The following is a 1,020,000-nucleotide window of genomic DNA, read 5'->3' on the forward strand; positions in this document are numbered from 1 at the left end:
GAGTTCAGTTGGGTTCCGCTGATAGGGGAGGGGGCAGTTTGGAGCAGCTGTGGGGACCTTTACAAGCTTTGACCATGAGCTGCTTACGCTTTGAAGAAAGGAAAGTGACAAGGGAGAACAGAGACGGTGATACAAAAGAATGTGCGGATGTTGAAGTGACTCAGGAGGTGTCGTTAGTGTAAAGGCCGAGGGAGAAGGAATCCATAAGGAGTTTACGGCGAAACTCTGGAGCACAGGAAACAACAAATACCAAATATTTACAACGTATTCCCGAAGTAACTGATTCTCCGCATAAAACACATTTCCTGATATTTCACCTAACCTGACACTTGTGTAATAACAGATACCCCCCACTGCCATGTCTGCCGCACAATTTGTTTTAATCCTTATATGGTGGACAAAGAATTGTGAATAGACTTCTTGTTAGCACAATAATATCCCCACCCAATAATAGTCACCCACCCAATCAACAATAAGTTATCTTATAGAGTACAAAAGTTCAAGTCCAATACTAGACCTGATTTAACTTTTGTGTGACTGGTGAGTACCCGGGCAGATATTGGCCTTTCTCTGTGTGCTGGTCTCTGTAATCCTCTGTGTGGTCTGGTCCTTGGTTTGGTCTGACACTCTGGCTCTGGCCTTCTTCCTCCTTGGGTGGGATAGCTCTCCTTGTGCTGGTTGCTGCTGCTGCTCACTATTGCTGTCATTCGTTGGGGAAGGGAGAGAGAGAGAGGGAGATTCTTCTGTTTATACCCCGTTGGTTTTTGCATCCCAATTTGGCCATCGCCAATCATTTGATCAGGACTTGATCACCCTGATCGATAAGGTCCAATCAGGTGTGACCACACCGATCTCTGGGTGTCTGTAGGTGCTGGAGACACGTCGGACACACAACTCCCTCCCAAATAAGGGGTTGAGGCGCGCCTATGTCTGATAAACAACTCAGTTTGATCAGAAAGTGCCCTCTGTCCTGGAGACGGCCGATATCCTGTATATTCCAGCTCCTGCAGCTCCCGCCTGTTTCTCTCCGTCCAGTTTCCATTGTGGCTACAGCCTGTCTGTTTCAGCGCCTGTCCAACTATCCCAGCATGCCCTTGGAATCATCATCCTAGGGGCCCGTTTGGCCGCACCCCTGAAAAACATGCTGTCAATCTTGTCCATCCGGTTCGACAAAAGCCTAAAGCGAATAAAAAGTTTCTAAGACCATTCTGAACTAAGGGTCCTTAAAGTAAGTTTCATAATAAGAACATAAGAAATAGGAGCAGGAGTAGGCCATCTAGCCCTTCGAGTCTGCCCCGCCATTCAATAAGATCATGGCTGATCTGTCGCTGCTCAGTTCCACTTTCCCGCCCTCTCCCCATAACCCTTAATCCCCTCACTTATCAAAAACCCAATGATCCCCAGAACCGGAATATTCTCCATCATTGGTGTGGGGGTGGGTGGGGGGGGGGGGGAGGGAGAGTAAAACTGAACACTATTCCAGATATGGACCAACCAGGGCCCAGTATAACATCAGAATTAGGCTGCAATCACCCCAGGGTACAGATTATGGATGTGCAGTGCCTGCCGAGGTGGAGATACCGTCGTGCCACAAACCTCCTACATTGAGGAAATAAGCCGAGCTGAGAATTTGGCTGAGACGTTAAACCGACTCTCCCAGGATCCCACAGCACGATTCAAAAAACATCTCCCAATATCCTGGCCAATAATTAACCAGCACCATGGAAACAGATGACCTGGATATTTATCTCAGTGCTGTTTGTGGGAGTTTACACAAATTGTCTCCCATTTTCACAACATTGACTGCAGTTCATTTGCAACTCAATGGATCTGAATCCCTTTGGGGTGTCCTGAGGTTGTGAAAGGCACCTTATCAATCCAGTGAATATTATCCAGTGACTTGTATTGGGAATGGTGTGTGTGAGAGTGTGAGAGTGTGTGTGAGTGTGTGTGTGAGTGAGTGTGAGAGTGTGTGTGAGTGAGTGTGAGAGTGTGTGTGTGTGAGAGTGTGTGTGAGTGAGTGTGAGAGTGTGTGTGAGTGTGTGTGTGTGAGTGTATGTGTGAGAGTGTGAGAGAGTGTGTGAGTGTATGTGTGAGAGTGTGTGTGTGTGTGAGAATGTGAGTGTGTGTGTGAGAGAGTGTGTGAGAGTGTGTGTGTGTGAGAGTGTGTGTGTGAGAGTGTGAGAGAGTGTGTGAGTGTATGTGTGAGAGTGTGTGTGTGTGTGAGAATGTGAGTGTGTGTGTGAGAGAGTGTGTGAGAGTGTGTGTGTGTGAGAGTGTATGTGTGAGAGTGTGAGAGAGTGTGTGAGTGTATGTGTGAGAGTGTGTGTGTGTGTGAGAATGTGAGTGTGTGTGTGAGAGAGTGTGTGAGAGTGTGTGTGTGTGAGAGTGTGTGTGTGAGAGTGTGTGTGAGAGTGTGTGAGTGAGTGTGAGAGTGTGTGTGAGTGTGTGTGTGTGTGTATGTGTGAGAGTGTGAGAGAGTGTGTGAGTGTATGTGTGAGAGTGTGTGTGTGTGTGAGAGTGTGAGTGTGTGTGTGTGAGAGTGTGTGAGAGTGTGTGTGTGAGAGTGTGTGTGTGAGAGTGTGAGTGAGAGTGTGTGTGTGTGTGTGAGAGTGTGAGAGTGTGTGTGTGTGAGTGTGAGACTGTGAGTGTGAGAGAGTGTGAGTGTGTGTGTGTGAGTGTGTGTGAGAGTGAGAGTGTGAGTGTGAGAGAGTGTGAGTGTGAGACTGTGAGTGTGAGAGAGTGTGAGTGTGTGTGTGTGAGTGTGTGTGAGGGTGTGTGTGTGAGAGTGTGTGAGTGTGAGAGTGTGAGTGAGAGTGTGTGTGTGTGTGTGAGAGTGTGAGAGTGAGAGTGTGAGTGTGTGTGTGTGAGTGTGTGTGTGAGAGTGTGTGAGTGTGTGAGAGTGTGTGTGTGTGAGAGTGTGAGTGAGAGTGTGTGTGTGTGTGTGAGAGTGTGAGAGTGAGAGTGTGAGTGTGTGTGTGTGAGTGTGTGTGTGTGAGTGTGTGTGAGGGTGTGTGTGTGAGAGTGTGTGAGTGTATGTGTGAGAGTGTGTGTGTGTGAGAGTGTGAGTGAGAGTGTGTGTGTGTGTGTGAGAGTGTGTGAGAGTGAGAGTGTGAGTGTGAGAGAGTGTGAGTGTGTGTGTGTGAGTGTGTGTGAGGGTGTGTGTGTGAGAGTGTGTGAGTGTATGTGTGAGAGTGTGTGTGTGTGTGAGAGTGTGAGTGTGTGTGTGTGAGAGTGTGTGAGTGTGTGAGAGTGTGTGAGAGTGTGTGTGTGAGAGTGTGTGTGTGTGAGAGTGTGAGTGAGAGTGTGTGTGTGTGTGTGAGAGTGTGTGAGAGTGAGAGTGTGAGTGTGAGAGAGTGTGAGTGTGAGAGAGTGAGTGTGTGAGTGTGTGCGTGTGAGTGTGTGTGTGAGAGAGTGTGAGTGTGTGTGAGAGTGAGAGTGTGAGTGTGAGAGAGTGTGAGAGTGTGAGTGTGTGTGTGTGAGAGTGTGAGTGTGTGAGTGTGAGTGTGTGTGTGAGTGTGAGTGTGAGTGTGAGAGAGTGTGAGTGTGAGAGTGTGAGTGTGAGAGAGTGTGAGTGAGAGAGTGTGAGTGTGAGAGTGTGAGTGTGAGTGTGAGAGAGTGTGAGTGTGAGTGTGTGTGTGTGTGTGAGAGTGTGAGTGTGAGTGTGAGAGAGTGTGAGAGTGTGAGTGTGAGTGTGAGAGAGTGTGAGTGTGAGTGTGTGTGTGTGTGTGTGAGAGTGTGAGTGTGAGAGTGTGAGTGTGAGTGTGTGTGTGTGCGTGTGAGTGTGTGCGTGTGAGTGTGTGCGTGTGAGTGTGTGTGTGAGTGAGAGTGTGAGTGTGAGAGTGTGAGTGTGTGAGTGTGTGCGTGTGAGTGTGTGTGTGAGTGAGAGTGAGAGTGTGAGAGAGTGTGAGTGTGTGCGTGTGAGTGTGAGTGTGAGAGTGTGAGTGTGTGCGTGTGAGTGTGTGTGTGAGTGAGAGTGTGAGTGTGTGAGAGTGTGAGTGTGAGAGTGTGAGTGTGAGTGTGAGAGTGTGAGTGTGTGCGTGTGAGTGTGTGTGTGAGTGAGAGTGTGAGTGTGTGAGAGTGTGTGTGAGAGTGTGAGTGTGAGAGAGTGTGTGAGTGTGTGAGTGTGAGAGAGTGTGTGAGTGTGTGAGTGTGAGAGAGTGTGTGAGTGTGTGAGTGTGAGAGAGTGTGTGAGTGTGTGAGTGTGAGTGTGAGAGAGTGTGTGAGTGTGTGAGTGTGAGAGAGTGTGTGAGTGTGTGAGTGTGAGTGTGAGAGAGTGTGTGAGTGTGTGAGTGTGAGAGAGTGTGTGAGTGTGTGAGTGTGAGTGTGAGAGAGTGTGTGAGTGTGTGAGTGTGAGAGAGTGTGTGAGTGTGTGAGTGTGAGTGTGAGAGAGTGTGTGAGTGTGTGAGTGTGAGTGTGAGAGAGTGTGTGAGTGTGTGAGTGTGAGTGTGAGAGAGTGTGTGAGTGTGTGAGTGTGAGTGTGAGAGAGTGTGTGAGTGTGTGAGTGTGAGAGAGTGTGTGAGTGTGAGAGTGTGAGTGTGTGTGTGTGAGAGAGTGTGTGAGTGTGTGAGTGTGAGAGAGTGTGTGAGTGTGTGAGTGTGAGAGAGTGTGTGAGTGTGTGAGTGTGAGAGAGTGTGTGAGTGTGTGAGTGTGAGAGAGTGTGTGAGTGTGAGTGTGTGAGTGTGTCTATGAGTGAGTGTGAGTGTGTGTGTGAGTGTGAGTGTGTCTATGAGTGAGTGTGAGTGTGTGTGTGTGTGTGTGTCTATGAGTGTGAGTGAGTGTGAGTGAGTTTTTCGGTAAGCTATTTGCATCCTCTATGTGAATACTGACGCAAAAAACCTGTTTAAGGCCTCGGTCATTTCCTCGTTTCCCATTATTAAATCCTCCCTCTCGTCTTCTAAGGGTCCAACATTTACTTTAGCCGCTCTTTTCCTTTTTATATATTTGTAAAACCTTTTACTATCAGTTTTTATATTTTGAGCTTGTTTAGTTTCAGAATCTATCTTTCTTTATTGCTTTCTTAGTTGTCCTTTGTTGTTTTTTTAAAGCTTTCCCGATCTTCTAATTTCCCTCTAGTTTTGGCCACCCCGTATGCATCGATTTTTAATTTGATACTCTCTTTTATTTCCTTAGTTATCCATGGCTGGTTATCCCTTTTCTTACATTCCTTCTTTTTCACCGGAATATATTTTCGCTGAGTACTGAGAAAAATCTCCTTAAAAATCCTCCACTGTTCCTCAGCTGTCCCATCAACCAGTCTGTGCTCCCAGTCTACATTAGCCAATTCCACCCTCATCTTATCGTACTTCCCTGTGTTCAAGCAGAGGACACTGGTTTGGGAGCCTACTTTCTCACCCTCCATCTGTATTAGAAATTCAACCATATTGTGATCACTCATTCCAAGAGAATCCCTCACAAGAAGGTCATTAATTTTACCTGTCTCATTACACAGGACCAGATCCAAGATAACTCTCTCCACTAATGCTACCAGACCTGCTGAGTCTTCCAACCGTTTTGTTTTCATTATGATCAGCAGTCGGGAGGAAACACACTCGCGATGACTTCTTGGTGACGAAGCAGATTGCTGGCTGAACCATTCAGGGGGGAGCATGGGAACACAAATGAAGGCCTGGAGGGGAGTTTCAGAGCAGCGCTCGCTATATTCAGGAGAAGTTGTGTTCGATATTGGAGAGTCTGACTTGGTGTTTCAGTGAGAAGCAGCTGTTTCCGTTCTAACCGGTAATTACAGGATAAACCGCCTGTCACAATCTCTACATCAATGGGTGCAGGGGGTCCATAACAGCTCGTTAGTCACTTAATTAAAACATTAATATTCCACACAATTGGCTTCCAAATCACAATATTAAGGTGTGGAAATAAGTGTAGATGATAGTTTCAATTCATCCTTTCCTTTTGTGACTGGAAAGGATTTGTAATTTCAAAGTACCTTTGGCAAGTGTAAGTGCTGTAATGATTTGTACTTTGCTCACACGTGGCACTACAGAAATGCAGTATCTTCTGTGGAATAGTCTGTTCAATCTAAAATCACTCCTCTACCTTGATTTAAAACCCTTTTGGGAGAGGATGTGGACAAACAGCAAAGTAGATATTTATTAGACCATTTGAGAGAGCGTTCGTTCATTTTTGATTTTAGTAAATTGAGAACAGTTTGCCAAAGGGTGGGACTGACTGCAAAATGAATCAGAGACGCTCCTGAATGGGGAAAAAGTCCTTTCTCTTTGTTTCTGAAAACCTCGGGGGAGTCAGACTCAGAAGGAGATCTGTGACTTGCATTTCCACCTTGCCCCGATCTGTCTTCCTGTCACCACTGCAAGTGTACTCACTGAAGGCAGGTCAAGGATTAATGCATTGTCTACAAAGCCCAGAGTCCTGTCCAAATAACTGTCTCCTGGTAAAACTCATGGTCGAGCAAGGAAAACTGTGCTGGGTTAGAGAGTTTAAAAACGTTGTCAGAAGTGGACGAGGCAGAATCCACAGAAACCATAAAAACCTACAGTGCAAAAGGAGGCCAGTTGGCCCATCGAGTAATGCACTGACAATAATCCCACCCACCCGCGGTTCCACATATTTACCCCGCTAATCCCTAGAACCTACAGATCCCAAGAATTAAGGGGCAATTGAGAATGGCCCTTAACCCCTATGTCTTTGGACTCGGGTTAATTACAATGTTGGTACCAGTACGTGCTGTTGTAGCTCACCGGGTATTTTAATGCACATTTGTTGTGGGTAGGATTGTGCAGGAGACGCAGAGAGACTGCACCAAGGTCAGTACATTCTTCCAGAGCAGCAGCAGTTAGAACTGAACACTGCGGGCGGAATTTTACCAGATTTTTTCTCAGAGTGCAGACAGCGTGAAAATGGGAGTGTTTCCTGATCCGTTTTGCGGGTGAGCTTTCACACCGAACCTTAGGCACTCAGTCTTTGAAAAAGTGGGCCAGACTGTTTCTAGCCACTGGAGGCACTGGGTGGGGTTTAACTCGGCAGACAGCCGGCAGCCCAGATCAGAGCCACAAACTGCATGCACAGGAAATAAAAACTCCGAGAGAATGCCCCCACTGCCCCCCATGGACCTCGGAACCCCCCCCCCAATATTACTGACCTCCTTATGCACCCTCCCTCCCCTGGATCCCCTTGCACATGACCCCCTGATGCAGACTCGATGGGCCGAATGGCACTGTAGGATTTTATGAGTCAATGATTGATCTGCACCTCTCCCCCACAAAAACTGAATAACCCCATCCAGCACCTCCCCTCAAATCACCCCCAGATCCCCCCACCCGCAGGACCATGCATGTTTCCAGCCCCTGACCACCCCCCAAGCACCTCCCTTCTCCCGTCCCCAAGAAAATCACAACCCTTACCCTCTGAGGGTCACCCCTTGATAGTCAGCAGATTTCATTCTGCCCCAACAGGAAAGAAATGCCCACAGTCGCCGGGAGAGGGTGAAGACACGAGGTGATGAGCCTGAGATCCGGGCCCTCACCCCCATTGAGGAGCGGGTACAGGAGCTTGTGGGAGAGGAGGGCATATGGAGGACATGTGTTGGGCTGGAACATAGAAGTGAGCACCAGCCAATCCTTCACCTGTCGGGGAAATCGCAAACAAGTTGTACACAGCCCGGATTCCTCTCCCTCCTTTGCACTAAATCTTGTGCCCTGTGTTACAGGAAGGGACCCTGGTGCACCTGGGCCGTCTGGCATTGTGGGCCCCCCATCCTGCCCCCGACAGCTCGGGGGTCTCCTCGGAGGAAGCAGATGAAGGGACCCCTGAGGCCAGTGTCAACTTCTGCCCCACAACTCATCATCCCAGGGACTCTCACATCGGTGGGTCAGGTTAATGAAAGGAATTGGGTAATCGCTCGATTTGATCAGGGATCAAACTTCTAAATGTGGAATAAGGGATGATATTCCATCTCACGAGTTTGCAGTGTAAATGTGCTTGATAATTAACTTGGAGAGCCGGAAGTCCCAGGTTACACCTCAGATCTCTGCTGAATTGTTTGACTGGGGCCCTGTGTCAGGGGAATAACATTGACACCAGGCTTTCCTGCCTTGTTCTCTGCCCAGGAACCCATTCCAGACAGTGGATCTGCCCCCAGTCAATTTGCCACACAAGGGCCAGTTTAGCCTCAGTGAAGCAACTTGTCAAACTCACTGGGGGGAGAGTTTTGCCGATGAACACAAAAACCATCAGGCCTTTCAATCCTGTCCCACCACCCAGTACCATCATGGCTGACCTATGCTGGCCTCAGCACCCTTTTTGTGCCATTTTCCCATCGCCCTCTCTTCCTCCATCTATTAAATATTTATCCACTGGATAAAAGCAAATTACTGCAGAGGCTGCAATCTGAAACCAAAAGAGAAAACGCTGGAAAATCTCAGCAAGTCTGTAAGGAGAGAAAAGAGACGATGTTTCGAGTCCAGGTGACTCTTTGTCAGAGCTCAGCTGATGCTAATACAGATGCTGCCAGACCTGCTGAGATTTTCCAGCATTTTCTCTTTTGGTTTCAAATACTTATCCACCTCCTTTTTAAATATTTCCATTGATCCAGTCTTTGCCACCCTTCGGGGCAGAGAATTCCAGAGATTCACCACCCTCTGACAAGTCTCCAATCCATTGACTCTGTCCGTACTTCCCGCTGCCTCAGGAAAGCAGCCAGCATAACTAAGGACCCTGCACACCCCGGACATTCTCCCTTCCATCAGGAAAAAGATACAAAAGTCTGAGTTCATGTACCAACCGACTCAAGAACAGCTTCTTCCCTGCTGCTGTCAGACTTTTGAATAGACCTACCTCGCAGTAAGTTGATCTTTCTCTACACCCTCGCTATGACTGTAACACTACATTCTGCACTCTCTCCTTTCCTTCTCTATGAACGGTATACTTTGTCTGTATAGCGCACAAGAAACAATACTTTTCACTGTGTTAATACACGTGACAATAATAAATCTAATCAACTCTCTGCAAGGAGAAATTCCTGTGCACCTCAATTCTAAATGACCGGCCCGTTATTTGTAGCTATGTCCCCCTCACTCGAGACTCTCCCACTAGTGAAGATATCTTGCCATGCACTCTCACAGGCCCCCTCAGGATCTTATACGTTTGGACAAGGTCACCTCTCACTCTTCTAAACTCCAAGGAATGTTCCTGAGCAGAGGACAGGGCAATTAATAAAATGGTGAGAATTGAAAGCCAGTTAATCATAGGATCCATAGCATCCTATAGTAAGGAGGCCATTCAGCCCATTGAGCCTGCACTGACCACAACCCAACCCAGGCCCTATCCCATAACCCCATGCATTTACCCTAGCTAGTCCCCATGACACTAAGGGAGAATTTAGCATGGCCAATTCACCTATCCATCTTTAGTGTGTGCGAGGAAACCGGAGCACCCGGAGGAAACCCACACAGACATGGGGAGAACGAGCAGACTCCACACAGTGACCCAAGCTGGGAATTGAAGCTGGATTCCTGGCGCTGTGAGGCAGCAGTGTTAACCTCTGTGTCACTGTCCCGCACAGAGATACAGGGTATCCTGAGGTACAGAGGATACAGAGATACAGATTTACAGAACCTGCCTTGACATTTTCTCCTGAATTAAATGGAAGGGAGTTCAGGTTAGATTTATTCTGAGTGGACAATGTTCTCTGCCTCACTGTGCCGGAGGTACAGACAGAAATCTATCTCACCATCTCAACCGGAAGGGAGGCGGGAACTCTAACGCATCAACATCAGAGAGAATGGGAGAAAGTGAAGAAAAATATATCTTCATATCACTCTTAATTTGTTCCTTATCCTTCCTATGAGCTGACTTCATCTTCAAAAGATTTATATCAGATGGGAAAATGGAAAATTGAAGCAAAACAGATTTGAAAGGTTAAACAACAAAAGGATCCAGGGAAGAAAGCAAAGGTGAAAGATCAAACTACCCGTACGTAGAAACACCAGGCAAGAGGACAGACAATGTCTAGGGAAAGATAAATGAGGCAGACTGAGAGAAACAGACAACACAGCCATCTGAATCGAATTCCAATATTACTCTCTCACCTTGAAGAAAATTGACCTTTCCGTTCTTCTGACCAAACCGAGTGATTTTCCCCAGTTGCTGATCTGCTCACTCAATCACTTAACCCGCCTTTACCCCCTTCAGCACCCTCCTCACAACTTACTTTTCTACCAAACTCTGTATCATCGACAGGCTGAGATATATCACATTCAGTCGTTTCTCTATTTGATTTGATCTATTATTGTCACATGTATTGGGATAATTGGGATACAGTGACAAGCATTGTTTCTTGCTCGCTATACAGACAAAGCATACCGTTCATAGAGGACATAGGGGAGAAGGAAAGGAAAGAGTGCAGGATGTAGTTTTACAATCATAGAGAAAGGTCAACTTAACATGTGGTAGGTTCATTCGAGAGTCTGATGGCAGCAGGGAAGAAGCTGTTCTTGAGTCAGTTGGTATGAGTTCTCAGACTTTTGTACCCTTTTCCTGATGGAGGAAGGTGGAAGAAGGTATGTCTGGGATGCGTGGGGTTCTTAATTATGCTGGCTGCTTTGCCGAGGCAGCGGGAAGTGTAGACGGAGTCAATGGATGGGAAGCTGGTTTGAGTGATGGATTGGGCTACATTCATAATCCTTTGTAGTTTCTTGGGTAAAGTGGGAGCCAGACCAAGCTGTGATACAACTAGAAAGAATGCTTTCTATGGTGCATCTGTAAAAGTTGGTGAGAGTTGTAGTTGACATGTTCCTTTTCCCTTAGCCTTCTGAGAAAGTAGAGGCATTGGTGAGGCTTTCTTACCGATAGTATCAGCATGAGGGGGAACAGGACAGGTTGTTGGTGATCTGGACACCTAGAAACTTGGAACTCTCCACCCCTTCTACTTCATCACTGTTGATGTAGACAGGGGCGTGTTCTCCAATACACTTCCTGAAGTCGATGACAATCTCTTTTGTTTTGTTGACATTGAGGGAGAGATTATTGTTGCCGCACCAGTTCACCAGATTCTCTATCTCTTTCCTGTACTCTGTCTCATCATTGTCTGACATCCAGCCCACTACAGTGGTGTTGTCAGCAAATTCGGAAATCGAATCGGAGGGGAATTTGGCCGCACAGTTATAGGTGTATCAGGAGTATAGTAGGGGGCTGAGAACACAGCCTTGTGGGGCACCAGTGTTGAGAATTATCGTGGAGGAGGTGCTGTTGCCGATCCTTACTGATTGTGTTCTGTGAGTTGGGAAGTTCAGGATCCAGTCACAGAGGGAGGAGCTGAGCCCCAGGCCATGGAGTTTGGAGATGACTTTTGTTGAAGTAATGGTGTTAAAAATAACCAGTATAATAGTACCTACTACCAGGGATGAGTAAGGGGCTGGGTGGGCCTGGGTAATTGCTTGTGAAAGAGAGTCGCTACAGACTCAATGGGCTGAATGGCCTCCTTCTGCACTGTAGGGATTTTATGATTCTACTGGTTCCTCTCATTTAATCAATCCTCACTCCAAGCTACTGTACTACTGTCAATCCCGTGAGGTCGAATCTTGCATACCAACCTCTTACGTAAGTCAGACAGCTTATGGGAACTATTTATAGTTTAACTTTGGAAGACTCTCATATTTTGGAGAAGAGAGATGATCTTATTCAAACATTCTAAGTCCCATCTGCTCACCCTATCCTCAGAAGGCAAGCCCTTCTGTGGCAATATTCTTGAACTGTTTAAGATTGACAGGTAGACGCTAAGGGGATGTTTACCCTCATGGGAGGGTCTCGAACAAGGAGGAAGTTTTAAAATCAGGTGTCTCCCATTTACGAGTGAGCTGAGGAGGAGTTTTTTTTCCCTCCAATGGTTTTGCTGGCTTATTTGACAATGCGAGGAGGTCACACACCTCTCCAAGGCTTTGCTCCATCTGGAAAATCAATGGATTGAATCTCTTGATGCCTGAAAATTAAACAAGATCTCAGGCCTCCAAAATGTCAAAGAATTGAGAAATTAGTTTAAAAAACAACTGGTGCTAACTGGAGCGTAATGCGAATGGCTCAAGTTGATACAGATTCAGTTTACACATCAGCGAGGTGACAGATGGAATGAGACTTTGAAACCAGTCTTTCAGAAAAGAAAGTCAACACAAGCAATATTTAGCGAAATGATGGGGTGTGCGGCCTCATTGAAAAGGACTGCACACGCTTCCTGTTACTGATTCCCACATTGTAATGTTGCCATAGTTCCTGGAACTGGCTCAAATGCTCAGCTGCACAAAGCAAATACGCCACTTGGCACACATTCCCCTCAGAGACCGGCTATAAAAACCGTAATAGCCACTGCTCCAGCCAACGTTACGCTGTCCCAACTGGGCAGATTACAAATCTAATCATTTTCCCCAATTTTTTCCCTGACTCTCAGCCCAAGTATTAAGGTTAAAGTTTATTTATTAGTGTCACAAGTAGGCTTACAGTGAAGTTACTGTGAAAATCCCCTATTCGCCACGTTCCTGCACCTGTTCGGGTACACTAAGGAAGAATTCAGCATGGCCAATTCACCCTAACCAGCACGTCTTTCAGACTGTGGGAGCCATGGTGTGGAGTTGCTGGTGTTGGACTGGGGTAGGCACAGTAAGTAGTTTCACAACACCAGGTTAAAGTCCAACAGGTTTAGTTGATAACAAGAACTTTCGGAGCAGCGCTGGACTTTCACCTGGTGTTGTGAGAGTACACACTGTGGGAGGAAACTGCAGCACCCGGAGGAAACCTATGCAGAATGTGCAGACTCTATACAGACCCAAGCTGGGTATTGAACCCGGGTCCCGCTAACCACTGTATCACCGTGCCACCATTAATTACTAGTAGAACACATCCCATTGGCAGCTCTTTGTCAAATGGCCATTATTTATTCCTTGAGTCTAGAGAGGATCAGTAAGATGTTCCACTGAACATGTCTGGTGAATATTAAAGTCAATTCTCCCTTCAACCTCCTGCTTGTATTTTCCAACGATGAATGACCAGGAACAGACTTCTCCCCACCATTTTCACAGAATCATCAGAAAATCCCCACAGTGCAGAGGAAGGTCATTCAGCCCATCGAACACAATCCCACCCAGGCCCTGTCCCTGTAACACCATAAATTTATCTCCCTGACACTAAGGGGCAATTTAGCACGGTCAATCCACCTAACCTACACATCTTTCGACTGTGGGAGGAAACTGGAGCACCCGGAGGAAACCCATGCAGACATGGGGAGAATGTGCAAGCTCCACACAGACAGTGACCCAAGCTGGGTTTGAATCCAGGTCCCTGTGCTAATCACTTTGCCACCTTGCCACCCACCATCATTAGACGAGGGGTACAGAGGTCACCTATTACAACCAAGAGGTTGGCAAACTCAGTTCCAGGATTTAGAGGCAGGTGTGTGTTACTGCTCAGGGTTTGGGACGATTGAAGAGTGCTTGAATTTTACTGGATTATAGAATCTGTCCAATGCAACATCTCCTTTGCTGCTGCCTCTGAGCTTCTTGTGGCTGGAATTACTAAACACTGACAAGCTTTGTAAAACTTTCTCCATCAACTGCTGGCAATTGCCTCACTTAGACTGGTGGGTGGTGATTGAACTTTGAAAATGACTTCTTTTGAAGACTTGCATTGATATTACAGTTTAGCAAAAAGGTGTTTAACCTTAAAGTCCACTATTACAACAATTCAGGCATTTAAAAAGAATCAAATTCATCATGACTACATTCTACTTCAGTAAGGATTATTTGTCGGGAATAATATACAATGGAATCATAGCATCCTCTACGCAGAAAGGAGGTCATTCAACCCATCAAGTCTGCACCAACCACAATTCCACCCATGTAATTACCCCAGGTAGTCCCCCTGACACTAAGGTGCAATTTAGCCTGGCCAATCCACCTAACCCACGCATCATTGGACTGTGGGAGGAATCCGGAGCACCTGGAGGAAACCCATGCAGACACGGGGAGAATGTGCAGATTCCACACAGACAGTGACCCAAGCCAGGAATTGAACCTGGGTCCTGAGGCAGCAGTGCTAACCACTGTGCCACATGCCGCCTGTAGGTTTACAATACAGTTGGTTTTTTGTGATTTTATAGCATTAGATACAATACAATATCAGGAGATGCATCAAAATATAAGGTGTAATGAAAATAGCATTAAAATATAAAAGGTATGAATACTTCCTGTTTTTTTGGGATATGTGTCAAGCTTTTTTACAGAAAAACCTGTGACCTCTACTGCCCAGAAGATCAAGGGCAACAGATACATGAAAGCACCATCAGCTGCAAGCTCCCCTCTGTGATAACCTCCACAAAGTTCATGGGGAACCACCAGTGGGGCTGGTTGAGTATGAGTTCCCCTGGTAACAGGCTATGGCCCGTCCAGCTGGAACTCATTACCTGAACCTTTTATAAGACAGGCCCAGGACTGGGCCTGCTGAACTGTAGTCCCAGGCAGGGACTAGTGAGTATAAACTATGGTAGCGGTTTTACTTTGCATTATAAACTTTTTTCATATTCATTCGTGAGATATGGGCATTGTTGGTTGGTCAGCATTTATTGCCTATCCCTAATTGCCCTTGAGAAGGCGGTGGTGAGCTGCCTTCTTGAATCGCTGCAGTGCATGTGTTGTGGGTTGACCCACAATGCCGTTAGGGAAAGAATTCCAGGATTTTGACCCAGCGACTGCAAAGGAACGGTGATATATTTCCAAGTCAGGGTGGTGAGTGGATTAGAGGGGAACTTGCAGGTGGTGGTGTTCCCCATGTATCTGCTGCCCCTGTCTTTCTAGATGGAAGTGGTTGTGGGTTTGGAAGGTGCTGTCTAAGGATCTCTGGTGAATTGCTGCAGTGCATCTTGTAGATATTACACACTGCTGCGACTGAGCGTCAGTGGTGGAGGGAGTGGATGTTTGTGGATGTGGTGCCAATCAAATGGGGCTGCTTTGTCCTGGATGGTGTCGAGCTTTGAGTGTTGTTGGAGCTGCTCCCATCCAGGCAAGTGGGGAGTATTCCATCACACTCCTGACTTATGCCTTGTAGATGGTGGACAGATTCTGGGCAGTCAGGAGGTGAGTTACTCACTGCAGTATTCCCAGCCTCTGACCCGCTCTTGTAGCCACTGTGTTTATGTGGTGAGTCCAGTTGAGTTTCTGGTAATCCCACGGATGTTGACAGTGGGGGATTCAGTGATGGTGACACCATTGACTGTCATGGGGTCAGAGTGTCTCTTATTGGTGATGGTCATAGCCTGGAATTTATATGTTCCTTTCTAGTCGGGCATCCTGAGTTATTATACCCTCCAAACCACTCATCGCCCTGACTTGGAAAAAAATCAGTGGTTTCTTCACTGTCGCTGGGTCAAAATCCTGGAATTCCCTCCCTAACAGCACTGTGGGTGTACCTACCTCATGTGGGCTACAGTGCTTCAAGAAGAGGGTGTACCACCACCTTCTCCAGGGCAATTAGGGATGGGCAACAAATGATGACCTAACCAGCAACACACACATCCCTTGACAGAATACAATAGAATTGGACCTGTTATATTCCACTTGAAGGAGCCTCGAGGGACAAAGTACTAAAGAGCATTTGGATATTAAAATAAAACAATAGAACCTTCTGCTGAGTAATGAGACTATCGTGAGCACAACAATGATCTTACTACAGTTCTAACTAACAAAACCAGCTGCAGAATGTATTGACATTGTTCAGGAAAATACACATTGTTCACTGAGAGACTCAGTCATGTAGATTTAGACTATGTTAACACTCCAACTCGAATGGAATACTGTGGTACGTCTAGACTACAACATTTTGAAAGTATTTAATTGCCTGTACTTTGTGATGTCGTGAAAGACTATATAGCACTTACAACGCCCACATTAAAATGGGCAGTTTGCTTATATTGGCAAAAAGGCGCAGAACCATTATCCATTCACATTAACATCAATTTCAAAATTGCCCATTTTAAGTGCTTCATTTATTCCAGGCAGACACAGCTGTGCTGAATCACTGGTACTTTCTTTTTGTCATGACGTCCTCCTCCATATCCAGCTCTTTCTTACAGCTTACCGGCCTCTCCAATGTTGCACCTGTCACACCCTGACCTTCTTCCTCATCAAATCCACACGCTGGCTTTTCACTGGAAAGGCCTCAGCTTCTTCTCGGTAACGCTTCCTGCAATTTCCCTTCCTCGAACGTTCAGCAGCTTTCCTGCAAGGTGCCCGGAAGGGTGTTGCTCAGTTGGAGATGCTCACTGTAATGTAACGGGTGTTATGGGATCTGTAGAAACTTTCATTCTGTGTCTCCTGTATCTCTCCATTTTAATGGGATTGGGCAGCCAATCAACAGCCTACAACAGCCTGAACAAAAATGTGGAAATGTTTTTGTTGGAAAAGTTGACATTTCCACTATTTTATGCAGCACGGTGGCACAGTGGGTTAGCACTGCTGCCTCATAGCGCCAGGGACCCAGGGCAGCACAGTGGCACAGTGGGTTAGCACTGCTGCCTCATAGTGCCAGGGACCCAGGGCGGCATGGTGGCACAGTGGGTTAGCACTGCTGCCTCACAGTGCCAGGGACCCGGGGCAGCACGGTGGCACAGTGGGCCAGCACTGCTGCCTCACAGCGCCAGGGACCCAGGGCAGCTCAGTGGCACAGTGGGTTAGCACTGCTGCCTCACAGCGCCAGGGACCCACGGCAGCACCATGGCACAGTGGGTTAGCACTGCTGCCTCATAGCGCCAGGGACCCAGGGCAGCTCAGTGGCACAGTGGGTTAGCACTGCTGCCTCACAGCGCCAGGGACCCAGGTTCAATTCGCGGCTTGGGTCACTGTCTGTGTGGAGTCTGCACGTTCTCCTCGTGTCTGCGTGGGTTTCCTCCAGGTACTCCGATTTCCTCTCACAGTCCAAAAGATGTGTAGATTAGATGCATTGGCCGTGCTAAATTCTCCCTCAGTGTACCTGAACAGGGGCCAGAGTGCGGCAATGGGAGGATTTTCACAGTAACTTCATTGTAGTGTTAATGTAAGCCTCCTTGTGACGAATAAATAAACTTTAACTTTATTTTATGTTTAGCAGGGATGTACAAAGATGCTGACAATAAATAGTCTAAACTGAATGCAAATACAGGATTTTTATGCTGGGATTTCCTCCCTAACGGCATTGTGGGTCAACCCAACGGCACACGGACTGCAGCGATTCAGGAAGCAGCTCACCCCCACCTTCTCAAGGGGTAACTAGGGATGGGTAATAAACACTGGCCCAGCGAGCGAGGCCCATGGCCCATAGATGAATAGAAAAAAATTTGTTCCACTAATCAATTGTCAATTTGACAGATGACAAATATTGATAGTTTGTACTTTCTGTAAATTTATTGTATTCAGCAATGTTAGAATCATAGAATCCCGACAGTGCAGAAGGAGGCCATTCAGCCCATCGAGTCATCACTGACCACCCAGGCCCTATCTCTATAACACCACACATTTACCCTGCTAATGCCCAGGGCACTGAGGGACAATTTAGCAAGGCCAGTCAACCTAACCCACACATCTTTGGATATGAGCAAGTTCAAATGCCCAGCCTTTATTCTTAAGCCAGTCACTTGAATAGATTACTGGTCAGGGTACTTTCTGCTGCACAGTGCTGTAGGCTGCCATAGTAATCCTTGTCTGAATTCACGAGGTGGACTGCACCTTCACCTCTTTCCGCTGAGTCTTTCACTATTCACTATCCGAGTAGCCCTTGTGTTCTCTTTAAAACCTCTTTACTGGCCGGCTGCTTCGAATGGGCTTTTCACATTGACGGGTTGGCAGTCAGAATCCTGGGCTCTGGCCTCAAATCATTGACTTGCCTCACAATCCTGAAAGCTCGGGGTGAACTTTGCAAATATTGTGAATTGCCGGGTTCAACCCGATCCGGCCCAATCCATCTCCGTGCAGTATTTGGCCAGAGGAAGAATGGGAATGAGTATTAGTCAGTTCAGCAATCAGAGGAGAAAAGATTCGTCATGAGTCAGAGACAAGATGCTCACAGTCACTTTAACTGCTGCTGTGCATATTGATTTGATGTGATTGCAATAAACTCCGATCTATGTCTCACTCTGACGTAAAAGTCAAACTTTGTTTTTTTCTCTGCTCTCAATTTTCCGACCATCCTGATTATTTTTTCATTTAAAGGTAGTGTTCCATGGGTGACAGCTGTCTCTGGATAGCTTTCTCAACCAGCTACTCTTCATGTGTAAGTCTTCATGGTGCCAGACTCCCCTTCCATCTTCGCTCGCTGCTGGGATCTTCCAGTGTCCGGGGTGGCACTGTGGGTTGGCACTGCTGCCTCACAGCACCAGGGATCTGGGTCCAATTCCCGGCTTGGGTCACTGTCTGTGTGGAGTCTGCACATTCTCCCCGTGTCTACGTGGGTTTCCTCTGGTTTCCTCCCACAGTCCAAAGATGTGCAGGTTAGGCTAAATTGCCCTTAGTGTCAGAGGGACTAACTAGTGTAAATGCATGGTGGGGATAGGGCCTGGGTGGGATTGTGGTTGGTGCAGACTCGATGGGCCGAATGGCCGCCTTCTGCACTGTAGGGATTCTACAGTTGCTGAGAATTTTGGCTGGAAAGCCAAATTTTCCATTTTCGCTTGCAACAGATCCCACCACAGATGAGACTGGAGAATCCCACCCCAGCATATCCGAGCTGTGGGGGATTCCATCCTCCTTTGTGGGCCCTCTCATTACTGGAGAGTCTGACACGAGATTGACATGGGCATCCATGTCCATACTGATCTTATTGGTGCTTGAGGCTGCCTTGGGTGTTTCTCTGGGTAATACTCAATACTCGGAAACTGCTCACCACCCGGGCATTAAACTGAACCCGCCCTCACTCTCTGAATATTCACCAATGTACACTTCCCAGTTTGGGGGTTGCTGGGCAGCAGAAACCCAGGTAATACCTGTCCTGCTAACAGTTCAGAGCTGTGGCCAGCCCCTGTTCGAGCTGTGATACGTTACAGGATAGATCAGTATTAAACCTCACTCGCACACTGACTCTGAGGGAACAGCTCTGTGTTATAAACCTAACATTTATCACTGGCCCTTTCTATTGCTGTTTAATTTTAACCCAAGGGTAAAAGTTGGACGGAGCCGCAGTCCGTGCCCGGGGCTGCCCTCAGGCCTGTTCCTCCCAGGAGATTGTGTGTTACAGTTAGCAGTGAGGTTGCTACTGAGTGTCTGCATGCCTGAGCACAAGGAACTGAGAATTGTGAGATGTGAGTATGAGTTAAACCCAGCTTCTCTTAAAGCAGACATTCATTTTAGCTGCAGCATAGAATAATGAAGTGGAGACGCCGGTGTTGGACTGGGGTGGGCGCAGTAAGAAGTCTCAACAACACCAGGTTAAAGTCCAACAGGTTTATTGGGGATCATGATCTCTCGGAGCGCCGCTCCTTCATCAGGTGAGTGCAGAGGTAGAGAGATGTCTCGATCTATATATGCCGTGTTTGTGAAACTACCTCTCCACTCACCTGAAGAAGGAGCGGCGCTCCGAAAGCTCGTGATTCCAAAAAACCTGCTGGACTTTAACCTGGTGTATGGGGCACAGAATCATAGAATTCCTACAATGCAAAAGGAGGCCTTTCTTAGCCCTTTCCCCGTAAGCCCACACATTTACCCTGCTAATCCACCTGACACTTACGGGCAATTTAGAACGGCCAATTAACCTAACCCATAGATCTTTGGACTGTGGGAGGAAACCCATGCAGACCACGGGGAGAATGTGCAGACTCCACACAGACAGTGACACAAGCGAGGAATCAAACCCAGGTCCCTGGCGCTGTGAGGCAGCAGAGTTAACCCCTGTGCCACATGCACTGCCTCTATGTGATAGATATCACTTTTAGAGTGAGATCTATGTGGGGGAACACTCAGTTATGATGTAACCCCCACAACATGTCTGGCCATGAAGGGGCTGTGTTCATCACTTCCTCACTTCCCCTTCCTCCTGCTCAACTGGCTGCCAGTAAGGGATGTGCCCTCCTGCTGAGGTTGCGCAAAATGTGACAGGCACCTCCAGGGGGGCTAGTCAGTGGAACTTAGTTACAGCCCACCAATGGTGTGTGACAGTATGACATTTGTTGCATGCGGGCAGCATGGTGGCACAGTGGTTAGCACTGCTGCCTCACAGTGCCAGGGACAGAGGTTCAATTCCAGCTTCGAATCACTGTCTGTGTGGAGGCTGCACATTCTCCCCGTGTCTGTGTGGGTTTCCTCCAACAGTCCGATGATGTGCAGATTAGATGGATTGGCCATGCTAAATTGCCCCTTAGTGGCCAAAAATATGCAAGTTAGGGGGAATGGTTTTGCTAAATTGCCCCTTAGAGTCCAAAGATTTGCAGGTTAGATAGATTGGCCATGCTAAACTGTCCCTTAATGTCCAAAGATGTGCAGGTTCGGTGGATTGGCCGTGCTAAATATGTGGGTTATGGGAATTGTGGCAATGGGTGGGTTGAGCCTTGGTTAAGATGCTCTGTCAGAGAGTTGGTGCAGACTTGATGGGCTGAATGGCCTCATTCTGCACTGTAGGGATTGTATGATTCAATGCATGCTGCCAACCCCAGTGGGTTGTGTGCGAGAGTGAATGGCCCTTGTTCACCAGTAGGCCCTTGTGTGGCCCAATGGACAGAAGCATTGTGATTGCTGCCAGGGTAACAGGCACTGACGTGCCCGATTCACTGCCAAGCTTCCCTGCCAGCTGGACATTGAGAGAGGGGGAGTCCCTTCCAGCTGACATGCTCAGTAAGGTAACGGATGTGCAGTCAATGACACCCTGCACCAATGAGAACGCTGGAATCCCTGTACAGATGTGAGCTCACTCTGACAAGAGAGAACAAAATGTCTTCAGTTCTATTAGAGGGCAGTGCCTCAGTCACTGACCTGATGAAGGGATTGCCTTCTCCAGCCTTGAATAAACCTGATCCACAAAGTTCATATCATCTCACAGTGATTGGACTGTGACCTTGCTCTTGAGCTGAATGGAGTCTTTAGTGAAGTGCAGGATCTCACGTGCTGTTCCTCACTAAGATGAGGAGAGACAGCGCTGGAGTGAAATCAGTGCCACTGATTAACTCCCCCTGTGGAGCTAAAGCCCTCACCAAGATGAAGGCTGCTGGGATTTACATCAGAAATGTGAATGTTTACCATGGGGAGAACTCCGGGCTGTTAATCCAGCAGAAGGAACTCTTCAGTTGTCACAGAAACCTGCCTTTAACAGATTGAATTGTCCCCAATTCACTCACTTGTCCTGACTCATATAAAAACTTATCTCAGTCCAGTCATCTCAATGAAAGACAGTGGCACAATCCAAAGCATTGAAATATCGGAACTCTTTGTTAAGAAAGGAAAGGTTCCTCTTCTAAAGGTATCTCCGCATAAAAACCAGAAAACACAAGAAAGATCACCTGAACTCTTGTCTCATTATTGCGTTTTAGTCTGAGTCACACTGGGATGCATTCAACAAAATTGAATGAAATGGGAAATGGGAAGGTTATTTTGAAGAGAGAGGACTGGCTTTAAAATGACGGTTGTTCCTTTTCACAAAACCATGAGAGGCACATCATGTTCTGCTGTCACGGCCTTGTCAAAATGGAGGAAGATTGTGATTAGCGTCATCCAATTAACCAGAATCAGTGAAGGTGTTGGACAGGCTACCACCCTCGCTCCACTCTGGCAATTTGATAGGAAGGTTTTAGAATATTTCCAAATCCTGGACAAGTTGCAAAGCAAATTCACAGGCTCACATTCAGGTAAGAAGCAAACGTCATCAAGTCTACGCCTTTCACAATCTAAACACAACCTGTTGGACATTTAGAATATTGCGAGCAATTCTGGGTCTTGGAGGGGGTCCAGAGGAGGTTCACAGGAATAATCCCGGGAATGAGAGGCTTGACACATGAGGAGTGTCTGAGGACTTTGGGTCTGTACTCAACGGAGTTTAGAAGGATGCAGTGGGGGGAATCTTATTAAATCTTACAGAATACTGAAAGGCCTGGATAGAATGGATGTGGAGAAGATGTTTCCATTAGTCGGAGAGTCTAGGATCTGAGGACACAACATCAGACTAAAGGGATGATCCCTTAGAACTGAGATGAAGAAGAATTTCTTCAGCCAGAGGGTGATGAATCTATGGAACTCATTGCCACAGAAGGCTGTGGAGACCAGGTCATTGAACGTATTTATGACAGAGATAGATAGGTTCTTGATTGGAAAGGAGATTAAAATTATGGGGAAAAGTTGGGAGAATGGGGTTGGGAAAGGTGGGAAATGGGGTTGAATGGTGCAGCAGAGTCGATGGGCTGAATGGCCTAATTCTGCACCGTATCTCACGGCTGTACATCACGGGATTTTAACGAGATTATATCTGATTCCGGGTGGAAAAAGTAAGTCTGGAACCTCATTTTAAGTTAAAGAATGGCACATGCGAAAGGCAAGCTCACACTAATTTCAGAAAGTAAATCTTTGCACAGAGAGATAAATAACTGTCCTGAACAGACTTCCCGATCTGATAGTGGAGAGATAAACCCCTGAGTTACTGGAGAGGAAGTTAATTCTGAGATAGGCAACTGCTTATTCCTGTTGAAGGTGGAGCTAATGGACTGAATGAGCCGCCCTCTCACTTGGAATTCTCCACTGAAGACTCAATCTTGTTGACTTAATCTCCTGAAGACAGAACCTGCAAAATTTCCCCTGATTTTCCTGTGGATAAATTAATCCAAGCTCACATTGCATTCTCTAAGCTGGCACTGTCACTGCCCAGGGTAACTGAGACTTCTCTGAGTATTTAATAATACCAGTCAGTGCTTTTCCTTATTTTGTATCTCCCCCTGTGGTAAACTGCATGGCGTAGGGACAGAGATGAATTGAATCTGGGCTGATACCTGAGCCCAAACAACCAGTCATAGAATCCTATCATTGAATCCCTACAGTGCACAAGGAGGCCATTTGGCCCATCAAGTCTACACCAATCACAATCCCACCCAGGACCTATCCCCATCACCCCACATATTTACACCACTAATCTACGCATCCCTGAACACTAAGGGGCAATTTAGCATGGCCAATTAACCTAACCCACACATCTTTGGACTGTGGGAGGAAATTGGAGCACTGGGAGGAAACCCACGCAGACACGTGGAGAATGTGCAGACTCCAAACAGACAGTGACCCAAGCTGGGAATCGAACCCGGGTCCCTGTAGCTGTGAGGCAGCCGTGCCAACCACTGTGCTACTGCACCACCTGGGGTGGTTTCTACTTGTTGCCAATGATAAGAGCTGATGTCCAGTATCACTGTGCTGTTACCAATATGTCCTGGTGTCATGAGATATATTTTGCTATCTCATTGCCAGGTTAATGCCAGATTTACAAAGCGTTGCTTATTTTTAGAATTTTAGAATTAAAGGACCTATTTCTTCCAGCAGAAGTCAGCCTGATGGGACTGCTGTTTCGGGAGGGGGGGCAGTAAGGTCTGTCTGTGTCCCCAGTGTGACGAATGTGGAGTTAAATGAGACCCGGGTGTTCCAATTGACTAAATGCCCACAGCCCCTCACTGGGCCACGTCATCACCTGGGACTTAGATTTGAGCCCTGAAGGCGGGTGGACAATTCAATCCCGGTGACCTTCCTCTGCTCAGCCAGCTTGGGAATGTTGCTGATGCCACCACACAGCGCACAAACCAGCCCATTCCACCCAGAGCTATAGAATCCCCACCGTGCACAAGGAGGCCATTCGGCCCATCGAGTCTGCATTAACCACAATCCCACCCAAGTCCTATCCCCGCAACCCCATGCATTTACCCTGGCTAGTCCCCCAATACTAAAAGACAATTTAGCGCGGCCAATCCACCTAACCTACACATCTTTGGACTGTGGAAAGAAACCGGAGCACCCAGAGGAAACCCAGGCAGACACAAGGAGAATGTGCAGACTCCACACGGACAGTGACCCGAGCTGGGAATTGAACCCAGGTGTCCGGCGCTGTGATGCTGTTCTTTATTCCCCATGCAAGCCTCCTTTTCACCTCACCCCATGACCATATCCTTCTATTCCTTTGTCCTTCACACTTGTACCTCATTTCCCCTTAGAATATATCAATATTATTCACCTCTGTGGAAGGAAGTCCCATTTTCCCACCACACTCAGGGTAGAACAGTTTCCATTAAGTGTTTTACTAGATTAGTAACTGCCTCATATCCACTGCTCCCAGTGGAAACAGCTTCTTATATTTACCTTGTGAAACCTTTTCATGATCTTTAAGCTCAAAATGAGAGAGCAGGCTGGGAATCCTTTCGAATTAAATGACCCATAAAGATTGTGAGAGACTCACTTGATTAATGTTCTTTCTCTCTTTTAGTTCAGGGGGTGGGGATAAACTACCTGTGGACCACACCACACAGTGGAGTTACTGAGTTATTAGCTCAGCTTTTCCAAACAGTTCCCCTCGAAGGAAATGCATCTTTAGCAGGAGTTCGGCTTATTGGAGCATAAAAAACATCTAATGCTGATAATGAGGAGCATTACAGGTACATTATCCAATCCACACAGAGCAGCCACCTCTGAAGAGAAGCATTTAACTTTCCTTCTCACAGAAAGTAGGAATTAGATTCAAGCCATTCTGTTCAATTAAAATCCAGAGCATTCGCAATGTGGAGCTGGAAGATTAGAAATCCCAATTTCACTTTCTCATGAAGAAGCATTTTTAACCTGAGACTGACTGGAGCAATCTCCAACAGGAGTTCCCAAGATGTCCTTAAATATTATCCCCTGATCAGCTACAACCCCATCGCAAGCAACTTACAGCAGAGAATTGATGTTATAATATTCTTCATCCAGTGGATGCCTGTCAGATTTCTCACATCATAAATTGCCAAAAGTAAAGCAAAAGGCAGGTAAACATTCCCGAGGGGGATCCTATCAGCTCATTACTGGCACGCGAACAGTGTGGGGGTGGGTGGGAATGATTGGCCAGGAGGGGGCTGGAGATGGGTAGGTGAACAGGGGACGCCATTGATGGGGGGGGTTCTGTAATGTCAGGCCATTGAGGTTGGCCTATTGGAATATGAACTCCCTGATTAAGGATCCAATCGATGGGACAATCAGGGAGCCTTTTCCTTGCGTTTAACCGTCAGTTCCTCTGGCACTCCCGAGGGTAGACTGCTGATTGACAGCACTGTGTACTGCTGTTGGAGTTATAAATAAAGGGATTTTGGTGAAGGAACTTCTGCTTCCACAGGCTTATTACAAGGTCATGATTGGGGTGGGGTTGGGGGGTGGGGGAGTGGGGGGAGTGAGACATCTCCCAATGCACTAGTTGTGAATAGTTAGATCAGACACATGCGCAATGGGGCTCTCTAACAGTCAGCAGTTGGCTTCCCAGTGTGAATGGACTCCATCCATTCCTTGTACTGATGAGAATCACACTTTGCCTCATTTTTCTTTCTCTATGTGGCATAACATTTGAAAAGAAAATGAGTCTGAAACTCTCCCATCTTTGCACTCATTTGGCACTTTGGATTTTTTTGGTAAGTTTGTCCCCTTGGTGTTTCAATATTTTTTTCTATTCCGGAGGCGACAACCCTAAAGAAAGGGCCTTACAAACATTGCAGAAATTCTCACTTAGAAAAATACTGCACATAACCGGCCAATATGGAGGCAAGTGCTGAAATCTGGTTCAGCGTGCTGCATTGAACTCACGATGGTAAAAAGGCCCAGAGCAAAGCCAAAGATGCTGTGGAGATGTTATACTGCAGTTGTGTACAAAACCCTAATTAGATCCCACTTAGGAAGGATGTTCTGGCCCAGGAGGGAGATCAACGCAGATTTACAAGAACAATACCCAGAATTCAGGAGCTAAGTAATGAGGAGAGATTAAACAAATGAGGCCTTTATTCTCTCGAATTCAGAAGGCCGAGGGGTGATCTGATAGAAGCCTAAAGCATATTTACAGGGATAAGGACAGGGATAAACTGTTTCCACTGGTTGAAGGTTGAAGGCCAGGGACCATAATTTAAAAATTAGGGTCAATCCATTCAGGAGAGATGTTAAAAAACACATCTACATCCAGAGTGGCAAAGGTTTGGAATTCTCTTCCTCAAATAGTTCCATTGTTAGGTTTAAGTCTGAGATAGACACATTTTTCTTCAGTGGTGGAATCAAGGGATAATGGCCTAGGGCAGTTACAGAGTTAGGCCACGGATCAGCCATGATCTTAGTGAATAGTGGAGCGAGCTCAAGGGGCTGAACAGCCTATTCCTGTTCCTATGTTCCCCCAAAGCACCAAAACAAATAGGAATTTCCACTTCTGTAGATGACCATGCTGATCCCACACTCCACTCTTCAGTCATGAGAGGACCCACAGGAGGTGATGAGGTCACTTATACGAATAACGAGAAGTCTACCACAAGAACTAAGAACACACACACAATCTTCAAGCATCAGATGCCAGGATTTACTCTGATCAGGTTACTCCCTTACAGGACCGAGCGTAACAATTGTAAACACACAGGTACATGAAGAGAAGCTGTAGGCCATTCAGCCCCTCAGCTCTGCTCTGTCATCCAACAAGAACAAGGCTGATCTGATTGTGGCCCCCAGTACTACTTTTCTCTCTATCCCCCATGACCTTTGACCCCCTTGTGTTATGATCCAAACTCCAAGATGATTTATGAAGTCAGTCTGGACCATAGGATTTGCATTTTGAATTTGGCCTGGATGAGCATAAGGTGTTTCACTCTGGGTATGATTCAAGTGACCCAGGAGGGAGCTTTCATCAAACAAAGTTTATTTAAGAATACAGTTAACACATAGTAAGAAAATTGCCAATAACTTTTACCAATTACAAGCAAGAAAAAAAGTTATGATATTATATAAACCTTATCAGCTATGAATACTGTTCCAACACTAGCACCCCTACAAACACCAGTGTTCTAGGCTTAACACAGAAAATAAGTATACTCATGTGATACTGGATTTTGCAGCTTCCAACCCCCTCTGTGGTTTACTCCTTCGGATGTTGAGTTGAAAACGCTGAGATCTTCTGTCCCTGGAACTTTCAGTACAACTAGAGAGACAGGGATACTCCTTGCCTCTAGTTGCTAGCTAGCCAGCCACCAAGAGCTAAGTATCCAATACCAGAGAGAGAGAGACAGAAACACTGTTTTCAGTCTGGATCCCAAACAGCTTCTAACCAGCCAAACTGAAAGTGACTCTTAGATTTTCCCTGGGAAGGAACCACCTGACCTTGATCTGTCACTCAGTTACAAACTAGACAATTTAAAAGGGTTCTAAAACTCTAGGACAGTGCATTAGCCCGGATTAAAAATAAACACAAGGCCTATTATATTATTTTAGCAGCAATAAAAGGACATCTACCCAGGCAGCTCGGTGCCACAATGAAAAAAATACATAGGGTGGCTTATAACTGCAGAGACCACATTTGGAGTACTGCGTCCAGTTCTGGTCACCTTACTACCGGAAGGACGTGGAGGCTCTGGAGAGGGTTCAGAGGAGGTTTACCAGGATGTTGCCTGGCATGGAGGGGCTGGGTTACGAGGAAAGGTTGGAGAAACTGGGACTTTTCTCCTTGGAAAGATGGAGGTTGAGGGGGGACATGATAGAGGTATATAAGATACTGAAGGGAATAGATAGAGTCAATAGTGAGAGACTGCTCCCTAGACTGGGTACAAATACGAGAGGTCATGATTTAAGGGTGAGGGGGGAGAGGTATAATTTGGATGTGAGAGGAAGGTTCTTTACGCAGAGAGTTGTGGGGGTATGGAACGCGCTACCGAGTAGGGTGGTGGAGGCAGGAACGTTGGACTCGTTTATGGTTCAGTTAGACAGACATGAGTGAAACGACGATGGAGGATTATAGTAGGGGCTATTAAATAAGGTCAGAACCTCGGGAGACACCGGAAAAGCAGACTTGTAAGATTAACGTTTTTGTCTTTTTATTCCACAGGTGGAGGTCCACCTCATTGTCAAACGAGGGGCATGCACACGGTGGGTCGTGCGTAGGCTGCTCTTGGAGGTTCCGGGAGTGGCCGAGTACTTCGTGTCGGTGTGTGTGCTTGATCCTGGACCGGTAGACGGGCGCTGCAACAGCTCGGTGACTAGCACTGCTGGCTGTGCAGATACATGGATTTGGGCCTGTGTCTGTGGGAGTTTGTGCATTCTCCCTGTGGTTGTGTGGGTTTCCTTCGGGCGCTCCGGTTTCCTCCCACACCCCAAAGATGTGCTCTTAGGCTGATTGGTTTTACTAAATTGACACTATTCTCCCCTGAATCTGGCTAAGTCAGGGGTTCCATTCGTAGACACGCAGGGTAGAATAGGTGTAGGGTGATGCGGCGGCGCGGGCTCGTTGGGCCGAAGGGCCTGTTTCCCGTGCTGGGTTGTTCTTTGTTCTTTGTTCTTAGAACATGCTTAAATCCCTCCCTTAAAAGCACAGAAGCATCACATTTATCATCAAGAATTTATTGAGCTCAGCCTCAATCAGTGCCCCTGCCCCTCCTGCTCTCTGGGGAAGAGAATCCCACAATCCCATTGTCCTCCAGAAACAAGCTGCTCCTCTCCATCTTAAACAGGTGACTGCTTTTTTTCAAATTGTCTCCCCCGAGTTCTAGTCTCTCCTTCAAAGGGAAACATCCTCCCAGAATCCACCTGTAGTGGAGAACATGCCCCTGTCTACACCAATGGGAACAAAGTAGAAATGATCGAGAGCTTCAGGTTTTTCAGTGTCCAGATCACCAACAACCTGGTCTCTCCACACCAACGCTATAGTTAAGAAAACCCACCAACACCTCTACTTTCTCAGGAGACTAAAGAAATTTGGCATGTCAGCTACAACTCTCACCAATCTTTACAGATGCACCATAGAAAGCATTCTTCCTGGTTGTATCACAGTTTGGTCTGGGCTCCTGCTCTGCCCAAGACCACAAGGAACTACAAAAGGTCTCGAGCGAAGCCCAATCCACCACACAAACCAGCCTCCCATTCATTCATACCGTCTATACTTCCCGCTGCCTCGGCAAAGCAGACAGCATAATCAAGGATCCCACACACCCCAGACATTCTCTCTTCCACCTTTTCCTGTCGGGAAAAAGATACCAAAGTCTGAGATCATGTACTAACTGACTCAAGAACAACTTCTTTTGAATGGACCTACCTCACATTATGTTGCTCTTTTTCTACACCCTATCTAAGACTGTAACACTACATTCTGCCCCCTCTCCTTTCCTTCTCTATGAATGGTATACTTTGTCTTTATAATGAGCAAACAGTACTTTTCACTGTATACTAATACATGTGACAACAATAAATCAAATCAAACCCCGTTAATTTCTTTCTGGATTTTATAAGGTCACCTCTCATTCTTCTAAACTCCAATGGATACAGGTTTAACCTTTCCTCATCATCCCAGGAATTAATCGCACAAACCTTTTCTTAGCTGCTTTTGAAGCAATTATATTCTTCCTTAAATAAAGAGACCAAAACCGCATACAGTACTCCAGATGTGGTCTCAGGAAAGCCCTGTACAGCTGCAGTAAAACTTCCCAACTTGTATATTCCATTCCCCTTGTAATAAACACGGGCAATCCATTTACCTTCCTAATCACTCTCTGTACCTGCACGCGAACATTTTGTGATTCATTTAATTGAAAATGAAAGTAAGATAACGCTGTGTTCTCAGCAGAATGACATATTATGTGGACAATTTCCTGAGTGAATGAAAATCGGGTGTTTGTAAGCTGCTCGCCAACTCATGAGTCTCACCAACCACTGTGGACAAACAGAAAGGGCCAACCTGTGACTGACACTTGTCTGTTTTCCCCCGACATGTTACTCAGTAAATGCTGCTATCTTTATAAACAGAATCGTGATCGGATTTACTGAGTGTAATGCCACTGCCAGGAACTTCCAGTCTCAACAGGGACAGACAATCCTGGAAATATTTCAGTCGTTTCGTTTCACTCGGGATGACATCAAAGTCTGATCATCATTCACAGTGATGGCTAATTCTTTGCTCGTAATCAATATTACTCAAATTTTTAAATCCCATTTGGAGGCAGACACCCCTATTGTGGGGGGAAGTGGGGTACAGCCCCACTACAGTCCAGTTTTCACACAGAACTCTATTTAATGAGTGTCAGCAGCTTGTACCATCTGGAGCAGCAGATATCAAATGCAGGCAGCATCAACAAACATACACATCCCACAGGCCGAGGGGTGGTGTTGATGGAATGTTAACAGCAGGAGACCTGTAAGATTTTCCTCTGTAGATCAATAACACTGGAGCCAATTGTACCAGCCTGTTGTCACACCAGGGAGATTGTCTGAATACTGGGCTTCCTCCTGACTCAATTTCACACTTGTCATTGTCAGCTCAACCTGCAGAGAGGAAACAACCAGTTAGTCAGTGAGATGAAGGCAAAACTCTGTGGATGCTGGAGTCTGAAGCAGAAACAGAAAATGCTGGAAAATCTCAGCAGGTCTGACAGCAGCTGTGGAGAGAGAATCGAGCCAACGTTTCGAGTCTGGGTGACCCTTTATCAGTTAGTCCTTTAGAGAACCTCAGTCTGATTCCCAAGGTCACGAGAGTGTGATAGGAATATGAAAATGTGAAAAGAATCAGATGAAAGAAACTTTTTATATCGGACACTTTTGACAGTTTGGGAGCCCAGAGGGAAGCAAAGCAAAGTGTTAGATTTGGTTTATTATTATCACATGTTGGCATATAGTGAAAAGTATTGTTTCTTGCGTACTATACAAAGCATACCGTGCATAGAGTACATAGGGGAGAAGGAGACGAGAGAGTGCAGAATGGAATCTTACAGTCATAGCTCGGGTATAGAAAAAGATCAGCTTAATATAAGGTAGGTCCATTCAAAAGTCTGACACAACAGGGACGAAACTGTCTTAAGTTGGTTGGAATGTGTCCTCAGTCTTTAGTATCTTTTTCCCGACAGAAAAAGCTGGAATAGAGAATGTCCGGGGTGAAGAGGTGCGTGGGATCCTTGATAGTGCTGGCTGCTTTTCCGAGGCAGCGGGAAGTGTGGACAGAGTCAGTGGTTGGGAGCCTGGTTTGTGTGATGGGTTGGGCTACATTCACAACCCTTTGTAGTTTCTTGCAGTCTTGGTTAGAGCAGGAGCCCATCCCAAGCTGTGATACATCCTGTGGTACGGGCTGTGACAAAGAAATTCACTTCATAACCCCTTTTTATTTAGGGGTGGCACAGTGGTTAGCACTGCTGCCTCACAGTTCCAGGGACCTGGGTTCCATTCTGGCCTTGGGTGACTGTGCGGAGTCTGCACCTTCTCCCTGTGTCTGCGTGGGTTTCCTCCGGGTACTGTGCTTTCCTCCCACGGTCTAAAAGATGTACTGGTTAGGGTGCATTGGCCGTGCTAGATTCTTCCTCAGTGTACCTGAACAGGCACTGGATTGTGACAACTAGGGGATTTTCACAGTAACTTCATTGCGATGTTAATGTAAACCTACCGGTGACAATAATAAATAAAACTTTAAGAAATTTTATTGATCTGCAAACAGGTTTTACATTTTAAGTAAAAACATATAAACAGGAGTGAGTTGAAAAGTCTTGCAGCTTTTTGAAAGTCACTTTATCCTTAGGGAAATTTACAATAAGTATGACGGAGGTCACTTTCACCCAGTTTCAATTGGTGGTTAAGCCTGGACTGATTACTGCTGGAACACTGAGAAACAATAATGATTGAAAACGCTCTTAATTCCAATTCATTCCTCCAAAAATGTAGCAATCAATTTGGGAGAAGTGTAAAGAGGAAACCAGGAAACCAGCTCATTATCACAAGTGTCAGTTTGGGACTCTGTTTCTGGGTGTGCGGATTCCTCCTGCATTAAACTCTCTCCTTCGATCTGATACTTCTTGGACCTTTTTGCTAATTGACTGGAAAATGATTTATTGATAATCCTGAGAGTAATGATGGGAGGGTTGTCAATGACACAAGAGTCACCACACATCATTGAGACAGAGTGCTCCAGCCGTTACTGCGAGTGAAATTATTGTAAAACAAAAAGCCCAGGACAACACTGCGGATCTTTTAGCGAATGGTGATCGCTTAAAATCATCACTAAACCTGTTACCCGCTTTATCATAAATGTGTTATTGTATGATCGACAATTTAAAATGTTTTTAGAATCTGTAAAGTGGAAGTTCATGTTCTATAACATATTTTAATTTATTCTCTCATGGGATGTGGTTCTCGCTGGCTAGGCCAGCATTTATTCCCGTCCCTGATTGCCCCTTGAGAAGGTGGTGGTGAGCTGCAGTCCATGTGGTGTAGGTACAGCCACAGTGCTGTCAGGGAGGGAGTCCCAGGATTTTGACCCAGAGACAGTGAAGGAACAGACGATATATTTCCAATTCAGGATGGCGAGTGACTCGGAGGGGAGCTTGCTGGTGGTGGTGCTGCCATGGCTGGGCTTTCACAGCCTTGCTCATCCTGAAAGTGTAAAACCCCACCCAAGGTTAATGGATCTTTACATGGTCCTCCCCTCACCCGCTCCGATTCCCGTGTGGGCGGAACAGTAAAATTCCAGCCCATGTGTCTGTTGCCCTTGTCCTTTTAGGTGGTAGCAGTCGTGGGTGTGTTTCCCAAACCTTGATTTATGAGGTCCAATATTAACAATAATCCCACAAAAAATTCCTTAAAGTGAAACAAAACTAGGATTCATGCATCACAGCACATGTTCACACAGTTCAGGACTCAGTCATATGACAGGTTGAGTGTGGTAGGTTTCACCAACACAGCATATATAGACAAAGACATAATTGCTGGAATGATCATTCTCTTGCAGATGTGTCTGTCTATATATACCATGTTTGTGAAACCTACCTCTCCACCCACCTGATGAAGGAGCAGCATTCCGAATGCTTATGATTCCAAATAAACCTATTGGACCTTAACCTGGTGTTGTGAGACTTCTTACAGTGCCCACCCCAGTCCAACATCAGCATCTCCACATTCTGTCTCAAAGAGACGATACCATATACACAACTTCCTTCCACCTTTAACATCCTTATACAATCTTCAAAATTCTAAATAAACATGATATGCACAAGTCAGACAGTTGTATATTGATATAGCAATTGTTCAATGAATGGATCTTGAGGATTGCATTTAACATAACATTTCTTCTAGAAAGTTTTCGCTATATATAGTTCCGAATATGGTTGTGCATGGAGATTCTTCCACCCAGGCTTGCTGCTTTCCGAGTTCTGTCCTAGCCTCTACACTGACCAAGGAATCCATACTTTACTCTGAAGACAGTGTCACTCTCCAATCCACCATTGATCCTTTACTCTGTCAAGCAACTCACTTGCTGGAAGTGTGATCACAATACAACACAGATTTACATTGTGACAGTTCTCACACGATCTCCGTTTGTCACTTGTAAAGGGAATGGTTGCGATATTCTATTTCTGGTACTTGGGTCATGTGATAAGGTTCCTTCTTCTCCTTGTGTTTCTATTCGACATGTTTTCCATCGATCATTTTCTCACATTGGCTCTTGTTAGTTGTCTCCATTTCAGCTATCTTGTTCCAGCCGTAATCTCAGTTTCCTTCTCTGCCTGAATTGCTGCTTTGTCCAGTTCTCTCCGGCACATCTTCTTCAACTCAGTGGCTCATTTTCTAATCTCTTCCTTCCATCTTCTGCATCAAACAATCTTCTGCAAGGACATGAATAATATTGCTTTTGCAACCCATTCAGTTTATCCCTTTCTGAATTTCTGCCAGAGTGAATCTATCATTCTCTTCCAACAACATTTGATAACAATCCCTGCCTTCTCTTGCTTTGCATGTATTTCAGAGAACTGTCCTGTTCCTTTTGTTGTCATTGCAATGAGCTCTCCTTCTACATTCATCATGTCTCCCTTTGTCTTGTTATATTTATTAGACACATTTCCTGAATTGCTAACTTGTTCCAACAGTTTGATTTAACTTGATTTGATTTGATTTGATTTATTATTGTCACACGTATTAACATACAGTGAAAAGTATTGTTTCTTGTGCATTATACAGACAAAACATACCATTCACAGAGAAGGAAATGAGAGGGTGCAGGATGTAGTGTTACACTCACAGCGAGGGTGTAGAGAAAGATCAACTTAGTGCAAGTAGGTCCATTCAAAAGTCTGACGGCAGCAGGGAAGAAGCTGTTCTTGAGTCAGTTGGTACGTGACCTCAGATTTTTGTATCTTTTTCCTGATGGAAGAAGGTGGAAGGTGTGTTTTTAAAAATTAATTTACAGGATGTGGACCTTGCTGGCTGGGCCATCCCTCATTGTCCCTTGAGAGGCGGTGAGCTGTCTTTTTGAACCATTGGAGTCGATGTGGTTTAGGTACACCACAGTGCTGTTAGTGAGACAGAGTTCCAGGATTTTAATCCGGTGACATGAAGGAATGGCAATATATTTCCAAAATTGGGATGGTGAGTGGCTTGGAAGGTGGTGTTCCCATGTATCTGCTGCCCTTGTCCTTCTAGTTGATAGTGGCCATGGGTTTGGAAGGTGCTGCCTAAGGGGCCTTGGTGAGTTGCTGCAGTGAATCTTGTAGATGGTGCACACGGCTGCCACTGTTTACCCGGTGGTGAAGGGAGTGTTTGTGAATGGGGAGTCAATCAAGTGGGGCTGCTTTGTCCTGGGTGGTGTTGAGCTTCCTGAGTGTTTGTTGGAGCTTCATTCATCCAGGCAAGTGGGGAGTATTCCATCACACTCCTGACTCGTACCTTGTAGATGGTGGACACAATAAGAAGTCTCACAATACAGGTTAAAGTCCAACAAGTTTATTTGGTATCACAGCTTTTACAGATGCCCCATAGAAAGCATTCTTTCTGGTTGTATCACAGTTTGGTATGGGCTTCTGCTCTGACCAAGACCAGAAAAAACTACAAAAGGTCATGAGTGTAGCCCAATCCATCACACAAACCAGCCTCCCATCCATTGACTCTGTCTATACTTCCCGTTGCCTCGGCAGAGCAGCCAGTATAATTAAGGACCCCACGCACCCCAGACATTCTCTCTTCCACCTTCTTCCATCGGGAAAAAGATACAAAAGTCTGAGATCACGTTCCAACTAAGAACAAGCTCCTTCCCCTGCTGTCAGACTTTTGAATGGACTTACCTCGCATTAAGTTGATCTTTCTCTACACCCTAGCTATGACTGTAACACTACACTCTGCACTGTCTCATTTCCTTCTCTATGAACGGTATGTTTGTCTGTATAGTCCGCAAGAAACAATACTTTTCACTGTATGTTAATACATGTGACAATAATAAATCAAATCAAATCAAAATCAAACTTTCAGAGCGCTGCTCCTTCATCCAGTGAGTTTTGGGCTTGCCTGATGAGGGAGCAGCACTCCGAAAGCTCATGATGCCGGATAAACCTGTTGGACTTTGACTGCTGTTGTGAGACTTTATACTGTGCCCAACCCAGTCCGACACCGGCACCTCCACATCTCGTGTAGATGGTGGACAGTCTTTGTGAGTTCCTCACCTGAGGATTACTCATCTCCCACCTGTTCTGGTAGCCACAGTATTGATATGGCTAGTCCAGTTCAGTTTCTGGTCAATGGTTACCCCTCAGGAGTTGATAGTGGCGGGGGGGTGTTCAGCGATGGTAATACTATGAATGTCACGGGGAGATGGTTGGATTCTCTCTTGTTGGAGATGGCCATTTCCTGGCACTTGTGTGGCATGAATATTACCACTTGTCAGCCCAAGCCTGGATATTGTCCAAAGGATTTTTAAACAGACTCAGTAGAGGGACTTTGTGGTCAGAACATTATGCACAAGTGACGCAAAGACATCCTTTGCTTAATCACATCACTGTGTTAGCCATTTATCACGAATGTTAAAGCAACTTTAAAATTTCATGTCCTTAAGTAAAATGCTATTATTTGCAAGGCTGTGATTTAGTGAAATCTATTACACTTAGCTGTGTGTGAACCATTACAGAAACTAAAATGACAAAGTGTTATTGCATTTCTCATTTTCACTGTGCAGTCGCTGGCAGGGGCAACAATTGAGGCACCAGGAAGAGGTTTGCTATGATTTGTTTATGAGTTTGACAGTCCATTCATTTCCCGTGACATTGAATCTTGTCATTACACCACTGCTAATTCTCAAAATAAGTCGTTCTAAATAGCCCTGGTGTATGTGATTTAGTTTAATATGCAGTGGAACAGTCATTACAATCTTAGCCTGAGAGTAACGGGAAGTTTGGGGTTTGCCTGGGGCTTTCTGTGCACAAAGATTGACAAATGATATGACTGCTCCTCCCAGCATCAACATTAGGACCCACCAAATTCACTCTTCATCTTCATCAGTGTAAGTGGAGATTTTTAAAATCTATTTTCATAAAATCCATAGAACCCCTACAGTGTAGAAGAAGCCATTTGGCCCATCAACTCTACACTGACTCTCTGACAGAGTATGTCACCCAAGCCCTCTCCTCTGCCCTATTCCTGTAACCCCACACATTTATCCCGTTAATTCCCCAAACCTGCACATCTCTGGGCACTGAGGGGCAATTTAGCGTGGCCAATCCATCCAGCCTCCACATCGCTGAGCTGTGGGAGGAAACTGGAGCACCCGGAGAAAACCCACACAGGCACGGGGAGAAGGTGCAAACGCCACACAAACAGTGACCCAAGCCAGGAATCGAACCCGAGGGGTGCCTGGCGCTGTGAGGCAGCAGCACTAACCACCGTGCCACTGTGTCGAGTTAAAACTGTATTGTGAGGTTTAGTGCACTGTCTATGCTTGGAACATATCTTGTGCAGACAATATTTTTACAAATCTTTTTCTCACCAGTTGTCACAGACTCCTTGTCCTGAATATTATCCTTCCTACAGAGAAGAATAATAGTCAAGTTAGTCAATAATCGCAGAAACAGAGTTAACGCAGAGTGATAGAGAAAGCAATTTCAGACCCTACCCTGTGTAACCTCTAATTTAACCCTTAGGGTCCCAGTATAAATTTCATAAACCTGCATTCTGTCCAAGGCCAATCCTTCCTTCTTCAGGCACAAAGTGTAACGTAATCAATAAAGTTCAACATATCCTTCCAAATCTGTTCTTCCATTCCCACCATCCCTTCACCCTGTATGTCACCTAGGTCCCATACTCTCTTCCTAAACCATTCTGCCACCTCCTTTCCTGTATCATCAGGGCTGTAGCTGAGGTAATGTTATTATGGGGTAGGATGCTCTTATAGTTCATAGAATAGGTAACAAGAGTTCAAGTGACAACTTTTTTTTTGTCCATGGGATGTGGGTGTCACTGGCTGGGCCAATATTTATACAATAAGAAGTCTCACAAACACCAGGTTAAAGTCCAACAGGTTTATTTGGTAGTAAACGCCACAAACTTTCGGGGCACTGCTCCCCACTCACCTGACGAAGGGGCAGAGCCCTGAAAACTAGTGGCGTTTACTACCAGATAAACCTGCTGGGCTCTAACCTGGTGTTTGTGAGACTTCTTACTGTGTTTACCCCAGTCCAACGCCGGCATCTCCACATCATTGATATTTATAACCCATCACTGAGGACATTGCTGTGGCTCTGGACTCACATGTAGGCCAGACAGGGTTAAGACGGCAGATTTCTTTCACTAGTGATCCAGATGGGTTTTTCTGACAATCGACAATGGTCACCTTTAGACCTTTAATTCCAGATTTTTTTATTGAATTCAAATTTTATCTGCTGGTGTGTTGGGATTCGAACCCAGGTCTCCAAAGCATTACTGTGGGCCTCTGGATTGCTAGTTCAGTGACAATGCCACAAGGTCACTGCCTCCCGGTGTTCCTGTCATATTTTGTTAATACTGTAGAGTGCCTTTGGATGTTATACAAAGTTATAAGTGCTGCGTAAAAATAAGTTGTTGTAGTAGAGGGTGATAGTGAAGGAGAGGCTCGCTGTGAATCATCGGCTTGGAGTCATAGAGTCACAAAAGTTTACAGCATGGAAACAGGCCCTTCGGCCCAACTTGTCCGTGCTGCCCGTTTTTTAACCGCTAAGGTAGTCCCAATTGCCTGTGTTTGACCCATATCCTTTTATACCAATTTTACCCACGTAACTGTCTAATTGCTTTTTAAAAACAAAATTGTAACCACCTCTACTACTACCTCTGGCAGCTCGTTCCAGACACTCAATACAGACTCAGAGTGAAAAAATTGCCCCCTAGACCTTTTTGTATCTCTCCTATAGAATCCATAGAATCCCTACAGTGCAGAAGGAGGCCATTCGGCCCATCGAGACTGCACTGACCACAATCCCACCCAGGCCCTATCCCCATAACCCCACATATTTACCCTGTTGATTCCCCTAACACTGGGTTCAATTTAACATGGCCAATCAACTGAACCCACACATCTCTGGACTGTGGGAAGAAACTGGAGCACTTGGAGGAAACCCACGCAGACTTGGGGAGAATGTGCAGACTCCGCACAGATAATGAGCCAAGGCTGGAATTGAAGCTGGGTCCCTGGCGATGAGACAGCAGTGCTAACCATTGTGCCACTGTGCCTCCGCACTCACCTTAAACCTTTGCTCTCTAGTTTTAGACTCCTCTACCTTTGTGGAAAGATATTGACTATCGAGCTGATCTGTGCCCCTCATTACTTTACAGACCTCTATAAGATCACCCCTCAGCCTCCTACGCTCCAAGGGAAAAAGGCCCAGTCTATCCAGCCCCTCCTTATAACTCAAACCATCAAAGTCCTGGTAACATCCTAGTAAATCATTTCTCAACTCTTTCTAGTTTGGGTCTGAAGGATTTCTATTCTGATGATAGAAATGATGCTGCTCATCCTGATGGTTTGTGTAGTGTTAATCATTCACTGCAATGCTACAGGTCAGAGATGTGATCCTGACATATTGGGAAGTACATTGGGATTAGTCCTGTCCTATACAAAGCCTGCTGAATCAAACAATTCATTCCTGTCAATCCATTTGTGGGACACGGGCGTCGCCGGCTGGGTCAGCATTTATTGCCCATCCCTCTTTGCTCTTGAACTGAATGGTTTGCTAGGCCATTGAGAATCAATCACATTGCTGTGGTTCTGGAGGCCAGGCCAGGTAAGGACGGCAAATTTCCTTCCCTAAAGGTCCCAGATGGGTTTTTCTGACAATGGCCATCAGCATTCCAGATTTATTTTAATTGAATTCAAATTCCACCATCTGCCGTGTGCGGGATTCGAACCCGGGTTCCCAGAACCTGAGGTGAGTTTCTGGATTAATAGTCCAGTGATAATACCAGTCGGCCGTCACCCTCCTGAATCACGGTGCTGATTATTATCAGTATAAGGAGGTAAAACAAAGATTGAGCGCAATGAGGAGTCTGAGAACAGACCGGCAGACACTGACAGAGAAACACTTTCCAACCTGAACCCAACACTGAAATGAAAGGAAGTCAAGTGGGCAGAGAGGCTTTTGGGAAGACTCTCGTCAAACAGAAGGTTACTGTTATCTGACAAATCTTTCATTAAGGCTGAGTCCTCTGCAGGTTATTTGAGAAGCCTTTTTCTGCCTGATTTTATGACTTACTCTTTAATTAAACAGAGACCATCAGATGGCAGATTGTCACCAGTTGCCATGACAACACATTTGCTTCTGAGGCTGCTATTTGCTGTTCCAATACTCTGGGCTGTCAAGTTGTTTGGACAAGAGGCTTTAATCGATTTATATCCAATTAGTCAGTACGGAATGAAACAAGCCAGAACAAAGGGTTATCTTTTCTTCAGCATCTTTGGGATAATAAATGTTAATTAACTGTTGAGTAGTTATGACAGTTGGGACTGAGAGAGGACAGCATTATCTCAGTTATTGCGTAAGGGGAAAGGTTCCAACAGATGGTTCAACACAAGGGAGAGGGAGATGAGCTTGCATGCAGACCTGCACATTAGGTGTCAGCCTTGGCCCAGTGGTGGTTCCCTTCTGAGTCACATCATGGAGGCTGCCATTTCACTGCAATGCTGCAGGAGGCGCCATGTTTTGGATGAGCCGTTAAGCAGAGGCCCCTCTCAAACGGGCACACACGATCTCATGGCACCGGTGGAAGAAAAGCTAAGGTTTTCCTCTGGTATCCTGGACTATATTTTGTTCTGCGCCAGAGTCGCTGAAGTAACTGATCAGGTCATTTATCTCATTACACCTTGTGGAAACTTACTCCACGCAAAATTATCATTTCCTCCTTTACAACAGTGATTACAATTAAAAATTACTTCACTGGGCATAAACCACCGTGGGACATCTTGAATCAGATTCTCAATCCTTCCTGAATTATAGAATCCTTACATTGCAGAAGGAGGCCATTTGGCCCATCAGGTCTGCACTAATCCTCTGACAGATCATCCCACCTGGTTCTATCCCCGGAACCCCACATATTTGCCTCAGAGGCGGCACAGTGGGCGACACGGTGGCACAGTGGTTAATATTGCTGCCTTACCATGCCAGGGACCCGGGTTCGATTCCCAGCTTGGGTCACCAAGTGTGGAGTCTGCATGTTCTCCCCATGTCTGCATGGGTTTCCTCCGGATGTTCTGGTTTCCTCTCACAGTCCAAAGATGTGCAGGTTAGGTGGATTGGCCGTGGTAAATTGTTCCTTAGTGTTGGGAAACTAGCCAGGGTAAATACATGGGGTTGTGGGGATAGGGCCTGAGTGGGATTGTGATCGGTGCAGATTCGATAGGCTGAATGGCCTCCTTGTACATCATAGGATTCTATTATTCTAATACACCTAACCTGCATGTCTTTGGACACTAAGGGGCAGTGCATCATGGCCAGTCCATCTAACTCAATCATCTTGGGACAGGAGTTTCTCTAAATGAGGAGTTCCTCACAGAATGCTGCCCCCAGCTGCCTGGGAGATTTAGTGATTTAAATTTCCCACACTATCCCTGGCTTCATGACACCATTGGTTTCCCAAAGCCAGTAACACACAAGTGTGAAGGAGGCTGAAGAATCACAACTTTCAACACAGCGAGAGTACAGGAGTTGGGAAATCAGGTTGCAGCTATATAAAATCTTGGGTAGGCCGCTTTTGGAGTATTGCGTGCAGTTCTGGTCACCACACTACCAGAAGGACACTGAAGCTTTGGAGAGAGCGCAAAGAAGGTTCACCAGGATGTTGCCTGGTCTCGAGGGTGTTGGTTATGAGGAGAGGTTGAATAAACTAGGATTGTTTTCACTGGAAAGACAGAAGCTGAGGAGAGACCTGATAGACAAAATTATGAGAAGCATAAACAGGGTGGATTGTCAGAGGATTGTTCCCAGGGTAGAAGTTTAATTACAAGGGGGCACAGGTTCAAGGTGAGAGGGGGAGAGTTTAAGGGAGATGTGTGGGGCAAGTTTTTCATGCAGAAAGTGGTGGGTGCCTGGAACGCGCTGCCAGAGGAGGTGGTGGAAACAGGCACATTAACAACATTTAAGAGACATCTGGATGGGTACATAAATAGGGAGGGAATAGAGGGATACGGACCGGGTAAGGGCAGAACATTTAAAAAAAATGTAGTTAGGGCATCATTATCGGCACAGGCTTGGAGGGCCGAAGGGCCTGTTCCTGGGCTACACTTTTCTTTGTTCCTTGACATCCGTAGCATGGAGGTCTTGACCATCTGGGATTCTGAGCATTTGGGGTAGGACTCTAAAATCACGGGCTGACACCTGGGGAGGGTTTTCAGATGTGGAAGGGGAGGGAAGGATCTCTCTTTTCTTCCCTGCCCTCCATCTCCCCTCTTGATGAGGTAAATGGAGATGTCACACAAACTAACATCGTGTGAACACATGTCCCATCATGTGACCAGATGTCACGTGGTCAGAATATCATGCTCAAAACTCCAGGGATTGCCTCCAATCACAGTTGGCAACTGCAAGTGATTTTCTTTCCTTTTATTGCCCTTTGGGTGCCATAAAGAGGATATTAACAGCCGCCTTTGGCTTTTAGTGTGGGAACTTCTAAACTGTTCCGGGATGGCCATCAGGTAAACCACGTGGGGGTAGGAGGTGAGGAGAACCGATAAATCTGAGGAGATTGATGGATCTCATCCAGGAGAGCAAATGGAATGAATCAAGAGGCTGAATTTCTTTGGGAGAAATTGGGAAATATGATTGAATTCCTTCTGATTTCTAGAAGTGAGATTGGACAAATAAAACCTAATTACAGAAATCAGTTATCGTACACCAGAGGCAGTTTACACATTCACTTTTAATTTAAATTTGTTGTTTTTCTCTGATATGATTGCTACCCAGTGGAGTGAGACTATATCGATGGAAGCTTTGTGCACGGATTAAACAGGAGCTCTTCACAAAATGAGAGTTTGCTTACCAACCCTTACCTAATATCTACACTGATCTGTCACTCCGAAATCTTCCAGACCCCCTGCCTTCACTATCCCAGCTCCCGTGTCTGAGACCAATTCTCTAGAATCATTCCATTAACCTCTGGGATTCCAGGAGAAAGACTGACCATTCGCAACCTCAGGACATTCCAAAGTGCTTTACCACCACTGAGGTAGGGTGGGATTTTCCAACCACGCTCACCCCAAAGCCTAGAAATTCCCAAACCAAGGTCACCGGAACCTTGGCATGGATAAAGGTAATTATTGCGGATACTGGAATCTGAAACAAAAACAGAAAATGCTGGAAATTCTCAGCAGGTCTGACAGCATCTGTGGGGAGAGAGTAGAGCCAATGTTTCAAGTCTGGATGACACTTTGTCTGAACTGGTGTATGACTGTCCATACCTAAAGTTAATTTCTTAGTGTCACAAGTAGACTTGCATTAACACTGCAATGAAGTTACTGTGAAAATCCCCTTGTTGCCACACTCCGGTGCCTGTTTGGGTTACACTGAGGGCCAATCCACCCTAACCTGCACGTCTTTCAGACCACGAGAGGAAACCAGAGCGCCTGGAGAAAACCCATGCAGATACGGGGAGAACATACAGACTCCACACAGACAGTGACCCAAGCCGGGAATCGAACCCAGGTCCCTGGCACTGTGAGACAGCCGTGCTAACCCACTGTGGACACGGTGATTTATATTTAGTGGTTCTGAGGAAGGTGGTCAGCCAAAACATGATGATTGTGCTGAAACTCGGATTATTGTGAGACCAATAAACATCCCCTGGAGAGCCAACACCCCGATCTCAAAGATAAACCCACACAGAGCTTTTATAAAAAATATCTCATCCGGCTAAGAGGATGGATAAAGAAGTTTAAAGAGTTTATTGTGGTAACATTTTGGCAAAAATCTTCAAATTCAGGGAGGATTTTAAATCATGGTCTCAGTGTACCTTCGCCGGACTGTACTTCCAGCTTTCACTGGCTGTTTGGCTGACAGGTTCATGAGCTTATTTTTTATGAGGTTAGAATTGCGGTACAATGGTTCACATTGTTGTCTCACAGAGCCAGGGACCCGGGTTCGATTCCCAGCTTGGGTCACTGTCTGTGTGGAGTCAGCACGTTCTCCCCGTGTCTGCGTGGGTTTCCCCCCACAGTCTGAAACACTTGCTGGTTAGGGTACATTGGCCGTGCTAAATTCTCCCTCAGTGTAATCCGAACAGGGGCCAGAGTGTGGCGGCTGGGGGATTTTCACAGTGACTTCATTGCAGTGTTAATGTAAGCCTACTGGTGACACTAAGAAATAAACTTTAACTTTTATGATTCTGGAGAACTTATCTCAGCTTTTAATCAAACATAACAAATATTTTCCTGAGAGACTGGGATCCTGCTGGCAGGAAAGGCCAGAAGATCCCACCCTGAGTTAATTGCAGGGACTTTGCCAAGGTTTGAAACCAGTTTTCAGAGAATTTTGCAGCAAAGCCTGAGTTAGGATTTGACAGACAACTGCTGTTAGATCATCTTAAAATCACATCCTTTGATTAGCCTCAGGAACTCGATCCACAAACAGGAACCCGATTTGTCCTACCCAGTTTGCCTCTGTGAGGATTTCTTCGCTTATTTACACGAACGATATATAGTGAAGCAGCTTGAACGTGGAGACTGATTCATGTCGAAACTCTCCAAGATCAAACTGAGATTCCACAAATTGTGGATGTGTAATCATCCTCGTCCAATGGACAGGGATAAAGGTGAGGCATCAATGTTCTTTTATGGTCAAGTTTATTGTGTTGTATAACGTGGGGACTGGGTCATTTGTACCGCTGTCTGTCCCAATGTATGTTACCCAAGAAAATAAAACCTTCTTGTTTGTGGGAAATTTATTCACCATTCACCAGTAATGCAAAACAGGCCCAGGGTGACTGAGCACACATTTTTACTCTGCCTGATATTTATTTGTTTCCAATTTTGTTTTAATCATTTGTGGGGCATGAGCTTTGCTGGTTGGCATTTATTGCCCATCCCTAGTCGCCCTTGAACTGAGTGTCTCGCTTGGCCAGTTCAGAGGGCAGTTGAGAGTCAGCCACATTGCTGTGACTCTGGAGTCACATGTAGGCCAGACCGGGGTAAGGACGGCAGACTTCCTTCCTTAAAGGGGCATTAGTGAACCAGATAGGATTTTCTGACATTCGACAATGCTTTCATGATCATCAGTAGATTCTTAATTCCAGATATTTTTATTGAATTGCTGTGGTGGGATTCGAACCCAGGTCCCCTGAACATGAGCTGAGTTTCTATATTAATTGTCTAGTGTAAGTATCACTAGGCCATCACCTCCCCTCATTCCCAATTAACAATCTCACCCTAATCTTTAAGCTGTGATTCAAGATAAGAAATGTATATTTAGATACTGGAAGAAGGATAAAGCCAGGTCTGACTGTGATACTGTCTCCTCTCTGTCCCTCCCACCCTCCCTGCCACCCCCACAATTAAATAGCCTGTCAGCGGTGATGTTCACTGCGATGTACTTAACAAATGACTGCTCAGAGGAGATACTGGAGAACTGCCAATATTCACTGAAGTAGACACAAGTACGTGTCAACACCTTCAGGAAAAATCCAGCAAAAGATGTCCAGCACAAAGCTCCTTTAGAATTCGCTCTTACCTCACATATTCCACATTAATCAGGATTAGATTCAACACTTCACCTAGTTTTCAGGTGTAATGGCTGAATTTAAGAAATCTTTCCTGTTTGGTTACAAAGACACGGGCCCTGATTCAGCACTAACGGGGAACCTGTGACTCAGATGCAATAAGAAGTCTCACAAACACCAGGTTAGAGTCCAACCAGTTTATTTGACAGTAATCTCGCAAACTTTCAGAAACGGTGTTCCTTCATCAGGTGTTCATCACACACCTGATGAAGGAACAGTGTTTCCGAAAGCTAGTGGCATTTGCTACCAAATAAACCTGTTGGACTTTAACCTGGTGTTTGTGAGACTTCTTACTGTGTTTACCCCAGTCCAACGCCGGCATCTCCACATCATCACCAATATGCAAGACAAGGTTGCCGACCCTCCAGGACTGGTCTGGAGTTTCCAGGAATTAAAGATTAATCTCTAGAATCCTGCTGTGCGCAATTCCAGAGGAAAACATCATTAAAAAATCAGCATTGAAAAAACTTCTTTGAGCCAGATTGAGAATCTTAAAAATGAGGCTGGGGTGCAGCGGGAGGGGGGTGGGGTGGGGGGGGGGGGGCTGGTTGACGGTCAAGATTAATCCAATTGGCCAATGAGTCTTTTTGCCCTCCAGTCAATGTAGGAAGGCCGTGTGGGACAAGGATGGGTGTGTTGGCCAATTAATGGCTGTGGAGAGTGGGCAGCTCATGTGATGAAGCCTTCAAGAATGCACCAAATCGCATGTGGCAATCCTATACTTACCCCATTACTCACTCCCCTCCCGCTGAGGCCTAACCACAATGATTTTCAAGTAGGCCTCAGTTTGCCTGCAAACCTTTCCAGAAGCAGCTAAGTGTTTAACTTTGCCATTAAGTGGTCCAATGATGGAGTTAGGGTTCCAATGTCATTTTGGTATAGGACAGACACCACTAAGTGTTGGACACACCCAGTAAAGCAGAAAATTGTCACAGTCATTGCCCCTTAAGGGGTTCTGTAGGAGAAAGTCTCACTGGGATTTTCTGGACTGCAGGAAAATAATTGATTTCCCTCCTCCACATTGACAATCCAATTCCTGCAATAATTCTTCATCCATTCCAGAAGCTCCTTCTCTTAGACCCAGGCGCTGTAAAGTATAAAATTTTCTTTCTTTATTAGTCACAAGTAGGCTTACATTAACACTGCAATGAAGTTACTGTGAAAATCCCCTAGTCGACATACTCCAGCACCTGTTCTGGTACATTGAGGGAGAATTAAGAATGGCCAACACACCTAACAGCATGTAAAGTTCCCATCCATCAATGAGGAAGTGGGGCAGCTCGGTGGCACCGTGGGTTAGCATTGCTGCTTCACAGCACCAGGGACCCGAGTTCAATTCCCGGCTTGGGTCACTGTCTGTGTGGCATTTGTACGTTCTCCCCGTGTCTGTGTGGGTTTCCTCCGGGTGCTCCGGTTTCCTCCCACAGTCTGAAAGACGTGCTGGTTCGGATGCATTGACCCAAACAGGTGCCAGAGTGTGGCGACTAGGGGAATTTCACAGTAACTTCATTACAGTGTTAATATAAGCCTTACTTGTGACTAATAAGTAGAACTTTATCTTTGGAGTGTGGGAGGAAACTGAAGCACCTGGAGGAAACCCACGCAGACACTGGGAGAACGTGGAGACTCCACTCAGACAGTGACCCAAGCCGGGAATTGAACCCAGGTCCCTGGCACTGTGAGGCAGCCGTGCTAACCACTGTGTCACCGTGCAGCCACTATACCTGGCCCTCTGGCATTCCCATCCATCAGCACCGCGAGACGGACAGCTAACTGATTCCATTTCAGAGGCCTCTTTGTCAAAGCTAATCCATCATAAAGGAGTTACATTTCAGCTTTTAACTTACAATAGGTTCCAGCAGAGACTGCCATCCTGCATTTAATTCTTCTGACACAATAAATAGCTGCGATTGCATGATTTTCTGCTGATGGTTTAAGTATAAAACCTGCAATTTGGAGAATTACATTCTGAACATTCTTCGATTAGTGGACCAATTCTTAGGATGCTTCAGCAGACTGGACTGTGAAATGATGGTTTAAACGCAGGCCCCATGACATATCACATTATTACAGTCATGTTGTTTCAGTTTTATTCCGGAAGAATGGACCCCTACATCTACCCTTCCAGTGAAGCCTTTATTGTCCCACTTACAGGAGAAGATGATCCAGGCTGGCACCTGTGCATTATTGAGGGGGTATTCCATTCTCAGAGAGGTATTCCTTCAGGTGATACATTTATCATAGAATCCCTACAGTGCAGAAGGAGCACCAACAAAATTCCCACCCAGAGTATATCCCCGTAACACAACGTCTTTATCCTGTGAGCCCCCTGGACACTAAGGGTCAATTTAGCATGGCTAATCCACCTAACCCACACATCTTTGGACTGTGGGAGGAAACCTGAGCACCTGGAGGAAACCCATGCAGACACGGGGAGAATGTGCAGACTCCACACAGACAGTGACCCGAGGCTGGAATTGAACCTGGGTCCCTGGCGCTGTGAGGTAGCAGTGCGAACCACTGTTTTACTGTTTCCACTTTTTATAAAATTAATTTTTATTATTAACCGTGTCCCAGTATTTGCTGCATTTGAAAACAATGTTATGTTTTAGGAGGAAGACAAGAAGATGTTCATCCTGAGGATCACCTGATTTATTGTGTGGATTGAAACCAGTGCCCTGTCTCAAGGGAACAGGAGGGGACATTCCGGACTGAAGTGCCCTTTCCTGAAGCAAACATAAAAGAGGATTTTCAAACTGAGTGGATCAGTCAGATATAAAAAATCTCAAACTCTCAATGGGTGAAAACCACCACCCAGAATGTACTGTTGACCTAACCACCCACCTTATTTGGAAAAGGAGTTTAGATATGAAAAAGGTGTCATGATAAGATATTTATACTTTCTGTAAGCTTTTCAAAACAATAAGAATCTGTCCTGAAAAGTTCTATATGAAAATCAATAAATTAACTGGGAGTCACCTAGGCAGAAAAGTTAAACAACAATACCTTGAAAGTGGGAGAAGGACTCTGCACAATCTCTTCCAATATTGTGTTTCCCTAAGAACCAATCTCCTAGAAATTTGACTACAAGAATGATCACAGCATACTGAAAATTCTCTGCTTTACAAAACCTCCCCTTCAGTTCAAGCATCAATTTCATCTAAGAAACTACAGGCTTTCCTCAAAAGAGACTGAGACAATCATAAATTGTAATTGTATTGTGTTAGCTTCATCTTGTATCTAATCTTAGTGTGTGTGAGATAGGTTGTGTGAGATGAGTGAGTCAAACATGGCATTTAATTTTAAGTTTGTTTAACTAGTGTCACAAGTAGGCTTACACTAACACTGCAGCGAAATTACTGTGAAAATCCCCGAATCACCACACTCCAGTGCCTGTTCAGGTACACTGAGGGAGAATTTAGCATGACCAATGTACCCTAACCTGCACGACTTTTGGACCATGGGAGGAAACCAGAGCACCCAGAGGAAACCCATGCAGATATGGGGAGAAGGTGCAAACTCCACACAATTATCCAAGCTGGGAATCGAACCTGGGTCCCTGGCACTATGAGGTAGCAATGCTAACCACCATGCCACTGTGCTGCCCATCGTGTCACCGTGCTGCCCGTGTTGTAAACCATCCGGACAATTGTGTGACAATGAAATAACCTTCTTTATTTTAAAACACCAAAAGCATACTGCTGAAAATGATTTAATTGAGAGGGCAAAAAACCCACAGTTTTTACGTCTAAACATGTTGATCACGGGCAGTAAAAAGCAAGACATAAATCTTTCCATGAATCATTGAAGTATAGTCTGTCAGCCTGGTCCTGTGGGTTATGGGAATATCAAGAGCAATGAATCTTGATAATTGTTGGCAAACATAACTCTCTCAACCAATTAAACAGAAGGTTAAACTGATACCACCCTAGCTTTCTTTCACAAGGACGCAAAGACCCTAAGATATGGGAACAGAATTAGGCCGCTCGGCCCATCGGGTCTGCTCTGCCTTGTTTCTCAAGTCTATTCGCCTGCCTTTTTCCTATAACCTTTGATCCCCTTACCAATCAGGAACCTATCCATTTCTGGCTTAAATCCACTCAATGACCCGAACTCCACAGCTTTCTGCAGCAATGAATTCGGGGAAAAAGGGGAAGCAAGCTGAATTCCAGTTCAGGAACACCCTACAGTCAGGTAGACCATGGTCGGAGATTCAGAAATACAATTGCCAGTATCCAGATATACGAGAGGTTTGTGCATAATGTGAATTAATAAGCCTGTCTCAGGCAGTTGTGATCTGATTCTATTTTTGTCAATTGCTACTTTTTACTAATCACACCAGAGAACAGTTCCGGGATTACAGACTGGGGTGTTACCCAAGCAGCCATTGAAGAAAAGGCCAACCATGACCCTTGTAAGTGGCAACACACACACACCATCCAACAGATAGTGATCAGGGGCCAAGGATGTGATGGTTCTGCCACTGAAGATGGAGCAGTGGGGGGTGGGGGGTGGGGAGTGGGGGGTGGGGAGTGGGGGGTGGCGGGCGGGGAGGGGGGGAGATGTATTAAAGATGGAGAAGGCAGATGGAGGGGTGGGTTGGAGGAGGTTGCAGATGTGGAAGTTAAACTGTTAAAGCTCCATAAATCCCTGTCAAGCATTGGAAAATGCTTATCAGTGTACTGGCCTTCAGTGAGGTCAGTGCTTGCGTAGTCAGCATGAGCGGCTAACCTTCACCTGAATAAGGCCCGTAAACATTCCGTTTTTCAGCTTTCACCAGAGCATGAGGAAAATCAGAGTTTTCCATAACGGAATACCAAAGGCAAGAGATGGGGACGTGCTACACAAATGAAGGATTAGCAGGAGGCAGGTTTTCATTGAATAAGAAAGCGAAAAGCTATGATTGGTGAATATGTATGCAAATGAAGTATTAGAGAAATTGCTTGTTTCTCATTTGCTGTCATTAATTATAATCACCAAGTTGTTTATTTGTAACTTCAGAAACTCTCACTGCAGAGGGCTGCAAGTCTGCTTCTGCTTGAGCACAAGTAATTAGGGGTGGCACACTGGCACAGTGGTTAGCACCGCTGCCTCATAGCGCCAGGGACCGGGGTTCAATTCCGGCTTGGGTGACTGTGCAGAGCTAGCACATTCCCCCCGTGTTCACGCGGATTTCTTCCGGATGCTCCGGTTTCCTCCCACTTTCCAAAGGTGTACAGGTTAGGTTGACTGGCCATGCTAAATTGTCCCCTAGTGTCAGGGGGACCAGCAAGGTAAATATGTGAGGTTATGGGTGGGATTGTGGTTGGTGCAGACTTGATGGGCCAAATGGTCTCCTTCTGTACTGTCAGGATTCTATGATTCTATAATTAAAGTTTGTAAGATATAGTGCTACTGCTGTTTGTACCCAAGTCAATGATAGTACCTAATGTTGCTGATACCCTGGATCTCCCAACGAAGGCAAGATAGGGTGAGATTTGTATTCAAGGATAAGGAAAGTGTTTGAAATTCAGTGTCAGAGCAAACGATCAGGTTACGAAAGCCACCATGCCAATCGTAGGCCCACCAGGCAGATGAAAGACTTGCAGCCATCAATCAAAGATTAATTCAAATTTCTGAAGCATGCAAAGTCAAAACACAAATTGTAGCCAGGCACAAAACTCCATCACTCACAGGCAAAAAAGAAAAAGCATAAATGACATGAAAATCATCTTTGCTATCTGTATTATGAACACTCATACACACAGTAAATTATGTGTGGGAGGATGATGCTGGAGATATTAATAAAAACCAGAATTCTTCAAAGCCTACACAAATCATCCTGACTTTCAAATACATCAGCCATTCCTTTCACTGTCACTGGGCCAAAATTCTGGAATTCCCTCTCTAACAGCACTGTGGGTGTACCTACACCACATGGACTGCAGCGGTTCGAGAAGGCAGCTCACCACCATCTTCTCAAGGGGCAATTAGGGATGGGCAATAAATGCTGGTCTATCCAGCAATGCCCACATCCCGTGAAATGATAAATTAAAAAAAAAGTCACGACTGGTACAGTACTGAAAGTGTTGCCAGAAATCCACTGCCACAGGATCGGAGCGGGCAAATGGCAGACAACAAAAATGTCCAATGACCTCAGACGGGAATTTCCAGCCTTGCTTGAGTGAGGATATAAAATCCTGTCCTGTATGATCTTTATAGCCATGGACTGTTCAGGACACCAACAAAACTGTACAGAGGAGGAGGGAAGTGCTGTATATTGGGGAATAACACGAGGAAGCAGAATGTGTTTCAAGCAGCAGAGTTTAGTTTACAGGTTCTGTCGTACAGCCACTTCTCTGTTTCCCGCAGTAGGGACTTGCCACATCACATCCAGTGAATGCATGAATACAGCAGAGTTCAGTAAACCAATAAGAATTAATGCAAATACAGGACAGAAAGCGAGACATGTCAGGAGTGAGTTGTATGGTTCAGCCCTTGCATTATCTTGATGCATTTTTCACTCTGTTGTTGCACATACAGAACTTTTTCATTTGAGCAATCTATACTACCTGTAAAGATATGGAAGCAGCCTGTCTCAAATGTAGCCTGTACATGTTTGTAAGGACATTTTTAGAAGTGGATGTTTTAGTACAAGGACATCAGAACACAAGAGAAATGAGGTCAAGCAAAGACCACTCAGCCCATTGAATTTCAACCCTCTACTCTCCCACTAAAGCTACCTCCCAGCCCCCACCCACCCTTCACCTTGCCTAGCAGAATATCTGAACTATTTACCACTCAGTTTTACCGAATAAACCAGTTCTAAATTTATTTCTAATTGAGTTTAATTTGTACCCGCCTGCTGGCTTTAAAGTAATATTTTAATGATGACTGTACGTACATCTCTAAGGGTGAATCAGGGAGAAATTGGCAGCAGCTAATGATCACAGACAGCGGAGCTAACAGGGCAGAAATCCGCAACATCTGACCCATCATCAAAATCACTGAGCCTGAAAAAATCTCTCAGCTCCTGGAGGAGGCTTTGGCAGAGCCTGACTGGGGTTGAGTAATCACACTGATAGTAATGAGGGTCAGTCATCACTTCCATTATTTATTGTGTGGTAAGAGATCTTCAGCCTGACAGGAGAGTAAATATTTGATAGTTTGAGTGACTGTTTCTCCCAAATCAACGACACAAGGAAGTCCCACTGGCCAGGAGCAGATGAACAGGGAGGAGGTGACAATATTTATTGCGAGGGACAATGTGCTGTACTCAATGTAACTTGGCAAATATGTTCTATTTTCCAACGAACAGTCTCTCTGATTCAGAGTACTGGCTCAAACAGTACCCACGACTGATGGAAACAGGTTCCCTCCCTTAAGGAGAATTGTATGAACTGTTGGGGAAAGTTAAGCACCATTGTCAATCTCCACCAGTAAGATAGAAGATGGTGGGGAGTGTGGTGATTTGTTTATGGGACTAGGTGCAGCCGTGTGGCTGTTGTGTACAATTCTCCTTCATAATAAATCCTTTCACATTTCTAATGAAGTTTGGGGAAGTTGCATCATCATGGAAAGGGAAACAAAATAAATCAGTCAGGATCCTGACACTTGTGCCTGTCTGAAATTCCTTCTTCCTCCTTCAGTGACAGTATTAGATATTATTTTAAACAGCTTTGCATCTCTGCCCAAGTTATAGAGAGGCTCTGTGAATGAAGCCCAGTCTATCACCAGTCTCCCATCCATTGACTTCCCGCTTCTACACTTCCTGCTGCCTCGGCAAAGCAGCCAGTATAATTAAGGACCCCACGCACCCCGGATATTCTCTCTTCCACCTTCTTCCGTCAGGAAAAAGTCTGAAGTCACGTACCAAACAATTCAAGAACAGCTTCTTCCCTGCTGCTGTCAGACTTTTGAATGGACCTACCTCGCATTAAGTTGATCTTTCTCTACACCCTCGCTATGACTGTAACACTACATTCTGCACCCTCTCCTTTCCTTCTCTATGAACGGTATGCTTTCTCTGTACAGCGTGCAAGAAACAATACTTTTCACTGTATTTTTGATTTGATTTGATTTATTATTGTCACGTGTATTAGCATACAGTGAAAAGTATTGTTTCTTGCGCAATACAGACAAAGCAAACCATTCATAGAGAAGGGAACAAGAGAGTACAGAGAACGATCAACTTAATGTGAGGTAGGTCCATTCAAAGGTCTGACAGCAGCAGGGAAGAAACTGTTCTTGAGTCGGTTGGTACGTGACCTCAGACTTTTGTATCTTTTTCTGACAGAAGAAGGTGGAAGAGAGAATGTCCGGGGTGAGTGGGGTCCTTAATTATACTGGCTGCTTTTCTGAGGCAGTGGGAAGTGTAGACAGAGTCAATGGATGGGGGTCTGGTTTGTGTGATGGATTGGGCTACACTCACAACCCTCTGTAGTTTCTTGTGGTCTTGGGCAGAGCAGGAGCCCATACCAAACTGTGATACAACCAGAAAGAATGCTTTCTATGATACATCTGTAAAAGTTGGTGGCAGTCGTAGCTGACATGCCAAATTTCCTCAGTCTTCTGAGAAAGTAGAGGCGTTGATGGGCTTTCTTAACTATAGTGTCGGTTTGAGGGGACCAGGACAGGTTGTTGGTGATCTGGACACCTAAAAACTTGATACTCTCGACACTTTCTACTTCCCAATACATGTGACAATAATAAATCAAATCAAATCAGAAGAAAGCTGAATGTGGAAACCACTCGAATCTCCATTCAGTGAGATCACATCCTTAAAGATGTAGGCATCGTAAGCATAAAACATTCACCTGCATTCTTACCCGTCCATTCTCATCACTGGTCAGCAAAGACCCATCGATTTCAGATTTAAAATGAGTTGAGTGGGAATCCATGGCTTTCTCTTGGCGAGTGATGCACAATCACACCAGACTCTTCTCCTGAATGGCCCGATCTGATTTTAAAGTGCTAGACTCCAACACCAGTGGGAAAAAAGGACATGCTAGACATCTGTGCTCCCATTCTTACATTGTAGTTTCAGGCTCAGTGTACTTACTGTAGTTACTGTGCAGTTACCTCACTGAGAATGGACACATAGATCCTGTAGACAAAGGCCAGGTCACTGCGAGTGAACTAACCCGGCACTGCCCTCCACCTTCCAGAGCTGAGTCACTCACTCAGCATGATTCACCCATCAACTAAAAAAACAGATTTACTGATAACCCAAACCATGTCACAGATCACACCATCAACCTCAGCTCCTACTTCACACTGATTCCGGAGACAGCATGCTATCTTTTGGATGAAGGATTAAGCCAAGGCCTTGTTTGTCGATCCGGGTGGGTGCACTATTTTGTGTGCCCTGGTCTATATTGTTCCTTTAACTAATATCACCAAACAAATTATTTGACCATTCATCCATTTGCTCTGTGGGATCTTGCTGTGTAGAAATTTCCAGCTTTATTTGTTTAATTATCCGCAATGCTTATTCTTGGGGGGAGGCGGGAGAGAGTCGGGGGAATGTAACCATTATTTGTAAAACAATGTTGGCAGTCTTGAGAATGCAGAAGGTGTGATTATGAACACAATTTAAATTTACCGGCTCTTTTTGACCAGTCAATATGGAATGTAGTAATTGTTACTTGTATGAAAAGCAGTGACCAGTATTTGTATGGTTGTCATTTTTCACATATGAAACCTTTTCTAAACATATATTGCAGCAAGAATTATACACTCTAAGGTAGCACAGGGGTTAGCACTGCTGCCTCACAGACCCAGGTTTGATTCCTGGCTTGGGTCACTGTCTGTGGAGTTTGCACAGTCTCCCCATGTCTACGTGGGTTTCCTCTGGGTGCTCCAGTTTCCTCCAACATTCCAAAGATGTGTGGGTTAGGTGGATTGGCCATGCTAAATTGCCCCTAGTGTCAGGGGGACTAGCACGGTAAATATGTGGGGTTACGGGAATAGAGTCTGAGTGGGATTGTGGTTGGTGTAGACTTGATGGGCTGAAAGGTCTCCTTCTGCACATAATTGATTCTATCAATTATGTTCCAACTTGTTTCTTTGGATATTACAAGCACCATTCCCAAAAGAAACAAGGCAAAAATTAGAAAAAGCTAAAGCAGCAACTTCTACTAAAACAGAACAATTTTCACTTCCATTCTCTTGTGAGCAGAGACAATGCTGATCTCTCTCCATGGTATATCCAATTCTGGCAATCTTTCCAAAGACCAACAACAACCATAAACACTCAGACTCCCTAGGGTCCGGATTAAGGGGTAGGATTCTGAAATTCCCAAAATCTGAAAGGGAGACCAAAGACTGGAATGTTCCCATCCCGCCTGCCACGGGAATCGTAGCGGGTGGGACACGGACCGTGCCGTCAGGATTTTCCAGCATTGGGGCAAGCGTGGCCGGAAAATCCAAGATCTTGTAGAAGTGGGGATGGACCGTGGTGAATATTAGTGTTCTAGCAATCCAAGAATGCTGGATGAATTTAATCACAGGATCTCATTTGCTTTTATTTTAATCATCTTCCGGGGGTGTAACTGTCGAGAATTAGCCAGACCATGCATGGTGAGTACTCAAAAACCAAGCCTTTATTTCTTGTACACAAGGAGAACAAACTAAGATGTTCTCTTATGATGTCCTGACCAGATTCTGTAAAACAGTTTCAATTATAGCATTTTTCACCTGATACGCACCAGTTAAAACACCAATAGCATTACAGTTTGGTGTGCACTTTCAATCAATACAATTCAGCATCTTTTCAATCCTTAGTTTGCATATTTATCGCTGTACACACAGATGTACAGAGTCCTTGACATTGTACACAATGTTCAGTAAACATCCTTATCCTCCCTTACCACAAACCACACCCAGCGTGGATCACAGTACTTACCTACGCTTAATCAGGCAGACCCACACCTTCCACCAGCTGGATCCAACTCCCACACAACCAGGGAGAGATGAATTATGGAAAGGGAGAGGGGGGTGGGATTCGGATCTTGTAGAATGTGCTTGTTGGTTATGGGGAATGTGTGGAGATCGGGATGATGCAGGGAGAGGGCCTGGAGGTCAGGATGTGCAGCACTTGAGGTTGCAGTGGGCATGTTTGATGGATTGGAAGGGAGCTCCTCCAGGTTCACAAGCCATGCTGGAAAATAACTTATCCCCTGGCTCCAGCAGCTCTCAGCTGTTAGTTTTCCCATTTTTAAGTATTTAATCCTGCTCCCACCCATATCTCGCCTGACCTGCCATCATAAAATTTCCAGCAATACTCTGTCTTTGAAAAGAAAACTCTTGCCTCACAGAATCAGAGTCGCAGAATACGCCAATACAAAAGAGACCCTTCACTCCATTGATTCTGCACCCACGCGTGAAAGGCCCTGACCTGCCTGCCTAACCCTACCCCCTGTCCCAGTGTATCCCATGTTACAGTTGCTAGTTATTGATATTTTCGGTTAATATTTATGTATGGGACTGAGATTTCCATCTAAGAGGAGCTTGCCTGAATGAGACCCAAGCTGAGTCAATAAGAACCTGTGGAGAAAGCTGTGGTTAAAGCTCTGGGAGTATTAATTCAAGCCCCTCACATCAGCAGGCTTTGCAATTTATCCAAATTCATTTTCTCAGCTGGAAGTTTCCCATTAAAAAAATACAATATGTTTGAAAGGATTGTGAGTCATTCTTTTCCCAAAGAAAAGCTCTTGAAGATTAGACTTACCTTTGAATAAGCTTCAAATTATCCCAGTGTAGATTGAGGTTCCCTTTCTGAATCAAATAATCTGGGAATTTTTATTTTCATCCTTCTGTTGGATTCAGCAGATTATTTGCTATTGTTCTGACCTTCAGTCGAGAGATTGAGTTTAGGAGTCGGGAGATAATGCTGCAGCTTTATAAGACCCTGGTCAGACCCCACTTGGAGTACTGTGCGCAGTTCTGGTTGCCTCACTACCGGAGGGATGTGGAAGCCATAGAAAGGGTGCAGAGGAGATTTACAAGGATGTTGTCTGGATTGGGTGGCATGCCTTATGAGGATAGGTTGAGAGAGCTCGGTCTTTTCTGCTTAGAGAGACGAAGGATGAGAGGTGACCTGATGGAGGTGTGTAAGATGTTCAGAGGTATCGATTGAGTGGATTCTCAGAAGCTTTTTCCCAGGGCTGAAATGGCTGCCACAAGAGGACACAGGTTTAGGGTGCTGGGGAGTAGGTACAGAGGAGATATCAGGGTGGAATCAGCTGCCAGCAGTGATGGTGGAGGCGAATTTGATAGGGTCTTTGGATAAGTACATGGGACTTAGTAAGATAGAGGGTTATAGGTAAGTCTAGTAAGTAGGGACATGTTCGGCGCAACTTGTGGGCCAAAGGGCCTGTTTGTGCTGTAGTTTTTCTATGTTCTATCAGTTATTTAAAGATCTGGAAACAAAGCTGATGCCAAACAAACTCTGCAATCACAAAATCCATCATTGAATTCGATCTGAACAGAGCACAGAATCTTTGATTCTGTCGGGGTGAAGTTGGTAGCAGATTACACCACATCCATTATAAACCTCAGCATATCTCATGTCCTCTGCAGCCATCTCTGGGTGCAAATGTGTCTCAAACTGTAAGGACCATCATCTGCTTTGATTAAGTTAACAAGTTAGCTTGGAATTAAACCACAGAGACCATCTCTGTGTCTGTTCAGGTGGTCCTTACATGAGTTAGCACTGAGACACAGGTACACCATGCATAGTAAACGGGTGAGGAGTTCATGGGCTGCATTTGTTCAATGTGTTTGACATATGAATAGGAGTTGACAGTGAGGTACACCAACTATACATAACCAGATGCCACTCTATAGAGCAGCTGCTGCCATTGAGTTGTACAAAAGCAGTTGGATGTGTATTGGCAGTACATACCCACTCTATAATGGGTGTACCAAGTCAAGTATAGCCTGCACTCGAGAATGTGCTGTTCTACCAAGCTATCCCAAAAAACATTCTACCTTTGCCCATGTGATTGTGCTTCCATTTTTTATGTAGAGTAAAATCCCCCTTGATTATCACCAAAACTTTCTGACAAGGTCCAATTATTACTTCCATTGTACCCCATCCTACTGTGTAGTTAACACTGGGGGGGAGGGGGGGATGTATACCACTCCCACAAGTGACTTCTTGTCTTATAATTTCTCATTTCCTTCTCAAACCTTTTCCATATCCTGGTTTTCTGAACTTACTTCACCCCTTTATATTGTGCTGATACTATCATTAATTAATGGAACCATTCCTCTTGTAGATAAACAAGCTACACATTAATGTCTTGCAAAATCACATTTGAATTTAGAACAGAGATGTTAGTGAATGCAGATTTCAGAGAAGGTGCATTATGACTTTGATGAAGATTTGTATCTCATCAATAAATTGATAGCAGTCCCACAGTTCACAGTGTGAGCACAGCACTGGGAAGTCAGAGCTGCACTAACATGACAGCAACTTAATAAAGGAGCTCCAGGTCTGGTTGAATTCAGCAAACAACCCAGGGGGCATAATCAGTACCGACTAAATGTCAACAAACACCAGACAAAATTAATCTTTCTTTGTCAGAAACAAGAAATGTGTGACTGAGCAGCAGAAAAATAATAATCTGTTCCCACTGAGTCATGGTTTAGTATATTGTGAAATTTTTATGTTCCAGGCTTGAGAATGGATGGCTACCTTCAGAGGAGGTTGTGTAGGTCCAGTTTCCTCCCCGCCCTGTCACATTGATGTACGGCCTCTCTGAGACATGTATATGTCCCCACTTTCCAAAGGGAGTGAGGCAGAAGATTGGGTATGGTCATCTCTGTAACATATTCTAGAAGCTAATATAAGAACATAAGAAATAGGAGCAGGAGTAGGCCATCTAGCCCTTCGAGCCTGCCATGTATGAAGTAATAGATTCTGGTAAAATGGACAGAAATATATATGACAAATGGTAATACTCAGACTGGAACGAGGGAATAAAGAGATATTGGGCATAGAGGCGGACTCATTAAAGGAAGATTCTGGGTGGAAAAGTATAATAAAAATAGCAAATGTGGTTTTATATAAAAGAGGCTTTGAAAGAAAGCAAAGATTGATGATACACAAAACAAAACTTTCATTAGGCTACAACCAGAACACTATGGACACAGCATTAAAGAAAGGAGGTTGGAGGGATCAGTGATTTGATGTGTGACGATACTGTGCCTTTAAGAAATGTATTTTAACCATGTTTCCCTGGAGTTTTTTTCAAACAGGCTCTAGCAGTTTATTTTGGGCACTGGATTTTCTGTAACTGTGACCTCTAATTGTGACTGAAGAAATATAATGGACATCTTGTTTGTTTTTAATCTGGATTAATGCAGTGTCCTGGAGTTTTATGACCCTTTTGGAATTGTTGGGTCAGGTGACGCCTCCATGGATAGTTTTTTTTTCACAGTGAGGTCCAGGCTTTTAGTTTCATTTTTGCCTGATGCCGTTTGGACTTGACACAGAAGAAAGTGTTTCTTGTCTCACTCTCTCTAGAGTGAAACTTTCTGCTGTCTGTGAGTTGCTAGTTAGGAGCTAGAGGCAAGCAGCATCTAGCAGCTTTTCTCTCTCTGTTGTGGTGTGCTGAAGATTCCAGGAAGCCTCAGAATTTTACTTCAACATCCAAAGGACTAATTCACAGCAGGTTTTAAAAAGCTGCAAAACCCAACATCATGGGAGTATACTTGCTTTCTGCACCAAGCCTAGAAAGGGGTATATCTTTGTGGGGGTTGTTTGATTTGGAAGAGTGTAGTTAACTGGTAAGATTTATACAATATCGTGATCGCTTTTTTTGTAATTGGTAAAAGTTATGCTTTTTTAAAATTATATGTCAACTGTGTTCTTAAATAAACTTTGTCTGATAAAAGCTCCCTAGTGGGTCACTTGAACTATACCTGGAGTGAAACACCTTCTGCTTACCCATGCCAAGTTCAAAGTGCAAAACCTATACTCTTGGCTGACTTCATAAAACACCCTGGAGCTTCTGGCCTGGATGATAACAGCGGGATGGGAGGTTTGAAACATTAGATACATATTCATTGGAGCAGAGATGGTTAAGAGAGAATCTAATAGAATATTCAATGTTATGAAAGTATGTGTGACGGTTGGGAACAATTATCTTTATTCTGCAATGAATCAGTAAATGGGACAATAAACTCATATATTAAATCAAAAAGGGAAACATAGAGGAGTTATGTTTTTACTCAAAGTTATTAGAATATGGAATATGTTATCACAGGGTCTATTGAAGCCTAGTCGCAGCATTTGAAATGTTTAAAAATGAAGACAGATTTATATAAAACACCTTTTATATTCTCAGGATGTCCCAAAGCACTTTGGAACTAATGACGTGCTTTTGAAGTAATAACAGGGAGATTTTCCACAGCAAAATCTGAAAGTTGTACAGAAAAACATTAAGGAGACAAGTGGAAGAACAGAGATTATAAAAGCTGGGCTGGGCTTCCATCGGGTTGGCTCAGGAGCCCTTTACAAAGGGTGAGAGGGACCCAGTTCCAGTACCCCGACCCCGTTCCCGGGCTGTGATATTTTTGGGAATGACTTAAAAGGCTCCTTCCTATCAGAGGCGTACATCCAGAACTCCTGAGCTGGCTAACTCTATTGAGTTATCCCCTACCCTCTGCAATTTTCAGCATGTCAGGTTCTTAAAGCCCCTTAGAGGAGCTGTGAACCCTACAGTGCACGAGGAGACCTTTAAACAACTCCCCTTCAAACCCCCTATTCTAAGCTGTGCCCCTCCAGCCACCCCCATGTCCCATCTCGGCTCTCTCTGGATATCCCCGGCATCACAGATACCACACTTCAGCCAATTCGATTCACTCCCGCCGTTGTTTAATTATTCCCTTTAATCTCACACAGAATCAGATACGTGGGAGAAGAGTTATGTGGAAAGAGAGAAACATCTCAGACATAAAATGTGAACAATAAAACTCATCTCCACGGTTGCAGATGAATTATTTTGCCACTAGCATTACAAGGATGCATCATCTGACATACCGTGAACTGATACGAAAGATCCAATAGTAACAGTTCAGAAATTGCTTTCACCGGTAATCTACAGTTTCTTCTCCAAATCGGTAATCTTCCCTTTTTGCATTGAAGTCAGTTCCCGTTGGAAAACTGTGACGTCGGGGGAGCCAGTGGATATAAACCAACAATAAATTGGAACAAAAGCAACATTTCGAAAGTGAAAAGAGGGACTGCAAAATCTTGGCATTGCTTTAAAGTAAATATTTCACTCTCTGATATAAATCAGAGCTTCTTGCTCCTTTGTGGCCTTCTTTCACCCAAATTCTAAGATATACAATCCTGTAACTCTGCATCGCAGTTCAAATAAAGAACAGGAAGCTGGAAGCTAACACTGATAGGTTATTGTTAGTGAGGATTTCTAAAATCAAAGTACTTGACTGTAACAAAGAAATTAAAATCTTTTGATGTCAGAGTTGGTGCGATATGAAACATTCCCTTGTCTGGCGTGGAACGATTGGATCATAGAATCCCGTCAGGATCATAGAATTCTACAGTGCAGAAGGAGGCCATTCAGCCCATCGGGTCTGCACCTACCACAATCCCACCCTGGCCCTGTCCCCACAACATCATTCATTTACCCTTGCTAGCTCCCCTGACACTAATAGGAAGGATGTGGAGGTATTGGAAAGGGTGCAGAGGAGATTTACCAGGGTGTTGCCTGATATGGTGGAAAGGTCTTATGAGGAAATGCTGAGGGACTTGAGGTTGTTTTCATTAGACAGAAGAAGGTTAAGAGTTTACTTAATTGAGGCATACAAGATGATCAGAGGATGAGATAGGGTGGACAGTGAGAGCCTTTTTCCTCGGATGGAGATGGCTAACACAAGGGCACATAGCTTTAATTTGAGGACTGATAGATATAGGATAGATGTCAGAGGTAGGCTCTTTACTCAGAGGGTAGTGAGAGCGTGGAATGCCCTGTGTGTAAAATCAGTCTGTTTTAACCCTTATACAGTGGACAAATAACTTTGAGTGGATGTCTTATTAGTACAAACAATATTTCTTTAAACCCACACAATCAATAATCACCCACTCGACCAACAATAAGTTATTTTATAGAAAATACTAGAATTCAAGTACAATACAAGACCTTGACTTAACTTTGCGTGACTGACAAGAACCCAAACAGATATTGGCCTTTATCTCTGCACTGGTCTTGGTAGTTGTCTGTGTAGTCTGGACCTTTGGTCTGGTCTGGCACTCTGGCTCTGATCTTCTTTCTTCCCTTCCTTCTCAGGTGTGGTGTCTCTCTGTCATTGTAGCTTGTTCGTGGTGTCAGACAGAGAGAGAGATTCCTGGTTGTGCAGCATCCTTTATACCCCGTTTGGTTTCACGCCCCTTTTTTGGCCATTGCCAATCAATCGATCAGGACTTGATCACCCTGATCGATAAGAGTCCAATCCGGTGCTACCACACCGATCTCTGGGTGTGTCCCTGGCGGCCATGCCTGTAGGTGTTGTAGGCACAGAGGTCACATACCTTCCTCCTAAATAAGGATTCCCGGTGCCCCTCTGTCTGGCACACAACCCCGTGTGATCAGAAAGTCTCTCTCATCCTGGCGATGGCCCATATCCTGTGTATTCACTCATCAGGGTTGCAGCCTGTGTGTCTGTCTTTAAACTGCAGCCTGTTGGTTTAGTTTCTTGCCCAATTGTCCCAGAGTGCTTTACAAAACATCATTTTAGAGGCCTGTTTGGCTACACCTGCCTGCAGCAGTTGTAGACTCACCAACATTAAGGGCATTTAAATGGTCATTGGATAAACATATGGATGATATTGGAATAGTGTAGGTTAGATGGGTCACAGGTCGGCACAATATCGAGGGCCTAAGGGTCTGTACTGCACTGTGATGTTCTATGTTCTAAGGGGCAATTTAGCACGGCCAATCTGCCTAATCCGCATATCTCTGGAGTGAGGGATGGAACTGGAGCACCCGGAGGAAACCCATGCAGACATGGGGAGAACGTGCAAACTCCACACAGACAAACTCCACAAGCTGGGAATTGAACCTGGGTCCCTGGCACTGTGAGGCAGCAGTGCTAATCACTGTGCCACCGTGCCATCCCGGATCCTGAGAAAGTTCACTTTGTCGTGACCCAGTAATGCATCTCAGCTATATATCCCTGAAGGATATCTTCATCACTCGGCTCCCACACTCTTTAGTCTTTCTGAGCATTATGTTAGATTCATTTTTATTTTATGTCAATTAGAAGCCTGGTTAAGACTGCCAAGTTCATCTCCCATTGGATACTTACAGGCTATAAATGGAGAGCATTTTCACCTCACCAGTCTAGACTGGGTCATCACGGTGAAGACCAGGGTTTAATACAGTTAACCTCATTTAGAGTTCAAAGCCTTTCCTTTGGCACTCTTCCAGGCCATTCTCATCAACCTGAAGGATTGAGCAAGTAGCTGAGCAGTGGTCCAACAGAACATGTCTCATAGAGTCACAGAAGTTTACAGCATGGAAACAAGCCCTTTGACCCAACTTGTCCATGCTGCCCAGTTTTTACCACCAAACTAGTCCTAACCACCTTCGTCTGGCCCATATTCCTCTATACCCATCTTACCCATGTAACTGTCTATAGGGTTACAGCTACACTCTTCAATTCTAAATCCCCAGAGCAACCCATCACCTGAAATAGGAAGCCCATTTCAGATGGTTGTTAAAATACAACTACTGAAATGATTGCTTGTAGTCAAGAATCCAGAGCTGCTTTGTATCACTCTGTCAAACAGTAACTGGGTAAATCAATGATATCAGAGACCTGCTCCTAATTAATAAATCACCAGGGAACCAAGTCAACCTGGGGCTAGGGCTAGCTAGGACACTGCCATTCTTCAGATAAGGTGCTATATTCTCCTCTACATTCCAGCATTTGCAAGGCTCCCATACATCTTTCCCATCTTCCCTATAAATGTCAAAGACGGATCATCAGGTGATTTATTTCATTGCTGTCTATGGGGTCTTACTGTGCACAAACTGACTGCTGCCACATTTGCCTTCATTTCAACAGTAACAGCATTTCAAAATTTAGGTGGAGAATTGAGAAAACGGAGGAAAAAAGGAGGAAATACCATCTCACCCTAATGACACTTTTTATTCGAGTTACAATGGATGAGTGAGAATAACCAGCGAATACTGACCCACGTGGCCCCCTCCTCCACTTAGTTACAGACAAACATTATTTCCTGAGGTTACTCACCACACAATCAGGCTCCAGAAGTCAAGGTGACAGTGGAGAGCACTCAAAGGTCTTTACATATCTTTAGCACTTGCAGTCCATTGTGTTAAAATTACCTGTAGTTTACAAAGTAGAAAAGAAATAAAGAAACAAAATTGCTTTCGTAAGAACCTTAGTAACAAAGAACTAACTGACTCAGATGCAATGGACTTGACCTTCAGTTAACTGCAATCATTTTACACCAAACAAGATCCCAAACAGCTGAAAGAAATCACCATTTATATATGTTTTTGGTGGTGTCGGTTGGCGTAATGCCCAATGCAAACTGAAAGAACAAGTCCTCATTTTCCATTTTGGCCTCAACATTGAGTTCAACAACTTTAGAGAGTAAACTTCCCCTTCCATCTTAATGGCAACCATACCATAAAGTTAAAGTTATACTTTATTTATTAGTCACAGTAGACTTACATTAACAGTGCAAAGAAATCACTGTGAAAATTACCCAGTTGCCACACTCTGCTGCCTGTTCAGGTACACTAAAGGAGAATTTGGCATGATCAATACACCTAACCAGCGTGGGAGGAAACCAGAACACCCGGAGGAAACCCACACAGACACAGGAAGAACATGCAAACTCCACACAGACAGTGACCCAAGCCAGGAATTGAACCCAGGTCACTGGCGCTGTGAGGCAGCAGTGCTGACCACTGGGCCACCGATCATTTAGACTCACCACGTTAAAACGATTGTTTCTCTCGACAGATGCTGCCAGACTTGCTGAATTTTTAGAGCATCTTCCATCTTTATTTCAGATTTCCAGCATCTGTACTATTTACTAAGATAATTTCTCAACTGCCTTTCACATCACCAAAGCAAACCTTCCACTTGTACTAAATGTTAAAGTCATGCTTGTGACTGACGTTCTGTTCAGCACGATGCAGAAATGTACAGCACAGGGGGCTACGTTTGGAAAACTCAGCCTCATCCCTTCACCCTTCATCATATCCTTTGCATTTTTCAACTATTATAACGGATACTTAAAGTGATGTTAGTATAAGGACAGGAACAATTTGGCCATTTTAAAGCTCCCAGTGTGAACCTCCAGGACTTTAAGGTTAGGTTTAACACAAGCAGATGCAAGGTAAAGTAATTCTTCCCCCAACATCTGACAGAGTCCCTACTTATCACTAAACAATACTGACAACTACATCATGGTGATGTTATAATTTTCCACATCCTTGCAAACTCTCCAAGTGAAACTGCTGATGTTGTTTCTGGATATGCTGAACTGTTTTTTTTCTGAGAGAAAACCTCATACCTGCATTTTTCCACTTCAGGCTTCACTTCATCAAGCTTCAGCTAATCCAGAATTCTGCTGTCCTTTCCTCGGTCGCACCCACCTATAACCTACGTATACTGTTGACTCATTGAATTGAAAACCCTCATTTTGAAACCTCTTCCAAACTCACACTCCAGATTCCACTGCATTCTTCTCCAACACTGGTTATTGGTGGCACACTGATTAGCACTGCTACCTCTCAGCGCCAGGGACCCGGATTCGATTCCCAGCTTGGGTCACTGTCTGTGCGGAGTCTGCACATTCTCCCTGTGTCTGCATGGATTTCCACCAGATGCTCCAGTTTCCTCCCACAGTCTGAAAGATGTGCTGGTTAGGGTGCATTGGCCATGCTAAATTCTCCCTCAGTGTACCTGAACAGGTGCTGGCGTGTGGTGACTAAGGGATTTTCTCAGTAACTTCATTGCAGTGTTAATGTAAGCTTACTTGTGACACTAATAAATAAACCTTAAACTGGAAGAGAGGGTGTGTGCAGTGTTCAGTTATGTTGGCTGCTTTCCAAGGCAGCGGGAAGTGTAGATGGAGTCAATGGATGGGAGACTGGTTTACATGATGGACTGGGCTTTATTCACGACCTTGGTAGTTTCTTGCAGTGTTGGACAAAGCAGGAGCCGTATCAAGTGTGATACATCCGGAAAAGATGTTTTCTAGGTGCATCTGTAAAAATTGTTGAGGGTCTTAGGAGACATGCTTCGGAACTAATTAGTTCTTAATAATTAATTAAGAAGTAATTAACCAAGCTGTGTACAGTCAAATAAGGTGTATCATACTAAAATCTTTTGAATAAAGTATAGAGGCTTTGTAATAAAATAAACAACTCTGTAATGGAGCCATCCTTCAAAGGACTATCTTCCTCAACAGTTTTCCATCTGGCCCTAATCTCTAAAATATATTTAATGGTGACCAGTAAGTAAAGGATTATAAAGTCATTACAAGCCATAGGTGTTTAGAGTCTTCAGATCCTGACAGTTCTGTGATTTACTATTGTCACATGCATAGGGATACAGTGAAAAGTATTGTTTCTTGCGCACAGAAAAAGCATACCATTAATAGAGTACATGGGTAAAAAGAAAAGAGAAGGTGCAGAATATAGTGTTACAATTTCAGCTAGAGTGAAGAGAAGGATCAGGATAATATATGATAGGTCCATTCAAAAGTCTGATGGCAGCAGGAAAGAAACTGTTTCCTTTGGTATGGTTGGTTGGTATGCGTTCTCAGACTTTTGTCCCGAAGGAAGGAGGTGGAATGGTGGCACAGTGGTTAGCACTGGTGCCTCACAGCGCCAGGGACCCTAATAAATAATAAATTTCATAAATAAACTTAAAAAACTTAGTTATAGTCGGTGCAGACTTGATAGGCCAAAAGGCCTTTTCTTTGCTATACAACTCTGTAACACCAGTCAGCTCGATGTTCTGTTGGGTGGATTTGAAACAGACAAGCCATATTTAATAAAAATTTAATAGAGTTCTTTGGGGAGCAGGGAAACAGCATTGTTTGTACGTATGGATTTTAAAGAGGCATGAAGGTAAAACATAAATAAAATTAAGACATAATAACTATTCACTTAATGGTTTAAATTAATTTGGCACGGGGATGGGATATGGCATGGAGGTTGAGTGGGGGAGTGACACACAGTCAAATACAGAAGAAAAAAGATAGTTAGTCTGGAAGGCAGAGTGGTCATAGACAAGATAATGCTTGGGAGCTGTTAAATCTGCTTAATTGTGTCCATTAAACGTTCCAAAGTCTCAAGCCACGGAAGGCGGTGGCTTCCACCAGTTTTCTGTTAAATTGAATATCAATATTTCTGTGATTCGACAGGCAAAAGGAGAAATGTTTGGTTTAAAAGCCCAGAATCAGGTTTCTTTCCCATGCCCTCCCCCCTGAACAGGATTGTGACTGTATCCAAACCTGTTTAATTCACAACCACAGTCACCAGAAAATCCATTGAAAATCCTGATCAGAGTTTCCCAGCTGGTAAAGGCAGTGGCTGATATAAAACTGAGTTGTGTAGCTCAGAGCACTCATGGGTTTAATTATCAGTCTTACCGAGTAAGCTGATCTCAAGAGGATGAACCACCTACAATTCATCTCAGCACTTCTGTGTTCAGTAGATTAAAAAATGTAACTACAGTTCCCAGCAGAATAATTCATTGATTTTTCACAGCACAAAATGTGTTTCTAAGTAGGCAACATGGTGGCACAGTGGTTAGTACTGCTGCCTCACTGTGCCAGGGATCTGGGTTCAATTCCAGCCTTGGGTCACTGTCTGTGCGGAATCTGCTCGTTCTCCCCGTATCTGCATGGGTTTCCTCTGGGTGCTCTGGTTTCTGCCCACTGTCCAAAGTTGTGCAAGTTAGGTGGCTGAATTACCCCTTAAGTCCCAAGATATATAGATTAGGGGAATTACCGTAGTAAATACATGGGGTTCTGGGGTGGGCCTGGGTAAGATTCGGCACAGACTTTATGGGCCAAATTGTAGGGATTCTATGATTCTAACTTTCCAATATAGTGAAAGTTGGCAGGGGACATGGGGCCTTTATTGGGCTGTCCTGAACCATGTCAACCTGTAGCCCAACATCACCCTCATCCTGATGGCCACCTCTGTGTATGTGGCTGGATCAAGATTTGCTTAGACCCTCAGTAATCAAATACCAAATGTCATTGCATATTTTACTGTATCTGGTGATGAGAAGAATGAGGCTTGCCACAGAATTCGGTGAGTTGGGCCATACCGTATCACCTACCCTTCATTGAAAAATTCATGTGACAAAATCCCTTTCACTGCCACTCCATCAGGTAGTGGTCTGTACGAAATGCCCTAGAGGCCCAGCGGGAAAAGGAGCTGGTGCCCTGAGCAGAAAAGTGATTGGGCAGAATGCCTCATCACCAGAACTTTCAAACAAGGAGCAAAATGTATCTGTGCTGGAGGCGAGAAAGTCTTTCTCATCAGATCAAAGAACAAAGAAAATTCAGCACAGGAACAGGCCCTTCGACCCTCCGAGCTTGCACCAACCATCCTGCTCAACTGAACGAAAACTCCCTACCCTTTGGGGGACCATATCCCTCTATTCCCATCCTAATCATGTATTCATCAAGACCCTTAACACTCACTATTGTATTTCCCAGTGCCTGCGAGTTCCAGGCACCCACCAACCTCAGTGTAAAAACTTGCCTCGTACATCTCCTTTAAAACCTTGCCCCTCGCATCTTAAACCTATGTCCCCTCGTAATTGACTCTTCCACCCTGGGAAAAAGCTCCTTCCTTTTACCCAGAATTTCACCTGTTTCCCATGCTGTCCTCAAGGGTGGTCGTAGTGGGGGAGCGACCATTACCCATCTCCTTCTTGAATGCATCTTTTCAGAGAGGTTCTGCGGGCTTGAGGTCCACCCCGAGCAGCTCTGCAGCTCTGTGCTGTATGGGCTGTTCCCACATGAAGACAAACATCAATAGCTGCTGGAGGGTCATCAACTCGGTGAAAGTCGCTCTTTGGTCTGCCCATAATTTCTGGTCTTCCAGTACAAAGAGCTGTCCTTGCCCATGGGTTACAGACCGGCAAAGTCTAGAACAATGTGTGTTAAAGCTTGGAGCAGCTGGCGCAGAGGACAAATGTGAAGGCTTTGTCAAGGCTGAGGAGCTAGTAACTTTGTAGAAGCCCTTAACTGTATGCCAGACAAGGAATATATATAGAGTCATAGATTCCTCCAGTGCAGAAAGAGGCCATTCGGCCCACCGAGTCTGCACGGACCCATAACCCCATGCATTTACCCCTGACACTAAGGTGCAATTTACCATGGCCAATCCACTTAATCTACACATCTTTGGACCGTGGGAGGAACCTGGAGCACCCAGTGCTCTGGTTTCCTCCAACATTCTCCCACAGTCTCCCACTGTCTGTGTGGAGTTTGTACATTCTCCCATACAGACACGGGGAGAATGTGCAAACTCCACACAGTGACCCAAGCTGGGAAGCAAACCAGGTCCCTGGCACTGTGAGGCAGCAGTGCTAACCACTATTTCACCGTGCCATCCCAATAGTAAATATCAAGACTATTACAGTTGAATTGAGGCCACTTGGAGTGGATACAAGTTGAATCTTATTGCACTTTCTATAATTTCCAAGTCAGAATGTTTTGTAATGTACTTTTATGAATTTTATGAATAAAGTATATTTAGGGGAAATCAAACATCCCAAACTTAAAGAATAATCACTTGGGCAAGGTTCTAAAGAGTGGCTACTCCCCATGCCTATGTGCTCACCTGAACAAAGTGAATCAAACGTTATTTTGCCAATTTCAGGTTAAAGACCTACTTTAACATACATAGCAGACTGAAAATAAAATGATGTTTCAACTGATATCTGCCCTTTCCTGTCCTGTCAGTGACATTGAATGTGGGACTTCAGTAATTTCGCTTTTTTTAATGTAAACTTCCAGAGAAAAATGTCTGGTAAGCTGCTTCTGTCAAATATAGAGATTTTACAGCATGGAAACAGGCTCTTCACCCCAACTTGTCCATATGAACAAGTGTCAGAACAAAGCGAGTCGTGTTCAAAACCATGACAAATTTTGACGCAATTTATACAATTGCAATTAAACAAATAATTCACAGACGATACTCCTGAACCAAATGAAACATAATTGCATTTAAATAATGCTTAATTGCTTCTCAGAAATTTTTCAATGCACTTTCCACCTGGTGAATTGTTTTGAAACACATTAGTTGTTGGAATGCAAAATATGCAGCAGAAATGTGTGCAAATCCCATGGACAGTAATGAGACGAATGAGCAGTTAATCCATTCTGGCTGCTCTTGCCTGAGGGATTGATGTTGCAAGAGGCCTTGCTGTTTTCTAACTGGGAATGCCTTCCTGAACACAGATTTCGGAACATGTTCCTTTGAAGGATGGTTCCATTACAGAGAAATGTATTTATTACAAACCATAAAAGCCTCTACACTTTATTCAGAAGATTTTAGTATGATACACCTTATTTGACTGTACACAACTTGATAATTAATTCCTAAGAACTAATTAGTTTCTAAGAACGGCATGTCCATTCAGACTCTCACCAATTTTTACAGATGCACCATAGAAAGCAGCTTTTTTGGATGTATTGTAGCTTGGTATGGGCTCCTGCTCTGACCAAGACAGCAAAAAACTACAAAGAGTTGTGAACATAGCCCAGTCCATCACGCAAACCAGCCTCCCATCCATTGATTCAGTCTACACTTCCCACAGCCTCGGAAAAACAGCCAGCATAATTAAGGATCCCACACATTAATGTTCATTTATTATTGTCATGGCAGGCTTACATTAACACTACAATGAAGTTACTGTGAAAATCCCCTAGTTGCCACAGTCTGGCCTATTCAGGTACATTGAAGGAGAATTTAGCATGGTCAATGCACCCTAACCAGCTTGCCATTCAGGTGTGGGAGGAAACTGGAGCACCCAAAGGAAACCTACATAGACATGGGGAGAACAAGCACACTCTGCACAAACAGTGACCCAAGGTGGGAATCGAACCTGGGTCCCTGGCGCTGTGAGACAACAGTGCTAACCACTGTCTGAACCTGAAGACTCGAACAACCTACGACTTGTAGTGACTTTACAATCGTGTTCTTCTTGGGCGTCATTAATTAGAGATTAAGGCCAGACTGGAAACTGTATGACCCAAATGGTTTATCAAGAGAAGAATATTGATTCATCCTGGTGATAGAAACACTTCACTTTCAAAATGCTACAGAAAAAATCTTAACAGCTGAGATTGCTCTCACACAAGAAGCTGCAGTCCTATTGCACCTGTCACAGTCTCAGCAATCCTACAAATTAATGAAACCTTAAAAAACTTCACTTGCTCCAAATTTGTCTTTAATGCAGGGAATGAGTGTACCCACAACATGCAAATGGTGAACACACTTCCAAAATTACTTTCTCTAAAACACGCAGCAATGTTCTGTATTTGTAAAAGGCACTGTATAAATGTAACTCTTCCACTTACAACAAACCTCAGCAGTGGTATAACTTTTGTTTTACATTCCAGCTCTTTCAGTGGTAGACCAATTGCACTCCAGTCAGTGGCTTCAAACTCAAATTGAGCCAGATTCCACCCCCTCCCCTCACGGAACACAGTGTCTACAGTGAGTCTAACTATCCCCCAGACCCAGTGTCTACAGTGAGTCTAACTATCCCCCTGGACCCAGTGTCTACAGTGAGTCTAACTATCCCCCTGGACCCAGTGTCCACAGTGAGTCTAACTATCCCCCGGACCCAGTGTCTACAGTGAGTCTAACTATCCCCCAGACCCAGTGTCTACAGTGAGTCTAACTATCCCCCTGGACCCAGTGTCTACAGTGAGTCTAACTATCCCCCGGACCCAGTGTCTACAGTGAGTCTAACTATCCCCCTGGACCCAGTGTCTACAGTGAGTCTAACTATCCCCCGGACCCAGTGTCTACAGTGAGTCTAACTATCCCCCTGGACCCAGTGTCTACAGTGAGTCTAACTATCCCCCGGACCCAGTGTCTACAGTGAGTCTAACTATCCCCCTGGACCCAGTGTCTACAGTGAGTCTAACTATCCCCCGGACCCAGTGTCTACAGTGAGTCTAACTATCCCCCTGGACCCAGTGTCTACAGTGAGTCTAACTATCCCCCGGACCCAGTGTCTACAGTGAGTCTAACTATCCCCCTGGACCCAGTGTCTACAGTGAATCTAACTATCCCCCTGGACCCAGTGTCTACAGTGAGTCTAACTATCCCCCTGGACCCAGTGTCTACAGTGATGTAAATCTAAGCTGCTCTGTGGCCCACACAGTCCAGGCAGCTGAATGAGCCAAAGTGAGCTGGTGAACTTCCTGAATGTTCCTATTTATGTCGAGACATTGCCTGGTTTTAACTCTGTAATTGTGAATGGCTTTTTGGGGAATTAAAAGCATGTCTTACACTGATTTTTTTTTGTTACAGGTTCAGTAAACAAGTAACTTTCTGTAATCTAATGAAATCTGCTGCTATTGATTTCTTGTCAGGATGTAATTTCTACTTTTAATAGGCCTGCTTTGTAGATCACAGCCTTAGTCTAAGTTAGGCAGAATGATTATTCTTCCATTATCTTAAAATGAAGATTACAAGCGGCCTTGTGTCATTTCCAATTATATTAACTGTACTGTTATTAATTAATTGGACTGTTAACTGCTTTACCTTGGGCAACACTGCATTGTTAACTATTTTACATGTAGCCTTAATCACCAGTTCCCCATAACAAGGAAGCATATTTCAAATTGATCTATTAAATCGATATGAGCCCAAATATCACAAGGCACATATTTATTAATGCAATGTTCTCTCACCACTACTCCAAAATATCAACATAAATCAGATGTTAGCAATAGTGAACCCTGTGAGATTGAAGACAGTGCTATCACGGGTATGGAAATTGGCTATGGAAATTTATAGTCACTGTTAAGTTTTAAGTATATTTATTATTGTCACAAGTAGGCTTACATCAACACTACAATGAAGTTACTGTGAAAATCCCCTAGTCGCCACACTCCAGCGCCTGTTCGGGTACACTGAGGGAGAATTTAGCATGGCCAATGCACCCTAACCAGCACGTCTTTTGGATTGCGGGAGGAAACTGGAGCACCCGGAGAGAATCTGCAGACTCCGCACAGTGACCCAAGGCAGGAATCGAACCCCAGGTCCCTGGCACTTTGAGGTAGCAGTAAGAACAGAAGTAAGCCATTCAACCCATCAGGTCTGCTCCACCATTCAATGAGATCATGACTGATCTGATGTGATAATCCTCAACTTCACTTTCCTGCCTTATCCCCATAACCCTTGATTCCCTTACTAATTAAAAATCTGTCCATTTGGTGAGAATCTGGGCTTGTGTAGAAATGACGTAAATTTTACATTTGATACAAAACAGGTCACATTGTAAACAAGGAGAGGATAATAACAGACTTCAGGAGGATAGGGATTGAGGAAATGGGTAGGCATGGAAGATGAAATTTGATTCGGAAAACTCTAAAGGGCTCCATATTGGAAGGAGGAATGAAGCAAGGCAGTGTATATAAATGGTACCGTTTTAATTAGGGTGTCAGAGACCTGCCAATTCACATGCACTAGGCTCTGAAGGTGCCAGGAAAGGTTACTAATTGTGTAAAAAAACTAGGCTGGATTCTTGGTCTCTTAGAGACATACAAGACAAAAGCAACGAAGTAATGCTAAACCTCTAAAAACCACGAGTTAGTCCTCAGCTGGAAAACAACACTGGACACGAAACAGAAACAGAGTTATTGTTCAAAGAGTTGCCTGCAGGCTTTCCTGTCCAATCAAAGCCAGTGAGTAAGCTCACAAAGCTGGAGGCCAATCAGGCTGCAGTCCAAAGTAACTGAAACGATCCCTCATTGAGGCGGTGGCCTAGTGGTATTATCACTGGACTATTAACCCAGAAACTCAGCTAATGTTCTGGGGACCCGGGTTCAAATTCTGCCACGGCATATGGTGACATTTGAATTCAATAGAAAATATCTGGAATTAAGAATCTACTGATGACTGTGAAACCATTGTCGGAAAAACCCACTTGGTTTGCTAATGTCCTTCAGGGAAGGAAATCTGCTGTCCTTACCTGGCCTGGCTTACATATGACTCCAGAGCCACAGCAATCTGGTTAACTCCCAACAGCCTTTGGGCAGTGATGAGTAATAGGTTCTGGCCAGCCAGTGATGCCCATGTCCCGCAAATGTGTAATAATAATAAAAAGATGTCCTCTAAGCTATTTTTTGAAAACCTTAATTGACAAAAAGCTTAAGAAACAGTCAGACCATCAGCTAAAATGGATGGAGGGTGTTGTGGGATGCTGTGAACTTCCCTCGGGAGCTTGCCTTTGATGGGACCTCCATCCAAACAGTCAGGAAGAGTCAGTAGGTCTGCCAGGATGTTGGCATCCTAACCTGCCATGGATACCCATTCCAGGCAGGGGATCTGCCCAGCTGCTTTGGAAAATTGGAAAATCTCAGTCAGGCTCCCAAAAGTATCTCCAATAAGGCTTTTAATGAGCCTTACTGTCTATTGTTTTCTGGGAGCAGACAGGCTTCCCAGATCCCAAACTCAGCTCTGCCGAGATGTCCAATATTACAAACAGCATCCTACAAGGGCAGCAGATAACTGAGAACACCACCAGCTGCAAGGTTCCCTGCAGGCCAACACTGTCCTGACTTGGAACTATATAACTGCTTCAAGGAGCAGAATACATTGTGTGAGAGGTGGGGAGGGGGATGGTGTAAGGGTAATGGAGGGGCAGGGAGCACAAAGGAAGATGGATGTGGTCTCAGCTACAGGACATCACTGCAGGAGTTTCTCAGGATAGTGCCCGAGGCCCAATCATCTACAGCTGCTTTATCAATGACCTTCTTTCCATTTTAAGGACAAAAGTGGGGATGTTCGCTGATGATTGCACAATGTTCAGCACCGTTCACCACTCTTCAGTAACAAAAGCAGTCTGTGCTTAAATGCAGCAAGACCTTGATAATATCCTGGCTCGGGCTGGCAAGTGGCAAGTAACACCCATGCCACACAACTTTGTGGCAATGACTATCTCCAGCAAGACAGAATCTAGCCATTGTCTCTTAATATTCAATGAGATTACCATTGCTCAATTCCCTACTATCAACATTCCCAGAGTAACCATTGAACTGGGGCTTAATTGGTTGAGCCATTTGAATACGTGGCTACAAGGTCAACACATTCTGTAATGAGTAACTCATCTGAATCCCCATGTCTATCCACCATCTATCTACAAAGCACAAATCAGGAGACTGATAGAATACCCTCCATTTGCCTGGATGGGTGCAGCTCCAACAACACTCAAGAAGCTCAGCACCATCCAGTACAGAGCAACTCAATTGATTGGCACCACATCCTAAACCTAACCTCAGCCTTCTACATTTAATCCATCCACAGTAGCAGCAATATTTATTGCCCATCCCTAATTTTAAAGTTTATTTATTAGTCACAAGTAAACTTACATTAACACTGCAGTGAAGTTACTGTGAAAATCCCCTAATCGCCACACTCTGGTGCCTGTTTGGGTACGCTGAGGGAAAATTTAGCATGGCCAATGTACCTAACCAGCACGTCTTTCGGACTGTGAGAGGAAACTAGAGTATCCAGAGGATACCCACACAGACACGGGGAGAACATGCAGACTCCGCACAGACAGATTCAAAATTCAAAATATGCAACTCATCAAGGTTCCTTTGCTAGCACCTTCCAAACTCATAACCTCTGCCATAAAGCAAGTTAAGGGCAGCAGATATCTGGGAACACCCCCACCTGCAAGTTCCCCTCAGAGCCACTCACCATCCTGATTTGGGAATATTATCAGCCATTCCTTCACTGTTGCTGGGTCAAAATCCTAAAACACTCTCCCTAACAGTGCTGTGGGTGTACCTACACCACATGGGCTTCAAGAAGGCAGCTCACCACCACCTTCTCAAGGGGCAATTAGGGGAGGCACGGTGGCACAGTGCATTAGCACTGCTGCTTCACAGTGCCAGGAATCCAGGTTCAATTCTCTGCTTGGGTCACTGTCTGTGTGGAGTCTGCATGTTCTCCCCATGTCTGTGTGGGTATCCTCTGGATACTCTAGTTTCCTCCCACAGTCCGAAAGACGTGCTGGTTAGGTGCATTGGCCATGCTAAATTTTCCCTCAGTGTACCCAAACAGGCACCAGAGTGTGGCGATTAGGGGATTTTCACAGTAACTTCATTACAGTGTTAATGTAAGTTTACTTGTGACTAATAAATAAACTTTAAAATTAGGGATGGGCAATAAATGTTGGCCCAGCCAGCAAGGCCCATCACTCAATAAAATTAAATAAAAACAACGCACCAGATGGTGCTGGGATTTTCCCATTCCCGCCTCTGCTCCTGCATTTGGGGGGTAGGGGGGTTGTCTGGAAAATTAGTCCATTGTGTCCCATTCTGGGCATTCATCTTTAGGAAAGATGTTAAGACATTAGACAGCAAATGGCACAGTGGTTAGCACTGCTGCCTCAGAGCACCAGGGACCCGGGTTTGACTCCTGGCTCGGGTCACTGACTGTGTGGAGTCTGCCAATTCTCCCCATGTCTGCGTAGGTTTCCTTTGGGTGCTCTGGTTTCCTCCCACAGACCAAAGATGTGCGGGTTAGGTGGATTGGCCATGCAAAATTACCCCCTAGTGTCCGGGGACTAGCTGGGGTAAATGTATGTGAGAATGGGGATGGGCCGTGGGTGGGATTCTGGTTCGATGGGCTGAATGGCCTCCTTTTGCACTGTGGGATTCTATGATTCTAAAAGGATGCAGAGGAGATTCACTAGAATGCTGCCAGCCATTAAGGATTTTAGTTACATGGAAAGATTGGAGAAGCTGGGATTATTCTCTTTGGAGCAGAGAAGGTCAAGAACTCTAATCTGTGTTCAAAATTATGAAATTTTCTGACAATGGAAATAGGGAGAAACCGTTTCCAGAGGCAGAAGTGTTGGAAAACAAATGTTTAAGGCTAGAATGTCCACACCGATGGGATTGTGTGGTCTCACCAACAGCATACCCTTGCCACAGGAAATCCCATTGACTGCGGCAAGACCCAAAGATCAACGAGAAACACATTGCAGGGAGGCAGAGAATCCTCCACTAAATTGATTGGCAAAAGGACCAGAGGGAAGGTTAGTTTTTTTGCACGCCAAGTTATAATGTGCCATATGATCTCTGAAAGGCTGCAAGGTTCAACGGTAGTTTCCAAAGGAAAATTGGTTGAATGTTTGAAAAGAAAATATCTGGAAAGTGTAAGTGGCACGAGACTGATTTCCAGCAGCCAGCATAGGCAAAGTGGGCAGAATGGCCTCCTTCTGTGCTGAATGAGTCTATGAATAACAAAAACAGAAAAATGCTGGAAAATCTCAGCCGGTCTAACAGCATCGGTGGAGAAGCTTCAAGGAGGGGTCATATAGACTGGAAATATTGGCTCGAATCTAGATGACACTTCTTCCTAGCTTCTCCACAGGTGCTGTCAGACCTGCTGAGATTTTCCAGCATTTATCTGTTTTTGTTTCAGATTCCAACATCTGCAGTACTTTGCCTTTACCTGAATCTATGAATAAATTGTGTGGTGGAGTTTTGAACTCGCAACCAGACATTAAAAAAAACTTTAAACAGGGCTCAGGTAAAAAAAACCTTTAACCGCCTGGTTACGAAGGTGTAAAAGGCAAGCCAGTTGGAGGTAAAAAGATAAATGTTATCTTAAAATACAGATGTTGACACTGTGGGGACCACACCAAACCATTAGTCGCGTGCAGCCCACTTTATTAAGTTAAACACTAACAAAACACCCAGGAGATCACAATGTTTCTTGGTTTTTTTACATTCTAAACTCACTTGAGCTAAACAAATATTTCTTTAAACTGCAAAAAAAATCGCGAATTTTTCATTTCCTTCAGTTACAAGAAAAACGCATTTGGATGACAAATCTGAGAACTAACGGTTTAAAAAAAAATGACATTACCGAGCAGAGCTGGGAGATTGCAGTGAATGTGACAGATTCAGCTTAGAGAGTCATCCAGCCCTCACATCGTTCGAGATGGCTAGATGTGCGCTGGGATCGGTCCATTTCTAGTCATCTGCTTGTGGAGTATGTTAGTGTGGTGACTGGTTACTCTGGAGATGGAGGAGTGGAGTGTGCGGGTCCCCGAAATCTCCTGATCCCCCTCCGAGGATGGCTGTGGACTGGCGAGTCCCCCAGACAGACGGTGGAGGGGGCGAAGGGAAGGAGTGGAGAAAGCCGGGCTCCGGAGAGGTCGCAAGCCGATCCTTTCACCTTTTTCCCCCATTTATTTCTTACCAATTTCACAGCGCAGTGACTCTGTCTATCCCCCTCCGCCTGTAGAGGATTGCATGGATTCCAGGTGAGTGACTCCTTTTGCATTTTAACACCTGGCTGTGTAAAAATATACACAAATGGGCTCTTTCATGTTGCGTTTAATGTCATTATCTAAACACTCCCGGGGTTAAGGCAAACTTTAAACCCTTCTAAATTTAAAAGCTGCTGTGCAGAATTTAATTTTGGATCAAAACTCATATTAGGAGCAAACCAGCTTCACAAATACTTGAGCGACACATGGGAGTCCTGAGGCATTTAGCCACAATTTGCAGTGATTCACTCTGCCGTATGATTAGCCTGAGGTACCTTCTTACCGGGTTTTTTTTGGTGGGGGGCAACTTTTATCCAGGGGTGTTTCTATCTGTGAAGAGGTTAGAGACCTGAAGTGTTTTTTTAAGCACTCTGTTTAGTATTTCTCGTGGTTAAAAAAGCAGACTCTGTTGGTGCTATTTAATTTTGAAAAACACGCACAGATAATTAGCTGATCTGTGTTGTTCACACAGGCAGGGATTTTTTTAAAATCGGAAGCAAGGTTGATGCAGCTGTTCAAACAAAGCTGCGATGAACCTGCGTCCATTTAAAGTCACTTGGTGTAGGTGAGGAACTTTCTCTGTAGATAAGTGTCCTATCTAGATGACTATTGGGGGAAGTTTCTATAGATAGACATACTGATCTGTGGGGAGGGGGGCGGGGTAGCTACATTATTCTGTTATTCAGGATTACAAATCGTGAAATAGCTTTGACGGAAGAGTCATCAGGACTGGAAACATCAGCTCTTTCCTCTCCTCACAGATGCTGCCAGACCTGCTGAGATTTTCCAGCGTTTTCCTTTTGGGTTTCAGATTCCAGCATCTACTGTATTTTGCTTTCATTTAGAACAGTTAACATTAGCGGGCGGCTCGGTAGCACAGTGGTTAGCACTGCTGCTTCACAGCTCCAGGGAACTGGATTCGGTTCCCAGCTTGGGCCACTGTCTGTGTGGAGTCTGCACATTCGCCCCGTGTCTGCGTGGGTTTCCTCCGGGTGGTCCGGTTTCCTCCCACAGTCCAAAGATGTGCGTGTAGTTGGATTGGTCATGTTAAATTGCCCCTTAGTGTCCTGGGATGCGTAGGTTAGAGGGATTAGTTGGTAATATATGGGGGTGGGGCCTGGGTGGGATTGTGGTCGGTGCAGACTCGATGGGCTGAAGGGCCCCTTTCTGCGCTGTAGGGTTTCTATGATTATTTTCCTGTCTGACTTCGAGTTTTTGACTGATTTATTATATTTAAGTTGGGCAGATTCCCCGTACCAACCCCCCCGCCCTATTCGTAAGAGTTTATGATAAGTGGAAGCGTTACTTCTGCGTTAAGTAAGGATCAGAATTACAGCATTATTAGTTTAAAATATTTACATTGGGGGAATATGGCGTAGGTTCGCGTCATTTGATTTTTTGAATGTCGTTGACGCCATCCATGTTGCAGTCGCTTTAAGAGTTTATTTTGAATGTATGAGACATGCACATTGAGCACAGGGCAAACTCAATGCAAATTACTCAGTGCAGACACACTGAACCGTGCTTCGGTGCAGATACGTGGGAGGCGTTGCACATTTGGCAAGAGACGCGCTTCACGTTGAATGGAGTTACGGGAGGATGAGATGGATTTCCTTCCCGTATTCCCCCCTGTTTGTGTCCTGTCGCTTGGAACGGCGATGAAGAAGCGGAAAATAAAACCCAGAATGTGGCCACATGAGAAATAGCAGAATGAGCTGCTGGAAGTACTGTTCTCCATGGACAGCAATCCGAAAGCCTTTCACGACCTCTGCAGGCTTCACAAGCGGTCGCTGTTGTAAAACAGAAGCTGCCACGCACCTTGACTATGTTATAGAGCCGGGGGGTGGGCAGCCGCACATCAGTCACTGGAGAGCCGTGAGGCAGGGACAACCTCTGCACAAAACGTTTTTCTTGCTGTTTGTACACATTTTTGTGAGGAAACCTCCAGGGTTTTATCCTCCAACCCCCATCTAACCTTCCAGGCTTCCTTCACCCAGATTTTATTTTCCTGTCCAAGCATCCTCCAGACACTCTGCAGATTGTGGCAAAAACAAATCTGCTTCGCTACCACTCAGAGAGTTAGCAAATGCCCCACTGCTTTACTGATTTGCTCTTCCATTGTGGAAATCCCAGTCAAGGGGTTTAAAGAAGGATTTCTTTTTGGGAGTGGGGTGTTACCCATTGTTGAACATATTTGAATGAATGTGCCTGTGTGCCAGTACAGTGCATTCTTATAGTCTTGTTCTTTATTGAACTGGTTGCTCACTTTCCAGACAGAAGGCGAAAGTTGAAGGGTCAGCAGCGGGAGGGTGGGTTAGGGAGCCAGAGAAAACGGCACTGAGGGTCACACGACCCTCTTGTTAGATTTGCAAAAAACCGACTGAAGAAATCTCACCACAGTGCTGGAATGAATCATTGAGCTTACTCTCCCTATCTCTCTTCCTTTCTCTCTTCCTCTCCCCTTTCTCCGTACCTCCCTCTCTCCCTCCCTACCCCTATCCCTACTTCCCTCTCTCTCTCTTACCCCCACCTCTCTTCCTCCCTCCCCTTCTTTTCCCCTTTCCCCTCCCCCTCCCCCCTCCCTCTCCCCTCTCTCTCTCTCCCCTCCCTCCCTCCTCCTCCCCCGTCCTCCCCTTCCCTTCCTCCTTCTCCCCTCCCTCCCTCTCTCCCCTCCCTCCCTCTCTCTCCCCTCCCTCCCTCCCTCCCTCCCCCTCTCTCTCCCCCTCCCTCCCTCCCCCTCTCTCTCCCCCTCCCTCCCTCTCTTCCCTCCCCCTGTCTTTCTCCCTCCCTCCATCTCTTCCTCCTTCCCTCCCTGTTCTCCAGTTCTCTAACCCCCCTGCATCCAGCTATTTCCCACCCTCCAGTTTCATAACACAAGGTGTGAGCCATATTCTGTGTGTCAAACAGCCGCATGTGGCCAGCGAGCCACAGTTTGGCCACCCTGGCACAGAACTTCGGTCACTGAAGATTCAAGGAAGACATTTAGGTAAAATTTGGCTCCTAGTCGCCCAGTTATTCAATGCTGCAACTGTCATTTGAGCTCCCAAATGTCCTCCACAGCACATTCACATACTCCTGTGATGCTATCTTGAGTAGACCATTAGCCCGTGTACTGGGAGCTTACACTGGAGGAATACACAGTAGGCAGAGTGTGATACCGATCAATACTGATTTGACACTAGTGCTGTCAGTTTGGAGCATAACGTGCCACCTAAGGCCATCTCTTAAACACGCACAGTTAGACATACAGTCAGCAGAGTAGAAAGACCCCACGTCTATACTTTTAAAGGGATTGTCAAATAGTTTTGATGTTTAGTTGCTGATTAATTTATATTGCATCTTGCCAAGGTGGCCTAGTCTGCCTCAGAAGCATAAGATGTGGGTTAATCATGCATTATTGTTATAATTGAGGTTAGAAACTCCAAAGTGTTTTGTAAAGTCTGCCCGGATTGTAAGTTTTGCAATTTGAATTTGGCTTGGGCAAACATGAGATGTTTCACTTCAGGTACGATTCAAATGACCCACCAGGATGTTTTTTTCAAACAAAAATTATTTCAGTATACAGTTAAAATATAGCAATAACTTTTAGCAATCACAAACAAGAAAAAAACATGCTATTGTATAACCCTTGACAAATATATGCAATGTTCCAACCAAACAAACCTCCCTCTAAATATACACCTGCCACAGGTTTAACAAGAAACTCAGAATGCTCATGTGATGCTAGAACTTAGTCCTTTGGATGGAGAATTGAAACTCTGGCTTCCCAGCCTTGTAACTTCCAGCAGACCTCAAGGTGGAGATAGTGCCACTGCTAGCTTCTAGCTTTCAGCTAGCAAACCAGTGCAAGTGACAGAATTCTCACTCCAGGAAGACAAGAACAACCTCCAGCTAGCCGGCAGAATTTACAATACCAGGGTGAGAGAAACACAGAAACACTGCTTTTCAGTTTGATGTCCAAATATCTTGTAAACTAAAACAGCAGCCCAAAACTGAAAATGGAGGGACCAGGACAGGATGATCTGGACATCTAGAAACTTGAAGCTGTCAACCATTTCCAATTTGTTCCCGTTGATGCAGACAGGAACCCCAACAAGCTTCTTGAAGTTGATGACAATCTCCTTCATTTTGTTGACATGGAGGGAAAAATTATTGTTGCCACACCAGTTCACCAGATTCTCCATCTCTTTCCTGTGCTCTTGTTATTATTTGAGAACCGACCCACTATGGTGGTGTCATCAGCAAACTTTAAAATTGAGCTGGAGGGGAATTTGGCCACACAGTCATAGGTCTGTAAGGAATACAGTAAGAGGCTGAGGACACAGCCTGTGGGGCACTGGTGTTGAGGATGATCACGGAGGAGGTGTTGTTACCAAGCCTTACGGATTACACTTCTGAGTTACTAAGTCTAGGATCCAGTCGCAGAGGGAAGAGCTGAGTCCCAGGCTACAAAGTTTGGAGTTGCTTTCCATGTGTTGACATCTGAAAGGCTGCTCTGGCATCTGCGATGGTGACCTTGGATATTGGTTCATCCAAGGCTCCCGGGGTGGAGGGCTCGTCCTGACATCCACTGCACTCTGGGGTAGAGAATTCCACAGACTCATGACTCATTTCCCCTTGCCTCTGTTTAAAATCCTAAAACTATGACCTCTTGTTCTAGATTGCCCCACAAGGGGCAATCCTCTCCCCGTCGACTTTGTCAATCCGTCTTATCATCTTGTACACATTATGGCCCATCACCTCCCTGAGCAATTCACCTCATTCCTGACCTTTCTGAGAGCCTTGTAATTGTTTTCCCTTTGGATAATTATCCAATTCAAGTTTGAAAGCCATGATTGAATCTGTCTTCACCACACTCAGGCTGCATTTTTAACAAATAAAAAATCCTCATGTTGTCTCTTGTTCTTTTGCTTCACTTTAATTTGCTGTCCTCTGCCTCTTAATTCTTCTGCTGATGGGAACAGTTTCTCCCTATCTACTGTGAAGTGTTAAAGGTGAGCGTGTCAATGCTGTCTCAAGAACCTTCATCTAGAACAGAAAAGAGCTTCAATTGAATTATAAATAATCTGCTTCTCAATGGAGAGGAGAACAGACACAATATCCCTACAAATCACCACTGTTGTCAGTGTGTTACTTAACTAAGGCAGTCTTTCCCAACCTTTGGTATGTCACAGCATACCTCTATAATAAAAACTGTGAGGGACATCTCCTATTTTCTCTAAACTTCCCTTGAACAAAATACTTTCAGGCCATGTCTACTGTCACAGACAACAGCAAAGTGGGAGGAAAATCTGGAGGGAATCAAAAAATACAGGTTTCCATGTTATCATGACATTGTGCCTTTAAGAAATGTATTTGTGTCATGTTTCTAGTGAAGAGACTGGTTTGTACTACATCTCTGATTACGGTGTTGTTTGTCTGCAGCTAGTAGCCCACATGCTGATAATGCAGAAGAATAATTGTTCCTAATTATTGGAGTTTTTGTTTTAATCTGAGTTAATCCAGGGGCAGCACAGTCGTAAAGTGGTTAGCACTGCTGCTTCACAGGGCTAGGGACCCGAGTCCAATTCCCGGCTTGGGTCACTGTCTTTGTGGAGTTTGTACATTGTCCCCGTGTCTGCTTGGATTTCCTCCGGGTGCTCCGATTTCCTTCCACAATCTGAAAGACGTGCTGGCTAGGTGCATTGACCCAACAGGTGCCAGACTGTGTTAATTGCAGTGTTAATGTAAGCCTTACTTGTGACTAATAAATAAATAAACTTTAACTTTGTCGCCTGGGGTTTCAGAGTAGGGTGAATTAGGTTGATTGACAAGAAGAAATCATGGGAATGGGTGGAGCTAGGCTTATAGAGAAACAAGCAGGCAGTTGCAGTATGAATTTGTACAGAGCTGTAGCTCTTTCTCCCTGTCGCTCTCTCTCTATCTCTCTGGACATTGAAGTCTGAGACCTGCTAGAAAATAGGTATCTCTCTCCAGAGATCTGCAAAAGACAATAGGTGTTTTCTCCCCCTCTCTGTCTAGAGTTTTGCTGTGGGAAAACACATCTTTCTCTGGAGTTCTGCTGTTTGAAGAAACCACTTTCTCTGGAGGCTGCTGTCTGCGAGTCAGAAGACAGATGTCTCTCTGTATCTCTGTCCAGAGATATTAAAAGGATGGAACTCTAGCCACCCATCTATGTGTTTTTGCTAACTGAATCTGAAGAGCAGGTTACTTCTACAGAGATGTTGCTTAACTTAAGAACATAACATAAGAACATAAGAAATAGGAGCAGGAGTAGGCCATCTAGCCCTTCGAGCATGCCCCGCCATTCAATAAGACCATGGCTGATCTGTCGTGGCTCAGTTCCACATTCCCGCCCTCTCCCCATAACCCTTAATCCCCTTGCCTATCAAAAACCCATCAACCTGCGTCTTAAAAATATTTAGCGAGGCAGCCTCCACCACTTCAACGCGCAGAGAATTCCAGAGATTCACCACCCTTTGAGTGAAGAAGTTCCTCCTCAACTCCATTCTAAACTGCCCCCCCTTTATCTTGAGGCTGTGCCCCCTAGTCCTACTGTCCTTTCTGAGCGGGAAGAGCCTCTCCACCTCTATCCTATCCATCCCATTCATCATCTTATACGTCTCAATGAGATCTCCCCTCATTCTTCTAAACTCTAATGAGTACAAGCCTAGGTTATTCAGCCTCTCCTCATAGCTCAACCCCCTCAACTCCGGTATCAGCCTAGTAAACCTCCTCTGCACTCCCTCCAAGGCCAAAATATCCTTGCGCAGGTGCGGCGCCCAAAACTGCACACAGTACTCCAGCTGCGGCCTCACCAATGCCCTATACAGCTGCAGCAAGACCTCCCTACTTTTATATTCAATCCCCCTCGCTATGAAGGCCAGCATCCCATTCGCCTTCCTGACCACCTGCTGCACCTGCAGGCTGGGTTTTTGTGACTCATGCACAAGGACCCCGAGGTCCCTCTGCACCGTCGCATGCTGCAGTTTTTTGCCACGTAAGTAATAGTCCTTCCTACCATTATTCCTACCAAAGTGGACCACCTCGCACTTGCCAACATTAAATTCCATTTGCCAGTTCCTGGCCCATTCGCCCAGCCTATCTAGATCCTTCTGCAGACTCTCCACATCCTCCGTGCAATTTGCCGTTCCACCAATCTTGGTGTCATCAGCAAATTTCGACACCATACACTCGGTTCCCTCCTCCAGATCATCTATATAAATGGTAAATAGCTGAGGCCCCAGCACCGACCCCTGGGGCACTCCACTAGTCACCAACTGCCAATCCGAATAGCACCCATTAACCCCCACTCTCTGCCTCCTATTTGACAACCAATCCTCTATCCACCCTAACACCCTACCCCCAACTCCATGCCCCCTTACCTTCTGCAATAACCTCTTGTGAGGTACCTTGTCAAACGCCTTCTGAAAATCAAGAAAGACCACATCCACTGGCTCTCCTCTATCCACCGCCCTAGACACATCCTCATAGAACTCCAATAAATTTGTCAGACACGACTTCCCCTTAACAAAACCATGCTGCGTCTGCTCTATCAAGCAATTCCCCAAATTGGAACCAATAGTGATAGATAGCAGTTAAGAATTATACCTTGTTGTGTTTAAGTATTTCAATTGGTAAAAGTTATGCTAATGCTATTTGTTATAGATATATTGTCTTTGAATAACATTTGTTTTAATAAAAACTTATGAATGGGTTAATAGAATCATACCTGGAGCGAAACACCTTATGCTCACATTATTGGCAAGATCAAAAATAATTGAGATCTAGGCTAACTCGTAAGATACCTTGGAGTTTCTGGCCTGGTCCCTAACAATATTTAACTGTACAATGTGTGGATATTTCCACCCTAATAATGCTGAGCACAGATAGCTTCAGTTCTAGCTATCACAAAACTTGGACCATTGATCTGGAAAAATGTAAACAATACAATATAAATATAAACTGTATAAAGGGAACTGTGATTTCCTTAAAAACACAATTCACAACTAATTCATCAGTTCATGCAAGACTTAATATTTTGAAACTGTCATCAACACGAATGTTGACTTTCTCTCCACAGATGCTGCCTGATTATCTGAGTTTTTTCAGCATTTTTTCTTCTTATGTCAGATTTCCAGCATCTGCGGTATTTTGCTTTTGTATTAATGTTTGGAATACTATTACCTCAGGTAGAAAAATGAAGCCTGAGCAAAAAGTGGTAACATAATTTAAAAAAAATAGAGAATGCTGAAGTTCAGGACAGAAGTTTCAGCATAATTGAACCTAACTATAGATTCAAGTTATTGGCATGGTTTTAATATTGTGATTATCAAGACTGCATATACCAATTATTAACCTCTCTGTCTCTCTCGCTTCTCTTTACACTCTTTTTGAGTTTTCACTTTTCGTGTGGGCATGTGGGACCTTTATCTTCAGCTCCAAGTTCCGTTGGTCATGAGACTGGGTCAGACCCAATATGAAAAATCTAAACTATATGTGTGGCTCTTTCCCGATCAGTGCATGCGCAGGAGGCCTGAGGTTGGTTGGGTCTTGGAGATGCCCATCCCAGAGCTGAAGACTCCAGTCCAAAATATAACCCTTCACCTCTGCTGTCTTTCCTGTCACTCAATCAACTCCATTTCCACCCTGCAATTGTCCTTTTGTTCCAGGAGTTATAACGTTTGTGACAAATCTGTTATGTGGCACTTTATCAAACATCTGGAAGATCATGTACACAGCATTGACTGCATTAACTTCAACAACCCTCTCTTATGCTGCACCAAAAAAACTCAATCTAGTTAGTTAAGCCTCATTTTGTCTGGAATATCATTTCTAACAGCTTTTCCACCACCGATGCTGAACTGACTGGCCTGTAGCTCCTGGATTTATCCAGGGGGTTATGGGGATAGGGCCGAGGTGGGATTGTTGTCGGTGCAGGCTCAATGGGCCAAATGGCCTCCTTCTGCATGTAGGGATTCTGTGATCATGGACAGGTTCGTTGACCTTGGACGAGTGTTTATGGTTTTGGGATGAGCAAGGCTGTAAATCCTGCCCCCTGTGGGCAAAATGAAGTAGCTGCTGAAACCCTTATCCAGGTGTCTGTTACCCTGTGACTTGACTATTGTAGTTGTCTCCTGGCTTACCTTCCATCCTCCGGAACTTTCAAATTCTGTTGTCGAGTCGCTTTTGTCCATCGCGCATGGTCTCATTGAACTACAGTAACTGCTTCAACATTAAAATACTCAGCCTTATTTTCAAATCCCCCCATGCTCTTGCCCCAATTGATCTCTATATTCACATTCAGCCCCACAAATCTCCAAGATCTCTGCAGCCTGGACTCAAGGACATTTCTGATCTGAATTTCTCCATCCATTGGCAGCTGTGTTTTCAGTTTCTGCTCTAGCATCTCCTGATTAGCTCTATTGAAATTTTTTGACCCTGCTCTGATACATTCTACTATGTTAAAAGTGGTATATAAATGAAAATTTCTGTTGAATGTTAACAGTCCCCAGGAGGCTGATCTGTGGTGGTGCAGTGGTTAGCACTGCTGCCTCAAAATGCCAGGGACCCGGATTCAATTCAGGCCTTGGGTGACTGTGTGGAGTCTGCACATTCTCCCCGTGTCTGCATGGGTTTGCTCCAGATGCTCTGGTTTCCTCCCACAGTCCAAAGATGTGTGGATTAGGTGGATCAGCCGTGGTAAACTGGAGCACGTGGCGGAAACCCACACACACATGGGGTGAATGTGCAAACTCCACAGTCACCTGAGACCGGAATTGAACCCAAGTCTCTGGAGCTGTGAGGCAGCAGTGCTGACTATCTGTGCTACCGTACTGCCCAAATGATGTTCAGGACAGGGTTGGAGCTGGAATCATAGCAACACAACAGAAACATTAAGTTCAAAGATTACCCCTGCATATTTTAATAATTCAGAAGAGGTATGGCAATTAGCCACAGTGCATGAGGGATGATAGGCACCTATCTCTGTTAAATACAAGTGGTTTGATAGCTGGGTTATGGGGATAGCACAGTAAAAAGTCTGACAACACTAGGTTTTAGTCCAACCGATTTATTTGATAGTAAACTCACAAGCTTTCGAGGGGATCCCCTCTTCGTCAGGTGAATGGAGAGTTCTGGCCTCGGACAGAGCATATAAAGCACAGACAGTTTACAGAATACTGATTAGAATGCGAATCTTTACACCTAACCTGCTGTTCAAGTCCTAAAGTGGCTGACAATGTGTGTGGAAGGAGCACTGATCACAGTTTAAAGAGATGTGTATTGTCTCCAGACAGCACAGTGAGTGAGGTTTGTGCTGTCTGGAGACAATACACATCTCTTTAACCTGTGATCAGTGCTCCTTCCACTCACATTGTCAGCCACTTTAGGACTTGAACAGCAGGTTAGGTGTAAAGATTCGCATTCTAATCAGTATTCTGTAAACTGTCTGTGCTTTATATGCTCTGTCCAAGGCCAGAATTCTCCATTCACCTGACGAAGAGGGAATCCCCTTGAAAGCTTGTGAGTTTACTATCAAATAAATCGGTTGGACTAAAACCTGGTGTTGTCAGACTTTTTACTGTGTTTACCCCAGTCCAATGCCGGCACATTCACATTATGGGGATAGATCAGGGATGGGTGGCCCTGGGTAAGATGCTGTTTCAGAGAGTTGGTGCAGACTCAGTGGACTGAATGGCTTTCTTCTGCATCGTAGACATTTACGAATCTCTATTTCCAGGACACGATAGCTAAGTATAGTGACATTTCTCCACCATCCAGACCCTAAGAGTCTGAATTTTTGCCAACTGAACCAGCAGAGGAGTTATGCAGAATGTTTTCATTTGATTTTCAAGACTGTATAAGGATATTAGTTGTTCACTTAATAATTTATTTTTATCACTGTGACTAATTGCTCCAGGCATATTGCTCATTGTAACTGAGTAAATTATTTTGTGGGATATTTGTTAAAGTCACAAGTTCCTGGAAGGCAAAGGTTAGAAAAGACTAAATTCTCTACAACTAGATCTAAGATTACTGATGGTACTGTAACACTGAGAAAATTATGGTATATAAAGGTCTTTCATTAATCTGTTCCCAAGGATGTCATGTTGTTTTTGATTTACACTGACATCTGATAACACTCTTCTTATATGATTTGGAAACAGAAACCTGATCTCCAGCACGTTCTAATCATCCCATATGATGACGTACAGAATAATACAATCATAGAATCCCTACAGTGCAGAAAGAGGCCATTTGGCTGATCGAGCCTGCACTGACAACAATCCTACCCAATCCTATCCTCATAATCCCACATATTTACCCTGCTAATACCCTGACACTAAGAAGCAATTTAACATGGCCAGTCAAACCATCGGCACATCTTTGGAGTGTGGGAGGAAACTGGAGCATACGGAGGAAACCCACTCACACATGGGGTGAATATGCACCCTCCATACAGTCTCCTGAGGCCGAAATCGAACCCAGGTCTCTGGAGCTGTGAGGCAGCAGTGCTGACTATCTGTGCCACCATGCTGCCCAAATGATGTTCAGGACAGGTTTGGAGCTGGAATCATAGCAACACAACAAAGATTACCCCCACATATTTTAATAATTCAGGAGAAGTATGGCAATTAGCCACAGTGCATGAGGGATGATAGGCACCTCTCTCTGTTAAATACAAGTGGTTTGATAGCTTGAGGAGGTCCTACTTCATATCAAGCATGGAGGAAGTCTACAGTCAGCCGGCATGGGGATTGTTCTGTACCACATTCCATCATCTTCTAGCCAACTGAGTAACCAACTCCCATAGTGTAGAAGTGGAGGTGAAAAATCTGACTGACTGTAAAATCCAAGAAAAAGATGCTATTTATTCTTCAGTAGTTCCATATTTGAGAACATTACTGTCAGAAGAACTCTGGGTCTGCTACTCATGACATTCTATCCAAGCAATTATCTCAAGATGCAAGTTGGCAACCAAGGCATGATGCTTGAGGAAAGACAGATAGTCCACTTCATTCTTCAGTTAATTTACAGTATCAGAACAGCCACTTTCAGGCTGGATTTTGTGCACGTCCCACTTTCCTCAGCACCTCTATTGGTAAAGAGTCAGACAAAGTTTCAGTATCCACATCATTGCCAACTCCCCTGATTCATTCATGCATCTTGTACTTGTGCAAGTTATTTTGCATGCATATAATTCAGTAGAATTTCAAACACATGGAAAGCCCTGTTTCAACTTTCTGAGTGAATCATGACTAACCCAGAGTGGCATTTTGATTTCTTTTGGACTGTTGGTAAAGTTGCACCTGACTTTTTATTTGGTTTTTAACAGAAGATATTGGAGCTAAAAATTATGACAATTAAAATATTGGGAAAATAATATGATCTGTCTTTGAAACTTATCATCAATCAATACCAACATTTCATGGATGGAGAAGGATCTGCACCCTAACAAAATCATTATTCTGCTCATAAATGCATTATCACTTCTCTACACATAAAGTTTACAAGAGATTATCGTTCTGTGGCATAGTACTGGTTACGTGGCCTGTTCTGAATTTGTCGATCTCTATTCGGTGTTAGATAGTTTGTGACAACTTGCTTCACAACGTCACGGTTAGGGAGAGTAAAATCAGATTGTGTTGCTATTCCTGTTGTCACTCAGTTACTTTCGATCGAAGGTGTTGGTGTGTAAATATTGGGCGAAGGTCTGCTTAAGCTTAGTTGTAATAACTCCCATATTGTTTGCATTGCCAGGAATAGAAATATTTCTTCCAACAGTCTGTATGCAAAGTTCCAGAAGAGGATTAATTGATTCATAGTACAGCACTGAAGGCCACCATTTGCGCATCAAGTCAATACTGGTTTTTCCAATTAGTTCCATCTCTAGCTCTTCCTCCACATCCCTGCAATATTTATCCAGTTCCATTTAGAAGGCTACTATTAGATCTGTCTGCTGTTTTGTTGCTTATAGTTCTTTTGCAACTCTCTAAAATCTTTGACCTCTGCCATTGAATACAGTTTCTCTTAATTTATGCTATCCAAACCCTTCATGTATCATATATATCAAATCTCCTTTTAGCTTTTTCTGCTCTAAGGAGAACAATCCCAGCTTCCCCAATCTATCCAAATAAATATAAACCTCCACCCAACACTCAAAAGACTCTCCATAAAGATCATGTTTTTGCTAAAGCCTTGTATCCAGAAATGGACACCATAGTTCACTTTGTGTATTATATTGGTTTAGCATTACCTCTTGGCTTTTGTACCCAGCCTCTACTTTGAAAGGATCCCACTTGCTTTGTTGTTTTTTAAGTATTCATGGGATATGAGTGCATTGGCTGGGCTAGCATTTGTTATCCATCCTTAATTGCCCTTGAACTGAATGGCTTACTAGGTCATTTCAGAGAGCAGTTAGGAGTCAACCACATTTCTGTGGGTCTGGAGTCACGTATAGGCCAGACTGGGTAAGGACAGCAGATTTCCTTCCCTAAAAGTAATCAGTGAATCAGATGGATTTTTACAACAATCGACAATGATCATTAGACTTTTTAATTCCAGATTTGTTTTAAAATCAGATTCAAATTTCACGTACCCAGAGCAATACCCTTGATTACTAGTCTAGTGACAGTACCACTATGCCACTACCTTCCAACAATTTGCAAATGAAGATTTTGTATAAACATTCCTAGGTCTCTCTCTTCTTGCACTTCCCTTTGGATTTATACCATTTGGTATATGTTATTTATCCTCATTCTTCCCATCAAACTTTTTGACATTGAATTTCCTCTGCCACATGTCCAATCATTACACCAGCCTTCTAGATCTCTACCACTATTTCCCTCATTGTTTGCCACACTTTTGTTCTATCCCTGTATCCCCAAGTCATGAAGGTATGTTAAAAACAGCAGATGACCTAGTTGTAAACCTTGGAGAACATTCTACACCTTGCTCTAGTTTAAAAAACAGCTATTCACCATAATGCTTGTTTTTTTTAATCCTGCTATCAAATTTGTATTCATGCTGTTACTGTTCATCATGTACCACAGGCTTCAATTTTGGTACTTTATTAAACATCTTTTGAAAGTTTATATACACATCAATTGTTATCCAATCTGTTGGTTAATTCATAAAAAGGTTTAATCAAGTCAGTCAAACATGATTTGTCTTAACAAATCTGTGCTGGTTTTCCATTATTAGTTTATACTTCATAGAATCATGGAATCCCTATAGTACAGAAGGAGACCATTTGGCCCATCGAGTCTGTACCGACCACAATCCCACCTAGGCCCTACTCCCATAACTCACATTTACCTTGCTAATCCCCCGACACAAGGGTCAATTTAGCATGCCAAACCACCTAACCTGCATGTTTTTGGACTGTGGGAGGAAATCGGAGGAAACCCATGCAGACAGGAGGAGACTGTGCAAACTCCACACCCAGTAAAAAGTCTGACAACACCAGGTTTAAGTCCAACCGAACGCCGGCATATCCATATCAAAACTCCACCCAGACAGTGACCCGAGGCTGGAATTGAACCTGGGTCCCTGGTGCTGTGAGGCAGCAGTGCCAACCACTGTGCCACTGTGTCACCCACTTGTCCAAATGGCTATTAGTTTTCCCTTGGACAAGTGGGTTTCTGGATTACTAGTCCAGTGAAAGTACTACTATGCTACCATCTCCCCCTAAAAATTGTGGCTAACATCTCTGCAATTTCAAACCTAACTTCTCTCAGTAAAGTAGAACACAACACAATTGGATATGGTGATTTAGCTAATTTAAATACTTCTGGTCATTCTAGTACCTGCTCTTTATCTCCCCTTATCTCCATATCTCACCAACTTTCTTGATACTGCGTCTTTGAAAATATCCTCTTCCTGTGCAAACATCCATACAAAATAGCCATTTTGTTCCTTAACTATGCCTACTACCTCTGCTAGTACATCTCTATTTCTGTCCCAAATTGACCTCAATGCTTCTATGCCAACTCTTTCACGGTTAAGAGACCAACAAAATCACTTTCATGACAACCATCTTGTATTGTCTCTTTTTGTCCATTGTTTATTCTTTTTCATTTCCCTGTACTCTTGACATTATCAAGTTGACATCCATCATTTGCCCCTCCAGCATTTTTTTCTCTGCTTTTTAACTCCTTTGTTATTTATGGAGCTCTGGTTTTGGTTGCTCCTCTAATTCCCCTTGTGCGATTGCACCTAGACTGTAACTGAGATATCTCCTGACAGTCCTCCTATTGCTTTCAAATATCCATTTGTTTTATAAGTCACTGAACACAGTTTTGAGAAGTGTTTCTCATGGTTTTTGATGTTATAAAATAAAATTGAATTTGGCTGTTGTTTCTGGGAATTTGTGGTCCATATGCCACACTTCACATACTGTGGAGTGTTTTATCCACTTAGGTGGGACTCTAAAATATAAATTTATGAGCTGTGCTAGTTCTGCAGACATCATGTGATTGAGTTAACATTTCAAGTTCAATATGAATTCCGAAGAAGAGTCATATTAGACTCAAAAGTAACTCTGTTTTTCTCTCCACAGATGCTGCCAGACATATTGTTTTATTTGCATTTTCTGTTTCATTACAGATTCCTGCAGTATTTTGTGTTTATTTTGACAATAGATCACTTGTTTGTTGACAACATAGATAGTAAGAACGCCTATTAATTTAAAAGAAACTTTCTTTCTATGGCTTTCTTTAATTAACAAGGTTAATTTTTCTTTTCATACCTTTAGCTCTTGCAACCATACTGATTTTTTATCCCAGGATTGCTGTTAGCCCTCTATCCAACAACTACTGTTAGCAAAACCCCCCTCCCCCACCAACTGCCCTCTCACTCACCAAGTAAGCTCCCTTCCCCCACTGACTCTCCACCAACTGCTCCCCCTTCCCTACCAACTGTCCCTCTCTTCCCCCATCAAACGCCCCCTCAAGCCGCCAACAACTTCCACACCAACTGCCTCCCCTCCTCCAACTGCCCCCTCCTCCATCAACTGCTCCCCACCAAATGCTACCCCATCTCCCACCAACTGCTCCCATTCATCTTTCCCCCTCGCCCGCCAAATGCCACCCTTCTCGCCAACTGTCCACCTTCCCCACCAACTGTCCCCTCTCCCCCACCAACTGTCCCTCCCCCCACCAACTGTCACCCCCATCTCCACCAACTTTCCCCTCCTCCACCAACTGCCCCCCACCAACTGCCCCCTCGCCCACCAATAGCTCCCCTTCCCCAAACTGCCCCCCAACATCTGCCCACTCTTCTCCTCCCCCCACCATCTGCCCACTCTCCCCCTCCACCCCACCATTTGCCCCCACCACCATCTGCCCCTTCCCCCCCCCCACCATCTACCCTCACTCCCCCACCATCTGCCCCGCTACCCCCACCATCTGCCAACACACCATCTGCCCCCTACCCACTGTCTGGCACACCCCCCCCCCATTTTCCGCCCTTCTCCCCCTACCATCTGCCCCCCCACTATCTGACCCCTTCTCTCCCCACCATCCACCCCCTCCCACCACCATCTGCCCCCTCCCCCCACCAACTGTCCCCCACCATCCGTCCCACTCCCCTCAACCATCTATCCTCCCCTCCCCGCCACATCTATCCCCCGTCCCATCACCATCTGTCCTCCCTCCCCCCACCATCTGTTCCCCTCTCCCTCCCCCATCCATCCCCTCCTCCCCACCATCTGTCCCCCCTCCCCCCACCTGTTTCCCCCCCCACCCCCACCATCTGTCCCCTGTCCGCCCCACCATCTGTCCCCCTTCCCTCCCTCCCCCCACCGTCTGTCCTCCCCTCGCCCCCATCATCTGTCCTCCCCCAACCCCCACCATCTGTACCCCCTCCCTCCCCTCACCATCTATCCACCTCCCTCCCCACCCCATCTCCCCACCATTTGTCCCCCCTTCCTCCCAACCATCTGCCCCCTCCCTCCCACCCCATCTGTCCCCCCTCTCTCCCCCATTTGTCATCCCCTCCCTCTCTTTCCCCCATCTGTCCCCCCTTCCCCAACTATCCTCCCCATCTGTCCCTCCTACTCTGTCCCCCCACCATCTGTCCCCCCTTCCTCCCCATCTGTCCCCCTTTCCTCCCCACCATCTGTCCCCCTCCCTCCTCCCATCTGTCCCCCCTTCCTCCCCACCATCTGTCCCCCCTCCCTCCCCACCATCTGTCCCCCCCTCTCCCCCCATCCGTTCCCCCCTCTCCCCCCATCCGTTCCCCCCTCTCCCCCCATCTGTTCCCCCTCCGTCTCCCCATCTGTTCCCCCTCCCTTCCCCCATATGTTACCCCTCCCTTCCCCCATCTGTTCCCCCTCCCTCCCCATCTGTCCCCCCATCTGCCCCTCTCCCCCATCTGCTCCCCTTCCCCCCATCTGTCCCATCCTTCCCCCCGTCCCCCCTCCCTCCCCCATCTGTCCCCCTCCCTTCCCCCATCTGTTCCCCCTCCCTCCCCATCTGTCCCCCCATCTGCCCCCCTCCCCCATCTGCTCCCCTTCTCCCCATCTGTCCCCCCTCCCTCCCTCCCCCATCTGTCCCCCTCCCTCCCCCCATCTGTCCCCCCTCCCTCCCATCTGTTCCCCCTCCCTCCCCCATCTGTCCCCCCTCCCTCCATCTGTCCTCCCTCCCACCCCCTCCATCTGTCCCCCCTCCCTCCCATCTGTTCCCCCTCCCTCCACCCATCTGTCCCCCCTCCCTCCATCTGTCCTCCCTCCCACCCCCTCCATCTGTCCCCCCTCCCTCTGTCCCCCCCCACCCCCCAACTGTTCCCCCTCCCTCCCTCCTCCCATCTGTCCCCCCTCCCTTCCCCCCACCTGTCCCCCCCTCCCTCCCATCTGTCCCCCCTCCCTCCCTCCCCCATCTGTCCCCCCTCCCTCCCTCCCTCCATCTGTCCCCCCTCCCTCCCTCCCCCATCTGTCCCCCCTCCCTCCCTCCCCCATCTGTCCCCCCTCCCTTCCTCCCCTATCTGTCCCCCTCCCTCCCTCCCCCATCTGTCCCCCCTCCCTCCCCCCATCTGTCCCCCCTCCCTCCCCCCATCTGTCCCCGCTCCCTCCTCCCATCTGTCCCCCCTCCCATCTGTTCCCCCTCCCTCCCTCCCCCCACCTGTCCCCCCTCCCATCTGTTCCCCCTCCCTCCCTCCCCCCATCTGTCCCCCCTCCCTCCCCCTCCCCCCATCTGTCCCCCCTCCCTCCCCCCATCTGTCCCCCCTCCCTCCCCCCATCTGTCCCCCCTCCCTCCCATCTGTTCCCCCTCCCTCCCTCCCCCCACCTGTCCCCCCTCCCATCTGTTCCCCCTCCCTCCCTCCCCCCATCTGTCCCCCCTCCCTCCCCCTCCCCCCATCTGTCCCCCCTCCCTCCCCCCATCTGTCCCCCCTCCCTCCCCCATCTGTCCCCCCTCCCTCCCATCTGTTCCCCCTCCCTCCCTCCCCCATCTGTCCCCCCTCCCTCCCATCTGTTCCCCCTCCCTCCCTCCCCCCATCTGTCCCCCCTCCCTCCATCTGTCCTCCCTCCCTCTCCCCTCCATCTGTCCCCCTCCCTCTCCCCTCCATCTGTCCCCCTCCCTCTCCCCTCCATCTGTCCCCCCTCCCTTCCCCCCACCTGTCCCCCCTCCCATCTGTTCCCCCTCCCTCCCCCCATCTGTTCCCCCCTCCCTCCCCCATCTGTCCCCCCTCCCTCCCTCCCCCATCTGTCCCCCCTCCCTCCCATCTGTTCCCCCCTCCCTCCCCCATCTGTCCCCCTCCCCCCATCTGCCCCCCACCCCCCTCCATCTGTCCCCCCACCCCCCTCCATCTGTCCCCCCACCCCCCTCCATCTGTCCCTCCCACTCCCCCCATCTGTCCCTCCCCCTCCCCTCCCCCCATCTGTCCCTCCCCCTCCCCTCCCCCCATCTGTCCCTCCCCCTCCCCTCCCCCCATCTGTCCCTCCCCCTCCCCTCCCCCCATCTGTCCCTCCCCCTCCCCTCCCCCCATCTGTCCCTCCCCCTGCCCCCATCTGTCCCTCCCCCTCCTGTCCTCCCCCTCCCCCATATGTCCCCCTCCTCCCATTTGTTCCCCTCTCCCCTCCCCCATCTGTCCCCCTCTCCCCCATCTGTCCCCCCACCCTCCCCCCATCTGTCCCCCTCCCTCCCCTCCCCCATCTGTGCCCCCACCCTTACCCCCCATCTGCCCCCGCCCTCCCCCATCCGTCCCCCATCCTCCCCCCACCCTCCCCCCTCCATCTGTCCCCCCACCCCCCTCCATCTGTCCCCCCACCCCCCTCCATCTGTCCCCCCACCCTCCCCCCTCCATCTGTCCCCCCCACCCCCCTCCATCTGTCCCCCCCACCCCCCTCCATCTGTCCCCCCCACCCCCCTCCATCTGTCCCCCCCCACCCCCCTCCATCTGTCCCCCCCACCCCCCTCCATCTGTCCCCCTCCCCCATCTGTTCCCCCTCCCCCATCTGTTCCCCCCAATCTGTCCTCCTCCCTTCCCCCACTAACAGCCTCTCAGGGCTCGCTCTGCCGCCCCGCACTAACGGTCAGCCCGCGCGCTGGCCGTCCCGCCAACCGTCACTTTCTGCCCCATTCCCTGCTCCCCACCCCGCAATGGCCAGCTTAGATCTTTTAAATCTTTCACACAACTGTCCCGCTTGTGCTTTTCGACATTATTTTTTGAACTTGGTCAGTCGCCAAAATTCTCAATTAATTCGGTGATGGTGTTTGTCAATGAAACTTGTTTCCAGTCACTGATTCTTAAAGCGCTTCTCTAAAAGATGTCCTGCAGTAGCGACAATGTGAATGTGTAAAACCCGGGGTGTCCAACCTGCAGTCTCCAAACAAATCCCAGCCCTTGAAGCAGAGGCAACTCTGTCCTATATATATTTTTGGCCATCTTTGACATTTAAAATGGGCTATTGTTAAGTGGTGTAGCTTCGTCGGGGTTAAATGATAAATCAGAAATCAAAGTGCCATTGATATCAGCAATTTAAGACGCTTGCAAAAACGATGGATGTATATAGATTTAGACTTTATCTGTGACTTGCAAGGCTCAAAGCAGCACCTACACAATGACAAAATTGTACGGCTGCATATTAATAGGAGGGTTGTAAGTGCACATTTGTGCCCCAAGACCAACACTGAACATTCCCAGGTAAGATGCAGAGCATAACTTTTTCTATCTGCCCCAACGAAGTGCCACCTTGCTTGTCCCAAAATCCAATTCAGATTCAAATTGAATCCAATTCGTGGACTTCGCAAGAGAGACATTAGATCCAAGCTGACAAGACAACAAGCTTGATCCTACATTTATTCTTAGCCAAAAGGCTGAGAAGCATTGAGTTTAAAATTTATTTATTAGTGTCACAAGTAGGCTTACATTAACACTTCAATGGAATTATTGTGAAAATCTCCTAGTTGTCACACTCTTTTGGCTGATTGGGTGCACTGAGGGAGAATTTAGCATACCTGATGCACCGAAAGTCACGTTAGGTGCCAATTTGGTGCCAGTTTTCTGTTTGGTTTATTTCAACAGAAGTTGGGTTGAGGGTAGTGTTAAACCTATTCCATGTTGAATCCCTACAGGTGACAATGTAGACTTGCAGTTAATCAAACTGGGCTGAAGCCAAATTCTCTGACTGACAGGCTAATGAATAACTTATTACACAATTAAGTTTATTTTATTTGAATGCATGGTGTGAATGATGGATGAATTGCTCAGCTGTGCGTTATATTGTCTGGGTGTCTGACAGAGCATGTACTTTAGTTTCGGAGATTTTTTGATTTGTGTTGTTAAGTATCCTACTTATTCTTGGTGCCTTGTATTGCAGTTGTTCGTATACCTGGCTCTGGGCAGACAAATTGATGAATGCAAACACAAATTCATGGACGGACCCTCGCAAGTATCCTCAAACATCTGTCCTGGACTTCAGCCTATCGTCCCCTCCAAGTTATTATGAAGCGGTCGGTGATGTGAAGGGAGACGTGAGAGCAGATTCCGCCATCCATTGTAGTCCGAGTGCTTTATATGAAGCTCAGTATTACCAGATGACGGAAAGCGGGCTGGCCGCTCCCTACAGACGGCGGGGAGGCCTAGTAGATCACAGGGATGTTATCAAAGCACATGAAGCTCATAAAATGCACAGTACTCCTCAGGCTAAGAGAAAGGAATGGGAGTAAGTAATGACTTCTACTTTATATATTTACATATTTGCAGAAAATCTTGGCCTTAATTGTTATTTTGCCCCCAATTTTCTGCCACAAGTACTGATTGCTCTCCAGTACTGTGACCACTATTTTCTGTAGCCTGGACAATGAATATTTTTGAGGGTATTTAAATACTGAGGGCACAGCAGCAGTGACTTATCCTGTCTTTAAGAACATAAGAACATAAGAAATAGGAGCAGGAGTAGGCCATCTAGCCCTTCGAGCCTGCCCCGCCATTCAATAAGATCATGGCTGATCTGTTGTGGCTCAGTTCCACTTTCCCGCCCTCTCCCCATAACCCTTAATCCCCTCTCTTATCAAGAACCCATCAACCCGCTTCTTAAAAATATTTAGCGAGGCAGCCTCCACCACTTCAACGGGCAGAGAATTCCAGAGATTCACCACCCTTTGAGTGAAGAAGTTCCTCCTCAACTCTGTTCTACCCATTGTTCACACCCATGTGCACTTTCCAGAGAGGTCTTTGGGTTATGATCATGAATAGGAACATGGGTGACATTTCTTCTGCTAGGCCCAGGTATGCTCCATTATCTTACTTAATTCCCTTTCAAAATGTAAGAACATAAGAACATAAGAAATAGAAGCAGGAGTAGGCCATCTAGCCCTCCGAGCCTGCCCCGCCATTCAATAAGATCATGGCTGATCTGTCGTGGCTCAGTTCCACATTCCCGCCCTCTTCCCATAACCTTTAATCCCCTCTCTTATCAAAAACCCATCAACCCGCGTCTTAAAAATGTTTAGCGAGGTAGCCTCCACCACGTCAACGGGCAGAGAATTCCAGAGATTCACCACCCTTTGAGTGAAGAATTTCTTCCTCAACTCCATTCTAAACCGCCCCCCCCTTTATCTTGAGGCTGTGCCCCCTAGTCCTACTGTCCTTTCTGAGCGGGAAGAGCCTCTCCACCTCTATCCTATCCATCCCATTCATCATCTTATACGTCTCAATGAGATCTCGTTGCATGTCATCCTGTAGTTTGGTCACGTTGCAACACCCATGTCAACCAAATGTTTTCAATATGGGCAATAATGATAGGGTCAAATACCTGTGCTTGTCACAAGTCAAAGATTGAGAAAGTTGATTGAGAAAATAGTGAATTAGGATACAGCAATTGGGTAACACTAGTCTGAGATTTTTTTAAAAGACCGAAGATTGATGGAGGAACGCAAGTGTGAGTGAATTCTGGATTTCAGCAGTTTTGTGTTCCTGACAACAATTTGCTGCTGTAGGAGATTATGATCAACCTTGAAAAGCTATTCTTAAATTTGTGGACTGTTAAATGTTTGCATTTTGACAACATACTTTAAATGTTTCCTTTCCTTTTTTTGAAAGATTTTTTATATTTACTTTAGCTGCTGTCTAGGGGCAGCATAGTGACACAGTGGGTTAGCACTGCTGCCTCACAGCGTCAGGGACCCAGGTTTGATTTCCAGCTTGGGTCACTGTCTGTGCGGAGTCTGCACGTTCTCCCCGTGCATGCATGGGTTTCCTCCAGATGCTCCAGTTTCCTCCCACAGTCCAAAAGACTGTGCTGGTTAGGTGCAGTGGCTGTGCTAAATTCTCCCTCAGTATAGCCGAACAGGCACCAGAGTGTGGCGACTAGGAGATTTTCACAGTAACTTCATTGCAGTGTTAATGTAAGCTGACATGTGACACCAGAAATAAACTTTAAACTTAATCCAATCGTTTTTTTGCAATCTAGAAATTTAATTAAAAATTATGAATTTTAAGTGTTTTCAGCTTCCCAGTTTGTTGTGCGAAAATACTTCAATGTGACTGGCTGACAAGCTGCTTGCTTTGTGTACAAATGCATCTTCTTGGCCTAATTGGCACCCAGTCTGAACAGTTGTTGGGAAAGCGGTAAGCAATTGGAATTGGTGGGTATCTTTTTTGAGGTGCGGGTCTCTTAGAGGGTATGTTAATACACACAGTCTTCACACTTTGTTTTCTCATATAATCATAGAGTCAAAGAGGTTTACAGCATGGAAACAGACCCTTCAGCCCAACTTGCCCATGCTGCCCTTTTTTTAAATCCCTAAGCAAATTGCCTGCATTTGGTCCATATCCCTCTTCACCCACCTTACCCATGAAAATGTCTAAATGCTCGAGCCTGTCCCGCCATTCAATAAGATCATGGCTGATCTGAAAGTGGTTCAGTTCCACTTACCTGCGCGCTTCCCATAACTCTTAATTCCCTTATTGATCAGAAATCTATCTACCTGTGACTTAAACATATTCATCGAGGTAGCCTCCACTGCTTCAATGGGCAGAGAATTCCAGAGATTCACTACCCTCTGAGAGAAGAAGTTCCTCCTCAACTCTGTTCTATACAGAGTTTAGTGTATGCTTAAACTGGACCAGCTGATGGGCAACACGACAGCTCAGTGACTATCACTGTTTGCTGTGCAGGTACATGGATTTGGGCCAGTATCTGTGGGAGTTTGCGCACTCTCCCCGTGCTTGTGTGGGTTTTCTCCGGGTGCTCCGGTTTCCTCCCACACCCCAAAGATGTGCTCTTAGGCTGATTGATGTAACAAATTGTCCCTAAATTAGTCTCCCCTCAATCTGGTTTCCAATGTGGAGTGCCATAAGCATAGACAAAGGTCATGGGTGGAAGAGGGAACTCACAATGTTAAAATGGCGGCGCGGGCTCGTTGGGCCGAAGGGCCTGTTTCCTGTGCTGTGTTGTTCTTTGTTCTTTGTTCTAAACTGATTCCCCCTTATTTTGAGGCTGTTTCCTCTAGTTCTTGTTTTGTTTCTAAGTGGAAAGAATCTCTCTGCCTCTACCCTATCTAGCCCCTTCATTATCTAATATGTCCCTATAAGATCACCCCTCAGCCTTCTAAACTCCAACGAGTACAGGCCCAATCTACTCAATCTTTCCTCATAAGCTAACGCCCTCATCTCTGGTATCAACCTGGTGAACCTTCTCTGCACGCCCTCCAAGGCCAATATATCCTTTTGCAAATAAGGGGACCAAAATTGCACACAGTACTCGAGCTGCGGCCTCACCAGTACCTTGTACAACTACAGCAAGACCTCCCTGCTTTAATATTCCATCCTCCTCGCGATCAAGGCCAACATTCCATTTGCCTTCTTATCACCTGCTGCACCTGCAGACTCAGTTTTTGCGATTCATGCACAAGGACCCCCAGGTCCCTCTGCACAGTAGCATGTTGTAATTTTTCACCATTTAAATAATAGCCCATTTTGCTATTATTCCTTCCAAAGTGGATACATTCACAATTGCCAACGTTATACTCTATCTGCCAGATCCTTGCCCACTCACTCAGTCTATCCAAATCTCTCTGCAGACTTTCCGCGTCCTCCACGCAATTTGCTCTCCCACTCATCTTTGTGTCATCAGCAAACTTTGTTACCCTACACTCGGTCCCCTTCTTCAGATCGTCTATGTCTATGGTAAACAGTTGAGGCCCCAGCACCGATCCTTGCGGCATGCCACTAGTCACCAACTGCCAACCGGAAAAACACCCATTTATTCCAACTTTCTGCTTCCTGTTAGATAGCCAATCCTCAATCCACGCTAACACTTTACCCCCAACTCTGTGTACCTTAATCTTATGCAGCAACCTTTTCTGAGGCACCTTATCGAATGCCTTTTGGAAATCTGACAACACCACATCCACTGTTTCCCCTCTGTCAACCGCACTCGTTACATCTTCATAAAAATCCAGTAAATTTGTCAAACATGACTTTCCCTTCATGAATCCATGCTGTGTCTGCTTGGTCGAACCATTCTTTTCCAGGTGTCCTGCTATTTCTTCTTTAATGATGGATTCCAGCATTTTCCCAACTACAGATGTTAAGCTGACTGGCCTGTAGTTACCTGCCTTTTGTCTACTTCCCTTTTTAAACAGCGGCGCAACATTAGCTGTTTTCCAATCAGCCAGCACTTCCCCAGAGTCCAGCAAATTCTGATAAATTACTACTAACGCATCTGCTATTACTTCTGCCATTTCTTTCAGTACCTTGGGATGCATTCCATCCGGGCCCGAAGAAGCTGGTGTGAGGCCACAGTGTGGACACATTCTAAAAGAATCTCTTATAATAACTTACCATCCTTAGGAATGATTTTAACTCCATCACATACTCAGCTGTGGTACTTCTTTGATGGCTTTCACCTTGTCCTCTAGGGGATGCAAACCCTTGGCATCTACCTTGAAGTTGAAGTATGTAACCTCATTCACCTGGAAGGTGCATTTTTCTCGTTTTAAGCTGACGCCCATTTCTTTAAATCTTCTCGGACCTCTGCTATGTTTGTCCTTTGTTCCTCAAGGGATGCACCAGTGATTAGGACATCACCTAAGTACACCACTTTAGATATTCCATGCACAAACTTTCTACAGTTTGCTGGAAGATGGCACAAGCTAATGACCCCAAAAAGTAGGCAAGTGCACTGATATAACCCCTTTGTGGGCATTAATGGTGACTAGCTTTTGGGAGTGTTCATCCAGCTACAGCTGCTGGTATAACTGTGTTGTCGGGCTTCAGTAGGAAACTGATCATACTGTTTTCAGCATCTCTCCTATATACGTAGTTAAATGGCTTTTGAATGATTCAACCTCAAAGGTTGCAAGCCTTTCTGGAGGGATCTGAATGCTTATTCATTTATGACTATGGCCACAGCTCCAGTATCGATTTCCATCTTAAAGATATGCTGTTGACCATCTCGATAGGTGGCACCTTGTGGGACCTGGTTTAAAATATGAGTTTCAGATCCCTTGATGGATTGGTTCCTCAGCTAGTTGGTTTCACATATTGCCTTAACCATCATTTTTTTTTGTGTGTTCTCTTCTGCTTCACTCTGCACCAAGCCTACAAATAACCCTTCTTTTTGCAGTATAATTTTCACACCAGCATATTTCCTGGAAGTGCTCTCCCCTGCATGGAAAACATGTTTCCATCCTTGCTGTTGTAGCATCCTCTTGGGCTCTGCCATTTTACCCCTTGGGCTGTTATTTGCAGCAGCCGTTTACTGCCATAAACAATTTATCTCATTGGGCACACCTTGTAATTCACTTATACTTTGCTAAAGGCATCTTTACAGCTTTTTTGCCCCAAGAGATTTTAATTTCATCCTGCATTTTTTTCTGTATCGTGATGCTGTTAATCCTGCAGACCAAACAGTCTTATAACACCTCTCTCAAAGCTGGGCCGAATTCGCAGTGGTCTGCTAAACATCATAGCTTGGTCACAAATCCAGGGGGCATCTGCCCTGGTACCCTAACAGCTTAACTAAAATTATACCCCAACATGATAATTGAAGGTCAGGGTTAAAATGGTCTTTGGCCAGTGTTACTGTTTGATTGAAAGACCATGTCTGGCGCATCACGTAACATTAGGGTCCTCACTAGGCTTTAAGTTTGTGGCCACAGACTGTGAGTAGTATCACCTTTTGTTTTTCCTCTGCAGTGATCTCTTTTGCTATGAAGAAGTAATGCAACCTTTTGATATACTGCCCCCAGCTCTCATCTTTTGGTTTTTATCTTCCTGATTAAAGACATTTAAGGACGTCTCTGTCTGTTTCTTCTTAGCTGCGACAATCACTTTCCTCCCCCTCTAATCGTACACTACGATCTCCTGGTGTCTGATGTAGTTTTTCTTTGTCGCTGGTGTAATAACTGGAAGCAACTCAGTGAGGCTCCATAAGGAGTTTTACAAGTTAAGGTTCTGACAGAAATTTCTTACACAGGTCGACTCTCTTCCCCTCCTTGGCTCCAACTAAAGGTCCTCCTTCTCCTCCCGTGCCTGGCTTCCTGCGTAGCATCCCCATAGCATCCAGTCCAATCACGTGGCTTGCAAAGGATTGCCCCTTAAAGAGGCCACATTTCTTCTGCTTTCATTGCTTCTCTGCAGCAGAGTTTACGTGATTGATTTCTGACTGTGTTGTGGCTAGTTGGATGAGGCATTGCCACATAACTCCATTTGCAGCAAGTTCCCCTGCATCCTCTCCATACACCAATATCAATTTGTTCTCTTTTCAGTGATGTTTTCAGAGTGGAAGCAAGGGTGTGAGGTGAACCCTGAATAGAATCTTGACTTGACAGCTGAGTAAAAAAGTCATAAATGTCATGGCTTGTAAGAGTTCTGAAGTTAGAATTCAGTTTTGTGTGGGTGTGGAGATATAACTGAGTCTACCTGAATTTCTGGCTGATATGTTTGTTGAATGGGATTTAAGCCAGTAAATCCCTGTTAGGGAATTACATTTCTCCTGAACTGCTACACGACATGAGATGTTCTTTCTGCTGCCAATTGATTCTGTTTTTTTTAATTAAGATTATTAAAGACAATCTGGATGTTTGTCGAGCAGGACATGGAAAGTATGCTAAATTTCTCAGTGATGGGTTCCAACTCACATATTTAAAGTTTAAATTTTATTTTTTAGTGTCACAAGTAAGCTTACCGCAATGAAGTTACTGTGAAAATCCCCTAGGCCACACACTCCGTGCCTGTTTAGGATGGCCAGTTCACTGAACCAGCACATCTTCCAGACTGTGGGAGGAGGAAAGTGGAGCACCTGGAGGAAACCCATGCAGACTGGGGGAGAATGTGCAGATTCCACACAGACAGTGACCCAAGCTGGGAATCAAACCCGGGTCTCTGCCACTATGAGGCAGCAGTGCTAACTACAGTGCCACCATGCCACCCTGTTATCTCTGTAATTTGATCTTTCACACTTTAATTAATGTGTATTGGAGTAAACAATATCTCAATCCCTCTGATTAAGAAATCTGGGAGGAAAAATAAATTAAGCACATTACAGTCATCATTTAACATCTTGGCAATAGAAAAAGTCTTGAAAGCTATAACAGCGTTGGATTTAAGTTGCCTGTCAAAAATGTGACTTTTTAAATTGTAATTAAGATAATGATAAGATGCACCTATTGACAACCTATATGAATGGTTATTTTGGGGAGAGAAAGGAAGTTGGGATGAACAGTTTGTACTGATTGATATGAAGGACAGTTGCACCCTCTTGTGTCAGGATTGTGTACTTAGCAAAATCTGAGCCAAACTGTCTTGTGTTGAGTGGTGTTGTGGGCTTACCAGCGGCAATTTCTAATTTTCAGGCATCTATCCATAATCCATGGTAACACTCTATATTTAAGTAGTAACTGCCAGAAAAAGGCAAAGGATATTCTGGACAGGACCCAATGCCTCTTTTGGTAGTCGACTATCAAGTTGTTCCTTCATCCTTTGCCTTGCTCAGCATAACGTCTGGTGTTGATCTGACAAATTAGTTTTTTTAAATTTATTAGTGTCACAAGTAGGCTTATACTAACACTGCAGTGAAATTACTGCGAAAATCTGCTAGTTGCCATACTCCAGCACCTGTTCGGATACACCGAAGGAGAATTTAGCATGGCTGATGTACCTAACTAGCCTGTCTTTCAGATTGTGAGAGGAAACAGAGTCACGGGGAGAATGTGCAACACCCACACAGACAGTGACCCCAGCTGGGAATTGAACCCAGATTCCTGGCGCTGTAAGGCAGCAATGCTAACCACTGTGCCACCATATTCCCCATTCGACTGCCATCTGTTGCTAATGTCCATGTCGCTTACCTGTAGGGCTGCCCTGATTTAATGAAGTGACCCCACCTGTGCAGCTAAATCTGTGATTTCGGTGTGTTCTTTCAAACTGAGATGTGACATTGGCAACTAGAATAAATACCGTGATATTTAGGATTATGTCATGGCATTTACTGGAATTTATGGCTGGGATTCTCCCGGCCTGCTGCACTACTCGAACAGCGCAGTGGGTCAGAAAGCAACAGTGGGTGGCCTTTCATGAGGTTCACGACCAGCGTCCAGCCGGTCACAAGTCTCCCAGGCACTTTTTTTTAATGCAATCAGCATGCAACTGATTATCATATGGAAATGTCATTGAAATTGACATTTCCATATGATTAGCCAGGCCTGGTACAGTACTCTCCAGGTCCACTAGCATCGGGAGATAGGGGAGCAAGGGGTGGGTGTCATTTGGACGCTACTGGGAATTGCCAAGGGGGTGGGGCCAGAGGGACAAGCACTCTGGGGGGCCTATTGGGGAGGGTGATTGGTGGAAGGGGCAGCCTGCTGCCATTCTGCACTGAAATTGATGGAAAAGGGCAATCAGGTTTGGTCATGGGGGGGAGTGGCGCAGAGTTGCGGGGGCAGTGGTGGCTGGGCCTTGTCTTCAGGGTGGGGCAGTGGGGGGTGTCTGATAGGCCTGTGATGGGGGTGAGGGGGGTTTCCAGTACACTAGTGATTGGAGAGGTCAGGAAGGCCAGCAATTGGGGTTCAGAGGAAGGCCAGCGATCGGAGGCCTGCGATCAGAGGCCAGTGATCGGGAGGCTGGCAATGAGGAGGGGTAGCAGGGGGAGACTTGTCTCAACAATAAAGATGGTCTGGAGGGAAGAAAAAAGAAAGCTCGTCTTACTCCTTGTCACCTAATATGGTAGCTCATATTCTATGAGACTCACAGGGAGATCTAGTGACGATCCTCCATGACCATCATAATAGTTGTCATATAAGATAGTGATGATTTCAGATTAAGAAAAGAAGAGCTATTATGACGAAATTGTGCCTTTAAGAAATGTATTTGAGTCATATCTTTGTTCCAGGAATTGTTGTAACAGCTCTATGCACTCAAATCTGTTCTGTCTATAATCAGTATCCTATATTGTTGCTGCAGCAGCATAATTGCTTAATCTGAACTGATGATGTTCTATTGTTCTTGGTGTTCCCAGGGATTCTGAAGAGTGTGGCTAGATTGGAATGATTGATAGTTATGGTCATATGATTGGGTACAGCTAGGCTTACACAGGGAACTCAAGTCATTCTGCTTTTTGGGAGAAGAAGAACTGCCTTTCTCTTCTGTCTCTGAAGTAGGGAAACTGGAAACTGCCAGAGACCAGATTTATTTCTCTGATGTTTTGCTGTTTTGAGGATATTTCCTTCTCTCGAAACTGCTGCCTGGATCTCTGTTTAGAAGTGTTAAAAAGCTGGAAATTTAGCATCATGCAAGCATCTTTGGTTTCTGTGCTAACTGGGTCTATGTAAGGAATTTATGTCTATGGGGAATACTGTTGAATTGGAACAATAGAGGTAGCTAGTTGTTCAGAATTATACCTTGTCATATTTAAGCATTTTGATCGGTAAAAGTTATGCTAATTCTTTTTGTTTTATTCTAACTGTGTTCTTAAATAAACCTTGTTTTGATAAAAGCTTTCTGGTGAGTCACTTGAATCATACCTGGAGTGAAATGCCTTATGTTCACTCTAATGCCCAAATCAAAGGTAAAAGTTAGGGGGCCCGATTTTACCATCAAGTTGCACCTGAGTAGGGGGTAGGTGGGTCCAATGGCTCCCTGCTCGAGATTGGTGGCAGGCAGGAAGGTGGGGTTCACTACCTCTCTGCCTGAAATCAGTAAGGGGGAAATGGGTGTCCGCTCCCAGTCTGGGAAATGCTACTCTGCCTGAGATCAGTGAGGGGGAAGGAGAGGAGAGGAGCCTGCGATCGGTGTGGGTGGCAGAGGGAGGGATAAGGGGGTCAGTAATGTTGGGGGGATGGGAGGAGGCATTATCCAGCCCGGGAGGGATGTGGGAAGGGAGCCGCATTCTATCATTTTTATTTCTGTGCAGATGCAGTTGAAGGTGCTGATTGGAGCTGCAGGATTTCAGGCGCATTAAACCCACCCACAGGCTTGTGCAGCACGATTCAGTCGCTCATTTTTTTTTCAGGCCGAGTGTGTATGAGGGTGCCTGAGGACGGGCCTAAAAGTCAGATTTAAAACATTCCCAGTTTCAAGTTTGCCCAGTACTTGGAATCAAATGGTAAATTAGGGCCCAGGGCCTAGGCGAACCTCATAAAATACCTTGGAGTTTCTGGTCTGGTCCTTAACACTGTAAATAAAATAAACTTGACATGCTTTCAATTTGGTAAAGGAGTGATAACTGAATATGTTTGCATGTTTGTGCTGTAATGCTATATACTGATGAAGATCAACCACAGTCAGCTAGCATGTGGTCAGAAATTAGACAACATGGCAGATTAAATGATGTGATCCCTGCAGCTAAATTTGTGACTTTATATTTCCAAGGTATTTATGCCTACCGTTGGATCTAAAGCTGGGAAAAGATTTAATTTTCCAGTACCATCATTACTTGCTTTAAGTTACCTCACTGCCTTTTTAAAAAAAGATAATGGCAAGATTTGAGTTTCTAAAATCTTTCCCAAGCCTGCAGAATGTGCTTTTCTGATTTTAAAATGTATTTCTGCCACAAGATGGTGCTCACACATCTCACAGTGCAGATTAATTGGGAATGAACTAGAATTGCATCATCCATTTTGCAAATTGTAAATTATTAGGTACTTTATTTTTGCTGTCTTTTATCATTAATAACCATGTTATTGTTCCCTTTTCCTTGATGTTGGTGGGTTTAATTTTCCCATGATTGCTTCTAATAGAAGAATTTTGATGCATTTTGCTAAATCCATAAGAAAAACAGCAATCTTGACAGGTCTTTACCTCATTGCATCCTGTCCAATATTGAATATTTGGGCTGTTCATTCCTTCCAACTGCAACCCTGGATCATAGAAAATGTTGACCTTTCTGACACGTGTGACTGAACGGCGTAGCGGCACAGTGGTTAGCACTGCTGCCTCACAGTGCCAGGGATCTGTGTTCGATTCCCAGCTGGGGTCACTGTCTATGTGGAGTCTGCACGTTCTTTCCATGACTGCATGAATTCCCTTCAGGTGTTCTAGTTTCCTCTCACAGTCGAAAAGATGTGCTGGTTAGGTTGATTGGCCATGTTAAATTCTCCCTCTGTGTACCTGAACAGACACTGGAGTATGGTGACTAGGAGATTTTTCACAATAACTTCATTGCTATTTAATGTAAGCCTACTTGTGACACTAATAAATAAACTTTAGACTTTGCTGAAGGAGCCACAATGATGATCATGTATGAAGCTGCTTCGCACAGAGGACTTATTAGGGTTTCAAATTGCCTTTGCAATTGTCGGAGACTTGAGGTTCTCTCAGCTCATTTGGGTGAGAGTGAGGGCTGCAGAATGGATGGGCACACTGACCATGGCACCATGATACAGGAAGCCATTCAAGTAAGGGGGAACTAAAAGAAATGAACAGCGGGATTTTACGGCCTGACTCACCCCGAAACCATAAAATCCCACCTGAGGTCAATGGACCTTCCCATAGTCAGTTCCTCGCTGTTCCGATTCCCATGGTGGCGGGATGGTAAAATTCTGGCTGAAATGTTAATGGGGGCAGTATACTGAAGGGAATGATACTGTTTTCTGTAGCAAAGAGCAAGCTTCCAGCCAGCAGTGTTGCCTGCCTGGGTTCGGGACAGTGAGGGAAGACTTCAGCCTGACTGAGTATATTTGGGAATTTGGTTCAAAGTGGGAATTTAATGCATAGGGAATAGAGAATTTTTAGGTAAGGTTTACTGCAGGAAATATGATTTAGATTAGAGTGCTGGGAGTTGCCTGCCAGACCACTCAGAACCTCCTCTCTGTCCATGTTAATTTCTTTAATTATATCATATTCTTGATTTCTATACCCACGTCATCTGTTTCACTAGTGAAATCGGACACAAAGTTTTCAGTTAGAACTCCACCTATGTCCTCCAGCCCCCCACACAAATTACCACTGTGGTCCTTAATGGGCCCTAGTTATCCTTTTACCCTTAATGAACTTAGAAAACATTTAGGATTTTCCTTTATGTAACCCACCAGTATTCTTTCATGTACGTCCCTTTTTGACTTTCAAATTTCCTTTTTCAATTTCCTCTTGCACATTCTACAATATTCTGGGGCTTCTGTTGTTTGGAGGCCCTGATGTCTTCATAAGCCTTTCTTTATCTCTTTATCCAATGCTGTATATCCTTGGATATCCAGGGTTCATTGGATTTGTTAGTCTCATCCTTTTTCTTTATTGGAATAGATTGGCCCTATACCCAGGACACAATTCCCAGCTCAGTTCAAGTGTAGCCAATCCTTATGGAATAGCTTACTCTTCTCTGATTACTGACATCAGTATCCTATAGAAATCCCTTCTTCCCACACCATACTTTAAGCCATATATTAATTCTTTAATCTTCTTGACCCTATCCAAATTTGTGTGTGGCTCAGGTAACAATTCAGAAATTAGTACCTTTGATGTTCTGCATTTAAAATTTTGTCTTTACTCCTCAAATCTCTTAGCAAATCATTGTTCTTCATTCTACTTATATTGTTGGTCCCCATGTAATCCGTGACAACTGGACACACCCCCCTTCGCCCCTCCCACTCCAAGTTCCCCTCCAGCCATGAGGAGATGCCCTCAACTCTAGCAGGTAACACAATCTTTAGAGCTCTTGACTGTGGCTTTAGAGAATAGTATCTATCTTCCTAACAATACTGTCTCCTATCTCAGACATTTCTCTTTGTTTGCCTCACTTGGATGACATCCTTCAACATGGTGCCATAGTCAGCCTGCTCATCCATTGTGCAGTCCTTTTGTTCATCCACACAGGTAGCAAACACTTTGTACCTGTTGGATCAAACCAGGGACTTACTACATACTGGTTTCTCTCCTGCCTGACGCACAGTCACACCCTCCTGTCCCTGACTATTGACCAAAACTAAAGTTCCTAAGAGGTGTGTCCACCTCCTGGAACAACATGCACAAGTAACTGTTCCCCCTTCATGTTGCCCCAAATGTCCATAATTCAGACTCCAGCTCAACAACTCTGATCCATGGTTGCCTAGGCTGCAAACATATACTGCAGATCTCTGTCTCACTCAGGTGTAGTCGCCTTTCCACATCCACTTTCTCCATGTGGGTTTAAAACCTTTCTGTTTATATACATATATAGATGATTCACCAGGTAGCCCAGCTTTCTGCTATGGTAATTATCACCTATTGGGTGATTAATTCATCATTATTGATGTTTGTTCTTACAAGCATTCATGACAAATATGTTGCAATTCAACGTACATGAAGCAATTTGAATTGTCTCCTAGAGATGAGTGAGAATGCAAGTCTTTGTTTACTTTTTCAGTTTTTGTTAGATGGCAAATCAGTCAGGATTCTTACACACACTGGAATCACTGCATATGGCATGACAGGCGAAGACAGGATGGTGTTTGTTTCCATTCCATCAAATAAGCAGCTGAGAATTTTGTCCGGGGCAAACATGACAAATGGTTAGTTGGAAGATGTATCAAAGTGGCACCTTTAGATCTGTACCTGAGTAAAATTTAGGAAAGAAATGTGAAATTATTATAATTGATTAAAGTTTAATTTATAAAATGGCTTTAGACAGTAATTGATAATTGCAGTTGATTACTACTGTTGAACCATTTTCAGTAGGGAACATTCTTCTGAGGTTGGGGTTTAAAGTACATTTCAAATGAGAGGGAACTTTACTCTGTACCCATTCATGGCCTTGAAGGGGCACATGATGGAAGAAGTTTTATTTTACGTCTGATCATGGTGTTGTCTAATCGAGAGTACTTTCTGGGATTGTAAAAAGCAAAATGCATTCAGCATGAAACCATGCTATACTTGGCTGTGGGAATACTCTGATGCTAATACCAGATACCTGAAGAGGGAAGTGATAAGAAGGATGGGATTCTTTGCTTCAGGAGTAATTTCACTGACAAATTAGGGATCTTTTATAGTAAAACAGACGTTATTACAATTTAAATATAACTCTAACAAATTGAGCAGCTTGACTGGTATTATTTCTTGTGCTATAAAGACAAAGCATACCGTACATAGAGAAGAAAAGGAAAGAGTTACAGTCATAACTAGCGTGTAGAGAAAGATCAACTTAATGCAAGGTAGGTCCGCTCAAAAGTCTGACAGCAGCAGGGAAGAAGCTGTTCTTGAGTTGGTTGGTACGTGATCTCAGACTTTTGGATCTTTTTCCGACGGAAGAGAGAATGGCCAGGGTGTGTGGAGTCCTTGAAGCTTAACTATTAATAGTTTAACTATTTAGAGCTTAACTATTGAACAATTAATTAATTAATCTCTCCCTCAATGTCAACAAAATGAAGGAGATAGTTATCAACTTCAGGAAGCGTAGTAGAGGGCATGCCTCTTTCTGCATCAATGGGGATGAAGGAGAAATTGTCGAGAGCTCCATGTTTTTTAGGTGTCCAGATCACCAACAACTTGTTCTGGTCCCCCCATGCTGACACTATAGTTATGAAAGCCCACCAATGCTTCTACTTCCCTAAGAAACTAAGGAAATTTGGCATGTCCACTACAAGTCTCACCAACTTCAACGGAAGCATGCTTTCTGGTTGTATCACAGCTTGGTATGGCTCCTGCTCTGTCCAAGACTGCAAGAAACATTAAAGGATTGTGAATGAAGCCTAGTCTATCAATCAAACCAGCTGCCCATCCATTGACATTGCCTACACTTCCCGCTGCCTCGGCAAAATAGCCAACATAACCAAGGACCCCAAGCACCCTGGACATTCTCTCTTCCACCTTCCGTCGGAAAAAAGATACAAAAGTCTGCAATCACATACCAACTGACTCAAAAACAACTTCTTCCCTGCTGCGATCAGACTTTTGAATGGACGTACCTCGTATTAAGTTGATTTTTCTCTACACTCTAGCTATGACTGTAACACTACATTCTTCACTCTCTCCTTTCCTTCAGTATGTACGGTGTGCTTTGTCTGTATGGTGCGCAGGAAACAATACTTTTCACTGTATGTTAATACATGTGACAATAATAAATCAAATCAAAAATGTAGACAGTCTTGAAGCTTTTGGAGGGAGAAAATGAGTTTTAGAGCAGCTGGTAGAACTCTGTCTTCAAAAACAAACACCAGTGAGAACTGGAAAACTGTTTTTTCTCCTGCAGACCTAGCTTGTCCCATTAACCACTTTATCACATGACCCTGTCAATCAACCTAATCAAACATCCAGTGGAAAACTTCATCAATAAGCAATCATCCATTAGCTCTATCCTAAGTAAACACTACATGATTAAAATGAATAATTATCCTGCTCTCCCAGCATCTGAGCTAAATGTTTTCTAGTCACATCTGTGGCATAAAACTGAATTTTTGAACATTTTCCTGAAATAAATAAAACACACTGATATTATTTGCATACTTCCATCACAATTTTATCGAGATTGACTGAACAACATTTGCTTGGGCAACAGTGATACAATTCAGAATATTAACAAAATTATTAAACTGAAATCCAAGACATTTTAGGAAGACTAAACCAGTCAACTTAACATGCCAATATTTGCCATACATGTCAGACCCCACCACAAAAAGCGCACACTCAATTCTATAGAATGCAAGTTAATTAGTTCAAACAGCACAGGTTTGTTGGCAATTATCTGAATGACATTAAATGCTGTTCTATTTCATTTAATTAGCTTTCCCAATTGCTTCAGTTGCGCTATTCAGCATTATCTCCTCAGGCCCAAAATCTACCACTCAGGAGTTTAATGTATTAACCCAATTGATGCTTAAATGCTCATAAATGTCTGTTTTATAGCATTTGATCCAATACAATCAGAAAAATGTTGGCCAGAATTAATTGCTGATCTAAAATGGTGCCATATGATATTTAACATCCAGGACAAGTAGATGAAACCATGCTTCAGCATTTCATTGAGAAAACAGCATCTGAAGCAATGAAATATTTCTTCAGTGTAACACTAGACTGTCAGCTCAGATTACATGCTTAATTCCTGCAGTGGGGCTTGAATCCATAACTGTCTGAGAATGATAACAAATGATCCCAGCTGACACATTGGTACAGACAAATGGTAAACAAGTCACTAGTTACAGTTTAACAGACTGACAAAATAGAATGTGGCTTATTGATATAATGGGAGGGACAGATGTTACATCAGTGGAGAGGGAGGGTAAGTGTAGACATTGGACATGAATGCCAGCATTCAAAAAAGAGAACACATAGAAGAGGAGCATCTTATGGCATCCAAACTTAGACAAGCAGCAGGTAAGGGGTAGACCATGAGATGGCATCAGAGCTTGTGTTCGAGTGCTATACTTGTATTTTACCAATATTCAGCAATAGAATTCTGTCTTGTAAGATGGTGTGTACTGTGGTGGTCAGCTGTGTTAAATATCACCAGATGTGCATCAGGAGCCCCATTCTGGCATGGCAGTCTTTGCCACATTTGCTGCAGAGGAAGACAGTGGACTCACAAATTGCACAATTCATTGGCCTGTTTTCTCTCGGCCCTGTATTTGGCCAGCTTAGCTTTTAGTTTCTGCTAACTTGCAATGCCATGCCAAACGGTCAGCCTCTTGAAGTCATGGTTGTCAACGACTATCTATTTCATTATCTGCTGTCATCATATCTTGCTTGCAGGTGTCCTTGTAGTCGAAGTATTGATGTTTGGGACATCATGATCTAGTGGCCAATTCACCATACAAAACATTGTTGGGTATACAGCTTTCATCCATCCGATGAATGTATCCAAGCCAGCGCAGACAATATTGGCTTAGCAATAAATGCATGATGATGGACTGCTCACAGCCTTCTGAGTTGGTGACCTTGTCCTGGGAAGAGATGTGGAGAATACATCTGAGACAGTAAAGGTGGAAACCGTTCAGCCTTTTTCTCCTGACTTGCATATATTGTCCAGATCTCACTACTGTAGAGAAGTGCACTGAGGATACAAGCTTGGTAGACTTAGAGTTCTGTGTTCTCCATGAAGTTGCTGTTGTTTCACACATTCTTACTCAACTTGGACATGGGTAGAGCCATGAACGATGATCTAGAAAGATAATTTGAGGAGTTGGATCCAAATTAGGATGTGGAAAATCAATCTCTGCACTGTTACCTGAGCCATGTGCTAATTGTCATAGAGTCAAGCAGATTAGAGAATTGAATATGTGGCTCAAAGGGTATAAAGGAGGGGTTTTGATTCATGGGCAACTCGCATCGATACTCAAGAAAGGCTGAGCTATTCTTTTGGGGCAAACTTGAACCGGTCTGGGACCAGTGTACTGGACAGTCATACAGCTAGGACTGTGTACAGGGCTTTAAACTGATGAGGGAACAGGGAGGATTCAAATGAAGGGGGATTAAGAAATCAAACGAGAGCCACCAAGGCATCAGAACAGTATAGCAATATGGATAAAGTAAAGCACAATGGGACAGGAAAAGACAGAAAATTTAATAAAAATTCTACATCAATGAATAAGGTTATTGTAGGAATAGAAGTAAAAAATTGAAATAAAAAGTTTGCTATTTGAATGCAGATAGATAAACTAGCACAAATAGTGGTAAATGATTTACAACTGATTGCCATTTCAGGGACATGGTTACAAGGTGATCAAGTTTCAGAAACAAATATTCAGGCGTTGAAAATATTTTAGAAAGACAAAAAGTTGGCAAAGGAGGAGGGATAGTAAAGGATGGCATAATAACATTAGTGAGAAAGGATCTAGTCTCAGAAGATCATGAAACAACAAGAGTCAACAAGAGTTAGAAAACAATGGTGTGAGTAGTTTATAGCCCCCCGCCCCCGCAACTTATAGTAGTAATACCACTGGATGAAGAATTAAACAACGAACTATTGGAGCCTGTAACAAACACAGTGCAACAATTGTGGAGGACTTTAATCTTCATACAGACTGGGAAGAGTGGTCTGGAAGATGGGTTTTTGGAATGTTTTCATGATTGTTTCTTAGAGCAATACTGTGATGTCCTAACTATGTTTTGGCATGGCAGTCTTTGCCACATTTGCTGCAGAGGAGGACACTGGACTCATAAATCTAACAAAAGATTTATTGAAAGAGGTGTTCTGCATTGAACAGAAACCAAAACTAAAACAAGAGCCTATGAAATCTCCCAAAGACATCACGATCAAATCATGAAATCAATTCTTAAAGAAATTGTGCAACTATTTAAATATATAATATCCCTCTCCTTTACTTCTGTGGTCATGACAACAAATTACTACGATGTTATATGTAGGATCAGTAATATTCTCGACATAGTACTGTGCATCATTAACCATTATGCACAACCAAGGGGAGGCAATGGCCTAGTGGTAGATTATTAATCAAGAAACTCAACTAGTATTCAGGTGACCAAGATTCGAATCCTGCCAAGGCAGGTGATGGAATTTGAATTCAATAAAAATTATCTGGAATTAAGAATCTACTAATGACCATGAAACCATTGTTGATTGTTGAAAAAATCCATCTGGTTCACTAATGTCCTTTAAAGAAGGTAATCTGCCGTCCTTACCTGGTCTGGCCTACTTGTAACTCCAGAGTCACAGCAATGTGGTTGACTCTCAGCTGGCCTCGGGTAATAGGGGATAAATAATATATGCTGGCCAGCCAGAGATGCCCAAGTCCCATGTATAAAACAAACTAAAAAGTCATTCAGGAGGACATCTATTCCTCTTTGGTTGTATACAATGTTCTGGAATTTGACTATCCTTGACCCTAGAAGTACATCTGGAACTTCAGTAGACTTCTTTTGGAACTAGTTCTAAATCATTCTCATGTGGTATAGTGGCAAAGATACAATCATCAGGCAACTCAGATTCAACTAAGTCCTCCATCCTACTATTCATAACAATAAGGACTAAAGAAGTTAGTACTTCTGGAGATTATTGTAAGAAATCATTTTGAGTTGACAATAATTGGTCAGCATGGTGTTGCCAAAGTAGTTCGTCTTCAGTTTTAGCCATTTAAGAAGTTGCACCTGTTTTTGCTAAAGCTATGGCTGGTACCCGTCTCTCATCTATGGCTTAATTATGCGCTAACACTTGTTGAAATGAGTGCTATTTTGCCCTCACTTCTCATCTAGCAACTTGAGATTGTTGTTGATGCTCTATTATCTCTAACATTTCTGGAGGTAATAACAAATCAAATACAGTTCTCAGCTTTCTCTTTAAGAGTAGTAATCCAGGTGAACTTTGGGTATTTGTAGGAGTAGTATTTCTCTAAGGTGTCAGAAAGCTATTCACATGATGTAATAACAAACTTTGCTCTTTTGAAGCTTTTAAAGAATGTTTAAAAGATTGTATAAATCTTTCAGCTAATCCATTTGTTGATTTAAATAGATTTTGATTTGAGTTATTATTGTTACATGTATAAGGATGCACACTATGCAGACAAAACATACTGTTTATAGAGTACATAGGGGAGAAGGAAAGGAGAGGGTGCAGAATATAGTGTTGCAATTACAGAATGGGTGAAGAGAAAGATCAGCTTAATATATGATATGTCCATTCAAAGTGATGGCAGCAGGGAAGAAGCAGGGAGGCTGGCTTGTGTGATGGACTGGGTTATGTTCACAGTCTTTTGTATTTTCCTGTGGTCTTGGTCAGAGCAGGAGCCATACCAAGCTGTGATACATCCAGAAAATGTACTTTTTTATCATAGAAGTTTACGAAGCTTAGTAAGTGTTTGAGGACAGAACATTGTGGGGCACCAGTGTTGAAGATAATTGTAGAGGATGTGTCATTTCCTATCCTTACTAATTGTAGTCTGTTGGTTAGGAAGTCTAGGATCCAGTTGCAGAGGGAGGAGATGAGCCCTATGCCATGGAGTTTGAAGGAAACATAGTCGGGATAAATGGATCATTTTCAACCAGTGAAACTAACCAGTGAAATGCCACATGATCAGTCCTGAGCCTTCAATTGTTTGCAATTTATTTTAACGACTTGGTTGAAGGGACTGACTACATTTTAGCCAGATTTGCTGATGATATAAAATTAGGTAGTAAAATAATTTGTGAGGAGGATACAAAAGGATAAGATAGATTAAGTGAGTGGGCAATATTTTGGCAGGAGAAAATATGACATTGCCCACTTTGACAAGAAGCATTGAATAGCAGAATATTTAAATTGAGAGACTGCTGAACGTTTTTATTCATTCGTGGAAGGTGGGCGTCGCTGGCTGGCCAGCATTTATTGCCCACCCCTAGTTGCTGTTGAGAAGGTGATGGTGAGCTGCCTTCTTGAATCGCTGCAGTCCACTTGCTGTAGGTTGACCCACAATGCCATTAGGGAAGGAATTCCAGGATTTTGACTCAGCGACTTCAATATATTTCCAAGTCAGGATGGTGAGTGGCTTGAAGGGGAACTTGTAAGTGGTGGTATTTCCATGTATCTGCTGCCCTTGTCTTTCTAGATGGAAGTGGTCATGTGTTTGGAAGGTGCTGTACACAATGCTGTGGTACAGAGGGATCAGGTGTCTTGTGCACATGTTTTTATTTGTTCATGCAATCTGGGCATTGCTGGCAAAGCCAGCTTTTATTCTCTACCCCTAATTGCCCTTGAACTGCTAGACCATTTCAGAGGGTACTTTAAAAGTCAACTGCATTGCTGTGGGTCTGGAATCACATGTAGCCTAGACCAGATAAGGACTGCAGATTTCTTTCCTGAAAAAGCATTAATGAACCCATTGGTTTTGATATTTTATTAAGTTTAAATTCCACCATCTGCTATGGTTGGATTTGGACCTGGGTCCTCAGAGCATTATTGGTCTCTAGATTACTAGTCCAGTGACAATACCATTGCCACTACCTCTCCATGAATCATAAAAGGTTAGCATACAGATAAAATAAATGATTAGGAAGCCAAATGGAATGTTGATGTTTATTGCAAGGGAATAGTGATGCTACAGCTGTAAAGGGTCCAGGTGACCCATGTTTGGAGTACTATGTACAGTTTTAGTCTTGTTACTTAAGAAAAAGCAGAATTACATTAGAAACAGTTCTAATTAAGGTTCACTGAAATAATTCCTGTGATGAAGGATTACCTTCTAAGGAAAGAAATGTAGAAGAATGAGAGGTGATCTTGCAACAAAGAACATAGAACAGTATAGCACAGGAATAGGCCCCATGGCTCACAATATTGTGCCGAACATGATGTCAAATTAAACTAATTCCTTCTGCCTGCCTTTGCTTCATATCCATCTATTCCTTACATATTTATGAGCTTTTCCAAAAGCCCCTTAAACACTGCCTCCTTCTCTCCATTGTATCTGCCTGCACCACAACTTCTGGCAAAGCATTCCAGACATCTGCCACTCTGTGCAAAATGCTCTAACATCTCCTTTGATTTGATTTATTATTGTCATGTGTATTAGTATACAGTGAAAAGTATTGTCTTTTTGCTCGCTATACAGAGAAAGCTTACTGTTAACAGAGAAGGAAAGGAGAGAGTGCAGAATGTAGTGCTACAGTCATAGCTAGGGTATAGATAAAGGTCTTAATACAAGGTAGGTCCATTCACAAGCCTGATGGCAGAAGGGAAGAAGCTGTCTTGAGTTGATTGGTGTGTGATCTCAGACTTTTGTATCTTTTTCCCGATGGAAGAAGATGAAAGAGAGTATGTCTGGAGTGCATGAGGTCCTTGATTACGCTGTCTGCTTTACTGAGGCAGCAGGAAGTGTAGACAGAGTCAATGGATGGGAGGCTGGTTTGTGTGATTGATTAGACTACATTTTCGACCTTTTGTACTTTCTTGCAGTCTTGGGCAGGACAGGGGCCATAGCAAACTGTGACACAACCAGAAAATATGCTTTCTATGGTGCATCTGTAAAAGTTGGTGGGAGTCATAGCTGACAAGCCAAAATTCCTTAGTCTTCAGAGAAATTAGAGGCATTGGTGGGCTTTCTATAATGTTGGCATGGGAGGAACCAGGATAGATTGTTGGTGATCTTGACCCCTAAAAACTTGAAGCTTTCAACCATTTCTACTTTGTCACCATTGATGTAGATAGGGGCATGTTCTCCATTACCCTTTCTGAAGTTGATGACAATCTGCTTCGTTTTGTTGACATTAAGGGAGAGATTATTGTCATTGCACCAGTTCACCAGATTCTCTATCTCATTCTGTCTCATCATTTCCTACTATATCATCAGCAAACTTGAAAATCGAGTTGGAAGAGAATTTGGCCACACAGTCATAGTTGTATAAGGAGTATATAGTACGGGCTGAGAACCACAGCCTTGTGGGACATCGGTGCTGAGGATGAGGAACTTTCCCCTCTCGTCTTAAGTCCTGTAGTATTATACATTTCAACTCTGGAAAAAAGATTCTGACTGTCAACTCTATCTATGACTCTCATAATTTTATAGATTTCTATCAGGTATCCTCTCAGCCTCTGCTGCTCCAGAGAAAACTACTCTAGTTTGTCCAGCCTCTTTTTGTAGCTCATACCCTCTAATCTATGCAACATCCTGGTAAACCTTTTCTAAACCTTCTCCAAAGCCTCCACATCCTTCCTGTAATGTGAACACCAGAACTGAACACAATACTCTCAAGTGCGTCTTAACCAAAGTTTTATAAAGCTGCAACATGACATCCTGTCTCTTGTACTCAGTGCCTCGACCAATAAAGGTAAACATGCCATACATCTTCTTTACCACCCTGTCTACTTGTGTGGCCACTTTCAGGGAACAATGGACTTGAACCTCAAGATCACTCTGGACATTAATGCTGTTCAGGGTCCTGTCATTAACTGTATACTTACCCTTAACATTTTTATCTCCCAAAGCGCAGCTCGGATTAAACACCATCTGCCATTTCTCTGCCCATATCTGCAACTGATCTATATCCCACTGTATCCCTTGACAATCCTCCTACACTTTAGAGTAAGGGAATTGATCACAGGGCTTGGAGTGAGGCAGAGATGAGAGGTCCAAAAGAGCAAGAAGGGTGTCAGTAATTGTGAGGGAGTTGGTGACTGTAGGGATTTGGGAGGGGGTTCTGACTGTGGATGTGGTCCGATTATGGAGAAACAGCTTTATTTTGAGGACATGGAGAAACACACCTGCTCTTCCCCTCTTCGAGGTAATAGTCTTCACCTTCCTTGCTGGATTTACTGAGGTCTGGGAAACTAGCAAACCAGAGTTAGAACCGATGAATGTAATATGAGGCACACAATCTGATTAAAATACTTAAATGAGTGGGTTTACTGCCTACCTTCCCTACCTCCTAGTTCTGCCACCATGCAAAAAGTTCATGATCAGTTGGGTTACATTTGTGATCTTTTACATTTTAACATAGTGGTCAACACAATTTCACCCAAATTGGGGTTAAAATTACTGTCAATGTATTTGTTTTACTCTCCTTTCCTTTTGGTTTCACACTATGGGGGCAATTTTCTGGCCTTGCTGTGCCTGGCACAAATCGTGCCAATCCTGGAAAGTTTTGTGATGGCTTAAAAATGGGTTTCACACTCAGCGCCAAACTGTTTGCAATTGTCCAACTCCTTTGCTACAGGCACAAACTGGATCATGCCCAGAAAGGACACAAGTCAGATTAGCATGAGATTGACTTGATTTCAAACTCATTATCGAGTTCGGCACGCAATCATTCCCCCTACTGGAATGTTCCCACACATCAAAGAACAAAGAACAAAAACAGCCCGGGAAACGGGCCATTGGCCCAACGAGCCCGTGCTGCCATTTTAACATTACCAGTCCCCCCTCCACCCATGACCCTTATCTATGATTATGGCATTCCACATTGAGGGAAACTAATTTAGGGACAATTTATTCTCCAGTCAGCCTAATAGCACATCTTTGGGGTGTGGGAGGAAACCGGAGCACCCGGAGAAAACCCATGCAAGCACGGGGAGAATGCGCAAACTCCCACAGACACTGGCCCAAATCCATGTGTCTGCACAGCAATCAGTGATAGTCACTGAGCTGTCGTGTTGCCCAACACCTGGTCCAGTTTAAGTGTACACTAACGACATGAAGCACTAGGCTACTCTCGAACATCGAGAGCAGCCCTAGTACGACCCATCGCATGTATGCCCCTCGTTGGACAACAAGGCGGACCAACTTAAAACCTGTGGATTAAAAGAGAAAAACATTAGTATCATTCCTCATACTTATACATTATTGGGACGTCCCAATGCTAATAAACCTTATTTAAAACAGTCTCCTACATCCTCCCATCTCCAACCCACTCATGTGCCTGTCTAAGTAACTCTTAAATAAATCCAGCGTGCCTGCCTCCACCACCTTGCTTGGCAGAGCATACCCCCACTACCCTCTGTGAAAAACCTCCCTCTAATATCCGTGTTATGCCTCTCCCCCCTCACCCTAAGCCCGTGGCCCCTCGTACTGTGCGTCCCTAACACAGGAAATAGCTTACCACTGTTTATTCTATCTATACCCTTCATAATCTTATATACCTCTATTAGATCCCCCCTCTGTCAGCGTCTTTCAAGGGAAAACAGCCCCAATTTGCTCAATCTTTCCTCATAACCCAGTCCTTCCATACCAGGCAACATCCTGGTAAACCTCCTCTGCACTCTCTCCAAAGTCTCCACGTCCTCCCGGTAGTAAGGCGACCTGAACTGGACTCAGTACTCCAAATGCGGCCTAACCAACGTTTTATACAACTGCAACATCAGACTCCAGCTCTTATACTCTATAACCCTTCCTATAAAGGCTAACATACCATAAGCTTTCTTCACAGCCTTCTCTACTTGCACTGCCACCTTCAAAGACTTGTGCACTTGCACCTCGAGGTCCTGCTGCGTTTCTATACTCTTTATAGGCTTACCCTTTATCATATAACCCCCCCTACATTATTCCTGCCAAAATGCATCACCTCACATTTATCAGGATTAAACTCCATTTGCCATATATCTGCCCAATATACCAGCCTATCTATATGCCGCTGTATTGCCAGACACTGCTCCTCACTGCCCGCCAATCCAGCCATCTTAGTGTCATCTGCAAATTTGCCGATCACACCACTGACTCCCTCTTCCAAGTCATTTATATATACTACAAAGAGGTCCCAGTACTGAGCCCTGCGGCAAACCACTAGTGACAGACCTCCAGCTAGAAAAGGACCCCTCCACTACTACTCTCTGTCTCCTCTTAGCAAGCCAGTTCTCCACCTATCTAGGCACCTGGCCTTGTATCCCATGAGCCTTAATCTTTTCAACCAACCTACCGTGTGGGACTTTGTCAAACGCCTTACTGAAATCCATATAGACGACATCAACAGCTTGTCCTTTGTCAACCGTTTTTGTCACCTCCTCAAAAAATTCTACCAGATTCGTAAGGCAAGACTTCCCCTTAACAAAGCCATGCTGCATATCCCTAATCAGATCGCAACGCTCTAGGTGCTCATACATCCTATCCCTAAGAATCCTCTCCATCAACTTGCCTACCACTGACGTCAAACTCACCGGCCTATAGTTACTAGGGTTATTCCTCCTACCCTTTCTAAACAACGGTACCACATTAGCTATCCTTCAGTCCTCTGGGACCTCACCTGTGTCCAAAGAAGAGACAAAGATTTGCATCAGAGGCCCAGCAATTTCACCTCTCACCTCCCTAAGCAGCCGAGGATATATGCCATCAGGCCCCGGAGATTTATCAGTTTTAATGCTACCTAAAAACCCAAACACTTCTTCCCTCGTAATGGTTAGTTCTTTCAATTGGTCTATAGCACCCTCCAAGACACTACAAGACACCAGCGCCTCCTTTGTGAATACCGATGCAAAGTATTCATTCAGGATCCCGGCAGGAAGTCATGTGGGTACAAATCATTACTGGTCCCTTGAAGTGTGGTTCAGGCGCCACAATTGTAGGGTGGGCGAGGAGGTGATACCACTTAGCACCACCCTCTAGGATGCAAAAGGGAGATCAGTGAGCCATGTTACAGGGTATGGGGACATTCAAAGGTGCAGGACTTGGGGGGGATGCTCAGGCTATGCCATACATTCCATCCACTAACAGTTACAAGAACCAGGACTAGCAGCTGTTACCCCAATCAAGGGAGCTTGGCAGATACTAACATGGCTCTTCACACTGTGTGAACTCCGCAATGTTCCCTAAAATGGGCACCCATTGCATAAAAGTTAGGAGGGTGCTTTTCTGTCTGAACTCCACGTCATTTCTGGAAGCTAGTTTGTACTATATGTCCAAGTGGTTGTATGCAGGTTTATACTGCAAGAATTCCTCATTGAGCACCTTCTCACAGCCATCCTTACGCTCTGCATGAACGCCAGAGCACCGAGCCCAGCCTGTTATATGCTGCCACCTTTGGCCTGTGGTATGGGGACCAGAATCTGGAGAAGCTGGCCATCCGAAGAGGTAGCTTTGTACCTCACACCAGTGGCCACACAACTGCACTGGGGGTGCAGATGGCATCATGCCACATTATGTGAAGGGATGCTACATGTGGAGGTTTAAGCAATGCCCATGGGTGCTGAGGTGATGATGTGTAATGGTTCGCAGCCAATTGAGGTGGCACACGGCAATGGGAGTGTCGGGTTGTCAGCTTCGAGAATCATGAGGACGTGGGGTGCTGGCCAGAGGAACCATTAATGTTGAGATTGGGCCAGTAGAGCTGGCAGTTGCTGCTGTCAGCAGGTGGCTGACAGACATCGCTGCCTGTGGTAAGGCTAATCCAGGCTGGAGGCCACACCAGAATGATAGGGAACCACTGGCCAGGCTCAGGACCTAGCTGCCCATTGGTCCGAGGAGGTGGCCAGAAGATAAAGGAGTAGTTGACCTCTGAACTACAGGACACGCATTTCCTATAACAAACTGTTGGACACCATGTGCCACCAAAGTCTCCATGAGAGCAAGGAGACAATGCAGATCCTGTGCACATCCATGTGGACCTGGTCCTTCATAGGGGAGGAGGACACCGGCTCCCAGTGGCCGTGAAAGTCACGGCAGCCCTAAAACTTTTTGCCACCAGATCGTTCCAGGGTTCGAGAGGGGCCATGTGTGGTATCTCTCAATCTTCAGCCCATAGGTGCATCTGGGAGGTCACAGTGGCCTGGGCATCTCACAACATCATTTTGACCTGGGCCAGGCCCAACAAGTTGCCTAGGCTGCAGGCTTTGTTGCCATTGCCAGCATTCCTCAGGTGCAGGGGGGTATAGATGGCATGCATGTCACTTTTTGAGCCCCAAGGTATCAGAGAGTGCCCTTCATCAAGTGCGTCCACTCCCCGAATGCCTAAATTGCATGCAATCATGTACTAAACATCACACACGTGTGCATGCTATCTGGGTAGCGTGCCTGACAGCTTCACGCTGGGGCACTCAGATATCCCTGGAGTTTTCGAGGACCACGTCAGGCTGCCAAGATGGCTTGTGGGGAACAAGGGCTTCCTGCTGAGGTTATGCCAATGCAGAGGCCTGAGACCGAGGCAGAGACCGCTATGATGAGGCCTGTGCTGCCACCCAATCTATCACTGAGTGGTGCATTGGCCTACTGAAGATGCAGTTCTGCTGCCTGGACTGTTCTGGAGGTGCTCTGCAATACAGCTCCTGAGAGTTTCTTGCATCATGGTGGTCTGCTGTGCACTCCACAATCTGGCATAGCAGTGGGGTGACATCTGGTTGGCCTTATCAGTGAGTAATTTGTCCAGGTAAGAATGTGATGATGACTCACTGTGAGGCCTGCTGTGATGCTGCCCTGATTCTGCCAAAGTCTGACTCCTGCCTGTCTTCTGTCTATACATAGATGCCTTCCCATGTCTGCATGAGGGTTCACCCCAATGCTCTGGGCCTAGAATAAGTGGGTGATGAGGCTGTCATTCAGGCTGTAGGTCCATGTGGGTCTCCATGGCCCTCACTGTTGGAATTGCTTGGGGGAACCTGTAGGAGATGCTGAGTACAGATGGGGATAAGGAACTCCCTGTGGGAAATGGATCAAAGACAGAGGAGTTGCAGCTTTGAGGTGCAATATTTTTTAATGCTGCTTATTTACAACGGCAATAATCCTGCCTCAAACTATTGAGTCTGCCTTCACCCATACCCCTTAATCATCTTAATCTTAAGTAGCCTGGCACTATGTCTAGGTTAACCTTTAACCCTAGGATGCACATCGGAGGTGGAGGCAGACTGTAGTGTTTCGCACCCCATGGCCTATGATGCTCTTGGTGGCGTAGTTGCAGCGTGTCCATGTGCACCCGTTACTGAACGTAGGCATGCAGGTGCAGCAGTCAGTAAAGAAGGCAAATGGTATGTTGATCTTCATTGAAAGAGGTTTTGAGTACAGGAGCAGGGATGTGTTGTTGCAGTTATACAGGATCTTGGTGAGGCCACATCTAGAGCATTGTGTGCGGTTTTGGTCTCCTTTTCTGAGGAAGGATGGTCTTGCTCTTGAGGAAGTACAGCAAAGGTTTCCCAGGCTGATTCCAGGGATGGCGGGACTCATGCATAAGAAGAGATTGACTAGGTTAGGATTGTTTTTGGTGGAGTTCAGAGGAATGAGGGTGACCTCATAGAGACATAAAATTCTAACAGGACTAGACAGGGTAGATACATAGGGGATGTTCCTGATGGTGGGAGTGTCCAGAACCAAGGGGTCACAGTCTGAGGATTCGGGGTAGACCATTTAGGATGGAAATGAAGAAACATTTCTTCACCCAAAGAGTGCTGAGCCTGTGGAATTCATTACCACAGGGTGTTGTTGATGTCAAAACATTGAATGTATTCAAGAGGCAGCTAGACATAGCACTTGGGGCGAATGGGATCAAAGGTTATGGGGAGAAAGCAGGATTAGGTGAAAAGTGGCATATGTCAGCACCGTACATGAACAAGCAGGGGTCATGATGAGGAGTGCCAGAAGATTTGAGGATGAGCCAGGCGGGTGGTCATGTGCTGACAGTCTGTATGGTGTCAGGGAATGAATTGTTGTGGACATTCCAGATGTGACATATAGACACTCACCCTTGCAGCTTGAATAAAGTCATTCATTTTCTTGCAGCATTGGATGCCAGTCGTCAGTGTCAGGCCACAGGCATTGACTGCCATAGCCACTGCATCCCATTCTGCATTCACTTCCCTGCTCCTAGGTCGTCTACCCTCTCGGGGGTACATGTTGGCCTGTCTCTCCTGTATTCCATCTAAGAGCCTTCCGAGAAATGCCTCTGAGAAATGTAGCTCTCCATGCTGTTGTCCTTCTGGCACGACTGGCTATGAGTGCAGAGGGAGCATTTAAAATGCAGCTCCCCCTTTATTAACAGTATACAGTTGCAACCCAGTTTGGGTGAGTCTTACGCTTGCAGACTCCATACCATCATGTTTCACATGGGAGTTCATTCAGTGTGCTAAATGTGGGACGATTGCAGTCCAGTCTGCGCTGGACAGACCGGCATGGATCACATGGATTTTCTTACCTTTATGACAATTAGGGCGCATTCTTATGAAAAAATTTGAAATGACGTATGAGTGAGAAAACAGGAGAGAATTGTGCTGTTATCTTCGACGAGCTGCAAGTCGCAATCTTATGGCACTTAGTGCAAAAAAAGAACCAGGATGTGATTCTTGCCAGTAAGGGGGAGCAGAGCCTAAGTTCACTGCTGAAGCTAGTTGCTGAGTTCTAGGGGTGCTATTGTTCACGTATTTTGATCTCCCAATGTACTGGGAGATCTTCTGCCCCTCCCGCACTTCCTTCATGGACGTCAGAACCCAAACCTGCCAAACATGCTGATTGCTCCCTGTGCTGGTCTCCGCACCACCCGCTGATCAGTCCCTGTGCTAGTCTCCCACTGTTCGCTCCTGCCGATCACTCCCTGTGCCAGTTCCTACCCCCCACCCCACCAATCACACCCCCCCTGTCTGCAGAGATCCCTCCTCCCAATCACCACCCCTTCAGAGCTCTCCTTCCCTCCCCAATCACCACACATGTAGAGCTCCTCTTCCTGCCCCAATCACCACACCTGCAGAGTTCCCCTTCCTTCCCCTGTCACCACCCCTGTAGAGCTCCCCTTCCCCCGCTCACCATTCTGCAGAGCTCTGCTTCCCTTATCCCTGTGGAGTACCAGTGCCCATGGTCCTGTCCCTGACAACCTTAAATGGCCTCCGATTATCCCACCGACGAAGCCATCAAGTCTGGTCTCCTCTGATGGAAACTAGCGGTGATTCTCGCTGGTCAGAGGCTTGACCTCACATGGGGTAAAGGTTGTGAGCCCAGACAAAAGCGTTTGAGACTCAGTAATGACATGTTAAACATGTCATAAATATTTAAATTAGGTTTTGCGGGCAGAACAGGGCTGGTAAGATGGCAGGGGTGTAGGGTGGGGAGGGGGGGTGGTTGTTGAGAAACTGGGTATGAATCTAATTTTTCACTTCTCACCCAATCTTACCACCTGGCCTCACAGAACAATGAGTGGGAGGAGGTCGTAAGAACATGCTCAAAGTCAGTTTTTGGGAAAATTCTGACCAATGTTTCTCAATTTCTATGTTTGCTCATTTACTCTCCATGATTTGATTTTACTTTCTGTGTCCTATAAATTTGGTTTCTCTCCCCAGTCCTCTCTGCATTCCTTACACTCTATTTATTCCCTGATGTTGCTCTTGGATTTTGTTTTCTCTCTTTTTCTTTGCGTCTCCGTCTCAATCTCTCAATCCTGTTTACTATCTTTTTTTACTGTATTTTTAATATCTGCCTAAATTTATAGCCTTGTAGTCTTGTGGAGCAAAATAATGATTAGATTTTGCTTTCCCCAGTAAGCAGATTAAAACCATGTTTTAGAATCTCACATCCTCTTATACCATGACACACTGAGTTTGCTCCTGTATGCTACCATCCTCTAATTACAGGCAATGACGCACAGACAAGAAGCAGTATCTCAGTACTGAATCTTTCATGCTTCACCTAAATACGGGACTGCATGGATATTCCTTTCCCATGAAGAGCCACAGCTCTGCTTTAAAAGCCTTGTCCTTGCAGCAAATCTCTGAATCTCTGAACTGCATGCTTGAAGTGACGCAGGCATCTAATATCTGCTGTGTAGGATTTTAAAAAATCTCTTACATTCACCCTTAGAGATTCATTTATAAATTACACCTGTAATTTTAGTAACAGATTGGTTATTCAAAAAGACACATTTGTTTCTTGACAGGAAGGCATGACTGAATAGAAAGTATCCTAGTGCACTTGCTGTTCCTTGCTGGCATTCAGTCTACGTGACCAGAATAATTATTAATAGTAACAGTAATACCAAAGCACAATACTGCGGATGCTGGAAAACTGAAATAAGAAAAAAATGCTGGAAATACTCAGCAGGTGAGGTGGGCGTGATTTTCTGGTCCTGGTAGCAGCAGGCATCGTGGCGGGTGGGACTGGAAATTTCAAAGTGCGGCCAAAAGCCAGTTTAGCGCCGGCGTAAAAACAGATTGCGATTTTCTGCTCTTGACTTTGATGGTGGATCGGATTGCCCGCCATGCCATGTCAGAAAATATATTTGCATGTCATGTATGCTCATTAAAAGCCCAGTTCACCGGAATCATGCTCCCACTCCAGTGGGAGCATAATTCAAATAGCCATGCCGATGGCTAATTAGACTGCTATGAATCACAACCAAATAACTGACATGCACCTGGAAAACTGAACATCACTTACAACTTTGAGCTTTGTGCCGGCAGAGTTTACCTGTCTTTCACTGCCCTGCGCTCACAGCTGCTTCAGCTCTGATTCCATGCCAAAGCTGCTCGGGCAAGGTCAGTGGGAAGAGAAGAGCTGGAAGGCACACGCTTGACTGGCTGGGGGATTGTGACTGGCATCTGATGGAGGAGGAAGGGTTGAACAGAGAACATGATTGAGGGGAGCGGAATCCTGGGGCAGTGCACACCATGATACAAGGATGTGCCTGGCACATATGTCCACGTCCCAATCCAGAGACTGCATGCTGTATCAGTCATGCACTGCGTGGTGTGGTTTATCCCTCATATTTGTGTTCTGGGGGTTGGTGGATTGGTACTGGGCCACAGATGCCACAGTCAATGGAGGCATCTGCAACTTGTAAATGAGGAACTAGTAGATAAGGGAATGGTCTCACGGGAGGGGAGCGTCTTAATAGGTTACACTGTATAGGAGCTCAAGGTGGGGCGGGATGAGGTCGACATGAGGCATGGGACATCAACAGATGTGTTTTGGAGTTGGGGGGGAGGTAGGACAAAGATATAATAATGGGCTCCAGGGTTAAAGGGGGAGGTAGGAGAGTGATCGAGGGAGGGAAACTTGCAAATAGTGTCCTTCCAGGATGATAGGAGGGACTTGAATGATGATGGGACATGGTCAGAGTGCTGTCGGAAGCTGGTGTCATAGAAGAAGCAGAGTAGCTGACAGAATAATGGAGTTGGAGAATAACATTGGAAATAAAATCAGCAGAGGAGAGATCTGAGTACTTGTGGGAGGAGTTAACTACTGCATTTTTAGGCTGATTGAAGGAGCACCCTAATGGCTTCCACATCAGGATGTGGCGAACAAGGCTCATTTGACACATTAGGAAGACTCAAATGCCAGTTGAAAGATTTGGGCGATCGCTGCAACAAACCATTACATCTTGGGGATAGATGTTGAATGGGTGTGAATGACCATTTATCCCTTCCATAAGAATGCTGAAAGGTCGGAAGGGTCCAACTGTAAAATCCTCCAAAGATCTCTAGACATTGCAATTGAGATACAAGACTTAATGATTAGTCAATAAATTAATGCAAGGCTGGGCTCTAGTCTACTCCAAAGGAGGTAACCTGACAATGCTATGACTGATGTTTATGATATCTGTCAGTATTCAGCCAGATCCAATCTACTTTGTGAAAGTGCAGTCATGCCTTGGAGGTGGTTTTAGGGTGATAGACACAGTTTTCAGTGATCCTTAATGTTGTGTCACAGCTGCGAAGGAGGGTCTGGTGATGGAATACCTGGAGTGAGGGTACCCCAAGGGTAATGTTAAATCAGGTCTCTGTTCAATTTTTCCGCAATGACGAAGAGGAGTGCACAGTTGAGGCGATAGGTATCACTGCCCTTTTCATGGCTCATGTGCAAATGAAAAGAAGAAGAGACTATTGCCATCAGGCAAGGCAAAGGGAAGAACCTCGCCCTGAGGAGCATGAACCAATGGGGCCTCAGGGAAGACCCAGAAGTTGAGGCAGAGAGACCAATTCCATGGAGACATTTTGCCAAACCCGCTGTGTGCCAAAGATGCCTCTCGTACTTACAAATAAGGCTGTGGCAAAGATGCTTCTCATACTTACAAATGAGACATACTTGCACAGGAGACTGTGTTGGAGATGCCTTCACTTGTCAAGGGATGCGGTGGCTCACACCTGCCATATTCTTGAGAGGATCTGATGCTGAAGTGCCTGAGAGGGCCTTGTCAGTGTCTGTAAAGGTGACTGTTGCACTCAACCTTTTTGCAAGTGGCTCATTCCAGAGCTCCACAGTGGACCTCTGTGGATGATCACATAAATGCATCTGAGAGGTGGATGCCCAATTCAGCAAGGCACACAATTACATCTAGTTCTCCCTGGGTGAAGCCACCCAGGCTGCCAGAATAGTGGGATTTGCTGTGATCTCCAGTTTTCCACAGGTGCAGAGTACCATTGACTGCACATATGTGACATTAAAAGTTCCCAGGCAGCAGCCACAATGATTCATAATTAGAATAGTCTTCCATTCTCCCAAGTTGCAGCTGATCTATGATCACAAAAATGCAGATTATGCAGGTCCATGTGAGATATGCTGGGCGCTTGCATGATTCTTGCATCTTGAGATGCTTGCAGGTGCCATAGATCTTTTAGGGCCAACGACGCATTCAGGGTTGGCTGATTGGTGACAAAAGCTACTCCTAAAAGATGTGACTAATGATGCCCGTTCAGCAATCACAGAGTGCTTCAGAGGAGAGGTGCAATTTTGCACACTCCTTGATTGAGCAGATCATTGGCATGCTGAAGATGCATTTCAGATGTCCGGACCAGTCAGGTGATGCTCTCCAGTATTGTCTCCAGAGGATGTCCTACAACATTGTTGTTTGTTGCGCTATACACAACCTGGCACTCCAAAGGGGGGAATGAGTTGACAGATGGAGGATCTGCACATCTCCTCCAATGAGGAGGATGTCAAGAGAGATGAGCTTGATGAGGGTGGGGATTTTGAGGCCCCAGGGGTCATAGAATGGGTCAGATGTGACAGATTCTTACAACCATAAAGTACCACTAGCTCATACAAGCTTTCACCTGTGTCCTCTATGCAGGCTGACATTAACACCTTATTTGCTATCCTTAGCACCTCAATGAAGTACACTAATCTCAGAGTAGTCATCTCTGGAAGGATAGGCAGCCTCGACACCATGTTGCCATTCTGTTATGGGGTAACTCACTGTGAAGAAGTTAGACATGCCTCAGTTTTTTTAACCATTGCACCAACATTTTGCTGCCTGTGACAGCCTTCATCAAGCAGGAACAGCATTGTAAACCTCAGGCATTAATGGCAGTTTGCCTGGACTTTGCAAGGCACCTCAAGGAAGACAATCATCAATCAGTGGTACTTGCGTGAACATCTGACAACTGATTTGAATCTGGACTGTGGCATCTTGCCATGGGCCATCCCTCATGCAAGAATAATGTTCAGGCTACATCCTCATATTGAGCCCCAGCGTGAGATTGTTTTTTTAGGATGCTGCGAACCTGCGAGTCAGGTCACCTTTGTGTGCACAGAGATAGCTTCAGCAGCACCATTGCCTGATCATTGTCAAGCACTCATGACAGAGTCTTTGTATGGAGCTTTACGGTTCACATTCAGCATTGCCTTGACATCTGGATGGGAGGTGGTCCAGTAAATTTTACCACAGCATTTAGGCATTACTTTGCAACTCTGTTGACAGTAATGCACACATATTAGATATACTGGAGCTTTGCTCTAATCCCATCTGAGGTCTCCACATTTTCATTCCAAAATTTTCAGATGTACACAAGTAAGCCTGGGACACTGATGGCATTGTCACATTCAGATAACCATGTCCACTGCTTGTGGAATAGCTAGCTCAGGGATTCTGTCAAACTATACTAGATAAATTTTCAGGTTACAAACCACCGACTTCCCATTTAATAGTGCAGTATCATGAGCCTAGGCACACACCTCTAATTTTGCATAGCTGTGACCTTCTAGCAGACACTTCACCAAGTGCAGCATGGTGGAACAGTGGTTAGCATTATTGCCTCAGAGACCTGGGTTCAATTCCAGTTTGAGTGACTGTGTAAAGTTTGCACACTCTCCCCGTGTCTGTGTGGACTTATCCCGAGTGCTCCAGTCTCCTCCCACAGTCCAAAGACATGCAGGTTAAGTGCACTGGCCCCTTAGCGTCCAGGATATTTGGGTTGGGTGGATTAGCCATGGCAGATGCACAAGGTTATGGGGGGTAGGGTTTGGTGGGATGCTCTTTTGATGAGTCGGTGCAGACTTAATAGACCAAAATCAGCACCAAGGGATTCTATGCTTCGATGAAATTGCTAAATATTTTACAAAAAGTGGGTTAGGGAAATTAACGGGGTAAATATGTGGTGTTTCAGGGATAGGGCCTGGGTAAAGATGTTCTGCTGAAGAATCGGTGCAGACGCAATAGGCCAAATGGCCTCCTTCTGCACTATCGGGATTCTATGATTCTATACTCACTAAATCCGTAGTTCTGCATCATGCAGGTGGAGAGTGGGAACTACTACAGGGGTGACGTCTAGCTGTACTGGTCAACTTTCATTTGAAACATAATCCATGCCTGACAGACATTACATGGAGGCCATTGAAAGATGCTCCAATGTAGAATGACTCCAATGTGGGTCGCCATTAAAGCCTATGAGATACACATGGAACAGAGTTCAGTGCAGCAGCATCAGGAGCATAAACAAAACTGCAAAATCTATACTCATGAGCCCACAAGGTATGATCCTCTGACTTCTAAGACATGCATTGCCCAACCATCATGTTGATAGAGTACCAGGCTTTGCTCATGCTACTGCCAAAGACAGAAAGTCAACTTGCTGTATTGAGATTGTGCAAAACACCATAGAATGGTGGGACATGATGTGCGTTAAGTGAGGGAGGTGGAGCTTCTGTTACACTTGTATTACCTCTGATCATTGCATCAGATGGAAGAGCCATTGCCGATAATACGAAATTTGCAGATAAGCAAGATATATTTTACAACCATGAAAACTATATACTGTGAGTGAGCACCCATGCCATCACCAATATTTGTTTTTTTTTCACCCTACCACTACAGCTGACTGCTATGCCCTGTTATGACCTTGGTGGGTGTTGTCAGGAGGGCCAATGCCTGGAGACCCTTGGCCTGGTTTGAGTCCACTGTTGTGGAGCAGGTGCGCTCCCCTCAGCCTGATTAGTTGGAGTAGCTTGGGTCACAGGCAGAGGGGACGTGGAGTGACAGGACAGCCCAGCAGAGCCCTGGATGGGTTGACCCAAGGTGTCCAGCTGATGTTCTTTCTCACTGTGGGTGACCAAGGGCCACTCCCTGACTCCTTGGGGTGAAGGGCTCTTGAAGGAGATCGAAATGTTCATCCCCCTCTTGCAGAGCCACTGATAGATCCCACTCTTGGTTATAGTGGTGGTGTGCAGGTCCAAGTGCATAACCAGCACAAATTACTGGACCAAATTGTCCATGGCGGTTACTCAACTTCCAGTGTTGATCTTGATGCCTTGGAATGTTGGTGTCATGACAGTCTTTCAAGTGTTGGTAATGTAATCCATTTATCTATCACTTCTCTGCCTGCTGTTGACCAGTATCTGTGCTGTGTTCACCAGATGGTGACCGTGAACCTGCTCTAAAACTAGTCCCATGAGGTTTCTGTGCTGGTGAAGAGTGACAGCCCTATACTTAGTGAGTCGACAGGACCCTCATCTGATGAGGTCTGGGGGTAGGTGCTTATGGGCTGGCTCGCAATATACCTCTTCCCTTTCTTGCTAGTGGCTGCAATACAGAAAATAGAAAATTAGTGATTCCCTGGATCGAGACCTACATTAAAGAGCACTTAGAGTTGTGGAGGGTGGGCAAAGACTACTCACTGGCTTGTTGGGATGCCAATCTTCCCTTCCGTGCAGGAATGGTCCCTGTCCTCACCGGCCAGCTCTATTGCCTGTTCTTCAAAGGTGATGAGTGGCTTGAGTTCTGGCTACCCCATCCCCTCCTCCTGTCTGGGATCTCTCTGTGTTGCTGCAGGTGATCATAAACTATGTTTTTACCAAAGGGCATGGCAGGGGCTGAATGGCTGCCTCCTGCTTTTAATTTGTACATTTGTATCCTAATAAGCGGCACAGTAGCATAGTAGTTAGCACTACTGCTTCACAGCTCCAGAGACTGGATTCGATTGCCGGCTTGGTTCACTGTCTTGGTGGAGATGCACATTCTCGTCATGTCTGCGTGGGTTTCCTTTGGGTGCTCCAGTTTCCTCCCACAGTCCAAAGATGTGTGGGGTAGGCTGATTGGCCGTGCTAAAATTGCCCCTTAGTGTCCTGAGATGCATCAGTTAGAGGGATTAGCAGGTAAATATGTGGGGATATGGGGGTAGGGCCTGGGTAGGATTTGCTCAGTGCAGACGCAATGGGCTGAATGACCTCTTTCTGCACTGTGGGGTTTCTATGATTCAATGAAGAGGTGAGGCAAAGGAAATAAAAATTAGAGGTGAGGGAATAGACTGAGAATATGAGTGCCAGAGAGTGAATGAACCAAAGGAAGGATTGGAGTGGGTAACAATGGAGGGATGGATTCAAATGGTTGCTACATTTATTTTACAAACAAGCTAATAATTACCTCTCACTAAAGCTGGAATGTATCTCATCCCCTAGTGAACTGATGAGAGGCATTGTTAGTGCTGTTTGTAATCCTCGATTGAGGAGCTCCTCCTCATGATTCATATTTCATGGTTCAGTATGGTGAATACTTTTAAGTCAAACACTTCTCTATCACCTACTATACAGTAACAGCTTCATGTAAAGGAACATTCAGAGTAATAAAGAATGTTCCTTTCACATTGTGTTGCACAGTGAGTGATTAAATGGGCCTGGACGCAAATATATAAATACAAGTCAGCTGTGAAGTACTGATCCTAGCAGAACCTTTGAGAATGTCAAGTTGTGCTTGTCTTATTGAAATGTATAAGGCAAAGCTTTATTTGTCATTTCAAATATTATATATAATTTTTTCCCCCTTAGTTGATGAGCGTGTTTCTTGGCATGGTATTTAAACAAAACAGCCAGCAAAGTTTCAGGTTTCACTTGTACATGTACTGAATCAATTAATTTTGGGTGGGATAATATTAAGAGCAATACAATTTGTCTTGGTATTCTCGGGATTCAAAAGAACAAAAGTCAATTAAATTGCTCCTAATCATTGTCCTTCTGCTCTAAAATTTGGGCATCAAGTGTGGAAAGAATTGAAGTTGCCAAGACGTTCCTCCAAATGCAAGAAGTCTGCTGACACTGTCTAAACTTCCAAATAAAAGTGAACACTCAGGCTTGACATTTGGCACTTGACAAGAACTTCCTTGGATCTTTACTCAGCATGAGTCAATGGGTGTAGTTCACCCCTTTGCACTCAAAGTGTTCTTGCCAGTGGGAAACCTGGAGAGTTTCCTGCTGGTGTTAGCAGCACCTGTCAGGTCAGATTCTTCTACCTGATTGATGCAAATTTATGCAGCGCGGAAACCACGATGGCCAGCGCCAAATTTCTCAGCGATTGGGGCTCCATTTTTAAAGAGCGCCCTGATCTCAGCATTTCGGGTCAGGCCCCTTACCCCTACAGCAAAAAAGGCAAACCCCCCCTCCCCTGATAACCAGGGGCACATTCCCAGCCCGTCAGTACAGAGGGACACCCTTCCCCCACCATTGAGAGAATGGGTCACCTTACCAACACCATGTAGGCATGGAGATGATCCAATCCCTTCTCCCCCATCAGACAAAGAAGTTAATATAGGGTTCCCTCAGACCGTGCCCCCCACCCCCGCAAAGACTCCCCATCCAGACCCATTTCAAGTCTGTGGTTAGAAAAGAGGAACTGAAAACACTTTCATGCTTTGACATTGCCTGCAGTTGTCAACCAGAACAAGAATGTTTATAAACATTGTGCCATTGTATAATGTGGGGAACTTTACATGCATTCAACCATGAAGAGAAAGATAAATAAACAAAGCTTCAGCATATTGTGTAAAAACCATTTTAAAAACCATTTTAAGCACTCAGTCAAGCTGGTTAGGTGCATTGACCTGAACAGGCACAGGATTGTGGTGACGAGGGAAACTTCACAGTGACTTCATTGCAGCATTAATGTAAGCCTTACTTGTGACTAGCAAATAAACTTTTTAAACTTTTTTAAAGGTACTGGATCATGAAATTGAGTGAAAACAAAGGTTTTCAAGGAATTTCAAAGTTTTTCAATGGCCTTGAGCGTTCTAGGGAGGCTCAGAGACTTGAAAAAAATGAGTGTTAAGTGAAAGGAGCTGAGTGAGCAGCTGTGGAGAAGGGAATACCCCTCTCTCCCCCACCTCAGTGAAACTGAACTGTCAGTCAGAGAACTTCAAAGGGATCTTTTCATACCTACAGCTTGTGAGAAAGAGCATGGGGAATTTCCTGTGCAGAATTGAGTGTTGCTGTGGTTAGGAAGCCTTCCAGGTGTCCAAGGCACATGGAAATTAATGACTAGGCCATTCAAAGTTTTCACAATACACAGACAAGAATGAAGATTTTGATCAGAGAGCAGCCTGAAATCACCATGCCAAGAGTGATCTTCAGGCTTGGTGGGGCTGGTGGTCTGCAGGTTGGGGCCCTCCACTGGATTGAGGCTTGTGTGGCGAGTATTCTCACTGGCTGATGAGAGGCCCATGAGGGACTGCCTACATGCCAATTGCAAAGCCTGCTAATGTTGCATTGGTTACCCTGCTTGAAAGGCTCTGTGGTTTATTTTTGACATTCTATCTCAGGCCCCACTAACAGTTACAAGCACTAGGTCTGGCAGTTGTTGCCTCAATCAAGAGAGCTTGTATAACCTCTGAAATACTTCCTACAATGATCACCATAATGTTTAATTGCATGCAAGCTAGGAGGATTCTTCTCCCATCAAAACTGTATGCCATTCCTGGAGGGTAGATTGCACCAAACATCTGGGTGGCTACACCCAGAAATCATACTGCAAATGTTCCTCAATGAGGACCTCTCACAGCATGCTGATTATCTACATGAGTGCCACAAAGCTCAGTCCAAATTGCCACATGCTGCTGTAATGGCCAGGAGTTCCAAGTTTTCCATATCTGAGTGGGAGGGACTCCCATGACTGAAATGTGCTAGCGCAAGCGGTCAGCTTGTCTCAGAGAGAGAGAAATCAGGACAGATATCCTGAGGGCTGGGGCGGGAGCTAACATCTGACTTCCCGTCAGGCTACAAGTCATAGTTCATCTTCTGAATGCCCAGGTGCATTGAGTATGATAGCATGTGTACTCAGATATCCCCGGGGTCTTTGAGGACCATCCCAGGCTGCCCAGTTAGCTCTTGGCAGACAAGAGCTACCAGCTGAGGTCATAGATGATGACGCCAGTGTGTAGGCCTGCTACTGAGGTGGAGACCTGCTACAATAGGGCCCAGGCTGCCACCCAATCTGTCACTGAGAGGTGCATTCGCATGCTCAAGATGTGGTTCTGCTGCTCTGACAGTGCTCTTCAGTATGGCCTCCAGCAGGTCTAACACATCTTGGTGGTCTGTTGTGCCTTGTTAGGAATGGGGTGACATTCTGGAGGAGGACCATGCAAGTTCTCTAAGGAGGAGGCAGACTAGAGGAGGATGGAGGGAGAGCTAAAGGAGGACCCGAGGATGGAGGACAGATGGCAGCAAGGGTACAGCATGCTAGGAGAATGAGGGAGGCACTGATTGCCGCCAGATGCTCCGATTAGGAAGCTTGGTTCCTGGCAGCTCCAGCCACCACCTCTGCCCGATGCCTGAGGAGAGCAAAGAACAAAGAAAATTACAGCACAAGAATTACAGCCCTCCAAGCCTTCACTGACCATACTGCCTAACTTCTTCACTGACCCCCTACCCTTCCAGGGACCATATCCCTCTATACCCATCCTATTCATGTATTTGTCAAGACGCCCCTTAAAAGTCACTACCATATCCACTTCCCTACTGCCCCCGGCAACGAGTTCCAGGCACCCACTACTCTCTGTGTAAAAACTTTGCCTTGTACATCTCGTTTAAACCTTGCCCGTTGTACCTTAAACCTGTACCCCCTAGTAATTTACTCTTCCACTCTTGGAAAAAGCTTCTGACTATCCATTCTGTCCATGCCTCTCATAATCTTGTAGACTTCTATCAGGTCGCCCGTCAACCTCCATTGTTCCAGTGAGAACAAACCAAGTTTCTCCAACCTTTCCTCATAGCTAATGACCTCCATAGTAGGCATCATCCTGGTAAATCTTTTCTGTATCCTCTCCAAAGCCTTCACATCCTTCTGGTAGTGTGGCAACCAGAATTGAACAGCACAATCCAAGTGCAGTCTAAGAATCTATAAAGCTGCAACATAGCTTGCCAATTTTTAGACTCAATGCCCCGGTCGATGAAGGCAAGCATGCCATATGCCTTCTTGACTACCTTCTCCACTTGCATTGTTACTTTCAGCGACCTGTGTACTTGTACATCCAGATCCCTTTGCCTATCAATACCCTTAAGTGTTCCGCCGTTTACTGTGTATTTCTTATCTGTATTAGAGCTTCCAAAATGCATTACGTCACATTTGTCCGGATTAAACTCCATCTGCCATCTCTCCGCCCAAGTCTCCAACTAATCTATATCACTATCTGCAAATCCACCAACCTTTATGTCATCCACAAACTTACTAATCAAACCAGTTACATTTTCTCCCAAATCATTTATATATATTACAAACAGCAAAGGTCCCAGCACTGATCCCTGAGGAATGCCACTTGTCACAGCCCTCTATTCAGGACTGCAATCTTGCACCTTCCTTGTCACATTTCTCTGTGTGTTGCTGGCTGCTGTCTTGATTCATAACTACCGAAGTGGTGAAATCTTCATCTGCCAATGTCTTGCATCCTTGACATGTATCAAATGTGATGACGAGAACCTGTTAACCTAAGTGAAAGCAGGCCTTTAATACTATTGGGGAATTTTTAAATACTGTTGAATTAAATATATTAGAATTCATGTCAATGCAAACTTACAGGTTAATTATTAGTTATTATGTGGATAAGGGACTTTTTATTGATATAATCAGCATATTGACAATTAGTTCAACACATGTAGATAGGACTGCATTTCTTTTGGCTTGGCATTAATTTTTATCTCATTCCACTCCTGTGAGCTGCTTGTGTAAATGTAGCCTGTTGTTGGTTTCATTGCAACACCCGTTACAAGTGAATCAAATCAAAATCCTAGTGCATTATCATGGTATGAAACACCACATATCAGTTAGTGTAAATAACCAAAACAAACAATTTAAAACAAAGCTAGTTGCAGAACTAAAGTTCGAATATTTTCTCTTTGAAAGTAAATATTGGAAAATACTCTTAGGACTTTAGTAAAGGTGTTTTGAAACTCAAGCTACACCCAGTCACTCAGTTAACTGACTACAGCCTTAGAAACTATCCCCATCCATTCTACAAATGCAACAGAATGTCTGGCAGTGGGACAGCAGTTAATATTCGAGGCTGTCAACTTAGCAGCGTGCTGATAGAACATTCCTTTGTACTAGTCATATCCTTCAGTCCTTCCACAGGTGGACACATTAAGAGCAAAAAAGCATTAGGAAACAAATCAAGTCTGCTCAGACTACTTAACTGTGCTGGACTCCCAAGGCTGGAATCTTCTGCCCGTGCAGGAGGTGAGGAAGGAGGTGGGTAGGCCTGAACACTTCGAGGGTTGGTATCAGGACTGATATCCAGTGCCTTCCCATCTCCACCAAAAGTAGTTCTGGGCAGTGGAGCCTATGATCGACCTTCCTACCCAGCTTCCGCTTGACTCTTGACTCCTTTTAAGTGACTCCATTGATTCACTTAAGGGCCTCTTCCTAGCCGTGCTGCAATCTTCCCAGTTTTAGGTGGCCTACACAACTAGTTGTGGGCTGCATGTCAAATGGAGGGGGTTTGCTGGGACAGTATCACCCAATCTGGACAATGATGGGGGCATGAGCAATATGTAGGAGAGTAGCTACTGATAGCCACTCCCCTCATGCCCTTGATGCTGACCCCAATGGCCCCCTCATCAACAGCACTTACCGTTTTCTTGGTTGCTCCATGATCCTGGAATCTGGGAGCAATCTTAAAGAGACTGTGTCGTGCAATAAGCAGGACATGCACAGCAAAGACAATTTTGAGGGAGTATTGCTGAAAATAGAGGAATTTATGGTTATGAAGAAAGTTCAGGTAGATGCAAAAAGGATTGTAGAGCAAGTAAAGATGGCCACCATATATTATCTGCAAATAGCGTGATCGCCACACTATTGGAAGGACACATTTGCACTGAAGAAGGTGCAGAGGAAATTTGCCAGGATAGTGCCTAGGATGGAAAGTTTCAGCTATGAGATGAGATTGTATAGGCTGTGTTTGTTTTCTCTGGAAGAGAGGAGGCTGAGCGGGGCTCTGATAGCGGTATACAAAATAATGAGAGACATAGATAGGGTAAATTGTAAGAAACTTTTCCCCATGGCAGAGGTGTCTAAGGCCAAAGGGCATAGGTTTAAGTTGAGGAGTAAGTGGTTTAGAGGGGATCTGAACAAACAAAAATTCTTACCCAGAAGGTGGTGGAAAAGTGGAAGGCATTTTTATCATCCCTTGCATTTACCATTGGCTAATCTTTGACACTAAGGGCCCGATTTTACCATTTGCATTCAAAGTGCTGAATCTGGGTGCAATTCAGATCTGACTTGGAAATCTGCACTTCGCCTGAAAAAAATCGCAAGTCTGAATTGCGCTGTGGGTGGGGCTTATCGTGCCTGAAACGATCAGAGCTCTGAACTGCGTATACTCAGTGAGAAAAAAATTTGAAAATCGTGCTTCAGTGACATTGTTCCTGGGCCACAAAAAGCAGATAAAGTGGCCCAGGAGTGATGGCCCCCATAGACATCACCCCTACACCTACAACATAACTGCCCCCCTTATCCACTTCATGCACTCCACCCCCCCACGACCCAGACTGATTGTGGCCCTGCCCCACTTCTCTCCACCGATAGCCTGCAGAGTGGCAGCAGACCCCCCTCAACGTCTCCCCTCACCCCACCCCCCCAGCAAATGACAATCTTGCCCCCCTCTGCCCGCTTCCCTTCCCCCCACCACAGAGCCATCTGTCTCTCTCCACCCCCTCCCACCAGACAGTGATCTGTCTCTTCCCCCCCCTCACCACCAGAGATACATCTGACCTGCCTCATCACCCTCCCCACAAGAGAATGATCAGACCTCCCTTCTCCCCGCTCTCCCCTGCTCCATCATAGAATGATCTGGCCTACCTCCCCTTCCCCACCACTGATCTGGGTCAGACAGCTGTTGGAAGCTCTGAACTTACCTCTTCAGCAATTGGAGTGCTCGAAACAGACCTTTCCAAGCAGTTGTGTTTCGTGCCCAATCTGGACGTGCGAACATGATGGTAATGGGGGAGATAGAATCGTAGAGGTTTATAGCATGGAAACAGGCCCTTCGGCCCAACTTGTCCATACTGCCCTTTCTTTTTAAAATCCCTAAACTAATCCCAATTGCCTGCATTTGGCACATATCCCTCTATACCCTTCGTACCCATGTAACTATCTAAATGCTTTTTAAAAGACAAAATTGTACCCGCCTCTACTACTACCTCTGGCAGCTTGTTCCAGACACTCACTCTGTGTGAAAAAAATTGCCCCTCTGGACACTATTGTATCTCTCCCCATTCACCTTAAACCTATGCCCTCTAGTTTTAGACTCCCCTACCTTTGGGAAAAGATATTGACTATCAACCTGGTCTATGCCCCTCATTATTTTGTAGACCTCTATAAGATCATCCCTCAGCCTCCTATGCGCCAGAGAAAAAAGTCCCAGTCTATCCAGCCTCTCGGTATAACTCAATCCATCAAGTCCCAGTAGCATCCTAGTAAATCTTTTCTGCACTCTTTCTAGTTTAATAATATCCTTTCTACAATCGGGTAACAAGAATTGCACATAGTATTCCAAGTGTGGCCTTACCAATGTCTTGTACAACTTCAACAAGACATTCCAACTCCTGTATTCAATGTTCTGACCAATGAAACCAATCACGCCGAATGCCTTCTTCACCACTCTGTCTACTTGTGACTCCACTTTCAAGGAGCTATGAACATGTACTCCTAGGTCTCTTTGTTCTGTAACTCTCCCCAGTGCCCTACCATTAACTGAGTAAGTCCTGCCCTTGTTCAATCTACCAAAATGCATCAGCTTGCATTTGTTGAAATTAAACTCCATCTGCCATTTGTCAGCCCACTGGCCCAATTGATCAAGATCCCATTGCAATTGGAGATAATTTTCTTCACTGTCCACTATGCCACCAATCTTAGTGTCTACTACCCATGCCTCCTATATTCTCGTCCAAATCATTAATATAAATGACAAATAACAGTGGATCCAGCACGGCCCCCTGAGGCACACCGCTGGCCACAGGCCTCCAGTTTGAAACACAACTCTCAACAACCAGCCTGTGAGGTATCCATTTAGATACTCACCCTGGATCCTGTGAGATTTAACTAATGCTGATAAAGTTGGGCGGGCAGTTCATTAGTTCAATTTAAATACATGCAAATGCATTTAAATAGCTGTTGTGGCCATTTTCGGGCCTTGGTAAAGTGGGTAAAGTTGACGCAGGCGTGGATCACGTTAATGGCCTCATGCCGACTACCACGTGTAGGGCGCGAAGCAATGGTAACATCAGGCCCAAAGTGGCATTTTAGCATGGCCAATCCATCTCATCTGCACATCTTTGGATGTGGGAAGAAACTGGGGCACCTGGAGGAAATCCAGACAGTCACCCACGGCCAGAATCGAGACCAGGTTCCTGGCACTGTGAGGCAGCAGTGCTCAACCAATGGTGCTGTCAAAAAGGCTTGGCAAGTTGCTGCTGTGCATCTTATATATGGTACACAATGCTGCATCTGTGCATCGGTGGTGAAGGGATTGAATGTTTAAAATGGTGGGTGGGGTACAGATCAAGTAGGCTGTTTTGTTCTGGAAGGTGTTAAGCTTCTTGCATATTAGAGCTGCAAGCAGAGAGTATTCCATCACAGCCCTGACTTGAGCCTTGTAGATAGCTCTGGGGAGTCAAGAGGTGAGTTACTTGTTACAGAATTCCCAGCTTCAGACCTGTTCTTGTAGCCACAGTATTTATATGACAGACCCAGTTAAATTTCTGATCACTGGTAACCCACAGGCAGTTGATGGAAGGGGATTCGGTGATGGTAATGATGGTCAAGAGAAGATGGTTAGATTCACTCTTGTTAGTGTTGTTCATTTCCTGGCACTTGTGCGGCTATAATGTTACTTGCCACTTATCAGGCCAAGCTTGAATGTTATGGCACAACCACTGTGCTAAATGGGGTATATTTCAAACAGATCTGGGCAGCCATTAGGCACAATGGGCCATCAGCAGCAGCAAATAGTACTCAATCACAATCTGTAACCTTGTGGTCCTGCATATCCCCACCCCAACATTACCACCAAGGCAGGGGATCAACCATGGTTCATTGAAGAGTGCAGGAGGGCACGCCAGGCACAGCACCAGGCACACCTAAAAATGAAGTGTAAACCTGGTAAAAACTACACCATAGGACTACTTGCATGCCAAATAGTATAAGCAGCAAGTGATAGACAGAGCTAAGCAATTCCACAACCAAGGGATCAGACCTAAACTCTGCAGTCCTGCCACATTCGGTCATGCATAGTGATGGACAATTAAAAAACTTATTGGTGGAGGAGATTCCACAAATATCCCCATCTTCAATGATGGAAGTGCCCTGCACATCAGTGCAAAAGTTGAAACATTATGGGTATGGGCCATTGGCCCTGACAATATTGTGACAAGAGTAATGAAGACCTGTGCTGTACTTGCCGTGTCCCTAGTTAAGCTGTTCAGTATAGCTGTAACACTGGCATCTACCCAGCAATATGGAAAATTGCCCAGGTATGTGCTTTACGTAAAAAGCAGGACAAATCCAACCCAGTCAATTAACGCCCCATTAGTTTATTCTCATTCATCAGTAAAATAATAGAAGGGGCCATTGACAGTGCTGTGAAGCGGCACTTGCTTAGCAATAAGCTGCTCATTTATGCTTAATTTGTGTTCTGCCAGTGCCACTCAGTTTCTGACCTCATCACAGCCTTGGTTCAAACATGGACAACAGAGCTTTACTCTAAAAGTGAGGTGAGAGTGACTGCCCTTAACGTCAAGGCTACATTTGACCAAGAATGGCAGCAAGGCACCCTAGCAAACTGGAGTCACCTGGAATCAGGAGGAAATCTTTTTGCTGATTGGAATTACACCTTGCACAAAGGAAGATGGTTGTAGTTGTTGGAGGTCAATCATCTAAGCTCCATGATATCACTGCAGGAATTTTTCCAGGTAGTGTCCTAGGCCCAACTAGCTATAGCTGCTTCGTCAATGACCTGCCCTCCATTTTAAGGTCAGAAATTGAGATGTTCACTGATGTTTGCACAATGTTCAGTACCATTCACGATTCCTCAGATACTGAAGCAGTCCATGTTCAAAAGCAGCAAGACCTGCACAATATCCAGGCCTGGTCTGACAAGTGGCAAGTAACATTCACACCATACATATAGCAGGCAATAACTATTTCCAACAAGAAGGAATCTAACATTGCAGCTTGACAGTCCATGGCATTATCATTGCTGAATCCCTCACCATCAACATCCTGTGGGTTACCTTTGACCAGAAACTGAACTGGACCAGCCGTGTAACTACTCTGATTTCGAGAGCTGTTCAGAGCCTAGGAACCCATCTCTTGATTTCCCAAAGCCTGTCCACCAGGCACAGATCAGGAGTGCAATAGAAACATGGAAACTAAAAGCAGGTGTTGGCCATTTGGCCCTTCAAGCCTGCTCTGCCATTCATTGTGATCATGGCTGATCATCAAATTCAATATCCTGATCCCCCTTTCCCCCATATCCCTTGATCCCTTTAGCCCCAAGAGTTATATCTAATTTCTTCTTGAAATCAGCCACTGTTTTGGACTCAACTACTTTCTGTGGTAGTGAATTCCACACATTCACCACTCTCTGGGTGAAGAAATTTCTAAAGGGTTTGCCGTTCATTCTTAAACAATGACTCCTAGTTCTGGATTCCCCCACTATTGGGAACAGTCTTTCTCACTGTCTAACCCTGTTGGAATTTTATAAGTTTCTTTGAGATTCCCTATCATTCTTTTAAACACCAGTGAATATAACCTAACAGTCTCTCCTCATGTGACAGACCTGCCATCCTAGGAATCAGCCTGGTAAACCTTTGCTGTACTCCTTCTATAGTTGCAACAACACTCAAGAAGCTAAACATCATCCAGGACAAACCAGCCTACTTAATTGGCATCCCATCCACAAACATTCACTCCCTTTATCACCACTGCGTAATAGCAGCACTGCCTACCTTCTACAAGATGCACTGCAGAAACTCATAAAGGCTTCTTAGGTAGCACCTTCCAAGCTCATGCTATCATTTAGAAGGACAAAGACAGCAGATATGTAGGAACACCACCACCTGAAAGTTCTCCTCCAATCCACAAATCATCCTGAGTTAGTTCTATGTTCCTTCACTGCTGCTGGGTCAAAATCCTGGAATGCCCTCCTTAACAGCACTGTAGATGTACCTACAGGAGATGGACTGCAACTCACCACACCTTCTCAAGGCCAATTAGGGAAGGGCAATAAATGCCAGCCTAGCCAGTGATGGTCATATCCCTTGAATGAATAAAAAGAATGTATATATATATATGTGTTTGGCTGTATTTATACATTATTTAATGATTAGTGCATAGATGACTAAACAGGAAACTAAACAGTTACCTGTGCATTGATAAGGTACCAACCAACTTTGTGCTGTCAATATAACCGAGAGAAGTAATGGGAAACTCTGTTCACAGTGATTTTATTGACAGTTAAATTGAAGACATTGTCTGTTTATCATTAAATATTTGAAAGAAATAAACTTAATACTTTTTGTTCTCTGCTGTTCATCCACTGCTTTCATGCCAAAGTTGACTGTTGGATAAGTTTGCCTCGTTATGAATTTTATTTCAGAACCTTTGTTGGTTATGAAGTATTAATGCAAAATCTTTCTCAAGACATTAAATGGGAGGTGTGAATCTTTAATGGGCAGATTTCAACTGCATTATAGAAGGAGGTGACCAAATGGATTGACTAGCCTTTTGCTATTTCATATCTTATTTTCTTAGCTTTAAAATGGATGCTGGAAATTGAGAGTTCTGTGTCAGTGAATTAATGATGTGGAGATGCCGGCATTGGACTGGGATAAACACAACAAGAAGTCTCACAACACCAACTGGTTTATTTGGTAGAGAAAGCCATTAGCTTTCAGAGCACTCCTCCTTCATCAGGTGAGTGGGATTTCAGTTCACAAAAAGGGCATAGAAAGACACAAACTCGATTTACAAAACTGAGACACGGTACAGTCGGGAGACCATGCAGACACTGCAACAACAGATGAATGAACACCGCTCGATAATCACCAGTCAAGGGTGTTCTCTTTCTGTTGGGGAACACTTAGCAGTCATGGGCATTCGGCCTCTGATCTTTGGGTAAGCGTTCCTCAAAGTGTCCTTCACAACACAGGACAGCGCAGAGTCGCTGAGGAGGGACTGATAGCCAAGTTCTGCACACATGAGGACGGCCTCAACTGGGATCTTGGGTGCATGTCACACTATCTGTAACCTCCATGACTTTCCGGGGCTTGCAAATCTCACTAACTGTCCTGGCTGGAGACAACACACATCTCTTTAACCTGTGCTTAACCCTCTCTCCACTCATGTCTGTACTTTTAAGAATTGATTACCTGTAAAGACTCACATTCCAACCATTATTTTGTAAATTGAGTTTGTGTCTTTATATGCCCTGTTTGTGAATTGAAATCCCACTCAGCTGATGAAGGAGCAGTGCTCCAAAAGCTATTGGCTTTTGCTACCAAATAACCTGGTGTTGTGAGACTTCTTACTCAGTGAATTAACACAGGCATTTGAAATTGTGATAATTATGTCATCAGTAGGTTTGTGCATTGTATCTCTGAGAGATTTGGTGTGTTAGGTGAATCATATCTGGAGTACTGTGTACAATTTTTATCTCATTTAAGAAAGGATATACTAACATAAGTAGCTGAGTGGGATGAAGACGTTTTATAAGGAAAAGTTGGACAAGTTGGGTCTGCATCCATTGGAGTTTAGAAAAATGAGGTGTGATCTTACTGAATTAATAGAATCATAGAATCCCTACATTGTAGAAGGGAGGCTATTCAGCCCATCGAGTCTGCACCCGCTCTCTGATAGAGCATCCCACCCAGATCCTATCCCCGTAACCACATATATTTTACCCTGCTAATCCCCCTAGCCTACACATCTTGGGCACTAAGTGGCAATTTAGCATGGCCAATCCACCTTGCCTGTGGGGGAAAACTGGAGCACCCAGAGGAAGCCCATGCAGACACGGGGAGAATGTGCATAGTCAACCAAGGCCAGAATCGAACCCGGGTTCCTGGTGCTGTGAGGTAGCTATGTTAACCACTGCGCCTGAAGGAACTTGACAGGCTGTATGCTAAAAGGATGTTTGCCCTAGAGAGAAACTAACACTAGAGACCACAGAATTAATATAAGGAGTGTCCCATTGGAGACTAAGATGAGGAGAACTTTTTTCCCCTGAGGGCTGTGAATCTGAAATTCTCTTCCCTAGAGAACAGCTGCGTCATTGAATATTTTTAAGGCTAAGTGAGTTTGATTCTTGACTGACAAGAGAGTTGGTGAGGATTGAGGGTAGACAGGAAGTTACAGACTGCGATCAACTCAGCATCGATCTTATCAAATGGCAGAGCAGGCTCAAGGGGCCATTTGGCCTTCTCTGCTCCAAATTCCTGTTTTTATATTGCTTTGGTCTTATCTAGTAATTTATTTTATAAGCCATTTTAAGCCATTATCTAACATTTTGTTAGATAATAGGAAAGCACATTAAAAATCCATGACTGAAAGGGAACTTCAGGAATTGGAGTTCTGCTTCTTATTTGCACAATAAATGATTAAGAAAGGGCCAGCATATCATTGAAATTCTTAAAATTCTGAAAGGAATGGATAATGTGGAAGAAAGCAGGTTACTTAATTTAGAAGACGGATGTAGAAATCAAAGATATAAAATGAACCAATTGATGAAATGATTGAGATTCGAAAGACTTTGTCTCACCAGAGTTATGTGAATGTAGAACAGGTTGTCAGGCAAAGCAATTAATATGTAATTAACACTTTTTAAAAAAGTTGAATGAATACCACATTGCGCTAGTGAACAGGCTGGGGATTAAAGGGCAAAACAAGAAAGAAATGTTGAGACATGGTGGCTTCTGAGTGAACACAGTAAAAAGTCTGACAACACCAGGTTTTAGTCCAACTGATTTATTTGATAGTAAACTCACTTGCTTTCGAGGGGTTTCCCTCTTCTTCAGGTGAATGGAGAGTTCTGGCCTCAGACGGAATGTGGAACTGAGCCACGACAGATCAGCCATGATCTTATTGAATGGCGGGGCAGGTTCGAAGGGCTAGATGGCCTACTCCTGCTCCTATTTCTTATGTTCTTATGTTCTTATGACAAAGCATATAAAGCACAGACTTGTCACCTGAAGAAGAGGGAAACCCCTTGAAACCTAGTGAGTTTACTATCAAATAAATCGGTTGGACTAAAACCTGGTGTTGTCAGACTTTTTACTGTGTTTACCCCAGTCCAACGCCGGCACATCCACATCATGACTTCTGAGTGGCCAGGAAGTAGAAATATTGTGTCAAGCATATATAATGTAAATATAAGATTACACACTATGGTGAAGTACATGCCATGGAATGCGAGTGATTTTACAGAGGAAGAGGTGAATAGCAAAAAAGAGACACCCCACATTAACCAAACGTTAATACAAAGTGCTGGAACTGCTTTTCTTGGCATGACAAAATCTGGGTCAGTGAATATATTTAAGGGACTAATAACCTGACCACTTAGTGATGTTGCCAGTTGATATCTTAACATCCAATTTTGCTTCACTCTCCTCCCAAATCAGGCAATGATGGGGTGGCTCTTTTTTTTAAAAGGGGAATGAAAATTTGTTGGCTTTCCTCTCCCCAAGCTTTTTTGAATAAAATCTGGGTTTTGGTCCCTCATTGGGCAGTAGGAATCATGTGGCTAGCTTTGATGCTGTGGGCTGTTGGTTGGCTGCATTAATCTGATCAGATGCTCCCCATTGCTCACGCTTAGCCAGTTGATCGGGCACTTGCACCCTAGGTTCTGATTAATATAAATACCTGAGAGAGAACGAAAAATGTTTGGCGATGCAGTATCTGAAGGAAGCCGGTGAAAGGCATGAGTAGATGGTGGATGTTTGCTTGGGAGGCTGTGTGGATTTTACTCTGGGATTCTACAGCTTTGAGATGCAGATGATGCAAAGGCGATCGGGAGAATAAAAAAACTGCAGATGCAAAAACGACCGAGAAAATATCGGATCTGATTTTTGACACAAGAGGGGGAAAATTATTTCTTACGTTTGTAAATGATCCAGACTTATGAAGGAATAACGCGCTGGACAATGAAAAACTGAAAAAAAAACAGGAAAAAAGCTAAACTAATTGCATGTGCACCGGTATTGGAACAGATGGGATGTAATGTGGAGTTGCCGTATTTCTCTACTGAATGGTGATCTTTGGCATCTGTTTATAGAATGGCGAGATTTGGAGACGAGGTGCCGGCCAGGTATGGAGCCGGTCAAGGAGGCGCAGGACGCGGCGGCAGCCGCCAGGGCGGACCGCCAGGGGCACCTCAGAGGATGTACAAGCAGTCGATGGCCCAAAGAGCCCGGACCATGGCTCTCTACAATCCCATTCCAGTCCGACAAAACTGCTTCACAGTTAACAGATCTCTCTTTCTCTTCAGTGAAGACAACTTTGTAAGAAAATATGCCAAAAAGATCACTGAATGGCCATATCCTTTTTTATTTTGTCTAATTTATTGACATATTTTAACGTATTGCATGCCAACAATTCTCTCAATCGATTGATAAATCAAAACGATGTTAATTTCATACTGGGAAGTACAGATGTCAGTTTTGCTAGTATAAATGATAGCATAATGTCAGTTTCACTGGTGTAATGGCAGCATTTGCTGTGACTGGCCCTTCATGTAAATTGGATGGCGATTGCACTGCCATTGCAGTCAGAGGACTATTTGCAAAAAAAACCCAAAAATAAAACCAAACACTACTAAAAATATTGCTATGTTTAAAAAATTCCTCCACATCCTGTGATGCAAGCAATTTCACTTTGAGGAAATATCTACAGCAAATATTTATAATTGTCATTATTCCTCTGCCCAATCGTTGCTTTTTCCTTTGAATAAATTATGGAAGCCTTTATTTGTATGTAATTGCAGACTTTGTTTTTGTAGTGATTCTGAGCTGGTTAAATGCCTGATGGGAGAGGGATGCATTAACTGGTGTTGCTGACGTGGGACTGTACCTATTTTAAGGAACCATTCAGAGCGGTTGGGGTGATGAATAGGATTTTTTTCATGCGTGTGTTCACATAGTCACATGCACTCCACTGGACACATGATCATACAGATAAGATGCACAAATTGATCAGTTTATACTGTACAAGATCCTAACTAGCATCTCGATAGTTTTTTAATCCACATGCACCTAGGAGTCGAATGGGGAAATAAAAGTGCATTTCTCTCACTGGGATTTCTAGAAATTGGTTAAGTTTAAATTGCCTGTATTATTTGGAGACCATTTTTTTACCCATATTCTGGAAATTGTGCACAGCCTTTTTTGGTGCAGACTAGAAATCAGTGGATGTAATATTTGTTCAGATTCCACTTACATAGTGGTTTATCAAATTTCTATCCATTCTATTTATTCACCAACTATCTGACCCCTGTAAAACAAAATAGAAAATAACATAGCATAGTAATAAGTATTTACACCACCTGGAAGGTTTCATCTGGATGATGATGATGCCCAACTCTTACTTAACCGCTTCCTTCATTGAGCTGTATTTACTGCCTCTGAGGAATGCCAGAATCAAGCATTTCAGATCAGACATTGCACAGATACTCTGCTCTAATTTCAGAAAAGCAGCCCCAATTGCACATTTGATTTCCTTCCCCTTCCTTCCTCCCATATACTGCCAACTGACCTATGGGCTTTTTTCCCTAAAATTAGTTTTATGAAGAAGTAGATTGAGATTGTCAAATTGATTTCACATGGGACTTCTACATGGGACTAGATAGGATGAAACCAAAGCCTCAGAAGTGAAAGACCAGATATCTAAAGCACTACATCAAACATTTCCCCCAAGTCAATTTTGTTTTATCTCTGCAGTTACCTGCCTCTACTGTTATCCCTTATCACCTTCACAATTAATCCATCGTATTATTATTTTTGTGACTGAATTTCTCATGTTTTCTTGTAATTCCATGTTTTTACCTGCATTAAGATCTACTTCTGTACTTTGCTTGGGTTTTTGTGCTACAGAGAACTAATTTTTAAGATTCCTTGTTCACCATTCTTTCCCCCCATCCCCCAAATTCCTCATAGTCTTGGCCCTTATTTTCTCCTCCACCATACTGCCAGTATATTTAGCGGCCCACTTCTTGTTCTGCTGTTGCCAGTTTCATTTTCGATTGCTCTTTGTCCACCTTCTGGGCCTGTTTGCCTCCAAAGTTTGCACACCCTTTCAGCTTCATCTTTCAAATGCCTCCTGGCTTTTGACCCTGATCATATCTACTCCTTTACTGCTTCTCTTCTCTTCTGCTAGATCTCATTTCCTAGTCACTGACCTGAAATATTACTTTCTAACTAGCAAGTGCTGTATAAATAAAATTGCTAATTTTGAATTGTGCCATGGCACTAGTTTAATCGGGTATACATACCTGTAATTAGCTAGCTAACTAATATGTGTTCCACAGGATTATATACTTAGGATAAATGGCATAGAAACAATGCCTGTGTTTATGAGCCTCCTCACATCTTTCCACATCTAAATCTAGTCTTGTAATCAGCTATTCCCTTCTCCATCTAATACTTATTTAATGTATCAATAGTATTCACTTCAACCATTCTCTTTTAAATATTGCAGATTTGCTCTGAATGTTCTGCAGTGTGATATTGTGTGGTCCATCACGATTGCAAAGGGAGCATATGTTTTAAATTATACAGCACTGAGGCAGAAATATGTCTTTGGGGATTTACAAGTGTCCTTTTTTTATAAATGTTAGGTGTTCAGTTTAATAATGGAGCGCAATGGTGTTACTTAAAGTAAAATGGAGTAACTAGTAGAAGTTATTGCAATGTTTGGTGAAAGGCAGCAACATAAATGGATAGTGTAAAGTTTTGCAGAAATCACATTACCACTACCCACTTGTTTTTGGCCCTGGAGGGAGTGCAGAGGAGGTTTACTAGGCTGATACCGGAGTTGAGGGGATTGAGCTATGAGGAGAGGCTGAATAAACTAGGCTTGTACTCGTTAGAGTTTAGAAGAATGAGGGGAGATCTCATTGAGACGTATAAGATGATGAATGGGATGGATAGGATAGAGGTGGAGAGACTCTTCCCGCTCAAAAAAGACAGTAGGACTAGGGGGCACAGCCTCAAGATAAAGGGGAGGCGGTTTAGAACGGAGTTGAGGAGGAACTTCTTCACTCAAAGGGTGGTGAATCTCTGGAATTCTCTGCCCGTTGAAGTGGTGGAGGCTGCCTCGCTAAATATTTTTAAGAAGCGGGTTGATGGGTTTTTGATAAGAGAGGGGATTAAGGGTTATGGGGAGAGGGCAGGAAAGTGGAACTGAGCCGCGACAGATCAGCCATGATCTTATTGAATGGCGGGGCAGGCTCGAAGGGCTAGATGGCCTACTCCTGCTCCTATTTCTTATGTTCTTATGTTCTTACTGATTTGCTGAAAAATTTGAGCTATCTTAAAATTTGCACAAAGCACAATTTTCTAAGTATTAGTGCATACTATATGTAGGATTATGTGTATGAATATAAATGATTTAAATTTGGTTCTGAAAACTGCTTATAGAAAGATTAAGATCAACAATACTGACATTTCTTTTGATAAATTAGCCTCAATTTATACACTTTCGCATATCTTTCAGACCCATTTGTATAAGACCATTAGATATATGAGCAGAATTAGGCCACTTGGCCCATTGAATCTGCTCTGCCATTCAATCATGGCTGATATTTTTCTCATCCTCATTCTTCTGCCTTTCCCCATAACCCCTGATCCCCTTATTAATCAAGAACCTACCTTAAAGACAGTCATATATAATTGCTTCACTTGTGCTTGTTCACTTGCTGCACCTTCCTTGACTAATTTAATTTGCAGCTCTATTACACTTGATGTGCTCTCCTGTGTCCCAACTCTTGTTTTGCACTCCTAGAATTTAAACTTTTTTTATGAAAAATTATTTTCCATGACCAAATTTCCTAATTTTGAAAATTTAACTTGAATGATAAATTTTCTATTTAAAAGAGAAGTCCAAATTCATAATCACGTGGAGTCTACATCTCAGAAAAAGATTCATTTGGTCATTACAGTGTTTATGCTCCACACAAGCCGCCTCCTCCTCCTCTTAATCTAATCCTAAAAAATTAGCCTTCTATTCCTTTCTCCCTCATGTGTTAATCTATCTTTCCCTAAATTCATCTATGTTGTATGCTCAACCCCTCCATATTGTATCAATTTCTATAACCTTATCATCCTGAGCTAAGAAGCTTCTCTTGAACTCCCTATTAGATTTATTGGTGGTGCTTTTAGTTGTGGCTGCTAGTTTTGGACATGCCTACCAATAGAACCATCTCTTCTATGTCTGTCTTACCTCCTTCGTAACATTAAAGACCTCTGCTGGGTACTTGAAATATATTGCCGTTTCTTCACTGTCACTGTAGGCCAAAATCCTGGAACTCCCTCTCTAACAGCACTGTATGTGTACCTACAGCACATGAACTGCAGAGGTTCAAGGAGGCAGCCCCCCCCCCCAATTCTGTAATTTTAGAATCATGCAGCACAGAAAGATGCCATTCAACCCACTGTTCCTGTGACAGCTCTTTGACAGAGCCATTTAACTACCAATCCCTGGCCTTATCTCCATTGTCTTTTTCAAATATGAATCTAATTCCCTTTTGACAATTATTATTGCACTTGTTTCCATTATATTTCTAGTGGTCCATTCCGGATCCTAACTTGCTGTTTTGTTTTTAAAAAAATCTTTGTGGTACTAGAATCATAGAGGTCTACAGCACAAAAATGGGCCTTCAGTTATTGTGTCTGCGCTGGTCAAAAACAACCACCTAACTGTTCTAATCCCATTTCCCAGCACTTGACCCATTGCCTTGTGTGTTCTGATATCACAAATGCACATTTGGTCATGAGGGTCTCTGCCTTTGCCGCCACTTCAGCCAATGAGTTTTAGACTCGCACCACTCTGGGTGAAAACATTTTTCTTCACAGCTCCTCTAAACCTCCTATCCCTTGCCTTAAATCTGTGTCCCTGTTTTTATTCATTTGTGGGATATGGGCATCACTGGCTGGCCAGCATTTATTGCCCAGTCTTAGTTGGCTTCTTTCAGAGGACAAGTTGAGCATCAACCACATTGCTATAGCTCTGGAGGCATATGTAGGCCAGACTGAATAAGGACAGCAGATTTCCTTTCCTAAAGGGCATTAATGAACTAGATGGAGTTTTACAACAATTGACAATAGTTACATGGTCATTAGTAGATTCTTAGTTCCAATATCTTTTATAGAATTCAAATTCAACCATCTGCCATGGTGGGATTTGATACATCTCAGTCATACCAGGAGACTTTCTGGTACAGTGGTAGCGTCCTTACCCCTTGACCAGAAGTTCTGTGTTTGAGTCCAATGCCAAGACTTGTTGACCACTGAAGGAGCATTCAGCCCAGTTCAATGTGCGGAAAACCCACTCAGAAATCCTTCCTGTATTTTCCAAAAGGATAGCAACAGTCTGGGAGCGAAGATACGCTTAAAAAAATGTAGAGTACCAGTAGTTACTCCGACACAAGTTCAGATCTGAGTGCGAGTCAGATAGACATAACTGATGACGTAACAAAAGAAATGTTCTGTCAGTCTCCTCTGCTCCAAGGAAAACCACCTGAGTTTATTCAATCTCTCTTCATAACTAAAACTTTCCAGCCCAGGCAATGTCCTGGTAAATCTCCTCTGCACCCTTTCCAGTGTTATCTCATCCCTCCTATAATGTAAACTCTAGAACTGCACTCAACACTCTAGGCGTAGTCTAACCCAAGATTTTGTATAGTTTCTAGTTATCAATCCTATGATCAATGGAAACAGTTTCTCCCTGTCTTTTCTTATCAAAACCCTTTATAATTTTGAGCATTTACTAAACCTCCCCATAGCTGCCTTTGTTCTAAAGAGAAACAGCTTCCCCATCTCTTCCTAACTGGTCTCAGTTGTCTGCTGCCATTCTAATAAATTTCATCTGTATTCTTTCAAATCTTTCACATCCTTCTTCTAGTGTGGTTCACAGAATTGGATGTAATGCTCCAGCTGAGGCCTAACCAGTAATTTATAAACTTTTGCTTTTGTACTCTATACCTTTATTTATAAATACCTAGAATCCTGTATGCTTTTTTAACATAATTATCAACTTGTCTTAATCTTTAAATTATAATTACAACAATCAGAGATGGGGAGTTCTCCTGACACCCTGCAGGTGTGCTGAGTATTGTCAGTGCATTCCTGTTCTCTTGCAGCCCGACCCCTTTTTTAGTGTTACAGGATAAATGTGGAGTAATAATAGACAAAATCAGACTATGGACCAATTTTATCTAGAGATATTGAGTTGATGGGACTGTCAAAAAGGGATTTTTTTTTTCTATTTGTGGTGCTCTCCCAACTCATTAAAAGCCCCACAAATTCATCATTCCTGTTGTCCACTGACTCCCAATTCCCTGATGTATCTATTTCAAAATCCTCATCGTCTTCAAATTTCTATAGCACAATGGTTAACTCTACCTTGGCAATTATCTCTGATTCACAGCACTGATCTTCTTTCTTCTAACCCTGATTTACTGTCCATCCCAATCCTCTGCATTCTGCAATTTTCTGTCTATTCCTTTTCTGCAACTTGTCTGTCCTTGGAACCTATCTCTTCGAATATGCTTTTGGTCATCTTCCACTTTTTTTGGTTATTCATTCATGCGATTTGAGCATTGCTGACAAGGCCACTATCTATTGCCCATCCCACATTGCCCTTGAGAAGCTGGTAATGAATGACCCTATTTCCTGACCACTCTGCATGTAAAGCATATCGAGGAACATTGTGTAATATGAAAGGCTTTACATAAGTGGAGTGATGTGATAGGTGTTCCCAGTGTGCTGAACCTCTCCACATGTAGTGTGGCAGTGCTTTGAGTAATTTGGTCTATTTTATGTACACAGTTTAGGGTTCAGAGCCCTATCAGGATTATTGAAACTGCTCATCTGATTATCAATTTTTCATCTTATTCTTATACTGTATTGTTAATTTAACAATCCCAAAGTATCCTCACTTGCACATCTTCCCTTGGTGACATTCTGTCCAGGTAGGTACTGAGCCATTTGAAATGGGATGGCCCCAGGTTTTGATATCTGTTAGTGGGCTACTCTGTGGTGGGTAACCCTGCTCAGCCAGGTAATGTTCAAAATCCACAAATGTTTATGCAACATCCATGGCTTGGATCAGTAAACAGAAATTAGGGCAGCAGCTATGGTTGTCTTACTTGCTGGTTTGCATGAGTTGAAATCAGTTAACATAGAACAGGTCAGAAAATGAACCTGGGACTTTCCAGATTTCAGTGTCTTGGATGCATGAACACAGATATACTATTAAATTGACTACACGTAGACATGTTTGATAAAGCAAGAGGTGAGAATTGTACCTAGAAAAGGAAGTAAACGGGGAAATATACTTGCAATCTAAATAAAATCAGATGTTATGGGTGGGATTTTACAGCCGTGGTCATTCCGAAACCGTAAAATCCCAGCTGAGGTCAACAGATCTTCCTATGCTTTGCCCCAGGCCTGTTCTAAATCCTGTGGTGGACAGGCCAGTAAAATTCCACTACTGTCCCTTCATAGGATCCTCTGCCAGTACTACAAAGCTTAATGATGAATGGTGCATTGAAGGGAATGAAAATTACATAAAAACCTGATTAAATTCGCTGTTATTTTTCTTTAAAATTGAGCAATGCAGAATCTGTGGGCCCAATATCACAGCTGCAGAAAAGTTCTTTTCTCTCTGAATTGAAATCAGTTTGTTAAATTATGTCTCTAGAGATCTCAGCAGAAAAGAGTCCAATGATATTAACATTCCTTTCCCTCATGGCTATGATAATCTTTAAGGAATTATTATTTAAAAAAAATACAACTTTTGGCAACAGCAGACTCTAAATAAAGATAATCTCAGCATTGGCATGCAAAGCAATATTTTGGTTCTTTTAGCACCTAGATGCAAATGCAAGTAATTTTCCTTCTATCTTGAGTCCGTTGATCCTTGTTTATTAAAAGTGGATATAGCACTGACCTTGTGCAGATAGATTTAACCTATTTTGTTTTTTTCCTTGCTCCTGTTAGTTAGCCCCTGTCCTTTTTGTATCAGTTCATTCAGTGCTTCAATTGCGCAACTATTGCAGGGAGTGTACTGGAACAATTGAGGGTGTTGGGAAGAATTCAGTTAAGCTGGCTCCCTGACTTGTGTCAGCACAATGAACTGTTTGTTGTTTCTTTCTTCCTGCCTCTTTTCTGTTAGAGCTCTGACTTCTCGCTGAGAGAGTTTCACATTTGCAACCACCCTTCAGTCCAGAATCTTCCTGAAGTTATCTTTTTTATAGTGTAAGGAGGCTACTTAATTATAAAGGAATGTGCTAGACAAACCCAATCTAATCCTCACCTGATGAATCTTATAGGTGCTGGATAATAGTCAGTAACCACAAATCTGGTAGCAGTTTTTAACCTTCATTCTGTCTCTTTCCCCACACAACCCTCAATCAGCATCAGCAAACCAGTGCTTTGGGACCATTTTAATAGATTACATTTCTATAGCACATTGCATGCAGTAAAACATTTCAAAGTGCTTTGCAAAGGAGAAACATGCTTAACTGAAACAGATGAATAGAGTGGAGACCAAGATGCTTTTGAAGGTGTGGAGAAAAAGGGTGTTGATGTAGGGTTTTATAGTGTAGGCCCATGATGGCAGATCCCAGTAACAGTTTAAGACCTCAGGTTCCCATCCAAATTATGCACTATGCTGACTTGAAAATATATTCCATTTTATTCTTTCACGGGATGTGGATGTTGTTGATGAGGCCAGCATTTATTGTCTGTCCTAATTGTCTTTGAGAAAGTGGTGGTGAGTTGCTGTAATCAATGTGTAGGCACAACCACAGTACTGTTAGGGAGAGTTCCACGAATTTGACCCAGTGTCAGTGAATATATTGCTGTTCCAAGTCAGGATGATGTGTGGCTTAGGGAGGAATTTGCAGGTGGTAGTGTTCCTACGCATCTGCTGCTTTGTGCTTCTAGATGGTAGTAATCACAGGTTTGGAAGATTGTGGCAAAGGTAACTTGGTAAGTTGCTGCTGTGTATCTTGTAGATGGCACACATTGCTGCCACTATGAATCAGTGATGGAGGGAGCGAATTTTTAAAATGGTGGATGGGGTGCCAATCTAGCAGGCTACTTTATCCTGGATAGTGTCAGACTTGTTGAGCTGAACTCATCCAAGTAAGTGGAGGGTATCCCACCACAGTTCTGACTCATGGCGGACAGGCTTTGCGAGTAAGATGAATTCTCCAAGTATTTACAGGCTCTGAATTGCTTTTCTAGCCACAGTACTTTTTATGGCTGGTCCACCTCAGTTTCTGATCAATGGTAACCCCCAAGACATTGATAGTAGGGGATTCAGTGATGGTTCTGCCATTAAATGTCTAGGGAAGATAGTTGGATTCTATCTTGTTGGAGATGGTCATTACTTGACATGAATGTCACTTTCAGGCCAAGTCTTCATTTTGTTCCGGTCTTCTTGCATATGGACATGGCCTGCTACAGCCCATTTCTTCATTGTCACTAGGTCAAAATTCTGGAATTTCCTATCTAACAGCACTACTGGATGTACCTTGCTGTTTGCACCCATATCCTATGAATGAATAAATAAAAGAAAGTATAGAGAAATGAAATGCCCAGGAAGTTAGAATCGGAGGAACAGGATAGGAGCTGGAATAGGTTACAAGCATTGGGTGGAGTGGGACCATGAGGATTATAGCAAAGATGAGGATTATGAATATGCTGTAGCACTTTTGATTTGATATTAAAATATCTTAGCACCAGGAACACTTTGCTTTAAAAACAAAGCAGAAGATTTAACTTTAATGTCCATTTATTTTCCCCTGTTCATGAATATTTCTCTCCAATAAAACACCTGGGTGTTTGACTCCTTCTGAGGATATTAATAGCACCTGGTTTCTCATTAGAATCATAGAACCCTACAGTGCAGAAAGAGGCCCTTCAGCCTATCGAGTCAGCACTGACCACAATCCCACCCAGGCCCTACCCCCATATCCCTACATATTTTACCCGCTAATCCCTCTGACCTAAGCCCTAGTATACTAAGATGCAATTTTAGCATGGCCAATCAACCTAACCTGCACATCTTTGGACTGTGGGAGGAAACTGGAGCACCCAGAGGAAACCCATGCAGACACGAGGAGAATATGCAAACTCCACACAGATAGTGACCTGAGCTGGGAATTGAACCCAGATCCCTGGAACTGTGAAGCAGCAGTGCTAACCACTGTGCTAGCATGCTGCCCCATTAAAACACTCTAAATTTCAGTTCAAGTGATATTGGAAAGTGAGTCAGCCAGGAGTAATGGCTGTGAGACACATGGAGTAGCAAGTAGGCTTGCTTGGCACGTAGTTAAGAAGGAAGTGGGAAGTTAGTGACCTGTGTAATAATGTAATGACAATAATATTATGCGTACTAAAATGCTGTGGCTTTGATATTGGAAAGATAAGGTCAAAGCATTGAAATATCTCTGATATCCATTACCTGCTATGACGTTTCAACTTTTTATCTATCAGCAATTCACAACTATACCCTGCTCTCCCTAATTAGCACTCCTTTATTCATGGCTGCAAATGACAAGAGAAGGTTTTATTTTTTATTATGCAGATTAGGACTGAAAAGTAAGTAGGAGGAGAACATTCCAGTAAAGATTAAGTTGGTCCACTGAGTAGATGCACAGTGGCATGGCAGTGGAAATTCCAGGTTTAATAGCCTGTGTGAATTATCTGATGTTGGCTGATGCAACCATTTCATTCAGTGTCCCTAGGAAAAGGAGGCAACATCAGTCCAGTTTCAGTTCCAGATCGCTATTTAACGATGAGGAGTCCTTGTGCACGAATGTTGGGGTAAGGGAAGGATTGGACTCCATTCCGATGGTGTATAAACTGTTTATACACCATCGGATAAAGATCCTGTCTTTACTAGCATGTGATAAATAGGCACAGATTGGATCCCCAAGGAGCTGCTAGTACCTTGGAACCACACCATAGAAACAGTCAGCAAATTCAGGTCTGGGGGCACGGAGGTGAAGATTGAGTGGGTTAGGTTTAGGTTTAAGTTTGGGTTCAGAAAGCATGATCAGCAATTGAAGAAGTATCTATATCTAAAACCAGAATCTCAATGATTTACCATTTTAGTTGCAAAGAGGGAATTTTTATTTTAAGCACTAATTTCACAATGCATGTTCCTGAAGAAATAACAGGGACAATTTTCTGACCTCACCGCAACTGGCGCAGATTGTGTCAAATCCAGAAAAGAGCTTGTGGGCCTAAAAATTGGTTTTGTGCGCAGCACCAAACAGTTTGCAGTTGTCCCAGTCCCTTTCTACTGGTGCAAACCAGATTGTGCCCAGAAAGGGTGCAAGACCGATTAGCTTGAGATTGACTGACTGGATTTCAATCTCATTAGTGAGTTTGGCACGCAATCATACCCCCTCCTGGAATATTCCTCCTCTCTGGTGGAATATCACATGGGCGTGAATCAGTACTGGCCTCCGTTCATGGAGAGCAAACGTGATGGCTACACCAAGGGATTGAGACGACATTGAAGCCCTCAATTATTGGAGGCATAGCTGGGCAGTGCCTATGAGGCACTACTAGTTGGGTACTGCCAGTGTGCCAGGGATGGGGCCTGAGTTGTGACATTCTGGGTTTTTTTTGAGGTGGAGATTGTGCTATGCAGGGGGAACTGATGCCTGGGAGGGCTTTGCAGGGTCTCATGCAGTGGTGGATTATGGGGTGGCGGGGGGAATGTCAGGGGGAGGGCTCCAATGCCGACGACCCATGTCGGGAGTGGGTGGGGGAATATGCTGCTGATGAGGGAGTTTTGCCCTTAGGCTCATTGCTGGGGGGGAAGGTCTCCCAGTGCACTGAGAAATTGGAATGCCTTGCAAAATGGTGCCCGGGCTCTCTACAGCTGAGCTCACTGGTGTGTTTAGGCTCTGCCCTCCTCAATACCGATGTGCAGCTCACCAAAAGAGTGCCTGAATGTGAGACACTTGGAGGCTGGAGCATGCTTGATGGATTGGTGTAGAGTGCTCTGGTATTCCCACCGCTATGATGTTTTTTTTCTCTGGGGGGGGTAAAATCAGCCTAACTACTTTGAAAATCTATTTCAGTATTGATTTTAGCGGATTTGCTGTGATGTTGCTTATGATACATTGGAAGGAATTCTGTTTTAGCAAGGATAGAAGCATTATAATGTAGTATTGTAAAAATGGAGCTTTTTGTATCTTAGCCAGATCCTTAAAGCTACAAGGTCGAAGTTACTGTAATAAGAGACATTGTAAAATCAAATAGTAGAGCGTTAACTCCTCCTCGTCAGGTCATAAAAGCAGGAAAAGACTATCTTTCTCTTTCCCTTTTAAAGATTGCTTTGCACCTGTAATAAGACAAAATAGACTCAACTTTGATGTACTATAAATCCCTAACAAAAATAGATATAAACTAGTTGGTCATGCAACTTACCAATTCTCTTACAGTTAATTAAAAGAAAATAATTTGAGTGGGTTAGGTTTAGGTTTATTAAATTTAATAATTTCCTTGCCTCTCATGCAGTTTTTCTCAACTGAGAGAATGTACAGACCACCTACCCCTCCATTGCAGAGCCTCATGGCAGTGTGAGAGGCGCTAAAGGGATAAGCTTTCCTTTTGGGCATTCCTTCCTCCACTCAATGGCATAGTTGATATAACCTGACATTCTGTCTCTCCATGAAGCTACTGTGTACTCCACTCTCTTGCCCTCCTCCTTTTATAGTTCAATTATTAAAGAGAATGCTGTGAAGGAGGCATCTACATAAGAATTAAAATAAAAAAACAAAAAATATTGGCAATATTCAGCACATGTGAAAATACCAGTAATTTTGTTTTGGCTAAAAGAATAAAGCTGCCTTGTTCACTGCTTAAAATAAAATAATTTTGACTACACTAAAATAAAGGAACATAAATTCTAATAACCACACACTATCTGAAATATCAGTTATGTTAATGAAATGAAAAGTACAATGAACACAGTTTCTTGTACACTAAACTTCTTAACTCAAACTTACTTTGATAGTCATTTGAATACATCCCCAAAGTGCACAAGTCAGAAACTGGAAGATTAACCACTTGGCCTGAATACTGTTTCAAAAATTCATGAAAGGATTGAAATTTCTTGGGCTTCTCCTTACTTCTGCTCAGATTGTCCCTTTAAACGCCCCACAGTATGACTGTAACACTACATTCTGTACCCTCTCCTTTCCTTCCCTATGTGCAGTATGCTTTGCCTGTATAACCTGCAAGTGGTAATACCCTTCGCTGTATACTAATACATGCGACAAAACTTAAATCACTTCCACCTGCCTCGGAAAAGCAGCCAGCATAATCAAGAAGCCCACACACCTGAGACATTCTCTCTTCCACATTCTTCTGTTGGGTAAAAGATACAAAAATCTGAGGTCACGAACCAACCAACTCAAGAACAGCTTCTTTCCTGCTGCTGTCAGACTTTTGAATGGACCTAGCTTGTATTAAGTTGATCTTTCTCTACACCCTAGCTATGATTTTAACACTACATTCTGCACTCTCTCCTTTCCTTCTCCCTTACGTACTCTATGAACAGAATGCTTTATCTGTATAGCACGCAAGAAACAATACTTTTCACTGTATGCGAATATATGTGAAATAATAAATCAAATCAATAGTTGTAGAGTCTTCGCTCAACTCCAGTATGCTGGCATCATGAGCTTATGCCAGAATGCTCCAATTCTAATGTTATTTACCTCTACGGTGTTGTGTCTGGGAATTTTCTTTCTTCTCAGCTAGAAGTTCACCTTGCTGTTAGCCTGCTCCTGCTCCTAGTTCTTATGTTCTTAGTAAAGTCCTTCAGCTTTCAAGAGTTTTAAACCTTTTTGCCAGTTTTCAGAATTTTGCTTGAAAGAAACGCTCCCTGCAGTCAGCTTATTCTAACCTGCTTGAAAAAATAACCACACCTAGGAATTAATACCCTCCCTTTACCACAATTACTGGGAACGAGATGACATTTATAATAAAGGATCTTCCAGAGGAACCTGGTTCTTAAAAGGGACCATCACCCCAACGTAGACTTTTTTCCCCCAAGAGCACATGGGCCATCACAAGAGAGCTACTTAGTTAATGTTTCAGGCTAATGATGTTTCCTCTGCACTGTAAAGATTCTATCATTCTATGGATGTGGCATCGCTGGCTGGGCCAGCATTTATTTCCCATCCTTAATTGCCCTTGAACTGAGTAGCATGCTTGGCCATTCAGAGGACATTCAAAAGTCAACCACATTGCTGTGAATCTGGAGTCACATAAACCAGACTAAGTAAGGATGGCAGACTTTCTTTCCTTAAAGACATTATTATTCAGATGGGCTTATGATAATCGCCAATGATTTCATGTTCATCAGTAGACTTTTTATTCCTTTTTTTATTGAATTCAAATTTCTTCATCTGCTGTGGTAGAATTCAAACCCAGGTCCCCAGCAGATTATCCTGGATTACTAGTCCAATGCCAATAACACTACACCACTGCCTTATTGTGAAATTCTAAGAAAAACCATGCATTGCCAAGCCTTTCCAAATAAAGTTGGGTGCTGTCAGCATCCCCATTAAAGTCTTGGCTTTGATCTGTCTTTTAAGTTAAGCTGACAAGATAGTTTGAGAGCATTTAAGCAGTTATTGTTTTTAGCCACAAGAAATTTTAAACTGTAGATCTGAGAAATCTGAAACAAAATCTTGAAATGTTAGCAATGTGTTTTTGGTGAGACTATTTCTCAATTGAATGCATTTTTTGATGAAACTAATCAAATCTAAAGAAACAAAATATCTGAAGATAATGAGGTACATTTTTGGAATGAGACAGAGGGCGCTTAATCTGACTGGTATACCTGATCTGTGAGTGCCTAATGATGATACTCGGAGCTAGATCTTTCCCCACAACCTTGCCCAAAATCATGAGGGAGAGAAGTGGAGAATGATTGGAAACTTGGTTTGATTCAGTCCCAGTCTCTCAGTTCCTCCCTGTGCCTTGCTGGGACTACTTCTGGCTGATTCTTTCCTACCTATCTCAAGTAGTGTGGTGGGGTATTGAGTAAGTGCTGCTGGTATATTTACTTCCAGACTGATTTTGTTATTGCTTCTTCCTGGGGCTGCAAAAACAATTTTAGGTCCTCATAAATAATAATAAATCTGTGGTGTTATGGAAGGAAAGAGAGCTCCATAATTCCTTGCTTTCTAGGCTATGGTGCTTGGATCTGATGACAATCCCACAGGAGAAGAATCCTGGTCTGTATATCAATGACTGTCTGTACAAATGAGTGCAAACCTTCTGTGCTTTTTTTCTGTCAAGAATATAATACCAAATACAGGTTTCAGAATGTTCAGTAATTTTTTCAAAAAAGTTCTCAAACTTTTAAGTACAAAGTTTTTTTTGTCACGATCCTATAATGCTTTGTCTTTCTGTTTATTTAATCATTGGAGTTAGTCGGTTAACCTATTTCTTCTGGGAGAAAGGTATATTACAGAATCATGAGATGAAACAAAAGTAATTTAGAGAATGGGATTTTGCTAGGCATAGTTTAAAGGTAGAACATTCATTGCACAATATTTATAATTTGAAAAGGCTGCCTCTCTCCCCTAGCTTAGAATAACATCTGGACAAAGGCAATTTTTGAAAAAGCACTGAAGTTTGATTTTTGGTCTGTGTAAATTTGTTGATTGTCTTGGGGTCTAAAGAGGAAAAGAATCAATCAGAAGTCCCAACCCTGAATTGCTCACAAGCAATGCTCACTAGAAGGTATGATATCTGTATGGCTGGAAGTTTGGGCTTGTGGGGTGGACATCAGATGATGCTCTGCGATGCCTTATTGAATAGCCTGATGACTCTTATTTAAAAACATGTAGAATGCCAAAAGGTGACGGACATTTGTGGAACTGTACCCCATTATATTCAGCATTCTTCATGAGAGTTGGGGAGAAGTTGTTAGAGGGTAAGGTGGTGACAATAGTTTTCCATGTACTATCTGAAGACTTAGCAATACAAAATGAAGATTTAGTGAGAAATTAATGTATAGGTCCACAGTTTCATTAGAAAATTCAAATTTACTGTATGGTTGATTATTTGATTAGTGAGGCAACCACTATGCTCATACATCAATGCATAATGATGCATATAGTAACATACATGCATTAAAAGCTGTAACTTGTTTGTTCCTCAGAGTTTAGAAGTGTGATGCAGATAGTGTTATAACGAGGGCAAAACTCATTCAAACAAAATAAATTGGCTGAAGAAGTGAATCAAAGTTGATGGATTAACTATTATCTGTGTATGTTTGATATACAAATCTAATTTATGTAAGATACATTACTCACTTAACTAAGAAGAGTTTGCAGTATTTAAGAGAATCATACTTCTGCAATAAAACAATCTGTTACAATTAATTTAAAAAGCAATTGTTTCGCCTAGCAGCACAAATCATGCTGTTCAACTTTTTGAAATTATTCAATGCTGTACAACCGTGTAGTCTTAAACTAATGTATTAATTGATCCCAAAGTTGTTGCTAATTGTAAGTTGATAGATATGGTAGAAGTTTGAAAGAGAGCAAATCGAATAGATAGTGGGAAAGTTTTCATTTCACCAGGAGCCGATTTGTAAATATACATTATGATTCAATTGGTCCGCATCATAATGTGCACTAAATCGAAAGCTTAATAAATTAAATAGAAAGATAATCTAAAAGATTATTCCCCTTTTTAAAATGAGTTCACAAAGTGTTTAAGTTGCCTAATGCAGCAAGCACCACTTAATGACTGGTATTTCAATTTAAACTTGTTATTTATCAGTTTTTTAAAAAAGTGATGTCTATTGCTGATCATAAATGTCACTTCCAATACTCCCTCCCTCCAATGTTTCCATTACAGTTAATATAATGGGAAGGTAGTTCTCATGCACAATTTTTGGACTTCCAATCTAGACATTCTCACCTTTTTATATTTAACCTCTACTAACATCACCTGAAGAATTGTGGTGCTGAAGTTGGGACATGACATCAACCCAAAAGAACAAAATAAAACCTGTTTAGATTGGCTCATTTCCAGACATGTGAAACCCTTGGAGTGGAGATGCAATATTTTGAAGTGTTTTGGGGCATTTGCATCAAACACAAAGCAGACGTTTGGTATGAACGTCTCTGATTTGTAGAGATGATAGGCCAACTTAACATGAGTTTGGAGCATTTATAATTCCATTGCCATAAGGGAAACTAAACAAACATCTGCTAATGGGTCATCCTATGTATAAATATCATACTATATATTAGGATTAATACGTAACATATTGTGACCAGTACAGAAGTTAATCTATCAAAATTGATTTTAAAGGAATAGCAAAGGAATCTATTGTGAACCTGACCCATACAAAGTTGACCTGGATGCCCGAATCAGACCTTTGCAGACCATGTCTGTTTCGTGCTGAATCTGGATGGGCGAATGAAATGGTAAAAGAGAAAGTGCTGGCAAAGTTGGGTGTCCAGCCCACTAATTCAATTTAAGTATATTTAAATTGCTGTCGTGCCAGTTCTGGGCGCAGTCCCAATCACGACCATTTTAGAAATTTGGTAAAGGGGGAGTGGTCACTTATCATGCTACTCTTCTCACGTCTGACTTTACCAAGTTTTTGCATCCAAAAATGGACGATAAAATTGGGCCCTCTCTCTCGAATTACACTGTCACAACCTGCTTTCTTCTTGCTTGCTTGCTTTTATGCATTTAGCAAGATCACCTATACTTATGCTCACTGAAATTCTATGGAGTTGAGTTAGGCAATGCTGGCTAGAAGAATCCTTTCTAACTAGCTACCAAATTAACCTACTGTAGCTGTCTCTCCAGTTTGTTTACCTGACAAACTTAAAGAAACTCAACTTTAACAGTAAATTGTAGTTAAATGTGAAATGAAAGCTAGTGCTCAATAAACAGTAGATGGTACAGTATCGAAAATGAGAGTTATCCAGATCTGAAATGTGGTACCTCTGTGGGAGCTGTTGGTGGTGCTGAAATTGGTTTGGCTGAGGGCAGCTGTCTGTTCTCGCTTTGTTCAAATGAGTAACTTTAATGGAGTAACTGAAATGGAGCAACTTTAACAGAATATTCTTTAAAATAAGCACTGAACCAAGTGGAAATAAAGGTTGCTCCATGAGTGGTCAAGAGTGACTTTAATTCCCTCCTGAAGTACAGCTAAGATGCTGTATGGAGAAGGTTCAAAATGGGCATCCTCTAATGTGGTATATGCAAGCTTTACAATGTCATCCATTATTAGATAATTTGAAAACCTGCTGTCACAATGCATTTAGCTAAATTACAAAATTCATTAGTTTTTTTTTGAACTGATGAGATTGACAGAAGAACCTGGTTGAAAAAGGATATCAGAACTTCAAAACGTTTTAGTCACAGCCAGGATTACATCTGTATGTTTGAAGTATGTGAAGATGAACTATTTTGTTATATTTATGGTTTCAGATTTGAATAAATGAGTTTCTGAGTCAATCTGAAGTAGTGTAAATGCTTGATTTATGATCAAACTAGAACAGTAAGCATTTTTGGAAATACAAGATTTCTTTCCTCTCTCAAAATACAATGGGGAAATAATCATAATTCTTTAAAATTATTATTCTTTAATTTTAATTAGATTACTCCAAGACACAAATGCTTTTTAAACTATGAAAAACTGGGCTTTTATTTGCTGGTTATAACTGAATTAGCTGCTGTTATGTATTATGATATTGATGCTAGGAAGCATAGAAGGTTAAAAACTAACAGAGCTTTATTTACAAGGTGTGTTTGCTACAGGCTGCTTCTTTACTGTGACAGGCCGCTAGTGGGGGGGAACTGTGACATCACTTCCGGCAATGACATGCATATATTAGTACACAGTGCTTATTGCAGCAATTGAGACGCAATAAAAATATGTAACATTTCTTCCCCACTTAAATTGAGTGTCCCCAAACATTTCAAACAGTGTAATATGAACAATAATCAGTCAGACAATTTGGAGATCGTCACTCTTGGAATGGTTGCCAGTGAGCCTTGGTGTCTTCCTCTTTGCACAGGTTGTTACTACTGGCATTTGTTCTGTCTTTGTGTGAACATCATCGGTGTTTGTTTTGACTGGTGTTGATGTTATAACTAGAGGTTTACTCTGTGCTTGGTCTGAAGTTGAGTTATCTCCCTCAACAGTGTCTGTTGGTGTTTGGGTTTCGGGTAGATTCAGACCAGGGCTTTGTATAGTTGAATAGGGTTTTTAGCAGATTCCTTTTCTAGCGAACCAGTTCTTCCTGCCAACAGCTGCTACACATGCCTCCTCCAGATGGCTTAATCTCTGGTTTGAATAGTATGAGATAGGCTGGGTCTGGTCAAGTATCATGACAGGAACCCTTTTATATCCTGTGGAGTAATTTCTAGCCAACACTCATTGTCCTTGGTGGAAGACATTGCATTACTTTCCCGTCATTCTATCTGTCCTGACTTATGATGAACGAGTTATTTCGCTTTTGGAGGTTTCAACATGTCAAATGCCAAATGTAGTTGTCTCTTCATCATTAATAATGCAGGAGATATTTTAGTTCTTGAATAAATGGTATTCCTATACATCAGTAGGAATTGATTAAAGCATTTGATCAACGAACCTTGCTCCCTGGTTGCTCTGTGTTTTTCATGGTTTAAATGAAATTTTCTGCTAGTCTGTTCATAGCAGAATGGTACGGTGCAGACCTAACATGTTGAAGACCATTCTCTTTCACTAAACTTTCAAATTCTTGGGAGGCAAATTGATGTTCTTTGTTGCTTACCAATTGCTTGGAGAATCCAAATCTACTAAACACTTCTAACTTATCAATCATTATTTCTGTTGAAGTTGACTTCATTGTGGTGACTTCTGGTGATTTTGAATGAGCATCCACCATGAATAATAACATATGTCCTTCAAAGCCCTGCAAGTCAGCAAGCACCCATTGCCAAGCCTCATTTTGGCCATTCCCAAGGATTCAGCTGCGCTAACAGTGGCAGGTTCCATACCTTCACACATGAAGAACATGTTCCAGCTGTCTCTTTAATTTCCACATCTACTGTAGGCCACCAGAAATTACTGGTTGCTATTTCTTTCATGTGCACAATTCCACAATGACCCTTGTGCAATTTGTCTAACACTTATCTTCTCAATGGTGGTGCAGTGATCAATATGAGCTCTCAAAGAAGACAACCTGACTATACAGCTCCAGTCTTCTAGTGTAGTACAATTTCAAGTCAGGCTTTGTTCTGAAGTCTTGCCTCGCAGTACTATATCCATTACTTTGGGGAGTACCAGATTGTTCCCAATGCACTTCTTCACTTGTCCTGAAGTGACAGGCATACTGTCGATCTGTTCAAAATAGGAAATACTTCTGTTCGAGTAATTTGACTAATTACTTGCTGATTCGTGATTCAGAGCAATGCCAACAGCCTGGATTTAATTTCTGTGCCAGTTGAGGAGAAGTGAAGAGTAAAACTACGGGAAGTATAATAGTTAATGGGAAGTAAAGCATGGGGAGAAGGTTTCAACTACATAGAAAATTAGGAAAAAAGTTAAAAGGAAAAAGAACTCAGGAGATGTTACTAATGGAGGTGGTGAATTCAAAAGGAAGGTATAAAAACTAGCACTAGGGCACTTTACCTAAAATGCTTGTAGCATTCAAAACAAGGTAAATGAGTTGACGGCACAAATCATTGCGAATGAGTATGATTTAATGGGCATTGCAGAGAAATGATTGCAGGGAGGTCACGACTGGGAGTTAAATATCCAGGGGTTTCAGATATTCAGAAGGAGAGACAGGAAGGTAACGGGGTTGATGTAGCCCTGATAGTTATGAATGACATCAGGATGGTAGCGAGAGATGATATACGTTCTATGGAAAAAAAGGTTGAATCCATTTGGGTGGAAATTAGAAATACTAAGGACAAAACATCACTGATAGGTATAGTCTGTAAGCCACCAAATAATCACAGTGGGGTGAGCAATAAAGAAAGAAATAGCTGATGCATGTAAATATGGTACAGCAATTATAATGGAGAAATTTAATCTACATGTCGATTGGTCAAACCAGGTCAGTCAAGGCAACCTTGAGGAGGAATTCATAGAATGTATCCGTGATAAGTTTCCTTGAACAGTATGTAATGGAACCTACAAGAGAGCAAGCTATCCTAGATCTGATCCTGTGTAATGAGACAGGGAATAATTAATCATCTCACAGTTAGGGATCCTCTCGGAAGGAGCAATCGCAGAAATTTTGAAATTAAAATACAGATGGTTGTGTGTGAAGGTAAACTCCAATACCAGTGTCTTGTGCTTAAACAAAGGAGACTATAGTGGGATGAGGGAGGAGTTGCTTAAGGCAAACTTGGAGCAAAAACTTTATGGTGGGTGAATTGAGGAACAGTGGAGGACTTCAAAGCGATTTTTCGCAGTGCTCAGCAAAGGAAGGATTGTAGAAAAAGGATAATCAGCCATGGATATCTAAGGAAATAAAGGAGGATATCAAATTGAAAGCAAACGCATACAAAGTGTGAAACTAGAGGATTGGGAGATCTTTAAAGGTCAACAGAGAGCCATGAAAAAGCTATAAAGAAAAGTAACATAGATTATGAGAGTAAACTAGCTCAAAATACAAAACAGATAGCAAAAGTTTCTACAAATATATAAAATGAAAAAGAGTGGCTAAGATCTGTGATACGTTTCCTCGAACTGTATGCAATGGAACATACAAGGGAGCAAGCTGTTCCAGCTCTGGTCCTGTGTAATGAGACAGGAATAATTATTGATCTCAAAGTTAGGGATCCTCTCGGAAGGAATGATCATGGTTTTGGTCCTTTAGAGGATGAGAAGGGGGATTTAATAATGGGCAATGAGGAAATGGCAGAGGCATTGAACAGGTACTTTCTGTCGAACTTCACAGTAGAAGATACAAATAACATGCCAAAAATTGGTGACAAGAAGGTTATGGCAGGTGAGGACCTAGAAACGATTATTGTCACTAAAAAACTAGTGTTGGGCAAGCTAATGGGGCTAAAAGTAGATCAGTCTCCTGGCCCTGATGGAATGCATCCCGGAGTACTTAAAGAGATGGCGGGGGAAATAGCAAATGCACTAGTGGTAAGTTACCAAAATTCGCTGGACTTTGGGCTGGTTCCAGTAAATTGGAAAACAGCAAATGTGACACCACTGTTTAAAAAGGAGGTGGACAAAAGGCAGGTAATATAGGCCAGTTATCTTCTGCAGTGGAGAAAATGCTCGAAAGAAGAAGTAGTGAGACCTCTGGATAGAAATTGTCCCATTGGAAAGACTCAGCATGGGTTCATGAAAGGCATGTCATGTTTAATTAATTTACTGGAATTCTTGGTCCACTGCGCTAGTAATGCCTTCAACAGGGAACAGGTGGGAGTGCTATATCTGGATTCCCAGAAGGCACTCGACAAGGTGCCGCAGAAAAGACTGCTGCACAAGATAAAGATGCATGGTGTTACCAATAATGTATTAGCATGGATAGAGGATTGGTTAAGTAACAGAAAACAAAGGGTTGAGGTAAATGGGTGTTTTTCTGGTTGGTGATCAGTGACGAGTGGTGTGCATCAGATTTGGAATTGGGGACCAAGTGCCAAAGTTCGCAGATGATAGACGCTAAGATGAGTGGTAGAAAAAAGTGTGCAAAGGACACAAAATCTGCAAAGGGATATAGATAGTTTGAGTGGTCTGGAAGATGGCGTACAATGTTGGTAAATGTGATGTCATCTATTTTGGTGGGAATGACAGCAAAATAGACTATTATTTAAATAGTACATAAGAACATAAGAAATAGGAGCAGGAGTAGGCCATCTAGCCCTTCGAGCCTGCCCCGCCATTCAATAAGATCATGGCTGATCTGTCGTGGCTCAGTTCCACTTTCCTGCCCTCTCCCCATAACCCTTAATCCCCTCTCTCATCAAGAACCCATCAACCCGCTTCTTAAAAATATTTAGCGAGGCAGCCTCCAGCACTTCAACGGGCAGAGAATTCCAGAGATTCACCACCCTTTGAGTGAAGAAGTTCCTCCTCAACTCCGTTCTAAACCGCCTCCCCTTTATCTTGAGGCTGTGCCCCCTAGTCCTACTGTCTTTTTTGAGCGGGAAGAGTCTCTCCACCTCTATCCTATCCATCCCATTCATCATCTTATACGTCTCAATGAGATCTCCCCTCATTCTTCTAAACTCTAACGAGTACAAGCCTAGTTTATTCAGCCTCTCCTCATAGCTCAACCCCCTCAACTCCGGTATCAGCCTAGTAAACCTCCTCTGCACTCCCTCCAAGGCCAAAATATCCTTGCGCAGGTGCGGCGCCCAAAACTGCACACAGTACTTCAGCTGCGGCCTCACCAATGCCCTATACAGCTGCAGCAAGACCTCCCTACTTTTATATTAAAGTTGCAGCATGCTGCGATGCAGAGGGACCTAGGTGTCCTTGTGCACGAATCGCAACAAGTTGGTTAGCAGATGCAGAAGCTAATTAAAAAGACAAATGGAGTTTTTTTTCTTCAATTCTAGAGGGATGGAGTTTAGAAATAGGGAAGTTATGTTACAGCTGTTTAAGGTGCCAGTGAGTCCACATCTGGAGTACTGTGTACAGTTTTGGTCTCACTTGAGAGAGGATATACTGGAACTTGAGGGGATGCAGAGGAGATTCACTAGGTTGATTTGGAGTTGAGGGTTGGATTATGAGGAGAGACTGAGTAGACAAGAACTACGCTCTTTGGAATTTAGAAGAATGAGGAGGTTTCTTATATGAAGAGAGTAGATAAGATAGAAATAGAGAGGTTGTTTCCACTGGCAAGTGAAGCCAGAACTAGGGAGCACAGCCTCAAGGGGAAGCAGATTTAGGACTCAGTTGAGAAGGCACTTCTTCACCCAAAGGGTTGTGAATCTGTGGAATTCCCTGCCCAGTGAAGCAGTTAAAGCTACCTCAAATGTTTTTAAGGGAAAAATAGATTTTTGAACAGTAAAGGAATTAAGGGTTATAGTGAGTGGATGGATAAGTGGAGCTGAGTCCACAGAAAGATCAGCCATGATCTTATTGAATGGTGGAGCAGGCTTGAGGGGCCAGGTAGATGACTACTCCTGCTCCTAGTTCTTATGCTCTTAACTTGATGGGATAAGTATGTGCAGGCAAAAGCAATTCTCATCTTTGCATTCTACTGCTACCAGTGATGGAATTCCTGTGTGTGGTCTAAAAATTGTCATTAATGGACAACAGTATGAATTCTTCCCTACAGGAATATCTGTATTCCAAAGATAATTCCTAATGCTGCTTTTGATTTGTGCATAGATACTTTCAGCTTTGCTCAATGTTTGAGATGTAATGGGTCTTTGTTCACCTGACAGCGTGATGTGGGATACCGCCACTCCAACACCATAAGGAGATGAAGCACACAAATGTAAGGGTTGAATCGGGTTGAAACGTGTAAAGATTTCAGATTTGAACAATACACAAAAGTATTATTGCATTGATCCAGTCACTTCCACTTCTTGTATTGACACAACAGGTTATGCAATGGTTTTAAAATTGTTGCAAAATTTGAAACAATTCTTCCATAGTAGTTCAATGATCCTAGGAAGGATTACAATTGCTTAATATTCTGAGCTACAGGTGCCTGTGTGATGGCCTTGACATTTAAAGTAGATTTGTGAAGGCTTGTGGCATCAATTACAACCAAATATTCAACGGAAGACTGGAATAATTCACACTTGTCCTTGTGGATTCTTAGTCCACAGACTTCCAATTTCTGAAGAGTGACATCCAAATTCAGAAGATGTTCCTTGTCATCTCTTCCAGTAACTAGGCTGTCATCCAGATAGTGGACACTACTCAGTCAGTTCAGGATCTGATCCATTGCTCTTTCAAACAATGCTGGAGCTGATGTGATAAGCAGAAGTCTTTGGTACTGAACAAACCTTGGTGCACGATTGTTGTAAGTTCCTTTTGGTCTGCATTTATCTGGCTCAGGTTAATTTTGCTAGAACTTTGGCCTCCTGCCAAACTTGCAAACCGGTCAATTTGGGGTTGTGGTTATTGTTCGATACACAACACTGGATTAAGGGTGAATTTGAAGTCTCTAAGAATCTATCCTTGATGACTGGCACTATTGGTGTAGTCCATTCATTAATACTGACAGGTTCCAAGTCTCCTGTCTTTGCCAGTTCTTCCAATTCAGCCTGCAGTTTTGGCTTGATAGTGTAGGGTACCAACCTTACCTTCAAGCATTTTGCTTGGCTTCCTTCTTTAATTTCAATTTAACTGATGTCTTTCATACTTCTGTGTGTTCTTTTGTGTGTTTCAGTACATAAATTCAGTTGCTGACCTTTTGCAACCAGCTCAATCAAAATAGCAATTTCCATGGCCTTTTTCAAAGTAAGGTTGCTGTTGGTTAGCAACTGTTTCTGTATTGCCTTAGTCTGCAGACCAGTCTGTCCTAAATTGCATCATTCAGCGCATCGCCGAACTCTCAATACTCCAAGTCTTTTTAATATGATCACGAGTTGTGCAATTAATTCCCCTCTTTTTGATGTATTTTGTGGAATCTGCAATCACCAAAGACTTTGGCGAATAGTGTGCTTGCAGAATCTCCAAAAAATTATTTTTTTAGTGCCTAAAATTATGTTTTAGTGCCTAGCTTCTGCAGCTGCTTCTGAAGAGATTGAACTTTATTTCCTCATCATGTCCAAAATGCTCAGTATTTGATCCCATCACTCCATATTTTCATCAAAGGATCCCATGGTGCAGAGAAAACGTGCCATTTTCTTCCTAATGGAGGTTCCTTCCCTATATGCACACTTTGCCAACATTGTTTCAGTAGCTACTTTCTTTCTCCCATTTAAACAAGGCAGCAACCCGAGCTTCGGCCTCTTTTTATAACCAGCTTTATAATTTCTCTGCAGAAGATCATGATTCACATCCACCTTGCCCTTTAATATCCAGAGCACACGCAAGAACTTTTCTTCTAAACCTTTTCTGACTTTTCGTTAATTTTTTTTTACTCCTGCTAGCAAATGCAGTTCGAAGTCCACATCACCAGTTTGTGTTGTGTAAAGTGGTATTGATGATAGGAAGCAAAGTGGGTTTAAAAACTAACAAAAACTTCATTTACAAAGTGTGTTCACTGCAGGCTGCTTCTTCACTGACAGTTTCCCTGTGCTAGTGACCTGTGACGTCACTTCCGGCAACGACGTGTGTATTAGAACACACTACTTACTGCAACTACTAAGACTCAATATCAATACTTAACAGACAACCACAAGACTTTACTGCCCAACACAAAAAACTTACTTGAAATTTAGTTTTCATCTATTTGATTTTTCTCCCCTGGCTTGGACCAATTTTATCAATGTACAGATCCAGACCTACACGGTAAAACACGTGCATTTCATTGTAACATGTTTCATTATTACACACAAATCAATTATTCCAGCAAATTCAATATTTGTTTTTGATATATTAATATTATAGAATGTGTTCTAAACCTAAAAGGTTACCGTGAATATTGGACTGTGATAGATGTGGGAGTAATAGGATGCAGGTTGCACTTCCTGTGTAGTTAAAAGGAAGAATGAAAAGGACTTGTACGTTCAATAAGGCACAAGTTGTTTCTGTTCCTGCACTTGTAATTGGGTATGGTTTCACAAATGGTGGATGCCTGGGAGCAAGTTGTCTTGTATCAATCAGGAATGATGCCTGATACAGGGAGATGCAATAAATCAGAAGTTGCATTAAAATATATTATTAGGTGCCCTGCTTGTGAAAAATTTTGATCTATTGAATCATTTAGGTAGTCCTGACTGTGATTTTCTATATGTTGAGCCGTCAAGAACAGGCTCTTCCTTGAGAAGATGAAAGCAAGTTACATGTAAGTTGTATATAATTCTGCCCTTTTATTCAGCCTAAAATAACAAGTTCCCTATAAATGTCCAGAAATGTGGCTGGTGTAGAAAATGCTGAATTTTATTTGTCCTGAGGTATTTGATTCTGATACTGGATGCTGATTTTTTTTTTAAATTCCATTCCCTGCACAAATATCATTTGGGGTGAACACACAAATGATTTGTTTATATATAAATTAGTGTAAGGGAGTGAAAATCTGCAATATATCTACTGTTGTTTTTGCCTCACAATACAAGAAACTAAACATAGATAAAGTTTGGGAGATAATGTTATTAATATGAATAAGTACAGCTATAAACATGCACTGAAATTCAAACAATTTATTTTTAAATTAGATTTAAGGACTGTTAGAAGCACATGCTTTTTATCTGGGAAAGCAAGTTGCAAAATAATGGATTGACATCACTCCTCTTAATCGGCACACAATTCAGTCCTCTGAGTGCAAGGTGTTCTAGGAAGTTGCCAGATAAAACATTATGGCCGTTATACCCGTGTTTTTGCTCTTACGTGGCCTCTCTGGGAGGGTTTTGTACTGGCTCAGGGAGCATCTGTCAGGTGGGATTCATCCACTGATGGATGCAAATTTATTTATTATGCAATTCACGGTGGCCAGCCCAGCTGTTCTGAGTTTGGGGTGCCCCAATCTCTGCGTTCACTGACATGTTTACCCCCTCCGACCCCCATTCACAAAATGGTGCCACACCTGCTGACCAAGGGAACACATCTTGCCACTCAGCTAAGAGAAGCATCCTCCACTCCAAATAAGGGGGGGTCACCTATCCCTCCATCCCCACCCCATGCTATGCAGGAAGAAGGGTGACCCAACCCAATGGACCCCTCCCTTCTCAGCACCATCTCAGACTTTGCGCCTTAGCAGTGCCAATGGTGTGTTGCTCCTGATACCCTGGTGTGGAACTTTGGGCCCTGAGAGGGGTCAAGGAGTTGCATCCAGTGACCTCTGCCACTACCAGGCTGCAGAGGAAGGGCCCCTGGTGGGCTTGAGGCTTGAGCTGCAGGCAAGTGGTTTACCTCACCATTCTTTCCTCCTGCTCCTCTTTTTCCCTCCCACCCCTTTCCCATTCCCATGCGCACGCATTCCCCTTGGAATTGAGGATCCCACTCCTGACGTGGAGATTTCAGGCAGCTCTGTGATTAAAGTCTTCATTCCTGCCTGTCAACTGTTAAATCTTTGAGGTGGCCTGGTGCCTTTTTTGTGATGCCACTGGACACTGACAGGCTTTACAGCAGCTCTCCATTTTGCAGCAGGGATTTCCCTTTCTCTGTCAGAAGCTTGCAGACGTGAGCAAACCCCTTTGAAGTCCTCTGTCAAAGACGAGATGTTAATTTCAGTGGGTGGTTCCCTTCTTCATGGCTGTTTGCTGCACCCCAATGTATTCACTTTTTTTTATTTGCAGTGTCTGAGCCTTGTTAGAAAGTTGAAACCTTTGAAATCCCCTCTACTCCATTGAAAACCTTTAATCTTTCAATTTCATAGTGCTTTGAAATAGGCTTTCATAGGTTTTCTACTCTGACCTCCAGTCAGCTATGTTTATTTACCTTTCCTTCATGCTTGAATGCATCTCAAGTATCACTATTGTTCCTAATTGCAATGTTTCCAAAGATTCTAAGTCAGATTGACGATTGTGGTTTCTTAAAGGTGAAGTGGTTTCACTTTTTTGCAGAATGGCATGGTGCTGTAATTTAAAAGCCTGCCATCAGCCCAGGGGCATGGAAATTTACAGTCACTAGACCACTTCAAAGTTTTCATAGCTGACAGGCAGGAATGAAGATGTTGAGCAGAGAATTGCGTGAAAGCTCCATGCCAGGAGTGATCTTCAGGTCTGCTAGGGTAGAAGGGGCAGTTCAGCCGCAAGACCCCCATCCCAGAAGACAGTACCCTTGTCCCCAAACCAAGCCCACCCAAGACCCTTAAGAACCCTCCCCCTGCAGCCTTGTAGCAGAGGGCAAATGGCTACTGGACGTAGCTCCTTCAACCTCTTTGAGGTCCAGCATGGTGTCATTACTAGCATTAAAGCCTGCCTGGTGCAGTTCCTATAGTACAGTTAAATGGTTTGCATAATAATTGGGTTGCTATCCGCTCTGGGCAGGAACCTGGTTGGGCAAGTGGAGGAGGTTGGGTGAATCCCAATTGCGTTCAGCCACTTTGGGAATCTGAACACACAAGCAGCCATATTGAAATTCACAGTTGTGTATGTAAGATTCTTGGACTTGCTAGTGTTAGATCAGTGTGGAATGTCATAGATAGCAAGTATTTTAAGGAGAACTGTTTTATCTTTACCATGCTTCCAGAAAACCTGTAGAATCAGTTGGAAACAAATACACCTCAAATCTTTTTATTACAAGTAGCTATCCTTCATATTTAAGTTGCATTTATTTTTAAGTAACTAAATTAAGATTTATATTGTGCCAGCTGATACTTGTTAAAATATAAAAATCCAATCTGTCCAAGTGGTCCTTCAGTCTGCATGTTTCCTGTTAGTATTCCCATACTAAATGTAGAACTGAATGGGCAGAATTTCAGTCTGACATCAAAAGGGAAAAACAATTTATAACGAAGAATTAAATATTATGAAAAAGAGATTTCTGTACCATTATTCGCACATGTAGTCACTTCTTACCTCGTTCTGTGCTTTGGAAGTGCTGTAGATGTAGTGTGGGAGGAGCAATGTTATTTAAAATTCCGCTGCCTTCCCCCATTTGGATGAAAACCTGCTTCGTATTCATCAATGGGGTGAGGATGAATGCTACCCACATTTCACTCTAATTTTTTAAATCCAAGCTGTCTGTAATCTCTAATTCTAAAGTATAAAGTAGTCTAATAAGAACTGAGAGCCAGTGAGTATGCCACTACATAACTGACTTCATTAGTAAATGTGTAGAAGACTGTGTGCCAAAGAAGCAAATCTGCGAGTTTCCCAACTGGAAACCGTGGATGACCAGGGACATCCACTGCTTGCTGAAGTCCAGGTCTGAGGCGTTCAGGTCAGGTGACCCTGATCTATACAAGAAAGCCAAATATGATCTAAGGAGATCTGTCAAAGATGCCAAAAAGTACTGAAGAAAGCTAGAGTCCCAGGCTAGCCGCACGGACCCTCACCACAATGGCAAGACATAACAGGCTACAAGATAGAGGCATGTAAAATCGCCAGCTCCAATGCACCTCTCCCTGATGAGCTCAAAGTATTCTATGCCCATTTTGAGCAAGAAGTTAGCAAGAGCTCGCTCTCCACCTTGGATGAACCTGTATCTGAGGTCACCATTGCAGATGTCAGAGCAGTCTTCTGGAAGATCAACCCATGGAAAGCGACTGGCCCGGATGGGGTACCAGGATGAGCCCTCAGATCCTGTGCGGATCAACTGATGGAGTATTCACAGACATCTTCAACCACTCTTTAGAACAATCTGAGGTCCCTCTCCGCTTCAAGAAGACAACTATCATCTTGGCACCAAAAAAAAGCCAAGCAGCGTGCCTTAATGATTATCATCCGGTGGCTCCGACATCCATCATTATGAAGTGCTTCGAAAGGTTAGTCATGGCATGAATCAGTTTCAACCTCCTGGATTGCCTGGATCCACTACAGTTTGCCTACTGCGATCACAGGTCCCCAGCAGACCCCATCTCCCTGGTCCTGCACTTCACCTTGGAACATCTAGATAACAAAGACACCTATGTCAGACTCCTGTTTATTGACTATGGCTCTGCCTTTAACACCACTATTCCTACAAAACTCATCTCCAAACTCCATGGCCTGGGGCTTGGCTCCTCTGTCTATGACTGGATCCTGAACTTCCTAACTCAGACCACAATTAGTAAGGATAGGCAACAACACCTCCCTCAAATCACTCTCAACACTGGTACCCAACAAGGCTGTGTCTGCAGCCCCCTACTATACTCCTTATACATCAATGACTGTGTGGCCAAATTCCACTCCAACTCGATTTTCATGTTTGCTGACGACACCATTATAGTAGGTCGGATCTCGAACAATGATTGGACGGAGTACAGGAATGAGATAGAGAGAATCTGGTGAACTGGTGTGGTGATAATAATCTCTCCCTCAATGTCAACAAAATGAAGGAGATAGTCATTGACCTCAGAAACCATAGTGGAAAGCATCCCCCATCTACGTCAATGGGGACAAAGTAGAAACAGTCGAGAGCTTCCATGTTTCGAGTTGTCCTTATCACCAACAACCTGTCCCCCCACCCCCGACACTATAATTAAGAAAGCTCACCAACGCCTCTACTTTCTCAGAAGACTAAGGAAATTTGGCATGTCAGCCAAGACTCTCTCCAACTTTACAGATGCACCATCAAAAGCACCCTTTTCGGTTGTATCACAGCTTGGTATAGCTCCTGCTCTGACCAAGACTGCAAAAAAACTACACAGTGTTGTGAACATAGCCCAGTCAATCATGCAAACCAGCTTCCCATCCATTGACACTGACACTGTCTACATTCCCACTACATAGGAAAAGCAGCCAGCATAATTAAGGACCCCACCCCAGTCGGACATTCGCTTTTCTACCTTCTTCCTTTGGAGACAAGGTACAAATGTGTGAGAACATGTAAGAATCGACTCAAGAACAGTTCTTCCCTGCTGCCATTAGACTCTTGAATGGACCTACCTTGCACTAAGATTTTTTTTACACCCTGGCTATGACTGATACACTAAATTTTGCACACTCTATCTCCTTTCCTTCTCTACAAACAGTATGCTTTGTCTGTATAATATGCCAGAGACATACTTTTCACTGTATACTAACAGATGTGACAATAATAAGTCAGATTAAAATGATGAATGTATAGATACTTTCCTCTTCATAACATTCAGCATTAAAAGACAATTCAATTCAGCAGCACTTTTTATTTATGCATGTGTGACTTTTACGAATAGGATTTCACAACAACAACTAGTATTTACATATTGCCTTTAAAATAGGAAATACATCCTAAGGCAATTCAAAGAAAGTAATCTGACACATATTACTGATGTGGATGTGCCGGCGTTGGACTAGGGTAAACACAGTAAAAAGTCTGACAACACCTGGTTTTAGTCCAACCGATTTATTTGATAGTAAACGCACAAGCTTTCGGGTTAGTCCCTTCGTCAGGTGAATCTGACGAAGGGACTAACCCGAAAGCTTGTGCATTTACTATCAAATAAATTGGTTGGATTAAAACCAGGTATTGTCAGACTTTTTACATATTACTGAATCAAAGGAGGTATTACAACAAGTGATTGAACATATACACTGGACATTGTGTTGCATTCCATCAGTTTTTAAATTCATTCAGGGGATAGGGATGTCATTGTCTAGGCCAGTATTTGTTGCTCATCCCTAATTGCCCTCCGCTTAGCATTTAAGACATTGTACGTAGGGCAGATTAGTTTAAAACTGAAGATTTCCCCCCCCCAAAAGGACATTAGTGATTTAATGGTAATCACTGGACTTTTAGTGAATTCATATTTCATCATCTTCCTTGGTAGTATTTGAACCTGGGTCCAGAACACTGCCTTGGATTGCTTGTACAATGACAATACCACTATGCCATCCCTCCCTCCAGGGTCCAGAATAGTTGTTGCAGCTTTGCTGAGATAAATCTTTGAAGACTGTGCTTAGTGTTGTAGAGCTGGCTGAGTCCAAGGGAATAGTTTGGACTAAGAATTTTTGGGAACTGTGCAAGTTCATTTTGTTCAATCAATTCATCCTTTCTTCTTTTAAGAAACTTACTTAGCTGCCTGTTAAATCCATTTATAAAATTCTCATCAATGGGTTTAAACATTCCATGTCATCAGAATAGCACCTCAAACTACTTCACTGTAACAGCCTTTTTACAACCAGAAAGTTCTGAAAAGAAGTAATGTGATGTACAAACTGTTGTGTTTTTAGTCGTGTTGATTGGAGGAGGAATATTGCCAAGGTACTTTCTGGAAGAAAACCTACTGTCCTTATCAGCTCTGACTTGTGTGACTCCAGATTCACAGTGGCTGACTAGCTCTTCACTGTTCTCTGAAATGGTCTAACAAGCTACTCAATTGTGTTGAAGAAGGCTGCTCATTTCCAACTTCTCAAGGGCAATTAGGGATAGGGAAAATAATGTTGGTCTTACCAGTGATGCCTATTCTTGTGGGTGAATAAAAAGAACAAAAGAATTTTCTAACTTCCCTTCAGGAGACCAGTTTTATTGTGATATCTAAAATATATTTATTTGGGCTTTAAAGATCTCACCTTGCTCCTAATTACCTAATTTTTAAAAAGTTGTTTTCCCTGGTATTTGAACCCTTTACCAGTGAGAAATTCACCACTGGATCCTGTCAGTTCTCTTCATGGTTTTAAATCTCACCAGAAGAAAATAATTTTCTTAAAGTTTTTTGATTAGTTCAGTTTGTGAGCTTAAAATAATGCTGAATTAAGACTCAAAAACCTCTATCAAACCAGGTAAGAAATGGGATAAAGTTCTTCTCCCTCCTTTTAAGTGGACGCCCTTATACCCATGTAACAATTTGAAATCTAGTATGTCGGATAAGCAGCCTAACTGCAGGCCCTTGCTACTCAATTGTAATACGAATCAACTGCTGAGAATTGCATGATTCTTAGGATTCTTCATTACAATGAAGTAGTAGAACATTTGGACCTGATCTACACCATGCATCTTTTTATGTAATAATTAACTCATGTAGGATGTTTAATGCAGATACTGAGGGCGAAGAGTATAAAAACATTACTCATCCAGATGAACAGAATAAAACATGAAATTTAGTTTACGAATACTTCTGATTCAATCATTCAAAAATTATATTTTCAGTTTTAATAAATGTCCAACTACTCCTGTTTGAATAGGAACTGTTTTAATTGCAGTGGCTGTGCTGGAAATTGTATCTGCCTGGCTTTGATCTCTGCAGGGGATGGCTGAGACAACAGGATATGTTTGAAGCTTATCAGTACAGCAGCACTCCTGTGGTGATTCTTTTAATTTGTTATAGTGTCAGCATTGTTGTATCCAGCTCTTCCGATAATGGTTTTCTTCCCTGCACTGCCATCCTATAGCCCAGGTGATTTAACAACCATATTGTTCCCACCTATTATTTTTCCTCCTCTGCTGCTGAACATAGTGACCTTCAGCTGGAATATGTGTTGGACAAGAACAGCAATAAGATCTGCACTGTTGTTGTTCTCCCCCTTTTTCTCTTTGTTTCCTTTATCCTCAGGAACAAAATATGACAGCCCAGTCCATCGTCTAGGCTTACATAGGAAGAATAATGATGGGGGAGGCAATGGTGTAAGTGGTATTGTCACTGGACTTGTAACCCAAATACCCAGGTTAATGCTCTGGGAACCCAGGTTCAAATCCCACTGTGGCAGATGGTGAAATTTGAATTAAAGATGACCATGAAACCATTGTTGATTGTCATAAAAAGCTATCTAAGTTCACTAATGTCCTTTTTAGGGAAGGAAATCTGCTGTCCTGACCTGATCTGGCTGATGTGACCCCAAATGCTTAGCAATGTGGTTGATTCTTGAATATCCTCTGAAATGGCCTAGCAAGCCACTCTGTTCAAGGGCAGTTAGGGATGGGCAACAAATGCTGGCCCAGCCGGTGATGTTCACATGAATAAATTAACAAAACACCTTTTTGTTAAAGTAATGTGCCAGACAGCTAAAATGGAAAAATAACACTGCAAGAGCTTGCTTATGTGGAGCCTTCAACTCAGAAAATTATCAGTGGATTTGAGACTTAGGATATTAGGAGGTGTGTTCTGAGGAGGAGAGAGAACTTTGAGAAGAGGTTTAGGTGGGATAGATGGATAGTCCAATGCACAGGCACCAAAGTTGGAGTAGGAATGTATTATTATATGATAGTGATAGGACTGCAATTAGTGTGTTCTATTTAAAATGAATGGTAAATTTTTAAGCTACGATTTTGTCTAAGGCCACTCCCTTTAACAATGGGCAAGAGCTACATCAGAAAGTTTGGGCTGTTTTGCATGTGAGCATTATGCTGACAATCTGTGCCTATGATTCTCTGAATATTGAGATTGGGCCTGGGCCATTCTAACATTAAATAGCAGTGATTATAGATATGGATGGGATGAAAAATTCCAGTGGAACTACCCTACTCACCGGAGTAACCATTCATAATTGTAGTAATGGAGGCCTGGGAACAGGTGAATAACAATGAGAGGGAAGAAAGTCAGTTTTTAAGTAAAGATATGGAATCGTCTTTTCTGAAAGAGTAAAACTTCCAAAACATTACACATTCTTGATTGTTTGTTTGGGTATTGCTGTATGATTCAACATATAAAGTTGTTGTTGTCTCAGATGACCATCGGCTGCCTCCCTTTTTGAGAAGGATAGCTGACCAGTGGTGATTTTAACCTGAGAATTACCATACTTCAGGCAAGGGGCAAGGCTGAGAATAGTTTCATGAGTAACCTCACCCAGGGTGGAAATTCAACCTGCTCTGTTGGAGTCGCTCTGCCATATGAACCAGTTATCCCTTTTGATTATTATTGTCACATATTAGTATACAGTAAAAAGTATTGTTTCTTGCATGCTATATAGACAGAGCATACCGTTCATAGAGTACATAGAGGAGAAGGAAAGGAGAGTGCAGAATGTAGTGTTACTGTCATAGCTAGGGTATAAAGAAAACTTAACTTAAGATAAGGCCATTCAAAAGTCTGATTGCAGAAGGGAAGGTGCTGTACTCGAGTCTGAGGTTATCACCAACTGACTTTTGTATCCTTTTCTCGATGGAAGAAAGTAGAAGAGAAAATGTCTGTCTGGGGTGCTTGGGATCCTTTATTATGCTGGCCACTTTTCCAAGGCAGTGAAAAGTGTAGACAGAGTCAATGGATGGGAGGCTGGTTTGCATGATCGACTGGGCTATGTTCACAACCCTTTGTAGTTTCTTGCAGTTTTGGTCAGAGCAGGAGCTATACCAAGCTGTGATACATCCAGAAAGGATGGTTCCTACAGTGTACCTGTAAAGGTTGGTGAGAGTCGTAGCAGACATGCCAAATTTCCTTAGCCCCCTAAGAAAGTAGAGGTGTTGGTGGACTTTCTTAACCATAATGTTGGCATGGAGGGACCAGGAAAGGTTGTTGGTGATCTGGGACAAGTAAAAACCTGAAGCTCTCGACCATTTCCACTTCATTCCGTCGATGTAGACAAGGGCATGCCCTCTACTATGCTTGAAGTCGATGACCTATCTTCTTTGTTTTGTTGACATTGAGGGAGAGTCTTGTTGTCGCACCAGTTCACCAGGTTTGCTTGAGATCCGACTGCTACGGTGGCGTCATCAGAAAACTTGAAAATCGAATTGTAGGGGAGTTTGGCTCGAGTCATAGGTATATAAGGAGTATAGTAAGGGGCTAAGGACACAGCCTTATGGGACACAAGTGTTGAGGATAATCACGGAGGAGGTGTCCTTTCCTCTCCTTACTGATCGTCAACTGGACTAAACTGACTCCCGAAGTACATTCCGCTTAAATTTGGTAATGCATCTAACATTCAGTTAAAGGTAATCCACTTGTGTATAAAGTAACACAAAGAAAAGATGAGCCTACATTTATGTAGCATCTTATCAGATGTTTCTAGGAATACATAATTCCTTTGAAGTATTTTTGTTTTATAGGCAAACATTCTGGCAATCATGCCCATAGCTCAATCCCAAAAGTACAGGTATTGTGAAGGATCAGCTAATTTGTTTCATTTTGACTTATGTTGATTTCAAGGAGAAACATTGGCCAGAATATTAATGGGAAGTGAGATCTTTAACATTCATCTGAATCAATAGTAATTTGACAATATAACGCATTGTCAGAACTGTATTTGAATGTCTGCACAGTTTGCATGCTTAAGCCCTCAAGTGTGTCCTGAAACTACAACTGAAGGAAGAATGCTACCATTTGAACTAAATCAAAAAACAAGCCTTTTTACTTACTAAAGTCAGGATTCTGACTATCTTTGATCAATGGATCAAAAGGAAATCTTTCCTTCAGATTTTCTTCTTCTCCTCCTGTAGGTTATACTTGGTCCATGCAATGCATTATCAATAAAGGCATGGTTGAGACGCTGTGATCAAGGACCCTGAATCATGCAACTGGACTTATGTTATATCACTGGTCTCATCATTCATTCCTATTATAAAAGCAGAGGAAGGAAAATCTAGCAGTTGGGATACTTGAATCTTTGAATCTTAACTACCTAACCAAATGTTGGACTGCTAAACTCTCCCTCAGCTGTCCATGAGATGTATTTTGTATAGGACAATGGAGAAAAAAAGGAAGAGATCAAGAGAGAGATCAGTAATCATTATTCCAGTCGGCCGCCTTGGATTATTTAATGTAACCCTGATGCTGCTGCTTACATAGTAAATCCTGCAATGGTATTCCAGTGCTTGATGGTATTTGTCAGGCCAACCTTACTACTGTGCTTCTCTTTGTCCTCCTTTTTAGCTATTGCTCCAATTAACATCTTTGCCTACCTTTTTCCCCAAATATTTTCAACCTTGGTGTTGTCCTGTAGTCCAAGTGTTGGCCCATTAACTGAATTTTATTAATTTTCTTTATCTGCATCACTTAAAATACTGCTTCGAGTGACTCATCCAAGGATCAGAAGTGATTTCATTGAATCTTTTTCTTGTGAACAAACCTAAAGGGTTTTCATCTTGAAAAATAATTTCTAATTACCTTGGATCCAAACCAGTAGCACCAAAGAGATCAATTTTTTTAAGAAATAGATTGTGAGACTGCAAAAATGGAGTGTTTCATCTTTGGATTGCAATTAATTAGTATCTAATAAGGGCCAACCTGTAATTTTATTGTAAGTGATCTCCTGACTATCATCACCCATTTGTCCAATCTTTACTTGTACTCGATTTTGAAAAAATCAATTCCTGATACCCAGTTCATTTTCTGGATGGAGGAGGAATACACATTATCCACAACAGGACTGGTATGTCATAGTTGTAGAGGTTTACAGCATGGAAACGGGCCCTTTGGGACCAACTTGTCTATGCTGCCTTTTTTTTTAACCACTAAGCTAGTCCCAATTGCCCATGTTTGGACCATACCTCTGTATACCCATCTAACTGTCTGAATGCTTTTAAAAGACAAAATTGTACCCACTTCTACTATTATCTCTGGCAGCTTGTTCCAAACACTCACCACCCTCCTAAGTGGAAAAAATTGCCCCTTTTGGAATCTTTTGTATCTCTCCCCCATCACCTTAGACCTATGCTGTCTAGTTTTAGACTCCTTTACCTTTGGGAAAAGGTGTTGACTATCTACCTTATCTATGTCCTTCAATATTTTATAGACCTCTATAGGATCACCCCTAAGCCTCCTACACTCTAGGGGAAAAGAGTCCCAGCCTGTCCAGCCTCTCCTTATAACTAAAACCATCAGGTCCTGATGGCATCCTAATAAATATTTTCTGCACTCCCAGTTTAATAATATCCTTTCTATAAGAGTATGAGAAGAACTGTACACAGTATTACTAATGTTTTGTACAACTTCAAAAAGATGTCCCAACTCTTGTATTTAATGTTCTGACCAATGAAACCAAGCATGCCGAATGCCACCTTCACTACCTTGTCCAGCTGTGATTCCACTTTCAAGGATCTATGAACCTGTACCCCTAGATCTCCTTGTTCTATAAATCTCCTCAACACCCTACCATTAACTGAGTAAGTCCTGACCTGGTTCAATTGACCAAAATGTATCACGTTGCATTTATCTAAATTAAACTCCTTCTGCCACTTATCAATTCATGGCCTAATTGATCAATATCCATTGCAATCCTAGATAATCTCCTGCACTGTCCACTATGCCACCAATCTTGATGATATCTGCAAACTTACTAACCATGCCCCCTAAATTCTCGACCAAATTATTAATATAAATGACAAATAACAGTGGACCCAGCGCCGATCCCTAAGGCTGTTCACAGGCTTCCAGTTTGAAAAACAATGCTCTACAACTACCCTCTTCTGTGTTCTGTCGTCAAGCCAGTTTTGTATGCAATTGGCTACCTCACCCTGGATCCTGTGAGATTTAACTTTGTGTAGTATCCTACCATGTGGTACTTTGTCAAAGACTTTGCGAAAATCCATGTTTGACAATGTCAACTGCACTGCCATCACCTACCTACCTTGGTTACCCGTTTTAAAAAAACCCAAATTCGTGAGACATTATTTTCCACTCTCAAAGCCATGCTATTCCATAATCAGTCCTTGCCTCTCTAAAAGCACATAGATCCTGTCTCTCAGTATACCTTCTAACAACTTACCCACTACAGTTAGGGTCACTGGCCTGTAGTTCCCGGGCTTTTCTCTACAGCCCTTTTTAAACAAAGGCACAACATTTGCTACTCTCCAATCTTCAGCCACCTCATCTGTGACTGTTGGTGATTCAAATATATCTCTGCTAGGAGACCCGCAATTTCCTCCCTAGCCTACCACAATGTCCTGGGATACACTTCATCAGGTCCTGGGGATTTAGATACCTTGATGCGCTTTAAGACTTCTAGCATCTTCTCTGTAATATGTACACTCCTCAAGGCATCACTATTTATCCCCCAAGTTCTCTAATATCCACTCCTTTCTCAACAGTAAATACTGATGAAAAATATTCATTTAGGATCCTATCCATCTCTTATGGATCTGCACAAAGATGACCTTGTTGATCCTTAAGACATAAACGGCAAAAGAAGCCCTACTAGTTACTCTTTTGCCTTTTATATATTTGTTGAAACTCTTTGGATTTCCATTTGCCTTATATGCCAAACCATCTTGTGCCCCCTTGTGGGAGGCTAGGGAGGAAATTGCGGGTCTCCTAGCAGAGATATATTTGAATCACCAACAGTCACAGATGAGCTGGCTGAAGATTGGAGAGTAGCAAATGTTGTGCCTTTGTTTAAAAAGGGCTGTAGAGAAAAGCCCGGGAACTGATTTGTCTCTCAACTCTACTCCTACACCTTCTATACTCTTCAAGGGATCCCAGCTGGTTATGCATGTTATATGCTTCCATCATCTTCTTGACCAGGGCCTCAATACCCTGTGTCATCCAAGATTCTCTACTTATAACAGCTTTGCCTGACTGATGTAAATGTGATAAGATTCAAAATTCTATTACATAACCGCAAAATGAGAAGAATCAAATGGAATTAGTGTTAAAAAAGTTCAGAAGTGGACTAAACACAACCATTGGATTCAAATGTCTCCTCCTGTGGTGAAATTTTGATGAATTGTGAACTAGTTAGAAATTACGCCTACTGATGATCAACATTAGTCTTTATCACTTAGAAATATTATTATCCAACAAAACATTTCTTGGGAAAAATTAACTAAAAAAAAATAAAATTACCATCTCAAACAGAGAGAATCTAATCACCTCCCCTTGAGGTTCAATGGTATTACCATTGAGATTCAATATCCTGTGGGTTATCATTGGCCCAGTTCAGTTTCTGGGTAGATACTTAAATACTGTGGCTGCGAGATCAGGTGTGAGGCTGGGAATTCTAAGGTGAGTAACTTGGCATCTTGAGAGGAATTGCTTGATAGAGCAGACGCAGCACGGTTTCATTAAAGGGAAGTCGTGTCTGACAAATTTACTGGAGTTCTATGAGGATGTGTCTAGGGCGGTGGATAGAGGAGAGCCGGTGGATGTGGTCTTTCTTGATTTTCAGAAGGCGTTTGACAAGGTACCTCACAAGAGGTTATTGCAGAAGGTCAGGGGACATGGAGTTGGGGGTAGGGTGTTAGGGTGGATAGAGGATTGGTTGTCAAATAGGAGGCAGAGAGTGGGGGTCAATGGGTGCTATTCAGATTGGCGGATGGTGACTAGTGGAGTGCCCCAGGGGTCGCTGCTGGGGCCTCAGCTATTTACCATTTATATAGATGATCTGGAGGAGGGAACCGAGTGTAGGGTGTCGAAATTTGCCGATGACACCAAAATTGGTGGAACAGCAAATTGTGCGGAGGGTGTGGAGAGTCTGCAGAAGGATCTAGATAGGCTGGGCGAATGGGCCAGGTAATGGCAAATGGAATTTAATGTTGGCAAGTGTGAGGTGGTCCACTTTGGTAGGAATAATGGTAGGAAGGACTATTACTTACGTGGTGAAAAACTGCAGCAGGCGACGGTGCAGAGGGACCTCGGGGTCCTTGTGCATGAGTCGCAAAAACCCAGCTTGCAGGTGCAGCAGGTGGTCAGGAAGGCGAATGGAATGCTGGCCTTCATAGCGAGGGGGATTGAATATAAAAGTAGGGAGGTCTTGCTGCGGCTGTATAGGGCATTGGTGAGGCCGCAGCTGGAGTACTGTGCGCAGTTTTGGTCGCCGTACTTACGCAAGGATATTTTGGCCTTGGAGGGAGTGCAGAGGAGGTTTACTAGGCTGATGCCAGAGTTGAGGGGGTTGAGCTATGAGGAGAGGCTGAATAAATTGGGCTTGTACTCATTAGAGTTTAGAAGAATGAGGGGAGATCTCATTGAGACGTATAAGATGATGAATGGGATGGATAGGATAGAGGTGGAGAGACTCTTCCCGCTCAGAAAGGATAGTAGGACTAGGGGGCACAGCCTCAAGATAAAGGGGGGGCGGTTTAGAACGGAGTTGAGGAGGAACTTGTTCACTCAAAGGGTGGTGAATCTCTGGAATTCTCTGCCCGTTGAAGTGGTGGAGGCTACCTCGCTAAATATTTTTAAGACGTGGGTTGATGGGTTTTTGATAAGAGAGGGGATTAAGGGTTATGGGGAGAGGGCGGGAATGTGGAACTGAGCCACGACAGATCAGCCATGATCTTATTGAATGGTGGGGCAGGCTCGAAGGGCTGGATGGCCTTCTCCTGCTCCTATTTCTTATGTTCTTATGTAACTTGCCTCCTGGCTCCGCAAAGCCTGTCCATCATCTGTAAGGACTATTTTGTAATACTCTCCACTTGCCTCTAAGTGGAGTTCCAACCATACTCAAGAAGCTCAGCGTTGTAAAGACAAAGCAACCTGCTTGATCAACATCTAGTCCACCACTTTAAACGTTCACTCCCTCCACATTGGTACACAGCAGCAGCAGTGTGTACCACATATAAAATGCATTGCTGAAACTACTCAAGGGTGCTTTGACAGCAACTTCAAAAACTGCAATACCTACCATCTAGAAGGACAAGGGGAGCAGGTGCATGGGAACCCCACCATCTTCAAGTTGCACACCATCCTGTCTTGGAATTACATTGCTGGTGCTTTGCTGTGACTGATTTGAAATCCTGGAACTCCCTTTCTAATAGCAGTATGGGTGTTCCTACACCACATGGACTGCAATGCTTCATGAAGGTGACTCAATAGATTCAGGAGCAATTAGGGATGGGCCACAAGTGTTGACTTTGCCAGTGATGTCTACAACTCATGACAGAATAAATAAGCAAAACTGAAAAGAAAATCTGTTCCATCTCACGCAATGCGCATGCAAATCTTTGTGTGGCTTTTAAGAAAAGCAAGCAAAACAGTCAGATGTCAAATTGATTTGAAGATCAACCAATGTATTGGTGACCTAAGTGGGCACAGCAATTACACCATACGACCTTAAAGAAACAAATAATCAAGTTTCATACAACTGCTGACATTTCTCTCGAGGTTCTACTAATCCATTGCTATAATTTTGTATTAAGCATGGCAAAAATCCCCTTTTAGGACACCACTCTCGAGGATGATTGTGGAATGGGAGGAGTTCCAATGAAATACCCAGCCTATTTGTGTTACATGACATTACACTCCTGTCCTTATCTCCTCTGACATACATTGAGGAAATCTGTGCCTGCTGTGTGAAAGTGTTTTTATCTGTCACAATTCAAAGTGGTGAGATTATTTGAGAAGCACAGACAAATATTTCATTCTGTTTCTTTGAACTGAAGTTGGAGTTGTGCATGCACCTCACTGCAAATGTCTCACAATAGTAATTAACCTGTTTATTTCAGAAAGTTTACAGCAGTAGCATGGCAGATTGATTAGCTCAACAAACGTGCAATAATAGGAAATAAAACTTATATTTTTGCCATACACTAATGTTTTTGAAGGAAGAGGCACTGTTATTCTTTTATATATAAATGGTTGCATTATTGCTTTAAAAACTGATCACATGATTTGATGGTGATGTCGTTGGGGTGTTTCAGAGACTCCCTGCTTTTAGGTACAGTTTATATTCCATACAGGTAAAAGCAGCTACAACAAATCTGTTTTTGTCAATTTAAATCTATGAGTGCAAACCATGTCTTTTTCTCTTTTCGTTTAAAACCTACAATCCATAACCTAGTTGTGACAAAAATAAAATTGGTGACTAGTTCACCAAGAACATTGGGAAAGGGTCTTAAGTAGAAAAAAAAAACGTTGCATGTCCTCTCATTTCGAATACTATAAGGCTGAGGAAAATCAGCAACAGGATTAAAGATTGAAGTGCCAGCGCAGGAAGACTAAGTAAGAAAAAGCTTTGTGTGATTTTAAAAGACAGTTGTTCTTTCTGATTAGAGAAGGATGAATGAGATTCCAAGCCGTATCTGGCATATTTACAAAGAAGGGATGTTTTGCTGTATGGCTGGGTCATTTGAAAAAATACGTCAAGTCCATGGCCATCAGGATAAAAAGGGGAGTACTGGGAAGACCGTTTTAAAAAAAAAACACATACTGAGCCGTCTTGAGTCACTAGTGCCTGCAAAAGAAATTACGGGTCAATTAGGATCCATAGGTCCTTTCAATGAAGAAAATGAATCATGGAGTTTCTATGCAGAACATTTTTAGTATTTTGTACAAGCGAATAAAATTGCAAAGGACGGAATGGTGGCACAGTGGTTAGCACTGCTGCCTCACAGTGCCAAGGACCTGGGTTTGAGTCCATCCTTGGGTGTCTGTGTGTAATTTGCACGTTTTCCCTGTGTCTGCATGGGTTTCCTCCGGCTACTCCGGTTTCCTCTCATAGTCCTAAGATGTGCAGGTTAAGTGGATTGATCGTACTAAATTGCCCTTTAGTTCCTCAAGCTGTGTGGGGGATTAGAGGGGTAAATATGTGGGATTATGGGGATAGGGTTCTGAGTAAAATGCTCTGTGAGAGAGTCTGCGCAGACTCGATCAGCTCATTGGCTTTCTTCTACACTATAGGGATTGTTAAGATACAGATTAGTTGTTCTTACCAGCTTTTCTGAGTACAATAGAAAATAAAATCTTCAATTTACTCCAGTGCTTGGTTCATCCAGCAAAGTCAGGAATGAAAATTATGATAACTTGACAAAATTCCTTGAGCATAACTCTGTAAAGCCACTGATCGTCATGGAATGGTTAGGTTTCACTGAAGGAATAAAGAAGGCAAAAGCATTGCTCAGTTTGTAGCAACCTTAAAAAGGTTGGCACAACGTTGTGACTTTGAGTCATCAGAAGATACTCTCTTCTGGACAAATGTAGTAATGTCTAATACAGATAGGAAATATACAGTGAATGGCAGAACCCTTAAGAGTATTGATAGGCAGGGGGATCTGGTTGTACATGGGTCACAAAGTGGCAACGTGGATGCAGAAGGTAGTCAAGAAGGCGTATGGCATGCTTACCTTCACCATCTGGGACATTGAGTTTAAAAATTGGCCGGTCATGTTGCAACTTTAAAGAACCTTAGTTCGGCCGCACTTGGAATATCATGTTCGGTTCTGGTTGCCACGCTACCAGAAGGATGTGGAGGCTTTGGAGCAGGTACAGAAAAGTTTTACCAGGATGTTGCCTGGTATGGAGGGCATTAGCTTTGAGGAGAGGTTGGAGAAACTTGGTTTGTTCTCACTGGAACGATGGAGTTTGAGGGGTGACCTGATAGAAGTCCACAAGATTATAAGGGGCATGGACAAAGTGGATAGTCAGAAGCTTTATCCCAGGGTGGAAGATTCAATTACTCGGGGGCACAGGTTTAAGGTGTGAGGGGTAAAATTTTGAGGAGATATACGAGACAAATTTTTTACACAGAGGGTGGTGGGTGCCTGGAACTCACTGCCGGGGAAGGTAGTAGAAGCGGATACGATAGTGAGTTTTAAGGGGCATCTGGACAAATACATGAATAGGATGGGGATAGAGGGAAGGAGTTTTAGTTCGGTTGGGCGGCATGGTCGGTGCAGGCTTGGAGGGCTGAAGGGCCTATTCCTGTGCTGTAATTTTCTTTGTTCGTGATTGTCCAGTTTGTGAATTCCACAATGAGGCTATCCAAAAGAGATTGCTTACTGCATATGCTTTGACTTTAAAGGCAGCAGTAGAAATTGCAGTATTGATGAAACTGAAGAGGCTTCACAATTTGATTCAGGAATGAAAACCCGCAAGTAGGAAACTGCCCATAAAAAGGCATAATAGCAACAAGCATGTCACAAATGTGTCAAAATGGGCCATTCAGTGACCGAATGCTGGAGCACGGGTAGTGAGTGCACGAATTGTGGCAAAATGGGTCATATTGCAAAATGGGCTAGACCAGCATTGCCTTAGAAGAACATTCAGAAGAAGAACCTGGGTACCTTCAAGAAGAAGAACAAGTTGCAGTCTACAAAAAGTATTTACAATGTGGAAGAAAATTATGAATGAAGAAGAGAATATCCAAAAATATGATGAGCCCCAACTGAACATCTTGTCTATCTGGGTGAATCACATAGATTCTGGGTGATTCTGAAGTTAAGTGGGCAACCTATTAGGATGAAGCTTCATACTGGTGCTGCTTTGTTTAATTCTTGAATCTTCCTTTAAAACCAGCTGAAGTAATTTTAAGGACCTATATGGAAGACATTCTGCCGTTAAAGGCTTACATTATGGGCAATGTAGTGTTGAGTGGGTGAATAGCAGAGTTGTCTCCCCGTGTGATCCATGATAATTTTCCACCTGTATTTTGGAGATCATAGTTGGAGAAGATAAAGCTTAACTATAGTGCTGTCAGCAAACTGATCAATGTCAAAACAGATCTACAGCACATCCTGGTTGGATGCAACAGCATATTCAGAGACACTGGGCTCAATGAAGGGAGTTCAAGTGAAACTCGAGACAAATCCTAATAGTCAACCAAAATGCCTCAAAGCAAGGTGGGGGGCGGCGAGGGGGAGGTGGTACTTCATCCCAAGGTTGAAGAAGAATTAGTACGACTTGTTAACATTGGTATGTTAGAGTAGGTACATATAGTACCTATTATGAACCAGATGGTTCAATTCTTATTTGTGGTCCAAGTAAAACAGCCATAAATCTAGTACTAGATCAATATCCATTTCTCTTAATTGAAAATTTGTTTGCTGGGTTATCATGGACAGAAATTCAACAAGATTGATTTTTCACAAACATATTTACAGATGAATGTAGCTGCTGAATCTCAACCACTGCTTACTATCATTGTGCATAAAGGTCTTTTTCATGATAAAAGATGGCCTTTTGTAGTAACATCCACACCAGCCCAATTCCAAATAATGATGGATCAGATTTTAAGTCGTCTCTCTGGAGTACAATGTGACCTGGATGATATTCTAATTAGAGGATCCAGTGAACAAGAGCACCTTGAATAATTCAGAAGCAACATTGGAATGTCTTCAAGCACATGGTCTACATATCAAGAAAGAAACTTTTTACTTTTTCCAGATATCAGTCCAATATTTGATTCATGTTATTGATAGTAAAGGTCTACATAAAGCACCTAAAAATATGGATGCTATTTTAGAAGCATCACATGGGATGAATGTGATGCTTTTGAGGTCCTTTCTAAGATTAGTAAATTATGCAATAGCTTCAATAATGTGGCTGTGTGTGAAATGGTCATGGGACTGGACAACAGACGTGATAAAGCATACAGGGATGCCCAGGATGCATTGCAGACATCTGAAATTTTGTTCATTTTAATCTGTAGCTACCATTACTGCTTGTTTGCAACACACTTTTATGGAGTAAGGGCAGTAGTTTCACATATATTGCTTTTGAGAGAGGAACGACAAATAGATTTTGCTTTGCAGACTCTGACTAGTGCTGTATCTAACTATGCTCAGCTGGAAAAAGAAGTATTGAATATAACTTTTAGCGTGCCAAGATTTCATTATTATATGGTCATTTCATATTATTAATCATCGACCCTCAACCATTTTGGGCTGTATAAATGCACACCATGGTTAGCTGCTGAACGATTGATGGTCACTGGTGCTATCTGCACACTCATGTGATACTTTTATATCATCAATCAGCATGTCATGCTAATGCTGATCTGTTATTATGCTTAATGTTGCCTATTGAGCAGATGCCACCAACTAGTTTGCTAATATCCTTTATTTTTCGATAGCGGATCATTTGCTTGTGACAGACAAATTCACAGACATATCAGAAATGGTCCCATGATGGGGAAGGTGATGGATATGGTATTAAAAGGAGGAATAGCTGATTAAAAAACATATATGTCAAGAAAATTGGAGTTGACCATCCAATGGGCGTCTATTTAGGTGAATCCAAGTGATCATTTCTCCTAGTCTGCATGGAAGAGTTCTTGAACAACTGCATGGAGGGCATCCTGGTGTGGTCTGGATGAAGGAATTAGTACATAGTTATTTTTAATGGCTGGGTCTGGCTGCCCAGATTGAAGAAAAGGTGGGATAGTGTCAGTTCTGTGTACAAATAAGAAATACACCACTGTTGTCTCCTTTACACCCTTGGGAATTGTCTAAAATGCCCTGGCAACGATTGCATTGTAGATTTTGCTGGTCTGTTTGAGGCTTACATATTCTTAGTCATAATAGATGCACACTGAAAATGGCCAGAAGTTATCATGAGATCTGTTATAGCTGAACAAACCATTGGAAAACTTGACAAAACATTTGCAAGATTTGGTAAACTGGGACAGATTGTTAATGATTCATTGTTTACTTCCCAAGACTTTGAGGATTCTCTCAAAGTAAATAATAGTCAGCATCTAAAATTCATACCTAATCATCCATCAAGCTGAAAGATTTATTCAATCCTTGAAACATTCTTTAAGAGCAAGGTTCATTATCATGTTGTTTGAGTAGCTTAAAGCCATCTCATTGAAACATTCCTCGCACAAGTACCCAAAGTTCACCTGCATTACTACACTTTAAGAAAAAGTTGAGAATTTTGTTTGATTTATTACCACCAGAAACTTCAGGGATTGTGAGGACAAGACCAAGCTCATTTCAACCAGGAGATCAAGTGATAGTGCATAATTATGCCATGAGTGAGAAATGGGTACCAGCCATAGTTTTAGCAAAAACAGGTCCAATTTCTTACACGGTCCAAACCAAAGATGAACTAGGTTGGCGACACCATGTTGACTAATTGTTGTCATGTCAAAATGATTTCTCAGAATAATCTCCAGAAGTATCAACTTCTTTGGTCTATTATTGTGAATACTACTGTGGAAAACTTGGTTGAATCCTAGTTGCCTGAAGATTGTTTCTATGCTGCTACATCAGTTAAGAATGAAGCAGAATTGATTCCAACTGAAGTAAAGTTCTAGATTTATTGTAGCTGCTTTTACCTGTATGGAGTACAAACTGAAACTATAAAGAGGATCTCTGAAATACCCTAATGGTATCACCATCAAGTCATGAGATGAACTTTTAAAGAAATCATGCAGTTATTTAAATATATAACATCTCTCCCCATTTACTTCTGTGGTAATGACAACAAATTACTGCAGTGTTATATACAGAATCAATAATACTCTAGACACAATACTCTGCATCATGAATCATTAGACACAGCCAATAAGAAAGTCAACCAAGAAGACACCTATTTCTCTTTGGTTGCATACGACATTCTGGAATTTAGTTTACCTTGACCCTGGAAACATGATCGAGACTTTGTCGTCAGTTTGAATATGCGTACAAACCAGATTCAAACATTAAGGTTTTCTTATCATTGTTAGAACATTACAGTTATCACCACAGTCTTTGAAAAGTGAACTTTCTCATGAAAACTATGCCATTTTGATACAGAACAAATTAAACAATTGAAAAAAGCTGTTTGGATTGAGGTGAGACATAAAAGAGATGGGCAGAGAAAGCAAACGAAAATTTTGAATAAATCTTTAATATTTCCTTCTGACTGAGACTTCGAACTTATCAAATTATTTTTTTCAATAGTAATTATAACTATTTCATTAAAAACTCACTGAATCCTGATTTACCAGCTCTTCACTTTCCAGCCACCTTTAGTGCAGAAATAGTGGGCAAGTCCAGCAAGTTTGCACTATTGCAATCATTTCTGTGCCCAATGTATCAGTAAGAACTGAAACCACAAGCTACAATATGTGAAGGACAGCCATATATGGATTTCCACTTTGAACTTCGTATACGCAACACTGGAAATTTCCTCCATTATAGTGATGAATGTTGTAATTTTCAATGCTGGATAGGCCACAGCTGGAATTTCAAGTACAGTCCTGGACAACACTTTATAGGAGGGCATTATTGTTTTGGAGAGAGTACAGAGGAGATTTAAAAGAATGTTGCCAGTGTTTGAAAATTGCAGCTTTGTGGAAAGATTGGGTAAGCTGGTGGTGTTTTCCTGAGAACAGAGGAGGCTGAGTGGTGTATTGATTGAAGTGTACAAAATTATGAGGCACCTACAGAGAGTAGGCAGGAAAACCTTGTTTTCTCCTCGCAGTGAGGTTAAATTACCAGGGGGCACAGATTTAAGGTGACTTGTAGAAGAACTAGGGGGCTATTGGGAAAAACCATTTTAATCCAGAGGTCTGCAATTTATTGTCTGAACTGATGGTTGAGGTAAAAACATTTGCTTAATTTATAAGGTACCTGGATCTGCACCTGAAGTGCTGTAATTTGGAAGATTATGGCCCTGAAAGTTGGGATTAGAATAGGTTTTTTAGCTGGTGCAGTCCTGATAAGCTATGGCACAGGAAGAGGCCATTCAGCTATTCTCCAATTCTGTCTTACTGTCGTGAATTCTGGGTCCTCGTTCACATGATCACATCTTTTAAGTAAGTGTTTTTTGGATAGTGAGTGGGAACACTGGTCTCTGTTCTTTGGGAAAAGTGCCTTCCAGTTTTAGTCACAATTCTAATACTAATTAAGATGAGCTAAATCAATGTGGAGCAGAGGCAAAGTCTGGTGCCATCTGATCATGTTTGGCTCTGTAGCATCTTGAATATGGTGTTTACTTACTAAGACACCAAGGGAAGGTTGGAATTTATATAGTTTTAAAAAAAGTCAAGGTGCATTTTTTTTAGATGCGTTTCTAAATGTTGTGCTAAAGGTTTCTTAAATGTTATGTAACAAAGCAGTTGATGTCAAGCCATGAAGCTAACATCCAGTTACTCAAACCTTCATCTTGCAATTACTTATTTGCAAACAGTGCCTAAATAGACACCTAAGAAATAAATCCACTTGTACAACATGCTGATTCAGTCAGTTTTTGCCTTGCACCAATCAATGAACAGTAAAAGTCCGCAGCAGGGTGCATTCATCAGTAAGTGATGCTTCCAGTACACTATATCAAAGTGAAAGCAGGTCATTGACAAGAGCTACAATCACCAAGACACGCTGTGTACATCTGCATTGCTTGAAATGAGGCAGGCCAGAATCAGCTGGAGACTCTTTTACATTGCAAGATCTGATCTTGCAAGCTCTCATCTGGATGCAACATAATTTCAAACATTTGGAAGGGAGAAAGTTATGTAAATTGACTTTATGTGTTGAGGTTTAACATTTATTTTTTAAAAACTGGGATTATTAGTACAATTCCTTCTGAATTGGTAGGTTTTTGGACTCCTTTGCTGGCGCAGTGAATAAATGTAATACTGCTTACAGATCTGTAAACTACCTGTTCAGAAGATGGTTTGACTGGGTTAGTTACATTGCTGACTTAAATAGTCAAAGGGAATTGTGCCTGAGTCGTCATTTTTTTGGCTGTGACATTTCTTTATTATTGCATAGTATTCCTGGTTGAAGAGTGAAAAAAATCAGAATCTGTTCCTGTAACTGATCACTGTCCAGTGATTACTGCTGGAAAATGTCTGCTTAAAAGTCCAGTTGAATTAAATCAGTGTCATACGTATACTGCTTTTGACATTAAATAACAAAACACTCATTTGTATAGCTCACACAGAGAATTTGTCCTGGTAATACTCAAACTGACCTCGCATGTATTCTGGATGAAGTGAATTTCTCAGCGTAAACAGAGAATCAAACTTGATGTGCTTAATCTGCGTGACTTTATACTACATAGAAGTCAAAAAGGAGTAAGATCATCTAGAATCAAATTGGGCACTGGACGTTACATGCACAACCAGCCCAGTCAGCTCTGCAAAATGCATCTTACTAACATCTGGGGACTTGTGCCAAAATTTGGATAACTGTCTCACAGACTAGTCAAGCAACAACCTAACATTGTCACTAAGGTATAATTTAGTGAGTAGGACAATGTCCCACTTACCACCATCCCTGGGTATGTCCTGCCCCAATGGTGGCATTGTGGTATACAGCTGAGAAGGAGCTGCCCTGCATCAGGTAAAACATAGGCAAGGAAACCTCCTGCTGCTTACCACCTACCAGTTTCCATCAGCTGATGAGTAATACTCCTCTGTGTTGAACACAGATTGGAAAAAGCACTGAGGATGACAAGGGTGTAGAAGGCACTATGGTTGGGGAACTTCAGTGCCCATCACCAAGTCTTGCTCATGAACTGGCAGATTCCTGAAGTATATAACTGCTAGATTGGGTCTGTGGCAGTTGGTGAGAGAACCAAGAGGGAAAATCCTACTTGATCTCGTCTTCCACAATCTGCCAGTTTCAAATATATCTGTTCATGTCAGTACTGGTAGAAATTCCTTGTGGTGACAAAGTACTGTCTTTTTCCAATGATGTTACTCTTCATCGTGTTGTATAGCAGCATAGCTGTTTTAAATACAATAGATTTAGAACAGAGCTAGCAACCCATAAACTGTGCATCCATGAGGTGTTCATTTGCACAAGATTGACATGTGAAGTGTTTGAAGCTTCTGTTATTGAAACTTTAATGACCTGTCAGACATTTGTAGGGTTGTAGGGACACCACTTCTTTTCCAAAACATTGATGTTAGATAAAATTATTAATTTATTGATCATTAATGGCCGAATTTTTTTTTTCTCTGAGCATTTTCACATATGTCATTACTGCGAATCATAGTTCTGTGGGCATGATAGGACTGTGAGTTTCGATGGAGGGTATGAAGGGTTGTTGATGAGGGGCACAAATTAGCATAAGGGCTATAAGGGCCTTGGGGTGTATGGAGGTCATGAACTGGTATCAGATTGGCCTGAGAGATATAAAGTGGCCATGGGATGATTGGGCACAAGTTTGCATTGCGGCGGAAGCGGGGAGGGCATCAGTAAGACCATTTGAACTTGCTTTTCAATTGTTTCCCAAATCCAAATTATGGTTTACGATACTTTTGAGCTATGTGAAACATAGTCATCGAGAAGCTGGCCTGACTCTAAAAAAAATTGCAGGGAGCCAGAAGATGCCTACCTCTGCAATGGAGCCAGCCTGGTTGGGAATGCAGAGTGTAGACTTGCTATTTCTTTTCTAGCTCCAGTTAAAATTGGGTACGTTGTGAATGGGGCAGGAAATGGGTAGCCGTCCACCAGTTTTAATTGGCTTTGGAGTAATTTTGACTGAGAATTTGGGCCTTGATGTCACATTTGATGAAGTGCTGTTGTGATGTCGCAGACAGTCTCATCTCACCTCCAGAATTCAGGTCTTCTGCCTATGTTTTGACCCAAGACTATAATGAAGTCTGGAGCTGAGTTATCCTGGCAGCAGCAAATTGAGCATCAGTGAGCATGTTTTTTTGTTTGGAAAGGAATGGTATTTATTGTCAAACAAAAAAAAAGCTACTACTCTGGAATACATGCATACATCCCAACTTTCTTTTTATTTAAACAATTTATCCAAATACATTTATGCAAATGTGTAATACATTAGAATCCAAACACATTATGATGTTAATCAGCCTGTTCAAAATACGTGCTACTGAAACATGGTTTAGAATTAAGTATTAGCAAGCAAATGCCTGTGTTATGTTTTCAATTTATTCATGGGAAGTGGGTGCTCCTGATAAAGCTAACTTTTTTGTTTCCCTAATTGCCCTTGAGAAGATGGTCGTGAGCTTTCTTCTTGAACTGTTGCAGTCCATGCAGATTTTGACCTCTTTCATTCATTGAGTGGCTGGGTTGGTGGGGCAGTTAGAGTCAGGAGTCACATACAAGCTAAGCTGGATAAGGACACAGATTTCCTTCCCTATGGATCATTAGTGAGTGTGATGATATAAGTTGCTATATTGTTTTGTTTATGTTTAAGGGAAATGTTCAAAATTCACTGTTTTCTTTCTACAGGCAGTCAATATGTTTGAGAGGAATGCAGCTTAGATGCTGCGAGAGTAGGATAATTTCTAATTTTAGCTATGCCGTGTTTACTTAGGAGAAACCTAATGGATATTTGTTTATAGATGAAGGTTTCTCCTGGGATTTTTGATTAGGTTAATTGACAGGGTCATGTGATAGTGTGGGTAATGGAAGGAGTTGGGTATGTAGTAGAGAAAACAGCTTTCAGTTCTGGCTGGGGTTTGTTTATAGACGAGAGGTTTGCAAGCTGCTGTGAAGCGTAAAATATCTCTCTGAAAGCTTCAAGACTGACTGCACCCCCTTAGAGCAAGTATATTTATGATTGCTAACTGTCTGTAAGAGAATCTTGTTTATTTGGAGCTATAATACTGATAAGATAGAAATTAAAGTTGTTTCCTTTTTTACTATTGTTTAGCTGTTAAGAGTTAAGCTGCTTCATTGTATTAGTTATACACAAACTGTATTATGTAATAAGTTTGTTTGTACTATATATCCCTAATTTGGCAGCAGAATTGCTCCTGGAATGAAGCATCCTATTCTCAAATTTGTGCTGAAAATAGAAAAATTGTTGATGATTTGTCTGGCTTCCTAATGTAATTTGAGGTTTTGGCCCATGGACCTAACAATAAGCAAGAGAAGTTTTTACAACAATCCTGTAGTTGCCTGGTCACCATTTTTGATGGTGGCTTTTTATTATAGAATTAAATTAACTGAACTTAAATTCCCCAGTAAGAATGATGGGATTTGAACTAGTGGCCGGGGTTTTTGTTTTCTCCTGCAGAGTTAGTGGAACTTTGTGGTGGATCCTGCGATGCTAGGGTTATTCATTATGCAGCCAGAGGTTTCCCAACGTAATACACAGTAGGGCATGCTGGATAATATATGTGCTGCCATCATATCCGGGCGACTGGACATCAGCTTCTTTGTTGTGAACTCACTACAGAAGAAGGAGATAGCTTGATCATAGAACTTTATCATAGAAACCCTACAGTGCAGAAAGACGCCATTCGACCCATCGAGTCTGCACCGACCACAATCCAGGTTCTGCCCCCAGATCTGTACATTTTTACCCACTAATCCCTCTAACCTACACATCTCAGCACACTAAGGATCAATTTTAGCATGGCCAATCAACCTAACCCGCATATCTTTGGACTGTGGGAGGAAACTGGAGCACCTGGAGGAAACCCACGCAGACACAAGAAGAATGTGCAAACTCCAGACCGACTGACTCAAGCCAGGAATCAAACCCAGGTCCCTGGAACTGTGAAGCAGCAGTGCTAACCACTGTGCTACTGTGCCACCCAGGGATGATCCCAGGGAACCCAGATTCAGTGGATATTACCCTTGATGTGCTGCTGAATGCACTGGAAGCTTAGAAGGGCATCCTGTACCCCAAGACTGGAAAGAGGAAGCTGAGCTATGTGCAATACTGCAGGGAAGGAAGTCACCAGGGTGATCAGTGCTTATGGCCTCCACTGGAAGATTGCCTTGCAATGTCAAAAATGGATGAATAACTGTTTCTGCTCCATCAGAGTAAATGAACTCTCAGTTGCTCACACTTATTTCATTGAATGGTAGTGAGGACATGGGCATCTGTTGGAAGGGCAACTTATGTGCGGCTTGTTAATAAAAGACTTCTCAAGTGATAAGGTGGTACCTCAGAGCCCCATTGCAGCTCATCTTGGTCTTTAAGTGGAAACCGTGGAGGGTCCCTTCTACACGAGAAACTCAGATGCTGGTGAATTGGGGGAGGTGGTGTGGAGGGGCTTGGGTTTTGAGGGCACCAGCAAGCATTGCTGATTGACATGCCTTTGTGAGCCTTGTCTTTCTATCTGCATGGGCCCACTGCTCTGAAGGGTGCTGCCCCAGAACCCTTGTGGAGAATCTGCAGTATATCAATCACATGGCACCCAATCTAGTGGACTATTTACAAGGCTGGAAGCATGAAACAGATAATTGAAACCCAATAGCTCTCCATCCCATCTTCTCCCTTTGCATAGGAAAAGTTATGGCACAACAGAATAGTGAGGGAAGATTGAAGGGGCTCATCTGAACTAAGGCACCGCAACGTTTGAAGGACAGGAGCTGAGCTGGCAGGGGAGGAACCAGACTGAGCCTTTACAGATGGAGAAGTTGGTGGGCAGCCTCCATGCATAATGTAGTCACGTAGGAACCTAAGGATTCCTCCACATTGGTGGCAGCTCAAGCAATCACACACTCTCTCCTCTCTGAATTACACGTGCCAGAGGAGAAGGCTCGAAGAAGAATCCCTGTCAGGCAGTACCTCCACCCCACAGAGGACTGAAACATTGGAGAGGAAGAGGAAAGTGCGCTTCCAAAGCCACCACAGCAGTCACCTTCACCCTTCACCAGCCAAGAGGCACAGGATAGATCAGGCAGAGTCTCATAGACTTGTCATCACTGCATGGATGCATATTTGTAGTGTGAGAGGTGGGGCCAGTCAAACTCACTGGCACTCTGAGGACTGCTGGCAAAGAAGCATCTGTGACAGCTGAATTGGATGACAAGCCTCTGGGATCAGCCCTGGACAGGATGCAATGAGTTTAGTTTATTTGTCAGTGTCACTAGTAGGCTTTTATTAACACTTCAGTGAAGTTACTGTGAAAATTGGGTAACATCAGGCATAGGTAGCAGAAGCCGTGCATGTGAGGTGGAGGAGTCTATCTGCCTGCTGTCTGATGAAGTGGTTCCAACCTGTCTGACCATGGGGGAAGATGGCAAATGCCATTGAGGATTTTGTCTAGCAGAACACCAAGTTTCTGTCAGAAGCACACAGATCTACACCATTACTGTAGCCATGGCGCCTTGACCCTTCACCTCAAGGAGTCAGGCTGGGGCCCTTGGGAAGAAGTGCAGCTGCTGGACACCCTGTGATTGCCACTCAGGTCTCTCAGATGATGTCTGGCTTTTGGAATTCATAGTAAGAAGTCTCACAACTCCAGGTTAAAGTCCAACCAATTTATTTGATAGTAAACTCACAAGCTTTTGGGATTTGCCCCATCGTCAGGTGAATGGAGAGTTCTGGCCTCACACAGAGCATATAACAGCACACACAGTTTACAGATTACTTTACAACTAACCTGCTATTCAAGTCTTAAAGATGCCGACAATGTGAGTGGAAAGAGCATTAGGCATAGGTTAAAGAGATGTGTATTGTCTCCAGACAGTACAGTAAGTTCCGCACACATGAGGACGGTCTCAACCGGGATCTTGGGTTCATGTCGCACTATCTGTAACCCCCATGACTTGCCTGGGTTTGCAAAACCTCACTTACTGTACTGTCTGGAGACAATACACATCTCGTTTAATCTATGCAGAATGCTCTTTCCACTCACATTGCATCTTTAAGACTTGACTAGCAGGTTAGTTGTAAAGACTCGCATTCTAATCAGTAATCTGTAAACTGTGTGTGCTGTTATATGCTCTGCCTGAGGCCAGAACTTTCCATTCATCTGACAAAGGGGCAAACCCTGAAAGCTTGTGAGTTTACTGTCAAATAAATTGGTTGGACTTTAACCTGGTGTTGTGAGACTTCTTACTGTGTTTACCCCAGTCCAACGCCAGCATCTCCATCATGATTTTTGGAATTCCCCATGTCTGTGACACTTTCAGCTTCATCTTTTGTGACCATGGGGAGCAGCTTCCTCACAGCAGGGAAGCCAAAGTAAGCTGGGGACCTTGTGTCTCCAGAGGATGTCCACCAACGTAATCTGACAAAACAGGGCAAACCGGTCAGTATGCTGCCTCCACCCCTGCTGTGGATGTTGGTGGAATGCTATGATAGGGAAGGAAAGTTCAAAAAGTTGTGACTTAAAACATCAGTTATAGTCCCGAAAGCTTGTGAGTTTACTATCAAATATAAATTAGTTGGACTTTAACAGCTGCACTATAACTGGTCATGTTCTTAGGTTTATTTGCGAATAGATTGCACTTGCACTTTATTGAGGTCTGAAGTGGTTTAACTGCAATTTGTAATCACTAAGCTTGTACGCTATCCCCCCACCCCTTGCACGACCCACATTCGGGGGACAACCCAGGCTGGGTTTGTGTCCAGCTCAGTCATGCACATAAAGGGAGGCAAGGATCTTTGCCAGGGCCTTTGCAAGCATGTGCACAAAGCCTCCTATGCATGCTGAGCCTTTGTCCTTCATGCCTTAACATTTCCCCTGATCTACGAGGACCCAGCCTTGTTGGCTCTATCAGGCTCCCCCTGCCCCAGATTTCTTTTGTCACAGAGTCAGAAAATCTGGTCTGAAAACTTGGCTATGCGTCTGGAGAGATGCAACCTGGTTTTTCAGTCAGAGCCTGACATTCTGACAGATCACGGGAAAATCCTGCCCTTGTGTGCAGCTGAATTTGAATGAATCCTGATAGCTGTAACTGGAGAAAAATTAAAACCTCAATTTGTAATTTTGTGCAGCGCATTGACTGCTGGGTAAGTCAGTTTTGAAGTGAATATTTCCACACTGGTTCCTATAGAGGCAAAAAGAGATTTGAAAGTGAATCGGAAATTCTTACAGTTTCAATTGCAAAACTATAAAACCTAACTGAACAAATAAAAGAAAGAACTAATCGTGCTTAGGGAAAGGGTATTTTGTTGCACGCTAGATCTCACTGAGGAGCAGAAAAGCTATTAGTGTGAAATTTTGGGTGCCTTGAAAACTCGCGTTAAACCTTCTAATGATATTTATGAACACTAAGGCTACGACTGGGATTTTCTGGCCCCAACATCAACAGGAATTGAAACAGGAGGAACTGGAAAATTTGGAAAGCTGTTGACTTTGAACGGCTCCAAATATTCCCATCCCACCTGCTAGTGTCAGGACCGGAAAAGCCTGTGAAAGTGTTTAACACCAGAGCTCAGGAAGAGGAGTATTGACCAGTTCATAACTGCATTGAGAAACCTTGTTGAATCTTGTGAATTTGATGATCTGATCAGAATTAGGATTGCCTGAGGAACAAAAAAGCCTTGCCACGAGCGCATGTCTATTGAAAGAAGAGAAACTTATTTTCTTGAAAGCTATTTATATATTGCAGAAGCTGTGAATTGTACTGCATGAAACAGGTGCAGTTCTGGTTGTCACATTATGAAAATGATACAGAGGTACTGATTTATTAGTCTGATTCTAGAACTGTGTACGTATGCATATCAGGAAAGGATTAACAGGCTAGGTCTCTTTTCTGTTGAAATAAGATTGAAGAGTGACCTAATGGAGGTCTCTAAATTAATGAACAGCTTTGATAGAGTGGAAGGCCATAGCCTCAAGTTATCAGTTTGAGATAGTCATAAGAAATCCAAAAGGGAATTCAGAAAATTTTTATCCGAAGCATGGTGACAATGTGGAACTCTATCACAAAGAGTGATTAAGCATTTAAAAGGAAGCTAGACAAAAGTAAAAGCGAGAAAGGAATAGATGGTTAGTTATAGAAACATAGAGGTTTACAGCGTGGAAACAAGCCCTTCGGCCCAACTTGCCCATGCCGCTCTTTTTTTTTTTAACCCTTAAGCTAGTCCATATTGACCACATTTGGCCCATATCCCTCTATATCCATCTTACACATGTAACTGTCTAAATGCTATTTCAAAAACAAAGTTGGACCTGCCTCTACTACTACCTCTGGCAGCTTGTTCCAGACACTCACCACCCTCTGAGAAAAAATTGCCCTTCTGGATCCCTTTGTATCTCTCCCTTCTCATCTTAAACCTATGCCCTCTAGTTTTAGACTCCCCTACCTTTGGGAAAAGAAATTGACTATCTAACTAATCTATGCCCCTCATTATTTTATAGACCTCTATAAGATCACCCCTCAGCCTCCTACTCTCCAGAGAAAAAAGTCCCAGTCTATTCAGCCTCTCCTTATTACTCAAACCATCAAGTCTCGGTAGCATCCTAGTAAATATTTTCTGCACTCTTTCTAGTTTAATAGGATCCCTTTTATAATGGGGTGACCAGAACTGTACACAGTATTCCAAGTGTGGCCTTACTAATGTCTTGTACAACTTCAACAACATGTCCCAACTCCTATAGTCAATGTTCTGACCAATGAAACCAATTTTGCCGAATGCTGCCTTCACTCCCCTGTCTACCTGTGACTCCACTTTCAAGGAGCTATGAACCTGTACCGCTAGATCTCTTTGTTCTATAATGCTCCCCAACACCCTACCATTAACTGAGTAATGCCCTGATTCAGTTGACCAAAATGCATCACCTTGCATTTATCTAAATTAAACTCCATCTGCCATTTGTCAGTCCACTGGTCTAATTGATCAAGATCCCATTGTAATCCTAGATAACCATCCTATTATAGAAAGGATATTATTAAATTAGAAAGATAATAACCACCTTCATTGTCCACTATGCCACCAATCTCACTGTCATCTACAAACTTTTTAACCATGCCCCCTAAATTCTCATCTAAATCATTAATATAAATCAGAAATAACAGTGGACCCAGCACTGATCCCTGAGGCACACCACGGGTCACAGACTTCCAGTTTGAAACACAGCCCTCTGTTTTCTGTCATCAAGCCAATTTTGTATCCAGTTGGCTCCCTCATTCTGGATCCCGTGAGATTTAACCTTAAGCAACAACCTACCATGTGGTACCTTGTCAAAGGTCTTGCTAAAGCCCATGTAGACAATATCAACTGCACTACCCTCATCTACGTTCTTGGTTACCTCTTCAAAAAACTCAGTCAAATTTGTGAGACATGATTTTCCATACTCAAATCCACGCTGATTGTCCCTAATCAGTGCTTGCGACTCTGTAGATCCTGTTTCTCAAAATACCTTCTAACAACTTATCCACTACAGATGTGAAGCTCACTGGTTGTAGTTTCCAGGCTTTTCCCTGCAGCTTTTCTTAAATAAAGGCACAACATTTGCCAACCTCTGAACTTCAGGCACCTCACCTGTGACTATCGATGATTGAAATATATCTGCTAGGGAATCCGCACTTTCCTCCCTAGCCTCCTACAGTGTCCTGGGATACACTTCATTAGGTCCCGGAGATTTATCTACCTAGATGTGCTTTAAGACTTCCAGCACCTCCTTCTCTATTACATGTACACTCCTCAAGATATCACTATTTATTTCCCCAAGTTCCCTAACATCCATGATTTTGTCAACAATGAATACTGATGAGAAATATTCATTTAGGATCTCACCCATCTTTTTTGAATCCGTACATAGATGACTGTATTGATCCTTAAGATGCCCCTTATATATTTGTAGAAGCTCTTTGGATTCTCCTTTACCTTATCTGCCAAAACAATTTCATGTCCCCTTATTGCCCTCCTGATTTCTCTCTCAATGCTAATCCTACACCCTTTAGACTCTTCAGGGGATCCACTTGATTCCAGTTGCCAATGCATGTCATGTGCCTCCTCCTCCTCCTCCTCTTCCTTGATCAAGACCTCAATATCCCAAGGCATCCAGGATTCCCAACTTCTACAAGCCTTGCCCTTCGCTCTAAGAGGAATGTGGTTACCCGGAACCTTGGTTAACATACTTTTGAAAGCCTCCCACTTACCAGGCATCCCTTTGCCTTTCCACAGACTCCCCCAATTAACTTTTGAAAGTTTGTGCTTGATACCATCAAAATTGGCCTTGCCCCAATTTAAAATTTTAACTTTTGGGCCAGACCTCTCATTCTCCATGGCTATCTTAAAACTAATGGAATTATCGTCACTAGTTCCAAAATGATCCCTCTGTAACACTTCTGTTACCTGCCCTTCCTTATTTCCCAAGGGGAGTTCAAATTTTGCCCCCTCTCTAGTCAGGCCATTCACGTACTGAATGAGAAATTCCTCCTGAATACACTCAGTAAATTTCTCTCCATCCAACCATTAATACTATGGCTGTCCCGGTCAATGTTGGGAAAGTTAAAATCCCCTACTATTACCATCCTATTTTTCTTGGAGCTATCTGTAATCTCCTTATGTATTTACTCCTCAACTTCCCACCGACTATATGGGGCCTATAGTACAACCCTATCAAAGTGATTTCCCCCTTCTTATTTCTCAGTTCAACCCGTATAAACTCAGTGGCCAAAACCTTGGATATATCCCCTTTCAGTAATGCTGTGATGCTTTCCGTAATCAAAAGTGCATCTCCCACTCCTCTCTTCCCTTTTGTTCTATCTTTCCTATAGCATGTATATCCTGGAACAGTACTGTCCCTCCCTTAGCCATGTTTCAGTAATTGCTATAATATCCCGTCCCATGCACTCATCCATGCCCTAAGTTAATTTGCCTTGGCATCAGGCCTCTTGCATTGAAATAAATGCAGCTTAATTTGGACTTCCCTTACTCTGTGTCTTGTTTTTGCCTGATCTGTCTGGTACTAGGATTACTGACACTGCCTTTACTGTTTAATGTGCTCTCTTTAACTTCTGTGCTATCCTCAATCTTCTCTTCTGTCTTCCTACTGCTTTGGGTCCCACTCCCCAGTCAAACTAGTTTAAACCTCCAAGTGGCTCTAGCAAATCTCCCTGCCAGAATATTAGTCCCCCTCCAGTTCAAATGCATCCTGTCCCTTTTGAACAGGTCAGCCCTTCCCCAGAAGAGATCCAAAAATCTAAATCCCTGCACCAGCTCTCAAGCCATGCATTCATCTGTCTAATCTTCCTATTCCTACTCTCATTAGCACGTGCCATCAGTAGTAGTCCAGAAATTACTACCACCTAGACCCTTCACTTTAGCTTTCTACCTAATGCTCTATATTCACACTTCAGGACCTCATCCCTTTTCTTACCTATGTACAATGACTTCTAGCTGCTTAGCCTCTCCCTTAACAATGTCCTGCAACTGCTCAGAGAAATCCTTGGCCCTGGTACCAGGGAGGCAACAGTCTCAATTGCAGCCATAGAAATATCTGTCTGCCCCTAACTAGCGAGTCATAGAATCATAGAAACATAGAAACCCTACATTGCAGAAAGAGGCCATTTGGCCCATCGAGCCTGCACCAACCACAATCCCACCCTGGCCCTACCCCATATCCCTACATATTTACCCACTAATTCCCCTAACCTACACATCTCAGGACACAAAGGGGCAATTTTTAGCATGGCCAATCAACCTAACCCGCACGTCTTTGGACTGTGGGAGGAAACCATGCAGACACGAGGAGAATGTGCAAACTCCACACAGATAGTGACCCAAGCCTGGACCCAAACTCAGGTCCCTGGAGCTGTGAAGCAGCAGTGCTAACCACTGTGCTGTTGAGTCCCCTATTACTAATGCTAGTTAACCTGATAGATTTGGATTTGGAAAGGTGCGAGGGGGCTTTAGGGCAGTATGAATGACATTGTGTTCTGGTTGGGCCAAATAGCTTGCTTCTGTGCTGTTATATCCTAAACCCTTCGGAATGTACCAAACCTGACCTGTAGACTTCAGCAACTTTTAAATAGCTGTATAAACCACAAACACTAACTCAGCAGTAGTCAGTGGAAATCAATCAGTATCTGGCCTGACATTTGTCCATTATCCCTTTAATTAATGCTGGTGATTTCCTGCTGCCGAACGCAAGTTCAGCTATGCGAGGTTAGGAGAGGGCTTTGGCTGGAGCATTATGCTACAGCATCAAACTAACATTACACCCTGATTGTCAAAAGTCTACAAACAGCACCAGCAGTGACCCCCTATCCAAAATGGCACCATCCACACTTGAGGTGTCCATGCTTGCTTAATTTCATTGTGCCTGTTCTAGCTCCTCAGGACAACGATTGGTCCCATTTTCCACTCCTATCACTGTAGCCTTGAAAAATTTTCCTTTTCAAGGGTACAGATACAACTTCCTTTTGAAAGTTTCTGAACTGCACCTGACGATATATGAAAGCCAAAGTGCCAGCTGGGAACATTAATTAGAATTAGTTTCAGTGGGTAACACTCTTACCTCAGAGACAGCAAGCTCCAGCTGGTTAAGCACAGAATCCAACCATGACACTTCAACGCTGTTGGACATACCAACTTTCAGATGAGATATCAAACAGTGCACCCCCCCCGCCCCCTGCCTCACCAGCCCCAGATGGACATAAAAGATCATCCAGCACTATTTGCTGAAGACCAGGAGAATTCTGCATCTTGTATTTGTCCCTCAACCAGCATCACTAAATAACAGATTATCTGGTCATTCTCATCATTTCTAGTGCACAAGTTGTCTGCCGCCTTACGTTACAATAGTGACAGCACTTCAGAAGTATTTTGCTATCTGTAAGTTGTATTAGAATGTTCTGCAACCTTGAATTGCGCTGTTTAAAAAAAAGTTTTACCATTTTCTTTTTGGAAAGCTTAATGCACATCTTCAATTTTGTGAAACTTGTAAATGTCCTCCCACAGTTTTGTCCCATGTCAAGTTTCACTGATGTGCTGCTGCACAGTTACAACATATTCAATGGCCAAAGTTGGCTGTCTATCTTCTCCAAACCCCCTTTATTTTAATCCATAATGAAGCAATGGTGACCTCCAACAAGAGAGGATCTAACCATTGCCCCTTGACGTTCATTTTCATCACCATCATTGAATTCTCCCACTATCAACACCCTGGGAGTTACCAATGACCAGAAACTGAAATGGATAGCCATATAAATACTTTGGCTATCCAGAGACAGCAAGGTCAAAGGTTAGGGATGCTGTGGCAAGTAACTCTCCTTATTCTCAAAAGCCTGTCCACCATCTACAAGGCACAAATCGGGTGTGTAATGGAATACTCTTCACTTGCATGGAAGAGTGCAGCTCCAACAATACTTAAGAAACTCAACACCATTCAGGACAAAGCAACCTGCTTGATTTCTACCCCTACAAGATGCACTGCAACACTCGCCAAGGCTCCTTCAACAGCACCTTCTAAACAAACTAGAAGGACAAGAGCAGCAGATACCTCAGATCACCACCACCTGGAAGTTCCCTTCCAAGTTGCTCATGGTCCTGTCTAAGAAATATATCACCGTTTCTTCACTGTCGTGTGTGAATCCTGGAAGTCCTTCCCTAACAGCATTGTGGGTGTGCTTGCATCTCAGGGATTGTAGCAGTTCAAGAAGGCAACTCACTACCACCTTCTCAAAGGCAACTAGGGATTGACAATAAATACTGACCTAGCTAGTGATGTCCACATCACATGAATGAATTTTTTAAGCCGTTTCTTGCAGAAGTTTTAGACGTTGGCACTTGGTTTGACTCAAGTCGAATGTAACTGTTAGCTGCGCCTTTGAGGACCATCCCAGGCCGCTGGGCTGGCTCGTGGGGGAAAAGAGCTACCCAGTGAGGTCATGGCTGATAATGGCCAGTGTGGAGGCCTGGGACTGAGTTGTAGACCATTATAATGAGGTCCATGCTGCCACCCAATCTGTCATCGAGCTGTGTATCGGCCCATTCAAGATACAGTTCCACTGTCTGGATTTTTCTGGCAGTGCTCTGCAGTACAGTCCCCAAAGAGCCTCCCACATCATGGTGGCCTGCCATATGCTCCATAACCTGGTGCAGCAGCAATGCAATATTCTGGAGAAGGAAGAAGACCAGGAGGATGTGGAGGAAGAGGCCAAGGAGGATCTGGAGCATGGGTTGCAAGGGTCCAGTATGCCAGGAGGATCAGAGAGGACCTCATTACCGCATAATTCATCAATTAGGAGACGTGGTGTCCAGTGGCTCCAATCCCCGCTTCCATGATGCCTTCAACCACCCCACCCACTCCAAACCTTGATCCACATTCCTTGACATAGTATATCCCCTCCTCTCCCCCCACCCTCCCTCCCCTCCCTTAAGGGTCTCATTGACATCACACTAGGGTGATGAATGGGTTGGTCAGGTGGGTGGGGGGACAGTGGCTTGTGCTATTTCACCCTAGTATGTGTGAGTTGATGTACTTTGTGGGGAGTAGTGGGACAAGGAAATATGTGATGGACGGCAGGACACAGGGCCGTTCAGTGGCACAAATGGATCTCCGGGCACATATTCACAGAACCCTGAAGGTAACAAGGTGGGTGAATAGAGCGGTCACAAAGGCACATGGGGCACTTACTTCCAGCAGCTGTGGCAGTGAGTTAGAGGGCAGGAAGGTTGCATTGGAGCTCTCCTGAACATTGGTTGGGCCACAGCTAGAGTGTTGTGTGGAGCTCTAGTCGCCTCATTACAGGAGGATGTTGTTTGCACTTGAAAGGGTACTGCAGTGGTCACCAGGCTAGGATGGAGCATTTGTGCCATCAGGGGAGACGGGATGGGCTTGGATTGTTTTCTGCGCGCCAGGGAAGATTGAGGTTGTTGGGGGGGATCATGGTTCAGGTGCTTAGGTTCATGAGGGGTATGGATGAGGTATGTAGAGAGCGGTTTTGTGCACCCTCACTTCTGTGGCGCACACTGACCATGTCACTCATGGCCGTCTTCCCAAAAAGGGGTGGAAGGCTGTTGGGTGCTAGTCCTCAGTATCAGTCCACAGGCACTGACTGCTAAGGCCTCTCCATTCCAGGCCACATTGGAGTCCTGCTCCTGAGTGGCCTGCCCTCTCTGGGGTACAGGATGGCCCACCTCTCTTCCATGGCATCCCGCAGCTGGCCTAGATATCCCTTACTGAAGCATGGGCATGTCTCTGTGCTGCCATTCTCCTGGCATGACTGCAGTGGGAGCGTTTAAATGCAGCTCCCCTTGCTAATGGCGTACAGCTGCAGCTACTTCAGGTGGGTCACACAACTGAAAGCTCCATAATGGTGTGATTCACCTGGAGATTTTTTTCAGTGCACTAAGGAGGATTGCAATGTGGCATGCATTAAAAAGACTGGCACAAACTCCACCTATTTTCTTGCCGTTATGATACTTAGAAATTTTTTGGAAGGATTTCACCCAATATTTGTGTGGTACTGTGTCATGTAGACTAATGATCTCTGGTTCAATATTTGGCCTATGTTACATTGGCCCATCTTATCAGATAAAGATGGAAAAATTGCCTCAGCTGCCTGAATTAATTCTTTATTATGTATGGAAAGTGAGGTCGGTACAGTACATGCTAAACACTGAGGCTGAGAATAGGATATGTATTTTATTTAACGACCTCTAAACTGTGGAATCTAGTTTTAAAGTTTATTTATTAGTATCATAAGTAGGCTTACATAGATACTAAAATGAAGTTACTGTCAAAATCCCCTAGTCGCCACACTCCGGCGCCTTTTTGGGTACACTGAGAATTTAGCATGGCCAATGCACTTAACCAGCACATCTGTTGGACTGTGGGAGGAAACCGGAGCATCTAGAGGAAACCCACGCAGACATGGGAAGAACATGCAGACTCCTCACAGACAGTGACCCGAGCTGGGAATGGAATCTGGGTCCCTGGCACTGTGGGGCAGCAGTGCTAACCACTGTGCCACTGTGGAAATCTGCCTCTCTCCATATTTCCTTCCCTCTACAAAACAGAGAATTTAAAACCCAGATTCACCATTATCTAACCACTTGATTGATTAATCGTGTCTTTCGTTTTTTCAAATTTGATGCTGTCCTGTTCTGTGGACCTTGATCCTTCACCTGGGTTTTTTGATGTAAAACATAAAATCTTCGTAACATGAATTATAATTATCTTGGCACTGTAGTCCTCCCCTGTCATTGTTTGCTTAGTAATGCAGAGTGACCAAGTGTGACATCCAACTATGGCACTGAATGATAGGCACATAATGGGATTATCAGGCTGTGTTTTGAGCTGGCACCAGATCAGTATGTTTAAATGTGCAGTCAGAGATGTTTATCAAAAGGAAATGGCAGAAGGAAGTGACACTGTGGGGACGTTAAAGGAAGCTGATTAAATGAAGGAATCAATTCTCTTTTTCTTTCATTAGGGGAATGTACCCAAAAATAATAGTCACCAGAAGGAAAGTTGCTTAGCTCACCCACTGTGATTGATGATTTGTTTGGGAGGAATTGCCTGGATTATGATTATGTGCCTTTATATGCCCTGATCAGAACTTTCCACTCGCCTGACGAAGGAACAATGTTCCAAAAGCTAGTGGTGTTTACTATCAAATAAACTTGTTGGACTTTAATGTGGTGTAGTGAGACTTCTTACTGGATTATGATTGTCTAGCACTGCAAAACCTTAGACTTTAGTTATCAAATTTCCTTGTGGTAGATGGGCAAGTACATTACCTGCATGGTATTCAGCCACACACAGCAGGAAGATTCCAGTTCTAATCATTGCTCTGTAATGAATTGGCTTACTTCAGTCAGCATATCCAAGTGTTACCATGATTCTCTGTATTTCCATAACAGAGAGGGGCAAAGGTTTCCAGCGTTTCTGCTTCTGATGACAATTCAATCTCAAAATGTGGCCATAGCCTAAAAATTGCTGTTGCCAAAATTACAAATGCATTGATGTGCAATATCATATGCTATTTTGACAAAGTGTTTACTAATCTTCTTAAAATGGGTTCAATGTTTCTTATAAATCTGCAGGCAGAGGAATAATCCATGAATGCATTACGTGTTCATCTGCTATATTGGTGCCAATAATATCTGAGTTTTTGTGAGGCTTCCATTTGACTGGAATGATATTTTGCTATGGGAATGGTTCCAAAACTAGAAATGCATTTGAGAATATTCAGAGACTAAACGGAAAATCCCCTGGAATTACATTTCATGGAACATCCATATCACTTGGAATGCGAGTAGGGTAGATGGGGTGAAGATAGCAGGCTTTTTGCTCCTCCTATTTTTCCTGACCATCCCTCACCATTTGTTTGAAGAATAGCAATATATTGAACTAAGCATGCAAGTACTGTTGTGGCATAGTTTTGGACCAAAATTAATATAAAAACTTGTAGTTAGTTGAAAGAAAACCGGTAGCTGAGCAGCATTTTTGAGTGTCTCCCCCAATTGGTATTGCATGTTGCTAATGCTGTGGCACCATTCACACGACAATGCACATTTCTCACCCACGTTCTCAGCTGGACCATCTGGGTGGAGGCGGAGCATTCCCATGAGGTGTGGATTGGATGGTGAGTCAACCTAGAGTAAAAGAACCTGTAACCATTTATTGTCCAGTTTACCTGATAATCTGATACTGTGGAGAAAAAACACCAAAACTGTGATTTCTGACAGGTTTGAAGTTGTCTTATACCATTGTATGCCCCAGAGAGTGATGTAGATGGCATTGTGCCACCATTGGCTCAATGACAGTTGATTTTTGTATTACTAACAGCAGATTCTTTGATAATATTTTCTACAACAATAAACTACACAATTGTCTAGAAAATATTAGCGATTATTTGGCTGCCATGGTTGTTAGTTAATAAAATGCGGAAAAAAGTGATTTTTGCCATCCATCCTGACCGAACAATTGTCAATTTCAGAGAAGAGTCTGTTTATTCTGAGACCTTAATTGATAGGTTCTTAAAAACCATCCATGCCAATGCCCACCTGTCAGTAATTTGAATTGCCATCTTCCGGCAATACCCTGGTTTAAAGCCCTTTTTTACAAATTGAAGCAAGAAGACAAGGTTCAGGGACAGATGGGATGGAAGTCGCCTTTGTATGCTGTCAAGGATCCTAGGTGAAATGAGATTGGGCAGCTTCAACCAAGCTCCCAGTAGGAGTTCACTTTGGAAAGCTGCCCCCACAATACATAGCAGTGAAAACCTCACTGGCCTGAGAAGGGCAGACTTCTGTGAATTATGTTATCCCTTTTGTTTTAAGACAGCATCTTCAGGATAGCCTAATTATCTACTGATGGCAATGAAAAGTGCAGCCCTTTGAATCATTAAAATAACATTCTCCAGCGGTCAGTGTTAAGATCTTTATTCTTGGTGTACAGGACACAATTTCAAAATTTACCGATGATACTAAACTTTTGGAGTATTGTGAATTGTAGGGCAGATAGTGCAGAATTTTAAAAAGACATGGGTGATGGAATGGATGGACAAATGGCAGATGAAATTTAATGCAGCAAAGTGTGAAATTCTTCGTCTTGGTAGGAAGACCATGGATTGACATTAAAATAAAGGGTTAAATTTGAAAGTGGGGGCAGGAACAAAGGGACCTGTATGTGTATATGCATAAATAATTGAAGGTGGTAGAACAGTTCAGAGAGCAGCTAATAAAGCACGCAGCATCTGAGGCTTTATTAATAAGGAATAGACTATACAAGCAAATGTTAATCTTGTATAACACACTAGTTTGGTCCAGAGTTACTGAAGCATTGAGACTAGTTTGGTGTGCTGCACTTGAGGAAGGATGTGAAAACATTAAAGAGAAAGCAGAAGAGATTCACTAGAATGGTTGCAAGGATGGGGAACTTCAGTTATGTAGATTGGAGAATTGGAACGGTTTTTCTTGGACAAGAGAAGCTTGAAAAAGGTTTTATAGATGGGTGTAAAATCATGAGGTATCTGGACAGAATAGATAGGGAGAAACTGTTACCATCAGTGGATTGAGAGCCAGGGAGCATAGATTTAACGTAATTGGCAAAAAAAGCAATGGCAACATGAGGAAACATTTTTTCATGTAGTGAGGGTCTTAGTGACATTACTGTTACTAGAGAGGCGGTGCTCGACAGACTGGAGGGGCTGATTGTGGACAAGTCCCCAGGACCGGATAGAATGCATCCGAGGGTTCTGAAAGAAATGGCGGAGGTGATAGTGGATGCCTTGGTGGTTATTTTCCAAACGTCGCTGGATTCCGGGGAAGTGCCAGATGATTGGAAAACGGCTAATGTTACGCCGTTGTTTAAGAAGGGTGCCAGGCAAAAGGCGGGGAATTATAGGCCGGTTAGTTTAACGTCTGTGGTAGGTAAAATGTTAGAATCTGTCATTAAGGAGGAAATTGCGAGGCATCTTGAAGGGAATTGCTTGATAGAGCAGACGCAGCACGGTTTCATTAAAGGGAAATCGTGTCTGACAAATTTACTGGAGTTCTATGAGGATGTGTCTAGGGCGGTGGATAGAGGAGAGCCGGTGGATGTGGTCTTTCTAGATTTTCAGAAGGCGTTTGACAAAGTGCCTCACAAGAGGTTATTGCAGAAGGTCGAGGGACATGGAGTTGGGGGTAGGGTGTTAGCGTGGATAGAGGATTGGTTGTCAAATAGGAGGCAGAGAGTGGGGGTCAACGGGTGCTATTCGGATTGGTGGATGGTGACTAGTAGAGTGCCCCAGGGGTCGGTGCTGGGGCCTCAGCTTTTTACCATTTATATAGATGATCTGGAGGAGGGAACCGAGTGTAGAGTGTCGAAATTTGCTGATGACACCAAGATTGGGGGAACGGCAAATTGTGCGGAGGGAGTGGAGAGTCTACAGAAGGATCTAGATAGGCTGGGCGAATGGGCCAGGAAATGGCAAATGGAATTTAATGTTGGCAAGTGTGAGGTGGTCCACTTTGGTAGGAAGAATGGTAGGAAGGACTATTACTTACGGGGCGAAAAACTGCAGCAGACGACGGTGCAGAGGGACCTCGGGGTCCTTGTGCATGAGTCGCAAAAACCCAGCTTGCAGGTGCAGCAGGTGGTCAGGAAGGCGAATGGGATGCTGGCCTTCATAGCGAGGGGGATTGAATATAAAAGTAGGGAGGTCTTGCTGCAGCTGTATAGGGCATTGGTGAGGCCGCAGCTGGAGTACTGTGTGCAGTTTTGGGCACCGCACCTGCGCAAAGATATTTTGGCCTTGGAGGGAGTGCAGAGGAGGTTTACTAGGCTGATGCCGGAGTTGAGGGGGTTGAGCTATGAGGAAACTGGGCTTGTACTCATTAGAGTTTAGAAGAATGAGGGGAGATCTCATTGAGACGTATAAGATGATGAATGGGATGGATAGGATAGAGGTGGAAAGACTCTTCCCACTCAAAAAAGACAGTAGGACTAGGGGGCACAGCCTCAAGATAAAAGGGGGGCGGTTTAGAACGGAGTTGAGGAGGAACTTCTTCACTCAAAGGGTGGTGAATCTCTGGAATTCTCTGCCCGTTGAAGTGGTGGAGGCTACCTCGCTAAATATTTTTAAGACGCGGGTTGATGGGTTTTTGATAAGAGAGGGGATTAAGGGTTATGGGGAGAGGGCGGGAAAGTGGAACTGAGCAGCGACAGATCAGCCATGATCTTATTGAATGGCGGGGCAGGCTCGAAGGGCTGGATGGCCTACTCCTGCTCCTATTTCTTATGTTCTTATGTTCTTTGGGTAGAGAGCAGAGGATGGAATCAGGTGAATTTTTCCTTCAGAGAGCTGACACAGAAATTAAGTGCCTATTTGCTTCTATACTGGAACCATTCTGTGAAATATAGAGGTGATTCTTTTCACATCTATTTTTCAGTGATCTACATGTGGCAGATTTCATCTTCTGTACAGGACAGCATGGAATTAGCTGTGCGGCACCATCAGAGCCTGTGGTGAGGCATCATTTTCAAGTTCAGGTCTTATTTGAACTGTGGATACCAGACTGTCTTCCGTTGCAGCTTCTGGGGTTGTGGGAGAGTGAGAACTCGACCAGGTCCTATTTTGAACCAGTCTTCAGGGCAGGTCTGGGATTGTGATTTCTGGAATGGGGGAGACACGGGGATTCTCCATGCTCCCTCTCAAATATAAAAACAAAATGGTTTTGAGTTCTTGTGTGCAACGGCTACCAGTGGTGCAAATGTAAAGAACATGAAAGACCTTGGGCGTCCAAAAGGTGGCCCACCTTTTCAATTGCAAGCCATTTTGCTTTCAGATGAAAGATGGGCTAATAACATTTGAAAATTGTCTTCATGTAATTTAGGATGAATTAATGTCTTTCCAGCCCAGGAAAGGATAGCAGGCAAATGGACCATGAATGGAATAATTGCTATGATTGCTTGGCACATAGAATGCACCACATAGGAACAGACCATTTGGCCCAGCTGGTCTATGTGGTGTTTATACTCCACATGAGCTTCCTCTCATTTTACTTTATCTCAGCATATCCTTCTATTGCTTTCTCCCTTGTGCTTATCTAACTTCCCCTTAAAAGGATGTATATATTATTCAGCGAGTGGTAGCTAGTACCACATTCCAACCACTCTTTCAGTGCAGAGGTTTCTCCTAAATTTCATCTTGGATTTATTTTTGACTCCCTTTTTAAGCCTTTAAATTTGGAACTCCTCCACAAATTTAAAGTTTTATTTATCAGTGTTACAAGTAGGTTTATATTAATACTGCAATGAAGTTACTGTGAAAATCCTTTAATTGCCACAGTCCAGTGCCTATTTGGGTACACCTGAGGGAGAATTTAGCACAGCCCATGTACCTAACCAGCATGTCTTTCGGACTGTGGGAGGAAACTGGAACATTCGGAGGAAACTCCTGAAGACACTGAGAGAACGTGCGGGCTGCGCACAGGCAGTGACCCAAGCCAGGAATCGAACCCAGGTCCCTGGTGCTGTGAGGCAGCAGTGCTAATCACTGTGCCAATGTCTTCTCTACAAATATCTTTAGACCAGTTCACAGTTTTAAAAGACATCAGTTAGGTTAACACCTAGCCATCTATATTAAAGTGAAAAGCCCCCCAGATTGCTCCACGTTTTCTCAATTCAGGTGTCATGCTATAAAGCTTTTTTTTGTACTTTGTCCAGTGCTGTTTTTAGTTTTGTTAATATGAAGATCAGAACTGCATATGGTACAAGTGTGATCTAACCAAGGTTCAACTTGAGTTTAATGTGTTTTGGAATATTATTCCTCTAAAAAATTGTTTGCATTTTTATGGATTTGCTAACCTAATTTTCTACTTTTAATGCTAAATAAAAATGTACTCCCTTGATCCTTTCACTCTTCTACCCCATGTAGACTCTTATTTACCAACAAGCTTGTGGCTAACTTACTCCCCCTCCCCTCCCCCCCCCAACTGACACTTGCTTATATTAAAATTAATTTACTATTTACACACTCATTCTTAGTGGAAAAGGAGGCTATTTGGCCTATCAGGTCTGCACCAATACACTGACAGAGAATAGAATAAGAATCTTTACAGTGCAGGCAGAGGCCATTCAGCCCATCGAGCCTGTACTGACAACAATCCCACCCAGGCTCTGTCCCTGTAATCCCCACCCCCTTGACACTAAGGGACAATTTAGCATGGCCAATCCATTTAACCTACACATCTTTGGAGTGTGGAGGAAACTGGAGCATCTTACCCAGGGAATCATCTGCCCTATCCCCATAACCCCATGTATTTAACCTCTAATCCTCTAACCTACACATTTTTGGACACCGAGGGACAATTTAGCATGACCAATCCACTTAACCTGGACTGTGGGAGGAACCTGGAGCACCTGGAGGAAACATACACAGACAGGGGGAGAATATGCAGAGTCCACACAGACTCACCTGAGGCCGGAATTGAACCTGGGTCCCTGGTGCTGTGAGGCAGCATTGTGCTGCTCTGCTAAAAAATTTATTAACATCTTGCTGGCGTGTGTAGTGACATAATTGTGTTCAAATGAACATTTTATATTGCTATCATAATGATTGCAGTATTAATTTCTTTAGTGTTGTCTTTGCCTTGCTGCTTTACAGTAAGATGTCTCTGGTCAGCACGATGTTTGGCCCTTTCACAGATGTATGTAATTTCATTATAGTCTGCACAAACAAAAGAAAGTTACAAAATAGTACTGTATATGACACATCCTAACCAGTGCAGTGCAGCATCAGCTGGAATATCGGGAATTTTCCACTGTAAATGATTGTCTGATCATCGTTTTGAGTTATATTTGTCGCAATAATATTGTGGGTGGCACAGTGGTACAGCTGCCTCACAGCGCAGGGACCTGGGTTTGATTCCTGGTTTGGGTCACTGTCAGTGCAGAGTTTGCATGTTCTCCCTGTGTTTGCGTGCATTTCCTCTGGGTGCTCCACTTTCCCCTCTCAGTCCAAAGATGTGCGAGTTAGATGGATTGGCTATGCTAAATTCCGCAGGTGTGTCGGTCCACCTTGTTGTCAAACGAGGGGCATGCACACGGTGGGTCGTGCGTGGGCTGCTCTTGGATGTTTCGAGAGTGGCCTAGTACTTCACGTCGTGGTATGTGCTTAAACCTGGACCAGCAGATGGGCACCACAACAGCTCAGTGACTATCACTGCTAGCTGTGCAGATACATGGATTTGGGCCAGTGTCTGTGGGAGTTTGTGCATTCTCCCTGTGGTTGCATGGGTTTCCTTTGGGTGCTCTGGTTTCCTCCCACACCCCAAAGATGTGCTCTTAGGCTGATTGGTGTACCAAATTGACCCTACGCCATTCTGCCCTGAATCTGGTTACAATAGGGGCACCATTCGCATACACATGGGGCAAGGTAGGTGTAGGAAAATGCTTTGTTAAGATGGCGGTGCGGACTTGTTGGGCCGAAGGGCCTGTTTCCTGTGCTGAGTTGTTCTTTGTTCTTTGTTCTAAATTGCCCCTTAGTGTCAAGGGGGCTAGCTAGTGTAAATGTATGGGGTTATGGGGATAGGCTCTGGGTGGGATTGTGGTTGGTGCAAACTCAATGGGTTGACTGGCCTCCTTCTGCATTGTAAGATTCTATGATTCTACAATATGGAGATTATTATTTTCAACCCTTCTTGTCAATGTCACCATTTCTTATATACTGGCACTCCTGCTCAATCATATTGAAAGTGGTCACGTCTATTTGCCTCCCTCAGCCCCAACACCTGAATATGTTCAAATTAGGAGCAGGGGTAGGCCACTCAGCCTCTCAAACCTGCTCCACCATTCCATAAGATTGTGACTAATTTGACTGTAACCACCTGCCCTTACCCCATAACCATTTATTCCATTGTTTATTAAGAATCTATCTAGCTCTACCTTAAAAATATTCAAAGGTCTCATCTCTGTCTTAAATGGCTGGCCCCTTGTTTTTAAACTGTGACCCTGAGTTCTAGATACTCTTCTAAATTCTGGTGGACACAAGCCCAGCCTACCAGTCTTTCCTCGTAAGACAACCTGCTCATTCCTGGCATTACTGCAGTAAACCTTCTGTGACTTATTTCTGACAGATCCATTTGGGGAGTGTTCTTTTCTCTTTCTGAAACTGCTACTCTGGGGTTTAAAAACCTGCAATATGCTCTGGAATTCCCCTCGCTGATTTTTTTGTGTCCACTGATGTGGAATATTGGGTATGCTTTGAAATGCTGATTGCAAATATAATGTGGACTGTTGCCATGGATGGTTTCAGACAATGTTGAGGTACCAAAGTGAGCTGAGATTTAAACAAGATTTATAAGTATTGTTTTCAGTATTTATAGTGTGACATTTTTTTGACCAGATTTTGCCTTAACTGCATCTCACTCCATTTGAATACATGATTTTAGCAACAATCATCGCCAACTGCATTGTTTTAGCGCTGGAGCAACACTTACCTGATGATGACAAGACTCCCATGTCTGAACGACTGGTGAGTGATTTTTTTTTAACTCACATTTTTATTATATATGTGTGCATGTATCTTACTAAAAGTTAGCAGCTATTGAAGACTGCAGATATGCAACATGGTATGATTGGAAAGTGCATGGGTGTGAATGTTGGTTGAGGATAGGATTAGGTTTGACTATGTTGCTCCCATTGTAAAAAAAAACTTGCTTATGTATAAAGTTTAGGCACAAGATGACTAGCATTGGTAGAGCTGTTATTCCCCCAACATGATTTGACATTCAGGAGAAGGAGAAGTTTCTTAGAATTCCATGTTCTTTGCTTTCTCCCTTGGGGACTGATATGCTGGGATTTGAGAATAAAAAAGGATAAAGGCGCCAATTGTTAACCATAGAATCCTTGCAGTATAGAAAGAGGCCATTTGGCGCATGAAGTCTGCACTGACTCTCGAAGAGCATTGCACCTAGGCTCACCCCATTCACACAACCCTGTGCATTTACCATGGTTAATCCATTTAATCTACACATCTTTGGACACTAAGAGGCAATTTAGCATGGCCAATCCACCCAACCTGCACATTTTCTTGTTCAGTTGATGTTTTTGTAATTTGTTCCCTAGATAAACATTATGCTGCTCAGGCTCCATTTATTGTCCAGTCAGTAGCAAATTCAGATCATGTTGTGAACAATGTAGTGTGGACTAGAATGATGTTTCGGGTGGACTGAGTAGAAACGGCAGGATCACTTTTTTCTGAAAAAAATTGGTGAAATAGTTGGACTTTACAAAAGCCACAGCTTCCTGGTGGTAGCCCACATATTATCAGCAATATTGAATTAAATGTTGTAGTCCATTACCATTACTATCAAATTTATATGTTGGAGCTCCAGCACTCTGTGGTTTTGATTTTGATTTGCCACTTCAACAAATAGGCTGAAGATGAATTCAGATTAGCACTTGATTTATGTAAGCAGTGGCTGTTGGATGAATCATGTTCTAGTGGTGACATGCTCTTGTTCATGGGGTCATTCAAAGAGCCAGCAGCTGCTATGCAACATACAATCAATTCAAACCGAAGCAACATCAAGTGAATATCTCCCTATGAAAATATTTAGAATCAGTAGAAATTCAGATCACTGCAGATTCCACTTTAAAGGGGAAGAATATTCAAGCAAAAGCCTATGACAACCCCGCTGCGATGGTATGGAGATTCTATAACCGTCTTCAGTGCCCCTAGACTAGGAGGGGAGAAAGGTCATTATTGAGTAGTCCCTGCCAGAAACTGTGTGTGGGCTTTAGCTGAGAACAAGGTGTTAGAACCTCCCACAGCCAGATAACCCGCAGACACTCATCCAGACTCTCACATGGAAGATGTCAGAATGGGCAATGTACTGAATGGTGACAGGCACATTTGGAACTTTTCTCCAGTATAAATTAATACTTCCACGGGAAGAGAAGAGAAATTTGAGTATGAAGACATTTTTTTCAATTCTTTCATGAGATTTGAGCATTTCATTGCTGGTAAGGCCAACATTTGTTGCACACTATTACTTACGGGGCGAAAAACTGCAGCAGGCGACGGTGCAGAGGGACCTCGGGGTCCTTGTGCATGAGTCGCAAAAACCCAGCTTGCAGGTGCAGCAGGTGGTCAGGAAGGCAAATGGGATGCTGGCCTTCATAGCGAGGGGGATTGAATATAAAAGTAGGGAGGTCTTGCTGCAGCTGTATAGGGCATTGGTGAGGCCGCAGCGGGAGTACTGTGTGCAGTTTTGGGCGCCGCACCTGCGCAAGGATATTTTGGCCCTGGAGGGAGTGCAGAGGAGGTTTACTAGGCTGATACCGGAGTTGAGGGGATTGAGCTATGAGGAGAGGCTGAATAAACTAGGCTTGTACTCGTTAGAGTTTAGAAGAATGAGGGGAGATCTCATTGAGACGTATAAGATGATGAATGGGATGGATAGGATAGAGGTGGAGAGACTCTTCCCGCTCAAAAAAGACAGTAGGACTAGGGGGCACAGCCTCAAGATAAAGGGGAGGCGGTTTAGAACGGAGTTGAGGAGGAACTTCTTCACTCAAAGGGTGGTGAATCTCTGGAATTCTCTGCCCGTTGAAGTGGTGGAGGCTGCCTCGCTAAATATTTTTAAGAAGCGGGTTGATGGGTTCTTGATAAGAGAGGGGATTAAGGGTTATGGGGAGAGGGCGGGAAAGTGGAACTGAGCCACAACAGATCAGCCATGATCTTATTGAATGGCGGGGCAGGCTCGAAGGGCTAGATGGCCTACTCCTGCTCCTATTTCTTATGTTCTTATGTTCTTATAACTAATTGAGAAGATGAGATGACCTTTCAGCTTGAACTGTCCATCTGGAATAGGTACATGTAAGGTGCCGTTAGGAAGGAGGTTCCAGCATTTTGACTCAGCAATACAGTTCCATGTGAGAATGTTGTGTGGTTTGAAAGTGAAGCTGCAGCTGATAGTGTTCCTATGCACCAGCTGCCATTGTCCTTCTAGGTGATAGATGTCAGGTATTTGAAAAGTGCACTTAAAGGGCTTGGTTATAGAAGACAGTTGTGGTGGAAAGGTGTTTTTCAGAATTGAGATCTGTAGCTAGTCGTATTCCGTAGGGATCAGTACTGGGACCATTGTTGTTCGTAATATATATAAATGATCTAGAGGAAAATGTGGGGGGGTGTCTGATTAATAAGTTAGGATGACACAAAGATTGGTAGAATTGCTGATAGTGCTGGGGATTGTTAGAGGATACAGCAGGATATAGGTAGTTTGGAGACTTGGGCACCAAAATGGCAGATGGAGTTTAATCCAGACAAATGCAAGGTGATGCATTTTGGAGGATCAAATTTAGCTGTGAATTATACTGTAAATGGCAGAACCCTTAGGAACAACAACACACAGAGGGATCTGGGTGTTCACGTCCACAATTCTGTAAAAGTGGCAACACAGATGGCCAAGGTGATTAAGAAAGCATATGCATGCTTGCCTTCATCAGCTGGTGCATTGAGTACAAGGATTGGGAAATCATGTTGCAGCCATATAAAACCTTGGTTAGGTTGCATTTAGAGTTTTGCGTACAGTTCTGGTCACCACATTACCATAAGGACATGGAAGCTTTGGAGAGAGTGCAAAGAAGGTTCACCAGGATGTTGCCTGGTCTCGAGGATGTTGACTATAAGGAGAGGTTAAATAAACTAGCATTGTTTTCGATGGAAAGATGGAGGCTAAGGAGAGACCTGATAAAGGTTTACAAAATTATGAGAGGCATGGACAGGGTGGATAGTCAGAAGTTTCTTCCTAGGGTGGAAGTGTTAGTTATAAGGGAGCACAGGTTCAAGGTGAGAGAGGAAAAGTTTAATGGAGATGTGCGCAGCAAGTTTTCAAGCAGAGAGTGGTGGATGCTTGGAATGCACCTCCAGAGGAGGTGATGAAAGCAGGCACTGTAACAACATTTAAGAGGCATCTAGTTGGGTAAGTGAATAGGGAGGGAATAGAGGGATACAGACTGAGTAAAGGCAGAAGGTTTTTATTTAAGCTTAGTTAGGGCATCATGATCGGCACAGGCATGGAAGACTGAGAGGCCTGTTCCTTTTCTTTGCTCCCTTTGAAAGAGAACTTGAGGTTGTTACAGGACATCCTGCAGGCTGCTGTCACTGTGCTTTGCTGGTGGGTGAGTGAATGTTTAAGGGAGTGGATCAGGTGTGAATCAAGCGAGCTGCTTTATTCTGAATTGTGTTGAGCATTTGTAGGAGCTGTATTTATCCAGGCAAGTGGAAAGTATTTCATCACGTTCCTGACTTGTAATTTGGAGATGGCGGTAGATAGGCTTTGAGGAGTCAAGAGGTGAGTTACTCACCACAGGTTTCCCAGCCCCGACTTGTTCATATGGCTGTTCATTTCAATTTCTGGTCAATGGTAACCCCCCCCCACAAGGTTGATAATAGGGGCTTCAGTGACTGTAGTAGAATGGAATTATGAAAGGGTGATGGTTAGGTCATTGTCTGACACTTATATGGTGCAGTTGTAATTTGCTACTTATCAGCTCAAGCCTGAAAGTTACCCAGATCATGCTGCATAAGGACACAAACTGATTCAGTGTCTAAGGAGCTGCAAATGGCACTGAACACTGTAATCATCAGCAAACATTCCACTTTTGACCTTATGATGTCCTAGGCTGGACCTAGGACATTAGCCTGAGGCTCCCTTGAAGTGATGTGATGGAGCTAAGATGGTTGGTCTCCAAGAACGACTACCATGTTCCTTGGTTCCAGGTGTGACTTCAACCAGTTAAGAGTTTTTCCCTGATTCCCATTAACTTGAAATCTGCTGGGGTTTCCTTATGCCATCTGCTTGCTTAATGTCAAGGGCGGTCACCCTCATCTCACCTCTTTTTTTTAAATTCATTTATGGGATGTGGGAATCATTGGCTGGGCCAGTATTTATTGCCCTTGACCAAATAACTTGCTAGGCCATTTCAGTGGGGTTGTTAAGAGTGAACTGTGCTCTTGTAGATGTGGAGTCAGATGTCGACCAGACAAGTAAGGACAGTACATTTCCTTCCTTAGTGAACCAGGTGGGTTTTCACGACAATCAACAGTGGTTTCACTGTCATCATTAGACTCTTTAATTTCAGTTTTCGTTTTTACTGAATTCAAATTTCACTATCTGTTGTGTTGGGATTTGAACCCGGATCCCCAGAGCGTTGCCCCGGGTCTCTGGATTACTAGTTCAGCGACCAGTATGTGACCATGTTTTGACAAGGCTGTAATGAGGTCAGCGTCTGAGTTGCTGAGTTGTAAGATGAGCATCAATAAGTGTGACTTAATAGAACTGTTGATGACACCTTCCATCACTTTGAAGATTAACAGTAGACGGATGGGTCAGTAATTAACTGGGTTGTCATTTTGTGCAGAGAACATATATGGGCAATTTTCCACATTGTTGGGTGGATACCAGTGATGTTGCTCTACTGCAACAGTTTGGCTAGGGGCACAGCTAGCTCTGGAGCACAAGTCTTTACTTCCTATTGCCATAATGTTGTCAGGGCCCATAGCCTTTGCAGTATTCAGTGCCTTCAAATAATTTCTGGTATCATGTGGAATTAATCAAATTGACTGAAGATTGGCAGTTGTGATGCTGGGGACCTCAAGAAGAGGCTGAGGTGGATTATCAACTTGGGATTTCTCACTAAAGGTGGTTGAAATGTTTCAGTTTTGTCTTTTGCACTGACATGTTGGGCTACCCCATTATTGAGAATAGAGATATTTATGGACATCTTTCTCTTCCAGTTAGATGTGTACGTATTCATTGCATTCTTGAACTCCATAAAATTTACCATGTAAAAGGGCACAAGAAAAGTTGTTAGAAACTGAGATTGTCTCAAGATTTGGATAATGCAGCACCTTTTTTATGATCTTATCTCAACCCTTTTACTTTTGTTTCAGTTAACTGAATAACAGAGGCAAGGAAACCCACCATTGTGTTCAAGGGCTTCCAAGCTAAGCTGTTAAGAAACTCACATATTTTTCACTTGCCCAGTTCCAAAGAGCTTAGGTGCAGGTTGGCAAGATTCAAAGTTTTGCCACCTCAATTGTTTATAGATTGCTGATGGTATTTAAACATGCAGTTCACCAGAAAACAGCTTTAATACATTTTCAGTCACTTGTATGGCTGGGACCACCCTACCCTAGCACATTAGCTTTCAATGTTATCCATGACTGAGTGCGAAAAATCCCAGATTATACCGCTCTGAGCTTTATTACGGAACCAGGATGAATGACTGTTCATTTGTCATCAATGCCCTGCCATGGTTTACTACAAAATTGCTTGATTCAAGTAAGGGATTAGAAAGCCTGCCATGTAATATTGACAGTCCATGAGCTCTGTGTCATATTTATCCTCGTCACTTCCAGCTTAAAGTCACTTTCAGGCCCACGTTATTGCAAGAATGGATTTTCCAAAAATATTTTTGGGGAATATTGTGTTATTCTCGGATAAAAAAGTCTGAGGGTTTGTTTTTGTTAATGATTTAATTAATTTGTGAAAAGATTAATGGAGACTTTTTGTCTGGAAGAGGTAAGGAAATAGGAGTTCTGGAGTGAGCTTGGGTGTTGGCTGCGTGAGGAAGACCTACTGGAAACAGCACTGAGCTAGGCAGTTTGAATCAGGCATCCAGTCAAGCCAGAAGTCTTGAGACTGCAAAAAACAGTCATGGATTTCCCCAGCAGAGTAGAAGTGTTTGAGAGGATGTATGGTATGTCTCATTAAAATGACAGCAACTTTGCCTTGGGGTAACGGATTTGTATAGTTCAACACCTATAAGGGAGTGCTGCTTGGCTAGTGTTTACTTGTGAGTCTGAGCAATTTGGGAGTCTTTTGGGGAAATGTTTTGTAATGCTGATTTTAAATGCAAAATTGTAATCTTATGTGTTTAACTTTTCTTTCCTTCTTGTTAATAAACGCTTCAGTTTTAATTTTAAAATTGCAGAAGTGTTACTGAACATCTTGCTGCTGAGATCAGTATGTTTTGTTCTTATTTTCAGAATACAAAAAAAGGTATCGCCTGTATGCCAAGATTCTCTCTGGGATTTGGTTTGCATAGCAATTAATATCTGCTGTGGTCATAACAATTATTTTCTCCTCCCAAAAGCTAGTCTGCAACTGGAAAGTTACTTGCATTCTCCAACCATCAGAATTTGCCATTGCTCTGCAGATATACTGTCTGTGGTTTAAGGATTTGTGGGTTGCAGTATTTTTTGCATTGTCTGGAACCTCAGTTAATATTCCAGGCCTTGGGTCTCATAGCTGAAAAACAATGTTGGAATACATAGCTTCCTAAAGATTTCCATGATAAAGGCACACCTGAATCAGCATCTGTGATGACCTATATTTTATATTCCTGTAGGTGAAAAAAATTATTGTAATGTACTGCTCTGTCCATGCTTCTATCAGATAGGGGAGTTGCACAGTCCAATCTGAAAGACCTGGTTTCAAAACTGTTCCCAGATTAAACTCTTCAATAAAGTTGAGGTGCTCTTTGAGATAACATACAACCATTTTATTTGGAAAATGATATGTGTAACACCTGAAACTTCCTACTCTTTTCTGAATACTGCTCTTTGGTATCTGCTTGAACTATGTGTTGAAAAGGAGCTTGATTCAAGCCAATCCAAAGGATAGAGCAAACAAATGCTCCTTAAGTACAGGGATATAAATTTAGATTATATGGTAAACTAGAACGGGGCTTGAACCTGCAATTTCTGACTTTGAGACACGTGCTAGAAGCTAAGACAAACTGACATGTTTTATGGGGTGTCAGATATATTAACCAAAAACACATTGAGGCAAGTTTAGTAACTGTTCTTTCTTTCTTCTGCTTTATTTCAGGATGATACTGAACCTTATTTCATTGGAATCTTTTGCTTTGAGGCAGGAATTAAAATAATTGCTCTAGGATTTGCTTTCCACAAAGGTTCTTACTTGCGAAATGGCTGGAACATCATGGATTTTGTTGTGGTCCTGACTGGGTGAGTCACAGGAATGTTGTCTTACAGGATCTGTGCTTATTGGGCTGGATTATTTGCAGCTAGATATGTGTGCACATGTGTGTGTGCGTACGCGTGTGCATGTGTGTTGGGTGAACTGCAAATGAACTCCCAAGATCAAATCGTATTTGAGTGCAGAGTATTTGTCAGATAATTAAATAATCTAAAAGCTGAAAAGAAGATAACTAGAGACTTCTGGATTGTCTCTTTATTTCTATATTTTTTTGTTGGTCAGAAACATGATCAGCAATGTAGAATCTGCCTCGTAGTGCCAATATGAATTTTGATAGTTGACTATACCTAGGAGACATCTAAGAAACAGATGGAAAACATGAAACAGGATCAGACAAAGACATGGATCCTGATTCATTTTTAAATAATTTTTAAGATCAAATGTCATTCAGTACAACAATCTTTTCTTTTAGCTAGGGAAGTTCTGAGAGGAAAAGGAAAGAATATTTAACCGCTTGTATCTTGAATATAAGTTATGTTAATTAACTCCAATCTGTAAATGATTATTTTATCTTTTGTGAAAAGTTGAACTACAGTTTAAGGCCTGTGTTTGTCACCTAGCAGGCATGGTGTTTTGTAATTTCTGAATGATGCTGATACAGGATTTGTTTTCTAACACCAAGGCGTATGTTATTATTTCCAATGGTAGGGAAAATGTCATGGAGAGAGGAAAGCCGGGACACCTAAACATTAAAAACTCCATCAGACTGCCTGCTTGCCAGACTCACTGTTGACATTTAGAAGACATAGCAACTAAAAGATAGGGTGGTCTTGGTAAAGCAGTGCAGTCTTTGAACGAAGGACTCATGGTTGGAAATTAGAATTATAGACTAAATGTAATTTGTGTAAATATTTTGGAGTAAATGCTCTGTCAGCTTCTAGACCAGGAATAACTCTGATTTAAGTGTTGCTAATTTATGTTCAAGATACAAGTGTTTAACTACTTCTTTCCTCCTCTCAATTGCAATTGTTTAACTCTGAGTTTAAAATGCAATGTATAATTAAGTTGCTTTAAAACAAATTTAAAGCCTAGTTAACTCAAGCTTATTTTTAAACTGGGATAATATTTGGAGAAAACTAAAAGATGCCTTGTATGCAATCTGTTATAAAATTATTTAGAAATGGAGTCGCAAGTAAATGGAATGAATAAAAAGATTGAAACTTGACATGTCCATAGAACCTCATAGAATCCCTACAGTGCAGAAGGAGGCCATTCAGCCCATTAAGTCTGAAAGAGCATCTTACTCAGTCCTTGCCCTATCCCTGTAACCACACACATTTACCTAATCTACACACCTTGGGACTCTAAGGAGCAATTTATCATGGCCAATGCGTCTAACCTACACATCTTTGGAGTGAAACCGGAGCACCCAGAAGAAACCCATACAGGCACGGGAGTACATGCAAATGCTGCAGAGCCATCCAAGATTGGAATCGAACTTCGACTCCTTACTCTGAGGCAGCAGTGCTAACTACTGTGCTGCTCTTGCAACCCTCTCGGGTGGCATCTTTATAATTGACAACACCATTGAGGCAAAATGACAAATGGGAGGAAAAAAATCAATCCCACAGAACAGCATATGTAAAAGATTACAAATGGCCACTTGCAATGTTGGTAGAGAACTGAATTTTGTTTTTTTATTTGATACGTCTTCATTCAGTGTGTTGTTTGAGTTTTACTTAGAAGCAGAAGTTCCTTTGTGAAGATTAGTAGAACAATGGTGCGTTCTTAACTAATTTGTGTCTGACATATTTTGTAGGTTTATATTTTTTTGTTGGAGTCTTCCATGCATCTGGTCTATAGCACAGTGCAATGAAAGAGTGAAGTCATTCCCTATGGGTTGTCCACTTTGTAATACTGGCATTTTTATGATTTTTTTTTAGGTTTCTCACAGCCTGTGTCATTTATTCCCTTCCTCCTTGAAGCTTTTCCAAAACATTGACGATCAAAAAAATAATATTTCTTAAAGTGGATTATTCCACTGCCTGTGATAGGAGAGGGATATACTTTGAGGGAAATACCCTTTGTTTTACATTTTTCCAGAACTTTGGCTGAACCATTTACTAACTCTATAGAGGGAAGATTCCATTGAGGCAATGTATAGACATGAAAGAAAATTATCAAGTGTTTGAAATGTTGAAGAATTGTCTTTATTAGTGAACTGTAATAGTGGGGCAAAAAAATCCAGATGAATAACAGGAATTTATCTTTCATTAGAATATGTGTGAAAGTAAATAGCCATTGAGCTCAAATCAGTTGCAACATTTAGAAAATGATATGGAAATGCTGGTGTTGGGCTGGGGAGGGCAGGATGAGAGGTCACACAACACCAGATTATAGTCCAACAGGTTTATTTGAAATCACAACCTTCTGGAGCGCTGCTCTTTCATTAGGTGGAGTGCTTCACCTGATGAAGGAGCAGCACTCCGAAACTTGAAATCACAAGCTTAACTTGTTGGACTATAAACTGGTGTTGTGTGACCCTGCATTTAGAAGATGAACATTAGAAGAAAAAAGATTAGGAAGTCAGTAAATGGAATTGGACTGCATTGCACCTATGATGTATCCATATGGAACAAACACTTGTAATATGAGTTTATTTTGGTTATAGCACAGATGATAATCCATTATTTAAATTTGTGGAAGATTTTTACTGCAGCTTGGCATTTATTGAGTTATTGGGTTGTAATCCATTGAGAGACACTGATGGAGTCATAAACCCACCAGCATGCAGCTTGAGCAGTGAGTCAGAAGAATCCCGCAATTGGATTTATTTATTTAAAACTGTTATCCAGTGCTGTTAGAATGTAGGTATTCTTTTTAGGCTGGCAGCTGGCTGGTTTGACTTTGTAGTGTCTTTGTTTAAAACAGTGCTGTGTTGATTTGGCATCTCACTGGGTATGGCTGTTAAGATGCAAGGTTATTTCTGATAATGAATGAAGTAAAAACTGACTAGTGTATACAGGTTATCAATGTTGTTGCACTGCAGACTTTGTCTCTCCAATGTCAATAATGGTTAATGTATTGTACTGTGATCTTTATAATTCAGCAAATAAACAATATAAAGTTTTGTATAAAATGGTTCACTAGGCAAAATGAACATTTTCTCATTGCATTACATGATATAGGTTAGGAACATCTTTGATTTGAGCCACATCACAAAATCTTACCAAAAAATAGTAGAGTGTTGGTTCCTGTGCAAAAAACAAGTGATTCCCACTGTTGGCAACAGTGTGATTGGATTGAGTCTTATGCCACACTAGTGAAAATCTTTATCCCCTCAAGAATCACACTACACCTGTGGCTTGTTCACTCTGATTTGCCCACCCCACAAGAACTTAATCTCTCCAAGCACTGGAGAGTTCTTTATAAACAGCTATTCAGCACTTGTTCTAGAATGACTGAGGGGATGGCAGCCAAGAAGTCCACACTTCACATTTTGGAGGGAGCCCTCACCAAACATTGGATGGAGTAGAGCAGAGGTGGACGAACTCTACCCCACTCTGGAGATAGCATTCCAGCAGGGTCACTGCCCCCACCTGTGATGCAGTGGCAGCCCTGGTGAGTGCAAGCGCACTGCAGAAGAGGCTAGGACACCAGCATCAAAAGAAGATGGATGACCTTCTTCCATCAGGCAAGGAAAGTGAACCACCCCAGGCTCCCTCTGGACCCCTCACGCCCCTTGCTCCTCCAACTTCATTTCTCACCCAGCCATTTTGACGGGTGCCAGCACCAGGCTCAAAGTCCTCCCACAATCGCTGTGTTCCCCCCAGAATCTGCTACGTTTCTCAACTGCAGCTTCCACTCAAGTCCCAAACCTGCCACACTATATCACCATCTTCTTTGTCCCGACTCCCACCGACATTCTTCCTATCTGTATCATTGCAGAACAAACTCAACTACAACAAGCATGAGTGGGTGCAGCCAGCTGGAGTCATGCCTGAGCTCAGAACCCTCACTTATTTCAAGGAGTGAGTCTTGGAACTGGCCAAGGAGGAGGAAGAGCGTGCCTGTGCTTTCTGGTGAAGTGGGGCTAACAGACAAACGTGAGAACCCTAAGACACGCTGTCATACCCAAGTGTCAAAATGAGAAATCAATATTCCCTCCATCTCCCTGTAATGCACTGATGCCATTCCCTTCTCTTGCAGGCCTGTCAGCCAAACAGATCATACTTGTGCACCGTGAATCCACCGGACATGAATGACTCTTGAGGGTGGCTTCTCCAACTCCATCCTGGAAGAAGTGTCACAGCTGTCACCCACACCCAGCACCACCAGATTTTCACACCTCAGTGGGTTCACCAACTAGTCAGGCATCTGGGTCATTCACTGGTGAGCACCTCACTGCTGAAAATCCAAGGCAGAGATGTCCCAAGGAATTGGCATTTGGACACTGTTGAGCCCCTGGATCCCGTCATCCCACAGCTGTTGGAGCTGCAAAGGCAGAGTCATGAGCACCAGGAAGGAATGACAGCACCCCTCCTCGTCTGCAAGGCTGACTGGAAGAGTCCCATTACCTACTGTCCGAAGAGATGGTGCCATCACTCCAGTGCAATGAGGCCAACACTCTGAGGTGGTGTCAGGATGTGCACTGCATGGCAGAAGATGTCTGCACCATGGTTCACCTCATAACCTTCATTTCTGACGATATGAACTCCATGGTGCGGGCACTGGTAGGAAACTGTTTGCGCCAGAGCATGCCAGGGCTTTTGAATCTCACTCCAGCTGCCCCTGTATCCCATGGGGTCCCGGGAACCTGAAGGGGAAAGGATTGCAGGAGTACAGTTTGGAACCTGCCAGTCAAGGGACCCTAGGCATTGCCAGTCCATCTGACGCTCCCCTCCCTGTGAGTGACATGCTTCCAGTGCCTCTCATCAAGGGAGGGCTGCAGTCAAACAGGGTGACTCTTCCACCTTGGGAAAAAGCCATCCTGCTGATGGCTTCAGCACCTTACCCATGAAACCAGACAACAGCATGTGATGCTGGCACCACATTACTGATGAGATAGTCTCCATGAAGGGAGAGTTGTTTGATCCCTGGTCTGATTTGACCCAGAAGCGAGATGCTATGGGGCTATCCCTAGCTTGACGACCCAGTTGTGCTGCCCAAAAATAGGCTTGGACCCTCCAGGTCCCATCCCCTAGAGGGTCACCGTCCAGGATAAAGACTTGGAAGTCAGCAGACTGCTTCAGTCTCAAGTATGGATCCTCAAGTGTGAGAACGATGATGCTGTGTCCCTCCCACACCAGAGACACACTGAGGAGATGCTGATACTGGCAGCCCTTTCCACCCCCCCACAAAGCCCAGCTTCCATCTATGGAAGGATGAATCCCTGTCCTCTCCTACCACCATCAAATCTCACCCCTCTCATGACTAACATTGTTCTCTAGTGATCATTGAGGTGCTGACAGGCTGTTCACCTCAGCTGTAAGATGGATGTGAATATCAAATCTCTGATGTGTGTCTGATGTAGTAACTGACGCTTCATCCCCAAGTTTCTGAGTCCTATGATAAGCCCATTCGATGGCAGGGATACATTAAGCTCTCTGTCAGGCAGGAGTCAGACATATTGCTGAGGATCAGAAAGACATTGTACTGTCATCAATGTAAGTCCTTATCATTCTCCTAGAACAAAGAACAAGGAGAATTACAGCGCAGGAACAGGCCCTTCAGCCCTCCAAGCCTGCACTGATCATACTGCCTGACTTAACTAAAGCTCCCTACCTTTCCGGGGACCGTATCCCTCTATACCCATCCTATTCATGTATTTGTCAAAATGCCCCTTAAAAGTCACTACTGTATCCGCTTCCACTATCTCCCCCGACAATGAGTTCCAGGCACCTATTACTCTGTGTAAAAAAAAAAAATCTGCCTTGTACATCTCCTTCAAACCTTGTCCCTCGCACTTTAAACCTATGACCTCTAGTAATTGACTCTTCCACCCTGGGAAAAAGCTTCCACCCTGGAAAAAAGGGTGACTTTTCCACTCTGGGGAAAAAGCCATCCTGCTGACGGCTTCAGTACTTTACCCATAAAGTCTGACAACAGCATGTGATGTTGGCACCACATTACTGATGAGATAGTCTCCATGAAGGGAGAGCTGTTTGCTCCTTGGTCCTACTCGACTCAGAAGTGAGACGCTTTGGGGCCATCCCTATTTTGACGACCCAGTTGGGCTTTGTCCATTGCCCAAGCTTCTTCTGCTGCCTCCTGTAGATGGTCACCCTCACCCCAACCGAGGAGATGTGGTGCTCCTCCATCTCGTCCATGTGGTCTCCCCTCTGCAGTGCCAAGTTGTGGAAAGCACAGCAGACTACAACAATGTGGGAGATCCTCTTGGGGGGCTATATTGTAGGGCATTCCAGGCACTGGACCTGCATCTTCATCAGGCCAATTGATTGCTTGACCAGCACACACATTTCAGTGTGAGCCTCATTGTCTTGAGTTGCAACTGGTGTTTGTAGCCTCAGTACTGGTGTCATCAGCCACTTTCTAAGTGCGTACCTGTTTCCCCAAGGAGCCATCAGTCCATCGTCACTCTCTCTCAAAGAGAGCTGGGATCTGGTAGTAGCACTCCAAAGATGTAGATGTCACGGATGCTTCCTGGGAAATGGGTACACATCTGCATGAAGCACAACATATGGTCACAGATGATCTACACATCGACTTCATGTGTAGATGAGGTCTACACATGACTTCTTGAATGGTGCCATGTGGCGCCATAGACAGCACAGGGCCACTGCGGTCAGTCAGACCTCATACTTGAGGCAAGCCTGCTAAGGTGGCAAAGCCTATAGCCCTGGCATCTTGGTTCACCTGGTCCTGGTCCAAGTTGATATACATGAGTCCTTGTATGAAGGGGATTTGCATTTGTGTGCCGCTGACTGGGAGATCCACATAGGTTGCGTATACTGCCCTGGAATGAGCCACTCACCTTGACATTCAGAGCAGCTGCGAGTTAGTGCCACAGGGATTCCATGTGGTACCAGCTCCTGCATGGTCTGGCACAAGTGGTCCATCGTCCCGCAGAACAGACGCAGGCTTCTAAAACACTGAATTGCTGACATTTGCAGCTATGATGACCGATGTCAGAATACTCTCAGCCAGTTCCTACTTTCCAAAACTGTGCTTCTGATGTGTCTTCCTTTTTCCTCAAACAAGGGTTCCCCTTTGACTATGGTTGACAGGACCCTTAACATTGCCTGACCTGTCATTGCACTTCTGCCCTTGCCCCTTCTCCTCCTTTCTAGAACCATAATAGGGTTCCTTAGTTCTCAGTTTCCACTCCATCAGCCTTCGCATTCATGGGAACATTCTCTGTCTTTTCCGTGAACTCCAGCATGATGCTATCGTCAAACATATTTTGTCCTCCCCACTCCTGAAGGCATTCCAAAGAAACCATTAACTTCACAATACACTTGTCCACATCACCCCCAAAACCCCAAGCCCTTCCCACAAAACCTTCCCGTGCAGTCGTCAGAGGTGTAACAGCTGTCACTTTACCTCCTGTCTCCTCGCTGTTCGAGACCCCACACAGAAGGAATTTGGCATACCTTGACATGGCAAAGTTCAGAAAAGACTCATTTTGGTTAGACTAAAAGGACCATTTCCCTGATTCTAAATGTCCTGAATATGATAGAACAAAAATTGTGAAAATCATGAGCCGTACCTGCATATTAGTATCACTAATTCATTTGCTCATATTATTGACACTATCCAACAAAACTACGTCAAGCAGCAATTCACCCTTTATGTTGCAGCACAGCCTACCACAGCAAATGTCCAAGCTTACCCCTTATTTCTTTGTTTTATTCTTTTTATTGGAGGCATGTGAGTCAATACAAACCACACTTTTTTAGTTTTGGGAAAGTGAAGTTGTGAATTATACCATGGTCTCATTGGATGGCAGAGGAGACTTGATGGACCAAATAGTCTAATTCTGCTCCTACACCTTAAGGTCTTGTATAATCTTCCTTAAGCTTCCACAGCAGATCCAGTCCTAACTTCACAAGAAATTTCAGACAGGAACAATTGGTGTCAAATTATATATTGGACACTGTTTACAGTCTAAGTATTCAGTGAATGGAATAGGTACCAAGGATAAAAGCAAAGTACTCTGGATGCAGGAATCTAAAACCAAAACAGAAAATACTGGAAAATCTGAGCAGGTCTGACAGTATCTGTGGAGAGAGAATAGAGCCAATGCTTTGAGTCTGGATGATCCTTCGTTAGAGCAGGTACCAAGGATGTGGCTATAAAAATGAATTTAATAACTTCAATTTATTTTTGTGGAACAGAAATATTCAGCAGCATTTACTGAAGCTATTACCAAAGAGATTCGTCCTCGTTTGGTATTGTTCATTTGTACTTTGACAATTTGTAAGGAGACTTTATTCTTTACAAACAATGATTACATTTGAAGTATAGTCATAGGCATTTTCACACAGAATGATCCCCATAAACAGTGCTGAGATGAAGGATCAGTTAATCTATGTTTGGTATTCGCGGTTGAACGAATATGTTGTCGCAATATCACGAAAACACTTTTCCATCAAAAAATCCCAAAGGGTGGCACCTTCAGATATGTAGCATTGGTTCAATGCCACACTAGAGTACCGTGTGCTTTTGTAAAGATCTAGAATGCGAGGTGATCTCAATGAAGCATATGAGATTCTGAGAGAATTTGACAAAGTAGATGCTGAGAGGATGTTCCCTTGTGGGGGAGTCTAGAACAGTTTAAAAACCGTGGGGCACAGTTTAAAAATAGGGGGTGTCCCATTCTGGACAGAGATGAAGAGGAATTTCTTCTTTGAGAGGCGTAGACTTTTGAAATTCTCTTCCACAGAGAGCAATGGAAGCTGGTTCACTGGATATATTCAAAGCTGAGCTGGGCAGCTTTCTGATTGACAAAGTAATCGAAGGTTATGGGGAGCAGACAGGAAAATGGAGTTCAGGCCATATATAACTCAGGATCTTATTGAATGACAGAACAGGTTTGATGGGTTGAATGGCCTGCTCCTATTTCTTATGACACTAAAACAAGGGTTACATTTCTTCTGGTGGCTCAAGTGTATGTTAAATATCCCATGCCACTATCTGAAGGAAAGCAGAAAGTTCTAGTATCCTGATAATATTCTTCCTGCAACCAGTACACCAAAAATAGATGAACCTACTTGAACCCATTTCTAATTCGGAGGTAAGGGTGATGCCAACTGAAGATTCTAATGGAGAGCTATTGATGGATTATATATAGAATAAAGGATGCCTATGAGTAAATTATAGGATTGAATCTGATTTGAGCAGTTTGGTTAGTTTATAAAAGGAATAATGGGCACCCAGGAGTGAATTACAGAGTGGAATCTAATCGAGGTGTTCAAATTATTTTATAACCCACAATAGCAACTAGAAAGTTTCCAGCTGTTATCTAAATCGTAAGTATTTGTGACCTTGAAATACATCATTTTCTGTTAATTTACCCGGTGAGTTCATGGGGTGATGGAACTGCTATCAGAAAAACATGTTGTTCAATTTTAGTAACAAGTGCAATCAACGGCAACTGATGTGCTCTGTATGGCTGATGCTAGTGTCATTGGAGAACTAAGGATCATCACACAATTGGAATGCATTTGTCATGCAGTAGCCAATAATTAATTTCTAGAAATAGTTATGATTTATTATAATAGTGTGTATCACCAAAAATTTTGATAAATCAATATGCCCATATTTATAATGGAAACTGACTGTGTAAACTTGTTACACTGTAAAATTATCCCCCTGCCGGTGGTGGCACCTCCCTTTATGCCACTGTTAATCCTTCAGCTTGCTGTACATGGAAAATCCTCTAATCCAAACAGTTCTATTTCTCATTATATTTGGACAATTAATTGTAAACATATTCAAAGTATTAGATCAAATAACGGAGAACTTTAAAATGGAAATTGCATGCCAAAGTTCAATTGTGTCCTGAACTTTCACACAGCTTTCCCTAAACACTAAACTTGCTCTTAGCTCCTTAGCTTCAAGGGGAGAGGGTGGCATTGTGGTATTGTCACTGGACTAGTAATTCAGAGATCCATGGCCGTGCTTTGGGGACTAAGGTTCAAATTCTACCACTGCAGATAGTGAAATTTGAATTTAATAAAAATCTGGAATTAAGCTTAATGATGACCAGGGAACCGTTGTTGATTGTTGTAAAACCCCATCTGGTTCACTAGTGTCCTTTTAGGAAAGGAAATCTGCCATCTTTATCTGACCTGGCCTACATGTGACTCCAAATCCACAGCAATGTGGTTGGTCTTAATTGTCCCCTCAAGGGCATGTATTCCAATTGTGTGATGATCCTTAGTTCTCCGATGACACTAGCATCAGCCATACAGAGCACATCAGTTGCCATTGATTGCACTTGTTACTAAAATTGAACAACATGTTTTTCCGATAATAAATGCTGGCCAGCCAGTCTTTTCATTGGGACTACCTGGTCTTTCTTGTTGAGGAGCAGCGCTCGGTAAGCTCGAGATTCCAAATAAACCTGTTGGACTTTAATCTGGTGTTGTCAGACTTCTTACTGTGCCTAGCCCAGTCCAACATCTCCGTCTCATGACATTTCATGAGGTTTTCCTTAAAGCAGTCCTCGAACCTTAGGCCTGTCTCGCAGGTGATGTCCAAGTTTAAGTTGTGAATACCTGCCCACATTAGGAATTTTATCATCAGTGCCACATATCCTGAGTATTCCTATGCTAGCAAGGGCAAAACCCTCATCAAATTTCCAGATGGCTTTCCATTGACATTTGCTGGGTAGGATTGTCAACTCTCCAGGATTGGCCTGGATTTTCCAGGAATTGAAGATCAACCCTGGCAAAGAGTTTTGGCATGAAAAAGAATACTGTTTTAATTTCTTAATTTTTTTTCTACGTATTTCTCTATCAGATCTAAAAGTATTAAAAATGAGGGAAAGGCTGTTTGGCTGATAGTTAAGTATCATCCAATTGGGTGATGAGTCTCTTTCCTTTCTGATTAGTACGGGAATTAAGTGCATCACAAGGACAGATTGGTTGGCTGACTAATGAGTATGGGGAAAGCCATGTGATGAAACCTCCAGGAATACATTTAATTGCAGTTTGAAACCTTATTACCGTGAGGTGCACATATTTGTGTTTCACATAAAGATTTCATAGCTGTTAGAGATCAAAATCCTGGAACATAGAACATAGAACATTACAGCGCAGAACAGGCCCTTCGGCCCACGATGTTGCGCCGACCAGTTAAAAAACAATGACCCACTAATCTAAACCAATCCCTTTTCATCCATAAACCTATCCACGGATCTCTTAAACGCCCCCAAACTAGGCGCATTTACAACTGCAGCAGGCAGGGCATTCCAATCCCTCACCACCCTCTGGGTAAAGAACCTACCCCTGACATCTGTCCTATAACTACCCCCCCTTAATTTAAAGCCATGCCCCCTCGTGCTAGCTTTCTCCATCCGAGGAAAAAGGCTATCACTATCCACCCTATCTAAACCTCTAATCATCTTATATGTTTCAATAAGATCCCCTCTTAGCCACCTTCTTTCTAGCGAAAACAACCTCAAATCCCTCAGTCTCTCCTCATAGGACTTCCCCTCCATACCAGGCAACATCCTGGTAAACCTCCGCTGCACCCTCTCCAAAGCCTCCACATCCTTCCTGTAATGTGGGGACCAGAACTGCACACAGTACTCCAAGTGCGGCCGCACCAGAGTTGCGTACAGTTGCAACATGACGCTGCGACTCCTAAATTCAATCCCCCTACCAATAAACGCCAAGACACCGTATGCCTTCTTAACAACCTTATCTACTTGATTCCCAACTTTCAGGGATCTATGTACATATACACCTAGATCCCTCTGTTCATCCACACTATTCAAAGTCCTCCCGTTAGTCCTATACTCAACACACCTGTTATTCCTACCAAAGTGAATTACCTCACCCTTCTCCGCATTAAACTCCATCCGCCACCTCTCGGCCCAGCTCTGCAACCTGTCTAAGTCTCCCTGCAAACTATGACACCCTTCCTCACAATCTACCACACCTCCGACTTTGGTGTCATCAGCAAATTTACTAATCCACCCAATTATACCCTCATCCAAATCATTAATAAAAATTACAAACAGCAGTGGCCCCAAAACAGATCCCTGAGGCACACCACTCGTAACCGAACTCCATGACGAATATTTACCATCAACCACCACCCTCTGTCTCCTATCTGCTAGCCAATTCCTGATCCAATTTCCTAGACTACCTTCAATCCCATACATCTGCATTTTCTGCAGAAGCCTACCATGGTGAACCTTATCAAACGCCTTACTAAAATCCATATATACCACGTCAACTGCCTTACCCCCATCCACCTCTTTGGTCACTTTCTCAAAAAACTCAATAAGGTTAGTAAGGCACGACCTACCCGCTACAAAACCAAGCTGACTATCTCCAATCAATTCATTACTCTCCAAATAACTATAAATCCTATCCCTAATAATTTTTTCTAAAACCTTGCCCACAACAGAAGTAAGACTCACCGGTCTATAATTCCCGGGGAAGTCTCTGTTCCCCTTCTTAAATAATGGGACAACATTCGCTATCCTCCAATCTTCCGGTACTTTACCAGAGACCAATGACGACCTGAAGATCAGAGCCAGAGGCTCTGCAATCACCTCTCTTGCCTCCCAGAGAATCCTAGGGTAAATCCCATCCGGACCAGGGGACTTATCTATTTTCAAACCCTCTAGAATATCCAGCACATCCCCCTTATCAACTGCAATACTGTCTATTTTACACCCCTGCAACCCAGTGTCCTCCTCAGCTATATTCATGTCCCCCTGCGTGAACACCGAAGAGAAATATTGGTTCAATGCCTCTCCAATCTCTTCCGGTTCCACACACAACTTCCCTCTACTGTCTGTAACTGGCCCTAATCTTGCCCTAACCAACCTTCTGTTCTTGACATACCTATAGAACGCCTTAGGATTCTCCTTAATCCTATCAGCCAAAGTCTTCTCATGTCCTCTTTTAGCCCTTCTTAACTCACTCTTCAACTCCCTCCTAGCCAATCTAAAGCTTTCTAATGCACTACCTGAGCCCTCAAGCCTCATCCGAACATAAGCCTCCTTTTTCTTTTTAACCAACGAATCAACTTTTTTAGTGCACCACGGTTCCCTAGCCCTACCAAATCCTCCTTGCCTGACAGGGACATACCTATCACGGACTCGCAGTAGCTGCTCCTTGAAAAAACTCCACATTTCGGACGTTCCCAGTCCCTGTAATCTTCTAGTCCAACCTATGCTTCCTAATTCTCTCCTAATAGCCTCATAATTACCCTTCCCCCAGCTAAAACTACTGACCCGAGGTTCATGCCTATCCCTTTCCATCACTAAGGTGAACGTAACCGAATTGTGGTCACTATCACCAAAATGCACCCCAACTTCCAAGTCTAGCACCTGGTCTGGCTCATTTCCCAGCACCAAATCCAATATAGCCTCACCTCTAGTTGGCCTATCTACATACTGAGTCAAAAAACCTTCCTGAACTTCATCTCCTACGGCATTCTACCTTCAACGTACAGACTTCAGTGGTCCAAGAAAGATCACCAGCAGCAACTTAATGGCAACTAAGAATGGGTGGTAAATGATGGTCTTGCTAGTGGCTTCTCTATTCAAATAATGAATTAAACAAAAGGCAGAAAAGCACTTAACTGTGATGTCCCTCATAGCCACGATTAGGGATTGCCAAACTTAATAACAAGACCCATTTTTAAAATTGAGTCAAAAATGTGGCATCCGAAGAGCTGCACTGCTGTTACCCAAATGCTAATGATAATTAAAAACAATACATTTCAGCAATATAGAACATAGAACACTACAGCACAAACAGGCCCTTCGGCCCACGAGTTGCGCTGATCACATCAACACCTATCTATAACCCCCAATCCCATAAAACCCCATATACTCATCCAGAAGTCTTTTAAAAGACCCCAGCGAGTTCGCCTCCACCACCACTGACGGCAGCCGATTCCACTCACTCACCACCCTCTGAGTGAAAAACTTACCCCTAACATCACTTCTGTACTTTCCTCCCCGCACCTTAAGTCTGTGTCGTCTTGTAGCGACCATTTCAACCCGGGGAAATAGCCTCTGAGAATCCACCCTATCCATTCCTCTCAACATTTTATAAACTTCTATCAGGTCGCCTCTCAACCTTCGTCTCTCCAGGGAAAAGAGACCCAGCTCCCTCAACCTAACTTCATAAGGCATGCCTCCCAGTCCAGGCAACATCCTTGTAAATCTCCTCTGTACCCTTTCAATAGCTTCTACGTCTTTCCTATAGTGAGGCAACCAGAACTGCGCACAGTACTCCAAATGAGGCCTGACAAGGGTCTTATAAAGTTGCAGCATTACCTCCCGACTCCTAAACTCAATCCCTCGATTTATGAAGGCCAGTACACCATACGCCTTCTTGACCACCTCTTCCACCTGCGAGGCCGATTTAAGAGTTCTGTGGACCCGGACCCCAAGATCCTTCTGCTCTTCAACACTACTAAGACTCCTGCCCTTGATAGTGTACTCGTTCATCCCGTTGGTTCTGCCAAAATGGACGACTACGCATTTATCCGCGTTGAAGTCCATCTGCCACTTCTCTGCCCAGTCCTGCATCCTATTTATGTCCTGCTGCAACTTTTGACATCCTTCCAGACCATCCACAACACCACCGACCTTCGTGTCATCAGCGAACTTACTTACCCATCCCTCCACTTCCTCATCCAGGTCATTTATGAAAATGACAAACAGCAAGGGTCCTAGAACAGACCCCTGGGGCACTCCACTGGTGACTGACCTCCATTCAGAAAAAGACCCATCCACAACCACTCTCTGCCTTCTGCAGGCAAGCCAGTTCTGGATCCACAAGGCCAAAGGCCCTTGGATCCCATGCCCTCTCACAATATATCAAAGATTTTATTAATTGAATGAAACTTTCTCAAGTACAGTGTTAATACAAGTTTTTAAAAAATGAAAAAAGCCATTCATTTACCATTAAAATGGATTCAATTGAACAAGTTCAGGAGCAGCATGTCTTTAATGAGTGTTATGCACCTCCAGAGCTGCAGGCTACAGACCCATGATCTAGACTAGCTGGTGTCAATCCAACCCAGTTTTAAAACGTTCCAATGTGTGGAAATCCACTGCAAGTGGTGAACACTCATTCAAAAAACAATATAGAGGAATGGATCTGGTATGCTATTTATAATCAATAAATATCAAAACAGCAGAAGAATATGATTTTGCACATGTCCTCCTACACCCCTCATGCCCCAACATCCTAAGCTTTTTAAGGACCCCAGTTTGGAAATCAATAAGTCTCATTCCATTACAAGCGGTACCTGCTGGGGTAGAAAGTAATAAATGGTTAAAGTGAGTATACAATAATAGACCTGTGTACTCACAAGTGGGCAATGGTTTACTTCTCTTGGGACTAGTTACTGAAGCAATGAATCCTATTAAATCATCATACAATTCAAAATAAATCTCTGGTTTTGGTTTCAACTCCATGGATTATTTTTCAATAAACGGTTCCTCATCTATTCATGATCTGGAAGGATTGTCAGGAAGAGTATTTGAGAGCTGTTAAAGTGAATCTTAATTCTTTCTTACTGATCTTTCAATTGTTGGAGGTGTAAATTAATTTTTTACTTTGGTGCTTTGTAGCACATGGCATTCTCTGGACAACTAATCTCCAGTTAAATTAATTACAAGCACCTCCCTGTTCATGCATTGTTTCCAGTTGGGGAGCACGAGGATTTGCTTCTTTGGCACACAGTCTTCTACTAATGAAGCCAGTTCTGTAGTGGCATACTCATTCAGGCTGGTCGCAGAGTTTTTAAATACTGACCATTCCAAGGACTCCAAGCAGTCCTATAGGAGATCATCCGATTCCTCAGACCAACATTGCACGACTTTCTTTAACCCATCCTTATTAATCTACATGTTGCATATGCATCTGTCCATGACACTATCAGAAGAAATGAACACCATACAGCAGTTGTGAAGATGATGGCCCGTCTTCACATTGAAGATATGCTCCATTGTGTTATGTGACATTACCACTGTGCTAAATGGGATAGATTTCAAACAGATTTTGAACTCAATTGGGCATCCATGAAGTGCACTGGGCTTCAGGAGAATTGAATTTGATCACAATCTGAAACCTCATGGCCTGACAGACCCGCACACTACCATTATCATTGTTATGACCCCCGCTGATGTTACTACTGGGCAGTCAAGTTCCAGAGCAGAAACCCAGCTTGATAGGTCATAATTTTATTTTATTGTTTGGAGATGTGGATGAGCAAAGTTGCGGGACAGCTGACGAACTTCTAACAAAAGAGTAAAAGATTAACTAAAGAAGCATGACAGTAACCAAGACAGAGCAGTCCATTTGATTGGCATCTGTTCTAAAATAGTTTTGGGAAAGATGTGCTGGCCTTGGAGAGCGAAGCCTGTGTCATTGAATTTATTCAAGGCTAAGTTAAATAGATACATTCTTGAAAGACAAGGTAATCAAGGGTTACGGAGGGCAGAAAGAAAGTGGAGTCGAGTCCACACTCAGATCAGCAATGACCTATTCAAATGGAGCAGGCTCACAGGATGAATGGCCTACTGCTGCTTGTAAGTCCTATGTTCCTAATTCTCTTTTATCTTAGAACTAACTAGATAGTTTAAAGCACAATTATTAACAACCTGACATTCTCAACACTTTTCTGAGAAGTTGGAGGTTCATGTTCTCCATTGTTAATATATAGGTCATTGTCTCCAAGCGTAAGTACCTTGCACTTTCTTCCCAGCAAAACAACCCAAATTTTCCTTTGGTCTCTACCTTAATGTCAGACAAACTTTGGGCCAAGTCACATGACTCTCTTCATTTTACCTTAAATTCAAAGACAAAGTCCCAAAACATAACAAACTTATAAACCTCATAATTATAAAAGGATACAACTTTAAAATGGATGTGGGGACAGAGAGAGATCTAGGGGTACAACACAAATTGTTGAGGGGGTCAGGACACATTGAGAAACTTGAGTAAAATGGGCTTGAAGGATCTTGACTTCTATAAATGGGAGTACAAAAGCAAATGTGTTATTGGTTGGATACATTGGGTTTGCCTCAACTGAGATATTGTGCTCATTCTGACAACTGCAATCTAGGAATGAGGTGAAGCTTTATAGAGGGTGCAAGAAAAAAAGATTTGCAAGAATGGCTCCAGTGATATGGAACTTCAGTTATATTGATAGATTGGAGAAACTGGGCTTTTCTCCTCAGAGAAAAGAAGGTTGAGAAGAGATTTGATAGAGGTGCTCAAAAACATGCTGGGTATGGACAAAGTAGATAGAGAGCAGGGCTGTAAGGAATGAGATTAGCTAAATTGCACTTATTCACTGGGCCAAATGACCTTCTGTTCTGTACCTATTCTATGATTTTATGACCACCCATCCATACCTTGTCCACACTCCTTGTCCAGCAAGTACCCAGATCCATTTTCCTCACCACTCGTACAACCTTTGTCAAGGATTGATATTGCTTCTGTTATCACTCTGGTCTTCTACCCGCATGTAAAGAATTATGGAAAACGTTCTTTCCCGTAACTTATTTTATTGAACATTTTGCAATCCTTGCATTGTCATCAACTACAGCAACCAAAACTGTGTGCATCCATATTGCATCTTTATCATCTCAAGGTTCTTCACATTAGAAAGAGTACCTTGTAAGTGTTTAGGTTTTGTAAACAGGAAGTGTTATAAGATTAAATAAATAATGTACTATTTTGTTTGTACTATATGGATGCCTGGGATATCAGGAGTTAAAAGGCTAGTATGAGCTTTATTTTCTACTGACCTAAGATATTGAAATTGAAGGGAATATGCTCCTTATTCTGTAGTGTAGTCTGAGATTGGTAAATTAGTTAAAAATATGCCCTTCATTTCTTGAAATTGATAAAATTTCACAGGAAATCTGTATAAAATTGAGTCTTTTTATTGTGCTCTGTGACTTTTTAATTATCAGCTGGAAGCATATCTCATGGAGCATTTTTCAGGTGGAGCTATTTGCATTTTTAAAAACATACTGTGGTTAATTTAACATCATATTGTTGCCTTGCATCCTCACTATCATTCTCTGCTTTATTTGCACCTTTACGACTTCAGATTTCTGGACAGAGTCATTGATATCTCAGCAAGGTCATCCATAGGTCAACTGTACTTCACCTCAGCATTGCTGCAATGTGGAGAATAAACATTGCCAGAATACCTCAATGAACATTTGAAACTATGAATAAACAGACACAGGGAGGCTAGATGGTGTGGTGGGTGAGGCAGTGCCCTTTCAACACAGGGAATTTACTCCCAATCCAGCTCAAACTATAGGAAGGAATTCTTCCTGCTCTGATGGCCACCAACATCCTTATATGAAATATGTTTGATCAGCCTCAGCTCAATTTCTAGTCTGTGGGATTCCGGAGCACAAGCTGTCCCTAATTTATAATCAAACTGACTCAGAGGCTGCAGTAGGCTATGGAAAATATGACTGCAAGGAGGGCACTCTTCGAAGTTTCGAACCGAGGGAATTTGATGGAATAAAGAGAGCTAACACCTGACTTGTAACTAAATTCTATTTCCTAAGTACTAACATACTCCGCCCAATGATGGCCTGAAATCAAATTCTTATTGAAAAAAATGTTGAAGTATGATGACATTGTTGGAGTCTCTCATTTATTGTTACAGTAGAGCTTCCACTTTCTGCCATGCTGAAGGAATTCTCCCCTCTCAAACCGGATAGTGGAAATTAGATCATGGTAACAATGCCCTACATTGACCTTGTATATATTGTGCAACAATACCTTAGGGACAAGGATCCAGACAGCTACAATACAAATAAAAGAAACATTATGTAGTTTTTTTTTCCCTGGGATTTGGAGAATAATTAACAAAGCAATTCCATAAACTCTGGCAGATAATTGTAACAGCATTTTAAAAAAAAAGATTAGTTTACCTGACCCAAGTATAATTAGGAACAGTATTTATATGTACTAGGTAAGATTTTAAAAATATGCAAGTATATCTTCTCTTGTCTTTGTTTGTAGTAAGTTGAAGATGGGAGTATTATAAAATACAGAAAAGACCAGAATTTGCACATTGCTAGGTTACTTAGGAAGTTATATCTATGTGCAGCAAGGAAGGGATACAGATCCCTTGGGAGTTGCCCATTGTGCCTCTTTGCTGGGTGATTTGTGCTGCTCCACCATGAGCATGGAGAGAATGACTTTGCTATTATGTTTTGTTTCCTTCAACATCCCTATAAATTTCAAAAATTTCCTGACAGTTTATACTGTTAAATAAATTCAACTCACTATTGAAAGTTAGGACTGATAGGAACCTTTCAGTGATGTGATTTATGTTCCTGCAATGCCACAACCTTGGTTGCCTAGAAAGGGAAGAATTGAAACTATGGAGTCACGTTCATGCAGATAGTGAATTATTCCTAAAGAGTTTTTTCAATTCAGTTTTTATATTTTTAATTTTTTAAAAATTAATTTATCTTTTCCTTTCCCTCACATAGTCCAATCTTTCCTTCCTCTTCCCTTTTGTATCTAATCTGATTCTGTTTCACCTTGTTTCCCTCTTCCTTGTTCTTCTGCTAATTTATCCTTAAATCTCACTGGTTAAGGAGATAAGTTGTTGGTCCTGTTGTTCACCAGTGTCCCAGATGCCCCATTGACCTTGTGCATGGCATTGTCAGCTTGCAGTTACAGCAATTAAGGTGCACATTTTGTTCAAGCTATGCGGTAAGGAAAAAAAAACAATTGGGACAGCAAATTATGGGTCAATATTCTGTGTGTTTGAGCTATTTTCCCTTGAGACTACAAATTTAATTGTTAATGAGATGAATCGGATGAAGAAACTGCAAGAAGGAAAAGTCATAGCTCTAATTTTTCCTCATCCTGTTACTTGGGGTTACTTAGCGAGATTTAGAAGTGTGGTTGATAAAGAAACATTCTAACTTCGAGAGAGAAGTGAAACAAATTTACATTGAGCCAAGTCTTCTAAGGAGTGGTAATCACTCATTTCCTATTTACTTGCATTGCACTGGAGTTCTGTATTTCTCACCTGGAACTCTGAACCAGGCTGCTTCTGAAATATGGAATGTATTTGTTCGTCCTTTATAGGGCGGGATTCTCGGGGGAGGCCAAGCCATCCCCCCTTCTTACTGCACTAGCTGCCGTATTCCACTTAGTCTACAGATCCCAAAAACACTTGAGAAACAGTGGAGAGAAGCAAAATATGTATGGTAAGGGGATGAGGCAGCAGGGTGACAGATAACTGAATGAGGAGGGTAGAGTGTCAGGTAAGTGAGTGAAGAGGTAAATAGATTCATAAGGGTTTACAGCATGGAGACAGGCTCTTCGACCCAACTTATCTATGCCGCCCTTTTGTTTTAAACCCCTAAGCTAATCCCAATTGCCTGCATTTGGCCATATCCCTCAATATCCATCTTATCCATGTAAGTGTCTAAACACGTTTTAAAATAAAGACAAAATTATACCCACCTGTACTACTACTTCTGACAGCTTGTTCCAGACACTCACCACATTCTGTGTGAAAAAAATTGCCCTTCTGGACACTTTTTTATCTCTCCCCTTTCACCTTAAACCTATGCCCTCTAGTTTTAGACTCCCCTACCTTTGGGAAAAGACATTGACTATCTAGCTGATCTGTGCCCCTCATTATTTTATAGACCTCTATAAGGTCACCTCTCTGCCTGCTATGCTCCAGAAAAAAAGTCCCAGTCTATTCAGCCTCTCCTTAAAACTCAATCCATCAAGTCCTGGTTGCATTCTAGTAAATCTTTTCTGCACTCTTTCTAGTTTAATAATATCCTTTCACCCAACCTTAGGGTGACCAGAATTGCACAGAGTATTCCAGCTGTGGCATTACCAATGTCTAGCATAACTTCAATAAGACATCCCAACTCCTGTATGCAGTGTTCTGACCAATGAAACCAAGCATGCCAAATGCCTTTTTCACCACTCTGTCCACCTGTGACTCCACTTTCAAGGAGCTATGAATATGTACGCTTAGATCTCTTTGTTCTGTAACTCTCCACAACACCCTACCATTAACTGAGTAAGTCCTGCCCTGGTTCAATCTACCAAAATGCATCACCTCGCATTTGTCGAAATTAAACTCCATCTGCCATTCGTCTGCCCACTGGCCCAATTGATCAATATCCCTTTGCAGTTGAAGATAATTTTCTTCACTGTCCACTATGCCACCAATCTTAGTGTCACCTGCAAACTTACTAAACGTGTCCCCTATATTCTCATCCAAATCATTAATATAAATGACAAATAACAGTGGGCCCAACACTGATCCCTGAGGCACACCGCTGGTCACAGGCCTCCAGTTTGAAAAACAGCTCTCTGCAACCACCCTTTGTCTTCTGTTAAGAAGCCAATTTTGAATCCATTTAGATATCTCTGGTTAAGTAGTCTCAAGGCAGGTTAATGGATGAGGGGAATCGGGTGGCAAGTGGGTGGCAGAATGAGGAGGTAGGGTGATAAGTAGGTGGGTGTTGGGGAGTACGGTGGTAGGTGGAGGTAGTGCGGGTCAGGGGAATAGAGTGGTCAGGGCTGATGAGTGGGGATAAGGGTGGATAGCCGAGGACTAGGAGGAGTAGGTGGGTCAGTAGAAGAGTGCAGTGGATGTTGTCTACATGGATTTCAGTACAGAATTTGACAAGATCCTGCATGGCAGACTGGTCAGAAAAGTGAAATCCATGGAATATGGGGTAAGCGACAAGTTGGATCTAAAATTGGTATTGCAACAGGAAACTAAATGTAATAGCTGATTGATGTTTTTACAAATGGAAAGCAGTTTCCAGCCATGTTTCACACGGCTCAGTGTTGGGTCCTTGGCTGTTCATTGTATATATCAATCATTTGGACTGAAATGAGTGGCATGATTGGGAATTTTGCAGATTACGCAAAATTGGCAATGTAATTCATAGTGAAGAGGATAGCTATTGTCCCCAGAATCATATTGATAGTTTGTTTGAGTGGGTGGAAAAGTGGCAAATAGAATTCAGTCCATAGAAGTGTGAGGTAATGCATTTGAGTAGAGCAAACAAAGCAAGAGAATATATAGTAAACGGGAAGATATTGAGAGGGGCAGAAAAAGTTTCTGACAGAAAAGGGAAAAAAAAGAAGAACCTTGGGATTGCTAGCTCACAGTCCCTGAAGGTGTCACAGATGGATAATGTGGTAAGTGAGCATATGAAATGCTTTCCTTCACTGGGCGACGTATTGAATATACAAGCCGGGATGCAATGATGAAACTACAAAATATTGGTTAGGCCACAGCTGGAAATTTGTGCACTTTTCTTGTCACCACTTTACAGGGAGGCCATAGTTGTTGTGGAGAGGTTACAGAGGAGATTACATGAATGTTGTCAGGGCTTGAAAATTGCAGCTATGAGGAAAGATTGGCAAAGGTTTTTTTCTTAGAGCAGAGAATGTTGAGGGATGACTTAATTGAGGTGTACAAAATTATACGAGGCCTAGATTGGGTAGACAAAGATCTGTTTCCTCTAGTTGAGGGGTCAATTACCAGGGGCATAGATTTGAAGTGATTGGTAGAAGGATTAGGGGGGACGTGAGGAAAAATGTTTTCACCCAGAGGGTTTGGGTGTCTGGAATTCAGTGCCCCAATTGAGGAAGGAACACTTCAATTGATTAAAAGGGGCCTGGATCTGCACCTGAAGTGCTGTAACCTACAAGGCACAGACCAGGTGCTGGAAAGGTGATAGTGGATGCCTTGGTGGTTATTTTCCAGACATCGCTGGATTCCGGGGAAGTGCCGGAGGATTGGAAAACGGGTAATGTTACGCCGTTGTTTAAGAAGGGTGTCAGGCAAAAGGCGGGGAATTATAGGCTGGTTAGTTTAACGTCTGTGGTAGGTAAAATGTTAGAATCCATCATTAAGGAGGAAATTGCAAGGCATCTTGAAGGGAATTGCTTGATAGAGCAGACGCAGCACGGTTTCATTAAAGGGAAGTCGTGTCTGACAAACTTACTGGAGTTCTATGAGGATGTGTCTAGGGCGGTGGATAGAGGAGAGCCGGTGGATGTGGTCTTTCTAGATTTTCAGAAGGCGTTTGACAAAGTACCTCACAAGAGGTTATTGCAGAAGGTCGAGGGACATGGAGTTGGGGGTAGGGTGTTAGCGTGGATTGGTTGTCAAATAGGAGGCAGAGAGTGGGGGTCAACGGGTGCTATTCGGATTGGCGGATGGTGACTAGTGGAGTGCCCCAGGGGTCGGTGCTGGGGCCTCAGCTTTTTACCATTTATATAGATGATCTGGAGGAGGGAACCGAGTGTATGGTGTCGAAATTTGCTGATGACACCAAGATTGGGGGAACGGCAAATTGTGCGGAGGGTGTGGAGAGTCTGCAGAAGGATCTAGATAGGCTGGGCGAATGGGCCAGAAAATGGCAAATGGAATTTAATGTTGGCAAGTGTGAGGTGGTCCACTTTGGTAGGAATAATGGTAGGAAGGACTATTACTTACGTGGCAAAAAACTTCAGCAGGTGACGGTGCAGAGGGACCTCGGGGTCCTTGTGCATGAGTCGCAAAAACCCAGCTTGCAGGTGCAGCATGTGGTCAGGAAGGCGAATGGGATGCTGGCCTTCATAGCGAGGGGGATTGAATATAAAAGTAGGGAGGTCTTGCTGCAGCTGTATAGGACATTGGTGAGGCCGCAGCTGGAGTACTGTGTGCAGTTTTGGGCGCCGCACCTGCGCAAAGATATTTTGGCCTTGGAGGGAGTGCAGAGGAGGTTTACTAGGCTGATACCGGAGTTGAGGGGGTTGAGCTATGAGGAGAGGCTGAATAAACTAGGCTTGTACTCGTTAGAGTTTAGAAGAATGAGGGGAGATCTCATTGAGACGTATAAGATGATGAATGGGATGGATAGGATAGAGGTGGAGAGACTCTTCCCACTCAAAAAAGACAGTAGGACTAGGGGGCACAGCCTCAAGATAAAGGGGAGGCGGTTTAGAACGGAGTTGAGGAGGAACTTCTTCACTCAAAGGGTGGTGAATCTCTGGAATTCTCTGCCCGTTGAAGTGGTGGAGGCTGCCTCGCTAAATATTTTAAAGACACGGGTTGATGGGTTTTTGATAAGAGAGGGGATTAAGGGTTATGGGGAGAGGGCGGGAAAGTGGAACTGAGCCACGACAGATCAGCCATGATCTTATTGAATGGCGGGGTAGGCTCGAAGGGCTAGATGGCCTACTCCTGCTCCTATTTCTTATGTTCTTATGTAAGTTTCTTTTCTCCTCTCTTGACCAGTACAGGCGTAATGAACTAAATGGTCTGTTTCAGTGCCAAAACTTTTTTTACAGTTCTATAGTGTAGACACCCAGAAGTTAGAAGTAGTTTTGATCCTTTGAACTTTTCCTGGGAAACTATTCTGGTAAGGGAGGTGGTCTCCAACCTGAACTCAGAATTTTGGAGGGTTCCGGTCATAGGTATTGCCCATCATAAGTCCAAATTCCTGGACATTACATGTAACGAGTGAGTAGGGTTTCTGAGGGGTCTCCCAGTGGATTTGGGGGCACTGCTGGAGTACAGTCAGTCAGAGATAAGAAGTTCTGGGCCAATTGATAGTCTGCTAGGCATTTACATGTACAAATGGTAAGTATAATTATTCTATCTTGTACCTTTCTTCTAAATGATAGGCGATGATGGATTTTGGAAGTGGAGGGTTGGGGTGGGGTTCCGATCTGTGGTTGTTTTTATCTGCAGGGGTTTTCCTCCAATACATGTAAGTGTACAAGAGGTGGTGCTTATAGCAGATCCTGGCAACTCTGTATCAACATGTTTGCTGTCAACCATAAGCAAAATCATAACTCACAGCAAAGGTGGACCTGTAGCTTACAGTCTGCTGAAGGCTCCAAGTAATGATAAGAACATAAGAACATAAGAAATAGGAGCAGGAGTAGGCCATCTAGCCCTTCGAGCCTGCCCCGCCGTTCAATAAAATCATGGCTGATCTGTCGTGGCTCAGTTCCACTTTCCCGCCGTCTCCCCATAACCCTTAATCCCCTTGCTTATCAAAAACCCATCAACCCGTGTCTTAAAAATATTTAGCGAGGCAGCCTCCACCACTTCAACGGGCAGAGAATTCCAGAGATTCACCACCCTTTGAGTGAAGAAGTTCCTCCTCAACTCCGTTCTAAACCGCCCCCCCTTTATTTTGAGGCTGTGCCCCCTAGTCCTACTGTCCTTTCTGAGCGGGAAGAGTCTCTCCACCTCTACCCTATTCATCCCATTCATCATCTTATACGTCTCAATGAGATCTCCCCTCATTCTTCTAAACTCTAACGAGTACAAGCCTAGTTTATTCAGCCTCTCCTCATAGCTCAACCCCCTCAACTCTGGCATCAACCTAGTAAACCTCCTCTGCACTCCCTCCAAGGCCAAAATATCCTTGCGTAAGTGCGGCGCCCAAAACTGCACACAGTACTCCAGCTGCGGCCTCACCAATGCCCTATACAGCTGCAGCAAGACCTCCCTACTTTTATATTCAGTCCCCCTCACTATGAAGGCCAGCATCCCATTCGCCTTCCTGACCACCTGCTGCACCTGCAAGCTGGGTTTTTGCGACTCATGCACAAGGACCCCGAGGTCCCTCTGCACCGTCGCCTGCTGCAGTTTTTCGCCACGTAAGTAATAGTCCTTCCTACCATCATTCCTACCAAAGTGGACCACCTCGCTCTTGCCAACATTAAATTCCATTTGCCAGTTCCTGGCCCATTCGCCCAGCCTATCTAGATCCTTCTGCAGACTCTCCACACCCTCCGCGCAATTTGCCGTTCCACCAATCTTGGTGTCATCAGCAAATTTCGACACCATACACTCGGTTCCCTCCTCCAGATCATCTATATAAATGGTAAATAGCTGAGGCCCCAGCACCAACCCCTGGGGCACTCCACTAGTCACCAACCGCCAATCCGAATAGCACCCATTGACCCCCACTCTCTGCCTCCTATTTGACAGCCAATCCTCTATCCACGCTAACACCCTACCCCCAACTCCATGCCCCCTTACCTTCTGCAATAACCTCTTGTGAGGTACCTTGTCAAACGCCTTCTGAAAATCAAGAAGGACCACATCCACTGGCTCTCCTCTATCCACCGCCCTAGACACATCCTCATAGAACTCCAATAAATTTGTCAGACACGTCTTCCCCTTAACGCAATGATGCTGGATACACGTATGAATACCTTCATATTGAGGCTTCTAACATTGACCTCTGATAGAAAACTTTAATAAAGATAGGTTTGCCTTCATATGGCAGCTTTCAAAGCCTCAAGATTCTTCAAGTACTTTACAGCCATCAAAGTATTCCTGAAATGCAATCTCTATTGTAAAATGGGAAATGAGGCAACCTTTCTGCACACAATATGGTTGCACAAAATGCAACATTATAATGATCATGTAATCTGTATTTTTTTGCGATGTAGATTGAAGAGTTCATTTTGGTCAGTATACTGGGAATAACTCCTGGGCTGTTTGAAATCTTTTGCATTCACCTCAGAGAGCAAGCAAGGCTTCAGCTTAATTTCTCATTTGAAATGTCATGTAGATCACATTAATGTTTGCGATTTTCTTTGGGTGTATTTATCATGCTACTAAACTTTCATTTTGTATACCTTCAGCTTAGTGAAGAGATGATCCTGATTTTGAAAAATATTTTGAGCAATTTGATTGGTAGCTGTGGTTGATTGCTCAGTTTTGATTCATAATTCTTTGAATTTCATTGTGCTGCCTGAAATATGACAAATAAGGCATGTTTCAAAAGCAATATTTTAATATACTGATGGCAGATATATAAAATCAGTGCATTATCTAGATATAACACGTTACTGGTGGAAATGCGAATGAAAGCCAAACAATGACTTGGAGTTTAAAATTTACAAGTACCTTCCAATCTGCAATTAAATACTGATTGATTTTATTCTTTATTTAATACCAATTAGAGGTGATGGTCGTATTAGCTGAAGAATAATACATTATAATTCAGAAAATATTCCCTTGAAAGACAGCACTTCATGTGCATTGCCACCGTAGATCTTTTTCTATTATTTAAATAAAGTATTAATATGTGTTAATGGCAGTGACTACAATTATACTGCTGGGTGACAAGTTAAAACCTAGCCATTTGTCTCAGTACATTTTGGCATAGCAACCTGCCCTCTCGCTTTGAACTATATTGCCAATTTTCAAAGTTGGTCTTTCTAAGATTAATGTATTTGCAGTTTACTACTAAGGCACTTAGACCAGCTTTTATCCTACTATCCCAGTATATTTTATCTCAAGCTGGGTATTGATGTATCTGAAATAGAGAGGAAGTAACATTTGGTCAAGGTTTCAGTTCCTAATTCCATCCAGTGACCTGCTTGAAAGTGCTCATTAATGGTGTTGAGTGAGAACAGAATCCAATTTTCTAACAATCTCGATCAATATGCCTGCTCATACATAGGATTGCTAACTCTCCAGGATTGCCTTGGAGTTTCTAGGAATTAAAGACTAATCTTCGGCACGCTGATGTGAACAACCCAGAGAAAAATCATTTGGTCAATAGAAGATCCTATTTTTAAAAATTTTCTTTGAATACTTTTTGAACACTATAAAAACACAGACATGAGAGCAATGCCGGGTTGAGTGACAGTCAAGAATTATTCAATCAGGTAATGAAGAATGTGGTGTTTCTCCTAGCGCCTGTTGAAAGAAAGGACGTTGTAAAGATGGGCATTTTGAATGACCAGTGGCAGTCATGTCTGAGAAGATCCATGCAGGCAAGAGATCATGTGATAGTATCTCTGAGAAAATGTCCAGTCAGAGTTTACACTTTTTGTATGGTACCGTGGCGGTACTGGTAATGAAAGAAATGCATCCGATAAGAACTTCAAAAGTAAGGAAAACTGGAAGAAAATAGGGGAACAAAAACATAGAATCTGAAGTGAGGAAGCTTGTGCATAATCCAAGACACCTTCTATTAAAAGCCATTATTCATCGCAGTGTGTGCTAATCTGCTGGTTGGGAATCAGAACTTTCACACTGTGCAGGTAGAACCTTCCGGCAATGTGGAGCTCTATGTCTTCAGATCTTAACCTGCTAGTTTCTTGTCCTAACAGTGAGAAAAAGCATGCTGCTTTCTGTCCCTTTGGATAGCAGCTACTGTAAGCCTGTGCTAATGACTCTAACAGACTGATGTATAACATACAGTTTATATTTAGATGGGTCGGTGCTGGGGCCTCAGCTATTTACCATTTATATAGATGATCTGGAGGAGGGAACCGAGTGCAGGGTGTCGAAATTTGCTGATGACACCAAGATTGGGGGAAAGGCAAATTGTGCGGAGGGTGTGGAGAGTCTGCAGAAGGATCTAGATAGGCTGGGCGAATGGGCCAGGAAATGGCAAATGGAATTTAATGTTGGCAAGTGTGAGGTGGTCCACTTTGGTAGGAAGAATGGTAGGAAGGACTATTACTTACGTGGCGAAAAACTGCAGCAGGCGACGGTGCAGAGGGACCTCGGGGTCCTTGTGCATGAGTCGCAAAAACCCAGCTTGCAGGTGCAGCAGGTGGTCAGGAAGGCGAATGGGATGCTGGCCTTCATAGCGAAGGGGATTGAATATAAAAGTAGGGAGGTCTTGCTGCAGCTGTATAGGGCATTGGTGAGGCCGCAGCTGGAGTACTGTGTGCAGTTTTGGGCGCCGCACCTGCGCAAGGATATTTTGGCCCTGGAGGGAGTGCAGAGGAGGTTTACTAGGCTGATACCGGAGTTGAGGGGATTGAGCTATGAGGAGAGGCTGAATAAACTAGGCTTGTACTCGTTAGAGTTTAGAAGAATGAGGGGAGATCTCATTGAGACGTATAAGATGATGAATGGGATGGATAGGATAGAGGTGGAGAGACTCTTCCCGCTCAAAAAAGACAGTAGGACTAGGGGGCACAGCCTCAAGATAAAGGGGAGGCGGTTTAGAACGGAGTTGAGGAGGAACTTCTTCACTCAAAGGGTGGTGAATCTCTGGAATTCTCTGCCCGTTGAAGTGGTGGAGGCTGCCTCGCTAAATATTTTTAAGAAGCGGGTTGATGGGTTCTTGATAAGAGAGGGGATTAAGGGTTATGGGGAGAGGGCGGGAAAGTGGAACTGAGCCACAACAGATCAGCCATGATCTTATTGAATGGCGGGGTAGGCTCGAAGGGCTAGATGGCCTACTCCTGCTCCTATTTCTTATGTTCTTATGTTCTTATGTTCTTATATAGTCTTGGTGTGCAATACCTGTTCTTTCCGTTTCAGAGATTTCATTAAAATCATCTTTGTGGCATGAAAGGTAAAGGCTAAGTAGCAAGAGAAAATAATTTGACTTCATCCTGTCCGCTACTTACTTCTATTCTTGCAGCCCAGTAAACATGAAAGCTCAGTGTGAGTGAAATATGAAGATGTCACTCCCCTCCCCCATGAACAGCTTTCTCATTGACCTTGTCAAGCTGAAAGACTCCGGAAACAGTTGGGATTCATCAGTGGCCTAGCAAAGATCTAACTAGAGAGAACAGCTGACAATTTTATATCATTGGTTGCAGCCTCTTAGTATTTTACTTGTTACAGACAGGATGGGGTTTAATTTAAACAGACATGATTTCTCCAATCACCACCTGTCTATTAACAGAAAGCTGTTTGATTTTGATTTCCCCCTTTTCAAGCACTGGCATATTTCCCAACCTCAGCTTTAGCATGATCCAAATTTTATTAATAATCTCACAGCAAACTCAAGTTAAGGTAAACTCGGAGGTAATTTATTTGTACACACTCAGACATGAGAGGTGAGGTGCAAGATAGTTCCATTTTCTCACTCAAACATTAAAAGAGGCGGATGGAGAAAGAAAGAGTAAAGGACACAGAGCAAATTATCATTGTTTCATATTGAGTCCAGAATCAAAGTCCAGTGGTGGATTCTTTCACAGAGGTCAGCAGATTAAAGGTTGATGTTGGATAATTCATTCATTTCCAATAGAGATGACTTCCATAATGGGTTAGACACATAGAGATCAATTAGTCTTACAGGCGCTGATATAGAAGCTCAGAAATTCCAGTAGAAGGAGTGTATTTCGGAACCAAGCATTCACCTCAACCAAGTTCTTGTTCAGAACTGCTGTTTGCTCTATGGAAAATGTTAGACTGATGGTACAGCAAGACAATATTACAGGCTCTTTCAGCTAGGGTTAAAGCCATATTAAATAGTGGAGGGTGGGGACCATACAACCTTTAAGTATTTGGATGAGCACTCAAAATATAACATTCAAGGTTATGGAACATGTGCTGGAACATGGGATTAGCGTGAATTCAGTGGTAGTTATTGTTGGTGCAGACTTGATGGGCCGAAGGACCTTTTCTGTGCTGTATGACTCTCACTCTATATGACACTCACCTGCCCGCTTTGGCATTTTTATTTATGAGAATGTTAATGTTTTAATTATTAAAAATTTGAAAGGAAAGATGCAGAGTCATTTTTCTGAGCAGGTAGTCTCCCTTGGCCAGGCCTGGCTGAGGAAATGTGGATGACCTTTGTATGGCTCCATTTGAATTTGGTTTCTGTTACTCACAGGTGTTAGGATATACTCAGATTATGAGGTGCAACTTGACTCAATATTGCTAGATTCATTGTTATTGTTCAGGTTACAGGCAGACGTAGTTTCAATCTTTTTAAAGTCTTTGTCCAGTTTTTCATATTTTAGGAAGTAACCATATGATATATATATTTCATAAAAATATGGTGCAATGCCATAGATCCATGACGATACAAAATGTGAAGACTATGAGCTTAAATGATTTATGGACAAGAAACAGAACAGAAGAGCAGAACAGAAATCACAGAGAAAGCTGTCCTTGCAGTCACCTTGATTAAACGACCATCTGCCTTGCCTCTGTGTTATTATGAATTGCTGCGATTATAGATTAATTGGCAGTGGAAACAGTTCTACTTCCATTTTTATGAACTTCCTGCTGACTAAGCTACTCACATGCAGTAATTAGTAAGAAATCTTGAGTTTGTATACCAGTCTGTTTAGCAATAGAAAGGTTCCAAGACCTTCTCAGCTATAATTTCGTTCCTGTCACAATAGCTCAGATATCTAAAACAAGAATATGCCTGGATTTTCTGTATTCCTTTCCCCTGACCAATTTTCTCCCATCCGTTCAGGTTGGTACATAGTTTCACAGTTTTTGTTACCATCCAATACCTTGCTTAAATGGTAAAGCTTTGATGCCATGTAATCCTCGGTATGAAAAAATATCGGTTGGTGGAGAAATTGCATCTGAGCCTGTTTCTGTGCTTTCTTGATAGCCATAGATTTCCACTTAGATTTTTGCCTTTAAAGTGCATTACAGGATTGATTTACACTCTGTGTTAAGATAATGAACCTATATATAATGAGCCTTTATTGTACATTATAGGATTGATTTACACTCTTGTGTGAAGATAGTGAACCTAAACCTGCTGTTTACTAGTTTATATCTACATTGCTTATTGTGTTTTAATTGGAAATAAGATTTGATTAAATATTTATATTTCACTTATTAGCCTGCATACAATATGATTTCCTTTCAAAAATTTCCTCTTATCTTTGAGATTTTTCAGTAAATTTGCTTCCTTTGAAAGATCCAGAATGCTATTACAGCCCCCCAGAAGTTGGGTTAATGTCACGTTGGTAGATATACAGTCATCTCTGCCCACTAGGGCACATGCAGTAAAGGCAAGTATTGATTTATTATCAGGAGCACTGTTTGAGAGGAATGGTTTTCCTCAGTAGCGCATGAGATGAAATAATGAGCATTGGTGCTCAATGGTATTTCCAGATTTTCTCTCAAATGGGGGTGGAAGAGAGGGTGAATTAGTAACTGCTTTAGTAATGTCATGGATATTCTGCTTGTGTAGAAAGAGATTAAAAAGTGTTTCTCCTTTTTCTAAACTACTGACCTTCAAACATTATACATGTGCATACACATCTCAACTCCATACAAGATGTCCTGTTTACTTGCTATCTTCATTTGACGTCTCTTGGAGGTTAAAGTTTGGTAAGGACCTGAGAAAGCAAAAAGGATGAGGAATGCTTACTGCTGTCTCTGCAGTAAGGGTAGCCGAGACGGATGGAATGTTGTGAACTCTGTGGAATGACTAGGATAACCATAGTTTGAAAACATGGCTGATAGCATGCAGCGAGGACCGTGCTTTTAAGATAAAAACCTTTGACAAATATAAGGATAAATTAATTGTTATGTTGCTAAGAAATATTGGAACACTTTCCTGTGTCCTCATTCACCTCTTGTTACCTTGGTCAGCATATTTTAATGATTAAAATAAGGGAATCTGAAGGGAAGACATATTAAGACTGTTCTCAGGCATTTTTGTGCTCAATGGGAACTAGTTGAATTGGCACAATGGTCTGTTTGGACCAATATAAGAACCCACTAACAAGATTTCATTTTATTATCTTTAAATAGCTATTAAATGTCTGACGTGCAAGCTAATAGAATTTTTTTTAACGGATTGAATTGTTGCCTTCGGTCAGTTTTACCTGCTGCTTGTCTTTGATGACAGATGGGGCAATTAGCAGGAACTTGCTCACTGACGATTGATGATCAGTTTGGGTTCTGCCAGGCCCCCATCTGCCTACTCTCAATCATCAGCTAAATGATGAAATGTGTCGCTGACAATTAAGTCATGCTTACATGGCAAGTGCTCACCAATGCTCAGCTTGGATTCCACCAGGGCCACCTGCCTACTGACTTAGTCACAACCTTGGTCCAACATGAACAAAAGAAGCTGAATTCGAGAGGTGTGGTGGGAATGAGAGCCCTTGACTTCCGGCTGCATTTGACAAAGCGTGGTACAAAGGAGCACTAGCAAAATTGAAGTTAATAGGAATTGGGTGAAAACTCTCCACTAGTTGGAGTCACATGAAGGAATATAATTGGATTGTTGGTGGTCAATCAACTTAATCACTGCAGGTATTCCTCAGGATAAACTCCTTCGACTGCTTCATAATTTTTCATCATGAGGTCAGAAGTGGGATGTTTACTGATGATTACACAATGTTCGGAACCACTTGAGGCTCCTCAGATACTGAAGCAGCCTAAGTCTGTATGCAACAGGACCTGAACAACATTCAGGGACAGGTTGATAAGTTACATTCATGCCACTGAAGTACCAAGCAATGACTATCTCCACAAAGAGAATCTAACCATCTCAGTGTTACCACCACTGAATCCCCCACTATCAATATTTTGGAGGTTACCATTGACCTGAAACTGAACTGGACCAGCCATATCAATGTTGTAGATACAAGAGCAGGTCCGAGGCTGGGAGTTCTACAGTGAGTAACTCATCTCTTAACTCCTTGTTGAGTCTGCACCGACTCTCTGACAGAGTATCTTACCTGGGCCCTCTTCCCTGACCTATCCCCATACCCCACACATTTACCATGGCTGATTATTCTAACCTACATGTCTTGGGACACTAAGGGGCAATTTAGCATGGCTAATCCACCTAACCTGCACATCTGTGGATTGTGGGTCAGGGCACCTGGAGGAAACCCACATAGAATATACAATTTCTGCACAGACAGTCACCCAAGGCAGGATTTGAACTCAGGTCCCCAGCACTGTGAGGTAACAGTGCTAATCACTATGCTACATCGCATGGACTGCAGTAGTTCAAGAAGGTTATCTCACTGCTACCTTCTCAAGGACAATTAGGGATGGGCAATAAATGCTCGCTTAGCCAGTGACAATACATCCCATGAAAGAATAAAAAGAGTGAAATACTCTGATTTATTGCATTCCCATTGATAACTGAACAAACAAAAAAGAGCTTTAATTTATTAAATGCCAAGGTGGCCTGGAAAATTATTTCATAAAGTGTATTTCAGACAATTGCTTAGAGCAGCACAATTTGGAGCCAACCAGAGAGCAGTTTATTCTAGACCTGGTAATGAGACAGGATTAAACAATAACCCCATGGTAAAGGGACCTCCTAGATGACTATTCATAACCTGATAGAATTTCACCTTCAGTTTGAAGGGGAGAAGAAAAATGTCAATTTCCACACCCACAATAGCCATAGAACCACAGCTGTGACTCTGACCATCTAGTGGAAATGTCTTCTATTAAAAACGTCTTCTGTTAAAAACCACCACCTGAATACAATCAAGGGGAAGTTGTGTTTGACGAATTTATTGGATTTCTATGAGGATGTGACTAGTGCGGTAGACAGAGGGGAACCGGTGGATGTGGTGTTTCTTGATTTTCAAAAGGCGTTTGATAAGGTGCCGCACAAAAGGTTGCTTCAGAAGGTTAGGGGGCATGGAGTTGGGGGTAAGGTGTTAGCGTGGATAGAGGATTGGTTGTCTAATAGGAGGCAGAAAGTTGGTATCAATGGGTGCTATTCTGATTGGCGGTTGGTGACTAGTGGAGTGCCGCAGCGATCGGTGCTGGGGCCTCAGCTATTTACCATTTATATAGATGATCTGGAGGAGGGGGCTGAGTGTAGGGTAACGAAATTTGCTGATGACACAAAGATGAGTGGAAAAGCAAATTGTGCGGAGGGTGCGGAAAGTCTGCAGAGGGATTTGGATAGGCTGAGTGAGTGGGCGAGGACCTGGCAGTTAAGAGTACAATGTTAGCAAGTGTGAGGTTATCCACTTTGGCAGAAATTATGGTAGGAGGGATTACTGTTTAAAGGGCGAAAAGCTGCAGCATGCTACGGTGCAGAGGGACCTGGGGGTCCTTGTGCATGAGTTGCAAAAACCCAGTCTGCAGGTGCAGCAGGTGATCAAGAAGGTGAATGGAATGCTGGCTTTTATAGCGAGGGGGATAGAATATAAAAGCAGGGAGGTCTTGCTGCAACTGTACAGGGCACTGGTGAGGCCGCAGCTGGAGTACTGTGTGCAGTTTTGGTCGCCGCACTTGTGCAAGGATATTTTGGCCTTGGAGGGGGTGTAGAGGAGGTTCACTAGGCTGATACCGGAGATGAGGGGTTTGGACAATGAATAGAGACTAAATAGACTGGGTCTGTACTCGTTGGAGTTTAGAAGGATGAGGGGGGATCTCATAGAGATGTATAAGATAATGAAAGGGATGGATAGGGTAGATGTTGAGAGATTCTAGCAGGACTAGAGGGCACAGCCTCAAGATAAGGGGGGACAGTCTAGAACGGAGTTGAGGAGGAACTTCTTCACTCAAAGGGAGGTGAATCTCTGGAATTCTCTGCCCGTTGAAGTGGCGGAGGCTACCTCGCTGAATTTATTTAAGTCACGGGTAGATAAGTTTTTGACAGACAAGGGAATTAAGGATTATGGGGAGAAAGCGGGAAAGTGGAACTGATCCACTTCAGATCAGCCATGATCTTATTGAATGGTGGGGCAGGCTCGAAGGGTTAGATGGCCTACTCCTGCTCCTGTTTCTTATGTTCTTACGTAACACCAAATTGATATAGAATTTACTAGCCTTGTGCACTAATTGGAGATGTTCCTCAAAGCAATTGCCCAATTTGCATTTTGTTTCTTCAATGTAGAGGAGACCACATTGTGAAGTATACTAAATTGGTGCAGTTACTTATCCTCCCTTCTTTTTCCTCCTCTCTCTTTCCACCACACCACCTCCCCCACCCCACACACACACACACACACACACACACACACAATTCCAACATGAAGTACACCAACAAGAAAAGAAATAGCTTCACTGGTTAAGAAAAAAGACAAATGCAGCTTTGAATTTAATTCATAACCCAGTTGGTGTGGTATTTTCTCATTTTGTTGGGCTGTTTTGTCCCCAGTGATTTTATTTGGGACAAGGTGCCTTTTATGGAATATACATATGACAGGTTTTGCTCCATGTATAAAACGTGAGTACATTGGCAGATGTCTGTTTTATGTAAGGTGAGTTGAACCATCAGATTAAATTGGGTGAAAGTTGAGGACACTTTGAACAAAATCCTGTCCAGTACTAGTTCTGCCCTCGCTAACCTCAATAACTTTGCAGTTCAAATGTCTTGTCATGCTGTGCAATATTAGGTCCACAGGTGCTGAATTGACAGACCTCACTGGTCCATTCCTGTTGGTACTGCTGTATCACAACCTCATTCAATGGTTCAATAGATAAAGGCATTGACATTGTAGAATTGAGCCATCTGGTGCCAGCTTTAACACCCAGGCTATGTTGAGTCAGGTAGTACCCTGTGAGCCAGTTTACGTGGGTGGAGAGGTTTCTAATGAGATTTGGCAAGAACATCTTGAAAGCATTGCAAATCATTATTGGATTGGAGGCGAAATTGGAAAAAGGACTAGGAGCAGCAGTTACTAAAATTTGTGTTTGAGCTTCCAGTTTGAAGTGTGGAATCCTGCTTATCATTATCCATTAAAATGGTGGAAAGTGTGCCTGTGTGTGAGGACAGGCTCAAGTTTAGTTGTGACCTCCCCATGTAAAATAACTTTTTGATACTCATTGTCAGGACTACTGCATGAGCGAAGTCATTTGGATGAGGTACCTGAGGATTGATTGCTGGTGCAGATAAAATTGTACCTAAACCTGAGTCAGCCACTTAAAGAGGAGAGAAAATGATGGCAAAGTCTGCAGTTTTTATACACATTGAATCTGCTGGGTAAGAGGTTTCATGAATCTTTAGTTTCAACAGTATTGTTCTTAAAATCCAAATGTGCTGTTTTCCTTTGTGGATAAATGACCCAATTTGACTAATATACATTCAGCATAGCTTCAGTTTTCCCAACTGATGAATTTTTGTGTTCAACAAGGTCAGTACTGGAAATTGAAAGATTGTCTGTACCCAGTATCCACATTGAACATTCTCAGTGTCAATACAGAGAGCATTGATAACTCTACTTCACTACAAACTATAAGAAAACCCAAACTTCAAGAACACTCTTAGAGCACCAGAATTCATCGGTGTTTCTTGCTAACAGCTATCCTGGTGTCAGTGTGGCAATTCCCACTGTGTAATGCTTCAGTTTCCTCAGTAGTGACTTGTGCATATTATGTAGAATCATAGGAACATAGGAGCAGAATTAGGCCATTTGGCCCCTTGAGCCTGCTCTGTCATTCAACTAGATTCCGAACAATTTTCTATCTGTGTCACTTTCCATACTATCCCTATATCCTTGATACCTTTAATATCCAGAAATCTATTGATCTCTATCTGGAATATACTTGATGACTGAACCTCCACAACCTTTTATGGTGGAGAATTCCAAAGATTCACCACCCTGAGTAAAGAAATTCCTCCTTATCTCAGACCTAAATGACCTTCTTCTTGTTCTGAGACTGTCCCCTGGTTATAGACACCCTTGCCAGGGGAAATATCCTTCCTGCATCTACTCCATCGAGCCCTGTAAGAATTTTGAATTGTTCAATGAAGTAGGAATGATAAACTTAGGAGTAGGAGTAAGCCATTTGGCCCTTTGAGCCTGCTCCGCCATTGATAAAATCTAGAATCCTTACAGTGCAGAAGGAGGCCATTCACTCATTGAGCCTGCATCAACAACAATCCCATCAAGGTCTATCCGTGCTGTATTTACCTTGTGCATATTATGTAGAATCATAGGAACATATCCGTATTTACCTTGCTAATCCCCCTGACACTAAGGGGCAATTTTAGCATTGCCAATCAACGTAAGCTGAATATCTTTGGAGTGTGGAGGGAAATCAGAGCATCCAGAGGAAATCCATGCAAACACAGGGAGAACGTCAGTCACCTGAGGCCAGAACTGAACCATTCAATAAGATTATGGCTGATCTAGTTGTGGTCTCAACTCCACTTTCCTTCCTGCCCCCTATAACCCTTGACTCTCTTGTCTCCTCATCTTAGTCTTAAAAGAACAGCCTCCATTCTTAAAAGGGAGGCCTCTTATTCTTAAACTGTGTCCCCTAGGTCTAGTCTCCCCCACAAGTGGAAACATCCTCACAGTATCTACCCTGTCAAGTTCCCTCAGGTTCTTGTATGTTTCATTCTTTTAAACTCTAGATGGTAAAGCCCAAGCTGTTCAACTTTTCTTCATATGATGAGTCTCTCATCCCAGAAGTGAGTTAAATGAGCCTTCCCTGAACTGCTTCTGAGGCAAATTATATCTTTATCAAATAAGGAGTTAGTTGGATTGACCATGATAAATTGTCCATGAGTATCAGGGGAATTAGCAGAATAAATATATGGGGTTACAGGGATAAGGCCTCAGTGGGATCATTGTCAATGCAAGCTTGATGAGCTGAAGGCCTCCTTCTGCACTGTAGAGATTCTGTGAAGGAGACCAAAGCTATACACCATATTCCAGATACAGCCTCACGAGTACTCTGCATGGCTGAAGTCAAACTTCCTTGCTTTAGTATTTCATTCCCTTGTCAAAAAACACCAACATTCCTAATGACTTGCTGTACTTGCATACTAACTTTTTGTGATTCATATACCAGGACACCCAGATTCTCTGTACAACCGAGTGCTGCAGTCTCACTCCATCTAAATAGTATACTGCTGTTCCATTCTTCCTGCCAAAGTGGAAAAGTCACCTCTCATTCTTCTAAGTTTTAAAGAATATAGGCCCACTCTATTTGTAGGACAATTGTCTTCATTATCTTAGACGTAAACCTAAAAAATGGTCCCTACAGAATTCAAATTTTTAAAAGCTTCTTATTCTACTAATTGCCACATCATGGTGATCAGAAAGAGTGCACAAACTTCTGTCCAGAAGTGCATCTGTCTACCATAGGAACATGGGAATTAGGAGCAAGAGTAGGCCTTTGAGCCCGCTCCACCTTTCTATATGATCATGGCTGAGCTCCACCTCATCCTGACTCCACTTGCCTGCCTTTTCTCCTTGGCCTTTATCCCGCTTTTTGATCAAATATTTATCTATCTATTTCTTGAATCCATTGATTCGCATCCACTGCACTCAGGGACAGTAAGTTCCATAGATTCCCAACCCTCTGTGAGAAGTAGCTTCTTCTTATCTCTGTCTTGAACCTCCCTCCACCCCCCCCCCCCCACCCTTATTCTACAACTATGACCTTTTTCCTGAAATGTTCTAGAAGGGAGAACATTTGGTTAATATTTACTTTATCAATCTTGTTGAGTATTTTATATACCTCAATCAAATCCCCCTCATTCTTCAGTACTTCAGTGAGTGCAAGCCCAAGCTACTCAACCGTTCCTCATAAGACAGCCCCTTTGAATTTGGAATCAACCTGGTGAACATCTTCTGAACCACCTCCACTACCACCTGTCCTTCCTCAATATACCATATTTGTTAAGAATACACAATGCATTATTTACCCATTTATGCTTGAAACAAACACAACTTGCATTTATGTACTGACTTTAATGTTGTGAAACATCCCAAAGTGCTTCATAGGAGTGTTATTAAACAAAATTTGATACTGAGATATGAAAATTGATATTAGGACAGATGACCAAAAATCTTTGTTAAAGATGCCTTTATGTATGCAAATAAGGGATCTATTACCAGTTTGAGGCTTCCTTTCCAAACCTGGTTTGCGCAGAAACAGGCAGTGTCAATTGCAATTGAGAAGCTATTTTGAATGTGAAGGGAAGACTGCATAATTCATTGTTCTCTCAGTTTCCTGACTTTCCCTTTTATGAGAGAAATGAATATTTCTGCATGACAAATCAATTTAGAAGCTGTATTTAAGATGATGCAACTGGGTTAAGCAATGGGTTAATATCCTGACTATGCATTTTTTTGACCTGGGTTTGACTTTGGGTCACATTAATAGGACAAATAACTTTTGCTTTGTAGTTTCATTTTTCTCTTCTATCACCTATGGCCTCGCTATTGCATCCAAATTTCCTGAATCAAGTAACCAGTTGGAGTGTCCCAAGCTCCATCAATGCTAACGCATTGCTCAAGATGTGGATGGAGGATCTCGCTGTTGATTTTAATCGATGAGAGTATTGTGCAGTGCTGATTGGAAGAGGAAGAAAACCTTAATTTTCTGGACATTTAGTGCAAAGCCCATTTGAATTGAAGATGGTGTTGATTGAACAGCTTCCCATCTATTCGGTAAATTATCTGCACGTCTGTTGGTAATTTGCTGGAGATGAGGTAGTATTGCAGTGTGGAAGATGGAGAGGAGAGTTGGTACGATGACAGTTGTTTGACTCCAGTTTTCACTAAGATTGGGTGTCTGGTGGTTCCTTTGGTGAGGTTCATGCACTTAGAACATAGAACATAGAACACTATAGCACAAACAGGCCCTTCGGCCCACGAGTTGCGCCGATCACATCAACACCTACCAATCTATAGACCTATCTATAACCCCCAATCCCATAAAACCCCATATACTCATCCAGAAGTCTTTTAAAAGACCCCAGCGAGTTCGCCTCCACCACCACTGACGGCAGCCGATTCCATTCACTCACCACCCTCTGAGTGAAAAACTTACCCCTAACATCACTTTTGTACTTGCCTCCCCGCACCTTAAATCTGTGTCCTCTCGTAGCGACCATTTCAACCCGGGGAAAAAGCCTCTGAGAATCCACCCTATCTATTCCTCTCAACATTTTATAAACTTCTATCAGGTCGCCTCTCAACCTTCGTCTCTCCAGGGAAAAGAGACCCAGCTCCCTCAACCTAACTTCATAAGGCATGCCTCCCAGTCCAGGCAACATCCTTGTAAATCTCCTCTGTACCCTTTCAATAGCTTCTACGTCTTTCCTATAGTGAGGTGACCAGAACTGCGCACAGTATTCCAAATGAGGCCTGACAAGGGTCTTATAAAGTTGTAGCATTACCTCCCGACTCCTAAACTCAATCCCTCGATTAATGAAGGCCAGTACCCCATACGCCTTCTTGACCACCTCTTCCACCTGCGAGGCCGATTTAAGAGTCCTGTGGACCCGGACCCCAAGATCCTTCTGCTCTTCAACACTACTAAGACTCCTGCCCTTGATAGTGTACTCGTTCATCCCGTTGGTTCTGCCAAAATGGACAACTACGCATTTATCCGCGTTGAAGTCCATCTGCCACTTCTCCGCCCAGTCCTGCATCCTATTTATGTCCTGCTGCAACTTTTGACATCCTTCCAGACCATCCACAACACCACCGACCTTCGTGTCATCAGCGAACTTACTTACCCATCCCTCCACTTCCTCATCCAGGTCATTTATGAAAATGACAAACAGCAAGGGTCCTAGAATAGATCCCTGGGGCACTCCACTGGTGACTGACCTCCATTCAGAAAAAGACCCATCCACAACCACTCTCTGCCTTCTGCAGGCAAGCCAGTTCTGGATCCACAAGGCCAAAGGCCCTTGGATCCCATGCCCTCTCACCTTCTCAAGAAGTCTTGCATGGGGGACCTTATCAAACGCCTTGCTGAAGTCCATGTACACCACGTCCACTGCACTTCCTTCGTCAATGTGTTCAGTCACATTATCGAAGAACTCAACTAGGCTGGTAAGGCACGACCTGCCCTTGACAAATCCATGCTGACTATTCCTGATCACGTCAAACCTCTCCAAATGCTCGTAAATCTTGTCCCTCAGAAGCCTCTCCACCAGCTTACCAACCACTGAGGTCAGACTCACCGGTCGGTAATTTCCCGGGCTATCTCTGTTCCCTTTCTTGAAAATAGGGACTACATCCACAATCCTCCAATCTTCCGGAACCTCTCCCGTCTCCATTGACGACGCAAAGATCATTGCCAGGGCTCTGCAATCACTTCCCTCGCCTCCCACAGTATCCTGGGGTACATCCCATCTGGTCCCGGCGACTTAACTATCTTGATAGAATTCAAAAGTTCTAACACATCCTCCACCTTAATATCCACAAACTCAATCTTTTCCATCTGCTGCAAATCCGTGGCAAAATCTCCCAGATCAGCTTCCACCGTGAATACTGAGGCAAAGTACTCATTAAGCACCTCTGCCATTTCTTCTGGTTCCACACAGACCTTCCCCCCTTCACCTTTTATAGGTCCTATCCCTTCTCTTCTCATCCTTTTACTTTTCACATATTTATAGAAGGCCTTGGGATTCTCCTTAATCTTATCCGCCAAGGTCTTCTCATGACCCCTTCTGGCTCTCCTAATTTCCCTTTTAAGCTCCTTTCTACAGTCCTTATACTCCTCAAGATCCTTAACCTCTCCTAGTTCCCTGAACCTTTTGTACACCTTCCCTTTCCTCCTGACTAGGTTCAACACAGCCTTCGTGCACCACGGTTCCCGCGACCTACCAAAACTCCCTTGCCTCATCGGAACGTTGTCATGCATAGCTCCAGACAAACATTCCTTGAATATCCGCCACCTTCCTTCGGTACTTTTTCCTAAGAACGCCTCCTTCCAGTTTATTTGTCCAAGTAACTTCCTGACTTCTTCGTATCTCCCCTTACTCCAGACAAACACCTTCCTAGCCTGCCTGATCCTATCTTGTTGCAATGCAATTGTGAAGGAGATAGAATTAAGGTCACCATTCCCAAGATGCTCTCCTACCGAGAGATCCATCACCTGCCCTGGTTCATTTGCCAGTACCAGGTCAAGTACAGCCTCTCCCCTCGTAGGCTTATCCACATACTGTGTCAGGAAACCTTCCTGAACACACCTAACAAACTCCTCCCCATCCAAACCCCTTACCCTAGGGATATTCCAGTCGATGTTTGGGAAATTGAAGTCTCCCATCATGACAACTCTGTTATTAATACATCTCTCCAGAATCTGTTTCCCTATCTGCACTTCAACTTCCCTGTCACTATTGGGTGGCCTATAGAATACACCCAGCAAAGTTTTCGACCCTTTGCTGTTCGTAACTTCCACCCACAGAGACTCTGTAGATAGTCCCTCCACGGCATCCTCTTTCTCTGCAGCCATGACACTGTCCCTGATCAACAGTGCCACTCCACCACATCTTCTGCCATCCTCCCTGTCCTTCCTGAAGCACCTGAAACCTGGCACCTGAAGTACCCAGTCCTGTCCCTGAGACATCCAAGTCTCCGTAATGGCCACCACATCACAATCCCAAGCAGCAATCCACGCCCTAAGCTCATCTACCTTATTCACTACACTCCTTGCATTAAAATATATACACTTCAGCCCCTCAGTCTGGGCATTTCCCTTCTCCACCCCCTGTCTAACCTCCCTCCCATACTGCCTGCGGTCCTCCCCTACCTGGGAGCTAACCTCCTCCGTCCCAGTCTCCCCATCACAATTCCCTCCCCCCATCCATGTCATTGCATGTCACCTTGCATGTCATTGCAAGGTAGGTGGAGAATGCAACATTGATCCCCACACTCCGATATGTTTTGGAGACTTGGTCGACCTGTAGCTGGCACCTCAAAGCATCCATGATGCTGGTGGAAGATGCTCCAAGTCCAATGGCAAGAAAAGCAGTCCAACAGCAGCATTCTTTGCCAAGTCAACATGTCCTGCATTGAAGCGCAAATCATTCAAAACGGGTGGGACATGTCATTTGTAGACTTGGAAGCAGCTGTTCTACTCAGATCTTGGTTGCATAGAATACTCCCAGGAAGAAAATCCAGGGGTGCTTTAGGAATATCCTTAAAGCAGCCATGAAGAAGTCAAACCTCCTTGCTCACTAATGGGTGACCCTGGTTTGTGACTGACATGCAACATGGAGAAAATTTATTCAGCAAAACCAGAACACATCAAGATACTTTGTCAGGAACACACAACCTGTGGAGAGAGCACACAAACCTCTAAATAATTAATCTACCCAACCCTTTAAGCCCCACATGTGACAACTGTAGATTGTATGTATGCACACACATGCACATGCCACAAGGTGATAGGGACCCAGAAGATTGTGTGTGAATGCTCCATCATTTTATCTGAGTTAATTCCAAATTTTCACAACTGAGTGGAGAGGTTCCTTCAGCCCTAAATGATTGGCCTGTTACCCTGGGACTGTGCTTCAGTATTCTGGATTTCCCAACCAAGGGCAAACAAATTTTCATATTTATACTGTATCCCCTTCAGAATCCTGTGTGTTAAAGTGAGTTCACCCCTCATTCTTATGAACTCCAGAAAATATATATCCAGTTTATCATGAAGGAAAGTGTTAAATTAAAAGCGGAGGAATTTAGAGTAGCTAAGAGTAGTGGGCGAGAAGAGGATTGGGAAAGGTTTAAATGTCAACAAAGATTGACAAAGAAGTTGATAAAGGAGGGTAGGAGAAGCTATGAGGCTGGGCTAGCACTTAATATAAAAAAGGATAGCAAGAGTTTTTATAAATATATAAAAAGGAAGAGGCTGGCTAGGGTGAACGTTGGTCCTTTAGAGGATGAGAAAGGGGAGCTAGTGGTAGGGGATGGGGATATGGCTAAGGTCTTGAATAACTTTTTTGTTTCTGTCTTCACGGAGGAGGACGTGAATAATTTGTCGGGTGTTAGCGATGGAAAGGTGGTAGGAATGGAGGGTCTTAATGACATTACTGTTACTAGAGAGGTGGTGCTCGACAGACTGGAGGGGCTGATTGTGGACAAGTCCCCAGGACCGGATGGAATGCATCCGAGGGTTCTGAAAGAAATGGCGGAGGTGATAGTGGATGCCTTGGTGGTTATTTTCCAGACGTCGCTGGATTCCGGGGAAGTGCCGGAAGATTGGAAAACGGCTAATGTTACGCCGTTGTTTAAGAAGGGTGCCAGGCAAAAGGCGGGGAATTATAGGCCGGTTAGTTTAACGTCTGTGGTAGGTAAAATGTTAGAATCCGTCATTAAGGAGGAAATTGCGAGGCATCTTGAAGGGAATTGCTTGATAGGGCGGACGCAACACGGTTTCATTAAAGGGAAGTCGTGTCTGACAAATTTACTGGAGTTCTATGAGGATGTGTCTAGGGCAGTGGATAGAGGAGAGCCGGTGGATGTGGTCTTTCTGGATTTTCAGAAGGCGTTTGACAAGGTACCTCACAAGAGGTTATTGCAGAAGGTCAGGGGACATGGAGTTGGGGGTAGGGTGTTAGCGTGGATAGAGGATTGGTTGTCAAATAGGAGGCAGAGAGTGGGGGTCAATGGGTGCTATTCGGATTGGCGGTTGGTGACTAGTGGGGTGCCCCAGGGGTCGGTGCTGGGGCCTCAGCTATTTACCATTTATATAGATGATCTGGAGGAGGGAACCGAGTGCAGGGTGTCGAAATTTGCTGATGACACCAAGATTGGGGGAAAGGCAAATTGTGCGGAGGGTGTGGAGAGTCTGCAGAAGGATCTAGATAGGCTGGGCGAATGGGCCAGGAAATGGCAAATGGAATTTAATGTTGGCAAGTGTGAGGTGGTCCACTTTGGTAGGAAGAATGGAGAAAGGACTATTACTTACGTGGCGAAAAACTGCAGCAGGCGACGGTGCAGAGGGACCTCGGGGTCCTTGTGCATGAGTCGCAAAAACCCAGCTTGCAGGTGCAGCAGGTGGTCAGGAAGGCAAATGGGATGCTGGCCTTCATAGCGAGGGGGATTGAATATAAAAGTAGGGAGGTCTTGCTGCAGCTGTATAGGGCATTGGTGAGGCCGCAGCTGGAGTACTGTGTGCAGTTTTGGGCGCCGCACCTGCGCAAGGATATTTTGGCCCTGGAGGGAGTGCAGAGGAGGTTTACTAGGCTGATACTGGAGTTGAGGGGATTGAGCTATGAGGAGAGGCTGAATAAACTAGGCTTGTACTCGTTAGAGTTTAGAAGAATGAGGGGAGATCTCATTGAGACGTATAAGATGATGAATGGGATGGATAGGATAGAGGTGGAGAGACTCTTCCCACTCAAAAAAGACAGTAGGACTAGGGGGCACATCCTCAAGATAAAGGGGAGGCGGTTTAGAACGGAGTTGAGGAGGAACTTCTTCACTCAAAGGGTGGTGAATCTCTGGAATTCTCTGCCCGTTGAAGTGGTGGAGGCTGCCTCGCTAAATATTTTTAAGAAGCGGGTTGATGGGTTCTTGATAAGAGAGGGGATTAAGGGTTATGGGGAGAGGGCGGGAAAGTGGAACTGAGCTACAACAGATCAGCCATGATCTTATTGAATTCGGGGCAGGCTCGAAGGGCTAGATGGCCTACTCCTGCTCCTATTTCTTATGTTCTTATGTTCTTATGTTCTTATCATCAGAAGATAACCTTCTTATCTCAGGGACCAATCGAGTGAACCTTTCCTGTGCCACCTCCAATGCAAATATAGTCTTCCTTAAATATAGAGACCAAATCTGCGCACAGTACTCCATGTATCATCTTACCAGAGCCCTCTCCAATTGTCGCATCCAGTTGGGAGTTCTCACCCCATTGGCATACCCTTCTATTCCCTTTTCCTTTATATACTTATTCTTGTATTCCATTCGCATTGCAATAAAGGCCAACATGCCATTTGGGGATTTTCATAGTAACTTAATTGCAGTGTTAATGTGAGCCCACTTGTGACTATTACATAAATAAACTTTAATTGCTTGCAAATCAGCAATGCTTATCAAATAACTCTAGCATAAGTAACAGCAAAATTAGTTTAATTAAGATATTATTAAGATTTTTGAATTGAGTATAGGACTTGAGCATTTTCCATCCTTTCATAAGCAATTCAATTTGCATACTTACTCTTTTGTGCTCCTTGTACAAGCATATCCAAATCCCTCTGAACATCAGCGGTTACAAATCTGATATCTTTTAAAACAATATTCTTCTTTTCTAATCTTACGATTTTAAATGAGTAACCTCATATTTCTCCTCATTATACTGCTGTGCCACCTTGTTGCCCACTCACTTCACCTGTCTATATCTCTTTTTAGCCTTTTTGAGTCCTCCTCATTAATATGCATTCCCAACTAGCTTTGTGTCATCAGTAACTACATCATTTTTCATCTCAGTCCTTAATATACTTTGTAAATAGCCAAGGCCCTCACTGATGTTTATGGCACTCTACAATTACAATCCACACAGTACAGTTACAGTTGGATCTGGAGCTTGGATTTTCCCTCCAGCATGCGGGAAACAGGTATTGGGATTGTTTCTTGGCCCTGAACTCATACCTGGGAGGTAGGTATGTGTGTCTTTGGAGGGGGGCGGGGGGTGGTGGTGGTGGTGGGCAGATGGAGTCACTCCTTAGGAATTTCATGGGGAGTCTATTAACTTGTTTGGAGGTAGGTTCTTCACCAATTAAAGATGTTGGGTGAGTTCTTGAAACTGGAAACCCAATCAGAGGTCTTCCACTTTGATATTTGTAGCAGGCTGTGATGGAAGGCAACTGAAGGTCAGTCACCAGTGGAATGCCCCAGGGATCTGTTCTAGGACCCTTGCCATTTGTCATTTTCAAAATGACCTGGATGAGGAAGTGGAGGGATGGGTTGGTAAGTTTGCCGATGACACGAAGGTTGGTGGTGTTGTGGATAGTCTGGAGGGATGTCAGAAGTTGCAGCGAGACATAGATAGGATGCAAGACTGGGCGGAGAAGTGGCACTTAGACTTCAACGTGGATAAATGTGTAGTGGTCCATTTTGGCAGGTCCAATGGGATGAACGAGTACAATATCAAGGGTAGGACTCTTAGCAGTGTAGAGGAGCAGAAGGACCTTGGGGTTCGGGTCCAAAGGACTCTTAAATTGGCCTTGCAGGTGGAGGATGTGGTCAAGAAGGCGTATGGTGTACTAGCCTTCATTAACCAAGGGATTGAGTTTAGGAATCGGGAGATAATGCTGCAACGTTATAAGACCCTTGTCAGACCTCACTTGGAGTACTGTGTGCAGTCTGGTTGCCTCGCTACAAGAAGGATGTGGAAGCTATTGAAAGGGTACAGAGGAGATATACAAGGATGTTGCCTGGATTGGGTGGCATGCCTTATGAGGATAGGTTGAGGGAGCTAGGTCTTTTTTCCTGGAGAGACGAAAGTTGAGAGGCGACCTAATAGAGGTTTATAAGATGTTGAGAGGTATAGGTAGGGTGGATTCTTGGAGGCTATTTCCCAGGGCTGAAAGGGTTGCTATGATAGGACACAGGTTTAAGGTTCTGGGGAGCAGGTACAGAGGAGACATCAGGGGTAAGTTTTTCACTCAGAGGGTGGTGAGTGAGTGGAATCGGCTGCCATCGGTGGTGGTGGAGGCGAACTCGTTGGGGTCTTTTAAGAGACTTCTGGATGATTACATGGGGTTTAATGGGATTGAGGGTTATAGATAGGCCTGTTAGGTAGGCATATGATTGGTGCAACTTGTGGACTGAAGGGCCTGTTTGTGCTGTGGTGTTCTATGCAAAAGAGGACACAAGGGAGATGGTGGTATAATAATATTGTGACTGGACTACTAATTCAGAGACCCAAGGAAATGCTTTGGAGGTTTGAGAGCTGGGTTCGAATCCCACCATGGAAGATGGTGAAATTCTAATTCAGTAAGAATCTGGAATTAAAAGTCTAATGACTGTGAAACCATTGTTGTTTGTTTCAAAAACCCATCTGGTTCACTAATGTCCTTCAGGAAGGAAATCTGCCACACTTATCTGGCCTGGCCTTCATGTGACCCCAGACCTTCAACAATGTGGTTGACTCTTAACTGCCTCTGAAATGGCCAAGTGAGCTCTGGGTAATTAGGGATGGGTAATAAATGCTAACTGAGCCATTGATGCCCATATCCCCTAAATGAATAAAAAAAACCTAAGTGTAGATGCCACCTCTCCACCTTTTCTAGATCTTTAATTGAGAAAAATAATCAGCAGCAGTGGCGGGGTGGGGGGGTGGGTGCAGTGGTGTGGGTGGAGTGGTGTGGGTGGGTTGGAGACCCTACCTCCAGGCACCCAACTGGCTGTTGTTAATGCAGGAACTTAGAGACTGACTGGAAAATTCCAGTTGGCCTTTAACTAGCCTTAATTAAACCATTAATGAGCATGAACATAAATCCACCCGTGCATTGGATGAGGTGCATGACAAGGCCATCATTTATTGCATATCCTCAATGATTCTTGAGAAGGTGATGGCAGCTTACCATCTTCTTGAGCCGATGCAATCCATGTGGGGTTGGCATAGCCACTGTTCTTGCATAAAGATTTTGATGGATTTCAAAGATTCTGATGTATGACATTGTTTAAGGATGAGGGTGGACAGAAGTGATTGATGAAGAAGTGGGGGTGTGAAGAAGCAAACAAAAGAGAAAGATGGGTGTTGCAATCGCATAAAAGATATTTTCTTAGATTGGCCCATGAGTTAAGAATTTTTCTGTATGTATGTGGCCCTTTTTCAATTTTAAGTGGTTTAATTTAAAAAACAAACTAGCAGACAAGCTGTACCCCAAGCAAGATAGCTTAGATACAGAACCACTGCAGAAAGTTAGTTAATTAATAATGGTAGGGTTTGTCCTGTCAAAGGATGAGATCAAATGGGCTGAAGAGCCTTCTTCAATTGAACTGATTTCATGACAAGACTGAAACTTTAAAATTAGAAAAGTTATTAACTAAAAACACAGATACAAAGATTAAAATGCAGAAATTTCCAATTGTCTCTGTGATATCGTTGCAGACTAGTTGTTTGAATTCTTTCTTTCTGAAGTGAAGGGAAGATTGAGATTCAGGTTAGTGGCTGCAGTGGCATCTGCTGTTGACTCGACATTTGTCTTTTCAGGGAACCTCAGCAGGTTGTTGAGTTTTTGGGAGAGGGAGAAATCTTCTGTGAAAGTAAATTCTTTAAAGTTGGTTTTAATTTAATTGACATCATTTTGAGCCTTACCCTCATACTGCATTTTTGCTTTACCTCTCTGAAATCTTAAAGCAGAACTATCAACAGAGAGTCTGCAGAACAATTACTTCTATCTCTGTCCCCTTGTGGGATTTTTCTGTTTAAAACTGACTGTCTGACTCCAGTTGACTGCCTCATAACTGCTATTCACTGTCCCTTGAATTGATCTGGTGACCTATGGAAAACCTAGCACATAGGGAAACAGATAAAATGGATTGCATAATGAGGTTCCCCCTGGAAGATTGTGCATCAGGTGTGTTGCTAACAAGTGCGGTCCCAGGACCCCCATTTGATACTGACATTGAGGTCCCAAAGCCCATGGAAAAATCCAGCCTTTGGGATTGAAAAGGGATATTACAGAGATGTACAATAGGAAAGAGTGAAAAAATAATTTTCGTTATGCCCAGTCAGTGAAACAAAAGGTCACACCTTCAGGGATACAAAGGAGAAATTTAAAACCAATGATGGGTGATATTTTTTCAAACAGAAGTTGCTAAAATCCTCCAAAGAAAAGTTGAAGCTAGAACACTTCATTTATTTGAGATGCAGCAGTGCAATAAATGGTAGGGTTCGTCTTGTGAAAGGATGAGATTAAATGGGCTGAAGAGCCTTCTTCAATTGAACTGATTTTATGACGAGACTGAAACTTTAAAATTAGAAACCCATACTTAGTAATATCTGATTGGATGATGTGAAATAGGTTTTGCCATTTATTTTGTGTTGCATATGATATTGGGTTTGATCAGAGCTATTGATTCCTCCAGAATTATTAAGTTGTAATACAATTTTGAATTATTTCTGACAGTTTCCTTTTTTTTTCTCCTCTTGCTTGTGTTCCTCTCCACATGGCATTATATGCTCACTGAAAATATAAATTGGTAACCTTTATTTTCCTTGAAACCAGCTCCTATCTAGCTGTCCTAATAATTCCTTGATGTAGGGTCATTGCAGATTCTGCTTGTTGACTTTTGCTGATTCAAATTATGATCCATATAGGAAAAATGTAGACCAAAATCACACTGTATTGAATGATCCCCAAATGAATAAAATACAAATGAGTTTCCATTTTATACTTTTTACATTAACCCATATGAGAATCCATGTAAAACAAACGTGAATTATCAGGCAAATTAAGTTCAGTATGAACAATAAATTACATATGGAATAGCAGATACAACAAAGGCTACCTCACAAGATTACAAGCAATCGTATTACCCCCTGCACAAATGTGTTACCAGGAATAATGTTTCCAACTCAGCCTCCAAAATGCAAGATTTCTTCATTCTCATTGGATGGATTTGGTTCTTGAGTCACCTTAAATGGCAGTTCCATTCCTGGAGACAGTCAGCAGTCAAACGACACACTCCTGCAGAAACTTCTTAGCTAGATTCGTGGCACAGTTTCCCTAGAGACTCCTTTTATCTGATTCCTTTAATAAATTTTGTTAAATAGTCAGGTTGGCTCTGGAAAAACAGAATAGTCTTGGAATTATTTAGTTTTCTAAGCCTGTCTTCAGCTTTGTGTCCTTTCCAAACTGTATGACACAACTCCTTGTAAATCTATCTTCTTTATACATCCCTTTCATCTCTGCCTACACAGTGTCAGTATTTTAACTTCATTCCTGTTGGTACTGTTTCCATGTCGAGGGTTGCATGGTCACATGGACTGGTATTTATTAGCCAGAAATGATGATTAATCTCTTTACAAGCGATGCAAAACTTCAAAAGTTATTTTCAAACATTCTTAAAATTAATCACTGATTCCACAGATATTTTAAACAAGTTACAAATTTTCTTTGCTTTACTGCTTCTGAGTCAAAGTCAACACAACATTTTGTACAATGCCACTTAAAAGAACGGTTAATTTACTTGAGAAGATTTTTGTTGGGTTTGTTGAAAGAATGCAGGGTGTTCCTCCAAGATAGGAAAAAATGTTTTCATATAACAGACCAGTTCACTTGGTCTCTTGTACCCTTGCTGGCTCTTCAGTTGAGATATCCACTTAATCCCATTCCCATTCCCAGCTCTTTCGCAATTGTCCCATAAATGTTTGCACTTCAAGTATTTGTACCATTTTCTTTCAAATGCTATATTATTGAATTCACTTCCATCTGTGTTTTAGGCAGTGCATCCCAGACCACAACTCTGCATTTAAAGAAAAACTTTCCTCATGTTGTCTCTGGTTCTTTTGCCAATCACCTTCACCCTTTGGTTTCCAACCCTCTCACCACTGGAAGCAATTTCTCCCTGTTTACTCTCAGAAACATTTATGATTTTGAATGCCTCCATCACATTGCCTCTTCAATGGAGGATTGCACCTTTTCACTGTGATATGTTTGTGCTGTGCAGCCTGGAACTTATTCCTGAAGGATTATCCATTTTTATCTTAGTTATTAATGTTATCAAAGTAAAAATAGCTTTGGAGCACAGTGGAAAAGCTGTTTTAAACGACAATTCTCACCACCACAGAGGAGTGAAGTGTTTATTTGGATCAGCAACCTACCCATACCATCAGTTATCTAGCTTCATCCTTGCTCTGCTATAGTTGAGAAGCACCAAGTTCCATACCATCAGTTATCTAGCTTCATCCTTGCTCTGCTATAGTTGAGAAGCACCAAGTTCTTCTCCATTGGGAAGCACAGTCAACCTAGGTCAATGACATCAAGTTTCCAACAGGTACTTCAAAGTAGATTTTAAAAATCAAGAAATTGTTTAATTGCTTGATCTTTGAGTTGCAAGGGGTGTGCAATTGGAAATGTGGTGAAAGGGAGAAAGCATTGCTACTTTATTTGTAACCTGAACTGTTAACTGTAAAGTATTAGTGAGGTGTGCTAATAACTAAACTGTTAACCAATTTAAGATAATCAGTCAAGCTTGTAATGTAATTCATTTACTTCTGAGAAGTGAGCATACAGCGGCCTCAGGCAAGGTTAGGGGAGGTAGGATCTGCCTCCTAATCAACACCTCATGGTGCCTACACTGGCAACTTTCTGCTCAGTAAAAAGTCTGACAACACCAGGTTTTAGTCCAACCTATTTATTTGATAATATACTCACAAGCTTTCGAGGGGACTGCCTCTTCGTCAGGTGAATGGAGAGTTCTGGCATCAGACAGAGCATATAAAGCACAGCATATAAAGCTCCGTCTGAGGCCAGAACTCTCCATTCACCTGACGAAGAGGCAGTCCCCTCGAAAGCTTGTGAGTATATTAAATAAATATGTTGGACTAAAACCTGGTGTTGTCAGACTTTTTACTGTGTTTACGCCAGTCCAACGCCGGCATACCCACATCATAACTTTCTGCTCTCCAGATCTAGAATACCTGACACTAAAATTCTACCCCTACTACATTCCGCTGCCTGATGGCAGTTTATGTCTCACCCCATGTGGATGTGAAGATCGTGCTGGACGAAATATACACCACTACGAATAGCCTTGAGACGAAACATCCCAAGGCCATGTTCATCGTGGCCAGGGGCTTCAATCAGGCCAAGCTCAAGAGCGTACTACCAAGTTACCACCAATGTGTCTCCTGCTCCACCAGAGGCCCAAATATCCTAGACCACTACTACACAAATATCATGATATAGAGATGCCAGTGTTGGACTGGGATGAGCACAATAAGAAGTCTCTCAACACCAGGTTAAAGTCCAACAGGCTTATTTGGTAGCACAAGCCAAATATCAAAGATGCCTACTGCACTATCTCCCACCCACACTTTGGCAAATCAGACCACAAGGCTGTACTCCTGCTCCCGGCTTACAAGCAAAAATAGAAGCAGGAGAATCCATTAAAGAGAGTCGTGCAATGTTGGTCCAAGAATTCGGATGATCTCGTATGGGGCGGCTTGGAGTCAGTATTTAAAAACTCTGTGACCAGCCTGAACGAGTATGCCATTACAGTAACTGACTTCATTAGTAAGTGTATAGAAGATTGTGCCAAAGAAGCAAATCTGTGTGTTCCCCAACTGGAAACCATGGATGAACAGGGATACCACTGCTTGCTGAAGCAGAGATCTGAGGCGTTCAAATCAGGGCGACACTGACCTATACAAGAAAGCCAGATACGATCTAAGGAGATCGATCAAATATGCCAAGGACCAAACTAGAGTCCCAGCCCAGCCATTCCAACCCCCATCGACAATGGTGAGGTCTGCAAGACATACTAGGCTACAAGAAGAAGGCATGTAAAATCACCGGCTCCAATGCTCTCTTCCCTGATGAGCTCAATGCATTCTACACTTCTTATGAGAAAGAGGTCAGCGAGAGCATGCCCTCCACCCTAGAAGCCCTGGATGAATCTGTATCTGTGGTTGCTATTGCAGATGTCAGAGCAGCTTTCTTGAAGGTCAACCCATGGACCTACAAGAAAGCTGGCCCGGATGGGATACCTGGATGTGCACTCAGATCCTGCATGGATCACCTGGCGGAGGTATTCACAGACATCTTCAGTCTCTTTTTATAGCTCTCTATCCGCTTCAAGAAGACAACCATCATCCCGATACCTAAGAAAAAGCCAAGCAGCGTGCCTTAATGACTATCGGCCGGTGGCTCTGACATCCATCATTATGAAATGCTTCAAAGGGTTAGTTGTGGCACGAATCAATTCCAGCCTCCTGGATTGCCTGGATCCACTACATTTTGCCTACTGCCACAACAGGTCCACAGCAGACGCTATTTCCCTGGCCCTGCACTCAATCCTGGAACACCTAGATATCAAGGACAACAATGTCAGACTGCTATTTATTGACTACAGCTCAGCCTTCGACATTATTATTCCTACAAAACTTATCTCCTAACTCTGTGGCCTGGGCCTCGGCACCTCCCTCTGCGACTGGATCCTGAACTTCCTAATCCACAGACCAAAATCAGTAACGATAGGCAACAACACCATCTCCATGATCATCCTCCAACACCATTATCCCATTTCACCCCCAACTATACTCCTTATACACCTATGACTGTGCGGCCAAATTCCTCTCCAATTCAGTTTTCAAGTTTGCTGACGACACCATTGTACTATGTTGGTTCTTAAACAATGACGAGATAGAATACAGGAATGAGAGATAGAGAGAATCTGGTGAACTGGTGCGACAACAATAATCTCTCCATCAATGTCAACAAAATGAAGGAGGTTGTTAGCAACTTCAGGAAGGGTAAAGGAGAATATGCCCCTGTCTACATCAACAGGGACAAAGCAGAAAAGGTCAAGTGCTTCAAGCTTTTAGGTGTCCAGTTCACCAACAACCTGTGCTGGTCCCTCCATGCCGACACTATAGTTTAAGAAAGCCCACCAATGCCTCTACTTTCTCAGGAGGCTAAGAAAATTTTAGCATGCCCGCTACAATTCTCATGAACCTTCACAGATGCACCGTAGAAAGCATTATTTCTGGTTGTATCACAGCTTGGTATGGCTGTTGCTCTGCCCAAGACCACAAGAAACTACAAAAGGTTGTGAATGTAGCCCAATCCATCACGCAAATGGTCTTCCATCCATTGACTCTGTCTACACTTCCCGCTGCCTTAGCAAAGCAGCTAGCATAATTAAGGACCCCACGTGCTCCGGACATTCTCTCTTCCACTTTCTTCTGTCGGGAAAAAGACACAGAAGTCTGAGGTCACGTATCAACCGACTCAAGAACAGCTTCTTCCCTGCTGCTGTTAGACTTTTGAATGGACTTACTTTGCATAAAAGTACATCCTAACTATGACTGTAGCACTATATTCTGCACCTCTCCTTTCCTTCTCTATGAATGGTATGTTTTGTCTGATTAGCCCACAAGAAACAATACTTTTCACTGTTTGTTAATACATGTAACAATAATAAATCAAATCAAATCAAACGGAGGGACCTGTTCTCTGAAAGCAAAAGGAATATCTTTAAGGCTTGCATCTTTTTGAATTACCCAGGAGCTTGGGGAACTCATAGAATCGATAGAATCCCTACAGTGCAGAAGGAGGCCATTTGGTCCATCAAGTCTGCACTGACTCTTCGATAGAGTATCCCACCCAGGTCCTATCTCTGTAACACCATATATTTACCCCACTAACTCTCCTAACCTACACATCTTGGTACACTAAGGGGCAATTTAGTTTGGCCAATCCACCTAACCTATACATCTTTAGAGTGTGGTAGGAAACCGGAGCACCTGGATGAAACCCATGCAGACGCGGGGAAAATGTGCAAACTTACCACAGACAGTGACCCAAGGCCAGAATTGAACCCAGGTCCATGGCACTATAAGGCAACAGTGCTAGCCACCTTGCCACCCCTATGTTCCCTAATCCCTGTTGTTTTCTCTGTGACAAATTGTGGTCAATCAGAGTTGACTTGCCAAGTAATCAGCACCTTATCTCAATAGTATAAATTGATGTAATTGTTGAAATTTGGAATTCTTGCATTTGCCCTGATAAGTGCAAGATGAGAATCTTCGGCAATATGTGTCTCTTTTCAATTAATTATGTCATCATTGACTCAATAATGGCAATAATCTGTCTACTGAATACAGGGATGAAGAGTTTGAAATTGCACTGTGCAATATTAATACAAGTTCTTTTGTCCACTTGTTAATAGTTGGATTGTGCTTGTTTAACGCAAATCAATTAACAATTTTGTTCAAATTGTATTTGAAGGAGGTCTTGTTAACTAGTAGGCCTGCTACTATTAATATCACAGTTTGGTTTCATGTCAACAACTTTTGGCAAACCAGATTATCACTGTGCAAATGCACTTTCAATAATTTATATTATATTAAAGGAACCCATGTGAGCTACACAGGTAGCTCAGTGTCTGCTCACAGGGAATCAAGATAGCCTGTGTAATGTCATTTGAAGTGGCGCTAATGCAATCAAGTTTTCCTTCCCATGTCTGATTTCTGTGTTTTAACCACCTTCCCTCCCATCTACTCTGTTGGAAAATGGGTGTTTGTTGAATTTGGGTTCCACTTGCTACCAGAGTTAGATAAATAAAAGCAAAATACTGTGGATGCTGGAAATCTGAAATAAAAACAGCAAATTGCTAGAAAGACTCAGCAGGTCTGGCAACATTTATGGAGAGAGTAACAGAATTAATGTCTTGAGTCTGTATGGCTTCTTCAGAGCCTCTTCTTTACTCTCCTCCACCTGGATGAACTTTTTCTTCGTTGAACAGTTTCTCCTTTAACTTGTCTCACTTTCTCCAAATAAAAAGTGTGGCCGTGGGTACCCACAAAGATCCAGTAATGCCTGTCTTTTTTTTGGGGTATGTGGAACATTACTTGTTCCAGTCCTACCTCATGCCCCTCCCACAACTAATTAAATACATTGACTGTATCAGTGCTATTTGGAAAAATTCATTAATCAGAATTAAGTAGCCGATTGGCATTTACTATCTGGTTTCTGACAAAGAATTATGCCAATTTGGGTAAGGTGATGAAAGGATGTGAGCACCCATGGAACTGTATTGCAACATGGGTGAATGCCTTCAAAAGGAGAGAGGGTGGAAGTAAATCTAAAATTGATCTATTAATGTAATTTCTGCTTTAACGACCATCTGTGACCCAAAGCTAAATTGTTGGACACTTCTGTTAATAACTCATGGTCACAAAGGACATCTCCATGGTGTTACGATCACATGAATTTGGAGCAGAAGTAGTCCACTCACCCCTCAAGCCTCCTTCGCCATTCAATAAGATGCTGACTGATCTGATTGTAACCTGAATTCCACATTCCCACTTACCTCCTGTCATCTTTCACTCCCTTGCTTGTCAAGAGTCTATCTGTCTTTTAAAAATATTTTTAAAATATTCAAAGACTTTGCTTCCACCACCTTTGAGGAAGAGAATCCCAAAGACACACAACCCTCTGAGAAAAACTTACTCCTCACCTATCTTAAATAGGCAGTGACCTTAAACAGTGACCCTTGTTCGAGATTCTTTCCAAAGAAGAAACATCCTTTCTACATCTACCTTGTCAAGGTCCTGTAGGAAGTTGTATGTTTCAATCAAGTCACTTCTTACTCTTCAAAATTCAGCATATACAGGCCTAGCCAGTCCACCCTTTCCTCATAAGTCAACCTGCTCATTCCAGGCATGAGTCTAGTAAACCTTCACTCAGCTGCTTCCAATGCATTTACATCCTTCCTTAAATTAGGATATCAATATGTACACAGTACCCTAGATGCGGTCTCACCAATGCCCTTCATAATTAAAGCATAACCTCAGTCTTTCTGTATTCAATTCCTCTCTCAGTAAGTTCAATTAGCTTTCCTAGTTCCTGGCTGTACCTGCATAGAAATATAGAAACTAGAAACAGGAGTGGGTATTTGACCCTTTGAGCCTGCTCCGCCGTTCGTTGTGATCATGGCTGATCATCAAATTCAAATCCTGAGCCCGCCTTCCCCTACATCCCTTGATCCCAAGATCTATTTTTAATTTCTTCTTGAAATCACACAACATTTTACCCTCAACTACTTTGTGTGGTAATGAAATCCTCACATTCACCACCTTCTGGGTGAAGACATTTCTCCTCACCTTACTCTTAAAAGGTTTACTCCTTATCCTCAAACGATGAGCCCTCGTTCTAGACTTCCCCAACATTGGGAACATTCTTTCTGAATCTACCCTGTTAGAACTTTATAAACTTCTGAGATCCTCTCTTAATTTTCTAAACTCCAATGAATATAATCCTAATCGATTTAGTCTCTCTTCTCACATGACAGAGTTGGTATCCCAGGAATCAGCCTGGTAAACCGTGGTTGCTCTCCCTCTATTGCAAAGACATTGTTCCTCAGATAAGGACACGAAAACTGCACACAATACTCCAATTGTGGTCTCAACAAAGCTGTACAATTGCAGTACCTCAAAAATTGCAGTAAACATCTCTATTCTTATACTCCAATCCTCTCTTTATGAGGGCCAACATACATTTTGTTTCTCTACTGTCTGCTATACCTGTGCACTTAGTTTCAGTGACTGACACACGAGGACACCAAGATCTCATTGAGTATTAGCCTCTTTTAATTTATACTCATTCAAATCATAACAAACCTACCTATTATTGCTACCGAAATGGATAACCTTATATTTGCGAACACCCAGATCCTCTGCATCTCAGAGCTCTGCAATCTCCCACAACTTAGATAATACGTTTATGTTGTATTCTTTCTGCCAAAATGCCATTTTCCAGATCTTTGTCCATACACTTCATGTGGCTATGAAAGCATACAGATGGGTTATGTCCTCTTCACAACTTACTTTTCTCCCCATTTTTCTGCCATCAACAAGTCTGGCAAGCATCCCTTCATCCAAGTCATTTATATAAATTGTAAAACGTTGAGGCCAAAGCCTGAGCCTTGTGGCATATCACTCGTTATATTTTGCCAACCAGAATATGTTTACTATATCTTTTCTGTAGCTAGCCAATTTTCTATTCATGCCAATATGTTGCACCCTACACCATGAGCTTTTATTTTTTGCAATAATCCTTGATGTGTCACCTTATCAAATGCCTTCTGGAAATCTAAGGTAGCATTTACCCACCAATTCCCCTTTATCTACAGCACATTACTTCATCAAAGAACTCCAATAAATTGGTTAAACATGATTTCTCTCTCCCGAAACCATATTGACTCTGCCCAATTAGCTTGAATTTATCTAAGCGCCCTACTATAATGTCTTAACTTCTAACATTTTCCCATGACAAATATTAAGCTAACTGGCCTGTAAATTCCCGCTTTCTTTCACCTCTCTTTATGAATAATGGAATTCTATTTGCTACTTCCAGTCTAATGGAACCTTCGCTGAATCCAGGGAATTTTGGAAAATTAAAACCAGTGCATCAACTATTTCACTAGTCACTTCTTTTAAGACCCTAGGATGAACCCCATCAGGACCCGAGACTTATCAGCCCCTAGCTCCAACAATTTGCTCAGTACCGCATCCCTGGCGTTTGTAATTTTCCATTTTCTGATTTACAGTTATTTCTGGGATATTATTTGTGTCCTTATAGGGGTTGATTAACTCAGTTGGCTGGACAGCTGGTTCATGATGCACAGTAATGCCAAAAGCGCAGGTTCAGTTCCTGCACCAGCTGATGTTATTCATGAAGGCCCTGCCTTCTCAAATTGTCCCTTGTCAGAGGTGTGGTGATCCTCAGGTTAAATCACCATCAATCAGGCCCCCTTTGAGGGGGAGAGCAACCTATGGTCATCTGGAACTATATAAGAAATCTCACAACACCAGGTTAAAGTCCAACAGGTTTATTTGTAGCAAACGCCACTAGCTTTCAGAACTGGCCAGTTCCGAAAGCTAGTGACATTTGCTACAAATAAATCTGTTGGACTTTAACCTGGTGTTGTAAGACTTCTTACTGTGTTTACCCCAGTCCAACGTCAGCATTTCCACATCTGGAACTATGGCAACATTAGCTTTCAGTTACTTCACAGGGCTGCATGGTGCACAGTAGTTAGCACTGCTGTCTCACAGTACCAGAGACCCAGGTTCAGTTCCTGGCTTGGGTCACTGTCTGTGCGGAGTTTGTACGTTCCCCCTCGTGTCTGTGCGTGTTTCCTCCAGGTGCTCCAGTTTCTTCCCGTAGTCCAAAAAACATGCTGGTTAGGTGCATTGGCCATTGTCTCTCAGTGTACCTGAACAGGGGCCGGAATGTGGAGATTAGGGGATTTTCACAGTAACTTCATTGCAGTGTTAACATAATCCTAGTTGTGACACTAATAATTAATAAACTTATGTCCTATATAGTGAACACCAATGTAAAATACATATTCAATTCCTCTGCCATCATTTTATTTTCTATTATTATTTCTCCATTCTTGCTGCATAGGACCAACACTTCGTTAACTCTTTTATTTTTAAAATATCTATAGAAAATCTTACTATCCGTCTTTATATTTCTAGCTAGCTTTCTTTTGTATTCTAATGTTTCTCTCCCTTATCAATCTTTTAGTTATTGTTTGCTTTTTTAAATATTCTGCCCAATATTCTGATCTGCCACCCATTTTTGTGTAATTATATGCTTTTTCTTTAATACTATCTTTAACATGTTTTGTTAGCCACAGATGGTGGAGTGTTTTTCGTTACAATGTATTGTTTTTGTGTATTCTGAAATTTCCCCTTAAATGTCTGCAATTGCATCTCTATTGACATATCCCTTAATCTAATTTTCCAGATCACACTGCTTTCGTGCCATCATAATTGCCCCATTTAGGTTTAAAATGCTAGTCTTAGACTCGCTCTTCTCTCTCTCTCAAACTGTATGTAACATTCCATCACATGACCATTGCTGCTTCCTGGAGGTGTCTTCCCAATGAAGCCATTAATGAATTCTCTCTCAGTGCACAATACCAGGTGTAATATAGTCTGCTCGCTGGTGCTAGAATGGGCTTTTCTAAGCAACTGTCCTAAAAACAACCTATGAATTCCTCAACTGGGCTATCTTTTACCCATCTGATTTTTCCAATCTATATGTAAATTGAAATCCCCACAAGTATTACTGTATCTTTCTGACAAGCTGCCATTATTTCTCCCTTTATACTCTGTTAGGGGGCCTGTGCACCACTCCTACAAGTGATTTCTTCCCATTATCATTTCTCATCTCTATCCAAACCATTTTTAAACTTAGGTCATACCTGTCTATTGTGCTAATACCATCATTAATTAACAGAGCCATGCTTCCACCTTATCCTAGCAACCTGTCCTTCCTAAATGTCATGTATCGTTCTGTATTCAAGTTCCAATCTATGTCATCCTGCAGCTGTGTCTCCAATAGCTGTCAGATCGGTCATTCTGAATGCATTTTCCATATGCTTCATTTTACTTGTAGCAGTCTGTCTCTCGTTTTGAAGTGACCTAATTTGTGACTGCTCTGTCCTAGTATAAAGAGTTTCTCAAAAGATATAAATGAGTTTGCATCCTTCATTATTTACACAATATGAACCTCTTTTTGTTGCAGTGACTGCATGTCGCAACTAAATGTGAACTAAAAAGGAACAATCTGCCTACACAGCTTGTCTGTTACAAAAAACCTTGGTGTACTTCATGTTTGGGAAATTTAATATACGTTAAAAACATTGTATAACCAAACTAGGTGAACAGGCCTGCTACTCTGTTGAAATTTTGCATTGGAAAGTCTTTCATTATTGTCTTTGAGGACAGGGGTGCACATTAATGCTAGGAATTTTAACTTTTTACACATGGTGTCAACTTTAAGTACTGATAGGCCTTACTTGGTACCTGGTTAGATGAAGGATATAGCTGCTCTTGTTTAAGGAATGTGCTCTGACTCCCAAATGATGTAGAGCTCTCCTGATCATCCTAGTGTGAAATTATCAAATCAGCTTTTGTCCATGTGTAATTACCAATATTGTGGTGAATTGCAGGTAACTCTGTGTCAAATTTACCTGACCCTGGCAACTGGATTGAAATATGCTGAGGTTTATCATGGACTGAAACATCCTTTCCTGTTTCTCTTCAGATCTTAAAATGTATTGTAAAGGGTAGCCAGGAAGGTGGGGAAGAGGGGAGATATAATGGGGAAAGAGTCAGTCCCGGATTCACCAACTGGTGTTTGGGGGAGATCCTAATTTGCCAGCTTTAAACTCTAAGGGTGCTGACTCTTGTTGCTATACTGCTGATATAAGGCAGGTCTCAGATATAGGATTATCAACTCTGGCTAAACATTTTTGTAGCGTTTTCATCACATGTTTTCTCCCTCCCAACACAGTCTCCTACTGCCCCACTGCAAGGTAACTCCTTGTTTGGCCAATATGTCCACAGAAGTGTCTTCCCATGGGCAAATGGATAGTGAGCAGACTCCTTGTTACTCAGTTGGATGATTCTTCATTCTCCTTGAAACAATTTTTTCCCATCTCCAGTATTATTAGAATAAGTGAGTGCTCAAATAAAATTGAAGATAAACATTTTTCTGCTGAGTTGCTCACAGTAATTTTTTGAAGATTGTTTTTTAATTCCTGGAGGGATCACAGTGCTATTCTGGTATTTTGCTTAAGTGTGATATTAATGCAAAAGACATTTGCAGCCATTTTCTGCCAGAAGGGCCGAATGGATGATCCATCTTGACTTCTTTACGAGATCCTCAGCATCAGAGATAAAGTCTTCAGTCAAATAAATCCACTCCACATCATTTCAAGAAACAGCTGAAGGCACTGGCTACAAAGGCTATGGTCCATGACAACATCCCAGCTGTTGTATTCCAGAACTAGCTGAGCCCGTAGCTAAGCTGTTTGGTTAGCATTCAGTAAAAAGTCTGACAACACCAGGTTTAAGTCCAACCGATTTATTTGATAGTAAACTCACTAGTTTAATAAATCTTCAACCTGGTGTTGTCAGACTTTTTACTGAATGTTGTAGTTTTCACTAGGAAATGTTAAACTTGTGACAAACTTGTTTGACTTGAATGCAGTGATTGTAGTTTTTTTTTTGGATTTGGATACACTGAGGGAGAATTTAGCATGGCCAATCCGCCTAACCAGCACATCATAGAACAGAATCCTTACAGTACAGAAGGGGGCCATTCGGTCCAATGAGCCTGCACCGACAATAAATCTATCCTATCCCCGGTGGAACGGCAAATTGTGCGGAGGGTGTGGAGAGTCTGCAGAAGGATCTAGATAGGCTGGGCGAATGGGCCAGGAAATGGCAAATGGAATTTAATGTTGGCAAGTGCGAGGTGGTCCACTTTGGTAGGAATAATGGTAGGAAGGACTATTACTTATGGGGCGAAAAACTGCAGCAGGCGACGGTGCAGAGGGACCTCGGGGTCCTTGTGCATAAGTCACAAGAGCCCAGCCTGCAGGTGCAGCAGGTGGTCAGGAAGGCGAATGGGATGCTGGCCTTCATAGCGAGGGGGATTGAATATAAAAGTAGGGAGGTCTTGCTGCAGCTGTATAGGGCATTGGTGAGGCTGCAGCTGGAGTACCGTGTGCAGTTTTGGTCGCCACACTTACGCAAGGATATTTTGGCCTTGGAGGGAGTGCAGAGGAGGTTTACTAGGCTGATACTGGAGTTGAGGGGGTTGAGCTATGAGGAGAGGCTGAATAAACTAGGCTTGTACTCGTTAGAGTTTAGAAGAATGAGGGGAGATCTCATTGAGACGTATAAGATGTTGAATGGGATGGATAGGATAGAGGTGGAGAGACTTTTCCTGCTCAAAGGACAGTAGGACTAGGGGGCACAGCCTCAAGATAAAGGGGGTGCGGTTTAGAACGGAGTTGAGGAGGAACTTCTTCACTCAAAGGGTGGTGAATCTCTGGAATTCTCTGCCCGTTGAAGTGGTGGAGGCTGCCTCGCTAAATATTTTTAAGACGCGGGTTGTTGGGTTTTTGATAAGCGAGGGGATTAAGGGTTATGGGGAGAGGGTGGGAATGTGGAACTGAGCCACGACAGATCAGCCATGATCTTATTGAATGGCGGGGCAGGCTCGAAGGGCTAGATGGCCTACTCCTGCTCCTATTTCTTATGTTCTTATGTTCTTAACCAAACAGCTTAGCGACGGGTGAGTTTACTACTAGTGAGTTTACTATCAAATAAATCGGTTGGACTTAAACCTGGTGTTGTCAGACTTTTTACTGTGTTTACCCCAGTCCAACGCCGGCACATCCACATCACGGTTAACATTCAACACAGGCATCCAACCCAATTGAAAGATTGCTCAGGTATCTCCTGTGCGCGAAATGTAGGACAGATCCAACCTACCTATTTATTATCCCATTTGTCTACACTTGATCATCAGCAAAGTGATAGACGTTGTCATTGACAGTAATATCAAGTTGCACTTGCTTGGCAAAACTGAAGGAAATTGGAAGCAGGGAAAACTCTAGTGAAGTAGTTCCTAACCTGTGGTCCATGAGGAAACTGTAGATTGTTGACGGAGATTATGTGTACCTCGTATAGACGAACACTTTATGAAGACATAAAGTTATACAAAAGTGAGGTGAAGAAAAAGTTCCACAAGTATTCAGCATACTTGGTGCTGTGTGACAAGGAGTCACAAAGATTCAGTCCCTGATGAAGTTATGCAGGCCAGATAACAAGGCTTTTTGCAGCAGACTTAAGAAGTACAATGATTGTTATGAAAGAATCAGTTCAGCCTTGACAAGTGCAGCAGTACCATCATGCCCAGGTTTCATGGCATTGTTTATCTGTATGCTTCTCCTAGCTCTTCAGGAGGAGCTACAAAACCCTGCCACTGTGTTCAGAAGACAAAATCAGGAGTGTGGGTGAATGCACACTCTGACAATATTCAAGAAGCTCGACACCATTCAGGGCACAGCAGCTTCCTTGATTTTTTTTTTAATTCATTCATGGGATGTGGGCGTTGCTAATTGGGCCAGCATTTATTGCCCATGCCCAAGGGCCATTAAGAGTCAGCCACATTGCTGTGGCTTTGGAGTCACATGTTGGCCAGACCAGGTAAGGACGGCGGATTTCCTTCCCTAAAGGACATTAATGAACCAGATAGGTTTTTACGAAAATCGATAATGGTTTTGTAGTCATCATTAGACTTTTTTAATAATTGGCACCTATCACTACCTTAAACAAATACTGCTGCCACTACCAACACACAGAAATAGCAGTGTGTACCATGTACAAGATGTAATACAGCAAATCACCAAGGCTCCTTTGACAGAACGTTCAAATCCCTGACCTCGACCACCTAGTAGGACAATGGCAGCAGCTGCATGGGACCACCACCATCTGCAAATTCCTCTCTGAAGTCATACAACATATTCCTTTGGAATGATGTTGCCATTTCTTCATCATTGCTGTGGTAAAATTCCCTTCCTAACATCAGTGTGGTTTTTTATGCACCAGATGGACTGCAGTGGTTCAAAACGGCAACTCGCCACCATCTGTTTAAAGGCAATTAGGGATGAATGTTAAATGCTAGCCTAGTCAGAGACACCCAGATTCCACAAATGAATAAAAACAGTGGCCATTCTTTATGTATGCTGCTGCAGCATTACACTATTAAGATGAATCCTGACCTTCTCTGCTACACCCACATACATAACTGATAGCTGTGACAAATTGAATTTGATAGCTTTACCACCAAGTTCCATTTCAGGACTTGATGGCCACAGAAGGTGCAGTTATAATTTGGCCAAACAGCTTGATTATTAGAATAAGCAAATTACTCTGGGTGCTGGCATCTCGAACAAAAACAGAAAATGCTGGAAAATCTCAACAGATCTGTCAACATCTATGTAGCAAGAATAAAGCCAACGTTTCAAGTCAGGTTGAAACTTTAGTGCTCACCCAGACTCGGAACATTGACTCTGTTCTCTTCCCACAGAAGCTGTCAGACCTGTTGTGATTTTTCAGCATTTTCTGTTTTTGTTTATGGTTGGTTATTAGCCTTGAGATCCTTTCAATATGCCTGATGGCAGGGGGTAAGTGCAGGGGAGTTTCCACCATACTGCAGAAGGGAATGGCAAACTGGGTATAATTATGGACTAATCCCTGAAAGTCCATGGTTAGTAATGCCCTCTTAGAGCATGATACCTGAAGAAGGAGGAGCCTTACCACCCATGAAAGTTCATGATCTGCTGATTTTTTAGAAATAGGTTAGAAAAGTAGAAACAATTATAAGTCATCAGCTTCTCAAGCCTGTTCCATTTGTTGCTGTGTGTTTAAATCACATGACGGTTTCAGGTGGTAAGTCCTTTTCTGTGACAATAGGAGTCCTATGACATATATGGTCCCCACTCATCATTTTGGATAACTGGTTGGAGAATGGGTCGTGCAAGCTTTGCCCATCTATGGTGCAATAAACAGTAAGTTATAACTTGAATTTTGTAGTTAGCAGCAGAATTTAGCATGGCCAATGCACCTAACCAGTATGTCTTTCAGACTGTGGGGAGCAACTGGAGGAAAGCCATGCAGACACGGGGAGAATGTGCAGACTCCCCACGGACAGTGACCCAAGTTGGGAATTGAACCCCCCCGCCCCGGAACAGATTTGCTGATGCCCAGTGCAGCACTAGCTTGTCAGAAATCAACTATCTCAAGTGAGCTGGCGCTCTGGGGATGCTGACTTTGGCTTAGTATCTCAGTTGGTGGTGCATTTTCCCGCTGAACCACAGAGATCTGCTACAAACCCAGCAATGCCAAGATCAGGCAATTGTTTTGATGTTTAAAATCATCAGCAGAGACCTGCTAAACAACATCACTAGCATACAGGCTGTGGGAGTGCTGTGACACTCTTCCGCCCCCAGGAATAGCTACACTTCAAAAATTTGATGTGGGGTCTAATTTAAATCTCTACTCCTGTGACTAGTTTGCATCAAATAAATATAGTTTAACACCAGAAACAATAAAAATGAATTATATTCTGATAATATTTACAATACTGTTGAAACACACAGGCAGAATTTAAAACCACTAAGTAGATTATTAAAATATTTAGTTGTTGGGGAGCAGCCCATAATTTCTTGGTTAATTCTTCTTCAGGAGTCTCAGGGGGCAGAAGAGAAAGCTATTGACAAAAAAAAACAATTGAAATGCTGAGATTAAAATCGAGCAAATATAGCTAAATGCAAAAGAGGATTCTCCTTTGAGCCTTGCCTGATGCTCAGTGGATGAATGCACTGTTGATTGTAATACTGATCCATTCGGACCCAGGGAACAGGTCTATGTGGACTGGGTTGGGGGGGGATGATGTGGAACAAGGGGTGGGGCTGTGTGAATTAGGTATTCTTGGGCTCTTAAGTTATATTCTGTCTGTGTGTTGAGTTGGCTAATTTCAGCTGGGATTAGAACAAATATTGGTATGAACTCTCTGGATTTGATAAATGTTAGCCAGAATTCTAATTGCTATATATCATCCAATCACTTCTGCTGAAGGTGTCAGTTTGTTGGCTTCTGTTGGGAACAGCTGAAGAATAATATCTCAGACTCCCCGCCTGCTGGAAACTGGGTCCCAGTGGTAGCAGTGGTGGATGTGGTTTAGCTGATCGCAAAGCATCATCCCCTCTGATCAAAGTGCCTTCCTATGTCTTAATCTCAGCTTTTGAGGTTATGAGTGGGACATACCTAGGAAAAGGTGGGGATCTTGTATAGATTGGTTCAAATCAGCAGTCAAGGGTTATGAGAACCAGGTGGGAAAGTGGAGTTGAAGCCAAGGTCAGGTTAACCATGACCGTATTGAGTGACAGAGCAGGCTTGAGTGGTTGTAAGAGCTGCTTCTGTTTTTTGTGTGCAGTAATGTAATCAGGACTTGATCTATATTTTAGTTCAAGATTTGAATATGGAAGGAGAAGAAGTAATGGCTTTTTCATCAGGCCATACAAGGCCCAGTAAGTGTTATAATTTTAATTATGGTTTCCTTGTGTGTTAGCAGGAGTAGGAAGTACTTCACCAAACGTCACAAGGAAACTTTGGGCTTACCTTCCCTCCAAATACATCAAGAGAGCCCCTCCACCTTGCCACTTACCTGGGCCCCCAGCTGTGGCATCCTGCATGTTGAATTCCAGATAATCAAAGATCCTAGCCAGGTTTTGGGAATATAGAATCCCTGCAGTGCAGAAGGAGGCCTTTCAGCCCAACGAGCCTGCAGTGACGACAATGCCACCCAAGCCCCGTAACTCCGCTATTTACCCTGCTAATCCACCTGATGCTAAAGGGCAATTTACCATGGCCAATTCACCTAACTGAAAAATTTTGGACTATGGGAGGAAACTGAAGCACCTGGAAGAAACCCCGTATCATAGAGAAAATGTATGGCAATGAGATCCTGGCCATTGAGGATGGACTTCTCCAGTTTGCTATCGGGATTCAAAGAATAATGAGATTTGGATGAGGTACTCCTTCCTGGTGTGTGGTGCAGAGGAGGAGAGATGGGCAAAAAGAAAATTGAGCATTTAAAATTTGTGTTTGATATTATGCTATACCCACCTAGAAACACACATTGTGGACTAAATATAGACAAGACTGACAAAAGCATTTAGCTTAGAAATGAACACTTCACTAGAATAATTTTACCTTGTAGAAACTTTGAATATTTTATAATTCAAATGTAAATTAATTTATTTCTTTTCTTTTTACTTAATTATTTTTCCAGTTGCAGATAGCTATCGATTTACAAAAACACAGTAGTTATCTGCTGTGGGTTACTGGCTTCCTGCAGCCATTCTGGGGAGAGTCTGGTCACATTCACTCTTGATGTTCTTTGCAAGCTTCAGGGGACAAAATGACACCATTGCAGCAGTTCAATTCAGCAATTTACTAACACTTCGTCAAGACCAGTTGAAATTCATTGCTTAGCACCTGTTCTTTCATGCTGTGAAGTGCTTCCAAAATGCATGTGAACACTTCTGGTATGAGTTGCACTGGACTCCATTTTGGTGAGAATGTTTGCTCTCATGCTAGTAGCATACACTGGAAGTACTGTCCATATGAAGTTCAACATTCCAGCTAATGCCTTGTCTTAAGCTAGCTTGGTTTAAATTTGTCCTGTAGCAGGAAAGACCTTGTGCAACCCTACCAGTGTTGTTTGAAGGGATCATCATCAACATGCAGGTTAGTTGCAGTTGGATTTCTACTGGCCCACCGTGACTCTAAGTATTTGTTCGTTTCTTGAGATCTTTGACATTGCTAAAGTCTACAGGGAGGGTGTGGCACAAGCTGAAGGACTTTGTCTTGACTTAAAGGATTTTGCACAAACCACTTGTTGCTGGACATGGATGCAGTAATATACATTCTTCTGAATCATTGCAAGGCAGAGAAAGCGAGCAGAGGTGACAGAATAGGGCCTAGGAGACTGGGTGCCCAAAGTGCAAAATCTGGAAACCCATGCCCTGGGGGTTCAAACTCAAACATTTTTCCACATCTACGCTACTGACAAATCATCCTTTTCATCATAGAATAGAATCCCTACAGCGCAAAAGGAGGTCATTCAGCCCATCAAGTCTGCACCAACCACGATCCCACCCAGGCTGTATTCCCATAGCCACGTATATTTCACCCTGCTAATCCTCTGACACTAGAGTCAATTTAGCAATCAACCTAACCCGCACATCTTGGACTGTGGGAGGAAACCGGAGCACCCGAAGCAGACGTGGGGAGAATGTGCAAACTCCACACAGACAGTGACCCGAGGCTGGAATTGAACCCAGGTCCCTGGCACTGTGAGACAGCAGGGCTAACCACTGTGCCACCGTGGTGCCCCATTTTCAATATAAAAAATGGTAATATTCATCTGTATACTAAACATTTCCTGGGATAATCTGGGGCTGTTGCATAAAATTTCATTGATATGTACATCTGAATTGATTTGTTTTCTGAATTTGACATCTTCCTGTTTTTGATGGGCATGGAGAAGTCTGGAGTGGAATGTGCCAACTCTTGAGGCATTCAAGGCTGTGATTGGTTACTAATGACATAATTGAGAAACTTTCTGAATATTGGAAGCTGATGGATAAACAGCAGAAGTTGCCAGAAAAAATGTTCTATTCAATGAAAGTGATGAGTGAATGATATTTGGTGGACTATATTGAGAAAATCCTTTAGTTTTTTTTCATTATAAGAATTTTACTACATATATATTGGTATGTGAAGAATTTGCTGCCATGGTTGATATAGAAGGATGGAAGGGATTTTCTCTTTTCTTTCCTGAAATATTAATGACAAGTGACAAGCAAATGCAACGATGAATATTAATTGATTACACAATACAATTAAATAATGTTAAAAGATGGTTATCATGATAAGTTATCATTAAAAATCTGAAGTTGAAGTCAATGCTGTTATTGTGAGGTTCTGTCTGAGCACACAATAGATGGCCCTCACTTGTTCAGTTTATTCAGTTACTCTCTGACCCTGGAGAATTAAACCAGGATGGGAGTTTCTAGTTGTACTTGCCCCAAAACCAGAAAATTCCACCTGAGGTCAGCGGATCTTTGCGTGGTCCACCCAGATTGTTGGATGTGGATTGGTCTGAAACCACCTCAGTTTGATCCTCTTAATAAAAAAAAAATTTTCAGCTTTGTAGTTGCAGAGCATTCATCAGGCAGGGGAAAAACCTTGAGGAAGATTTCTGTAACCATCCATTGGTTTAAGGTACTGGACGTCTCCTCTGTTCCACTCTACCAAATTTTCGCACTCAACAATTTCTGTTACACTATTTAGCACTTCCCCCAACTCTTTACTCACACTTGTTACATGTTCTAAGATGGACGGTAATCAGGCCAGATAAATCATTTCAGTTTCTCAGGAAAAGCAGATAAAGTGAAGCAGTAGGTTAGAGAATTTATTTATCTATATATGTTGACTTTCAGGATATGGAATTCAGTTATCAGCCATGATCAAAATAAATGGTGGAGCAGGCTCCAAGCACCAAATAGCCTCCCCCTGCTTCTAGTTTCTATGACTTTCAATGCTTCCCTGCCCCAGCTAAATGAAGGTTGTTGAACCACTTGGGAGTACTTGCAAAAACTGATGAAAATCAATACCATCTCAAAGTGTAGTAGAGTTTACAATCATAAGTTGAATTATGAGTTTCCTGGTGAGAATTTATGAAAGTATATTCGCTAATACAGGCCCCATGGTCACACCTCCAATGCCAAATGGACAAGTTCATTGTAGTCATGCCAAACATTACAACAGGATATAAAATAAGTCTCTGATTACCCATTAAATGAACGCTTGATTTCACCTTGAATTAGAACTGAGGCAGCTGTTTAAATTGAGACCTGAAGATGCACTTTGTTCTTTAGGTTGAGCTGAGAAAGCATTTCTTGCAGCAATTAGACACAGTGGTGTTCAAATACTGCAGTACCACAGGCCAGGTTACTGACAGGTTCACTATGGTAGCTGAATAATACATTGTGCGTTGTGTGTCAAAACAATTTATTGTTAGTAATGCCACAGGAGATCAGAAACAACTTTTTTAAAAAAGATTTTACAATGAATACTGCATGCTGTGTCTGGATAGGATGGGAGCATGTAGAATATTTTCTTATAATCCAAGTTGATATCACAGAATTGTTACAGCACAGAAAGAGGCCGTTTAACGCAAAATGTCCCGTCAATTTTGAGGGTTAAGTTCTCCATCCTCACTTGCAGTGAATGGCCAGAAAATCTCCCCAGTTGTCCTCCCATGTTCTTCTCTGCATTTAATTTCATTTGCCACTTGTTCACCCATTCCGCTAACCTGCCTTTTGAAGTTCGATGCTCCTCCTGATTTGCATTGCTTGAGGTTTTGCATTGTTCTCAAATCTTGAAACTATGCTCTGTTAACCAACATCCAAGTCATGAATATATCTCAGGAAAAGCAAGAGTCTCTAAACAGACTCCAGGGGAATTCCACAACAAACTTTTTTTCCAGTCTGAAAAACATCCATTAACTAATGCTGTCTGTTTGCATCTTCAGGTCTCAATTTAAACAGCTGCCTCAGTTCTAATTCAAGGTGAAATCAAGAGTTCAATTAATGGGTAATCAGACACCTATTTTACATCCTGTTGTAAAGTTTGGCATGACTACAATGAACTAGTCCATTTTTATTTCATGAGCTATAACATTTCCCACAAGTCTGTTGTGCAATACTTCTATCTAATGCCTTCTCGAAGTTCACATCAACAGCATTACCCTTATCAATCCTCTCTGTTACCTCATCAAAACACTTCAGCACGTTAATTCAATGCTATTTACCATTATCTATACTGGCTTTCCTTAATTACTGCATTAGTCCAAGTGATAGTTTTGTGATTATTGGTTCACCAGTGAAGCCTGTAGTTCCTGGGCTTAACTTTGTAGCCTTTTTTGAACAAGGGTGTAATATTTGCAATTTCCCCTAACCTCTACCCCCATCCCTGAATCTAAGAAAGATTGGAAAATTATGGCCAGTGCCTCTGCAATTTCCACACTCAGTTCATTCCAGTATGTTTGGATGCATCCCATCCAGTCTTCGTGCCTTATCCACATCACCCATTTGAATCTCTTAATGGACACTTTTAGCACCTTTCTCAGCCATCTTCATTCTTATTTACATTCCCTTTGTTCTTTTACAGTACCCCCCCCCCACCCTCATAGTATAAAGCTTTTCTGATTTTCTTTGCCCTTAGCTCTGATGAAGGGTCATCCAGACTTGAAACGTTGGCTGTATTCTTCCTTCACAGATACTGTCAGACCTGCTGAGATTTTCCAGCATTTTCTGTTTTTGTTTCAGATTCCAGCATCTACAGTATTTTGCTTCTATCCATTATCTCCCCCTTATCAATTTTAAACTCTTCAGTGCCTGATTTTCCTCTTTCTCAGTGACCTGTGCAACATCTTTTTCCTTTAATATAGATGCAAAATATTAATACCTCAGCCATGCTCCCATCTCCATGCTTAAATCCCTCTTTTGATCCACAATTGACCCCAATCTTCCTTTTACTACCTTTTTACTATTTATATGCCTGCAGAAGATTTTTAGATTTGCTTTTATACCAGCAGCTCGTCTTCTTTCATGTTCTCTCTTTGGTTCTCTTATTTGCTTTTTCACTTTTCCTCTCAACTTCTATATCTACCCTGGTTCTAGGCTATATGTGGGAATGTGGATTGGGAGCGGCATTCAAAGGCAAATCTACGTCTGACACCTGGAAGGCTTTTAAAGGCCAGTTGACCGAAGTGCATGACAGGCATGCCCGCAAAAATGAAGGATAAAAATGGCAGGATTCAGGAGCCATGGTTGCTAAGAGAAATTGTAAGCTGAGTTAAAAGGACACATAGGATAGATCTAGGCATCTAAAAACTAATGAAGCCCTTGAAGTATAGTGAAAATAGGAAGGAACATAAATGCAGAATTAGGAGGGCCATGAAGGGCCATGGAATGTCTTCAACAAACAGGATCAAGGAGAATCCCAAGGCTTTTCATTTATGTATTAGGAGCAAGTGGGTAGCAAGAAAAAGAGTAGGCCCACTCAAGATCAATATAGTGAAGTTATGCAAGGAGCCATAGGAAATGGATGAGATCCTTAATGAATACCTTGTATAGGTATTCACCAAGGAGAAGGATATGATGGATGTTGAGGTCAGGATAAGTGTGTGAACGCTCTTGAGAATGTCAATATACCGAAGGAGGAACTGTTGAGTAACCTAAGTTGCATTAAGGACAAATCCTCGGGGCCGGATGGCTATATCCCAGGTTACTGTGGGAGGCAAGGGAATAAATAGCTGGGGCCTTAACAGATATCTTTGCCTCCTCTGACCAGAATTGAGGTTCCAGAAGACTGGAGAATAACCAATGTTGTTCCATTGTTTAAGAAAGGAAGCCGGGATAATCCAGGAAATTGTAGGCCAGTGAGCCTGATGCCTGTGGTGGGGAAGCTTTTAGAGAAGATACTGAGGGACAGGTTATATGCACATTTGAAAGAAAATGGGCAAGTCAGTGACAGGCATCATGGTTTTGTACAGGGAAAGTCATGTTTCACTAACTTGATTGAGTTTTTTCAAGAGGTGACAAAGATAATTGATGAGGTAATTGCTGTGGATGTAGTTTATATGGACTTCAGTAAGGCATTTGACATGGTCCCACATGGCAGACTGGTACAAAAATTAAAATCACATGGGATTCAGAGTGGGCTGGCTCGATGGATACAGAACTGGCTTTGTCATGGAAGATAGAATAGCAGTGGAAGGGTGTTTTTCAGCTGGTAGTGTTCCACAGTGATCAGTGTTGGGACCTCTGTAGTTAGTATATGTACAGATGATCTGGAGGAAAATATGGGTGGTCTGATTAGTAAGTTTGCGGATGGCATGAAGATTGGTGGAGTTGCTGATAGTGCCAGGGATTGTCAGAGAATACAACAGGATATAGATAGATTGGCGACTTGGGCATGGAAATGGCAGATTGAGTTGAATCCAGACAAATGTGAGGTGATGCATATTGGAGGATCAAATTTAGCTTTGGATTATACTATAAATGGCAGACCCCTTGGAATCCTTAGGAAGATTAACATACAGAAGGATCTAAGCGTGCAGGTCCACTATTCCAAAAAAGTGGCAACGCAGGTAGCCAAAGTGATTAAGAAAGCATTTGGCATGCTTGCCTTCATTTGCCGGGACACTGAGTACAAGAGTTGGGAAATCATGTTGCCGGGGGAGGTAGTGGAAGCAGATACGGTAGGGGATGTCTTGACACGTACATGAATAGGATGGGAATAGAGGGATATGATCCCTGGAATGGTATGGGGTTTTTGGTAAATCGGGCAGCATGGTCGGTGCAGCCTTGGAGAGCCGAAGGTCCTGTCCCTGTGCTGCAATTTTCTTTGTTCTTTGTGTTAAAACTTGTTTAGGCTGCATTTGGAGTATTGCGTTTTGGTCGCCACACTACCAGATGGATGTGGAAGCCTCGGAGAGAGTGCAAAGAAGGTTCACCAGGATGTTGCCTTGTCTCAAAGGTGTTGGCTACAAGGAGTGGTTGAATAAACTAGGATTGTTTTCAGTGGAAAGACAGAGGCTAAGGGGAGACCTGAGAGATGTCTGCAAAATTATGAGAGGCATAGACAGGGTGGATAGTCAGAGGCTTTTTCTCAGGGCGGAAGTATCAATTACAAGGGAGCACAGGTTCAAGGTAAGAAGGAGAAAGTTTAAGGGAAAGGGAGGTTTTTCACGGAGAGTGGTATGTACCTGGAATGCTCTGCCAGAGGAGATGTCGAAGCAGGCACATTGGCAATATTTAAAAGACATCCGGATGGGTGCATGAAAAGGGAGGGAACAGAGGGATACGGACTGAGTAAGTGTAGAAGGTTTTTGTTTGTAGTTAGGGCATCATGATTGGCATGGGTTTGGAGGGCCAAAGGGTCGGTTCTGCTCTGTACTGTTCTTTGCTCTTCTTTGTATTATCCATTTGATCTCTTTTCTTCATTTTAATCTCTGTTCTGACATTCAGGGAGCTTTGGATTTGTTTGTCCTGTTTTTCCACTTCATGGGAAACTACATTGGCTGGGATTTTATATTCAAATTTGATGCAGGCGCAAATAACTTCGCGGATACAAAATCCCACGACACCTCTGAAAGAAGGTTGGGAACATTATTTAAATTAATTATATCATTAGAGGGCTTCTGATAGATTTCAGATTTCTGGTAGATAAGGGAATTAAGGATTATGAGGAGCAGGCGGGAAAGTGGAACTGAACCACTTCAGATAGCCATGATCTTAATGAATGGCAGGGCAGGTTTGAAGGGCTAGATGACCCACTCCTGCTCCTATTTCTTATGTTCTTATGTTCCCTGCTGTATGGTTCCCCCACATTGACATTTTCACATTGGTGAGGTTTACAACAGGTTTGTAAAGACAGGAACCAAGTGAAGGGAACCTATGGGGTGCGCACAACTAAGTACTCTCTTTGGGGAGCTTCACTGGGGGGAGGCAAAGTTCCATCTCTGAGGGGGATTTGTCCTTCTGCATGTTGGAGGGGGAGGCTTCTCTGTGTATGTGGGTGGTTGGTTGGGAGGGAGTTTTTTCCTATCAGAGATCATCTTTAAAAACAGGACCCAGTGACCCCCAGTGTTGCAGGCTCTTTCTGGCCCTGCCTGCCCTGCCAGTGTGAGGGTGTGAACCATAGCTGCATTCTTTTTTTTGCGCCAGGTGCTGGGTTATCTGGGGAGAAAAGTCTGCCAGCAGCACACCGGTTTTCTTGCCTCAGCCAGCACCCTGCAAAAATTCTGCCTCTTATTTGTGCCTGAATTATCTCTTAAGGCAGCTCATTGTTCAGATACCGTTTTGCCTGCCAGCCGTTGATTCCAGTTGGTGTATACTACATTGAAATTGATTTCCTCCCAGCTAATTATTCTTACCCTGGATTGTTCTTTGTCCTTTTCCATAACCAATCTAAACTTTATGATATAATGATCAATGCCCCTTAAATGTTCCATTACTGACACATGATCCACTTGGTTCACCTCCTTTCCAAAAAACAGATCTAATAGTGCCTCCTTTCTTGTTGGACTGAAAGCATATAGCTGTAGAAAATATTTCTGAACACACTTTGAGAACTCTTGCCCCTTTAATTCTGCTCCTATCCCAGTCTATATTTGAATAATTAAAGGCTCTCATCATAACTACTTATAATTGTTGTACCTCTCTGTAATTTCCTTGCAAATTTGTACCTCTACATCTTTCATCTACATCTGATTGGTGGCCCGTAGACTACAATGAGCAATGTAATTGCACCTTTTTTGTTCCTTCGCCCTAACCAAATAGATTGTCTCTGTGATTGTCTGTCTTAAGATTGCAGTTATCCTTAATCAATACTGATGTCCTCCTGCTTTCCTTCCTTTCTCATGTTTCTGAATATCTAGCCACGAGGCCTTGGTGCCTGTCTTTTTTTATGTCATTGTTGCCAGCTTGTACCACAGCTTCTGGCTCATTCCCTGCCCCCTTTAGATTTTTTTGCACTCTCTCTGATATTATCGATTGTGGTACCAAGAAGGCTACACATCTTGTGTGATTCGAAATTATGGTTACACAAAAGTATCTGTCTCTTGACTTGGAATCTCATCTAACAACTACATTCTCAACTTTGTTGTTTCCACCTATACAATCCTTTGGCCATTGCTGTCATGGCTTGGACTGTCGCTCCCATAAGTCTCCAACACTGAGTATCTTTTTGAGTCTGGTGCCCAGGCTGAAGACTCCATTACTTTCTGCCTCTTCCTACTTGTCCTGTTGGCCACCTACCCACTCTCCTGAAGTTGTATTGCCACCCTGGAATATACAGTCCAGAAGATTCTCAATCTTTCTTATAGGGATGGACAATTAAAATGCTAGCTTAGTCAGTAACGCCCATGTCTCATGAAGTAATTTTTTAAAAAATTGCTCCAGAGTAACTCCAACTGTCTCTCAAATTGGGAAATCCTGAACATGCCACCTGTATGTGGTCACCCAAGACACACAAAATATCTTGAAGTTCCCACATGGTACAGGATTTGCAAGCAATAGGTTACAGGTATCCATACATAATGTAAATAAAATCATTTTATTCCCTCTTTAATAATCTAGTTAGTGCCAGTTTGAACTAAATTCAATCTAGACTTGCCTTGAATTTGCAAACCTTATTAACTCACATGCTACTATAGTAACCCAATTTAAATTCCACTCCTTACCCTTGCTTATTCTCCCCTCTCTTGCTGATCTCTCAGTGACTCTCTCTTTCTCTCCACTATTCCTTATCCCCGCTGTGCTCTCCCTTCTCCCTGATCTCATAGTGACTCTTTCTCACTTTCCACCACTTCCTTCATCCCTGCTGTACTCTCTCTCCCCCGCTGACCTCGCATTGACTCTCTCTCTCTCCAACATTCCTTATCCTTGCTGCACTCTCCTCTTTCCCACTGATCACGCAGTGACTCTCTCTCTCTCCCTCTGCAACATTCCTTTTATCTCCATTGTTCTTCCGCCTCTCCTGCTGGCTTTGCAGTATAAGTATAATAATATGAATGTTAATATTAAAATGCTTCATTGATTTGATACCATTAGTCAGAGTTGCCTCTGTCAGACGTGTGCAAATAAAACCCTATTTATTATTTGATGGCAGTGTTGTAGCAGACCGGTAATTTGCAGCAGATGGATTTGGCCTTCCCCATGCTGCAGGGAAAGGGGTGCCCAACAGCTCATTTCTTTCAGCTCAGTAGTAACAAATTCTTTTAATCCTCCCCTTTTCTACTGTGGTAAATGTAGTTGTTTCTTGGTTTAGGTCTTTAAATAGCATAAAATCTTACTCTTTCATTCAATTTTCTAGCCTTCCAGGCTTGCCAGAAGATCTTAGCTGAAACATACTTGACAGACATATTCATCTTTTCCCCTTAATATTTAAGGTCAAATTTCTGTTTCTTCTGTTAGATACAAAAGGAAAGATTAATGGAAACCAGAATTTTGGGTGGGGCTGGGAGCACCAACTTCCAATTTGGGCTTGAGTTGAATGGAGTGGAATCAAAGCAGACTAGAAATTCAGTGTTTTAGTAACTTTGTAGTACAGTAAGATCGACATCACATTCAGACATTATAGTAACTTTGCATTCTGGTAGCAATGTGTTGAAGTTGCAGCTGGCATTTCAGAGTATGATACTACAGCCTGGCTTGCATGGAATTATAGATTTGTTACAGCACAGAAGGTGGCCATTTGTTCCATTTTGCCTATGCTGGCTGTCTGCAAAGCTAGTCCCACTGCCTCACCGTTTCCCCAGAGTCTTGCAATTTGTTTTCTCTCTTCAGATGCTTATCCAATTTCCCTTTGAAAGCCATGATTGAATTTTAACACCTTTGTTTTTATTCAGTCAAGTTCAGATCAACCTGTATGTGGCCTCCTTCTTTCATATTTACAGTGACGGAGGAAAGTTTAAATAGTGACTCCTGTTTAAATAAGACACACTTCTTTAAATAAGTCCTGGAGGCACTCCATCTTAGTCCTGGAGGCAGCAGCTCCATCTTAGTTATCTCATTCCCTGTTATCTAGGTCAATTTTGAGGTTGGCCATCAGGTTGTTTGCAGAAATGCTCCAGCGTACCAGTGAATTCCTCCTTGTATCTCTAGAAAAGGGAAGGAAATAAGGATTGATGGTTGAAAATTTGCTTTCATTCTGACATGATTAATGTGTTTGGGTTCATGAAACCAACTGAAATCTGTTTTTGAAGTTGTTGAGATCCAATCATTAAGTAGAAAGGGTTCACTATGCTGGCATTAATTGAACAAAATTTATTAATAATTCCTGGATCACAAGATTTGTAATTTCTTTGAAGAAATTGAATTGATTTTGAAGTTTATTTCAAGGTGAATGATATTTGATTGGAAGCTGTCAATTTCTGTACAAAGTCGAATTTAAATCCATTGTCAAGATTGAAAAATACTTAATTTTATCCCTTTGGTCGACTCCTTTCTTTCATGTCTGCCTTATCTTAGTTATATAAGAAACTTGAAAGCATTTGGCACACTCCAAGCCATAAACTTTTTATAGAACACCAGCTAATTACAATGGACCACAAATATTTTGTACTTTAGCCTCAGTGTGCTTCTGTTATGCATATAAGAATGCAAGTCTGCAATTATAATTCTAAACCTGCTAAACTCGCAACTCAAAATTGACAAGCAGAGCTCCCGGGAATGATTTTTCCAACCTCGCTGTGTCTGGTGCAAATTGCGCTGATGCCGGAAAATAGCATGCAGGCCTAAAAATCAGTTCTGCACCTGGCTCCAAACAGTTTACAATCGTCTCAGCCCCTTTCTATGGGTGTAACCTGGATCACACCCAGAAAGGGCACAAAGCGGATTAACATGAGATTGACTTGATTTCAGTCTCATTAGTGAGATCGGCACTTGATTATCCAATTCCCGAAATGTTCCCACCCCTCCGGCGGGACATCACACAGGTGTGAATCAGTACTGGTCTGCAGTAGGGGAGACCAGGCATGATGGCCACACCAGGGGGGATTAGAGGCCATTATTTTCCCTGGGTGGTTAGAGGCATGACTGGACAGTGGCCACTAGGCAGTGCCCACTGGACACCCTAGACATTCTGCCTTGCGTTTCCTTACATCACCATAATGAGCACAGAAACAGGACCATTTTGTCACAAAGTATTTGAATGCATCTCAACCATCCTCTTATTTAATAGCTGTACAACAGAGATTAGAACACAAAATTGAGGAGAAAGTGAGGGAAAAGGAGAAAACAGTTTGAAAGATTGCACATTATTATTTTTCAGTTTCTATTATTACTGGCTTTAGAAAAATTCTGGAACTATTAATCAATAAAGGGCTGACACAGCCGACCAATGCTTAAAACTAAAAGTATACAAGAAGGGAGTTATTTTCTGTTTACTTCTGTGTTTAGCAGAGAAGTGCCACAAAGCTGCCAAACTGGATGAATTTTCATTCATCACTTCTGATGTAACTCCTTGCAATTTTCAGTGGTCAATTACCTCTACTTGACCTCAGACTACTTGGTATACTTCCTTACAGAGGATAACGCAGCAGTATCCTTAATGGAATAGATCAGGTTAACAGCCAGATGTTACAATTATGCTCTAGATAGTAGACTACCCGTGAGCAATACCATGGGAAATCAAATAATAGTTCTTAAATTATAATCTGGGTCCAGGCAGTCATGCGAAGAAAGAAACAGAAGGAGCATGGTAGTGATGGTATGAAATATTAGCATTGTTGTCATAGACCCATTTAATTTATGCAGGTGCTTATTGAGGATGGTATTTCTCTCTTGATGAACTGAAACAAAATTCTAGATTTTTTTAATGTCCATAGTAAGAGAAATTGAAAAATATTGACATGTATTCTTCCATATTGTTTTGTTTGCCTGCAAAAGGCATGATGATATGATGTAGAGGCCTGATAATGAAATTCAGATCTATTGCAATGCTGAACATCAGGATTACCGTTAGGTCACTGGTGGAAGGTGGGACAATCAGTGAGATTTCCTGTTGACAGAAAATGTGATTTAGGCCTCTTACAAGATTTTCCACTCCCAACACCAAATCCATCCAAAAAAAATGACAGAAAATCCCAGCCAAGGTATGCAAAGCAGCTGCCATGTTGACACGTAAAGGAGCAATGACTATGCTTCAATAATAATTAATTTGTTGTGAATTGTATTGCATCATCCTGGATGTCAGGATGCTATAATGAATGCAAGTCCTGCTATCCATTTTAACCTTTTGGGCATCAAACATGATCAATGACTTACAGAGATCAACACAGTGAGAGTCAGCAGATACAGAGGGTGATGACATGACTGGAATCAGTGGGTACAGAGACTTTATACAATGAGGAATTTGTGAATACAGATGCTATCACAGTCAGAATCAATAGGATTCAAAGAGTAACAGAATGGGGCTGAGTTGGACAGAGGGACTGAAACAATGGGAATTCTGTTGTCATGAATTACAGAATAAAGTTTAAGCAGTCAATTCTGAACCAAAATTACAATACATAATTGTCAGCTGTAGTTCAGTTGGTAGCACACTTGCTTATCGTTCAAAAGGTTTAAGTTCAAGTCCCACTCTAGGACCTGAGTACAAAAATAAAGGCAAACACTCCAGCACTAAAGGAGCTTTGCACTGTTGGCAGTGTTATCTTTTACAATAGATGCTAAAACAGGCTGCTGTCTGCTGTGGTGGATGTAAAAGATGTGGAGATGCCAGTGTTGAACTGGAGTAGACACAGTAAGAAGCCTCACAACACCAGGTTAAAGCCCAACAGGTTTATTTGGTAGCAAATGCCTCTAGCTTTCGGGGCTCTGCCCTTTTGTCAGGTTACTGGATGTAAAAGATCCCATGGCATGATTTGAAAGAAGAGTGAGTGAGTTATCCCCAGTCTTCTGGCCACTATTTATCCATTGATCAACTTTATAAGACAAACAGATTATTTGATCATTATCAATTGCTGCTTTTGGGAATTTGCTGAGTGAAAATTAGTTCCTGCATTTCCTACGTTACAACAGTGACTACATATCAAGAATTACTTAATTGGCTGTAAAGTGCACTGAGACATCTGGTGGTTGGGAGAAGTGCTATATAAATGCAAGTCTATTTTGATGATTACAATATATAATCTCATTCATATATTGTCTTACAAAACTGTAGCGGATCATCTTATTTGTAGTAAGTCGATTGGTGAACTGTTCCTAATGCCAGAAATGTTACACCAATCTGACATTCAAAATATTCTGCTGCTCATGCATGACTCTGTTTTAATATAACTTGTTATTTTTAAGGATATGAAGTTTAATTGTTTTAGATGGAACATTCTAAGGTTAATTCAGGTTCCAGCAAAGACACGATGGGCTAAATAGCCTCTTTCTGTGTTTGTAACTCTTTTTTATGGTTAAATGCTATCTATGAGCAATATTTGAAGATTAGCAGGTGCTTTTAAGCTTCAGGCTCCAGTTAACAGAAACTGACGTGAAATAACTGTCCTCTTTTGCGTACATCTTTGATTCTTGTGACATCTGAAGACTGATGGGTTTAAGTTTTTTGCACATAATATAAATATCCATTCTGAATTCAAAAAGCCTGTTTTGCTGTTGAACAAATCACTGATATTGTATTATTTACTAGTTGCTCTGCATATTCAAATGAGATCACTTTCTGTAATCTAGTTTTATACAGATAAAACAGCCTGGAAACAGCCTGGAGTGGGCTCAGTGCATGCAGGTAATGTGTAGCTATGGGAAATCAGATTATGTGCGCTTTAATGGGGTAGTAAGGCAGTGGAACAAAGGTTGTTCTCTCTGAGGTTAAAAAAAAACCGTCTAACTTTATCCTTCATTCTTGCAGTGATGATCCTGAGTCCATGTTTCATTCTCATCAAAAGCAGTTTGACCAATCTTTCACTATTCACTCCTTCAATTGCCTTTGCTAATTTTGAAAATGTCAATTAAACATGACTGGCTTACTTTGACCTGTTGAATTAAGCCCCACTTTAAAAAGAAGTCTTCACAATTATCCCCTATTAGCTTTATTTTGATCCTAGTGAAACCTTTCTGCATCATTCCCTTGACTATAGGAACTTGGCTTGGGGGAGGAGGCTCCATAAATTCAGAGGTGAGAGCCCCAGGCAAATCAATCATGACTTACATCGCTAAACTTAAGCAGTTATCAGAGTATTGTGATTTTGGATTGACCCAAATTGACCCAAATTTACTGGAGTTCTATGAGGATGTGTCTAGGGCGGTGGATAGAGGAGAGCCGGTGGATGTGGTCTTTCTGGATTTTCAGAAGGCGTTTGATAAGGTACCTCACAAGAGGTTACTGCAGAAGGTCAGAGGACATGGAGTTGGGGGTAGGGTGTTAGCGTGGATAGAGGATTGGTTGTCAAATAGGAGGCAGAGAGTGGGGGTCAATGGGTGCTATTCGGATTGGCGGTTGGTGACTAGTGGGGTGCCCCAGGGGTCGGTGCTGGGGCCTCAGCTATTTACCATTTATATAGATGATCTGGAGGAGGGAACCAAGTGTAGGGTGTCGAAATTTGCTGATGACACCAAGATTGGGGGAAAGGCAAATTGTGCGGAGGGTGTGGAGAGTCTGCAGAAGGATCTAGATAGGCTGGGCGAATGGGCCAGGAAATGGCAAATGGAATTTAATGTTGGCAAGTGTGAGGTGGTCCACTTTGGTAGGAAGAATGGTAGGAAGGACTATTACTTACGTGGCGAAAAACTGCAGCAGGCGACGGTGCAGAGGGACCTCGGGGTCCTTGTGCATGAGTCGCAAAAACCCAGCCTGCAGGTGCAGCAGGTGGTCAGGAAGGCGAATGGGATGCTGGCCTTCATAGCGAGGGGGATTGAATATAAAAGTAGGGAGGTCTTGCTGCAGCTGTATAGGGCATTGGTGAGGCCGCAGCTGGAGTACTGTGTGCAGTTTTGGGCGCCGCACCTGCGCAAGGATATTTTGGCCTTGGAGGGAGTGCAGAGGAGGTTTACTAGGCTGATACCGGAGTTGAGGGGGTTGAGCTATGAGGAGAGGCTGAATAAACTAGGCTTGTACTCGTTAGAGTTTAGAAGAATGAGGGGAGATCTCATTGAGACGTATAAGATGATGAATGGGATGGATAGGATAGAGGTGGAAAGACTCTTCCCGCTCAAAAAAGACAGTAGGACTAGGGGGCACAGCCTCAAGATAAAGGGGGGGCGGTTCAGAACGGAGTTGAGGAGGAACTTCTTCACTCAAAGGGTGGTGAATCTCTGGAATTCTCTGCCCGTTGAAGTGGTGGAGGCTGCCTCGCTAAATATTTTTAAGAAGCGGGTTGATGGGTTTTTGATAAGAGAGGGGATTAAGGGTTATGGGGAGAGGGCGGGAAAGTGGAACTGAGCCACGACAGATCAGCCATGATCTTATTGAATGGCGGGGCAGGCTCGAAGGGCCAGATGGCCTACTCCTGCTCCTATTTCTTATGTTCTTATGTTCTTATGTTCTTATGACCTGCTGTGGGATCAGTTAGTTTGTGGCATGAGCAACTCCATTCATCACCGATTGCTAGCAGAACATAACTTTCAAATGGGTAATGGAGATAATGTTGGCCATTTGAAGCACTGAAAAAATTTAACAGGAGCTGTAGAGCGCACAACATAACTCTGTTTACTAATTAGGGCGGGAACCTGTAGCTAGATGTATTAGCAATTACAGAAACATGGTTACAGGGTGGCCTGGACTTGGTGCTCAACATTCTAGTGTTTACAGTGTTCCAAAAGAACAGGCCAGAGAGGAAAGGGATGGGGTAGTGTTGTTAATCAAGGAAGATTTCAGAACAGTCCTGAATCATGATATAAAGGCCGGTGGATAGTGATGTAGAATCAGTTTGGGCCGAAAACATGAATGGCAGCAGAACGAAGACAAGGGTGGGGGTGGTCTTTACACCCCAAAATGTGACCTGTCAAGAAGTCAGAGCATAAATGGGGAAATAGCAAGAGCATATTCAAAGGGAACTGCAATTATCATGGGAAATTTTAATCTGCACATTGATTGGACAAACCAATCTGGCAAAGGTAGCGTGGAAGAAGGATTTGTTGAGTGCATCAGAGATTGTTTTTTACAGTGATGTATTGTGGAACTTACCTGGGAATGGGCTATTTTAGATTTGATTTTGTATTATGAAGAAGATTTAATAAGGGATCTTGTAGTTAAGGATCCCCGAGGGGGGTATGACCCCCACAGTATGATAGAATTTCAGTTATTGTTTGAGGGTGAATGCCATAGATCCATAACCAATGTATTCAACTTAAATAAGGGCAATTATAATGGTATGAGGGAGGCATTATCTAAGGTGAGCTGAGATACAGGTCAGTAGATGAGCAGTGGCAGATATTCAAAAGTTGGTCCCAAATGCTCAGCAAGAGTTTATCCCAATCAAAAAGAAGGATTCCACAAGAAAGAGGTAAAATCCATGGTTGACAATGTTAATTGAAAAGCTAGATATACAAAGTGACAAGGGATAGTGAGAGACCAGAGACTGGGAAGTCTTTCGGATCCAGCAGCAAAGGACTTAAACACTCATAAGAGTGGAGGAAATGAATTTTGAGAGAAAACTTGCATGCAGCATGAAAACAAACAGTAAGTTTCTATGGATATATAAATAGGGTGGCTAAGCTAAATATGAGACCTCTACTGAATGAAGCAGGTGATTTGATAACAGCAAACAAAGGAATGATAGATATGCTAAATGAATTTTTTGCATCAGTCTTCACCATGGAAGACATTACAAATATCTGTTAGTTATCAGATAAGTTGATTTCAAATTACATGGTAGAACTTACAAAAATCCCAAGCGACAGAGTTTTGGAGAAGCTCAAGGAGCTAAAGATGAACAAGTCAGCAGGATTTGAACCTTTAAGTATGGTAGTATATACAGGAATATCAGCCAGGAATATGTGATAGGTGAAAATATATTTCAGTACCTGAGAGAGTGTATCCAACTATAGAACTTGGAAAGCACTTCTGCCAAGTTGAAGACATTTGCGGAAAAGCCATCAAAGTAAAAGGCACCACGATAGTAGCTGTGAGCTATGGGCAACTGTCTGACCAGCTCCCAGTAACAGAAACATAGAAACAGGAGTAGGCCATTTGATCCTTGAAGACTGCTCTGCCATTCATTTTGATCATGGCTGATCATCAAATTCAATATCCTGATCCTGCCTTCCCACCAAATCTCTTGATCCCTTTAGCCACAAAAGCTATATTTAATTTTTTCTTGAAATCTCACAATGTTTTGGCCTCAACTACCCTTTCTGTGGTAGTGAATTCCACAGATTCACCACTCTCTTGGGTGAAGAAATTTCTCCTCACCTTAGTCCTAAATCCTTAACCTCAAACTATGACCTAGTTCTGGATTCTTCCTATCATTGGAAACATTCATTCTGAATCTATCCTGTCCAATCCTGTTAGAATTTTATAAGTTTCTATGAGATCCCCTCTCTTTCTTCTAAACTCCAATGAATACAATCCTAACTGACTTAGTCTCTTCTCATATGACAGACCTGTCATCCCAGGAATGAGCCTGGTAAACCTTCCCTGCATTCCCTTGATAGCAAGGATATTCTTCCTCAGATAAGGATGCCAAAATTGCACACAATACTACAGGTGTGGCCTCACTAACACCATATATAATTGCAGTAAAACATCCCTATTCCTTTAGTCACATCCTCTTGCAATACCATTTGCCGCCTTTACAGCCTCCTGTACCTGCGTGCTTACTTACAGCAACTGATGCATGAGGACACCAAGATCTTGCTGAGTACCCATTTCTCAATTTACACCATTGAAATCATCTACCTTTTATATTTTTGCTACCGAAGTGGATAACCTCCCATTTATCTACATTATATTGCATCTGCCATGAATATGCCCAATCATTCAGCCTGTCCAAATCAAACTGTAGCCTCTCTGCATCCATCCAACTTTGTATCATCTGCAAATTTGAAGATAATATGTTTAATTCGCTTTTCAAAATCATGAATATATAATGTGAACAGTTGGGGTTCTAGCACAGATCCCTGTGGAACCCCACTAGTCACTGCCTGCTAATCGGAAAAAGAACCATTTATGCCAACTCTTTGCTTCCTGTTTGCTAACCAACCTCCAATCCCATGCACTTTAACTTTATATAGTAATCTGTTGTGTGAGACCTATAGTGAGGGGTGAAGGACCATGTCACCTGGGCCATAATTGGCTTAAAGAAATCGAGCTAAATTAGTCCTGGATCTTCCAAGTGCGGATAAGGGGACTGCCAGAAATGCTAAGAAAAGAAGACAATGTCTTCTGTGACGAATTATGCAAAATCAAAGACTTGCAATCCAAGATGTATGTTGATCCAGAGGCAACGCGGGAAGCAGTGGTTAGTGGTATTGTTGCTGTCCTAATAATCCACAGACCCCCAGTGTAATGCTCAGGGGACCTGGATTCCTATCACACCATGAAACCATTGTTGATTTGCCCTAAAATTCCATCTGTTTCACGAATGTCTTTTAGGGAAGTAAATCTGTCATCCCTATCTGGTTGGCCTACAGGTGATTCCAGATCCACAGCAAGATGGTTGACTGTTAAATGTCAAGGATGAGCAATAGATGCTGGCCCAGGCAGCAACACCCACATCCCATGATGAATAAAATAAATTCCCCAGTTCTTTAGGACAAGACCAGTATCATATGCCTTGTGAGGAAAAAGTGCTGAGTTAAACAGTTGAAAGAACTAGACACCATTCAACCAGTGGGAAGCACCCATCATCTGTATAGAAACTGGATAAGACAATCCACATTTGTGGTGATTATAAACTAACAGTTAACGAGGTTACCAAGCTGGATAAGTATCCAATCCTGACAATTGAAGACCTGTATGCAAAGCTAGCTGGACGTCAGTCTTACACAAAGCTGGAATTGAGTTACACATAGCTGTAACTTGAAATAGGTGACACTTCCCAGAGGTTTGTCATGATAAATGTACAAAAAAGTCTATTCCAGTCTACACGCCTGCTGGTTGATGTCTTTGTCGCATGTGCAGTATTTCAGACGACAGCAGAGAGTCTGCTACAGGCGCTACCATGGGTTGTATTATAGCTTGACCATGTCCTTGTAACTAGATCAACAGAAACCAAGCATCTATTGTTATTTGATTTATTACTGTCATATGTATTGGGATACAGTGAAAAATATTGTCTCTTCAGTGCAATACGGACAAAGCAAACTGAACATAGATTACATAGGGGAGAAGGAAAGGGGAGGATGCAGAATCTATTGTTTCAGTCACAGCTAGGGTGCTGAGAAAGATTAGCTTAATATATGGTAAGTCCATTCAAAAGTCTGAAACAGGGAAGGAGCTGTTCTTTAGTTGGCTGGTACATGATTTTAGACTTTTGTACCTTTTCCCGATGGGAGAAGATGGAAGAAAATATGTCAGGGATGTGTGGGGTCCTTGATAATGCTGGCTATTTTTCCAATACAGTGGGAAATATAGAGGGAGTCAGTGGATAGGAGGCTGATTTGTGTGATGGACTGGGCTATGTTCGCAATGTAGTTTCTTGCTGTCTTGCTCAGAGCAGGAGCCATACCGAGCTATGATACATCTGGAAAGGATGCTTTCTATGGTGCAACCGTAAAAATTGGTGGTAGTCATAGTGGACATGCAGAATTCCTTAACCTCTTGAGAAAGTAGAGATATGAGTGGGCTTTTTTAACTATTGCGTCGGTATGGAGGGATCAGGGCAGGTTGTTGATGATCTGGACACCTAAAAACCTGAAGCTCTCAACCATTTTCATTTCACTGTTGATGCAGACAGGGGCATGCATTCCTGAAGTCAATGACTATCTCTTTCATTTTACTAACATTGAGGGAGAGATTATTGGCGGCGCACCAGATTCTTGCTGAGTACCCATCTCTCAATTTATCTTTTTCTGTACTCTGTCTCGTCATTGTTTGAGATCCCACCCACTACGGTGGCGTCATTAGCAAACTTGAAAATGGAGCTGGAGTGGAGTTTGGCCACACAGTCAGAATTGTGTGGAGTATAGTAAGGGGCTGAGGACACTATCTTGTGGAGCATTGGTATTGGGGATAATTGTGGAGGTGTCATTACATATTCTTACTGATTTGAGGTCTGTTGGTTAGGAAGTCTAGGATCCAGTTGCAGAGAGAAGAGCTGAGTCTTAGGCCACAGAGTTTGGAGATGAGTTTTGTTGGGATAATGCTGTTGAAGGCTGAGCTGTAGTCAATGAATAGGAGTCTCACATAAGTGTCTTTGTTACCCAGATGTTGTAGGGTTGAGTGTAGGGTTGGGGAGATGGCATCTGCTATGGACCTGTTGCTGTGGACCTGTTATGGCACTGGACAAAATGTAGTGGATCCAGGCAGTCTGGGAGACCGGAGTTGATGTGTGCCATGACTAACTTTTCAAAGCACTTCGCAATAATGGATGTCAGAGCCACTGGGCAGTAGTAATTAAGGCATGCTTTCTGACATTTCTTAGGTACAGGGATGATGGTCATCTTCCTGAAGCAGGTAGGGACCTTAGATCAATGTAAGGATCAGTGTAAAGATGTCTAGAAAATTTAGAAGAGATGGTTAAGAGATTTCAGGAGACTGGAGTTTGTCTAAAGAAAGAGAAATGCACCTTTCAGCCGCTGAATTGACTTACCTGGACCAATATGTAAACACAAAAGGATTACACCCCATGGAAGAAAAGGTGAAGGTGATAGAGGCTGTTTTCCCCACAAACAAAACTAAACCTCAGTAATCTTTGGGGGTGGTAAACTATATGAACTTTTTTAACCCAACTTATCGACGGTATGACCCCTTGCATATTCTACTAAAGAAACCTCATTGTTGATCCTGGTATGCTCTCCAGTAGGAAGCTTTCTACAGAGTAAAACAATTACTGCATTCCTCAAACTTGTTAGTGCAATTCGACCCACCTGAAGAACTGATATTGACCTGTGACATAGGGCGTTGGTGCAATGCTCCCATATGAGGTGGATAATGACTCTGAAAGTCTGATAGAGTACGTGTTAAAACCCTCTTAGAGGCTGAAAAAAAGCTACTCACAGATTTAGAAGGAAAGGCTATCAATAGTTTTTAGCATCAAGAAATTTCACCAGTATTTGCATGGTAGATACTTAACTGTTGTTTCTGACTACTAACCACTTTTGGGCCTTTTCAAAGGGAACACGGCTAACCTGCCAATAACCTTGACAAGAATTCTGTCTGTGAATATACTTTCAAGCACTAACTTTGGACCCACATAACAAATATGGATAGCCTTAGCCACCTACCCTTGCAAGAAAGTACGTATATAATCCTGTACCACAAGAAGTGGTCATGGCATTAAATCTTTTAGACATATCACCAGTCTATGTGAAGCAGATCAGGAACTGGACCAATCAAAATTCACTTCTGACCAAAGTGAGAGGTAAGATATTTATAAACCATTCTTGCAAAAGTGAATTGTGTTGTCAGAATGGCATCATACTCTGGGAACAAGAATAGTTGTTCCCAGACAGTACCAGATAGAGAGTTGCTCTTAACTGAATTACTGAGCGCTCATTCTGGCATCTTTAAGATGAAGACCAAGTTGGATCCCAGGAATTACACTTGCTTTTGTGTTCCCAACGCTTTGACAAATGCTTCCTTTTTCTTTTTGACTAGGCTCACAATATCTCTCATTATCCGAGGTTCCCAAAACTTGCTCTACTTATCCTGCATCCTTATAGGAATGTGCCGGTCCTGAATTCCTATCAACTTACACTTGAAAGCCTCCCAAATGCCAGATGTTGATTTGCTGTCAAACAACTGCCCCTAATCTACATTCTTCAGTTCCTGCATCATATGGTTATGATTAGCCTTTTCCCAGCTTAGCACCTTTACCTGAAGACTGCAATTTAGCTTTATGCAGCAGTACTTCAATTTCAGACAAATTTATGTTAACATTCTTTATTGTTGTCTGTGTTCTGTAAAAGCTTTGAGGTGGCATGGTCACATTCACATCCATGCCTCTAAATACCTGGAAGCCTTCAAGATCACAGAAGCGTTCCATTCTACAGAAAGTTACAATTGGGCATTAAGCACTAAAATACCTGATCATCCTGTTGCAGGCATAATTGATGTCTCTGTGGAAGCAAGTAATGATGCACTGCCTGTGCTAGAAGAGGTACCCATTATTACATTTCCTGTTATTGTCGATCCTATGTCATCAGTCCTGAATGTCATCCCACTGAATTTCATCACTCTACTGGAAGCAGAAAATCCCTTCAAAGATTTGATTTGTAATTGTTGGACTTGTGTGCATAGAGTACAATTAGACTTCAGGATTAAGTAAATTTTTAGATAAGGATTGTACAAAAAGAGTTAAAGGAATAGGGCTTTTGAGAGCCACTGTACCAAATAAATAATTTGGAGTAAAAAACCAGGGGGCTTGGGTTAGGGGTGAAAGGAGAAAAGTTTAAAGGGAATATTAGGGGGGGATCCTTCACGCAAAGAGTGGTGGGAGTGTGGAATGAGCTGCCGGATGAAGTGGTAAATGTGGGGTCACTTTTAACATTTAAGAAAAACTTGGACAGGTACATGGATAAAGAGGGGTGTGGAGGGATATGGTCCAAGTGCAGGTCAGTGAGACTAGGCAAAAATTGGTTTGGCACAGACAAAAAGAGCCAAAAGGTCTGTTTCTGAGCTGTAATTTTCTGTGGTTTCTATGGTCCTATAAGGGTCATGTGGTCTGAACAACCAATCAAGAACCAGCACAGGGAATCTTTCTGAGGTGGCGTTTTTATGGCATAGAGTGGACTGGCTGTAAGCATGCAGCTTTTCCCATCACTGGGAAAGTTTGTCATTGGGAAATTTCCCCACTGGTGGGACTGAGTTGGAGAGCAGTCCTGACCCAGCTCCCTGCTATTTTCCCAGTCTTGCACCTCCAGCCCATTACCCTAGGGCTGGGAAAATCCTGCTCTGAAAATTCCTGCTGAAACAAGGGGGAAAGGTGTGTACAGGTTCTTGAATTGAAGGATATTAGGCAGTAGAATACTTCACCACATTAGAAAATGATTTCAAAGGAAACAAAATAAATATTTGAAGAGGAGGATATTAAAAGATGTGGGGGTGATGAAGTTACAGGAGCACTGATGAAGGAGAGGATGGAGCTGAACCTTCTGTGCTGCAATTTCCCCCATTTTCAATTTCATTTTCATTTTCCCCCTCTTCTTTATGTAGAGAGGTCCAGGAAGTGGTTTGGACATATTGTTGCTGAAATAAGTTTAGGATATTAACAGTTTTAATTCAGCAGTCACAAGTGCTGCGTTCTGTGTTGGAAGCACTCCAAGAACAATTACAACAAAAAAGAACGTGTCACATGATAGTATCAATATATGTAAGTGGAGAGCTGATAATGAAGTGGAAAATAAATCGACTATGCACAACGTGCTGAAAGTATTTTGTGTTGGCACACCAGAGATGGAACTTTTCTGACTGGAAGTGAATTTAAAAAAGAGTTTGGATGCATTTGTATTTTAAGATGCAGATCAAACAGCAAGTGTTTGAATAGTCCCCAATACTTTGGCAACTGCTTTTACCTGAAGAGCCTTTGCAAAAAAAATGCCCAAAAATAGGAATGGCAAGAGAAATTCAGCATTTCTAAACCAACTACTTGGCAAATTGCCAAGTGCCTTGATTTTGAATTATCACTTTTTGTTTTATCTTTCTCACTCTGATTTTGCCAGTAAAATCATCTTTAAAATGAACTTAGTTAAGACAATTATTTTCCATTGATTCCAGTAATCAAAAACATAGATTCTAATGGCACATTCAGAATAACTTATTGTGTCAACTGTATTACAAACACATTGGTCGCAGCCATTAAATCTGATTCTCAATGCAATGGCGTTATCTAAAAATGTGTAGTCATACCATGTAAATTGTTTAATTTGGGCACAATGATGTTTTGCATTAAAACAATTATTTGAAACTATGAATGCAGAATCGTGATTAGCATTTTAACCTCTCAATAAAAAACATGGTCCTTACTTTTTTTTAACTTTTTGTCCCCTTTTTATCAGTAAAACAAATCTGAAATTTCTTCTCTTAATCTTTCACACTAAATATTCCATTTTACAGGTGTTTGAATTGAAACTAATCATACAATCCCCAACTCTAACTGATTTTTTGCTGCATTATTAACATTGTATATTTCCTCCCCCCCCAATTTGTTTTCCATGTAATCTACAAATTTTTATAGCCCAAGGTTTTACCACCTGACAATTTAAACTATTTTGCCCTCTTCTGCTTGTACGACTTTGGTGATGTTTAGCCTGTGGTCCTCAATCCTTCTTAATTTAATTTAAAAGAATCACAGCAAGACACAACTGCGCACTGTTCAAAGTATCCATAACCTGGGAGGAAAAATTGAAGAATTCTGAATTTACATTAAGAAAGGACGTAAAAATGATGTTTGATGATTGACAGAGAATGAAAAGAGGTTGACCGTGTCTAAGCTGTGCTTCACCCTTTTTGATTGAATTTCTATTGGGCATTACATACAAAATCTCAAACTTTATCTAATTATCACTAGAGAAGTCATTAGCTTGCCAAGCTAGGAAATGGAAAAGTATCATATTGTGACAGCGGACGTTGGGGTTGGGGTACTTTGTTGACATAGTGGAGGAAGTCAGCAGGACAGGCAGCATCTGTGGTAAGAGAAATAAAATTATATTTCGGGTTAATGACCTTTCATTCTGCTGAAAGGTGATGGACTTGAGATGTTAACTCTGTTTTTCTCCCTGTAGATGCCACCAGCCCTTGTTGAGTGCCTCCAGCATTTTCTGTTTTTAATTTCAGATTTTCAGCATCGGTGGAATTTTGTTTTAATTGTAGGAGAACTAAGTGCTCACGAGGTGCCCAAGTGAAAGCATTCCACGTTCCAGCAGCAATACACCTTGTTTGCGCTCAAAATTTCCAAGCACATTAAATGAGCAGAATGAATGAGTTTGATTTAATAAGTACTCTTGATGCCTGTTGTCTGATATTCATGAAATACATTGTGTAATTTCCTTCTGTGAACTGAGGAAAACATTAAGAAAAGGTTGAGTAACTTTGTAGTTTCAAGAGTACCTGCATTCAAGGTTTTTGTTCTTGCATTATGATTTCTGCTTCCAGACTTGATTATTTTAATTTATTGATTATCCAAATCTATGAGAATACATTGACACCTTGGGCTGCATTTCATTTGTTCGTCCTGATCATTCTGTTAGGACAACATCTACATGTAGGCATCAGGATCCAGAAGACGACTTTTGAGGAGGCAGTCAATTAAATGGCTGGAGCCTTATCCAGTTAAGGACAGAGGGTGGGCTCCAGAGGCTGGAAGACCAATAGATCATGACCATAAGATATAGAAGCAGAAGTAGGCCATTTGGCTCATCAAGTCTGCTCCACTATTCAATAAGATCATGACTGATCTGATATAATAATCCTCAACTTCACTTTTCCACCTTATCCCCCAACCCTTCCTTTCCTTACTGGCTAGAAGGCCCTCCAGCACTGAGAGATTGTCAGTCCCACCCGTCAGAGGTGCGAGCTGCTTCTCCTGCCATTGTTCATTCACCAAACCTACATCACTTCTTAATGTAAGGCATTTTTATTAAAGGCTGGAGCAGGCATAAGGAGTTTAAGATCTACTGCTGCTCCCAATTTTTTTGTTTGTGCATAGGTAGGAGAGAGAGAAAGACAGACTGCCTCAAGATGGAGGTAGCCCTGAAGTGATTAAAATTTTTTAGCAGTATAAAAATACAGAACGGTGACTCCTTCTCATGATGCCCAGCAACTGGAGCTGTGTCTTGATAATTATGATGTGGGTATGCCGGCGTTGGACTGGTGTAAACACAGTAAAAAGTCTGACAACACCAGATTTTAGTCCAACCGATTTATTTGATAAATAGACTCACAAGCTTTCGGGGTTAGCCCCTTCGTCTGGTGAATGGAGAGTTTTGGCCTCAGACAGAGCATATAAAGCACAGACAGTTTAGAGATTACTGATTAGAATGCGAATCCTTACATCTAACCTGCTGTTCAAGACCTGAAGTGGCTGACAATGTGAGTGGAAGGAGCACTGATCACAGGTTAAAGAGATGTGTATTGTCTCCAGACAGTACAGTAAGTGAGGTTTTGCAAACCCAGGCAAGTCACGGGGGTTACAGATAGTGCGACATGAACCCAAGATCCCTGTTGAGACCGTCCTCATGCGTGCGGAACTTGGCTATCAGTCTCTGTTCAGTGACTCTGCGTTGTCGTGTGTCGTGAAGGCCGCCTTGGAGAATGCTTACCCGAAGGTCAGAGGCTGAATGCCCATGACCACTGAAGTGTTCGCCAACAGGAAGGGAACAGTCTTGCCTGGTGATTGTCGAGTGATGTTCATTCATCCGTTGTCGTAGCGTCTGCATGGTCTCCCCAATGTACCATGCTTCGGGACATCCTTTCTTGCAACGTATCAGGTAGACAATGTTGGCCGAGTTGCAAGAGTATTTACCATGTACCTGGTGGATGGTATTCTCACGTGTGATGATGGTATCCATGTCGATGATCCGGCATGTCTTGCAGAGGTTGCTGTGGCAGGGTTGTGTGGTATTGTGGTCACTGTTCTCCTGAAGGCTGGGTAGTTTGCTGCAAACAATGGTCTGTTTGAGGTTGTGTGGTTGTCTGGAGGCAAGAAGTGGGGGTGTGGGGATAGCCCTGGCGAGATGTTCGTCTTCATCAATGATATGTTGAAGACTCCGGAGAAGATGTCGTAGCTTCTCCGCTCCGGGGAAGTACTGGACGACGAAGGGTACTCTGTCCACTGTGTCCCGTGTTTGCCTTCTGAGGAGATCGGTGCGGTTTTTCACTGTGGCGCATTGGAACTGTCGATCTATGAGTCGAGCACCATATCCTGTTCTAATGAGGGCATCTTTCAGGGTCTGGAGATGTCTGTCACGATCCTCCTCATCTGAGCAAATCCTGTGTATACGGAGGGCTTGTCCGTAGGGAATGGCTTCTTTAACGTGTTTAGGGTGGAAACTGGAGAAGTGGAGCATTGTAAGATTGTCTGTGGGCTTGCGGTACAGTGAGGTGCTGAGGTGACTGTCCTTAATGGAGATGCGTGTGTCCAAGAATGCAACTGATTCTGGGGAATAGTCCATGGTGAGTCTGATGGTGGGGTGGAATTTGTTGATATCATCATATAGTTGTTTCAGTGATTGTTCACCATGAGGCCAAAGGAAGAAAATGTCATCGATGTATCTAGTGTATAGCATTGGTTGAAGATTCTGTGCAGTGAAGAAATCTTGTTCGAACCTGTGCATGAAGATGTTGGCATATTGAGGTGCAAATTTGGTCCCCATGGCTGTTCCATGTGTCTGGATGAAAAACTGATTGTTGAAGGTGAAGACATTGTGGTCCAGGATAAAGCGGATGAGTTGTAAAATTGCATCTGGAAACTGGCAGTTGTCAGCATTGAGTACTGAGGCAGTCGCAGCAATGCCATCGTTGATAATTATGACAGGTGTGACAGGGTGGATCACATACTGTCCCTGGAGAATAGCCTTCACCCCCCTCCCTCTCCATTCTACCTGGATCAGTTTTGGAGCAATGACTATACTGTGGTAGGAGACCAATATGCCAACTGATAGCAGGAAATTGCTGCCTCTGTTCTGGCAACTGTGATGGTTTTAACATTTGATCGTTATAGCATTTTAATCCCTCTTGCAATGTTTTTGAAGAATTTTTAGTTACCTCAGGTGCCAGTTTCTGATAATTGAAAATGCTTGAGCTCTTTCAATGGCAGGAACAAACCATAAACACCAAGTTCAATGTTAGCTAACCTCTAGTGGGAGAGTGGCTGAATTGTTAAAAAAAAATTAACTTGAGTTTCCTGGAGTCAGAGAAAAGAATAATTTGGCAGGATTCTTTTTTTCCCTGATGCCTATACAGTGACTTGTTCCAGGAAGCACATGTGAGCGGACATCAGCTAAGGAAAGAATTTATTTGAATGTACTGTAGTTGATTAATCAACGGGTGTACACACAAGAAAACAGAAATTGGGTGAAATATCAGAAGGCTACTGCCACCTGTTAATATAATTGCGAGAGGACAGAAAATGGAAGAAAATTAAGAGGAGAAAAGAGTAAAAATCATTTTGTATTTAATGCTAAAATCATGGAAGTAACACTCTAGGTGTCACTAGGGATTTTCAGAATGCTGTTGAAATTCGTGGTAACTCCATTTTCTTTTCACCAAAAAGACTTTAATTATTGCAACATTGTTCATCTAAATTGCCAAAGAGTCTCCTTTCCTCCATAAATTTCAACTTGTGCAAATCTCTGCTGCACACCATGCATCATATTCCATACTTGTCCTTGCTGAACTATAATGGGCCTACCTCTCCAGAGCATCCAATTTAAAATTCCCTCCTTTAAAGGTGGCTGTGGCCCCTGGCACTGCCCTGCTGGATCTCTGAAAATTCTAAGGGGAGAACAGACCACCTGCATTAGAGTCATAGAATCATAGAATCCCTACAGTGCAGAAGAGGCCATTTGAGTTTGCACTGACTCTCTGACAGAGTATGTTATCCAGGACCTTTCCCCTGCCCTATCTCTATCTCTGTAATGCCACACATTTACTGTGGCTAAGCCATCTAACCTACACATCTTTGGACATGAAAGGGCACCTTATCATGGCCAGTCCACCTAACCTGCACATCTTTGGACTGTGGGAGGAAACCGGAGCACCCCACGGAATGTTATGAGAACCTCTACCTCCTCCACTCTTTCAGACAGTGAGTTCCAAACTCTTGCTACTCTTTGGGTGAAAAAGTTTTTCCTCATGTCCCCTCTAAACCTCCTGCCCTTCCTTTAACTGTATGGCCTCCAGTCATTGGTCCCTCCACCAAGGGGAAAAGTTTCTTCTGGTCTATGTTCCTCATAATTTTAGAAAGAAGCCTCACAATGCCAGCTTAAAGTCCAACAGGTTTACTTGTATCAAATGCCACAAGCTTTCGGAACACGCTGTTCTTTCGTCAGGTGGATGGGAGTTCTGATCACAAGCAGTGCACAAAGACACAAACTCAATTTACATGAATAATGATTGGAATGTGAGTCTTTATAGCTAATCATGTCTTAAAGGTACAGACAATGTGAGTGGAGAGAACATTAAGCACAGGTTAAAAGGATGTATATTGTTTCCAGACAGGAAAGTTAATGAGATCTGGCAAGTCCAGGCAAGTTGTAGGGGTTACAGATAATGTGATGTGAACCTAAGATCCTGGTTGAGGCTGTCCTCATGTGTGCGGAACTTGGCTATCAGTCGCTGCTCAGTGACTCTGCGCTGTCGTGTGTCATGAAAGCCGCTTTGGAGAATGCTTACCCAAAAATCAGACGTAGAATGCCTGTGACAGCTGAAGTGTTCCCCAACAGGAAGAGAACAGCCTTGCCTGGTGATTGTTGAGCGGTGTTCATTCATCCATTGCCGTAGTGTCTGCATGGTCTCCTCAATGTACCAAGCCTCAGGACATCCTTTCCTGCAGCATATCACGTAGACAACGTTGGCCGAGTTGCAAGAGTATGTACCATGTGACTGGTGAATAGTATGCTCACCTGAGATGATGGCATCCATGGCGACGATTCAGATTGCTGTGGCAGGGTTGTGTGGTGTCATGGTCAGTATTCTCCTGAAGGCTGGGTAGTTCACTGCGAACAATGGTCTGTTTGAGGTTGTGTGGTTGTTTGAAGGCAAGAAGTGGGGGTGTGGGGATGGCCTTGGCGAGATGTTCGTCTTCATCAATGACGTGTTGAAGGCTCCGGAGAAGATATCGTAGCCTCTCTGCTCCGGGGAAGTACTGGACGATGAAGGGTACTCTGTCCACCATGTCCTGTGTTTGTCTTCTAAGGAAGTTGTTGCAGTATTTGGTTGTGGTGCGTTGGAACTGTTGATCGATGAGTTGAGCGCCATATCGTGTTCTTATGAGGGCATCTTTCAGCGTCTGGAGGTGTCTGTTGCGACCCTCCTCATCTGAGCAGAACCTGTGTATACGGAGGGCTTGTCCATAGGGGATGACTTCTTTAACGTGTTTAGGGTGGAACCTGGAGAAGTGGAGCATCGTGAGGTTATCATTGGGCTTGTGGTACAGTGAGGTGCTGAGGTGACCGTCCTTCATGGAGATGCGTGTGTCCAAGAATGTAACCGATTCCAGAGAATAGTCCATGGTGAGTCTGATGGTGGGATGGAACTTGTTGATGTCATCATGTAGTTGTTTCAGTGATTGTTCACCATAAGTCCAAAGAAAGAAAATGTCTTGATATATCTAGTGTATAGCATTGGTTGAAGCTCCTGTGCGGTGAAGAGATCTTGTTTGAACCTGTGCATAAAGATGTTGGCATATTGAGGTGTGAATTTGGTCCCCATGGCTGTTCCGTGTGTCTGGATGAAGAACGAGTTGTTCAAGGTGAAGACATTGTGGTCCAGGATAAAGCGGATGAGTTGTAAAATTGCATCTGGAAACTGGCAGTTGTCGGCGTTGAGTACTGAGGCAGTTGCAGCAATGCCATCATCATGGGGGATGCTGGTGTAGAGCGCTGAGACATCCATTGTGATGAGGAGTGCTCCTGGTTCAGTTGCTCCATGTGTGCTGAGTTTCTGTAGGAAGTCTGCCATGTCGCGACAAAAGCTGGGGGTTCTTTGTACAATGGGTTTCAGGATGCCCTCAGTGTAGCTGGAGAGGTTCTCGATACGATGGGATGGCTGGGTGTGTTTGCCTTGTGTATCTTCAGGAGGCAATAGAGATCCCCAACGTGGGTAGTACGTGGGATGAGAGCACGGAGGGTGCTCTGAAGATCGGATCAAAGGTCTTGATCAGAGTGTTGACGGGTGTGTTCTTTGGTCAGATCTGCGGGTAACTGTCTGTAGTGATCCTTGTTGTTTAGTTGTCGGTACACTTCTTTGCAGTAATCCGTTCTGTTCAGTATGACAATGGCCCTTCCATTGTCTGATGACAATGTTGCGGTCGCTCTTGAGAGAGCGGATGGCGTTGTGTTGTGCTTGGTTGATGTTCAGAGCTGTCTTGTGAGTGCAGTTAATGAATCTGGCGTTGATGCACCTCCTGATGGCTTGGGCATACATGTCAAGTGAAGGGCATCGGCCTTCCGGAGGAGTCCAATTGGACTCCTTCTTCTTCGGTTGCTGCACTGCAGACCTCTCTTGTCGGCATTCCGGTTCATTGGCTGTCACGTTGTGTTTGCTGTTGGCCTCTTGGGGTTTGTGGAAGAACTCCCGCAGCCTCATTTGCCTGATGAATTCCTCTGTGTCTGCTGCGAGACTGATGAGGTCCATTTTGGTGGTGGGGCAGAAGTTGAGCCCTTGGCTGAGAACTTCGATTTCATCTGGTTGAAGTGTGTAGTCCGACAAGTTGACAATGGACTTCCCTCAGTGGTTCTGTTTTCTACTGTGGTACCAGGGGAGGCTTGGTTGCTGCTGGTGGTGATGCCGAATTTCTCAAGTTTCCTGTTTTTGGTGTGAATGTAGATCCTTTGTCGTGTCTGCTTGGCAGAGTTTCGCAGCTGGTCTGCGTCCTGAGTGCAAGTTGAGAATATGGATTCTATCTTGGTTTCCAGGATATGGCGTTTGCTGTAGAGCTGGGTATAAGGTGGTTGAGGAGTGTGAGAGAGGTGCGACGGCAAAGTCTCTCAGCGTAGTCTGTGTTACAGGTTGACCTGAGTGGGTTTGTGACCTGTAGTCCTTTCGGTATCTTGTCCGCTTTCTTGCATCTTTGTAGAAACTTGATGTCTGTGTCGATATGTGCGATCTTCTTGGAGATCCTCTCTATTTGGAACTAGCAGTTTGCGGTGATGATGGTAGTCATGATGTGGAGATGCCATCGTTGGACTGGGGTAGAAACAGAAAGAAGCCTCCCAGCACCGATTTATATGTAGCAAATGCCACAAGCTTTCAGAACACACTGTTCTTTCGTCAGGTGGGTGGGAGTTCTGATCACAAACAGGGTACAAAGACACAAACTCAATTTACGTGAACAATGATTGGAATGTGAGTCTTTACAGCTAATCAAGTCTTAAAGGTACAGACAGTGTGAGTGGAGAGAGTATTAAGTACAGGATAAAAGGATGTGTATTCCCAGACAGGAAAGTTAAAAGCCAGCATGGCTTTGTGAGAGAGAAATCATGTTATTTTCTTGGAATTTTTTGAAAGGGTAACGTGCACTGCCGATAAGGAGGAGCCTGCAGATGTTCTGTACTTGGATTTCCAGAAGACATTTGATAAGGCCAGACTTCAAAGGTTGTTGTGGAAAATAAATGCTCATGGTGTATAGGATAACATAATAGCATGGACAGAGTATGCATGAAGATGACTTTTTCTAATTAGCAGAATATGACAAGTGGAGTCCCGAAGGGGTTTGTGCTGGGACCTCAAATTTTTGACTTGGATGAGGGGAGCAAATGCATGGTAGCTGAATTTGGAGATGACACAGAAGTAGGTAGGAAAATATGTTTATGGGCATAAAGAGGTTGTAGACAGATAAAGTTAGGTTGAGTGAATGGGAAAGTATCTGGCAGATGGAGTATAATGTGGTAAAATGTGAAGTTGTTCACTTTGGCAGGAAGAATAAAAAGGCAGAGTATTATTTAAGTGGAGAACGACTGCAGAATTTTGAGATACAGAGGGATAGAGTTGTTCTAGTGCATGAGTCACAGAAAAATTGTGTAGCTTGAAATTAAGACTAAAGGGATATTATAATTTATTATGAGAGGAATTGAATATAAAAATAAGGATGTTATACTTCAGTTAGTATGGGTGGGACCATGTCCGGAATTCTTCAACTTCGCTCATGGCTAGGATTCTTCAGTGTAAGGAGATTTGGCTGAGCATCAAACTTTCAGTCCCCGCTGGCAGCAGTAGTCAGGCATGCGAGACCGGAGAATTCTGGCCCATATCTTAAATACTGTGTCCAGATTTGGTCTCCTTATTTAAGGAATAATGAAAAAGAATTGGAGGCAGTTCAGAGGATGTTTATTAGATTGATACCAGGAGCGAGCAGCTTTTTTTCTGAGGAAAGGTTCGATAGATTTTATAAAAGTGAGTGGTGACTTAATTGAATGATTATTAGATAGACAAGTAAAATGTGGAAAGAATGTTTCCTCCTGTGGGTAAGTGCAGAATTAGGGATCACTGTTTAAAAAGTAGGAGTCGCCCTTTTAGGAGATGAAGAAAAATCTTTTGCTATCAGAGGGTTGTGTGACTTTGGAACTTTCTGCCTCAGATTTTAGTGGAACTCTTTCAATCTCTACGTCGATTAAAGTCGCCCATTATCACAGATGTTCCTTTAACACATGCATCTCTGATTTCACGTCTAATGCTTTTCCCAACATTACCATTACAGTGTGGCATTGAAAACTCTGTTGTCCATATCCTAACTCCAAGTGCTGATCCATTATAAATTAATTCTTGCTCACCTATATTAGCTCTTGGCCCTGCTTTTAAAATTTTATTCCGGTTTTCAGATCCCACCAAGGTTTCACCTTTCCCTGTCTTTGTAACCTCTTCCAACCCCACAGACCTTTGAGATATCTATCTGCACTCAAGATGGTGAAAGCTGAAGTCATTGAATACTTTTAAAGCAGATAGAGATTTTTATTAGGGAATCAAAGGTTATCAAGGATAGACAGGAATGTGGAATTCGAAACACAAGCAGACCAACCATGATTTTAATTGAATGGCGGAGCAGGCTCAAGGGGCCAAATGGCCTACTTCTGCTCCTTTTTCATACGTATGTAATGACTGCCTGAAGTTAAAGGTATGTAATGGCAGGAACAGGTCACTTACAGATGTATACTATTCAGATAAAATGGGTCGGATATTGTACTCTGCAAAATTAATGCAAAAACTCAGATCTAAGCTTAATTATGTTAAAATACAATACTTGGTAAGTGAGCTGTGTAGTAATGCGATTGATTCTGCAATGTTGTTTGAGCCAAGAAACTCAACACAATTTGTTTGCTGAAATACTTCAGCAAATTACTGTGTAATAACACCAAAACCCCAAGGTATAGTAGCTGCTGGTTATAAATACCAGTTTTCTTAACCTGCTAACACTGTAGGATTGAGAACACAATTTAACTGAGGGACCATTTTTTATATAACGACAATAATACTTTTATATGGCAACTATAAAGCAGTAAAAATCCCAAGGCATTGCACAGAAGCCACGAGAAGATATTAGGATACGTGGTTGAACTTTTCATCAAAAGGTAAGTTTTATAGATTGTCTTAAAGGAGGAAAAGAGAGGCGGAGAGGCTTTGGGATGGAATTCCAGAATTTAAGAATTGAACGAACAGCTGCCAATAGTGGAATGATTAAAATTTTGGGAGCTCAAATACCAGAATTTAGTGCATATAGGTATCTGAGGTCTGTGGGATTGGAAGAGGTTATGGGGAGGTTAAGGCAGAAATGTGGGACCTTGGTGGGATCTGAAAACCAGAATAAAATTTTAAAAGCAGGGCTGAGAGCTAATATAGAATAGCAAGAATGAATTTATAATGGATCAGCGCTTGGAATTCGAATATGGACAACAGAGGTTTCAATACCAAGCTATAGTGGTAATGTTGGGAAAAGCATTGGACATGTGTTAAAGGAACTTCTATGATTATGGGCAACTTTAATCTGCATATAGATTGGAAGAGTTAAATTAGTCACAGTACAATAGAGGAGGAATTTCTGGAGGGTTTTCTGGAGCAATATGTTGAGGAACCAACAAGGGAGCAGGCCATCTTGGACTGGGTGTTGTGCAATGAGAAACGATTAGTTGGCAATCTATCTGTGAACGAACCCTTGGGAACAAGTGACCATAATATGGTAGAATTCTTTGTCAAGGTGGATAGTGGTGTATTTGATTCTGAGACCAAGGTCCAGAATTGTGACAAAAGGTAACTATGATGGTATGAGGCATGAATTAGCCATGGTGGACTGGGAAACATTATTGAAAGGAAAGACTATGGACAGGCAATGGCAGGCATTTAAGGAACCAATAAGTGAACTCCAGAAGTTATTTATTCCTGTTTGGTGCAAGAATGGTAAAGGAATTGTGGCCAAATCATGGCTTACCAGGGAAATTAGAGATGCTATCAGATACAAGGAAGAAGTATACAAATTGGCAACAAAAAACAATAGGCCTGAGGATTGGGAGCAGTTTAAAATTCAACAAAGGAGGAATTGATTAAGAAGGGAAAAATATGAAAATAAGTTAGTGGGGAACATAAAAACCAACTGTAAAAGTTTCTACAGGTATGTAAAGATGCAAAATTCTCCCTCGGTGTACCTGAACAGGGACCAGAGTGAGGCGACAAGGGAATTTTCACAGTAACATCATTGCAGTAACTTGTGACACTAATAAAGGAAGCAAAAGCAAAGGAAAAATGAATCTAGGCACCTTACGGTCAAAAATGGGTGAATTCGTACCACGAGTGAAGAAATGGCCAAGGAATTAAATTTGTACTTTGCTTCTGTCTTCAGAAAGGAAGACATGAATAATGTACTAGAAGTTCTGAGAGAACCAAGTTTTGGTGAGGAGTTGAAGGAAGTCAACATTAATAGAGATATGGCTTTGGGGAAATTGAAGGGATTGAAGATGGATAAATCTCCAGGTACTGATAATCTTCATCCTGGAATACTTAAGGAAGTTGCCCTGGAAATAATAGATCCATTGTGTCCAATTCTTTGGACTCTTCGAGTTCCTAAAGATTGAAGAGTAGCAAATATAAGCCCACTATTCGAAATGGGAGGTAACGAGGAAACAGGAAACCAGTGACAAGTGAGCCTAATGTCGGTACTGGGAACATTGCTCGAATCCATTATCAAGGATTTCGTAACTCAGTATTTGGAAGGCATTGGTATCATCAGACAAAATCAGCATGGATTCACGAATGGGAATCACGCTTGATGAAACTATTGGAATTTTTTGAGGTGTATATAGTAGAATTGACGAGGAGAACCAATGAATGTGGTTTATTTAGACTTTCTGAAGGCTTTTGACAAGGTCTCACATAACAAATGACAACGTAAAGTCAAAGCACATGGAATTGCAGGTAATGTCTTGAGATGGATAGAAAGCTGGCTAGCAAGCAGAAAGGAAAGAGTTAGCATAAATGGGTCTTTTTCAGATTGGCAGTCAGTGACTAGTGGGATTCCGCAGGGATCTGTGTTAGGACCTCAACTGTTCACATTATGTATTAATGATTTGGATGAGGGAACTGAATGTATTATCTTCAGATTTGTCAGATGATACAAAGTTGGGTCGGAGAGTGAGCTCTAAGGAGGATGCAGAGATGCTTCAGCATGATTTGGACTGCTTGAGTGTGTGGGCATATGCATAGCAGATGCAGTATAATGTGAAGTTATCCACTTTAGTAGCAGTAATAGGAAGACGTTTATTATTTGAATAGGTGTAAATTGAGAGAGGTGGATACTCAGACCCTGAGTCCTCGTGCATCAGTCGCTGAAAGTAAGCATGAATGTACAGCAGGCAGTAAAGAAGGCCAGTGATAGTGACTTAAGTCAGTGTAGTCGAGGAGAACACTGCGATACCAAGTAGTAGACTAGACGGGATTGAGGTACATAAGGAGGAGGTGTTGGCAATTCTTAAGAGTGTGAAAATAGATAAGTCCCCTGGGCCGGATGGGATTTACCCTAGGATTCTCTGGGAGGCTAGGGAGGAGATTACAGAGCCTTTGGCTTTGATCTTCATGTCGTCATTGGCTTCAGGTTTAGTGCCGGAAGACTGGAGCAAATGTTGTCCCCTTGTTCAAGAAGGGGAGTAGAGACCATCCTGGGAATTATAGACCAGTGAGCCTTACTTCTGTTGTGGGCAAAGTTTTGGAAAGAATTATAAGGGATAGGATTTATAATCATCTAGAGGGAAATAAATTGATTAGGGATAGTTAACACGGTTTTGTGAAGGGTAGGTCGTGCCTCACAAACCTTATTGAGTTTTTTGAAAAGGTGACCAAAGAGGTGGATATGGGTAAGGCAGTTGACGTGGTGTATATGGATTTTAGCAAAGCGTTTGATAAGGTTCCCCATGGTAGGCTATTGCAGAAAATGCAGATGCATGGGATTGAGGGTGATTTAGCAGTTTGGATCAGGAATTGGCTAGCTGATAGAAGATAGAGGGTGGTGGTTGATGGGAAATATTCAACCTGGAGTTCAGTTACAAGTGGTGTACCTCAAGGATCTGTTTTGGGGCCACTGCTGTTTGTCATTTTTATAAATGACCTAGATGAGGGTGTAGAAGGATGGATTAGTAAATTTGCTGACGACACCAAAGTTGGAGGAGTTGTAGACAGTGAGGATGGATGTTACAGTTTGCAGAGTGACATAGATAAGCTGCAGAGCTGGGCCAAGAGGTGGCAGATGGAGTTTAATACGGAAAAGTGTGAGGTGATTCACTTTGGTAAGAATAACAGGAGTACGGAATATAGGGCTAATGGAAGGACTCTTCGTAGTGTTGACGTAGTTTGGTCCCTTTATTTAAGAAAGGATATATTAGCTTTGGAGGGGGTGCAGAGAAGGCTCACCAGGTTGATTCTGGAGATGAGGGGGTTAGTTTATAAGGAGAGATTGAGTAGACTGGGCCTGTATTCACTGGAGTTTAGAAGGCTGAGGGGTGATCTTACAGAGACACATAAGATAATGAAGGGGATAGACAGGGTAGAAGCAGAGAAATTATTTCCTCTTAGAATGGAAACAAGAACTAGAGGGCACAGCCTCCAAATAAGGAGGAGTCAAGTTAGAACAAAGTTGAGGAGGAACGACTTCTCCCAGAGGGTAGTGAATCTTTAAAGTTCTCTGCCCATTAAAGCAGTAGAGGCTACCTCATTAAATGTGTTTAAGTCACAGATGGATAGATTTTTGACCAGTAATGGAATTAAGGGTTATGAGAAGCAGCTGGGTAAGTGGAACTGAACCACTATAGATCAGCCATGATCTTATTGAATGGCGGGTCAGGCTCGAGGGGCTAAATGGACTACTCCTGCTCCTATTTCTTATGTTCTTATGTTCAAAATAAATGGCGGAGCAGGCTCAAAGGGCTGAATGGCCTACTCCTGCTTCTAATTTCTATGTTTGCCCTCAAATTTATGGATGATAAACATGGGAGACTAGCCAGGAGTATGTTGGAATAGTTTAGAAGCTACAAAGATTACCTTAACTTTGCCCCTAGTTATTTTATCTTAAATCTTTTTTGATCCTTCCCATGCCTGATGTTCCAACCCAGGCCTGGTGAGATCCTGGCAGTGCAGCATATTCCCCAGGGCATAGCTTCGAGTGCAGATGTGTCGCACGCAAGTAGGCCAACTCTACTTTTTTATAGCACTCATTGTCATAAGTCAGATAAGTTAGAAAAACTGCCATGTTCAAAGGTCCATTAAGATTTGTACAATAAGAAGTCTGACAACACCAGGTTTAAGTCCAACTGATTTATTTGATAGTAAACTCACAAGCTTTTGAGGTTCCCCTCTTCGTCAGGTGAATGAAGAGTTCTGGTTTCGAGGTTCCCCTCTTCATCAGGTGAATGAAGAGTTCTTGTGAGTTTACTATCAAATAAATCAGTTGGCCTTAAACCTGGTATTGTCAGACTTCTTACTGTGTTTACCCCACTCCAACACCAGCATCTCCACATCATAACTTTAAGATTTGGCCAGAGGTATGATTTTGGGAGGGATGGAGATCAGTGGAGTTTGGTTTGTGCCTCACAGTGGGCAGTGTTGGGGTGGGACTGGAAGTCAGGGAGGGCCTCCGGTGTTTGGGGCGGGAGAGAGTTGGTCAGGTTGGGACTGTGAGTTGGGGGTTGATGGGGATTCTGGGCAGGCTAACACCTGCCATAAATTTGGCCCCTCCCCATTGTCAGCAACCGTGCAACCCCCCCGGAAACATATGTCGCCCACATTGAGGCGTCAGGAAACCCCGATGAGTTCTCCATCATGACCACTTCTGTGGCCCACCCTGCATGTGGCCCCTCCCCGTTGATAACCCCTTGCAGAGCTCGCCCTTGCTGATCACCCTGCCGCAGAGTTCCCCTGTGCCTCCTACCCTATGCAGCTGTCTCTCCCCACCTCCCCACATCCACCTTACCTCCCCCATATGTTAGAGCCCCACTATCCCAGGATTACCCTGGCACTGTTGTGGTGCCCAGTGGGTAGTGCCAGGTGAGCACTGCCAGGCTTGCAGTGCCCAGTCATGCCCTTGACCACTGGGGGCTTCAATGGCTTCTGATCCCCCTCAGTGGGGCAATCATGCCTGGTTGCTGCTGATGGAGACCAGTTGTGATTCTCACCGGGGGAGAGTAGCAACCAGTGAAGAAATAATTTGAAGTGAGCCCAGACGATAGTATCCAGGACTCACTAATAACATGTAAAGCATATCATTAATATTTAAATCAGAGGACCAGTAAGATTGCGAGCGGTGAAAAACTGGGTGTGAACCTGATTTTTCATCTCTCAGGCAATCTTACTGGCTAACCGCATCAATTGACTGACGAGGGGAGCCAATAAGATTGCACTTTATTTAATAATACTTTATTTAAGTACAACTAGCAAAATGAAGCAGCTTAACTCTTAACAGTTGAACAGCAGCTAAAAAATGAAAAGAATCAACTTTAATTTCTAAATTATCACTGTTTTAGTTCCAAGTAAGCAACATCCTTAAATCCACGTTAAGTACAGTTAGCAACCATAAATACACTTGCTATAAAGAATGTACACAGTCTCAAAATGTTCAGAGAGGTTTTGAGTTTCAGAGCAGCTTGTTTAAGCAAAGCTCAGCCAGAACTGAAAGCTATTTTTGTCAGCTGCATACTGACCTCCTCCCATTAACCATAATATTGACCATATCAATCAACATAATCAGAAAACCCAGGGGAAACCTTTATCTATAAACAATAATCCGCCTAAGTAAACACCACATCGCTAAAATGCATAATTATCCTACTCTCCAGACATACCTATTGGCTATAGAGCAATATTAAACTTTAAAACAGTCTCCTTAAACATAAAAACACAAAATATACATCCGCAGCAACAGCATTCTATCACCAGACTATGCACTCAATTTAAAATTGTAATTGTTTTTAAGATTGAAATGACTAGAGAAAAGCACTTGTGGTGTCCAAATCTCCTGTTGGATATCCATTATTAGGGACCAGATCAGAATCTCCAAAGTCTGTTATGAAGTTAGCCTAGACCCTAACCTTTCCTTTTGATTTTGGTAAGAAACTACAAAAGGTCATGAATGTAACCCAATCCATCATGCAAACCAGCTTCCCATCCATTGACTCTGTCTATACTTCCTGCTGCCTTGGGAAAGCATCCAGCATAATTAAGGACCACATGCACCCTGGACAGTCTCTCTTCTGCCTTCTTCTGTTGGGAAAAAGATACAAAAGTCTGAAGCCACATACCAACTGGCTCGAGAACAGCTTCTTCCCTGCTGCCATCAGACTTTTGAATGGACCAACTTGCATCAAGTTGATCTTTCTTTCTCTACATCCTAGCTATGACTGTAACATTACATTCTGCACCCCCTCCTTTCCTTCTCTATGAACCATAGGCTTTGCATAGTGCGCAAGAGACAATACTTTTCACTAATACATGTGACAATAATAAATCAAATCAAATAGGGTGAGCATGAGGTGTTTCACTGCTGGTATAATCCAGTTGACCTACAAGGAAGCTTTTATCAAAATAAATACAGTTAGAATATAACAAAAAGAATGAACATAACTTTTACCAATTAAGATACTTAAAACATGACGAGGTATAATTCTTAATAGCTATCAGTCTCTATTGTTCCAATTTAACAGTATCTCCCATGAACATAAACCCCCTCTTTAGATCCAGATAGTACCAAAAGCTTATTTGAATACTAGATTTCCAGACTTTTAACACCTCTGGACAGAGAACCAGACAGAGACATGCCTTCTGACTCTCATACAGCAGATTTTCAGAGAAAGGTATATCCTCAAGTGGCAGAATCCCTGAGAAGGAGACTTATTTCCTGGCAGATTCCAGTCTCCCACTTCAGGGAGGAAGAGAGGCACTGCTCTCTAACTGCAAGCAGCATCTAAACAGCAACTTAGCTAATTTTTCAGTATACACCTTGATCCACCCAGTCACAACATATTTTCCCCATCAATCACTGCAATCAAACCCTGCTCGGCAAAACTTCAGGGGAACACTAAGAACAATAGAATAGTATTAGTCCAGATTAAAACAAACATTCTAGCAATTAGGCACAACTATGCTGTTGCAGTAACAATAGAGGATGCTGGTTACAGTCCAATTTAGAACAGACTGTTAAAACAGAAGTATGACTGAAATACATTTGTTAAAGGCACTATATCATCACACTGTTTAAAGAAATATACACTAACATCCGAATGTCAGTGCTGTAAAGAGAAAGCAAACTGGATCCAGTGCCAGAAGAGGTTTCATGACCTGATATGTTCTGGCAATGTGAGTGCAAACCCCCCACCCAAACCGTCAGAGCAGGCATCTGGGTAATAATTGTAGCAGACACATCAGCTGAGGAGCCTTCGGATGCAGGTAGCTCTTGAGCATGGGATCAGTATGTTTGCCCATGGTACTTGACTCCCCTGAGTAGCTCAGAGCCAAAGTACTGCTGAAAACCTGCTGGCACTGAAATGTGCAGGTTTAATTTACCCCATGCAAGGATTTAAGTACTAGAATGAGGAACTAATAATCAATCCAGATAGAGGAAGTTAGCTATTGATGTTTGGCTTGGTCTTTGTGCATGACAACAAGGAGGCCGCTGGATGAATTGTAATTTGGGGAGGTTAGAAGCAAAAGAGCATCTGAAATGATAAAAGTAAAGTGGTCAATTCTTTGCATCTATAAATAGCTGGGGCAGTGACGGGTAATATTACAAAGGTGATGTTACTTATTGATAGCAGCACAGTAACAGGAGTTGGTCATTCAGCCTCTAGATAAACCTTCAGGTTTTGCTCATAAAAGATGCCTGATCTCTAGGGGACAGTTCCTAGCAACCAGGCGTACAGGAGAAGGCCATGATCGTGAGGATGGTGAGGAGAAGTCTGCGCCCAGGAGGTGGGAGAGGTCTGTAAACATTGCTGCTAGGGGAAGGTCAATGACAGGGGCTGGGAGAGACCAAAAGCTTCCTTGAGCCTGGGAAAAGCTCTTGCAGGCTCATAACGGGCACTTTAAAAGAGAAACTTAACCTTATGGAGCCAGCAGCTGCCACCTCCGTTTAGCTGCCAAGTTTCCAAATACCTGTAAGGCCTATGCAGTAGCAGCAAGTTTCACATCAGTTCCCAATTGCACTGTAGAAACCCAATTTGAATATGTTAATTAAGCAGCTCACTTCTTTATGATGGAGCACTCAAATGCCTTGATATTGACTACCATAAAATAGGCATATACACAGGAGAGTTGGGCTCATATTCCTCCTATTTCACTGCTTAATCCCCTCCTACCCATCTTGTGACAGAGAAGTTAATATTGAGGCCAGAAAGTTAAGGATAAAGAAATTACAGCTAGATAGTGGACCAATTTTAACCTCACCCATCCATTGGGAAACAGATCATTAAGTTTTACACCATGTCAGAATTTCTTCTCCATTTAAGTCAATGGCCCAGATTTTCAATATAACGGACGGGCAAAAATCCTGGAAATGGTCAGAAATTCAAAGTCGTCCTCCCCTCCCCGAACAAACCATTTCCTATTTTCACAGGGGCAAGACTAAAGTTGGGCTAGGATTCATGCATGCGTGGTTTACGAACGTAGCTCATCAGTGTAACATATTATCCCTCCACATAAAGACCTGGTGAATGGCCCCTCCCAGGGGTGCACAGCTACGTACAATCCCAGACTGGAAGTGCATTATGCCTGGGGGCTTCAGTTGGAGAGGTGGAATGCCCTGGGGGGTTTCCCAGGGGGAGAAGGGGTTGTGGGGGTGGGAGGTTCCTGAGTCCCTTGTGGGATGGAGGAAGAGGAAGGGGAGAGTGTTCCATGGAGTATTTGTGTTTCTTTTTTATTGTTATTGTTTTCACATTGGGCACTCATTATCAATCTGCCAAGAAGGAGGTTGCTGGTGGAGTGGGCTCTGAATAAGCCTGTCCTGCCAGCGTGACAGCTTGGGACCTGCCTGCAGGAATTATTTTGGCAGTGTATTAAAAATGTGGTGGAGGAAGCCGACAGTGCAGTCAACAGGCTTCAAGCCAGTTTTCCCGCCTGACTTGACACATTGTCAAAAAAAGAAAATTCCACCCATTGGAACTATTGAAGCTGTCAGGGAATTGTTAAAGAGCTGTCAGTGGATTTTCAAGAAGCTGTCAAGGAACTGTCAAAGCTGACAAAGAACCATCAAATGATGTGAAATGATTTGGCATGAAGGGAGTAATGGCAAAGGCTGGTGTATGGGAGCATAGGCTGATGTGTTGGCACCAAGTTGACATAGGGGCTATGAAGGGTCACAGGAGATATGAGGGACAATGGCAGGTGTGCAGAGGGGCATTGATTGGCATAGGAATATGACAGGCCATCGGGGTGGTTGAGGGTCAGGGGTGATTATATGCTGGCAATAATGAGGCATGGGAAATGTGTTTGCGGGGGGTGAGGAATAAGCTGTTTTTTATTTTAATCTTTTAAATAACTTAAACAAGTGCTGGAGCATAGAGATAACCATCATCCTGGCTGCCTCCAGATGGGCATTTGGCCTCTGACATTCGGGTAAGTGTTCTCCAAAGCGGCCTTCACAACACACGACAGCGCGGAGTCGCTGAGCAGAGACTGATAGCCAAGTTCTGCACACATGAGGACGGTCTCAGCTGGGACTGGGATCTTGGGTTCATGTCGCACTATCTGTAACCCGCATGACTTGCCTGGCATTGCAAAACCTCACTTACTGTACTGTCTGGAGACAATACACATCTCTTTAACCTATGCATAACACCCTTTCCACTCACATTGTCGGCATCTTTAAAACCTGAATAGCAGGTTAGTTGTAAAGACTCACTTTCTAATCAGTAATCTGTGAACTGTCTGTGCTGTTATATGCTCTGTCTGAGGCCAGAACTCTCCATTCACCTGACAAAGGGGCAAACCCCAAAAGCTTGTGAGTTTACTATCAAATAAATTGGTTGGACTTAAACCTGGTGTTGTCAGACTTCTTACTGTCCCTCCAGACCCAGCAGACTCTGCACTTATTCACCATAGAATTCTTACAGTGCAGCTGTACCAACTCTCTAACAGAGTATCTTACCCAGGCCCTCTCCCCACCCTGTACCCATAACCATGCACAGTTACCACAGTGAATCCACCAAACATGCACATGTTTAGATTGTGGGAGGAAACCCACGCAGCCAAGGGGAGAACATGCAAACTCCGCACAGATAATAACCCAAGGCTGGAGTTAAACATGGGCCCCTGGAGCTGTGAGGCAGTAGTGCTAACCACAGTGCTGCTCATGCCACCATTCTGCCCAGGAATGATAGGCCCAACTTAGAAATCTAGCTTGCTGCCCAGAATGACAGTCTCTACTTGTGGGCAGACATTTTTAAATGGTGCGTTTGCAAAGCTGGGAATTCTTTTGCCTTTGTGCACTCAAACCAGGAGCGAAAATCTGACAAATATTTGGCCGGCTGTAAAATCATGAGTGGGATTCCTGCTCAGTGAGTTTAGGATACAATTGTCCCCTAGTTATAGGAGGGGAGAGTGTTTTCATGTCTGTACCATCACAGGAGATCATTTTAGTATATGTGTATGTCTAACTGATCAGTAGATGGCCTTGCCATTTGGCACATACCACATTTGCTAAATACCACACCTCAAGTGTGTCATATTTGCACTTGGCTCACATAACTTATTCGTTATTAAACAGAAAAGGGGATAAAAATTTCTGCCTTTTTTGTCTGATCTAGAGATTGTCATTTATGTGTGGCTGACAGTTTGCAACAGAGTGTGTCTGTTTGCAGTGCTTCTGCCTTGTTGCCTTGCTGAAAGTGGCTACTCAAGCATAGCTTTAGTTTAGGTGGAATATGACCTTGTGTGTTAAATGATATAATGAGCCTATCCTTGTAAAACATTATTACTACTGGAGATCAATATGTTGCAGGTTGCTGTTGGCCAGAAATTAAACTGGACCAGCCATTTAAATGCTGTGGCTACATGAGCATGCCAGAGGTTGGGAATTCTGTGGCTTGTGATTGACCTGCTGATTCCACAAAGCCTGTAAACCATTTGCAAGTATCGGGTCAGGAGAGTGATGGAATACTCTCCATTTGCCTGGATCAGTGCAGCTCCAATAACACTCAAATACCCAACACCATCCAAGGCAAAGCAATTCTTTTGACTGGCACCCCATCCAACAACTTTGAATATTCACTTCCTCCATCACCAAGGCACAGTGTGTTCCTCACAAGATGCATTCTGGTAATTCACCAAGGTGGCACCTCCCAAGCCCACAACCAATATCATCTAGAAGTACAAAGGCAGCAGCACATGGCACATCACTTCCTGCAAGTTCCCTTCCAAAACAAACACCATCCTGAATTGGAAATATATTGCCTTTCTTTCACTGTCACTAAGTCAAAATCTTGGAACTCCCTCCCTAACAGCTCTGTGGGTATACGTACACTACATGGACTGCAGCAAAATTGATAAAGGAAGAAAGAACTAACTTGCAATTATGTACTGTAGTTCACGTCCTCATGACATCCCAGAGCATTTCATAGCCAATGTAATACTTATTGAAATATAATTGCACTTATAATGTTGGTAAATGTGGTAACACCCTTCTGCACAGCCCAGTTCCATTAAAAAGGAAGAAGATAAATGATAGGACAACCTTTTTGATGATGTTCGTTGAGAAATAAAAGTTGATAGGACATTAGAAGACCTTTCAACAAATGTAAAATATTGCCAGCTGCTCAGAGCAACAAACCTTAGGATCTTAGTTTAGCACATCATCCAAAGTTGGCAGTCCTGATTGTGCAGTACCCCTTCAGTACCATATTGGAGTGTCAGTCTTGGTTACATGCTTGGTCGCTGGAGTGCATCTAGTATATAATAATAGTAATGTGCCCCAGTGAAATTGGCAGTTTGTTCCGTTTTATTCTGGGTGCCAACATCTGTCAGGATTAGGGATGACAATTGCCCAAACTCGTTAAACAGTGGATCTTGATTGCACTTTTACATCGAAAAATTAGAACTGCAAGCATGTGGTCTTTCATCGTCGGCTGCAAATCAGGAATTGAAACAATGATTTAATCTAATATTAGAAAACTTTCATTTCGTGGGATACAGGAACCGTTAGCAGATTGCCTAGACCTACCTGTACCCAGTAACTGATGCACTGCAGCATTGAGTGGAGGTATAAACAGGGAAGAACATTATCAAATTACAATTTAGTGTTGAAATATAAAATGAATTTAGAGCCTGCAGAGAGAAGAAGCTGGATTTGCGCCCAGGTACGAGAGATACGAGGCTGGTGTTTAACCATTTACTCCTATCGAACCCATTGACTGAAGTGTAGAAGTAATGTCTCACCTCTCCTCACATGGGAGGGTCTGTTGTACTTGTGTTGTATTAAGTTAATTGAAGAAAATATGTTTTTATTCATTCATTGAATGTGGGTGCCACTGGCAAGACTGACATTCAGTAAACTGTGGGTCATTTAAAGCCTGACATCTGTCATTGGGAAAATTCTAGAATCCATTATTAAGGAAGTAATAGCAAGGTGTTTAGAAAGTTATAATGCAATCAGGCAGATTCAACATGGTTTGTGAAATGGAAATTGTGTTTGCAAATTTATTAGAGTTCTTTGATTAACAAGCAGGATGGATAAGGAGGAACCAGTAGATCGAGCATATTTGGATTTCCAAAGGCTCTTAATAAAGTGCCATATAAAAGGTTACTACAGAAGAACAAAAAGAACAGTACACTACAGGAACAGGTTGTTTGGCACACCAAGTCTGCACCGATCACATTGTCCTATTTAGACCAACCGCCTGTATCCCACTATTCCCTGACTGTGTATGTGTCTACTCAGATAAGAGTTAAATATTGCTAATGTGTCTCCCTCAACCATTAAACTGGACCAGCCATTTAAACACTGTGGCTACATGAGCATGCCAGAGGCTGGGAATTCTGTGGCTTGTAATTGACCGGCTGATTCCACAAAGCCTGTCCACCATTTGTAGGTCTTGGGTCAGGAGAGTGATGGAATACTCTCCATTTGCCTGGTTCAGTGCAGCTCCAATAACACTCAAATACTCAACACCATCCAAGGCAAAGCAGTTCTCTTGATTGGCACCCCATCCAACAACTTTGAATATTCACTTCTTCCATCACCAAGGCACAGTGTGTTCCTCACAAGATGCATTCCAGTAACTCATCAAGGTAGCACTTCCCAAACCCACAACCAATATCATCTAGAAGTACAAAGGCAGCAGCACATGGCACATCACTGCCTACAAGTTCCCTTCCAAAACACACACCATCCTGACTTGGAAATATATTGCCTTTCTTTCACTGTCATTGGGTCAAAATCTTGGAACTCCCTCCCTAACAGCTCTGTGGGTATACGTACACTACATGGACTGCAGCAAAATTGATAAAGGAAGAAAGAACTAACTTGCAATTATCTACTATACTTGGCAATGCATTCCAGGCCACTACCACCCTCGGTGTAAAAAGAAGACTTTCCCTGCACATTTCTACTGAATCTTTCCCCCCTGATCTCGAACTTGTGCCCCCTTGTAATTATCATCTCTGCCCTAGGAAAAAACTTCCAACTGTTCACCTTATCTATGCCCCTTCTAATTTTATAATCTACCAGGTTGCTCCTCAGCCTCCGTCTTTCCAGGGAGAACAATCCCAATTTATTCATCTTTCCTCATAGCTATTACCCTCCATACTAGGCAATATCCTGATAAACCTTTTCTGTACTCCCACCAAAGCCTCCCCATCTTTCTGGTAGTGTGGTGACCAGAATTGGACATAATATTCCAAATTTGGCCTAATCAACGTTTTCTATAACTATGACATAATTTGTCAACTTTTATACTCAATGTCCTGGCCAATGAAGGCCATGTGCTTTCTTCACCAGCCTTTTCACTTTTGCTGCCACTTTTAAGGATCTGTGGACCTGTACTTCTAGATCTCTCTGTGTGTCTATGTTCCTGATGGTTCTGCCATTTATTTTATATCTCCTATCTGAATTGGATCTACCAAAATTCATCAACTCGCTCATTGTTTTGGTGGTGATATATTAGTATGGATAACATATTGGCAAACTAACAGGAAACAGAGTAAGGTCATTTTCAATTTGGCAAACAGTAGTAGAGTAACACAGGCTTCAATGTTAGGCCCTCAACTATTAGCAATCAATATTAATGATTTGGGTGAAGGAACTGAATATATTGTAGTCTTGTTTGCTGACAGTACAAATAGGTAGGAGAGCAAATTGTGAGGAGGATATAAAGCGGCTACAAAGGAATATAGATTGGTTAAGAGAGTAAAAACTGTCTGGAGAAAATGTGAGGTTGGTGGAAAAGCATAACGTTATGATGGAGAGGGACAGCAGGGTGACCTTTTATATGAATCACAAAAAATAACAAGGAACAGGCCTTTTGGCCCACCAAGTTTGTGCCGACACAGATGCCTCTTTAATCTATTTTTGTTTGCCTCTATGTGGTCCATATCCTTCTATTCTCTGCCTATTCATGTATCTATCCAGATGCCTCTTGAATGTTGTTATAGAATCTGCTTCCACCTACTCCTCTGGCAGCACGTTCCAGGCATGCACCACCTTCTCTGTGAAAAATTTCACCTTGCATCTCTTTTAAATTTTCACCCTATGCCCCCAAGTAATTGACCCTTTGCCCCTGGAAAAAAGACTCTGACTATCCACTCTATACAAGCCTGTCATAATCTTGTAAACCTCTATCAGGTCTCCCCTCATCCTCTGACGCTCCAATGAAAACAATCCACAGTTCACCAAAGATCCTTAGATAGCTTTCAAACCCATGATCACTTCCATCTAAAAGGACAAGGGTTGATACATGGGAACACCACCACTTGCAAGTCAAAATCCTGGAATTCCCTCCCTAACGACATTGTGGGTCAACACACAGCACATAGACTGCAGTAATTCAAGAAGGCAGCCCACCACCACCTTCTCAAGGACAACTAGGGGGCAATAGTCCCACAAATGAATAAAAATACCAACTTTCTTCACAGTCCATATCCTTCAAACCAGGCAACATCCTGGTAAATCTCTTTTGAACCCTTTCCAATGTATCAGTATCCTTCTGGTAGTATGGCAGCCAGAATGGTACATAATACTCCAAATGCGGCCCAACCAAAGTCTCATACAGCTGCAAATGATTTTCCAATTCCTATTCTCAACACCCTGACTGAGTTGCCACCTTCAGGGAACTGTGGCTTTGCATGCCTAGATCCCTCTGTATGCTAATATTTCTAAGGGCTCTACCATTTACTGTATTTTTTCCTTCTGCAGTAGACCTTCCAAATTGTATTTGTCCAGATTAAATTCCATCAGCCATCTTGCAGCCCAGGTCTCCAGTAGATTTATATCCTGTTATATCCTTTGACAATCCTCCTCACTATCCGCTACTCCCCCAAAGTTAGCATGCAGGTCTATCAAGTGATTAAAAAACCAAATAGAATGTTGGCCTTTATTGCAAAATAGGAAAGTCTTGCTACATCTGCATAGCACAGGGAGACTATACCTGGAGTATTGTGTACAGTTTTGGTCTCCTCATACTTGCCTTGGAAGCAGTTTAGAGAAGGTTGACAAGGCTAATCCCTGGGATGAAAGGGTTTCTTATGAGGGACAGTTGAATGGGTTTGGCCTATACTTATACCTTAATTTCTGATGCAGATGGAGGATGAGAAAGTAGGGTCCCGTACCTGTGTCCTCTGTTTGAACAGAGGGGAATATGATAAGATGAGGGCGGAATTGGCAAATGTAGATTGGGGGCGCAGATAGGTTGGTGGGATGGCTGAGGAACAGTGGAGGATTTTTAAAGAGATCCTTTTCAGTACTCAGCAGAAATATATTCTGATGGTAAAGAAGGACTGAGATAACCAGCCATGGTTGTCAAAGGAAATAAAGGAGAGTATTAAATTAAAAGCTGATGTTTTCAAAGCGGTTAAAAATAGTGGGTGATTAGAAGATTGGGAAAGATTTAAAAAAACAACAAAGAATGACTAAGGAAGCGATAAAGAAAGGAAAGATAGAGTATGAAGCTAAACTAGCTCTAAATATAAAAAATGATAGTAAAAGTTTTTACAAATATATAAAGAAGAAGAGACTGGCTAGAGTGAATGTTGAACCCTTGGAGGACGAGAGGGGGGATTTAGTGGTGGGTAACGAGAAAATGGCTGAGGCTTTAAATAAGTTTTTTGTGTTGGTCTTCATGGAGGAGGACACAAATAGCTTGCCGAATATTAAAGATAGAAGGATAGTAGGAGATGAGGTCCTTAATGTGATTACTGTCACTAGAGAGGTAGTGCTTGATAGACTAATGGGACTGAAGGTAGTCAAGTCCCCGGGACCGGATGGAATGCATCCCAGGGTTCTGAAAGAAATGGAGAGGTGATAGCGGATGCCTTAGTAATTATTTATCAAAATTTGCTGGACTCTGGGGAAGTGCCAGAAGATTGGAAAATGGCTAATGTTACGCCACTGTTTAAAAAAGGTTGCAGACAAAAGGCAGGAAATTATAGGCCGGTTAGTTTAACGTCCATAGTTGGAAAAATGCTAGAACCCGTCAACAAAGAAGACATAGCGAGACACCTAGAAAAGAGCGGTTTGATCAAGCAGATGCAGCACGGATTCGTTAAGGGGAAGCCGTGTTTGACGAATTTATTGGATTTCTATGAGGATGTGACTACTGCGGTAGACAGAGGGGAACTGGTGGATGTGGTGTTTTTAGATTTCCAGAAGGCGTTCGATAAGGTGCCTCACAAAGGTTGCTGCAAAAGGTTAGGTGCACGGAGTTGGGGGTAAGGTGTTAGCGTGGATAGAGGATTGGTTGTCTAATAGGAAGCAGAGAGCTGGAATCAATGGGTACTATTCTGGTTGGCAGTTGGTGACTAGTGGAGTGTTGCAGGGATCGGTCCTGGAGCCTCAACTGTTTACCACTTATATAAACGATCTGGAGGAGGGTGCTGAATGTTGGGTAACAAAATTTGCTGATGACACGAAGATGAGTGGGAAGGGAAATTGCGTGGAAGGCGTGGAAAGTCTGCAGAGAGATCTGGATAGGCTGAGTGAGTGGGCGAGGACCTGGCAGATGGAGTATAATGTTAGCAAATGTGAGGTTATCCACTTTGGTAGAAATAATAGTCGGAGGGATTATTATTTAAAGGGCGAAAAGCTGCAACACGCTACGGTGCAGAGGGACCTGGGGGTCCTTGTGCATGAGTTGCAAAAAAACCAGTCTGCAGGTGCAGCAGGTGATCAAGAAGGCAAATGGAATGATGGCCTTTATAGTGAGGGGGATAGAATATAAAGGCAGGGAGGTCTTGCTGCAACTGTACAGGGTACTGGCGAGGCCACAACTGGAGTATTGTGTGCAGTTCTGGTCACCGCATTTGCGAAAGGATATATTGGCCTTGGAGGGAGTGCAGAGAAGGTTCACTAGGCTGATGCCAGAGATGAGGGGGTTAGCCTATGAGGAGCGATTGAATAGACTGGGTCTGTACTCGTTGGAGTTTAGAAGGCTGAGGGGGGATCTTATAGAGACATATAAGATAACGAAGGGGCTAGATAGGGTAGAGGTAGAGAAATTCTTCTCGCTTAGAAAGGATAGCAGAACTAGAGGGCACAGCCTCAAAATAAGTGGGGGGGGTGCAGTTTAGATTGGAGTTGAGGAGGAACTTCTTCACTCAAAGGGTGGTGAGTCTCTGGAATTCTCTGCCCATTGAAGTGGTGGAGACTACCTCATTGAATATATTTAAGTCACGGGTAGATAGGTTTCTGATAGACAAGGGAATTAAGGGTTATGGGGAGAAAGCGGGAAATTGGAACTGATCCACTTCAGATCAGCCATGATCTTGTTGAATGGCGGGGCAGGCTCGAAGGGCTAGATGGCCTACTCCTGCTCCTATTTCTTATGCCCTTATGTATTTATTGGAGTTTAGAAGAATTAGAGGTAATCTTATTGAGAGGCTTGACAGGATGCTGAATGAATGTATTCTCTTCTGTGGCAACCTAGAACAAAGGGGCATAGTTTAAAAATAAACAGATCTCCCAATTAAGGCAGAGATGAGGAAGAATTTCCTCTCAGTAGTTAAGTTAGTCTTTGGAATTCCCCTTCACAGGGAGCAGTGGAGGCTATGTCAGTGAAGGCTGAGTTGGGCAGATTTTTGATCAGCAATGCAGTTGAAAGTTATGGGGACAGGTAGGAAAGTGACGGCCAAATTAGATCTGCCATCATCTTGTTGAATCGTGGAGCAGGCTTGATGGGCTGAATGATCTCTTCTTGCACCTATGTCTTATGATATTAAATGACATAGACAGTAGAAATTATGAAGTAACTGCTCTGTTCACAGTCACTGCAGACAATGTGAAAATGCTTTTATTTGCATCTGACGTTGTGGAAAACTGGCATCTGATAATCACATGGAGGGCTGAATTGCTGGCCACCTTATGCAACATTCGTTATCCTGAGGAGCCGCTGCACTACCCCCTCCCCCACATTGATCCTAGCCAAATTCAATTACATTAGCAGTTAGGTAATGGAGTGACATTTCTCAGGCCCACATGTACAGCTCAGGCAGCTTCCAGGAAATGCCTAACTGTGTAGGAATGCTAAATTGGCATTGCACAGCCAGTTCTGTTAAATTAATAACCACTTTGCTACGAATCATTCATTTACTGAATAGACAGATGAATCCACTTCTTTGCTGGCTTGCTGTTTCGAAATTTATCTTTGATTATAATTAAAGCTGCATCATCCCATCAACTCCAGAGAAAGAGGCTAGAGATAAGAGAAGGATCATTTGCTAGACAAGAACCTTTAATTCCATTTTTCCACTAGTACAAGGCAAATGCTAGAAACTAGTTACAGGTCTGATTAAAATCAAAGTCACATCACGATACCAGTCAGGGTCAGATTTATGTCCCTTTTATTGTTGTCCTTGATCAAGCACTCAAGCCGACTAAGATATTAATGGGTATTCGGAGATCAAAGTCTCAGTTCTGGTAACTGATATACTTTATATAACATGAAGTTTTGATATCGCACCAGCCACTTATGGCATTGTCTTAAGGTTCTTTTGATTGCTTCTGTAGTGGAATTTTGGGAGGGGAGTATTCGTGCAGCATTTTCTGAGCCATGGAATTGTAGATCCACATTTTCATAATTGCATGTTCTACCGTCGCAATAATAATCCCCATTTTTTAATAGTATAAACTTGGGAAATCATCACATGGATTATATTTCCTCACAACTAAAATTAAAGGAAGTGTCAAGTGTTTAGGTTAGTTAGCTCAGTGGGTGGCACTTTTGTCCCTAAATCAAATGATTCCAGATTCAAGTCTTCGCCAGGTCTTGAGTTCAAAACTGAAGTTTGACAGTACTAGTGAAGCAAAGCATAGTTGGAGGTGCTGGTTTTCAGTTAAGGTTTTAAACCAAGTTTGCCCCCTCAGGTGGATGGGATGATTTTGTACAGGAACAGAGGAATTCTCCCCACTATCCTAGCCAATATTTATCCTTCAATTCACATACAAAAACAATTATTTTATCATTGCTGTTTGTGGGAACTTGCTATTGGTAAATTGGCGACCAGGTTTCCTACTTTACAATAGTAACTTCATTCCAAAAGTACCTCATTGGCTGCTAAGTGCTTTACAATGCCCAGAGGTCCAGTGTTCATTTGCCTCCCTGAAGAAAGAGGATTCCCCAAGAGTTTTGGGGGCTGGGTGGGCTGAATCTCTGCACTGTCCCCTTGAATGGGGGTCCTGTGGCTGGACTTCTAGCAGACCTGGAGATCTCTCCGGGCGGGTCAGGTCACTGTCTGCTCAACATCTCTATTCCTGTCTGTCAGCTGAGGAAACTTTGAAGTGGCCTGGTGACTTTAATCTCTATGCCCCCCGATGAGGTGACAAGCTTTTAAATCACAGCAGCATTCCATTCTGAAGCAGGGATTTCCCTTTCTCACTGTCAAAAGCTGCAGGTGTGAGACCTCTTTGAAGTTCTCTGACAAAGAGGAAATATCAATTTCACCAGTGGGTTCCCTTCTCTACAGATGTTCATTCAGCTGTAGTCTATTTACACAACTTTTATGTAAAGTTTCTGAGCCTTCATAGAAAGTTCAAATGCTTTGAGACCCTCTCTAGTCCATTGAAAAGCTTTGATCTCTTTCATTTTCCAGAGACCATACTAATATGTAATATTACAGCTAAAAGGAATGTAGAGATGTTACTTAATTTTATTTTAGCAGACTACCCACAGAAATCCAATCAGATCAAGCATCAAATTTTATGTCAAAGTCATTCAGGGAATTTATGGATGGTTTAAGATTAAAGCAATTTAAATCAACTGCATATCATGCAGAATTGTGAGGAGCATTAGAACGGTGGCATAAAACTCTAAAGACCATGTTGAGGACCTACAGTTGGAATTAACTAGAGAATTGGGATAAAGGAATTCTGTTTGTACTTTATCAATTAGGGATGCACCTAATGAATGAACTAAATTCAGTGCTTTGAATTGATTTTTGGTCATGAAGTAATAGAATCACTTAAATTGATCAAGGAGAAACGGTGAGTCAGTGTTCTGAGACTACATTGCTGGACTATTTGTCAAACCTTAGGGAGAGATTAATTAGGGCTGGTGAGTTGGTTAGACAGCATTTAAAGGTGGCAGGATATGTGGTGAAAGAAGAAACAGGTAAGAACTCAAAGCTTTTTAGTTTTACTAGTGGTGATAAAAGATTAGTATTTTTACCAGTGATAGTTGAACCATTAAAAGCAAAGTTTAGTGGGCCTTATCAAATTGGAAGAAAATTGAGTAAGATGAATTATGTGATAAGAACACCAGATAGAAGGAAAACTCAATGTGCCATGTGACTATGCTCAAATGATATTTTGATAGGGAAGTAAAACAGAAGTAGGATGTGTAAGTTGTTACAACTCAGTGAAGAAATAAGTCCAGATGATTCTGAATTTCACATTTCTCAAATTAGATTGGATAATGAGGAAGTAATCAAAAATTGGAACAAATTACTGAGTTACTTTTCGGAGGAAAAGTAAAATGATCTGAAAGAGTTATTACAATCACAAAGAGCTATATATGGGACAAATGAGAAATGCTAAAGTGATTGTGCATGATGTAGATATGGAAAATGCTGTTCCAAACGAACAATATTCATATAGACTTAATTCACACAAGTTGGCATAGGTTCAGAAGGAGAAACTGACATTTGTCCAATATGAGATGCAGCAGCTGGAAGTCTCAGTCAAACACTACGAAGGGCTGATGGATAGTTACAAATGAAGACACAAATGGAGGCAGATGAGTACAGTGTAAAACTGGTGAAGGCAGAGAACCTAAATGCAGATCAGTCAGCAGTCATATATGACCTCAAGGTAGAAATGAGGAGCAGAAGCATTGTACTACTGCTGTTAAAAGAAAAGGATAATGATGTGAAATAAGACTGTTTGATGAAATGGTACCATCATTCCAACAACTTGAAGAGAATATCCAGAGAAACAGCAGTGTTCATAGCTAATGTATGAATAGATTACAATTTTTACGCATTGGCATGACTGTCACAGTGATCACAAAGGCCATAATTTCAACAAATCTTAACACTAAAGAAGCCAATCTGCTTTTTTTATTTGTCAAAAAATATGCAGAAAATTATGAAGAAGATTCAGAACAAACGAAAGAAGTAATAAGTTACATTGGAACAAAAAGATATCTAATTGGAGATTTTGTGAAGAACTTTGAATGTACCATTTTGCAACAGAAGTTGGAGTTGGACTACCTGACAGAGGGATTAAGGCTAGTTAATAAGAAAGAGGACACAGATAAAGTGACTCTTCTGGATGACCCTGAACCTATGTGAGGTTAAAATAGTGTGCAAAGGGACAGGCTCTCTTTGACAAAGTCTGTGAGCAGCTCAACCTTCTGAAAAAGATACTTCACTTTGACATTTTGGGATTCTGAAACTCATAAGAAATGTTTGGGCTCAGTGAACAAAATTAAAAAGCAAATCTGAAGTGGTTTGTGCCACTTGCATTCAATGTAAGGTTTTACCCTCCAGAACCTACGCAGCTCTCTGAGGACATTATAAGAGCTAATTTATAATCATGATAATAAAATCAAATTTGGCCTTGGAATCAAGCAGGATCAGGAACTGAAGGAGGCCTCTGAAGAGAAAGAGGAAGCAGCTGAACAAAAGCAACTTGTCGGGAATAGCAGAAAGAGAGAACATGATTGCTGATGTTTTATCACAATAATGCAAAAAGAAGGAATGTTTAATATTGGAAGAGACAGACTGAACTGGAATATACTGCTGTTATATTTGCATGTTCAGATTTAATAATGTGTATATAAATATATATTACAGAGCACTAACAGTATGAAACTAGATGTTTTGCAAAATGGAGACATCTTTTCATATTGTTGAATTTTTTTTCTAATGGCGGAGGTGTGATGATATTATGCCAGAAATGTATTTATATCATGATTCCTGAATCGGATATGTTAAAATTCAGTTCTGTTTTACTCTGTGCCAATTTGTCTGTAAAACCAGGCAGCTCTCATGCTGAGAATGCAGGCTAATGATTTATTTCAGCTAAGGATGTGTTTGTGTTAATCTAAATTAATGCATTTTTATTTATTCTGTTCTTCCCCTGGGACTTAAGAGTAGGGTTCTGATTAGGTTGATTGACAGATTCATGTGCTTAAGGGGAGGAGCTAAGCCTACAGGGAAAAGCAGGCATTACTGCTGGAACCAAAGAGAAAATGATGGAAAATCTTAACAGGTCTGGCAGCATCTGTAAGAAGAGAAAAAAACTAACATTTCAAGTCCAGATGACCCTTTGTCAAGACTAAAAGGCATAGAAAGTGGGAGATATTTATACTGCAGGGTGAGGGAATGAAAGCTGAGTCATGGCCACAGAAACCAGGGGAAAAGACTGCTAATGGCAGTCCACAGAGAGAATAAAGGGTGTGAATGACCAAATGGCAGAGAAGTTAAAATGAAAATTTTGGGGAAGTGGGTGGGGAGGAAATGGATGAGACAGAGGTAAAATTTAGAAAAAGGGGAGAAAAGGTAAGGGAAGGGGGATAAAGTAGGGGGAAAATGGGGGGAAGAAAATGATGAAAGACAAAGAAATAAAAGGTAGAGAACGATAAAAAGTTAAATAAAGTATAATGAAAACAAAGGGGTCAAGGTGGGGTAGAGCAAATCATCTGAAGTTATTGAAGTCTATGTTGAGACATAGAATTCTCTCAGTCTCTTTCTCTCCCTGGAGGCTGCTGCTTGGGACCTTCTAAAAGAAATAGATCTCTCTCCTTGATTTGATTTATTCTTGTTACATGTATTTGTATATAGTGAAAAGTATTGTTTCCTGCATGCCATGCAGACAAAGCATACTGTTCAAAGAAAAGGAAATGAGAGAGTGCAGAATGTAGTGTTACCATCTTTGGTAGGATGTAGAGAAAGGTCAACTTAATGTGAGGTAGGTCCATTTAACAGTCTGATGGCAGCAGGGAGGAAGCTGCTCTTGAATCACTTGGTATGTGATCTCAGGCTTTTGTATCTTTTTCACAACAGGAAGTGGAAGAGAGTGTGGGGTCCTTAATTATGTTGGCTGCTTTGCCGAGGCAGCAGGAAGTGTAGACAGAGTCAATGGATGGGAAGCTGGTTTGTGTGATGGATTGGGCTACATTCATGATCTTTTGTAGTTTCTTGCAGTCTTTGGCAGAACAAGAGCAATGCCAAGCTGTGATACAGCCAGAAAGAATGCTTTCTATGGTGCATCTGTAAACGTTGGTGAGAGACATAGCTGACATGCTAAATTTCCTTAGTTTTCTGAGAAAGTAGAAGTATTGATGGGCTTTCTTAACTACAGTTTCGGCATTGGGGGGAGGGGGTGGAGAGAGACAGAGGAAGGAAGAGAAAGAGAGACCAGGACAGGTTGTAGGTGATCTGGACACCTAAAAAACTTGAAGTTCTTGACCACTTCTACTTTGTTCCCGTTGATGTAGACAGGGGCATGTTCTCCACTACACTTCCTGAAGTTGATGACAGTCTCCTTTATCTTGTTGACAATGAGGGAGAGATTATTGTCGCCAGATCATTCATCAAATTTTTTTATCTCTTTCCTGTACTCTGTCTCATCATTGTTTGAGATCTGACCCCCTACAGGGGTGTCGTCAGCCAACTTGAAAATCGAGTTGGAGAGAAATGTTCACACAGTCATAGGTGTATAAGGAGTATAGTAAAGGGCTGAGAACACAGCCTTGTGGGGCACCGATGTTGAGGATGATCATGGAAGAGGTGTTGTTGCTCATCCTTACTGATTGTGACCTGTAGGTTAGGAAGTTATTATTTCTTATTATTAAGTTATAACTTAATAAGTTATTAATAAGAAGCTATTATTTCTTTGGCAGAAATAATAGGAGGAGGGATTATTATTTAAAAGGTGAAAAGCTGCAGCATGCTACGGTGCAGAGGGACCTGGGGGTCCTTGTGCACGAGTCGCAAAAACCCAGTCTGCAGGTGCAGCAGATGATCAAGAAGTCAAATGGAATGTTGGCCTTGATAGCGAGGGGGATTGAATATAAAAGTAGGGAGGTCTTGCTGCAACTGTACAGAGTACTGGTGAGGCTGCAGCTGGAGTACTGTGTGCAGTTTTGGTCACCGCACTTGCAGAAGGATATATTGGCCTTGGAAGGAGTGCAGAGAAGGTTCACTAGGCTGATACCAGAGATGAGGGGGTTGGACTATGAAGAGAGACTAAATAGATGGGGTCTGTACTTGTTGGAGTTTAGAAGGATGAGGGGGGATCCTATAGCGATGAATAAGATAATGAAGGGGATGGATAGGGTAGAGGTAGAGAGATTCCTCCTGCTTAGAAAGTGTAGCAGGACTAGAGGACACCGCCTCAAGATAAGGGGGGGCAGTTTAGATCAGAGTTGAGGAGGAACTTCTTTACTCAAAGGGAGGTGAATCTCTGGAATTCTCTGCCCGTTGAAGTGGTGGAGGCTACCTCGCTAAATATATTTAAGTCACGGGTAGATAGGTTTTTTGATAGATAAGGGAATTAAGGATTATGGGAGAAAGCGGGAAATTGGAACTGATCCACTTCAGATCAGCCATGATCTTATTGAATGGCGGGGCAGACTCGAAGGGCTAGATGGCCTACTCCTGCTCCTATTTCTTATGTTCTTATAAGTTCAGGATCCAGTCGCAGGAGGAGGAGCCGAGGCCCAGCCCACGGAGATTGGAGATGAGCTTTGCATGAATAATGGTGTTAAAGACTGAGCCGTAATCAATAAAAGGAGTCTGACATACGTGTCTTTGTTATCTAGGTGTTCCAGGGTTGAATGTAGGGCCAGGGAGATGGTGTCTGCTGTGGATCTGTTGCGGTGGTAGGCAAACTGTAGTGGATCCAGGCAGTCCGGGAGGCTGGAATTGATTTGTGCCATGACTAGCCTTTTAAAGCACTTCATAAAGATGGATGTCAGAGTCACTGGAAGATAGTCAGTAAGGTGCGCTGCTTGGCTTTTCTTTGGTACTGGGATGATGGCCATCTTCTTGAAGCAGCTGGGGACCTCAGATTGCTGTAAAGACAGGTTGATGATGAATGTGAATACCGCTGCAGCTGATCTGCACAGGATCAGAGTGCTTGTCTGGGTACCCTATCTGGGCCAGTCACTTTCCGTGGATTAACCTTTGAGGAAGCTTCTCTGACATCTGCAATGGTGGGTCTCTCTTTATTTCTTTTTCCAGAGGTATTATGGAGGCTCAAGGACTGACAGTCCAACTAGAAGCACATAAGCATGGTTAATTTTGAAGAGATGCTCCATAAGAGGAATATTGCTTGAATTGGAACTAATAAAGATAGATTAGCAATTAAGAATTGTAAGTTATCATATTTAAGCACTTCAATCGGTAAAAGTTAAGCCAATTTGTTCATTATAGCTAAAGTATATTGTTAAATAAAGTTTGAAACCAAAAGAGAAAACAATGGAAAATCTCAGTAGGTCTAGCTGCATCTATAAGGAGAGAAAAGAGCTGATGTTTCAAGTCCAGATAACCCTTTGTCAAAGCTGCTGAGATTTTCCAGCGTTTTTTTGTTTCAGATTCCAGCATCCGCAATAATTCGTATTTATTATATATTAAGTAAAGTTGTTTTGATAAAAGCTTTCTAGTATGTCAGTAGAATCACATCTGGAGTAAAGCATCTTATCCTCACACTAATGCCACAATAGGAAATCTGCTGGGGTCTAGTTGGGCTTCATAACATACTTTGGGTTTCTGATCCATACCTTAACGTCTTGCAAAACCTTCAGAGCTGTCAATTGATAGATGGTGCCAGATTAGTTTCGCTCAAAATTTGGACTGTCAATTCCTGACCAAAGAAAGGGACATTGTCCAGTCCAGTTACTGCTGTAAGACAGTTCAAATGTGATCTGTGAAGGGATGTGATCATACATTTACAGATCAGTACGAGAAGCAGCAGCCATTTCTTTATTTAGTTAAGCTTTCATTTTCATGGTGTTCCTTAAGTTCCTACCTGTTGTGTCTCAACTGGTTGTGCCAACGCTGTTGATTTGATAGACCTTTGACATAATTTTTGTTTTGCTTTGGCCCTATGTGCCAGTTAACCACTGGGAGAATGTTGCCTTCTCGATAATATATTACAAGGTCAGTTTTAACCACACACTTCAAATTCTGAAGAATAAATCTTATTCTATGCTATACTTTCAAAACATCAGCTGTTTCTGGTGCCTCAAAATGAGGTTTTCTTTTGTCATAGTTGTGAACGTATATCTCTTGTAGCCAAAGTATTTGACACAGATTAAACGGGAATCCCTATTCTGTATTAAGCAATTAGTTATGAATTTGATCCGAAGAAAGAGATTAAACTTAGAGAAAGCTGTTTTTATAATTGTTCATATTACGATGGTTCAGGTTAGATACTCCAAAGGATTTTATGAAGCCTGCCTGAATCAAAAGTTTTGTATCTTGAATTTGGGGCAGCACAGAGGCACAATGATTAGCGCTGCTGCCTGAAGGCACCAGGGATCTGGGTTCAATTCCGGTGCCAGGTCACTATCTGTGTGGAGTTTGCACATTCTCGCCATATCTGCGTGCTCCTGTTTCCTCCCACAATCCAAAGATGCGTGGGTTAGGTTGATTGGCCATGCTAAATTGACCCTAGTTTCACATGATTAGCAGGGTAAATATGTGGGGTTATGGGAATAGGACTTGGGTGGGATTGTGGTCGGTACAGATTTGATGGGGTTGGATGACCTCCTCCTTCTGTACTGTAGGGATTCTATGAAGCATGATATTTTCCTCTCCAGATGTGATTCAAAAGACCCACTAGGGAGCTTTTAACAAACAAAGAATATTTAAGAATATAGTAGACATATATGGTAAGAAAATTAGCAAGAATTTTTATCATTTACAAACAAGAAACAAAACAACCACTATAATGTATAACCCTTAACAAAGGTATCTAATGTATTCCAATCAAACCAAAACCCTTGCCATTGACAAAACCCTTGCCATTGACAAAACCCTTTAAACAGGTTCAATACAGCAAAGTCTACTGCTGATATGACAATGGAAATTGAGACCTTTGGTGGAAGTCTGCAGTTCTCTGGATTCACTCCAATCAGCTTTCCAAAACACCAGAGAGACTCTGGTCCAGCCCCCAACAACAGCAGATTTTCACCCTTCAGGAAAACAAGATTTTGTTTTCAGCTAAGCAACAGAATTTTCAAAACAACAGAGTGAGAGGGAAAACACTTTTTAGCCTGCTGTCCCTTCTAAAACTAAATCTCAAACCTGCAATTCCAAACAGAAAATGAATCATAGAATCCTATACTGCAGAAGGAGGCCATTCAGTCCATTGAGTCTGCACTGACCACAATCCCCCTAGGCCCTATCCCCATAACCCCATGCATTTAGCTTAGGTAGACCCCCTGACATTAAGGGGCAATTTAGCATGACCCAATCCCCAAACCCGCACATCTTTGGATTGTGGGAGGACACACACGCAGACACAGGGAGAATGTGCAAACTCCACACAGACAGTGACCCAAGCCAGGTTTTGAACCTGGGTCCCTGGCACTATGAGGCAGCAGTGCTAACCACTGTGCCACTGTGCCATTCAAATGAAAACAAACTGTTCAAAAAACACGCGAATATCCTCTTAACAATGCAGGATCATGAAACTAATCCCAAAGTAAACACAAAGAACCCCATTTAAGCCACTTACGTAGCAATAAAAGGACATTTTCAGTCAAGCTGGCAACAAGGACATCACTGAAGTTGTGAGAGCTGCAGAAATCATGTTTTTTCTTTAAAAAAAACTTTTCTTAAAGGTACAATAATGTCACAGTACTTTGAATACTAGCAACTCACCCAACACAAGATGGACAATTTAAGATGCACCATTAGAGAATGCACGATTACTCACCTTTGTTGCTGTGAGGCAGAGAGCTGGGTTCAGTTCCTGGCTTGGGTCACTGTACAGGGTTTATATGTTTTCCCCGTGTCTGCATGGGTTTCCTCCGGGTGCTCCGGTTTCCTCCCGCAGTCGTGCTGGTTAGGTGCATTGGTTATTCCCCTTTGTAATTGGGAAATTAGAAGGCTTGCTTGGGGCAGTGGATTGTCTTACATATGCTTTTGATCAGGGGTTTTACTCGTAGCTCAGTGACAGATATTTTACCCCTAGAGTAGATTTTAAACTGGTAGAAAAGGTTAAGGCGCATGGGATACGAGGCCAGGCAGTTAGGTGGATTGAAAACTGGTTGGGAAATAGAAGACAGAGGGTAGTTGTGGAGGGTACCTTGTCGGGCTGGAGGCCAGTGACCAGTGGTGTGCCGCAGGGCTCGGTACTGGGACCTCTCCTCTTTGTAGTCTACATAAATGACTTAGAAGAGGGAGTAGGTGGTGTGATCAGCAAGTTTGCTGATGACACCAAGATGGCAGGGTTGGCGGGTACAGAACTGGATTGTCAGGTGATACAACAGGATATAGATAGGTTGGTGCAGTGGGCAGATAGGTGGCAGATGGCATTTAATCCTGACAAATGCGAGGTGATGCATTTTGGAAGGAATAATGCAGAGAGGAGTTATGTGATAAAAGGTAGGCCGATTAGGAGTATAGATGTACAGAGAGACCTGGGAGTGCAGGTCCACAAATCCATGAAGGTTGTGTCACAAGTGGAGAACGTTGTTAGGAAGGCTTATGGGATGTTAGCCTTTATAGGAAGGGGCTTAGAGTATAAAAGCTGCCGTCTAATGCTTCAGTTATACAGAACGTTGGTTAGACCGCATTTGGAGTACTGCGTCCAGTTCTGGTCACCTTATTACCGGAAGGACGTGGAGTCTCTGGAAAGGGTGCAGAGGAGGTTTACCAGGATGTTGCCTGGCATGGGGGGACTGGGTTACGAGGAGAGACTGAAGAGACTGGGGCTATTCTCCTTGGAAAGAAGGAGATTGAGAGGGGACATGATAGAGGTATATAAGATACTGAAGGGAATAGATAGAGTTAATAGTGAGAGACTGCTCCCTAGACTGGGTACGAACACAAGAGGTCATCAATTAAGGGTGAGGGGGGGGAGGTATAATTTGGAGGTAAGAGGAAGGTTCTTTACACAGAGAGTTGTGGGGGTCTGGAATGCGCTACCGAGTAGGGTGGTGGAGGCAGGCACGTTGGACTCGTTTAAGATGCAGTTAGATAGGCATATGAGTGAAACGGGAATGGAGGGATATGGTAGGGGCTATTAAATAGGGTAAACCTCGGGAGACACCGGAAGGGCAGGCTGTATAACTAATATGTTTTGTCTTTATTCCACAGGTGGAGGTCCACCTCGTGTCAAGCGAGGGGCATGCACACGGCGGGTTGTGCGTGGGCTGCTCTTGGAAGTCCAGGAGTGGCCTAGTACTTCATGTCGGTGTGTGTGCTTGATCCTGGACCGATAGACGGGCTCCACAACAGCTCAGTGACTAGCACTGCTAGCTGTGCAGATACATGGATTTGGGCCTGTGTCTGTGGGAGTTTGCGCATTCTCCCTGTGGTTGCGTGGGTTTCCTCCGGGCGCTCCGGTTTCCTCCCACACCCCAAAGATGTGCTCTTAGGCTAATTGGTTTCCACCAAATTGACACTATTTCTTCCCTGAATCTGACTGAGTAGGGTCCCATTCGTAGACATGCAGGGTAGGATAGGTGTAGGGCGATGCGGCGGCGCGGGCTCGTTGGGCCGAAGGGCCTGTTTCCCGTGCTGGGTTGTTCTTTGTTCTTTGTTCTTTGTTTGTAAACACAAAATCTATGCTGGCACTCCTGTACAGTACTAAATCAGTTCTACATGTTTGGATTGCTATTCTTCAGATTAAACATTAAACTGAACCCGTTTTCTCTCACAAATGAGGAATAGGGAGAAAAATGGAGTTAACCATAGAATCCCAACAGTACAGAAGGAAGACATTCATGTCTGTGCCAACTGTGCAACAGCACATCTTACCCATGCCTTCTTCCCTCCCCCTATCCTGCTCTATCACCATAACCCCACACATTATTCGTGGCCAATTATTCTAACCTATGCTTTTCAAGACACTAAGCAATTTAGTATGGCCAACTCATGTAACCACCACATCTTTAGACTGTGGGAGGAAACAGGATCATCCAGAGGAAACCCACGCAGACATGGGGGAATATGCAAACTCCACACAAACTCCACACCTAAGGCCAGAATCCAACCCGGGTCCCAGGAGCTGTGAGGCAGCAGTTCTAACCACTGTGCAAACATGCTGCCCATGAGGCAGAAGGTCAATCCTGTTCTTATTGAATGACGGAACAGGCTTGCGGAACCATATAGTCTATTCCTGCTCCAGCATTCTTACCTTCTTTTGTTCCACAGCAATTGATGCTGGATGAATTGTTAATTTTAAATCTAAGACTGATTGACTTTGTTATCCAGAGTTATAATATGGTCAGGTCGCAGATGCCATGATCCCATTGAATTGGTAGACTAAGCTCCAATAGTTAAGTGGCCTTACCCCATTTCTTTGTTTCTAATTAGCCTATAATGGCAAATAGCTTGATAGATTCCATATAAACCTCCCAACATGCATCATCATTTTGCACTTCATTTGCTACTTAATCGTTCTGTCATCGTGTGGTCTATAACTATCTCTCCACTCTTTCATTTTGCCAAGTATTGTATCGTCTGTAAACTTTTATGATGCAGCTTCCTACACCAAATTCTAGGTTGCTTATAAAAGTTGAGGAGCGTAATATATCCACAAATGCTCTTTAGGGTATATTACTGCTTTCCATCGCTGAATCTGAGAAACACCCATCCCCATCACACTTTGTTTCCTGCTGTTTTCTATCTATATTGTCACTTTCTCCTTAATTCCACGGGCGATTTTGGCATGAATCTGACTCCCCTGCTAAACGTGCAGCAAATCAGCAGTGTTCAGCACATGGCTTTGTGTCCCAATCGTATAGAGGAACAGATAGCACAGGATTTCTGCTGCCTGTAGCACATTGATTCTGTGCGGTGTAACCGTGCACTGCAGTCTCATCTGCAAATGGGCAATAATGAACTTTACTTTTAGCCTAAGAATTAATGTGACGCACTGCATTAGTTGGTTTCTGCTCAGCACATTTTTGGACTTGCAGAATTTTATTTTCCTCACTCTCTTTGCTGCTTATTAAACAAAGAATCAAAAGGCTTTTAGTCAACCAACAACTTGGAGCTGAAGGTATGCAATGAACAAAGACGAGCACAATAAATGAAGGCAACTAGGAATATCAGGTATTTTGTCATATTTCAAAATGCATACCAATGATATACTTTGTGTGCATTGGGAAATGATTACGTTGTTGCAGAAGTTTTTTTTTCACTTTTACGGAGTATACAGTCTGTAGCAACTAGCTTGATGGATTCTATGTAAAACCTGCACATTGTGAAAATAACATTTAATAGTTGGATTGAGCATGTGTATTTTTCTGTCATCAGCAAAGTTATTGCTGGACTGCATTATGTGGAAGTTAAGACTCATTAGTTAGCTGGTGATATGTTTGGTGGCGCAGAGCAATTCCTACTGGAATAGATATAGAAAAATACTTAAAAAAATAGGGTTTTGAGGTGAATTGAGAATGGATAAACTGTTTGTAAACAAGACATTCATATATTAGTATAGATCTTTTTAGTGACAGAACAACTCCTGTACAAATAAGCAACTGTCTTTCACAGCAGTCTCAATGAGCTGAATGGCCTCCTGGCATTTCTGTGGTTCTAAAGTCCTTTTTCAGCTGTGTTCTGAGAAGAGACTCTGAAATGTCAGGGACAATGTTTAATGAGACAGCGTTTCATCAGCAGGCCTTCCCCACCCAGAGAGAAAGGCTGAAAACCTCCATTTCCATGTTAGGATGTCAGGAAATAGAGGTAAAACTATGTGTGGAATTTTCCGGAGAAATGACAGTATTGTGTCCATTGAGAAAATCAGCCGGTTTCTGTCCAGAGGAACTGGTCGGTTATCCCTTCAAATCTTGCGGCACTCTACAAGACCACAGAAAAAACAAGAATTATGATTTCACGAAGTCCAGAGTCAAAAATCCAATGGTGTATTCCTTCAGAGGTTAGCAGACTGAAACTATTGTCGGGTAATCTGCTTTTCCAAAAGCAATTATTTCCATGATGGTAGAAAGCATGTGGAGATAAATTAGTCTTGTAGGTGCAGATGGAGAAGTTTAGATGTTCCATTAGAACACTGTGTAGGTGAGAGCAAGGCAATTTAAACTTAGGAAGAGATCTTTGCTGCTATCTGTTAGATGGTAAATGTTAGACAGAGGCAGGTTGCTAATCTGATGTCCTGATTCTCTCCTGCAGTTATACAGTCACTGAAGATAAAAGCTAAAACCTAGAAGATTAAAACCTAAAATATTAAAGCAATTCAAACAGCTCAAGTCTCAATCACATGATGGGGTGGTTTCACGTCGAGCTATTCGGCCAATGAGGTTCCCTTTTGAAAACCCATTGTGTTTTGAGCAGGTAGAACGATTAGCACAATGTTAAGAGATGAGGTGGTACAAATAGTTCTGCCATTCTTCAAACCTGTCTGAAGCAGATGGCCCCTCTATCTTTTGTGTTGGTTTGGCTGACATGTTTATACACGATGTGGATATGCCGGCGTTGCCGGCGTATGTTTATACACTGCAGGGAATGTCACATTCCAGAAGTCTGTGCCTTTGTCCATTTTTTAACCTGATCAGAAATTTCCAGAACTTCCATCAGTTGGTCAGCTGCAGCCATTTTACCACTTCAGCCTTTTAATTTGATGAAGCAGCTGTATATATGTTCTTTCATGTCTTCTGATCATGACAGCATGTATTTAATGCTTAAGGAAAGCTGTCTTTCTTATTTCACTCTTGTTATGAGTATTGATGCCATGACCATTTGTTGCCCATGTCTCGTTCTGAGAAAGGTGGGTGGCCTTCTTGTGTAGTGGTTTTATAGAACTAGAAGACTTGCTTAGGTATTCAGAGGATAGTTAAATGTCCACCAAATTGTTGTGGGACTGGAGCCCCATACCTGCCCAAATAAGGATGGCAGTTTGCTTTCCTAAATGCCATTAGTCAACCAGTTGTTTTCTGACAATCTAACAGTCTTATAGCCATTTCTGCTGATGGCAACGTTATATTTCCACTGAATTGAAATGATCAACTGTTATGGTGTGATTTGAATTCTTATTCTTTGGATTACTAGTCCAGTATTAAAACCATAACACAGGCAACTCTGTATCTCAGTTGTAGTATACCATAGCAGGTCATTGCCAAGCAAAGATTGAATCTGGGATTTTCTGATCTGCATATCTTCATTACTCCTGTAGGAGAAAATGTTGGAAATAGTCAGCAGATCTGGCAGCAACAGTGGAGAGAGAAAAACAAAGTTAATGTTTCTGGTCTGTGATCTTTCATCAATCCTTTTGTGATAATATTTTATAATCTTTTTTCTAATAATTTAAGTTTGAATATTGAGTATGAGGCAAGTACAAGCAGATACATTATGTGGTTGGGTAGGTGAAAATGCAGAATTTTTATTACGTTAGATAATATAAAACTCCATTAATGTTCTAATCAGGGTCTGAGGCTTGCAGTTCCGGAGCCACATGTGGCCCTCTAAGGATTCAGGTGGCTCTTGACCTTATTCCCTCTAATCTATTATTTCTCATTTTCATTGTTACTAGAAAACAGTTACCCCAAATCTAAAGATGTTTCCAATTTAGAAAGGCAAACAGTATAAGCAAGTAGAATACAAACTGAAAAGGGAAAAAAGCAGACATCAACCACAGAATGGTCACAGCACAAAAGAAGGCCAATTGGCATGTAATGCCTGTGCTGGCTCTCTGAAGGAGCAGTTCACCTAGTGGCGCTTCACTGCCTTTTTGCCGTAGCCTGACACATTCCTTCTTTTCAGATAATCACATATCTCTGTCTTTCTTCTTTATTATTAGCATTTGAGTAGCAGCATTGCAGCTTTTCATTTTGACCAAATTTTTAAAAATGCTTTTCTTGTTTTTAAGGCTGCCAACTAATCTTAATAAATCAGCTGCAGTTCATTAAAACAATGTATACAACAGTAGATGAGTGTGGATTTGAATCTTGATGGAGTTGCCATAGTGAGTGAGTGTTATCTTTTCAAACCACTTGCTGCAGAAGGCAGTAGGAAAGGCTAAAAGGTGAGGCTTCCTCTGATTATATTTTTCTCTATTGTAAGGATAGACTTATTTGGAATTATCAGAAAACAACGCAGCCAAGATACAATAGTTCAGAGTTCACACTGTTGTTTGGAGGAGGTCCTGTGATGCAATGGTAGCGCTCCTTCCTCTGGGTCCAAAAGCTCTGGAGTTAAGTCCCTACCAGTTGTTGTGACCATGAAAGAATTCTCCATGATGTGGTTGAACAGGCTGATAATCAGCCTGCGAATCCTTCCACCATCTCCTTACTATTCTCTAAAGGAAAAAGTGCATGTGAAGATCTGCTTAAAAAAACCCTTCTCTTTGGCGATTGTGTGCTTCCTTTTGTAAAAAGAATGCCACTGTGTCAAGATCATGTGCAAGTGTGTGGGAGTGGAGCTTCGGAGGCTGGCCCCACTCTTACTATCTTCAGAAACCAATAAAAAGTTCTTAGTATTTCTCTAAGTTTGAGAAGTTCTTTATTTGATAACTGAGAATTTAAAAAGCAGAAAATGCTGGTGCTCAGATGATTCTCCACATAGTTGTTCAGAAGCTGCTGATATTTTGCTGTCACTTGTATTGAGGTAGAGCATGGCTTTCTTGTTCATTGACTGAGGGTGAATTTCAGGCACATTACACCACAGATGGTGTATGTTTGAAAATGCAAGTTGATTCTTCAAGCTGTAACTGTTTGTATACTGGATTTGCTTTGGATCTTGAATGTTTCTTTGGGATGAAATGTATTCCCTTTGTCCTTTTTCCTTTCTTCGTATTTCTTGCTCTTGCCCTCATATAGCATTCAGTTTATTATGCAATACTACACAGTTCTGTACCCTCCTCCCAGGTATACCCTTGTTTTAAGAATTATGTGTAGAGTTTGAATGTGTGAATTTATGTATTTTAACATTTTTGTTCACTTATCATCCTCCAGTTCTGCTACTACAGTTCACTGTGTTTCTCTTGTCAGCCCACAAAGTCAATTGTAGATTCTTTCTACACAGCCCTGAGCTGTCATGATCTCATCTGGGATCTGTGAGCTACAGTCTCATCTTGAAGGATAGACCTGAAGCAGTGAATGTAATTTAAAAATGTATAAATGATCCAATGATCCAATAAAAGGATTTTCCACGGTTTTTAAATAAGGAATCCCTAGCCTGATACTCAGCATTGAGTGCACAGATCAGAAAAAAATCTAAATTTCCATCAAAATGTTTTACTGAGTTAGCTAGATCTTAGTTAAGGTGATTGGTTTGGTTATCATCTAGTAACCTCTGCTGAAGAAGGCTTGGACACTTGGTGAGGAGGGAAATATTTGGTTGGATGAAGACAGGATTAAATTTGGTCATACTCCCCAGAGCAGTGTCCATTATTGTATAACATTCAGTATTTAGGCCCTTATAAAATAACATTTGGATGCAGTTTTGGCTTCCTACATGGTGGGAGATATTGAGGATTTGGCAAAGATGCAGAGGAAGATGTCAAGATTAATACTAGCTGAGACCAAATTAGTTACCCAAAGAAGCCTAAAGAGCACGATACTTCAGAGAAACTTAGAATAAAGGAAGTGATTTGACTCATGTTTATAATGAAAGGATTAAATTGTGTTTTGGTAGGCCAATTAATGAAGCTGAATCAGTTAGGAAAGACCAATGTTCAGGCTTACAATGTATGTAAGGGCAGAACTAGGCGATTATTAGATGGTGGTTCTTTATCTAGAAAATAGTGAACTTGTGAGTGAGCTGGACCAATTTCTGGCTGGAACAGACACCAACCTGTACAGAAATCCTGAAATATAAATTGAATTCTACATGATCTGTTCTAGAGGGAAAAGTGGAGGGCAGCTAGTGAGATTGCTTAGGCATAGTTAGATGACAGCGGTTGCAGATAAACTATAGTGGGTTTATGACAGTGGAGCAACAAAGTCGAACATTACCTACCAAGACTGCAGGTTTCCTGGTAGGAGTAGCTACATGCAGTAGCAAGTAGTCATGAAGTGGTCAGAGAGGAATTTTCCTGATTTGTTTTTGCTGACATGGTCTGGGTTATTTATCAGTTTTTGTCACATTCTCTCGTTCTCTTTCTCTCACTGTTAAATGATTGCTAGTCTGCAGGTGGGTGGAGAGCATCTGTATTATGATACTAGAACCTCATAACTATATTGGATAGGATAAATGAAACAGTGAATCTTTTCCTGCTCTTCATTTTTGAATTTTTCTCTTTTTGTTATGAGGTGCGTAGGGCACCTGGAAGCATACTTCTATGGTACTCAAGAATCAGTGGCTTCAGGCTCAGTAAAGTTAGAGGTTAATAAAGGAAAAATATTTTCTATTAGACCAACCTGTTTTGTATCACGTGGATAATCCTGTTTGAAAGAATTGAGGTTTTTCTGATGTAAGTGAGCCATGAGTCAAAATATCATGAGTGTATAATCTCATTTCTCATTTGTTACATCATTGTTGGAGTTACTATTCTTTGAATGATGTATTAAATGGAAGCCACTGGTTGCTAGTAATTCATATAGATGTTAGAGATTCTGCAGAATGATTGAAGAAGATCATAGAGGTTCTTCAATGTTCATGCTTCCCTTAATCAACAACATCAAAAACTTTGCTATTTGGCAGACTTCGCAAAGTTGAGAGTCATTAACTTTTTTTTGGTATTCAGATTTTTGAAGTGTTTGGGCAGCACGGTGGCACAGTGGTTAGCACTGCTGCCTCACAGTACCAGGAACACAAGTTTAATTCCTGGCTTTGTCACTGTCTGTGTGGAGTTTGCATGTTTTTCCTGTGTTTGTGTGGGTTTCCTCCAGCTGCTCTGGTTCCTCCCACAGTCCAATAATGTGCGGGTTAGGTGGATTGGCAGTGCTGAATTGCCCCTTACTGTCAGGGGGACTAGCTAGAGTAAATGCATGGGGTTATGTGGTATTGATGCATTTTGGTAGATTGAACCAGGCTGGACATACTCAGTTAATGGTAGGGCGTTGGGGAGAGTTACAGAACAAAGCGATCTAGGGGTACATGTTCAGAGCTCCTTGAAAGTGGAGTCACAGGTGGACAGAGTGATAAAGAAGGCATTCAGCATGCTTGGTTTCATCATTCAGAACATTGAATACAGGAGCTGGGATGTCTTGTTGAAATTGTACAAGACATTGGTAAGGCCACACTTGGAATACTGTGTACAGTTCTGGTAGCCCTATTATAGAAAGGATATTATTAAACTAGAAAGAGTGCAGAAAAGATTTACTCGAATGCTACCTGGACTTGATGGTTTGAGTATAAGGAGAGGCTGGATAGACTGGGATTTTTTTTCTTTGGAACGTAGAAGTCTGAGGGGTGACCTTATAGAGGTCTATAAAATAATGAGGGCCACAGATCAGCTTGATAGTCATATCTTTTCCCAAAGGCAGGAGTGTCTAAAACTAGAGGACATAGGTTTAATGTGAGAGGGGAGAGATATAAAAGTGTCCAGAGGGGCAATTTTTTCACACAGGGTGAGAGTGTCTGGAACATGCTGCCAGAGGTAGTAGTGGAGGGGGTACAATTTTGTCTTTTAAAAAGCAATTCGACAGTTAAATAGGTAAAATGGGATACGGGCCAAATGCAGGCAATTGGGATTAGCTTAGGGGTTTAAAAAAAAGGTGGCATGGACAAGTTGGGCTGAAGGGCCTGTTTCCATGCTGTAAACCTCTATGACTCTATGTGTATAGGGCCTGGGTGGGATTGTGGTTGGTGCAGACTTTATGGGCCAAATGGCCTCCTGCACTGTAGGATTCTATGATTCTATGTTTGGGATGCTTTTGAGATGTAATATAGATGTTATGTTTTTGATTGTGATACCTTTCAAGATCAATCAATACACATGTAGACTCAGGAGGCAATTAACACTGCAGACGTTCCTTAGAACATAAGAACATAAGAAATAGGAGCAGGAGTAAGCCATCTAGTTCTTCGAGCCTGCCCCGCCATTCAATAAGATCATGGCTGATCTGTTGTGGCTCAGTTCCACATTCCCGCCCTCTCCCCATAACCCTTAATCCCCTCTCTTATCAAAAACCCATCAACCTGCGTCTTAAAAATATTTAACGAGGTAGCCTCCACCACTTCAACGGGCAGAGAATTCCAGAGATTCACCAATTTCCTCCTCAACTCCATTCTAAACCGCCCCCCCTTTATCTTGAGGCTGTGCCCCCTAGTCCTACTGTCCTTTCTGAGCAGGAAGAGTCTCTCCACCTCTATCCTATCCATCCCATTCATCATCTTATACGTCTCAATGAGATCTCCCCTCATTCTTCTAAACTCTAACGAGTACAAGCCTAGTTTATTCAGCCTCTCCTCATAGCTCAACCCCCTCAACTCCGGTATCAGCCTAGTAAACCTCCTCTGCACTCCCTCCAAGGCCAAAATATCCTTGCGTAAGTGCGGTGACCAAAACTGCACACAGTACTCCAGCTGCGGCCTCACCAGTGCCCTATACAGCTGCAGCAAGACCTCCCTACTTTTATATTCAGTCCCCCTCGCTATGAAGGCCAGCATCCCATTTGCCTTCCTGACCACCTGCTGCACCTGCAGGCTGGGTTTTTGCGACTCATGCACAAGGACCCCGAGGTCCCACTGCACCGTCGCCTGCTGCAGTTTTTTGCCCCGTAAATAATAATCCTTCCTACCATTATTCCTACCAAAGTGGACCACCTCGCACTTGCCAACATTATATTCCATTTGCCAGTTCCTGGCCCATTCGCCCAGCCTATCTAGATCCTTCTGCAGACTCTCCACACCCTCCGCGCAATTTGCCGTTCCACCAATCTTGGTGTCATCAGCAAATTTTGACACCATACACTCGGTTCCCTCCTCCAGATCATCTATAAAAATGGTAAATAGCTGAGGCCCCAGCACCGACCCCTGGGGCACTCCACTAGTCACCAACCGCCAATCCGAATAGCACCCATTGACCCCCACTCTCTGCCTCCTATTTGACAACCAATCCTCTATCCACGCTAACACCCTACCCCCAACTCCATGCCCCCTTACCTTCTGCAATAACCTCTTGTGAGGTACCTTGTCAAACGCCTTCTGAAAATCAAGAAAGACCATATCCACCGGCTCTCCTTTATCCACCGCCCTAGACACATCCTCATAGAACTCCAATAAATTTGTCAGACACGACTTCCCCTTAACGAAACCGTGCTGCGCCTGCTCTATCAAGCAATTCCCCTCAAGATGCCTCGCTATTTCCTCCTTGATGACGGATTCTAACATTTTACCTACAACAGACGTTAAAATAACCGGCCTATAATTCCCTGCCTTTTGCCTGCCACCCTTCTTAAACAACGGCGTAACATTAGCCGTTTTCCAATCTTCCGGCACTTCCCCGGAATCCAGCAACGTTTGGAAAATAACCACCAAGGCATCCACTATCACCTCCGCCGTTTCTTTCAGAACCCTCGGATGCATTCTATCCGGTCCTGGGGACTTGTCCACGATCAGTCCCTCCAGTCTGTCGAGCACCGCCTCTCTAGTAACAATAATGTCATTGAGACCCTCCAGTCCTACCACCTTTCCATCGCTAACACCCGGCAAATTATTCACGTCCTCCTCCGTGAAGACCGAAACAAAAAAGTTATTCAAGACCTTAGCCATTTCCCCATCCCCTACCACTAAGTCCCCCCTCTCATCCTCTAAGGGTCCAACGTTCACCCTAGCCAGCCTCTTCCTTTTTATATATTTATAAAAACTCTTGCTATCCTTTTTTATATTAAGTGCTAGCCCAGCTTCATAGTTTATCCTACCCTTCTTTATCAACTTCTTTGTCAATCTTTGTTGACAGTTAAACCTCTCCCAATCCTCTTCTTGCCCACTACTCTTAGCTACTCTAAACGCCTCCGCTTTTAATTTAACACTTTCCTTCACCTCCTTCGTTATCCACGGCTTATTACCTCTCCTCCTACGGTCCTTTTTGACCATCGGAATAAATTTCTGCTGAGCACCAAGAAAGAACTCCTTAAAGATCCTCCACTGCTCCTCAGCAGATCTACCTTCCAACGCGCTCCCCCAGTCAACATTCGCCAATTCTTCTCTCATCCTACCGTACTCCCCTCTGTTCAAACAAAGGACGCGTGTCCGGGAACCCACTTTCTCCTCCTCCATCTGCACCAGAAACTCCACCATACAATGATCACTCTCCCCAAGAGGATCCTTCACCACAATGTCCCTAATTCTACCCGCCTCATTACATAACACCAGATCCAAGATAGCTCGCTCCCTCGTCGGCTCCAACACACACTGTTCAAGGAAATTATCCCGGCAGCATTCCAAGAACTCCTCCTCGAGCCCACCGCGTCCAACATGGGTCGACCAATCAATATGTAGATTGAAATCCCCCATAATTATCGCTGTTCCATTCCTGCACGCCGCACTTATTTGCGCGTTAACAGCCTGCCCCACCTCCAGATCATTATTCGGGGGCCTATAGACGATACCCACCAGCGTCTTCCTCCCTTTGCTGTTCCTAATCTCCAGCCACAACGATTCCACTTCCTGCTCTTTGGTTCCTATATCATCCCTTGCTACCACCCTGATGCTATCCTTAATCAGCAGAGCTACGCTCCCCCTCTTTTTCCTCCCACCTATCCTTCCTAAACTTTTGATACCCCTGGACATTCAGCTCCCAGTCCCTGTCACCTTGCAGCCACGTCTGTATAATGGCCACCAGATCATATCCATTTGTGCTGATCTGCGCCACCAGCTCATCCACTTTATTCTGAATGCTTCATGCATTCAGATAAAGTGCCTTCATCCCAGCCTTCACCTGGACCCTATTTGCCAGAATGCCACCAACCATACTCACGCCCCCTACTCCCTTTATTACTGGGACATCCTCGGCCTCTTCCCTTACCTGTACCCTTTCCTTAACTTTAGACCCCGTAATGTCACCTGCCCTCGCACCCCCCCCGCCCCCAATTAGTTTAAAGCCCTGTCTACAGTCCTATTTACACGATTCGCCAGGACTCTGGTCCCAGCACGGTTCAGACCAACCCCATCCCACCTGAACAGGTCCCACCTACCCCAATACTGATGCCAATGCCCCATAAATTCAAACCCATTCCTCCCACACCAATCCCTGAGCCACCCATTCACTTCCTTAATCTTATCAACCTTACGCCCGTCTGCACTCGGTTCAGGCAGTAGCCCAGAGATAACCACCTTGTCGGTTCTACTTTTTAATTCCATTCCCAGCTTTTCATAGTCCCTCCCCAGATCCTCAGTTTGCATTTTGCCTACGTCGTTGGCACCCACATGTACCACAGCGACCGGATTCTCACCCTCCCATTCCAGGTTCCTCTGCAGCCCAGATGCGACAGCCCGGACCCAAGCACCTGGCAGACAACACACCCTTCTGTGCACTTTGTCATTGTGACAAAGGACAGCGTCAATACCCTTAACCCCACTATCCCCAGTTACTACTACATTCCTTTTCACCTTCTCTTTGCCTATGTCCTGCGTCTGCATCACTGTACTGTGTGCAGTTTGCTCACCAACCTCACCTCCCTCGTTCTCGTCCAGACTGGAAGCAAGAACCTCAAACCTGTTATGCAGATTGAGAGGCTGAGGCATCCACTCCCCACCCTCCTTGCTCCGCTCCCCACCCTCCTTGCTCCGCTCCCCGCCCTCCTTCCTCCTCTCAGCAGCCCCCTCTTGTTCCTGACCCTTAGAGTTAGCCAGTCTAGGGGGGGTGGATGTCACTTGCACCCCATTGACAATGGCACCCTCTCTCCCCCTGATGAGCCTCAGTGTCTGTAGCTCAGGCCAGCTCATCCACCTTGAGCTGGAGCTCCTCCAGCAACCTGCACTTACTGCAGACATGGTCACTGGGAAGGACCCTGGGTTTGCTATCACAGTCTAACTAATGAGAAAACATGGATCCTGTGACCCCATAGTGCACTGGCTTGCAAAGTACAGCAAGACAGGCAAAATGTAGTAAACCTAAGATATTCCTGTCCCATTATTGGAGATGTCAGTTTAAGAAAACATTTTATCAATTGGGGAAAGAGGATACATTTTTTCAAAAAAAACATGAGTTTGCCTTAACTGTTATTCAGATACTCAGGAGATTTTCTCTGTCAACGCTACGGTGTACCTCTGGTACATTTACAGAGTCATGTTCATTGGCAAGTGAATTTGAAGTTTAAGCTAATGCCAGTGAAGATGAGATGACTTCAACTTCAGTTGAGCTAGTGAGGAGTGAGACTGGAGTCATCATTCCTTGATTTAGAGAGGTCTCAATGGAAGTAGTGAGATCAGGCTCTTCCATAAGAGGTATATCTTTAGATGGTGCTTGACTTGGCAACAGTTACTCAACATATCTCTGCTAGGTGTGATCATTCACTGTTTGGGCTGTGTACGAAACAAGTCCCGTCTGAGCAATCATAGTAGGAGAAACGCATTTAGCTCCAGTGGCATAATCCTGAGCATCTGGATTGCTGTATTACGCATGCCACAGACCAACTTCATTGAATTCACAATGTTCAGTGAGCTTTTTAAGTACTGCAACATCACCCTCTGATGTGAAACCCACATTTCTCTGCTAAGACTAGTGGCTTAAAGGAAAATTGCGTCTCCAAGCCTTTTACAATGTCCTGATATGATTGTGTGCTACGTTTGTCAGGCAGCACCAAGCTCCTTAATAAACCATTGGTTTTAACTCCTATCTCACTTACGAAAGTTGGCATCTTCCTATAATTTTTAATTCCATTTACATGGACAAAGGAGGCGCTGCACAGTTCAACCGTCTCATCAAAATGCCCCATAGGCCCAGTAATGGTAGCCATTTTCAGCCTTTTATTTTCTCTTCTTTGCTGTAGCTGTACTGCCGTTTTAATTGTGTTAACGCTTTAAATGTATTGCCTCTGAAAGAACGATGATAATCTTAAACCCGGCTATCTCTGTAGCTGAGTTTTGTGCCTTTTTTTTCCACTAGTAATATCTTTTTACAAGCTCTTTTGTGTTTTGTTATTTGAATCTCCCAGTTTTTTTTTAACTTGAAGTAACAGTGCTTTTGATTGCTTTTTCAAAAAATCTTCCAAACAGCTGCAATTCTTTTGTTTATTATACTCTACAGGTTTCTTGTATTTCCAACTTCACAGGTACCTGTATTTTTGCCAGCCCTTTTCTGCAGTGCAGTACAAATCCAACATGCTGTTCAATGAAAATGAAAGTTTCATTACTTTGGTTTCATTTTTGGAGTGGCCATACACAAAGGTCCACCCACTCACCCTCGTCGCCAATTTGCCAGCTTTTGGTTGTGGTGCCTTTCGAGATCAATCAGTACGTACAGGAGGTGATTAACATTGCGAATATTCTTTATTGCTATCGCAGTCAAACTAATGAGAAAACATGGATCTTGCAATACCACAATGCACTGGCTTGCAAAGTACATCAAGCTAGGCAAAAAATATAGTATATATCACTAGATTTTTAATTTAATAGCTTTTTACTTCCATTTTAATATTATACAGCAGTAGAAGGTTGTACAATCCAATACACTTTAAAACAGGGTTTGTAATATGAGTAGAAAAAGCAAATTGCTACGGGTTTTCAGTTTAGCCCTTGGCATTTTGTAGGGTTAGCTATTAAAACCTATAAAAAAAAATCCATTGGAGCCAAACTTTGAATAGGCTGGCCCGTGGGATAATTTTTAAAAAACCTCAGTTTGTGAAAATGCTTTGTGAAATTATCAAAGCCAAAAAAAGATCTGCACTCAGCCATCATTGATTTGTTCGAGCTAAGTGTGCCTGCTTAATGAGAGTACTTGTAAAAAGCTCAGCAAGGTAATGCTGGTGGCAGGACATTGGGAGAGCTTGGCGAATCATGTGAGATCCCTTCTGGCTCTGGCAGCGCTGGGTGTCTTTCTTTATCAGCTGAATTGTCTCATGCTGGCTCAGCACACAGTGCAGACAAAGCTCCTTGATGGCAATTCATTTTGTCAGAGTCACTGCAGAATTGGGAAAAAAAACCCATTATACTCATGTTGCAAAAGAAGTGGAGGCAGCCCATGAAATACTGTGTTCTATATAACTGCAGTGATTTGCTTCTGAGATGATGATGATGTACTGTAGTAACAACTGTCTTAAGTGTTGCTCTGCTGGTTTCAGTAAAATTCCAACTCTGAACTTAAGTCCACAAAATTGTAAGGGTGAGAAATTGTCTCTTTTTTTGGGGGTACTATGAAAACCCTCAGAGTTGTAAGAGCGTGGAATGCCCTGCCTGCAACAGCAGTGGATTTGCCAACATTAAGGGCATTTAAATGGTCATTGGATAAACATATGGATGATATTGGAATAGTGTAGGTTAGATGTGCTTTAGATTGGTTTCGTAGGTCGGCGCGACATCAAGGGCCAAAGGGTCTGTACTGCGCTGTAATGTTGTATGGTTTATGTTCTAGAGCTCCAAAATGACGTCCACAATATGTGCATTTCAAGCTGGGTGTGTAAATCATGTTGGATGCTGTAAATGAAGATGTTTGTGCATAATATATGCCAGAAATATGCAAAACAGGCAAATCAAGACTTCGATTTGACATTGACAGTGCCATTTTGAAGCTTAATACTTCAGCTAACATCATTCTCTTCTTAACCTACCACAACTAAACATATTTGCTGGAAGGGCATCAACACTCCCCCACCCATATAATTTGAAGGAACTACCACTGTTAATATTGGCTGTTTCTACAATTCTGCAAATGGTTGATGCTTTCTCCTATCTGAACTTTAGCAAAGAGTGATGTGTGAGACATCTGCACTTTACAAGGACAACCTCAGAAAAACCTTCAATCAGTACCATCACAACTGCAACCTCACAATAGGGCAAGAATCATGGTGCGGGTACTCACCATCTGCGGGAATGGACATGCGTGCTCAAAATCCAGCAAGCACGATTCACGCTGGATGATACTGTGCCTTTAAGAAATGTTTTTATGTTTTTTGAGCAGTTTGCTTTTTTATTATCGGAGCTGTTTTGTCTGTATATAGCAGCACTGTGTTGTTACTGCAGAGCATAATTGATCTTAATTGCTATGATGTTTGCTTTAGTCTGAACTAATGCAGGACTCCGTTATTTTGTTTTCCCCTGGGATATTGGAGTAGGATTTGATTAGGTTGGTTGACAGGCAAGGTTATATTGCTGAGTACAGCTAGGCTTACACAGATAGCTCAAGCTCAGTTGCTTTTTGGTTGAAGAAGAAGTGCTCCTCCCCTCTCTGAAGTTGGAGACTGGAATCTGCTAAGAGAGATTCTGCTGTTTGGGCGTGGAGCTTTGTCTGGAAATTGCTGCAGGAGAATTAGAAGACGCGTGTCTATCAGGATCATGCGCCACAGGTGTTAAAAGATCAGAGATATAGTAAAGTTTAAAATTTATTTCTTAGTGTCACAAAAAGACTTACATGAATACCGCAATGAAGTTACTGTGAAAATCCCCTAGCTGCCACACTCCAGTGCCTGTTTGGGTACACTGAGGGAGAATTTAGCATGGCCAATGCACCTAACCAACACGTCTTTTGGACTGTGGGAGGAAACCAGAGCACCTGGAGCAATCCAAGAAACGGGGAGAATGTGCAGACTCCACACAGACAGTTGCCCAAATTGGGCATTGAAACCGGGCCCCTGGCGCTGTGAGGCAGCAGTGCTAACCATTGTGCTGCTCAGAAGTAGCCATGTAAACATATCTGGCTTTTTGTACTAACTGGTTCCAGAGAAGGGATTTATGTCAATGTGGGTGTACTGCTAAATTGGAACAATAGAAATATCTAGTTGTTAAGAATCATACTTTGTCATGCTTAAGTATTTTGATTGGCTGATCCTTTTTGTCATATCCTAACTCTTCTTAAATAAAATTTGTTTGATGAAAGCTTCTGTGGGTCACTTGAATCACAACTGGAGTGAAATGCCTTAATCTCACCCTAATGCCAAAATCAAATGTAAAAGTTAGGGTCTAGGCTCACTTCATAATATACCTGGGAGTTTTTGATCTGGTCCCTAACACTGGCGAATTTCTGAGTTCTGACCTTCCTAGCTCTTGATATGGACAGGAACCTTGGCCTGAAACGCACTGCAGGATCACAGAATGCTCATTATAATACATTAGATATCAGTAGTGAGCATGATCTCCAGACTCCACCGGATATTCAGCAGGCACCTGCGCATGAACCTATCACCTTCACCTTTTGAGGTGGATTTTGAAGCTGAGCGCTCAGATAGCCACCTACATGGTGTGCATTGCTCGGGGGCACCGCGAGGACTTGGGGGACATGGATAGACTCAACTTGGGGGTGAGGAACCCATAATCGTCACTTTGGGAGGAGGGGTCACTTGCAGGACTTATCTAACCTTCATGCTAGGGCACCCCTTGTTTTAAAGGGGTTGTAAAGGCTGGAATACAGCCAGCCTTTCCTCTATGATACTTCCTGGGGTCCTGCCCTATCACAGGTGAGGGAGTGCCCTTCCTTAATAAGGGCTGGCAAGAGGGTGGAAAGGACATAGCACTGACATCTCACACTCAACAGGGATGAGGCATCCTCATGATGACTCCCCCAAGGTTGGTGCTATGAACAGACAGGGTGAAGGCTCTGTGGGTGAACAAAGTAAAATTTATTGACAAACATTCAGAATGAATTGGTGACCTATCTGCACCAGTGTTTACATTCACCTGTGCCCATCTAGAGCCTACGGTTTCTTAATTTTTCTCACCCTTGCACTACTTCTCGGTATATCTCCAGGATCCAGAGCTGAGATTGAGGCGGCCTGCTGACTTCCACATCCTTTTGCCTGAGATAACTTTGACAGGCATCCACTGTGGAGCCTGGATCTTGAGAGTCCAGGCCTGCTTTCACGCAGCACAAATGTTGGACTGCTGCTCTCCTCTGTGTCAAGGACTGGAAGCATGCAGCCCAAGGGAGCAGGGTATCAGATGGGCCAAAGATGCCCAGGGTCCCCTGGCCAGAGAGCCCTAGACTGTAATCTTGCGTGGGATGGAGGAGCCATTGGAGTGAGATCACTTCAGTGCTGACACTTATAGATTTCCACCAGAGCCTGCAACATTGTGTGGACATCTTCTGCCATGGAGTGCAAGTCCTTCTCCAAGGTCTCCGATGCAGACACCAATCTCAAAGTGTTGGTCTTGGTGCAGTGGCCGCACCATCTCCTTGGATAGGAGGCAGTGGGACTCTTCTAATCAGCCTTGCAGTGGTTAGGAGGGTTGCTGTCTTCCCTTCATGAGATTTGAGGCTCTGCTTTTGCAGTTCCAGCAGCTGTGGAATGATAGGGCCCAGGCTCACATCATCAGCAAGGAGCTTGGCAGAGTCCTTGGCATCCCTCCTGGTGGCTGTTCACTGGGACACCCCTGCTTCTGCCTGCTGTGGATCTCAACTGTGAAGTTCTCATGAGTGAGTGACCCAGAAGTCTATTTACTTATTGGATCCATTGGAGCTGGAGTGTACGGAGCTGATTCCAGATGTGTGTGACAACTGTGATACATTTTCCACAGTGGGGTTGAAGAAGTCCCCCTAGGACATGCTGGAGCCCGGTGGTTCCAGGGGGCACAAGGATAGTCCAGCCAGTTCCATTGGTCGGTCTGCAAGAGAAGGTACAATGCATTGAGAGAGCATTGATCCTCACTTAAGACCTTGAGGAATGACAGCATTGTGTTGAAAAGTCTCATGCTTCTTTGTTACCCTCTTCACGAGTAGCGCAGGCACTTTCTTCCTCCTCCTGCTTGAAGCATATGAGGGTTTGCAGCTTGAGCATGACTCCAGCTGGTAGTGCCCACTGATGCCTGTTGTGCTGTAGTTTCTCCTGCAATGACAGCGATGGAGATTGTGTAGGTGTGAGTATGGACATTTAAAATGGTGATGAGGTGTGGCAGGCCTGGGACTTGGGTGGGAGCATTGCAGCTATTCGGGGTACATGGTGACTGTGGGAGAGAGGGGAACCTAGTGCCTGATATTGGCAGAGGCCAAGATGGCTGAGTGCGAGAAAGGGTTGGGTGTGAGGGATATGCTAGGTGGATCCAGTGGGAGACTAGGGGGGTGGCTCACTTACCTTGGTTGAGCAAAGAAGATCATTCATCTTTTTTGACACTGTTACCCTGTCCTTCTGTGAAGTGCACTTGCACTGAACAGGGATGCTTCCCAAGTGAGAATGGTCACCCTGCTGGACAGCTTTCTCCTGAAGCATTGGTATAGGGTTTCCTGCCTCAGCACCACTCCATCTAGCAGTCTGGTAAAGGCTCCCCTCTGAAGTGTGGTGCTGGCTTCATGGTTGACATCTCCTGCAGTCATTGTGGAACAAGTCCTGGGGAGCTGTTTATTTGGAGCTCCTCAGTACTTGCAGCAGTTAAGCTGCTAAACGGCAAGCAAATCAGAGGAAATGAGCCGATGGAGCTGTGCAAAACCTGAGGGAATAAAAATTAATACTAATGACCTATAAGATTTGGACTTAAACACGCCAGCATTGGTGGCACGCAATACTCTGTTTTTTGCATTGGAACTAACACTGTGCCATTTTTTGGTAAGATTTCACCCATTGTCAGTAGCTCTAAAGGCTACTGAGACAGTGGCCTTGTGTGTATCTGGCTCCTTCTAGGCTGGAGTTGGAGATGCTTGTAACATCTCAGAATTTGCCATTCACTTGATCAGGAAGGTATTTCATCCCTTTAACGAGAGCTGATTTTATTCTCTTGCTGAAGCCATACAATAGCAAGAGCACCCAGCTTCACTAGAATTCCAGACTTTTCATATCACAGAGTGCCACTGACTGCGTGCATATAATTTTAGTTATCATAAGAACTGTGATAGAACAAACCTCTGGCACGCTCAAATAATGCTTTTGGTGTCTGGAGGACCCTGTAGTACATGACAGAATGGGCCAAAAGATCTGTAGTAGCTTGCTATATGTTGCACAACCTTGTCATCATAAGGGGACAGCCCTTGCCACCAAGTATATGGAGACAGCTGAGAGCTGGAACATGAGTAGTAGGTAAAGTAGCTTTTAGGGGAGGAGAAACAAAAGGAAGCACCCCAGACAGCTTCTTGCTACCTTGGCTGTCTATGATAAATTTGTTGTGGTAGTGTGTAACCACAACCCCAATTCTTCATTCATCAACAATCCCAATCCTTACAAAAACAGGATATTGCAGATCCTGGAAGGTTGAAAACAAAACAAGTTGAATGCTGAAAGTGTTGGTCAGGCAGCATCTGTAGAATGAAACAGACTTAATTCTTAAGATGATGACCTTTCACCAGAACTCTCACCATACTTTGCCACTGTCACTGACCCCATACAAGTGTCTTCTTGGTAACAATGCAAAAATAAAAGCCACCACAAGAGAAACATTCCTAAAATAAACTTACCAGTCAAATCATGAAAAAAAATGTCTGGACAGGTGGATAAGGTGGTAAAGAAAGCATATAGAATGCTTTCCTTGGGTAAGGTATTGAATACAAAAGCAGGAACTCTTAAAAAACTCTAATTAGAATATAGAACACTACAGCACAAACAGGCCCTTTGGCCCACAAGTTGCTCTGATCATATCCCTACCTACCAGGCCTATCGATAACTCTCAATCCCATTAAATCCCATGTAATCATTTCAGAAGTCTGTTAAAAGACCCCAACGAGTTCGCCTCCACCACCACCGACGGCAGCCGATTCCACTCGCTCACATCCTCTGAGTGAAAAACTTACATAAGAACATAAGAACCTAAGAAATAGGAGCAGGAGTAGGCCATCTAGCCCTTCGAGCCTGCCCCGCCATTCAAAAAGATCATGGCTGATCTGTCGTGGCTCAGTTCCACATTCCCGCCCTCTCCCCATAACCTTTAATCCCCTCTCTTATCAAAAACCCATCAACCCGTGTCTTAAAAATATTTAGCAAGGTAGCCTCCACAGGCAGAGAATTCCAGAGATTCACCACCCTTTGAGTGAAGAAATTCTTCCTCAACTCTGTTCTAAACCACCCCCCCTTTATCTTGAGGCTGTGCCCCCTAGTCCTACTGTCCTTTCTGAGCGGGAAGAGTCTCTCCACCTCTATCCTATCCATCCCATTCATCATCTTATACGTCTCAATGAGATCTCCCCTCATTCTTCTAAACTCTAACGAGTACAAGCCTAGTTTATTCAGCCTCTCCTCATAGCTCAACCCCCTCAACTCTGGCATCAGCCTAGTAAACCTCCTCTGCACTCCCTCCAAGGCCAAAATATCCTTGCGTAAGTGCGGCGCCCAAAACTGCACACAGTACTCCAGCTGCGGCCTCACCAATGCCCTATACAGCTGCAGCAAGACCCCCCTACTTTTATATTCAATCCCCCTCGCTATGAAGGCCAGCATCCCATTTGCCTTCCTGACCACCTGCAAGCTGGGTTTTTGCGACTCATGCACAAGGACCCCGAGGTCCCTCTGCACCGTCGCCTGCTGCAGTTTTTTGCCCCGTAAATAATAATCCTTCCTACCATTATTCCTACCAAAGTGGACCACCTCGCACTTGCCAACATTAAATTCCATTTGCCAGTTCCTGGCCCATTCGCCCAGCCTATCTAGATCCTTCTGCAGACTCTCCACACCCTCTGCGCAATTTGCCGTTCCACCAATCTTGGTGTCATCAGCAAATTTCGACACCATACACTCGGATCCCTCCTCCAGATCATCTATATAAATGGTAAATAGCTGAGGCCCCAGCACCGACCCCTGGGGCACTCCACTAGTCACCAACCGCCAATCCGAAAAGCACCCATTGACCCCCACTCTCTGCCTCCTATTTGACAACCAATCCTCTATCCACGCTAACACCCTACCCCCAACTCCATGTCCCCTGACCTTCTGCAATAACCTCTTGTGAGGTACCTTGTCAAACGCCTTCTGAAAATCAAGAAAGACCACATCCACCGGCTCTCCTTTATCCACCGCCCTAGACACATCCTCATAGAACTCCAGTAAATTTGTCAGACACGACTTCCCTTTAACGAAACCGTGCTGCGTCTGCTCTATCAAGCAATTCCCCTCAAGATGCCTCGCTATTTCCTCCTTGATGACGGATTCTAACATTTTACCTACAACAGACGTTAAACTAACCGGCCTGTAATTCCCTGCCACCCTTCTTAAACAACGGCGTAACATTAGCCGTTTTCCAATCTTCCGGCACTTCCCCGGAATCCAGCAACGTTTGGAAAATAACCACCAAGGCATCCACTATCACCTCCGCCATTTCTTTCAGAACCCTCGGATGCATTCCATCCGGTCCTGGGGACTTGTCCACGATCAGTCCCTCCAGTCTGTCGAGCACCGCCTCTCTAGTAACAATAATGTCATTGAGACCCTCCAGTCCTACCACCTTTCCATCTCTAACACCTGGCAAATTATTCACGTCCTCTTCCGTGAAGACCGAAACAAAAAAGTTATTCAAGACCTCAGCCATATCCCCATCCCCTACCACTAAGTCCCCCTTCTCATCCTCTAAGGGTCCAACGTTCACCCTAGCCAGCCTCTTCCTTTTTATATATTTATAAAAACTCTTGCTATCCTTTTTTATATTAAGCGCTAGCCCAGCTTCATAGTTTCTCCTACCCTTCTTTATCAACTTCTTTGTCAATCTTTGTTGACAGTTAAACCTCTCCCAATCCTCTTCTTGCCCACTACTCTTAGCTACTCTAAACGCCTCCGCTTTTAATTTAACACTTTCCTTCACCTCCTTCGTTATCCACGGCTTATTACCTCTCCTCCTACGGTCCTTTTTGACCATCGGAATAAATTTCTGCTGAGCACCAAGAAAGAACTCCTTAAAGATCCTCCACTGCTCCTCAGCAGACCTACCTTCCAACGCGCTCCCCCAGTCCACATTCGCCAATTCTTCTCTCATCCTACCGTACTCCCCTCTGTTCAAACAAAGGACGCGTGTCAGGGAACCCACTTTCCCCTCCTCCATCTGCACCAGAAACTCCACCATACAATGATCACTCTCCCCAAGAGGATCCTTCACTGCAAGGTCCCTAATTCTACCCGCCTCATTACATAACACCAGATCCAAGATAGCTCGCTCCCTCGTCGGCTCCAACACACACTGTTCAAGGAAACTATCCCAGCAGCATTCCAAGAACTCTTCCTCGAGCCCACCACGTCCAACATGGGTCGACCAATCAATATGCAGATTGAAATCCCCCATAATTACAGCCGTCCCATTCCTGCACGCCGCACTTATTTGCGCGTTAACAGCCTGCCCCACCTCCAGATCATTATTCGGGGGCCTATAGACGACACCCACCAGCGTCTTCCTCCCTTTGCTGTTCCTAATCTCTACCCACAACGATTCCACTTTCTGCTCCTTGGCTCCAATATCATCCCTTGCTACCACCCTGATGCTATCCTTAATCAGCAGAGCTACGCCCCCCCCCTTTTTCCTCCCGCCTATCCTTCCTAAACACTTGATACCCCTGGACATTCAGCTCCCAGTCCCTGTCACCTTGCAGCCACGTCTCTGTAATGGCCACCAGATCATATCCATTTGTGCTGCTCTGCGCCACCAGCTCATCCACTTTATTCCGAATGCTTCGTGCATTCAGATAAAGTGCCTTCATCCCAGCCTTCACCTGGACCCTATTTGCCAGAACGCCACCAACCATACTCACGCCCCCTACTCCCTTTATAAGAACATAAGAAATAGGAGCAGGAGTAGGCCAACTAGCCCTTTGAGCCTGCCCCGCCGTTCAATAAGATTATGGCTGATCTGTCGTGGCTCAGTTCCACATTCCTGCCCTCTCCCCATAACCCTTAATCCCCTCTCTCATCAAAAACCCATCAACCCGCGTCTTAAAAATATTTAGCGAGGCAGCCTCCACCACTTCAACGGGCAGAGAATTCCAGAGATTCACCACCCTTTGAGTGAAGAAGTTCCTCCTCAACTCTGTTCTAAACTGCCCCCCCTTTATCTTGAGGCTATGCCCCCTAGTCCTACTATCCTTTCTGAGCGGGAAGAGTCTCTCCACCTCTATCCTATCCATCCCATTCATCATCTTATACGTCTCAATGAGATCTCCCCTCATTCTTCTAAACTCTAACGAGTACAAGCCTAATCTATTCAGCCTCTCCTCATAGCTCAACCCCCTTAACTCCGGCATCAGCCTAGTAAACCTCCTCTGCACTCCCTCCAAGGCTAAAATATCCTTGCGTAAGTACGGCGCCCAAAACTGCACACAGTACTCCAGCTGCGGCCTCACCAACGCCCTATACAGCCGCAGCAAGACCTCCCTACTTTTATATTCAATCCCCCTTGCGATGAAGGCCAGCATCCCATTCGCCTTCCTGACCACCTGCTGCACCTGCAAGCTGGGTTTTTGCGACTCATGCACAAGGACCCTTATTATTGGGACATCCTCGGCCTCTACCCTTACCTGTACCCTCTCCTTAACTTTAGGCCTCGTAATGTCACCTACCCTCGTGCCCTCCCCCCCCAATTAGTTTAAAGCCCTGTCTACAGTCCTCTTTACACGATTTGCCAGGACTCTGGTCCCAGCACGGTTCAGACCAACCCCATCCCGCCCGAACAGGTCCCACCTACCCCAATACTGATGCCAATGCCCCATAAATTCAAACCCATTCCTCCCACACCAATCCCTGAGCCACCCATTCACTTCCTTAATCCTATCAACCCTACGCCCGTCTGCACTCGGTTCGGGCAGTAGCCCAGAGATAACCACCTTGTCAGTTCTACTTTTTAATTCCATTCCCAGCTTCTCATACTCCCTCCCCAGATCCTCAGTTCACATTTTGCCTACGTCGTTGGCACCCACATGTACCACAACGACCGGATTCTCACCCTCCCACTCCAGGTTCCTCTGCAGCCCAGATGCGACATCCCGGACCCGAGCACCTGGCAGACAACACACCCTTCTGTGCACTTTGTCATTGTGACAAAGGACAGCATCAATACCCTTAACCCCACTATCCCCAGTTACTACTATGTTCCTTTTCACCTTCTCTTTGCCTATGTCCTGCTGCATCACTGTACTGTGTGCAGTTTGCTCACTGACCTCACCTCCCTTGTTCTCGTCCAGACTGGAAGCAAGAACCTCAAACCTGTTACGCAGATTGAGAGGCTGAGGCCTCCGCTCCCCACCCCCCTTCCTCCTCTCAGCAGCCCCCTCTTGTTCCTGACCCTGAGAGTTAGCCAGTCCAGGGGGGATGGATGTCACTTGCACCCCATTGACAATGGCACCCTCTCTCCCCCTGATGAGTCTCAGTGTCTGTAGCTCAGAGGCCAGCTCATCTACCTTGAGCTGGAGCTCCTCCAGCAACCTGCACTTACTGCAGACATGGTCACTGGGAAGGACCCTGGGGTCCACCAGTTCCCACATCATACAGAAACAACACATCACATGCCCCTCCATTATTCACTGTAGTAGTATTGAAAATTACCACACGAACTTACCTGGCCCTTTTTCTCCCCAGCCCTTTTGATCTTAAGCCCTAACAGCTCACTCTGCTTCCCACTCACTCCGCTGCCCGCTTCGATGCTGCCCGCTGTCTACACCAGGCCTCCTTTTAAACCTGGCGCTGATTTAAAGCCTGCTCCCCCACAACTCCCTTCTAACCACTCCCTCAGAATTCTTAAAGCGGTAAATACAAAAAGCCCGCAAAAATGCTTTTAAATGATTTAAACAGTTCTACAAGGTAAGTTCTTACTACAAAGTGCTTTAAACTTATTTAAACAGGTTTTTAACAGGTAATTTCTTAACTGTCTCTCTGCTCCTTCACTCGTCTGCTCCAGCAAACAATGGAATACCCCTGACATCTCCTCTGTACCTGCTCCCCAGAACCTTAAACCTGTGTCCTATCATAGCAACCATTTCAGCCTTGGGAAATAGCCTCTGAAAATCCATCTTATCTATACCTCTCAACACTTTATAAACCTCGATCAGGTTGCCTCTCAACTTTCGTCTCTCCAGGGAGAAAAGACCTAGCTCCCTCAACCTATCCTCATAAGGCATGCCATCCAATCCAGGCACCATCCTTGTAAATCTCCACTGCACCCTCTCAATAGTTTCCACATCCTTCTTGTAGTGAGGCGACCAGAACTGCGCACAGTACTCCAAGTGGGGTCTGACAAGGGTCTTATAAAGTTGCAGCATTATCCCCCGACACCTAAACGCAGTCCCTCGGTTAATGAAGGCTAGTACACCATACGGCTTCTTGACCACATCCTCCACCTGCGAGGCCGATTTAAGAGTCCTTTGGACCCGGACCCCAAGGTCCTTCTGATCCTCTACAGTGCTAAGAGTCCTACCCTTGATATTGTACTCCTTCATCCTATTGGACCTGCCAAAATGGACCACTACATATTTATCTGCGTTGAAGTCCATCTGCCACTTCTCCGCCCAGCCTTGCATCCTATCTATGTCTCGCTGCAACTTCTGACATCCCTCCAGACTATCCACAACATCACCAAACTTCATGACGTCGGCAAACTTACCAACCCATCCCTCCACTTCCTCATCCAGGTCATTTATGAAAATGACAAACAGCAAGGGTCCTAGAACAGATCCCTGGGGCACTCCACTGGTGACCGACCTCCATGCAGAAAAAGACCCATCCACAACCACACTCTGCCTTCTGCAGGCAAGCCAGTTCTGGATCCACAAAGCAACAGCCCCTTGGATCCCATGCCCTCTCACTTTTTCAAGAAGTCTTGCATGGGCGACCTTATCAAACGCCTTGCTGAAGTCCATGTAAACCACATCCACCGCTCTTCCTTCGTCAATGTGTTCAGTCACATTTTCAAAGAACTCAACTAGGCTTGTAAGACATGACCTGCCCTTGACAAAGCCGTGCTGACTATTTCTGATCATACTAAACTTCTCTAAATGTTCATTAGATCATAGTTGGGTCACCACTTTACAGGAAGGACATTAGGAGTAGAAAGGAGATTTACAGGAAAGTTACTACAGTTTGAAAGTTATAGCTTTGAGGAAAATTGGATAGGCTGGGGTTGTTTTTCTTAGGACAGAGGGGGCTGGGATGACTTAATTGAGGTGTACAAGAATAGGAAAGGCTCAGCTAGAGTAGATTGGAAAGACCTATTTCCCCTAATTGAGAGGTCGATTCCAAGGTGATCTTATTGAATGGCGGGGCAGGCTCGAAGGGCTAGATGGCCTACTCCTGCTTCTATTTCTTATGTTCTTACTGTCATAGATTTAACGTGATTGGTTTAGAGAGGGCATGAGGAAAAACTTCTTCGATAGAGGGTGGTGGATGTCTGGAATTGGTTGCCTGAATTGGTGATGGAGGCAGAAATGCTCAACTCATTTAAATGGTACCTGATCTGCTGGAAGCGCTGTTACCTGCAAGGCTGCAGATCAGGTGCTGGTGGAACATCGTTAGCACTGCTGCCTCACAGTGCTAGGACCTGCGTTCAATTCTGACCATGGGTCACTGTGTGTGGAGTTTGCACGTTCTCCCAGCGTCTGCATGGGATTCTTCCGAGTGGTCCAGTTTCCTCCCCTACTACAAAGATGTGCAGGTTAGGTTGATTGGCCATGCTAAATTGTCCTTAAGTTTCAGGGAGATTAGTAGGGTAAATACGTAGGCTAATGGGGATAGGGCTTAGGTGGGATTGTTGTCGGTGCAGGCTGAGTGGGCCACATGGCCTCTTTCTGTACTGTAGGGATTCTATGATCAAACATTGTATCATGGATGGATTCACAAGTCTCCACATTGAGTTGGCCAAGAGATTTATGTTAGAAAGGATGGGCCCCAAAAGCTTTGCCCAAAGCCTGTGACAAGTTGATGTCAGACCCCTCTGTTTTCCTTGACAAAGGCTTTCAGGAGTCTTTCCAATGTACCAATCATGCCATTCTGCATACCTATTAGTCTTCTTCTGAATGCTGTCCCATCAATGTTTTCATCCGAGTTTTCTGCAGCAGAACCCATTTAGGACCTCATTGTCTGTAAAGATGGCACTTGCACAACTCTTACCTCCTTCCTTGGTTGCAGGCCACGTGTGCCTGGTGTCTTGCATGCAAGTTCTTTTTTAACTTTATCTTCTGATTTGATGAAAGAGATTAGTTATATTGTTTCCAATTGTTTTAACCTCATTGAGCTCTGATGCTGATTTAAAGTAAATAAAGGCACTATTGGATAAGAGTGCTACCCAGCCTTGTTTGTATAGCCAAAAAATATGATTTGTTTGCCAATAAGATTAAACTTTCCAATTTAGTTAATAATTAAATGGCTTGTTTGAATCAAAGATCTATTGTTAGCAATAATTCCAGAAAACTATGATAGCCAACTTCTGTCAATATATTTTAAATTTGGATACAAATTCAAGCCTGGATTTTAGGCCCAGATTTCAGATTTGTTGCCTCTGGTTGCGTTGCAAATTTGTCAAGTCTCACTCAGTCATTAATAGGTAGTCTTACCTATTTTGGTTTTAAGATGCAGTTCTTGACTTTTAAATGGATAAATATGAATACTAACATTTCCTTGATGTTTGTTCTGAAATTTTTGGGCAGTAATTTGGAATGTGTAAGGTAGGGCAAAAACATTCCCAAATATTACAGTTAATCCATGGGTTTAAGGGAGAGATTTCTAGCAATAAATACCACTGTGATCATTTGTGGCAGTAATCGGTGTGTTGTGCGCTTTCGGTTTCTGTGTACCTGGTGTTTGTGCTACCTCCCAATCCGATTTTGCAGCTGTTGAATCAGAATAAGCTATTTTTATATGCTGAAATCTATTCTATAGTGGTAAACGCAGCAGCCACAAGCCTTTATTAATATGTGCAGTTTCCAAATAAACAACAATATAAAAACCAAACACTCCAGTTCATGCTATCAATTAATATTGTAGTTTTAATCTTAAGTAAAAGTACAATACTTTCTCTCAAAGCAATCTGCACTCTACTCACCATGTTTTCCTGCTGATATGATCAGTTTTTGGGCAATGTAAAGGCAATCAAGAGTAAACTTGCTCTCTGCAGAAACCCTGTCCCAAAAAGTAAATAGCACAATTCCCCTCACATGACCTTGATCTGACTACTTTGAATATAAGGTCATGGAAGTGTGACAGGATATTTCTCTGACTTAGGAGCTCTTACCTATCCCCCACCCTCTGTAAACTTGTGCTCCTCCACAACCCAGTCGTCTAGGGCCTGGGAGAGGCACAAAGTGCAAAACACTGGAGCATGGGCCCAAGCAAATATTTTCCATCTATAAAATACTGGTAAATCCTCCTTTTTGATAAATTAAAGTTTTCCAAATTTGGTATCACCCTGTTTTTGGCTCGATGTGGAGGATGTGAGGGAAGGTTATACCAACTCCTGAGGCATTCAAGGCTGTGATTGGCTACGATTGAGAAACTCCCTTTTGAATATTGGAAGCTGATTGGTGAATAGCAGAAGTTACCACATGAAATATTCTGTACAATGAAACTGATGAGTGAATTTTGTGAATCATATTTTTTGCAATATACTATACATATAGTAAACTGGTAAATTAAGTCTTTCTTGCCTATAGAATTAGAGTTAAAAAGCTTAAGGGTTTTTAATGGGTGGCACGGTAGTGCAATGGTTAGCACTGCTGCTTCACAGCTCCCAGGACCTGGGTTCAATTCCCAGTCTGGGTCACTGTCTGTGTGGAGTTTGCACATTCTCCTAGTGTCTGCACAAGTTTCCTCCGGGTGTTCTGGTTTCCTACCACAGTCCAAAGATGTGCGAGTTAGGTTCATTGGCCATGCTAAAATTGCCCCTTAGTGTCCTGGGATGCACAGGTTAGAGGGATTAGTGGGTAAATGTGTAGGGATTTGGGGGTAGGGCCTGGGTGGGATTGTGGTCAGTGTAGATTCAATGGGCTGAAGGGCCTCTTTCTGCACTGTAGGGTTCTATGATTCTATGTTTTCCTCTTCTTTTTTTCAATTAGTGACAACTGACAAGGAAATGCAACACCTACTTATTGAGTATTAATTGATTGGTTATACATGGATTATACTCATCTTAATGATATTAAGAGGAAGTTATCATTAGAAAAAGCCTTAAATTGAGGTCAATGCGTTAATTGTGATGGATGTGTATGAACACAACACCAGATGGCATACTTACTTGGTCAGTTTACTTAATTACTCTCTGACCCTGGAGAATTAAAGAAGAGCTTTAAGAAAATTGATTAATGAATCTTGAAAATAATCAATAAAATACAGGATTGGAGGTGGGAGGAACGGATATGGAATAAAGGGCCTGGAAACAGGAGAAACACCAGGGCCATAATTTCCCTCCTGAATCCTACTGCTACCCAAATCCTGACCGCGCCAAATCTCAGTCATCTACATTAGCTCCAAGTCAAAGAACATTTTGATTTTAAAATTTGAATCTTTATGTTTAAATCTCTCTATTGTTTTTCATATCCGTATCAAATTAACCTTCTCCCACTCAACAGCCCTTCAAGATCTGTGTTCCTTCATTTATGACTTGCGCATCTTGATTTCCTTCGTCTTCCATTGGCCACCAAGCCTTAGCTGCCTAGGCCCAAAAGTCTGGAACTCCCTTCATAAAACTTTCTGCATGACTTTGACTCTGACATTGGGACTAGTTCTGGTGGAGGTGGGACAACTGGTCAAGTTGCACCTGGGCAGAACTAGGGCTGATGTGCTGGGAGAGTATTTGCTGGAGTGATTGGAGAGGGTTTAACTAAAATGGCCAGGGGGAGAGGGGCTGCTCGTGGTGATCGTGGTAAGAACATTTACAAGGACTCAGCAAAGGAGGAATCAAGGACAAGAACAAAAGTCTGAAAGGGGAGTAAGAAAACTGATGGACAGCAAAACCAAGGACCAGAATCAACCAGAGCCACAGTGAAAAATAATGGAACGGGCAAGTAATGTTAAAAAGACAGTCCTCAAGGATTTGTGCCTTAATGCACAGAGCATTTGCATTAGAGTAGATGAATGAATCATGCATATAAATGGGTATATCTGGAATATGTATGGTAGAGCTGTGAAACACCAAGAGCCAATAAATGTTTGTGGGGGCTTTATATAGATCCCCAAACTGTAGTGGTATTGTTGGGGATGGCAATAAGGACATTAGAAATTCATGCGACAAAGGAACATATGTAATTATGGGTGACTTTAATCTATATATAGATTGAACAAATCAAGCTTGTAACAATACCGTAAAGGAGTGCATATGATATGGTTTTCTGGACCCATACGTTGAGGTACCAACAAGACATCATCCAAGATTGGGCATTGTGTAATGGGAAAGGAATAATTGTCAATCTAGTTGTGCAAGGCCCCTCAGAGACGAGTGATCATAATATGATAAAATTCTTCATCAAGGTGTAGAGTGACATAGTTGATTCTGCGCCTAGGATCCTGAATCTAATTTAAGGAAACTACGATGTTATGAGGCAGAAGTTCACTATGATGGATTAGGAAATGTTACTTAAAGTGGTGGTGGTTGATAGGCAATGGCAAACATTCAAAGAATGCATGGGTGAATGGCAGCAATTGTTATTTCTATCTGGCACAGAAGTATAACTGGAAAGGCATCCAAACCATGGCTTACAAGAGAAATTAGAGATCATATTAAATCCAAGGAATATGTATACAAATTGAGCAGAAAAAACAGCAGACAAAGGGATTCATTAAGAAGAAGAAACTAGAATACGAGAATAAACTTGCCATGGAACATAAAAACTGGCCATAAAAGTTTCTGTAGGTATGTAAAGAGAAACAGATAGGTGAAAACAAATGTCCTTTACAGTCAGACACAGGGAAATTTATAATGGAGAACTAAGAAATGGCTGACCAACTAAATAACATATTTTGATTCTGACTTCACAAAGGAGGACATAAATACGTAGCAGAAATGTTGGGGAACACTGTATTTAGTGAGGAGGAACTGAAGAAAGTCAGTATTAATAGGAAAATGGCGTTGGGGAAATTGATGGGATTGAAGGTCATTAAATCCCCAAGGCCTGATAATCTACATTCCAGAGTACTTCAGGAAGTAGCTTGGGAAATAGTGGGTGCACTGGTGATTATAAGAACATAAGAAATAGGAGCAGCAGTAGGCCATCTGGCCCTTCGAGCCTGCCCCGCCATTCAATAAGATCATGGCTGATCTGTCGTGGCTCAGTTCCACATTCCCGCCCTCTCCCCATAACCCTTAATCCCCTCTCTTATCGAAAACCCATCAACCCGCGTCTTAAAAATATTTAGCGAGGTAGCCTCCACCACTTCAACGGGCAGAGAATTCCAGAGATTCACCACCCTTTGAGTGAAGAAGTTCTTCCTCAACTCCGTTCTAAACCGCCCCCCCTTTATCTTGAGGCTGTGCCCCCTAGTCCTACTGTCCTTTCTGAGCAGGAAGAGTCTCTCCACCTCTCTCCTATCCATCCCATTCATCATCTTATACGTCTCAATGAGATCTTCCCTCATTCTTCTAAACTCTAACGAGTACAAGCCTAGTTTATTCAGCCTCCCCTCATAGCTCAACCCCCTCAACTCCGGCATCAGCCTAGTAAACCTCCTCTGCACTCCCTCCAAGGCCAAAATATCCTTGCGTAAGTACGGCGCCCAAAACTGCACACAGTACTCCAGCTGCGGCCTCACCAATGCCCTATACAGCTGCAGCAAGACCTCCCTACTTTTATATTCAATCCCCCTCGCTATGAAGGCCAGCATCCCATTCACCTTCCTGACCACCTGCTGCACCTGCAAGCTGGGTTTTTGCTACTCATCACAAGGACCCCGAGGTCCCTCTGCACCGTCGCCTGCTGCAGTTTTTCTCCACGTAAGTAATAATCCTTCCTACCATTATTCCTACCAAAGTGGACCACCTCGCACTTGCCAACATTAAATTCCATTTGCCAGTTCCTGGCCCATTTGCCCAGCCTATCTAGATCCTTCTGCAGACTCTCCACACCCTCCACACAATTTGCCGTTCCACCAATCTTGGTGTCATCAGCAAATTTCAACACCATACACTCGGTTCCCTCCTCCAGATCATCTATATAAATGGTAAATAGCTGAGGCCCCAGCACCGACCCCTGAGGCACTCCACTAGTCACCAAGATTCCAAGATCTTTATCTTCCAAGATTTTACATATTCTGGAACAGTTCCTACGGATTGGAGGGTAGCTAATGTAGCCTACTATTTAAAAAGGAGTTGGAGAGAAAACAAAGAATTACAGACGAGTCAGCCTGATGTTGGTAGTGGGGAAATTCTAGAATCCATTATAAAAGATTTAATAGCAGAATACTTGGAAAACAGTGGCAGGGTCAGACAGAGTTGGCATGGATTTATGAAAGGGAAGTCATGCTTGACAAACCTACTTAAATTTTTCGATGATGTAACTAGTAGAGTTAATGAGGGGGAGTCGGTAGATGTGATTTATTTGGATTTTCAGAAGACTTTCAACAAGGTCCCACAAAAGAGATTAGTATGTAAAATTACAACACATGGGATTGAGAGTAGTGTATTGAGTTGGATAGAAATCTAGTTGGCAGACTGGAAACAAAGATTAGGAATAAATGGGTCATTTTCCAAATGGAAGATAGTGACTAGTGGGGTATCATAGGGTCAGGGACCCTAGCTATTCACAATGTATATTAATGATTTACATGAAGGAATTAATGTAATATCTCCAGATTTACAGATGACACAAAGCTGGGTGGGAGTGAGCTGTGAAAATGATGCAGAGATGCTTCAGTGTGATTTGGACAAGTGAGTGAATTGGCAAATCCATGGCAGGTGCAGAATAATGTGGATAAGTGTGGGGATATCCACTTTGGTAGCAAAAACAGAAAGGGAAATTATTATCTGAATGTCTGTAGATAGAGAGAGAAAAACATACAAAGACATCTGGATTGTACATCAGTCACTGAAAGTAAGTATTTAGGTGGTGAAGGAAGCAAGTTGTATGTTGGCCTTTATAGCAAGTGGATTTGTATACAAGAGCAGGGGTGTCTTGCTGCAATTATACAGAGCCTTGGTGAGAAGACACCTGGAATGTTGTGTGCAGTTTTGGTTTCCTTTTCTGAGAATGGATGTTCTTGCTATGGAGGGAGAGTAGAGAACGTTTACAAGGCTGATTCCTGTGATGGCAGGACTGACATATGAGGAGAGATTAAGTCAGTTAGGATTATATTCTTTGGAGAATGAGAAGAAATCTCATAGAAACCTATAAAATTCTAACAGGACCAGGTAGAGTAGATGCAGGAAGGATATTCCAGATTGTGGGGGAATCCAGAACTAGGGGTCATAGCCTAATTTATGAGGAAAACCATTTAGGACTGAGATGAGGAAAAATTACTTAATCTAGAGTGGTGAGCCTGTGGAATTCTCCACCATAGAAAACGGTTGAGGCCAAAACATGGGCAGGACTTTCTCGCTGCATTTGCTCCAAGGCTGGAAATTCCCACCCAAGCTCTGCCTCCGCCTATTATAATTCCCATGACAGGCAGGACAGGAAATTTCCGCTCTGTATGTTTTCAAGGAGGAGTTCGATGTAACTTTTGGGGCCAAAGGGATCAAAAGATATGGGTAAAGCAGGAACAGGTTATTGAGTTGGATGATCAGCCGTGATCATCATGAATGGTGGAGCAGGCTTGAAGGGCCAAATGGCCTACTCCTACTCCTGTTTTCCAAGTTTCTATGCGTCTTACCTTCTATGCGTCTTAGTTTCTTTTCCACTAGATAACAGCCTGTTGGTATCTATAATTGTGGACAGCAGCACTAAATGATTGTACATCCAGATGTTTCTATATAGTGTCTGGTGACAATAATCACATCAGACCAATAAACATTGTATTGATGCATTACAAAAAGATGAATGCCGTGCTCAAGCGCAGACCAGAATTTATTCTAGCAAAGTGGAAAGAGCAGTGACAAATGTTACAATCCCAACAACGTTCAAAGGAGTTGAATTTCCTGCAACCAATGAAAGGAACTGAGAGACAAGATTTTACGTTTTAAGACTTCTATTATAACAAACACAAATCAATAAAGATCAAATGTAACTAAACTGGCAGCTAATACATCAAACTAAAGAAAAGCTACGTTCACAGTAACTAAGTAATGCAACTGAAGGATGTATTACGAGTCTGTTTACCATGTGTGGAGTGCGTCTGGCAGATTAAAAACTATTCCCACAGCACTCACTCCCACCTCACAAGCAGAATTACCTCTTCTCACCATGTCTGGCTAGAACTTCCAGAGTCATTCAACAATCTTTCCACTCCCTGTCCAAATTTTCTAAATCTGATTATCACCAGCATGACACTCATGACTCCTCTTTCCCTAAATCTTCAGGAGTTCCACCTGTTTTTTTTCCATTTTAACAGAAACTAAACTCTCAAGAGCATCCTGCTTGGTTATTAACATAAAACAATTCACCGGCTTCCCATGCAGGAGCTTATTTGTATCTAGATCTTAAATAGCAGTTGTTCTTTTTCCTGTGAGGTACAATGAAACAAATGTTAAAACTGATACCCAACATTTCAATAAGTTTATGTTTGAGTCTCTCCCCCCATGGCAGCCAGATCACATGGGCATGTCTGAACTGGGGTTTTATCATCACTTCACAATCCCCCCCTTTGTAGAACATTCTGTTTCATCTTAAGTTAAAACTAACATTTCATAGAATCATAGAAACCCTATAGCTTCCAAACCATGAGGGCCAAGTGAAGGAAGAAACGGATGCGAAGATTGAAATGCAAAAGGAGGAAGATGAGAGCAAGATCCAAGTAACAGTTTCAGCCAAAGGATGGTGGAACCATGACAACTGGTGGCTGTGTTTAAGTTTTAGCTTCATCAGTAATCAGTGAAAGATGCTCAAGCTTTCACGTTCTGGGGAATCCCATTTGTTTTATCAGTTACTGAACTCTGTTTTGGAAAGCGTTTTATACGGTTTTTGATGTTATAAAATTAACAAATGATTGTGAAAAAAATAAAAAAATAGAAACCATACAGTGCAGAAAGAGGCCATTTGGCCCATTGAGTCTGCACCGACCACAATCCCATGCAGGTCCTACCCGCAACACCCTACATATTTTACCTGCTAATTCCTCTAACCTATGCATCTCAGGACACTAAGGGGAAATTTTAGCATGGCCAGTCTTTCAAACTCACATTTTAAAGCATAATCATTTGTAAGGTCCAGTATACGTGAACAAGCAATTTATTTCATATGGCTGAATTGCCACAAGTGCAGGATATTATTGATATTAGTTATGCAGTTATAAAAGCTCTGTCTGAAAGCACTAACAATTTCATATGCAGGAAAGAATTTCATTCACTAAAAATGCTGATCGAGTGATGGAAGCTATATCATTCTACATGTCAATGCATGCTATCCAAGGAAGCAATCATGATTCTCTTATTCTCAGGCAAGAGATGCTGCTGTGTTGTTTAGCTCGAGCAAGCAAATGAGGGACAGCATATTCACTTTACCCTGGTTAATGTCTCCTTTCCCTCATTTGCCATAGACCAAAAACAGTACAATGAAAAATTGTGTGCTGCAAGAATAACAGTTGTGCAGACATTTGGGATTCTCAAGTGCTCTTTTCCTTTGCCTGGATCAATTAGGGCATATAGTGACTTGCTACATCCTTCTTAATTTGGCCATTTCAAAGAGATTGAGCCTTCCTAACACACAAGTAAAGAGAAAGGAAGTGCTGGAAACCAGTGGCAAATAACTTCTTGAGTCTTGTTGGAGTTGTACTCAGCCAGACGAGTGGAAAGTATTCCAACACACTCCTGACTTGTGCCTTGAGATGGTGGACAGGTTTTGAGAAGTTAGGCGAGTTACTTGCTGCAGAATTCCTAGCCTCTGATTTGCTGTTGTAGCCACAATGGCTAGTCGAGTTCAGTTTCTGGTCAATGGTAACTTCCATGCTGAATTCCCCCTTTATCCCCCTTGATAAAGGGGGATTCAGCAACGCTAATGCCATTGAATGTCAAGGGGCAATGGCTAGAAGCTGTCTTGTTGGAGATTGTCGTTATCTGGCGCTTGTAGGCATGAATGTTACTTGCCACTTGTCAGCCTGATTCTGAATGTTGTCCAAGTCTTCTTGTATAGAGGCACAGTCTGCTTCAGATCTGAGGAGTTGCAAATAGTGCTGAACATTTGTGCAATCATCAGCGTACATCCTCACTTGATCTTATTATTAGTGAAGCCTAAACCAACATTCTAGGTCCAACCTAAAATCAATGAAATAAGTGAGATGCATTGGAGAAGTAAGTGTCGTTCAACTTTGGGTCCAAATTCAGCTTATCTCCAACTTTACACTGCTGGTGGTATTGTAACTATTTTTGAATAATCAAATTTTAGGAGTGCAAACGGCCTTAAATTATAATATTTAAGGCAATAGCTTTTGAGTTTGGTGTACTGACAGCTGAAATTGAAAAAAAAGGAAAAAATAATTTCAAGATGAAAATCCAGAATAAACTTGCAGTGAAAAGAGGACACTCTTACCTTTTGGGATCCACCATCGATTTACCAGTTGCTGCAATATTCATTGGTGTAGAAGCAGTCAAAGCAGATACACATCTGTTTGCTATTACCCAGAGATTATTCCTTGTATCCAGCAGAATAAATCACAACGACTTCTTTTTGTTCTTCCCCACCCAACCCATTATGCATTTACAGTAATCGTGAGTATATTGTTATAGTGACGTTATTATTGAGCTGCAGTTTGTTGCTCTAGAGATTATGTGAATGAGCAAATGTCCATTGCCATGGTAACTGTTATGAATGAGTTATGGCCTGTTGTCATGGTAACAGTTATGAATGAGCAGTGGCCAGTTGCCAAGGGAACAATGTGAATAAGCAGTGGTCTGTTGCTATAGAGATGTTGTGAATGAGAAGATACCCGTTGGCATGATTTTATCGACTAGGTTTAGAAATATATTTTTAGAAATATATATATCATTTTTTAAAATGATTGATAATATACCAAAGTTGTTTTGGAAGTCAGATCTGAGCTACAGGATTTTATACCTTAAAAAATTAAAATTAGTTATTCTCATAGCTAGAAAAAAATCATTTGTATTTCAGGCAGAACTGAGATTTTTTCTCTCTGTCTCCACATGTTCAGTCACCTCATATCACCTCAGGTACTCTTTCAGATTGGAGAGGATGGTGTGGAGACAAGCAAGTTGCAATATGATTTACATCCTTGATAATATATACATGTAACGTAACGTATTAAAGTCAGGTAACTCTAGATCAACAATGCTGCAAAGCATTTGCAAGACCAGTCAGTCGGTGCAATAAATTAACCTTTATTGCCTGAGGATAGCAAGAAGTCAAAAAACCCAGGGATCGTTCTGTCACGATATTGCCCCTGCTGAAACATGGACATGTCAGATGACCACAAGGTTGGTTTCTGGTATGCATAGCCTAACAACCTTCAAGTATGAAGTACTTGAACTAGATAGTGGTGGGAAACTGGTTCCCAAAAAGCTGTTTCAGGATTTAAATTAGGAGAAGAGGGGGAATAGTTAGAACAAGCTGGGAAAAATTGTAAAGGCACGGTATTATCAGCAGAGATGTGTATGTGGCAGTAACAGTGCAAGATGGATCATAACTGTACTTGTGCCGCTGTATTGTGCAAACCAGAATGTCTGTTGTGTGAAGTTCAGCTGCTGCAGACTAAACTCCACTTATTTCCCCAAGGTGTTATCTGGGTGTGTTACAGTGTGTATTCTATGTGACGAATGATAGCTTCTGTTTTGGATCCAATAGAATGTAAATCTGTGAACTGTGTTACTTTTTGTAACTTGCCATAAGCATTTGTTTTGAAATTTGCTAATGTTATACTACAGAAATGCTAAATAAGCATGTATTTAACACCAAATTTGTTATACCACTGCATAATGTGCTTATAGGATGATTCTACACAATGCCTTGTGGATAAAAGTCTGATTGCCTTATCCAGATCCAAAGTTGGAATGGATCTGAAGTTTATATTTAGATTTATATTGCTCATGTTATTTGGAACATGTCCAACTTTCATTTCTGCTGACAACTTTCTTGGACTGTTATTGTTGTCAAGCCTGTAGATAAACATCATTTTTCTTTTCATTTAAAAATAATTATTAAGAACTACCTTTCTTATAAATATATTTCTGAATCTCCAGTGACACGGCTTATAATCTAGGATGCTTGTTTAAAAGGACAGGAGCTTTTTTGTGTGTAATGTATCCTGTATTATTCTTTTGCTCAGGTACAATTATGCTTTAATGTTACTAATCACCTTCCAGAGTGCAAAGAGTAATTACTGAAATAAATGTGTCCTTGGTTATTTGAACATTAATTGCTGATGAAAAGCAGAGTTTCCAGATGGGCAGATGCTTATAAATTTCTGGTCAGGGAAATAAACTGCCCTTTTTATATAAAAAAAAAGATTTTTGATGCTTGAAATGTCATAGATATATTATTATGCTTTTGTTATAGGTTAGATGTTAACCATTTAGAGAGGGTGCAGGATGGAGAGACCACATTTCACATGGCAAACAAGTTGTTAAAAGGCTATTAAACTTTACACCATATCTGAGTCTTTATAAAAAGAGGCATATAGTGCAAAAGCAAGGAGATTATGATAAAGATTCCTAAGTATCTGGCTAGACTGCAGTTGGAATATTGTGTAAAATCCTAGGCACCACATATTAAAAAGAAAGGATGTCAAGGCCTTAGACTGCAGAGGAGATCTCACAATCACAGAATGGTTACAGCACTGAAGGAGCCCATTGTGTCAGCGCTGGCTTTCATAGAATCCCTAGATTGCAGAAAGAGACTAATCGGTCCACAACAATCCCACCCAGCCCCATCCCCGTAACTCCTCATATTTACCCTGCTAATCCTCTTGACATCAAGGGGCAATTTATCATGGCCAGTCCACCTAACCTGCAAATCTTTTGGAGTGCTGGAAACTGGAGAGCCAGAGGAAACCCAAGCAGACCCAGGGAGAATTGAACCCAGGCCCCTGGTGTTGTGAGGCAGCAGTGCTAGCCACTGTGTCACCAGAGCAAAGGAGCAATTCATCTATTGCCATTCTCCACCTTTTTTCTACAGTCCCTGCACCTTTCCCTTTTAAAGATGATCCATTTTACCCTTGAATACCTTGATTGAACTTTTCTCCTCATACTTTCAGACAATGCATTCAAGATCCTAACCACTCGTTGTGTGAAAAAACATTTCCCCCATGTTACTTTTGTTTTTTTTTGTAAATTATTTCAACTATGTCCTGTCTTGTTTTTGATCCTGCCCACCACGGGAACAATTTCTCCTTATATATTCTTGTGCAAATCACTCATCAATTTGAATACCTTCATTAAATCTCCTCACAACCTTCTCTCTCCACATGAAAGCAGCCCTGACTTCTCCAACCTATGATGTGGAGATGCCGCTGTTGGACTGGGGTAAGCATAGTAAGAAATCTCACAATACCAGGTTAAAGTCCAACAGATTTATTTGGCAGCAAGTGGTTAGTGGCATTTTGGTAGCTAGTGCCTTTTGCTACCACATAAACCTGTTGGACTTTAACCTGGTGTGGTGAGACTTCTTACTGTGTTCTCCAATCTAATCATGTAACTGAAATTCCTCATCCTTGGAACCATCCATTGATTTACTAGAATGTTTCCTGGGATAAGGAACTTGAGATATGTGTGGAGATTAGAGAAATTACCATTTGTTCCCTATGTACAAGGTATTTACTGGGGAATTGATAATAAGCAGGTTAGTGTCCTCTTTCTGTTTGCTGTAATCTAACCTGCTTATTATCAATTCTCCAGTAAATACCTTTCAGCTTGAGACTGATAGAATGAAAGTGTCCTCTTTCTGTTTGCTATAATCTCCTGAAGTCCCCAGTATCACGGTTGTCAGTTTTGAGCCAATTTGATTCACTTCATGTGATATCAAGAAATGACTGACGTCACTGGATACAGAAAGGCTAAGGGTCCTGACAATATTCCAGCAAAAGGACTGAAGACTTGTATTCCAGAACTTGTTGCATCACAGAGTCAAGCTGTTCCCAGTACAGTTACAACACTGGCATCTACCCGGCAATGTGGAAAATTGCCCAGCTATGTCCTGTACACAAAAAGAACAAATTCAAACCAGGCTAATTACTGTCCTTTTACCATCCTATGTCTACTCTCGATCATCAACAAAGTGACGGAAGTTGTTGAAAACGTGCCGTCAAGTGACACTTACTTGTCAATAACCTACTCACTGATACTCAGTTTGGGTTTTGCCAGGGCCACTCAGCTCTTAACCTCATTACAATCATGGTAAAAACATGGACAAAATGCTGAACTCAAGAAGTGGAATGAGACTAGCTGCCCTTGACATAAAGGCAACATTTGACTGAGTCAAGGTATCAAGGAACCTAAACAAAAATAAAGGCAGTGGAATAAGGAGGAAGATGGTTGTGATTGTCAGAGAGCAATCATCTCAGTCCCAGGATATCACTGCAGAAGTTCCTCAGCAGAGTGTCTTAGGCCCAACTGTCTTCAATTTCTGCATCAAAGACCTTCAAGCCACAATAAGGTCAGAAGTGGAAGTGTTCACTGATGATTGCACAAGTGTTCAGTACCATTCGTGACTCCTCGGATACTGAAGCAGGCCATGCCCATATTCAGCATGACCTGGACAATATTCAGACTTAGGCTAACAAGTGGCAAGTAACATTTGTGCCACACAAGTGTCAGGCAATAACCATCTTCAACAGGATGGAACCTAACCATGTCCCCTTGACATTCAATAGCATTACTATCACCAAAAACGCTACTGTCAACACCCTAGGGGTTATTTTTGGCCAAAAATTGATCTGGACTGGTCTAGCCATATAAATATGGTAGCTGAAAGCGTAGGTCAGAGATAGAAGGTAACTCACTTCCTGACAACCCAAATCCTGTCCACCATCTACAAGGCACATGTGTAATGGAATACTCTGTACTTACCTGGATGGGTACAGCTCCAACAACAGACTTGTCACCATCCAGAAAGACATGCTGGTTAGGTGCATCGGTCATGCTAAATTCCCTCAGTGTATCCAAACAGGCACCCAAGTGTGGCAACCAGGGAACTTTCTCAATAACTTAATTGCAGCATTAATGTAAGCCTACTTGTGATACTAATAAATGAAAAAAGAACAAAGCAGCCTGTTTGATTGGGATCACATCCACCACTTCTAATATCCACTCTCTCCATCACTGATGGGCAGTGACAGCCGTGTGTACCATGTAGCAACTGACCAAGGCTTCTTTGACAGCGCCTTCAAAACTTTGATCTCTATGGAAGGGCAAGGGCAGCAGATATCTGCAAGTTCCCCTCCAAGTCACTCTCCACCCTGATTTGAAACTTCACTGTCATTCCTTCACCATTGCTGCATTAAAATCCTGGAACTCCCTCCCTAACAGCATTGTGGGTGTACATAAACTACATGGATTGCAGTGATTCAAGAAGATAGCTCACTAGCAGCTTATCAAGGATAATTAGGAATGGGTAGTATAAATGCCCACCTGACCAGTAACACCCAAGTTTTATGAAAGAATAAAAAGATGTTCCATGAGTGTCTCCGTTGGTGCAGATTATCGTAACAATGGTGAAGTTAATTTGGTTATAATGTCATAGAACTATCTTTTGATTTGAGAGACGGTTATAGATTTGGCATGTATCTTCGAATTTAGAATAACTGAGAGGGATTATGTGATCTGTGCTGGAGTCTACCTAATTGTAAAAACTGGTTGATAATAGGTAAGAATGGAAGGGAAGAGATAAATTGTGTCACTGAGAGGGAGGTGACTGATATTTACATTTTAGGACAATCACAATGATGTCCATAGACAAAACTTTAAATCTCCTAAAACTACAAAGGTGTTACTGGAATCAAGAAAGTAAATAGCTGTGCTAAAACCTTTTGTTTCTGAGAGGAAAGGCTGTGTGGTCAGAGATAGCTAATTAACATTTCTACTTAGGAGACAGGGCTAAGATGCTTTCTGTTGCCACAGAGAAGTGATGGGTGAAGCCAATTTGGAATCAAGTAACAGGCTTTCTTTTAAATGCACTAATATCATAAACAATTAGTTGCAACTTTGGTATTGTGTAGTTTGACACAGAATTGAATGAGCAAAAAGAGAAAAGTGTTAGGCAAGCCTGGACCTTAAACAGAGAAAGTACTAACTTTATTGTTCACCACATGCAATGCAGCTGGGAGCTCACACTCAGTTTGGAGAAAGAGCTCATAAAGGGAAAACGGACCAGGAAGTTTGCCTAGCTTGGGGCCAGAGGAAGAAATCTATATTAACCTTCATTTGTGAAAGCCAGTTACCTTAGGAAGGTACTAGAGAAAGTAGTTTGTGTCTACCCATAGCCAGGACAAGGAGTATAGGGGCCATTCGGAGCTGGGAATCTTCCTGATTTTTAAATTTACTGAGCATGAATTCACTGAGGCCTGCACTTGAGCTGAGAAGTTCATAGCATGAAGTTTTGAAGGAATGCTGGAGGGCTGCTTAGCCAACAGCTAATGGAATAATCTCTATGAGATCTCATACCTCTGTAAAAACCTGAAATACCATGGAAAAATCACAATGAATACCAGAAAACTGTGGCATAAATGGTTCAATCCCAGAAGGAGAAATGAAAACCTTCAAGATCTCATAATTTATAAAGGAACACTTGGTGGAATTAGGGAGTAGAAAGGGAACTGAATTTGTATTCTAAGTTTTGACAAACTCTCTAGTGTTAATTTGTGTATGTTTCATATGCGGTTGTGAAGATGTGCTTTCGCAGACTTCATTAATGAGCGCAAAAGATATTTTATTAGTAAGAATTGTACAATAGTCTCATGGCTGTAGCTAGCTCCCAAAATGTCTCCTTGTCTAAGAGGATTGTACTCCTGGGGTGATTCCCTACTTGAGTCCACATTGGTCACCCAGCCCTTGTCACCCTTACTGGGTTGTGTTGTCCTTTAAGGGACAATCACCACAGCAGTAAAGTTTGTTTTATTTAAAAACATGAAATCTTGTGTAGTTATTTTAAATTTCTCTTTAAACATAATGGTTTCTACAGAGATCACAACAATCATACATGGGCAGAATATTTTTGGAATAAATAGAACTCTATTGAATGTGGAGGATGGGAGACTGGCCAGGAGAGCATTGGACTGAAGTTTGAGAACAGCTTAGTTCAGAGGATGTTAGTTTGGATTTAATTAGAGTGATGGGACAGGAACTGGAACCTGATTGGAGAGACATCAACGGGGGTTGCAGGAAAGTTGGACACAGATTTTAGGAGATGTTTAAGAACTTTGAGAGGAGAGATTGGAGAGGAGGCAGTAATTTGCAGAAATAGGGAGGGATCAAGATGGGTTTTTAATGTGATTATGATGCTTTGAAATGGAAGAAGGAGGCATTACATAAATTGATGAGATTATTTACAATTTCAACGGATATGAGACCCAAGGAAAGGGTTAAATCATCTGCAGTTTATTGCTAATTTACAAAGTTCATTCCTTTTCAATATAAATGGAAAACCATGAAGGAACAAAGTACATGCAAAATTCCATAGTACATTGCTGTGGTGATTGTCCCTTTAAGGACAACACAATCACCTTACTATCTATGTCTTGCAAATCCAAATTTATCTTGAGGAATGATGGTCAGAACAAGATACAAAAATGTAACATTCTTATATAACTTGCATGTTCTTTCAGTTTTTTTTTGTCTTGTGTCTTGAAGACCTTTATGTGCACTGAGACACGGTCCATAAGGAGTGATTCCTCACTCAAATAGTCATCGTTCATCTGTGAAACTACTTTGGAGTATCGACAATATAATGCCAAATTGAGTCCTTGCCTGATGTGATACGTATTCTTGACCAGCCCTGTTTAATGATGGGAATCCTGTCTGATACAATCCTCCCTTGTATAAGATGTGTATCTACCCACTGAACCACAGGGAAACTAGTCTTGGAAGGCCTGAAATTATGCTATTGACTTAAAACAATGAGAAATTTAAGGTTCTTTTTTACCTGGTGCTAGTCATCGATTACAAAACACTTGAATATTTTGAGACGAAATTGCTTAATGTTTGATAATTTTCAATTTCTCTTTCCCTCACTTCCTGATTTCTTTTTATGTATTATCTGCCCTGATCCCTAATTTTTCTTCAATTTGGAAGTAAATTAGCTTTCTGGCACAGCTCACAAGATGGATGACCTGTGGAGAATATTATACATGCAATCATAGAATCCCTACAGTGCAGATTGAGGTTATTTGGCTCATTGAGCCTGCACCAACTGGTGGTCAAGAAGGCGAATGGAATGTTGGCCTTCATAGCGAGGGGGATAGAATACAAAAGCAAGGAGGCCTTGCTGCAACTGTACAGGGCACTGGTGAGGCTGCAACTGGAATACTGTGTGCAGTTTTGGTCGCCGCATTTGCGAAAGGATATATTGGCCTTGGAGGGAATGCAGAGAAGGCTCACTAGGCTGATACCGGAGATGAGGCAGCTAGCCTATGAGGAGAGATTGAATAGACTGGGTCTGTACTCGTTGGAGTTTAGAAGGCTGAGGGGGGATCTTATAGAGACATATAAGATAATGAAAGGGCTAGATAGGGTAGAGGTAGAGAGACTCTTCCCGCTTAGAAAGGATAGCAGAACTAGAGGGCACAGCCTCAAGATAAAGGCGGGGGGGGGGGGGTGCAGTTTAGATCGGAGTTGAGGAGGAACTTCTTCACTCAAAGGGTGGTGAGTTTCTGGAATTCTCTGCCCATTGAAGTGGTGGAGACTACCTCGCTAAATATATTTAAGTCACGGGTAGATAGGTTTCTGATCGACAAGGGAATTAAGGGTTATGGGGAGAAAGCAGGAAAGTGGAACTGATCCACTTCAGATCAGCCATGATCTTGTTGAATGGCGGGGCAGGCTCGAAGGGCTAGAAGGCCCACTCCTGCTCCTATTTCTTAAGTTCTTATGTAACAACAATCCCACCCAGGCTCTATCCCCATAACCCCACATATTTACCCTGATAACCAACACATCTTTGGACATTAAGGGGCAATTTATCATGGCCAATCAAACTAAACCGCTCATCTTTGGACTGTGGGAGCAAACCGGAGCACCCGGAGGAAACCCAAGCAAACACGGGGAGAATGTACAAACTCTGCACAGACAGTCACCCGATGCTGGAATTGAACCCGGTCCCTGGCACTGTATGGGAGCAGTCCTAACCACTGTGCCATCATGCTACCATATTCAGAGTTCACCTTTTTAAACTTCGTTTTCATCCATGTTTAACTTAGGTTAATAGGCACTGGACTTCCAGCAGGGGGTTACAGCTGGCCTTAACACCTATAAGAGATCAGGAGTTGTTTTTCAATTCAACAGAAACAGACTCAAATGAACATGGTTCAGTGTGAATATGATTGTAGTAGGGTATTCTTCTCTGCTTTAAGCTGGAAGAACAGGAGTTAAAGATGCTTTACAGTGCATTTAACGTATGATATTCTTGAACTAGGGATGGTTGATAATGATGCGGGTTGATTTAAATCAAAATCATTGCATCTGGCAGGACTAATATTTCTTCCCTATGAGTTCAAAATCATTACCAAAAAGATGCCAAAACCGTCCATAATTTATTTCAATGCTATATCCTGATCGTGTACCTGTTTGTTAAAGCCTTTAACTATTTTATTCTGTCACTCACAAACACAGTGAAATGAGCCCCTTTCAAAAACCAGTCTCCACTATTACAGCCTGGCTTTAGTTTCTGTGGTGGTGAGGTAAATGTTTATTGACTGAGTAAAAGGGATATTTTATTTCACTGAGGTGAAATGATGTGCTCTTATTAAAATTAACGTGATGCAGCAGAAATACAATTGCTATGGTGACTGCCTCTTAACAAAATTAACAGTATGCAGTAACTGGGCAGTGCTGTGAACAAAATGCCATTTTACTTCAGTATGTGCGTGGTTCTTCTTGCTTCCTTCATGTTTCTGTATATGTCAGTTCAGTCTGCCATACACAATTCCACCTGTATATCCGAATGTGATATTTTTTAGTCATTCTTGGGCTGTAGGCTTCTTTGGCTAGGCTAGCAATAATTGCCCTTGAGATCATCCCACCCATTGCTTCTGTTTCAAATGACAGTCTATATGTGCTACAAACTCTATTTTCTAGCCATACTGTTGGTAGTTCCTGAGTGAAAAGATTCTAGGTTCAAAACCCAGAGTTGAGTGCAGAAATCAAGACTGCCACTACAGTGTTTGTTTTTTGGATGAGACATTAAACTGAAGTCCCATCTGCCAGTTTTGGGTGGATGTAAAACATGATGTGGAGATGCCGGCGTTGGACTGGGGTAAACACAGTAAGAAATCTGACAACACCAGGTTTAAGTCCAACCGATTTATTTGATAGTAAACTCACAAGCTTTCAAGGTTAACCTCTTCGTCAGGTGAATGGAGAGTTCTGGCCTCAGACAGAACTCAGAGTTTACTATCGAATAAATCGGTTGGACTTAAACCTGGTGTTGTCAGACTTCTTACTGGATGTAAAACCTGCCATAGCATTATTTTGAAGAACACCAGGGGAGTTATCCCCATGTCCTGGTCAGTACTTGTCCCTCAATCAGCTGCACCGAAAACACATTATTTGGTCTATCATGTTGTCAATTCATTCATAAATGTGGGCTGAATATGGATGTTGGCTGTAATATTGAATAATCAAAACAGAAACACTAACTGATGTCTGATGCTAAACGAGACTATTTGTAGCTTTGCCATTCTACTTGTGCCTGAATTTAACTCCAACCGTATATTGACTGGAATTATGTTCACATTGCACTGCCACTGAAAGCAAGGATGCAGAATTTGGTGCTCGGGAACCTATGTTCACTACAATGGGACTAGAGGATCCCGCTGGCGTGAATGGCTGGAGAATTCCATCGCCAAGGCTGCATTTTTCCACCTCTGTAATAATACCCATCTCCAGATTGGCTTCAGTTCATCTGCTGAGGAAGATTTCATCCATGGTTTTCTTACCTTCAGATAATTATTACAATTTTTTTCTGCCTCCAACCCTACATAATTTTGAGCTTATCCAAAATGCCGCTCCCCTTGTCCTAATTTTCATCAAGTCCAGTTCATCCATCACCTCACATTGGCTTCTGGTCTAGTAATGCAATGATTTTAAAATTCTCATACTTATTTGCAAATCTCCCCTTGGCCCCTTTCCTCCCTAGCTCTGTAACCCCTCCAGACCTACAAAGCCTCCAAGATCTCTGCATTCTCCATTCCTTCCGCTTGTGCATCCTCTATTTTAATTGCTGCAACATTGGTGGCCATGTCTTCCACTGCATAGGCCATAAGTTCTGGAATTCCTTCCTTAAACTTCACTATGCACCCCCCCCGCAACTCCTCCTAAAAGCATTTTCCCAAATTTGTTCCCAGAAGCAAACGTGATGTGAAAAAAAAATTTGCCCTGCACTCTCATTATGAAGCGAGTGTCAATTTTTGTGTGATATCACTCATGTGAAGCATCCTGGGCCATTTTACTGTATTTTAGGCATTAAAAGTTAGAGCTGTTGATACAGTATTATCCTCTTTATAACACATTATACAGCATGGTTGCACAGTGGTTAGCACTGCTGTCTCACAGCGCCAGGGATCTGGATTCGATTCCCTGTTTGGGTCATTGTCTGTGTAGAGTTTGCACGTTCTCCCCAAGTCTGAGTGGATTTCCTCTGGGTGTTCTGGTTTCTTCCCACAGTCCTAAAGACATGCCGGTTAGGTATATTGGCCATGCTAAATTCTCCCCCAGTGTACCCGAACAGGCACCGGAGTGTGATGACAAGGGAATTTTCATAGTAACTTCATTGCAGTATTAATGTAAGCCTACTTGTGACTAATAAATAAAAAAACACATGGTGGATTATATACACAGTCCAAAAGATTCCCTTTGTGCACAATTATTGATCCACATGCAGATTCCCCTTGGTATTGCGGTACTTTTGCAAAATTATTTTTTGTCCAACTTTTTGCCCCAACTCATTTGTATATCACCAAATGAAAAATCCTCTATGAGCCAGTACAATACTCATTGTTTTCAACTGTAATTTTTTTGCATTAAAACATGTTCCTTGTATTTAGAAATTGTAATCTGATCACATTTTATTAATACAGCTAAAAACATTTTTAATCAATATCTAATCCAGAATCCTGAGTAACCAAATTTTTAAATAACTAAAAATGACTTTAAAATACTTTATAGTTACATTGATTTATACTGAACTTAATACAAGACACTTGTTGGACCTTAGCTGGAATATTCTGTACAGCTCTTGATGCCACACTATAGGAAGGATATGAACGCATTGGAGAGAGTGCAGAAGTGACTGGGACTGTTCCCCTTGGAGAGAAGAAGACTAAGACGAGATTTGATAGAGATGCTCAAGATCACGAGGGAGCTGGACAGAATAGATAGGGAGAAACTGTTCACACCCATAAAAGGATCAAGAACGAGAGGGCACAGATTTAAAGTGATTTTCAAAAGAAGCAAACGTGATGTGAAAAAAAATTATTTCACACAATCAATGGTTTGGGTCTGGAATGCACTTCCTCGAAGAAGGGGAGGCGGGTTCAATCAAGACATTCAAGAGGGCATCAGATGATAATTTGAATAGAAACAATGTGCAGAGTACAACAAAAGGGCAGGAAGCCACAATGCTCGTTTCGAGAGCTGGTGTAGTCAAAATGGGCTGAATGGCCTCCTCCTGTGCAATAACTTGATGGATTGATTTTTTTAAATTAGATTTTAAAAAATTAAAAGTTTTGAAACTATTTGATTGTTGTCTTGCACCTAAATAAAGCCTCAACTTTAAGAACCTCATTGAAGGGCCAAAAACAGGCACAACTGAAATTGAAGTAATTGTCTGACAGAGCTGTGGTTTTAAAATATAGTATTGAGAAACCTGAGCTTTCAATAGTCTTTATAAATAGAGGCATAGAGTGCAAAAGCCAAAAAGTTTCACCAGACCATTAGCAAACAGCTCAACTGCACATGGTTGTACTTGCCACTTCTGAGCACCATGGGATGTGAGGGGGAGGGTTAAAGAACAGTGGAGGGAGGATAAGGGGCCGAGAGAAAGAAGAAGCACCAGGTCCATGACTTCTCTACCAGTCCCTCACTGCAAGCTGCACAACCTTGCCATCATGAATGAACAGCCCTTGCCACCACCTATTAGATGAGAAGCTGAGGAGGTGAAAGAGTAATGGCAGCAGAAGAGGAACTGGTAGAGAAGTCAGACGTTTCTGACATTTAGCAGAATAGTTACCCAGAAAATGTTAGAAAGGTTCAAACAAGTTCTAACTCTTGGGTAACTGACTCCCTCAACTCCCCACTGGTCACCCCTGACTTCTCCTTGCTGACCCAACTACTCCTGGATCTCTCCCTGAACCCCTGACCACCACCTCAACCTACCCTGCACCCTCACCCACTTCTCTGCCACCTTACCGCCTCACCCATTTAATTATCATCCTATCCCTTATACACTTTCCTTCTCCCCATAGATTTATCAATGTGGCTTTGGGACATTTAAACTTAATAGAATACAGCAGCTAGTGCCGTTAAAAAAAGGTGATGTGCTTGGCTTCTCTAGACAATCCTGAACTATGAAAGAGGACTCTATGCTTTTTGAAGAGGCCCGGTTCCATAATCTGGGCACGAAATGTGGAGCTCCGTTGGAAGGTAATTAAATAGAAGTGGAATGGCAATCAGTAGCAGTTGCCATTCCTCAGACGATATGGCCCTATGTTGTCCAGTTCTGGCTTCTTGCACATCTCCAATTTTCGTTGCTCCACTATTGGCAGCCATGCCTTTAGCTGCCTCGGCCAGAGAACAACTGAGAACTGGGTGTACAGGACACAGTTTCAAAATCTATAGGTTTTCAACACTTGGAAGTATTTTGAACTATATGAAGGACAGTGATAAACTTCAAGACTGGCTGGCACAGTGAGCAGCTATGTTGCATTTGACATTTAAAGCGGAGGAGTGAGAGGTGGCCCATTTTGGTTGGAAGAACAAAGAGCGGCAAAATAAAATAAACAATATAATTTCAAAATAGCTGGAGCAATGGAAAACCCTGGGATATATGTACACAAATCGCTGAAGGTGGTGAGCCATTGGGAAAATGGTTGAAAAGGCATATGGTACCCTGGACTTTATGAATAGAGACATGGAGTGCAAAAACAAGGAAGCTGTGATGAACATTTGTAAAACACTGGTTGGGCTTCAAATGGAATATTGTGTCTGATTCTGGGCACCACTTCAGGAAGGATTTGGAGAAGGTGCTGAAAAAGTTTACAAGAATGGTTCCAGGGAAGATGGATTCTGTCATTAGATAAACTGGAGAAATAGGTATTGTTCTCCTTAAAGAAAAGGAAATTGAGAGTAAGTTTGATGATGATATTCAAAATCATAGGGAGCCTGGACAATTTAGATAGAAAAAAGTTGTTCCAAGTGGCAGAAGGGCCAAGAATCTGAGGACACCAATTTAAGGCAGTTGGCAAAAGAAGCAACGGGTGCATGACAAAAATAATTCTTATGCAGCGAGTGGTCCAAACCAAGAATGCCCTGTCTGAGAGTGCAGTGGAGGCAGATGTAATCATGGCTTGGAAAAGGGAATTAAATAAATACCCTAAGATAAATAATTTTCAGGGCTATGGGGGAAAAAAGTTGGTAAGAAGTCTCACAACACCAGGTTATTTCCAACAGGTTTATTTGGTAACAAACGCCACTAGCTTTTGGAGCGCTGCTCCTTTGTCAGGTGAGTGGGGAGTTCTGATCACAAACTGTGCATATAAAGGCACACACTCAGTTTACAGAATACTGATTAGAATACGAGTCTTTATAGCTAGTCAAGTCTTAAAGGTGCAGACAATGTGAGTGGAGATAGCATTAAGCATAAGTTAAAGAGATGTGTATTGTCTCCAGACAGGACAGCAAGATGTTGCAAGCCCAGGTAAGTCATGGGGGTTACAAATAGTGTGACATGAATCCAAAATCCCGGTTGAGGCTGTTCTCGTGTGCAGAACTTGGCTATCAGTCTCTGCTCAGCGACTCTGTGCTGTCGTGAGCCGTGAAGGCTGTCTTGGAGAATGTTTACCCGAAGGTCAGAGGCCGAATGCCTGTGACTGCTAAGCGTTCGCCAACAGGAAGAGAACAGTCTTGCCTGGTGATTGTCGAGCGATGTTCATTCATCCGGTGTTGTAGCGTCTGCATGGTCTCTCCAAAGTACCATGCCTCGGGGCATCCTTTCCTGCAGCGTATCAGGTAGACAACGTTGGCCGAGTTGCAAGAGTATGTACCATGTACCTGGTGGATAGTGTTCTCACGTGAGATGATGTCATCCATGTTGATGAACCAGCATGTCTTGCAGAGGTTGCTGTGGCAGGGTCGTGTGGTGTTGTGGTCACTGTTCTCCTGAAGACTGGGTAGTTTGCTGTGGACAGTGGTCTGTTTGAGGTTGTGCGGTTGTTTGAAGGCAAGAAGTGTGGGTGTGGGATGGCCTTGGCGAGATGTTCGTCTTCATCAATGACATGCTGAAGACTCCAGAGAAGATGTTGTAGCTTCTCCACTCTGGGCAAGTACTGGACAATGAACAGTACTCTGTCCACCGCGTCCCGTGTTTGTCTTCTGAGGAGGTCAGTGCAGTTTTCCTGCTGTGGCGTGTCGGAACTGTTGATTGATGAGTCAAGCGCCATATCCTGTTCTTATGAGGGCATATTTCAGCGCCTGGAGGTGTCTGTTGCGATCCTCCTCATCTGAGCAGATCTTGTGTATATGGAGGGCTTGTCCTTGGGGATGGCTTCTTTAATGTGTTTAGGGTGGAAGCTGGAGAAGTGGAGCATCGTGAGGTTATCCGTGGGCTTGTGGTACAATGAGGTGCTGATGTGACTGTCCTTAATGGAGATGCGTGTGTCCAAGGATGCAGCTGATTCCGAGAATAGTCCATGGTGAGTCTGATGGTGGGATGGAACTTGTCATCATATAGTTGTTTCAGTGATTGTTCACCATGAGTCCAAAGGAAGAAAATGTCATCGATGTGTCTAGTGTACAGCATCGGTTGAAGTTCCTGTGCAGTGAAGTCTTGTTCGAGCCTGGGCATAAAGATGTTAACACAGTAAAAAGTCTGACAACACCAGGTTTTAGTCCAACCTATTTATTTGATAATATACTCGCAAGCTTTCGGGTTAGCCCCTTCGTCAGGTGAATGGAGAGTCCTGGCCAGAACTCTCCATTCACCTGACGAAGGGGCTAACCCGAAAGCTTGCGAGTATATTATCAAATAAATAGGTTGAACTAAAACCTGGTGTTGTCAGACTTTTTACTGTGTTTACGCCAGTCCAACGTCGGCATACCCACATCATAAAGATGTTGGCATATTGAGGTATGAATTTGGTCCCCATGGCTGTTCCATGTGTCTGGATGAAGAACTGGTTGTTGAAGGTGAAGAAATTGTGGTCCAGGATGAAGCAGATGAGTTGTAAAATTGCATCTGGAAACTGACAGTTGTCAGCATTGAGCACTGAGACAGTTGCAGCAATGCCATTGTTGTGAGGGATGCTGGTGTAGAGTGCCGAGATATCCATTGTGACGAGGAGTGCTCCTGGTTCAGCTGCTCCGTGTGCTGAGTTTCTATAGGAAGTTCGAAGTGTTGCTACAAAAGCTGGGGGTTCTATGTACAACAGGTTTCAGAATGCCCTCGACGTAGCCGGAGAGTTTCTCACAAGGGTCCCACTGCCCGATACAATGGGACAGCTGGGTGTGTTTGCCTTGTGTATCTTTGGGAGGCAGTAGAGATCTCCAACGCGGGGTGTACAGGGGATGAGAGCATGGAGGGTTCTCTGAAGGTCCAGATCAAAGGTCTTGATCAGAGTCCGGATCAGAGGTCTTGATTGAGTTGATGGGTGCGTTCTTTGGTCAGATCTGCGGGTAATGTCTGTAGTGTTCCTCGTTGTTCAGTTGTCGGTACACTTCTTTGCAGTATTCTGTTCTGTTCAAAGAACAAAGAACAGTACAGCACAGGAAACAGGCCCTCCAAGCCTGTGCCACTCATTGGTCCAACTAGACCATTCGTTTGTATCCCTCCATTCCCAGGCTGCTCATGTGACTATCCAGGTAATTCTTAAACGATGCCAGCATGTCTGCTTCCACTACCCTACTCGGCAGTGCATTCCAGGCCCCCACCACCCTCTGCATAAAAAAAACTCCCTCTGATATCGGAGTTATACCTCGCCCCTCTCACCTTGAGCCCGTGACCCCTCGTGACCGTCACCTCCGACCTGGGAAAAAGTTTCCCACTATTCACCCTATCTATACCCTTCATAATTTTGTACACCTCTGTTAGGTCTCCCCTCATTCTCCGTCTTTCCAGGGAGAACAACCCCAGTCTACCCAATCTCTTCTCATAGCTAAGACCCTCCATACCAGGCAACATCCTGGTAAACCTTCTCTGCACTCTCTGTAAAGCCTCCACGTCCTTCTGGTAGTTCGGCGACCAGAATTGGACGCAGTACTCCAAATGTGGCCTAACCAGCGTTCTATACAGCTGCAACATCAGACTCCAGCTTTCATACTCTATACCCCGTCCTATGAAGGCAAGCATACCATATACCTTCTTCACCACCTTCTCCACTTATGCTGCCACCTTCAGGGATTTGTGGACTTGCACACCTTGGTCCCTCTGTGTTTCCAAAACCTTGATGGCCCTGTCATTTATTGTATATCTCCCCCCTACATTAGTTCTTCCAAAATGCATCACCTCGCATTTATCTGGATTAAATTCCATCTGCCATTTCTCTGCCCAATTTTCCAGCCTATCTATAGCCTGCTGTATTGTTCGACAATGTTCATAGCTATCCGCAAGTCCAGCCATCTTCATGTCATCCGCAAACTTGCTGATAACACCAGTTACACCTTCTTCCAGGACACTTATATATATATCACAAAAAGCAGAGGTCCCAGTACAGAGCCCTGCGGAACACCGCTGGTCACAGACCTCCAGCCGGAAAGAGACCCTTTGACTGCTACCTTCTGTCTCCTGTGGCCAAGCCAGTTTTCTACCCATCTAGCCACCTCTCCTTGTGTCCCATGAGCCTTAACCTTCTTAACTAACCTGCCATGAGGGACTGTGTTCAGCATAACGATGGCCCCTCCTTTGTCTGCTGGTTTGATGACAATGTTGTGGTTGGTCTTGAGAGCGCGGATGGCGTTGCGCTGTGCTTGGGTGATGTTCGGGGCTGCCTTGTTAGCGCGGTTGATGAATCTGGTGTTGACGCACCTCCTGATGGCTTGGGCATACATGTCAAATTGAGGGCAGCAGCCTTCCAGAGGAGTCCAATTGGACTCTTTCCTCTTCGGTTGCTGTACTGTAGATCTCTCTGTCAGCTGTTCTGGTTCATTTGCTGTCACATTGTGTTCGCTGTTGGCCTCTTGGGGTTTGTGGAAGAACTCACGCAGCCTCATTTGCCTGATGAATTCCTCTGTGTCTTCTGTGAAACTGATGGGGTCCAGTTTGGTGGTAGGGCAGAAACTGAGCCCTCGGCTGAGAACATCGACTTTATCTGGTTGAAATGTGTAGTCCGACAAATTGACAATGGACTTCCCTGCAGTGGTACTCTTTTCTACTGTGGTGCTGGGGGAGACTTGATTGCTGCTGGTGGTGATGCCAAGTTTCTCAAGTTTTCTGTCCTTGGTGCGCATGTAGATAGTGTAGTTCCTTGTCTCATCTGCTTGGCAGAGTTTCGCAGCTGATCTGCGTCCTGAGCACAGATTGAGAAAATGAATTATATCTTGGTTTCCAGGATGTAGAAAAAGTTGGGCAGAGTGATTAGTTTAGTTACTCTTGCAGAGAGCCGGCACAGACTCAGTGGGCCACATGGCCTCCGTCTGCCCTGTGACCATTCTATGATTCTATGAACTTGGATATGATGTCTTTCTATGTACCCATCCTGTTCCAGCAAAAAAATACTATCGCAATAAGAGAAGAGTGGCTGCTTTTATGAGGAACATTAACTTAGCATGAGCCTTAACATTTAAGTGAGGCAAGAAGGTAGATGAGGAAACATTTTGCCAAGATGGAGCAAAGCTCCAAATGTTCATTATACAGGAACAAATTCCCTTCTTGTATCCTGTGCCTTGTATAGATTTAAAGTCAGATATACAATGGAGCGTGGGAGTATAACTCATATATTGTGTATGTAATTATTTTCTATGTTTTATTTTCCAGTATTGTAGCTACAACAGGGGCAGAATTCGATCTTCGAACTTTGCGTGCAGTTCGAGTCCTCCGACCGTTGAAGTTGGTTTCTGGAATTCCAAGTATGTATAACAGTTGTTTTAGAATAGTTTTTAAAGATAACAAGCAGTAGGTTTTAAGAATTAATCTCTGGTGTATTTCATCCTTCATTTGTATTCTGACATGATGAACCATGAACTAGTAGAATGTGGTCTTAAGTCTCTTTTTTAGGATCATTTTTATGGGACATGGGCATCGCTGGCTGAGCCAGCATTTATTGCCTATCCCTAACTGCCCTTCATTTCAGAGGGTATTTGAGAGTCAACCACATTGCTATGGCTCTGGAGTCATGTGGGCCAGACTGGGCAAGAACAGATTTCCTTCCCTAAGGGATATTAGTGAATAGATGGGTTTTTCCTGACAATCAACAAAGGTTTCATGGTCATCAGTAGACTTTTAATTCCAGATATTTTTACTGAATTCTAATTTCACCATCTGTGGTGGTGGGATTCAAACCCAGGATCCCAGAGCATTCTCTTGGGCTCTAGATTGCTAATTCAGTGATAATACCACGAGGCCACTACCTCCTAACAGATATGAATGTACCAAATATCCTGGCCCTTACTGCTGACAGAAGGGCCTAAATTTTCTTCTGGGCAGATTTAAGGCAGGCAGAAAACAAACAGGAAACTCAATTTTAACTGCCATCTTCATTTGAATCATGGCTGGCTGATGTTCGATCTATTTTGGATTAGATGTATGGAAAGTGGGATGTGGAGAATAATCCACAGTAAGGGAGCTATTGTGTGGAGCCCAGAGTTGCCTGGGTCACACAAAGATAAAAGTGAACCTTCTTTTTGACCTCTTTGCCAGTCTGGCTTCAGTTAAAATTGAAATTGAGCCCTGACATATGTGTGTAAAGATGGGTCTTGTCAGCTTTGGGCAAGTCGAGCATATTAACTTTCATAATGGTGGGATCCTGGTAGCTTTCCAGTGGTTAAGTGAGTCAGGTGATTCTACCTACCTACCTACCTGTCTGGAAGTGTTCCATTTTCCAGAACTAATGCGCTTCCATTTGGTGAGCAGAAAGATCACATTAAACCAGAAAAATGGAAGATATGAGATGTTTCTTAGGGTTGATTTACAAAAGATATGATTTAATTGAAGTTTCTTTATATTTTAGGTTTACAAGTCGTGCTCAAGTCCATCATGAAGGCAATGATCCCCCTGCTTCAGATTGGGCTACTACTATTTTTTGCCATTCTCATGTTTGCTATCGTTGGATTAGAATTTTACATGGGCAAATTTCATAAAGCGTGCTTCGATAGCAACAGTACGTTTGTGTGTCTGAAAGTTTGGATGAGGCTGTAATTTATTCTAGAGTTAATTCATCATAATAAAAAACAAATTGTCATTGGAGTAGCTTGTGAACTCTGAGATTACATTAACAGCCAAATCCTCATGTTCTGTTCAAGTTTTCTAAATTGTTGTCTTGAGTACTAAAGAGAATTAACTGAACAACTAATATGGTACTGAACCATAAAGACTCGAAAGGCTTTCTGGTGTGCTGATTACAATCAGACAACAATAACAGTGCATAAAAATTTTACAGTTGTTTAAGTATGGTGGAGTATAAAATGAGCTTATTCCTGTCCATGACCAGTATCCAGTGATCGCTGCTGAAAAATGGGCCAGTGTGGAAGGAGGGCAGGAACTAACTTGGCCATAATTACCTCTTGAATATAACTGTCCATTAATCCTGTGTAGTTTCAGGCATGAGGAATAGATTATCAGTGTGGAGTCTCAAGGTTTGCTAACATATATAGTTGGTAGCAACAAGACTCCACATTTTCAGAAGAGGAAAGGGAACAACTTAAATGTTTCACTTTGTATGAGGGATATTGTGATTGGCTTAACCTCTTAAGAAGAGAGGTTTTTCAGGCAAGATTATCTTTCTCCTATAAATTCTTTCTTTCTTAGAAACTGATATTTGCATTTAATATATCTTGGGGATGCAAGTGCCCCCATCTTCTAGTACTTGCAGCCTGGCATGGTGATTTCAGTAAAAAGTCTGACAACACCAGGTTTAAGTCCAACCAATTTATTTGATTGTAGACTCACAAGCTTTCAGGGTTTGTCCCTTCGTCAGGTGAATGGAGAGTTCTGGCCTCAGACAGAGCATATAAAGCACAGACAGTTTACAGATTACTGATTAGAATGCGAATCTGTACACCTAACCTGCTGTTCAAGTCCTAAAGCGGCCGACAATGTGAGTGGAAGGAGCACTGATCACAGGTTAAAGAGATGTGTATTGTCTCCAGATAGTACAGTAGGTGAGGTTTTGCAAACCCAGGCAAGTCACGGGGGTTACAGATAGTGCAACATGAACCCAAGATCCCTGTTGAGACCGTCCTCGTGTGTGCGGAACTTGGCTATCAGTCTCTGCTCAGCGACTCTGCGCTGTCTGTCGTGTGTTGTGAAGGCCGCCTTGGAGAATGCTTGCCCGAACGTCAGAGGCTGAATGCCCGTGACCACTGAAGTGTTCGCCAACAGGAAGGGAACAGTCTTGCCTGGCACACACGAGGATGGACTCAACAGGGATCTTGGGTTCATGTCGCACCATCTGTAATCCCCGTGACTTGCCTGGGTTTGCAAAACCTCACTTACTGTACTGTCTGGAGACAATACACATCTCTTTAACCTGTGATCAGTGCTCCTTCCACTCACATTGTCGGCCACTTTAGGACTTGAACAGCAGGTTAGGTGTAAAGATTTGCATTCTAATCAGTAATCTGTAAACTGTCTGTGCTTTACATGCTCTGTCTGAGGCCAGAACTCTCCATTTACCTGACAAAGGGACAAACCCCGAAAGCTTGTGAGTTTACTATCAAATAAATATGTTGGACTTAAACCTGGTGTTGTCAGACTTTTTACTGCGTTTACCCCAGTCCAGCGCTGGCATATCCACATGGTGATTTCAGGCAGTCCTGTGATCAGCAGCTGCTTTCCTGCCTGTCAGCTGTGAAAATTGTGAAGAGGTCAGGTCACTTTAATCTCCATGCCTTCTGGTCATCTGGCAGCAGAGATTTTCCTTTCTGTCTGTCAGAAGCTGTGGATATGAGCAGACCTGTTTGAGATCCTCTGACAGAGAGAGATATCAATTTCACCTGAAGGGCGGGAGTCTTCCATTTTGCATAGCTGTATACTCTGCCCCAATGTGTACCCTTGCCCCCAGTCCAAGCCCATCAAACCCCAGGACCTTGAGTGATCTGTGCTCTGCAACCTGGCAGCAACAGAGACCTACCTTCTCGAGCCCCTTTGGGGACCAAGATGCCAGGCCTAGATGTCAGTGCCAGGGGACAGTGCATTGTTGGCACTACCAAGGTGCTTGGCCTGAAGTGGGGGCTGTATGGGGGGGTGGTGGGTTGGGGGGGTGGGGGGGGAGGCTGAGTTGGGGGCTCTGTGGGGGAACGGGGCTGTGTGGGGAGGTCTGAGAGTGAAGAGGTGGGTGAGAGAGAATCAGATTGAACATAGGAACATAAGAAATAGGAGCAGGAGTAGGCCATCTGGCCCCTCGAGTCCGCCCCGCCATTCAATAAGATCATGGCTGATCTGTCGTGGCTCAGTTCCACATTCCCGCCCTCTCCCCATAACCCTTAATCCCCTCTCTTATCAGAAACCCATCAACCCGCGTCTTAAAAATATTTAGCGAGGTAGCCTCCACCACCTCAACGGGCAGAGAATTCCAGAGATTCACCACCCTTTGAGTGAAGAAGTTCCTCCTCAACTCCGTTCTAAACCGCCCCCCCTTTATCTTGAGGCTGTGCCCCCTAGTCCTACTGTCCTTTCTGAGCGGGAAGAGTCTTTCCCGCTCAGATTGGATCAACATCATGTCTGTATGGTGTGGAGGGAGAGGGTGCCCCTCTTTTCTAATGGGTTGCTGTTGTTCCCCTGGACCCGCAGGGTCCAGCGCGCCATGTCCCTGCTTGTGCGTGGTACATGTAAACCCGCCTGGTGCCGTTACCACTGGCAGGCTAAGTAAATGTTGGGAGGCTGGTGAATGGCCTGATAAACCTGCTAATGATATTGAAATTAGTGAGTTTGCTTAAGTATTGGGTTGCTGTCCATTCTGGGCAAGAACCCACCACCCCACTGCAATGCCAAGCATATATTATGCAGAATGGCCGAAAAATAAAGCCCAGGCCAGTTACCTGCTTGGGAAAGCTAAAATGTAATTTCACAAACTTCCCTAGTGGTCTTTTCTTAACTATCTGTGCAGCTGCAGCTCAGTCTGAAATATTTTTTGTTCTGTCTGTAACTAGTACCTGAAGATTAATTAACTTAAAAATATATAATTGGACTCTAGTTGTATGTGTTCCTCATTCCTTTCTGTACATGACAGCCTTTCCCTTTGTGCATTGGACTTTTTATTCAATTGACAAATTTTAATTCCTTGATCAGATTCAAATCTGTAACATTTCTAAGTAATCCAGTGTTTCATAAAAGACCAAATAGACTCAGTTAGATTCCAGTTTATAACTTTACTCCTAAATTTTCTTTATTCTGTGTACAAACCATCTGAAACTCAATGCTCAGATTCCAGTATGCATTAACATTTTTGTTCATTTATTCAGTACAGATTTCATATAAAATCTGCTGAAACTCACTACCATTTATTCTTAAAGCCTATGAACTTCTCAATGAGAGTGTAACTCAATGTTGATGTTTACTGGTATATACTGCATATGTTTGGATACCTTTTGGGTTAGGTTTGACACTAATCATAGTCAAATAGCTTACTATTATTCATTGCCTTAATATATGTATGAATTTTGCATCTGAGTGAGGTACCAGAGTGCTGTAGATGCCTAATAGACTGTATTCAGGAAAAAAAGCATATCTAAAAGAGAAGAGGGCAAATGTAGGAGGAAATAGTTAGTGAATTTGTTAGTACTAATTAGATCAATTTTGAACAACTTCAGTTATGGAGCGGTGTACTCAAGCAGAAGTTGGTTTATTGCACTGGAACCGAGTGACCTAGGGTCCATTCCTACCCCTCTCTCAGAACTGAAGAGGCCTCTGAAATGCTTGTTTGTATCAGCAAGTAAAAAGATAGGGTAGATTTTATTGCTGTAGGTTAGAAAATAGTTATTGCAGGAAGACAAATTTTATATTATAATTTGAACAAGTTAGTGATGTACAGGTAATCTGGTGAACTGACGTGATGACAATAACTTCTCCTTCAGTGTCAGCAAAATGAAGGCGATAGTCATTAACTTCAGGAAGGACTTGCCCCTGTCTACATCAACAGGAATGAAGTGGAAATTGAGAGTTTAAATTTCTACGTGTCTGGATCACCAACAACCTGTACTGGTCCCCCCATGCCAACACCATAGTTAAGAAAACCCCCAACTCCTCTACTCTCTCAGGAGGCTAAGGAAATTTGGCATGTCCATTACGACTCTCACGAATTTTTGCAAATACACCATAGAAAGCATTCTTTCTGATTGTATCACAGCTTGATATGGCTCCTGCTCTGTACAAGACTGCAAGAAACTACAAAGGGTCGTGAACAAAGCCTGGTCCATCACTCAAACCAGCCTCCCATTCATTGACTCTGTCTACACTTCCTGCTGCCTTGGAAAAGCAGACAGCATAATCAAGGACCCCACATACCCCGGATATTCTCTCCTCCACCTTCTTCCTTTGGGGAAAAAAGATACGAAGTCTGAGGTCACAAACCAGCCGACTACAGGACAGCTTCTCCCTGCTGCCATTGGACTTTTGAATGGACACATCATAAATTGATCTTTCTCTACACCCTAGCTATGACTGTAATGCTACTATATTCTGCACCCTCTCCTTTCCTTCTCCCTTATGTACTCTGTATATGGTATGCTTTATCTTAGCATGCAAGAAAGAATACTTTTCACTGTATTCTAACAAGTGACACTAAATCAAATCAAAAGATAGGCAACTTTCTTGAAAGTCATTTTGGAGTATGTTATTTTTCGGTAATCAGAGAGAGTAATGAATACCGATGATTCAATGTAAGCATTTAATCTTTCTGAGGGTTTTGCTGGTTTATATACAAAATAATGGAGAGTTAAGGCTCACTGCCAGACTGAAATATAATCACAGAGAAATTGCATTTTGAGGAGCTGGTATAGGTTGGAATCTGACCAAGGATTTCAAGTAATATCGTAAAATGAATGATGCAAAAAAAGTTTGAAACTATCATTTGAAACAGAGCATTTTTTATTTATCTGATTCTTGATGATCCGCACACTTTGGGTCTAAAACAAAATTACTCAGTCTGTTTTAATTGAAGTATGTCATTACACTTGATGTTAAATGTAGATTGTTTTGTTCACTTATCAGATGAAATAGTGGGTGATTCTCCTTGTGGGACTGACTACCCTGCTCGAATCTGTCTGGATGGAACCAACTGTACCGAATACTGGGAAGGACCAAATTATGGAATTACACAGTTTGACAATATCCTGTTTGCTGTGCTGACTGTGTTCCAGTGCATTACCATGGAGGGCTGGACTGATCTATTGTATAATGTAAGTAACTAGGCCTCTTGTCTTTAACATGTGTTTGTACTAATACTGTTTTGGTCTTTCAATTAATTTTAATTTGAGTCACTTGAATTTTGGCCTTGGCTCTGGGACGTCAAATTTTTGTCATTTATTTGTAGTTTTTGAAAAAAATTAGGCCTAATTTTAGTGTAATGGTATTTTTTTCTGTAAGATTTTAATTTTTGCCTTGGAAAATACATTGGCAAATGTTGTTTTTGCTTTCCATGTTTTCTCTAATTTTAGTTTTTCAAGATTTGTATCATTTAAATTTGTTCTTTGACCTGTGACACAAAGACATGCAGAACTTCTTAAAAATATAAAAATATATTTTTGTAAATAACTTGAGTTTGTTTTTTTAAGAGGACAAGAGCACAATGCAGAATAGAATATAGATTTTTTTCCCCTTTCAGACTCAAAGGGGAGAATTATTCTTTGAATGTATGGGCTCATTCCAGCTCGATACAAGGTTTTGCTTGATTGGAAACTCCGTGAACAGAAATAATATGGATAATGTTCTGGAGATCACGAGCAAAAACTTTTAAGATTATTTTGCACTGATAAGAGAGCATAAAGTAGAAAGTGTACCAATAATAATTGTAAGGATGATTGTTTTAAAAGTTTAAACGTTCCAATGCTAATGTCTAACATGGAGTTGTTCAGTTGTTTTTAATTTGTTTTAACTTAATTAGAAAATGTGTTTTACAATCGATAGTGCATGGAATGTCAGTTTCTACAGCAGAAACAATGGCTGGAGCAGAATCCATTGCAGCTCTATAGAGGAGGCAATGGTTCAGTGGTATTATTGCTAGACTATTAATTCAGAAATCCAGCTAATGTCTGGGGACGTGGCTTCAAATACCGCACGACAGAGGGTGGAATTTTAATTCAATAAGAAGTATCTAAAATTAAGAATCAACTGATGATCATGAAACCATTGTCGGAAAACCCCATCTGCTTCACTAATGCCCTTTAGGGAAGGAAATTTGTCGTCCTTACTCGGTCTAGGTCTACATGTGACACCAGCGCCATAAAAATGTGGTTGATTCTCAACTGCTCTCTGGCAACTAGGGATAGACAATAAATGCTGGCCAGCCAGCGACACCTATGTCCCATGAATGAATAAAAAATGTTAAAAAAAAATTTTAAATCGAGATGAGATGACTGGGAGCGAGGAGGTTAGCTTGCATATAGAGAAGGATTGTAGACAGTGTAAGAGGGAGGATAGACCGGTGATGGAGAAGGGGACCGCTCAGACCAAAGATTTGAGATGTGTCTATTTTAATGCCAGGAGTGTACTGAATAAAGTGGATGAGCTTAGAGTTGAATCACTGCTTGGAAATGTGATGTGGTGGCCATTACAGAGACTTGGATGCCTCAGGGACAGGACTGGATACTTCAGGTGCTGGGTTTCAGATGTTTCAGGAAGGACAAGGAGGGAAGCAGAAGAGCGGGGGAAGTTCGGAACAGGAAAGGGTCGATAACTTTGCTGGGTGTTTTCTGTAGGCCGCCCAATAGTAACAGGGATGTTGAGGAGCAGATAGGGAAACAGATCCTGGAGAGATGTAGTAATAACAGAGTTGTCCCGATGGAAGACTTTAATTTCCCAAATGTCGATTGGAATATCCCTAGGGTAAGGAGTTTGGATGGGGAGGAGTTTGTTAGGTGTGTTCAGGAGGGTTTCTTGACACAGTATGTGGATAAGCCTACAAGGGGAGAAGCTGTACTCGATCTGGTACTGGCTAATGAACCTGGACAGGTGTCGGATCTCTCAGTGGGAGAGCATCTTGGGGATAATGATCATAATTCTATCTCCTTTACGCTAGCATTGGAAAGAGATAGGATCAGGCAAGTTCGGAAAGTGTTTATCTGGAGTAAGGGGAAATATGAAGCCATCAGGCAGGAAATTAGATGAGTAAATTGGAAGGAGGTATTCTCGGGAAAAAGTACTGAAATAAGGCGGCAGATTTTCAAGGAATGTTTGTCTAGAGTTCTGCACGACAACATTCCGATGAGATGGGGAGGTTTTGGTAGGTTACGGGAACCGTGGTGCACGAAAGTTGTAATGAACCTAGTCAAAAAGAAAAGTAAAGCGTACAAAAGGTTCAGAGAGCTAGGAGATGTTAGGGATCTAGAGGAGTACACGGCTTGTAGGAAGGAACTTAAGAAGGAAATTAGGAGAGCCAGAAGGGTCATGAGAAGGCCTCGGCAGATAAGATTAAGGGGAACCCTAAGGCGTTCTACAAATATGTGAAGAGTAAACGGATGAGATGTGAAGGAATAGGAACTATAAAATGTGAAGGTGGGAAAGTTTGTACAGAACCTTTACCTCAGTATTCACGGTGGAAAAAGATCTCGATGGTTTACTGCAGGCTTGCAGCGGACTGAAAAGATTGAGTATGTGGACATTAAGAAAGAAGATGCGTTGGAAATTTTGAAAAGATATCAAGATAGATAAGTCGCCAGGACCGGATGGGATGTACCCCAGGTTACTGTGGGAGGCGAGGGAAGAGATTATAGAACCTCTGGCGATGATCTTTGCATCATGGATGGAGACGGGAGAGGTTCTGGAGGATTGCGGATGTAGTTCCTATATTCAAGAAAGGGAGTAGGGATAGCCCAGAAAATTATCGACCGGTGCGTCTAACCTCAGTGGCTGGTAAGTTGATGGAGAAGATTCTGAGGGACAGGATTTATGAACATTTAGAGGAGTTTAGTATGCTCAACAGTAGTCAGCATGGCTTTGTCAAAAGGCAGATCGTGCCCTACAAGCCTGGTTGAGTTCTTTGAAAATGTGATTAAATGCATTGACAAAGGAAGAGTGGTAGATGTGGTTTAAATGGACTTCAGCAAGGCATTCGATAAGGTCCCCCATGCAAGACTTCTCGAGGAAGTAAGAGGGCATGGGATCCATGGGGCTGTTGCCTTGTGGATCCAGAACTGGCTTGCCTGCAGAAGGCAGAGAGTGGTTGTAGATTGGTCTTTTTCTGCATGAAGGTCAATCACCAGTGGAGTGCCCCAGGAATCTGTTCTGGGACCCTTGCTGTTTGTAATGTTCATAAATGACCCGGATGAGGAAGTGGAGGGATGGGTTGGTAAGTTTGCTGATGACACGAAGGTTGGTGGTGTTGTGGATAGTTTGGAGGGATGTCAGAAGTTGCAGCGTGACATAGATAGGATGCAAGGCTGGGCAGAGAAATGGCAGATGGACTTCAACCCAGATAAATGTGTAGTGGTCCATTTTGGCAGGTCAAATGGGATGAAGGAGTATAATATCAAGGGTAAGACTCTTAGCAGTCGAGACGATCAGAAGGACCTTGGGGTCTGGGTCCATGGCGCATAAGAACATAAGAAATAGGAGCAGGAGTAGGCCATCTAGCCCTTTGAGCCTGCCTCGCCATTCAATAAGATCATGGCTGATCTGAAGTGGATCAGTTCCACTTTCCCGCTTTCCCCCCATAACCCTTAATTCCCCTGTCTATCAGAAACCTATCTGCCCATGACTTAAATATATTTAGCGAGGACTCTTAAGTCGACTCTTATCAACCTCAAATAGGTCGACCTTAAATCGGACTCTTAAATCAACCTTGCAGGTAGAGGATGTGGTTAAGAAGGCGTATGTTGTACTGGCCTTCATCATTCGAGGGATTGAGTTTAGGAGTCGGGAGGTAATGCTGCAGCTTTATAAGACCCTAGTCAGACCCCTCTTGGAATACTATGCTCAGTTCTGGTCACCTCATTACAGGAAGGATGTGGAAGCTATTGAAAGGGTGCAGAGGAGATTTACAAGAATGTTGCCTGGATTGGGTGGCATGACTTATGAGGATAGGTTGAGGGAGCTTGGTCTTTTCTCCTTAGAGAGATGAAGGATGAGAGGTGACCTGATAGAAGTGTATAAGATGTTGAGAGGTATAGATCAGGTGGATTCTCAGAGGCCTTTTCCCAGGGCTGAAATGGTTGCTATGAGAGGACACAGGTTTAAGGTGCTGGGGAGTAGGTACAGAGGAGATGTCAAGGGTAAGTTTTTCACTCAGAGGGTAGTGGGTGAGTGGGATCAGCTGCCATTAGTGGTGATGGAGGCAAATTCGATAGGGTCTTTTAAGAGACTTCTGGATGAGTACATGGGACTTAATGAGATTGAGGGTTATAGGTAAGTCTAGTCGGTAGGGATATGATCGGCGTAACTTGTGGGCCGAAGGGTCTGTTTGTGCTGTAGTTTTTCTATGTTCTTTCTATGTTCTAAGTAAGTAGATGAATATTGGACAAAAAAAATTGAAAGAATATAGGCAAAGGATAGGAGCATGGGACTAAGTGCTACTCTTCTAGACTCTTAATCAAAATACTGTGGATGTAAGAAATTTGAAGTTAAAAACAGAAAATGCTGAAAATGTTCATCAGGTCAAGAAACATCTGTGGAGAAAGAAACAGATGATCTTTCAGGTTGAGAAGGGAATGGAAAACAGGAGAGATTAAATGACAAAAAGATTGGTAGTACATGATCAAAGTTAGAGCCAATGGGGCAAGTAAAGCTTTAAAATAATAAAGTTAGTTTTGAATACCTTTTTATTAATGTTTTTTGCTCTAAGGCCTCAGCACATATCAATAATCCAGGGTTGGAGTTGACCATCCCTAAGATAATTGGACCTGATTTTACTTCTGTGTGCTGTGCTGAATTAAAATTGTGCCATTGACTCTGTAGACACGAGGGGGCAGGAGGTGTGCACCCATTAGCCTGAAAAGGGGGCCAGGGCACTAAGGAGACAAGACCCCGGCAGTTCAGGACACACAATAAGCTGATGGATGCTATGTGCTGCTGCAGGCCCTGGCTCAGCAAGGAGACAGTGCTTGCCCTCTGCTTAAGGGTATTACCTCAGTCTTTGTGCTCTCTGTTTTGTAGTGGGAGAGACAGATGGAGTGACTGTGAACACAATGGATGAAAGAGCATTTCAGAATCATGCATGCCTGTTGTGTCTGCTGGGCCTTCTCCAGTAAGGGATTAAGTTCTGTTTGTGCAAGATCTTACATGAGATATTGAGCTTAAAGTGGCTGACAGTCATGCAGTGCTGAAGACCCAAGTGCTGATATTGTGTATCTATAACCCTTAGACCGCCTGATGCCCTTGGAGTGTGAATTTGGAGTGAGCAGAAGTTTCATTCATCTTGGCAGAGCACATCAGATCATTCATGTCCTTTTCTGTGGGCCACGGGTGCTGATCTCCCTGGTGACCGGGTCTGTGTGGTCAGATGGAAGATCCTCTTGCTGCCATTGCAAGGAAAGAGGACCTCCTGCCTTTCCTGGATGGCCTGGAGGTGAATCCCCAGGGATGTCTCATTGAACCTTGGAGTTGTTTGACACATTGGTGAAGCAAAGGTCCATGCTTTGTCTGGCCTGCAGTTAGTGAATGCCTGTGGGGGTGTCAGGACCTTAGATCCCATGAGGTAACAGTAGGGAAAATGAATCCCTGCCCACTATGCCAGGAGATTCAATGAGCTCCTCATTGATACATCATTAATTTGCTGAAAAGTAGAAAGTTCGGCAGATAAATCTGACTTGCCTGCCGAGCAGAAAACTTAGTATAATTCCTGTGTCCAGGAATTATACTGACTTTTCCATCTGTCACTGAATTTAGTATCCAGAATGATAAGTTCTACTCAGCAATGGGAAAAACTGTGCTTCATTTAGGTTATATTAAGAATTTTAAAAGAATGGCTGTTGCTATTAAAAATCTCCACTGTCTGTTAATCTTTAGCAGGTAGCAGAAATTATTTACTTTTCAGCAACCAAACCGAATTAGGAAAAAAATGTTTTCAGTCAGTGGACAGAATTTATTTATTCGCTGTAATTATTCTTATACTCCTTCCCACAGTGCACTCTCTATCTGACTGTTAGCTCATTGGGCAATGCCAAAGGAGATTCTCCAGTTTTAGTGTGCATTCATCACACCCTAAACTGTCATCTCATCACCGATGTAAATTCATCATTTTAAAAATGGAAAAATACAGTGTAATGCATACTTGAGAGCTCCCACCAGATTCTCATTAGTACTTCATTTTAGTTTAGGAGCCTATAAATTCCACCTAGCCATTCCCCCAATCTTAAGGGGCTGTGAGATGGCAGAAGTGAAGAAGGAGTAATGGGGAAGCACTGGAGGGGATGAAGGGAGAAGGGAGGGGAGAGAAAGAGAACTGATGTGTTGGGGAGAGAGAGGGGTAGGGTCTTAGGGGAGTAAGCGGGAGATGGGAGGAGAATGAGAGAGGATGGGGAGAGGGGTTGGCATGAGAGTGGAAAGGGGCAGAGATGAAGAATGAAGGGCAAAGATGTGGAGGGGGATGGGGAGAAAGAGATAAGAAGAAAACTGTTTTAGTTTTGGGGGGGGGGGGTGGTGGGTAAGAATCTTATTACCCTGGTGGAACGGAAGACTTTGGAAATTAAAACTGATCCATGAGGGAGGGAGGGGTTGGTTGGGTGAACACTGTCGCAATCTCTTGGTTGGCGATGGGGTGGGGGGGGGGTTGCATTAAATGGGGGTTTGCAGGATTGTACTGCTCTGTTAATTACAAAGAAAAGCATAGAACTAGCTTATTAAAACTTGTGTTAAAATGAAATCTACTTTTTCTAAAGTGAAGGGAGAAGGGGGTTGGCGGCAAGAGAGAAAAGTGGGTGTTGTGTTGGGAAATGTTAAGATGTTTGAAGCTCTGGAAATTTGGAAAATAAACTGTTCATTTTTACTGTCCAAGTGCTTAAGTGTTGGCAATTGCAAATGTTTGTGCATTGCAGTTTGGGACAATTCATGACATTGATGTCAGTTACATTATTTGCAATGTTAGATTATAGCTAAATGATTGCTTTTGACTGCAATTGATATCAAAGAATGGCTGACTAATTGCTTTTGAGAGCAGTTGAAGTCAAACAAATGCAAATGAATGCTGTTGAATACAAATCATGTCAAAATTGCAGATGGGCCTTGCCTAAATAAATAACGGCACTAAAACAGAAAATACTGGAAAAACTCATCAGGCCTGGCAGCATCTGTGATGAGAGAAACAGTGTTAATATTTTGAGTCTGTATGAATCTTCTTCAGAGCTCGATAAGAGCTCAATAGTTGCACTGCTTGATGTAGTATCAAGCCATGCAAAGTGGCACAACCGCAGGTTCAATCCCTGGGCTTTGCTGATATAGTTAGTTTTAACTGGGTTGCTGGTAGTGGGCACTACATTTTGCATTGCAGCGCCTCCCAGTGAATTAATATTAGTACCAACCAAGGACAAGAAGAGATTGACAGTAATTCTCCATTGTGGTGACCCTCAACTATTTAAGTTCAAATGAAGAATGAGCATCTGGATAAGGTACCAAAGGGTGACAATAAAACTACATCCCAGTGTGATTTGGAAGAGGACAGGTACAAGTAAGCTGTGCAAAGCTAGCGTCTGGCAATTAGTATCTTTCTGTGATACTTCCCCAGACTCCTCCAGAAAGATAATGCACATGGACTTGTTTGACTGTGTCTCTGATGAAATTACTTGATTCTTTATTATTGATTGACTGTATGACTGTGTTATATATAGTACAATAGGCATTGGCCACAGGCCAGAATGGTATTCATCTTTCAGAATAAGAGGGATAATATTCCAGGCACAGGAAGAGGCAGAATTTTAATGTCCTATTTTACCGCAGGTTGAATAAGGGTGTCAAGCCAGTACAGTATTTCTTTACTTTCAGATTATAATAACATTTAAACTGTTCTTTGTTTTATTATTTACTTTGAAACTGTTTGAAGACCAAGTTTATTGCAACATTTTGAGCATTGGAATTCCAACTGGAATGCAAAAGAATTTTTAACCATTGTACTGTTCGTGTAATAAACTGATTTTCCCCAGAAAATCTTTATAGTTATTTTTGAATGTTAGCCTTTTTTCTTCTAGTTCATAATTTGCTCATCTATATCTGGGGGTTTGTGCCAAATTTGGGAGAGCTGTCTCACAGACTAGTCAGGCAACAGCCTGACATAGTCACACTTACGGAATCATGCCTTGTATATAATGTCCCAGACACCACCGTCATCATCCCTGGATACTCCCTGTCCCACCAGCAGGAAAGTTGTAATAGAGGTGGCAGCACAGTGGTATATAGTCAGGAGGATGTTATACTGAGGGTCCTCAACAGTGACTCTGGATTCTATGAAGGCTCATGACATCATGGGAAAGGAAAGCTCTTGTATCTGTACCTCAGCTGATGAAGTAGTACTGTTCGATTGAGCAGCACTTGGAAGAAGTATTGAGTGTGACAACGTCACAGAATATACTCAGGGTGGGGGACTTCAATGTCCATTGCCAAGACTAACTCCGAAGTATCTGTACAGATCAAGCTGGTCAAGTCCTAAAGGACATTGCTGCTAGACCAGAACTGTGATGTGGATGTGCCGGCGTTGGACTGGGGTAAACACAGTAAAAAGTCTGACAACACCCGGTTTTAGTCCAACCGATTTATTTGATAGTAAACTCACAAGCTTTCGAGGGGACTCCCCCTTCGTCAGGTGAATGGAGAGTTCTGGCCTCGGACAGAGCATATAAAGCACAGAACTCTCCATTCACCAGAACTGTGGCAGATTGTGAAGGACCCAATAGGAGGGAAAAACATACTTGACCTCATCCTCACCAAACAGCCTACCGCAGATGTATTTATCCATGACAGTATCAGTAGGAGTGATCACCACGCAGTCCTTGTGGAGACAAAGTCCTATGTTCACATGGAAGATATCCTCCATTGTTTTCTGTGACACTATCACCATGCTAAATGGGATAGATTTCAAATAGATCTAGCAATTCAAGAGGTATTGTGGGCCCTCAGCAGCAGAATTGTACTCAGCCACAATTTTTAACCCCATGGCCCAGCATATCCCTCACTACCATTACTACCAAGCCAGGGGATCAACCCTAGTTCAATGTAGAGTGCAGGAAGGCATGCCAGAAGCAAAATCAGGCATATCTAAAACTGAGGTGTCAACCTTGTGAAACACAACACAGGACTACTTATGTGCCAAACGGCATAAGCAGCAAGTGATAGACAGAACTAAGTGATTCCAGAGCCAATAGATCAGATCTAAGATATGCAATCCTGCCACATCCAGTCATGAATGTTGTGCACAATTTAAACTGGAGAAGGAGGCTGTGCAAATATCCCTATACTTAATCGTGGGGGAAGCCCAGCACATCAATGCTAAAGACGACGGTGAAACATTTGAAACAATCTTCAGCCTGAAGTGTCTTATGGACGATTCATCTTGGCCTCCTCCAGTGGCCCCCAGCATCACAGATGCCAGCCTTCAGCCAATTCAATTAATTCCACATGTTATCAAGAAACAGCAAAGGCACTGGATACTGCAAAGGCCATGTGCCCTGACAATGTTCCAGCTGTAGTACTAAAGACTTCAGAATTTACTGTGCCCCTAGCTAAGCTGCTGGAGTTCAGCTACAGCACTGGCATCTACCAAGCGATTACCATTCCATTAGTTTACACTTGATCATCAGTAAAGAGATAGAAGGGGTCATTAACATTGCTGAGCAAGTGCTTGATAGCAATAACTGCTAACTGACGCTCAGTTTGGGTTCCGCCATGGCCACTCAGCTCCTGACTTAATTAGAGCTGTGCTCTAAACATGGACAAAACAGCTAAACTCCAAAAGGGAGGTGAGAGTGACATAAAGGCCACATTTGATGAAATTAAGAAGCCTGAGCAAAACTTGCGAATCAGGGGAAAACTCTGTATTGGTTGGACTCATACCTAGCACAAAGGGAGATGGTTGTGGTTTTTGGAAGTCGGTCATCTCGGTTCCAGGACATTACTTTAGAAGTTCCTTGGGGCCATGTCCTAGGCCCAATCATATTTAGCTGCTTCATCAATTACCTTCTTTCCATCATGTTGGAAGTGGGGACATTCACTGACAGTTGCACAATGATCAGCCCCATTTGCGACTCCACAGATACTGAAGCAGTCCCGTGTCCAAATGCAGCAAGACCTGGATAATATCCAAGCCTGGGCTGACAAGTGGTAAGCAACATTCATGCTACAGAAGTGCCAGGCAGTGACCATCTCTAACAAGTGTTGCCTTGATATTCAATGGCATTATCATCATTGAAGCCCCCATTATCACCATCCTTAGGGTTACCATTGACCAGAAACTGGACTAGACCAGCTATATAAATACCACAGCTACAGGCGCAGGTCAGAAGCTGGGAATTTTGCAGTGAGTAACTCACGTCCTGACTCCCTAAAGTCTGTCTTTATCTACAAGCCACAAGTCAGGAGTGTGATGGAATACTCTCCACATGCCCAGATGAATGCAACTCCAGTAGCACTCAAGAAGCTTGACTGTATCCAGGAAGCGAATTGCGTGGAGAATGCGGAAAGTCTGCAGAGAGATCTGGATAGGCTGAGTGAGTGGGCGGGGATCTGGTAGCTGGAGTATAACGTTAGCAAATGTGAGGTTATCCACTTTGGAAGAAATAATAGTAGGATGGAATATAAGTTAAATGGTGAAAAGTTGCAGCATGCTACTGTGCAGAGGGACCTCGGGGGTCCTGGTGCACAAATCGCAAAAACTCAGTCTGCACATGCAGCAGGTGATCAAGAAGGCGAATGGAATGTTGGCCTTTATTGCGAGGGGTATAGAATATAAAAGCAGGGAGGTCTTGCTGCAACTGTACTAGGCAGTGGTGAGGCTGCAACTGGAGTACTGTGTGCAGTTTTGGTCCCCTTATTTGCAAAAGGATATATTGGCCTTGGAGGGAGTACAGAGAAGGTTCAGCAGGCTGATACCAGAGATGAGGGGGTTAGCTTATGAGGAGAGATTAAATAGACTGGGTCTGTACTCGTTGGAGTTTAGAAGGCTCAGGGGGGATCTTATAGAGACTTACAAGATAATGAAGGGGCTAGATAGGGTAGAGGTAGAGAGATTCTTTCGGCTTAGAAAGGAAACTTAGAAAGGCACAGCCTCAAAATAAGGAGGGGGACAATGAGGAGGAACCTCTTCACTCAGAGGGTGGTGAATCTCTCCAATTCTCTACCCATTGAAGTGGTGGAGGCTACCTCGTTGAATATGTTTAAGTCACAGGTAGATAGATTTCTGATAGATAAGGGAATTAAGGGTTATGGGGAGCAGGCGGGAAAGTGGAACTGATCCACTTCAGATCAGCCATGATCTTATTGAATGGCAGGGCAGGCTTGAAGGGCTAGATGGCCTTACTCCTGCTCCTATTTCTTATGTTCTTAAAGCAAGCTGGTGGACAGGCACCTCATTCACAAACATTCACATCCTTCACCACTGATGTGCAGTGGCAGCAGTGTGTACCATCTACAAGATATAGAGCAGGAACTACTCCTTAGACAGCACCTTTCAAATCTATAACTGCTACCATCTAGGAGGACCAAGGCAGCAGACACATCGGAACACCATCATCTGGAAGCTACCCTTCAAGCCAGTCCTGACTTAGAAGAGTTCCACTATTCCTTCACTGTTGCTGGAACTCCCTCCTTATCAGCACTGTGGATGTACTGACACCACATGGACTGCATCAGCTTAATGAGGGGAAATCAGTACCATGTGCTCAAGGACAATTAGGGACAGGCAATAAATGCTTGCCTGGCCAGTGATGCCCAAATCCCATAAATGAATAAAAAAACACTGTGGAAATTCAAACTGAACACTCCATGCTGGTATTCAGCGTTCACAAGCAAATTTCTAGTTGACCAGATCACAAACAACCTGTCCTGGTCTCTCCACGCTGATGCACACCAATACCTCTATTTTCTCAGGAGGCTAAGGAAATTTGGCATGTCCGCTACGACCCTCACCAACTTTTACAGATGCACCATGGAAAGCATCCTTTCTAGATGTATCACAGCTTGGTATGGCTTCTGCTCTGATCAAGACCACAAGGAACTACAAAGGGTTATGAACATACCCAGTCCATCACTTGAACCAACCTCCCATCTTCTGTCTACACTTCCCGCTGCCTTGGAAAAGCAGCCGGCATAATCAAGGACCCTATGCACCCCGAACCTTCTGTCTTCCACCTTTTTCCATTGAGAAAAAAGATACAAAAGTCTGAGGTCATACACAAACCGACCCAAGAACAGCATCTTCCCTGCTGCCATCAGACCTTTGATTGGATCTACGTTATATTAAGCTGATCTTTCTCTACACCCTATGACTGTAACGCTACATTCTGCACTCTCTCTTTCTCCCCTATGTACTCTATCAATGGTATGCTTTGTCTGTATAGCATGCAATACTTTCACAGTATCCCAATACATGTGATAATAATGAATCAAATAAAAATTAAATAGCCCTGATCACATTTGTTTCCCAAATCTTTTTATTGTTCTTCTCTTCATCCATAGATCAAAACTAATTTTGAATACTTTGTTTTGTAATGCTCCTTTGAAGTGCCTTGGGAAGTTTAATTTATTTAAAGGCACTATTTAAATATGCGTTACTTTAAATATTGGCATGGAAACAGTCTAATTTTACTGGATCTGCCCATTCAAATTATTCTTTCATCAGTTTAAACATTGCTGCCATCTGGTCTTTAGAATTTCTTTCCCAATAAACTGTAGTTTTGTGTTATGGATTGGTCCCTATGTGAACTGGAATCCAATTTCTGAAACATGCTGGACTCTGACAGCTGACAAGTGGTTGTGGAGACTTTTGTATCCCTGTCTGAATTGAACATAAACACAGGCCATTTGAGACGATAAGACGTATATTAACTCACTGTGTACACAGCCTTTAAATATCTTGGTCCTGACTTTCCAGCTTGATAAAAGTGTGAATGGGGGGAGGGGGGTAGGTCATGATAGGTTGGCCTGATCTTCCACCATTGTATGATGACTTGTTGGAAGACCACCACCCTAATAGACTTCAGTGGGACTCATTTCAAGCTGGAGTTAGGATAAGTCTCTGTGACACCTTTAGAAATGCCCTAAATTTTGGATGGAATTAGTGAATTGGTCCCAAAGGATTATATTTTTTCTTTAGCCCAGATGGGCTTTGAGGACCTCAGGCAAAACAATTGTGACATGATCTGCCAGGTGTGCCCCAACGGAGGTGGATGTCATTCATGCACTCTTTGCAGATGTAGCAGCCCTTGCTCACCATGGAAGTTGTCCTACCTGCTGGAGGCAAGAGAAGACAGTGCTTCCATTGCTGCATTTGCTCTATTAGGACAGATTTCCAGGATTTTGGTGTTCTGACACTGTAGTTACTAGTTACTGGTGATGCTTTTATCGCAACACTGATCTCTTTCCATCTCCATCCTAGACATTTGCAAAGACTGTATTGAAGCAAACTAATGCAAAATCAGTAAATCATTGATAAAATTGTAGTGACCCTGAATTATTTATTTTTAGATGTCAGTAGAACTGCTGTAGCATTTCTCATACTTAAATTGGAGGATGCGTTGCTACGTAAGATTTGCAGCATTATACCTGTAACCTATATACTGTAATGCATACATTCTTTCTAATGAGTCATCATGTTTTTTACTGTGCTACTGGAACAAACAGCTCTGGTCTGTACCCCATTTACTAACAGCAGTTCATTCATTCCTTTTTTTAAAATCTAGAACATAGAACAGTATAGCACAGTATAGGCCATTTGGCCCTCGATGTTGTGCCGAGCTATGTCTGAACCCAAGATCAAGCTATTGCACTCCCTATCATTCTGGTAATAATCTGTTGTGGCATTGTTCTACAATCCTCTTGATAATCTGCTCCTCATAATTTCATGCCTAAAATAAATGTATGTTTCTTGTTTTGTTTTGACAAGATAACTTTAAGGTTTGATCAATAATTCGCTTCATGGAGCATGTTGTTATGCTCTTTGCCTTTTGTTTCGCCACTGGGATTTCATATGAATGCAAGAAAAGAAGATTCAGAGGCAATAGAAACTCTGGAACCAAACTTACAACCTTCAACAAAAAATGGCAGCGGACCTTGAATGTGAACTTGGTAGCAGATTGGATTGGAGTTAAACATACCCAAGAGCTAAACTTGCAGGAGGAAATTAATACTAAGCCTAATGTGGATCTGAAGAGAATAGAAAATAATAACAAGTTTTATAATTTGTTGATTTAAGCATATTTCAGAGAGGTGGAAGGAAAAAAATGTCTAGAAAGCACTTAAAAGAGATGCTAAATACAAGATTTAGGCTGAATTGCAATTTATTTGGGGAAAAAATGAAAGAACCTTGAAACAAAAGCATCGATAAAGATACAGAAAGAGGTGAAAGTAATTTTATATTAAAGTATAGTCATATTACATATAATGTCATTTTTAATGTTGCATCATACCATAACCCTTATTTTATGATATGGATATTTGAATTTCAGAAAAAGAAAATTATAATGGAAAGGATTCTGAGTAGTAAAATTGGTTGAGTTTCCAGTTTTTACCTTCTAGATTTTGATTATCCCTGATGGTGAACATTATTACTCAGTTCTCATTTGCTACTGTTTGAACAATACTAATTTTGAGCAGTATTGAGTTTCAGCAAATGAAATATGACAATAATTTAAACAGTGTGATAGACAAGAAAAGAAGTGTTAACGACAGAATTACTTATTAGACCTCCTGATCCTGAAAGTTCATGCACTGCTAGTCTCCCATTTTAAGTCCAATGGAAGTCTGGCAAAAGCGCCATTGAAATGGCAGAAGTGGCCATTTACAGCCAGTTTATTTTAATGCACTTCAGAAAGATTAAACATGAGTTTTTTTATTCACTCATGGGACATGGGTGTCGCTGACTGGACTGCATTTATTATCCATCCCTCGTTGCCTTGAATCACTGCAGTCCACGTGCTGTGGGTTGACCCACAATGCCATTAGGGAGGGAATTCCAGGATTTTGACTCAGAGACTGTGAAGAAACGGCAATATTTCCAAGTCACGATGGTGAGTGGCTTAGAGGGGAACTTGCAGGTAATGGTGTTCCCATATGTCTGCTGCCTTAGTCCTTTTAGATGGAAGTCGTCGTGGGTTTGGAAGGTGCTGACTAAGAATCTTTGGTGAATTGCTGCAGTACATCTTGTAGATAATACACACTGCTGCTACTGAGCACCGGTGGTGGAAGGAGTGGATGTTTCTGGATGCAGTGCCAGTCAAGTGGGACTACTTTGTCCTGGATGGTGTCAAGCTTCTTGAGTGTTGTTGGAGCTGCATCCATCTAGGCACGTGGAGAGTATTCCATCACACTCCTGACTTGTGCCTTGTAGATGGTGGAAAGGCTTTGGGAAGTCAGGAGATGAGTTACTGACCACAGTATTCCCAGCCTGTTGTGCTCTTGTAGCCACTATGTTTATGTGGCAAGCCCAATTGAGTTTCTGGTCAATGGTAACCCCAAGGATGTTGACAGTGGGGGAATTCAGTGATGGTAACACCATTGAAGGGGCTGGTGGTTAAAGCATCTCTTATTGTTGATGGTCATTGCCTAGCATTTGTGAGACGTGAATGTTACTTGCCACTTGTCGGCCCAAGCCTGGATATTGTCCAGATCTTATTGCATTTGACATGATCTGGACAAGTTTATGATGAATGGTGACTAGAACCTGATATTGTTCATATTTAAATATGCAGGCATTTCCCGTAGACAGCAGCTGAAACTAATTATTGGGAACCCAGGCTCATTTATTCTGTCCCTGGTTCTGGGGTACTAAAAGCAATTGAAACTTCGATAATGCTATTCTGGCTTCACCAAAACAGTGCCAACACTAACTCAATCATCAGTGAAATATGTTGAAGCAAGTAATACCTTGGGCTTAATTGACTTAACTTGCTTCCTAGATTTATTTCCCTTCTCTTTTAAAATACTTAATCTTTCTCTCCTCTATGATCAGTCCCCATAATAAGGATCTGACAAGTCCCAGTGGGTAAATTGAGGCTGAGGAAAATATTGTTTGCACTGTTTATTTCGCTGAGCAAGTGGAGTTCCAGTGTATTTATCTGGGTTGAGGGCTATCTGAATGTACTGGGCCAAGGCTGGCTGAATATTGGGAGCTTTTGTGCCTCAGGCATAAAATTGTGAAGTATTAGGATGGTTCTCTACTTTCCCTGGAAGTAATTTTTGTTCTTTCATGTTTCATATGTATTGAGAAAAAAATTGTGTTATTACACATGAACATATATTTTTAAGAACTTTGACAATAATGCAAGTGCAAGAGAGCCAGAATAATGGATCACAGCACTCTACTGTAATTAAGGACTCAGGGCATTGTGTATTTTTGTACAGAGCAATTTTTAGATTCACTGATTTGAACATTGTCAATTTCAGAAGAAATAAAGGACTTCAATAAATTTTTGCATCCAGTGTTGGCATTAAAACACTTCTATGTCACATATACATTAGGGTAGGTGTATATAAAAGCCTCCCTATGCTCAACCACAATCTTAATTGAGGCCTTAGAAAGAGATACCCCACAGTACCAATAGTAATTTCTCCCATTTTACAGTCAATTATCCTTTTGGCATCTTTTAGTGAGAATACTAATTTGAGCCAATTTGTAATGATCTTTGTGCTATAGGGTTTAAATTCAATGTCTCATTAAAAGGAAAGCGTTCTAACAATTCAGCACTATTCTGTGCTTCAATGGGAGTGTCAGCCTAAGATACGTATTTAAATTGTTGAATGGATTGAACCCACAACCTTTTAACTCAGGGTAAATGGGAAAAGCTGACTCTGGGCCCAATTTCACTAACCCTTCTGATTCCTCCTACTGAAGTGCATGACCTCACACTTCCCCACATTAATTTCCATTTGTCAGGTTTTCTGCCAGTCGCCCAATCTATCCCATTGCAGAATCATGATAGCATCATCACGATATGCCCTTCCACCTATCTTTGAATCATCAGCAAATTTGGAAACCTTTATATTCTGTTCCTTCCTCCAGATCATTAGTGTAAATAGTGAACAATTGCAGGCCAAGAACTGTATTTTTCTTTATTTTCTCAAGGACTTTGACTCATAACAATTTCACCTCATGTACCCTTTAACGTGTGTGTCTGTCTGTCTGTCTGTCTGTGTATGTGTTTGCGTTGCATGTATGTGTCCATGTCCCACAGACAATGTTAACTCCCAAATTGTTCTGTTACTTTTAAAATACCAGTACAGTTCTCTTATACCTCTGCACTGTTATGCTGAGCAAACCAAGTGAGGTAACTTGGGATAGATTTAAGGGCTCTGTCCTTTAAATAGTTAGAGTGTAGCTAGGCAGCTAGATATAAAATCTTGCCTAAAAGCCAGGAGGAAAGAAATTTTAAATTTTGTAACTAGACATTAGGGTTTTGAACCTGAAGAATGTGAAATAAACAAACCAACTTTAGCAAAATTAGAGCTGGAACAGAAACAACCAGAGCTACAAATCCAAGTTAGAGAAAGAGAAAAAGAAAGCAAGGGATGGGGAACATGAAATAGCACTCCAAAGAAAGGCACAGAAAGGGGTGTTGAGGCTACTTAAATTGTGTACAGAAGGGTCCACTGTGCCAACTCTAGTTCAGGACTGAGTGTCAAATTATTCAAGATCACTCATTTAGTTCCTGAGTTTGATGAGGAAGAGAGAGAAGCTGCTTTCATTTCTTTTGAAAGAGTGAATCAGCAACTAAAGTTGCCAGCAGAGAGCTGGAGCTTGCTGATGTAGCAAAAACTAACAGACAAAATTCATGCAGTTCAGTTCTGTTTCCTGATGAGAGTTCAGCAAATCACAAGTTGGGGAAAAAATGTCATTTTAAGCATGTATAACCTGGTGCTGGAGGTGTACCATGGGAAATCGTGTACCCTTGGAAAGTGGCCTGGCCTGACCAGACATGCATTGAATTTGAAAAGGCGTTCAAATTCACTGTATGTCTGGTCAGGTTATTTTTCAAGGATACACAATTTACAGAAAAACAGCTCGCTTTTGACCACAACCATTTGAAAATGATAGTAGGCACTTAAAATTAAGTCTACATATGAAAACCTTGGAGAAATAATGCTCTTCAAAGAAAAACTTCAAATAAAGTGAAAAGCCCCAGGCAGGCAGCCCTCATGATGATGACTAGGAGTTGATCCATTGACACCTGAATCATAGAATCCTAGAATCCTTACAGTGCAGAAGAGGCCATTTGGCTTATCAAGCCTGCACTGACTTTCTGACAGAGTATCATACCAAGGCCCTCTCACCTGCCCCATCCTGGTAATTCCATACATTTTCCATAACTAATTCTCCTAGCCTGCACATTTTGGGACACTAAGGGGCAATTTAGAATGGCCATCTCACCTAACCTGCACATCTTTGCACTGTGGGAGCAAACTGGAGCACCCAGAGGAAACACATGCAAACATGAGGAGAACTTCATACACATAGTTACCCGAAGCCTGATTTGAACTTGGGTCCCTGGAGCTGTGAGGCAGCAATGCTAACCTCTGTACCGCCATGCCGCCCTAATCAAAGTAAACCTGGATCTGGTAACTTTAACAGACAGGGTCACCCAGATTCAAACCATTGGCTCTATTCTTTCTCCACAGATGCTGTCACGTCTGCTGAGATTTTCCAGCACTTTCTGTTTTTGTTTCAGATTCCAGCTTCTCCAATATTTTGCTTTAATCAGATATATAAGGGAATTGAATGAAGCTGAGACAGGCTGGAAAGTAAAGGGGAATATTGAAAGAGGACAGAACAGTCCCCGATTCTAAAGGATAAACCCAGAGAGGGGATTGGTGGGAAATTGGCCCATATGTTTTCAATGTGGGAAACCGGAAAATTGTTGGTATGTGAAGAGACCCACAGGATCAAAGTCCTACTGCTGAACTAGTATTCATAGCCATGAACGTGGTCAGCCTTTGTGCAAACATGGCTGATGGCCAGGGTCAGTACTAGGAGTTTGTATTCAAGAAGGTCACCCCTAACTATTCAGAAGAACCAGTAAAGAAGACCAGCATCCTCTGAGGTGCTGGCTGCTTGCAAACCTTGTTAGTGGGGTTGGTAAACCAAAGGACTGGTTATATTTCAGTGTGCTAGTAAAAATGCTGACAGGAGAGTCAATGGTGGTGCCATTTCTTTAAGTTTACTTGTGGAGAGAACTTGTTATGGGTCTAGTAATAATCATGTAGCCTTAAACTTGGCCGTACAAGGGATTGGTATTCTATGTGGGAATGACCTCGCTGTTTGAAGGGTGTTATCTCCAAAAAGTCAGAGACAGTCCAGAGAAGCTGAAAAGGCTGCAGAAAACCAACAGGGATTTGCAGAGGTGTAGGGAACCAAGTGAGGTTCAGCCCTACATGTGCGTGATGAGGGTTGAAATGGCTAAAGAAAAGACACTTGAATTTAAAAAGGCTGAAGCCAGGCCAGCAGTGTCAAAAAAGATTGGGATCAAACCTGAGCAAGTTAAAATGGTTGAAATTAGACTAATAGAAGTAAAAAGCATCAAGGAAAGACCCATGAAAGTTTAAAAAAATTCAAGGAAGAGAGCAAATGAGCTGGTTCTCAAATAGGCCAAAAGAAAGTGAGAGTGATGTCCCACTTGCTTGAAGAATCACAGAGGAGCATAGCATGAGCTAAATATCCACCTGGGGACAGTTGCTTTCCAGAGGACATGGAACAGGTTAAGGTAAAGCCCAGTCCCTAAGCAAAAGAGAAAGAGAACATGCCCCTTCACAAACACCACTGTGAAGACCACAGGGGACATACCAGTGAAATCCATGCATGGTTGCCCACTGGTAGGGTGGCACAGTGGTTAGCACTGCTGCTTCACAATGACCCAGGTTTGATTCCAGCCTAGGGTGACCATCTGTGATGATCACAGTCTGTGTGGACTTTACACATTCTCCGTGTGTCTGTGTGGGTTTCCTCCGGATGTTCCAGTTTCCTTCTACAGTTCAGAGATGTGCAGATTAGATGGGTTGGTGATGCTAAATTGCCCCTTAGTGTCCCAAGATGTGCAGGTTAGAGGGATTAGCCATGGTAAATGCAAGATATTATGGGGATGAGGAGGGTAAGGGGGAGTGTGGTGGGCCTAGGTAAGATGCTCTATCGGAGATTGGCACAGACCTGATGGGCTCAATGGCCTCCTTCTGTACTGTAGCAACTCTATGGTTCCAAGGTAAGCCAAAATAACGAGACCAAGGTTTAAATCTTAAGTCCAGCAGTGCTGATGAAGTGTTGACCAAAAGTGTGTGCAAGTTCAAAGACCAAACCAAGGCTAAAATCAAGTTACACTGTACTGATTTCCTGGAGATCAGATTTGCAAAAATACCTAGGGTCGAACCACCAACTGCATGGAATAGAGCTAGACATGATGTGTTAAAACTAAGCCAACTGTCAGCCTTACAGTCAGGAACATTTGTATAATAAGAGGTCTATTGAATAGCTTGCGAACAGAGCCAGTGGCAGCTACAGAATTCCCCTATCCACAGGAGTAACCAAGGATAACTCAGCTGTTACTAACAACTTGGGTTCTAGCAGCAATGGGCAAACCCAACTGCTTATAGACAATATATAATCAGGATTTTTGATAAAGAGCGTGATCAGGCATCAAGCTCTGAAACAGAAAATCCTCATTAATACCTGATCCAAAGGGCAATAAAGAGAATTCAGAACTAATGCAGGTGTAACAGTTTCCGATAAAGATGTTTTGTGTAAAACTAGCATTCAAAATGGAAGTAAGCAATATAATAACACGCTATTCAAAATCTAACTCAGCTTGAATTACCAGGTTGTCAATCTGACAATGGTGCAAAGCTGTAACCATAAGGTTAAAGTGTGAATGGGTGTGCATGTGGTTATTTTATTTATTTTTTTACAATTTGGACGTCTTCATATGAAATGCTCATTATAATTCACGTATCATTCTCCACAAGGGGAAGGTGTCACGATGAAATGTTGTGTGCAATGTGGAAATTAATCTAAAGTTTCATTGGCTGGATTGTTTTTAAAAAGGAGGCGAAACAGTCAGAACTGCAAAGACATTGGAGGAGATTTTATGGCCTCCCCATTGCGTGTTTCTTGCAACAGGAAGCGATATGCCGTTTGCCGGCAGCGGAATCTTCTGATCCTGCCGTCATCAATGGGATTTCCCACTTGTTGCACCCCAAGCTGGTAGGAACCCACGGTGGAGGTGTGCCATCAGCGGGACCAGAAGTTCCCACCGGTGTGAATAGCTGGAAAATTCCAGCCACTATTTCAAAATGGCTACATATGTAATCTGACCTACAAATTGGTCAAGTTTTAGAAGCTCCTTAAAATGGATTACCACGGGACTTGTCTGGGCAGATCCCCTGATGGACTTCACAACTTCCATTGTCTGAATTCTGTAAAAAAAAAGGGCCATTAGACATCATGACTTCAGAAACTGCCAGAAGCAAAGAAGGACTAGTGGAACCCATATGCAAGGAGGAGTGCTAAGGACCACAAGTATATTTCGATGGCTTCTATGGTTTTCAGAATGGGAGATCGAAGCTTTACCTATGGTCGAGTACATGCTGAATTGAGAAATTGCTATTTAAAAAAAATTCACACTCTGTTTTGACCAACCTCAGGAGTGGAATGGAGAGGAATTGTTTTAGCCCTCCAGACTTGGTCATAACACTTGTAAATCCTCAATTCCTGCCTTTGCAAAGATGCCAAATTATTAAGATCAGAAAACCCAGGAAGAAATTAATGGGTTTTGTCTTTTGATAAATTTGAGTGTTGAGTGGGCGGCATGGTGGCACTGCTGCTTCACACTGCTAGGGACCTGGGTTCAGTTCTGGCCTCGGGTCACTATCTGTGTGGAATTTGCGTGTTCTCCCTGGGCCTGTGTGGGTTTTCTCTGAGTGCTCTGGTTTCCTCCCACAGTCCAAAAATGTGCGGGTTAGGTTGATTGGCCATGCTAAATGGACCCTAGTGTCAGGGGATTAACAGGGTAAATATGTGGGATTACAGGAATAGGGCCTAACTGGAAGACTCAATGGGCTGAATGGCCTCCTTCTTCACTGTAGGGATTCTGTGAAGGACAATGGGCAGTTCCTGGATTTAAGACTATGTAATTTGACACTAAACCCAAACCTATCATGATATATCTATGTATAACAGAATTGTGTAGACACCAGGAATAGTATGTTTTATACAGAATGGGTGCTTATATACAACAAAATACAATTTTAAAATTTCCATGTAATCGCAAAATGATCTGCATGCAGCAACCTCACTGCTTCATTAATAGCAATTAATCTTAAAGTTGTGATCGATTTAAGAACCCAGATTATGAGGACATATGTTGTAGGTCTCACCTACAGGATTTTATGAATTATACTGTATATTGGCTTAGACAGATTTCTGATAAATTCTAGATACTGCTGCAATACACTGATCTAATGGACACGGCATAGTCTGCCAACTCCATAAATATGCAGCTGTTGTTTAGTGCAGCTAGCTTGCTACTGTGTAAAGACACATGGGCACAGCACGTGTGAATACATGAATAGAAAAAGCAATGGCTGCATCATCTAAAAGGTGTCTTTTATGTCAGCACCTCTCCAGAGTACACTATCACCCAGATCCTATTTATCATTTCTTTGAATGAAACAATGCCTCCATCTTCATTTTCCCTCTTGCTTTTTTTGAAACTGAATGCAGTTGATTGAGATTAAATTAAGTTCATGTTTGAATGTGATATATTTTTCTCTCACCCTTTCCCAAAACACTTGCTTTTGATTTTCAAAGCATTTTAGATTGTATCTCCTCTTGGTACCTGAGGTGCTGATGTGCTGGAATAATCACAGATATTGAACGCTCAAGCAGCTACTTTGCTTGTATGGTCTTAGACTGACCATCAATAGACTATTGGAGAAAACTCACAGTCAGCATTATTCCCTTCTCATTCCCTCTTTCCAGTAGGAAATGATGATCCAAGTGGCCTCAGCATACTTGGTTTACTGAAAGGCTAAAAGACTAGGGAGTTCAACCAGGGCTGATGTATCTGACCATGAGTGCAAGGGGTTTAAAAACATTACCGCCAAATCAAACAAATCGAGCATGGCAAAGTTAATATGCAGTGTTGTGCTCATGTGTTACTCCCAGGCATGAGTAAAGATTTTCATTTACCCGGGGGCGGGGAGGGAATGTTTTAATTTCATGTTTTTATGACTGTTTATGTTTTTAAATAAAATGAATTGGATGGTAAATGGAAGTCTTTTCAATCTAGGCATATGTGTATTTTCAGATCGGATACAGCACAGGTAGATGCAGTCTAAAGCTCTTCCTATTTTCCTTTAGCAATATGCCTCAGCCCCCTATCTTACAGGTGTGAATTTTGTTCATGTTGCAAAGCAGCAAAATCTTTTCAGCGTGATTACTGTGAGCTTGAACAGGAAGGCTATTGAGCTGTGATCTGCCGATCCAGATCTTGGTCTCACTTTGTATCCACCATGTGCGATTTATAGAATAGGTCGCTGGATAATGAGCAGCACAAAACCACTATCGTTTTTCTTTTCCTCCACCTTAGCCCAAGGGCTTGCAGGCCACTTGTAATATATTGCCAGTTCTAATACAGACTGGAACAACCCTGATCTGTATGATTTTAGTACTACACCAAGCAGTACTTTTCCGCATTAGATCACAAGGGAATAGTGATGCGCCATCAATATATGACGTGCATTGTTGTATTCAGCCTCAAGGTAATACTCAATCCTCTGTGCTACTTCATGCAGTGATTAAATATAGTAACAGCCATCGCAGCGTGCAGGATCACAGTCAGCACAACTGCTCAGGATGGAGATTATTTTTCTAAGTAGTGTGTAGGCTGCAGTGATGCAATTCTCTCCGGTTCTGTTGATGTCTGATCTCTTGCGTTAGGTGTGGGAAACTGTGTCTCCCACTCATGTTCTCATGCATAAATTGTGGGTTGCCTTAATAAATGATTTGCGTTGAGAGTTTAGAGTAAAAATAAATTATTTAGCAGTGTAAAAGATGGCTGTAGTGTGCTATTGGCTAAGTAATTTATGTTTTTTCCTTACAATTTTCTCCCATTCTCTTCCTCTTTCCTTAAATTTTTGCTCTGGTAAACTTTAATGGGTATAGCAATCCTGTAATGACTTGCACAAATGGTCATTCTTCATGTGTGAGACTACACAGTTTGAGGGTCTGCAGGTGCTATGACAGACAGTACAGGCATCACAGGCAAATCCACTGTAAGTCCACTTGTGTACACTTTTTAGCAACACTTGTTGGACAGCTCTTATGAGTGGGATCCTCATTTAATTCATTGGAAGCCTCACCCAGGACAGTGAGGGCAATTGAAGCATTTCAGCCGCTGTTTCAAGTATGTAGACCAAGGGTTGAGCCTCTGGTTGAGGCAAAATGACATCAGTCTGTTCCATTTTCAAGATGCATTGCAGCAAGTCCCTAAAGCTCCTTCAACAGTGCCTTCCAAACCTGCAGCCTGAACCACCTAGAAGGCATGGGAACACTGCCACCTGCAATGTCCCCTCCAAAGCCCACACCATGGAAATAGATCACCATTTCTCACCATTTCACTGTCTCTGGATCAAAATCCTGGAACTCCCTCCCTAACAGTACTGTGCATACACCTACACCAGATGAACTGCAGCAATTAAAGAAGGCACTCGCCACCACCTTCTGAAGGGCAATTGAAAATGAACAACAGATGCTACCTTGCCAGCAATGTTCACATCCCGTGGAAGAATAGGTTAAGTGGGCAACAAAGGTTCACTCATGATTCTGGGATACAAAGGTTCTCCAATGAGAAATTGAAGAAAATTGATTATATTCTCTGGAATTTAAGAAGTCATCATATTGAAACATAAAGTTCCTAAAAGGTTTGCCAGGGTAGTTTGCCAGGGTTGCATCCTCTGGTTGGAATGTCTAAAATTAGCTGTCATAGTCTCAGCGTAAGTGATTGGCCACTTGAGACTGAGTTGAGGAACAAATTCTTCACTTAGACCGTTGTCAATCTTTGGAATTTGAGGAAGTTGTTGATTCTCAGGCATTGAGCATATTCAAGGCTGAAGTTGATAGATTTTTAGAATTAAGGAAATCAAGAGATAAGGGGATAGGGAGGAAAATGAGGCACGCTCTTATTGAAAGGCAGAGTGCGCTCAAAAGGGCTGAATGGTCTACTCCTGTTCCTATTTCATATGTTCTTAAGGCAGCATTACTTATCTATACTGTAATAAAGATGTAAATTACCACTGTGATAAGGGTTAATTTAATGTTGAGTAATGTAACTCTAAACACTGAACAAACAGTTGAGAACGCATGTAAGATCATTTTTAAAAGAAAATGATTCTCCAGCTTCTGTTGCATCCCTTCTTCTTTCTGTGTTTTTTCCTTGTCTCCTTTGTGTTTTCTCATGCCACTGAAGATGTGATTGTCAGATGCTCAGTGCATTCATCCTCTTCTGATTTAGATACTCCCGAGAGTATGGAGTGAGCAAGCTGTGCCAGCTCATTCCTGCTTGGTAGGTTTGCATAGGTTGGGTGAATGCCACACTCTGATACTACCTCCAGGCTTTAGTTGCATGCATTTATCTCCTGGGACAATCAGATCTCAGCTTTATATACCCAGTTGGACAGCGATTACATTTCAATGTTAATTGGCCTCATTGATCCAATGGGAGACCTATAGATAGCATCCATCACAGCGAAATGTTTTGTGACAGCCTTATGACTGTACTTAGATTGTTCTTTATGGACTGAAATAAATTAGGTTCTCGTTTCTCCTTCCTTACACAATCTGAGATTCATTTTAGAAGGTCTACCCCATCCCTTCTCCTATCTTAGTTTCTTCATCTCTCCTGAAAGCGCTTATTCTTGTTGCAGTACAGTTTCACAGCTGCAGAGTAAGGCTCCCTCTACAGTGCACTATCACACACTCAAGTTAGATGCAAAGCTATTCCATCAAGCACTCTTAAATTCTATACAATTGATTTAGTTTAGTGAAAAGCGTCCCTGCTACACCAATGTATAATACGTATGTATTCCCCATATCAACCTATGTTAGTGCATTATCTAATTTTCAGCCAGTTTTTTCTAAATAATGGGCAGTTATTGTGTGAATCTATGCTCATTAAAAGGTAAAAGTAAAATACTGCAGATGCTGGAAATGTGGAATAAAAACAGAAATTGCTGGATAAACTCAGAAGGTCTGGCAGCATCTGTGGAGAGGGAAACAGTTAACATTTTGAGTCTGTATTACTCTTCTTCAAAGCTAAAGTGATGGAGAAATATGATGGATTATATACTGTATGGGGGAGGAGCAGAGTAGAAGGTCAGCAATTGATGGAAGTCAGGAGAGATTGCAACAAAGATGTGTAAAGCACAAGATAGAGGAAGTATGAAGAATTATGGCAGATGCTGATGATGATAAAGGTAAGATAGCAGAATGTGTTAATAGCAGAACAAGGGCCAGTGTTCAGTGAAAGCAAAGTTTAAGGACAAATGATAGAGGGCCCAGTGGGACAGTTTGTGTGGGGACCCAAAGAAAATTGGATTAGACAAGTGTCACGATGGGGGAGAAAAATCATAGTCTAGTTGTTGAATTCTGTTGAATCCTGAGGACTGTAACATGCCTAATCAGAAGATGAGGTGCTGCTCTTCCAGTTTGCGTTGTTATTAGAAAGTGGTTCAAAGAGAGTCTGGTGATGGAAGTGCATTTATTTCAATACGAGAAGTGTAACAGGTAAGGCAGATGAACTTAGAGCTTGGATTAGTAATTGGAGCTATGACGTTGTTATAACAAGAGACTTAGTTAAGGGAAGGACAGGATTGGCAGCTTAACATGCCAAGATACAGATGTTTGAGGCGGGATAGAGCGGATTATAAAAGGAGTGGGGGAGTTCCATGACTGATTAGGGAGAATATCACTGCTGTACTGCAGGAGGACACCCCGGAGGGCTCATAGAGCTCAGGAATAGGAAGGGTGTAGTCACAATGTTGGGAGTTTTCTGTAGACCGCCCAACAGCCAACGGGAGATAGAGGAACAGATATGTAGGCAGATTTTGGCAAGGTGTAAAAATAACAGGGTTGTTCTGGTGGGAGATTTTAACTCCCCGTATATTGACTGAGACTCACTTAGTGCTGGGGCATGGATAGGGCAGAGTTTGTAAGGAGCATCCAGGAGGGCTTCTTGAAACAGTATATAGATAGTCCAACTAGGAAAGGGGCTATACTGGACCTGATATCAGGGAATGAGCCTGGCCAGGTGATTGATGTTTCATTAGGGGAGCAATTTGGGAACAGTGACCACAATTCAGTAAGCTTTAAGGTACTGATGGATAATTATGAGTGCAGTCTTCAAATTAAGGTGCTAAATTGGGGGAAGGCTAATTACAACAATGTTAGGCAGGAATAGAAAAATGTAGATTGGGGGCAGTTGTTTGAGGGCATGTGGGAGGCTTTCAATTGTAAGTTGATAGGGATTCAGGACCAGCATGCTCCTGTAAGGATGAAGATTAGTATGGCAAATTTTGGGAACCTTGGATAATGAGAGATATTGTGAGCCTGGTCAAAGAGAAAAAGGAAGCATTTGTCAAGGCTAGGAGGCTGGGAACATACAAAGCAAGAAAATTAACCAAGGAGTAAGGCGGTCTAATAGGTGTTATGAAAGGCATTGGTCAGCAAGGTTAAGGAAAATCCCAAGGCTTTTTATACATGTATAAGGAGCAAGATGGTAGCCAGAGAAAAGATTGGCACACTCAAGGACAGGGGAGGTAATCAATGCATGGAGCCAGAGGAAATGGGCGAGATATTAAATGAGCACTTTGCGTCAGTATTCACCAAAGAGAAGGACTTGGTGGACAATGAGTATGGAAAAAGGTGTAGATAGTTTGAATCGTGTTGAGATCAAAAAGGAGGAAGTATTTTGGGGTTTTTGAGAAATATTAAAGTAGACAAGTCCCCAGGGCCTGATGGGATATACCCTGGAATACTGAGAGAAGCAAGGGAGAAAATTGCAAGGGCCTTGAGAGAAATCTTTGTATCCTCACTGGCTAAAGGTGAGTTCCCAAAGGATTGGAGAATAGCCAATGTTGTTCCTTTGTTTAAGAAGGGTAGCAAGAATAATCCAGGTAATTACAGGCCAGTGAGCCTTTTGTCAGTGGTAGGGAAATTATTGGAAAGAATTCTTCGAGACAGGATTTACTTCCACTTGGAAATATTGGATGTATTAGCGAGAGGCAACATGGTTTTGTGAAAGAGGGGCTGTGTGTCACTACCTTGATCGAGTTTTTCGAGTTAAGTGACGAAGATGATTGATGAGGGTCAGACAGTGGATGTTGTCTATATGGACTTCAGTAAGGCCTTTGACAAGGTCCCTCTGGCAGACTGGTGCAGAAGATGAAGTTGCCTGGTATTAGAGGTGAGCTGGCAAGGTGGATACAGAACTGGCTCAGTCTTAGAAGACAGAGGGTAGCAGTGGAAGGGTGTGTTTCTGAATGGAGGGCTGTGACAAGTGGCATTCCTCAGGGATCAGTGTTAGGCCTTTGCTGTTTATAATATTTTTAAATGATTTAGAAAAAAATGTAACTGGTGTGATGAGTAAGTTTGCGGACAACACAAAGGTTGGTAGATTTGCAGATAGCGATGAGGACCATCAGAGGATACAGCAGGATAGAGATCAGTTGGAACTTGGGCAGAGAGATGGCAGATGGAGATTACTCTGGACAAATGTGAGGTAATGCATTTTGGAAGGTCTAATATACAGGAAATGGCAAGAAATATACAGTAAATGGCAGAACCCTTAAGAGTATTGATAGGCAAAAGGATCTAGGTGTACAGGTACACAGTTCACTGAAAGTGGCAACTGAAGTGGAGAAGGTAGTCAAGAAAGCGTATGGCATGCATGCCTTCATTGGCCGGGGCATTGAGTTTAAAAATTGGCAAGTCATGTTGTAGCTTTATAGAACCTTAGTTTGGCCACACTTGGAACATAGTGTTCAATTCTGGTTGCAACATTACCCGAAGGATGTAGAGGCTTTGGAGAGGGTGCAGAAAACATTTACCAGGATGTTGCCTGGTATGGAGGGCATTAGTTATGAGGAGAGGTTGGAGAAACTTGGTTTGTTCTCACTGGAACAACGGAGGTTAAGGGATGACCTGATAGAAACCCTACAAGATTATGAGGCATGGACAAGTTGATAGTCAGAAGCTTTTTCCCAGGGTGGAAGAATCAATTACTAGGGGGCACAGGTTTAAGGTGCAAGAGGCAAGGTTTAAAGGAGATGTATGGGGCAAGTTTTTTATACAGAAGGTGTTGGGTATCTGGAACTCCCTGCTGGGGGGAGGTCGTGGTAGCAAATATGATAGTGACTTAAGGGCGTCTTGACAAATACATGAATAGGTTGGGAATGGAAGGATATAGTCCCGGAAGGATAAGGGTTTTAGTTCAGTCATGCAGCATGGTCGGTGCAAGCTTGGAGGGCTGAGGGGCCTATTCAGTGCTGTAATTTTCTTTGTTCTTTGGTTGCAGCTACCCCATGTGCATTCTGTGTGGCAGCATCACAGCCAGCAGACAGGAGAGATTTCATTTTGTTCATTTGGGCTGGGTTCCAGGCCACAGAGGTGAACAATCAACTTCAGACTATATTACCTTAGTTCCATTCTATTCTAGTGAAGATACTGATCCTTCATTCTATCGTTGCCAGTTACTGTCTGGTACCTCTAAAGATGCTGCAATTAGAGTGAGAACTTTGATGCTCTTCGACCATAATCACTGTTCTGTTTGACCCGCTCTCATCCACAGATATACATTTCTGATAGGGGCTGCTGCTGCTGATGATGATGACTTGCTAGAATATAATAGGCAAAAGCTGACCAGGGATATAGACTAGAATGTGGTTACACAGCAGTTACCTGGTGACGTGAGGTGGTTTTGGATGCATGGCAATGTGTGTGTTTCCCCTTCTTTGGTTCATGAGATTGACAAGATGGTGAGATCAGCTAACTTGGAATAGAATTTGGGATCTCTGTGTCTGAATTGGCTCAACATCTCATTGGTAGTAAATTGACCCAACCGAAGGGAGACTCAGATTTCCTAATTTTCACAGAATCCTTCTGGCTGAACAGAAGAAAAAATAATAACTCAAAAGTGCTGGTTTTGAAAAGATTATAATGATGGGTGTTTCTCTGAAGGAGACGAGAGTGAAGTTTCAGTGACACTCTTCAACAAGATTGTTTCATGTTACCCTTTGCATTCTCTGTCGAAAGATATTCTGTTTGACCCATCAAAACAAATGGGGAAGAGATGATAGTGTAAAATGGGGCTAAATCAATGAGCACTTCATTATCACTTGCTCTCTTTGATGTGTCTGTTAGATGAAAGCAAGGGATTTTCTGTAAGGATTGAAAGCTGGTATATGAGGGAACCTTATCTGACTGGCCAAAAAATGGTTTGAATGCCATAAGACTTACTGTGTGAAAAGATGGAGCAATATTTCTCTTCCTGTGATGGGAAATGGACATTGGAATCTTAAACTAGGCAAAGTGATTGCAGCTCCCAATTATAAACCACAAATATCCAAGTTAATTAATTTAGGTAATTAGCATATTGTTACAAGGGGAGTTTGGGTGAGGAATTAGTGGCTGAGGGGGCAGGAAGAAAGGCAGCGTAGAAAAACATGATTTAAATTCATCACAACAGACATTACTGTGTATGCCATTTAAGTGCATTAATTGCTGTGTTTATTGATAGAACAGAAAAGGCAGTGGTTGGAATCAGGCCAGGACTGGATTCCTGCAGTTTGTGGATGCTGACCAGGAGGTCCTCTTCCTGGGAGAGGAGGAAGGTCTACATCCCAGAGAGTGGCAGACGAAGACCTGAAGACCACACTTCCAGTTCAAGCAGGCCTGGACTGAACAGATAGAGTATGGTCCACAGGAATTGGGTCTCATTCAGGAGGTGATTCACTCTGGCAAAGTGAATGCAATGCCAAACTCTCAGGACAGGCCACTGGATATTAAATCTCTGGCAGACACCTCAGCAGAGCAGCCAACAGTGCTATATTTTGTTTTCTTCGCCCTTGCAAGACAAATAGGCCCATATTGCCCATGAAAGGATTCAGGCAGAAAGCTAGGTTCCTTTCCTGCACCTCTTCACAATGGAAGAGGGAGCCATGTAGAGTGCCAGGCATCGCAAGTCAGGGAAGGAAAGGTGGACATCCCCTGGTGGAGAGGGTGAATAGAATCTCAAATGCATCATTAAGGAACTCCAGAGATCCAACAGCATCCAAAAACTGATGTACATTGCAAGCTGAAGAAATGTAGAGTTTTGTGCTCTGCAAGGCAAGTTATCATTGAGCAGGATTTTGTCAAATCATTCGCGGTCCTGAAGTTGGCCAGAAACTTGTGTTGGCAATGCAGACGTCTGGTCAGTGGAATTTACCCCATAGTTTTATGAGTGACAGCTAATTAGGTATGCAGGAGTTGGCACAAAATGCTGGGTAAAATGGCCTTTAATAGCATCTCTTTTATATTTAGAATAGCTTCCCACCTGCTTATGACAGGAGATCTATGCAAACCAGTTCCTTAGTGCGTCTTATAGATGGTACACACTGCTGCTATTCAAGAGGGCTGCTTTGTCCTGGCTGCTGTTGAACGTCTTGAGTGTTGTTGGAGCTGCAATCCGGGCAAGTGAAGAATATTCCATGACTTATGCTTTGTAAATGGTGGACAGGCTTTGGAGAGTCAGGAAGTGAGTTACTCACTGTAGAATTCCCAGTCTCTGCTTGCTATTGAAGCCAGAGTATTTATATGCCTGGTTCAGTTTGGTTTCTGGTCAATGGGTAACTCCCAGGATGTTGATTGTGGGGCATTCAGCAATGGGAATGTCATCAGATGTCAAGGTGAAGTCGTTATTGCCTGGTACTTGTATGGTGTAAATATTATTTTCTGTTTATCACCTAAGTCTGAATGTTGTTCAGGTCTTGCTAAATATGGACACAGATTATTTCAGTATTTGAGGGGTAGCAAATGGTACTGACATTGTGTAACCACCAGTGAACAGTTCCACTTTTGACCTTATGATACAGGACAGCTGAAGATGGTTGGGCCTGAGAAACTTCAACAGTGATGTCCTGGAACTGAGATGATTGATCTGCAACAAGTACAACTGTCTTCTTTTGTGATTTGCATTTAATGGAAGAAGTATAAATTCCAAAGCTCAGTGAAGTTCCCACCTAAAGCTTTCTGACTCTTTCACTCTCCCTCCTCATTAACAACGCTTCTTAAAACTTACCCCCTTGGCCAAGCTTTTGGCTGTCTGACATGTCTCAGTGTCAAATCTTGCTTTATAATGCTCCTGTAACTCCTTTGGATGTTTTAGTAAGTTAAAGACATTGTATTGATATTGTTCATCAAACAGATGGTTCATTCATTGTGAAATGCTTTGAGCTCTTTCTGTGAAATCCACCAAGATGCTCTGTAAATACATCTATTGTTAAATTCTTTCTGGAACTCGAGAGGCTGAGAGATGATGCATCATTTGTTTTTAAAAAGTCAAACATGAGAAGATAATTGAGTTTCAAATTGATCCCTCACATCCCAAAAACAGGCTGAATGCTGTCTTTTGACATTGTTGGATGGTGACAGTCGCTTGTTATCTGAAATCCTTTTTGACCTGTTTTCCCTCTTGAAGTGGTTTTTCTGTCCTCTTGCTCCCTCTCATGGGCGTCCGGTGTAATATATATCATCCAATGGAATGTCAGCAGAACAGATGTCAGGATTCTTCCAGGACTTTATTTTAACTAACTGTTTAGAGGTAAAGGGAAGGCAGTGTGGACCAGTACAACAACAGCCAGTAGTCAAACTAAGGAACCTGATATATGGTCCTTAAAGTGAAGCAACTGTTACTGTAACAAATGCACAATGAATGAGATATAATTTTACAAATCATACACTCACATATTTAGAGAACAGAATGTTTTTTCTTTTTAAATCAATATTATTTAAACTCTCCTTTGAACATAAGAACATAAGAAATAGGAGCAGGAGTAGGCCATCTAGCCCTTTGAGCCTGCCCCGCCATTCAATAAGATCATGGCTGATCTGGCGTGGCTCAGTTCCACATTCCCACCCTCTCCCCATAACCCTTAATCCCCTCTCTTATCAAAAACCCATCAACCCGCTTCTTAAAAATATTTAGCGAGGTAGCCTCCACCACTTCAATGGGCAGAGAATTCCAGAGATTCACCACCCTTTGAGTGAAGAAATTCTTCCTCAACTCTGTTCTAAACCGCCCCCCCTTTATCTTGAGGCTGTGCCCCCTAGTCCTACTGTGCTTTCTGAGCAGGAAGAGTCTCTCCACCTCTATCATATCCATCCCATTCATCATCTTACACGTCGCAATGAGATCTCCCCTCATTCTTCTAAACTCTAACGAGTACAAGCCTAATTTATTCAGCCTCTCCTCATAGCTCAACCCCCTCAACTCCGGCATCAGCCTAGTAAACCTCCTCTGCACTCCCTCCAAGGCCAAAATATCCTTGCGTAAGTACGGCGCCCAAAACTGCACACAGTACTCCAGCTGCAGCCTCACCAATGCCCTATACAGCCGCAGCAAGACCTCCCTACTTTTATATTCAATCCCCCTCGCTATGAAGGCCAGCATCCCATTTGCCTTCCTGACCACCTGCTGCACCTGCAAGCTGGGTTTTTGCGACTCATGCACAAGGACCCCGAGGTCCCTCTGCACCGTCGCCTGCTGCAGTTTTTTGCCACGTAAGTAATAATCCTTCCTACCATTATTCCTACCAAAGTGGACCACCTTGCACTTGCCAACATTAAATTCCATTTGCCATTTCCTGGCCCATTCGCCCAGTCTATCTAGATCCTTCTGTAGACTCTCCACACCCTCCGCACAATTTGCCGTTCCACCAATCTTGGTGTCATCAGCAAATTTCGACACCATACACTCGGTTCCCTCCTCCAGATCATCTGTATAAATGGTAAATAGCTGAGGCCCCAGCACCGACCCCTGGGGCACTTCACTAGTCACCAACCGCCAATCCGAATAGCACCCATTGACCCCCACTCTCTGCCTCCTATTTGACAACCAATCCTCTATCCACGCTAACACCCTACCCCAACTCCATGACCCCTGACCTTCTGCAACAACCTCTTGTGAGGTACCTTGTCAAACGCCTTCTGAAAATCAAGAAAGACCACATCCACTGGCTCTCCTCTATCCACCGCCCTAGACACATCCTCATAGAACTCCAATAAATTTGTCAGACACGACTTCCCTTTAACGAAACCATGCTGCGTCTGCTCTATCAAGCAATTCCCCTCAAGATGCCTCGCTATTTCCTCCTTGATGACGGATTCTAACATTTTACCTACAACAGACGTTAAACTAACCGGCCTATAATTCCCCGCCTTTTGCCTGGCACCCTTCTTAAACAACGGTGTAACATCAGCCGTTTTCCAATCTTCTGGCACTTCCCCGGAACCCAGCGACGTCTGGAAAATAACCACCAAGGCATCCACTATCACCTCCGCCGTTTCTTTCAGAACCCTCAGATGCATTCCATTCGGTCCTGGGGACTTGTCCACAATCAGCCCCTCCAGTCTGTCGAGCACCGCCTCTCTAGTAACAGTAATGTCATTGAGACCCCCCAGTCCTACCGCCTTTCCATCGCTAACACCCGGCAAATTATTCACGTCCTCCTCCGTGAAGACCGAAACAAAAAAGTTATTCAAGACCCCATCCCCTACCACTAAGTCCCCCTTCTCATCCTCTAAGGGTCCAACGTTCACCCTAGCCAGCCTCTTCCTTTTTATATATTTATAAAAACTCTTGCTATCCTTTTTTATATTAAGCGCTAGCCCAGCTTCATAGTTTCTCCTACCCTTCTTTATCAACTTCTTTGTCAATTTTTGTTGACATTTAAACCTCTCCCAATCCTCTTCTCGCCCACTACTCTTAGCTACTCTAAACGCCTCCGCTTTTAATTTAACACTTTCCTTCACCTCCTTCGTTATCCACGGCTTTGCAGGGAATCACCCTGCGTTAGTGACACTCTCCTGGAAACCATGAAGTACTAGCAGCTTCTCGGGAACCATGAGGAATATTGTCTCATTTCCACGTATGCAAATATTGGCACCCTCTTGAGTATCCCTATGAATGTTGACACATTCCCATGGACGCTGCCCTGAAAATTTTGATCTACTGCCGAGATTTCTCATCACAAACTTCTGAAATACAGGCCGGACCTCCACATTCCAAGGAGAGTTTAGGGGGGTGTGTGGTGGTGTAAAATCTTGAGAAGCTTTATAAAATTGGCTCCCAGCTTGGTTGCGCGACTGGAGTATTTTACCAGCAGCAGAACTGGATATAAAGTGGCTGCCTGCTCCAAGGTGCTTGGGAGGTGATTGGCTTAATTGATGGACCAGTTAAGGGCCATTTAACAGAGCAATCAGCATTTTGCCAGCAGCAGAGTGACTACCAGCTAAATGGAGATGGTCTCTGTTTCTTGGTAGCATTGATTCCAAATGGTAATTAAGTCAGAATATCAAGTGAACTGTTTATTAAATGCCACCCATGTGAACTGCCAGTTATGTGCTGGGAGTGCTTGATGTAACAATATGGAGGGATTTACCTGCTACAGGATATCTTGATGATGATGTTGTGCTCAATTCTTAAGAATAAGAAAAAGACATGTCTAATTTGGCTGAGTTGGTAGCTCTCTCACCTCTAGGTTAAAGGTTTTGGAATCAGTCCAAGCATATCTGCTAGGTTTATATTCCAATGTTGTATCTCAGTACCAAGGAAGTCCTTCAGATGAAACATCTATTGTTAAAGATAGCATGGAACTATTGGAAGAAAAACACTGAGTTTTCTTCCCGACATTCTTCCCTCAGGAAATAATGCAAAAAAAAGTTAAGTGGATCTTCAACTCCGTTGTTTCTAGTATATTGCTGCTTCTTTTGTTCCCTTCTTTTCGTCTCTGCAGTCTCTGTGAATTACTTTGAGACATGGAAAGGCAGCATGTAAAAAAAGTGTGATTTACTTATTGTTCTCAACTCATATTGTTTTGTGCACCACATCCTGGCCCTTTCTGTAGTTCACCAGGATGTGGAGGTGCCGGCATTGGACTGGGGTTGGCACAATAAGAAGTCTCTCAGAACCAGGTTAAAGCCCTACATGTTTATTTGGTATGACAAGTCTTTGGAGCACTGCGCCTTCATCAGGTGAGTCATGATGAAGAGTGAATGGTGTTGAGAGACATCTCACCATGATTCACCAGAGGTAGTAAAGCATCCAGTCAGTGAGTACTTTGGTATTCCCTTCCTAAACCTCAATGTCTCATGTCTGTCTACCTTTGAATGCCTACTTAAAGCCCTTTTTAACTAAATTTCCAGTACAAAAGTATGACCACAAATGACAAAAACAGTTATGTTTCCAAATCAGGTTCCATGTGGCTCAGTGTCGTACTTGCCAACGTAAAGTGCACTGTGACTTTTTTATACATTGGTGCATAGATAAGAGGTAAATTGTGTGATGTTATTTTATTCTTGGATTGGCTATTCCTCAAGCTACAGTGTATGGTGTAAAAGCTGAGTTTCTGCTTCTCTCCCAGTGCATCCACCAGTCATGTGCAGCTTTTCTGGTACATTTGAGGCTTTTACAACATCCACGAGAAGGAAGGGGGGAGAAATTGGAAGGATAGTCACGCACAGGACAGTTTCTGCCCATATCCACATTCCTAAGGAAACTTAAAGAGAGTGGAAGCTCACAATTTGTCAAAAAATACACTCTTCTGATCCACTTCATAATATATTTCACTATTGCTCTCAACATCAGCTACTGCTCAGTTCTCATCCTAGCAAACTAAGCCTTGTTTTAAAACAAAGCTTATATAGTTTAACAAGTAGAGGATATTGCAGTTTTAATAATGCGTATTGTCTCTAGAAAGCAAAGAAATAGAATAGATCCAGCTGATCTCGTCACTTACACTTACTCCAATAAACAGATTGAGATTTCCATCAACTGACTTTTGTAAGATGTGATAGGTGTCAGAAAAATCACAATTTTAATCGCCACTCGAACTTAACTAAAAGTCACTAGTATTCTGTTGATTTGCTATTTCCAATATTTTAAACAAAGCTTGTTAACACCACAAGGCAGAGTTGATCTTTTAACTAGCTGAAAATGATTAGCCATTCACAATACTTGTTTTCTTTCATTTTAATGTAAATGCTGTGTAATGCCAAGTTGTATAATGGGCAGGCTGTATAATGGATAGCTATATAATGACTGAGCTGTATAATGGACAGGCTGTATAATGGACATCTATGTAATGACTAAACTCTATAATGGGCAGAATGTATAATGGACAGCTATATAATGACTGAGCTGTATAGTGGGCAGGGCTGTATAATGGATAGCTATACAATGACTGAGCTATATAATGAGCAGGCTGTATAATGGGTAGCTATATAACGACTGAGCTGTATAACGGGCAGGCTCTATAATAGACAGCTGAGTAATGACTGAGCTGTGTAGGGGGCAGGCCCTATAATAAGCAGGGTGTAAATTGGGCAAGGCTAAAAATGAGCAGGCTGCACACTGACCAGAGCTGTATGACAGACAGGCTGTATGATGGTCAGGGCTGTATAACGAACACGAACAGGCTATGCAACAGACAGGCTGTTTAACGGGTACGGCTCTATAATGAATGGAGTTTATAATGGTCAGGCTGCACAGTGAGCACGTTGCATAATGGTCAGGCTTGTATAATGGTCAGGCTGTGTGGTGAGCACGCTGTGTAATGGGCAGACTGCGTAGTGAGCAGGGCTGTATAATAGTCAGGCTGCATAATGGTCATGATAATGATTTATAACTAATGGACAATCTGTTAATGTAATTATTTGTCACTAAATGTTAAAATCAACATTTATTTAGTTATTTCTCCATGTTCTTTGATTTTTTAAGTGCTATCTTGGACTTGTTTGGAGGGGAGGATTAATAGCATGAGTGTTGGGGAAGGGAAAATAGGTGTCAGCTTGAATCAATGGGTAAGTGTGGAGAGCCTATGAGGGGGAAAGTATATCCCAGAAAGTTTATGATGCTGTGTTTGTTTTCCAGTTGTAAAATGGTTTCCTAAGTAACCAGTAAGGCAGGAGGAGTATTTAGGCTAATAACAAGTTATGATTACGCTGTCTCCCACATTGGATTAAGCTGATCTATAGTGTCCAGGGGACACCTCCAGAACTGGTAAGATGGCTGGTCAATTTGTTAAGCAAGATCTTCAGGTTGTTGCAGAACATATTCAGATACTGGGTTGTTCTAGCATCTGGCTTACCCATGATACATTTTGTTAAGAAATGTGGCACTGACAGGGAGGAAGGGCCATTACCACGTTATTTAAAAGACCAGTCAGTACATACAACTTAGTTGCTGGTTGTTATTTGAGGCTACTAGTTCATTTCAAGGTGTACAATTGGTTGAGACGGATGGGCATGGTTGGTGAAACTTAATTTTGGACACTGAGAAAATAATTTCTCTGTTTTGTTTTGGCCACCTTCACTATAGTTGTAATACAGCAGGAGTGACTTGGTAAGCGGTCTGGGCCAGATGGAGAGGGAAGAGGTGAGGAAGTAGAAGCAGATGGGACAAAAGGCAGGAAGAGGCGGGATACTATGAAGGAGGCCATCTTCAAAGAGTATACCTCCATGATTTTCCCTGAGGAGCAATGTCTGCAGCAAATTCTCATGTTAAATACATGCATAGCCTCTCACTATCTGTGTAACCACCTCCAAATCTGTAAAAACTCACTGCTAAGAGTGATTCTTCCAAATCTGGCTTGGTGCACTTTCTCTTTCCTTTGCCTCCACCATGGGTGGTCATGCCTACTGTTGTCTTGAACGAACCCATTAGGATTCCTTCATTAAATTCATCTCCCCCTGTAAGAACCCATCTCTTTCACCAAGCTTTTATTCACTCTTCCACCTCATTCTCTTTGGTTTGACCTGCATTTTTCCCTTCCACTCTGGGATGTTTTCTTTAAATGTTAAAAGCCATATTTAAATGCGAGTCATTGTTGTTTAGGACAGGTTGGGAGAGTATGTAATTTTGAGGAAGCTGCGTTTAATGTTCTGTTACAAACCTTGTTTTTTGTTGGAAAAAGCAATTGTTCAATGTTCAAATTAGTTGAATGGATTATTTTTCTTGAGGTCTCTTTCCCTCATTCTCACTCTCTAGATCCCTTCTTCTGATATTACACACCTAGAGTATTATGTGCCTTATCTGAGGAAGGATGCTCTTACTATAGAGGGAATGCAGTGGAAGTTTACCAGGCTGATTCCTGGGTTGGCAGGTCTGTCATATGACGAGACACTGAGTCGGTTAGGATTGTATTTGCTGGAGTCTAGAAGAGTGAGAGGGGACCTCATAGAAACTTATAAAATTCTAACAGGATTTGACAGGGTAGATTCAGAAAGAATGTTTCCAATGGTGGGGGAGTCTAAAACTGGGGGTCATAGTTTGAGGATAAGGGGCAAACCTTTTAGAACTGAAGTAAGGAGAAATTTCTTTACCCAGAGGGTGGTGAATGTGTGGAATTCACTACCAGAGGAAGTAGTTGAGGCCAAAATGTTGTGTGATTTTGAAAAGGAATTATATGTAGCTCTTGGGGTTAAAGAGATCAAAATAAATGGCAGAGCAGGCTTGAAGGGTCGAATAGCTTACTCCTGCTTCTAGTTTCCCTGTTACCTTCATCCTTCGATCAGTTGGTAGTACATTCACTTTTAAGTTAGAAGATTGCATGTTCAAATTATACTTGACTCACAATCCCAGCACTTAAGGAATTGTTCTGCGCTGTAGGAGATGCCATCTTTGTGATCTGGTATTAAACCAAGGTCTCATTTGCCCTCCAAGGTGGACATAGAGGATCCCCGGGACTATTTTGAAGAAGAGCACCAGCAACAAAAATGACTTTGGCTTGAATCTAGCACTGTCTGATGAGAACAGAATTGTTTTTATTTGTTACCTATAAAGATTCAATGTGAAATCAATTGAAGTGTGCTGAGTAGTTAGTTCTAGTGCTCTGACTACTAGTTGCTGATCTCCCACCTCCTGTAATTCAAATCCAATTCAGATCTTAGACACCATAGACCGACAGAACTCAATTGACGGTCTCAATGAAAGAAATTTTCTTAAAGGTTGGGGAATTGCAATGTTTTATTTATAGCTGGTCCCTTGCAAAGCAGTTTATTTTGTCAGACCACCATAATCAGGAGATGCATGCATTTTGTATTTCATTAGTAGAATACTAGTAATAGGATAAGAGAAGAGTTTCTGTCATAATCTGCTCCAAAATATAATTCACAAAGGAATGTATGATCGTTATCTGGGTGAGTTTATTCCATCACATATAGATTGAATCATTCTGCTTGCCTTTCCATTGTTTTCTTACTGCACTACTTGGCTGTTGCCTTTGGTCCTTCAACCATTGTAAACTTAGCAACAGATAGAAATATGGAAACGTGGCATTGGATTGCTCCTGACCATTGTAAGGCACATGAACCAAGGCATACAGATTAATTGAATGTTCGTTGGGGTCTCCTTTCCTCACATTGTTGGGTTCATGAACTTCAAATGATGTCCTCAATGCTTCTACTGATGCTGGCTTTTAAAACAAAAATATTTAAATAAACGAATAGAATAGACAGATAAGAACCCAACTCATCATTAGCCCCACCCGCTTTAATACTGAAGAATAGAGACCTGGACAGCCCTACCTTCCATTTCTGATCTTGCTTCAGGCAACAGCTGGGGCATGAAGACTGCTGGGAGGTGTATATATGATGGTTTCCTCTAAAAACAACATCATGTTTAACTGTGCTGTCCCAATGGCGATGTAGTCTATTGATTTTCACTATTTAGAATTATGTAAGTAATATAGCCAGGTGGAGAGAATGCTGGAAATACAGAGCTTGTAAACCACTCCAGCAAGAAACACCACCTGAAGAATATGGGCACAAAAAGTTGGGGGAAGAGGAATAAAGGTTTTAAAAATTAAAACAATTATTTGTTCCTGTTTAATTTTATAAGTGGCCAGGATAGTGGGACTGGGCTATCAAACAAATATGCTCATTGACAGTTTCCATAGTTGTTAGCTGATCTGCAACAAATATTCTTCTTCTTAATTTTCAATTGGCTCCAGTTCCGTTTATGTCTTATGTAGAATTATCGAGACTTCGTAGCATTCACCCCAACCGATTTGTATCTCAACCCTGTCCATCTAACACAATCAGTATATCTTTCAAATCTTTTACCCCGTCGTGTGTTTATCTACTTTTCCCTTTAATATATCTGTGCTATAATGCTATTCACCTCAACTACTCTTTACAATACAGAGCTACTCACTCTAAACCACATTTTGGGTGAAGAAGTTTCTGCTGAATCCCTTGTTGAATTTATTCATGAATGTCTGTATCTGTTATATTTATGAGTCCTATTTTGGTCTCTCCTACAAGTGGAAATATTTTCCACTATGTCTACATTGTCAAACACCTTCATAATTTTGAACACCTATATGTTTTTTAAGGCAAGGTCAACTCTGGTTCAAAATGTGGAAGATCCATGGTTAACTGGTTAATAGAAACTTGAGGAAGGATGTAGCAGAGACTAAGGTTGGGGTAATCTTCTCTTCCCCATTTTTTCTTCCCACTTTCCCACCTCTTCTTCCCTTCCTCTGGAGAGAAGATATGTGCATATTTATGAAAACACTCACAGAGCTGGGAAAGGAGAACATCTGAATAGTGACACCAGAAGGAGACAGAAGAGTAGTGGGAATGTGGTTCCTGTGCTCCAATAAACTGACAGCTAATTTGGTTTTTCTTTTTTTCTTTACAGAGCAATGATGCCTTAGGGAACACCTGGAATTGGCTGTATTTTTTCCCCCTCATCATTATTGGCTCCTTTTTTATGCTGAATCTTGTCCTTGGTGTGCTGTCAGGGTGAGTAGCTCTTGTTCTTCCTGTGATTTGTTTTGATAGTTAGCTCTCTGACTTTAATATCCAGATCATTGTAAGATGTACCAGTTAATGAAAGCAATCATCTTGTGATGTTCTAGGGCTGAAAATTTTGTACAGTGGAATAGTTAGGTGGATACAATTATTTCATTTTGCGGCACTGTTTTTCCTTGCCGCTTTTGATCTGATATGGGTTTAACTATTTGGTGATCAGATGGTATGAGGGTAGAAGAAAGACACCAGAGCCTTTCCACTGTAACTGCCTGTTAGGAAGTTATGATGTAGAGATGCCGGTGTTGGACTGGGGTAAACACAGTAAGAAGTCTCACAACACCAGGTTAAAGTCCAACCAGTTTGTTTGATAGTAATCTCACAAGCTTTCAGAAATGGTGTTCCTTCGTCAGGTGTCAGCGGTCACGGGCATTCGGCCTCTGATCTTCGGGTAAACGTTCTCCAAGGCGACCTTCACAACACACAACAGTGCAGAGTCGCTGAGCAGAGACTGATAGCCTAGTTCTGCACACACGAGGACGACCTCCACAGGGATCTTGGATCCATGTCGCACTATCTGTAACCACAATGACTTGCCTGAACTTGTAAGATCTCTCCTGTCTAGAGACAATACACATCTCTTTAGCCTGTGCCTGATGCTAACTCCATTCACATTGTCTGCATCTTTAAGACTTGACTAGCAGGTTAGCTGTAAAGACTCGCATTCTAATCAGTATTCTGTAAACTGTGTGTGCCTTTTATATGCTCTGTTTGAGACCAGAACTCTTTACTCACCTGACGCAGGGGCAAACCCTGAAAGCTTGTGGGTTTACTATCAAATAAACTGGTTGGACTTTAACCTGGTGTTGTGAGATTTCTAACTGTGTTTACCCCAGTCCAACGCTGGCATCTCCATGTCACATCCCAACAGATCAGACCTCTGGCATTTGGGGCACTGCTGGAGATCAGGCAGTTAGAGTCCACATCAGATGATGAGCCTCCGGAAATGGCCTTCTCACACTTGCTGGAGATGCAACAACAAATATCAGGTACAGTTGCAAGAGGCAGCCAACAGACTAGGTCAAAGGACACAGGATCTGTCCACATTCTGTCTTGTGTTGTGTGCTCGACATGCAAATACCTTGAGGTCTCCATGAGAAGAGTGGCAGCCACCTTGGAGACCTTGGTCCAGCAGAACCCGCCAGATTCTATCACTATATGCATTGGTGGGATTGATCAGTGGCGAGGCGAGAGGAGGGCAGGGCACCTTGACCTCCCTTCAGGACCCTATTCTCCTCAGGGAATCAGGGAGGGCCCCCAGGCACCCAAAGGGAAAAACAGCAGCTGGGGACCCTGGGGCCACCACCCAGGTGACGAAGTCACTCCTACCTGTGACCCCAAATGCATCTATCCCACAGCAGGAAGCCCAAAGCAGGCCCTACAGGTCTTGGCCCGCTGGAGGATGCCTCATTAAAGATAACAGAGTGTAGCAGTTAGCAGGCTGCCTCCATGTTTTTGTGGATATCAGGGATTTGCCTAGCTGCAGTAGAGGGTTAGAAAAATTAAGAAACTTGACATCACTTTTGAGTCATAGGTTTTCAATCATTGCCATTTATATTATGCACCTTTCTTAATACATCTGCTGTTCATGAGAATGGTCTTGTCAATCAAAACATGGTGCAAATGCATCTGTGTGCTCTCGTATTGCACTGGTGAGTCATGCTCCCACTCAGTGATCACCTCCATTTGCAGGCCTCACATTTGAGATGTGTAGCTGAGTCATGATAGTTGCTCTGTCCTTGCATTTTGTCAGGGAGATGTATCAAACTTTTACTGGAAGTGACTGCAAAATGTTTTAATAGCTTATATTCCTGACAAGACAACATGGAGCCATGGAGGGTTAGCTATAATTGTTTCTCAAAATGAGAAGGCTGCCTTCATTGACAAGACCTGCAGCATGATGGTCTCTCAACCATGCACGCATCTCTACTACAAGGTTTATGTTAAGGTGGTGCATCAAGTCGTTTAATGGCATGTTTGTGCTGTTGTGCCGACTTTCACTTCCCAGAATGCATGGATACAGGGTTTGTCATGGACTTTGTCAAGGATTAGACTGGAGTGAATCACGAGGGTCAAATGTGCAAGTCCGATGCTGGTTTTATCGTCAATGGCACTGGTTGTAAAGGCTTTTTCGTCTACTAGCATGGCACTAAGGGACAGAAGGAATGTGGCTGTATCCCATTGTCTTCCATTTCCAAAGAAAGAGTGGTCCATCCTCAACAGGTTCAAGACCGACCTCGGCCCCTGCTTGGCCAACCTCCACAAATGAAGCATTAATGCCAGCCTCCTTTGTATCTGTGGGAGAGAGCAAACTATGCATCACGTAGAAGTGTGTCTAATCCACAGATTCACTGGAGGCCTATCTGCACTCAACACAGCAGAACCAGAAGCACATGCTTGGCCTAGGAACTTTGCATTCACTAAATAAATAAATAAGTTGCCTGTACTTTACTCCTCTTGGAATCTTGGCACCGACACACTTTGAATGGCATGGAAGCTAACTCTCATCCTCCAATTCAAGGTCCTGGGCTTCCTGCTTTCATAGAATCTTCGCCTCCTTCATGTCCCTCTCTCTGACTAGGGAACCCCTCTGAAGCCCCAGGTTTGAAGTGCAGATTAGGCAGGACGCTCTTTGTGGAGAGTACTGCAGAAATCCACCTGAGCAATCCAAACATCAGATGGTCTGCTCAATGTTGGATTGTTTCCACCTATACACCCTATTGTATCTCCTAGTCAGGCAGACGATAATGCACAGGTATCATGAGTTGTCGTTGAGTGGGTACCCCTTATCCCCAAGCAGCCAGCCTTGTAATTGCTGAGGCCCTTCAAATATGTGAGGCACCTGGGAATGACGCAGGATATATGAGTCGTAGGAACTCCCAGGGTACCTGATACAAACATGCATGACGTGCTTCTCCTGATCAGTCACCAATTGAATGCTCAGGGAATGGAACTCTTTTCTGTTAACGAAAATCTGCAGTCATGGAGTTCACAGAGCCACATGTATGCAGTCGATTGCACCCATTCTCTAGGGAGGCCTTAGGTAGCTCCAAAACCCAGAAATCTAGCAGCCTAGCTAGCTTCATTGAGTGTAAACTTCACAAAATGATGAGCTTTACTGTAGAGGGCATTGGTCACCTTGATACATATATGTGCTGAGGACTGTGAGATAAGAACATAAGAACCAGGAGCTGGAGTAGGCCACCTGGCCCCTCGAGCCTACTCTGCCATTCAGTAAGATCATAACTGATCTTTTTGTGGACTCAGCTCCACTTACCCGCCCGCTCCCTTAGTTCCTTTACTGTTCAAAAATCTATCTTTGCCTCCAGGGTCTTCTGTGAATGATCCGCAAGTAAAAAGATTCAGCATGGTGGTGACCTCTGGGGCACTGGCAGTGAACATCCTCTCAGTCCATGAGGTATTAGATCCTCCTGCAGAATGTGTCAGGTATAATCCACTACATCTCCTGACAAGTGCCGATATGCCCATTATTGTTTTTTAGGAAAGTCTTCTTCAGAGATCCTTGGTCTTGTGAGCCAATACTGTGTGATAGATCCGACCTCCTCATCTTCCTGAGTGTTGCTGGGCTCCCCTTGATCATGAAACTCAGGTCAGACCTCTTCTCAAAACTGTGCTAGGCAGTGCAGAACCCTTCTCCTTCTCAACCAGAATATTACCATCAAGAAGGCAGCATTTAGCACAGGCCATTATTCAATCCTTCTTCTCCCTGTAAACTGATAAATGTAACCGATTAATGAATACTGGACAAATGTAGTAGACTTTGCACTTGCAAACAGAAAGCCAATTCATGCCCTAAGGCTGCATCTGCATTGCTAGCTTTTTGTTGTAGCTGAGGCACACACTCACAGATCTAGATGACCAAGATAGCAATCCTGATGCTTGACATCTCAATCCCAAAGTGGTTGGGAGAGGTTTGGACATTCAAAGGAACTCCTGCAATCTATGGTATGCTAATCAAGCTCAACCTACACCTCAGCAATGATTAGATGTCCTTTGATCCATTAGCCATGCCAATTGGAAAAAACACATTTGAAACTTTCATCAATGATCTAGCAGATATGTAACAGCTGTGCTTCCTGAATGGTTGTGCGCATTTTCCATTCTCACGTACCCCTCAGTTAAAGCTCAAATGGAGTGACTGTGTTGTGATCCCCTAATATTAGAATATATATTCTAATTGTCTCTCGTTGAGGTGCACCAAAAGGAATGGCTCCAATTGCACCTTCTCAAGAATCTGCCTGTTTTCTCTGACTCGATTTCAGTGTTGCGACTCTAAGCATTTTGAGAGTGCCACTTGACCCCATAGAACATAAGAACATAAGAAATAGGAGCAGGAGTAGGCCATCCAGCCCTTCGAGCCTGCCCCGCCATTCAATAAGATCATGGCTGATCTGTCGCTGCTCAGTTCCACTTTCCCGCCCTCTCCCCATAGTCCAGCTTTGGGCTACTCCAACACTGCCTCAGACCCCTCCCAGGCAGACTCTTTTCCAGTTTTGATTTTAAACTGACCAATAACTTGGGTCTTTCAAGATGATGGTGTTGCTTTTTTTATTTTGAGACCAGCTTTGATCATCTACATAGAACCATAGAAAATTACAGCTCAGCCTTTTGGCCCTTCTTGTCTGAGCCGAACCATTTTCTGCCTAGTCCCACTGACCTGGACTTGGACCATATCCCTCCACACCCCTCTCATCCATGAATCCGTCCAAGTTTTTCTTAAATGTTAAAAGTGACCCCGCATTTGCCACTTTATCCGGCAGCTCATTCCACACTCCCACCACTCTCTGCATGAAGAAGCCCCCCCTAATATTCCCTTTAAACTTTTCTCCTTTCACCCTTAACCCATGCCCTCTGGTTTTTTTTCTCCTCTAGCCTCAGTGGAAAAAGCTTGCTTGCATTCACTCTGTCTATACCCATCAAAATCTTATACACCTGTATCTAATCGCCCCTCATTCTTCTACGCTCCAGGGAATAAAGTCCCTAACCTATTCAATCTCTCTCTGTAACTCAGCTTCTCAAGTCCCAGCAACATCCTTGTGAACATTCTCTGCACTCTTTCAATCTTATTTACATCCTTCCTGTAACTAGGTGACCAAAACTCTACACAATACTCCAAATTCGGCCTCACCAATGCCTTATACAACCTTACCATAACACTCCAACTTTTATACGTCAGTGTTTAGGTCCAATCTTCCTGGGAGTGTGACTACGTACAGCCCTGTAGCATGGCCCTCAACATCCCAGGACTGTCTTTAATCTCTGACCCAAAGTATGAGTTCCATAAACCCCGGAATTGCCTTTAATCTCTCACACTGACCTCTTGGACCTAGACCAGGGACCATGACTGTTTCAATGAGCTCTTCCATTCTTTCTTTACTGATAACAACACAGTCTCCCTCTTCGCTCCTCTCCATGAATCTTTGTGCAATCCATCCTTCTTTTGCCCAACTAACACAATTCTCCCCCTTCTATCATGGAGTCTGCTATTGTCTTCTGATCCTTGTCATTTTAAAGGTAATGACAATTTTCTGCTATAACATCCAAGTAGACCAGACAAACATTTTGGTAGACTATTTAAGAGTGAAGATATTGCAATTGAGTATGATCTTGTTCTACTAACATGCATATGTTTGCAATATCCAGAACAGAAATTTCATGTCATTTCTATCTGCCCAGTTGCTCCCGGATTGATATTAACTTCCCAATGCAAACAGAAGAAGTTGGAAATACTCCACACGACTGGTAGCAAAGGTAGAGAAAGAAGCAGAGTTAACAAAGTCAGAACTGTGACTTTTTGTCAGAAAAAACTCAAACCATTGACATCTACAAATTTTGTCTTAGGGGCCCTAATTTTAACTTTCTTTTCTCAATGAGAACTAAGTAGTAGCCCCAAAATATTGTGGTTTGAACGTAAGAACTAGGAGTAGGAGTAGACCATCTGGCCCCTCGAGCCTGCTCCGCCATTCAATAAGATCATGGCTGATCTTTTTGTGGACCCAGCTCCACTTACCCGACTGCTCACCATAACTCATAATTCCTTTACTGTTCAAAAAATTATCTATCTTTGCCTTAAAAACATTCAATGAGGTAGCCTCAACTGCTTCACTGAGTAGGGAATTCCACAGATTCATAACCCTTTGTGTGAAGAAGTTCCTCCTCAACTCAGTCCTAAATCTTTCCCTTATTTTGAGGCTATGCCCCCTAGTTCTAGTTCCCCCCGTTAGTGGAAACAACTTCCCTGCTTCTATCTTATCTATTCCCTTCATAATCTTCTATGTTTCGATAAGATCTGTCTTCATTCTTCTGAATTCCAATGAGTATAGCCCCAGTCTACTCAGTCTCTCCTCATAAGCCAATCATCTCAACTCTGGAATCAACCTAGTGAATCTCCTCTGCACCCCCTCCAGTGCCAGTATAGCTTTTCTCAAGTAAGGAGACCAAAACTGTACACAGTACTCCAGGTGTGGCCTCACCAGCACCTTATACAGCTGCAATATAACCTCACTGTTTTTAAACTCCATCCCTCTAACAATGAAGGACAAAATTCCATTTGCCTTCTTAATTAGCTGCTGCACCTACAAACCAACTCCTTGTGATTCCTGCACAAGGACACCCAGGTGCCTCTGCACAGCAGCATGCTGCAATTTTTTGCCATTTAAAAAATAGTCCATTTTGCTGCTATTCCTATTAAAATGGATGACCTCACATTTACCAACATTGTACTCCCTCTGCCAGACCTTCAACCACCCACTTAGATTATCTATATCCCTTTGCAGACCTTCAGCATCCTGTGCACACTTTGCTCTGCCAGCCATCTTAGTGTCATCTGTGAATTTTGATACACTACACGTGGTCCCGAACTCCAAATCATCAATGTAAATCATAAACAACTGTGGTCTCAACACTGATCCCTGAGGCACACCACTCGTCACTGATCACTTTTATTCCCATTCCCCACTTCTGCATGAATTGCCCGGGTCTCACCTGTTTCTGGCAGTAGCCTATTTGTAATATGCTAATATTATTTATTTTAAGCATGCAGGATTCCCACACAATTCTGGGATGCTAATAGGAAAAGAAAAAAAAATACCTTTGACATTCCACCCATTAATACTAACTGTTCAATGATCTAAACAAATAATAATATTTCAGTGATTGGAAGCACAAAAAGACAGATTATTACCTCAATGCTGTAAATTGGGAAAGGAGAGTGTGCAGAGGGAATTGGGTGTCCTTGTGCTCCAGTCACTGAAGGTAAGCAGGCAGGTGCAGCAGGTGGTAAAGAAGGCAAATGGCATGTTGGCCTTCATTGCAAAAAGTTTCAAGTACTTAAGCAGGGATGTGTTGTTGCAACTATATAGGGCCTTGGTGAGGCCACATCAAGTGCAGGGGAGAGTGTGCAGTTTTGGTCTCCTTTTCTGAGGAAGGATATTCTTGCTCTTGAGGGGTGCAGTGCAAGTTTACTCGGCTGATTTTGGGGATGGCAGGACTGATGTATGAGGAGAGATTGACTAGGTTAGGATTGTTTTTGCTGGAGTTCAGAGGAATGTGGGTGATCTCATGGAGACATATAAAATTCCAACAGGTCTGGACAAGATAGATATAGGAAGGATGTTCCCGATGATAGGGAAGTCCAGAACCAGGGGTCACAGTTTGAGGATTCAGGGTAGATCATTTAGGACGGAGGTGAGGAGAGATTTATTCAACCAAAGAGTGGTGAGCCTGTGGAATTCATTACCACAGAAAGTAGTTGATGCCAAAACATTGAATGCATTCAAGAGATGGCTGGATATAGCACTTGGGGCGAATGGGATCAAAGATTATGGGGAGAAAGCAGGATTAGGCTCTTGAGTTTGGGTGATCAGCCATGATCATAGTGAATGGCGGAGCACGCTTGAAAGGCCAAATAGCCTCCTCCTGCACCTATCTTTTATGTTTCTAAGCAACAATGCTTCAAGATGCTCAAAAATTATTATTTTTCTTTCTCTTTAAGATCTCTGTCGGATCAGAAGAAGCTTAATTCCATAAAATCTTCCAATATGTCCATGTCCTTCCTTAATTCCCTACCCACTCGCCACAACATGAAATTTCTTTTTTGGCTTGGTGTCAGAGCAATCAGAATTTACAGCCATTCAAGAACAGTTCTCGCAGCTCCTTTGCGATGTTGAACTATATCTTTAGCCACTTACAATGACTTTGGGCAGTTAGTGCAAGAGCTTCTCCTATCATCCAGTTATCATCACACAAAATTGACTTGATGACAGAAGCCAGAGGGCTGTGTTTCAAACTGGAGACCTGTGACCAGCAGTGTGCCTTACGGATCTGTGCTCTGTCCGCTGTTACTTGTCATTTATATTAATAATTTGGATGAGAATATAGGAGGCATGGTTAACAAGTTTGTAGATGACACCAAGATCAGTGGCATAATGGACAGTGAAGAAGATTATCTCGGATTGCAATGGGATCTTGGTCAACTGGGCCAGTGGGCTGATGAATGGCAGATGGAGTTTAATTTTGATAAATGTGAGGTGATGCATTTTGGTAGATTGAACCAGGGCAGGACTTACTCAGTTAATGGTAAGGCATTGGGGGGAGTTACAGAACAAAGAGATCTAGGGGGACAGGTTCATAGCTCCTTGAAAGTGGAGTCACAGGTGGACAGAGTGGTGAAGAAGGCATTCAGCATGCTTGGTTTCATTGGTCAGAACATTGAATGCAGGAGTTGGGAAGTCTTGTGGAGTTGTACAAGACATTGGTAAGGCCACACTTGGAATACTGTGTACAGTTCTGGTCACTATTATAGTAAAAATATTATTAAACCAAAAAGAATGCAGAAGAGGTTTACTAGGATGCTACCGGACTTGATGGGTTGAGTTATAAGAAGAGGCTGGATAGACTGGGACTTTTTTTTCTGGAGTGTAGGAGATTGAGGGGTGATCTATAAAATAATGAGAGGCATAGAACAACTAGATAGTTGATATCTTTTACCAAAGGTAGAGAAATCTAAAACTAGAGGGCATAGGTTTAAGATGAGAGCGGAGAGATAGAAAAGTGTCCGGAGCGGCAATTTTTTCACACAGAGGGTGGTAAATGTCTGGAACAAGCTGCCAGAGGTAGTACTAGAGGTGGGTACAATTTTGTATTTTAAAAAGCATTTAGGCAGTTACATGGGTAAGATGGGTATCGAGGGATATGGGCCAAATGCGGGCAATTGGGACTCGGAATTAAAAGAAAGGGCGGCATGGACAAGTTGGGCCAAAGGGCTTCTTTCCATGCTGTAAACTTCTATGACTCTATAATTCCACAGGGTTTTATAATCATTCACAAATAAATGTATTTATTTGCAAGGACCTTTTTTGCACTCATTGAGGACCTTCCCATATTGTAACATTACTGATTGTTCTTTTAAATAACATATACCATATATGAACAAAATTTTACCAGCTGCTTGTTAACAAACATTGGCATGGAACAACAGATTGGCTGAGAATAGAGGAAGAACAATTATTTAATCAATTAAGGTTAACACAAACACATGTTTTATTAACAGGAACAGACTTATTAAGTCCACCTGATCAATAACCAGCTGCTCTGTTCATGGATTACGATCTGACGATGTATTGAACCTGAGCAACTTTGATGATTCTGAAGGCAACACTTTGATAATTTCTTTGCCAATAGCCCCCTGATAACTGTAATCAATAGGGTGAAGATTTTGTTGAAGGCTTTTTTTAACATTCATTGTTACAGGATAATTTATGGGATGTGGGTATCTCTGGCTAGGCCAACATCCATTGCCCATCCCTATTTAAACTTTGAGGAAGTGGTAGTAAGCTGCTGCCTTGAATTGCTGCAGTCCTGTGGTGTAGGTTCCCCCACAATGCTGTTAGTAGTGCTATAACCAACTTTACTTCCTAATCTTTGTTCCATCAGCTAATTTTAATGAGAAGGTGTTACAATTGACTCTGCTATCTCTCAATTAGAGAGGGGAAAAATTAGGATTTTTTTTGTTTTGATATAAATATGAACTGAGAGTTCAGAGCAAGGTCAGGACCCTTCTTGAGGATGGCACAGTGCCACTTGTGTTTGATTCTCTCTGCTGAGTTTGCATATCGGTCCTCTTCCCATGTCTGTGTGGGTTTCCTCCAGATACTCCAACCCACAGTCCAAAGATGTGTAGGTTAGGTGGATTGGCCATGCTAAATGTGCAGGGTTATGGTGATAGGGTGGAGGGGAGAGTCTGGCTGGGCTGCTCCTTCGGAGAGTCGGTGCTGATTTGATGGACCAGATGGCCTCTTTCTGCATTAGAGGGATTCTATGGTTACCTAACAAAATTCCCTAAGTACCATGTGATCTGCTCCACAGCAGGGGTCAGACACTGCAAGAAACAAAATAAAAAGTCTAGGATTTTACTGAAATGTAAAATCTTAACAGACTAATTTCCATTGTTAAATTCATGTAAATTGAGAATTTTTGGCTGGTCCATTATACAGATCCTTCTTGGTCTTGTCATCTGACCCCTCTCTAAACCATTCACTTTTCTACATTTTTACCCACTTTCTGAAGCTTCCTGAAAACCAAGTTTTTCAGTCATGCCTTTGTTCACCCTCCCTAAAAAACATAGAAAGCATTCTTTCTGGCTGTATCACAGCTTGGTGTGGCTCCTGCTCTGTCCAAGATCGCGAGGAATTACAAAAGGTTATGAGTGTAGCCCAATCTATCACACAAACCAGTCTCCCATCCATTGACTCTGTCTATGCTTTCCAGTACTTCGGCGAAGCAGCCAGTATAATTAAGGACACCACACACCCCGGATATTCTCTCTTCCACCACCTTCCTTCGGGAAAAAGATACAAAAGTCTGAGGTCATGTACCAACCAACTCAAGAACAGCCTCTTCGCTGCTGCTGTCAAACTTTTGAGATGACTTATCTTGCATGTTCATCTTTCTCTACACCCTAGCTATGACTGTAACACTACATTCTGCACTCTCTTGCTTCTTCTGTATGAATGATATGTTTTTGTCTATATAGCACACAAGAAATAATACTTTTCAATGTATGTTAATATACATGACAATAAATCAAATCAAATCCCTAATTTTTTCCCAGCCTTGTCTCAATGTCTAATTCCCTTTGTAAAAGCATGTTCAGATGTTTTACCATACTATGGGGAGAATTCTCTTCCACAATTCTGGAAGAAATTAGTTGTAATAGCAGTGGAACTAATAGAGAAGATTTGTGCCATGCCTTTTTATCTATCAGGAATCCTCTGGAAGAAATTAGTTGTAATAGCAGTGGAACCATTAGAGAAAATTTGTGCCATACTTCTTTATCTATCAGGAATTCTATCCTATGTCTATTGTCTACCGCATGCATGGCCTAGATCTCCAGCATATATCATTCTCATTCATCCCACTTCTCAGGCATATCGTGTGGAAAGTAGCAGTGCATCTTGGGAAGAGTTGGTAATAATCTACTGGCCCCTGAAAGGGGGAAAGTGGGGGTAGACACCCATGTAACATTTTCCCTCCCTACATCAAGTCTAGCCCAAACAAGGAGAAGGTTTTGATTTCAGTTTAGGCTTCAGTGGGAGCCTTTGTGCCATCTTTGAGACATATCTGTCCATGTGAGGACCCTTACTGCCTCTTCCAATGCAGCAGGAGCACCAGGATATTTCCCAACAGAATCTCTTTCCCAAAAGAAAATCTGCCTTGAATATTGTATATAAGTAGAGAATATTGTTTTCTTCACTCTTAAGGATGATGATGCATTCAGATCTTCTCCGTGGCAGCTTAACTAGCAGGTTAAGCTGACTAGCAGCATCTGCACGTTCTCCCTGTGTCAGCATGGGTATCCTCCAAGTGCTCCACTTTCCTCCCACAGTCTGGAAGATGTGCTGATTAGGTACATAGGCCATGCTAAATTCTCCTTCAGTGTAGCCAAACAAGTGCTGGACTGTGGCAACTAGGGGATTTTCAGAGTAAGTTCATTGCAGTGTTAATGTAAGCCTACTTGTGACATGAATAAATAAATTTTAAACTTTAGATTTAACTGTGGATATCACACATATATACAGTGGTGTAATTAATGCCTTTTAAGGATCAAATCAGAAACTCCAAGGTGTATTATAAAGTTAGTCTAGATCCTAATTTTTACATTTGATTTTGGTATTAGGGTGAGCATAAGGTGTTTCACTCCAGGTATAATTCAAGTAACCCACTCGGAAGCTTACATCAAAATAAACTTTATTTATGAAATTAGAGTGTAACAAAAAGAATTAGCATAACTTTTACCAGTTAAAATAAGTAATGAGGGTGGCACGGTGGCAAAGTAGTTAGCACTGCTGCCTCACAGCGCTAGGGACCCAGGTTCGATTCCTGGCTTGGGTCACAGTGTGGAGTTTGTATGTTCTCCCTGTGTCTACGTGGGTTTCCTCTGGGTGCTCCAGTTTCCTCCCACACTCCAAAGATGTGCGAATTAGGTGGGTTGGCCATGCTAAATTGTCCATTAGTGTCAGGGGGATTAACAGGGTCAAGGATTATCAGGATAGGGTCAGTGCAGATTCGATGGGCTGAATGGCCTCCTTCTACACTCTAGGGATTCTATGATTCAATGAAAATACCTAAACATGACAAAATATAATTCTTAGCAGCTAGCTATCTCTTTTGTTCCAATTTAGCAGTATTCCCCACAGACATGAATCTCTTCTTTAGAATCAGTAGCACAAAAACCAAAGTAGCTTACATAAGTACTAGATTTCCAGCCTTTTGACACTTCTGGAGAGTGATCTAGACAGACACTTGTCTTCTAATTCTCATGCAACAACTTTCATATTATTTCATAGTTTGAGGATAAGGGGTAAACGTTTTAGAACTGAGGTGAGGAGAAATCTAATCAACCAGAGGGTGGTGAATGTGTGGAAACCACTATCACAGAATGTACTTGAGGCAAAATGTTGTCTGATTTCAAGAAAAAATTAGAAAGAGCTCTTGGAATTAAATGGATCAAGGGATTGGGGGCAGGGGGGAACATGTTATTGAATTCAATGATCAGCCATGATCAAAATGAATGGCGGAGCAGCTTCAAAGGGTTGAATGGCCTACTCCTCCTCCTGGTTTCTAGGTTTCTATGATGTAGTGCTGTGAATTTCTGGGAGTACTCTTGAGTAATTGTGGCCCTTAAGGAAAGTCTGGTATCACCACTCTAACACGTATAAAATCTTTGTTTCAGGGAGTTTGCCAAAGAAAGAGAGAGGGTGGAAAATAGACGTGCATTCCTAAAATTGAGGAGACAGCAGCAGATTGAGAGGGAGCTGAATGGTTACCTGGAATGGATTTGTAAAGCAGGTAAGTGTGGGACTCGAACAAGACAACTATGCTGAACTAGAGTTTATCAAAAGATGAAGTGTCATACAAGTATTATTTAAAGGTAATAGGTCAAGTTAGGAAGGCTGTTTAAGAAGCAAATTGGATCCTTGTCTTGTATCTAGAGGTGGGAGGATACAAAAGTAAGGAAATTTTGCAAATCTTTATAAATTACTTTTTAAGTGAAGGCTAAGGGGAAATTTAATGGAGGTGTTCAATATTTTGAATTGTTCTGATCAAGTGGATAGGGAGAAATTGTTTCCATTGGCCTGAGAGACAATAACCAGAGGAGACAGGTTTAATATTATTGGGAAAAGAACCAGAGGGCTAATAAGTTTTTCCCTTATACATAGCTGGATGCTATGATTTGAAAGGGTGGTGGCTACAGATTCACTGTTAATTTTCAAAAGAAAATTGGATAAATAGTTGAAAAGGATGATTGCAAGACAATTAGGAAAACTCAGTGGAGTGGAACTAATTGGATAGCTTTCAATGAGCCAGCAGAGGATTGATGGGCTGTATGGCCTCTTTTGTGCTGTACGATTCCACTTGTCTAATTATCTGGAAGTTCTTTAAATAGTTGGCATAGTTATTACTGTGTAGATAATATACCAATTTGTTCAGTGTATAAAGTACAAAGAACAAAATGAGCCCAGGAAACAGGCCCTTCGGCCCAACGAGCCCATGCCGCCATCTCAACACCACCAGTCCACCTCTCTACCCATGACCCCTGTCTAATGTTTTATGGCCATCCAGATTGAGGGAAACTGATTTAGGGACAATTTATTCCTGCCAATCAGCCTAACAGCACATCTTTGGGGTGTGGGAGGAAACCGGAGCACCCGGAGAAAACCCACGCAAGCACGGGGAGAATGCGCAAACTCCCACAGACACCGGCCCAAATCCATGTGTCTGCACAGCAAACAGTGATAGTCACTGAGCTGTTGTCTTGCCCAGTATCTTGTCCAGTTTAGGCACACACTAACGACATGAAGCACTAGGCCAATCTCGAACAACCAAGAGCAGCCCCAGTACGACCCATCGCGTGTATGCCCCTCGTTGGACACGAGGTGGACCGACTTAAAACCTGTGAATGAAAAGAGAAAAAACATTATTATCATACTATACCCATTTACATTACCAGGGACACCCCAATGCTAATGACCCTTATTTAAAAGGTTCTCCTATATCCACCCATCTCCAACTCAGTCATGTGCCTGTCTGAGTTACTCTTAAAGGACTCTAGCGTGTTTGCCTCCACCACCTTACTTGGCAGAGCATTCCATACCCCCACTACCCTCTGTGTGAAAAACCTCCCTCTAATATCTGTGTTGTACCTCTCCCCCCTCACCTTAAGTCCATGGCCCCTTGTCCTACGTGTCTATTATAGGAAATAGCTTACCTCTGTTTACTCTATCTATACCCTTCATAATCTTTTATACCTCTATTAGATCCCCCCTCAGTCGACGTCTTTCAAGGGAAAAGAGCCCCAATTTCTTCAATCTTTCCTCATACCCCAGTTCTTCCACACCAGGCAACATCCTGGTAAACCTCCTCTGCACTCTCTCCAGAGTCTCCACGTCCTTCCGGTAGTAAGGCGACCAGAACTGTACGCAGTACTCCAAATGCGGCCTAACCAACATTCTGTACAACTGCAACATTAGACTCCAGCTCTTATATTCTGTACTCCTTCCTATAAAGGCTAACATACCATAGGCTTTCTTCACCACATTCTCCACTTGCACTGCCACCTTCAAAGACTTGTGCACTTGCACCCCCAGGTCTCGCTGCGACTCTATACTCCTTACAGGCTTACCCTTTATCATATAACTTCCCCCTACATTATTCCGGCCAAAATGCATCACCTCACATTTATCCGGATTAAACTCCATTTGCCACGCATCTGCCCAATCAACCAGTCTATCAATATCCCGCTGTATTGCCAGACACTGCTCCTCACTGCCCGCCAATCCAGTGGTCTTGGTGTCATCAGCAAATTTGCTGATCACACCACCTACTCCCTCTTCCAAATCATTTATATACACTACAAAGAGAAGAGGTCCCAGTACCGAGCCCTGTGGCACACCACTAGTGACAGACCTCCAGCTAGAAAAGGACCCCTCCACAACTACTCTCTGACTCCTCTTTGCAAGCCAGTTCTCTACCCATCTAGATACCTGACCACATATCCCATGAGCTTTCTCTTGTGTACCAACCTGCCATGAGGGACTTTGTCAAACGCCTTACTGAAATCCATATAGACGACATCAACGGCTCGTCCTTCGTCAACTGTTTTTGTCACCTCCTCAAAGAATTCTACCAGATTCGTAAGGCAAGACTTCCCCTTGACAAAGCCATGCTGCGTATCCTTAATCAGATCGCAACGCTCCAAGTGCGCATACATCCTATCCCTAAGAATCCTCTCCATCAACTTACCTACCACTGATGTTAAGCTCACTGGCCTATAGTTACCTGGGCTATCCCTCCTACCCTTTTTAAACAACGGTACCATGTTCACTATCCTCCAGTCCTCTGGGACCTCACCTGTGTCCAAAGAAGAGACAAAGATTCGCGTCAGAGGCCCAGCAATCTCATCCCTCGCCTCTCTAAGCAGCCTAGGATAAATGCAATCAGGCCCCAGAGATTTATCGGTTTTAATGCCCTCTAAAAGCCCTAACACTTCTTCCCTCGTAATCAATAGATCTTTCAATTGGTCTATCGCTCCCTCAATGACCATACTAGACATCAAGCTCCTCTCCTTCGTGAATACCGACGCAAAGTATTCATTCAGGATCTCCCCCATTCCCTCTGCCTCTAAGCACAATTCCCCACGTCTGTCCCTGAGAGGACCGATTTTACCCCTAGCCACCCTTTTGTTCTTAAGATAGGAGTAAAATGCCTTTGGATTCTCCTTAACCCTACCTGCCAAAGCCATCTCATGCCCCTTCTTTGCTCTCCTAACTCCCCGTTTGAGATCCCTCCTACTCTCTCTGTATTCCTCCAACGCTCTCTCCGTTCCCAGCTGCTTAGACCTGACATACGCCTCTCATTTCTTCCTAACCAGGTCTTCTATATCTCTAGTAATCCACGGTTCCCTAATCCTACCTTTCCCATCCTTTCTCCTAACCGGCACATGCCTTTCCTGCACCCTTTGCAGTTTCCCTTGAAAGACTCCCACATGCCTAACGTGGTCTTGCCTTCCAACAGCCTATCCCAGTCTGTATCCCTAAGCTCCTGCCTAATCTGGCTGTATCTAGCCTTCCCCCAATTTAGCACCCTCCCCTTAGGACAGCTGTCATCTTTTTCCATTCATATCCTAAAGTAGACGAAGTTGTGGTCACTATTAGCCACATGTTCGCCTACCGCAATCTCAACCACCTGACCCGGCTCATTTCCCAGAACTAAATCAAGTATCGCCCCCCTCTCTAGTCGGGCTACCTACATACTGTTGCAAGGATCCTTCCAGTACACATCTTACGAATTCCTCCCCATCAGACCCCCCAGCTCTAGGCACCTTCCAATCCACCCCAGGGAGATTAAAATCTCCCACTACAACAACCCTATTCTTCCTACACTTATCCAAGATGTCCCTACATATACCCTCTTCCACTGTCTGCGGGCTATTGGGCAGCCTATAGTACACTCCTAGCATAGTAATGGCCCCCTTCCTATTCCTCAACTCCACCCACAAAGACTCAATGTCCAACCCCTCCATGTTATCCTCCCTCTGCACCGCTGTGATCCACTCCCTAACTAAGAGTGCCACTCCCCCTCCTCTTTTCAACCCTCCTCTATCATGCCTAAAACACTTATACCCTGGAACATTTAGCTGCCAGTCCTGCCCCTCCTTTAACCACGTCTCTGTCACTGCCACCACATCTAAATTCCTCGCGAACATCAAGGCCCTAAGTTCATCTGACTTTCCCGTCACACTCCTCGCATTAAAACAGATGCACCTAAGACCCTCAGGCCCTCTCGGATCCTCCTTCTCCTGGGGGATTTCCCTATCAACTAGACTTACCCTGACCTCCAACTCACTCCCAGTGACTGAGCTGTATCTCTCCTCCCCACCGCCCCCTCCATACTAGTTTAAACCCTGCCTAAACACTCCAGCCAACCTCCCAGCTAAAATATGTGTCCCCTTCCCATTTAAGTGTTCCTTATCCCTCTTATACAAGTGCCCTTCCTTTGCAAAGACTTCCCAATGGTCAACAAAACTAAAACCCTCTTGTCCTGCACCAATCCCTTAGCCATGCATTCAGCTGCAGGATCTCATTATTCTTATCCCTGCTATTGCTGGGCACTGGCAGCAGCCCAGAGATTGCCACCCTGGAGGCCCTACACTTCAGCCTGGCTCCCAACTCCCTGAACTGCGTACGTATTTCCCCCCTACTCTTCCTTCCTATGTCCCTCTCAACAAGTTAGTTTACAGTAGTTTCACATTACAAAAAAGAAGCAATGGAGGAATCATTTGACAAATCACATGAAGACTCTGAGACTGTGCATATGCATCTTAAACACAATCTGTTTCAGGGTGAAAGGAAATTGGGATTATTCTCTTCCAAAAACCTGCTGATTTGTAGCTTTCAAAAACCTGAAGATAAAGTTGATTGAAAATCAGCATGATGTTAAAATTAGAAGGGAAGTCTGAATATTTCCAGCAGGGAATAATGTGTTTGTAGCATGTACAGAAAATGCTGGAAATACTTAACAGATCAGGCACCATCTGTGGAAACAGAAACGTGGTTAATGGTGTATTTATAGATGAAGTTACAAGAGAAGACCTTGCAGTAATTCACACAAGTCTAACCACTGGTCTAAATTATTTTTCAACTCACACGGAAGTGGAGGAGAATAAATTGGGACAGTGAGACAGAAATAAAGCATTATCATTAACTTGTGAGCAGTAGGAACTGAATGCTGTTTGGTTGGGCAGTGCCTGTGAAAAGCCCAACTTACGGTGTTGTAAGTACCGTTGAATTAAATATGACAATTAGCTTATTCGATTGGGGTAAAGTATATGGACAGACCAAAGCTATGGTGCAACTTTGATCATACAATAATTTTGCTGGTGGCTCCACCTTCAGCAGTAGTTGGTAGGAATTACTGAGCCTCACAACTGATTAACATTTTGACAGGTACAGTAGTTAACGTGGGGGGGGGGGGGGGGGGGGGAACACTCTTTGAAGATAGTGCATAATTAATTCTCCATATCAAACTTTCCAGAACTTGAATAAATCTTTACAGCAAATCTGTTTTATGTATATGTAAGGCATATATGTTTTAAGAAATATTTTACAGTGCTAATTAATTGCAGAGTCTTTCGTCATATTCCCATTTTTTTTCCTGTTATTTGACTATTCATTTCATGCAGAGGAAGTGATATTGGCAGAGGAGGAGACTGACACTGAGGAGAAGTCACCCTTTGATGGTAAGACTTTTTAAGCCTCTTCAGTTAGCAAAGCTGGAAACTATTTGAATAATAATTAATATTTTGAAGGGTTATACTCAGCTCCCACTGCTTGCCTGAAACATTCCCAGATCAGATGAAGCATACTTAAGTATAGTTTTGTGCCAGAAAAATACAATCCCAAGCCTGGGTTACTTTCTCTTTAGCCATTATGTAGACCTGAAATGCACAAGCTAGTTGAGTCCTTATACACAATGCAAAATTGGCTGGGAAAGTTAGAACTGGGTGTCTTTGGGATTGTGTTAATGATTATGAGATCCCAAAGACACTGTCAGAATACTCAGGGACTCTCTTTCTCAAAAACTAATATACTCTCAATGAAACTTGGAAGGTTCCTGGGAGTGTGTTATTTGCAGAGAGTCCTTGGGAATGTCAGTATTTGCACACAGACTCTGAGAATGTATGAGTAACTTGTAGAGTGTCCCTGGGAGTGTGTCAATATTGGTTTTATGAAGGGAAAGTCATGCTTGACAGACTTGCTTGAGTTCTTTGAGGACGTAACCAGCAAGGCGGATAGTGGGGAGCCTGTAGATGTGGTATATCTAGACTTCCGGAAGGTGTTTGATAAGATGTCACATAAAAAAATTGATCCAGAAGGTGAGATCACAGGGGATTGGGGGTAGAGTACTAGATTGGATTGAGGATTGGCTGATTGCCAGAAAGCAGAGGGTCAGGATAAATGGGTCCTTCTCTGGCTGTTGAAATGTAACTAGCGAGGTGCCGTCGGGTCAGTCCTTGGACCTCAGCTGTTAAATGATCCGCAAGCAGGGACAGAGTGGAACAGCAAAGTTTGCAGATGATACTAAAATACATGGGAAAGCGGGCAGTGAAGAGTATATAAAGATTCTACAGACGGATGCAGTTAGGCTAGGAGATGAGATCAAAATTTGGCACATGGAGTTTAATGTGGATAAGTGTGAGGTTATCCATTGGGCAGAAAAAAATAGAAAGGCAAATTATTACCTAAATGGAAAGCAGATTCAAAATGCATCCAGGCAGAGGGATCTGGCTGTCTATGTTCATGAATTGCAGGAAGTGCAGTATGTAATAAAAAAAGCAAATTACTGCGGATGCTGGAATCTGAAACCAAAAGAGAGAATGCTGGAAAATCTCAGCAGATCGGGCAGCACCTGTCAGGAGAGAAATGAGCTGACGTTTCAAGTCCAGACGACCTTTTGTCAAAGCACCTCAGGATTGTCCGGACTTGAAACATCAGCTCTTTTCTCTCCTTACAGATGCTGCCCGACCTGCTGAGATTTTTCAGCATTTTCTCTTTTGGAAGACAAATAAGATGTTGCCATTTATTGCAAAAGGACTGGAGTATAAAAGTGGAGAAATGTTACTGCAGTTGTATAGGGCTTTGGTGAGACCACATATAGAACATTGTGAAACCAAAGAGAAAACGCTGGAAAATTTGCTTTTATCAAGAGTATTATGCCCAGTTTTGGTCTCCTTATTTGAGGAAGGACATGGTGGCATTAGAGACAGTTCTGAGGAGGGTCACCAGATTGTTTCTGGGGATGAAAGAGTTGACATATAAGGGGAGCTTAAACAGTTTGGGCTTGTACTCGCTGGAGTTTAAACGGAGGAGAAGCAATCTGACTAAGGTATATAAAATTTTAAAAGGGATTGATGAAGTAAGTGTAGACCAAATGTTTCCTCTTATGGGGCAATCACAGGGATAGGTTGAGATTTAAAACTGAAATGAAGAGGAACTGCTTCTTGCAGAGGTGCTGAATTTGTGGAACTCGCTAACCCATAGCACGGTGGATTCTGAATCGTTGAATGGCTTCAAGAGGGAGATAGACATATTTCTAATTTTAAAAAAGGGAAAGAGGGATATGGGGAATAGGTGGGGAGGTGGATTTGAGACCACGGAGAGATCAGTCATGATCTGATTGATTGGGTTGAATTTGCCTACTTCTGCTCCTAATTCCTATGTTCCTCTTTACAGATAGTCCCAGAGAGCGTGTCAGTATTTGCAGAAAGTCCCTGGGAGTGTGTCATTATTTGCAGACAGACTCTGGCAATGTAAGAGTAACTTGTAGAGTGTTCCTTGGAATGCGTCAGATTTGCAGAAAGCCCCTCACAGTATGTCAGTTTTTGCAGGAAATCTCTGATAGGTATTCGTTTTTCAAGGAGTCCCTTAGACTATACGAAATCTCTGAAGGGTCCCAAAAGTGTATTTACAGTGGTGTGGCAATTGTTACTTTAAGACCAGCCTTACTGATTAAGGGTCACATGGTTTGAGTAACCAATCAACACCTAAGGTGGGAAATCTTTCTATGAGGAGGAATTTTCCAGGTTAGAAAGAGTGTACTATAAACTAGCTTGAAGCATGCAGTTAATGAAGCAACCGTATAAATAAAGTCCATTTGTTCAACTTAAGTCGTCTCTGGGAGTACATCTTCACATCTGGTGATGAGATTAAATGATCCTGCCACTGCCTCTAGCACTACATCTGTGAGTATTGTGTTTTAAATGAAGACTAAAGGAAAACAACAAAAAATATACTCACCGGAATTCCTCTCCTCAGGTAAATAGATCCATTGGACTCCCCCATGGAGGATTGGAGTCAAAATATCGAGCGCCTTGGGGTTTTGTTTCCAGGCAAACAAAATAGAGGAGGAGGCAAAGCATAAAGCAATTCTGCTGAGCATCTGTAGAAGTCAGGCCTACAATCTTATTCATGGTCTCACAGCCTAAGTGTGCACAACTCAGTCATTCAATGAGCTTGAAGATTTAGTGAAGGATAATTTTCAGCTCAAACTATCAGTCATAATACAGAGATTCAAATTTAATTCAGAGGTGAGAGCCCGGCTGGTTGATTGTGACTTATATTGTTAAAGCTAATCAATTATCAGAGCATTCTGATTTTGGAGCGACCCTAAATGACATGCTGTGGTTAGTTTGTGGTGTGAGCAACGACGCTATACAGTGCCGATTGCTAGCTGGGCGGGTAATGAAGATAATGCTGGCCTCAGAAAGCGCTGAAAAAGGTTCACAGGAGCTGCAGAGCACACAACATGGTACTGTTTCCCAATTAGGGTGGCAACTTGCAGCCAGGTGTGGCACCAAAACTACTGAAGCAGCTGCCAAGCGGGAAACATTTCCATCCGCCCACAGAACAAAAAGATATAGCATAGGCAATCAGTCAATGATTTTTAAGGTAAAATGCTACTGATGTGGAAATAACCACACTTCTGAATCATTTAGGTTTATGAGACTAAGTGTTGTTATTGTCACAGAAGAGGACATTTGACAAAACAGCACAGGGCAAAGTCTAAACTGCCGAGTAACCCATCAGCCAAGATTTTACAAGCACACAGAATGAAAGAGCCTGTCACTGTTGATTCTGAAATTTGCTCTCTTTTTAACCTTAAAGCAGTCAAGCCAGAACCTGCTACTGTAATGCTTGACGTAAATGGGAAACATTTAACTATGGTAGTGTATACAGGGACATCGGCTACTGTGATGAGTGAGAACATATTTCAGTACCTGAGAGAGGGTGTCCAACTATAGAACTTGGAAAGCACTTGCGCCAAGTTGAAGACATATGCGGCAAAAGTCATCATAGTAAAAGGCACCACAATAGCACTGTTGCTATTGTGAGCTTTTGGCAGCATTGTTTAGCTTTTTTCAACACTGCAACTGAATTACTGTGAAAATCCCCAAGTCACCACACTAGCGCTTGTAGTGGGTACACTGAGGGAGAATTTACATGACCAGTGACATAACCAGCGCGCCTTTTGGACTTAACCCACACAGACACAGGAAGAACGTGCAAATTTTGCACGGTGACCAAGGGTTGCAGCTGTCCCGGGTTCCTGGCGCTGTGAAACAGCAGTGCTTGCCACCATGTTGTCTGATAATAATTGTGACAAGCAAAGGATCGTGTCATTTGGCCATGATTGGCTTAAAGAAATCAAACTAAGTTAGTCCTGGATCTTTCAAGCGTGGGCGAGGAGACTGCCAGAATTGTTAAGAAAATGTGATAATGTCTTCCATGACAAATTAGGCAAAATCAAAGGTTTGCAGGCATAATTCTTTAGGGCAAGACCAGTACCATATGCCTGGCAAGAAGAAATGGTGACCGAATTAAACAGGCTGGAACAGCTAGGTATCTTCCAACTGATTCAGTCCGATGTTTCCATCCCATAATTATAAGCTAACAGTTAATCAGGCAGCCAAGCTGGATAAGTAGCCAATGCTAAGAATTGAAGACCTGCGTGCAAACCTGGCAGGAGGCCAATCTGAATATAAGTCATGCATATCAGCAACTCAAATTAGATAACATTTTCTTGGATATGTCACAATGAACACACACAAAGGCCTATTCCAGTTTACGCATCTGTCTTTTGGCAAAGGATGATGGAGAGTGTGCTACAGGAGCCACCATGGTTGTAATATACCTTGATGATGTCCTTATAATTAAATCAACAGAGGCCAAGCATCTAGCAAACTTAGAGGTGCTAAAGAGGTTTCAGAGAGCTGGAGTTTCCCTCAAGAAAGAGAAGTGGATCTTTCAAGCCACTAAGGTGACCTACCTGGGGCACCATGTAGATGCATAAGGGTCATACCCCAAGGAAGAATAGGTCAAAGTGATAAAGGAGACGCCTTCCCCCACGAACATATCTAAACTCAAATTGTTTTTTGGGATGATAAGCTACTATGGACATTTTTACCCAACTTATCGACTGCCCTGGCCCCCTCGCATGTTCTGCTAAAGAAACATCATCATTGGTCTAGAGGAAGGCTTCCCAGGAGGAGATATTCAACAGAGTGAAACAACTCCTGCATTCCTCAAACCTCTTAGTGCACTTTGATCCATTTAAAGAACTAATATTGACATGTGGCGCCTCTCCATGTGACATTGATATGATGTTGTCTTATGAGATGAATGATGGCTCTGAAAGACCAATAGGGTATGTGAACAGAACCTTCTCAATGACCATAAGAGCGTATTCATTAATTGAGAAGGAAGGACTATCAATAACCTTTGGCATCAAAAAATCCTACCAGAATTTACGTGGTAGACACTTTACCATCATTTCTGATCACAAACCACAGGAAAAGGCTATCCTGCTGAAAGCTTCAGCATGAATTCAGAGATGGATGTTAATTCTGTCCACTTGCAAATATACTTTCAGCCTGGAATACACATAGCGAATGTGATTACTGTTAGCTGCTTACATTTGTATAAAGTGCCACATGCATTCCTGTACCTCAAGAAACCATCTTGGCATTAAATATTTTGGCCGCATTGCCATCTGCACAAAGCAGATTAGAAATCTGATCAGTCGAGAGCTACTTCCGTCCAAGGTGTGAGGCAAGATACTAACAGAATGGATAAATGAGCCAGTTTTTAGAAAATAAAACCATTTTTTACCTGCAAAAATGAATTGAGTTGTAAGGATGGCATCATACTCAGGATGGGAGAAGAGTTCCTGGACCAGCAGAGAGGTGCTCCTAACTGAATTACACAGCGCTAATCTTAGTTTCCCAAAGATGAAGATGTTTGCCAAGGGTCATATGTGATGGCTTGGCATTGATGCAGATATCAAAAAGCTAATCAAACTGTCAATACTGCCAACTGAAACAAAAGTTGTCAACTGAAGCCCCACTACATCCTTGGGAATTGCTTGGCCAGCCATGGGTTATGGATCCACATTGACTGGATTAGTCCAATTTGGGACACAAGTTTTTGCTCATGATCAATGCACATTCTAATGGATGGAGATCTTTGAATTGAAGTCACCTACATTGCATGCTACCTATTAAAAGGTTATGCCAGTGCTTTTCAACTCTCAGATTATCCAAAGTCATTTTATCAGACAGTGGAATCATATTCACAAATGCTGAATTTTAAAGCGTCACCAGTCTCAACGATGTTAAACACGTTAGTATTGCATCTTACCACCCTGCATCAAGTGGACTAGCTGAGAGAGCTGTCCAAACTTTCAAGTCTGACTGTCAAAGAAACTGTCAGGAGGAATCTTGGAAACCAAAGTTTCACGTTCCTTATTAGCTACTTGTTGCCACACCACATGCAACAATGGGAATTCCACCAGCAGATCTGCTAATGAAACATCAGAATGAGACTAAGCCTTGTGTGTCTGAATTTGCCAGTGTGGGGTAGAGACCAGCCAAGGTTTCAATTAGAAAACCAGACATGATTCACATAGCTGAGCATGGAAATGTACAGTAGATGAAATCATATACGTGAAAAACTTTGGCAGTACACAAAGTTGCATCCCAGAAATGATTATCTCTGAGACTGGACCCCTTTCATTCCAATAGACATGGAGGAACAGATCATTTGTAAACATGTGAACCACTTGAAGAATAGAGAGATCCTCAAGCAGCCATTGTTGCCATCACTAAATGTTTCCAACCCCAGAAGCAGTGAAGTACCTGATCGACCTGTTATAGATGTAACACATCCATAGAAACAAATAGTAATGGACTGCCTGTGCTAAAAGTGGTACCCGTTATTACAGTTTCTGTAAATGTTGATCCTGTAGAAGCATCTCAAACTATAGAATTATGCTGTACTGCAAGAAGCAGAAAATCTTCTCAAACACTTGATTTCTAATTATTGAACCTATGTGTATAATGTCTAATTAGAATTCAGGAGCAAATACAAATGTAATTATTTCTCAGATTTTTATCGTGTTTTCTATTCACCTGTAATTTGGGAATGAAGATTTTAAAAAGAAGTTAAGTGGAGGGTTGTGATGATTGTCACTTTAGGGCCAGCCTTATTGGGTAAAGATCACTGCTTAGCAGCTAACGTGGGGAATCTCTCTATTGGGAGGAACTTACCTAGTTAGAAAAAGTATACTGTGGACTATCTCAAGCATGTAGCTAATGAAGTAACCTTATAAATAAAGTTTCTTTGTTCAACTTAAGAAGCCTCTGGGAGTACATCTTCACTGGAGATCACTGTTAGTATGCCAATCTTTGCAGAAAGGCCCGATAAAGAAAATTTGAAACTCATTACTTTGAAAAACTTATTTCCTTCTTTTAAGAGTTGGGTTTCTCTTGGGAAGAATTAAGACTCTCCACACCAACTCATCCATTTTCTCGCTCTTCATCTGACTTTTGTCTTATTTCCAGCAATGAGGAGAGGAACAATAAAAAAGAGTAAAACCGATTTATTGAATCCTGAAGAGGGAGAAGATCATCTTGCAGACATCTCCTCTGTTGGTGAGTGTTTTGCGTAGTGCTGCTGTCAGTGCCAAATTGCAATAGGAGATGTGACAAACAATGTAAAAAATATTTTGAATTTCCCAAATGGCCCTGTGGAATTGAATGGTCAGCAATTAAAGTTATAGATTTGATTCTGAGTGTGTATCAAGTTGAGCTGATCTCAAGAATAGCAGCAGGAGAGGCTGAACCATCTTTCTGGAACAGAGCTGCTTGTTCTTTAGACTCACAGATAGCAAACAGATGAGATACTGGAGGGCGGCTTAAACTACAGACACTTTCTATTCTAATTGGATAGTCCCTTTCTGATCAATTTTAAGTTTTCAAAAAAAAGTGTTGATGTCCAAAAAGTGTCCTAGTTCATGAGTCACTGAAAGCTAGCATGCAGGCACAGCAAGTAGTTCAGAGGTGAATGGTCCATTTGCCTTCATTGCAAGGGAATTTAAGTACAGGAGTAAAGATGCCTTGCTGCGATTATATAGAGCCTTGGTGAGGTCTCATTTGGGATATTGTGTAGAGTTTTGGTCTCCTTAGCTGAGAAGAGATGTACTTGCCGCAGAGGGTGTACAACAGAGGTTCACCAGATTAATCCCTGGGTGACAGGCTTGTCTCCTGAGGAAATATTGATGAGACTAGGCCCGTATTCTCTAGAGTTTCAAAGAATGAGAGTTGATCTCATTGAAACTTATAAAATTCTTACAGGGTGTGACAGGCTGGATATAGATGGGAGGTTTCCTCTGGCTGGTGAATCTAGAACCTAAAAACAGTCTCTCAATCAGGGGCAGGTCACTTAAGACTGAGGTAAGAAAGAGTTTCTGAGGGCTGTGAAATCCAAGTCATTGAGCATATTCAAGACAGAAATAAATAGATATCTAGATGCTAATTAAAAAGATAGGGGATACTATGGGTAAGTGGGATTGAGTTGATGATCAACCATGATCTAAGTGAATGATGAGTAGGCTGCATGGGTTACCCCTGTTCCTATGTTCCTAAATTTTAAGTTTTCATAAAGTGTTGATGTCCAAAAGGTGTCCTTGTTCATGAGCCACTGAAAGCTACCATGCAGGTGCAGCAAACAATTAGGAAAATGAATGGTTCATTGTCATTCATTGCCAGGGGATTTAAGTGCAGGAGTAAAGATGCCTTGCTGTGGCTGTGTAGAGCCTTGGTGGGACCTCACTTGGAGTATTGTGTAGAGTTCTCGCATCTCATCTCACTGTCATGTCAAGTGACATAGCAGCATAGCGACTAACGTTCTTGAACTACACAAATATTAGTTGAAATCAAACATTTTTCTTGTTGCAACCATCATGGTCTTGGCTTCCTGAACGACTTGGTTGTTTAAGTGCATCATTTGGTATAACACTGAGCCTTACGTACTAGAAGATCTAAAGTTCCACAACTGATTATTGCCAAATTCACTGATCTAATTCAGGGTGTTGCAGTTTAGATTCCATGTGACTGCAAAAGGAGGGGCAGGAAATCATCCAGAATTATTGCTCTTAATTGCTACAGAAATCTGCAGAGTTTGGGGACTTAGTGTGAGGATAGAATTGGACTTAATTGTGAGGTCCTCACCACAATATACTTCAACGCAAGGCACCAACTTCAGCAGAGAAAAGAAGAGAAAACCAGAGAGTGGACGCAGTCAGAAATGATAATCAGTACACTAATCAGATCTTTCTATTAATTGATTGTCTGTCATTTTCTCCTGGAGCAGGATCTCCATTTACAAGAGCAAGTATTAAAAGTGCCAAACTTGAGGGTTCTTCATTTTTCCGTAAGAAGGAAAGACGGTTTCGCTTCTTCGTCCGACGGGTAGTGAAAACTCAGGCCTTTTACTGGACTGTCCTTAGTCTGGTAGCACTCAACACCTTGTGTGTTGCAATTGTACACTACAAGCAGCCAGACTGGCTCTCTGACTTCCTCTGTGAGTGTCTCAGCAGGTCATTCATACATGTTGTATATTAAGTGAGGGTGATGCATGGGTCAGACTGTTTGTGACTTAGATGCAGATCAAGAGGGTGCTAGGTTTTTTTTAAAATGTCAGCTATGCCTATTTCAGAGACTTTGATCCTTAAAGCACTGTCTTATTTGAATGGCTATTTATAATGCTCATTATAATTATGTAAATGTATGTGTTAGGCCATTAATTTGATGTTGTGAAATTTTTTTTTAGACCTCTTGTGACATGCCATTTAAAGAGGTTGCGGGGCACTCAGATTGGTGTTATTTTAATGAGGCTGGCTGCTGCCTGATTATAGGCTAATTGTACACAGCGCTTTGCTAAATCCTGCAGGAATAGCACACCCTGCTCGTGTTATCATAGAGAAAGCAAAACCTCTATATATTAAAACAGAATAATACACCCTGTATATTTTATAATGGAACAATGTATCCTGTATGTTATAGTAGAATAAACCTCATATGCTATAAAGTAACAGTACTATTTATATGTATTAAATAATCCTGCAACTTGCATGTACAATATCATTTATCCCTATTTTTATTGGAAAAAGCCAGTGTAAACTTGTTGTATTATGCTTCTTTGTCATTGTTTAGGCTCTGTATCCCATTGTTAACTGACTGTTATTTTTCCCTCCATTTTCAGACTATGCAGAATTCATTTTCTTAGCACTCTTTATGTCAGAAATGTTTATAAAAATGTATGGGCTTGGGACAAGGCCTTACTTTCATTCTTCTTTCAACTGTTTTGATTGTGCGGTAAGTGACGTGTAACAATTTTATTCTGAGTATTTTATTTTTGGGATTTTGATGTATTGTTGGTCAATACGCTGCAGTGTGTTTAGCTGAGGCATCAACCAGGAAAGACCTGGATCCAGTGTCTTCCCTGTGCTAATTTAGCTGACCTCACTATATGGGCTCACAAAGAATGAGGTCTGTTATCCTCTGGTGTCTGGAAACTATATCCTAGAGTATGCCAGCATGCTCAGGACAGGAAGGCGAATGTCATATTGGTTAATTTGATAAAAATGGGGTTTATTCCTGAACTGATCAGTTCTTGTGTTAAAGAATGGAGAAGTCAGTCATGGATATTCTTCCTGTAGTAAGATCTGAATGTGATGAGTCTGAGAAGAATTGTTTTGGTTGCTGAATGAAAACATTCTTAACGTACTCATGAAGATTTCTTCTAGTTGTAGTCAAACACAAATGTTTAAAAGGAAAAACCAGTGAAGTAAACCTTCATAAACTTGTTCACAGTGTTAGCAGACTTCATTTGTGGAGAGGTTACATTAAAAATATGATGTATGGAAAAGACAAAATACTGCAGATGCTGGAAATCTGAAATAAAACAGAAAATTCTGCAAAAACTCAGCAGGTCTGGCAGCATCTGTGGAGAGAAAAACAGAATAATGTTTTGAGTCTGTGTGACTTCTTCAGTGAACTCTGGTCTACAGATACTGCAAAACCTGTTGAGTTTTTCCAGCATTTTCTATTTTAGTTCATATGTGCACCTTTCCAGTTAGATACATTAGGTAGTGATCACTTCATTCTTTTTCCCTCTATTCCACTTCTGTGAGTAAATCTGGAAAGAAAGTTGGGTTACTGGTTTGGGTATGACCATTGATGAGGACCCTGAATCAAAATCATCTCATGAAGGGTGCCACTAGAATTGCTAGCCTTTTCTCATTTAGACACTGACTGAGCTGTTGTTTATTCCCAATGTTCTGTGTTCTATTTGAGATTTCCAGTATACCTAGTTTTTTTTCTCTCTGTCTAATGAATGGTAAGTGAATCTCTCTTCTCGTTTCAGGTTATTATCGGCAGTATTTTTGAAGTTTTCTGGGCTGCTGTTAAGCCAGGTACCTCTTTTGGCATCAGTGTTTTACGGGCACTCAGGTTACTTCGAATATTCAAAGTTACAAAGTAAGTTTGCCCTGTTCTCCATCATTTGGCTGATACTTTGCTGTTCACGTACTCCAGACTGTACTGAGATTATTGATGTACACTGTTCTTGGTTCCCTAATTACTTTGGCTAGATCTTTTACAAATAGGATAGGGTAAATTGATTGACAGTAAGTTCAGATGAACTATTCAGAATTGGTGCTTCTACCTGCGGCCAGGCCAAGAATCATTTCATACTAATGGAAATGCAATCTCTCTCTCTCTTTCATCTGTGCAGATCCTACATGAGCCTAGTTTGTTTGTGTCTCAGTTCAGTTCTGGTGATTGAGGACCCAAGGTATAAAACTGTCCCGAATTGGCAATCTCATTGAGAGCCCACACTATTCTTGAGGTGGAAATGGAAACATTGTATACTTGTGCAATGGGGGAATTTATCTGACAATGTGATTGTGATGTATTCATTGAAGCAGTGTGGATAGAGCTTTATTCTGTATCTAACCATATTCCATCTGACCTCAGACACCTAGATGCCTAAAATGAAAAATGCATCTCAATCTCCAGTACTAACTGAGCTTGATTTGCATCCTATCGTATCCCTCATTGGTGACCAGTTTTAAAATGGTGCTGGCAGAGGACTTGCAGCAGATTGCCACTCCTTTTGATTGTGAATGCCACAAGCTGGATTGAATATATGCTGATTACTTTACCATATATGGATGAACAAGCTGGTCCAAACAAACTGCATCCATATGTGCACACAGAACATTTCATTGTGGTTTCATGCCAACAGTGCACAAATCCTTGAGTAATGACAATATCAGAACATCTTCTGCGATAACGTCCATGAGAACCATGGGAAATCACTGATTGATTTCCCTGTTGGGCTCATTGTCGGCAATGGCTTGCCCACTGGAACTCATTACCTAAGCATTTTATAAGGCAGACCCAGGACTGGGTCTGCAGAATGACTTGTCCCAGTCAGGGACTAGTGTTTGTATACCACAATAGTGGTTTTACTGTAAATAAACAATGTTCCTTTCCAGTTGGGCTTCCTGAGTTATTACATTGGCGATGAAGAGCAAGAAAAGTTTTGGACAGCCTTGCTTTTGAGTGAACCTGGTAAGACAGCAAAAGGGAGATACTGAATATGCTGCTGTTTGGAAAACTGGCACCTTATGATGCGGGTGTGGAGGATTGGCCCCAGCACGCCAAAAGAAGTTATTTCTTCCTGGTAAATGGATAGAAGGGGACAAGCGGAAAAAGTCACCCTCCTAACTGTTTGTGGGGCCCCGACTTTCAGCATTATAAAATGTTTAACCGACCAGCAGCCCCAGATTCAAAATCTTTCAACGAATTGGTATGATATCGGACTAATACAACCCTAAACCATCTGTTATATTTCAACGCTACAGGTTCAATGCGGCGAATAAACTCCCTGAGGAACCATTCTCTGAATTCATTTTGAGACTGTGGAAATTAGCAGAAAATTGTGAGTACGGGCCAGCACTTCCGAAAATGTTAAAGGATCATTTAGTATGTGGAATCACATATGACTGGTCCCCTATGTCCTATGTGCCAAAGTAGAGGCTGAATTGGAATGGCTAGAGGAACTTGGCATTATACGCCCAGCACAATTTCCTAAATTGGCTGCTCCAGTAGCTCCAGTTTTAAAACCTGACAGTTTGGTCTGTCTCTGTAAGGGTTATAAGTTGACAGTCAACAGATCCTCCCACTTAAACAGATATCTACTGCCATGCATAGAAGAATTGTACACAAAGCAAAGAATTGGACGCAAAGGTGGTCACGTATTTTCCAAATTGGACATATGCCAGGCTTACCTCCAAACTGGATCTTGAGGTGCAATCCAGGAAGTATGTTAACATAAATACTCATAAAGGGCTGTATGAGTACATTGGCTTCCCCTCTTCAGCTAGGGGTGCCTAGAGTGGCATTCTACTTGGATGATGTTTTAATCTCAGGAGCTACTGCAAAGGAACATTTGGAGAGTTTGGAAGAGGTCTTGCACTGTTTTTATGATGCTGGCATTCGATTGAAAAGTGAAAACTGTATCTTCTAGGTCAACAAGGTGATATAGCCTGGGTGTAGAGCTGAGAAGGATTGATTACACACTGTCGAAGAGAAGGTGAAAACCATAAAATGGGTTCCAACTTCAAGGAACACAGCCAAGTTGAAGTCTTTTCCAGGTCCCACGAATTACCAAGTGCAATTCATACAAACTTGGCTACCCTGCTGACACTCCTCCATGTACTGTTTTTTAAAAAGTCAGAAATGGTTGTGGCAAATGCAACAAGAGAAAGCCTTTGCAACAGCAAACAACAATTGCTGTCAACAAATGCATCAGCCCATTATGACCTCCTGAGACCATTCATTGTAGCCTGCAACCGATGCCTCCCCTGTAGGATAGGAGCAGTATTATCGTACCATTGGGACAATGGGACAGAATATTCAATCACGTACTCATACAGCCCTTCTTGAGTATTTATGTTAACATACTTCCTGGATTGCAACTCAAGCTCCAGTTGGAAGTAGAAGTGGCTTATGTCAATTTGGAAAATATGTGATCACCACCCAGCTTTGTGTACAATTCTTCTATGCATGGCATTGGGTATCTATTTAAGTGAGAGGCTGTTGACTGTCAACTTATAATCCTTACATAGACACAAACCCTGGTGGATGCAGGGAGGAAGTATGCCTGCATCAAAAAAGAAGGTTTAGCCATGGTGTTTGCGGTGAAAGATTACCATCACTGCATCTACGATCGGCATTTCACCATAGTAACCAATCATAACTTCTGCTGGGCCTCTTCAAGGAAGGCAAGCCCGGATCCAATGCTGGACACTTACATTAAGTGCCTAAGCATAGATTTTAGAACACTGTCTAGGGAAACGTATAGCCAACACCGATGCCTTGAGCCACTTGCTGCTACCCATCAGCCCACCTTCTCCTCGAGATTGATGAAGCCATTGTGACTCTGAATTTCACGGACACTGTGCCAGTATTCACCGAGAAGATTTAGGCATTGACCCAAAAGGATCCTATGTTGGCCGATCTTTGTTGCGTTGTCCTAAGTGGTGAACCACAGAGGCGTCCTATGGAGGATTAGAAACTCTATCTCTCTAAATATCAGGAGTTTGATATAGAAGATGGCATCACCTTGTGGGGAACCCGGATGATTATCGTGTGTCCAGACCAGTGACCAATACTTCAAGAATTGCACAATGGCTACTCAGGAATTTCCAGGATGAAAATACTCACAAAGAGCTATGTCTGGTAGCCTAGCATAGACACCAATGGCACATTGGCACAATAGTTAGCACTGCTGCCCCACTGTGCCTGGGACCTGGGTTCAATTCCCAGCTTGGGTCGCTGTTGGTATGGAGTCTGCATGTTCTCCCTGTATCTGCATGGGTTTTTTCTCTGTGCTCCAGTTTCCTCCCACAGTCCAAAAGACGTGCTGGTTAGGTGCATTGAACATAAGAACATAAGAAATAGGAGCAGGAGTAGGCCATCTAGTCCTTCGAGCCTGCCCCACCATTCAATAAGATCATGGCTGATCTGAAGTGGATCAGTTCCACTTTCCTGCTTTCTTCCCATAACCCTTAATTCCCTTGTCTGTCAAAAACCTATCTACCTGTGACTTAAATATATTTAGCGAGGTAGCCTCCACCACTTCAACGGGCAGAGAATTCCAGAGACTCACCACCCTTTGAGTGAAGAAGTTCCTCCTCAACTCCGTTCTAAACTGCACCCGCCCCCCCTTATCTTGAGGCTGTGCCCTCTAGTCCTGCTGTCCTTTCTAAACAGGAAGAATCTCTCTACCCCTACCCTATCCATCCCTTTCATTATCTTATACGTCTCTATAAGATCCCCCCTCATTCCCCCCTCATCCTTCTAAACTCCAACGAGTACAGACCCAGTCTGTTTAGTCTCTCTTCATAGTCCAACCCCCTCAACTCCGGTATCAGCCTAGTATCATTAGCATTGGGCATGCTAATTTCTCCCTCAGTGTACCCAAACAGCACCAGAGTGTGGCAACTAAGGGATTTTCACAGCAGCTTCATTGCAGTCTTAATTGATGTAAGCCTACTTTTGATACTAAAAAAAATTTCTTTTAAAAACTGATATTGAAAACCTGGTCAAGCAGTGCAAAACTTGCCAGAAAACCAGAAAGCCCCACCAGCAGCCTTGTTGTACCATTGGGAATGTCCGTGGAGACTTTGGGTGTGAGTACATGCTGACTTTGCAAAAAGCCATTTATGGACTCCAGGGTTTTAATCCTCATTGATGCCCATTCAATATGGATTGATGTGTATCAACATCTTATAGTACCATAGAGAAACTTCGTCAATCCTTCAGTATGCATGGCATACTCAAGATTCTCATAACAGACAACAAGACCCCATTTACCAGCAGGGAGTTTCACACCTTCATGAGTACAAATAGAGTGAGGCATATCCGCATGGCACCCTCCCACCTGTCTTCAAATGGCCTGGCTGAGTGGGCTAGTCATTTGAAAGTGGCATGAAGAAACAAACCACAGATTCCCTGGAAACAAAGCTTGCACATTTTCTTTTTAACTCAGGACTATGCTGCATATGACAAACGAAATAGCCCTGTTGGAGCTATTGATGGGTCAATCCACCTTCGGACTAGGCTTAGCCTGACAACTCCAAATTTGGGTGGCAAAATTGTGTTAAACAAGAAGTCCTGAAAAGATGCCACGATGGTCAGAGACCAGATAGAGTCTTCAAGGCGGGAGATACGATCCACGTGAGGGACTTCAATGATTGCTCGCCATGGAACTGATTCACTTCACTTCAGATCAGTCATGATCTTATTAAATGGCAGGGCAGGCTCGAAGGGCTAGATGCCCTACTTCTGCTCCTATTTCTTATGTTCTTATGGATTGTGGAAATAGTCCCAAAACAAATAGGAGTGTTGTCATATAGGCTGCAAATCAGGGAGAAGACCTTCAAAAAAACACATCAATCACTTCTGTAACAGGGACCCTTCCACAGGGGCAGCGGGTTCAACGGACCACCATCAGCATCCTTCACATGGGCCTGCGGATGGGACTTTCCGCCCAAAACCTCAAGAGCAGGCCCTTGGCACGCTGATGACTTGGCTCAGATATGGAGACAAAGGCAGCAGAAACCCAGCTGACTCCCTCCTACCCCCCCCCCAGACCCTACAAGTGCTGGAGATGAGGCCATGGTAAAGAGATTGAGAAGGTGTCATTGTCATGGGGGACTCGGAGGGGGAGGGATGTGATAACCTCCACAAGATCCATGGGGAATCACTGATTTATCTCCCTGTGGGTCTAGTTGAGTACGAATTCCGCTGGTAACAGGCAATGGCTTGCATAGCTGGAACTCATTACCTAAGCATTTTACAATGCAGACCCAGGACTGGACCTGCAGGATATTTGTACACCATGGCAGTGGTTTTACTTTGCATTCAGTAATTAAGCTATGTTTCTTTCCAGTCAGGCTTCCTGAGTCATTACATTCTCCCTCATATAATCTCCCAGGAAATATAAAAAATAAAAAAGGCATAAACTTGAAAAAATGGCCCATGTGGATATTTGGCTGTATACAATATTTAGTGTTTAGTCTGGACTTAATGGGGTATTGAGTTGAGGCTGCTGGTTGGACTGTGATAGTGTACAAATGAAGCAGTGGCCTGAAGAGAAAAATGGTCAAGTATTTAGTATAAAGTAAGGACAGCAGACCAAGCCATTTCAAAATGCTAGACCCCTGTAAAACTGACTGACTCTGAACAAAGAAATGACTACAACCAGTGAAGGCCAAATGCTTCGCCTCAGTCTGCCTTTACACACATGACTGCATATACCGTGAGATAACATACAAGACATTAGATAAGGTCAGAAAGGAGGGAGTCACAGAATTTGTTCATTACAGAAAACAAGGCATAAAGGAGTCGCTGAACCAAGGTTGGGGATGAGGGAGTCACAGAATTTGTTTTGTTCCAATGTACCATTGCTTGTATTACTAACATCATGTAAGCTGATAAGAAAATGTATAATTATTGAATTGATCCTTGTAGTGGGTGCAGTCTTGGGATACAATCAGCAGTTAGTCAGACTGCTCTCTGTTTCCAAGATTCGGACATACACTGCACGCAGTCTTGTGACAATAAAAGCTAGTTGTTTTTTAGAAAAGCAAACTTTGTTAAGTTTAATTATCACAATTCGGGAAACAAGAAATTCTCCAGTACAGCAGGACAAATACTAGACTTTGTAACTGAATTTATCATCAATCCAAATTTAATGACTGTTATTAATTTTATTTAGTGTCAGTTTTTTTAAGGTGGTATTTTCATTTTAGAGGAAGGAGCCTTGTGGTTGTTCTGATGAGATCAGTTGTCTGTATAAAAGTACTTAGTGAACATTTGATGCCGAGTATTCACTGTCAGGGGAGATAGTGGAAGTGGATACGGTAGTGACTTTTAAGGGGCGGCTTGACAAATACATGAATAGGATGGAATTGGGCAGCATAGTCATTGCAGGCTTGGAGAGCCGAAAGGCCTGTTCCTGTGTTGTAATTTTCTTTGTTCTTTGTATCTACAAAATGTTCATATTGTACCATTGACACAGGTACAGGATTTAATGTTGTATGGAATTTTAGCTTCCTCAAGTACAATAAAACTGATCAATTTGTTTTTTTCTTCTTCCCAGGTACTGGGCTTCTCTTCGAAACTTGGTTGTCTCCTTACTGAGTTCCATGAAGTCTATTATTAGCTTATTGTTCCTATTGTTCCTCTTTATTGTTGTATTTGCTCTTTTAGGGATGCAGCTCTTTGGTGGCCAGTAAGTACCAGGTTCCCATATATTTTCCGTACATTTGCATATGTATGTCTTTTTTGATTGTGTTCTTTGATCAAATTTGTATCAGATTTGAATTTTTAATCATATGAAGGAAATGATTTGAATAGAAATGATGGTACATATTATAGTGGAGTCACAGCTATGACCTGACATTGGACCAGCACTGTAATTCATACACCACATGCATAATGGGTAATGGGCAGAGACCATTTGTACTGAGCAATTTTGAGTCTGTTAAGAATTGTGCTAACAACCACTTTAAGAATTTCAGTTGGGCTCTTGATGTAGCTCATTTACAACTGAAGCTATAAATGTACGTATGCAGGCACATGTCTTCTACTGGCAAAAGGAACATGCCCTGGCAGCTTTTATAAATTAAACAGAAGAATGGGAGACAATAAGTCTCTGGTGCATTCTCCATGGCAATGTCTCAACCAATCAGAGCCAAGTTACCATCCATTGATCACCCTTATCTCATGCAGTATTAATTGTTGCTCCTGTTGGAACTTGACATTCTTGTATCTGTCCTGATGAGTGCAAAATGAAAAGCTTTGACAAAATTTTATTTTTAAGCAACACTCAAGTTCTGTTCTACGAAGCAATTATTCCCCTTTTTTATTTCAAAAATATAAATTATTCATAAAAATCTCAATTAAACCATTGCAAACCTACATATCCAAACAGTGCAGAAAAAAGTTTTTTTCACAGTCCTATACAGCATTACAGTCATTACATCTCAAAACTTAAAACTATATACATGCCTCAGATTTTACTGTGTGCCGTTATTTCTCAGATTGGCACACAGTTACGCAGGCCAAGAGAATTCTACAGTTCCCTGGCGCTCGGTTTGCCTCTGTTAAAAGGCCTTACAGTGTGGCCTTTCCCCATTGTGCCTTTGGGGCAGCTGCCCCAAGCTTGAGCACATCTCTCAGCACATAGTCCTGGACCTTGGAGTGTGCCAGTCTGCAACACTCGGTCGAGGACAGTTCTTTCAACTGGAAGATCAGCGAGTTTCGGGCGGACCAAAGTGCATCCTTCACCGAGTTGATGGCCCTCCAGCAGCAGTTGATATTTGTCTTGGTGAGCGTCCCCGGAAACGGTCCGTAGTGCATTGAGTCCTGCGTCACTGAGCTGCTCAGGATGAACCTCGACAAATACCACTGCATCTCACTCCAGACCTTCTTTGCAAAGGCACATCCCACAAGGAGGTGTGCAACCATCTCATCAGCCCCGCAGCCGCTTCAAGGGCAGCATGCGGTGATGTTGAGACCTCAAGCATGCATAAAAGATCTGATGGGGAGTGCCCTTCTCACCACCAGCCAAGCCAGATCTTGTTTGCAATTTCTGGTGATGAGGTGTTCTGCCAGATAACATTAACAGTCTGCTCAGGGAACCATCCGACAGGATCTGCCATTTCCTTTTCTCTCAGCATCCAGGACGTTACGTGCTGACCACTGCTTGATTGCCATGTGGTCAAAGGTGTGTTTGCGGAAAAAATTTCTCCACGAAGGACAGGTGCTGCGGTATGGTCCAACTACTTGGAGCGTTCCACGGCGGTGTGGCCAGACCCATCCTCCGCAACACTTGGGACAGGTAGAACCTCAAAAAGTAGTGGCACTTGCTGTTAGTGTACCGAGGATCTACGCACAGCTTAATGCAGCCGCACACAAAAGTGGCCATCAGGATGAGGGCAGCATTGGGAACGTTTTTCCCTCCGTTCCCTGGAGATTTGTACATTGCTTCCCTCCGGACGCGATCCATCTTTGATCTCCAGATAAACTTGAAGATGGCCTGGGTCACTGCTGCAGCGCAGGATTTGGGGATAGGCCACACCTGCGCCACGTACAACAACACGGACATCACCTCGCATCAGAATAATCGAATAATAAGTGCGATTATTCCCCTTTTTTTTCTTATAGCGAAACAGAACATACGTTTCACAGATAAATTTATGCTGTCCTTTAAGTAGACATTCAATTCCTCTGGAATCATTTCAAGGTGGTTCTTAGCTCCTGAGGGCTCACTTTTGCCTTTTTCCTTTTTTATCCTGTGATCTTTTAATCTTAGAACTTTCATAGTCAGGATTCCTTCTTCCCTGGACATTCCTTATCTAGCTCAAGTTAGGTGAATCTTCCAGCTTTGTTTTAACTCTGCATGAATTCATTCTTCTCAATTTGAGAATGAGCTCCCACATTCCTGCAAGGTGAACAGCGATTTACTACCCATGTCCCAGATTATGGAAGACTAACATTCATTATCTGTGCCTTTTCAGGATTATGTTTGAAATCCCTCCCCTCGCAAAGTCCATATTAAAAAAGGAAAAGTGAGTCATGTAGATCTTGCATTCTGGTAGAAGTGCTGATTATCTATTCCTGAGACCCCAACTCTCTCTTATGTTGGACAATTCAGGACATAGCATTCTCAATGCTTTTCTGGAACTTTGGAAACTTACAGCCTGTTCACTGTTAGCACAGAGGCTTTTGCCAAAGTCTCCCAGTTTAGACACCTTACACACTTTCTTCCCAATAAAACAATGTGGGTTCCTTTTAATCTCCAACAATCAAAGCACCCAGCATTGTTATCAGGCAGACTTCAGAACAGATCAAATGACCCCCTTCATTTTACCTTAAATTGAAAACATAGTCCCAAAACAAAATACTTTAGATGTTAATTATCATGTGCTGCAGTTGATTGTGAAGTGTGACTTTAAGTACTATGTTACAATTGAACATGGTAGGAGAATTTGACCAAACATAGCTGAGAATAAAATTCATAGGCTTCTTTGCAAAGCTGAGCCTAACTTTTGTTGTAGTCACTTTTCTCCTTCTAAACAATGTTACAAATTGTTCACCTTTTCTGAATCCATCATTGTTAAGGTATGATTGCATTGCTGGTTCTTTCTTTACTTTTTGTCCGTTTTTCTTTCATGCATTTTCCCTGTCAGGAGCAGTAAAAATATGCAAATTTAGCAGTAATTTGGATCTTTTTTGATAATAGGAAAAATAATATTTTAGCAAAACCAAAGCAGAAAAAATTGGAATGCTCCAACTGTCATTATTATCTGTATATGAGTGCAAGAAAGTTGGAGTGTATCATGTCTGCTTCATTAACAAGTTACAGGGAAAGGGGGGATTTGAAATAACAAAAGACAAGAAGCCCTAATAATAAGCGATTAAAAGTAGTCACTGCATTAATTAAAACAGAGCACACCAGGGCAGGGGGTTATGGGGGAGTTATGGTGAGTATGGAAAGTGGGAGGACAAGTCTGATGGGCATCTCCCCCCATCCCCCCAACCCTGTTTTACAGATGAGTATCTGGGAGTCCTCATGGAGAAGGTCAGAACCAGGTATGACATACTGATGCCCAGGGACGGCAAGAGAAAGCTGCCCCATTTAATGTAGAAGGCCTGGCAGAGGTTGCTATTCAGGTCAAAGGGCACAACATGGTATGCTGCATGGTGCCACAAAAGATCAAATGATCTTCAGTAGTCGGCAAGGGAAAGATGGCAGAAAACTGTGCACAAGTTGAGCCCAAGTTCCTCGGAGTACTCAACGATTTAAGAGTGTATGTGTCAACTGTCACTGAAGTCTGTGCTGCCAAGGCTGGATGTCACCATGCTTGTCCTCAGTACAATAGAGAGTGAGGTGTGCTACTATACATGCTGCACTAACTGGGTGTGTGAGAGGAGGGCGAAGTGTAAGCCGGAATGGACCTTAGGAACAGGGAGCTTTAGTGATGAAATGCATTCCATTCTTCCCTTTCATAAGAGATGCCATAATGTGGTAGAGTACCAAAGAATGGGTAGTGGTATGCCCAGTCTATATTGGTTAGCCAATACAAGAGTGGTAGACTGGCGTTGGAATGTTGTTGCCCAGATCACTTCAGCAGTTGTGGTGAGGCACGGGTCTTGAATTAAGGTAAGAGTGTGGGCAGGGATTGTAAAAATTATGGAGTCCTCTCATTTAAAATGCAGGAAGAGTATCCATAAAAGCTCCAATGTAGATGGCACCATGCTACAGATCTCCTTTGTCTCATATGCTGACCTAGCATGCACTGTGACTATTGGTTGATTTGAAATTACTGATATTTTGTCTTCCTCTGCAGATGCGCTGTCCATATGAGCTACTGTAATTCTGAGGGCTCCCCTTTAAGCTCAGAGGAAAACACTTTGCACCTTTACAGTGCCACACACACTCTCACCAGCACAGATACTCACTCGAGTTGGCATTAGATGATCAGTTCCATGGGTTTGCAGCATGGTGAGGGCGTGTGACACTTGCATGAGGAGCTGGCAGAAGCAGAGATCCCCGGGTGCCAGCAGAGCGAGTACTGCTGGAGACCAGACATATGCTGAGTCCAAGACAGATGAGAAACCTCTGGAGTTGTGCATCAGATGGCAGATGCTGAATATCCAGCAAGATGCATGGGGAGATCTGATGGAGATCCCTGAGAGACTGCATTATGGAGAAGTCTGTGCAGACTTTGAGCACACATCCTCCTCCATTTAGAGAGTGGGAACCCTCACGGAATGAGAGCTTCAGAAGCAGAATCAGGGGTTCCAAGGTCATGCTCGGACCTACATTCTAACACCTTGAGGTGTCACTGTCAGTGAAAGAGCTGGGTGAGACACCTAGCCTCTTTGCCAGGTGTTTATCCATCCATGGTCAGCAGGGAGGTCTGAGCATACCTCGCGCTGGCAGACAAGCCACCTGTTGCCTTTGTGCGTTTCTCTCAGGGCTGTTCAGATAAGGGCACCAGGTCTTCAGCCCCTTTTCCAGTGGCCACTGCATCTGATGATGCCATGATTGCCCAGCCATGGGGCAAGTCGCACTCTGCTCAGGCTCCACTGGCCAGAGGACGACAGCCAAGGTCATCTTGGCCACCAGGACAGCAGAGTTAGCAGCCTGCCTCCAAATCAAGGGGAAGCACCAAGATGCAGCATCCTCAAATGTAAGTTGGAGGCACCTTGAGCATAACAGGAGCTTGTCACAGATTACATTATTGCATTCATTATTTTGAAATTTGTGTTTGATTTGGCAGCATTGTATGTTCTTTGTTGGTGCATTGACAATAACATAAACATTTATTTTGCTTTCGTGGGCCAAGTTGGCCTGATGGTTGCAATACGTGCCAAATGCAGCACAGGCTTCCAACTGTATTGCATCGTGTGATTCTGGAGTTTGAGGTTGGCCTCGCGTATCATAATGGTTTGTAAAGGGGACAGTGCCATTGACATGAGGAAGCATTGATGTTTTGGATACTGAGCTGGATACTGGCATCCGTGGTGTCCCTACTTCCCTGAAGGTTCCTGTTGTCTGCCCCTTCAAATCCTCACCCTGTACCTAATTGGGCTCTTCATCAGACTCATCATTGGAGCCACCCTCATGGGCCTATGGAACTGCCTCCAGTGGGAGTTTCCTGCCATAGCCAAATTGGGCAGGGTGCAGCACATTACAACTATAAGGGAGAAGTGCTCTTTGCCTAAAGGATACTTCAGTCTCACCCTGATGAGGTTCGGGTCTGAAATGTATCTTCAGCAGCCCGATGGATCTCTTCACCATCGCCCGTGTAGAGGCATGACTCCTGTTGTATCTCTCTTCTGCCTTTAATCCTGGGTATCAGAGTGGGATCAGAAGCCACCTTTTCAAGGGATAGTCCTTTTCACCCAGGAACCATCAAACCTATTGCACAGAAGCCACGATCAGTCTTGGTACCTGTGAGTGCCACAAGATTTCAGCATCATGTCAGCTGCAAGGGGACCGGGCACAGACTTGGAGAATCTATGTCCCATGGTCACAGATGATCTGCACATTTGTTGAGTGGAAGCCCTTCCTGTTCACAAACGCTCTCTTCTCACCTACTGGCACCTTAATAGACACCTGAGTGCAATCTAGTGTACTCTGGATGCAGGGGAAGCTTGCAATCACAGCCAAGCCTCTGGCTGTCTCTGTTTGGCTGGTCTTAACTGTCCAGTAATGGGTAAATGTGTGGACATGTCTGATGATAGCTTTGATGACAAGCTTGACGCAACTGTGTACAGCTGATTGGGACACAACAGACCACACACACGCACAACACACACACACACCCCAACCCCTGGAAAGAACTGTGGAGTAAAAGTTGAGGGTCACTGTGACCTTTGAAGCCACTAGCATGGGGTGTCCAATCACGTGGTTCGGGACAACTCCTGGCTCAATCACTGTCACTATGTCCATAGAGGGATGGAGCCACATCTGGCACTGGACCTCGGACATTTGAACATAGTTGGAGTGTTGCCTGTAGCCTCTAGCCACTGAGTAATGGTGTCTTCTGTTGACCTTAGTGCCTTGACCTCCCTTTTGGCCTGATACCAACTGAGCCCATTCCTTTCCTCCCAAAGGTCTCTCCTTGGAACATTGCCCGCAATCACCTGGCTTCCTCTCTCTCCTGCTGCTCTCTTCCTCTTCAGAGAAATTGTATCACTGAATACACTGTCCCCATTAGATGAGTTGCACAAGGTCTTGTGTCTTGTAACTAAGGGTGCACTACTCTGCAATCCTTAAGCAAACCTTCCAGGCAAGATCAGGCCCTCGAATAGATCTAGGTAAGCTTGAAAAACTATAGAAATCAAAAGAAAATATGGCACAACTCTGAATTGAGATAGCAACAAATTGGCAAAGAAACTTCTGCGTATACTTTGGGGGCCTGTTATCCTGCCGTAGGATGACAAGTTGATGAAAATGTACTGGCTGCCCACTCATTTTACAAGAGCAAAATTGCTCAACCAATGTAAAGTCTCTTCAGTATACTTGTTAATGGTGTTAATTGGTCCTTTAGTTATTGGTGGGTGTGGATCTGACTCACGGGTGTGCACAGTGGCATTGAGACACATATCCGCCTATAATTTGTGCAATTTTACATTCATTCAGGTTGAGTACATGCCTGACCTCAGAACATAAAATTCAGGCCATAATTTGTTTTCAAGTGAACTGGAAAGAAAAACAGTTTAATTCTAAGTGTCTTCTTCTTAAATGTTACAGATTTAATTTCGAGTCTGGCACACCGTCTACCAACTTCGACACTTTCCCTGCAGCAATAATGACTGTATTTCAGGTAAGACATGATGGTAAAACACTGATTGCAGGCAACCCAGTAGAAAGAAGTAAATTGATTAGGACAGTGCAATATTCCACCAATTCTCATTCATCTTGGGTAAACAATAAAGTGTACTTAGTTCCTGAAAAAATAATAAATAATTATGTGCAATCTTTCTATAACATCATTTATGTCAAAATGTCTTAAAGTATTTAACGCAGTGAATTAGTGTTAGTCAAGCAAAGGAACCTGCTGTTCAATCTAAATTGTATAGACTATGCAGCTCAGCTTGTCACCTATTAAGCTGCTTCGATTAAAAAAGGAGTACTGTATTATACAGCTTGACCCTTCAGAATGTTACAGGTAGTTGACTTTTGGCATGCAGCTGGAAGTTGGAAAGGGACCTTTAACATGCTGCCATCCCCAATGTACAAACTGTGTATACTACTAAAACTTTGCTTTCTTTGTAATGCATTAGTGATGGGAACCAAAAGTGAATGTCAAGAAAGTGATTGTCACCTTTATTTTCTTTTAGATTCTGACTGGTGAAGATTGGAATGTTGTGATGTATGATGGGATAGAGTCGCAGGGCGGTGTTAACAGAGGGATGATTTCTTCAGTCTATTTCATTGTTCTGACTCTCTTTGGGAACTGTATCCTTGTCATTTCAAATATGAACTTTGGAATATCTAATTTTCTGGCCCAGCTCCACGAGGAACATGGACGCAATTTGATCGTCAGAGCAAGTCCTAATGACCCCAATGGCTTTTACGTATGCTGCACATTTCATGGTACACTCCATATTCAGTGAGGATTCTGTTATTTTCGTTCCAACTCTCTTCACAGAATTGTCATAATTCACAGAATGAGGCCATTTGGCCAGTTGTGTCTGCATCAGCTCTCCAAATGAATAACATGACTTTGTACCACTGCACATTGTTTCTATTCAAGTCATCATCTCAAGTCCTCCTAACTGCCTTGTTCTGAATTTGTCAAATAGGAGGCAGAGAGTGGGGGTCAATGGGTGCTATTCGGATTGGCGGTTGGTGACTAGTGGAGTGCCCCAGGCATCGGTGCTGGGGCCTCAGCTATTTACCACTTATATAGATGATCTGGAGGAGGAAACCGAGTGTATGGTGTCGAAATTTGCTGATGACACCAAGATTGGTGGAACGGCAAATTGTGCGGAGGGTGTGGAAAGTCTGCAGAAGGATCTAGATAGGCTGGGCGAATGGGCCAGGAACTGGCAAATGGAATTTAATGTTGGCAAGTGTGAAGTTGTCCACTTTGGTAGGAATAATGGTAGGAAGGACTATTACTTACATGGCGAAAAACTGCAGCATGCGACAGTGCAGAGGGACCTCGGGGTCCTTGTGCATGAGTCGCAAAAACCCAGCCTGCAGGTGCAGCAGGTGGTCAGGAAGGCGAATGGGATGCTGGCCTTCATAGCGAGGGGGATTGACTATAAAAGTAGGGAGGTCTTGCTGCAACTGTACAGGGCACTGGTGAGGCCGCAGCTGGAGTACTGTGTGCAGTTTTGGTCGCCGCACTTACGCAAGGATATTTTGGCCTTGGAGGGAGTGCAGAGGAGGTTTACTAGGCTGATACCGGAGTTGAGGGGGTTGAACTATGAGGAGAGGCTGAATAAACTAGGCTTGTACTCATTAGAGTTTAGAAGAATGAGGGGACATCTCGTTGAGACATATAAGATGATGAATGGGATGGATAGGACAGGGGTGGAGAGGCTCTCCCCACTCAGAAAGGACAGTAGGACTAGAAGGCACAGCCTCAAGATAAGGGGCGGGCAGTTTAGAACGGAGTTGAGGAGGAACTTCTTCACTCAAAGGGTGGTGAATCTCTGGAATTCTCTGCCCGTTGAAGTGGTGGAGACTGCCTCGCTAAATATATTTAAGACGCAGGTAGATAGGTTTTTGATAGGCAAGGGGATTAAAGGTTATGGGGAGAAGGCGGGAAAGTGGAACTGAGCCACGACAGATCAGCCATGATCTTATTGAATGGCGGGGCAGGCTCGAAGGGCTAGATGGCCTACTCCTGCTCCTATTTCTTATGTTCTTAAGTTATTTTCTTACCGGTGAAAAGAGGTGTTCCCAATCTATCTTGTCATTATTGTAAATACCAGTCATGTCACTCTATTACCAGATTTGCCCAACCTTTTTGCTTGGGGGCCACATTTCCATTTGTTCTCAAAAAGGAATTGAAAAGCAAAGTTCAAAAAGGTAGCACAACATAAAACTGAATTTCAAAAGAAAAAAAATTAGCATGAAGAAAAGAATCAACTTGCTGAACAAAAGTAAATTAATATCAAAGCAATAAATGTTAAGTTAAAAAAGATTAATGAAAATGACCATTAGCGTGTGAGAGTCCGGCTCACTCCCAGGCTGGATTTCAGTGAAACCCATTAAATGCATTAGTGGGCTGCAAAAAACTTATGCCAGCCACCACTGCAATAGCAAGTATTTGCACTGAACCATCCAAAAAGAACATGCTGTTTTGCGGTTTTGCCCCACTGCTGTGACTTCAGGACTCCCTAACTTTGTGCACCATATTTAAATGGCCCCTGCACAGCATCAAATCACTCCTGCACAGCATTCACTCCCTCTGCAGCCTCTGACAGCTCCAGTGAAGACATAATGCACCCAAAAATCAGCGATGCCCCTTTGGTCTGCCTGTTAGATGCAGTCAAGGCCAACTATGGTGCTTTCTACCCTGGGTCTAGCCACAGGTATTCCACTAAGGTGACTAAACTGGCTGGGTGGCAGTTGCAGCAGTGGTCAGTGTAGACACGCTGCAGTTCTGCAGAAGAGATCAACCACCCAGTGTAGGACGAGGATGAACAATCTCCTCAGTCTGCTCCGAGTAACCAATCATCACATTACTCTCAGCTTATGCTCATTAGCCCATCACACAATCACAAAGATCTCACTCACTGAAACCTCACACATCGCTATCTTGCCTAACTGCTCTGAATCCTGTCCAGCTGGCTCCATTCATCTAAACATGCCAGGCATTCTTATCAACTGCCCTCACCAAAGCCTTGCTCACACTCTCCATCTGTCTTCCTGCAGGGCAAGCTGATTCACAATAAGAAGAAGTCAAGACTGGGGATGGAGTTCCGAGGTCAAGGTCTTCTCAGACTTCAAAAATATAGAACTGGTTGGAGAGGATATAGACTGTGCCTATGTTGACCGTGAAGTTTGTGGTGCGCACTCAAGTGAGGATCCTGCACTACAACATTTACCAGACACAAAACTGAATGGCTCTCCTGTTTCACAAACACTTGCCATGTACTAATTGTCTCACCTTTCTTTCATAGGTACCTCTGGAAAGCTGCTGAGGGTATCCACAGCCAAGCCCTGTACTCCAGCCCTCAGAACATGTCAGATGTGAAACCTGAGGGCAGCACCTTTGAAGCCCTGCACAGAATGCGCACAAAACTTCAACCAGCACAGAGACACATTCCCTAGTGGGACTGAGTTCTCGACTACACTTGAAGTCACAATGTGGTGAGCACAGCCCACTATCTGGTCCACAGCAGGAGAAGGCTTGGACGTTTGAGGTTGCAGGCACTCGGAGGAGCGCTGGAGACCATGATTTTGCTGTATCCAAGGCCGATGGTGAGCCTCCGAACCCGGTCCTACGTCAATTCTGGAACTGCAATGCAAGCACAGGAGCTTTAGCAACCGCGGTCGCCTCATTCCTCAGGTTGATGGAGGAGTCTGTCCACTTTCAGTTTGAGGTTATAACACCAGCATACCAATGAACCAAGGTCCACATGTGGGATGGCATCTGCCACGGAGGCCTAGGTCCAGGATAATGGTCCTCCTCTGCTGCGCTCCGTTGCTGTAACCATTGGTGACATCCATCAATGTCAACACAAGAGAACTGTGGGGCATCTCGATCTTACTCCAGCTGCCCCTCTTCCTCAAGGAGTCAGGTGGGGGCCCTCAGGTACCCATAGAGAGAAGGATTAACAGCTCGATCCCACAGGTGACTCTGGGAGTTTCTGGTTAATCCAAATCCCCTCTTTCTGTGATCCCATCAGTTCCATCTTCACAAACTGAGGAGGGTGAACCTGCCCCCAGCAGGCCAAAGCGGGCCAAGACCCTCCAGGTCTCAGCCCTCCAGAGGATGCCTGTCAATGTCATCACAGACAACAGGGCTTGGCAACTGACAGGCTAACTTCACCTTTGCTGTGGAAATCGGGGGAGGACTAAGACATAGTGGCAGATAAAGGAAAGTTAAATAGATCCGCAATCATTTCATATTTCCTCTAGTCTATGCCTCCTTGTTATATTGAATTGTGGTACTGTAAATCATGTATCATACCTTGGGTTCCTGCACCACTTCTGGCAATTGGCTCAATGCTGGGCCTCTCTCCTGTGCAGTGTAATGCCGTCTCACCATAGTGAGTGTCCCATTTTGATAGAAATCTCCATATTAGTAATTTCTTCACCTTCATGTTAAGTGTAATTGTGGAATGCTCCCATTCTTGGCTCTGCACGATTGACGCAGAGGGATACCCCTATCTCATCTGCATTCTTGAAATATGAAGGTATGGTGTTTTAAGGAGAGATGTGCTTATGCATGCAGAAGGGTCATGTACCAGCCAACACCATCTGCTTGCTATCTCTTGGCAGGGTTTGATTGTTTGAGCCTATACTCAGAGTTTATGTGTGTTGACCTCAAACAAACAGGTTTCTGACATTGCCAGTGACAATCTACTGAACTCAGCAAAAAATGGGTGCACCTTGCCACTTCAAGGTGATAAAACAATGGCACATTTGTGTGCATCCAGCCTTGAGAGTCTTTTACTCTGTTGTATGATTATTGCAGAAGAAGGGTCTCAACACTAAGTTGGTATACAGCAAGAAGTTCCAAACATTCTCAACCCTCTGAGAGAAGAAATTCCTCCTCATCTCAGTCTTAAATTGCTGCCCCTTTATTCAGAGACTACCCCTTCTGATCTGAGATCCTCTCTCACTCCCACAAGCGCGCACACACACGCTCTCTCACACTCACTCACAAAAATGTACGCGTACGCGCACACAAACACATCACCCAGCCTCCTCTCTTCTCTCCCTCTGGCCACATGGCGTCTCACCACCCGGGCCTCACAGACGGCGTCTCACCGCCCAGGCCTCACAGACGGTGTCTCACTGCCCGGGCCTCGCAGACGGCGTCTCACCACCCGGGCCTCTCAGACGATGTCTCACCGCCCGGGCCTCACAGATGGCCCAGTGGTGAAATGCAGGCTGTTAGTGAGATTCTGCATGCCCAGGCAAGTCGTGGGGGTATAGATAGTGTGACATGAACCCAAGATCCTGGATGATCTTCAGTAAGCGTTCTTCAATGCTGCCTTCAAGACACACGACAACGCAGAATTGCCAAGCAGAAACTGATAGCCAAGTTCCACACGCGTGAGGACGGTCTCAACCGGGATCTTGGATTCATGTCACACTATCTGTAACCCCCCACGGCTTGCCTGGGCTTGCAAAATCTCACTAACTGTCCTGGCTTGAGACAATCCATACCTCTTTAACCTGTACTTAACCTTCTCTCCAATCATATTGTCTGCACCTGTAAAGACTTGATTACCTGTAAAGATTCGCATTCCAACCATTATCTTGTAAATTGAGTCTGTGTCTATATATGCCCTGTTTGTGAACCCAATCCTCCACTCACCTGATGAAGGGGCAGTGCTCTGAAAGCTCATACTACCAAATAAACCTGTTGGACTTTGAGACTTTTTACTGTGATTAATTATTGTTTGACTTTGTTCCAAGCCTGCAGCACTTTTACTGAAATAGGTTTCCAAAATTTATGCAGTAATAGCTCTTTTCAGAGATCAAATCAATGCCAGGCCAAACACTAATTCTTAGTGTTTATTCTGTGATGAATAGAGGTTGGACCAATTTTTTTTTCCATTTTACCTTGAAAATAATAAGGCTGAGATGTCCTTTTCATAAAGTCATATTCTTCCATTTCTCCAGTGGGTTCTTCCTGTGTTATTTAGTATCCATGCTAAGGAGAGTAGAATTCAGGTTGTCAGTGACCTGTCGTCAGGTCTCTGAAGAAAGATCATTGACCCAAAACAATAACTCGTTTTCTCTTCTCTTGCTGTCTCACCCTGTTAAATATTTCTAGCATTTTCTGCTTTAAATTCAGATTTCCAGTATCCACAGTACTTTGTATTGGTCAGAGTTGATTCTTGTATTGAAGTTTACACCCAAGGCATGCTGAAATCAGTTGCTAGAAAGTGATCTGAATGGTTCACAATGCACCTATCCTTGCTATGCGAGTGTCTTTGGGCTCTGCTTCGTCCTCTTTGCAGTAAGAACTCTCACAACACCAGGTGAAAGTCCAATAGGTTCATTTGGTTGCACAAGCCACTAGCTTTCGGAGCACTGCCTCTTCGTCAGGTGACTCACTGTGATTGATAAAACACAGAGTGCTATATGCTTTATGAACCACTCTTAACGTGCTCTGCCGCCGTCAGTGATTTGTGCATTTTTGCATCCAGGTCCCTCTGCTCTTGCCCCCGCTTTAGAAATATACCTTTTATTTATATTGTTTCTTTGTTTTGTTCCCACTGAAATGAATCACTCCACTCTTCTGCATTAAATTTCATCCACCATCTGTCCACCCACTCCACCAACATGTCCATGTCCTTCTGAAGTTTAGCCTATCCTCCAAGTGGTTCACAATATCTCCAAGTTTTCTATCATTTATACATTTTGAAATGGTCTCCTGAAACCCACTTGAATGGTGTAAGGAGTTAAATGATTAAATATCACTTAACTGATGGTTACAGTAAAGGGCCTGACAGTCTCCTGCTTCTTTTCGTATATTAATAAAAGTGAATCATTGCGGATACTGGAATCTGAAACCAAAAGAGAAAATGCTGGAAAATCTCAGCAGGTCTGGCAGCATCTATAAGGAGAGAAAAGAGCTGTTGGGAAAAGCTCTTTTCGAGTCCAGATGACCCTTTATCAACACGTTAACAAAGGGTCATCTGGACTCGAAATGTCAGGTCTTTTCTCTCCTTAAAGATGCTGTCAGACCTGCTGAGATTTTCCGGCGTTTTCTCTTTTGATTTCTTTTCGTATATTCCTTACCATGTTCAATAGTAGTCAACAAAGAGGCTCTTTATAGATTTCTTTCTACCATCCTCTGTAAATGAACCCAGTACATGATCATTTTAGAGTTTTTTTGTGCACATTCTATCCCTGTTATTACCTTCATTTTGCTAACCAGACACTCTGCTGAACGTATTCTTGGCCATCGCCGTAGACAACCTTGCCAACGCACAAGAACTTACAAAGGTAAAATATAATAGTTATGTCCTATAATGTTTTATTGAGTAACGTTTTGTGCTTATGAAGGCAAAAGAATAATAGTCTTGAGATGGGACAACTTCCATTTTCGATGGCCAGTGTGAACATCTTGCATTCCCAGGCCAAGTACAGCACAAACCTGATGCAGCAGTAACTTATTTTTACCTTATTCCAGCCAGTGTGCTTCGGCTCTTATCTTGGAATTCAAGTGCTCATATGCAGCATGTGACACTATTTTCACCTTTACACACCAGCCTTTTGGCAGTTTTTGTATGAAGGATCCATTTCTACTGAAACTGCACCAGGCTCTTTTACATTAGTGCTTTGAGCTAAGTGAGAGACTTTCATATAACATTGAACCCAGAGTTTAAAGGTAAAGTACTAATCCACAGTCTGAAGCTTGGCATTGCAGCAGCTATTGATAGAACACAGTGAAAATACAGGTGCACAACTATCACTATGGCTGGTGATAGTTATTACAAAGCAACATTATAACGAGTAGTTAGCACATCCTGCAGGCTGCTTTTTATCAATCTATTTTAAGTTTCTCACAGAAGCTCTCAATGTGCCACAATAGGATGAACAAGAAGAGGAGGAAGCTGCCAATCAGAAACTTGCACTGCAAAAGGCCAAGGAGGTAGCAGAAGTGAGTCCATTGTCAGCTGCCAACTTGTCAATAGCTGCGTAAGTAGAGATTGATTAATAGATAACGTTAGGTGATATTTTGGTGCTAAATGGCTTGGATTAAAGCTGGGTTGAAGGCTAATTTAAATAATAGTTACACTTTGCCAGAGTATCTGTTTCCTCTGTGAGTGTTTTGAAACTTGAAATTGAATATGCCATTTGGCAAGGTATTTTGGGAATAGTGTGAACAAGTTAATGGTTTGTAAGGTGGCACTATGCTCTAATGTGTTCTTATTTGCTATTCCATGATCTATCAAAACATTTGCATTTAAGATTCACTTCATGGTGGGGCTCTGATCCTGTAGATCACATAAGGGGTGACATCAGGGGCCAGCACTTCAAAATGCCCTCTTACTTCTTGATGTAGGTAAATAATTGACATTACATGGGAACAGGTCAACAATCTGGCACCTTAACCAGAAAATAGAGAAAACTGAATTTAAATGAGGGAATTCAATTCCAACAAGAGATGAGAATGATAAATTTCCTGCTTTGTTGGAATCTGGGTTAAAATCCATTTCTTGTCCTGACAGCTTTATTTTAACTGGAGTGAATTCAGTGTTGTTTATAGCCCAGCTTCCAGTGGATGTAAATAACAGGCAGAACTCCAGTGAGAAACTGTCACTAATTTGGCAATTGGTATTGGTTATAGCTAAACTAAAGAGAGAAGTGGAGAGTACCTATTATAAGTATCACTCCCATCTCTATCTGGGAAATGTAGTAATAACAACATATTTGACTAGTATTAAAATAACATTTAATTTCTTTCATCTTTTGGGTTTGCATCCCAAAACAACTTGATTCATTTCAACACAAACAAAGTCCTGCAGATGCTTGAAATCTAAAATAAAAACAGAAAATACTGGATTTACTCAGCAGGCCAGGCAGCAACTGTGGAGTGAGAAACAGAGTTAACATTTCAAGTCAAAACTAAATGAATAATTCCTTTCAGTACGGTTGGGTCTCTGGGATGACACGAGAAATATAGCAGTGGTTAGGTTCCCAGATCAGTTCCCAGGTAAACCAGATGTTCCATTCATTACTGAATTGAATGAGACACTCCAAAGCAAGACAAGGCAATCCTTTCACCTTCACCAGCATATTGGATTGGTTTGGTAGAGTATGTTGGTGGAAATACTGCTTTCAATTAAGCCAATCAATCAGCATTCTTCTATTGTAAGTAAGGAATCTATAATTTTCCGTAAGAGATGGGACTGAGTATATTGGACAGAAAGTAACTGCCTGAGATTTTCTTTCACCTTCACCTCTTCTAATATTGACCAGACAAAATGAAAGCTAAAGAGAAGAAAGGTGTAAGAAGAATATATACGGCAACAATCATAAGAGTAAGCCATCAGACGGAAATGTTACTCTGGTCTTAGTTGCAACCTGGCAAATTCATTCCTCAAAGCAGGATACTGTAAAATAGCTGACACAGGATTTGGACAGATGCAGGATTTGGAATGAGTATATTAAAGATCTGTCTGCTGTAATAGCAGATTCTAACTTCATATACACATTCTGCATGTGTCAACTATGTCAGATACATGTTAGTATGCCCAATGTGTAACTTGTTTTCTATTTGTTGTCCAAATCAGACCAAACTGTTCATTGTGTGCTTCTTTTACTTACTTCAAATCTAATTACCACAAATCTTTATTTAACAAAAAATCTTTTTCTTAATGTAAGATGGTCATTTCACAAACTAGTACACTGTGACCTCTCTAATCTGGAATGTCTGTGACCAAAGCATTTTTGGATTTTGGAATTGTCTGGAGTATAACATTAAAATGCCTAACCATAAGTGTGCAAACCGGCTAAAAGTATGTAACTGAGACAAAGTATACCAAAATTGTATAAAGAAACAAAAGTACATGTTTTAAATTAATTAAAATGAAATTATGGGCTGATGCATGGGGTTCAAAATAAAATTAAGCACTGTCAATAGTTAAGCAGTACCCCATTTTAATAAATGCACACACAGTAATCTGTCTTATTTTTCCTCATTCAGTCACTTACATTCTCTGTCTCTCTCACACACACACACACACACACACACACACACACACACACACACACACACACACACACACACACACACACACACACACGAATCAGTCTATTTCCTCTTTTTCCCTCTCACTCTGACATACAAACACAGACACACAGTAGTCACCCCTCTTCCCCCACTGTTGGCAGTTGCCAGTGCCTGCAATTCAGAATTGCCAGCCTGGGGTAAGGAGCCTGTAAACAGACAGTCTTAAGCAGAAGCACAGCAATGTTTGAAGCCGCCACTCACCTTCACAACTCAATTGCACAACCTCCTGGATTTTCTCACACTCTGGACGCATCAGTCAGCCACTGAATTAGACCTACCTGTTCTTGTCTGCACAAACAACCCAGACCCATTCGGCACTTGTGCAGTAATCACCAAGTCAAGCAATAGTTTCCACAGTGGCTAAATGGGGCTCTCTGAGCCCCCTGCTGAATTCTATTAGGGGACATTTTCAATGATGTGAATCATTGATTGGGGGGGCACCACAGCTGCAGGCCAGCCTCTCTGCAAAGCCCCACTTGTGCTGATTTGCTACAGAAAAGCCTTGGCTAGTGTGGGAATAGTTGAGGAGTGTCCAATATTGGTACGGCAGTTTGAAGCCAGGTGTTCAGGCTGTTGGATCAGTACTGAGGAAGTGTTTTTTATGATAATATGTTGGTTCTACTCTGCTGGCACACAGCCTCTACTGTTAATCCCTGGCACAGTGGTCTGAGCCATGCAGGCTGGCATGATGGGAGATGAGCAGCTAGTGGATTGGTAAGGTTCATATGTAATGACAAACTTGGGCTGATGTAAATCTTCTCCAGGAGCTTTATCTCCTTCTTAAGTGAGGGGTAGGATGTTGCTTAGGACTGGGAGCCAGGGGAGTTGAGTTGACTGGAAGGTACCCGAGATGATGCTCACTGTTGTGTTGAGCTGAGTAACCAGAGTGCCAGAAGTATTACCCAAGGTTGAAGAGCACATTGAGCCCACTGTTTGCCCCATGCTGTTTGGAAGCATCAATTCAGTGGGTCCTGGATTGTTGCAGTGACATGAGTGACAGTTACATGGCTTATTCTAAAAAAAATTCCAGACAACTGGTGTTCCAGGATGTCAGTTTCCAGACTGGAGAGGTTACAATGCAGTTATTTATTGCAAATACATTTCTTGGCAAACTAATTACTCTCTGTAATTGGTCAGAGCTCTCCCGATGTCTTAGTAAGGATGTACACCGCTGGTATGATATCATCATACAGACTGGAAGATCCCAGATTTTATCCCTGATTTCTGGTGGCTTAGATGTTTCTATCAGCTTGTAACAAACATGCTGCAACTGGGGGCTAGGCTAGGGAGAGGGATAATAAGGTCAGAGAAATTCTTCCTGCGTGTTTCTACCCAGAGATTCCTATTGGAAAGTGCTTGGGTATTAATTATGAAAACATGACCAGTCTCCATGTTTAAATGTTTTCAGTGTTTGAGCTCACACAAGAGTGGTTAATTGGGTGAGGTGCTGGGACTGTATACCGACAAGAGTCAGTATATTCATTTGAAGAACATTGAAATAAAATCAAAACTTCCTCAATTTAAAAAAATGTTTTCAAGAGAAGACTATCACAAGGCTACACTCATATACATTCTGACAGCCACTAGGATAAGATGACGGGCACAATAGAGTAACCAGTGGGAGAAAATAAGCTTGGAGGAGCCTAGACAGATCCAGGATTTTTTTAACCTGAGCATAAAAATATGAACTAGAGATTTTGGATTGATGCTGTTCTCTCACCTCCTGAATCAAACACAGTTCAGACAAATGGGATGAAAGTCCCCCTCCCATACTTTATTGCATGAATTGAGTTGGGGCAGTCTTAATCCAATTCATAATAGATGCAAAATAATTTCTAATTTAGCACCAATTGAGCAAGATAACTCAGAAAATGAATTGCATCGGCCATCTAGCAGAGAGACAGGCCACTTGGCCCAACCTGTCCATGTCTATGTTTATGCTCCAGTCGAGCCTCCTCCCATCTTTCCTCATTTAAATCTCAGTGTAAATTTCTATTCATACAAAGGTAATAACCCTTCTCTTTTATATGCTTAGCCCCCATTAAATCCATCTATACATTTGAACCACTCCCTGTAGCGAATTCCACATTCTCATCTCTTTGCAACTTAGAAGTTGCAGTTATCCAGTAAAATAAAGTTCCTTCTGAATTCCCTAAAGAATTTCTGGATGACTCTTATATTGTGGTCTCTAGTTATGATCTTTCCACAAGAGAGAACATTCTCCTTGTATTCAGTCTGCCAGAACATAAAGGTTACTCCTGAGTTTTCTTTTCTCATGAGAGAAGAGATCCAGTCTGTCCCTGCTTCACGATATGACAACCAAAACTAGGAAATGCAAAATTGACACTGTAGTAACAGTTACTATCTGAAGTTAGGACTGAGACAGATTGTTTGAGTATAATTGAGGGAGATTTATTTCATACTTGGTTCACTCTTAAACTGATATTCATTCAGTGCCTTTAAATAGCATGAATTCACTAAATAATTAAAAAGGAAAATAGCTCGCTTATATGTGTATATATAAAAAAAGAATTATACGCTATGTGTATTCATCCCCACTGCAGAAGTCATAATTCAAAATATATTTTTTAAAAAGTCATTTCCTACTGTTTTTTTCACTTTGATAATGTGACCTCTTTCCTGGGACAGGACTTAAATGGACAAGATAAAACAATCAGAAAGAGGGGGAAAATACACTGAGAGAAACTGCCAATCTACATAACTTTCCTTCAGCAATTAGCTTCTTGTAAACTTCTGGATATGCCTACTTAGACTGCTTCACCCCAGGGTGTACCTGACAAGTAGTCTTAAAGGAACAGCCCACATTAAATGCAGTTTCATCTTAGTAGCTAAACATCAGCCCTGCACTCCGGATTACCTGTAAGCAATTCCACAGGAGACTAATTAAACTGAAGTAAATATGAAGTTAATACATATTCTTTTGATAAGATCACAGTAACATTGCAAATAAAAATGTTAATGAGCACATTCACACTGTAATTAAGACAATTTTATTTGTTAAGCCGAAGTCATCAATACTAAACCTACAATTAATTATTTAAGCAAGAAGATATTATGAAATATTATCACAGATTAGGTCTAAATGATTATCTACCATATTGTTTGGTGTGTGTTGACTTATTAAGGTAAGGATAGTGGTCATATAATTTAAAGTCTGGTTCCTCATCTTTATGTTGTGGGCCTATAGGGTGGTTTTCCATAAAATACAACATTAATTCTAAGCATCGCGGTTGAGCCTGATTTTGTCTTACTCTATTGCTCACAAGTCACACTAGAGAATACTGTATGCAAGAAGAGGATCTCGCTGCCCTTTCTAACAGCACTGTGGGTGTACCTACACCACATGGACTGCAGCAGTTCAAGAAGGCAGCTAACCACCATCTTTGCAAGATTAACATTTATGCAATTATTTTCCCCTGGTAACTCAATTATTTCCTTGCCTCTCTGTCTGTTTGGTACAAATTATTCCAATTGGTTGCCTTCAATACATGACCTAAAAAGCCATTCTGTTAAGTATAGCTGCTTAAGTAAGCTACCAGAGGGCTTAGCCCTTTTGAAATCATGTTCCTCCAACTATAGATGCCTTCAGGTCAGTGAAGAAAGTCAGGCTGAAAAATGTTCAAGTGTTTCTTATTTGAAATGCTGTGTCAACCAGAGGAACACAGGCTGTGGCTACAAGAAAATCAGCTGGAGTTTTTTTAATTATTCATGGGACATGGGCATTACTGGTTCGGCCAGCATTTATTGTCATCCTTAATTGCCCTCGAGAAGGTGGTAGTGAGCTGCCTTCTTGAACCACTGCAGTCCGTGTGGTGTAGGTACATCCACAGTGCTGTTAGAAAGGACAGTAAAGGGCAGTGAGATCCTGTTCTTGCATACAGTATTCTATGTTGCATATGTTCTTGTGTGAGCATTAGAGTAAGACAAAATCAGGCTCAACTGATGCTCAGAATTATGTTGTATTTTGTGGCGATCCGCCTGTAGGCCCACAGCATAAAGATGAGGAACCAGAGTTTAAATGATACGACCGTTATTCCTGGGGCAGCAGGGAAGAAATAATTGGAATGCTTGGCAGCTTGTATATCCTGAAGTAACATGATATTTTTTCAACTTTTCTTGCAAGCTTTCAGCAATGAATATCAAATTAATATAAAGCATCAATGACTGAATATGAATTTGTACCTTGATAGTAGTGTACAGATCCCTAATGTGACGTTCCCAAGTGATGTAAAGAACAATGTCATGCAGATGTATAATTCTTGTCTACAATTATCAGTGACATATTACTAATCTAGAAAATTACATTTTAAAATTCTCATCATTTATTGTCAAATGGCATTGGAGAGTTGCAAACTAGGGTTGGCACCTTAAGGGAACAAGGGAAGTAAAGTAAAGTGTGGGGCAGTTAAAATGGTTAACCTAGCACTAGGTATCTTGCCAATGGTGGTGCTGCACTTTGAGCCGGGCCAGCTCTGAACAACTCCATCACATCTTTTAATACATAACATTGTTTAAGAAATCACAGAACTGTCATCCTTCAGATCATACCATTATGTAGCAATATGCTGATTGTTTGTGAGGTTTGAAATTGTATGTTTTTATAAGATATGGTATCTTAAGATCCATCTGACTTTCCTGACCTGGTGACGTGGCAATCCTGGCCCAAGTAGCCTCATGACTGGAGGAGCCTTCAAATTAGCTTCGCGTTTTGGAAATGCTAGGCAACATTATAATTTTGACATAACACTGGTTAGAGTATTGGATTTTTTTGAACATTTTGACTAAAAAATGTTGCTGCTTAAATGAGAGAAAAATTTCAGTAACTTTGCTTTTTAATCTTGTTCTTTTGCGCTGTTCAAATCAAGGAAACATAAAAATATCAGTTGCAATTAGCATAACCTTTTCTGTTTATTGAATTATTATAATTTTAAATATTCATTGATCTGTATATTTTATATTTATCACTTTGTGTCCTACCTTGACCCTCCAAAATTAATAGGCCAGTCTAGTAACTCCATTGTGTCCACTCAAAGGCATGTTAGAATGGCCTGGCTGACTATTCCGTTTTTCCCTCTATCACTTTCTGATATAGAAGCCAGAATGACAATGAAGTTAAATGATTTTATAAGATGCAAGATGTTGGTGGAGGATGTCTTTGCTGCATTGAAAAATACATGATTTCCAACAATTTTATATAAAAATTAGTTTTTAAGAGTTTCAGGTTCTTTCTGCAAGGCATGTTCACACATTTTCTATTCTTGGGTTTCTATGTGACAAGTGTTGTCTCCATAAGTACTTTGTGACAAGTCCCCAGGACTTATGGCCTGCATCCTGGAGTTTTAAATTAAGTGGTTGCAGAGATAATAGATGCATTGGTTGTAATTTTCTAAATTTGCCAAGTTCCGGGTCTGGTCCCGTCAGTTAGGAAAATAGCAAATGTAACATCTCTATTCAAGAAAGCAGGAAACTACAGGCCAGCTAGCCTAATATCTGTCATTGAAAAAATGCTAGAAACTCTTATAAGGCAATTATAGCTGGGCATTTAGAAAACCTTAGGCAGGGTCAATGTAATTAAGGAAATCATTTTTAACTAATTTATTTGGAGTTCTTTGAATAAGCAACGTGGATGATGGGAAACCTGGATATGTAGTGCACTTGGATTTTCAAAAAGCATTTGATAAGGTGCCACTTCAAAGGTTACTACACAAAAAAAAACTCATGTTGTAGGGAGTAATGTATTAGTATGGATAGAGAATTGGTTAGCTAACAGGAAGGAGAGATTAAGGATAAATGGCTCATTTGTGGGTTGGCAAGTAGTGGAATGCCATAGAGATCAGTGCTGGGTCCTCAATGATTTACAATCTGTATCAATGACTTGAGAGATTGATTGAATGTATGGTTGCTAAATTTGCTGATGATGCAATGATAGGTAGAAGAATGAGATGTGAAGAGAGTATAAGGAGTAGGTTAAGATTTGGCAGATGGAGCATGATGTGGGAAAATGTGAACTTGTCCACTTCAACAAGAAGAATAAAAAGCAGCATATTGTTTAAATACAGAAAGATTGCAGAACTCAATGGTGCAGAGGGATTTGGGTGTCCTGGTAGATGAATCACAAAAAGCTAGTATGCGGGTACTGATCAGGAATGGAATTTTGATGTTTATTGCCAGGGAATGTAATATAGGTGGAACAGTTTTGAGGGACCGAGTGGCCTACTCCTGCTCCTAGTTCATAGAAGTAGAAAGGTTTTGCGACAGTTATTGAGAGTACTATCTGGAGCACTATGTACAGTTTTGGTCTCCTTACTTAGGATATAATTGCATTAGAAGGTTAGGAGTGGTTTACTTGACTGCTACCTGGCTTGAAAGGGTGATCTTATGGGGGAAAGTTGGATAGGTTGGGTCTGTGTCTTATCTAAGTTTGGAAGAATGAACGGTGACCTTACTGAAACATGCAAGATACTGAGGGAACTTGACAGGGTGGATGCTGAGAAGAGGATGATTCCCTTTGTGAGAGAGACTCGAACTAGGGGGCACAATTTTAAATTAAGGGGCCCCCCTTTAATGTGGAGATGAGGAGAATTATTTTCTCTGAGGATTGTTAGTGTGTGGAATTCTCTTCCCCAGAAAGCAATGGAGGTAGAGTCATTGAATATTAAGACTGAGTTAGTTAGTTTCTTGGTTGACAAGGGAGTCAAAGGGTAGACTCGAAAATAGAGTTGAGGCCACAATCAGACCAGCCATGATTTTATCAAATGGCAGAGTAGGCTTGAGGAGCTAAATGGCCGACTCCTGTTCCTAACTGCTATATCCATATGCATGTATGTTTATAGCGAGAAATACTGATGGGCGAGCTGCCAATAGGCCTCAATATTTGCCTGTGTTTCCCCAAGACTTGATGCTAGGAGTAAGGAAAAGCTACTAGAGTGAGAGCAATTCTCCCACTGACTTGTCTCTCCCCCTGACAAGGGCCTTGACCTGACTTTCTCTGCACAGAAACATGATGAGTTTGGGCAACTAGTGATTGGTGATTAGTGATGAATCATGTTCATTAACCCATAACATTCAATAACAACACAAGTTAAGGAACTATTGTTTAAAGCAAAAACTACAATTAATGGCAATTAATTAATACTAACATAGTGATGATGTTATCAAATAGATATCACATGATTGGTTCCACCTAAAGTTCATCTTACATTGGTTCTACACTCCAGAATCCAATACTCAAACCTTGAAGGCAATTAGATATTCCTGAATACCAGTGGACAAAATTGCTTAATTTTTTTCCCACGAGGCACTTGATTTTATTTGAGTCAAATTTTCAGAAAGTTTGAAAGCAAGAAATACCAGGACAGTCATGAACAAAAAAAAATCCCAGAATGTGTGCACTTCATCTGGTGTTTGGTAACAAAGAGCATTCTTCTGAACTTTGACGCTTTTTCCACATGTCTGAACAGTACAGAGAGGGTAAGACCCCCTTCCCCTAGGACCTCAGTGTACTACCATGACGCCTGCACTCAAATGTAAGTACTCATGCAGTGCAGGTTAGAAATGAAACAAAAAGATGAGAGCTTCCCCCCAAAAACATCCAAATAATTCATCCTGGGAATTGATCGCTTTGTAGAATAACTTTTGTGTTTAACATATATTTAGGCAATGTTGAAATATGCCCAATGCTGTCAAATCTGATCTGTAAGTCCCACCTTTGTGTTTCTTGAAACTTTGAAAATAGAGATCAATATGACAATTATTTTGCTTGTAAAATAGAGCTATTTATTTTTTACTAGTTGTATTTATGCTGTAAATCTTATGTTGTGTGTTTTTTGTAGTTATTTTGACAGTGTTTTCATATGTAAAATATATATGGATTGCAAAATCACAAATGATATTGAATGCTATGTTTGCAGATTAAATGTACAATAATATGGACTAGGTGTAGCAGCAGATTAGTTAGTTAACTTTTAAGCTGTGAAATCTGTGCTTGAATTCGGTGCAAATTGCTCTAACTTCTGACTGTGGAATGAGTTTTGCTCCATTTCAATTAGGGTCAGTTGGACCATTTCCAAAAACTTTGATCAGATGATAACCAGCGTCAAACACTTCCACCTCACAGTTCCACCATCGGCCCCTTGTTTTCATCAACATTGCCTGCTGATGCCATTTGACCCCTCTGTTACCCAAATGGATGATTTAAACAGCATTTTATTTACCTGCATTATTTTTATAACTAATCCAAAGAAAAGAGAAAAAAAAACACATACTGTTTTTAATACCACCACATTTTTTTCTCTCAGATCTTTCCAGTGCCCTGATGTGCTAATTTTTGCCCCTCTTAACACAGAAGTCTCATTTCTTACACCAGATATTCCCAGTGATTGTTGATTGGAGCTCTGGCACTGAATTCTCAGTTGATATCTAGTGGGGCATGTGTGTCCTTTAGGTGTCTGACTTTCCCATTCTCAACTGAGTTGCAGGAGCTCCTAAAACCCTCCCTTCATATAGAACTAAAGACCCCCCCATTGCCTGATACAAATATGGTTGTGGCCATGAAAGGAGTGCTTACATCATGATTTGTTAGACAATTAATCAGCCCACAAAGCCATCCATTACTTCACACACTTCTACAAAGGAAGAATGTGAAGATATGGAAACAACAATAATTGGAAGTTGCATTGAACTCCAATAGAAATCAAAAAAAGATGAAGTTATTGTCTTTTTTGAACTGCACAGCTTGATTTGTAAGAGGTTCAAAATTCCCTCCTTGAAAGGGAAAAATAAAGCCCTGTCTGTTTAATCATTGTGCTCCCATATGGTTGCTTGAAATCTCTTGCGATTATTGAGTAAACCATATGAGTAAAAATAGATATTGGCATCGGAGGAAGGAAACAACATGATAGCTTTTGAGGGGCTGGACATAGAGAGGGAAGTTGTGATTCTTAAGCAATAGTGGGTGTTATAACCAATACCACTCATTAGACTTGGATATGGAGTATAAAGGCCATTTCACAATAATCTTTGTAGTTCCAATTAATTCAAACCAAATAATTAGATTAAATCACTTTTGTTTTGTAACAATGAACGCAGTTTGTTATTTAGTTTGAAATACCCATTACTTCAAAACCTAGCATTCCCACTGCCTTGAAGTCCTATTCTCATTGTGAATCTATTAGCTACTGCTGACATTCACTTTGTCAAGCAGCAGAACAATTATCATACGCCAAGCTCCTGACATCAGTGCTTGCAGTGGAAATTAGACCAAATGGTATTTTTAGGAATTATGATTTCCTTATTTTAATTTGTTCTTATTGTGTGTTCATTTGATTTAATATGTATTGATGATGTGCTTTATTTTTCAATAGCTGTGGTTCATGGTGTGAAATGGACATAATTTATATGGAACTGACAACTGAGTGACATAGAAAGAACTGCTTCAGTTGTTATCATAACACTTAGGCAGAACTTTGTGTTTAATCAGAGCATGGTTCATTCGATTTTGTCACAGGACAGAAGTTAGGTCTATAAGTTATGAAAAGAAGCTTATAAACTAAAAAAAATGGGGATTGAGAGAGAAATTGACTCAGGTTTTTTTAAAATATGGAAAGAAATGAACTGAGGCCACAACTTAGTTGACAAATTTAACCTCATTAATAAGAATCGAGTGAATTCTCCTCTCCCATCAACTGCGTGCTATACATTACTGATATCTGCAAAGGCTTTACGTCAGTTTAGGCAGAATTTTGATTTGATTTATTGTCACATGTATTGAGATACAGTGAAAAGTATTGTTTCTTGCATGCTATATGGACAACGCATACCATTCATAGAGAAGGAAAAGAGAGAGTACAGAATGTAGTGTTATAGTCATAGCTAGGGTGTAGAGAAAGATCAACTTAATGCAAGGTAGGTCCATTCAAAAGTCTGATGGCAGCATTCTTGGGTTCATTGGTATGGGACATCAGACTTTTGTCCCGATGGAAGAAGGTGGAAGAGAGAATGTCCGGGGTTCGTGGGGTCCTTAATTATGCTGGCTGCTTTTCCGAGGCAGCGGGAAGTGTAGACAGAGTCAGTGGATGGGAGGCTGGTTTGTGTGATGGATTGGGCTACCTTCACGACTTTTTATAGTTTCCTGTGGTCATGGACAGAGCAGAAGCCATACCAAGATGTGATACAACCAGGAAGAATGTTTTCTATAATGCATCTGTAAAAGTTGGTGAGAGTTGTTGCTGACATGCCAATTTTCCTTAGTGTCCTGGGAAAGTAGAGGCCATTTTATTGACTTGGATTCTGGAGAAGTACTGGAGGATTGGAAAACTGCCAGTGTGACAGTCCTATTCAAAAAGAGAGTTAAGAAGCAGATAGCTATAGGTCAATTAGCCTCACATCTGTTGTTGGAAAAATGTTGGAATCAGTTACAAAGGAAGTAATAGCACATTTGGAAAATCATAATCTAATCAAGCAGTCAGCATAGCTTCATGAAAGAGAAATCACTGCGGAATTTTCCAGCTGTTAAAGCCGGTGGGATTTTCTGGACCCACTGCAGTTAACAGAGATTTGGCTGAGCACCAAATTCTCCATCTTTACTTGCAGCGGTGCTGGAAAATTTGGAGCATGAATGGCCAGAAAATGGTCTGACTAATTTATTCGTTTTTCATGGAAGTATTAACCAAAGTGGATGGAGGGGAGCCAGTAGATGTATTGTATTTGGACTTCCAGAAGGTGTTCAACACGGTACCTCACAAAAAGCTAAGTCATAAGATAAGAGCCCATGGTGTCGGAGGTAGTATATTAGCAAGGATAGAGAATTAGTTAATGGGCAGGAAATGACAAGTAGAGATAAGGGGTTCTTTTTCAGGTTGGTGACTTGTAACCAGTGAGGCTTCACAGGGATCAATGCTGGGACCACAAAGGTGACTTGGAGGAAGGAAGCGAATATACTGTAGCCATAATCCCCTTACCACTCTTGTGCCAAACAGGAATAAATGGAGTTCACTTATTCGTTCTTCAAATGCCTACCATTGCCTGTTCATAGCCTTTCCTTTCAGTAATGTTTCCTAGTCCGTCCTGGCCAATTCATGCCTCCTACCATCAGTGTTACCTTCATTGAGATTCAGGGTCTTTTTCTGATTGGTAGTCAGTGATTAGTGGGGTTCCTGGGGTTCCCCGGGAATCTGTGCTAGGATCCCAACTGTTCACATTATATATTAATGATTTGGAAGAGGAAACTGAATGTATTATCTCCAAATTTGGATGGGTGGGTGGGCTGTGAGGAGGATGCAGAGATATTTCAGTGTGATTTGAGCAGTGGGCATCTGCATGACAGATACAGCATAATGTGGATAAAAAATACTTCTGCTTTCAGTTTCTATGCTTCTATATGGATAGGTTAAGTAAGTGGCAAAAAGTTGGCAAATGAAGTATAAGAAAATGTGTAGTTGTTCATTTCAGAAGGGAGAACACAAGAACAGATTCCTTAGGGGACAAAAACTGCAGAAAGCTGCAACACAAAGGGTCTTGGGATTACTTTGCATGAAACGTAACAGCAGGTACAGCAGGTAATCAGGAAGGATAATGGAATGTTGGCCCTTATTTCAAGGCAGTTGGATTATAAGAGTAGGGAAGTCTTGCTGCAACTGTACAAGATACTGGTGAGACCACGTCTGGAGCACTGTGAGCAGTTTGATCCCCTTATTTAAGGAAAGATATTTCATTGCAGATAGTTCAAAGAAGGTTCACTAGGATGATTCCCTGTAAGGAGGGATTGTCCAATGAGGAAAGATTAAGCAGGTTGGGACTCTACTCATTGGAATTTAGAAGAATGAGAGGTGATCTCACTGAAACATACAGAATTCTTAATTAGCTTGACAGAGTAAATGCTGAGAGGATGTTTCCTCTCATGGGAGGGTCTAGGATCAGAGGGCAGAGTCTCAGAACAAAGGGGTGCCAATTTAAGACTGAGGTGAGGAGGAATTTCTTCTCTCAGAGAGTGGAGAGTGTTTGGAACTCCTTGCCACAGAGAGTTGTGGGGGCAGAGTGCCTGTGTATATTTAAAGCTGAGGTCGATTTTTGATCAGTTAGGGAATCAAGGATATATTTACGTGCAAGGTTCCATGTGATTGTGAGTTGTCCAAGTTATGCACTATATTCTCATTGTTGTTATGCATTAACAACTGTTTGGTCTATTAGTCAGTCTCTGCATGTATATTACACACACAAGTCTCTTGATGGAACACATGCATGTTGACATTGGCTGTTCTTCTGGGCGAGATTCTTTGTCTGGAGAGTGTTGTTCCGTGGCCATTGTTGCTTTGGTGACTGTTGTTTCATTTGGTTGTTGGGGTCACTGGGATTAATGGTAGTTCTGTGCACAGTACAGCTGGTGAGATACCTTCTCCCTGCCAGTTCTGGTGAGGGAGCAGCTTCGCTATTTATCATATAGGCCTGCGGTTGCACTTCTACATCTTGTTGAGTTTTTCAACTCCCGCTTTGAGTTGCCAACTGTGGAATTGAGGGCCATTCTTTCCTGTTGGAATCTTTGTGTTGCCTCTGAAATTTGTTTGGTCAAATCTCCCACAGATTGGTTCATTTAAGACGTCAGTTTATCGTGTGTTTTCAACTGTATCAATTTAGCTGGAATCTTACCCTTCAAACCTTCCAGATCAGCTCTGAAGTGCTTTGTCTCATGCATTCCATTGCACTGAAATGGTCAGCGACTGTCTTGTAATTTATTTGAATAATTGATTTCTTTGGGTTCTTCTGCCTACCTTTCTCTAGGGTCTACTGTCTCCTTCTTTCTCTCTCTGCCCTTTCTTTTTTGGCACAGTCGGGGTTAGTAGTCTAAGCTTTAGACTTGCTTCAGCAGAAATGAGTGGTTGTGCTTCATATTTATAACATGGGACTCAAGATTTTCCTCCTTGCCATTGCATTGGGCTGAGAGACTAATTCACTCTCTCAATGTGAGTATCCTGCCATAATATAGCCTCCATCTTACTTTTGAGGCCTTTATTTTTAGATCACTATGTTGAACCGCTTCACATAGATCTGTGAAGATCATTATGTTGCATGACACACCTGTGTCTATTTGACACTTATTTTCGCTTGATACTCCTCCTCTGCAGACATCATGGTAATAGTCACCAACAATTTGTCACCTATAAACTTGACTGGACCAACTTGTTGTGTCATGTTTTCTTCTTCATTGGACTGGTCTGCTGAAACCTCTCCAATGATCATCTGTATCAACTTGTTTTGCTTCTGTCTCGCCAAACATTTGTGTGCAAAACCATTCAGCTTCTTGCAGTTAAAACACTGATTTCCTCATGCTGGACAATGCTTCTTTTTGCATGGATGCTTCACAGTATTTTCTGCCTGCCATATGCAATTCCTCAGCTCTTTTGGCCTGCAGCATCCTCAGCATAATGTATCTCCAGTTCTGCCCTGCCATACTGTTTGAGCTGATATTTCACAACTTCCACACTTGGACACACATCTGTTGCATCAATTCCTCATCTTTCAGTAGATTTGCTCTCATCGAGGGGTCTCTCACGCCCAGGACCCATCTATCTTTAATCATGTAACCTATTAACTATCCAAATTCACATGGTTTTGTCATGTCATACTGCCATGTCGTACCGTTTCCATTCTGAATCTAGTGTTGAATACATATTCATATGTAACATTTATTCAGGGTTCAAAATGTGCATTTAAGGCTTTCAAGATCTCTGTCATTGATTTTCTTTGCTCATCTGTTAAATTTAGGGTGGGTAGGTTTGTAGCAGTCCCTTCCCAACAATGTCATTCTTAGCAGTGCAGGCGTGTTCATGAAGTCTGTTGCAATCTCATAGTTTTGCCATGCATCATCATACAATGTTACTGAAGATAGGGTTGGAAAATGTTCTTCAGTTGTTTATTTTTGTTCACAGAGCACTTGCTTTCAGTCTTTATCCTTTTCAGCAGCTTGCTTGGTAGATTTGTACTTTTCTATGTGCCTTTCTGAGCTGTCTCACTTGCAGCCTTTGTCTGGTATCCTTTTATTAGCAGCTTTTTTGTTGCAGATTTTGAATCTATTTGTGTTCCTGGGGTCAAATTGCCTTCTCTGAATCATTTCCAGGGTTCGAAATTCTATTTGTGCCACTTTCTGACACCATGCTTCAATTATAAGGACAGCAGTTTTCATCAGCCTGTTTCATTGAGAGCTCTTTATTGACCTGATCTTAAAATGTCTACCTTATGGAGGCAGTGTCTTATGGCAGAATCACATGACTTGGCAAGCCAGTTAGTCAATACAAGATTGCATTTTCAGTACCCAAACAGAAGTTTTATTTGGCTCCACGGTCACTTTTTTTCCAACTTTGGCTCCTCCATTGTGAAGGAGAGTGGAACAGAGATAGTGATGTAGCCAGCTGGAGTACCTATGCAACAGCCAGGGCAATCTGGTTGGTGGAGGAAGCTATTGGATGTGGACAAGGAGAGTGCATGGGAAAAAGAGGGCAGCCTCATAGTTGCAGAAGGCACCATCCAACACAAATGTTGTATTATCAGAGGTTCAGCTTAATGGGGATATCTTAGCATTGGCTTGGCCAATCTCAGGCTGGATGCGGTCCCTGAGCCATTTTTATCCAACTCACCACATCGTTGGACTCAACCATTGAAGACATAACGGACAGAACTTTGAAACACGCAACAAGCCTGCTCAGCCAATGACAGGTTGGCTTCTCCAGACATGGGCTGCTATCATACGGCGTGTGTTTGTGGGTGTGTGTGTTTTTTTTTAAATTTTGTTTCTTGTTGTGTCTTATCTGTCTGAAATTTGCTCACCATTTCCCTAGATTTGCTCCCTTGAGTGAGAAAAAAATGGAATGTGGCCCCGCGAACAAAAAGGTTGGATGAGCTTGCCTTGGCGTCAATGTCTATGAAGGCAGATGGTGGCAGAGCTGTGTGACATGCTGGAGCAGGAGTTGATAGCAATGGGAAGCGGTGGACACCCAATAATGATACTGGTACTCAATGCTTTTGCCTGTGGTTTATTTCAGAGATTGTCTGAAGATTTATGTGGCATCTATCAGTTAGCTGTCCATTATTGCATAAAAGAGGTAACTGATGCCCTGTATCACCAGGCTGTTTCACATCCTGTAGGACCAAGTAGGTAGTCAGGTTTGGGGTCATAGTTGATTTTGCCTAGGTGGAGGGATCATTGTCTGTGTTCATATGAACATCAAGGTTCCTTTATAGCCACCAAATGCCTTTGTGAACAGGAATGGGGTTAGATCCCCTCAGTGCTCAAGTAATCGGCAACAACAATAAGCGAATCCTGTAGATGTGTCTGAGCTTTTCACAAGTTGTCATGACTCTGGTACCCTTTCAGGCCACTTGAATGCCTTCATGGCTGGTTCCTTGGGAATAAGTGCTATCCATTGTGTATATCCTCTGCAAGTATGTTGGAGATGTGTTTGGGGTCAAAAGATGGCTTCTGACCTCACATATCCCAACTCACAAACAGAGGACATATGACCACGAAGGCTGCCATTGAACATGGCATTAGTGTTTAGAAGATGAAGGTTAGATGCCTTGATAGATCTTGGATAACCCTTCAACATGCGCTCTTAAATGCTCATCCATGCATTTACATGCTTGCTTATGGTAACCTCTACAGGGTGGTTTCCCTGTGTCTGAGGTTGATGTGGGAGCAGCCTGCTGCCTTTCTTACATAGGTGCATGAGATGGTTGTTATGTGTGATCTCTGGGTGCCTGACCCTTATTTGGCCCAGCACATTTGGAGCCACCTGCATCTGCGCAAGGGCTACCTCAGTCATCAAACCAGCATGCAGCTGGTATCACCATCAAAATGTCTAAGGACGTCAGCAATCAAAGTGGCTTGGGAGCAGTGGCATTGCCTGCATCTTGCCCTTCCTCCGCTCTTTCAGATCCCACATGCATAGCAGTGGTTGCCTGGAGTCATTCACTTCGAGAAGATGCATGGCTGTTCCATCTCATCTACCCATCACTCCAAAAATCCCATGGACATGCCATGCTTCCAAACCTGCAACCTCTACCACCTAGAAGGACGTGCAGTAAACGCATAGAAACACCACAACTTGCAAGTTCCCCTTCAAGCCACACACCATCCTGATGTGGAACTATATCGCCATCGCTTTACTGTCACTTATACAGAAATGTGGAACTCCCTTCCTAACAGCATTATGGGTGCACCTACAAGAAGCCAGCTCACCACCACCTTCTTGAGGATATTTAGGGATGGGCAATAAATGCTGACCTAGCCAGAAGCACCTACATCCCATGAATGATTTTTTAAAAAATTGCTGTTGCAGTATGCGTGTGCACCCCCCTGCATCTGCTGGGTGCTATGTTCCAAGAGGGTTGTCACTCTCTCTTTGGAGGACGCTATGTGTTCACATGGCAGAGAAATGTCACAATCCATGGCATTCATAGGCTCTTCTATTGTTTGCAGACGGGACTGCACTGTATCTGAAATTCTAACAGATGTGTCACATTGCTGCTGACACCCGAGGCTCCCCAACTGTATGAAGCTGAACATTGCTGGGCCTCTCTTACTCCTCAGAGGGGAAGTGGCCACAACTGTCACTGCCTTTGTTAGCTCCTGTGTGCCTGTACAGTGCTTACCAGATTGTGCCACCTGTCTACAGGCCTAACAAAGCCCATCAATGTGAGTGTATCTGCGCTGAGAAAGTGTGTGACGGAATTAAGCATCTTGAGTTGGCATTACATGCTGTGAGCTTTCTGGTGTTGCAGCAACCCTGATCCATTCCTCACTTATTCAACCTGCTGGAGAAACATGATTTAACTGAAACAGCTACATCTTCAACTAACCCCTAGTGCCTCCTGTTGACCAGGACCTTCCAGTGTTGTTAACACTCAGACTGGAGCCAAAGCCACACATAGTGTAAGGAATGAAGAATGCAATCATCACTTTATTTACTCTGTATTGGCTGTACTTCATCCCAACGCAAGGCTGCTCTACTATGACTCATCTAATGTAGATGGTCTCCGCTTCCATTGGTGTCATCATAGAGATGAAAGGCACTTCATTGCCTATGCATTGATGCTCCCTGACATTGAGTACACTTCCCATGCAGTCCCAGACTAAGCTTGGATCCCTGTCTTATGACCATCTGTGCCAGTCACACAATGGTAAATATGCTTCACCACACTGCTGAGATGTTATGGTTATGTTACTTTCCACCCATCTCACTATAACATTCATTCATCACTGACCACGGAGTTTGGGTTTGCAGCCTGCCTGAGTGTTACACACATGCCTTTAAAAAATGGTGCTCACAGCAAAATACTAGCACTATGATATAACCACCACCCTCAGTTGGTTGGCTGTCTCTCCTGACAGCCATTAAATGGCTTTTAAAAGATAAAATTGCTGAAGACATCCTCTGATTGAGATATCCCCTTGACATTAGGTCATCTGCACAATCAATAATCTTCATGTTTTTGTGCCAATTAACACTTAATTAAGCTGAATTATTATACATCTTGTTAGGATCTAGTCAATATTTAACATCAGGATGTTGATGGTAGGAGATTGAGTAATGGTAATACCATTGAAAATCAAGGTTGGGTATTTAGATTCTGTCTTGTTGGAGAGGGTCATTATCTGGCAATTGTATGGCATGATTATCACTTACCAGTTATCAGCCCAAGTCTGAATGTTGTCCAGGTCTTGCTGCATACATGATTTGCTTCAGTATTTGGTACTGAATGCTGCAAAATCATCAAAAAATGCATTACGATTTGGGAAAGATAATTTGATGAAACAGCTAAAAGTGGTTGGACCTAGGACAGTTTCCTCAGAAATTCCTGTAGTGATGTCCTGAGACTGAGGTGATTAGCCTTCAATAACCACAATTATCCTCATATGCCAGTGGCGAGTGTTCCCTCCCAGGTATTCATTGACTTCAATTTTAGTAGAGCTCAGTGATGTCGTACTTCGTCAAATGCTGCTTTTAAACTAAGTCACTCTCACCTCAGTTCTGGAATTTGGGTATTTTGTCCATGTTTAGACCAAGACTCTAATGATATCTGGAGCTGAATGCATCTGGCGGAACCCAAACTGACATTGGTAATCAGGTTATTCATAAGTGAGTACAGCTTGTTAAAACTGTTGCTGACACCTTCATCGCTTTGATGATAATTGAGAGCAGAGTGCTGGGGTGATAACTGATCATATTGAATTTGTCCTTTTTGTTTGGATGTAGGGGTACACAATGTACCTGGGAAATTTTCTATATTGTCAGTTTATTGTCAGATGCTAGACTGGAACAACTTTGCTAGTGGTATGGCTAATTCTGGAACTCAAGTTTTCAATATTACTTCTGAGAGGTTGTCACAACTCAAAAGCTTTTTCTGTATCCAGTGTACTCAGTTGTGGCTTGATGTACAGCAGGCAGTGAAGAAGGCAAATGATAGGATTTATGTATAGGGCTAGGGATGTTTTGCTGCATAAGGCTTTGGTGAGGCCATATCTCGAGTATTGTGTACAGTTTTGGTGTTCTTATATGAGAAGGATGTTATTGCTATAGAGGGAGTACAGCAAAGGTTTACCAGACTGGGATGGAAGGTCTGTCATATGAGGAAAGACTAAGTCAATTGGGATTATAGTCACTGGAGTTTGGAAAACTGAGAGAGGATCTCATAGAAACTTATGAAATTCTAACAGAGTTAGACAGAGTAGATTCAGAGAGTGTTCGCAGTGGACAGAGAGTCCAGAACTAGGGGTTGTTGTTTGAGGATAAGGGTTAAACCCTTCAGAACTGAGGTGAGGAGACATTTCTTCACCCAGAGGATGGTGAATGTGTAAAATTCACTGCCACCAAATGTAGTTGAGGCCAAAGCGTTTCTGATTTCAAAATGAAATTAGATACAGCTCTTTGGACTAAAAGGATCAACAGCTATGGGGGGAAAGCGGGTTTCAGGATACTGATTCGCTAATCAGCCATCATCAAAAAGAAAGGTGGAGCAGGTTCAAAAGGCTGATTAGCCTACACCTGCTTCTAGTTTCTGTGTCACATGGAGTGAAGTGAATTGATGAAAACCAGTTTCTGTGGGAAATTGAAGATGAAGCAATGATGGATCATTCACTTGGCACTTTAGCTATAAATAGTTCAGATTGAATTTTGCGTTGACTTGTTGGGCTCTACCACCATTGAGGATAAAGATGTTCATGGAACCTTCTCCTTCTCTGCTGAGTCATCCACTACCATTTATTACTGGACGTGACAGAACAGCAGAGCTTTGATTTGATCTGGTAGTTATGGGATTACATCGCTCTGCTTATAATATGCTTCTGCTGTTTAGCATGTATGTGGTCTTGTGTTGTAGGTCATTTCTCAATACACCTGGTGCTAATCTTGGTATGCTCTCCTGCACCCTCCATTGAATTAGGGTTGGTCCCTGTCTTGTTAATGATAAAATGAGGTATATCCTGGACCATGGGGTTACAGTTGTGTTAAAATGGAGTTCTGTTGCTTCTGATAATCTAGAGCACCTCATGGGTGGCTAATTTGAGCTACTAAATCTATTCTGAATGTATTCCCTTTACCACTGTGGTGGTGGTGGTATTGCCACACAACACAACAGGGGAATTCCTCATTATGGAGATGGAACTTTATCTCCATGAAGACTGTGTGGTGGTCACTCCTGCAGTATCATTATGGTTAGATGCATCTGCAACAGGTAGGTTAGTCAGGACCTCAGGCTGATTTTCGCACTCCCTACATCCTGTCTGGCGGATATGTCCTTTGGGACTCAATCAGCTTAGCCATTCATGGTGCTACTGAGTTGTTTCTGTTGCTGGGCATTGAAGTCTTGTAGAAGGCTTTATTTTTGTGCTTTGAGCTTCAGTTCATCTAAAAAATTAAAATATTGGTATAAGAAGCTCAGTGAGAGACAAATTTCAAAATAGGACTACATCATTAAAGCTTTCAGATATCTTCACTGGAACTCTACTGCCTCACCCGCCATGGACTCGGAGTGGATGAGGGTCCGACAGTGGAGATCTCCGTTGACCTCGGGCAGGAATTTCAGTCTTGCTTGAGCGAGGCCGTAAAATCCCCCTCCGCCATTGTGCTGCTTTTCTGCTCTTTGCATGTTGTTGCATACCGACTGAACATTAGGAAATTGACAATAGATGGAGTGTAGAGATTTCTTGGTCCTTCTAACGTAAACTGGTAGACCTTTGATTTTACAGATGTTATTTTTAGTTATTATCTTTTGCATATACCTAACAGCACTGTGTAGTACTGCAGCAGTTCAAGGAGGCACAACCATCTTCTCAAGAGGAATTAGAGATGGGCAATAAATGCTGGCCTGGCTAGCGATGTCACATCCCATAAATGAATTTAAAAATATATACATTGATGGATACCTTGATTGCATGCACTGGTGATGGTTGCCCATTGAGGAAATGAAAATGTATCAACTTCTTTTCAAAGTCACAAAACACTTATATAATATATTACCACATATTAGATAAATATATCTGTGTATATGTAGACTGGACTCATCTTGATATTGGTCTGGACAGATAGTAGTAAACTTGTGTACAATTCTTAAATTTATATTAGGTATTATACAGATATTAATTGATTTTTCTTATTCTGATTGACCTAAACTATAACATCACTGGTGTCATGTTTTGTAAGATCTTTGGTCTGTGTGAAATTAGATGGTTTCAACTGAGTAGCTTCAACATCCCTGAGATAGGAAAGGATAAAAGAAAAAGCCATGAACTAAGTTCTATAAAATAATTATTCAATATATTGGTATTCTTTCTGTGAAACAAGAGATAACAGGGAAGCTGTAGCAACAGGCAATCTCATTCTGTGTAGTTCTATGTATTTTATAGGTGAGGCTAGAAGGACTGAAAATTCCTCTCCAAGACCAACAGACATTTAGCTGTTCTCCAAATTTTTCTGTCCTACCATGCCAATTCCCACTGTGGGCAGGACCAGATAAAGGGCAGCATGGTGACGCAATGTTTAGCACAACTGGCTCAGTGCCAGGGACCCATGTTCAATTTGGCTTTGGGTGACTATGAGAAGTTTGCATGTTCTCCTCGTGTCTCCGTGCTTGCCTCCAGGTGCTCCAGTTTCTTGCAACTATCCAAAGACTAGATTAGGTGGCCTCTTGCTGCATTGTAGGAATTCTATGATTCTATGTAAATCACTCCTAAAAACCATCATAGATTTTCAGAGGGACGATCTCCAATATCATAAAATTCTGTCCTTCACACCAAAATGAAGCAAGCTGGTGTATTCATGAAACCACTTTTGTTGATTGTGTAGTATAATTGTGTGAATTACTTCTGTATTTGGACTTTGTTGCAGTCATGATGCATGAAATGATTTCCTTTCAATCTTTCATTTTGTTTGTTTTTCTCATTAATGTTCATCAGTTCTATTTTGTTACTTGCATTTTAATTTCTCACTGGTTGACTTTGCAGGTGGAAATGGAGTAATGTCTCTGGTTAATGAATGGAGTCAGTCAGATTACAAAGCAGTTCTTCAAAATACCCCAGTCCCTCCCCACTGTCCCATCCATTTATACTGCAACACAACCATGTGTACACAAACTCAATTACACAGCCTTATGTTTCTACCTGGCTATTACACCTGTGATCAGCAATGGTCTTTGTGACATCAGTGTGCCCTAAGTTGGAGAATATTTTATCTCCAGTATCATTAAGAGCAGCTTTTCATCTTACAGTATGCTCCAGCCCCTGTTCATAATGTGCACAGAGTAGGTTTGCCTATGTTTCCAATCATCTGCCAATTCTTACATACTGCTCCAAGTTTGTCTCTTCTGTCAGAGGTGGGACATATTGGACATGATTTTACTATCTCCCCCCACCCATCAATCAGCATGGCATGTTGGAAAAATAGCATGCAAATCTAAAAATCCGATTCACACTGGTTGTGAAACTATTTGTTATCTTCCCAGCTCTTTCCACGTCTCTGGGGAGACGTCACGCGGGCGAGAGTCACTACTGATCTGCACTAGCACAGACCTGCCGGGGGGCTCAGGTGATTATCAAAGCCCCTGGTGTTCAGTGGCTTGGCCAGCCAATGTCTGCCGGCACCACCAATCTAGCAGTGCTCACCAGACATGCCTACAGCAGATATAAGATATGGCTGTTATGCCAGTAGCAGTGCCAGGACATGGGACCTGGCTGTGAGCAATTACAGCAGTGGGGGGATATGCAGAGGAATCATGCAGGATTGATAATTGGGGGGGGGGTTGTGGGGGGGTTAGGGGAGGGGTTTGGGGCATGTCTGGGGTCAGCCAGGGGACCCATTGGATGGACCCTGATGCCCCACTATGGATAACCCGTGTCAGGGTGGGGAGAAGGACATGTTGCCGATGAAGTCAGGGGAGGTGGGGGGGCTCGATGTCCATGAGGGTTGCACCATCAGATCGGGGCACCCTTGCAAAATGTGGCTGGCACTCTGAAGCCAGTTTCACCAGTGTGTTTAGGCTCTGCATCCCCTGTATTGATGCCAAGCTCCCAACTCTCCAAAAAAGTGATTGAGTGTCGAAGAATTGTAATGCGGAGCGTGCCTGGGAGACCGGTGCAATTAACCCCATGTTTCTCGCTGTTGTGACACTTAGAAATTTTGGGGGAAAATTCCGCCCACCATTTATGATTGAATATACACATTTTTACTCTGAATTTAACCATGTATTATCTGATCCAAAGGTCCATGTTGCTGACACTGTGAATGTGTCTTCTATTTCAGTCGTATTACTTCATGAGCACAATGGGCTAAGTTCTCCAGGAATGGATAACCCAAGGCATTTGGATGCAATTATATCTTGTTATTGATGCATCGTATAGCCCTCTGCTTGACCCATGTGCTCTGACAGATCAGTCATTCTCCCGCTAGTGAAAAATAGTGCACAATGAAGGAAAATAGAAAAGAGGGAGGGATAATCAAGAAAAATATTGAATATGCTGTTCCAGTTTCCTGCCTTGCAAAGCAGCTCATGTTGAACTCTGCACATTTAACTGATTGCATGCTGCATGGAATGCGCTGGATTTCATTTGCACTCTGGTAAGTAAGCATGGCACTGAGTGCACCAACCTCGGCTACATCTTACTTTTCTCTCTTTTATTCATCACAATTTTATGTTTTCCGCTTCTTTTCATGGTTCAGTTTGAAGATTAAATCAAGTAAAAAATGTATTGATATTGTTTTCCCTGAAGGCAAGAAAGCTTTCTATTCGATACTGCCATTATTATAGGCCATTTCTACAATTCCAGGTCTTCTAACCCCAAACCCATCCCAGATTCTGCGGTCAATTGGAAGAATTTTCTTTCACTTCTAGAAGTCCGGTTCAGTTCCAAGCTAAACCAATGAGAAAAAAACCCCTCTTCTTTCTGGTGGCTGTAAGTTCATAAATGAAATTAATCTCCAACAACTCGAATCTATTCATTATGTAGCAGTATCCAAACTACAGGAATAGGCCATTTGGCCCAACATGGTCAATGCTGGTATTTATGCTCCATATGATTTTCCCCCCATCCATATGCATTAACGCCATCAGCAGATTCCTTTGTCCCTTGTGGTTTATCCAGCTTCTCCTTAAATTCATCTATACTGTTCACCTTGTGGTAGAAGGTTCCCCATTCACACCAATCTCTGAATAAGAAGTTACCTCTGAATTCCTTATTGGGTGTATTAGTAATTATTTTATATTTATGGCTCCTAGTTCCGGTTTTGCCTATAAATGAAAACATTTTCTATGCCGATTCTATCAAAAGCTTTCATGATTATAAATACTTTTATTAGGCCACTCATCAGCATTATCTCTTCTGAAGAAAAGAGACCCAGCCAATTCCTGATAGATGCAACATCTCAGTTCTGATTAACAAGTATTGATCATTAGTGTATTTTCTATTGGGTACAAAAACAGAGACCTTAACTGCCCAATTTTCAGTTTTAATTAGCATTAAACTGAGAAAAGAAAAATCTGCACTTCAGAGATTAATGTTGAAGCAGATGAATGTTGAATTGGAAGGGAAAAGGCAGAGAAAAGGTGAATCCAGATGGGGCAGAAAAGTAGAAGCTGTCATGTTCAATCTACTTATGGCACTTGATTTAAAAAAGAATTGACAGGGATTTAGCATGAAAGGAAAAGAGACACAAACAGAAAAGTATGTAATCTTTTAAAGTGGTTTGTCATAAAAATCTAACTGACTAATGTCTTTCAGAGAAGGAAGTGTATCATCCTTATCCAATTCTTCCTATATGTGGCTTGTGTTCCACGTCAGTTTAGTTCATTGCTAACTGCCCGCTGAAGTCATATAGGCATATCCAGGGCAACTAGGAAATGAGCAATAAATGTTGGCCTAACCTAGGATGCCAAGGTTGTGAGATAGGATAAAAATATACTTTATGTAACCTATGCTTCACATAGGATATTGCTATAAAATTACCAATAAATAGGTTCCTAAGCACCCTAATATGAGATTTTGAGACAGTTCCAAAAAAGGAGGTAAGCCTTATTTTATAAAACTTGATTTAGTTTGATTTACGTTATCTTGTTGTTTAGCTGAAATCAAAACAGTTCAAAAATATTATTTCAAAATGAGTCATCATTACAATTGAGTTTCTGCAATTTTTTGTGCTGACTTTTAAAAAAAACTCTCAAAGCTGATGATGGGCTTTGCATCATATTAATTGACATGGTAAATTTTTGTTAATAGGGATTGTTTGCAGCCTTTTAAGAAGGCTCTTAAAATTAAGTTGTCCTTAGGAGAAAGGGCTTAAATAGGCAACTTTAATTCACTAAGGAACTGACTAGTACATGCCAGTGCAACTAATAAATGATCAAATAATGTTCTGTTATTTAAAATTGCGTTACATTTAGTGAAAATACTTTTTGGTTGGCACCTCCACTATTTCCTCCCTTGCTTCTTTTAACTGCCTGGGATACATTTAATCAAGACCCCCTGACTTTCAAAGATGCTGAACCCTCGTATTATCTCCTCTCTCACTTTGCTTTTCCCATCTAATATTTCATCAGAACAGAAACTGTACCCTCAAAATTTTATGACAGCTATTCGGTGCAACGGATGGTTCCATTTGTGAGAAATAAAAGTTATAAGGAAAGATGAAGGTGTCTGGATTTGTTTTCATTAGTGATGAAATGTTGAGGTGACTCAGTAGAAGTTTTCAAAAATGTGAAGTTGATCAATAAAGGCAAATTGATCACCATAGGAGCCACAAATAAAAAATAAGCAAAATGAGATTGAGGGTTAAAGTGAAATTTTCATCCAGAGGATAATCAGCTTATGAGGAAAATCCATTCAAATAAACATAACAGAAGATCTTAGAGACAATAGACAATCCTCTGGAGGGAGAAAGCTTTGAAATACAATGAGAAATCAAGTAGGTGGAGTGGATTCTTGAAAAGGAATGGCCTTAAACTCCACCTGCAAGCAGATAGGTTTTAGGTATTATTGCGTAATTAGTTTTGGAAGTTGCACTGGCCAGAATATCTGGTAACTTCTATTTTCTTCACAGGAAAGAACAACAGAAGAACCAGAAACATGGAAAGACAGTGTGGGAGCAGCGAATGAATGAGATGAGAAAGCAAAATCTGATGACCAGTCGGGAGGCTATTTACAATGAGTTAGACCCTGATGAGAGATGGAAAATGGCCTACTCAATGAATATCCGACGCGACATGAAAACACACCTGGATCGGCCTTTGGTCGTTGACCCTCAGGAAAACAGGAACAACAACACTAACAAAACGAGGCCTTCGGAACCAACGGCTGATCAACGAAGTAGTCAGCAGAGGGCTGAGGAATTTCTGAGAAAGCAGACTCGTTACCATGATCGAGTCAATGATCCAAACAAAGAGAGGACATCTGAGAGGGAAATGGGAGGATTGGAACAGGGAGACAGGCCCAGGAGGTATCGCAGTAACAGTAAAGAAGGAGAATCCAATCGAGATAGTGTTCCAAGAGATGTGGAATACCGTGCGAGGGACCGGGAAGGAAACCATGAGAAAAGTACAAGGGATGGTGATGGTGAAAGGAATCGAACCAATGAGTCTCACCGGCGGCACCAACATAGACCGGGAGTAAGCAAAGAAGGGAGAAGTGCCTCACCAAGGCCTGAGGGAGATAGAGAGCGCAGGCACAGGCCACACCGGCGTAATGTAGAAAGTCATGATATCAGTGCAGTAGAGGAGGGTGTCAAAAGCGAAAGAAGTGAAAGGCGCTCAAAGCATAGGGAGGGTACCCGGGGCAACAAGGAAGGGAAAGGAGGCGGAGAAAGCGAGAATCCAGATGGGCCAGAGAAACGGCGTAGGAGCCGACATGCTCAATCCACTTATGACAATGATACAAAAAAAGAGAGAGATGACAAGGATCCAACGGCAAAGGAGAGGAGACACAGACGGAAGAAGTATGTAATGTTTTCAAGTGATTTAACAAAACATTTAAGATAATATCGTTACATTGTGTGAAATGCAAAGCTCATTAACTAGAATGCATATATTGTCAAAGTTTTCTCTCCTGAACTCATCAGGACAATCATGAGAATACCAATGTTGGGGAAATAACTTTATCCTGTATGAGAAGGGAGCGCTGATTGGTTGGCAAGTAGACTCTGATTGATAGAGGCATTGCTATGGAAAATGCACTCATTAATAATGGCTGACAACTGCCAAGTATTATTTGAATATTTAAACAGCTTGACTGTAATTGGTCAAGGTATTGACCTGAGGAATGAACCAGTGAATGTTTGTCATTTCTTTTGGTTCAGCTGAAACAGCCACAATGTGTGTGTGTTCATTCTGCAAGGAGCAGGGCCCTATGTATTAAAAGATGAAGCAAATACACCACACTGTGAGCCCAATTGACAATCTTAAATTGGTTGTCAACACATTAACATGTGGAGGATTATGCTAATCACAGAATCAATTCCAATGTTGGACGCTTTGTTTTGTATTTTGCAAGCACAGATTGGTGTACCTTGCCCACTGCAAAGAGTGGAAGGAACATGCTGTTTTATATAATTTGCCAGTTTTTGGGACATGCAGTCTATACACCTAGCAAAACACCGGCACTAAGGCTGTAAGTCATGCTCACTGTGGCGCATTTGTGGGTACAAGCGGGTACATATATTAATACACCAGTATTAAATGTTCTTTGCAGTAGTAAATGTTCTTTGCAGACAGAAAGAACATTTACATATATTGCATCTGTTTCAGCTAAACAAAATAAGTAATGGCCATTTGCTAACTCATTCCTCAGGGCAAGCCTTGACCAATCAGGATCAAATTGCCTGGTTTAAATTTTCAAACAATGCTTAGCAATTAACTGATGCATTTTCCCTGGCAACACCTCTACCAGTCAATGTCCACTTGTAAACTAATCAGTAAACTAGTAAACTAATCATACAGTATAAAGTTGTTGCTTCCACTGACAATGGTATTCTTTGCAATTGTTCAGATGAATGCAAAATGAAATGCTTCAACAAGAATATCTTTCTACAGCAATACTCAAGTTCTGTTCTACCAAGTGAATATCAAATGCCTTAAGATGGCAGTCTGTCTTGTCATGATAGCAATTATTGACGCATTTTAGCATAAAACACTCAGTTGTCACAGATTAGTAGTGTTGTCAGTCAAGTTCATTTATTAACACTGAGTCTGAAGTTGTGAGTTCAAGTCACAGTCCAGATTTTGAATACATAATTTAGGTTGGCATTCCAGTGCATTACCAAATAAGTGCTACATTTTGAATGTGCCAGTCTTTGCATGAGACACTTAAATCTTTTCTGGCTATTCCTTAATATAGGTAAATGCTGTGGATCCCTTGAATTTATTTGAAGAATAGTAGAGATTATCTCTGTGTCCTTGCCAACATTCCTCCTTTAAGTTACATAAGAATAAATTAAAATGGTCATTCCTCCCATTATTTGTGATTACTTTCTGTGTGCAAATTTGCTGCAAGTTTGCCTACAGAATAATGGTCACTACATTTAAAAGTAATTTATTATGTGTGTGAATCTGTGATGTATGATAAGCTACGCTACAATGTACATTATTTTTGTTGCCATAGCCAACTTTGTAAGAGATCCCAAAATGATTAATGCATAAAAGTCTTAGAATGGAGACATATCCAACTAGTTTGATACTGAGCCAAGCAGACTGGTGAATCCCCAAGTTTGATGTCTGTCCTGTGCTGAGTTATTGATTTCAACCAGAGCGACAGCAGGATCAGGAAAATTTTCCTTACAATCATGTGGTTTGGAGAGGAGACTAACCAGCCAGGGTTTCTGCGGCTGCTCAATTTCCAGTGAGAAACATCCATGTATACTCAGGCTGCAGTTTGCTGCACACACCTGTAATGTACCTTCATGAAGGAGCAAGTTATCAAAAAAAATTGCCCAGTTTTAAACTCTCAATCTCAGGACAAAGATAATTTTGATACCCCACATATTCTCATTATGAAGACTCTTTCATGCTCTACGTGATAAATTTTCCATTCCTCTTCTGCCACAGACTGAGTCTTCAACCACTACTAGGGATCTTTATGGTTGCACAGCTGAGACCAAGGCTGAACTGTGACAGTTCAGGAACAGAGATCTTTCATCTCCATGCTTCTCAGTGCAACCTATCACACAGCATAGTCCTCTTGAATAACTAACCGTTTCTTCATCCCTGCCAATCCTATGATGCATAGGATTTATAAAAGGCTCACTGACTCCTATAATCAGTGTGTCAGCTTTGGTTCAATGGTGTCATGCTTGCTTCTGAGTCTGAGACCTAAACCTTCTCAACCCACCCACCGCGGGAATTTGTCACAGACAGGACCGAGAATGTGACAGGCAAGTGATCATAGAAATACAAAAGGAATTCCTGGTCTCTGGACAGGCGGAACTGGTAAATCCCACCCAGAAGGCTGTGGGTGCAAGCCCCACTCCGGAGACTTGAGCAAAACAATCCAGACTGTCACTAACAGAACAGCACTGAGGGAGCACTGCGCTTTAGAATTGCCGTCTTTTTGGATGAGACATTAAATAGAAACCCCATCAGCCCTCAGGGATGAATGTAAAAAATTCTGGTTTTGAAAAAGGGAAGGGCTATTATCTGTGTCCAGGACCAATATGCCTCCCTGAATAATGATTTAACAGACAGATTATCTGGTCCTTACCACACTGCTGTTGCATTAACTTGCTGTGTGCAAATTGACTGCCATGTTTCCTATAATACAACTGTGACTCCACTTCATTGGCTGTAAGTCACTTTGGGACATCCTGAAGTTGTGGAAGCCACTATATAAATGCAAGTTTTGATTTTTGTCTTTCTGTAATACACGTGTATGTATTGTCTTACATGTATGCTCATTTAAATATGCAGTTAAGGAATATTCAAGTAATTGTAAATATACTATTATATTTAAAATTATGTTTAAAATATACTAACAATCACTTAGTATACAATATATACTATCATAAAATGGTCTGACAGTTGGAAGATAGACATACTGGCTTATGCTATATATTTTAAATAATGTGGATTATTATATAATGTACAATGACTGGAGTATTATGTAATAACTCTATTTCTAATGGTGCTACCAACAGTAAGTTATAAGTTAGGAAACATAAATATACAATCACTTAAGTATCACACTTATGGTTAAAATGATCTGATTACTGCTTTATAAACACTCATAACAGAAAGAAAATGGGGATCCTTCATGCTGGTCTGTTCGGCGAAATCAGCTCTCCAATCTTTCAGCACTCTGTCAATGTATTTGATAGCTGGGAGCTTTGCACAGGAATGGGGGTGGGGTGGAGCCTACACACGCCAGTGAAACCAGCTTCAGAATGTTTTGGCACCATTTCACAGGGTACCCCACCCTTCCGGTGAACCAGGGGAACTCGTCCCACACCCCAACTACCCCAGGGACAGCGGACCTCACCTCCTCTTCATTGATGGCACTGCACCTGCCACATCGATATGGATCACCAACATCGGGGCATCAGGCTCCTGGCGGGCGCTGACATGACAGCATGGTAGCACAATGATTAGCACTGCTACCTCGCAGCGTCAGGGACCCAGGTTCGATTCTCGGCCTTGGGTGATTGTCTGTGTGGAGTTTGCACATTCTCCCCGTGTCTGCGTAGGTTTCCTCCAGATGCTCTGGTTTCTTCCCACAGTGCAAAGCTAAATTGCCCCTTAGTGTGAGGGGATTAGCAGGATAAGTATGTGGGGGTACAGAAATAGAGGCTGGGTGGGATGGTTGTTGGTGCAGGCTCAGTGGGCCAAATGGTCTCCTCCTGCACTGCAAGTATTCTGTGATTTTATAATCCTCTCCGCCACCCACCCCTGCATGACTACTACCACATCCCCCACCCCACTGCATAAGCTGTCTCTGTGCATAGCCCTACACCCACTCAGGCCCCACCCCCACTGACGCCCACTCCCTTGCCACTGGTGTGAGAAACGCAGCTCACAGTCAATTAATTTAGTCAAGTCAAGTTCTGAAGGAGCAAGATATTTTATTTAACGTTCTTGCAAGACCGGGTGTCCAATAAAATAGGCACACCTTACATCGCTTTGCAGCACATTTTTATACTTTTTTACAAGCATTGTAATGGCTTTGCAATGTGTTGTTCTCTCCTAATTGGTGGTCCCTGTCCCATCTATGTGTTGTCATTCCCCTATTGGCTCGAGGTGCCCCAAGTTTCCATCCCCTCTACTCCCCATCTAACAATGTCTCCTGTTATCACAAGAGTGCAGTAGTAAACTCATCTGTCTTATCTAACACTGTTACATGCCCAGTTCGGATTGGCAGTAATCAATCCTTTGCCAACTTAATCACTGCTGTCCCGACTATCTCAGTGACCTTTTTCCCCCTTTTATGCTTAGTTGTAGAAACAACACATCTTGTATACCATTTGCTTTTTATAACTTGGACCCACACATCTGGTGTTATTCCTACACCACAGGCAGTCTTTTTATTGTCCCTGACTATTGCTCTGTTTAGCAGCAGCAAATTTTATGTTCTATGTTTGTGACTAAAATCACAGTTGTTTCATAATGTGGGTTATCAATGTGCCTGACTATATCCAGTCTACCTAACTTTAGGCTATTTCTCTATGGTGAACAGATATGTGTTAACAGCATCTTTACTTGTTGCTCACACTGACACACTTGCAATGCCCATTTGGGCACTGCCCAGCTACACCCCCAACCACCCGGAAGCTTTAATAGCCTGTCCCTCAGTGTGGCTATGGCGCCTGATCTCCGCTACTGCAGAACAGTAGTAATTCTCGCCGGCGAACTGGGAAGCATCCGGGAACGGGGAAGCAGCTGTGCTAGACTTGATAATTATACGGAGTTCCAAGCAATCTCAGCACAAAGCCCTTCTTGACGTGAGTCAGTTTTTTGGCCGCTTGTGCTCCTTCCTGACTTGCCATGCTGTTCAATGGGCACGTCAAGCCGGTAAGATTGTGCCCTTTGTCTATGGGACTTAACAAAGTTCAACTAAATTGAACCAAATCCACTTTTGTGGCTTGAATACCAATAGTGCATATTGTTCAAATTTTGCACATTTATACTATGTTAAAATATTTAACAAATCACCCTCACATCTCCCAGACCTAAAAAGCTTTCAGCGAAACCTATAGAATTCTCTGACATTACCTCTTGGGGATTACCATTGACCAGAAACTGAACTGAACTAGCCATATAAATATTGTGGCTACAAGAGTAGATCAAAAGCTGAGAATTCTACAAAGTAAATTCAGCATCTGACTCCCCAAAGCCTGCCCATCATCCACAAGGCACAAGTTAGGAGTGTCATGAAATACTTTCCACTATCCGGCATGAGAGCAGCTTCAACAACACTTGAAGCTCAATATCATGCAGGACAAAGCAGCCCGCTTGACTGGCCCCCACCCACCACCTTCAACATTCACTCCATCCACCACCAATTCACAGTGGCAGCAGTGAGTAACATCTACAGGATGCACTGCAGCAACTGACTGAGGCTCCTTCAACAGCACCTTCCAAACCTTCAACCTCTGACAGAAGGGGATGGAAACCCCACCCCCTGCAAGTTCCCCCTCTGGCCGCACATCATCCTGACTTGGAACAATATTGCTGTTCCTTCACTGTTGCTGGATCGGGATGCTGGAAGTCTCTTTCTGACAGCACTGTGGGTGTTCCTGCAACACATGGACTGCATCACTTCAAGAAGATAGCACACCATCACCTTCTCAAGGGCAATTAGAATAAATGTCCACAGTAAATGCCAGTGAGGCCCACAACCCATGAATGAATGGAAAAAAACAGTCCTGGGCAAATATCTTGGGCACAAGTTTTACCAATGAACAGCTCTGAGATCTTCAAGTGGTTCTGACCCCAGGATAAGACATTGTCACTCCATTTACAGTTGTGACTGATGTACATTAATATTCAGCAGCACTTAAAAAAATGATTTTATTATGTTCAGTGCTCTTTCTGCTTTTTCAGTGACAGCCACCTCCTGCTGGCAGTTCTTGTGTCAGACCTCATTTATCATCGTTCAGTTCCTGTAAATGTGAGATTGGTCTTGGTAATGGAGAAAAGATTTCTTCTTCACATTGTATGCAGCAAAAGCAGAATATGTTCCTTACAAACAGGTCTGTGATTTCACCACATTTGGTCCAAGCAAATGAAAAAAGAAAGACTTGCATTTTTTTCAGCATCTCTTCATGACTTTTGTCATGAAATAATTTTTGAGGTGCAACCATTTTTATAAGAAATGTGGCAGCCAAATTGTGTACAGCAAGCTTCCAAAAACAAATGTAAAATAGATGACAAGACTATCTATTTCTTATATTGAGATAAGAATAAATCATAAAAAATATGTCAAGTAAATATTGGCCAGGGCGCTCTTGTACTTAAGCACGTCTAGGATGTATTTATCACAATAATATTGGCATCCTCTGTATATTGTATGTTCTGACTTTTGGGTTGAGTTGTACTTTTTCATTATTGTAATTTGTGTATTTTGGTTCCACTTCCTCTATCCTGCGATTCTATTTTGTGCTTGAAGAGAAAGCCAAGGAAATGCTCCACCTGCTTCAGGTGGCCCAGCCCTATCTACCACACGACCAGTGCAACAGGACATGAACAGACAGAATGGACAACAGACAGAAGATATAGACAACCTCAGAAACAGCAAACTGGCAACCCAACCTCCCAATCCCAGGAATACCAATAACCCCAGGGATGTCACCAATCCAGCCAATCCATTGGATCCTGTCAATCTTCATAATCCTGGAAAAATTGGAAACCACACAAACCCTCATAACCCTAGCAACCCATCCAATCCCCACAGTACTATGAATCGTAAGGCCCCAACTACTACCCCTGGAAATCCTGCCAATCCTGGAAACTCCAAGAACCCAGAGAACAGCCTTATCCTTACCAATCCAACTAATCCAACAAATCCCAACAATCCAGCAAAAAACACGAAGAAACCTGATCATACAACTATTAATATCCCATTTGCAGATCCCACCCTGCAAGGTAAGACTATTGGTCACAAGGTAATTTATATAATTATTCATCATTTTACTATTAAATTGATGATATAAGTCATGAGAAAGGTGCACCATGTGTAACAATATAGCGATCGGTTCTTTATATTCATATTCTGAAGTAATTAAATTTGGCAGAAAAGGAATTCAAATCCCCCCCGCACACCATTACCATCATAAACGCCCTGTCCCCACTACATCCTTGTGTTATTATTTGAATAACATGACACATTTCAGCTCTTACATATTGTTACTTTGAAACCAAACTCAGTTGTGCAGATCCTTGAGCTGGTTTAGTAATTGGAAATATCCAAACCCATTATTGAAAAGAAACTGTTCTGACTGATACCATTGGATTGTCTGATCTTGGCCTTAAAGTGTATCTTGCAGAACCACACATCGCGCTCATCTTTTCCTAGTGTTATATATCAGCTAACAATGAGGAAGTGTTCTTTCCCATTAGAATTTGAATTCTGGTCGTCTACAAATATTTACTATGTAGCTAAGTATGAACAGTAAAAATTCAATGAAAAAATAAGAGATTGGAGTAATGACATAGCAAACTAGACAATTTTGAGATGGTAAAACCCTTGCTGGGACTGGATAATACAATAGCTAATACTAGTCTCGCACCTCTGGGATTTAGATTTAGATCCAACAGAGATAGGTGGGATAGAAGTTGGTTTTAAGCACCCTGTGCTTCACCCGCCCTTTAGCATCCAGCTTTGCAGACCTTTGTGAACAGGCTTGGTTCACATGATGGTGCGTGAATAGGAGATTTGGTAAAAGAGGTCGAGCTGAAAGCCAATGAGAAAAGTTTTTCAGGTGCTCTGCCTGGCTAATTGTTGGTAGCTGGAACACTGAAGGAATTATTCATGAACTGGAAACATTGTTTTCCTTTCCTCAAAGGTATTTTTAAACCATGTAAATTTATTTTGAATTGAGATTTTAATCTTTAGTTTTATCTGTTCATAAAACTAATGATGGATGAAATAGAAAACTTCTAGGTCCAGTTATTGTGAGAGTGAAGCTTCAGTATTACATATTGCTTTGTGATCTCCTTATTAAACTAAATACAGTAAGAATTACCCATTGTTATGAGTACATTGACAAATCTGCCTTTCCTGGCTCAGTTGATTCATTAGCAATGCAAAGCTATCTGGTGTGAAATTCATCATATTAACCATTCTCCTTGCCTGACTGTCCTTTGAAGGATTGATAGTAAAGGCTGTAGCACTGTCCAAAACTCAATAAGGTATGCTGCTGGAGAGTGTTTCTGGATTGGGTATGACTATCAACTGATTCCTTCTTACTTTGTAAAATAATCTGACAACTCTTAAGTTCATCTATGTACAGGCATAATTATTTGGACTTTAGAAGATTGAGGAGTTTCTAAATGAATGCTTAAAATGATAAACGGATTTGAGAAAGTACAAAGAACAGTACAGCGTAGGAACAGGCCCTTTGGCACTCCAAGACTGTGCCGAGAAAGTAGATTCAGAGAAGCTATTTCCTTTGGTGGAGAATCTAGAACAAGGGGAAACAGTTTTAAAATGAGAGCTAGTCCATTCAGGAAAGATTCCAGAAGCCTTTCTTCATAACAGATAGTGGAAATGTGGAAGCTTTTCCCTAAAATGTGGATAACCAACTAGCCAATCAAAGGATGTTTATACAGAGGAGGGAGAGGGTCATGGAATATGGTGATTAAATGAAAATGAGTTACAGAAGGCGGTGAGTGACCTATTCCTGCTCCTATGCTCCCGACGTGAGCCCTTTGAAATGAGATTGCAGAGAATTGTGGCACTGTAACCATCCTTTCTGAAAGGCAAGGCTTTCTGTATGTTTCTAGCTAACGGTTTTTATTGCTTTATTCAAAAGTAATACGTGTGAAAGAAATAGAGAAGACAAAAGGTAAACTATCCAGATGTTAAAAATGGATTAGTCAGTACCATATTTGCTTGTGTAACCATCTCAAAAAGACACCAGTCTAATGTAATAACAGTGCAAAACATGGACAAGCATGTAAAAGCAAAAATGAGAAACTGATCTCTTTGTTTCAGTAAACAAAAATGCAAACACCGACGCCTTGCCAAAAAAGGAAGAAGAAAAGAAAGAAGAGGAAGAGAAAGACGATGATGATGGAGATGGACCGAAGCCAATGCCACCATATAGCTCCATGTTTATACTGAGCACTACCAATCCGTAGGTCACTTTCAAATATTTGTCAGACTTTGGACTGATTGCGGTCTAAACTATGTTTGTCAAGACTTTTCCAAGCATATTTCCGAGGCCTTGTCTTTACACTTATTTGTAAATATCAGTGAAGCAGAAAGAATTGCAATCTTCTATATACATTGAGAAACTGAGATGGAGAGTCGGGCTTTGAAATTCTCTGCCTCTAATTAGGTGGGCTCAAGGGCTATTTAATATCAGGCCTTGGACCTCCTCATAAAGCCAGCAGCAAGCTGCAGGCAGCAGTAGACATCTCCAGGTAGGTAACTGGAAAAGTGGAGTTGAAGATCAAACAACTGTAATTCCAATAGTGACTCTCAAGTAAATTGGTCAAGAGTACAGAGGTCACAAGATAAATATGAATGAGAAAGAACATTTAAGAATATCCCAGCTCATACATCCATACAAAACCTGTAATCCCCAGGCATAGCATTTATCTCTTTTTCTTAAATCACGTGAAGATATTTTTCTCCCTTATCTGCATTGAAATTAATTTCATAACTTAATGGCCAGGAATTTCCCATCGCAAAAACTGGCGCCAATTGCACTAAGTACTTTACGCTCAACTTTACCACTGTCATGCCCGAAAACAGGCACAACATGATGGTAAAATTGCCCCCTCTGTCTCTCCACCTGCTGATCTTGGGAAGCAGCAGAAATGGAGATGGATGGAAGGGAAATTGTGCAAGACACATACCTGACAGCTTTGTATGTAGTAGAAGAGGAATCACAGCAAGGGCAGTCTGAGAGAAATTCAGGTTAGAGCAGTATAGCAGCATTAGTAAAAACAGAAAATTATGGAAATTACAGCAGGTTACAGCAGCATCTATGCACAGAAACAGTTAATATTTCAGGCATGGGGCTTTTCATTAGAATTGAGAAAAGGTGGAAATCTTATAATCTTTAAGCCAGTGATAGGTGGGAAAAGTGCAAAAGGAAGATCTGTGGTAGGGTGAAAAACAGGACAGATTGAACAACAGAAGAGATAATCCTCAAGGCCAAAGAGAATGGTAATGGGAAGAAAAGAAACAATCAAAAAATGTGCCTAGATCAGTTACACTGATGACAGCAAGCAAAAAAAAAGAGAAAAATCAAAATCTTCATTGAAAGGGGAACAAACTGGGTTCCAAGATTATTGTCTGATATTATTGAACTCAGTGCTGAGTCTTGAAGGCTGTAAAGTACCTAATGCAAAGATAAAGTGTTCTTCTTCCAGTTTACAATGAGATTCAATGAGGCCAGAAATGTGAAAGCAAGGTGAAAAATTAAAATGACAGGCCGCCAGGAGCTTGGGGCGATACTTGCATACTGAATGAAAGTGCTCTGCAAAATGGCCACCCAACCTGTGTTTGGTTTCCCCAATATAGAGGAGCTTATATCGTGAGTAGGGAATAAAGTAGACGAGATGTACTTGTAAGTCATTGCTTATCACCTGGAAGGCATGATTGTAACGTTGGATGATGAGGAGAGAGAGAGAGGAGGTAGAAAGTCAGGTGTTAATCTCCTGTTTTTGCAAGGGGAGGGAACTCAGAGTATCAGTGGCACAGTAGTAATGTCATTGGATTGATAATCCAGAATCTCCGGCTAATCACCTGTGGGGTATAGGTTTAAATCCTACCATTACAGCTAGTGGAATTTGAATTCAATAAATTAAAATCTGGAATTAAAATCTACTCTCAGTAACAGTGGCTATGAAATCATTCTCAATTGGTGTAAAAACTCATCTGGGGTTCACTAATGTTCTTAGGGAAGGAAACCTGCCATCCTTACCTGGTCTGGCCTTTGTGACTCCAGATCCAGTGGTCAACTCTGAAATGACCTAGCAAGATATTCAGTACAAGGACAATTTGGATGGGCAACAAATACTGACCTTACATCCGGTAAAATAATTTTAAAAGCTGTCTCTTCAGATCGCCGTCAGGAGAGGGAAAGATATGTTTGGTAGGAGCCCATTTTGGCTTCATTTTTTAATCACTGTCTTGCTTGACTATGGCAGGAATGTGACAATGACCCCTTAATAAAAAACACAAGAACATTCCTTGCGAATAGAGGACAGTATCACAGGAATATTCACTTCATCAATACTTTTAATTAATAATTTCATGGGAATGGAAATATCACTGAGTGCTGCCTTAACAACTCATCTTAACACAACAGCCACCCATCAGTTATAAAAAACTGAGGTAAGTTGTCAATATAATAGCTGGCAACAAATCTCTGATACCAGAGCTGCCATTTTCTTTGCTTCTCACCCTTCAGCCTCTCTTATTTATTCAATGTTGGAGACTCGGTAAGTGTTAGCTTTTGTCTACTCAATTTCTCAACAATCTGTAATTGTTCTACCACTGGGCCTCAATTCCTTCAGTTGATGATAAAGTGAGTGATGGAGGAAAATATCAAGTGTAAATTCACTAGGGGCTGCATTTTCCATTCAGGCGAAAGAAACAGTGGTGAGGACTGATTGCTGGTGTTGAACCCATCTCCTGGGAGGGGAGGACTCACTCATTGTGATTTTCTTGGGGACACTTCCTTAATTGGCATGGAGCAGGTATGCTGTTCAATTGTACAGTGGATCTATGTTCAATTCCCAGCTTGGGGCACTGTCTGTGTGGAGTCTGCACGTTCCCCCTGTGTCTGTGTGGGTTTTCTCCGGGTACTTTTGTTTCCTCTTACAGTGTGAAAGACGTGCTGGTTATGGTGCATTGGCCATGCTAAATTCTCCCTCCGTGTACCTGGATAGGCAACAGTGTATGGCAACCAGGGGATTTTCACAGTAACTCCATTGCAGTAATAATGTAAGCCTACTTGTGACAGTAATAAAATAAACTGTAAAAAATGATGGGCTGTGTTCTTGAAACTGGAAGGATAGTCAGAGGTCTTCTAGCCTAGAGGTCTTGAAGCAGCGGCAGTCTGTATGGAAGGTAAGTAAAAGAGTGGGTGCTTCAACAGCACTCTCCCCAGTTTAAGATTTTTTAAAAATCTTAAATTAACAAGTAGCTTTTGCAGTCAGGTCAGCACTGTTGGATCGTCCTGAGCGCTGACACCTGTGTGTTCCACTCCAACACCACCTTCAGGTATGTAAACTGGACCATCTGCATGAACTTGGATCCCAATTATAAAATGCCGATCAGCCTCCTTTAATTGCCTCTTATTGAGCTTTATCACCAACCTGCCGTATGGGGACAGTAGCCCAAAAATGGCTTAGCAGTGATATGGAGTTGGGGATTGACATGCTGGCTCACAGTCCTAGTTTAGTTCCACTCACTTCCAATCCTGGGCCAAAAACCCAGCCCTGTTTCTCTGTTCACTGAAAAATTATCACTCTCATCAATACATTGACACTTTTTTTAGTAACAGTTTGTATTGCTCTGCTGACTAATTTGTTCTAATTTTACAAAACTTCAGCAATAATGATTGCAATAAAACTAATTATTTTAAAACTTCCTTGACAGATTGCGCAGAGCCTGCCATTACATTGTAAATCTACGGTACTTTGAAATGTGTATCCTCATGGTCATCGCAATGAGCAGTATTGCCCTGGCTGCAGAAGATCCAGTCGAGCCAAATGCCACCAGAAATAATGTAAGCTGTGGCTAATTAATATTTAGTAAATTATTGATCACTGTATTTCAAAAGGGTCTCTGTTTCATTATGGAGAAGACCAATGAGAATGATCTGGAGTGCAAAGATGGGAAATAAGATTAAGAATAGAAGAATTATGCTAGCAGCTATTGTTAACAAAATGGCAGAACATACTGAGTGGACAAAATGATCTATTTATATTTCTGTGGTCAAGGAGTTCAGTTGTGCAGTGCTCATATTTTTGGCATTATGGATGACTTTTGTGTGTGAATTGTTCCTGCCTCCATTTTGAGCAGGTTATTAGTGCATGTGAAGCACTGGACATGAAATGATTGCAGCGTTAGTAGATCATTATGTCAGTCATCACGTAACGTTGATTTGATGCTAGTAGTTCCATATTCGATTTGAACACTCCAGCTAATGCCTCTCCTAACATCACCCAGCTGAACATATGTTTCTGAGTGAGAGTGTTTGGGAGTTTGTACTGCGGCTTAAAATTGGTGAAATTTTCAGGGGATGTACAACACTTGGTGAAGGCTTTGCCTTTAAGTTCAAATTATCTGTTTAGATCACGTGCTGCCTTATAGATGATGCAGTTTCCAACCCCGCTGGTCTCCAGGGGTGACACAAATGAGGAAAAGCTGCTCTGTAGAGGGAAGGAAGGCGGTCTCGGCAGGGGACCATATCCAGTCAGGATCCTTGGGAAGAAATTATCCTATCTCAGGTTCAGCAAGGAACAGTGTGTCAAATATCTCAATTTCATTAAGAAGGTGCTTACTGAAATCAGATACCTGCAATAGGCCTCAAAGCAGGTCAAAGCAATGCCAGTGGTTGCATCGGTCATCGAGATCTTTTTTGTCACAGCTAGAGAAGACAATATCAACACTTCTTATTTTGCTTCCAACAGTTTTATAAGGACAGTCAGTTGAACTAAAATCCCCTACCCTTCCATATCCTTCTATTCCCATCCTATTCATGTATTTGTCAAGACACCCCTTAAAAGTCGTTATTGTATCTGCTTCCACGATCTCCCCTGGCAGCGAGTTCCAGTCATCCACTACCCTCTGTGTAAAAAAACTTGCCTCATACATGCCCTTGCAGCAGCAGGCGACGGTGCAGAGGGACCTCGGGGTCCTTGTGCATGAGTCGCAAAAACCCAGCTTGCAGGTGCAGCAGGTGGTCAGGAAGGCGAATGGGATGCTGGCCTTCATAGCGAGGGGGATTGAATATAAAAGTAGGGAGGTCTTGCTGCAGCTGTATAGGGCATTGGTGAGGCCGCAGCTGGAGTACTGTGTGCAGTTTTGGGCGCCGCACCTGCGCAAGGATATTTTGGCCCTGGAGGGAGTGCAGAGGAGGTTTACTAGGCTGATACCGGAGTTGAGGGGATTGAGCTATGAGGAGAGGCTGAATAAACTAGGCTTGTACTCGTTAGAGTTTAGAAGAATGAGGGGAGATCTCATTGAGACATATAAGATGATGAATGGGATGGATAGGATAGAGGTGGAGAGACTCTTCCCGCTCAAAAAAGACAGTAGGACTAGGGGGCACAGCCTCAAGATAAAGGGGAGGCGGTTTAGAACGGAGTTGAGGAGGAACTTCTTCACTCAAAGGGTGGTGAATCTCTGGAATTCTCTGCCCGTTGAAGTGGTGGAGGCTGCCTCGCTAAATATTTTTAAGAAGCGGGTTGATGGGTTCTTGATAAGAGAGGGGATTAAGGGTTATGGGGAGAGGGCGGGAAAGTGGAACTGAGCCACAACAGATCAGCCATGATCTTACTGAATGGCGGGGCAGGCTCGAAGGGCTAGATGGCCTACTCCTGCTCCTATTTCTTATGTTCTTATGTTCTTTAAACCTTGTCACTCGCACCTTAAACCTATGCCCAATAGTAATTGACTTTCCTCATCTTTCTGGTAGTGTGGCAACCAGAATTGAACACTATATTCCAAGTGTGGACTAACTAAGGTTCGATAAAGCTGCAACATGATTTGCCATTTTTTAAACTCAATGCCCCAGCCAATGAAGGCAAGCATGCCGTATACCTTCTTGACTACCTTCTCCACCTGTGTTGCCACTTTCAGTGACCCGTGTCCTCGTACACCCAGATCCCCCTGCCTATCAATTCTCTTAAGGGTTCTGCCATTTACTGTATATTTCCTATCTGTATTAGACCTTCCAAAATGCATTACTTCACATTTGTCCGGATTAAACTCCATCTGCCATCTCTCCACCCAAGCCTCCAACCGATCTATATCCTGCTGTATTCTCTGATGGTCCTCATTGCTTTCCGCAAATCCACCAAACTTTGTGTCATCCGCAAACTTACTAATCAAATCAGTTATATTTTCCTCCAAATTATTTACGTATATTACAACCAGCAAAGATCTCAATCTGTCTTTTCTAAGAAAAGCAAGAGGAGTGAACTTTACTTAGATAATCACCTTCTCCATAGCACAGGGTTCCCTTTACGGTGTCACACATAGCTTTGCAGGCTATGTATAAATTCAGGGATGTACTGCTACTGCAGAGGATTCCATTCCTTCATGCCTGGCTTGTGTGTGACCAACCTCATCTCATCACACAGATTAGTGGTTAAATTCTGATAATAGTCATTATGACTTTATTCTGCCTCAGTTTCCTATGCCTTTACTATTTGACCCAAGGGATGCCATTGGCTTATGACCCTGGCGTGCAACCCAGACAATTAGTAGCACCATGCATATAACAAAGGCCGTGTTGTCACATGTATTACCTCAAGCATACCATTGGGTGCTTAAGCAATGCTTCCGGTACCTTGACCACTCTGAAATATTCAAATCCTCCGAAGAGCAATTGATCTGTTGGACCTTGCACAGTCTCACCCTCAGGAGAGCACAGCGCACTTGCTATGGGGGAGCAGCTGAGGAGGAGGAAGGGAGAGGTCAACCAGTATATGTCATTTCTGGGTAATCTGTTTGTGATTACCTCATCTGACTGTGCTACCACAGAATACCTCCCCAATTACCTATTTATTTAACAATCCCACACCTTACTGTTACTGACCATCACATCGTCCCTTGGCCACAGCATTAGTTTATTTATTAGTCACAAGTAAGGCTCACATTAACACTATAATGAAGTTACTGTGAAATTCCCCTCATCACCACACCCCGATGCCTGTTCAGGTCAATACACCTTGAATTGCAAGGCATATAAAACAAACATTCCAAACCATCAGTTAAATCGCCAGTATTCCAAAGGAAGTCAACTTCTTGGACAGTCCCTTGAGACCAAGGCTTACTAGCTTCCACTCCAGCTTAGTGGATTCTGAGATAGTTGATAAGTCCAGTGCGTGATCTGCAAATTCTGCTGCATGTGTAGCAGATGGTGTTGAAGGATGGGGTATATGGATTGTTAAGATGTTTGTTCACTCCCTCCAATGACTCGATCCGGACTCTGCACATTCCTGATAAAGCCTCTCGGTGGATTCAGTGCCATCCCAAATGAGCCTTTTCATTTTGGCCAGTACAAATCTGGGTCTCCTGTGAATCAGTGAATATGTTTGACCTTCTCAGGGATGTTTTGAGGACATCCCAAGGTCAATTAACCCATATTCAGTTATTCCGCGCATGTTTTCTTTGTACAGTTAACTGGCTGATCCTGCCAAGAATGAGAAATTTCTGCCATTTGGTGGAAATCTCACTTTTGGGATCATGGAAATTTGCCCTTTATTTTCTGACCTTTATGTCCATATAGATATATTTTAAATGAATCACATTTTAAACATTTTAATAAGAATGCAGTATGAGTCTGAACTTACAGGTGGAAGAAGGAAGCGACCTAGGTTTGGTCTAAGCCTCTGTTTGTAAATCAAAACCCACATCCATTCAATCAATTGCAGCTGACATCGATGGAAACACTCAATGCGTTATTTGCGTCTAATCAGTGCATCAGTACAATTTGAAGTGGAACGATTGGAATGGAGCAGCTGGCCCAGGTATAGAGGGACTGGGCCTGGGTGACAGGACAGCCTAGTCTTCAGACTGATTCTTAACTGGAACATGAGCTAATGACTGTGAAAAGCCCGTCTAGAAAAGTAATGTAAGGTGCAAGGGTTGGTCTTGTGGGGGGGTTGGATTCAGTAGAAGCAGTTCCGCACAGAGGAGTCGCTGCCATAAATTTAAGGAGACTTTGCAAACTGAGGTAGCCTTAAAGCATTTTTATCCACTACAGATAATAAAAAGTGCTATAATTACATCATTCCTTATCACAAAAATGTTCAGGCTGTTTTGTCTTCAGTCACACTCTTCACTGGATTTTACACAGTGTTACAGTGACTACAACACGACTGGCTGACTCCAGTAGGGGAGACTGCAGATGGCTATGAAGGATGCTCTGGAGCAGTTCCAAGCCCAGAAGATCTGGTTTTGAACTGCACCATGTCACCATGAGTTTTAGAGGTGTAAGCTGGCTGACAGGCAACAGCAACAGAAGGATGCTATTGTATGAGTACAGCAGAATTTCATTTATATCTTGTCTGTGATTTCTTTACTGCTTTAAGATGTCTGTCTTCAGAGACAGCCTCATGGTCTAGGCACTTGATTACGGAAAGCCAGATGTGACAATCAGACTGGCTACATTTCAAAATCCAAACATCCCCCGTTTCCCAGCGAACAAGATAGAATCATGCGTGCACAGTTGTATGTGAGTTACCAAGTTGCTCATATACACCCACTGTTTCCATACGTTAACCACTGTTTGTTCTCCTAGTCAGTAACTGCATGTGCATTGCACACACAGTGCAAAACCTTACCAAAAACTAGCAGAGTATTGGTTCTGATGGAAAAATAGAATGAGTCCCACTGATGATGCTAGCATAATTTCTGACTGAATCTTCAGTCTTATTGACAAAATTTTTATGGCCACGAGAATTATGCTGCACCCAGAGTGGCCTATTCTGATTCAGTCACCACTTCTGAACTTAATCAAGCCAATTACTGGGGAGCTGCATATAAATAGGTCCCCAGCACTCGCTCCACACCGACTGCAGGGGATGCCAGCCAGGAAGCCCACACCATGATTCTTCCAAGGGAACCCTTACCAGACTTCACAAGATAGTGCAGCGGAGACAGGATTCACTCGAGCCACCCTCCAGGGCAAGTTTCCTCACCAAGATCATTATTCCTGCCTGGGATGCAGTGGCAGCCCTGGTGAGTGTAAGTTTGCTGCAGAAGAGGACGGAGCAGCAGTACCGCGAAAAGATGAATGAACTGTGCTCAGCCAGGATAGGTGAGCCTCATGCAGTCTTTTTCTGGACCTTCTTGCTGACCTCTCTCTCCCACCTTCATCTCTCACTCAACCACTTTGACCTTTGCCAATACCTTTAAAGGAGACCCTCTCCTACCACCTTCCGCTACCACCCCCAACTTGCTGCCATGCTCTCACATCCAACTCCCATTCAAGACCCACACCTGCCATATCACTTCACAATCTTAAATGTCAACACTGCTGTCTACATTCACCCTATCTGTGTCACTGCAGGACAAATTCAACCACAACAAGCAGGAGCGAGCATGCCCAGCCGGAGTAATGCCGGAGCTCAGATCCCTAATGCCATTCAAGGAGAGAGCCCTTGAGTGGCCAGGGAGGAGGAAGAGCACATCTGCACTCATGGTGAAGTGGGGGCAGCAAACAAATGTGAGAATCCCCAAGACATGCTGTCAGTCTCCAGGTCTCAGTGAGTAATCAATGTTCCCCCCTTTATCCCCTGCAATGCACTAATGCCATTTCCCTTCTATTGCAGGCAAATTAGCAGAGCAGGCCTGACCATCCTTATGCCTCCTGGACCCACTGGACTCGAGCAGCTCTGAGGAAGACTTTTCAGACCCCACTTGAAGAGGCATCACCCCTGTCACCCACACCCGCATCAGTGCAGATAATCACACCTCGATGGAATCACTAAGTAGGCGGGGTTCTGGCTCATTTTCTGGTGAGCACCCCATGGCTGATGATCCAAGGGGAGGCAGGGACATCCTAGAGAACTGGCACTCGGAGGGATGCCGGTGGCTAGGACTGTGCAGGGCCCCTGGCCGATGATGGCCCACCCATCTTTCCGGACTGGAACAATTCAATTTTGCATCTCTTCACCTGTGCAGGAGAGGCCAAGGAGCTGTTGAGGTACTGATGCCTGCACACCATGGCTATAAGCCAAAAATGAAAATCTGGCCACATACTTAGAGGGGCTGCAGTGCTCGAGACTATTTCAGTTTTGATGGGCACATCATGGGGGTCATTCAGTGGCATGGCACATGCAGCTCTTTGTTAGCCAGGTGTCAGACGTATTGCTGAGGATGAGAGAAGCATGGCTTTGTCCTTGCTGCAAGTCATCATCATTCTGCAGAGTCAGGCCAATGGCTGCAGCCCTCTGCGATTGAAAACATGCAACCAAGTGATTAAGTAATGCTGACACTACATCATTGGTTTGACCTTACGCCTTTGTTGAAGACCTCACCACTTGCTACTCCCACTTGTGTCCGAAATGAGAGATGATCAGGGAATCCCTTACTTGTCACCCAATTCAGATCCTGCCCACTGCCCAGCATTCCTCCTCCTTCTTCCTCTCCCCCCCCCACCCCACACATCATCACATCCACCACTCCCCTCAACGTCCTCCTCATTCAAGGAGATCTAGTGCTCGCCCATCTCCTCCAGGTAAAGGTTGTCCCCTCTCTGAAGCGCTAGGTTGTGGAGAATGCAGCAGACCGCAAGGGGCACCTCCTGACTGGCTCAGGCACCAGAATCACACCCTCAACAGTCTAATCATCTACTCCACCAACATGTATATTGAAGCAGGAGCCTCATTGTATGGAGATTCTGCTGGTGTTTGTGACCTCACCAGCCACCTTCTGAGTGGGTATCCCTTGTCCCTAAGGAGGCATCCCTCCAGTTGCTGCTGTCCCTCAAAGGCAGGTGGGATTTGTGAGCAGCCCAAGATGTAACCGTGGGCACAGCCTGGGAAATGGACACTCACTTGCATAATGCACATTGTAGTCACAGACAAGTTGAACGTTGATTATTAGGATCCCTTGTGGTTCCTGAATGGTGTCTCATGCCACCATTGTTACTGAAGAGCAATGTGGGTGCAGTTTTTCAAACCATGCATCTAGGGCACCCCTACTAAATGGGCAAAGCCCATGACTCGAGTCCTGGCTTGTCTGATCCCAGTCAAAATTGATAAACATCTTAGCCTTGGAATCCAGGGCATCTCTCACCTCCCTAATACATTTGTGAGTGACAGACTGGGAGATACTACAGGTGTCCCCTGAGTGCTCACCTCCGATATCCCCTTCGGAGCTGTTGTAAATGATGCTGACGTGACATCACTCCAGTGCCAACTGAATATTGTGTAGCCTCAGTTTCCTGAGTGAGTGCTCATAATATGATGATGCTTTCAAATGAGGTTCCTGACCTTCCCCAGCGTGTTCCATATCACTGTGCCAGCAAGGGTCATTTAAAATGAATGCAAATCACATTTTTCCGAACTCTCCGCATTTTGAAACTTTGCTACTATTCCCACGAATGGAGAGGCTGGGCTCAAGATCCCATCCATAGCCTTTAAACAGCGCAGGTCTCTTAATGGTACATGTTGACAGTTCATCTGGGTGATGATCTTTGTCTGGAGAATGTCATTCCCATGGCTCTTGTTGCCTTGGTGACTGTTGTTCTATTGGGGTTGTTGGGGACTCATGGATCTCTGGTAATGATGGTAATTCTGTTCAGCAGGTAAGATCCCTTCTGCCTGACTGTCTGATTTGCTAGTTGTTTGGGTATGCCTGAGGTTGCAACTTCTTTGCGTGCCTTCTCTGCCTGCAATTTTGCCTGGCTATTTACCTAGTTGAGTTTCTTTCAACTTGTTTTGCTTCTTTCTAGCTGAACACTTCTGTATGAAATGATTCTGCTTCTTGCAGTTAAAATACTGCTTCCTTCATGCTGGCCAACTCTTTCTGTGCAGGTAGTCCTCTCTGGCATTTGCATCCTGCCCTTTGTCTTTAATTGCTCCACTCTTTCGCCATGGACTGTCTCTCAGATATTGTATCTCCTAGTTAACTCTGCTGTACGTATGCTCCAACTGACATTTCACAATGTCCACATTTCAACAGACATTTTTTGCTTTTTTTAGTGTCAGTTTCTCATCTTTCAGTAGACTTGCTCTTACCTAGGGCATCTCTCATGCCTAACACTAATCTACCTTTAATCAGATCATCTTTTAGTTTAAAGTTTCGTCTAAATTCACAAGATTCTGCCAACTGCGTTGCTGCCTTCACGTACTATTCAAAAGTTTTGTTTTCACTCTAAGTCTAAAGTATTGAATACATAGCCTTAATATGTAATATTCACCCAGGGTTCAAAGTGTGTATTCAAGACTTTCAAAATCTCTGGCATGTTTTTCTTTGCTGTTCTGTTAGATTTGGTGAACTGTAGCAGTCCTTCCTCAACAGTGTTAGAAATATGCCTACTTTTATCGGTTTAAGTTTGTTCATTAAGTCTGTTGCAATCTCATAGTTCTGCCATTGTAAATGGAAAAACTGCCAGCTTTTGGAGGTGCTGGTGCAGTGCTCCATTGGGTTGTGACAACACTACAAGCCACTAGCAGTGGTGAGGCGGGGGGAGAGAATATTGAAGTGGGGGGAATGGTGCATGAAAGAGGGTTGAAAATGGGGATTGAAGAGTGAAGGTGGGGGAAATGGGAGGAATGAAGGAGGGGGAAGGAGAGGAGATGGGGCAGAAGGGTTAAACAGCTGTGATTCTGGTTCCTGCCATCCAGAACTGGGATTTACAGATATGCATATCTGATTCCAACCTTGCCCATATGGCAGCCGCTCCCACTCGCACTTTCTCAGATTCAATCTCCCTAACACTGAGTGCCAAAAGCCATTACATGACAACTCATATCAAGAACCATGGGGCTGAGTCTCCCCTTGATTCCATACTGATGCTCTTCACTGTGCGAATGGTCGGACACGTGTAGGATGGGTAATGTAGTTCAGAGTGGTAAATGTCTCCACAGAACTGGGAACTGCACTGGATCAAACGAGTCTAGTCCTCTTTCCTGTGCTTGGCCAGGAATAGTGATTGAATTTTCAGTTGTGGGTGTATTACAATGTATGTCTGATTGATATCTCCTATAGCCAATCAGAGAGCCTGCATTTTGGGACTCCCCTGCCTTTGGGGCCCACACACCTGACAAAGGGACAGCATTCTGAAAGCTAGTGGCGTTTACTACCAAATAAACCTGTTGGACTTTAACCTAGTGTTGTGAGACTTCTTACTTTGTTTACCCCAGTCTAATGCCGGCATCGCCACATCACTGGGGCCCCATGCCACGGCACAGTGTGTTTCATTGTAAATCTGCCCCAGTAATCAATATTGCATTTGTAGCTTCTTGTTTTTTTTGTCAGTTGCTTTTTTGCAGATTTGAATTTTTGTGTTCCTGTGTTCTTGTATTCTCAGTGTCTTCTCTACATCATTTCCAGAGTTAAAAATTCTACTCTTTTCCTCCACTTCTATACGCCATGTTTCATGTATCAGGACAGCAATAACTTACATTCATCTCCTGTCTTAATGAGTTTTTTTTCAACTGCTTTAAGATGCTTACCTCCAGAGATAGCTGCATGGCATAGTCTCATAACTACAGAAAATCAGATGTGATAATCAGATTGGTTAGATTTCAAAACCCAAATACTGTCAACCTGAGAAATTGAACAGCCGATCGGTGCTGCATGAGTTTACAGCCACTTTCATCGTACAGTGCCTTAGCAATCTCAGCTATGGTGTACCCAGTAAACCAACCCACCATGTTACCAATTACCTTATTTTCTTCGCTATTTTTAGGTTTATACAATTCAAAAGCCTTTATGAGCGATTTGGGCTAATAAAGATTCCACTGGGGAAGCTGCCCTCAAATGAACATCAGATTACAATCTTGCTGCCTTATTTCCCTAAACTGCTCCTGCAAGGACAGTTTCCTGTTGGGAGGAGTTGGACAGAAAGAAATCCCACAACACCAGTTTAAAGTCCAAACAGGTTTATTTGTAGCAAAAGCCGCAAGCTTTCGGGACAGCCTGTCCCTTCATCAGGTGGCCCAACCTTATTTTTGCTACAAATAAACCTGTTTGGACTTTAAACTGGTGTTGTGGGATTTCTTTCTGTTTTACCCCAGTCCAACGCCAGCAGCTCCACATCGGGAGGATTTGGGACATTGCCACAGTGATAAAGTAACCAAAAAGATCAGATAAATCAAGAAGTATTTAGTAGTTAGGTGACACCAAGCTTGGATGTCAAAGGCTTTTAGTTTTCTAAACTAAAGGCTGAAAAAGATGAGCAAGTTCACAGTTTTGCAATTATGGAAAAAAATGAGTCAGAGTAGGAGATGTAATTAATTCATGTGTGGGAGTCTAAAACTAGGAGGCACAATTTAAAAATGAGGAGTCTCCCATTTAAGAAGAAGTTGAGGATTTTTTTTTCTCTCTGCAGATTGTTAGATTTCTTGAGCGAGCAGAGGAGTTGGCTTGTTGAATATGTTGACGGTTGAATTAGACAGTTTTTTGATCTACAAGGGAATCGAGGATTATGGGGATGCAGTCATTAAATTGAGTGATGAATGAAGCAAACTTGAAAGACCTAAATGGCTTCTATCTCTTATGATCTTCATGCTGATTATTGTTTATCATCATCAGTGACTAGACTGTGTAAACTTTGATTTCACTCATTATTTTCAATCCTCTTTCCACAGGTTTTAAGATACTTTGACTATGTATTTACTGGAGTCTTTACCTTTGAAATGGTGATTAAGGTAAGTAGGCTCTTCCCAGTGAGTAACTGAATCATATAGAACAGGTAGGACCCAGATTTTTTGCCACTAACTTACCTCAGCTAGCCTGATGATATAATTACAGTAGTTTCCTCAGTGTCTGAGTTAGAGAATGATAAATCCACCAGAGAGACACTGCCTAATTCCCTACCGCTTGATAAAAGTCTTGAAGGTTATAAAAAGGTCCAGTAGTATTATATAGAGATGATATTTTCACTTGTGGACAATCTATAACTAGAGGCCATCAATGGAGGTGTGAGGAAAAGCTTTTACACACAGTAAGTGGTTAGGATCTGCAATGCGCTACCTAAGTGTGTGGCAGGGTTAGGATCAATGAAGGCATTTAAGAAGGAGTTGGACTATTATCTGAAAAGGAAGAATGTGCAGGGCCTTGGGAAGAAGAACAGGGAGTGATGCAGTGTGAAGTGTTCCTTCAGAAAGCCAGTGCAGATGATGGGCTGAATGGCTTCCTTCTGAGCTGTAACCGTTCTGTGATTCTGATATGATAGTTAATAATAGATCTAATAGGGAATTCAGGAGAAAATTCTTTACCCAAAGAGTGGTCAGAATGTGGAACTTGGATCAGTAAAGACAGATAACATAGATGCATTTCAGTGAAATCTAAGTATATGAGGAGGAAAGAAGCAGGGGACACATTGATAGGATACAGTGACTGAGTGCTATCCTATCAATATGTTCCCTGCTTCTTTCTGTACCTGTAAGTTCTATGTAAATCTTCAGAGATTGATTCAAAATGTGCTCGTGCTAGGGAAGGATATGATTGGCATTAACTGCTCACCTTTGATCAAATAGGCAACACTCAATTTCAGGTATAAATAATAGTCACTTAGCTAGTACTGGAAGTACAACCATCATACAGAAATGTACCTCAGTGAAGAGGTGATTTCTCCAAGAGAGATGGGAAGAAAAAAATTGGGGAAAAATACTGACTCTTTGAACCACTTACTTGTGCTTCAGCAGCACCCTACAGTGTGATAATGAGCTTGATCTAAATTTTGACTATTATCTTTTGCTGATGGTTTTAAGAAATTTAGTTTATTTTCTGTGGAAGATTATAGTCCGGGGGAAAAAGTGTACAGGTAGGTAACTACTGATAATCAAGGAAGGAGAGACTAGTCATGTCGTCTAAGTTGGCACCAGGTTGTGTGCAAATGTCAGCAAAGAGTGAAAGCCTGGAAGGGAAGGTTGGAGGTAGGAGCAGTGAATGGCAGCTGAGGCTGTAAAATTATGGATATAAAGAAGCATGACAATTGCTTGGATTTATATAGTACCTTTCACAACTTTGGAATGTTCCAAGCCCTTTACTGCTAACAAAGTACTTTTGAAATGTTATTAGTGTAATATAGAAAACACAATAGCAAACTCCTACAAACAACAATTAAATAAATGACCAGATAAAATGTGTTTTGGGTTTTGGTTGGTTGAAGGATAAATATTGCTCAGGGCACCAGGAGAACTCCCTTGTTCTTTGAAATAATGCAATTTCCCACATTTTAACAGTGTCAACTCATTGAAAATGATGGGAGTAATACCTTCACTAAAATACTGGGCAGAAGATTGTCACATAAATACGCAAAACATTATTTGGCCAAAAGTCACATCTGTTCTAATATCATTGATCCAATCCTGGTATCTCATTTAGCAAATGCACTGAACAATATAAACCTGGAAATTGTAAGGTTCCATTTCTCAATCCATGAGTTTGTTGATCATATTTGGAACATTCATCTGTGAGGGCAAATGGGACCTTGGTTTAACATCTCAGCCAAAAGACGGAACCTCTAATAGTGCAGAGGTCCTTAAATACTGCAACTATTTGCTTGTATAAATTGTGTTCAAAGCCTGAACTGATGACATTCGAACTCAGAGGCAAGATTAACATCTTAAGTAGGATCTAGAGATAGAAGGTTGGAGTGTGAGCGATAAGTTAGGACTGAAACTGTGTGAATGACGATGTGTGGAGGGTGGAAGCATGCAAGGAAAGGGAAGGGAGAATTTCCCTGAGCACTGTTTGTAACATATATAAAGAACAGATGATTTTGTTGTACACAATTCCCCAAGAAAGCTTCCCCAGGAACAGAAATACCGATATCTAATCAAAGAGCTGAATGTTCCCCACAACTTCTAAACATTCTTTCTATAATCAATCAGAATGGGGACTGAATCCCTCCCTCCCCCCCATCCCTTCCCAAAGCCCTACTATGTGATTGGCTGTTTAGTGAACAAATCTAAAAATTGAGACAAAGGATGGCACGGCGGCACAGTGGTTCACACTGCTGCCTCACAATGCCAGGGACCCGGGTTCCATTCCAGCCTTGAGTGACTGCCTTTGTGGAGTTTGCACGTTCTCCCCATGTCTGCATAGATTTGATAATAGAAACCCTACAGTGCAAAAGCAGGCCATTTGGCCCCTTGAGTCTGCATCGATAACAACCCCACCCAGGCCCTATCTGCATCACCCCAAATATTTATCCAGCTAATCCTCTAAACTACCGATCCTGGGACACTAAAGGGCAATTTAGCATGGCCAATCAACTTAACCCATACATCTTTGGACTGTGGGAGGAAACCAGAGCACCCGGAGGAAACCTACACAGACATGGGGAGAAGGTGCAAACTCCGCACAGACAGTGACTCAAGCTGGGGATCAAACCCAGGTCCCTAGAATTGTGAGACAGCAGTACTAAACGCTATGCCATTGTGCCACCCGTTTCTTCCAGGTGCTCCAGTTACCTCCCACAGCCTGAAGATGTGCAGGTTAGGTGGATTGGCCATGCTAAATAGACCCTTAGTTTCCCAAGATGTGTAGGTTAGGGGGATTAGTGGGGTGAGTGGACTGGGTTTAGCTGTAATGCTCTTCAAAATAGAACAGTCTGCGAGCATTCACTGTCACAGCATAAATTCATACAATCATACATAAGAACATAAGAAATAGGAGCAGGAGTAGGCCATCTAGCCCCTCGAGCCTGCCCCGCCATTCAGTAAGATCATGGCTGATCTGTCGTGGCTCAGTTCCACATTCCCGCCCTCTCCCCATAACCCTTAATCCCCTTGCCTATCAAAAACCTATCAACCCGTGTCTTAAAAATATTGAGCGAGGCAGCCTCCACCACTTCAACGGGCAGAGAATTCCAGAGATTCACCACCCTTTGAGTGAAGAAGTTCCTCCTCAACTCCGTTGTAAACCACTCCCCCTTTATCCTGAGGCTGTGCCCTGTAGTCCTACTGTCCTTTCTGAGCGGGAAGAGCCTCTCCACCTCTATCCTATCCATCCCATTCAACATCTTATACATCTCAATGAGATCTCCCCTCATTCTTCTAAACTCTAACGAGTACAAGCCTAGTTTATTCAGCCTCTCCTCATAGTTCAACCCCCTCAACTCCGGAATCAGCCTAGTAAACCTCCTCTGCACTCCCTCCAAGGCCAAAATATCCTTGCGTAAGTACGGCGACCAAACCTGCACACAGTACTCCAGCTGCGGTCTCACCAGTGCCCTATACAGCTGCAGGAAGACCTCCCTACTTTTATATTCAATCCCCCTCGCCATGAAGGCCAGCATCCCATTCGCCTTCCTGACCACCTGCTGCACCTGCAGGCTGGGTTTTTGCGACTCCTGCACAAGGACCCCGAGGTCCCTCTGCACCGTCGCATGCTGCAGTTTTTCGCCACGTAAGTAATAGTCCTTCCTACCATTATTCCAACCAAAGTGGACAACCTCACATTTGCCAACATTAAATTCCATTTGCCAGTTCCTGGCCCATTCATCCAGCCTATCTAGATCCTTCTGCAGACTCTCCACACCCTCCGCGCAATTTGCCGTTCCACCAATCTTGGTGTCATCAGCAAATTTCGACACCATACACTCGGTTCCCTCCTCCAGATCATCTGTATAAATGGTGAATAGCTGAGGCCCCAGCACCGACCCCTGGGGCACTCCACTAGTCACCATCCGCCAATCCGAATAGCACCCATTGACCCCCACTCTCTGCCTCCTATTTGACAGCCAATCCTCTATCCACGCTAACACCCTACCCCCAACTCCATGTCCCCTGACCTTCTGCAATAACCTCTTGTGAGGCACCTTGTCAAACGCCTTCTGAAAATCAAGACCGACCACATCCACCGGCTCTCCTCTGTCCACCGCCCTAGACACATCCTCATAGAACTCCAATAAATTCATCAGACACGACTTCCCCTTAACAAAACCGTGCTGCGTCTGCTCTACCAAACAATTCTCCTCAAGATGCCTCGCTATTTCCTCCTTGATGACGGATTCTAACATTTTACCTACAACAGACGTTAAACTAACCGGCCTAAAATTCCCCGCCTTTTGCCTGCCACCCTTCATAAACAACAGAAGAAGGCCACTAGGCCCATCAAGTCTGCACAAACCACAATCCCAACCAAGCCCTATCCCCATAACCCCATGCATTTACCATAGCTAGTCCCCCTGACACTACGGGGCAATTTAACATGGCCAATCCATCTAATCCACACACCTTTGGACTGTGGGAGGAAACCGGAGCACCGGGAGGAAACCCACACAGACACAGGGAGAACATGCAGTCTCCACACAGACAGTGACCCAATCAGGGAATCAAACCCAGATCCCTGGCAATGTGAGGCAGCAGTGCTAACCACCGTGCCGTAAACTTGGAGAATGAGTCAGGTAATTGAGGGCAGTCATCATTGCTCAACATGTGTCAGCGTTTTTGCGAGAAATGTAGTGCAGGCAAAAGTGTGAAATTGACATAGTGTTTATTTCTTTCCTTATTCTTTTTAAAGATGATTGACCTTGGCTTAGTTCTGCATCAAGGAGCATACTTCAGAGACCTATGGAATATTCTGGATTTCATCGTAGTCAGCGGTGCACTAGTGGCTTTTGCATTCACGTAAGTTTCTTACTGATCTCATGTGCCTGCTTGGAAGGTCCTGCTGCCTAAGAACTTTGTATGCAGCGCATTCATTTTGTCTCAGTTTTCACTGAGAGACATGGTATGTACACTCTGCTAGTATCTCTATGCTTGCAGAGAAAGGACATGGAATGCATGCTGTTTGTACTTAGCAACTGTTCTCAAATTTTAAGTTTTCATAAGTGTTCAGTACCATATTGGGTTGGTTGGGGGGGTGGAGGTGGCAGACAATGTTCGAACATGTATGAGGCGCAGTGTCCCTCTGACAAAAGCTAGGAAAATTAGCACATTACAAACAAAATGAACACCATACAAATACTGCTGATGACATTATTGGATAAAAGCTCATCAGGTTCCCACATTTTAACAGTGTCAACTCATTGAAAATGATGGGAGTAATACCTTCACTAAAATACTAGGGAGGAGATTGTCACATAAATACGCAAAACATTATTTGGCCAAAAGTCACATTTGTTCTAATATCATTGATCCAATCCTGGTATCTCATCTAGCAAATGTACTGAACAATATAAACCTGGAAATTGTAAGGTTCCATCTCTCGATCCATGAGTTTGTTGATCATATTTGGAACAGGGGCTGTTGATTTTAGTATTTTTTGGTTAGGGAGGATTTAAAAGAACGACTGATGTTTCAGCTCATAAGCATTTTTCAGTGACCTGTGGTGGAAATGTATGTGTTTGGTTGTTAGGCTCAGCTGTGATGACCACTCATGGCTAAGTATCCTACTGACAGCCACTGTCCAGGCTCAGGCAGGAGGACTGACCATTGAGATACCAAAGCAAAACTATTGCCCACAGAACTACCCAGCCTGAGATGACACCTTCAGGAGAGGAACGTATAAAATTGAAAGGGAAATCAAACACAGCAGAGAGCAATTGGACCCAACGTTTGTTAACGTGTTTAGGATTGGAATAGGCCAAAATGTTCAGTTAAGCATTAGCACAATAAATTAAGCCATTCTCCTCTTACCTTGAGTTGCCTAGCATATTTATCTGCCAGGGTATCGTCCCATTCATTTCTTGCTCCTTCCCAGTGCTTCTGGATGTTTGCATGTTGAGGTGGGCAGATTAAAAAAGAAATAAAATTACATACACTTGTGAAAACACTGAAAATTGTGAAACTCGCTAAGTGGTAAATTTAATTTAGAGGTTATTTCTGAACTCATTTCTGTAGTAACACAGGCTGGAGATCAACTGCAACAAGTGCTTCAATATTGGTTGGGACTATATGTGATCAGTCCATTTGAACCAATAATTACTAGAAGCATTCTTTCAAAATATCGGACTCAAATTTCTCTAATATTCCCATTGATGCTGCTTCGGCTTTCCATTGCTTTTTGTTAATTCCACGTCCACCTTTTTTGAGTTAAATATCCTTTTTTTTCCCCGTACTTTTAGTCCTGTCATTTTCACTTATAACCATGCAGCCATTACTCATTTCCATCAACAGAAACAAATGCCCTAAGGTGTCTTTAGCATTCTGTGATGCTCCTATTCTGTCTGAGTAGGGATCCAAGAAACAAATATATTTTCTGTACATAACTGACATAGTTGTAACCCGATATGCAATCCAATATGTTCGTATCTTCACTTGAAGAATTAATGAACGTATATTGTTGAAATAGGGGTACAAATCCATCGCTTAATGATGAAGTTTTATGTTGTGTTGGTCAGAGTTCACGGAGTGCTGTGTATATCTCTAGCCACTGCAATTCAAAAGAGGAAGTGCAGGCTTTGGAGAAGATAAAAGAAGAATAATAATTATTCTAGTTGTGAAGAAGATGAGCTTTGAGAAAAATCTGGAGCAGTTTAAGCTCTACAATGCAGAAAGAACATAGTTAAAGATTATTTCAGTGATGTGTATATGAAATATTAAATGATGTAGGCAAGGTGAACAAGTGACTATTACTTTTATTTCTATAAAGCCATTATTACTAGAGGATTAATATTTAAGTTAATGAAAATAAATTTAAAACAGACCTTAGAAAATATGTCTTTATGAAAGGATATTTGGAACAATCTGAGGTAAGGCATTAGTATCCAAAACATTATTAGGGGAGTTATAGTTACAGTTAAATATTAGGCGGGATGAATTCGAGTGTTAGGTTCACTGGGCTAAGTGGTCCTTTCACATCCAGGACCTTCTGCTCTTCGGAGCTATTTTTTGCTGGCATGATAATTGTGCTTTTGACCATGTTGAGGTGGAATATAGCTACTTAAGGAGGGATGAAAGGGTCCCTAAGGCATGTATATCTTTTGGTACCTTATCCAGCAAGTGGTGCAATGTGCCCTCAAGATTATTTGCAGTATTTTTGCCATGTCATCAACAGTCCAAGCCCAAGTTGGACCAGTTGGATGTCTTGAGTCACTCCCTGGTAGTTTTGTTGTTACTGGAATAGGACTATGATGTTGTATTACACCGAAGATGGGTGAGATTATCTCACTAATATGAGTAGTCAGAGGAAGTTAAAGACTTCAAAAACTTGGTTCTCCCTCTTTCCTAAAATAATGCATTTGTATCCGTTGGGAAAGAAGTTGGAGTTAGTGATGAATGGTGTTTACTAGCTAGCTGACTATCTACTGCTTTGTCACTGCATTCTTCCCAAGAGTAAAAGAGATGTCCAAGATTATTCCTGTACCAGTGCAAGTTCTGTCAAATACATGCTTCATATAACATGTACCATTTTGCATTCTCATGCCAGTCTGTAATGCTGCGCATTATAAAGTATAACCAGAGAATTATACTGAACCGCCAAAACAGTTTCTCATTCATATTATTTTCTTCACCCAACTTTTGAAAGAAAAAAATAAACTTTGCATTGTATTTATAAAAGGCAGAAAGTTATGAACATACACAGTCAGCACCTGAGAAGCAAAGGATAAGTTAAAAGTATGGGTGGGGGCTACTCATCTGATCTGGCATAATTAGAACTCTTTTACCAGACTTACGAAAATGAGAGAGCATGTCCGGAAAAATGAAGAGATTAGGAAGGGGAGAACAACAGAATTCTCCAGCTTGAATGTGTCACTTCTGATACAGAGGCCAACCTGCAATAATAATCTGTCTGTGCTCCTTCTGCTGTGTACCTTTTGTGATTTAATTTCATATTTCCAATATTGATGGTTTCATACTGTTTACTTATCTTTACTGTTTTTATTTGGGGATTGGGATGAATGAAAGTTGAAAATTTTGCTCCTGTGGCTGTGACCCCTCTGAATAGTGTTGTTCCTCCACAGTTTTGGCACCAAGTTATAGGATCATATAAGGCTTTGTCTGAAATATTTAGAGTAAGCAGCATCTCGGCATTTATAATAAGGGAAAAGGTACTTTGTGCAGAGATGTTGTAAATGCATTTGAAAATGAGGAGGTCTTCATGAATAATGGATAATGACTTGGTAATTCTGCATGAATGGATTTACATTCATTGAGTAATTCTGACCCGGCAATCTGCCTTGTTTAGTTTGGTATGCTGTAAGGTGTTGTAGATTTCCCACAAACCAATCAGAAAGTCATTGAGACTTTCCATTTGTGCATGTGACAACCTGTGATTTTCCTTTTATTAAATGGACAGAAAAATCACAAGACTGGCAAGTAGAGAAGCAGAAAACCCTGGCTATTGTTACTTACTAAACATCTTGTGATTTTATCAGAGTCATGGGTTCCTGAGTATTAATGTTACTATCTGCCAATGAAAAGTAGCCCTTGATGACCATTGAAAACCCTCTTAGTAAAGTAAATAATGAATCTGTAATGTATTAATTTCAAAGCAATAATCTATCTGTTGTGTTTGCATAGAATGAGGCAACACGAAAGGAGAACATTCAGCCCATAACTCCTCTACCATTACTTGAAGAACTATCCAATTAGTCACGCTTACAAAGAACAATATAGGCCCTTCAGCCCTACAAGCCTGCGCCGATCATGATGCCTGCCTAAACTAAAACTGTATGCACTTAAGGAATCCGTATCCTTCCATTCCCATCCTATTCATGTATTTGCTTAGATGCCTCTTAAATGTCGCAATCGTACCTGTTTCTACCACCTCCCCAGGCAGTAGGCTCCAGATCTTCAACACACTCTGTGTAAAAAACTTACTTTACATATCTCTAAATTTTTCTCTACACCACTTAAACCTATGCCTCCTAGTACTTGACTTTTCTATCCTAGGAAAGAGCATCTGACTATCCACTCTGTCCATGCCATTCAATATTGTAAACCTCTATTAGGTCACCCCTCAACCTCCGTTGTTCCATGAGAACAAACCAAGTTTATCCAACCTCTCCTCAAAGCTAATATCCTCCAGATCAAGCAACATCCTGGTAAACCTCTTCCATACCCTCTCCGAAGCATCTACATCCTTCTGACAGTGTGGCGACAAGAATTCTACACAATATTCCAAATGAGGACTAACTAAGGTTCTGTACAGTTGCAGCATGACTTGCCAATTTTTATATTCAGTACTCCAACTGATGAAGGCAAGCATGCCATATGCATTCTGGACTATCTTATCCATCTGTGTTGCCACTTTCAGTGATCGGTGGAGATGTACGCCCAGATCTCTCTGTCAATACTCCTAAGGATTCTGCCATTTACTGTATAATTCCTAGATGCATTGGACCTTTCAAAATGCATTACCACACATTTGGCTGGAGTAAACTCCATTTGCCATTTCTCCACCGAAGTCTCCAACTGGCCTATATCTTGCTGTATCCTCTGAACTCCTGTCCACTATCTGCAACTCCACCAATTCTTGTGTCACCTGCGAACCTACTAATCAGACTAGCTACATTTTCCTCCAAATCATATGTATTTTTTTTATATATATGAACAACAAAGGTCCAAGAGCTGATTTCTGTGGAACACCGTTAGTCACAGTCTTCCATTCAGAAAAGCACCCCTCTACTGCTACCCTCTGCCTTCTACGGCAAACCAGCTCTGTATCCATCTTGCCAGCCCTCCTCTGGTCCTGTGTAATGTCACCTTTCATACCAGTCTACCATGAGATACCTTGTCAAAGGCTTTACTGAAGTCCATGTGTAACAATATCTACTGCCTTTCCCTCATCTATCATCTCCATCACTTCCACGAAAAACTCAATCAGGTCAGTGAGGCATGACCTGCCCTTCACAAAACCATGCTGTTTATCACTATTAAGTCCATTTGTTTCCAAATGTGAATAAATCCTGTCCCAAAAATCTTTTCCAATAATTTCTCTACCACTGACATAAGGCTCACCTGCCTATAATTTCCTGGATTATCCCTGCTGCCCTTCTTAAACAATGGAACAACACTGGCTATTCTCTACTCCTCTAGAACTTCACCTGTAGCCAGTGAGGATACAAAGATTTCTGTCAAGGCCCCGGCAATTTCCTCCCATGCCACCCTCAGTATTCTAGGGTAGATCCCATCAGGCCTGGGACTTACCTACTTTAATGCTTTTTAAAATGTCCAATACCACCTCCTTTTTGATATTGACATAACGCAGAATATCTACACACCCTGCCCTATAGTCCTCATCAACCAAGTTCTTCACTTTGGCGAATACTGAGGCAAAGTATTCATTTAGTATCTCTCCCATTTCCTCTGGTTCCTTGCATAGATCCCCTCCACTATCCTTGAGTGGACTAACCCTTACCCTGGCTACCCTCTTGCTCTTTACGTACGTATAAAATGCCTTTGAATTTTCCTTAATGCTGTTTGCCAAGGACTTTCCATGATCCCTTTTAGCCCTCCTAACTCCTTCCTTAAGTTACCTGCTTTTTCTCCATGACCCTGTGAATGTCTACTTTTCAAAGTAACTTGATTCTTGTAAATTATAGAAGTTTGCAATGTGATCCAAACTCTTAAGAACATAAGAAATAGGAGCAGGAGTAGGCCAATTTGGTTTGTCTGTAACTCACTGCCTGCTAGCCTTTATTATATAAAAATTATTCAAACCCTACGATTGCATTTCAGTCTGCTGTGCCTTCCAAGTATCAATCATCCAGTGATCAAATTCCAGACTGTTTCTCATTCTCAGATTTCTATGTATCAGAACTCTTGATTGGATCTGAGACCTTTACCCTCAAATATTTGTTACACATTGACTTTTGCACAATTTGAAGAAGAAGTCCCATACTGTGGGACGTCGTGAAAGTGAAAAGTGAAAGATAAGTTGACAAGCTAAATAAAGGAGTTACATTCCATGAAGTTTGGGTTTTAATAGCCTGTATGTTGTAGGAGGAATGAAAGATTGAAGGAGGAAAGAAAGTTTTGATGACCTGGAAAAGAATAAGTAATGCTAGAATCACAGTGAGGATCATTGGAGAGTATTCCATAGAGCTAGCAATTTGAGTTATGAGGAAAGACAAGGGAAACTTAATTTCTCAGGCTAGGAAGAAGGCATTTGGCAGGTAGTTTTATGGAAGCATATAATTTATTATTATTGTATAGAAAAGATTAATCAGGAATATTGCTTTAAATTAAGTTTCAGAGTAAGACAAATAGACACAGCAAATTCTTTTTCGCACAAGGATGATTAACACATAGAATTGATTGCCAGATAGAAAAGTTCATTTGGAAGGTATACATAATTTAAGGGACAATGGGGGTTATTTGAAATATTACCATCCCTCTAAATGGGTGAATTCTGAAAAATTAACTCTGAACAACCTTCTCCATAGTGATCATGTGGCAGTGTATTTGGACCTTAAGGGGAAAGTTAGGACTTTAGCACTACGACCGCTCTATGATTCTTGGCAATTACTTGAAAACATTTTGAGTGGGGTAGAGTCTTTATCCTTCTGATAAATTTCAGATTTCAATTGATCCATCAAGAAGGGCTGGAGATTAAGCTACTCAATCATAATGGATTTCTTTGGATTGAGAGAGAACAAATCGGAGTAAGTCAGTTCCACTTGTAATTAGAAAAGAGAATAGGAAGCTGAGAAGATGTTATTTAGCCACTCCTTTGTCTGTGACTAGTGCAGGATGTGGTCAGATTAGAAGAAGAAAATGGAAGAAATCAGATGAAAAATAGAGAAAAAGTATTAAGTAATGAAGTGCTGTGCTTAAATGTAAATATGATTCATTCCAAGTTGATGATTATTCATACAAATTTAAACTAGAAATTATATGAATGTTTCAAACTCTCCTGGACGATTAAGATTTCATAAATTTTTGAATGTTAAAAATTTTAAAAGTCCCTGTTATTTTACACCAGAGCTGACTTGTTGCACGCTGATATGATAGGATTTTTTCATCTGTGTTGTTCATGACTGGAACAAGTGATTTGCTATTGCTAGGATCCACTCGGAAATAGCTGCTTTCACTGCTTCCGGGACACTTTATGCAAAATGACAACCCTTGGATGACAAATGATGCTGCGCACGGTACGTGTAGATTTCATGGGATTTGTTGGCACATACCAAATCACTTGTCCCAATCATGTCCTAAAGGCGCTGGGTTGGAATCACCTTCCTTGTCTGTTGCTATGGAAGAAGGTGATCCCATGATGCACGTTCATTGAGTAATGGATCCCATTTGGAAATGGTGCAAATTGATGGGTAAGAAAATAACACATAGCACAGAGCCGGGTCTGCCTGTCAAAGGATATAGATGCATGTTGCATGTTGGTGCACGACACATTGGGTTTTGCTGCTTGAACCTATCTTGGTGAGATTTCAATACAGTGCCACCAAAATGTGACATTTTTGTGTCTGAAGTTATGTCCATGATGAGGGATCCAAAAATGAATTAAATTATCAGAAAACCTGTCTATAGTTTATTTGAGGTCATTAGAATAATGAATTGGAAATACAAAAGTGGTGACGCATCAATGCACTGCTAGGCCAAAAATGTATTAATGGACCTGCACACAGAATAAAACATATGGTTTTTTATCTACTGCTCAAGCCTTTATCACTAATATATGTTTTAAAACATTTTTTTTTACTCTGTTCTTCACATAAAAGTGCTGACTGTTGCTTGGGTATGGATACCAGAAACTGTCTGGTATCTCACCCAGATAGTTGGTATTCATGTGTGAGCTTGGAGTGCAGGTGTCAGCAGTCTATTGATCTGACCTTGCTCAAGAATTCACTCCACATCCACATTCATACATGTCATACAGACATTGACCAGAAACAAGAATTTTTGCTCTTTTTTTTGCTTTCACTATTTTAAGGACACTGAGCACACTCAGTGATGGACTAGCTGACGTCAACTACCTCAATACAGACCAATACTCCAATTTGATGTCTTCTTGCTCTCTGTGGTTCTGTATCATAAACCTGGTGCATTTAGGAAGAACCATTGGAGAAGCTTTATGATTTCTCTTGTTTTTTGGCATTTCTCTTCTTTTGTCTGTTTTGTATACCCATTGTATCCAAAACAATTCAAATTTCCTTTTCACTAACCAGCAAATTTCCACTTGGGGGGAAAAGGAGCCTTCTAAACAGGAGAGATCCTTTAACACTCAGGTGCACTCAGTTGTAGATAACTGAGAAGCAGAAATAATAATATCCATAAGAAGTTGGATTTTCCCACCTTCTCATCTGAACAACAATGTGAAGCTTCTTAACATCCAGGTAAGAATGAGAGCATATGAGTATCAATCCCCAAGTATCAATAAGCCAAATGTGCACATGTTTAAGTGGGACATTGAAATGTGCTATAAAATTTCAGTTCTAAATAAATAAAAATCTATTTAGGTTATTTCCACTGTAAAATCCACTAAACAAAGATTATCTTGAGCTTCAGATGTCAATCTATGTGGGGTGCATCCACACATCATCTAACAACATCTGTTCTGAATTTCCACACTGTACTCAAGCTTAAGAGGAGAAATATAGTTGAGAGTCTACAAACGTCAGCTAAATTGTAATTGAGTACTATCCGGTTATTCTTATTTAGACATGTTGTAATGATGAAAGTAAAACACTTGACCCTGATTAATGTATACATCTCCTGAAATGCTGTTCTCAAATCCTCAGGTAGCTAGGATTTTCTGTCAACTCATAGCTTCTGAAAAGTTTGAAAACTCTACATTACAACAGCCTAAAAGCAATGTTGGGATGAAATGATTACGAGGATTCTTCCTAAACCCGAACTGGAAACCGGCACTGAATACATAGAGGCAAAACTACTAGGCTTTTCCTTGATCAACCTCATATTTATTTCCTGTTCAACAAAATGTTCAACGTCATCTCTACTCTGGATAAAGAGGTTTCTGCCAAATTCCCTATTGGATTTATTGATGACTATCTTATAGTTATGGATACAAGTTTTAATCTTCTCCACAAGTGGAGACATCTACATTAACTTATCAAACCTCTTCATAATTTTAATAACCTCTGTTAGTAACCCCAAGTTTTCATTTTTGTAGGCAAAAGACGGGTAGCACAGTGGTTAGCAAAGCTGCTTCACAGTGGCAGGGACCTGGGTTCTATTCCAGTCTTGGGTGACTGTCTCTGTGGAGTTTGCATGTTCTCCCCATGTCTGTGTGAGTTTCCTCCGGGTTCTCCGGTTTCCTCCCACAGTCCATGTGGATTAGGTTGATTGGCCACGCTAAATTGCCCCTTAGTGTGAGGGGGACTAGCAGAGGTTACGGTATAGGGCATGGGTGGGATTGTTGTCGGTGCAGACTCGATGGGCCAAATGGCCTCCTTCTGCACTATGATTCTATGAAAACCTATGAAAAGAGTCTTAGTCTGTTCAGCCTGTTCTGATTAGTATGTTATTTATGTGGACTTGAACACCACTGTGATTGCCTGCCCAACAATACTTTCCTGACCCCACATAAAACACTCAGAAGTAGCTGCCTATTGCTGTTATTGAAGGTGAAGCTTGGTAAAGGATAAATATTTGATGCAGCCAAATTTTTTTCAGCAGGCAGCAAACAGCAAAGAAGCCAAGTAATCATAGGTAACTTTCCACTTAGCTGGGCATCAGACCTTCATCATCCTTTCAGAAGTGAAGAATGTCTCCGTTGTTCTCTAATAAGATATAACTAGCTGAATTTACCTGGCTGGTAGGAAGTGTGCAATAAGACCTTGTGAAGTAGCAACAGCAAAAATTGGGATACCTTTTGGTTGTCAGAGGGTGGTGCTCTTACCATTATAAGCGTGTGTAAACAATAGATATGGGGTGTGTTTCTTTACAATTATACTTTTCGCAGATCAGAGACCTAGTGAGTAAAAGCGCTGCTTGAATGCTATAGGTCAACAGGCAGCAGGACACATTGGTACATTCATTGCCTGAGTTCAAACACAAATTGGTCTAGGAGTAGAAGACACCTGTGGCCTGTGAGATCATAACCCAAAGAGTGTTGGTATCTGTAGGAGAGGAGGGAAGAAATTGAGGAGAATAAACAAAAATGAGTTGTTAATCGTTCAAACTTTACTAATTTTAGTTTATTAACGTCAGTATTGTTATTAAAAGATTTGTACAATATGAGTTGCGCCTCTTCAGGTGCCTTTGTTGCTATCTTAAAAATCCTTTCCATGAATACAGTATTTAAAATTTGTGGCCGTGTCATCCCCAAGATTTACAATTTTCACCTGTGAGTCACAAGGAATTACCCATATTCACGAACGGTTACTTATGATAAGAAATCTTGCTTCTGCTATTTTCACACAATATGCCATCATTGTATTACCACCATGTATTATTACCATATGATACTTGCATAGAAATTAATGGAGGATTAGTGAGAGGGAACATTCTAAAGTTGCTCTAGAACAGACAGAATTGAGTTTAGGCATGCTGCTGCCCACTCTTCCTGTGAACTGTCCAATCCCACACATAATCATGTGAGCAGAGTATTGGTGAATTAGAACCATTCATAAAATCGTACCCAAGCATGAGTCAACATCATCAGGAAAAATGCAGAAAATTATAAGGACAAATGACAAATCTAAATAAGTGAACGCTGATATAGAAATAGCCAATGTTGTCCATCTGCAGCTCATGCCAGCTCTCACCAGCTTGTTGCCTGGCACCAGTAGGCACTGCATGTTACAAGCTGAAGACATACATCACTGACACCTGGTTACTATTGTGAATTGAACCTGGGTGCCATTGATGGCTCAATGAAGTTTCTTAATTTTTGGCTATCGATTGGGTTCAGTAGTATTAGTATGCCTTGTGTTTTCATAGTGATTTATTTGAAGTATGCATAGTATGGACCCTTTGGTATAGATGTTCCCAGAGGAGCTCTGTCTCTGTTTGGAGCTGTGACTGGCTTTGACCCCCACTCACCAAACCACAGTGATAGTATTAATTTTCCTGTGCAGCAGTTTTTGAAGGAATGTTGAGGGGGTCAGCCAGGTCAGAGCACGGAGCGTGGCAACTTTGCATTTGTGAGCATGGCGCTGACGTTATATAGCTCATGTTTTTTTTTCTTTAAATCGCTTTTACCTTTCTCAACAGGAAGCCGCCGTCGCCGGAGTTGGGGTCAGATCAGGAGTCCTCTGAAATGTAAATCACCCAACGCAGCTGGCGCTGGGATTTATTAAAGACATTTATTGTGAGCCGGATTGTTCATTAGTATTTAACTGATATTCAGAGGACCTTATTTATGTCTTTTAACTTTACAATTGCCCCCCCCCCGCCACACATTTATATTTTTCATTTACTCCTATTCTTTGTGTTTTCATGCACAGTTATTCCTATTCCCTCGTAACTGAGGTGGATTGAGGCCTTGACTCCAATCCCCAGACTTCATAATGCAAGTGCTGGAGCTTTTGGACAACATGGTAGGGTGCTGTTCCCCCTGTGGAAGAACTTCTTTTTCTGCCCAGTGCCTGCACCCAGTTATCCCAACTAAATGCAGGAACTCAGCAGAAAATTGCAAAGCCTATGCCCTAATCTGCCATGTATAGTAAGTACTCCAGCCCAGTACGAAATGTGCTGTGGGTGCCTTTCTCAGGTTTATTAATAAATGCTGACCTATTGGTAGGGTTCTATACCAGACAAATCAAGGAAGTCCCAGGTGTACATGATGGTTGTTTTTTGAGTTAATATTCACTAAGTGTAAAGTCAGATTAGGCTCCCAGTCCTGCTCACTATCTCATGGCCCCTGAGGGACACTCCATGGGTGAGGACATGGCACAAGTCAACACTCCATAATCCTCCTTGTTGCTATTATTCACATGATTCAGCTGTAAAGCTATTCCTTGACCACTTTTTGGAGGTACCAGAGAGTCACCAGCATCTTCAGAATGTCAACCTGCCTAAACAGCCATTCTCTCGACAACCATCTCATTAGAGAGAGACAACCATCTCATCAGAGATGGTTGTAGAGAAAATTGAGGCACAAGAATATAAATAGCACCAGACCAAACCTTCTCTGTCCAGTCACTGTATATAATACTGGCACTGTACATAGTAAGATTCTGTCCACAAAGCATCATCAAACTAATTTTTCTACCTTTATTCATGGTTAATCTATGAATATAAATGTGGATGTTGCAGGATGTGTACACTCCATAATCCTCCTCCTTGCTATTATTGACTGACTCTTATCCCTGGTCTCAGCTATCCACATACTGAATTGCCTAATGACATTTTTACTCCCTTCCCAGATTGCATAGAACTGAGGCTTGAGAGATATAAATAGTATGGTGCCAAATAAGATTTGGCCTGATATCAATAGTGTTTGACTGCAGAATATAGCAGTGGCAGTCAATATAAAGGTCATTCACGTGATCTAGAGATAAAGAAACTGGAGTAATGTTCACCACAGTGGAAACAATTATCTTTAATGTACTATTTTCTTCGTTCCTGGAACAGTATATTCTAATAATAGTTGAATATAATTGATATGCTAACCCTCCTCTCTTTTTCCTAAGAGATTTAAACATGACTTTTGTACTGTTTATGCAGGGGCGATTATTTCATGGTTTTAAATTTAGTTCTATATATACTGTATTGTTGTGTAGCGTTGTATGAAGGATGCACAATGTGGAGTAATTGCTTAAAAGATTGTCAAGTGACATCAGAGAGTCTTTGTTACAATCGTGGTTTCTGATGTCACGTTTGGTTCATTTGCTTAAGGATGTTTTGATATATTGCAACCACCGGCCCAACCTTCAAGACAACCCTTCCTCCTATCCGACCTCAGTACAACCTTTTCAATCCATATTCTCACAATATCTGTGGATTGTTTCTCTTGAGAAACACACTCAGTGCTTTCCAGAGCATGTTTTAATGCAAAGTTCAAATTGCTAAGTAGAATTCACTTCCTGTATGTAGTGATTTTTCCCTCCCTTTCTTTTCAGTGTATACCTATCACTCCCCATCATGTGCCTATCTTATACAATGTGTTCTCATGTACAGGATTCTGAAAAGCACATTTTCCTTTTTAAAAATCTATTTTATACTTACTAATTTTCTCCTTTTTCCTGAAGGCACTGACTTGTGCTGGCACATGGCTCCTCGGGCACTAACCATCTGCTAACATTGGGGTTAAGTGGCCATCCATGTGGGAACAGACAATGGGTGTTAATTGTAGGTGCATCACAGATGATCCTGATTCTCTTTTAATCTGATGTTCACACCTGATGGCACAATTTGCAACAGAAGGATAGCAGTTGGAATTTAGTAACCTTCTGATTTCTCAACACCTTCCTACTAGCCAAAGAATATTGGAGCCAATTTAGTGCCCTATTGTGTTCTTATTTAAATGGGCTAACGATGCAGATCGAACAGTGAGCCTCCTTGTTTTGTGTGCTTCATTGCTCAACTGGGAATTTATTTATCCCATGGAGCATTGGGGATGTATTTGAGACCAAAATAAGAATAAGGTGGCATTGTAAAAAAGGTGAGAATCAATCAGGGCTCCCACTATTGGGCTGGGATTTTCTGTTCGCATTTATGTTTGGTGACAGGAGCAAAAAAAAATCACCAGAAGTCCAAAGTCATGTTTTACATTGGTGTGAAAGCTTGCCATGGTTATTTGCCCCTACACCGGTGACAGGTGGGACACTTTTCCCGCCATTCAATGTCTGGAACATCATTATAATACACTTGTATCTTATTACTGGGTCCATAAACCATAATCAACCCACCCCACCTCAATAAAATCCATTCACAGCAATGTGATGTCAAAATGGCTCCAATCACAAATGGTTCCAAAAGGGCATCCAGTAAGCACACCTCTGTTGTGTGAGGGCGGGGGGTGGGTGGGGTGTAATAATTGGGTTAACACTCCAACAGAAACTGGCGTTACTCTCAAGGAAGACCAGGGTGACTCTCGAAGGTGTTGAGGTTACACTTGAGGAAGACTGGCGTAACATGCGAAGGGTAACAGCGGGTTGATTGCAGGGTACCGGGACCTAGTTGGGGGACACCGGGATTTTGATTCCACGGTACCTGGGGTTGACTCTAAGGTATCAAGGGGTTGACTCCAGGATATTGTGTGCCTTATTGGGGGAGACTGGGGTTTGGTCCATGGAATTGAGAGTTTGACTTCAGTGTGCCAGCGTTGATTCAGAGGGTACCGGGGAGTTGACTCCAGCATACCGGAGACCCAGTCGGTGAAGACCTGGGCTTTAACTTTAGGATGGAGGGGTAAGGGCATTCCAGGTATTGATTCTGGGTTGACTATCAAGTGTTAAAATTCCATTCTTGAGAATGCCTTCTGCTGCTGGGCCACAGATATCTTAGAAGGGCCACACAGAGGAAAGGGAAGCCTGGGGCATGGGCCTTTAGGAAGGATCTTACAGAGGGAAGGGAAGCCTAGGCACAGACTTCTTGAAAGGGCCTCTTATGGGAAAGGTAGCCTGGGGCAGTTTGAAGGGGGGAGGAGCCATCATGGACCAATGGCTTGACTCAGTCTGAGGGGTCGGGGGCTTCTGAAGGCAAGATATTGATGACAGCATGGATAAGCGGAAGATATGACAGCCCTCAGCTGAATGGTTTCAGCTGAAACCATTGAGCTATAACTCAATTGACATGTCTGGAGTCAAATTAGTCATGTAATTATGCCAGTTCAAGCACTATTTGTGTGTGAGTGCTACTGATTGCTGCTCAGACTTAACCCTTTGGAGCACTTCCAAAATTGTTGACTGTCATGGTGTGCCTGTACCATTAGCTGACTGGGTAAGTAATTATATCTCCTTAGAAAGTTGGCAATGGCACACTGCCCAAGGAGAATGCTGATAATCCTTGGCTGTGCGCTGATGTGCATATTGACAGGTGCCCTCCACCCATCGACCAGGTTGAATGTAAGGCCTTGGAGTGAGGTTTTGGACAATGCCCGTGTCTGAGATGAGAGCTCAGGATTCAGTAGTGGCCATTCGTCATGTGGTATAGGATGTTGCCAAAGCAGAATGCGAAGGATTAAGCGTCAATGTGGTGACCAGGACATGAGTCAGTGCACTTTGAGAGGCAGCTTCAGACAATAAATGGGCAAAGAGTAATCCTTAGGAGACAAATGCTAACTGTCAAGTGACTCTCTTTATTTGGTACTGCCGTGAAGAGAACGAATAGATAGAACATTGAGCCCAATGATATTGCTGCCATTCTTCTCGCTTTTAGGCAAGAGCAAAGAAGAAGAAGATGTCATTGGAGCCACCTGAACAATGGAGAGGAAGGGGTGGCAGGGCATGCTCTGCACGAAGAGGATGAACCTTAGAGAACCAGTTCTCAGAGGCGCCTCATTAAACCAGAGTCTACAGATGGCGCCTAACAAATGTATAGGTGTCACTGAAGACTTGGCATGTCCAGGGAGCTAGTTGGTCACATCTGCCACTTTCTGTAGGATTCAGCACTATGCGGTTTTGAAAGATATTCACTGCCAGTGTCACTGATAGTTCCAGCAGCACTCAATTTATGTAAGTGACTCCTTCCAGGGCTCCTGTGGTGATCTCTGTGGAACTGAGCCACGACAGATCAGCCATGATCTTATTGAATGGCGGGGCAGGCTCGAAGGGCTAGATGGCCTACTCCTGCTCCTATTTCTTATGTTCTTATGTTCTTAGATCTTGCAAGTCTCTGCATGCAAGTCCATTCAGGTAATGACAAATGCAATTTTCGTGAAGGCACACAACTTCGACCATTACAATTGAGATCAGGCAAGCAAAGATAGAAGAGTGATGGGCCCAGGTTTTCAGGTCGGGAATACTGGAACTTAGCTCATCAGAGTAAGAAACTATAGAAAGAGAGCAATGATTGGAAGTTTACAGAGGTGAACATTATATACAAGTGCTTAACAGCCGTGCCCAAGCAGTGCAACTGCAGCTTCTTAACCTTTCTAACCCTGCCACTATGTCCTTGTGCATCCTCAACATCTATAACAGCAGAGGTGGAGGCAGCCTGCTGTGATGATCTTGGCTGACGCCCTTTGGAGGGCCAAGATGGGTGCTCCAACCTGCTTTTGTGGTCCTTCTCAGCTTGTGGAGCTAGAGCTGAAGTGGTCACAGGAAGAGGGGAGCTGGATGAGCAGGATAATCCCAGAGTCACCTGGGTGGGTGTCCCTAGGGTATGCACCAGCTGATCCTCCTCCCTACAGGTCTCCGAGGGCACCTACTTCCTCCTTAGGATAGACGATCAGATGGAATAAACTCAAGAAACCCTGCCGTTCTCTGCCGCTGGCACTGATGGATATCACCAAGTGCATGCACCATGGAGTGCATGCAGTGCAGGACCAATGTCTTGCACCAAGATCTCCACTGTGGTTGCCACCCTTGCTGTGTTAACTTCATTTTATTCTGGTGTTAACACTATCGCCTCAGACATAAGGTGGACAGACTCCTCCATGGAGTCTTTCAATCTGGGGAGTGTACCAGAGATGTCTTCCAGATTTCCCTAAATTTGCCTTTGGAGCTCCAGCAACTGAGACATGAGCAAATCCAGAGGCTGGTTATCTGAATGGGATCAGCAGATTCCTGGCCTCCAGCAACCCTCCGAGTATCAGCCCCCTGGGATGTTCCTGCCTCCTCCTGCTGTGGGTCGGAAATCTCAAGAGACTGACCCTGAGGCTAATCTGGAATTAGATCCCACTGAAGTATGTATGCCTGTGCTCATGGAGGGCATGAGGGAGTGCTATGATTGTTCTTTTTCTAAGTCTGCAGTCACTTTTCTGTGCTGGTGTCAGGGCTAGAGTCAAGGACCTGGCTGGTAGACACCCTAGGCTGCTTCCCAGATGTGATTGTGAAAGAAAGGAGAGTTTATTAGTGCATGCACGAGCCTGATGAACAGGAGTCATGACTCACAGCATTGTTGTCTGATGGATGTTGCAATGCGTGAAAGCAAGAGTGCTCACTTTGTTTATTGCCTCCAACCGCACCATCAGCGCGGGAGTAGTCAGTGTTCTCCCCAGCCAGCTGGATGGCTCTGTCCTCAAATTCCATGCAGATTTTGAGTTCTGGCACCCATTTGCCCAGCTGGGATCTCTCCCTGTTGTGTGCCAGCTTGTCCTGCATGAAGACAGATAGAGACTGTGAGCAGGACACATGCCAGGGCAGATGATAAGGATGTCTGGCATGTGTGAATGGTGAATGGAACCAGTGAGTGGATGAGAACATGGCCCGTAAGGAAGATGAAGATGCTTGTGATGGGTGTGTGAGTGCGTGAGTTGAGAGTGATGAGCAAAGTGACTTACCTTGGCAGAACAGAGGAGATCATTCATCTTCTTCCTGAACTGGATAGCTGTCCTCTTCTGCAAGGCATTAGCACTGGTCACTGCTTCCCATGCTGTGTTTATCAGTTTTCTTCCTGTGAATGGGTAGAGGATATCACTTTGGACCTCTGCAGCATTGAGTAGTTTCTCCAGGGAGGTGTCCAGATAACTGGGGGTAGATTTATTCATTGCCATCACTTCCAGGTGACCTGCAAAGCATGGCTGCTTTTTACTGGGCAGCCTTTAAATGTGGCGCCCTAATGATTACAGCACTGAGGTTGATGTTGGGGCGGGGAAATCAGCATTACAGTGTGGAAACCGCAGATAAACATTTTTTAGCACTAAGTGCCACACTATATGGTGGGAAAAGTTACCATTATGTCAGCAGGCCGAATGCTGCTGTTCGTGTCGATCAGCCTTTGCAATTTTCTGAGAAAATCTTGCCCTTTATCATTAAACCTAATGACTCCAAATAGATATTTTATGTGGGGCATTGAGGAAGGACAGAATCGGACTCAACTGTGATGTGAATCCCTTGCTCTCTGTTTAACTATCCAGCCATCACTTATCACGGCTTTACGAAGAATAGTCACTGGGCAAGGCATCAAAGGCCAACTGTTGAACTACACTTCAGCAATCAGTCAGTGCTCTCATGAGAAGAGAGAAATTGAGATGGGATAAGTGAAGGTCATCACTGTGAACTATGATTGCTATTTCCTGGTTTATATGATAACCATGATATATATACCAGCAATTAATAGTTTAAGTTCATTCGTGTCAGAATGCAGCAGTTATTTGTTCTAATGAAGTGATCAGACATGGAACAGTAGCATAAACGGCAGTTCAGCATGTTGACTGCTTTTCTTTAGTCTCTCATGTCTGAGATTAGAGAATTTAATGAACCAAACAATCACCCATCATATAACTGAATGATTTTTTAAGTAGTTCTGTGGTGGTGCAGTGGGTAAGGCACTGATTTTTGCCTTCTCTGGTTATGGGATCTGACAGATGAAAGAGTAAAAAGGCATGTGGCAGCAATCTGTAACTTAATCTCAGACCTGCTGTCATTGGACCTGAATGAATGTAATATTATTCCTGAGACTAAGTTACAGTCACACTGCCTGGTTACATTTTTTTGTAACATATACTGTCTTTGGCACCCCATTGATAACGCCTAATTCTCAGTGTTGTACTAAGTTGTGCGGATCAGGAAGTTCTGAGACTTGATTCTGGCGTGCTCAATTGGGTGGTAGTAAGGCAATGACAATTAGACTATGTACTCTTAAACCAAAAAAAACTACTACTCAGTCCACTAACTTCCACTGCAATCATATGCATTGGATGTAAATGGGGGTCAAAATCAGTGGTGATTTCCTTTCGCAGTCAACACTGACCATCCCACCTGTAGAATGACCATTTGGATGCTGTATCAGAGAACCATCAGTGGTTCTGAACTTTACCCCAATACAGGATGTTCAGAGAGGGAAGCAGAAAATTATTCTCAAAACATAATTTTTTATTGTAAAATGTTTGAAGTAGCATGATGTAATTTTGATGTTTCACGTTGGGGAAACAAGATATTATTTTGCATCATTTCTGTGAGTTTATTAAAATTCTTGCAAAATATTGAAATCATTCTGTACACAGTATATATTATGACCCAATAACCAATAAGTGTGGCATTCTCTTCAGTCCTTCCCACCTGTGGATGTGATGTTCAGTTAGTATGAGAGGTTCCTCTTACTGGCTGATCTGTGGATAAGATATGAATAGACGTGGTCCGTTTTCCTTGTATTGTGGGGAGGAGGGCATAGTTTGGGGGTTAACTTAAAAAATATATAATTTAATGGCAGATTAAATCAAGTTTAGTTGCGCTTCTGAAACAAAGTAATTCCTCCAGCAATTCTAATCTGTTTAATTGTTGTGACTGTGTTTCTGCTGTTTCTTATTCCTCTGCATTCCCTGTAAGCATTATCGTGTTACATTGCTCTTGCTATGAGACAACCTTCATGCCACATTCTAAGAATCTTTGTTTTCAGTACGAAAATAATTTGTCCTGTCAACTTCTGTCTTCTCCCAGTTAAGAATGCAATAGGAATGGGGGAATAAATAAATGAGCACAGTATGTTCAGTCTGGAGGAATGCAAAATGCATTCACCTGACAAAGGCACTAACCCGAAAGCTTGTGTGTTTACTATCAAATAAATTGGTTGGACTAAAACCTGGTGTTGTCAGACTTTTTACTGGGAATGCAAAACAGCAGAGGAAAATTGAAGAATGGGATAAAACAATAAGGCCACTTTTACGTGGCTTACTTTCTCTCCAAGCTGAAAATTCGTGCTTTATCTATAGTCAGGCACTACCTCAGAAGCCAAGTAAACCCGGAATCTACTTAGAAATTTGTAGGGAAGATTGCATGCTCTAAAGAAACTACATGGGGGAATAACAGAAGAGGGAAACAGGAAATAGAGGATACTGAACAGGCTTCTGTGTTTTATATTTAATGATTATGAGGAATTGTTGCTCCTTTAATAAGTTTTAATTAGGCTCCCAAAAGGTAATTTAAATACAACATGGCTATCAGTCATTATTTTGTTTAACATTCATGTTTTGTGTTTTACATGAACAAATGAATTTGTAATTTTTATAATTTAATAATTAGATGAGATCACCAACCTGCTGTGATACCACTTGTGTGGAAATTCTCTTTTGCAGTGTTATACAAATGTTATAAAAATGGCTTTGCTCCCCACTGCAGCAGCAGCAATGTGTGTCCATTGTGTGGTCATGTTGCATCTATGTTAGGCACTGAAAGTTGTATTGAATCAAATTTTTATTTAAGCATTAAATCGGAAAAGATCAGTGAAATTAATTTGATAGGCTGCACATAGCATTGTCACACCATGTAATATTATCTACACTTCCCCAGTGTGGTTCTGATATTGTCTAACACCTAATAGGAACTGTGCTGTTGGAGTGACATAATTTACATTAACAAATAATTTAAATTCTTTTACATCTTGTAGTTGGTTACATGTGTGTAATATGAACACAGAATAATGGAGAGTTTTCCTATCCCGATTTTTTTTTTTAAAACTGCATTCTATGAGGGAGATTGTATCCTGACCAATTTCTTTAATGTAGCATGGCTGACATGACTGCTGGGGCCTGTGCTTTGTGTCTCCTGTGTCCTGTTTCCCTATTTACTGCATTGTCTGTATTGGTCCTTCAGGTTTTTATAACTGTGCCTTCTGTTTTCTAAGTCTGATTCACCTCTGTACTTGCAGTACGTGTAAAAGCTTTTTTGTCCTTTTTTTACACTGACCCTTTTCTCGTCTTTCTTGACTTGCTGGATCAGGAGCCTTATGGGGTAATATTTCTGCTCTTTCTCTTTATAATACTCAGCAAATTTGCAGTGTTCTATACCTCTCTGTGTATCTCTCTCTGTTTCTCTCACTTTCTATTTTATATCTATTTATATATGTATATTTGTGCTTTCTGATGAGTGATTATGTTGCAGTTCTGCTGGGTGTTGGTTCTGAAGTCATTGTATCAGATTATGCTGGGTATCACTGCTGAAACTTTTAAAAACTGTAGTATTTTAAAAACATTAAGATGTCCACACATCCAGCTGTGATCTGACCAGTCTAGCTTTGGGGATGATCAAGCAATAATTTTGAGAAGTAAATATCTTTTCAATTACTATATTTTTTAAAAAAATATGCATCAGTTCTTTGTTTTCTGAATGATGAGTCAACCTATTTTATAGTGGCATAGATAATAGAACATTTTCATACATGTATGAACTTATTTTAAAATATCATCGCACTCTGTTGGAACCTGCCCCTTTTACAGAACCTTGCATCAACCCCATCTTGGATCGGTTAAAAGATCAAGTCTTGTACAGTGTAAATGTAAATTAGGACTGAACACTGTCACTCAACTATAATGCTGAAACTGCATTTGAGAGATTATGTTAATGAAGTATTATACCTTACTGATGAATAGTTCTATCCAACTGTTCATAAACTCCAATGTGCTGCAAGTAGTTCTGCAGTAGAAATCTAATGCGTTATGCATTATTTGTATACACAGGAAATACATGGAAAATACACTAAATAAAAAGAACCTCTTAATTTATGATTTAGCAAACTAGTTATTTAACAAACTAGTTCAATTAAGCAAAAATGAAGACAAGTGGCTTAGATTGGTCATGGCTGTATCTGTAATCCTGTTTACGTGAATCTGAATATCTAACTCCCAGCAAAATTCTGCAAAAGAAATATCAATGAAATGCACTAAATTCACAACTTACCCTTCTTATTATGGAGGATGCGTGGCGAAGGGAGTGATGCTGTCATAGTGATAATGTCACCAGACTAGTAATCTAGAAGCTTAGGCTAATATTCTGGGGATGCTTTAAGTCTCACCACAGCAGCTGGTGGAATTTAAATTCAATTAATGAAATCTGCAATTGAAAGTTAGTCTCAGTAATGGTGACCCTGAAGCTATCATAAAAAAATCCATCTGGTTCACTAATGGTCTTTACCCGGTCCGGCCTACGTGTGACTCCAGAGCTACAGCAATAAGGTTAACTCTTAACTGCCCTCTGAAATGGCTGAGCAAGTCAATCAGTTCAAGAGCAATTAGGAATGGGCCACAAATGCTGGCCTTGCCACCAATGCCCACATCTCATGAAAGAATTTTTAAAATGTTTGCTGCCTCAAAGATCTTGCAATAAAATATCAGAACTCAAAAAATGAGTCATTCCTTGAATCTGAAAAATGTGATTACATAAATTTGATTGATGAGGTCTTATTTGTGAATACAAATTTTGAACTTTTTGTAAGTACTCTGTTGATATTCTGAGACAGGAAAAATTAAGGAGATCCTCGAACCTTTCTCATGAGGATAGTAAGAGTTGTTTGTCTGAGATCGCAACAAGCACACCCTGAGCAGCAAGGCTGTAACTAAAGTGAAATCTATCAGCTGTAAAGAGTTTACCAAGCTAAACACATTATACAATTGCTTCCGGATCTGAGAACAAATCTTCAGTTTTACCAAACCCTTTGTCAGTGACATTATCATTTTCTGCCAAAGGTAAACCTGGCTAATTCTTCAAAAAAATGATGTATATTGTAGGGCCGGAATTTCCTAGCCATTCAGACCCCGTCACCACTGCAAGCGAGAACAGAGAATTTGGTGGTCAGCCAAATCTCCATTCACTGCAGCTGGACCAGAGAATCCCTCTGGCGTGAACAGCCGGAACATTTCAGCCTATATTTTCCCTACAGCATTCAGACAATAGGTTAATCCTGTGATGCTTGAGAACCAGAGAACCACAGAATCCCTACAGTGCAGAAAGAGGCCATCTGGCCCATCGCGTCTGCACTGACTCTTCAAAAGAGCATCCCACCCAAGCCCTCCACTCTGCCCCATCCCCATAACCCTGCACATTTACCATGGCTAATCCACCTAACCTACATATCTTTGGAGTGTGGTGGGAAACCGAATCACCTGGAGGAAATTCACACAGACACAGGGAGATGTGCTTACTCCACACAGACAGTAACCCAAGGCTGGAAACAAATGCAGGCTCCTGATGCTGTGAGGCAGAGTACACTGTAAACTTGTTAAGTGCAAGTTGAACCCAGACTCCTGTAAATTGGTGGTAAGGATCCTGTACAAAATTGATTGGACAGTTTCAATACAAGTCCTAATGAGTGAGGGCCTTCAGCACAGATTAATAATAATTCAACCCCAAGTTGTCAAATTCATTGTAATCGACCATAAGATGTTTGGTTATAAGTACAAAAGTGTGATAATAGTGCAATGTAGGGAGGCTGAGGGTTCTTCTGTGTGTTGAAGTATATTTTTGGGATGGGGTAAGGGGAACTTTACTCTGAATCTGGTTGTGTTATCCTAATCTTAAGAGTGTTTGATATCAGCATCATTGCTTGAAAAGGGTTCCATTCCCCAGCGCTAACATCCCTCACTTAGCAAAAACAAAAACACGTGAAGTATAATGTACAGCCATCTGTGACAGGGGCTGGACCATAAAACGTGGCAAGCTGTTCTAAAGTCCAGTACCATCTGCGGGAAATCCTGCTGGCAGGAGGGGCTGTAAAATTCTGCCCGAAGGATTTATCCTTCAAAATTTTGCTCTTATAATTTGTGTTTAAATATTGTATTCTTTTCTCCCTTTTATCAATACTATGAATAAAATAAGTCCTATGTTCCTTGGAAGATATTAATCATTCCCTTTTGGATTCAAGGCACCCAGTTGTACAACTGGATTCATAACTTGCAGTAATTGATGTGTCCAACTGATTAATTGCCTTCCCAGGAAGTTTACTATTGGCTTATAGTGCTGTAAGGTACAATTAAAACTTCCACGTTTTTAAACATGCAGATATAAACTCTCTAAAAGGCTTTGCTATTTGATACTACTTAGAAAAAAATGATTTACTCAACTGTGAAAAATAATGGCAAAATGTGTTCAGTACCCTTGACTGGGATAAGATATTTAACAGCAACAGCTTATTTATATAGCACTTTAACATAATAAAAATCCAAGGCACTTCAGAGGAGCATTATAAAATGTTTATTGTATGAGATGTTTGCATCTTATGCTAGTTACGTCATTGCTTTTTTTTAACTTAAATTGGAAAATTTATCGTTCAGATCAGTTTTGATTCTGCATTGTTTGAGAAATGTTTTTAGCAGTGCTTTTATTAGAATACAGCATGTTTGCCAGCAGACTATCAATGGGTACTTCTGATGAAACCTGTTCTTTAAACAGTTTAAATATCAAAAGCTGCCTGCTTTCTTTAAATAATGCAATGAACATTCCAATACTACTAATATATTTCTACATTGAAATGCAATTAAAATAAAAGATAAAACACTTAAGAAAAAATTCCAGTTGGCTGTGAAAATAGTGTGAGAAAGGGTGCATAATTGCTATAGAAAGCCACTGTTTATTGGGCCTTTATTCCAGGTGAATACACTTATTCAAAAAGCATGAGGTTTTACTTCAGTGTGATGTTCCTGAAATGAGGTGAGTTTTTCAATGTATAAAAAAGGAGCAATTGCACAGTCACCAAAGGCTCTATAACTGCTGACGTTATTGTGTGAAGTGCTAATTTAGTATTATTTTGTTGTTAGTGGGAGCAAAGGGAAAGATCTGAATACCATCAAATCTCTGAGAGTGCTTCGAGTGCTGAGACCTCTTAAAACCATCAAAAGACTGCCTAAACTCAAGGTAATGTAGATTTTCTTTGATTAGACTGCTTTCACTTCCAGACGTCTTCCTCTTCCATTATGGGGAAACTAAGACTGTGTTCCAGAATTCTGTAGAAACAGGAAAGAATGACTGCAGTGCCTTGTGTATTGCTTTATTAACATATTCAGAAAGCTTTATCTGATTGATAGTTCTGGTGAAATCACAAACATATTAAAAAGATAAAGGCTGCTAGGAAATCTTGATAAGCATATCTAAGATATAGTTGTACACAAAGGGTGAAATCTTGAGCCTGTGATTGCTATCTGCAAGACTGCCAGTAGGGGCTTGAGATCTAGAAGCCACAGTCCTCTCCAGGGAGAACGTGACTTCAGATCTTCCTGCCCCTCACTGGTGACATAATTTGCATGCATTTGAATATTATTAACCCACTCCCCTGCCGTAGCTTCACCCCCTCACCATATCTTCAAACCGCACTGATGTCACATGATGTTGGTGCAGTTTACAACAAGTTAATGCAGGTGTGAACCTGATGTGGAGGTCTTTTTGGGGGCACAAAGGTAAGTAGAGCCCCCAGAGACATGTGCAGGCATTGACCTGGCAATGCCTCCAGGCAGTACCCTTGACACAGGTTGGCACTGCCAGCTGGGCACAATGTTACCCTGGCAGTACCAACCTGTGCCTAGGGTCGTGCCCCAGTGGGAGTCTGATATGGGAAGGGAGTGTGGTTAGTGCAGCTTTGATTGTGGGTCGAGAGCAGTCCAAGGTGGGGTGGTGTGTGTTGAGGAGAAGGGGCTGATGATCGCGGAGGATAAGGGGGTCAAAGTGAATGCTTGCTCCGATTGCAGAAGTGGCGAGGGAAGCCCCTGAGGCCTCAGCTGTGGGTTGGGGAAAAGTTTATTGCAGTTTTGATCAGGGCATCAATTAAAGAGGATGCCCCAATCAATTTTTTTGCATGGTGGAATCTGGTGAGAAAACTAACCAGTTTCTCTGAAGAGAAATATGCCAGTTTTCTCATCAGAAACAACATTCTGCCATTTTTTGTTAAGATTTTGCCCAGTGATTTGTTCTAGTCAGTTTAATAAATTTTGCAATTTCTTTCTGGTTCTTTCATTTTGTTACTCTCTCCATATAGGCTGTCTTCGATTGTGTGGTAAACTCCTTGAAGAATGTTCTCAACATCCTGATCGTTTACATGCTGTTCATGTTTATTTTTGCTGTAGTCGCTGTGCAGCTATTTAAGGGCAGGTTTTTCTACTGCACTGATGAATCCAAAGAGTTTGAGCGGGACTGCAGGTACATGTCTAACATTCAACATTCAAACTCTTTCCTATTAAAAGTTGTGGATGCTATTGTGTGCATCAAAATACAAATGTCATACTGTAGACTGATGAAATGGATTGTCTTATATCCCGAATATAAACAGTGAAGGATCAACATTTGTTCGATGTGTTAAGAATGGAGAGAATGGAGAAAATATACTCTGAGCTGTTGCTTTGCATCCTTAAGGAAGCTATAGATACCTCCAGAACAAGTCACCTGCCATTGTCTCTATTGAATAAGGCCTGGTGTGTATTGGAGGAAGATAAGGGAGATAATAGAGTGCAAATAGAGTACAACAATTAGCAGTCAGATTTTCCAGTGATTTAATTTAGGGAATTTTTAATGGTGGAAAATCTCAGCAGGTCTGACAGCATCTGTGGGGAGAGAATAGAGCTGACGAAGGGTCATCTAGAGTCAGAACATTAGTTCAATTCTCTCCCCACAGCTGCTGTCAGACTGAGATTTTCCAGCATTTTCTGTTTTTATTTCGGGTTCCAGCATTCGCAGTATTATGCTTTTACATTTTTAATGGGTTTCCTGGGGGAAATTTTGGTCCGCTGGACCTGTATAATATTTCAGATTGAATTAAAACTTGCCTGTCTGCAAATTCACACCAAAGATGTGCAGGTTAGGTGGACTGGCCATGCTAAGTTGCCCCTGTCAGGAGGATTAGCAGGGTAATGGGGTTACGGGTTTAAGGCCTGGGTGGAATTGTGATTGGTGCAGGCTTGATGGGCCAAATGGCCTTCTGCACTGTAGGGATTTTATGATTCTAAATTGGCTGCCACATTTTCCTACATTGCAATAGTGATTAATTAGGCTTCAAAAGTGCTTTGTTGGCTATGAAATGTTTTGAAACATCCTGAGGTTATGCAAGGTGCTTTATAAATGCAAGATTATGTCAGGGGGTTGAAACTATGAGGGGGAGGGGAAGAGGTGGGCTGATTGGGATTGCTGGTGCAGAGGCATTGGGAGATTGGGGTTTCAGGGGGTGGGAGCTTTGCCAGGTGAGTGGGGGGTTTTATGCTGGTCCAGATACATCCAGGAGGGGTCAGCCATCAGGCTGTGGGCCTGGTCGCATGGCGGGGTCTTGGTGCTGGCCAGCGATTGGCAGGCCGGCAGTGCGGGCTACTGCAGATGCACCGATCTCAGCGCTGTTAGATCAGCACATGCGCAGTGGCCTGCCCAGTGCTATGCGGCCGGCTCCTCCAGCAGGAATAGGCCCTACCTCCAGCTTTTTGGACTGATTCACGCTTGTGCACTCTGCAGCGCACAGAGTGTGGGAGATTCATTCTGAAACTCCCACTGAAAAAAACTAGTGTGATTTGCTCCAGTTTTTACACAAATTCAACACTTAGAATTTTTTTGGGAGAACTCCCCCCCCACCTCCCGCCACTAATAATGGGGGAATAAGGCCCCACTGATGTTTGTCTCTCTCTGCATTGGTGGAAGGTGTGGGAGCATTCTGATAGGTCTCCTGTGGTGGCTTCCTCATCTGAGGTAAGAGCTCGACTGGATGAAGGCTTTGGATGCTAGGCAGAGGTACCTACGAAAGAAAGTAGAGATAGTTAATCTGTGGCATTGGAATAAAATTCATGACAGTGCACTGACTGTTTACTAAGGGATGAGCTGGTGCAGGATACTCACATGGAGGTGTGCTGTCAGTATCCCCATTGCTATAGGTACTGTCCACACCCTGTCTGACTAGCTCAGTGATTTGACCAAGTTCCAGCATTCCACCCCAGACTGGACCTCTCCCTTTTATTGTTTGCCAGCTTGTCCTGTGTAAAGACAATGGAGAGCGTATGAGCAAGATTCAGAGTGTGTGTGAGTTGAGAGTGATGAGATGGTTGACTTACTCTGGCAGCATGGATGAGATTAGTTATCTTCTTTCTGCACTGGGTGGTTGATCTCTTTTGGGCAGCATTAGTGCTGACAACTGCTGTGATCATCCCCAAGCTGGATTGGCGAGGTTGGTGGACCATCTGCAGCCATCAGAGGTGGAGGACATCATGGTGGATATTCGAGCGAGGCATCACTGAACTTGGATGCTGCTGTCTTCTTCCCTTTTGGGGCCATCAGTGTGATCTGTAGCAGCCCTGAGCTACAGAAATGGAGAAAGCTGTGTTTGGCTGATATTTAAACATGGTGGCTGGAGTGAGGAAGCAGAGAGCTAATGGCAGGACAGGTGAATGAGGTGCTACATGCCAGTGATACAGCATATCTCGCATGTGTACATAATGAATGAGGTGGGAAGTAGATGATACTGCATGGAAACCTGCTATTGTCAACAGGAAACAACCATTTTGCACGCCCACTCCCACAGCTAGTGAAATGTGGGGAAACCCTAGAACCATGATCCAGAGACTTGAGTTCAAATTCTACAATGGCAACTGAGGAACTTAAATCCAATTAATTAAATAAATCTGGAATAAAAAGTTAGAATCAGTAATAGTAACCACAGATCTACCTGATTGTTGTAAAAAAAAATATGTTTCACTAATATTCTTTCAGGAGGGAAACCTCTTGTCCTTACTGATCTGGCATAAATGTGACGCCAGATTTTTCACGCTGTGTTTGACTCTCAATGCCCTCTGAAATGGCACAGTTAGCCATTCAGTAATATTCAGGAAGGTAGCTCACCACCACCACCTTCTCAAGGACACTTAAGGATGCAGAATAGAAACAACTGCATCCCATGAATTAACTTACTGCTCTGGTGTAGATGCACCCACTGTTACCCAAATGCAGTCTTGGCTGATTCTACCACAGTCTTTGTATTCTTTCTGATTTGGACTCCCAACTTGTTCATTCTCACAAATTGGTTCCAAAACTAAGACCTGCCTGATCACTTAATGTTAGCCAAAAGCAATGGCTGGTGCCTGAAATAAATACACAAAATACTGAAAATACTCAGATCAGGCAACATTTACAGAGAGAGGAACAGAGTTAACATTTCACGTCTGTGATGTTTCATCAGCTCTGGCAAAACAGAAGGTGGTCAAGGCCACACTTACCTGTTCTAGGAGTTTAGGCAGACTTCCAATTGTGTTAAAGGATCTTAAAAGAGAAGCGGAAAGTTCTTCCAGTACCTTGATCAATATTCCTTCCTCAATCAACACTACCAGGAACAAATTAACTCTTTGTTTATTCAGTTTGGGTAGTTCCTAACAGACAATGACTGCCCATCTACCTGTAAAACACTAACCACTGTATTCTGAATTGATCTGTTTTTAGGGGCTTTGAATTTATTTTGAGATGTTTTAAAAAACATGTAAATATGAGCCTTCCTTTCATTTTTCCTTACCCTTTTCTGTTTCAGAGGACAATACTTGGTCTACATGAGGGAAAGTGATATTAAGGCACAGAAGCGGGAGTGGAAACGATATGAGTTTCATTATGATAATGTACTATGGGCTCTGCTGACTCTCTTCACTGTGTCAACTGGAGAAGGATGGCCAGAGTATGTTTCATTATTAAACCCGATTACAGTTCAATCTTTGTTTCTTTTTGACTCCTCAGTCTCATGTTTAGTATCTTACAGTTTCTAGTGAGTGTTTGTGTGTGTGTGCTAAAGAAAAAGAGAACAGCATTAGGCTGAATTGCAATGTTCCATATGATCAAATAACCAACCCCCATTGTCCAAACTGATGTTCTGGTGGAATCCCCTGCAAAATTCCCAAAGATTACGTGGGAATTGTCTGGAAAGTTTCTACTTCCTTTGAACCCTCCAAAACTCAGATTTAACTCAGAGATTTTGGGTAGTTCTGATTCTCTTGGAATAGTTACCCCAGGAAAAGTTGGAAAGATCAAAACCACATTTAACTCCTGGGTAACCATACGACTGACCACCTCCTCTATCCAGCCACTCCATCTAACTGAAGCTGCCTGATTAGCTCTACCCCCAATCCCCCCTCACCTCCTCCACCAGTAACCTCGCCTCACTCCTGACTACTGCCCACACTCTCCCCGTCATCATTCGACTACACCCAGTCCCGACTACCTCCCCACTCCCACTGACCACCTGACCCCCATCGATAAACCTTAACTACCCCCCACCCCCGACTAACCATTCAACCACCAAACTTCCGGCTACTTGAGCGCGCACGCATGCGCCCCCCCCCCCCCCCCCGTCCCCCCCCCCGTCCCCCACCTCAGCAGGACCCGGTCAGAAGTCCGGATTAGAAATGTGCAGCTCCAGTTGAGTAAAAAGGAGCGTAAGAACATAAGAAATAGGAGCAGGAGTAGGCCATCCAGCCCTTCGAGCCTGCCCCGCCATTCAATAAGATCATGGCTGATCTGTCGTGGCTCAGTTCCACATTCCTGCCCTCTCCCCATAACCCTTAATCCCCTTGCTTATCAAAAACCCATCAACCCGCGTCTTAAAAATATTTAGCGAGGCAGCCTCCACCACCTCAATGGGCAGAGAATTCCAGAGATTCACCACCCTTTGAGTGAAGAAGTTCCTCCTCAACTCCGTTCTAAACTGCCCCCCCTTTATCCTGAGGCTGTGCCCCCTAGTCCTACTGTCCTTTCTGAGCGGGAAGAGCCTCTCCACCTCTATCCTATCCATCCCATTCAACATCTTATACGTCTCAATGAGATCTCCCCTCATTCTTCTAAACTCTAACGAGTACAAGCCTAGTTTATTCAGCCTCTCCTCATAGCTCAACCCCCTCAACTCCGGTATCAGCCTAGTAAACCTCCTCTGCACTCCCTCCAAGGCCAAAATATCCTTGCGTAAGTACGGCGACCAAAACTGCACACAGTACTCCAGCTGCGGCCTCACCAGTGCCCTATACAGCTGCAGCAAGACCTCCCTACTTTTATATTCAATCCCCCTCGCTATGAAGGCCAGCATCCCATTCGCCTTCCTGACCACCTGCTGCACCTGCAGGCTGGGTTTTTGCGACTCATGCACAAGGACCCCAAGGTTCCTCTGCACTGTCGCCTGCTGCAGTTTTTCGCCCCGTAAGTAATAATCCTTCCTACCATTATTCCTACCAAAGTGGACCACCTCGCACTTGCCAACATTAAATTCCATTTGCCATTTCCTGGCCCATTCGCCCAGCCTATCTAGATCCTTCCGCAGACTCTCCACACCCTCCGCGCAATTTGCCATTCCACCAATCTTGGTGTCATCAGCAAATTTCGACACCATACACTCGGTTCCCTCCTCCAGGTCATCTATATAAATGGTAAATAGCTGAGGCCCCAGCACCGACCCCTGGGGCACTCCACTAGTCACCAACCGCCAATCCGAATAGCACCCATTAACCCCCACTCTCTGTCTCCTATTTGACAACCAATCCTCTATCCACGCTAACACCCTACCCCCAACTCCATGCCCCCTTTCTGCAATAACCTCTTGTGAGGTACCTTGTCAAACACCTTCTGAAAATCCAGAAAGACCACATCCACCGGCTCTCCTCTATCCACCGCCCTAGACACATCCTCATAGAACTCCAATAAATTTGTCAGACACGACTTCCCCTTAATGAAACCGTGCTGCATCTGCTCTATCAAGCAATTCTCCTCAAGATGCCTCGCTATTTCCTCCTTGATGACGGATTCTAACATTTTACCTACAACAGACGTTAAACTAACCGGCCTATAATTCCCTGCCTTTTGCCTGGCACCCTTCTTAAACAACAGCGTAACATTAGCCGCTTTCCAATCTTCCGGCGGGCAATACAATGGCGATTGCCATTCCTTGGAAGATTCAACATCCTCAATTAATCTCAAACAAGAGGATTAAAAATTGGAGAGTGCTAGAACTAAAGAACCTACAGAATAAACATGGTTTATTCCTCATAATGAGTATTCCTTTTCTCCACAGTGTACTGAAACATTCAGTCGATGCTACATATGAGAATCAAGGACCCAGCCCTGGCTATAGGATGGAGATGTCTATTTTTTATGTTGTCTACTTTGTTGTCTTCCCTTTCTTCTTTGTGAACATCTTTGTGGCCTTGATCATCATCACTTTCCAAGAACAGGGGGATAAAATGATGGAGGACTACAGTCTGGAGAAAAATGAGGTTTGTGCTGTGTGGCTAACTTAGCAATGTACTCTTTGGAAGTCAAACTAATGTATGGTCAGGAATTAATTACATGTAGGCTAAAAATAATTAGTGTTGAATTACAAATGTTGTAGTTCATAAGGTGGACGCTATGATAGATACAGCCTGGGAGGAATCTCAAAGGGAAATGTGGAGCAGTGCAGCTTCTGATTATGGTGTTGGGTCACAGTGAAAGGTTTTTCAGTTTGCAAAAATATACTTTGTTCACAAAATAATCTGAAAGAAACATTACAAAACATGTCAAATAGTTATAACAGTGAAGTGCAATGATGTTCATATTTCCTCTAGAGATCAAGATACACCCTGTGGTGCTTCAATTCAGGAATAAGTACATCACAAACATTTCAATATTTTAAATCTCGAGAGTACAATTCTTTACAAACTATATACATTGGTCATGTTGCACTCTGCAGTGCTTCAATACAGTTATGTGCAGTTAGAATTAAACACTCCGTCTAGGCGGTTTTACACAATTACTAGCCACTCAGAGTACATTGGCTGAAACACCTTACGTACTGGCCTTTCCCCATTGCACCTTGATAGTGGCTACCCCAAGCTGGAGAGTGTTCCTCAGCACATAGTCCTGGACCTTGGAATGTGCCAGTCTGAAACACTCGGTGGAGGACAATCCTTTGCACTGGTAGATCAACAGCTATTGGGCAGACCAAAGAGTGTCTTTCACTGAGTTGATGACCCTCCAACAGCAGCTGATGTTTGTCTCGGTGTATGTCCCTGGAAATAATCCGTAAAGCACAGAATCCTGCATCACTCGGGATGAACCTCAACAAATATCACCGCATCTCTCTCCAGACCTTCTTTGTAAAGGCATGGTCTGCGACTGTATCATTTCCCCTCTCCTCACAGCCACTTCGAGGATAGTGTGTGGTGGTGCAGAGACTTGGACGTATAGGAAGGATCAGATGGCAAGTGCCCTTCTCACCACAACCCAAACTACGTCTGGGTGCTTATTTGAAAGTCCTGATGATGAGGCTTTCTGCCAAAATTGTTTTTACAATCTGCTCAAGAACCATCTCCCGTCTCCTTTTCCCTCAGGGCCTTGAGGACATTATGCTCAGGCCACTGCTTGATCGACTTGTGGTCAAAGGTATTTCTCAGCATAAAGCTTTCCATGAGGGACAGGTGATAAGGTATGGTCCAACTACTTGAAGCATTCCATGGCAATGTGGCCAGCGCATCCCCCACAACATCAGGGAAAGGTAGAATCTCTGTATGTGGCGACACTTGGTGTTTGCATACCAAGGATCTACACACAACTTGATGCCACCGCGCACAAACGTGGTCATCAGGATGAGGGTGGCATTGAGTACTTTTTCTCCTCCCTTATCCAGAAATTTGTGCATTGTGCCTTCTGGATCTCCAAGTGAATTTGAGGATGGCTCAGGTGACTGATACCACACAGATTCAGGGTATGGGCCAGACCTGTGCTACATACACCAACGCCGAGAGAACCTCACACCGGATGACCAGGTTTTTTTCCTGCAATGGAAAGGAAATATTGCTCCCACATTCCCAGCTTTACCTTGGCAGTATGATCCTCCCAGTTTTTGGTGCATGCTCCAGCTACTCCGAATCATATTTCCAGCACCTTCAGGAAATCTATTCTGATAATGAAGAAGCAAAAGATCGGTCATCCCAGTTCCTAAAGAACATGGCTTCGCTTCTGCCCCAGTTTACCTTGACTCCCAAGTCCAGTTCAAACTGGCTGCAGCCATTCAGGAGCCCATGCAATGATATCAGATCGGAGCAGAAAACAGTGACATTATCCTTGTACAGGAAGGTTTTGACCTATGTGCATCCGCTGCCTAGGATCGTCACTCCTCCTATGCCCGGATCCTGCCTGATGGATTCGACAAAAGGCTCAATGCAATACACAAACAGGACAGAAGAGAGAGGGTAACCCCACCTGATCCAGATTTGATCTGAAAATCTTCTTATTCCCATTCATTGATTTAACTGTGCTACTAATGTTTGTGTAGAGCAGTTGGATCCAACTGTGGATTTACTCCCCAAACCCCATTTTGGAGACCACATCTAGCATGCAAATGTGCAATATTCTGTCAGATGCCTTCTCCTGGTCCAGGCTGATGAGGAGGGTGTCCGCCTCCTTTCCTGCACTTGGGCAGTTGTATCCCTCAGTATTGCAAGGCTATCCGAGATCTTCCTGCTGGATACAGCACAGGTCAGGATGGATCACCGACTCCAGAGCAGACTTGACCTGGTTGGAAATGATCTTGGACAGAATTTTATAGTCCATGTTCAACTGTGAAATGGGTTGCCAATTTCTAAATTTATCCCTCTCCCCCTTCTGCTTGTAGATGAGGGTAATGATGCCTTTCCTCATGGATTGTGCCATGTTGCCATCTAGAAGCATATTCAGCAAGTCTGACAGCATCTGTGGAGAGAGTAGAGGCACTGTTTCAGTCTGAATGACCCTTTATCAAACCTGCTGAATTTCTCCAGCATTTCCTGCTTTTGCTGGCTGCTGTCTTATGTCAGTGTTGTTCTTTGGCCTGTGGATGTTAAGTTTCTCTGTAATACACACAAGAATTTCTAGGATCAGGAGCTGGTCATTGGGTTCAATCAGCCTGCTCTATTTAATAGATCTCAACCTCACCTCCACAACTTTTTGCTCTTTTCACAGCCACCCAACTGTCTCTTAAACTCCAGTATGCTTCAGTTTCAGTACTACTATCCTCCTCGAAAAGATTGTCTGTTAATTTCCTTTTGTATTGCACAATGCAACTTTTGTCTTGGATTAATCAAATTGTTTCTCAAATTGGGGAATGTAATACAAGTAAATTTTCTAAATTTTAATTTGTATCATCTGGTACTTGAACTCTTCACCGCAGTTAAGTTTGTTCTAAACCAATTTTGTCAAATCTCCTCATAGCCTTAAAAATGTCCTCTGAAGTGAATGATGGCTGACACGGTTGAGAGTAACATTGGGATAAGCATCACATTATTTATGGGAACATATGTTATAAAGGTATTTGTAGCTTGAGTTGATTTTAGAACCTAATAAAACATTATAAATCATCCCAGGTACCTGGAATATTGGATATAGTTCGTTTCCTCTTGCAAGGACCACCTAAAATTACATCTCTCCTGGCTGCTGGGATCTGATTTATACTGCACCCTTGGTTCTGGGACATGTTAGATTCCATCTCCCCTGTCCAGAGACTAGTAACTCTCAATGATTTTGCATTTTATATACGCACTGTTCCATCTAGTTTTATGTTGCTTTTCCCAGTTGTCTGTGGACCGGTACAGCCGTAATCAACCTTTGTAACAAACATAATACAATCTTGTTTTTTTTAAGTTGTCTCAGATCCCCTTTTCATGAGCTGACACTTGCTTCCAACTTTTGACTTACTTCCCTTTATATTTCCCACCAAGATATTTGAACTAATAGCATGACATTAAGACAAAATATATCTCCATATAAAGGCAGTTTTCAAAGCAGTTTTGCAAGATCAATGTGGATATGAAAGACCAGTTGACCTTTGATAACTCATCTTCCCAGAAAGATCATCCAGTGTTCCCATCACAGCATCCAGGTGCTTTAATCATTCACAGAGACAGAGAGGAAGAGAGTGAATATTGATAAGTTAATTATCAACTAATGATCTTATCATAAGGGTCCAATAATGTTATGTAAACCGCAAGAGTTAAAAAAATTATCCAAAGATTGGGTCAGTACTGCACCTTACATTTATATTTTATGTAAGATTAAAAAAAAGTCTTTTTTACATGAGATGCTATGCCACTATAGAATGATGTGACCTGTTGCCTTATTATTGGGAATGGGAGCCTGTCTTGAATCTGGTGCAACTTCTCTGTGGAAACTAGATGACACTCTATCCAAACCTTTTGTGGAGGAATAATCAGAGTTGGATTGCCACTCCATTTTTACCTAATTACCCAGAAATGAAACCGCTCACCCAATCTTCCAACTCAGGCTGGGCAGGTATAATTCAGGAGGTTCCTGAGGGCTTGTGTTGAGGGAACCTGAGTCAGATAAAGAAGAAATGCCCCATTGTTATGGCACAACTGCTATAAAGTAGGTATGTTTAAAGGTCCAGCCGCTTTGAGAAGCCAGAGAGAAGGCACGTTTGTTATATAAATGCATAGGATTGGACTTCAGGTGGTCGGATTGGGGTGGGTTTGGTCAGAGGGGACATGGACCAGGAGGTGGGGGCTGGGTAGTTGTGGGGGGTGGGGGAGTAGGGGGGGTGCGTTGAGCAATGTAGATAGGGTAGTTGGGGGAGGAGAGGGCAGTCTTGGAGCATCGTGGGAGTTCAGGCAGTTCCATGGGGGTTGAGGACTAGTTGGATGGGGCTTCTCAGAGGGGTTTTGGGGGGATGTAGGAAAGGATTGGGGGTCAGTAGGGAGCGGGGGTCATAGTTAGGATGTTTCATTGGCATGGAATCACATGGGATGGGGAGGAGGGTGGGTTCATGAGTGGTACAGGGGTCTTGTGGGGGCTGGTCAGCAGTGTGGGGGGAGATCTGTGCGGGCTAGGGGCAGGAGGGATTAATCAGGTGGTGGTGGAGGGTGAGTTAGGGATGTACCTTGGGGTGTCAGGGAGGTGGGAGGAATCACTTGTGGTAGAGTGGAATGTCAGTACTATTGTTACGCAGAATCTAGAAGTGGTTCTAATTATTTCTGACTTTTTCTGGGGAACAATTACCATAATAAAATGAGAAGCATCTGAAGTTTCTGATTTATATCTTCCTTTAGGGTGGTTCCACTTGCAAAAACATTGCCCAACATGAGGTTGAACTTTCCAAGCAATTGCTGTGCACTGATTATGTGGGCACCCACAAGAAGTGGGCCCCACTGCATCTTTGGGGTACCCTCCTAGTTACGATGCCTCAGAGCTCAGAAATTTATTGAATCCAGTTCAGATGGAGAGATTAAAAAGCAGTTGGTTGTAGGTTCCTGCTGCATTGAATTTAGGGCAGTCTGAATCACGATCATGATCAGTGTAGATGGAATGTGAAAATGGCAGTAAATTGACTTCTTCGTGGGGAGCACAGTGTTAACTGGGATGGGCAAAGCAAGTACTTTGATGTTGCTTAGGAAAGGGCTCAGCACTTCCTTGTATCGGAAGGAATATATATGTTATACAATGTTATGAGGTTGTTTCTGCTGAACTGACCTATTATTTTATCTTTTGTAGAGAGCATGCATCGATTTTGCAATCAGTGCAAAGCCCTTGACACGTCACATGCCACAGAACAAGCAAACCTTTCAGTACAAAATGTGGCAGTTTGTGGTGTCACCCCCATTTGAGTACACCATCATGGCCATGATTGCTCTCAATACTGTGGTGCTAATGATGAAGGTCAGTAAATAAATTTCCATTCTTCGGTTTTCTGCCTTTTGCTTCAAATTTTTGCTGTTTGCGTTCTGGCACCACTGCCTCTCATTATCTTATTGACACACGCTTCCAGGTGACTATCAATACCAAAGGAATAAAAACAGAAAATTCTGGAAAAACCCAGAAGATCTGACAGTGTCTGTGGAAAGATAAACAGAGTTAACATTTTGAGCCCATATGAGAGGGAGAGGTGTGATGGATTTTATAGTGTTTAAGAGGGGTTGGAAAAAAATAGGTCAGGGATAGGTGGGAGGTAGGAGAAGAATGTCACCTCTGTGGGGTTTGTCATTGATTCAATCTGTTGTTCATGTATCCCAGTTTATCCAGCCTTTCCTAATAACTCAAACCATCAAGTCCCAGTAGCATCCAAGTAAATCTTTTTTGCACTTTTTGTAATAATATCCTTTCTATAATTGAGTGGAATACCGTACACAGTATTCCAATTGTGGCCTTACCAATGTCTTGTATAACTTCAACAAGCCGTCCCAACTCCTGTATTCAGTGTTCTCACCGATGAAACCAAGCATGCTGAATGCGTTCTTCACCATCTTGTTTACCTGTGACTCCTCTTTAATATTAATGAAATAAGTCTGGAAAAAAAGCTATTACTAATTGCTGTAAAAACCCATCTGTTCACTAATATCTTTTAGGGAAGGAAATTTGCCATCCTTGCAGGTCTGGTTAATTCGTGGCAAATGTGATTGACTCTTAACTTCCCTAGGGAATGGCCTAATAAGCCACTGAGTTGCATTGGAATGGGTGATAAATGCTAGATTTGTTGACATTGTATGCTTCCTGTGAACAGCTAAAGACTGGCTTAAATTTAACATTTAAATTTAAATTTAACATGACCCTATTCAACTTCATAAATACCCTATTCATGTATTTCTTTATCAGCTATATCAATGTATTTTATCTGAGGAGATGGTGTAATGTCATTGGACTAGTAATCCAGGCTAATTTATTTTATTTATTTAGCAATTGCAAAGTCCATAAGCCAAGCAGTTTTTTTTCTGGTCCTACTGTGTTGAGTGCAGATAGGCCTCTGCTGAGTCTGTGGATTGGACATACTTCTATGATGTCATGTGTAGTTTGCTCTCTCCCACAGACACATAAGGGGTGGCACTAATGCCCCATCTGTGGCGGTTGGACAATCAGGTGTGGCTGGTCCTGAACCTGTTGAGGGTAGAGCACTTTTAGCTTGGAAGGTTGAAACCAGAAACAGCTGTTGGGTTAGGTTTGAGACCAGATACTTGTTCGCTGTGTCATTTGCCTAGGTGGAAATTGCATTGTGTGGGTTGGTTTTTCCAGATCAGCCTTTTTGATGGGAGTCACACCTTGGGTGGGCTGAATAGATCAGCATGAAGTAGCAGGTGGGAGGCATTGCAAACTATATGTGTTTGGTCAAAACGAGGTGCTGAATTTAAATTCAATTAATTCAATTCTGGAATTAAAAACTAGTCTCACTAATAGTGATCCTGAAGCCATTGTCAATTGTCGGAAACACCTGTGTGCTTCATCAATGTCCTTTAGGGAAAGAAATCTGTTGTCCTTACCTGGTCCAACCTACGCGTAACTCCGAATCCACAATAATATGGTTCATTCTTAACTGCTGCCCTGGAATGGCCTAGCAAATCGTTAGAAAGTCTGACTGCAGCGGTTCAAGAAGGCCATTCACCATCACCTCATCAAGGGCAATTAGGAATTGGTAATTAATGTTGGCCCCATTATAGTAGAGCCCCATTGGAAATTTTACTGTGGGTGTTTGTGTTTCCTGAACCTTGGGAAACCTGGCAGGTAATCTCAGGAAGCGCTGCCAAACTTTGAAGGTGACTTCCTCTTTATTTACCTACTGGATCTAGCGTGCCTGCCTGCAATTAGGCACCCTTCCTCCACCCAAACTTGACTCTCCCTATGAGGCCTCAACTCCTCCATCCAAGGCCTCTCACTTCATCCCCAGTCATTCTCCAAGACATCCCCCCCCAAAGCCATTGATCCCCCACCCCAAGGATTCCTTTCCCTATTCTCTCCCCAATTCTTGATTTTGACCATCTCACTTAGCAGAATGCTGGGATTCCCCTGCACCTCCCACTTCCTAACGAAGCCTCTTGACAGTTGCTGCCTGGCGTGCTGAGTTTTCCAGTATTTTCTGTTTTTATTCCACAGCAATAGACAACTGGCTACCAAAGGTAATGTTTACTGAGGCAGCGCAAGTTTTACAAATGATGTGACAGATTACAGTTGATGACATTTAATGGGGCCATTTCAACAGTGATGCCTTTATGTAGCGAATTCTCCCAGTCACCAATCAATTCCTTGTTTCCACTGAAGAAAAGAATGCTAAAAGGAAATTTAATGGGGGTTTTAAAACTGTGAGGAATGTTTAACAGTTCAGTACAGCAAGCTATTTCTGTTGGTGCAGAATCAGAAAGTTTCAAGTTTAATGAGAGTGAGGTCAGGATAATTTATATTTTGTGGAGAATTTCTTTTACATAAAGTGTTTTACTACAAGAAGCAGTTTGAACAGTAAACATCACACTTTGAAGGGAAGCATGGATAGATATTTGAATTAGAAAAATGTACAGGACTTTGGGGAAAGCACAGGGACTCATTTTAGATTGTTTTAGTGAAGAATGAGCACTGACATAATGGGTTAATAGTCTGTATATATATATGCTCTAAACTCTATGGTGACTGCTAAAATCAGCGGTTTTGATTCTCCAGTGACACCATGATAAATAACCTCACTTGTTCCAACGTGTTAATTAACAAGCTTTAATGATCTTTCCCTCCTGCCTCCATCACCCATATAATAGACATGTAGCGTTAGTAACTAAATTCTCTTTTTCTTGGTTTAGTTTTCTGGTCAGCCACAGTCTTACGATGACGTTCTAAAGTATCTCAATATGGTGTTCACCATTTTGTTCTCATGTGAATGTATCCTGAAAATTATTGCCTTTGGAATTCTGGTGAGTACATGGAATGAATTTTCTATTCTCTAAATTTTCTCCCCCTTCCTCTCCTGAAAACATTGATTCTTGCAGGATATAGTTCTACAGATGCTGAAACTGATCCTTTGCTGAACTAAGTGGCTATTCTTGATATGTGAGTAGACATAAGTGTTGGGGACCTTTCAACTAAGGGGGCATTACCTGGACACTGGACACATCCTTACCAACATTTACACGCATGCATTTTTCAGCTGACAATACTGGACAGTGAATGTGAATGGCAAAACCAATTGTTTTTTTTTCCCTTCCAAGCGAAGGAACATTGAAATCAACTGTAGCATTCCTTCCAAGATCCTCTGAATCATTTGATCAGACCTAAGGTAGCACTTGCTTCTGCTGCATTTGGCTGTAGCAACTCTGGCCCAAGAAAAGGGAGGGAAAATATCCAAGACTCTCAGTCCTGATCAGTGTCAAATGGTTCATGCTGAAAAGTGTGCTTATGGATATCAGGTTGAGGACAGAACCAAGCTTTGTTATGGTGCCTTATAGTCCCAATAATTTCCCAGCACACTCTGCCTGAAATGATACATAAATAAGTACAATGGGAGATACAGGTGAACTAGTGAGGTCCATAGTTCAGGGTGAGCCAGCACATTCAGGGGACAAGGGAGAAAATTGCTTCAAAATTCAGCATTTCTAACGGTGTTATCTTTTGCTTTGCAGAACTATTTTCAGGATGCTTGGAATATATTTGATTTTGTCACAGTCCTGGGCAGTGTCACTGATATATTAGTGACGGAATTCTGGGTAAGTATACATTAAAAATCTTATGCAATGAAAAGCAACCATGACAACACCATTTCCTACATAACTCTATTTCTGTTTCTGAGTGAGATTCACAATTTAATAACACATGATGAAGAAATAGGAAAAGCAAGGAGGCCACGTTAAACCCTTATTTATCATAGATTAAGCTTGAGTATTGTGTCCAAATCTGATTTGATTTGATTTATTATTGTCACATGTATTAACATACAGTGAAAAGTATTGTTTCTTGTACACTATACAGACAAAACTTACCGTTCATAGAGAAGGAAATGAGAGAATGCAGAATGTAGTGTTACAGTCATAGCTAGGGTATAGAGAACGATCAACTTAATACGAGGTAAGTCCATTCAAAAGTCTGACAGCAACAGGGAGGAAGCTGTTCTTGAGCCAATTTGTATGTGACCTCAGACTTTTGTATCTTTTTCCTGGCAGAAGAAGATGGAAGAGAGAATGTCTGGTTGCGTGCGGTCTTTAATTATGCTGGCTGCTTTGCCGAGGCAGTGGGAAGTGTAGACAGATTGTAGACAAATCTGAGCATCGCACTGTAGCAAGGATGTCAAGTGCTTGGACAGGGTGCAGAAGGAGATTTGCTAGAATGGTACCAGTGATGAGGGATTTCAATTATGTAGATAGACTGAAGAGTTGGGACTCTTCTTCTTTGAGCAGAGAAGGTTAATGTGTAACTTCATACAGATGTTAAAATTATGGTTTAGATGGAATAATTAAAGAGAAACGGTATGCACTGGCAAGGGATTCAGAAACCAGAAGGCAGAGAGTTAACATAGTTGGCAAAAAGAGCAGAAGGAGGTGTTTTTTACGTGTTGTTATAACATGAAATTGCTGTACAAAGGGAGTAGATTCAATTTGTAGCAATCAAAAGAGAATTAAATATATATTTGAAAAGGAGCAACTTACAAGGCTATAGGGAAAGACCAGAGGAGAGGGATGAATTAGATAGCTCTCTGAGATCAGTTCTTTATTTTACAGAGAAAAGTTGTGGAATCCAGGCAGTTGAAGGCATGATAACCAAAGGGATAGGGAAACGGACATCAGGGAATAAATAAGCGATCAAAGTGAGGATAACAGGATTTAGTATGAAGACATAGGGATAGAGGAACTTGCAGAAATAGATAGAGTCCATGAAGTGAGCTTAATATGACGACAGGAATCTTAAACTGGAGGCAATATGCTACCAAACAAATTAAGCAGGATAGGGATTGTTTCGTCATGTGAGGACCTCCCAAAGTAAGCTCCTTGAGAATGTAGTTCATTAAAACCATTGCTCTTTATTCTCAGCCACTATATGCTTATTGGGACGAGGTTGAAACTACTGCTCCCTCCAGATCTGTTACTGAATCATTTTGTTTTACATCATTATTACATCAGCATCGTATGCCTCTGATGATTCACTAATGTAGTGCCTCAATCTATCAAAAATCTTAATTTAGGATATTGCAACATTTATTTCTGATCTATTTCATAAATTATTTCTACTCATAATTTGTTTGTGCTAATTAACACTATTTTCAATCTCTAGTTGTGAGACTCAACATTTACTGTTCACAGAATTACTGTGGGAGGGGCTAGTGGGTGATTATCAATTAAAGTGGGATGGCTGTATCTCTTGTCCTGATCTTGCTGGTCTTGGCAGTAGATGATACATTTGTTGGACTTGAGTGTGGTCCTCCTGCATAAATGATAAACAGGATCATTTGATGTCAATGTGTCCTGATAGCATTTCAACTGGAGCTTGAGAAAGGAACTACCATAGCATCCTGGACCTGGAGAGAAGGAATGCTTCTTCAGTTCCCACAAAGAAATTCAAAGCCTTTATTGCCCAGAAAAGCTCCTCGTCCCTTCTGCAGGAACCTTTGAGAACATTTCTCCACATTATAATGTCATTCTGTACAATTTTTTGCTTTAATGCCACTCTCCAATTAGAACTCTTCTTTTGCATTGCATTGCTGCTGTTTTGCATTAATTCTCCCCTGTTGAACCTGCAACAGCTGGGTCTCAGGTAAGGTGGGGAGCAAGCAATCTGAGAAGGTATTTTTGAGCCTCAGAATGTTGCATTTTCCAGAACCAATTAATGACACTAAGCAAGGACTTCCTATGCCCACAACCATCCAATCTTCAACTGGTAGGAATTATTGTGTGTTATTTTCCCAACTACCCTCTTTCGCACCTGCCTGTTTTTGCACACTTGCTGTTAAAATTGATCCCAATTAAAGTGGCTGCAAAATGTCTTCATCTGAAACTAGGCGTTGTGAATCAACATCAGCCAAAAGGAGTTCATTCAAAATGGTACAGAATACAGACTACCCTTCTTAATGTTTTACTTTTCCTCATACTCCCAAACTATATCACAAATTTGTACTAAGTAATTTCTCACGTTCCATAGCTTAGGGGTCATGTTTATTCTGCATCAGCCATAAACAAGATTTAAATAATTGTTAAATTATGAATCATAAGAAAAAATAAATTTAAGAAATCAGAGCAAAAAAGGCCATTTAGCCCATAAAGAATGTTCCATCCTCGTATTCTTCCTCAGAGCCCTGTCTAATAATTCAGCTGTCCTGGACTTCACTGTTGCTGCTCCTCCTAGCTTCTCCTCCTTGATTCCTGTAGCTCTTTAATGGGCTGGCACCTATGTGGGAGGGCAAGAGGAGGGTCAAGAGAGGACTACACCAACCAGAATGCACCTATCAAAGCAAATGGCCACTCAGACTTGAATGCTCGCTCCAGGACGATCAGATTTCAAACGCTGGAACCGCTACCCACTTGATTGGGTACACATCCAGCAAGCAGGTGATCCCTTGAGAAAGGGTGCAGTGCTGCCCAAGCCTGTGCCCCCGAAGGCAGGCACCCAGATGATTAGGACAGCACCTTCCTCTCCCAGCCCTGGATTGAATTAGCATGATGTAGAGATGCCAGCCTTAAACTGGGGTAAACACAGTAAGAATTCTCACAACACCAGGTTTAAGTCCAACCAGTTTATTTGATAGTAATCCCACAAGCTTTCAGAAACGGTGTTCCTTTGTCAGGTGTGTGGGAGGTTCTGATCAAAGAAGGGCATATAAAGACACACACAGTTTACAGAATACTGATGAGAATGCAAGTCTTTACGGCTAACCTGCTTTTCAAGTCTTAAAGATGCAGACAATGTGAGTGGAGATAGCATTAACATAGGTTAAAGAGCTGTGTATTGTCTCCAGTCAGGACAGTAAGTGAGATTTTACAAGCCCAGGCAAGTCATGGGGGTTACAGATAGTGCAACGTGAACCCCAGATCCCAGTTGAGGCCATCCTCATGTGCAGAACTTGGCTATCGGTCTCTGCTCAGCGACTCTGCGCTGTCGTATGTCGTGAAGGCCGCCTTGGAGAACGCTTATCTGAAGATCAGAGACTGAATGCCCGTGACCGCTGAAGTGTTCGCCAACAGGAAGGGAACAGTCTTGCCTGGTGATTGTCGAGCGATGTTCATTCATCCGTTGTCACAGCGTCTGTATGGTCTCCCCAATGTACCATGCTTCGGGACATCCTTTCCTGCAGCGTAATAGGTAGACAACGTTGACCAAGTTGCAAGAGTGTGTGCTGTGTACCTGATGGATGGAGTTCTCACGTGAGATGTTGTCATCCATGTTGATGATCCGGCATGTCTTGCAGAGGTTGCTGTGGCAGGGTTGTGTGGTGTTGTGGTCACTGTTCGCCTGAAGGCTGAGTAGTTTGCTGTGAACAACGGTCTGTTTGAGGTTGTGCGGTTGTTTGAAGGCAAGAAGTGGGGGTGTGGGGATGGCCCTGGCAAGATGTTTTGGCCACTTCTCGGAAAGCACCCAGCAGTATCTCTGAGTTATTCACACAACTTTCCAGGTTTTACATCATTCTAGCCAGAATTCCTACAGTACAGAAGGAGGCCATTCAGCCCATCAAGCCTGCCCCAACAATCCCTCCAAATGCTCCTGCTTCCTTCTCTGCCAAACAGAAAAAGTGAACTCTTCTGGAGAAAGATTTGTTTCTTCTCGCAGGATATCTGAGTTTCTACTTCTGTCTTTATCTGCTTTCTCTTTGTGTCTACATCTGTGCACTGATCACCTTCATCCTGCAGCTCCTATGCTTGCAGTCGCCCTTTATGCCTGCATCTTTCCTTTGTGTCTGTCCACCTGGCAAGCAGATCTTAACTTCTTTTCTGTTGGTACTGCTTCCAGGTTAAAGGTTGCTAGGTCACATAGACTAGTATGTCCCATTATCCAAGAAAAGTACAATTAGAAAGAAAATTACAGCCCAGGAACAGGCCCTTCGGCCCTCCAATCCTGCACTGACCACGCTGCCTGTCTGAACTAAAACCCCCAACCCTTCTGGGGACCACATCCCTCCATTCCTGTCCTATTCATATTTTTGTCCAGACACCCCTTAAAAGTCATAATTGCATTTGTTTCCACTACCTCCCCAGCAACGAGTTTCAGGCACCCACCATCCTCTGTGTAAGAAAAACTTGCCTTTAAAACTTGATCCTTGGACCTTAAACCTATGCCCCCTAGTAATTGACTCTTTCACCCTGGGAAAGAGCTTCTGACTATCCACTCTGTCCATGCCCTCATAATCTTGTAAACTTCAGGTCACCCCTCAACCTCCATCAATCTAGTGAGAACAAACCAAGTTTTTCCAATCTCTCCTCAAAGCTAATATGTCCTCTATACAGACAACATCCTGGTAAATTTTTTCTGTACCCTCTCCAAAACCTCCACATTATTGTGGTAGTGCAGTAATCAGAATTGAGAAATAGTGTGGCCTAACCAAGGTTTTATAAAACTGCCAATTTGTTGCCAATTTTTAAACGATGCCCAGCCGATGAACGCAAGCATGCCGTATGCCTTCTTCACTACCTTCTCCACTGCGTTGCCACTTTCAGTGACCTCTGTACGTGTGCACCCAGATCCCTCTGCCTCTCAATACTCTTAAAGGTTTTGCCATTTACTGTATATTTCCCATCTGTATTAGACCTTCCAAAATGCATTACCTCACATTTGTCTGGATTAAACTTTGTCTGCCATCTCTCCGCCGAAGTCTCCAACCGATCTATATTTTGCTGTATCCTCCCATGGTCCTCTTCACTATCTGCAATTCCACCAAACTTTGTGTCGTCTGCAAACTTACTAATCAAACCAGTTACATTTTTCTACAAATCATTTTTATATGTCACAAACAGCACTGATCCCTGAAGAACGCCACTTGTCACAACCCTCTGTCTTCTATGATCGAGCCAGTTCTGTGTCCATCTTGCTAGCTCACCTCTGATTCCGTGCGACTTCAACTTCTGTACCAGTCTGCCGTGAGGGACCTTGTCAAAGAACTTACTGAAGTCCATGTAGGCAACATCCACTGCCCTCTGCTCATCAATCATCTTCATCACTTTTTCGAAAAACTCGATCAAGTTAGTGAGACATGACATTCCCCTCACAAAACCATGTTGTCTCTCACTAATACTTGCTAATTAACCCCTTTACAATTGATGCAAGTTCAAACATTCTTTAAAGCAATTACAGATTCTGCTGACATTTTAAAGAAATTACAAATTTCCCATTTTTTACTTCTTCTGGGTGAAATGTTGTTAAAATATGATATGAAACTTTGTGCAATGGTATATTCTATAACAAGAAGTAAACTTGTCCACTCCTGTTTAACAAAGAAGAATGGCAGAAATAGAAAAGAGTACATAGTGTTATGGATCAAAACACATAGATGTTCTCATTTTCTTATGTGTTATAAGCACTTTGACAATTAAAGGATGAAAGTCTTAAACATTTCAAAGAGACAATGCCTTAGTGGAAAAGTATTTGGGAGAGCGAAGGACCATGCCTTATCTTCATTATAATATTGTGTTTAAGTACCCCTACAATGTTTGTATCGTGCGTTTATAAATGCAAATAAGGAGTTTGCCAAGCACCTGCTCAATTATTAGCAGCCTTTTGGAAAGGCTATGTAAAAGTGAGAAATGGAATGGATATTTTGCGAGACACCTGATCATTGTTATATAGTAAAAGATTGGTCCAACCACTTGGGCATTGCGCAGAAACTAGAAAATGAGGAATTAAGTTTGCTGTAACCAGTTTTTTTACCTAACCTAAATGTATATAAGCGATACGTGTACTGACAGAGACTTAACAATATGCAGGCCTTCTGAAACAAATCAACTGTACTAACACTTACCTTTGAATGGTACTGGTGCTCTCTCACCACCTGATGGTTATTTTTGGGCACTATTTTTTCAACCTGGAAGTCAGACAATTTTCCAATTGGGTATGGTGTGACCTTTCCAGTTATTTTTATCTAAATTAGTAGCAGAATTAAGAAAATGAGAAAAATCTCTGCTAATGGGTGCTTTTTATATAATCACTGTACAAACATTGTGAGAAAAATAGTGCCAAATATCCAGAGGGCAAATTAAAAACAAACTGCAGACTAATAATGTGTGTATATGTATACACATGTGTGTTAATTGTTATTTCCTGACCAAAATCTGCAGCCAGTGTGCCCTATTACTGTCTGAACCAGTCTGTTGCTATTGTATTTTGATATAGATCATTGCCGATAAAAGAAAACGAACTGCCAATAATGATTGCTGTATTTCTTGTTTTGTCTTTTCACATGCTGTCTTTAATCTGTGCTTTATTGGCACAACGCCTTCTGAAATAATTCATCCAATCAAAATGCACTATGAAATTCATGTGTCATCCATGTATCCGTCTGTGTGTCCATGCCAACTAATTTTAAAACTGGTTGCAAACCAATCCCAATGCAATCCAATTACAATCATCCATCAACAACATCTACATATAGACCACGGTTGGTTTGTAATTTTTTTGAGCCTAATGCATACACAAACTAAGTACCCTTGGCATGCTATGCAGCGCTGAATTGTGAATCGCTGTCGCTTTCTTGGATTGTGTTTTTTGGCATGGCTTTGGATTTTGTTGTGGCTCCCACCCACCACTTGCCTCAGTGCTCTGTTCCCAAAGCTTCAACAATAAGCTTTATTAATAACTTATTTAGTACTGGTGTAAAGTCAATTTAGCAGAACAAACCTCCACCTTTCACTGTTCTAACTGCTGCATAGTGAAGCCTAACCAGTTAATTAAATCTGCAGAGGAAGGGTTAGCAAATTTCTTTTTATCCTCAAAGATAAAAACAAAGCTCCAAAATATGTCGATAAAAACTGCAGATGCTGGAGATATGAAATAGAAATGAAAATGCTGGAAAAAATCTCAACAGATCCAGCAACTTCTGTAGAGAAAGAAACAGAATTAATGTTTTGAGTCCAATATGACTTTGGTACTCCCAGTTCTGAAGAAATCCTATTGGATTTGAAATGTTATCTCTGTTTCTTTCTCCACAGATGTTGCCAGACCTGCTGAATTTTTCAGCACATTTTGTTTACACTCCAGAATATGTATTGTTATATCCTACAGTAGACATCCTTTTTAAATGTTTTACTCAATGAGGAGGTTGTAGTAGCTCAGGGACTATCACAATCTATAAGGAGCTTCTCAACCCTCAGCCTATTATGATCACCTCTCTAATGTCAACTCTTCCTTTATAAAATACACCATTCAACTTAAACCTATCTTTCAATCTTAACAGCATCTTCCCTACATGCTTCAATAATTAGGTTATCAAAAACAATGAGATTATATTAAAGGGAAAGGGATTTTACCACAGGTACTGAAATTGCAACGCACTTGTTTACATACACTTTTTTTTAAATGGGTTACTTTTTAGAGCTTTAGAGCCAGAAAAAAATCCTTTTGGTTCGTGTTTCTCCTCCAAGCCTGTGGACCTCACTCCCTGCTTTGGGCCCTTTCCTTGTGTTTGGTCACTGATGCATTTAAAACTTATGCATGTGTATGACTGACCTGCTGCCTCTGTTACCTGATATGGGTGATGGAGATTTTGAAACATCTGTGGGTGACTTATTAAGAATCCTTCATACAAACAGCAATATATTGAAAGAGATTAACACTCTGATGATATATGTGTGATCCATTGACGATTTGAAATTTTAAAAAGTAGCAAATTAAATAAAATACGAATACTTTATTTGAACAAAATTATTAAATACATTAGGATGGGACAATATTAGTAGTGTCCTTTCACCTTTTAAAACCCGAGTTGAATCTAGTCTATAATGATGGTGAAAGTTTCTATAATAAGGGTCCCATAGTAAATGAATTTATCATCTGTCTAGTGTAAAAAACTTTTTCGTGTTTATAAAAATCTGTTCCAAGAGTGGGATGGTCCTTGCCAAAAGATTGCTGTGTCAGTCTTTTACACTTTTATCCTGGTATCCAGGCAATTGTAATGTTCATACCACTCCATGTGCTGAACATAACCATCTGCCCAAGAATCCTTGTAGTGTAGTCTTGCTGCCTCTTTCTTTCTTAACTGTGTGTCAAAGGATATGGTTTGGAAAAAGCACCATGAAGAAACAATGTAAGAAACAAGAAGCACAAGTTTTTAAAACAAGCAGGGCAAGAGCAAAATGGAAACAAGTAAAAAAGGAAGATGAGATGAATGAAGAGCCAGTGGGTTAGGCTAAAGGATTTATTTTGATTTCTTCTTATACATATCAATATGTATAAGTCTGCTCAACTTTAATTTTTCTTTGCCATTCTGAGGGTATTTGATAGTTGAATCAGACCACTGATAAACTCAAGCTGATGCATTACTAAAAATGTATATTTGCTGCATGTGTTTAAAGAGCTGCAATTTATCGAGCCACAGCTCTTATCAGGGACTGCTACTGCATTGTTGCTTTTTGCAATTGGTGCCCTTGCATGCTCACCTGGAATCTACGGATACAAATCATAACTTTAAAAGGAATTGTTTTATTTCAGCAGAATGTTTGCAAACCCCACATGTGCATTTTACTTGCAAGTAGACTCCACCTTATGGCTTACTAGTGTCAAAGAAGAGTGCATTTGGTTGTGTTATAAATATATATATACATATATACCTATATATATTTTAACAAGGAAACCCATTCTTTTACATGATTGGATGATGGCCAGACTTGTTTTTTGGGAGTCTTCTTTATGTGCCATTCTTGTCAAATGCAACCAGCAGAGACAAGAAGACATTAATGTTTAACTGTCCTGTTTGTTCATTGACCTCACTTTTATAGAAAAATATTATCAACTTGAGCTTTCTACGGCTCTTCCGTGCTGCTCGACTTATCAAGCTCCTGAGACAGGGTTACACCATCCGTATCTTGCTGTGGACATTTGTCCAGTCTTTTAAGGTGAGACAAGTAACAGTTTTGTTTTCATACCAGTCCCTCAGATATCAAATATATAGTTGGCCTGAGAACTAGGTTTTTCTGAAGATTACACACTGTTTTTTCCTCTTTGGGAACTAGCTTCAAACTTGGTACAGGCTGAAAGAATGAAATTCTGCTTTAGATGTAGAATTCCATGTTTGGCCAGTTTCAGTATAACTGGGTACATGCCCACAACACAAAAATACATCAAGACGTAAGTTCCTAAGAGAACTGCTAGGATGGCTGGTGTTGGGAGGTTGTGTTGGAGTAGAGGGAGCTTTACTCTGTCTAATCACACAACACTTATTTAGAAATTCTTGGTGCTAACATCATCCTTCATGCTGCAGGTTTTCTCACTCAATAACGAACAGCTTATCAATCAGCTTATTAACTAGCTTTATAGGCTGATTGATCTGAGAAACATGGAGGAAAAAAAAATTACAGCAATATGTGGCGAAGATTGAAGATGTTCCATTCTTAGCACCAGAATCTCGGTATCTAATTTTACCTAGCAGCTTTCCCAGTAGGGAAACAACCTGATCAATATGTTTGTAAAACTTGAAATATCATATAGTGTGATACATAATATTTGCTTTTTGAGTCACTTGGAGAATTAAGTGGAATGGGTAATTGAATCTTTTTTTCAGGCATTGCCTTACGTCTGTCTCCTGATCGCAATGCTGTTCTTCATTTATGCGATTATCGGAATGCAGGTGAGACAGAATTTCTTTTCTATTCATAATCTAGAAGAAAAATGTCCAAAACCTTTGAAAATCTGTTTCTAAAATGTTACCATCAATGCACTAGTTTAAATAAAACTAAAATTGGTGTCGTCCTCTCACCCCTGGAGCTCAGCAAGAAGATATTCCACAGACTGTGAAAATCAGTAGGAGGTTCAGTCTTGCTGCAAGCAGTAAGGCCATTTCAATTTGCTCCCTTTCAGTGAACTTATGACGTAGAGACTAGGCGCTCCAAAACAGCATGTCTTTTTTGGATCAAAAATTTGTTATTTAGAAAAACATAATGTTATATTCATGAACAGAGAATTTAAACAATACCTTAAAACCCATATAGGAGCAGGCTGTTTTAGCCCCTATGGCCCGTTCTGTCATTCAGTGAGTTCTGATCTGATGCAACTGCTTTTGACCCATATTCCTAAAGGGAAACAGTGGTGTAGTGGTGATGCCACTGGACTATTAATCTGGCAGCCCAGGCTAATGTCCAGTAGACATGGGTTCAAATCGCACTACAGCAGCTAGTGGAATTTAATATAAAGCAAATCTCAATAATAGTGACAATGAAACTGTCATTGTCATAAAACCCATCTAGTACAGTAATGTCCATTAGGGAAAATAAGAACATAAGAACATAAGAAATAGGAGCAGGAGTAGGCCATCTAGCCCTTCGAGCCTGCCCCGCCATTCAATAAGATCATGGCTGATCTGTCGTGGCTCAGTTCCACTTTCCCGCCCTCTCCCCATAACCCTTAATCCCCTCTCTTATCAAGAACCCTTCAACCCGCTTCTTAAAAATATTTAGCGAGGCAGCCTCCACCACTTCAATGGGCAGAGAATTCCAGAGATTCACCACCCTTTGAGTGAAGAAGTTCCTCCTCAACTCCGTTCTAAACCGCCTCCCCTTATCTTGAGGCTGTGCCCCCTAGTCCTACTGTCTTTTTTGAGCGGGAAGAGTCTCTCCACCTCTATCCTATCCATCCCATTCATCATCTTATACGTCTCAATGAGATCTCCCCTCATTCTTCTAAACGCTAACGAGTACAAGCCTAGTTTATTCAGCCTCTCCTCATAGCTCAATCCCCTCAACTCCAGTATCAGCCTAGTAAACCTCCTCTGCACTCCCTCCAGGGCCAAAATATCCTTGCGCAGGTGCGGCGCCCAAAACTGCACACAGTACTCCAGCTGCGGCCTCATCAATGCCCTATACAGCTGCAGCAAGACCTCCCTACTTTTATATTCAATCCCCCTCGCTATGAAGGCCAGCATCCCATTCACCTTCCTGACCACCTGCTGCACCTGCAAGCTGGGTTTTTGTGACTCATGCACAAGGACCCCGAGGTCCCTCTGCACCGTCGCCTGCTGCAGTTTTTCGCCACGTAAGTAATAGTCCTTCCTACCATTCTTCCTACCAAAGTGGACCACCTCACACTTGCCAACATTAAATTCCATTTGCCATTTCCTGGCCCATTCGCCCAGCCTATCTAGATCCTTCCGCAGACTCTCCACACCCTCCGCACAATTTGCCGTTCCCCCAATCTTGGTGTCATCAGCAAATTTCGACACCCTGCACTCGGTTCCCTCCTCCAGATCATCTATATAAATGGTAAATAGCTGAGGCCCCAGCACTGACCCCTGGGGCACCCCACTAGTCACCAACCGCCAATCCGAATAGCACCCATTGACCCCCACTCTCTGCCTCCTATTTGACAACCAATCCTCTATCCACGCTAACACCCTACCCCCAACTCCATGTCCCTCGACCTTCTGCAATAACCTCTTGTGAGGTACCTTGTCAAACGCCTTCTGAAAATCCAGAAAGACCACATCCACCGGCTCTCCTCTATCCACTGCCCTAGACACATCCTCATAGAACTCCAGTAAATTTGTCAGACACGACTTCCCTTTAATGAAACCGTGTTGCGTCTGCCCTATCAAGCAATTCCCTTAAAGATGCCTCGCAATTTCCTCCTTAATGACGGATTCTAACATTTTAATCTACCCTACATGTGACTCCAGACCCACAGCAATATGGATGACTCTTAACTGCCCTCTGAAATGGTTGAGCAAGCTCCTTGGTTCAAAGGCAATTAGGAATAGGCAACAATTGCCAATGGTGCCAACATCCTATGAAAAAGATAAAGAAAAAATACATTTGGTTAACAAAATCTATCCATCACATATACATAAAAAACCCAATGATTGCCATTTTGCATACAAGTGGAGATGAGATGAATGATGAGATCACCCATTTCTTGGTGGCTTTAGTTGCTCTTCTCTGAATAGTGTAATAGGAAGTAGATATGTCCTTCATTTCATTTCTATGTGGAGGATGGCTCTTTGACTGCCTCAGTAATGCATTGGGCTGTCAGCTGATATCATGTGCCTAGTCCTGAATTCAGGACTTGAACCCATGGAATTCTGACTCAGTGGCAGGAGTGTACCAATTAAACCAAGCTGGCATTTTGAACAACTATTGCCCTGAACATTCCTTTCTATTTAATATAAGTTAATTTGGCAAGATCATAAACGGAATGTTCTTTTAGAATGTGAGATTTTATTTCTAGATTATGTTTAAAACTTTCATGAATAAAAAGACATTCCATTCAATGTAGCAGGTATTAATTGGTTCATGTTAATTAATGTATTACATGGATCACATGATGGTGATTCCTTGTTATAATTAATTTATAGTAACTTAATTGAATGACATGTAGAGGTGCTAGGGCCCTTACCAACGAGAATAGAGTCCAAACTGAATCTCTCTGACATTCACGTAACATGTTTTTCTATCGGGATAAACAACACTCCCCATGGCAATGTCTTGATCAATCACGGCCGACCTGCCTGATTTGAAATTGAACAAAAGCTTGCCAGCAAACTGTTCTCTGGTTCATTTTCCTTGGCAACTCCTCTACCAATTAGAGTTCAGTTGCCAAACAATCGGCACCCTCTTCTTGTGCAGTATAAATTGTTGTTTCCTTCGAGTTTGGTATTCTTGTGAATTTGTCCTGATGAGTGCAAGACGAAAAGCTTTGGCAGCATGTCTCTCTTTTTCAGCAATGCAGATATGTGGGAGAAAGGGAGGAAACTGATTTAAGAACTGTCTTCGAACTCTGTTCAGGACATCTGGAATCAAACAAGCTGTAGTGTTGCCAACATGCACCAAGGTGGTAGTTAGCTGGACAACTGAAGCAGTCTAATCAGAGGAGAGAGAGGGACCTGATCAGTGAGGAAAGATAATGAAGTATTGCAAAACAAACAGGAAGTCTCAACATGCTGATTTGAAAAATCATAATACATATATAACAATTGAAAAATCCAAACCAGACTGAAATGACACACCAGACTGAATGTAGCTTCAGGTACAAGTTCTGCACAACTTGTACTTGAAATGGGACAGGGGGAGTGTCATTTCAGTTTCCAGTGGGTAGAGCCCACAGTTACAAACCTGATCCTAATTAGGTAACCTCAATCAGTAAGTAACTCCAATAAATCAGTATCATTAGAAATAAAAATAATTGATTTGTTGAAAATGATGCAGTGATAGAATTAGAATAACCTATTAACAATTTTCATTTTTTTTAAATACTTCCTTCTGAGATATTACACCTCCTTATATCTTTGAGTAAGCTGCTAGCAAATAAGATTTAATAAATAAAAATGGGGCAAAAGAGATCGTGTCAATACCCAGACCCTGTTGAGCAGCTATTTTTGGTGATTTCCAGTGATTGAAATGAAGAGTGAACTCTCCTACCTAGTTTTGTAGACATGGTTGTGGTGTAGTTTCCAGTGTGCTGTTTCCATCTAGTGGCTCAATGTAGATATATAGCTGAACATCAAACTTGTATAGTTCCTTTTACCAAAAGGTAAAGGCAGCATTGCACGACTACTGGGGTAGACTTGGTTTGGGTTAGACTACAGCAATTGTCTAGATTTCAGGCATCAGCTCATCTACAGGCCTGAGCCGGAGTGCGGGGATGGGCCCGTTTATGTAGATGGGCTGGAGTATAAGGACGGGCTAGTCTACATGAATGGGCTGGATTACAAGGATGGGTTAGTCTACGTGGATGGACTATGCCCAAGTTTTCTGGTCTTATGGGGAATCGAGGAACATGGGGATCAGGCAGCATAGTGGAGTTGAAGCATAATATTAACTGTGTTCCTATGGTCCTGGCACAAATGACTCATGTTAAAAAGGATGAAGTCCTAAAAGTAGAATATAGTTAGGAAGTAAGTTGAAAAGTAGGACCTCAAAGGTAGTTACCTGAAGAATACTTCCTGTGCCACTTGCTAGTCAGAGCAGGAATAGCAGGATATATAGGATGAATATATGGCTGAATAGATGGTGTGAGGGTTTCAGATTCCTGGGACATTGGCATCCATTCTGAGGGAGGTGGGACCAGTACAAACTGGATGGGTTACACTTGGGCAGGACCAGGACTGATGTCCTTGGGAAGTATTTGCTGAGTGGTTGAGGAGAATTTAAACTAAAATAGCAGGGGGATGGGGACCTCTGCAAGGAGTCAAAGCAGGAGGAATCAAGGACAAGAACAAAATACAGAAATCCCATAAAAACCTATAAAATTCTAACACGGCTAGACAGAGTAGATGCAGGAAGGATGTTCCTGTTGATGTGGGGCCATAGTTGAAGGAAACGAGGTAAACCTTTTAGGACTGAGATGAGGAGAAATTTCTTCATGCAGCAAGTGGTAATCTTCTGGAATTTGCTACTACAGAAATCTGTTGAAACCAAAACATTGTATATTTTCAAGAAGGAGTTAGATGTAGCACTTGGGATGAAGGGGGTGAAAGGATATGGGGAGAAGGTGGGATCAGGCTATTGAGTTGAATGATCAGCCAAGATAATGAATGGTGGAGCAGGCTCAAACGGCTCACTCAAAGGGGATCACTTCTCTCCTCCTATGAATGACACACCTCACACACACACTTTTATGTTTGATTATTGGAAAACATTACACCATTTTGCCAGACACTGATATGTTATTCTGGTTCCATGCGTACAACAGAATCTTCTTTCTACATTCTCACTGTTTTAAAATCAAGATTTTAATTAGAAGTAACTATAACTTTTAACTCATTATTTCCCAGAACTTTTCTCATCCCTCACTCAGTCTTCCTTTCCAACTATAATCTACAGGTTTTTAAAACCCAAATTTGCCATCCAATTTAACTGATTCTTCCCTGTTCTTTTTAACCTTGCCAGCCATATTGTTAACTTTATCCATTTAAAAAACTTGGAATTCTAACAGGTTCTGTTGTGGTCCTGAAAAGATGTAGTTCAGTGGAAAATCTATGCCCTTCCAATCTCACTTGCATTCAGCAGACGCAGAAAAAGGTTACAATCTTTTACAACAAAACATACAAGTTCTGGAGCTGTTCCTTGCTGCTAAGTTTTCATTATAAATATTTTTCTTTTTCTCTCTGTGAGCAGAGTACTTGTGCGGACACAATAATCAAGATATCTCAATTTCAGAATACCAACCAGTTGCTCTTACATCAATAGTCATGAATTGCTTTGAGCGCATAGTAAAAGTTGTCCTTTTGATCCTCTTGTTCCACATATTGATCAGTTTGCTTATCAATGTCGTCATAAGTCAGTGGTTGATGCTATTCTGATCTTGCTCTATCTGATACCAGGGGATAGATTAGGCAACTATGCTTTTGCTACCTTTGTTGTTTTCTCTTCAGGTTTTAATACTCCATAACCATTCCAGCTTATTGAAAAATTTAAAAACATTGACATCAATCCTACTTCATATTTTGAAACAATGATTTACTTCACAACATGACAACGGGAGAGAGTTTCTGGAAGCCTATGTTAACTAACACTGGATCTCCTCAGGGTTGTGTACCTTTATTTTTCATTCTCTATATGAATGATTGTCAATCAAAGTACATAACAATCCAAAAGTATGCTGATAATACGGAACTTGTGGGTCTCATAGGGAATAGTGAAGGAAACCAGGAATTTGATGGAGAGGGTTGTAAAATGTTCTGAACGAAAACAAGATGAAACTAGTTATAGATTTTAGAAAAAAAGTAGCTAATGATATTGTTCCTGTGAAGATTCATGATGTGGACATTGAAATAGCTATTAATACAAGTTTCTAGATGTCAAAGTAGATTATAAGTTGAATTGGAGGGAAGAATATACAGATGTGATGGCCAGGACACATATATGATTATACTATTCAGAAAATTAAAAACATTTCAAGTAGATCTTGAGAGTGCTATTTTTCTGATGCTGTTGCCTTCTGAAAATAGACACTTTAAAGGTTCAAAGATTATTGAACCAGGTAAGAAGGATATTTAATAAGCAGATTTTTCTTGATAAAAGTGGTGTCATGAACAATGAGAATCATCCCTTCTTTCGGTATTACTGATGGCTGTGTTCAGTTGAAAGGCTACAATCCCTCAGATACAGGACAAATCAATTCATAGAATCCCTACAGTGCAGAAGGAGGCCATTTGGCCGATTGAGTCTGCACCGACCACACTCCCACCCAGGCCCTATCCCCCATAAGAACATAAGAACATAAGAAATAGGAGCAGGAGTAGGCCATCTAGCCCTTCGAGCCTGCCCCGCCATTCAATAAGATCATGGCTGATCTGTCGTGGCTCAGTTCCACTTTCCCGCCCTCTCCCCATAACCCTTAATCCCCTCTCTTATCAAGAACCCATCAACCCGCTTCTTAAAAATATTTAGCGAGGCAGCCTCCACCACTTCAACGGGCAGAGAATTCCAGAGATTCACCACCCTTTGAGTGAAGAAGTTCCTCCTCAACTCCGTTCTAAACCGCCTCCCCTTTATCTTGAGGCTGTGCCCCCTAGTCCTACTGTCTTTTTTGAGCGGGAAGAGTCTCTCCACCTCTATCCTATCCATCCCATTCATCATCTTATACGTCTCAATGAGATCTCCCCTCATTCTTCTAAACTCTAACGAGTACAAGCCTAGTTTATTCAGCCTCTCCTCATAGCTCAACCCCCTCAACTCCGGTATCAGCCTAGTAAACCTCCTCTGCACTCCCTCCAGGGCCAAAATATCCTTGCGCAGGTGCGGCGCCCAAAACTGCACACAGTACTCCAGCTGCGGCCTCACCAATGCCCTATACAGCTGCAGCAAGACCTCCCTACTTTTATATTCAATCCCCCTCGCTATGAAGGCCAGCATCCCATTCGCCTTCCTGACCACCTGCTGCACCTGCAAGCTGGGTTTTTGCGACTCATGCACAAGGACCCCGAGGTCCCTCTGCACCGTCGCCTGCTGCAGTTTTTCGCCACGTAAGTAATAGTCCTTCCTACCATTCTTCCTACCAAGCCTATACATTTATTAATTTACATAAGCCTATACATTTATCCTAGCTAGTCCCCCTGACATTAAGGGTCAATTTAGCATGGCCAAATCACCTAACCCACACATCTTTGGACTGTGGGAGGAAACCCACACAGACATGGCGGGAACATGCAGACTCCACACAGACAGTGATCCAAGCTGGGAATCGAACCCAGGTCCCTGGCACTGTAAGGCAGCAGTGCTAATCACTGTGCCATCCTACCACCTGAATTCAATGTGCTGTTCTCTGTAAGAACTTAGGAGTTTGATGTATGGATGGGAATGTTGGCTGATCATTTTAATGCAGTTTTGAATAGATATTTGATTTAAAGTTAGACGTCTTTGTGTGATTTTCTTTCTTTTATTGTTATTCACTTGTATGCAATTTTTAATAAATGAGTAATGCACTGAAATAAATTTCTGTATGGACAGTAAAGTGAACTTGGAATTGAAATAGCCTCATTTTATTTTGCAGGTATTTGGAAATATTGCAATTGATGATGATGAAGATAGTGAAATTAATCACCACAACAACTTCAGAACATTCTTCCAAGCCCTGATACTTCTCTTCCGGTAAAAAACCATCAACTTTATTTGCCTCTTAATTTCTTTTAATATCTCTTAATAAGGTTCCATAGATACCAGGCACTTCTTCCCCTGCAGCCTAAGTAATGTTTGTCAGCAAGCTATCGAAGTATAGAAGGTACCACAGCCGACTCCAATTCTCACCTGCCATGGAGACGCATGCACTTTTCAGCAACGATCACTGTGTAATGATTAATAGCATGAATATTGGCAAATCCAGTTCCTTGTTTCCCTAGCTAATGAAGGCACCACTCTTTCCCATGCCCCTTGATTCTTCCCTGGCTAGGCCAGAGATTGAAACTGATATTTTCTGATTTGTAGAGCTCAGTATGACAGCAAGCCCACTGAGCCATCACAGAGAAGGACTCAGACAGGATGATTTTTTTCTGTTACTAAGTACGTTATCCAAAACCAGTGCACAATTTGAGGAGGTATCTCTGACCCAATGAGTCTGGACGCAGCCTCATATTTTACCCAGAATTGGGAATCACCTATACTGGGGCTTTTATCAAATTGATGTCTTTCAGGTGAATTATTAAAGGAAGTGTGTGAATTTCCTATTAGTTTTCATCTGCCTTCCTTGACTGCCGTTACTGTAACAAGATTGTATGTGTATTTCAGGAGTGCAACAGGAGAGGCATGGCATAGTATCATGTTATCATGCTTGGGTGGCAAACCGTGTGATCCAAAATCTGGCATCGCAGGAAACGAATGTGGCAATGAGTTTGCCTATTTCTATTTTGTCTCCTTCATTTTCCTCTGTTCCTTCCTGGTAAGTATCGAATGCATCCTGTTTCTTGTCAATCTCATGATTTAATAACCTGAAAACAAAATGTTGGACATACACAAAGTATGTCTCTATCTGTTCTGAATATGCACCCTTCACATCAAAAGCATGAGATGAAACATCCTGATTACTGGTTATGTATTTTCAGCTTTTTTAGTTTATTATTGCTCCACTGTTGTCAGTCAAATTAGCTTTTTATAATTAATGTCTCTATCAGTTCAAAAATCATTGCCTTTGTGTTGTAACCATTCTGTGATTCTGTAAAATGGGGTTGGACGAATATTCTGGAGTTGTTTGATATCACTGAGGATTAGAGAATATTCCCATTCCCTCAATAGGTTTAATGTGTGTAGCATCGATGTTAGAGTAGATTGTAGATGATCTAAGTAAGAAGCAGGACTGAGTGGTTCTTCATTCGCATTCACTGCTGCTTTAACTTATAATGATATCAGCATGGAACTGGTGTCACTGCTAAGATTGACAAGTTGTTACATTATGAATCCTGCATCTTACTTTTGTGTCACAGAATATGGGTCTCCACTCTTTCAGTTAACTATTAAACAATTAATAATATGTAGTTGATTACTGCAACACCCCAGTTCATGCTTCTTCAATTTTTACATAACAGATGCTGAACCTCTTTGTTGCTGTCATCATGGACAACTTTGAGTACCTGACACGGGACTCTTCCATCCTTGGACCCCATCATCTGGATGAGTACGTCAGGGTCTGGGCTGAATATGATCCAGCTGCCCGGTAAGCATCTATCCTTAGCAAGCCTCCTTCCTTAAACTTCTGTACCACAGGGTGGCATCTGAGAGAATTGGAAACGAGAACTATTAGCTACATCTGAATTGTGGTCAGAAGCAGTGTGCATACACAACAAAGGGTTCACTGCTCACATTAAAATTAGTGGTAAAATGTTCGTTTTGAATTCTTTTTTTTTGTTCTGGAGGTTAGTGACAGGCTGGTATGAGTCAGCCATGTATCCAGGTTCAGATCCAATGGAGAAGAGCTGGATGTTTGGTTTTAATAAGATATCACCAAACTGCCATACTATCTATACAGCCCACGTAGAGATTATTCTTTTTAAACATTTTAGAAACATCTCTAGCACCTGTATGGAAACCTTCCAATGACGGTGCAATCTGAATGAGAGTTTCTGACTTGGAAGCCTAAATTCCACATGGCCTAAGTAAACATTTAAAACATTTAGGTTTCTAACATCATGGGTGGGATTTTCCGGCCGTGTTCACCCCAAGACCGGAAAACCGTCAATGGGCTTTTGCAAGGCCCACCTTCCCCCACTCGCTACAATTCCTGTGGTACTTGGGACAGGAAAATTCCCACTTCCCATGCAGACGTCTATCTACATACACCATGCTGCTGAGTTCAATATGTATGCTCCCTGCTGACAGGCCAGCTGTTTGTGATCTGTTGGAGATCTGATAAAACTGGTTCCAGAATTACTCAGCTGCAGAGAGGCCACCTGATTGGTTTTGGGAAAAAAAGAAGTCTTTGATTGAACTTCTAGACTGACTATCCTGTGGGCTCCATTTTTCTGGCGGTTGTCTGGATGCCTGTCTGTCATAATGGGCAAACCACAGTAATGTTGCTAGAGTTTCCTCCTGTTCCTAATCACTGATAGCAATTCACTTCATCTACCTTCATGACTTTAATATAGATGATATGTATTTGATTAAATTGTCAGTGTGTATGAAATCTGGGTATTAACAGAGATAGTGCAATTTCTCTTGCCTCTGATGAATTTCCTGGAAAAAAATATACTCCTCACATGGCATAGCAATTGCATGTGGTCACAACATTGTAACAGGAATAAGAATGCACCTAAAAGCCAAAGTCACAGGATATATTCATGACTATGAGATAAAGTTAATATTGTCACTCACCAACACTTATCAGTCCTTTAACTATGACTTTTGGATCACTTCTGAGCCCAGTTATCGTAAGTGTGAGTGGGGAGAGATTTTCATTCTTGAACATATTGAACATGAGATGCAAACTACTTAGCTAAGATTTTAGAAAAGTACTAAAGACCTTGCTTTTCAACATTCTCTTGTAACAGGATAAATGAGAGAACCAGAATCCCAGACCAAAATTGATCAATCTAGTCAGTTTGTCATCACTGGGCAAGCTTCTTGCTAAGTGAAGTCCTGAGTGATTGAGTACCGTCAGTGCTGATTCTATTGGAGAACGTTTTTGCCAGTGACTCCTGGTTACTGTGCAGGAGTGAACTCATTGTCATCCTGACTGAAAAGAGGGAGTAGGATAATAGAAGCTAGTCATCGTACACCTGGAAAAGGGGACAATTATAGATTATTAATTACAAGTATATCCAGGGGCCTGTTCTCAGACATGGGTAGATTAGAAACTCTCCAATTTCTGGAACAGGAGCTCAGTTTCCCGATGAATACCAATATTCAATACCATATTGTGTGTCCGTTTAAGCCACTGTCTTTATTTATCCCATTAGTTCCCAGTACATAAAGTAAATGTTGCACCTATTAAGCATCTAGCATTTTTAAAAATTCTTTCATGGGACATGGGTGTCGCTGGTTGAGCCAGCATTTATTGCCCATCCCTAATTGCCCTTGAACTGCGTGGCTTGCTTGGTCATTTCCGAGGGCAGTTAAATGTTAACCACATTGCTGTGGGTTTGAAGCCAAATGTAAACTACACCAGGTAAGGATGGTAGATTTCCTTCCCTAAAGGACATTAATGAACCAGTTGGGTTTCTCATAGAATCCCTACAGTGCAGAAGAAGGCCGTTCGACCCATCGATCTGCACCAATTCTTAGAGCATCTTCACTCAGGCCTACACATCTCATCCCAACTGTTGTGATGGTATTTGAACCTACAAACCCAAAGCATTACTTTGGGCCTCTGTAGAACTAGTGCAGTGATATTATCACTATGCCACATCTCCCCCTATCCTGGGTCAAATTAGATTCTATTCAGCTGCTCACAGTAACTGCCTTTGAAAATATCATCTCCTTTCTGGTGGGTGGCTCTTTGGGTGCCAGCTTAACACTGAAGTAATAACTGAAATCATTTGAAGGCATTGATTTTGAATAAAGGGCGACACGGTGACACAGTGATTAGTCAGGGACCCGAGTTCGATTCTGGTCTTGGGTCACTGCCTCTGTGGAGTTTGCATGTTCTCCCTGTGTCTATGTGGGTTTCCTCTGGGTGCTCCAGTTTCTTCCCACAGTCCAAAGATGTGGAGGCTAGGTGGATTGGACATGCTAAAATACCCCTTAGTGTCCAGGGATGTGTAGTTTAGGTGGATTAGCCATGGTAATTGCATGGGGATTACAGAGATAGGATGGTGGTTGTGGGGGGGGGGGGGGGGGGTGGTTGGGGGTTTGTGGGGGATCGGGGAGGGCGAGATTATATAGTCTGGGTGGAATGCTCTTTTGGAGAGTTGGTGCAGACTCAATGAGCGGGATTTTATGGCCTTACTCGTTCTGAAACACTAAAATCCCGCCCAAGGCCAATGGACCTTTCCAATGTCTGCGCTTCGCCCATTCTGATTCCCATCACGGACGGGACGGTAAAATTCTGGCCAGTGAGTCAAACGGCCTCCTTCCTCACTACAGTGTAAGGATTCTATAAACTGAAATACAATGAATGGCTGCTAAATTCATCAGTGGAGAAAATAGATTGATCACTGACATCCTGTCCAAGATATAATCCCCTCCTGCCTCTCCCATCAGCTGAATAATAAATAGTTTGAATCAGCCTCATCTTTCTTGTGCTTCTTTATCTAACTGAAGCTCCTCAGGAATATCCAAGCCTTGTCTGTCCCCAGCATCTGATGTTATATGTGAACCCTGTTAGTTTTGTCAGTTGTGAAGCAATTACTGTTCAGTAAAGTCATTGTTGTATAAACTTACGTTGTTTGAAAAAAATGTTTAGAACCAGTTTTGTACTCAAAATACATGCCTAATCTCAACTTCATTCTGCAAAATTTAAAGTTGTATTGTGTTGTCAAGGCCTGACCTTGCTCCAGGATTTTATAAAATCATGTCATTAATTTAAAACATCATAAAAACACAGGCCAGAAAAGGCCCAGCTTCACTTACAGTCCTGTGCTGAACCTCTGCCAAGACAACAATCAGAGTCCTGTCTAGAAAAAATACATAACAACCGGAGTGAGGCCTAGATAAGTGGCTCAGCTGTGATACCTCTCACTTACCTTTGCTGAAGAGCCTACAGTGAAGTGTCTACTAGCTAGACACACATTAGAAATGACCGCTTAAACATGGACAATCAATGTGGATTTTACCCCAACAATTGGGAACATTTTCAGGGGAGATGGGGATAAAATGAGACAAATAATTATGATAACAAGAAGGCTAGGCTTTTATGGCTGAAAATCCATGAGGTAGCTTAAAATTGTGGTTGAACATACCAGTTTAAACACCCAAATCAATATCTAATTGTCCTCATAATTTATTGAAAAAAGGAAAAGACTATTTGTATTAAATGAAAACTGAGAAACCTAATTTCATTGGACCAAGCAGCGGGTAGGCCCTCCAACGTGAGGGAAGACTGTCAGGTATAGATTGGTGATCTCCTTGGGGCTTGGAGGTGGTTTGACCTCTAGATGGAGAACCCTGTGGCCAAATCCTCAGCAACATGTGCTGACCCCACAGGAACAATACCTCACACTCACCAACCACCTCCCGTTCTCACTCGGCAGGAGTAGCCTGATTTGCCTGGCAACCCAGACTTTACTTACCTTGAATCTAGGGCAGTAGCCATGATACTTCTCTGGGCCAGGTACAGTCCCAGCCGTGGCTATCTTTCTTGGTGGTGCTACTGGAATTTAAGACCTGTCAGCTCTGTCATTGGCTGGCAACTCTTGGGGACAGGACCACATCTCTTAATGGCATAAGAGCCCAAAAACCTAGAAAAATCTGCTCAGGGCTTCCAGAAATGACTGAAGTAAGGTTCTTTATGTCTTTCCAGCCAGCGAACAGATCCACTGTGATCTGTAAAATCCCTGTCTGCATATTTTCCTCCCCTTGTGACAATTTCCCAGATTGCATTTGTGCATGGGTTAAACTGCCCAGTTGCAGTTGTAATTTAATTAGAACATAAATTTGACCAACTACATTAGGGTTCTTATGATTCAGTTTGGGTTCATTAATCCCCAACAATTTACCTAACTGGAGCAGTTAAATTTGCCCTTAGATTCTGGAAAGTGTCATTTATAAGACTTTTATGTGCAGAGGATGTCACTATGAATGAAGAAACAAAATTAAATCGAAAGAACATTCAACAGGAACCAAAAAAGACTGGAGTGAGAGAGGCCTCAGTCCACCAAGCATATTATTACAGTCTAGCATATTCACAGTAATTATTGACTCCACTCCCTCCTCCAAGCTCCTTTGAGAGTCTTAATACAGGAATGTAACAAGATCCCTTTGTATTTGGTATATGGCAGGTACGTGTAATCACTAAGTGAAGATGGTGTAGTCCATCCATGGATTGATTAAATCCTGAAATCTTTACAAAACGTTAGAAAAGAAGATTTTGTATACTAAATTTATAAATGTATTTATAAAGAACACATGGACACAATTTTAGCAGATACAACTCATAGTTCAGTTTCTTACAGTAGTAAAAAGTTACTTCGGCAAAAAGCTGCTTAACAGGCCATACCACTCTTTTCCTTACAAGTGGACAGGGATGGCATTTGCCTTGTGGGCCCCTACTTTTCCGAGATAATCTAGTTACTGGATCCATGGGTTGTTTGGTCCTGCTGCCATCTCTATAAGTGGAGTTCTCTGGCACAGTTTACTTGAAGAATTAGGTTATTAAGTGTTGTAATAAATTTAGTGCTACCGCCAAAAGCCACACCGAGAAAAATAAATCAGTCAGATATAACAGGATCAGTCATACTTTTCAGTGAGTTTGGCAAGTTAAGCCCTGGCCTTTACCATACTTTACAACTTTAAATATCTAATTAGCTGGTTTGTTTGCTTACTCCTCAGTTCGACAGTAACTCTGCAGTTCTTTAGAGGCAAAATCTACCTATTGCTGAATTTTTAATGAAATTCTAATTATGCAGTGAACAAGCCTAGTTTTTACCTGCACTGACACAGCTACACAAGCTGCACTGTGACACAGATACACAAGCTGAAGCCTTGACTGTTATAGTTGCCTTCTTGAATCTCCACAGATGTGGCAACTGATGAAATCATAGATCAAGTACAATTCTAAATGTACAATATAAATCTTGAAAATTATGCTCTGCCTATAGCCTATATCTTTGCTCAAATGCAAACCTGATTTTTTAAAAATATTATTTAGCAATATTCTGTCAGTTTGCAATGTAGATGGGAGGCTAGGCTGTTATTTGCAGCAGCTTTGGATGTATCTCTAAGGAATGCAGGTCTCGCCTGCAATTTAACTGACCAAGACTGTACTGTGACACATAAGCCAGAGTCTTCCATCCTCGTTGACAGCTGGGATTTTCCAGTGCTACTGAAAGTGAATGCGGTTTTGGCTGGAATGCCAATTTTTCCATTCTCACTTGCAATAGGTCCTGCCACAGATGAGAGCGGAGAATCCTGCCTATAGCTTGGGTTAACATTTTAGGAACGCTCGTATGGCTGTTGAATTGTTTGTTTTTCCTTTCTAATTACTAATTTGGTGAAAATTATAGGGCTTGTGTGAGTGAAAATAGGGAAGTGCTGGACTCAGGGCTCCTGTTAAAAGCCTCTGAAAGTTAATGGGATAGAATATGGATTGTGATATCTCAATCTCTGTGTTGTACAGAGAGAGATGCAACACAGCGCTGTGAGAGGTTTCTTTGCCCATATCTTTGCATCACCACTTATTGGAACGCAAATTGAAAGCAGAAACATCCAGGAACTGGGATCATCTCTGCCCACCACACTATAAAGGGAGAATTACTGCACCCGGTCCACTATTCCAATTCGGAATATCATAGGAGGAAGTGTTTTACACCACATACTTTTACTAAACATCAGTTGTAAATCATAAACACTAACAGGGAGGATAACTATAACTGTACATATATCTTTGTGGCATTTAAGATTCTGGACAATTCTTTTAATGCAGTTTCTCAAATTTGAATCATCGATTTCTTGTTATAAAAAAAATTTGAGTTTGCCATCCTTGACTTCCTGCCTTAAGTGACATGTCGCGCAACTTTATTGTCACACTTCCTGCAGCAGCAGGAGAAAGAGATATGAATAAGTCTGTGGGCCCTTATATAGTTCATCTTTCCAATTTATCGGTCCTTATTTGCCATTCCCTGTTCATCTGCCAGGATAAAGCCTTCCCTATCTGGGAACCTGGCCAGGGGTAGACAATACCCACCGATTTGCACAATAGATGAAAGTATTTGAGTCTGGAGACTCAACTCTGATCCTCAAGACCAAATTGTGTGAATTTATAGAATAACAGGATAAAAGCAAATTGCAGCGGATGCTGGAATCTGAAACCAAAAGAGAAAATGCTGGAAAATCTCAGCAGGTCTGGCAGTGTCTGTGAGGAGAGAAAAGAGCTGACATGTTGAGTCCAGATGACTTGATGTCAAACCTATTAGAGATTCACAGGTTGGGCCTCACCATTGCTTTTGACAGTAACTTGATAATTCTGATATCTTGAACTTTTGAAAGGAAACTAAGGAAAGTTTACCAGCATTGTTTCTGTTCTTGCTCGGTCTTGCATTTCAGTACATATAGTAATAATACAGCGCCTGCCTGCTTCTTTATATCCATTCATAGGAATGCATTAGAGATATTACTACACACTTTATAGTGGATTAAAGCTAGACTCCAGATAACCAAAGAGGATAGATAGTGCATGGCTTTTCTCCCAAAATAGAAGGATTGTAAAGACAGATAGCTGCGCATTTGTGACCAAGACAATAGTTAATAGATGGTGCTCCCTGTTGATGGTGTCATTGGAGCAAAGCTTTGTACCCTAACAGCAGGAACAGTGCTACACAAAGTATCTGCTCTCAGGCTATCTATTCAGGGTGTGTAGTAGGGTATCAGAAAGTGATTGAGGTAAGATTAATGAGAAATCAGGATTTTTCCTGTCTGAATCACAGAATCACAAAATCACAGCTCTGTTCCTATTTGAACAAACTATTTGTTAAATATAATAGCCATTATGACATTATTTTTGCTTACCATATATTATTAGCCTGATATTTGATTCTTCTAGAAAACGTAAGCACCACAGTTTCAAATAAAGAATCACCCCAGCTTCTGATTCCCTCATTTGACTAAAGCTGATTCCAGGGATGGATTTTCCTGTTTGGGGTGGAGTTTCAATGTGAAGGAAACCAAATCCATTTTCCTAAATCAGGATTCAATTTGTGAGGCACATCGGATCTTGAGGTGAAGCTACCATCCCACCAGCCCAACCCAATAAGAGAGGGTTCCTGGTACTAGAAAGCGATGCTGCAGCGCTGGAAGAGATGATGAAGGACTAGAAAGGAAGAAACCCAAATATGTAATTAAAGCTCTGGTAACGGCTTTGCTAGGCAAACGGTGGCACAATGGTTTTAGCTCCAGGGGTTCAATTCCGGCCTTGGGTGACTGTGTGGAGTTTGCACATTCTCCCCCTGTCTGTGTGGGTTTCCTCCCACGCTTCAAAAACATGCAGATTAGGCGGATTGGCCATGCTAAATTGCCCCTTAGTGTCCCAAGATCTGTAGATTTGATGGATTAACAATTAGTGGGGTTACACGGATAGGGTGGGGGAAAAGACATGAGTAAGATACTGTGACTGATGAGAGCCAGTGCAGACTCTGCACTGTTGGGATTCTATGATAATGATTCTGTGAAGTACTGAGTCTAATCTGGAGGGGAGGAGGCAGTTTCAAGGATCTTCTACCTCTGCCTGATTCCGGCAGCATCACAGTGAAGAATTCTGGGCCATGAATCAGAGATAGCAAGGATTTCCTCAATTACCCACGGTTGAAAGAATGTGACAGATCACTCAATGTTTAATGGTGACAGTACAGGGATGTAGGACCATTAATCCAGGTTTGTTTTGCAGTGGATATGAAATGCTTGATTGGAATCAAAATTGGATTTGCAGTTTTCTTTTGCCCTTAAGAGGAGAGATTTATTTGGTTTGTAGTTTGGATTGTAACCTTTCAAAAGTTACTCTTGAACAGGATGAGTTTGCATTGTGTGTGAACAGACTTACAACATCCGCAAATACCTGGTGCACTTCATACATTATCCTAATTTATAGGTGAGCAAGAGGTCAGAGTCAACCTTGAAGAGGAATGGGACTTGTTGGGCCTCATGGCCATTTCATGTTGCATACAAATTAGGAGCAGGAGTAGGCCACCCAGGTCCTCGAATCTGCTCCATCAGTTCAATAAGTTCATGGCTGGTCTGATTGTAACCTCAAACCTACATTCCCATGTTGTTAAAATAAAAACTCTGTTCTCATGTAGTTTAGGCAGTTTCAGCTGTTATTCCTTGTGTCTTCCAACTTCACTCCATGTAACATAGATTCTGAAGCAAGTCATAATATAACATTATTTTAACCCTAAACTTTAAACCCTTAAAAGAAATTTAATCAAGATCAGGCCTTTGAAATTAAAATTCATCATTGTGCAGAGCAGTGACATCACATGGAATTGATTTGTAGTCATTGCAAGTCATATAACATCAAGGCTACTTCTACCTACATTGAAAAGCATGCTTATTTCCTCATCTTTTCCCAAAAATTGTCAAAGGGCAGCTGGAGATGGTGTCCTGACTTTAAATCTGATGGTTGCTTTACTGCTGATGAAAATTCAATGAAAACCTTTAATAACAAACACCTCAATATCAGAAAAAAACTGGACAATGTAAGAGATTAGATATCTGATTTATATTCTAATTACTGACTGATAGAATGAAACTCTGTTTAAGATGGATTCTAGGCATGTGTTGATTGACCTCCACAAACCAGCTAATTAGATTCTCAGTGCTTTGATGTGATGTGTTTTACACTGTTTTAAATTAAGTTCCTATATGTTAACTTGTGAAGTTCTGCTCTGTTTTAATCTCAGGGCCTTGTTTTCACTAACTGATTGTATTCTTTTTCAGCGGTCGCATTCATTATAAGGATATGTACAGTTTATTGCGTGTTATCTCACCCCCTCTGGGCTTAGGCAAGAAATGTCCTCATAGGGTGGCTTGCAAGGTTTGACTTCCACTAACCTACCAACCTAAGCATCAATGAATGAGTGTGCTTTCTCTTTTTTTGCATTTCTTGAAGTAGAATGTGCAGGAAAATGCAGTCACCTAGAGAAAATAGCATGGAAATGCACTGACCAACCTCAACCTCAGCCATTGCTGCTTGTCGTAACCAATATCACTCGGCATCTTGGGTATAGTAGTGTTCATTACTGTAGGGACAGAAACTGCATTGACAAAGACTGGCATCTCCTCACAACAGGCAGAGGACTTTTTCCATCAAGACTAAAAGAAAATGCTCTCTGTATTCCTATGCAATATTTTGACATTGCATAGATATTGGGTGAATTTCTGCAATTGACAGACCCATTAAGAATAACCTTGTAATTTTTTTGTTTTTGTTTGTTTCCTTCCATTTTTCTTTTCGTTCGTCTTGGATACATCTCCTTTTTGCCTCATTTCTGCTACAAAGTGGCCGCATCAGTTACACTGATATGTATGAGATGTTGAGACACATGTCTCCGCCCTTAGGCCTGGGGAAGAAATGCCCTGCGCGAGTTGCTTATAAGGTAGAAATGTGTCCTTAGTGTTCAGTGTGTCGGAGAAAATCTGTGACCTTTGAACTGTTAGGATTAGGGATCGTGCAGTCCAAAAGAAGTGGGAGGAGTCTGAGAGGGTTGACAATAAATGTGATTTACCTATTAGTTGATGGAATACTTATCCAAAAATCATACCTCAATTTTTTTAGCAAGATTTAATTTATTGCCCAAACTCAATTACTTTCTCTTATTTGAAACCACTATTTTCCTCCTACCTGCAGTATTTGATCTAACAATTGGTTTTTAAAAATTGAGCAAACAGCTTGCTTTTGGGTGTGATATTGGGCTTTTCCTTTGCCTTTAGCATTTACAGATCTTGTTATCAGTGTGTTCTGGAGAAAAAAACTCACTACATCTCACAGGGCCAAACTGTCTTGGGTCCTTTCTCCAGTTTTTATATTTTTAGTAGTCCCTTTAGATCAGTCTCAGAAGTTCACTGCACCAGAAGAACTAACACGCAATCTGCAAATGTGTCAATCTTCCTTTTGGAATCTCTGGTGGAAGATGTATTTTCATATAAGAATAAGGGAGGGGAAAATACCCCCTCTACCCCCAACAAACCAATCTGTTCTACAGCCACTCAAGTTAGTTTTATCCAAGATCTACTTATCCTAAATTGAACAGCAATTAATTACAGTGAATGTAAGTCCTTTGTTCCCTCCAATTTTCTCCCATCACGTTTGAGGCACACTTAACCACCACAATACAAATTCCAGTCTTAACACTCCACCTGGGTGCCCACTCTTTGCGGATAAACCAGGTAGTAAGTGTTGGCAGGCTATTTGACTCACGGAGTGGTGAGGGTCTCCACAGCCTAGTGGCCATGCCTTCAATTGACATCCACACACATGCATCGTCCAGCACTAGTATGACAACTTTGGCTTTTCCCTATGTTGGGGATAGTGAATTTACTCAGTTTTTCCCATCAGAGATCAGCTGATTCAACACATATCAGGGATGGAACCTGAGAACTTGCTGAACTTTATGACACAGTATCTGCAGTAATCCATACATTTACTCACTACCTGAACCTTTAAGGATCATGTTACATGATTCTTTTAAACTAGTATTCGGATCCCAAATCAAAATGCCCTGAAACAAATTCTCTTGTTTTGTTACCTTCACAACCAAAGACAGAATTTTTCTATCTGTCACAGCAAGCTTCCCCTTCAGTAAGTCTTCATTTAGAATGTGTTCACAGTTTCACTACAGATAAGAAGCCTCACATGCAGTTAAAGTTTCCACACATTGTGGCCCAGGACAATCCTTCCCCTGAAGAGTTAGGAGAAGTGAGATTCCAGAGAAGCTGAGAGATCTGAATGTTGCACAGAAAATGCATCATCAAAGTGTCACCACTCTACCATTATTGCTTTTATATTTTGAATGCAAAGCCGAGTTTAAATCCAGCCTTCCTTAGCTTGGTGTAACCTGAATCAGAAAAGAAAAGTTCATTGATTGACGTGAATAAAATTTTAAAAAGAGTTCAATATAGAAAAGTTGTTTTACAACAAGCACACTCCCCTTCCTGTGGGTTGCATGATTGTTGTGTGTTTCAGAGAGGGCAAATCAATTTCTCTTCAGGTATTCAGGCTGAAGATTAGAATTTTTACAGCACTAAATAGTTTTGATTTTCAAGTTCACCTCTGACCGTTTAACTGTTACTAACTTTTCCAGCTTTTACCTATTTTCTTTCTGTCAATGCAGTTCTAACCTGTATTGGTCCCTTTTTCCTACATAATACACCTGGTTAATCACCTGGTATTTTCTCCTCTCTCTCTGTCCTGCATGCTGCAATGTAAAGATGTGCCAACATTAATAGGCAGTCATTAGAAAGTGGGCAAAATACAGTACTGTTGAGATTGTCCAAAACTAAAACTTACCCTTTACCAATTTTTCTGATGCTTTTATACGTGGTTTCCAACTATCTATTTCACAGCATTTTAATGCTGAAATCAACTCCATTTATTTATTTGCTTACAAGCACTGTAAACTATGTTTGCCTTGATATTAGGAACTAGATTGCCTCATGATTGGTCGTAGTGGGGTGTTTACTGCAGTTAAAGGTTGAAATGTTGGCACATCAGTGCATCCATCTCAGTCACGGTCCCCCACTGAAATCCACGTAATCCAGCCCATATGTCCCCTTCTCTTTTCCAGCCATACATAACCTCTCTTTTCCAGCCCATGGATAATCTTTCTTTTATGTTCCTTATTCCTCTCCTAATTTCAACATTTTCTACCCCATTCTTGCCTCAGGATGGCACATGTTTTCAATTTTTAGACAACAGAATGGATGTTTAACAAATATTACTATTTAATACCATATGTCCTCCTGCAAGCTGACTAGATAAAATATTCATACTCCATTTGTGGCAAAGATACTCTTGTTTTGACTTGGGGACCCCTGCATGCCCCATGGAGCCTTTCATCCATGGCCCTCACCACGCTCTCTAGGCCATGTGCCCTGCTCTGCTGTGGGATATCACCAGAGTTGGAATCCATAACTTTGTCTTTATTGTGAGGCTGTAAAGGCCAAGGAATGCATTTAGATTGGCCTTCGTAGGGCAAAAGAAAGCAATTTCGTATAGACCATATATTTTAAATACTGCTACTCCTGTAATTTTTATCTTCCATTCCTGTGGGCCTTCACTTGCCTGCTACTCAGTGTTGCTCATGACATCAGCCCTTAGCACCTGAATAAAGCACCTTAAAAAGACCTGAATAATTTTGGTACGAATTAATGTTTAATGGGTCGTGTAGATTTCTGCAAAATGTGTCCATAATCAGAAATCTGGGATCAAGTATTTGATAATGAGGTGAGAATGGTGAATAATCCTGCACTTCCCTTGAACCAATTAATCCTGTCTTTCACAAGATTTTAACCCTGGGCATACCCCTGTAAGTGCCAGGGCATTTGAGTTAATACCGTTCAGGTTCTAAAAGCTGAACCCCAGCAAATACTTGAAACTTAGAGAAATAAATCCTCAAAGGGGATGCATTTACCCACTTTCTAACAAGGATGATTTAATTACAGCACAAACTGTTTCATATAAAAGTTGTCTGATTTCAAGAAGAAATTATATATAGCTCATCGGGCTAAAGAGATCAAGGGATATGGGAGGAAGGGGAGATCAGGATATTGAATTTGATGATCATCCATGATTCAAATGAATGGCGGAGCAGCCTCGAAGGGCTAAGTGGCCTACTCCTGCTTCTAGTTTCTATATTTCTATACATCTATAAATAGTTGCTTTCAACAAGGTCAAGGTTATTTTTTACAAGTTGCAGCTGCAAATACAGCTGGCCTTTCCTTGGAACTGCAGGACAGAAAGATTTCAGGAGCCTGACTTGGAGAAGTCAAGATTGGAGGGTTTTATAATCAGGAGAGATGAAGTAGATATTGCAACGGTGATAATATATAGTGATGAAACCAACTGTGGATTTTATTGCTCAGTTGAGGGTAATATGGGACCAGTTGAGGGTAATATGAAGATGTGAACTTGTGGCTTTAGCCTGCACCGAGCAATTTCTCATGGGGAAGCTTCAAACATGCTGTTACTGTCTTTGAGAAAGTTGTGGAATATCTTTGACTTGCTGTCTGATGCAGCTAAATAATTAACACAATAACAGGTGCAAAGGGAAAAGGCTGCGTAATGTTAGCATACAGATGGAAGCTGGGCCATGGATGCAGCTAACAGCAAGCAGTATGTAAACTAGAAATTGAACACTAGTTAAAAATCAAAACTTGGAATGTGCTGGACATGATAACGCAGACACAGTAGAGTATTTTCTGATAAGTGTGTAACCAATAAACAGCATTACTCATGAGATGGAAGGATCAGTTGTACCAAAATTGAAGGAGGGGTTGAGAAGTCTCAAGGATATTATTGGTAACTGTACAAGATGGTCTTGATGCTTTAGATAAGATGTGATCAATGATTCAAACAGGGAGTAATGGAATAGATGGGCTCAAGTATGTGGGGCTGTAGGAAGAAAGATCAGTGGGGGGAACACCATCAGATAGAGTAGCAAAGCAAGAGATGTAAAGCATAATGTAATGTGAAAGGTGGGCAGTGTGAATGATAGAGACCAGAAAAAACAAAAAGAGTATGTTTTTGATTGTGGTACCTTTCAAGATCAATCAGTACACATGTAGACACAGGAGGTGATTAACACAGCAAATGTTCCTTGTTGCTATCACAGTCAAACTAATGAGAAAACATGGATCCTCTCTCTGATCACAATCCACTGGCTTATAAAGTACAGCAAGGCAAGCAAAACATATAATACATAACAAGGATTGCAAAGGGGATTGGGATAGAGTGAGTACTGAAGAATGATAGACTGAGACAGCAGCTGATTTAGGAATTGTGACTCAGAGTAGTATGCTCACAGCTGGGCACAGATTGTAGTCTTGAATTACATTTATGCATCATAGATATCATATAGAAGACCTTGAAATGACAGAGTTTAGAGCATGCCTGATGTGTTGTCAGTCACAATACATGGTTATACATAGAATCCTGGAATAGTTACAGCACAGGAAGTCATTCGGCCAGTTGTATCCATGTTGGCTCTCTCTGCAAGAACAACCCAGCTTGTCCCACTCCCCCACATTTTCCCTGTAGCCTCGCAATTTTTATCCAACCTTTTTGAAAATCATAATTGAATCTGCTTCCACCAACTCTCAGACAGTGCCTTCTTGATTCTAATCATTCCTAAAAACTGTAATTCTAAACAATGCACAAGACACATAATTTTCCAAGTAGGAAATATGAGAGTGATGCGTCTCTGTTTATTTAAATATTAGTCAGAATGAAAGTAAAGAAAGACCGTGGTTTGCCTGATAGTTCCTAATCTATGTGGTGGTCAGTCTTGGCTGCTTCCAAGTTGATATTGAGGGATACTTTGTTTCCTCTAGAATTCCAAATTCCTAGGTTTTCAGCTTGATTCTTTGCTTGGGAAGGAATCTGTCAAAGGTGCAGGTATTGGCTAGTCAGTAACTCAGGCTGATCTCAGACCTGCAGTATGAGTGGTAATTCTTACAGCAATCAGCAGACAAGTAGCAAAATTGATAGCAAACTGACTACAAAATAGAAAAACAGAGCGGGGGATAAAGATAGTTTCTCGGACTAGCAGATTAGAAATGACGAGGATTGGTGCCAGTCCCACTGTTATTCACCGATTATTCAAATTTCCAGATGATGCTAATTTGCGGGGGTTTGTCAATACCGAAGAAACTGTTACAAGAAGACATTAATAAACACGCAGAATGGATGTGCAAATACTAAATTGATTTCAATACCAATAAGTGTGAAATGGTGCATTTTGGTAGGAGGCATTTGGATGCTTGCAATATATTCCTTGAAAAATAAGAGTCCATTTGGTATAAAGGGATTTAGGGTGATTCACAAATCGTTAAAGTTAGGAAAGCAGGTTAATAAAACCTTAAAATGTTAACAATGCAGAGTACATTTTTAGAGGAATATGACTGAAATACAGGGAAGTTATGTCAATTGATTTAGAATATTGGTTAGACCACATGTAGGAGTGCACAAATATAACCTCCATCTTGCACAAAAGGCTATAGAAGCGCTGGAGAAGGTGCAAAAGTAGATTCACAAAGATGGTACCGGAACTGAGAAGTGATAATTATCAGGGATGGCTGAAGAGGAAACAGCTCTTTTTCCCTAGGTCTCTACAGTGTCCTGATGGAGCTCTTTAAAATTTTCAGGTGTTCAACACTTGTAGGAGAATATGAAACTAGGGACTATAAATGTAAAATAACCGTTAATAAATCAAATTGGTAAAGCAGGAGAAATTTCATTAATTAGGGAGTAGTTAGAATTTATTGCTGCTTTGAAAGAGTTAAGGCGAATTGCAGAGCTGCATTTAATGTACATGAGGGAGAAAGAAATAGTAGGATATATTGAGAGGGTGAGATGAGATAAGGTGAGATGAGCCATTATAGGCCTGTTAGGCTGAATGGCCTGTTTCTGTCCAGTAAATTCTGTGAAACTCGATGGCGAATAGCAACTGTGATCCTTTCTCTAGACTGTTCACACAGTCCAGCCTACTCATTCAGTGAGTCTCACTCCAAATTCACCAGGAAACTTCAAGGTAATGTCGGTCATTTTGTTAGGAATGTTGAAATTAGACTTGGAAGCACATCAAACCTGAATTGGAAGACAGGGCATGTCAAATTTGAAAGCAAAAGAAACAAAATAATTTCAACTTCAGGAAAGTAGGGATTAGCAATGGGAGGTCAGCAGGCACCATCTTGCTTGTTTAATGGCATAGATGAAATTAATTGGAATATAGCAATGGCATCGTATAGGTAAAGGTTAACCAGCTGGAACCAATGCACACTTCAGCTACCAATGTTGGTCATGCTGAGAGGTAGAAATAGAAAACAGTGGAACAGTTCAAAGGGAGGGAAAATCTTATCAGGTCAATGGTGACCCAGGTCCTAGTGCCCAGCTTTGGTCCAGGGGCAGATTTTGTTTGTCCTCCCAGCAACAACATTGGAAAGAGAGGGATTTCATACTCATGAAGAGCATTTCTAAAAAAATCCGCTCCTTCGTTCTTTCAAAATATTCCAACATATTTACTGATAGCTTATCATTTGATTCCTGATTGGTTAACAACCAGTGCAGTCTGCTAACGTCAGTACAGATATTTACATACAGCATTCAGTGCACTGAGTCAGACTCTCAAAAAGCTGTAAAGAGTGGTTATATGAAGGTGTAACCATGCATTGCTAATGTCACAATGGATTATTTAGCTCTGTGCCATGTGATGGCACCAGCTTTGGCCTCCCCTTTGCATGTTCCCATATCCCACTTAATTAATTGAGTTTGAAAATTCATTCAAGATGAAAAATCATGTTTTTTACATAGGTGGCAAACTGATTTTGCCATTGTGCCCATGCCAGGGGCTATCAGAAAGTGTGTGTCTATTTTGTTTTGTTTATAGGCAAGGACAATGCACATATATAAATAGAATGCACATTAGTTTAGGTTACCAAAGTGCCTAGATTACATTGCTGTCATGGTTTAGAAATTACTCCACTGTATATATTTAGATCATAGCCGATTAAGTTTTCTTCAATTTATCTACTCCCCACAGCTGAAGTGTGAGGATTTAAAGTTTACTCCAAACAATAGTTAATCATATTATGCCAGTCTATTTTATATTAGACACCTGGGCAGAAGATAAGGGCTGATATTTGGTCACATTATCCCTCAGCATATGGAATTGTTGGAATTTTCCAACTGAATGCCAGCTTACTGATTCCCCTCAAATATACCAGACAGTGCAACTTAAGTCCTCCATTGGTGTTGGGATGTCAGTCAACACTACATTGCAACTGGGCAGTCCCAGAATCAAGTCAAATCAAGGTTTTCTTGTCATTGACTTATCATCTGTATCATGTTGAATGCTCTTAGAAAGATGGAATTGCATTCTTTGGCATATCAGGAATGGGACTGGACCTCAGAAACAGGCTACAAATTTTTGTACTTTGAACCTTGCAATTTGAGAAAGGCTTTTTGAAGGAAGACATCGGAAGGGAATTTGAAGGGAGATGACAGTACTTCTAACTGAATACTGTAAATTCTAAAAAGGCAAATCTTCCATTCAATTATATTCTTATAATTGCTTAATTGTTCCCCCTTCTTGATATGATCTCCCTCTTCCCCATGCCCCTTTCTGGCTCACCACAGCTGGGATTCTGCAACTTGTTTGGAAAGAGTGAGAGCAACCTAGCTGGCCCCACAGCAATCTCTGCTTACCTCCAAGCTAAAAGCAAAATACTGCTTTCAGTAAATACTGAAATCTGAAATAAAAAATTCTGGAAAAACTCAACAGGCCTAGCAGCAGCTGTGGACAGAGAAACTGTAGAATTGTTTGGTGGGATTTTGCTGTCCCCCCATAGTGTATTTCATGGCAGCAGGAGGCAGTGCACCACTCACTGGCAGTGGGATCTTATGGTTCCGCCATTGTCAACAGGGGTTTCCAATGAATACATCCTTGGCTGCTGAGAAACCTGGTGTGGGGGTGCGCTGCCAGTGGGACCGTAAGATTCTGCCAGTGTAAACGCCCGCAAGATTTCTGCGAATGTTTTGAGTCCTTATGACTTCTTCAGTGTATACGGACTCGAAATGTTAATGTTGTTTCTCTGTCCACTGAGACTGCTAGACCTACTGAGGTTTACACTGTTTTCTGTTTTTATCCCTGATCACCTCTCCTCCTTTCAGGAGCTGTCCTTCCTGTTCGCTCGAAGCGCCTCTTAGGGCCCATGATTCAAATCAAAAAACTGTTGATGAGCAGTAGTGGCTGATCTTGTTTCTTACCCCAGTAGAATTATTCCTCCCATCTTGTTCTTCCCTGGGTGATCCAAGTTTAAAAATGTTCCCTCCCCATTCACTATTAAGCTCTCCACTCCCCTCTGTTCCATACCTTGTGTGTTGACCCTTTACATAACCTCAGAAATAAGCAGTCCAGTTAGTATTTTAGCTGTTTCCACAACTGAATAATATCAAACTATGATTAATTACTCCATGAACCATTCTGTCTGTGATCCCACATTTTGCTCAGCCAGCCTCAAATAAGCATAAAGCAGAACATAGGTATGTTTTATATTTATTGTATTAATAAGACCAACCCTTCCCAATGAGTTCTCAGCCAAAAGCAGGGCTACCCTCCCTTGGTTAATTACTCCCCCCATTGTAGAGCTGCAGTATAGACCAGAAAGATTATGGGTTCAATAGAAATATATAAACAGACTTCTGATTGCAAAATTGAAGTAGATCTAAAAGTGAAAAATAAAACTAAAAATAGCAAAAATAAATAATCCCAAAATTAAACATTCATAGAAATAAAGGTAGACTACTATAGATGCTAGAATCTGAAAGAAAAACAGAAAAATGCTAGAAAGACTCAGCACATCTGGCATCATCTGTGGAGCGAGAAAAACAGTTAACATTTCGAGACTTTATGGCTCCTGAAAGTTAAAGAGGGAGAACTGTAATGGATTATGTTCAGTATAAGAGAGAGTGGAGCAATGGATCAGAGGACAAGGTCAGTGATTGGTGGGAGTTAGGAATGATAGCAGCGAAGATGTGCATTAAACATTCATAACCCAGCTAGCTTGCAAAAACTCCACAATTTGTGGCTAATTCCCCAGTGAAAGTCATGCAAAGTAACACAATATTCACAAAATCAACTCTCAAGAGATAAGGTATTGAAATGGAGCCAGGCTAGCCTCTTCATTTTGGTTTGCACAAAGAACTTTATCAATACAGATCAAATTTCCATCTTCCTGCACCACCACCGAGTGGATTCCCATTGAACTTTTCTCCCTTACCTTCCCATGTTTACATTTTCCTTTGTGATTATTTTTGTTATATCCATGGGCTTTTCCTGCTGTCCTCTAATCCTTTCTGACATTTCCTGTTCTTCCAAACAATGCTGCTTATCTAGAAATTCTGTGCTGATGGGAAGAATGCTTCTGTAACATCTTTCAATGTCCCCTAATCTCTGAAGCGATTTTTGAGGTACTATATGTGTGAACAAACATATAGACCTTATTCTATTTTACCTATATAATTATAAAGCCCACCCATTTACTCATATTTAGAGGCGATTTCCTTAGAGTAGTGCCCAGCCATCTTTATCTGCTTCACCAATGACCTTTGTACCATCATAGGGTCAGAAGTGGGAATGTTCATGGATGATTTCACAATGTTCAGTATAATTTGCAACTCCTCGTAAAGCAGTGTCCATACGCAGCAAGACCTGGACAATATCCAGGCTTGGGCTGATAAATGACAAGTAACATTTGCACCACATAAGTGCCAGGCAATAACCATCTCCAACAAGAGAGAATCTAATCGTCATCTCTTGATGTTCAATATCAATGTCATTGCTGAATTTAATCAACATTCTTGGAAGAGAACACTTTCAATTTGCCTTAATGAGTGTAGCTCCAACTACTTTGACCATCCAGAACAGAACAGCCCACTTGGTTGGTCCCCTATCACCACCTTAAAAATTCACTCCCACCACCACCACCACCAGTGCAATTTGGCAGTGTACCATCTACAAAATACAGCAAGTTAGCAAGATCCTTCAACGGCACCTTCCAAATCCACTGTTACCCAGAAGAACATGGGCAGCATATCCATGGGAAAACCACCACATGTAATTTCCCCTTCAAGTCACATTCCATCCTGATTTAGAATTAATGATCGTTCTCATAGTTGGGAAGTTGAATGCACATTAGATAGTGTGATATGATCCACCTCAGGAGATGTCCAGAGGTGTGATCCCGTGTCCTATCTGTGTCACATGGTAGTGCAGTAAGTTCAATTATTCCTGAGAGCAGACCTCTGAGTCATGACATTGTTTGGGATTGTGGTCCTGGATCAAAAATTAACAACACTGTAATGAACAGGACCTGGGTACCTAAGAGAGTTACATCTTGCAGCACAAATAGCTTGATTCAGCCAGCCTCCAAATTTTCTGTGTGCCAGATCTCACATTGGTTAAGAGCTTTTGAAAATAATGATCACATACTTCTGTTGATCAAGACTGACATACTGAAGACCAACTAGAAAAGTGAAATTGACAAACTGAAGACCAACAATTCCCTGTCCTAACTTCAGTGTTTATAGGAACACAGGGTTATGACTACAGAGATCTTTGCATCATTGTACAGAAATAGAAATGTGTCGGTAATGCAATATATAGAAATCCTTCACAACCCTAGGATACCACTAAGGAACCCAAGTTGGAAGATGTATGTCTTAAGTGAGTGCCACTACTCCTTAAATTCAGCACTTTTTGATTTCTGGATACTTCTTCAAATATCTCTGCCATTTTCAGCTCTCACTGTCTCATCCTCCCTCTCTATGCTGCCTCTGCCAACCTTCTTTTCCCCATTATCTCTGGCACACTGTCTCCCTCCCACCATTATTTGCATTACACTTTCCACAAAAATAACCTGCAAACCATTTCATAGTTTCCAGCTTTAATTGTATCAAATGCACAATCTTTGTCCATCCCTAATACACTCAAGAACCTCTGGATGCTGCTATTAATTATCCTTGAATAATGCTCCATTGCATTGAGAGAGCAGATTTTGAGCAATAGCATTTATAGCATAGCTGTGAATGAAACACAATATCTTATCCTTAGAAGCTTCTGTCTGAACTTGACTGCACTGCTTGTCCTGTGGGGTACTTGTGCTGCATGCTGCATGCATCCGCATCACTTGTGTTTGTTAACTGGATGTCAGTACCTCAAGTGGAACTGGGAATGACCATTGCATTGTTTACTGTTCCACGGATTATTTGTGTGCATCGTGTCAAATTGCAATGATGACCTGCATACTTGCATCTGTACACAAATGGAATGAGCTGGTTGACAATGGTTAAACTAAAATGAAAGGAACCTCCAAGTGCTTTGCGATGACTCAGCCAAACAGCAAATGGTTTGGGCTAGGTTTGTTGTGATTGGTTCCCTGCAGAGGCTCTTGCGAATGGATTTACCGGTTGCTGATGACAACAGCGTACACTTCAACTCCACGCTCATGGCACTAATTAGGACAGCCTTGGACATCAAAATAGCAAAAGGTACAGTGTGGATTTATCTTTTGTCATGTTCCTGCAGGCCATAGTCATTGGCTAACAAAGAAAAGTTTGTGAAGATTTTTACATACTAGGCGTCCAATTATTTCATGTTACCACGTAGATGAAAGATGGGGCATTCATTTATTGTTTGGAGGCTCTACTGACAGGTCTTTTTGTTGTGTCAATGCCCCCAAAGGGGGTTCACGTCTCATGTCCATAACCTAGTGCAAGGGTCAATGATCATTCTAACCTGAAACGCCTTGCCACAAGTCGAAAAATTCTGAACCAAATACTTGCCAAATTGGCAAGTGTCCCTAGTAGAATGCATAATTTTCATCAATCATAGAATATGTGTACTAAATTATTATATCAATAGAAAAAAATTGAAAAAGATCAAAGTTAAAACAGGCCTAACTGAATTATCACAGATTTTGAATTTTTTAATGTGATCTTGTTAGTAAACTCATCTTTAAAACGAACTTTAACTTAGATGTATAGAATTAAGATAATTGTGTCAACAATTAATTCTCACAATAAAAAGGCTTTGAATAGCACATTCGTAATTATTTAACATCTCAGCTATATTGAAACAATAATGATCACAGCTGTAAAACCTATTCTTCAAACTAAACAACAATGATGTTAGTCTCCCACTTCAATAGATTTAGAGCACAGTGATACCTTTCATTAAAATGATCATCTGAAACTGTAAAGTGCAGCATCATGATGAGCATTTTATCCCCACAGTAACAACACGGCTCCTACTTTTCTTGTCTTGATTTTGTTTAGGCTTTTTTCATGTTCATAAAATCCAGCCAGAAAGATTTGTGGCTACAAATCAGGTGTTTGGAGTCACAGCTTGCAGACCCCTGATCTAACCTGACAATTCAGTCAAATACTGAGGGAATGCTGTGTTGTGGGAGATGCCATCCTTTAGATACATAATTAACCTAAGACTTGTTGTGCCGAATGCTTCAGGTGGAGGGTGCCCTGGTGCCATTTGAAGAAGACTGGATTGTTCTTCTGGTGCCCTCCCTCGGCCAAAGCACAAAAACTCAGACTTAACTGATGATTCCACCTACTACCATTTTTCAGCTCTTGCCATGTACACAAAAGGCATTACTGCACTTCACATTAATTAATTACTTCTGAAAGATGCGTTAAGACACTAAATAAAAGTAAGTCAGTTCTTTCCCAGGCAGGGAAATATCTAGCTTCCAGACCTCTTTCAATTTCATTCTAACAACAACTGCCAGAAACTTTAGGGAAGCTGTTATGATTCTGCCTCCTTCATTATGGGAAATTATAACCTCTGCTCAGCATCTCTCTATTCCAACACACCTCGTACTAATCCACCCTGAAGAGGCAAATCATAGCTTAGATTTGTGTTTGATGCACAAAGGAGGTGCTCTGTACCCCAATACCAACTACTTAATTTTAAATATAAATATAGACACCATCATGGTTATGTATCACAACTGCTTCACTTATGTATTACAGACCGCCAAGTAACATGGGGAAGCCTTCCCTCTGTTCTCTATCCATATGAAGAAGAGGATAGGGGTAGCACGATGGCACAGTGGTTAGCACTGCTGCTTCATAATGCCAGGGACCCAGGTTCAATTCCGGCCATGGGTCACTGTGTGAAGTTCGCGCATTTTCCCCATGTCTGCATGGGTTTCCTCCGGGTGCTCCAGTTTCCTCCCACAGTCTAAAGATGTGTGGGTTAGGTTTATTGGCCATGCTAAATTGTCCCTTAGTGTCAGGGGGATTAGCAGAGTAAATATGTGGGGTTATGGGAATAGGGCCTGGGTGGGATTATGGTTGGTGCAGACTCAGTGGACCGAATGGCCACCTCCTGCACTGTAGGGATTCTGTGATTATCATATGGCGCATAGAGGAAATCTTGCTCCATTGTCGTTGCCATAAAAACATTTTTACAACGATTGCAGCCTCATTAAGACTCCAAAATGTTCTACCAATCTGTTTCCTTATTAGGAGGGGCTGATAAACACCAAATGGACCGAGAGTTGAGAAAGGAGATGATGTCTATCTGGCCGAACCTCTCCCAGAAGACAATTGACCTACTAGTGACGCCTCACAAATGTAAGTGCATTATTATTAGAGTTTCCATTTCTCCTGCATCACTACTTTACTCTTCATAATGTGCCAACTGGAAGGACAGGTTCCTGCCATGTCACTGTCATTGCTATGTGTGAAGCAGGTGAGCGGCACTACTGGGAAAGAGTCAGAGTGATTTGCACTTATTAATTTCATCTGGTGTTGATCCTTGGTGTTGACAGAGTGGAGCCAGTTATCAAATTTTGTCAACTTCTTCGATATGTGAAAATTAACAGATTTTAGAAAATTGAAAGAAGCATGAGTAAAAATTTACTAAATGTTTAGGAAAATACTACATACAGGGGGAAGGTGTAACCAACAATAAGCTCCAGCTCATTGTTTCAATTTCCTAATTCCTCCTCTTGTCTCAATCTTTCTGCCTGCAGCAACTGATCTCACAGTGGGGAAGATCTATGCAGCTATGATGATCATGGAATACTATCGACAAAGCAAAGCCAAAAAGCTCCAGCTACTCCGTGAGGAGCAGGTACTAGCATAGTGGAGGGAAATGATTGAATCGCAAATGATGTCATACTGTCCAAAAAGAACAAAACAAAGAATCACAGAGAAAGAAAAACAGCTTTCCTTAATTTGCTGTGCTTCCAATTCTGCTTGATGTATGTTTTTTACGCTTTCCCATCCATGCTGTTTCGCTTTAGATGTCACAGTAATAGAGAATAGAACATTTTTAATAGCACTAATTTCCCAACCTGGTTATTTATTTTTGCATCTCAGCAAATCTGGGGTATACAAACTGTGGCTCATGGGTCATACGTGGCTGGCAAGTCCTGGCAGTACAGCCCATGCAGCCTCATGTTTCAATTTTCACACATTTCTCACTTGCTGGTTTGTTCTGTTCGAATTTTTTGGGCCTGGAGTTTCGGAAAGGGCTATCCTTGCATTGTTGCTCTGGGAACATGAGGATCTGTTAGCATCAGCAACTTGAGATATACCAGGAGCAAGAATTTTAACTTTCTATATGGTTTATGAGGATCCATGTTTACAGGTCATGAAAACTCACACTCCTTCCAATACTCTTGCTGGAGTTAATTAAAATAATGGATATACGTTTTTTTTTGCTTTTATTATAAATATTTTTAAAGTTTATATGGGTGGATAAAAGCACCATCACCTCAGTGAAAAAGTGTTTGTCAAATAATTACTTTTTGGGACAGTTGAAAATCAAGGAGTTCAAAAATACAAAGTGTGTTTCAGCAAGAAAATTAGAAAAAAAAGTTTCCTTTTTATGCCCATTTTGAAGGAAGGAGTTTGCTGTTTAGTATTGGTTGAGCCTATCGGATATCAGAAGTTTATCAATATCTATTGTTTAAGCAATCCCTTGCTTTCTTCAGGAAATATTGCCTGGAGGTTTTCCATTTGTTCCCTGCTGGTTCCTTCCCTGCCTGTCTGCCGCATCTGGCCCCTTTTTGAATTTATTTTGAATGCATTGTGACCTTATATCGTTCACGTGAATGAGAATGAGTCAATTACTAGACTCAGCCTTAAGTCTATACTCTGCCCATGTAGTGTTAAATTTTTGCCTACATGATCAATGTTATAACTAGAAACATCAGGTTTTAGAAATAAGTTCAACACCAGCAAGCATTAATTGTACTCAAAGCACACATTGAAGCAATGGCAATAACACTTATATATACCAGCATTTGTATAATACTAGTTGGTCTCCCTTGACATCTGGAGGTGGAGCACAGTTGCAGCATTAAGCTGCTATGAATAAATTGTACTTAACCTGGCCTTAAGGTCACTGCTCAGACACTTTCTGAGATTTTATCAGACAGATCCTGTGGTCAATTAGAGGCTAATTGTTGAGGGATGTTTCTGTGCATTAGCAACTTACAGTTTCTGCTCATGAGGAGACGTCAGTTTAAAACTACAGAAAATTAGCATTTTTGGTAAGATTTTGACACTTTTTTGCTATCTGATTTTTTTGAGGTATTTCAAATGTGGTGGATACATGTTAACATATGGTTTTGAAAAGTGGTAAGATTCCATGTTCCCAGTAAGTAAGAGGTAATGCTGTATTATAAGGACATTCTGCAGCTTTAGTGGGGTAGGTATTTAACTGTTAAAGAATTCTAGAAAAGTGAACTTGTGGCACTTACAGGTCAGGCAGTCAATTAAGAAACTGCAGTATTAATTACAATACATATATTTGTTTTTATTATTTTTAACTTTGTAATAGAGAAAAGCTCAGAGGAGCAATGTTCCTCATAATAGCAAAAGCATAGAGCTAAGAAAGGTTATGAAGAGAAAGAAATTGGTTGTCAGAGGTAAGTATGAGATGCCTCATTTCTGTACTGACAGTGCTCAGCTGAGTAACTGATTATAGAATAATCTGCTTCTAAATACTGGTTCCTTCTTCATTAAGTCAGCTGAAAAACTTTCACACATCAACTCTTCATATGGAGGGCTAGGCAGATCCCTTGGTTCTCAGTTTTGTTTCAGGCAGTGTATTGTTATTGCAATAAACACCTTAGGTTATAATATTTTTAGGAAGGAGCAAATAGAAAAGCAAATATTGATAGGTACAAATGGAGAAGGGTGAATGGAATTACTATAATGTTAACCAGTCACTTTCCTTAAGCAGTATACTTGCACGCCTACAAAGATAGAACTGTTGTGATTTATGAGTAACAAGTAAATGAATTAATTGTGGAACCACACCAGCAGAATAAATATATAACTGATTAAAAAAGCAGCTACACTTCAGTATGCTGTAGATAAATAAAGAAGTTACATTGAAGAAGAGGGCATAAAAATAAGAATTACAAAAATGTTAAAAGGACAGTGATGTATTGTACAAATATATAACTGGAGATTTATTGAATGTGAATTGGGATCCTTGAGAGGAGAGGGTGGTGAGGCTGTAGGGGATATGCCAAAACTGACAAGGAGTGTTTACTGAGGAAAATATTCTACATTTCTATAAGAAAAGCTCTGAACTGCTTATTAGCAAAATGACGGCTGATATAATAAATTAAAGTGTTAGGGGAATTAGCCAAGATAAAGGATGACAAAATATCATAAATTAATAGGATGCATGTGAGGATCCTGAGGAAAATAGAAGATAAAATAAGTGGCCTTAACCAACATTTTGTTGCCAGCTCCCCTGATGTGATATTCTGTCTGCAAGCATCCTGAATTTATAATGCATATCAGATAGATGTTGGCCCTATACCCAAAGACCTTCAATACGGTGAAATGGCTACTGGCTGATGACCTGTTGAGCCTTCATACTCCACGTCAAGGACCGCGGCAGGTGAGATATGAAGATGTAGGTGTTGAAACTAACAACTGGGAGATAATCGTTGAGGGCTGTGGTTTCTGGAGACTGACTGTTTGGAAGGACATTGAAGAGACAAGCAGAAACATAACGCTCAGCTGCCCAAGAAGATGACTCAGAGAAAGCAGAGACCAGCCAATCGTGCACCTTCTGATGCAGCATTGTCTTCCTCTACAGCAAATATCGCAGAGACTGCCATGTCAGGACGAAGTTCCTAAACCACACCAGGCAATACTTAACACAGAGTTGGCCACAATGGTGAGAACCATGGTCTTGCAAGACAGAAGGCTGCTGCCATAGGTTAGATTTAAGGGAAGTAGTAATATATCATAATAATTGGAATAAAAAAAATACACTGTGCGGTTTTGGACTAGGCAGCAAAAAACAGTGAAGTCCCATCTTGCACTACATTAATTGCCTTGGGTTTTATTGTTGACCTCTTATCTTCAAGCTGGATGTGATGTGGCAAATTAGTTGAGGTTCCCTCTGCTCACTGTTCAGAGAATTCTGGACGCCTGAATGAAGACAATGGGACTTGGTTATCATACACTGCAAGATCAGATACCCTGCTTGTACTGATTGCCTATGTTCATGTTGAAATATAGTCACTTGGAAGCAGTACTTGACAACAAGCAGCTATAAAACCATGAAGTTAGAACGTTCAGGAGAACAAGAGAGAAATTCGAGAGAGGTTAAAGAAAATTGCAATATTTGGATCGTCACGTTGCTTCATATTAATTATGAAGCTGTCAAGACAACTTCCCAAATGTTTAAGACTCTAATAAAGCATCTTTATTACTACACAGAACATTGTTTACATTATCCTGTAGTAGTGAGATATATAACTATTACTATTATTGTAAAAATGACTTGTACTCTGATCAGCGGCGACCTCAAGAAGCACTGAGCTGATGTGATCGAGATGTTTAAAATAGTGACAGGAATTGACAGGGTAAATGGGGAACAACAAATTAGGGGAATCCAAAACCCAGACGTGAGAGCACAGGCCCAGAAATTTCAGGCCTCCCATTTTAGGGTACATGGGGAGGGCTCAGGTTTAATCCTCTGCACAAAGATGTTCAAGGATGTACATTGGATTGAATAACATTATGCCAGTACAGTGAAAATTGAAGTTAGATCAGATAGCTATTATTTCCACAGCATTCTTCATGTAAGGGCAGCCTGGGATGGGGAGGGTAGGGGGCAAAAGGGCAGTGAAGGATTGCTCCCAGGAAAGCAGGGATATAGGGCCAGCATGAAGAGATTGGTTCTTCAGGCTGGGGTGTATGTACAGTGGAGAGAGAGAGTGTCTGCCTCAGGGAAGGATCAGTTCTAAAGACAAAAGATTGGGTCACAGAAAAAGACCAGTTCTGAGAATAAGGAATTGGGTCTCGGAAAGATTGGTTCTAAGGCTAAGAAAGGAATGAGGAGAGAGATCTCAGCACGGAATGGGCCTCTGAGGGGTGAGTGCAAGTAGCTGATTGTGCTGTGCATTTTTAGCATTTGGGAAAATGAAAATCAAGAATAGGTCCTATTTTTATAAATAATTCTGCAGTTTAAATGTTCCTGTGCTCCTGATATATGCCTCTCCAGCTTTTCCAATATTTATAGGCAGCATGCTTCTGACCAGAAATATACTTTCTGTTCTCCACTTATTGAAGGCTTATAAGTTATTAAGTACTGGTTCTGTTTGGTCATGTTTCAAGACCACAGAATTAGAATAAGGTGGAAAGTGTGTCCTGAAAAATCGTCTTCACATAAAGCACAAAACTCACCAGATAATAAACTCATGTTAATGTCAGCACAGACTCCACGTAATCTAATAGCCTAGGCACCTATACTTTAATTTCTGCCTGTTCTGTAGGCTGCAAGTTAATTTCTGTGTCTTTTCTACATTTCACAAGTGACTTCTGAGTCCTGGGAATAACTTTGTGCTGGTACTAACTTGCTTTTGTCTGCTTTGGAAGGCTTATTTCTAGTTATGGGTGATCTCATAGGTCTGTCTTTGAAGCTGAAATGTAAGGAGGGAGCAGAAAGGAGAAAGCAGTAGAAGGAAAAGGGTGCTGCACATACCCACAGCAGCTCTTGAAGGAGAATCTCTGATCTGTCAACTTTTACTGAAAAGTAATGCAGGTAGCTCCTGTGCTTCATCAAGGAAGCTTCTTATCAAGCCACCAACTGCAACCATGACTGGAACCTTGCATCACAACATGGATAACACTGCCAGTGTGTGCCAAGACACAGGAGCCCTTAATTTGTATGCTGAGTTAATTCCAGGCCACAGCAGATAACAGAAGCAACACCTCCCAGTTTGAAAATTGCTGAGAAGAGATTCATGTTGCCAAAGCTTTTCATCTTGCACTCATCGGGACAAACACAAGAATGCCAAATTTCAAATCACAGCAATTTATACTCCAGGAGAAAAGGATGCTGATGGTTTGACAAGTCAGCTCTGATTGGCTGAGGTGTTGTCATGGAGATTATTCACTCCACGTGTGACAGAATGGACTCCATGCTCTGTGTAAGCATCAATATAAGTTGGAGCTGAAAAACTCCATACTCTCAACAATTTGCATACAAACTTGTTGGCAAGCAGCCCAACGCGCATAGCTTTCCCTAATGAGTTCTCAAAGCCTTCATTAATATTCTGGGGCTTCACAGTTGGAATCTTGAGTCCAGTGGAGAAAGAGCTAAAATATATCTTCACACTTGTGACATTTTATCCCTCTATTCTGGGTCCTGTGCACTTGTGCATTATGATTCAACATGCGAAGATTACACCTACCGTCTAAAGTGTACGTGATGCTTGTTTCTCAACTGATGCTTACAAAGTTCAGATCACAGAATCCCTACAGTGCAAACGAAGCCATTCAGTCCATTGAGTCTGCACCAACTCTGCAAAAGAGCATTTTACCCAAGCCCAGAATCACCAAGGTCAGAATTGAACATAGGTCCCTGCATGTCCCACAGTGAGACAGCAGTGCTAACCACCGTGACACCATAGATCAAGTGATGCTGCATCTTTAGGCTTTCTGAACCAGTGGGTGGGCTGGCTGTGTTTTTATTCATTTGTGGATTATGGGTGTTACTGGCTTGGCCAGCATTTATTGCCCACCCTAGTTGCTCTTGAACTGAATGGCTTGCTAGGCCATTTCAGAGGGCACTTGAGGGCCAGTCACATTGCTATGGCTCTGGAGTCACGTAGGCCAGACCAGGTAAGGATGACAGATTTCCTTCCGTAAAGAATCTTTTGTTCTACCTCATTTAATGATTCACCTTTAAATTTATCGATAAAATGGCTAATTCCCTACCACCCTGCTCCCATCAGTGCAGGTTTTAGAAGATTTCCTACTTAACTCAATATTAATATGGGTCATCCAGGCCTAATGGTTCTGGAAGGGAAGAGTCAAGTGACTCTTCTGTGAAACTAAGTCAGAAATTGAGGGGGATCCAAACAAAGAAGGCAAGGTGGGTGGCAGCATTGATGAGCCTATAAATGCTCCTAGGACCATTTTGGGGTCACTTTTTGAGCTGTCTCTTTTAGGAACACAAGTTAAGCAACCTGATACTAATCAGAAAAAATGCTTAAGAGCTGAGAATAAGAAATAACTCTCCCCTTCTCCCAACCTCCTTTGAATCCAAGCACAGAGAGGGAGCAAAATCATGGTTTTCTGAAGCCTCCTCCCCAGCTTACATCATAGACCTGGAAATGTATTGTAATACAGCTGGGGATAATGGCTTTAAAAGTCAATGGCAAGAAAACTTCTCAGCCTTTCACTGCTGAATAGTTGAAGAACTGTACTGTCAGGGCACACATCATAAGAACATATGAAATAGGAGCATCTGTGGATGCTCTATGGATCTATGGATGGATCTATGGAAATAGGAGCATGAAGTAGGCCATCTAGCCCTTCGAGCCTGCTCCACCATTCAATAAAATCATGGCTGATCATGATCATGGGGACATCAAGAAGACATTCAGTTTATTACTAACTGGTATCCAGCCCAGGCTTTTTGGATCCAAATTGAATATAAAATTTTTAAAAAATGTTCTACTCTCCAACACTGTCACCTTACCCGCTGAAAGTGTGAACTATATAACTTACAATTTCAATAGTTCTTGACTGTAATGTACCAGATCTCTTGGTTCAGCTGTCCTGGACTTTGATAAACAGTGGCAAATTGTATTGTAGAAGTTCCAAGTTATCACAGTATCTCAAATTATTCATGCTTGGTTGTTGAAAGCATAAAAGAAAGCTCTCAATAGCTCACTCAATCACATCAACCAGGAAGGTCTAGGTTTGATAAGTCTGTTATTCTCAGTCAAGATGAGAGTTGGCACAATTAGCATGAATTAGGGAGGGAGAAACGTTAGCCAAATTTTCAGTTCTGTGTTACTGTCCACAATTTCCTGCTGGAAAATATGAGACCATGAGGAGGACCAGTTTATGTTCAGTTGTGACTGCACTTGCTGGCACTTAATCTATGGTTTTGCATTTGATGACCGGCATTTGGGTGTGGTATAAGAGGGTGGCCAATGTCCATTGTACAGAATGGCAGCAGATTTGAGTAAATGCAGAAAAGGAAGGAGGCAGCAAAGTTAGGGGGAAAGAATCAGAGAAGAGGAAATTGGAAGAACAAAGCATTGAATTTCCAGACCAACTTTTAAACACGTTTTCAGAATAGAAATGGACTGTTTCTTTCAATTATTATAAGTGTCCTAAATGCAAAACAGTAACTCATGCAGAGGATCCAACTGTTTCATTTTTTATAATCATTTTTGCCTGTTCCCCATTCATCCTTTCCTGATCTCCTGAAAGTGTTAATTTAGGCTAGTGTACAGTTCTGTGGAAGCTAAGTCATCCTCTTGTATCACACTTAAATGATAACTTTTCATATGTACATCTGGACAGCAGTATTGAAAGGCTATTTGATCGTGGACCTATCTATTTGATGCACAGTCACACTTTTAGGGACATTGGCTAAAGATTAGGAGACATAGCTGATTTTCCCCTTTCTAATCCATTGATCAGGTCACTTGCAGAGCTTGCACCATTATCCAGCTGAGATCAGTCTGCTCAGCTGATTAGGACTCAAATCCTGGGCCATCTCATACATATCATTCAGTTACAGACGGCGTAGCTTAGGTTTGTGATTATGCCTCATGATTAAACATAGCTGAGTAATCCATATTACTGTGAAACCTCAGCCATCTTGTTACCTGTAGATTGCCCCCTTGCTTCAAGCATGTCTTGTGCTGATTGAGTTACATGAAATGCCATTTACGGCCAAAGAGCCAGATAATCGATGGGTCCTTTCCATAATCTGGGACCTTGTTGAGAGAGGCTGCAAATAACTATGTAAATTTGCAGTTCAGTAATACTAAACCACACATTCCCGGAGGAACAGGTCCAAACATTTTACTGCTTTCAGCCAAGGTAGCAATGGGGAACTATCATTAGCTTCAGTTGCCCCAGTCTTGGAACAGGGAACATTAACCCCGAATTATATTCGTGCTGAACAGTGTGCATACGAGGATTGGACTGGTCTCAACTATGATGCTGACCTTCCATGGACAGAAAGCCTGCTAGCATTCATTGTTCAATAAGTGTAGAAAACCGGTAAGGGAAACAAAAGAACTAAAAAAATGCTGATGATCTTAGAAAATTGGCAAATCAGCTGTCAGGAGAGGAGTCTTTCACCTCAGAGTAAGGAGGCAGCCTTTTTAGATTTGTCTGTTTTACTTTAACATATGACTTTCAAATGTTGAGTAAGATAGTGAGCAATCCTGTCAATAAAGGCTGAACACTCCTTGTGATAGTCTTGGTTTATTCTGATAATTAGATTTGTATGTAAAATCAATTTTTTAAAGCATGAAAATAAAGCATTTCTTCCAAACTCGCCTGAGCTGTTTCTCTGTTCTCCACACAGTAGTTTATTTTAAGTTTAGTTTGCATTATTAATCCTTTCCTGTCCTGCTCTCACACTTCAACTATCTCCCTTGGTCAGTGTCATGGAGCAACCCACCCACTAATGGTAATTCCAGGAAGCAGTATTTGAGAAGGCTTAGAAATTGGTCTGGAGGATGCAGTTCCTGCCTTTAAAAGAAGTCATCTCTTCCTTTGTGTGATTACTTCCAGGACAATATGTGGCAGTGCCAGACTAGAATCAAGAAGAATTTAAATGTCCCTGTGGTGCAGTTCCTACATATTTTAGCAATAACAACTTGGAGGATTGCTATAAAACTATGTTAGAGTAAACTGAGCCTTCGTCCAAGCCTTTTGGAGCTGGATTTTCATCCTTGAGATGGTAGTGGAAGTCAAGAAAATTCTTGGCTCAACCTGCCCATCTTGGCAGAAGGTGGCCACAAGGATGTCATTTTCATGGTGGGGGAGGGTGTGGTTTGTATTCAGGCCAACTGACCTAAGAAAAAGTTCGGAGGCTGTCATGGACTGACAGTGCAAAGGCGAGCTATTTAAAATGTGCTGTAGGACTTTGTCCCAGTTGTAATAAAAACAGAAATGTTCTCCAACCCTCACCCTTCATACACCCTCACCCCTCATACTCCCTCATCACCCATACACTCCCAATGCCCTCTAAGGCCCCTCATGACCCAACATGCCACGGTATGCCTTCCCAAGCAACCCTTCTAGCCCCTCATGCCTAGCTATGCTCATTCACATGCTATATACTGCATAGAACCAATGAATCCTGTGGTGACAGTAAGGTATGTATGAAAAAAAAAGCTTTTGTTGTTTTCTCTGGGACTCAGGTGTTTTAATATTCTGTTGGATGTCTGGGCTGTCAGCCGAGAATACATAATGAGGCTTGGCTTAGAGCACAGAAATCCATTAGCCTTGAAGAAAGTGGAAAGTTATTAATTAATGATCAAAATGTTCCAGCAGTCTGCGGCGAGTTTTCCCATTGTGGAGACGGCTCTGCATTGGTCATCAGTGGGATCTTTTGGCCCTGCCAAAGCCATAGAAACATAGAAAGTAGGAGAAGTAGACTATTTGGTCCTTCAAGCCTGCTCTGCCATTTATTTTCATTATGGCTGATCATCAAATTCAATATCCTGATCCACCACCACCCCCTAACCGCACCCCCCCTTCCCCACTGCCCCCTTTCCCTTGATCCTTTAGCCTCTAGAGATTTTCCAATTTCTTTTTTAAAATCACACAACATTTTGGCCTCAACTACTTTCTGTGGTAGTGAATTCCACACATTCACCATCCTCTGGGTGAAGACATTTCTCCTTAAGTCAGTTCTAAAAGGCTTTAAGGTTACCCCTTATTCCCAAATTATGACCCCAAGTTCTGGCTCCCCCACCATTGGGAACATTCTTTCTGAATCTACCCTGTCTTACCCTGTTGAATTTTTTTAAATGTGAGAAATTGCAATTTGCATGGTTCATCCATTCCCCCGTGCATCAGGGGTCAACTTCGGTACAACAAGAAAATCATGCCGGTACAAAGGAAAAGATTTTTTTGGAGGTTTTTTTTAAACACATCCTACTGTCACTATCAGGTTTCTTGGTTCTATACAGTGTATATACTGAATGGGCACGGAGGTGACATTGCTTGGTATGGGGTCATGAGAAACCATAGGAGTTGTTTAGGAGGCACACCTTGCCATGGGGGCAGGAGGGGTCATGGGGATATTTTGCAGGGCATGAGAGGCCGTACAGCTTATTTGGGAGCATACCCTGACATAAAGACAAATCTTTTGAATTTGCCTTTCAAAAGACCCCTTTATGCAGACTTTGGTTTATGACACCTCTTGCGGTGCCATGAACCAGACTCTTTGAAAAACTGGACTGACTCCATGAGCATTACAGAGGACTAGGACATGCCTTTCCCAGCAATGGAGCCAGACAGGTCGGCAAGCTAGTCTCGCAACCTGAACCAGCCTGGAACCTGAAAAGGTATTTTCAAAAACCATGGGACTGGAGTCAGGGATTCTGGAATCGGTACCACCCACCATTTTTAAATGGTTCCCAAATCATCTTGGCTGAGCGAAAATCCAGCTTTTAATCTCAAATCCAAAAGTCTACAGTGGTAGTTGCTGACGTGTTCCTATAAAACCATTAGACCCAGAAGGAGGGTGCTCATCTTAATTTCTTAAAGATCCATGTTTACTGCTGTTGATCCTGGCTACAGTTTCAAACAGCAGTCAATTTCTAGTAAGCCAGAGAGTAAGCTCTGGCTGCATTTTTTTCTCTATTTTCTCTCTCCTTAGTGCATTACAGTGCCTATCACTAGAGTTCCTACAGTGCAGAAAAAGGCCATTCAGCCCATCAAGTCTGCACCAACTCTCCAGAAGAGCATCTTACCAAAATCCAGCTCCTGCCCTAACCCCATAACTCCATGCATTTACCATGACTCATTCACCTAACCTACACATTTTGGACACGATTTAGCATGGACAACACACCTAACCTGCACATCTTTGGAGTGTGGGAGGAAACTGGAGCACCCAGAGGAAATTCGCACAAAGGGGAAACGTGCAAACTCCACATAGACAGTGACCCAAGGCTGGAATCAAATCTGAGTCCCTGGTGCTGTGAGGCAGCAGTGCTAATCACTGTGCTGCCCACTACTCCAGCTAACTCCTCAAACTCAATGCAGACCTGGGATTAGGATCTCTTGGGCCTGTGAATGTACATCAAGCAGTACATTTACCAATCTGGCCATTGTTTTATTTTCATGAAGGAAATACTAGGTTGTTGATAATTGTGTTGACTTTGTAAGCAATTTTACAGCTTAGTTTTTTTTTAATTTCTGGCAGATATGTAAGTTCCTTTTCTTGTAAGCTTGGATAGATCTTGTTTGCCAGGTGATAGTGACAGCGTTACGTGGGAAAGATGATAATGCAGCAAGACAAAAGGAAATATGCTGATGAAGAGGCACTTTGCCAAATGGGAATATCAAAATAAAGGGAATATCACCTTCCTCCAAGGGTGAAGTAATTCCATTTGTAATTTTACTGGAAAAAGCACCTGACTTTGATTGGAAACCACAAATCTAACAATCTGGAGCCTGAAGTATTAACGTTGAGGTGGTAAAAATTCAACCAAATCTGCAGTAGTTTACTTTTACCCTGCCACTTGATCCAGGTAAAGAGGAAATTTTACAAGTCTAATCTGCTTATTCATAACACCATTTATCACAAAATCTAATACTTGTTGCCCACAATTTTTTGACCATTAAACCAAAATGGTGGCAGCAGACTTGTAAAAGTACTCCTCTTTTGTCAAGTGGGATAATTTTAAAGCCAATCCTTGTAATTAAAACCTTCCATCCTGGTATATGGAGTGGACTTGGACTTTTAATTAAAAAGAAAACTCTTCCATTTTTTCAAACCTCTGAATTATCCAGCCCCAAACCAAATGGATGGCATAAGTGTACATACCAATCTTCAATTAATTAATTTGAAGGTCTTTATACAGTTGTGAATGGGGGAAAAACAGAAAAAAAATCCCACAACACCAGCTTAAAGTCCAAACAGGTTTATTGTAAAGGGAAGTCGTGTCTGACAAATTTACTGGAGTTCTATGAGGATGTGTCGAGGGCGGTGGATAGAGGAGAGCCGGTGGATGTGGTCTTTCTGGATTTTCAGAAGGCGTTTGATAAAGTACCTCACAAGAGGTTATTGCAGAAGGTCGAGGGACATGGAGTTGGGGGTAGGGTGTTAGCGTGGATAGAGGATTGGTTGTCAAATAGGAGGCAGAGAGTGGGGGTCAACGGGTGCTATTCGGATTGGCGGGTGGTGACTAGTGGAGTGCCCCAGGGGTCGGTGCTGGGGCCTCAGCTTTTTACCATTTATATAGATGATCTGGAGGAGGGAACCGAGTGTAGGATGTCGAAATTTGCTGATGACACCAAGATTGGGGGAACGGCAAATTGTGCGGAGGGTGTGGAGAGTCTGCAGAAGGATCTAGATAGGCTGGGCGAATGGGCCAGAAAATGGCAAATGGAATTTAATGTTGGCAAGTGTGAGGTGGTCCACTTTGGTAGGAATAATGGTAGGAAGGACTATTACTTACGTGGCGAAAAACTGCAGCAGGCGACGGTGCAGAGGGACCTCGGGGTCCTTGTGCATGAGTTGCAAAAACCCAGCTTGCAGGTGCAGCACGTGGTCAGGAAGGCGAATGGGATGCTGGCCTTCATAGCGAGGGGGATTGAATATAAAAGTAGGGAGGTCTTGCTGCAGCTGTATAGGGCATTGGTGAGGCGGCAGCTGGAGTAGTGTGTGCAGTTTTGGGCGCCGCACCTGCGCAAAGATATTTTGGCCTTGGAGGGAGTGCAGAGGAGGTTTACTAGGCTGATACCGGAGTTGAGGGGGTTGAGCTATGAGGAGAGGCTGAATAAACTAGGCTTGTACTCGTTAGAGTTTAGAAGAATGAAGGGAGATCTCATTGAGATGTATAAGATGATGAATGGGATGGATAGGATAGAGGTGGAGAGACTCTTCCCGCTCAAAAAAGACAGTAGGACTAGGGGGCACAGCCTCAAGATAAAGGGGAGGCGGTTTAGAACGGAGTTGAGGAGGAACTTCTTCACTCAAAGGGTGGTGAATCTCTGGAATTCTCTGCCCGTTGAAGTGGTGGAGGCTGCCTCGCTAAATATTTTTAAGACACGGGTTGATGGGTTTTTGATAAGAGAGGGGATTAAGGGTTATGGGGAGAGGGCGGGAAAGTGGAACTGAGCCACGACAGATCAGCCATGATCTTATTGAATGGCGGGGCAGGCTCGAAGGGCTAGATGGCCTGCTCCTGCTCCTATTTCTTAGGTTCTTATGTTAAAAGCTGCAAGCTTTCGGGACAGGCTGTGCCTTTATCAGGCAGCTGGGAGTTCTGATCATAAACAGGGCACAAAGACACAAACTCAATTTACATGCATAATGATTGGAATGTGAGTCTTTACAGCTAATCAATTCTTAAAGGTACAGACAATGTGAGTGGAGAGCTTTAAGCACAGGTTAAAGAGATGTGTATTGTTTCCAGCCAGGAAAGTTAGTGAGATTTTACAAGTCCAGGCAAGTTGTGGGAGTTACAGTGCAACAAGAACCCAAGATCCCGGTTGAGGCTGTCCTCACGTGTGCAGAACTTGGCTTTCAGTTTCTGCTCAGCGACTCTGCGCTGTCGTGTGTTGTGAAGGCCACCTTGGAGAATGCTTACCCAAAGATCAGAGGCCGAATGCCCATGACTGCTGAAGTGTTCCCCAACAGGAAGAGAACAGTCTGCCTGGTGATTGTGGAGTGGCGTTCATTCATCCGTTGTCGTAATGTCTGCATGGTTTCCCCAATGTACCAAATCTCGGACATCCTTTCCTGCAGCGTATCAGGTAGACAACGTTGGCCGAGTTGCAAGAGTATGTACCACGTACCTGGTGGATGATGTTCTTACATGAGATGATGGCATCTGTATCGATGATCTGGCACGTCTTACAGAGGTTGCTGTGGCAGGGTTGTGTGGTGTCATGGTCATTGTTCTGGAGGCTGCGAACAATGGTCTGTTTGAGGTTGTGCAGTTGTTTGAAGGCAAGAAGTGGGGGTTGAGGATGGCCTTGGCAAGATGTTCGTCTTCAGACTCCGGAGAAGATATCGTAGCTTCTCCGCTCCGGGGAAGTACTGGACGAAGGGTACTCTATCCACCATCTCCTGTATTTGTCTTCTGAGGAGGTCGGTGCGGTTTTTAGCTGTGGTGCGTTGGAACTGTCAATCGATGAGTCAAGCACCATATCCTGTTCTTATGAGGGCATCTTTAAGCATCTGGAGGTGTCTGTTGTGATCCTCCTCATCTGAACAGATCCTGTGTAGATGGAGGGCTTCTCCATGAGGGAGGGCTTCTTTAATGTGTTTAAGGTGGAAGCTGGAGAAGTGGAGCATCGTGAGGTTATCCGTGGGCACGCAGTACAGTGAGGTGCTGAGGTGACTGTTCTTAATGGAGATGCACGTGTCCGAGAATGTAATCAATTCCGGAGAGTAGTCCATGGTGAGTCTGATGGTGGGATGGAACTTGTTGATGTCCTCATATAGTTGTTTCTGTGACTGTTTGCCATGAGTCCAAAGGAAGAAAATGTCATCGTTTTATCTAGTGTATAGCATTGTTTGAAGGTCCTGTGCGGTGAAGAAGTCTTGTTCAACCCTGTGCTTGGTACATTGGGGAAACCATGCAGATGTTACGACAACGGATGAATGAACACCGCTTGATAATCACCAGGCAAGACTGTTCTCTTCCTGTTGGGGAACACTTCAGCGGTCATGGGCATTCGGCCCCTGATCTTCGGGTAAGCATTCTCCAAGGCAGCCTTCATGACACACGACAGCGCACAGTCACTGAGCAGAGACTGATAGCCAAGTCCCGCACACATGAGAACGGCCTCAACTGGGATCTTGGGTTCATGTCACACTATCTGTAACCCCTACAACTTGCCTGGACTTTCAAAATCTCACTAACTTTCCTGGCTGGAAACAATACACATCTCTTTAACCTGTGCTTAAAGCTCTCTCCACTCACATTGTCTGTACCTTTAAGAATTGATTAGCTGTAAAGACTCAATTACAATCATTATGCATGTAAATTAAGTTTGTGTCCTGTTTATGATCAGAACTCCCAGCCAGCTGATGAAGGGACAGCCTGTCCCGAAAGCTTGCAGCTTTTGCTACAAATAAACCTGTTTGGACTTCAAGCTGGTGTTGTGGGATTTCTTTCTGTTTTGCCCCAGTCCAACACCAGCATCTCCACATCAATGGAGGAAGAGCCAGGACTTATTTCCACTTAGATTAAGCATTAAATTGAGTTTAAGGTATTTAACAATGTTGTTCTATACCACAGCAGGTGCAGACATGTCTGGTGACCCCAACAGAAAATTGTGGGAGGAATTCTCCCGTCCCACCTGCCACAGGAATCATAGCGGGCGGGGGGTGGATCATGTAAAGGTCCATTGACCTCGGACAGGATTCTCCGGTTTTGGGACAAGCGCGGCCAAAGAATCCCACCCTATATATTTGACCGTATATTAGTGGGCTTGGGATGTTATTGTTGCTTTAAACAGAAGGAAAGTCGCCAGTGTGACTAATAGAGTTTCACTTTATCTCAAGGCAAGCTGTAGAAGTACTTTACAAATAGCTGATTTATCTATTGGAGGAACAATTTTGAGCTGTGAGCATCATTTTTGCCACCCTGTTGTCACGTGTAAGATTAATGATGAAAGTTTATGTAGTTCTGTTGAAAAGAAGCAGAAAATATTTAAAAACTGGGTCCCAGTTCTGGCTAAAGACCTAATTTGTCTTTTCCCATAAGTGGCTGGCAGGTCTCCTCTACCTTTCTAGTATTTTCTGTCTTTATGTAAGTTTGTTGATGAAGGTAAGTTTCCCATTAAATCAACTTTGTGCAAGAGTTCACATTTTATTTCTGTGCAGAGAAACTTGGCAACTAACCAACAGAAAATAATTTTTGCATGTATCAGAATGAGAAGAAAGCCAGTTGACCTCTAATTGACCTGATGATCTTGTCTAAGAGCAATCAACCTCCAGATGAATTCTCAAGATGTCTACATATAGCAATTAGTACCAATTTTAATCTATTTACACTGCATGGCTCTTAGTTTCTATAAAAATAAGAAACAGTGGGTTCTAAACCCTGACTTGGTTTGCCTTCAAGTTTGAAAAACACACAGGGGACACACAACTCCATCTTAATAGCAGAATAATATGATACCATCTTTATAAAACTGTGTTTCCTCTAATTTATGGACAGCATTGCTCTCTGAGGCCAATTGTGGTGATCCTATTAGTCTCCCAGGCAGCTTATATCAACTAACAATACGGAACAGGATCACAAAATGGGATTGTCCTGTGCTATAAGGCATGGTTTCCATGGCAAGATGTGCAATTATTGTACGTTACTAGTTAAATTCTATGCCAGAAAGAATTCAGTCATAACAACGTAAAAAAAAGCCTGACTATAATCAATTGCTTTAATAAATCTAATTTCAAAACATTGATCTTTGCCATTCCTTCCTGAACCTGTTTTGAACCATTTGATATTATTTAGGTAGCAGGTGGGTTCTGCCTGAGTTTTTCAAAGTTGAAGGCGAACCAAGTCAGGGTTTAGAACTCACTATTTCTTATTTTTATAGAAACTGAGAGCCATGCAGTGTAAATAGATTAAAATTGGTACTAAACATTCTCACTAGGCAGGAACAAAATACAAAACACGCGTTGCAATGGTTTTTCTAATAATTGGGTGAGTGAATAGAATAATGCTTAAAATATTTGCAGCCATCAGAATTCCTACAGGAAGGAAGAGGATTGTAACTTATGTCCCATGAGGATGGGGTATACCCGTTGGTTAACTATTCTCCATTGTGTTGTATAGTATATTTGAGTTTTGAAAATAAAATAGTTTTCATAAAATGTGACTTTGTAATGGCTCAGAAATTAAATGCACTAGCTGATATGCTATTGAGCCATGCATAGCAAGAGGCACCCATATATGGTCTTAGCTAAGTAAGCATAAATGGCAAATTTGATGGATTGCCATTAACTCCAGCATTCCTAGGTTACAATTACCCCACTGCCATACTCCATCCTCTCAATTCCATTCCTAGACCACACTGGGTGGGATTTTACGGCCTTGCTCAACCCGAGAACGGAAAATCCCACCAGAGGTAAACGGGCATTTCCACTGTCCGCCCCTCGCCCGCCTGATTCTATTGCAGCTGGAGTGGTAGAATTCCAGCAAGACTAGGATCAAGGATTGCTGAAATGCTTACATGGACATTTAACCTGCTGGTCCACTTCCTGAGCGCTCTCAGTGAAGAAAGGTATAATAATATACTGTTGGCCTGCTGGGACCCCAAGCATGAGTCAGTGCCTTTGAGAGAAATTAGTAGGTGGCACAAGGGTGGACCAGTTTAACAAATATTGCTTCAAGTCAGTATTACTCGTATTAACAAATCCTATTGAAAGAGATCTCCTGTTCCAAAGTGGTGAAAGGCTGGAATGGTCTTGTACTATGGTTAGTTCATTCTGAGCCAATCTTGCAAATTCTAGCCTGAAAACGAAAAGAGAAAATGGTTTGTAAAGGGGTGAAATTGCTTGAGTTTGCCAAACAATTTTCTTCAACTGAAGCTGTATTGTTCTTGGAGTGGACTGTTCAAGATAAGAATAAGCCAATGTGAATTATTGATCTAAGTTGTCCCTCTGTTGGAGATGTGTTTGTACAGGCTGTCGATGCCATCACCAGGTTCCATTTGCAGATTTCTGAGGGGACTTTGGAGGAGAGGGCCCCTTTGACGGCAAGTCGTGTTCTGCCACATTGACAAGAATGGAAAAGTTTGTAGATTTTCTCTGCTTTTCCCAACCTACACAGGTCAATAAAATGGGATCCTGTATCTAAACGTGTTCCAAAATGCTGGAGAAAAGTTTACCCCGGATTTCATTTCTGCATCTTCCCTTCAAATCATCGAAAGGATGCTAATTATCTGCATGATTTCTTTTTGTTTTCTTTAATAAATGCTTTTGGTTCAGATAACATTCATTTACTCAGGAGGGTCATTCAACATTGAATCGTAAAGCAGGATGTGAAATTGTGCTAAGATGCCTTAGAAGAAAATCTCTTGTGAAAATCTAGTTTTAGTTAAAGTGTGGAGCATAAAATCCAAGACCACATGAAGGCTTTGCGGGTGTCAGATTTTGTCCCATTTTAACTTTGACTATCAAAAATCCTGAACCAGTGAATGGGTGACCTGCTAATGGACCACTGCCAAATCTACCAGGAAGAGTGTGAGATTGGGATGTTTGGAATGACTCTTTCCAACCCGTGAACATAGAAGATAGGAGCAAGAGGAGGCCATTTGGCCCTTCGAGCCTGCTCTGCCATTCATCACAATCATGGTTGATCATCCAGCTGAATACCTGATCTCCCTTTCTCCCCATAACCTTTGATCACTAGGAAACACTGTGACCAAATAGTTATCCCCCTTCCTCCATATGAGAATTGAAAGACTGTTGTGTTAAGACTATGGCGTCAAAACCATGGCAACAGACCGGAACTTCTGTTAACCTTTGTTGAACATGTTTTTTTAAATCCTGAATATATTTGAAAATTTTGTTGCCTCCTAAGGTCATGCCTATCTTTTCTGGAATTCCACATTCAAATCCTTCCAATGAGGTTTCTGCCACTGCTACAGAATCAGAATAGCTCTTATCAAAGTTGCAAATTACATTTTGTATTATTATAGGTAACTCTGTCCTCCTCTTGCTCGACTTTCTACAGTGCTTGATACAGTTGACCACACAATCCTGTTGTCCAGCTGGGTGGAACTGCTCTCACCTTGTTCCATTCTTAGCTATTTTCTCATCACCAAAATATCACTTGCAATAGCTTCTCTTCCTGCTCCCACACCATTTCCACTGATTTCGTCCAAGGATCTAAACTTTACTCTTTCATATTTCTCTTTTACATGCTGTCCCATGGTGATATTGTCCAAAAGCACAGCTGAGGGGGGAATCTTACCAAAAAATGGCAGAGTTTCCGGTGACAAAACAGGTGTTTCTCTCCAGAGAAACACACCGTTTTTTTCTCTAGATTCTACAATACTCTGTCAAAAAAAAATCAAAGGGGTGTGTTTCACGCCATCATACAGGGGTGCGGTGCCTCAGCATGCCAGAAAACCCAGCTGCAGAGAGATTGGGGCATCATTTTGAAAGAGTGCCTGATCAGAATATGTATAAATCTCCCCTCCAGCCCAGCATGGAGATATCATGGACTCCCAGTCCACCCACTGATTGGAGTTGGCACTTCCTCTCCCCTCCCCCCAAATCTTCAACCCCTTTTTTCCCAGCCCACCCCCCATTTCCCCCCAACTCAAGTTTGAGCCAGTACCTACCCAACCAATAGCCATCACCGGCATCCCATGCTCCTCCATTTGGTCCTGGTCCACAAGCAATTCTAAATGAACCCCACCCCCCAACTTCCCTAAGAGGCTCAGTGGAGCCTACTGCATGGTGCCAATATGAAAGTGCCAACCTGTGCAGAACATTAAGATGTATTTAAATCAGGTGGATGTGATCATGATTACATCGCCAGCAGTGAAAATTGGAAGTTGCAATCTAGCCGGCGAGATTCATGACTTCCAGCTTCCGCTGGATATTGAGCGTCGACCGTCTGTCACACGGACGGCAAAAGTGGGCTCAAAATTTCAATGTATGTTGATAGCTTTGAGGTAGAGTTCAATGTTATCTCTCCAGATACTTCTTTTATTGCTAAATTATCGGACTGCTTCTCCAACACCCAATACTGGATGAGTAGAAATTTCCTCCAATTAAATCATTGTTTTCAGTCTCTCAACTCCAAACTCTTATTTAATAGTTACCAACTCCATTCCCCTCCCTGACAATAGTCTGTGACTAAACCAGTCAATTCACAATATTTGACCCTGAAATAATATCCAATGTATATTCGTGTCATCACTAAGATTGCCTATTTCCACATCCATAACATCACGCAACATCACCCCACTTCAGCTCAGTGGCTGCTGAAATCCTTGTTCATGCATTTATTCACTAAATTTGACTATTCCAATGTACAGCTAGCTGATCTCCCATATTCTACTCATCCTAAACTTGAGGTCACCAAGTATCCTCTGAATTCACACCAAGACTTGTTTATCTATCTTGCTGACCTACACTGGCTCCCAGTCAAGCAAGCTTTTGGTTTTAAAATTTTCATCCATGTTTCCAAATCCCTCCATAACTTCACCCTTCCTATCTCTGTAATCTCCAACTCCCTGAGATCAGGTTTGCCTACTGTGATTCAATGTATTCCTGGAAATATAATCACGTGCCATGTCCCAATGCTAATATCCACCCATGTGACACACTGCCTTCCTACAACAATCAGAGGCCTGGTGCCTTGGACCCCGAGGAGGTCTATCCAGTGGCCATTGGTTGTGTTTATGATTATGTTCCTTCACGCTTGAATGAATCTCAAGAACCCTGTTGACCCTGACCTCAATGTTGACCGAGTCTAAGCCTGATTGACAACCTGTGATTTCTTCAAAATGATTGTGGTTTATAAAAGAGGAAGTCCAGCACACCATGTCCTCGCTTGTGGGTAACACATGTAATGCCCATCTGGTGCCATTCCCACTGGTGGGCCAGTTGAATGGCATGAGGCTGATGAATGGCCTGTCAAATCCGCTGATAATATTCAAATTAGTGGGTTTGCAAAATAATCAGGTTGCTGTTTGCTGTGGGTGAGAACCCTCTCGGGGCTAATAGAATGAGCCTGGTGAATCCTGAGAGCCCTCACACCCATTGGGAATCCGAATCTTTGGCCAATGCCCCATTCACCAGGGCATTGGGATTCCTACTGGCTATCTGACAAAGTCAGACAATCAGGCCTATTATGTTTTTATAATGCTCTTGAGGAGTTGTCTAGTCAGAGGGATAGTCAAATGTACAGCTACTTTTATTCTCAATCTATTGAAAATGATAACTATATTTCTTGAGATTTTTTTTATTATAGTTCCTGATATTTTTAAGGTGATATAGAAATTCATATTTGGCTATATTCCCCCTTCAACTTCTTGGCTTTCCCTCTGTCATGTGGCAACCAGTGTTGTTTGATGTATGCTACCAAGCTTCTGAAAGTTGCTTATTGGAGATTTGCAGGAGTGACCCAGAATTTTCTCCCAGCCCTCAACCCACCCCAATCTAAAGAAGTGTTTGGACTCTTCAGCTCTCCCCTACAGACTGGAAGCAAAACAGGCCCAAACCGTTGACGTGCTCTTGGTTGATGCTTCAACATAGAACGTCTTTCTAAAAAGTTTGTTGATACTCATATGATCTCACCTAGTGACGGTTTCATTTCCATGAACTGGAAATATGTTTTGATAAAGTTTAGAAATTGCTCATTGTGACGAGATTTTTTTTCTTTCTCTGAATTTCCTGAAGGCAGCAAGTTGCACTTTGAGCATGATTCCATGAGCATCCTCTGGTGACCTTGCCCACTTGATCCTTGAGTGCCTCGAGGCTATTCAACTGTATCATTGTTGAGTCTGAACTGGTCACCACCGAGATCCATGTGGACAGATTTTGCTAAAAAAAAGGTCACTGGATAATGATTAGGGAGAATCCTATCTGACTTTTTTTCCTTCCCTAGCCCGGGGTGTTCTGTGACCATCTGTAACACCCCTACAACTTCAGCTGACACCTGCTACAATTTTTGAATGAAAGTTTTAAATAAATCTCTCATTTTCTAATGTATTTTGAGAATATTGAATATAATCCGTTTCCAGATTGCTCACTGTGGTATAATAATTATAGCTGCAATCTCAAAGGTTATCTTTACTGCCATTGTGGTATCAGGAAAACAGATTAGTTCTCATGGAGCTTGCGATGTTAAATGACCCCCCTTTTTCCAGAATCAGGAGTGACCTGGGAGGTAAATGAATCTTTGCTTAGCGTCATAACATTCTGAATCTTGTTACTTCATTCCCATAAGTCTGTCTGATGCCAGCCCTAGGCCATGTTATATCTCACACAGAATCGAACGCCATTACTGTTTCAGCGTATGGAGCCACCGTCACCCACACAGGAGATGGATCCAGGGCAGAATGCCTTACCTGACCCCCAGCAGATCTCTGGAAATGGCCTGTAAGTTGCAATGTCAATGAATTACCATTTAAAACAACTAAGTTCAATGATTAACATATTACATGATGTGGAATAAAACAGTCAATAGATCAGTGAGTAAAACACAAACCCTTGTCAAAAACCCTTCAGAGCAATTATGCAAAATATCATATTGATTTGTATAATGTACAGAAGTACCTGTTTTATTTTTCAGGTTTGTAATCTGTCATTTACTCCTTTATGATTTTGTTTCCTCCATCTCACCCCCACTGGATCTAAACTATTCTTGAGTTAGGAGGATGAAATGGTCTAACTCCACTCCATTTTCATTGACATGATTGATATTACTATTTACCTGAAGCACTGGAAAACATTGACCAGAATGTCCAAGGACCTTCACCCTTCACCCTTCATTCCCAGCCTACCCAATAGGTTTCTCCATTGAGACTAATGAAATGGTACTTCTTAGGAGAAGTTTATGTATTTAAGAATTAGTCAATTAGTGAATTGTACCTAGGTTTGATAATTAAGGTTGGGAATTCAATCCATGTTTCCTTGTTAGTATTGGAATACTCAATTGCTAATAGGAATTGAGTATTCCAATAGGAATTGAGTATCCTAGTTGAGCTCAGTTCTATTTAGTATTGTAATTTATATTCTAGTTAGAATCACAGAATTATTGAAACTTGGGGTACAGGAAAAGGCCATTCAACCCATCATGTCTATGCTGGCCAAGGAAGAGCGATCCAGCTAAATCCCACTTACAAGTGCTTGGGTCAAAGCCTTGTTGGCTGCAGCACTTCAAGCGTGTATCCAGGTTTTTTAAAACATTTGGTGAGGGTTTCTGCCTCTACTACCCTTGGCACTACATTCCAGACTTCCACAACCACCAGATGAAACCAATTTCTCTACTATTCCCCTCTAATTCTCCTATCAATTATTGTAAATCGGGTTAGAATTGGTATTTATACCCAAATATCTGAGTTGTTACTGCAATTACCATTTTCTAGTCGAATTTGAGAACCCGGTTTTATCTATTGATGCTGGACACCATCCAAAATAATTTCTACATTTTCTAATTGAATTAACCAGAGTGGATACTCCTAAACAGTTAGTTCATATTTACAGCATAGAAACAGGTTACTCAGACCTATCAATCAATTATTCAGTCTGTGCTGGTTTTTATGCTCCACGTAGGCCCACAGGCTTCTACTCCTTTCTCCCTCACATGTATGTCTAGTTTCGACTTGTACTCATCAGTGCTATTCTCCCCACCCACTACGTGTGGTCGTGAGTTCCATATTTTCACCACTCTATTATTTCCCATGTTATTTTGCATATTCAGTCCAACAATTGGACAGTTTATTATACATAATACAGTGAATGACTTTGGATGAAGAAGATTGTAATTCACAGCACTTTTCTCTGTGTAAGGCTAAAGCTATATTTTTCTTACAGGATTGATTTAAATAAACTACTGTTACATAAAAGCTGTTTACAGAACGAATATTAAAATGCTGATGATGCAATTGATGAACAGTCATTTAATTTTCATTTCTACACATACCCAGTTATATGTTTGCGCTGTGGTTATGGCATTACAGAAGACATTCAACTGTTCCACATTGTTTTAAAATGTACATACCTACTGGTGTCATGCTTCAAACATCTTAAGAATGAGGGTGGCATGGCAGCATAGTGGTTAGCACTGCTGCCTCATAGCACCAGGGATCGTGGTTTGATTCCTGCTTGGGTCACTTTCTGTGCAGAGTTTGCACATTCTTCTTGTGTCTGTGTGGGTTTTCTCTGGATGTTCCGATTTCCTCCCACAGTTTGAAAGATGTGCTGGTTAGGTGAAGTGGCCATGCTAAAATTCTCCCTCAGTACAGCCAAACAAGCACCAGAGTGTGACAACTAGGGATTTTCACAATAACTTCATTGCAGTGTTAACATAAGCCTATTTGTGACACTAATAAATAAACTTTAAACTTTAAAATCATTTTTACTGAACCATTCATTCAAGTCATTGATAAAAATTGTAAATAGTTGAGATCCCAATATTGATCGCTGTGGCACTCTATTTTTCACATCTTGTCAACCTGAAAATGACCCACTTATGTATTTTCTTTGTTTACTATTAACCAACTATCCATGCTAATATGTTACCCTTTACACTATGAGCTCTTGTGCAGTAGCTTTTGATATAGCACCTTGCCTTCTGGAAATCTAAGTACAGCAGATCCAAAAATTTTTATCCATTCTGATTTGATTTGATTTATTATTATCATGATTTATTATTATCACATTTATTATTATACAGTGAAAAGTATTGTTTCTTGCGTGCTATACTCACAAAGCATACCGTTCATAGGGGAGAAGGAAAGGAGAGAATGCAGAATGTAGTGTTACAGTCATAGCTAGGGTGTAGAGGAAGATCAACTTAATGCGAGGTAAGTTCATTCAAAAGTCTCATGGCAGCCAGAAAGAAGCTGTTCTTGAGTCAGTTGGTACATGACTTCAGACTTTTGTATCTTTATCCCCAGTGGAAGAAGGTGGAAGAGAGCATGTCCAGAATGCTTTCTATGGTATATCTTTAAACGTTGGTGAGAATTGTGGCAGGCATGCCAAATTTCCTTTGTCTCCTGAGAAAGCAGAGGCATTGATGGGCTTTCTTAAATATAGCATCAGCATGGAGGGACCAGGACAGGTTGTTGGTGACCTGGATACCTTAAAACTTGAAGCTCTCGACCCTTTCTACTTCGCCCCCATTGATGTATACACAGCCGTGTTCTCCACTATGCTTCCTGAGGTCTGTGACTAGTATCTTCTTCATTTTGTTGACGGAGAGATTATTGCATCGTACCAGTTCCACAGATTCTCTATCTCTTTCCTGTACTCCGTCTCATCATTGTTTGACCCACTACAGTGGCGACATCAGCAAACTTAAAAATCAAGTTGGAAGGGAATTTGGCCACACAGTCATAGGTGTATAAAGAGTATAGTAGGGCAGCCTTGTAGGGCAGCGATGTTGAAGATGATTGTGGAGGGGTGTTGCTGCCTATCCTTACTGATTGCGCTCTGTGGGTTAGGAAGTTGAGGATCCAATTGCAAAGGGAGGAGCCCAGCCCCAGGCCATGGAGTTTGGAGATGAGTTTCATAGGAATAATGGTGTTGAAGGTTGAGCTGTAGTCAATAAATACAAGTCTGACGTGGGTGTCTTTTTTATCAATGTGTTCCAGGGTTGAGTTTTGGGCGAGTGAGGTGGCAACTACTATGGACCTTTTGCAGAGGTAGACAAACTTTAGTGGATCCAGGCAATCTGGGAGGCCAGAATTCATTTGTGCTGTGGTTAACCTTTCAAAGCACTTCATAATGATGGATGTCAGAGCCACGCTTGTTACTTCCTCAAAGAACTCCCAAAAAGTTACTCAAACACAATTTTCCTGTTACAATATCATGTTGACGCTGCCTGTTTGCATTGAGATTTTTGAAATGCCCCACTATAACATTCTTAATAATAGATTCCAGCAATTTTCCTGTGACAGATATTAAGCTAACCTGCCTGAAGTTTCCTGATTCCTATCTCTCTTGAATAGAGGAGTTACTTTCACTTATTTCCAACTGGAAGAGACCTTTTCAGAGTCTGGGGAATTTTGGAAAATTAAAAGCAAAGCTAGGTAGCTACTTCTTTTAAGATCAAAGGATAAAGTCCATAAGGACCTGGGAACTTTTTAGCTTTAGAAGGAAGTGGATAGCAGATGCAAAATAATTGGTAATTTCCATGAAACATGATTTTTCTCTCCTCTTTTTCTGCTCACTGTTTGTCACTGGTAGTCACCCTGCTGAATTTCAATCAGATATGTCACACTATTTTCTAATGCATGAGAACCTTACCCCCATCCACGTTTCTACGTTACTGGAAGAACAAACTATGATTACTTGACGGTCTGAGCTATGTTCTCCTTTAATATATCATTGTGTAGATGATGTCTCTCATGTTTTGTCTAATATTGAATTCTGGCTTCCTTACTACTGCTCTTAATAAATATGCAATTCCTTTTCCCAAAGTGCACAAGATGGGATTATGAAGGAGAGTCAATCTTGGGTCACTGATCGAGCTCAAAAAATGTTTCAGAAGACAGGAGCTTGGAGTCCTGAAAGAGGTCACTCGGAGGAAGTAGAAGACACACGGCCAAACTCTCAGGTATGAATTGATAAAATGTATCTCACTTTTATTGCTTGGCACCATAACAATTAAGTTGTTTACTTTACAAAATTGGGATTGTTTGTTACAATCCTGGCAAAAAATTGCCTGCCACACCAATAGTGAATTTTGCCAGTTCTACACTGGTTTATTAACAATAATTTAAATGCCTTTTCCTGGCAGAGTCAGAAAACACTGGCTTCTGTTGTCTTTTACCCTTGTTCCCGCAGACTATTTGTAACCCTGTGTTAGGTTGGACAGTCTGAATCTACAGGCAGTAATCTTTCATCAAAACGACTTAGCATTCTCAATACAATAGGCTTTAAAGTACACACCTGAAAATAATTTGAGATATTTTGTTCTATTGAACAATAGCAGATGTAGATATTTGAACTGATGTTAATATTCCTGACTCCTTAAAAATACTTGTAAGAATTTTCATCTTATTTTGAGAATATTTTCCTTTAAGTTTGAATAGGCTTCTCCAGAAACCTACCTAGGCCTTTGCCAAAGCTGCACTACAGGTAGCTGTGTGGAGTTGTATCTGAGCTAGAGGTTGAACTTCATCCTCTAACCTCTCAATATTCCTAGTGGGAGACATCTGTCCTTCCAAGCCATCCCTGACAGATGATTGAATTGAAAAACATGGGTAATCATGAATGCCAATGTACTGGAACTCTGCTCAAAACCTTTTGAGTGCCCAAGAAGTATCTATATCTTTCCCAACATTTTATTCCTTTCTTTATTATTTTTCACTTTTCCTTTAGCTTCAACAAATAAAATTATTTCCCAGCTGAGTGGCCCTGTGTTTGACCTGCTGCTGAATTCCCTATCAGTGCCACCCAGTAATTGGACTCATTCTGTTGTACTTTGTTTGTGTTTATATCACCCTGTGTCCTTTAAATAACCCTCATTAGGAGGAGTTCATTGATTTGAGAGTCAAATTATTATCAATCAACATTTAGTGTTAGAAAATAAACTTTTCACCAATATGAATGACACCTAAAACTCTGCAGAAGTTTAAAATATTTGGAATGTATCATTTAAAATGCATTCACTTAAAATGAATTACTTTGAAATGCAGTGACTGTTGTTATATAGACAAATGTGAATGCAGCTTCAAACAAGCAGCAGCTGGATGACTGTTTTCTGCAGGTGGCCTGATGGTGAGAACAACATTTATGTAGTTGACAACTTTTAAGTTTATATTGTTCATTTGCCATCATCAGCTGGGCATGCTGAGCAGAGGAGCAAGAATAGATGAGGAATGGGAAAGGAATTCGGTTGAATGGACAAAAAGAACACAGTAATATCACATTCCATATGGTTTAAGATTCAATGCCACAGCCTTTGAGACCTTTTCAGCAGCATGTTATTAAACTCGACATATTCTATGTTAATATACCAGTCACAGATCAGCGTGGCCTTGTTCAGGATGAGCCAGAGGATACTCTTTTTTATGCAGGGTATAATAACCAAAGCATAGTGTAGCTGGTGTGAAAGCACAATATTGCAAGAAGCTAATGTGATTCTTATAGTAACTGAATGCTGCGTAAAAATAAATTCCTATGTCACATTATTATGGAACATGTTGGACTATATTACATTCCCCATCCCATCTATTTGCCCCAGTGGAAATAATGAAGTCCTTTCTCTCATGCTAGAATGTAATTCTAACCTGACATAATAGTAAATGCCCTGGAAAACATAAGTGTGCACACAAAAATTATAATGGAAATATCAAAATATTGACATAATGACTTTGAATATGGGAACTGTATTTCATCTGTACCTTTAGTTCGGCTATCCCTTGCCTCCTATTCCAACTTTAACTGAGGACTACACTTTGCACTTTCTGTATAAAACTTCAAGGAAGCTTGAGTGTATAATTATGTTTGTCCACACTTTGAATCAACTTTTCCATTTTAAATTCAGAATTTATGATGGGACTTGTTATGTGTAAATTTGTACACCTTCCCATCTGTGATATTTTACCATATCCTGTACAATAAACCACATTGTATGACACAGCAATTTGACATATCTTGGCCAAGGAATCCCCTGATAACTACAAATTGTTTTTCAATAGACATCCGTGAACCTGCTCAGTGCAAAAATAGACCCAGAGCTTGATCAAATGCATCCCAAAATAACAAAATTAGTCTGTGTTACAGAAAAAGTGTTATCCTGGAGTGATTTCAAGACATTTAATCTCACCAGTCAAGACTTGTTCTTATAATTTTCAGTGATATATGTACCTCCCACTCCACCAGTTAGACTACTAACTTGTAATTATTACCAAGTGACCATTATTTTCTATGAAGCCCATGTTGAGATAGCCTGCATAATAACACTCCAAAAGCAATTAATTACACAGAGCACTTTCAGACATTTCAACAATGTGATGAGGCATTCTATAAATATATTATAATAAGCTTGTCATGTTTCAATGTTTATATGACCACACTTACAACCAACAGTGCTATGAGTGAGAATGTATTTTGCCATAAGGTAGAGTGATCTCTATCCTGAAGTTGATTAGGAACTGGTGCCTGCTTACCAGAACAGAATGATTAGTCCTCATCTGTATACCTGTTTATGAATTCTTCTCATGATATCAAGTAACTGACAGTTTTGACAATATTGCAGCACTTTACATTTCCACTGAGAAGCTAGACATTGAACCACAAAGAAATATAGGAGGGAGCACTGTCCTGTTAACTCTAATCCAGCCCAGACTCATTTGAATGAAAGTTTCACATAATGTAAGTCATGACAATCTCAAATAACAATGGAAAATGCTACAAATACTCAGCAGGTCTGGCAGTTTCTGTGGAGAAAGAAACAGAGTTAACATTTTAGATCAATGAGCCTTAGTCATTGACCCTGACGAAATGTTAACTCACTCATTTCTCTCTCCATAGATTATACTAGGCCTCATTATTTCCAAAATTTGCAAATTTAATTCCAGACTTCCAGTACTTTGCTCTTGTATCAGGTCAATCTCAACTCAGGTCACAATTGCTCACAGCTGTTCTCATTGTTCTTCTTGAGTTCATTGCAGAAAGCAGATCCTTGGTGATTACTCAGCGAATCTTGTCAAAGTGCCAGGATATTTTTCCATGGGTAGGGTGAGGAGACAGGCTCCGAGTCTGCCTCAGCCAGAATAGGGCTAACCCAGTTCAAGTTAATATGATCCATGTACTTGCCATCTAGCCAATTGAGCTAACTTGGCCCCAGTCTAACTCATAATTGTGAAGGATAATGGTGTGGGGAAATGGAAATGTCCCACTGGCATATGTGAAGGTTAAACAGCATTTTATAGTATAGTAGAGGGAACATTACTCTGTATTTAAGCTATGTATTGCCTGACCTGGAAAGTCTTGATGATGTTCCTGAGGGCAGGAACTGGGGAAATGTTTCCCAAGCTCATGTGGAAGTTTACCACAAAATTTAAGGATAAATAATTAAAATTAATGTAAGTACGTAGATTTTAGTTATGAGACTGAAGAGTTGATCATGTAACTCACTACCTATAATAGCATTATGAGAATACCATTATCTTACGGACTGTTGCAGTTCAAGGAAACAGTTAACCATCATTTTCACAGGACGCCTCTGAATGGACAATAAAAATAGCGCTACTAGTGATGCCTATGCTCCAGAATGAAAAGACAAATCATAGTTGATAGGTTAATTCTCTCGTGTATACACCTTCTAAGTTGTAATAATATCCCTTACATTCCTTTGATGTTTGTTTATGTCGACACATCAAACATGTAGCAGGGATTACACCTTACAAATTTACACTCAGGAATAGCAGATGGTATGAGGAGCCTTCCAGCTCACTCAGTTCCAGCTGAGGCTGACGTTTCCTCCCCTTTAATACCCCCCCAAATTTGGCTTTGTATTGCAGGCTGTGGAGATGCAAGAAATGGGGAGGGACGGCTACTCGGACAGCGACCATTACCTCCCGATGGAAGGCCAAAGTCGAGCAGCCTCCATGCCACGGCTACCTGCAGAAAACCAAGTGAGCTCAGTGAGATGTACTCAGCTGCATCCTATATCATTTGCCATTATTTTAACTCTTTCAATGCAACAAGTGCCAATGTATTCGATGAGTTCTCATTTAAAGCATCACAATAGTAATTATTCAATTATAAACACGCCCAAATGAATTGTTCTTTCAGTTAATTTACATTGGAGAAAACTAATAACAAATAAAACGTTTAAAGGGGATTTAACACTGGAAACTTCTGTGTCGCAAACTAGAAATCACTGGAGAGGTATTTAACACATATTTTTCAAAGACATGATTTTCCTTCCAAGTTTCAAGTGAAGATCTGCCCTTGAAAGTTACTTAAAATGCTGTGCGGCTCACACATTGTACACGTCATTTGTATGCTGTCAGTTAGATCCTACCCATTGACTCCTGCCTGTTAGGTGCAACCATTTTACAGGGAGTGAGGTTGAAGATTCTCTGCCTGAATCTAGATTAAAATGTTATTTATTTTTGGCAAATATGAATATAGAACTAGTCAGGGACCCAGCATTTTACTGCAGTTCAATAAGGCCCAAATCATTAAGCTAGATTGAAGAAAGATAAGGTCAGATGTCATATGTTAATTTCTAACAAGGGAAAAAATTGCTCCTTTTAAAAGAAAATTCTATATTTGGGTGATGCAGCACTGAAAGAGTTAAAGTGAGATCATTAATTTTACACAAAGGATTGTTGGCTTTTTTATCTGCATGTTCTCCTTTTTTTTAAGTTCTCCACCACTACTCGAACATTCCTGAAAAGGGATAGTATCTCATTTGCTAACGCTGTAGGAATGCTTTTGGTAATCTATGCCAGATGATTTCCTCTGGGTGGTTGAGAGTGAATCTTTAAGATCTTGAACATAATTGATTCATTGAAGACTGTCATCATGATTGTTGGCCTTCGATCTTCAAATTAAGTGCTGATAATGATGATGCTGCAGTGGCATATTTCAAACTGAAATGTTGAAAACATCGTGAAGACAAAGATATTTCAGTGAAGAATTATTGATAATTATTGTCTTTTTTGAAAAAGTGATGTAATAATTACTTATTTCTACCCAACTTCCAAAATATGCTCAAAAATCAGCCCTGTTTATGATAATAATGAGTGAACCGATTTGTACATTTCTGTGCTCTTTTCTAAAAATAAGTGGTGTTTCTGTTTTCATTAAATAACAGATAAAGGACAACCCATTTACATAAGAAATGATTAATTGATGACTTTATATCAAATTTTTCTTCTTCCCCTCTGGTACTAGGATAATAAACATATTCACAGTTGTGCTTAGAATTGTGTTTAGCACGGTAACAAGAACATCAAAATAATCATCCAATATGAGCACATTTCTGCAGGAGTCACTAATCCAACCGAGTCTCCTCCTGCCTTCCTTAGACACCCATGAATGCAGACCTTCCAGCACTGACCCAGTAGACAATGATTAGGAACTCTTTAATTTTTGCCTTCCCAAGCTCAAAAACACTAAATTCAATTTTTGTGACCTCCCCCCCTCCCTTCACCACTTTGAAAGAAACCTTAGTAAAGAACAAATATCAAACTGGGATGTTCTAAGTCTTGATTTCCTCTTCCCCAAGAACTCAGTATTCAAATGAAATTACCTGACTTATAGGTCGTGCTTACAATGCTGATATCTATGTTGTTACAAACTGCAATCAACTCTGAAGTCCATTACCATCTTATTGGCACTACTTTGAAATTCTTTCACTACTTTTTTGGAAGATAGTAGGCTTTTCCATTTAATGTAACTAAAAGACTTTGCACTTCTCATTTCATATTGCCACAGCCATCCCTTATATTGCCTCATGGCCACAGCTAAACAGCATGTATGACTTGTATTATTACACCTTTTCATAAATATGTGATTTGTGAATGATGGAGGTTATTCTGCTGTTTTGTTATTCACCAGCTCCTTGGGGCCTAATTTTAAGTGTGCAAGTGAATGAGTTTTGAGTGATTTAAAATCAGGCCTGAAGTTGCACAGCACTCTGGCCGGAATTTTGCCGGCATGCCTGTCCTGATTTCAGGGGCAGGTGAGCTCGGAGAATGGCACTCTCTGTTGGCCTCGGGCGAGATCGTACAAAGCTTGGGTGCACGTGCCGGTAAAATTCTGTCCTCTATAAATAGATTTTGGCAAACATCTTTATAGTTTAAGTTAGTGACATCTAGTGGTGGAACTTGTAGACAGTATTGATATTTATTTTTAAAATATATTGACAAACTGTGCTATTTTGGGCAATTATAATCTCTAGCATAGTGTATCCAACTAGACATTTAAGCGTGCATTGAATAGCTACTCTAGCATGAGTGTTACTTGTGGGAAAGATGATCATAATGTGTTCTCATGTTTGTCATTCTAAGAGAAAATTGACTGATTTCAAGAAAAGATCTTTCTGAAATGATAAAAATGGAAAGTCGTGATTTTCTCTGTGAAGTGAAGGATAACAGATAGAGTTGGGCAATGGAAATATGCGTTAGAAAGCTGTCAACTACATTAAACCTGTACGTTAATAAAACTGAACATATTTATCCCTGCGCTGAAAAGGAAACATTAAAACCTTTTGTCACGTTGAAACATTCTCTCTCACCACTTTTCCCCCACATGGCAAATTTTGCATTTATTCTCACCATCTCCCTTTCTCTTACTCTCCTTTTCATGCTATCTTTTCACCAATGTTCTCTTGTAATTTCTCTCACATTTGTTCACTCTGATTAATTCTCTCTGTCTCTTGCTCTTCATTCTGCTTGCTTATGAACACTTTCACTCTCATATTTAGAAAGTTTAAGCGGAAGGTTGCTACTCAGTAAGCCTTGATGAAAGCAGCATAGCGACGCTCCCAAATCTAGCACATATTCTATTGGCCAGTTTGATTGACATGCTGAAACTAGTGAGGAAGAAATTGAACCTTGCTGTGCTGTATCTTTTGCAGAACAGTGACAAAAAGCAACAATACAAAATACATCCAACAACAATTTGGTTTAGATTGGTTTCTCAAGCACCCACAGCTACATGCCTTAGGCTGTTTACATGTGTGAGCCTAATGCCTGTATTTAGGACTGCTCTCTAAAAATTGGAGAGTGATAATTGGAGTGCATGTTATGGACATAGAGAGAAATTACTGGAAATGTCAAGCAAGTAAGACTTGCTCTGTTCCTGGTGTTTGTTGCTATAATAAGCAGCAGCCACCAGCGAGAACGTAAGTCAATTTTTCAGATTTGCCATGGAGCCTGGAGAAGTACTCCTGAGGACTGCTACCAATTTGCTCCCATTGTTTCACACCCCATCTACCCACCTCAGCTCCTGATTCCCAGGACTTACTGGAGGATCACTGGCACTGAGGGAAGCAGCCCAAAATTGATCTCCTTGAAATGGACAAATTGCATGTGAATGCACAATGAGTCCCAGCAGAGTTCCCAGATTATTGAAATGAAATCAAAGGCTCAATTTAGGATAAGGACTCCTGGTTCAAATCTCATGTCTTTAACTTGGTAGAGTTGTTACTCATTGCGGGATCCCTGCCTGAATTTAGTGGCTTCAGCTCAGTTTTATCTGTGATTGAGAATGAATACTTATGAACTTCACACAGTTTCCTGAGTTAATCATAAATGCCTCCCAGTGGTTACGTTACAGTTGGTGCGTTCTATTTGTTTTCTTTTTATTTGTTTTTTTAACTTGATGTAATAAATGCTTAAATATAATTCACTGAATCTCTTGAATTAGAGCAGTTACACTGACAAAATGAACTGGGTGAGACTCTCACAGTACCAGGGACCCAGTTTCGATTCCCTGCTTAGGGCACTCACTGCCTGTGCAGAGTTTGCACGTTCTCCTCTCTAGTCCAAAGATGTGCGGGTTGAGTGGATTGGCCATGTTAAATTGCCTCTTAGTGTCAGGAGGACTAGCTGGTGTAAGTACATGGGGTTATGGAGACAGGACCTGAGTGGGATTGTGGTCAGTGCAGACTCGATGAGCCGAATCACCACCTGCTGCACTGTAGGATTCTATGAAAATAGGCTGAGGCATATTGCAGGAAAATCTTGAAACTATGAAACTACAACAGGCAATAGTCATCAAATTCAGTTTGATAGAACTTACAATTAAAGGCTGTTAAATAAGTGAATCTTAAGTCTGAACCTATTTAAACCCAGGTTTACAAAATAGATCACTTCCATGTTTGATATGACCGTTCTCTTGGTTTTTGAGTCTGAATTGTCAGCTTGTAATGCATGATAATGAAGCCCTTTGGCCTCACCCTAAGTAGATAGCAGTGGGGTTAAGTTAGATTAAAAAAAACATAAATCTGAAAACTTTTGCACTGCTAAAATTCCACTGTCATTTCAGCAATGTTATCCATAGCTCCAACACCAACCTAACATTACACGTTCTCATTGCTAAGCTCAAACATGGAACAGGTTAAATGCCCTACTCCTCCTATATGCTACAAAAGGGCTCACGTGTTTTTTTCATACTTACCAACCACTTGCTATAATAAAATAATTCATAATTTACCAGGCTTCACAAAATGCCATCACAGAATCTTACAGTGCAGAAGGAGGCCATTTGGCCCATCAAGTCTGCACTGACCACAATCCCAGCCAGGCATTATCCCCATAACTCCATGCATTTATCCTAGCTAGTCCCCTGATACTAAGGGTCAATTTAGCGTGGCCAATCCACGACCCTGCACATCTTTGGACTGTGGGAGGAAACCAGGGCACCGAGAGGAAAACCACACAGACACAGGGAGAATTGCAGACTCCACACAGACAGTGACCCAAATCGGGAATTAAACCCGGATCCCTGGCACTGTGAGACAGCATTGCTAACCACTGTGCCACTGTGCTGCCCAAATCATGTTCTTTATGTTTATCGGACCAAATTGGCAGTTGCCTTATTCTCTCTTGCTACTGTGCTCTTTAAATACATTTTTGATTTAATTTGATTTATTGTTGTCACATGTATAACTATACAGTGAAAAGCATTGTTTCTTGCGCGCTATACAAAGCATACCATTCATAGAGTACATGGGGTAAAGGAAAGGAGAGGGTACAGAATGCAGTGTAACAGTCATAACTAGGGTGTAGCAAAAGATTAACTTATGTAAGGTAGGTCCATTCAAAAATCTGATGGCAGTAAGGAAGAAGCTGTTCTTGCATCAGTTGGTACGTGATCTCAGATTTTTGTATCTGTTTCCCGACAGAAAAAGGTGGAAGAGAGAACATCCGGGGTGCGTGGGGTCCTTCGTTTGCGTGATGTTTGCAATGGCTATAGAGTTGGGTTCTCAGAAACAATTAATAGTTGGAAACAGTTTTTAATAGATTGTTCAGCAGTTTATTGTTCTGAATCTTTGTGATGGTTTTATGAACTGAAACTCCTGGAGATCTTTCCTAATGAGGTTCATGTTTCTCGCCAGTATTTGCTGAGACGGTCACAGATATGGCTATTCTTTCTAAAACCCCTGCTCTCTAGAATTTCAAAGTATTTTTCTAAATCAGTATTTGGAAAGTTTCTTCCCAATTTATAGTCAGTCAAGGTGTCTATTTGTTAGTTTAATAATCAGATAACGTGTTGATTTAATGGTTGAAGCTCTAACACTCAAGAGTTTCCAACTGTGTTGCACTGAGGTTCCAGTATGTAATCCTTCATGACTGGCTTTGCAATTGTTTCATGATACAACATGGAGGTCGACCATAGAATGTCGTGTCAGGCTGAGAGCATTGCCTTGCATGATTTAAAGGACAATATAAAGAATCATGGAATCCCTACAGTACAGTAGGAGGCCATTTAGCCCATCGAGCCTGCACCGACCACAATCCCACCCGGGTCCTATCCTCATAATCCCACATATTTACCCTGCTAATCCCCTGACACTAGGGTCAATTTAGCATGGCTAATCAACCCAACCCACACATCTTTGGACTTTGGATTATGGGAGGAAATCAGAGCACCAGGAGGAAACCCATGCAGACATCGGGAGAATATGCAAATTCCTCACAGACAGTGACCTGAGGCCAGAATTGAATCTGAGTCCCTGGTACTGTGAGGCAGCAGTGTTAACCACTGTGCCACTGTGCAGGTTAAGTTGATCGGTCATGATAAATTGCCCCTTAGTGCCAGGGGGGAACTATAGAAGATCATTGAGCCCTACAGTACAGAAAGAGGCCCTTCGGCCCATCGAGTCTGCACCAAACACAATCCCACCCAGGCCCTACCCCCATATCCCTACATATTATACCCACTAATCCCTCTAACCTATGTTCCCTGGACATTAAGGGGCAATTTCTTAGCCTGGCCAATCAACCTAACCCGCACATCTTTGAAGTGTGGGAGGAAACCGGAGTACCTGGAGGAAACCCATGCAGACTCGAGGAGAATGTGCAAACTCCACACAGTGACCCGAGCTGAGAATCGAACCCAGGAGCTGTGAAGCAGCAGTGTTAGCCACTGTGCTACCATGCTACCCGACTAGCAGGATAAATATATCAGGTTATGGAGATAGGGCCTAGGTGGGATTGTTGTCGGTGTAGACTCGATGGGCTGAATGGCGGCCTCTTGTACTGTTTTAAAAAAACATGAATTGTTGCCATTAACATTAAAATTGGAGAAACTGGGTCGAGGCAGCCTGCCTTATGATCAGAGAAAGATACTGTTACTGGGGAAAAAAAACAATCCAGAAAGGATATATATTTACACAAGAACATAAGAAATAGGAACAGGAATAGGCCATCTAGCCCCTCGAGCCTGCCCCGCCATTCAATAAGATCATAGCTGATCTGAAATGGATCAGTTCCACTTACCCGCCTGCTCCCCATAACCCTTAATTCCCTCATCGATCAGAAATCTATCTACCCATGACTTAAACATATTCAACGAGGTAGCCTCCACCACTTCAATGGGCAGACAATTCCCGAGATTCACTACCCTCTGAGAGAAAAAGTTCCTCCTCAACTGTTCTAAACTGACACCCCCCCTCGCTTATTTTGAGGCTGCACCCTCTAGTCCTGGTTTCCTTTCTAAGTGGAAAGAATCTCTCTACCTCTATCCTATCCAGCCCCTTCATTATCTTATATGTCTCTGTAAGATCACCCCTTAGCCTTCTAAACTCTAGCGAGTACAGGCCCAGTCTACTCAATCTCTCCTCATAAGCTAACCCCCTCATCTCCGGTATCAACCTGGTGAACCTTCTCTGTACTCCCTGCAAGGCCAATATATTCTTTCGCAAATAAGGGAACCAAAACTGCACTCAGTACTCTAGTTGAGGCCTTACCAGTGCCTTGTACAGTTGCAGCAAGACCTCCCTGCATTTATATTCTATTCCCCTCAATATAAAGGCCAACATTTCATTCGCCTTCTTGATCACCAGCTGCACCTGCAGACTGAGTTTTTGCGATTCATGCACAAGGACCCCCAGGTCCCTCTGCACAATAGCATGTTGTAATTTTTCACCATTTAAATAATATTCCATTTTACTATTATTTCTTCCAAAGTGGATAGCCTCACATTTGCCAACGTTATACTCCATCTGCCAGATCCTCGCCACTCACTCGGCCTATCCAAATCTCTCTGCAGACTTTCCGCATCCTCCACACAATTCGCTTTCCCACTCATCTTCATGTGATCAGCAAACTTTGTTACCCTACACTCAGTCCTCTCCTCCAGAGTGTCTATATATATGGTAAACAGTTGAGGCCCCAGCACTGATCCCTGTGGCACACCACTAGTCACCAACTGCCAACCAGAAAAGCACCCATTTATTCCAACTCTCTGCTTCCTGTTAGATAGCCAATCCTCAATCCACGCTAATACTTTACCCCCAACTCTGTGTACCCTAACCTTCTGCAGCAACCTTTTGTGAGGCACCTTATCAGACGCCTTCTGGAAATCTAAAGCTTAAATCCATATAATTTAAACCTTGATTCTGCTTTTTACACTCATGATTCATCAGTTTCTGTAGTAAGAGGGATAACTTCTGCAAAGAGATGCTACTATATGTATGTTTAACCTCCATGCAATGAATGACAGTCAAGCTTTGCAAACACAGACATAAAGATACAATAAATAGATAAATTGGATGAGTAGTTCTGCCATGCTTAAACAATTAATGACAAAAAGAACTTTCACAATGGCTACTTGCTTAAATAGCACAAGCTTAATGTTGAAAGCTGCTGTACCCACATGTGCCAAACTCTTGGCAAAATGTTTTAATGTGACCTGACAATTTGGAGCATTGTTTGAGCAACTATGGAACCTGAAATTGAAGATAACTTAAACATAATCATTAATTCAAGTACGGGTTTACTCCATTCGTAGACCAAAGCAGTATTATACCATCAAGTAAGGCCATAACCCTTTCTAGTAGAAATACTGGGAAGGAATCCTCCTCCTGTGTAAATATTTCCCATTTCCAAACAACCTGGCAAAAATTAATGGTTTGGCAAGACAGGAGTTTATAATCAAACTCTGCTGGGGGAGACCACCATTTTACTATAATGCTTGCATTTATACTTTGCCTTATTGCATCAAACTGTTCACGAAATTAACTACTTTCAAAGTCTAGTGACCCTTGTTAGTAGGGAAATGCCAGTTATTCTGCTTCAGTAACATTCTGGAAACTGGTGAAACACCTTACTTTTTGAATATAGCCAAGGAATCTTTAACTAGCTGAATGTTGTTGAGATTTATCATCTAATCTGAAGAATATCGCCTGACTCCCTCAGCACCAAATTGGAGTGCAGATCGTAAACTCAGCTCCTTGGGGCTCGGACCCACAACTCTCTGACATAGCAATAATAGTTGAGCTGATCTGACATCCTGCTGCATATATTACACAAGTATAATTCCTGAATGAAATTCAGTGGTAAATGTATCATTGTCTGGATGTTAAATGCAACTTTAAACAAACTCTGGCGAGTCTATTCTATACAGCCACTCATTACTGTTGACTAGTTTATTTAAGAACATAAGAAATAGGAGCAGGAGTAGGCCATCTGGCCCCTCGAGCCTGCCCCACCATTCAATAAGATCATGGCTGATCTGTCGTGGCTCAGTTCCACATTCCCGCCCTCTCCCCATAACCCTTAATCCCCTCTCTTATCAAAAACCCATCAACCCGCTTCTTAAAAATATTTCGCGAGGTAGCCTCCACCACTTCAACGGGCAGAGAATTCCAGAGATTCACCACCCTTTGAGTGAAGAAGTTCTTCCTCAACTCTGTTCTAAACCGCCCCCCCTTTATCTTGAGGCTGTGCCCCCTAGTCCTACTGTCCTTTCTGAGCGGGAAGAGTCTCTCCACCTCTATCCTATCCATCCCATTCATCATCTTATACGTCTCAATGAGATCTCCCCTCATTCTTCTAAACTCTAACAAGTACAAGCCTAGTTTATTCAGCCTCTCCTCATAGCTCAACCCCCTCAACTCCGGCATCAGCCTAGTAAACCTCCTCTGCACTCCCTCCAAGGCCAAAATATCCTTGCGTAAGTACGGCGCCCAAAACTGCACACAGTACTCATATCCATTATTTCCCTTAATTGGAATGCTCTTGATGGGTGTTATTCTTCCCAGGGTATTTACTTCCCTTTGAGTTATGAAATCCACATTCACTCATATATCTACTCATGAAAGAAAAGAATAGCACTCTATTGCTTTACTTCAGCCAATTGTCAGCTTAACAGAAATCAATGTTTCTAAACCCCTTAAAGTGAAAGTGAAACATTTCTACCAAGTTGCATACAATTCTGTATACAGTTTCTTGGTACTGTGTACAGTTCCATAATTCTTTACAGTTCCATGATCCTGTTTACAATTCTTTGGTTATCTATGTGTACATTATGTTGCTATGGAGAATCTAAAGACACCCAACACAGAGTCAGCTGTTGGTAAAGAAAGTAGAGTTTATTCAATCTAAGTATTCGTATAGGAAATGCTCTTTCAGTATGCTCTAAGAAGCAATTCAATGAGACACAGTTTCCATCAGTAATTTATACTATCTTTGTGATATCTCATCATTCACTTACAATTTATCATTTTGTACACCTAGTCCGGTATGTCCACAATTATAGATGTGTTTATAAAATAGTCATAGATGATCTTGCCTTTAACACAAACAATCAGAACCCGCCCCATAAAATACTATCCTATGTTCCCCCCCACCTCACACAATCCCTCCACCCTCCCCCCCATGGATAACCACCCAACCCCCCCTTTGCACTGTCCATGCTGGGGCATGGGGGTGGGGTTCAGGGAAGATTAAGCAGTGAAGTCTCCCCCCGAGTGTAGAAGTCATTTTGTGGCTCTCACTTGATTTGCCACCCCATCCACTGTTCCCACCCCTGAAAATGGGGGGAGGGGGGAAATTACCCCGAGGTCTTTGATCTGCTCAATGTCTTTAGGTAATATTCATATAGAGCGATAAATGCAATTGCCTAGTTCTTCCTCTGGGTCAGGTCCATTCACGATTCTCTCTGTCAGTTGTGAAGAAAAGCTTAATACATAATGAAATCTTACCCTTCACATTATGTTACAATGAAAGAAAGAGAAAAGGATCTGTCACTAGAGGACAGTTCTACTCTGGTGTTTTGATAATCACAACCCCTTTCTGGGAGCCAACAGGATCAAACATATCTCACAATTTCCCTTGTGACAATTTCTCTAATTTCCCTCAATTTGAATCAAAGTGAACTAGACACTAGGACCTTTAACTTGTGTCCACAGAGACCAACTAGCCACCTCCCACACCCCCTCCCATCCAAAGCCCCCTCCACCCAAACCCCCAAAGGAAGAATGTCAGTCAAGGGTGTTACCTCCTTCCTGATAGTCTAAAATCCAACAGTTTTTAGCCAGATTGTAATTTCCCGGATATTGTATGGATCCAGATGAAACACCTTGGAAAATATTCCCTTACCAAAGGGAAATAGAATATAAAAGCAGGGAGGTCTTGCTGCAACTGTACAGGGTACTGGTGAGGCTGCAGCTGGAGTACTGTGTGCAGTTTTGGTCGCCGCACTTGCGGAAGGATATATTGGCCTTGGAGGGAGTGCAGAAAAGGTTCACTAGGCTGATACCGGAGATGAGGTTAGCCTATGAAGAGAGACTGAATAGACTGGGTCTGTACTCGTTGGAGTTTAGAAGGTTGAGGGGTGATCTTATGGAGACATTTAAGATAATGAAGGGGATAGATAGGGTAGACGTAGAGAGACTCTTCCCGCTTAGAAAGGACAGCAGGACTAGAGGGCACAGCCTCAAAATAAGAGGGGAGGGGGAGGCAGTTTAGATCGGAGTTGAGGAGGAACTTCTTCACTCAAAGGGTGGTAAATCTCTGGAATTCTCTGCCCATTGAAGTGGTGGAGGCTACCTCGCTGAATATATTTAAGTCACGGGTAGATAGGTTTTTGATAGACAGGGGAATTAAGGGTTAAGGGGAGAAAGCGGGAAAGTGGAACTGATCCACTTCAAATCAGCCATGATCTTATTGAATGGCGGGGCAGGCTCGAAGGGCTAGATGGCCTACTCCTGCTCCTATTTCTTATGTTCTTATGTTGTTAGTTCAGAATGGATCTGATGCGAAGGTGACCACTACTAACAACTCTCCTCTAATGAATCTAACAATTGAAATTATGTTGGGATATTTATAATTTTTTTGGTGTTGTATAACTAAAAGATGGCATGGAACATGGTCATTTGCTCAATAATAAATCACCCCTAATCATTATACCATATTAAATGAGCAGGCCATCCTATTTTAATTAGTTTGCCCATTCAGTTTATAAAAAAATTAAAGTTATATTCTTGAAAACTAAGGTTGGGTAAGGGTCAGGTTGGCCATTGTTCTTGGGAACATACGTCTGGGAAGATGGTAAGACTTGGGTCTAGTGTTTCTTTATCAGGTTGTGGTTTTACTTATCTTAACTAGCATTGCACTTCATTGCTAGTTGTCATTGCAAGGATCTTCAGAATATTGCCTGTGTAATCTTTATCAGCACTGATGTGAAGAGAGTTAATCATGTTGGGTTTAGGTCAAGTTTTCCTTGGAAAAATGCAGCTAGCTGTGAGCTTTCCTAAAAAATAATTTTTCATTTCTTGTATTTATCTCATATAATTTAGCCTTATTCCTTCATAGCACCTCCTACCTACCTACCTGTTCAAGAGCAAAGTTGGCAGAGACTGGAAGCAAATTTGCTTTCCACCTACTTGGTCAGACAATGGACTGCCAATACATAGAGGAAATTTAATGAATTATTTTGGAGCTTTGGTTTTGGTAGTAAATAAATTGTCCAATCTGCCACTGAAACACACAGATCAAGAAGGCTCCCAGTTCTGGATCATTACTTGTCTCACTCTTAACAATGATAGAAGGATTGCAATTATCCTCAGAAATCCTAGGTTAGGGAGAAAAACATCAATCAGGGTTATCTCACTATTCAGTATTCTCTGCTGAAAGTTTCTTTTACCTCTGAACACTAAGTACAATTAACACAAATGACAGGATATTGAGTCTTCTGTACCAGCTGTAATTGAAACCAGTTTGGGGAGGTTTCAAACCAGTACTTTAACCTATGCGATTCCACAGCAATATCCAGAATTTAGCACTAGTTAGCATTCTCAGAAGATCTACAGCGAAGTGGAAAAGGAGAATAATTTTATGTTGACACAGGGATTGTAGTGCTATATCCCATTTGTTTCTTTCCTAATTCTGACAATCGAGTTCCAATTTTAATCTAATGCATTCAGCGAGAAGGGAATTACGCCAATGAAGAATATCCTGAAATGGGTGTTTGACCTGAATGTACCCCAATTTCCACTGAGCAGGTTAGGAAAAATTTCTATTGTAGGAACATTGGAACAGGAAGAGGTAATTTGATCCCTTGAGCCTGTTCTATGCCATTCAGTGAGATGATTACTGATCTGCAAGCTAACTCCATGTGGAGGCTGTTTGGCTGTTTCTTGCCCAGTTGAAACAGATTGCTTGCTGAGGAAGTGTCAGAAGTCACTGGAGTGTAAAGAGGGAATTAGAGATTTGGCAGAGAATAGGATTAAGGAGCAGCTGAAATTATGTATGGGAACATTTAAAATGTGGACCAGCCATAAGTCAACAGTGGTTATCTTTCCTGTTCCAAAAAAATTGTTCACAGAATCTCAAATAATGTTCATCCTTCTAAATCCTCCTCAAAAACTATTTAGTCTTTCATCTTGAAGAAATTCTGTTGGTCTAACCTAACCTCTTCTCTTTAATGAATATTAAATAGCTAGGTGTTTTCTATTCTGCTCTTTCTACCTGCTTATTGTATATAACTGTTATATCTTTGTGCTCTTTTCCTTCTTCCCCTTCTCTTTTCTCGTGTTTTGTTCTTAAAATCCCAACTGTGTTATTTTGACAAAACTTCATTGTCTGTGTTTCCACACCCTGGACATTCTTGCTGTGCCTTATTTTTCTGGGTTTTTCATGTCTCCCTTTTCTTTTTGACGTGGGGTATTCTTGCTCCCATTTCCTGTCACTTCTGTCCTGTCTCTGCCTCCTCCCCCGTCCCTTGTTTGTCGTGTTTTCTTCTATACCCTTCTCGGTATGCACCCTCTCTTGTGGCTGTTAGCAGAGGAGAAAAGTGCGGAACCGTGGAAATAACCTCAGTGTATGTACCCTGTCTTAGTCTCTTCTCTTATGTTTGATTACACTTGTCTGTCTCTAAGTTTCATTTTGCCAAATGTGGAACTTGCTGGTGTCTCCCTTAAAGGGCCTGTTCAGTTGTTGAAGGGACAATGTCTAAATAGGGCAAAAAGAGATCAAATTTTTCCCCCAAAATATTTGTTTGCATAAATAAAACAAAATGATGTAAATTACTTTAAAATCTATAATTGTAATAGACAAATCATGCCACTATTCCCAGAAGAACAGAAGGTTTGCCCAACATTTTCTTTGTGAAGAGAATGGCCTTTTAATCTACAGTGTTGCTTAAACAACTCCCTGGGTACTCTTTCCAACTAATATGTTGTTAAGTATGCATGTGCTTATTAATACACAAGTATTTTAAGTTATTTTGAATTTTGTTGATGGCAGGTATCAGAGGCATTCAGGCAGGAGAATTTTGTGAGTTTTCTTTTTGTTTTGGGTATTTTCACCCCTTTTTTTTGTTCATCAAGTCTGGAACTATACAGAAAAGGCATCAGCTGCAAGTTCTCCTGATAAGCTAAGTGATGCCAGGATTTGTTCACCACCTCTCAAATTTCCCCAGCACATCCTCAATCAGATTCTACTGCAGGCACATGTTGCACCGGCATTTCACCCTTTGCCTCAGGAAACCAGCAGAACATTGTTCAAAATTGCATCCACTCTGTGACAATGCCATGTTCCTGAGCCTAGTTGTCCCACTCTCATTGACTGAGATAGCTCAATACAGATCAGTTACTGAAACTGGATCCTTCCAGACTCATGTCTCCATACCACACAAGACAATGTACATATCCATTAGGATGCTATTGTGCATTTCTTTCAAAAACAAAACCTAATGTGATGACAACTGAACGTGTCCTTTCGATTGCATGCATGCCAAGGGCTTTGTACCCAATCAGGTATTTTGACCTAAGCTTGACCTAATTTTGTTTTAGGAGATTGTAGGCAGCTGAGAAACCAGCTGAAGAATTGCATGTTCCTGAGAACTTGCTAGAATGTTAACGCATGATGTAACTTAAAATACAGCGCCAGCATGTGATGTGGTCTTTAACTGTTTGGCAAATAGCTCTGATGTAAGAAAAACACCTTTGTCAGATGGGGAGGGAAGAAACAGAACTCAATTTAGATGATAGTGATAGACCGATATTGAAATGTGTTGGAAATAAGCAAAAGACTCATTATTCAATGTAAATTGATGTCTTATGATGTCACTGAGACCCCAATGATATTTTGCTATTGTTAATTGCAGGGCCTGTTGAGGCCAGTCCAGTGTACACAGCTGGAAGTAGTCAGTGTCCCTTAAAAGCATAATTGGAAATAGATCTGAGAACACAAAATAATATTTGCTGCATTTTTAGCAATATGTGCCTTACTACTAATCATCTTCCCCTTGATTGGCCCAGCCATTCCTGTAAGCCCCTGCTGCAGGCCTGTGCTCAATGAATGGTCCACTGGATTTCTTATTCACCCATAACGCATGCTGCTTATCACTGCTCAGAATAGGCTGGCAGCTCACCTGTCGAGTGCAAATGTGACTGGACCATCAAAATGCTTCATCGGCTGAGTGTTTCAATCACTTTTCACAGACTCCATTCCTGGCTGGTGAAAATCGACTCCTTCTCTGTTCAGTCTCAGAATCAGATGTTGGCAGCACCAGGAAAAGTCACAGACACCACTCAAAATAAATACGATACAGAGTTCACTCACCTGTAATCTAATACAAATAATGGACATGATAAGTGTACGGAGAATTCAATTGCTCAGAAGCTGTTCTCATGCTTAATGTTCAAAAAGTCAAATCTAACGTTAATTGTATTTTGTCCTTCAACAGGCCATAATATATTGGATGTTTTCATATTGTACATTAAGTGCACATTAAGGGACAGCTTTGTTCCTTATTCGTCAATATGTTACAGAATCAATGCAAATATTTTGCACTATTTATACCGGTCTATCACTAAGCTCAAGAGGGATTGTTAATTTCATACCATGTTGCTTTTTAAACAGCTAACAGTGTCGTGATGTTCTTTGAACAATAACAATGTTCATGGTTTGTTACTGTGCCTGAAAGAGAAAGGTAAGAATGAAGGGGAAAGCAGTCTGCAGTAGGCTCAGGAGACCTACAAATATTTCCTCCATTGAGCAGTGGGAACACACTGACACTATTGTTATTGGACAGTGGGACACACTGACACTATTGCTAACTATAACCAAGATGCGTAAAATATATTTATAAAATACTAACTTTGATGCTGCTCGTAACAGATAAAAGATAAATTAAAATTTGTTGTTTGAAGTAAGGCAGTGCATGGACATAAAACATTTAATAAGATATTTGTTTTAAAATATAAAATATACATATAAATAAATGCATGGTATATATGTAAAGATGTGATAAGTTTAATGCATTTTCCCAGGAGAGGGGCTAGTTATTGAGAACATGGCAGAATTCTTTTGTAATAGGTTGAGCAGATGTATGACTAATATGTGTCACTTCTCCAAGTGCTGTGCATTTCCACGCAATCCAATTTTCTGCAGCGTTATTTGGATAATTATAGAAAGTGTGTGCTAAATATAGACTTTGAATACATGTATAGATTCTGGGGACTATTGTAACCTAACCCAGGAAATTGATGGGATCAGATGCAATGCTGACTTTTCACAGCAACCTGTTTTACACTGCATTAAAGTGTAGAACAACTTTCCATCTGATCCCATGAAATTTCTCTTAGTTAGGTCAAATTTCTCACATACTTATCTATAACTTTTTTTTAAAGCTGCACGTATAAGCATCTTTATGTGGTAGAATATGTAATAGCATTATCTCAGCTGTTTCTAGGTGGAATGTATAACTACATACAGTAAGTTTATAAACTGGATAAACGCAAATTACTGCGGATGATGGAATCTGAAACTAAAAGAGAAAATGCTGGAAAATCTCAGCAAGTCTGGCAGCATCTGTAAGGAGAGAAAAGAGCTGATGTTTCGAGTGCCTTTGTCAAAGCACTTTATACAGTTTATAAACTGTATTTGTGCCAACAGATAATATATGTGCAGTGTATCGATATGTACAAGGTTGCATAGTTTGTGTCGAAACACTGCATTAGAATACCATGTATGTTAATGCATATACATATATTACCACTATACATAACAGTTCCCACATTTATGCTGAAGAATAGACGCACTGTAACACCATGTCTGGAAAGAGGTTGCCTTTCTCATGTGACAGGTTTAACCAGGCAGTTCGCCTTATAAACGTGGAATAGAAATTCACAATTTATAAAGTTGATACATCCTTGTGTCAAAACAGGGTGTAAGACAGGAGGTAAGATTTTGTAGATAGGACAATGCATAGATATAAAACTATGAATGAGGTATATAGTTTTATAATATAAAACATGCATATACATAAATAAATGTTTGGCATTGTGTGTATAATATATATGATGAGTTTAATTTTTTTGTCCCAGAAGAAGGGCTGGTATTTGAGAACATGACAGGATCCTTTAGTAATGGAGGAAACTGCAGTAATTGTGTAATGAAGGTGTGTTCAGTAGATGTATAAATACTGTCACCTCTCCAATTGCTGTGCATTTCCACGCAATCCTTTTGCTTTTCACATGCTGCACACTTCACACTAACTTCATGACTTTACTTTTGATGACAACAGTGTGTTCTTTGAAGTAATACATATTTTCTTTTACACCAGACTATCGAAGATACGAGTCCAATTAAGAGATCAGCATCCACACTGGGCCATCAGCGCTCCAAAGGAATGCGCCTGGATGACTATTCGCTAGAGCGGGTCATCCCAGAGGAATCACAACGTCCTCATCGCCGCAGGGAGAGGGGTCACAGGACTTCTGAAAGGTCACTGAGCCGATATACAGATGCTGATACGGGTAAGTTTTATCATTCTACTAAAAGATTACAGCAAACTTTTGGATAGTACTAAAAGTTCCCTGAGGGAACTAACCTAAACACTTTTCCCAAAATACATAGGAGAAATATCTCCTTTGGCCCTAATGATGACTGCAGTGCCCACTGTACTACGAAGCCATATGGACTAAGCAGGGCTCAGGTTCTATCATTCATCTGTGGGTAATCAGGGCAATATTAAGATTACAATTCAGTCTCTTTCAGTGAGAAACAATAAAAAATACAGTCAGAAACAAGCTCCTGATGATTACATAATGACACCTTCTGGAAAGCAAGGTTAGAGTATAGGAAAAGATTGGATTTAGAAGGATCGAATAGCCTTATTCATTGTAAAGAATGCCTGTTTCAATGAGATGGCAGACGACATGTTACAACCTTAGAATTTTACCTTATTATTTCTTTGGAAAGGAAGGAAAACAAGAAAGAAAATTGAAGAGGAACAAACACAGAAGATCTTCAAATACAACCTGACACACAACATCCTTTGTTGCTTATCTTCATTCATATGAAAAATGCCATGGCCCCAGTATCTGTATAATTTTATATGTAAATATATATTCATATGAAAACCTCTTCTGTTGGAAGTTATATTTTTAATAGCATAATGAAAGTTAAGCCACAATTATGCTGATAAAGTTGGCCTATACAAATTAGACATATTAACTAAAGGATAATAATAAGGATTATTATTTAAAAATGAGGAGCAAATGAGGAATAATCCAAACAGGTCAGAAGATAATGAAGAGTGACTCATCAGGAAAAGCCATCAAAACAAACAATATATAAGAGATTGAGACTACATTTAATGTGTTGCTTAAGAAAAGGGATTTTGGAAAAGTGGGCTGATAACCAGTTTTAAAAAAAGTATTCTTTCCACTTTTCATAAAATTTTGAAGTTTCTTATTCTATTCTTTTCACGTATGGTACTCACTGGCCAGAACTCTACCACCTTGCCCACCACGGAATCAGAACGGGTGAGGGTCCGACAGTGGAAATCTCCATTGACCTTAGGTGGGAATTTCCAGTCTTGCTCGAGCAAGCCGTAAAATCCCGCCCACCATTCTGTTCTTTAACGGGTAAAAGTACATCATTGCTTTAGAACATAGAACATAGAACACTACAGCACAAACAGGCCCTTCGGCCCACGAGTTGCACCGATCACATCAACACCTACCAATCCATAGACCTATCTATAACCCCCAATCCCATTAAATCCCATATACTCATCCAGAAGTCTTTTCAAAGACCCCAGCGAGTTCGCCTCCACCACCACTGACGGCAGCCGATTCCATTCACTCACCACCCTCTGAGTGAAAAACTTACCCCTAACATCACTTCTGTACTTGCCTCCCCGCACCTTAAATCTGTGTCCTCTCGTAGCGACCATTTCAACCCGGGGAAATAGCCTCTGAGAATCCACCCTATCTATTCCTCTCAACATTTTATAAACCTCTATCAGGTCGCCTCTCAACCTTCGTCTCTCCAGGGAGAAGAGTCCCAGCTCACTCAACCTAACTTCATAAGGCATGCCTCCCAGTCCAGGCAACATCCTTGTAAATCTCCTCTGTACCCTTTCAATAGCTTCTACATCCTTCCTATAGTGAGGCGACCAGAACTGCGCACAGTACTCCAAGTGAGGCCTGACAAGGGTCTTATAAAGTTGCAGCATTACCTCCCGATTCCTAAACTCAATCCCTCGATTAATGAAGGCCAGTACACCATACGCCTTCTTGACCACATCCTCCACCTGCGAGGCCGATTTAAGAGTCCTGTGGACCCGGACCCCAAGATCCTTCTGCTCTTCAACACTACTAAGACTCCTGCCCTTGATAGTGTACTCGTTCATCCCATTGGTCCTGCCAAAATGGACGACTACACATTTATCTGCGTTGAAGTCCATCTGCCACTTCTCCGCCCAGTCCTGCATCCTATTTATGTCCTGCTGCAACTTCTGACATCCTTCCAGACCATCCACAATACCACCGACCTTCGTGCCATCGGCGAACTTACTAACCCATCCCTCCACTTCCTCATCTAGGTCATTTATGAAAATGACAAACAGCAAGGGTCCTAGAACAGATCCCTGGGGCACTCCACTGGTGACTGACCTCCATGCAGAAAAAGACCCATCCACAACCACTCTCTGCCTTCTGCAGGCAAGCCAGTTCTGGATCCACAAGGCCAAAGGCCCTTGGATCCCATGCCCTCTCACCTTCTCAAGAAGTCTTGCATGGGGGACCTTATCAAACGCCTTGCTGAAGTCCATGTACATCACGTCCACTGCACTTCCTTCGTCAATGTGTTCAGTCACATTTTCGAAGAGCTCAACTAGGCTCGTAAGGCACGACCTGCCCTTGACAAAACCATGCTGACTATTTCTGATCATGTCAAACCTCTCCAAATGCTCATAAATCTTGTCCCTCAGAAGCCTCTCCATCAGCTTACCAACCACTGAGGTCAGACTCACCGGTCGGTAATTTCCCGGGCTATCTCTGTTCCCTTTCTTGAAAATAGGAACCACATCCGCAATCCTCCAATCTTCCAGAATCTCTCCCGTCTCCATTGACGACGCAAAGATCATCGCCAGGGGCTCTGCAATCACTTCCCTCACCTCCCACAGTATCCTGGGGTACATCCCATCTGGTCCCGGCAACTTATCTATCTTGATAGAATTCAAAAGTTCCAACACATCCTCCTCCTTAATATCCACATACTCAATCTTTTCCATCTGCTGCAAATCCGTAGCAAAATCTCCCAGATCAGTTTCCACGGTGAATACTGAGGCAAAGTACTCATTAAGCACCTCTGCCATTTCTTCTGGTTCCACACAGACCTTTCCCCCTTCACCTTTTATAGGTCCTATCCCTTCTCTTCTCATCCTTTTACTTTTCACATATTTATAGAAGGCCTTGGGATTCTCCTTAATCTTACCCGCCAAGGCCTTCTCATGACCCCTTCTGGCTCTCCTAATTTCCCTTTTAAGCTCCTTTCTACAATCCTTATACTCCTCTAGATCCTTAACATCTCCTAGTTCCCTGAACCTTTTGTACACCTTCCTTTTCCTCCTGACTAGGCTCACCACAGCCTTCGTGCACCACGGTTCCCGCGACCTACCAAAACCCCCTTGTCTCATCGGAACGTTGTCATGCAGAGCTCCAGACAAACATTCCTTGAATATCCGCCACCTTCCTTCGGTACTTTTCCCTAAGAACGCCTCCTTCCAGTTTATTTGTCCAAGTAACTTCCTGACGTCTTCGTATTTCCCCTTACTCCAGACAAACTCCTTCCTATCCTTCCTGATCCTATCTCGTTCCAATGCAATTGTGAAGGAGATAGAATTATGATCTCCATTCCCAAGATGCTCTCCTACCGAGAGATCCATCACCTGTCCTGGTTCATTCGCCAGTACCAGGTCAAGTACAGCCTCTCCTCTCATAGGCTTATCCACGTACTGTGTCAGGAAACCTTCCTGAACACACCTAACAAACTCCTCCCCATCCAAACCCCTTACCCTTGGGATATTCCAATCGATGTTTGGGAAATTGAAGTCTCCCATCACGACAACTCTGTTATTACTACATCTCTCTAGAATCTGTTTCCCTATCTGCACCTCAACTTCCCTGTCACTATTGGGCGGCCTATAGAATACACCCAGCAAAGTTTTCGACCCTTTGCTGTTCCTAACTTCCACCCACAGAGACTCTGTAGATAGTCCCTCCACGGCATCCTCCTTCTCTGCAGCCATGACACTGTCCCTGATCAACAGCGCCACTCCACCACCTCTTTTGCCTCCCTCCCTGTCCTTCCTGAAGCATCTGAATCCTGGCACCTGAAGTACCCAGTCCTGTCCCTGAGACATCCAAGTCTCCGTAATGGCCACCACATCACATTCCCAAGCAGCAATCCACGCCATCTTTTGTTTGGTAGTCTATATTTTGAAGGGTTGGAAGGGGGGGGATTAGTGCTAGTACTTTTCATTATTCCTTCTTGGTATGATAGTTTAAATAAATCTATTTGATAGTTTTCATAATGGTGGAAGATGCAGTTGAGGAAAACAAGCTCACAAAAGGATTAAACACAAGATGTTTTATCAGAACGCTAAAGACCTTTCCACACATACTTGGTCATGATGGGTAGCACAGTTGCACAGTGGTTAGCACTGCTGTCTTACAGCACCAAGGACCTGGGTTTGATTCCCAGCTTGGGTCACTGTCTGTGTGGAGTCTGCATGTTCTCCCTGTGTCTGCGTGGGTTTCCGCCAGGTGCTCCGGTTTCCTCCCACAGTCCAAAAGACGTGCTGGCTAGATGCATTGGCCATGTTAAATTCTCCCTCAGTGTACCCAAACAGGTGCCAGAGTTTGGTGACTGGGGGATTTTCACAGTAACTTCATTGCAGTGTTAATGTAAGCCTATTTATGGCACTGATAAATAAACCAAATAAATAAATGTTAGAAGAAAACTGTCTTCACTACCTCAACTTCACAGATTACATTTTCACAGAATCCTACATGAAATTTGAATATCTTGCCTTGGAAGTGATGAATATCATTGCACAAAGTTTCCATACTATTGGAACTACAGGCTGGGAATAATTTGATATGTTAGGCAGTTTGCCGTGGACATAATATCAAGCAAGTGACAAATTCTTATGTTTGCAAAGAGCCACAGCTTCATGAAATTTCCATTGGACAGGAGGTCTGAAGCTGGTACGGTTGCAGAACTTCACAGTGTTGCATTGAGTGCCAGGTATTGCAGATGGTACACCATTTCAGTGCTTTACACATCGACGCCACAATCCAATCCCAATCTCCAGTAATCACAATCCAATCCCAATCTCCAGTAATCGCAATCCAATCCCAATCTACAGTAATCGCAATCCAATCCTAATCTACAGTAATCACAATCCAATCCTAATCTACAGTAATCACAATCCAATCCTAATCTACAGTAATCACAATCCAATCCCAATCTGCAGTAATCACAATCCAATCCCAATCTACAGTAATCACAATCCAATCCTAATCTACAGTAATCACAATCCAATCCCAATCTACAGTAATCACAATCCAATCCCAATCTGCAGTAATCACAATCCAATCCCAATCTACAGTAATCACAATCCAATCCCAATCTACAGTAATCACAATCCAATCCCAATCTACAGTAATCGCAATCCAATCCCAATCTACAGTATTTGCAATCTCTATCTCAGCACTTTGCATTCAACCGATGTTGAATCATAGAATCGTGGAAAATTTCCAGCGTAGAAATAGGCCACTTGGCCCATCGTTTGTGTACCAAACGAGCCAAGAAACAAGCCACCAGTTCAATCTCACTTTCCAGCATTTGGTCCTTAACCCAGCAGGAGAATATCTAATCACCTTTTAAATGTGTTGAGGGTTTCTGCCTCTGCTAGCCCTTCAGGCAGTGAGTTCCAGGCCCCTGAAACCTTCTAGGTGAAAAGAAATTCCTCATCTCATCTCTCTAATCCTACCAAGCCCTTCAAATATATGCCCGCTAGTAAAGAAAGTGGGCACTTTCGTCCAGTCTATCCAGGCCCCTCTATTTTGAGTATTAATAGACAAATAGTGTATGTCAATGTCCATTATTCTGCTTCTTTATAATTGATGTGACATGCCTGAGTTTCCACAGTTATTGATGATGAGCCACTGAGAGACAGGTGCATTAAGAAATCAATATTCAAAATAGATTCCAACAGTCAATTTTAAAATAATTTATTTTTTGTAAAATATTTTGAAATGCTTGTAAGAGAAATGAAAGGTGCTGTAAAAATACAACTCTTTCTTTCTAAACATTGTCGTTGCCTCAATAATCTGCTTTTATTGACATAGGGCTTGGAACAGACCTCAGTACCACAACGCAGTCAGGTGATCTCCCTCCAAAGGAAAAGGATCGTGAGCGAGGAAGACCCAAGGACAGGAAACATCATCATCACCATCATCACCACACATCATCAGACAAGGAGCGTTACTCACAGGAACGGCATGAGTACAGCAGACCTCGATCGAGGGACAGGCGATGGTCTCGATCTCCCAGTGCAGGCCGCGAGTGTCTCCCCCATAGACAGGTGGGTCTGCAGATTTCACAGACCTTGGATACGAAACAAACTATAGACAATACATTTATGCACCATGACTAGTATAACGTCAGCAAGTAGGGAAATCATTATTTATTTCAAAACAGTCTGAACAATGGCGTCACTACAAAAAGTCTAAATCCAACCTATTTCAGTTAAAAACGCCAACCACAGTTTACTATTAACAAAATCCTAATCTACAGTAATCACAATCCAAACCTGATCTACAGTAATCACAATCCAATCCCAATCTACAGTAATCACATCCAATCCCAATCTGCAGTAATCACAATCCAATCCCAATCTACAGTAATCACATCCAATCCCAATCTGCAGTAATCACAATCCAATCCCAATCTACAGTAATCACAATCCAAACCTTATCTACAGTAATCACAATCCAATCCCAATCTACAGTAATCGCAATCCAATCCCAATCTACAGTAATCACAATCCAAACCTGATCTACAGTAATCACAATCCAATCCCAATCTACAGTAATCACAATCCAGTCCTAATCTACAGTAATCACAATCCAATCCCAATCTACAGTAATCACAATCCAATCCCAATCTACACCATTTGCAATCCAATCCCAATCTACAGTAATCACAATCCAATCCCAATCTACAGTAATCACAATCCAATCCTAATCTACAGTAATCGCAATCCAATCCCAATCTACAGTAATCACAATCCAATCCCAATCTACAGTAATCACAATCCAATCCCAATCTACAGTAATCACAATCCAATCCTAATCTACAGTAATCGCAATCCAATCCCTCGCAATCCAATCCCAATCTACAGTAATCGCAATCCAATCCCAATCTACAGTAATCACAATCCAATCCCAATCTACAGTAATCGCAATCCAATCCCAATCTACAGTATTTGCAATCTAATCCCAATCTTCAGTAATCACAATCCAACCTCAATCTACAATAATTACCAAAGTTTCCCCAACCTCACTTTTCTACAATAAACACAATTGCAGCCCTAATCTAGTGTCATCAAACTATAAACCCAAACCTACTGTGATAAGAACCCCAACCTCCTGTACTCATCCCCATATTGATCTCTCGCAACTATTTTAATTAATAACCTGAACTCCAGATACTTTGATTAATAACTTTACTCCTAACATTATGCCAGTGGAACTAGTTCAATTAACAGTTAATATCCTCATCCCACGTACTGAACCTGTCTCATTCATGAATTTTCTTTCAGTGAGGTAGCCAGCAGGAGGAGACACTCCTTGGTCCCAAGGATTTCAAACAGTGACGAACTATAGCTCTGTATTTTTCCCTCTGCATAATGTGATCTTTAGCAAAACACAGGGGCTCAACAGTAAATTTGGAGCATACTGCCATCCTATTCTCTTCCTATTCAAGGTTAAGTATATTTATTAGAGAAGGAAATGGTAAGATGTAAATGATCGTTAAATCAGACGGGTGCTAAATTACTCAGAATGACAAGTGGACCTGTGCAGTTACACTCTCAGCCAATTTCTAGTGTAAACTTGTGACTGACTTGTAATAAATTTGAGGTGATAAATCGATAACATACATTCATGCTGCACCTGTCATTAGCTAGTGGAGTCGGGCAAGAATCAGTGAACAGCAAGATGATAACGTTCCCAAAAGATAAAAGATTAAAGGGTAAGATATTTCAGAAACAATCCCCCCATCAAGTTTCAGAGGATGTTATCTCAAAATTCCTTAGGCTGATATAGAATCAACTTCTGATGAGTTAGCTGACTCAGCCACTTTATATTTAGCCCTCTTGCACTGACCTCGAGAGAAAATCATCTCAGGTTCTCACTCCTGATCACTATCTGTATGAACCTCATTACTGCAGCATTGTCAGTAGATGGGTATAGTTAGGCTGAGTTCTGATGTTCTCATGGCCAATCTACTTATCATCTGGACAATGAAAATATAACCCTGCACAGAGTAGTGATCTTCCATCTCCATGGAAAAGAAAACAGACATTGACCATGTCTGTTCAAACTTTACATCCCTCAGTTACCGGCATCCCTTCTGCCCCACACTGAGTTGAAATGTAGTTCCTACTAAATCCAATTGTGCAGCAGAATGGATGTTCATACATCCCAGGGGCCTGTTTTGGAGAAGGCAAGTATATTGTTGAGGTATTCTGTCTAAGAGTCAATTAGAAGGAGATAGTCATTTTAATTAAGAGTTGGTCTACTGAACTGAAGGAGAATGGGAGCATGATTCAGGCAACTGTTTTGCATGGTGCTTTTTTTGAGTTTATTGGGCTCAAAATGTTGCAAAGAAATGGCTGAAATGTACGGTTATTCATTTCCTGTTTTACTGAGATCCAATATTTTACACCATGAATGCTGTTCCTCTTGCCTTCTGCATTTCTGAAAAGCTGTTAGGCCATACAGGTTAAATATATCGACAAGAGATATTTCACAAAACACTTACATTTCACTGCATGTAATCTGTTTACTTACACATTTCTCGTTAGCACTGCTGCCTCACAGTGACAGGGACCTGGGTTCGATTCCCAGCTTGGATCTGTGTGTGGTTTACACGTTCTCCCCATGTCTGCATGAGTTTCCTCCAGGTACTCCGGTTTCCTCCCACATTCTGAAAGATGTGCTGGTTAGGTGCATTGACCTGAACAGGCGCAGCACTGTGGCGACTAGGGGATTTTCACAGTTACTTCATTGCAGTGTTAATGTAAGCCTTACTTATGATTAATAAATAAACATTACTCTTTGGAAATGCCCCATAAGGAGAAGGAGATCACATAAACATATTGCAAAATTATTTGATTTTTCTTTCAAAGTATTTGAACTCTATAAAACCTGGAAGTTTTTAACTATTTGAGTGCGGTTGCTCTGAAAGCCCCACGCCCCCTTCACACAAGTATACAGACACACACACAATTACATTCACCTGCTGCCCTCTCCCTCATTCAATACAGAAACCTTCAGAGATTAACAGATTGGAATCTGTGTCAATCTTTAGATGTTGATCAATTGTTTGCTTGACAGTTCATCTTTTAGAGTTGCTTTTTAGCCAGCGTGGTATTTATATTTTGCATCCACCTCCAGAAAAAGATTTCTGCCTTCATCCTCTCATGTTTAAGTGCTGATCTTTGTTCCTAAGTTTCCAGTTTCTCCCCTCTCACCGAATCACGAAAGATGGAAAAATAAATTAACATTGCTGGAAGAGAGTTAATTATTCAGGAAGCTTAGAATTCATTCATTTTTAAATGACAGCGTGTAAGAGATTAGGAGGAAAATAAACAATAGAAGAACGTGTAAATTTATTTAAATATTTAAAATTGTAAAATTATATTTTAATTGGTCCTTCAGCTTTAGTTTAAAATATAAAGAGTTTAATTTCAGATGAACGAGTTGACAGCTAATTCTGATGTACGGGTAGTTCTATAACTTTAATATTAGTGTTTCTTTGAGCTTATGTAACAGCACTTCACGTTAAATCATTGTGTGCCAAGCACTTTGAGATTTTCCTGACAGTTGTGATAAAGCACAAAATGAATTCTGGTTTTCTTCCCACAATACAAAGTAAAGATAAACAAATCCAGCCAGACCAGGCAATAGGAATTTCCCCAGTGATTACTGCTACATTTTTATTCATTTATCAAGGTACCCTATGCCATAATTAATATCAGCAAAGAGTAGAAATTGCTGGCAACATTGTTCCAGGTTCTAAACATGCTTATGTCTAGCAATCTTCCCCAGCATTTGGTGAAGATGTTAAGCAGGTTAACACCACCCTGAAATGAACGCAGAGAATTGGATACAAGTGTATGAAATGATCATACAATAATAAATGCAGCTAATTTGTTCTTATGAAAGATTTTAGTCAATTGCCGAAACAATAATCAGTAATCTGCACTAAAAATAGCTTAACATAGTTACAGGATTTAAACGTATGTAAAGGTGTAGGTGTTGCATTATATATGGATGTCAATGCATTGCACTATGAAGTGATGTTTTCATCAATTTTCCCTTCCGCCAGGGAATCAGTGCCTTGGTGGGAGTTACCAAATAAAAGCGTGGGAGGAAGATAGGATTGTGAGTCATATGTTCATTGGGGAATTCAGTCCTGGACCATTTTCACTTAGCTCCCAGATGCTGAGGTATTGTCATTGACAGAAGTCTATAACAGCAAGTCATCTATTTGCTACAAGCTCTCTACAGATCAGGGCACTTGTCAGAAAAACTTGATTTCCTTCTTCATCCTCTCCCTCTTTGGTGCTGAGTTTTGCTCCTAAGATTCTAGCTGCCTCTCTAGAACCTCATCATTCTATTACTTTTGAGCACAAAATGTGGAGGCTGTTCCATAAGTTTCATCTTCTCACCAGCTGTTCACACAATGTATTTCCCAGCACAATTCACGAGACTGTGATCAGAAACAAGAAAATTGACCAATTTATTCATTTCTTAGCCCAGCAGAGACTGAGGCAAATTGTAGCATTACCTTTCCAGCTGCCTTACTGAGATTAGATAATTTGAAAAATTAGCAGAGGGTTTTTTCCCTGCACATTCATCGCTTCTTAATGGTGATGTGGCACAGTCTTTTCACCAACTTGTAGTAAAATCCAAACAAAATTTACAGAAAATCTCAAGATGAACACAAAGTGCTGGAGACATTTAGTAGGTTGGGCAGCATTTGTCAAGAGCACAAGGCATTTGGGACCGCAGTTATATTAGCTGAGACATTAAGATAGTAACTACTTTCTTGACAATGCTGAGTTTCTTGAATAATGCAATTCTTTAACAGCCAATTTATACAGAATATATCTATGAACAGTTCAGGGGGAGGTGCAGTTTTATTAATCTGAAAGTTAATTTGTTAGCTCTTCAGTTTAACAGTGCTTTGTAAAACAAATATATTTATTCAAAAGTTGAATTCTATAGGAATTAATACATTACAAATTGACAGCAGTTACAATAAAGTGAACTTTATTTCCTATGCTAGTACATTGCAAGACTGAAAGTTTCCAAAAACTGGTAGAATTTGAAGGAATCTGTAAACACATGTATAAGTTTAAACTGTTTGTGTGATAGTTGAGGGGGAGGGAGGTGACTGAGCAATAGCTCTAGCCACAAAGCCTCATTTGAAGTCCCTTCCACAATATTGTCCCTCCTAACTGCAGTAACTGACTCCTCGATTAATAATGCAATGCTACCTCCTCTTCTACATCCTCCCCTGTTTCGCCTGAAGATCCTATTCCCTAGAATGTTGAGTCCTATCCCTCCCTCAACCACGTATCTGTGGTAACAACAATGTCACAATTCCAGGGTCAATTCAAGCCCTCAGTCTTACCTATATTGCTCCTGACATTAAAGTAGAGGCCATCAAGTCTCGCTTTACACCCTTGGAACTCAAATGGCTGAATTTCCTCTGTCTTGTTTCCTTTACTATAGTATGCTGTGTCCATATTGTATTAACACTCTGTGTCCCCTCCCCCCTGTCAAACTAGTTGAAACTCCTCCCAACAGCACTAGCAAATTGATATCCTGAAAGGTCCCATTCTGGTTCAGATGCAGACTGTCCAGCTTGTCCCATCTTCCCAGAAACGGTCCCAGTAATCCCTCCTCTAAAAATCGTCTCTCCTGAACCAACTCTTGAGCTATGCATTCATCTGTCCTATTTTCCTACTTCCATACTGGCTAACACATAGCACAGGGAGTAACCCAGAGATTACAATCTTTGATGTCCTCTTTTTGATCTGCTGCTCAGCTCCCTGAGTTCTTGATGCAAGACCCCATCCTTCATTCTACCAGAGTTTGACTTATCACCATTCCACTTTCAGGATGCCTGGCAGCCGCTCAGTGACATCCCTGTCCCCGGCCTCAGGGATGCAATACGCCATCCTGGAGTCACGTATGCACCCTTAGAAATGCCTGTCTGCTCACCTAATTAATGAATAGCCCATCGCAATCTCTCTTCTTTCCTTGAGTTGATTCACTTGGTTCCTTATTCTAACATCGCATGTGAGATGGGAGAATTGTGGAACAATGTAACTTCATTATTTCCTCCCCTTTTCATTTTTCATTTATTTCCCTCCCGCTCAACACTGTCCCTCACTTAGGACCTGATCTGCAGCTCTTCTGATGATGGTACTCTTGGGTCAACCAAGCAGGGGGTTGCAACATACATGCAGATATTGAATGCCATCTGGACCATTTGAGCACACCATTCAGAACAAACCTACTTTTCTTCATCATGCCACCTAACTTCTCTTAGACTCTGCCAAGATTTCTATCTCAGTGCCCAGAAATATTAAAAGATAAAGAGTGGCTAAGGTAAACTTTGGCTCTTTAGAGGATGAGGAGGGGGATTTAATAATGGGAAATGACCGAAGCATTGAACAGGTATTTTGTGTCAGCCAAATATGTCAAAAATTGATGACAAGGAGGCTAAGGCAAGTGAGGATCTAGAAATGATCATTATCACTAAAGAAGCCATGTTATGTAAACTAATGGGGCTAAAGGTAGACAAGTCTCCTGGCCCAGATGGAATGCATTCCATGGTAGTAAAGAGAGGACGGGAGAAATTACTGATGGTAATTTACCAAAATTTGCTGAACTCTGGGGTGGTTCCACTAGATTGGAAAACAGCAAATGTGATGCCACTATTTATAAAAGGAGGTAATTATATGCCAGTTAGCTTAATTCTGTAGTGGGGAAAATGCTTGAATCTATCATCAAGCAAGAAATAGCGAGACATCACGATAGAAATTGTCCCATTGGGAAGACGCACAATGGTTCATGAAAGGCAGGTCATGTTTAACTAATTTACTGGAGTTCTTTGAGGACATTACGAGCACGATGGACAACAGGGAACCAGTGGATGCAGTGTATCTGGATATCCAGAAGGCATTCTACAAGGTGCTGCAGAAAAGGCTGCTGCAACTGCTGCATAAGATAAAGGTGCATGGCGTTACTGGTAATGTATTAGCTTAAATAGGGGATTGGTTAACTAACAGAATGCAAAGAGAGGGGATAAATGGGCATTTTACTGGATGGTGATCAGTGACTAGTGGCGTGCCTCAGAGATCAATACTGGGACCGTAATTGTTTACGATTTACATTGATGATTTGGAGTTGGGGACCAAGTGTAGTGTGTCAAAATTCGCAGATGACACTACGATGAGTGGCAGAACAAAGTGTGCAGAGGATGCTGAAAGTCTGCAAAGGGATATAGATAGTCTAAGTGAGTGGGTGAGGGTCTGGCAGATGGAGTACAGTGTTGGTAAATGCGAGGTTATCCATTTTGGTAGGAATAACAGCAAAATAGACTATTATTTAAATAGTAAAAAATTGCAGCATGCTGCTGTGCAGGGGGACCTGGGTGTCCTTGTGCAGGAATCACAAGGAGTTGGTTTGCAGGTGCAGCAGGTTATTAAGATGGCAAATAGAATTTTGTCCTTCATTGCTAGAGGGATGGAGTTTAAAAACAACGAGGTTATGTTGCACACCTGGACTACTGTATACAGTTTTGGTCTCCTTACTTGAGAAAGAATATACAGGCACTAGAGGGTGCAGAGAAGATTCACTAGGTTGATTCTATCAGGTATCCCCTCCACCACTCCAGAGAAAACAATCCTAGCCTCTCCTTATAGCTCATACTCTCTAATCCAGGCAGCATCCTGGTGAACCTCTTCTGCACCCTCTCCAAAGCCTTCACGTCCTTCCTGTAATGTGGTGAGCAGAATTGAATGCAGTCCTCTAAGTGCGGCTACCCAATGTTTTATAAAGCTGCAACACGACACCCTGACTCATGTACTCAGTGCCTTGATCAATAAAGGCAAGCATGCCTTCTTTATCATCCTATGTACTTGTGTGGCCAATTTCAGTGAGCTATGGACTTGAACTCCAAGATCCATCTGTAAACCAATGCTGTTCAGGGTTCTGTCATTAACTGTTCTTTCCGTTTAATTTGAAGTTAAACCTACTTTTTCTGTATTGTCTGTTATCTTCACACTTCACTTCCATTTGCAAAAGCAGGCTGCCTTGACCTTCCCATCATCAGCAGCAGCATAGCTAACACTCTCCAGATGTGGAGAAATGAAGACAACGATCTACAGCTTTCAAAAAACATTCAGGCTGGCAAAGACGTTCACGTTGTACTACTCCACCTCTTTGTTGGTGCTGCCTATGAAGCTATATCTTAGACTACAAGGGGTACAGAGAAAGACTCGACTGATTCAGGTTGAATCCCTAATTTGTGTGAAATCTGATCCAAGCTTAGCTGACACAGGGAGCTATAATCCATCACAGTATTCCGATGCTAGGGAGAGCAGGAATTAACTGGAAATCACAATCCAGAAACCTCCCATTGGAAACTGCATATGTGTAAACACTACATGAGGACAGGATTTACCTCTGCTAAAATGCCCTGCAGCATCCAATAGCCTGCCTAGACTGGCTGTCTACTTTCATTTATGAAGGATCTGATGGGGTGAGAGCTCCTGATAAGCTGTACCCCAGCAAGCATCAGCACCATCAGGAAAGGAGAGAGGAAAGACTGAAAAAAGCAGGCAGCAGCTTAATGGCTAAGGCACACACATCAGTCTGTATTGGTGCCAGTACAATCCAATCCAGTAAGAAAGGATCTGAGGATTAAGTGAAAATTCCCATAACTTGCCCAGTACACAATTATAACTGCATCTTGCAAAATTCTGCTGTCAGTTCCTCAATATATATCTGTGACCTATTATCATCATGTCTTTTTATATACCTGCCTAATTTTGTCTTATCCTAAATCTTATATTTATTTGTCTGTATATTTTATTCTGAGATTCTCATTTGTTCTGTCCTTTGTATGTGGGAGTCAGTTGTCTAATTAATAGTCACAAAAGTGCCACATAAGGACTGCCATACTGTAAGCGGTCTATTTGGTCATTATATAATTAATTAATCGATCCACAATTTCAATATCAATTTTATTCATAGCAAGTGTTCTATTGTGTGATGTACCATCAACTATTATCACTCAGTAATTGAGGGATAATTTCACACTTTTAATTCTTCAATACAATGTGACATTCTGTGCACCAGTATCAGGCATGAAACTTGTCTTCAGCATGTAGGAGGATATGAAATATAAACGAAAAAAAGAAGTTTTCTCCATGATCCTACATTGTAAATTATTACAAAATAATAAATACACAGGGGCTATAGAAACCCTATCTGAGGGTTAGGATGATAAAGCATCTTTGTACTGATCTATCAAGCAGTCCTAAGGTTCAACCCTTGGTGTGCACTGAGTGAGCTCATCCCAATCTAGGTGGCAGCAAATTGTCCCAAAGAAACTGACACAAAAGCACTTTAAGGGTTGTAAATAAAGCTTCAAGAGATATGGATAGCAAAAGATTTGCGAATGGCACAATATCGTAAATGTGAAGTTGGAAATAAAGTATGAACTGAATGTTTTTCATAGATAATCACATTTCAGAAAGAAGGTTGACACTCATTCTTCTAAATTCCAGAGAGTATAGGCCTAAACTGTTCAATCTCCCTTCATACGACAAACCCCTCATCTCTGGAATAAAGAAGGTAAACGCACGTGGGATACAGGGTAATTTGATAAAGTAGATTCAAAATTGGTTCAGTTGTAAGAGACAGAGGGTGATGACAGGCTTCTTTAGTGACTGGAAACCAGTGTTCAGTGGCATACCACAGGGATCTATGCTGGATTCCCTATTATTCATCATTTATATAAATGACATTGATGACTATGTGGGGGGGTAGGATTAGTAAATTTATGTATGACACAAAGATTGGCTGGGTGGTTAACAGTGAGGCAGAGTGTCTTGGGCTACAATAGGATATAGATGGATGGTCAGATAGGCAGATCAGAGGCAGATGGAATGTAACCCTGAAAAGTGTGAGGTCATACACTTTGGAAGGAGTAATTTGACAAGAAAGTATTCAATGAATGGCAGGACACTAGGAAGTTCTGTGGAACTAAGGGACCTTGATGTGTTTGTCAATAGATTTCTGAAGGCAGATGGACATGTTAGTAGAGTGGTGAAAAAGGCATATGGGACACTTGCCTTTATCAATTGAGGCATAGATTACATAAGCAGGGAAGTCGTGTTGAAGTTGTATAGAACTTAGGTGAGCACTGTGTGCAATTCTGATCACCACATTATAGGAAGGATGTGATTGCACTGAAGGGGGTGCAGAGGAGATTCACCAGGATGCTGCCTGGGATGGAATATTTAAGTTATGAAGAGAGGTTGGGTAGGCTTGGGGTGTTTTCGTTGGAGCAGAGAAGACTGAGGGGCGACCTGATCGAGGTGTACAAGATTATGAGGGGCAGGGACAGAGTGGATAAGGAACAGCTGTTTTCCTTAGTTGAAGAGTCAGTCATGAGGGAACACAAGTTCAAGGTGAGGGGCAGGAGGTTTCGGCGGGATTTGAGGAAAAATTTTTTTACCCAGAGGATGGCGACTGTCTGGAATGTGCTGCCTGGGAGGGTGGTAGAGGCAGGTTGCCTCACATCCTTTAAAAAGTACCTGGATGAGCACTTGGCACGTCATAACATTCAGGGCTATGGGCCAAGTGCTGGCAAGTGGGATTAGGTGGGAGTGCAGACTCGATGGGCCAAAGGGGCTTTTCTGTGCTGTATAATTCTGTGATTCAGAATAAAGACAGTCTAAAAATATTAAATGGTGATGACAGAATAAAATGAGAATATTACTTCGCATTAAGATGTGAGTACAGTATTGGAGGTGCAATTGGTGAAAAGTAAATTGTAAACAGATAGTCTTTATTGGACATACTATAAATGTTTTGAATAATCTACCATATAAAATAATGGAGGCAAACACATTGGAAATATTCAAAGTGTAATTGGATGTTATAATGGATATTTTAATATTGAAGTCTGTAGGTGACACAGGGAAAACTCCCTGCCATTTGGAGATATATCAAACATAGTGGAAGGTGGTTGTGGCTGTTAGAAGTCAGTCACCTCAGCTCCAGAATGTCACTGCATAAATTCCTAACGGTATTGTCTTCAACCCAACCATCTTCAGTCACCTTATCAGTGATCTTCCTTCCATCAAAATATCGGATGTGGGGATGTTTTCTGCTGATTACACAAAGTTCAGCATCATTCACAACTCCTCAGATACTGAAGCAGTCCATGCAACTATGCAGCAAGACCTGGACAACATTCAAGCTTGGGTTGGCAAGTGGCAAGTAATTTCAAGCCACATAAGTGCCAGGTAAAGACCATCTCCAACAACAGAAAATCTAGCCTCCCCCCTTGACATTCAGTGGGAATACCATCACTGAATCCCACTACTATCAACATCCTGCTAGTCATTATTAACCAGTCATATAAATACTAGAACAGGTCAGAGGCTGGGAATTCTGAAGTGAGTAACTCATCTCCTGACTCCCTAAAGCTGTCCATCATTTACAAGGCAGTAGTTGGATTGAATATTCTCCAGTCCCTCCGTCACCCACGCATAGCAGCAGCAGTGCCCCATCTACAAGATGCACTGCAGCAACTCACCAAGACTCTTTTGACAGCAACTTCCAAACCAACCTCTACCATGGAAAGAACAATAACAGCAGATGCAAGGAACCACCACTACTTACAAGTTTGCCTTCTTACCACACACCACCCTGATTTAAAATGATATCACATTTCTTCACTGCCGCTAGATCAAAACGCTGAAACCCCCTCCCTAACGGCACTGTGGATATACCTGTGTCACATGGACTGCAACAGTTCAAGAAGGTGGCTCACCACCACCTTCTCAAGGGCAATTAGGGATGTGCAACAAATGTTGATGTCAGCAACATTCACATCCCACAAAAGAACCGTAAAAAGCTTCAATGGGAGAGACAGGCACAAGAGAGATGATGCAATTGCAGAAAAACTATAAGGGATGATTTTTGATTGGAGTGTCAGCAGAATTAGCTGCGACCGTAGAGTTAGGGCACTTCAAGGAGGGTTTCAATGGGAGAATTAGGATTTAGAGAGAGGAAGATCAGTGGGACTATTAAGATACTAGGCTTTGCAGAGTTAGGGTACCAGAGGGACAAGATTCAGTGGGAGGGTTAGGTGACTGAATTGAGGAAGTTCAATATGAGAATGAGGGTGTAGAGAGATGAGCTTTGATCAGCAGATTAGCACATTTCAACAGGATATGATCATAACAAGAACCCTGGCTAACCTTCCTTCCTTCCTGAACCTAAAGACTGGACCTAACACCAGCTGACTGAATATAGATAGGAATTTAAACTGAGAGCTTGTCCATTCAACTCAGTAATACATTGGGCAGTGCGTTTACCCACTGAGCTATTGGAGGAAACCATCAGAGTTCTTAATTGTCTGCAATGTCCCCATGCCAGACTTATTTACTCTTCTTGTTTTCAGATATCAGGCTGCAACAAGAACATTTATATTGTGCCCTTAACATAGTACACCAGCTTGAGGAGTTTCACAAGATTTGATACTGAGTCACATTAGAAGATATTAGGACAAGTGACCAACTTGGTCAAGGAAGTAGATTTTAAGATGTGTCATAAGGAGGAGTGACAGAAATCTTGTGTGGGTATTCCCGAGATTAAGACCGAGGCAACTAATGGTATCGCTGTCAATGATAGAGTGATGGATACATTGGAGGAGTGCAGATGTTTTAGCTCATTGTCAAGCTGGAGGAGCATTTAAGAAGTTAAGTTTATTTATTAGTCACAAGTAGGCTTACATTAACACCGCAATTCCCTGGAATTCTCTGCCCGTTGAAGTGGTGGAGGCTACCTCGCTAAATATATTTAAGACGCTGGTAGATAGGTTTTTGGTAGGCAAGGGGATTAAGGGTTATGGGGAGAAAGCGGGAAAGTGGAACTGAGCCACTTCAGATCAGCCATGATCTCATTGAATGGCGGGGCAGGCTCGAAGGGCTAGATGGCCTCCTCCTGCTCCTATTTCTTATGTTCTTATGTTCAACGAAGTTAGTGTGAAAATCCCCTAGTCGCCATACTCTGGTGCCTGTTCGGGTACACTGAGGGAAAACTTAGCATGACCACAGCATCTAACCAGCATGTCTTTCAGACTGTGGAAGGAAGTAGGAGGAAACCACGCAGACACAGGGAGAATGTGCAGACTGTGCACAGACAGTGACCCGAGCTGAGAATCGAATCCTGGTCCCTGGCACTGTGAGGCAGCAGTGCCAACCACTATGCCACAGGACAATGAGGAAAAGGCCAGGACTGGTTCACACAGTTGTGGAATGAATTATCATGAAAACAATGTTATAGTGGACAGTTTAATTAGATATAAGATTATTCAATCTGTTTCTAAAGAGAGAATGGAATTTAAATAAATGGGTAGATCAGAGATAATGTGCAGAACAGGATGATTGTTAGGCCAAAGATCATTTTCCTGTCACTAAAAATACTTATGTTTTTACTGGGTTCAACAAAAGTTTGTGTGGCTCAGGATTATAACAAGTGAATCTTAAACAGAAGAGAGAGAGGATATCCCAGGGATTTGTCAGATGGAAATGGATTTCTCAGGGACATTATTTTTGGGGGGGTGGGGCAGTTTGTGCCCCACTGAGGTGGAGATGCCAGAATGTTGCTTTCGTTATCAGTGAAAGGCGAGTTGTGTTTGACCTATATGTATTATGTATGGCATAGCAGAAGGAGACCATTTGGGCCATCAAACCCATACAGGCACTCCATAGGACAATCCAGTGAATTCCACTACACCCCCTCCCTGATCTGGCTCCTTTTACATTCTATGCACCTGAGCACACCCAGGAAAATCTCCCCTAACATATCAGATGCAGCTGTGATTGAAATAAAATAAATGTTCCTAAAATGCACAATAGTTTGGTCAACTTCTAAATGAGGACGATAAATTAGCTTTTCAAAGGGGCAGTATTCTTCAGTTTACCTCTTGTTAAGGGCAAACATATGCAAGTCCAGAGTGAATGGGAGAAAATCAGATTCCTCCAGCAAGAGCCTGGGTCACAACCCCTAAAAACATTAACCAATCTTTCCTACTTCCATACATCTCTGTAGTTGCAGCATTTCCTGCTTAGGTTTTGGATTTCTCGATAGCTTCCGAGCTGTTTAATGTGTATGGCCTAACATTATTATTTTAAACCCATGTAAACTAAAAGTCATGTCTGCTCTTTAACCCCTTGACTTACAGACGTCACTTTCTCTTTTTACTTTCTTTTGACTTTTTGTTCTGTGATTGTTGCTTCCCCTTTTCTTTCGTTATCTCTTTGCTTTCTTCGATGTTTTTCTGTCTGTGTTTTTTCTCCTGGTTTTTTATTTTTTGATTTGCTTTGTTTCAATTTTCATGTAGGGCAGTAGTTCTGTGAGTGGGAGTCCAGTACCTTCCACTTCTGGCACCAGCACACCGAGGCGCGGACGCAGGCAACTTCCCCAGACTCCCTCCACACCTAGGCCGCATGTCACCTACTCCCCAGTGGTCCGCAAAGCCATGAATACGTCACAGCAGGGCAGGATACCAACCCCCGTGCCACGCAGATATTCGCCACCACCCCCGGAGCATCAGAGGGGGGAGCGGCAGAGCAGCAGCAGGTCTCCCGCCATGGAGAGAAGCACCATCCCCCGCAACGAGTCCCCTCGGCTAAATCGTCAAAGCAGCAGCCGCTGGTCCACTCCCAGCTCCCACGTATCTGAGCCTTACCTGGGTTCTCACAATGATGACTATTACTGCAGCCCTGACTATGATGTGCCAAGTGAGGAAACTCTGACCTTTGAGGCTGCCATGGCGACAAGTTCTGGAAGGTCACCCAGGACTTCTCGGGTGACGTCATCATCCGTGTCCCCATCACGGCATGGGCGACGCGTACCCAACGGGTACTATCACAATCTCGGGGTGACGAAAACGAAAGGACCTGGCACAAGAAAAGGAATGCACGAACCCTACAGTGAAACTGATGAGGATGACTGGTGCTAGCCCCAACATTCGTCTTACATTGCCAAGCACGTCAGGGGGATTCTTTGGGCCTCTTAAGACCTGAGGAGCTCTAGCCTTCTAAAAAAATGTTTGAAAAAATCAAAAAATAGGAGAAAGGAAAAAAAAATTGAAAAAAATTTTAAACTCATCTTTATTGGGGTGGGGGTTTGGAGCATGTGTAAAAATAAATCAAAATGGGGGCATAGCAAAGAAAATGGGATTCGTGTGGGTCCTTCTAACAGGTTTAACTGTCTCCAACGCAAATAAGGAGAGGAAGAGAGAAGTAAACTAAATCCTAAAAGGACTTTGGAAACTGTTGGGTTTCATTGATGAGTTTTATCATCCGTTACCTGTTAATATATATTGATATTGTATGGGGGAATGAAGGTTATCCAGTGCACAACATGTTCAGTCACATAAATTCATCCGAATGCCTGCAATGCGACTGACATCTCTGAGGAGTGGGCTCTAAGCGATGACAAACAAGAAGAAAAAATAACAAATCCACCTACGTGTTGTTCTTGCCTCAACAGAACAGCCTATCACAGCATGGAATTCTCATGAAGCTCTCACACAATGGAAAGAGCATGTCCTGTTGAAGAACACTTTGATTTTGCATACGTACAGGGGAGGGAGGGAGGGATTGGGAGGGAAGAGATGGGGATGGTTAGGGGAAGAAGTTGCCAGATCAATAACTTTTTAACTCTTGTGAGATCATTTCCATTTCATTTGTAATTCTGCTTTTTTCAAACCTGTAAATTGAACAAGTTTGGAAACACTCACTCCTCACCAGGGGGCCCTGGATTGATGAGAGGAGCAGAGTAAGGTGAATCACTCTTGTGTAGGACATTCAAAATGAACACTAGAGCAAGCAAACGATACCAGCCCATTGCGCAAAACAAAGTGCATGTTTTTTTGTGTGAAACTCTATCTCCTGTGTCTTTGTGATTCAATCCATTAGGATTGTTTGTAAGTTTATCAAACTTGCATTCTTTCCCTGCACCTCTCCTTTTTAATCCAGGATTTTGTGGATTCTGCATGCTTTACTCAGCGCAGTGTCCGGGAGCTCTGATTATTGTCAAACCCCATAACAGACAGTGTTGGGGAGTTGGAAGGGATGGTAATGCAAGTTCTGGTTTTAGTTCGCTACAGACTGATTAAAAGCTTACTAATTGCTAATATCTCTTTTAAAAAAATGGGGCGTAAAACCAGCTTCTATTTTTAATGAAACAAGACTTCTATTCCTGAATGCTGTCAAACACCAGCCAGCAAGCAGCCAGATTGGACAAATCTTTGAGTTTCCTTCATTCTCATATCCTCACTGTTCACCTGCCCAGGGTATATTCCTTTGGATCTAAAGTTACTGTTAATTCTCTCCACAAGTCAACAGGTTCATTGAGATCCTTTAGAAATGGGCAGAAATGACCTTTCCCAGATCCTGCATGCATTATGAGAATAAAAGTCAAGGCAAGATTAATTGAGGAGAGGTCGGGTGACACCGGGGTTGCAAATTATGACAGCAAAACAAAGACCGAGGGAGAAGTTTCCACATCGTTTGAAGGCCTTGAGAAATACGACCTAGAGTAGCAAATGCTTATGGGAAAGGGGCTGGGATAGTCTGCTTGAAACTTAAAAGAAATAAGTACCGACAGCATTTTGTTTAGGGAAACTATTTCTCAAGAGCAATGACTTGCTCCTCTACCTCGCCCCTAGGAGATGGACCTGTCAGTGAACTTTATGAGAGATATTCTCTTGTAATCACAAAAGCATGTGATTGGTTCTGGCAAATATTCTAAGGAGGAATGTGATGCAAAACGCAAAAGATGTCAAACAAAACAGAAAGAGTGCAATCAGCTTCGCTATCCGCTTTCTGAATCAGTAAATGCGTCCCCATTTTGCAAGAGTGCTGAGTTGCTGGTAGTATTGAGATAGTATCAATCAGTGTGTGCACCCCACACATGCACAGTCTATTAGCTCTGCTTCTTCTTAAGTATTGGTTTCACTTTGCTACTCATCCTTCTCCATTGCAGCCAAGCCTCCCTGAGGCAGCAGGCAAGCAGAGGGAAGGAGGTGTGAAACAAAAATATAGGCTTTGCATGAGTAATTACTTGCATCAGTGCATTTTTCTTGCTTGACCAGTTATCAATCAGTCAATAAATCTGAACTATTCCATGAGATTTTTAACAACATGGATTCTAATGCATGTTTCCAAAATTGGGGAAATGGTAATAGGCTGAAAGTGTAGCTCCAGAATATGACAGGAGGTGGTACAGAGCCCACATAGCATTCCCAGCCCCCATCCCCAGATCCCCAGTGCAATACTGCCCTCAGATGAGCATTTGCAAAAATTACAAGCCTTAAAATATCCAGTTGCGCTTACCTGTTGGTACAGCAGGAATGTGCACTCGCCAAATGTGTCTGTCAAAGGGGGATGACAGCAAAGTCCACTTTGATATCTGAGTGCTGTGTGTGAGTGTGCTGTCCTTAGGTCCACATACAGCAAGGGGTATCACCCTTCCTGAGCTGTCCAGCATCTTGTAAAATATCAGCACTATTCTCAGAATGTCTGAAACGGCAGGTAATACTGGGAAAACTTATGGGAACGCAGGACCCTGTAAACAGCAACATGACTTTTAATAATGAACACAGCATTTTTGTGTAAAAGTGTTTGCTGAGGCTATGCATTCTCCTTATTGTAAATACTTTAATGGTTCTCTTAGAATAAGATAATGATTTGAGTTTATAATTAAATAGTTCCAAAAACAGAGATTATAAATTTCTGGGAAATATATAAATATATAGATACATATATTTATGTATGAAGAATATTTATTAATATAAAACACCTTATAAGACACTACAGGGGCAAACAGTAATGTTACTGTTACCCGAGATATGAAAACGGGTAGAACAGGAAAAAGAGAATTACAAAATACACAAGTGTCGAATCTTAATGGAGGTGATCTCGTAAAGTTTTGACTGCATTCTATTCTCCAACTTCAGTTATAACATCTTTGCTCATTGTCATTCTGATCCACTTGGCTGCCGGATCTTGTCCTGACCTCCTTTCTTGTGTAATGTTTTTGTTGTTTACATTCTGCTATGTTCTCAAGTATAAGATTGGATGTTTATGTTCTTGTGTGGGGCTAAATGCAGGGAGGTAAGGACGGGCAATTGGTTGTCCCGTACAACGATCGTATCCTCTTTGCCAGGGGAGCAATTTCTTCAACAGAAGCTTCAACCATACTAGTACTTTTCAGCTCCCAGCCTTTGGTTTGGCCTGCTGCCAGAGACTGCCCAACAGGAATACAGACAAGGGTCACCATCTAATACCACTGGCCGGATTCACAGCTGTGAAAATTGTGGTTCAAATATTCCAGTGCTGTGGGAGCCAATAGAAATATGCTGATTACAATGCAAAAAAAGCAAGAGGGAAATGTATCTGTACCAGCAGCAGATTTAGTGGAGGCGGGTCCTGAAACCTACAATTAGAAATATTTTTTATACTTTTATCTCCTATTTTTGCGACAGAAGTTGAGCCATCACCAAATTCTCAATCACGTGAATGGTGCAAAACACTACCCAACTTACAATGTACTTTTGAAATTATAATGCAAACAAAATAACAGAAATATTTCAGAGTAAAGTATTTAAAATACTGGAAACCAATTGTGAAATAGTAATTTTGATAGCCATAGTTTCCCAGCAGTCTTATAAAATGTAAAGTTCTAACCCAGTCTTAAGCTGAAACTCTTTCATTGTTTTAACCTCAGGCTCTCCCTCTTTCTGCTTGGTGTTTTAATCCAGCTTCTTTTCAGTTTCTGCAAATGGGGAGGGAAATATATTTATATATTTAAATATATTTATTTTGCCATCATTTGAAAGATGTGCTCTTAAACCTGTTCCACAGTACAACCCCATTTCACAAACAGGAAATTGATTCAACGGCGCAACTATTATGACTTACTCCAATAATGTAAACCAAATATTTAAACCATCCATCCAGATACCAGCACAATGGCAACAAAAAGAAACTTTACACAAAAAAACTTTTAATGGTATCTTTTTCGAGGAAGTCGTCAGCCCAATGGACATATGCTTATATTCCCAGTGTTAAATATAATTTTGGACAGTGATTTAGTTTGTCAGAGATCGATAAACATTATCCTCAGTCTTTATTTTGACGTACATTTTATTGTGTTATTTTGCCAGTATTTTCTGAATGTTACTGTATGGATGCAATTAGACTTGCAACAACTTCCTACCTGGTGTATGGGTTATTTGGCAAGATGTAATATTTATTATAATGAATTTTGCTTATGAGAGGTATGTGTTTTGTTGAGCAGGGTTTTGCCAGACAGAAGATGCTTTAGCCTACTTAATTTCTCTATTTGGCACATCTACTCAAGAAACACACACAAAATTTTCTATCTCTTTTGTGAATTAAAGACATCACATGAATCATTCTCACTGACAGTACAACTCAGCTCTGATCCCATTTTTAGGACCCAAACATTATTAGATAAAGTTTAATATCCATCTTAAGAGTTTAATAATTCTTTTCTTGTTTGGGAATTATTTTATATTTCTCCCCCTCTCCCGTCTGTTGAAATATCTTTCTAAGCAATGAAAAGATGGACCTCATATCGCTGTTTTGTGAGGGTCATGCAGGTGCAATAAGATAGGGTTTTGATTTTTATTTCCCTGCTCTCCTGAATAAGGAAGAAACCTACCATCTGCTCAATATGGGAGAGTTCGAAATGCAAATAGCAGCACCACTCAAACTCTATCATTCAGCATTATGTCACTGCTCAATCCATCATTCCGAACTGAATCAAATAGCAACTCATCTGGTCTCGGCCTAGACATTGTTTGGAGCTAGAGTTGTCCCTCAGTCCTCAAACAGGGATTGGGGAGGGATGCTCGCGATTACTATTCTATTGGAACACACTATATTTGTATGGATATTGGAAAACAACAGGATCAGGATTATATCCATAGTTTAATAGCCTCGCAAGATGCATTATCACGGCTGAGACTGTTATGGGTACTTTTACAGTCTGGTGTTCATACCCTGAGAAAAATTGGCACATTCAGAAGTAAAGGGGAGGCAACTGGGGGTGAGGTCATCTACTTTATTCTAGTGATCCCCTCAGCAATCTTGCCAAGGCTCGTACCACTTTGAAATTTCTAAGTGCATGTTGGAGTGAGGAATTTTGCATACAAGTGAAAATTGTAGTCAGTATACCTGTGAGATTCCAGTACTCAGAATCCAGCCCAGAATCTCCAGAGCTTCCTCATTCTCATAAATTATCCCTTCCATCAATTCAAGCTTATACCATCATGTAATTCTACAATCCACCCTCTCTTTTCAAATTCTGCATAACAATCTTCCTGAGAAAAAAATCTCATATTGAAAAATACCGTGAATGTAAAAAGTTCTTTGTGAACCATTTACTGCAGCTTTTGGGAAGAACCTTCTAAGCTTCTTAAAAAGGAAGCAAATTATACAATTTGAAGATTTTAACAGGCAAATGTAATTCAGTGTCATTGAAAGCTTGCCTGTATTTTCAGAAAATGTGGAGTCCAGAAGTTTGAGCTGTTAGATGCTCAGAGTGGACTGAACTCCTAGTTATTGTAGTCACAGACCTTTATGTTTGTCGGTTTATTTCTTGTTAGCATGTGGGAGGATGCAGCATTTATTGAACACTGTGACACCCTTGTTTTGAAGAAGGGAGAGGCAATTGGGGAAATATTTGAGGAAACTGAATCTCTGTAGCTGTGGACGGAAAAGAATCAAAACGCATTGTATTTGTTTTGGTGGCAACACCATGTAGCTTCAGAAGCTGTAGGCCCAGAATTTCCTCAGAACTGTGCTCAATCTGCCCAGCTTACAGAGCTTCTGCTGCACTAGCAGCAAAGCCCCAAGAACAGAGCCCGAGAATTTGGAAGAAATTCCCTGTATTAGCTTCTGCAGTATGCCGTCTGCAATGATTCCTTTCTAACATATGGGTTTCAAATGACTGTGAAGAAATCAAACCATTAATTGAACTAGCAGACAATGAAGTAGTGGCGTTATAGGTCTGACCATTTACATGTCTCTTCATGAGGAAAAATACAGCCATAGTTTCTCAGTTGGCTTTGGTCCTCCATCGGTAACAAAGCCTCCCTTGGAGCATCACTGGTGTAGTAGTTATGTTACTGGACTGGTAATCCAAAGCTTGGTCAAATGGCCCAGCAAACATGAGTTCAGATCCCATCAGTGCAGTTGGAGAAGAAGAATTCAGTTTAAAAAATGGTTAAAGGAAATCTATCAGATTGGCATAAGCTCCAACTGGTTTATTGTTTTTTAGGAAAATAAACCTGCCATCTTTTTACTGCCTGTGACTCCAGTCCCACACCAACATAATTGCCTCTGAGGTGGCCTAACAAGCCACTCAGTTCTATTGAACAACCAGTGGTTCAAGAAGTACCACATTTCAAGACACTTAAAGATGGGCACTAAATGCCCACCTTCCCATGAATGCCTACATAAATAATTTATGTACCTGCAAAGGAGGACGTGGTGGGAAAGCGTGGCTCACTCCTGACATCAGTTTGACATATCTAAGAAATCCACAGCCTGGACTGTTTTGCTCTCCTGACTGGAATTACAAGCATTATATCTACCCTACAAGAGGGGAGTGAACTCAACCAATGCCAGATAACAGGCAGAATTTCACAGAATCATAGAATCCATACAGCGCAAAAGGAGACCATTTGGCCCATTGAGTCTAAACCGACTACAAAGCCACTCAGGTCCTATCCCTGTAACCCCACCTATTTACCCTGCTAGTTCCCCTGACACTAAGGGGCAATTTAGCAGGGCCAATTCACCTAACCCGCACATCTTTGGAGTGTGGGAGGAAACCGGAGCACCTGGAGGAAACCCGCACAGACACAGGGCCTTGCTCAAATGGGATTTTACGGCCTCACTCAAACTAAAACTGTAAAATCCCCGCTGACATCAATGAACTTTCCATGGTCTTCCCCTTGTCCATTCCCATTCCTGTGGCAGGCAGCACGGTAAAATTCTGGCCTATGTGTCAGATCTGTTATCTTAGTGTGTGTGTTTCTGTCCATGATCAAATTATCTTAATTTAGACACTTTAACAATCATTTCTAAACCAATCACAAATATCACTTTGCTAAAATATTTACCTCTACTGCTTATTTCGAGATAGTACATGATAGGTTAAATGGTTAGTTAGTCAAGATAACATAAGATTAAAGATTCATAACTCCAGCACAGCTGACCGTCACAAACTGCTTTAGCTCTTCTTCTCTGATTGTCTTTTTGAAGACCTTACATTGTTTTCCCTTTTTTCAAATCCCTTTTGTATTCACTTCCAAACTTATCCAGTTTCCCACAACCTCATGTTCCTTCACTATCTCTTCCAGTCTCTATTCTGTTCCTATATGAACACTGGCATACTCCACCCTACTACTATGACATTGCCATGGACTAAGTTGAATGTAGTGATCAAACTACTATAGATGTAATACTGAAGCTAATTACTACCCTCCAACAGTTAAAATCCTCTCTTTGGAAGGTACCCAGTGCCTTAGCCATCATCGATGATAATTACAGACATGCACTAACTCACAGCCTGAGGAGCACAATGCGACATGGAAAATATTTTTAAAGATAGCAAAGGGACATTAACTTCAGATATAACTTGGAAATAATTTTAAATCATTTTCATTTGGAAGTTATTTAAGACGTAAACACAAGTTGCTGATCAGCATTACATAGAAAATAGATGCAGGAGTAGGCCATTCGAGCCTGCACCTCCATTCAGTATGATCATGACAGATTGTGCGCTCCAGCTCCATTTTCCAATCTGCTCCCTATATTCCTTGATTCCCTGAGAGATCAAATATTTTTCTATCTCAGCCTTAAATATATTCAACAGTGGAGCACTCACAATGCTCTGGGATAGAGAATTCCAAAGATTTGCAACCTCGTGTGAAGAAATTTCTCCTCATATCCTTATCCTAAAACTGTGTTCCTTTGTTCTAGATTCCCCAGCCAGGAGAATCAACGCTTGAGTATCTACCCATCAAACCACCCCCCCACCCTTAATCTTCAGAGTATATACTCAGCCTCTCATCATAAAACAACTCTCTAATTCCAGGATTAATCTAGTGAACATTCACTGTACTGCTTTCAATGCGAGTATATCCTTTCTTAAATATTGAGACCAAGATTAGTCTCGCCAAAGCCTGTACAATTGTAGCAAGACTTTCTTATTCTTGTATTCCAGTCCCCTTGCAATAAATGCCAACATCCATTTTTCTTTCCTAATTATTTGCTATACTTACATGCTAACTTCTTGTGTTCCTTATACAAGTATAGCCAAGTATCTCTGAACATTAACACTTACATGTTTCATACCTTTTTAAAAACATTTTGCTTTACTATTCTAATGACTAAATTGAAAAAATGTACTCTACCCCATGCCATAATCCATTTGCCACATTGTTCCCCACTCACTTAACCTGCCTATATCTCTTTACAGCCTCTTAGTGTCTTCCTCACAGCCTGAATTCCCAGCTACTTTTGTATTATCCGTAAACTTACTCTCTTGTCTTTTCATGTAAGTCATTAATATAGATTGTAAATAGCTGAGGTCCAGCACTGGTTGATTAGTCGCATCCTGATGACTTGAAAGTGCCCCATTTATTCCTATTCTCTGCTTCCTGTCCATTAACCTATCTTCTATCCATATATCACTCACAACTCCATGACCCTTTATCTTGTCTATTAACCTTTTGTGTGGCATCTTATCAAATTTCTTTTGGAAATCTAAGTCTACTGATTGCCCTTTATCTACCCTATTAGTTACTTACTCAAAAATCTCCAATAAATTTGTCAAACAGAATTTTCCTTTTGTAAAATCATGTTCACTTGTATTAATCATGCTATACTTTTCTAAGTGGATTTCTAAGACATCCCTAATAACATATTTCAGCACTTTCCCAATGACTGTTATCAGGCTAACTGACCTGAATCCCTGTTTTCCCTCTCCCTCCTTTTTTGAATAGAGGTGTTACATTTGTTAACTTCTAATCTGCTGGGACTGTTTGGAACCAAGGGAATTCTGGAAAACCATAACCAACACATCTGTTATCTCTGCAACTATCTCATTCAGAACCCTAAGATGTAGACTATCAGGTTCTAGGGATTTATCAAGTCTTATTCCTTTGACTTTCTCCAGTACTACTTCTCTGCTGATATTAATTACCTTAATCTCCTCACTCTTATTAGCTGCAGGTTATCGTCCACTCCTGGTATGTAACCTGTGTCTTCAATTATGAGGACAGATGCAAAATATTTGTTCAATGTCTCTGCCGTTTTTCCTTTAATATGAACAGAGGAAATAGTAAACTTATAAAGACGCATTGTTTTGTTTTAACAAGTCCAAGTGAATTGTAATTATTGAGAAGAAGTTTTTAAAAGCTAGAAAATCAGGGACAATTGGAATGGACGCTATAAACAGATGTGTAAATTACAAAACCATCAGGTTATCGAAACTGTTTGAAATCTTCTTGATTTTTTTCCCTCTGGTTGATTTCAGTCACAAATATGTTTCCCTAACCTCAGTTTTCTCAAAGAAAAATCTCCTATACTCTTCATAATTCCCTCTGCTGACTGCCAGCTGAACTGCCTTAATGTAGCTTCATATTAATCAATGGTAGGTAAATGAGAAGCCAAAAGAGACTAGTCAAATCATCCTCCCAACTTCATTCATCTCCTTCTCTCTGGAGATTATCTTCTCCCCAACCTCTGTCCAGTGAACTGTCAACTACACCCGCACGTAGCAACAAATGTCATGACCAGCAATGCAATCTAAAGAAACGTAACTTGTGCCAATAAAGAGGGGAGAGTAGGCTTGCTGGTTGTAAAGATATTTGTAGAAGAGTTTCTGAAGAAGTCCCAGGTCTTGTTCTTGTTTTTTATTAATCCACAGAGCTCCTCTGGCCCTTTCCTGATCTTTCGATAGAGATATGTTTCAAGATGTAATTTTCTTTTGCAAACATTTCCTCAGTTCAGATTAATGTCATACATAACTTTCTGCAAACTATTAGGAGTAAATGTTAAATGATTTTGCTGAGTCTCACTCAAGTTCCTTGTGGCCTGAGTCTACAGCCCAGAAACAGTCAGAATTTAGCCCAGTCACGTTACACCTGTCTGCTGAGTGCTTGATGTGTAAGTGGGAATGTATCCTGTTGTGACCCTCCTCAACTCACAGAAAGCAAGCAGGAATTAAACTTACATACAAGGCAGTTAATGCTGATCAATTGGAACCTTCCTGTCCATTGTTGAATGGATGATGCAGCTTAAGAAAATGTTCCAGATTAAATTGTACCCTTGGTTAAAGGAAGCACAATGTGTTTGTGTCAAACTTCTAAAACGTCACAATCATCTTGTTGAGGATTTACAAGGGGAGTGAATGCAATAATTTAGAGCTGTGAAAGTCAACTCAAGTAATGATATATTTAAATTAATGTTTATGATATTTTACACAAACTTAAATCACTTTACAGACCTCATCACCGGCTGACACTTAACCACGATCAACAAATGACGTCATGTGAACCCGACAGCACTCAAACTGTAGCAAAACTGATGCAAGGGCAAATTTCAAATTAGTCCCTTTTCTAAGTCAAAGAATGAAATAAACTGGGTGGAGTGTTCGTGTTAAGGCAGATTGACTTTCTGTCCTGGTTTCATGTTGTAGGGTTTTTTTTAAATAACTGTTTAATTGACCAAAACTTGATGATTGAAAAAACGTTTTTGTAAAGAGTAATGTAAGACAGTAATTGTCAGGTGGTTAATAGGTAGCTGCATCTCTGAAGAACATTATAAATAAAACCTTTCCAAAGACTGGAACATGTAATTGGCATTGGGAAAAGAGGGGGAGTTTCAAAAATGCATCTTTTGTGTTTTGGTAATATTTACACTAGTCCCTGTCTGTCACCTCTCTGCTTAACCCATACACTGTTAAAGAAGGAATGGGAAACATGTATTAGTAGGATAAAAAGGCAGCCTTTGTAACGCTATGCCTGATGTATTGAAGGACTCTTTCAAAAACAAGCCTAGGAATGACTGATGATGTTAATACTGACCAAGCACATAATGTGTTCATGTGACATTCCTCTATAATAATGGTGGTGTTAACTTGTTTAAAATGTCATATGAGTGTGTTAAGTGTTTGCTGGTGTCACAAATCATTTCTAGATTTATATATAGAAGTTATTTTATTCCATGTTAATATATCATACCTCAGGCATCAAATTTTAGACTGGCTGCCTGTGAATGAAAAATAAGCAATAGTTTTTTGTCTGAGTATCTCAGTGGCTTATATAAAACATAAATACTGTTTTTTTAAATGAATTGGAAATACTGATACAAATATGTCAAAAAGTCAAGTAACATTAGATACCTCAAAACTAGCATGTTAGAAATTATTTTATGGGACATGGGCATGGCTGGCAAGGCCAGCATTAATTGCCAGTCCCTAATTGTCCTTGAGCTTTTTTTTTAAGTGGGCAGTTTGCCCTCCAAAAAAAAATTCAAAAGACAATTAGAGATTTGCAATAAATGTTTGGCCTTGCTTGCAATGCCCACATCCCATGAAGCAATAAAAAAATTGCTGTTGAGATATCTATTCAATACTCTTGGAAATTACTGGGATACATAATACAGTCACTGAAATCTGTTTTAATGTTAGAGAAGAGGTTGTTGCAAGCCTAATATGCAAGTGTGGAATGTTTATATCCTCATGTGTTTGTATTGTGATAAAATGACGTCCCAGAATATTCTTTTTTTGAGTACCAGTGGACAAACATGTGCTGAACTAGAAGATCCTAAATGACCTGGTTTGTCACGAGGTGGTTCGACCAGTCCAAGTTTGTTGCATTTTGCCGTTGCTTCCCTGCACACATCCACTGTTGCAATTCTAACAACGTTAAAGGATTTTCATTCATGTTTCCTCCAACCTTTTCTATAAGTTGGTGACAAGATTTTATAAAGCGCTTCCCTTGACTTTCAATGCCATCCCTGCAATCATCCGATCATCTGCTATTGGCATCACTCACAACTTACGGCACCAGCAGTCTCCTTGGTGAAAGTGAACTTGATTCAGCTGAAGAAAGGAATTTGGGATGACTAAGATGCTGCTGCTGTAAAGAGGTGTGAATGTACTGAGGGTTTCTGTCTGTCAGACTCTTTTTTTATTCTCTCTCATTTCAAATATAAATTGTGTTAATGAAGATAATGTCTAACTATTGAAAGTTGTTGTTGCAGAAAATTGAATGACATTTGTGTAACTGGTTCAATAAGTCAGCAAGGTTCAGGATTGAACCATGGTTTAAGTGCAGGCTCCCTGCTTTGTGTATTCCCATTGATGCTTCACTAACTGTTACACTACTGAGTGGTAGCCTTATACACTAAACTATCTCTGCTACCCAAAATGCATTACTTCTCCTTTTCACTTTGTCAACTAAGTTACACAGTCAACAGTCATTCTGAAAATTTTTTCCATCTCTGGGATCACCATGTCAGTGTATCCCAGACTAAATGGCTGAAAGTCCCCTCTTTCTGCTTTGTGAAATGAAGTTTGCAGAAAGTCTGAACTCTTGTGCAGGTCTAAACTTCCTATTATATAATCATTGTGATCTCATTCAGAAATCATAATGGAGGCTGGAGTAACCTCTTCTGTTCAAGTTTCAGTTCAAGTGTTACATTTTAGGATTATCTTTTATATTTAATAACTTAACATGTTATCCAAAAATACAAGCAGATCCAACACCTTCAGGTTTAAGGCAATTCTATGACCCCCAGACATGACACTGAGCCAATTTCTGCCTATACTGTAATCTCCTCCCACAATCTGAATGACTTAGGTCAGTTAATATTGAACTGAAGCTGCCCATTCAGTGATTGATGTATGGTAAGATTCAGTAAAGAACTCAGCCTCATGGATTAGGATGGTACCAGCTTTAATACATTGCTGCACACTGTGTTAGCTGATTTCAATCAGGGTGGCAGCTGAGGTGTATTAGCTTTATTGCCCTTGGCTGGGAAAAGGTTCCATACCTGTTCACTAGGAGAATAACTGGCTTCTGAAGGTGAGGAGAGCGTGTGATGAATCCCACAGCTAGATTACCTACAGCGCTGCTTGGGTGAGGTGACCGAGTGTGAAAGCATCATCTAGGTTAAGAAGTAAGGTTACAAAAATTTCTCTGTAGTCTGTCTGGGTGCCATTCATCCGACAGAGAGACATAACTGGGGCCAATGCCATTATTTTTTCCTTGTTCTATATTTGAGGAGGATCACAGCTCATTAACTTGCTGCTATGATCTTGTGCTGTAACCAAAACCATATTAAAATTAGATTTAATAGGAGTCCTGATTGGATGCTGAGTAAATGCCCTGCCTGTATTCCTTAGTTGACCCAAGCAGTGAGCAGTGTGATAGGTGTGAAATCATTGACCCCCCCCCCCCCTCCCCCCACCTTACCTTGGTGAAAGGCAGGGAAAATAAATTGGATGGGGTTCCATCATTGGCAGTTAGTCAGACTGTGCATGTGTTGATGTCAAGTGAAGACTGGGCTCAAGATGAGCTGTGGGTGGCTCATCTATTCACACTCACTGATGACATGATTGTGAAGACTAATCATTTGATCCAACCACTGGAAAGCTGCCTGTGTGAATGGAGCCAAACTCCAGAATAAGTCAATACCTGCAGGACAGGAAGAGAGAACTTTGAGGAGTGAGGAATGGGATGTAATTTGGTGCAAAGGGCTATAAACTGCTCAGTATTCAGTGTTATCAGTTACTGAATGAATACTCTGTATGATTAGGAAGAAAATGTCTGTGGGTGAAATTCTGTCCTGAACTTTTTACTGAAGGTCAGACTAAATCTCTGGTTTCTAGGACAAAGTAAATGGTGTTTTTTTATCTGCCCCCCCCCCCCCCCCCCATCCAGTTACTATCAATAGCTCTGCCTACCTCTCTTCCTATTTATCTCGATGTTCCATGTCCCTGCTCCACCCTCTGCAGTGCAGACAAGCTTCTCAGGAAATGGTATTGTTTAACAGAAGATGGTATTCCCTTCCCTAGCTTACAGAGCAGTTTGTCTTACTGTAATGTGTACGTGTTCAGTGGTGATATTGTTGAAATTGAATTCTGATGTTCATTCAGTCTTGTGAAAATTCTTGGAGAAGCACAAGCCATATGCTTAGTCATCATAAACTGATTCTAAATGTCAAAGTTATGTAAAAGAAAGTCAGTCATTTCATGGTGGTTTTTCTAACTTTGATAATCTGGCCTCTCCCCCAAGACTGGAAATGTTCTAGACAGTCTCCAATACAGAAAAAGCTTCCTTCGTTAGCAAAGTTGCCACTGCCCTCTCAGATTATTTCCATATAGCAAGTACTTGAGCTGTGATGCTATGAGGCTGAACCTGAACAACAGTCTGTGCTCCAGACACGGTTGATCAGTTATTCACCTAGTAATGATTTATCTTGAACTTTGGATTCGGATAATCTGCCCATTGTTAAATTGATATGCTCATTGCTGTCTATAAATAATGGAAACTGCTTTTGGTTAATGAAATACACCCTGTTTGATAAGATGACAGAGTTTGGCAACTTGCCTTTGTGATGTGATTTGGGTCCTTGCAGCTAAATTAGGCTGATAATGGATTAATAGTCACCAGGAATCTAGGAGTAAATCTCTGGAGTTTCCAGAGCTGGAAGAGGTGGGCACATTCCTTCATGGCAACATTCTCCTATTTTCTCCTATTTTCCTGCAAGCAACAAAATTGAAGAAGGAATTATGTTCTTTCAGTTCCTCCTGGAACAGAGTTTGAAAAACTGCTGAAATGATGTACTATGTAAAACAAACAGCAAGAAGGGACAGTGTATGATGAAAAATGTGTGTCTTTTAATAGTGTTTATATATTCCAGGAGGCTAGGAAAGGAAATACTGTCTTGTTAAATTTATAACAACAACCATCTATCAAGTTGAATTCCAACATGACGGATCCTATCCAGGCACAGCCTGTTGATGTGAAACCGTAGGAACAAACAGCAGTTAGATTGATCTGGCTACCAACTGTTGTATCAGTGTGTTGAATATGTCGACGTAAAGAGCAAGGGAGTGATATTGCCGCTTGGACCCTGCAGACTGGTGAGATTGTCTCCAGTAGAGTCCATCCAGAATCCTCCTTAACCAGTTAAAATGTGGTTGCATTAAGAGCAAAGCATCCACATTTTGCAAGTCGCTGGCTTTTCAGTAATGTCCAGGGCAACTGTCAACATATTTCAGTTCTCTACTTTATTTGATTGTCAGTGTACATTTTAAATGCTGCCATTTACTATTTGAATGCTTATTTGCTTTTTCACCTTCCCTCCAATGCAAGATGCAAATATTTACCGTATAATCCCATCTATAAGTGACAACTTCATGCACATTTGTGATGCCTTTAAACATATAGAGAGCAACCTTTTTGTAGCCAAAATGTTTTTTTTTAATAAGGCGAGTGTTACTTATAAGTAGATTTTATGGAAATAACTTCAGCCCGCCATCCCATTGAAGTTAAACTGGATTTACTGATAATTACAGGGCATCCCAGGTGGCACAATCATAAACCTGCTCTAACAGAGACCGGTCTAATGAAGAAATAATGTGGCAGTTGGAGACCTATTGCCGGATTCTCAGTGATGTAGAATGGAACTTGTTGTACCCTTTGTTTGCTGGAAGTTTAGAGTTCTTTCCAGTCACTTGTTATGTGCATGTTTCTTTAACAGATCAGTATTACTTCAGTGATTAACAACCCACAGAAACAAAATCTGGGAAACATCCTGTGGACTATGCAATTCCATAAACTGCCATTCCTCCCCTCTGGTATTTATCCAACAGTATTTGCTTGTTTTGAAGCAGAGGTTACAAGGTTCGTGACTCTGCAAATGAAAGAGACGACCTTGGAATAGTGGTGTCTGTATTCTGCATGGTGTGTAGTAGCATGGCTCTGGCACTGCCCTCCCTCTTTGCTGTTTCCTCTTACCAATCTTTATGTTGCTTACAGTCTGCAGCCAGGCACATCCTGAAGCCACTAAAGCTTGCTCTCTGATCTCTCAATAGGAATGCTGGTCAGTGGTGAATGAATGTAGGAGTACTGGTATGCTCCCTGTCTGCCACTGGCATATTAAGCACATATCTCAAATGACAGCTGATTGGGTGAAACTTTAAATTGAACAAGATTATTAGATAACCACCATAACCAGCAGCATTGCAAGAATTTTACTGTCCAGTTCCTGTTAGAATAAAGTTATGCCAGATGACAAACTCAACTATATTTTCAGCATGTGCCTCTCAACATTTAAATTAACTCTAGGTAATTTTTAAAAAAGTATTGCTTAGATAGTTCTGAAATCTTGCATTATTCTTTGTGTGACGTCAGAAACCACAGTTACTGTTACTGCTGCACCAAGGGTTGCTTTTCTCTGAAGTCAGGGTGGCTCCTGGCTCCCCTTCAAGATAACATTGAGTAAACGTGTCCCAGTCCATAATCTCATTCTTCCAACATGCCATTATTTGACAACACAGACTATTCCTCCTTGGGATTTCTTATAGTAACAGTGTACCCATCAGCCATTTTAAAATTGACACCACCAAGTGCTTAGTTCCTCTGTTGGTGAATGCTGGGTTATTGGATCAGAAAGATCCCAGATTGTGTCCTTGGCTCTGTGCTGAGTTAGCCCAGCACTACAGTTTAAATAGACACTAGGGAGAGAGGTTTTAAAAGATTTTGCTCCTGTTCCTAATCAAGTACCGCTCTTGGATAGGGACAGAGGCTGTGTCTGGCAGTGAGTGATTGCCTTCATAGCAGAATGCTGAATTTATTATCTCAATTGACACACTTTGGATGGCAAGTAGGATCCCAGAAATGATCCAGCACATTCCAGAAAGGTGCGGAGAAAAGTGCTCTCCATCTATATCCCAGCTTCATTTTAGTTCTGGACGGAGTTAAAGGGGGTAATGCCCAAGCAAGAAACATTGTGCCAATCTGCTGATTCCAAATTGACAGTTTCCCTTCATTTTTATTCCATTCTATTTTGCTCTTTAAATATTTTTCAGCCACTTATTATTTAAGATCCATATAGTTTGAGATATTTGTGTACTGATGTTGATTTGAAACTACATTAGAGTTATTTTCTTAGTATATCTTAAACTCAATGTCTTGGGTATAAATATATAAAAATGCTTGATATTTAATATTGAAACAGAAAATACATGTCTTCTTGATCAGGGCTCAATAACATTTCCCATTTAAACAGCTTCAGCTTTTCCTTGAATTCATGGTCATGTACGCACATGTGATAATTATTAATAAAAGGAAAGATTATGGGATTATGAAGTGCAGAATTGTATTCAGACTGAGAATTTATCAAGTTTGGGAACGTTTGTCTTGGGTGGTAGCAAATCCACTGCCCAGAGTACTCTCCAATGTTCTGTTCCCGACTGACAAGGTGTAAGACTGGCTAGCAATTCACTCTTACCTGATCAGTGCTACTTCCAAAATCCAGTTTCAGCTATGCTGCCCCCATGGAGCAGAATTGTAACAGCTACTTGCAGTGAGAGAAAGGGCTCAGCATAAACTTTTGGACTTATCAGAGGGAGGGAGAACTGATGCAAAAAAAAAACCCCTCTATGTTACAGTTTTACGTTGCTTTCCTCTTTACAAAAAAAAGAACATTTTCACTGTTCTTGGATTTGGTGATTTTTTTTACATATTAGGTATGTAGAGGAACTATCCCAGAGGCTGGCAGGAAATGTACAGGAAGTTAGCAAAAGGAATTGCATTGTCAGGAAAAGCCTGGTCCCAGTGAAGGAAATGAGACTTGATTCCCTTTCCTGCCTGAACTCTTGGGAAAAGATGATTACAAATTGCACAAAGCATCAGAGCAACTTTTCTATCGTTCCTTGCAGAGCTAACCATGTCATAAGATTTCCTTCCTCGCTATTCTCCTTGTTATTTAAAAAAAAGGATAATGTGAGATTTTGGCACCAATGATCCCAAATTCAACCGGTGCTAATATCCTCACAGAATCATACAGTGCAGAAGAGGCCCTTTGGCCCATCGCATCTGCATCGACATGTGAGAACCATCTGATCTCCCACCTAATCCCATTTACCAGCACTTGGCCCATAGCCCTGAATATGATGATATGCCAAGTGCTCATCCAGGTACTTTTTAAAAGATGTGAGGCGTCCCGCCCCCACCACCCTCCCAGGCAGTGCATTCCAGACCGTCACCACTCCTCTAAACCTCCTGCCCCTCACCTTGAACCTATGTTCCTTCGTGAGTGACCCTTCAACTAAGGGGATCCACCTTCTCCATGCCCCTCATAATCTTGTACACCTCGATCTTATCTGTATTTGCCTAATTGCCTTGGAAAGTTACAGAAAATCAACATAGCCAGTGTTACAAACACTGGACAGTATTTCATGGCCCTTCCTCCTGGTAGGATTTTTCAGTCACGCCAAAGTTAATGGAATTTTGAACGGCTTGTCGCATTTCCAGCCCCGCCTCCATTGCAACAGGGCTGTAAAATTCTGCCCCATTAAGTGCTTTAGACATTAAAGCTGCTTTTCTGCACTCAGATTTACACCCTAAGTAGTAAATACCTTACCTGATATGGTGTGAAGCTACCTTCCAGTGTCCATTAACTAAGCACAGCTGGGACAAGTGCATCTGAACTGAGGGAAAATCAGAGGGTGTCTGATCACCACCAAGGATTTTAGCTACAGACCCAAATATTGGGGTAGGGGAGGAATGGGTCCAGCTGTGATGTTCCTGATACTGTCTAGTTTCAAACATAAATTCACATGAAGGCTGGATTTGACAGTCTCAGCCTCCACTAGCAGTCAATTGGTAACCCCATTTAGAGGTGTTACAGGATGGTAGCTACGGAGAATGGAAAATCATCACCTTGTGAAGTTAGTGCTGGGGCACACAGTTGGAGTAGAGTAGAAGGGTTTTTATTTGGTATCTGAGAGTTTCCTGAGAATTCTTGATCCTGACACTGAAGCTTATAAAGGATAGTATTCAATTCAAAGGACAAAATATTTCTCACTTTCATAAGCACAAAATTTATAACCACAAAAATAGGTCTTTAGGTGAGCTACTAGTTGCTAGGGTGTGTAGAATTGTTTCCCCCAGAGCCAGACAGTTTGGGACAGGAGTAAACTGGGTAAAATCAGTTAAAGCCAAATCCGACAGGCAAAAGGGAGGCATTCCTTAAATATTTCAATGCTGATGATGTTCTGGGAGAAAGGATTAATTTGTGAGGCCGGAAGGGTAAGAGGTTCTTTATTCAGATGACATGCTAATATTATTCAAAATATAACTGGGCCACTTTAATAGTTCCCTCTTCATCATCTCTTTCTCCTCACTCTATCTCCTGTTGCCAAACATCATTTACAAATCAGTCCAATCTAGGCTACGCGCCATCTCAATAATCTGTATTCATACTCCCAACACTAGATGGAGTTGTGATTGACATGGAAAAAAAGACAGCTAATATCAGTTTTATGTTTGATTTCTCCCCTTTATCAACTTATCATTCTTTTGGGAATTCTGGTTATTGAATCTAGCTTAGAAGTGATAAGATATTACTGTGTAACATTTGAAAAACTCATTCTATGTTTGATTTTTGCCCCCGATTGCACCAAGCACCTGAGGGAATGGAGTAGAGACCTATCCTGGTCTCCTCTACACATACAGCTCTGCAAGTGGGCACTTGGGAAATTTCACTCCATATACCTGATTCCTTCTGGAAAAGACTGTGACAGGTAGCACTGCTCACTGTTACTTACTTAATAGTCTGGGGTGTTTCACTATTCACTTAGGATGGCCACTATCAAATAGTTAGTAGAAAAATGTAAAGGAGGATTTGCGAGAATGGACATGCCCTGCTCAAAAATGTATTTTTTAATCCTTTGTAGATAGAAGCCACAAATCAAGGTTTCTAAAAGTAGCCACTGTTTAAAATAGAATTAGAAATTCAGCTTTGCTTGGGGTCTTCAAATTAAAAATTCCTGACTATAAATCTCTGTATGTTTGTGATTGTCAAATTAGTGCAAAAACCTCTGTAATACAGGAGTATTTGGGTGGAAATAATTCTTTTACATGGTTTTTTTCTGCAGACTCAGTCCATTGCATATTAAATTCAGAATTGAATCATAGAATCCCTATAGTGCAGAAGAGGCCATTTGGCCCATCGAGTCTGCCCTGACTCTCTGACAGAGTATCTTCCCCCTGCCCTATATCTGTAACCCATGGCTAATCCCATCTAATTTAGACATCTTGGGATACTGAGGGGCAATTTATCATGGCCAATCAGACTAACCTGCACATCTTTGAAGTGTGAGAAGAAACCACAGCACTTGGAGCAAATCCACGCAGACACAGGGGGAATGTGCAAACTCCACAGACAATGACCTAAGGCCCCTGGAGCCCTGAGAATACCTGAAACCTATTTCATTTCCACAAAACTTAACAGCCACAAGGGGAAGTGCCCTTCCTAAATTCCTCTGCTGTCAGGTTGGATTAGTTTTTAATGGACTCCATGAGATTGAAATGAACCAGCAGTGTTCTGACAGATATGACACCCCCACATAACTTTTCTCATACTCAGTGTCCACTGTCCCACACTGTGGAGCACTCCCATACATCTGGCCATAACTGAGGAGTACAGTATTACAATGTTATTGTGTCCCGACTCCATAGACTTTTCCCAATGCTTTGCACAATGCTAATTTATCTCTAATAAAGCAACTACTTCCAGAATTATAGGCATCAATGGAAATGAGGGATTAAAAATAAACTACTTTGAAAGCAGGTTTGCATGATAATGCCCAAGTAAGGAGGGACCTGATATGTCCATAACTGTTTGAAAAAGCCATCCCTATACAGTGTTTGCTAAATGTTGCTCAGATGTTTTGTGCTTCAGTCTCTGTCCATATGTAAATTCTTATTAAATATGGTGTTGATTGCCTTTCAGCCAATCATTTGTCAGTATTCAGGTGAGCTGTTACAATTGGTCTGTGAGGAACTCTAGGTAATTCTTTAAATTGGGAGGCTGAATAATTACCCAAGTAGGTGATGACATTGAAGATCCATTCAAGTAAACCTATTTCCAACAGTGAAGGCCATCAGGCTTCTTGGTTACAGGTTAGTGTCCATCACATTCATTGTTGCCACAGAACAGGATATTGGAGGAGGGAAGCGAAGCCAAGCATAAAATACAGCGTTTGAACTTTAACCTTTGCACTTGCCAAAATGTCATCCAAAGTTTTTATTATTTTTGGGAAAAAATAAATAATAAAAGGAAAATGGTTAAACTTAAAAATGTTCACATATTTCCCCCCTGCCCAAGAGAAAAGGTTTGTAGAAATATATAATGTGCCCTTGTTCGCCCACCACTGACCAGAAATTGGCTTTTGTCCCAACTTGGGTTTAGTACAGAAAAAGTAGGCCTCAAATGTATGAAATATACCAAACATTTAATTTAGTGTTCTTTTTTCAATTGTTCTATTTCATTCAGAAGACTATAATAGACTAAGTTTTGAAATTATTTAAAAAGAGCATTTAAAAAAATGCATGAGATTTTTAAAATGCATTTTAAGCTTCTTTCATTTTCTCCACTCAATATTGGAAGTGCGCCCCCTGGAGGCTTTGGGCTCACTTTTATCAGGGGGCCTTTGGTGCTCCTCTCCACTATCCCACTCAGTGCACCTTCAATTGATTGCGGAACGTGCAGACATAACATACAGTAGGAGCCGTGGATTAACAAGAGTACTAAAAGTTTAAAAAACTGCATGTGCAATGTGCATGCCACTATATGGGTAAATGTCATCTTCAGGATTCTAGATGTTTTTAGGGCAGTGTGTTCTTTCCTCTATTTTTAACAAATTTGGTAAATTAATGGAAGTTTGTTTGAGATATTTATATACATGCTGTTATCGAGATGGTCGAATCCTTCACCAGATATACCTGAGTAACAAAGTCTAACAAACAGTGACAGGATAAAGCTGCCTGATAATGTAATACTTTGGCTTTGGACTATCAGTGCTGTTTCTACCAGTGCATTTTGTAATCCCAAACAGAACCTTCCTTACCAAACCTGAATAAATCAGAGAGTATGCACATGTGAACTGTCTGCAATGGGTGTAATTATTTAATTAACCTTCCCTCTCTTCCCATCCTAATTTTCTGCCTTCCCGCCCTCTCTATATGGTGTCAGTGATTGCACTCTGCTACTCTAGATCTGTTGAGTGTACTGCTTTGATCCTCCAGACAATTGAGTGGTACTATAGGTAGCATCACTTTGACTCCAAATTCACCGTCCTACAGATTAGGAAATTAGTTGTCCTGCGTATTAGTCATTTACCCCATCTTCTGACTCACGTCCACTGCCTGTAAAACCCAGCCCAGTCTGTAACGTCAACTTAATTCAGGCGAAATAAAAAAAGTGCTAGAGAAGTGTCCCTCTGAAGAGAGAAATCAAATTTACGTTTCAGGTCAGTGATCCTTCAGCCAGCTTTGGGAACATGGTCGTCAAAAACAGCTTTGCTTCCAGTGAATATAACCCTCGTCTTTACATTCCAACTAACGAAATAGGAGCAATAGGCCACTCAGCCCTTGGAGCCTGCTCCACCATTCATTAAAATCATGGTTGATCTGTTAGCCAGCGATCTAATTTCACATCCCTATTTACCTCTGATAATCATTGATTCCTTTGTCTAACTACCTCTACCTTAAAATAGTGATCCTCATCTCCACTGCCTCCTGAGGCACAGTTCCAAAGGTGGACAACTCTCTGAAAGAAACACATTCTCATCTCTGTCTTATAAGGGTGATCTCTAAAACAGTGCCGCTTAGTTCTGGTCTCAGTCAGCAGAGGAAATATCCTTTCCACGTCCACCTTGACAAGACCGTTCAGGGTCTTCAGTCACCCCTCACTCTTCTAAACTCCGGCGGAAGCAAGTCCAGCCCGTCCTTTAGTGCACTGTCCAGTAACATCTTTGCATTTCACCTGAGTGTAAATGTTGTGCCCCATTCAGTGATTTGTTTTGAGATATTATTGGAGCAGCCTGTCTAGATTAGGCGTGAAGCTAAAGTTCTCTCTGTGTGAGGAGAGCAAGACCTTTTAGCTTACTGGACTTCCATCAATCAAAACAAATCAGCTGGCCATTCATCCTATTACTTTTTGTGGCCGATATCTAAACAAGTGGTCAATTTTCCCCAATGCAAACATTTGTTGTTGCAACGTGATAAGGTTATGTGTAAATACGGTCATTTTTGTCCCCACCTACTATTTTCCCCCATTAATTTGCATTAACTGCGTGAGTACAATTATCCAAGAAGTGGTAAACTAGGGGCAGTTTATAAATTGGTTGGTGCCTGGGATAGTAGTGCAGGTTTTTAAACTTTGGGACTGGCCTCAAGTCCAAAATAAAGGAAATGTTCTAATGAGGAAAGTGTCAATTTTTAGTTACTTTAGCGATAGTCTCTTAGCCCCATCGGCAATATTGATGTTTCAATTCGGCAAAGACAGAACTCAACTGGAGAGAAACAATCTAGAAGCTGGAATGTTTAAGCCATCTGTGAGCTACGGGACGTACAGCTGCTTTCATGCATCCAATTTTGCTGGATTTTGAGTAATTCTCTGTGGAAGTTTACTGGTTAAACTGCTCCCACTCCCAGTAACATCAGAGGTTGTTCTAGGTATTCCTGCTATAAAAGAGAAAGGAATCACAGATGACAGGCAGTTCACAATCTCATGAAGGGTTGCAGAGGAACATTGGCTGGAATTCCCACATCCTGCCCGTGGCGGGTTTGACGCTGTGTGAGTTTGGTGCATCTGGAGAATCAAAAAGTCAGAATTCTGCCGATGTAAAATCCCAGAATAAATTCTCAGATGGCAGGTTATCGGCTGTGTGGCTCTGCCCATTGGCCAGAGGTGCTAATGGCATTTGCATTCAGTTGGATCTCATGAATGCTCATTGAAACAGCTGGCTGCTGGAATCCTGTTGGGCCATTCAATCTTGTGTCACGCCAGTGTGAGATCACCTCGGTGTCAAACCCAATTGCTATGGGAGGGAGGGAGGGAGGGAGGGAGGGGAGGGGGGGGGGCGTGCACAAGGCAGTCCTCATTTCACCAGAGACTTCAAGGTGAGTGCAACTTGGAAAGCCTACCTGCCATAGTACTGCACTGCGCCTAATGCCGTGTACACCACTCTGCCAGGACGGACCGATTCCTGTCTCCATCTCCATGGAGATCAGCACCGTCCTGCTGGACGCAGGGGTCCTCCTGTGTCACCGAGTAGAATCAATACTGTGTCTGGGGTTGGGAAGAACAGGGGTCGCCTAGTGCCACACACTAATGTTTATCTGGGCAGCACCGTGCTGTGGGAATCATACCGTAACCACAACAATAGTCCCATTCCGACCAAGGGTGAGGTGCGAGGTGTGGCTGGGCAAATGCAGACACACAGGATAATGTGTAAGGAGGGGGTGAGGGCTCATTTTGGCGGGTAGAGAAACAAGGAGGTGGACCAAGAAGACATTGGAAGGCAGAGGGAAGTCCAAATAAACAAAACACCCCTGGTATTTCATAGCTAGTGAGGCACCTGCTAAATAAACATCCAGTTGTGCAAATCGCTGGATAGAAGCAGCAAGGTTCTGGTTATCAGGGTCAGCACATTAACATGGAATCGCTGATAAGTAGCTGCGGACAGGAAAGCTGTATCCCGACAAGGCCACATAATACAGACAAACAAGGGAGTACATGGTCTAGCACACGTATCACTGGAAGGGGTGCATGCAGGCTGCAGATTAGGGCTGGATGTCTGTTAGTATGGTACATTAGGGATGATTCAAATGAATACTGAACAAGTCAGAACTGCAGAGTTTCTTTGGCAGCTGTTTGTAATAGAACTCGTTGAAAAAGGGAATTATGTCAAGGTTCCTGTTTCAGGGGCTGGCAGACAGAGTATTCTAGGTATTCCTGCTATAAAAGGGAAAGGAGTCACAGATGACAGGCAGTCCAGGGGCAATGTGGACCTCAGTCTGAAGTCAGAGATTGGTGACAGTGCAGAAGGGCAGTAGCAGCAGGAACAATCATTGGGAGCAAGGTTTAACTCCCAGCTACAGGGACAGAAAGGGGCTTTGTGAAGAATGCACAACTGTGTGTGCAGGACTGTTCTACAATCAATGTCCTTGGATGTGGCAAGCTGTGTCCTGGGCTGCAGATGTTATGGTGATGGTTGCCACCACTTTCTTGAGGGCAATTAGGGATGGACAATAAATGCTGATCTTGTTAGTAATACCCAGATCCTGTGAATACATAAAAATGTGCCAGAGACTCTACATTTCCCCCCTAGATTTGCACCAACAACTACTGCACACTCCATTGCACTGTGTTCTCGTGTGGGAAATCTATACTGACTCTGAAGGGCTACAAAATGTACAAAGGAAGGTTTCCAGTGTGTCAGTAACAATAATTCTCACCGTAACCTGGTGCCAAACATGAGGCCAGACCTGTAGGGGGGGCCATACACAAACAATCTTTAACTTGACCATAGAGTAGCGGCGAAGTGTGTAAAGGCAATGGGTAACTGACCACTGCCCACATCCCAAGCCAAGCAAGACCCCTTCCTGATGAAAGTTCATTGTATTTCCAGCTTTTTCTCTTTTTACTTTTATTCTGTGTGGCTAATATATGCTAATTAGCACAGCAATTCCAATCAATGTCAGTCCCAGACCATCAGCAGCACTGGAAAGCAGTATCTGTGTGCGTGGATGTGTGTCCCTGTATGTGTGTGTGTTTGACTGAGTGAGTGCGAACGTGTCTGTGTATGTATGTCTGTCTGTGTGTATGAATGTGAAAGTGTTTGTATATGCTCGTGTGTGTGTGTTCAAGTGCGTGTGTGTGCGCACGTTTGAGTATTTGATTTATTGTCACATGTATTAGTATATAGTGAAAAGTATTGTTTCTTGCACATAATACAGACAAAGCATACCGTTCATAGAGAAGGAAAGGAGAAAGTGCAGAATTTAGTGTTACAGTCATAGCTAAGGTATAGAGAAAGATCAACTTAATGCGAGGTAGCTCCATTCAAAAGTCTGATAGCAGCAGGGAAAAAGCTGTTCTTGAATCGATTGGTACCTGACCTCAAGCTTTAGTATCTTCTTCCTGACAGAAGAAGGTGGAAGAGAGAATGTCCTGGGTGTGTGGGGTCCTTAATTAGGCTGGCTGCTTTTCTGAGGCAGTGAGAAGTGTAGACAGAGTCAATTGATGGGAGGTTGGTTTGCGAGATGGATACATTCACAACCTTTTGTAGTTTCTTCCAGTTTTGGGCAGAGCAGGAGCCCAGACCAAACTGTGATACAACCAGAAAAGGTTGCTTTCTATGGTGCATCTGTAAAAGTTGGTGAGAGTCATAGCTGACATGCCAAATTCCCTTAGAAAGTAGAATCACTGGGGCTTTCTTAACTGTAGCATAGGGGACCAGAACAGGTTGTTGGTGATCTGGACACTTAAAAACCTGAAACTCTCGACCATTTCTTTTACTTCCCCATTGATGTAGACAGGGGCATGTTCTCCTTTATGCTTCCTGAAGTCGATGACAATCTCCTTCATTTTGTTGACATTAAGGGAGAGATTATTGTTGCTGCACCAATTCACCAGATTCTCTATCTCATTCCTGCACTCTGTCTCGTCATTGTCTAAGATCTGATTCACTACAGTGGTGTCGTCAGCAAACTTGAAAATCAAATTGGAGGGGAATTTGGCCACACAATCATAGGTGTATAAGGAGTATAGTAGAGGGCAGGGGACACAGCCTTGTGGGGCACCGGTGTTGAGGATGATCATGGAGTATGTGTATAGGTATGTGTCTGTGTGTGTCTGTGTCTGTGTGTGTCTGTGTCTGTGTGTCCGTGTGTGTTTGAATATGTGTCCGTGTGTGTTTGAATATGTGTCCATGTGTGTCTGTGTGTTTTTGAACGAGTGTGTGTCTGTAATAAGTGGCCCCTTTAATGGGTGTACACCAGGAAGGTCATGTGACCCGATTGCCCAATGGTGAATGAACAGGGATCTTGGTGCCGAGTGCAGGTTTTTGCAGCCAGAGACTGGCAGTGAGTGTTGGGAAACTACTCTGTGTTTGTAACAAAACAGAGTCCAGGGAGATGATGGCCTAGTGACATTATCCCTAGACTATTAATCCAGAAACTCAGCTAATGTCCTGGGGACCTGGGTTCGAATCCTGCCACGGCAGATGGTGGAATTTGAATTCAATAAAAAGTATCTGGAATTAAGAATCTACTGACCATGAAACCATTGCCGATTGTTGGAAAAACCCATCTGGTTCACTAATGTCCCTTTAGGGAAAGAAATCTGTCATCTGGTCTGGCCTACATATGACTTCAGAGCCACAGCAATGTGGTTGACTTTCAACTGCCCTCTTTATAAGGGCAACTAGGGATGGCCAATAAATGCTGACCAGCCAGCGATGCCCATGTCCCACGGATGAATTTAAAAAAAATGAACTGCTGGTCACCAATCCTTCCAATTACTACAGTATCTGTTTGAATGAGTGTGTCTTTGTGTGCATGTGAGAGTGTGTGAGTCAGCACTGTACTCTCTGGAGTGACACTGAATCACTGACAGCAGTTTCTGGCTTTCCATATTATTCAGCGCATGGGAAGACTCCAGAAGTTGCTGTCAGTTTCAATTGAGGAATGATGGCAAATGCTGAGTCGAGATTTCTTCCAAACTCTTCCTGTGGAAAAAATGATGTTAATATCCCCAAAACAAGTCTGATTTCAGTTCATTCACAGCCTCTGCTCTATTATCCTGTTTGGATATTTTGTCAGTGAGCCGTGCAATTCTACATCCTGTATGGTTTTGTTTGTAAGTGCCCCTTGGTAAGGTGAGTTGGTAACAGTACATTGTGTGTGGAAGCTAATCTCACTCTACAGAGCAGGAGGGAGATGAACTCTTTGCTCCTGTTTCAGGCTGTCAGGGATACCAGATTGTCAACATGGTCACAACCTGCCCTCCTCTCCAATATTGACCCTTCTGATATGCAGCGTGTAGCAATTATGTGCCTGATAGTCACACACATGAGTTACTGGCAGGTGTGACTAAATCCTTCCCAGGACCTGGCAATGAGGCGCATACCAGCGACGGTAAGTGAATTGCCTTTTCCACTATGTACACAGTGAGACAGACACACAAACTGAGCAGAAATGAACGAATAGCAGTTTTTACCATTTGCACTGTACACAGAGGAGTTGGCAAACAGAGACTGGTGAGTCATAAAAAAGCAGATGTGAATCATTACTATTCAATCAGCTTCCTCTGTGCAAGCAGAAACTGACACATATAAGGTGCTGCCTCATCTAATCATATAGCCCAGTACCAAGATAGCCTCGTTTCCAGAACTTTCCCTCCAGTCTTTACCGTGAAGCTATGAGGACACAGAGCTCAGATTAAACACTGACAGGATTCTGTGACCTTGCTGAAACCTCTTAGCCCTGCCACTTGACTGAATTTGGCAGCTCAAGAGACCTCGCCAGCTGCCAAAACCTTGGCAACCCAGCAACAAAAGATGGAATAAGTGAGGCTCCTGAAATATTGGCAGAATTCCCTGCCCAATCATTCCAGCATTCCTTATTTTTATACTCCACAGCATTCCACATGGCCTGCTCACTTCCTTCCCTTCCCTTCCCTCCATCCAGAATATCTGCCGAGGTAACTGGGGGGTCACTGGCAATGGGATTCTGTGAATCCTTTCAATGAGACAGGGCAGATACTGGGCAGGTTTGAGTTTGCTGCCCTGTCCCTGCAAAAAAAAACTCTTCCATCTTCATTAGGATCTGACATCAGGCCAACAGGACACAACTCTGAGTCAGGATTTGAAGAGAGAAGGGCAGGGGAGGGATGGGGGTGAGGGGAAGAATAACTGAGACAAGAATTCCACAAGAAATCTTGGAGATTATAAAAAAAGTAGGAGAAAGGAGATCTTAAATACGGCAGGAGACAAGTGGTGACATATCAAATACCTGTCTTAGTCATTCCACAACGCCTCCCTTTTATTATTCAGTCACAGGGTGTGGGTGTCACTGACAAGAGCCCAGTATCTCCTGATCATCCTTCATTGAGGATGTTGTGGTGAGCGACCTTCCTGCTCACAGCTGATTGGTTTGTTGGACTATTTTGGTGGCAGTTAGGTCAAAATATTCCAATCCAGAGGAGTCTGCATGAGATAAAGAGGGAGACAACATTCCCATTGGTGGAAGGATCGGGAACCAGAGGGCACAGATTTCGGATCATTGAGCTACAAGGAGAGATGTTTTGACCCAGTGGTTAGGATCTGGAAGGCGATGCCTGAGAATGAGGTGGAGGCAGGTTCAATCGAAGTGTTCAAAAGGGAATTGGATCCTTGTGTGAAAAGGAAGAATGTGCTGGGTAATGGTGACAAGGTAGGGGGGGCGGCGGTGGTGGGGATGGGGGGGGCGGTGGATTGTGAGTGAAGAGAGGCACTCGGCTCTATCAGAGACCTGTCCAGACAGGGTGGGCTGAAGAGCCTCTTTCCGTGCAGTAACCATCCTATAAGAATCAACCACATTGCTGTGGGTCTGCAGTCACATACAGGTCAGAACATGTAAGGACAGCAGATTTCCTTCCCTAAAGGACATTAGTGAACTCAATGGGTTTTTACAATTCAACATATTTATGGTCTGAGCCTAGCTTTTTATTCCCAGTTTACCTACGTAATTAAATTTAAATTTCCCACTTGCAGTGACCACTAGTGTAGGTCTTTGATTTGATTGATTATTGTCACATGTATTAGCATACAGTAAAAAATATTGTTTCCTGCATGCTAAACAGACAAAGCATACTGTTCATAGAGAAGGAAAGGAGAGAGTGAAGAATTTGGTGTTACAGTCATAGCTAGGGTATAGAGAAAGATCAACTTAATGCGAGGTAGGTATGTGTGGCAGAAGCTGTTCTCGGTCAGTTGGTATATGATCTCAGACTTTTGTATCTCTTTCCCAATGGAAGAAGGTGGAAGAGAGAATGTCGGGGGTGTGTGGAATCCTTAATTATCCTGCTGCTTTCCGAGGCAGCGGGAAGTGTAGACAGAGTCAATGGATGGGAGGCTGGTTTGACTGATAGACTGGGCTTCATTTGTAGTTCCTTGTGGTCTTGGGCAGAGCAGGAGCCATACCAAGTTGTGATACAACCAGAAAGAATGCTTTCTACGCTCCACGTGTAAAAGTTGGTGAGAGTCGTAGCTGACATGCCAAATTTCCTTAGTCTCCTGAGAAAGTAGAGGCATTGGTGGGGCTTTCTTAATTATAGCATCAGCAAGGGGGGACCAAGTCAGTTTGTTGGTGATCTGGATATCTAAAAACCTGAAGTTCGCGACCATTTCTATTTCATCCCTGTTGATGTAGACAGGATCATGCTCTCCACTACAATTGCTGAAGTCAGTGACTATTTTGTTTGTTTTGTTGACAATGAGAGAGAGATCATTGTCATCGCACCAGTTCACCTGATTCTCTTTTTCCTGTACTCTGTCTCGTCATTGTTTGGGATCCAACCCACTACGGTGGTGTTGTCAGCAAACTTGAAAGTCCAGTTGGCGGGGAATTTGGCTACACAGAGCTGTGTGCTGATATTGTGCTTTAGATATATAAACATAATGTTTGTCTATGTTTAAGGGGACTGTTTTAATGTTTAGTTTATTTTCTACAGGCAGTTGGTACTTCTGGGGAGATTAATCTCAGATGCTGGGAAAGAACGAGAATTACTGATAGGAGAAAGCTAATGGATTTCTATTTATAAAAGAAAAAGATCCCCTGGAGGTTTTTGATTAAAGGAAGAAAAGGTGGGTTTAGATATGGAAGGTCATGTGACAATGTAGTTAATGGGAGGAGCTAGGCTCTGGAGCAGAGTAAAGCAGTTTCTATTTTCTGATTGGGATTTGTTTAAAGATAAGAGTTCTGCAAGCTGCTCTCTCCTCAAAACCTGTCTGAAATCTTCCAGACTGGCTACACATCTAATAGCCTATATTTATGGTTGCTAACTGTATTTAAAGTATTTTTGAGCCTGTAAGACGAATGTTGCTTATTTGGAACTGAAGCAGTGATATGTTAGAAACTAAAGTTGTTTCCTTTTCATTTTTAAATAGTGTTCAACTGTGAAGAGCTAAACTGCTTCATTTGTTAGAGTTAAATTTAAACTGTGATATTAAATAAAGTTTGTTTTACTATCAAAGATCCCTCATTTGTCTGCAGAATAAACCCTGGACTAAAGCACCCTGTCCTCAAATTTATGCCAAAATGAAAATATTGTTAGGGTCTAGTCTGACTTCCTGATGTAATTTGGGATGCTGGTCCAGCATCCTAACAACTGGAAAAGGGAGGCAAATGGAACCACTTTCAGAGAACAGAATGGACACAACAGACCGAATGGCCTCCTCCTGTAAACATTCTAGAACCGGTCCATGAACATAACCACCATGCTGCTGTAACCCTGCTATGTGTACATCAGAGGGTCAGTGCTGAGGGAGTGCCGCACTGTCGGAGGGTCAGTGCTGAGGGAGTGCCACACTGTCGGAGGGTCAGTGCTGAGGGAGTGCCGCACTGTCGGAGGGTCAGTGCTGAGGGAGTGCCGCACTGTCGGAGGGTCAGTGCTGAGGGAGCGCCGCACTGCCGGAGGGTCAGTGCTGAGGGAGCACCGCACTGCCAGAGGGTCAGTGCTGAGGGAGTGCCGCACTGTCGGAGGGTCAGCGCTGAGGGAGCACCGCACTGTCGGAGGGTCAGTGCTGAGGGAGCGCCGCACTGTCGGAGGGTCAGTGCTGAGGGAGCGCCGCACTGTCGGAGGGTCAGTGCTGAGGGAGCGCCGCACTGTCGGAGGGTCAGTGCTGAGGGAGCGCCGCACTGTCGGAGGGTCAGTGCTGAGGGAGCGCCGCACTGTCGGAGGGTCAGTGCTGAGGGAGCGCCGCACTGTCGGAGGGTCAGTGCTGAGGGAGCGCCGCACTGTCACAGGGTCAGTGCTGAGGGAGCGCCGCACTGTCGGAGGGTCAGCGCTGAGGGAGTGCCGCACTGTCGGAGGGTCAGCGCTGAGGGAGCGCCGCACTGTCGGAGGGTCAGCGCTGAGGGAGCGCCGCACTGTCGGAGGGTCAGCGCTGAGGGAGTGCCGCACTGTCGGAGGAGCTATCTTATGGGTTAAACTGAATCCACAATGCCCTTTCGGAGAGTTTGTGGACGAGCTGCTTGCTGTAATTCCTAAATCACTGCTGCGACAGCAGTGTGTGATTTGTGAGAAAAGCTTCGGGATATCCTGAGGGGGTGATGAAATGTGCTATAGAAATATAAATATTTCTTTCGCTCACACCAAGGCTGCCACTTTCCGGAGTTTGAGAGCAGTGTGAGTGAAACCACAGCTACCCACGCGTCTGCTATTGGATCCTGTGCTGTCTCGTGCAGTAATAAGGGCAGCATTAATTGTACAGGAAGCTGGTGGTGACACCCACCGCTGTGAGGAAGGGTGGGGGCGAACTTACAGTGACTGCTTACTCAGGAACTGCACAACCTCCTCCCATCCCCTGCAGCAACAACCGGAAACTCTGCAATATGTCACTGGAATGAATGGCAGCCACCCAGACAGTGAGAGTGAAAGGAGTTAGCAAGTCTCTAACCAGGTGCAGTACAGTGCACTGGGCCATAACCTCCTCGTGCTGGTAATCAGAATGCCACTCTGTACCCACTTACCTGTGCCAATTTCCTCCCTTGCCAGTCTGCTTGGCCTTCCTGTCTCCAGCCGGATGAGATCCAGGCAGCGATCCACAAACCCCAGTGTCTAAATCTAAGAGACAGAGTGAAGACTGTCATGCCCCCGTTTATATCTTACAGAAACTGGCGGCCATAAAGCAATGCATTCGCCACGTCCTGATTCCTTGACACTAATTTCCAGGAGTGCTACACAAACAGTCAGGTATAATTCAAGTTATTTTTGGTACACGGTACATACTCTTGTGACTTGGCCAACATTGCCTGCTCGATACGCTGCAGAAAAGGATGTCCTGAGGCATGAGACCGTGCAGACGCTACGACAATGGATGAATGGACACTGCTCGACAATCACCAGGCAGGAATCTTCCCTTCCTGTCGGGGAACACTTCAGCGGTCACAAGCATTCATCCTTTGATCTTCGGGTTAGCATTCTCCAAGGCAGCATTCAAGATACAGAGCGCAGAGTTGCTGAGCAGAGACTGATAGCCAAGTTCCGCACACATGAGGACGGCCTCAACCGGGACCTTGGGTTCATGTCACACTATCTGTAACCCCCGTGACTTGCCTGGGCTTGCAAAATCTCACTAACTGTCCTGTCTGGAGACAATACACATCTCCTTCATCTATGCTTAATGCTATCTCCACTCACGTTGTCTGCATCTCTAAAACTTGATTACCTGTAAAAACTTGCATTCCAACCATTATTTACAAATTGAGTTTGTGTTTATATTTGCCCTGTTTTTAAACCAAATCCAGCACTCACCTGATGAAGGAGCAGTGCTCCGAAAACTCGTGCTATCAAATAAACTTGTTGGACTTTAACCTGGCGGTGTGACTACCTAGAACATAGAACCCTACAGTGCACAAACAGGCCCTTTGGCCCATCGAGTCTGCACCAACCACAATCCCACCCAGGCCCTATCACCATACCCCTATACATTTATCCACTAATCCCTCTAACCTACACATCCCAGGACACTAAGGGGCAATTTAGCATGGTCAATCAACCTAACCCTCACATCTTTGGACTGTGGGAGGAAAGCAGAGAACCCAGAGGAAAACCCACGCAGACACGAGGAGAATGTGCAAACTCCACACAGACAGTGACCCGAGCCGGGAATCGAACCCAGGTCCCTGGAGCTGTGAAGCAGCAGCGCTAACCACTGTGCTGCCATGCCGCCCCCATTTGACAAAATAATACCTGGGAGGGATGGGTTTTTGGACCACAATGAATCACCTCACACCTCCCCGTGTTGCTGCTTGCTCATCTATTCCACCGACATTTATATCCCTCTGAAATTCCACACTGTCCTCTTCAAACGTTAATCATACGTCTAAGTTTTGTATCATCGGCAAGCTTTGCAGTTGAGCTTTTTTTTTAAAGTTTATTTATTAGTATCACAAATCGGCTTACAGTAACATTGCAATGAAGTTACTGTGAAAATCCCCCAGTCGCCACACTCTGGTGCCTGTTCGGGTTCACTGAGGGAGAATTTAGCACAGCCAATGCACCCTAACCAGCACGTCTTTCAGACTGTGGGAGGAAACCGGAGCACCCGGAGGAAACCCACGCAGACACGGGGAGAAGATGCAGACTCCGCACAGACAGTGACCCAAACCAAGAATTGAACTCAGGTTCCCTGGCGCTGTGAGGCAGCCGTGCTAACCATTGTGCCACCGTGCTGCCCAAACCAAGGTCTAAGTTAATGAATATATATCAGGAAAGTCACACAATCCTAGTCAGAGAGATGTTGAGAAATCTTTGTATTCACTAGAAGGTTCGCTGATTGCTGACACTGATCTCACAGTGTCGTTCTCTTTTGGGACTGATTTATATCAGACAGGTTGGAAACGGGAGCTGGCGAGATGAATTAGAGCTTGGGGATGTAAACACGGGGATTATCACAACAGGAATTGTGTCACGGTGCTAAGGAAGTCTGTTGTGAACACTTGGAGTTGCTGTCAGTAATGATTGGATGGCACAGAGCTCCGTCAATGCAGACAGCCTCTAAACAGGTTATTTCCATGATGACATAGCGGTATTCTCACCACAGCTGAGCTGTGCAGTCAGTATTTCCCAGGAGACTGAGAAAACACACAGTCAACAGGGAGCTGGGAGATGCCGGATAACCTGCTGAACAAGCTGGGCAACTTCTGACACATTTCCAGTGCCCATGTAAAATTCATTTTATAACCTATGGCTCATGTATCTCCTCAGCCAACCCAATAAAACTCAGATTCCTGCATTTGCTATTTAAAAATAACAAGCAAAGAGCTTTGTTTACAGATAAAAGCAAAATATTGTGGATGTGGAATCTGGAACACAGAACATAGAACAGGACAGGAAAAGGCCCTTTGGCCCACCATGCTGTGCTGAACATGATGCCAGGCCTTCTGCCTGCCCTTGACCCATATCCCTCTATTCCTCGCATATTCAGCCACTTATCTAAAAGCCCCTTAAACACCTGTATCATATCTGTTTCCACTGCCACCTCTGGCAGCACATTCCAGATGCCTACCACTCTCTGTGTAAGAAACTTGCCCCTCACATCCCCTTTGAACTTTCCCCCGCTCACCTTCAGTGCGTGCCCCCTAGAATTAGACATTTCAACCCTGGGATGTCATCCAGACTCAAAACATTGGCTCTATTCTCTCTCCACAGATGCTGTCAGACCTGCTGAGATTTTCCAGCATTTTCTCTTTTTCTTTTGCTTATAGAACCCTTTTCACCGCCACCAGACCTTGAAGCACTTTAGGGCTCAATGAGGTACTTTATAAATCGCAATGTGGCAAAACCAACAGCCAATTTTGTGCACAGCAGGATCCCAACAACAGCAATGGCCAAATCATCTGCTTTTGTAATATGGATTTTTTTCTATTCATTCGTGGGACATGGGCCTTGCTGGCTGGGCCAACGTTTATTGCCCATCTCTAGTTGCCCCTTGAATAGGTGGTGATGAGCTGCCTGCTTGAATCGTTGCAGTCCATGTTCTGTGGGTTGACCCACAATGCCATTTGGGAGGGAATTCCAGGATTTTGACCCAGTGACTGTGAAGGAACAGCTGAGATATTTCGAAATTGCCAATTGCCCACTTTCTATTTTCTAATTCTGATAACTAGTCACAAGCTTTATTTGAAATGTTTGCTTAAGCATGTTTGCTTATCGGGAATGGTAAAGGGAAAGGTTACATTCAGCACAGAGAGAATCAGAAATGTTACATGTTTACAGAACAAGTCCTTTTTCACTGTTGCACAAATAGACCATTGTTTCCCCTTGTCTCTTGTTCGCTATCTAACGCTCCCAACTCTTGCTGGAGCGGCTCCCAAGTGTAATGAGGACCTTATAACAAATAGTGAATTTTCATCCTGATAACTCGCTGTCAGGGTGGGATGTCTGGTAGACGTAAAGGTAGGAAAGGTCTTGGGAAGGGGGGTGCCAACAGCGCTGGAAAGTTCTCCGCGATAATATCCAGGGAATAACTAAACTTGCTATCCACCGGCTCGCTCGGTGTGCGGGCGTTAAGCACATTTCAGGCCTCATCTACCAAGAAACCCTCGGAGTCCTGAAGGTTTTCTTGGAGAACATCATTCGGGACTCGGTTACCTACACCAAACACGCCAAATGCAACACCGTTATTGCCATGGATGTTGTGTATGTCCTGAAACGCCAAGGACAAACCCTCTACGGTTTTGGTGGTTGGAAACTTAAGGAAAATATTTCAACAGCAACAGATTAGCAAGTGGATAGCCACCAGACTGGTGATAGTAACCTAACTGCAGACAGTACAAGTGCTGAATGGGACGCAAGTTTGTGTTTCACTCCTATACATCCAGCTGTGGTATTGGCAGCTGGAGAGAATTCTCACTTTGTCCTTTGTGCTGCTTGTCCTTGGACCCATGCTGATCCGGTGAAATGTGTTCTAACAGTACAGGATTTTTGATTCGATTTATTATTGTCACGTGTTAACATACAGTGAAAAGTATTGTTTCTTGCACTCTATACAGACAAAGCATGCCGTTCATAGAGAAGGAAAAGAGAGGGTGCAGAATGTAGTGTTACAATCGTAGCTAGGGTGTAGAGAAAGATCAACCTAATGCAAGATAGGTCCATTCAAAAGTCTGATGGCAGCAGGGAAGAAGCTTGATGGTATGTGACCTTGAACTTTTGTATCTTGTTCCTCTGGGTGATTTTGAATTGTAAATCAGGGGACAACACTAACACAGTCCCCAAATTCTGCAGTCAAATATCCCACATTTGGGGACATCGCAGGGATCAGCACACCTGCAGTGCAATGGGATAGCCTCATCCTGGGATATCAATCTGCCTGATCACTGACTCTCCCCTGCGCTATCAGAAGGGGAAAATACTTAACTACAGTTCAGTAGAGAAACAACAGTGTATCTTCTCCCAATGTAACCATTACACACCCATCTCTCGTCATTACATACCCATCCTGCATTGTTATACTCCATCCTTTACTATTACATTTCACCTTAGAATGCCAACCCAAAGACATGATGCAGTTTGCCGCAATCACTTGCTGACTTCCTTCCTTCCTGCTCTTGGATCGATGTGGTTTTGGGGGGGAGGGGAGTGGAAATACAACCAAAGAGAATTGTCACAAGGTTTCCGCAGATTTCCTCATTTCCTGAAACTTTTCAACATTGAATCGTTTTCCTGGTTTCCTTGTTAATAGTGAGGGGACACTGCAGTTTCTATCCATCCCTGTGCTTGTACGTATGTCCACAGGCTGTGTACCAAACCCTCTCAGTCCCAGTCAGGCGATGTTTCTGTCACCCAGATTGACAGCTGATCTGGACAACTTTGTAATTTGAAACAGTCGCCATTGAGTTTGTGTCCAGTTTAAACCATCCCCAACCACACTGAACTCTTCACATTTCTGCTCAGTCTGGAGTGTGTAAGCACAAATGAAATGTGTAAAAAGATTAAGTTACCAGAACTGAAGGGTTATAGCTATGAGGAAAGATTGTAACAGACTGAGTAAGGCTTTTTCTTTGAGTTTGTGACATGAAGTGTGGGCTTCAGAGCCCATCATGCTGGACTAGGTGCGACTAAGCGGTTTTGCCTTGTTTCAGCAAGAACTGTAAGAATCATAGATGTTTACAGCATGGAAACAGGCCCTTTGGCCTAAATTATCCATGCCGCTCATTTTTGTAAGCCACTAAGCGAGTCCAAATTGCCTGCATTTGGCCCATATCCTTCTATACTCATCTTACCCATGCAACTGTGTAAATGCTTTTTAAAAGACAAAATTGTACCCGCCTCTATTACTACCTCTGGCAACTTGTTCCAGACACTCACCACCCTCTGTATGAAAAAATTGCCCCTCTGGACACTTTTGTATCTCTCCCCTCTCACCTTAAACCTGTGCCCTCTAGTTTTGGACACCCCTACCTTTGGGAAAAGACATTGACTATCTAGCTGATCTGTGCCCCCTCATTACTTTATAGACCTTTTATAGAGAGTGATAATTAAATCAGGGACAGACTATTATTACTAATGAGAATGCAACTGGTTCATCAAACTTCAGAAAAAAAGTTTAAATTGGATTTTTTAAATAAAAGAGTACATTTGGTTAAATATTTCCTAATAAGTTATTTGCTTTGAAAAAAAATACATTGTGTAAAAACCTACAAAAGGTCGTGAATGTAGCCCAGTCCATCACACAAACCAGCCTCCCATCCATTGACTCTGTCTACACTTCCCGCTGCCTCAACAAAGCAGTCAGCATAATTAAGGACTCCCCACGCACCCCGGACATTCTCTCCTCCACTTTCTTCAGCTGATAAAAAGACACAAAAGTCTGAGGTCACATACCAACTAGCTCAAGAACAGCTTCTTCACTGTTGCAATTGGAGTTATGAATGGACTTATCATATTAAGCTGACCTTTCTTTACATCCTAGCTATGACGTTCTGTACCCTCTCCTTTCCTTCTCTATGAATGGTATGTTTCGTCTGTACAGCACGCAAGAAACAATACTTTTCACTGTATGTTAATACATGTGACAATAATAAACCAAATCAAAAAAAGCAAAGTTTCAAAAATTGCAGCAACAATTTTCCTGCAGTTTGTTTTAAGAGGCTCAATGTTGAGATTTACATCAAACTCCTGAATCCTAGGCAGATTTACTGTTTAAATGGTGAGATAATGAGTCCAGTCCTTGCTGCTCCAGGCAATGCTATACTCTGTATGTACACTGTAACACAGCATGAGATTATTTGAATTGATTGGATTGGTAAGGACCATGTTTAAATAGCAGCTAACCTGCAACATTTCTCACACATATTAGAGAACAGGAGTTAACTCGTTTTATTCCTTCATGGGATGTGGGTGACACTGGCTGACCCAGCACTTGCTGCCCATACCAGAGGCCATTTTAAGAGTCAACCACATTGCTGTGGCTCTGGAGTCACATGTCAGAACTGGGTAAGGACCGCAGATTTCCTGCCCTAAAGGATATTAATGAATCAGATGGGTTTTTTGGACAGTGGTCATCATTCAACTCTTGATTCCAGATTTATTAAATTCAAATTTCACCATCTGTTCTGGCAGGATGCCCCTGGGTCTATTGGCCCAGCAGCAATAATACTTCCTCCCCATGGTGAACTGGTCAACTACACATAATCACTCAACCTTTTCCTTCCTATTCTGAAAAGGTGGTTTTGATGGGAAGACTCTCTGAACCAGGTGACCATTTTTCCTCTTGGAGTCTGGTACCACCAGCAGACCACATTTCACACGCAATCCAGATGTATTACTGAGGGTGTGCAGCACTGCCAGAGGGGCAGGCTTTCAGAGGGCAGGGGGGTAAATAAAAGTAGGTGCTGGAAATCTGAAATAAAAACAGGAAGCGACAGGGTCTGTGGAGAAAGAGTTAACATTGCTGTGTGGCCTTTGCACATTCTCCTCATGTCTGCGTGGGTTTCCTCCCACAGTCCAAAGATGTGTGGGTTAGGCTGATTGGCCATGCGAAGAAATTGCCCCTTAGTGTCCAGGGATGTGTAGGTTAGAGGGATTAGTGGGTGTAATACGTAGGGATATGGGGGTAGGGCCTGGGTGGAATTGTGATCGGTGCAGACTCGATGGGCCAAAGGGCCTCTTTCTGCACTGTAGGGTTCTACGATTCTGAATCCGATCCGATTCCTCGTCAGAACTCAGTCTTGTGGGTTCAAATCTGGTTAGCCTCAGGTGAATAAAAAGATTTTGGAATATTTGAAAAAGGGCAGTTTTTAATTAACCCTTACATCGCCTGATCATTCTCACTGCTATTATTCAGTCAAATCAGGACTGATTATAAAGAAAGATATGCCAAGGTGCTCTGGGTGAGGTATAATTCCTGTGTCTAATTTCACACTGTTGACACCCTAGCAAGCAGCAGCAGGAAGCTCTGCCCTCTTAACCCAACCCAGGCTCTCTGCTTAACTAACTAAAGACCCACAAAAAAAAAGGATGGTGTAACTCAGAAAGACCCTACAGCACTCAGAGCCAAATTAGAAAGACCAACGTGTGTGTGTGAGGGAAAAAATAGAGACATGAACAGGTTCAGGCAGCAGGTGACTGAGGGGGGAGGTTGCTTGTGTGACGATCAGTCCCTTTATCGTGCTTATATTTGTGGCTGGGTGCCTCTGGAGAGGAAGCATGTGGTATCAGCAGGCACTGTTAATGCCTTCCATACCCGCTGGTCACCGCAGGGACTGGGATGTATTACTGACCCCTTTAATCCCACTTTAGTTTGATGTTTTAACTTTCCTTTCCACTTTATCCTTTGTTGCGAGTGGCTCCCCTCCTTTTGGGAACTGCTCCTTTTAATTTGTCCCTCAGTTAAGTTGAGTTAGTTTATTGGGTTGGCCAAAAAGATTGGAAAAAACCTGCGAAGCAGCACTTACACAAGGTCAATAATTCTGCTGCAGACTCATTGCAAGCGACCCAATCAATTAGACTTCAGTTTCTTTTATTGGCTTTAGAGACAAATCCCAAATTTAAGATTAACATTTCCAAAGCTCGTATAAAAATGTCATTAAAAACAAACAAGTCTTTTTGCATTATTAAAAATGTCCACAAGTTTGAATGATGTGTGGGGGGAGAGAATTCCTCCCACTCAGTTCCTGACAGAGCCGGCTCCTACCCAGGACAAGGCACTCCACATGCTGCTGGTGATAAAGTCAGTACAGTGGCTGGAGGTCAGAAAGCAGTTTGTGTCCTTGGTCCCTCCTGTGTCTCTGGGAGCTGCTCCTGTTGTAGGGAATCAGCCAGGCTGGATCATCCTGTTCCCTGAGTCTGTCCAAGCTGCTGGGGACATCCCCAGTCCTCCAGGGAATTCCTTACTGGGGATTTCAGGAATCCCACTTGTCCCATTTCCAGGCTGCTGCCTCTCTCTGTCTCAGCAAGCCACGATGGCTGGCAGCCACATCCCCAGCTCAGTGGGACCCCTGTCCCGGCAGATCTGTCCCGGGCTGCCCTCACTCTGTGCCGGCCTCAGGAGGCCGCTGAAGACCGCGGCCAGGCTGCAAATCCCGGGGCTTTCCGGCGTCGCAGCCCGGGGCTGACCCTCCTCTTCCAGCCGGGCTCTCTTGCTGGGCACAGCCTCCGGAGGCTGCCCCGGATCCCGGCCTTTCCTCCGCTTCCGACTCCGGCTCGACCCCGGGCTCTTCCCCGCTGCCCGGGGCTCCGGAGCCGGGCACAGGCACCCAGTCCCGGCCGGAGAGCGCTGGGGGGCAGCGGGTACTTTGTATCGGCCGCAGCGGAGACATCCCCGGGGCTGGAGACTCTCTGCTCCCCGGGGCTGGAGGCGCTCTTCTCCCCGGGGCTGGAGGCGCTCTTCTCCCCGGGGCTGGAGGCGCTCTGCTCCCCGGGGCTGGAGGCGCTCTGCTCCCCGGGGCTGGAGACCCTCTGCTCCCCGGGGCTGGAGACCCTCTGCTCCCCGGGGCTGGAGACCCTCTGCTCCCCGGGGCTGGAGACCCTCTGCTCCCCGGGGCTGGAGACCCTCTGCTCCCCGGGGCTGGAGACCCTCTGCTCCCCGGGGCTGGAGACCCTCTGCTCCCCGGGGCTGGAGACCCTCTGCTCCCCGGGGCTGGAGGCGCTCTTCTCCCCGGGGCTGGAGACGCTCTGCTCCCCGGGGCTGGAGACCCTCTGCTCCCCGGGGCTGGAGACCCTCTGCTCCCCGGGGCTGGAGACCCTCTGCTCCCCGGGGCTGGAGACCCTCTGCTCCCCGGGGCTGGAGACCCTCTGCTCCCCGGGGCTGGAGACCCTCTGCTCCCCGGGGCTGGAGACGCTCTTCTCCCCGGGGCTGGAGACTCTCTTCTCCCCGGGGCTGGAGACTCTCTGCTCCCCGGGGCTGGAGACTCTCTGCTCCCCGGGGCTGGAGACTCTCTGCTCCCCGGGGCTGGAGACTCTCTGCTCCCCGGGGCTGGAGGCGCTCTTCTCCCCGGGGCTGGAGGCCCTCTGCTCCCCGGGGCTGGAGACTCTCTGCTCCCCGGGGCTGGAGACGCTCTTCTCCCCGGGGCTGGAGACGCTCTTCTCCCCGGGGCTGGAGACGCTCTTCTCCCCGGGCAGGGCCCCGCTGCTCCCCCGCCTCCAGCTCCATGGCCTCGGTCCTGGGCTCCGCTTTGCCCCCGGGGCCGCCTCTCACATTCAGGTAAATGTCCCGGGCGCCGCGCAGCACCAGCGACAGTAAGAGGCTCCGGTGAAGCCGGATGCCGCCTCTCTGTAAGCGGCTGTTGTACATTTTCCCCAGGGCCACAGCCATCACCCGCTGGGCTTCCAGCTTCAAATCCATCCCGGCACAGACACGGGGGGAGCGGCTGCTGCTGCTGCGAGTCCCCACTCCCCGCTCCCTCCCTGTTTTATATCAATGACTCAACTCCCCCGGACAGCCTCCACCTCACTCCTCCCCCAAAGACTGGGGACTGGGACCTCCCCCACTCACTCACTCACTCACTCACCCCGCCTCCTCCACCTCCCCCCCTCACAAACTCTTCACCTCCCCCTCAATCACCCCCACTCTCCCCCCCATATCCTCCACTCTCCCCATTCCCCCTCAATTTCTCCTCAATCTCCCCCCTCCCTCAATCTCCCCCTCCCTCCTCAATCTCTCCCCCCCTCCTCAATCTCCCCCCTCCCTCCTCAATCTCCCCCTCCCTACTCAATCTCCCCCCTCCCTCCTCAATCTCCCCCCCTCCTCAATCTCCCCCCTCCCTCCTCAGTCTCCCCCCTCCCTCCTCAATCTCCCCCCTCCCTCCTCAATCTTCCCCTCCCTCCTCAATCACCCCTCCCTCCTCAGTCTCCCCCTCCCTCCTCAGTCTCCCCCTCTCAACTTTACTCCTCCCTCCTCAATCTTACTCCTCCTTCCTCAATCTCCCCCCTCCCTCAATCTCCCCACCCTTCAATCTCCTATGAGGTCCTATGAGGAGAGACTGAGGGATTTGGGGTTGTTTTCGCTAGAAAGAAGGTGGCTAAGAGGGGATCTTATTGAAACATATAAGATGATTAGAGGTTTAGATAGGGTGGATAGTGATAGCCTTTTTCCTCGGATGGAGAAAGCTAGCATGAGGGGGCATGGCTTTAAATTAAGGGGTGGTAGTTATAGGACGGATGTCAGGGGTAGGTTCTTTACCCAGAGGGTGGTGAGGGATTGGAATGCCCTGCCAGCTGCAGTTGTAAATGCGCCTAGTTTGGGGGCGTTTAAGAGATCCGTGGATAGGTTTATGGACGAAAAGGGATTGGTTTAGGTTAGTGGGTCATTGTTTTTAACTGGTTGGCGCAACATCGTGGGCCGAAGGGCCTATTCTGCGCTGTAATGTTCTATGTTCTAATCTCCCCCCTCCCTCAATCTCTCCCTCCCCCTCAATCTCCCCCTCCCTCCTCAGTCTTCCCCTCCCTCCTCAGTCTTCCCCTCCCTCCTCAGTCTTCCCCTCCCTCCTCAATCACCCCTCCCTCCTCAGTCTTCCCCTCCCTCCTCAATCACCCCTCCCTCCTCAGGCTCCCCCTCCCTCCTCAGGCTCCCCCTCCCTCCTCAGTCTCCCCTCCCTCCTCAGCTCCCCTCCTCCTCATTCTCCCCCTCCCCTCAATCTCCCCCTCCCCCTCCCCCTCAATCTCCCCCTCAACTTTACTCCTCCCTCCTCAATCTCCTCCTTCCTCCTCAATCTCCCCCCTCCCTCCTCAATCTCCCCCCTCCCTCCTCAATCTCCCCCCTCCCTCCTCAATCTCCCCTCCCTCCTCAATCTCCCCCTCCCTCCTCAATCTCCCCCTCCCTCCTCAATCTCCCCTCCCTCCTCAATCTCGCCCCTCCCTCCTCAATCTCGCCCTCCCTCCTCAATCTCCCCCCTCCCTCCTCAATCTCCCCCTCCCTCCTCAATCTCCCCCTCCCTCCTCAATCTCCCCCTCCCTCCTCAATCTCCCCCCTCCCTCCTCAATCTCCCCCTCCCTCCTCAATCTCCCCCTCCCTCCTCAATCTCGCCCCTCCCTCCTCAATCTCGCCCCCTCCCTCCTCAATCTCCCCCCTCCCTCCTCAATCTCCCCCTCCCTCCTCAATCTCCCCCCTCCCTCCTCAATCTCCTCCTTCCTCTTCAATCTCCCCCTCCCTCCTCAATCTCCCCCCTCCCTCCTCAATCTCCCCCTCCCTCCTCAATCTCCCCCCTCCCTCCTCAATCTCGCCCCTCCCTCCTCAATCTCCCCCCTCCCTCCTCAATCTCGCCCCTCCCTCCTCAATCTCGCCCCTCCCTCCTCAATCTCCCCCCTCCCTCCTCAATCTCCCCCCTCCCTCCTCAATCTCCTCCTTCCCTCCTCAATCTCCCCCTCCCTCCTCAATCTCCCCCCTCCCTCCTCAATCCCCCCTCCCTCCTCAATCTCCCCCCTCCCTCCTCAATCTCCCCCCTCCCTCCTCAATCTCCCCCTCCCTCCTCAATCTCCTCCCTCCCTCCTCAATCTCCTCCTTCCTCCTCAATCTCCCCCCTCCCTCCTCAATCTCCCCCCTCCCTCCTCAATCTCCCCCCTCCCTCCTCAATCTCCCCCCTCCCTCCTCAATCTCCCCCTTCCTCCTCAATCTCCCCCCTCCTTCCTCAATCTCCCCCCTCCCTCCTCAATCTCCCCCTCCCTCCTCAATCTCCTCCCTCCCTCCTCAATCTCCCCCCTCCCTCCTCAATCTCCCCCTCCCTCCTCAATCTCCCCCCTCCCTCCTCAATCTACTCCCTCCCACTCAATTTCCCCCCCCTGAACTTTACTCCCCCCCCCACTCTCCCCTGGGGGTTCCCCGCCCTCACTCTATCCTCATGCTCCATATATGGTCTGGCCGGATGCCTCTGGCGCCTCGTCAGTTCCAGGCGAGCTGGAGGATGTCAATTTCCGAGTCCATATGGACTTGTTGGAAACTCCCTGTGCCCCGTCCCCCAGGGCGGTGAGTAACACCGAGTCAGAGAGAGTCACACCCAGATCATCAAAAAAAATCCGAGTGTTTCTCAGTTTCAAGGTTTGATGATAGGAGCTCTGTAAAAACTTTTAAAGTTACAGTTTATTTATTAATGTCACAAGTAGGCTTACATTAACACTGCAATGAAGGTACTGTGAGAACCCTGTTCGTCTCCTTTTACTTCCCGACAGTGTGGGACACTGAACCATCCAGAAGGATTGAGAAAGAATGTAACCAAATTAAATCAGTTTTGAAAAGTCCCTCTTTCTTTGTAATTTTATATAAATATTAAAGAAAATATCTTTCTAATCAAAGTCAGTCATTTCTTCTGATTTGGGTAAAGTCGCCACAGTCTCAGATGACCGTAGACTCGCTTTGAGGGGGTGGGCTGACTGGTGGTGATTGCCAGAGTGGCGACCAGGGATTAGTGATATACACACGCACCCTGTGGATAGTTAAACTGCATAGACTCGACTGAGAGAGGAAGCTGCCATTGAGGTGGAGAAGGTTTGAGATAACAGCTTGTGGGGGTGTTGATTCCTTGCCTCCGCTCTAATTAACCTCAACACAGCGTCTTATTTGGACTGATGTGGAGATGCCGGTGTTGGACTGGGGTAAGCACAGTAAGAAGTCTCACAACACCAGGTTAAAGTCCAACAGGTTTATCTGATAGTAAACGCCACTAGCTCTCCCAACACTGTTCCTTCGTCAGGTAAGTGGAGAGTTCTGATCAGAGACAGGGCGTATAAAGACACACACAGTTTACAGAATACTGATTAGAATGCGTTTTTACAGTTAATCTGCTATTCAAGTCTTAAAGGTGCAATGTGAGTGGAAACAGCATTAAGCATAGGTTAAAGAGATATGTGTTGTCTCCAGACAGGACAGTAAGTGAGATGTTGCAAGTTCAGGCAAGTTGTGGGGGTTACAGATAGTGTGACATGGACCCAAGATCCTTGTAGAGGCTGTTCTGTGTGCGGAACTTGGCTATCAGTCTCTGCTCAGTGACCCTGCGCTGTCGTGTGTCATGAAGGCTGCCTTGGAGAATGCTTACCCGAAGATCAGAGGCCGAATGAGCGTGACTCTTATTTGGACAGGTGAATCTGATGGCCAATATCACAGCAGCTACAAACCTCAGACTCTGGGCAAGGGATATTGAATTGTGTCTAAAAAATACACAACCTTTTTTGATGTTTCACTGATACAATACCACTGGAAGTAACCAAAATCAGAACAATATCCTCTATAACAGGATACACTTGGGTTGGTACCTGTCTATACCTGTTACCATTTCAATAAGGATTAGTAACACACCTCACATCAACAGTCACAGCACCTGTCCTTCATGGGGAAATGTTCCCAGAAACACACCTGGTGATCAAGCAGTGCTCAGTGTGTACTGTCCTAGGGGCCCTGAGGGAAAAGGAGATGGTTTCCTGAGCAGACGGTCAGTGTCATCAACAGAACTTACAAACAAGCACAAAGACCTGGATTGGCTGGTGGTGAGAAGGGCACTTCCCATCAGATCCTTCATGCACGCTCGAGGTCTCAGCAGCACTGCACGCTGCCCTCGAAGCAGCTGCAGGGAGGGGGGACGGAGACAGTCACACACCTCCTTAAGGAATGTGCCTCTGCAAAGCAGGTCTGGAGTGAGATGCAGTGGGATTTGCCAAGGTTCATCCTGAGCAGCTTGGCCACGCAGGACTCTGTGCTCTAGGGGCTGTTCCCAGGGACGGAGACTCTGTGCTGTTTGGGCTGTCCCCAGGGACGGGGACTCTGTGCTCTACGGGCTGTTCCCAGGGACAGGGACTCTGTGCTCTACGGGCTGTTCCCAGGGACGGGGGCTCTGTGCTGTTTGGGCTGTCCCCAGGGACGGGGACTCTGTGCTGTTTCGGCTGTTCCCAGGGACGGGGACTCTGTGATCTATGGGCTGTTCCCAGGGACGGGGACTCTGTGCTCTACGGGCTGTTCCCAGGGACGGGGACTCTGTGCTGTTTCGGCTGTCCCCGGGGACGGGGGCTCTGTGATCTATGGGCTGTTCCCAGGGACGGGGACTCTGTGCTCTGTGGGCTGTCCCCAGGGACGGGGACTCTGTGCTCTGTGGGCTGTCCCCAGGGACGGGGACTCTGTGCTCTACGGGCTGTTCCCAGGGACGGGGACTCTGTGCTCTGTGGGCTGTCCCCAGGGACGGGGACTCTGTGCTCTACGGGCTGTCCCCAGGGACGGGGACTCTGTGCTCTACGGGCTGTTCCCAGGGACGGGGACTCTGTGCTCTACGGGCTGTTCCCAGGGACAGGGACTCTGTGCTCTGTGGGCTGTCCCCAGGGACGGGGACTCTGTGCTCTACGGGCTGTTCCCAGGGACGGGGGCTCTGTGCTGTTTCGGCTGTTCCCAGGGACGGGGACTCTGTGCTCTACGGGCTGTTCCCAGGGACGAGGACTCTGTGCTCTACGGGCTGTTCCCAGGGACGGGGACTCTGTGCTCTACGGGCTGTTCCCAGGGACGGGGACTCTGTGCTCTGTGGGCTGTTCCCAGGGACGGGGACTCTGTGCCCTACGGGCTGTTCCCAGGGACGGGGACTCTGTGCTCTACGGGCTGTTCCCAGGGACGGGGACTCTGTGCTCTACGGGCTGTTCCCAGGGACGGGGACTCTGTGCTCTGTGGACTGTTCCCAGGGACGGGGACTCTGTGCTCTACGGGCTGTTCCCAGGGACGAGGACTCTGTGCTCTACGGGCTGTTCCCAGGGATGGGGACTCTGTGCTCTGTGGACTGTTCCCAGGGACGGGGACTCTGTGCTCTGTGGGCTGTCCCCAGGGACGGGGACTCTGTGCTCTACGGGCTGTTCCCAGGGACGAGGACTCTGTGCTCTGTGGACTGTTCCCAGGGACGGGGACTCTGTGCTCTGTGGGCTGTTCCCAGGGACGGGGACTCTGTGCTGTTTGGGCTGTCCCCGGGGACGGGGACTCTGTGCTCTACGGACTGTTCCCAGGGACGGGGACTCTGTGCTCTACGGGCTGTCCCCAGGGACGGGGACTCTGTGCTCTACGGGCTGTTCCCAGGGACGGGGACTCTGTGCTCTACGGGCTGTTCCCAGGGACGGGGACTCTGTGCTGTTTGGGCTGTTCCCAGGGACGGGGACTCTGTGCTCTACGGACTGTTCCCAGGGACGGGGACTCTGTGCTCTACGGGCTGTCCCCAGGGACGGGGACTCTGTGCTCTACGGGCTGTTCCCAGGGACGGGGACTCTGTGCTCTGTGGGCTGTCCCCAGGGACGGGGACTCTGTGCTCTATGGACTGTCCCCAGGGACGGGGACTCTGTGCTCTGTGGGCTGTTCCCAGGGACGAGGACTCTGTGCTCTACGGGCTGTTCCCAGGGACGGGGACTCTGTGCTCTACGGGCTGTTCCCAGGGACGAGGACTCTGTGCTCTACGGACTGTCCCCAGGGACGGGGACTCTGTGCTCTACGGGCTGTTCCCAGGGACGGGGACTCTGTGCTCTACGGGCTGTTCCCAGGGACGGGGACTCTGTGCTCTACGGACTGTCCCCAGGGACGGGGACTCTGTGCTCTACGGGCTGTTCCCAGGGACGGGGACTCTGTGCTCTACGGACTGTTCCCAGGGACGGGGACTCTGTGCTCTACGGACTGTCCCCAGGGACGGGGACTCTGTGCTCTACGGGCTGTTCCCAGGGACGGGGACTCTGTGCTCTACGGGCTGTTCCCAGGGACGGGGACTCTGTGCTCTACGGGCTGTTCCCAGGGACGGGGACTCTGTGCTCTACGGACTGTTCCCAGGGACGGGGACTCTGTGCTCTACGGACTGTCCCCAGGGACGGGGACTCTGTGCTCTACGGGCTGTTCCCGGGGACGGGGACTCTGTGCTCTACGGGCTGTCCCCGGGGACGGGGACTCTGTGCTCTGTGGGCTGTCCCCAGGGACGGGGACTCTGTGCTCTACGGGCTGTTCCCAGGGACGGGGACTCTGTGCTCTGTGGGCTGTTCCCAGGGACAGGGACTCTGTGCTCTGTGGGCTGTTCCCAGGGACAGGGACTCTGTGCTCTGTGGGCTGTCCCCAGGGATGGGGACTCTGTGCTCTGTGGGCTGTCCCCAGGGACGGGGACTCTGTGCTCTACGGACTGTCCCCAGGGATGGGGACTCTGTGCTCTGTGGGCTGTCCCCAGGGACGGGGACTCTGTGCTCTACGGACTGTCCCCAGGGATGGGGACTCTGTGCTCTGTGGGCTGTCCCCAGGGACGGGGACTCTGTGCTCTGTGGGCTGTCCCCAGGGACGGGGACTCTGTGCTCTACGGGCTGTTCCCAGGGACGGGGACTCTGTGCTCTACGGGCTGTTCCCAGGGACGGGGACTCTGTGCTCTACGGGCTGTTCCCAGGGACGGGGGCTCTGTGCTCTACGGGCTGTTCCCAGGGACGGGGACTCTGTGCTCTACGGACTGTTCCCAGGGACGGGGACTCTGTGCTCTACGGACTGTTCCCAGGGACGGGGACTCTGTGCTCTGTGGGCTGTCCCCAGGGACGGGGACTCTGTGCTCTGTGGGCTGTCCCCAGGGACGGGGACTCTGTGCTCTACGGGCTGTTCCCGGGGACGGGGACTCTGTGCTCTACGGGCTGTTCCCAGGGACGGGGACTCTGTGCTCTACGGGCTGTTCCCGGGGACGGGGACTCTGTGCTCTACGGGCTGTTCCCAGGGACGGGGACTCTGTGCTCTACGGACTGTTCCCAGGGACGGGGACTCTGTGCTCTGTGGGCTGTCCCCAGGGACGGGGACTCTGTGCTCTACGGGCTGTCCCCAGGGACGGGGACTCTGTGCTCTACGGGCTGTCCCCAGGGACGGGGACTCTGTGCTCTGTGGGCTGTTCCCAGGGACGAGGACTCTGTGCTCTACGGACTGTTCCCAGGGACGGGGACTCTGTGCTCTGTGGGCTGTCCCCAGGGACGGGGACTCTGTGCTCTACGGGCTGTTCCCAGGGATGGGGACTCTGTGCTCTGTGGGCTGTCCCCAGGGACGGGGACTCTGTGCTCTACGGGCTGTTCCCAGGGACGGGGACTCTGTGCTCTACGGACTGTTCCCAGGGACGGGGACTCTGTGCTCTGTGGGCTGTCCCCAGGGACGGGGACTCTGTGCTCTACGGGCTGTTCCCAGGGACGGGGACTCTGTGCTCTACGGGCTGTTCCCAGGGACGGGGACTCTGTGCTCTACGGGCTGTTCCCAGGGACGGGGACTCTGTGCTCTACGGGCTGTTCCCAGGGACGGGGACTCTGTGCTCTACGGGCTGTTCCCAGGGACGGGGACTCTGTGCTCTACGGGCTGTCCCCAGGGACGGGGACTCTGTGCTCTATGGGCTGTCCCCAGGGACGGGGACTCTGTGCTCTACGGGCTGTCCCCAGGGACGGGGACTCTGTGCTCTACGGGCTGTTCCCAGGGATGGGGACTCTGTGCTCTACGGACTGTTCCCAGGGACGGGGACTCTGTGCTCTGTGGGCTGTCCCCAGGGACGGGGACTCTGTGCTCTGTGGGCTGTCCCCAGGGACGGGGACTCTGTGCTCTACGGGCTGTTCCCAGGGACGGGGACTCTGTGCTCTGTGGGCTGTTCCCAGGGACGGGGACTCTGTGCTCTACGGACTGTCCCCAGGGACGGGGACTCTGTGCTCTACGGACTGTCCCCAGGGACGGGGACTCTGTGCTCTGTGGGCTGTCCCCAGGGACGGGGACTCTGTGCTCTGTGGGCTGTCCCCAGGGACGGGGACTCTGTGCTCTGTGGACTGTTCCCAGGGACGGGGACTCTGTGCTCTTTGGGCTGTTCCCAGGGACGGGGACTCTGTGCTGTTTGGGCTGTTCCCAGGGACGGGGACTCTGTGCTCTTTGGGCTGTTACAGGCCACCAAGACAAATATCAACTGCCGCTAGAGGGTCATCAAGTCAGTAAAGAACTTTGATTTGCCCAAGACCTGCTGATCTTCCAGAGCAAAGATTTGTCCTTGACCAAGTGTTGCAGGTCGGTACATTCCAAGGTCCAGGACTACCTGCTAAGGGACACTGTCAAGCTTGGGGCAGGTGCCACAAAGGCACAATGGGGAAAGGCCACCGTTTAAAACCTTTCAACCAAGGCAGACCGAGGGGTCAGAACTGTAAAAAAACCCTCGGACTGTATAACAGTGAGCAACTCTGTAAAAACCACAGCACACAGTAAAACATCTTGAATATATATAGTTTGCTGAAGAATGGAACTGTAATGTCTTGGAACTGAGCACTGTAAAATATTGAAATTAAAGAAATTGTAAATATGACTGTTCTTTGCACTGTTTGTAACAACTGGAAATATAATTTCTGTAATGGTTTATTTCAGAGTATTTATGAATAAAGTATATTTTTGAAATATAAAAAAAAACAGATTTGTCAGTGTGAGGTTCTGCACGTTGGAAGGAGGAATGGAGACACAGACTATTTTCTAAATGGGAAAATGCTTCGGAAATCAGAAACACAAAGGGATTTGGAAGATATTGTTCAAGGTTCTCTGAAAGTTAACGTGCAGGTTCAATCGGCAGTTAGGAAGGCAAATGCAATGTTAGCATTCATGTCGAGAGGGCTAGAATACAAGAGCAGGGATGGACTTCTGAGGCTGTATAAGGCTCTGGTCAGACCCCATATGGAGTATTGTGAACAGTTTTGGGCCCTGTATCAAAGGAAGGATGTGCTGGCCTTGGAAAGGGTCCAGAGGAGGTTCACAAGAACAATCCCTGGAATTAAGAGCTTGTTGTGTGAGGAATGGTTGAGGACTCTGGGTCTGCACTTGTTGGAGTTTAGAAGGATAAGGGGGGATCTTGTTGAAACTTACAGGATACTGTGAAGCCTGGATAGAGTGGACGTGGAGAGGATGATTCCACTGGTAGGAAAAACTAGAACCAGAGGCCACAACCTCAGATGAGGAGGAATTTCTTCAGCCAGAGAGTGGTGAATTTGTGGAACTCTTTGCCGCAGAAGGCTGTGGAGGCCGGGTCATTGAGTGTCTTTAAGACAGAGATAGGTAGGTTCTTGATTAATAAGGGGATCAGGGGTTATGGGGAAAAGGCAGGAGAATGGGGACGAGAAAAATATCAGCCATGACTGAATGGTGGCCAGAGTCAATGTGCCGAGTGGCCTAATTCTGCTCCTATGTCTTATGGCCTGATGGTGACGTTTAGCATTAGTAATGGACACCTGATTCTTTCAGGAATGATAATATGAAGTGACAAGTGAATTGGACTGCTATTAAAAACACTTCACCACCAGGAAGGAAACGGATACACAGATTTAATTAGTTGGAGATGCATGATAGGAAAGTTCTGAAAAATTCCCACAGACCAAGCGGTGAAAAGGCAATTTGGCTTTTTCAATTGTCTGAGAATGTCTGAGGCATTAATGAGTTTCATTAACTATAGTGTCAGCATGGGGGGGATCCAGGACAGGTTGTTGGTGATTTGGACACCTAAAAACTTGAATCTCTCGATCTTTTCTATTTCATCCCCGTTGATGTAGACAGGGGTATGTTCTCCTTTACACTTTCTGGAGTCAATGACAATCTGCTTTGTTTTGTTGACATTGAGGGAGAGATTATTGTTGCTGCACCAGTTCACCAGATTCTCTATCTCATTCCTGTCCTCTGTCTCATCATTGTTTGAGATCTGACCCACTACAGTGGCGTCATCAGCAAACTTGAAAATTGAACTAGGGGGAATTTGGCCACACAGTCATAGGTGTATAAGGAGTATAGTAGGGGGCTGAGAACACAATCTTGTGGGGCACCGGTGTTGAAGATAGTCATGGAGAAGGTGTTGCTGCCTATCCTTACTGATCAAATCAAATCAAGAGGGGATTTGAGAAAGCTCTGGCTGGTAAAAGTTGGGAAAATCCGAAGATATTCTATAAGCATATCAATGAGAACAGGATAACCAGGAAAAGAGTAGGGCCCATCAGGGACCAAAGGGGCAATCTGTGGGTGCAGCCAGAGGACACTGGTAAAGAGAAACCAAAAGAGAAAATGCTGGAAAATCTCAGCGGGTCAGGCAGCATCTGTGAGGAGAGAAAACAGCTGATGTTTGAGTCCAGATGACCCTTTGACAAAGCTCTAGCTTCCTCTCTGGCTAATGGGGGAAGTGCCAGGTGACTGGAGAACAGCTAATGTGGTTCCGCTATTTAAGAATGGATGAAAAGCAGTCATCGGCTTCAGGAAGCATAAAGGAGAACATGCCTTGGTCTACATCAATGGGCTCAAAGTGGAGAGCTTCAAGGTTTTAGGTGTCCAGATCACCAACAACCTGTCCTGGTCCCCCCATGCCAACACTATAGTAAAGAAAGCCCAGCAACGCCTCTACTTTCTCAGAAGACTAAGGAAATTTGACATGTCAGCTACGACTCTCACCAACTTTTACAGATGCACTATAGAAAGCATTCTTTCCAGATATGTCACAGTTTGGTATGGGCTCCTGCTCTGCCCAAGACCATAAGAAACTACGAAGGGTCGTGAATGTAGCCCAATCCATCACACAAACCAGCATCCCATCCACTGACTCTGTCTACGCTTCCCACTAGCTCGGAAAAGCAGCCAGCATAATCAGGAACCCACTTTCTTCCTTCAGGAAAAATAAACAAAATTCTGAGGTCACATACCAACTGATTCAAAAACAGCTTCTTCCCTGCTGCCATCAGACTTTTGAGTGGACCTACCTTACATTAAGTTGATCTTTCCCAACACCCTAGCTATGACTGTAACACTACATTCTGCACTCTGTCATTTCCTTCTCTATGAATGATATGCTTTGTATGTATAGCACGCAAGGAACAATATTTTTCACTGTATAGTAATACACGTGACAATAATCAATCAAGTCATGTCAAAAAATCAGTGATAATTCTGGAACTCAACTTAATCCCTCCCAATAATGTAGATTCTAAAAAAGAATAATGTTTTGCATTTAAAAAGCATCTCTGATATGGTAAAATAAAACATTCCATTGCACTTGACATTTTTGATTAGATTTGATTTATTATTGTCGCATGTATTAACATACAGTGAAAAGTATTGTTTCTTGCACAGTGCACAGACAAAGCATACTGTTCATAGAGAAGGAAATGAGAGAGTGCAGAATGTATTGTTACAGTCATAGCGAGGGTGTAGAGAAAGATCAACTTAATGCGAGGTAGGTCCATTCAAAAGTCTGACAGCAGCAGGGAAGAAGCTGTTCTTGAGTCAGTTGGTACATGACCTCAGACTTTTGTATCTTTTTCCCGATGGAAGAAGGTGGAAGAGAGAATGTCTGGGGTGCGTGGGGTCCTTAATTATACTGGCTGATTTTCCGAGGCAGTGGGAAGTGTAGACAGAGTCAATGGTTGGGAGGCTGGTTTGTGTGATGGACTGGGCTACATTCATGACCTTTTGTAGTTCCTTGCGGTCTTGGGCAGAGCAGGAGCCCATACCAAGCTGTGATACAACCAGAAAGAATGCTTTCTATGGTGCTTCTGTAAAAGCTGGTGAGAATTGTAGAAATCGAGACAATTTGACATTGAAACATTTAGACAGGAGAGCAAAAGCTTTTTTATTGATGGGATGTGGGTGTTACTAAGCAAGACCAGCACTCGTAGACCAATCCTAGCAGGGCTTGCAAGATCATTTCAGGGGGCAACTATCCATATTACTGTGATAAAAGCCAAATAATGTGGAATCTGAAACAAAAACAGAAAATGCTGGAAAATCTCAGCAGGTCTGACAGCAGCTGTGGGGAGAGAATAGAGCCAATGTTTCGAGTCTGGATGACCCTTTGTCAGAGCCAGTCTGGAGTCACATGGTGGCTGTGTAACAATAAATAATTTTCTTTTTCTTAAAAGACATTGGTGAAGCAGATTACAAGGACTAGTTAGTGCCACTAGTTGCTTTGATGATGAACTCGTGTGACCCTGGATTACTAGTCCTGTGTTATTAGGGTGGCACAGTGGTTAGCACTGCTACCTCACAGTGCCAGGGACCTGGGTTCGATTCCCGGCTTAGGTCACAGTCTGTGTGGAGTCTGCACGTTCTCCCCATGTCTGCGTGAGTTTCCTCTGGGTGCTCTGGTTTCCTCCCACAGTCTGAAAGACATGTTGGTTAGGTTGCGTTGGCTGTGCTAAATTCTCCCTTAGTGTACCTGAACAGGTGCTGGAGTGTGGCGACTAGAGGATTTTCTCAGTATCTTCATTGTGGTGTCAATGTAAGCCTACTTGTGACACAAATAAATACTTTAAAATTAACCAATTAGTTTCTATTTGCCCTGCAAATGCTCTCTTTCAAATAGTTTAAAGTTTATTTATTGGTGTCACAAGTAGGTTTACATTAACACTGCAATGAAGTTACTGTGAAAATCCCCTAGTCGCCACACTCGGTGCCTGTTTGGGTACACTGAGGGAGAATTTAGCACGGCCAATGCACTCTAACCATCACATCTTTCGGACTGTGGGAGGAAACTGGAGCACCTGGAGGAAACCCATGCAGACACAGGGAGAATGTGCAGAATCCACAAACACAGTGATCCAAGCCAGGAATTGAACCCAGGTCCCTGGTGCTGTGAGACAGCAGTGCTAACCACTGTGCCAGCATGCAACATATATTCAATTCTTAACTAATAACACCTTTCACAACCTCAGGATGCTTGGAATTGTTTTACAGCCAATAAAATACTTTTCAAAGTGTAGTTACTGTAGGAAACACTGCAGCTAATTTGTGCACAGCAAGATCCCACAAACAGCAATGTTGCCGTAACAGAAAAGCAAAATGCTGCAGATGCTGGAATCTGAAACAAAAACAGAAAATGCTGGAAAATCTCAGCAGGTCTGGCAGCATCAGTGGAGAGAGAATCAAGCCTTGATAAATTTTTCCAGGTCCAGACCAGAGCATGAAGTGGCACCAAAACAATCATTGATGCATCAATAAAGGAGTTGTGGGAGGGGAGGGGGGACAGGAGTAGGACTGAACTGGGGCTGCACTGCGGCACAGTGGTTAGTGCTGCTGCCTCACGGTGCCAGGGACCCGGGTTCCATTCCTGGCTTGGGTCACTGTCTGTGTGGAGTCTGGACGTTCTCCCCGTGTCTGCGTGGGTTTCCTCTGGGCGCTCCGGTTTCCTCCCACAGTCTGAAAGATGTGTGGGTTAGGTGGATTGGCTATGCTGCATTGCCCCATAGTATCAGATGGACTAGCAAGGTAAATATATGAGGTTATGGGGTAAGGGTGGGATAGTGGTCAGTGCAGAATCGATGGTCTGAATGGCCTCTGTAGGGATTCTATGGTAAGAAAGCTTGTGGGTTTACTATCAAATAAACCTGTTGGACTTTAACCTGGTGTTTGTGAGACTTCTTACTGTGTTTACCCCAGTCCAACGCCGGCATCTCCACATCATGACTTCTATGGTTCACCAGGATGTGGAGATGCCGGCGTTGGACTGGGGTAAACACAGTAAGAAGTCTCACAAACACCAGGTTAAAGTCCAACAGGTTTATTTGACAGCACGAGCTTTTAGAGTGTTGCTCCTTCCTGAGTGAAGGGTTGTCTTTGGAAAGAACCATTAGCTGGTGTGTTATAGAGGTAGATAAGGGAGTGGATTTGGAGACACAGGGTGCTGAGGTCCTCCAACACCAGTAGCTGGAGCTCTTCATTCTGCTTCAGAGAGTTTGCATTCGCAGATCTTGCCTGATGTTGAAGCTGAAATGGTCTATCATGTGATGGGGGAGTGTTTCCCGGATGGTTTTGAGGCTGGCAGTGGGAGCTGACACTGTGCATTGTTGAGGGATAAAGATGTCACTGGAGGATCCATTTTTTGTTGTCAAAGGGTGAGTTATGGATCAGTGCAGCAACAGTTGATCTTTTTTAACTGGGAGGCTGTGCTTGGCAGCTCAGAGCTGGGCTGTTTGCTTTGCCCCTGTGCACTGGGCTGCCTGCAGCCACCTAGCTCTGCAGCTGAGTTTATTTAATGATTCAGAAACTTGCAAAGCTTCCCCAACTCTCTCCAGTCCATTCCCACTGCCCAGTGCTGTGTAAATCCGGCCATCAGGTGTGAGCAGGGGTGGGGTGCTGGTGGAGATTTGAGCAGAATCACAGAGCAGAGACAAGTCACAACAAGTGAGGCTGCAGGAATTTGGAAAGTTCTATTTTCTATTTGGATGATGTCATTTTGAAAGAAGAAGCTCAGTTTTTTATATATTACCTTTCACAATCTCCAAAATACTTTGTGATTTGATTTATTATTGGCAAAGCTAAATTAACCCTTAGTGTTCCAAGATGGGCAGGTTTATTATGTATTAGAGTATACAGTGAACATGTACACACAACATGTATTAGAGTATACAGTGATCATGTACACACAACATGTATTAGAGTATACAGTGAACATGTACACACAACATGTATTAGAGTATACAGTGAACATGTACACACAACATGTATTAGAGTATACAGTGAACATGTACACACAACATGTATTAGGGTATACAGTGAACATGTACACATATACATGACTTGGTACACAGTGAAAAGTATTGTTTCTTGCGTGCTATTACAGACAAAGCATACTGTTCATAGAGAAGGAAAGGAAAGGGTCCAGAATGTAGTGTTACAGTCATAGCTAAGATGCAGAGAAAGATCAACTTACTGTGAGGTAGGTCCATTCTAAGGTCTGACAGCAGCAGGGAAGAAGCTGTTCTTGAGTCGCTTGGTATGTGACCTCAGACTTTTGTATCTTTTCCCTGATGGAAGAAGGTGGAAGAGAGAATGTCCGGGATGTGTGGGGTCCTTAACTATACTGGCTGCTTTTCTGAGACTGGGAAGTGTAGACAGAGTCAATGGATGGGAGGCTGGTTTGCATGATGGATTGGGCTACATTCACAACCCTTTGTAGTTTCTTTCCAGTCGATAGAATACTTCATGCTGTGCAGTCACTGAATATTACAGAACAGAAGGAGGTCATTCAGTAATAAGAACATAAGAAATAGGAGCAGGAGTAGGCCATCCAGCCCTTCGAGCCTGCCCCGCCATTCAATAAGACCATGGCTGATCTGAAGTGGATCAGTTCCACTTTCCCGCTTTCTTCCCATAACCCTTAATCCCCCTGTCTATCAGAAACCTATCTACCCGTGACTTAAATATATTTAGCGAGGCGGCCTCCACCACTTCAACGGGCAGAGAATTCCAGAGATTCACCACCCTTTGAGTGAAGAAGTTCCTCCTCAACTCCGATCTAAACTGCCCCCCCCCCCCCCCCCCCCCCTTATTTTGAGGCTGTGCCCTCTAGTCCTGCTGTCCTTTCTCAGCGGGAAGAATCTCTCTACCTCTACCCTATCCATCCCTTTCATTATCTTATACGTCTCTATAAGATCACCCTTCAACCTTCTAAACTCCAACGAGTACAGACCCAGCCTATTTAGTCTCTCTTCAACCCCCTCATCTCCGGTATCAACCTAGCAAACCTCGTCTGCACTCCCTCCAGGGCCAAAATATCCTTGCGCAAGTGCGGCGACCAAAACTGCACACAGTACTCCAGCTGCGGCCTCACCAGTGCCCTGTACAGTTGCAGCAAGACCTCCCTGCTTTTATATTCTATCCCCCTCGCTATAAAGGCCAGCATCCCATTCACCTTCTTGATCACCTGCTGCACCTGCAGACTGGGTTTTTGTGACTCATGCACAAGGACCTCCAGGTCCCTCTGCACAGTAGCATGCTGCAGCTTTTCGCCCTTTAAACAGTAATCTCTCCTACTATTATTTCTGCCAAAGTGGATAACCTCACCATTGCTAACATTATACTCCATCTGCTAGGTCCTCGCCCACTCGCTCAGCCTATCCAGATCCCTCTGCAGACTTTCCACACCCTCCACGCAACTTACTTTACCACTCATCTTCGTGTCATCAGCAAATTTCGTCACCCTACACTCAGCCCCCTCCTCCAGATCATTTATATAAATGGTAAATAGCTGAGGCCCCAGCACCGATCCCTGCGGCACTCTAGTCACCAACTGCCAAGCAGAATAGCACCCATTGATACCAACTCTCTGCTTCCTATTAGACAATCAATCCTCTATCCACGCTAACACCTTACCCCCAACTCCATGCACCCTAACCTTCCTTAGCAACTTTTTATGAGGCACCTCATCAAACGCCTTTTGAAAATCGAAAAACATCACATCCACTGGTTCCCCTCTGTCTACCGCACTAGTCACATCCTCATAGAAATCCAATAAATTTGTCAAACACGACTTCCTCTTAATGAATCTGTGCTGCGTCTGCTCTATCAAACCGCTCTTTTCTAGGTGCCTCACTATTTCTTCTTTGATGACGGATTCTAGCATTTTTCCAACCACAGACATTAAACTAACCGGCCTATAATTCCCTGCCTTTTGTCTGCTACCTTTTTTAAACAGCGGCGTAACATTAGTCGTTTTCCAATCTTCCGGCACTTCCCCGGAATCCAGTGAATTTTGGTAAATATACTATTACCTCTGCCATGTTCTTCAGAACTGTGGGATGCATTCCATCCGGTCCTGGGGACTTGCCCACCTTCAGTCCCATTAGTCTATCAAGCAGTACCTCTCTAGTGACAGTAATCACATTCAGGCCCTCAACTCCTACCATCCTTCCATCTTTAATATCCGGCAAACTATTCGCGTCTTCCTCCGTGAAGACCGAGGCAAAAAACTTATTTAAGTCCTCAGCCATTTCCTCGTTACCCACCACTAAATCCCCCCTCTCATCCTTACTATTAATTACATGGCGAAAAACTGCAGCAGGCGACGGTGCAGAGGGACCTCGGGGTCCTTGTGCATGAGTCGCAAAAACCCAGCCTGCAGGTGCAGCAGGTGGTCAGGAAGGTGAATGGGATGCTGGCCTTCATAGCGAGGGGGATTGAATATAAAAGTAGGGAGGTCTTGCTGCAGCTGTATAGGGCATTGGTGAGGCCGCAGCTGGAGTACTGTGTGCAGTTTTGGTCGCCGTACTTACGCAAGGATATTTTGGCCCTGGAGGGAGTGCAGAGGAGGTTTACTAGGCTGATACCGGAGTTGAGGGGGTTGAGCTATGAGGAGAGGCTGAATAAACTAGGCTTGTACTCGTTAGAGTTTAGAAGAATGAGGGGAGATCTCATTGAGACGTATAAGATGATGAATGGGATGGATAGGATAGAGGTGGAGAGACTCTTCCCGCTCAGAAAGGACAGTAGGACTAGAGGGCACAGCCTCAAGATAAAGGGGGGGGGGAGCGGTTTAGAACGGAGTTGAGGAGGAACTTCTTCACTCAAAGGGTGGTGAATCTCTGGAATTCTCTGCCCGTTGAAGTGGTGGAGGCTGCCTCGCTAAATATTTTTAAGACATGGGTTGATGGGTTTTTGATGAGAGAGGGGATTAAGGGTTATGGGGAGAGGGCGGGAATGTGGAACTGAGCAGCGACAGATCAGCCATGATCTTATTGAATGGTGGGGCAGGCTTGAAGGGCTGGATGGCCAACTCCTGCTCCTATTTCTTATGTTCTTATGTTATCCTCTAAGGGTCCAACATTCACTCTAGCCAGCCTCCTCCTCTTTATATATTTGTAAAAACTCTTACTGTCCTTTTTTATATTTAGAGCCAGTTTAGCTTCATAGTCTATCCTTCCTTTCTTTATCAACTTCTTAGTCGCTCTTTGTTGACTTTTAAACCTCTCCCAATCTTCTAATCGCCCACTACTTTTAGCCACTCTGAACGCATCAGCTTTTAATTTAATACTCTCCTTTATTTCCTTCGATAACCACGGCTGGTTATCCCTTCTCCTACAGTTCTTCTTTACCATCGGAATACACTTCTGCTGAGCACCGGAAAAGATCTCCTTAAAAATCCTCCACTGTTCCTCAGCCGTCCTACCGACCAATCTGCGCCCCCAATCTACATTTGCCAATTCCGCTCTCATCTTATCGTACTCCCCTCTGTCCAAACAGAGGACACAGGTTCGGGACCCTACTTTCTCATCCTCCATCTGCATCAAAAACTCCACCATACAATGATCGCTCGTCCCAAGAGGATCCCTCACAATAAGATCCCTAATTCTTCCTGCCTCGTTACACAACACCAGATCTAAGATAGCTCGCTCCCTCGTACGTTGAATCTGTACTGACTCTGATGTGGAGGTGCTGGCATTGGACTGAGATGGGCACAGTGAGAAGTCTCACAACACCAGGTTAATGTCCAACAGGTTTATTTGGTAGCACAAGCTTTTGGAGCTCTGCTCCCTCTTCCTCAGCTGATGATGGAGCAACCTTCTGAAAGCTCATACTACCGAATAAACCTGTTGGAATTTAACCTGGTGTTGTGAGACTTCTTACTGTACTGACTGTCTGACCCAGTATCTTCTCAAGTCCCTCTTTCCTGTCCTATCCCTGTAACTGAACGGTTACCATGGCCAATCCACCTAACCTGCACATCTTTGGACTGCAGGAGGAAAGCCAGAACAATCCTGTTTGTCCTACTCTCCCTTACCCTTACAATTCGCTCAAGTGTTTATCCAGTTCCTGTTTGAATCTGTGTTGCATCAGATCCTGCGTTCCAGATTGGAGCTCCCCAGTGGATAATTAAGGCTGGGTTATAAATGCCACCTAGTCAGCAACACTCACATCCTGTGGATAAACACTCAGAAACAGATTGGAAGCAATATGAGGTCAGTCAGCCATCGTAATCAGTCTCTGTTAATTTACCCTGTCCAAACCCCTCCCTGACTTGCAAACAGCGCTATCAAATCTCCTAACCTTTGTGTTAACAGTTGGGATATAGTTCTAACAATCTCTTTATCCATCTGTGGAATGTGATGGATTTGATTCTATTTTGAGGAGGTTTTCTCTTTGACTCTCACTTGGATAAAACTCCCGAGATACCACCCGTTCCCCCCTGTACATCAGCGAGGGTACGGTGTGTAGCAATGGGGTGGACTGGGGTAATGTTAGACATTGCTATCAAGCCTGTGAAAGGCACCATAGAAATGTGAGGTTTATCTTTTTGTTCATTCGTTCATGGGACATGGGCATCGCTGGCTGGCCAGCATTTATTGCCCATCCCTAGTTGTCCGAGGGCAATTGAGAGTCAACCACATTGCTGTGGTTCTGGAGTCACATGTAGGCCAGACTGGGTAAGGACGGCAGATTTCCTTCCCTAGAGGACATTAGTGACCCAGATGGGTTTTTCTGACAATGGTTTCATGGTCATCAGTAGATTCTTAATTCCAGATTTTTTTTTTATTGAATTCAAATTCCACCATCTGCCATGGTGGGATTCGAACCCCGGTCCCCAGAACATTAGCTGAGTCTCTGGATCAATAGGATAATACCACCAGGCCATCGCTTCCCATGTATTGCCAGTTTGCTGCTTATCGGCAAAACATTGAGGATGGTGTGACCCTCACTGCGCCTCCCTCCACCCCCCTCCAGCTTGCTTCCCCTCCCTCATTTTCTTCCTTTGCTTGCAGGGAGGTACAGAAGGCCGTGAACACGGCCTGGGGCCTGTACCAGCGATGGTGTGAGCTACTGCAGGACACGCACAGCGTCAACAAGGAGGAATATGACTGGACGACAAATGAACTTCGCAACAGCCTGAGGAGTATCGAGTGGGACCTGGAGGATCTGGATGAGACGATTGATATCCTTCAGTGGCCGCTCTGCACCCTTCCCTCTCACTCGCTCCCGAGTTTTCATGCATTTGCAAAAAGATCTGTTATTACTTTGCTCTCCTTCCCCAGCTGGTACCAAACCTTCATGTGGAGATGCCGGTGTTGGACTGGGGTGGGGACAGTAAAAAATCTCACAACACCAGGTTAAAGTCCAACAGGTTTATTTGGAATCACGAGCTTTCGGAGCACTGCTCCTTCATCAGGTGAGTGGGAGTTCTGTTCACAAACACGGTATATATAGACACAAACTCAATTACAAGATAATGGGTGGAATGTGAGTCTTTACAGATAATCAAGTCTTAAAGGTACAGACAGTGTGAGTGGAGAGAGCTTTAAGCACAGGTTAAAGAGATGTGTATTGTCTCCAGACAGGACAGTTAGTGAGATTTTACAAGTCCAGGCAAGTTGTGGGGGTTACAGATAGTGTGACATGGACCCAAGATCCCAGTTGAGGCTGTCCTCGTGTGTGGAACTTGGCTATCAGTCTCTGCTCAGCGACTCTGCGCTGTCGTGTGTCGTGAAGGCCGCCTTGGAGAACTTTTACCTGAAGATCAGAGGCTGAATGCATTCACAACCATTATCTTGTAATTGAGTTTGTGTCTTTATATTTGCCCTGTTTGTGAACCAAATCCTGCGCTCACCTGATGAAGGAGCAGAGCTCCGAAAGCTCGTATTACCAAATAAACCTGTTGGACTTTAACCTGGTGCTGTGAGACTTCTTACTGTACCAAACCAAACTGGGGTTCCCCAGGTGGTACGGTGGCACAGTGGTTAGCGCTGGTGCATCACAGCACCAGGGACCTGGGTTTGATTCCCAGCTTGGGTCACCGTCTGTGCAGAGTTTGCACATTCTCCCCGTGTCTGCGTAGGTTTCCTACGGGTGCTCCGGTTTCCTCCCACAGTCCGAAAGGGTGCATTGGCCATGCTGAATTCTCCCTCAGTGTTACCCGAACAGGTGCCGGAGTGTGGCGACTAGGGGATTTTCACAGTAACTTCATTGCAGTGTTAATGTAAACCTCCTTCTGACACTAATAAATAAATGTTAATCTTGGGTGCCAGCCTGTTCACAGCTGAGCCTGTGTTTGTTGCTTCCTGCTGATTTACAGCAGGAGCTGGGTGATTGCCGTGTCCCCTGTGAATGTTGTGTGAGACTTTCCAGACCTTCCCTGTGTTGACTTGGTTCCTAGAACCGGAGAAACATACAGCACAGGAGGCCGTTCAGCCCATCACCCCCGTCCTGGCTTTTCGGAAGTGCCACCTCAGTAAGTCCTACATCCCTTTATTTTTGGTGAATTTGCCATCCTCCAGTGCCCCGAATAAATCCGTTTTATAATTACTGATTGAATCGGTTTCCAGTACAAGCGTTCCGGATCCTGACAACTCTCTGACTGGACAGGAATTCCCTCATCCATCTCCTGTAGCCAGTGATTTAAAATCTTGCGATGACGAACTCTCCAAGATCACTCTGTGCGATCTCAGAGATTACTGGGGGGTTTTTATATTGAAGTTTCCTTAAAAAACTGCAACATTTCCAAACTTTGTTTGATTGTAACTTCCGTGGATTCAGATATTCCTGTAAATAATGTTGTGTCATCAAAGTTCGTTCTACGTCTGTGAAGGAATTGTCACAGTTATAGAATCATAGAATCCCTACAGTGCAGAAAGAGGCCATTCAGCCCATCGAGCCTGTGCCGGTAACAATCCCACCCAGGCCCTATCCCTGTAACCCCCCCCACTAATCCCCCTGACACTAAGGCAGTTTCAGTAAGAAGTCTCACAACATCAAGTTAAAGTTCATCTCGTCCCGCAGACTTTAACCTGGTGTTATCAGACTTCTTACTGTGTTTACCCCAGTCCAACGCCTGCATCTCCACATCATGACTAAGGCATTTTAGCACGGCCAATCCACTCTAACCCACATGTCTTTCGGACTGTGGGAGGAAACCCATGCAGACACGGGGAGAATATGCAGACTCCGCACAAGCGGTGACCCGAGCCAGGAATTGAACCCAGGACCCTGGCGCTGTGAGGCAGCAGTGCTAACCACGGTGGCGTCATGGCTGTTTCTGTTATCTATAACCGCAAACTATAGTCTCTCTGTTTCTTAACGACTGCGAACGCATCGTGGAATCGAACCCTCGGAAGTTCAAGATTGAGATGTCTGAACTGCAAGAGAGGAAAGCGTTCGTTGTCAAAACAAGACAAACTGTCAAGGTAGCAACATGGGTGCTGTCGAATATGTCCCCCCTCCCCACACTCTCCCCTCTCCTCCCCCCTCCCCTCCCCTCCCCTCCCCCCTCCCCTCCCCTCCCCTTCCCCTCCCATCCCCCTTTGCCCTCCACCTTGCTCCCTCCTTGTGCCTCCCTTTTCCCATTCCCCTGCCAGTTTAAGTAATTTATCCCTGTGTCCTTGGGGAATTAATATTGAATCTGTCTGAATGCCTTTTCCAATAATGAGTTTACAGCTTTGTCTATGAGGGAGGTTTTTGATTCTGGGGGTGGGGGGGGGTGGGTGCGGTGAGGGGTGGGTGGTTAGTGGTCCTGGTGTGTGGCATCCTCTCCGGATGGGTTTTGTCCCTTATTTCCGTAGAATAGAATCCCTACAGTGCAGAATGAGGCCATTTGACCCATCGAACCTGCACTAACAACAATCCCACCCAGGCCCTATCTCCGTAACTCAACGTATTTTCCTAGCTAGGCTCTCTCAGCACGACCAATCCACCTAACCCGCACAGCTTTGGAGTGTAGGAAACTGGAGCACCCGGAGGAAACCCACACAGACACGGGGAGAATGTGCAGACTCCACACAGACAGTGACCCAAGCCGGGAATCGAACCTGGGTTCCTGGCGCTGTGAGGTAGCAGTGCTAAACCACTGTGCCACCCCGTTTACCTTGCCCTATTCCAGTGTGACCCTGGACAGTGAATATCAATGGGCTGTTCAGCCACAGGGGGTTGGAGCTGAGTCCCAGTTGTGAATGGAGGCTGTGCTGACAGGGATTACAGACAGGCCTTGGCTACTTTCCCTCCTCAACCTGCAATACAAGAGCTGGTCACAATGAAACCTCCTGTTTTTTATATAATTCACCTCAATAGACAAGGTTAATGAGAGAGAGAGAGAGAGTCCCCCTCGGGAAATCTGCTGCTTTTAACTCACTAATTTTGACTTTAATTCACCAGGAAATGAAAGACCACATTTCCAGCCCGTCTGCTGTTGCGTTCAGTGACAGACGAACACGTCAGGTGAGCAGCCTCGAAGTTTTGAGTTTGTTTTTCTTGCCCTCCATCAGGCCCTCGAGTGGGTTCAGGTCCCACACTAGGCAGCCCCCTGCTTCCCCACTTCCCGAGTGCGAACTGAGATACTGAATGCTGACAAAACTATTGAACTGCAGTGAACGTCACAGTGCATTGCTACTGTTAATCCAGATACACGGCTAATGTTCTGGGGACCTGGGTTCGAATCCCGCCATGGCAGATGGTGGAATTCAAATTCAGTAAAAAAAAAATCTGGGATTAAGAATCTACTGATGACCATGAAACCACTGTCGGAAAAACCCATCTGGGTCAGTAATGTCCCTTTAGGGAAGGAAATCTGCTGTCCTTACCCGGTCTGGCCTACATGTGACTCCAGAGCCACAGCAATGTGGTTGACTCTTAACTGCCCTCTGAAATGGCCTACGAGCATCTCTTTAACCTGTGCTTAATCCTCTCTCCACTCACATTGTCTGTACCTTTAAGTCTTGATTACCTGTAAAGACTCGCGTTCCAACCATTATCTCGTAATTGAGTGTGTGTCTATATCTGCCCTGTTTGTGAACCCAACTCCCACTCACCTGATGAAGGAGCAGTGCTCCAAAAGCTTGTGCTGCCAAATAACCACAGAACCATAGAACATTACAGCTCAGAAACAGGCCTTTTGGCCCTTCTTGTCTGTGCCCAACCATTTCTCTGCCTAGTCCCACTGACCTGCACCTGGACCATATCCCTCCACACCCCTCTCATCCATGAACCTGTCCAAGTTTTTCTTACATGTTAAAAAGTGACCCCACATTTACCACTTTATCCGGCAGCTCATTCCACACTCCCACCACTCTCTGTGTGAAGAAGCCCCCCCAATATTCCCTTTAAACTTTTCCCCCTTCACCTTTAACCCATGCCCTCTGGTTTTTTTTCTCCCCTAGCTTCAGTGGGAAAAGCCTGCTTGCATTCACTCTGTCTATACCCATCAAAATCTTATCCCCTGTTGGACTTTAACCTGATGTTGTGAGACTTCTTACTGTGCCCATCCCAGTCCAACGCCAGCATCTCCACATCAAGTTCAAGGGCACCTAGGGATGAGTGATAAATTCTGGTCCAGCCAGCCACGCCCAGTCCCCTGAATGAATGAACAAATAATTGTTGACTAATATCAGCCGGGGATTATGTCTGATTTTCCGTGGGATTTTAACTTGACGGATTTGCTAGTCTCTGGTTTGATATGGAATCAGATTCCACTTACTAATCACACTGAATGAGAAAGTGTGTGAGTGAAAGGACAGATAAGGGAGCTTATTGTGAAACATATTGTATTGAATCCAGGCACTCCCATTTCTGAAACGTGGGAAGAAGCTGGGATTGTTCTCCATAGAGAGATTTAATCAAAGGTTCTGATCAAATAAATAAGGCGGAACCGTTACTGGGGGAGGAGAGGAGGAGGTGAAGTCAGTAAACAGAGGGACACGGATTTAATGTAATTGATAAACAATCCGAAAGGTATAGAATTTTCAGAGCTGTGGGGAGGAGAAGGGGAGTGGGTCTGATTGGAGAAGCCTGCACAGATACGATGGGCAGAAAGGCCTACTGTCTGCCAGCCGATCACATCATGTGGCTTTGAATAAAGAGGATATTTGAGCCATGAGTTCATGGGTTGGTTTTTAGACTGTGTGACCTTGGGTAGTGTATCAGACTCTGACTGGTAATCTCATAGGAATTGTTGAGCATTGTATCCTTACAGAGCATCACTGTGAGGTTACAGGGGAGGGAGGGAGCAGGATGGACTGTAACGGGGGTGGAAGGGAGGACGGATTGTAACAGGGTGAGAGGATGGACTGATAGGGATGGGTGGGTGTATTGTAATGGGAAAAGGAAGAGCAGACTGTAATGAGGGTGGGTAGGTGTATTGTAAGAGGAAAGGGTGGGTGGTCTGTAATGGGGATAATGGGTGAATTGTAATAGGGAAAGTGAGGGCAGACTAACATGGGTGGGCATATTGTAATAGGGAAAGGGAGGATGGACTGTAATGGGGAGGGAAGGTGGGTGAATTGTAATGGGGAAAGCGAGGGTGGTCTGTAACGGGACCAAGAAGTGATCTACTCTCCCTGTTGTTACAGAATCTGCTGGGGGGAGTTGAGCACCTGCACCAGCCCATGGACAGATACAGGCGCCTGGATCAGGAATTGGAGAATGCAAACTCCCAGTACATCGAGGAACAGCGAGTTCAGCAGAGAGTAAGTCCTCAAACTGAAACTTAATTATGAAGGGCTGAGGCAGAGTGCAGGAAAACACCAACAACGGGAGAAAATCTGTGCGTCTGAGAGACAGAGAGCGATGAGGATCTCAGTTTATAAGTGAAGTTAGTATCAACTAGAGAGCAGCAGAAATAGGACCATTCGGCCCATTGAGCTTGCTGTGCCATTCAAAGAGATCACGACTGATCTGATAATCATCAACTCCACTTTCCCACCTTATCCCCATAACCCTCGATTCCCGCACTGTTTCTAACTGGAAAATCTCCCACGGTGATAGACAGGGAAATGATTAAACACCATGTCACACTGATCTCCCCACAAGGAGACATTAGGAAAGGTGACTCAGTGTAAGTGGAAGGCAGAGGGAGAGCTGGAGGGGTTTATAGCGAGAGCTCGGTATCTCGAGGTGAGGCCACCAGTGGTTGAGTGAGTAAAATGTGGTAAGGACAGGATTGGAGGGTTGTGGAACCGGGGGAGGTTACTGAGATTTAGCCAGTCACGCTGTAACGCACTGCACAGTTACAGTCACTGTGGGTGGCACAGCGGGTTAGCACTGCTTCCTCGCAGCACCAGGGACCCAGGTTCAATTCCCAACTCGGGTCACTGCCTGTGTGGAGTCTGCACGTTCTCCCCGTGTCTGCATGGGTTTCCTCCCACAGTTTGAAAGACGTGCTGGTTAGGGTGCATTGGCCGTGCTAAATTCCCCCTCAGTGTACCCGAGCAGGTGCCGGAGTGTGGCAACTAGGAGATTTTCACAGTAACTTCATTGCAGTGTTAATGTAAGCCTTACTTGTGACTAAAAAATAAATTTTAACTTTCCTTTAGATGGGGAGGTGGTGAGACAAGGGAGGATTTGAAAAGATTGTTGAGAGTGTTAAATCCATGGTAGTGTGGTGGTCACTGAGGTTGGAGCAGAGATGGCTCCCCGTCTCTGGGAGTTGTGTGTACGCTGTGTGACTCCTTCCTGTCAGTATAGCACGGACTAGCTGGCTCTGCGCTGGCCTCGAGCCTGGGACTGTGTGGTTTGGAAATCCCCAGTGCATATCCTCAATCCAGGAGTGCGATTGGTTTTATCTGAGTTTAAGGGGCTCCTTTAATCTGTACAATTACAGATTAATTGTCTGATGGTGTCCAATGAGAATGAGGAACTGAATCTGCTAAATCTCTCAGCAAGCTGACCCAGAATCTCCCTCTACCAGTCCCCCAACCAGCTGTAAGGTGCACCGCAGCCAAGGCTCCATAGACATTACCTGCCAAACCTGTGACCTCTACCACCTAGAAGGTCAAGGACTAGCAGATATGGGCAGCACGGTGGCGCAGTGGTTAGCACTGCTGCCTCACAGCGCCAGAGACCTGGGTTCGATTCTGGCCTCGGGTCACTGTCTGTGTAGAGTGGGCACATTCTCCCCGTGTTTGTGTGGGTTTCCTCCGGGTGCTCTGGTTTCCTGCCACGGTCCAAAGATATACAAGTTAGGTGGATTGGTCATGCTAAATTTCCCCTTAGTGAAGGTTATGGAGATTAGTGGGGTAAATATGTGGAATTATGGGGATAGGGTGGGCCTGTGTAAGATGGTCTTTCAGAGAATCAGTGCAGACCAGATGGGCGGAATGGCCTCCTCCTGCACTGTCAGGATTCAATGGATACCTGGGAACACGTGAAGTTCCCCACCAAGATCCCGCACCACCTGATTTGGACATAGATTGGCCGTTCCTTCACTGTTGCCGGTTTTAAACGCTGGAACTCCCTCCCTAACAGCACGGTGGGTGTACCTACACCACAGGGACTGCAGCGGTTCAAGAAGGCACCTCCTCGAGGGGCAATTAGGGATGGGCAATAAACGCTGTCCTAGCCAGCGAGAAGCATACCAATGGCAAAAATATAGATATTTTAAACTTTAACCAAAGGGAAAAAGATTTTAAGAGTGAACCTGAGAATTAGGAGCAGAAGTCGGCAAAATCAGCCCTTTGAGTCTGCTCTGCCATTCAATCAGATCGTGGCTGATCTCCCCCTGCCTGTTCCCCATCTCCCTTTAACCCTTTTCCTATCAGAAATATATCCGTCTCCTCCTTTAAACCGTTCAGTGATTCAGACTCCAGTGTGCTGTGGGGCAGTGAGTTTCACAGATGGGGAACCGTCAGGGTAAGGAGGCTGGTGTAAAGCATTGTGAGTAACGCTGTAACTCTCACCCTTGGTTCTGTACAGTTGATAGTCGAACAGCAGGACGAACAGCTGGAGTTGGTACTAGGCAGCAGCACAATCCTAAAGAATATGTCGGAGCGAATCGGGGATGAGTTGGAGGAGCAGGCAGTGTAAGTAGATTCTCCAGTGATCGATGGATTACTGTCAGACCAGCCAAATCAAACACAACCCCCCCCCCCCCGCGCTCCGCACGTGTTATTTTTATACTGATTCCATTCCCCGAGCTGACAGATGTGGGTCTGCAGACTCAACTCTGGATCACAAAGACATGGGTTCAACAGCCCCCCCCAGAGACTTGATCTCGAAGCCCACTCCCCATAATATACTGAGGGAGTGCCTCACTGTCAGTGGGTCAGTGCTGAGGGAGTGCCGCACTGTCAGAGGGTCAGTGCTGAGGGAGTGCCTCACTGTCAGAGGGTCAGTGCTGAGGGAGTGCCGCACTGTCAGAGGGTCAGTGCTGAGGGAGTGCCTCACTGTCAGTGGGTCAGTGCTGAGGGAGTGCCGCACTGTGGGAGGGTCAGTGCTGAGGGAGTGCCGCACTGTGGGAGGGTCAGTGCTGAGGGTGTGCCGCACTGTGGGAGGGTCAGTGCTGAGGGAGTGCCGCACTGTCAGAGGGTCAGTGCTGAGGGAGTGCCGCACTGTCAGAGGGTCAGTGCTGAGGGAGTGTCGCGCTGTCAGAGGGTCAGTACTGAGGGAGTGCCGCACTGTCAGAGGGTCAGTGCTGAGGGAGTGCCGCACTGTCAGAGGGGCAGCACAAGATGGGTACTACATATTGAGTAAGAAGTGTAACTGAGGCCGGGTACCTTGGATGGAGGTTAACGATCCTCTGCAGGGATAGAGGTGTCCTGACCAATACCTATCCCTGAACTGCACTTAGTAAAGCAGATGATCACTCTTGTTGTTTGTGGGATCTTGCTGTGTACAAACTGGTTGCTGCGTTTCCTACATTACAGCAGTGACTGTGAAACAACTTGGAATGTTGTGAGGTTCTGAAAGGTGTTGTTGAAATGTGAGATTTCCATTTCCTGGTGCACAGTGAGACGGAGAGAAAGAGACTTCATCCATTAGCTGGGAGAAGATTGGAGATTATTCCGGGGCTGGGAGTTCAGACTTGATGCCGGTGAGAGGTTTATTGGGATGTGGGTTGATATAGAATCCCTATGGTATAGAAGGAGGCCATTCAGCCCATCGGGTCTATATCGACCACAATCCCTCTTGGGCCCTATTCCTGTAATTCCACATATTTTCCCTGCTATTCTCCATAAGAATAAAGGTCAATTTATCATAGCCAGTCAACCTAACAAACATGTCGTTCGGACTGTGAGAGGAAACCGGAGCACCCGGAGGAAACCCACGCAGACACGGGGAGAACATGCAGAATCCACACAGACAGTGATCCAAGCCGGGAATCGAACCCGGGTCCCTGGCGCTGTGAGGCAGCAGTGCTAACCCACTGGGCCACTGCGCTGCCTAAACAATGGCATGGGGACTCGAACCCATCACACTGAGATAAAGAGTCTCATGCTCTGCTGACTGAGCTAGTCGGGCGTGATGGAAATAGACCACACCCATCATGGGAATCGGAGCAGGCGAGGGACGGACAGTGAGAAGGTCTGTTGATTTTAGGCGGGATTTTCTGGATTCGGGACGAGCGACCTGGTAAAATCCCACCCAGAGAATCTCTTCTAATCTTTGGGATAAGAATGAGCCGAGGAATGACTCCATTCCCATCCTGCTACTTGCTGCAAGCCCAGAATTTGGAATAAAGTGTGTGGACAGTTACTTTCTCATTCACTCAGGGGATGTGGGTGTCGCTGGCTAGGCCAGCATTTATTGCCCATCCCTAATTGCCCCCGAGAAGGGCAGTGTGACCACACGGGGCCATTCCTGTTTGAACAACTCTGCCACATAACAGCAGTCCCTGCACTATACTGAGGACTTTGACCTGGGTTGGTTCACTCAACACAAGCTCACAAATATTTACATTATCGTCTCCTTGTTAATGAAGCAGCTGCTCTCTCGCATGGTTTATTATCTTGTGACTGCCACCAGCAAAACCCTGCGATCAATATGTCAGGGTTAATTCTGTAGTTAAGACCATCGTGTTAATCCAGCTTGTATTCCCCCCCATACATACACTGGCATCACATACATCCCCCCGGTGCTGGGGGGCCCAGTGGGTTAGCACTGCTACCTCACAGCACCAGGGACCCGGGTTCGATTCCCGGCTTGGGTCACTGTCTGTGTGGAGCCTGCACATTCTCTCCGTGTCTGCGTGGGTTTCCTCCAGGTGCTCCGGTTTCCTCCCACGGTCCAAAGATGTGCGGGTTAGGTGGATTGGCCCTGTTAAATTGCCCCTTAGTGTCAGGGGGACTAGCTGGGGTAAATGCATGGGGTTAAGGGGATAGAGCCTGGGTGGGATTATGGCTGCTGGAGACTCAATGGGCCGAATGGCCTCCTTCTGCACTGTAAAATTATATGATTCTATCTCGCTTCAAACCATGGGACAGCTTAAAATGTGGCTTAAAATACCAAACCAAATATGCAAAACTACTGGAAACCATCCTCTGAGTTTATCTAAATGAGATCATGCTCCCCCTGAGTCAGCTCCAGTAGGACTGGGATCCAGCCCGTGCTCCAGAGAACTTGCTGAATCCATGCCCATTGTGTAAGGGTGGCACAGTGGTTAGTGCTGCTGCCCCACAGCACCAGGGACCCAGGTTCAATTCTGGCCTCACGTCACTTTCTGTGTGGAGTTTGCGGAGTTCCCTCCCCGTGTCTGCATGGGTTTCCTCCGGGTGCTCCGGTTTTCCCCCACATTCCAAAGATATGCGGGTTAGGTGGATTGGCCATGCTAAATTAACCCTAGTGTTGTGGGATTTGCAGGGTAAATATGAGAGGTTACCGGATTGGGGTCTGGGTGGGATTGTGGTCAGTATGGACTTGATGGGCCGAATGGCCCCCTTCTGCGCTGTAGGGATTCTATGTAAGATGGAGGCCTGCCCACCCCCCCCCCACCCCTCCCCGCCGGGGTTCGGTGTTGTCTGAGGAAGAAGCCACATCCCGCTTTCTAACCCAGTCTGATTTCTCTCCTCCAGGATGTTGGATGAATTTTCCCATGAAATGGACAACACTCATTCCCGGCTGGACAGCACGCTCAAAAAGTTGGCCAAAGTTTCTCACATGACGAATGGTAAGTTTCCAGTCCCACTGTTCTGTCTGCACAGGAGGAGGCCACTTGTTCTGCTCTGGCACTAGCTGGAGATCGGAGCTGGCTGCTCTTGACCCATTTCCATATTTTTTATCCACACCCAATTCTCTTCATTCCATCCTAAAATTTCATCACCCTACCATTGGCCTTCTGATGCCTGATCCCTAAACTCCCTAAAAACCCCTTCTGCCCACCCCCCCACTCCCTTTAAGACGCTATTAAAGGATTAATTTGACAAGGAATACTCAATGAATGGCAGGACACTGGGAAGTTCTGTGGAACAAAGGGACCTTGATGTGTTTGTCCACAGATCTCTGAAAGTGGAATGGCATGTTAATAAGGTGGTGAAAAAGGCATAAGGGACACTTGCCTTTCTCAATCGGGGTATAGGTTACAAAAGCAGGGAAGTTCTGTTGGAGATGTACAGAACTTTGGTGAGACCACAGCTGGAGCACTGTGTACAGTTCGGGTCACCACACTGTAGGAAGGATGTGATTGTACTGGAGGGGGTGCAGAGGGGATTCACCAGGATTCACCTGGGGTGGAATATTGAAGTTATGAAGAGAGGTTGTGTAGGCTTGGGGTATTTTTGTTGGAGCAGAGAAGACTGAGGGGCTTCCTGATGGAGGTATATAAGATTATGAGAGACACAGACAGAGTGGATAGGGAGCAGCTGCTCCCCTTAGCTGAAGGATCAGTTCCGAGGGGGACGCAAGTTCGAGGTGAGGGGCAGGAGGTTCAGGGAGGGATGTGAGGAAAATCCAGAGGGTGGTGAGGGTCTGGAATGTGCTGCCTGGGAGGGTGGTGGGGGCAGGATGCCTTTAAGAAGTACCTGGATGAGCACTTGGCACATCATAACATTCAGGGCTATGGGCCAAGTGCTGGTGAGTGGGATTAGGTGGGCAGGTCAGGTGTTTCTAATGTGTTGGTGCAGACTCGATGGGCTGAAGGGCCTCTTCTGTGCTGTGTGATTCTGTGATTCAAAACCTGCCGGCTTAATTGTGCTTTTGACCTGTCCTAATACCTTTTTGTGATTTGATTTATTATTGTCACATGTATTAACATAGAGTGAAAGGTATTGCTTCTTGCACACTACACAGACAAAGCATACTGTTCATAGAGAAGGAGAGAGTGCAGAATGTACTGTTACAGTTGTAGCTGGGATGTAGAGAAAGATCAACTTAATGCGAGGTAGGTTAATTCAAAAGTCTGACAGCAGCAGGGAGGAAGCTGTTCTTGATTTGGTCGGTACATGTCCTTTTGTATCTTTTTCCTGATGGAAGAAGGTGGAAGAGAGAATGTCCGGGGGTGTGTGGGGTCCTTAATTATGCTGGCTGCTTTGCCGAGGCAGTGGGAAGTGTAGACAGAGTCGATGGATGGGAGGCTGGTTTGTGTGATGGACTGGGCTACATTCACAACCTTTTGTAGTTCCTTGTGGTCTTGGGCAGAGCAGGAGCCCAGACCGAGCTGTGATACAACCAGAAAGAACCGTGTGGCTTGGACTCTGATTCTGTCTGATAATATCCCCGCGATCTCTTTGAGATGTTTTATTACATGAAAGTTATTTACTCTCCCGACCATGTTGAATTGCCCGATACCTTTTTGTACCGAAACTTGACGGTAGTTTTCTCTGTCCGACAGCGCGACGCCAATGGTGTGTGATCATCGTTCTTCTCGTCATCCTGATCGTGGTGCTCATCTTGTTCTTCACTCTGTGATCGTTGCGTCGGGACTTTTAATTGTGCATGACGAGGGTTGCCACGGTCGATCAGCAACTGGGACATATGTGGTGGGAGAGATCAGGAGCGAGTCACGCAGATTTCCACCAATGGCCACTCCTCTTATTTCTGTTTATTTTTGGACTGGGTGCCATGTCCGATGTCACAAACATGGAGAGGGTGAGAAATGTCAAAAAAAACACCCCACAATGTTTTGTTTTGAATATGTTAGTTTGTACATTTCAGGATGTCAGTAGTGGACATGATAGGTCCTTTTAGAATCAAGGATAAAATCTAATCTTCAGCCTCCTGGCTTTTTTAACGCAAATCAGTCTGTAATAGTTAACACCAAACTCAGCCTCCTCCTACTGAATTCCTCTCTGCTCAGGAATGGGGAAATTGCCAGAACTTCGAGAGACCGGCTGGAGTCTCGATTATTCTCTTTTGCTCCCTCTTCTTGAGCAGTTCCTGTTTAAAAAAAAAGCGCCCTATGTTCGGACACTACCTTGCAGGCACTGTGCATCGCCCCTCTAACACTGAAGACTGCAAGACTTGAACATATTACCCAGGTCCACACTCCCAAGGCAGCCTTGAGGGGGTGCTGCACTGTCCGGGGGGGGGGGGGGGGGGGGGTCAGCGCTCAGCGCTGAGGGGGTGCTGCACTGTCCGGGGGGGGGGGGGGGGGGGGGTCAGCGCTCAGCGCTGAGGGGGTGCTGCACTGTCCGGGGGGGGGGGGGGGGGGGTCAGCGCTGAGGGAGTGCCGCACTGTCCGGGTGGAGGGGGGGCAGTGCTGAGGGAGTGCCGCACTGTCCGGGGGGGGGGGGTCAGCGCTGAGGGGGTGCTGCACTGTCGGGGGGGGTCAGTGCTGAGGGAGTGCCGTGCTGTCGGGTGGGGTCAGCCCTGAGGGGGTGCCTCACTGTTGGAGGGTCAGCGCTGAGGGGGTGCCGCACTGTCACAGGGTCAGCACTGAGGGAGTGCTGCAGTGTCGGGGGGGTCAGCGCTGAGGGAGTGCCGTGCTGTCAGAGGGTCAGCGCTGAGGGAGTGCCGCGCTGTCAGAGGGTCAGCGCTGAGGGGGTGCCGCACTGTCAGAGGGTCAGCGCTGAGATTTTGCCGCGCTGTCTGAGGGACATTTGTTACACCTCATTTGGTTGAGGTGTAACAAAGTAGGCATTTGAGATGAATAGCTTGTTGCCTCCTAGTTATTATTGGACAGAGGGGTTGCTTTCAGTGATTTGCATTCCACATGATTCATCTTATCAACATTTCATTAGCTTCTCCTGAACTGTTCTGGTGTTACCATCTCCAGCTGGTAACTTCCACATTCGGGACAGTTTACCTGACTGGAGATGGAGGAGTAGGGTCCTTTCCTGTATCACAGCTCTGTCACTTATAGAGGGGTAGTGTCTGGCTGCCCTTCTGTTTACCGACACGCTAGTGTGGCTAAGATCATGAACTCAGCCTGGGGACAGTCCATGTTGTAGCCATGTGTGGCCTGACCCCCCCCAATCATTGCTTTACTGCGTGAGTAACCCACCTCTCACTCACTCAGTCTGATCTATAAAGCGGGAGTAGAATAGTTAAGGTTTTAATATTTGTCTCTCTCTTCCCTCCCGCCCCAGCAGTTTTCTGTGGGATTGAGGATGAATTCACAGGTACAATCTATTGTCCGGTACTATCTGAATTTTAGGCTTCAGTTTAGGAGAGAGTTTAACTCACTCCCTTTTTTTATAAGCCATCCAGTCGGGATGAACTGCCTAAATTTGGGACACTTTGTCACAATTTAGAAATGCCAAATAATTTAGTATGTTTTTTTTTGTACCATTTGTTTTATAGTCCAGCTGGCGTTTCCTTTTTGCCTTTGTGGTAATATTTCCTGTATTTTTGATGGTTCGTAGGTTTAAATTATTACAATAAAAGATGCCACAACTGTTTGGTCGAGATTTGAGAAAATAAAAACAGTTGAAATATTTTTTTAAAAATCGGACACGTTTCATCCACCCAATCCCCTTACCTCCGTATCTAATGTCAGGATCCTGAGTTTTTGGATTGGATGAGGCCCAAGAGGATAGATTCTGCTTGCAAAGTCTTACCCCTACCTGATGTGTGTCACGCAAGAGCAACTGATGGGTGACAGAGGTGAAAAGGGGCCCAGATCCTAGGCGAGACCAGCTAACTGGACACACAGCAGAGGATCTCCCTGCTCTTTGTGATGCTGCAGTTTTTAAAACCAAAAATGAAATGAACTCAATTTGTGGTAAATATTGGGCAAATGTTTTACACACCGTGTGACATTCTTCTGTCTGCTGTTTTGGTCAGGGTTTTACCTACTGTGGAATAGCAGACTGGGAACGTATTAGAATTTACAGCAGACTTGGGTAGAGGCCAACTGGCAGAGTTCACCTCCACATGTGATGCATAACAGGCACAGTCACTGTCATCTGTTGTGTTTGAGTGTTCATTCATTCGTAGAGTCATAGAGCAGCACAGAAACAGGCCCAACCGGTCCATGCTGCCCTCCCAGCTAGTTCCAATTGCCCAAGATTGGCCCATGTCCCTCTAATCCTTTCCAATCCATGTACTTATCCAAATGCCTTTTAAATATTGCTATTGAACCTGCCTCTACTACTTTCTCTGGCAGTTCATTCCACACGTACGCCAGCCTCTATGTGAAGAAGTTGTCCCTCGGGTCCCTTTTAAATCTTTCCCGTCACCCTAATCCTACACCCTCTAGTTTTCAATTCCCCTTCCCTGGGAAAAATCCATCCTATCGGTGCCCCTCATGATTTTATCCACCTCAATAAGGTCACCCCTGGCCAACCTCTCCCGAACACGAGTCCTGGCAACAACCTCGTAAATTTTCTCTGCATTCTTTCCAGTTTATCAGTCTTTCCTATAACAAGGTGACCAAAACTGTACACACTACTGCAAAAGCAGCCTCACCAATGACTTGTACGGCTGTACATAAACGTCTCAACCCCTGTACTCAGTGCCTGACTGATGAAGGTCAGTGTGCTGAACGCCTTCTTCACCACTCCATCTACCTGTGACACCACGCCACTTTTGATGAACTATGCACTTGTACTTCTAGGTCCCTCTGTTCCTCAACACTCCCCAAGGCCCTACCACTCACTGTACAAGCCCTACTCTGGTTTGACTTTCCAAAATGTATTGAAACCCATTTGCCAATCCTCGGCCCACTCCTCTAACTGATCAAGATCCCCTTGTAATTTTTGATATCCTTCTTTGCAATCAACGAAACCTCCTAATTTAGCATCACGTCTGTCACCGTCATTTCTAGTGGGCTGCACAGTGGTTGGCACTGCTGCCTCACAGTGCCAGGGACCCAGGTTCGATTCCCGGCTTGGGTCACTCTGTGGAGTCTGCACGTTCTCCCTGCGTCTGCATGGGTTTCCTCCCAGGTGCTCCGATTTCCTCCCACAGTCTGAAAGATGTGCTGGTTTAGGTGCCAGAGTGTGGGGAATTTCACAGTAACTTCATTACAGCGTTAATGTAAGCCTTACTTGTGACACTAATAAATAAACTTAAAAGTATTTTACTTTACTCTTAAGCAGCAAGTAACTAAACAGGAAGGAAAAAAACTTGATCTTTTTAATAGTCACAGGCTATGTGATAACATAAACTTTACAAGTATCGGTCAATATAAGCAGTAGCTGGAAAAACATTTATGCACAAGTATTTTGTACAAAACTGCTATGATATTAAAAATGCTGAGTGCACGAACTACAGACAGATGACACTGATATACATGTAAGGCAACAGCAACAACAAGCCATCAGCAATGAGTCTGGACTTGTATATCAATCTTCCCCTCCCTGCCCCCTCTTTAAACTAAATTACAATTGACAATAGTAAAGCCAAAATAAGAACTATATATACACATTACCCTAAAAATGCTTTTCTTTTAAATTACTTCTTTAAGCTAAAAAAAATCCTTTCCTCAGATTACAGGTAAAAGTGCAGTCATCAAGTACACCCCTTAGCAGGTGAGAGAGAAGCTTTCAATGACAGAGGGAGGTGACTTATTACTGTCTGACCAAAACAAAGTGGCAAAACTCTCTAACGCATCTCTCTCCCCACTTCAGTTCTTGAATCTCGTACTCAGCAAGTCACCGTACTCTTAAACCCAGCAGTCTGGGATTCAAACCATTACTTGTAAGTGGAGGAACTGCTGAAATTAGTCGTTTGGAAAAATTGTATTAAAGCTATGATTTCTATTTTTGAGAAATAGTCTACTATGCAATTATTTGGAGCCTAGATATATATTTTTTAAAATTATGTTCTCTTCCTCGCTTCTCCCGAATAATTCTGACTCCATCACACCATGCCCTCTGCGAGATATTCTATTCTAAAACATGGTCTGTGGCGGATAGAGAAAGATAAACTGCGCTGCGTCCCAGAGGACAGATGTTCAAGAGGCTGTGGTGTACTATTTCTATAAATAAATACACATTTAACACGGCCCTTACTCAGTATCACAGCAAAATCACTTGACCCTCAACTTGCATTGTATAGAATTCCAGAACTATTCATTCCCAGGTTAAAGTCACTTCCCATTCCTTCCCACTGTTAACAATTCCTTGCCCAAGTATCCCCCAAGTTGGTGTAATCATTTGCACACTGAATTTGGTTCCAGTGGTAGCACACATTATTGTTAACACACTGAAGCATTGATATTTAGTTAATCTTTGAGATTGCCCATTATTTGAGTTGTAAGAAACTCTTCATCTTGGTTGTGCCTGAGGTTAATCCCTCACGTCTCTCTCTGCGACCTTCGGCGGAACCAGATCGCTGGGAGCAAAGTGAAAAGCAGTAATTTAACTTAACAATTTAGATTGTGATGGTTCTCGCTCCCCTTGCCGACTAATGCTCTTTAAAATCAAACTTATTTTATTCTCAGCTGCCTGATTTCGAATCCTGTTGGTTTTAGTGTCAGATCGAGCACACCCAGACAGAGACACAGTGGTTAGATGCTAAGTAACTCCCTCACAAGCCAGCCTCAGTGACATTTTCTGATTTGGAATGTAGCCTCACACTCAGCGCACTTTTAACCTGAATACACCAACAGGCAAGAGAAGGAACTTTCTTTCCACTGGATTGAGTGGGATTGGAACCTACGTGCTTCCATTCTGCGCTGTCAGGAGACAATGTAAGAGGGACAAGGCCTAGAATGATGATGCTACCTGATTTCACACATCTCAAGGGCAACTAGGGATAGGCAATAAAGAAATGCTGGTTTAACCAATGATGCCCACATTTGGTAAAATTAATTTTTACGTGTGCAGCAGGTAAGCAGAAAGTAAGCGACAGGCTGTGTGGCACCCAGAGATTGCTTTTGCTTGCATACCCTTGCTGCCCTGTCTGGAATATGCACCCTACTCCTTTCAGTTTGCCAAAGTGAGGTCCTAGAAAGGGAGCAGAGTTGTGGAGCCCTTCAACAATCCAAACACGGTCGTTATTCTGAAAGTAGTTGTGACTTTGAGATTGGGACATGATTTTACATGAACACTCCCTCTGAACAGACTTTTAGAATCTATAATTAGACTCTTGAGAGACTAATGCAGTAATTTACCTCCTGACTCCCAAAGCCTGTCCACCACCTACAAGGCACAAGTGATGGAATATGCCCCACTTCCCAGGATGGGTGCAGCTCCAACAACACTTAAGAATTTCTAACTCTCTTCCCATTTCTCAGCATTTCCTTTGACTCATTCGTGTTTCTGACTCTGGCTGGACAGATGCCTGGAAGTTTGGTCATGTGTAACATTCACAGCATACCGGTGCAGGACAGCAGCCATTTCATCCTCCACTATCAACATGTTGGCAGTTACCATTTACCAGAAACCAAACTGGACCAGCCATAGAAATACTGTACCTATAAGAGCAGGTGCTGCCTCACAGTGCTAGGGAACCCAGGTTTGATTCCCATGCTTGGGTTACTGTGCGGAGTCTGCTCATTGCCTCTGTCACGACCTGGGTTTCCTCTGGTTTCCTCATACAGTTCGAAAGCCGTGCTAAATTCTCCCTCCGTGTACTTGAATAGGTGCCAGTGTGTGGCAACTAGGGGATTTTCACAGTAACTTCATTGCAGTGTTAATAAAAGCCTACCTATGACACTATAAATAAATTTAAACTTAAGATCAGATTGGGAATCCTGTGGTGACAAGCTGGCCACCATCTACAAGGCACAAGTCAGGAGTGTGATGGAACACTCCCCACTTGCCTGGATGGGTGCAGCTCTAACAACACTCAAAAATCTCAACCCTATCCAGGACAAAGCAGTCTGTTTGATTGGCACCACATCCACAAAAACACTCACTCCCTCCACTATCGACACACAGTGGCAGCATGCCTCCTTCCTCAGCACCCTCCAAGTCCACCTCCATCAACTCGCCGGTCAAGGGCAGCAGACACATGGGAACACCACCACCTCCAAACTCCCCTCCGAGCCTCTCACTGGAAATATATCAGCCGTTCCGTCACTATCACAGCTCCCTCCCTAACTGCACTGTGGATATACCTACACCTCCAGAACCGCAGCGATTCAGGAAGCCAACTCACCACCACTTCTCAAAAGCAATTAGAGACGGGCAATAAACGCTGACCTAATCAGCGACACCCATATCCCACGAACAAATAAATAAGAGCCGGACCTGCCCCCATTAGTTGCTCAATACGGCGACCATCGCAATCCCTGCCCTGTATGGCCAATTGGGCCCTGTTGTGTTTGTTACCCAGTTAGCTCATCATTGCCTCTCAGTCAGTGTTTTCGCACATCTCCAGTATCTGTTTAACAAATAAAACATTTTCTCTTTGATGCTGACTTGGAATTAACCTTCAATCCATGGAGACTCCAGCAGGATCTGAATGGTTGGCAATCTCTGGGTCTCACCCTTGCTCCTCAGAGAGTGACGCTAAATTATTAATGCCCCTCAGGCAGCAATACTCAGCCTTCAGGTAACCAGCTCGAGACAGTCTGAATGAAAACTAAAATCACTGACAGTGTACGTCACCCAGCCACTGGTCAGCACAGTGGTTAGCACTGCTCCCTCACAGGGACCTGGGTTTGATTCCCAGCTTGTGGGGTCACTGTTTGTGCAGAGTCTGCACATTCTCCCCATGTCTGCGTGGGTTTCCTCCAGTGCTCAGGTTTCCTCCCACGGTCCAAAGAGTGCTGGTTAGGGTGGATTGGCCGTGCTAAATTCTCCCTCAGTGTACCCGAACAGGCGCTGGAGGGGATTTTCACAGTAACTTAATTGCAGTGTTGATGTAAACCTACTTGTGACACTAATAAATAAACTTTAAACCATAATAGTTTTGATTTTACTGTGCTGGGAGTTTGCCTGGAGGGGGGTTAGGTGATATAATCGTATGTGCAGTCCCAAATATTTGATTTAAAAATCCTGACCCATGGGCAATAGCAGAATACGTCAAACTTCATTTTTATTAAGTCTTTCTGGAATCTTTGTTCACTTCCCCAATTTGATCCACATTTCTGGAAAACATGCAAATCCAGAGGATCTTGGCCCTACAATCAGGGCCACCAGTTAATGTTCATCGAATCCCCACAGTACAGAAGGAGGCCATTTGGCCCATCAAGTCCCACCCAGACCCTATTCCCACATATTTACCCTGCTAATCTCCTTGACGCTACAGTCAATCTAGCATAGCCAATCAACCTAACCTGCACATCTTTCGACTGTGGGAGGAAACCGGAGCACCCAGAGGGAAACCCATGCAGACACGGGAAGAGCATGCAAACTTCACAAAGACAGTGACCCGAGGTTGGAATTGAACCCGGGTCCCTGGCGCTGTGAGGCAGCCATGCTACCCACTGTGCCACCAAAGGGAATGTTGGCCATGCTGGTCAACTGTATTCTTATTCTCAGCTCTTTAGGATGAGTTGGCATCACATTCCGTGTTAGAACTGGGCATCGCACCTCCAGGTAATAGAAAAACATCTGGCTGTCCTTGTACAACGCATAGTCAGCATGCACGTACAGCAAGCAACGGGAAGGCAAATGGCCTATTGGCCATGAAATGCCAGAGGACTGAGGTACAAGAGTAAGGAAATCTTGCTGCAATTGTGCAGAACTTGGGAGATCACAGTGGGTACAATTCTGCTTTCCTTCTCCAGGGAAAGGGTATAATTGCCTTGGGGGTGGTACAATGAAGGTTCCTGGCATGAGATGGCTGCCCCATGTTGGGACTTTCACGCTCAGGAGCTTCGGAGAGGTTATTCCCACTGGCTGAAGATTCTACAACTAGGAGACAACGTTTCCAGGAAAGGGGGTTGAACATTTAAGGCTAAGATTAGGAGGAACGTCTTCACTCAGAGGATTGTGAATCTTTGGCACACCCTACCCCAGGGGGCTGGCGGTGGGGTGGGGAGGGAGGGGGGAAGGTGATCAGTCACAGAATTCAGTCAAGCCTGAGATAAATAGATTTTTAGACTCTTTGGAAATTGAGGGATATGGGGATCAGGCAGGAAAAGCGGGAAGCAGGTAAAGTTGAATCATGAATAGTAAAGCAGGTTCGAAGGGCCAAATGGCCTCCTCCTATTTCTTCCATTCTGAAGATCTATTGGCGAGGTGAGGCAAGGTAACTCTTTCTGATCACCATTGGGTGCTGGCCAAGGACAGCATCAAACTGAGCAGTGATGCCTCTCACAGTCAAACAGCCAGAGGGTGTACACCTTGGCTGATGTAGTGAGGACAGTTTAAAGCTTTTTGTAAAAACTTGACTGGTGTTAAAAATAGCACAGAGGAGTTAGTAAGTTATTTTACACCTTTTCCAAATTTAAAAACATCCCAAATTTAAATATGAAAAGATCCAATCTCTGAGTAGAATAATAAATGCCAAATTCCTCTGCTTTTCAACTGGATTCTCAAACTGGCAAAGGTCTGGGAATAGATTCCGGATAGGTCTTTAAAAATGGGGAGTAGTGCGGGATGAGGCAGGGTAATGTGATTCAGGAACTCCTCCTTATGAAAAGCTACTTGACTTCAAACAGCAATGCCTTTGGAACTAAAACAGAAAATGCTGGAAGATCTCAGCAGGTCTGACAGCGTCTGGATGACCCTTTGTCAGAGCCTTGACCCTCTGTCTGTCCCCCCAAGTTATCCAGGCTCAAAACGTTGGCTCTATTCTCTCTCCACAGATGCCGTCAGACCGGCTGAGATTTTCTAGCATTTTGTTTTTGTTTCTGATTCCGGCATCATCATTATCTTGCTAATGCCATTTGGATGGTCGATTGCGATTGGCAATGGACAACCCAAGGCACTCTTCGTACCAGAGATATTCCACATGGTAGGACTTTGACAGCCTTATCTCCACAATTATTTCATTATTTGAATAGTTTTGGGGACCTTCATCTGACTTCACTTCTAACTCTCACTGGAAGACTTGGTCTACCTTACTATTGTAAAGTCACCATAGCCCCAAAAGACCATAGGTTGTTGCTCTACCCTTTGAGGGAGAGAGCTTACTGGCAGTGATTTAATCTGAAGATCACCACAACTCAGGCGAGGGGCAAGGTTGAGAAGGCAGGGCCTTCATGAATCATCTCAGCCGGTACGGGAATTGAACCCGCGCTGTTGGCATTGATCTGCATCACTGAGCTAAACTAGCCCTCACTATCGCATACTGGACTGGGGAGATTCCACCAAGTAACTCTTTCAACTCCCTTTCCCTCCCCAGCCACATGGTATCTATGACTGCACCAACTCTGAGCTTATCTTCAGTGATCACTTTAAACACCAATTTCCTTTTCTCTGTACCGTTCTATTAATGTATGGGCTTCAGTACCACTGAGCAAAACAGGCACCTTTTACAATTCACATTCCAAATACACATTGTCCATAATGTTAGTAAGGTCAGGCATAGACCAGATAATACACATTGGGACGGGTCTCCACCATGGATCTTATCTCAGAATTCACCACCATCAATGATTAAGAGAAGGGTCATGATGTGGAATTGCCAGTGTTGGACTGGGGTAGGCACAGTAAGTAGTCTCATAATACCAGGTCAAAATCCAACAGATTTATTTGGTAGCATGAGCTTTTGGAGTGTTGCCCCTTCAAGGGGTAACGCTCCGAAAGCTTGTGCTACCAAATAAACCTGTTGGACTTCAACCTGGTGTTATGAGACTTTTTACTAAGAGAAGGGTGTTAGATCTTGCCCAAGGCACCTGTGTTGCCAAATGCTAACCGTTTACACAAACTGACCAAACCAGAGTACTGATATTCCTTTGACGAGTGAGGGCCCTACTCTACATTCAGTAACAAACTATTCCCTTCCCCCCGTTTAAAAATATGCAAAATATTTTCTAAAACAATAGGATAATATTTCTCTGTTAAAGTATGAATCTTTCACTAACTGTCTCTCCCTAGATTGGATGCGATTATCATCGACACTACAGGATACCCTATTAATTAAAGAAAATGATCGCCATTTCGATATCTTTTCAAAAAATATATCTATAAAATAACATGATGTCTTATTTTGAGTTGCACTGAAGCACTACCTCGAGTTAAGCAGTGGCCAATCTTGAGTACCTAGTCTTGTATTTCACACTGCTGCCTTTCAGAATCTATGTTGAGCAGACATCACTCACTTGTTTTGTGTCAGTTTAATTCTGATTAAAGTGAGGGATGGACCATGTCACATCAGTATCTTGGATCGGGTACAGTACCACTTGATGCAGTCCAGACCTCTGTCTTAGCAACAGCACAGCATCGGGGTAACACTTACCCACTTCAACCATCTTCTAGAGCTAAAGCAGGGGCAGTTTTGTGCTGTGGTCACAGAGACAAGATTGAGATTGCTCAGAACAGACCCAGAGGTTAAAGGCCAACACTTCACTCATCATGGGACCTAGTCTCCAATCACACACCCTTCTATTCCATGATCTACATTCCAGTTAAGTAGGCACAGGAGACAAGGACTTAATAGAAGAACACAATTACAAGGGGTTTGGATAGATTAGATTGAGGGAAAGTGGCAGTGACATGAGGATGAATAGCCAGAGGATGAAGATCGAAGGTAGTTAAAAGAACCAAGATGGAAGAGGAGACTCTTTTTACTCAGTGAGTTACTATGATCAGGAATGCACTGTCAGAGGGAATAGTGGAAGCAGATTAAATAGTGACTTTAACTCAGAAGTTATATACATGAAAGGGAAAATATTGTAGGGCTGGGGGGGAAAGAATGGGGGTGTCAGACTAATTGGATAATTCTTTCAAAGGGTTAGAAACAGCACAATGGGCTGAATGGCCTCTTGTGCTGTATCATTCCATGATCCAATTATTTGCCTCTCCATTATCCATTGGACTTATGTATTGGACGAAGCTTTGAACAAGAAATTGCTTCAGAGATCACCTTTCTTTTTGGTATTTGCATTGTGTGAAGTCTTTACTCTGGGGCTGTTGTTCTGGGTCTGCTGTCCGTATCTGCTGGGAGAGGGGAGCCCCCCCATTGTCGTGAATATGAAAATTCCACTGAGTGCATGCATATCTATGTATGTAAATGTGTGTGTGTGCACATCTATGTATGTGTGTAAGGGTATGTGCATGTCTATACATCTATGTAAGAGTGTGTGTGCACATCAATGTATGTGTGTAAGAGTGTGTGTGCACATCAATGTATGTGTGTAAAGGTGTGTGTGCATGTCCATGTAGGTGTATGTAAGAATGTGTGCATGTCAATGTGTGTGTGTAAGAGTGTGTGCACATCTATGTATATAAGGGTATGTGCACGTGTATATACGTGTGTGCGTTTGTATATGTGCGTGTGTGTTTGTTCATGTATGTACATACTGATGTGGGAGCTACTACCCTTGCTAATGAATGCACCAGATATTGCATCACATTGAAGGTAAGTCTATTGATAATGTACCCATAGTCCTGAACTAATTTCCAATGCCTGAAAGGGTCCCCTTCCTGACCCTGGGATGTTGTCCTGAGCTTTTGTTTTGTCTCACCCAGAAGATCTCATTGTTTTGTTAATTACATTCATTGTTACCTCTGAAGAGGCGGGTGAGGAACAAAAGTGGCCAGTAAAAGGATTTGGAAAGGATTTAGTGGGTGTGTCACGAAAAGGGGAGTTAAGTAGGGAGGTTTCTTTCCGCCCACTGTTTTCTGGGAAAAGTGAGAGACTGGGAACCCTTGGTCAGACAGATATTAAGATGCATTAATAACATTAAATCACACACTTAATAGAGAAAGCTTGTGAAATAATTATCGCAATGTAAACTTCCAGCTCCAGCAATTGCAGTAAACCCGGAACAAACCGGAGCAACAATCTCAATAAGTGTATCTGCCCTTATCCAGCAGCACACACTGTTTATAGTAAGCAGCGCTGCCACTGCACCCCTCGAAAGGTTAAACACTGCTACAGTGAACATAGCGGCCCAAATAAAAAACCCTTCAAGACCGTAGCTTATGAGACTATTATTAAATATCATTGTAGTGTCGAGTTAGTGAAACAGCCAGGATTCCCACAAAAGACACAGATCCCATGTCAACTCCAGGTTTCATCCCTCGCCACACGGAATGGTGGGCATCACCTTCAGGACACCAGACAAGAGAGAGGGGAAGAGCTGGGATGTCGAAGGGAACCGATTTGAGAGTTAGAAATATAACAGTCTCCATTTTGGACAGACTGCCTCAACCTAGCCGATTAATCTAAGCCACAAGTATTCAGGGTTCAATCTAGGCAGAGTCTTTGGGCAGTTGGCACATCTGTTTATTGGGTGCCCTGGCCACTATGGACTGTGCAATCCCTAACCCATTACATTCAGTACTCCCCACACACCCACCCACCCACCGCTCCTCCTGTACACCGTGCCCATCAATGCAGAATAAATAGGGTTTTTGTTTGATTCTGTACCTCTAAGCAGTATTTGTGTGCACAAGACGCCAGATTTTTGTGTGTTCTGCTCATGGGTGGATCTAGATTGAACCCTGGGTTTTGACACCTTGGTCCTAGGTGGCCTCCGTCACTGAGCAGATTCCAGGGAAGACCCTGCCTCGCTCTCGTGATTTGCAGCCTCAAAGGCTTGCTCTGCATTCAATATGTCGGAGTCCAGGTTGACCCCTGTAGTGTCCGAGATGAAGGAGGTGTAGGCGTCTCCTTCCACCATCAGCAGCTTCAGTTTGGGAATCCAGCTCTTGCGGACCACCCGGCGGGCATTGGTGCACATGTCAGCGGCAATGGCGTTCATCTCGCTCTCCTTGAAGTTGGGTGCAAAATTCTGGCAGTAGACTGTGAGAGGGTGGGGTGAAGAGGGGGGAAAACAGCGTTAGAACCGATCTCAAATATTCAACACTGCAGTTTTTTTTTGTATTTAACTCATCTCCAGTTTTTATAGAATCAAAGAATCTACAATGTAGAAGGAGGCCATTCGGCCCATTGAGTCTGCACCAACCACAATCTCACCCAGGTCCCATCCCCGTGCATTTACCCTAGCTAGTCCCCATGACACTAAGGGGGGGGAATTTAACATGGCCAATCCACCTAACCTGCACATCTTGAGACAATAAGGGGCAATTTAGCATGGCCAATCTATTTAGCCTGCAATTCCCTGGCGTGTGGGAGGAAGCCGGAGCACCCGGAAGAAACCCATGCAGACATGGGGAGAATGTGCAGACTCCACACAGACAATGACCCAAGCTGGGAATTGAACCCAGGTCCCCGAGGCTGTGAGACAGCTGTGCTAACCACTGTCCCGTCCCTCTATTGGAGTTTTCTCTAACATTTCGAGTCAGGGTGATCTTTCATCATCCAGACTGGAAATGCTGGCTCTATTCTCTCTCCACAAAACAACTGAGATTTCCCAGCAGTTTCTAGGTCTGTTTTAGATTTCAGCATCCGCTGTAGTTTGCCTTTATCCCTGTTTTTAGCTCTGTGAACAGCGCAGAAATGTATGGGGCTGACCGCTGGCATCTGCTGGTGGGGGGGGGGGGGGGGGGGGGGGGGGGGGCGTGATGGGAGTCATTTTTTTCGATGTGAGATTGGGTGCACACAGGATTCTGAAGGGGCATCACAAACAGTTTGAGTCTGATCTCCAGCCACCATCCCAGGCATCACTCCACGGGCGGGCACAGTGGTTAGCACTGCTGCCTCACAGCTCCAGGGACCCAAGTTCAATTCCCAGCTTGGGTCACTGTCTGTGTGGAGCATGCACATTCTCCCCGTGTCTGCGTGGATTTCCTCCCACAGTGCGGAAGATGTGCTGGTTACGGTGCATTGGCCGTGCTAAATTCTCCTTAGTGTACCCAAACAGGGGCTGGAGTGTGGCAACTAGGGGATTTTCACAGTAACTTCATTGCAGTGTTAATGTAAGCCTATTTGTGACTAATAAATGAACTTTAAACTTAAACTTTATTAATCAGAAGTCGGAAGCTTGGCTGGTCCCATGTTCACAATAAGCACGAGGGATTGATTATTGCTTTAAGGTCATTCTCTGCAGGGCGATCAGTGTTAAGTTGCACCGGTTACATCTTACTTTGATACGGCAATCAGTTGTTGCGCTGCATTGAATCACTTGACCCATTCATGAATCTCCGAGTGTGCTTTGTAAACAGTGTCTGCTGATATTTACTAAACCCAGCTATGTCCTCACCACAGAATTGGACCAACTCACTATTCTGCTTCTCTCTCTCCCCACTTTAAAACGCACCTCATTGAGCAAACTTTATTAATGCATCTTAAAAACCTTTCTTTGGCTTAACGTCCAATTTGATGCCTCTGTGAAGCTTCTTGGGATGTTATGTGTTCAAGGTGCTACATAAATGCAAGTTATCTTTTTTGCTAAGTATTCACCAGAAAAGTTTGTGTGAAAATTCACCCAGAATCCATTTTCATTTGTATTACTAAAGAAAAACATTTAATCAGAACTTTGCGCATTTATATTTTGTTATACAGAAAGCACTAAAGTTTAACGTTTATTTATTAATGTCACAAGTCGGCTTACATTAACACTGAAATGAAGTTACTGTGAAAATTATCCAGTTGCCACGTCTGTTCGGGTACACTGAGGGAGAATTTAGCACGGCCAATGAGCCCTAACCAGCACGTCTTTCAGAGTGTGGAGGAAACCGGAGCACCAGGAGGAAACCCACGCAGACACGGGGAGAACGTGCAGACCAAGCACTGGATGGGGTGCTCCTATCAGATTGGATCATGTAGATCCAGCCCAGGACAGGAAGAGGCCAGCCCATCATGTCAGCTTGGATCTGGAATGTCTCACTTGCTGAGACTTTGAATTGGACTTGGATTGGCTTGAATCAAATTTTAAAAAAATGCAGATTCCGCGGAGACAGTGACCCAAGCCAGGAGTCAAACCTGGGTCCCCGACGCTGCGAGGCAGCACTGCTAACCACTGTGCTAATAGAACAGTGCAAAACTGGTGAGGAAAGAATCAATCTGAAGAAGTGCCTTGTTGCTCATTTAATTTCATGGTTGATCGGCAGTTTTTCTTTCCAGAATGCACCCAACCTGTAAGTAAAATGAAAGAGGGCAGCTGGTTTGACATTTAGCTTGGTAGCACCACTGGTAGCAGTAACAGATCAGAGTGGGGACTACCGGCAAACTGGGCAGAATGGAACAATTTCTAAAAAACAAACACACTAATGTGCCCTGACCGTGATGCAAATGAATAGCAGCTCTGAAGATAGAAAGATGCTAATTATTAGACCTCATTGATGCAAATTTCAGTGGCACTTAAAAATTAATGAGAGAGTTACGTGAATGGCTTTTTGTATGGTGAGGTTTTCCAGCCTCCCAGCCGTGTTTCCTGCTGACAGGAGGTGGTGTGTTGTTTGTTAGCGGTGAGAGTTTCTGGTCCTGCCACTGTCAATGGGAATCTGTCACCCTTTGCCGGTGGCAAACCTGTGGGCAGGGGTGCGATGCCAGCGGGACCAGAGAATCCTGCCGGAGTGAACAGCCGGAGAATTCCAGCCATCTTCCCTCTCATTCCAGATGCTGGGGAAAAGGTTCTGTGACTACCTGTTGACCTCTGGCCCTTTGCTCACTGATCACTCCACTAGTGCAAGGCTACGCAGTGTTGGCAGCCTGTTTGACAACAGCAGTATCGCTGCAATGCCCAATTCTATCAGCCCCTTCCTAATCCAGCTGTGATAGGCTCCCTCAGCAGAGTATATCTACAGGGCTACTATCCCTTTAGAAATAGCCTGTGAAGGAATGGCAAATGATTTGACCAGCATTGAAGTGTTCTCCCATCACTGTGCCAGTTCCTCAGCTCAGCCAAGCTATCATAAGAACTAAGAGCAGGATTAGGCCATCTGCCCCCTCGAGCCTGCTGTGCCATTCAATAAGATCATGGCTGATCTTTTCATGGACTCAGCTCCACTTACCCGCCCGCTCACCACAACCCTTAATTCCTTTACTGTCCAAAAATCTATCTATCCTTGCCTTAAAAACATTCAATGAGGTAGCCTCAATTGCTTCACTGAATTCCACAGATTCACAATCCTTTGTGTGAAGAAGTTCCTCCTCAACTCAGTCCTAAATCTGCTTCCCCTTACTTTGAGGCTATGCCCCCTAGTTCTAGTTTCACCCGCCAGTGGAAACAATCTCCGAAATTCTATCTTATCTAATCTCTTCATAATCTTATACGTTTCTATAAGATCTCCCCTCATTCTTCTAAATTCCAATGAGTATAGCCCCAGTCTACTCAGTTTCTCCTCATCAGCCAATCCTCTCAACTCCGGAATCAACCTAGTGAATCTCCTCTGCACCCCCTCCAGTGCCAGTATATCCCTTCTCAAGTAAGGAGACCAAAACTGTACACAGTACTCCAGGTGTGGCCTCACCAGCACCTTATACAGCTGCAATATAACCTCACTGTTTTTAAACTCCATCCCTCTAGCAATGAAGGACAAAATTCCATTTGCTTTCTTAATTACCTGCTGCACCTGCAAACCAACTCCTTGTGATTCCTGAACGAGGACACCCAGGTCCCTCCGCACAGCAGCATGCTGCAATTTTTTACTATTTAAATAATAGTCCATTTTGCTGTTATTCCTACCAAAATGGATGATCTCACACTTACCAATAGTGTCCTCCATCTGCCAGACCCTCACCCACTCACTTAGATATCTACATTCCTTTGCAGACTTTCAGCATCCTCTGCACACTTTGCTCTTTCACCCATCTTAGTGTCACCTGCGAATTTTGACACACTCCACTTGGTCCCCAACTCCAAATCATCTATGTAAATCATAAATAATTGTGGTCCCAACGCTGATCCCTGAGGCACACCACTAGTCACTGATCGCCAACCAGAAAAACCCATTTACCCCTACTCTTTGCTTTCTGTTAGTTAACCAATCCTCTGTCCGTGCTAATACATTACCCGTAACACCATGCACTTTTATCTTATGTAGCAGTCTTTGGTGCGGTACCTTGCCAAGTGCCTTCTGGAAATCCAGATACACCACACCCACAGCTTCCCCATTGTCCACTGCACATGTAATGTTCTCAAAGAATTCCAGCTAATTAGTTAAACATGGAGGAGGGAGATGGTCCAGAGTTAAACAATCCGTTAGCAACTGGTTATGGGAAACTGTGCTACCAGAGCACTGGGAGAGAGCAAAGAATGTCTGCACCAGCTAACTATAAGAACTTGCATTTATGTAGCATCTTTTATGTAATAAAACATCTCAACACTGGTGACTTGAGCAGACAAAAGCTAACGGCAAGCCAGGGGAGATTCAAAAACAGAAAACCGAAATCTTGGGTTAAAGAGTTAGCCTAAAGGGGTATTTTAAATTAGGAGCAGCAACATTATATAAATTTTGTCTGGGCAGCAACAGCCTGGTTTCCAAGATGGCAGGGAGTGGGACAGTAAAATAGGGTGCTGAAGAAAGTATAGACTGTACAAGAGGCCAGAATTGGATGAAGGTAGGATTCTCTGCTATTCCTATTGGGTGGCACAGTAGGTTAGCATTGCTGCCTCACAGTGCCAGGAATCCGGGTTCGATTCTCGGCTTGGATCACTGTCTGTGTGCACGTTCTCCCTGTGTCTGCCTGGGTTTCCTCCGGGTGCTCTGGTTACCTCCGACAGTCCGAAAGGTGTGCTGGTTAGGGTGCATTAGCCATGCTAAATTCTCCCCCAGTGTATCCGAACAGGCACTGGAGTGTGGCAACCAGGGGATTTTCACAGTAACTTCATTGCAGTGTTAATGTAAGCCTACTTGTGACACTAATAAATAAACTTTTAAACGGCCTCCTGTAGGGGTTCTGTGATTGTAGGGCTGGAGGTGGTCACACAGACAGAGAAGGGTGAGACCCTGAAGGGAAGTGAATATAGGGTGGAGGGTTTGAAAATGGAGGTGTTTCTGCATTAGGAATAGTTGAAGCTCAGGGTAGTAAAGGATGAGGGTTTCAGCAGTAGACCAGCTGATGCAGCAGTAGAGGTGGGTGTTGTTACGGAGGTGGGAAATGTGTGGCAAAGTGGACGTGCGGTTAGAGGCACATCAAATACAAGGCTAAAAATTTGCAAACAGTCTGACTTTGCTTCATACAGTGGCCAGGGAGTGAGGGGAGACTTGGTGCTGTTTACACAGGCTGCCCAGCACTGTCACAGCTGATCTATGAGCACAGGGTCCAGTCTCACTGTACTCACTTTTCACGGCATTAAGGACCCGACTATCCAGAGGTTTCCTGCTTGGGTCGTTTGTGGAAGAACGGATTCCGGTGCCACAGCTATTTGCCAGTGTGTTCCTGCAGCGGGGAGGAAAGGAGAACACAATGAAATAGGTGCATACGCAGTTCGGTAGAATAACAGTGTTAACAACAGGTGCGTCTAACTCAAACTTTTCCCTATAGTCATCGCTTGAGAACAGACTCCTCCCTGTATCTGGAGTTACAAAAACATTTCCATTTTCAAAAGATTCAAACCCGGCTTGGGTCACTGTCTGTGTGGAGTCTGCACATTTTCCCCGTGTCTGCATGGGTTTCCTCCGGGTGCTCCAGTTTCCTCCCACAGTCCAAAGATGTGCGGGTTAGGTGGACTGAGGCCGTGCTGAATTGACCCTTAGTGTCAGGGGGATGAGCAGGGTAAATATGTGGGGTTACGGGAGTAGGGCCTGGGTGGGATTGAAGTCGGCACAGACTCAATGAGCCAAATGGTCTCCTTCTGCACTTTAGGGATGTTAAGATGTTAGGAATTGGGTTGAAATTACAGAGCGACGACCGAGCACGCGAGAAAGAGAGAGAGGGAGAGAGCGTGAGCGCGCAAGGGGAGAGAGAGAGAGAGAGCGCGCGGGCGCGAGAGAGGGAGAGGGGGAGGGAGAGCGCGGTGTGCAAGAGGGGGAGTGGGCACCTGTTCCCCACTTGCACCCGCCCGCGCACCCAGTCCCGCTACCTCTTTCTTTCGTGTGCCCGCTTCTGCCCCCCACCATGCCAGTGCGTGCTCTTCCCCTGCCTCTCTCATGCACGCGCGATCCCCCTCCTTCTCTGCGGTGCACGAGCCTCCCATCCCTCTCTTGCAGGCGTGCATCCCTCCCTCTCTGTCTCACGCGCCCTCTCCCTCCTTGCTCTCTCTCATGCGCCCGCCCCCTCCCTCTCTCGCGCACACCATACCCTCCTCGCTCTGTCTTGCACTCCCGCCCATGCCCTCTCTTGTACGCACTCCTCCACCCTCTCTCTCACGATCTCTCTCTCTCGCGCGTGCGCTGTCGCCCCTGCACCCCCCGCTCCTTCCAACCTCTAACATGCCCGCACCCCCCTCTCTTGCACGTGCTCCCGCCGCACCCCATCATGCATGCGTGCTGCCCCCTGCGTGCGCGCTCCCGCTGTTTCCCCTCGCATGCGTGCTCCCGCACCCCCCCTCCATGCACCATGCTCCCGCTCCCACCCTCGCGCGCTCCCGCCCCCCCACTTATGCGCGTGCGCTCTCACAACCCCCTCTCACGCTCACACGCGCTCCCATTCCCCCTCTCCTCCACGCTCCCTCCCCCTCGCATGCCCTTGCTTCCTCTCTTGCAAGAGAGGGAGCAAGCACGAGAGTGGGACCGAGCGCAAGTGAAGATACGCTAAAATAACCTAAACAGAGGATTAGGAAGATTTTGTGCAGGAACAGCCCGTTTAGCCCTTGCAGCTGGCTTCACCATTCAATAAGAAAACAGCTGATTTGATTGGGATTCCAGCTCCTTTTCTGTTAACTTTATTTGTCTCTCTGCAGAGGTCACTGCCCTGCGGAGCTCTGCCCACATTTCTCTGGTGTTGACTTCTTCCTCATTTCTTACCGATCGAAGAAGGACGCGAGCAGCCTTCGGAGGAGGACTTTGTGTCGGGTCCCTGCACACACGTGGCAGTTCATCAGCTGGGCTCGAGTGATAAAGACACTGGTTCCTGTCAGAAACACAGAAAGAAACTCAAGATGTCATTCTTCACAACCGGACACGAGCAGAGTGATGGTCAGTGCGAAGACCAAGCCGGGAGAGCAGCTGGGGCGTGGGAAGGCCTCACTGACGGACAAAGGCATCGGAGAAATGGGGGTCGTACCTGTCACAAGTTCCAACTTCTCGGTGGGATCTCCCTCTGCGTAAAGCTTGGGGTGACATCGGTTCCCAATCTGAGTGATCAGTTCAGCTGGCAACGCTGCCAGGTCTCTCCGCATCCGTACCCTCGAGCGGGCATCTGTGGTTAAGTGATCAGGCAGAGCTTCAACCCGCTCCGCCGCTGTCAAAACAAAGCTGGTGATGAGACTCGGGATACAACACAGTAACAGACTGTTCAGCCTGACCACTCCGTGTCAGTGCTTGTCCCGCACACAGACCTTCACAGCTACCGGCTTCACCTCACCCCATCAACATCTCCTTCTGTTCCTTTCTCCTTCATGTATTTATCTCGTTTTCCCTGACATTCATCTACACTTGTCACTGCAGCTCCTTCCCGTGGGAGTGAGTGCCTCACTCTCACTATCCACCAGTGAAGAAACTTCTCCCGAATTCTCGATAGGATTTATTAACAACTGTCTTATGTTGATGGCCTAGGCATGATTCTAGTCTCACCCATCACAGTTTGGTATGGGCTCCTGCTCTGCCCAAGACCGCAAGAAACTACAAAGGGTCACCCTACATAGCCCAATCCATCACGCAAACCAGTCTCCCATCCATTGACTCTGTCTACACTTCCCGCTGTCTCGGAAAAGCAGCCAACTTAACTAAGGACCCACGAGCTCGGAACATTCTCTCTTCCCCCTTCTTCAGTCAGAAAAAAGATATAGAAGTTTGAGGTCACGTACCAACCGACCCAAGAATAGCTTCTTCCCTTCTGCCAACAGACTTTTGAATGGACCTACCTCGCATTAAGTTGATCTTTCTCTGCACTCTAGCTATGACTGTAACACTACATTCTGCACCCTCTCCTTTCCTTCTCTATGAACGGTATTCTTTGTCTGTATAGCATGCAAGAAACAATACTTTTCACTGTATACTAATACATGTGACAATAATAAATCAAATCAAGTCACTGCCATTTCACCGCACCAGGGACCAGGGTTCGATTCCTGGCTTGGAGTCACTATCTGTGTAGAGTTTGCATGTTCTCCCCGTGTTTGTGTGGGTTTCCTCCGGATGCTCCGGTTTCCTCCCACAGTCTGAAAGATGTGCAGGTTAGGTGGATTGGCCATGCTAAATTCTTCCTAAGTGTCGGGGGACTAGCAGGGTAAATGTGGGGTTAGGGGGATAGGGCCTGGGTGGGATTGTTTTCGGTGCAGGCTTGATGGGCCGAATGGCCTCCTCCTGCACCATAAGAATTCTATGATTCAGCTGTCTCTTTTCACAGAAAACAATTCCAACCTGATAGAATTCTCCCCCCGTCCTGGCTAATACAATAAATCTGCTCTTTATCTCACTGCTGTTTGTGGGAGTTTACTAAGAGCAAATTGGCTGCTGCATTTCCTGCGAATGTCCTGAGGATGTGAGGGGAGCTATATAAATGAATTTTTTAAAAAGGAATGTAGGTGCTGAGAGAAGCTGATCCCCCTCCACTGATTCACTCTGCATGTTGACAACAGCCTCACACATGGAGTTACAGGAAGCCTGAGAATTTGCTGTTGGACTCTGGGTTATGACACAGCTGATCCCCATCTCCACATTCCATAGCAGATCCCAGGGTGACTGTGCTTGAGGTCAGGAGCAGACGGACAAGTGGAATGAAAGCCTCTGAACCCTATCAAATGGGAGACAGGGCGAGACTCGGAACATTTGGAGGCAGGAACATATTGAAAGGGCCCAGATTGTTCTGCATTTTTCTCTGAAACCCACTGTGCTCCAGCATGGAGCGTGGGTTCTCCACCTTACATTCCAAACCGGCTTTGCCCAGTATAAGGACTCTGTATGCTTTTTCAGCAACTCGCCGTGACAGAGTTCTATTAACTAGATAAACTGTTGTAGTGTGGGCTACTTCCTGTCATCATTTCAAATACTCCCCATGCTCCCCGTCATGCGTGGGTCAAACACGCCCCGTCACGTGTGGGTCAAACACGCCCCATCATAGGGTCATACAATGTAGAGAAGGCCTTTTGGCCCATCGAGTCTGCGCCGACAGTAACTACCACAAAAGGTTCACTAATCCCACTTTCCAGCACTTGTTCCACATCCTTGAATTTTACGATATTTCAAGTACTCATCCAAATACTTGTTTAAAGTTGTAAAGTCTCCCATCTCCATTACCTTCCCAGGTAGCGCATTCCAGATTCCCAGCACCGTCAGTGAAATTTTTTTTCTCAAATTCCCTCTGAATCTCCTGTCCCTCACCCTAAAACTCTGCCCCCTCATGATTGACCCCTCAACCAAGGGGAACAGCTGCTCCCAACTCACCCTGTCCATACCCCTTGTAATCTTATACAATCATGTCCCCCAGATGTGGGTCAAACATTCCCCATCATGCGCGGTTCAATTCCTAGCCTGGGTCTTTGCGGAGTCTGCATGTTCTCCCCATATCTGCGTGGGTTTCCTCCGGGTGCTCCAGTTTCCTCCCACAGTCTGAAAGACGTGCTGGTTAGAGTGCACTGGCCGTGCTAAATTCTCCCTCAGTGTACCCGAACAGGCGCTGCAGTGTGGCGACTAGGGGATTCTAACTAACTTCACTGCAGTGTGAATGTAAGCCTACTCGTCACACTAATAAAAAACAAACATTCCCCATCACGTGTGGATTAAACAACTGCCACAGACGGGTTTTCATAGAATCCCTACAGTGCAGGAGGGGGCCATTTGGTACACAACTCTCTAACAGAGTTTCTTAACATGGACCTTTTCCCCACCCTATCCCTGTAACCCCATACATTTCCCACAGCCAATCCACCTAACCTACACATCTTTGGACACTAAGGGGCAATTTAGCACAGCCAATCCACCTAAGCTGTACATCTTTGGTCTGATTTTGGAAATGGGCATATGGGCAAATTTCTTCCTGCATGATATAGAAAATCCTCAGTCTCTCCAGTTTCCAATCTGAGCCAGCTCTCTGACTGAGGTGATACAAGCTGGGAGCAATCCCAATAGCAGATGCCAGTTTGAATGAGTTATCTAAATGTTGCTATTGATAGGCTTACCTGGTGGGCCCACATTCATCATGCTGTACATAGTGTACATGTTACAGATCTGCCTGTAATGTTCCTCTGTCACATCCTCGCCACCCTCCTCCTCCTCATCCTCTTCATTCTGGTAGGAGTTGGGACTGTCACTGGTGTAGGCGCTGGAGGTGCCAGGGCTGGTGCGATCCGAGCTGCCCTGCCCTCCCGCTCCACACCCCTGCTGCCGAGCAGCAGGAGCTCCATGAGAGACCCGAGCCAGTTTGGAGGCCGCACTGCCATTGCCCTCCCTCTGGCTGTTGTCCCATAGACGCTTACTGATGGGGGTGAACTGCACAGTGTCCGACTCGGCTTGCTCTGTCTTGACGCGTGACACCAGCGAGAGGGGGGTGGCAGCCAGTGATCGCGAGGCCTGGGCAGGGCTGGGGGGCTCGGAGGGCGTCTCCTCCGTGTGCAGGCCCTGGGAGTCACACCGCGGTGAGCTGACCTTTAGGCAGAACTCTGTCTCCTTGTCCATGATCTGCTGGATCTGGAGGAAGCCGGCCGTGTACATCAAGAGGAACTGGTCACCCATGTTCATGCTGAGCCTGCCAGTGTAACAGAAAGCCAGGATCTGCTGGAAGGACTGGGGCTGGACAGCTGTCGGAAGCTCGAAGCTGGTGCAGTTGTTGGAGCTGAACAGGTCCCGGAAATAGGAACTGCTCGCTGCTAGGACCGCACGGTGCGCCTTGAAAGCCTGTCCCTTCACAACGATGGAGACATCACAGTACAGACCCTGGATCCGCTGGTCATTCAGAGATTCCAGGATATTATTCCCAAAGTTCGGAATCTCCATTTGCAGAGTCTGAGCCATAGTGTCCACTCAGCACGCTGCGGTATCTGCCAGAGTAGAAGAGAAGACGGTATTTATAAACCATACATGCAGCAGTTTACCTGCAAAAGGTGTCCCTTAGCATCCAATAACCTTCACTGCTGTGGCTCGATGGGTCGCAGCTAATCCCAGAGCCAGGCAGTTGTGGCTACGGGGCAGCACGATAGCACAGTGGTTAGCATGGCTGTCTCACAGTGCCAGGGACATGGGTTCGATTCCCAGCTTGGGTCACTGTCTGTGTGGAGTCTGCATGTTCTCCCCGTGTCTGCGTGGGTTTCCTCTGGCTGCTCCGGTTTCCTCCCACACTCCAAAGATGTGCTGGTTAGGGTGCAATGGCCATGCTAAATTCTCCCTCAGTGTACCCGAACAGGCGCTGGAGTGTGGTGACTAGGGGATTTTCACAGCAACTTCATTGCAGCGTTAATGTAAGCCGACTTGTGACACCAATAAATAAACTTTAAACTTTTAAACTGCTCTTTTCAGTTGTCAACATTGATAGGGCTTTCTCTATTTAAGCGTGAATGTGACCTTGTGAACCCAACATAAAACTGAACAACAGTCCCTCCAAGTCGCTGAGACAGTTTAAAAGTTTCTTTATTAGTCACGTAGGCTTACATTAACAGTACAATGAAGCTACTGTGAAAATCCCCTAGTCACCACACTCCGGAGCCTGTTCGGGTACACTGAGGGAGAATTTAGCACAGCCAATGCACCCTAACCAGCACGTCTTTGGAGTGTGGGACGAAACTGGAGCACCAGGAGGAAACCCATGCAGACTCCACACAGACAGTGACCTGAGCCAGGAATCAAACCCAGGTCCTTGGCGCTGTGAGGCAGCAGTGCTAACCACTGTGCCACCCTTGCCATCTCAGAGTAGATACAAAATCCTCATTGCTACACTTGTTTACGCAGTGCAGATGGGAAGTTTGTAAATCGCTTCTGAAACCTGACATTATTGGTTTGCTAAAGTGCATAGAATCATAGAAACCCTTCAGTGCAGAAATAGACCATCTGGCCCATCGAGTCTGCACCGACCACAATCCCACCCAGGCTCCACCCCCATATTCTTACACATTTATCCGCTAATCCCGCTAACCTATGCGTCTCAGGACCAATCAACCTAACCCGCATATCTTTGGACTACGGGAGGAAACTGGAACACCTGGAAGAAACCCACACAGACACGAGGAAAATGTGCAGACTCCACACAAACAGTGACCCAAGCCAGGAATCGAACCCAGGTCCCTGGAGCTGTGAAGCAGCAGTGCTAACCACTGTGTTACCGTGCCATCTTTAAAAATAAAACTCATGAGAGAGTTAATTGGAGGCAGTTAAAAAGAAACACCTTTAATCACAACGAGGCTCTTTAATGATTCCCATTCAATGCACTTTGTCACTTTTCAATCCACAGGAATGGGGAATGAGAACTCAGCCTATAACTGTTACTGCAGCACCAACAGACGCAATAACCACTCAGTTCAAAGTGTTCTTGGCACTAACCACAGATTTGCACTCTTTATCCTGTTATAAACTGCTCGCTCCTGCGTTGGATGGACACATTTTATGGAGTATGAGTAATAGTTTCCCTGTTGAAGTGGAAATATTATAAAAATTGATTCCACTGCAGCTTTACATCAAAACTGACGATAATCTCCTATCCCATCGATCGTGGTAGATCCAGGGACACTGGTAAAACAACACCGACCGGGGCAAAGTCCTCAACAACAACTTGCAAGAATTACAGCACCTCGATATTGGGAAATGCATCCAAGGAGCTCGATGAACATGTTCCGGGGGATGGATGTGGTGCTAAAGGACAGCATCTGACTATCTATGGACTGAGTCAGATGCTCTTTCCTAGGGTAGAAAAGTCAAGTACAAGGGGACATAGGTTTAAGGTGTGCGGGAAAAGTTCAGAGGAGATGTGTGAGGCAAGTTTTTTTTTACACAGAGGGTGTGAATATCTGGAACGCGCTTCCCGGGGAGGTGGTGGGAGCAGATACAATAACGGCATTTAAGGGACAACTGGAGGAACAGGATGGGGATGGAAGGATACAGACTCCATAAGTGCATACGGTTTTAATTTAGCCAGGCATCATGATTGGCACAGGCTTGGAGGGCCGAAGGGCCAGTTCCTGTGCTGTACTGCTCTTTGACAGGTTGGGAGGGGGAACCAAAGGTTTGTTAATGAACTTTTTTGAAGTTTCTAAGTGTCCAAGTCTCTCCTCTCACCTCTTCCTTCACTGACGGACAATCCAACTCTTTCCTCATGAGTTGGAGAGGGACAGGGTGTTGGGGATTCTCTCTTTCACCTCTCAGGAACCTGCAGAAATACCAAAGCCTGGGATATTTTTCTCTCTCTCCCTTCCCCCTGTTGAAGTATATGAGCCCTCACTCAGCACACATCCCCAAACACGGCCTGGTAGACTATTCCAAACACTGCGCCATCAGCAGCTTAACTAATGCTCTCGACCTGACAGTAACACCCCTCAGAGACAGCAAATTCCTGAATTCAGAACTTGTTCCCATTAAGAAGCCGGGTGAAGGTCAATGACCCATTTGAATCTCATTCCAGAGACTTGGGCAAATAATCCAGACTGGGGCCCAGACTGCCTGGGTAGACTAGATATGGAGAGGATGTTTCCACTAGTGAGAGAGACTAGAACCCGAGGGCACAACCTCAGATTTAAAACAGAGATGAGGAGGAATTTCTTTAGCCAGAGAGTGGTGAATCTGTGGAACTCTTTGCCACAGAAGGCTGTGGAGGCCGGGTCACTGAGTGTCTTTAAGACAGAGATGGATAGGTTCTTGATCAATAAGGGGATCAAAGGTTATGGGGAGAAGGCAGGAGAATGGAGATGGGAATCCTATTGGCCATGATTGAATGGTGAAGCAGACTCAATGGGCCAAATGGTCTCATTCTGTTCTTGTATCTTTTGGACACTCTAATGCAGTACGGAGGGAGTGCTGCGGTGTCAGAGATGGTGTTTCAGAAGAGACATTAAACCCTGTATTCCTCTCTGGATGCTAGAGAACGCACGGTACAATTGGGGAGTTCTCCTCTGTATCCCGACCAATAGTTATCTGTGGACCAACATCACGATCAGGTTACCTGACTGTTACCACACTGCTGTTTGTGGGATCTTGCTGGTTGCAAATTAGTTGCTGCGTTTCTGACATTACTACAGAGACTCCACTTTAGAAAATAAAGGATTTAGTGGACATCCTGGAACTCCCTCCCTAACAGCACTGTGGGTGTACCTACACCACATGGACTGCAGTGGGTTCAAGATGGCAGCTCACCATCACCTTCTCAAGGGGCAATTGGGGATGGGCAATAAATGCTGGTCTAGTAGGGTGGCTTCTAACCTTTCATATACCACAGTACATCACTATGCCATAAAAACATTTTGAGACACTCCTCCTATTTTCTCTGTCTTCTTCCCTTACTGGGAACTTTGTTATTTAATCTCTCCCAGTCTCTCTCTGGTTCCCTTTAACCTCTCCCAGTCTCTCTCTGGTTCCCTTTAACCTCTCCCAGTCTCTCTCCGGTTCCCTTTAACCTCTCCCAGTCTCTCTCCGGTTCCCTTTAACCTCTCCCAGTCTCTCTCCTGTTCCCTTTAACCTCTCCCAGTCTCTCTCCGGTTCCCTTTAACCTCTCCCAGTCTCTCTCCTGTTCCCTTTAACCTCTCCCCATCTCTCTCTGGTTCCCTTTAACCTCTCCCAGTCTCTCTCCTGTTCCGTTTAAGAACATAAGAACATAAGAAATAGGAGCAGGAGTAGGCCAACTAGCCCTTCGAGCCTGCCCCGCCATTCAATAAGATCATGGCTGATCTGTCTTGGCTCAGTTCCACATTCCCGCCCTCTCCCCATAACCCTTAATCCCCTCTCTTATCAAAAACCCATCAACCCGCGTCTTAAAAATATTTAGTGAGGTAGCCTCCACCACTTCAACGGGCAGAGAATTCCAGAGATTCACCACCCTTTGAGTGAAGAAGTTCCTCCTCAACTCCGTTCTAAACCACCCCCCCTTTATCTTGAGGCTGTGCCCCCTAGTCCTACTATCCTTTCTGAGCGGGAAGAGTCTCTCCACCTCTATCCTATCCATCCCATTCATCATCTTATACGTCTCAATGAGATCTCCCCTCATTCTTCTAAACTCTAACGAGTACAAGCCTAATTTATTCAGCCTCTCCTCATAGCTCAACCCCCTCGACTCCGGCATCAGCCTAGTAAACCTCCTCTGCACTCCCTCCAAGGCCAAATTTTCCTTGCGTAAGTACGGCGCCCAAAACTGCACACAGTACTCCAGCTGCGGCCTCACCAATGCCCTATACAGCCGCAGCAAGACCTCCCTACTTTCATATTCAATCCCCCTCGCGATGAAGGCCAGCATCCCATTCGCCTTCCTGACCACCTGCTGCACCTGCAGGCTGGGTTTTTGCGACTCATGCACAAGGACCCCGAGGTCCCTCTGCACCGTCGCCTGCTGCAGTTTTTCTCCACGTAAGTAATAATCCTTCCTACCATTATTCCTACCAAAGTGGACCACCTCGCACTTGCCAACATTAAATTCCATTTGCCATTTCCTGGCCCATTCGCCCAGCCTATCTAGATCCTTCTGTAGACTCTCACCACCCTCCGCACAATTTGCCTTTCCACCAATTTTGGTGTCATCAGCAAATTTCGACACCCTACACTCGGTTCCCTCCTCCAGATCATCTATATAAATGGTAAATAGCTGAGGCCCCAGCACCGACCCCTGGGGCACTCCACTGTCTCTCTCACTTCTCCTCCAGTGTTTATACTCTTTTGGAGTTTTGGCTTTTTGTACGGGCGTATGGGAACGTTTGTCTTCAGCTCCAAGTCCCGTTGGTCAGCGGCCTGACCAATGTATAAAATCTACACTGCGCACGTGTGGGTCTCAGCCAACCAGCGCACACATGTGGGAGTACTGAGATTCACCGGGTCTTGGAGATACTGATCGCAGAGCTGAATATGAAGATTAGTTTCAGTTTAATGACAGAATTTTGAATCTTTTCTCATGGCTCACTTGAGGGGTCTTCACAGTAGACCAGTTCCACCAGCCTCCTCAGCACCACCCACATTCCCTGAACAAATAGAGAGGAAAGGATAAAGATCTTTGGGATGCCCGACAGATGTGAAAGTGCCACAAAAATCTAAGTCTCCCATTTGCTTCAAAAGAGCAGAAGACGCAGATCGGCTCATCCCGAGATTCGAGGAAACTTGGGTTTTCAGAGTAACAGCAGGGGATTGGAGGTGACTACAGTTTCAATATTAGATCAGAAATGTTATACTAAATTCCTGATCTAAGTCCCACTATAAATTTGCAATTACAACTCATGGTGACACAGTGGTTAGCACTGCTGCCTCACAGCGCCAGGGAATGGGGTTCGATTCCTGGCTTGGGTCACTGTCTGTGTGAAGTTTGCACGCTCTCCCTGTGTCTGCGTGGGTTTCCTCCCACAGTCAGAAAGATGCGCTGGTTTGGGAGCATTGACCCAAAGGGACACCAGAGTGTGGCAAATAGGGGGATTTCACAGTAACTTCATTGCAGTGTTAACGTAAGCCTTACTTGTGACTAATAAATAAACTTCAAATCTGTTTCGGAATCTAAATCCTCTGTTCAAACTGAAATACCGAGCACTGCGGCAGTACAAGCTGCAGATTTTGTATCAATCTACACAGGGCGGCAGGTACCAGTGATGGACCTTCATACGTTTGGGTCCTCTGGAGACTGCAGGCCATAGTAGCACCTTGATCAGCACCAGAAAGGCCAAGACTCCTCAATGCTTCAGCCGGACGAAACACCACCCATCTTGAGCTGGACAAGGCAGGAAGTTCATAGTTGCCAACTTCCATTGCCAGGGCTGACCTCAGTGAGGATGGCACTGAGGTTCCTCCTCACTATCCAATGTTCCCAACCAAAAGAGAAGTTGGCACACTGGATCGAGCTGTGCCCAGCCCACCCCACCCCAAATTCTATCTTTTACTCTCGTTCTACGCTCTTAAAGCTAAACTCTTTTAAACTCTAATCTTTTTCTACACCCTAGTTATGACTGTAACATTACATTCTGCACACTCTCCTTTCCTTCTCCTCCACATACTCTATCAATGGTATGCTTTGTCCGTACAGCACGCAAGAAACAATACTCTTCACTGTATCCCACTACGCGTGATAATAATAAATCAAACCAGATGAATGGAACCTGGGTACAGTACAACTAGTCTTTGCTAGGTTTCCTCGACTCTGCAAATTATCTTCTGACATTCATTGACACAGACATACACAGAAAGTGGAAGGAGATGGCCAGTGCCAGTAGGGCGGTGTACCCCAACATAAGTCATGGTCTTTAAGGGGGAAGCGGAGGTGGAGGCGGATGGAAAAAAGTCAGAATGAACAAGAAAAAGGGTAACACAAGCTCAAGAATACAGCCATACTGTACTTTCAAAATAATTTGCAGATGACAAGAAAATTGAACATGGATTGCATTAGAACGGTACAACTGCTTCACTGTGCAGACTGCGAAATGGGAAAGGAAACTGAAGGCAACATTGCGAAGAGGAATATAATTACTAAACTCAACACTCACAGTTAAATAACTGTCATGTCACTCGCAGGCTGTATACTGCTGTTTTCTATTTTTATAGGCTTATTGAGGCAAGTGGTTCTAGTGCTGGGGAAACAGAAGTGGTATTCAGCACCAGCTCCAAGTATGGCCAGGTTGGTGTGGGTCCATTAGCCATAGGTTAGAGCTGATTGTGCCCCTTGCCAACAGCCTGAGGTGTCTCCCTCAGTATCGACCTGTGCCCTCTTCAAACCATACTGTCAACTTAGTAGTAAACTTCCGGAGTTACCCATTGCCACACATGACTGAATGAAAACTTCCTAAACTCATTAGACACCAATATGGACTTTGACCCTGCTGTACTGGAGCTGGGTTTCATTGGGGATTTTCATAGACAACAGACAGGTCTAACCCACTGAAATATGCAAAGCTATTTTCCTTTCTACCTTACTGGTTAACAGTAACCTCAGCAGTACCTGCTGGTTAAAAGATGGGCTCCCATTTGCAAACAAAATTTAATTTCCATAATCCTTTTGCAGTTGCTCCACTGAACGTGGGACTGATCAATTGCAGACAGCAGCAAATTTGTGAAACTCACCGCCCTGTAACGCGGTGGAGTGGGAATTGTTGAACGGTTTCAAGACATATTTCTAATTTAAAAAAAGGGAAAGAGGGAGATGGGGAACAAGTGGGGATTTGAGACTGGGGACAGATCAGCCATGATCTGACTGAATGGTGGTTGAGACTCCAAGGGCCGAATTTGCTGACTTCTGCTTCTAATTCCTCTCTGGGCCAACCGGCGATGGGAACTTTATTGGGCTGGTCCTCAAATCCCCAGGACGACACCAGGAAACACAGCAGAGAGGTGAACTCTCAGCAAGTAGAATGGGGCAAGCAAACCTGTTATAAACAACTTGCTAGCATCTTATCTTAACCAGGCTTCAAAGAAAAATTTCCCTTGTCCCCTCCAAATCACTCCACAAATCACCTATTTGCCCCAGTGAAGAGTGGGGAGGGGGGTGGGGGCAATCTTGATTAAAGAAGAGGTCAGCCGGCCTTCATTTTTCTATTTGAAAAGCAATGTGAAGGTGGGGAGGGAAACCAGGCTGGCAGAGCAGGGGATAAGTTCTGGAAGTATTTAGGAAGTGCAGCTTCCTGGGGGTTAGTTTACTGCAGGGTTTTATTTGGATGGGGAGGGGGGGGAAGTTTTGGAGTTTACAAACCCCCCCCTCCCCCACAGTGAGCACACATCCCCCCCCTCCCCCCACACCAACCACCAACACCACCCCCCCTCAACACAAACCACAGCCACACAAAGGGGGGAGATTCAATCTGAGGTTGAGGGGGTTGGGCCAAAGCCCCCAGGGTCTGGGGAGGGAGGGAGGAGGCTGTGAGGAATTCCCTGATGCAGCCTGGAGGCCGCAGCCTGGCGAACTCACCCCCAAAGTGTCTCTCAGCGCTGTGCAGCCCCACAGCCTAGCAGCAGCCATTCATTGTCAGGACAGCCAGCGCCTAGCAACCAAGCGCCGAACGCGCCGATCGGAGGACCCGACTCCAGCCCAGCCAGCCGAGCGAACCGAGCGCATCGATCGCCGCCCCCTTTGCCCGCGAGGGGGTACACTTCCCATCAGGTCCCGCGCGCGCCCCGCGGCCCGCTGTCCACTTCCCATCAGGTCTCGCGCGCGGCCTGCCGTCCACTTCCCATCAATCTCCGCGCGCGGCCCGCGGTCCACTTCCCATCAGGCCACTCATCAAAATGGTGGCCCCCATCAGACTCTAGTCCTGCTGTCTGGACTGTTGGGGTGAGTGTGTGAAAAGTAAATTGCTTCATTAACTCTAGATTAAAAATATAGAAAACTTTACAAACGTATGTTATATGCAAATGAATTATCCCACCTGTTTATGGTTCAATGTCCATTGTCAGTTTAAATTTTAACCCCTCTTATAACATTTCCCCTCTGTATTTTCATACTTTTCCCCCCTGAGAGACAGAGAGAGGCTGGGGAGAGTGGGATAGTCCCACCAAGAATAATAGCTGAGTGGTCTCCCCCTCTGCTGTATAAGCTCCCCCTGGCTCCTTTTGTTCAGCACCTCACATCTCCCTGGTCTCCCAATCGCTTTTAAGAAATAAAAGGTTGTACGGTTTTGGGGAGGACCCTCTTGAAAATTCAGGTTCCTCACAAGGAAAGCCTGTTGTGCCCCATGGAAACCGGGAGCCACTTCAATTAGGTTAAGATCTTTTGAAAGAAACATAGTGTGTTTGCTGCATTCTGCTGGCAACCTTTTTAAAATCCCTTGCAAGATTGCTGCCATGTTTTCTGAGGCTCTGTCCTCCCTGTATCTTCCGTCTTAATGTGGCAGTGCATTTGTATCTCCTCATTGGACACCATCATCTCACCGCCCGCTCTTATCCTGTTCTTCGCAGCTTCTTACAATGCCTTTGTACCACCGAGCACCTAATGTTATTCAACAACTGTACAGTATCATCGTGTATGGATGTATGTATGTGTGTATATGCACATTGTCACATGACATGCACCCAATCACCCCCTCCTTCCCCACCTATCTGCAATCATTTCCCTCCCATCTTCCTCTATATTCAGATGATAATTGTTGCTCATAAGTTAGGAAACTGAACATAAGAAATAGGAGCAGGAGTAGGCCATCTAGCCCTTCGAGCCTGCCCCGCCATTCAATAAGATAATGGCTGATCTGTCGTGGCTCAGTTCCACTTTCCCGCCCTCTCCCCATAACCCTTAATCCCCTCTCTTATCAAGAACCCATCAACCCGCTTCTTAAAAATATTTAGCGAGGCAGCCTCCACCACTTCAACGGGCAGAGAATTCCAGAGATTCACCACCCTTTGAGTGAAGAAGTTCCTCCTCAACTCCGTTCTAAACCGCCCCCCTTTTATCTTGAGGCTGTGCCCCCTAGTCCTACTGTCTTTTTTGAGCGGGAAGAGTCTCTCCACCTCTATCCTATCCATCCCATTCATCATCTTATACGTCTCAATGAGATCTCCCCTCATTCTTCTAAACTGTAGTGAGTACAAGCCTAGTTTATTCAGCCTCTCCTCATAGCTCAATCCCCTCAACTCCGGTATCAGCCTAGTAAACCTCCTCTGCACTCCCTCCAGGGCCAAAATATCCTTGCGCAGGTGCGGCGCCCAAAACTGCACACAGTACTCCAGCTGCGGCCTCACCAATACCCTATACAGCTGCAGCAAGACCTCTCTACTTTTATATTCAATCCCCCTCGCTATGAAGGCCAGCATCCCATTTGCCTTCCTGACCACCTGCTGCACCTGCAAGCTGGGTTTTTGCGACTCATGCACAAGGACCCCGAGGTCCCTCTGCACCGTCGCCTGCTGCAGTTTTTCGCCACGTAAGTAATAGTCCTTCCTACCATTCTTCCTACCAAAGTGGACCACCTCACACTTGCCAACATTAAATTCCATTTGCCATTTCCTGGCCCATTCGCCCAGCCTATCTAGATCCTTCTGCAGACTCTCCACACCCTCCGCACAATTTGCCTTTCCCCCAATCTTGGTGTCATCAGCAAATTTCGACACCCTGCACTCGGTTCCCTCCTCCAGATCATCTAAGTAAATGGTAAATAGCTGAGGCCCCAGCACCGACCCCTGGGGCACCCCACTAGTCACCAACCGCCAATCCGAATAGCACCCATTGACCCCCACTCTCTGCCTCCTATTTGACAACCAATCCTCTATCCACGCTAACACCCTACCCCCAACTCCATGTCCCCTGACCTTCTGCAATAACCTCTTGTGAGGTACCTTGTCAAACGCCTTCTGAAAATCCAGAAAGACCACATCCACCGGCTCTCCTCTATCCGCTGCCCTAGACACATCCTCATAGAACTCCAGTAAATTTGTCAGACACGACTTCCCTTTAATGAAACCGTGTTGCGTCCGCCCTATCAAGCAATTCCCTTCAAGATGCCTCGCAATTTCCTCCTTAATGACGGATTCTAACATTTTACCTACCACAGACGTTAAACTAACCGGCCTATAATTCCCCGCCTTTTGCCTGGCACCCTTCTTAAACAACGGCGTAACATTAGCCGTTTTCCAATCTTCCGGCACTTCCCCGGAAGTACTGAGTCAGTGAAAATATCACTGGCGTTCCAATCTGATGAAGGAGCAGCGCTCCGAAAGCTCGTGATTCCAAGTAAACCTGTTGGACTTTAACCTGGTGTTGAGATATGACTTACTGCATTCAAACGTGTAACTGCAAGAAGGAATAAAGTGCCAACTGGATTAGTGGCAAAACTTCTCGCGTGCTTCTGTGCAATAGCAAACATCCACCATTGGACCAGATGCTAAATGAGGCTCTGTCTTTACTCTTGAAGAGGTGTGAAAGTCTAATGGCCACCACTAGAACCAGGGGAGTTCTCTGTGATGTCCTGGATGGCACGGTGGCCCAGTGGTTAGCACTGCTGCCTCACCGCGGCAGGGACCTGAGTTTGATTCCTGGCTTGGGTCACTGTGTGGAGTTTGCACGTTCTCCCCATGTTTGCGTGGGTTTCTTCCGGGTGCTTTGGTTTCCTCCCACAGTCCAAAAGACGAGCTGGTTGGGTGCATTGGCCCTCAGTGTACCCGAACAGGTGGCAGTGTGTGGCATCTGGGGTATTTTCACAGTAACTTCCTTGCAGTGTTAATGTAAGCCTACTTGTGACTAATAAATAAACTTAAAAATTTATCCTTCCAGCAACATACTTGAAGCATAAATTAAATCTGGTCTTTATTAAATTGCTGTTTGTGGGATCTTGCAGTGCGCAAATTTGCTTCTCCATTGCCTACAGTACAACCGACTCGAACAGCTTTCTCCTTGTTGCCATCAGACTTTTGAATGACCTACCTCCTATTAAGCTGATCTTTCTCTACATCCTAGCTATGACTGTAACACGTTCTACACCCTCTCCTTCTCTATGAATGGTATGCTTTGTCTGCATAGCGCACAAAAAACAATACTTTTCACTGTACACTAATACATGTGACAATAATAAATCAAACCAGAAATAGTGACTGAACTTCTAAAAGTGCAACGGGACATCCTGTAATTTAAAAGGCACTATATAAATGCAATCCTTTCCTAAGCAAACAGAAATGTGTCTTTCTGATGTTCCACTTACGATCTTTTCCTCTCCAGCCTTTCATTCTCTAATGGATTATTCTTTGTTTTTGCCTAGAGTTTAAAAGCAGAGTGTATGCTGGTGAACTGTGCGCCCCAGGTCAGATACTTTGTTCGCCGCACTTTGGGTGCAGCCTGGATTGTGGTGAGGAGAGCAGCCCGGGCAGAGCGCCCCCTTCACGGTGCGAGAGGGGAGAGCTGTGCAATGGAAGTGACGGAGGAGTCACAGGCAGAGTCGGACCTGACGTGTAGAAGCAACGGCAGTGATCCATGTCAGAAAGCCAGCCTTGTGGAGGCTGCTGTGGACTCCTTGCCAAATAGCCTAACTTTGCCAGGGATTAAGAATGAGGAGACTGTTATAAATGAAGGGAAGGCAGAAATTATCTTCCCCAGCGCCAATGAAGTATTTTACAATCCTGTGCAGGAATTTAACCGTGATCTAACGTGAGTACCTGGTGTTTTGGATCAACGTTAACATTGAGCCAGAATCCTAATTAAACTGTTAAAATGGATTCCAGTTTAAATGTTAATTTTCTCTGGTTTTATCTTTTGAAGTTATTTCTTTAAACAATGAACTTGTTAGCTACAAATTTAGAAGATGTAATGAGGGTTTCTTTCAAAATCTGAATGAAGACACACAATTGGTGTCAAGTTATTTCCACTTTCTGGGTAGATTTCTGCTGTTGTAAATTCTGATTCCGAATGTAACTTTTCCAGGGATGTCGTTCCTTCACCAAATCCACAAACTCGCTGCCCAGCCAAAGGGCTTCTGATTTGTGGTCTTTCTTTTATATTAAGTAAGATTCGGATATAAAATTTTTGAGTTGAGTTACGCAGATAGATTGGAGAGGTTGGGACTGTTCCTTTTTGAGAGGAGAAGGCTAAGGGGAGAGTTGGGACGTCTTGTTGAAGTTGTACAAGACGTTGGTAAGGCCACACATGGAATACTGTGTGCTGTTCTGGTCATCCTATTACAGAAAGGATATCATTAAACTAGAAAGAGTGCAGAAAAGATTTACTAGGATGCTACTGGGACTTGATGGTTTGAGTAATAAGGTGAGGCTGAATAAAGTGGGACTTTTTTCTCTAGAGCATAGGAGGCTGAGGGCCATATACAGGTCTATAAAATAATGAGGGGCATAGACAAGGTAGATAGTCATACCTTTTCCCAAAGGTAGGGGAGTCTAAAACTAGAGGGTATGGGTTTAAGGTGAGAGGCAAGAGATACAAAATGTCCAGAGGGGCAATTTTTTCACACAGAGGGTGGTGAGTGTCTGGAACAAACTGCCAGAGGTAGTAGTAGAGGCGGGTACAATTTTATTTTTTAAAAAGCATTTAGACAGTTACATGGATACGATGGGTATAGCAGGGGTCAGGGTGACTGAATGCTCGGCTGGTTGGAGGGACGTAGGGTCATAGTCTCAGTTTAAGGTTGGCCATTTTACAGTTGAGGAGCTTTCTTCAGTCAGAGTTGAGAGTCTTTGGAATGCTTGTTGTATGAGGAACGGTTGAAGACTCTGGGTCTGTACTAGTTGGAGTTCAGAAGGATGAGGGGGGATCTTATTGAAGCTTACAGGATACTGCGAGGCCTGGATAGAGTAGATGTGGTGAGGATGTTCCCATTAATAGGAAAAAACTAGAATCAGAGGGAACAACCTCAGGCTAAAGGGACGATCCTTTAAGACAGAGATGAGGAGGAATTTCTTCAGCCAGAGAGTGGTGAATCTGTGGAACTCTTTGCCGCAGAAGGCTGTGGAGGCCGGGTCATTGAGTGTCTTTAAGACAGACATAGAAAGGTCCTTGATTAATGAGGGGATCAGGGGTTATGGGGAAAAGGCAGGAGAATGGGGCTGAGAAAAATATCAGCCATGATTGAATGGCAGAGCAGACTCGATGGGCCGAGTGGCCTAATTCTGCTCCTGTGTCTTACAGTCTCTACTCCAGAGGCTTCTGGGTGACCAGTCATTGTGTGTAGGCAAGACTGAGATTTTTAGATGCTAAACAAATGCAGTGCTAGGAGGAGTGTGTGTCAGGGAGAAGTTGAGGTTGAAGATCAGCTCTGGTCTTACTGAATTACAGAACAGGCTTGTTTCCATAGTTCCCTGTGAGCATGGATGAAGTACAGACCTTTTTCCAGGGAGGTTGGAAAGATGTGCAGAGGAGAAAAGAACTGGCAGAGGGAGGGAGGGTGTTTTATACAGCACTGTCATGGTATAACCCACAGCACTCATAGCCTCCCTGATGTTTGAGGGGACCCCAGTTTCACATCTGCTGTTATCTAATCTCTGGGTGCAATGCTACAATAAAACCCTCATCACATTTAGGAAGCATTTAGGTGGAACACAAGGAAATGGGATAAGAAATATAGATGCTTGACGGCTGGGATGGACACAATGGGCCGAAGAGTCTCTTTCTGTGCTGGAAATCTTTATAAAGCTCAACGTGTTAGGGTGAGGTAGTGATCATTGAATCATAGAATCTCTGCAGTACGGAATGAGACCATTCGGCCTATCAAGTCTTTACCGACCACAATCCCATCCAGGGCCTGTTCCCATAACCCCACATATTTACTCTGCTAATCCCCCTGATACTAAGATCAATTTAGCACAGCCAATCAACCTAACCCGCACATCGCTGTGACCAGGATTCCTGCTCCGGATGCAGTCTGGTGTCTCTGGTTTGTGGGGAGGGGTGGGGTGAGGGGGGGGGAGGTGTCTGTGTCAAGGTACAGCTTTAATTCTATACTGCAGTCATTGCAATTTTAAGCATTTTCTCCCTCTCGCTCTTTCTCTCACCCTCTCAGGTGTGCTGTCATGACAGAGTTTGCTCGACAGCAACTGATGCCCAAGGGGATTCAGGGTGAGTGGAGTACACTTTGTTTTAACGGCGGGGGCGGGGGAGGTTCTGCTGCTCAGGGAGGGAGTGTAATAAGCGGATACGGTGATAACCAGCCTCAAAATGTTTTGTACAGTGCAGGTCCCTGGACAAGAAGAGAGGCAGAAGGTTGTTGTAAGTCTGGCAGAGAGCGAGTGCGCAGAAACTGTGGAGGGATCCAGAGAGGTGCCAGCGGTAAAGAGAACTGCCAGCGTAGGAGAGAAATGTGAGGTGAGGTCTTCTTCCCTTTGCCTGCTTTATGTCATTCTTGGGCAGAGATGTCACTGGCAAGGCCAGAATTTATTGCCCGTCCCTAATTACCCTTACAGAAGGTGATGGTGAGCCATCTCCTCCAATACGCTGAGAGCCTTTCATTTCACAGGGCGGTTAAGAGTCGGCCACATTCCTATGGGTGTGGAGTCACACGTAGGCTGTTATTGCCTTGACAAGTTACATTAATGTTTGTTCTGTGTCAAATTGCACTGTTACAGTTCAGAGAAATGTGTGACTGGTGTTAACAAAATGCTGAAAAATCTCAGCAGGTCTGGCAGCATCTGTAAGGAGAGAAAAGAGCTGATGTTTCGAGTCCAGATGACCCTTTGTCAAAGCTAAAAGGCATAGAAAGTGGGAGATATTTATACTGCAGGGGGAGGGAATGAAAGATGAGTCATAGCCACAGAAACCAAGGGAAAGGCTGCTAATGGCAGCCCCTAGAGAGAATAAAGGGCTTGAATGGCCAAACGGCAGAGAAGTCAAAATGAGGATGTTTTTGGTGGAGGTGGCAAGAGATTTAGAAAAGGGGAAGTGGAAAGGAAGGAGAATGAAGTAGGGGGAAGGAAAGAGTCGGGGGGAAGAAAAATGAAGAAAGACAATAAAGAAATGAAAGGTAGAGAACAGTAAAAAAGACAAAATAAAATGAAAACAGAAAGGTCAAGGTGGGGTGGAGCAAATCATCTGGAGTTGTTGAATTTGATGTAGAGACGGGATGTGCCGAGTCGGAAGATGAGATGCTGTTCCTCCAGTTTGTGTTGAGCTTCACTGGAACATTGCAGCAAGCCCAGGACAGACATGTGGACACGGGAGCAGGATCGGGTGTTAAAATGGCAGCAACTGGAAGGTCAGAGTCCTGATTGCTCACAGACCGAAGATGCTCAGCAAAGCGATTCCCCCCCAGTCTATGCTTGGCCTCTCCGAAATAGAGGAGACCACATCGGGAGCAGTGAATGCAATCCACCAAATTGAAAGAAATGCAAGAGAAAAGCTGCTTAACCTGGAATGAGTGTTTTAGACCTTAGAGGGGGACAGGCGTTACACCTTTGTATGGGATGGTGCCATGGGTGACGGTGACTGGTGTTAATGATCTCTGAGCACTGTCACCCCTGTTAATTTCTTAACTTGTTTATGGGTTTTCAAGAGTATATATCTTGGAGATAGCTGGGACACTGGGCTGGGTGCTGGGAGAGCTGTGAGGCTGAGCAACTCCATAAAGACTCTGAAGTCTTTTTCAGCTTCACAAACCAGCCTGGATCCTGGGACTGTAGGCCAGACTGGGTGAGGATGGCAGATTTCCTTCCATACAGTGACCCCTGATAGGTTTTTATGACAATCCAATAGTTTTACAGCCATATGAACTGATACCAGCTTTTTAATTTCCAATTTATTTAATTGAGTTTAAATTTCCAGCTGTCACCGTGGGATTTAAATTCATGTATCCAGATCATTTGCTCAAACCTCTGGATTGCTCACACACTAACAGCCACCATGTTTCAGAACAGGTTCTGAATTGTAGACTTCTCCATCGTGGTGTAATGAGTTTCAGCCCCATGTTAAATGCTGCCTGTTTTCAGTTGCTGGGGGAGGTCGGAGGCAGTGACACATTTGAATTTGAATCAGAATGATTGGTTTGTTGGTGCCCGGTGTATTGGATCTGAGGGTGGCACAGTGGTTTGCATTGCTGCCTCACAGCGCCAGGGACCGGGTTCAATTCCCGGTCATTGTCTTTGGGGAGACTCTGATCCACCTACCTAACTTTCACGAGACCGATTCCAGGGGTGAGAATCTTTTCTGCATCCTGTCAAGTACGTTCACATCATAATGGCACAGTGGTTAGCACTGCTGCCTCACAGTGCCAGGAACCGGGTTCAATTCCCAGCTTAGATCACTGTCTGTGCGGAGTCTGCACATTCTCCCCGTGTCTGTGTGGGTTTCCTCCGGGTGCTCTGGTTTCCTCCCACAGTCTGAAACACATGCTGGTTAGCATGCATCGGCCGAGCTAAATTCTCCCTCAGTGTACCTGAACAGGCACTGGAGTGTGGCGACTAGGGGATTTTCACAGTAACTTCACTGCCGTGTTAATGTAAGCCGACTTGTGACTAATGAATAAACTGAAGTAGCAGAGGATGGATCAGCTGATTTAACATGAAAATGCCAGCTTCCCTGATCAGTGCCATGGGTTCAGGAATGCTACCCAGTATAGAGCAGGGTGATCACCCATCTCTGTTACGCTAGATTCACTAGTTCATGGGATTGTCCAGGGCTCTGATAGCCTCTCTGTTATGGAGAGGAGGAAGAAACAGAGTTAAAGGCCAAATTTTGTTTCCTTTCCAGTTCCCTCAGTGCTGAGCTGGGGAAAGACATCATCTGCCTCGGAGGTAATGATTCACAAAGTGAATAGCTCAGCAGTGGGTACTGTCTCCTCCTGCACTGGGATCCAGTGCAGTGTGGGCTGCTAGTGAGTGCAGTGTGGATACCTCCAGCCCTTGGGTACAGTGCAGGGTGGGCTGCCAGTGAGTGCAGTGTGGGCACTGTGTCCTCCTGCCCTTGGGTACAGTGCAGGGTGGGCTGCCAGTGAGTGCAGTGTGGGCACTGTGTCCTCCTGCCCTTGGGTACAGTGCAGGGTGGGCTGCCAGTGAGTGCAGTGTGGGCACTGTGTCCTCCTGCCCTTGGGTACAGTGCAGGGTGGGCTGCCAGTGAGTGCAGTGTGGGCACTGTGTCCTCCTGTCCTTGGGCCCAGTGCCGTGCTGAATCCCACACTTCCATTTGCTTGTGACAGAAAGGCTTTGGTGATAGCTTGAGTTAGGAGTGAAATGGTGGTGAGGATCTGGTAAGGGGAGTAACTATGATCTTTGGCACTGGGGGAGAGGCACCGTAAGACATAGGGGCAGAATTAGGCCATTCGGCCTGTCAAGTTGATCCCCTTACCAATCAAGAACCTCTCTATCTCTGTCTTAAAGACACTCAATGACCCGGCCTCCACAGTCTTCTGCAGCAAAGAGTTCCACAGATTCACCACTCTCTGGCTGAAGAAATTCCTCTTTGAACTCGCGAGGGATTTTGGCCAATAGTTGGGTTTCTGAGTAAGAGGAAGTGTGACGGGGGTGTTGGGGGGGGTTGCGTGTACCTGTAAATATATCGAATTTACAGTGTGCAGCACGTCTCCTGATGGTTCTAAGGAGGGCCGGTTAAATATTTTTTGAGATGTTTTCTGATATTTGAAAATGCATTGGGAGCTGGAGGGGACTTGTGGATGTCACTGTAGGGGCTCCTGCCGCCTCACTCAGCATCTGTGTATAAAATGTCTAACACCTGCACATTGTGGTGTATATTTGAGCGTGTGTGTGTGTTTGTGCAGGGTGGGCTCCGTGTACTCGAGGGGCTGGCAGCGTCTGGGCTCCGCTCGATCCGGTTTGCCAAGGAGGTTCCTGGAATTCACAGCATCGTGGCCAATGACTTCTCTCCAAGGGCCGTGGAACTAATGAAGAGGAACATTGAGCTGAATGGAGTGGGACACTTGGTAACAGCCAGTTTGTCTGATGCAAGGTACTACGTAGCTGTTAGTTTTTATATAAGAGGGAGCATTGAAAGATTTGGGAGAGGGATTCCCCGGCCTCCGTATGACACGGTTCCCATGGCAGGAGGCAGCAGGCCAGCAGAATCTTCCTGCCAATGTCAGTGAGATTTCCCATCAATCCTACCCCACACCACCGGAAAACCCACGTTGGGAGTCCGCTGTCCGGGTGTGATCTGCAGAAACTTCCGGCCCTTGTTCCACCCAGCGCCTGTATTGGAGTCAGATTTATAAGGATAAATCCAGCGTTTCTGCAGCATCTTTCACTACTCTGGGAAATTCCAAAGCACTCGCTCCCCACTGGAGGATATACAGCATCCTGCTTCCCTATCGGGGGGAAGGGGAGGGATCAGGATGTTAAATTCGATGATCAGACTGAATGGTGGAGCAGGCTCGAAGGGCCGAATGGCCTACTCTGCTTCTAGTTTCTCTATTTCTCAACAAAGAGTCATTTGCTCCACAGTAAACTCCCAATAACAGGAGTACAACAAAGTGATGATATTTTCACATTGATTTAAGACAGGACACTGGGGAGAACTTCTCCTCTTCACAATATTGCCATGGGATCTTTACCCCTGTCCGAGAGGGCACAAGGCCCTGACCTCGGTTTGAGATCTCAGTCGAGGCCTGTACCTCTGACAGTGCAGCACATCCTCAGTCATGCTCGCCTGACAGTGCAGCACTCCCTCAGAGTGATCATATGAAATAGGAGCAGGAGTTCAACACTCAGCACCTGATGCTTGCTCTGCCATTGTTTTTATTTAATAGTGCCACAAACAGGCTTACATTAACACTGCAATGAAGTTACTGTGAAAATCCCCTAGTTGCCACATTCCGGCGTCTGTTTGGGTACACTGAGGGAGAATTTAGCACGGCCAATGCACTCTAACCAGCATGTCTTTCGGTCTGTGGGAGGAAACCGGAGCACCCGGAGGAAACCCACACAGGCACGGGAAGGGGGTGATGTGAAACATTACATAGTCAGCCTCGGCTGATGTGAGACATTAACAACAAAATCAGAAAATGCTGGAAAATCACAGCAGGTCTGACAGCATCTGCAGGGAGAGAAATAGAGCCAATGTTTCGAGTCTGAATGGTTCAAGGCTCAGACAAAGGTCATTCAGACTTGAAACATTGGCTCTGTTCTCTCTCCACAGATGCTGTCAGACCTGCCTGAGATTTTCCAGCATTTTCTGGGTAGTGAGAGGTGTTATCGAGTTAGTCCTGGTTGAGGCGAGACGTTACCTAGTTAGCACTGGATCGGGTGAAGCGCTGGCTGGGTGGCCCCGGGGCGGGGCGCTGGCTGGGTGGCCCCGGGGCGGGGCGCTGGCTGGGTGGCCCCGGGGCGGGGCGGGGCGCTGGCTGGGTGTCTCCAGGCGAGATGCTTCAGCGTCTCGAGGGGAAGGAGGGGATATTAAAAATTCTAAGGGAATCAGGATGTCAGATTGATGTAATCTCCAACAATCTGATTGGTTAACAGTACCGAGGATGTTAAAGCTTTCTAGATTCCAGTGCTTGGTCAGATCCTGGGCAGGCGATCCTGTCCGTCTGCTGTTTTATTAAATTTAAGCTTACAAATAAAACTGTTGTGATGTGAGAATGTGGAGAATACTAACGGGAAGGCTGGGACGGGGGGCTGTCTCTGTGTCTCTGCAGCATGCTCCTGTACCAATCCAAGAAGAAGTGGGACCGCTTTGATGTGATTGATCTGGATCCGTACGGAAGTCCATCGCAGTTCATAGACGCAGCTGTTCAAGCTGTGAGTGAGGGAGGTGAGAATCACGAGGCGATGGCTGGTCATTGGGATGTCAAACTCCTTATATTACAGAGCCACGTGGATGTTGGAGCACTCCGGCTGATGTGTGACCTAAAAACCTTCTGGTTTCTGCAACTTGTAGATAACGGCCTTGAAAAGGAGTCTTGCCTTTTTAAATTATTCATATGATGTGGGCCTTGCTGTCTGGGCCAGCATTTATTGCCCATCCCTGATTGCCCCTTGAGAAGGTGGCTTCTTGAATCACTGCAGTCCCTGTGGTGTAGGGACTGTAAGTATCTACAACACCAGGTTGATCGGGTGAAGGGGCAGCGCTCCGAAAGCTAGTGGCTTGTGCTACTAGATAAACCTGTTGGACTTTAACCTGTTGTTGCGAGACTTCTTATTGTGTTTATCCTAGTCCAATGCTGACATGTCTACATTGCGTAGGGACACCCACAGTGCTGTTAGAGAGGAGTTCCAGGACTTTGACACAGTGACAGTGAAGGAACGGCTGATAAATTTCCAAGTCAGGATGGTGAGTGGTTTGGAGGGGAACTTGCAGGTGATGGTGTCCCCCTGTGTCTGCTGCCCTTGTCCTTCTAGATGGAAGTGGTTGTGGGTTTGGAAGATGCTGCCTAAGGAGCCTTGGTGATGCAGTGCATCTTGTAGATGTTACACACTGCTGCTGTTCTGCATTAGCGATGGAGGGAGTGAATGTTTCTGGAAGGGATGACAATCAAATGAACTGTTTTAAGAACATAGGAATTAGGGAGCAGAGGGATGCAGGCAGTTGGTCTGGAAAGGACATGATCAGCACAGGCTTGGAGGGCCGAAAGGCCTGTTCCTGTTCTGTACTGTTCTTTGAATTAGGAGCAGAATTAGGCCATTCAGCCCTTCGAGTCTGCTCCGCCATTCAATCAGATCATGGCTGATCTCTCCCTGGCCTCAAATCCACCTCCCCACCTGTTCCCCATATCCCTTAACCCTGTTTTTATTAGAAATATATCTATCTCCTTCTTGAAGCCATTCAATGATTCAGACTCCACTGCGCTATGGGGCAGCGAGTTCCACAAATTCACCATTCTCCACGAGAAGTAGTTCCTACTCGTTCCAGTTTTAAATCTACTGCGCCTCAACCTATCCCTGTGACCTCTTGTTCCAGACTGTCCCACAAGGGGAAAGATTTGGTCTACATTTACTGTATAAATCTCATTTAGTATTTTATATACCTCAATCGGATCCCCTTTCCTTCTAAACTCCAGCGAGTACAAGCCCAAACTGTTTAATCCCTCCTCCTACGCCAACCCCTTCATCCCCAGAATCAATCTGGTGAACCCCCTCTGAACTGCCTCCAATGCCACCACATCCTTCCTCAAGTAAGGAGACCTGGATAATCTCAAGCCTTTGAGTGTTGTTGGAGCTGCCCCCATCCAGGCAGGTGGACAGTATTCCATCACACTCCTGACTTGTGCCTTGTAGATGGTGGACGGGCTTTGGGAAGTCAGATGGTGAGTTCAGAGCAGGAGAGAGGTGTGTGTTACAGTCTAGATGCTAAACTCCAGGTGGATTTCTTATCATCTGAATACACTTGCTGGGTAGTGAATCAAACATATTGAAGAATATTTTTCTTCAGTTTTGTTTTTGAATTGCTCTCTCTCCCTCTCTGACAATGGGGAATATTCCTCCTTCCGGAAGTGTAGATGTTTACTCTTCTCGTTTGTGATCTGAAGGAGGGGCCGGCTTGAGTTGTGTTTTGGAGGATTGAGTAGATTAATTTTTATTCATTTGTGGGACATGGGTGTTGCTGCCTATGCCAGCGTTTATTGCCCATCCCTAGTTGCCTCTTGAGAAGGTGGTGGTAAGCTGCTTCCTGAATCGCTGCAGTCTACGTGCCTTGGGTTGACCCACAATGCTGTTAGGGAGGTAATTCCAGGATTTTGACCCAGGAACAGTGATTTCCAGGTCAGGATGGTGAGTGGTTTGGAGGGGAACTTGCAGGTGGTGATATTCCCACATGTCTGCTGCCCTTGTCCTTCTAGATGGAAGTGTTTGTGTGTTTGGAAGGTGCTGTCTAAGGATCTTTGGTGAATTGCTGCACTGCATCTTGTCGATATTACACACTGCTGCGACTGAGCGTTGGTGGTGGAGGGAGTGGATGTTTGTGGATGTGGTGCCAATCAAACGGGGCTGCTTTGTCCTGGATGGTGTTGAGCTTCTCGAGTGTTGTTGGAGCTGCACCCATCCAGGCAAGTGGGGAGTATTCCATCACACTCCTGACTTGTGCCTTGTAGATGGTGGACAGATTCTGGGCAGTCAGGAGGCGAGTTACTCACTGCAGTATTCCCAGCCTCTGATCTGCTCTTGTAGCCACTGTGTTTGTGTGGTGAGTCCAGTTGAGTTTCTGGTCAATGGTTACCCCAAGAATGTTGACAGTGGGGGATTCAGTGATGGTAACTCCATTGAATGTTAATTAACTGTGATGCTCTTGAGTCTTTTAGGGCTGCTTTGTGTCACGTGTACAGATATGGCAGTGATGGCTGGCAATAGCGGTGAGACCTGTTACAGTAAATATGGAGCCATGTCGCTGAAATCCAAGTTTTGTCACGAGATGGTGAGTTCCAGCTGGTTCAGGATCTCTGCTAAGTGTCTCATTGTGTGGCAGCGTCTCTCACCCCGATCTTGTTCCACTGCCACAGGCGCTGCGCATCATCCTACACAACCTGGACCTCCGCGCAAACTGCTACCAGCGATATATCGTTCCGATCCTCTCCGTCAGCGTCGATTTCTATATCCGAGTGTTTGTGCAGGTCTTCACAGGACAGGCTCGGGTTAAAGCATCTGCCAGGTATGATAACTGGGTGAGGCCTAATCGGTCTGCTTGATGTTTGAGGCTTAAGTGTAAGAAAGGAGCAGGAGGAGGCCATTTGGCCCTTCGAGCCTGCTCTGCCATTCAGTATGATCATGACTGATCCTCGATCTCAAAGCCATATTCCTGTTTCCTTCCGATACCCCTTGGTCCCGTTAAAATCTAAAATATTATCAACTTTTATCTCAGCCTCCACAACCTTTTAAAGTTTAAAGATTATTTATTATGAGAACATAAGAAATAGGAGCAGGAGTAGGCCATCTAGCCCTTCGAACCTGCCCCACCATTCAATAAGGTTATGGCTGATCTGAAGTGGATCAGTTCCACTTTCCCACTTTCTCCCCATAACCCTTAATTCCCTTAGTATCACAAGCAGGCTTACATTACATCAGGTGGCATGGTAACACAGTGGTTAGCACTGCTGCTTCACAGCGCCAGGGACCTGGGTTCAATTCCTGATTTGGGTCACTGTCTGTGTGGAGTTTGTATGTTCTCCCCGTCTCTGTGTAGGTTTCCTCCGAGTGCTCCGGTTTCCTCCCACAGTCAGAAAGAAGTGCTGGTTAGGGTGCATTGACCTGAACAGGTGCTGGAGTGTGGCAACTAGGGGAATTTCACAGTGACTTCATTGCAGTGTAATGTAAGCCTTACTTGTGACTAATAAATAAACCTTACTTTCCTTTTACATTCACACTGCAATGAAGTTCCCTTAGTGACCACACTCTGGTGTCTGTTCGGGTACACTGAGGAAGAATTTAGCATTGCCAATGCACCCTAATCCGCACATCTTTTGGACTGTGGGAGGAAACTGGAGCACCCAGAGGAAACCCACACAGACACAGGGAGAATGTGCAGGCTCCGCACAGACAGTGACCCAAGCTGGGAATCGAACCCAAGTTTTTGGCGCTGTGAGAACAAAGAACAACACAGCACGGGAAACAGGCCCTTCGGCCCAACGAGCCCGCGCCGCCGTCCCACTGTCTCAGTGTCCTATTCATGATTTTAGCCTATGCCTAATGTGCGAGGATCAGGGAGGTCCAATTTAGGGACAATTTAGTACCCAATCAATCAGCCTAAAAGCACATCTTTGGGGATGTGGGAGGAAACCGGAGCACCCGGAGGAAACCCACGCAACCACGGGGAGAACGTGCAAACTCCCACAGACACAGGCCCAAATCCATGTGTCCGCACAGCAACAGAGATAGTCTCTGAGCTGTCATGTTGCCCTCGAGATGGTCCAGTTCAAGCACACTAACGACATGAAGCAATAGGCAACTCCCGAAGCAACGTCCAAGAGCAGCCCACTACAACCTGCCGCATGCATGCCCCTTGCTGGACTTAAATGCCTGTGGAGACAAAAAAATTTATTATTAAACAGGCAAAGACTAACATCCCTGAGGCAAAACGTATTCCCAAGCCTACAATGTTTAGTAAGGCCTACTATATCCCCCTATATGTAGCCCGCTCATGTGGCTGTCTAAGTGACTCTTAAACAACCCTAGCGTGCCTGCTTCCACCACCTTACTCGGCAATGCATTCCACACCCCCACTACCCTTTGTGTGAAAAACTGCCCTCTAATATTTGTCTTATACCTAGCCCCCCTCACCCTAAGCCCGTGACCCCTCGTTCTATCCATTTCTAATAGCGGAAAAAGCTTACCACCATTTACTCTATCTATCCCCTTCATAATCTTATAAACCTCTATTAGATCCCCCCTAACCAAGCAGTACTAACCACCATGTGCCCAGTGAACTAGTTATCGTCATCACCATTACTGAGACCAGCTTTTGAATTCCAAATTTTATTAATTAATTGAATTTAAACTCCATCAGTTGCCATGGTGGGATTTGAACCCCCACATCAGAGTTTAAAAATACCCAACACTGAGTGGCAGCATCCAGGTTTAACAATTCCCCCCTGGAGTTTAGCGCAGTGCACCCTCTCCTGTCCCTCGGAGGAGGTTAACTCACAGGCAGAGATTTGAGTCCATGTTTTGATTTGATTTATTATTGTCACATGTATGCAGTGAAAAGTATTGTTTCTTGCGCACTAAACAGACAAAGAACACCGTTCCTAGAGAAGGAAAGGAGAGGGTGCAGAATGTAGTGTTACAGTCATAGCTAGGGTGTAGAGAAAGATAAACTTAATAAGGGGTTGGTCCATTCAAAAGCCTGATAGCAGCAGGGAAGAAGCTTGAGTTGGTTAGTATGTGACCTCAGACTTTTGTATCTTTTTTCCCAACGGAAGAAAGTGGAAGAGAGAATGTCTGGGGAGCGTGGGGTCCTTAATTATGCTGGCTGCTTTTCTGAGGCCACCTGGCATGTTCAGTGGGGAAATGTGTTGGTGTCACTGGGTTTTTTGTATGTTGTGGAGGCTGTGTGTGTCTGAGCTGTGTGATTCTCTGTTACAGTAAGCAGGCTCTGGTGTATCACTGTGTGGGTTGTGGCAGCTTCCATATTCAGAGGATGGGCAAAATGGTCAGCCATGGTAACAAGTAAGTGACAGTTTCTCTTTGTAAAATAATTATGTAACGTTTGCCCATTTTGTTTGTCTACCGAGAATAAAATCATAGAATCCCTACAATGCAGAAGGTGGCCATTTGGCCCATTGAGCCTATCCTACCCATGTCCTATCTCCACAACCCTATGCATTTACCCTAGCTAATCCCCCTGACAGCAAAAGGCAATTTAACGTGGCCAGTCCATTTAATCCATACATCTTTGGACTGTGGGGGGAAACTGGAGCACCCGGAGGAAATCCACGCAGACACGGGGAGAACTCTGCACAGTGACCCGAGGCCGGAATTGAACCCGGTCCCAATTGCTGAGAGGCAGCCGTGCCAACCAGTGTGCTGATCTCTTGGTTATGATGGTATCCCAGTGATAATGGAATGCTCTGCCCTGCAGACTGGTGGCGCTTGATAAAGAGAGACCTTTCCAAGTCTCTGGCTGCCTTTTCTGGTGGATGGCGAAGATCCCAAGACACAGTCCAGGAGAGTTCTTCCTGAATTTTATCCCTCGGCCAACAGTATCTACAAAAGTATGTGATCTGCTGTGTGGCTTCCTGTGGGATCTTGCTGCCTTCAGACTGACTGCTGTGACAGTGAGTTCTCTTCATTGTCTGTAAAGCAGGTTCGGTCGTCCTGAAGTTGTGAAAGGCGCTATCGAAATTCAAGTACTTTCCCGCACTGGATGAGTCCAGCTGTGGCGCTGCTTTGGATGCCGAGGTTAGTGGCAAGGGACACAGATCCGAGGGGATGAGCCTGCCCTTGACAACATTTTCATAATACAATTACTCCTCAACTGAAAAGTTACCCTGTTAAATTGAAACTAACCGTGCTGAACTGAACACACACTTCCAGCGGTGTGTACATTTCCATCGTCACATCCCTGCTTTTTGCATTCAGTACCTCACCCAATAAAGGAAAGCGTTTCCTCTGCTCTGTAACCACCTTGTTCACCTGTCCTGCTGCCTCTGGGGACCTGTGGACAATGCCCTCCGAGACCCCACTCTCCCTCAGCCCCTCTCTAGCTCCCTGGCTTTCTTTTCCCTCCCCCAACCACACATCACAAATATTTCACTGACTGTGAGGTGCGTTGGCCACGTCCTGAGCTTGTGAAAGCTGCCGTATGTTTAAAAATCCTCCTTTTCTCGCAGTAAAGTAACCTGGGATAATCTTGTTCTTCTCCAGCTTCAAATACACAGCCAGCACTGGGCCACCAGTGGGAGCAGAATGTGAACATTGCCACCAGAGACACTTGGTAAGAGAGCCCATCAATTCTTTGTCTGCTGGGTGAACTGTATGTATAACCATCCTGCACTCCTGTTATCCACTTTTATTACAATTTTCCAAAGTCATTGTGAAATTGGACACTATTCTCAGCCGGTTCCAGTGGTTTTCTGGTGTTCTATCAGAAATTGGCCAACTCAGATAATAACTACAGCTGGTACGTGAGTGCAAACTTTTGTATCTTTTTCCCGACGGAAAAAGGTGGAAGAAAGAATGTCCGGGATGCGTGGGGTCCTTGATTATGCTGCTGCTTTTCCCGAGGCAGCGGGAAGCATTAATGTCCCCAGAGCGTTAATCTTGCCCTCTGGATTACTAGTCTAGTTGTGACGTTACCACCATCTCCCTACACTTCTCCTCTGTATGATGTGGAGTTGCTGGTATTGGACTGGGATAGGCACAGTAAGCAGTCTCGCAACAAGATTTATTTGGTAGCACAAGCTTTTGGAGCACTGTCCCTAGGCACTCACCTGATGAAGGGGCAGCGCTCCAAAAGCTTGTGCTACTGAATAAAGCCATTGGACTTTAACCTGGTGTTGTGAGAGTACTTGCTTCTCCTCTGTAAACAGAATCAATGGACGGGAGGCTGGTTTGCGTGATGGACTGGGCTATGTTCACGATCTTTTGTAGTTTCTTGCAGTCTTGGGCAGAGCAGGAGTCATACCAATCTGTGATACAACAGGAAGGATGCTTTCTATGGTGCATCTGTGAAAGTTGGTGAGAGTCGTAGTGGGCAGGTCGAATTTCAGGATATGAGGCCCAGCACTGGCAGGTGGATGGCACTGGGGGAAGAAACTCTGAGCTGCCAGAGATCAGAGGGTGGTTGTGGAGGTGAGACTGGAAGAGGGAGAGTAGAACAGCCTGTGTCGAGGTGTTCACCAAGGGAAGGATCTGCCCTTGTGCTGTTTTGGTCGTGGGTGATGATATCCCTCCTCTGGTTCCAGCTCGGTGGTCCAATCTGGGCAGCGCCAATCCATGACCAGGATTTTGTCCGGAGAGTTCTGGAATCAATGGAACACAGCCCACAGCGATTCAAGACTTCAGACCGGATACTGGGCATGCTCAGTATGGTCAAAGAGGTGAGTGTGTGCGATGTTTCTTTCCTGGTCCAAGCTGGACTGGGCAGATTAACGGAGGGGAGACTGAGCAAATGCAATGCTTGGGTAAATTACACCAGAATGAACACCTTGCATTTATGTAGCTGCTTGCCACATCCTCAAACTGGCATGCCATGAGTTTCTATTCAAGGCCAGCAATGATGCAGGAGACCATTCGGCCCGTTGTGTTCCTGCTGTCATGTAGGCAAATGCAGCTGCAGTTTATGAAGCAGTTCGCTTCTGAACGTTTTTTTAATATAAATATTTCTAGTATCCTGAAACTTTGCACTGCTGCCTCACAGCTCCAGGGACCCGGGTTCGATTCCCAGCTTGGGTCACTGTCTGTGTGGAGTTTGCACATTCCCCCCGTGTCTGCGTGGGTTTCCTCCAGGTGCTCCTGTTTCCTCCCACAGTCCAGAGATGTGCGGGTTAGGGGGATTGGCCGTGCTAAATTGCCCCTTAGTGTCGGGGGGGTTTAGAAGGGTGAAATATGTGGGATTATGGGCTTAGGTTATGGGTGGATTGGACATGCTAAATTAACCCTTAGTGTCCCGGGGTGTGCCAGGTTAGAGGGATTAGCAGAGTAACCAAGTGGGGATAAGGCCTGGGTGGGAGATGCAGATTCGATGGGCCAAATGGCCTCCTTTTGCACTGGAGGTTTCTATGTTTCTATTCCTCTTGAGCACCTTCGCCCTGCTCCCTTTTCCCCGTCCCAGGCAATTACTCCCTCAGCTGTGTCTATCCTGTGCTCTGGAACTCCCTCCCTTCTCCATCTCCTTTAAGACCCACTGTCATGAGGAAGCCTTTGATTGCTCTTCCTCCAGTCCCTCAGCTCCTTCATTGATTCAGCAGCCGTTTTGTTTTTTGATTGGTGTTTTCCTGTTGAAGGTACAAGTTGGTTTAAGTGGTGCGCTATTTACTTCCCCCCCCGTCGTGCTGTGGGTAATGTGGCAGATTATCTCATTACACTACCGAGGAATCCATCCATTTTAAGCTTCACTTAAACTTGGTTTCTGTTTACCAGGAGTTGCCCGACTGCCCTTTGTACCACACCATGGACCAGCTGAGCAGCGTTATCCACTGTAATACACCGTCCCTCCTGCAGATGAGGTAGGGCTTTTAATATGAAGACACAATAAATAAAGTAAGTTGGCTTTGGTGATTCCTGGTGGTTCCCCTGCTAAACATGCAGTGTTTGTAATCTTGGATGAGTGGCTGTGGGCAGGAGGCTGGTAAACTGGGAAACCCTCAGTGCTCTCCATCTCAGAGGGGTGACTGTCTCTTTTTGAGTGACTGAGTTTATTTTACGTAGGTATGGCTGAGGAACTGGTGAGAAGGCTGTAACTCTGAGGTATGGAATATTTGGGTGGCACAGTGGGTTAGCACTGCTGCTTCACAGCGCCAGGGACCCGGGTTCGATTCCCAGCTTGGGTCACTGTCTATGTGGAATCTGCACCTTCTCCCCATGTCTGCGTGGGTTTCCTCCGGGTGCTCCAGTTTCCCCCCACGCTTCAAAGATGAGCAGGTTAGGTGGATTGGCCATGCTAAATTGCAGCCATGCGAAATTGCCTCTTGGTGTAGATTAGGGGGAATTAGTGGGGTATATGTGCGAGGTCACAGGGATAAGGCGGTGTAGAGCTGATGGGCTAAATGGCTTCCTGCACTGTAGTGATTCTATGATATTGGATCGTGAGCTGGAAGAAAGGATTGTGTGGGGTTGAGATATTCACCTGGCAGAAAGAAGCAGTGATGGACTTTAACAGTGGGGGTGGAAAATGAATAGAGTCAGTGTTCAATGATGGATATTTAATATTGATGGGTGTAACTGGCTGGGGGAGGGTGAGGGTGGATGAAAGGGATTTATAATAGTTTGTGCTTACAGCTTGAGGTACTGAGTTCAAATCCAGCACAGGCAGGCAAGTGAAATGAAAGATGTTTTGTCCTTTGCCAGGTGCAGAGTGGCCGCTAGCATGTTCATAACTCAACCCCAATCAGCACCGAGTTAGTGCTTTGCAAAGGACACCAATAAGGTGGGTTTGTAGGGGGTGCTGCTTTGATTAGGGCCAATGTGTAGAGGGCGATATACTCCATTTTATCTGTGCTGTACCTGCCCTGGATAGGAGCACGGAACTTCAGAGCAAGAATAGGCCATTCAGCCCTTCAAACCTACACCTTCGATATGATCACAGCTGATCCAAAAGTCTGAGGTCACGTACCAACCGACTCAAGAACAGCTTCTTCCCTGCTGCTGTCAGACTTTTGAATGGACCTACCTCGCATTAAGTTGATCTTTCTCTATACCCTAGCTATGGCTGTAACACTACATTCTGCACTCTCTCCTTTCCTTCTCTATGAACGGTATGTTTTGTCTATATAGCGTGCAAGAAACAATACCTTTCACTGTATACTAAGACGTGTGACAATAATAAATCAAATCAAAAGATCTGGTTGTGAAAGCTTTACTCTGCTTCCCTGCACTGTGATGTGGAGATGCTGGCATTCCCTGCACTGTCCCAGGGGGTGATTTCTTTTCTGAATTACAGATATTTTGGGTTTTTTATTCATCCGTGGGATATGGGTGTTCTTGGCTGTCCAGCATTTATTGTCCATCCCTAGTTGCCTGAGGGCAGTTGAGAGTCAACCACATTGCTGTGGCTCTGGAGTCACATGTAGGCCAGACCAGTTAGGATGGCAGATTTCCTTCCCTAAAGGACATTAGTGAACCAGATGGGTTTTTCTGCCAATTGACAATGGTTTCACGGTCATCAGTAGATTCTTAATTCTAGATTTTTTTATTGAATTCAAATTCCACCATTTGTCGTGGCAGGATTCGAACCCAGGTCCCCAGAACGTTAGCTGAGTTTCTGCGTCAATAATACGGTTAGGCCATCGTCTCCTCGTTTTATTTCAGTTGTTGTGAAAGATCAGATTAGTTTTATGTTTCCTAGCTTTAAGTGCAGAATGATGATCCCCGTAAATCCCCCCGCCCCCTCGTCCTCCAGCTCCTTGAACACTTAAAGCTGAGTAAATGTGAATTTGATCTCAATTTTGAGGAATGATTTCAATCTCTCTATTCTCCCCCTGCCTATTATTAGATCTGCCTTGCTCCACGCTGGTTATCGAGTCTCCCTCTCTCACGCTTGTAAAAAAGCTGTCAAAACTGACGCGCCATCTTCGACGATCTGGGACATTATGAGGTGCTGGGTAAGTGGTGAATCTATGGATGTTCTGAATGGTTAGGTGTGAGACACGGTGAAATGCGAATGAAACGTGTGCGTGGAAGGAGCTTTGGAAGGACTGTGTTTTCTGAGTGAGTGTTAATCCGGATTGTATTTCTGGTACAGGCAAAGATACACCCAGTGAAGCGAGAGAAACTGTCCGAGAGTAGTCCTGCCTTTCGAATCCTCAGCAAAGAGCCTGTGTAAGCTGTTTCTAACATTTACTGTGATGTGGGGAAGCTGGCGTTGGACTGGGGTGGGCACAGTAAGAAGTCCCACAAGTCTCCATTCACCTAATGAGGGGGTAGCGCTCTGGAAGCTTGTGATTCCAAATAAACCTGTTAATGTTTACTGTCAGTGTTGGTAAATGCACTGGTTTGTGTGGGATTAGAGTCTGTTCCTGGTCTGTGCTGAGTGAGTTGGCCAATGTTCAAGTGAGGGTAGGACTGGGGCACAAGAATGAAACTCTTTGTCCTGTGGATCCCATTGAAATGCGAAGGTTGAGTGTAGGTAAAATCAGACTTAGCCACGATTGCAGATTTTTCTTGAGATTAATTCGTGGAACATGGGTGTCGCTTGCTGGCAGCATTTATTGCCCATCCCTAATTGCCCTTGGAGAGCAGCTGAGAGTCAACCACATCGTTAGACCGTAAGATATAGGAGCAGAATTAGGCCACTCGGCCCATCGAGTCTGCTCCACCATTCAATCATGGCTGATATTTTTCTCATCCCCATTCTCCTGCCATTTCCCTATAACCCCTGATCCCCTCATTAATCAAGAACCTCTCTATCTCTGTCTTAAAGACACTCAATGACCCGGCCTCCACAGCCTTCTGTGGCAAAGAGTTCCACAGATTCATCACTCTGTGGCTGAAGGAATTCCTCCTCGTCTCTGTGGATTGTCCCTTTAGCCCAAGGTTGTGGCCCCTGGTTCTAGTTTTTCCTACTTTTGGAAGCATCCTGTCCACGTCCACTCTATCCAAATCCACAGTATCCTGTAAGTTTCAATAAGATCCCCCCCTCATCCATCTAAACTCCAACGAGTACAGACCCAGAGTCTTCAGCCATTACTGTGGCTCTGGAGTCACATGTAGGCCAGACCGGGTAAGGACGGTAGATTTTCTTCCCTAAAGGACATTAGTGACCCAGATGGGTTTTTCCAACAATGGTTTCATGGTCATCAGTAGATTCTTAATTCCAGATATTTTTAAATTCCATCATTGCCAGGATCCCCAGAACATTAGCTGAGTTTCTGGATTAATAACCTAGTGATGATACACTGGACAATCGGCTCGCCTTTCATGCAGCTAATGTTCAATGTCCAGTGCGAAGGGTTATTGTTTGGAACAAATGGCTTTGGACCCAAAGGGGGTATTTCTTGCCTCGTGTCTATTGCAGACTCAATGATTGATCACTAGTCAATAACTCCATTCAGGAAGTGAATACCTAAATCAGGGCTTCCCAAGCTGTGTCACTAGATGACAGAAAGCTGCAAGGCCCTTTTGAACGCTCACACAGTATAAAATGGACGCTGTGACCCAACGGACGGATTTTTGAGGTCTGATTCTTGCCACCAAAGGGAAAAATCCTGCAGCTTAAACACTTCACACCTCACCCTCCACCTTCCCCACTCAACCTTCTTGAGTGCAATAGATGTTGGTCTAGCCAGCAACACCCACATCCCATGAATGAATTCTTCAAAATCAGCTCTTGTGGCCACATTAGGGGTGGCACAGTGGTTAGCACTGCTGCTCACACTGCCAGGCAGCAGGTTCAATTCCAGTCTTGGATCACTGTCTGTGTGGAATCTGTACGTTCTCCCCATGTCTGCGTGGGCTTCTTCCAGGTGCTCCGGTTTCCTCCCACACTCCAAAGATGCGTGTGTGGGTTAGGTGGATTGGCTGTGCTAAATTGCCTCATAGTGTCAGGGGGATTAGCAGGTAATTACAGGTCACAGGGATAGGGCTTGGATGGGACTGTTGTGGGGGCAGGCTCAATGGGCTGAATGGCCTCCCTTTGCACTGTAGGGATTCTATGATTGGGACGTTCAGTGGAGTTGTACTAGGAGAGGGTTTGTAAAAAACACTGTCCTAAGCTGATAGACTGATGTCCAGGGTTGCTGTAATAACTAATCTCACCCTAACTGAGGTACAATTCTGCGCAACTGTTTAATGCTCGATTTTTTTTTTAACCAAATGCGTAATGGGAATTTTCTTTTGGAGTTTTGGATGGTGCTCCCTTTTCCCGTGTCCAATTTCTTCAGGAATGTTGTATTCCTCACAGTGCAAGTCCCTCCCTTTCCAGCGAGCTTTTACACCTGCCTCGTGTTTCTCAGCCTGCAGGCTTGCTTCGATATCCGGGAAGATGCGAATCCCAAATCCAGGAAGCAAGGGCTGAAACGCTTCCAGGAAAACCCAGAAGCCAACTGGGGACCGAAGGCTAGAGCCAAAGCCGGGTAAGATTCTAGCTGGGAACGAGCTTGGGCTGGATGGGGTTGGGGGGGCTGCATTGGGTTAAGGGGGCTGGGGAGGGGTGGGCTTTCTTGTCTTTTTTTTAAGTTTTACTTGGAACGGTGGGGACTAGGAATGACTTGTGCCTGTCATGTCTCTGAGTGAGTCAGCTTTCTGTCTGGACCAGTGATTGCTTTTTCACCTGAGTTTCTCCATGTACTCACTCCAGACTGTGTGGAACACCATGTACTTGTGTTGTGAGAATAAGAACATAAGAAATAGGAGCAGGAGTAGGCCATCTAGCCCTTCGAGCCTGCCCCGCCATTCAATAAGATCATGGCTGATCTGAAGTGGATCAGTTCCACTTTCCCGCTTTCTCCCCATAACCCTTAATTCCCCTGTCTATCAGAAACCTATCTACCCGTGACTTAAATATATTTGGCGAGGTAGCCTCCACCACTTCAATGGGCAGAGAATTCCAGAGATTCACCACCCTTTGAGTGAAGAAGTTCCTCCTCAACTCTGATCTAAACTGTGTCCCCCCCCCCACCCCCCCACCCCCCCACCCCCCCACCCCTTATCCTGAGGCTGTGCCCTCTAGTCCTGCTATCCATTCTAAGCGGGAAGAATCTCTCTACCTCTACCCTATCCATCCCCTTCATTATCTTATACATCTTTATAAGATCCCCCCTACCCAGTCTATTTAATCTCTCTTCATAGTCCAACCCCCTCATCTCCGGTATCAGCCTAGTGAACCTCCTCTGCACTCCCTCCAAGGTCAATATATCCTTTCGCAAATGTGGCGACCAAAACTGCACACAGTACTCCAGCTGCAGCCTCACCAGTACTCTGTACAGTTGCAACAAGACCTCTCTACTTTTATATTCTATGCCCCTCGCTATAAAGGCCAACATTCCATTCGCCTTCTCGATCACCTGCTGCACCTGCAGACCGGGTTTTTGCGACTCATGCACAAGGACCCCCAGGTCCCTCTGCACCGTCGCATGCTGTAGCTTTTCGCCTTTTAAGTAATAATCCCTCCTCCTATTATTTCTGCCAAAGTGGATAACCTCACACTGCTAACATTATACTCCATCTGCCAGGTCCTCGCCCACTTGCTTAGCCTATCCAGATCCCTCTGCAGACTTTCCACACCCTCAGCACAATTTGCTTTTCCACCCACCTTCGTGTCATCAGCAAATTTCGTCACCCTACACTCAGCCCCCTCCTCCAGATCATCTATATAAATGAATGTGTGTGTTCTAAAACAGTGAGGAGGAGGAACGATAGCCAGAGTTGTTTCTCGTCTCTCTTCTTGGGGTGTGCAGTAGTGGCAGGATTCAGAGACTGATGGACATCAACACTCCTTCCATCGCCATCTCTTTAGCAGCCAATGTGGGTGGAGGGGTCTGCCCTGTACTGGGGGGAGGGGTGGGGGCTTTTCTCGATTCCAGGTGTGTGGATGTAATCAGCGGCTCTCGATTGAAGGAGATGACCGAGTACGGTAACAGTTGCTGCTTTGTATCCCCCTAGTGGAGGAATTCACCAACCTCTGGTGGATAAAAGCAAGCGGCTGCAGAATAAACGGAAACAGAAGCTCAATGATCCAGATCATGGGAAAGCTATCCCCTGTAAGAAGTTCAGAGAGGTGAGTGAAAGCCTTTAGTGGCGTGGGTTTGTTTAGATAGGAAACCTGGCTGAATTGTGTCAGTATCTCTGGCAGGCGATTGGGGCTAATATGCAAAGAGCGGGGTGTTTGTAGGAGAGATTACGATCTCCTCCTGTCCTGGGTATTGGGTCAGAATTCTGCTGCACACCTCATTGAGCTATCTCATTGAGAGTTTTACGCAGTGTTGCTGTGCTTTTACCCCAGAGAACCTGAGAGTAACGTTTAGGTTTCTAACCTTATAAATGCTGAATGTTTATTTGCCTGTGGTCGGTGCGCTAATTAAATAGGCTTTCGGAGAATGGAAAATCTCTTTTAAAAGCACTTCCCCAAAATGGAAGGCACGGCGATACAGTGGTTAGCACTGCTGCCCCTCAGCACCAGGGACCTGGGTCTCTGGAGTCTGCACGTTCTCCCCATGCCTGTGTGGATTTCCTCCCTCAGTCCAAAAGTTAGGCTGATTGGCCATGCTAAATTGCCCCTTAGTGTCAGGGGGTTAGTAGGGTTATGGGGATAAAGTGGGATTATGGTTGGTGCAGACTAGATGGGCCGAATGGCCGCCTCCTGCACTGTTGGGATTCTATGGATAAGAGCATTGACACTCAGTGCCACCCTGTGAAATTTTGCTGCTCTGTGGTGGGACTAGAAGCACTGTGGAGACAAAGCAGCAAGAAGCAAAGATCTGGTATTCCTTGAGGAAGGAACTGCCTTGACTGTTCCATATCTTTAAACTAGCACTCCTCAAACAGAGTGTGACCATCACTGCCAGATTTAATCTTGTTCAGGTACTAGTTTCAAGGGTAATAAGAGTTTCCAAGGCTGCACATGGGTTACACGTGGGCTGAGTGCTTTATTCCTGGCTGATCTGTCCTTCCCATCACAGGGAAACTGTACGCATGGAGAAGAATGTCGATACTCCCATGGCGAAGAGAACGAGAGCACAGGGAGAACTGACCAACAGGACACCGCATCTCTCTGCAATAAAGCTTCTGTCTCCAGTTACGATGCAAATACCGAACTCCTAAATAATCCCTGATTGTGAGTGTTCGCAGAATTTATATATGGAATATAGAGTGTAAAATTCAACATGCAGTCTTTTAGTATTTATAATTAAACTGCATTTTTTAAGAAGTTCTTGTCTTGAAGTACCATTCTATTTTTCCCCATCCCTGACTACATGGTCTTGTTGGGATATAGCTCTGGGCAGTTTGTTCCAGTAGCGGATATTGACAGATACTGAGTAATGATTAGGGTGAAAGACTTGGATAGTGGACATGGGGAAGATGTTTCCATTAGTAAGAGAGACTTGGATCCGAGGGCACAACCTAAGAGTAGAGGTACAACCCTTTACATCCGAGATGAGGAAGAATGTCTTCAACCAGAGGGTGGTGAATCTATAGAGGCCAAGTCACTAAGTGTATTTAAGACAGAGAGAGAGAGGTTGTTGATATGTTGGCTTTCATAGCAAGGGGATTTAAGTATATGGATAGGGATGCTCTGCTGCATTGGTGAGGCCACACCTGGAGTATTGTGTGCAGTTTTGGTGTCCTTATCTGAGGAAGGATGTACTTGCTATAGAGGGAGCACAGCGAAGGTTTACCAGGCTGATTCCTGGGATGGCAGGTCTGTCATATGAGGAGAGATTAGTTAGGATTATATTCACTGGAGTTTAGAAGAGAGAGGGGATCTCATAGAATGTTAAGTTTCAAACAGGGTAGATTCAAAAAGAATGTTTCCAATGGTGGGGGAAATCCAGAACTAGGGGTCATAGTTCCTTATCCTCAAATTAAGTTGAGAAGCTTATTCACCCAGAGAGTGGTGAATGGAATTCACTATCACAGGAAGTAGTTGAGGCCAAAACGTTGTGCGATTTCAAGAAGAAATTTGAAAGCTCTTGGGACTAAAGGGATATGGGATCAGAATTTTGAATTTGATGATCAGTGGAGTAGACTCAAAGGGCCGAATGGCCTAATCCTGCTGCTAGTTTCTATGGTTCAGGGATCAAAGGTTACGGGGAAAAGGCCGGGTTGAGAAAAACATCACCTGTGATTGAATGGTGGAGCAGACTCGATGGGCTGAATGGCCTACTTATCGTCTTTTGATACATAGATACCCTACAGTGCAGAAAGATGCCCTTCAGCCCATCGAGTCAGCACCAACCACAATCCCACCCAGGCCCTGCCCCCATATCCCTACATATTTTTACCCGCTAATCCCTTTAACTTACACATCTTAGGACACTATGGGGCAATTTAGCATGGCCAACCCGCATATCTTTGGACTGTGGGAGGAAACCCACGCAGACACAAAGAGAACGTGCAAACTCCACTCAGACAGTGACCCGAGCCGGGAATCGAACCCAGATCCCTGGAGCTGTGAAGCAGCAGTACCAAGCACTGTGCTACCGTGCCACCCCATGGATATAAACACTTAGCAAAGGGGAGGTGAAAATATGCAAAGGCCACTTTTAGCATTTCCATGCTGCTTAACTAACAGCCCAGGGATGGAGCAAAATCTCAGCAGGTCTGACAGCATCTGTGGAGAGAGAACAAAGCCAATGTTTCGAATCTGGATGACACTTTGTCAGATAGAGATTGGATCCTGGTGATGTGTAATCTCCATGCAGTTAGAACAATTTGTCTCTCGTTTTCCTCTTATAGTAGTTTTAACTAGACTGTTGGAAAATAAGACGTGAATGATTGGTTCAGTCGTACATAGAGCTAAATTTCTCACCAGCTGTTCTTCACCTTTCTTCAGTAGGTGAAAGAAATTGAGCCAGTTTATATCCCTCTGTTACTAACCTGCACTGGGGCTGATCCCTGTGTGAATCATTCACACACTGATGAGTTTGCATGAACTTAGATGAATTTATTTTTCAATTACTTTAAAACATCTTAGTTGAATTTCTTTATAAAACATAGTACAGACTGAGGTGTTTCACAAATACTGATTGCATTGATGGTAATAAACTCTCGTATTAGTCACATTAACATGGAAAGTCATTGCACATCTTTCCCAGTTCCTTTATGTATCTGAATTGAAGGGTTCTCTTCGGCCTCTGCTTCAGATAGACAGTACAGTTGTTGGACTTTGGTTGACTGTATCAGGTGTGAGGGAGAGTTCACCTTCCAGCTTTGTGTGGCATGAGGGCAAGAGAGATGTTGGGTTAGAACAGAACCAGGACTTTGATCAGCCCTGCTGTTTGCAATGGGCAGAATTCTATTCCATTCTGAAATCCAAATACCCGCTTTGTTCACGGAACAGCCAGTTGACTGCTTGTTGCCAATGGGAGCCTAATCCACAAATGTAGATTAGAGCGTGTAGGAACCTCAAAACGGCCAGGCACTTGTGAAGACGGAATGAAAAGTGGGAGCTGTCACATTAAGGCAAGATCAGGTAAAGTGTAAAAAGAGCAGCAACATCAAACCCATCATTCATGACACTGTCCTTGGACTGGTGCAGAAATTCCATGTTTGTTGTCTGGCTCATTCCCGATTATTCCCACAACGGGTAGTTACCGGTGCTGAATGTGTACACGGAATGTACGGATCTCCATTGGATTGAGGACCACCATGTGCTCGGAGTTATCTCCACGGTGCGAGGTGGACTTGACACCAAGAGGTTCTGGGAAAAGGGCAAAAGATAGCATCAACTTTATCAAACATCTTGGGGAAATGTTTATCAATAACTTTTGTAGACGTTATTCTATCAACCTCTCTAGAAAATGGATTCTACTTCATCTGAAAATTTTCAGTGTCCCGTCACCTACTCCTCAATTCTGAATTCTAATTGCCTGACAGATGTTCAGGATAACTGGTGATCAGTCTCTGTAGTGACGTCTATAACATTCTCACAACGGAAACTCCCCCCTTCCATTCCATCCATCTTTCTCTCCTGTACTCACCCCATCTCCTTTCAAAAGTATTTAAGCTATTTTCCTCAGGGGAGGGGATGGCCTAGTGGTATTATCGCTAGATTATTAATCCTGAAACTCTGCTAATGTTCTGGTTAGAACTGCTAAGGTTCAAATCCCACCACAGCAGATGGTAGAATTTGAATTCAATAAAAAATATATCTGGAATTAAGTATGTACTGATGACCATGAAACCATTGTTGGAAAAACCCAGGTAGATCACTAATGTCTTTAGGGAAGGAAATCTGCCATCCTTACCTGGTCTGGCCTACATGCGACTCCAGAGCCACAGCAATGTGGTTGACATAACTGATCTCTGAACAAGGTCAACTAGGGCACTAAAATGCTGGGCCCAACCAGCAACACCAATATCCCACAAATGAATTTAAAAAATTAATTTTCTCCTCTTCCACTTGGATTTATGGATAACTATAAGATGATGACGGGGATAGATAGAATGGACGTTCAGAGGCTATTTCCTCGGGTGGATGTAGCTGTTACTAGGGGGCATAACTATAAGGTTCACGGTGGGAGATATAGGAGGGATGTCCGAGGTAGATTCTTTACTCAGAGTGGTTGGGGTGTGGAATGGACTGCCTGCTGTGATAGTGGAGTCGGACACTTCAGGAACGTTCAAGCAGGTATTGGAAAGGCACATGGAGCACACCAGAATGATAGGGAGTGGGATAGCTTGGTTTTGGACATAGCTCAGCACAACATCGAGGGGCCGAAGGGCCTGTACTGTGCTGTAATGTTCTATGCTCCCTTGTAGATTTTTCTGGCCATTGGGAAATCCACTTCATTCATAATATGGAAGATCTCCATCATTACCTCTAAGAAAAATGTCCCTCAGTACAGCAGGGTTGTTTGTGCTGTAGTTACCGTGTGGTTTGATGCTGAATAAAGCTCTCACCTTCCTCAGCCCAACTTCAGAAACACGTCAACACCACTTTGTTCTTGGCATCCATTCTGACCAATTCAATGTGCCATCAGCAAAGACTGTCTAACTACTGCCTCCATGCGGTGAAATAATCCCTCACCCCCACTGAATCCTCAAGAGCTTTCGTTTTAGTTATAAATACTTTAAAAAAATGTCCGATTTCTCTCCTTGCACAGGAATCCCTACAGTGCAGCAGGAGGCCATTCGGCCCATCGAGGCTGCACCAACCACAATCCTAGCCAGGTCCCAAACCCTGTAACCTCACATTTATCCAGCCAATCCCCCCTTGATACTAGTCAATTTAGCATAGCCAATCAACCTAACCCGCATATCTTTGGACTGAGAGGAAACCCATGCAGACACGGGGAGAACGTGCAGACTCCACACACTGACCTGAGGCCAGAATTAAACCCGGGACCCTGACACTGTGAGGCAGCAGTGCTAACCTCTGTACCACCCAATCTAATGCAATAGGATGTTGGCATTTATTGCAAAGGGACTGGGGTATAAAGGTAGAGAAGTGTTGTTGTAATTGTATAGGGTGTTGGTGAGACCACAGCTGGAATATTGTGTCCAGTTTTGGTCTCCTTACTTGAGGAAGGATGTGGTGGCATTGGAGGCAGTTCAGAGGGGGTTCACCAGATTGGATTCCAGGGATGAAGGGGTTGGTGTACGAGGAAAGATTAAACAGTTTGGGCTTGTCCTCGCTGGAGTTTAGAAGGATGAGGGGGGATCTGATCGAGGTATAGAAAAGGGATTGATAAAGTAAATGTAGACTAAATGTTTCCTATTATGGGACAATCTAGAACAAGAGGTCACAGGTATAAGTTGAGAGACAGTAGATTTGAAACTGAGCTGAGGAGGAATTACTTCTCACAGAGGGTGGTGAATTTGTGGAACTCACTGCTCCAGAGCGCGGTGGTGTCTGAATCATTGAATGGGTTCAAGGAGATAGAGATATTTCTGATTTAAAAAAAAGGCATATGGGGAACAGGTGATGAGGTGGATGTGAGACCAGGGAGAAATCAGCCATGATCTGATTGAATGGCAGAGCAGACTCGAAGGGCTGAATGACCTACTTCTGCTTCTAATCGCTTTGTGAACAAGGTTTGTTTGGTGTGACCAGCAATGAAATGAAGGAGCACATTGCAGAGGGGAGAGACTGCCGTCAGCATCACGTCACTGGAGTTGTTTTTGCACACTGTCGTGGGGGTGGTTTCAGAGCAGCACCTCTGTTAACACGGGTGAAGTGCCCCTTCACCCAGGGCTGGTACAAGAAGGGAAGGGCAGAGTTTAGGCAGGAGCTGTAGGACTTACCGTGCCCAGTTTTCCAGATCAGCCTGGACTCATCTGCTTTCCTCTGATTAACACCGAGAGACATTTCCTCAATGGACGTGATCTCAAAGGCAGAAAATACATTCTGGAAAGAAAGGGATAAATCACAGGTTAAAAAGTTAATCCTGCACAAAACAGGATGCTTGTTTACCTTGCTCTATCCCCCAGGGGTGGGGGGTGGTCTGCTCTGCTCCTGCAAGTCCTGATCACCCTCTAAATCATCCTGTAACCTAAGGCTTAGAAACCCTGATTTGGCCCATCAAGTCTGCACGGACAACAATCCCACCCTATCCCCAAAACCCCACATTTACCCTGCTAATCCCCCTAACATATACATCCCGGGATATTTTAGCATGGCCAATCAACCTAACTTGTACCTGGGCAGCACGTTAGCACTGCTGCCTCACAGCACCAGGGACCCAGGTTCGATTCCTGGCTTGGGTCACTGTGCAAACTCCACACACACACATTCTCCCCATGTCTGCATGGGTTTTTTTCCCACAGTCTGAAATACGTGCTGCTGCTTTGGGTGTACTGATGCAAACAGGCGCCGGAGTGTAGCATTTCACAGTAACTGCATTGCAGTGTTAATGTAAGCCTTACTTGTGACTAATAAACTTTGGACTGTGGGAGGAAGCCCAGCGGAAATCCATGTAGACATGGGGAGAATGTGCAGGCTCCACACAGACAGTGACCCAAGGCCGACCTTGCTATTTAGCGCACCATTAAGTTTTGTGTCATCTGTGAATTTGCTGATCTCACCCGTCCCACATTCAAATCGAGATCATTAACGTAGACCACAAACACCAAGTGACCCAGTACCGATCCCTGCCGTACACCATAGACACTGGCTTCCATTCACAAAAACAACCTTCGCCCTGCAACAAACAATTTCAGAACCAATTTGCCCAGTGGCCCTCAATCCCAGGGGCTTTTACCTTTTTGGTCAAATACTCAGGTGGGAGTTTGTCTTATTGGAATCCACGCCACCTCATCAACTGTACCTCCCTCAGAGGCAAGCAGGATTAGGTCTTTGGTCATAGTTGGTGTAGGTTGTTATCGAGACCCTGGCTGCTAACAGCTCACTATGCTAGCTGGTTGAGAGTGAACTCTGAGTAAGGGGGGGGGTGGGGGTCAAATCTATAACTCTTCCACCTTGGGGCAGGTTAAATGTTATCCTCCATCATACTGGGTGGAGTTTACATTAAACAACAGGCCCATTGGAGAAGGGCCAGACTCCATGCAGCTGTGAGACATAACGCACCCCCCGCCCCCGCCAAAACACACAGCTTGGCTATCTGGTTGACCCCAGCACACTCCTCGCTGTGTTACCCTGACACACTCATTCCCAACTGGCAGAGGCTTAGGGCCTCATGGTTATTGGGGTGCTTGAGCCCCCAGGTTCTGCGACAGTGATGGCTCTCCATCCTCGCACTCGCTACTAAAACCAGAAAGGGGAACCTACAGCCAGGTCCACAGTGACGGGTTTCGAGTAGATGCTGCTCTCTCCTATTTCAAACTGGTGTTCCAGCCGGATCAGGAAGGATTGGGAGTCCCAGCGAGCCAGCGTCAGGAGGTGCACGTTCTGGGGCAGATCCTGCTTCAGCGCCGAGAACTGGAAAGGTTCGGAAAACAAGCAAAGGAAAATAATATTATCTCGAATGTACAGCACACAAACGCGAGCCCCCGCCCCGCCCCGCACCCCCCCCAATTCATTCACCCTAGCTATGTTAGGTGAATTGGCCATGCTAAATTGCCCCCCAGTGTCCAAAGATGTGCAGGTTAGGGGGATTGGCCATGATAATGTGTGGGGTTACGAGGATAGGGAGAGGGCCTGGGTAAAACACTATCAGTCAGTGCAGACTTGATGGACCGAATGGCCTCTTCTGCACCTTCGGAATTCTATGATTCTCTGTTAATGTCCCATACATCTTTCTCCCTCACACTGAGCTAGCTTTCCCTTAAATATTTTTTATACAGTTTGTGGTAGTGAATTCCACATTCTTCCCAACACACTCTGGGTGAAGAGGTTTCCCCCGAATTGGATTTATTAGTGATTATATTTATGGCTCCTATTCTTGGCCTCCCTCACAAATGGAAACATCTTCTCTGCATTAAATTATTGAAAGGGTTTTATTGGCTTAACATCTCCATCAGATTAGTCCCTCAGGCTTCTCTTTTCAAGAGAGAAAGACTGCTCGATATTAATACAGAATTGTAACTGAGATACGCCAGAATATTAATATCAGATATGTGGCAGAGAAACCAGTTCTAGTGATGAATCAGAGTTTCTCCCCTGGTTAGCTCACAGCCAGTCAGTGTTATTGAAGAAAGAGTGCTGTAACTCAGCGCTATCCAAACTCCCCCCACCCTGCCCTCAAACCCCAATCTCAGATTGGATTACCTCGGAAAGGTGATTCAGTTGCGTGCTGTAGGGAGTTCCCGATCCCTCGCTCATTATGATCCATGGGGCCATGTACTCCGCCTGTGCCTGCGGTCTGTGGAGGTCAGCGGAGGCATCCACTGTGTCGAGGAAGATGAGGTGCTTCCCTCGCACGACCAGCCCTTTGCCATCGTAACCAGGCTCCGACAAGGCCTCCCCCACACCTCTGTTATCGTCGAACAGCAGCCTCCGGTGAACCTGTTGTGATGAACCCAAGAGTTCAGTAAGGTGAGACTGGCCACTCAATCCCTGGGCATCTTCCACCCCACAGAGACAGACTAACAGTCAATCAATATTGTTGAGCTCCCTCGCTGAAGGAGGTCCACCATGACTAGAGCAAGGGGACAGATTCCCCCCAGTGCAACCTCAGTACAGCCCTGCGCTGTTGGCACTAATCTGACCATCCAACCATCACATCCCCCAAGGAGTCCATGACGTCATCCTCTTTTCCAACTAAAACAGCAATTGGAATTAACTTATTCTTAATTATGCTTTTACCAGAAAAAGAGGGGGGGGAATTTTTTTTTCGGTGGGGGAGGGGGCGTTCCCCCCTCATTTTATTTTGTAGACATGTAGTTGTAGATAGTGAGTGTGGATGCTCCAACTTTCTTTCCATTGTATGTCTGACCAGGAATCCCTCCCCCATGCCAACTATAGTTAAGAAAGTTCACCAACTTTCTCAGAAAACTAAGGAAATTTGGCATGTCGGCAACGACTCTCACCAACTTCTACAGATGCACCATAGAAAGCATTCTTTCTGGTTGTATCACAGCTTGGTTTGGGCTCCTGCTCTGCCCAAGATCGCAAGGAACTACAAAAGGTTGTGAATGTAGCCCAATCCATCAACAAACCAGCCTCCCATCCATTGACTCTGACTACACTTCCTGCTGCCAGCACAATTAAGGGCCCCACGCACCCCGGACATTCTCTCTCCCACCTCCTTCTGTCGAGAAAAAGATACAAAATTCTGAGGTCACGTACCAACCGACTCAAGAACTTCTTCCCTGCTTCCATCAGATGTTTGAATGGACCTACCTCACATTAAGTTGATCTTTCTCTACACCCTAACTATGACTGTAACACTACATTCTGCACTCTCTTCTTTCCTTCTCTATGAACAGTACACTTTATCTGCATAGCGTGCAATACTTTTCACTGTATACTAATACATCTGACGATGATAAATCAGATCAAATCCCACTCTTACTGCCTGTCGCTGGGGTGTGTTGGAAGGATTTGAGCACTCGTCCCTTGGCCACCAGGTCTGGAGTGGGTCTCGAACCTCTGGCTCAGAGGCAGGGACATTACCCACTGCTCTACAAGGACCCTCTTACAGTTGATCACTTGATTTTAATCAGACATTTACAACCAAATCCACTGCTCTCATTGCCCCCACGCCATAGAGAGTGACTGAGGGGATTTACCATGAGTTCCAGTGAACCATCCTTGATGCTGCTTCCTCCCTGCGATCGGTCAGTGAGTACGGTCAGCTGAATCTTGTCGTCCTAAAATCAAGAACGGTACTGTTAATCCAAACGTTTGAGTGTAGCTTGATGGATGAACCACGCACCAGGTTCAAAGCTACACACACACAGCTCTGAACCCAGTGCCTCTTGGCTGCAGGGTGTGGGGGAGGAGGGATGCTGCGGGCCGGGGAGGAGGGGCAGAAGGGAAGGGGAAGGCTTGCAGGCCAGACGGAGGGCGTGCGGGGATGGCCCTGCAATTCTGCCCTTTGCTCACAGTCCAGTGAATCTTCCAGCTGCCATGTGCACTGTCTGAGTGAAGGCAGAATTCAAGCTGGATTGTGCTGCCGCTGGTGGTGGAATAGTCAAATCAATACTGACTTTTCTGGGGAGATGGGGGGTTACACAGTGACTATACTGCAGAGCAGACTGTGCCCACGGTCAAATAGGATGGCACAGCGGTCAGCATTGCTGCCTCACAGTGCCAGGGACCCGGGTTCAATTCCCGGCTTGGGTCACTGTCTGTATGGAGTTTGCACGTTCCCCCCGTGTCTGTACTCGTTAGAGTTTAGAAGAATGAGGGGAGATCTCATTGAGACGTATAAGATGATGAATGGGATGGATAGGATAGAGGTGGAGAGGCTCTTCCCACTCAGAAAGGACAGTAGGACTAGGGGGCACAGCCTCAAGATAAAGGGGAGGCGGTTTAGAACGGAGTTGAGGAGGAACTTCTTCACTCAAAGGGTGGTGAATCTCTGGAATTCTCTGCCCGTTGAGGTGGTGCAGGCTGCCTCGCTAAATATTTTTAAGATGCGGGTTGATGGGTTTTTGATAAGCGAGGGGATTAAGGGTTATGGGGAGAGGGCGGGAATGTGGAACTGAGCCACGACAGATCAGCCATGATCTTATTGAATGGCGGGGCAGGCTCGAGGGGCTAGATGGCCTACTCCTGCTCCTATTTCTTATGTTCTTATGCACGGATTTCCTCCGGGTGCTCCGGTTTCCTCCCACAGTCCAAAGATGTGCAGGTTAGGTGGATTAGCCATGCTAAATTGACACTTGCATCACTGGATTAGCAGGATAAACATGTGGGGTTATGGGGATAGGGCCTGGGTGGGATTGTTGTCAGTGCAGGCTCAGTGGGCCAAATGGCCTCCTTCTGCACTGTACAGATTCCATGATTCTAGAACCCTACTTTATGATATACATCGGGGGGTTATTCTTGAGGAGTGGCACAATTAAAGTAAAAATAAAACCAGGTTTTACCTTCATGTAAATACGAGTGTTGACAGGGTAGTAGTTCCCAGCGACAGGTTCTGTTTGGTTGAGTTTCCATGTGGGTCGGTAATCTCTCCTTGAATGAAATGCAGTAACAGTACACAACGATTAGAAACACACTTTCCCCAAAGTGAACCCACGATTAATTCCCACAGATTCCCATTCTTTGCTGCTGATTTGAATTTGAGAATCTCAGCTCTGCTGCAGACAGCTGACTCCACCCCACACTGCTGTTTCACTGCCCTGAGATATAACTCTGTGCACACTGTCTTCTGAACAGTAACTCTGCGGTGGCACAGTGCTGAGCACTGCTGCCTCTTGATGCCTGGGACCCAGGTTCAATTCCCAGCTCAATCCACTGTCTGTGTGGAGTCTGCATGTTCTCCCCGTGTCTGCGTGGGTTTCCTCTGGGTGCTCCAGTTTCCTCCCACAGTCTGAAAGACGTGCTGGTTAGGGTGCATTGGCCGTGCTAAATTCTCCCTCAGTGTACCCGAACAGGCGCCAGAGTGTGGCATCTAGGGATTTTCACAGTAACTTCATTGCAAGTAAGCCTTCTTGTGACACTAATAAGTAAACTTTAAAAACTTGCTGAGCACTGAGCTGTCAGTATGATCATTGAGTGAGACCTTGAAGCCTTCTCGGGTGACTGTACAAAATCCTGTGGCATTATCGAGGAGAAGCAGGGATGTTCTCCCTGGTGTCCTAGCCCCATGTTTACTGGCACCGCCAAATCAGCTTATCCAGCCTGTTTTCCCACTGCTGTTTAAGGGAGCTTCCTGCGTGTGAATTGGCTACTGTATTTCCTACATTACAATAATGACTCCTCTTCAATAGTACTTGGTTTGCTGTAAATCACTGTGGCACATCCTGAGGTCACACAGATAGCACTATACAAATCTGCCTCTTTTTAGTGAGATTTAGTGAATTGGCTATTATTTTCATAGAAACTATAGAATTCTACAGTACAGAAGTAGGCTATTCAGCCCATTGAGCCTACACTGACAACAATCTAGGCTCTATCCCTGCTTAGTTGCCCTCTACCCTATCACATCCCAGAGCACTAGGGGTTAATTTAGCATGTCCAGTCAACATAACCTGCATATCTTTGGACTGTGGGAGGAAACTGGAGCAGCCGGAGGAAACCCACGCAGACACGGGGAGAATGTGCAAACTCCACACTGACAGTGACCCAAGCGGGAATCAAACCTGGGTCCTTGGTGCTATGAGGCAGCTGTGCTAACCACTGTGCTGCCCACAAGCTACTGAGTATCTTGAGGATAACAAGATAATATAATTGGGTAAATCTTCAATGGTTTCATTCACAGCACCAGCTAGTGGCCGGAGTCCATGACTACAATGTGACAGGCGACTGTTTACATACAGGATTTCCAGTCTTACCTCCGTCTGAGGATCTCTCTCCCATTGGAATCCGTGTAGAAAGTTCCATCTGTTCTTAACGGAGTGTCAAAGCGGCTGATCACCTCCTTGCCAATGTGGTCACTAAAGTTGGTAAAAAGGGAAACGGAGTGAAACTTGAACGAGTAGAAGTGAGTTCCAGCAGTCCTGTGAAAAGCTGCTGCACGTTACAGGGAGGCTTGGAGATGGATGTTGTCGTGAATCCCCTTTCGTACACATGCTGTATGATCACAGGCAGGACAGTTCTGAGTGAATTCCCTGTATCCCGGGTTACTCCCTCTCGCTGGACTGGCACTATAACCGCACCCCTCCATCCCAAATCCCAGCGACTTACCCGACTGGGATTGGCCCCACTGTCCACTCGAGTTCAACAAACTTCTGGTTTTTGTAGAGTCGGACAACCTGTGAGCACCACGATGAGAAGTTCTGATAAACTTCCTGAAATAAATCCGTCTGCGGAAGAGAGAGAGAAAAGAACGCTTCATTTTCTGTCAGGTATTCCACACCCGATCTCTCAATACCCCATTCCCCACGTCACACAGCCAAGCAGGACCCTGACACAAACTCCAGCTGGAAAGTAGTCACCAGTGAACCAGCCTAACCTTCAGGAACCGTGACTGTGTGCTCGGGGGGGATGGTGCCACGGGGACAGGGACAGGGATAGGGACATGGCACGGTGCGGGGGACAGCGCCAGGGGAGTGCCGCGCAATCAGGGGGACAGCACAGTTGGAGCACCGTGCAGTCAGAGAGTCGACGCCAGGGGAGCGCTATGCAGCAGGAGGGTCAGCACCGTATTATTGGAGGTGCTGCCTTTTGAATAGAACTCCCAACGACACTGAAATCAGAATGAATTCTCCTTACCTGCACGGTGTACGTCTTTGCACTTTTAGCCATCAGGAAAGGAGTCTGTAGTTTTGGTCTAAAAATATAAGCTCCAGATGTTTGGCTGCTCTCCTTGTCTCCTGGACTGGCAACATACCTATTCCAAACACAGTAACAGCACAGAGTCAGCCTGATATCCAGGACACACACACACACACACACACACACACACATGGGAGGGGGTAGGGGGGAGCGAGGGAGAGGGAGGTGGGGGAGACCCTCTGTACAGGCTGCTGACTCACCAGTAGAAGTTTTGGTTTACAGGTAGAGAGAAATTCTTCTGACGGTTTTCAATCTCCGTGATGAGGCCAGTGTCCGCATCAAATAACACTCGGATATACTGCACACAAACACACAGCGATCAGAAAGCAACACTGACAGTGTTTCCACACTGAACCCCCTCCCCTGCTCAGACACAGTCCCTGAAGCAGGAGATACCCAGACCGGCAGGAACAGCCGAGGAGATCAGAATCACCGGGAACGTGGCTGCTGCACGCTCTCGGCCTGTTCAGAGTCACAGTCTGCTCAACTTTCATGGGGGCGCGGGCAGTGCTGACAAGACCAGCTTTTGTTGTCCATCCCTCGCAGCCCCTTCAACTGAGTGGCTCAGTTGGCCATTTCAGAGACAGTTAAACATCAGTCAAATGCTATTCAGCAGTAGGGGGGGGGGGGGGGGGCGGTCACTGGCAAACCTAATCCCCACACTCACCGTCCCCCCCGCTGCCCAGCCCCACGCGCACACCGCCCCGGGAATGAAATGAGCTTTCTGCTCACTATTCCCCAGTTATCTGACACTGGGCCAGTGGCCCTGAGCTTACTGACTGATAGATGCTGGTTCTGGGTTTTCACAATGGGAAGCCCTTAAGCTAAGGGGGTGTCTTGTTCACACACGGCGCTGTCATGTACCCATGTCCTGATATCCAGTGCTGCAGTGTCTCCATTCAGGAGAGCCAGGGGAGAGCTGGGTTTAATCTGACAATCCATTTAAAACCTAAATCTACAGAAGGATTTTGGATAACCCCTTGCAAAGGGAAAGTGCAGGATTAAATTGGTCACTGTGGGCTGAATGGCCTCCCTGTGCTGTGTGGCTCTCTGATTCTGCGTGGTGAAACCTCCTGTAGATTCTCACAGCCGAGGCATGGTGTCAGGGCAGACACCCCCCCCCGCCCCCCCCACCTCCACCCATTTCCCACCCCTGCCCCTTCTGCACCCCAGAATCCCCCCACCCTGGGGAACAGGCTGCTTACCTCATTTTCAATGGCAAGCTCCTTCTGCCCCTGGTTCTGATGTCTCCTCACTGACCAGACCAGTTTGCTAAACACAGAATTCTCTGACTTCCTGGATACACTGTAGGTGCTGAATCCTAAAGCTGGCACCTGGACTGGGAACACCAGCTCATTCAGAGCGTAACCACGGCCTTCCCGCACTGCCTTCGTAAACTCTGACACAGGAACAACCTGCCAGAGACGGGGTGGGGGGGGGGGGGGGGGGACAGAGAGAGAGAGGAGGGAGAAAGGAAGAAAAGTTACAACAAATAAAGCTATTATACATTGATTCTCTGATCCAGAGTAAATCACCAAGATAAGCTGTCTATTGACAATTAAAATAAAAGATTTGATGCTTGACAATAAAAACCCTTCTGATATATTTGTTAGTAAGTGGGAGGATTTACCTGTTTTAGCACCGAGCTGCCTCTGGGGTCAGCCACACTGTAATGACTGCCATTGACTGGGATCCTCACATACACACTGACTGCTCTGGCCAAGGGATTGTACAGAGTGACTGTGAACTAGAGGCACAGACACAGGGTTAGCAGCAACAGCCAGCAAATACAACACACCAAAATAGCTCAAATGTTACCATGAGGGAGGGAGAGGATGAGAGAGTACAGAGGGAGGGGGGAGAGACTGGGGGGGTGTGGAAATGCAAGGAAGGTGAGGGAGTAGAGAGAGGGGAGGGAGGGAGCGAGGGAGGGATCCACTGAGCAGCTGCAAACTCACTTTGGCAAGTTCTTCAATGCGAGGACAAACACTGATATTGAGTTTGTTGCAGAAGATGAAATTCTGCTTCATTCCACTGAGCGCTGATAGAGCGTTACTGACCAGTACCTGGAACACAGAGCACACAGCACAAAGCTCTCACTAAATCCCAACTCACTGCCTAAAATACTACAAATACAATTGAGTCTTCCGTATCACAGCCCTCGCTGATATCTCAGCATCACTTGGTGTGTAGACTGTGTCTGGTTTCCTCAATATCTCCTCATCAGAGGAACCCGTCACCCAGGGATTAATCTGGGTAAACACCTTTTGTGGCAAGAATCTCTCTCCTCGGATAAGGAGACCAAAACTCTACACATTACCCCAAGCGAGGTCTCACCAAGGCTCGAGATAATCGCAACAAGGCATCTTTACTCCTGCATTTAAATCCCCTTGCAATGAAGGCCAATGGACCATTCACCTTCCTACCTGCTTGCTGCACCCGCACGCTGGCTTTCAGTGACTCATGAACTCGGACCCCTTTTGGACATCTACACTTTTCACCACTTAAGAAATATTTTGCCTTTCAGTTTTTTTTCGACTGAAGTGGATAACTTCACAATCACTCCATGTTTCTAACCCATTCATTAGCCTGTCCAAGCTCTCTTGAAGCCTCCTTGTATCTGCCTCACAAATTACATTCCCACCCAGTTTGGTGTCATCAGCAAATTTGGAAATATTACAATTCACCTCCACATCCGCAATATCTCTATAGAATGTGAGTAACTGTGTTCCCAGTGCTGATCTTTGCTGTTCCCCACTAGAATCACCGAATCCCTACTGTACAGAAGGAGGCCATTAGATCCATTGAGTCTGCACCGACCCCAATCTCTACCCAGGCCCTAATCCCGTAACGCTACATATTTACCATGCTAATCCCCAACACTAGGGGTAATTTAACATGGCCAATCCTCCTAATCTACGCATCTTTGGGCTGTTGGAGGAAACTGGAGCACCAGGAGAAAACCCATGCAGACACAGGGAGAATGTGCAGACTCTGCACAGACAGTGACCCAAGGCTGGAATCGAACGCAAGTCGAGAGGCAGCTGTGCTAACCACTGTCCTAATGTGCCGCCCCACTAGTAACAGCCTGCCATCCTGAGAATGACCTGTTTATTTGCGTAATTTTCTATGTTAACCAATTCTCAATGCATGCTGGTGTATTACCGCCAATCCCACGTGATCTAATTTTATTTATTAACCTCCTGTAAAGATCTTATCAAAAAATTTTTGAAAATTCAATTCCAAACATATCATTCACAGATTTTGTTATCAACGATATTAGTAATATCCTCAAAAAACTTCAGCGTGAAACAAAGGAGATTGTCATCGACTTCAAGAAGCGTCATGGAGAACATGCCCCTGTCTACATCAACAGGGATGAAGTGGAAATGATAAAGAGCTTTAAGTTCTTAGGTGTCCAGATCACCAACAACCTGTCCTGGTCCCCCCCATGCTGACACTATAGTTAAGAAAGCTCACCAACACCTCTACTTTCTCAGAGGACTAAGGAAATTTGGCATGTCTGCAATGACTCTCACCAACTTTTACAGATGCACCACAGAAAGCATTCTTTCTGATTGTATCACAGTTTGGTTTGGGCTCCTGCTCTGCCCAAGGCTGCAAGGAACTACAAAAGGTTGTGAATGTAGCCCAGTCCATCACACAAACCAGCCTCCCATCCACTGACTCTGTCTACACTTCTCACTGCCTCAGCAAAGCAGCCAGCATAATTAAGGACCCCACGCACCCCCGGACATTCTCTCTTCCACCTTCTTCCGTCAGGAAAAATGTACAAAAGTCTGAGGACACGTACCAACCGACTCAAGAACAGCTTCTTCCCTGCTGCTGTCAGACTTTTGAATGGACCTACCTTGCATTAAGTTGATCTTTCTCTACACCCTAGCTATGACTGTAACACTACATTCTGCACCCTCTCCTTTCCTTCTCCCCTATGTACTCTATGAACAGTATGTTTTGTATAGTGCACAAGAAATGATTTTTTTTATGATATCCTGATACCTGTGACAATAATAAATCAAGTTTTTTAAACACTCACGAATCTATGTTGACTCTACACAGGTTACTCTATGTTGTCTCTCAGTGGTCAGCACTGCTGCCCCACAGTGTCAGGGACCCAGGTTCAATTCCCGGCTCAGGTCACCGATTGGAGTTTGCCCATTCTCCCCGTGGGTTTCCTCCGGGTGCTCCGGTTTCCTCCCACAGTCCAAAGAATTGCTGGTGAGGGTGCATTGGCCATGCTAAATTCTCCCTCAGTATACCCAAGCGTGACAACTGGGGGATTTTCACAGTAACTTCATTGCAGTGTTAATGTCAGCCTACTTGTGACAATAATAAACGTTCCTCAATTTTACTATTCTAAATGTCCAGTTATCACAGCCTTTGTAATAGATTCAAACATTTTCCCTGCTACTGATATAATTCTCCCTATTCCTCCATTCTTACAGCAGATCTTGTCCAGAGACGGATGGTAGTCATACCTCACACCGTCCCCAGCCTTTGGCCAAAAGCTTGCCATAGTCGTCTGCAACGTGCTGCTTCTCCGTCCCAGAGACTGCATCGTGATGTTGGGCCACTCCCATCGCCCGCTCTGAATTTAAAAACACACGGTTAAAGGCAGGAACAACTCAATTGACTGTCCTTAAGGCACATGGGCTGGGGGGGTGCAGCCAGAGAGAGTGCGGCTAAAGGCAGAGTCAAGTCCCAACCCATCACAGCATCAACCCAGGGAGACTGAGAGGGGAAAGTAAGGGTTTATAACAATAGAAGTAAAGTTGTATTGTTAGGACTGAAGATGAAAGACGATGCAGGAACTGAACAGGGTGGGAATTTTCAGAGAATCCCTACAGTGCAGAAGGAGGCCATTCGACCCATCGAGCCTGCACCAATATCTGGAATTAAGAATCTACGGATGACCATGAAGCCATTGTCGAAAAAACCCATCTGGGTCACTAATGTCCTTTAGGGGAGGAAATCTGTCCTTACCCGGTCTGGCCTACATGTGATTCCAGAGTCACAGCAACGTGACTGACTCTCAGCTGCCCTCTGAAACAGTCTAGCAAGACACTCAGTTCAAGGGTGACTAGGGATGGGTAATAAATGCTGGCCCAGCCAGCGAGGCCCATGCCCCATGGATGAAACAAAACAACAATCCCACCCAGGCTCTATCCCCATTCGGCCCATCGAGCCTGGACTGACCACAATCCCACCCAGGCTCTATCCCCTTAACCCCACATAATTACCCTGCTAATCCCCCGGGGGCAATTTAACATGACCAATCCTGACAGGTGCGGGGTATAAAGGTGGGACTCGCTGTGGGACGAGGACTCACTCAGTACAGAGCTGTCTCCAACACCGTAAGGACCACTGTTGGCAGCTGAATCGACCAAAACCTCCAGCTGATTGCAGACCTAGAGAGAGAGAGACACGGTGAGGACAGTAACTCACTGACCAACGAAAGAACCTCTTCCAATCACCATCCCCGTGTTCCCTCCGGATCTCCATCCTGTCTGACTGAATCTACTCTGTGCAGAGACGGTGTTACACAGCCACTCCTTTTAACACGAGGAGCCTCAAACTCTGCACAGTGTGGGGGTGCCTCGGGAAGCCCCTGTGTCTCCAAAAGGACCTCCCCCCAACCCTCCCTCCGTCTGCGTGAACCCCAATGCCGCAAGGACTCTCCCTCCCTGTGATACAGAGGCCACAAAGAGCTCCCCCCTCACAAGGGCACCCACCATGAAACCAACCCCCCTACACGGCCTTCCTCCTCCACCAATCCGCATCCCCCCCAGCCTCATTCCACCCTTTCCCACACAGCACATCCCGACACCAAACCCCCCTCAGCCCCCCGATACCAAAACTCCCGACACCAAGCCTCCCCCACCCCCCCCAACACCGAACCCCTGCACACCCACCCAGTCCAAACTGCCCCACCCCCCGATACTGAAATCCCTCCACCTCCCCCCGACACCGAACCCCCCCCTCGCACCCCCCCCAGCCCAGGCACCGTTGACTAAGGAGGGATTTACAAGCCGGAGACGGGGGTTAGAATCTAAAGCCTGTGTACCTGAAGGAAATTGTTGCTGAGTCTCTCGTATCGTTTCAGAGCCGGCCGGCTGGTGAAATATCCTGTCCAGAACATGTGGGCACCGTCCGCATACGGGAAAAAATCATCAGATTTCACAGACCTGTTTGTATTTAAACAGCAGAGGGTTTAACAGCTGCAGTTCCACTCCCCCTCTCACACTCTGGCCTCATGTGGGCCTGGGATTGTGACAGATTGAATAATATTTTAGGGTCATAGATGTTTACAGCATGGAAACAGGCCCTTCGGCCCAACTTGTCCATGCCACCCTTTTTTAAGTCCCTAAACTAGTCCCAATTGCCCGCATTTGGCCCCTATCCCTCTATACCCATCGTACCCATATAACTGTCTAAATGCTTTTTAAATGCTTTATAAGGAGAGGCTGGATAGACTGGGACTTTTTTCTCCGGAGTGCAGGAGGCTGAGGGGTGATCTTATAGAAGTCTATAAAATAATGAGGGGAACAGATCAGCTAGATAGTCAATATCTTTTCCCAAAGGTAGGGGAGTCTAAAACTAGAGGGCATAGGTTAAGGGGAGAGGAGAGAGATACAAGTGTCCAGAGGGGCAAATTATTGTCTTTTAAAAAGCATTTAGACAGTTAAATGGGTATGACGGGTATAGACAGATATGGGCCACATGCAGGCAATTGGGATTACCTTAGGGGTTTTAAAAGGGCGGCAGAGACAAGTTGGGCTGAAGGGCCTGTTTCCATGCTGTAAGCATCTAAGACTCTAAAAGACAAAATTGTACCCACCTCTATTACTCCTCTGGCAGCTTGTTCCAGACACTCACCACCCTCTGTGTGAAAAAACTGCCCCTCTGGACACTTTTATATTTTAATTTAATATTTCAACTCAAGTTATAGAAAGTGAACAGATCTCCCGGTGATGTGGTGATAGGGTACGAGGAATATACAATTTAATCACAATCCTGTACTTCAGGCAAAGGGATCAAAGGACATGGAGGGGAAGGGAGAGGGGGGGAAGAAATCAGGATATTGAGTATGATCAGCTAACTGGAAGGGCTGAATGGCCTCCTGCTTCTATGTTTCTAACAGCAGTGGAGCAGAATGTGACAGGAAGTGAAGTGTGACATTCACAGCAAGTGTGCTGTTCTGGAAGATCTGTCAAAATTACAGGCTGGCAGGGTGGCACAGTGGGTTAGCGCTGCTGCCTCACAGCGCCAGGGACCCAGCTCCATTCCCAGCCTTGGGTCACTGTCTGTGCGGAGTCTGCACATTCTCCCCACGTCTGCGTGGGTTTCCTCTGGGTGCTCCGGTTTTCTCCCACAGTCTGAAAGACCTGCTGGTTAGGGTGCATTGGCTGTGCTAAATTCTCCCCCAGCATATCCAAACAGGCGCCGGAGTGTGGCAACCAAGGGATTTTCACAGTAACTTCACTGCAGTGTTAATGTAAGCCTTGTGACACTAATAAACAAACATTAAACTGTGCCATATCAAACTTGGTTTCCAAAACGCTCAGAGGTTTTGCCAAACTTCCTGGGCTCCTCATTGCAAATGACACTTTGGGATTGAGTTGATGAGATCTAGGATACTGGGAACATGTCCGGGAGGAACAGGTAGCTTTGGGAAAAATGGTTCCCAAAGTTCTCCACCACTGGCGAGGGAGAGGTGGGGAGGGGGGGGGGGGGGGGGTTCAGCTCACGCCAGGGTCTGGCAGAGATTCAGTGACAGGGATGAACAGAATCACACAGCGCAGAGGCTCTTCGGCCCATCGCGTCTGCACCGACACATTAGAAACACCTGAACTCCCACCTAATCCCACTTACCAGCACTTGGCCCATAGCCCTGAACGTTACGATGAGCCGAGTGCTCATCCAGGTACTTCTTAAAGAATGTGCGGCATCCCGCCCCCACCACCCTCCCAGGCAGCGCATTCCAGACCCTCACCACCCTCTGGGTAACTGCCGTTAGACAACAGCATTGTCACTGCACCCTGGGATAACATAGAGGGTGGAGGGGGGTATGAGAGAGTACCCCAGTTCCTGCATTCTGATCGAGAGCAGGGCAGGGAGACTGGAATCAACACCGTAGGGCCTGTCTCCGTGCTGTGTGATGTCCAGAATGGGAGGGGAGGAGGGTGGAAGCTCGAGAGACTTACCAGGTGAGATTTGCTGCCTTGTTCAGCTGATACAGATAGCAGGACGGGGTGGAGTACAGCACATTGACATCACTCCCATTGCTTTGCTAATCAGAAACAAACAAGAGGCATGAATGAATATTTTCATCACTCAAAACACAATTTTCATCAGCTGATCCGGTTCCGCACCCCTGATTTCCCAGCTTGGAGGAACAGGGTTGGAGACGGACTCTCAAATCCAACAACTTTGCTCACAAAATTCCAGCCTCAGGATCACTGTCTGTGTGGAGTTTGCACGTTATCCCCATGTCTGTGTGGGTTTCCTCCGGTTTCCTCCCACAGTCCAAAAACGTGTCGGTTAGGTGGATTGGCCGTGCTAAATTGCCCCTTCGTGTCTGAAGATATATAGATTCGGGGGATTAGCGGGGTAAATACATGGGGTTACAGAGTAAGGCTTGGATGGGATGCTCTATCAGAGTCAGTGCAAACTCGATGGGCTGAAAGGCCTCCTTCTGCGCCGCAGGATTCTATGATACTATGACAATGCAGGGAAGTGTCAGGAATTTCAGGGAAGTTTGCAGACAGTATCGGGGTCCCAATCTCAACCTGTCAGTACCCAGCGGAGAACACGCCCAGGAGTCAGGTGGCAGTGGGTACAGTGTCTTGTACTCCCTGGATACCCCAACGCACTTCTTGAAATGTGATCAATGTTGTAATGGAGGAAACGCAGCAGCCAATTTCTGCACAGCAAGATCCCAGCAGCAACACCGTGATCCCATTAGGGAGGGGTACAGAAAGGTTTTGGGGTGTGGGGGTATAGGTCTGATCAAAATCTGTAAAGTGTACAACCAGATGTAAATATCAGACTGTGTCTGATTCTCGGAGACAAACAGCCTGTGAGTACACTGGCTGCCCCACCTCACAGAGGGCAGGTAACTGGCAGATCACAAAACCACCCCACCCCCCACCCCCCCAGCTCCCCCTCACCCACCCCCATCACTCCAGCCTTTTCCCACATTCGCTGTGGAGAAGAGGCAGACTTGCAAAAGTTAAAGTTTATTTATTAGTGTCACAAGTTGGCTTACATTAACACTGTAATGAAGTTACTGTGAAAATCCCCTAGTCGCCACACTCCAGCACCCTAACCAGCACAGTCTTTCAGACTGTGGGAGGAAACTGGAGCTTCTGGAGGAAACCCATGCAGACACAGCGAGAACGTGCAAACTCCACACAGACAGTGACCCGAGCCGGGAATTGAACCCGGGTCCCTGGTGCTGTGAGGCAGCAGTGCTAACCCCACTGTGCCAGCACGGACTAATGGACCAACGTTTACCCAGTGAAGACTCCCGGAATCTCACAGCTCGTTCCTACAAATCCACGACAGATTGTTAAGGAGTTCCCTGTTTTGGGACTTTAGACTGAATGATTCACCCCGACCCCAAATTCACCTCAAAATAGCGTTAGAAAGAGAGACTGTGAATTGGGGAACGGTGTAGGGCCCATTGACTGTGAATTGGGGAACAGTGTAGGGCTCAGTGAAACTGTGAATTGGGGAATGGTGTAGGGCCCATTGACTGTGAATTTGGGAATGGTGTAGGGCCCATTGACTGTGAATTGGGGAACAGTGTAGGGCTCAGTGAGACTGTGAATTGGGGAATGGTGTAGGGCCCATTGACTGTGAATTTGGGAATGGTGTAGGGCCCAGTGAGACTGTGAATTGGGGAACGGTGTAGGGCTCAGTGAGACTGTGAATTGGGGAATGGTGTAGGGCCCAGTGAAACTGTGAATTCGGGAATGGTGTAGGGCTCAGTGAGACTAAGTGAGGCTGAATTAAACGCAGTTGCTAGAAAATGAGCAGATGAGAATTTTGTCGAGATATTACCGCAGCGTTGACATATTCGATCAGTTTATCCAGGTTCTTGTACCACATGTCCGCACTCTGAAAGTGGAAGTCTGATCCCATGGTCATGATGATGTGATTGGTTCTGTACTTCTTTGCCTTAATTTAGGAAGCAGACACTCTGTTAAACACTCACACACAGAGGCACAAACATAGTAACAAGGGCAAAACACAGGCAACCCAAAATAAAAACAAAACGTGCTGGAAAATCTCAGCGGTAACTGTGGAGCGAGAAACAGAGCCAATGTCTCAAAGAACAGTACGGTCCAGGGACAGGCCCTTCGGCCCATCAAGCCTGTACTAGCCCATGGCGCCTTTCTAAAATCCCTTTGCCTCTACGCAGTCCATTTTGCTCTATTCGCTGCCTGTTCCTGTGTCTGTCAGGATGCCTGTTAAATGTTGCTGTTTTTTCTGCTTCTACCACCTCCTCTGGCACTGCCTTCCAGGCACTTATTCCCCATTTCAAGTTAAGTACACTCCTCTGGACTCACAACGATAACTGTTTTCTCCCTCTGTGGCTGCTGCCTGACCTGCTGAGGTTTTCCAGCACTTACAGCGTGTATTTTCCAATTACAACATCGCAAAACTTTTGAGAATTTCAACAACAACCAGTATTACAAATCTTTCTAAATCATCGGTTAGATGTCAGCTTTAGCAACCTGTCCAAACTGGAGGAATAATATGAAATTCTGAAGGAAATTCAGAAGAGGTTCACTGGAATGGTCAATCGGGAGGGAATTCAGTCACTATTACAGACAGCGCGGCCCCCTTCTGGCCATTACAGACAGCGCGGCCCCCTTCTGGCCATTACAGACAGCGCGGCCCCCTTCTGGCCATTACAGACAGCGCGGCCCCCTTCTGGCCATTACAGACAGCGCGGCCCCCTTCTGGCCATTACAGACAGCGCGGCCCCCTTCTGGCCATTACAAACAGCGCGGCCCCCTTCTGGCCATTACAAACAGCGCGGCCCCCTTCTGGCCATTACAGACAGCGCGGCCCCCTTCTGGCCATTACAGACAAACACACTGTGTGGTAATGTTAGCAGATTGGTCACACCACCCAGACTGGGCAATAAAGGGAAAAGGATAGAGAGCTGAACTCGGGACCAAACTCTGCTCTGTCTGAGACGGGAGTTATACCGCAGGATGGGACGGCGAGTGGAGGATGCAGCACCTCCCAGTGGCGAGGACCGTTAAACAGAAAATCAGAGGATAGAATCAGACTGGGGAGCCGGCGTGTGGCCAGCCACCTGACTATCCGACTCTGGCAGGCATCGCAGCGCGAGAACAGCCTCTCCTGAACTCTCAGCGAGACGTCCCAGCAGGGGAGAGGGTGGGCCGAGGAGCCGGAACTCTGGCTAATGTTTTCCTCCGCCCATTACGGAGGCTCAGTGTTCGGTTCCAAACACCCAGCCATAACGGTCGGGGAATCTCACATCCGACGTGAATCCATGCAGAACTCACCTGCTGGCGTGCAATCTGTATGAAATAGGAAACCATCGCGTCCACGTTATAACCCTCCAAGTCTTTATCATCCTTGACGGGCTCATCCGAACAAAGCACATCCCAGCAGAACCCACTCGGAGGGTTATATCCATTGGGAAGAACACCTGGAAAAAAGATGCAAGAAGCTTGAATGATTCTTCCGACCAAGTAAACTAACAGCTAAGTGAGGATGGTGTTAACGACAGCCCCGAGTCCGATCAAACAGGGGTGGAGCTCTTTCATAAACCCCAAACTGTTCACTCCCACCCTTCCTTCCCTGCTCTCCTCCCCGTCACACTCTGCTTCCCCCTCCAAACTGAGCTGCCATTTGACTGTTTTATTTTAAGGGTGTGGTCCCCACTGTGAGGCTTAGTGTTTATTGATCCCCCCCCCCCCCCCGCCCCCGATTGTCCCGGAGGAAGTGGCAGCCAGCCACCTCCGTGGACATAACTGGGTGACCCGCTCGGCATTCCGGAGAGTCACCCTCATTAATGTGGGTATGGAGTCACACATCATGGAATCCCTACGGAGCGGAAAGAGGCCATCCGGCCCATCGAGCCTGTACCGACTCTGACAGAGCATTCCCGTAAGCCCATGCTGTTAGCCTGCTAATCCACCTAACCTGTACATTATTGGATACTAAAGGGGTGTAGGGATGTGTAATAAATGCTGATCCAGCAGCGATGCCCATATCCCATGGAACAAACTGCATTTACAGTATTTACTTTTATTCATCCATGGGACATGGGCCTCGCTGTCCTGGGCCAGCATTTATTGTTCATCCCTAGTTGTCCTTGAACGGAGTGTCTCGCTCGGCCATTTCAGAGGGCAGTTGAGAGTCAACCCCATTGCTGTGGCTCTGGAGTCACATGTAGGCCAGACCGGGTAAGGACGGCAGATTTCCTTCCCTAAAGGACATTAGTGAACTGGATGGATTTTTCAATGGTTTCAGGGTCATCAGTAGATTCTTAATTCCAGATTTTTTTATGGAATTCAAATTCCATCATTTGCTGTGACGGGATTCGAACCCGGGTCTCCAGGACATCAGCTGAGTTTCTGGATTAATAATCTAGCGATACTACTACTAAGTCATTGCCTCCTTATCGTCTTGTTGTTGACCTTACTCTAGTTATTCACACTGTCACCCCGAGCAATAAAGTTGCTGCAAAAACAGAGAACACACTTTCAATTCAGCAACAGGTATCTGGAGGTGGGATAGAAAGAGTGAGAAAACTGTTTGAACAACCTGTGAACAGGTCAGCATTGGGTTTCGCCAGATTGGCACTGGCTCTCCACACTTGCTCCATTTCCCGGTGGTTTTCTCGGTTTTCCTTGTCCTGGTAATCCAGACGGCCAAAGAAAAAGCCATCAAAGCCCATCTGTAGAGACAGCAATCGATAGGATATCACTGGCACTGTGTAACATCACCACAGTATCTAATCCTGCAAATACACTTCTCTGGATATTACCAACAGGCAATGACACTCGGACCCCTTCACATTCAATGGTGTTACCATCACTGAATCCCCCACTGTCAACATCCTTGGGATTACTGTTTACCAGAAACTCAACTGGACTCACCACATAAACACAGTGGCTACAAGAGCGGGTCAGAGGCTGGGAATACTGCAGTGAGTAACTCACCTCCTGACTCCTGAAAGCCTACCCACCATCTACAAGGCACAAGTCAGGAGTGTGATGGAATACTCCCCACTTGCCTGGATGGGAGCAGCTCCAACAACACTCAAAGCTCAACACCATCCAGGACAAAGCAGCTCCGTTTGATTGGCACCAGATCCACAAACATCCACTCCCTCCACCACCGACGCTCAGTAACAGCAGTGTGTAATATCGACAAGATGCACTGCAGCAATTCACCAAAGATCTTTAGACAGCACCTTCCAAACCCACCACCACTTCCATCTAGAAGGACAAGGGCAGCAGATACCTGGGGAACACCACCACTTGCAAGTTCCCCTCCAAACCACTCACCATCCTGATTTGGAAATCGCTGTTCCGTCACTGTTGCTGGGTCCTGGATTTCCTTCCCTAATCCCTCACAGCGCTATGGATGTACCTACACCGCATGGACTGCAGCGGCTCACCTCCACCTTCTCAAGGGGCAATTAGGGGTGGGCAGTAAATGCTGGTCTAACCAGCACATCCCATAAAAACAAGTTACACCAACAGCTGGCACTGCTAACTAGCTATCAACGAGCAGCTATGCGAAGAGTTGGCATTGCTAACTATTAACTAGCAATTATACCAAGAACGAGTACTGCTAACTTTCCATTAACTAGAAACCAACAGCTAGGCTGCAACTACACCGTAACTGGCAAACTCCACCAATGAAATGTTGACACAGCAATTTCAAATGGGAACAGCTGAATTAACAACGCTACCGTGAGGTTTCCGGACACAGAACGGGGGCTATAATTACACAGATAACTGGTTAATAAAATGCCTGTCGACGGTACCTGAGCAAAGAGGGACGCTTGTTCCCGGGAGTGCCCAAATGGATCGATGTGCCAGGCTACCCGCGGCCGGCCACACTCGCCAAAAGTGTCATTCAGGAACTGGAAACCCAGTGTCATTTGGTCGATGATGGAATTGTAGTGAGTGCTTGCCTCGTCGTTCATGCACCAGCCGCCATTCACAAACTCCAGCCTGCCTATACAAACAAAACCCAATCCGTTACAACTGCAAATACCCAATCCCAATCCCGTCCCGGGGTGACAGCTCCCGCTCCGGTGCTCCCACCGCTGGTTCAAACACCGGGAGAAATGTCAATCCTTCAGATTAGTAAACTCCAGGTTCAACGCCCAGACTAGCGAACCACCCCGACCCGTGTGCTGGCGTTACCATTTTTAAATTTCACAGAAAACAGGAAGAATATTCACAGGCTTTTCTTTGGTTGTGGAAATTGTAATGATTGGTACCGCCCTGAATCCCTTGCTTTGTACTGGCAACATCCCTAAAATAGCGAACACAAGAAGCCTGACTCCAGGCTAATACAGATTGTCAAATCTTCAATGTGGAATCCATGAGAAGGACGTAAGGATGATCCACCACTGACTGTTGTGTTGCCACAACCTGTGTGTTCCTGGCCTGTGTCCCCCCCACCCCCCCTCCCCCTGGCCTGTGCTTATTTCAACACACCTTCATTGACCAGCTGTGTGACCACCTTCTTCATATGCTCACTCTGATGCTTCCACCAGCGATAGAAGAACGCCACCTCCACGTAGATGAATCTTCTGGCTGGGTCTGCGTACAGATATGGGATGACAGAGTCCAGAATGTACTGTACCCCAGCACGCTGGATTCCAGTCCGACCTGAACAGGGTAAGAAAACTAAAATTATTTCCTGAACTTGAGCATTGAAACATCTGAAAACATCACAGCTGTTTGGGGAAAGGAAACCAGATGTAGCCGGGTGTGTCTGGTAGCTGGAGCCCTGTCTTGCTGCGCAGTTAAACCCCATCCCCATCAACCAGAATTGTTCCACATTCCTTCATATCCCCACTCAGCAGTAATCTCCGTCTCCGAAGCTCCCACTGTCCCAGTGTTTTACGGTGAACAAGTTCTAGATTTTTTCACTTTGCTCCTTTCCAAAGGGCTGCTTCCTCATTTCACCTCCCGAGGGCCCGGTTCAGAGGTCAAGTTGGCCAGGGCACTGACAGGATTCACTGATCTTCTTCAAACATTCCCGGGAAACTTTATATCTGATCTGAAGGCCATAACCTCAGAATGCGGAACTCCCTCACAACAGTGCTGAGCGTCTTAATACAGTGTTATAGCTGTTACCCCCCCCCGAGGGTCTCAGTACAGAGTTATAGCTGTTACCCCCCCCCCGAGGGTCTCAGTACAGAGTTATAGCTGTTACCCCTCCCCGAGGGTCTCAGTACAGGGTTATAGCTGTTACCCCCCCCCGAGGGTCTCAGTACAGAGTTATAGCTGTTACCCCCCCGAGGGTCTCAGTACAGGGTTATAGCTGTTACCCCCCCGAGGGTCTCAGTACAGAGTTATAGCTGTTACCACCCCCCCCCCCCCCGAGGGTCTCAGTACAGGGTTATAGCTGTTACCCCCCCCCGAGGGTCTCAGTACAGGGTTATAGCTGTTACCCCCCCGAGGGTCTCAGTACAGGGTTATAGCTGTTACCCCCCCGAGGGTCTCAGTACAGGGTTATAGCTGTTACCCCCCCAAGGGTCTCAGTACAGAGTTATAGCTGTTACCCCCCCCCGAGGGTCTCAGTACAGGGTTATAGCTGTTACCCCCCCAAGGGTCTCAGTACAGGGTTATAGCTGTTACCCCCCCCCGAGGGTCTCAGTACAGGGTTATAGCTGTTACCCCGAGGGTCTCAGTACAGGGTTATAGCTGTTACCCCCCCCCGAGGGTCTCAGTACAGGGTTATAGCTGTTACCCCGAGGGTCTCAGTACAGGGTTATAGCTGTTACCCCCCCCGAGGGTCTCAGTACAGGGTTATAGCTGTTACCCCCCCGAGGGTCTCAGTACAGAGTTATAGCTGTTACCCCCCCCCCGAGGGTCTCAGTACAGGGTTATAGCTGTTACCCCGAGGGTCTCAGTACAGAGTTATAGCTGTTACCCCCCCCGAGGGTCTCAGTACAGGGTTATAGCTGTTACCCCCCCGAGGGTCTCAGTACAGGGTTATAGCTGTTACCCCCCCGAGGGTCTCAGTACAGAGTTATAGCTGTTACCCCGAGGGTCTCAGTACAGGGTTATAGCTGTTACCCCGAGGGTCTCAGTACAGGGTTATAGCTGTTACCCCCCCGAGGGTCTCAGTACAGGGTTATAGCTGTTACCCCCCCGAGGGTCTCAGTACAGAGTTATAGCTGTTACCCCCCCGAGGGTCTCAGTACAGGGTTATAGCTGTTACCCCCCCGAGGGTCTCAGTACAGGGTTATAGCTGTTACCCCCCCGAGGGTCTCAGTACAGAGTTATAGCTGTTACCCCGAGGGTCTCAGTACAGGGTTATAGCTGTTACCCCGAGGGTCTCAGTACAGGGTTATAGCTGTTACCCCCCCGAGGGTCTCAGTACAGAGTTATAGCTGTTACCCCCCCGAGGGTCTCAGTACAGGGTTATAGCTGTTACCCCCCCGAGGGTCTCAGTACAGAGTTATAGCTGTTACCCCCCCCGAGGGTCTCAGTACAGAGTTATAGCTGTTACCCCCCCCGAGGGTCTCAGTACAGAGTTATAGCTGTTACCCCCCCCCGAGGGTCTCAGTACAGAGTTATAGCTGTTACCCCGAGGATCTCGGTACAGAGTTATAGCTGTTACCCCGAGGGTCTCGGTACAGAGTTATAGCTGTTACCCCGAGGATCTCGGTACAGAGTTATAGCTGTTACCCCGAGGGTCTCGGTACAGATTACAGTGAAGTGTTATATATTTACCTCCGTAGTAATACTGATCCACTGTTTTAAGCCAGCCCACATCATCATGTGTATGTGGGACCAGGTGAACATTCAGCATCTTGGGTTTGACAGGAGGACATGCCTAGTGGAGGAAGAAAGAAAAGTCACATTAATATTTAAAATAAGAATAAAATTCCACTGAGCGGGAAGCCCAGGTTTCCTTGTCCAGTGTGTGCGCTGGATCCCAAGGACAAGGATGGTCATTGGGAAATCTCTCCTTGCTTCAATGTGAAGATAGGTTCAAGGTTAGCACCTTTCACACTGCCTCACCAATCACTCAAATCTGGTTTCCAAACCTGCAAAAAACAGTTTATTGAAAACTCTGCTGCCCACACTAACTCACAGCCACTCCTAATCCCCCCCTTAGCTTGTTCTCGTTCACACTGCAGCGACACCTCGTTTCAAATTCTTACCTTTATTGCCAAGTTCCTCCATGACCTCCCCCGTCCCCCTCCCCATCTTTGCCTCCCTCCCTCCAGCTGCTCCTCCAATTCTGGCCTCCTGCACATGCCTCATGTCCCCCATTAGCACCGTGCTGCCTGCTGTAGGAGCTCTGCGGTTCCCTCCGCCTCCCTCTCCTGCTTAAAGCCCACTGCTCTGTTCATGTCCTCCGCTATCTCTCTTTGGGGTTCGGTGTTCAATGTGTCCGTGAAGTGCTCTGTGAGGTTTACTTCACAAAAGGGGGGGGGGGTTTGGTATCGTGATTGGATGAGTAAATCCATAGACCCACTGTTAGGTTTAGCTCTGGGGACCCGGGTTCAAATCTCACCGTGGCAGCTGGTGAAATGTGAATTCAATAAAAAAAATATAGAATTAAGTGAAGTCTCAGGATGACCATGAAACCATTGTCGATTGTTGTAAAAACCCAACTGGTTCACTAGTTCAATTTCATTGGTCACATGTATTGATGTGCAGGTTAGGTGGATTGGCCATGCTAAATTACCCCTTAGCGTGTCCAAAGATGTTAGATGTATGTTAGAGAGATAAGCAGGGTCAATACATGGGGTTTTGGGGATAGAGCCAGGCTGAATGGCCTCCTTCTGTACTGTAGGGATTCTATGATTGGGATACAGTGAAAAATATTGTTTCTTGCGCGCTATACAGACAAAACATACTGTTCATAGAGTACATAGGGGAGAAGGAAAGGAGAGGGTGCAGAATATAGTATTACAGTCTAAAGATCCACTTAATACAAGGTAGGTCCATTCAAAAGTCTGATGGCAGCTGGGAAGAATGTTATAGGAGTGGTTAAAAGTGTTGGAGTACAGTTTTAAAAGCAAAAGAGAGTAGAAGATAGAATGAGAGGGTATCTTGGGGGCAGTTTGCACTTTTAGGGAAGGAAATCTGCCGTCCTTACCCGGTCTGGCCTACATGTGACTCCAGAGTCACAGCAATGGGGTTGTCTCTCAACTGCCCTCAGGAATGGAGGCTAGTTAGGGCCAGGTAATAAATGCTGGCCCAGCCAGCGACACCCACGTTCCATAAAAGGAATTTTTAACATTTTCTTCCTTTATCTTCTGGGACGTGGAGGGAAGGGAAGAAAATAATCAGCCAGTGATCACATTCCTGACCACACCATCTTGCGTGTCCTGTTGAAAGACGTACACATGGATAGGACAGAAAACAGTGCGACACAGGGGAAAGGCCGTTCGGCCCACAATGAGGTGCTGTGCGTGGCATGAGGAATCGAACAAACTGGGGTAGAACCAGAGTAAAACTGCTACATCCTTCCAATCAGCACTGCTTCAACTAGGGGCTAAAGCTGTTCAAATACTCAAATATTTCTCAAATGGTCGTATCTTTTAATGCAACACATCCAACTCACAAAAACAAACATTAATCTCCTTCACTTCTTTTAATGATTTAAAATCTCGTGTTTTGTCAGCAGCAAGTTGGAAGTTCCTTGAATGTTAAGCTGGAGTTCACAGATATTGCCTGGGCAGAATGTACAAGGGCAAACAAAACACGAGACAGATAGAGCAGTCAACGGCTGAAAGGAAATGATTGGTTAGAATCAGTGGTTAACAGGTTCTTGATTAAGCGTTATTTCTGATCAGAGATCTCACACATTAATCTCCCTCAGGTGCGCACCAGCACTTCTCTGTTTTCATTTATTTTTCCTTTCCTCAGTACGTATACATTGAATCCGTACAATGCAGAAGGCCATTCAGCCCATCGAGCCTGCACCAACCACAATCCCACCCAGGCCCTATCTCCATAACCCCACATATTCACCCTGTTAATCCCCCGACACTAAAGGGGAATTTAGCATGGTCAATCCACCTAAGGGATACCGAGCCACCCCAAACTCAACTGGAACCATAGAATTCTAAAGTGCAGAAGGTGGCCATTCAGCCCATCAAATCTGCACTGACTCTCCTTCAACAGGGCATCTTGCCCAGGTCCATATCTCATCAATCCACCTAACCTAGGCATCTTCGGACATTAAGGGGCAATTTAGCATGGCCAATCCACCTGATCCACACATTTTGAAGTTGATTTATTAGTCACAAGTGGGCTTACATTAACACTACAATGAAGTTAATGTGGAAATCCCCTCTCTTTGGGCACTAAGGGACAATTTAGCACAGCCAATCCACCTAACCTACACATCTTTGGACTGTGGGAGGAAACCCATGCAAACACGGGGAGAACGTGCAAACTCCACACAAACTGTCACCCAGTGTTGGAATTGAACCTGGATCCCTGGCGCTATGGGGCAGCAGCGCTAACCACTGTCTCATCCCTCTGTGATATAAATCTCTGTAAAAGTTTAGCAAAACAAAAAGGGGAGACTTGAATTTCTGAACAGCCCTTTCACAACTTCAGGGCAGCCACAAAACTATTTCTGAATAGTCACTGATGTAACAGAGAAAAATGTAACGAAAAGCCTGTGTCCATTCATCTCAAGACTCCTGACACTATCAGGCATTACGTAAACAGGGTTAGTTATTTGCAACATTTGCACTTTGGATTCTGTAGATAATGAATGTGAGCACTGGCCATCAACTCCAAACAATACATGTACCAGCGGCACTCCCAGCAAATACATGACACCTCTCTGATCTGTGCAGTGCTGGTCGCTATCCACACGCTTAATCATCAGGGCCTCTTGTGTAGCTAGGACCCATGTCAGAACACGCAGGATAAAGTGTCTGGAACCGGAGTCTGGGTGTCAAGGCTACCCCGCTCCTCCAAATCAGCAGCCCTGGAACTGCTGTGTCTGAAACAGGAACCAAGGCATGAGGAACTATCAGCAAAGCTATTTTTAAATAGTCAGTGTTACTGTTAATCTGGGTTACTTCCCCTCAAGAAAAACATTTCTATTTCCTTTAGCTCTGAATGTCACTCCCGGGTAAATATTGGGTGACAAGGATCATTTCACTGATCCCCAGATCTCTGATCCTCGACAAGCCCTGATCACCAGATCCTGCAGTCGATTCTCTCTCCACAGATGCTGTCAGACCTGCTGACATTTTTCCAGCATTTTTCTCTTTTTATTTCAGATTCCAGCATCTGCAGTATTTTGCGTTTAACTTATTGCAATGAGTTCAATTATTCTGTTTGTGATAAGATCTACATTGACGTATCAGTCTCTGAAACTTTATTTTAAAAGAGGATTTGCAGTTCATTTCACTCCAAATGTTCAAAACAACAGCAAAACTGATCTTCGCCCAAAGGATAGCACAGTGGGTTAGCACTGCTACCTCACAGCACCAGGGACCCAGGTTCGAGTCCCAGTTTGGGTCACTGTCTGTCGGAGTCTGCACGGGTTTCCTGTCACACTCCAAAAGACATGCTGGTTAGGTGGATTGGCTATGCTAAATTGCCCCTCGCTATTTTAAGATGTATAGGTTGTTGGGGGTGGGGGGGGGGGGTGGAATTAGTGGGGTAAATAGATGGGGGGGGGGTGTTACAGGGAGAAAGCCAGAATAAGATACTCTGTTGGAAAGTTAGTGCAGATTCAATAGACTTTTTCTTCTGCACTAATTCTGGGGCTAGTCAAAGTGGCAGCATGGTAGCCCAGTGGTTAGCATTGCTGCTTCACAGCGTCAGGAATCCAGGTTCGATTGCTGGCTTGGGTCACTGTCTGTGTGGAGTTTGCACATTCTCCCCATGTTTGCATGGGTTTCCTCTGGGTGCTCTGGTTTCCTCCCACATTCTGAAAGATGTGCTGGTTCGATATATCGGCCATGCTAAATTTTCCCTCAGTGTACCCAAACAGGCCACTGCAGTGTAGCAACTAGGGGATTTTCATAGTAACTGCATTAGTGTTAGTGTTAATGTAAGCCTTACTTGTGACCAATAAATGAACTTTTAAAGAATGGCCTTGGGACCAATTCACGACCAAAGTACAATACTTGAAATAATCCCAACAACAATATCGGGGGGGTGGGGGGGATGGTATTTGCTGACAACCAGAAACTGCAAAAGGTTTGAAATGGGTGGAGGGGCAGGGAGGGAGTGGAATGTCCCAGCAGATCCACAGAGTCTGAAGGAGGAATTTCACAGAGTTTAGACAGCAGGTTCAGACTGCTGGAGGGTCAGCATAACGATCTCGGTAAAAAGGAATTTAAATCCCGTGGGTCAGGTTACAAGCTGTGTTTCCTGGTTGGGTTATTTGTGCAAAAACATTTCCACAGTAATGACCAACCCCCCCTTACTCTTCAGACACTCTCTCCCAGAGCTCAGGTCTTGTCGTTAGAGACAGTAGGACAGCCTCTCTCACACACACACAGGCACAGAGAGTCAGCCTCAGAGAGATACAGTGACAGACGTACACAGTCAGAGAGTGGGACAGTCTCACACACAGACAGTGGAGCAGTTACAGACACACAGACAGTGGGACAGTCTCAGAGGACGTACTCACCTGGTACCCGCAGCCCCCGGGAGCCTCTCCATCCCCCCGGACAGTGAGGATGAGACAGACCGGGAGCAGCAACCGCACACACCCCGCCACAGCCATCAGCGCGGGTCATGTGACCCACTGCCACGTGATCCAGGGATCGATACATTGCCGGTCAGCTGACTGGAGGCAGCAGGAAGCTGGAGGAGGAGCTGGGAGGCAAAGCATTGGTAACTTTCTACATCACAATGCACTGCACAGGGTCACAAAGCACTTCCACAAAGTCAAACATTCAGTTTTCCGATTCATCCCACATGTTACAGATAAACTGGCCATTCAGCCCATCTAACCAACTTCATACTAGTCAACTCCATTCTCTCACCCCAGCACTCCCTCTCCCTCTCCTCCTTGTTCCTTTTCTCTCCACCTCCCCCCCAGCACTCCCCCTCTCTTCCCCGCTTCCCCCCCCGACACTCCCCCTCTCTTCCCCGCTTCCCCCCCGACACTCCCCCTCTTTTCCCCGCTTCCCCCCCCGACACTCCCCCTCTCTTCCCCGCTTTCCCCCAACCCCCAACACTCCCCCTCTCCCCGCTTTCCCCCCCAAACACTCCCTCTCTCTTCCCCACTTTCTCCCCCCCCTCCAAACACTCCCTGTCTCTTCCCCGCTTCCCCCCCCCCAACCCCCAGCACTCCCTCTCTTTCTTGTTCCTTCACCTATTTATCCAGCTTCATCTATGTTATCCATCGCCCGCTGCTTCCTGTAGCAGCCAGCTCCACATTCTAACCTTGGACTGAGAGCACAGTTAACGCAAGTTAACTGTGATTGATAATTGAAAGAAAAATCACTTTCTGTAATACCTTTCACAACCTTTACAGTCAAACTAGTTTAGTCACTGTTGTAATGTAGGAAACACTGGAGCTGATTTGCAAATTGCAAGCTCTCAAAACAGCATTAAGCAGATAACTTGTTTTTGTGAACATTGGGGTACAAATGCTGGTTAGGACTCTGTAAAATGGTCCTGTCCTTCAGATAGTACCGTGGGATCATTTACATTCAACTGAGAAGGATAGAAGCTCCAACAATGTGACACCCTCTCAGTACTGCACTTCACTAGAACAGATCAAACATTGAAGTCTCTGGCACGAAGCTTAAACCCACAAGCTTCTCACTTAGAGGTGAGGGTGTTACCCACTGAACCAAGGCTGACAGAGCAAAATAAAGAATGACAGGCTGCATTTTGTCAGTGTAAGCACATCCAACATATCAAATGCCACTCTGTGGCTGCTTTCCCTAGCATTCTCTACCTACATGGTTTTAAAACTTTTAGTGTGTCACCATGAAGCAAAGCTGACTAAAATGGCTGGCGTGCAGGCATAAGGCTGTTCAAAGGGCTGAGTAGACAGTGACCAATCTACATCCATTCCATAATGGATAAGGGGAGGGGGAATTCAGTGGAGATACAAAGAACACAGCACAGGGAACAGGCCCTTCGGCCCAACGAGCCCACGCCGTGATGTGTAGGGGAAGTTTTTTTTAAAAACACAGGGTGGTGGGGGTTTTGAATGCACTGCCAAGTGAGATGGTTGAGGTAGACACATGAGCCACATTTAAGACTTACCTTGATAGGCACATGAACAGGTGGGGCATAGAGGGATACAAGCAATCGAAAGGATAGGTAAACGTGATCGGTGCAGGCTTGGAGGGCCAAAGGGCCTGTTCCTGTTCTTTGTTCTTCTTATAAAAGGCACTTAAAATGTAAGTATCCAGTAAGAAGATGGATTCACCTCAGAGGAAATTCAGAACTTCAGACTTCAAAAAGAAAGCAGGAACTATTGAGAAAAATCAGCAAAAATTAAAGCTCCAGAGAAAACATTAAAAACATGAATGAACAGCAAACTTGGAAAAAAGTTGCAGAAATTGACAAAATTAAGTCGTAAAATTATAAAGGTGAACTCCATGAAGCAACTAGAAAATAACTAGTCCAGTGAATATGGAGAGGAGGAGTTTGAAGGAAGCTCGATGATGAGAAATTAACTGAAGGGGTAAAAGCAGTAAAAATCAGCAATTCAGACAGAGAAAGAAACAGATTACACTCCAGGACAAGAATATTGAATTGGTCACAGAAAAGCAGTAAGCCTGCATGGAAGAACTTCATGCAAGATAACTTGGGAGCTCTACATAGTTAATACCAATAAAGAGTGTGTTTGGAACACACAAGCCTCAGGATCTCAATGAGCCACCACAACAGCTACATAAACTCGTTAAATACATAAAATAACATGGTGGCAGGAAGTAGATCTTGGGAATTGGCATCCCAGGCTCAAAGGATAGATTATTTGTAAGCATGTGGACCACTTGAGGAAGAGAAACATACCAGCTGTCAGTGTCATTGTCAAGAAACATTTTTGAACCTGTAAGTACCTCATCAACCCATTGTGGCCATACCTGATGTCCCCATGGAAGCAAGTAGTAATGAACATAGTCTGTTCCAGAAGAGGTGCCCTTTATTGCAGCTCCTGTTAATGTTGATTCTGTGGAAGCACCTCAGACTACAGAATTACATCATGTTTGGTGAATTCTTTGAGAACATTACATGTGCAGTAGACAAAGGGGAAGCAGTGGATGTGGTGTATCTGGATTCCAGAAGGCATTTGACAAGGTACCGCACCAAAGACTGCTTTAGCCCAAGGTTGTGCCCTCTAGTTCTAGTTTTTCCAACTAGTGGAAACATCCTTTTGATGTCCAATCTATCTAGGCCTCGCAGTATCCTGTAGTTTCAATAAGATCCCCCCCCCGGCCCTTGTCCTTCTACACTCCAACGAGTACAGACCCAAAGTCCTCAACCATTCCTCATATGACAAGCTCTTCATTCCAGGGATCATTCTTGTGAACCTCCTCTGGACCCTTTCCAAGGGCAGCACATCCTTTTTGTTGCCTAGCAATATGGGACGCTGGGAGAATGGTTTCCACCAAATTGAACCCTTCAGAGAAATTCTTCATGTCTGCTTACCACCTGCATTCTCGGAGTTGTATGACTATTTATAAGCCTAGTATTGGTGGCTATCTTGTTCCTGACCACTGCTGATAGCATTACTGCTTTCAGTGAATCTAATGTTCCTTCCCCCTCCTTGTATTTTGTCACTGACTAAATTTTCACAAAATGTAACCAAAAGCAAAACACATCCATCTTGTAAATTCAAAATAAATGTTTTTAATGAGAAATTTGTTAATTATGCAGAGCCATCTTCTATGGCAATAGCCCCGGCTGGCTTACCTTCCCATAACCCAAGATCATTCATTCTAAAAAGTTAGTATTCCTAAATCCATGATTGTGTTTATTAGCCACCCTACATCAAAGGACAACACACCAATTGGGACTGAAAGTGGGTAATCACTCCAGGAAGTGGGAGTTCTCTTGGGCAGAAGACACCTAGGAGGCATGTAGTAGATGTGTAGGAGCAGCTAGCCTCTTTGCAGCTTTTCCTTATGAAGTCTGTGACATTGTCTCATGACAATAAGTAAATAGAAAGTTAAAGAGTGAATTACAGAAAAAGTTTATTATTCAGATACATTAAAATTCACAGCATCAAGACTTACAACTGTCTACAAATCTCCCTCTATACAAAAGTCCATTACAATGGAGCAATTTGTCAGAAGAATAGGGACAAGATGTCACCAGCCTTTCAATCTCTTTCTTCTGAGAAGAGAGTGGGTAACATTCAGGTCTCTGGGAATGGTCACTCTAAAATAGCAGCAATATATAATTTGTGGCACAGTAATAAAATTGTACACTTCTCACCCGATTTCAGTACGAGGCAACAACAGGGCTTAGGAAACAAACCAGTTTTAATTCTCCATACGTTTAATTAATCTACAGCCGTAGGAACAATTTCTTGATCGAATGCAGAACACACACTACTCAGTTTATAAAGAGACTCAGGACATCTGCAACTAGTTACATGGCTGTTAGATTGGAGTGCACAAGTGTCCACAGCACAAAGACTCACTGGAGTCATTCACAAACAAGGCAGTGGGGATCCACTCCAGGCCGTTTCTGGTTTGGGTTGCTGAATCACGTTGCTTGGATGCGCCCTCTCTCATGCTGTAAGATCTCTTGAGTTGCACAGTGGTGGCAGGTCTGAAGCTGGAACAAGCATCAGATGCAGCAAAATATACTATTCGCCTCAAATCCCGCCACCCACACACCCCTCCATCCTAACCATCACCCTGCCCACACCAGCCCCATACACAAAGTTATGAAGTAATCCTCCCTCCAAATTAAGAAACCTCACCACCAGGTTAAAAGCCAACAAGTTTGAGTGCACTCACCTGACGAAGGAGCAGCGCTCCAAAAGTCCGTGCGACCAAATAATCCTGTTGGAAGTTAACCTGGTATTGAGACTTTTTACTGTGCCCACCCCAGTCCAAAGCTGGCATCTCCATCTCAGATTAACAAAGAATTGGGTGTTGGCTGGGATAGAAAATGCTTGCGTTGTTCTAGAGAATCCTGGTGTCTATGGTCAGACGTGGCCATTTTAGTTAGCTCACCTTGCAATTAACACAATGGAGCTGAACCTGATCATAGCACCCTAACACAGCTTAACTGTACAAGAGGTCCCACTCCCATAGAGCAGAGGATTATTTTAATATTAAAATGACTTCTGCAGAGAAAACAAAGATATTTAATGTACTGTGGGGGTGGGAGAGAGATCCACACAAGCACAAACTTCATTTTCACACCCAGAACTACACCACATCCTCACCCAACTGACATTTGATAAAGTCTAATTTTTAAAAGGAACCCTTTCCAGGCAGGTTCAGATAATTAACAAACACTGGCATTTACCTGTGTTCTGGAATAATCCCCAACACCTCATACAGATCACAGGTTGTGGGCAAAGAGTGTCTCCGGAGGTTAGTGTGTTTGGACGCTGGGCTTGGAATGCACTTCGGAGCACGGTGAGAACGCGTCGACAACCTGCCCATATTCCGGTTGGCTAGACGTGGAGATGTGTTTTCCTGGTCTAGAGAAATGAAGCAAAATTTAATAAGTAAATCCTTACAGGGGAACGGAGACATGCCAACAGAAACAAGCTCCCAAAAGGAGGTAGTTAACCCATGTTTCCTGCACAGCTTCCTCTGGCCTCAATGGAACTTAAAGTTGGAGAATGGCCTGATATACATGGGAATTTTTTTTCTACAAATAAGAATGCTTTGAGATGTTGGAGAAGTGTCGAGACCATTAAAGTCTCTTTCCTCAGGCAGCACTGTGGTTCACACTGCTGGACAATCTTGCTGGTGCTCATTAGCACTAGGGACCTGGGTTCAAATCCAGCCTTGGGCGACGGTCTGCGTGGAGTTTGCACATTGTGTCAGCGTGGGTTTCCTCCAGTTTCCCCCCACCCTCACTCTAGAGATGTGCAAGTTACGTGGATTGGCCATGCTAAATTGTCCCAAGATGTGTAGGTCAGGGGAATACGCAGGATAAATGTGGTATTAAGTTTATTTATTAGTCACAAGTCAGCTTACATTAACACTGCAATGAAGCTGTGAAAATCCCCTAGTTGCCACACTGGAGGCAGAACATAGAATGGCCAATCACCTAACCAGTATGTCTTTCAGACCATGGGAGGAAACCCATGCTGACATAGGGAGAGTGTGCAGACTCTGTACAGAGTGACCCAAACCAGGAATTGAACCTGGATCCCCAGAACTGTGAGGTAGTAGTGATAACTACCGTGATACCCATTACAGTGGGGAGGGAAATGGAAGAGTTGGTACAGACTTGATGGGCCAAATGGACTCCCCTGCATTGTAGGGATTCTACTCTACTAATCCATGCCCAATATTTTCTACTTCACTCAAAACCCTCTCTAGCACATACACTGTTCAATGGCCAAGGAACTGGTGTTAAAGTAACAGGCCCAATTGCCAATACTGTTAATTATGGTGAGATAGCATCTCCTGCAGCGCAACTGTCCAGAGGAAACCACAGAGTCCTGCTCAACAGCTGTGATGAAGCTGGCCACCAACAAGCTGCAATAAATAGAGTGAAATACAGGGTGCAGCTGGACAATGAGAGTTGGAGGCTGACAAAGCGTTCAGATACAAAAGGAATGACTCCTTTAAAGACCACTACGTTTAAAGGGTGCTGGTAACAGGAGGAAACTTTCCTCAGCCAGAGCATTAGAAGAGAGAACTGAACAATGGAGGTGGGGATTTCAACAGTTATTGAAACTTATCTCATTTGTAACAGAAAGATTGAGAGATAAGACTGAGTAACAGAGGAAACGTGTTTTAAATGGGGGCGGGGGGGCTAACCTGTAACCCTTAAATAAAAGGTGGTATGCTAATTCTAACCCTCTACTTAAAAGGTTGCCGAGGCAGGGGTCAATTAAAAATTCCAAAATAGTTTTAATGTTTGGCAAGGTTACAGAATCGAAACATGGATTCAGAGTTAAGCAGCCATGGTCTAACTGAAGGGTGGAACCAGAGCGGGTGAACAGCATATTACTGCTCCTATATTTCCAAAGGCCCATTTGGGCTTGTTCTACTCAGTTTCTCCTCAAAGGATCTCCAGGCTGCCTTGTACAAACTGTTACACTGAACACAAGAAACATTCTGTCCAAAGTCACCCACTTTTCAGAAAGCAGACGAGGAATCAAGGAATACTACCCAAAAAAAAATCACAGTAAAGACTCCCACAGGAACTGGAACTCATTGCGAACCACGTACCGGGAGAGAAGGGAGTTCGCCGCTTCCTCAAGGGCTTTGTCCTCTGATCACGAAATGGAGTCAGGTTTAAGAACTGCTCCTTCAGGTGGAGTGCACGTTCTTCCTCAAATAATTTTCTCTAAACCAAAACAAGAGAAAGCAATTTGCAGCAGGGGGTATTGAGAGCAGCCTTGGCTTCACAATCTAAATTACACTGATTTGTCACATGTATTAGCATACAGTGAAAAGTATTGTTTCTTGCATTCTATACAAATGGAGCATACCGTTCATAGAGAAGGAAATGAAAGGGCAGAATGTAATGTTACAGTCATAGCTAGGGTGTAGAGAAAGATCAACTTAAATGTGAGATAGATCCATTCAAAAGTCTGACAGCAGCAGGGAAGAAGCTGTTCTTGGGTTGGTATGTGACCTCAGACTTTTGAATCTTTTTCCCAACAGAAGAAGGTGGAAGAGAGAATGTCCAGGGTGTGTGGGGTCCTTAATTATGCTGGCTGCTTTGCCAAGGCAGTAGGAAGTGTAGACAGAGTCAATGGATGGGAGGCTGGTTTGCATGGTGGATTTTGTAGTTCCTTGTGGTCTTGGGCAGAACAGGAGCCATACCAAGCTGTGATACAACCAGAAAGAATGCTTTCTATGGTGCATCTGTAAAATTAATGTCCAGCCCAGGACACTTTCTGTACTCACCTCCTGACCCAGTCGAATTGCTGCTTCTGTGAACTTCTGCCTCTCTGTCGCAAAGTTCTTTCTCTGCTCCTCAAACAGCAGCCGCTCTTTGTGGAACAATTGTTCCTCCTCCAACAAATCAGAACCACAGGCCAGATCCTCTTTCCGAATGGCCAACTGCTCCTGGAATATTATATAAGTAGAAGGCAGCAGATTTTTTAAAAAATACAAACTGCCCTATTTCATTACACACCTATACCCTCTGGGAGATCTCCATTCAGCTGCCAAACCCCAGCCCTGCCCACATGTACAGTGAAGTATTTCATCTCAGAATACATGTTCCAGGATGTTCGAGATCTGTCCAAAAATGTGTGGGTTAGATTGATTGGCCGTGCTAAATTAACCCGAGTGTCAGGGGCATTAGCAGGGCAAATGTGGGGTTACGGGAATAAAGGGATTGTGGTTGGTGCAGACTCAAAGGGCTGAATGGCCTCATTTTGCATTATATGGATTCAATTATTCTATCTTTTCCCCATCCCTGTAAACACACAGGAGATCTGCCACTTCCCACCCCTCACTCTAGTGTCTCCCTTCGTTTTGCACAGGTCACGCACGGCTACAGACCATGGAAAATAGTGCAGGGCCGAATGGCCTTCTGCAATCATTCAATATGATCATGCACTTTCAGTATCCCACTCCTGCTCTCTATTCCCCTCAATCCCTTTAGCCACAAGGGCTCCCTCCTGGATATATCTAACAAACTGGTCCCAACAGCTTTCTGTGGGAGAGGATTCCACAGGTTCACAACTCTGAGCACAGAAATTCTTCCTCATCTCAGTCCTGATTGGCTTACCCCTTATTCTCAGACTGTGACCCCTAATTCTGCACTCCCCCAACATTGAGGGCATTCTTCCCAGGTCTAGCCTGTCCACTCCTACTGGATTTTAAACCCTCTCATTCTTCCAGTGAGTACAAGCCCAGTCGATCCAGTCTCTTCACATGTCAGTGCTGCCATTCCAGGAATCAGTCTGGTGAACCTTCGCTGGACTCCCTCAATAGCAAGAATGTCCTTCCTTAGACTAGGAGACCATAACTGCTTACAATACTCAAGGTGTGGCCTCACCAAGGCCTTGTATAACTGCAGCAAGACATCCCTATTCCTATACAGTCTTGCTCTTAACAGGCCTATCTCAAGACAATGAGCTCACCCTTTCCAGAGACAGGAGCGTTCAGAAGTCTGAACGACAACCAAGGCTGCCCTTTGAACTCTGCACCTGGGTGCCAAGTGACCTAATGGGACCTCAGGCTCAAAACTGTCTCGGCCAATGGAGATGTGTCTTACTATAAACATATTGCAGTGGTAGTAATAGAATGGAGAGAGAGAGGCAGGAGGGAGGAGAATGGCAGAGAAAGAATGGCAAGTTATACACCAGGAAAAAAAGTGACAGAATTACCCATGGTGTTAGTCAAGGGAACAGGAGGGGAGTTTCTGTTGAAGAATTCAATCATTGCTTTGCCCAATTTCACATACCTCTAGAAGTTGCTGCTGTGCACTCACGACCTCCTTACTCTGTTCAAGTTCCAGCTTGAGTTTGGCTATTTCCTTATCGTGGTCAGTTACACTAACATGTTCATTCTTCCCAACAACCAGAGATTTCCTCAGAGCTGCGGGGAAATTATTGCACAGGGAGACGGGATTTATTTGGCCTCCCAGTCAATACTCTTCACTTGATTTATTATTGTCACTTGTACTAACAGTGAAAAGTATTGTTTCTTGCGCACTGTACAGACAAAGCATACTGTTCATAGAGAAGGAAAGAAGAGACTGCAGAATGTAATATTATAGTCATAGCTAGGGTGTAGAGAAAGATCAACTTAATGCAAGGCAAGTCCATTCAAAAGGCTGACAGCAGCAGGGAAGAAGCTGTTCTCGAGTTGGTTGGTGCGTGACCTTAGACTTTTCTATCTTTTTCCTGACGGAAGGTGGAAGAGAATGTTCGGGGTGCGTGGGGGGTCCTTAATTATGCTGGCTGCTTTGCTGAGGCAGCGGGAAGTGTAGACAGAGTCAATGGGTGGGAGGTTGGTTTGTGTGATGGACTGGGCTACATTCACAACCCTTTTGTAGTTCCTTGTGGTCTTGGGCAGAGCAGGTGCCCAAACCAAGCTGTGATACAACCAGAAAGAATGCTTTCTATGGTGCATCTGTAAAAATTGGTGAGAGAGTTGTAGCTGACCTGCCAAGATGGTCACACAAGACAGGTCGCTGCTGATTGTTCTCTGCTTTTATTCATGATGGGGTCAGACTTTAAAAATAAGGTGGCCTCCCATTTAAGGCAGAGATAAGGAGCACTTTCCTCTGAGGGTCAGTAGTCTGTGGAATTCTCTTTCACCAGAGAGCAGAGGCTGTGTCATTGTTCAGACCAGAGTCATTGACAGCCACAGGAAGTCAAGGGTTATGGGGAACAGCCAGGAACGTGGAGTTAAGGCTAGTCAGAGCAGCCACGATCACATTGTGTGTTCAATGGGCTGAATGCTCTTAATTATCAACATCTTATGGAATGAAAGAACAGCGTTCATTGCCCATCCAAGGCAATGGCCATCCTGGGCAGCACAGTGGTCAGCAGTGCTGCCTCAGAGCCAGTGACTCAGGAACGATTCCCAGGCTTGAATCACTGTCTGAGTTTGCACGTTCTCCCCATATCTGCGTGGGTTTCCTCCAGGTGCTGTGGTCCCTCCTACACTCAAGGTTAGGTGGATTGGCCATGCTAAATTACCCCTTAATGTCAGGGGGATTAGCAGGGTAAATGCATGGGGTTATGGGGATTGGGCCTGGGTGGAATTGTGGTTGGTACAGACTGAATGGCCTCCTTCTGCACTCTATGATTCTATGCCAATCTGCCTGCAGAAGGTGACAGTGAGCCTACTTGGAGGAGTTTGATTCAATTAAGTGGCCACTCTTGAGTGACGGGTTAGTTAGGTTGGTGTGTGGGTGGAGGGTCTGGAGACACACAAAGCAAGTTCCCTCTCTGAAAAGGATACTGGTGAGTCAGATGGGTTTTTAGGACAATTTCACATGGGGATCAACTGGATTCAAATTCAAACATTTGAACACTGCATTTCTAGCCTAGGTTCTGAGTTATCAGTCCAGGAACATAGCCGCCATACTACAATGCCAGATAGAAAGCAGCCAGAGCCCCTCCTTGCAAAGGGAGCAGCGGCTGCTGGAACCCCCTCCCCACAAGATTGCCCAAGGTTCAGCTTTTTTTAAATCCAGCCACAAGGAAGACTTACCCCAGGAGGTTCTTCTCACAGGCCATCATTAGGGCACTTAAACTTTCAGGACTATAGAGAGAGCAAGGGAAATGGGATTGAATCACAAGCTCTATAGAGCTGGTATGGACTCAATGGGCTGAATGGTCTCCTCCAGTGACAATGATTCTAGGAGGCTGGTTGATACATGAGGAAATGGTTTTGGAGTATGGTAGTGAGGGCCAAATCCAGGAACCATTTTAAAGGAGCCAGTGATTGCTACAATGTGGGAAGGTGCAAAGGCATTTTAAAAAGGACTTATTGCTTTTTAAAATTCACATCAGATCATTTCCAGCTGCCAGAATGAGATGATGCTGTTCACTTTACCTGCAGCTTCTAGTTTTGCCATGTGATCCTTTAAGGAGTTCCACTGCTTTTGAACACTGTTGGTCAAATGTCCTCTGGTGGTATCCAGGGATTCATTATTGACATCCATTTCTTCCTCCTAGTTCAATAAAATCAGCACCTTTAGATAATTCATTAAACCAGTTAGAACATAAGATTCCAACATAGGTGACACAGTACCTCACAGCACCAGGGTTAAATCCCAGGCTTAGGTGACTGTGTGGAGTTTGCACATTCTCCCCATCTCTGTGTGGGTTTCCTCCCATAGTCAAAGATGTGCAGGTTAGGTGGACCGGCCATGCTAAATTTCCCCTTAGTGTTTGGGGGACTAGTTAGGATTGTATAGACTTGATGGGGCAAATGGCCTCCTTCTACACTGTAGGGATTCTATGATTTCTGGATATTCAATCTATAAAACCACCTGATGTAAAAACACATGTACAAATTCCCTGTATCTGCATGGGTTTCTTCCGTATTCCAGTTTCCTCTTACACTCCAAATATGTGCAGGTTAGCATAGCCAATCCACCTATATTGCCCCTTGGTGGTGTCGGGGTAAATTAACATTAGCAAGGTAAATACGTGGGCAGTCCAGGCTTGATGGGCTGAACAGTTTCCTTCTGTCATGTAGGGATTCTATGATTTAACATACAGCTTACCAGAAGCTGTTCACTGTCTAATTGGTTGGCATGTACTGTTGAAGCCAACACTAGCCTCCTGTGATACTGTAAATGGAAATCTAGGGCTGGTACTTCAGTGCAGGACTGAGGGAGTGCTGCACTGTCCTAGATGCCATTTTGAGCTATTAAATTGGGGTGCTGACTGCTGTCTTGCATGGATGTAATAGATTGTCAGGCACTATTTTTGAAATCTGGTTTCCTGGCCAATAAACAGCAATACCGGAATAGAATAACTGGTCAGTTACTGGGACCTTGCTGTGGGGAGATTGGCTGCTACGTAGCTATAGTGATTTTGGTTCAGGTGGTTCATTGCATCCAAAGGTTTACAGCATGGAAACAGGCCCTTTGGCCCAACTTGTCAATGCTGCCCAGTTTTTAAACCACTAAGCTAGTCCCAATTGCCCGCATTTGGCCCATATCTCTCAAGAGCCATCTTACTCCCGTAACTGTCTAAACACTTTAAAAGACAAAATTGTACTCGCCTCTTCTACTACCTCTGGCACTTTGTTCCAGACACTCAGCACCCTCTGAAAAAAAAAACTGCCTCTCTGGACCCTTTTGTATCTCTCCCCTCTCACCTTAAACCTAGGCCTTTTAGGCTTAGACTCCCCTGCCTTTGGGAAAAGATATGATTATCTAGCTGATCTGTGCCCCTCATTATTTTATAGACCTCTATAAGATTACCCCTCAGCCCCCTACACTCCAGAGAAAAAAATCCCAGTCTATCCAGCCTCTCCTTATAACTCAATCCATCAAGTCCTGGTAGCATCCTAGTAAGTCTCTTCTTCACTCTTTCTAGATTAATAGTATCCTTTCTATAATAGAATGCTCCAGTTTCCTCCCACAGTTAGGGTGCATTGGCTATGCTGAAATCTGTGTACCCGAACAGGTGCCAGAGTGTGGCGACTTGGGGGATCTTCACAGTAACTTCATTGCAGTGTTAATGCAAGTCTACTTGCGACTAATAAATAGACTTAAACAAGACTAAAATCAAGTGAATGGTTAATTGAAGATTAAGGATTTCATGGTGTAATTGTTACTCAGTGTAAAATAATTTGTAAATCCTGTTCTGAAATGTCCAGATGGAATTGCTCTTTGTTCAGCTGGGTCGGTAAGAAGTTATTAAAGCTCTTATTGACTATCTGACCATTGTTAGTGTCACATACTCACTGCCAGTGACTGAAGAGAATTGACTCTGCAGAGTTTCTGCTGCAGACTCAGAAACCCATTCATTTCATTCTTCATCTGGTTCAAAACCCTCGTCAGTTCTGCATTATCCAACACTAGCTCCTTGATTTGAGCCTCGTAGTTATTCACAAGCACTTTGCACATTTCTTCTTCCCTCCTGCAACATAGAGAGACATTGTGTATTTAAAATGGAAACACTGAGCCTCAAGGCATCCAGAGAACAAACTTTGTCTATCCTGCCACCAACAACCAGGAAGAAGAGTTGACATCAACCCGGCTAAATACATGTTAGGGGACTACAAACAAGACACATCATCACTTCGCACACACAAATACAGCTTCTCAAAAAACATTAAAGCAAAGTCCCTTATGATCAAAGTGGACAACACTAGTTAGCCTGCGTTAGTGATTATTGGAGGAAAAATTTAGACCTCAGCTAATTTCATTGGTTTCAGGAGGTGAGGAATTCATAGAAGAACAGCCAATGTGATTCTACCACACAATACAGCTTGTGTAAGAGTGGGGTGGTGTCGAGAGGTCTCGTGGTATGGTGGGTAACATCCCTATCTCTGGTCCAGGTTCAAGTCTCACTTCAGGGTTTGATGGCCAAGGAATGAATGTTCATAACACAGCAAAGCAGGTGAATCATCAGGTTGTAAATCCTCCCAATAGGCCTGATGGGCAAGCAGTAAGAGTGGGAAAGTTTCCTGGTCAGACTGCAGATTTATTTATTTCACAGAGGGTGATGGGTGCCAGGAAAGGTAGTGGAAGCAGATACGGTAATGACTTTTAAGGGGTGTCTTGACAAGTACATGAATAGAATGGGAATAGAGAGATGATTCCCAGAAGGGTAGGGTAGTTCAGTCAGGCAGCATGATCAGTGCAGGCTTGGAGGGGCCGAAGGGCCTGTTCCTGTGCTGTAATTTCCTTTATTCTCTTTGAAAGGATATTAGGAATTTACCCCAAGCATAATCATGGATCAATCCAATGGGAGGCCATGGGTGCCAAGACCCTCTTGGATGATGATACCTGGAGGAGTGTAGCTTACAGCAGCAACACTTGGAGCAAGAAGACAAACCCTGTTCAGTTCAGGTTCAGGAGGGAGTTACACCAAACAAGAATGCCAGGTGTTCTGGGAGAAGATGGGGAATTGAAAGAAGTGGCCAAGCTAAAACAGAATCTCAGGCCTCCGAAACTGATCGTGGGGGAGGGAGGAGGGTATTGACAGCTAGCCACTCTTGTGGAATTAACAGAGCACAATAGGTAGCATAGTGGTTAGCACTGTTGTCTCACAGCATCAGGAATCCAGATTCGAGACCAGGGTGCAAATTCCAGCTTGGGTCACTGTGTGTGGAGTTTGCACATTCCCCCCCCCGGTCTGTGCAGGTTTCCTCCCACAATCCAAAGATGTGCGGGGTTAGGAAGACTGGCCATACTAAATTGCCCCTTAGTATCAGGGAACTAGCTAGTGTAAATGTGTGGTGTTATAGCGATAGGGTCTGGGTGGGATTGTGGTCAGTGCAGACTCAATGGGCTGAATGGCCTCCTCCTGCACTGTAGGATTCCCTGAATAGGGACATAATCATTAAAATAAAAATTTTAAATTTAAATGAATGAACTGTTAAAAATAAAATGCAGTCAGATTCCCAGCATATCACTTCACATGCAGCAGGACAGAGTTGAAATTGGACTAATGTGCAAGTGACTCATGGCAGTGATAGGGAGGCAGCAACAAGGTTATTCTGGTCACTTTGAAAGGATGCATTTGCCTTCCTGAGTGACAGAATAACTCCAGCCATCTCCATCACCTCCCAAGTACTCCACTCTACACATCCATCATCAAGATGTCAGGGGTAAGTTTTTTCATTCAGAGGGTGGTGAGTGAGTGGAATCAGCTGCCGGTAGTGGTAGAGGTGAACTCGCTGGGGTCTTAAGAGACTTCTGGATGAGTACATGGGATTTAATGAGATTGAGGGTTATAGATAGGCCTGGTAGGTAGGGATACGATCGGTGAAACTTGTGGGCCGCAGACCCTGTTTGTGCTGTAATGTTCTGTGTTCTAAGTCATAACCCGAACTGGCTTCAAATCCACCACTCCTGCTGTTAAACTAACACAGCAAGTATTTGGTTTGTGGAATCTAAATAAAGTCCTTGATAATGCAAACTTCGTTTTCTTTCCCATGGCTCCATTCCCAAATGCTAATGGTGGGATTGTATTTGGGTAGAAACTGCCTCACAGCACAGCATGTAAATCACTGCCAGTTATTCAAAAAGATATCCAGTTCAGAGCATAGGACGGAATTCAGTTTTAAATCGAGTAGAGTACAAGAGACGGCAAATCTTACTTTGATTCAGTCTTGCCCGTTCGCCATAAGGAGCGTTTACCATCAGACCGTCCAATGTGATTCAGGATATCTATTGCTTAAAAACGAAGAGTAAGCTGGATTTAGTTTATTATTTACATGCTACCAATTGGCAGTTCCCTCAGTCCTGAGCAAGGGGTGCATTTCAACTTCAGAAGCCCCCCAGAATCTAGTATAGCTTAATCCCCCTCTTTTTGCTTATCCCTTCTAATGATGTGATGTTACACATGTATCTCCTTTGTGGTCCTCAGTATACAGGTCCTGCAGAAACACTAAAACCCAACACGAGGCAGTGATGTGGCAGAAAAGGTGACAGAAGTGTTTTCCCAAACTTCTCCCCCTTAAAAAGGTGAGCTTTAAAATGTTTCTTTGCCTCACCTAGGGGATAGTATGGGGTGCATGTACATCACGTATCACTTTTGGACAAGCTTCCTTGTTCATGTGTATTTTAGTATTGCTGTCCAGGCTGGTTCCTCCCCAGATGAATACAGTCCCATTGTCTACAGCAGGCTTATTGGTTCATATGGTTTCCCCATAATAATTGGGGATAGTAAAAATTAAAACAGCGACCAGCATGTTTTTAAGAAAACTAGGCTAACCTTGAGAAATTGTCTGAGGTGATGGCACAAACAGCTGGTTGAAATGACAAAGCCTTCTCAATCTTTCTAGGTGTCCAGATCACCAACAACCTGTCCTGGTCCCCCCCCCACCCCATGCTGACACTATAGTTAAGAAAACCCACCAACGCCTCTACTTTCTCAGAAGACTAAGGAAATTTGGCATGTTAGCTATGACTCTCACCAACTTTTACAGATGCACTATAGAAAGCATTCTTTCTGTTGTATCACAGTTTGGTATGGGCTCCTGCTCTGCCCAAGACCACAAGGAACTACAAAAGATCATGAATGAAGCCTAGTCCATCACACAAACCAGCCTCCCATCCATTGACTGTCTACACTTCCCACTGCCTTAGCAAAGCAGCCAGCATAATCAAGGACCCCACACACCCTGGACATTCTCTCTTCCATCTTCTTCTGTCAAGAAAAAGATAGACAAGTCTGAGATCACATACCAACCAACTCAAGAACAGCTTCTTCCCTGCTGCCATCAGGCTCTTGAATGGATCCACTTCATATTAAGTGGATCTTTCTCTACACCCTCGCTATGACTAACACTGCATTCTGCACTGTCTTCTTTCCTTCTCTATGAACAGTATGCTTTGTCTGTATAGCACACAGGAAACAATACTTTTCACTGTCTGTTAACACATGTGACAATAATAAATCAAAATGGTTAAAGCACAAGGTTAATACTTACCTAAAGAAAAGCTGAATCAAACCAAATTCCCTCCCTCACTCCACATTCTCTACTATAGCTGCTGAACGTTCCCAGCATTTACTGATCCTGCTTTTCCAGCATACACAGGTTCATATTTCCATGAACTGCCCATGATAGTTGGTCAGTTTTCCAAGACCTGCCTTTAACTGGTGCTCACAAGCAATGGTACATGGCGCAGGTCATCCATGCCCACAATAAGCAGGGTGTGCGCTTGTGGGGGAAGTCTGTATCCTCAAATGGAATTCCCCACGCCCACCCCTCAAACAGTCAGATAGTTACCAATTCTTTTGTCCTTTTTGTCTGTCAGGTAGTGATGCATCTTCTCCTTTAGTTTGTTCAGCTCCTGCTCCTTCCTCTTCAGATCGTGCAGATACTGAGCTGCCCGACTCGCTATAATACCCTGCAACTTCACCACCTGGATAAGAGAGACAGCAGTCACTAACCCACATTGGAGTTTAGGGGCTTTAGCACCACTGAAGTGACCAGAGGAGCTTCACAAGATGATTCCAGGAACGAAGGGTTTGTCATATGAAGAGTGGTTGAGAAGCCTGGGTCTATATTCCATGGAGTTTAGAAGGATGAAGGGAAATCTCATTGAAACCTACAGAATACGGAGGGGCCTGGATAGGACATTTCCACTAGTGGGAGAGACTAGAACTTGAGGGCACAACCTCAGAGTGAAGGGACGATCCTTTAAAACTGAGATGGAGAAATTTCTCAGCCATAGGGTGCTGAATCTGTGGAACTCATTGCCACGGGTCAGTGGTGGAAGGATTCAATGCCTGTGGATGTGGTGCCAATGGAGTGGGGTTGCTTTGTCCTGAGTGTTGTTGGAGCTGCAACATCCAGGCAATGGGGAGAATTCCATCACACTCCTGACTTGTGCCTAGTAGGTGGTGGATAGTCTTTGGGGAGATAGGGGATGAGTTACACGCGATTCCCAGCCTCTGACCTGCTCTTGTAGGCAGCGTTTGTGTAGCTGGTCAATGGTGACTCCCAGCATGTGGATAGTGAGGCTTTTAGTGATGACAATGCCATTGAATGTTAAGAGATGAAGGGTGGATTCTCACTTATTGAAGATGATCATTGGCTAATCCCCGTGCCTCAGAAATCTCCTCAAAACCTACCTCTTCGACTATGTTTCTTCATATAGCACTATAGTACCCATACAGACTTCTCTCCCTCTCTCCCCCCACCTCCCCACTATAGATCAGCCTAGTTATCAGCATGGACTCAAACCTTGCTGCTGTTACTTGGTGCCTTGTTACTCAGCAACTGTTATAACAAAGGGAAGAGTTTTCCAAAAACAATGTAGTGCCATTCATCCCAGTACAGCAACTGCACATTTGTTATCCCTCCCAGCCACACACACTACATCCAATAGTGTAGATATCTGTTACTCTGCACTCCTGTCAACAAGTCAAACATCAAAACTTCCACCTTCACTCATCTCGAATCAGGAGAAGGAAGACTCAACTGAGCAGCAGGAGTTAAGAAACTCAGAATCCCTACAGTGCAGAAGGAGGCCATTCGGCCCATCAAGATTGCACAGATAACAATGCCACCCAGGCCCTATCCCCGTATTTACCCTGCTAATCCCCTTAACGCCAAGGGGCAATTTAACCTGGCTGATCAACCTAACCCACACATCTTTGGAGTGTGGGAGGAAACTGCAGCACTTGGAGGAAACCCACGCAGACATGGGGGAGAATGTGCAGATTCTGCAGTGAATCAGGCCAGGAATTGAACCCAGGTCCCTGGCACTGTGAGGCAGCAGTGCACAGGTCACTGATCTAGATGAACACCCTGACAGTAGATCTTACCTCCTCCTTATGGTTCTTTAGCTGACTATTCAAACTCTGGATACTCTTCTGCTGTTGCTCCTCTTTTGTCTGTAAGACAGTAACTTCTTGCTCCAGTTCCGCTACCTCCTCCTGTTTGGTGGAGCACAGTAACTGTAAACCTACTGGACAGAACTCCAGAGTGATTTAATCTTTCCTCCCCTCAAATAAACAGATTCTGTGTTGTTTGGGGCAGGGACTAATGGGGAGGTCAGGATTTTTCCAGAAGGTTACGGTCATAATTCCCCATCCCATCCCTTCCCCACCCACTCTACTCCATCAATTCATCATCCATTTTCCCCCGTTTCCTTCTCCATTTGTCTCCTAACTACTCAAAAGAATGTAGCCAAATTTTCTCTTTGTTAAGTACTAACTTCCTCTCCTCGCCAACCATTTGCAGCACATTTTCATTAATCTGCCTGTGGAACCAGCTGGAACATCCATCCTCCTGCAGCAGAATGTACGCATCGGAGGACTGACATCAGCCACTTAATCAGCAGCACAAACCTCACCCTTCAATAAACAAACCGGCCAGCAATGTTAGATTGTCATTCTGAGAGAAGATCCTTCCTACCCTGGAACTGATTCTGAGGCTTCTGCTAGATCTGTGAAAATGACCCACCCAATACAAGAGAGAGAGTTTAGCTCGATTCCCCCATAACATAGCACTAACCAGCCCTTGGATAGTGGAACACAGCAGAGGCCAAGGAGCTGATGCACCCCATACCCTTTTCTGTTGCTCAGATGGGGTGGAAATTTTTTTAATTCTTTCATGGGACACGGGTGTTGCTGGCTGGGCTAGCATTTATTGCTCATCCCTAATTGCCCTTGAGCTGAGTGGCTTGCTAGGCCATTTCAGAGGGTAGTTAAGCATCACATTGCTGTAGCTCTATATAGGCCAGCCCAGGTAAGGATGGCAGATTTCCTCTGAGTTTTTACAACAATTGACAATGGTTTTATGGTCATCAATAGATTTTTTAAATTCAATTTAAACTCTATCTGCTGTGGTGGGATTCGAACCTGGGTCCCTAGGGCATTACGCTGGGTCTCGGGATTACTAGTCCAGTGACAATACCACTAGCCCAGCAGTATCCTCACTTAACACCAGTATGAAATTTGCCCAGATGTTGATGTTATTACAGGCCTCAGTTCCAGTGCGACTCACCTGCAGTTTCAGCTGGTTACTCTTCAACCCATCCTGCTCAGTGAAGGATTTTAGTCGCTCCTTTTCAAGTCCGCTCACTTTAACCGTGTTCCTCCAATTGAGCGGGAGCAGACTGTGCACACAGTTTATTAAAGTTACAGGGTTACAGCTCAAAACTGGATTCTCCTCAAAACTATCGTCGTCAAACAAAGCAGGAAGTCCCAGCGTGTTCAGTTCCTGGAATATTTGAGGAGAGAGAGAGAGAGAGCGCGCGAGCAAATCAACGTTGTTAACATTCCTTATTTTAAGGAGCTAATGGTTAGACGCCCTGTCTACTTGGACAACATGTGGGTCTAGGACAGACTGACAGAAAGAAGATATTGTACAAATAGGCAATATTAACAGCCTCACTCAAAGCTCAGAGCCTGGACCTAAACCATGTTCCCAATAGGACACTATCATTACTGGCATGTACAAACACAAAAATGCTAAGGAAATTTGGCCTGTCCACTACGACTCTCACCAACCTTTACAGATGCACCATAGAAAGCATTCTTTCCGGTTGTATCACAGCTTGGTATGGGCTCCTGCTCTGCCCAAGACCACAACTACAAAGGGTCATGAACATAGCTCAGTCCATCGCTCAAACCAGCCTCCCATCCACTGACTGTCTACACTTAACACTGCCTTGGAAAAGTAGCCATAATTAAGGACCCCATGCACCCCAGACATTCTCTCTTCCACCTTCTTCCCACAAGGAAAGGATACAGAAGTCTGAGGTCACGCACAAAGCGACTCAAGAACAGCTTCTTCCCTGCTGCCATCCTAAACAACCTACCTTATATTAAAGACAAAAGCAAAATACTGCAGATGCTGGAATCTGAAACAAAAACAGAAAATGCTGGAAAATCTCAGGTCTGACAGCATCTGCAAAGGGAGAATAGAGCCAATATTGAGTCTAGATGACCCTTCGTCAGCTGACAAAGGGTCATCTAGACTTGAAACATTGGCCCTTAGCATCCAAAGGTGTGTGGGTTAGTTGGATTGGCCATGCTAAATCACTCCTTAGTTTCCAAAGACAATCCAGCATTCTCCGTTTTTGCTATCTTATATTAAGTTGATCTTTCTCTACACCCTAGCTATGACTGTAACACTACATTCTGCACCCTCTCCTTTCCTTCTCCCATATGTAATCTATGAATGGTATGTTTCTTTTGTATAGCACACATGAAACAATACTTTTCACTGGACACCAAACATGTGACAATAATAAATCAAACCATCCAGATTAACCAGTATTCCATATCATTAAAAGATTATAACGGTGAGATTCTGGTACACTGTGCTGCTGGTACACACTACAGAGGCAGCAAGTACCAATTTACTGTGGAGATAGTTACTTCCAACATTTTCAGTGAAATATTACCGATTGCAGAGTGGGTACTTTAGCCTGGCACAACATTAATTAGACATTGTGTTGAGATAGCCCACATATTAACTGGAGCAGGTCTGGGTTAGCAGTGCTAATAGGAAGGCATTGAAACGGGACAGGGAGCAAGGGGAAAAAAAGTTGAGAGAATAGCACAGAGAAATACCAGTCTTAATGTTAGCATTCCTCCTTCCCTGCCCCCATCTCAGGGCCATTTATAGAAAATAGGAGACCATTCGGCCCTTCCAGCCTGCTCCACCATTCATTATGAAGATGGCTGATCATCCAGCTCAATAGCCTGATCCCATCTTCCCCTCCATATCCTTTGATCCCCTTTGCCTCAAGGGCTACATCTAACTGCTTCTTTTATATATGTCTACTTTTTATGGAACTTAAGTTGACAGTATTGCACTGCCCACTTGCTGAGAAACAGTACCTATCCCCTTAAGGGATGGCCCAGTGGTAAGCACTGCTGCCACGGAGTGCCAGGGATCCAGGTTCAATTCCCAGCTTGGGTCACCGTATGTGGAGTCTGCACATTCTCTGCGTGGGTTTCCTCCGGGTGCTCCAATTTCCTCCCACAGTCCAAAGATGTGTGGGTTAGGTAGATTGACCCTTAGTGTCAGGGTGACTAGCAGGATAATACAAGGGGTTACGGGGTAGGGTCTGGGTGGGACAGTTGTCGGTGCAGGCTCAATGGGCCAAATGGCCTCCTTCTGCACTGTAGGGATTCTATGATAGAGTGAGCAGCACAGTGTAGTAACATTGACTTTTAGTAACAGATACTGGAAGAGAGAATTCCTTGCCCTTTAAGGTGTTTTCAGTTGGACTGATCTGAGAATCATATCAAATCCCCTGGTGAGGAGTTATGGAGAGTGGAGCACATGTTCAATTTTACTGGCTCAAAGGGTACATTACTGGCTCAAAGGGTACAATACATTTTCCCAGTGGGACTGATGCAATAGTCATTAATCAAGGGATTGAGTTTAGGAATCGGGAGGTAATGCTGCAACTTTATAAGACCCTTGTCAGGCCCCACTTGGAGTACTGTGCGCAGTTCTGGTCGCCTCACTATAGGAAGGACGTAGAAGCTATTGAAAGGGTACAGAGGAGATTTACAAGGATGTTGCCTGGATTGGGAGGCATGCCTTATGAAGATAGGTTGAAGGAGCTGGGACTCTTCTCCCTGGAGAGACGAAGGTTGAGAGGCGACCTGATAGAGGTTTATAAAATGTTGAGAGGAATAGATAGGGTGGATTCTCAGACGCTATTTCCCCGGGTTGAAATGGTCGCTACGAGAGGACACAGATTTAAGGTGCGGGAAGGCAAGTACAGAAGTGATGTTAGGGGTAAGTTTTTCACTCAGAGGGTGGTGAGTGAATGGAATCGGCTGCCGTCAGTGGTGGTGGAGGCGAACTCGCTGGGGTCTTTTAAAAGACTTCTGGATGAGTATATGGGATTTAATGGGATTGGGGGTTATAGATAGGTCTATGGATTGGTAGGTATTGATGTGATCGGCGCAACTCGTGGGCCGAAGGGCCTGTTTGTGCTGTAGTGTTCTATGTTCTAATATTTCATGTTCCATATTCTATGTTCCATTCTCAAAGCAGCACAAACTGCAACCAACTCATTTAACAATCTGTTACTGACCAGATTGCACATCAAGAGAGTGCACGTGACATTGTGTACAGAACTGGCAAAATATTGCAAATGCTGCAATCTGAAACAGACAATACTGGGTCATCCCAACTCAGAACATTGGCTCTGTCCTCTCTACACAGATGCTGTTGGACTTGCTAGGATTTTCCAGCGTTTTCTGTTTTTGTGGCAATGACAGGGAAGGACAGTGGCCTCAATGCCAGTGACCCGGGTGCAATTCCAGCCTTGGGTCACTGTCTGTGTGGAGTCTGCACGTTCTCCCTGTGTCTGTGTGGGTTTCCTCCCACAGTCCAACGATGTGCTGGTTAGGGTACATTGGCCATGCTAATTTGCCTCTTAGTGTTAGGGGGATGGGGGGTAAATATGCGGGGTTGGGACCTGGGTAAGATTGTTGTCGGTACAGGCTGGATGGGCCAGATGGCCTCCTTCTGCATAGTAGATTCTATAATTCTATGTCAAATCGGGGAGAGGAAGTGGCTACAGAGGGTGGAGAAAATAACTGAAAGACATTTAATTTCTGGATAGAATTTAAAGATCCATTTTTTGCTTCAGGTACGTAGTACCCAGGAGCAGACCAGTAGCTTCTTCCTATTGCTGTAATTAGTAATGCCACACAAACCCAGAGCCACAGTATCTTTATTTACACATTTGGTCATGAAAACTAAAGCAGTGTTTCACTTCAGCCTACCTTGTTTAGGTATGAGATACACTCCTCCACGTTGTCACCCCGGCAGAACACGTTTGGCTTGAAGAGATTTGGGAGTGGCAGCACTGGGGAACAGTGCAGTGTTATGGTGCTGGCGGGGGAGAACGGTGAGGCAGACTGAGAAACACGCCTCACAATGAAGCTCTTCGCATCTGTGCGGAAATCAAAGAGGTAAACACTGATAGTTAGGGCAAGAATTCCAGCAGGAGAGCCAAGCAGCATCAGCTATCCCCTCTCCCCATACAGCCCTCCCCTATTGCTACACTGAATAAGGCAGGTCTGCAGACTTGGTGATGCACAAGGTAACCAATGGGTAATTAGCCGAGATGGAGTGTACTATTCCCTCTCTCACTGAGGCTAATCTTGCTGCGCTATATTGACGCTGGCCGATCTTTACCCAGTCTACCACCCCTATTGATCAGGAAAATGGTGCTAGGAGCTACGCTTGGTGGTGGTGGTGGTGGTGGGGGGGGGGGGGGGGGGGGGGGGCGGGTCTCTGCTGCTTGTAGAATGGAAGCACAAACTCAATCCTGACTGGCAGATCAGCCGCCATTTGTGGGAGCTTGCTGTGCACGCTACATCATAACCATGACTACATGTCAAGGGTCACTGGCTGTAAAACACTTTGTTGAGGTTACGAAAGCCACTTATAAACGCAAGCTTTTCTCTTTGTTTGACACACAATGAATTGGACAAAAGCTCACCTGGAGTTTTCCACTCATCCATCTCCTCAACTGGGAACCCAACTTTCCACAGGAAAAATTCTTATTATTATATACAAGTCAGGGCTGGAGGAAGACAAAAGCAAAAGGAGACAAGATGCGGGTTTAGGAAGATTGCATCGATATAAAACAACATCCTTCACAAAACTAGTTTATCACCTTCAGCACAGTGGTTAGCACTCACAGCACCAGCAATCCAGGTTCAATTAATAAAAGCAAATTACTGCAGATGTGGAATCTGAAATCAAAAGAGAAAACACTAGAAAATCTCAGCAGGTCTGGCAGCATCCGTAAGGGGAGAAAAGAGTGACGTTTCAAATCCAGATGACCCTTTGACAAGCCCAAAAAGGCACAAAAAGTGGGAGATATTGAGAGAGAAAAAAAAAAGTTGAACCAAAAAAGGGGAAAAAAGGGAAGGAAAAGGGGGAGAAAAGGTGAGGAAAAGGGGACAAAATGGGGGGAGGGAGAGAGAGAGAAGAAAAATAAAGACAGATAAAGAAACATAAGGGAGAGAACAATTCTGGCCACAGGTCACCGACGAAAAAAATCTCTCCTCAATCTCCTTTATTCCAAAGTAACCAGCCTATACAATCCTCTTATCCTTAAGGTGCTTCAATCCAGGCAACATCCTGATGAATCTAAACTCTAACACCATCACATTCTTCCTGTAAGGTGGTGACCAAAGCTACGCACATACCCTTAAACTGCAACCAAAGTAGTGCTTTATACAACATCAAAATGCCTCAAATGCTCAGCAGCAATTGTGGGGAAAGGAACAAGAGTTAACATTTCAGCTCAATAGCCTTCCATCAGAATTCCAGCATCCACAGTACTGAGCTTTTGTGTTAATAAAATCATACAATCCTTACAAGGCAGAAGCAGGCCATTCAGCCCATCAAGTCTGCACACACTCTGACAGAGCACATTACTCAGGCCTACCCCTAACCTACACATATTTGGACACTTAGGAGCAATTAAACATGGCCAATCCACATAACCTACCAATTTTTGGACACTAAGGGACAATTTACCCTAGCCAATCCACCCAACCTGTACACATACATACTTCTAACACAACTTGTATGTTCTTTATGCCTCACAGCAGAAGCAAACTGCTTCTGAACAAGCGACAGATCAGCCATGATCTTATTGAATGGCAGGGCAGGCTCGAAGGGCTAGATGGCCTACTCCTGCTCCTATTTCTTATGTTCTGACAAGGGAGCTGTGGGCACAGAGAAGGTCACTCCACACTCCCCTAGTCTGGGACCCAGATGCAGCAACTTGGCCTCAGTGTCCTGGTTACTCAAGGACAGAGCCTGAGGTAGGCCTCTAATCACTCAGGAGCATTCAATCCCCAGCTGCCCTTCAAACTCACCCCTATCCAGCCACTCCCTGAGAGGTTCCTCCAAGCCCTCCCCACCACTTTAAACCTCCCTCCATAACAACCCACACCCCTCTCTATTGGCAGTGCTCATTGGACCACACCCATTGCCATCCCTCCAATCAACAACTCTCGAGGGAACTATCTGACCAATGGGAGAGGTTGTTGCAGGTGTGCAGGCACACCGCTCCATGTGCATCCTGGGAGTTGTAGTTCCTCTCTGCAGCCTCCACTCACACTGCCCCATGTGGCAGGAGGTTCACTGAGCACAGGCAGCTAGAGACCAAGCCTGCAGGTTTCTACCTAATACATAGTGAGCAAACACCAATTTGCATTTATAGTGCCCCTTTCAATGCGTCCCAAAGCAAATTAGCGGTCAGTGAAGCATCAAATTAGATGGGGAGTATTTTTATTTAATTCTTAATTTTCTTTTCTGTATGTTTTCCTCTCTCTCAATCTATTTTCCTTCTGTTCCTGTGCCCAATCTTACTTTAACTCACCCTCATTCCCTCAGTTCTGAACTTACCCTCCCCTGTCAATGTCTTAATGAATCTTAAACACTTTAATTGCATCACCCATTCTATACACAAGGTAATACAATACTAATCTAGGCAACCTGGCCTTACAAATTAAACCATTTCATAGAATCCCTATAGTGCAGAAGGAAAGCGTTCAGCCCATCGAATCCACCCCAACGTCTTTGCGAGGTCCACCCCATGCCCCATAACCCCACGCATTGCAAGTAATGTGCTGAGATGGATAGAAAGCTGGTTACCAGATAGGAAGCAAAGAGTTGCATAATGAGCCTTTTTCTGATTGGCAGTCAGTGACTTCTGCAGGAATCTGAGCTTGGACCCCAACTGTTGACATATTATACTAATGATTTGGAAGATGGAACTGAATGTATTATTTCCAAATTTGCAGATGGTATAAAGTTGGATGGGAGGGTGAGCTGTGTGGAGGATGCAGAGATGCTTCAGTGTTTGTTCAGGCTGAGTGTGTGGGTATCTGCATGGCAGATACAGTATAATGTGGATAAATGTGATGTTATCCACTTTGGTAGCAAGGAAGGCAGATTATTACTAGAATGGGTGTAAATTGAGAGAGGTGGATACTCAGTGAGACCTTAGTGTCCTCGTGTATCGGTTGCTGAAAGTAAGTGTGCAGGCAGTAAAGAAGGCAAATTGGCCTTCATAGCGAGAGGATTTGAGTATAGGAGTAGGGATGTTTTGCGGCAATTATACAGGGCGTTGGTGAGCCCACTGAATCTACACTGACTCTCTGACACAGCATCTTACCCAGGCCCTCTCCCTTATCCTATCACCATAGACCCACACATCTCCCATGCTTAATCTATCTAATCACGATAGCACAGTGGTTAGCGCTGCTGTCTCCCAGCATCAGGGACCCATGTTCGCTTTTCAGCTTGGGTCACTGTGTGTGTATAGAGTCTGCACATTCTCCCCCGTGACTGCGTGGGTTTCCTCCCATAGTCCAAAAGACGTGTGGTTAGGTGCATTGGCGGTGTTAAATTCTCCCTCAGTGTACCCAAACAGGCACTGGAATGTGGTGACTAGGGGATTTTCACAGTACCTTCATTGCGGTGTTAATATAAGCCTACTTGTGACACGAATAAATAAATAAACATTGACTCTAAAGCTTTACCAACACTAACAGGCAATTTATTATGGCCAATCCAGCTAATTTGTACATCTTTGGAGTGTGGGAGGAAACCCACACAGATACGGGGAGAATGTGCAAACTCCACACAGTCAGTGACCCAAGGCCAGGAGTTGAACTCGGGTCCCTGGCGCTGTGAGATTAAGCATGGGAAATGTGTGGGGTTATGGGGATAGAGTGGGGTAAAGAGGGCCTGGGTAAGCTAATCAAACAGAGTCGGCGCAGACTCAGTGGGCCGAATGGCTTCTTCTGCACTGTCGGGATTCCTTGTGCTCAGTAGACAGTAGAACAGGACATTCTGAAAAGATACAAAGCATAATCAAAAGGAAGTCTTATATTTATATAGTGCCTGAAAGCAGCTTACATCCAGTGAAGTACTTGTTCAAAGTACGGTCACTGTAGTGTAGGAAATGTGGCAGCCAATTTGTACACAGCAAGATCCCACAAACAGCAATGTAACAACAATCAGAGAACCTGTTTTTGTGGATGTTGTTTGAGGGATGAATGTTGTCTAAGACACTAAAAAAACCACTCAGATTCCAGCTATGGAAACAGGCGCCTGAGAGAGCCAACTGAACTTCTGTTTAATACCTTAACCCAAAGGAAAACAGCGCAAGATTCAACAAATTTGTTACAAAGGTTTTATACAAATATTTTATTGGGTAAATAGATGACTCTGGAACTAGAGGCTAGAAGGAGAGATTGAACTAATGTTCAGTCAGTTGGCCCCGTACAGTTCAGGGTTCAGGGGAACCTGACGACTTTGCGTTGTTGTCTTTATGAACGAGTTGTGGTTCGTCCTCCCCGTCCTGCGGGGGATGAACGAGGACCTTGTCAATGATTCCGAATTCTTGTGCTTCCACTGGGCTCATGTACCGATCCCGCTCCATTGCTCCTTCTGTAAAAACACCACAGTGGTGATGGGATTGTACCAGTGACCTGGTGACTTGCAGCATTCAGTCATGCACAGTTCCCAAACACACACACAATCTGCTCAGTCAGACATATTGTACACACTGTTTACCATCACTGTGCCAGCAATTACAAAAGATGCCAAATAAACTGTATCAGTAGCAGTGGCTATCTTGGGCAGTTTGATGCTTGACAACCTTTTAGAAGACTTCTAATTCACTCTCTTTCCCTTACTGTACCATACACTGTAGCAACTTGCCTTCGAAACCAGTTTACAAACCCATAACCTCTACCACCCAGAAGGACAAGGGCAGCAGACACATGGGCTCACCACCACCTGCAAGTTCCCCATCAAACTTAACACCATCTGGACTTGGTCTTGGAAAGGATCCAGAGGAGGTTCACAAGAATGATCCCTGGAGTGAAGAGCTTGTCGTAGGAGGTTGAGGACTCTGGGTCTGTACTCATTGGGAGTTTAAAAGGGTGGGGGGGGGGGGGGGGGATCTTATCGAAAAAACAAAACAAAGAACAAAGAACAACACAGCACGGGAAACAGGCCCTTCGGCCCAACGAGCCCATGCCGCCATCTTAACAAAGCATTTTTCCTACACCTCCCTTGACCCGTGTCTATGCTTACAGAAACTTACAGAATACTGTGAAGCCTGGATAGAGTGAGCATGGACAGGATGATTCCACTAGTAGGAAAAACTAGAACCAGAGGGCACAACCTCAGACTAAAGGGACGATCCTTTAAAACAGAGATGAGGAGAAATTTCTTCAGCCAGAGAGTGGTGAATCTGTGGAACTCTTTGCTGCAGAAGGCTGTGGAGGCCGGGTCATTGAGTGTCTTTCAGACAGAGATAGATAGGGTCTTGATTAATAAGGGGATCAGGGATTATGGGGAAAAGGCAGGAGAATGGGGATGAGAAAAATATCAGCCATGATTGAATGGTGGAGCAGACTCGATGGGCCGAGTGGCCTAATTCTGCTCCTATGTCTTATGGAACATCATCACTGGAGTGCCGCAGATTGTTCTTGTAATACAAACTAATTGAAATTAAATCAAGCACTTACCAATCACCGACAGAATCTGCTTCGTGTGCTTGGCATAAATGTTATTGATCTGCCTTTTGATTTTGAGAATCTCCTCAGCCTGTATAGCGATGTCAGTCGCCTGACCCTGTGAAGGAGGCAGCAAAACCAGCCATCAGATTCATTCCTGAAAGTTAGTGCTCCCTCGGCATTCAATTCTCAAAACTTCTCTCCTCTCTCTCCACACTTCCTGTGTAACGGGAGCGTGCCACAATTTCCAGCCATTAATTCAGCCAGAGAATCCCTACAGTGCAAGAGGCCGCCTTTCACCCATTGAGTCTGCACCAGCTCTCCCACAGAGCCCTAACTCCATAACCCTCGGGTGGCACTGTGCTTAGCATTGCTGTCTCAGTGCCAGGGACAAGGGTTCGATTCCCAGCTTGAGTCACTGTTTGTGTGGAGTTTGCACGTTCTCCCTGTGTCAGCATGGGTCTCCTCCTGCTGCTCCGGTTTCCTCCCACGGTTTGAAAGATGTGCGGGTTAGGTGGATTGGCTGTGCTAAATTGCCCCTTAATGTCAGGGTGACTAGCTCGGGTAAATACATGGAGTTATGGGGATGGGTGGGATTGTGGTTGGTGCAGACTCAATGAACCAAATTACCTCCTCCTGCATTTTAGAATTCTATGACTCCACATATTTACCCTGTTAAATCCCCTAGCCTACACATCTTGGGACATTAAGGAGCAATTTAGCATGGCCAGTCTACCTAACCTGTACATCTTTTGGACTGTGGGAGGAAAGGGAGCACCTGGAAGAAACCCACGTAGACACAGGGAGAATGTGCAAACTTCACACAGATACGCAAGGCTGGAAATGAACCCGGGTCCCTGGCACTGTGAGGCAGCACTGCTAATCACTGTGCCACCGCAATGTGCATTTGTCCTGGATAAATCTGGAGTAAAAGATCCACAGAAACCTAGAACTCTCTCTCTCACCACTGAGGCTGGGGTCAACTGAAAATATCAAAGCTGACACCAATCTGTTTTGGATGGTTAAGGGTATTAACATAAATGGAAACAAAGCAGTTAAGATGCAGATCAGCCAAGATCTCATTCAAAGATGGAACAGGATGGAAGAGTCAATTGGCCTTCCCCTGTTGACATCACTTATCACTGAATCTGAACACAGAGGGTTTGAACCTTGCTCCTAGGCATAAGGACAGATGGAACTGGCATCTTCTAGAGACATTAAACCAAAACAACTTGTTCCTTTCATCGAAGGATCATACTTCTAAAGAAATGGGTGTAATAGGAATAGATCAAACAACACAGAGCTGGGGAACAGAACCCGGTACTTACAGAGGCCCCTCCGGAGGGCTGGTGAATCATGATGCGTGCGTTAGGCAGGGAATGCCTCATGCCCGGGCAGCCTGCAGCCAGGAGCAGGGAGCCCATGCTGGCAGCCTGCCCGACACACCATGTGGAGATGGGGTTCAGGATGTACTGCATGGTATCATAAATAGCCAGGCCAGCAGTCACCACGCCACCTACACAGGGGAGACGAGAGACAAACACCATCACTGAACAGCAATCACACAACAATCGAGTGGGGTGGGGGCAGTACCCCAGAGGGAGTGACACCGAGGATGAGGGGGGTGGGGGCTGGTACAGCCTGGTGTCCATTCTGCTCAGACCTATTCAACATCTCTGCTTTCCCCACCATTCCCAGTATATCGGCATCAAGATAGTTTCTTTCTCTCTCCAAGGAATGGAGCCTTTCCCTTTCTGTTCTACTCCGCATCCGCCTGGTGTTATTCATTGGCTCACTTTAACCCCCCCAACCCCTCACCTCCCATGGTGGCAGAGGTTAGCACTGCTGCCTCACAGCGCCAGGGACCAGGGTTCGATTCCTGGCTTGGATCACTGTCTGTGCAGAGTCTGCACGTTCTCCCTGTGTCTACATGGGTTTCCTCTGGGGGCTCTGGTTTCCTCCCACAGTCCAGAAGATGTGCAGGTTAGGTAGATTGGCCACGCTAAATTGCTCCTTAGTGTCAGGGGACTAGCAGGGTAAATGCCTAGGGTTATGGGGATGGGGCCTGGGTGGGATTGCAATCAATGCAGACTTGATGGGTCGAATGGCCTCCTTCTGCACTGTGGGATTCTATGATTCTCCCCCTTCCTCAATAACGCAGGAGTGACAACACCTGACGATAAGGAGAAAAAATGACATCGATTTCAGAATGGCCCAAAGTGCTTTGCAAACAATGAAACATTCCTGCCTTGTAGTGACTGTTACAGTGTAGGAAATTAGCACACAGCAAGCCCCCACGAACTGCATTGTGATAATGAACTGATAGTCCTTTTCAGCAATGTTAATCCTCAAATCCTGACAGTGCAGAAGGAGGCCATTTGATCCATCCAGCTTGCACCAACAACTATCCCACCCAGGCCTTATCCCTGTAACCCCACCCTACTGATTGAGGCCATGCTAAAATTGTCCCTTAGTGTCAGGGGGTCTAGCTAGGGTCCATGTATGGAGTTACAGGGATAGGGGTGGGTGGGATTGTGGTCAGTGCAGACTTGATGGCCCAAATGGCGTCTTTCTGCACTGTAGGAGTCTATGATTCTCCCGACACTAAGGGGCAATTTACTATGGCCAAACCACCTAACCTGCACATCTTTCAGTCTGTGGGAGGAAACCGGAGCACCCGGAGGAAACCCATGCAGACACGGGAAGAATGTGCAGTGACCTAAGCCGGGAATCAAACCCGGGTCCCTGGTGCTGTGAAGCAGCAGTGCTGAACACTGTGCCACCGTGTTTTGGTTGAAGGATGAAAATATTGGCCTAGGGGATAACTGTGCTTTTCTCTGAAATTGCACCAGGGGATCTTTGACACCCAGAGAGAGCAGACAGTGTGTCACGTCCAAAAATGCGGGACCTCCGACAGACCCACGTTCGTCCAGCCTGGATTTGGTGTTCAAGGTCTCTGCAGTGAAATTTAAACCTGCTGATACAAATGTGCCAGTGCTCACTCAGTCACAGCTGATGCCAAACCTGGCTCTGGGAATCCTGTATGTTGTATTGAAGCGTGGGGAGCAGAACCTGCGAATAGGGACTTACAGCACAGAAACACGCAAAATAAAAACTCATCCAACCTCAGAAGACACTGATCTATCATAGACCTCGTGAAACGCGGTTAGAACCACTGGCTCCGCTTCTCCCTGGCTGGTGATGGGTAGTTGTGAACATAAAAGAAGGGCAGGTAGTGACGGGAGTGAGGTCCTCGTGAAACTGTCCCCAGGAATCTTCTAAAGGACCTACACAGAGACAGGGGGAGCAAGCTCACCTGGGCTGTTAATGTACATGTGGATTGGCTTCTTGTTACTCTCTGACTGCAGGAACAGGAGCTGTGCGATCACCAGACTGGCGACAGTGTCATCTATCTGAGATGAAGATGGAATTATTCAACTCAAGCAAGGCATTCGTGGGAGGAAAAAAAAACACTGGAGCATTAAAAAAAATAGCTCTACTTACAGGCCCCATGACACAAATAATTCTTTCCCTTAACAATCTGGAATAGATATCGTAAGCTCTCTCTCCGCGGCCCTGTGAAGGCAAGAGAAGGATTAAAAACTCAGAAAGTACACAAGTTGGACATTCCGTTCGATCGAAACGAGGGAAGCCCAGGATGATTCCAACACAGGAGACTATGGGGGGGAGTTTTTCTGTAGTGGACAGGGGTGTCCACTACATGTTCTCCCCGTGTCTGCATGGGTTTCCTCCAGGGGCTCTGGTTTCCTCCCACAGTCCAAAGATGTGTGGGTTTGGTACATTGGCCGTGCTAAATTGACCCTTTCGTGTCAGGGGACTAACCAGGGTAAATGCATGTGGATATGGGGAAATCGGGCCTGGGTGGGTTTGTGGTCAGTGTAGACTCGATGGGCCGAATGGACTCCTCCTGCACTGTAGGGATTTTATGACTCACTGTCTGCTCGATGACGATGGGAATTAGTGGGTGGCTACAGCTTGACGTCTGGTGAATCTTCCTGCATCCTGTTATCAGCTGTCCGGAATGCTGGACTAGCGTCTAAATAATAAATAGATATAAAGAAATGGTGATAAATATTACAATACATTTAACAAGGTGTTACACACCAAGCACTTACTGATTCAAACCCCTGCACTTTCCCCTCAGTGCCTATTCCTTCTTCTCACCCCAAGTTACGATTATAAGAGTCACTAGACCATACCTGAGAAGTTTACTTTATTACCTGACCCCAAAAGCATCAATATTGCCACTAAGATCACTCAATCATCCAACCTTTCAGCACAGAAGGAGGCCATTCAGCCCACTGTATCTGTGCCTGCTCTTTGGCAGAGTTATCCATCTGTCCCTTTCCCCCACAGTCATGTTGGTCTCACTGGATAATCATTCGGGGCTCCAATTGTGACATCCCGCCCTCTGCTCTAGTTCAAACTTAAACCGTGATCTTTCTGGTTTCTAGATCAGTGCTGCAGCAGGCACTGTTTAATCTGTGAACTGCAGCCATGGGGAAATATCTACTCTGTCAGAAATGTGTATGTTTCAGTGAGATAATCTCTCGTTCTTCTAAACGCCAGAGAATATCGATCCAATTTACCAATAGGACAACCCTCCCAATCCAGCAACCCACCATGGCACGGTAGCACAGTAGTTAGCACAGCTGCCTCACAGCGCCAGAAACCTGAGTTCGATTACCAGCTTGCATCACTGTCTGTGTGGAGTTTGCACATTCTCCCCGTGTCTGTGTGGATTTCCTCCGGGTGCTCCAGTTTTCTGCCATATCCTGAAGGGCGTGCTGGTTAGATACACCAACCCCAACAGGCACCAGAGTGTGGCGACTCGGGGAATTTCACAGTAACTTCATTGCTTACATTGTTAATGTAAGCCTTACTTGTGACTAATAAATAAACTTTACTTTAATCTAATGAATCTGCCTCCAGTGTGAGTCTAACTTTTATTAAACATGGAGACCAAAACTGCACACAGATGTGGTCCCAGTAAAACCCTGTATAGTTGTAGTAAATTTTTTTTCCTGTACTCCATTGCCCTTGCAGTAAAGATCAGCATGCCATTCGCCTTCCTAATTGCTTGCTGCACCTACGTGCTAACTTTGTGTTCTCTGTACAAGTACACCCAGTCCCTGAAGATCAACATTTACTAGATTCTCAACTTTCGAAAAACATTCTGCTTTTCCATTGTTAAGACGAAAGTAAAAACCCGACACTCCATTTGGAACCCTATTGCCTGGTCACTAGGATGGCACGTTGGCACAGTGGTTAGCACAGATGCCTCAAAGCACTAGGGATCCGGATTCGATTCCGGCCTCAGGTCACTGTATATGGAGTCAACACATTCTCCCCATGACTGCGTGGGTTTCCTCCAGGTGCTCTGGTTTTCTCCCATAGTCCAAAAGACCTGTTGGTTACGTGGATTGGCCGTGCTAAATTCTCCCTCAGTGTACTCAAACAGATGCCGGAGTATGGCGACTAGGGGATTTTCATAGTAACTTCATTGCAGTGTTAATGTAAGCCTACTTGTGACTAATAAATAAAATAAACTTACAAACACTTAACCTGGCTATGTCTCTATGCAGCCTCCTCACAGCCTGTATTCTCACTTGGTTCTGTATCTATTTTATATTCTAATACATTGCACTAGCTGTTGTGGTGATTGTTGCAGGGAGGGGAGCAGAGGAGAGAGGGAGAATGATTATTGGAAACCATGAGGCAAACTCAGACTCCAGACACCACAGGGAGGCAGCAGACTAGACAGACAAGCGTCAAGAGACTTTGATAACTCCGGTTTTGCAGAATCGCAGAATTGTTACAACACAGAAGGCCATTTGACCCATTGTGTCTCTTCGAATCAGCCACTCACATAGTGCCATCCTCCCGCCTTCTCCCCGTAACCCTGCACACTCTCAGCACACTGGCACTGCTGCCTCACAGCGCCAGGGACCTGGGTTCGATTCCTGGCTTGGGTCACTGCCTGTATGGAGTCCGCACATTCTGCCCATGTCTGTGTGGGTTTCCTCTGGGTGTTCCGGTTTCCCCCCACAGTCTAAAGATGTACGGGTTGGGGTGCATTGACCCGAGCAGGCGCCAGAGTGTGGCAACTAGGGGATTTTCACAGCAATTTCATTGCAGTGTTAATGTAAGCCTACTTGTGACACTAATAAATAAACTTTACTTCTTGTAACGTTTGCATTTGATGCAAGTCTGTTCCCCCTCCTCCTTTTGCCCCGATTGCCCCACTGTCTTCCCCCTTTACTGCCCCCCCATTCCCCTTTACTCCCCCAGTCTCTCACCCTCAGCCTCTGAAGCAGCATCTTGCCTCCCTCTGACCTCCGACCCGGAAGTCCCGCCGCAGACCGGAAGTGGCCTCACCATGGCAACGCGGCCCAGTTGGAAGCAGCGGCGGCAGCCTGCGAGAGGGAGAGGGTTAAACCCGGGGTGGTGGGGGGCGAAATACCCCGCAAATACTAACCACCTCCCACAGACCGCCATCGATTAGGTAACCATTTAAATAGCTCACAATGTCCTGCTTCATTCCCCACAGCGGCGAAGCGGAGCTTTGGGCCGACCACAGAGTAGCGCGGAGTTTCCATTGAGAGGCTGCAGCATCAGATCATCCATCACCTAATAAGGAATTAGCACCTTCTGTGTGTGTGTGTGCGTGTGCTGGGGGAGGGAAGAAAAGTCTGATAAAGGAGAATAAATAATCTTGAAGGTCAAGTTTAAACTTTATTTAATTTTAATGTCAGAAAAAAGACGATATTTCAGGAACAGAATGCTTATTGGTCGTGGGCAGCGAAGGTCAGAGTTTCAGTTTTAAGGAAATGTGTAATCTGGTATGCTTGATGCCTCCACCACATTTTTTTTCAAAGTTTTAAAGCTTATTTATTAGTGTCAGAAGTAAGACTTACATTAACGCGACAATGAACTTACTGTGAAAATCCCCCCCATCGCCTGTTCCGGTACACTGAAGGAGAATTTAGAACAGCAAATGCATCTAAAGTTAAAATTTATTCATTGGTGTCGTAAGTAGGCTTACATTAACATGGCAATGAGGTTACTGTGAAAATTTCCCCATTGACACACTCCGGCACCTGTCTGGGTACACTGAGGAAGAATTTAGCATAGCCAATGCACCTGAAGTTATTTATTAGTGTCATAAGTAGGCTTACATTAATATGCAATGACATTACTGTGAAAATCCTCTAGTAAGGGTGCATTGAGCCAAACAGGTGCCGGACTGTGGCGGCTAGGGGAATTTCACAGTAACGTCATTGCAGTGTTAATGTAAGCCTTACTTGTGCCTAATAAGTAAACTTTACTTTAGTAGCCACACTCTGGTGTCTGTTTGGATGCACTGCGGGAGAATTTACCTCGGCCAATGCCCCTAACCAGCGCGTCTTTTGGATTGTAGGAGGAAACCCACGCAGACACAGGGGAGAATGTGCAGGCTCCACACAGACAGTGACCCAAACCAGGAAGCATTTGTGATATAGGAAACATGGCAATTGGCAAATTTCCACAAACAGCAGTGAGATAATCACCAAATAATCTGTTTCAATAATGTTGATTGAGGGATAAATATTAGCCAGGACACTGGGAAGTACTCCCCTGCTCTTTAAAATATTGCCACTATGGGATGTTTTAACATCCTCTTGAATGGGTACATGGAGGAAGTGGTTTTAAAAGTCTCCGTTGAGAGTTAGCACCTCTGACAGTGTGCCAATCCTTCAGCACTATGCTGTTGTTAGATTGAAGAGACGTTAGTTAACCAGAGGATTGGTTAGTGATGTGGAGCGATGCCAAAAGCGTCGGTTCAATTCCTGTACCGGCTGAGGTTATACACGAAGGCCCCACCTTCTCCACCCTACCCCTCGCCTAAGGTATGGTGACCCTCAGGTTAAATCACCCCATCTCAGCTCTCTCTCTCTTTCTCTCTCAAAACATAGAATCCTGCAGTGCAAGAGCAAGCCATTCAGTCCATCAAGATTGCACTGATGACAATCTCACACAGGCTCTATCCCTGTGACACCACGTATTTACCCTGCTAATCCTCTGACACTAAGGGGTAATTTAGCATAGCCAATCCACCTAACCTGCACATCTTTAGAGTTCGGGGAGAGCAGATTATGGTCCTTGGGGTTTTGGTGAGTTTTTGATTGTTGGATTGGATTTGAGAATAGCGAGGCATCTTGAGAGGAATTGCTTGATAGAGCAGACGCAGCACGGTTTCCTTAAAGGGAAGTCGTGTCTGACAAATTTACTGGAGTTCTATGAGGATGTGTCTAGGGCGGTGGATAGAGGAGAGCCGGTGGATGTGGTCATTCTGGATTTTCAGAAGGCGTTTGACAAGGTACCTCACAGGAGGTTATTGCAGAAGGTCAGGGGACATGGAGTTGGGGGTAGGGTGTTAGCGTGGATAGAGGATTGGTTGTCAAATAGGAGGCAGAGAGTGGGGGTCAATGGGTGCTATTCGGATTGGCGAATGGTGACTAGTGGAGTGCCCCAGGGGTCGGTGCTGGGGCCTCAGCTATTTACCATTTATATAGATGGTCTGGAGGAGGGAACCGAGTGTAGGGTGTCGAAATTTTCTGATGACCCCAAGATTGGAGGAAAGGCAAATTGTGCGGAGGGTGTGGAGAGTCTACAGAAGGATCTAGATAGGCTGGGCGAATGGGCCAGGAAATGGCAAATGGAATTTAATGTTGGCAAGTGCGAGGTGGTCCACTTTGGTAGGAATAATGGTAGGAAGGATTACTACTTACGTGGCGAAAAACTGCAGCAGGCGACGGTGCAGAGGGACCTTGGGGTCCTTGTGCATGAGTTGCAAAAACCCAGCTTGCAGGTGCAGCAGGTGGTCAGGAAGGCGAATGGGATGCTGGCCTTCATCGCGAGGGGGATTGAATATAAAAGTAGGGAGGTCTTGCTGCGGCTGTATAGGGCATTGGTGAGGCCGCAGCTGGAGTACTGTGTGCAGTTTTGGGCGCTGTACTTACGCAAGGATATTTTGGCCTTGGAGGGAGTGCAGAGGAGGTTTACTAGGCTGATGCCGGAGTTGAGGGGGTTGAGCTATGAGGAGAGGCTGAATAAACTAGGCTTGTACTCGTTAGAGTTTAGAAGAATGAGGGGAGATCTCATTGAGACGTATAAGATGATGAATGGGATGGATAGGATAGAGGTGGAGAGACTCTTCCCGCTCAAAAAAGACAATAGGACTAGGGGGCACAGCCTCAAGATAAAAGGGGGGCGGTTTAGAACGGAGTTGAGGAGGAACTTCTTCACTCAAAGGGTGGTGAATCTCTGGAATTCTCTGCCCGTTGAAGTGGTGGAGGCTGCCTCGCTAAATATTTTTAAGACGCGGGTTGATGGGTTTTTGATAGGAGAGGGGATTAAGGGTTATGGGGAGAGGGCGGGAAAGTGGAACTGAGCAGCGACAGATCAGCCATGATCTTATTGAATGGCGGGGCAGGCTCGAAGGGCTAGATGGCCTACTCCTGCTCCTATTTCTTATGTTCTTATGTTAAGGGTTTTGGGGAGAGGGCGGGAAAGTGGAACTGAGCAGCGACAGATCAGCCATGATCTTATTGAATGGCGGGGCAGGCTCGAAGGGCTAGATGGCCTACTCCTGCTCCTATTTCTTATGTTCTTATATTAAATGATGACTTTTGTTGGCACTTAAAGAAATGGGATCACGCTGATTTTAATAAAACACTAAACATAGAACATTACAGCACAGTACAGGCCCTTCGGCCCTCGATGTTGTGCCGACCAGTGGAATCAATCTAATGACCCTCTAACCTAAACTATTCCAATGTTATCCAAATAATAGTGCCAGTGAACAGAATGATCATATTTTACTGTATCTGAAATCTATTGGACCCTAACCATGGGAAAGGACGTATTGGCCATCTGGGTGTGGACTTGCTAACTTGGTTAACTTTTCTTTGGGGTGGGAAGATCTTTGCTGCATTGAAACATGTCGAACAGCAACGGTGTCCCGCTGATGCAGAAAGTGGTGGAGCAACTGAGGCTGGAGGCCAGCCTGGAAAGACTCAAGGTGAGAAGCAGGGACCTGCTTTAGGGGGTAGTAAGCTTAAGCAACAGAATTGAGAGCAAAGTTATAGATCATGGAATAAAAGGAACAGTACCAACATGGATATGGAATTGGCTGAATGACAGGAAACTGAGTGGTTGTTTATAAGATCCGGGTGGGAGGGGGGAGGGGGGAGGGGGGAGGGGAGGGGGGGTGGAGGGGGAGGGTTGGTGAGGGGGGAGGGGAGGGGGGTGGAGGGGGAGGGAGGGAGGAATAGTTCAGGGAGGAGAGGGGTAGGGGGGGGGAGGAGGAGGAGGGGGGAGGGAGGGAGGAATAGTTCAGAGAGGAGTTTCCCAGAAATTGGTGTGAGAAACCCTGCTCTTGGATTTTGCTGCACAGCTCACAATTTCACAATCTGCAGACGACACGAAACGTGGAAGTGAGTGAACCATGGGGATAATGTAAACCAAGACACAGACATGTCGGTGTAATGGGCAGAGAATTGGCAGATGAAAGTTAATACAGTTATTTGTTTTGATAGGAAGAATGCAGAGAAACAATATTAAACAAAGGGTACCGTTTTAAAGGGTGTCTGTGTGCAGAAATCATTGGAGGTGGCAGGGCAAGTTGAGGGAGTGGTTAATAAGGTATACAGCACTTTATTTATAGGGCATTGAATACAAAAGGAAGGAGATTGTGTTAATGATGTGGAGATGTTGGCGTTGGACTGACATGGGCACAGTAAGAAGTCTCACAACACCAGGTTAAAGTCCAACAGGTTTATTTGGAATCACAAGCTTTTGGAGCATTGCTCCTTCATCAGGTGATGAAGGAACAGTGCTCCGAAAGCTTGTGATTCCAAAAAAACCTATCAGACTTTAACCTGGTGTTGTAAAACACTGGTTTTGCCTCAACTGAAGCATTGCATCCAGTTCTGGACATCACACTACAGGGAGGATGTTTGAAGTTTGTTGATTAGTGTCGCAAGTCGTCTTACATTAACACTGCAATTAAGTTACTGTAAAAATCCTCTTGTCACCACACTCTGGCGCCTGTTCGGGTACACTGAGGGAGAATTTAGCGTGGCCGATGCACCTAATCAGCATGTCTTTCGGACTGTGGGAGGAAATTGGAGCACCTGGTGGAAACCCACGCAGACATGGGGAGAACGTGCAAACTCCACACAGTCAGTGTCCCAAGCTGGGAATCAAACCCGGGCCCCTGGCATTGTGAGGAAGCAGTGCTAACCACTGTGCCACTATGATGTAAAGGTACTTGAAAGAGTACAGAAAAGATTCACGAGACTGGTTCCAGAGATGAGAAACTTAAGTTACCTCGGTAGATTGGAAAGGTTCTTAAAGAGAAAGTTGAGAGGAGATTTAAATGAGGGATGCGGACATATTAGAGAGGAAGAGACAGTTCCCATTGGCGGAAGGATTGAAAACAAGAGGGCACAGAGTTAAGGTAATTGAGAAAGAGTAGTAATAGGGACGTGAGGAGAAACACTTTCACACAGCAAGTGGTTAGAATCCAGAATGCACTCCCTGGGCGTGTGGTGGAGGCAGGGTCATGTGAGCCTTTCAAAATGGAATGTCTGTGTGGAGTTTGCACGTTCTCCCTGTGTCTGCGTGGGTTTCCTCCAGGTGCTCTGGTTTCCTCCCACAGTCCAAGGGTGTATGGGTTCGGTGGATTGGCCAGGCTCAATTGCCCCTTCGTGTCAGGGGGATTAGGATAAATCCGTGGGGTGATGGGGAGAGGGCCCGGGTGGGACTGTTGTCGGTGCAGGCACGATGGGTTGAAAGGCCTCCATCTGCACTATAGGGGTTTTATGGTTCTATAGCATTGGATCATTATCTGATGGGGGATATTTGTGAGGCTGTAGGGGAAAAACAAGGGAGTTGCGTTGGGCGAATTACTCCTTCAAGTGAGCCAGCAGAGACATAATGGACCAAATGGCCTCCTTTTGTGCTGTAACAGTTCTGTGAATGTGCTGCCATCAGGGCTTGCTGCTGATTGAACTCGGAAACAAAGATGCTCAGTGTCTGCCTGTCCGCTCATGGTCATGTGTGAAGCATAAAGTAAGGCGCGCAGTTCATCATCGTTTGGGTTCAGTCCAGGAATTAAAACAGTGAGTGAACTGTGCTGACTCCTCACTGACATCTCTTGACTTTAGATCCTTGCCCCTCCAATATTTTGTAAACTCCACATAACGTTGACTATTTTTCATAAGACCATAAGACATATGAGCAGAATTAGGCCACTCGGCCCATCGAGTCTGCTCAGCCATTCAATCATGGTTGATATTTTTCTCATCCCCATTGTTCTGCCTTTTCTCCATATCCCCTTATCAATAAGGAACGTATCTATCTCTGTCTTAAAGACACTCAATGACCCGGCCTCCACAGCCTTCTGCGGCAAAGAGTTCCACAGATTCACCACTTTCTGGCTGAAGAAATTTCTCCTCATCTCTATTTTAAAGGATCGTCCCTTTAGCCTGAGGTTGTGCCCTCTGCTTCTAGTTTTTCCTACTCGTGGATACGCCCTCTCCATGTCCACTCTATCCAGGCCTCGCAGTATCCTGTAAGTTTCAATAAGATCTCGCCTCATCCTTCTAAAGTCAGTGCAGATGCAGAGTCCTCAACCGTTCCTCGTACGACAAGCTCTTCATGCCAGGGATCATTCCTGTGAACTTCTTCTGGACCCTTTCCAAGGCCAGCACATCCTTCCTTAGATATGGGGCCCAAAACTGTTCACAGTACTCTAAACGGGGTCTGACCAGAGCCTTACACACCTCAGAAGTATATCCCTGCTCTTGTATTCTAGCCCTCTCAACATGAATGCTAACATTGCATTTGCCTTCCTAACTGCCGACTGAACCTGCATGTTAATCTTAAGAGAATCTTGAACACTGATTCCCAAATCCCTTTGTGTTTCTGATTTCCTAAGCATTTTCCCATTTAGAAAATAGTCTATGTCTTCCTTCCAAAGTGCATAACCTCACACCTTTCTGCATTGTATTCCAGCTACCCCTTCTTTGCCCACTCTCCAAACCTGTACAAGTCCTTCTGCAGCTCCTCTGCTTCCTCAATACTACCTGTCCCTCTACATATCTTTGCATCATCTGCAAACTTAGCAACAGTGCCTTCAGTTCCTTCCTCCAAGTCATTAATGTATGGTGTGAAACGTTGTTGTCCCAGCACTGACCCCTGAGGCACACTACTAGTCACCGGCTGCCATCCTGAAAAAGACCCCTTCATCCCCACTCTCTCTGCCTTTTGCCAGTCAGCCAATCCTCTATCCATGCCAGGATCTTACCCTTAACACCATGGGCACTCAACTTATTTAACAGAATTCTGTACAGCACTTTTCAAAGGCTTTCTGGAAATCTAAATAAATCACATCCACTGGTTCTTCTTTATCTAATTTCCTTGTTACCTCCTCAAAGAACTCTAACAGAATTGTCAGACATGATCTCCCCTTGACAAAGCCGTGCTGACTCAGTCATTCTTTACCATGCACAGCCGGTAAGGAGGGTGGATAAAGCAGAATCCCACCTATTATTTGTTTGTCCCCTTCCTCTCCTCTTGCCGACGGCCCATATTGGGGAACAGACCTTGAGCTATTGGCCGGGTCCTTCCTCCCCCTCCCCATTTCTCATGTAAGGGAGCAGATAGCAGCTGTCCTCAGGTTATTTAACCAAGGGGGGGGGGCATCACATTTCAACATAACCTCAATAACCTCCACCAATGGGAAGAGGAAGCAACTTTTCAGCCCCTCGAGTCTGTCATGCCATTCAGTTAAGTTCCCATCCAGTCGGGGAACACTTCAGCAGTCAAGAACATTCAGCCTCCGATTTTGGGCTAAGCATTCTCCAAGGCTGCCTTCAACTCACACAACAACGCAGAATTGCCGACAGAGACTGATAGCCAAGTTCTGCACACAAGAACGGCCTCAACCAGGTTCATTCACTACATTGTAACTCCCACCATTTAGCCTGGGCTTGCAAAATCTGACTAATTGTCTGCCTTGAGACAATTCACACCTCTTTAACCTGTGCTTAGCCCTCTCTCCACTCGCACTGTCTGTCCCTGTAAAGCCTCGTATTTATTCTTCATATTCCAGTCTGTAATTATCTCGCAATTATGTCTCTGTCTATATATGCCGAGTTTGTGAACCTACCTTCACTCATCTGATGAAGAGGCAGTGCTGCGAAAGCTCGTCATTTCAAATAAACCTGTTGGACTTTAACCTGGTGTTGTGAGACTCCTTACTATTCAATTAGAAATCATGGCTGGTCTGTATCTTAACTCTACCTTCCGGCCTCGAATCTGTAACCTTAATCCTCTTGCCAAGAAAAATCCAGCAATCCCAATACTGAAAAGTTTAATTGAAACCCCCTTCACCCAATCCTCAACCTTCTTTTGTTGGAGAGTTTGTGTTTCCATCACTGTTTGTGTGATTGTGTTTCGGATTCAACACCAAAACAATCCCACTCCCTGAGGTTATGTTTCTTGTAATAAAATGTCCCCCAACGTGGGGATCAAAAAGCAGGGACTCAGGCTAACCTTTTCCCCTCCCCCTGCAAATCTTGTCTCAACTGAGAGAACCCTGTGACACCTAAGGGAGTTTGCAAACCAGAGCTGGGTGTGGCGGTGGCGGTGGGGGGGTGGGGGGGAGTGCAGTCTACACTGAGACTGGGAGGAAGAGCCAGTCACTTCCAACAAACACATTCCAGCATTGGCCACGCTGTGTGTACGATGGCTGCTTTCTTCCTATCTTAAAACGAGGAACCTCGATCTGCTGTTTGGTGGGATAATTAATGAGCTAAAGCTGTTTTCCTTCACTTGGAACATTCAGAGATGATGAGATGGACTATCAAGGTTGGACCTCGCAGAGGTGTAATTTTGGCTGTAAATTTCGGTTGTAATTGTATATAGGGTTATAAATTAGTACGGCTGCTTGATCTGTTGCATCTGTGGTAGTTCTTTTAAAATATGAATGTACAAAATGGGAGCAGAAGTAGGCCATTCAGCCCCTCAAATCTGCTCCACTGTTCAGTAAGACCATGACTGATCTGTTTGTGTTTCTAATTACCCATTCCCATCTTACCCCACCCCCTCCACGACGTACTGTAGCTCACACCCCTGTGGCCATCACATTCTGTAGCTCTCACCCTGGAGCCTTCATGTTAGTATTTTATCTATTTCATTCTAATGTGACCTTTCCAGGTTTCTCAGGCTTCCATGGATCTGAAAAACTTCTGTCTCCAGAACGCTCACAAAGATCTCCTGCTTACGGGGGTTCCATCCAACGATAATCCTTTCAGACCTCCAAAATCCTGCCTTCTGCTGTGAACCCCTCATGAGGCTTCGTACAGCTGTCCAGTAAATGGTAACAAAAGTTTAATATATTATAGCCTGTGTGCAAAAAAATATATTTTTGTATATTTACTAACATGGAGTGATTGATTTGACTTATTATTATCACGTGTATTAATATACAGTGTTTCTTGTGCAAAGCATACCATTCATAGAGAAGGAAAGGAGAGACTGCAGGATGTAGTGTTATAGTCATAGCTAGGGTGTGGAGAAAGATCAGCTTAGTGCAAGGTAGGTCCATTCAAAAGTCTGATGGCAGCAGAGAGGAAGCTGTTTTTGAGTCGGTCGGTACGTGTCTTTTGCATCTTTTTCCTGATGGAAGAAGGTGGAAGAGAGAATGTCCGGGGTGTGTGGGGCCCTGGTTATGCTGGCTGCTTTGCCGAGGCAGCGGGAAGTGTAGACAGAGTCAGTGAACAGGAGGCTGGTTTGAGTGATGGACTGGGCTCAGTACAACTACAGCTTTTGTAGTTGGGCTGAATGGCCTGATTCTGTGCCCTATATCCTCTGTCTTATTCCGTGATGAGAGATTGGACATGTGTAAGCTTCTTATTCCTTCTGTTCAATTCTACACTTCACTCTAAGTTTGCTTGATTTTGATTGTTTCTGGGATGTGAGCCTCACTGTCTCGGCCAGCATTTATTCCCATCCCTAATCACCCTTGAGTAGGTGGTGCTGAGCTCCCTCCTTGATCCACTGGTTGCCAGACCACGTGGGTGATATTAGGCAGGGCATTCCAGGATTCTGATCTAGTGACAGTGATAGAAAGACGATATATTTCCAAGTCAGGATGTTTGTGAATTGGAGAGGAACTAATGTTTCCAGACGCGTGCTGCTATTGTCCTCCTGGGCGATGGAGGTCACGAGTTTTGGAAGCTGATTTTGGTGGATCCTTAGTGAGTTGCTGCAGTGATCAATTGAGTGTAAGGGGATATATCAAGTATACAGAATTAGGTCACATATCAGTCATAATCTCATTGAACTGGCTCAGGGTCCGAATGGCCTCCTCCCATTCCTATACCTGATTGAATGGATAGGCTTGGGTTGTTTTCACTGGGGCAGAGAAAACTGAGGGGTGACCTCATTGAGGTGTACAAGATTATGAGGGACATGGACAGAGAGGATAGGGAGCAGCTTTCCCCTTAGCTGAAGGGTCAGTTACAAGGGCACATAGGTTCAAGGTGAGGGGCAAGTTTAGGGGGGATTTGAGGAAAACATTTTTACCCAGAGGGTGGTGAGGGTCTGGAATGCGCTGCCTGGGAGGATGGTGGGGGTGGGATGCCTCACATCCTATAAAAGGTGTTTGGATGAGTACTTGGCACATCGTAACATTCAGGGCTATGGATCTGGTAAAGTGCTGGTAAATGGGATTAAATGGGAGTTCAGGTGTTTCTCACGTGCTGGTGCAGAGTCGATGGGCTGAAGGGCCTCTTTACTGTGCAATTCCATGAATGTCCTGGGAACTCAGCACAGGGAAGTGGCATTCTTTAAAAAGTGTAATAAAGTTAATTTCACATTCCCTCAGCCGACATTGTTAGCATGATGCAAAGGAGAAGCAGTACACAGAGGGGGCTGGGAATTGGAAATGAACAGGAAATGCTCAGCAGATCAGGCAGCGTCCATGGAGAGAGACTAAGATAACGTTCCAGGCCAATTGCACACTTATTGAGGGAAAAGTCAAAGACCTGAAACGTTAACTCTGTTTCTCTCTTTACCGATGCTGCTGAGTATTTGCAGCATTTTCTATTTGCTGAGTATAGCATAGCCAATCAACCTAACCTAATCTTTGGACTGTGGGAGGAAACCCATGCAGACATGGGGAGAACGTACAGACTCCGCACAGACACTGACCCAAGGCTGGAATTGAACCCAGGTCCCTGGTGCCAAGAGGCAGCAGCGCTAACCACTGTGCCACTGAATGCTTTGGACTCCCAACATATTGGCTCATGGAACAGTAGGAGGCACCTATCATGGGTTGGTTCCAGTTGTAAATTGGGGCGTAACATTGCTGGGAGAGATTGAGGGGAGGGACATAGCAAAGCCATGAGGAAGTCCCTCAAGATATTGGCCACCATTTTTACAGATCACACAGCAGAGTGAGGTGTTCGCACAGTCTTGGTGCCTTTCTCTTTCTGTTCACAGAAGCTGCAGTCATTACTGCAGGAAGGAGACAGGTGAAGCAAAATAACATTCTAAAGTTGCCTTTGTTTGGTTTCCTTTAGGTCCATGTTTGATTAATTGAGGTATTGTGTAATCTTTGGGACGATCGTAATAAAGTCGTGAATGATACTCGACTGAAAGAGGATGACAAACACACCAGTACTGACGCATGCAACAACAGAACAGAAAACACTTTCACCTGTAACAGGGGGAAGAGAGAGTTGTTTGGGGCAAAGAGTTATTTACAGAAACTGGTTGAAGAATGATTAATTACACTCAATAAACTGATGTCAGGAAAGATATTGGAAATTACGAGAACGAAACTGGGCACTTGGTTTTGAATCATTCGACAAAATTACCAATCAGTGCTAAACTATTGCAGTAGTGAGCTCTCTGCTGGAGAGACAGGCCAGTATTCCAGCAGCATTTGGTGTTAAGAAGATGTTACAATGTGTACAACACTCAAAAGTTTCTATCGTTCCGGTCCTGAACACAAAGAAGTCAACCATTTCACTGAACATCAAAGAATCCGCTCCAAGACGTGCTCACCAGATTTTTGGGGAACGTCAGTTGCAGAATTGTGGACGAAATTAACAGGAGCCGAAAGGAAAAGCAAAGTACTGCAGATGCCGGAGATCGGAAATTAAAACGGAAAGTGCTGGGAGAAAGCTCAGCAGGTCTGTCCGTGTCGGTGGAGAGAGAAACAGAGTTAATGTTTCCAGTTCACGGCAATTCTTTTGTCATCCTGTTCCACTCAAAGCGTTAACTCTGAGCCTCTCCCTGCAGACGCTGCTGGACCTGCTGAGTTTCTCCAGCACTTTCTGTTCTTATTTTAAAAGACGCATATGGATGGTACAGAAATCTACAGGATTAAGACCTGCTCTTGAGTTGAGTCGCTTACTGTTTAGGAATGGTATGAAGAGTTATTTTCCTGTGTAAGTTCAGGAACTCTGTGTAAAAAAAAACGGAACGTTAGATAACGTATGTCCCTGCCCATCGCTGGTAGAATCTTAATGCTCGATCGTACTGATACCAAAGGTAAATTATTCTAGAATTGTAGAGAAGGTGGCCATTCAGCCCATCCTGCATGGTCTAGCTTTTTGGAAGAGCTCTCTGATCTGTTTTTGTAGTGCTGCACATTTACCTTTTTCAAGTATTTCCCAGTAACAGTATTGAGTCTGCATTTTCCCGATCATTACAACTCCCCACATTGATAAGAAACTCTCCTCACCTTGCCACGAGCTCTCTTGTCAATTACGTTAAATCTGGTTAATGACTTTCCTCTCAGTGGAGATGGTTTTTGTTGTTTTAGATTTTGTTGCACGTTTGTCACTTGGTAAATAAACAGCTTGTGACAAAAGATGGTGAACATACAAGAACTCACTCACCGTGCATTATAGACCTTCCACAGTCCCACAGGAAAGATTTCAACCTCCCACTATCACCGGTACAAAGTCCTCTCTTTACAGCCTCCTATTTATATTGTGTTGGGTGATTGGAAACATTAATATTAAACAGGCCAATTGGCTCAACTGCTTCATGCTGGTGTTCTCGCACCACATGTGCTGCCTCCTATCCCTTCTCCTCTCTCCTCAGCATTTCTTCTATTCCTTGTTCCCATGTGTTTCAAAGGCACCATCCCAGGCAGCACAGTGGTTAGCCCTGCTGCCTCACTGCACCAGGGACCCGGGTTCGATGCCTGGTTTGGATCACTGTCCGTGTGGAATTTGTTCTCCCTGAGTTTCCTCTGGGTGCTCCGGTTTCCTCCCAGTCTGAAAGATGTGCGGGTTTGAGGGATTGGCTGTGCTAAATTGCCCCTCAGAATCCAAGGATGTGTAGGTTACAGGGATTGGTCATGCTAAATTGCTCCTGTTAAGTGAATTGGCTCTACTAAATTGCCCCTTAGCGTTGGTGGGACTAGCTAGGGAAATGCATAGGATTTTAGGGATAGGGCCTGATGGGATTGTGTGATTGGTGCAGACTCTGATGGGCCAAATGGCCTCCTTCTGCACTGTGGGGATTCTATGATGATCCTAATCTAGTTTCTTCTTAAATGTATCTATGTTACTCACCACAACCACTCCATGCAGTCCTTGGGGACTTGGGCAGTCCTCGGGAAGTTGCATTGGTCACCATTCTTCCTTTGTGAGCTCTAAACGGTGGCAGTACAGTTTTACAGCTGATTCCCATCCCTGCTGCCCAGGTACTGAATGCTGGGGCACGCACCACACTGTAGGTCGATTGCAGATCATACATTTCCTTCTTTTAATGGCTATAGCTGTGTATATAAAGTTTTGAGATACTTGTTGATGTTTTCCAAGGAAATGGAGTTGGGCGCTCATTACCAATGCGAATAGATGGAGTTCAAATTTGCACAACGATTATGGAACTTGTTATCCATGACAGCAAGTTTCAATCTTATAGCTTTACAGATCTTACCCAAGAGTTAAAAGTCTTCCGAAGTTGTGTTTAAACTGTGCTTCCTCATGCCAAATGTGTCTGACACAAGGTGACCAAAGTCAGTGTCATAACCCATTCTCAAAGCCCCATCAATGCAGTGACCTGGGGATAATTTAGCCCCAAGGTCTCTCTGTCCCCAGCCCCACCTGTAGGAAATCCCTTGTTGACCTTTCCACCACGTGTAAGAATAGGGACACAGCATATAGGAACAGCATTGTGTACTACTGTACGTCATTAGTGTCCTGTGCTGAGAACACTATTAAATCAGTTTTAACTGCATCTTAAGCAGCAAAGTATCAGCTTTTTTTCCTGTGCCACAAATTGTAAAAGTGTACTTTAGTTATTAAAGGTTAACCAGAAAGTCAACTATTGTGTCATTAATGTTGAAGTTTCTAATCCAGTTCCGTTGCGGTCTGAGGCACTGCTATACAGCTAACAAAGATTCAAATCCACCAGGTTTCCAGAGGGTAAGTCAATCCTCTATGCCAGAGTTCGGGGATCCAGTCACTTGCCTGTTCATGACCCACCTGATGATCTTCCTGCCTTTCGCTGTGCCCATCCATGTATACTCTGCTCCCCTTTCAGGTGAGACAAGCCAACCCACCAGCACTGCACATATGGCAGCTGCACTCTGTTCCCACTCACTTGCAGCAAGCACAGCTCCTCATTACTATTTCGCAGAGCATCTGAAAAGTCTCAACAAAGCCCAGATCTCTTCTCTCCTCTTCTCCCCCTCCCCCGGTTTGGGAATCACTGCTCTAGAATAGACTGAAGGGTGAACTAATTGGCCTTTCAAATTATGGTGGGATTTAGACATGGAGAAGATATCTCCCAGCCCTCTGTAAGATGGTCACTAGTAATCCATTAAGGAATCAGAAGAAACTTAGTTGCATAAAGAGTGATGAGAATGTGGTAACACACTGCTACGGAAAGTAATTGAAGGGGAATAAGGGAAGTTGAATAAACAAAGAATGGTGCAGTACGGGATCAGGCCCTTCAGCCCACCAAACCTGACCTGATCACGTTGTCCTATCTCAACCAACTGCCTGTAACCCCCTATTCCTTTACTGTTCACGTGTCTATCCAGATAAATGTGGCTAATGTATCTGCCTCAACCACCTCACTTTGCGTGCATTCCAGACCCCCACCACCCTCTGTGTAAAAAAACTTCCCATGTACATCTCCACTGAACCTTTCCCCATTTACCGTGGGATTGTGCCTCCTTGTAATTGTCATTTTTGCCCTGGGAAAAAGCTTCCAGCAGTTCACCCTATCTATACCCCTCATAATTTTATAAACTTCTATCAGGTCGCCCCTCAACCTGTCTTTCCAGGGACAACAGTCCCAGTTTATTCACTCTCCTTGTAGCAAATACCCTCCATACCAGGCAACATCCTGGTAAACCTTTTCTCTACTCCCTCCAAAGCCTTTACATCCTTCTGGTAGTGTGGCAACCAGAATTGCATACACTATTCCAAATGTGGCCTAACCAACATTTTGCCAACTTTTATACTCGATGCCCTGGCCGATGAAGACAAGCGTGCCATGTGCTTTCTTCACCAGCTTTTCCACCTGTGCTGCCACTTTTAAGGATCTGTAGACCTGTACTCTGTGTGTGTGTCTATGCTCCTAATGGTTCTCCCATTTATTTTATAGCTTCCACCTGAATTGGATCTATCAAAATGCATCACTTCACATTTGTCCGGATTAAATTTCTCCGCCCTATTTTCCAGTCTATCTATATCCTGCTGTATTCTCTGACCATCTTCATCACTATCCGCAACTTTGCCAATCCTTAGTATCATCTGCAAACTTGCTAATCAGACCAGTTACATTTTCTTCCAAATCACTTATACATATTTACAGATAAAAGAGATCCAGCCTTGATCCCTGTGGAACACCATTAGTTACAGACCTCCATTCAGGAAAAGCACCCTTCTATCGCTACCCTTGGTCTTCCAAGGCCAATCCAATTCTGAATCCATCTAGCTTGTTCACCCTCGAGCACGCTCAAGGTATCAAGGAATAGAAGGATATATTGAGATGAAGATAAGTGGGAGGAGGCTTATCTGAGCACACACATCAGCATGAACCAGATGGGTCGCGTGGCCATTGCTGTAGATTCATTGCAACACCAAACATTAAGTTTATTTATTTGTGTCACAAGTAGGCTTACATTAACACTGCAATGAAGTTACTGTGAAAATCCCCTTGTCGCCACACTCCAGCACTTGTTCAGGTACACTGAGAGAATTTAGCATGGCTAATGCACCGAATCAGTACGTCTTTTGGACTGTGGGGCAAAATCGGAGCGCCACCTAGACGTGGGGAGAACGTGCAAACTCCGCACAATGATCCAAGCCGGGAATTGAACCTGGGTCCCTGGCGCTGTGAGGCAGCTGTGCTTGCCACCGTGCCCTTAGCACACGGTCCTTTCGTTTAGACCAATGTGGAATGAGCCAGAGTGGATGTTCATTGTTAAAAGGCCAAAAGATCACAACTCACACCAAGCTACTCTCCATATTTTATTGAAATTCACAGGGAGGAACACATTTTTACTCGGGTACAGCATAACACGGGATACAGTTCTGCCACTCAGTGTCTGCGATTCCATCTAAACTAAGAATTCCGCAGGGTTCATTTAACTGAGGGGGAAAGTTCACTTCACTGTGCAGTGTCCATATGGCCTCCAGTGACTGATACTGTCCCTGGTTAAAGATAAATGAGGAATGTAACCAGCTCGTTGCACTTTCAACTAGATCCTAAGTAGTGTTAAATATGACAAAAACTACAGTTTACAAAAAAAAGGAACACTTCAGTCAAGCGGCCTGAAGTCTCCCAAAGACATTCATATAACAAAAACTAACAAAATCCTAAATTAAGACGCTGAGGTAATGCAGATACCAAAACTTTGGTATGGTGGGGGGGGGGGGGGGGGGGGGGGTGGAGGGGATGGCAGTAGTTGTGAGATATGTATCACTCTCAAAAAACTGGAAATATTCAATATCTTGGAAGATTCTTTTAATTAAACTTTCACAAATTTGTTTTTTTTTTGTTTAAAACCCTCCAAGGGCCTGGCCTTGTTCAGCCTGAGATGGAATGATTGAGAAAAAATAAAACTGAATGAAGAGGTAGCTGTTTTAAAAAAATATAAACTTCCAAAACTATCGATGCGAATGGTGGCAGCTGGCTTTGTTCTGGAAACCTGGGCTCTTCAATCTTCCCTTTTAGAAAATGTGTTGGTGAAATGGACGACAGTAATAGTCACTGCTACAGGACAATCCACATGCTGCGCCCACTATCTGCCAGACGCTTCAGCGAGCGACCTAGAGGAAAGCCAATATTTACATCGAGTCACCATAGTGCCGTCCTGTTCAACCTGCTTCTCAGGCTGAGATTTTAACACAGATCAAACCTGAGACAATGTCAGTCACTTGCCAGCCAGCAAGACTAACAGCCAACACTAACAGCATGATTATACAGTTTCGGTTTCACAAGCCTCTAACATGGAACCCCACAACACCAAGTTAAAGTCCAACAGGTTTATTTGGAATCACGCGCTTTCGGGAGCGCTGCTCCTTCATCACTTGGTGTTATGAGACTTCTTACCGTGCCTACCCCAGTCCAAGGCCGGCATCTCCACATCATGGAATCCCTACACTGCAGAAGGAGGCCATTTGGGCCACATCACCAACAATCTCACCAGGCCTTATCCCCGTAATCACACATATTTACCCTCTAACCTACACATCCCAGTTCATGAAGGGGCAATTTAGTATGGCCAATCCACCTAATCAAACTGTTTGAGGAAACCCACACAGACACAGGGAGAATGTGCAGACTCTGCACAGGCAGTGACCCAAGACGATAATCAAATCCAGGCCCCTGGAGCTGCGAGGCAGCAGTGCTAACCACTGTGTCACCACCCTTAAGTGCCAGGTGATTATACATCCATATTCCTCTCTCGCTCTGTGGCATTGGTCTCTGCCACATCAATGCAGAAACCTGAAAAACGCACATGGGGCTACTCAAATTCTGCACGTTCCTCGCTCACTTTATGCCCGAGGTTGTTAATGGAATGAATCTTGTTCAGGGGCTGAGGAATATCGACTGCAGCAGAGTGACAGAGCTTGGCCCTGCATAGGATATTCCCCCACACAGGGCTCCTGGCTTTGTGACACCATCAGAGCAGTTACAAGTGTAGACCAGGCTTTTTCTCAAAGCAGCAGCAAAGTGAAAGCTGCATACTCGGGGGTCTCTGTTTGAACTGGAGCTCCTTCACTCCGACTAGCAATCCTTCAACTCCTTTCCTGTTCCAGAATCGGAGAGACTGAGGGGAACACCACTGCACACCACATTGGTGAACACTCCACAGCCTGGCAAATAATCAACTGAACTGGCCTCGAGACCCTTGGGACTGTGTGCCTGGGTGGGTAACACAGGGAGAAGGCCTGCTGCCTCAAGACAGGTCACACTGTACTACAAAACAATACACTGACATGCAAGTTAGGGTCATGTTACACCCTCAGAATGAAAGCACACCTTTATGCAGGGCTTCATTTGTCATCCTGTTTACATTGCGGAAGGTACTTTCAGGAACCAGCCACCTCATTGCTACATCAACGCAGCTTTTGCGGAATGTACTCCAAACACTGCCACTGTGTGAAAGGATTGGAGAGAGAGAGAGAGACAGACATAGGGAAAGAAGCATTAGCCTCAATTTCGATTCCTTGTGCAAGATGTGAATGGAAAGACGCACGATTTAACTCGCCTTGTTTGTCCCTGTACAGCAGTCAAGTCACCAACTCCCACAGTTGCAAAGATGCCGGTATTTAGGTTCCACGTGCCCTTCAAACAAGTATGATAGGTCCGAGGTCTGAAAAATCAGTAATAAAGTTTAATACCATTTCACAGGTACACAGCTTACCAACACAGGCAGGTCTGGTTACAAGGAAATACACACACACACACACTAGCTCCTGTGCTCAGAATGGGGACACGCTGAAAGATTTGCGACGTGATGGCCAGCCAGAGTTGAAGCTAGTTTGGATGATGTTTCCCCTTTAAAGTTTATTTATTAGTGTAACAAGTAGGCTCACATTAACACTGCAATGAAGTTCCTGTGAAAATTCCCTAGTCACCACACTCCGACGCCTGTTCGGGTACACTGAGGGAGAATTTAGCACGGCCAATGCACCTAGCGAGCACGTCTTTCAGACTGTGGGAGGAAACTGGAGCACCCGGAGGAAACCCACGCAGACACAATGAGAACGTGCAGACTCCACACAGACAGTGACCCAAGCTGGGTCCCTGGTGCTGCGAGACAGCAGTGCTAACCACTGTGCCCCATCCTACGATATGTTTTATTACGTTAAAGATATTTGGTGAGATTGAGTCATTGTTACTTTGTTTATAGCTTAATGATATCCTCAGTTCCTGCAGTCTATAGAATTGTGGCAGAGTTTAGCATCTGTATTGAGTTCCTGTGGTAAACATGTTCAAACTTGAACAATGCTTGCTACAGTTTTAATCTCTCAGTAGGTGTTGAGCAGTTGCAGGGAGCACACGAGTGCAGTAGTAAGTGAGAAACAGTATTTGTCTCCTCGTGCATTTACACAATATTCACATTTACATTGATCCACAGTGCCAGTTACTCACTCGGGGGAACATGCTCAGTGTAACACTGACAAAGTATCTTAAGCCCCGGACACGTTAAAAAGGACTCAGAAGAAGAGTGGAATGTTTGTGCTCGAGTTAAAGGGTGATTCGACTGGGAGGCAGCACATTTCCCAAATCCAACCTCCTGTGCCAGAATTCGTTGCTCAAGAACAGCATAAGCAGCAAGCGAGAAGAGGCTCCAACTCTCCCCAAACACGGACCATGTCCACCCTCAGAAGAAGCTCCTTATTGGCTTTGAGGAGCTCAGCCATCCTGAATCAGACAGGCAGGTTTACATCAATTGATGCAAAACAGATTTTAAATCTTAAACATTACTTTACAGGATAGGAGTGCCACTAACTACGCCCATCCCTAATTGCCCTTGAGGTGGTGGTGATGAGAGCAGTTCAGAGCTTTTCATGTGTCAGTGCAGACTCGATGGGCTGAAGGGCCTCTTATGCACTGGGGGATTGTGTGATTATTGTTGGTACACCCACAGTGCTGTTAGGGAGGGGATTCCAGGATTTTGACCCAGTGACTGTGAAGGAATGGCCGATATATTTCCAATTCAGGATGGTGAGTAGCTCAGAAGGGCACTTTCATGTGGTGGTGTTCCCATGTGTCTGCTGCCCTTGTCCTTCTAGGTGGAAGTGGTCATGGGTTTGGAAGGTACTGTCTCAGAAGCCTTGGTGAGTTCCTGCACTGCGTCATGTAGATAGTACACACTGCTGCTACTGAGCGGCGGTAGTGGAAGGAGTGGATGTGGTGCCAATCAAATGGGCTGCTACGTCTTGGGTGGTGTCGAGCTTCGAGTGTTGTTGGAGCTGCATCCATCCAGGCAAGTGGGGAGAGTTCCATCACACTCCTGACTTGTAGATGATGGCCAGGCTTTGGGGAGTCAGGAGGTGAGTTACTCGCGCAGTATTCCTAACCTCTGACCTGCTCTTGTAGCCTGTGTTTAAATGGGTAGTCCAGTTCAGTTTGTGGCCAACTCGGGGAGGGGGGGATTAGCGATGGTAATGCCACTGAATGTCATGGGCAATGCTTAGATTCTTCCTTGCTCCACATGTATAGGCAAGAGCTTCTATCAACTGGGCTCAGAAATTCATTTCACATTGCATCTTGAGGAGCAACAGGAGCAAGACAATTTACATCTCATCATTTATAAGAACAATATTATTAGAGCCTACCACATCACTTATGTGAATTTTTCGAAGAAGCACGGTTTTCAAACTTCGGGATCGTGGGATTCAATTGCAACCTACAGTTCCTCCACAATACATATTATCCACTTTATACCATTAGTTATGCTGATAACAAATCTCAGAAATCAAACAAGCACGTGCTTGATCTAGATCTTGAAGCTGAAAAGTCAGTGTGCCAACCTACCTGTGAAGTCCCTGAACAGAACAAATGGCAATTCTATCACTCAGATCCACCCACTCTACACCGTCTCACAACAGGACCACACACACTCTGCAGGGGAATTCTCCCTTACCTTATTTGTCCTTCCTCATCTGAAGGGTATGCCAAGAGCAGCAGGCCTATGTTAATGATGACATGATTGGTTATCGGACACACCTTGAAACAGAAAGAGATCACCATCGTACTGGTGTTAATCACAGTTCCAAAAGCAAGCCAGCAGAAATGAACGGCACTGAAAGGACAAAACTATAATCAGTTTTCAGGCTTATGAACAGAAGACGTCGGAGGAACAACTGGCTACAGAGAATATGGATTGAACAGTCAGTTAAAAGAGTGTGATGGGAGGACTGAAATGTGGCAAGAAGCTGGCCAGTGTCAGGCTTCCATCTTCTGTTCCCCTCCTAAAAACGCTCAGGTCCTTTTATCGAGCACCCAATACAGATCAGCAGGAACCAGCCATTCACCTCCCAAATCATGGAGAAAGACTGGAATCTCCGTCATTCTTGGTCACACTCTGACCACCCTGTCTGGACAGGTTCAGAGTGGAACTGGCAATGATCTTATTCCTCAGCCTGTCACAAACGGGGCGCAGGGAGGAAACCGCTGTTTAAAACAAAGAAAAAAACCTGGGAGCTGGTGAAAAACTTGCCTCTATTAACTAAACGTGGCTCACCACCAGCGATGCTGCAATCCGATCCAAAATCCTCTCCACTTCAAATTTATCCAACTTCAATTTCGCCAGAATTGATTTCCCGTCTGGAAACGAGTTTAATCTTACCCAGCCTCTAGTTTCCTCTTCATGTCGGTTAATCAAAGTGAGACAGATGGAATGTCCGCATGATTGGGTCAATTTTGATGCAGTGACTGTGAAGCCAAGTCCTGTCACTCACCTCACACCAGGCTGATAAAAGAACCTTGATTTTCAGTCTAAATCCACTCACCTCGAGGATGACAATATCGTAGTCACTGAAGGAACAGTATCGCTTCGACCAGGATGCATCGTTCCTTATAACCTCATTAATGACATATTCAAAATCGAGCGTGAGCTGCTCCACAGTCAGGTATTTGCCCTGAAAATTCACAAGAAGCAGGAAATAGGTTGCAGGGGGAGAGAGAAAGAGCAGCAACAAGGTAGTTATGTAGCACACATCCCGTTAAGACTTCCTCCTCATGGAAATGAGATACAGTGAAAATATTTCATCCTCTCAGTAGAGCAGCTCTGGTTCTTGTCCTTGATCAAGGATATTAGGTACCAGAGCGCGTACATCTGGGGAGGCAATGGCCTAGTGTATTATTGCTAGACTATTAGTCCAGAAACTCAGCTAATGTTCTGGGGACCCGGGTTCAAATCCCGTCACAGCAGATGATGACATTTGAATTCAATGAAAAAGAAATCTGGAATTAAGAATCTACTGATGACCACGAACCCATTGTCGGAAAAACCCATCTGAGTCACTGATGTCCTTTAGGGAAGGAAATCTGCCGTCCTTACCCGGTCTGGCCTACATGTGACTCCAGAGCCACAGCAATATGGTTGACTCAACTGCCCTTGGGCAACTAGGGATGGGCAATAAATGCTGGCCCAGCCAGCGACGGCCATGTCCCATAAATGAACAAAGCAGCATGATACACTGTATCAGCTGTAGCTTAATGGGGAGCCCTCTCGCCTGAGTTAGAAACGTGGCTTCATATCTTCTCCAGAGACTTCAATCAAAAATGCACGGTTACTTTGCGTCGGTAATTACTGTAAACAAAGTACACATCATCAGAATGAAGGGATTTCTCCAATAAATATTTGTGACAGCGTTCCAGCATAATATTGCCCAGTCACGCTGAGCATTTACCAGTTTTTAATCACAAACTCAACTCAGCCCCGTCTGCCCTTAGCTAATTAACCGAGAGAGGGAAAAATAACACAAAGCCCTCACTCTCTCAGACAGAGTAAGGAGTCTCACAACACCAGGTTAAAGTCTGACAGGCTTTAACCTAGTGTTGTGAGACTTCTTACCGTGCTTACCCCAGTCCAACGCTGACATTGCCACATCACGGCTCTCAGACAGAAACAGTCAGGAATCAGGGGATCGAGTTTCAGTTTCTGCCTTTGCAATGAAGGACTGTTGCTGGTTAGAGTGCAGCTACTTTACAGATTTACAAAAGACATGCACCAAGACTGAAGCACTCAGTGTTCTGTAATACTGTAACTCAGATTATTCCCATCACTAATAATCTACAAGTACCAGTACTCCACAGAATCCCTACAGTGCAGGAGGTGGCCATTTGGCCCATCGAGTCTGCACCGACTCTCAGAAAGCATCTTACCCAGATCCATCTCCTCCACCCTATTCGTGTAAACCCATGAATTTACTCTGCTAATCTCCTTAATCTATACATTTTTGGACACTATGGGGCAATTTAGATTAAGGCAAAATGCTGCAGGTGCTGGAACCTGAAAAACAGAAAATGCTGGAAAATCTCAGCAGGTCTGACAGGATCCGTGGAGAGAGAATCAAGCCAATGTTTCGAGTCTGGGTGACCCTTCAATAGACCCTTTGTCAGGGGCAGTTTAGCATGGCCAATCCACCTGCCCTGCACATCTTTGGAGTGTGGGAGGAAACCAAAGCACCCAGAGGAAACCCACACAGACATGGGGAGAACATGCAGACTCCGCACAGACAGCGACCCAAGCTGGGAATCGAATCTGGGCTCCTGGCACTGTGAGGCAGCAGTGCTAATCACTGTGCCACCTTTATTTCAATGTGGGCAATGTAAAAGACACTCTTTGAACATATTAGCAAGAATTAAATCTCGAAACTTTCACAGCTGAACTCTTCTCACATTTCAATACTGTACGTCGCACGCTGGACATTATAACCTTTGAATCCAGTGATAGGTACAGTACGGCAATGGGTCTGTCCCCATCTCAGCTGGAAAGGGTCATGTTGCAAATTGATTAGGTTACCTGATACAAAGCGCTTTCTTTAACAGGTTTCAGGTTCCTTCCCCTCAGGTCAGTGACTACAAAATGCAGTGAGATCTTATCATCGTATCCTGTGGGGAAACAAGATCCTTTAGTATAATCAAACTGATCACCAAAAATTATAAGATTAAACAAATCCTTCAAGGTCTACAATCCCCAAATTAATTCCGCATTTTTCCTACATAAAAGGATCAACACTTTCCATGATTTAATCCTTCAATTTTACACTGCACTTATCATTAATAGGGCAATACAATGAGAGGCAAAGTCCCACTGACTGGTTGCGTCAAAATCACTGTTGGGAAGATAAGCCAGCATTGGGAATGGAAGCTACCTCGATCACACTGTCAGTGGTGGACTCTAATGGCACAGACCTGGCTGGAGGTGGGTGAGTGGGTCGGGGGTGGGTAGGAGAGGAGAGAGAGAGAGAGAGAGAGAGAGAAAGAAGGAACACACTGCAAGATCTGGTCTGTGATCAGTGGAAAGAATGGGCGAAATCACTGGCTTTTGAAGTTCAGGCCAGAGTTCAGTCTGACAGGATGACTGTTGCTTGCCGGTAATTGTTAAAGGGATTTGGCCTGTCTCCCCAGATTCCCTGATGAACACAAAACTGTTCCCAGCTCAACAACGGATAGACGATCTCACTCAACATCATTGCTGCAAGAGGAGGAGCTTTCGACACATTTCTGAGCGATGTTCCCCCTCGCTGCGTGGCCACACAGTAACTGGAAATATTCTACACGGGGAACATACAGCCTACACACCAACAATGTTCCCCTTGTGGCAATGCGTCAACCTTAAAGAGCCCACGCAGTGCAACAAGCTGGCTGCTCACAGCAAACAGAAGTTAGACAACATTGCCTAGTCTCACTCAAAGCTCACCTGTGGTCACTGAGGAGAAATATCCTGATCTGCAGCACTTGGATCATCACAAAAACTTTAAAAGAAATAATTTAACAAAAACCATTCTGGACTTTCCAAGATCTAACTTCAAGACAGAGAGAATGCTAGGATTCTCAGGCTGGGTTTGGTAGAAGAAATAGTCTGCTTTGAGTAGGGATATTCAGTAACTGACTATGAATAAATGTGCCTTATTCACACATCTTAAGAAATGACTTGCATTTCAATCATAGAATCCTACAGTACAGAAAGAGGCCACTTGGCCCATCAAGACAGCACAAACAATAATCCCACCCAGGCCCTATCCTCATAGCTCCATGTATTTACCCTGCTAATTCGCCTGACATTAAGGGGCAATTTAACATGGCCAATCCCCTTAACCTGCACATCTTTGGACTGTGGGTGAGGAAACTGGACACCTGGAGGAAACCCACATAGACACGTGAACATATAATCCAAGATGATACATCAGTGTGGTACGACAATTGTGCCAGATTGTCAGATTTTTAAAAATTCATTCGTGGGACACGGATGTCGCTGATTGGTCAGCATTTATTGTTCATCCCTAAATGCCCTTAAACTGAGAAGCTTGCTCAGCCCTTTCAGAAGGCAGTTAAGAGTCAACCACATTGCTGTGGCTCTGGAATCACATGTAGGCCAGACAGGGTAAGGACAGTAGATTTCCTTCCCTAATGGACATTGGTGACCCAGATGGGTTTTTCTGACAATCAGCAATGGTTTCACAGTCAGTAGATTCTTAATTCCAGATACTTTTTATTAAATACAAATTCCACCATCTGCCGTGGCGGGATTCGAACCTGGGTCTCCAGCTGAGTTTCTGAATTAATGATCTAACGATAATACCACCAGGTCATTTTACCCAGACCCTCTCCCCCACTGAGGCAGTTAACTGGGATCCTGTTCAGGGGGATATTGAAGACCCCTTATTTTCAGTAAAGTTACAGTGACGTTATGGGGCACCTTCAGTATCATCAAAGCACGTTCTGACCAAAAATCCCACAGCTGTTTATGGGATCTTGCACTGTATAATTTGATGATCATGTTTCTCTACAGTAGTGCGGTCTAAGGTCTTCGTGCACTCAGATTCACTCTGGGATGTCACAATTGTTATGTTGACATAATGGTTAGCACTACTGCCTCTCAGTGTGGGGTTCGATTCCCAGCTTGGATCACTGTCTGTGTGGCGTCTGTATGTTCTCTAAACAGCTGTGGGATTTTTGGTCATAACATGCTTTGATGATACTGAAGGCACCCCATGTCCCACCAACGAATTTAAAAAAAAGGCAGCACCTCTGACAATCTGGCACAACCGCAGTACCACACTTGGATTATATGTTCAAGTCTCTGGAATCAGGGTTCAAAATCAGCCCTTTGATTTATAGAATTCCTACAGAGCAGGAGACGACCATTCGGTCCATCGAGGCTGCAACAATAACCCCAGCCCCTAACCCATGACCCCACATTTTTGCCCACTAATCCGTCTAACCAACACATCCTGGGACAATTTAGCATCAAACTAACTCGCACATCTTTGGAGTGTAGCAGGAAACCAGGCACCCAGAGAAATCCCACACAGACACGGGGAGGGCGTGCAGACTCCACACAGACAGTGACCCAAGCCGAGAATCGAACCTGGATCCCTGCGCGCTGAGAGGCAGTGGTGCTAACCCACTGGGAGACCGTGCCACCCACAGGGAGGGGTGATACGGGACAATGGTGATGATTTAACTGGGCGAAAAACAGACTTAAAAATGAGGGATTTGATTAATAGTCACAATTACTAAAGGACAAACTTGTCTTTTTCAAACACCCTCCAAGATCCAACACCAGGGTGAAGGGTGTGAGGACCTGGGAACAGGTTCTCTGCCAATCACGTTGCTTGGTGAAAATGGGCATGTCACACAGGAAGGATCGAGCAAAGTGCCTCCCGGAAAGGAAAGCAGCTAAGGCCAATGCAGCGTCAGCCGATTATTGCAAATTCTGAAGCAAGCAAGCACACCGACAACCAAAGATGAAGGCCCGACCAATTTCTTCACATTGCTGCTTCACTCACCATCATCATCTGCAGCCATGCCAGAAGGTTCCAGAACATAGTGCAGCTTTATGTAGTTCACGTAAGCGGGATCTGTCTGTGCAGCTTCCGGTTGGCTGGCAGTACTATCCATTGCGGCTGACTCACTCGGAATCAGCTCGTTTGCCACTCCAGTCTTCAGTTTAGCAGCAGTTGATGGAACATTGTTATCCAGTGTAGGTTTCCCTGGTGTGGTACAGGTGCACCCTAATACAAGTGACTGTGAATACTCGGAGTTCAAGGTAGAATAGGTGGGCTCCGCAATACAATGGGAACACTGTACCTCTAACGTGGTCCCGGAAGAGTAAGAGGTGCGTGTGGAATCCAACATCTCGCGTTCTTGTGTACTGAGGGCTTTGTGGCAGTCTTCTGTGGGTGGCCCAGGTTGGGTGTTCTCCTTTGGTTTGGATATGACGTCGTTTAGATTACACTGAGCTTCTGTGGAGCTCGTAGCAGCTCGGGCTCGCCTGAAAATGTCAGCAGCAAACTCCTTGGCTTTACCCGTGGCGGAGGACTGGTCACACTGGGCAGGGTGACATGCTGCCGGGACAGCCTGCTTCCAGCTCGCAAGTTCCCAGCTCAGCATTTCCTCGGGGTAGGTTTCAGTGCGCACGCAGGCGGCCGTGTCAGCTTTGTGCAAGTCTGGCGCCCCGTGGCTGGATGAAGGATAATTTGTGCCTTCATATCGCTGATAACCGGACATAACACTATCCATGGCTGGTGAAATAAGATTGGGATCCAGCTCACAGTGGCCTGGGAGTGCAGCGTTTTCACTGCTTTTGCTGTAAAGAATCTGTCCTTTCTCACCTGGAACACAGAAAACCAAAAGGGAATAGCAATTAGACAATCCCGAATTGGAAGGACAGCTGGTTAAGATCGTGCAGAGGTTTTGTTATGGATATGATGTTCCGGGTTGGTTCCAATTGCCCCGAAATGAATTCTCCCCCTTGTTAGACCTGACGTTCTGCTTTGGTTATTTGCCTCTCCCCGGAGATTCCACGCTCCAGTGAGAGAACAGCAGGAGGACTCTGGACAATAATTCTCCGGGAACATGGACATGGAGCAGTCTTAACGGACTAGCTGCTCCTTCCTTGCCCATTGCCTTTCTCAAACAGAAAGACCTCTAGCTGAATGTCACTATTATTGCTGAGTCAGCTAACATTAGTCCAACATGGTTACAATTAATCCCAATGGGTTAGAGATGGGAACTCCAGTGACTCTGATGGAACTATGTGTAAGAGTTCAGAGGGTGAGTACAGAGCAAGGACATGACAGGACATGGTTACAATGCCTAACAGGGAGAGATGCTATTTATATCTGGATGTTGGAGTAATTAGGGAGAAAATTTGGAAAGTATTGGGGATCAAGGGTGGCACAGTGGTTGGCACTGCTGCCTCACGGCACCAAGGACCCAGGTTCAATGCCCAGCTTGGGTCACTGTCTGTGTGGAGTCTGCACGTTCTCCCTGTGTCTGCATGGGTTTCCTCCGGGTGCTCTGGTTTACTCCCACAGTCCAAAGATGTGAGAATTAGGTGGATTGGCCATGCTAAATTGACCCTTAGTATCGGGGGATTAGCAGGGTAAACGTGGGGTTACGGGAATAGGGCCTGGGTGGGATTGTGCTCGGTGCAGGCTCGATGGGCTGAACAGCCCCCTTCTGCACAGTAGGTATTTTATGATTCTGAGGGAACGCAAAGCTGTCAGTACATCAAGAATAAACGGCTGTGTTGCTCCTTTGCCAAGCTTACAATTCTTATATTTAAAATCAAACTTCTGACAACCCCAGAACATCACAACATGTTTTACAGCCAATGACTTGCGTTCAGCGATTTAGTTGCTAGTGTATTGCAGGAAATGCAACAGCTAATTTGTGCACAGCAAGATCCCATAAGCAGCCATGTGGTAATAATGGCAAGGTAGTCATTATTGTTTTTAGAAAGGTGATGTTGGCTGATGGATAAACATTGCCCAGGACACCAGGGAGAATTTCTGTTCTTTCAATAATACTGTGAGGTCTATGATAGAACAGGTACCCTGTCAATGTTTTCATATTTCATCCAAAAGACAGTAACCTTAATACCACTCAGTAGTGCACAGGCAGTGTCAGCTTAGACTGTATGCTCTGGAGTGGGACTTTAATCTATGATTTTCTGAAGAGTTGATTTATTATTGTCACATGTATTTATATACAGTGAAAAGTATTGTTTCTTGTGCGCTATACAGACAAAGCATACTGTACATAAAGTACATAGGGGAGAAGGAAAGAAAAGGCTGTGGAATATAGTGTTACAGTCATAGCTAGGGTATAGAGAAAGATCAGCTTAACATAATGTAGGCCCATTCAAAAGTCTGATGGCAGCAGGAAAGAAGCTGTTCTTGAGTCAGTTGGTATGTGACGTCAGACTTTTTATCTTTCTCCTGATGGAAGAAGGTGGAAGTGTGTATATCCGGCATGTGTGGGATCCTCGATTATGCTGGCTGCTTTGCCAAGGCAGTGGGAAGTGTAGACAGAGTCAATGGATGGGAGGTTGGTTTGCGTGGAGGATTGGGCTACATTCATGACCTTTTGTGGTTCCTTGCGGTCTTGGTCAGAGCAGGAGCCAAAACAAGCTGTGATACAAAGAAAGAATGTTTTCTATGATGCATCTGTAAAAATTGGAGTGTGTCGTAGTGGACATGCCAAATTTCCTTAGCCTCCTGAGAGAGTAGAGACATTGGTGAGCTTTCTTAACTATAGCTTTGATGTGGAGGGACCAGAGTTAGCACAAGTCACAGCTGACCCTTATCTATGTGCCCAGATCTAGCAGTGAAGATAAAAAGCAATTGGCTGCTCCAGTGGGTGAGGGGAAAGAGACTGACCATATTCCTGCCTGGGTGAAAATAATTTGAACCAAATATCTCACCTTCTCTAAGCCCACTCACACATTCTAACTAAGTTCCCAAATGAGTACCAGAGAGGGGATTACCTGCTGTGTTTACAGATATTGCACAGGCTACCAGTGAGTAGCTGGTGTTGAGTAACACCACTCCATCCTTTTTGAGCTGAAAGGCAGGCTGGAACGTGGGGAAGGGATACACCACCTGGTACTTTGTATGAAACATGAAGCCATGCTGGAGACAGTAAGAATTCTGCTCATCTGTAACACACACAAAACAGCAGCAAGTTAGATCTGTGCAATGTGAAGTAATACAAACCTGTCTGACGTGCACACACACTCTGAAAAGTTTTATTTTGTCATACCTGTGTTGAGCAAAGCCATGTCCTTACAGTCTGGACAGAATGCAAACGGCGGAGTAGCAACTGTTGTAATATAAATGTCTCTGTCATTTTCATCACTCATCACCATGTTTATCAGCAGATCATTCACGGAACGAATGCTGGATTAAAAACAAACTCAATCACATTCTCAAATAAGCAGGTGAAAATATTCTATTAGAAACAGCTTTGCTGGAGGAAGAGCAAAGGTTCCTCCCTATCCTGGGACTAACACACACATCTCCCAGCAACTGGGAGTGGAAAAGAATCTGCAGCACAGAGGAAAACTAAAAAAGGGGAGGGGATGCTGTTTTGAAAAGAAAAGATACCAGAACAAGATGATCCTACAAATAGCAAACAACAATTTCATTCAATTGAGGCATTGTTGGTTCAGAAAGAGATGTTCAATAGGGCACAGGAGTAACATCCTCCTTCAGATAAATGCTTCAACATCAAACAGCCAGAGCTGTGGTTTAATGACTCAGTGGATTCTTGTGCTCACTCCCTAGATTGGGACTCAAAGCTTTCTGACTCAGTGCTGAGGGTGCTACTTAATGAACCCATTAGACAACCAACTACAAATCTTGGCAACTTTTGCTGCAAGGCTTTCAGAGGGGAAAATATTCAACAGGGTAGGAACACCAGTCTACTTCCATTTATAAAGTCAAATCAGACATTGTCAGTATTGCAAAATAGTGCGGATGGTGGAAATCATAGGACCCCTACAATTTAGGAGGCGGCCATTTGGCCCATTCAGTCTGCACCAACTCTCTGAAAAAGCATCCCAGCCAGATCCTATCCTGTAACCCCATATGTTATCTCACTTTTCCCCCAAACCTACACATGTTGGGACACCAACGGGCAATTTAGCATGGCCAATCCATCTAACCTGCACATCTTTGGAGTGTGAGGAAACTGGAGGGCCTGGAGGAAACCCACGCAGACACAGGAAGAACACACAGACTCTACTGGTGCTGTAAGGCAGTCGTGTTAGCCACTGTGCTGCCCTGGATCTTAAATAAAAACAGAAAATTCCAGAAAAACTCAAGGGCTCTGATGAGAAACTCTGTTTCTCTCTCCACAGGTGCTGTCAGACCCACTGAGTGTTTCCAGCATTTTCTGTTGTATTTTGAGCATTGCATTCAATTTGAAGCACTGGCTCTCAGGGGGGATGTACTGGCTTTGGAGGGACTGCAGTGCATGGCTAAAAGAGTGAAATCAAGAGGATAGATTCCACAGGCCTTCAAGCTCTTGAATATAAAAGATTAATGAATCAATATGGTTAGATTGAAGGAATTTGGTAGGTAAATAAAAATAATCTATTTCCCCTGTTGGTGATGACAAGTCCAAAATAAGGGGGCACAAACTTAAAAGTAGACCTGGGTTGTTCGGGGTGATGTCCGGAAGCACTTCTTCACACAAATGGGGGAAGGTTGGAAATCTGGAACGCTCTCTCACAAATAACTGGGCAGTGTGGTGATTAGCCAGGCACTAACTGAAGATCAGGACAAGCTGCAGGAGCTGAATAGCCTCCGACCACTGCTGCGAATACTTACTTGAAGCCAAATACAATAAGCTTTGATGGATCGCTTGGCCACTCACACACTGTCAGATACAAGTCGCTGTACACTTCCTGATCTTTGAAGAGGTGCACTTGCCTCACCTAAAGTTCAACAAAAAGGGATTAAAAAACAACAGAGTATCCAACTAAATCCGAGTATAAACATAGTGTGCGAGTGAGCATGTGAGCGAATTGAGTGCACATGTGAATGCATGTACCAACATATAGAAGTTTGTAAGACAAAGTATGTTTTGTATTTGTTTGAACTGGAAGGGACTTCCTCCTTTAAGTTAACAAGTGACAGGACAATTCCTAATCCACCTGGCACTAGCCTCTACACCGCCCCCCCCCCCCAACCCCTGTGCATGAGTTATGAGCTACACACAAGCAGAGTAGCCCCCGCCAGCAAGAATCAGAGCGAGGGCACCACTTCCTTTCACTCCTTACCTCAGCAACTTCCTCCAATCTTACAACCCTCCAAGATCTTTCCACTCCTCCAGATTCAGCACACACACATTGCTGTAAAAGTGGCAGCCGTGTTCTCAGCTTCTGGAGTTCTCTCCCTAAACCCCTCAGCGCCTCTCACTCTCCTCCATTCAGACACTTCTGAAAACCCATCTTCCCACCAAGTCTTGCATCACCTGTCTTAGCATCTCACGGGGCCCAATATCAAATAGTGTTTGATAATCGCTCCTGTGAAGCACCTTGGGAACTATTAATACGTGAAAGACGCTATCTCAATGCAAGTTGTTGTTGGGAAACTAAAAGCTGATAACAACGCAACATGGTCAGCGAGAAAGAAAAGGGACAATGTTCATCAAGGATGTGTTTAGCATTGGATTCCGGAACAGTCACAAATCGCAATGATTCCTTTGGTACTCACCTTCTTCAACTTGTCGTGGATGTTGAACTTCCACCAGTACAGGTAATACACATAATACGGTAATTCGTCAATATCCTGCTCTGGAACATCCCTGGTGTAGGACAGCACATACCTACCACATTTCGTAAAGCCAAGGAATATGTGGCTGTGGCAAGAGAAAAGGAATTGACTAAATAGTTGGAATTTAAAATGAAAGTAACAGTTCCTGGTTAATTCAGAACTGCAAAATTCAGTAAAGCATTCAGATATATGTGAAATTCGCTCAATAAAATGTTATCTCGGGGGCACAGGTCTAATTTTTCTCTCCCTCTCTAGATGTTTTCTCAGACAGCTCCATACACCCAGTTTGTCTACGATACTTTGCCCAAGGAATCAGGTAAGATCACACTTCTTGTCCTTTCTTGTTCCTATAATATGTGGGGGAGGGGGAGTACATAGTACATAACAGTTGAAACTGATCCTATCCTCCATCCAGCCTGTAAAGCACCTGTATCCCTGCAGTAGTCACTGCACTGTGCATTAGGAAAAGTTGAGTTTAAGTTTATTTATTAGTGTCACAGATAGGCTTACATTAACACTGCAATGAAGTTACTGTGAAAAATCACCTAGTTGCCACACTCCGGCGCCTGTTCGGGTACACAGTGGAAAAATTTAGCATGGCTAATACACCAAACCAGCATGTCTTTCAGATTAGTAAGAAATCCCACAACACCAGGTTAAAGTCCAACAGGTTTATTTGAAATCATGAGCTTTCAGTATGCTGCTCCTTCCTCAGTTGAGTGATTTCTGATGAAGGAGCAGTGCTCCAAAAGCCCATGATTCCAAATAAACCTGTTAGACTTTAACCTGGTGTTGTGGGACTTCTTACTATGCCCATCCCAGTCCAATGCCAGCATCACCACATCATGGTCTGAAAGAAGAAACCGGAACACCCGGAGGAAACCCACCAGCCATGGGGAGAACACGCTGACTCTGCACAGTGACCTAAACTGGGATTTGAACCTGGGTCCCTGGCGCTGTGAGGAAACAGTGCTAACCACTGTGCCGCCCCCTCTCTCTTAGGGGAACTGAGCCCTTTTTCAGTTTCTGTACTGCAGCCCAATGAGTTCAACTCATTCAACTTGGACCAAAGACCAGGAATTGAAGCTGACATCTTGCTGAACCGCCAGGCTTGCTTTACCAGGTCAGCCATAATACAACTGAATGGCAGAAAAGGCTCGAGGCTGAATAGCCTCCTCCCATTTCTCTTGACCTACTAACTAAATTCTCTGAGCTAAAGGGAAATGGCTCAGCACTTCAAACAAACATTTCTCCAACAAGAGGAACAGAGTCAGATGAAACCAACAGGAGGTCAGAATTAGAATGTGATAGTGTAAATGTGCAAGCAGCAGACTGTAATGGTGCCACAAGCACTGAAATGTAAGCTGTAGACTATCAGGCTGTTTCTTGTCACCAAACCAGAAAGCAGCTTTGGAGAGATTTGTTATGCGAAATATAGAAATGGCAATATTGCATGTTACCTTTATAAAATCCTCTGCAATTTCAACGGGTTCCACTCAATAAATTAAAACATTAACACCATGTGATAAAATTGTGATGTTAAGAAATAAATGCTAGAGAGACAAGTAGATTCACATGGGGTCTGGGTTTGTATGTTATACAATGGGATTGTGGAGCAGAAGACAATGCACTTGTTTGAAAAACCCTCTCTCCTCTATTTCCGAACTGTCATGAAGCTGTTTAAACTGAAGGGTTAATGCCTGGGGAGAACAATGCAATGCTCCAGATAAATTCCCCCACACAATAGCAGCAATGAATTGGGCCCAACATTCTTCTCCAGTTAAATCAATGAATAAACAAACGCTTGCGAACTAAAATATCCGTCGATTCAGGAAATGATTTACATACCCAGCTAGTAAAAAATCATCGTCCACGATGTTCTTCAGGGGCACACAGAGAATGGGAGGTAAGTTTTGGAACATTCGGTGTGAGAACTGACCAGTTATCTGCAAGAGGAAAAGGTAACATATCTGTTTGCAAACAAAGAACAACACAGCATGGGAAACAGGCCCTTCGGCTCAACGAGCCCATGCCACCATCCTCACATTATGAGTCCCCTCTCCACCCATGACCCTTGTCTATGCTTAAGGCATTCCACATAGAGGGAAGACTAACTAGGGACAATTTGTTACACCAATCAGCCTAAGAGCACACCTTTGGGGTGTGGGAGGAAACCAGAGCACCCGGAGAAAACCCACGCAAGCACAGGGAGAATGCGCAAACTCCCGCAGACGCTGGCCCAAATCTACGTATCTGCACAGCAAACAGTGATAGTCACTGAGCTGTCGTGATGCCCAGCATCTGGTCCAGTTTAAGCGTACACTAACGACATGAAGTACTAGGCTACTCTCGAAATATCCAAGAGCAGCCCTCGTACGACCCATCGCGTGTATGCCCCTTGTTGGACAACAAGGCGGACCGAAGCACCTGTGGATTAAAAGAGAAAAACATCAATAACATGCACATCCTTATACACACATTCAAGGGAATCCCCAGAAGCTCAAAAGTAAAACAAGTGAGCGAGAAAATATGTTGGAAGGTCCATAGGAATCAATTGATTCGCAGGGATGTCCCAAGGCTCCTGAACCTTATTTGAAACAGTCTCCCATATCCCTCCATCTCCATCCCGCTCATGTGCCTATCTAAATATCTCTTAAACAACTCCAGCGTGCCTGCCTCCACCACCTTGCTTGGCAGAGCATTCCATACCCCCACTACCCTCTGTGTGAAAAACCTCCCTCTAACATCTGAATTATACCTCCCCCCCCCGCCTCACTCTAAGCCCGTGGCCCCTCGTAATGTGCGTTTCCAATCTAGGAAAAAGCTTACCACTGTTTACTCGATCTATCGTAAAAAGTCTGACAACACCAGGTTTAAGTCCAACCGATTTATTTGATAGTAGACTCATTAACTTTCGAGGTTTCCCTCTTCGTCAGGTGAATCCCCCGGTGTTTACCCCAGTCCAACGCTGGCATATCCACATCATGTACTCTATCTATACCCTTCATAATCTTATATACCTCTAATAGCTCTCCCCTCAGTCTCTGTCTTCCTAGGGAAAGCAGCCCCAAGTACTTTGCAGCCAAAGTAAGAACCATGTGACAAGGGGCATTCATTTGGACAAGAACGGGGTTCAAATGGTTTTAATACTTTATATACAGTGATCCAGTTGTACAATTGTAAACAGCCAGAAGGGCAGCAATAACTGGAAACTTGTCCCACCATTCAGCTAAGAGACCAAGATCAGATTGTCTGTCCACTCTGTTCTAGAACAAGCATGAGAATTCAGAAATGACCAGAAAGATCCTTACAGCCTCAACTTTTAATGTATGTATTTAATGAGTAGAGATCCTTAGAGCATTCCAACAATGTCATGAAACATTCACCAGATTCACCAACATTTAACAGATCACCAACAACCTGTCCTAGTCATCCCATGCCGACACTATAGTTTAAAAAGCCCCACCAATGCCTCTATTTCTCAGAAGACTAAGGAAATTTGCCATATCAACTACGACTCTCACCAACTTTTACAGATGCACCATAGAAAGCATTCTTTCTGGTTGTATCACAGTTCAGTATGGCTGGTGCTCTGAACAAGACTGTAAGAAACTACGAAGGGTCGTGAACAAACCCACTCCATCACACAAACCAGCCTCCAATCCACTGACCCTGTCTACACCTCCCACTGCCTCAGAATAGCAGCCAGCATAATTATGGACCCCATGCACCCCGGACATTCTCCTTTCCACCTTCTTCCATCGGGAAAAAGATAAAAAAAAGCTGAGGACATGTCCCAACCAACTCAAGAACAGCTTCTTCCCTGCTGCTGTCAGACTTTTGAATGGACCTACCTTATATTAAGCTGATCTTTCTCTATATCCTAGCTATGACTGTAACACTTCATTCAGCACTTTCTCCTTTCCTTCTCTATGAAAGGTACGCTTTATCTGTATAGTGCGCAAGAAACAATACTTTTCATTGTATATTAATCATATGATAATAATAAATCAGTGTCATAATATACAATTTCTAGTTGTTAATCTAATTCAATGCCTTTATTTGCCGAGCTTATTAAACCTGGTTTCAGAATGATGAGAATCTGGTGAGGGAGAATTGAGCATGGCTAGTGCACCTAACCATTACATTAACGTATCTCTTCTGAATACCAAACAAATAAACAAACTCAATATAACTTTGGGACAAATTAAAAGGGGCAGCTCCCCAAAAGAAAGGGGGAGCAGGCTGAACAAAACCAAAGTCAAAAGGAAACTTAAAACATTAAATCAAAATGTGGTTGTTGGGGTCTATAATACACTCAGCCCCTGCGGTGCCCAGCGGGCATGGATCATCTTTTTACGTAGGAAACAGAACTGCCAATTTGCACAGCAAGCTCCCACGACAGCAATGTGATAACCACCAGATAATCTGTTTTAGGGAATTGACTGAGATAAATATCAGCCAGGACACCAGAAAGAAATCTCCTGCCCTTAAACTTGAATTTTAAAAATGGCGCACACTTGAAGATCAAATATGTCTCCAAAAGAGAAAGTGCTGGAAAATCACAGATCAGGCAGCACCTGTAAGGAGAGAAAAGAGCTGACATTTCAAGTCCAGTTGATCCTTTGTCAAAGCTAAAAGGTATAAAAAGTGGGAGAAATTTATACTGCAGGGTGAGGGAATGAAAGATGAGTCATAGCCACAAAAACAAGGGGAAAGGCTGCTATTGGCAGTCCATTGCAAACATGTCTCCTCCTTAACTGTTGACACACTGCATTTCTCCCATTTTCACACCATATAATTCCAGTGCCAATTCGTACTAAGTTAGGGACAAGACAATTGTGTTACAGCTGCATATTCATTAGGATCTACACCAAAACTACCCAAACTCATTTTACACAGAAGAGACTTTCACATAATTAAACCTGGTTCCAGAGGTTAACACGTTTACTGCACTACTCAGTCCCAAACAACTGCATTGTTATGGCAGGTTACAGAGTGAATTCCTTTCTGAAATGTAGTTACTTCTCGCAGAGGCAAACACAGCAATCATTCTATATCAGCAACATTCCACTAAACAGCAGCGACACCAATAACCAACCAAGTAAACTCATGTCTGTTGGTACTGGTTAAGAGAAAAGGTAATGTGTACTGCAAAGCAATATTAGCCAACTTCAGTTGTGTCATTATGACTCAAACTCACAAGACATTCCATCCAGACTTCAACTGAGCCAAGTTAACAAGGATGATATGATGAACAATTAAGAATAGGACAGTGTGACTAAACCACACAACCCTCCCCTCATCTCATGGAATAAAACTGCTGCTTACGAGGCCTTCATTGCCAGAAGACTTGGGCACACAAGCAAGGATGTCTTGCTGCTGCTGTACAGGGCACTGGTGAGACCACACTTGGAGTAGTGTGTGGAGTTTTGGTCTCCCTATCTATGAAAGGATGTAATTCCACAGAGGGAATTACACAGAGCAAAGGACTGATTCCTGGAATGTCAGGGTTATCTTATGAAGAGAGAGTGGGGCGACTGGGTCTGTATTCACTGGAATTTAGAAGAATGAGAAGGGGATGGAATTAAAATGTATAAGATTCTGACACAGCTGGACAGATTGGATGCCGGGATGTTGTTTCCTCTGGCTGGCTGGGTCTAGAATAAGGGGTCACAGTCTCAGGATACCAGGTAGGCCATTTAGGATTGAGATGAGGAGAAACTTCCTCACTCAGAGGGTGGCAAATCTGTGAAATTCTGTACACAGCATCAGACTGTGGAAGCCAAGTTACTGAATATATTTAAAGAAAGAAATGGAAAGATTTCTAGATTCTTAAGGTCTAGGATATGGGGATAATGTGGGAATATGGTATTGAAATCCAGTAACCAGCATCATTAAGGACTCCACCCACCCCAGACATTCTTTCTTCCCCCTTCTTCCATTAGGAAAAAGGTGCAAAAGTCTGAGGTCACGTATCAACTGACTCAAAAACAGCTTCTTCCCTGCTGCTGTCAGTCTTTTGAATTTACTTAGCTCAGATTAAGTTGATCTTTCTCTACACCTGGCTATGACTAATAAAACATTCAGCACTCTCCCCTTTCCTTCCATATGTACAATAAGAAGTCTCACAACACCAGGTTAAAGCTCAACAGATTTATTTGGAATCACGAGCTTTTGAAGCGCTGCCCCTTCATCAGGTGAGTTAGCTGATTAAGTCAGAGTCATAGAGGTTTATAGCATGGAAACAGGCTCTTCAGCCCAACTTGTCCATGCCACCCCTTTTTTTAAAAAAAACCCTAAGCTAATCCCAATTGCCCACATTTGGCCCATATCCCTCTATACCCATATAACTATCTAAATGCTTTTTAAAAGATAAAATTGTACACACCTCTACTATTACCTCTGGCAGCTTGTTCCAGACACTCACCACCCTCTGTGTGAAAAAATTGCCCCTCTGGACCCTTTTGTATCTCTCCCCTCTCACCTTAACCTATGCCCTCTAGTTTTAGACTCCCCCACCTTTGAGAAAAGATATGATTATGTAGCTGATCTATGCCCCTTGTTATTTTATAGACCTCTATAAGATCACCCCTCAGCCTTCTACGCTCCAAAGAAAAAAGTTCCAGTCGATCCAAACTCTCCTAATAACTCAATCCATCAAATCCTGGTAGCATCCTAGTAAATCTTTTCTGCACTCTTTCTAGTTTAATAATATCCTTTCTATAATAGGGTGACCAGAATTGTACACAGTATTCCAAGTGTGGCCATACCAATGTCTTGCACAACTTCAACAAGACATTCCAACTCCTGTATGAAGGGGCAGTGCTCCAAAGGCTCATGATTCCAAATAAGCCTTTGGACTTTAACCTGGTATCTTGAGACTTCTTACTGTGCCCATCCCAGTCCAATTTCACCTCATTCTATATATACAGTATGCTTTGTATAGAGCACAAGAAACAATACTTCTTACTGTATATGAATACATGTGACAATAATAAATCAAGGGGAAAACTTTCCACTGGTTGGAGTAATACCTAGCACAAAGAAAGGTGGCTGCAGTTGAAGGATGTCAATCAAATAACTTTTAAGGGGCGGCTTGACAAATACATGAATAGGCTGGGAATAGAGGGATATGGTCCCCGGCAGGGTAGGGGGTTTTAGTTCGGACAGGCAGCATGATCGGTGCAGGCTTGGAGGGCCGAAGGGCCTGTTCCTGTGCTGTAATTTTCTTTGTCCAATCATCTCAGATCCACGACATCACTGCAAGAGACCCCAGGTTAGTGTCTTAGGGCCGAAGGGCCTGTTTCCCATGCTGGGTTGTTCTTTGACCAGCCATCTTCATCAGTCACCTTCCTACCATCATAAAATCAGGCGTGGGAATATTCACTGATGATTGCACAATGTTCAGCACTTTGCACAACTCCTCAGAAGCAATCTGTCCTAAAGCAAGACCTAGACAATATTCAGATGTGGCTGATATACAGCAAGTAAAATTTGTGTCAAACATTGACCTTCTCCAATGAGAGAGTCTGACCATTGATGGTAATGCCCTTGAATGTCACTGAATCCCCCACCATCAACATCCTGGGAGTTACCATTGACCGGAAACTGAACTGGACTAGCCATTTAAATACTGTGGCTACAAGATCAAATCAAAGGCTGGGAATTGCAGAGTGGAACTCACCTCCTGCCCACTATCTACAAGGCACAAGTCAGGAGTGTGATGGAGTACTCTTCACTTGCCTAATGAGTACAGCGCCATCAACACAAGAAGCTCTGATGGAGGTTCATCCAGATTTGAAATGTTGGTTCTATTCCCTCCCCACAGGTGCTGTCAGACCTACTGAGATTTCCCAGCATGCGATGTTTAAGCTCAACAGGACCTAGAATAAAGCAGTCCTCTTGATTTGCACCTGTTCCATCACCTTAAACATTCACTCCCCCCACCGACACACAGTGGCAGCTTGTGAACCATCTACAAGATGCACTGCAGCAGCTCACCAAGGTTTATTCAATAGCACCTTCCAAACCCATAACTTCTAACACCCGAAGGACAGGGAAATAGATGTATGGGGACACCATACATCTCCAAATAACATACAACCCTGACTTGAAATTATATCGCCATTCCTTCATTGTCACTGGGTCAAAATCCCTATTTAACTGCACCCTGGGTATAACTATTCCACATGGACTGCAGTGGTTCAAGAAGGTGGCTATCACCACCTCCCCAAAGGCAATGAGAGGTGGATGATAAATGCTGATCTAGGCAGTGACACCCACATCCTATAACAGAAAAAAAAGATTTTGGATAATGAAATAGATTGTAACTTGTAAATCACAGAATCTCGACAGTACAAAACGCGGCTTTTTGGCCCCTCATATTGGCATTGATCGCAATCCCACCCAGGCCCATATATTTACCCTGACATGAAGGGACAACTTAGCATGGCCAATCAACCTAACCCGCACATCTTTGAAGTGTGGGAGGAAACACACACAGACACAGGAAGAATTTGAAAACTGGGTGGCACAGTGATTAGCACTGCTGTCTCAGAGTGCCAGGAACCCGGGTTCAATCCCCAGCTTGTGTCGCTGTCAGTGTGGGTTTTGCACATTCTTCCTGTGTCTGTGTGGATTTCCTCTGGGTGCTCCGGTTTCCTCCCACACTTCAAAAGATATGCTGGTTAGGTGCACTGGCCATGCTAAATTGCCCCTTAGTGACGGGGAACTAGGTAGGGTAAATGCATGGGGTAATGGAGATAGGGTCTGGGTGGGATTGTAGTCGGTGCAGACCCGATGGGCTGAATGGCCTCCTTCTGTACTGCAGGATTATACGATCCACACAGTGACCAGTGGTCCCTGGCATTCAGTGCTAGCTGCTACACCATTGTGCCTCCCATCAAGAGGGCTGCAAACAGCAGCATCCAGACCAAACTCCGTCCCTGACATCACAGGGTTTGCAATAAAAAATGTGGTGGGGGGTAGGGGAAGGGGGAGAGAGAGAGGGAATCAGACCACAATATTAAACATCAACGTTACCAGGACGAACATTTCTGTCCAACACCAATTGCGAATCCTTCTCAATGCATTCAAGAGGCGGTTAGGTATAGCATTTGTGGCAAATCAGATCAAAGGTTATGTGGGGAAAAGCAGGATTAAAGTTTATTTATTAGTTACAAGTGAGGCTTACATTAACACTGCAATGAGGTCACTGGGAAATTCCTCTAGTCGCCACATTCTGGCACCTGTTTGGGTCAATGAACCTAACCAGCACATCTTTCAGACTGTGGGAGGAAACTGGAGCACCCGGAATAAACCCACACAGATACGGGGAGAATGTGCAGACTCCACACAGACAGTGACCCCAAGCTGGGAATCGAACCCGGGTCCCTGGAGCTGTGAGGCAGCAGTGCTGACCACTGTGCCACCCATCGAATTGGATGATCAGACACGATTGTAATGATGAACGCCAGAGCAGGCTGAAAAGGGCCAAGCGATCTCCTCCTGCTCCTGTGTTTCAAATAAAGGTGGCATGGAGGCGGGGGAGAGAAATGGGCAATTTTAAACCAGGAGACAAAGGAACTTCACCGGCAAACACCAATTCTAATTTCAGCCCAATTTTCAAAATGTATATGCCAGCAGGGGTGGGAATGTACAGCATGCTCAGACACATAAGATTGGAAGCTGGAAGCCAGTGGGAGAGACAATCTTTCATTGAGGCAGCAATTTGAGGGTGGAATTTGCAATGGAATGAATTGGACCAGCTGAAATAAATCATTATAACACAACACTGATGACTGGTGACCACAGTTTATGGCTGTTCCTAAAGACTGGCAGTGAATAGGCCGGGTTAAGTTGTCCTGGTCAATGGGAAATGATTAATTATTATATTTGGGTCATTTGCTGACATGTTGCTGGGGTTATCTGCCTCCTCCCTCACCTCCCCCTTCCAGCCTGTTTAACACCTTTATTCGGGCAGGGTTTCCACCCTGCATGAGGCACCTTTGGCGTCTGGAGGTATTCACCCGGCCTCTCCTGCCGCCCCTCCCAGTACCTTCAGCCGGTATAAGTTCCTCAGGACATTGCCTTTCTTCCTGCCGCTCGGACGCTTGTTCCAGCTCGGCGCCATCTTCTCCCCTCAGCTCCCACCGCCGCGCAACCCAACCTGCTAGCGGCCTCAGCTTTCCCCGCCCACTACCGCCTCCTCCTCCTCTTCTCCCATCTCATTGGTTACACCTCCAACGGCTCCGCCTTCTATTGGTCCATCCCCACGTCAATCAGCGGGACCCAAAGCGAGTTAGGTTGAGGTGCCAGGTCCTCCTGCCCCTCCCCGGTTGCTAGGTTAGCGCTCTCTGCAGGCTGGGAGGCGCACTGCAGCGCCCCACTGGCCATTGTCAATCTTAGAATATCCCTACAGGGCAGAAGCAGGCCATTCGGCCCATCAAGTCTGTACCTACCACAATCCCACCCATCTCCCATGCATTTACCCTAGCTAGCCCCCCACCCCGGCACTAAGAGGCAATTTAGCATGGCCAATGCACCCTAACCAGCACATCTTTCGGACTGTGGGACGAAACCGGAGCACCCAGAGGAAACTCATGCAGACACGGGGAGAATGTGCAGATTCCATGCAGGCAATGACCCAAGTCAAGAATCGAACCTGGGTCCCTGGCACTGTGAAGCAGCAGTGTCAACCACTGTGCCACCGTGCCGTCAATGTGGAGGTCCTCCAACCAGAACCTCATCTTTCCTTCTCCTACCTTACCTTGGTGGCCATGGCCTTCTACCAGATTGGTCTTTAATTCAGCATGTCTGCTACGATTAACACCAGATGCACTCTACAAAGCATCCTTTCCAGATGTATCACAGCTTGGTATAGCTCCTGCTCTGTCCAAGACCTCAAGCAACTACTAACGGTGGTGAATTTAACCCAGTCCATCATGCAAACCAGCCTCCCATCCATTAACTCCATCTACATTTCCCACTGCCCTCGGAAAAGCAGTCAACATAATTAAGGACCCCACAATGAAGTTACTATGAAAATCCCCTAGTCACCACACTCCGGCACCTGTTCAGGTACACTGAGGGAGAATTTAGCACGGCCAATGCATCTAACCAGCATGTCTTTCAGCCTGTGGGAGGAAACTGGTGCATGCAGAGGAAACCCACACAGACACGGGAAGAATGTGCAAACTCCACACAGTCAGTGACCCAAGCCGGGAATCAAACCCAGGTCCCTGGTGTTGTGAGGCAGCAGTGCTAACCACTGCGCCACCATTTAATATTTGAGCTTGGATATTCACCCCTGCTTCAGTACATTGATTGTTGAAACCCTCATCTGTGTCTTTGCCACAGCTGATCTGGAACTCTCTCTCCTTGTACCCTTCTTTGCTCTTTTAAGATACTCTTTAAACCTACACCTTTGTCTGTGTTTATGCTGATCTGCTCTACAACATGCCCCGATCCGTTCAAAGCCTCTTCGGGTGATTATCTCATTTTTGTTGAAAATGGAAACATAAATTGTTGTAAGGATTTCCAGTTTTAAAATCCTGGGGCACAGGGGGCGGAATTTTCCCATGTCCCTCACCATGGGAATCGTAGCGGGGGGGGACACGGACCGTGCAAACATCCGTTGACCTCGGGTGGCATTTTCTGGTCCTGGGGTGAATGCGGCAAGAAAATCCCACCCAGGGAGTTCAGATGCAGAAAGGTTTGAAGAGTGATGGGGGTGGGGGTGGGGGTGGTGGTGGGGTGGGTGCTGGTGGTTCTATCACTCGGGTGAAATGATTGAAGTGGAAACTGTTCTTTATAAATATAACTTCGTAACTATCAGCCAGCACGGTGGCACAGTGGTTAGCACTGCTGCTTCACAGTGCCAGGGAGCCAGGTTCAATTCCCGGGCTTGGGCCTGTGTGGAGTTTACATGTTCTCCCTGTGTCTGCATGGGTTTCCTCCAGGTGTTCTGGTTTCCTCCCATAGTCCGAAAGACGTTCGGTGGATTGACCCGAACAGGCATCAGAGCGTGACGTCTTGGGGAATTTCACAGTAACTTTATTGCAGTGTTAATGTAAGCCTACTTGTAGCTAATAAATAAACTTAACTTAAACTTGTCCCCCAGGTTGAGAACCAACCTGAGTCTCGCTGCCTGCCAATGTAAATCACAAAGTGCTATGATGTGCTTCTGACAAAAAATCAATTCCTCGCAATATCTTACTCTCCGCAGACATCCCTAGTGAGCAATGAACCTTATACGACACACAATTCCTTGTTGCTTACTTATGTGGAATGTTGTATAAATGCTGGGATTTTACCAGGAATGATAACCAGTGGGGAAACTAGAGACACTGGGATTCAGGCATGGAAGATTAAGAAGAGACTTAATAGTGGGGGAAGCGAAGGCCTAGTGGTATTATTACAAGAGTATTAATCCAAAAACTCAGCTGATGTTCTGGGGACCCGGGTTTGAATCCTGCCACAGCAGATGGTGGAATTTGAATTCAATAAAAAATATCTGGAATTAGAATCTACAGATGACCATGAAACCATTGTCAGAAAAACACATCTCGTTCATTAATGTCCCTTTATGGAAGGAAATCTGCCGTCCTTATCCGGCCTGGCCTACATGTGACTCCAGAGCCACAACAATGTGGTTGACTCTCAACTGCCCCTCAGGCAATGAGGGATGGGCAATAAATGCTGGCCAACCAGTGACACCCGTGTCCCATGAATGAATTAAAAAAATGGAGAAACTGATGGGAGGCTCAGTATTAATGAATCATAGAACCCTATAGTGCAGAAGGAGGCTATTCGACCCATCGAGTCTGTACCAACCACAATCCCACCCAGGCCCTATTCCTGTAACCCCACAAATTTACCCCGCTAATCCCCTAACACTAGGGTCAATTTAGCATGGCCAATCGACCTAACCCCCACATCGTCAGACTGTGGGAGGAAACCAGAGCACCCGGAGGAAACCCACGCAGACATGGGGAGAACATGCAGGCTCCACACAGACAGTGACCCAAGCTGGGAATTGAACCCAGGTCCCTGGAGCTGTGAAGCAGCAGTGTTGACCACTGTGCCACCATGCAAAAAATCTGGAATTAAAAATCTAATGACCACCACAAAACCATCATCAATTGTCATAAAAACCCATCTGGTTCACTAATGTCCTTCAGGCCTGGTCTGGCTTACATGTGACTCCAAGCCCACAGCAATGGGTAGCAAGCCACTCCGTCTTATCAAACCACTCGAAAACCTGAATTGATAGCAAATGTTGGTCAGTTGGGGAGAGTAATTGTAGGTTGGGTGATAGGAAGTTAGAAGGTGGTGCTTGTTTAGCTGTAAAAGGGTTGCAGGGGAAAGCATTACGTGACCCCATTAAAAGGTGGTGCTTTTTCTGCGCTTAGAGATTTAAAACACAAGTACACAGAGAGCCCAGACTGAAACATTAGTATGGAAAGACCAAGCAGCAGTGTTACCAAGACAACAAGCTTTTGAATTTAGCCAATCAATTTGAATCAGGCATTTAGATATCAAAAACCTATTAAATTTAAAGCTGATGGTTTTGGTATACTAGGATCAAGCTTGTTGTGGGAAATATACGGGGTAGCACAGTGGCACATCGGTTAGCACTGCTGCCTCACAGCGCCAGGGACCTGGGTTCAATTCAGGCCTCAGATCGCTGACTGTGTGGAGTTTGCACATTCTCCCCGTGTCTGTGTGGGTTTCCTCCGGGTGGCTCTGGTTTCCTCCCACAGTCTGAAGATGTACAGGTTAGGTGGATTGGCTGTGCTAAATTACTCCTTAGTGCCAAAAGATGTGCGGGTTAGGTGGATTGGCCATGGTAAATTGCCCCTTAGTGTCCAAAGATGTGCAGGTTAGCCAATCCCCCAACTCTAAGAGGCAATTTAGCATGTCCAATCCACCAAACGCACACACTTTGGAGTGTGGGAAGAAACTGGAGAGATTAAGGGGATTAAGGGGATGCTAAATTGCCCCTTTGTGACCAAAGATGTGTACAGTAAGAAGTCCCACAACACCAGGTTTAAGTTCAACAGGTTTATTTGTTAGCAAGAGCTTTCGGAGCGCTGCTCCTTCATCAAGGCGACTCAAAGATGTGTAGGTTAGGGGGATTAGCGGGGTAAATATGTGGAGTTACGGGGATTGGACAGGGGGATGGCCCTGGGCCTGGGTAAGATGTTCAGTCAGACAGTCAGTGCAGACTCGAAGGGCTGAGTGGCCTCTTCTGCCACAGTAGTGATTCTATAACCTCAGTCAGACTACGGATCAAGAATTGGCAACAGTAAAGCACTTGCTTCTTGTTAACCCAGAAGCGCACTGTCTCTATGTTTCTATATCTGTGGGTGTGCAGTGGGTGAGGGAATGGGGGCTGGTGTTTCCCCGCACCACATATCGAAGGAAAATATTACTTGGGGAGACCAGCGTTAGTTTGACACTCTATAGGCCAGTGTGCTTCCTGGAAACACCAACACATTTCACCCATGTGAATACTGGCAAGTCTTCTCAACACAATCATCTTATGTCTGGCTTCAAAGTAGAGAAAGGAGCCAAGGGAGACGCACTGGGATCAGGTGGTGCATTTATGTAGCGCCTTTCATTACCTTAAGATGCCCGAAAATGCTTTACAGCCAATGAAGATCTCTTGAAGTGTAGGCACCGTCATAATGTTGGAAACTCAGCCACCAATCTGCATTCACCGCAAGTTCCCAGGAACGTAGAGAATCACAACAGTGCAGAAGGAGGCCATTCAGCCCGATGCACTGTCTCTTACCCAGGTGACCCCCGTCAACAATGGTATGATCTGTTTCAGCCATGTTTGTTAAAGGATATCAACTGGCTGGGACACTGGGAAGACTTGCTCCTCTTTAACAGGTCCCTGAGAGGGTAGAGGGGCCTGGGATTGAATTCTCATCCAAAAGAAAACTTTGGGATTCTCTTGCACTGGAATTCAGGCAAACCTTGGCAAGGCCTGGATATGACCTGGAGTGCTCTGGCTGAGATTCTAACCCACTCTCAGTGATCAAAATACTTCCTGAATACTAACACACAAATCCAGCCTGACAATAAACACAAAGAGAAGTTTATCACTCTACATTGGCCCTGAGACCAGCACTCAAGCCCCAGCTCAGGGCTTGAGCCTCTCCTTCTCAGTGCACGAACACGCACAGGACTGCAAGGAGGTGGCCAGACTGGAGAAGGAATCCCAGACAACTGGGTCATCAGTGCAGATGGTTCCACCACCCCTGTGCTCCTGAGCCGCGTCTCGGTTGATATCACCTACGCAGGTCCACTTCACACCTGTCCCCGGCATGGTCACGCACCATTTGGAGTGATCCTCGCTGCTCTTAAAGCTGGCGCTCGTGTTGAACGTAGTTGTCCTCACGTTGTACACCGCATAGTCCGTGCTGCAATTGGATGGGAGACTGTGCGCAGAGTTGGGCCAGGTCTGGGCCAATAGATCACTCTGGAAGAAGTCGGCCACCCAGCCAGAGTATAAATCTGCATCACAAGAACGTGTCCATGAAGCAGTGATCGACACCCCCAACCCCCCCCCCAACCCCCACCCCCACATCCCAATCAATCGTCACCAGTCAGGGATTCAGGGGAAACATGAGCAGAGAATGTGGAACTCACTCCCACCGGGAAGGGTTGAGCTGGATACATCTTGGGGAAGCCTCTCCCTGTTCCTATCTTCAATGTTTCAATAGCACTGGGGGCGAACAGGAGCTTTTGGGGAGAAAGCAGGATCAGGCTATTGAGTTGGACAATCAGCCGTGATCACTGGAGCAGGCTTGCAAGGCCGAGTGGCCTCCTCCTGCTCCTAACTTCTACATTTCTATGTTTCTAAACACACAAGGGAGAGAGGAACAGAAAGATATGCTAATAGGGTGAGATGAACTAAAACTAAACCCCAGCAAGGATCTGATGGTTCAAATGGCCTATCTCTGTCTGTACTTGCAATGTAATCCATAGAATTCCTACAGAGCAGAAAGAGGTCATTTTGCACTGACCACAATCCCATCCAGGCCCTATCCCCTTAACCACATGTATTTACCCTGTTAATCCCCCTGAGGGACACTAAGGGGCAATTTAGCATGGCCAATCCCCCTAACCTGCACATCTTTGGACACTAAGGGGCAATTTAGCATGGCCAATCCCCCTAACCTGCACATCTTTGGACACTAAGGGGCAATTTAACATGGCCAATCCCCCTAACCTACATATTTTTGGACACTAAGGGGCAATTTAGCATGTCCAATCCCCCTAACCTGCACATCTTTGGACACTAAGGGGCAATTTAGCATGGCCAATCCACCTAATCTGTACACCTTTGGACACTAAGGGGCAATTTAACATGGCCAATCCACCTAACCTACACATCTTTGGACACTAAGGGGCAATTTAGCACGGCCAATCCACCTAACCTACACATCTTTGGATACTAAGGGGCAATTTAGCATGGCCAATCCACCCAACCTGCACATCTTTGGACACTGAGGGGGAATTTAACATGGCCAATCCACCTAACCCATTCATCTTTGGACTATGGGAGGAGACCGGAGCACCCGGAGGAAACCCACACAGACATGGGGAGAATGTACAAACTCCACACAGTCACCCAAGGCTGGAATGGAACCCGTATACATGGCACTGCTAACCACTGTGCCACAATATTCGCTTCAATCCCCTAAGGATCCCACAAGGATTAGAATTAGTGTTAGAAGCCTAAAGAGGAGAATGGGGTTAGACTAACTAAAGTCTGAAAACTGGTGAAATATTGCCCACCTGCATATAGCTTGTGGAGAAGCTGTGACTGTTTCTCTTCAGAAGGTTCAAGGAATATTAGAGAGAGATGTTGGAAAGGATGAGGGGATTTGATGGAGTAGATTGAGAGAAACTGTTTTCATTGACTAGAGAGTAGATGCAGATTGAAGGTAATTGGTAAAAGGGTTAGAGGGGAGATGATTTTTTTGTTAAGTTGTGATCTGGGACACTCTGGCTGAAAGGCCGGTGGAAGCAGACTCAATCACACCCAACGTGCAACGTGCTGGCTCTTTGAAAGATCTGTCTAATAAGCCCCTCTTCATTACTCTCCAAGGCCCTGCCAGTGTCACTTCCAAACATTACATTTGTGCAGCACAGTGGCACAGTGGTTAGCACTGCTGTCTCTCAGCCAGGGACCCGGGTTCAATTCTGGCCTCGGGTCACTGTCTGTGTGGAGTTCGCACGTTCTCCCCGTGTTTGCGTGGGTTTCATCCGGGTGCTCTGGTTTCCTCCCACTGTGCAAAGATGTGCAGGTTAGGGGGATTGGCCATGCTAAATTGCCCCTTAGTATCCAAAGATGTGTAGGTTAGGGAGATTGGCCAAGCTAAATTGCCCCTTAGTGTCCAAAGATGTGCAGGTTAGGGAGATTGGCCATGGTAAATTGCCCCTTAGTATCCAAAGATGTGCTGATTAGGTGGATTGGCCATGGTAAATTGACCCTTACTGTGCAAAGATGTGTTGGTTGGGTGGATTGGCCACGCTAAATTACTCCTTATTGTTCAAAGATGTGTAGGTTAGGTGGATTGGCCATGGTAAATTGCCCCCTTTAGTGTCCAAAGATGTGCAGGTTAGGACGATTAGTGGAGTCAATACATGGGATGGGGTGGATAAGTGGTCTGGCTACGATAGCCTGTCAGAAAGGTGCTGCAGGCTTGATGGACCAAATGGCCTCTTTCTGCACTGTGGGGATTCTATGATTCTATGTAAAGTTACTGTTGAACCAGTGACATTTGGATGGGAACAGGCTGAAATAGGGTGCCATTGAGAGTGGGAGAGTTTGCAAAGGGGAAATGCCTGAGATTAATCCGGACAGAACAGGTTCGGGAGTCAGACTGAGGGGGTGACAGAGGAAGTGGGGGGGGGGGAAATCAGGAAGAGGGCTATAGTGTCAACAGCGAGAGCTATTACCGTCTCCAAATTTCCTGCATTTTGCAAAGCTGATGAAGCGTTTCCCAGCTGCCGATGTGAGATTGACTGCTCTCTTCCTGTTGGGCAGCTCCACCGGCTCGCCAGTTGCTGCCTTGTTGAGGTTGACCAGGTCCGTATTAAAAGGGGGCGGCACTGAGTAACTGTACACGTAAGGGTTATTGTACAACAACTGTGTACCTACAGGAGGCAAAACAGCCAGGTTACACTCTTCAGGAGATTTGCACAGCAACGGATCAGAGAGAGTCACAGAGGTTTACAGCATGGAAACAGGCCCTTCAGCCCAACTTATCCATGCTGCCCCTTTTTTTTAAAAACCCCTAAGCTAGTCCCAATTGCCCGCGTTTGGCCCATATCCCTCTATACCCATCGTACCCATGTAACTGTCTAAACACTTTCTAAAAGCCAAAATTGTACCCACCTCTACTCTTACCTCTTGTTCCAGCCACTCAACACCCTCGGTGTGAAAAAATTGCCCCTCTGGACGCTTTTGTATCTCTCCCCTCTCTCCTTAAACCTATGCCCTCCAGTTTTAGACTCCCCTATCTTTGGGAAAAGATATTGACTAACTAGCTGATCTGTGCCTCTCGTTATGTTACGGACCTCTATAAGATCACCCCTCAGCCTCCTACGCTCCAGAGAAAAAGGTCCCCGTCTATCCAGCCTCTCCTTATAACTCAATCCATCAAATCCCAGTAGCATCCTAGTAAATCCTTGGGTCTTTCAATGATTACAAAAAGTGACAAATACAGATTGAAGACTAATCAGGAAACAAGAGTTTTTTTTATAAAGAGGGTGCTGACTTTCCACCCTCTCTCCTGACAGTTGGAGATTTTCAGATGCCAGGTGGCTTCCACAGAGTCTTCAGAAACAGACCATTCAGCACTGCTGCTCAATGCTGGTGTTCCTTCATTGCAGTGTTAATGTAAGCCTCATGAAATAAAAAGTACAAAAAAAAACACCTCCTTCATCTCAACCCATCATAAAACAGAACCATAGAATACCCACAGTGCAGAAAGAGGCCACTTGGCCCATTGAGCCTGCACCAATTCTCTGACAGGGCGTCTTTTTATTTATTTGTAGGACAGGGGCGTCACTGGCTGGGCCAGCGTTTATTACCCATCCCTAGTTACCCGAGGGCAGTTGAAGTCAACCACATTGCTGTGGCTCTGGAGTCACATGTAGGCCAGACCGGGTAAGGACGGCAGATTTCCTTCCCTAAAGGACATTAGTGAACCAGATGGGTTTTTCTGACAATTGACAATAGTTTCATGGTCATTAGTAGATTCTTAATTCCAGATTCTCCCATCCTATCCCTCTAATCCCACACATTTACCATGGCTGATCCCATGTAACCTGCACATCTTTGGATGTTAAGAGACAATTTAGCATGGCCAATCCACCTGACCTAGACATCTTTGGACACTAAGGGGCAATTTAGCATGGCCAATCCACCTAACCTAGATATCTTTGGACACCAGAGGGCAATTTAGCATGGACAATCCATCTAACCTAGACATCTTTGGATGTTAAGAGACAATTTAGCATGGCCAATCTGCCTAATCTGCACTGCACTTTGGACTGTGGGCAGAAAGTGGATCACCAAGAGAAAACTCATGCAAGGAGAACATGCAATCTCCGCAGAGACAGTCACTCGAGGCTGGAATTGAACTCGTGTCCCTGGCACTGTGACGCACCTTGATCATGCTTTGTGCTGGAGAGTTCCCCATTCTCTGAGTAAAGATTCCCAATGATCAGCCTCAGAGGGAACATCAACAATTCGATGGGCCGAATGGGCCCCTTCTGTACTGTAGGGGTTTTATGATTCCATGTCACTGTTGTAAGATCAGCTGATCCATGGTCTCTTGGACCAACCTGTCCCTGCTAATGATCAATGATTAGGAAAGAGTAAGAATGCAGGATGATTTTATTTAAACCCTGCTTAACCCATGGCCCTGGACAGTGCATCACAGCTAGGATTAGCTGGGTGACAGATCAGGGAGCCAGTCTGTGGCCTTCCCTGCCACTACATTCACCAGCAGAGCCACTGTGCTGCTTTGCAGTATGTTTGAGAGGAAAGAAGCAACATTGGCTGAAGGAGCCTCTCACCAATATCGTGGAACTGGGAGTAGGGGTAGGTCACACACAGCAGAGATTGCCCATTCTTTAATCCACTCCTTGGCCAGTTGTAATGTTCACTAGCATTAGGTGGGAAGTGCGGAGTGCTGTGAACCAACCAGAAGCCTTGTTTCTGATCCAAAATTACCACACCTGCATTTAGGAAAGAAACAAACAATCTTAATATTCGTGCGAGAGTGTCCGTGCAAGAGTGTGTGTGTGTGTGTGTGCGCGCGCGCAAGAGAGTGCACGAGCGAGAGTGTGCGCACGCGCGCGAGACTGTGCGCGTGCGTGAGACTGCGAGAGTGTGTGTGTGTGTGAAAGGGTGTGTGTGAGAGAGTGAGCGAGAGAGTACACGCGAGAGAGTGTACGCATGAGGGTGTGTGCGTGTGTGTGTATGTATGGGTGTTTGTGTGTGGGGCACCTGTTTGGGTACACTGCAGGAGAATTTAGCATGGCCAATCCTCCTAACCCGCACGTCTTTCGACTGTGGGAGGAAACCAGAGCAGCCGGAGGAAACCCACGCAGATACGGGGAGAATGTGCAGACTCTGCACAGACGATGACCCAAGCCAGGAATCGAACCCGGGTCCCTGGAGCTGTGAGGCGGCAGTGCTAACCCACTGTGCAACTGTGCGTGGACAAGATGGGCTGAATGGCCTCCTTCTGCGCTGTCTCTGTGGGTTTAAATCCATGGGGCGGAGAGGGAGGGGGGCAGGGGTTTAAAGACTCATCCAAATGATAGGCCCTCCAGCGCTCCCTCAATCCTGGCTACAGGAGTGTCGGCCTGCGTGCCATCCCCAAGCCTCCAGAGCAGGTCACCAACCTCCCAACCGGGAGATCACTGAGCTGTGAGGGAAGGCAGTGGGAAAACACCTTTTCCATAAAATCCATGAAACAATCCAGAAAAACAGGGCAGCCGAGAGATGGAAGAATATAGCCCCCGGCTCAATCCTGAAAGGCTCGTCTCCTTCCCAGAATGTTGCTTGTCGGGAGGTTTTAGGGCCGGAAGGTGAGGGAGAAACATCACGACACAGGGCAATAATCATCACCTTTAGTGTGGCCACCGTATCTATTAGGCTTGTGATTGCTTTGGTCGTTGTAGAGCACATACGCAATCTCACCGGTCTGGGAACAATAAACAAAACAAAGAATGAATGTAGAAATCCTTCTGACTGCCTCTTACTACCTCGCACTCTGGAAATCTCACTTCATCGACCTGTTCCCTTTAACACTGATGTGGAGATGCCGGCGTTGGACTGGGGTAAACACAGTAAGAAGTCTGACAACACCAGGTTTAAGTCCAACCGATTTACTTGATAGTAAACCCCCAAAGCTTGTGAGTTTACTGTCAAATAAATCGGTTGGACTTAAACCTGGTGTTGTCAGACTTCTTACTCCTTTAACACCAGCAGCAGGTGTAACACACACACACACACACACACACACACACACACACACACACACACACACACACACACACACACACACACACACACACACACACACACACACACACACACACACACACACACACACACACACACACCCTATCTACCTCTGTCTTAAATACACTCAGTGACCTGGCTTCCAAATCCCTCTGTGGCAATCACAGCCCTCAATGGAAGGGGTGGGTTTAGCTCAGTTGCCTGAAAGGTTTTAGAAGGATGAGGGGGGCAATCTCATTGAATCTTATAGAATATGGAAAAGCCTGGAGAGAGTAGATGTGGGGAAGATGTTTCCATTAGTGGGAGAAACCCAGAATAAAGCGATGGCCCTGTAGAACCAGGATGAGAGAAGGTGGCACAGTGGTTAGCACTGCTGACCCACAGCACCAGGGATCCAGGTTCGATTCCTGGCTTGGGTCACTGTCTGTGCGGAGTCTGCACATTCTCCCCGTGTCTGCATGGGTTTCCTCTGGGTGCTCTGGTTTCCTCCCACAGTCCAAAGCTGTGTCGAAAAGGGTGCATCGGCCATGCTAAATTCTCCCTCAGTGTACCCGAACAGGCGCCGGAGTGTGGCGGCTAGGGGATTTTCACACTAACTTCATTGCAGTGTTAATGTAAGCCGACTTGCTACACCGATAGATAAATTTTTGGAGGAATTTCTTCAGCCAGAGAATCTGTGGAAGTCTTTGCCACAGAAGGCTGTGGAGACCGGGTCATTGAGTGTCTTTAAGGCAGAGATTGGTGAGGGGATCAAAGGTTATGGGAGAATGGGGTTGAGAAACTTATCAGCCACGATTGAGTGATGGAGCAGACTCGAGGGGCCGAATGGCCTCTTCTGCACTGTGTGATTCAGCGATTCTGTCGGAGAGAGTCCAGAACAAGAGGCCATAACCTTAAGATGAGAATGAAACTTTCAATGTTGAGATTGTTATGCAAGTACTTTAAAGAACAGGGAAGTCCAGTAGCCAGATGGGGTTATAGACTGGCCACAAGAATCAGGAGATGACGGAGAAGGAAAATACTTCTGTCAGCAGCTTGATGGTGATGGTAGAAGCATGAGCATCGATCAGCTGTTTAGCCTCCAGCTTTGCGACATCACAGTCCCTTGTAGCAGTTTACACATTTCCATTGTAGTTTGGGTATTTACCAGTGTTTATTGTGGTGGTCCAGTGGCACAGTGAGTTAACACTGCTGCTTCTGTGATACTGAATGTGATGAGAAGGTAACTGGGTTCTCTTAGAATCATAGAATCCCTACAGTGCAGAAGGAGGCCATTCGGCCCATTGAGTCTGCACAGACCACAATCCCATCCCAGGCCCCATCCCCACAATCCCTCATATTTACCCGAGCTGGTCCCCCTGACACCAAGGGGCAATTTAGCACGGCCAATCCACCTAACCCTCTTTGGACTGTGGGAGGAAACCGGGGCACCCGGAAGAAACCCACGTAGACACGGGGAGAGTGTGCAAGCTCCACACAGACAGTGACCGGAGCCGGGAATCGAACCCAGCTCCCCGGCACTAACCCACTGTGCCACCGTGCCGCCCCAAAACTCAGAAACTTTCCCAACCGCGACAGCTTATTGACACAAACAATCTTTCTAATTACCTGCCGTTCAGTTCCTTTATAGAGTTTCTCCAGAGTCTTCCCCACAGCCGCGTTGGAATCATTTATTGAGTGCTTTCCATCTTCCCAGCCATTTGTTGAGGGGTCCATGTACATGTATGTGTAACCAGATCCACTCACGTGTTTAGGTAACTTGTAAATGATGAACCTGCAAGAAAAGGAAACAAGGGTTAGTGGGGAAGGTGGTAAAGGGAACTCAGCCCCAGAGTCTGGGCTGACAGGCCTGAATCCAGCTCCCCTGCTGGGTATGAGGCCACAACTCAATATTCCTACCCTCCCAACACTCAGAAACAGACGGCTCAACATCATTCGGGCAGCACAGCGGCAGTACTGCTGCCTCACAGCGCTAGGGATCCGGGTTCGATTCCCACCTTGGGTCACTCACTGTCTGTGTGGAGTCAGCACATTCTCCCCGTGTCTGCATGGGTTCCCTCTGGGTGCTCCAGTTTCCTCCCACACTCCAAAGATGTGCGGGTTAGATGGATTGGCCATGCTAAATTGTCCCTTAGTGTCCAAATATGTGTAGATTAGGTGGATTGGTCATGCTAAATTGTCCCTTAGTGTCCAAATATGTGTAGGTTAGATGGATTGGCCATGCTAAATTGTCCCTTAGTGTCCAAAGATGTGCAGGTCAGGTGGATTGGCCATGCTAAATTGCCCCTTAGTGTCAGGGAGACTAGCTAGAGAAAATACATGGGGTTATGGGGCTAGGGCCTGAGTGGGATTATGGTCACTGCAGACTTGATGGGCCAAATGGCCTCCTTCTGCACTTTAGGGATTCTATGACCACCTGGGTCAAAGCAGGCCACTTCATCCACCACCTTAAACATTCACTGCCATCTACAAGATGCACTGCAGCAACTGGCTAAGGCTCCTTCAACAGCACCTTCCAAACTCATGCCCACTGGAAGGACCTGGGAACAGCAACACCTGCAAGACCCATGTCAGCCTGACTCGGAGAGATATCACTATCTCTGGATCCAAATGCTGGAACTCCCTCCCTAACAGCACTGTGTGTGTGTGGAACTACACCATATGGACTGCAACGACTCGAGAAGGCTTCCCACCACCACCTTCTCAAGGATAGTTAGGAACGGACAATAAATCTGGTCTAGCCAGTGACACCCAAGCTCCATCATTGAACTTGAAGGAAAAATCATTAATCTCATTCTGAAGAGAAGGGGCGGCTCACTCCCAGAATGGGAACTTACAACCAATGTTATACTCTGCGTGAGAGAAAATCTCTGCCCACAAGTGAGGACCAAAAGACACTGTATCAAGCCTGAAGAGTAACTTCCCTGAGTCTGGAGCTGTGACCAAGAGAAAGAGTTCCACTCGGAATCAGTCTGATCATTTCAGCCAATTATCACGTTGCCCTTATTATTGAGGCAGTGTTTCTTCTGAAACGAATTTCTAACACTGTAATGGGCTGGGTGTTGACCAGTAATTCCTGGGTGTCATTTAAAGTTGAGACATCTTGTAAAGGAGACTAGTCACTCCCTCCCATCAAGGTTAATAACTCACAGAATACTACAGTGCAGAACAGGCCCTTCAGCCCGTCGACTCTGCACCGACGCATGAAATCCCTGAGCTGCCCACCCAGTCCCACTTGCCAGCACTTGGCCCGTAGCCCTGAATGTTACCATGTGCCAAGTGCTGATCCAGATATTTTTTAAAGGATGTGAGGCATCCTGCCCCCACCACCCTCCCAGGCAGCACATTCCAGACCCTCACTACTCTTGGGATAAAAAAGTTTTTCCTCAAATCTCCCCCCGAACCTCACTTTTAACTTGCATCCCCTCGTAACTGACCCCTCAACTAAGGTGAACAGCTGCTCCCTATCCACTCTGTCCCTGCCCCTCATAATCTTGTCCACCTCGATCAGGTCGCCCCCTCAGTCTTCTCTGCTCCAGTGAAAACACCCCAAGCCAACCCAACCTCTAACTTCAATATTCCACCCCAGGTGAATCTGCTCTGCACCCCCTCCAGTACAATCACATCCTTCCTACAATGCGACAACCCGAACTGCACACAGTGCTCCAGCTGTGGCCTCACCAAAGTTCGATACAACTCCGACATGACTTCCCTGTAATCTATGCCTCGATAAAGCAAGTGTGCCTTTTTCACCACCCTATTAAACTGCAAGCTGAGAAGGATACAAGCTGACTATTCCCATGGCATTTGAAGGATCTGTACCGATAATCAGACGATAATAACGTGTTTATACAATGTACAAACTTTTGTGTTCCGATTTACATCTCCAGACTTCCTGACATATCTATAAATGACTTACTTATTCTTTAATTATCTCACTTAATCAATCTGGATAGTTTCCAATAATGCTGGGTTAGTTTTTATTCTGACAACTTTATTAAGATTTTAGTATAAAATGCATACGAACGTGTTAATTCAAATCCCAAAATGATAGTCACACCAAAACCCGTGATTCTCAAACTTCTGCTTTTTCTAAAAGTTTCGCTGCTACATATATGGTTTTTTTCGATGGCTCTTTCTCATTCTAAGAACCTTATTTCCTGAAACCCTGTGAATTGCTTTTAAAAAAAGCCTCAGTCGACATCTCACCATGTAGCAGTAACTTAAAAGTTTATTTATTAGTGTCACAAATAGGCTTACATTAACACTGCAATGAAGTTACTGTGAAAATCCCCTAGTCACCACACTCCAGCACCTGTTTGGGTACACTGAGGGAGCATTTAGCACAGCCAATGCACCCTAACCAGCATGTCTTTCAGACTGTGGGAGGAAACTGGAGCAACCAGAGGAAACCCATGCAGATATGGGGAGACTGTGCAGACTCCACACAGACAGGGACCTGAGCCGGGATTTGAATCCGGGTCCCTGATGCTGTGAGGCCGCAGTGCTAACCATTGTGACGCCCCATTCCTGGTGGGTTGGGAGAGGCGGGGGGGCATTGAGGAGCAAATTTAGGGACCTATACGCGTTGCTAGGCGATAAACAGATCGTGATCCAGCTGGTTCACCCTCTACCATCTTAGTATTCACATGGATGGCTCACTGATCACAACATTCAGTCCTTTTGTCAGCTGTGGCTGCGGACAGCACTCTGACATCTGACCCATTCAGGTGCTGCAGCCTGAGGGAACCCACATACTCTCCAAGGCACCTCTGTCCTTCTGAAAAAACGGCACTATCGGTGGAACAAAAAATGTTTTTAAAATTATGGTGGCACAGCGGTTAGCACTGCTGCCTCCCAGAACCTGGCACTATGAGGCAGCAGTGCCAACCACCATGCCACCCACTTATAATGAAGAAGCATAGAACAAGTGAGGAGACTCTTTCGGGTTACTAACTCCATCTGACCATCCTGAAGAGTCTAAAGTCTTATGGAAGAGATCACAAGAGCAACAGTAGTCCTTTTCACCCATCACAGCTCATAAGTTTCTTGCATTTATTCTGATGACGTGTTCCATTTGAATTTTTACCTCTTGTTAAAGCACTTTAAACCTTTACACTAAACCACTTGGGAATTCTCAACTCTTGAGTTGCCCCTGGACATGTTACAGTGTCCTATCCTGTTCCTAGCTGATTGGAAAGGTTACTTTTAACACTTTCCTGCTGTTTAGCACTTAGTCACAGAATCATAGAATCCCTACAGTGCAGAAGGAGGCCATTCAGCCCATCGAGTCTACACTGACAACAATCCCATCCAGGCCCTATCCCCGCTACATCATGTATTTACCCTGCTAATCCTCTGATACTAAGGTTCAATCTAGCATGGCCAATCCACCTAACCTGCATATCTTTGGACTGTGGAAGGAAACCGGAGTACCTGGAGGAAACCCACGCAGACACGGGGAGAATGTGCAGACTCTGCACAGACAGTGACCCGAGGCCGGAATCAAACCCGGGTCCCTGGTGCTGTGGGGCAGCAGTGCTAACCGCTGCACCGCCGTGCCACCCTCTTTAGTTGAACAAGTTACGGATGTGAATGGCAAATGCCTCAACTTACCAATCGACAGGCTGTCCATCATTATTGTAACAGGAGATATCAGCTGTCGCAGAAGACAGCAAACAGGCAGCAATCAGAGAAGCGAGCGGATACCAATAACCGGAGTTAAACATCTGAAAAGCAATAAGAATGCACGGGAGTACTTTCAACACATGAACAACAACAGTTCAAGAAGAAGGTGGCTCACAGCTACCTTCTCAAGGTCAACTGGGGATGAGCAATAAATGCTAGTGGAGTTCAGAAGGATGAGGGGGGGGGGATCTTATTGAAACTTACAGGATACTGCAAGGCCTGGATAGAGTGGACGTGGAGAGGATGTTTCCACAAGTAGGAAAAACTAGAACCAGAGGGAACAACCTCAGGCTAAAGGGACGATCCTTTAAAACAGAGATGAGGAGGAATTTCTTCAGCCAGAGAGTGGGGAATCTGTGGAGCTCTTTGCTGGAGAAGGCTGTGGAGGCCGGGTCATTGAGTGTCTTTAAGACAGAGATAGATAGGGTCTTGATTAGTAAGGGGATCAGGGATTATGGGGAAAAGGCAGGAGAATGGGGATGAGAAAAATATCAGCCATGATTGAATGGCAGAGCAGACTCGATGGGCCGAGTGGCCTAATTCTGCTCCTATGACTTACGGCCTATGGTCTAACCTTACCATTGATTCCCAGAGTCCAGGAATAGACTCTTAAAAAAACTGGGCTGTGACATGAACTTACAAGAGTTGGTTTCTCGAATATACTATTGAGCACACTCTTCCTGTCTCTGCAACCACAGAGTGTCAAAAATCAACTCTCCTTACATTAACTTCCCAATTTACCTTAAAATCATCATCTTGTCATATTGCTACCTCCGCCAACCAGGGGAGACAGGATTCAAATCACTCAGACTTTCTACTCTCCCAATCTTTATTGGTCAGCTGTTTAACGTCCCCTCCATCTCTGCTCATGGGTTGAAGCTATGGAGAATGTGGGGCGATTTGATCATCAGAATTCAAGACAATCTGGAAATAAGAGGCTGTTCTTGGTAAACGTGACCATGAAGACAGATTGTAACGGATTCAGCATTGTCCGTTAGGCAGTGGAATCTGCAGCTCTTGTCCAGTCTGAGCCTCCACGTGACTCCAGTCCCACATCAATGTGATTGACTATTAACTGCCCCCTGCACTGGCCCAGTGTCACAAGTAAGGCTTACATTAACACAGCAATGAAGTTGCTGTGACAATCCCCTAGTCGCCACACTCCGGCGCCTGTTCAGGTAACACTGAGGGAGAATTTGGCACGGCCAATGCACCCTAGCCGGCACGTCTTTCAGACTGCGGAAGGAAACTGGAGCACCCGGAGGAAACCCACGCAGACACAGGGAGAATGCGCAGACTCCACACAGACAGTGGCCCGAGCCGGGAATCGAACCTGGGTCTCTGGCACTGTGAGGCAGCCGTGCTAACCACCGTGCCACCCAATTGATTAAAACTTTAATCAGAGTCCCAGAGTCACAGAATCGTACAGCACAGAGAAGGCCCTTCGGCCCCTCGAGTCAGTACTGACAATAACTACCTCCAAAGTCGCTTGAATCCCATTTTCCAGTATCCTTGAACGTTCTGTTGTTTCAGGTGCTTACTCGAATACTTTATTTAAAGTTTGTAAGTGTGTAAGGCCATTTCCAAATCAGAAATGGAGAGAGAGAGAGGAAAGGAATGCGAGGCTGAATAATTGTAGAGACAGTCTCATTGTTTGTGGCCTCCTACCAGACAATTAGAGCTGTCCCCAGCTGAATCTTAAAATGAAACTGAGATTAAAACACACAGAGAAATGCAGATTCTCTGTTGCAGCTAGATTAAGACAGGCTCTGACTCTCCTCGATCCTCCCCCACTCCTTCCCCAGTTACACTCAGTTACTCACAGCTTGTTGTGTCTCTGCTTGCTGCAACGCTGCCCCTGCTCGAACTCGCTGCCTCTGCAGTCACACTTTATATCAGCTGTCTTGCCAGTCCTACACCTCTCCCCTCACAGGCACTGAGTCACAGGAATGCTCCCAAAACAGTCATTTGGAACAGTCCACCTTAAAGTTTGATGGAGGGGGTGCAGGGTGCGCTTTCTGAAACTCAGCGGAACAGGTTTCATTTCCAGTTGAAGGATTTCCCCAGCTTCACCCTGCTCTTACACAGCCCCTAACTGCATCCTCTCCACTACAAAACCTTCCAGAATAGCAGCTGTTACTTGCTGAGGAGAGAAAGTTGTGAGAAGACTGTGTGTGTGTAAGTGAGTGAGTGTGAGTGAGAGAGTTGTGTGATTGTGTGTGAGTGAGTGTGTGTTTGTGTATGTGTGTGATTGTGTGTGTGTGTGGGTGAGCGAGTGTATGTATATATGTGTGTGTGTGTGAGTGCGTGTGAATGAGTGTGTGTGTGTATGTTTGAGTGTTTGTGTGTCTGTGTGTTAGTGTCTGTGTGTGTTTGTATGTGCATGTGTGTGTGTTTGTGTGTGTGTGTGCATAAGTGTGCGCGAGTGTGTGTGAGTGTCTGTATGTGTGAGTGCATGTGTGTGTGCATGAGTATGTGTGTGTGTGTGTGTGTGTGAGTATGTGTGTGTGTGTGTAATTGAGTGTGTGTGTGAGTGTGCGTGAGTATGTGTGTGTGTGTGTGTAATTGAGTGTGTGTGTGAGTGCATGTGAATGAGTGCTTGTGAATGTGTGTGAGTGTATGTGGCTGTGTGTGCGTGTGTGTGTGTGTATGTTTGAGAGTTTTTGTGTGTGTCTGTGTTAATGTGTGAGTGAGTGTGTGTGAGTCTCAGTGTGTGAGTGTGAATGAGTGCATGTGAGCGTGTGAGTGTATATGAGTGTGTGAGTGTGAGTATTGTTATTGAATTTATTAGTGTCACAAGTTGGCTTACATTAACACTGCAATAAAGTTACTATGTAAATCCCCGAGTCGCCACACTCTGGTGCCTGTTCGGGTACACTGAGGGAGAATTTAGCAAGGCCAATGCACTTTAACCAGCATGTTTTTTGGACTGTGGGAGGAAACCGGAGCGCCTGGAGGAAACCCATGGAGAGAATGTGCAGACTCCACACAGACAGTGATCCAAGCCACACACACACACACACACACACACACACACACACACACACAGGCACACACACACACACACACACACACACACACACAGGCACAGTGGTTAGCACTGCTGCCTCACAGCGCCAGGGACTTGGGTTCGATTCCCAGCTCGGGTCACTGTCTATGTGGGGGTTGCATGTTCTCCCCGTGTCTGCGTGGGTTTTCTCCAGGTGCTCCGGTTTCCTCCCACAGTCCAAAGCTGTGCGGGTTAGTTGGATTGGTCATGCTAAACTGCCCCTTAGTGTCAGGGGGACTAGGAGGCTAAATATGTGGGGTTACGGGATGGAATTGTTGTCCGTACAGGCTCGATGGGCCAAATGGCCTCCTTCTGTACTATAGATTCTATGATCCTGTGATAATACAGGTACAGTTGGCCCAATCTTTCCTCTGACAGTCTCAGCTGGGGAGAAAGGGAGACAGCCCATTGCTTCCCTCGCCTTTGAAATGTAGACACAGCGTAGATACCAACTCAGTCTAATCTTCCGTCCAAGCACGTCAGCTCTGAACACCCAGCCCTCCAACCGCTGTACACCCAGTCGTCCAACCACTGTACACCCAGCCCTCCAACCGCTGTACACCCAGTCGTCCAACCACTGTACACCCAGCCCTCCAATCGCTGTACACCCAGTCGTCCAACCACTGTACACCCAGCCCTCCAATCGCTGTACACCCAGCTCTCCAATCGCTGTACACCCAGCCCTCCAATCGCTGTACACCCAGCTCTCCAATCGCTGTACACCCAGCTCTCCAATCGCTGTACACCCAGCTCTCCAATCGCTGTACACCCAGCCCTCCAATCGCTGTACACCCAGCTCTCCAATCGCTGTACACCCAGCCCTCCAATCGCTGTACACCCAGCTCTCCAATCGCTGTACACCCAGCCCTCCAATCGCTGTACACCCAGCCCTCCAATCGCTGTACACCCAGCCCTCCAATCGCTGTACACCCAGCCCTCCAATCGCTGTACACCCAGCCCTCCAATCGCTGTACACCCAGCTCTCCAATCACTGTACACCCAGCTCTCCAATCACTGTACACCCAGCTCTCCAATCGCTGTACACCCAGCTCTCCAATCGCTGTACACCCAGCCCTCCAATCGCTGTACACCCAGCCCTCCAATCGCTGTACACCCAGCCCTCCAATCGCTGTACACCCAGCCCTCCAATCGTTGTACACCCAGCTCTCCAAGCTCTGTACACCCAGGAAACCCACAATTCTAATAAAGTACAAATGAGTTTCCTGGGCAAATCACAGCGAGGTTTCAAGGTGGAGAGAGATCTTAGAGTGAAGCATTTTTATTGACACTAGGTTTAGGAAAAGCGGATCCTAAACAGAGAGAAATCGCCCTCCCCCACCTCCACAACTCCCAACGTGAGGATCAGGGTGAAACTGGTTCCACCATTTCCACCAGAAGCCACAGTGTTTGTGCGACCTTACAACACCCAAAAACCCATGACAGACCAGGGAGAAAACAAACTTTATTTCATTCTGATCACAAGAGAGGAGCGAAGCTTTGCAAAACTCATCAAAACACTAACTTAGAAAAACCACAGATACGAAGCATAAAATATCATCCGGCACGGAAGGAGGCCATTCTGCCACCCTGTATGTGCTGTCTCTTTGAAAGAACATCCCACATCCCTGTGTCCCTGTAAATGGCACTGTTGCGATTTGGGTAAAAGATGGACAAAGGGAATGTTGGCACAGTGTGACGCACGTCCAGGTTGAATTTCTGTGTGACAGACAAGGGGGAGGGGGGCGTGTGGGATGGATTCTCCCGAGCTGGTGCTGTTTCAGAGTCAAATCTCAGGTGGACGTAAAGATTCCACAACACTGCTGCCTCACAGTGCCAGGGACATGGGTTCAATTCCCGGCTTGGGTCACTGCCTGCATGTTCTCCCCGTGTCTGCGTGGGTTTCCTCCGGGTGCTCTGGTCCCCTCTCACACTCCAAAGATGTGCAGGTTACGTGGATTAGCTGTGCTAAATTGCCTGTTAGTGTCACAAGATGTATAGGTTAGGGGGAATTGGAAAGTTAAATACGTGGAGTTACAGAGTAAGCCTGGGTGTGAGTTAGTCCTCATTCATAGAATCCCTACAGAGCACAAGGAGGCCATTCGGCCCATTGAGCAGGCACGAGCACCATCTCACCCAGGTCCTATTCCCATAACCCCACATATTTACTCTGCCAGCCCTCCTGGCACTAAGGAGCGATTTAGCATGGCCAATCCACTACCCTTCACATCTTTCGCACTGTGGGAAGAAACAGGAGGAAACCCATGCAGACACGGGGAGAATGTACAAACTCCGCACAGACAGTGACCCGAGCCGGGAATTGAACCCGGGTCCCTGGCGCTGTGAGGCAGCAGTGCTAACCCACAGTGCCACCCATGGGCCAAATGGCCTCCTTCCGCACCGTGGGCATTCTATGAAGAGGAGTAGGGGAGTTCTCCCTGGAGGCCCGGCCAATATTCATTCATTAACCAGTATCGCTCGGAGGTGATCTATCCGTTATCACCGCGCTGTTTGTGGGAGCTTGCTGTGTAACCATTGGCTGCCACAGTTCCTACATTACAACAGTGACTCCGTAGCAGCTTCAGTGGCTGGGGCGTTGGCAGTGTGGGCAGTGATGAGAGGCGCTATCTAAATGCAGTGAGCAGGAAGGAGTTGAGGAAAATACAAAGCGTGCTTCCCCAATGCAGGTGTCGAGTGGCCGCGATGCACCAGGTTTCACAGCACCTTCATTGCTGCAGCTCCATCTCACAGATGAAGAACTCTTTCCCTGCACAGGGAGCATCGTTCCACAAACCGTCCGTCCACAGGTGAACGCAGCTTTCATGGTGATCGCTAGGTTCCCCAGGCATCCAGAATCTGAGGAACAAAACCTGGTTATTATCCTGTCCACTCCCGGAGATTCCCCAGTCCAACACAGGCAGAACAGCACACAGCTCAGAAAAACCAACCATTACTAACAAGGGATCATTTAATATTCTTATTCCTCATTAGACCTTCCCCTCCCTATCTCTGTAACCTCCTCCAGCCCCCACACCCCCTCCCTATCTCTGTAACCTCCTCCAGCACCCCTACACCCCCTCCCTATCTCTGTAACCTCCTCCAGCCCCTACACCCCCTCCCTATCTCTGTAACCCCCTCCAGCCCCTACACCCCCTCCCTATCTCTGTAACCCCCTCCACTCCCTACACTCCTCTCCCTATCTCTGTAACCTCCTCCAGCCCCTACACCCCCTCCCTATCTCTGTAACCTCCTCCAGCCCCTACACCCCCCCTCCCTATCTCTGTAACCCCCTCCACTCCCTACACTCCCTCCCTATCTCTGTAACCTCCTCCAGCCCCTACACTCCCTCCCTATCTCTGTAACCCCCTCCACTCCCTACACTCCTCTCCCTATCTCTGTAACCTCCTCCAGCCCCTACACCCCCTCCCTATCTCTGTAACCTCCTCCAGCCCCTACACGCCCCTCCCTATCTCTGTAACCCCCTCCACTCCCTACACTCCCTCCCTATCTCTGTAACCTCCTCCAGCCGTTACACTCCCTCCCTATCTCTGTAACCCCCTCCACTCCCTACACTCCTCTCCCTATCTCTGTAACCTCCTCCAGCCCCTACACCCCCTCCCTATCTCTGTAACCTCCTCCAGCCCCTACACCCCCCTCCCTATCTCTGTAACCCCCTCCACTCCCTACACTCCCTCCCTATCTCTGTAACCTCCTCCAGCCCCTACACTCCCTCCCTATCTCTGTAACCCCCTCCACTCCCTACACTCCTCTCCCTATCTCTGTAATCTCCTCCAGCCCCTACACCCCCTCCCTATCTCTGTAACCTCCTCCAGCCCCTACACCCCCTCCCTATCTCTGTAACCCCCTCCACTCCCTACACCCCCCTCCCTATCTCTGTAACCTCCTCCCGTCCCTACACTCCCTCCCTATCTCTGTACCCCCCTCCACTCCCTACACTCCTCTCTATCTCTGTAACCTCCTCCAGTTCCCTACAACCTCCAAGGTCTCTGCGCTCCTTCAATTCTGGCCTCTTGCTCATCACAAGTTTTCTTTGCCCCGCTGTTGGTGGCTGTGCCCTCAGCAGGCTGGGTGCCAACACCTGGAATTCCCTCTCTACCCCGTGCAGCTCCTTTAAGACGCTCTGTCAAATCTACCTCCTTGACTCAGCTTTTGGTCACCTGTCCCAATATCCTCTTATGTGGTTTGGTATAAATTTGGTTTGGAATTTGTTCCCATGAAGCACTTTGGGATGTTGTACTGTGCTAAAGGTGCTATATAAATGCAGGTTGACGTTGTCGCTGCACAGATAGTAGGGACACGACAACAAGAGGTGATTATGTCAGAAGTTGGTGGTGAGTGTTTGGAACAAGCTGCCAGAGGTAGTACTAGACGCGGGTCCAATTTTGTCTTTTAAAAAGCATTTAGACATTTACATGGGTACGATGGGTATAGAGGGATATGGGCCAAATACGGGCAACTGGGACTAGCATGGACAAGTTGGGCTGAAGGGTCTGTTTCCGTGCTGTAAACCTCTATGATTGTAAGTACTTTTCAGTGATCCTCACCATCGTATTATATATCAGACTTGAGCGTTGCTGACAAAAGACACGTCTTGTCAAAACTTTTTGCCTTGCACTCATCAGGTCAATTTGCAAAAATACTAAATTGTAAAGGAAACAGCAATTTACACTGCATGAGAAGAGAGTGTTGATTGGTTGGCAAGTGGACTTTGATTGGTACAGGTGTTGCCATGGAGATTGGAAGATGAAAGGCATTGATAACATATATCTTTTTGTTGTTGTGTGCCACCTATTTCTTTACATATCAGACAGCTCACTGTTCTTTAAGGAAGCTTTACGGAAACATAGAAACTAGAAACAGGAGGAGGCCATTCAGCCCTTCGAGCCTGCTCCGTCATTCATTTTCATCATGGCTGATCATCAAATTCAACATCCTGATCTCCATTCCGCCCCACCCCCCCCAATATCAATGGGGTCAAAGTAGAAAGTGTCGAGAGCTTCAAGTTTTTAGGTGCCCAGATCACCAACAACCTGTCCTGGTCCCCCCCATGCCGACACTATAGTTGAGAAAGCCCACCAACACCTCTACTTTCTCAGAAGACTAAGGAAATTTGGGATGTCAGCTATGACTCTCACCAACTTTTACAGATGCACCACAGAAAGCGTTCTCTCCGGTTGTATCACAGTTTGGTATGACCCCCGGTCTGCCCAAGACTGCAAGGAACTACAAAGAGTCGTGAATGTAGCCCAATCCATCACACAAACCAGCCTCCCATCCATTGACTCTGTCTACACTTCCCGCTTCCTCAGAAAAGCAGCCAGCATAATTAAGGACCCCACGCACCCCGGACATTCTCTCTTCCACTTTCTTCCTTTGGGAAAAAGATACAAAAGTCTGAGGTCACGTACCGACCGACTTAAGAACAGCTTCTTCCCTGCTGCCATCAGACTTTTGAATGGACCTACCTTGCATTAAGCTGATCTTTCTCGACACCCTAGTTATGACTGTAACATTACATTCTGCACCCTCTCCTTTCCTTCTCTATGAATGGTATGCTTTGTCTGTATAGTGCGCAAGAAATAATACTTTTCACTGGATACTAATACACGTGACAATAATAAATCAAATCAAAAATATCTCTTGATCCCTTTAGCCCCAAGAACAATATCTAATTATCTCACTCTAATAATATTCAGCTATGAGACAATATTGGAAGCTTTGTTTTTACGTTAAGTTGCCTATTGAGTTGCCCAAAGATGTACGGGTTAGGCTGATTGGCCACACTGAATTGCCCCTTATTAATAGTCTCACAACACCAGGTTAAAGTCCAACAGGTTTATTTGGTATTACAAACTTTTGGAATGCTGCTCCTGATGATGAAGGAGCAGTACTCTGAAAGCTCGTGATACCAAATAAACCTGTTGGTGTTGTGAAACTTATCATAGAAATCATAGAAACCCTGCAGTACAGAATGAGGCCATTCGGCCCATCGTGTCTGCACCCACCACAATCCCACCCATTCCCTACCCCCACATCTTAGTGTGCCCACCCCAGAGCAATGCCAGCATCTCCACATCATTGCCCCTTAGTGTCCAGGAGGACTAGCTGGGGTAAATATATGGGACTATGGGGATGGGGTCAGTGCAGGCTCAATGGGCTGAATGGCCTCCTTCCACACTGTCGATTCTGTGATTCCATTGTTAATGTGTTAAAACCAGGGGTACATTCTGAGCTGGGAGCTACTCAGAGGTAGCCAGTGTCTGGCACTCAGCCGTTGTATCGTCTGACTGAACTCACTTTGGCGTTGTCTCGTAATCGGTGCCGTCTATCCACTGCCATTTATTCTGGCTGCTGTGATCAGTCAGACCGACCCAGAATCTCCTGTTCTGTGTCTCCAAAGCTGCAAATTGCTGCAAATGGATGGAAATAGAACATTATTAACATTTCTTCCCATTCTTTCAGCCGACGGGGGGAGATTTATTGCCGATCCCTGATTGAGAGTTCAAGATTTTAAGGTGACAAAAGACAAGTGCTGTTGAAGCTTTTTGCCGTGCACTCATCAGGTCAATTTGCAAGAATATCAAATTGTAAAGGGGATAACAATTTACATTGCATGAGAAGAGAGTGTTGATTGGTTGGCAAGTGGACTTTGATTGGTAGAAGTGTTGCCATGGAGATTGCAAGATGGAAAATGTTGACAACATATGTTTTTTGTCGTTGTTAAAACACACCGGGGGAAAAGACCGTTGGAGCGTTGTCCTGATTCTGCCAGTGATTGGTTAACCTCAGCTCGAAACAATCTCCCTCTGTTATGAGGAGAGGTTGAGGGAGCTGGGGCTTTTCTCTTTAGAACGGAGGAGGATGAGAGGCCACTTAATAGAGGTTTATAAGATGATGAGAGGGACGGATAGAGTGGACGTTCAGAGACTATTTCCTGGGGTGGATGTAGCTGTTACTAGGGGGCATAACTATAAGGTTGATGGTGGGAGATACAGGAGGGCTGTCCGAGGTAGGTTCTTTACTCGGAGAGTGGTTGGGGTGTGGAATGCACCACCTGCCGTGATAGTGGAGTCGGACACTTTAGGAACTTCCAAGCTGTTATTGGATAGGCACATGGAGCACAGCAGAATGATAGGGAGTGGGATAGCTCGATCTTGGGTTCGCAGATAGCTCGGCACAACATTGAAGGCTGAAGGGCCTTACTGTGCTGTGATGTTCTATATCCTCAGCCAAGACCTCAGTTTCCAAAATCCAGCCAAGGTTCAGCTGGCTTGGAATCAGAAACAGAGAATTCCCGGGAAAACTCGGTAGTCCTGATAACGTCTATGAATTGGAATTGAACCAGCTCGGCCTCCGGGCAGCAGAATGTTGAGCGTACTGGAAAATCAGCCCCACATTATCTCCCGGAAGGGTGGGAGGAATCGGAGTGCCGTCAGCCAACAACCTCACCTTCAGCAGTGTCCCAGCCACTCTGTGACCCCCCCACCCAAAACATCCCGTCCTGTGTGATCCTCACTGTGTCTCATCCCTCCCAAAACTGCACGCCAAAACTGTACCCCCAAACTGTACCCCGGAACTGTACCCCCAAACTATACCCCAAAACTGTACCCCCAAACTGTACCTGGAACTGTACCCCCAAACTGTACCCCGGAACTGTACCCCCAAACTGTACCCCGGAACTGTACCCCCAAACTGTACCCCGGAACTGTACCCCCAAACTGTACCCCCAAACTGTACCCCGGAACTGTACCCCCAAACTATACCCCAAAACTGTACCCCCAAACTGTACCCGGAACTGTACCCCCAAACTGTACCCCGGAACTGTACCCCCAAACTGTACCCCAGAACTGTACCCCCAAACTATATACCAAAACTGTACCCCCAAACTGCACGCCAAAACTGTACCCCCAAACTGTAGCCCCAAACTGTACCCCGGAACTGTACCCCCAAACTGTACCCCGGAACAGTACCCCCAAACTGTACCCCCAAACTGTACCCCAGAACTGTACCCCCAAACTGTACCCCAAAACTGTACCCCAGAACTGTACCCTCAAACTGTATCCCAAAACTGTACCCCCAAACTGTACCCCGGAACTGTACCCCCAAACTGTATCCCGGAACAGTACCCCCAAATTGTACCCCCAAACTGTACCCCAGAACTGTACCCCCAAACTGTACCTCGGAACTGTACCCCCAAACTGTACCCCAGAACTGTACCCCCAAACTGTACCCCCAAACTATATACCAAAACTGTACCCTGGAACTGTACCCCCAAACTGTACCCCAAAACTGTACCCCCAAACAGTACCCTGGAACTGTACCCCCAAACTGTACACCAAAACTGTACCCCCAAACTGTACACCAAAACTGTACCCCCAAACTGTACCCCAGAACTGTACTTCCAAACTATATACCAAAACTGTACCCCCAAACTGTACCCCAGAACTGTACCCCCAAACTGTACCCCCAAACTGTACCCCAGAACTGTACCCCTAAACTATATACCAAAACTGTACCCTGGAACTGTACCCCCAAACTGTACCCCAAAACTGTACCCCCAAACAGTACCCTGGAACTGTACACCAAAACTGTACCCCCAAACGGTACACTGGAACTGTACCCCCAAACTGTACCCCGGAAGTGTACCCCCTAATCATACCCCAGAACCGTATCCCCAGGGTGGGGGTGGTGGGGGTGGTTGGGAGTGTGACAGGTGGGGGGAGTGGGGAGGTGTGGGGCTGGGGAAGGGTGGGGGGGGTCGGAGGGGATGGGGGTTGGGGGGGTGGGGGGGGTGGGGGGGGGATGGGGGTTGGGGGGGTGGGGGGGGTGGGGGGGATGGGGGTTGGGGGGGTGGGGGGGGTATGTTGATGGGTGAAAGTTTCAGAAATGGACAGTGGCAAACGGACAGAAATGTATCTCCATCCACCTGCTTGGTTCTGTAATCTGAGAAGAATCTGTTTGATCTAGAAAATTCTAGCGAACCTACTCTAGAGCATTCGAATGTAGTAGTGCTGAAGACCGTCATTCAGCCCATCATAATGTGCTATCCCTTTGCAAAGGTCCGGGATGAATCCCAGATTTTTTCGATCATTCTGTAACTAAACCCTCTTCGGAAACATTTGTCCTTTGGAAAGTCCCAGTGGAATCTGATTCCGTCACACTTTCAACGTGCCCCGCATCTTCCTGCTCCTTAGTGTTTAAAAACATTTCTCCTCATTTCCCCTATGGTTCGTAGACAATGACTTTGATTACTGGTTACTGTCTGGAGAAACTCGTTCCTGTCTAGTTACTTTATCAAACCTGCCTCAGAGCTTTCAACACCTCTGCCAGACCCCCAGCTCAAGAATCATAGAATCTCCAGTGCAGAAGGAGGCCATTCGGCCCATCAAGTCTGCACCAACCACAATCCCACCCAGGTCCCATCCCTGTAACCTCCTAACCAACCCTGACAGTAAGGAACAATTTAGCATGGCCAATCAACCTAACTCGCACATCTTTCAGACTGTGGGAAGATATGGGGGACCCGGAGGAAACCCACGCAGACATACATAGAACATAGAACATTACAGCACAGTACAGGCCCTTCGGCCCCTCAATGTTGTGCCGAACTATGTCCAATCCCAAGATCGAGCTATCCCACTCCCTATCATTCTGCTGTGCTCCATGTGCCTACCCAATAACCGCTTGAAAGTTCCTAAAGTGTCCGACTCCACTATCACAGCAGGCAGTGTATTCCACACCCCAACCACTCTCTGAGTGAAGAATCTACCTCGGACATCCCTCCTATATCTCCCACCATAAACCTTATAGTTAGGTCCCCTCGTAACAGCTACATCCACCCCAGGAAATATTCTCTATCGATCCCCCTCATCATCTTATTAACCTCTATTAAGTCGCCTCTCATCCTCCTCCACTCCAAAGAGAAAAGCCCCAGCTCCCTCAACCTTTCCTCAAAAGACCTACTCTCCAAACCAGGCAGCATCCTGGTAAATCTCCTCTGCACTCTCTCCAATGCTTCCACATCCTTCTTATAGTGAGGTGACCAGAACTGAACACAATATTCTAAATGTGGTCTCACCAAGGTCCTGTATAGTTGCAGCATAACCCCACAGTTCTTAACTCAAACCCCCTGTTAATAAACACTAACACACTATAAGCCTTCTTCACAGCTCTATCCACTTGAGTGGCAACCTTCAGAGATCTGTGGATATGAATCCCAAGATCTCTCTGTTCCTCCACATTCCTCAGCAGAACCCTGCCATTGACTCTGTAATCCTCATTCAGATTTGTCCGATCAAAATGAATCACCTCACACTTATCAGGGTTAAACTCCATCTGCCACTTTTCTGCATCCTATCAATGTCTCTTTGCAGCCCACAAGAGCCCTCCAGCTCATCCACTACTCCACCAATCTTGGTGTCATCAGCAAATTTACTAACCCACCCTTCAGCCCCCTCTTCCAAGTCATTGATAAAAATCACAAATAGCAGAGGACCCAGCGCTGATCCCTGTGGTAAACCGCTGGTAACTGGTCTCCAATCTGAAAATTTTCCCTCTACCACCATCCTCTGTCTTCTATGAGACGGCCAGTTATTTATCCAATCGGCAAATTTCCCTCTATCCCACACCTCCTTACTTTCTTCATGAACCAACTACGGGGAACCTTATCAAACGCCTTACTAAAGTCCATGTATACAACATCAACTGCGCTACCTTCATCTAACACTTAGTTACCTCCTCAAAGAATTCAATCAAATTTGTGAGGCAAGACTTACCCTTCACAAATCCGTGCTGACTACTCCGGATTAAACTGCATCTTTCTAAATGATCATAAATCCTATCTCTCAGGACCCTTTCCATTAACTTACTGACCACTGAAATAAGACTAACCGGCCTATACTTACCAGGGTCATTCCAATTTCCTTTCTTGAAAAGAGGAACAACATTTGTCCCTCTCCAGTCCTCTGGCACTATCCCTGTGGGCAGTGAGGACCCAAAGATCAAAGCTAAAGGCTCCGCAATCTCATCCCTTGCCTCCCAAAGAATCCTAGGATGTATCCCATCTGGCCCAGGGAACTTATCCAACCTCAGGTTTTTCAAAATTGCTAATACATCTTCCCTCAGAACATCTACCTCCTCCATCCTGTCAGCCTGTATCTCACTCTCATCCTCAAAAACCATGGCCCTCTCCTTAGTGAACACTGAAGAAAAGTATTCATTCAACACCTCTCCTATCTCTCCTGACTCCATGCACAAGTTCCCACTACTATCCTTGACCAGCCCTAACCTCACCCTGGTCATTCTTTTATTTCTCACATAAGAGTAACAAGCCTTGGGGTTTTATTTTATCCGACCCGCCAAGGACTTCTCATGCCCCCTCCTGACTCTCCTAAGCCCTTTCTTTAACTCATTCCCAGCTACCTTGTAACCCTCAAGTGACCCAACTGAACCTTGTTTGTCCATCCTTACGTACGCTTCCTTTTCCTCTTGACAAGACATTCAACCTCCTTTGTGAAACCATGGTTCCCTCACTTGGCCATTTCCTCCCTGCCTGCCAGGGACGTACCTATCAAGGACACGCAGTATTTGTTCCTTGAACAAGCTCCACTTTTCGTTTGTGTCCATACCTGACAGTTTCTGTTCCCATCTTATGCTCCCCGAGTTGGGTCCCTGGCGCTGTGAGGCAGCTGTGCTAACCACTGTGCCACCGTGCCATTCTGAATGATCCATTCTCCTGAATCTCATCCCTCCTCTCACCTCTGTACCCTTCCCAGCACCACATTGGCACTAATGGAGAGGCACCATGGAAGAGTTGGGTCAAAGGCCTGCATCCATACTGTATTGCTCTGTGACTCCCTATGGGGACACAGACTGATGTTATAAACCTGGTTTCACCTGTTCCTGTTCATTGTTAATGATGAGAAGGTGGGTCCCACGGAGGGAGCAGTACAAACTGCTAGCGTTCCACACGGATTTCTTGGGTGAAAAGTAGTAACAGCTGCTGTTGAAGTGTATCCAATTTTCAGGGCATTGACGGTTCCGGCATTCTGGAAAACAATTCACATTTCCCTGTAACACCGAGAGGCCAATGAACAAGGGAACACCAATGTTACTGAACTAATACCGCACAGCTTCCAGTCACTCACACTTCCCAGGTTTCAGAGAGGTTTCACGTTGTACTGCACCCAACCGGATTTCTCTCCAATCCTGGCCTCTTCCACATTCCCAGTTTTCATCATTTGTGACATTGCTTCAGCTGCTAAAGGCCAAAATTTCCCCATTCCCTTCTTCCCAGGAATTTCCCCATTCCCTCTCCCCGGGAATTTCCCCATTCCCTCTCCCCGGGAATTCCCCCATTCCCTCTTCCCGGGAATTTCCCCATTCCCTCTTCCCGGGAATTCCCCCATTCCCTCTCCCCGGGAATTTCCCCATTCCCTCTCCCCGGGAATTCCCCCATTCCCTCTCCCCGGGAATTT

The 1,020,000-nt window shown here is 43.7% G+C and overlaps 11 protein-coding genes and 1 pseudogene across 18 annotated transcripts in view; 4 read left to right on the forward strand and 8 right to left on the reverse strand.

Annotated features, from left to right (window-relative positions):
• The first annotated feature begins 99,790 nt into the window (after positions 1-99,790).
• LOC145361110 (voltage-dependent P/Q-type calcium channel subunit alpha-1A-like) lies at positions 99,791-749,688 on the forward strand. 7 transcript variants are annotated; one of them, XM_080216715.1, is made up of 48 exons: positions 99,791-99,882; positions 152,686-152,946; positions 228,290-228,395; positions 235,765-235,904; positions 425,609-425,700; positions 426,801-426,950; positions 431,999-432,186; positions 474,073-474,176; positions 487,495-487,610; positions 493,003-493,059; positions 500,218-500,307; positions 502,028-502,237; positions 502,919-503,031; positions 504,083-504,195; positions 510,893-511,024; positions 518,063-518,135; positions 518,653-518,770; positions 525,393-525,460; positions 526,050-526,156; positions 535,736-535,801; positions 553,850-554,740; positions 561,394-561,869; positions 563,941-564,082; positions 567,565-567,694; positions 578,463-578,522; positions 583,348-583,454; positions 608,266-608,362; positions 609,477-609,637; positions 612,987-613,127; positions 615,504-615,705; positions 620,951-621,115; positions 624,010-624,120; positions 624,826-624,909; positions 634,108-634,224; positions 634,890-634,955; positions 642,809-642,906; positions 643,540-643,690; positions 644,334-644,461; positions 653,827-653,923; positions 666,046-666,151; positions 668,147-668,254; positions 668,656-668,756; positions 691,132-691,241; positions 695,289-695,424; positions 699,341-699,454; positions 716,856-717,048; positions 722,938-723,173; positions 737,540-749,688. In XM_080216715.1, the coding sequence occupies exons 1-48, from the start codon at positions 99,845-99,847 to the stop codon at positions 738,158-738,160; spliced, it is 7,491 nt and encodes a 2,496-aa protein (XP_080072841.1). In that variant the 5' UTR covers positions 99,791-99,844; the 3' UTR covers positions 738,161-749,688. The 7 variants fall into 7 exon arrangements, with proteins under 7 accessions (XP_080072841.1, XP_080072834.1, XP_080072839.1 ...); XM_080216708.1 differs by lacking the exons at positions 99,791-99,882; positions 152,686-152,946; positions 510,893-511,024 and having other exon boundaries at positions 228,295-228,395; XM_080216713.1 differs by lacking the exons at positions 99,791-99,882; positions 152,686-152,946; positions 510,893-511,024 and having other exon boundaries at positions 228,295-228,395; positions 748,751-749,688.
• Positions 749,689-775,291: 25,603 nt separating this feature from the next.
• Positions 775,292-775,446, reverse strand: LOC145361139 (U1 spliceosomal RNA; annotated as a pseudogene).
• A 19,820-nt stretch (positions 775,447-795,266) lies between these two features.
• stx10 (syntaxin 10) lies at positions 795,267-814,453 on the forward strand. Its single transcript, XM_080216467.1, has 8 exons — positions 795,267-795,365; positions 801,009-801,178; positions 803,329-803,423; positions 804,388-804,450; positions 806,577-806,693; positions 808,918-809,024; positions 812,013-812,107; positions 813,767-814,453. The coding sequence occupies exons 1-8, from the start codon at positions 795,331-795,333 to the stop codon at positions 813,841-813,843; spliced, it is 759 nt and encodes a 252-aa protein (XP_080072593.1). The 5' UTR covers positions 795,267-795,330; the 3' UTR covers positions 813,844-814,453.
• A 10,150-nt stretch (positions 814,454-824,603) lies between these two features.
• LOC145361133 (nucleus accumbens-associated protein 1-like) lies at positions 824,604-846,444 on the reverse strand. Its single transcript, XM_080216758.1, has 6 exons — positions 846,331-846,444; positions 837,452-838,309; positions 834,397-834,573; positions 834,138-834,243; positions 832,514-832,611; positions 824,604-827,127 (listed from the first exon to the last, which is right to left on the reverse strand). The coding sequence occupies exons 2-6, from the start codon at positions 838,281-838,283 to the stop codon at positions 826,862-826,864; spliced, it is 1,479 nt and encodes a 492-aa protein (XP_080072884.1). The 5' UTR covers positions 838,284-838,309; positions 846,331-846,444; the 3' UTR covers positions 824,604-826,861.
• A 181-nt stretch (positions 846,445-846,625) lies between these two features.
• Positions 846,626-886,380, forward strand: trmt1 (tRNA methyltransferase 1). 2 transcript variants are annotated; one of them, XM_080216742.1, is made up of 18 exons: positions 846,626-846,693; positions 850,103-850,488; positions 852,848-852,903; positions 853,016-853,149; positions 856,550-856,737; positions 858,422-858,537; positions 861,020-861,132; positions 861,218-861,366; positions 863,796-863,879; positions 865,077-865,146; positions 866,117-866,251; positions 867,294-867,379; positions 869,365-869,473; positions 869,614-869,690; positions 871,823-871,942; positions 873,471-873,585; positions 874,487-874,641; positions 886,301-886,380. In XM_080216742.1, exons 2-17 carry the CDS (start codon positions 850,121-850,123, stop codon positions 874,637-874,639), a joined length of 2,073 nt encoding a protein of 690 aa, XP_080072868.1. In that variant the 5' UTR covers positions 846,626-846,693; positions 850,103-850,120; the 3' UTR covers positions 874,640-874,641; positions 886,301-886,380. The 2 variants fall into 2 exon arrangements, with proteins under 2 accessions (XP_080072868.1, XP_080072867.1); XM_080216741.1 differs by lacking the exon at positions 886,301-886,380 and having other exon boundaries at positions 874,487-874,716.
• On the reverse strand, positions 876,474-909,325 carry man2b1 (mannosidase, alpha, class 2B, member 1). Its single transcript, XM_080216740.1, has 24 exons — positions 909,205-909,325; positions 904,314-904,416; positions 902,064-902,237; positions 901,382-901,575; positions 900,151-900,283; positions 898,884-899,029; positions 897,403-897,519; positions 895,542-895,627; positions 893,402-893,522; positions 892,667-892,745; positions 891,816-891,925; positions 889,275-889,382; positions 888,947-889,063; positions 888,522-888,731; positions 887,517-887,614; positions 887,254-887,371; positions 886,726-886,844; positions 886,374-886,475; positions 884,964-885,051; positions 883,659-883,739; positions 882,196-882,432; positions 881,257-881,406; positions 879,774-879,876; positions 876,474-877,227 (listed from the first exon to the last, which is right to left on the reverse strand). Exons 1-24 carry the CDS (start codon positions 909,298-909,300, stop codon positions 877,118-877,120), a joined length of 3,000 nt encoding a protein of 999 aa, XP_080072866.1. The 5' UTR covers positions 909,301-909,325; the 3' UTR covers positions 876,474-877,117.
• Positions 909,326-912,719: 3,394 nt separating this feature from the next.
• Positions 912,720-933,410, reverse strand: LOC145361037 (afadin- and alpha-actinin-binding protein B-like). The gene is made up of 13 exons (XM_080216584.1): positions 933,285-933,410; positions 932,563-932,732; positions 928,808-929,023; positions 927,625-927,735; positions 926,081-926,216; positions 924,446-924,521; positions 922,083-922,257; positions 920,216-920,333; positions 918,111-918,244; positions 916,601-916,762; positions 915,917-916,034; positions 914,028-914,205; positions 912,720-913,325 (listed from the first exon to the last, which is right to left on the reverse strand). Exons 1-13 carry the CDS (start codon positions 933,304-933,306, stop codon positions 913,148-913,150), a joined length of 1,794 nt encoding a protein of 597 aa, XP_080072710.1. The 5' UTR covers positions 933,307-933,410; the 3' UTR covers positions 912,720-913,147.
• A 3,580-nt stretch (positions 933,411-936,990) lies between these two features.
• Positions 936,991-944,792, reverse strand: clpp (caseinolytic mitochondrial matrix peptidase proteolytic subunit). The gene is made up of 7 exons (XM_080216532.1): positions 944,658-944,792; positions 942,293-942,394; positions 941,842-941,913; positions 941,654-941,750; positions 939,666-939,853; positions 938,350-938,455; positions 936,991-937,261 (listed from the first exon to the last, which is right to left on the reverse strand). The coding sequence occupies exons 1-7, from the start codon at positions 944,676-944,678 to the stop codon at positions 937,101-937,103; spliced, it is 747 nt and encodes a 248-aa protein (XP_080072658.1). The 5' UTR covers positions 944,679-944,792; the 3' UTR covers positions 936,991-937,100.
• Positions 944,793-948,255: 3,463 nt separating this feature from the next.
• LOC145361046 (guanine nucleotide-binding protein G(I)/G(S)/G(O) subunit gamma-5-like) lies at positions 948,256-958,758 on the forward strand. The gene is made up of 3 exons (XM_080216601.1): positions 948,256-948,421; positions 953,626-953,788; positions 955,995-958,758. Exons 1-2 carry the CDS (start codon positions 948,341-948,343, stop codon positions 953,749-953,751), a joined length of 207 nt encoding a protein of 68 aa, XP_080072727.1. The 5' UTR covers positions 948,256-948,340; the 3' UTR covers positions 953,752-953,788; positions 955,995-958,758.
• Positions 958,759-960,904: 2,146 nt separating this feature from the next.
• dcaf15 (DDB1 and CUL4 associated factor 15) lies at positions 960,905-987,364 on the reverse strand. The gene is made up of 13 exons (XM_080216477.1): positions 987,265-987,364; positions 979,053-979,150; positions 977,145-977,289; positions 976,257-976,363; positions 974,686-974,822; positions 974,411-974,581; positions 971,427-972,251; positions 968,435-968,523; positions 966,417-966,545; positions 965,549-965,631; positions 963,164-963,268; positions 962,935-963,050; positions 960,905-961,718 (listed from the first exon to the last, which is right to left on the reverse strand). Exons 1-13 carry the CDS (start codon positions 987,337-987,339, stop codon positions 961,663-961,665), a joined length of 2,136 nt encoding a protein of 711 aa, XP_080072603.1. The 5' UTR covers positions 987,340-987,364; the 3' UTR covers positions 960,905-961,662.
• A 3,892-nt stretch (positions 987,365-991,256) lies between these two features.
• LOC145360984 (deoxyribonuclease-2-alpha-like) lies at positions 991,257-1,006,445 on the reverse strand. Its single transcript, XM_080216500.1, has 7 exons — positions 1,006,281-1,006,445; positions 1,004,386-1,004,498; positions 1,000,378-1,000,543; positions 998,374-998,449; positions 997,314-997,475; positions 995,187-995,384; positions 991,257-992,732 (listed from the first exon to the last, which is right to left on the reverse strand). Exons 2-7 carry the CDS (start codon positions 1,004,496-1,004,498, stop codon positions 992,359-992,361), a joined length of 1,089 nt encoding a protein of 362 aa, XP_080072626.1. The 5' UTR covers positions 1,006,281-1,006,445; the 3' UTR covers positions 991,257-992,358.
• Positions 1,006,446-1,008,959: 2,514 nt separating this feature from the next.
• The window catches only part of LOC145360971 (C-type lectin domain family 4 member G-like), a 25,279-nt gene continuing 14,238 nt past the window's right edge, over positions 1,008,960-1,020,000 (reverse strand). The window contains exons 6-8 of the mRNA XM_080216478.1: positions 1,019,420-1,019,571; positions 1,013,822-1,013,934; positions 1,008,960-1,010,359 (exon numbers count right to left, since the gene is read on the reverse strand). Coding sequence (XP_080072604.1) covers positions 1,010,230-1,010,359; positions 1,013,822-1,013,934; positions 1,019,420-1,019,571 — 395 coding nt within the window. The 3' untranslated portion in view covers positions 1,008,960-1,010,229. The remainder of the gene's footprint in view (positions 1,010,360-1,013,821; positions 1,013,935-1,019,419; positions 1,019,572-1,020,000) is intronic.

The sequence above is a fragment of the Carcharhinus amblyrhynchos genome, chromosome 33 (genome assembly GCF_965287045.1).
Source record: "Carcharhinus amblyrhynchos chromosome 33, sCarAmb.v2.hapA, whole genome shotgun sequence".
Taxonomy (NCBI): domain Eukaryota; kingdom Metazoa; phylum Chordata; class Chondrichthyes; order Carcharhiniformes; family Carcharhinidae; genus Carcharhinus; species Carcharhinus amblyrhynchos.

Excerpts from the sequence above, each read along its gene's own strand:
- LOC145361110 (XM_080216715.1), top strand. The coding sequence starts at position 99,845 with ATGCACAGTACTCCTCAGGCTAAGAGAAAGGAATGGGA. Across the intron at positions 152,947-228,289 it reads AAAAAGATCACTGAATGGCC|TCCATTTGAATACATGATTT; the intron begins ATATCCTTTTTT and ends ACTGCATCTCAC. Across the intron at positions 425,701-426,800 it reads GTTGGTTTCTGGAATTCCAA|GTTTACAAGTCGTGCTCAAG; the intron begins GTATGTATAACA and ends TTTATATTTTAG.
- stx10 (XM_080216467.1), top strand. The coding sequence starts at position 795,331 with ATGTCACTGGAGGATCCATTTTTTGTTGTCAAAGG. Across the intron at positions 801,179-803,328 it reads GGATCTGGATGAGACGATTG|GCATCGTGGAATCGAACCCT; the intron begins ATATCCTTCAGT and ends ACGACTGCGAAC. Across the intron at positions 806,694-808,917 it reads AACAGCGAGTTCAGCAGAGA|TTGATAGTCGAACAGCAGGA; the intron begins GTAAGTCCTCAA and ends GGTTCTGTACAG.
- LOC145361133 (XM_080216758.1), bottom strand. The coding sequence starts at position 838,283 with ATGGCTCAGACTCTGCAAATGGAGATTCCGAACTTTGGGAATAATATC. Across the intron at positions 834,574-837,451 it reads GATGAATGTGGGCCCACCAG|CGGCGGAGCGGGTTGAAGCT; the intron begins GTAAGCCTATCA and ends TTGTTTTGACAG. Across the intron at positions 827,128-832,513 it reads GGTCCTTAATGCCGTGAAAA|TCTACTGCCAGAATTTTGCA; the intron begins GTGAGTACAGTG and ends ACCCTCTCACAG.
- trmt1 (XM_080216742.1), top strand. The coding sequence starts at position 850,121 with ATGCTGGTGAACTGTGCGCCCCAGGTCAGATACTTTGTTCGCCGCACT. Across the intron at positions 853,150-856,549 it reads GCGTAGGAGAGAAATGTGAG|GGTGGGCTCCGTGTACTCGA; the intron begins GTGAGGTCTTCT and ends GTGTTTGTGCAG. Across the intron at positions 858,538-861,019 it reads TCAAGCTGTGAGTGAGGGAG|GGCTGCTTTGTGTCACGTGT; the intron begins GTGAGAATCACG and ends TGAGTCTTTTAG.
- man2b1 (XM_080216740.1), bottom strand. The coding sequence starts at position 909,300 with ATGGCTGTGGCGGGGTGTGTGCGGTTGCTGCTCCCGGTCTGTCTCATC. Across the intron at positions 900,284-901,381 it reads AAGCGTCCCTCTTTGCTCAG|ATGGGCTTTGATGGCTTTTT; the intron begins GTACCGTCGACA and ends CTGTCTCTACAG. Across the intron at positions 877,228-879,773 it reads GATCTGGAAAACTGGGCACG|AACCTCTTGGTGTCAAGTCC; the intron begins GTAAGTCCTACA and ends CCCTTTTCCCAG.
- LOC145361037 (XM_080216584.1), bottom strand. The coding sequence starts at position 933,306 with ATGGATGAGTGGAAAACTCCAG. Across the intron at positions 929,024-932,562 it reads GTATCTCATACCTAAACAAG|GAACTGAACACGCTGGGACT; the intron begins GTAGGCTGAAGT and ends CAAATATTCCAG. Across the intron at positions 922,258-924,445 it reads ACGGGCAAGACTGAATCAAA|GAGGGAAGAAGAAATGTGCA; the intron begins GTAAGATTTGCC and ends TCTATGTTGCAG.
- clpp (XM_080216532.1), bottom strand. The coding sequence starts at position 944,678 with ATGCTGCTTCAGAGGCTGAGG. Across the intron at positions 941,751-941,841 it reads TTATTTGTGTCATGGGGCCT|ATAGATGACACTGTCGCCAG; the intron begins GTAAGTAGAGCT and ends TCTTCATCTCAG. Across the intron at positions 939,854-941,653 it reads CATGTACATTAACAGCCCAG|GTGGCGTGGTGACTGCTGGC; the intron begins GTGAGCTTGCTC and ends TCCCCTGTGTAG.
- LOC145361046 (XM_080216601.1), top strand. The coding sequence starts at position 948,341 with ATGTCGAACAGCAACGGTGTCCCGCTGATGCAGAAAGTGGTGGAGCAA. Across the intron at positions 948,422-953,625 it reads CCAGCCTGGAAAGACTCAAG|GTTTCTCAGGCTTCCATGGA; the intron begins GTGAGAAGCAGG and ends TGACCTTTCCAG.
- dcaf15 (XM_080216477.1), bottom strand. The coding sequence starts at position 987,339 with ATGGCGCCGAGCTGGAACAAGCGTCCGAGCGGCAGGAAGAAAGGCAAT. Across the intron at positions 976,364-977,144 it reads TCCACGACAAGTTGAAGAAG|GTGAGGCAAGTGCACCTCTT; the intron begins GTGAGTACCAAA and ends GTTGAACTTTAG. Across the intron at positions 961,719-962,934 it reads AAATGAAGCCCTGCATAAAG|GTCGCTCGCTGAAGCGTCTG; the intron begins GTGTGCTTTCAT and ends GCTTTCCTCTAG.
- LOC145360984 (XM_080216500.1), bottom strand. The coding sequence starts at position 1,004,498 with ATGTTTAACTCCGGTTATTGGTATCCGCTCGCTTCTCTGATTGCTGCC. Across the intron at positions 998,450-1,000,377 it reads ATAAAGGAACTGAACGGCAG|ACCGGTGAGATTGCGTATGT; the intron begins GTAATTAGAAAG and ends TATTGTTCCCAG. Across the intron at positions 997,476-998,373 it reads ATACGGTGGCCACACTAAAG|GTGTGGTAATTTTGGATCAG; the intron begins GTGATGATTATT and ends TCCTAAATGCAG.